Genomic DNA, 1,153,433 nt, shown 5'->3' with positions numbered 1-1,153,433 from the left:
GTTATAGTTCATTGGTACTCTTCAAGCTCCAATAATAGAGAATATAATTTCCAGAACTTTGAGCCTGATGCTAGGTGGGATGAAACTCTGGGGGGCCTTGGGTGAGGGTGAATATATTTTGCATGTGCGACCAAGAAGGTTGCCATGATAGATGGAATCATTAGCCCAGATGTTTCATTCCCCCACTGTGGTGTTATGTATCCACAAGCATGCCATGCCATTGATGGTGTTTCCCTATCTGTGCTTTGACTTGACTTTGCTCAATGGGATTTTAGCAAATGTGACATTGACAAGACTTAAAATATGCCTTCCTATTTGGATTTTCCCTCTTGTGCTTCTGAACCATATCACTGTACGAAGAACGTGTCTAAAGAAGCCATGTTCCTCTGACCTCTGCTCCCCTAAAGATATATGGAACAGAGTTAATCTGACCAACACTCAGAACTGAAGCTCCAAGCAGAGTCATCTGTGAACACCTGAGTGAGAAATATCTACTTATTACTAAATGTCATTTCATTTTACAGTGAATTTATACAGCACTATTATAATGATGATTGACCAATATAAGAGGGATGATAGAAATTTCAGAATGAGATTAAATAAGAAAAAGAGGAGTGAAAATATCTGGAGAAATTATGTGTGTCAGTCAGAGTTGTCTATTAAAAAGAGACAGTGGCATACATATATACCAAGGGATTGGCTTATATGATGTGGGAGGCTGACAGGTCCCAAGATCTGCAAGCTGGGGACCCAGGAGAGTTGGTGGTGTAGTTCTAGCCTGAAGGTCAGCAGACCTAAGACTCAAAAGAGTCAATGTTTCTGCTAAAGTCTGAAGGCAAATAAAGAAAAAAAAATATCCCAGCTCAAAGGCAGTCAGGCAGGAGGAGACTCCTCTTATTTAAGAAAGACTCCACCTTTCTGTTCCATTCAGGCCTCCAAATGACTGGATGAGGCCCACCTACATTAGGCAATCTATTTTATTCACTTTATTACATGGCTCAGTAAAGTTGACATATAACATTAACCATTACTATCTTCAAGAATGTTCCCAAAGTAAAGAAAGAATAAGACTGCATATTCAAAACCTCATGTAATACCAAGCAAGATAGAAAAAAAGAAGCCCTCAACTCAACATACATAGTGAAGCTGAGCACATAAGGACAAAGAGAAAAATATAGGTGTTTATGAGAAAAACGTCTCTTATAGAGACCACACCAGTCAATCTTCAAGGAAATCAACCCTGAATATTCATTGGAAGGACTGGTGCTGAACCTGAAGCTCCAATACTTTGGCTACCTGAAGGGAAGAGCTGATTCACTGGAAAAGTCCCTGATGCTGGGAAAGATTGAGGGCAGAAGGAGAAGAGGGTGTCAGAGGATGAGATGGCTGGATGGCATCATCGATGCAATGGATATGAACTTGGACAAACTTTGGGAGATGGTGAGGAACAGGGAGGCCCGGTGTGCTGCAGTCCATGGGGTCACAAAGAGTTGTACATGACTGGGAGACTGAACAAAAACTTGAGAAAAATGGAAGGCCAAGTAAAGAGAGATAATAATTGGACTGGGGAGTTTGGGATTGACATAAACGCATTACTAAATTTAAAACAGATAACCAACAAGAACCTGCTATATAGAACAGGGAACTCTGTTCAATGTTGTATAATAACCTAAAAAAAATTTAAATGTTTAGGGAATATTATTTTTAGGGGAAAATATTTAAAATAATAGATATGTGTATATGTACAACTAGATCACTTGGCTGTACACCTGAAACTAACACAACATTGTTAATCAATTATACTTCAATATAAAACAAAAGTTAAAAAAATAAAGATCTTATTTAAGAGAAAAAAGCAATATTGCACAGTCAAATTAAGCTGGACCGATGGCTAGCAACATATCATTAGTCAAGTGACTTAACTTCACTGTGCCTCATTTCCTTATCTATAAAAAGGGCTAATAATGATAATGCACACATTTATGAAGTCTTTATGAATACTAAGTGGACTACTACACAGCAACTACCTAAGCACGTCAAGAGTGATATTTAAGTGTTTACTTCTGTTATTTACCTAAAACTTGTAAAAAGCACCAGATGTTAGAATATGAAGTAACATTTTAAAGTGTTGTATGATGGGGATTTTGGATTTATACTTTATGCTTTGCTAAACAAAGTTAAAATTAATATAAAATATATTCTTGGATGTTTAAGTCCTCATAATGTTTACATTTAAAAAGACCTTTGTGAAAATGTTCATGAAGAAGAAATATGGCAGGGAGGATCCAGAGAAATATAGTACCAAGAGGGGGGGTTAATGGGACTCAATAAGAGTTGATGTTGATTAAGTAAACAGTAACCAAACATACAAGGAAAGGAAAAGCATACTTGTGACAGCACAGACAGAAACTTTTTGATTAAATCAAATTGCTGGGGTACATGGCTAGGCAGATACACACCATGACAAATGAAATCAAATGTTCATGCAAAAATTTGTGCACAAATAAAAGAACTTGCCTACCAATGCAAGAGATGTAGTTTCAATCCCTGGATTGGAAAGATCCCCTGGAGAAGGAAACGGCAACTCATTCCAGAAATCTTGCCTGGCAAGTTCCATGGCCAGAAGAGCCTGGTGGCCTATAGCCCATGGGGTCGCAAAGAGTCAGAGACAGTTAAGTAACTGAGCATGCACATTCACAGCAGCGCTATTCACAATAGCCAAAAAGTAGAAACAACTCAAATTTCCATCAACCAATGAATGGATAACCAGTATGTGGTGTCCACAACAGATTATTATTTAGTAATAAAAATAATGAAGTGCTGGTACATTTCACAATGTGGAAGAACCTTGAAAACACTGTGCTAAGTAAAAGGAGCCAGTCACAGAAGATCACATATTTTACAATTCAATTTATATGAAATGTTCAAAATAGGCAAATCTACAGAGTCAGAGAGTAGTTAAGTGGAGTCTAGGGCTCAGAGGTGGAGGCAGGGGAGGAACACAGAGGGTGACTTCGTGGGTGAAATTCTTCTTTTTTAGGTAAATAAACATATTCTAAGACAGATCATGGCAATGGCACAACTGTGAATATACTGAAACTACTGAACTGTACACTTTAAATAGGTAAGTTGTGTAATACATAAATTACATCTCAAAAAAGAAAAATGAAAGTTTAAGCAAATTTAAACAAAAATTCTTCAAGAATTCATAAAAATAATTCTAGGCAATAATCATTTCAAAAAGGTCATTAAAATGAATAAAATATTAATTTCAGAGTGATTATAAAAGAATCATTCATCTTAAAGGTCAAGAATAAGTTCAAATTTTTTATATATTAGATGAGAAATTCATAAAAATAATCCTTGAGAATGACTTTAATACACTTTCTCACTTTAGACAGAACAGAATGTGAAAAGAAGAGAATGACAAAGAAGGTTTAATCATTTAAACAGTATGATAAAATTAATAAACTACATATACAAATATACTGACATTAAACAGAAGACACACCTTTGTAAGTATTCCTGTGATGTTTCCAGAATTTAATTATACAGTAGAAATCATACAGGCCATATTATATTCTCTGGCAACATTGTATGAAAGGTAGAAATTAATCACAAAGTGTAATCGAAACAATCTGAAAAAAACACTTGGAAATTAAACAACATTCTATTAAATAAGGATTGGTTCAAAGAAGAAATAAAAAGTATAACTACATGCTATTTAGAAAACAGAAAAAATGAGAACAATATTTATCAAAACTGATGGGAAAAGTTACCCTTTACCTAAAGTCACAGTAAAAAAAAGAGTCCGAAATGCAGTACTTGGATGCAATCTCAAAAACGACAGAATGATCTCTGTATGTTTCCACAGCAAACCATTTAATACCACAGTAATCCAAGTCTTTGCCCCGACCAGTAATGCTGAAGAAGCTGAGGCTGAACTGTTCTATGAAGACCTACAACACCTTCTATAACTAACACCCTCAAAAGATGTCTTTTTCATTATATGCGACTGGAATGCAAAAGTAGGAAGTCAAAAAATACCTGGAGTAACAAGCAAATTTGGCCTTGGAGTACAGAATGAAGCAGGGCAAGGCTAATAGACTATTGCCAAGGGAACACACTGATCATAGCAAACACCTTCTTCCAACAACACAAGAGAAGATGCTACACGTGAACATCACCAGATGACCAACACCGAAATCAGATTGATTATATCCTTTGCAGCCAGAGATGGAGAAGCTCTACACAGTCAGCAAAAACAACCAGGAGCTGACTGTGGCTCAGATCATGAACTCCCTATTGCCATATTCAGACTTAAATTGAAGAAAGTAGGGAAAACCAATAGACCATTCAAAGTGAAAGTGAAAGTGAAGTCACTCAGTCACGTCCGACTCTTTGTGACACCGTGGACTGTAGCCTACCAAGCTCCTCTGTCAATGGGATTCTCCAGGCAAGAATACCGGAGTGGGTTGCCATTTCCTTCTCCAGGGGATTTTCCCAACCCAGGGATTGAACCTGGGTTTCCCACATTGGAGGCAGACGCTTTAACCTCTGAGCCACCTAAATCAAATCCCTTACAATTATACAGTAGAAGTGAGAAATAGATACAAGGGATTAGACCTGATAGACAGAGTGCCTGAAGAACTATGGATGGAGTTTCCTGACATTGTACAGGAGGCAGGGATCAAGACCATCCCCGAGAACAAGATGTGCAAAAAGGCAAAATGGTTGTCTGAGAAGGCCTTACAAAGAGCTGTGAAAAAAGAGAAGTGACAGGCAAAGGAGAAAAGGAAAGATATACCCATTTGAATGCAGAGTTCCAAAGAATAGCAAGGAGAGAAAAGAAAGCCTTCTTCAGTGATCAGTGCAAAGAATTAGAGGGAAATGATAGAATGGGAAGACTAGAGATCTCTTCAAGAAAATTAGAGATATCAAGGGAACATTTCATGCAAAGATGGGCTCAATTAAGGACAGAAATGGTATGGATCTAACAGAAGCAGAAGATATTAAGAAGAGGTGGCAAGAATACACAGAACTATACAAAAAAGATCTTCATGACCCAGATAATCACGATGGTGTGATCACTCACCTAGAGCGAGACATCCTGGAATGTGAAGTAAAGTGGGCTTTAGGAAGCATCACTACGAACAAAGCTAGTGGAGGTGATGGAATTCCAGTTGAGCTACTTCAAAACTTAAAAGATGATGCTGTGAAAGTGCTGCACTCAATATGTCAGCAAATTTGGAAAACTCAGCAGTGGCCACAGGACTGGAAAAGGTCAGTTTTCATTCCAAACCCTAAGAAAGGCAATTCCAAAGAATGCTCAAACTACAGCACAATTGCAATTATCTCACATGCTAGCAAAACAATAATCAAAATTCTTCAAGCCAAGCTTTAATGGTATGTGAAATGTGAACTTCCAGATGTTCAAGCTGTATTTAGAAAAGGCAGGGGAGCCAGATATCAAATTGTCAACATCTGTTCGATCATTGAAAAACTAAGAGTTCCAGAAAAACATTTTTGACTATGTGAAAGCCTTTGACTGTGTGGATCACAACAAACTGAAAAATTCTGAAAGAGATGGGAATACCAGACCACCTGAACTGCCACCTGAGAAATGTGTATGCAGGTCAAGAAGCAACAGTGAGAACTTGACACGGAACAACACACTGGTTCCAAATAGGGAAAGGAGTATGTCAATACTGCATATTGTCACCCTATTTACTTAACTTATATGCAGAGAACATCATGCGAAATGCTGGGCTGGATGAAGCACAAGCTGGAATCAAGGTTGCCGGGAGAAATATCAATAACCTCAGATATGCTGGTGACACCACCCTTAATGCTGAAAGTGAAGAAGAACTAAAGAGCCTCTTGATGAAAGTGTAAGAGGAGAGTGAAAAAGTTGGCTTAAAGCTCAACATTCAGAAAACTGAGATCATGGCATCTGGTCTCATCACTTCCTGGCAAATAGATGAGGAAACAGTGACAAACTTTATTTTGGGGGGCTCCAAAATCACTGCAGATGATAACCTCAGCCATGAAATTAAAAGACACTTGCTCTTTGGAAGAAAAGTTGTGACCAACCTAGATAGCATATTAAAAAGCAGAGACATTACTTTGCCAACAAAGGTCTGTCTAGTCAAAGCTATGGTTTTTCCAGTAGTCATGTATGGATGTGAGAGTTGGACTATAAAGGAAGCTGAGTGCTGAAGAATTGATGCTTTTGAACTGTGGTGCTGGAGGAGACTCTTGAGAGTCCCTTGGACTGCAAGGAGATCCAACCAGTCCGCCCTAAAGGAAATTAACCATGAATATTCATTGGAAGGACTGATGCTGAAACTGAAACTCCAATACTTTGGCCACCTGAGGCGAAGAACTGACTCATTTGAAAAGGCCCTGATGCTAGGAAAGGTTGAAGACAGGAGAAGAAGGGGACGACAGAGGATGAGATGGTTGCATGGTATCACTGACGAGCTTGAGTAAACCCTGGGTGTTGGTGATGGGCAGGGAGGCCTGGCGTGCTGCAGTCCATGGGGTCGCAAAGAATCAGACAAGACTGAGTGACTGAACTGAACTAAAAGTCAAAGCCCTTAAAAGCTTTCATTATTAAATACAAAATAATGCAATTAGAATCACTAAACATTCTACTTTTCAAAACTAACTAAAATGACACCAAACTGGTGGAAAAGGAAATGATATGTTAAAAGCAGATAAATGTGAATTACAAATAAACAGCATTCTTAATTAAACTTTGGAAGTAATTCCTTGATTCAGGAATAATGAGAATGTGACAATACAAGATGTCCAAAAAGACTTCTCAGAACAACATATGAAATGCTGGATAAAATATGGAACTTGTGTCTTTAAACACATTGCTCAGCTGGCTAGGATGAAATACAAAACTTAGAAGACCAAATAATAAAACAAAACATGCAGAAAAGGTTTTGTAGCACCATTTGCCCCCAGGAATTTCGTCATCCCATGGTGGCCTCGAGTGTGAATTCTAAGGCTTTCCAGACCTGATGGTGCTTCCCTGGTGGCTCAGCTGGTAGAGAATCTGCCTGCAACCCAGGAGACCAGCATTCAATCCCTGGGTGGTCAAAATTCACTAGAGAAGTAAATGGCAACCTGCTCCAGTATTCTTGCCTGGGAAATCCCATGGACAGAGGACATGTGTGCTGAACACAAGGCATGTAATCAGAAAATAAAACCTTGAATACACAGATGGAAGACTATGGCAAAAAATCCAAACCCCACTAAGGGCAATGCCATCCTTGGTAAGCTAAAATTACACACACACACATCCTCAGAGATAGACAGATAGAAAATATAGATTCTGATCTCTCTTGAACTTGCCTCAGCCCCATGTGAAAAATAATAATAAAGACAAAAGCAAAACACAAAAGATCTCACACACCTCCGAGTGAGGGGTGGGCCATTGGGGAAACCACTGTTCAATATAATTGCTGTCAAAGTCCCAAGTTTCTTAAACAGCAAGTTTATACTCACATGAATTTTGACTACCTTGACCTCTGCCTTCAAAATGTATAATGTAAAATGCCCTGCATAAAAACCCTCCCTAAGCCAAGGGCAGTAGCAAATGTATTTCTCTCTGGAGAAATGCAACGTAAATTCACCTCAAAAATTTCCACAGTTAGTGTTTCACAAAATATCACCTTACAATCATAAATCATAGGTGCAATGGAACACCTTCTATTGACATGGAACAATAGACTGGTTCCAAATAGGAAAAGGAGTACGTTAAGGCTGTATATTATCACCCTGCTTATTTAACTTATATGCAGAGTACATCATGAGAAACATTGGGCTAGAAGAAGCACAAGCTGGACCAAGATTGCCAGGAGAAATATCAATAATCTCAGATATGCAGATGACACCACCCTTATGGCAGAAAGTGAAGAGGAACTAAAAAGCCTCTTGATGAAAGTGAAAGAGGAGAGTGAAAAAGTTGGCTTAAAGCTCAACATTCATAAAATGAAGATCATGGCATCCAGTTGCATCACTTCATGGGAAATAGATGGGGAAACAGTGGAAACAGTGTCAGACTTTATTTTGGGGGCTCCAAAATCACTTCAAATGGTGACTGCAGCCATGAAATTAAAAGAAACTCCTTGGAAGAAAAGTTCTGACCAACCTAGATAGCATATTCAAAAGCAGGGACATTACTTTGCCAACAAAGGTCCATCTAGTCAAGGCTATGGTTTTTCCAGTGGTCATGTATGGATGCAAGTGTTGGACTGTGAAGAAAGCTGAGTGCTGAAGAATTGATGCTTTTGAACTATGGTGCTGGAGAAGACTCTTGAGAGTCCCTTGGACTGCAAGGAGATCCAACCAGTCCATCCTAAAGGAGACCAGTCCTGGATGTTCATTGGAAGGACTGATGCTAAAGCTGAAACTCCAATACTTTAGCCACCTCATGCGAAGAGTTGACTAATTGGAAAAGACCTTGATGCTGGGAGGGATTGAGGGTGGGAGGAGAGGGGGACAACAGAGGATGAGATGGCTGGATGGCATCACCGACTCAATGCACATGAGTTTGGGTGAACTCTGGGGCATGATGATGGACAAGGAGGCCTGGCGTGCTGCGATTCATGGGGTTGCAAAGAGTTGGACACGACTGAGAGACTGAACTGAACTGAACTGAACGGTAGGCAGCAGAAAGAAGTAGTCATGCTCACTATGACTGTAGATGTGGGGATTATCAGATAGATGGTATATAACTGAATATACAATTTACTTAAAAACAAAAGAGGTAAAGGGATTTAGAGTTCAATATGCAGTTGTTGTTTAGTTGCTAAGTCATGTCTGACTCTTTTGCAACCCCATGGACAGTAGCCCGCTAGGCTCCTCTGTCCACAGAGTTTCCAAGGCAAGAATATTGGAATGGGTTGCCATTTCCCTCTCCAGAGGATCTTCCCTACCCAGGGACCAAACCCTCATCTCCTGCATTGCAGGTGGATTCTTTATTTCTAAGCTACCAGGACAGCCATAGCTCAATATAATGTCTATCAAAATCTCAATGACTTTTTTTTTTTTTTTTGCAGAAGTAGAAAAATCCTCCCTAAAATTCATATGGAATCTTGAGGGACCCTGAGTAGCCAAACAAAATGTTGAAAAGGAAGAATAAATTTGGAAGACTTCTAACTTCTATTTCACTTACTGCAAAGCTACCACATACAGCAGCAAAATTAAAAGAATTATTCGCAATGACCAAATAAGAGTTACCTAGATGGCATATTCAAAAGCAGAGACATTACTTTGCCAACAAGTCAAGGTCCGACTAGTCAAGGCTATGATTTTTCCAGTGGTCATGTATGGATGTGAGAGTTGGACTGTGAAGAAGGCTGAACGCCGACGAATTGATGCTTTTGAACTGTGGTGTTGGAGAAGTCTCTTGAAAGTCCCTTGGATTGCAAGGAGATCCAACGAGTCCATTCTGAAGGAGACCAGCCCTGGGATTTCTTTGGAGGGAATGATGCTAAAGCTGAAACTCCAGTACTTTGGCCACCTCATGCAAAGAGATGACTCATTGGAAAAGACTCTGAAGCTGGGAGGGATTGGGGGCAGGAGGAGAAGGGGACGACCCAGGATGAGATGGCTGGATGGCATCACGGACTCGATGGATGTGAATCTGAATGAACTCCGGGAGTTGGCGACGGACAGGGAGGCCTGGCGTGCTGCAATTCATGGGGTCACAAAGAGTCAGACACGACTGAGTGAATGAACTGAACTGAACTGAACTAAAGAAATGCAAAATCACTTATTATAAGGAGATCTATCAGTGTAACATTTCAAATGAATATAATTAAGGAGAAAACAGGAGTAACAATTTTAATAGAGGAGGAAAAAAAAGTAACATGCAAAGTACAGTCTATAATCCCCAAATTTGTGTTTTTTGGGGAAATATAAACAGATTTTCTTAAAACATATTAAGGTTTTGAGTCTGAAACTAACTACTAACATTATCTTTAGGAGTGAAAAACTAAAAAAGAATTCCTATTAAAACCAAAGGCAAAAGCAAGCAAACAAGATACTCATTGTCATCATTATCATTTGCCATTGTTCTGAAAATTCCCAGCATTGCAATTAGCATGAAACAAGAAGAAGAGATATGATTATCAAAAAGATGACAAAACTATCTCTTTGTACATAATGTAATTATATTCTTTAAAATTCCAGAGAATCAATCTTTAAAATATATCTCTTTAGTTTTGTAAAATAGCTTCATAGAAGGTATTTAAAATGTGTATTTTTATATATCAGTTCAGTTCAGTCACTCAGTCGTGTCCGACTCTTTGCGAACCCATGAATCGCAGCACGCCAGGCCTCCCTGTCCATCACCAACTTCCGAAGTTTACCCAAACTCATGTACATCGAGTCGGTGATGCCATCCAGCCATCTCATCCTGTCATCCCCTTCTCCTCCCACCCTCAATCCCTCCCAGCATCAAGGTCTTTTCCAATGAGTCAACTCTTCGCATGAGGTGGCCAAAGTATTGGAGTTTCAGCTTTAGCATCAGTCCTTCCAATGAATACCCAGGACTGGTCTCCTTTAGGATGGACTGGTTGGATCTCCTTGCAGTCCAAGGGACTCTCAAGGGTCTTCTCCAGCACCATAGTTCAAAAGCATCAATTCTTCAGCACTCAGCTTTCTTCACAGTCCAACACTCGCATCCATACATGGCCACTGAAAAAACCATAGCCTTGACTAGATGGACCTTTGTTGGCAAAGTAATGTCTCTGCTTTTGAATATACTATCTAAGTTGGTCAGAACTTTTCTTCCAAGGAGTAAGTGTCTTTTAATTTCATGGCTGCAATCACCATCTGCAGTGATTTTGGAGCTCCCAAATAAAGTTTGACACTGTTTCCACTGTTTCCCCATCTATTTCCCATGAAGTGATGGGACTGGATGCCATGATCTCAGTTTTCTGAATGCTGAGCTTTAAGCCAACTTTTTCACTCTCCTCTTTCACTTTCATCAAGAGGCTCTTTAGTTCGTCTTCACTTTCTACCATAAGGATAGTGTCATCTGCATATCTGAGGTTATTGATATTTCTCCTGGCAATCTTGATCCAGCTTGTGCTTCTTCTAGCCCAGTGTTTCTCATGATGTACTCTGCATAGAAGTTAAATAAACAGGGGGACAATATACAGCCTTAACGTACTCCTTTTCCTATTTGGAACCAGTCTGTTGTTCCATGTCCAGTTCTAACTGTTGCTTCCCGACCTGTATATAGGTTTCTCAAGAGGCAGATGGTCTGGTATCCCCATCTCTTTCAGAATTTTCCACAGTTCATTGTGATCCACAGTCAAAGGCTTTGTCATAGTCAATAAAGCAGAAATAGATGTTTTTCTGGAACTCTCTTGCTTCTTCGATGATCCAGCAGATGTTGGCAATTTGATCTCTGGTTCCTCTGCCTTTTCTAAAACCAGCTTGAACATCAGGAAGTTCACAGTTCATGTTTTGCTGAAGCCTGGCTTGGAGAATTTTGAGCATTACTTTACTAGAGTGTGAGATGAGTGCAATTGTGTGGTAGTTTGAGCATTCTTTGGCATTGCCTTTCTTTGGGATTGGAATGAAAACTGACCTTTTCCAGTCCTGTGGCCACTGCTGAGTTTTCCAAATTTGCTGGCATCTTGAGTGCAACACTTTCACAGCATCATCTTGCAGGATTTGAAACAGCTCAACTGGAATTCCATCACCTCCACTAGCTTTGCTCATAGTGATGCTTTCTAAGGCCCACTTGACTTCATATTCCAGGATGTCTGGCTCTACATGAGTGATCACACCATTGTGATTATCTGGCTCGTGAAGCTCTTTTTTGTACAGTTCTGTGTATTCTTATGATTTCTTCTTAATATCTTCTGCTTCTGTTAGGTCCATACCATTTCTGTCCTTTATTGAGCCCATCTTTGCATGAAATGTTCCATTGGTATCCCTAATTTTCTTGAAGAGATCTCTAGTCTTTCCCATTCTATTGTTTTCCTCTATTTGTTTGCATGGATTGCTGAGGAAGTTTTCGTTTCTCTCCTTGCTATTCTTTGGAACTCTGCATTCAGATGCTTATATCTTTCCTTTACTCCTTTGGTTTTCTCTTCTCTTCTCTTCACAGCTATTTGTAAGGCCTCCTCAGACAGCCATTTACTTTTTTGCATTTTTGTCCCATGGGGATAGTCTTGATCCCCATCTCCTGTACAATATCACAAATCTCCATCCATAGTTCATCAGGTACTCTGTCTATCAGATCTCGTCCCTTAAATCTATTTCTCACTTCCACCATATAATCATAAGTGATTTGATTTAGGTCATACCTGAATAGTTTAGTGGATTTCCCTACTTTCTTCAATTTAAGTCTGAATTTGGCAATAAGGAGTTCATGATCTGAGCCACAGTCAGCTCCTGGTTTTGTTTTTGTTGACTGTATAGAGCTTCTCCATCTTTGGCTGTAAAGAACATAATCAATCTGATTTCAGTGTTGACCATCTGGTGATGTCCATGTGTAGGGTCTTCTCTTGTGTGGTAGGAAGGGGGTGTTTGCTATGACCAGTGCATTCTCTTGGCAAAACTCTATTAGCCTTGCCCTGCTTCATTCTGTACTCCAAGGCCAAATTTGCTTCTTACTCCAGGTATTTCTTGACTTTTTACTTTTGCATTCCAGTCCCCTATAATGAAAAGGACAAGTTCTAAAAGGTCTTGTAGGTCTTCATAGAACCGTTCAACTCCAACTTCTTCAGCATCACTAGTTGGGGCATAAGCTTGGATCAACGTGATATTGAATGGTTTGCCTTGGAAATGAACAGAGATCATTCTGTTGTTTTTGAGATTGCATCCAAGAGATTGCATTTTGGACTCCTTTTTGACCATGATGGTTACTCCATTTCTTCTAAAGTATTCCTGCCCACAGTAGTAGATATAATGGTTGTCTGAGTTAAATTCACCCTTTCCAGTCCATTTTAGATCACTGATTCCTATAATGTCGATGTTCATTCTTACCATCTCCTGTTTGAACACTTCCAATTTGATTCATGGACCTAACATTCCAGGTTCCTATACAATACTGCTCTTTACAGCATCGGACCTTGCTTCTATCACCAGTCACATCCACAACTGGGTATTTTTTTTGCTTTAGTTCCATCCCTTCATTCTTTCTGGAGTCATTTCTCCACTGATCTCCAGTAGCATATTGGGCACCTACCAACATGGGGAGTTCCTCTTTTGGTATCCTATCATTTTGCCTTTTCATCTTGTTCATGGGGTTCTCAAGGCAAGAATACTGAAGTGGTTTGCCATTCCCTTCTCCAGTGGACCACATTCTGTCAGACCTCTTCACCATGACTCATCCATATTGGGTGACCCCAAATGGCATGGCTTAGTTTCATTGAGTTAGACAAGGCTGTGGTCCATGTGATCAGATTGACTAGGTTTCTGTGAGTATGGCTTCAGTGTGTCTGCCTTCTGATGCCCTCTCACAACACCTACCCTCTCACTTGGGTTTCTCTTACCTTGGACGTGGGGTATCTCTTCACAGCTACTCCAGCAAAGCACAGCCACTGCTCTTTACCTTGGGCGAGGTTACCCCTCCTGACCTTGAACATGGAGTACCTCCTCTCAGCCCTCCTGTGCCCACACAGCCGCCACTCCTTGGACATGGGGTAGCTCCTCTCAACCCTTGCCCCTGACCTTGGGCATGGGTAGCCCCTCTCGGGCTGTCCTGCGCCATTGCTGCCTGGCGTTCTCGGTCGCCACCCCTGACCCTGGGTGTGGGGTAGCTCCTCTCATTTTTTTTTTAATAATCCATGAGAATGACAAAAAAGACATTTTGCCATAGTAATGAGAATATAAAACTCTGAAGAAAAAAAAGACTTTTTGAAGAATAGGTAGAATTTGTGGGGTACCCTAAAAAATTTACTGAAAATAACAAGAACCATTTTTAATATTCAGGCAAAAATATTCATGTATGAGAGATTTGTATATTAATTCTTCTGGAATTAATTTATGGGCTTAATGAAATCCCCATTACAATCCTAATGGAATTTGTTTGGAACTTAATTATTGGATTCTTAAGTTCTCCTGGAGGGAAAAGCAATAATAAGACAAACAAAGCAGATTAATAAAAAGAAAAACTACTGAGAATTTTTTATAAGAGTGATTAGGAGAGAATTTTCTTACAAAAAATAAAGAAATCAAAGCATACAACCATCAAAATCATGTGATAAAAGCAAAAGGAGAAAGGTCATTAGAGGAGGGCGGTTGAGAAATAGGACTATTTCCTAACGGAGTAGGGAAATCTCTACTTAGGAAGTGAGAGAATATTCACAATATTTTAATGGAAAATTCACTCTAGGTATAGGGAAATAAACTATAACTTCAACCAAACCACTACACACAAACTTTGTGCTGATAAGGAAAAGTTGAAACAAACAAACAAATATACAAACTCAGAAATCAGAAATAAGGGGAAAATATGGGTAAGTGTTTTAACTTCGGTAGCTCATCAGAGTTTCTTCATCAAGCCCTGCCTTCTTCCTCACACCCCACCACTACCCCAATCTCACCCCTCATCAAGCCCTTTGGAACCAAGTTCTACAGCCTGTCTCTAACGCATGCATGTCTCCATCTTCTCTGCTACCTCACCTGCCCAGGTCAGTCTCTCCTGGGCCGCTGCTGCTATCTCCAGAGGTCTTCTGGTCTTTCATCCTTCCAATCCATTCCCCACCTAGCAACCAAAGTGACCTTCATCACACACAAATTTATTTGCATTATTGCTATCCTTACTTCCCTTCCAGGCTTCCCAAGTGGCAACAGTGGTAAAGAATCTGCCTACCAATGCAGGAGACACAAGACACACAGGTTTGATTCCTGGGTCGGGAAGATCCCCTGGGGGAGAAAATGGCAACCCACTCCAGTATTCTTGGCTGGAAAGTTCCATGAACAGAGGATCCTGTGTGGGTCACACAGAGTCAGACACAACTGAGCATGCACGCCAGTGCACTTCCCTTCCTGGCAATCTGTTGCACTTAAATACCTCCCACTACCTCTAAGTCGCTTCAGTCATGTCCAACTCTGTGTGACCACATAGACGCCTCCTACTGGGCTCCCCTGTCCCTGGGATTCTCCAGGCAAGAACAATGGAGTGGGTTGCCATTTCCTTCTCCAATGCATGAAAGTGAAAAGTGAAAGTGAAGTCGCTCAGTCGTGCCTGACTCTTAGTGACCCCATGGACTGCAGCCCACCAGGCTCCTCCGTCCATGGGATTTTCCAGGCAAAAGTACTGGGGTGGGGTGCCGTTGCTTCTTATTCGACTCCTCCTTGCCTCTCCAGTCCCAGATTTGCACATCTCCTTTTCTCTCACCTCCTGCTCCAGCTACATCACATTGATCAGTTTTCAAAAATAAGAAGCTTGGAAAGAAAACAGAAACAGGCAATGAAAGGAAAAGCTAAGAGAAAAGATTGATAGACCTGATTACATAAAATTTTAAACCTTCCTTTTTTAATTAATTTATTTATTTATTGAAAAAATCATCATTAATAAGAGGATGAGAGATGATGAACTGGAGGATTTGCCACAGATAACTAGACCTGGATTCAGATTCACTGCTACTTAACAAGGCTTTGCAAATTAGTGCAATAAGACCCCAAAATTCTGATTAGAATCTGGGTCTGGAATACACCCAGGAAATTCACCAACTAAATGCTTAAGACAGATTAACATGTGAAAGATTTTCTTCCTTACTGAGTCAAATAAATGACAGTTTGAACTACAAGATAGCATTTTTCACCTATTGCTTTAGTAAATACATTTTTCCTTTAAAAAATGTTTCTATTGAGTTATAATGCATATACACTAAAATATGCAAAAATGAAACATACATAGTTTTTGTATCCATGTAGCCTCACCCAGTCGGAGAAGGCGATGGCACCCCACTCCAGTACTCTTGCCTCGAAAATCCATGGACGGAGGAACCTGGTAGGCTGCAGTCCATGGGGTCACTAAGAGTCGGACACAACTGACTTCACTTTAACTTTTCACTTTCATGCATTGGAGAAGGAAATGGCAACCCACTCCAGTGTTCTTGCCTGGAGAATCCCAGGGATGGCGGAGCCTGGTGGGCTGCCATCAATGGGGTCACACAGAGTCGGACACGACTGAAGTGACTTAGCAGCAGAAACCACACCCAGTGGAGAAGGCAATGTAACCCCCTCCAGTACTCTTGCCTGGAAAATCCCATGGACGGAGGAGCCTGGTGGGCTGCAGTCCATGGGATCGCTAAGAGCCGGACAGACTGAGCGACTTCACTTTCACTTTTCATTTTCCACTTTCATGCATTGGAGAAGGAAACGGCAACCCACTCCAGTGTTCTTGCCTGGAGAATCCCAGGGACAGGGGAGCCTGGTGGGCTGCCATCTATGGGGTTGCACAGAGTCGGACACGGCTGAAGCAACTTTGCTGCAGCAGCAGCAGCCATACCCAGATCAAGATATAGAACATGTACAGCCCCCTGAGAAGCTTCTTCAGACCTCTTTCTAGTTAATACCTCCCTCATAAAAAGTAACTGTTTGTCTGGCTTCTGTTTCCCTAGTTTTGTCCGCTCCTGAATTGGACAAAAGTGAGATTTTATAAAATGTTCTTTTTTGTATGTCTTGTTTTGCTCATATGTAGAAAACACTTCAATGTGTCTCTTCATTCTTTTTCTGATGGACATTAGTGTTGTTGTTTAGAACAAATTTGAACAGATTTGCTCTGATACTGGCATGCATGCTAAGTCACTCAGGTGTGTCTAACTCTTTGTGACCCTATGCACTGTAGCCCGCCAGGCTCCTCTGTCCATGAGATTTTCCAGGAATAAACACTGGAGTGGGTTTTCATGCCCTCCTCCAGGGGATCTCTGTGACCCAGGGATTGAACCTATGTCTCTTAAGTCTCCTGCACTGGCAGGTGGGTTCTTTACCACTAGTACCACCTGGGAAGTTCTTGCTCTGATATTCTTGTATATATATTTGGGGGACATATATATTCATTTCTCTTAGATATAAACCTTGGAGCTGGACCAGATTGCCTGGGTCATACATATTTCATACATTCAGCTTTGGTAAATAATACCAAAAGTTGTTCAAAGTTATTACACCAGTGATTGGTGCTTAAGCCTTCTACAATGGAGTTTGGTTCTCTTTCCTAGAATTTGAAGATAGAATATTCTTTTCTTTGTTTCTTCCTCTACCACTCCTTCCTCCCATCCTTCCTTCCTTTTCCAATCTCTCCCTCCCTCCTTTAATCTCACACTCTTCTTTCTTTAATCTCTTTCCCTCTTTCCCTCCTTTACTCTCCCCACTCAACCTGTCCTCTTCCCATTCTCTCTCTCGCCCTCCTACAGGCACCTTTTCAGACCACTTACAGCTGGAGACGCTTCTGGCCTGAGCAAGGCTGTAAACTAGATTTTGTGCTCCTTGGATCAGCAACTGCCTAATTAGAGGCACAATTTGTGGTCCAGTGAAGTCTCCACCAGCCTAATGTGCCTCGCAGAGCTGCATCCTGCCTGTAATTACCTCCAACTTCCAGTTAACAGAAGGGCAAGAGCAACTGTATCAAGAGTGATGAGAAAGCCCTTGCCCAGGGTCTTCTGCAACAAGAATGTAAAGCGGACAGCCAGCATGAATGGTCCTTCAGTGGGCCGTCCTTTACTCCTTCTGACAGCTCCTCAGCATCTCCTGTCCTCTGTCTCTCTTACTCAAAGGAGAGGACTCAGTTTCTGCTTTTGGAGCCAGCATTTATCATTTAAATGGGAGGAAAAGGATGGAATGAGGCTTGTGTGCAGCACATATTCTTATTTGAAAAAATTCATTTATTTCATTTTTATGTTTGGCTGTGCTGGGCCTTCGTTGCTATGCAGGCTCTTCTCTAGTTGCAGTGAGCATGGCCACCCTCTAACTGCTGTGCTTGGGCTTCTCTTGCTGCAGAGCACCGTCTCCAGGGCACGTGGGCTTCAGTAGTTGCAGCTTCTGGGTACTAGAGAACAGGCTCAGTAGTTGTGGTGCATGGGCTTCGTTCCTCTGCTGTGTGTGGGATCTTCCCGGATCAGGGATCAAACCTGCGTTTCCCGCATTGGCAGGTGGATTCTTTACCACTGAGCCACCAGGGAAGTCCTGGAGCGTGGATTTTTAAACATAAGAACACTGAGGCATGTTGCAAAGTTAGTCGGTTCCTAATAGTTAAAGTACCAAAATCTCCAAGTGATTCTCTTTTCCTATAGATACAAGATGCACATCTTTCCCTACAATAGCAAATCAATGCCATGTGTTTGACTCTCTTTAGCACGTACCTTATCACCTACCTCCACTGTGCCAGGCGGTGGAGATTCAGTATGAGAAAAATAGAAGTTGTTCCTATTGTGGTACTTTTACAGCCTAGTTGTATATTAACCAAGTCATCACTCAGTTATTTACTTAGCAACTGTTTCATGTTGGGAAGCAAAGGAAAGGTTACGGAGATCTAAGGGCAAATTTCAAGGGTCTTAAAGAAGGGTGAGGAGATCAGGAAAGGCATCTCTGAGAAAATGATAGTTGTGGGCTACAGGATGGATGGTTGTTAGGAGGCTGGAGGACCATGGACCAAATAGTCCAGAGTGAGAGGGTGCTGTGTTGGTGGGAGAGAAGGGGCCAGAATGACAATCAGGTACTGGAATTACCAACTTCCCTGGTCATTCCCATTAGAACATCACAGGCATACCAAATTTCCCCTCGCTTAATTGGCTGGAACAGATAAAAGCAGAAACTTCGTCTGGCAGATATCATTTCTTGAGCATTCACTATGTCCCATGCATCAAACCAGTCAATCGGAAAGGAAATCAGTCCTGAATATTCACTAGAAGGACTGATGCTGAAGCTGAAACTCCAATACGTTGGCCACCTGATGGGAAGAACTGACTCATTGGAAAAGACCCTGATGCTGGGAAAGATTGAAGGCAGGAGGAGAAGGGGACGACAGAGGATGAGATGGTTGGATGGGTGGCATCACCGTCTCAATGGACATGAGTTTGAGCAAACTCTGGGAGGCAGTGAAGGACAAGGAAGCCTGGGGTGCTGCAGTTCATGGGGTCACAAAGAGTCGGACACAACTTAGAAACTGAACAACAACGACAATGCATTGAAGGTATGTTCTCATTTAATCTTTACACTCATTTTTTGAGCTTGGCCATCTTGTCATCCCCAATGTACAGAAGTGGAAACTGAGGCACAGAGTAGTTAAGCAAACCTCACAAAGTTGCCTTACTAGTAATTTCAGAGCCAAGTACACAAAAATTCCTATGTTCAGTGGAAGCAGCAGCAGGCCACCATCCGTCCTGGGCCTTCTCTTTAGTTGCAAACCTATTGTCAGCCCAGGGAGTTCCCACCCAGACTCAGTGAAGCCAAAAGGCTTCTCAGGGGCCTCTTCTTTCATGCAGACACAGCTGTTGGTCCTGACCTTGCCTAGCTGACCTGAGATATATCCACCCAAGGAATCTGAAGAAGCCTAGGAATGGCATGAGGCAGCTAGTAGAACTAACCCTGTACTTTCAACATGATATTACCCAGTATCACAAGCATGACTTTACTCCACAAATTTCAGGTTGAAAAATATTTCAGAATGTGTTCTCTGAACCAAGAGAAATCTGGCTTCTAGGTCACTATCGGGCAGATCATTCCTCTTTCTAAGGCCACTCAAGGGCTCAGAGGGACAGAATCAGTACAAAAAATGTTGTGAGCACCACTGTTCTCTTCTTCCCACCAGGCTTAGTCTTCTCAGATTCCTCTGATGAGGTTTGGACTTCTCCCCATCATGGGAGTTCCAGCCCTAGAGCCCAGCTTTGGGGGTGAGGGTGAATGTTCATTCATTCCCTGTTGGGGCAAATGGAATCCAGCCCTCCATTTGCTACATGTCAGAAGCAAAATAATATATCGCTTAGTACTTTCTAATGAGCTTAGGGGAGAATCAAGTTACCTTGGGGGCCTGTGTGAGAGAGAGAGAGGAGACAGGAGAAGAAGACAAAAATCTAACTAGAAGAAAATACTCCAAATATAAATACTAATTATCTCAGCATACTGGGATTTGGGATGATTCTTGCTTCTTAACATGTTTTGCTATTTTCTAAATTTTCTAAGACTGACTTTTGTTACTGTCATAATCAGAAAGGAAACAGTAGAAGTCCTCTCTCTCCCCTGCTTTCTTCCTTCCTTCCTCCATTTCTTTCTCTCTGTCCATCCCTCTCCCTCTCTCTTTCTTTTTCTCCGTGGCTCTTGTGTTTATTCAACTCTGTATAGCGGCAGGGTGCCTTCGCGGAACGTGAGCTCCTAGGATTCCACAGCACTTTCAGCTGCATTTTTGTTTCCTTCTGTCTAAGTGCCATGAGCAAGCACTGTTATTATCACCAGCTTCCCCCCTGCCTCACGGTCCAGGGAAATGGGAGCTCAGACACCCAGCCTCCGCATCTCACAGCTGCACATTAGGTCTAAGTTTGCGGTGACCGTGACCAGGAGTCCAGACTGAGAGGGAACTTGTTGAGGCCACTTGGTTCTCCATTAGGCTAGGAGGAGAGATGGGGACATGCTCAGGACAAAGAGACCTGAGATGCTGTCGTGCTGGCTCTGCAATTCTGTGTGTTTTGACAGGAGTGATTTAGCTCTAATTACCAACAATAATTATTTTCCCCACAGTGGGAAGCTGTCAGGCTTGTAGCTATGTGCATTCCAAGGGCCTCTACTTGGGCAATGCCTCTGCTTAGAAGTGGTTTGGACCCAAAGGGCTCTCTGGTATGAAGGACTGGGCCTAGAGATGAAGGGGGAGTGGGGAGGAGGAATCCCAGGAGGGTGAGAGCTGCTGGAGACCAGGCTGATGGCCAGAACCTGCATCAGAGCATCTGCCTGTGGCAAGAACTCTAGCCTCAGCACTGGGAGCCCAACTCTGATGCTAACTTGCTGTGTGAATGCAGACCTCTTTAAGCCTCAGCTTTCTCATCTGAAAAATGGTGATATAATGCCAACCTCACAGGCTTGTTGTGAAGATTGAATGGAAAGCTCTGGAAGAGAGGGCCTTTGCTGGGTTTTGGCCTCCCAGCCCTCTTCCTACCTTTCCTGAGTTAACGACACTTCAACTTCTCTCTGAGGAACTTCTCCCTCCCCCATCTTGGTTCACATGTTTCAGGGGGCTTCCCTTACTTGGCTCAAGTGGCCCCAAGTCAATCAGTGCACACAGGTCCAAGGCCCTCAGGTCTCACACGAAGAATGTGTGTGCTCATGTTGAGTTACAAAAGCCAAATGGAAATTGTACATGTACTCAAAGTGAGGTCACTCAAGCAAACTGAAATGTCAAATTTTCTTTCCTTTTTTTTTTTTTAAACTTAAGATTCAAACTATATTCATTTAATGTAAAAAAAAACAACAACTGATTATTTCGTGCCCATCAGTAGGTCTCTTTGTGGAATATCTTTGGTTTTCAAAAAAGCATAACTACAAATTAATTATTACTTAACAGATGCATTCTTTTAGATATAGCCTTCTGAAACATTCGGTCCCAGGGGAAAATAGCTACAGGGCTGCTTGGGTGTTAAAAATGATGAGATCCTAACGCATTCCCTTCTGGCTCTAACCATCTATGAGCATCCTGCGGAAATTGTAAGCCTCCTGACAGACAGAAGGGAGTGTTTGAGGACTCGGAATGTAGGTCGGCAAACCTGAAACAGCGCTGTACCGCCAGGTGAAGGCATGGCCAAACACACGGCTCTGCTGGGCTCTTCCCATGAGTGTTCTCACTGAAGTCTCACAAAACCCTGAGAGCTTGGAAGATTATCCACATTTTATAGATGGGGACCTTGAGGCTTGGTGAAGTGAAGTAACGTTCACAAGGTCCCTGTAAGAGAGCAGTGCAGTCAAGGCTAGAAGGCAGAATTCAGAACTTTAAAGGGATGTACGTCCAGCCTCAGGCCCAGCTCCCCCAAGCCGGCTCAGAGGCAAGAGCTACAGCTAGTTTCCTGACCCCTGAATCGTAGCTCAGCTGTTTTGTGCCTGAAGCCAAAAGTTCTAGTGCTGGAACGTCTTAATTCCCCAAATTCTTGAGAGTGACCGAGGAAGCAGCTCCAGAGGAAGCAGCCCCATGGGTGGGCTAGCTCTGCAGTGTCATTCTGGGGTGTCTGAGCCCAGACTTCCAGCCACTCCTCTGTCCTTTCCAAAGATTCTGAGACATCCAAATCTTCTGTTTGGGCTTCCCAGGTGGCTCGGCGGAAAAGAATCTGCTGCCAAGGCAGGAGGTGCAGGAGATGTGTGTCCGATCCTTGGATCAGGAAGATCCCCTGCAGTTGCTGTTGTTCCGCCACTGAGTCACGTTTGACTCTTTGTGACTCCATGGACTGAAACACACCAGGCTTCCCTGCCCTTCACTGTCTCCTGGAGCTTGCTCAAATTCACATCCATCGAGTTGGTGATGCCATCCAACCATCTCATTCTCTGTGGCCCCCCTAATCCTCCTGCCCTCAATCTTTCCCAGCATCTGGGTCTTTTCCAGTGAGTTGGCTGTTTGCATCAGGTGCCCAAAGTATTGGAGCTTCAGCTTCAGCATCAGTCCTTCCAGGTAATATTCAGGGTTGATTTCCTTTAGGATTGACTGGTTTGATCTCCTTGCTGTCTAAGAGACTCTCAGGAGTCTTCTCCAGCACCACACTTCGAAAGCATTGATTCTTTCATGCTCAGTAACCCACTTCAGTATTCTTGCCTGGAAAATTCCATGGACAGAGGAGCCTAATGGGCTACAATCTATGGAGTTGCACAGAGTCACACATGACTAAGCAACTAAGCACAGCAGACAGCAATACTCTGTTTAAAATACTTCCTGATGAAACTATCTACCATAGTCTCTATGCCTGCAACTGATTCCTGATTGAGTCAACTCTCAACCTCTTGCACCATAAACATGCTTCTCTTATCTGGGAACAGAAGAAAAGGAAACAGCCAGCATGTCTGAACACAAAGCAGAATGCCTCCATGGGGCTTATTTTCATTTCTTTACCTAGTGGGTTCTGTCCTCTTACCGTGGGATATCTGTGACTATACTGGGTTTGGGGCTATTAAATCCACGCCTTTTTTTCCACTTTGCAGCAGAATTTCTCCCAGAACACATTTGCTTATGGAGCAGTGATGAGCCTTCTTTCTTAGATGTCCTCCAAGGGTAAATTGGCATTTAGAAAGTCCTTGCACATTGATAAAGGGTTTAGCAAAACGATTTCTCTAGATATTCTTTCCGCTGATATACCAAACTAGGCTCTGGAATAGGGCCTCAGAACGCATGTCAGCAGGAAGCTAAATATTCCTGCAACCAGAGTACAAATAAGCACATTCTAGGAACCCAGAGGTACCTCTAGGATCTCCCCCCATCTCCCATCATTGCTGGAAGGTAGCATGGTTCTCTGGAGCCTCCCAGGTCTAAAGTAAGTATTTTGTATTTATACCAGTTTTCCATAATACTATATAACCATGGAAATTTTTTTAACCACTTGTGTTATTGTTGCTTTGACCGGAAAATTAGGATTAGAATGGTACATATGTACTCCATAAAGTGGTTGTCAGAATTAAATGAAATGATATGTATACTTCACTTAGGACAAACAGGCCCAAGTAAAATTAAGTTCTGTACAAACACTCACTATTATTATTGTTCACTAGGTACAAGGCAGGCAATATTTCTCCATGTTACATTTGAGGAATCTGAAGCTCAGAGAAGTAACTCACCTAAAATCTCTGCTGCCACTTCCTGTCTATCAAACAAAATGTCACCCTACTTCCTGGCCCAGTATGAATGCTCTTCTCTGTGAAGCTCTTTCTAGTACATATACACTTATGGATGGGCAAACACACACACAGGAGGAAAGGACCCTAGCCTCCATGGTAGGTATAATGTTTCCTTTTACTATATCCTTCCCATAAGATTTAACACATTTTGACATATACAGTTGGCAAGGGCACTAACGTTATCCACTTTCACAAATTGCAAGCGAAATTTCTACGAGACAGAGACACTGTATTTTAGTGTTTGAATTTGCCCCAGTGCCTAGCATTTTGCCTTTCACATAATAATTATAATGATCACAACACGGGTATGTGGCCTTTCAGTTTATATCGAGCTTTCATTTGGTCCCATCACTTAGTTCTCACCATCCCCCTAAGGATTGGGTATTGATCTCCACATTTTACAATAAAGAAACAGAAGCTGGGAGGTGTGGTGGTAGAGTGAAGGTTTGACCTTCAGTCCGACATCAGAACTCGTGGCTTTTGTAACACACTACTATTATTTCAGTAGGAAGCTTTGAGATGGAATGGAGTGGAGGAGGATGGACTGGGGAGATAAGACAGATGAGAGGCAAGGCGAGGACCATGTGTACCTTATCCGAGTTAGATGGAAGAGGTGAATGGTACAGCTTGATCACTGGATCACATTTTCACAATAAAACCACTGGTACCTTCCTTTTCTTCAAGGCTGTTGTGAGAGTGAAATGAGGGAAAGAACTGAAACTGTTGAGGAGAGAACAATGCTTTCTGAAAACATAAAGTGTGGTTAATGTCATTCCACATCATCTCAGTAATGACCAGGAGATGACAAAGCTTCTGGGCACTCGCCCAGTCAGAAAGCCCTGGTCGGACAATACTGACACTGGAACTATTGAGGGCAAATCGTTCTTCCCTCTCCTCTCACAAGCGCAGTACCCGTCTCTCTTCTCCATGGAGCTGGGATGCCAGAACAGAAGGTGAAGGCTAGACCTACCAGGCTCAGGGCAGCTCAGAGGGACTGAGGCCCTGGGTCATGGTTCTAGCTGGTCAGTCAAAGGCAGGAATTCCTGTGGGGATAGGACTGGAAATCTGAGGGTGAACCACGCAGAAGCTCAAGACCTTAGGTTTAGGTCAGCATCTGGACACCCTGATCTAAGGCAGCAAGGACTCACTTCACCAGAACAGACTTCCTGCTCAAAACTCCATTTTTTAAGTAAATTTTGTACAGAAGCAATATCTTTCTGTCTCACTTACTTCACTTAGCGTAATGCTCTCCCAGTACATCCATCTTGCTGCAAATGGCAGAATTTCAGTTTTTATGGCTGAGTAGCATTCCATTGCGTTTGTGTGTGTGTGTCACATCTTCTTTGTTCATTCATCTGTTGATGGACACGATTCCATATCTTGGCAATTGTCAATAATGCTCCTGTGAATGTTCAGGTAAATGAAATAAGTCGGACTGAGAAAGACACATATGGTGTCTTTGACAAGAGTGGAATCTAAAAATTAAAGAAAAAAACTAGCAAATATAACAAAAAAGAAGCAGACTCACAGACATGGAGAATAAACTAGTGGTCACCAGTGAGAAGCAAGATAGGAATGGGGGAATGAGAGATACAAGCAAACTACTGGGTATAACACAGGCTCAAGGATGTATTCTGTACAACACAGGGAATATAGCGAAAATTTTGTAAGAACCGTTAATGTAAAGTAACCTTTCAAAATTATAAAATAAAAAAATAAATAAATGTAAAATTGTAAATATTTGACACTCTTTCCACAGGCAACACGCCTTGCAGTGGATAGGAACTGGACTGCAAGCACGTTCAAAGCCATATTGACTCAAATGGAGGCACAGTGGCCAGAACAAGTCTCGGAACGGAAGTTCTGTGATTCTGAGTCCCAGGAACTCCCCAGTAGCCATAGTCTAAGCATCAGAATTGACCAGGCTGCTCTTCTAAGCAGAGGTCAAGAGTTCCCATCTTCAGGAGTTTCCGTCTTCCAGGTCTTGGGTCTGCTCCTATTCATGCAAAATAAAGATATCTACTGCCGATCGTATTCGAAGCAAGTCATGCCCTTGCTTTAATATTATGGGATGTATATAAGATACGGGATGAAATCCTGGAATCACAACCTGAGCTACGGACACTCTCCCTCCTACATTTTTAGATATTTCCAGACTCCAAGAATCCATTTATATGAGAGTTCAAAGAGCACATAGTAGGGCCAATGATTAAACACGTGGTGTGATCAGGGACCAGGTCATGCATTCATTCATTCTTTTTATTTTTCACTTATCAAACATGACAAACGGAAGATTGTCCCTGACCTTAAGGATCTTGCATGAGATAAATATGTAAATAAATGATTGTGCTCTCTGAGCAAAACACACCATGCCACTGGCAAGCATGTTAGCATTGACAAAAACATCTTAATCAAACTTGGGATGGAGAGAAGGCTTCCAGGAAGAGATGAGGCTTAGCTTGAATCAGTTCAGTTCAGTTCAGTCATTCAGTTGTGTCTGACTCTTTGCAACCCCATGAACCGCAGCACACCAGGCCTCCCTGCTGCTGCTGCTAAGTCGCTTCAGTCATGTCTGACTCTGTGTGACCCCACAGATGGCAGCCCACCAGGCTTCCCCATCCCTGGGATTCTCCAGGCAAGAACACTGGAGTGAATTGCCATTTCCTTCTCCAAGGCATGAAAGTGAAAAGTGAAAGTGAAGTCGCTCAGTCAGGTCTGACTCTTAGTGACCCCATGGACTGTAGCCCACCAAGCTTATCCATCCATGGGATTTTCCAGGCAAGAGTACTGGAGTGGGGTGCCATTGCCTTCTCCGCCAGGCCTCCCTATCCATCACTAACTCCCAGAGTCCACCCAAACCCATGTCCACTGAGTTGGTGATGCCATCCAACCATCTCATCCTCTGTCGTCCCTGTCTCCTCCAGCCTTCAATCTTTCCCAGCATCAGCATCTTTTCCAATGAGTCAGCTCTTTGCATCAGGTGGCCAAAGTATTAGAGTTTCAGCTTCAACATCAGTCCCTCCAATGAACATCCAGGACTGATCTCCTTTAGGATGGACTGGTTGGATCTCCTTGCAGTCCAAGGGATTCTCAAGAGTCTTCTCCAACACCTCAGTTCAAAAGCATCAATTCTTCGGCACTCAGCTTTCTTTATGTCCAACTCTCACATCCAAACATGACCACTGGAAAAACCATAGCCTTGACTAGACAGACCTTTGTTGACAAAGTAATGTCTCTGATTTTTAATATGCTGTCTAGGTTGGTCATAACTTTCCTTCCAAGGACTAAGCATCTTTTAATTTCATGGCTGCAGTCACCATCTGCAGTGATTTTGGAGCCCCCAAAAATAAAGTCAGCCACTGTTTCCATGTTTTCCCATCTATTTGCCATGAAGTGATGGGACCGGATGCCATGATCTTAGTTATCTGAATGTTGAGCTTTAAGACAACTTTTTCACTCTCCTCTTTCACTTACATCAAGAGGCTCTTTAGTTCTTCTTCACTTTCTGCCATAAGAGTGGTGTCATCTGCATATCTGAGGTGATTGATATTTCTCCTGGCAATCTTGATTCCAGCTTGTGCTTCTTCGAGCCCAGTGTTTCTCATGATGTACTCTGCATAGAAGTTAAATAAGCAGGATGACAATATACAGCCTTGACGTACTCCTTTTCCTATTTAGAACCAGTCTGTTGTTCTGTATCTAGTTCTAACTGTTGCTTCCTGACCTGCATACAGATTTCTCAAGAGGCAGGTCAGGCGGTCTGGTATTCCCATCTCTTTCAGAATTTTCCAGCTTGTTGTGATCTACACAGTCAAAGGCTTTGACATAGTCAATAAAGCAGTAATAGATGTTTTTCTGCAGTGCTCTTGCTTTTTTAATGATCCAGCGGATGTTGGTAATTTGATCTCTGGCTCCTCTGTCTTTTCTAAAACCAGCTTGAACATCAGGAAGTTCATGGTTCACGTACTGCTGAAGCCTGGCTTGGAGAATTTTAAGCAAAACTTTACTAGCATGTGAGATGAGTGCAATTGAATACTGGGGGATAAGGTGTCCACTTGTTGATTAAGAGGGAGAAGAACATCTGGGGAAATATTTAGTTTTTTCAACATGTATTTCTGAGACTGTATTATGTGCCACGTTCTCTGCTGGTAACTAGGCATATACAGTGAGTGAAACAAGCACGGTCCCCAGCTTCATGGAAATTGCCTCTAAGTGCTTAACTGTAGATACCAAATAAATTTACTTCCAGCTGGCATCCCTAATAGAAAAATAAATTGCAGAGAGACTTATTTTTTATAAAGTTGTGGGAAGGAATGGTAACAGTTAAAGAAAAGCTGGATCAAGGCTCCCATGGACATAAGCAATGGCTTTTATCTAGGAACTTGAACCAAAGTCCTAGGAAGCGGAATCCACTCATGCTGAAGCTGAAGCTCCAATACTTTGGCCACCTGATGCGAAGAGCTGACTCACTGGAAAAGATCCTGATGCTGGGAAAGATTGAAGGCAAAAGGAGAAGGGGGCGGCAGAGGATGAGATAGTGAGATAGTATTACCAACTAAATGGACATGAATTTGAGCAAACTCTGGGAGAGATGGTAAAGGACAGGGGAGCTTGGTGTGCTGCAGTTCATGGGGTCAAAGAAAGTCAGATGCAACTTAGCCTCTGAACAACAACAATAACAAGGGAACAGAATCGCGATATAGAGTGGCAACTTGATGCTACAATAAGACTGCATTCAATGAAATGTCTATATCTCTACATCTTTTGGTGGAAACCGAAGCTTTATAACCCAGTGAGAGAAGGCAGTGTGGGTAAATAGAAAATGAATTCACAGGGATTCACTTAACAATTTTTGGAACAGAAGAAATCTGTTAAGTTGTTAGGGAGAAGAAGTGTTACCTCACCTCAGTAGCTTCTAAGCAGAGAAAGGACGACCCTTCAGCTAAAGGGTCATTTAGTGGTCTGTATCAAGGGAGGAAGAGCTAGAAGGTGCCACGGATGGAAGGAAATGGTGGGTGCAGCCAGTGGTGATCCCTATGAGGCGCCCTCATGGACCCCTGCAAGGAAGGGCAGAAGGCTGTGCATGGGCAAGGTCCTAAGGACTCCTGGTAGGGACTGAACTAGGGTATCAGTTTTGGTGTCATCCAGAGAAGTCACGATACCCCAACTCAAAGACCACCACCTCTCGCTCATCAAGTCTCCCCCTCTTTGAGATCAGAACAGCAGACCACACTGCTGGTGACTGGGCAAATTGGTATATACTTTCTTTAAAATACTTTAAATATTTCTATCATGAATGTTTTTTGAAAAAAGAAAATCAGACAACATGATATTTTGATATCTGTACACATTGTGAAACTATTAGCATAGCCAAGCTAATTAACATATCCATCATTTCAACAGTGGGAGAATGCCATTGAAACAACTTCTAATTGACACCAACTCAGTACTCCCAGAACTGCCAGGATAGCCAGTAAGGAAAGCTCACATCCTTCCCCACCACTGGCTGCCAAGCCATCCGCATCCCCTTGTGCTGCTGCCAAATTCCCCAGCTCTCAGTGGGGATACTTCAGATGGGCAGGAGCAAGTGGCCCAAAGGAAGGACAGGCACTGGGGGCTGGCAGAACACTCGAGACATAAAGTCAAAACCCAAGATTCTGGGAACAATGCCGCCTGCAAAGCTTACTCTGTGTCAGCAAGTTCCAGGACTCTTCTTCCTAGAAAGTTTTTGAAAAGAGAGAAATAGGGAGCTAGAGAAAGCATTATTTTACTGACTTTAAAAGCCCTGACCTTTTAATCCAGCCAAAAAGAGAATGGTTTGTGTTTCACAATTTCTTTGGAGTCAATGAGCCTGAATACATTCCTTGAAATAGGCACTCATATATCTATATATGTACAAGTTAAAAAGATAGTGAAGTGCTCTGATTCTGAGAAGCAGCGGTCTTTAACAATTAAAAAACCGAAAATGCATTCATCTCAAACTCTTCTCTTCTTGGACCCAAAGACCTTCCTTCCTATTCTCACTCATTCTCATAATAATTCAATCAAAGCAACACCTGGAGCATATTTTCTTGTCCAGCTTGAAGAAAGCCTTGCAGAGAATACAAACTAAATAAGAGAATGCGGACCCTAGACTCAAAGAACTTAGACCTGGGGCAAAGAAAATGCAATTATTTACCCCACATGTATTGTCAGGTGCTAGAGCTATAAGAGGGACCCATAGAGACAAAGTCTTTAACCATATGGAGGTTAAAATCTATTGAAAATAGGTAATGGGCAACCCAAAGTGAAACCCAAAGGCTCAGATAAGTGGCAAGGATGGGAAGAAGCTGAAAGTGTAACTGGGTGAGGCTGGTACTGAACCCAAGTTCAGCTGCTCGCCACTCTAAAGGCCAATACTTTTGAGACAAGTGTTAATGGAAAAGGAAGAGTTGCTTTATTCTTGACGTTAGCAACCTGGAAAGATGGTAGACTAATGTTTTAAGACCATGTTTCAGCTGAAAATTGGGACACAGAGGTTTTAAAGACAGTGTGAGGGAGGGGTCTGTAGAGTGCGTGGTCAGCTTGTGCTCAGTTCTCGGATTGATCGGCATCAAGGTGAAGTTTTGAGCATCAGCCTTCTGGTTTCAGTGGGTCTGAGATCTACATGCTCACAGTCAGCAGTTCTTACCTAGTGTAATCCAGTAGTTCTTACCTGGTCTGTTTCCTGTTAAAACAACTTAGGAATGTGTGTCAGACCTTTATATCTTTCAAGGAACTGGGAGTTCATTTGGTAACTCTGTCAAGTGGTTGGTTTATAGTCTAAATTGTTACCAGTTTCCAGGCCAAAAAAGGAATTCTTTGTTTCTGCATCTTCACATTTCCTAAGAGAAACCTGGTGGGCTACACTCCATGGTGCTGCAAGAGTCAGACATGACTTAGCAACTGAACAACAACTCTTGAGCCATCCTTTTGACACTCAGGAGAGGCCCTGGGAGTGTCAGGGCCAAAAATCCTTTTACTTTAAAGGACAGAGACACAGGAGCTTGTATGCAGTTTCAATTTCCCCTTTTCTGTGATGTCCCTCAACGTTGAGGGGAGCACATGTTGGATAAGAAAGGGAATAAGGGTTTGGATAGAGAGGTTAATCATAAACTCCTCAGAGGGGTGCTTGTTTTGTGCCAACACCATGAAGAATGCTTTGCATGCACTGACTGTATCATTTAATTCTAGAAGGAAGGAGTAGGGATTGTACTCCTTGGTGGGAAATCGATCGCCTCCAGATTTCATGAAGAGTATGATGACAGAAGCCAGGTCTCACTCCAAGTGTGTGTTCTTCCAGCAATAATAGAAGTGCTTCAGGGACTTCCCTGGTGGTCCAGTGGCTAAGACTCTGTGCTCCCAATTCAGGGAGCACAGGTTCAATCCCTGGTCAGGGAACTAGATCCCACATGCTACAATGAAAAGATCCTTCATGCTGCAACTAAGACCCGGCACAGCCAAATAAATACATATTGTTAAAAAAAAAAAAAGAAGAAGAAGAAGAAGAAGTGTCACAGCTTAAGATGCTGGATCCAGGGACCAAAGAATTGATTGGCTCCCCAATAAGTGATACTAGTAAAGCAAATTCCTCATTGGATACTGAGGGTCACTGAAATAGATAAGATTCCTCGCAGAAGGAACATGCATACTGTCATTTCCCTGCCTCAGATAAAATCTTGCTTTGGAAAGTTTCTGTGTCCAGCTCCCCTCAGAGTGAAATTGAAAATCCCCTGTTTGTTCCTGGGAAGCATCAGTATTTGCAAGTATTGATTTTCTAGGGCTGCCATAGCAAGTTTCCATATACTTGTGGTGATAAGTTTAAATAAAAGAGATGTATTGCCTCCCAGGTCTGAAAGGCAGAAGTCCCAAATCAAATTACTGGCAAGGCCACGCTCCCTCTGAACTTGCTAGGGAAGGATCTTTCCTTGCCTTCAACTTATGGTGGCTCTGGGTGTTCCTTGGGGTCCTCTGATGGCTCAGATGGTAAAGAATCCACCAGTGCGAGAGATCTGGGTTTGATCCCTGAGTAGGGAAGATCCCATGGAGAAGGGAATGGCAACCCACTCCAGTATTCCCGACTGGAGAATTCCACGATCAGAGGAGCCTTGTGGGCTTCAGTACATGGGGTCGAAAAGAGTCAGACATAACTGAGCAACTAATACTTTGGATGTTCTTGGACTACAACAGTATAACTCCAAACTCTGCCCTATCTTCACATGGCTTTCTTCCCTAAGTGTCTGTGCCCTCTCTTCTTTTTATAAGGATACAAGTCATTGGATGTGGGAACTACCTTACATCAAGGATGATATCTTGATATCCTACTATATTTCAGAGACCCTATTTCCAAATAAGATCATATTCTGAGGTTCTAAATGGATATTTTTGGGTGGTACTATTCAGCTTATTGCTGGACCCCATCACCCATTTCTTTGTTCTATGCTGCTGCTGCTAAGTCGCTTCAGTCATGTCCGACTCTGTGCGACCCCATAGACAGCAGCCCACCAGGCTCCTCTGTCCCTGGGATTCTCCAGGCAAGAATACTGGAGTGGGTTGCCATTTCCTTCTCCAATGCATGAAAGTGAAAAGTGAAAGAGAAGTCACTCAGTCGTGCCCAACTCTTAGCGACCCTATGGACTGCAGCCTACCAGGCTCCTCCATCCATGGGATTTTCCAGGCAAGAGTACTGGAGTGGGGTGCCATTGCCTTCTCCATCTTTGTTCTATAAAAACACTTAAATGTTGATCAATTCAAAATAATTCTTTTCTAAGCTTCACATTAGAGTATAAGGAAAAAGTGGAAGGGAAATGGTCTTCACTGACCTGAAACATTTTTATGATTTTGAGAGATGTAGTAGTGAAAATATAGAATATGAACTGGGAGATAATGCTTTCAGTATCAACCCCACTGTTTGCCAATAATGAGACTTTAGATAATTTATTAGACGTCTCTCGGAACTCCATTTTTCAGGTCAAGAACTGGAGGCTTAGAGAGGTTTACTGGGTTGCCATTTCCTTCTCCAGAAATAGCTCACCACCCATCAAAGAGTGTTGTTATCTCTTCAATAGTATAGGTTATTGCTTCAAAGTAGTTGACCAGCCAAAGGTTACATTTCAAGTTCACCTTTCATCTTATCGAGTCTTTTGAAAAGATCTTGCCAATGGGATTGTGTCACCTTCAGGCTGAGTTGGCTAAGAACTGGTTACACCTCTTCTATCCCCTACTTCCTTGTATAGAGATTGGATGAAGAGGATTCTGAGGACCTCTGAGAGGGTGGAGCACCCCCAAAATGGGCAGAGCCTAAGTTCCTAAATCACCATATGGAAGGCTGCCCAATAACAAGGAGCACAAGAAATAAACATCACTTACATGTCTCTTACATCTGGGGCTTTGTCACTCATCATAGCACATAGTATCACCCTAGGTAATAATCCTACCCACAGTCATGTAATGAGTGCACTGACATGCGATTAAAGCCCTTTCCCTTAAGACCCATATTCTTCACCATACTTTCCTGTTGCAATATGTGAAAGGAGCGGACCTGGACTCAGGACAGAATCTCCATCCCACATTCAAGGTGAGCATTTGGCTGGAACACAGCTCCTCCTAAAGCCCTTAGGGAGCTGAGCTTGATGGAAGCAGTATAGAAAAGCAAGTACTAAAAGGGGTCACAGAGTGAACTGGAAAGGTGAGTGGGTGAGTGAAAGTCACTCAGTCATGTTCAACTCTTTGCGACCCCATGGACTATACAGTCCACGGAATTCTCCAGGCCAGTAGATTGAGTGAATCGGCATAAAGGTTGTTGAGGATGAGTTCAGGACCAATACTGGAGAGAATATTGTACAAACTTCCCTTGTCACTCAGTTGGTAAAGAATCTGCCTGCAATGCAGGAGACCCTGGGTTTGATTCCTGGGTTGGGAAGATCCCCTGGAGAAGGAAATGGCAACCTATTGCAGTATTCTTGCCTGGAAAATCCCATGGACAAAGAAGCCTGGCAGGCTACAGTCCATGGGGTTGCAAGAGTCGGACATGACTCAGAGACTAAGCCACCATTGGAGGGAAATCTCCATACCAATGAACAAGTCCTCAGTTTCCGCAAAGGGTGCTATCTTTGAGATGCAGGGTAACCTCTTTCAGACCTGCCTCTTCCTCATCTTCCAGACAACCAACCCAACAACTTCTTAAAGATGTATAATTGTTCCTTTAATAAACCCAAGTCTCTCTTCTCTCTCCTGTCACAGAAATGTATGGGCCTACGGTTAAAAAAAAAAAAAATCCCTAACGACAAAGTCAAACATCAGATATTAAAAGTCAACTGTTGGAGTTTGAAAAAAAATAATAAAATAAAAAGAATACTTCTTGTACAGCACATTCCTTTGAAAAGCCTTTGTATTTCCCATTTTTGAAGTGATGGTATTTCATTCAGCCCAGCATAAGAAATTTGAAGCCATTGTAGAATATCCAGAGGAAGTTTGCAGATGGAATTTTCTGTCTGAGATTAAAGGCGTGTTAGAGCAAATGCTTAGCATTTTATTATACAGAGGAGATCCCATCAGAGCTCATGCTTTGTTAGGTGGTGGAAAGGCCTTTATTGCTACATTTAATGCCTTGTGTTATACCAAGTTTTGTACATTCGGAGCACTGGATTTGAAGCTTGACAGGCGTGATTTCAGGAATTCATTGTAATAAGGTTTTGGTCTTTGGAACCCAAAAGAGTACTCAGATCCAGCCACCCTGGCTTCATCCCAAGGGAGAGACACTCACAAAGGACAATGACAAGTGGGAAAACTTGGTAAAATTTTATTATTAGTTGGGCTTGTGCCTAAAGCCACATGCAGAGCTTTCTGGTAAATTTAACTGGAGAATGAAGAGGTTCACCTGAAGCTTGGAACAGAGAGATCTACTCCAACCCCAAGGAACCAAATCCTGTTTACTTGATGACAACATTCAAGTCCAAGAAACAAAGAGAGAAGGACAGAGAGAAAGAAGACAGATAGAGAAGCTATTATCATCCCAGTACTGCCTTCGTATGGATAATCAACCCCACCCTCTAGGGTCCCCAACCTCTAGGATCTAATGGCTGATGATCTGAAGTGGAACTTATGATATAAGAAAAACAGGAATAAAGTGCCCAATAAATGTAATGCACTTGAATCATCCGAAAACCATCCCCCTCCCTGGTCCATGGAAAATTGTTTTTCATTAAACTGATTCTCAGTGCCAAAAAGGTTGGGGACCCCTGCTCTGGGATATTGAGTCAAATCAGATTTCTCAAATGTATCTATCGGATGAAGAACTCCTGAGTGAAGGGTTAAAGGAGAGTAAAATTTCAGGGGGAAGGAAGACCCACGATTTGGGTGCATCTCACATCCTAAAATCCTACCCTCCCTCACAACCCATCCCTCCCGCTCACTGTTTGTGTGCCCTTGGGACAGTCATTGGTCCTTCTGCCTCGACCTTCTTCAGATGATTGACAGAGGCAGTAAAAGGAGTAGAATACATAGTTTCTACAGCAATACCTGGATTCTATAGAGGTGGTGCTATTCCCAGATCAGACCAAAGAAGACCCTACAGATTAGGTGGAAGGATGAGCTGAAGGTAGAGGTTAGGTTTGTCAGATGGCAACTAAGAAGGATGCAAGCCTGATGAGGTTTCAAAAGTAGGGTGACAAGCCAAGAATGAAGACAAAAATGGAAATTCCTTGCTTGGAAGAAACAAGAGCCAGGGTCACCGTGGGTTTGGAGCACAGGTCACCATGAGATCCTCAGAGAGGCTAGGAAGCCAAAGATTTCTGCCCCCCTCCCCTACCTCTGATTAAGAGGCTGATTAGTTTCAGAGCCTGAGGCAAGCCAGACCTGCTTTGAGGACTAAACGGCTTATGCTGCAGGGGATTGGAGAAATATGGGGGCAGGGAGCCAGGCAGGTTTATTACGAATTCCAGGTGCCAGGCTACAAAGGAAGTAGGGTCTGGCAGTCACAGGCCAAAGAACTGCCAACACTTTTGACAATTGTCGTTTAAGATTTAATTGTTCTGAAGCAGCATTGCTCAGCAGTAAATACACTTAGGAGGCTTGCAGAGAACTGGGATATTCCGGCGGCCGTTGTGGCATGATGAACAACTGAATAACTCTAACAAGAGAAGGCAGGCCTGGGGAGGAAAGGAGACCCCTGTGAAGGGGACTGTGCTGCCCCATTGTTCTGGCAGAAAAATGTCCAGGACTCAGAGCTCAACAGTCCCTCTTCTGGGCCCTGATCCCTAGTCTAGAAGTTTATTTAAGGTAATTTTTGTTCAGAACTCTCTGCCCTACCAGGGAAGCCAGGGATAGTTGGGCTTTTGTAGGTCTCCCAAAGGCGGGGCGTGTGCAAAGGATTTTCCTTAACCAGAGCTGTTAAGTGAAGATTATAGAAAGTAAATAGTAGTTCCTTATATTTGTTAAACATTTCTAATCTTCAAAGCACTGCAGGAGTGCTTTCTAAAGATTATTTCATTTAACCCTCTAAATAGCTCTATGGATTCAGAACATTATGTAACCGTTGTTTAGATGAAGAAACTGAGGCCTACGTATGTCAAATAACTTACCCAAGAATGCCCAACTGGTCAGCAGTCAGTCAGGAACACACACCAATGCCCACATCCCTAGCTATTAAACATCGCCATTTGCTAGGATCCCAAGAGCCTGAAGAAAGTATGTATTTAGCACCATTTTCACTAGAATACATTTGAATGCAAGTAATAGATTGTTTCAGAGCCACTTAGAGCCTAAAAACAGTTGCTATTTGCTTATTAAAGTCAGCACTTCATCAGACTAAAAGCTGGTCAAAGCTTTCGAAGTCTTCTTGGCCTTTCCCTGGTAGTCGAAAGGGCTTCCCTCAGCTGTAAGGGTTACTTCCCACCTAAGGGTCACCACCTCATTTCTCTGACCCCCTTTACAGGGCAGCTCTTCAAAATCATTTTCCATGCCCTCTCTTTCTCCTTCACCTCCAGACATTCTCTCTAGAAACAAATCCAACCTGGCTCTCTTTTCACCCCAAGCCCACCGAAACTGCCTCTTTGAAGGTCACCAATGACCTCACGCTGTCCAATCCAAGAGTCAGTTCCCAGTCCTGATCTTATGTAGCCCACTTGCAGCATCTAACACACAGGACAACTCTCTCCTTTGGGAAACACTGCCTTGTTTTGCTTCAGGACATCACTTGCTCTTTGTCCCCTTTCTCGTCACTGTATTTCAGTCCCTCTGCTGGTTTCTCCCCATCTTTTCCAACTTCCAAATGCTGGTGTGCCTCCAGGCTCAGGAGTTAGACCTCATTGTCCTGTATTTCATACATAATCCCTAGGTAACATAACCCAGCAAGGTTTTAAACACCATGTATAAACTCATCACTCAAAATGTATCTTTCCAGCACTAACTTCTAGATCTAAATATAAAACTGACTTTTTAATAGCTCCACTTAGGTACATCCAAAGTTTACATACCCCAAAGAGAATTTCTGATCTCACTTTCTCTCCCAAACTTAATTCTTCTTCAGTTCGACCCTTCTCAGTAAATGACAACTCTATTCCTCCAGTCACTCAAGTCTTAGAATTGCCTTTGTCTTTCACCTTTATTTATCACCCCACTTATCAGAAAATGTGCTGGGTCTTTCTTTGAAATAAATCTATAATCAGACCACTTCTCATCACTTCTACTACCTTTTCGGTTCAAACCACCACCACCTCTTAAGTAGACTGTCACAGTAGCCTCTGTCTGTTCTCTGCGCCTCCACCTTTGGCCAATTACATTACATTCTCCAAAGAGCAACCAGAGTCATGCTTTTATTTTATTTATTTACTTTTGGCTGGGCTGGGTCTTCTTTGCTTCACTGGGCTTTTCTCTAGATGCAGCAAGTGAGGGCTACTCTCTAGCTGCAGTGAGTGGGTTTCTTGTTGGGGTGGCTTCTCTTGTTGAGGGGCACAGGCTGTAGGGTTCGCTGGCTTCAGCAGTTGCAGCTCCTGGGCTCTAGAGTGCAGGCTCAGTAGCTGGTGCAGGGGCTTAGTTGCTGCTCGGCATGTGGGATCTTCCCAGATCAGGGTTCGAACCCATGTCCCCCGCATTGGCAGATGGATTCTTTACCACTGAACCACCAGGGAAATCCCAGAGTCATGTTTTAAACATATAAATCACTCTAGCTCCAAATGTTTTAATAACCTTCTTACCCTATCCCTTTCAGAACCTGAAAAAGCACATTCTCTGCCCCTCATTACCTCTCTGATCTGAATTCCTACCACTCTCAACCTATCTGAGTGTAACTGTGGGAGTTGATCTACTAATAGGTAATGTAATCTATACAGATAATCATGACCAGACTTTTTTTTTAAATTGGGGTATAGTTGATTCACAGTATGTGTTAGTTTCAGGTGTACAGCAAAGTGAATCTGTTATACGTATTCATATATCCATTCTTTTTTAGATTTTTTTTCCCATATAGGCCATGACAAAGTATTGAGTAGAGTTCCCAATGCTATACAGTAGGTCCTTATTAGGTAATGAAATAGAATAAAATAGAATAGACAACATCAGGGTGCATTGCACAGGATAAAGGCAAGCATTCCTTTGTGAAATTTTGAGTTCAGTGTGTGTGTGTGTGTGTGTGTGTGTGTGTGTGTGCAAGTGAGTGAGTGTATGTGTATCTTGGTTCCAGCAGAAAATTTATGTCTTACTGTGGGTCATGGTCCAAAAGTCTGAGCCCTAGCTCACTCTGCTCCAATCATTCAGATTCCTGTTTAATTTCTCCAACATGCCAATCAAACCATTGCCTGAAGGACTTTGCCCTCTGCCTGGAACTCTCTTGCATCAGATATCTGCTTTCGCACTTCTTTTCAATCATTCCTCAAGGTTCCCCTGATGAGAGAGCTCTTCTCTGGCACATTATATAAAATAGCACCTCGTCTCTTTCTGCTCTACCCTGCTTAATTTTTTTTTCATATGACTTCTCACCACTTGACATGCTGTGGATTAATTTTTAAACTAATTCCTATCTTCCTTCTTCCAGTATAAGTTCCATTAGAGTAAAGATTCTTCTGTCCTGTTCCTTACTGTTTCCTGGCAAATAGTGGCAACTTGAAAAATATTTTTCAAATGAATGGATTACATAACTCAAATAATATCCTTCCTAGAGATGAGGATAAGGTATTCTCCCAAGATATTTGATTTCTCTCACTAAGAAGAAGTAGAAGAAGTCTCCTTCCAAATGTTGGATATACTCAAAATTAGGAAGGAAGAACCTAGACTCCAGGGTAGAATTATAAACTGAAGGCTTACAGCTTCTCTAAATGAGTTCCTCACCCAGCAGACCCAAATCCATATGGGGCTCTGTGTCTGGGCATCAGATTGGAAGGCTTCTTATCTGCCATCCCCGGCTCCTGGCTCACACTCAGGAGTGGCCCCAGCTCCATTTTGAAACAGCAGTGAGAATTTCGCTGGCCCGTCTCAGGGGATAGTAACTCATTCATATCCCAAAATGTTGAATGAACATTTTTGTATGAGGCTCTGCTCTAAATTCTTGGGATAGAGCTGTGAATAATAGAAACAGAGTCCCCGTTCTGATGAAGCTCGTGTTGTAGTCAATTTTAGAATAATTAAACTAATGAATAGCTTCAGCTTGATGTAAATGCTATGAAAAAAATTAAATAGGATAATGTGACAGAGTGACAGAGGGAGGAGGAACGGGACCTTATGAAATAAGGCAGGTTAGGGAAAACTTCTCTGAGAAGGTTCATTTGAGTAGAGAGAGGAAAAAGCACATGGTAGGATACATCACTGCTCTTCCAAACACATGCAGACATTGTTATGCACAGGAGTGTGGGATCAGAAAAACGGCCATGCAAGTAGAACAAAGCAGCCTTAACAACAGGAACAGGTATGATCGTTCCGTGGCCTTGAAAATGTTTGTCAAAGCATCACACGTCCTACCATTTGTGAATCCATACAGAAATGAGAAAATTTAAAAATAGATACAACAGTTCTGCTTCCCTGCCGAGGTATCCCCTCTCTGTGGCAGGATTATGTTTCTGCCTCATTCCTGGGAGATTTGATGAGGACAATGGAATGTAAATTCAGAGCAAAATTGATTTTCTTTTTAATATATTTTATTTTAATTTAGCTGCATCAGGTCTTAGCTGCAGCATATGGAGCCCTGCACTGTGTGGGATCCAACTTCTCCCACAAGGGATCAAACCTGTGTCCTCTGCATTGGAAGGTAGATTCTCAACCACTGAGCCACCAGGGAAATTCCCTGAAGTGAAGTTTTAAGAGCTAACTCTAGGTTTGTGTCTCTCTTTTCAGTCTCAGTAGGGTCTGCTCCAAATGCCAGCAAAGTAAGATGTAGAACGAAGCTACAGACAATCCCCAGTGCTTTTGTAAGTTTAATGAAAAACAAATCCTTCTTATTTAAGTTTTTAAAATTTTAGTGTACACCAAAAGCAACCAGAGGTCTCGGTAAAACAAGAGAAATTGGCCCCATCCCAAGTTTTTCATTCAGGAGGTCTGGATCTGCATTTTTACCAAGTCCCCACATGACATTGATGCTGCCTGTCTAGAGATCACACCTTGAGAATCATTGTTCTAAGTCACCCTAATCTGGGGGTTCAATTTTTATGTGGGATAACTTAGCCTACACTGACTAGTACAGAGAAGAATAAATGAGTTCTGTACAGATAGAGGAAAAGAAGGATACAAGTAGAAGTTACTTTAGGGCTTTGAAATTAGACAGATTGGAATTAAAATCTTTGTTGTTGTTCAGTCTCTAAGTCTCATCCGATTCCTCAGTCTCATGGGGTGCAGCACACCAGATTTCCCTGTCTTTCACTATCTCTCAGAGTTTGCTCCAATTATGTCCACTGAGTTGGTGATGCTGTCTACCATCTCATTCTCTGCCACTCTCCTCTCCTTGTGCCTTCAACCTTTCCCAGCATCAGGGTCTTTTCTAATGGGTAATCTCTTCACATCAGGAGCTTCAGTTTCAACATCAGTCTTTCCAATTAATAGTTAGGGTTGCTTTCCTTTAGGATTGAAAATCCCTACAATTGCTTATCATATGTCAGGCATTGTGCCAAGATTCATGAAAAGGAGTGAGAGTTGCTACTCTCAAAAAGTTTATACCCTTGGAATGTTTGTCTAGATTTTTCTTAATGGTTCTCTAATTACTTCCATTACTCAACAAAATAACATTTATTATTCTCTAGGTGATTTTACACTGAATCAAAAATGGGCCAATTTGAATATTTCTCCAAGAAAGTTAAAATTTGGTTATAGATATTCTAGTTAATTCTGGGAGTGATTGGGGGCAGGAGGAGAAGGGGACAACAGAGGATGAGATGGCTGGATGGCATCACCAACTTGATGGATGTGAGTTTGAGTGAACTCTGGGAGTTGGTGATGGACAGGGAGGCCTGGCGTGCTGCAATTCACGGGGTCTCAAAGAGTCGGACACGACTGAGACTGAACTGAACTGAACTGATACTTGCAAAAGATGTTAACTCAAGATTCTATTGTGTGGCCAAGGATAGCTTGGCATGCGTAATGTGCAATATAAAAGAAAGCTTTAGAAGAATATGAGATAATTGTTCAAAGAAAAGTGAACATGTGAGTTAAAGTGATTGTCCTGATGTGTTTCCAGATCCTGGTTCCAATTTTTTTTTCCTGAGACTCAGCTACTTTCTTCCCCTTGGGTGACGTGAGACACTGAAGTATTTTTATAATGAAGTCCTCTAATCCCTCATGCTTTTTTTTTTTTTTTTTTGGTTTAGCAATCTCCAGTGGATATCTACAATTTATACTTTAATAAAGTTTATAAGAATGGAGTTTTTAAACAAAGAAATACACTATACTGTGAGAAGTGTAATGGCATTAATCCATTGGATATATTCTGAATGGTTTTGATGAGTTTAATCATCCTAACAACTCTGGCAAACATATTATCCTTATGCTCTAAAACTGCAAGACAGATGTAATGAAATGTTTCTTTGGCAGTATTTAAATATATAATGACTCTCTAAATTCTCATCTGACTAGACACTGCTTTTAGACAGGATGCCATATAGACGATGGTAGGAGGTGGGATGTTTGTTCTCAGAGTCGAAGAGGGAGTAGTCTTAGAAGAAAGAGACTTCATGTCAAGGCTTTATCAGTTCCAACCTAATCTCAAACCCAGGTTCTAGAAGGGCCCACTGCTTGGTTTTAGTAACCAACTTCAGGCATGCTCCCTACACCGAAGAACTTGAAGTCTTACCTTGGTCATCGATGTATGTCATTGTCTGCTGCTGGAAAAGTTTGTCGTCATTTTCAAAATGAGGTCTGTTCAGGGCACAGTCTATCAGTGGGTTGGTGAAGCATTGTTGCATCTCCAGGTACATTCACGTCTTCATCCATCCAGCCAGCCAATCATCTATTCATTATTCATTATGATGGGAGGGAGGTTCTGGATGGGGGAAAAACATGTACCAGTTCAGCTCATTCAGTCACTCAGTCGTGTCTGATACTTATGACCCCATGAACCGCAGCATGCCAGGTCTCCCTGCCCATCACCAACACCCAGTGTTGGTTACTACGAGTGAAATGACACAGAACATACAAGACACACAAGAGACAGACAGGACACCACTCTGGCCAGAGGAACAGAACTGGGCAAACTAATTGCCGTTTATTATTATAAAGCCCTCTTTAGGCAGAATTCCAGACTGTAAGAATAAGCCTTTCAGTACAGTGCAGGTGCATACATGTTATCGTACAGCAAAGGGGAGTGAAATCCCTGTCTACTGCAGAGTCTGCACAAAGCCCTCATCTCCCTCTTATCTCAAGAAGGGAATGCTCTCTCGTTTGCAAGGGACCATTAAACTCAAGGCTGTATCCAGACTCTTTGGCAGAACGCCTCATATGCAAGGATGCTCAGCCTGAGCAGAGAGACCCATTTGCAGGCACATCTCTGCTACCCTATTAACCCTTCAACCCAGAGTTTACCCAAACTCATGTCCATTGAGTCGGTGATGCCATCTAACCATCTCATCCTCTATCATCCCCTTCTCTTCCTGCCTTCAATCTTTCCCAAACCAGGGTCTTTGCAAATGAGTCAGCTCTTTGCATCAGGTGGCCTAAATACTGGAGTTTCGGCTTTAACATCAGCCTTTCCAATGAACACCCAGGACCAATTTCCCTCAGGATGGACTGGTTGTATCTCTCTCTCCTTAAGGACGCTCAAGAGTCTTACCCAACACCACAGTTCAAAAGTATCAATTCTTCGGCGCTCAGCTTTCTTTATAGTCCAACTGTCACATCCATACATGACCACTGGAAAAACCATAACCTTGACTAGACGGACCTTTGTTGGCAAAGTAATGTCTCTGCTTTTGAATATGCTATCTAGATTGGTCATAACTTTCCTTCCAAGGACTAAGCATCTTTTAATTTCATGGCTGCAGTCACCATCTGCTGTGACGTTGGGGCCCCCCAAAATAAAGTCAGCCACTGTTTCCACTGTTTCCCCATCTATTTGCCTTGAAGTGATGGGACCAGATGCCATGATCTTAGTTATCTGAATGTTGAGCTTTAAGCCAACTTTTTCACTCTCTTCTTTCACTTTCATCAAGAGGCTCTTTAGTTCTTCACTTTCTGCCATAAGAGTGGTGTCATCTGCATATCTGAGGTTATTGATATTTCTCCCAACAATCTTGATTCCAGCTTGTGCTTCTTCCAGCCCAGCGTTTCTCATGATGTACTCTGCATATAAGTTAAATAAGCAGGGGGACAATATACAGCCTTGACGTACTCCTTTTCCTATTTGGAACCAGTCTGTTGTTCCATGTTCAGTTCTAACTCTTGCTTCCTGACCTGCATGCAAGTTTCTCAAGAGGCAGGTCAGGTGGTCTGGTATTCCCATCTCTTTCAGAATTTTCCACAGTTTATTGTGATCCACACAGTCAAAGGCTTTGGCATAGTCAATAAAGCAGAAATAGATGTTCTTCTGGAACTCTCTTGCTTTTTCGATGATCCAGCGGATGTTGGCAATTTGATCTCTGGTTCCTCTGCCTTTTCTAAAACCAGCTTGAATATCTGGAAGTTTACGGTTCACGTTTTGCTGAAGCCATGTATACCTATGGCTGACTCATGTTAATATATAGCAAAAGCCATCACAATATTGTAAAGTATTTATCCTCCAATTAAAATACATAAACATCAAAACAAAGCAAAAAATATGATTATCAATCACCTTTCATGAGTTAGATCTCATATTGTAGATATACAGACATTATAGATACAAACATTGTTGTTCAGTTGCTAAGTTGTGTCCAACTCTTCATGACCCCATGGACAGCAGCATGCAGTCTTCCCTGTCCTTTATTATCTCCAGGAGTTTGCTCAAACTGATGTCCACTGAGCTGGTGATGTTATCTAACCATCTCATCCTCTGTTGGCCCCAGTCTTCCTGAGCATCGGGGTCTTTTCCAATGAGTTGGCTCTTTGCATCAGGTGGCCAAAGTATTGGAGCTTCACCTTTAGCATTAGCCCTTCCAGTGAATATTCTGGGTTGATTTCCTTTAGGGCTGACTGACTTGACCCCATGGACTGTAGCCTGCCAGGCTTCTTTGTCCATGAACTATCCTGACAAGAATACTGGAGTGGGTTGACATTTCTTCCTCCAGGGGATCTTCCTGACCCAGGGACTGAAGCTGCATCCTGCACTGCAGGTGGATTCTTCACTACTGAGCCATCAGGGAAGCCCAGATAAAAACATAAATACAGTTTTACTCCTGCCTTCCAGAAGTCTAAAGTCTTTTGGTAGTTGAGAGCATAGACCTTGTGGTTTCTTTATCTTCAAAATGATGACTTATTCATCATAAATTGTTTTAAATATTCTTTGAGGTTCGGACTTCCCTGCTGGTCCAGTGGTTAAGACTTCATTTTCCAATGCAGGGGGTGTGGGTTCTCGATGCCTGTACCGGGAACTAAAATCCTATTTGCCTCGAGGCCAAAAAGCATAAACAATAAAGACTTTTTAAAATGGTCCACATAAAAAAATTTTGTTTTAATTTATTGAGGTAATGCATGTAAATAAAACACTAAAAGCAGCCTAGAATTTTGATAACTATTTGCATGATGTGTATGTGTGTCCGTGTATACACTCTCCCTTTTACTTTTGACCTATGTCCTTATATTTAAAGTGGCTTATTGTAAGTAACATATAGCTTGGTGTTTATTTTTTATCCAGTATGAGCATCTCTGGAGCATCATACCATTTTGATTTAATGTAATCATCAGTGTGATTGTGTTTTAAACTACCATATTGCACATTTGTTTTCTTTTTACTCCATCTGTTCTTTGTTCCCTTTTCCCTATTTTCCTGCCTTCTTTTGAATTAATTCAGTATATTTTAGCATTTCATTTTGTGTCTATGATTGGCTTCTTGACTATGCGTCTTCATTTATTTTCTTAGTGGTTGCTCTTGAGTTTACATTATATAACTTTAATTAATCATAGTCTACCTTCAAACAATATTATAATACTTCATGGATAGCATAAGAATATTATAGTCTTGCACTTCCTTGTCTCCTCCTTATTTCTTGTGTTATTCTTATTTATAATTTTTCTATAGGTTATAAACCCCACAACATATTGCTAAAATTTTTGCTTTAAACAGTCAATTAACTTTTAATGTGATTAAAAATGAGAAAAAGGAAATTCCCTAGCTATCCAATGGTTAAGATTCAGTGCTTTCACAGCTGTGGCCCTGGGTTCAATCTCTGGTTGGGGAGCTAAGATTCCACAAGCTGTGTGGCCAAAGGACAAAATGAGAAAAAGCACTTTGTATTTATTTCCACATTAGTCACTTCTGGTCATGGTTACTTCTTTACATATACTGAAATTTCGTCTGATATCATTCTCCTTCTGCTTACACAGCTTAACATTTTTATAATGTGGTTTGTTCATAAAGTGACCCAGCTTTTAGCTTTCAATTGTTTTTGAGCAATATTTTCACTGAATGAACAATTTTTCTGAGCCTGTCAAATACGTCACTCCAGTGTCTTCTTGCTTGTATAAGTTTTGATGAGAGGTCTGCTGTGATGACTAAATTTGCTCCTCTACATGCTATATGATTTTCTTTTGCTCTGACTTTTCTAATTTTCTAATTACTACTCAGTTCAGTTCAGTTCAGTCGCTCAGTCGTGTCCGACTCTTCGTGACCTCATGAATCGCAGCACGCCAGGCCTCCCTGTCCATCACCATCTCCCAGAGTTCACTCAGACTCACGTCCATCGAGTCCATGATGCCATCCAGCCATCTCATCCTGGGTGTCCCCTTCTCCTCCTGCCTCCAATCTCTCCCAGCATCAGAGTCTTTTCCAATGAGTCAACTCTTCGCATGAGGTGGCCAAAGTACTGGAGCTTCAGCTTCAGCATCATTCCTTCCAAAGAAATCCCAGGGTTAGGCTTTGGTTCTCCTTCAGAATGGACTGGTTGGATCTCCTTGCAGTCCAAGGGTCTCTCAAGAGTCTTCTCCAACACCACAGTTCAAAAGCATCCATTCTTCGGTGCTCAGCCTTCTTCACAGTCCAACTCTCACATCCATACATGACCACAGGAAAAACCACAGCCTTGACTAGAAGGGCCTTAGTTGGCAAAATAATGTCTCTACCTTTGAATATACTATCTAGGTTGGTCATAACTTTCCTTCCAAGGAGTAAGCGTCTTTTAATTTCATGGCTGCAGTCACCATCTGCAGTGATTTTGGAGCCCAAAAAAACAAAGTCTGACACTGTTTCCACTGTTTCCCCATCTATTCCCCATGAAGTGATGGGACCAGATGCTATGATCTTCATTTTCTGAATGTTGAGCTTTAAGCCAACTTTTTCACTCTCCTCTTTCAGCAATTTAATTATGATATATGTTTGTGCAATTTTCTTAACTTTTTGTTAATTTTTATTGGAGTATAATTTATTTACTACGTTGTGTTTCTTACTGCTCTGCAGCAAAGTGAATCATTATACACATACCAATATCCACCCTTTCTAGGATTTTTTCCCACATAGGTCATGACAGAGTATTAACAGAATAATAACAGTATTAACAGGGAACAGAATAGAGTTCCCTGTGCTATACAGTAGGTCTTAGTAGATGTCTATTTTTATATGGTAGTGTCTATATGTCAATCCCAATCTCCCAATTTATCCCCTCCTTGTTACCCCCAGTGGAATCATAAGACTGTTTTCTACATCTGTGACTATTTCTGTTGTGTTGACTTTCTTAATAGTTTACTTAGGGTTCGCTGAGCTCTTTGGTTCAGTGAGTATATACTTTTCATCAAATATGGACTTTCTTTAGCCATTATTTCTTTAAATACTTTTTCTGTTTCCCACTTGCTTCTGAAATTTTAAACATATGTGTTACATTGTTTGACATTCATGCACAGAACATAACAGATTTCTCTGCAGCCTATTATGAAATATTTAAGTTCTCTAAGCTTGGGTTTCCTGAGCAGTGATGCAAACTCTCCTGGGCCCTTCTGTGTTGCTCCTGTGGGATTTTGGAGGCAAAGAAAACCAAGGAAAATCTGAAGCTCAGGCTGCTTGCTGTGCTGTGAGCGATCAGTGTCCTTTGACTCTGACTCAGGAATTTCACGTCTCCTACCAGCACCCAGGAAGCTGAAGCAGTCATCACAGTTCTTGACAGTTGACTCCACATCACGTCCTACACCACACAGTCCAGGCTAACTGTGACAATTCTATCCCCTTTTACAGGCCTACTAATGTGTGGACATGAGCTCTGATTTTAACCAATGAGATAAAAGAGGAAACTAGCTTCATGGTGCCCCTGGACAAATCTTCTTGTTTTCCAAGAGAAGGAAAAACAGGAGGAGGAGGAGGGCAGGGGAAAGGAGAGAAGGAGGAGAAAGAGAGGGAGGAGATTTCTTCTGTTTCTCTCTTTCTATAGGATGATAATTTCTGAAATCGAGATATCATACTTAAACTAGTATAAAAATAAAGAAGTTTATCTCAAGAAAGCAAGGTCTAAATGTAGGAAGCTTCCAGGGTTAGTTGATTCAGTAACTCAACTATGTAGTCAAGAACTCAGATTTTTTTTCACGCTTCTGCACTCCTATTTTCAGCATTTTTTTAAACTGATCTTTGGAATGATAACCAATGGCTACTCATCCAGATATATTTAGGGGAAAAGCAGGGTCAGAGGCTGTGCTGTCACCACTTTCTGCTCCATTACCCTGCCTTCGTCCTTCTCTGCTTCTTCCCCCTTCGCTTCATCCTCCAACCAGAGACGGCTAAGTGTGCACTAAAACCACAGTGGAGGGCTGCCGTAGGAAGCACTAACAGGGACCATCCTGACGGTGCTATGATCACCAAGAAGGAGGCAGCTGCGGCTAAAGCTAGGATCATCCCAGAAGGGTAAAAGTTTTTCTGGAGACACTGCCAAGAGCAGAAAAAGAGAAAGCAAATATAAGGCTTTTCCCCCTCCGACAGTATCTTCTTATTGGCAAAACTGAACAAGAAGCCAGATGGCAAGTGAGTTCAGGAAATGTAATTTACACAGGCTCCTGGCCTCAGCATTACAGACAGAGGTACATGTGTATCACTTCTACTGGAGAAAGGAAAACGGACTGGAAGGGAAGAGATGATGATGATGATGATGGCATTGATGATGATGATGGTGTGATGAAGAAGATGGTGGTGATGATGATGAAGATGATGACAGTAATGATGAAGATGGTTTTGGTGGTAACAGTGATGATGAAGATGATGATAATGGTGGTGGTGATGATGAGAGTGATGATGATGGTGATGTGAAGATGGTGATAATGATAAAGATGATGACGGTGATGATGGAGATGGTGATAATGATAAAGATGATGATGGTGATGATGAAGATAGCGGTGGTAATGATGACGATGATGAAGATGATGATAGTCATAGTAACAGTGATGATAAAGATAATGACAGTTACAACAGAAATACTAACAACAACAGAAAAATTAGGATTTGTGGCCAGGCCCTATTCTAAGCACTTCGAATGTATTTGCTCAGGAGAGAGAAGGAAAGAAAAGAGGAGAAATCGGGGGAAAGGGTGGAGAAGAAGCAAGCTCACTGTTCTTATATATAACTTTTCATCCCTGAGAAATTTCAGTTTGTCCTAGTTCTTGCTTACTGCCCAAAACACAGAGGAGAAAAAATTAGCATAAGTTGAATGAGAAGCCAGGGGCTAGATGTGGTGCTGAGGACTCCTTACCACTTATCTCATCCAATGTTTGCAATAATTGTATGTTAAAAAGGGCACCAGGGGACTTCCCTGGCAGTCCAGTGGTCAAGACTCTGCAGGGGATGCAGAGTTCCAATGCAGGGGATGCAGGTTCTATCCCTGGTCAGGGAACTATGATCCCACAGGCCCTTGGCATGGCAAAAATAAAAAAATAAAAAAATAATAAATAAATAACCAGATAAGTAGTTCTGCATCATTTTTAACAAAAGAAAAGAAAGAAAGAAAAGGGGTACCAGGATAAGTTAAATAACTTGCTCAGCATCAGTAAATAGGTTACAGAAAGCAATAATTAATTCTTTCTGATTTTAGAGCTCCTGCTCATTCAATCTAAGTGAAAAAAGTAAAAGCTATTCTCGCCTGGATATCCAAACCCCGTGCTTATACCTGCACCCTCTCGGAAGGCTGCTTCCACCCACGAGAGGCGTGGGGGATATGGTGCTGTCTTTTAACTGGGAATCTGAGTGGGTCTAGAGCCTCTGGCCTGGGGCAACCCACTCAGGCTTAAAGAGGATTTGCTTTGAGAAAGGGGTTTTGAAACTGACAATGAAAGTAATTTTCTCCCCAATAGAGTGAAAATAGCAGATCATGAAAATCTGTCAAGCAAAGAACAGTTTAAAGGAGAGAAAAATTTAAAGTGCTACCACTAGCCACCTTCCTTTCCCCAAAGAGGGGACATAATTCAAGACATAGTGAATTATCTAAATTAAATAGCCACAAACAACCAATAAACCTTTTTTTCCAGCTTTATTAGAACATAATTGACATATAACATGTATCAGTTTAAGGTGTTCATTGCAGTAATTTGATATGTGTGTATATTTGTGAAATGATTATCACAAGAAGGTTATTTAGCACTTCCATCCCCTCACATAATTACCGTTTTTTGTGCAGGTGATGATAACAGTTAAAAATCTATGCTGTTAACAATTCTCAAGTATGTTGTATGGCATTTTCAGCTATAGTCACCATGCTGTACATTAGATCCCCAGAAGTTTGACCCCTTTGACCAACATTCCCCCTTTCCCCCATCCCCCAGCCCTTCATAGCCACTATTTTACTGTTTATTTCTATGAGTTAGGCTTCTTTAGATACCACATATAAATTAGATCAGGTTTGTCTTTCTCTGAATTTTTCACTTAGCATAATGCCCTCAAGTTTCATCCATGTCACAATGGCAGGATTTTCTTTCCTTTTTATGGATGAATAAAACATCTAAGACCATATATACATATATATGCATATATATTTGGCTTCCCAGGTGGTGCTAGTGGTAAAGAACCCTCCTGTCAATGCAGGAGACGTAAGAGACAGAAGTTTGATGGATTTGATCCCTGGGTTGGGAAGATCTCCTGGAGGAGGGCATGGCAACCCACTCCAGTATTCTTGCCTGGAGAATCCCATGGACAAAGGAGCTTGGCGGGCTACAGGCTATATGGTCACAGAGTCGGACACAACCTGAAGTGGCTTAGCACACATGCACGCGTGTGCACACACACACACACACATAGATAGATATACATCACAACCTCTTTATCCATTCATACATCAGTGGACACTTAGGTTGTTTCCATGTCTTAGTTACTATAAACAAAGCTGCAGTGAACACAGGAATGCAGGTATCTCTGCAAGATAGTGATTTCATTTTGAATATATACCCCAAGTGAGACTGTTGGATCGTATGGTAGTTCTATTTTTAATTTCTGGAGGAATCTTCATGATGTTTTTGATCCTGGCTGCATCAGTTTACATTCCCACCAACGATGCATAAAGGTTTCCTTTCCTCTCCATCTTTATCAGCATTTGTGGTCTCGTCTTTTTGATAATAGCCATCGTAAAATGTATGAGGTGATATCTTATTGCGGTTCTGATTTGCATTTCCCAAACGATTAGTGACAGTAAGCATCTTTTAATGTACCTGTTGGACATCTGTATGTCTTCTTTGAGAAAATGTCTATTCACTTTCTTTAACCATTTTTAAATCAGATTTTTTTTTCTTGCTACTGAGTTGTATGAATTCCTAATATATTTGATAAAGGGTTAATATACAGCAGCTTTATTTACAAGGAACCATGGCTTTTAAGGCTCCCTGTGTATGAGAGATTCTGTTGGCAGAGTAGCTAGTTAAGTTCACATAAGTGTGAATGGATTTACTGTCCTTTCCCAAGAGGCATTTGTGATGATGGAAGAAATAACATCCAGGCCCTAGTGCTCAAGGCAGGAAGGAAAAGGGACCACTCCATTCATTTTTTATCACTGTTGGTTTCTGCCACTGCAGACATTACATGTTTATTATAGATATTACACATTTATTATCTCACAGTCTCTGTACATCAGGAGTTCCAGCATGGCTTATAGTTCTCTGCTCAGGGGTCACAAGGCTACAGGCAAGGTGTCGAGCAGACCTGGACCTCATCTGAGGCTAGAGGTCCTTTTCCAAGCTCATTTGCAGCAGTCAGTTCCAGTCTTAGTTGTAAGATTCCTAGTGGCTCACTTCTTCAAAGTCAGACAGAGAGAGAGAAAGATTGTCTAGAGTGAAGCGAAAATCACTCAGTCATGTCTGACTCTGTGACCCCTGTACAGTCCATGGCATTCTCCGGGCCAGAATACTGGAGTGGGTAGCCTTTCCCTTCTCCAGGGGATCTTCCCAACCCAGGGGTCACACCCAGGTCTCCCACATTGCAGGCGGATTCTTTACCAGCTGAGCCACAAGGAAAGCCCAAGTGAACTGGTCAGCAAAATGAGCCTTACATAACCTGCTCACAGGAGGTCTTATCACCTTTGACATGTCCATTGGTTAGAAGTGAGTGGCAGGACCCATCCCCACTGAAGGGAAATAACTTACACAGGGGTGTGAACACCTGGAGTTGAGGATCATTGGAACCACCCTAGAGTCTGTCTGCCACAACCACTGGGGCTGCAGAGCAGAGTAGTGACAAGATGCTGATGAGCTTCCTCACTTTCTCTCTATCTTGTGCCCATCACCCACTCTTTTCCTACTTTGCCCTGCCACCATCCTTGTAGACCACGCAGCAGCTTCTGATCACATCTCACATCTGCCTAGAAACAACACTGGAAGTCTTTGCCACTCAGGGTTCTCCCAACAGGTCCAGAAGCAGGAAAGAAGGCCTTCAAGGGCTCTGTGTGCCTTAGCGGATCCACGCCTAAGGCTCCTGCACCAGGGCCTATGGTGGGAATGAAGAGCAGGGGATTAGCAGGTGATGAGAATAGGCAGGACTGTGTTTAAACCTTCTCCCCTATCTAAGCTCTTATTGACCGAGAAACATCACAAGGAGGTGTCTGGGAGGAATTAACACTAATCCCTTTCCAACCCTGCAGTGCCTTCACTCACCAACCTTCTCCTCCGCCTGGATGCTCCACTGGGGACCTGTCAGTCACAGAGGATCCTGGGTAATCAGTTAAGATGCTCACACACCACCTTCAGAAATGCATTAGCTATGGTCCCACCAATACATTTTTAAGTAAATCACAACAGAAGTGAGATGTGGAGCATCACAAATGAATTAAAAAGGGAAAATGAAAGTGGGAGAGACAGGCATGGCATAGGTTTTCACTTAAATAGGAAAAGAGAGATAAGAAAAGGAAAGGAAAACAAAGGGAAAGGAGAGAAGAAAAAAGAGAAAGGAGCTAATTTTTCTTTTAAAGCTTAATTCTGCTGCTATAAACTGGGTCTGACAAAGTCCCCAGGAACCTACTTGACATACATAGTTAGGCCTGCCAAGAGGTGAAATTCACAGTCGTGAAAGTGCAACAAGAGTTGAATGGTCCATGATGAGGGACTTGCACATTAGAAAGAAGTCTGATCCTTATGTCTTGGGTCACGTTATCCAGCACATGGCCTGATACAGAGGAGACATCTAGGAAATGTTTTGTTAAATGAATAATTTTTTTGTTTCCTACACCAATGTTTAATCACGTTATCTCCCTCCAGGTTTCTGCTTACCCTATTTTCATTCACTCATCTATCAGTTCATCTATTTATCAGGTATTCGTTGAGTGTAACCCCATCTGTGCCTGTCCCTATGATAATAAGTGGTGACATAACAGTGACTGAGATGACATGATTACTTTTCCCGCATACCCTTTTAATTGGGCAGATATTCATAAGAGCTAGAAGATGTTAATAAGTGATTAAGTTAGGACCCATAGGAAAGGCACTTAACCTCTGTTTTATGGGATATAGAGAACATTCAGGGGCTAGTTACATCCAAGTTAAGACCTAATAAGCAAAAGCAGGCAAGGGAGCTTGGGACAAGGGTCTTCCATTCAGAGAGAAGAGCATACTTGAAGCCTTGATGTCAAAGTAGCTGATCAGAGGAGATCAGCGCGGTTCAGAAGGACAAGAGCAGGGGCCAGGTACAAGGTACAAAGTATAAGAAGTACAGGGGTGTCTGAGACATGAGCCTGGAGAAATAAGCAGCATCAGATTATGTTTCATGTTTTGTTCTCAGGGCAACAGAGGCCTCCTGGAGAGTTTCAGGGAAGAAATATGGCGTAAATCGATTTGTGTTTAAAAAGTGTTACCCCAAGTCTGGAGAAGACTCAAGGAAGTAAAACTAGAGGTAGTCAAACTAGTCAGGAGGCAGGCTGAGACAGCACTCTTGGTAATTGATAAAGGTGACTTGAATGTGGGTAGCAGTGGAGGTGATGGGGAAACATGAAGAGATTTGGGGTGGGGGGGAGCGGCGTGTAGGAAACTGGCAGAACTTAATGGCCAATTGTGCCTGGGTGGAAAGTCAGGAATGACTTTTCTCCTGGTATCTCTCTTGCTCAACTGGGTGATTGGTGGTTCTGCTTACTGGTAGAGTGGTAGGATTTTGGAGGGAGAGAGGTGATGAGTTTAAGTATAGGGACTCTCATTTATCCACAGCACATCCAAGCAGAGATTTCCAGTAGGCTTTAAGAGAGAAATCCTGGCTAGAGGCACCATCATGTGGATGGTGATCAAGATCCTGGAACTAGATGAGATTATTCGGGGAGATGTGGGTCCCACAGCCATGTCTTGCTTTGCTCATTCTTCCTTCCCCTGACAGATCTTGACTCCCAGCCCAAGTCAGAAATATAGGTGTGGCTGAGCTCCACTAAAATGGACTTTATAGCAGCTTTTGGTGGGGAGTGAGAGTTGGGGGTGGGGGGGAGGGGACCGCTTCCTTAGCATTAGGTTTGGACCACAGAGAAGCTTTCTGCTATTCTCACTGTGATTCTTAGAGCCAGAAATATGTATTTGGAGCGCTAGCTATTTTTATAATGCCTGTATTCATGCAATTATTTCCTTTCAGTTTTTCTTAGTGTTTAGTAAAACTCTTTCTGAAAATACTAGCCTGTCTCAGTTGTGTTAAAGAAATAGAAGAAGAAGGAGTTTTGTCAAGCTTGGATTGGAATGTTGAAAGGTCAGCTGTGGCCCTTGGGGCTCTGCCATGGTGTCACAGCAGGAACCAGCCAGGAAGAGACACAAATGGAGGGAAAAACCCGGGGGAATGGAGTTGGGGACCATGTACACATCTGTCCCCTCTTACATGAAGATGGTCTTCCAACCTGATTCTCTGCTCTCACTTGTTCTGTGAGATGTGGTGGAATATTGTGAAAAGCAGGAGATTGAAGGTAGACAGAAAGGACTTTGAGCCTCAAGACTGACATTTAGTAAACTGAGAGATTTGGGGCAAGTGACTTAACCAGTCTGAGCATCTGTTGTCTCATAGGTAAAATGGAAATAATGATAACCAACCTTGCAATATTGTTAGAAAATATCTGTAAAACTCAAGTTACAGAGAAGGAACTCAATAGATGGTGATTGTTGTCATGATTATCCCTGTGAGTAGCTACAAGGAGTGAAAATGGCTGAGGTCTAAAATTAAAAAATTAAAGATGAGCCTAAAGGGGTTGAATCTAGGGAACTAAAGGGCAAAAAAAGGGGGGGGGGTCAACATTAGGGTCAAAATCAGGATTCAAACCCGCTGGTGAGAAACAGGAGATCTGTCAGAAACAGAAGCACAGAACAGAGAGAAGATAAGAGGCCCCACCTTCAGAAGATACCAACCTGAGATCAAGTCATGCTTCAGCCCTTGCATTCTTGTACTTTTCCTTCCAGGACAGAAGTCTACCCATCAGCTCAGTTCCCCTGTGATCTGAGGTTGGCCCAATGGCCAGAGGGAGCAGGTGTCTGGAACATAAGTGGAGGATTCTGATGTTCTTTCTGGGATGTTGAAGTTATTGACCTATCCACACTGAACCCCTACTGCCTGCCAGAGACTCTGGGTGTAGCCTGTATGCTCTATCTACTTCTTCTCTCATCCCTAAGAAATGGATTGGGATGAGACTTCAGTTACCTTTCAAAGACTGGGTGGGTGACTATAGAGAACAACTGGTGGCCTCCAGCTCATTTCCTCCCCCTTGCCAGTTGCCTGAATTCCTCTTCCCATCTCCATTGGTGGGAGGTGGTTGGATTACAGTTATTTCCTAGGAATTACAGCTGCAGAGATGAGAAGATGGCTAAGAAGTAGGTCTACCTGGCACAACTCACTCTTTTTTGGTAGATATTTATGATGCCAGAGATGAAAGAAAGAGCTCATGAACTCACACAATACAGGAGTTGCAAACTAAACTGCCTCACCTCAATCCTATGTGCCCTTGCCCCTGGGAGACAAGGCACCCAAGCCAGAGGGATGCACTCTCCCAGGTGTCTGCCAGCCAGTACATGGCATTCTCCTGTGGGTACAGGACTGATGTTGTCACAAGGGAATGAGCTTCAAGACTTTCATTCAGTGGTTGGCAGATAAAAAGTCATCTCTCTGCTTCTGGATGTGAATGAGGGACCAGGTAGCCCCAGGAGCTGTCAGCATCTATAGTGTTGACCTGAGCAGTCAGCCTGAGATCAAAGCCAAACTACAAAGAAGTAGAACCAAGACACCTGGGGGGAAATGGAACGGCAGCCCCATATCCCTGGTATGTACCTAAATGAAACAAACCCTGAAGCCTGCTCTCCTGGCCTCCTGGATCACTGCCTGTAAGCAACCTTGAGTCAACTTCTCATCATTTGAAATACCAGAGCTTTCTCTTGACTTACTACATGGAGAGTCTTACTGTTTTGCTCCCCTTTGGATCAACATGGGCCCCAGAATGTAAATCCACATTCCCACACTCTCCTGCACTCCATATGGAGTGCTGACTACCCTTCTGACCTTTGGAAAATTATGTAACCTCAGAACCTCAGGGTTTTTTAATCAGCAAAACGGGATAATAATAGATGAACTGCAAAGAATGTGCTCAAACCAGCACACGGATGCTCACTGTACATTGACAATTGTTACTGCAAACAGTAGTAAGAGCACTGATGGTAGTTTCGTCAGTACTGGTATTATTACCCACAACTCTAATTCTGGAACAATTCTTCATTTTTACCCCTTGCTCTGTGGTCTGGAGTAAGTCACTGGGGATAAGTGTCAACTTTGTATTTAATAACCCCCAAGGTCTGGGTAAGAGCCTGGGTCTAAGAGGAAGCTGGGTGGGGAGATCTTGCCCGGTATTAGTCATGTGGAGTGTGCTGTGATCTGAGTGATAAGGGGTAACAGCCAGACAATCAGACTGAGAGGTGCTTATCAGAGGAGAGAGGAAGCAGACGAACAGGCAAATTCAAAGCAAAGAGTGGGTAGCCTTTCCCTTCTCCAGGGGATCTTCCCAACCCAGGGATCGAACCCAGGTATCTCATGTTGCAGGCAGAGTCTTTACCAGCTGAGCCATAAGGGAACCTCAAGAATATTGGAGTGGGTAGCCTACCCCTTCTACAGGGGATCTTCCAGATCCAGGAATTGAACCAGGGTCTCCTGCATTGCAGGCAGATTTCTTTACCAACTGAGCTATCAGAGAAGCCTATAAACTGAAGTTTAGTTCAGTTCAGTTCAGTCGCTCAGTCGTGTCCGACTCTGCGACCCCATGAATCGCAGCACGCCAGGCCTCCCTGTCCATCACCAACTCCAGGAGTTCACTCAGACTCTTTCATCGAGTCCGTGATGCCATCCAGCCATCTCATCCTCTGTTGTCCCCTTCACCTCCTACCTGCAATCCCTCCCAGCATCAGAGTCTTTTCCAATGAGTCAGCTCTTTGCATGAGGTGGCCAAAGTACTAGAGTTTCAGCTTTAGCATCATTCCTTCCAAAGAAATCCCAGGGCTGATATCCTTCAGAATGGACTGGTTGGATCTCCTTGCAGTCCAAGGGACTCTCAAGAGTCTTCCCCAACACCACAGTTCAAAACCATCAATTCTTCGGGGCTCAGCTTTCTTCACAGTCCAACTCTCACATCCATACATGACCACAGGAAAAACCATAGCCTTGACTAGACAGACCTTAGTTGGCAATGTAATGTCTCTACTTTGAATATACTATCTAGGTTGGTCATAACTTTTCTTCCAAGGAGTAAGCGTCTTTTAATTTCATGGCTACGGTCACCATCTGCAGTGATTTTGGAGTCCCCAAAAATAAAGTCTGACACTGTTTCCACTGTTTCCCCATCTATTTCCCATGAAGTGACGGGACCGGATGCCATGATCTTCGTTTTCTGAATGTTGAGCTTTAAGCCAACTTTTTCACTTTCCTCTTTCACTTTCATCAAGAGGCTCTTTAGTTCCTCTTCACTTACTGCCATAAGGGCGGTGTCATCTGCATATCTGAGGTTATTGATATTTCTTCCGGCAATCTTGATTCCAGCTTGTGTTTCTTCCAGTCCAGCGTTTCTCATGATGTACTCTGCATAGAAGTTAAATAATCAGGGTGACAATATACAGCCTTGACGGACTCCTTTTCCTATTTGGAACCAGTCTGTTGTTCCATGTCCAGTTGCTTCCTGACCTGCATACAGATTTCTCAAGAAGCAGGTTAGGTGGTCTGGTATTCCCATCTCTTCCAGAATTTTCCACAGTTTATTTTGATCCATACAATCAAAGGCTTTGGCATAGTCAATAAAGCAGAAATAGATGTTTTTCTGGAACTCTCTTGCTTTTTCCATGATCCAGCAGATGTTGGCAATTTGATCTCTGGTTCCTCTGCCTTTTCTAAAACCAGCTTGAACATCAGGGAGTTCACAGTTCACATATTGCTGAAGCCTGGCTTGGAAAATTTTAAGCGTTACTTTACTAGCATGTGAGATGAGTGCAATTGTGCCGTAGTTTGAGCATTCTTTGGCATTGCCTTTCTTTGGAATTGAAATGAAAACTGACCTTTTCTAGTTCTGTGGCCACTGCTGAGTTTTCTAAATTTGCTGGCATATTGAGTGCAGCACTTTTACAGCATCATTTTGCAGGGTTTGAAGCAGCTCAACTGGAATTCCATCACTTCCACTAGCTTTGTTCATAGTGATGCTTTCTAAGGCCCACTTGACTTCACATTCCAGGATGTCTGGCTCTAGATTAGTGATCACATCATCATGATTATCTGGGTCGTGAAGATCTTTTTTGTACAGTTCTTCCGTGTATTCTTGCCACCTCTTCTTAATATCTTCTGCTTCTGTTAGGTCCAGACCATCTCTGTCCTTTAATGAGCCCATCTTTGCATGAAATGTTCCCTTGGTATCTCTCATTTTCTTGAAGAGATCTCTAGTCTTTCCCACTCTGTTGTTTTCCTCTATTTCTTTGTATTGATCACTGAAGAAGGCTTTCTTATCTCTTCTTGCTATTCTTTGGAACTCTGCATTCAGATGCTTACATCTTTCCTTTTCTCCTTTGCTTTTTGCTTCTCTTCTTTTCACAGCTATTTGTAAGGCCTCCCCAGACAGCCATTTTGCTTTTTTGCATTTCTTTCCCATGGGGATGGTCTTGATCCCTGTCTCCTGTACAGTGTCACGAACCTCATTCCATAGTTCATCAGGCACTCTATCTATCAGATCTTGGCCCTTAAGTCTATTTCTCACTTCCACTGTATAATCATAAGGGATTTGATTTAGGTCATACCTGAATGGTCTAGCGGTTTTCCCTACTTTCTTCAAGTTGAGTCTGAATTTGGTAATAAGGAGTTCATGATCTGAGCCACAGTCAGCTCCTGGTCTTGTTTTTGTTGACTGTATAGAGCTTCTCCATCTTTGGCTGCAAAGTATATAATCAATCTGATTTTGGTGTAGACCATCTGGTGATGTCCATGTGTAGAGTCTTCTCTTGTGTTGTTGGAAGTGGGTGTTTGCTATGACTAGTGTATTTTCTTGGCAAAACTCTATTGGTCTTTTCCCTGCTTCATTCTGCTTTCCAAGGCCAAATTTGCCTGTTACTCCAGGTGCTTCTTTACTTCCTACTTTTGCATTCCAGTCCCCTATAATGAAAAGGACATCTTTTTTGGCTGTTAGTTCTAAAAGGTCTTGTAGGTCTTCATAGAACCATTCAGCTTCTTCAGCGTTACTGGTTGGGGCATAGACATGGATAAGTGTGATATTGAATGGTTTGCCTTGGAGACAAACAGAGATCATTCTGTCGTTTTTGAGATTGCATCCAAGTACTGCATTTCGGATTCTTTTGTTGACTATGATGGCTACTCCATTTCTTCTGAGGGATTCCTGCCCACAGTAGTAGATATAATGGTCATCTGAGTTAAATTCACCCATTCCAGTCCATTTTAGTTCGCTGATTCCTAGAATGTCGATGTTCACCATTGCCATCTCTTGTTTGACCACTTCCAATTTGCCTTGATTCATGGACCTGACATGCCAGGTTCCTATGCAATATTGCTCTTTACAGCATCAGATCTTGCTTCTATCACCAGTCACATCCACAACTGGGTATTGTTTTTGCTTTGGCTCCATCCCTTCATTCTTTCTGGAGTTATTTCTCCACTGATCTGCAGTAGCATATTGGGCACCTAATGACCTGGGGAGTTCCTCTTTCAGTATCTTATCATTTTACCTTTTCATACTGTTCATGGGGTTCTCAAGGCGAGAATACTGAAGTGGCTTGCCATTCCCTTCTCCAGTGGACCACATTCTGTCAGACCTCTCCACCATGACCCGCCCGTCTTGGGTTGCCCTGCAGGCATGGCTTGGTTTCACTGAGTTAGACAAGGCTATGGTACCAGTGTGATTAGATTGACTGTTTTCTATGAGTATGGTTTCAGTGTGTCTGCCCTCTGATGCCCTCTTGCTACATCTGCTTGGGTTTCTCTTACTTTGTGCGTGGGGTATCTTTTCACGGCTGCTCCAGCAAAGCACAGCCACTGCTCCTTACCTTGGATGAGGGGTATCTCCTTACCGCCTCGGTTCCTGATCTTCAACGGAGATCCTCTAGGCCCTCCCACACTTGCACAGCCAAGGCTCCTAGGGTTGCTCCTTCCGGCCGCTGGCCCTGGCCTCGGGCGTGGGTGGCTCCTCCCAGCCGCCTTCCCTGGCCCCGGGCTCAGAGTGGCTCCTCAGGGTAACTGCCCCTGGCCTCAGGCACGAGGTGGTTTCTCCCGACTGCCCCTGACCTCGGACGTGGGATAGCTCCTCTGGGCAGCCGCCCCTGACCTTGGACGTGGGGTGTCTCCTCCCGGCCGCACTGGCCTCGGACGCAGGGTAGCTCCTCCTGGTCACCACCCCTGACCTCAGACGTGGGGTAGCTCCTCTCGCTCAGTGCGCCGGCTGGCAGCCGCCTGCGCTCAGTGCGCGGGCTCGCAGCCTGCAGTAAACCAAGTCTAAAAATGATTAACCAGGTCAAAATTCAGGCACAAATAAGAACAGAACTAGGGTAGGGGAGAAAGAAAGAAAGCTTCGAGGGAGATTGCTCTCAGGCCATGTGGTCTTTGGTGAACTGGACTGCTTCCTTTAGACACTGTTGTCACCAAGGGAGTTAGCGTGTTCTCAGCTCCACTTTACTGGTCATTGCTTGTGTGGGTCATGGGGATGGGGGCAGGGAGAGCTGCATTAAAGAATCAGGGTCAGGGTGGACAAGAGCTACTGAGGATTCAATGTCAGTTACTGCAAAGCCCCTTATGGGTCCTGTGATTCAGTGAACCCTAAAAAACAGGGGCAATCTTTCCGGTTGTTTTTTTTTGTGGAATTGTCAACTTCCAATGGCATCCTCGGAGAAGGCAATGGCACCCCACTCCAGTACTCTTGCCTGGAAAATCCCATGGACAAAGGAGCCTGGTAGGCTGCAGTTCATGGGGTCACGAAGAGTCAGGCACGACTGAGCGACTTCACTTTCACTTTTCACTCTTCACTGGAGAAGGAAATGGCAACCCACTCCATCCCTGGAGAATCCCAGGGATGGGGGAGCCTGGTGGGCTGCCATCTATGGGGTCGCATAGAGTCGGACACGACTGAAGCGACTTAGCAGCAGCAATGGCATCCGGAATTTTTCTTACAGCAAACTAGTCACCAACCTGCCTGATGCTTTCCTGATCAGTCCCTCTTCCTGATACCAAGTCATTCCAGGTGGACAAAACAATTTTCCAGGGGAACCAAGAGATATCATTTTGCTTTCTTCATAATACAATTTGTCTCTGATAATCAGCTTGTCATTTCTAACTTTCTCCCTTCCTACCGGCAGCAACAAGGGCCCTTATTACATGGCTACCAGGCTGGCTCCAGCCCAGCTGCTGCAGAATTAACTTGTCATGTCCACCTCACTATGGGGACCGGCGGGGTGTCAGAGACTCCAGCAGATGAAATGCCTGAGGGAAAGAGGACCAGCTTCCTGTGTCAGTTCCCATCTTCAGCACCACGGCCAGCTCATTAAGGAGTGCATTGGAAAGTGCTGTGGATGGATAGTGTACAAGGAAGATGGGGACTTGCTTTTGAACTTAAAGCCAGAAGAACACGTGTTTGTAGGACATTTTACACCTTCCAAAACACTTTCTCACATTCTCACGTGTGAGGCAGGCTGTTGGGAGATGACTATTTCTCTTTTCACAGAGTTAGCTGCCATGCTGCCGGAAAAGAATCCCTGAACTCTGAGTCAGGAGCACTCGTCTAAGTGATGTCTCTGCTACCAACCAATTTGTTAATTTGTGCAAAGTCACTTAACTTTTTCAATCTTCGGTCATCTCAGCTTCAAAATCGAGGCCATAAAACCAATGTTAAGAGGATTTGATCAGGTGAACATGATTTTAAAATGTTTTATAAATTCTAAAGTGTTGCAAACATTGATCCATTATAATGATTCAGTTATGAAGCTGCAGTTCATGCTGAAGTGATGAAGTGTCAGCAAAGGCAGGAGGGTAGCATGTGCCCTTGGGGCAAACTCCCCAGGTTCCAATTTTTGTTCTTCCTCTTCCTCACCCTATGGCCTGGGGAAAGATACTTAACTTCTTTGTGGACTGATTGTTGCATCTGTAAAATGGAAAATAATAAAAGCTACTTTGAGGTTTATTTCTTATCCCTCTGTGCTATCCTTTGGAACTCTGCATTCAAATGGGTATATCTTTCCTTTTCTCCTTTTCCCTTCACTTCTCTTCTTTTCTCAGCTATTTCTAAGGCCTCCTCAGACAGCCATTTTGCCCTTTTGCATTTCTTTTTCTTGGAGATGGTCTTGATCACTGCCTTCTGTACAATGTCACAAACCTCCATTCATAGTTCTTCAGGTACTCTGTCTATCAGATCTAATCCTGTGAATCTATTCATCACTTCTACTGTATAATCATAAGGGATTTGATTTAGGTCATACCTGAATGGTCTAGGGCTTTCCCCTACTTTCTTCAATTTAAATTTAAATTTTGCACTAAGGATCTCATGATCTGAGCCACATCCAGATCCCAGTCTTGGGATCCCAGATCCCAGTCTTGTTTTTGCTGACTGTATAGAGCTTCTCCATCTTTGGCTGCAAAGAATGTAATCAATCTGATTTTGGTATTGACCATCTGGTGATGTCCATGTGTAGAGTCTTCTCTTGGGTTGTTGGAAGAGGGTGTTTGCTATGATCAGTGAGTTCTCTTGGTAAAACTCTGTTAGACTTTGCTTTGCTTCATTTTACACTTCAAAGCCAAATTTGCCTGTTACTCCAGGTATTTCTTGACTTCCTACTTTTGCATTCCAGTCTCCTATAATGAAAATGACATCTTTTTTGGGTGTTAGTTCTAGAAGGTCTTGTAGTTATTCATACATCTGGTCCCATCACTTCATGGCAAATAGATGGGGAAACAATGGTAACAGTGAGAGACTTTATGTTGGGGAGCTCCAAAATCACTGCAGATGGTGACTGCAGCCATGAAATTTAAAGACGCTTGCTCCTTGGAAGAAAAGTTATGGTCAACATAGACAGAATATTAAAAAGCAGAGACATTATTTTGCTAACAAAGGTCCATCTTGCCAAAGCTATGGTTTTTACCATAGTCATGCATGAATGTGAGTGTTGGACTATAAAGAAAGCTGAGCACTGAAGAATTGGTGCTTTTGAACTGTGATATTGGAGAAGACTCTTGAGAGTCCCTTGGACTGCAAGGAGATCCAACCAGTCAATCCTAAATGAAGTCAGTGCTGAATATTCATTGGAAGGACTGATGCTGAAGCTGAAACTCCAACATTTTGGCCACCTGATGTGAAGAACTGACTCACTGGAAAAGACCTTCATGCTGGGAAAGATTGAAGGTAGGAGGAGAAAGGGATGACAGAGGGTGGGATGGTTGGATGGCATCACCGACTCACTGAACATGAGTTTGGGCAAGCTTCCATAGTTGACTATGGACAGTGAAGCCTGGTGTGCTGCACTCCATAGGGTCGCAAAGAGACATGACTGAATGACTGAACTCAACTGCAATTTATTTTGAGGATTAAGTAAGATAGTGCAGGCAAAGTACACAACACAGAAACTAGAACATCATTACATGTTCAGTGAATACTTAGTATTGTCATCATCATCATTATTCACTTCTATTTACTAAACTATAGAATTAGAAGCCATAGTCCATGATTCCTGGTCCAGTGCTGCAGAAGTCTCCCATCAATTTGATGACTATAATGACTTCAGGTCACAGAAAGTTAGAGCAAGGGGTACTGGCAACCACAGCCCACCTTTCTATTATTATAGACAAGACAACTGGTGTTCAGAGAGGGAACTGAGCTACTCAAGGTCATAGGAAGTAAGGAAAGGGCTCAGACTTCAACTCAAGTTCCTGGGCTCTTAGTCCAATTCTGGCACCATCCTGCTGAGCCAGAGACACAAAGATCTTGGAACTGCAAAGAGTGTGAAGGACCATCTAGGCCTCATCCCATTACTCATGACGGGAAGTGGGAGGCATGTCCCACTAGTTATGATGGGAGTCTGGAGGCAGTCATGACACAGCGGACAAGGAAACAACGTTGCTACTCCAGGGTCTTCCTGATTCACCTCAAGCCTCCTAAGAAACTTTGCTCTGAGCACCAATGTCAAAATGAAAATCTAAACATTCCAAACCAAAAGGAGAAACTGCCTTCAGAGAAACAAAAGAGACAAAGACAACTCACTTATCAACAGATACCAGCAATGCCAGAAAACAAAAGGAATGGCCTCTTAAAGCTCTGAACAAAGCAACTGCTAGTATACAATTCTACTCAGAAAAACCATCCTTAAGAAATGAAGGCAAAACAAAGACATTTCCAGAAAAACACAAAAGGAGAGAATTTGTGGTCCACAGATTCACACTGCAAGAAATGAAACTTTTTGGAATGAAGAAAGTTTACTCCAGATGATTGTACAACAGTTCAAGAAGTAATGACCAGCACTGAAGAGGGTAAATATATGGGTTCACTTTAAGAAATATATGGATGGTTTAAAGCAACATTAATAGCAATGCCTTGTGAAAAGTACAACAGATGTTGAGAGAAATATATGATAAAAAAAGAAAAAAACAGAAATGAGATAAGTGGAGTTAAACTACAGTGAAGATGAAGCAATGTCCTGAGTGTGATAAAATATTAATTGTAGGTAGATTATAATAAGTTCAGAATGCATTTCATAATTTCTGGGTAATCACAAAAAGATGATATTGAAAGAAGAAAATGGAGGAGATAAAATGGGCTAATGCAAATACATAATAAATACCTCATATATATTAAACAGGGAGTAATAGAGCAAAGAACAGAAAGGACATACAAAAAATACCAACATGGTAAATTTGACCACCTTAACCTCAATTTTATAAGTAGCTGCCTTGAATTAAAATAAATACTTCAATTAAAAGATTTCCTATGAAGTAAGAAAAAAACAAGACCAACATGCATGTTAATTACAAGAAATACATTTCAAATATAAGGAACAGGTTGAAAGTAAAAGGATGAAAAATATGTATCTATGATATTTAAACGCTAAGCAAAAGAAAGAAGGTGTGGCTATATTAACATCGGAGAAAGGTAATATTAAAGGAAGAGTTATAATAAGAGAAAAAGAGAAACACATAAAACAATAATTAAAGAGTCAATTCTATTGGAACAGATAGCTCTCCTCAAGTTTAAAGTACTTAAGGCAATGGCACCCCACTCCAGTACTCTTGCCTGGAAAATCCCATGGGCAGAGGAGCCTGATGGGCTGCAGTCCATAGGGTCGCGAAGAGTCGGACACGACTGAGGAACTTCACTTTCACTTTTCACTTTCATGCACTGGAGAAGGAAATGGCAACCCACTCCAGTGTTCTTGCCTGGAGAATCCCAGGGACGGCAGAGCCTGGTGGGCTGCCGTCTATGGGGTCGCACAGAGTCGGTCACGACTGAAGGGACTTAGCAACAGCAGCAGTAGTAATAAACCTCTACTATATGCAAACTAAGTAGAGCCAATAGGAAAAATAGACAAAGCTATAAGGGTTGGAAATTTTAATACATGTATCCAAGTTTATCATAAAACAATCAAAAAAATATGATTCTATGGAAGATTGGAATAATATGACCAAATCTGACCAATCTGACTAAATGGGATGTATTCAACAATGCAGAATCCATATTTGTTGCAAGACATATAACATTTATCAAAACAGACTGCAGTGCAGGCTACAAATCAAGTCTTCAGGGCTTTCCTGGTGGCTCAGTGGTAAAGAATTTGCCTGCCAATCAATGCAGGAGACACGCGTTTGATCCCTGATCCGGGAGGATCCCACATGCCAAGGAGCAACTAAGCCCATGTGCCACAATTACTGAGCCTGCGCTCTAGAGCCTGGGAGCCGCAACTACTGAGCCCGGGAGGCAACTACTGAAGCGCGTGCTCCCGAGAGCCCGTGCTCCACAACTAGAGAAGCCACCACAATGAGAAGCCTGTGCACCACATCTAGAAAGTGGCCCCTGCTATCTGCAGCTAGAGAAAAGCCCAAGCACCAATGAAGCCCCAGCACAGCCAAAAATAAATAAAGTTATTTAAAAGGAAGAAATAGAAACAATTATTTAAAAAGAACTCCAAAGAAGAAAATAATTCAATGTGTACTCTGATGAATGTGAAATTAAATTAAAATTCAATAACAGAAAGATAACTAGAAAATTTCCAAGTGATTGAAACTTAGTTAACATAGCTCTAAATAACCCACATGCAAAATAGAAATCTAAATGGAATTTAGAAGATATTTTTATCTGAATACTGAATATCTCAAATATTAATATCTAAATTTGTGAAATGAAGCTAAAGTAGGACCTGGGAGGAAAGTATCTATTTATGTGCATATATTAGGGGGAAAAAAGTTGAAAATCAATTATGTAAGCTTCTAACTCAATAAACTTGAAAAAATTACCAAATTAAGCACCCCAAATGTTAACAAAAACAAAAATAGAAGCAGAAAAAATTATAAGAATATAGACATAAAATAGAGAATTAATACAGCTGAAAGTTGATTCTTGGAAAGATCAATAAAATAAAACAATAGTGAGATGAAGAAATAAAACAAAGAGCAAACACAAATTATGAGTATCAGGAATAAAAAGTTACATTATTATAGAATTTGTTGACATTTAAAGGATAAGAGAATATTATGAAAAAATTTGATTCCAATAAATTTACCAAATACATGCAATGAACAAATTTATTGAAAAACACAATTACCAAAACTTTTACTGGGAGAAATTGAAAGTGAGGACAATCCTGTAATTACAAGGCTTCACTATCAGATAACAGAGGATCAAATAATACAAATCTTTTTGAAACTCTTCCAGAAAACAGAAAAACAATGAACACTTGCTAGCTTCTATCATAGTTCAGTATAATCTTGTTCTAAAACCTGACAAGAACATTGTAAGAAACAAAAGCTTGAGATTAATATCCTTCCTGAATAGAGAAGAAATAAGTCAAATCAAAATATTAGCAAATCTAATTCAGTGGCTATTTTTATTTGTTTCACTAATGCACTGAAGAATAAACATTATAGGAGACATTTAAAAAATTGCAGGTCAACCTGTCTTGTGAACATAGTAGTAAAAACTGCAAAGAGCACTCCTATGTATGTGTACAGGAGAAATGAGTGCATATGTACAGAGGCAAGTACAGAATTTTATACCTATTTATTCATCACAGTCAAATCCTAGAAATGGTCAAAATGTCCAACAACAGAAAAAGTGATAAAATTTTCTATATCAGGTATGAAATACTGCACAGCAACAGATAATAACAAGGCGCTCAAACATAGAGCAACATGAATCAGTCTCACAGGTATTAGCACGAGTGGAGCCAGCAGTTTCCATCTTCTGACTGGACTCTGATGATTGCAAGCACATACTGTATGATCTTGTTAGACATGCCTGCACAGACCCAGTTTATCTATGGTGGTAGAAATCAGAACAGAAGTTACCTCTGGGGTGGTGATATTGACCAGGAGAGGACAGGAAGAAATCTTTTGAAGTGTTGGTGGTATTCTATATTTTGACTAGTATGGCAGCTACACAGTTGTATACACATTGCAAACACTTATTGGGTGTTCACTGTATGTAAAAAAGAGAAATATTGAATTGCCCTTTCAAATCATTTTACTGTTACATTATCTTTTCTTGGTCAAATTGTAAGCACATTTTTAGTTTACAGATACCATGTCTTGATCTTTCAGCAATATTAAATTTTATCAGATCTATTATTTATTGATTCTGTCCATTGCTTTCATTTATGGTATCTTTTATCATACAGAGTTTAAGTTTTTTTTTTATATAGACAAATATCCTGCTTTTAAAGCTTCTGGGTCTCTAACTATGGTTAGCCAGTTCTCAAGGTCCCAGATTGTACATGTTATTCCCTGGATATGTTGTAAGATATTTATTCATTTTCCTTAAATATATATTTCAATCTATATAGAATTTTTTGTACATCATGTGTTCTATGGGTTGAGTTCTGTCCACTCAAAATTTATACATTGAAGCCCTAACCCCTAATGGCTATATTTGAATATATGGCCTAAAATGAGGTTAGATGAGGTCATTAGGGTGGAACTCTTGACACTATAGAATTAATACCTTTGTAAGGAGAGACATGAGAGATGGATCACACTCTCATCATGTGAGGACACAGTGAGAAAATGACTGTCTTCAAGTCAGAAAGAGAATCCCCACCAGAAACCGAACACTACCAAGAACTTGATATTGGACTTTGCAGCCTCCAGAACTGTGAGAAAATATGTTTCTGTTGTTTAAGCCACCAGTCCATGATATTTTGTGATGGCAGCCAGGGGGGACTAAGACCATCTGTTATGGTAATCTACGTTTTATTTTCTTCAAGGTATATAAGCAGACCCCAAAGATTTTAAATCACCTTTCTTTATCACAAATATTTTGGGATCAATGCCTGGATTCCCCATTCTATTACATTAATAAGTTTGCCATCTCTATACACGTTTCAATACCTTGTGAAAGAATAAATGCACAGGAATAGTCACAAAAAAAGAACACTAAGTATCAGGCTATTCTATAAAGCTCCTAAAATCAAATTAATATAGTGTTGCCAAGGGAGATACACTTAGAAGTGCTTTCACATATTGTTGGTGGAAATGTGAAGGCCACAGCATCTGTAGATAGCACATTTTCCAACATCTATTAAAATTAATAATACATATTCCCTTCAATGAACCATTTCAATTGAGTATATACCCACAGAAATGAAAGAATAAGTACATAAAGGCATGAATTCTGGGGTGTTTACTTCAGTATTTTTCTAAGTAGAATGCACTGGAAATCAAGTGAATGCCCATTAATAGATAAAAGACTGAGTAAACTGTGGACCATTCACGTGGAATAGTATGTAGTCCATTTATAGAAAATTAATTAAAACTATCCGAGGACTTGGAAACATTTCTAAAAGGAGCTGTTGGGTGAGAAAAGGAAGATGCCTGAAAGATCATACACTATGGCTAAGTCTGTGTAAGCTGAACAATCTATCAAACATTTGGTATGTGTGTGTATTATCTGTGCTCGGTCACTCAGCCACGTCTTTGCTGTCCTGTGGACTGCAGCCTGCCAGGCTCCTCTATCCATGGGATTTTCCCAGCATGCATCCTGGAATGCGTGGCCAACATATCTATATAGAATCTTATGGGCTTTCCAGGTGGCTCAGTGGTAAAGAATCTGCCTGCCAATGCAGGAGATGCAGGTTCCTTCCTGGGTCAGGAAGATCTCCTGGAGAAGAAAATGGCAACCCACCCCAGTGTTCTTGCCTGGGAAATCCCATGGACAAAGGGGCCTGGTGAGTTACAGTCCTTGGGGTCCCAACAGAGTCAGACTTGATTGAGAGACTAAACAACAACAACTCAGAACTATATGGATACCAAGAGAAATATGGGAGAATTCATCATAGTTTATTAATATAAGTACACAGGAAGAGCAAGAAGATAAAAAGATTAAGGATGTGGGGGAAAAAGTCGCACTAAGGGAAAGCAGGTTTATGACTACATTTATGTATTACTGCAAAGCTGTGTGTGTGTGTGTATAGGGGACAATGTACAAAATCTTTTAAAGAATTTTTACATAAAAGGAAAAACATTGATAATTTAAAAACTGAGGTTAAGCTCAAGAAATTATAGTAAAAAAACTGAGAAATAGAGAATGAAACAATATAGAAAATATCAGAAATTAAATAAATAGAAAAAAAAACAACTATAAAGGTGAGTAATAAAAAACTTGCTATTTTAAAAGACTGATAAATACAACAAATGCCTGGCAAAATAAATCAAGGGAAAAGGAAGAGGGCGTGCTACTGTATACAGCAGCACACAGAAACTAGAAGAAATCTGATAAATGATATAAGAGACTGTCCTGCGAATCTAGGCTTGGAAGAGGAGTTAAACGTCACTCCAACAATTTAAACAGCGATGGAATTCTCATTCACCTTAAGAGTATCTATAATCATTTGCGCAGCTACCTAGCTATTTCAGCACTACAATGGGCTTACAATGGGAAGATCTGGATCAAATTAAACATCTACAACAACAGGACAATGAGAAACCAAATCAATTTTCTAAATATTCTTTGAAGCTTAATTCAGTGGCAAGCCTTGTGTTAAAAGCTGTAGTTGCTTTCTGATTTAATCTTCACAGCAATCTTGTAAGATAAGAACTACTATTATTTTGCCCATTTTTTTTTTCAGGTGAGGAAGGCTCAACACGAGGAATTAAATTGTTTGTCCAGAATCAACTCGCTTGTAAATGATCGAGCTAGAATCATCCCACGTACTCAGAACCTCAGTTTCTCATTTGTAGAAGGTGGCTAATGACCTCTATCTCAGAGGGAGGATCTCAGAACAAAGAGATCAGGAGACTGAACGCTGGACATCTGCAAAAGATGGATGAATGATTACCGGGTTTCCAGAGACAAACAGGTCTGGGTTCAAGTCAATCTCTGTTAACTGAAAAGTGGTCTTGAGAATGCTGACTCTCTAAACCTCCACTGAGAGCTGCTAGATTTAGCAGGTAAAATGCAGAAGTGGAATTAAATTTGATTTCAGATACACAGTGAATGATTTGAGCATAAGTATGTCCTAGGCAATATCAGAGACATAATTGTACTAAGAAAATGTTCATTTGAAATTCAAATTTACCTGGGCAGCCTATATTTTATCTAGCAACTCCACCTCAATTTTCTTGTTCGAAAAGATGAATAAGGTGAAAGTGACTGCCAAGCACATTAGTGTCACTGAGTACGTTAGTTGTGGCCAAGTATCCATCTCTTCTTTTCCCTAATAGAACCCTGATTTGTAGCTTAGCATGTAGGTATCCACCTAAATAACTGCATTTTCTAACCTTCCTCGTAGGAAGTTGTGGTCGTGTGACTTCATTCTGTCCAATGAAGAGGTAGAGGGGTATAGAATGGATTTCCAGGAACTTGCCTTAAAAGTAAAAAGATATGCCCATCCTTAATCTCATTTTCCTCCATCTTACTTTTCAAAACGTGGATGTGATGGCTGAAATTCAAACGGCCATCTAGACCATGAGGTTAGCCATAAAGCTCATGTCTGTCCTAAGGTTTGCAGTGCCAAGAGTTAGAAAAATTGGCAAGTAATGACCATTATCAATGGCCTGTAACTTGCCTACCTATTAGAATTACCTGAGCAGCATTTAAAACTCTTAATATCTCAAATGTTTAAATTAGAACTTCTGTGGGCATCTGTATTTCTTAAATACCCCTTGCTGCTGCTGCTGCTAAGTCTCTTCAGTCGTGCTCGACTCTGTGCGACCCCACAGATGGCAGCCCACCAGGCTCCCCTGTCCCTGGGATTCTCCAGGCAAGAACACTGGAGTGGGTTGCCATTTCCTTCTCCAATGCATGAAAGTGAAAAGTGAAAGTGAAGTCGCTCAGTCGTATCCAACTCTTAGCGACGCCCATGGGATTCCCCAGGTAAGAGTACTGGAGTGGGTTGCCATTGCCTTCTCTGAAATTCCCCTTAGGTTACATTATTTGGCCAAAGTTGAGAAGTCCTCTTCTTTTTATTTTATTTATTTTTTATTCAAGTATAGTTGATTTACAATGTTGTTAGTTTCAGGTGTTCAGCAAAGTGATTCATATATACATATATATGTATATATATGTTCTTTTTCAGGTTCTTTTCTCTTATATGTTATTACAAAATAGTGAGTATAGTTCCCTGTGCTGTACAGTAGGTCCTTCTTGTTTATCTGTTTTATACATTGTTGTTGTTTAGTTGTTATGTCAATGTCTGACTTTTTTGTGAACCCATGCACTATAGCCTTGCATGGGATTCCCCAGGCAAGAATACTGGTGTGGGTTGCCATTTCCTTCTCCAGGGGATCATCCTGACCCAGGGACTGAACCTGTGTCTACTGCTTGGCAGACAGAGTCTTTACCCCACAGATCCATCTGTTTTATATATATATATACTTATACACACACACACACACACACATACTGTGTATATTCAAAAGCAGAGGCATTACTTTGCTGACTAAGGTCCGTCTAGTCAAGGCTATGGTTTTTCCTGTGGTCATATATGGATGTGAGAGTTGGACTGTGAAGAAGGCTGAGCGCCGAACAATTGGTGTTTTTGAACTGTGGTGTTGGAGAAGACTCTTGAGAGTCCCTTGGACTGCAAGGAGATCCAACCAGTCCATTCTGAAGGAGATCAACCCTAGGATTTCTTTGGAAGGAATGATGCTAAAGCTGAAACTCCAATACTTTGTCCACCTCATGGGAAGAGTTGACTCATTGGAAAAGACTCTGATGCTGGGAAGGATTGGGGGCAGGAGGAGAAGGTGATGCCAGAGGATGAGATGGCTGGATGGCATCACGGACTCAATGGACGTGAGTCTGAGTGAACTCTGGGAGTTGGTGATGGACAGGGAGGCCTGGTGTGCTGTAATTCATGGGGTCGCAAAGAGTGGGACACGACTGAGCAAATTAACTGAACTCAACTGTGTGTATGTTGATCCCAAACTCCTAATCTATCCCTCCTTCCTCTTTCTACTTTGGTAGCCATAAGTTTGATTTCTATGTTCGTGGGTCTATTTCTGCTTTGTATGTGAGTTCATTTGTATCATTTTTAAAAGCTTCCACATACAAGTGATATCATATGATATTTCTCTCTGACTTATTTCACTTTATATGATGATCCTAGGTCCATCCATGTTGCTGCACATGGCATTCTTTCATTCTCCCTGGCTGAATAATATTCCTTTGTGTGTGTGTGTGTGTGTGTGTGTGTGTGTGTGTGTGTGTGTGTGTGTGTATGTATACACCACATCTTATTTATCCATTCATCTGTCAATGGACATTTAGGTTGCTTCCATGTCTTGGCTATTGTAAATTGTGCTGCAGTGAACACTGGGGTGATCCCATATACCTTTTCAAATTACAGTTTTCTCTGGACAGAAGTCCAGGAGTGGGATTGCTATATCATATGGTAACTCTGTTTCATTTTTTAAGGAACCTCCATACTGCTCTCCATAGTGTCTGTACCGATTTACATTCCCACAACAGTATAGGAGGGTTCCTTTTTCTCTATGCCCTCTCTAGCTTTTATTATTTGTAGAATTTTTTGATTATGGCCATTCTGACTCTTGTGAGGTGATACCTCATTGCAGTTTTGACTTGCATTTCTCTAATAATTCACAATTTCTCTAATAATTAAGTTCTCTTTTGTGTTTCCCAAACAATATCCAATGAAAAACAAGAGTTACTGCGCCCTTCCATACCCACCCGATGGAGACTATAATTCAGTAAGTTTACATGGGGGCCCAGGAATCTGTTTTGCTTCTGTTTTCACTCAGCACTCCAAGAGATGCTTATCTTTAGTCAGGTCTGGGAAACACTAGGTCAGTGTGTCTGAGTCTGCACATCTAAAAGTATAATGAGCATTAGAATCACCTGGAAAGCTTGCTTTTTTAAAACAACTTTATTGAGATATATTTTACATATCATAAAATTCACCTATTTCACATGCACAATTCAGTGATTTTTAGTAACTTTACTGAATGGCACCATAAATCAGTTTTAGAACATTTTCATTCTCCCAGTAAGATCTCTCAAGCCCGCCAACAATTAATTCCCACCCCCAAGCCCAGACAACCACTAATCTACTTTCTGTCTTTATAAATTTTGCCTTTTCTGGACATTGCCTATAAATGGAATCATAAAATGTGTGGTCTTCAGTGTCCGGCTTCTTCCATCAAGCATCATGTTTTTGAAGTTTATCCATGATATAGCATTTATCAGAGTGCAGTCATTTCTTTTTGCTGAGTGGTGTTTGGAGACTTTGTTAAAACTCAGAACTACCAGTGGGATCCACCCCTCAGAGATTCTCATTCACTATAATTTGCATTTCTAACATGCTCTCAGGTGGTACACCACACTGGAGCAGTGGTCCAGAAAATGCCAAACCACAACTGCCTATACTAACATACCTGTCTACTAAATACCACACCCACTCTCCATTAAGTACCAGGATGTCATTATGAAGGTGCTCCCTGCATAAGGGCTCATCCTGAGGAGGCTTGTCGCTGGAAGTTACCTTTTATTTTTGCTTTGTCATTTACTGACAAAGATGTCACTGCATGCATGTCCCTGCAAAAATCTCAGAAGTCATTTTGAAAAATAGGGAAATCAGGTCATTGACATGTGGGAGCATTGCATTTGTCCAATAACTGGGAAGAAAATGTCAAACTTCACTAATAATTTAAAGGATAAAAATTAAAATCGTCTTATCAAATTGTCAATGATGTATTTAAATATCAAATGCTCAGCGTTGAGGGGGTCATCATGAACTAAGTGTCCCCAGCTGATGAAAGATTAATTGGTAAAACCATTTTTGAGGATAATGTAGCAATACTGTCTATATCAAGATCCTTAAAAAGGTTTGTGCTCCTTTCTCTTCTTAATTCTATTTTTAACTTAATCCTAACAAAATAAAGATGTATACACATAAATAATGTTATTGGAAGTAGTACTGTTTTTCATGTTGAAAGCTAGCAGCAACTTAAGTCCTCAGCATGATGAGGAGAGGGGTTACACATATTTTAAGGCATTATATGGTAGAGGCCAAGAGCAGGAATTTTTGTTCTAATTTAGAAGAGTTAAAATCCTAACTGTGCCAATTGCTGGCTCCATAACTGTGGGCAAATCATTTAATACCTCTCTGCCTTAGTTTTCCCATCTGTAAAATAGATACAGTAATATTACCTACAGGCTTCCCCAGTGGCTCAGAGTAAAGATTCCACCTGCAATGCAGGAGATGTAGGTTAGATCCTTGGTCGGGAAGATCACCGGAGAAGGAAATGGCAAACCACTCCAGTATTCTCGCCTAGGAAATCCCATGGATAGAGGAGCCTGGTGGGCTACAGTCCGTGAGGCCACAAAAGAGCTGAAAATGACTTAGTGACTAGACAACAACAACATCAATATTACCTACCTCCAAATGTTATGATGGTTAATTTTATGTGTCAACTTGACTAGGCCACAGGGTACACAGCATTTGGTCAAACATTATTCTAGGTGTTTGTATGAGGGTGTTTTGAGGAGGAATTTAGACTGACTTAAGTAAATTGTCCTCCCTTAATGTGGGCCTCATCCAATCAATTGAAGGCATGAATAAACAAAAAAGGCTGACACTTCTCCAGATAAAACTTCTCGAGATAAAACCTCCTACCTGACTGCCTGTGATCTGAGGCAATGGATTTTCCCTGCCTTGAGAGTCAACTGAAATATCAGTTCTCATGGTTCTCCAGCTTGCTGACTACAAACCTTGGGACCTGTCAATCTCCATCCTCGTGGGGGCTGACTTCTTCTCATAGGTCTATTGTCATAGATGAGAGATAGAAAAAGAAAATATATGTAATGTACATATATCCTCTCGGTTGTATTTCTCTGAAGAACTCTGGCTAACATAAAATGGCACTATGGCGATTTCTCAAAACCTTAAAAATAGGATTACTGTATGACCCAGGAATCCCACTTCCAGGTTTATTCCAAAAGAATTGAAGGCAGAGACTCAAAAAGATATTTGTGCTTCCATGCTCATGGCAATGTTACTCACAATAGCCAAAAGGTTGAAGCAACTCAAGTGCCCATTTGGCCTATGAGTCGATAAAATGTGGTCTATATACATGCAAAATAATCCCATTCAGGCTCAAATAGGAAGGAAGATTTTGACATATGCTACAGTGGATTAACCTTGAAGACATTGTGCTAAGTGAAATAAACCAATCAAAAAAGGACAAATGCTGTATGATTCCACTTGAATGAGGCACCTAGAATAGTTGAATTCATAAAAAACAGAAAGCAAGATGTTGGTAACCAAGGGCAGCAAGGAAAGGAAATGGAGAGTTAGTATTTAACAGGTCCAGCTTCAGTTTGGGAAGATGAAAAAGTCTAGAGATGGATGGTGGGGATGGCTCCAAAGTCCTGTGAATATACTTTATGCTACAGGATGATACACTTAAAAATGGTTAAAGTGATAAATGTTATGTGTACTTTACCACAATAAAAAATGAATCAAAGTTACTTACCTCCGTAGAGTCTCTGTGAGAAATAAAAGCATTAATATATATAAAATGACACACACTGAGCATGATATAAATATATTTGTTTCACAAACACAGATCTCACATATTTTCCAAGTACATTAACACATAAAAATACTCAAGAGAGAAGGTAAAATTAAAATGCAGAATACAAAACTATGCATTACCAGTATAATTCCAGCTTTACTTGAAATATTTTGTAAGATCTACACATATCTCTGCTTGGCCATCTGATGCGAAGAGTTGACCCATTGGAAAAGACCCTGATGCTGGGGAAGATTGAAGGCAAAAAGAGAAGGGGATGGAAGAGGATGAGCTGGTTAGATAGCATCACCAACTCAATGGACACAAATTTGAGCAAACTCCAGGAGATAGTGGACAGAGAAGCCTGCCATGCTGAAGTCCATGGGGTCGCAAAGAGTCAGTCATGACTTAGCAACTGAACAGCAACAACAAATATCTATGCATGGAAATGTGATCAAGGGTCTTGACATGTTTCTGATTTTCCCAGTTTTGACAAAGGATATGTATTATTTTATAAGCTTCCCCCCTAAATGATGATTGTATGTGTTTAAGGGGAGCTCTCCAAGCCAGGTGTCAGCAATATGTGAACTGTGAACTTCCACATGTTCAAGCTGGTTTTAGAAAAGGCAGAGGAACCAGAGATCAAATTGCCAACATCTGCTGGATCATCAAAAAAGCAAGAGAGTTCCAGAAAAAAAACATCTACTTCTGCTTTATTGACTATGCCAAAGCCTTTGACTGTATGGATCACAATAAACTGTGGAAAATTCTGAAAGAGATAGGGATACCAAACCACCTGACCTGCCTCTTGAGAAACCTGTATGCAGGTCAGAAAGCAACAGTTAGAACTGGACATGGAACAACAGACTGGTTCCAAACAGGAAAAGGAGTACGTTAAGTCTGTATATTGTCACCCTGCTTATTTAACTTCTATGCAGAGGACATCATGAGAAACGCTGGGCTGGAAGAAGCATGAGCTGGAATCAAGATTGCTGGGAGAAATATCAATAACCTCAGATATGCAGATGACACCACCCTTATGGCAGAAAGTGAAGAGGAACTAAAACGCCTCTTAATGAAAGTGAAAGAGGAAAGTGAAAAAGTTGGCTTAAAGCTCAACATTCAGAAAATTAAGATCATGGCATCTGGTCCCATCACTTCATGGGAAATAGATGGGGAAACAGTGGAAACAGTGTCAGACTTTATTTTTTTGGGCTCCAAAATCACTGCAGATGGTGATTGTAGCCATGAAATTAAAAGATGCTTACTCCTTGCAAGGAAAGTTATGACCAACCTAGATAGCATATTGAAAAGCAGAGACATTACTTTGCCAACAAATGTCCATCTGGTCAAGGCTATGGTTTTTCCAGTAGTCATGTATGGATGTGAGTATTGGACTATGAAGAAGGCTGAGCGCCAAAGAATTGATGCTTTTGAACTGTGGTGTTGGAGAAGACTCTTGAGAGTCCCTTGGACTACAAGGAGATCCAACCAGTCCATTCTGAAGGAGATCAGCCCTGGGATTTCTTTGGAAGTAATGATGCTAAAGCTGAAACTCCAGTACTTTGGCCACCTCATGCGAAGAGTTGACTCACTGGAAAAGACTCTGATGCTGGGAGGGATTGGGGGCAGGAGGAGAAGGGGACGCCAGAGGATGAGATGGCTGGATGGCATCACTGACTCAATGGATGTGAGTCTGAGTGAACTCCAGGAGTTGGTGATGGACAGGGAGGCCTGGCATGCTGCGATTCATGGGGTTACAAAGAGTCAGACTGAGTGACTGAATTGAACTGAACTGAACTGAACTGAAGGGGAGCTTATCTGTATCCTCTGTTCTAACACTTCCTCATTTACAGGGGAAGACTGTGTACTGTTTATATCCCCCAGACACCTCATCTATATGTCCAAGACAAAGCAAGGGTCTCAGTAGTAGGGACATTTCTTGGCCCATTTGTTTCACATCCTGTCTTCAGAAGAATTTTGAGAATCCACAGAGACATGGAGACTACAAGTAAGAAACAGGAGTCAGACAAGAAAGTTGGCTCCTGTCAGATATGGGCAAAGTTGGCATTTCTGTGTGTGTTCCACTCTTTTGTCAGTTAAAGAGACATCAGGGAACTCGCCCCATGTCTCTTGTAAGCAGGGCTTATTTGGACATCTCTGAGACTGTACTCATCTCTGGGCTCTCTCTTGTCAACCACATCTTCTCTTGCCTTCCGTGTAGTTGGAGGGTTTCAGAAGCAAAACTTCAGAGAATGTCACCTTATGTCCTTCTAAATTTGGCCTCAAGTCTCATCACCTTACTCCAGGAGTCCTGAATCTGAAACATACCAGCTGCAGCTTTTCACCATCCTCTGCTGGGCACATGAACAATATGCTTGTGCTCTTCTCTCTGCCTAGATGTATTCTTCCTAGTCTTCTGCCTTTCTCAAAATACTTCCCATTTTTCAAGGCCCACATGTCACCTCTGGGCAGCCATTCCCAACTCTCCAGGCAGAGTGGAGCTCCCCATCCTCTGAGTTGCCAGGGCAGTTGGCAACCACCCAGGTGATTCTTGATGTATGTCTAGGGAGACACATCAAGAAAGAATCTGAGAATGTGAGCTTCCTGAGGGCAGGGATGGTAGTCACTCAGCTTTGTAGACAGAACTCACTGAATATACATCAGATATTAAAGTATTCTGTTCAGCTTCCTCTCAGCTGTGACATATGCAGGTGGCGCTAGTGGTAAAGAGCCTCCTGCCAACACAGGACACATAAGAGATGCAGCTTTGATCCCTGGGTCAGGAAGATCTGGAGAGCATGGCAACCCACTCCAGTATTCTTGCCTGGAGAATCCCAAGGACAGAGGAGCCTGGTGGGTTACAGTCCATAGGGTCCCAAAGAGTTGGACATGACTGAAGGAACTTAGCATGCATGCACGCACTTGACATACCAATAAAAGTATCCACAATGGGAAGACCATTCTTGTCTTCTTTGCTTGGTTGGCAGAAGGTGAAGATCCAATAAGTTATTGAAAATCTCTTATTCAGAAAGTTTCAAAATGATCCCAAAGGATCATGTTAACAACCATGAACTTGCCTGACTCCAACAAAGCAAGCCTGAGCCAAACTATTGCTCTGGTCACAGCATTGCTTAATACTGCTAGAAGTGGAAGCTTTTCAACTGCATTCACCTGAATAATTGAATGGTTCAGTGCTTGGGAGAGGAACAATTAGGTATTCAACTGTTGGGAGAGGAACAATTGAGTACGCACCATTGTTTGGGAGAGGACTAATTGAATGTTCCATTGCTTGAGAGAGGAACAATTGAGCATGGAATTATTTGGAAGAGAAATAATTAGGCATTCCATTGTTTAGGAGAGGAACAATTTAATATCCCATTCCTTGGGAGAACATTTAAGGACACACATTCACCAAATTAGGCTGCTGTTCTACCTAAAAAAGTTAGTTTCCAAGTCATTTATTTGTTTGGAACGGAGAACATTTTTATCCAGAGAAACAATGTTTACAATGATTTATAGATTTGTTGATTTCCAGAGTAGCAGCTTCACCTCCTGCAACATCTATTAACTTTCCATTATATTTGAAGGAGAGTGCTGGCTTCGATTCCCCTTTCAACATATCACCACTTCTGATTGTGCATCAGTAAGAAAGTGTGTTCTCGGCAATACAGTCCATGGAATTCTCCAAGCCAGAATACTGGAGTGGGTAGCCTTTCCCTTCTCCAGGGGATCTTCTCAACCCAGGGATCAAACCCAGGTCTCCTGCATAGCAGGCAGATTCTTTACCAGCTGAGCCACAAGGGAAGCCCAAGAATACTGGAGTGGGTAGTCTATCCCTTCGCCAGAGGATCTTCCCAACCCAGGAACTGAACCAGGTTCTCCTGCATTGCAGGCAGATTCTTCACCAACTGAGCTATCAGGGAAGCCTGCTTAGTCACTCAGTCATGTCCAACTCTTTGGGACCCTATGGACTGTAGCCTTCCAGGCTCCTCTGTCCATGGGGTTTTCCAGGCAAGAATACTGGAGTGGGTTGCCATGTCTCCTCCCAGGAGACCTCCCCAACCCAGGAACTGAACCTGTGTATCCTGTGTCTCCTGCATTGGCAGGCAGATTCTTTACCACTGAGCCATCTGTAAGCCCTTTGGTAAGGAAATGCAGCCCTAAATTCAGCCCTGGACGGCAAGAGTTTGCATTCCCTGTTTTCTCTGCAAACATGTGAATTTTTTTTTTTTTTTGCTGTCCCTGTTGTTTTGGTCCTTCACAAGTAGAACGTGCTGGATAGCCCAGCCTGGTCACTCTCTCAATCACTCTATGTACATTGAAATCAATTCTGTGTACACGCAATTAAAAAAAGTAACTCTCTAGGCCATTCACTCCTCAGTGTGTCCTAAATGTCCAAAGGTCAGTGTTATACATCAGGTTACCATAGTTTCATTGCTTTATATTTCTTATCTTTTAAGAGCAAGTTACAGTGAGTTGTACCATCTGCTAAGCCACTGGTACAAGATTTATTTTTTTCTATTTTTTTAATAGAAATATAGTTGATTTAACATGTTGTACTAATTTCTGCTCTACAGCAAAGTGTGTACAGCTATAAACATATGCACATCCTTTTTTAATATTCTTTTCCATTATGGATTATCTCAGGAAATTGTATATAGTTCCCTGTGCTGTACAGTGGGACCTTGTTGTTTATACATTCTAAATGTAACAGTTTGCATCAACTAACCCCAAACTCCCAGTCCATTCCTCTCCCCACACTTCCCTCTTAGCCACCACAAGTCTGTTCTGTATGTCTGTGAGCTTACTTCTGTTTTGTAGATAGGTTTATTTGTGCCAGATTTAGATTCCACATGTAAGTGATGTCATACAGTATTTGCCTTTCTCTTTCTGATCTATTTCACTTAGTACGGGACGAGAAGTCAAAGCATCCACTCTTTTGGAGCTGGTTGCTTCTTCTAAGAGATAAATCTCTGACAGTGCCAGTTTCCTTCAGATAGGATTTTAAATACGTCCTTCCCTCTTCCCTTCTCTTCATTTTATACCTGTGATAACTGTTTGCCAAACTGGCTGCCATAGTTACCATCCCTGTGACCACACCCCTGGGTAACCTCTTCCCATGCTGACTCTGGGCTTGACCGTATATCTTGGTTGAGCAACAGAACAACAGAGACTGCAAAGCAGGCAGAGACTTGAAAAGTGTTTATGTGTTGGGGCTTTATCTGTTCTTAAAGCTCAGCTATCATGTGGGCAAGTCTGACCTAGCTTGTTTGATGATGGGAAACACATAGCCAGTTACCCCTGCTGCCTCAGCTTTCAATTGGTTTTCAGCTTCCAGGTGCATGAGTGAGGTTACAGATGACTCACTCAGTCACTGGTTGTTCTGCCAGGTGACAAGAGGCTCATGAGCGAACCCAGCAAACATCAGCCAAGTTTGGCTGGCCCAAACCAAAAGTAAGAGTCAGTCCATGGAATCAGAAGCTGAAAAAAAAGTGGTTATTGTAATATTCCAGTGAGTTCTAGAGTAGTTTTGTGTACAAAGGCTTCCCAGGTAGAGCAGTGGTAAAGACTCTGCATGCCAATGCAGGAGATGCAAGAGGTTTGGGTTCAATTCTGGGTCAGGAATATCCCCAGAAGTAGGAAATGGCAAACCATTCCAGTATTCTTGCCTGGGAAATCCCATGCATAGAGGAGCCTGGCAGGCTACAGTCCATGGGGTCACAAAGAGTCAGACCAAACTTAGCAACTGAGCTCACGTGCACACACACACACACAAATTATACAACAAAAGCTAACTGCTACAGGAATTGGCACCTAAAAGTTGGAAGCTGCTGTAACTAAAATCTAAGGTCTCTAGATCAAAGAGACCCACATTCAAAGAACCACAGCCACAGAGCCTCATCATATCTGGGGTTGAAGAAGTTTAGGAGATCCCAGACTTACATTCTACTGTTGTAACTGGATGATATTTCAGAGGATTCAGAGATGGAACAAGTATGTTTTGCAGGTGGGTGGAATGTAATTGATTTTTCAGAGGGCAGACTGTGGTAGATTGTATAGGGAGCTAAAGACTCTTCTTAGAAAGGCTTGTACATTATGTTTTCACTTTCTTGCTTCTCTTGAAATGTGTGCTTAGTTACTCAGTCACGACCAAGTTTTTGCAACCCAACGGACTGGAGTCTGCCAGGCTTCTCTGTCCATGGGATTTCTCAGGCAAGAATACTAGAGTGGTTAGCCATTTCCTTCTCCAGGGGATCTTCTTAACCCAGGGATCAAAGTTGGGTCTCCTGCATTGCTGGTGGATTCTTTACCATCTGAGCCACCAATAAGCCTCGGCAATCCTGACACATGAAAAAGCCTTAGCTAGCCTGTTGGATGATGAGAGACCTGTGGCAGACATGCTCCTTGCCAGTAACCCACCAGAAGTTTGAGTGATGCCATCTATGACCAGCCAGCCTCCTGAGGCCAAACGATCCAAAGTGAATGCAAAGCTATGAGCAAGCTCTGATGAGATTCACAGAGTCCCACCCGTTAGAAGAGTCATACATCAGAAATGTGAGCAAAAACTGACACACCTCCAAATACCTATGATCTACTATTAACTGGGGCTTCCCAGGTGGCACTAGAGGTAAAGAACCCACTTGCCAATGCAGGCAATGTAAAAGATGCCCTGAGTAGGGAAGATCCCCTGGAGGAGGGTGTGGCAACGCACTCCAGTATTCTTGCCTGGAGAATTCCATGCACAGAGGAGCCTAGAGGGCTACAGTCCAAGGGTGCACCATGAATCAGACATGACTGAAGTGACTTAGCATGCACAATTAACCACTTTATCAAAATGATACCATAAAACCACTGGAATAAATTATCTATATTCTAATTTTTTGTTCAAGATTTTTTTTTGACTTGGAGCATTTTTTAAAGTCTTTATTGAAGTTGTTAAAATATTGCTTCTGTTTTTTTGTTTCGGTTATATGGCCATGAGGCATGTGGAACTTAGCTCCAGAACCAGGGACTAAACCCACAACCCCTGCACTGGAACTTGCAGTCTTAACCACTGGACACCTGGGAAGTCCCTACATATTCTAACTTGGAAACTTTAAAGATGCTCCAACTACACCATGTACTTACCACTCCCCTTCATCCATTCAAAACCCTTTATTTATTAAGGAAAAAAGTCTCACCTCTTCCCTATCTATACTGTAAACTCTACCCAGCCCCCCCACCAAAAAAAAAATGTGGCATAGTGACTAACTTCACAGACTTTGGAGTCACACTATGTGAGTTCAAGTCTCAGCTTCAAGACTACAAGTTCTGTGACTTTGAGTAAGCCATGTGACCTCACTGCATTCAACTTTCTTAGCCCTAAAATATGTATAGTAACAGTATTCACCTCTAGGGCTGTGGGAGAATTACATGAATCAATATGTGTTACCTGCTGACAATTATGCTTGCCATTCATTAATAGTGAGTTTATGTGTTTCCATTATTTGAGGTCCAAGATGAGTCTTAGACAATGCCAGATCCCCCTCACTTCCTCATGCTTTGATTGGTCGTACATATCTATAGATAGTTTGCTGTTTCATCACTAAGTCAGTCCAGCTCTTTTGGGATGCCATGGACTGGAACCCACCAGGCTCCTCTGTCCATGAGATTTTCCCAGACAAGAACACTGGAGTGGGCTGCTCTTCTCCAGTGGATCTTCCAGACCCGGGGATCGAACTCATATCTCCTTCACTGGCAGGTGGATTCTTTACCACTAAGCCACTAGGATATAAATAAAGTAATGGTTAATCAAAGATGTGGGAAATTCGAGGGATTAATTAGACTAGGAAGGAGTGAAATAGATGTAATATATTTAAGAAGTTGTCAGTATATGATATTTGCATAGCACTTTTCTTTTAAGAATCTGGGAGTATTCCTCAACCATTATCACAACCAGCTCTGCCACATGCCCTGCTATGTTCTAAGCCTAAAAATGGGTAGATGACTTTTTACACATCAAAGCTGTGTTTTATTATTAGAATCTCCCTTCCTGTGCAGAGAAAACAAGAAAACACCTGTTGTACCTCCTCCAAGTCTGGCCGAGGCTGACAAGTGCAGTCCCCAGGTGTTCACATCTCACCTTCTAGATAGGATCTTCTGTGTGCTCTATGAGCTCTGCTTTTCACAAGGCCTTTGTCAGGTCTCTGGACAATCAAGCGGCATGTCTTTGAAGGCAAAGTCACACTTTGTTGCACGAGACAAAATCTGGAAATGAGTCCTCCGTGAGTCGACACAGGTGAATCCCCCATAGATGGAGGAAGGGTGAATAGGTAATTCCATGAAAAGAGGAAGCTGCCTCAATGCAAGGAATCTTCATCTCCTCAGGCACGAGGCTTGTGATCCCCCAGTCCACTGTGGTCTCAGGAAGAATGTCCACTGGACAAGTCAGGCATAGCTGGTCGCTGTCAATCAACCTGCATTGATTTAATCTGTCCTTGCATTATGGATATTTGTAAAATATGATCCTTGACTCTACATCAGAATCTCCAGGGAGCCAACTCAAAATTCTGATGCTCAGCTCAACCCAGGCAAATCAAGTACATGTCTCTAGGGTGTGTGGGGCCTGGGAAACTCCTCTTAATGATCTCCCAGATGCCCATTGTGCACACTCATGTGTAGGTCAGGTACTGACTTGTGCTATAATGACGAGAAGAACAATGAAGAGATTGAAAAAGAGAGGAACAGAGCGCATCAAATATCCGTCTTTAACATAGTTCTCCTTTCGTCAAAGACAGAATGAATGCCTGTGCAGAATATTGTTTACATCAAGAGCTGACAGACATACCCAGAAACACACACACTTAACCAAAACAAAAGTTTCTGAAAATAAGACAAAAACTTCCTGACACAACTTCGATTTCTTCTATCTTTTCAGTATACTTTTTTAAGAAACCAGTCACATTCAAGTAAATTGGTTTTTTCCACCCACTAATGGTTTGTAAAAAGCATTGGTGTGGATGAATTGGTTGGTGGTAACAGTAGAAATTGAGACTCTCTTCAAGTGAGAGTTCCTTGGACTGCAAGGAGATCAAACCAGTCAATCGGAAAGGAAATCAACTCTGAACATTCTTTGGAAGAATTGATGATGAAGCTGAAGTTCCAATACTTTGGCCCCCTGATGGGAAGAGCTGACTCATTGGAAAATATCCTGATGCTGGGAAAGATTGAAGGCAAAAGGGGAAGAAGGTAGCTGAGGCTGAGGTGGTAGATAACACCACCATGAGTTTAAGCAAACTCCAGGAGATAGTGGAGGACAGAGAAGCCTGGTATGCTACAGTCCATGGAGTCTGCAAAGAGTTGCACACGACTTAGTGACTGAACAAAACAACAATGGAAATCAAGGCAGACAAGAATCAGAGATTGGGCTTTTTCTTTTTGCAGGGAGAGTTGATAACTAATATTTCTCAGAAAGAAAAAGAAATCCCTTTCCTCCCCTTGCCTCAGTCACTTTCATGACATGGATCTTATGGATTCCCTCTGATAATTAAAACTCTTGGGAAAGATGAATTGAGAATAAAAATGGTAGCTAGCCAGGAAGCAAACACACTGAGTTGGAGGAAGAGAATAGAATAAGATGACTTTCTGGGGACTATAAGGCTTATACCAAAGCTGTTTCTCAAGGAGGAACAGTTGTCCTTAGGTCAACATGAATCTCCAGAAGTCTGGAGACATTCAGCTCTGGTTTGTGACAAAATACCTAACTTCCCACAACATTCTTTTGCTCATCCAACAGAGATTTATTGAATGCCTAGTGAAATGAGGGATAGAGCAGTTAACTAAAAGAGAGGAAATCCCCTGCCTTCATGGAGCTCTTATTCCAGTGGAAGAAGGCAGAATTTTTTTTAAACTTTTTTACTTTGTATTGAATTGTAGCTGGTTAACAATGTCGTAATAGTTTCAGGTGAACAGCAAAGGGACTCAGCCATACATCTGCCATGTATCACATTCTCCCTCAGAAATCTTTTTTAAAGTGAGCAACCTGTGTGATATGTTTAATAACAGTGGGTGTTAAGGAAACAAGGAAGACAAGAGTAACAGAGGATGTTGGGGAAAGGGTTGCAGTTTTAGATAGCCAGAGAAGATTTCACTTCAAAGTGCCTGTAGTGGGTAGGATTGTGCCACATCCCCACTTTCCCCACTTTGGGGGTAGGGATATGGTTGCTTTACAGTATTGTGTTAGTTTCTGCCATACAACAAAGTGAATCAACTATATATGATTAGCTCTTGGACCTCTACAGATACCTGCAACCTTCCCTCAAAGAGTGTTAAACTTTGCTTTAGCAAGCACTTAAGTTACAGGATGATCACCTATTCATTCTGAGATTTCTTTTGAAACTTTGCTAGCTTGTGTTTACAGCAGACTTTAATCCAGGCTAGTTTATCCTTGGGCTTCCCTGGTGGCTCAGATGGAAAGAATCCACCTGCATTGCAGGACACCTCGGTTTGATCCTTGGGTTGGGAATATCTGCTGGAGCAGGGCATGGCAACCAGTTTATCCTTAGTACTAAAGCGTGACTCCACTGGGGTCTCTACTGAATGCCTATTGTTCTTCAAGGACTCTCTACTGAAGCTGATCAGAGCTCTAATGTCTTCAGCCCTGTATGGGGTCTGGAAATGATTTAACTTACAGCTCCCTGGCTATTCTTTGTCCAACCTTCCAGTTACAGCCTATGCATTTGTGTAATGTATTAGTGATTTAGAGTCCTCCCAGGTGATGCTAATGATAAAGAATCTGCCTGCTAACATAGGAGACGGTAAGAGATGCAGGTTCGATCCCTGGGTCAGGAAGATCCCCTGATGTAGGGACTGGCAATCCAGTTCAGTATTCTTCCCTGGAAAATTTCATGGACAGAGGAGCCTGGCAGGCTGCAGTCCAGGGAGTCACAAAGAGTCGGACACAACTGAGTGACTGAGCACACGCATTAGTGACTTAGTAGTCATCAGCAGACTCAAGAAAACTCGTGTTCAGACATCTGAAGCTTTCTTTTTATTGCATTGATTCTCTAGGTTAAACTAATCTCAGTTATTCTATCATCAGTTCAGTTCAGTTCAGTCACTCAGTCGTGTCCGACTCTTTGAGACCCCATGAATCGCAGCACGCCAGGCCTCCCTGTCCATCATCAACTCCCAGAGTTCACTCAAACTCATGTCCGTCGAGTCCGTGATGCCATCCAGCCATCTCATCCTCCGTCGTCCCCTTCTCCTCCTGCCCCCAATCCCTCCCAGCATCAGAGTCTTTTCCAGTGAGTCAACTCTTCGCATGAGGTGGCCAAAGTACTGGAGTTTCAGCTTCAGCATCATTCCCTCCAAAGAAATGCCAGGGCTGATCTCCTTCAGAATGGACCAGAAATAAAAATCTTGTTTGGGCTTAAGTACTATTATAAACACGGATTTAAGTATGTTTTGAGTTATTATTCTCTTTTCACCAATAGATGTCTCATAAAGGTGACTTTCAGGTCTCCTGGACATATTCTCGTTTATTACAATAGCTTTCTGGGTTCTACAAAGATGGTCCAGCCTTGTCTTATTATTTTGTCTGTCCAAGATCTGGAGTCAGACATTTCTACAGATGCCCTGGTTTCTTCCATTTGGAAGTGGGATTGGGGACCACTCTGCTTCCTTTGTAGCTCAGTCGGTAAAGAATCTGCCTGCAGTGCAGGAGACCTGGGTTCAATCCCTGGGTTGGGAAGATCCCTTGGAGAAGGAAATGGCAACCCACTCCAGTATCCTTGCCTGGAAAATCTCACGGACAGAGGAGCCTGGTGGGCTGCAGTCCATGAGGTCACAAAGAGTCGGGTACGAATGAGCGACTAACACTGACTTACTTACTGTGATACTAGGGACACTCATTGCTGCAGGACTGGTCATCGAATCCCATACTTCTCAGTATGCTAAGCTAGGAAATAAGACTTTTATTTTATTTTTCATTTGAGGGGATTCATTATGAGTCATATGCAAACTTCCAAATCAAATTCAAGACTAAGGAGTTTTTACTTATTCTCTTCAATCTGACACCTTTATATCTACCGCCCCCCAACACACACACACTAATAATTTTAGTTCTCAAGATAGCAATATAAGCACTCATTTAATTTATCCCACAATGTACATACAGAAGTCTCAGAATAACCATAGCAACACTACACCAACATTATTACTGCAGATGTTTAAGTGTATTTTATAGCTATTTTTATCCATGGAATGTATGCCACTAGAGATGTAGTCAAATTATTGTGTTTGGAAGTCACTCAAAATAATTCTTCCCTATTTGATTATTGAACACACAGCTAAATTCATTTCTTTCACTTTGCTTTCAATCTTTAGAGATTGCTATCTTCTAAATTTGATTTTGCTTTGTGATTATGCAAAATGCCTTTCTGGTTCCAGAGTTGAGTCTATAAAGCCAGGTATATTCAGAGATATTTCACTTCACCCGCTATGTCCCTCATCTTGTTTCCTCACTGTCCTTAGGGGTATGCATAACCCTTTTATTTGTGTTTTCCTTCCAGCATTCTAAATATTCATATATATATATACATGTATACACACGCACATGCATGGGCTTCCTTGGTGGCTCATATAATTTATAAACTTACTCCTGGTTTCTCAAATTATACATGCTTCTTTCCACTTTATTGATTTATTTGCTTTATCCCAGAATATATTCTGAGATCACTCCATTGCCATTCATAAACATACTCCTTGTTATAGCCCTGTGGACATACCAAAGTTTATCCAGTTAGTGCCCTGTTGATGAACTGCATTTAGGTTTTTCCACTCTGTCATATGCCTTTCTTTTTGCCCAGGGGTATTTTTAGGTTCTCCTTTAGATTTTTATGAAATCTTTGACTCTATAGACAATAGTGTCTTTAATAGATGGAGAGAAATATACCCTTTACGTCTTATTTCAACTTCAAGGATATTATTGATCCTGTGCTATGTCCAAAGCACTGTGCTAAATAAGTGTACAGGAGACACTGAGATAATGAGAACCATCTTGCCCTAAAGAGCCCCAAATGAGTCAGAAAAGCATGAGACAATTAGTCATTAATAAAAGGCACAATAAGATCAATGAGAATTACAGATGAGAAGATGAAGAAAAAATATGGGATGATATAGCTGGGAAGAATCAGATATCATATCATGATGGAAGAATATTGGATCTTTTAAACAATTATAAAACTTTTGACCAACAAAGGTAAAGAAGATGGGCATGCCAGGAAGAATTACGGGCATAAGCACAGGTGTGCTCAAGGGACATGTGACTTGAAGCTTGGGGGATTCAAAGGGAAGCATTCAGAGGTAACATAAGGATAGCATAAAATTACAACTTGGGAGTCAGACACCAGAGTTCAAGTCTTGGATGTTCACTTAGACTCTGATCTTCAGCAAGTTCATTCAACATGTATGTTTGTTTACACTGAACCTATTGTGACATATAATTTGCTTATATTGGACCTATTCGTTTTCCCTTGTCCAGCCAAGTCCTAAAATAGAATTCCACAGTGCCTGACATTGTTGATGACCTCCTCCTTAAAACTCTTCATCATGGACTTCTGAGATGACCTCCTCACTTTCTGAGACTAACTCCCTATTCTCTCCTCTAACTGGCTGCCTTTCTCCTAAACTCACAGGGAGGAGCTCTAGCTGCAGAGGAGGCCGGGCCTTTGTTCTCAGCACAGTCTCTTCTTCCCCAGCTTCCTGCCTTCGTGGTGTGGTGATGTGCTGGCTTCTGTGGCAACCACGTCCACTGTGTGCACATCTCTACACGCATGGCTCTTCCTTCAGATGTCTCGAGAACTATTCCATGCCTGAGATGCTGGCTTGCACCAGAAATATCTCAGCCATCCTAGGACTATAGAAGTCAGAGAAGTTTCTCCAAACCATCTTTCCCAGCACACCTTACTCTTTGTTGCCATGTCAAACTCCTTCAGCATGTGATATAAAATTACCCGTTATCTCTCCTCAGTTACAATAATAATGATCAATTGATAGCTGACATTTTAACATGTATTCAACAAATATTTATTGATTGCCTCTTTTGTATCTGGCAAAGTTCTAGACATTGAGAATAAAGTCATGAACAAAACACCCAGATGAAGCTGTTAAGGAGCATGCGATATATCCATTGTTGTTTAGTCACTAAATCATGTAGGACTCTTGTGACCCCATGGACTGTAACCCAACAGGCTCCTCTGTCCATGGGATTTCCCAGGCAAGAATACTGGGGTGGGTTGCTATTTCCTTCTCGAGGGGATCTTTCGGACCCAAGGATTGAACCTGTGTCTTCTGCACTGGCAGGCGGATTCATTGCCACCAAGCCACCAGGGAAGCCCTAAAGAGAGCTGGGACACTCAGCTGAGGCACCACTGGGATATATGCCAGGCAGTCTGCTAGATATTTTATGTCTATCAAATGACTGAATCCTTGCAACAAGTCTGTGAGATCAGTACTTTTCTTGAGTCTGTTATAGGTAAATAAAATGAGTGTTGGTTAGAAGAACCAATGTGATACCGGAGCTTGTTTGTATTTTGCTCTTCCTCTGACTAGTTGTCTAATTTTGACGCGTTTCTTTTGACAGCTCTGTGCCTCACTTTCCCTACCTGAGAAATGGGGATTATAGTCACTCCCTCGTAAAACCTTATGAGAAATAAACGAGCTCTTTCCTGGAAAGAAAGCAGAACAGTAGTGACAGGGTATTTCATAAATGTTAAAATTATTGTTGTATGTTTCCAGACTTATCATGCTTCCCTGGGGCCTCAGAGGCAAAGAATCTGCTTACAATGCAGGAGATGTGGGTTTGATCCCTGGGTCAGTAAGATCCCCTGGAGAAGGCAATGGCAACCCACTCCAGTATTCTTGCTTGGGAAATCCCATGAACAGAGGAGCCTGGCAGGGTACAGTTGACGTTGTCACAAGAGTCGGACACGACTTAGCAACTAAACAAGAACAACAAAGAGAATCCTACTCATGGGATAGGACAGTGTTGATAATTTATCCTCTTGCTACTTTCTAAGTCTTATCATATGACATGACATTCATTTGTTTAAGCATTTGTCCCCTTAAGATTGTGAGAGTCAAAGGACCTCAATTTTGCTTTATTTCAATTCTCATGTATAAATGGGGTTGCTAATACTTGGCAGCTGAGTTGCAGGATTAGTGTGACTGTTTTGTTCTTGTTTAAAGCACAGTTCCTAATCTATAGTAGATGCTTAATAAATTTCTATTTTTATAATTATTACTGTTATTATTATCATCACTATTAATTCTTTAATGATAAGCACAGTTCTAGTAATGAGAGAATGTTCAAAAAAAATCTGTGACTCAAATGGAAATAAGTGGGATAGAATTGATTTGGAAGCACCCCTGCCGTCCATGAGACCTGAGAGCGTACCATTGCCCTCTTCTGCTTCCGAAATGGCAACTCATCACTTGCTTTGGTTGACACTGAGCAGGAAGGGCTTACCCTTGCTAACTACTTAAAAACTAATATTGAGTTTGCAAAAACTGTTTTTTAATGATCTTCAACAGCCCTCCAGAAAGCCTCATTAGCAGGCATCAAATCACTTGGGGCTGTGCAGAGTGGCGTTTGCATGCATGGCCAGAGGTCATTAGCACCCATTTGTCTCTGATTAAAGGCAAAGCATGTGCTCTGTACAAGCTCCACAGAGACACTTCCCCCAGGTTCCTGAGAATCACTTCTTCTTCTTGTCCATCTTATCTGTGGCCTCGGGGCTCAGCCACTAGCCACCTGACCCACCAAATTCCAGACTTTTCTGCATGGAGCCTCCCTGGTCCTAACAGATATGCACCATTCCTCTGCTCAAATGCCCAGCATGGACCCCTATTTCCTCTGCCACCAACTCTGAGCTCTTCACAGGGACCCCTTCCCACCTCTATCACTTGCTTCTCATGACTCCCCCACCATGAGACTGTCTGAATCAAGTAAATCGGGATGCTGTGTCCCAGACCCACAATTTCCCTGCTAAGCTTTTGCACATGAAGTTACCACCACCTGGATTTAACTACTCACTCCCCAGTTGCCCCTGTGGCAATGTGAGGGAAGAAAAAGAACACAGGAAGTGGACTCCATAGATAAGGGTTCTGATTCTATCTTTGTCCCTAAACAATTCTTTGTAAGAGCAAATATATCATTCCATGGTCCACCTGTTCTTTATGATTCAAAATATTTCTACAGTACTAACATGTAGGGCCAGGAAATTATTTGTTTTGGGGTGGGTTGGAGGCTGCCCTGTACATTGTAGAATGTTTAGGAGCATACTGGACCTCTATCCACTAGATGCTGGTACCTGTCCCCTTTCCCAAGGCATGACAATTCAAAATGGATCCAGACATCTTCCAATGTCCCCTGGGGAGCAAAATTGCTGGCAGTTAAGTAGTATTGCATCATACTGATCATAAGAACCTTTGTCATATTCTACCTAGGATATTGTAATTTTTCTCTTCATGTATCTAGTATCCCTTTTAACAAAAACAACAACAGCAAATACTCCTGTCAGTTCAGTTCAGTTGCTCAGTCGTGTCTGAATCTTTGTGACCCCATGAATCGCAGCATGCCAGGCCTCCCTGTCCATCACTAACTCCCGGAATTCAATCAGACTCACGTCCATCCAGTCAGTGATGCCATCCAGCCAGCTCATCCTCTGTTGTCCCCTTCTCCTCCTGTCCCCCATCCCTCCCAGCATCAGAGTCTTTTCCAATGAGTCAACTCTTCACATGAGGTGGCCAAAGTACTGGAGCTTCAGCTTTAGCATCATTCCTTCCAAAGAAACCCCAGGGCTGATCTCCTTCAGAATGGATTGGTTGGATCTCCTTGCAGTCCAAGGGACTCTCAAGAGTCTTCTCCAACACCACAGTGCAAAAGCGTCAATTCTTCGGCGCTCAGCCTTCTTCACAGTCCAACTCTCACATCCATACATGACCACTGGAAAAACCATAGCCTTGACAAGACGGACCTTAGTCGGCAAAGTAATGTCTCTGCTTTTGAATATACTATCTAGGTTGGTCATAACTTGTCTTCCAAGGAGTAAGCGTCTTTTAATTTCATGGCTGCAGTCACCATCTGCAGTGATTTTGGAGCCCCCCAAAATAAAGCCTGACACTGTTTCCACTGTTTCCCCATCTATTTCCCATGGAGTGATGGGACCAGATGCCATGATCTTAATTTTCTGAATGTTGAGCTTTAAGCCAACTTTTTCACTTTCCTCTTTCACTTTCATCAAGAGGCTTTTTAGCTCCTCTTCACTTTCTGCCATAAGGGTGGTGTCATCTACATATCTGAGGTTATTGATATTTCTCCCAGCAATCTTGATTCCAGCTTGTGTTTCTTCCAGTCCAGTGTTTCTCATGATGTACTCTGCATATAAGTTAAATAAGCAGGGTGACAATATACAGCCTTGACGGACTCCTTTTTCCTATTTGAAACCAGCCTGTTGTTCTATGTCCAGTTTTAACTGTTCCTTCCTGACCTGCATACAGATTTCTCAAGAGACAGGTCAGGTGGTCTAAAATTCCCATCTCTTTCAGAATTTTCCAGTTTCTTGTGATCCACACAGTTTCTTATGTCCAGTTCTAACTGTTGCTTCCTGACCTGCATACAGATTTCTCAAGAGGCAGGTCAGGTGGCCTGGTATTTCCATCTCTTTCAGAATTCTCCAGTTTCTTGTAGCCCTCCATGCTCCTCTGTCCACTGAATTTCCCAGGCCGGACAGTTCCTGACATAACTTCTTTGGCATAGTCAATAGAGCAGAAATAGATGTTTTTCTGGAACTCTTTCGCTTTTTCCATGATCTAGCAGATGTTGGCAATTTGATCTCTGGTTCCTCTGCCTTTTCTAAAACCAGCTTGAACATCAGGAAGTTCACGGTTCACATATTGCTGAAGCCTGGCTTGGAGAATTTTGAGTGTTACTTTACTAGCATGTGAGATGAGTGCAATTGTGTGGTAGTTTGAGCATTCTTTGGCAATGCCTTTCTTTGGGATTGGAATGAAAACTGACCTTTTCCAGTCCTGTGGCTACTGCTGAGTTTTCCAAATCTGCTGGCATATTGAGTGCAGCACTTTCACAGCATCATCTTTCAGGATTTGAAATAGCTCCATTGGAATTCCATCATCTCCACTAGCTTTGTTCATAGTGATGCTTTCTAAGGCCCACTTGACTTCACATTCCAGGATGTCTGGTTCTAGATGAGTGATCACACCATCGTGATTATCTGGGTCGTGAAGATCTTTTTTGTACAGTTCTTCTGTGTATTCTTGCCACCTCATTAAATGCCTAGCATTGTCCTTAAGAGAGCTACTTACGTTAATTTATCATCACCTCCCCTATGAAGTAAGTACTTTTATTGTCTCTGTTTTAGAGATGAACATGAGTCACAGGGAAGTTAGATAACTTGCCCACAGTCACACAGGCAGAATTTACTCCCAGGAACTGTGTCTCCAGGATTTCTTCTTCTGAATCCATAATGGTTCTTGAATTAAGCAAATATCTTGAAATAAGAAAGATCTAGGTTTACATTCCAGCTCTGGCAACTATGAGCTCCAGAGTTTTGGGCAAGTTGGATCTCTGATTCCCTTAGTCATCAAAATGGAGATGAAAATACTGATATTGCAAGACTATTTGAAGTTTAAAACTAATCTGTGTGTGTGTGTGTGTGTGTGTGTGCACTCAGTAATGTCCAGCTCTTTGCAACCCCATGGACTGTAGCCCGCCATGCTCCTCTGTCCACTGGATTTCCCAGGCCAGAATACTGGAGTGGGTTACCACTTCCTTCTCCAGGGGATCTTCCTGACCCAGGGGTTGAATCCATGTCTCCTGCTGCATAGCAGGTGGATTCTTTTCCACTGAGCCACATATATGTATGTATGTATGTATGTATGTATGTATGTATAGGAAAGGTCCCAGTGGGAGAGAGAAAGAGCTCCTAGAATAGGTCTGACCCAGAGAAGATGCACCATTAAGAGGGCCAATGGTGGTGCCGGTGACGGAGATAAAAGAGAAGTCAAAAAAAGAGAGAAGAAACTGTAAAATCCTAGAAAAAAAGGTCAGTGCCCTTTTTCTTCTATATATTCCCACAATGCAGACAGTTCCTGATATAGAGAAGATGTCATAAGTCTGCCTTCCTGGGCCCCCAGAGCATGGGATGGCAAACCACAGTCCACACACCAGCACAGCCCACCACCCATTGTTGTTCTGTTGGAGTCTAGCTCCGCCTGTTCATTATTCATTGCCTATGGCCACTTTCATACTGCGGTGGCAGAGTTCCGTAGTCTCAACAGAGACGGATGGCCCACAAAGTCAAAAATATTTGCTATTGGGTTTTTTTTACAGAAGAGGTTTGCTTACCTCTTGTATATAATGTGAATTAGAAAACTCTGAATGTTAAGGTCTCCAATGTCCTTTCCTGACTCAAATGCATCCTGTGATTTTCTGAATTCCCAGCTCCAAACTCACTTCTTCCACATTGCCTTCTGTAATCGACTGCACCCAGTTCGGGCTTTGCTGATTGTTTTTTTCCTCGTTGTCCCTCTTGCACCCTCAGATGAAGGCACTGTGCTGTTAATTTTCACCGTCTCTCATGTTGTCAATCTGCAGGTGTCTCACGATTGCTTCCAGCATGAGCTTCTGCAGACAAACTCCCTGGGGCTCGCTCAATGTTGTTGCCAAGGCTGCCCTCTGAAGCTTTCTGACAGCACAGCTGCCAGCTTCCAGACTAGAGAAACAACAGTTTCTCCCTCAAAGGGAGCAGACGGAGGCAGGCCCACAGCTGTCCCAACCCTTTGCATCTTGGTTTCCCCTCCATCCCTCCTAGGGTCTCCAGATCTGGTTGATTTCCTGTAGATATTTCCATGACACTCAACAGCTATCAAAACTCCTCTCTATCTTTATCAGTTACAATAGAACAAAGTTCTCTCTTAAGAAGAATTCAGAAACTTGAAGGGAAGAATACAACTAACACAAAAGTATAAAGAAAAAGAAGTTCTGGGTCCATTTTGCTTTTTAGAGACAGGTGCTTAATTTTTAAGGTAGCTTCCAACTCTGTAACTCCATTTGCCACAGATTGATGCTGTGATATTAACAGACAGGGTGTTCAACAAATGTAGATCAGGGCCACTTACCAGCTGTAACACTGAGGCATCTCTTTTTATTGGGGAAGAAAACTCTTAAAATAGGTTCATATGCTCTTGCTATAGCTGCATGAGAGTTTGAGGTAGTGAGCACCTGTCATTCTCAACATCTGTTGTGAGAAGTGGTCTCTTCCAAAAGGAGGAAGAGGTGGGGAAATGGCTGTTGAGCAGGAGCAATCTGTGTTTGTCATCCTGGGTTACTACTATCCACAAATATATAATAAAATGCCCTATGTCTATATACAACAATGTATATTATTGTTTACAAATGTCAGCTACCCAGAGGGCCCACACTGTGAGTCTCTTTTCACTTTTGCTCACAGAAAGACAAGGCTCTATTCATTCTAGCAAGATGCTTTTTTCCCTTTCGAAAGGCTTGAAATTTTTAACAAATTCCTTGAGTCACCTTTCCACAGCCTGTTGAGATTGGCACATTGGAGACGGGAGCTCAGTATGTTAATATTCACTGTCCCCATGTTCCCAACATCCCTCTAATTACTTTCCGTGCATCACTTTATTTAGACCCAGGCAGGCCCATATCTCTATCTCATATCAACCCTAAGAGAAAGAGATATGATCATCATCAGGGCCAGGGGACTAGGGTGAAAGATTGGGTTCAGTTTAGTTCAGCTCAATCGCTCAATCGTGTCCAACTCTTTGCGACCCCATGAATCGCAGTACACCAGGCCTCCCTGTCTATCACCAACTCCTGGTGTTCACTCAGATTCACGTTCATTGAGTCAGTGATGCCATCCAGCCGTCTCATCCTCTGTCATCCCCTTCTCCTCCTGCCCCCAATCCCTCCCAGCATCAAAGTCTTTTCCAATGAGTCAACTCTTTGCATGAGGTGGCCAAAGTACTGGAGTTTCAGTTTTAGCATCAATCCTTCCAAAGAAATCCCAGGGCTGATCTCCTTCAGAATGGACTGGTTGGATCTCCTTGCAGTCCAAGGGACTCTCAAGAGTCTTCTCCAACACCACAGTTCACAAGCATCAATTCTTCAGCGCTCAGCTTTCTTCACAGTCCAACTCTCACATCCATACATGACCACAGGAAAGATTGGGTACTTAAGGCTAAAATTTTAAGAAGGTTATTCTCAGGGCTTCCCTGCACTGACAAGACCTAGAGAGTGGGTGCCTCCTTAAATTTTGCACTCTAGGCTCTTCACTCAACTTAGCCTCAATCTGGCCTGATCATCACCCCTGTATAGAGGAGACCATCCAAGAGGTTGTAACTTTTCCAAAAATACGTTCCTGGAATTTGACTGTCTGCCTGACTCCAGAGAACTCACCCTTAAACACTGGATGCTGCTACTTTAAGTGATGCAGGCAGGTTCCATGGAAACAGGTTGGAGGTCTGTTAGAAGCGCTGGGACCTACCGGTAAGCCAGACATCTTACAGAAACAAGGTTCCACTTTTCTGAGTAGCTGAGCCATTAAGGGTATGTGTTGACCACAGGTGGTAGAAGGCAGCTGCTTCCCTCCCCTCCCTGGCTTGCTGTTAGTCCCACCCACAGCTCCAGCCCCTTTTGCTCTGTTCCTCTCTGTGGCATTTGCCTTCCCTCCTGGTAGAATACACCTGCAAGTCCCTAGAGCACTCCCCAATCCCTCTTCTGAGTAATTAATTAAAAATCTAAAATACAGCACTACCCCATGCCTCCCTGGTGTCATTCAACAAGAGATAGCTTATTGTTTACCACTTCTTAGCTTAGATTTCCTGTGTGCTAAGTGTTGAGGCAACTTAGTAGCAGAGCTCTTTTCCACCTCCAGGTGAAGGTCACAAGACAATTTGTCTAACTGTGTCTATGCTCTTCCAGTTAATCACAAGAATCTGAGTATAGGGGAAAAAAAAATCCATCTGGTGCCCAGAAAAGAGGACAATATTCAAATAGTGTTTAATTTGATTGGCAAGTACTTGGTGAGTTGTTATGATGTGTGAGACACTGTATAAGTCTTTGCCAAGGACACAAGGACACATGTGCTGAGCTGCTGAGGTTCTGCCCTCCCTGTAACCTAAATTTATGGGCCAATTAACACCTACCCATAGATCCATCCTGCCACAAATGTGGTGACAGATTTTTATTACTCAAGTAAAGGGTACATTACAAAAAGACATCCAAATCTACCCAGCCCCATGCTTTAGCTTTTATTTCCTTAATTAGATGAAGTGTCATTTTACTTTATAATTTAACAGCTAAGTTTCTACTGTATATCCCACATTTAGGGAGCAGGTTTCTCTTATCTCACTAGGCTTATGCAGCACATTTTCTACCCCTGGGTAGACTTCGTGGTGTAATGGAAAGAACATGGACTTTGGAAGGAGTTAAATCTGTTTAGGAAAACCTGAGCTGAAGCAGGAAGGTTCCCTCCTAAATATTACCTATGGATACTAGCTAACACTTAACAGAGATCATTTGCCAGGGACTGTTCTGAGTAGTTTATATAGATGGACTCATTGACTCCCCATAGAAACTCTTAAGCACAGTTATTATCTAAGGCACAGAGGGTTTAAACATCTTGTCCAAGTTTGCATAGCAGAGTGGTAGGGCCTCGTTAGCCCCAGAAGTCACATATGAGAGACTGTGATCATAAATACTATGCTTTGTTGCTTCTCATGTGGAATTCTTGGACAAAAGTAAAGAAAACAAAAATTTAAATTATGTTGCACTTTTTATTATTTATTTATTTTTTACTTTACAATATTGTATTGGTTTCTCCATACATCAATAAAGAAAATTATGTTGCCCTTTTAGAGATGATTCTCAGATGACACAAAGAGAGAATTTAAAGCAAAGAAGTAAGCAGGGGTAGAAATAAATATCCAAATTGGTACTAGAATAAAATGTGGGATTTAGGAGCTATGACTAGGGTTCTAATATCCATTGAGGAACAGGGGCTGATACCTCATAACATATTTAAAGAAATAAAATAGGGTGGTACAAGTATGACAAAAGATCATCTCCTCCCCTCCTAAAAAAATAACTATCAAAATTGATGGGGAAAATTTGAAAAAGAATTTCAGAATGAGAACTTTAATAACTGAATAAATAATACTAATTAGACACTATGAATAGATTACACAGTAGATTATGTAGAGATGAAGAATCTTGGTGAACTGGAATATAGGTTTAATTAATTACCAATATTGCAATTGAGAAAGACAAAAAGACAGGAAATATGAAAAGGCATCATAGAAGATACAGCAAAAAGATCTAATCCAACAGTTGGTGTCCACAGGAGATAATAGAAAGACTAGAGAGACAAAGGTCATATCTAGATTGCTATCTGAAAATTTTTCAGAATCCCTGAAAGGCATAATTCTATAGGTTTAGGAAAGCTAATAAGTCCCAGAAGACAAAAATGCATGTTACCTTCAAAAGGGTCACGGACTAAAACATGACTTCTCATTCACAAAAATGAAAGCCAGGAGATGACCGAATAATGTCAAAAGTAGTGAAAGAAAACCATTGTCAATCTAGAATATATACAGTCAGAGAAACCATCTTTTAATAGAAATAAAGACATTATCAGACACAAGAAAATGGTATTTACTACCAAGAGACTTTCATAAAGTATGTACTTAAAAAGGAAAAAAAGTGAGCCTCAAAAAAGGAATTAGATACAAGGAGGAATGGTAAGGGAAGAAAGTAAATGTGGGTGAACCTAAATAATTTAGAAATGTACACAGCAATAAAATGAAGTCTTGTCTGTCAGGCTAAAAAGGAACTAAAAAAATGCACCAATTTTTATTACTGGAGGGCAAGAAGTGAATGGCAGCTAAAGAGCCTCTTGATGAGGTGAAAGATGAGAGTGAAAAGCTGACTTGAAACACAACATTCAAAACCTAAGATCATGATATCTAGTCCCATCACTTCACGGCAAATAGAAAGAGAAAAAGTGGAAACACTGACAGATTTTATTTTCTTGTGTTCCAAAATCAGTGTAGACGGTGACTGCAGCTAGGAAATTAAAAGACTCTTGCTCCTTAGAAGGAAAGCTGTAACAAACTTAGACATAAGACTATTATGGTATTTAAATGAATAATATACGTAGACTGGCATGTGCTTAAGCTCAACCTTGTTTGTTTTCCACATGCTTGCCTGTTTTTTTGTGTTCTTTTTTTTTTTTTGTCCTGTATTATGGTTATCTTTATACTTGAATTTTCCACTATCTAAGTTCTTCACAAGAAAGATACACCACAACATTTGCACAGAGAGGGTTTTGAATAAATAAAATTATGTATATATAATATAAAGCATACACAATATGAGCAAACTAAAATATATTGAAAATGAAGTAGAAAATGAAGGATCTCTATCCAAACACACTCAAAAAAAGAACCTGAACAGTTATCCCAAATTTGAACTGATGGTTCCTGGCATTCAGCCACCCTTATTAAAATAGCTTAGAAATCCACAACCTTTTTCTGTTAAAGACCGGGAAGTAAATATTTTAGGTTTTGTAGATCATATGGTTTCTGCTGTAACTACTCAACTTGGCCACTGCTGTGCAAAAGTAAGCTCTATTTAAATAATTGAGTGTGGCTGTGTTCTAATAAGATTTTACTTATGAAAACAGGTAGCAGGCTGGATTTGGCACATAGGGCATAGTTTGCTAACCTCTGAAGCAAGCTGCTTTTCTCTATGCTCTTTTTTCTTTTCGTTTCTTCCTTTTCTAGTCACTATCATAATATATGCACATTATGAGTATGCACATCCGCCTCTATTTCTGGACTATAAGCTTCTCCAGGTTAGGTATATGAATAATTCTCTTTCATAACCCCCAGTAGTAGTTAGCCATGCCTTGACACAGGAGAGGAGCTCTGTAAATACTGACTATGGAAATGAAAGCTTGAGAGGTGGGGTTTAATACCCTCTGCTTGAATCTGCACCAGTCTTAGGACTTACTTAACTAATAGAATGTGGCAGAAATGATGGGGTTGGGGGGGAGTGTTTCTGAAACTTTGACATAAGAAATCTTACTGCTTCTGCTTGGGTTTCTTGAAACACTGTCTCGTAGCCCCGAGCACCTATGTGAGAAGTCAGACTGTTCTGCAGGAGATAATGTTTGGAGTGGCAGATGCTGAGACTACAGGAAAAAGGTGAGTGACCCGAGACTGGTCTTCTAGTTACCCCTGACAAGGAAACAGGTGTAAACAAGTTATATTGGACACTACAGCCCAGCCCAGCCATCGGTTGAATACCATGGTTCTAGGTGCAACGTGGAACAGAGGAATCATCCAACTGAGCCCTGTCTGAATTCCTGACCAACCAAGTTATGAGATAAAATTTAAATAGTGGTTGTTTGGGGCTGCTACAATTTGGGGTGGTTTGCTATACAGCATCAGATTATTGGAACCCTTGAAGACATATTTATATCAAGGAGGTAAGCTCCTTCCATGTCTCTGGGTAGCACTTGTTTGAGAAGCTGTCTCCTCCAGCAGTCTTAGAATTTTTCTGTTCTATTCGTCACTTTTCCAGAGGGCTCTCCTGGCTTATGCTGACCTTTGAAGATCTTGCCTTCAGGATCTAGACCAAGCCTTGTAGATCCCAAAGAAAGGCCTTTCTGGGCTCCTTCAGGCCATGGTCAACACTTCCTTCTCTACAGATCAATAGCACTTATTTCCTGGTCCACCCTCTGGAAATTCTTACACTGCTATTATCTAAAATTGCTGTTTAAGTCTTACTTAGGTTTTTATTAACACATTTTATGTTCCAACATTTGTGGGAGATTGGGCTGTATGACTTCTGAATTCTCTTCCAGCTCAGCAATTCCTAGGTCACATCTAGGATAACTGAGCACTTATTCTAGCTGGGTCTAAACTTCTCTTTAACAATATAAATAGCAGGGATAAAGCCTGGAGCAAACCCTCAGGAATCACTGAATGCACAGGAAAGAGGGCAACAAGTCTGTGGGTCCCCCGTAATCTCTTCACCTGCAGTGATGGATACTTGGGTCTGGGCACAGCCGGACAGCCTGTCAGTCTGAACTCAAGAGAAAGGAACCAACCTGTTGTCCTCCCTTTGTACCAGGTGATCATGAATATGACCTTGCAAAGGGAAATACATATTTTGGACTTGTGTACCAGGCAGACTGAGGCTGGGTGCCAGATACTGAGAGGTGACTTGGGGATGACCAAAGGCCCAACACCTGGAGATCTTGGGAAGCAGGTGTCAAGCATAGCCCTCCCACTAGAGGCAGGGCTAAGACCCCTCTCACTGGTTGCCAGGCAATGTGAAGAGAGCTGGAGAGGTTATTCAGCTGTTCTAGGCTGCCCTGGAAGCCTTGTCCCCCCTTCCCTTTTATGCTGCCCCATTGGCTAAAACAATCCTAAACCTTTGCATTGCTGGGCCCCCTCCCCCACCAGCTCTGCCTGATGGAGAACAAACAAACATGGCCTGTGCTCTTCAGGGCTGTCAAGAATTTCTTTTTCTCACACTCTGTATCCTTGAGCAGTCCTTCATGAATCCACAGCAGATGTTTCTTAGTCCTTTCATTTTCCTTTTTCAGAGGAATTGTAATCGGCTACGCTTTAATTAGGATCTCCCTCAGGATACTCCTGCTTTCTTCCACACCCGCAAGTTTGCAGCTTCCTTCATAGTGCACCAGGCTGATTAGATTTCTTAATTCTCTAAAATTTCCTGTCTCAAAGCTTAATGCCCTTGTAGTGATGAGGTCTGCTCCTCTCCCTCTCTTCTCCCTTGTGTGCTCACTCCAGGCACCTGTCCCTGGCTAAGAGGCTGACTCTCTGACTTGAGATCCCTTTCTCCAGCGGGTAAGCTGGCCTCACAGATGGAGCCTCTCCTGGGTGAACAGTTTTGCTGTGCCCTCTGCACTGGGCTTCCCAGGTGGAGCCAGAATTAAAGAACCCACCTGCCAATGCAGGAGACATGAGATGATGGTTCGATCCCTGGGTGGGGAAGATCCCCTGGGGGCAGGCACGGCAACCCACTGCAGTATTCTTACCTGGAGAATCCCTTGGACAGAGGAGCCTGGCAGGCTACAGCCCGTAGGGTCGCACAGAGTTGGACACAACTCAAGCAACTTCGCTTGCACACGCTGCGCTGATTTGGGCAGCCCTCCTCCACAGCAGATTGCTCTGGCCCCACTGGGTTCAGGGCTTCCCAGGTGGCTCAGGGGTAAAGAATCTGCCTGTCAAGCAGGAGACTCTGGTTCCATCTCTGGGTTGGGAAGGTCCCCTGGAGAAGGGAATGGCTACCTACTCTAGTACACTTGCCTGGAAAATTCCAGGAGGGAGCCTGGCGGGTTACAGTCCATGGAGTCACAAGAGTCAGACACGACTGAGCATGCATGCACGCCACTGGGTTGAGTGTAATTTGGAGAGACCAGAATCAACCTAGCATAGGCTATAGCTTCTTATTCATTCGCCATCACTCCTTCCATGAATTTTTATGGGGTGCCTACAATTTGCAGTGGAGATATCATGATAAACATGGCCATTAATTTCTTAGAAATCATTATCTAGAGGGAGAGACCAGTAAGTGGAAAGACAATTAAATACCCTGTGATGAAAATGCCTTTGAGCAAAGCAGGACACCTAGGTGGGCATCTCATCAGTCTTTGTGGAATAGAGAGGAATTTCTGGGAAGAGAAACATTTAAATTGAGACTTGAAGGGTAAGTAGATGTTTCAGGCCAAGAAGACATGACAGAAAAGAAGGTCTTCTAAGCAAAAGGTGAGGCTTGTTGTAGGACTTGCAAGCAATTCATTGTTTCTGGAGGGTAATGCAGTGGACAAGGAAGTGAGGTGGGATGTATTTGTGTAAGGAGTGTTGAGAGCGAAAGCTGGCAGAGCAGGCAGAGGCCACAGCAAGAGTCAGTGAAGCAACGGGAACCGTTAGTCATGCGCTCTGCATCTGATAAAAGTGGTTCTCTCTGCTTTCGATCCCTTATGATGTGGAGTTTACAACCTGGCACATCGTGTTCATGGGAATTGGGAGAGCCCATCACTACTCGCTCCCTAGTTCAGGCTGGTCCTGGCTGCAGTGTTGCCATCAAAATCTAAAACACACACCATCTCTGCTCTTTGAAGCCTGTAAACCACTCTAATGGCAGAAAGTGAGGGGCAACTAAAGAGCCTCTTGATAAGCGTGAAAGAGGAAAGTGAAAAAGCTGGCTTGAAACTCAACATTCAGAAAACTAAGATTATGACACATGGTCCCATTACTTCATGGCAAATAGAAGGAGAAAAAGTGGAAGCAGTGACAGGTTTTATTATCCTGGGCTCCAAAACTCCAGTCACTCCGAAATGGTGACTGCAGCCAGAAAATTAAAAGACACTTGCTCCTTGGAAGGAAAGCTCTGACAAACCTAGACAGTGTATTCAAATGCAGAGACAGCACTTTTTTGACAAGTCCATATAGTCAAAGCTACAGTTTTTCCAGTGGTCATGTATGGATGTAAGAGTTGGACCATAAAGAAGGCTAAGAGTTGAAGAATTGATGCTTTCGAAATGTGCTGCTGGAAAGACTCTTGAGAGTCCCTTGGACTGCAAGGAAATCAACCAGTCAATCCTAAAAGAAATCAACCCTGAATATTCATTGGAAGGCTGATGCAGAAGCTGAAGCTGCAATGCTCTGGTCACCTGATGTGAAGAGTCAGCTCATCAGAAAAGACCGTGAAGCTGGGAAAGATTGAAGGCAAAAGGAGAAATGGATGGCAGAGCATATGGTTAAATAGTATCACTGACTCAGTGGACATGAATTAGAGCAAACTCAGAGAGACAGCAGAGGACAGGGGAGCCTGGCATGCTGTAGTCCATGGGGTCTCAAAGAGTCTGACACAACTTAGCAACTGCACCACAGCAACAAACCTTCTGACCAAGGAAGCAGCTTGGAAAAGGCAAAATGGGTCCAGCAGAGAAGCAGACAGAAAATGCTTACAGCCTCTGTGAACCAGGAGCTGGGTGTCCTGGGCTCTTGAAGAAGAAGCCAGAGTGATGGGGCAAAGCTGCTTCAATTGTCTGCTGTCAGAAATACCCTCGCTACATCCAAACGTGGCCAATAGCCTCTCCAGGTGGACTCTGTCATTAATACTTGACACAGATGTATGGGTTGTCTTTTTTTTTAATCTTTTTTGAAGTTTTGAAACTTTAGTTTGTCTCAAAAGCTTCTTACTAAAGGGTAAAAGAATGGAGGAATGGGGCAGAGAGGGCAGTTGTGTTTGTCATTTTTTTAATCCAGATTCAGGGAAAAGCAGAGAAATAGAGCTTTCTCAGAGGATCCAAGATCAGGATAAATAGAAATTCATGGAGACCAGAGCAGTACTGGAGTTAGGAACTAGGACAGGAAAAGAGTGAAAGGCAAGAAGACATCAGAAACTGAAGCCAGCCAGAAGACAAAACCCACAAAATTCCAGTAGCAGACTGGACAAAAGTATCAGGTGTGAGGGCTTCCCTGGTGGCTCAAACGGTAAAGAATCTGCCTACAATGAAGGAGACCTGGGTTTGACTCCTGGGTTAGGAAGATCCTCTAAAGAAGGAAATGGCAACCCAATCCAGTATACTTGCCTCAGAAAACTCATGGACAGAGGAGCCTGGCAAAGAGTCAGATATAACTGAGCAACTGAGCACACACACACAAAGAGCTGGACACGACTGAGTGACTAACACACACACACACACATATCATGTGTGAACATTAATAAATATCAACCAGTTGATAACAGCTGATAACACTGTTATCAATATGATTGTTATTGTTAACATGATAACTTGTTATCAATCAATAACACTATCAATGACCATTAACAATCACAGTGTGCCATTATCAGGATTTACTGTGTGCCAGGCACAATGTTTTCTAGAAGATTGGTAGACAAATACACACATTTACATACTTTTAGATATCTAGGTAAGCAGGTAGACACATAGCAGGACTGTCTGTCTCCTGTTCCTTCCAATTAGTAGATAAGATTCATGTTGATGTATGGCAAAACCAATACAATATTGCAAAGTAATTAACCTCCAATTAAATAAATTTATATTTTTAAAAAATCTAATTACTTCAAAGCCATAATTGAGCAAAGTACATCCAAAGTTAATTCGGTTCAGTTCAGCTTAGTAGTGTCCGACTCTTTGTGACCCCATGAACATGCCAGGCCTCCCTGTCCATCACCAACTCCTGGAGTCCACCCAAACCCATGTCCAACGAGTTGGTGATGCCATCAAACCATCTCATCCTCTGTCATCCCCTTCTCCTCCTGCCCTCAATCTTTCCCAGCATCAAGATCTTTTAAAATGAGTCAGCTCTTCACATCAGGTGGCCAAAGTAATGGAGTTTAGGCTTCAACATTGGTCCTCCCAGTGAACACCCAGGACTGATCTCCTTTAGGATGGACTGGTTGGATCTCCTTGCAGTCCAATGGACTCCCAAGAGTCTTCTCCAACACCACAGTTCAAAAGTATCAATTCTCCGGTGCTCAGCTTTCTTTACAGTCACTGTCACATCCATACATGACTAGTGGAAAAACCATAGCCTTGACTAGATGGACCTTTGTTGACAAAGTAATGTCTCTGCTTTTCAATATGCTGTCTAGGTTGGTCATTGCTGCAATCACCATCTGCAGTGATTTTGGAGCCCAGAAAAATAAAATCATCCACTGTTTCCCCATCTATTTGCCTTGAAGTGATGGGACTGGATGCCATGATCTTCATTTTCTGAATGTCGAGCTTTAAGCCAACTCTTTCACTCTCCTCTTTCACTTTCATCAAGAGGCTCTTTAGTTCTTCTTCACTTTCTGCCATAAGGGTGATGTCATCTGCATATCTGAGGTTATTTATATTTCTCCTGGCAATCTTGATTCCAGCTTGTGCTTCATCCAACCCAGCATTTCACATGATGTACTCTGCATATAAGTTAAATAAGCAGGGTGACAATATACAGCCTTGACATACAAAGTTAATTAAAAAAGGTTTATATTGAGCAAGAAAGACATACAAGCACTGTGAAAAACTGAATCTTATATATAGCCCTCAGGGAGGACTTTTGGCAAAATATTAACCCTTGAGGGACAAGGTATCTGATTTAAAGAAAAGAAAAGAAAAGAAAACTACTCCAGACTACTGAAGGAAAAAAGGGGGATAAAAGAGTCAAGAAGGGACCCATGGCAAATGGTTCTCAAGTCTTTCCCTAACCCCACTTCACCTCCATGGTTTTCTGTCTGCCCTCACCCAGCAATAGAAATACATGCAAGAATCCTGAGATGCAGAAGGAGGCTGGAAACTTATCATTGCTAGAGAAGGATGATGGTCTGGGAAAGGAGTGGAGGGGCCTTTCTGAGAAAGATAGGAAGCTGCTTGACATTCTTCACAGGCTAGAAAACTGTTTGCTAGGGCTCCTGAAGACAGGCAGCTGGGGAACTGCTGCAAAAGCCCTAATCCAGAGCAATTAGAACCAGCTAGTTGAAAAGATGGTTAAGGAAGATAAATCTTTAAAAATGAAAGACGCACATCTTAAAAATTTTGTTTCCACCTAAAACATATTCATGAACATGCGTTTGCCTTTTTCCAGAGGGCCCGTATCTTTTTTCCACATCATCCTGCACATTGGATGCCCCCAGTCTTCTTCACTGGGAAAGACCCTGATGCTGGGAAAGATTGAAGGCAGAAGGAGAAGGGAGCGACAGAGGATGAGACAGTTGGATGGCATCACCAATTCAATTCACACGAACTTGGGCAAACTCTGGGAGATGGTGAGGGACAGGGAGGCCTGGCATGCTGCAGCACATGGGGTCTCAAAGAGTAGGGTTTGACTTGGCAACTGAACAACAACACAACAATCTTCCTGTGGCTTCCCCAGTGGCCCAGTGGGGAAAGAATCCACCTGCAATGCAAGACTCACAGGAGATGTGGGTTTGATCCCTGGGTCGGGAAGATACCCTGGAGAGGGAAGTGGCAACCCACTCTAGTATTCTTGCCGGAAAAAGCCCCATGGACAGAGGAGACTGGTGGGCTACAATCCATGGACTCACAAAGCATAGGGTACAACTGAACAACCAAGCACACACATGGTCTTCTTGTAGAAACCGCCTTTATGTTTCCATTTTTAGTTTCAAATCCTTTAAAATGGAGTGAGAGTATAGAGACCCACGTGAAGCAATCAGACTGAAGAGTCATTTTCCGTTTTTACTACTATCTTCCAACCACTTACTATTGCCTCACGTACACCTGATGGAACAGCATTTTTAAAATGACTTGCCTCTTCCAATTTTTCCAATTAATTTAACTTTATTTTTATGGGAACACTGCTCTATTTCCTTTTACATGCACGTTTTATCAACTTATATAATTTCTAATTAGGTTAAAGTAACAAGAGTAGCAGGATCTCAAATGCAATTTTTACTGTTGACCCAGAATTAGCAAATGGCAAGGTGGTGTTGAGTAGCCCATATGCTAAAGAGAACTGAGAAGACCCTCCCTGGGGGTGTCTAGGGGAGGCTGGACCCCCAAATCTCTCCTCTGTATGAGCAGATCGCTAGGGGAAGAATGAGATTCCAGATACCAGCAGAGTCCTCGTAGATGTCAGTATGGTTTTGTTCCTCTCTTCTCGCAGGGGAGAGAAGATGGCCCCTTCTTCCAAGACATGAAAGGAAGATGATGGGGGCACCCCCAGTAAAGGCTGGGGACACTTCAACCTTTGGTGAGTTGTTGGGTATACAGCCTATTTTCTGATTTCCCCTTGTCCCATGCCTGTTTGAGCAGAGGGAGAAGACAGCGGGAAAGAAACGCCAGGGCTAAGAGGAGGAAGCAGCATAGAAGACTGTTCTCTCACAGCTGTGGCAAGGAGGGAGGGCCTCCTGTGGGCTAGCGGATACTGCAGAATGTAGCCAGGAGCTGGGAGCAGAGAGCTGGTCACCAGTGAGGAGACTTTCTTAGCCAAAGTATGAAAGTTATAATATAGGAAATGAGCAGAAGACAGGCGTTATATCCTAGTACACACAGTCCATTCTGAAGGAGATCAGCCCTGGGATTTCTTTGGAGGGAATGATGAAACTTCAGTACTTTGGCCATCTCATGTGAAGAGTTAACTCATTGGACAAGACTCTGATGCTGGGAGGGATTAGGGGCAGGAGGAGAAGGGGACGACAGAGGATGAGATGGCTGGATGGCATCACCGACTCGATGGATGCGAGTCTGAGTGAACTCCGGGAGTTGGTGATGGACAGGGAGGCCTGGTGTGCTGCAGTTCATGGGGTCGCAAAGAGTTGGACACGACTGAGCGATTGAACTGAACTGAACTGAACACACAGTAGAGAGCCCCTCCTCATGCCCCCACCGCAGAGGCCCACACGTGTGTCTGAAGAGTCAGTCCATCACCACACAAAGGGCATTGCTGGCAATCAATGATGGACACAGCTGGCTTACAGCATGGTTTATTTCTCCCTGTTGCACATTTGTATCCCAGGAGTTAAAGAGATGCTGGTAATTACTGAAGGCAGTAGACAATACTTCTAGAAACTGTCTGAATATACATATAAACCTATAGATACCTAAATGACAAAAAAGATAGCAAATCTTTGTATGGTACCTATTAGTAGGCACAACTCTAAATGCTTTCCCTGTGTGCTAATTCATTTCTAAATATTTATTTGTATATTTATATACAAGAAGCTAAAAGAATACATACAACATATGCATTTTATCCAATAAAAGTGGAGCTTATTTATTCAGGAATAGAGACCTGTGGCAGATACTGTTAGTTGCTTACCCACCAGCCAGCCTTCTTTCTTCTTCCTTTTTAACGGAACCTGACTTTATTCTGGGCAAAATCATGCCCATCTCCAACTGATGGATTGTGATTGCTCTTAGCCTTTTCTCCTTGTTACCCGTCTGTTTCTTCCCAAGGGGTAAAGAGGAAAGTGTGCCAGGAACTTTTTAGAAAAGTTTTGCTTTTCTGATTAAAGAAACCGCTGAAGCTGCTCCTTCACTCCTTGTTTCTCCTTGGATATGGAAGTGGTATCTGGCACAGCAGCAATCATCTTTCATTTATTAGGCAATAACAATTATTATCACTGTATTATACTTATATATTATTATAATTATGATATTATAATCATATAATTATGACTAGGAAAAGCCAATGTACTAAGGATAGTGAAGCAGAAGGACAGAAAAATGCAGAGTCTTTGACAACGTTATTCACCAGCTGAACCAGTAACAACAACAAACTCCTTAATGGGGTAAAGGTGGGTGTTATTGAACCATCACTTAGGTTTTATGCTGTTAATTATAGCCACCCTCAAACAGTCTTATTCATAAACTACTGTATATCTAGATTTTAAATCCTTTTTGATAAAATTGTATCGGTTTTATATTAAGAGACAAAATAAAGTTTGGAAGACAATATGAGTTCATGAGAATAACATATAAATAGTACTGTAACTATGAAAAGGAACTTCTACATAATTAGTCAATCTCATATAAGAAGGGACTGAATGACTCTGAAACATGGCTCTGATTAGAAATATACATATCATCACAGGGTTTTATCAGAACAAGCAAAGTTACATTCTCATTATTTTTCTGAGCATGTCTGCTCTAATTATAAAAGGATAAGTTTTAAAAAATGAAACAGAAGAGATGTGCTCCAGTCGCTGAATTTCTTGGGCAAGACAGAAAAAAAATAAGGGAGGGGGTGCTAGTCAATAAATAAAATGATTGCTTCAGTATTAAGTAGGAATAACTAAGAATAAGATGTCACACGCCACATTGATCTTCATTAACTTTTGTTACCCCTAGCCATCAGAAGTTCAGAGAAGGCAATGGCACCCCACTCCAGTACTCTTGCCTGGAAAATCCCATGGACGGAGGAGCCTGGTAGGCTGCAGTCCATGGGGTCGCAAACAGTTGGACACGACTGAGTGACTTCACTTTCACTTTTCACTTTCATGCCTTGGATGGCAACCCACTCCAGTGTTCTTGCCTGGAGAATCCCAGGGACGGGGGAGCCTGGTGGGCTGCCATCAATGGGGTCGCACAGAGTCGGACACGACTGAAGTGACTTAGCAGCCATCAGAAGTTAACTTGCACTGTGGTTTATCAAGCATTCTGTATGTTTGTCCCCCATTTGCTGAAGCTGTGCGTTCAGATCCAGGCTGAAAGGTGCCCTGTGTGAATAGTAACCATCAGATCTTAGGAGTCTTCTGAATGGACCACTTCTGATACATAAGTAAACTTGATCTGAGGAAAGCAGTAGCAGGACCTTCACTTTTTGAAAAGCAGAGGCTAGAAGCATATCTTGGTCAAATCTCTTCAGACTGCAAATGACAGAACTCAATTCAACTCTGCTTTGAAAGGATGGAGGGGTAGCTGTTGGTGGCTCATTCAAAGGCAGAGTTGGGTATTCTGGCTTTAAGCAAGACTGGATCCAGTTAGTCAGACAATATCAACAGAAATCAATCTCCCTGTCCTTTTAACTCTTCTTTCCATTGTGTTGGCTTCATTTTCAGCCAATGCTTCTCCATACTGGCTGGAGAAGTGGGGGTAAATGGCAGAAGCTCTTGCAAGCTCCATGTGTGCACGATCCTAGCCTCAAGGCAAGAGGAAATAAAGGTTCTCCTTTCCAGGAGTCCCAACAAAACTCTATAATTGCATCTTATTGATGCTCAGACTGGGTCACGTGCCCCCTGATTTGGTCTACTCAGACTGCTATAACAAAGTACCATGGATTGGGAAGCTTAAACAACAGTCACTTACTTCTCATGATTCTGGAGGCTGGGAGTCCAAGGTCAAGATGCTGGCATGGCCATGCTCTGGTAAGAGCCCTCTTCCTGGCTTGCAGATGGCCACTGTCTCACTGTGTCCTCATATGGCAGAGAGAGAGGGCTCCACTTTCTGTTTCTCTTCTTGTAAGGACGCTAATCTTATTGGGATCCCACTAGCATGACCTCATCTAACCCTAATGACCTCTCAAAGTCCCCACCTACAAATTCCAATACGTTGGAGGTTAGAGCTCCAGCATGTGAATTTGAGATGGGGCCAGGGGACTTCAGTTCTTAATACCCATTGTGAACCAACTGCTGTGCTAAAAGGGAAGAAGCTATGCTGTGAACAGCCAAGCTCACAAGGGCTAGGTACCTTTCCCTGGGGTGAGGGGTGAAGTCAGCTCTACCTGAACCACACAGACTAAGCTAGGAGAGCTTTCCCAGAGGAGCATCAGGACACTGTCATAAGGAGAAGGGGGATGGATCCCTGGTAGGAAAAAAATCAGATTTCTTCAACAGATAAGTAAGCTTATTGAACTACCACTAACAGAGAGCATACTATGTGCTAAGAGAGCTACATGCCTTGTGTCTGTTCATCCCCACAACCACTTTGAGAGATAGACAGCATTATCCGTATTTCACAATGAAATAAACTGAGACTCAGTACATTGAGAAAACTTTCCCCCAGCATCACAAAACTAGTAAGTTGCAGGGACTCTTATCTAGAATACATCTCATCTCTAAGTGCCTACTCTCTGGAATTCTGCCTTCTGTTGTGCCATTTACAAATCAACAGACATAGCAAGCAAGTCCCTGCTCCATTTGATGTGGGGGTAAGGTTGGTGTTTATTTTCCATAGTCTTGGGATCAGCAGGTAATTTCAATGATGGGCAGAGAACTGAACGGGATTTTGAAGGTGAGGCAGAATTAGCTAATTGTGGGGGGGAAGATTCAAAATTATAAATTCTGAATAGTTTATTAGAAATGTAGAAAAAGAAAAAAGGAAGACCGACAAACCAGAATCATATATCCCAAAAGGCTGAGAATAAATGCTTCAGGGAATTAAAATGTAAGGAATTCTTTTTCCCCTTTATATTTTTCTGATCTTCCCAAATTTTCTGCCATGAGAATGATTTCTTCTTAATCAAGGGAAAATTAATTTTTTTTAACAATCCTGGAAATACAGGATGAGAAAAGCTAAAATAACCACTAATATATTTGAATCAGGTTGATAAGCTAGAAAAAGCTATAAAAATCTCGTCAGATTTCTGTGAATGAATTTTTTTAAAAAATGAAGCATTGGAGTTAATAGGAAATTCTCTGCATGAACAGAAGCTGATATTTTCATGCCCTCCAGCTCTCAGGGGCCAGAAGCACAGAGGGCAGGTATATATATTAACAACCCAGACACAGTAGCAAGGTTGAAAAATTTGCTGACTCAGCCAAGCTCCCAGGGTTGGAGGAGATGAAGCAAAGGCAAAATTCTGAGAACTCTTCCTGGAATAACTAGAGCTTCCAGGATCACAGACAAGGGAAAGGTGAGCGATGGACCTGGAAAAGGAAAATGAAATGGAATTTTCCCCTGGGATGCAAAGCTCCAGGCAATACTTGGTGGTGGCTCCCTACTGGTCACCACCTAAAATCATTTTTCCTGGTGAAACCTGAGAAAACAGTCATCACAGTCAGAGCCCCTCAGATCTTTCTGTTCATTACAGTTTACAAACCACTTTCTCATTTACAGCCTCATTGTATTCTGGTTGTATCAAAGAATGTTTTTAACGATACACACCCTGAAGTATTTGGGGGTAAAAAGGCATCAAGCTCTCAAATGAAATTATTGAGAGAGAGAAAGAGAGCAAAGGATCAATGGAGAGGGAAAGAGAGAGGCCTACACACACACACACACACACACACACACACACACACACATATATGCACATACAGAAAGATAAAACCAATGGTGTATAAAAGTAGACATAGAGATATAGGCATAGGTATAAAATAATAAAGCCTGCTGACAGTTGGGCAATCTGAGTAGAGGTTATAAAACATTTCTTTTTACTCTTCCTGCAATTTTTATGTCAGTGTGAAACTTTCAAAACAAGAAGTTTAAAATAAAGAAAATAAATAAGTGAAGTACCTCTGAGTGTATAGATTTGGGGTAGATGGGCACCTGAGAAGCAAGTTCCCACTGCATTCGACAAAGGCAGGAAGAAGGATGGTGGTTGAATATGGTCACGGATGGGACTCATGAGGTGTACATTACTTGTTTCCAAAATGAGGTGTACCTGACTTGACTCTGTTAGTTTTTCTACACAAGTCACTGTCTGGAGAAAACTCACGACGGTCACATGAGAGTTGCAATCATACCTGGAAAGAAACCCTAATGCATGTGAGTATCATGCCTGGGATCCAAGAATTGGAGAGGAGGGGAAATTAGCTATTTGTGACTCCTCTAATAAATACACTTCAGTCTTGAGTATGAGTGTTAATAGCATTTATTTCAACTGGTCCATCTGGACAAGTAGTTGAGGAGCACCATATGTTGTTCTTATTACGCTGATAATGGAGCTTATCCATGAGTTGGACAACAAGTCTCTCATGTTAGCTATAAAAAGATGACCCAGTAGAGCCAAAAGCATCTATCTTCAGTGCAAATGAAATGGATCAACCACAGAAACCCTGCCCACAGCAAGATGCCAGTGAGGTACATGAGATTAAGTGCCCAGACTAGGACAGCATCTGAGGAAACAGCAGAGAGATGTCTTAAATAACTTGTGTGACTTCTTTATGGTGTTTTGAAGAACTATCAATACCACCCAGTCATGGATTAAATTTCAAATCCTCCACATCGGTGTGGGGCCCCTCTGCTTATCCTCCTAGCTAACCCAAGGTCTCCTGGGAAGAACAAGTCCCTTTTCCATTTGGAAGGTGAGAAAAGCCCAGAGATTAAATGACTGGCTCAAAGACACACAGAACAAGACTATAAACCCGAAAATTACAAATCTTACGTCCTCTTAATTGCACATCTTAGAAGAGTCACTTTTAGAACTTGTGATTTTCCACACAGTATCTCCATCTTTGTCCACTGGACAAAAAAATTTTGTGAACAAGATCTTTGTAGATTTTGTTTTGACTTTACCTCAATTCTAGGATAATACCAGTTATGAGGTTAATGCATAATACGTGTTTGTTGAGTAGATAGTCATGAAACCTTAGTGGTCATCTTAACCAGTGGTTCTCAGTCATGGCTATAGATTAGATTTATCTTGGAAGGCTTAGTTAAAAATCTCAGTCCCCCCTCCCCCCCGCAAAAGTGCATATATGTATGACTGATTCATTTTGCTATACAGCCGAAACTAATACAACGTTGTAAATCAATTATACTCCAAAGAAAAAGAAAAACTTGCAACTCCACTCTAATCATGGCACTGAAACATGTATAATATCATATATGAAATGAATCGCTAGTAAAGGTTCGATGCATGATACTGGATGCTTGGGGCTGGTGCACTGAGACGACCCAGTGGGACAGTACGGGGAGGGAGGAGGGAGGGGGGTTCAGGATGGGGAACACGCATATACCTGTGGCGGATACATGTTGATGTATGGCAAAACCAATGCAATATTGTAAAGTAATTAACCTCCAATTAAAATAAATAAATTTATTTAAAAAAAATCCTCAGTCACACACAAAATGAAGGACACTCTACAGACTATCTGACAAGTACTCCCCAGAGCGTTAAGGTCATAAAATGTGAGCAACTGTCACAACCAAGAGGAATCTGAGGGGACATGACAACTAAATGTCACACGGAATCCTGGCTGGGATCTTGGAACAGAGAAAGGACATTAGGGAAAAACCAAGGATGTCTGGATTTTTAAAAACAAAAGGATTTGAATTAATAAGAAAAACATTTTAAGTTAAAAATTAAAAACTGAAAACAAGAAAACAATCACTGACCTACCTTGGGTTATTGTTTTTATTCAGTCTGTCTTTATTTGTTTATTTGTTTTATTTATTGTTTTTATTTAAGTCATGTCTGACTCTTTGTGACCCAAGGGACTGCAGCACACCAGGCTCCTCTGTCCTCCACTATCTCCTGCATTTTGCTCAAGTTCCATTGAGTCAGTTCAGTTCAGTTGCTCAGTCACGTCCGACTCCTTGCAATCCCATGGACTGCAGCACACCAGGCTTTCCTGTCCATCACCAATTCCTGGAGCTTGCTCAAACTCATGTTTATCGAGTCAGTGATGTCATCCAACCATCTCATCCTTTGTCATCCCATTTTCCTCCTGCCTTCAATCTTTCCCAGACTCCCACTGGAGTCTTTTCCAATGAGTCGGCTCTTCTTATCAGGTGGCCAAAGTATTGGAGCTTCAGCTTCAGCATCAGTGCTTCCAATGAATATCAGGGTTGATTTCCTTTAGGATTGACTGGTTTGATCTCCTTGCAGTCCAAGGGACTAAATTCAAATACCTGGGCTTAGGGGGAAAGTTGAGGAAGGGAGAGGTTCAACAGTTCTTTAAAGTTCTTCAAGTGATTCTAACATGCTTCCAGGATTGAAAACACAGATTAAACCAAAATCTCTCACATTTCAGAGGCAGAATTGAGAAATGTGGAAAAGGGAAGTTAACTTGTTAAGGTCTTACATAGTTAAATGGAATGACAGAGACTGGAAGGCTTTTTCCTGGCTATCAGCCCTATAGTCTTTCCATTCATCATGATGCTTCCTAATTCCATCATGTTGTCTGGAATAGAATGAGGTGAGAATAAATGGGGAGGCACAAGGTGGAAATGGATGCAAGAAAGAGGAATAAGATGGGATGGGAAGGAATGGGATTGGATGAGATAGGATAGGATGAGATGGGTTATAATGGTCTGGAATGGAACGAAACTGAATGCAATGGGATGGGCAGAGAGGATATGCTATAGAAAGGAAGGAAATAGAAAGAGCTGTGATGCAGTGTGGTGCCCTACAATGTGTGTGACAGGATTGTAAAATGGGAAAGACAGCATCAGGCAATAAACCGAATGTGGATGACAGACCCTAACATCCATGGCAGGAAGCAAGGCTGCACCTGGACAACGCACTCCATACTCAAAACTCTGCGTGATTAGTCCCACGTTCTTCAATATTTAGAGCCATGCTCCTCTCAGAGAGAAGTTCGTACTATGAGCATCTGACTTGCCAGCCAGGAAAATCAAGATATTTGTGCCCACTGGCCAGCCAGGCAACTTTGGCAAAGCCCTTCATCTCTAAATCCCCCATGCCTTACCTCCGTTAAGTTTCCAGAAACATCTGATACAATCCACTGCCGAATGCGCAGCGCACAGAACAGCCCCCTGGAATAAATGCATTACGCTCCACTGCCTAAATTCAGGGCTGACTCCATTCACCCCATTACAGGCTCCTGAAAAGACCAACTTGAAACTCACATCAACATATAAATTGTCAGGGTGTGATACAGAACAGTCCCCTGGAACAAATGCATTATGCTCCACTGCCTAAATTCAGGGTTGACTCCATTCACACCATTACAGGCTCCTGAAAAGACCAACTTGAAACTCATATCAACATATAAATTGTCAGGGTGTGATTAAGCCTTAGAGAAGATTAATTACTGACTTTCTTATGTATTAACACCCCTCCTCCGCTCACATTCCCTACCCCCGACTAAGCCTCTGAAAGAATCTAACATTATAAACAAGGATCTAATTAGCAACTTGAATTCAGACTTAAGATCTTTTGTGAAGGTTTGGTCACAGATGCTGCTTTAATCTCTGAGGATTATTTCTCAGCATCCAGAGATACATCAGTTATTTTCCAGGGTCTTTGAGGAATGTTATCCCATTTGAATACTGCTGCCATCTTCCGAGGACCTGCTGAGAAGTGGACCCAAGATTAGCCCTGAGAGTGCTAAAAAGAGCTCTCTCTCTGGCATTAGACTTCCTTCCCATTCTGTTTTCACCTTCAGAGGAAGCTAACTCCCCTAACTCAAGTTCTTGCTTGGGATGACAAGGAGAACGTAAGTCTTCAAATGCCAGCTTCATGTTGGGGAAGATACAAGAGAGCACTGGTTTGCTTGCCAGCTCTAAAGAGCTTTGATGGTCAAGACCCCCAGTGTGGTCCCTGGAGCTGACATTCCTTCCCTCCCCTCATTCCCACTGCTCCATCCTCACAGGGGTTATGAAATGAAATGTTTTCTGCTCTATGTTTACCAGTAAACAAGCCTTTTCCAAATGCAAGCTTCCAATCCCAGGTGAAACAAAGTCAGCAAGCCATGAGTTACTTCTTCCCCAGCTACTTCCTCCCCACTAGAGAAGAGAATGACGACCGCTTCAGGATTCTTGCCTTGAGAACCCCAAGAACAGTATGAAAAGGCAAAAAAATAGGACACTGAGAGATGAACTCCCCAGGTCGGTCGGTGCCCAATATGCTACTGGAGATCACTGGAGAAATAACTCCAGAAAGAATAAAGAGACAGAGCCAAAGCAAAAACAACACCCAGTTGCGGATGTGACTGGTGATGGAAGTAAAGTGCGATGTTGTAACGAGCAATAATTCATAGGAACCTGAAATGTTAGGTCCATGAATCAAGGCAAACTGGGAGTGGTCAAACAGGAGATGACAAGACTGAACATCAACATTTTAGGAATCAGCAAACTAAAATGGACTGGAATTGGTGAATTTAACTCAGATGACCATTATATCTACTACTGCAGGCAGGAATCCCTCAGAAGAAATGGAGTAGCCATCATGGTCAACAAAAGAGTCCAAAATGCAGTCCTTGGATGCAATCTCAAAAACGACAGAATGATCTCTGTTTGTTTCCAAGGCAAACCATTCAATATTACAAAAATCCAAGTCTATGCCCTGACCAGTAATTCTGAAGCAGTTGAAGTTGAACAGTTTTGTGAAGACCTACAAGACCTTCTAGAACTAACAGCCAAAAAAGATGTCCTTTTCATTATAGGGGACTGGAATGCAAAAGTAGGAAGTAAAGAAGCACCTGGAGTAACAGGCAAATTTGGCCTTGGAATATGGAAGGAAGCAGGGCAAAGGCTAATAGGGTTTTGCCAAGAGAAGGCACTGGTCATAGCAAACACCCTCTTCCAACAACACTAGAGAATACTCTACACATGGACATCACCAGATGGTCAATACCAAAATCAGACTGATTATATTCTTATAGCCAAAGGTGGAGAAGCTCCATACAGTCAGCAAAAACAAGACCAGGAGCTGACTGTAGCTCAGATCATGAAATCCTCATTGCCAGATTCAGACTTAAATTGAAGAAAGTAGGGAAAACCACTAGACCAATCAGGTATGAACTAAGTCAAATCCCTTATGATTATACAGAGGAAGTGACAAATAGATTCACAGGATTAGATCAGATAGACAGAATGCCTGAAGAACTATGGCCAGAGGTTCATGACATTGTACAGGAGGCAGGGACCAAGACTACCCCCAAGAAAAAGAAATGCAAAATGGTTGTCTGACGAGGCCTTACAAATAGCTGTGAAAAGAAGAGAAGTGAAAGGCAAAGGAAAAAAGGAAGGATATGCCCATCTGAATGCAGAGTTCCAAAGAACAGGAGAGATAAGAAAGCCTTCCTCAGTGATCAGTGCAAAGAAACAGAGGAAAACAATAGAATGGGAAAGACGAGAGATCTCTTCAAGAAAATTAGAGATACCAAGGGAACATTTCATGCAAAGATGGGCTCAATAAAGGACAGAAATGGTCTGGACCTAACAGGAGCAGAAGATATTAAGAAGAGGTGGCAAGAATACACAGAAGCACTATACAAAAAAGATCTTCATGACCCAGATAATCACAATGGTGTCACGATTACTCACCTAGAGCCAGACATCAACATCATGGAATGCGAAGTCAAGTGGGCTTTAGGAAGCATCACTATGAACAAAGCTAGTGGAGGTGATACAATTCCGCTTGAGCTATTTCAGGTCATAAAAGATGATGCTTTGAAAGTGCTGTGCTCAATATACCAACAAATTTGGAAAACTCAGCAGTGGCCGCAGGACTGGAAAAGGTCTGTTTTCATTCCAGTCCCAAAGAAAGGCACTGCCAAAGAATGCTGAAACTACTGCACAATTGTACTCACCTTACATGCTAGCAAAGTAATGCTCAAAATTCTCTAAGCCAGGCTTCAACGGCATGTGAACCATGAAATTCCAGATGTTTAAGGTGGATTTAGAAAAGGCAGAGGAACCAGAGATCAATTTGCCAACATCTGAGGGATCATCAAAAAATGAGAGAGTTCCAGAAAAACATCTATTTCTGTTTTATTGACTAAGCCAGAGCCTTTGACTGTGTGGATCGCAATAAACTGTGGAAAATTCTGAAAGCGATGGGAATATCAGACCACCTGACCTGCCTCCTGAGAAATCTGTATGCAGGTCATGAAACAACAGTTAGAACTGGACATGGAACAACAGACTGGTTCCAAATCAGGAAAGGAGTACATCAAGGCTGTATATTGTCACCCTGCTTATTTAACTTATATGTAGAGAACATCATGAAAAATGGTGGACTGGATGAAGCACAAGCTGGAATCAAGATTGTGGGGTGAAATAACAATGACTTCAGATATGCAGATGAGACCAGCCTTATGGCAGAAGGCAAAGAAGAATTAAAGAGCCTCTTGATGAAAGTGAAAGAGGAGAGTGAAAAAGTTGGTTTAAAACTCAACATTCAAAAAACTAAGGTCATGGCATCTGGTCCCCTCAGCTTAGTTCAGTTCAGTTCAGTTCAGATCATTCGCTCAGTCGTGTTCAACTCTTTGCGACCCAATGAACCGCAGCACACCAGGCCTCCCTGTCCATCACCAACTCCCAGAGTTCACTCAGACTCGCATCCATCGAGTCAGTGATGCCATCCAGCCATCTCATCCTCTGTCATCCCCTTCTCCTCCTTCCCTCAACCCCTCCCAGCATCGGAGTCTTTTCCAATGAGTCAACTCTTCGCATGAGGTGGCCAAAGTACTGGAGTTTCAGCTTCAGCATCATTCCTTCCAAAGAAATCCCAGGGCTGATCTCCTTCAGAATGGACTGGTTGGATCTCCTTGCAGTCCAAGGGACTCTCAAGAGTCTTCTCCAACACCACAGTTCAAACGCATCAATTCTTCAGTGCTCAGCCTTCTTCACAGTCCAACTCTCACATCCATACATGACCACAGGAAAAACCATAGCCTTGACTAGACGGACTTTTGTTGGCAAAGTAATGTCTCTGCTTTTCAATATGCTATCTAGGCTGGTCCCCTCACTTCATGGCAAATAGATGGGGAAACAATAGAAAGAGTGACAGACTTTATTTTGGGGGGCTCCAAAATCACTGCAGATGGTGACTGCAGCCATGAAATTAAAAGATGCTTGCTCCTTGGAAGAAAAGTTATGACCAACATACATAGCATATTAAAAAGCAAAGACATTACTTTGCCAAGAAACGTCCATCTAATCAAAGCTATGGTTTTCCAGTAGTCATGTATGGATGTGAGAGTTGGACTATAGAAAGCTGAGTGCAGAACTGATGCTTTTGAACTGTGGTGTTGGAGAAGACTCTTGAGAGTCCCTTGGACTGCAAGGAGATCCAACCAGTCCATCCTAAAGGAAATCAGTCCTGAATATTCATTGGAAGGACTGATGCTGAAGCTGAAACTCCAGTACTTTGGCCACCTGAGGCGAAGAACGGACTCATTGCAAAAGACCCTGATGCTGGGAAAGATTGAAGGCAGGAGGAAAACGGGACGATAGAGGCTAAGATGGTTGGATGGCATCACCGACTCTATGGACGTGAGTTTGAGCAAGGCCCGAGAGTTGGTGATGGACAGGGAAGCCTGGCGTGCTGCGGTCCATGGAGCCACAAAGAGTCGGCCACGACTGAGTGAACTGAACTGAACTTCCTCCCCAGTAAGGGCTGAGGATCTGGGTGGATGTGATAGGTGGTGACCCGCCACATTCACCATCTCTTAGAGTAAGCAAGGAATTAGTATGTGAAAAAGTAAAGAAAGCAAGATTGGCCCCAGAGAGCTAGATGCATATGAAAGAAATTATTTCAGCAAGCCCAGACACTTGCATCTTCCTATACATAGATCGCTAAATCTCCTCATGTGAGTGATTTAGTTTTCTCTTAATGAACAGTAATCTTTTAGTATTCAGATTACCTGCCCCTATTGCAAACTTGTATATAGCCTGGTTCTTTCACTGGCTCCTTCTCCGCCTTCTCAGAGTCTGCTTTCTCAGGGTCATCTGAGATATTATCTCCCTGGCTTGAGTCCTAATATTCACCTGAATAAAACCTAACTCTCAACTTGTAGGTTGTCTGTATTTTTTTTAATCAACAGGTTCCATATGCCTCTTGCCTGGACCACGTCTATCTTCATTCCACTCCCATCTGTCTTCACTCCTACATAACTTTTCTGCTGCAGCCAGCTTCATGGTCTTCGAAATAGTTTTCATCGTATTACTATGTTCAAACAAAGCTTTAGTGGCTCCTGGCTGTTCAGTGACCAAAATCCAGAGTCCCTGCTATGGGTCCAAACCACCATGCCTACCCTTCTGCCTTACCCTTACTGACACACTTTTATTCCAGGTTCTTCAAGCTCCTGGCAATAGCTTATTAAGAAGGCTCTATGGGATGTCCCTGGTGGTCCAGTGGCTAACCCTTTGAACTCCCAATGCAGGGGCCTGGGTTCAATCCTTGGTCAGGGAACTAGATCCCACATGTCACAACTAAGGCCCAGCATAGCCAAGTAAATAAATATTTTAAGAAAGGGGAGAGGTATCAACATTTTAAAAAAGGAGGTCCTAAAAATCAATTAAGTGTATTGTGATCAGTATTTTTAATGACGTGTACAGCAAAATGGCAAATATGCATTCATATTTGGCTTCATCCCCTGGAAAAGGGAATGGCTACCCACTCCAGTATTCTTGCCTGAGAAATCCCATGGACAGAGCAGCATGGCAGGCTACAGTCCATGAGGTCACAGAGTCAGGCACAACAGAGTGACTAACCCTTTCACTTTTTTCCTTAAAGCAGGCTCTGTACTAAATCCTTTACATTAGACTCACAGATGGGGATACTAGGACACCATGAGTTTAAGTAAGTTGCCTAAGGTGGTTAAGCCAAACTTGACCCCGGGCAGCCTAGGGGCAGAGGCCATATCCCTAACCACCATGCAGTATGGCCTCTTATGCTATAGAACTATATGGAATAGAAGAGAAAATCCAGGTGCGCTGCTTCCATAAGGGTAACTGTTTTATGAAGGTCTGTTGCAGATTAATGTAAATATATATATACACAAGAATAACAGAAAATGTGTGTCACCTTGAGTACACAGTGTGTAAGAGTGTCTCATTGGCACTTGAGGTCAAAATGTGTGAAACCCACTCTTGCAGCCAAACTGAAGGACCCCCTCCAGTGGTTCCCTCACACTTCTCTGCCTCTATGCCTTTACCCGCTCTGATCCCAGCACTTGAAATGTCTTTCCTTATCTTCTTCCACCTACACATCTTCAATCCAATACAGTCTCCTCCACAAAGCCCTTCATAGTTCTTCTCTCCATTCTATCATCTAAAGTAGAACTTTCTCAAGGACTTGTGTATATTAATGTCATGCTTTCTGATTGAGCCTCGTCCTCCCAGAAGTTTTCACTCTTCAGTTCAGTTCAGTTCAGTTCAGTCGCTCAGTCGTGTCCGACTCTTTGCGACCCCATGAATCGCAGCACGCCAGGCCTCCCTGTCCATCACCAACTCCTGGAGTTCACTCAAACTCATGTCCATCGAGTCAGTGATGCCATCCAGCCATCTCATCCTCTGTTGTCCCCTTCTCCTCCTGCCCCCAATCCCTCCCAGCATCAGAGTCTTTTCCAATGAGTCAACTCTTCACATGAGGTGGCCAAAGTACTGGAGTTTCAGCTGTAGCATCATTCCTTCCAAAGAACACCCAGGATTGATCTCTTTTAGAATGGACTGGTTGGATCTCCTTGCAGTCCAAAGGACACTCAAGAGTCGTCTCCAACACCACACTTCAAAAGCATCAATTCTTCTGCGCTCAGCTTTCTTCACAGTCCAACTCTCACATCCATACATGACCACAGGAAAAACCATAGCCTTGACTAGACGGACCTTTGTTGGAAAAGTAATGTCTCTGCTTTTGAATATGCTATCTAGGTTGGTCATAACTTTTCTTCCAAAAGGTCTTTTAATTTCATAGCTGCAGTCACCATCTGCAGTGATTTTGGAGCCCCCAAAAATAAAGTCTGACACTGTTTCCAGTGTTTCCCCATCTATTTCCCATGAAGTGATGGGACCAGATGCCACTTACTTCCCATCAATTTGATAGTTTTCTTGGACTTCAACTTCTTTCTGTGTCAGTTCAGGGCAGTGGGAAGTGTGGTCCCCAGACCTACAGCTTCAGCACCAGCTGGGAACTTGTTAGAGATGCACATTCTCAGGTACCACCTATCACCTACTGAATCACAGATTCTGAGGGTAAACAACAGGAAGGTGCGCTACAACAAGCCCTCCAGATGATTCTGCTGTTTGCTCAAATGTGAGAATCATTGGCTTAAGAAAAAATCATTCTTATTCAATATTAGAGAAGAGTTTCCTCCATGAATCTGGGCCAATTGATGCAAAGTAATGTTGATAAGGACAACGTCATGGGATCAACCTCATGGATGCAGGTCGGAGATATTTCTCACTTATATGCTGATCTCTAATTTTAGCCTTTGTGCAATTGTAGGCTATTTAGTCCAAAGAGAAACAATGGATGCTTCAGTGCTCATCTGTCCCCTGCTCAAGGCTAACTTGCAGCTCTAAACGATTACTGCATAGCCCTGGCTCATTTAAGGAGCCAGGCCTGGGCCATGTGCTATCAGCACCCAGAAGCAGGCAGTAAAAGCAAATCTAGGAATGGACAAGGAAATGGTCAGAGGCCAAGGGAACCTGGGCAGAATACCAGTCTATAAGGCAAAAGCATTTTCGGAAGTATAGCCAAGACAGATTGAAAATGATTCCAAAAGACAGCACAAGTCCATGTGGGTTTAGAATGGGAATAAAATTTCATAGGACATCCAGTGAAGTGAAAGTTGCTCAGTCGTGTCCGATTCTTTCGGACCCCATGGACTCTAGCCCACCAGGCTCCTCTGTCCATGGGATTCTCCAGTCAAGAATACTGGTGTGGATTGCCATGCCCTTCTCAGGACATCCAAGGTCATAAGAATAACAAAGAAGGCTTGGGAGCTAGCTCTCGGATACCAAAGCATTTCTGTGGACATTTTATATTTGGAAGCTCAAATGCATATTCTAAGAAGTAAAGAAACAAGATCACACAGTGAGGAAGTGGTAGAGCTAGAATGCAAAACCAGCTTTTGCTGCCTCCAGCCTCCCTGCCCTCAGGGAGCTGCCTGGTCTTCTGAGTGCACCCCTCCAACTCTCAATTCCTTTTCCTCTGTGCTCCAGCCATTGTTGTTTAATTGTTGTGTCCAACTCTAGCCACTAGCCCACCAGGCTCCTTTGTCCCTGGGATTCTCCAGGCAAGAATACTGGAATGGCTTGCCATTTCTTCTCCAGGGGATCTTCCTGACCCAGGAATCAAACCTGAGTTTCCTGAATTGGCAGGCAGATTCTTTATCACTGAGCCACCAGGGAGCACACAACCCCAAACGCCACCATGTCTGATCCCAGGGCTCTGCCCTTTCTGTTCGTTCTCCCTCAAGTATTCTGCCCCAGAGGTTCCCACAGCTGCCCCCTCCTCATCCTCTCAGTCTCAAATGCTGCTTCCTCAGAAAGGTCTTCTCTGACCACTCAGCCTACCCTCTATCCCTGAATTTGTTTCCTGAGGCTGCCAAAATCAGTGGCCACAACTGGATAGCTGAAAACAACAGGAATCTATTCTCTCATGGCTCTGGAGGCTGAAGGTCTGAAATCAAAGCATCAGTAGGACCCTGTCTCTCCAGGGGAGAACCTGCTCCATGCCTCTCTCTTGGTTTCTGGTGGTCACCAGCAACCGTTGGCATCCCTTGGCTTGTCAGTGTACTACTCCAGGCTCTGCCTCCATCATCCCATGGCACTGTCCTCTCTGTGTCTGCATCCATGTTTTCAGAAGGACACCACTCACTGGATTAGGGACCACCTTGACACACATGAATTCACCTCAATTTGAGTACATCTGCAAATATCCTGTTTCCAAACAACATCACATTCATAAGTACTGGGGACTGGGACTTCAATATATCTGTCTTTGGAAGCCACATATCAACCCACAACAGCCCCAGACACTTCCACCACAGTATCTTGTTTTATCACCTTCAAAGCACTTATCAGTACATGGTACTATCCTATTGACTGATTAGCATATTCATTGTTGCCTGCTTCTACAGTCAACTAGAAAATTGAGAATCCTTCCAGCCAGGGTGTCTCTCTATCTTCTTCACAGCTGAATCTCCAGCACCTAGAATGGGGCCTGGCACAAAGTGATGTTTATCACATATTGATGACTGAAATCCCTCTCCCCACTGGGATCTTTAATCACCTGGACCCACCTCTGCAACCACAGGGATGAGTGTATGACCTGGGCTGGCCAATCAGAACCATTTCAAGGAGATAAGACTGTGTAAAAGGGGGAAACCATGATCTTTCTTTGAAGTTACTGGCTGTGCAGATGATGAATGATACTGTGGGGTTGCCAGATAAAGAACAGAATAACTAATACATGTTTTAGTATAAATGTAAATGAAATGGGCTTCCCAGGTGGCGCTAGTGGTAAAGCACCTGCTTGCCAATGCAGAAGACATTCGAGATGCAGGTTCAATCCCTGCGTTGGGAAGATCCTCTGGAGAAGGGCAGGGTAACCCAGTCCAATATTCTTCTTTGGAGAGTCCCAGGGACAGAGGAGCCTGGTGGGCTACAGTCCATAGCATCACAAAGAGTTGGATACCACTGAAATGACTGAGTATGCATGGATGCATATCTCAAATATTGCATGGGAAATACTTATAATAAAATAGGTACTATCTGTCTGAGATTCAAGTCTAACTGAGCCTTCTGTATTTTTATTTGTAAATCTGGCAATTCTATAATATCAGCCTCAAACCACCAGCAGCCAGGTTGTAAAATGTGCCCCTTTGCTTCTGCATAATAGATCTTCTCTTGTTGAAGTGGCAGACAGCTAGGATCACTACATTTAGTGTTGACAGATCTTGATTTGATAAAGCTTGACTCTTTCATTCCAGGAGAAGAGAAAAGAGAGGCCAAATACCAATGTGCCAGTCTCTAACCATCTGAGCAGGAGAGAAGAAAGAAAACTCATGGCCTTATCAAGAGATCATTCAAATGGCCATAGGCAAAGTCATTGACCTCCACTCAAATGAAACAGTCAGGCTTCTGAGTCCAGTATTTGCCAAGCATATACTTCACAAAGACACTGCTTATTTATCCACCAAATACTTAAGCATAAAGAATATACAAACATTGTGCTGTGCACTTGGGAAACAATAGTGAGCAAATGTGAACGTGGTCTCTTCACCCTGGCTTCTCTAGTTGGGAAGATGAGCATTGACTGAATAAATACTCAAGTAAATGAAAACATTATTGTGCTAAATACTTCCAAAGAGAGAAACATGTAATATGAGAACAAATAAGAGAGATTCAACGGACTTTATTCAATATTCAACAAATATTTGTTGAACTCCTGCTGTGTGCCAGACACTTGTGGGTAAGTGACAACCACAGTCTATTCATCCAGGGATTGGATGTGTTTATTAACTGGAGTTATTTACCACCCCACCCCGCCACCAAACACCCAGTGTAGAAGCTCATCTTGGTCCCAGCTTGTATAATGAATATTCCTTCCATCCTATTGCCCACTTCCTGGTTATCTTTAGCCCAGAATAGACACTTCTCATACCTGTTAGTTTAATCCTGCAGAAGTCCAGGGTCTGCAATCAGTCACTCTGGGCTCTCAGGAAAGCAGAGCACAGGCAAATGAGGTCCTGAACCTGAATGGAGCAGGCTGTTATTTTGTTTTTGGCCTCCACCTGAGGAGTAGAATTGAGAGAATTACAGAGTAGCATTAATATTGTATGCAACTGGTTAGCATTCAGAGCGCTACACTTTGCTGATGACTCATGAGGTGGGAAGTTTGGGATTTTAACTGTTACATATGGACCTTTGCAGTGTTTTGTTTTGTTTAACATTCCTGACTGCCCATGGCTTCTCTCCAAGTGATGGGCCCTGTGATAGCTTGACTTCAGACCCACCCACCACAGCCAGCTGAGGAAAATCCAGCGGTGGTTTCCTTGCCATGAAATTGCCCTTGCTCTTCCTATTGTTTGGCTGTTTGCCCAGATTCAAAATTCTCAAAAATTCTGCAGACTTAGAAAGCATCTTCCAGCAGTTCTGGATCACAGCAGTTCATGTGTTCATCAACTCTTTTGAGAGTAAAAGCAACCCACTCCAAATGAACTTAAGCAGCAAAAACAAAAAGTGGAGAGGGACATGACTGGCGGTCTGGGGGTAAAGACTCTGTGCTCCCAATACAGGGGGCTCAGGTTCAATCCCTGACTGGGGAACTAGATTCAACAGGCCACAACTAAGGTCTGGCACAGCTAATAAATTAAAAAAATAAATATTAAAAAAAGAAAAGGGGGAGAGGGAGGAGGATGTATTTGGAGGACACACATGGAGAAGGCAATGGCACCCCACTCTAGTACTCTTGCCTGGAAAATGCCATGGGTGGAGGAGCCTGGTAGGCTGCAGTCCATGGGGTGGTGAAGAGTCGGACACAACTGAGCAACTTCACTTTCACTTTTCACTTTCACACATTGGAGAAGGAAATGGCAACACACTCCAGTGTTCTTGCCTGGAGAATCCCAGGGACGGGGGAGCCTAGTAGGCTGCCATCTATGGGGTCGCAGAGAGTCAGACATGACTGAAGCGACTTAGCAGCAGCAGCATGTGACTTACAGAACCCAAGGGAGCAGAATGTCACCGGGCCCTACAAGGATCTGGAGCCAGGAGTTGGGCAGTCCACAGGGAACAAGATGATCACAAGTCAATTTCCTCAGTGTCCCCAAGGTCTCTCATCTTCGCTGGCCTCTGTTACCAGAGTCACTCATCTTGTGCAGAATAGCTATCTCTTCACTCTGTGCCCAGATGGAAAGATGACTAGTCTACAGTTTCTGCATTTCTATGTCCTTACTTTCTGCCACACCAGAGGTTAACTAGCTGTTGTTTTCCTCTGAAGTTGTAAAATTCAGCCACGTACTTACTCAACTGCACTTATGACAGGTGATTCAGTGGTAAAGAGTCCACCTGCCAATGCAGGAGAGGCAGGAGACGCAGGTTCAATTCCTAGGTTGGGAAGATCCCCTGGAGAAAGAAATGGCAGCTCACTCCAGTAGTCTTGCCTGGAAAAGCCTATGGACAAAGGAGCCTGGTAGGCTACAGTCCATGGGGTCACAAAGAGTCAGACACAACTAGCATGCATGCACGTATCATGAAGCACCTGCCAGAACACTGTTACAGGTTGAGTTGAGCCCTTCAAAGTTACTATTTTGAGGGTCTTTTGTGAGGGTCTGATAAGTGCCATCCCCTCCCACATGGTGTATGGATTTTGAGAGACAAGAATATCAAGTCAATTGAAACTGAAAGTCACTCAGTTGGGTTCGACTCTTTGCAACGCCATGGACTATAGAGTCCATGGAATTCTCCAGGCCAGAATACTGGAGTAGGTAGCCTTTCCCTTCTCCAGGGTATCTTCCCAACCTAGGAATCAAACTGCACGTCTCCCACATTACCAGCTGACACAGGAGGGAAGCCCAAGAATACTGGAGTGGGTAGCCTATCCCTTCTCCAGCAGATCTTTCTGACCCAGGAATCAAATTAGGGTCTCCTGCATTGCAGGCAGATTATTTACCAACTGAGCTATGAGGGAAGCCCCATAGTAGTAGTATGTTTTTATTATTTTCAAACCAAGTAGTATTGTTTTTATTATTAAGACTAGGTTGGATTACGTGAGTTCTATTTGTACATTTTCTAAAACTGAACCCCAGAGTTTAAGACATACCCTCAATGGCAACCTACTCCAGTACTCTTGCCTGGAGAATCCTATGGACAGAGAAGGCTAGTGGGCTACAGTCCATGGGGTAGCAAGGAATTGGGCACGACTGAGTGACTAACACTCTCAGACACAGGCGAACATGCCAGGCTAGGCCTAAAGCCCTAAGCAGAGATGAGAGCTACTGCCTGGAGGAACAGCTTAGAACTCACATACCCTAAGGGCAACTCATCCCACGGAAGAACCAGGAAGAGCTGAGATGAATGTGACCCGTTTACTTTTTCTAAATTTACCAAATAGATAAATCATTTTTCCTCCCTCTGGTAGATTGTCTGAAGAGGCAGAGAGAGCTCAGGAGTAGCAGAACTATCTTGCTACATGGGGAAAAAACCAATAAGAATAGAAAAAGCACTGTCCATCTTCAAATAATCGTGTATACTATTATTCTTTGTCATTATCACTTAAGTTTTTGAAATCTTTGATTAAAAAGCCTGATTTCCTTTATTTTTAAACAGTTTATTTTAAAAGTTTATTTTCAAACTTTATTTTTAAACTGTGTGTTTTGCTGCTGATATTTTGGAAATTGGGGGTTGTCTTTATAAAGTGGCTGTCTTTATAACTATGTGTGATACTTAGTTCTCTCTTCTTCAGCTGATGTCTGTCAACTCTTCAATATGAACTATGACAACAATATATTTTCTCTTCCTCACATATCTTCTTTCTTTTTGTTAGTACTCAATTTTCATTGATTCTGTTTTTTAAATTGAAGTATGTTGACTTCACAATGGTTTGTTAGCTTCAGGTACACAGCAAAGTGATTCAGTTATACACATTTTTAGATTTTTTTTGGATTATTTTTCATTATAGGTTAAAAGCTATGATAAACCTAGACAGCATATTAAAAAGCAGAGACATCACTTTACTGACAAAGATCTGTATAGTCAAAGCTATGGTTTTTCCAGCAGTTATATACAGATGTGAGAGTTGGGCCATAAAGAAGGCTGAGTGGTGAAGAACAGATGCTTTCAAACTATGGTGGTAGAGAAGACTCTTGAGAGTAGCTTGGACAGCAAGGAGCTCAAATCAGTCCATCCTGAAGGAAATCAACCCTGAATATTCTTTGGAAGGACTGATGCTGAAACTAAACTTTCAAAATTTTGGCCACCTCATGCAAAGAGCTGACTCGCTGGAAAAGACCCTGATGCTGGGAAAGGTTGAGGGCAGGAGGAGAAGGGGGCACTGGAGGATGAGATACTTGGATGGTATTACCGACTCAATGGACGTGAGTTTGAGAAAACTCTGGGAGATAGTTAAGGACAGGGAAGCCTGGCATGCTGCAGTCTGTAGGCCTGCAAAGAGTCAGACACGATTTAGCAACTGAACAACAACAAAGTACTGAATATAGTTCCCTGTGCTATACAGTAGGGTCTTTTATCTATTTTATATATATTTGTATGTGCGTGCTCAGTCACTTCTGCCGTGTCCCGCCAGGCTCCTCTGTCCATGGGATTCTCTAGGCAAGAACACCAAAGTGAGTTGCCATTTCCTTCTCCAGTGATAAAGTATGAAGTGAGTGAAGTGAAGTCGCTCAGTTGTGTCCGATTCCTTGCAACCCCATGGACTGTAGCCTACCAGGCTCCTCCATCCATGGGATTTTCCAGGCAAGAGTACTGGAGTGGGGTACCACTTCCTTCTCCTATATTTGTATGTATCTGGTATCTATTAATCCCAAACTCCAATTTATCCCTCACCCTGCTTACCCTTTAGTCACTGTAAATTTGTTTTCTGTCTGTGAGTCTGTTTCTATTTTATAAACAAGTTTATTTGTATCATTTTTTGGAATCTACATATAAATGATATCTTATGGTGTTTGTCTTTCTCTGTCTTACTTCACTTAGTGTGATAATCTCTAGGTCCATCCATGTTGCTACAAATGGCATTGTTTACTTCTTTTCTATGGCTGAATAATATTCCATTGTATATATGTACTACATTTTTTTAATCCATCATCTGTCGATGGACATTTAGGTTGCTCTGCTGCTGCTGCTGCTGCTGCTAAGTTGCATCAGTCGTGTTCGACTCTGTGATCCCATAGATGGCAGCCCACTAGGCTCCCCTGTCTCTGGGATTCTCCAGGCAAGAACACTGGAGTAGGTTGCCATTTCCTTCTCCAAGGCATGAAAGTGAAAAGTGAAAGTGAAGTCGCTCAGTCGTGTCCGACTCTTAGCTACCCCATGGACTGTAGCCTACCAGGCTCCTCCATCCATGGGATTCTCCAGGAGTGGGATGCCGTTGCCTTCTCCATTGGGTTGCTCTAGTTGATTCTTATATTTTTAAATATACTTCTACTACATGATTTATCAGCTTTGTGTTGTTGTGTTGTGTTAGTCACTCAGCCATGACCAACTCTTGCAACCCCATGGACTGCAGCCCACCAGACTCCTCTCTCCATGGAATTCTCCAGGCAAGAATACTGGGTTGCCATTCCCTTCTCTAGAGGGTCTTCCTGACCCAGGAATTGAATCCAGGTCTCCTGCATTACAGGCAGATTCTTTACCAACTGAGCTATCAGAGTAGCCCCTTCACCCTTACACATCCTGATAAACGCCTCTCTATCCTTCAAAACACAGTGGACTGTTTTGCCTACCCTGCCTCACCTGCAGACTGCTTCTTGGGTTTGTGGTTTGTCTGTGTGAATTTCCCATTCAGTCTTCTCTTCTCTGCTTCTCCATCAGGTCAAACTGAGTCCAGGGAATCTACTGCCATGAATTTATATGCCAGTCCCTGGTATTCTAATAAGGGCTCACTGGGTTTGCCTTCTGGCTGTACCATGGACTTTGGAGAATGTGTTTGACCATTTTCTCCTGAGGATCTGTAGTGTGAACATACTTTCTCTGTACTTTCCCTCCCTTCATTTGATCTTCACTCTATCAGCAGCTCCTTTCTATAAACTGTGGTTGAGAGCTGCAGATGTCTCCTGGCATCCCTAGAGATGGAGATTTCATTTCTTCCCACACAATCTTTGTTGCTTTGAGGGTGAACTCCAAGAGGAGAAAGAAGAAACAATCTCTCTCTCTACCATATGAAAGTGGAAATCACAAGATATGTGATTAGTAATTTGCTTTTAAGAAGATAAATCTTGACTATAGTAGTTAGGTTGGACTGGGAGTAGAAAACAAAAGGGAAGGTTTATACCACTTGGTAATAGCAGATGGTCCAAAGAGAGGTGTCCAGGAGGCTGTTGGAAGTTAGAGTCCAAAGAGGTTACCAAAGGATTCAGCAAAACAGAATCTTAAACGATGCATTCACTCCAGTGAGCCAGTCAGGGCTCAGTTGTAAATAACAAAACTATGCTTTTTAAATTTTTTAAAAGATATTTAAGGGAATCGAATCAATACAAGACCTGCAGAAGCAAGTTCTAGGTAGGGAATTGACCAGGCATGACTCTGGAAGAGCACCCCAGAACTGACTCATCAAGGGAACTCTGCAACAAAAAGGGAATCAGAAAGCCAGTGTTCTAGCTACTGCTTCCACAATCCAGGCCCAGTGCCACAAACACTGGACCCAGGAACAACGCACCTTAAGAGTCATGCGAGTACACATTACCATATGTAAAACAGATAGCCAGTGGGAATTTGCTATATGACACTAGGAACCCCAACCCAGTGCTCTGTGACAACCTAGAGGGGTGGGATGGGGAGGGAGGTTCAAGAGGGAGGAGACATATGTATACCTATGGCTGATTCATGTTGATATATGGCAGAAACCACCACAATACTGTAAAGCAATTATCCTCCAATTAATAAAACAAAATTAAAAAAAGAATCACGTGGGGTCTGGGAAGCCACCATCAGCGTGATAACCCCCTCTTGAGCCAGAGTGGTCCAGACCCTGGCAACATAACACTTCATGTGTTGCCCCCTTCCACTCACCTCAGTTCTGAATCCAAGTCTCACAGGTGTCTGATTGGCAGGATTTTTACATCAAAAACTACACTTTCAATGGAGCGTGTTATTTTTAGATTCCCAACCTGTCTAGTTTAGAAAAGCATATAAGAACACTGGAGCAGATGATGAGCAAAAATACCCAACTTTGGTCCAACTTTCTCTTGCCTCCTCTTGAGCTCAGTTTATTGATACATTGGCTGTTATTAGCGTGGATTCCCTCAAACTCCAGTCCTCTCCCACAAATATCTCTCTTGCTGAATATCACATACTATCACATTTGCTTATCACAACAGCCCTAGCTATTATTAAACTTCATTTTATAGAGAAAGACACTGAGACCCATAAAAGGTGAAGTGATGTGCCTAAAGTCACCCAGACAGCAAATGATGGATTTGGGACTTAGCCTCACAATCTAACTGCAGTAGGAAACAGCTACCCACTCCAGTATTCTTGCCTGGAAAATTCTACAGGATCGCAAAGAGTCAAACATGACTGAGCGACTGAGCACATACATACCTCATGATCTAAGGGCTTCCCAGATGGCACAATGGTAAAGAATATACCTGCAATGCAGGAGACACTTGTTTGATCCCTGGGTAGGGAAGAGTCCCTGGAGGAGGAAACAGCAACCTGCTCCAGGATTCTTGCCTGGAGAATCACCATGGACAGAGGAGCCTGGAGGGCGACAGTCCATGGGGTCGCAAAGAGTCAGACATGACTGGGCATGTGCATTCACAGCCTAACTCTGAATCCCATTGTTTCTTCTGCCTTGCAAATTTATTGAACTTCTTCAACTACATTTCCTTCTAAACTGAGAAGGGCTTTGGCCTCTCTGAGCAAGTAAAGTTGGTTTCTTAATTCCCCCCCCTTTTTTTTTTTTTCAGAAGTCTGGTTACTCTGTACCCCTCACCACCGCACATCCAGATGGTTAATGTTATTGCCAGCCTGGCTGAGGATACACATAACATCCCCCTATTCTTAAGGGGCTGCCATCTTACTGGCTGCTTCATTTTGCCTGTGTGGATCATGAATCAAGTTTCCCCACACTGGCCAAAGTTACTGATGGTCCCTTGCTCCTGAATATCTAAAAGGAAAATTCTGGGCTCTCTGATCCACAGGATTGTTCAGCCTATAAACCGATTGGAGCCCTCACTTGTCCCAATTTCCCCTGATAACCATCACTTGCCTCCACAAATCTGGCTGAGTTATTCTTGGGCATGCCCCTGCTTTCATGCCTTTGTTGATAAGTATCCTCTTTGCCTGGACTTTCCTTCTTTTTCCCAATGCCTGGGAATGCATAACTTCACTCATCTTACATGATTTATCTCCATCAACCCCTTGTCCACAATTCTAGACCACTGCATAGATTTCCCCAAAATCTCCACTCCCAAATTTGAGTTCTTGCCACTGCAGACAGTTTTCTGCACTGGACATAGAAAGGTGGTAACCTATAAGCACAGTTATCTTCAAAGTAGATCTAGAGGTTCAGTCGAAAGGATGACCTACTTCTTTTTCTTCAACACCTCAGACCCCCTCTTAGTTCAGGGACTGTTGGCTCTGGCACTGGCCTCACCCCTCAGCAGCTGGGAACAGTGGGAGCTCAGGTTTGCGGAGAGCCAGCCTGACTTTGAACACAGCAGGGGAAAGTCAGAGTCACCCTCTCCTACTGGTTGTGATTTCAACCTGCATGCAGGCTGTCTGTGCTGTCACAGAAAGCTTGGGGCCAGAGAGAGGGGCCTATGATCTGGAGGCACTGGTTTTAATACCTGATCTCTGGTTAGTGGTCAATGACCTTGGACAGGACACATAGTCTCTAAGACAACTCAGGATTCTAATCTGTAAAGCAGGAGCGACAATAGCTAAGTTCCAGGGGTGATGCAGGCGTTTAAATGAGATAATGCGTGTGTTCACCTATAGCGGTTGCTCTGCGTTCTTTGGTCTCCTCTGCACTGACCCCTTCATTCTTCCTCTTCATGCATCAGTCAGGACAGACACACGGAGGACATAACACTAAGAAGGACAGATTGCAGCAATGCACCTGCAAGCCAAGGAATGTCAGAGAGTGCTGGCAAAGGGCAGAAGCTAGAAAGAGACAAGGAAGGAGCCTCCCTTAGAGTCTACAGAAGAAAGAGGATGGCCCTGCCAATACCTGGATTTTGGAAACACGAGACAATACATTTTGTTTTCTAAGCCACTCCACCTGTGTCACCTCGTTACAGCAACTAGAAGAAAATACAGTTGGTTATCGTTATTATGTGGCTACAAGGCTTCTTGAAGACAAGAAGGATTTCACGCCTGTCAGACATCCTCTTTGGGTTTCTGGGGCCCTTTGGGAGCCTAGAGAGAGGGTAGTCTGGTTTGCAGAATCACATGAGATTTCGCTGGATTCATCCTTCTCATGACATCATGGAAACAAAACCACGAATTATCTCCAGCCTCACTTCCTAGGTGAATTTTAACTGAGGCTTATATAAGGCACACACACAAACAAGCACCCTGCTCCTTTTCCAATGCCTCCTAGCTCTCTTACAGTTTCACCCTAACTTCCATCACCGTAATAAGACATATCCCAGGACAAGCAGCAGGAATGTCATCTGGAAAGACAAGGAGAAGCAGCCAGGCAGTGTAGCCTCTGTCTTCATCGCAGACTTGTCATTACCCATTAGGTCACAGCCTAACTGGGCTGCTTTCTGCATTTGATGTTCTTCCCTACGAGCTCTGAAAGGGCTCCACATGGAATCAGACTTCAGACAAAATCTTGACACCAGGTATATGACTTAAAAACTTCCTCCATGTATTTTTCCACCCAACTCCTTCCTGCTGATCACATCAACTGGAAGGTATGTATCTTAGTGGATGGATGCATATCCATAGTGGATATAGTTGGTTGCCCACTCAGCATCCATTTATCCATTTCTCCCTCTTCCTCTTCCACAAGCCATGGGTCTCAGGAAACCTATCCCCACTCCCTGAGTTCAGGAATAGATCCTGATTGGTCTAAACATAGTTTTATTTCCCTGGCCAGGGGTTGGTGCAGGACTGAATGGTACCCAATTCAGAACCATAATATGAGCAGGATTCTGCAGGTGGGCTAGTGAGAAAAACGTCCTCACCCAACCAAAGAATGGCAGAAGGAGGCAGGAAAGGGCAAAGAAGACAAAGAGGAGAGAGAGATGCAATCTTTTTTCTTTTATGGACATTACTGGGTCTGAATATAATACTTTGACCCTAAGGATGAAGACAGCATGCAGAATAGCAGAGAAGAGATTTAGAAAGAAACTGGATTGTTGATTAAAAAAATGCTGAGCTGCTAAACCAACCAATTTGGAAGCCTCACTTGCTTTGGGGTTTTTTTTTTCCTATTGTATGAACTTACTATATTTACTTTATTATTTAAGCCATTTTGAGTCTGTGTCTGATACCAGCAAAATAAAAGCATTTCAACAAATTAAAAATATATTTTAAAGCAAAATTACCATATTGAAAATAAAATTTACCTTGCTTTTTCACTTACCAAGGGAATTTTCTTATGTTGGTAGATAAACTTTATACATTTAATTTTATAGAGAGATTTTTATATCACAATTTACTTAACTATTTTGGGCTAATTAGGTTTAATTTCACTTTCACTATTATAAACAACATTGAAATCAACATCTACAAACAACTCTTTTTAGTTTCCTAAACTAGATCAGAGAGGTAAAATTTCTGGTTCAAAAAAAAAAACTTTTTGAAGGTTTTTGATATTGCCAAATTGCTTTCTAAAGACTAAATCCATTTAAACTTCCATTAGCATGATATAAGAGAACCTATCTCACCACAATGTAAATCAAAGGCATTTTATTAAGATAAAAGAATAGCATTCTCATCTTAATTGAAATGTCTGATTACTAGTGATGCAATATTTTCTTCTGTTTACTGGCCACATATATTTTTCTTCAACAAATTGCTTGTTCATGTTCTTACTAATTTTTAAATTGAGGTTTCATATTCCCTGCATAATTATAAAAGCTCTAGGACTAATATGTGCAATAAACTTTCAATTCATAATTTACTTTAATCCTCAAAATAATTGTGTTAGGTTGCTGTTGTTTAGTCGCTCAGGCATATCTGACTCTTCCATGACCCCATGGACTGTAGCCTGCCGGGCTCCTCTGTCCATGGGATTTTCCAAGCAAGAATACCGGAGTGGGTTGCCATTTCCTACTCCAGGGGAATCTTCCCAACCCAGGGAGTGAACCCAGGTCTCCTGCACTGCAAGCAGATTCTTAATGGCTGAGTCACCAGGGAAGACGAACTTTGTTAGGCAGGTTTGATTAAACCCATCTTGGGACAGGATGTAGGATCAGAGAAGTTGAATAAATCTGTAGCCGTCATCAGGGTGTGATTCAAGGCTGAGTACAGGTGCACACACAATGCCAGCTTGACATCTGCCATCTGCAGTGACTCAGCTGTCACCCAGGCTCTGTTCTTTTTCTGGCACGTGAGCCTTTATATCTGGGTAATAATCCAGTTCTCCATGAAAAAGAGATATTGGTAAATATATGGGTGTATTTTTTCCACTTGGTATGTTTCCTGTTCTTTTGATATAACCTCAGCTCCCTGAGAGTGACATATTTCCTTCCATTGGAATGCCCCCCAATGCAGCAACTGTAGTGATAAACAGAAATGTTTCTAATGCATGAAATATGACCAGTAATTGCCTTCACCATGTGCTTCTTGCTTGTTAGCAATTGCAGGGACAATTGCATCCCATGCTCACACTGACAGATGATACAGTGGTCCTGGGACACTTTGAGCTCCCACTTTGGCAGAAATCATAAAAGTAATCCAAAGAAACTGGTGGGAAGGGGGTGGGTACCACACCTGGGTTAGGAACCATAGAGCACTGGTTTTGAAACCACATATGGGAATCACCAGAGAGATTTTTAAAGCTGTCATACTTCAGGTCACACTCAATACCAAGCAAATCAAATCTCAGGTGGGTGGGGTCAAAACACTGGTGTTTTTTATACAGCCTCTCAGGTGATTCTAACAGGCAGTCAAGTTTGAGCACCAGTGCTGTAGAATCACACCTCTGATTTTCGGTCTTGCAAAGGAAACCGCACTCAGAGATGCAGGAAGGTTCCAGGAGAGAGAGAAGAAAGGTAGGGCTCAGGAAGAGCTTGGAGGCCTGGCAGGAGCAGTCAGACCATGCTGAGATGGCTTCTACACTGCCTGCCTCAACTCCAGGACGTTCTTTGATTTAAAAGTAAGGTACCTCCACTGGCTTAGGTGACTGATGTTGAGATAGTTCTACTTTGAGTAAACTCATACATTGAAAAAGTCAGCTCATTGGAGAAAAGGGCAGGGTGAAATACTCAGGCGGGTCCTTGGCTTAGAAACCAAGTCACTGTTAGGAGATGGAGCTTATGTTCTTTTTTTTTTTTTTTTTTTTTTTTTTTTACTTTATTTTACTTTACAATACTGCATTGGTTTTGCCATACATCAACATGAATCCGCCATGGGTGTACATGAAAAAGAAATTTCTCTTGAGCTCAAGAAACATATAAGCATGAGGTGAAAGGATCCAGGGACACTCTTAACAAGCATGATGATGCTATAAGCACTTCCCAAACTCCAGACTCTTGTCACAGCCTTCTGAGGGAGAAGGTTTTCTAGAGGCTGGGGACTCATAAAACAATATCCCCCACTACGGCCAGGAAACAAACCAGAATAAAAAGGGCAGACATGCTGAAGGATCTCCTGCCTCGAAGCACAGCGAACTCCCATTTTGTCCTTTTCTCCTTCAGTTTTTCTTTCCACCACCTCCACAATGGTAGAACTAAATTAGGTTTCTCCTGAACCTAATTAAATGGTGATTATTTATGCACAAGCATTCTTCAACACTGCTACTGTCCTGAAAAATCTTTCTCCCCCATGATCACCCTTTGAACTACAGCTTTATCTCCCCTTACGATATGTGTCTTCTACTCTCCCTCACCATTGTTAGTAAAAATCCTCAGATGTGGAGCAGGAGCTACAATTCCTAATTTACAGATGAAGAGATCAAGAGAATTCCTAGCGTCCAAATCTACTCAGTGGAAAAGCTGAGAGACAGTAAGACACAGATGTGGCCAGTGAGAAAGGCTAGCCCAAAGACAACAGAAAGCAGGCAGATGCTCGCAGATTCAAAGAAAAAGAAAGACAGATTCTGGTGGATGCAAAGACACAGAAACATAAGGGAGATCCAAAGTCAGGAACAGACGAGCTTTTCTTCCACTGGAGACAGGTCTTCGCGGAAAAACCTATTCGTAGGTTCTGCTGCGGGTGTTGGGTCATTTCCCCTGCTCAGGCTCCCCCTGTGCGACCAGGAGTAGAACAGTAATGACAAATGAGTTTCATCTTGTGTGCCAACTCCAATCAATCAGCAGTCACTTACACACTGTATTGACAAGGCTTTGAGGCTACAGCTGGGCTCATAGAAAAAGACTGCAGTGATGGATTAGCAATGTCTGCCATGGATGCGGGTGACGAGAATCGCGGCACACATGCCAAGTGTTCTCCAGCTCTGAAGTGGATTGTTTCTAAATTCTAACTTTGGTGCTAGCATTCTATGATTCGATGCAACCATGGCAAAAATGCAGAGGCTTTTCACTAGACCACTGTTTTCTTCTAAAATTGTAACTATTAACTGCCATCATTGGGTCTGAGGAAAAAAATAGGATTGAAGGAATATTTAAAGAGGGAACATTTGTGGGGTTTCGTTTCTCCCAGAGCTTCTAGAAATATGAACATTTTAGAGTGCTAGAGGCTGCTTTTTGCATCCCTTGGAGAGATGGAAAAAGGGAGACAGCTGGAAAAATTTAGGACACTTCTAAATTATTTAAGATCCTTTACTTTACTTGTACTTTCCAAAAGAACACAGGCACCAAGGTTTCAGCCCCATGCACCCTGCTCACTCAGTAAGAAATATGGAAGCTTAGGCTGTGAGAATGAAATAACCACGGCATGTACTCAGAAACATCTGAAAGCTGGAGTTTAGTGATTTGTGTTTTACAGTACAGGTGATCGGCCCTCCAGGAACTGAAATCTGTGAAGGGATGGGGTGGTTGGCAAGGAGTTCAGACCCATGGTGTTCAGAGGGTGGTGATCTTGGGAAACAGAACTGTCTAGCTTGCGGTCTGATACAAGGCTGCCGCTGGGTGGTCTAGCCCTCCTAATGACTTTACAGCACAGGCAGTCTGTTATGAGATGCTCTGGACTTGGGAGTCTAGAAATCAATTTTAGATCCTGAATATTTCAGAAATCTGTTTCTTTCTTTCTGACTCTCCCACTAATTCTCTAGACATATCCTCATCCACTTTCACCCAGATTCCTCCCAAGGCCTTTTATCTCTTCTCTTGACCTGTTGGTCCATCCTCAACATTGTAGCCAGACTGATCTCTTCAAAATTTATACTTGACCACACTACTCCTACTTAAAACCCCTTAATGACTTGTGTGTCTATACATTTATTTTTAGTTTAAATTAATTTTTATTGGCGTATAGGTGCTTTACAACATTGTGTTACTTTCTGCTGTGCAACAAAGTGAATCACTCATACGTACTCACATATCCCATCTTTTTTGGATTTCCTTCCCATTTGGGTCACAGCTGAGTTTCCCCTGCATGTTGTGGTCTGTTCTACCTTTAATCCTTCATCGGGAGTGGCTGATCCACAGCTGTCTGCCTGGCTAATTCTTTAGCCTGGCCCTCCACCCCTGCCCCGACTCTGCATATCATGACATTTATCATATTTTGCTATAATAAATATACTATTTCTCTACTCTTCCAGACAGGAGCACCTTGAGGATAAGAACAACATCCTACTCATCTCTAAACTTTTGCCATCTGAAAATGTGCCAGGCACCGCATAAATTTGTGTTGAAAACAATGAATGAAAAATATAAAGTATCTACTTTTTACAAGAATCACTCCTGTTCTTTAGCAAGCCTACCCAAAGAAAGTTACAGTGTATCTTTAAAAGGATGAAATAAAAATCAACTTGAAATTCAAAATGGGTTTGTATGAATAGTCTACCTACCCCTTTTCTTCCCACTTGACCATCTTCTCAGTGAAACCATACTCGGCGACCTATCTCTTCCTGATCATGTGAAACTATTCTTTCTTTTCATGGTTTCCTTAAAATCTAATTTCAGATCTTTAATACAAAGTAAATTTTATATATCAATAGAAATATCAGTCTCCCCAGAAAGAATATGAGCTCCTTGAAGTTAGGAATTGTAGTTGATTTGTCTTTGGAGTAAAAATTCACAGTACAGATAGTAACAATTTAATAATTTTTAAAGCAAAAAGTAAATAATTCATTATTATAATACCTTATATTTATTTAGTACTTATCTTACTTAGTTCAGTTCAGTTGCTCAGTCATGTCCGAATCTCTGTAACCCCATGAATCGCAGTATGCCAGGCTTCCCTGTCCATCACCAATTCCCAGAGTTCACTCAGACTCACATCCATCGAGTCAGTGATGCCATCCAGCCATCTCATCCTCTGTCGTCCCCTTTTCCTCCTGCCCCCAATCCCTCCCAGCATCAGAGTCTTTTCCAATGAGTCAATTCTTCGCATGAGGTAGCCAAAGTACTGGAGTTTCAGCTTTAGCATCATTCCTTCCAATGAACACCCAGGGCTGATCTCCTTTAGAATGGACTGATTGGATCTCCTTGCAGTCCAAAGGACGCTCAAGAGTCTTCTCCAACTCCACAGTTCAAAAGCATCAATTCTTCGGCGCTCAGCTTTCTTTATAGTCCAACTCTCACATTCATACATGACCACAGGAAAAACCATAGCCTTGACTAGATGGACCTTTGTTGGCAAAGTAACGTCTCTGCTTTTGAATATACTATCTAGGTTGGTCATAACTTTGCTTCCAAGGAGTAAGCGTCTTTTAATTTCATGGCTGCAGTCACCATCTGCAGTGATTTTGGAGTCCCCAAAAATAAAGTCTGACACTGTTTCCACTGTTTCCCCATCTATTTCCCATGGAGTGATGGGACCAGATGCCATGATCTTTGTTTTCTGAATGTTGAGCTTTAAGCCAACTTTTTCACTCTCCTCTTTCACTTTCATCAAGAGGCTCTTTAGTTCCTCTTCACTTTCTGCCATTAGGGTGGTGTCATCTGCATATCTGAGGTTATTGATATTTCTCCCAGCAATCTTGATTCCAGCTTGTGCTTCTTCCAGTCCAGTGTTTCTCATGATGTACTCTGCATAGAAGTTAAATAAGCAGGGTGACAATATACAGCCTTGACGGACTCCTTTTCCTATTTGGAACCAGTCTGTTGTTCCATGTCCAGTTCTAACTGTTGTTTCCTGACCTGTATACAGATTTCTCAAGAGGCAGGTTAGGTGGTCTGGTATTCCCATCTCTTGAAGAATTTTCCAGTTTTTTGTGATCCACACGGTCAAAGCCTTTGGCATAGTCAATAAAGCAGAAGTAGATGTTTTTCTGGAACTCTCTCGTTTTTTTGATGATCCAGCAGATGTTGGCAATTTGATCTCTGGTTCTTCTGCCTTTTCTAAAACCAACTTGAACATCTGGAAGTTCGTGGTTCACGTACTGCTGAAGCCTGGCTTGGAGAATTTTGAGCATTACTTTGCTAGCATGTAAGGTGAGTACAATTGTGCAGTAATTTGAGCATTCTTTGGCACTGCCTTTCTTTGGGATTAGAATGAAAACTGACCTTTTCCAGTTCTGTGGCCACTGCTGAGTTTTCCAAATGTGCTGGCATATTGAGTGCAGCACTTTCACAGCATCATCTTTCAGGATTTGAAATAGCTCCACTGGAATTCCATCACCTTCACTAGCTTTGTTCATAGTGATGCTTTCTAAGGTCCACTTGACTTCACATTCCAAGATGTCTGGCTCTAGATGAGTGATCACACCATTGTGATTATCTTGGTTGTGAAGATCTTATAACAACTCAATGAGCTAGATACTATTATTATACCTATTTTGCAGATGAATCAGTTGAGTCTTCTAAATGGTAGATGATTTGTCCAAGGTTACATTACCTCCAAGCAGCTGAGCTAAAACTTGTTAGATCTGCTACACAATGAAGTGCCTCAGTGAATGGATAGGTTGATGGATGGATGAATTGATGGGTGAGTGGGTGGATGGATGGATGGGGGGATGTGTGGACAGATGACAAGCAAACTACTTGGATTCTAAAATCAAAGGGAAACATTAGACATTCCTCACCACCACTATTATTACCACCACCCTCTGCTCCAATGTCTTGAGAAGACTAATAGCTCCAGCACTCACTGGAAATGATGATTTTGTAACTAGCAGGACCCACTGGGCCCTTCCCAGCACAGATTCCCCTCCCCACATCCTATGCCTGCCTGTTGTCTAGAGAAAAACTTTAGCCTCCTAGGCCTTCCCCAAGTCCTGAAGAATAAATTTAACCAGAGAAGTAAGAAAATGCAGAAAGGAAAAGTCAAGCAAGATAAAATAATAATGACAATAAGATAAATAATAATAATAGTTTGGCCATTATACAAAGTCAGGGACCTATAGTTCCTCAAGTGCTTATGCTCAGTTGCTAAGTTGTGTCTCTTTGAGATCCCATGGGCTGAAGCCCACCAGGTTCCTCTGTTCATGGGGTTCTCCAGGCAAGAATACAGGAGTGGGTTGCCATTTCTTTCTCCAGGGAATCTTCCCAAACCCAGGGATCAAATCTGATCTCCTGCACTGGCAGGTAGATTCTTTATCACTGAGCCACCAGGGAAGTCCCTCCTCCTCCAGGGCTGTAGATAATATTCTTAGCCATATCCTCTGAACTGTTTTGCAGATACTAAAATCCCTACCAAGTGGAGGAAGTTAACTGCATGCTGTCCACAAGCATGTAGACCTCAAATCAGCTAGAATCAGAAGGCTAATGTTGTTGACTCCCAATTACCTCACCAACAACCAATCAGAAGACTGTACACAAACTGATCACACACCCCAAACACCCCTCCCTCACCTTATTTTTAAAAGCCTTTCCCTGAAAGCCATTTGTGAATTTGGGTCTTATAAACACTAGCTGCCTAGATGCCTTGCTAGGTGCTCTGAAGTAAACACTTTCCTTCACCACAAGCCAATGATAATAGCTTGACTTTACCGCATGCAGGCAAGTGGAGCCAAGTTTGGTTAGTAGAATTCTTTGTGGGAAGCAGGGAGAAAATCTCGGAGGAGAAGCCTAGTTTGATTCACCAAGAAATGATAATTTCTTAGTACCTGCACCATATCTGAAAGCTTGTTTTAAAGTTATAGGATCTCAGCCTTTGTCCGTATTCATTCTTCTTACTCCTTGAATATTGCTAAACTATTATATGTGTCTGTGTGTTAGAGATGAGTCTCTTCCCTTTTTACAAAAGAAATACTGACTCTTTTTTTTAAGTGATTCTTGATATTTTCCCATGCCAGAAGGAATTCCCACTTAGTCTAATTAGTCTCTCTCCTTCCTTAGGTCCCCATCACTCATTTGTTTCCAGCTGAGTGATGCATTACAAGGAGTTTTCTAATTACTTTTGTTTTGTAGGCATCCTCACCTGCAGGTAGCTAATGAATGCTTACCTAAGCCAGACTGCTGATCTCTACTGACCACTGACCTAATAATACCTACAATCTGCTCCCCCATCTCCTCTCACCCTATTAAGAAATCAAGAACAAAGACCCACACCATACAGTATAAAGAATAACACCAAATAAAGATTTCTTAGAGGAGCACCATACTCAAGACGAAGAAGCAGAGTTTCACTTTTGAACATACCTTTCTTAAAGCCTCCAGTTTATCTACCACATGGTTTCTCAATCAGAGCACACTGGTCCGGCAGTGGCTCTCTGTGCTCTACCAGACAAAACCTTTAGTTGGTTCCTACCAACTGCCATTCTCTTGAATGCATCAGCAGCTCACAGAAATTTTCAATAACTTGAGTGACTTTATAATTTATCATCCCAAATTAGTGCACTTTTGGAAGTCAAAGTGGGCATTATCCTGATGACACCAAGGAAATAAGTGCAAACTAGGACCATCCCAATCCACAGCCCTATCAATAACTACTTAAGCATCTTTGCATTCCACCCCTTAACCTCTGTCCATGTTTCCCAAGCCTCATGAGGATTTAGGATGAAGCTGCCTGAGCCACGACTCAGTTCTTACCATGGCTCTCACCACACGCTTCCACCAAACTCCTCATAGAACACAGGTTTACTCTGTCACGATTGCTTGTGTCATTGTGTTCCCTTCTAGACGATACGCTAGATGATGGCAGGAATTGGGTCTTGTGTCCCTAGCACAGTTCCTAGTGTAGAATCAGTGCCTAATAAATACTTGTTTTGCACATGGACAGTAACTACTATGTAACCTGCTTCACTGATGACCCAATAAAGACCTTGTGTAGGTGCTCAGCTGTGTCCAACTCTTTGTGACCCCATCGACTGTAGCCCACGAGGCTCCCCTGTCCATGGAATTTTCCAGGCAAGAATACTGGAGTGGGTTGCCATTTCCCACTCCAGGGGCTCTTCCTGACCCAGGGATTGAATCTGTGTCTCTTAACTCTCCTGCATTGGCAGGCAGATTCTTTACCAACTGCACCAACTGGGAAGCCCAATAAAGACCTTAGGATCATGGTAATAAAGATGATGGCAATTCACCCATTCATTCCTTTTTCCATCTACTGAGCACGTATTAACATGAGCCACCAGATCTTCATCTGAGAGCAAACTAACCCAGGACTATTGGTCCTCTCTGTAAATTGATTTCACATTTTCTCCTAAAGTGAACCAGCTGATACCATATGGGTCCTGTGCCTTATAATTCTTAAATTTTCCTTTTCCTTTTGCTGTCCAAAATACTACACCTATTTTCTAAAAACCGGGTCAGAAGATTTTGATCCTGACACACTGCAATGGGATAATATGATAGATTAAGCCTAGACAGTCACAATTAATTCCTAAACAGACTTAATTTAATTTCCCTTCTCCAATAAACCCAATTTACCTCAGCGGAGGTGTGACACGTCTGAGTAGACACAGCGATGCTGAGAGCAACCGGCCTTACAGAGGAAGGGTTGTGTGCACAGGGCGATAAGAAATCAAAGCGAAGTGGGATTCCTCCGCTGCGTGATTAGCAGTAATTCACCAGAACCTCCAGTTCTGTTGTCCCTCCGCTGCTCTTTAATTGGAGAGATAATTAAGCTGGGAGTGGGTGGGGAGGGGTAGGCAGGGTCAGCCCTCGCTTAGCGTTGGAATTACAGGGCGAGGAGAGACTTGTTCAAGGAAACAATTTTATAATTTTTGAATGCTAACTCAGAGTTCTGCTCCCATGGAGTCCTACTAAGGAAGGAATGGGGTCAAGCCTAGTGCTTCACAGACACTCATTTTTCTCAAAAGCAGCTAGAGAAACTGATTTTTAAGTCAATGTGCAAAGTATTTTTTCTTTTTTTAACTGAACAAGCATGATAACTGTCGATGCTTAGGGCACAAAACTTTTAGACCTCTCTGATGTACTCTGGGTGTTGAGGGTAGTGAAATTAATAAGACACATCAGTTTTGTTTTGTTTTTTCATTAGACCGGCAAAACTCGAGAGGTTGAGTATCACAGGTTTTGGGTTTCCGCCATCTAGTTGTTATTTTTAGTTCCTTTGATGAACTGATAATCACAAGCATTTACTGAAGCATTGATAATTGCTTCAGACATTTGAGGTCTCATCCTTTACAAGGGCAATTTCATCATCCTACCTCTCACTCCTTTAGTATCCTTCCAAGACATGGTAAAGGTAACTTACTGGGGACCTCCCTGGTGGTCCAGTAGTTAAGAATCTGCCTTGTAGTGCAGAGGACACAGGTTTGATCCCTGGTTGGGGAACTAAGATTTCCTAAGCTCTGGGCCTACAGCTACTGAGCCAACATCCTCTGGAGCCCACCCCACCCCATATAATGCAACAAAGATCCCACATGCTGCAACTAAGACCCAATGCAGCCAAATAAAAACAAATATTTTTTTTTAAAGATAGCTGAGAGCTTTCCTGGTGAATCAGTGGTAAAGAGTCTCCCAGCCAATACAGGAGTCACAGTTTCAATACCTGATCCAGAAGCATCCTACATGCCTTAGAGCAACTAACCCCGTGTGCCGCAATTATTGAGTCTGTGTTCTAGAGCCTGGGAGCCACAATTACTGAAGCCCAGGCGCCCTAGAGCCTGTGCTCCACAAGAGAAGCTGCTGCAAGGAGAAGCCTGCGCACTGCACCTAGAGAGTAGCTCCCACTCACTGCAACACCCAGCGCAGCAAAAAATAAACAAAATTATAGGTGTATAAAACAGACAACTGATTCTGTTTTTAATTCTTGTTCATGCCCTGACAAGCTGTGCAATCTCAGGCAAGCTACCTAACCTCTCTGAGCCTCAGTTTCTTCTCAGCCTTAATGGGGATAATATGACCCGCCAAATGGAAATCAACTCAAGTAACTAACAGAAAGCAGCACTTACTATGTTCTCCATAGAACACAGTACCTTTCTTTCCTAGGAATCGTTACAATGACACACTGCCCATGGAAATAGTTCAGACAATTTCCGGATGAAGCAAGGAAGCCTCAGGATCTGGGGTCTTCAAATGATAGTAGGAAAAAGAAAGGCAAAACACCTCTGAATTGTGACTCTGTTGAACAGAACTGAATTTTATTATTTTTTTTTATTTCTTTTTTTTTAATTTTTAGTTTTTTTGTTTTTTAAATTTTAAAATCTTTAATTCTTACATGCATTCCCAAACATGAACCCCCCTCCCACCTCCCTCCCCAGAACATCTTTCTGGGTCATCCCCATGCACCAGCCCCAAGCATGCTGCATCCTGCGTCAGACATAGACTGGCGATTCAATTCACATGATAGTATACATGTTAGAATGTCATTCTCCCAAATCATCCCACCCTCTCCCTCTCCCTCTGAGTCCAAAAGTCCATTATACACATCTGTGTCTCTTTCCCTGTCTTGCATACAGGGTCATCATTGCCATCTTCCTAAATTCCATATATATGTGTTAGTATACTGTATTGGTGTTTTTCTTTCTGGCTTACTTCACTCTGTATAACTGAATTTTAATTAAGCAACAAGATAGGAGACACCATGCATTTCCAGGCAATTATGTAACACCACAGGGGGTGTTGTAAAGTAAAAGGCTGCAGGCTGAGTGACTTCAGAAGCTCACCAATTCCACTGAAACATGGACCCCAGGATATTTTGTTGCGAATGGGGAGCAGTATCTGTCAATGAAAAGAGGAGAGAACTCTGGTGGCGAGACCAAGCGAGTCATAGGACAGAAAAGCTGGATTCTCATGTCTGAACTGAATGATCCCGAGCTCTTTCTGTGTAGTGGTGCTGAGCACACACCAGGCTTTCCCAGTGGCTCAGTGGTAAAGAATCTGCTTGTTAATGCAGCGGACACAGGTTCGATCCCACATGCCACAGAGCAACCAAGCTCATGTGCTACAATAAGAGAAGCCACCGCAATGAGAAGCTCATGCACCTCAATGAGGGAGTAGCCCCTGCTTGCTGCAACTAGAAAAAAGCCCACGCAGCCACACAGACCCAGCACAGACAAAAGTAAGTAATAAATTAATAGTTTTTTTAATTAAAATAAAGATTAGACATTTTGTTAAAAAAAAGTTCTTGATGGACAGATGTTAATATCTTACCCTTGGTTGGCTCTACTCATGCCAGTTTGAGGCAGAACTCAAATTTAAGTTTTCAGAATAGAATTGTTGATACTCTACCCCAAGCCTACCCTTCTCCTAATCTTCTCCATTTCATTAAAGGTCACCACCATCCACAAGCTGCTCAAGATGAAAACTTTGTGATCATCCTTGCTGCTGCCACTGCTGCTAAGTCGCTTCAGTCGTGTCCGACTCTGTGCGACCCCATAGACGGCAGCCCACCAGGCTCCCTGGTCCCTGGGATTCTCCAGGCAAGAACACTGGAGTGGGTTGCCATTTCCTTCTCCAAGGCATGAAAAGTGAAAGTGAAGTCCCTCAGTCTTGTCCAACTCTTAGCAGCCTCATGGACTGCAGCCGACCAGGCTCCTCCGTCCATGGGATTTTCCAGGCAAGAGTACTGGAGTGGGGTGCCACTGCCTTCTCTTCATGATCATCCTTAATTTCTGGCTGTTTACACACTGTGTCCACCAGCAAGTCTTTTAGCTCTTCTTTCATAAAACACATCCCACATCTAACCACTTCCCGTGTTTGTAGTGCCTTCCAACTGTACTCAACTTCCTCTTTTGCTTTGTATATTTTATTCTCTACACAGCAGCTTGAATCACCTTTAAAAGACATAAATCTCTCCCCTATACAAAACCCTCCAGTGGCCCATATTCACTCAGAATAAGATCCAAATTCTTTCCTATGACCCACAAGGTCCTACTTGATACAAGCCATGCCTTCACCTCTCACTCATCTCATTCCACTTTCCTTTCTCACTCTATTTCAACCACATTGATCTTGCTATTTCTGTAAAATGCCAAGCTAGTCACCACCACAGGGACTTTTAATCTGCTTTTCTCTCTGCCTGAACTATTTGCCTCACAGAACTATCATATCACAATCAATAACATGAGGCTTGTTTCCTCACGGTATTCAGTTCCTACCACAGTGAACTTCCTTCAAGAATATTTCCCTGTCACTCTTATGTCCAGACAAAACTATAATTCAAAAAGATATCTGCACCCAGTGTTCACAGCAGCACTATTTACAACAGCACAAACACTCGAACAACCTACATGTCCATCAACAGATGGATAAAGATGTGCTGCATATATGCAATGGAATATTACTTAGCCATAAAAAGAATTGTGTTGCCATTTGACGCAACACAGAAGGACCTAGAGCTTATCATACTACGTGAAGGAAATCAAAAACAGAAAGAAAAATACCATATGGCATCATTTATGTGTGGAACCTAAAATATGACACGAACGAACTCATCTACAGAACGGACTCACAGCCACAGAGAGCAGCCTTGCCAAGGTGGGGTGGGGAAGGGATGGATTGAGAGTTTGGGATCAGCAGATGCAAATTAGTATATATAGAATGATAAACAGCAAGATCTTACTATATATAGCACAGGGAACTATATTCAATATCCTGTGATAAACTGTAACAGAAAAGAATATAAAAAAGAGTGTATCTGTGTGTGTATGTATAATTGAAACAAAAAGAAAAAAATATTTCCCCATCATATATTCTTCTTTTCCAATTTCTCCCAAAGTTTACATTCTACCTACTTTATTTTTCCTGATAATATTTCTCTCCACCATAAATTATATATTTATTTACTTCCTATTTTCCCTGCTAGCATACAGACTCTACCAGGGCAGGAGACTCATCCATCTGACTCACCTCTATGCCCCTCATACCTATTACAGAATCTGGCATGTGGAAGGAGCCAGAAATATTTGTTGAAGAAAAGAATAAACTGATAGTGGAAGATGGGTAACCATCTAAAAAAATCAGGGTGATTTAACGGGAATAAGGGGAAAAGAATGGTGGGCAAGTACTGGCCACAGTGTATCCCTATATGAAAGTGTCTGGTTAGCAGATCAACCCATTTTCTGAATTTCCAGTAACTAAGAGGAACTACATGTAGTTGTAATAATAACAACATACATAAGAGACCAGCCTTTTCCTGGCTCATCCAAAATACTAGGTTTATTAAATATGTTCAAGAAAGACCCTGATGCTGGGAAGGAGTGAAGGCAAAAGGAGAAGGGGGTGGCAGAGGATGAGATGGTTAGTTGGCATCACTGACTCAATGGACATGAGTTTGAGCAAATTCTGGGAGACAGTGAAGGACAGGGAAGCCTGGCATGCTGCAGTCCATGGGGTCACAAAGAGTCGGACATGACTTAGTGACTGAACAACAACAACAAGAAGAAAAACTACTGAGATACGGGACTCGCATTCTGGGCTATTTAGACTTTTGGTTCAGAAGTTCAAAAGTAAACAAGAAGTTTGTGAAGGAGCTGCTATAAGTGAGGTTGCAAGGTACCAGTGAAATACACCATCTTATATTTCATTTTAGCATCAGAACATGTTGACTGAATATTTCCACCTTCCTTTTTTACACAAGAACTATAAGGATGAGTACTTAAGAAAGTAAAGGTAAAGATGTCATCATCCTAAACTGGTCTGATTTGATTTCAGACATAAAAGCTGAACTACTTTGAATGCATGAACTAGATCATTCTCTTCCTATAAATATAGCAGAGCAGCCTAACCTATTTTCAGGTGATGCGACGCCTTTTTTTTTTTTTTTCCTTCCTAAAGCTTGTATTAAGAGTCTGATTTTAAGAGCAGGTGATCAACACTATGGCCTCATTTGCAATGATGAAAGGCTGAAATTTTTTTCCACCTGTATTCTTCACTCTCTTTCAATCAATTGCCTTAAGATTTTAGAGATAGCTTCATTGATTCCCCAAATCTCCCCATCCACCCTTCTATCAATACTGAGTTCAAGGTTACAGGAGGTACCATTTGTCTTATTGATGTAATTCTTCCTTCTATTTCCACTGGCCTAGCTTGAATCAATTTTATTAATAATACAATTGGTATCTTTCCACCCTTTCCCCCTCCCTCAATCCCCAAATACACTTCAACTTTAACCTTTCCATTAAAAGTATTCCCTCTTTCTCAGAACATTCTGAAAAACTGTGCTGTCAAGAACAAACCGTCCCTCAGCTGTCTCTGAACTGAGGATGTTCAACCTCCAGTGAATGTCTGAAAAATTGCAAGCTTAGGGAGTCTTTGTTTCCAATGTTTGCACGTTCTTTTCATCGCAAAAGGTTCAAAAGTCCAATCTCATTTTATTTATCTTTCTACTATGAACAGTCTTTATTTTTGTATGTTTCAAATTTACTTTTTTTATCATAAGTTTCTTGAAGATAGATATTGTATTTTAGTCACCTCTAAGCCTCCCCTATGGCTTAGCAAGGAGCTTGACACATAGGAGGCATTCAATAAGTATTTGGAGAATGCATAAGTAAGTGGATTGTTAAGGTTTCCATAGGGACACTTGTGTTATCCTCCTATAGATTTTCTAGAAGGTAGATTCATAATGAGTGAACTGACTCTGCCAGACTGAGCTTCTAAGAGCCTGGGTGTCCCTTATCTCTGTATCCCCAGGAGTGAACAAACAGCTGGTGACACCGAGGGGTAAAATGAAATGAAATACTGTTAAAAGAAAGAATAACAGCAATACTTTAAATTTTTTGTTTATTAGGGTGAAAAGTTGCATACAAAGCTCCTTGAATTCCACAGGATGCTAGACTTTTTCTGCTGGGAAGAGAAACTTGATGAAAGGTACTGCATGGGTTGAATGGTAACCCTGACTTCCCTAAAAGAGGAATCCAAGTGCAAATCCATAGAACCTGTGCATGTGGTCTTATTTGGAAGAAAGAGTCTCTGAAGATATAATTAAGGATCTTGAGATGAGATAGATCATCCTGGATTTCCTGGTAGGCTTTAAATCCAATGACAGCTGTCCTTAAAAGAGACAAAAGAGGAAAACACACAAAAAAAGACGAGAACATGATGTGAAGATGGAAGCAGAAACTGGAGTGATGTGGCCACAAAGGAAAGGATGCCAGCAGACACCAGAGCTATAAGAGGCAAAGAAAGAGTCTCCCTTAGAACCTCCGACGGAAATGCAGCACTTCTGGTCTCCAGAACTGTGAGAGAATAAGTTTCTGTTGGTTTAAGCCACAAAGTGTGTGGCTATTTGTTACAGCAGCCTCAGGACTCTGATACAGATGCTTACATTGAATCCTTATCCTGTTGAATCCTCTCAGCTTTCAGTATTTTCATTTTTTCACAAGGGGAAAGTTGAAGCACATAGAAGTGAAGTGATGGTAGTCTCATAGCTGGTCAGTAAGAGAGCTGAGACTTAAAACAATATGCATCTTGAATAACAGTTCAACAGATTTTCAATGAGACCAGGCTTTTGCTCCCAGCCCAGGTGAGACTCTGGAGTTATAGACCCAAATAAGGTGTGAGATCTACCCTTGAGGAGCTTTCAGGAAACATACTGCCTTATACCAAAGCCCATGTTCTTTCTTCTGTATGTGTTGCAAAAAGAAAATGAGAGGTTCGACTTACACACGTGCCAATTTTTCTTTCTATACTTGGCTTTCCAATCTAGATATCCTGTGTACCAGAAGACCGTGTAAACTGTCACAGATGCACGGAGGAAAGGAGAAAGAAGAAAGAGAAAGCCAATCTCCAAGAAAGTGGTCACAAGGAAGTATTTCTGTGATGAAGGGCACTGGCTATCTGATACACAACTGGAGGCTAGTTTTGCCCTCTGGAGTGACAAGAGGTTTAAAAAAAAAAATCTTTCCCGGGAATTCCTTCAGATGTTGAAAGCCAGCTATTATATCTTACCTATGTGCACTCTTTCTTCAAGTACATCGTTCATTTGTGTATTGCTTTAAGGTTTGAAAAATTCTTTCATCACATATTAAGATGCTTAACCCTTCCCATGATTGAATGAGGTAGGAATAAATTTTTAACTTAGTAGGAAAGGAAATAGTTTCATGGATGTTAAATGATTTTGCAGATTAGAGATAAAATTCACATCCAAGAATTCTGAATACACATTTCCTTACATCTGCACATGAAAAATTAGGGACAAAGAGACTTTGTATCAGGGGAAGCTAGTCCTCTAAAACTCATTCTCCCTGTCAAATATTAGCTAGGCATGTGGTCACTCAAATAAAATCAATATTTCTTAGGCACCTCAGCCACTAATTGTGGCATGTGACTGAGTTCCAGCAAAAAAAGAAACATGCAAAAAGTTATTTCCAATTTTTAGAATAAAGTCATACACAGAAAAACTATGTTCTTCTTTTCTCTCTGTCTTCCTGATTCCTAGCTGGAATGTTGATGTGTTGACAAGACATGGCAGTTATGGACTATGAGGTGAAGCTGTTTTGAAATGGATTAGATGCTAGAAAGGAGCTAAGATCCAGTGATCATGGTAATGTCTTGTCCACCATGGATTATTTATATTTACCCACATTTACTGGAGGGCTTCCCTGATAGCTCAGTTGGTAAAGAATCCACCTGCAGTGCAGGAGACCCCTGGGTTACCCAGATGACACCATCCTTATGGCAGAAAGCAAAGAAGAACTAAAGAGCCTCTTGATGGAAGTAAAAGAGGAGAGTGAAAAAGTTGGCCTAAAACTCAACATTCAGAAAACTAAGATATGGCATTCAGTCCCATCATTTCATGGCAAATAGACTGGGAAACAATGGATACAGTGACAGACTTTATTTTGGGGGACTCCGATATCACTGCAGATGGTAACTGCAGCCATGAAATTAAAAAACGCTTTCTCCTTGGAAGAAAAGCTATGACTAACCTAGACAGCATATTAAAAAGCAGAGACATTACTCTGCCAACAAAGGTCCATCTAGTCAAAGCTATGGTTTTTCCAGTAGTCATGTATGGATGTGAAAATGTGACTATAAAGAAACCTGAGCACCAAAGAATTAATGCTTTTGAACTGTGGTGTTGGAGAAGACTCTTGAGAGTCCCTTGGACTGCAAGGAGATCAAACTAGGCAGTCCTAAAGGAAATCAGTTCTGAATATTCATTGAAGGACTGATGCTAAAGCTGAAACTCCAGTCCTTTGGCCACCTGATGCAAAGAACTGACTTATCAGAAAAGACCCTGATGCTGGGAAAGGTTGAAGGCAGGAGAAGAAGGGGATGACAGAGGATGAGATGGTTGGATAGCAACACCGAATGGATGGGCATGAGTTTGAACAAGCTCCGGGAGCTGGTGATGGACAGGGAAGCCTGGCATGCGGCAGTCCATGGGGTCTCAAAGAGTAGGACACAACTGAGTGACTGAACTGAACTGAACATTTACTAAACATTTACTAAAGAACTAATTTCAATACAGTTTGTTTAATTTCAGTTCAGTTCAGTCGCTCAATCGTGTCCAACTCTTTGCAACCCCATGAATGTTTAATTTATTATTACTTTAATGTTTCTGCTATTTTTCCTGAAATCTAATTTTAACTGATATGGTTTCTAAGTCTGCAAGGAGACCTACTGGTTCAGAATCTCTTGGGTTTAAGGTTCAGGTGACTTGCCAGTGTTAAATTTCTTAAAATTGCTTTTGTTGTCGGTAAAAACTGTAAACATGGAAAGACATTAAGAATTCAGAATTGCAGTAAACTGTGGCATACTCATGAGGAGTTGGGATTTTGTTAAGAAAGAATTTTTGACATGGATATCGAGTCACTCTATTTCTCTTAGGTCTTGCTACAGGTTGAACTATTGCCTGTTAGAGAGATTGGTTAAATAATTAGGTCTAGTGTAGTCGGCTTATTTCATCCTTTTTTGGCATCCTTTTTATTGTGATATAATTTACTACCATTCAATTCACCCATTTGAAAGTATACAATTCAGTGATTTTTATATTCGCAGAGCTGTTGGCAACCACTACTGTAGTCAGTTACGGCAAAAGAAACCCCATGCCCTTGAGTAGTCACTTCCCATTGCACCCTATCCCTCCAGTCCTAAGCAATCAGTAATCTACTTTCTATCTCTATGAGTTTGCCTATTCTAAACATTTGTATATAAATGGCGTCATGTCATGTGAACTTTTTGCCTGGTTTCTTTCATTTAGCACATTGTTTCAAAGGCTCAACTGTGTTGCAACATGCATCAGTACTTTCTGTTATTGCCATAATAGTATTCCACCAGAGGGCTATACCACATTTTATTTATCCAATCATCAACTGGTAGACATTTAGGTTGACCCCAATTTGGGGCTTTGATGAACATGGCTGCTGTGAACACTCCTATCTTATCTCAACTTTGAAGAGTTCTGACCATTACAAAGTTTTTATTCATAGTAAACCACATTCTAGGACTAAGTTACTATTGGTCTTGATTTACTTTCTTGATAATTATTTTAGAAGACAAAATATGTTCCCATTAGTCAACTGGAGTCCTGTCATAGCATCGAGGGAAAAAGCAACTTGTTTCTAGGGTCAGAGTTTAACAACAGCAAAGATATTAATAACAATAACAGTACTAGTAATTGTTGAGATTCTCTTATGTGTTTATCACTTTCCATTAATGCTGTTGATGCATCTTAATTTGCTGAATAATTCTCCTATCACTCCCATTTTGTAACATGAAGGTTAATACTTCAAAAACCATTTTCATGCAGAAAAGCTTTTCTTCTTTTCCCTAAGAGAATCTTCTCAGGATAAATCCCCAGGTGGCGCTCATGGTAAAGAATCAGCCTGCCAGTTCAGCAGCCGCAGGAGACCTGGGTTTGATCCCTGGGTGGGGAAGATCCCCCTGGAGAAGGGAATGGCAACCCACTCCACTATTCTTGCCTGGAGAATCCCATGGACAGAGGAGCCTGGCGGGCTACAGTCCCCTGGGGTCACAAAGAGACAGACACAACTGAGCACTTGTCAGCAGCAGCAGTAGAAGCTTCTTCTGAGGATAAATTCACAGAACTGCTGGTGAAAAGGATAAACCCTCCTAATGCTTAAATGCCATATTGATTTATAAAAGCATTTAGAAATACTAACTTCAGCACACTTCACCATCCCTGGGTTCTAACCTTTAAAACTTTTACAAATTTAATCAGTGAAAAACACAAACTTCTCAATAATGACTTAATTTGCATACCTTTGATTACTTCTTTATTGTTTTGTTGAGAACTGGGGCTGGGTTACCCCATGCAGTCTTTGTGAAAAATTGGATTTAAATGAACACAAACTTTAACCCATATCCTTATGAGCAACTGACCAAAGGAGTGATAACATATTTGAATTAAAGGTGATTTCCTGGAACAAGAGGGAGCCTCAGGGGAATTTTCCAGAAATGCCTGCAAAATTCAATTTCATTGAATGTGTTATCTTCATTAATGATTTGGGAGAAAAGAGTAAACAGCACTGAAATTAACTTCATAGATGGCTCTAAATTGAGAGGATTGTAAATAGCAATGAATAATGAGAAATTACACAGGGATCAGAAAGGTGAGAACCAGCAATACATAAACACCAATCCATCCCGGGAAACAAGGCTGCCAGGGCAGGAAAGCAGAGGCTTACGACCAATACAGACGTGGGGAAAAAAGAGAAGCCTAGCACACCCACACCCATGGACACCCACCCCGCCCAGAGCGAGTGCCGGGGCCTCTCAGATCGCCACACGCAACCTGCTGTTTCACCCATGACCACTCACACACAATGTTCCCTTTCCCTGAATATCCTATTCTCCAGTATTTACGCAATGGAACACATTCCTCTGGGACTTTGTTCAGACAGCAGTTGCCTCCTCAAGCTGACCTCCAACTCTGGCCCCGGTCTTCCTCCACACTTCAGGAGTATCCCCTGCCTACAGCTAAGTTAGCAGTTAAAAAAAAAAAAAGGTGGGGGGAGGGCCACACCACGCAGCATGTGGGATTGAACTTGCACCTCCTGCATTGTAAGGCAGAGTTTTAACCACTGGATCACCAGGGAAGTCCCTGTTTTAGCACTTTTAGACCTACATTTTGGAATCGTGGAAAGATGGCTACAATGGCCCAGGAGTTTTTGGATCCCTTCCCATGAGACCATACGGAGCAATTAGGATAGCGAACTAAAATCCCGCAGACAATGAATATTTCCAACACAACTAGGTGATAAGATATTAGCAAGAGCAGCATAACAAGACCCAGTGAAGACAACCCATGGCTGGCTGTGCTGCACAGTATCAGGATTTGTGTGTCAGGTAGGAGAGGGAAGTAGTTAGGAATCTGGCAGCCTGAGGCCAGAGAGCTTCTAAAAGAGCCTCATATGTTCGTTAGGAAGTACAGTGAGTCAGCCTAAGACGTGACACAGGGTGAAGCTTCCTCTGTCATTTGTGAGTGAACGGCAAGGGTTCTCACAAAGCTGAAGCAGTCCATGCCCTATAAACAGTCAAAACTAACTGGTCGACCTACCACACCTTTTCAAGACCAAGCTTCACACTGAGGAAAACCTTTGGAAAGAGAGCTGATATTGAGCAGGATGGAGACAATAGAAGCAAAGGTCAGAGAAATCTAGATAAAAGTGGAAGGAGGAAAAGCAATCATGAGCTCTCAGAATTTATAAGGCCTTGACTTCTTAAAACTGCAAAAACAGCAAAAAAGAGAACTCCAGAGTTCTAAAGCTAGAAAATCTATCCTGACTCATCCCTCCCTGCAAAGACTACAGGAAAAGAAATTTCATGTAAAACTGAGCATGAGAAAAAGACTACATTTAAATACCACACAAAATGATTATGAAAACAGCAAGGTACGAGCAGGAGGAGAAGGGGACAACAGAGGATGAGGTGGTTGGATGGCATCACCGACTCAATGGACATGAGTTTGAGTAAGTTCTAGAAGTTGGTGATGGACAGGGAGGCCTGGTGTGCTGCAGTCCAGGGGGTCGCAGAGTCAAACACGAATGAGCAACTGAACTGAACTGAAGAGCAGAATAATGCTCTTACATATGATAAAAGAATGACCCCTCCAAACTGTATAGACAAGAGGCTGCCATATAGAGGGAAGTAAGTCATGAGAAATGCTGGGCTGGAAGAAGCACAAGCTGGAATCAAAATTGCCGGGAAAAATATCAATAACTTCAGAGATACAGATGATACCACCCTTAGTAGAAAGTGAAGAGGAACTAAAAAGCCTCTCAATGAAAGTGAAAAAGGAGAGTGAAAAAGTTGGCTTAAAGTTCAACATTCAGAAAACTAAGATCATGGCATCTTGTCCCATCACTTCATGGGAAATAGATGGGGAAACAGTGGAAACAGTTTCAGGCTTTATTTTTTGGGGCTCCAAAATCACTGCAGATGCTGACTGCAGCCATGAAATTAAAAGATGCTTACTCCTTAGAAGGAAAGTTATGACTAACCTAGATAGCATATTCAAAAGCAGAGACATTACTTTGCCAACAAAGGTCCATCTAGTCAAGGCTGTGGTTTTTCCGGTGGTCATGTATGGATGTGAGAGTTGGACTGTGAAGAAAGCTGAGTGCCTAAGAATTGATGCTTTTGAACTGTGGTGTTAGAGAAGACTCTTGAGAATCCCTTGGACTGCAAGGAGATCTAACCAGTCCATTCTGAAGGAGATCAGCCCTGGGTGTTCTTTGGAAGGAATGATGCTTTAAAGCTGAAGCTCCAGTACTTTAGCCACCTCATGGGAAGAGTTGACTCATTGGAAAAGACTCTGATGCTGGGAGGGATTGAGGGCAGGAGGAAAAGGGGACGACAGAGGATGAGATGGCTGGATGGCATCACTGACTTGGACGTGAGTCTGAGTGAACTCTGGGAGTTGGTGATGGACAGGGAGGCCTGGCGTGCTGCGATTCATGGGGTTGCAGAGTCCGACACGACTGAGCAACTGAATTGAACTGAACTGAAGTCAAAAAGAGAATCACAGAATTGAAAGAGACACATGTACCCCAATGTTCATCGCAGCACTGTTTATAATAGCCAGGACATGGAAACAACCTAGATGTCCATCAGCAGATGAATGGATAAGAAAGCTGTGGTACATATACACAATGGAGTATTACTCAGCCGTTAAAAAGAATTCATTTGAATCAGTTCTGATGAGATGGATGAAACTGGAGCCGATTATACAGAGTGAAGTAAGCCAGAAAGAAAAACACCAATACAGTATACTAACACATATATATGGAATTTAGGAAGATGGCAATGACGACCCTGTATGCAAGACAGGGAAAGAGACACAGATGTGTATAACGGACTTTTGGACTCAGAGGGAGAGGGAGAGGGTGGGATGATTTGGGAGAATGACATTCTAACATGTATACTATCATGTGAATTGAATCGCCAGTCTATGTCTGACGCAAGATGCAGCATGCTTGGGGCTGGTGCATGGGGATGACCGGAGGTGGGAGGGGGGTTCATGTTTGGGAATGCATGTAAGAATTAAAGATTTTAAAATGTAAAAAATAAAAAAATAAAAAAAAAAAAGAGAATCACAAATATCATATATTAATGCATATATGCAGAATCTAGAAAAACAGTATAGATGAACCTACTTGCAAAGCAGAAATATAGACACAGACATAGAGAACAAACGTCTGGACACCAGGGGTTGGTGGTGGGTGTGGTGGGATGGACTGGAAGATTGGGATTCACATATACACACTACTGTGTATAAAACACCAGCTTCCCTGGTGGCACTAGAGGTAAAGAACTCATGTGCCAGCACAGGACCTGGGTTCAATCCCTGGGTCAGGAAGATCCCCTAGTGAAGGAAATGGCAACCCACTCCGGTATTTTTGCCTGGAGAAGCCCATGGATAAAAGAACCTGGTGGGCTATAGTCCATGGGGTCGCAGAGAGTTCAACACACCTGAAGCAACTTAGCACATGTATAAAACAGAGAACTAATAAGACTCTATTGTATAGCACAGAGAACTCTACTCAGTGCTCTGTGGTGACAAAGAGAAGATATATGTTTATAGCTGATTCACTTTTCTGTACAGCAGAAACCAGCACAAATTGTAAGGCAACCAAACTCTAATAACAAAGTAAGGAATAAATTCAAAAATAAATAAAATTTTTAAAAGTGGTGACTCTTGAAGTTTTCTTGTTTTCTAGGGGCAGAAAAATGTATTGCATTATGAATGATAAGCCCTGAGCCTGTTCTGTTAATTAAAGTCATGAGAAAAAAAAATATTACTTCTTAGTGGGGAATGAGAGGAGGAAGAAGAATCTGTTTATTAATTGCAGTTGCTTATAGCAGAAAACCAACAGACCATAACTAAAAACAAGGAGACTGAGGGTGTTAGTATACAGATGAAAAAAAAAAAAAGAGAAAGATCTATACACTGCTATGCAGTTAAGTCCCAAATTACATGTTTAAGAGAAAATAAGAAAATATATAAACATGCATTTGGTATGCTCCTATTTATTGAGAAAGATTATATATATATATATATATATATATATATATATATATAGAGAGAGAGAGAGAGAGAGAGAGAGAGAGAGAGAGAGACATACTTCAGTTCTTAAAAAACAATAAAAGGTAAACCATGAATATTTTTAATGGTTATCTATAAGTAAAGGATTAGGGACGTCCCAGGGAAGGAGGAGCCTGGTGGGCTGCCATCTATGGGGTCACACAGAGTCGGACACGACTGATGCAACTTAGCAGCAACAGCAGCAGCAGCTTTCCTGGTGGCTAAGTGGTAAATATGCTGCCTGCCAATGAAGGAGAGGTGAGCTCGATCCCTGAGTTGGGAAGATCCCTTGGAGAAGGAAATGGTAATCAACTCCAGTATTCTTACCTGGGAAATCCCACAGATAGAAAATCCTGGTGGGCTATAGTCCAAGGGGTCACAAAAGAGTCAGACATGCCTTAGAGACTAAAGAGCACAGCATAACGGGAAGAAGGAAGAGGGTGAAAGGTACAGAGATCGAGGGTAGTCTTATTTGAATATATTTTGTCTTACAAGTTTGATTTAGAATTATCAATTATTTTATGTAATTGTAAACTAAAATAAAAGTACTAAAAATGTAAAATAAATCAAGTTAATAACAACAAAAACCCCTAAAAATGCATGATTTGTGGCAGAGCCACACAGACAGGAATTATTCCAAATAACTTTAAAGGACAGTAATTTTACCTGTACACCCCTAGTGGACTACAGACCAAGGATTTTTTTTTTAAGATACAATATCAAAATAAACTGTTTTCCATAATTATAGTACAAGAGATGGCGTTGGTATTATTCTTCCACTGTGTGTTCAATAATAAAGCAACTTTCTATAATACTCTAATTCTATTATTCCCAATTTTCATGAGATCAAGCATCTCCCAAGAAAGGAGATAAATATGTAATACAGAAAAGATTAAGGAAAAACCCTATAATCCTGGCATTAAATTGGAAATATCAGTATAAATTCACGATATAGATTCTCTTAGAAAATATTTCTTAGCTTTGTCAACTGAAAAGACTTAAAACATTGAAAACCTGATAGCAGTGAACATTCCCAAAGCACAGACTGCTATCTTGAAATTTCATTTCCTAGTAGAAGAAATCGGGTTCCTGGCAGAAAAGACTGATTCTCTACCTGAAGCAGGAAATGCAAAAGGTGAGCCTAAAGCATTATTAATATAAATTAATATATTAATATTGCCGCACTGGATTCCTACAAAACTCTCCAAGATGACCACTAGCATAATATCAGAATCGGGAACCAAATCAAAGAGACTTTCACTGGCCAAAAATAGGACATTTTGAGCATCAGGGGGAAATAACTTCAATTAGTTAAAACACAACAAATTTCTGTGCACTCATGAGAACGTAATGATGATTTTAAAATGTAAAGTAATTGGTCACTATTGAAAGATAATAGAGAGCTCGGTTTACTATTTTTAAAACCTTGACATCCTTACTCTAGGCAACAAGAGAGTAAAGGGGAAAAGTTTTTTATTTCTAAATCAATAATTCTATACTGAATCAATAATTCAACAAATCAAAAAGAAGCAATAAAATTAGAATGTTGCCATTTTGTAACCCCTACTTAATAAATAAATGCAGGTATTAACAATTGTCACCAGCATCACAAAAAGAGACTTCATGTGCCTCCTGGTGGAAGAGTCTCGTCAAAGAAAAAATAATCAACCTGAATACTTTAGATCCAATTGCCAGTTTATGAGAAATAGGGGATAGAGAAAATGTTTTAAATGTAACACATGGATGCAATCACTCAAATCCAGAATTAGGGAAGCTATAAAGACAAAAGACATCGTTGCAAAGGGGAAAAAAGAGATGGAGTGAATATTGGATTTAGGATTTTAAAATAGCCAAACAAGGTATGGACTTATCCAAACAAAGTTATTAAATAGTGACACATGAAAAATGGAAATTTGACCATCACCTTAACGTAGTGTTGAAGAACTGAAGTATTATTGTTACTGAAGAATTATTGTTAACTTTTCAAGGTATAATAATGATATTCTGTGTTGGTTTTAGATTCCTTAATTTGTGAAGATAAATAACTAGTAATTCTGGGAGCAATTATACAATGTGTCTGAGATTTGCTTCAGTGTATAATATCATGGACGAAACACACGTATGAGCACAAACACAGAGGTGAAACAGGGAGAGACTGGAATAAGATCAGCAGATTGTAGCACGGTTGATATCCTAGTTGTGATACTGTGTGGCAATTTTCGTTTTGCTTGTTTTACTTTTCTGTACAGCATGTGGGATCTTAGTTCCCTGACCAGGGATCAAACTTGCACCCCTTGCATTAGAAATAAGAGTCTTAACCACTGGACTGCCAGGGAATTTCCTGTATTATAGTTTTTGCAAGATGTTACTTTTGGGGGGAAAACTGGGTGAAACGTATACAGATCTGTGTCATTTCTTACAACTTCATGTGATCTACAGTGATCTCAATAAAAGTTCAAATTAAAAAAATAATAATTTTGAGGATATTGGTGGAAACATAGACAAAGTAAGAATGGCAATGTTGGTGATTAATTTATAATTGTTGAAGCTGAATTTTAAGTTCAAGGGAGTTCATTATACTATTTTATTCAAATTTGTATATGTTTGTAATTTTCTATGATACAGTTTTTAGTAAAGTTATTTTTCATATCTCTCCATCTGTGACACTTTTGAAGACAGTATTTGTGTCTATTTGTGTCTCATCTATCCCTAGTTGTTTGCATAGGACTTGGTTGAAAATATGTTGGTTGGCTAAGCTCCTGGTTCAATGAACTAATAGAAAAATGGAATAATGAATGCAAGCATATATAAATAGAAAAATACATCATACTGGTGAAGGTTTTAATCCAGGATCAGATACCAATGTCCAATTGTTATCAATTGTGCCAAAATAAAGACTTGGGATAACAGAGCTATGAGTGAGTGAGTGAAGTCGCTCAGTCGTGTCAGACTCTTTGTGAGCCCATGGACTGTAGCCTTCCAAGCTCCTCTGTCCATGGGATTTTCCAGGCAATAGTACTGGAGTGGATTGCCATTTCCTTCAGTAGACTATAAATGTGTGTGTGCTTAGTAGTGTCTGACTCTTTGCAACCCCATGGACTGTAGCCCGTCAGGCTCCTCTGTCCATGAAATTTTCCAGGCAAGAATACTGGAGTGGGTTGCCATTTTCTGCTCCAGGGGATCTTCCTGACTTAGCGATCAAGCCCACGTCTCTTGTGTCTCCTGAATTAGCAGGTAGATTTTTTTAACACTGTGCTACCTGGGAAGCCCAGTGGACTATGAAACGACTCGCCAACATTTGATTACCCACCTTGGTGGTGGATAATTTTATTGAAACTTGGTTTGTCATATGACTTGCTTAGCCAGTTATATATGATGAGAAGTCATTTGTGTCACTTCTAGGAAAATTGTTAAGCAATAAATCACCAGGAAAAAAAAAAAGAGAGAGAGAGAGAGAGAATTCACCATGTTCTCTCTCTTTCTCTGGGACAGGAAGACAAATATTAATTATTCCAGAAAGTGTTTGCTGCATTTCAGTGCATGGATCCTGAGTAAATCTAGAACAGAGATGCAGACAGCAGTGATGAGTGTGTAAAATATGCAAGAAAGAAACCTCTGTGTTGAACACCACCAAGATTTGAGAGTTGTTTTTTTACTATATGATAAGAATAGCATCACCTGATAGAGAGTTAATGGGGTTTTGCTTTGTTTTATTTTAGCAGGGGCAAGAATAGTAAAAGCCAAGCTCACAACAGCCCAGAAGAGAGTTGATGAAAACATAAACTAATGGCAGTAGAAAGTGATGGGGCTGAGAGATAGCACAGAAGTAGCATCCACAGGACCAGAAAAATGAATAGACGGCATCAGGGAGAGAAAGATTCGAGAAGTTGTCCAGGGATGTCTGGGTACGTGGTGCTACTATTACTGACAAAGCACTGGGAGATGAAGAGAAGGCTCTTATGGAAGGGAAAGATGATGACTTTGGTCAAGCAAGACTAAAAATATACTCTATTTGTGTTAAAAAGTTCTGCTCACCACCCAACAGACCAATAAAAGATGCGGGGATAGGGAATAATGACTTGGAAAGCTGAAACTCCAAGAAAATGGCAGACTAGTGTCCTAGGAAATCATCTCACCCAACTCGGAATTCAGGCTTCTTTTATGCTAAAAGAGGAGGGAGCATGACTGGCTTCTGCAAACTTCTTGGGGTTAGAACCCTTTGCTCTTGCAGCTGTCCACAGAGGCCAGGTCCTGATGCTCCTGTAAACCTCCATCAGGACAAATGTTATTCTCGGTTCTGCAACTTTCTATCTCCTTATGAACAGGAAAGTGGTAAACCCTTAAAACTCACAACCTTGACAATGGATGATTTTGTATATTTCCGGCTACAGGTAAAATTCTTAACTGGAAGAAAAACCAGTAGCATACGAAGATTAAAGAAACAAATCTAATATGGAGTCAGATTTGTGTTTCCCTGTTACATTTGTACGTTCTAGCTGCTCAGTAAGCAAAGCAGAATCTCAACACAGACTGGAGGTATCAAAAGGGTAGTGTATGAGAGGGGTCTCCTCCCAGGGTTGTGTACGTGTCCAGCCATGCTAAGCCTGCAAAATCCCTGACAGATGGGGGTGTTCCTGCTTCTCCGCCTTTGCCAAGGAAGGCTAATTCCCTGACTTCTCCAGGACCCCAGTAGTGTCTGACAAGGCCAGTCGTCAGCAGGTTTTCCTCTTAGTAGCAGGCAGCATCCACCCCTGGTGTGGGCAGACCGCAGAGCATTAATCAATAATCACTTTTATCAGAGCTTTCAAGATTTGGCATTGGAGGTAGTGTTCCTGGATTCCTGGAGTCTGTCTGAGCTTCAACCTTGAAAAGGCCTCTTTCCAGAAGTCTCTTTCCTTGCCAAAAATAAAACAAGCTATGAGAGATCTAAGCCATATATTTTTATCTGGGAGCTTTCGGTGGTAGCAGTCTCTTACTGGCAGTGGTAATAATAAAATAAGAATTATAAAAATTATAATTTATTTAGCACTTCATTATATTCCAGATATTGTGCAAAGGGCTATTGAGCCTGGCAGGAACGGGGGAACCTGGGTCTTTCCAGTCTCAGCTGGCCTTTTCCAAACAGTGAATCCAACCTCAGTGAAACAAGATGCTACCCACACAACCCCATAAAAGATCAGGAGCTTCCTTCTGCCTATCCCCACTACTGACCACAATCACCCTACCAGAGAAGCAGGTGGATCTAGCCTGAAATGCCAAGGTTGTTCCACTTACCAACTGGATCACCTAGAGTGACATAATTTATCAGATTCCCCAGTTCCCCGACAAAATGAGGACAATAGGTAAGATAACTAACAATGAGCTAGTCAGGCTCAAATGGACTTACGTATATGAAAGAACTAATGACCAGGCTTGGTACCCATTCAGCCAAAACACAGACATAGCATCTTCCATCACCACTACTGGGAGACTCCGGACTTTTCTCTTTGAGGCATGACTTAGAGACAGGGGTTGGAAACCAGATGTACCAGGGCACACATCTCTAGCTCATCACGAGCTCTCCAAACTCTGCTCATCTGTAAAATGGAAACAATGACAGGGGCTCCTCTCCAGGACTCTTCTCAGGTCCCAGTGAGATCTTACACGCAAAGCCCTCAGGATGGAGGCTGGCCTGTCTTCGTGTTCACCAACCAGGCTGTTAGAACATTTGGTTTGGTTTCATTTTCAAACGTCGCTTCTCCCGTTTCCCTGTCCTGTGCAGTGCCCGCTTGCACTCATTGGAGAGGACCACTTAGGCTGGTCTGTGGACGGGCAAACTCGGAGCCTCAGTCACGTTCTAACGGTTCATAGGGAACACGAAGCGGCCCCGGACTCTACTTTGAAAACATCCTGGTACTGGCTTCTGGGGAATGAGTAACTCCTTCCAGATCTTTATTTTAGAGATGTCTCTGCTTAAAAGGGCAAAAAACGTTCAAGAGAAGAGGATTATATTCTTGTTCTCAGACTTTGTTCTGGAAAAGGAACACAAAGTGCTCCCAGTAGGTCGGCATCGATACAATTCTATATTTAATGGTGTGGTTTTGCTTTTGTGAATTCATTATTAGCTGGTCATTAAGTGTATAATCGCTGATTGGGATTGGTGCAGAGGGAGGAATTTTCTTGCTGTCTGCTTCTGAATCTTAATTGTAAGGCAGATGGAATGAGTTTGTGAACTGACCTGGGAACAGGTCTGAAGATATCTTTCTGGTGAAGATGAAAACAAACAAACCAGCCCACAGACAGCCTGGCTCCCAACTCAATCTGAATGATGGTGGGGAGGGAAAAGCAGACAGACCTTTCTTGGGCTGAACTCTGGCACCAGTGGCAAAGGAATTTGAAATCGACCAAAGGAATTTGAATTGACCACCAGAGAGACAAAAGCTAGAGAGATACTCAAATAGATTCATCAAACTTGTTCATTACCCCTAGTTATAAGCACACCCACCTAGATGCTTATTACATACCAACCATATGCCCCTGAGAAAGTGCCTTATTCTCCCTGAGCCTATTTACCTGCCTGTAAAATGGGAATAATAATGTCTTCTCAAGATAATTTCTGTGAGATTTCACGAACTTATGCCTGGTATATGGTAACTGTTCAGTATGAATGATAATATTATATTACATTATTATTGTATATATTATGCTATAATATAATAATTGCAGGTTTTACTTGTTAAGTAGTTTATACAAGTTTACACAGGTTATACAGGTTAGTTCATGTAATACATGCAATCCTATAAATAAGCATTCTTATTCTTTAAAAAAAAAAAAAGGAAAACAGAGGAAGAACACTCGATGACATAAATCAAAGCAAGACCCTCTATGACCCACCTCCTAGAGTAATGGAAATAAAAACAAAAGTAAACAAGTGGGACCTGATTAAACTTAAAGGCTTTTGCACAGCAAAGGAAATTATAAGCAAGGTGAAAAGACAACCCTCAATATTGGAGAAAATAATAGCAAATGAAACAACTGACATAGGATTAATTTCCAAAATATACAAGTAGCTCATACAATTCAATACCAGTAAAACAAACAACCCAATCCAAAAGTGGGAAAAAGACCTAAACAGACAATTCCCCAAAGAAGACATAGAGATGGCTAACAAATACATGAAAAGATGTCAATATAGCTCATTATTAGAGAAATGCAAATCAAAACTAGAATAAGATATCACCTCACACTCATCAGAATGGCCATCATCAAAAAGTCTATAGACAATAAATGCTGGAGAAGGTGTGGAGAAAAGGGAACTCTCTTACACTGTTGGTGGGAATGTAAATTGGTACAGCCACTATGGAAGACAGTACAGAAAGTCCTTAAAAAAAAACTAGGAATAAAACCACCATATGACCCAGCAATCCCACCCCTAGGCATATACCTTGAGGAAACCAAAATTGAAAGAGACACGTGTATCCGATTGTTCACTGCAGCACTATCTACAATAGCCAGAACATGGAAGCAACCTAGATGTCCCTTGACAGATGAAGGGATAAAGAAGCTGTGGGACATATACACAGCAGAATATAACTCAGCCATAAAAGAAACACATTTGAGTCATTTCTAATGAGGTGGATGAACCCAGAGCCTAATATACAGAGCGAAGTAAGTCAGAAACAGAAAGATAAATATTGTATACTAACATATGTACATGGAATCTAGAAAGATGGTATCAAAGAATTTGCAGGGCAGCAATGGAGAAACAGACGCAGAGGACAGGCCTATGGACAGACCTATGGGTAGAGGGGAGGAGAGGGTGAGATGTATGGAGAGAGTAGCCTGGAAACTTACATTACCATATGTAAAACAGATAGCCAATGGGAAATTGCTGTCTGTCTCAGGGGACTCAAACAGGGGCTCTGTATCAACCTAGAGGGGTGGGGTGGAGAGGGAGATGGGAGTGAGGCTGAGAGGGAGGGGACATATGTATACCTATGACTGATTCATGTTTAAGCTTGACAGTAAGCAACAAAATTCGGCAAAACAATTATCCTTCAATTAAAAAATAAATAATTTTTTAAAAAGCATTTACAACTCAAAACAAACAACCAAAAAACCCAGAAAATTTAGACTTAAAGAAGGTAACTTACTTTCCTGGTCTCAAAGCCAGCAAGTATAGGGTAGAATAGGTTTTAAATTCAGATAATAATCTGACTTCAAATCTTAGGTCTTAATTCCTACAATATCATGGTCAGCGGCAGAAGCAGGAACATCTGGATTCATCAATAAATAACCCACCATCCTAGCCCCCAAACAGCTTGCAGACTGATGGGGGAGTCAGACATGTAAACACATAAATGACTCAACAATGTGTTAAGCACTGGAATAGAGTCACAGACAAATGCTGTGAATATATCAAGGAGAGACAAGCTTGTCTGTCTAGTCAAGTGAGAACAGAATCACAGAAGAGACAATATCGAAGCTGAGGAAGCTCACCAGGCTGAGAAAAGGGAGCTGAGGTCAAACCAAGGAAATGGGAAAACAGGTACAAGGTCATAAAATCACAAATGGGCATGCTTTCCCCAGGCTAAGATGGAAAGTCCAGTGTGCCTTTAGTAGATAGAGCGTGGATTGAGAAGGCAGAAAAAGCTCAGCATGGAGAGGTTTACTGGGGCCAGATTATGAAAAGTCTTATGTATGACAAGTTTCAGCATTTGTCCTGCAAAAAACAAGGAGTGAATGGCAGGGAAGTAGACCCATAAGGTTATCAAACTGCATTTTTTTTTTTTTAAAGAAAACTCTCTCATGGCAGTTTGGGGTAGTGGAGACAGAACTTGAAACGGTGGAAGAGACTTTGAGAATCAAAGAACTGGTGAGTGACAGACAAATTGAACGGTGTCAGCAAACAGCAGCCTGCAAATAAGGCAGGGTACATTCTCTGGTCCAAGAATGAAATGCTTGTTCTAAGATGGGGGATCATATCTGCATAGAGGTCAGACACAGAGATGGGGAGGCTTTAAAACGGGAAATGAAGGAGGCAGAAAAATGCCCAGATAAGGCCTTTTGCTTGAAGAAGATAAGCATATACTCAGACATTCAATAAATTCATATTAAGTGCTCATTAGATTGTAGGCACTGGGGTCACAAAGAGGAACACTTTGCTGTGGTTCCTGACCCCTTGAGCACAGAGTCAGTACATGAGAAGAACACAGAGGACAGGAGGGTTCAAGGGCCACATGGGAAATGCCTTGCAAAACATGCTCAAGTGTCTCTTCACCTTCCAGCAGAGCAAGCGTGGATGATGAACAGTTTGACCTGGGGGTCATCACCCAGGGAGGCAACGGGCTCCCAGAGCACCACAGGGATCTGGTGAAACAGGATCTGAAATAGGATGACCAGGATGTAGAAAGGCATTCTTTTTCTCCACAAAATAAGAAGGATGTAGAGTCCACAGACCCAACACCGGTAATCTAAGTGACAATGGAGAGTAGCTTTCTGTGACAACATTAGGATAAGACAGAACAGCCTGGCGCCATTTTAGGAACACGAGATTTGGAGTTTGGCCAACCGAGATTCTCTCCTGTTGTGTCTCTGAGTGATCTTAATTGGTAACTTCATCTCTCTCCTGTTTCTACAGCCTCTTCATCTGAAGAATGTGAACAATAATATCTTCCACCTAGGTTTGTGGAGAGGAATACATGGGACATTATGAAATGCCTATTGAAGGGACTGCAATATAGCAGTTGAATGCTGGCAGTCTCTAAGGAAGACTAAAATGTTTATCTCTTTTCCTTGCCCACATTTCTAAGCAAGGGGAGAAATAAAATATAAGAATGTTCTGTAATAACCTAAATGGGGGAGGAATCTGAAAAAGAATGGATCCATGTATATGCATAACTGAATCATTTTCCTGTATATCTGAAAGTAACAATATTGTAAATCAGCTATACTCCAATATAAAACAAAAATTAAAATTAAAAACCACAAGCGTAAAGACAGAGGTCCAATATTAACTTTATTAGTCATGTGCAACTCTTTGCAACCCTTTGGACTGTAGCCCATCACGCTCCTCTGTCCATGGGATTTTTCAGGCAAGAATACTGGAGTGAGTTGCCATTTCCTCCTCCAGGGATCTTCCTGACCCAGGCCTTAAGCCAGTGTCTCCTGTATATCCAGCACTACAGGCAAATTCTTTACCTGCTGAGCCATCTGGGAAAACCATTACTAATTATCTGCATAACAAACCACCTTAAAATTTAGTGACTGAAAAACAATCTTCATTTCGCCTCTAAAGCTGCCATTTGGACACAACTAAATGGGGATGTCTTGTCTGTGCGCTACTGAGAATCAGGTGGGGCAACTCGAAAATCAAGGGCTAGAATCCTGTGATGATGATTCAGTCACACAACTGGCAATTGATGCTGCCGTCAGCTGGGACCCACGGCTGGGACACTGATAAGAGTCCCCTCAGTTTACCAGTTGGGTTCTGTGAGCAAGCCTCCCCAGAGGACCAGGCGGAAGTTGTATTGCCTTTTATGACTTAGCCTTGGCGTTCACCTGGCATCACTTCTGCCATTTCCATGGTCCCACCCAGAAGTAGGGGTGGGGACACAGATTCCCGCCTCTTGATGGAGGAGCATCAACATCACATTTTAAGAACACATGTGAAACAGGATATGTGTTGACACACTCATCTTTGGAAAATACAATCTGTCCCATCAATAGGTGTAACCAGTCAGGCTAAGCTGTGGAGGAGGGTTTAGTATACACACAGAGGTGGGAAAAGTTTATGGAAGGACCCAGACCTAATTATGGTAGACGTTGTGACCACATCTTAGCCTGAGGGATAAGGGAGAGGGGTGCTAGCCTGGCAGACTGCAGTAAAGAAAAGAGCCAACCTAAACAGTCAGTGCAGAGAGATCCAAAGAAATAAATACCCCACCCTCACTCTCCTTTTGATCTCCCTCCAGACCCCTCATTCCAAGTCTTCAACCAGAGGGCAAGATAGTCTGTTGATGCAGGAGGCAGTTCAAGATGCACCAGAGAACAGAGAAAGCAGAATATGAATCTGGAGGGGCAAATAAAAGTCACATACAACACCAAATCCGCATTGGGATATCTGGGTTTAGGTAGGATGGCTAAATGGTTTGCCTGTCTTAAAACCTCTCAATCTCCAACTAGGGCCAGCCCATCCATAGGAAGCTGGCATCTTCAGAGTAGATACATTTACCCTGGCCATTGCCTGCTACACGTTGTGTAGAAAAAGGAGGAAGGGACCGTATCATTCCCTTTGCTTCACTAACCCAAACAGAAATGCAGATGGGTCACCAACTGGACAATTCACTCCACCACTCCAGAGGTGGGAGGTGTAAAGAGGATGGGGGAAGGGAAGTCCCAGTCAAGAAACTGGGCACAGGTCAGAGGGGGATTCCCTCCAACAGGGTTCAGTCCTCCTCTCCCTCTTGTCTACCAGCCCCTCGCTTCCTGCTGAAAAGGAAACTGTGACACTAAGTTATGTGAGTGGAGTGTAGAGAAGGAGATTCTGTCTACATTAAACCAGCAGCACAATCCATCAATTTCAGGCACATCAAACACACCAACTGAAAACAAAAGACTTTGCATTGGATTTCTGCATTTCCCATGTATGCAAATAATATGAGAGGAGACAAGCAACACGCGAGCATCTCAATCTTCCTCCTTCCAGATCCTAACAGAAGCTGACACTCTGCAGGGCAACTTCTCAAATAAACAGCCAGGGATGGACAAGAAGCAAATGCTTTGTGCAAACACCAGTAATTCTCATTCTATCCTCTTATGTATTGACTTGTTCTAGCTGTAATCTTTTTTTAAAAAAAAAAAAAAAGCTTTCTCCTTTGGGAGAAGGTAAAGTGGTTCAGAAGGCAATTCCAGTGACAGAGAGCAGAGGAGGAACAAGGGTGACATGGGAGGTGGTAGCCGGGTGATGGCCTCATCTGGGAACCCATCCCACATCTGCCATGCGTGACCAATCACCTCTCCTTTTCACTCCTTCCACACACTGAATTATACATGGCGTCTCTCTGTTCACATGGTCCACCCTCCTTAAGGGTAGAGGCAGCTTCCTACAGGTAAGGCTGCATTTTTCTCACCTGTACCTGGCTCATCAAACATGAGGTGTTTAATAGCATGAAGTAGGATTGGATGGGGCTTCCCAGGTGGCACTAGTGGTAAAGAACCCTACCAATGCAGGAGACGTAAAGAGATGTGGACTCGATCCCTGGGTCAAGAAGATCCCTTGAGGAGGGCATGGCAATCCACTCCAGTATTCTTGCCCGGAGAATCCCATGAACAGAGAAGCCTGGGGGTCTACAGTACATAGGGTCGCAAAGAGCCAGACGTGACTGAAGCAGCTTAGCACACAAGCAGGGTAGCCCGGAGTGGACACGCCCGCTCTGGAGATAACTGCAACATTCTTCCTCTTCTCCACTTGTAATGTTCTGTATGTGATACATGGGAAATCGCAGTGCAAGCCACAATGGCTACAAGGTGCTGCACTCTCCGGGTGCTGAGGGGCACAGCAGTCAAGACCCAAGGGCTCCACGGTCAGACTAGTGCAGACTATTTCAAATCAGAAATACCGCACAGTTGTTAAAAGCAAGATGGCCTTGGTTCAAATCCCAGTTCAACGTATTACTAACTATGATTTTGCTCAAGTCACTTACCCTCTCTGTACCTTGGTTTAAACATTTGTAAATTTGGGAATATCGTGCCATTGCCTCATAGAGTGGCTTGAGAGTCAAATGAGCCAATATAGAAAAACTCTTGGGGGACATCTCTGGCAGTCCAGTGGTTAGGACTTCATCTTCCAATACAGGGGGGCTATGGGTCCTATCCCTGGTCAGGGAGCTAAGATCCCACATGCTTCAAGGTCAGAAAAAAAAACCCAGAAACAATATTGTAATAAACTCAATAAAGACTTTTTAAAATGGTCTACATCAAAAAAAAAAGAAAAGAAAGAAAAACTCTTGGAACAGTACCTGGCATAGAACATGCACTATATTATTAGCTGCTATTGGTAAACATTTTTATTTTCATTATAAATATTAATAACCTATATATAGCTATTGCCTCAGTCTCCTGCAAATCTTAGAGGTCCAATACTCCATCCTCTTGCCACCACACTTCTGGTGGACAGGTGCACATTGTCACACTTTCGTCTCCATAAAATTCAGTGAGATAGATATCATTATTCCCCCATTTTGTAGATGAGGAAACTCACGTTCAACAGGAAAGCTACTCCTGGTCACACAGCCAGGAAAGGGTAGAATCGGAATCCCAACAGAACTCATCATACCATCAAGCCCTAATCAGCCCTTTCTAGGCTGGAGGATCACTCTGGGCTCCAGTCACTGTGCGTGAGCTAACCTTCCCTCTCCCACCTGCTATCTCCTCCTGCTCCATCCCTTCCACCCACTTTCATTTAGTAAGTGTAAAAATACTTCTACTGATTTATTTATTCATAATTTTCTGAACACCCACATGTGCCAGTCACTAGCATGTGTGCTGTGGGTTAAAAAAAAAAAAAAAGAGTACTGCACAGTCCCTGACCACAGAGTCTAGGGAACTCTGTGTTTTTAGTGCCAGGCAAACATTCATTAGGTCATTTCATGACAGAGATGGAGGCGGAGATGGATGAACACAGTAAATGGCTTAGGCTGAGGTCCTCCTAGAAAGCAGAGCCTAAGTCAAGGCCGTATATGCAGGTATTTTGTTTTGGAAAATGAGCCAGGGATCAGGAGTGGGAGACTGGATAGTGAATCATAGAAGAAGGAGAACCTATCTAAGGCACGATGCATAATATCGTGCAAGTATAAGTTGGCCTGCACAGTGAACACCTGGGATATGGCTCCCTGAGACCTTCAGAGGAACCCTCTAGAATGCATCTCAAAATTGTCTACCAATATTTGTCTACTATCTCAGTAAAATATATAAATGGAAAATAAAATCATATAAAACTTAGAAGAAAATCTCAGCAAAAAAAAAAAAAAAAAAAACACCTAAAAACAAATTGTGACCTTTGGCAAAAAAGTTCTTAGACATGAAAGCAAAGGCATGATCCACAAAACCACAAATTTATAAACTATACTTCATTAAAGAAAAAAAAAACAACTTCTACTTTGCAGAAAGAAATGTTAAGAGGATGAAAGGGAGAGCCAGATACTGAGAGAAAATATTTGCAAATCCCCCAAATTTTGTATTCAGTACATATAAAGAAAGTAAAAACCAAGCAATAAGAAAACAATCTGATTTTTAAAATAGGTAAAAGAGTTGAACAGATACTTCAAAGAAGATATCTGCATGGCAGATAAGAAAATGAAAAGATATTCAACATCATAAGTCATTAGGAAAATGAAATTAAAATCATGAGATATCCCAATATACATGTTAGAATGGCTACAATAAAAAATTTTTTAAAATCCAACATTACCAAGTCCTGGTAAGTTCAGAGAGCACTAGATCTTTTGTGCTTTGCTGTTGAGAATAAAAAATGATACAGGAAAATATTTTGGCAATTTCTTATAAAATTGTAAACATACACTTATTACACAGCTAAGAAATCACAATCCTTACATGTACACTAAAGGGATGAAGTGAAAGTGAAGTCACTCAGTTGTGTCCGACTCTTTGCAGACCCCATGGGCTGTAGCCTCCCAGGCTCCTCTATCCATGGGATTTTCCAGGCAAGAATACTGGAGTGGGTTGCCATTTCCTTCTCCCAAACGAGTGAAGAGATACATTTACTCAAAAACCTATATGTAAATGTTTATAGCAGCTCTATTCAAAATCACTCCAAAAAAACTGTAAACAACCAGTATGTCCTTTAGAAGGTGAGTAGATAAACAAACTATGGCACATCCACACAATAGAATACTATTCATCAGCACAAGAAACAAATTACTGATAGTCACAGCAACTTGGCTAAATCTCAAAGGCACTGTGCTGAGTGAAGGAAGTCAAATTTAAAAGATTATACAATGTGTGTGGTGGGGGTGTGTATCTTCCCAACCCTGGGATCGAGCCCACATCTCTTGCATCCCCTGAACTGGCAGGTGGATTCTTTACCCCTGCCCAACCTGGGACGCCTATGCATAGTATACCGCATGATATTTTAGAAAAGATCAAACAGTTGCCAAAGGCTAGAGATGGGGAATGGTGAGACTACAGAGGAACAGCACAAGGGAGGTTTTCTAAATCTTGGGGCTCTCATGACTGTGAAGGTGGTCACAGAAACATATTTGTAATAAAACTCCCAGAACTGTAACAACAAAATCAAACGAGTTTTACCGTATATAAATTAAGAGCAAACAACCCAAAATAAAACCCAGAAGGTAGGCTCTGGGATCATTTTATCTATTTGTTTCTCACTGCGTGACCTTCACTGAGTCACTCAACTTCTTTTTGCCTCAGTGTTGTAAAAGGAAGATATTTTCTGCCTCATAACATTTTGGGGAGGATTGAGAAAATCATACACATCCAGAATGTGGCGTATAAAATAAATGTCATCATAAAAACATGTTTACTCTCATTATTTAGTCCAGTTGTACATTGATTTTACTTTGTTATTCAAAGACTGATTTCTTCAGGAGGTTTGTGCAGGAATTCTCACTTAATTCAGAATATACTTATTTCTCATTGCAATTTTTTCATCTGTACCAGATTCAGAAGGAGTTTAAGAATTTTGTAATTTACCCTTGCAAGACCCTGAGATCATCCTTCTGTATTAAACTGTCTGCCAGGTTTTAAAGATTTTTCAAGTTTGCCAGTTTAAACTAGTTTTGGGGAGGAAGTCAGGACCAAAAGTTGGAGTCCAGAAATGGAGTGGTGTCATCTGCTTAACACTGCATGGCTCAAATTCTTCCTAGCTTGTCTTGAATACCATCACTTTGATAGAGTGAACTGTGATTCTTGACACAGAACAACAAATGACTCACACACTCTTCCTCAACCGTGGAATTTCCTGTTATTCTTTTCTTTCGTGTCCTGTGGTTCTTGAAATAATCTCTCTTTTATATTCCTTCCATCGCCCAGTCCCCAGCTTCCCACCGACTCTAACACGCTAAAATAAGGAGATGATGGCCTTTGATATGCCATTTTCATCTTCAAAGGACTAAGTGTCTCCGCTCTCCTTCTTGAATCATCATTAGCCTCCTTTAGCACATTTTCCACTGGAGATAATTATTGTGACATGTCCTCAATTCCTTTCTAATGAAAGTGGAGCATAACCCAAGGCTTTTCAAAATTTGAACAAAAGGATTTCATCTCAGGCACACAAAACACAGTCATAGCCAGCTGTCAGTTCCATGCCTTAATGAATGTATATTGAACATCGTTTGTGCAACGCACGATAGGAACAAACACGACCAAGAACGGCCCCATGAAGCCACAGGGATTCTCATATATTGCTGCAGAGAGTGTAAATGGGACTAAAACTCGAGAAAACTGTTTGCCATTATTATTAATGCTGAAGATATACCCTGTGACCCAGCCATTTCACTCATGGGTCTGTATCTTAGAGAACCCATGCACATGTGCTCCAAGAGAAGCATCTGAAAACGTTACACAGCACTGTTCCTTACAACACCCAAACCTGAAACAGCCCAAAGGCTCATCAACATCTGAATGGATAACATATTGCTGTCTGTTTATACAATGGTACACAGAAATGAAAATTAATTAACAACGGCTATGCACAACGACATGGATGAGTCTCACAAACACTGTCAAACGAAAGAAAGTCAGACATAAAAGAGTACATTTGATTTAAATAAAGTTCGAAAAAGATATAATTAAGTCATACTGTGGTATAGATGGTAAATAAAAGAAAAGTATGGAAATAGGTCCTATAAAGTCAGTAGTTAACAGTTACTTCTAGCAAGGAGGGGAATGCGTCATCAGTGATATCAAAAATGTTTTATTTCTTAACCTGAGTGGTTGTGTCAATTCATACTCATTTAACTATATATATGTGTATATATATATGCATATATTGTTATGCTCTTTTCTTATGTCAATTTATACTCATTCAGCTATATGGATATAACTATATATGTGCATATAGTTGTATATATATATATCTTGTGCTCTTTTCTTATGCAAATATTATGTAAATTTATACTCATTTAATGATATATATATGTGTGTATATAAAGTTATATATATATCCCTTATGCTCTTTTCTTATGCATATTATGTTTCATAATAAAAACTTTTTTTAAAAGGTAAAGTTAAAAGAGAAAAGTAAAGAAACAGGCTTACCATCTTTCTCCCACTAGATGCAGAATACATGGCGCAGCTCTTCAAGACTGCTGAAAAATAAACAGCAGGGGACGTCGCTGGTGGTCCAATGCAGGGGATGTGGGTTCCAACCCTAATCAGAGAACTAAGGTCCCTGTGGCACCGAGTGCGGCCAAAAATTTTCAAAAATAAATAAAGAGCATCAGGTAAACTAGGGAAGTTGGCTTAAAGCTCAACATTCAGGAAACGAAGATCATGGCATCTGGTCCCATCACTTCATGGGAAATAGATGGGGAAACAGTGGAAACAGTGTCAGACTTTACTTCTCTGGGCTCCAAAATCACTGCAGATGGTGACTGCAGCCATGAAATTAAAAGACGCTTACTCCTTGGAAGAAAAGTTATGACCAACCTAGATAGCATATTCAAAAGCAGAGACATTACTTTGCCAACTAAGGTCCGTCTAGTCAAGGCTATGGTTTTTCCTGTGGTCATGTATGGATGTGAGAGTTGGAATGTGAAGAAAGCTGAGTGCTGAAGAATTGATGCTTTTGAACTGTGGTGTTGGAGAAGACTCTTGAGACTTGAAGTCCCTTGGACTGCAAGGAGATCCAACCAGTCCATTCTGAAGGAGATCAGCCCTGGGATTTCTTGGGAAGGAATGATGCTAAAGCTGAAACTCCAGTACTTTGGCCACCTCATGCAAAGAGTTGACTCATTGGAAAAGACTGTGATGCTGGGAAGGATTGGGAGCAGGAGGAAAAGGGGACGACAGAGGATGAGATGGCTGGATGGCATCACTGACTCGATGGACGTGAGTTTGAGTGAATTCTGGGAGTTGGTGATGGACAGGGAGGCCTGGCGAGCTGCGATTCATGGGGTTGCGAAGAGTTGGACACGACTGAGCAACCGAACTGAACTGAAGGGAAGATGAGAATTTGAACCACCAAATAGGAGGCGGGTTTGAGGTTTGTTTGGTTTTTGTTTTTTTACTAACTTTATTTTCTTTTCTATCAGAATATAATTGTTTTACAATGTTGTATTCATTTCCACTATACAACAAAGTGAATCAGCAATCTGTATGTATGGACCTCTTCCCTCTTGAGCCTCCCTCCCACCCCACACCCATCCTGCCCCTCTAGGTCATTACAGAGCAAGGAGCTGTGCTCCAAGCTTCTAGCTGTGGCTCCAGACTCAGAAAGAGTATGAAAACACTCACCTTTTCCTTCTCTCTGTTTTCACTTATCTGGATCTCAAGCAATCCCATGATCTCAAGGGGCAGAGGGTTGGTTCGATGGGAAGCCACAAGAACCAAATTCTGAGCTAGGCAATCTAGCTCTGATCCGTGCAACTGCGATCCCAAAAAGGTGGGACAAGGTTTGATTGACTTTTAAAAACACGCGTTTTTATTTTAGAATAGTTTCAGATTTATAGAGAAGTTGCGAAGGGAGCACAGAGAATTCCCATTTACCCCACAGGCAGTTTCTCCTATAGTTAACATCTTACAGTCTCAGCTGGGCCTTGAATACACGCACAGGTTAAGTGGCTGGTGCAGAAATGTACTTAACACCCTACCTTTCTACCCAAAGGAGAGGAAAAGGGACCCCAAACAAATGTAAGGTGCCAGAGGCATGAGGGAGACAGGAGAGCTCAGGAAAGTGATTTCATAAAGTGGTTGATGAATTCCTATGCTCACAAGCTGTGACCAAACGGGTCTGATCTGAATCTCTCTTAACCCTGAGACCTGGATCAGCAGCTACACCACTACTCACATATTTAGAATAACCACTGGAGGGTGCAGACATGGGCAGACCTATAGCATCATGGAGTCTTGGAAACAACAGATATTAAAATCAGACACTACACAAGGAAAGTTGGAACTTTCCACCGGAGTCTAAGCAGATTGATTTTCTACTTGAACAGAAATGTTCCACCAGGTCCCAGAGTTACATAACAGGCAATTCAAAATGTTCAGAGTCTAATCCAAAATTATTTAGCATACCAATAATCAGAAAACTTTTAACTCCTATGGGGAAAAACAGTTTAAAAATTACATAGATGTTGGAATTATCTAACAAAGGCAGTCAACATACAAAAATTTTATTAAAAAAACAAAAAGAACAAAAATATAGTCTAACTATAATAATACTTGTGTTAGATACCAAAAAAAAATAAAAGTCAATATACAAATGCTCCAATAAGCAATCAACAATCTTGAAACAGGCAGAAACATAAAAAATCTTATTAAAGAAATAAAAGATCCATCAAAAATCAAATAGAAATTAAAAATAAAAAACTGAAATTAAAAAAAAAATCTCCTTGGATGAATTCAGTTGCAGATTGGATACAACAGAGGAAATATTTAGTGAACTTGAAGGTTTATTAGTAAAAATGATCCAATTTTAAGAACAGAGAAAAAAGATTGAAAAAAACAAGCAGTCCATTACAGACCTGTGGCTTTATAACAAAAGGTCTAATATTATTGTCATCTGAGTCTAAAGGGGGAAGTTAAAGAGTGTGACAGTGAAAAACCATTTGAAGAAATAAAGGCTGAAAACTTCCCAAATCTGGCACTGAAATGATTATTAAAAGGAATATAGTCAAAGTCTAAATAAAAACATTAAAACAAAATACTAAAAAACATTCAAAATAATCCATAAGGAAGCAGGATAGGGAAAATAAAGAAACAAAACCAAAGGGAACAGAGAACAGAAACAAAACAATAAATCTAAATCAAAACACATGCCACCTAACAAGTTTTGAAACACCCCAAGCCAAAACACAGCAACAACAACAAAAATCCACACAAATCCACAACTAGGGTATGAAATGTTTAACCCTCGTCTTTCAGTAATAGATAGAACTAATACTCAAGAAATTAGCAAAGATGTGGAAGAAATAACAAAAACATCAACCGACCAGACCTCATTAGTTTTATGGAACATTCTACCCAACAACATCAGAATACATATTCTATTCACGTGCATGTGGAATACTTACCAGGGTAGACCATATTCTTAGCCATAAGACACATCTTAACAAACTTAAAAGAATCAAAATTCTCCAGAATATGTTCTTTGACTATAACTGAATTGTATATTAACAAAGTCTGGAAAGATCCCAATACAGCTGTTTATTAAAAAAACATCCTTCTAGTTAATCAATGAGCTGAAGAGAAAATCTCAAGGGAAACACGTGGAACTGAATAAAGATAAAACACCAAATTTGTCAGGTGCAGGTAAAGCAGTGCACAAAGGAAATTTCATAACATTAAGCGCTTGTGTTAGAAAAGAAGAAAGGTCTCAAATCAACAATTAATTTTACACCTTAAGAAACTAGAAAAAATGAGCAAAATAACCCAAAATTAAGCAGAAGGAAGAAAATTTAAAAGAACAGAAAGAAAAATGAAAAGAGAAAAATCAATGAACTGCTATTTTAAAAGTAAAAAAAAAATGATGACTCTCTGAGACTGACTGTAAAAGACACCAATTACCAACATCAGAAACAGGAGAGAGAATAAATAAATAAAAGAGGGACTAGTAATAGAACCTACAGACATTAAGAGGATTGAGAAAATGTTATGAACAAATCGACAAGGTAAACTTCACTAATTGGAAGAAACGGACCAATTCCTGAAAAATTCACTAACTTCTCAAATTCATCCAAGTGAAATAGATACACTGAATGGACTTACACCTATTGAACAAGTTGAAGCCAGAGTTTTAAAATCTTCCGAAGGAGAAATTGCCTTACCCAAACTGTATCAGTGCAAATTCTCCCAAACATTTAAGGAACAAATAATGTCAATTCTAAACAATCTCTTGAAGAAAATATAAGTAGAGGAAACACTTCCCAACTCATTTTGAGACCAGCATTACTCTGATACCAGGACAGTTCAGAGCCGGCAGTACGGAAGTGGGAGTCATCAGTGGAATAGGGCTTTCCAGGTAGCTCACCTGGTAAAGAGTCCACCTGCAATGCCGGAGACCGCCGTTCGATTCCTGGGCCGGGAAGTTCCCCTGGAGAAGGGATAGGCTACCCACTCCAGGATTCTTGGGCCTCTCTGGTGGCTCAGCTGGTAAAGAATCTGCCTGCAACGCAGGAGACCTGGGTTCAGTCCCTGGGCTGGGAAGATCCCCTGGAGAAGGAATGGCAAACCCACTTCAGGATTCTTGCCTGGAGAATCCCCTCCAGAGGAGCCTGGCAGGTACAGTCCATGGGGTCACAAAGAGTCGGACATGACGGACAGACTAAGCACAGCAGAACAGCACAGTGTAATAGGACATAGCAGAGCACATGTAAAATCCATGCAATTAGCTGAGATTATCCAAGAACACATCTGATAGGAAGAACCTAGAACCTGTGGGAGAACACTGGGAAAGCACAAGGGACTGGCCGCTGAGAAGAAGTGGTCAGAACTGAGAGAAAGGGAGCTTCACACACACACACACACACACACACACACACACACCAAGAGGTCAGTAGCATCAAAAGAAGCAGTGTGATGCTAAATGAGAAGAAAGGTGCCTACAATGATTGTCCACTTAAGAGTACGGGCTCCCTAAAAGGGAACCATTGTGCACTCCCTGTCGGGATTGTAAAGTGGTTCGACCACCATCAAGAGGAGTATGACAGTTCCTCAAAAAACTGAAAATAGAACTATAAGTACAACCCATCAATCCCACTTCTGGGTATATAGCCAGAGGAAATGAAAACAGGTCATGGAAGAGCCATCTGCCCTCCCATGTTTATTGCAGCATGATTACCTGGTGGATCAGACAGTAAAGAATCTGCCTGCAATGCAGGGGACCCAGGTTCAATTCCTGGGATGGGATCCCCTGGAGAAGGGAATGACTACCCCCTCCAGTATCCTTGCCTGGAGAATCTCATGGACAGAGGAGCCTGGCAAGCTACAGTCTATGGGGTTACAAAGAGTCAGGCACAACTGAGCGACTAAGCACACACACATGTTCACAACAGCAGCTATGGAAACAACCTATGTGACCGCCAGTGGATAAACAGATAAAGCCGTAGAATGCATACATAATAGAATTCTGTTCAGCCATGGGCAAAGAAAGGAAATCCTGCCATTTGTGGCAACATGGATGGACTTTGAGGACATGATACTAAGTGGGATAAATGAGAGAAAGACAAATACTGTATAATAGCCCTTTTACCTGGAGTCTAAAAAGAATTGAACTCACAAAAACAAAGGGTGGAGCTCTGAGTTGGGGACATAGGAGAGATACTCTTTAAGGTGCTTGTGTGTGTGCTAGGTTGCTTCAGCTGTGTCTGACTCTTTGTGATACTCTAGACTGTAGCCTGCCAGGCTCCTCTGTCCCTGGGATTCTCCAGGCAAGAATACTGGAGTATTTGCTAACACCTCCATCACATAATTGCAATATAAATGCATCATCTTATACAATAAATAAATGCAAAACTTATGCAATGAAAAGTGAAAGTGTTAGTGGCTCAGTCATGTCTGACTCCTTACAACTTCATGGATAGCCCACTAGGCTCCTATGTCCATGGGCTTTCCCAGGCAAGAATACTGGAGCAAATTGTCATTCCTTTCTCCAGGGGATCTTCCTGAGCCAGGAATGAAACCCGGGTCTCTTGGATTGCAGGCAGATTCTTTGCCATCTGAGCCTCCAGGAAACCCCATATTGCAATATAAATGCATCAAATCAATATGATGCACCCATTATACAATATTACATGTCAGTTATTCCTTAATTTTTTTTAAGGGAATACAGGCTGTGAAGTCCATCTCACTGGGCTCAAATCCTGGCTTCAGTAACTCAGACCCTTGGTGCCTTACCTATAAAATGGGCTGATAATGGTTCCCACTTCAAAGATTGCTGTCAAAGAAAAGAATGAGTTCACAGGAGTAAACACTTAGAATTGTTGCTAGGCACAGAGAAAATACTTGATAAATATTGTGTATGTATGTGTGTGCTCAGTCGTGTCTGACTGCTTGTGACCCCATGGACTGTAGCCCTCCAGGCTCCTCTGTCCATGGATAAATATCAGCTACTAATATTTCAGTGTTCTTCCTGCGGACTTTCCTGGCAGGAACTATACATAACATATGTGGAGGCAAAATGCAGTGAACAACCACCCCCACCCCCACCTTAGCTAGTCTTAATGTAAACACATGACTGCCCTCCCAGCAAACTCTGACATCAGTAGGACTTCAGTCCTTCTCTGAAAATGCACAGAGAGCACAGTGAAAACTCAGGTATGGGTGTGACCTTGTTTTCTGACTGTGCCATGTAAATGAGCCTATCTTCCACATACAATTAAAAGGCAACATGTCATTTATATAGGATCTGTAGACCAGTTTGCCAAAAATAATGGTTATAGCCTCCAACTGGCTGTGTGCCTGAATGCTCAGTTGCTCAGTTGACTCTGAGTCTGACTCTTTTCAACCCTATGGATTGTAGCTCACCAGGCTCCTCTGTTCACAGGATTTTCCAGGCCAGAATACTGGAGTAGGTTGTAGTTTCCTCCTCTTTCTTACCGAGAGATCAAACCTGCATCTCTTGCATTGGCAAGTGAATTATTTACCACCGAACCATCTGGAAAACTCTGAAGTTGTCACAGGACTAGAAAAGGTCAGTTTTCATTCCAACCCCAAAGAAAGGCAATGCCAAAGAATGTTCCAACTACTGCACAATGTACTCATCTCACACACTATCAAAGTAATGCACAAAATTCTCCCAGCCAGGCTTCAACAGTGAACCGTGAACCATGAACTTCCAAATGTTCAAGCTGGATTGAAAAAAGGCAGAGGAACCAGATATCAAATTGCCAACATCCACTGGATCATAGAAAAAGCAAGAGAGTTCCAGTAAAACATCTACTTTTCCTTTATTGACTATGCCAAAGCCTTTGACTGTGTGGATCACACAAACTGTGGAAAATTCTTCAAGAGATGGGAATACCAGACCACCTTACCTGCCTCCTGAGAAATCTGTATGCAGGTCAAGAAGCAACAGTTAAACTGGACATGGTACAACAGACTGGTTGCAAATTGGGAAAGGAGTACATCAAGGCTGTATATTATCACCCTGCTTATTTAGCTTATATGCAGAGTACATCATGAGAAATGCTGGGCTAGATGAAACACAAGCTGGAATCAAGATTGCCAGGAGAAAAATCAATAATCTCAGATATGCAGACGACACCACCCTTATGGCAGAAAGTGAAGAAGAACTAAAGAGCCCCTTGATGAAAGTGAAAGAGGAGAGTGAAAAAGTTGGCTTAAAGCTCAGCATTCAGAAAACTAAGATCGTGGCACCTGGTCCCATCACTTCATGGCAAATAGATGGGGAAACAATGGAAACAGTGATAGACTTTATTTTCTTGGGCTCCAAAATCACAGGAGATGGTGACTGCAGCCATGAAATTACAAGATGCTTGCTCCTTGGAAGAAAAGCTATGACCAACCTAGACAGTATAATAAAAAGCAGAGACATTACTTTGTCAACAAAGGTCCATCTAGTCAAAGCTATGGCTTTTCCAGTAGTTATGGATGGATGTGAGTTGGACTGTAAAGAAAGCTGAGTGTCAAAGAATTGATGCTTTTGAACCGTAGGGTTGGAGGAGACTCTTGAGAGTCCCTTGGACTGCAAAGAGATCCACCCAGTTCATCCTAAAGGAAATCAGTCCTGAATATTCACTGGAAGGACTGATGCTGAAGCTGAAACTCCAATCCTTTGGCCACCTGATGTGAAGAACTGACTCATTTGAAAAGGCCCTGATTCTGGGAAAAATTGAAGGTGGGAAAGAAGGGGATGACAGAGGATGAGATGGTTGGATGGCATCCCGACTCAATGGACATGAGTTGAGTAAACTCTGGGAGTTTGTGATGGACAGGGAAGCCTGGTATTCTACAGTCCATGGGATCTCAAAGAGTCAGACACGACTCAGCGACTGAACACCTGGAGTTCCCAGTGGGCTATGTGAGCCTGGTCAATTCCATTGACTTCTCTGAGCCTCAGTCCCTCCTCAGTTTTGACACTTATATTCCTGTCCCATATCATGGCTGTAGGGCTTGAGCAATCACTGATAGCAGACTCCTCCCTCACCTCAGTATTCCTGAAAATCTTCAAGGTGCAGCTGTGTCTGAAGTTGCCAGCCTGAGACTTAGCTGGGAGGGTTTGAAGATCAACAGGCCAGTGTGGATGATTTAGGAATGACACAATCACTCCCTTTAATCCCAGGGTTAGAAAGATCCCTTGGAGAAGGGAATGGCTACATATTCCAGTATACTTGCCTGGAGAATTCCATGGACAGAGGAGCCTGGTGGGCTACGGTCCTTGGGGTCACAAAGAGTTGGACATGACTAAGCTACTAACACTTTCACTTTCCCATCACTCCCTAGAATTTCAAATCCCCTTCTAAGAAGTCAAGAGGTTACCCAAACTTTCTGCCATAATGTTGGTGATGGAGATCTCACTATATACCAAAGCCAAACCCCAAAAACCTATTCTGCATTTGAACAGTTCTCACCATTCAAGAGTCCCTGGGGATGTGGGTATAGCAGAATCACTCGTACAACAGTCAAGGGAGCTGGGTGCCAGGCCAAATCCTGACCCCAGTTAACTGTGAGATCTTGAACAAAATACTTCTCTTCTGTGCACCAGTTGCCTCTGTGGAATTACCCAAGGAGATAAACAAAAGCAAGTAAATTTCCAGCCAGAATACTTTACTGCTTTTCAATAAGAAGGTTTTCTTCCCTCCTCCTTCTCTCTCTCTTTGGGTGGCATTTAATGTCCATGGAAAGTGCAGGTTTTAAATCCACCATGGCAAAAATGCTAGCTGACAGTGATGCCAAATGGGATGAGGGCAACGTCACCTCAAAACTGCTTATCATTCAGGGACACAGGAGGAAATCAACTCCCCATCATTTCCCAATTATTTCTCCTCTTGAAGCTCATTAAGGCATTCTCAATTCATAATCAATACATTAAAGTCCCTCTGTTTTATAAAACAGTTCATCAATATTTTATGGTTTTAATAATTTATGTTTTATTACAGAAGCAGATGGAACCCTACAGCACACATGTTCTCGAGAGAGTCAATAGAGGAGAAAGAAAACCTGAGTTGCAGATTCTGGACTTAAATAATCAGCCTTTCTGGGCCCCTGACTCCAGTTGGGAGCTTTGGGAGGCAGAATGGTGGCTGGAGGATGAGCCACCTGACCAGACACTTCATGAGGGAGGATCTGGATCCGATTATTTCCTGACCGTCTCCCCCATGTCAGTCATTACACTGAGTACTCTGTCATGGAGGTCCAAACGCAGGTTGGAAAAGAATTTCCAGACATAGAGTATTGCAGAAAGGAGTGAGTTTATTAAGAACAAAGAGCAGAGACAGTGTGCACAACGGGAGCATAACAGGCCGACGCCTTCTGATATGCCAGGGAGAGTCGACCCTCTTCATGGGTTACTGGCCAATTTTTCTAGCCCCAAGACAAAGAAAATTCCTGCAGGAAGGGTGGCATTTGGTGGTTATTTGGTGGCATTTTTGCCTAATGTGGGGTCAGGAGGGATCATGGCTGGGAAGGATCATGGGGACTTTTGACAATGGTTCCAATGGGGCTCAGTCAGTTTCGGAGATGACCTTATTTCTGGACTCCATGTCTGTGGCCTTGGTGCAAAGCCTCATGTGTTTGGGCTAGTACATCACTCCACAAACTCGATGGACATTATTTCATCAGCTCTCCCTAGTAACCTGATGACAGGTTGAAATCATAGTGGAATAATCCTAGTTCAGGCATACAAACCAGAGTCAGGCAGTCACTGAGAATCTGATCCCAGACACATGCCTGTAGCACTGAGAACCTGAACTTTCTGGGCTGTACCAGAGCCAAAGACACCACCAGTCATATTTTAGAATATCTGCTAGCTGCAACCTTGTAGTTTCAAGGATCTCTCCTTGCAACTAGGCAACCAATTCAGACCCCAGCCAATCCTTGCTTAACAAGCACCCTTCTTACCAGCTCCAATACATGAAAAACAATATAAGTACCTAACTGTGGCCTTGTGAGTTTTGCCTTTATAAGCCTCCTTCATTTTATGGTCCAGCAGAAAAAACACAGGAGCTTCCCAGGTGGCTCAGTGGTAAAGAATCCACCTGCAATGCAAGAGAAGAGGGTTCCATCCCTGGGTGGGGGAAAACCCCCTGGAAAAGGAAATTCTAGTATTCTTGCCTAGAGAATCCCATGGACAGAGGAGCCTGGCGGGCTACAGTCCATGGGGTTGCAAGGAGTCAGACACGACTTAGTGGCTATACAGCAGCAGCCACAGAACAAATACAATTCAAGTGCTTCTTGAATCTGTGCTTCCCAGCCTACAGTCCTAACCAACCCCCTCCCCCCAAATAAATGCCTCTTGACTTCAATCAGGTCTTCATTTCTAAAGTTTTGGTTAACAAACCATAGGAGATATGTATTCTTGTCCCCACTGCCCAGATGGAGAAATTGGGACTCACAGTTAGCGTGTAACTTAGCTAAGACAGCACAGTCAGGAAACAGCAAAGCTGGGATTGAAATAAAGTCATCTGACTCCAGCATCTATGCAGTTAACAGCTTGCCATACAAGCTGTTACATTACGGTCAACATTCTTTCCTTTGGAAATATTTGTTTACTGATCACAGGATTTTCTAAGCATCCAGGATGCTAAGATGAGCCACACAGGCAGGAACCTGAACTCATGGAGCTAACATATTGGTGGAGTTAGACCACATGCAAGTAAAGGTTTTTAAAAATCAAGAGAACACAGAACTCCCACCAGCATCCATTCAACTTTGCCATTGCAACAACGCTCCTGGAGCAGCCCATTTTGCATCACTAGCCAGGTCATAGCATGACGTGACCATCTCAGCCAGGCTCATGCAGTTGAGAGCAAAGACCTGGACTGGACGAAGGAGAGGTCAGACTAGGTTCCAAACAAGTACCCCCAGAAGTACATGATTTGATTGACTTTCCCACTGGGAGTGTGTTTTCCCTATGCACCTATGAGTATTCTCCTGGGCGTTAATGTTTTCCCCTGTTATTCTCAAGGGAGTTGTGGTTTACTGCAAGGCCGGGAGAGTACCTTCTTTTATAAGCTCCCAAAAGAACTTCGGGCTTGGAGAAATACTTACTTTGATTTCCAAGATGAAGACAAATGTATAAAGGCTTGTTCCACTATAATTTCACTGTCTGCTTATGAATCTATCTCCCATATTAACTTCTTAAAATGGAGGTTTGTTTCATTACATGCTAGACTCCATTGCCTAAAGCAAGGCTAGGTGCTCAACAAATGAATCAAAGTATCACTGCTATGCGACTTTGTGCTAGGCACTTCACTCTCTCTACCTCAGTGTCCTCATAGATAAAGTAAGGCATAGAATAGTACCCACCTCAAAGAGCTTTCCGGCTTTCCTGGTGACTCAGTGGTAAAAAAACCCATCTGCCAATGCAGGAAGCTCGGATTCAATCCCTGAGTCAGGAAGATCCCCTGGAGAAGGAAACGGCAACCCGCTCCACTATTCTTGCCTGGAAAATCCTATGGACAGAGGACCCTGGTAGGCTACAGCCCATGTGGTTGCAAAAGAGTTGGAAGTGACTTAGCAACTAAACAACAACAACATAGAACTTTCATGAGGATTAACTGAGCAAACAGACATGAAGCTATTAGAGGAATGCATGGGCCATAATGTACACAAAATAAACAAGAGTTTCCTGTTCTTCACAGTGGGTATGTATAGTCATGACCATTTTCCTGATGAATATAATTTTCTCATGCATATTTTCTGCATAAGTATTTGTCCCATTCAGGATACATTTTTGTAGGTATTTTAATATTAAGTGTGGTTTTTTTCCAGAATATATTTTTATCTGTGCCTATTTTTGGAGCACTTTTTTCTCCTAGTGAAAATTTTCCTTGTAGGCATTTTTTCCAAAAAGCTATTTCTCCAGAGGTTATCCCCACCCCACTCCCTGTTTTTTGCAATGATTTTTTCCCAGTGTATGCTTTTCCTAATGAACATGTTCCTGGTGACAATTTTCATAATTACCATTTTTCTTAGGGAGCGTTTTTAGTTAGAATTCTTCTTGATGTATATTTTTCACAGTAGGTACTTCGATTAGACAGTATATGTTTCCATGGAAAAGGAAGTTTGTATCCAGTGGTCGTTTTTCCAAATAGGCATGTTTTCCCAGAAGTTACGTGTTTCTCCTTGAGTATTTCCACCAAGAGGCATGATCTTCATTATGGACTGAATTTTGCACCCCTACCCCCACTCAAATATTGAGAGTACGAATGTGAGAGTTGGACCATAAAGAAGGCTGAGTGCTGAAGAATTGATGTTTTCGAATTGTGGTGCTGGAGGACTCTTGAGAGTCCCTTGGACAGGAAGGAAATGAAATCGGTCAATCCTAAAGGAAATCAACCCTGAACATTCTTTGGAAAGACTGATGCTGAAGCTCTAAAACTTTGGCCACCCGATGCAAAGAGCCAACTCATTCAAAAAGACCCTGATGCTGGGAAAGATTGAAGGCAGAAGGAGGGGACAACACAGGATGCGATGGTTGGATGGCATCATCAACTCAATTGACATGAATCTGAGCAAACTCCAGGAGATGGTAAAGGATGGGGAAGCCTAGTATGCTGCAGTCCCTGGGGTGACAAAGAGTCAGGCATCACTGAGAAACTGAACAACAACAATCTGTGTATTGACCAAGAATCCCTATGTGTTTGGAGTGCAGGGGCGGGGGGGGGGGGGCCTTTAAGGAGGTAATAATCAAGGTTAAATGAATTCATAAGGATGGGGCTCTGATCCAATAGGATGAGTGTCCTTATAAGAAGAGAGAGAAACACGAGGAGTGTGTGCCCTGAGAAAAGGCCATGTGAGGACATGGCAAGAAGGTAGCCATCTACACACTGTGGAGAGAGGTCTCAGGAGAAATTCATCCTGCTGACACCTTGATCTCAGACTTCTCACCTCCACAACTGTGGGAAAATATGTTTCTGACTTTTTAAACCACCCAGGCTGGCGTTTTGTTATAGCAGCCCAAGAAAACTAACGTAGCCCCCAGTATTTCATATTTTTCTCAATGAAGCCAAAATAGCTATAACCTTTGGCCACTTTCTGCTGATCACTCAAGAGCATCTCTTGCTCACTCCACGTTGAACACTAAAGCCTAACACAGTAGAAGCAGAAAACCTACACTGGTCTATGGCTCCCTTGTGTGCTGATAAAAGGAGATACTGTCCTTAATCCAATTTATTTCCCAGCCAGCAGCCCTCCATAACTCTAGCCCTGCAAAATCAGCTCAATAAGGAGTGCCTTCTTCCCATCGGTGCAGCCTGGAGGTCATATCACAAAGTGCTGCAAACACATAAAGGATCCTGAGGAGTGCAGAGAAATGGCTTAGGTCCTTTTGCCTGGGTAATCACATCAGGGGGGCACCCCAAGAGTCAAGGGTCCATCCCTTCCATCCTCAGTGTGGTTCCAGAGACCTGGATTTGGGTTTGGAGAGTTCAAACTCTCTCCACTAGAGGTCTTTCAATGGAGACTGGCTTAGCATTTGAGAAAATGCAACTTATATTGCATCTTCCCAAAAGATATATATCTGATATAATGATATATATCTCCTTTTATCTCCTGAGACCTCTCTCCACAGCATGAGGGCTTCCCTCACAGCTCAGGTGGTAAAGAATCTGCCTGCAATGCAGGAGATCTGGGTTCGATTCCTAGGTTGGGAAGATCCCCTGGAGAAGGGAAAGGCTACACACTCCAGTATTCTGGCCTGGAGCATTCCATGGACTTTGCCGTCCATGGGGTAGCAAAGAGTCAGACACAACTGAACTACTTTCACCTTATGTTGAGGGCTTCCCTGGTGGCTCAGACATTAAAAACTCAACCTGCAATACAGGAGACTGGGGTTCAATCCGTGAGTCAGGAAGATCCCCTGAAAAAGGGAATGGCTATCCACTCCAGTATTCTTGCCTGGAAAACTCCATGGACAGACAAGCTTGGCAGGCTACAGATCATGGTGTTGCAAAGAATCAGACACTTTTCACCCTATATTAATACATTTACATATTAGACTTTGAATAATCATATATTAACTCTGTGAGCATAAGAAGAAGTGCTGGGCAAAATAGAGAAAAGGACGTCCTTGGCAGTCCAATGGTTCAGTTCAGTTCAGTTGCTCAGTCGTGTTCGACTCTTTGCGACCCCATGAATCACAGCACACCAGGCCTCCCTTTCCATCACCAACTCCCAGAGTTCACTTAAACTCATGTCCATCAAGTCAGTGATGCCATCCAGCCAGCTCATCCTCTGTTGTCCCCTTCTCTTTCTGCCCCCAATCCCTCCCAGCATCAGAGACTTTTCCAATGAGTCAACTCTTCTCATGAGGTGGCCAAAGTACTGGAGTTTCAGCTTTAGCATCATTCCTTCCAAAGAAATCCCAGGGCTGATCTCCTTCAGAATGGACTGGTTGGAACTCCTTGCAGTCCAAGGGACTCTCAAGAGTCTTCTCCAACACCACAGTTCAAAAGCATCAATTCTTCAGCACTCAGCTTTCTTCACAGTCCAACTCTCACATCTGTACATAACCACTGGAAAAACCATAGCCTTGATTAGACGGACCTTTGTTGGCAAAGTAATGTCTCTGCTTTTGAATATGCTGTCTAGGTTGGTCATCACTTTTCTTCCAAGGAGTAAGCGTCTTTTAATTTCATGGCTGCAGTCACCATCTGCAGTGATTTTGGAGCCCCCCCCCCAAATTAAGTCTGACACTGTTTCCACTGTTTCCCCATCTATTTCACATGAAGTGATGGGACCAGATGCCATGATCTTCGTTTTCTGAATGTTGAGCTTTAAGCCAACCTTTTCAGTCTCCTCTTTCACTTTTATCAAGAGGCTTTTTAGTTCCTCTTCACTTTCTGCCATAAGGTTAAGTCCAATGGTTAAGACTCCACATTTCCAATGAAGAGGGTGTGGGTTCGATCCCTGGTCAGGGAACTAAGGTCCCACAGGCCTTGTGGCCAAAATAAAATATGTATTTCTTTAAAAATAAAAAAGAAGAAGAAGAAGAACTGAGTTCTGGCCAATGAAATCTGAACAAAAGTGATGTGTGTCTCTTCTATGTCCAGCTGATAAAAGCCTTCTTGTCTTGATCCTCACACTCTTCCTCCAGCTAAACAGAGATGTCTCTGATGACTTGTAGCAGAGCCACAAGGTAAAAAGAATATGGGTTCCTGAGGGACTGTGTGGAGGAGAGCGCCGCCTGCCCACGCTGCATGTGATGTGAGTGAGAATTACAACTTGAATGCATTAAGCCATTAAAATCTTTGGAGTCTTGACTACAGTAGTTAGCCTACCTTGGGCCATTTACTGCCCCTAGTCGAGTCTCAGTTTCTGGATTAACTAAAATAAGGCAACCATGCAATTTCTAAGATGACTTGCCTTAAACAAATCTACAAATCTCTTACCTTACTTTAACCCTCATGTAACAGAAAACATTTGGAAGCAAAAAATAAGGCAGATTTTCAATTTTCAATAAACACTTCTTAATTACTTACAAAAAAAAAAAAAAATCTGCATGTCTCTGACTTTCTCCAGAATTTGGTTCCAAGTCTTCAGGGATTAAAAAAAAAAAAAAAGAAAAGAAAAGTCAAGCATCTCCAGCCACCAAGTGGGCTCTTAGTGTTATGTATGTTATGCTCTGAACAGATCCATTTGTTTTAATAATAGAACACCAGATCCATCCATAACTGGCTCATTCTGAAACCAGGTTTCAATTGACTAAGCCTCAGAGTGTTTGAATCCCATAACAGAAAATCAGTCAGCGATTGACTGAATTTAACTAATTTCAATTTGTGGGATGGCTCCTGATTTAAACACCATTTCTTTTTCTTTTTTCCTATCACTCAGCTCTTTGCCAGCTGTACACTTCCAGATGGATGATTATTCTAGATCTTCCAGCTAAGAGAGCTCTCTGGGGGTACCGTCCGTCTTAATGGAGCAAACATGTATCTTTATCGTCTCTGTTTGGAAAATTTGGGGCACAGCTAGAGGGAAGGACCTCTCTCTCCCCAAGCAAACTGTATTCACTGGCAATAGTGAAGTCTTTCCCAGTTCCCGTGATACTATCTGTCAGTGAAACCCACCAGGACAAGAGAGAGAAAGAAAAGATGCATTTTGTTTGTTGTATGATGATGACTGATCTTCCTAATGATCCCACTCTTTCCCTGCTTGACCCTAGAGTTTACTCTCAACCCAGCAGCCAGTATGACCCTATTGAAACACAAGCTGGACGAGGTCAGTCCTTTACCTGCAGAATTTAAAAGAATTCTATCTTGTTCAAAGTCAAAGCCATAGTCCTTCCAAAGGTCCATGGGCCCCTACATTTTCTGGTCTAATGACATTTCCTTCTCATCTATTGTTCTTCCAACCCTGTGACTCAGACACTCTAACCAAACTCTTGCCTCAGGGCCTTTGTACTTCCTGTTTCCACTTCCTGGAACACACTTCCCAAGACCTCTTTGTATCCACACCCACTTCCTTCAACTCTGTTCTGATAGAGAGCTCTTCCCTGAAAATCTTATTTACAACTCCTGTCACCAGTGGTATTGCCTGTCCCTCTTCCCTGGTATTATTTCCTCTGAGGCCCTTCTCACCTTCTATATATTCTTACTGGCACACCTAGGTTTCATTTTATTGTCTACCTAGCGCTTCTTGAATATTCTGTGAGAACTTTTGGTGTTTTTTGCTGCCATTCCCCTAGCACCTGGAAGATTGACTGGGACATAGTGAATACTCAGTAAACATGTTTAACAAAACTGAAATTTTGTTCTGCCCTGTATTTATCAAATGGTATTTGAGGCACACTGTATTTAATATATGTCATTTCATGCTCTGGGCGGGTGTCAATTGTTTTTACCATAACTTTCCAGTAATTGCAAATTTCTCACCCAAAGGTAGAAAATGTGGTGGCATTGCCCCACTCTGAAAAGAGAGGAGAGAGTCGGTGGTGGGCATTGCTGGGTTATGGAGATCCCTTTCACTTAGATTTTTGGCTGCGTGGAAGGTTGGCTCCCATAACTCCAGCATTGTTCAGGGTCAACTGTATGCATATATATAAAGTCATATAGACCATGATATGATATTTTGTATAATTGATTGCATATTGTGTTATGCTATGTTATAGTCAGAGCTTCTGTTATCAACCAAATAACCTTAATTGTAATCAGATCTCAAAAGGATCCAGGATCTCCAAAGTTTAAGAATAGTGTTCTGGAATCTCAGACATAGAGAATGGACTGGTGATTGCCCAGGAGGAGGGGGTTGGGAGAGGGATGGAGTGAGGGGTTAGATTAGCAGATGTAAGCTTTTATACAGAGAATGGATAAACAAAAGGTCCTACTGTATAGCACAGAGAACTATATTCAATATGTATAGGCTATTCAATGTCCTATGATAAATCCTAATGGAAAAGAAAATTTTAAAAATAACACATATGTATGTATAACTGAATCACTTTACAGTAAAGCAGTAATTAACACAGCATTGTAATTCAGCTATACTTCAATACAAAATAAAATAGTGTTCTGGAGTTTTATTAATCAAATTATGGCCTGACCAGCATCAGCTTCACCCAAGCAATGGTTACAATGCAGTCTTTTGGATCCCACCCCAGACCTATTCGATAAGTACCTGCACTTTCACACAGTCCCCAGGGGGCTGTTATGCAAGCTTGAGGAGCCCTGTGTGAGCATCAGCATGATGTGGGAGGAAGCTGTCAGAACGGAATTCAGGAAACCCGGGTCTTAGACTTGATCAGTTCAGATCTATATTAATGTTCAGGAAATGTTTTTGAACAAATGATTTAATTAAAAGAGTCCTTTAGGAATGCCACATTGAATGCAGAGAGCAAGGTAGTTTTTAATTATTATTACCATTATTATGAGGATTATTTCTTTAGAGATCCCTCCCCAGTTCCACCAGCCTATGAATCTACGGAATGAGTCACTTATTACTTGAAGGGCTAGCAAGGATGGGCTGTGTCTTTTGGAAATCACAGACCCTCAGCTGATGCTTTTCTTAAGAAGATGTCTTCAGCAGGTTATGTCGACCCACTCATAGAAGCCTTCTTAGAAAACAAGGATTAGCAAATAATTCACCTGACTGGGGGGGGGGGGGGGGACCAGGTGCTAACTTCAACTTTATGGCTAAGCCTTGGGGAGGGGGAGTTGATAAAAGGGATTGTTTCCATAGCAACAGAAATGCACACATTAAAGAACATAGTGTCTTGCTTAAATCTATTTATAAAAGAATGTGTAGGAAATACAATTAAGGAAACTAACAGCAGATGAAGTGCTTGGGCTCTGGCTTAATTGTCTGTCTTCCATCCTTTAGCACTGGAGAAAAATGGGCTGCAAGAGGGTTAAGGGGTCAGCGCCTGAGTGGGGGTGGGGGCACCAGGAGGAGCAGTGACTTTCCTGCATGGCTGCAGAGAGCTGAGCGGCCCCCTCCCCCCAGCACCTGGTATTCCCCGCCCCCCGCCAAAGCAGCAGCTCCTGCCAGAACCAGATTGACCCTGTTCAGTTTTTCAGAGCTGACCAGAGTTGTAGGTTAGTAAGCCATCACCTCAGGGGCTTGATTTAACTGTCCTCTGAGGCTTACTAGCTGCAAAAGACCTGAAATTCCCACCATGAGATTCCCAAAGCTTCATCTATATCCCCTGACTCTTTCCCCAAACTCATAATGCTACCTGGTGCTTCAATAGTGCTGATAATTCAGCTTTTTTAAAAGCAGTTGCCCTTCCTGACTGGTTTCCTTCTGTCCCATCACCCTCTCTAGCATCTAGAACTGATACCTCCCACATCCCTAAATCTTGCCCACTTTTTATCCTCAACTGTCTCTTGCAAACCTTTCCATTGTTGTGTGCCAAGACTGCACAAAACGCTGCTGAGCCCGGCTGAATGCAGGTCTTCTGAGGACAGCTCTGGGCTCTTTCCTGAGCCATGTCTTCTCTCCCACCACACACCCTGGTCCCGGGTTCCCAACCCAGGGTGTACCCAGCTGTCTAAATCCAGTATGCTAAGCAAAAACTTGACCACACACTTCCTGAACTTCCTAGCCCAACGCTCGAGGATCTGATGCTGGAGCAAACACAGGATGGTTTTATTCCCCATACAGCATCGCCAGGTGTTTTCAGCCTTCACCTGGTTTTGTGGAAGCTGGGGTTCTGAGCCGTTCCCCCCACTTCCACCTTCATGCTGCGTGAGGCACTCAGGACATGGCCAAGTGTCAGTGGTGACTGCTAACCTCTCTCCCCCATCCTCTCAAGCTCCACAGCATCCACAGACACTTATTCAACCTGGAAAAAAGATAAGAACACCCAGAATATACTTGTCTCTCTTACTAATGAGACGAAGCTGATTGGGCCACCTGAGACCAGTGCAAGCGTGCCTTTCCTCGTCTGCTCATAAGGTGGGTTGATAATGACCCAACACTGCAGCTGATAGAGAAAAATCCTAAACACAAGAACACACAGCCCTTTGCTTGTTCAACGAGCTCTCCTGATTCGTTTTTTCAGCACCCTCCTCCCTTCCACCAAATTGTAAATCTTCCATCTTTTCTCTGTAGTGACTAAAGGTCAGGATGCTACTGGAGGAACTTCACCATTAGGTCATTGTCCTCGAGCCAAGTTCACGTTCGCCTCAAGCAAGCCAGGTGCGTTCCCTTGGGACAGGCTGCTCCCTCTCCCTGAGTCTCTTTCCTCCAAATCCTTCTCTGTTTGGCCCCTTCTTCCCATTCTGTTCTCAGCTCAGAGCAGCCTTCCTGGACCACCTTGTCTGAAGAACCTCCCCTTCCCGAAACTGTCATCTTCTGTTTGCTGTTTCCTTCAGGGGATTTGTCCCTGCTTGCGATTATTTTGTTCATTAATAGTTTCACTTACTTACTTTCTATTTCCTCAGCTTGGATATCCATTTGTTGAAACAAATACCTTGTCTATGTTATGCACCGTGATATCCCCTGAACAATGCCTGAAATGCAGTAAGAGTTCATCAAATATGCACTGCATGGATGAACGGTTTGTTCATACAGCCTAACGCTTAGAACCATAGGCTTCAAAGTCTGGCATCCTCCATGCAAATCCTGGATTGAATGATCAGTAGTTACCTGACTGCAAACTGTCCAAAGTCTCTCTCTCTCTCTTTTTTTTTTCCATTTGTAAAGTAGAGTAAAATGAAGCCATTTATCTCATAAGGTGATTGTGAGAACTGAAAGAGAAAACACAGGTCAAACACTAAATACAGTGTCTGGCACATAACCTCAACAAATGGATATGATCATTATCTTCCCATACCCTTATTCTACTTTAAAATGCCTTCCTATTATTGCCAGTTAATAGAAATTTAAATTCATAGTCTATCTCACCTGTAGCCTTAAGGAGACTCTGGTCTAATCCAATCCTTCCCTATAGCCATATGGAATTCCTATCTCTTCACAAGTTACTGTAAAATAAGAACAGATTGCTTATTTATCAAGCATCTACTGTACTCAGGCATTTGACATATATTCTCTCTCACCCTCGGGGAACCCTGCCAGGGAGAGGGCAGGACACTGACAACAGTCACACAATATCCTTTCCACCTTCCTTCGTCAGTGACACGGCCCTGATTATTGGGGAAGAGGGAGCAAGAAGAAGTTTTCTCAGCCTCTTTTCCTTAACTGTGTTCAAGTCAGTGGTACCTGGGTTTTTTCTCCCTAAGTAGGAAAACTTAATCCCAATCTTTACCATAGGCATTAAAGGTCAATGATCTTGAAAAGCAACCAGAACCTCAGAAAGAATGAATAACGTGCTTAAGATCACACAGCTAAAAAGTCACCACCTAGTATTTGAATGCAGATGAACTTCATTTCAATATACTAGTCTTCACAAGACATTAATCTGCAAGCTATTTTTCAACTCAGAACAGAAACATCAGAGCAGCAGCCTAGTGATGGAGCAAAGGTACCACAGAAGCGAATAACCAGTAACGTTTCAACACAAAAACAGAAGGCACCAAAAACATGACGGCAGCAGCAACAACAAAGCCCACTATAATGAGTCAGTCAAATAAAAACAGGAGCCGCTGAAAGAGCTCCCAATTGCAAAAGCTGGAAGAACGTGAGCAACAAAATAAAGTACTATTGGGGTATAACCAAACCAGAAAATATTCATGAGTCTGTGCAAATCACTGAGTCAGTAAATAAATGGGAGAAAAGAGAAAAATCTCCCACGCAGAAAAATTTCAAACGATATTTGGAAAAACTCCACCCTCAAGCAGGTGGAGCATCATTTCACACTCCTCAAGTGCCAGCTGTCCAGAGGGACTTCCTTCTGAAGAAAACAGTATGGCAAGTGGGCAGGATAACTTTGCAGTGGAGAAGCCAGGCATATGTGACCTTGAAAGGTGACCAAGATCAACACCAACAGTGACAAGTCATCTGACGGTGTGTACCCTTTAGCTCTGTGATCTTCCTCCCCGAAAACCTTAGGTCTCCTTAAGACTACAGGTGAGACAGTCGATAAGGTGTGTCCAACTCTTTCTGCCTCAGGGACTGTATGTAGCCTGCACAGGCTCCTCTGTCTATGGGATTTCCCAGGCAAGAATACTGGAGTGGGTTGCCCTTTCCTTCTCCAGCGGATCTTCCTGACCCAGGGTTCAAACCTCACTACTGGTGGATTCTTTACCTCTGAACTACCAGGGAATCCCTCCAAAACCCATAGCCCCTGTCTAATCACGAAAAAAACACTGGGCAAATTTCTACTGAGAGACAGCCTTCAGAATACCTAACCAATACTTCTCCAAACTGTCAAGGTCATCAAAAAGAAGGAAAGTCTGAGAAAATATCACAACCTAGAGATGTCTAAGGAGACATGATGCCTAAATGCAACATGGTGTCCTGGTTGGGATCTTGGAATAGAAAGAGGATGTTAGGGGAAACTGAGGAAATCTGAACAAAGTACAGACTTTAGTTAATAATAATGTATCAATATTGACTTCTTAATTGTGACAAATATGTCATACTAATGTAAGATGTTAAAAAGAGAGGAAACTGGATGTGCAGTCTATGGCAACTTTCTGTACTATCTTTGCAATAATCCTGTAAATCAAAAACTATTTAATACACTAACATAAAAGTGTATTAAAAATACAAAACAGATGGCCTCAGACAATGTGTGTTTCAGGGCTCTGCATGTCTGTGGAGATAACCCTGACCAGCCTCTCTAGAGCAATGACCAGCAAGGGTCTCAAAGATTTGATCTGAATTCAAAGGCCCTGTTTCTCTCCTCTTTAAGATCATCTAAGATACGCTCTCCCTTTTTACTCAGATTCTAACTTACAGAGACACAGGGGAGGAAAGGCACTCTAAAAATCAATGACTTATCACAGATAAAAAGGGAGCTTAAAACATTGGACTTTGATTACTGCTTGGACCCATCCAGTGGGGCAGAGATACTTGAATGATAAGAATGATATTGGGGAAAAAAAGAAGCTCCATTTATGCTGCACACTTTAAAAAAAATTTTATTGAAATATAGTTGATTTACAATGTTGTGTCAATTTCTGCTTTATAACAAAGTGACTCGGTTATATATATCATTTTTCATAATCTTCTCTTTTCATATTCTTTTCATATGGTCTATCACAGAATAGTGAATATAGTTCCCTGCATTATACTGTAGGACACTTTTGTTCACCCATTCTGTATATGATAGTCTGCATCTGTTAATCCCAAACTCCCAGTCCTTTCCTCCCCCACTCCCCACTTCCTGCCTGGCAACCACAGATCTGTTCTCTATGTCTGTGAGTCTGTTTCTGGTTTGTAGATAAGTTCATTTGTGTCGTTATGCTGCATAATTAAATGTTATACGCCTGAAGAGCTAAGATTGCCAGAGAGAGAATGAAAAGAACAAAAAGTTGTGAGCTGTAGATTTGTGAATAAAAGTTTCTCCCATTCTGCTGGATATATAGTTACTCTTTTTGAGGCTCTTGCCCCCAGGATCTGCCTTCCCAAGTTCAAAAATAAACTTTGACTTAAATTGGTGAGTTGTAAAGAACAAGTGATTAAACAAGGACTCCATGGGCTAAAAAGTCAAGGTCCTATTAAATAGAGGAGAGCTAGTTTCCTATCCTGCCATTGATAAAAAGTTGGTTAGCAAGCCTGTTCTAATGAAGACTGCTCTCAGGGTGTCTGGAGTTAAACTGACGTTCATAACACCCATCCAAGGAATGGACAATAATCTCACCTATTGTGCATTTATTTTAAAAGTAATTGCTTGTCTGTACTCTCACTAAATCGTTCATTGAACACCTACTACATATTATGGTCCCTGGGAAGAGAAACGAGGACCAGACCCTACTCTTCAAGTGATGAGGAAGAAGCACAAATAAAGGGTCTGTGATGGTGCAATTTAATGGGTGCTGTGATTAGATGTATTTGCAGAGAGGGAAGAGGAATTGACATCGGAACCAAGATCTGAAGGGCGAAAAAGAGCTTGGTCTACATCATGAACTTAACTGTATACTGTTTGCTGTTGTGGGATTTTCTAGTGGCTTGACAATAAGGAACCCACCTGCCAATGCAGGAGACAAGGTTTCGATCCCTGGGTTGGGGAGATGCCCTGGAGAAGGAAATAGCAACCCACTCCAGTACTCTTGCCTGGGAAATCCTGTGGACAGAGGAGCCTGACAGTCTACAGTCCATGGGGTCACAAAAGTGTTGGGCACGACTTAGCGACTAAACAACGTCATGAACTTAATTGTATCCTTCCCCCAGTTTTGAAGTCTTAACCCCTAACATGATGGAATTTGTAAGTGGGCCTTTAGGAGGCAGAGTTAGATGAGGTCATGAAGGAGGGTCCCATCATGATGGTGGGATGAGTGAATTTTAAAAAGAGGAAGAAAGAGCACTTTCTCACCCAGAGGGGACACAGAGAGAAGGTGCTGTGGATGAAAAATGTTGCCTGCCATTATCAGCAAACACAGGATGCTGCAGACATCATGCCATCAAGCCGCTATAGCTGCTCTCAACAGTGAGCCCGAGGGAACTGGGAGACAGATGGGCTGCATGCCAAGCCTTCAACTACTGCAGCTGCCTGCAGGGGTGTACCCTGAGGGGCTCAGGGTAGGAAGTCACAGGACCCCAAAAGAAAGAAAGTGAAATCACTCAGTCGTGTCCAATCTTTGAGACCCCATGGACTGTAGCCTGCCAGGCTCCTCTGTCCATGGAATTCTCCAGGCCAGAATACTGGAGTGGGTTGCTATTCCTTTCTTCAGGGGATCTTCCCAACCCAGGGCTCTAACTCAGCTCTCCCACATTGCGGGCAAATTCTTTACTGACTGGGCCACCCCTAGATATCAAAGGAATGATTTCAAGATGCCTGGACTCTTGCATCTTCCATACACAGAAAGGCACTAAATTCATTTACTGCAAATGTCTGGTTTTCTTTAACAGTAACCTTTGATGTTCTCACTACCTGGTCTTTGTTGCAAAACCTCCTATATACCCTGGCTCCTCCCTTTCCTCTTCAGAGCCGTCCCTCAGAGCTATCTGAGAGTCTGTCTTCCGGGCTTCCAAATAAACTGTAATTCTCACCTTTTCTGTTGTGCATTTTTTTTCAGTCAACAGTTTCCATCTGAAAACCAGGAAGACGGTTTTCACCCGGCAACTTAATCTTAGATTTTCAGCCGCTGGAATTGTGAGAAGTAAATGCCTTTTGTTTGAGCCTCCCAGTCTGTGGTAATTTTTTTTTTTTAATGCCAGTCCAGGCAGACTCAAACAGATTTAAAGAGAGAGACAGTATTCCAAGCAGCAGGAGCAGCACAAGTAGGCTCCCAAAGAGACGTGCTGAGCTTAGTCACTCAGCTGCGTCCCACTCTTCTGTGACCCCATGGGCTGTAGCCCGCCAGGCTCCTCTGTCCATGGGGATTCTCAAGGCACAAATCCGGAGTGGGTTGCCATGCCCTCCTCCAGGGGATCTTCCCAGCTCAGGAGTCAAACCCGGGTCTCGAGCATTGCAGGAGGATTCTTTACTGTCTGAGCCACCAGGGAAGCCTCCCACAGAGAGGAACTCCTGCCATCTTGGGGAGCTATAAACAACTCCAGAGTTCACAGTTCCTGTATTACTGGTGCTGTGAGGGAGGTAACAATGACAATGACAATTAGAAATGAAAGGCAACAAATATCCAAGTCAACCTAATTTGTATATGCCCTTCCAAGGAAGGGCAAGTTCAGTAAATGGGTAAATGAGTAAATGGGTAAATTTCATTCAGTAAATGAGCAGCGGCCACGGGTCAGGAAAGATGCTTGGAGGGGATGTGGCCACAGAGCGGGTAGGTGCTGGCCCCAAGCCCAAAATAGAATCCAGTGCATCCCTATTCTGCATCCAATATAATATGAGCAAGGCCTCCTTTCTCCTCTCAGCCCCTTTGTTGATGGTTTTTTCCACCCAGAAATTGTTGAGGGGCTTGTTTTTTTATTTGCTTAAGGCAGATTAAAGAGGTGAGGCTTTGGTAAATGTACATGGAGTTCATTCACATTGGATAAATTAAAGTGCCCTTTGGCCAAAGGATTCCCAAAAGTCTTCGCCAGGCAGGTTACACAGAGATAGTGCTATGTATCGTATCCTCTGATACCATTTCATGCGCTGGGTTGTACATCTACTGTGGACCCCTATACCAAGGTCATAGGTAGAGAGCCCTGTACCAGGGTCACAGGATAAAAATCTCAGGAACTGACCAAGTCTCATAGCAACTGTTGCTATGAGCCTTTGGATCTAAACAGGCCAGTTTCCTGACCCCATATTAGGTACCCTCACCCCCCATTACCCACCTATAGTTTCCTAATCAATCACTTAATTCCACTATTCCAGTAGGAATTTTCTCTGTCTTGAGGCTATAAAAATTGGCTACTAGCCTGCGAAAGGTTCGGCTCTCCCTTGAGCCAGGCTGCTGTTCTAACAGCATCTCCCACTCTAATAAACTTTATTCTCCTTTCATTCTGCCTCGTGTCTGGAAGAGACATGCACAGCTCTATTAAACCATTTAGCACTACCATTCTCAGGCACTTGGGGCCAGAAAAGATGGTGTGTTTGAAGGGTGGTATTTAAAAAGACTCATTCCAAGCATGTACAAAAGTCATTTTTTCCAACAATTAAGAAATATTTTTGATACTTTACTTTTATGGGGTATTTCAGAAACATTTGTGTTTTAAATGCCAGTTTCTTCAGACTGGTTATTGCAGTACAGAAAAAAATTCTATTTGAAGACATTTGTTTCAGAATGCACTCAGTGGTTCAGCATGTTGGACTTTTTAATTCTTTCTCAAACTTTGAAGCCTATCCAGGAGTGGTTGGGACCTTTGAGGGCCTTAAGACCAGCTCCCTACCTCTATAGTTCAGTTCAGTTCAGCTCAGCCGCTAAGTCGTGTCCAACTCTTTGTGACTCTATGGACTGCAGCATGCCAGGTCTCCCTGTCCATCACCAACTCCTGAGGTTTACTCAGACTCATGTCCACTGAGTCGAGATTCCATCCAACTATCTCATCCTCTGTCATCCCCTTCTCCTCCTGCCTTCAATCTTTCCCAGCATCAGGACCTTTTCAAATGAGTCAGTTCTTCACATCAGGTGGCCAAAGGATTGGAGTTTCAGCTTCAGCATCAGTCCTTCCAATGAATATTCAGGATTCATTTCCTTTAGGATGGACTGGTTGGATCTTCTTGCTGTCCAAGGGACTCTCAAGAGTCTTCTCCAATACCACAGTTCAAAAGCATCAATTCTTTGGCACTCAGCTTTCTTTATCGTCCAACTCTCACATCTATCCATGACTACGGGAAACACCATAGCTTTGACTAGGTGAACTTTTGTTGGCAAAGTAATGTCTCTGCTTTTTATTATGCTGTCTAGGTTGGTCATAGCCTTTCTTCCAAGAAGTAAGCATCTTTTAATTTCATGGTTGCAGTCACCATCTGCAGTGATTTTGGAGCCCAAGAAAATAAAGTCTGTCATTGTTTCCCCAATCTATTTGCCATGAGGTGATGGGACTGAATGCCATGATCTTAGTTTTCTGAATGTTGAGTTTTAGGCCAACTTTTTCACTCTCCTCTTTTACTTTCATCAAGAGGCTCTTTAGTTCTTCTTCACTTTCTGTCATAAGGATGGTGTCATCTGCATATCTGAGGTTATTGATATTTCTCCAAGCAATCTTGATTCCAGCTTGTGCTTCTTCCAGCCCAGTGTTTCTCATGATGTACTCTGCATAGAAGTTAAATAAGCAGGGTGACAATATACAGCCTTGATGGACTCCTTTTCCTATTTGGAACCAGTCTGTTGTTCCATGTCCAGTTCTAACTTTTGTTTCCTGACCTGCATACAGATTTCTCAAGAGGCAGGTCAGGTGGTCTGGTATTCCCATCTCTTTTAGGATTTTCCAGAGTTTGTGTGATCCACACAGTCAAAGGCTTTGACATAGTCAATAAAGCAGAAATAGATGTTTTTCTGAAACTCTCTCACTTTTTTGATGCTCCAACAGATGCTGGCAATTTGATCTCTGGTTCCTCTGCCTTTTTAAAATCCAGCTTGAACATCAGGAAGTTCACGTTTCATGCACTGCTGAAGCCTGGCTTGGAGAACTTTGAGCATTACTTTACTAGTGTGTGAGATGAGTGCAATTGTGTGGTAGTTTGAGCATTGTTTGGCATTGCCTTTCTTTGGGATTGAAATGAAAACGGACCTTTTCCAGTCCTGTGGCCACTGCTGAGTTTTCCAAATGTGCTGGCATATTGAGTGCAGCACTTTCACAGCATCATCTTTTGGGATTTGAAATAGCTCCACTGGAATTCCATCACCTCCACTAGCTTTGTTCAGAGTGATGCTTTCTAAGGCCCACTTGACTTCACATTCCAGGATGTCTGGCTCTAGGTGAGTGATCACACCATTGTGATCGTCTCGGTCATGAAGATCTTTTTTGTATAGTTCTTCCATGTATTCTTGCCACCTCTTCTTAATATCTTTTGCTTCTGTTAGGTCCATACCATTTCTGTCCTTTATTGAGCCCATCTTTGCATGAAATGTTTCCTTAGTATCTCTGTTTTTCTTGAAGAGATCTCTAGTCTTTCCCCTTCTATTGTTTTCCTCTATTTCTTTGCATTGATCACTGAGGAAGGCTTTCTTATCTCTCCTTGCTATTTGAAACTCTGCATTCAGATGCTTATATCTTTCCTTTTCTCCTTTGCCTTTCACTTCTCTTTTTTCATAGCTATTTGTAAGGCCTCCTCAGACAACCATTTTGCCTTTTCGCACGTCTTTTTCTTGGGGATGGCCTTGATCCCTGCCTCTGGTATAACGTAACAAACCTCCATCCATAGTTCTTCAGGCACTCTGTCTATCAGATCTAATCACTTAAATCTATTTCTCACTTCCACTGTATAATTGTAAGGGATTTGATTTAGGTCATACCTGAATGGTCTAGTGGTTTTCTCTACTTTCTTCATTTTAAGTCTGAATTTGGCAATAAGGAGTTCATCATCTGAGCCACAGTGAGCTCCTGGTTCTGTTTTTGCTGACTGTATAGAGTTTCTCCATCTTTGGCTGCAAAGAATGTAATCAATCTGATTGTGGTGTTGGCCATTAGGTGATGTTCACATGTAAAGTCTTCTCTTGTGTTGTTGGAAGAGGGTGTTTGCTATGACCAGTACCTTCTCTTGGCAAAATTCTATTAGCCTTGCCCTGCTTCATTCTGTACTCCAAGACCAAATTTGCTTGTTACTCCAGGTGTTTCTTGACTTCCTACTTTTGCATTCCAGTCTCCTATAATGAAAAGGACATCTTTTGTGGGTGTTAGTTCTAGAAGGTCTTGTAGGTCTTCATAGAACCATTCAACTTCAGTTTCTTAAGCATTACTGGTAGGGGCATAGACTTGGATTACTATGATATTGAATGGTTTGCCTTGGAAACAAACAGAGATCATTCTGTTGTTTTGAGATCGCATCCAAGTAATGCATTTCGACCTCTTTCATTGACTATGGTAGCTAGTCCATTTCTTCCAAGGAATTCTTGTCCACAGTAGTAGATATAATCTCTATAGATTCATTTCTTTTCTTTTTTTTTTTTTTTTGACAGTCTTCCATTTATCTACTATACTCAAATGCTGCCAAAATGTCAGTAATTGACCAAACATTTCATGCTATGGGGTGTCTTTGTTTTTGTGCTGTTCCCTTGGCCTAGAGTGAACTTTCACATCCATCTGCCTGGTGAACACTTTCTTACATCCTTTGAAATAGTAGAGACATGACTTCCTCCAGAGTCCGCAGGATAAATTTACTCACTTCCTCTCTGCTACAGCAGCACCTGCAAGTTCAGTTCCTACTTTTGGCTACTTGGAAAGTAGAGGTGAGCTCCTGACCCTCTCCTCCCTGCCCTATAAAAATAGAGAATCATGACAGTTAAAAAAGAATGAAATAATGCCACTTGCATATGGACCCGGTGATTATCATGTTAAGTGAAGTAAGTCAGACAGAGACAAATACCACATATCACTTATATGTGAAATCTAAAAAAACTGATATGAATTAATTTATTTACAACACAGAAATAGACTCACAGACATAGAAAATAAACATGATTACTGGAAGGGATGGGAGGATAAATTAGGAGATTGGGATTAACATATATACACTGCTGGGGACCAGTGGTTAAGAATTCACCTACCAATGCAGGGGATACAGGTTTGATCCCTGATTCAGGAAGACCATGTATGCTGAGGAGCAACTATGCCCAGGCTTTAAAGCCCGGAAACCACAACTACTGAAACCTGTGTGCCTAGAGTCTATGCTCTGCAACGAGAGAAGCCACCACAGTGGGAAGCTCAACCACCACAACTAGGAAGTAACTCCCACTTGTCACAACTAGAGAAAGCCCACATGCAGCAACAAAGATGCAACACAGCCAACAATAAATAAATAAATACACACTGCTATGTATCAAATACACACACAACAAGGACCTACTGTATAGTACAAGGAACTATATTTAATGATTGAATGTCTTATAACTGGAGAAGAATCTGAAAATTTTAATATATAAATATATGACCAATGTCTTATAATAACTTACAATGGAAAAGATCTGATAAAGTTTATATATATATGAATCACTGCTGTACATCTGTAGCTAACATGACCTGTAAATTATACTTCAATTATTAAAAATAAAAAAATTAAAATGGAGAGTCAGAACCAGCTTCAGAACATGACCCTTTGCTCCTTGCCCATCCCAGATCCTCCTCTTCTCTGGCTCTGGCCCAGGCTTATTCCAAAACTCTCTCAAAGCTCAAGTGGGCACATTCCTTCCCTGGTGTTAGAACTGTGTCCATTCTCTTGATGAGCTTATAGGCGCCTGGATGCACACATAATGATATCTGACAGTCTGTACTGTGAGCTTTCCTAAGTATGTCTGGTGTCTTAACAAGTAGATTATTTTTTACTCTCAGTCTTTGTAGGCCTGGGCTTTTGGGGCAGTGCAAACCAAAGCTCAGCCTCATATTGGCCAGCCGGCCAGGAGCGAGGATGAATTTTAGGCATTCTGATGAGCACTTAATAGAATTTTTGGCACAAAGTGCTGTGGGAGCACAGAGGATGGAGCTGCTGATTTTGCCCAGGGAACAAAGATAGTTTCACAAAGGAGATGATCTGTACAATCATTACATCTATGCCAGCGCATCCCGGACATCCTGGGCTTAGTTGGGCTATTCGGTAGTTCATGGATGAACATTTAAGTTTAAAATATGTGTCAGTTTAAAGACAAAAAATAGTAAAGGTAGAATATGGGTTTGGCAAATATTCAAAACAACCCAAGTTTATCATCTGCAATTCTATTTACTTAACTGATGAATGCCATTTTGTCCTTACTATGAGAGGGTCACTCATTTATTGTTTTCAAATATTAATTCATTTGATTAAAAAAATTCATTTGAGAACAATTCTATGAAGTAGATACTCTACTATGTTTAAATCCAAAGGATAGAGGAACTAAGGCACAGAAATGTTAAATAATTTCCCAAGGTCATAGAACTAGCAAGTGGAAGCATTTGATCCCAGGCAGTATGGGGCTAGAACTTGTACGCTTAGATACTGTAGTATGTTGCCTGCTATGCAAATACATTTGGAAAAACCATAAGCTCTAGGAAGCTAAGATTCATATCTCTATTTTTCCCCTCCACTGTATATGCATCCCTGAGCTTATAGCATGGCTCATAATAGGAGCTAAATACTAAATACTTTTGAATAAATGGACAACAGAAACAACCCAAAAAAGTCTTTTGGTTGCATTGCTCACACTATTGTTTATGTCTGTTTACATATTTGTCTTCTCTTCAGACCTTGAAATTCTTAAACATAAGACTTAGATTTTTTTATTCATCTCAGAATTTTCTCAGATCCAGCCCACTCCTGTCACATAGTATTTACTTGGTGAATTATTAATTTAAAAGCCATGTATTTAGTCCTTTAAAACTAAGTATCACATAATAGAAGAAGATCTATAAATGCCACTATAATGGTGCTGTAAGAACGTGGTGGGGGAATTTTTTTCAGCACATCAATCATAGGCCTATGTTTGTGTACAGTCATCACCACAACAAGGGCAACCCCATTAAGAAAGTCTGATTTCACGAAAGAGAAGCTGACAGAACACCATGCTACTTGTGTTACAAAGAATACAGAAGGGTTCCTCCTTATATTGTGTTCTAAGCCACTTCAGTCGTGTCTGACTCTTTGTGACAGGATGGACTGTAGCCTGCTAGGCTCCTCTGTCCATGGGATTCTCCAGGCAAGAATACTGGAGTGGGTTGCCATTTCCTTCTCCATCCCTTGTATTGATTCCCCTGAAATGGATTTCAAAGTTATCATTTTCAAAACTTTAACTTACATTTTTTCGAGGGCAGTTCTGTGATGTAAAATGAGTGTACCGATAAATCAGTCAACTTAGATTACACACATATATATCACAGTGATGCCCACAGGAAAGGGCACAGAGCTTTCTCATCAGATAGGTCATAATTCTTCCAGCAAAACGATGTGATGGTTCCCCTTTCAGTTGTAATTAGTGACATTTTCTGGTAGAACGTGTTGCAGAATAGTGAGTAACAATCAGCTTTAAAGTTGGACTTACACGGGTCAGATTGCAGTCCGACGCCTCTAGTTGTATGCCCTGGAACCAGTGAGTCCTGAAAAAGAAAATAATAATTGTTCATCTACATGGACATTGTGAAACACCATATGTCAAGTACCAGATGCATAAGAGTTCTGAAATAAAAATTGCTTCCTTTCCTCTTTTCTCATGATCCTCTATACTCATAAAAAGTTATCAATTGTATACTATTAATAAGAAGCACCCAAGCTAGAAAAGACATGCCTCGCCAATGCCTTGACCCCTCCAGTGTGACTCAAGGTGTCTGGTTACCCGGGATGACTAATAAGGGCTAGAAACTGAAATAAGGTAATAGAACTGACTTCCCCCAATAATTTCAAGCTCATTTCAGTGAGTTCTTTGATAACTCAACAAAGGGAATTCCCACTGTATTGTTTCCTGAGGTGAGTGATACAAGCTCCAGCAAGCTATTTATAAAATATGTATGCATGCACATGGGCTTCCCCAGTGGCTCAGCAGTAAAGAATCTGCCTGCAATGCAGGAGCCACAGGAGACCCTGGTTCAATCCCTGGGTCAGAAAGATATCCTGGAGCAGGGCGTAGCAACCCACTCCAGTATTCTTGCCTGGAAAATCCCATGGACAGAGGAGCGTGGCAGGCTACAGTCCATGGGGATTCAAAGAGTCAGACACGACTGAAGCAACTTAATAGTATGATATAGTTTTCAAGAATGTGGATCCCAGAGCTGGACTACTTAAATTAAAACTTGAGATTTCACAGGTACTAGCTGTGTGTTCTATTTCACACAGATGTATGCAACTTCTGTATACCTCAAGTATGTCATTTGTAAAAGGGAGATGAGAATAGTATCTATCTTTTAGGGTTGTTTGGAGGATTGAATGAAATAAGGCATGTAGAACACTTAGATCAGTGCCCACCGTGTTGGAAGTGCCCAAACAACCACGCACATCCAAATATTTAACAGGGTTATGAGGGTGGTGGGATGATGGTTGAGTCTCAGTACTTTATATTATTACTTATTTCTTGAATCCCTTACAATGTGAACATATTCATTCATCCTCTTACACACACACACCCAAAACCTTAATTTTGTTTTGCCATGAGAGACTTTGTAAAAGTGAGCACCCTTTGATTCAAAGAGGGGAGAGCTGTAGACATACATAGCATCAATGCGTAGAATCCAGGCAGAACCAACAGCTGAAGGTAGGGCGATACAGTCCAGAGCAATTTCTAGGGGGAAAGTGGCTGCAAAAGCTTTTCACACAGGCCTCGGGGATGAAAAATCTTTAAAAGAAACTTTTTATGGAGTATAGTTGTTTTACAGTGGTGTGTTAGTTTCTGCTGCACAGCAAAGGGAATCATTTTATATATATGTAAACATATATCCCCTCTTTTTTGGATTTCCTTCACCACAGAGGATTGAGTAGAGTTTCCTGTGCTAGACACCTAGATTCTCATTAGTTATCTATCTCATACTTAGAAGGGTATATATGTCAATCCCAGTCTCTCATTTCATCCTGTCTCTCCTTTCTCTGTTGGTGTCTGTCCATAATTTTGTTCTCTACATCTGTGTCTCCATTTCTTCTTTCAAATAAGCTCATCTGTACCACTTTTTTCTAGATTACACATATAAAGGGGTGAAAAATCTTTAAAGTAAGATCCGAAATCAAATACCAGCAGATGATATAAATGGGTGAGGGTGAGAGGTTGCAATGAATAGGAGGGGCAGGAACTCTGGAGAAATGACAATATACACAGGTCATCTAGAGAGGGCACTTCTTGCTTGCTGTGGACAAAGTTTCTAGATCTTGTCTTTTTTAAAGACAACTAAAAAATCTGGAACTTTATGTAATATATCCTAAAATTTAAATGTTGGAAACTAAATTTTTAAAAAATATATATATTGAAAGCTAAATAAACTTGTCATGAAACCATCAATTTACAACCAACCAATGCATTAAAAGCTCATCTCTATCCTCAAAAGAAGCCTGTAGAAGAACTCCACCTACTGTGCACTTTATCTCTGTCATTATTACATCACCTCCATCTCAGATCATCAGGCAGTAGATCCTGGAGGTTGGGGACCCCTGACCTAGAGAACAATTTCATGTCAGGCAAGGTGAAGAAATACAACTGTAGACTTGCCTTTGGTTGGCTGCCAAGAACATGGAGCCTGAGTACAAAAATCAAAGACAAGAGTGTTTAGTCAGAAGCATCAATGCCTTATTTATAACTACGTTCATCTGGCTGGTATCTGGGAAGGTCCTGGCTCTCGTCCACTTGTAACTTTCTTGTACTGTCCAATTTGACAGCATACTTTCCAGTTTTCCCTTCTCAGATACTCCCAAGGCCTGAGAGTGAGTAGATAGGTGGAGGAGAGAACTCTGGGAGAAGTTAGGGAGACTGGGTGTCTGGGAGGAAGAAGCTGGCTGGAAATCACTGCCTTAGGAAGATGAGCAGGAAGTTGTTATTCTTAGGGTCTCTGTTTGTAGCTCCTCCCTCTTATCTGCCCACAACACTCTTCCTAACCCTAACCCTAACCCTAACCCTAACCCTAACCCAATATAGACACTAATGCCAGCTCTGGAGAAAAGCTGAAGCTGGTTCAACTGTCTCAGAAATTTGAGTAAATCAAAAGATGAGAGCCAGGTGTGTGCAACAGAAAAGAACCCCTTCTTTTGTTTCTACATCCTTATGCTCAGAAGTGGAACCTGGGTGCATGCCACAGAGGGCTGGAAGGAGAATTTCTTCCGCAAAGAGCCCTATTTCCTTCCCCAAAGACCTCTTCAACTAGGAGACATATTTTTCACCTTTCTTCCTCAAACCGGATTTAGCCCTTTGTAACTAAGGCCAGGCACATTTAAGTATTTAAAGCAGCAGCCCCTAACCTTTTTGTTGAGTGACTAACTGAGAGAAAAATATCATCACAAAACATGTCACTTGGAGGAAGAGAATGAATGTGAGGGATGGCTGTTCAATCTGCTCCTCCTTCTTCCATCCCTGTGGCTTCTCTTTTTCTCTCCCTCCTGTCTTTTCATTACCAGGAAGATCACAGAACTTGAAAACCATCTCTCATCCTCAACTATCCAATGCTAGTTCTACTTCTGGCAGATTGACTTTTGACTAAGTGTCTTAAATCTTTCAGTCTACAGCTAACAAGCTTCTAATCATCACTCGGAACCCAACTGAAGTGGTACCTCCTCAGCAGAGTCGTCTCATCTCCATCAGGGAATATAAGCACCCACTCCCCAGATTCTAAAGAACTTTGGTGGTTGCTCACAGTTCTGCTCTTACACCAACCATGCTGAAATCTTTGCCATGTATGTCCTCCTCATATAAAGAGTTACCTGGGGGCAAGGACCGAGTCTTCCTGTCTCTACCTGTGGCATCCAGCAGAGAGGCTGGCAGCTAGCAAGCACTCAGGAAATGTATTGAATAAATGAATGAGTGAATGAACAACCAGCATGTGTCCAGTTTTTTTTTTAATAGAAGATTTCTCAGAAGGCAATAGCATTCAGACATTCCATAGCTATTTCTTAAGTGCCTACTCTGCGCTGGGGACAGTTCAAGGCCCTGAAGCTAAAGTGTTGTACAAGGTAAGAGAGATAAGAAGCAAGTAGAGAATTGGGGATGACCCAGAAAGATGTTATGGGGAGGGAGGTGGGAGGGGGGTTCATGTTTGAGAATGCATGTAAGAATTAAAGATTTTAAAATTTAAATAAATAAATAAATAAATAAATAAAAGGAAAAAAAATAAAAAATAATAATTAAAAAAAAATAAAAATAAACAAAATAAAGTTATATAGCCATGAGGCTCTGAGGGAAATCATGTGGGAGGATGTAAGAGTCACTGGGATTTCTTATAAACAAGAGGTCAGGATGGCCTCTCTGAGAAGCTGAGACCTGAATAACCAGAAGGAGCTGATGGGAAAGATGAGTGAGCAAAGCTGGAACAGGCAAAGTGAGCATTGAGGGACCTGCCCTCAGGAAAAATAGGTTTATCATGTTGGAGGCAGAGTGAGGGGATCTGGGTATCTGGTGGGGTGGGAACGAAGAGGGTGGAGATGAGCTTGGAAACCATACGTAAGAGTCAGATCATCCAAGCTAGTGGATCATAGTAAGGATGTCAAAGGGTGTGCAACAGGACGGTGACTTGATCTGCCTTTTGTCGTTGGGAAATTCCTCTGGTTCAGTTGAATGGGTTTGATGCTATAGTGGGAAAAGACATGGGAAAACAAGTTAGAAGACCATTGCATGAGTCCAAGTGTCAGCTGATGGCAGCTGGTCCAGGATGTATAGTAGGGATGTAGAGGAGAGCTGAGATTCGGGAGATGTTTCAGAGGTGGGACCTACAGACCTTGCTGGTGTAGTCAGTGCAAAGAGTGAGAAAAAGATGAGAGTGGAGGGGAGTGGTTGTTTGCACAAATGCATTTATGAACTGATACATTTCCATTATTCCTTGCTCCTAGAGTTTCACCCCTCCATGGATCTGGCGGAAGGTGCTGGAGCATGAAATCTACCAGCACACCAGGCCGCCTTCTTCCTATTTTCCAACCCTTCTCTGCTTGCCTCCTGCATCTTTTCCTCCTCAAAAGCACTGCCTAAGCCTGCAAGTCATTGCTATTGATTTCTCCAGCAAAATGTAATTTGGGAGGCTGGTTTACTTTTTTAAAAACATCAAATTTGTACACAGGAAAGTGTTATGTGGGGGCTGATGGCTTCTATGGAAAGCCATGCCATCTCAGGAGTGCTAAAGCACTGGATGAGTCAACAGTTCGGGGATGGGGTGGGGGCTGTAACACTTCATGAAGCACTGATTCCTTGTGGGGTTTCGTGTCATGGAGGGAAGTGGCCTGAGCCGATCTCAGTTGGTTGCCAGATCTCATGGTTGCCAGAGCTCTTTAAGGAGGTTTAGAGGTTCACTGCGAAAAGAGCCTGTCATAGATCAGACCCCACTGAATCCTAGGCCAGGCTATTAAATTGATTTCTTGTACTTTATTTGCATGACTTAAATAGCAAATGGGGGTGTCTGTGGTTGGTCTACAAAAATCCAAAAGTTGAAAAGGCACCCTACTTCCGGATGGCCCATTCTCTCCTCCCCTCATTGATGTACATTGGTCAGGCTGAGCTCCTCCCCAGGTTTTCAGAGCATTTGGTCACTCAGACAATATACAAGCATTGAATGCCTCCGAATGCTCTGGGGTTAAAGCCAAGATCAAGGCAGAGATCCCTACTCTCATGGAATTCACATCCCAGTGGGGAAGGGGAGACTGAAATAACAAAGGAGATGATTTCAGAGAACAGTGTAACAAGGGAAATAGAACTTATTGCTATAGAGTGACTCCAGAGCCGGGCCTGGCAACTGTCCTCTGTCAAGAGCCAGAGAGTAGATATTCTTGGCTTTGTGGGCTGCAGTGCCTCTGTCACAGCTTCTCAGCTCACCTGTTGCAGGATGCAAGCAGTCATGGACCATATATGAAGAAATGAGGAATGCAACTTTATTCTGAGAAACAGGTGGCAGGCCCGGGACTATATTTTACCCACCCCTTCTTTAAGGGAAGGTGGGAGGAGCATTGAATAGAGTGGACTGAAATAGGGTGACATTTAAGCTGAGGTCTGAATAAAGAGACAGAACCAGCCCATAAAGATGAAAAGGGAAGACATTCCAGACAAGGAGACAGAAGTGCAAAGCCCTGAGTCATGACTATTTCGGGAGCAGAAACACCCACCCATGTGGTAGGGCAACAGGAAGTTGGAGGGGGAGAGATGATAGGTTGACAGTGATCAGGCTGTGACTGGCCTCATAGTCCACATTGAGATCTGGCACGTAGTAGGTCTTCAATAAATTAATTATGGCTCTAGCAAAGGAAATTTAAGGAGGTATAGGTTATTACTCAAGGCTTCCCTGGTAGCTCAGATGGTAAATAATCCACCTGCAATACAGGAGACCCAGGTTCAATCCCTAGGTCAGGAAGATCCCCTGGAGAAGGGAACAGCAACCCACTCCACTATTCTTGCCTGGAGAGTCCCATGGATAGATGAGCCTGGTGGGCGACAGTCCTCAGGGTCTCAAAGAGTCAGACATGACCCGAACACGAGCCCAAGGTTATTACTCAAATAATTAGATGACATTCCATAATCTTTGAAATACTGAGGGCAGGAGGAGAAGGGAGTGACAGAGGATGAGATAGTTGGATGGCATCACCAACTCAGTGGACATGAGTTTGAGCAAACTGGGAGATGTGAAGGACAGGGAAGCCCGGCCTGCTGCAGTCCATGCAGTCATAAGATTTGGACATGACTTAGCAACTGAACAACAGCAATCTTTGTTAGCTTTATGTGCATCATTTGTACCAATTCTAGAATCTTACTTTGCTCCTGTGATCAAACTCCCACCTGGAACCTAGAACCTCAGTTCCCTGAATTATGTTTAGCCTTGACTCCTATAAGGGGCCCACCTGTGCCTAAACCCTGCCTCCATAACCTAACTTGAGACACCACATCTTTGCAAACCAAGCCCTCATTAACTTGAACCTAAGGAATTCTTGCCTCTGATCCCTTAAAAGGAAGGGTATTCCTATGTGCCAGCTGCTGACAAGTGAAGACTTGTTAAGACAGTTATTGGGAATATTCACGAGTATTCTAGTCATAATTTTTCCAGGTTCTTCCTCATTCCCTGAAAGTTTTATGCAATCAGTGACTTGCTTTAGCCAGTGAACGGTAAACAGACAGGGCATTTGTCACTTCCAAGTACAAGCTTTAAGAGTCCAGGTAAAAACTGCCACCTCTCTCTCTGTCACCACAACTGTGGAAGTATCTGCCAAGAGGGAAATATGGTATCAGCAGAAATAAATTTGTGTCAAAGCACAAAGACTTTGTGCTTATGATTCCAGCATGGTGAGCTCCTCCATCCTGACTAACACAGAAATGAATACCTAGAAGTAAGAGACTGTCATAGCAAAAATCTGAAATATGTTGCATGACCTGGAAGTTGGACAGTGGGTGAGTCAGGATATCCAAAATTAAGTCAAGAGAGAATAAGCCATGGGATGGTAGGAACACAGTAAATCTAAGAAATATGGGTCCTCAAGAGTTGCGGGCATAACCATGGGCTCACAGGAACCACTAGAGATGAATTCTGGCCCTAGATGCTCATGCTTTATGAAGAGCGCATCCGAGTAAACACGGACACACAATGCACTGTGTAACAAATTCCATGACAGGGTCATGAATGGAGTCACTGGGGATCAGAGAAAGTGATGTGTCATGAACACTATCTTTAACTGTACAGTGATAGTAAGAGTAATGGCCCAGGCTAACTGTGGAAAATTCTGAAAGAGATGGGAATGCCAAACCACCTGACCTGCCTCTTGAGAAATCTGTATGCAGGTCAGGAAGCAACAGTTAGAACTGGACATGGAACAACAGACTGGCTCCAAATAAGAAAAGGAGTCCATCAAGGCTGTATACTGTCACTCTGCTTATTTAACTCCTATGCAGAGTACATCATGAGAAACGCTGGACTGGAAGAAACACAAGCTGGAATCAAGATTGCCAGGAGAATTATCAATAACCTCAGATATGCAGATGACACCACTCTTATGGCAGAAAGTGAAGAGGAACTAAAGAGCCTCTTGATGAAAATGAAAGAGGAGAGTGAAAAAATTGGCTTAAAGCTCAACATTCAGAAAACAAAGATCATGGCATCCGGTCCCATCACTTCCTGGGAAATAGATGGGGAAACAGTGGAAACAGTGTCAGACTTTATTTTGGGGGGGCTCCAAAATCATTGCAGATGGTGACTGCAGCCATGAAATTAAAAGACGCTTACTCCTTGGAAAAAAAGTTATGACCAACCTAGGTAGCATATTCAAAAGCAGAGACATTACTTTGCCAGCAAAGGTCCGTCTAGTCATGGCTATGGTTTTTCCTGTGGTCATGTATGGATGTGAGAGTTGGACTGTGAAGAAAGCTGAGTGCTGAAGAATTGATGCTTTTGAACTGTCGTGTTGGAGAAAACTCTTGAGAGTCCCTTGGACTGCAAGGAGATCCAACCAGTCCAGTCTAAAGAGATCAGCCCTGGGTGTTCTTTGGAAGCAATGATGCTAAAGCTGAAACTCCAGTACTTTGGCCACCTCATGAGAAGAGTTGACTCATTGGAAAAGACTCTGATACTGGGAGGGACTGGGGGCAGGAAGAGAAGGGGACAACAGAGGATGAGCTGGCTGGATGGCATCACTGACTCGATGGATGTGAGTCTGAGTGAACTCTGGGAGTCGGTGATGGACAGGGAGGCCTGGCATGCTACAATTCATGGGGTCGCAAAGAGTCAGACATGACTGACCGACTGAACTGAACTGAACTTTCATAGATTATGTAGGCTGGATGAAAGTTGTTATATTCCTAGAACCCTCCTATGGAAATGATAAGTGTTTAATAGATTTTTGTTGAATAAATGAGTTTTGAATTTCAGAAACTTAGTGGTGAAAGAGTATTTCAGACAGAGGCAAGAGCATACACTGAGGCATGGGGCTTATCTCTGTAGTCTAAAGATTTCCCCTTACCTGATAATGTGATGTGCCAAGGATGAGGCTGAGGAGACTTAAGAGAAGGAGTTGGGATGGTCCTTGAGAAGTAAAGTGGGACTCTGATTTGCAGGCATCCTTGCATGCTTCACTGTGGCTGGCTGTTAACTTAGAGACCAGGCTACTGTGACTATGTGAGGTCATAAGTTGTCAAGACAATATGTGCTGGTGAAACCCAGGACAACTTGAGGAACTATTGGTGCATGTTCTCCTAAAAGCTGTCAATAAGCAATGTTTAAAAATATGATGGGGCTTCCCAGGTGGCACAGTGGGAAAGAATCTGCCTGTCAAGGCTGAAGACACAAGAGATGCCAGTTCGATCCCTGGGCTGGGAAGACACCCTGGCATAGGAAACAGCAACCCACACCCAGTATTATTGTTTGGGAAATTCCGTGGACAGAGAAGTCTTGTGGGCTACAGTCCAAGGGGTCACAAAGAGTCAGATAAGACTAAGCGTGAATGCATGCCCCAAAATATGATGTTGGCCAAATACAACATGTCTGTACATCATAGGCCAGTTGCAAGGAACCAGTTTTCAAATGCTACTAAAACAGACAGTCAGAAGCTGACAGAAGTTTCTAGAAAAAGTTCAAATCCACAATCCATTAACCCTTATCTTAAAATTCTAAAAGCCAACAATCGAAGACTTTTTCATGAGTTTGGCACAAACTCATTTATCAGTGAACACTATGAACACTATTTATAATCTTTATTTGTCCCTCTTCATCTAAATACTCTTTTGCGTTTCAGGACAGGGTGATGGCTCAGAGTACACTGCAAGGCCTACACAGTGTCCTGCATCTTGATTTTCTTTCATCCAAAAGATTCTGAACTTTTGCAGCACTGCAAGTTTTAGATAAAGGATTATGGATCTCTAGCACCATCAGATTCATAATCTTTTGGTGGAAAACTTTGGCAGCAGCATTAATGATAAACCAGAGGAAGGAGAGAAGGAAGCTGGTGAAAGAGCTGTGGGCAAACCAGTGGTGATAAACACTGACAGCTGCAGCAAGATGGAAATTCTGGAAATGGAAAGCTTTGGGGGCTATTTCCCAGTCATATCAACACAGCTTGGTGCCTGACTGGAGGTGGGAGGTAAGAGAGGAAGGAATCTAAGATGAGCCTCACGCTTCTAGCTTGTAAGACTGGACAGATGGTGAGCCATCCACCACGAGAGAAAATTGAGAATGATTAGAGGTAAGAAAAAATGATAGATGTCTGTTTGGACCTGTGCCTATGGTATTCTTCTGCACCCTGGGGTTGGAGACGTGTGGTAGGGAGTTGGCAGTGTGGATCTGGACCCCAGAGAGAAGCTGGTGATGGAGGTACCAATTTGAGGGGGGGGGTGCTTTGAATAGAGTCCCTCCCCCAAAAGATATGTCCAAGTCTTAATCCCTGGTAAAGTGAAAGTGAACTTATCTGTAGGTAGGGTCTTGGTGGATGTAATTAATTTAAGGATCTTGAAATGAGATAATTCTGGATTTCTAGTGGCCCTAAATACAAAGAATTGGACAGGACTTCATGACTGAACAACAACAAGGAAACACAGTAACTGTGGTCCAAATAAGAGCAGGCAAAAGGAGATTTGAGACATGGAGGGAAAGATGATGATGGGGGTAGAGATTAGGTGGATACATCTGCAAGCCGAAGATAGCTAGAGCCTCCAAAACCCAGGAGAAAGGCATGGACCAGAGCCTGCCTCAGTACTTCCTGGAAGAGCCAAACCTATGAAACCTTGATTTTGGACCTTTGGCTTCCAGAACTCCGAGAGGATAAATTTCTATTGCTTTGCATGCATGCTAAGTTGCTTCAGTTGTGTCCAACTCTTTGCCACCAAATGGACCATAGCCTGCCACGCTTCTCTGTCCATGGGATTCTCCAGGCAAGAATACTAGAGTGAGTTGCTGTGTCCTCTTCCAGGGGACTTTTCCTGACCCAGGGATAGAACCCGCATCTCTTATGTCTACCTGCCCTGGCAGGGGTGTTCTTTACCACTTGTGCCACCCGGGAAGCCCACTATTATTTTAAGCCTCTCAATTTGTGGTAATTTGCTATGGCAGCTCTTGGAAACCAATATAGATGGGTTTTCATTTATTTTCAGATCCAGAATAGGGTGAGGGAAGAAAGAGGTAGACCCAAAGACAGAAATCAAGGGAACACCAATCTTGAGGAGAAAACATCACTGTGACTGAGAAAGGGCAATCGGAGAGGTAAGATGAGAACTGGGAGAGTGGAGAATCAGAAAGGCATGAGCTCCAGGCAGGAAGCTATGCTCCATGGTGTCAAATTTTGCAGAGAAGACATCTAGGATTAAGGCTTAGAAGAGAATATCAGATTTAGCAATAAGGTCATTGATGACATCAAGTTGGAGCAGTTTCAGTAACTAAGAAAGAAATGTCAAATCAGTAGAGAATTCTTCCAAGATGTTTGGCAGTAGTGAAGGGGAGAAAGAGGCCATGTCAGTAGCTTGGGAGAGTTTAGAGTAAAGAGAAATTATAGGTAGGATGGGAAGCAAGAATATATCTAGACTTCTGTGGAAACTAATGCTGGGCAAGGCTGTCAGTGAAGGAAAGAACAAAGAAAATGAAAGAATCAGGATCATATGACAGCAATAGTTAGATGTCCACCAACATTTGGTGTATAGAGTACAGAGTATTTCTTAATACAGAGTTGTTTTTGGAAAGCAGGTACCATTGAGAGGCAACCTTTCCCAGCCTCCTTTGCATCCAGATGGGGACATCAATCAGTTCTATCCAACAGAGTAGAGTGGAACTGGTAAGCCGCCTTCAAGCCACGGTGGGTGTGCTTTCCCTGCTCTTTCCCCCACTTTCAACTGGAAGCAGAGGATTTCATAGTCCTCAGAGATTGCAGAACCACAAAAGTGAAGTGACTCAACTTCCTGAATCACCATTTCCCACTAATAGGAAAATCCACAATGGATTGTTATACAAGCAAGAATAAAGATCGTCTTAAGTCGCTGAAATATGGAAGTTCATTTGCTGCAGCAGCTAGTGTGACTCTAATACAGACTGCATTTTATATGTGCCCAGATCTTACAATGTTAGGTTCCCACCACCCGTCAAATAGTCAACTCCTACCAGCCTAGCCCACTAAAGACCATCTGCCTGGCAGCACCTGGGACCTGTCCCATCCTGACTGAAGGTCTTTCATCCATTCAACACAGAGTTATTAATCTCCTACTATGTATAGTATACTGGACTGGAGTCAGAGATTTGGTCATAGATGTGATCGAGACCTGCCTTCAGGTAGATTATATTCTAACGGAGCAGATAGAAACTAAACAGATAGACACATAAAGAAACATAATAACATCAGGTAGGAAAATATGATGTGCTATTTAAAGAATAAATAAAGCAGAATAAAGGGAGGGATAGAGAGTGATGAGCAGGATATGGTGCAAATTTTATTTTTATTTTTATTTTTTTATTGAAGGATTGCTTCAGAATTACTTTACAGAATTTTGTTGTTTTCTATCAGTGCAATTTTAAATAGATTCGTCTGAAAGGCTGCTTTGAGGATGTGGTGTGGATGCAGAGACCTATGTGAAGGAATCAAGTCAACAAAGAAAGAGCTGGAGGAAAGATAACCTGGACAGAGGGAGCAGCTCATGCAAAAGTCCAGAGCAGAGCACAAGCTGGGTGTTTTGGAGATCAGGAAGGCCAGTGTGGCCAGAGCAAGGCAAACAAGGTGAGGGAAATGACCAAGTGAGGCAGAAAGATAGCAAGGGGTCAAATTACAGCGGGTCCTGGTAAGGACATCAAGTCCTATTCTAAGAGACAGAGTGACACTGACCCTGCCTAGCCTCCCAGGCAGGCGGCATTTCTCCCACCACTCCCCATGAGTCAGCTCCTTCCTCGCAGACCTGTCCAGCTGCCAGGACCCAGATCCAGGCTGTCTGTTCCTGCCCCGTTAACTTGCTCTGAGCTCCCCTGGACACTGAGTCGGCAGACTGCGAGGTGCACTTGCCAAGGGTAAGCAGGGCAGAGGAAGTGTCTTTTTTTTTTCATGGAGAGGTGACTCCTTTGCAAAGAAAATAAAGTTCATAGGTTTCCTAGGGGAGAAGCAGCACTCACGAGGCACTGAGCACTAAGTCTATATTTGAGCTGAAAACATGCAGACGGGCGGGCGGGAGCCCAAACACAACTGCTTCTGCCTTCTGCGATGGCAAATGAGTAATTTTGCCTCCTGGAGTTTCAGGAAGCTCCTCTAAGCTCTGAAATGGAGCCATTCCTCATACTAGAAGGCTGCAAAGATACGTGTGAGGGCTTTGGGGCCACCACAGATGGAAACAATCCTGACAGCCACAGTAACTCACATTTGCAATCTACACTTCCCTCCTCCCATCCAAGCTGCTCCATCTTTACAGCAGTATAGGATGGAGCCTGGACAACTTCATCCTACAAAGGACATTCTGGCCATGAGAGGTGAAGTGATAGGACTATATGGTCACACAGCCAGTGACTTGGTTATTCTCATGAACCACATTTAAAAGTAGTCATGATTCCCCTGCTTGAAACTGTTCATGGGTACTTAAAATTCAAACCTCTCCCAAGGTCCTGCAACATCTTGTACCAGGGACCAGTTAACTGCAGCTCATGACCCAACTCTGTAAGTAAAGTTTCACTGGGACACGGCCATGCCCTCTCATTTGCATATCGCCTGTGACTGCTTTTGTACTATGGTGCAAGAATTGAGTAGTTGTTCCAGAAAGTATTAGAGCCACAAAGCTGAAATATTAGCGGTTGAACCCTTTACAGATCAAACATGTCGCCCTGGCTCCTTGAGATTAGCCCAGTGCCAACATTCTCTCACCTGTTCTGTCTTCCACGTGCTCAGTCGTTTCCAGGCACCTTATTCTTTCTTCTCTCCCCAAACAAGCCTGGATTTCTTGCCTCAGGATCTGTGCACCTGCCACTGTCTCTGCCCGAAACTCTTTTCTTCATGATTTGACCCTGACTTCCTTTCACTTTTCAGGCCTCAGATCCAATGCTGATTCCACAATCTCCATATCTAACAGCCTCCCCACTCCCACAGTCCTGTCACAAATTCACTCCTTTATTTATGGCATATATAACCTTCTAAATTATCTTATTTGTTTATGTACTTGTTGTCAGAGTGCCCCACTAGAATAACAGCTCCATGGGAACAAGTACCCAGACAGTCTCCATCACAATGAAATCCCTGATGTATAGAATAACGTCTGACACATCCTGGGTGCTTCACTGTCAAGGGCTAAATGAATGAATCAAATGACTACTGAATAAATCCTAACTGTCCTTACTTTATATCAGAGTTTCTCATCACTCAATGATCTCATGAATCTCAAATCTCCAGCATCATTGGCAGTTGGGGCTGGATAATCCTTTGTTGTGGGAGGCTGTCCTGTGTATTGTAGAATGCTGAGTAGCATCCCTGGTCTCTACACACCAGATACCTGTAGCAACAACCCACCACCAAACTGTGACAATTAAAAATGTCACATGTGTATGTGTTCAGTCATGTCTAATTCTTTGTGACCCCACGAACTCCTGTGTCCACCAAGCTCCTCTGTCCACGGAAATTTCCAGGCAAGAATGCTGGAGTGGGTTGATATTTTCTCCTCCAGGGGATCTTTCCCATACAGGGATCGAACCCACATCTCTTGTGTCTCCTGCACTGGCAGGTGGATTCTTCATCACTGTGCCACCTGGGGAGCCAAAAACGTCTCCAGATACTGCCAAATGTCCTCCTGGGGGGAGAACCACTGGACTACATGGTTTTAATTTACCCTTGAAGCTTAAAATATAACAGTGAGCTTGTGCACAAGATCACAATCACTCTGGACTTCTGATTAATTGTAGTTGTACCTAAGGATGACCTTGGCATTGGGGCCAGCTCCATAATAAGTTGATGAGATGGTTCCTGAAAGGAAGTATCAGCATGTTTTGGAAACAAAAGTCCCAAGTTAGAAATCACTTTTCAAGTTTTCAGTAGGGAACGATTAATAACAAGGAAGCTAGAAGGTATAGTGCCACAAGTTATTACCCCAGTCCAGACTGACATCACCGCAAAAAGATGCTGTTGTGTGACAATGAGTGTGGAAGGGGGAGGAGGCAATGAGCATGGAGAGGCCAAGGGGCTCTCTTGGGGATTTGGCCATTTACAGGGCATCAGAATTATTGATGTGAGCGTTTTGTTAAGTCTCCCTCCATGACAACAAGAAAAATGAATGAGAACAGAGATGGAGAAAATGCACCAACTGGCAAGGCCTGCTGGTGATCTCTGGGGTCCATGGATGAAGGAAGGATATGGAAAGTCATTTAGTGATCTTGTTTTCTACAAGGAAAATGCTGAGTGCAGGGAGGCTGTTACTGCTGCAATCTGGCCACTGCTGCTGCCTTTGATGTAAAGGTTGGTCAATGTATTTTGCTCAGTTCCCGGGGATGGAGTCTATTTTAATAGCCCTGGCCCCCAAGGGGCACAGCTTAATGTGCTATCCAATGGCTATACTTCTGCTCACCAGAAGGAGGCTTGCCCTCAAGCAGATGACCCATGGGGCACCATGGTATTAGCCAAGAGGAAGGACTCAGGTCACACAGGCTTCCATGACCTTTAAGCTGCATTTTCTGATGAAAGTGGGGTTTGGAGTGGAGAAATGGGGTGTCACAGCCAGCACCCAGGCACCATGCCTATTGAAGAAAGTAAATTTCCCCCAGACCAACTCCCCATAGGTCCCTCTCCCCTTCTAAAAACCTCCAGGGATGAATTCTGCTTCCTATCCCTCCTCCTTACCACCTCTATTTCTCAGATTTGTCTCCCACCAAAGACTAGTTTCAAATCAGGATGTAGTCCTGGCTCCCAAATTTCACTGTGGAAAACAAGCCCCCAGTCTTTTCTTCCTCAGATGTCAGGACTAGGAAATAGAGAGGGATGCATATAAATTAAAAAAAGGAGAGAAACAAATATGGCAGAATCTGTTGTTTTTCAGTTTTTCTGGCATCTATTTCCCCTTCCTATTTTAACACTTACATATTGGGGGAGACCCATTGTACCCTAACTCTCAGTCCTTGGAATTTGTGCTATGGCTAGACTCAGCCATACCAGACTCAGGGGCAGGCACATGGCCCAGACCTGGGCCAATCAGGATGTTCCATCTTCTGTTCATGAAAATAGGTGTCCAGATGGACAAATGACCCAGGTCAATTCAATCATCATTAATTCAAGTTTATATGCTCAAGAGTTTAGAGAAATAGAATGTTTCTTCTGCTTGAATTGAGGAGCGAACAGGAGGAAGGCTAGGGACTGCTAGAAATCATTTTGCCATCACTGGTAGGGAGTCTGCCAACAATGAAAGATAGCAATAGAAACAGGAGATGGGACAGTGTGACTGCAACCTGGTGGCCTCTTGATACAGCCATGCCTGAAGATGGTCCTACTCTGAATTTAGCAATTATGTAGATATTCACTATATAGAATACTCTTTGTTGATTTTGTTTTTTCTCAAGCATGTTTCAGTTCAGTTTGGTATCACTTGCGACAAAAGAATCTTGTGTTTTAACTGACAAAGTTCTAAAACTCTCTGAATTTCACAGAGACATGCTATTTGGTCAGTATTAGTTTTCCTTAGTCCCTTTGATTTCTAAGCCTCATTCTTAAACAGTGGGTGGGTACTTTCTTAAGTTTAAGACTGTTCACTCTTTAATCCAAGCTACTAAGTAAGTATTTGTTGAGCACCAAATATATTCAAGGCATCATGTTTGGTTTTTAGCTAGGCTTTTTCATTTAACTTAGGTTATAAGAACATGTGATACAGTCTTACTCTCAACTTAAAGGTAAACAAACTGGAATTCAGAAAATAGAGAAAGTGCTAAGTCATACAGCTAATAAAGGGTAAAGCGAACCTTTAAATCCAAGACACGTTTCCTAGGTCACAGAAACTCTCCCATTGAAGCCTGAAGTCGTAATTATATATTGCTTGACAGTTCAATATACATAATACAATTCATCATTTGAGTACCCACTAGAAGCCCGTGCTCTAGGCTAAACGTTACTGCTACTGCTAAGTCGCTTCAGTCGTGTCCAACTCTGTGCGACCCCAGAGAAGGCAGCCCACCAGGCTCCTTCGTCCCTGGGATTCTCCAGGCAAGAACACTGGAGTGGGTTGCCATTTCCTTCTCCACATTGCCTATAATATTTCTAATAACAATACAGTAGGATAGGGATTCTTTCCTGTCATCATCTCTTTTTTTTTATAAAGGAAGATACTAAGGCTTAGAAAATGTAAAACAACTTGCCTAAGATTATATATACAGTTAGTTCAGGAAAAGATTGGGTACAAAATCAAACAGACTCTAAGCCCGTTGCTTTCTCCAGTAGCTAAATTTTCTCCCAAGTCTCAAGTGAGAAATTAGCATCTTAAGAGCTTTGTCTTCTCCACCCCCAGGTATCCCTAATATGTAAGAGAAAGCTCTCTTAGAAAATTTCGTCATATACCATCCACTTAAATACTTCATGCAGGAAAAGCATGAATCCCCAGTTAAAATAAGGTACTTGGAGGCTGGGTTCAAGACTTACACATCCACCCAGAGGCATAGCAAGTGCATGGTAAATACTTACTGAAGCCTACACTTTTTCCATACCTTTAAAGCCTCCATTTACACCTTTTCCCCAAGTGTGGTCTGTGGAGATTTCCCCAGGAATTCTACTAAAAATGAAGGTGGCCAGATCTCAGCCCAGGCCTATGAAATCAGACTACATGGGATGAATGGATAAAGAAAATGCAGCATATTGAAATAGTGTATACATATAACATATATAAATGATATAATTTATATGAGCTATAAATTAAATATGCAGCATATATAATATGATTATATATTACAAATTATGCCATATAAAATTATACATTATATATAATATTCCAATAATGAGTATATCATTTATTTATATATCAATATAAATAAATCTATTATAAAAGTGGTTTTATATTTATAAATACATCTACATATAAATAAATAAATTTATATGTAAACTATATAATTGTATATAAATAATACATAAATTATATGACATTTAGTTATATTGCATATAATTATATATCATATTATTTATCATTACACATATAATAATTACTGTATATTATATCAATGATATGATTTATATAAATCACTATTATATAATAGCCCATAGTCCTTATATATTTGTATGTAACCCTCATACTCAGCTCTGAAGGTTGGGTAGGAAATTACCAAGTATACCAGCAAACTGTTACAGGCATGAAGGTCAGTATGTGCAAAGGTCCTGAGGTGGAAAGGTGAAGAGAGGATTCTAGAAGCAGAAGGAAAGGGAAAGAGTCTATGTCCTGGAGGGAGAGTGAGAGAGAGAGCTCTGTATCCTCCGGCGGGTGAAGCACAGCATGCAGGGGTCCCTACCGCACAGTCAGGGTCACAATTTTGAACTCTCAGTGCAGCTGCTTAGTTGAGAGGAGAAGGGAAGAGGACGAGGGTGAAAGCAGAAAATGCAACAGGACAGCAATCGTTCTCCAAACTGGGAAGGAAGGTGACACGGACTGGGTGACTGTAGACAATGGACGCAACAGTGTTTGGGGAAAAGAAACGTCTCAGTGACTGAGCTGATACCATGGTCAGGGGAAGAAAGGGCTGCAAGACTAGGTGGAAACTCCAGAAGAGAACCAGCATGTGTCAGAGGATGGAATGAACTTGATCTTAAAAACGTTGAATTTAGGTATATATCAGTCAAGGCTCAGTTGCAGACAACAAAACCCCCTCTAGCTATTTTAAGCAATAGTGAGTTTATTTCTCACATAGGTATTCTCTCTGCTATCTCTTGCTATTTAATAAACCACTCCAAACTTTGTGGCTTCTAACAAGAGCCATGTACTTAGCTCATGACCCTGAGGGCTCTTAATTTGGGTTGAGCTTAACCGGGTGGTTCTTCTGGTCTTGGCTGGGTCACTGTCTCCTGTGCTCAGTTGCAAATTAGCTAAGCCCCACTGCATCTGTTGCTTGAGTGTGATGAAGACAGTGGGGCCATGTATTTATGATCATTTAGCAGGCCAGCTTGAGCTTTTCACAGAGCTGCCCAGAGAGTTGCAAAAGGGAAACTGCCTCTTAAGGCACAGGCTCAGAATGGGCACAATGTTACTTTGCCGCATTCTGTTGGTTAAAGCAAGTTACAAGCAGCCCAAATTCTAGGAGTGGGGAAAGAGACTCTCTCCAAGGGGTGGGTTGCAAAGTTTCATTGCCAAGAGTCGTGAATTTTAGAAGAAATAGGGAAAATTGTGGCCATTTTTTTGTGACCAATCTACCATAAAGAAAGTGAAAGTGAAGTCGCTCAGTCGTGCCTGACTCTTTGCGACCCCGTGGGCAGTAGCCTGCACCAGGCTCTTCTGTCCATGGGATTTTCTAGGCAAGAGTACTGGAGTGGGTTGCCATTTCCTTCTCCAATCTGCCATAAGACTTAACAAATCGTTGAAATGATAGCAGAACATGCTCAGCCTCTAAGAAGGAGTCTGCTCACCAGGGGAGCTTCTGCCCCTGCCACAATCAGGAAGTCTATCCCAGGACCGCTGATTCCAAGAATACATCACTGTCTTATGATCCCACGATCAAGCATGAGGTTGGTGCACTGGGATGACCCAGAGGGATGGTATGGGGAGGGAGGTAGAAGGGGGGTTCAGGATGGGGAACACATGTACACCTGTGCCAGATTCATGTTGATGTATGGAAAAACCAATACAATATTGTAAAGTAAAAATAATAATAATAATAATTTAATTAAATTTAAAAAGAAGCCTCTTAAGCTGTCCCTTCAGCAGAACTGCCTTTCCACATTCAGGAAAGCAGTGAGTGGAGCCTGGAACCCTGCTGCAGAAAAATCCAATATCTCAGCTACTGCAGCAAAACAATGACCTTACCTTCCAAATCTCACACAAGTACATATAACTGATGGAGCTGATGGTTCTGATCCAAAACTTTGAGAGAGTCTAAGAAGTGTAACTGCTAGGTTTCCAACCTCAATAGTATAGGAAGTCACTCTGGAAGGATTTTGGAATGAATTCTGCATGACAAATCACCATATACATTTCATATATTGTGAAAAAGCCAAAAAGAAATCATAATGAAGTAATAGAATAGATGGAACTGCAACTCAGATGCGGATTCTGGGCTGATCTGGGATTTGAACAAAGACCTGAGCAGGGTCTAGAAATTCAACGCTGTATGCCTAGGACTCATGCCAAGATCAAACACCCTAATGATTTCTGGAATGCAGTTAATGTCCAATCCTATTCCCACTGTCTTGGTGATTTGTGCTTCCAGAGAGGAATAATAAAAATATTTTTCAGTTACACCAAGGAGACCAGAGTCTAAGCTTGTTATTCAACAGCTCTGTGAGCTTGACCACCCTCTTTCCTCCCACAGCCTTGGCGTTTTCCCTATCCAGCAAGTTGAGTGGGATTTGCCTACATGGGTGAATGGCAAAAGCCTCTTTCAGCAACAGAATCTATGAGAGCTCCTTGCTCCCATGCCGAGGTAGGACGCACCTACGTGACAGAGTCTCTTTGTCCAATGTATACTTCCCAACTGATACCTCTGTGCTCAGGCGCTTCAGGTGGATCAACTCTGCAACCCCATGGACCATAGCCTGCCAGGTTCCTCTGTCCATGGAATTCTCCAGGCAAGAATACTGGAGTGGGTTGCCATGCCCTTCTCCAGGGGATCTTCCCAACCCAGGGATCGAACCTGGGTCTCCTGCACTGCAGGCGGATTCCTTACCGCTGAGCCACCAGGAAAGCCCAGCTGGTAGAAGGGCTTATTCACTCGACGCCTGGGCAATTAAAGCGAGGGAGATGCCCTGGATGCCTGCCAGGCTGTCCTGGGCCCTGCTCCTGATGGAAGCAGCTGTGCCCCCTACACTGGGATCCCTTCTTTTTCTTTCCCACTTCACCCTTCCCTCCGATACATTCCTACCCCATCCTGCCCTGGACCTGGTCTCTACTGGGGGCCAATTATAGGACATAATCCAAATCTGTCCTACAAAAGCAGCTTAATGGCTAGGATCTCAGTAAACTCCTAATCCATCCATTACAAATCCAATAGTTACTCAGGGACCAGCCAGATGGTTGGTAAATTTGCATTCAACTCACAAATGGTCTAAATAACACTCCTGTGCGTCCTGGCCAGAGAAGATGCCACACTAATCCTGATGCTCAGTTACTAGGAGTATCCAGAGAATGGTAACAATGCAGTAACCCATCCATCTCTCCAGACTGGCCGAGAAAATTTTATTGGACAATTACTTGGAGCGAGGCATGGTTCTCAGTGCTAGAGTTTCAAAGGTTAACATATTTGACAAAAGCTGTGCTGTTGTTGAGTTTGCCTTCTAGAGAGGACACAGTGAATAGAGAATTGAGCCCATAAATGAACAACAAACACTAGTGAGTGTTAAGTGCTATGAAGAAATCCAAACAGGCCAAGGGAAGGTTAAGGGACTAAACAATCTGCTTGATTCCAGTGACTGAGAGGGCTGCTCATGGGCCGCAGAGGGCATCACCAAGCAAGCGGCCCATGAACTTGAACGGTGCCTGATGGTGAGACAAGAGTGTGAGAATATCAGGTTCCAGAAAGATGGGGGAACAAGTACAAAAACTCTGAGAGGGGATCACACATGAGACATTCAGGGACAGAGAGGCAGTCAGTGTGGCTGGAACTCAGTGAGTGAACTGTGGGATGTGTCAAGGCCCAAGATGCCTGCAGGAATTGATGACATAAAATTGAGGAGGCCACTCAAGGAGGGGATTTTATTCTAAGAACAACAGGGAGGGGTCAGAGCGTTTTAAGCATGGGCATCCAGATTGAAAGATCACTCTGAGTGCTACAGAAAGAGGAGATAAAGGGGTGAGAAAAGGAGGAGAATCGATCAGGAAGCTATTGCTGAGACCTAGATAGGAGGAGACATGAAAGATGACGGAGCCTCTGCAGAGGTAATGGCAGGAGAGATGGTTGAGCTGTGGTCAGACTGGGGAGGGGGAGAGTTAGCCAACAGGACTTGCCATTGCAAGGGGTTAAGGGAAACAAAGAAACAGAATGACTTCTAGTTGCTTTCCTTGAGCTTGCGGGTGGGTCATGCCAACATCACTGAGATGGAAAGTTCTAGAAGAAAGAGCTGAAGAATAAAAATGTCAAACTTGGCCCAAGTCACACTTGGCCCAAGTGTATGCACACTTGAGATGTGCATACAATGCTGAATTAGATGTGTGAAATAATGGATAATGGGTATGGGGATGTGGAGCCAAGGAAAGTCAGGTCCAGAGATGACAATCTTAGCATTATCACAAAACACATGGTTTATAAAGGTTTGTGCTGTTTATATGTGGAATCTGAAAAGAAATAATACAAATGAACTTGGTCATAAAACAGAAACAGACTCACAGACTTAGAAAATGAATTTATGGGTTGCAAGGAGGAAGGACAAGAGTAAGGGATAGTTAGGGAGTTTGGAATGTACAGGACACACTGCTATATTTAGAATGGGTTACCCGAAAGGACCTATTGTATAGCACAGGGCACTCTGCTCAATGTTATGGGACAGCCTGGATGGGAGGGGAATTTAGGGGAGAATGGATACCTATATATGTATTGCTGGCTCCCTTTGCTGTTCTCCTGAAACTATTACAACATTGTTAATCGGCTATACTCCAGTATAAAATAAAAAGTTTAAAAAATAAACAAAACAAAACCAAGTAGAAAAATTTTTTTAAAGATAATAAAGGCTTAGGCTGGATGCACACACAAGAAAAGGATCCTGGACTGAGCCCAGGGGCACTTTTTTTTTTTTTTTTTTTTGCAATTAGAGGATAACAAATCACTAGGGGAGAATGACCAAGCTAGTGAGGTCGAAGTGAAAGCAGGAGAGGGTGGCATCCTGAAGCCAAGAGAAGCCCAGCACTTGAGTAGATGAGGCTTGCTCTTGCTCTTGCTCAGTCACTTCAGTTGTGTCCGACTCTCTGCGACCCCATGGACCATGGCCCACCAGGCTCCCCTGCTCATGGGATTCTGCAGGCAAGAACACTGGAGTGGGTTGCCATTTCCTACTCCAGTGATAAAGTATGAAGTGAGTGAAGTGAAGTCGCTCAGTCGTGTCCAACTCTTTGCGACCCCATGGACTGTAGCCCACCAGGCTCCTCCATCCGTGGGGTTTTCCAGGCAAGAGTACTGGAGTGTGTTGCCATTTCCTTCTCCAGTAGGTGAGGTTAGGAAAGTCCAAATCAATAACCCCTTCTGGAAGGACATTCAGTCAGGGATATTATCTCCATGGAGAAGGGGAGGCATTTACTGAGGAAATGATGTTGGGTAAATAACTACATGATAATCAATAACCATCACCAGGGAGAAGAACTGTTTGGTTCAAACAGTATTTACAAGTCCAAATCACAGATCATGGTTTGAACTAATTTTGAGAGCTTAATCTGGTAAACCCCAGTCCCGAGAATATGCGGAGACCAACTAGAAGCAAATATTGTGAGAAGCTCCACTCCATCCTCTAGACGATGTCTCCATAGCGACCATCAATTTTTTAGAAAGGTCTTAATATGTAACTTACTTAACTTACGATTGCTTTGCAGTGTTTTTAATTGTAGTTAATCACATGTAGCTTCAAAGTGAAATGAGACGCATCAGCTGCAAGAGACAGAAGAGCACCAGGGAGAAAAAGGATTGACTTCAGATTATTCTAGAAGCAGGGACCCCCTGAGGAGCTGTGGACAGAACTCACAGGTCTGTAAAACTGGGGGGCAAAAATTTTTCATCTTTATTTTTACTAACCTCTGATACTTGGCACTTCTTTCAGTGCCTTTGTCACCCAAATCAATCCCTTATGACTATACTGGGGAAGTGAGAAATAGATTGAAGGGACTAGATCTGATAGACAGAGCACCTGATGAACTATGGATGGAGGTTCGTGACATTGTACAGGAGACAGGGATCCAGACCATCCCCAAGAAAAAGAAATGCAAAAAAGCAAAATGGCTGCCTGGGGAGGCCTTACAAATAGCTGTGAAAAAAAGGGAAGCGAACAGCAAAGAAGAAAAGGAAAGATATATCCATTTGAATGCAGAGTTCCAAAGAATAGCAAGGACAGATAAAAAAAAGCCTTCCTCAGTGATCAATGCAAAGAAATAGAGGAAAACAACAGAATAGGAAAGACTAGAGATCTCTTCAAGAAAATTAGAGATACCAAGGAAATGTTTCATGCAAAGATGGGCTCAATAAAGGACAGAAATGGTAGGAACCTAACAGAAGCAGAATATATTAAGAAGAGGTGGAGAGAATACACAGAAGAACTTTACAAAAAAGACCTTCATGACCCAGATAATCACGATGCTGTGATCACTCACCTAGAGCCAGATATCCTGGAATGTGAAGTCAAGTGGGCCTTAGGAAGCATCACTCTGAACAAAGCTAGAGGAGGTGATGGAATTCCAGTTGAGCTGTTTCAAATCCTGAAAGATGATGCTGTGAAAGTGCTGCACTCAATATGCCAGCAAATTTAGAAAACTCAGCAGTGGCCACAAGACTGGAAAAGGTCAGTTTTCATTCCAATCCCAAAGAATGCTCAAACTACCACACAATTGCACTCATCTCACACGCTAGTAAAGTAATGCTCAAAGTTCTCCAAGCCAGGCTTCAGCAATACGTGAACCATGAACTTCCTGATGTTCAAGCTGGTTTTAGAAAAGGCAGGGGAACCAGAGATCAAATTGCCAACATCCGCTGGATCATGGAAAAAGCAAGAGAATTCCAGAAAAACATCTATTTCTGCTTTATTGACTATGCCAAAGCCTTTGACTGTGTGGATCACAATCAACTGTGGAAACTTCTTCAAGAGATGGGAATACCAGACCACCTGACCTGCCTCTTGAGAAATCTGTATGCAGGTCAGGAAGCAACAGTTAGAACTGGGCATGGAACAACAGACTGGTTCCAAATAGGAAAAGGAGTCCATCAAGGCTGTATATTGTCACTCTGCTTATTTAACTTCTATGCAGAGTACATCATGAGAGACGCTGGACTGGAAGAAACACAAGCTGGAATCAAGATTGCCGGGAGAAATATCAATAACCTCAGATATGCAGATGGCACCACCCTTATGGTAGAAAGTGAAGAGGAACTAAAAAGCCTCTTGATGAAAACAAAAGAGGAGAGTGAAAAAGTTGGCTTAAAGCTCAACATTCAGAAAACAAAGATCATGACATCTGGTCCCATCACATCATGGCAAATAGATGGGAAAACAGTGGCTGATTTTATTTTTCTTGGCTCCAAAATCACTGCAGATGGTGATTGAAGCCATAAAATTAAAAGACACTTGCTCCTTGGAAGGAAAGTTATGACCAACCTAGACAGCATATTGCCAACAAAGGTCCATCTAGTCAAGGCTATGGTTTTTCCAGTGGTCATGTATGGATGTAAGAGTTGGACTACAAAGAAAGCTAAGCACCAAAGAATTGATGCTTTTGAACTGTGGTGTTGGAGAAGACTCTTGAGAGTCCCTTGGACTGCAAGGAGATCCAGCCAGTCCATCCTAAAGCAGATCAGTACTGGATGTTCATTGGAAGGACTGATGTTGAAGCTGAAACTCCAATACCTTGGCCACCTGATGTGAAGAGCTGACTCATTGGGAAAGACCCTGATGCTGGGAAAGATTGAGGGCAGGAGGAGAAGGGGATGACAGAGGATGAGGTGGTTGGATGGCATCACTGACACAATGGACATGGGTTTGGATGGACTCCGGGAATTGATGATGGACAGGGAGGCCTGGCATGCTGCAGTTCAAGTTGCAAAGAGTCAGACACGACTGAGTGACTGAACTGAACTATCACCCAAAGAATCAAGGAATTTCTGTATCATATTAGAGTTGTTGCAGGTATCTTGAAATATTATTGATGTTTACCTACTACATTGGAGGAGACTGACTTCTAGGTCTTAAAATTTAATATGTTAATAAAGAAGTACATAACATCATTAAATTATGATGCTTATTTGTTTTATCAGTATTTTGATAGCTGAATTTCAATTAATTCCTTAGTACTCCCTTGTGTTTTACTTTATGTATTTAAAAGCATTACTTTGAGGGGGCCCCATCAGCCTCGCCAGACTACCAAGGAATCCACGATGCAAAACAGATGAAGAGCCTGTGTCTAGAAGGAAGCCTGGGCCCAGCAGGGGATAATTGTTTCAGGAAAAATGGAGATGAGTGACTCCAGAAACAAACCTGATCCAGAAGAGAAGGTATTCAACAGGGAAGATTCCACACATGAGAACAGAGCTAAATGGAAACAGCTCCTCAGAAAATCCAAAAACACATCAAGCAGCTCTTAGTACCTGGGAATAGCAAAAAAATAAACACCCACTTTTAGAGGTATCTGAGGCAAAAAAACCCAAAGCAGCAATTTTATTGTAAAAGTTAAAAAAGACAATAGTGCAGGTGATATATTCTTACATTAATGGTTTCCAGTGTAGAGATGCCAGATTTAGCCAATAAAAATATTGGGTGACTGGTTACACTTTAATTTTAGGTAAACAAAAAATAACATTTTAGTGTAAGTATGTCCCAAATAGTGCATAGGACATGTGCTCAGTTGCTCAATCATGCCCGACTCTCTGACCCCATGGACTATATAGCCCGTTGGTCTACTCCGTCCCTGGAATTTTCCAGTCAAAAATTCTGGAGTGGGTTGCCATTTCAAAGAAAAAATTTTAGTGTGTTTCCCAAATATTGCATGGAATCCACTTATACTATATATATATATAATTTCTTTACCTATCTGAAATTCAAATATAACTGATTGTCCTGTATTTTATTTGGCAACCCTACCAATAAACTGTAGCTCCCAGCAGCCATAACTTTGCATGCCCTTCCCACATTGACTCTGGTCATGTGACTTGCTTTGGCCAATAATATGTCAGCAAATGTAACACAGACAGAGACTTGATGAATGCTTCTGCAGTGAGGCTAATTCTTTTGGAATGCTGCTGCCACCACGTGAGGAAGCTTGGTTTAGCCTCTTTGAGGATGGAAGGCACCATGGAGAAAGAGGCCCAGCTGGCCAGTTGGCTTAATCCCAGCTCCTCCAGCTGAATGCAGCCTCATGAGGGACCCAGGTGGGCCCAGCAGCACAATCCAGAGTGCCAACCCACAGGATTGTAAAAAATAACAAACCATTGCTGTTTAGTGGTGGTTTGTTATGTAGCAATAGATGGTTAATATGGTGCATCTTCATTAAATTCACTTAATGATTCTGGAGCACCTACTACCTGCCAAACACTAAAAGAAGCTGATGAGCTGTAATTCCCAGAGTACTGTGATCCACCTGCATTAGAATGACACGGGTTATTTGTTAAAACTCCATATTCATGGACCAGTCTGACTGAAACCAAACCTTTGGAGGTCGGACTGCATAATTTGCATTTTTGACAAGCCTCCCTGGTGATGTGTGATCCTCCCTCTTTAGAATTTGAAGATTACTGCACTAAAGAGACAGAAATACATTAGAAACCACTCTGCCCTTATGCTATGCAGCCTAGGAGAGAAGATAGAGAGGTACACAGATACCTATAATACAAGACAGAAGGAAAGGACTGCCCCAAATGACTCTAAAGGAAAACTCCATGAGCCACAAAGAAAGGTTAGATTAACTCTGAAAGGGAGGTACAAGAAGGATGGGTCAGCCCTGGACAATAGAAAAGGGCTTGGCTAAGAATTGGGGTTCCTGGGTTTGGGTCTCAGCTATTAATAGCCATCATTTATTGAGTGACTGAAAGATGATGCTGTGAAAGTGCTGCACTCAATATGCCAGCAAATTTGGAAAACTCAGCAGTGGCCACAGGACTGGAAAAAGTCCATTTTCATTCCAATCCCAAAGAAAGGCAATGCCAAAGAATGCTCAAACTACCGCACAATTGCACTCAACTCACACACTAGTAAAATAATGTTCAAAATTCTCCAAGCCAGGCTTCAGCAATATGTGAACTGTGAACTTCCAGATGTTCAAGCTGGCTTTAGAAAAGGCAAAGGAACCAGAGATCAAATGGATCATGGAAAAAGCGAGAGTTCCAGAAAAACATCTATTTCTGCTTTATTGACTATGCCAAAGCCTTTGATCGTGTGGTTCACAATAAACTGTGGAAACTTCTTCAAGAGATGGGAATACAAGACCACCTGACCTGCCTCTTGAGAAACCTATCTGCAGGTCAGGAAGCAATAGTTAGAACTGGACATGGAACAACAGACCGGTTCCAAATAGGAAAAGGAGTCCGTCAAGGCTGTATATTGTCACCCTGCTTATTTAATTTTTATGCAGAGTACATCATGAGAAACGCTGGAAGAAGCACAAGCTGGAATCAAGATTGCTGGGAGAAATATCAATAACCTCAGATATGCAGATGACACCACCCTAAGATCATGGCATTCAGTCCCATCACCTCATGGCAAATAGATGGGGAAACAATGACAGACTTTATTTTGGGGGGCTCCAAAATCACTGCAGATGGTGACTGCAGCCATGAAATTAAAAGACACTTACTCGTTGGAAGAAAAGTTATGACCAACCTAGACAGCATATTGAAAAGCAGAGACATTACTCTGCCAACAAAGGTCCATCTAGTCAAGGCTATGGTTTTTCCACTAGTCATGTATGGATGTGAGAGTTGGACTGTGAAGAAGGCTGAGTGCCGAAGAATTGATGCTTTTGAACTGTGGTGTTGGAGAAGACTCTTGAGAGTTCCTTGAACTGCAAGGAGATTCAACCAGTCCATTCTGAAGGAGATCAGCCCTGGGATTTCTTTAGAGGGAATGATGCTAAAGCTGAAACTCCAGTACTTTGGCTACCTCATGCGAAGAGTTGACTCATTGGAAAAGACTCTGATGCTGGGAGGGATTGGGGACAGGAGGAGAAGGGGACGACAGAGGATGAGATGGCTGGATGGCATTACCGACTCGATGGTCGTGAGTTTGAGTGAACTAGGGAGTTGGTGATGGACAGGGAGACCTGGTGTGCTGCAATTCATGGGGTCACAAAGAGTCGGAAATGACTTAGCAACTAAACTGAACTGAACTGAACTATTTGTAAACGAATGAGCTAGACTCTTCATATGTACTATTTTGAATCTTCACAAAACCTCTTCAAGGTAAGTACTGTAATCCCGTTTCTAAATAAGAAAAGAGGCTCAGAGAGCAGACATCACTTGCCCAAGGACACACAGTTAGGAATTGGCAGAGTGAAGATTTAATACCTGTATGCCTGACCCCATGAATTAGGTACCTTTCACTGGCTCACACTGCCAGCTCACCCTTCTGGGCTGGCCTCCACCCTCTCATCTATGAGATGAGACAGAGTGTACAAGATGATATCTGAGGCCCCATTATTGAGGCCTAATCAACTCTACTCCACATAATGATTGTACTTGTTGGGTTGGGGGGAGGAGGGAGTGAGGTCACTGAAGGAGTGAACCTCAGCCCTTGGGGATTTGTTGCTATGTCAGCTTGTGCTGCTACAGCAAAGGTCATCAACGGGGTGGTAAGTAAGATGTTTCCTTCTCACAGCTCTGAAAGTTGGAAGTCCAAGATCAGGGTGGCAGGATGGGTGACTTCTGGTGAAAACCCTCTTACAGGTTGCAGACTGCCAACTTATTGCTGTGGCCTCACACAACTGAGAGCAGAAACAAACTCTCTCGTGATTCTTATAAGGGCACAAATTGCATTCATGAGGACTCTGCCTTCATGACCTCAACCTCGTGTAATCCTGTTTACCTCTCAAAGTCTCTACCTCCTAATCCTATCCCACTGTGGAGACAGAGTTTTAACATACAATTTTTGAGGGAACACAAACATTCAGTCCATGACAAAACTCAACCCAGAATACCAGCTGCAAACAATCTGCCTGTCACTTTCAATAACCATAACTGAAGACTCTGCCAGTCTCCTTCTCAAGGAAGAGAATGAGCAGAAAAGAAAGGATGAAGGGAGTGATGCAAGTTAATGATTGGATGATTATTTGAGAATAAGTGAATGACCAGATGAATGATTAAATGGATAATAAGTCAATACATATATACTGGGGAAACAGGTGGTTGAGGAAACTCTCATAGATTGGCTTCTAGTTCCTCAAATTAAGAGGAAAATTGGGGCTTCCCTGGTGGTCTAGTGGTTAAGAATCTGCCTTCCAATGAAAGGGACATGGGTTCCATTCCTGGTCAGGGAACTAAGATCCCACATGCCATAGAGCAAATAAGCCCATGCTCCACAGCTAGAGAGAAGCCCCCACACATCATAACTAAGACCCAGTACAGCCAAATAAATAATTTTTTTTTTAAGAAGGAAAAATCAAGTGACTGAGAAGGAGGCCAAGAGGGAAATCTGTTTTTTGGAGCAAGAAGAGTTTAGCAAGCATGGACTAAGGCAAGGAGTAAGGCAAGTGAATGAGTGATGAGACCAACAACTTTGGCCGTGATGGTTCAGGAGGAAGGACAGAGAGGATCCAACAGAGGGTAAAATAGAGCCAGAGTCTTGGGGTGGTGACAGCAGCCAGCTTGCCATGAAATGCAGGCTGAGTGGGGAGCATGTTAACACCGTCTGCACAAAGTTCTACCCACAGTGGGAGATCAGTCACTAATTAATGATGAAGTAAACAGGGAGATTTCACTGCAATAGGTCAGAAAGGCCATTCAGATGCCTGGGTGGTGAAGTATAGGAATCATCAGATTCTGAGACAGTGAAGGCTAATGTGATGGTCAAGAATATCAGCCCATGCTGAGAGACCTTAATTCTGTACTAAATGAAGTCAATTCAGATCATTTAATTAACTGTGTTCTCAAGTCTTCTTACTTTGAAGAGAAAAAAATGCTTTCATTTTATTCTGATTTCTGAGAAAATTAGACTAGGCTCTAAGACTGTGCATGTAAGCACTTTGAAAATATGAAGTGCTTTTAAGTGCAAGAGTTTGCTTTGTTAAACAAACCAATCTGCCCAGAATGGGGAAAAGGAACCAGTATTTATATGCCAAGCTGTGTACTTGATGAACATCAAATCCTGTAATCCATATCACAACCCCCAATGGTGTCTTGTCTCAACTATACAGGTAAGGAAACCCAACCCAGCAGTATCCAGCCAACAAGAAACCAAGCCCCCAGTTCAGAGCTTGGCCAAAGGCTTGCCTGTAGGACTGTGATGTGTGTGTCATTGTTTTATTTCCTTTCCCAGGGCACAACCGGAGAGTACATCTCTTCCAGTATTTGCCATAGTGAAGTACCTTTTCCATTGCCAAAACCCATTCTATTGATTGAATGTGGGAATTCTGACTAGGGTCTAATAATTAGATATTATTTAATACAATTGCTTTCTCCTAGTTAAAAGGGTAAATGTAAGAGCTGGAAAGAAATTTTCAATTCACTATGCCTCTAATCAAGACTCTCTTCCTGGGAGAATAATGATAAATTATATTTACATGCAATGTCATAAAACTACAGGCATTTCAGGCCTGACACATTCAGAACTGAAGCCTGGATTTTCCGTGAAGTTCTCCATCCTTTCACTATCTTTCCTCATCTCAGTCAGTGTCCCTGGCACCCATCCTATTGCTCAGGCTGTATTTAGCAGGGATTGTAGGATTTCCATTCCCCAACTAGCGATCGAACCTGTGCACCCTGCAGTGGAAGTGTGGAGCCCTAACTGCTGGACCATCAGGGAAGTCCCAGGAGACATTTAATTGTTTTTCCTTTATCCCCAGTTTGTTGCCCATTAAAACCTTGAGTCTCAAACCCTTTCATTTTCTCCATCCTCATTGTCAGCCTCATATCCCACCATCTCTCACTCAGTTCCCTACTGTGGCTTTCTAACTAATCCTCCATTTCCAGCCTTATCCCACTCTGATTTATTCCCAGCCAGGCCATTTTCTACAAAGACTGTCCTTCTATTATGTTTATTGTAAAGATTAGGAGACTATGTTAATTGGTTACACCCCAATATAAAATACAAAGTTTAAAAAAGAAGATTTCAGTTCAGTTCGGTTCGGTTCAGTCGCTCAGTCGCGTCCGACTCTTTGCGATCACTTGAACTAAAATTCAGACTCCTTCCTACAGCCCACCTGCCTCCCATGAAGAGCTGTTGTTACCCTCCCACGCTCCTTCTCCATTCACTGCAGCTTCTTCTCGTAGAAAATGCCAGGCATGAACAGCCCCTCCTCACCCCTGAATCTTTGCACCTGCCATCTTTTCTTCCGGCAACTCCTTCCTCTGCTTTTCATATTGCCTTTTTTGGGTCCTTAGGTATCAGATGAAAACTCCTGCTCAGTGTCTTTCCTGATTCCCCAGCCAGCGTGGTTTCCTGTCTGAGGTATTAATGCTCCCAGTTGCAAATATACAGTAAGTAGCAGAGTCAGACTTTAAACCCAGGTAGCCTGGTTTTTCATTCTGTGCACTTAAATCTAAAAGTATTGCCTACCTCAAAAGATAAATCTGCTCATAAAAAAAAAAATTATTCTCATTTATGGGAAATGAGAATGTACAGAATGTTAAACTTTTGATCTACTTCCTTTTAGACTTTCTTGGGTTTTTTTCTATTTTTGTTTAAGCAGATTATAACCAAAGTTTATATACAAATTTAAAGCCTGCTTTTGAAGGAAATGGCTACATAATTAACTTGGCTACAAATATCTTTGTAAAAAAAGTTTTGCAAAATGAAAATAACAAACATGCTTATTGCTTGAAAGTAATGGTACCCAGCCCACAAGTTGGAATTCCTCTCCACCAAGGGTTGTAGGAACTCTGACAGAGCCTTCATCTCAGAATTTCAATCTGAAATGTAGAAGCTATGATGTTTAGTGGGTGCCTTGACTTTATATACTCAAGAACATTCCACTGGGTTCCATCTAGTGTTACTGTTTCCTCCACAGACTACTCGATACCTTCTTTCCTTTGCTCCCCTTCACCTCTCCCAGCTAGGGGTCTATTTGGACGACTGCTATTGAACATAGCAGGGGACAATAAGTCCTTGTTTTTCCTTTGAGTTCTTGTTTATCTTCTGGGGCCTGTGAGTTACACTTGGCAGAAAACAGAGTCTGTGCCTTTCAAAAGCAGTTAATAAAGTGTTACAGCTAAACCTTGTATACCCTTTGCCCATTGTTTCTATCCAAACACAGCATTTATTAAGCCTTCCTATGTGTTGAAAAGAATATATCAAGTGAGAGATTTGGAAGTCTTTATTTGCCCCTGAAAGCTGAAGCTCCAGCACTTTGGCCACCTCATGCAAAGAGTTGACTCATTGGGAAAGACTCGGATGCTGGGAGGGATTGGGGGAAGGAGGAGAAGGGGACAGCTGAGGATGAGATGGCTGGATGGCATCACGGACTCGATGGATGTAAGTCTGAGTGAACTCCGGGAGATGGTGATGGACAGGGAGGCCTGGCGTGCTGTGATTCATGGGGTCACAAAGAGTCGGACACAACTGAGCAACTGAACTGAACTGAACTGAACTGATATTGACCTGAAATATCTAAGTAGTCTTCTTATTTCTCATTATTACTTCTCCCAGGAATACATAAACTGATGTTTACGTATTTTATATGATTCTAAATTTGGCTGATTAGTGGTATCTCCTGCATAGTTTGATTTAAATACAAATTCTTAAACTTTCCTTATCCCTCCTTGATTGGAATTTCCAAAGATAAGACCCAAAATGTTCTGGTTTTGAAATATACCACAGTGTATCTAATGGTCAGTCATACTGGGAACCACAAAACTAATTCAAGGTATACTGAAAGATACTGGGTAATTGAATTCCAACTGAAATTTTATCTTTTCACTTGAAAAATATTAATTAAGACATAATTCGATACTAAAAAGACCAACACAATTGAAAGTGGGCAAAGGATCTGAATAGACATCTCTCCAGGGAATGTATACAAACGGACACAATAAACCCATGGAAAGGTCTCAACACCATTAGCAATTAGGGAATTGCAAATTAAAACCACAATAAGATATCACTTCATACCCGTTAGGATGGCTATAATAAGAAGGTAGATAATAACTAGTGTTGACAACATGTGGCGAAATTTGAGGCCTCATACACTACTGGTGGGCATGGAAAATGGCACAGCTACTATGGGAAATAGGCAGGCAGTTCTTCAAAAGATTAACCATCAGGTCACAATGTGACCAAACCACTCCACTCCTAGTTATATACATAAAAGAAATGAAAGCATGTATCCAGGGACTTCCCTCGTGGTCCAGTGGCTAAGATTCCAAGCTCCCAATGCAGGGGCCTGGGTTCAATCCCTGGTTAGGGAACTAGATCCCACATACCACAACTAAAGCTTCGCATGCCACACCTGAAGATCCCACATGCCACAGTGAAGACTGAAGACCCCATGCACTGCAGCTAGGACCCAGAACAGCTGAATAAGTAAATACTAAAGGAAAGAAAGAAAGGAAGCATATGTCCATACAGAGTTTGTGTGCAAACGGTTACAGCAGCACTAATTATGATAGCAGAAACAGTCCAAACATCCATCAACTGATGAATGGATAAATAAAATGTAGTATATTCATATAATGAAATATTATTATTTATTTTATTTTATTTTACTTTACGATACTGCATTGGTTTTGCCCTACACCAACATGAAGTACTGACAGAAGCTACAGCACGGAAAGGTCTTTCCATGTTTTCCTTGAAAACACACTGAGTGAAAGAATCCAAAAATCGCATAATGCATGTTTCATTTTTATTCTATTTCCATAATAGGCAAATTTATGCAAATAGAAGTAGATTAGGGAAGGAATGATGGGAATTTGAGAATGACTGCTAGTAGGTACAGGATTTCTTTGAGGGGCTATACAAATATCCTAAAATTGATCTGGTGATGATTACACAACTTTGAGGGCTTCCCTGGTAGCTCAGGTGGTAAAGAATTCTCCTGCAGTATAGGAGACTCCAGTTCATTTCCTGGGTCAGGAAGATCCCCTAGAGAGGGGATAAGCTACCCACTCCAGTATTCTTGGGCTCCCTGGTGGCTCAGACAGTAAAGAATCTGCCTGCAATGTGGGACACCTGAGATCGATCCCTAGGTTGGGAAGATCCCCTGGAGGAGGGCATGGCAACTCACTCCAGTATTCTTAACTGGAGAATCCCCACGGACAAAGGAGCCTGGCAGGCTGTAGTCCATGAGGTGGCAAAGAGTCAGACACAACTGAGCAACTAAGCACAGCACAGCACACAACTCTGAATATGCTAAAAAAATTAAATTATGCATTTAGATGAGTTAGATGGAATATAAATTACATCTCAATAAAGCTATTTTTTTAATCAATTAAGATAAACAATTAGCTCAGTCAGACAGCAGTCATTGCATCATCAAGATAGTCAGACACACCAATCAGACATCTTTGATTCAGTCTTTTCCTTTGTCTGGATATGCTAACCATCCCAAAATACAGTATCTTACAATGGCAATCACTTATTTAGCTCATAGACCTGTGGGTCCCTTGCGGTGATGCTGGACTGGATTGAGCCTAACTTGGCCAATCTTGGCTAGGCTGACTCATGTCTGTAGTCAGCTGGCCAGTCATCGGGGAGTGGTGAGTTAAAGTGATGTCCACCGCAGTGATTCATGTCTATCTTACCTGCTCTCTCCTTCTTCAATGGAGTATCCCAGCTTTGTTCACATGGAGATAGAGGAGTTCTAAGAGGATAACTGAAAACCTGCCAGACCTCTTGAGCCCTAGCCTGAAACTGGAAATTGGAGTATAGTCCCTGCCACCACATTCAATTGGATAAAGATGGTCATAAATCCAGTCAAGATTTAAGGGGGTAGAGGAGTGTCCCTGAAAAATCATACGGCAGAGGGCAAGCATACAGGAGGAAATAAAGAATTGAGGCAGTTTTTATAATCAGTAAATTTCATAGTCTTGGAGCCATAAGTCTAGCTTTTAATTTCATATTAACCACTCATCTTACAGGTAGTGTTGGCCACGTTTATTGCTTTTTCTTGCAAAGAGATCATGCACATTTGACCTTCCACTAGACTTCTTGGTTGAAATTAGATTTAAAACTTCTTCATGCTACCTATTTCAAAAAAAAAATTAAAAGGTTAAATACAAAGAGAGTATTCCATACTTATTAGCAGTAAATGTCTTATGATCCATGGATATAAATAAGGCAGAGTTTAAGCTATCACATACTGGAGAGATCTGAGATTTCTGAGAATTAAAAACCTATTTAGGTAATGCCTTCCTTGGAATAAAAGCAGAGTACAAAAAATCCTTATATACATAGGATGATTCACCCACTCTAGCCTGTTCAGTTTACTAGGACACTGTGTAAGACACTGGGATACAAGAATGAACAACACCTGACCCATTCCTTCTAGGAGCAGGTTTAGGTGAGAATAGGGGGAAAAAAAAAAAAAAAGATGCATTCTAGAATCCAAGGTATGAGAGCATTTCAAGAAGGATGACCAGTCAGCAACACCAAAGACATCTTAGAAGACTGTTAGATTGACAGTGGAAAGGATCCATTGGATTGAGCTGAGCTCATTCACTCTAGACAAATTTGTTCATCACTTCCCTGTCTATTGGCTAAGACCAAGTGTAGTCTTTCTTCTTATCAGGTTACTATAAATGTTAGCTAAGAAGTTACAATGTGCTAGGCTCTCTGTTGGACGCTAGAGTACAGTATTTTTTTAATCTTTTTTTATTTGTTGGCCTTGCCACATGGCTTGTGGGATCTTAGCTTTCTAACCAGAGATCCAACCTGGGCACCCTACAGTGGGAGTGGGGAGTCCTAACCACTGGACAGCCAGGGAATTCTTTAGAACACAGTATTGATAAGGCTCTCAGATTTCAAAGAACAGGCCAGTAGGAGAAGAGAGACATCGCAAAATAACAGTAAGTGTTTTGATGGAGTTTTTTGGTCTCCTTACAAAGTGTGCTTTCAATGGAATGAGAGTCAAAGCAAGAACAAGACCGCTGCAGGATGGATAATGAGGGAAAGATAAAGACAATACCAGTAACCGAAGAGAAAAATAAATCAGGGAGCAGCTTGAGGAGAAGGCTGAATTCTGGGAACTGTTTAGTTTGTTTTGTCTTGGCTTTTGTTCTGGTTTGAATTTTGTATGTATTTTGCACAAACCTCAGAGTACATTTGAAGGTTACCAGAAGAAGCCAGTGGAAAAGAAGAGCCTGGAAGTCAAGAGCGAGGGAAAGCAATAGCATTGTCTCCTAGAAGGGAACTGGATCCAAGACACACGACAAAGATTTATTTGGAAAGGAAAGAGGAGCACTTCTTTCTGTATGCAGGAAGGAAAGGAGTAAACTTGGGCAAGGGCTCATATTTTTTAACCAAATAACTGAACACAGAGCAATTTGGGTCACTTGAGATCAAAGAGGGGCGATCGAGGGAGATTTACTTTGGATTCAAATATATTGCCATTTCCAGGTATTTCTAAAGTTTACTGGAAACAAACAAAACAGGATAATTGGAGTGGGGAGCTTCCAGGAAAGCTCTGACATGAGTTTGCTCAGTTATTCTTTTTTAGAGATGAGTGTGAGGGAAGCTGAGAAGCATCAGGGCAACACATCTCCACTTTTCTTGGTGGGATTGGAATAAGGTCATCTTCTGAGAGTAGCACTGAAGAGGGGGACTTTCAGGAGGCAATGAATTGGACCAACTGACATGAAGGTGGGAAAGGGTGCCAACCAGCAGTCATCTCCCCAATTTATTGGATACAACTGAATAGCCATGAAATTAAAAGATGCTCACTCCTTGGAAGAAAAGTTATGACCAACCTAGATAGCATATTCAAAAGCAGAGACATTACTTTGCCAACTAAGGTCCATCTAGTCAAGGCTATGGTTTTTCCTGTGGTCATGTATGGATGTCAGAGTTGTACTGTGAAGAAAGCTGAGGCCAAAGAATTGATGCTTTTGAACTGTGGTGCTGGAGAAGACTCTTGAGAGTCCCTTGCACTGCAAGGAGATCCAACCAGCCCATTCTGAAGGAGATCAGCCCTGGGATTTCTTTGGAAGGAATGAAGCTAAAGCTGAAACTCCGGTACTTTGGCCACCTCATGAGAAGAGTTGACTCATTGGAAAAAACTCTGATGCTGGGAGGGACTGGGGGCAGGAGGAGAAGGGGACGACCGAGGATGAGATGGCTGGATGGCATCACGGACTCGATGGACGTGAGTCTGAGTGAACTCCGGGAGATGATGATGAACAGGGAAGCCTGGCGTGCTGCGATTCATGGGGTCGCAAAGAGTGGGACACGACTGAGCGACTGAACTGAACTGAACTGAAAACAGATTTATATAGTCTGGGATAGATGCTAAAAATCATAGGTGCTAAAGACCAGCTAAACCATGCTGGTTTACGGGAAGCCTAATTAGCAAAGTTAATCAGATGCAAAATTATCCCAGGGAATTCCATGCGTTCCCAAGCTCAAGCGAATTGCCTGCTGTTTTGGACCCTGTACACTGCCACCTCTCCTCTGCTATTGGAGATAATTGTATTCATGCTATAGGGTGTCTCTATATACAAATGTGCAGAGCAAGCCACACTTTTCCTGGGAGCCACTTGTCTCTATGCTAGCTTGTTGCCTTGAAAACAGTAGTACTTGTGGTTCTGCTTGGACAAACAATACAGCCAGACATGAAGGCTACCAAGCCTTTGATGGTGTGTGAGTGTTACGTGTACCGTCCTGATTCCTAAAACTACATATTCTCTATCCCCAAAATGTCAGCTCCAATACCTCTTATTGAAATCTGCTTTCTTATTTGCTAGGAGCACATATAGGTGAGGGAGATAGTTGACACTTTAGTATTTTTCCTTCCTTCACAGGAAAATTTTAAATGACTGTACTGAAAAAGACTTGCTGGCTACTTTATTCATAATCTTAATTAGTTTTTAAAAAAACAGCACAAGTTTTGGAGTCAGGTATTTTAGACTAGAAAGTCAGCTCTGTCATCTGGGATCTGCTAAGTTTTCTGAGCCTCTTGTTTTCTTCTCTGTATTACTGGGCTAACTATATGTATGCAAATATGTGTATAGAGTATGTAGACAGTAGAAAGATGATTGATAGAGAATGGTAGACAAATAATGGATATGATGATGGTGGTGATGAAGATAGATAAACAGATGATAGATAGCTAGATAATAGACAGTGAAGGAGAGAGAGAAGAATAAAAATGCACATGTAATTTAAAGTATACTAGTTAACAGCACAGGCTACAGAGTTAAACTACCTAAATTAAATCCAAAATATTTTAGTTACTAGCTATGGTAATTTGGGAAAGTTCTGCCTCATCGGATGGTTATGGGGATTTAAATTCAATAATCCTCTAAAATCCCTGGCACATAGCCATGTTAATAACCAATTGTTATGGCATGCCTATTTTGTGTCAGCTTCCAAGCTAAGCAACTTATGCACAGTAACCTACTTAACTCTCCCAAGATCCCCAGGAGGAAAGTATTGTCCCCGTTTTCAGATGAGAGGATGAAAAGTCCAGGCAACGTGTACAGCCAGGAGGTCTATGCTTTGCCTGCCCCTATGGCTGCCGTCCACAAGGACTAGATGGGGTTGAGCCGTCATGGAAATTAAGCAACTTGCCTGAGGTTATATGGGAAGCAAATAGTGAATCAATTACTTAAATCTGGATACATATAATATCTAAATAAATTTGTACTTTTAACCCCTAAATCCCTTCTACCATAAACACTGTTTATTTTGTCACCCAAATCAGGCTGGTTGAAAACTCAGTTTAGTGTTCAGAAAGGTAAAGAAGGTAGGGGGATTAATAAAATTAAAAAAAAAAAAAAACTGTTGAAAAAATTATCTTGACATGTCTCCTTTTCTTCACTGACCCTCTGTCTTGGGCATTGCACAAGTTCTATTAGCAAGCTTACAAAGCCAGCTTACACAGGATTTAAAATTTTTGGCACTTAAGCTCTGGTTGCTCCCTACTCTCAACTAACTGGGCGTGGCCTATCCCTTGCAAATCCGTTCCTTATTTCCCAACCAGTAACTATTGGCCACTCTTGCCTCTCTGTCCTTCAGAGTTTGCTGAGGGAACAAAAGCCAATTTAAATCATAGCCCTAGGAAATCTCCATTAGGATGTCTGTATGCTGTTCTCTTTCTCTTTGCTCTGACAAATTCCATGCCCAAAGGCCCAAGTCTTGGCAGAGTGGAGACACTCATCAATGTTTAGATAATCTGGCCAGGAATAGATGCTGAAGGTGCTAGCATGCAGGTTCCAGCTCACTCAGGAGTTGTCAGCATCTCACCCTAATCTGCTCTTCCAACAGTGACTTCAGCCCACTTTCTTCCTCCTTGTTAGAGTTCTCTCCAGATGACATATGTATGTCCACCAAAAGACTTAAAGTAGGGGAATAATATAGCCAGATTTGCATTTCAACGAAAATCATCTGATGGAAGAATGGATTGAAGTGGGGGCAAGACTAGAAAAAAGAAAATAAGTCAAAAACCTATTGCAACTAGTCCAGAATTCAGATGGAGAAGTGAAGATGGAAGGAGAGATATGACTAAAGAGATACTGGAGGAATTTCTTTATGTGACTTCCCCCAGTTCTCCCATTCTGCTCCAACCTCAGACTAGAATTTGCCTCTTTCTTCTCAGAATGTCATTTTTATTGATAATTCTCTTATAGTCTTGACGATTTTCACCATTCATTATAGGCTTACCTACTCAACTGGATTGTTGCCTTTGGTGACTAGAACTTTGAATGATTTATTTCCCCTCATTGACTGGAGTCAGAGTTAGTCATTAATAAATAAATTCACAAAATGGATTAATCCTTACAAGTTAGAAAAGAAACATGCTGGCAAAATCAACAAAGGGTAAACCTGAAAAGGGAGCTGTAGCAGTTACCTGTTGCTATACAACACACCATTCTGAAAACATACTAACTTAGAAACATACTAGCTTAACCACAATGATGATTTACTGCTCACAAATTTACAGGTGAGATGGGTGGTGCTGCTGATCTGAGCCAGGCATCATCTCATTCATGTGTCTGTGGTCATCTGGCAAGCTGCTGAGGACTGACCAAGAGAGGACAATTGTCAGCTGGGCAATGAGGACTCCTGGACCGTGTGTCCTCGTCTAGCATGCTAGGTTTGGTTCTCGCGGTGACAAGGCAAGTTTCCAAGAGAGTAAACAGAAGCATGGGAGGCCACTTGAGGTCTGAGCTCAAAAGTGGAACAGTATCATTTCTTCTGTATCCAGTTAGCCAAAGCAAGTTGTACAACCAGTCCAAATTCAGGAGGTAAGGAATGAGAGATGGGAGGGGCTGACAAGTCACTCTGTAAAGGACGCAGAATAGGGAGGGGTAGAAGACTGGGGGCATTTCTGCAATGAACCTACCATGGGAAATTTCCACACACAGCTTTGGCTGAGGCAAAATCACCCCTTACCAGCAGTGACCAAGAGAGAGATTTGTTTAATGATTACAGATGATGATAATGACGATGCTGATGATAACGAAGACGTTGATAATGGTGATGATTATAAAGATCACACATCACAACGGTTCTCCTCCATAAATATCTTAGGTAAATGCTGCTGTGATCCCCATTTTACAGATAAGGAAATGTAGTTTTCAAGCAACGAAGTGCCTTACTCAAAATTTTCTATCTACTAAGATGATAAATAACAAAACTAGCAACAAACATACAGAATCAACTTATGGAATGCTGGACAGTTGACTTGGGATCCAACTGCAGGGAAAATTTGACACAGGCTGCCTTGCTTGGTTTGGAATTACAGAAGATTTTTCATTGAGGCCTTTTCTTCCTATTGCATCTTCTTTGTTTTCTCATCCCTTTTGACTATTCCTATTCCTGTTATGTCTATTTTTAAGATCTAGTTCATAATGTTTTATAATAAAAGACTTTTTTCACTGCTTTATAGAGACATGGAGAGGAATAACACTTCATTTAATATTTGCAAATGCCTTGAGCACCTTGGAATTAAACATGTAATGTGCAAATAAATAAATAAAGGCTTTAGAGTAGAGACATAGGTCTTCCTGAATTATATGCTCAAAGCATCTAAATGCATGCATGCACACAGTTGAAAAATCCCTAGACAGGGACAAGGTGACCTTAAAATTTGCTCTTTTTCATGAGATATTAGAAGGAAGAGATGTAAGACAAGATTCCATCACCCACTACATTTTCCATCTGTACATGGAGGAGATAAAAATAAATTAAAAATTCTTTCCTTGATGCTTGACAATGCAAGTACGCAAACACATACGCACATCTTTCATATGTTTTTCTATTCCCTCCTTTCTCTATTCCATCTCTCCAAAACTCTTTTACTTCTCCAGGATCCAATCACCTGGTGGGTGACTGAACAAAGAGGGGCAATTGGAGGGTCTGCTTTAAAGTAGATCCAGAAAGAAGTTTGAAGCTTACATGAAGGCAATGCCTAGTTTATTACCATGCTTTTATAGCAGTAACCAGTTTATTGATAACCTCCAACCCCACATCCAAGGAGCTGTGGCTGTGCAGGCACAGGAGGGCAGAGAGGAGCCACTCCACATTCAAAGTCAGGAGGGGTGGCAGTGAGGAGGTACCCCTTGTCCAAGGTAAGGAGCAGCAGCTATGCTTTGCTGGAGCAGCCGTGAAGAGATACCCCACATCCAAGGTAAGAGAAACCCAAGTAAGACGGTAAGTGCTGCGAGAAGGCATAACAGGACAGACACACTGAAACCACAATCACAGAAAACTAGTCAATCTAATCATACTAGGACCACAGCCTTGTCTAACTCAATGAAACTAAGCCATGCCTGTGGGGCCACCCAAGACGGGCGGGTCATGGTGGAGAGGTCTGACAGAATGTGGTCCACTGGAGAAGGGAATGGCAAACCACTTCAGTATTCTTGCCTTGAGAACCCCATGAACAGTATGAAAAGGCAAAAAGATAGGACACTGAAAGAGGAATTCCCAAGGTCAGTAGGTGCCCAACACGCTACTGGAGATCAGTGGAGAAATAACTCCAGAAAGAATGAAGGGATGGAGCCAAAGCAAAACAACACCCAGCTGTGGATGAGACTGGTGATAGAAGCAAGGTCCGATGCTGTAAAGAGCAATATGGCATAGGAACCTGGAATGTCAGGTCCATGAATCAAGGCAAATTGGAGTGGTCAAATAAGAGATGGCAAGAATGAACATCGACATTCTAGGAATCAGCAAACTAAAATGGACTGGAATGGGTGAATTTAACTCAGATGACCATTATATCTACTACTGTGGGCAGGAATCCCTCAGAAGAAGTGGAGTAGCCATCATGGTCAACAAAAGAGTCCAAAATGAGGTACTTGGATGCAATCTCAAAAATGACAGAATGATCTCTGTTCATTTCCAAGGCAAACCATTCAATATCACATTAATCCAAGTCTATGCCCCAACCAGTAACGCTGAAGAAGCTGAAGTTCAGTGGTTCTATGAAGACCTACAAGACTTTTTAGAACTAACACCCAAAAAAGATGTCCTTTTCATTATAGGGGACTGGAATTCAAAAGTAGGAAGTCAAGAAACACCTGGAGTAATAGGAAAATTGGGCCTTGGAATACGGAATGAAAGACGGCAAAGGCTAATAGAGTTTTGCCAAGAGAATGCACTGGTCATAGCAAACACCCTCTTCCAACAACACAAGAGAAGACTACACATGGACATCACCAGATGGTCAACACCAAAATCAGATTGATTATATTCTTTGCAGCCAAAGATGGAGAAGCTCTATACAGTCAGCAAAAACAAGACTGGGAGCTGACTGTGGCTCAGATCATGAACTCCTTATTGCCAAATTCAGACTTAAATTGAAGAAAGTAGGGAAAACCATTAGACCATTCAGGTATGACCTAAATCAAATCCCTAATGATTATACAGTGGAAGTGAGAAATAGATTTAAGGGACTAGATCTGATAGCTAGAGTGCCTGATGAACTATCGATGCAGGTTCATGACATTGTGCAAGAGACAGGGATCAAGACCATCCCCATGGAAAAGAAATGCAAAAAAAGAAAAATGGCTGTCTGGGGAGGCCTTACAAATAGCTGAAAAAAGAGAAACAAAAAGCAAAGGAGAAAAGGAAAGATATAAGCATCTGAATGCAGAGTTCCAAAGAATAGCAAGAAGAGATAAGAAAGCCTTCCTCAGTGATCAATGCAAAGAAATAGAGGAAAACAACAGAATGGGAAAGACTAGAGATCTCTTCAAGAAAATTAGAGATACCAAGGACTATTTCATGCACAGATGGGCTCGATAAAGGACAGAAATGGTAGGAACCTAACAGAAGCAGAAGATATTAAGAAGAGGCAGTGAGAATACACAGAAGAACTGTATAAAAAAGTTCTTCACGACCGAGATAATCACAAGGGTGTGATCACTCACCTAGAGCCAGACATCCTGGAATGTGAAGTCAAGTGATGCTTAGAAAGCATCACTACGAACAAAGCTAGTGGAGGTGATGGCATTCCAGTGGAGCTATTTCAAATCCTGAAAGATGATGCTGTGAAAGTGCTGCACTCAATATGCTGGCACATTTGGAAAACTCAGCAGTGGCCACAGGACTGGAAAAGGTCAGTTTCATTCCAATCCCAAAGAAAGGCAATGCTAAAGAATGCTCAAACTACCTCACAATTGCACTCTTCTCACACTAGTAAAGTAATGCTCAAAATTCTCCAAGCCAGGCTTCAGCAATATGTGAACTGTGAACTTCCTGATGTTCAAGCTGGTTTTAGAAAGGGCAGAGGAACCAGAGATCAAATTGCCAACATCCGCTGGATCATCAAAAAAGGAAGAGAGTTCCAGAAAAACATCTATTTCTGCTTTATCGACTATTCCAAAGCCTTTGACTGTGTGGATCACAATAAACTGTGGAAGATTCTGAAAGAGATGGGAATACCAGAGCACCTGAACTGCCTCTTGAGAAACCTATATGCAGGTCAGGAAGAGATAGTTAGAACTGGACATGAAACAACAGACTGGTTCCAAACAACAGACTGCAAATAGGCAAAGGAGGATGTCAAGGCTGTATATTGTCACCCTGCTTATTTAATTATATGCAGAGCACATCATGAGAAACGCTGGGCTGGAAGAAGCACAAGCTGGAATCAAGATTGCTGGGAGAAATATCAATAACCTCAGATATGCAGATGACCCTACCCTTATGGCTGAAAGTGAAGAGGAACTAAAAAGCCTCTTGATGAAAATGAAAGAGGGGAGTGAAAAAGTTGGCTTAAAGCTCAACATTCAGAAAACGAAGATCATGGCATCTGGTCCCATCACTTCATGGGAAATAGATGGAGAAACAGTGGAAACAGTGTCAGACTTTATTTTGGGGGGTTCCAAAATCACTGCAGATGGTGACTGAAGCCATAAAATTAAAAGACTCTTACTCCTTGGAAGGAAAGTTATGACCAACCTAGAGAGCATATTGAAAAGCAGAGACATTACTTTGCCAACTAAGGTCCATCTAGTCAAGGCTATGGTTTTTCCAGTGGTCATGTATGGATGTCAGAGTTGTACTGTGAAGAAAGCTGAGGCCAAAGAATTGATGCTTTTGAACTGTGGTGTTGGAGAAGACTCTTGAGAGTCCCTTGGACTGCAAGGAGATCCAACCAGTCCATTCTGAAAGAGATCAGCCCTGGGATTTCGTTGGAAGGAATGATGCTAAAGCTGAAACTCCAGTACTTTGGCCACCTGATGCGAAGAGTTGACTCATTGGAAAAGACTCTGATGCTGGGAGGGATTGGGGGCAGGAGGAGAAGGGGACAACAGAGGATGAGATGGCTGGATGGCATCACTGACTCAATGGACATGAGTTTGGGTAAACTTCTGGAGTTGGTGATGGACAGGGAGGCCTGGCGTGCTGCAGTTAGTGGGGTTGCAAAGAGTTGGACACAACTGAGCGACTGAACTGAACTGAACTGAAATGGCTACTGCAATTAGGGTTTTCACCCGTGTTATCCAATCCTAGCTTCATGACTCAGCTAAGTATTACCCTGAGAACTCAGCATGCACAGAAACCTGTGATTGGAGAGAACCTCTGGAACTCGTAATTTAGCTGAAATTACACGTGAACTTAATATGTCTTTGTGGGTTTCCCTAAAACCACTTAAAACATCTTCTACACAACTGATGTATGGATAGAGTTTTAGAGTAAAAATCTATGGTTGTTGAGTATGTTGCATGCATGCTGAGTCACTTCAGTTGTGTACGACACTTTGCAACCCTATAGACAGTAACTCACCAGGCTCCTCTGTCCATGGGGATTCTACAAGCAAGAATACTGGAGTAGATTGTTGTGCCCTCCTCTAGGGGATCTTCCCGACCCAGGGGTCAAGCCTGCATCTCTTTATATCTATTTGCATTGGCAGGTGTGTTCTTTACCACTAGCACTACCTGGGAAGCCCTAAACCATCATACCGCTTCCTAACTTCCTAAACCCTATAAATTCTTAGAGAAATGTGGGAAACAGATGGAAAAGCAATCTTTATTTCCTCATCCAGAGCAGAAGTGGCCTAAGACACATGTGGGAGGCTTCCAGCCCAGAACCCTAGTCTGGTTTCTGAGGTATCCAGATGTAAGGGAAGAAGAGCCCCCCAAAAAGGAAGCAGTTGGGTTACAGGAGAGATGAAGAAAACAGCAGCTTGCCACGAGAAAGCAGGTCTTGCATGAAACTGCAACTTTATAAGAGCTCCTCCTTGCAAGCGGGAGGTGAGGTTAGAGCAGGGGAAAGCGCTGGAGGAACTCTGAAGGGCAGGGTTTGTCCATGTGTGGTTGTTCCACCACCTGCATCGGAGCCTCCGAGATGCCTGTTAACACTTCCATCTCCGTTGCATCACCCCCCACACATGCGCTAATCAGACTCAGAACCTGGGGTTTAGAAAAATACATTCCAGTGGGCAAAGTGATTCTTAGTCTTGATGAAATGAATCAGACTCACTTAGGAAGGTCACTTAAAATGTACATGTCGAGGACTTCCCTTTCTATCCAATGGTTAAGACAGTGCTCTTCCAATGCAGGGGCATGGGTTCAATCTTTGGTCAGGGAACTGAGATCCCACATGCTGCACTGCATAGCCAAAACATAAATATAAAATGTACATGTCTGGGCCTCATAGAGGAGCTACTGACTCGTAGATCTAGGGGAGGGCCCTAAAATCTACTGTTTGATGAAGATTTACAGGTGCTTTTGATGCTAGTTCAAGCTATACTTTGCATAAAGCACAGATTTTCTTTTTCTTTTTCTTTTTTTTTTTTCTCACAGGATAAGATTTTTTGAATTTCTTTGCCAGAAAATCTAGGAATTTTCATCAAACACTGCTAACCACATAATGGAGACTTAATATGAGCAGGCACTGTGCTGAGCTTTTTAGCATGGATTATTTAATTTAATCCTCAAAGCAAACCCATGAGGTAGAAATGTCTATTACAGGTACAGAATATATTATTATTCCCATTTTATAGATGAGGAAATTGAGGCTTGGAGAAGTAAAGTCATTTCTGTGAGGCCAAAAATCTAATGAGGCAAAGCCAGAATTTACATTCAAGCAGTTTGATGCTAGGACCTAAACCCTTAGTTGTTAAGCCTATTGCCTTCCAAAGATGTTCAGACTAAAAAGATCAAAAAATTTAATTTAAAAACCTGGCCAACTGAGCAAAAGTTGTTGTTGTTGTTTTAATCTTAAACATTTCTGCAAAATGTCAAATTCCATTTTTCTGGATTTTCCTCATATAGAAATTTGAACTAGTTAAAAATGGATGTATATGGGTGGAAAGCAATCAGAATAATTGGTTTGAGTAGAGCAAAGTAAGCAATAAATTAACTTGAAGAAGACCTTTCTGAGGTGGCCTTCTATTTTGTTCCTATTCTCTGGCCTGGCATTGTCACTCATTAATTGGTAGTTTGTTCTCTAGTCGGGCTGACTTTTTCTGACACTGTGTAGTGTATTATGAGATAATCTACTTTCTGTGACTTCACACAGTTCCCATGGCAACCGTCAATGCCATTTCCCTGCAGAACGGCTGCTTCATTTGTTCCCAATGTGTTGCAGGAATGTAAACATCTTCGATAAAAATGTCCACTAAAATGACAGTCCAAGAAAAGGATGAGACCTATACAATTATAAAAGGGAAACAATCTATAAATACCCCAACTTCTTTCCCCGAATTAAAAAAGCAGGGGGAGGATCTTGTTACTGTTGTGTTTTATTTTAACTTTTTTGTTTCGGGGGGGAAAATCCAGAAAAGGTTTGCTTAACAAGACTAAATTGAAGAGACACAGCACTTCTGTGAAAAGATCTTGTTCATTAAAGCTTTAGTTCATTGAAATTGAGGTGGCAGAATTTCTAGAAGGAACATATCCATCAGCCCAACCACCCCAAATGTAAGGCAAGTGCTCACTGGGAACATTGCCTCAGGTGATCTAGGCATCTGGACGTTCGAAACCAGTAATTCAAGATTTTCCTGGTCAATAGAAAGAGTTCTTTGTTTTTTGTTCTTGCTAGCTGGCTACTTGTGTCCTCAGAGTGAGTTCCTGAGAAAATCTCTCCAATCAAAACTCTAAGACGCTATCCCAAAGTGAAGGAAATCAGAGTCTAGGTTTTCATAAGCTTTGTGTGTGTTAGTTGCTCATTTGTGTCCGACTCTTTGCAAAACCCTATTGACTGTAGCCCTCCAGGCTCCTCTGTCCATGGAATTCTCCAGCCAAGAATACTGGGATGGGTAGCCATTCCCTTCTCCAGAGGAACTTGCCACCCAGGGATTGAACCCAGGGCTCCTGCATTACAGGCAGACACTTTACCATTTGAGCTCCCAGAGAAGCCCATTTTTAAAGCTTTATTAAGGTATAATTCATACACAAAAATATGCACATATTTAATGTATACAACCCAATGAGTTTAGACTAGCATTTGGATCCTGAGATCCAAGAGCATCAGCTCCTTTTCTCTCTCTTCTTTGCTCTCTTCTCTTTGCACACGCTGTTCCTTCTGCCTTGCCTGCTCATTCCACCTTTTAGGTCAGTTCTCTTCAGTTTTTTGGAACTAAATTCAAGTGTCCCCCACTCTGGAAAGCTAGAACAGGCAGAATTTTAAGATTATCCCCAAGACTCCCATCCTCTAGTATCTTGTGTAATCTCCCCTTGGACGTGGGTGGCATATATGAATATGATGGAATTTATCTCCTGGCATTACAGTAATCAAGAAATTTATCCACAGTGGGCCTGACTTAATCAGGTATCAAAAGAAGTTAATATGGGGCTATCTATTTCAACTTGTACATATGAAGAGTTTAAAAATTATCTCTCCTATCCTCACACCAACAAAAAATTGAACAATCTAAAACATCAATAAATTTTTTGGACCCTTGAGATAACTGAAGATGAAGAAGGAGTCTTGTCCAGAGAGAAATAGCTGAGATCATCTTACCTGGAGCAGAAACATCTGGGGTCATAAACTCATAGGAAAAATCAAAGGGCAATTTTGATGAACTGCTGGGGGCTCAGCATGTTCTAACATGTGAGTGAGAAACCCCTGGGGACAACAGGCTTAGGAAGACTCCCACACTTATGAACTTTACCTCTAGGAATTGTACTAGGTTTACGTGGTGAAGGTTCAAGAAATATGCTTTCCTGGCTCAGCAGCGTGAGGGGAAGTGTTCAGTTCAGTCATTCAGTCATGTGTGACTCTTTGAGATACCGTGAATCACCGCACGCCAGGCCTCCCTTTTCATCATCAACTCCGGAGTTTACCCAAACTCATGTCCATCGAGTTGGTGATGCCATCCAGCCATCTCTTCCTCTGTCGTTCCCTTCTCCTCCTGCCCCCAATCCCTCCCAGCATCAGGGTCTTTTCCAATGAGTCAACTCTTCGTGTGAGGTGGCCAAAGTATTGGAGTTTCAGCTTCAGCATCAGTCCTTCCAATGAACACCCAGGACTGATCTCCTTTAGAATGGACTGGTTGGATCTCCTTGCAGTCCAAGGGACTCTCAAGAGTCTTCTCCAACACCATTTCAAAAGCGTCAATTCTTCAGCGTTCAGCTTTCTTCACAGTCCAACTCTCACATCCACACATGACCACTGGAAAAACCATAGCCTTGACTAGACGGACCTTTGTTGGCAAAGTAATCTCTCTGCTTTTTAATATGCTCTCTAGGTTGGTCATAACTTTCCTTCCAAGGAGTAAGGGGAAGAGTAATCAGTTGGAAATATACCAGTGCTTTCTCCATTACAAAGGGCTAGTCTACAGAAGAACTTTACCAGAGCCATCCAGCTTGAAGGAAGCAAACTCTTCCACTCTAACCCCCTTCAATATTTCTGTCTCACCGAAGGGAAGGAAACAGTCAACAAAGGATTCAAGGAAATAGACAGGAAACACCGTAGCCAGAGAAAAGAGGATAAAACAGGAAACAAACATACAAAAAACTCTATTCCTGGAGAAATATTTGTGAGGATCACAGCCTCAAAACACAAGCACAACAAAAGACTGAGATTTAATGGCAAGGTTATAGAATGTTCCTCCTCCTTCATACCTTACCACTGCTTCAACAGGATTGCAATAAAAATAACTTAGCAGGTCACAGTTGAAAGAGCTGCAAGACACAGACTCTGAGAAGGAGCACTTAAGGACGATCCAAGTCAAGAAGAGAGACACAAATAAGGAAAGTAATGAATCTGAAGCCACTGGCACCCATAGCTAAGTAAACATTAAACAGAGTCCGACTTCTTCCCAGATTAACATAAACCCTTACACTAAAGGTCTACTTACCCTGGGGAGCTGGCTCCTACTGCCTAATACAACACATCTGGCTTTCAATAATAATTATAAAGTAGGTCAAAAGACAAGAAAAAAAAATCTAAGGAGGCAAAACAATCATCAGAACTAGACTCAGATATGACACAAATGTCAGAATTATCTGTCAGAGAATTTTAAATAGCTATGGTTAATATATTAAGAGATCTAAAGGGAAAAGTAGACAACATTAAAAAAAAGAAGGCTAATGTAAACAGGTAGAAATTCTAAGAAACAATCAAATGATGCTAAAAATCAAACACAGAAATAGAAATTAAAAATTTCTTCCAAGGGTTCATCAGTAGACTCAACACAAGCAAGGAAAGAATCAGTGAACTTGAAAACAATTAAAAGAAATCTCTCAAAATAAAATGTATACAAAGGTGAAAAAAGAAAGAAAAAAATAGAACATCCAAGAATTGCGGAACATCAAAAGGTGCAACATACACATGACAGAAACACTGTAAGAAGAAAGAGTGAAGCAAAAGAAATATTTGAAGCAATAATGTTTGAGAACTTTTCAAAATTAATAACAATACCAAACCACAGGTCCAGAGAAAACCAGTGAGGATAAATGAAAACAAAAACAAAAACATTAAAGCATTCATATTAAAACCTCAAAAAGAAAAGGAAAAAAATCTTAAAAGAGGCCATAAGAAAAATACACATTACCTATAGGAGAACAACAATGAATTACAAGGGACATCACATCAGAAACCATACAAGAGAAAAGATAGTGTAGTGAAATCTTTAAATGTTGAAAGAAAAAAATACTCTCAGCCTAGAAATTTATATCCAGCAAAATTATTCTCCAAAAGTGAAGAAGAAATAAGGACTTCTTGCACAAATTTGGAGGAATTTCGTTGCCCAAAAGACCTGCCCTACAATAAATGTTAAAAGAAGTTGTTTAGGCAGAAGGAAAATTATATGGATCAGAAACTTAGATGTGCATTTTAAAAATGAAGAATATTGGAGGAGGAACAAATGAAAGTAAAATAAAATCTCTTACTTTTCTAATTTTTAATCAATTTAAAATATAACATTTTGAAGCAATAATGGTAACAAAGTATTGCATAATTATATCATATGGACAGTTGAAATAAATAACAGTAATATCACAATGGATGAGAATGAGAAATTGGGAATACTCTGTTATGAGATACCTGAAGGACCTGTGAAGTGGTGTAGTATTATTTGAAACCAGACTTAGATTATATGTTAAGATGTGTTGCAGATAATAAGTGGAATGTGATATCCTGAATGGGAACCCAGAGCAAAAGAGGATATTAGGAAAAAACATGAGGAAATTTGAATAAAATATGGATTTCAGTTCATGATAATGTATCCATATTGGTTCATCAATGATGCTAAAAGTAAGATGTTAATGACAGGTGAAAAGAGGTGTGGGATAGGTGGGGAATTTTCTGTGTTATCTTGTGACTTTTTCATAAATCTGAATCTGTTCTAAAGGGAAAGGGAAAAGAAAATGAAGCTCAGAGAGATGATCCTGCTAGTGCCAAGGAAGAAAGCAAATATAGCTGCCTCTGGAGAAGGGCGGTATATAGTAACTGAGGGACTCAGTTCCACAGCCACAAGTAACTGAATTCTGCCAAAATCCAAAAGCAGCTTGGAAGAGGACCCAGGCTGCAACTGAGAACCACAGTATGGTCAACACTTGATGGCAGCTTGATGGAGCCTGAGCAGAGTTTTCATCTGAGCTGTGCCTGAATTCCTGACCCACAAAACTGTGAGATAATAAATTTATGTTTGTTTTTTTTTAAGGTGCTATATGTGTATCCATTTGTTATGCATAAAGAAAAAATGCACAAGTCTTCCCTGACTATTCTAACCCAGATATATGTGTTTCCCCTGGGGATGCCCATCCCCTTTATCCATTCATCCAACCTACACATATTAAGACTTACTACCTGCTAACACTGTGATAGACAATGAGTGCATTCATGCATGCTCATGTATGACTCTTTTTGACCCCATGGGCTATAGCCTGCCATGCTTCTCTGTCCATAAAATTTTTCAGGCAAGAATACTGTATTGGGTTGCCACTTCCTTTGATAAACAATGAGTAGATAGTGGTAAATGAAATATACTCCTTACCTTCTTGAAGCCTTGAGTATGGTGAAAGGCACAAACAAACACCATGTAGATGCTTAATTTTTAAACTATGGTATGTTCAAAACAAGGAAAAAACAGGATTTCACAAAGAGAAGAAATGTTTAAATACTGGAGAATTTGAAGAATCTTCTTTGAGCAAATTGAAATTAAAACTAAGACCCAAAAGATACATGTGAATTGGTCAGACAGGAAATGAGAGCAGAGAAGATAGTATTTGCTAAGGCCCTGAGAAAAGAAGGAGCTGAAAGGTTTTGAGGACCTGGGAACCACCACATGATAGAAAACCAAGGATGAAGAGAAAATCTGAAAAAGAGCCAGAGAAAATAGCCAGTGTGACTGCTGTGAGTGACCAAGGGGAGAGACACAGGAGGTACATGGAGAGGGGTAGAGAGGTTGACTGTGTAAGGTCTCATAGGCCAGAGTACAGATGCTAGGAGTTTATGTTGAGGACTCCAAGAAGCCCTTGAAGGGTTTAAGCAGGATGGTGCTCAGATTCGCTGTGTTAGAAAGTTCAGTCTGGCTGATGGAAAACAGATCCTCTGGGGGCGAGGATGGGCTTGAACAGTGAGGAGAGGATTCCAAAAACCCAAGTAAGAGACCAGTCAGGGAAGAATGGTTGCCATAGATATGAAAAGAAGAAGACCTGAGAGCAACTTGGATGCTGGAGTAACTGGACTTGAATTAAGTTGATGAGGGCATGAAAGAAACATCCGTGCCAAGAAGGACCGTGAGGTCTTCCACATCCTGGATAAAAGCATCAAATGATGCTAAGGTGAGGAAGGCTAGGCAAGAAGCCCAGCTATTCTCTTTCAGGACTACACCTATCTATTACTCTTTCCTCTGCCTCAAATACTCTTCCCAGCCATCTGCACCGAGCCAGTTCCTATTCTACCTTCAGAACCCAGCTCAATGCCACCTCTTCTGAGAAGCAACCCTTGACCACTCATTCTTCTTGTTCTTGAACCTCCTCTTGTCCCTGAGCATTCGGGCACCACTCTTACAGCACAGAGAGTTCCATGACATGTATGTATACTCCTTTGCCGCCCCCCCCAAAAAAAAAAAAAAGAACTTCAAAACTCTCTATTTCCAACTGGAATATATTTGGCACACAATAAAGGTTTACTGCATGAGCAAATAGAGTAAAAATGTAATGATTCAACATGGAGAGCTACTTACTGTTTCTCAGTGCACAGCCCAAATGTGAGGAATAAAGAAAAGTCCTCTGAAACATGGAAGGAAATACCTTTAAAGGCAGGCAGTGAAGTTCATGCACTTTACTCCAAGGCGAGACACCTTGACAGAACTGAGAGGCAGTTCACAATTTTAAGAAATACGACTTCTCAGGTCTCTTCATCCAGAACAGATTAGTTGGAATTTATGAAAGTTGCCACCCTAACAGTGAGCGCAGAGCAGGAAAATAAAATGCACTTGGCTGTTGAAACCGGGGCATCTTGCTGCAAAAAAGCAGCCAGTGGGTGTCTAATTTCCAGTCCGTAGCCACATACTGATTGCAGATTTTAAAACAAGGTAATTGTAATAATGAGCATTTACATCGCACTGTCTACAAACAAGATTAATTCAATCTTCTTAACAAATGTATGAGAAATTTAAAAATCTGTTTCAAGAAATGATCCATGTAAAATTCTCGAGGGGGCTTTTCCTGGCCATCCAGTGGTTAAGATTTGGTGCTTCCACTGCGAGCAGCTCAGACTCTATCCCTAGTCAGGGAATTAAGATCTCACAAGCTGCGGGGCATGGCCAAAAACTAAAATAAAAACCAAAATAAAAAATATAAATCTCCAAAAAATAAATAAAATAAAATTCTGGAGGTAAGAGGGGTTGAGGTGGCATAGAATGCAGAGAAAGAAGACTATGAGATGAAAGATGAACTCCCCAGGGCCTCCATGGGTGTTGGTGATGGTCTGGGTGGTAGTATTAAGGTGTTTACTTATAAGCTTTTACTTAAGAATTATATTCAATGTTTTCATTAGCATGTAAGAATTTTAAGACATAGCTTGCTTGCCCAGGGTTACAAAATTAGTCCGTGGCAGAGCTGGTTGAAACTTCAATTCAGACTTTGCAATTCTGAATCCAGTGCCAGTACTCTTTAGTGATATTGTTGCATAGCAAGTGTCACCATGTGCTACGTCATCAGTTCAGTTCAGCTCAGTCGCTCAGTCGTGTCCGACTCTTTGCGACCCCATGAATCGCAGCACGCCAGGCCTCCCTGTCCATCACCAGCTCCCGCAGTTCACTCAGACTCACGTCCATCGAGTCCGTGATGCCATCCAGCCATCTCATCCTGCCCTGAATCCCTCCCAGCATCAGAGTCTTTTCCAATGAGTCAACTCTTCGCATGAGGTGGCCAAAGTACTAGAGTTTCAGCTTTAGCATCATTCCTTCCAAAGAAATCCCAGGGCTGATCTCCTTCAGAATGGACTGGTTGGATCTCCTTGCAGTCCAAGGGGCTCTCAAGAGTCTTCTCCAACACCGCAGTTCAAAAGCATCAATTCTTCGGCGCTCAGCCTTCTTCACAGTCCAACTCTCACATCCCTTATGACACATTTAATCTTGACTACTTCCTTACTCAAAATACTGCCATACTAAGGGTTAGGGCTTCAACATACAGATTTGGGGGTTAAGGGGACGCATTCATTCAGTCCATAACAATGGCGATTTTAATTTTAGTTTATTGTCTTCTAGTTTGCTCTATTTCTGTCATGAAGTCTATAGTCATTCTTGTCTTGACTCCCCGGTACATCCTATGTCCTTTTTCCTGGCTGGTTCACGTTTGTTGAGTTTCTTAGACCTGTGAATTTATAGTGTTCAGCAAATTGGAAAGTTTTCAATTATTTCTTCAAATATCCTCTCTGTCCTTGCTGTTGTCTACCTGGAACTCCAATTACACCCATATTATATCACTTGATATTATCTTACAATGTCAGAAGTGACATGTTACCAAAATTTTGTTCATTTCTTCTCTTATTTTAAAATATTCTTTGATTCACTTTAGATGATTAGATTATTTCTATTGCTACATCTTCAACTTCATTTGATTTTTGAAGTCCCTTAGTCATCCAGCGAATTTTTCATTTCAGACGTTACATTTTTCATTTCCAAAAGTTTCATTTGGTTCATTTTTTATAACTTACTCTCCTTAATATGTTCATATTTTCCTTTAAATCCTAGTATCTTCCCAAGTGATATGAGTGGTAAAGAATCTGCCTGCCTGTCTGCAGGAGACTCAGCTGACAAGGGTTTGGTTCCTGGGTCAAGAAGGTCCCCTGGAGGAGAAAATAACAACCTGTTCCTATATTCTTGCTTGAGAGAATCCCATGGACAAAGGAGCCTGGAGGGTTACAAACCATAGGATCACAAAGAGTCAGACACTACTGAGTAACTGAACACACACACATGCACACATATTTTAAATAGCTTTTTTCACGTCCTTGGCTGATTATACCATTGTTCCTGCTATTCCTATATCTGTTTAGATTGCCTGGTCACATTTGTTTCTTTGTATGTGAAATTTTTTATTAGATTAAATTTTTGTCTTCCTTTCAAAAACTGTTGGGTATTTTCAGGCAAGCAATGTGTTACTCGGAGTTCATTCTTTTTAGTGTTGCTTTTAGATCCAGGCCTTCCCCTCTGGGTCTAGTCTAGCCTCACTACTAAGGCATGATCCTTCTGGGTCTCCACAAATCGCCCTGGGTGTTCAAAGAGCCCTTCCACCCTGGATAGTCACAACTCAGGTGTCTTCAGCCCTCTGTGAACTCTGGGAATTCCTCAGCTTATAGCTTACCAGTCACTTTGCCCAGCCTCATGGAGTTTCACCCTACACACACGGCTTAGCACTCAGCAAGACTTGGATGAATTCCTATGTAGATTTGTGGAGTTTTCTCTTTCAACTTCCCCCTCTCTCTCTCTGTATCCTCTCTTACGTTGTGTGTGTGTGTGTGTATGCTCAGTTGCTTCAGTCACGTCTGAGTCTTTCGGACCCTATGCCCTGTAGCCCACCAGGCACCTCTTTCCATGGGATTCTCCAGGCAAGAATACTGGAGCAGGCTGGCATGACCTCCTCCAGGGGATCTTCCTGACCCAGGGAATGAACCTGTGCCGTTTGCAACTTCTGCGTTGCGGTAGATTCTTTATCCACTGAGCCACCTGGGAAACCCATCCTCTCTTACTCTATGCCACATAAATGCCAGCCACCACAACCTCCCTGACCTCCAAGCCTTATGTCTTCATCTCAGCCAGACCACCGTGCAACATGGTTAGGACAGTGCCTCCAAGCCAAAAGCCAGGACACCGGCAGGAATTACACTTTTCATTCCACTTTTCTCAGCAGTCGTTGTCCTACATGGCCTGCTGTCCAATGACTGAAGACAGTTTCATGGACTTTATCCTGTTTTTTAGCAGTTATTAGTGGAGAGGGCAATTCTAGTCCCAGTTATTCCATCCTGACTAGGAACAGGAATCTTGCCCCTTTCAAGCTATTTTTAGCCACAAAATTCTCTTTTTGAATGAAACCTGTCATAGGATCACAATAGAGCAGAGGGGTAAATGTGAAAAATTTGAAGTGCCTCTGAATTCAAATCATATTCTTAGACATAATTCTTTCATTACTCATGGAACCCCTTATTGCTCCTCTGTATGCATGAAATTTGAAAGTCATCATCTAGATCAGTCTTCAAATCTCTAGAACAAAGAAGGCTCAAAATGACTCTTTGGGGTTTTGGAAATAATACTTGAATTGATCTTTATTTTCAACTCTATTTTCAACTTTATTTTCAATTTTAAATGTCCATTTTGCATAAATGCTTTATGGTTAAAAAACATGTTAAATACTACTTCATAAGTAAACAAATATACATATGTAGGTCAAAAGATGTGGGTTTTTTAACTAAGAGGAGTCCATGATCAAAATAGCTTGAAAGCCTCTGGACTTGATGTGGTCAGTAAACTTTTCCTGTAGAAAACCAAATAGCAAAATATTTTGGGCTTTGGAGACCATATGGTCTTTGTCAAAACTACTCAGCTCTGCTCTTACAGCATGAAAGCTGTATGCACATAAATGAGCATGGCTGTGTTCCAACAAAATTTTATTTGCAAAAACAGGTGGTAGGCTAGATTTGGCCTGCAAGCTATAGTTTGTCAACCCTTGGTATAGGTGATTCCTGAAGACCCTTTCAGCAGATTGACCCTTTCAGCTCAATCTCAATCTACAAACTAGGCTGGGACAGAGTGGAATCTCTTTGATATGTCCAGCTCTTATACTTTTTTAAAGGGCCAACATGATTTCTATCACTTAATCCTAACATTCCCACAAACAAAACCCCCTTCTTTCACAGCATTAAAATATATAATTAAAAACTCTTCCAAAATCACTGAGTAGTTAAAACTCAGGCACTGGAATAAAAGAGAAGTCAAAATCCTTATGCCATTGTGTAGAGCTAAGCTCAGCTTCTTCGTTATTACTTCTGTGGACTTCCATCCCCATCGTGTGTAACACAGGGACTCCAAGCTAGCTAGCAGGTCTGCTCCACTGCTTGAAAGAGATAATGTATTTGAATTTGGCAGCACAGGTTCACAATAAATACTCCTCCAATCTTCACTCAAGGACCTTTTTGCCCTCCAAAGAAGCAAATGGAAAGAGAAAAAACAGGGAGAGAGCAAATGGAAAGATGGAGAGAGAGATAAAAAGAGAGAAAGAGTTTTGTTACTCCTTTGTCCCTCTCCCAGAGGTTTTGCTTCCTGTATTGGGAAAGATGAAGCTCTTTAATGCTTTGGTAACCACACCAAAGTTACCTCCCTAAGGCAATGGAGTGAGGGAAGGAAAGTAGGTGATGGCTAGCAAACCTCATAAGATGTCTCTTAAGATGTGTGCATTTGAATTGCTCAGTGTGTCTGAATCTTGGCAACTACGTGGACTGCAGCACACCTGGCTTCTCTGTCCTTCACTATTTCCTAATTTGCCCAAACTAATGTCCATTGAGTCAGTGATGCTGTCCAGCCATCTCATCTTCTACTGCTTCCTCCTTTTGCCTTCAATCTTTCCCAGCATCAGGGTCTTTTCCAATGAGTTGTCTCTTTGCATCAGGGGGCCAAAGTGTTGGAGCTTCAGTTTCAGCATCAGTCCTTCCAATGAATATTCAGGACTGACTTCCTTTAGGATTAACTGGTTTGATCTCCTTGCTTTCCAAGGGACTCTCAAGAGTCTTCTCCAACACCACAATTCAGAAGAATCAACTCTTCGGCACTCAGCCTTCTTTATGGTTCAACTTTCATACTCATACATGACTACTGGAAAAACCATAGCTTTGACTATACAGGCCTTTGTTGGCAAAGTGATGTCTCTGCTTTTTAATATGCTCTGTAGGTTGGTCATAGCAAGCATCTTTTAATTTCATGGCTTCAGTCACCATCTGCAGTGATTTTGGAGCCCAAGAAAATAAAGTCTGTCACTGTTTCCACATTTTCCTCTTCAGTTTGCCTTGAAATAATGGGACTAAATGCCATGATCTTTGTTTTTTTTAATGTTGAGTTTTAAGCCAGCTTTTCATTCTCCTGTTTCACCCTCATCAAGAAGTTTTTTAGTCCCTCTTCACTTTTTGCCATTAGAGTGGTATCTTCTGCATATCTGAGGTTGTTGTTATTTCCCCAGGAGATCTTGATTCCACCTCGTGCTTCATCCAGCCCAGTATTTCACATGATTTACTCTGCGTATAAGTTAAATAAGCAGGGTGACAAATACATTTAATTACTGCTTAATAATAATAAAATGTATTCTCTCTCTTCTCCAGGTAAATGACTAGGGGGAAAGCATCTGTGATTTGGCTGTTGGTGCAAATGCTCAGTGTCGGGCATGTACCAAGATGCCCAACTTGTCTGCTTTGCAGAAAAACCTCATAAAGAGGCAACAGTGCCCTTCCTGAGACGTTATAAGCTCTTTTCCATTTGAGTTGACAGAGAAATATTTATCCAGGGTTGCAAAAATCCTCCAGGAGGGCATTACATGGAAAAAAAAAAAGAGAGAGAGAGAAAAGAAAAAAGAAAGAAATGTCTTGCTGTCTTGGAAAAGCAGTGCTTCCCTTTTGACATTTCATAAGGCATAAATTCGAGAGCAATAGAAGCCCCAGAGACATGCTGTTAGCTGAACTGCAGGTGAAGGCATATTGCTGGGCGGCCTGGGAAACACCGTGCCCTTGCCTCTGTTATCCTGAGCGGAGCCTTGTCTGCAGCATCTCTGCTACACGTCTTCTGTCCCAATGTTAACTCACTGGGGACTCCAGCTTCCAGTTTACCCTCTTAGAGATGCATGCTTTAATCCCCACCCCTGGCTCCCTCCCAGAAGCCATCCTGACGGCAAATAACTCCGGGGTCTGCGTTTAAGAAATTTGGCAGAGCTCTCTGGGGCCTGGCAAGAGCTGATCCTTATTATTTCTGCTGGCTTTTAAAAGTCACCCCCTTGCTCTTGAGTAAGACGGAGAGGAAAGCCGGACTGCCATCCAGATGGTAACATTTGGACCAAGGGGAGGCTTTAGATAAGAGTGCATTTCCTGAGCTACCAGCAACTCCTGGTGGGTTTCAATGAGGCATGTGCCATCAACTTTCAAAAGAAAAAAAAAATTATGGTTGTCAGGTCCCTGGATGTCATGTACATACTGCTATATTTAAAATGGATAACCGACAAGTTCTATGACACATGGAACTTTGCTCAATGTTAGGTAACAGCCTGGATGGGAGAGCTGTTTGGGGGAGATTGGATATATGTGTATCTATATGTATGGCTGAGCTCCTTCATTGTTCTCCTGAAACTATCACAACACTGTTAATCAGCTATACCCCAATAGAAAATAAAAAGTTTTAAAAAAAATGAAAACAATTTTAAATAACAAATGGGTGGGGTTCAGAATCTGATCCTTATTTAGATTAATTTAGGGATCCTCTAAGTTAGAGAAGGTTGACTTGCTGTGGCTCTTGACCTTTGGTGTATTTGATTTGCCTGCTTGCTTTACTGAAAATACAGAATCTTAGCCCCATTCCAGGAAAGTCTGATTCAATAGGGTGGTATCTTTGACTCTGCATTTTGCAAGTCATAGGTATGATTTTGATGCAGATGGCTAGGAAGTCAACTTCAGGAAACTCTGATTAAATGAAAAGAGAAAGAACTGCAGAATCAGAAAGCAATGTCCACTCTGATTCAAACCCTCACTAGGTCATTGATTTGCTGAGTGACTTTGGGCATGGAGCTTAACCTCTCTGGGCCTTGGTTTCCTCATATGTCAATAAACCTCTGTCTCAGGGAGATCGCCACCACTTGGATTCCTAATCTACTGAATCTTTGGGTGGAAGAGAAAAGAAAACAGGAACCAGCTTTTGACTGAGCCCCTGTGGTGTGTCAGCCCTGAGATCTTCCCCTCCTGCACCCTCTCAGCTGAGTATGCCTCCTTGCCAAGTCAAAGAGCCTATACTAATGTCTTTGAGCTTCTGGAAAATACAGGGCAGTAGTTTCTGACCCATATTCTAACACAAAATATGGGTGGTGGGTTAATTTTATTCAACACACTTTGGTTGTTTTATGAAAAGAAAGTCGTTTCACATGGGTTATTTAATGCAGTTCACTTTCTTTTATTCAGCAATCATTTAATGAGTTTCCACTGTGTTCCCAGCCATGTGTGAGATGCTAGGGATCCCACCTGGAAAAAGCACTAGGCTGACCTCTCTGAGCTGGGCACACTGGCCTTCCCAGCTGGCCCACAGGGCAAGTTGATTAGAAGCAGCAGGAGCAGACATTTCCCTGCTCATTCTGAGCAAGGAGAGACTGAAGAGGAGCTGGGAGGGATGGGCTCCAGGGGCCTGGCTGAGCTGTCAGAGTTTGGCTGCTCTACACTGCAAGAGGCTCAGGCCAGGTCTCTGCCTGCATCAGACAAATAGCAAGATAAGAATAATGTGACATTTAAACCCTGACATCTAGACCTCTTGGGGCTTCCCTGTGGCTCAGATATTAAAGAATCTGCCTGAAATGCAAGAGACCCCAGGTTTGATCTTTGGTTCAGGAAGGTCCCCTGGAGAAGGGAATGACAACCCACTCCAGAATTTTTGCCTGGAGAATCCCATGGATAGAGGAGCCTGGCAGGCTATAGACCACGGGGTCGCAAAGAGGCAGACACGACTAAGTGACTAACACGCATCGAGACCTCTTATCAGCCGTGCAGGTGTGTAGGGAGAAGGTTAAAACAATGGAAAGGGCACACATATCCCCTTAGATGGAAACACTGTGTGTGACTCAAACAAGCAGAATTTCTTCAATTGTGGTTCCCAGGCCACTGGCCACAAAACTACATGGGGAGCTTATTTAAAATGCAGATTCCTCCCTCCTACTCTGTTGGTGAGAATGTAAATCGATGCAGCCACTGTGGAAAGCAGTATGGAGGCTTGTCAGAAAAGCTAAAAATAGATGCACCGTATGACCCAGCAGTTCCACTCCTGGGCATTTTGTTGTTGTTGTTCAGTCGCTCAGTTGTGCCCAACTCTGTGAGACACCAAGGACTGCAGCACACCAGGCTTTCCTGTCTTGCACCATCTCCCAGAGCTTGCTCAAACTCATGTCCATTGAGTCAATGTTGCCATTCTACCATCTCATCCTCTGTCATCCCCTTCTCCTCCTGCCTTCAATGTTTCCCAGCATCAGGGTCTTTTCAGGTGAGTTCACTCTTTGCATCAGGTGGCCAAAGTATTGGAGCTTCAGCTTCAGCGTCCATCCTTCCAATGAATATTCAGGGTTGATTTCCTTTAGGCTTGACTGGTTTGATCTAAAAACAAAAACACTAATTTGAAAAGACACATGCACCCCCGTGTCCATCGGTTCAGTTCAGTCACTCAGTCATGTCCGACTTTTTGCGACCGCATGGACTGCAGCACGCCAGGCTTCCCTGTCCATCACCAACTCCCAGAGCTTGCTCAAAATCATGTCCATCGAGTCAGTGATGCCATCCAACCATCTCATCCTCTGTCGTCCCTTTCTCCTCCTGCCTTCAGTCTTTCCCAGCATCAGGGTTTTTCCAGCGAGTCAGTTCTTCACATCAAGTGGCCAAAGTATTGGAGTTTCAGCTTCCAATGTTCATAGCAGCACTATTTACAACAGCCAAGGCTCTGAAACAACATAAGGGTCCTTTGACAGACGAACGGATAAAGAAGAGGTGGTATACATATACACTGGAATACCGTTCAACCATGAAAAGAACAAACTTCTGCCGTTTGCAGCAACATGGATGGACTTGGAGGGTATTGTGGTAAAACTGGAATAAGCCAGACAGAGAATGGCAAATACCATAGGACATCACATATATGTGGGATCTAAAAAATACTACCAACTAGTGAGTTAAATGAAGAAGGAGACTCACAGACACAGAGAGCAAAATGATGGTTACCAGTTGAGTGAGAGCGAGGGAACAGGGTAGGGGCAACATAGGGGGTAGGGGGAAAAGGGCTTATTATGAGATTATATGAAATCATGTGTGTGAAACTTCTGAAAATTGTATAACACTATAGAATTAAGACTTTCACTCAATAAAAAAATGGAAAAAATTAAAATAAAATAATGTAAAAATGAAGATTCCTGACATCCTTCCACCATCACCACTCCCACCTCCACCAAAATTTGCTGTGAAGAAGTCAGACGGTGAGGGGGTGGGGCATGATGCGGGGAGATAGGGGAGTTGGGAAGCTTGAAAGCTGCATATATAACAAATTCCCCCCTCCTCCCCAACAGTGAATTGCTACAGCTAATCTGAGAATTACTGGAATCTTTCTGTATCTAACCTGTTTGAGTTTTGCAGTAGATGTGTCTTCCCCCTTTTTGTTATTAGTGCCAATAAAAATAATAATTGATAATGTTTCCTGAGCACTTTCTATGTGCCAGGGAGTGATCTAGGCACCTCACCTGTAACTTGTTTTAGTGAAGTGAAGTTGCTCAGTCGTGCCCGACTCTTTGCGACCCCATGGATAGTAGTAGCCTGCACCAAGCTCCTCCGTCCGTGGGATTTTCAAGGCAAAGGTACTGGAGTGGGTTGCCATTTCCTTATCCCTACTAGAAAACTCTATCTGGGTCCTAGTGTTGTTCTCCATTTTACAGATGGAGAAACTGAGGCACCAACGTTTCCAGAAAGATTGATGATCTTCAAGAATGCAGCCAAGATTCATTCTCAGACCTATAGGCCACCCGAGAAAAAAAAAAGTCAACGTTTTGTAAAAACAAAATAAAATAAAAGCGAGATATTGGTGGCAGTTATCTTAGGGTAGTGGGAATACAAAGAAGTTTAATTGCTGCCTATAAACCTTTCTAAATTTTCTACAATGTTTGTGTGCCTGTGTGTGTGCTCCATCATGTCCAACTCTTTGGGACCCTACGGACTGTAGCCTCCCAGGCTCCTCTGTCCATGGAATTTTCCAGGCAAGAATACTGGAGGGGGTTGCCACTTCCTTCTCTAGGGGATCTTTCAGACCCAGGGATCAAACCCACGTCTCTTGCATCTCCTACATTGGCAGGCAGATTCTTTACCACTGCACCACCTGGGAAGCCTTTTTCTACAATAAACATGCATTTTTTTTTTTTTTAGTGTGAAAACAGATCTCAGTTCATATTTGTTATTGTGCATTTATCTGCCACATGAATTCAGGTAAACTTCTTAAACTCACTGAAGTTCAAGGTTTACATCTATAAAATGGGTATAATAGTTATTATCATCACATTGAACTAAGATATTTTATATTAAACAGATGACTCAGGGCAGTTATATAGCTACTGGTGCCAAAACAGGGTCCTTTTCCTTGCTTCTTTTTCATTGCTATTCTCTGCCCCTCAAAAAGGCATCCTTGTTTCACCTATCACAAGTGATGAACTGAAGTCTTTCTGCCCTAAGGATGGTCCTGGACCATAAGCGCTCATATCCCTGGGAAGCTTGTTGGACTCTTGGCTTCCCACCTCCAAGATCTACTGAATCAGAATTATGCATTTGGGGACTTCCCTGGTGGTCCAGGGATTTCCTTGGTGACTCAGTGGTAAAGAATCCGCCTGCTGATGTAGATGATCTGGGTTTGAGCCCTGGATCAGGAAGATCCCATGGAGGAGAAAACAGCAACCCATCCCAGTATTCTTGCCTGGAAAATCCCATGGACAGAGGAGCCTAGAAGCCTCCTCAACGGGGTCACAAAGAGTCAGACATGACTGAGCAACTGAGCAGGCATGCATGCTGGTGGTCCAGTGGTTAAGGATCTGCCTTCCAGTGCAAGGCATACCGATTTGATCCCTGGTGCAGGATCTAAGATCCCACATGCCGTGACGCATCTAAGCCCACATGCCACAACTACTGAGCCTGCACACCACAACTAGAGGGAAGCCCGTGTGCCACAACAAAGATCCCATGTGCAGCAACTAAGGCCCAACACAGACACACAGACACACACACACACACACACACACACACAAATATGCAATTTAAGATCCACAAGTGATTCTCATGGAAACCTGGGCTGGAAGATTATTTTCCAAATGAAGTGGTGTTACATGGGAATTAGAACAATGATCTCCTGAGGTACAAGAAGAAATTATTAGAACTTCTATTTATTTTTAAGCTCCCATTTTAATGCCTGATATTTGTGCATATTCTGTGATGCCTTTGGTTGATGAGTACCAAGTACAGACATATATACAGTTTATAAGCAAACATGGTCATGGTCCTGAATGAAGGGTGCACTCAGACTTTCACACACTCAGATGACATCATGCCTTTGGCCCTGGATCACTGCCTTCCAGGGGCTCTGTTGATTTTGATGGGGATACCCCTTCCCCACAACTTTACTTTGAGTAAAGGACTCTATTTTGGTAATATGTCCAACCTCTATCCTTCCCGGGAAAGGGAGAGTTAATTCATAAGTTGATGACCTAGCCCTTCTCTTCCACCTCCTTGGGGAAAAGACATTTCACTCTGCTTTTCCATGATGTGTGCTATAAAGGGGCTACTCTTTCCCTATAGGCTACCCCAGGGTCATCCCCATGCCTAGCCTGTCCATTGAACTTGCCTGGCAAAACTCAAATCCTGGTCTACTCCAACTCTCAGCCTGTCAGCTCCTACCTCAGAAAGTTGGATGTAATCTGCAAAAACAGCACACGCAGCTGAGAGCACTCTCCTGGAATTCATGTCCATGAAGGTCAAGTCGACCTTTAATCCTGCTTGACCTTCCTACCGTGTTTTCCCTGTCAGTTACTCTCACTTTCTCCTTTCCCTCCTTCCTCAAACCTCCAAAATCTCCTTTCCCTCCCCACCCTGAGCTCGGGACCTCAGTCCCGTGCTTCAGGTTTGGGGAAGATGCCTGATCTTCGCCAAGGCTGTTCCCACCTGGATTCTGTATTCAGACATTTCAGCTCTCTGGGATCAAATCAGATCATCTCTAGTTCTGTGTTCTTTCCAGCACACACAGCACTGCAGGCTCCCTATCAGTGCTGAATCCAAACACCACAGCTTCAGAAACGGCCCCTTTTCTGAGCACCTTGTGTATGTTAGTCACTCAGTCATATCCGACTCTTTGGGACCCCATGGTCTGTCCATGGGGTTCTCTAGGCAAGGGTACTGGAGTGGGTTGCCATTCCATGCTCCTGAGGACCTTCCTGACCCAGAGATCAAACTGAGGTCTCCTGGATTGCAGACAAATTCTTTACCATCCGAGCCACCAGGGAAGCCCCTGCTAACCCGGTAAGAGGGTCTGATTATGTTCTAACTCTGTGTGCTCATTAGCTCAATTGTGTCTGACGCTTTACAGCTCCATGGACTGTGGCCTGCCAGGCTTCTCTGTCCATGGAAATTTCCAGGCAAGAATACTGAAGTGCGTTGCCATTTTCTACTCCAGGGGATCTTCCCCACCTAGGGATTGAACCCATGTCTCTTGCATCTCTTGTACTGGCAGGCAGACTCTTTACTACCTGGAAGGACCCATGTTCTAACTCTAAGGAAATCAAAAAATACAAAATGCAAGGATTTCTCCCTGATTCCCCAAATGAGTTTATATAACTAGTCTGGAAGATTTCTACAGATGTGGGCTAGTTTCAAGACCCAGAATCCAGGATGGGTATGAGAGGTGCCAGGGAGAGGTCAACACTTTTAAATCCAATGAGACCTTTAAAAAAAAAAAAAAAGAATGACCCAATCTGAGCTGGCTGCAAAGGGCCCTCAGATCTTCAAGTGGTTCTCAAGCACTAGGCAGGCTGAGGATGGGCTTTGCAGAATCCTCTAAGTCTATTGCAAATACATATTTCTAGGCCCTGACTGCAAGGAGATCCAACCAGTCCATTCTGAAGGAGATCAGCCCTGGGATTTCTTTGGAAGGAATGATGCTAAAGCTGAAGCTCCAGTACTTTGGCCACCTCATGAGAAGAGTTGACTCATTGGAAAAGACTCTGATGCTGGGAAGGATTGGGGGAAGGAGGAGAAGGGGACGACAGAGGATGAGATGGCTGGATGGCATCACTGACTCGATGGACGTGAATCTGAGTGAACTCCAGGAGTTGGTGATGGACAGGGAGGCCTGGCGTTCTACAATTCATGGGGTCGCAAAGAGTCGGACACGACTGAGCAACTAAACTGAACTGAACCGAACTTACACCAACAGTATCAGAATCTCCAGGGTAGGATCAGAAAATCTGTATTTGTAACAAACTCCTCAGCTGTTCATTATATACAGCCAGGTTCGGGAAACCTTGAGTCCTTCTCATTATGAATCTATTTCAGTCCTAAAATGACAAATCTGGCAGGGGCATAGAGATCCTTTAGACCAACTCTTCATTCTATAGCTAAGAAAATGAAGTCTCAGAGAGCTGTTGCCTGTCCAAGTTCCTAGACCCAGGGCGAGTTAACTGTGGCTCATTTGACTTTGAGTTACAGTCTCAGATCTAATTTCAGGATCAAATCAGTACCACTGAAATACACTTAAATGTTAGCTTTCTTAATGGCTGAAAAGCAAAGCCCAGTTTCTCGTTTAGATTCTTCTATCCAATAAAGTGGGGAATTTCAGTCAGAAGAGTAGGCATCCTCATGCCCCATCAGAGGGAGAAAAGCCAGCACAGCCAAAAAGACCCAGCACAGGCCAATAAATAATACATAAAAAAATAAAAAGCATCTTCCACAAAATAAGATCAACCTTATTTTAATCCCCAAATTTAAGAAAAGAAGAAGAAAGGGGGAACAGAGTCAGTGGACAGGGAAACAAACAGGCCACCTTAGTGGGTGTGAGAATTGGGAGGGCAACTGTAGCTGTTACCACCTGCAGTTCCTCCCAGAATCTCTCCCTCTAGACCTTTGTCCCTGCAGCCTTTGCTTGAGCACTGACACTGGCCTGTTTACTTGCTTCTTGGACATCTGCCTTCTTTAACTGACCAGAGCCTGCTGGGAGCCTTAAGCCCAGCTCAGTGCCTCGCATTTGGTGAGCACTCACAAAAATATTTGATGAAACTTTGAACTGGAGTTACCCTAATATCCATGTTTCTTGGGCTGCTTCTGAACTTAATAGCTGATGCCCACGTGTTAGTCCATTAGTTGTGTCTGACTCTTTGCGACCCTGTGGACTATAGCCTGCCAGGCTCCTCTCTCCACTGAATTCTCCAGGCGAGAACACTGGAGTCGGTAGCCATTCCCTTCTCCAGGGGATCTTCCTGACCCAGGGATCCAAACCAGGGCTCCTTCATCACAGGCAGATTCTTTACCATTTGAGCTACCAAGGAAGCCGATGCCAAAGTAAATTCAATTGGATTTTTACCCAACAAGCATTGAGTGCCTGTTGTTTGCTGTAGCCATGTTAAGGTCGGTGAAATAGATGCCCTCCTCATCCAGAGGCTGTAATCAGGGGGAAACGTGTGTCTACATGTTCATGTCATCCTTACGTGAGGCAGCTTCTGATGAATGCAGCTCAAAGTGCATAGAGGCAGGCAGCCCAGAGGATTCCCGCTTGACGATCTCCTTTTTATATGTATTTTGAACAGCATTATTGAAATATCACTGACATAGAAATCCTATATATTTGAGGTATGCGATGATGTTTTCATATACATATGCTTTGTGAAATGGTCACCATCATCAAACTAATTAACATATCTACAACCTCTACACAGTTACTGTGTGTGTGTTGAGAAAGCTTTAAATTTATCTTCTTAGGACTTCCCTGGTGTCCCAGTGGTTAAGACTCTGCCTTCCAACACAGGAGGTGTGGGTTCAATCCCTGATCAGGAAACTAAGATCTCACATGCCACTTGGTGCAGCCAAAATATTTTTTTAATTATTTTTTAAATGTATCTTCTTAGCAAATTTGAAGTCTACAATACAGCACTGTTAATTAGTCAGCATACTGTATGTAGATAGCTCTCCAGAACTTCTCCATCTTGTGTAAATGAAATTTTGAACCCTCCTCCCTACCCCCGGAAAGCACCATTCAACTCTCTGCTTCTATGAGTTTGACTATTTTAAATTTCACATATAAATGAAAAGAAATTGTGCAATATTTTTCTTTCTGTGTCTTTCTTAGTTTGTCTAACATAATGCCTTCAAGGTCCATCCATGATGTTGCAAATGGAAGGATTTCTTTCTTTGTTAAGACTAAATAACATCCCACTGTGGGGTGTGTGTGTGTGTGTGTGTGTGTGTGTGTGCATGCATGCCATGTGCTACATCTTTTTTATCCATTCAGCTGTCTAAGGATACTTGGGAAGTTTTCATGTCTTGGTTATCATGGATAATGCTGCAACAAACATTTGAGTGCATACAACCCCCAACCCGCTCCAGGTTGTTTACGCCTGTGGATCCCTCTGCAGACAGTAAACACCTCAAGGGTGGGGATCTTTGTTTCTGTTTGCTAATCTTGCCAAACATCTGAAACAGTGGCTGGAACACTGTAGGTGACTCACAAATATTTCTGAATGATTTTGATTCTGATGGAGTCTGGATTCCAGTCCTCTTTCTGCTTATTATTATCTCTGGATTCTAGGACAATGCTGTTTTTTTGTTAGTTTCAGTTTCCTTACTGGTGAATCAGGAACAGAGACTCATTGCCTAGTTTAGGGTTCGAGGCATTTAGGATCATTGGTACCAAAATCTTGGGCTTCGGAAAAGCCAGATAGACTTTCTGCCTCAGTTACATACTTGTTATGCCCTTGAGCAACCCACTTATCTTCTCTGGCCTCAGAAGTCCCTGCCCTGATGGAGCTTTCAATCTAGTTCATGTTATTTCATTTACACTCAACAGCCCCATCGGATGGATCACTACTGTAATTATACCCATTTTATAGGTGGAGAAACAGAGGCCCTTAAAATCAGCTGGACAGCAGAGTACACAATGTTGAGGAATCTATCAGTCCCATAGGGTGATTAAAGCAACCTCAGTAGCTGAGAAGGCCCAGTCCAGTGAGTGAGGGATGGCAGTTCAAAATCAATGCTATGATGGTTTTGATCATATGATCACAGGATCATGTGATCATATCATATGATCATAGAAAGTCCTTTATCAGCAGAGCACAGGCAAAACTCACCTCAGACCCCAGGGGAGGGATGAACACGAAATAAATGGCAAGAACCCATGTGTACCAGGGGCACAGCTTCTGGGTAGTCATGAACATCTGTGCTTGTAATCCCTCAGTTTGTGAGCTCACCCCTGGTCAACATACACCCTAGGCAAGTCTGTGGGAGATTTTCTAAGTTGTTTTCTGTAACTCTTATACCCTCCTCACAAAAATATTTACCAAATCTGCAAAAATCATGATACAGATGAATCCAATATAGGAATCGGTGAAGGGTCCACTTTATGGGAAGATCGACTCAAAGCCAGAGCAAAGCCAACCTATACAGTCAAAGGGACCACTGATGGTTGGCCAAATTGTACAAGATAATGTTCCGGTTGAGCAAATACTTACTGTGTGCCTGAGAGAGTTGCACAGATGATCTCATTCAACATTTACAGTATTATGAGAAGCAAGCATTCTTATTCTCTGCATTTTGAAATTTAAAATATAAAATAAGCGCCAGAGAGTTTCTGTAAGTTGCTCAAGATCGTTAAGGAGTAGAACTTGTGTTTGAACTCCATTCCATTCAATTCCACGTTCTTGTTCTTAATTACTATACTCTCCAACTCCTCAAATTAAAGGACTGGGTGTAGCCTGCAGAGAGGAGAGTCTGGGGAAGAGACTGACAAGGAAGCTGTTACTCTTTTTGATTCCCCATTACCCTTTCTGCCTACCCACCAGGCACTTTGCTTTTACATTTCGGTAACAAGAGCAAAGATAACTACGTGGCCCTACATCCAGCTCTCATCCCCAAATCCTGTAACTAGTAGAACATATTTGAAAGACTACATCTATAGCAAGGATGAAAATCAATAAAGGACAAGTGGATCAGAGGAACATCTGAGAGACTGAAGGCAAATTGGATCAGACCACTGATGGAGGGAAAACATGACCTAAAACACCTGCAGGGGCTTCCCAGGTTCTGGGGATGCTTGGAGATGAGAGACAATGCCTGCTTTGCATTGCAGGAGAGGGCTCTGAAGCAAACATCAAGGTGATTGGTCGGGGAGCCTATATTTTAAGCATCAAGGCATTGAGCCCCTTCTGGGTCTTACATCTTCTTATGCCAAGCAATGGGCAGGGAGGTTCCTGTTATGTGTATGTGTTTGGGCTAAAGAACCTAAGTGGTGCCCAAATAGTAACACCAAGAAAGAATGTTCAGTCACTAAGTCATGTTCGACTCTGCGACCCCATGGACGGCAGCATGCCAGGCTCCTCTGTCTTTCACTATCTCTCGAAGTTTGCTCAAATTCATGTCCATTGAGGCAGTGATGTGATCTTGAGGAGTCCCCAAATATTAAGGGAAAAATTACCGAGAGACCATCCTTGGATTATGTCCTGTCGTTTCTTCGTAGCTATTAGAGATAGAAGGTAATAAAAAGAGAAGCCACAGGAGGAAGGCAGGGCATCTCCAAAACAAGTGAGTGAAAGTCACTCAGTCATGTCCAACTCTTTGTGACTCATGGACTCTATAGTCTATGGAATTCTCCAGGCCAGAATATTGGAGTGGGTAGCCTTTCCCTTCTCTAGGAGATCTTCACAACTCAGGTATCGAACCCAGGTCTCCCACATGCAGGAGGATTCTTTACCAGCTGAGCCACATGGGAAGCCCAATAATACTGGAGTGGGTAGCTTATCCTTTCTCCAGCAGATCTTCCCCAACCCAGAAATCGAACTGGGGTCTCCTGCATTGCAGGTGGATTCTTTACCAACTGAGCTATGAGGGAAGCCCTTCTCCAAAACAAAGATGGGCATAAAACCTAAAATCACTGATAAGCAGAGGAGAAGCAGCACCTGGAGAGATGTATGTACCACCAGCCTTAGAAGAGAAGGAAATGTTGTTATATGCTACAACATGGATGAAACTGGAGGACATTATTATCATAAGTAAAATAAGCCAATCACAGAAGGACAAATACTGCAAGATTCCCCTTACAGGAAGTATCTAAAACAGTCAAATCTGTAGAAGCAGAAAGTGGAATGATGGTTTACAGGAGCTGGGGGAAAGGAAAATGGTTCAATGCATATAGTTTCCATCATGCAAGGTGAAAAAGTTCTCAAGATCTGCTGTAGCTTAATGCACATATAGTTAATGATACTGCACTGTACACCTAAAATTTTGTTAAGAGGGTAGATTTCAAGTTATGTTTGTTGCTTTTTTTTTTTTCACCACAATGGAAAGAGAGAGAGAGAGAGGAGCAGAGAGGGAGAGAGAGACAGAGAGGGAAGGAGGGGAGGGAGAGAGGGAAAGGAGGGAGGGAGAAAAGAAATGATTTATTCTTCTCTAGAGCCTTCAGATGGAGAGCCATAGCCTTGATTACAGCAACCGAACTTGAAAAAGACCCTGATGCTGGAAGAGATTGAGGGCAGGAGGAGAAGGAAGGGACAGAATGAGATGGTTGAATGACATTATCAACTCAATGGACATGAGTTTGAGCAAACTCAGGGAGATAGGGAAAGGCAGAGAAGCCTGGCATGCTGCAGTTCATGAGGTCACAAAGAGTCGGACATGACTGAACAATAACAATTTCCAAAACCGTGGAAGAGTACAATGCTGTTGTTTTGTGGCCATTTGTTACAGGAGCCCTAGGAAACCAACGCAAGACAGAAACAGCAAGCTCAAAAAATGAAAGAACTAATGCCCAAGGAAATATGAGGACCCACAAACAGGAAAAATGGTTTTAGAGAATAAGAAGTAAACATTTTCAATGAAAAGGGAAGATATCCATAAAATAAAAATAGGCTCTTAAGAGATAAGACCAATTAGCCACCACGGATAACATCCTAAAACAAAACAGATTTGATGGTGTAAGGCACAGGGTCTCCACACATGGCAGAAGGCTGGGGGGCCAACAATATGGTAGATGGAGCCTGGGAATTCTCCCAAAATACTGTGCAAAAGAGTAAAAAGGTAGAAAAGAAGAAAGAAGGTTCAGATATAGAAAATAATTTGAAAAGACTCAACATCTTCAAACAGGAATTCTAGAAAAAGAAGACGGAGGAAACATAGGAAATTGAAAAATGAATGAGGGACTTTTCTCATGGTCTAATGGTTAAGACATCATGTTTCCAAGGCAGGGTGGGGAGCGGGGCATGTGTTCAATCCCTGGTTGGGGAACTAAGATCCCACATGCCTCGTGGCAAATAAATAAATAAAAGTAAAAATGAATGAGAAGACATTTCCAGAGTTCATGAAAGACACAAGACTTCAGACTCCATGGGCATTAAAATGGTGAGTGTTTGATGGGAAAGACAATATTTTGATGTTATAAATTTGGCTCCTTTGCTCATGAGATTGCTCAGAGGCAATCGGTTCTCCACCCTCAGCCCTGACATTTATATTAGGCACATGCCTATCTGGAGATGTTCTCCTTTCTCTCTCATCTTCAATGCAACTTCTCCTCTGTTATCTGAAATGCAATAAAAACATCGGTTCAGAACTCATCCTTGATTTGGGGCCAATATTTGTGGTGTATGGAATTGGAAGTGCCTGTTTCAGAAGAGGCCTGTTGTGTAATTAGAGTTTATTAGTCTTAGTAGTCGGAGAAGGTGATGGCACCCCACTCCAGTACTCTTGCCTGGAAAATCCCATGGGTGGAGGAGCCTGGTAGGTTGCAGTCCATGGGGTCTCGAAGAGTCAGACGCGGCTGAGCGACTTCCCTTTCACTTTTCACTTTCATGCATTGGAGAAAGAAATGGCAACCCACTGCAGTGTTCTTGCCTGGAGAATCCCAGGGACGGGGGAGCCTGGTGGGCTGCCGTCTATGGGGTCACATGGAGTCGGACACGACTGAAGCAACTTAGCAGCCACAGCAGCAGTCTCACTAGTGTGTATTTATCAGAAGTTCATCCCATTTGACACAGTCTTGGCCTGTGACGGGCTAAAGCGTTCATCCTTGCCAAATTAGAAGGGAAATCAAGATAGGAATCATCTCTGAGATCCTTTATTGCATATAAAGTGTGCAAAATGCTAAAAACAACAACAACCTCATGTAACAATCTGTCTGGATAATATTGGAATGTGTTTATTGGAGATGTTAACATGTTTAAGTGGGAAAACTATTGTTCATGAAGTGAAATGGACTGGGGATTATAAGAATCTCTGACCAGATAACAAAAATGAAGAGCTCCATAAACCAATCAATTCTTTAAATTAAAAGAGCATTAATCTGGGCTGTGAGATATCAATTTTGTAAACATGGTTCAGGACTCATCCTGGGTGACCTCCAGTGTCTCTTGAGAAGAAACAATTCACAGGATTCTTTTGTTAATCAGCTCTTAAGAGACAGAATCAGAACAAAAAGAAAAAAATTTTACTTAGTAAATGAAACATATTTAATTTGCTATCTTGTTCTGTGTTAGGCCATCTTTCTTTAGAGGAACCTATATCAAGACATATAACAACAGCTTCCCATCAATAATCATTTGACAGTTACTATGCTACTGGGTGTACCTTTCAAATTTATAATTAGGAAGACTTAGGCCTTCATTCAATTAAAAAATAATAAAAAATTTAATAAAATTTAACCCACAGCGATGAGCAGGATGTATCCAAAAAAAAAAAAAAGACTTAGGCAGATGGGACACATTGATCAATAACATAGTCAATTTTCCATCATGGAAATAAATTGATATTTCCATTGTAAAAACATTTCTTTCAGTACCTGAGAATACCACCATTTATTTCTAGCAAGAAAGTAACTAAGGGGAGGTATAAATGTTAAACAAATAAGTGATGCAGTGGTAAAGAATCTGCCTGCCAATGAAGGAGATGCAAGAGAAATGGGTTTGGTCCCTGAGCTGGGAAGATTCCCCTGAAGGAGGGCATGGCAACCCCCTCCAGTGTTGCCTGTAAAATCCCACGTACAGAGGAGCCTAGCTGACTACGGTCCATGGGGTCACAAAGAGTCGGACAGAACTAAGCAGCAAGCATGGACCAGTCCTTTCAAATACATGCATTTTCAGCATACCTAGGAGATGTCAGATTTGCTCAGCAACTTCCTTGCAAGAGTTTTATTCCTAGATGGCTGCCTCAGGTCAGGACAACTGGACCCAAAACTTATCTTACTTATCTTATCCAAGGTGAGTGTTATTGGAAATGGAGTTGGCATCAGTGGCAGGTGGGAGGCAGAGGAAAACAGAGCACAAATATAGAAATCAAACAGATCTGGACATAGATCTTGGCCTTGAACTTGAACACATTACTGACTCTCTCTGAACCCTAGATTCCTTGTCTATAAAATGGGCCTGAAGGAATCGAAAGAGGGAGTGAGTGGCCTGGGGAATGGAAAGAAAGATATTTTAAAGGTTTGGTGGAGGAGCTGCAAATTGTTGCTCTCCTCCCCAGGGTGAGACTGTGCTTGCCAAAAATGGCTACAACGACCTCTCCCATCTCACACATTCATCTGCAATGTGACCTTGACTCTCCTCCATTGACACATGGTATCTAATTTCCTCCCCTTGAAATTTGAACTCATCTCCTGACTTGCTTTTAACCAGTAAAATGCATCAGAAAAGGAATAGATACATGTATGTGTATAACTGAATCACTCTACTGTATACCTGGAACTAACGCAATGTTGTTAATGAACTATAAGTAATTTGTGTGCTAAGTCGCTTCAGTCATGTCTCATGCTTGCAACCCTATGAACTGTAGCCCACCAGGCTCCTCTGTCCATGGGATTTTCCAGGCAAGAATTCTGGAGCAGGTTGGCATTGCCTCTTCCAGGGGATTTTCCTGACCCAGGGACTGAACATGCATCTCTTATGTTTCCTGTATTGGCAGATGGGTTCTTTCCACTAGCACCACCTGAAAAGTTTCAATATAATTTTTCTTTAAATTTTTCAATTAATTAAATTTTTTTAAAAAAAAAAAGAAGTGACTCTGACATTTCTAGGACTAGGTGAGAGAGTCCAGGCAGCTCCCACCTGGTTTTTGTGAAACCAGGCACTACGAAGTGAGAGGGCTCTGCACACCTGTGCGCTCTGGATGAGTCACCCCAGCCCGGGTACCAGACCAGCCTGGACCTCCAGATAATCGTAGCTCCTGGGTGTCTTAAGTCCCCACCAGCCATTTGAGTCTCCCCAAGTGAAGCCCCATGCGTTGTAAAGCAGAGACAAGCTGTCCTCTTTGCTCCCTGCCTGAATTCCTGATCCACACAATCTGTGAGCTGGACAACACGCCACCATTTCACCCTCCTGAGACTGGACTGGTTTGTCACATGGCATTAGTGACTGGGACACTCCCCAGTGCAGACAACAGGTAAGCACAAGCACACACACTCATGCACGCCCACCCATAGTGGGAAGTGGAACAAATGTTACAAAAGAGAGACCGACTCACTAACTCTCTCCATGGCCCAGTTTCCCCACCTGCAGGTGATGGGGAGGTGAGATGGGGCTCCCAAAGGCTCTCTCAGTTCTAACGTTCTGCTCCTGTGATCTTCTCTCCCTCCTCTTCCATTAAAGCCCAGTCTGAAATCCTTCAGGTTCTCTGAGGTACACATGACTGACAACTCCCCAGCAGTGGTTGTATTTTAGGCAACATCAAAGCCTAAAGGGAAAGGAATAAAGCTTTGATGGTGGAATTTTAGAGTCCGTGGTTATTTATTTTTTTTTAGAAGATGACAGAGACGGGTTATCCTAAGTCTTGAAGATGTAACTGCATCTGTATATCCTTACGATATAAATGAGTTCTATGACACAAATTAGACACAGTGATTATTTTACATGGCGTGTTACCACCTGTTGATTCGAATTTGGGGCTGAATGTAATTCCAGGCACTGTGCATGCATTATGCTCCCACCTCATCGTGAGTGGTACCTTCCCTGACACCATACTCGAGAACATAAAGGAATCTGTCCCCTGGGGAGATGAGTCTACTTGAGAATTCTACACTAAATGTGAGCCCATCTAGCCCAGAGGTTTTCAAATCTCATTACACTGAAACACTTATAGTCTGTATTCTGAATCAAGGTGTTCTGCTGGTAAAAATTGAATAAAGGTCATTTCTTCATTTGCAGGAGGAATATGTTAATGAAGAGGGTTTTCAATTTTCCTCCCGTAATTTTTTAAACCTCAACATTCAGCACCACTTGCTGGTTAGGAAAACCAATTCCAGCTCAAAGGAGAGGAAAATATTAAAGCAGTTATTCAAATGGGCTCTAGAGTTAGACCAAAGTTTGAAAAATGAACACAAATTAGCCATTTACTGCTGTGTAACCTTGGGTGAGTCACTGTTCTAATGCGTAATTCTATTATTTGTAATGTAGAGTGGCTATAGTTTCTTCCACATAGGGTTGAGTTGGGACTGAGGGAGACAATGCATTAGGTATAGTGCCTAGCACACATAAATAGGTTGCTATTTTTATTAATATACCATTCCTATATCACTGTAGCCAGATACAAGGCAGAAGGCAGTTTTGTTTTCAAAGTGATTTGGACTTGCCAGAGAAAGTCTTAGGAAAAAGGGAAGTTGCCTGTGAGCATGCATTCACATCTGAGTTTTGCAAAGTAGATAACGTCTTACAATATAACTTCCAGACTGGTAGCTTAATTTTCACTCGTTTCTGATATAAACATAACCTAGAGAAAAAGAATACAGTGAAGCAGGAATAGCATGGCCTTTGGAGTAGGACAAAAATAGATTCTAATCCCAGATTAGTTACTTACCTTCTCTGAACATTGGTGCAAACATGTATTAAGTGTTCAATAAATATTTGCGGAGCAGAATTCTAAACTTTTAATACTATCTACCTGTTTCTTTTTTAGGATTAAATGAGATATGCTGCTGCTGCTGCTGCTAAGTTGCTTCAGTTGTGTCCAATTCTGTGCGACCCCGTAGACGGCAGCCCACCAGGCTCCCCCGTCCCTGGGATTCTCCAGGCAAGAACACTGCAGTGGGTTGCCATTTCCTTCTCCAGTGCATGAAAGTGAAAAGTGAAAGTGAAGTCGCTCAGTCATGTCTGACTCTTCACAACCCCATGGACTGCACCCTACCAGGCTCCTCCATCCATGGGATTTTCCAGGCAAGAGTACTGGAGTGGGATGCCATTGCCTTCTAGAGTGAAAGTATCTAGCTCACAGATGCTAGCTGGAAAATGATCGTTTTCTTTATTCACACATGATTTTTTTTTTTTTAACGCCTGGCTTTTTTTTATTAAGAAACTGCAAATTCGATCAGTTCTTTTCATCCTGATACATGTCAGTTCCTCTGTTTATCATGCAGGTAACTGTTTTAGCCACAAACCTGGTTTCACTGAATGTACTCACTCTATTCTATCACAGAGATTCTCTAAAACCATATGCTGTGTGGATAAAGCAATGGTGCTTCTCGAAGGAACTCAGAAACTGCATAGATATTAATCCTCATCTTGATGAAAATAGAAAACACATCATTTTTCATTAAGAGCTAGCTTAGTTTCCTTTTATCATGGAGACACACACATACACACACACTTTTACTCCTTGAGTATGCTATCTCTTTATAACCATGAAGTTCGATACGGTCATGGAATCATTAGACTTTCTTCCTCTGGGGATAAATTTAGATCTCTATGATTTCCTGAAAGGAGATAATTTGTTTCATCTTTAAAATGAAGGAGTAGAGGGAGAAAGTTCCAATGATTCTTTTTTTAATGTTCAGCAACTTTTCCACTTAGAAGCAACCAAATTCACATCATGTGACTTACCTTACTGTCATAAATCTGGTGATCAATCTATAATGCCTGCCCCAGCCAGCCAGGCATTTCCTAGGTAACCAACCCCAAGTGGCTTTAATGGACAGCCCAAAGCAATCAGAAACCAGCAAGAGAAAGAAAACACTTGTCCTTCTGTACTTTTTCTCAATATGTTTAAATAATTTAAAATACCATCAAGAAGCTAATCCATAGATAAAATGACATGTAAAATATGATTGCAGAGTTCTCGTCTCCCTTCATTGATTCCCTCAGGAGGGGAAAGAGCCACTTACTCAAGGCTTTACTTGTCCCCAAAGAAACTTCTTCCAACCTTTGAAATGAAGTTAGAGTTATCAGGCTCAGTCTTGTTGATTAGATGAGTTACAAATGGGCATGAGCTTTAAAAGGAACAAAACTGGGTCATTTGCAGAGACGTGGATGGACTAGAGACTGTCACACACAGTGAAGTAAGTCAGAAAGAGAAAGACAAATGCCATATATTAACACACATATGTGGAATCTAGAAAAATGGTACGGATGATCTTATTTGCAAAGCAGAAATAGAGACACAAACATAGAGAACAAATGTATGAACACCAAGGGGGAAGGGGGGTGGTTGGAATGAATTACAAGATTGGGATTGACATATGTACAGTACTATGTATAAAATGAATAGCTAATGAGAACCTACTGTATCGCACAGGAAACTCTGCTCAATGTTCTGCGGTGACTTAATGGGAAGGAAATCCAAAAAGGGAGGAGGAGGAATATATGTAAGCATGCAGTTGATTCATTTTGCTGTACAGTAGAAACTAACATATAGCAACTATACTCCAATAAAAATTAAAAAAACAAATGAGCATGAGCTAAATGTTTGCAACAGTCATGACTTCTAAGGTTCCTTCAAATCTGGAAATATCATAAACCGACTCTTTTTGGAATGTTCACTGGATTAAATTTAATAATTCAAGAAAGTGTAAAGGTTAAAGCATCCATCAGGGAATTGGTCCACAGCTGAATCCTGACTCCAACATGTATCAGTGCATGACCTTTGGAAAGGATACATAATCTTTTGAGATTCTATGTATTGGTTTGTTAGGTGGGAGGAATGAAAACAGACTGTATTTCATTGGGTTGTTGGGAATGCCCAAATCAGGTAATACAGGTCAGACGCCTAGCACAATGCTGGTCACATGATAAGCATTTAACAAAGGTTAAAAATAAATGAAAAAAAAAAGGGGGGGTGGGGGGAATCACTTTTTTATATATAAGTACCTGTGAGTGTCAGGGACCAGAATAAAGCATTTATACACTTGAAAATACAAGAGCCGTAAAGAGTTAAATGGCTCTAATTGGAAGAAAAAAACCCTTCAGCTCTGGAATATCATGGTTGACATCATAGACAGCAAACATATACTGAGCATCCTTTTTGTACAAAACAGAGGAGCAGATGGAGAGAGCATGGGTTTAGAATCGGATAGAAATAGGTTCAAATTCTGTTTTTCCATATTAGTTGTATGACCAGGGATAAACAACAAATCTCATCTTCAAAACAGGTACGTCTATCAGGGCTTATGGTTGCAATAAACATAAACGGACTCAGCAAATTTAACCAAACACGCAATTCATGAAAAGTGCTTGGAACACTTAACAGAGTCAACGAGAGCCTGGAAGACCAATTTGGAAAACTGGTTAAGGTTTAGGAAGTTCTCAGACAACTAGGTGGAAGGAACCACAGAAAGGCTGCGCAGTAGTCGGTTAGAGGCCATTACTATTACCTGCATGAACACGACCTCCAATTGACTCCCTGCCCTTAGGTCACTGGCTTAAGAGTCAAAGTCCTTGCTTGTGACTGCCGTGTGATTCACATGTTGCTGCTGGTTCTGCAGGATCCAAGAGACCTCTTTAACCTCCAGCCCAGGACTGCGATGGTCCCTCTGCCAGACCATGCATGATGAGCTGTTCCAGAAAAGGACAACTGGGCACCAGACCAGAAACACCCTCATGAGAATAATGGTGTTTATAACAGAATATCAGGATAACAGAATATCACAAGCTTGTGAGGATGAAAGTGCATATCACAATGCCGGGCACATAGTTGACACTCAAGCTAGTATTACTAAATGTTCTGAGCGTAAGCTCTGGAAGAGAGAAAACTTGACATTTTTATTTTATTTATTTTAATATATATTTTTCGGCTGTGCCGCATGGCATGTGGGATCTCAGTTCCTCGACCAGGCATCAGACCCATGTCCCTTACATCAGAAACTTAGAGCCTTAATCCCTGGACCAGCAGGAAGTCCCAGAAAACTTTAATTGACCACCTATGTTGCACCTGGTCCCATGCTAGACTGAAGATGAACTGGTGAAAATATAGTTTAATATAGTATGACATCTGCTCATAATGAGATTACAGTGGATTGAGGAAGGCTGAGAAGTCACAAATAATAATAGCAATTTTAAATAGCCATGATGAGGACCATATGCTCTGGGTAGAAGTGAAGTGCTCTAAATTCTAGAAAGAAAAATCTTTTTATTCTGTCTTAGATGGCTGGAGAAAGTGAGGAGGGAAAAGGAATTTCTCACTGGAATAGTGGCCTGAAAAGTATTCTTGTCTTCTCTGCTGATTCCGTACATTCTTCAAGGTGCTGCCTTGAATGAAACAGTCTCACTACATAATCCAAAATGCTCATTGAGGACTTGAATAGATAAAAGCTCTGGGACAAAACCTTCCAAGTGAGCAAGAGGTTGCCAGTCAAAGACATTCTTATATTCTAGGTTTTGTTTTGTTTTGTTTTCATTATTAGTCATTGTCATCTTGACATTATTCCCAGAGAAACATTTTTCCTCCTTAATTAATAATCTGGTGCAAATAAAAGGCTTTTCTATTATCTACTCATTTATGATTCCAATAGATGGCCAACATTCACTGAAGTGACCCAGACAGTATTTTTTAGTGGTTAAGCCCTAGGATGATGGAATCAAGTGGATCAGGATCTAGACCCTACCTTTACCCTTACTCACCAAGAAACATTGGGCAACTCACTGAAACTGTTTGTTGTTATCTGCTGAGTTGTGTCCAAATCTTTTTCAACCCCAGGCTGTAGCCCACAAGGCTCTTCTGTCCATGAAATTTCCCAGGCAAAAACACTGGAGTGGGTTGCCACTTCATTTTCCAGGGATCTTCCTGACCCAGGGATCGAATCCACATCTCCTGCATTGGCAAGCAGGTTCTTTACCACTGAGCCACCAGCAAAGCCTTAAAAATGTTTAACTACGTGCAAACCAGGGATACACACAATAAACATGATTTTCAGAGCTGTGACACCACATACAGATATCCTTACAGGATGACAGGTGTTCAAGAAATGTTAGCTGTAATAATGAAATATGAGAGAAGTGCTTTCCATTAGCAAAAGACAGCCTAGAATTTTCAACATGTATATAAATACAAGCAGAACCAGAAAAGAAATAAAGAAAGTTCAAGAAGTACAAAAGTTTGACCTCATCAAGAAGAGATTTCTGATTCTTTCATCACCATCACTGAGAGAGGAAAATGGGCAGGTCTGCCTATGGTAATAATTTATGGTGGTAAGAGAGTAGAGAAATGGGGTCAGGTTCCCATGTGGCCCAGGTAAAAAATCCACCTGCAAAGCAGGAGATGCAGGAGGCATGTGTTCAATCCCTGGGTCAGGAAGATCTCCTGGAAGAGGGCATGGCAACCCACTCCAGTATTCATGCCTGGAGAATCCAATGGACAGAGGAGCCTGACGGGCTACCATTCATGGACTCACAGAGTCGGACACGACTGAATCTACTGAGCACACAGCACACACAGACCTGGATTTTAGCTTTTTACTAAATTGTGTAATGTTGGGCAATTTACATTGGGAATCTCAAAATTCAGTAAACTGTGATTCATAGAGTGCCAGGTGGAAGGGTCAACTCTGAATAAAAAGTAGTTATAACTAAAGCTTCCCTGATTGTTCCACAGTGATCAATTTTTCTGCAACCTTCTCTCACATTCAGTCTAAACAGAGTTAGCAAAACACAACCAGTGGATCAAAAGCAGCAGGCTACCTGTGTTTGTAAATAAAGTTTTATTGAAATGCAGCCAAGCTCATTCACTTACTTTATCATCTATGCTGCTTTCACACTACAATGACCAAGTCGAGTTGCTACAACAGAGACCAGATGTCCCACAAAGCCTAAAATAATTTCTATCTCACACTTTGCAGAAAAAAGTTGGCCCATCCCTGTTCTAATCACCAACTGAATACATTTTCTGCGCTGTTTATGATGATGAAGATCTATTGTTACATGCAAACATCCTCTTCCACATTAAGATTTCAAAATCAAGTTCTTTGAAGCTGGACCACTTCAAAGTGGCAGTTGTAGTTTTTCTCTTATGATACTATTTCACATTCACTTCTTGCTTGCCAAAGAACTTTGATGTGTGAGCTGTCATGTCCCACAGAGTCGAGTATAGTGTTGAGCAAACAGAAGACACTTGAGAAATATTTGACTGATTGATTGCCTTTCTCTGATATATTTCAAGCTCTAAGCAACTGGGCCAATGGTTATTTTTATCACTGACGTGATAGGTCATGAAGACCATACAAATCCCTGTATCAAATGGAGACAGAATATTTCAAACTATTGTATGAAATGGCTTTTTTTTTTTTGTAACATTTCTGGTTGTCACTCCTTTCCATCTGAATCCTTTATAAGCATTATGTGATTTTTTTCCCCCCACAAGAGACGGTACTGTTTCTGTAGAAAAGAACAATGTTTAGAGTCAGACTTGAGCTAAAAATCCCAGTTTGACCACTTCCTAGCTTTGAGGCCTCAGCCATATGGCTCATGTTTCAGTATCATTTAGAATCTAGACAAGTCAGAAATATGTTCTTCTTTCAGTCATCTGTCTTAGTCTCACTATTCTACCTAGCAGCTCCACAGAAACAATGGCTTAGAGTTTACCAGTTCCTGGGAAATCATATCGGTAAACTGCCTTTTTTAATTATAGGCAAAGGCACAGACTGACCTAAAGTCAGATGAATTCACTAAGAGAAAATAGTGATAACAGGCAATGTTCAAGGCAGGAGATAAAGAGAAACTGAGAAATACACATGCCTGTTTGAGGAACTCTGAACTGATGTGACGTTTCTTATCATTGGCTTGACCTACTTATTGCGCTTCCACGGAACAAATGGCAAAGCACTCAACACTACTAAATATTCTAATTCTGCACAATGTACAGTTAATTTTAATAATGCCTGCTAGTTATTTTGTGGTTTTTTCCTTTGTTTGTTTTAACTTTTTGTTTTATATTGATGTATAGCCGATTAACAGTGTTATGATAGTTTCAGGTGGACAGCAAAGGGACTCAGTCATACATTTACATGTGTCCATTCTCCCATGGACAGAGGAGCCCGGCAGACTACAGTCCATGGAGCTGCAAAGGGTCGGACATGGCTGAGCAGCTAACACTTTCACTTTCTCACTTGTCTCCTCCCATGGGCAGGAAACAGCTGGTGCTAGTGCTTAAGAAACTGCCTGACAATGCAGGAGATAAAAGAGACGTGGGTTCTATCACAAGGTTGGGAAGATCCACTGGTGGAAGGCATGTCAACTCCAGTATTCTTGCCGGGAGAAGCCCATAGGCAGAGGAGCCTGGCAGTCTACAGTCTATGGGGCTGCAAAAGTTGGACTCCACTGGAGCAACTTTGCATGCACGCATTCTCCCCCAAACTCCCCTCCCACCCAGGTGGCCTCATAACACTAAGAAGAGTTCCCTGTGCTATATAGCAAGTCCTTCTTGGTTATCCATTTTGAATATGTTTGTGCTTTGTATCATGTGAGCAAGGAGGACCTCTTTAAAAAAATGAATTTACCACTAAAAAACAAGTTGAAAATGGTCCAACTACTTAATATTGTGGCTAAATGTAAACCTGATGCTGAAGATTTTAAATGGGAGATTTATGCAATTATTCTGAATTAATTCTGTCTTTGTTCCAGGTATTAGATTCTTCTTTGTTGGAATCTTGTATTTACTAGATGCATTTTTTGTTGGATAATTTATTTCATTTTTTTAATATAAATTTATTTATTTTAATTGGAGGTTAATTACTTCACAATATTGTATTTGGATAATTTATTTTTTAAAGCCTCTGAAAGGGATTATGTAGCCGAAAAACAAGACCGAGTGTGGAAGAGATGTGTTTCACTAAAGGAGAATATGACATAGTCACTAGCAATTCTGCACGCCATTGGAGATAACCAAAGGCATGAATTGCCTTCCATATCATCATATATTTGACAGCAAAATGGATTTCATGTTTATATTTGAATATGGAGAGAGCTTATTTATGAGAATTCACTTCAAATTAAATAATGAACCATGAAGATTTAAACGTGGTTGAACATGCTTGAACTTATCCTTCAGAACTTTAATAGTGATAAGTCTTGACTAATAAGTAATAATATTCTCCCCATGGCACTTATCTTATCTCATTTGATCACCATGGTGATCCCATAAGGTAGGCATCAGTTCAGTTCAGTCACTCAGTCATGTCTGAATCTTTGCAACCCTATGAACCACAGCACGCCCGGCCTCCATCTCCGTCGTCAACTCCCAGAGTCCACCCAAACCCATGTCCATTGAGTCGATGATGCCATCCAACCATCTTACCCTCTGTCCTCCCCTTCTCCTCCTGCCCTCAACCTTTACCAGCATGAGGGTCTTTTCAAATGAGTCAGTTCTTCGCATCAGGTGGCCAATGTATTGGAGTTTCAGCTTCAACATCAGTCCTTCCAATGAACACCCAGGGCTGATCTCCTTTAGGATGGACTGGTTGGATCTCCTTGCAGTCCAAGGGACTCTCAAGAGTCTTCTCCAACACCACAGTTCAAAAGCATCAATTCTTCAGTGCTCAGCTTTCTTTATGGTCCTACTCTCACATTCACACACGACCACTGGAAAAACCATAGCCTTGACTAGATGGACCTTTGTTGGTAAAGTAATGTCTCTGCTTTTTAATATGCTGTCTAGGTTGGTCATAACTTTCCATCCAAGGAATAAGTGTCTTTTAATTTCATGGCTGCAATCACCATCTGCAGTGATTTGGGGGCACAGAAAAATAAAGTTAGCCACTGTTTCCACCGTTTCCCCATCTATTTCCCATGAAGTGATGGGACCAGATGCCATGATCTTCGTTTTCTGAATGTTGAGCTTTAAGCCAACTTTTTCACTCTCCTCTTTCACTTTCATCAAGGGGCTGTTTAGTTCCTCTTTACTTTCTGCCACAAGGGTGGTGTCATCTGCATATCTGAGGTAATTGATATTTCTCCCAGCAATCTTGATTCCAGCTTGTGCTTCTTCCAGCCCAGTGTTTCTCATGATGTGCTCTGCATATAAGTTAAATAAGCAGGGTGACAATATACAGCCTTGATGGACTCCTTTTCCTATTTGGAACCAGTCTGTTGTTCCATGACCAGTTCTAACTGTTGCTTTCTGACCTGCATATAGGTTTCTCAAGAGGCAGGTCAGGTGGTCTGGTATTCCCATCTCTTTCAGAATTTTCCACAGTTTATGTGATCCACACAGTCAAAGGCTTTGGCATAGTCAATGAAGCAGAAATAGATGTTTTTCTGGAACTCTCTTGCTTTTTTGATGATCCAGCGGATGTTGGCAATTTGATCTCTGGTTCCTCTGCCTTTTCTAAAACCAGCTTGAACATCTAAATTTCATGGTTCACGTATTGCTGAAGACTGGCTTGGAGAATTTTGAGCATTACTTTACTAGCATGGCAGGTATTAAAATTTATATTTTATAGGGAAAGAAAGTAAGCCTCAGGGAAAGCAAGAGATTTCTCCATGCATACTCCTGGGTTTTAAATCTGTGTGTGTGTCTTAGTCTCAGTTGTGTTCGACTCTTTGCAACCTCATGGACTATAGCCCACCAGGCTCCTTTGTCTATGGAATTCTCTGGACAAGAATACTGGAGTGGGTTTCCATTTCCTTCTCCAAGGTATCTTCCTGACCCAGGGATCAAACCCAGGTCACCTGCATTGCAGGCAGATGCTTTACCATCTGAGATACATGACTTTAAATCGGTTAAGATGTCTAATCCTTTATCAATGTGCCATCCTCTGCTTTTCAGAAAAGGGGCAAGCATGATCTTAACAATCGTCCTATGTTCTCCTTCCCTACAGAGTCCATCTGGCTTCCGACGTTTTCTTTGCTCTTGTCTCTCAACTCTAATCTACACCATCCCCTTGGGAGCCAATAAAGAATTCACCTTCTCTTTGGGGGCCATATTTATGGCTCCATGTTGTTTTAAGGTAAATACTCAGTACTACCCAATGCATCTGCAAGGCCTGAATCTATTCCTCTCTACTTTTGGAAGATAGTTCCTGCTCTAGTAAGTTATTTTGGCCTACAAAGAATCTCTGTACTCCATTTACTCGGGGAGCATACGTTCAGATCTAATAGCAGAGACTAGAATTCTGGTTGAGGGCTGGGGACTGAAGAGAAGACAAAGACTATGGAGAAAATACTCCCCATCTGGCAGGCTGCTAGAATCAGTTTTGGAGCCTATTGCTAAAAGAATAAGACAGAATTGTTTTATTGAGAAACTGTATGAGACTCTGAGCGAAGTCTAAACTTCTTTGGTGCCTGGAGCCTTATATAGGCATTTATTCAGCAAATATTTAATGAGAAACTACTCTGTGCAACATGCTGTTAATAGACACGAAAGAAACATCAGGGAATGAAACAGGAAAAGATTCCTGCTCTCAAAGAGCTTACATTCTGGTGGAAGATGCAGACAATAAACATAAACAAAAATAAAAACATTTTAGCTTTCTAATCCTTGAACATATGTTTCAATTTACTTATTTATTTCACTTCTCTCAACAATGTTTAATATTTTTTAGTGTACAGATCTTGGCCTTTGGTATATTTAATTATAAGTATTTCATGTTTTCAATTTGACTGTAAAGAGGATTTTTTGAAATTTCACTTTCTAATTCTTTCCTAACAACATGTACAACACAGTTTATAGGTTTATAACAACCATGAACCATGTGACCTTGCTAAATTCACTTACTATTCCTTGTAGTTGTTTTATAGATTCCTTAGACTTTTCTATGTAAATAATCATGACATCTGCAAATGAGACAGGTTTACTTCTTTCTTCCTGATTTGTAAATTTTTCAGTAAATATCTTTTGACAGATTAAGGAAGTTCCCTTCTATTCTTAGTTTGCAGAGGTTTTTTTATTATGACTTGGTATTGACTTTTTCAAGTGTGTTTTTACATCTACTGAAATATTTATATAGTTCTTCTTAATTATTTTGTTAATACTATCAACTATATCAAAATTTTAAACACAGATATATAAAAAGTTGTAGAATAAATGCTATAAAGAAAAATGAACAAGTTAAAAGGAATAATACTAATAGGAAGTACTGTTTCAAACAGAGTGGACAAGGAAGTCTTTTTAGAAGATATAATATTTGAATAAAGGTATAGATGAAGGGAAGCATGAGGAAATATTCCAGGCACCAGATCGTAGATGATGGGTTTAAAGAGATATCCAGGGGCTGACTATAAAGCCCTGGAGGCTATTTTAAGAAGTTTGAGATTTTGTTCTGAGACCATGGGGAATCATTAGTAGGTTTTCCGCAAAAGAGCACCGTAAAGTGATCTATTATCTTAAAAGATAATTCCAGCTGTTAAGCGGAGAAGTGAACGTAAGTGGCAAGAGTGGAATGGGGAAATTAATCAGGAAACAGTTTTATTATGTCACCAGGGATTATAGCATCCTGGATTAGAATGGTAACAGGAGGTGGTAAAACATGATCTCTTTTGGAATTTCTGTTGGGTTTGATCTGGACCCAAGGGAAAATGAGAATTCAAGGAGAAATCCAGAGTTTGGAGCCTGAGAAACTGGATGCATGATGTGCCACTAACTGATGGAGGAGAAAAGGATGGGGAGATTGAATCAAGAGAGCTGTTTTTGCAATTTGGATATTCACCTCTTTAGGTGAATTCAACATACATGGCTGGATATAGAGTCCTGGAGCTCAGGGAAGAAGGGAGAGAAAAAAGGTCTTAAGAGACACAGATGTGTATAACGGACTTATGGACTCAGAGGGAGAGGGAGAGGGTGGGATGATTTGGGAGAATGACATTCTAACATGTATACTATCATGTGAATTGAATCGCCAGTCTATGTCTGACGCAGGATGCAGCATGCTTGGGGCTGGTGCATGGGGATGACCCAGAAAGATGTTATGGGGAGGGAGGTGGGAGGCGGGTTCATGTTTGGGAATGCATGTAAGAATTAAAGATTTTAAAATTTAAAAAATAAAAAACTAAAAATTAAAAACAAAAACAAAAAAAAAAAAGAATTAAAGATTTTAAAATTTAAAAAATAAAAAACTAAAATTAAAAAAAAAAAAAAAGAAAAAGAAAACAGGTGGTATTTAACTCCACAGCACTAGGTGAGTTCACAAAGGATATGAGAGTAAATAGAACTATTTACTGGGAATTTCTAACACAAGTAGAGTCAAAAAGAAGAGGGGAGGCCAGCAAAGGAAGTTGAGAAGGAGCAGCCAGCAGGGTAAGAGGAAAACAGGAGGAGTAGGGTGACTCAAAAGCCAAGAGAAAAAGGGTTTTGAGAAAGAGGGAATGATCTACTGTGTCCAATGCTCCCAGGAGGCCAAGTGAAACAAAAATAAAAAATTGAGAGGCTTGGGAATATGGTGGTGACTGAAGTAACAAGGAATGGGGGGCGTAATGGCTCAGGGTCTTGTAAGGGGAGTTAAGTTCCCAGTTTTCATTACGGACTCCTCTTAGGGATTGACCTAGTGGGTAGTCAGTTGTGGGGACCAACTGTAATGGTCTGTCAAGTGTGTATAAATTTCCAGGGGCCTATGATGGTTACACCATGAGATGTCTCTCCTCACATCTGCACAGAAGCCCACACTCCAAGTCCTGGCAGTTTGGGAATGACTGGGTCACTCTGCCCTTCATAGACCAAGGAAGCATCGTGATGAGCATGCAGAACAGTGACTGCCCCAGACATCCTTTAAGCAGATTCCAGAGTGGTCAGGATGAATGATGGGAGCCGGAGCAGGAGAAGAAGGTCATCCTTTTAAGAATTCCCCCCAAATATCCTACATCCTTGCATGGGAGGATAGGAGTGGAGAGCTTCCTAGTCACTATAACTTGAACGAAAGTGTGAATTGACTCCATTCTGTAATTATGGGTGGATGAGGCCAGAGGGCATAGAAGTTATAGGCAACTGTTCTAAAATCAAGTCTCCTTGCAAAACTTTTCCCAAATAACTCACTTCTTGCTCCCTCTCTTTAAAAAAAAAAAAAAATTAAAATTTGTGTTTTTTGAAAGCATTCCCTAGAGCTTTCTCCTTGGGAGGCAAATCTAGACAGTGTATTAAAAAGCAGAGACATCACTTTGCCAACAAAGGTCCATATAGTCAAAACTACAGTTTTTCCAGTAGTCATGTATGGGTGTGAGAGTTGTACCATAAAGAAGGCTGAGGGTCAAAACACTGATGCTTTTGAACTGTGGTGTTGGAGAAGACTCTTTAGAGTCCTTTAGACAGCAAGGAGATCAAACCAGTCAATCCTAAAGGAAATCAACCCTGAATAATCATTGGAAGGACTGAAGCTCTAATACTTCAGCTACCTGATGTGAAGATCCAACTCATTGGAAAAAACCCTGGTGCTGGGCAAGACTGAGGGCAAATGGAGAAGAGGGTGACAGAGGATGAGATGGTTGGATGGCATCACTGACTCAATGGACATGAGTTTGAGCAAACTCTGGTAGATGGTGAAGGACAGGGAAGCGGGGTGTGCTGAAGTCCATGGGGTCACAAAGAGTTGGACACAACTTAGCAACTGAACAACGAGAGCAGCTGTGGCTCTTCGCCAGATAGATTTCAAAGAATGTCTTCATTGGCAGAGCTATCCAGAGTTGAGGTGTCAACAAAGTAAGTGAGAAAGTAGAGAGGTCTAGGGGCTCACATACAGTCATGCAAGTTCTACACGGGGGCACCCAGAACAAGGAGTGCTATTTTCTAATCTGAACGAAGGCACCATATAGGCTGATGGCAGTCCTGAATGGATAAACCTGGAAACAAAGCTGGAGCACGTGTCCAAGAGGCAACAGAGTACTCTTCATCTGTATAAAGTGGGAGGACATGGACTTCATTTATGGAAACTTTCTGGGGAAAGATGGAGAGAAAGACCTGGCTATTTAAATACATCTCAGTGTTCAACAGCTTTTTTTTTTTTTTTAAAGGCAATTCATGATATTTTGTCTTCTATTCTACGTGGCGTGAAGGATCTCTCAGCATCTGTTCTAGCTCTATTAAGATATTCATTCCTATGTTTCCCTTCCCTTTCTGAGGGTCAGGATCATAGTCTAATTCATCTTATATTCCCAGGATTTGACCAAACATGGATACTCAGAATATGCTTGTTGAACGGAACTGAGCAACATGTTTTCTGCAACATGAAGCTTCAGTTCTAAGACGATTCTGAGTTCAGAATTTTAATCTTACAAAATCAGAATGGAACTAAGAATAACTAATTTTTATTGAGTTCTATATGAATTATATTATTTAGTCCTCGCAGCATAGTCTGTAAGGCAGATACTGTTATTACTTCTTTTATAAATAATAATAACAACAATAATAAATAATATATAGTATCTAATATGTTCCATTTAGTGTTCTAAGCACTCTTGCTTGTTAGCTAATTTAATCATCCGAACCTTTCAGGTAAGTACTGATATTCTCCCCCTGTTAATAGCATGATAGGAAAACTGAGTTGTAATTAATGCACTTAGTGAGTAGTAGAGCTTGGAATATCTCCAGCTTCAAGGTCCATGTGGTTGCATTGCCTCTCTCCAAATTCTCCAGCCCAAATAACAAACATTCCAGGATTTCCCTAAACATCTATACTGGCCTCCATCTAAAAAACAACATCATTCTGAACGCTAAATCCAAAAGATTCTGTGTTCTTAGGAGAGGAGGGAGTAACTAGAAATGGGAGAGTGTCTTTGAATGTATTTCATCCCAATGAAATCTTCATGGGAGAAAAAAAAATATATCAAGAGTTTAGAAATGTTACTGCAAAGCTTGACTGCACCCTTTCAATGACCTGTGTGCCCCCTCATGGTAAGTGGCTCAAGTAGAGATTTCCCATTTGGTCATTAACACCCATTATCTCACTCCCCACTCCCCACCCCCGCCCCACCCACAGACTTGCCAAATTTACTTTTAACTGCTCTCAGCACTGAGGCAGAAGGGGGGCCAAGATAATGAGCCTCCACAATGTATAATTATTATAAATGAGCAGAGATAAACTACACCTGTCAAAATAAATGATCAGCATCCTAAATCGCTGGTTTCTCGTGCACTGTTTTGTAAACTCGAGTTATTCATTCCTGCTAATTTCTCCCACAGCTATTCCCACGGCTTTTTTTCCTCCTGATTTGAGCTCCTAGAGTTTGCTCAGAAAGTGCTTGTCACCCCTAGATTCTTCAGAGGATAAGAGAAAAGCTCGAAGTAAATTGTTCCTGCAGGAAATGAATTACTACATCACGAGAGTTCCCTTGAAAGGATGTCAGACATAGACTGGCTCATTGTGGCTCTGTCTATCAACGTTCAGCCCTTCAATAATATCCCCTTTTTGTTCTTTTCCTAAGATTCTGCCAAAGTGACAAAAAGACAATGGTGGCACAGCATAGAAGTCAGGCTAATTCTAAGTGTAACTGTATTTAAGGAATGTTCAGCTGACAGTATTTTGGATGCAGAAAAAACACTTACTTCATAGTCTACAAAGTTCAGATCCAACTAAGAAAACTATTGCTGGTTCCAGGTCTATGCATCCACACTCATGTGAAATAACTGTCTATCTGGTTTTTAATGAGAGTACACACACCTCTTTTTGCTGTGATTTTCTTTTACCCTACTACCTGGGTCTATTGGTCAGGATGCAAGCAACCAAAAAAAAAAAAAAAAAAAAAAGGAAGGAAGAAAGGGAGCTTTGTTTAGAAAGACAATGAGTTCATTCAGCAACTCAGAAATAGAACAGGACAAACAGACAGTATGTTGGGAATAAGGACACAGTTCCTCCTAGGGGGACTGAATGGGATTGATTTGAACACCCCCACTCTTTTGAGAAAAGATCTGATTGACCTTGAGAGACCCATGTGGCCAACCACAGGGGTGAGTGAGTCTATACCCAAAGGAAGGGAAAATAAGAACAAAAGCAAAAAATACACAGCTTACACCCTCTGATTGATTTGTTACCCCACACAAGGAGCTCTCAGACTTCCAAAATTTAGTTCCTGTTCCAACACATGCCCTGGCCCAAGACACAGATCTGTTTTCCTTCTTGGGTGATAAGCAGATCTGTGAAAAGAAAGGCAGGTGGGGGTCAGCACACGAAGTTGTTCAGATCATGCTGTGTCCACTACCTGCTCCTTGTTGCCCTGATCTGGATATTCAGAGTTTAGGAAGAAAAACGATTGTGTAGCTTGGTCTCTATATACTAAATGCCCTCAAAAATCACTCTCACACGCTCAATCCACTGGTGATCCTGTGGTGAACTTCACCTTGAGGGTAAATACATCCAAGGATGCTATTCAAAGCCTGCAGTAAACTGCATGGCTCAGACTGCCCCCCCTCCTCCAGCTCAGTTCAGTTCAGCCGCTCAGTCGTGTCCGACTCTTTGCAACCCAATGAACCACGGCACGCCAGCCTCTCTGTCCATCACCAGCTTCCGGAATTTACTCAAATTCATGTCCATTGAGTCAGTGATGCCATCTAACCATCTCATTCATTGTCATCCCCTTCTCCTCCTGCCTTCAATCTTTCCCAACGTCAGGGTCTTTTCAAAAGAGTCAGCTCTTCGCGTCAGGTGGGCAAAATATTGGAGTTTCAGCTTCAACATCAGTCCTTCCAATGAACACCCAGGACTGATTTCCTTTAGGATGGACTGATTGGATCTCCTTGCAGTCCAAGAGACTCTCAAGAGTCTTCTCCAACACCATAGTTCAAAAGCATCAATTCTTCTGTGCTCAGCTTTCTTGGTAGTCCAGCTCTCACAACCATACATGACTACTGAAAAAACCATAGCCTTAACTAGATGGACCTTTGTTGGCAAAATAATATCTCTGCTTTTTTAATATGCTGTCTAGGTTGGTCATAACTTTCCTTCCAAGGAATAAGCATCTTTTAATTTCATGGCTGCAATCACCATCTGCAGTGATTTCGGAGCCCAAAAAATAAAGTCAGCCACTGTTTCCCCATCTATCTGCCATGAAGTGATGGGACCAGATGCCATGATCTTAGTTTTCTGAATATTGAGCTTTAAGCCAACTTTTTGACTCTCCTCTCCAGCTCAGGACAGATCCAATTCCTTCTATGCCAAGAATTATCCCTTTAGTTGCTGGATCATGGGAGGTCCAAAGGCTAGTGGTGTGCAGAATATTGGCAGGAATACTCATGGGTCTCAGCACAGCAGCTGTTTACCAACCAGCAGAGAACATTTCAGTAGGTGAACAATCTGCATGGCTGTGCTGATGTTTCTGATACCAACCCTACATATAGACTCTGAGAGACGTAAGCCCATGGGTCCTTGGGTTTTTTTAAACCCAGATGAAATCTAAGAGCAGTCTTGGTGATGAGAAATTTTGATTGAGTAGAGAGAAATAGAGGGGACCAAAAAAAAGTAAAAAAGGCAGATACATCCCAGCACAGACCAAATGCTTACTCCTCAGCCCAGGTGATGCTTCCTCCTCCAGCCAGTCTCCGAGACCCTGCCCTCTTGCTGCTGCTTCTGGAGGCCCCCCTGCAGCCAGTCATTAGGAGCATGCTGGGAGCTCTAGTCTGGGTCTTGGCATCAAGTTCTTTGCTACACACCTGAATCAGATGTGATGCACCTGTTGTATATCTGGGCTCCAGTTCTATTTTTGAGCAAGAGTCCCATGGAGTGACCCATTATTTAGATACTACAGACACTCTTTGTCCCCTGGAACCAGCTTCCATTCCAGTACTATGCCTAGGATCTCATTCCCACCCAAGGACATGGACATGGACTGCTGGGCACCATTTTCCCTGCCATTCACCCACTGGTCCAGTCACAAATATTCCCTGGGGACTCTGAGATTAATTGAAACACAAGCCTTGGGACTTACCTGGTGGTCCGGTGGTTAAGAATCCAGCTGTCAATGCAGGAGACATCTCTGGTCCTGGAAGATCCCATGTGCTTCAAGGCAACTAAGCCCATGTGCTACAACTACTGAACCCAAGCTCTAGAGACTCATGAACTGCAATTACTGAAGCCCTCAAGCCAAGAGCCCATGCTCTGCAGCAATAGAAGCTACCCCAGTGAGAAGCCCAAGCATTCCAACTAGAGAATAGCCCCTGCTTGCCTCGACTAGAGAAAGCCTATGTGCAGCAAGACCCAGAGCAGCCAAAACAAAACAAAACCCAAGATCCTTGTTGAGAGCAAAAAATCCTACTCTTTGAGCCCTACTTTGAGCAAAGGGCTGGCTACCTGCTTGTGGAACTCTTAGAAAGCAATAACCTACTTGACTTTTTGATTTATTTCCACGTCTAAAATTGCATAAACTGTCCTCTACCCAGTTCTTGGGAAGGCTGAATACTGGGATGGACACTGCTGACTGGAGAGCTTGGATATTAAGATTCCCTGGTAGCTCAGATGGTAAAGAATCTGCCTTCAATGCAGGAGACCTAGGTTCATCCCTGGATGGAAAGATCCCCTGGAGAAAGTAACGGCTACCCATCCCAGTATTCTTGCCTGGAGAAACCCATGGACAGAGGAGCCTGGGGGGCTATAGTCCATGGGGTCGCAAAGAGTTGGACATGACTGAGCAACTAACATTTTCACTTTAACTCTTTCTTCAGCACTAGGAGCTGCTCCATTCCCCCCACAAATGGTATTAATTTAGCTCTCTTTACCCTCCTCTTGGTTTCACAGATGGCACTAGTGGTAAAGAACCTGCCTGCCAATGCAGGAGACATAAAGATACATGGGTTCGTTCCCTGAGTCAGGCAGATCCCCTGGAGGAGGGCATGGCAACCCACTCCAGCTTTTCTGCCTGGAGAATCCCATGGACAGAGGAGCCTGGCGGGCTATAGTCCATAGGATTGCAAAGAGTCGGACACAACTGAAGTGACTTAGCACACAGGTAGCCTCCTCTCACATTTCCTGGTCTTACTAAGTTACAAGACACACCTAGCTACATCCCCACATAGTACCCTTAAACTCCCCATAAATTTCTGATTCATTGTTATCATGAGGTCTCTTGTGTTTACCCTAGAACAACAGTAACTCCAAGGCCAAAGGCTGTCCTAGTCTGTATAAAATGTGCATGTTCATGTTCAGCTTTCCCCAAAGCCTCTGCTTTAATATAAAAAGTATATTAGCTTAGAGAGGTCACCCTAAAAAAAATCACCAAAAATAGGTTATTAATTCAGAAGATGCCTGATTTTGAGTTGTCCTACTTTATTACCCTAAATTTCAGACTGCTATATCCATACCCATGACTAGATATTATATAGCTATTATAATGTTCACAAAATATAGGAAATTGGAAGCACTGGCTGAAATATGTTTGAGGAAACATTTGTCCTTCAGAACAGAAAATAAACTCCCAAAGACAAAATGTCACTGTGGCTATCAGGCAAAATTTGTTTTTATTCAAAGGCAACCAGGACACGTAGCTGGTGAAAACTGAGAAAGTACCAGACTGTCTTCCTCTGTAGGTGCTGTAGTTAAGTGAAACCTGCAAAGTTTCATGGATAATATTGGGTTGGCTTTATCTTGTCATTATATCTTGCCACTGTTGTAAGATGTAAACAGGGAACATTTTTAGTAGTAAACAGCCACAGGCCTTCAGCCCTGCAAGAGACTGTCTCCCTGATTCATCAACTTGGATCTGGAATGCCCAGAGTTACCTGGTTCTGACCCTCTTCCAAGGCCTGCTCAGTGCACTCACTGCATTGCAACCTGGCTCCAGCCCCCAAGTCTCCATCACTCTTTCCTGTTGATGGTCATGGTCCATTTTGAAGGTCTGATGTTCAGTCCCTCTTTCTCTCCTTTCTTATTATGACCTTCATTGACATTTAGAAGCCATTTCCAGCTTCTTTGCCTCTGGATGCTCTGGGTAAATACCTATCCCAATTCTTTTGGATCAGTGGGCACTAGAAAAGGGCTCTAGAAAAAGAGGAATGCCAGACAAGCAGTCCTTCTCTACAATAAGCTAACAGTTATCTTTCCTGTAAAGACTGGCCATGGCAGGAGGCCATTCCCTTCTGAAGAAGCTGTGAAGTCTATTGCCCTTTTTTCTATCTGAGCATCCTGAGGATGCAGGATTGCAAGCATCTGAAGATGGCTTCAGAACTGATTAAATCAATGTTCAGAGAGTGACATATATTAAAGATCCATCTCTCTTCTCTCTTTTGACAGTGCCATTAAAAAAAATATATTTATTTATTTGGCTGCACCAAGTCTTAGTTTTGGCACACAGGATCCTTAGTTGCAGCATGTGGGATCCAGCTCCCTGAACTGCCAGGCTCCTCTGTCCACAGAATTCTCCAGGCCAGAATACTGGAGTGGGTAGTCATTTCTTTTTCCAGGGGATCTTCCCAACCCAGGGGTCAAACCCAGGTCTTCCTGTTCAGGGATCAAACCTGGGCCCCCTGAATCTTAGCCACTGGACCATCAGGGAAGTCCCCCATGGTATTAGCTTCATGCTTGGTGAAATCATGGTCATAGGACAGCTGCTGTCATTTCAAGCATGATAGGCACACACCAAAGTGTCCAAAGAAGGGAGGGGCTATCTCTTCTATTGTGTCCCTTTACATTGGTAATGACACCTATGCCTAAAGCTGCAGAATATTTATCACATATCTTTGGCCAGAACAGCCTTAAGTCACAACTCTAAACCAATTTCAGGCAAGGAGTACCTCAATGGTAGATTCAGACTAACAAGGACTTCTTCCTAGAGCTAGTGGTGGTTTAGTTGCTAAGTTGTGTCCGACTCTTTCAATCCCATGGACTGTTCAATCCCAGAGTTTGAACCTGAGTAGGTCAGTTGGTAAAGAATCTTCCTACAATGCAGGAGACCTGGGTTCGATTCCCAGGTCGGGAAGATCCCCTGGAGAAGGAAATGGCAACCCACTCCAGTATTCTTGCCTGGAGAAACCCATGGACAGAGGAGCGTGGCGGGCTACAGTCCACGGGGTTGCAAGAGTCAGACACAACTTAGCGACCAAACCATTCAGGCCTGGAGCTGGGGACTTTGTCGATAAGGATGAAGGAAGAATGGCCTTGGTAGTGGGCGGGGAACACCATCTGATGGCAGAATTGCTGTGGACCATTCGCATACTGGTTGCTTTTCAGAGAATAATCAGGCCTCCCAGGATCACTTTCAGTGGAAGGGTACACAGCAAGTGGCCTAGGAGTGTTTTATAAACAAATATTCAACAATGAGCTGCTTTTCTGAGCTCTGGGTGATAAGGGAACAGACTTGGAAATACTGCCTCAGGCTATTTCCTGCTAGATGTGCATTTCTGGCAATGCACCAGAAATTTTCTGTGCACAATGGATACTCCAAACTTCCCTTAAGATCCCCTGGCAGGAAGAGTCAGTTACACTACAAATTTAGTGTGAGATTGTGACTTATAAAAAGCAATCTGTATTTAGTCTTTGTCCTTTAGAGCACAAAGTTCCAAAAACCCTCAGAATTCCCTGAATGATTTGAAATGTCTTTTGTTATGTTAATGAAATGGCTTTGGCCTGCACCTAGGGTTGGAGGCTGATTACCAGGAAACCAACTGGGTTACTAGAGGGTTGGAACTCTCAGTAGCCCCCTGACCTCCAGGAAGCAGAGAAGGGTTAGAGGTTGAATCTGTAGCCAAAGACTGGTGCCTTATTCAACAGTGCTTATGTAAAAAAAGCCTCCATAAAAACCCAAAGTGTGGGGTTCAGAGAGCTTCCAGGCTGGTGGGCACCTGGAGGTGCTACAAGAACCTGGATGCTCTGTAACCTGCCCCCCATACCTGTCCTATGTATCTATTCCATCTGGCTGTTCTTGAGTTGTATTCTTTTACAAGAAACCATTGACTTAGTTTTCTTTAAAGCTATGACAAACCTAGATAAATGTATTACAAAGCAGAGACATCACTTTGCCAGCAAAGGTCTGTATAGTGAAAGCTACGGTTTTTCCAGTAGTCATGTATGGGTATGAAAGTTGAACCATAAAGAAGGCAGAGTGCTAAAGAATTGATGCTTTTTGAGTTGTGGTGCTGAAGAAGACTCTTGAGAGCCCCTTGGACTGCAAGGAGATCAAACCAGTCAATCCTAAAGGAAATCAACCCTGAATATTCATTGGAAGGACTGATACTGAAGCTGACGCTCCAATACTTTGGCAACCTGATGCAAAGAGCCGATTCATTGGAAAAGACCCTGATGTTGGGAAAGATTGAGGGCAGGAGGAGAAGTGAAGGCAACAGAAGATGAGATGGTTGGCTGTCATCACTGACTCAATGGACATGAGTCTGAGAGAGCTTCAGGAGTTGGTGATGGACAGGGAAGCCTGGTGTGCAGCAGTCCATGGGGTCCCAAAGAGTCGGACACGACTTACCAGCTGAACAACAACAAAATGGTACAACCAGTATCAAGGCCATGCCTCAGAAAGAGTGTGATTAGGAGGCCACTCTGGGTCCTGTCATCCTAACGTGTTAGCTTTCTTTAATTTCTGAGCCTACACTGCTGCCATACCAGCTTTCAGTGGTCACTGGAACCATCTCCAACTGACCTGAGTGTCTGCTTTCACTCTCTCAGATGTCAGAGTCTTTGATGGGGACATTTGATTGGCTCAGCCTAAGTCACCTGTTCATGCCTTAGTTCCCAGAGAGTGCTGGGAGGGAATATCTGCTCTGTGGTAGGTATTTGGATATTTGTCCTAGTTTTGGCTACTCAGTTCATTTTGATCACTTTGTAATCTCTGAGTAATCTACTCCCTCCCCAACAGGTCCCATCTTCTCAAAGTAGAAATCTGAAAAATAATTTTTCTGGATTCCTTCTAAGTCTTGGCCCAGACCTGTGACCTCAGCTCTACCCATTGACAGAGGACAACACAAGGAAATGGGTTCTATGTGGAGCTTCCATTTTGTGGAATGTTAAGAACCATGCAGAAGTGGCATCTGAACTGTAGCAAGAAGTCTAGCTCCTAACAGGGGCATAAGCTCTAGAATCGAAGACTCAACGGCAGCTCCAAAGTTTCCTTACTGGACCAGCTCTCCAGCACAGTTTGGTGCATGGTCATCTCTGGGGCCCACTTCTTTCACCCTCCCAGTGATCTATAAATGACCCCACTTTGCGTTGATCACGATCAAGATCCCTGCCTGATGATGTATCCCTCTGCAGTTTCTACAGCTGAAGTCTGGAACTTGCCTCCTACCAAGACCAAAATAATAGGGGTTTCCCCCAAAGAAGAATGGGATTCTGATCCTGGGAAGCAGAAGATTAAAAAAGATGTGTTATTACTAGGACTGCACTCTCACATACATTATCTCAAACTCTCTTGGAGGTCTCTACATTTTCTGTTTGTTGTTGCTGTTGTTGTTTAGTTGCTTAGTCATGTCCTACTCTTTTGCAACCACATGGACTAGAGCCCACCAGGCTCCTCTGACCATGGGATTTCCCAGTCAAAAGTACTGGACTGGGTTCCCATTTCCTTCTCCAGGGGATCTTCCCAACCCAGGGATCAAACCTGAGTCTCCTGCATTGGCAGGAGGATTCCTTACCACCGAGCCACCTGGGAAGCCAAAGGTTGCTATTAGTATACTCACTTCAGAAATTAAACCAAGGCTCAAAGAGATAAAGCCACTCGAGTGAAGTCACGTAAGTCAGCAGAGCTGCACCTAAAGCCCATCAAGTTCTGATTCCCAGAGAGCATTCAAAGTCAGTTCTTTCTAATTCTTGTATAGTGTGGTGCATGCATGCTCAGTCATGTCTGACCCTGCCACCCCATGGACAGGGCCCACCAAGCTCCTCTGTCCATGGAATTTTCCAGGCAAGGATACTTCCCTGGAAATAGGAATGGGTTGCCATTTCCTATTCCAGGGGATCTTCCCAATTCAGGGATTGAACCCACGTCTCTCGTGTCTCCAGCATTGGTAAGTGGATTATTTACCACTGGCACCACCTGGGACACCCATTACTATTTTTTCATGATAACACATGAAACACATTTCTTTTTGTTAACAGAAAGTAAAATGGCACAAAATGGCACCAAACACAAAAGCCAGCATCCATAAAAACCCCTTCCCTTCAGGGAAGGCCCATTCTTCCTAGTAGCAAATTTTGAGAGTTTTCCAAACAGAGTCCTTAGCTAGGAAGATTTCATAGGGTGACAATGTCCTTGGAGAAGGAAATGGAAACCCACTCCAGTATTCTTGCCTGGAGAATCCTGTGGACAGAGGAGCCTGGTGGGCTGCCGTCTATGGGGTCGCACAGAGTCGGACACGACTGAAGCTACTTAGCAGCAGCAGCAGCAATGTCTTTACCAAGACGTTCACAGCAAACACGTGGGGATCTGTTCTGTGGGTTCCTGAGGCAGCACTGCATCAAGTCTAGCTTTTTTTTTTTAAAGCTTTTTAATAAAAATTATTAACTTATTTTGGCTGTGCTGAGTCTTTGTTGCTGTGTGCAGACTTTTCCCTAGTTGCAGTGAGGAGGGGCGCTCTCTAACTACAGTGCTTGGACTTTTCATTGCAGTGTCTTCTCTTGTGAAGCACGGCCTCAGAGCACACAGGCTTCAGTAGCGGTGGCACAAGGGCTTATTTCCCCCAAGCCAGGTGGAATCTTCCCAGACCAGGGATCAAATCTGTGTCCACTGCTTTGGCGGGCAGATTCTTAACCACTGGACCACCAGGGAAGTCCCAGCAGACCATTCCTAAGAGCACAGGGTGGGGAGCCACACACACCTGACTCTGAACCCTGCCTGTGTCACTGAAGCTGTGGCATCCCAGATGCATTCCTTAACCTCTCTGAGCTTCATATTAGTCTTCTGAGCAACAGGGATAATAATAGAACCATCCCCTTTGTCATGAGCGTTGAAAGATAATGCTTTTAAAGCACTTAGGGAGCACAATATCTGACATAGTATTAAACTCTCAACAAAGGTTGGCTATTCTTATCCTTGGGTGACCTTTGCTAAAAGGCAAAGGCATTGCACAAGGAGCAAGTCAGCAAAGGGCTCAGAGGGAGACTGTAGTGATGTGGCTGAAGCCTCACGTTGGTCCAACTTGATCCTGAATCTCTACAGGAGCAAATTAAGGCTGAGTTTTGTTTTATTTTTTCCCCAGGGAGATAATAACATCCACCCTCCCTGATTCACAGAGTCATTAAGCAGACAAAATAAGATAATGTATGTGCAAAAAAAGCACTAGGCAAAGAGTTAAGCGCCATCAAGTTGCAAGGTATTGTTGTCCTTGCGGCTGTTACCACTTTTGGAAAGCTTTTACCACGGTAAGAAGACTTGCCCTTGAAAGCCCTTAAATACGTAAGGTCCAAGTATGTGACCAAAAAAGGGAAAAAAGTTTAAGGGATTTAAATTAGTCTAGCAAAAGGAAGGTTGAACGGGGTGATTTAATTATTTTTTTGTAACACGAATATTGACTCCACAGGGGAAGGTTGCGACCAAATCATCTGGTTTCCACCAAGGTCTTAACAATAGGAAATAAGTTGCAAGTGCAAGTGGAAGAGATTAGGTTAACTCTAACAGATTTTATTGGAAGGATTAAAACTGTCATATGAGAATGCTCTCTGTATAACCATAGGGGCTTTCTAGTACCAGGAGCCCAGGTGAATGATTGGACAAAAATTAAAGGTTTGTAAAAATGAGATCATGGCTTTTATTCTAAAGGTAAGCAGAGATGGGACAAGAGTTTCTCAAAATGGAAACTCAGATTTGAGCAATATATTGGAGGTGGTCCCGGTAAAGCCAGATTACTGAAAGGTCATCCCGTTCCCACAGGGAAGGAGATGAATGAGGATGGGATGAGAGATACTATTAGAAACTATAATAGGGAAGAATAAATCTGACTCCATACCAGATCTGTTACTTTAACCTGGTATTCTATTGCTTTTGCTACAAGTTAATCACTAAAGATGGACTTTCCAGGTGGCACAAGTGGTAAAGAACCCCCCTGACAATGCTGGAGACAGAAGAGATGCATGTTCAATCCCTGGGTCAGGAAGACCCTCTGGAGGACAGCATGGCAACCCACTCCAGTATAATCCCATGGACAAAGGAGCTTGGTGGGTTGCAGTCCATAGGGTCGCAAAGAGTCAAGCACAGCTGAAGCAATTTAGCATGCATGCATGCACACAATCACTAAAGACAGGTTGCCTATAAGTTACACATCATATGGCCCATCTCCGGGAACCCTGCCTCCCAGGTAATGAGCATTAAGCTGAAATACCTTTGTTTAGCTCACAGGAAACATCCTGACCAGGTCCACCTGTGAATGACTGCTGCTGCTAAGTCGTGTCCGACTCTGTGCAACCCCATAGACGGCAGCCCACCAGGCTCCCCCGTCCCTGGGATTCTCCAGGCAAGAACACTGGAGTGGGTTGCCATTTCCTTCTCCAATGCATGAAAGTGAAAAGCGAAAGTGAAGTCACTGAGTCGTGTCCAATTCTCAGTGACCCCTTGGACTGCAGCCTACCAGGCTCCTCTGTCCATGGGATTTTCCAGGCAAGAGTACTGGAGTGGGGTGCCATTGCCTTCTCCGTGAATGACTGCAGACAAGAAGAAATGAATACATCCCCTCCAAATGCAGACTAGAGCCAAGAAATGTTTGACTTTACTCCTTCCTCTTTCAATATAAAAGAAGCCTGGATTCTAATCAGGCAAGATGGTTCTTTGGGATATTAGTCCACCATCTCAGCCTGCTGATTTTCCAAATAAAGTTGCTGTTCCCTGCCCCCACAATGCTTCTCTTGATTTTTTGGTCATTGTGTGGTGAGTGGTACAAGCTGGGATTCAGTATCAAAGCCAGCCCAGTTCAGAAGCAAAGACACATTGACAGCTTTCCAATAATCTCTCTGCTTAGGATAGTGTGTTCCCAGCATATGATTTAAGGAGGTAAAGTCGATCTTCCAGCACAAATGAGAGAAATGCAGAGGGAAGACCATCACCAAGGGTAAAGCTGGGTTTCCCCACGTCTCCTTAACAGGCAAAACTGAAAGACAGACAGAGTGATAGGATTTTGCTGGAGAAAGTTCCAAAGCTGTGCTGACTTGGATCAGCATTCATTTGTGTTAAGTTCAAGGGACCACACTGCTCCTTGGCAATGCACGTATTCATCTTTTGTTGATTCTCCCAAATGCCCTCAACAGCTGTCCATGTCCTATTCCTTTCTGAAAGACTCTCCCTCCTACTCACTAACCTCCAACTGCCCCGGCCTTCTTTCAGTCCTTCAAACCTGCCATGTTCTCCTGCCTCCCTGCTTTGTACATGCTCTTCCTTCAACACGGAATAGCTTGTCTTCATTCATTGCCTGAATTACTTCTACTGCAACCTAAATCACCCTTCCTTGGGAAGATCATCCTGAACTCTGACTTTGGGCCTTTTCCCATTGTACCAATTTGGTTTCCTTTTTAGTATTTCCCTAATTAACAATTATGTATATTTTTTGTTTTTACTTAGCGTTTGTCTCTCCAACCTGATCATACTCTCCATGAGGCCCACAAAAAGTCCTGGCTGAACACATGTTAAATATCTTCATCAGAAGTAACTTCCACCAGCAATCAGCACATACTAGGTTGGGCAGGAAAGAGTTAATTCATTACCACATTTGTCTCAATGGAAGGGTGAATCCAAAGCAACAACCAGGCTAATTGTTAGACTAATCTAACTGGCTTTGCTGTGATAATCTGAGCACTAAATAGGTCTTTTTGTATTCTTCTTATGTTCCCTTGAAGTGGATGATTATTCTGAGAGAAGATGCAATATTTGAATTCTCACAACCTGCTTCCATTGGGAAGTTGGAATATACACTTTTCACTAAATTATAGCAACAAGCAAATCCTTCAGCAGGTGATGCTCATAAACAAAGTGCCTCATAACCAAGCACAAGAAAATAATAAGCTGTGATCCTCTCTCTTGTGAGCATGGAATAGCTTTGATTGGTCACACATTGCCTTTTGTGACTTCTTACAACACAACAACATGGAAAAGTGGGCCTCACAGTTGAGTTATTATTTCTACCAACTACACAGCTGTTGGTGAGATGGAGAGGCAAACAGTCATGGGTCAGCTTTATTGAGGCAATTGAAGCAACAGGAGCTTGAATTCATAGGTAGACCCTTCCTCTGTTTGAGAAAGTCTAGGTCTCAACTCATGAGAATCTGAAAGGTATAGTCCCTGCAGGTACATCAGTATAAGGATGTGCAGTGAAGGAACAGCTAAGAACCTTTGCCTGCTTCTCTTGTTCAGACTGTGGCTTCCCTGGTGGCTCAGTGGTAAAGAATCCACATGCAGTGCAATGCAATGCAGTGCAGGAGATGGGTTTCATCCCTGGGTCAGGAAGATCCCCTGGAGGAGGAAATGGCAACCCACTCCAGTACTCTTGCCTGGGAAATCCCATGGACAGAGGAGCCTGGCGGGCTATACAGTCCAAGGGGTCACAAAAGAGTCAGACATGACTTAGCAACTAAACAACAAAAGCAGCTAGTTCAGAGTTTTGGAGAGCCAGGTGGCAGGGAAAGAGAAGATTCATTCTCAATCCTCAGCAAGCCATATGTGACCCAAGTCGGCCAAGGAGGGGACATTGGGTGAGGAGCTAAGTATGCCTACCAATCTCTGCCCAGCTGTAGATCTGGAAAACAATTCCAAGCTACCACTCTTGAGGCTTGAGCTAAGGGAAATCCATCATCAGTGTACTGGTGAACACTGTGTGTAGGTGGATGTGTTCTTATTTGAGGATAAATAAGCAGAAAGCCGCCAAAAAGCACCACAGAATAAGGGAAAGGTGAGGATTCAAGGAAAGAGGAGTTCTCTCAAAATGATTTACTGTTGGAAATAAAGTAATACTTTAGAACCTACCTGACATCCATAAAACTGGAGCAGAAAGGCCAAGATGTCAAGGCAAAGAAAATGAAGTTAAAGGAGAGACAGATGACATAAATAAGAATTGTAAGGAGAACAACAACAACAAAAAAGAAAATACAAACAAAAACATTAAAATTTACAACGAAGCAGTGAAAAACAGAAGTGAACATATGGAAATGTGGATCAGCGCAAGGGAGGACAAACCAGGATAGCCCTCTCTGAAGGTATATGTCAATGGTAGGGTGCTAAAAATAATGAGATGGTGAACGGTATCTATGTTAGATGACACACAGGGACAAAAACATAGGGAACTAGCCTGCCTCTTTAGCCACCTCTTCCCTAGCCATTATTCAAGTTGTGAATAACCTTTCAAAAGCTCCTGCAGCTCTGTTTTAGTGGCTCAGAGATGTACCTCCAAATTCAAACCTTAGTCTTGTTATGATCTTAATCTGTTTTTGTGATTGCACTTTATAGAGGCAATATGGCAGAGTGGTTAAGAGCACACGTGTTTGTGCTCATTCAGTCGTGTCCAGCTCTTTTCCACCCTGTGGACTGGGGCCGCCAGGCTCTTCTGTCCATGGGATTTTCCAGGCAAGAATACTAGAGCGGGTTGCCATTTCCTCCTCCAGGGGATCTTCCCAACCCTGGGATCGAACCTGTGTCTCTCGTGTCTGCTGCATTGCAGGTGGATTCCTTACCACTAGTGCCACCTGGGAAGCCCAGACTCTAGAAATAAATCATGTGTGTTTGGATTCCCGTTCATTATTGCTAATTGTGTAAGCTTTGGTAAGTTATATGACTTCTTTATGTCCTACCTAATCTGTAAACTGGTCATGATGATGATAGTAGAGATGTGCCCTGCTGTATGAAAGAAGGGCATTCCCGTGTCACCTTTTGTAAACTGACCTTAGGACGCATCTTGCTAACAGATGCACAACATAGATGGAGATGAAGCCTAGATGCTCACAAACGTGGTTCAAAGCTATGGAGGCTTGAAGCAGAGATGTCGAATGTATCTCCCTGGGAAGGAGCTCACAGGGCTGCTCTCACAGCTTGGGGTCCAGGCTCCCTGCAAAATAAATGCGGAACACTGTTTTCGTTTTTTTGCCCTTTTTCATAGAAACAAAAATCCTCTTTCGATTTCTTTTGGTTAGCGAAAACAGGTACTAATGTAGGGCCTCCATAAAAGAGAGGTGGTGTAAAGTGAACTTTGAAAATGTGTTATAATATAATATAGTATTCTCATAAGATTTAGTAGGATTAAATGAGCCAATGCATGAAGGTGTTTTGAACATTGCCTAGTGGATTGCAAAATCCATGCCAAGTCATTATTCATATCTTTTGCCTTGTCCCTGGTTTCTTTTTTTAATTAATTTTTTTATTTTATATTGGAGTATAGTTGATTTACAATGTTGTGTTAGGTTCAGGTGTACAGCAAAGTGATACATATACATATATCCATTCTCTTTCAGATTATTTTCCCATATAGCTTATTACAGAATATTGGCTAGTGATCCCTGTGCTATGCAATACGTTCTTGTTGATTATCTATTGATTGTCTATATATAGTAGTGTGGGCTTCCCTTGTGGCTCACTGCTAAAGAATTTCCTCAGTGTGGGAGACCAGGTTTTGATCCCTGGGTTGGGAAGATCCCCTTAAGAAGGGAAAGGGTACCCACTCCAGTATTCTGGCCTGAAGACTTCCATGGACTGTATAGTCCACGGGGTCACAAAGAGCTGGACAATGACTGAGCGACTTTCACTATGTACTAGTTTGCATACTTTCTGGAGAAGAAAACGGCAACCCACCCCAGTATTCTTGCCTAGAGAATCCTGTGGACAGAGGAGCCTGGGGGGCTGCCGTCTACGGGGTCACACAGAGTCGGACGTGACTGAAGCGACTTGGCAGCAACAGCAGCAGTTTGTATATGTTAGTCTCAAACTCCTAATTTATCCCTACCCACCACCATGTTACCCCGTTGGTAACCACAACTTTGTTTTTGAAGTTTGTGAATCTGTCTCTGTTTCATAAATAAGTTCATTTGTATTATTTTTTTTTTTTTAGATTTCACATATAAGTGATATCATATGCTATTTGTCTTTATCTGACTTCCTTCACTTAGTATGGTAATCTCTAGGTCCATTCGTGTTGCTGCAAATGGCATTATTTCATTCTTTTTTTCTCCTGCAATTGGGTAACATTCCAGTTTGCTTCCCAGGTAGCTCAGTGGTAAAGAATCCACTTGCAAGACAGAAGACACAGGTTTCATCCCTGCATCAAGAAGATTCCCTGGAGAAGGAAAAGGCAACCCACTCCAGTGTTCTTGCCTGGGAAATCCCATGGATAGAGAAGTCTGGTGGGCTACAATCCATGGGGTCACAAAAGAGTTGGCTAGATGACTAAACAACAGCAACAACAATTCCAGTTTATTATAATTAAATGAATAAATGCATGAAAGTGTTTTGAACAGTGCCTGTGGGCACGTTAAGTCACTTAAGTCATGTCTAACTCTGCATCTCTGTGAACTATAGCCCATCAGGCTCCTCAGTCCATGGGATTCTCCAGGCAAGAATACTGGAGTGGATTGCTATGCCCTCCTCCAGGGGATCTTCTCTACCCAGGGATAAAACCTGCATCTCTTATGTCTCTTGCATTGGCAGACAGATTCTTTATCACTAGAAAAGCTTTATCACTGGAAAACCCCTCTGAATAGTGCCTATTGGTTTGCAAATCAATGGTAAATCATTATTCACATCTTTTGCACTGTCCCTGATTTCTTCTGCTCTACTCAAACCTGACTGGTATTTCAGGGTTGACACTTCACTTGAGGGTTTCAAAGTAAGTTCTGAACTTCAGGCTTTCCCTTGGTTCTACACTTTGAAGCCCTTGGAGCTCTGGGATCACCCCAAACCTGTCTGGGGTTGGTATCCCAGACCCCCACACAGGGAAGTCAGACTAGAATTATTAACATGTTTCTTTTTTTGCAAAATAAATGGAATAAATAAGACGTAGGAACCAAGAGTTTGGAGAAGGCAACGGCAACCCACTCCAGTACTCTTGCCTGGAAAATCCCATGGGCGGAGGAGCCTGGTAGGCCACAGTCCATGGGGTCACGAAGAGCTGGACACGACTGAGTGACTTCACTTTCACTTTTCACTTTCATGCATTGGAGAAGGAAATGGCAACCCACTCCAGTGTTCTTGCCTGGAGAATCCCAGGGACGGGGGCTCCTTGTGGGCTGCCGTCTATGGGATCGCACAAAGTCGGACACAACTGAAGCAACGTAGCAGCAGCAGCAGCAGCAGCAGGAACCACGAGTTAGTAAAAAATACACTCAGATATACTCGGTGGAAGTAAATTGGTTAATATGTAGGTATGGGGAAAGGCCAGTATTAGGAAGCTGAAGCTAGTAAGTGGGTTTTGTAGTATTTCAGGTGACAGATAAAAATCTGAGGTAAGGCAGTAACAGTTTAGACGAAGAAGTGGGAATGGATTTGAAGGATATTTTGAGGGCAGGATGGCCAAGAATTGGGGACTGAGGAAAAACAGTGGATGAGTTGAAGAAAAGTTAAAAATTTAACCCATCATCTTTTATTAGTAATATTTCTTCTCTGTAACTTGTCATATGCTATAAAAGAACAAGAATTGTTTATTTTTATTAAAATCCTCAATGGTCAACATAATAACTGACACACGGTAGGGATTCAGATACTCTTTGTCAAATAATTCTAGACCCAACTTACATTCCCAGTTTCTGATCCCTTAAATAAATGTATCACCTTAGCCAATCACACCTTTCGCTTAACATCTTTGTCGCTTCTCAAAGATTGAAACTTCTTCCTTTTACATACGGTCCACTCTTGCTAGATCTTCAGCCCAACAAGAACCTCCTGCTTTTAGATATTTCCCAAAGACTAGATGAACCATGTTTCTCTCTCTTCGAGATTCACAGCACTGCTTATCTTTACTTCATCTTTTGACAACACTCAATGACAACCCTTTATATTGACTTAATGTTTGCAAAGTCATTTAACTCTTCAAAGTAAATGCTTGACTCCTGAATTGAGAATTGGAGGTTCTCAGTTGCAGGACTCGCATCCACCTTCCCCACCACTCCCAACCCCATAGAATGCATAGAATGGTAGTAATGTATGAATACTAGCTACTTATAACCCATAGGCTACACCATTCTAAACACTCAGGTTACATGTTTTGATTTCTTAAGTGAGCAATTTAAAAAATTGTTTAAGATGAGAAATCTTTGACTTTCTAGAAATCTTTGTCAGTGGGTAAAAACACTGTCAGAAATATCCCTTCCATAGCTTCTGTGCATACCCTAATCTCCCATGAGAAAGGAGACTAATTTGAGGCTTGGGTCTGGAGTTGAACTGGGACAGCAACGACTTGACCCATCCATACAGAGGCCATCAATCTAAATTCCCTAGATGTGTGACCATAGCCTCCTCAAGTCCAAACATACAGGAATAAAAGCCAAAGGTCAATTGACATGGTGGAGAAAAGAGTTGTTACGGGCACTTTGAGTCATCAGCAGCTCTCAAGTCAGATTCTTGCCACAATGTACATCTGCAAAGGTCAAAGCAAAGGTTCTGGAGGCAGCATCCAGCCCCCATGACAGAAATACTGGAAGGAACTACGGGGCAGGGGTGAGGATGGCTAAAGGACCAACCAAGCAGGCCAGGTCTCAGGATTAGCTTCAGACTCAGTGGGGGATTGGTGTGTTAAATAGATCCTCAGGCAAAGCGGAGTTGTGGTTCAGGAGACCAAGCATGAATGACCGGTATTAGGTGATGTGTGAGAACTGCAGGTTAATGCTTATAAGGCATGTAGGTCTCTATTCATGCCAAGCATAAAATAGCAAATGATTTCCAAACCAAATTTCACTCTTGGGAAGAGGGGGAGCACTTGAACCCTTTGAGGATCAGCCGTCATTGCATCCAGGAATAAGGAGGATGAGATCTGCTCACTTTCATTCACTGGAGAAGGAAATGGCAACCCACTCCAGTGTTCTTGCCTGGAGAATCCCTGGGATGGGGGAGCCTGGTGGGCTGCCATCTATGGGGTCACACAGAGTCGGACACGACCAGTGTGACGTAGCAGCAGCAGCAAGACCTTAAGTAATAATCTCACAGAATGAGAAGTCTCAAGGTGGGCAAGTCCAGATTTGGTGTGACAGCTCAAGGACACAAGATTTTTTTTTTTGAAGATTGATTTATTTATCGGTGCTGGGTTTTTGTTGCTATGTGCAGGTTTCTGAGTCTTTGGACAGGAAGTCTTTTTATCTATATTGGTTAGGATGTTCTTGGATCCAAGTGAGAGAAACAACTAAAATTTACACAGTAGGTGGATTTATTGACTTATGTAAATGAGGAATTCAGAGTGAGGGTGAGTTTCAGGGTTGGTCCTATTCAGTGGCTCAGTGGTGTCAACAAGTGTCAGACACTATTAGTCTGTACCCAAGAGCCACGTCCTCTCTTTCTTTGCTAATGAAACCCCAAAATGTTCTATTTCTAGAAGGTGGGTCATGATTAGCATAAGTCAATCCTAAGAGGGAAATATAGCAAAAGAGGAAATACTTTCTGCCTGTCTTTTTCTTTCTGCTTTGGTTGTTGGTGCGAGAACATGATGCTTGGAGATCCTGCAGCCATCTAGTGACCCTGAGGCAACCCATAAAGCCAATGCAGCTGATAGCACATTGGATCTATCCAGTAGCAGACTGGATATAAAAATCCTGGGTCCATGGGGCTTCCCTGTTGGTCCAGTGGCTGGGAGTCTGCCTACCAGTGCAGGGCACACGGCTCAGTCCCTGGTCTGGGGAAAATCCCACATGCCTCGGAGCAACTAAGGAAGGCCCTGTGCCACAACCACTGAGCCTAAGAGCCCATACTCCACAAGAGAAGCACTGCGATAAGAAGTCTATGCGCTATAATGAATCGTAGCCCCCGTCTGCTACAACTATAGGAAACCCACACACAGCAACGAAAACCCAGCACCGATAAATAAATCAGTCTTAAAAAAAAAAAAAAACCTTATGTCCTTGAGCTGTCGCACCAAATCTGGACTTGCCCACCTTGAGACTTCTCATCATGTGAGATCATTACTTAAGGTCTTGCTGCTGCTGCTACGTCACATTGGTCGCGGACGACTCTGTGCGACCCCATAGACGGCAGCCCACCAGGCTCCCCCGTCCCTGGGATTCTCCAGGCAAGAACACTGGAGTGGGTTGCCGTTTCCTTCTCCAGTGAATGAAAGTGAAAAGTGAAAGTGAAATCGCTCAGTCATGTCCACTCTTTGAGACCGCATGGACCGTAGCCCACCAGGCTCCTCGGTCCATGGGGTTTCCCGGGCAAGAGTGCTGGGGTGGGGTGCCATTGCCTTCTCTGACTTAAGGTCCTATGAGCTGGGTATTCTGTCACTGGCAGCTCAAAGCAATCCTAACAGACACAAACTAGGTTTTCTGTCTGTGTGCTCTGCTGTTCTCCATGTCAGTCTTATCCTTTGTGGCAGCAAAATTACTGCAGTTTTGTATCTGTGGATCACGTGGTCCAGAGGTGAGAGAATCTTTTCAGTAGTCCAGCATCCCAAAGTCCCAAGAGTCACCTTGATTGAACCAGCCTAGATAATCTACTAGGCTTTGCACCAAGATGGTCCTCAGGAGTATGGAATGCATGGAAGAGCTTATGCTATTCAGGGTCTACTCCTGGAGTGAAGGAGAGGTCAGGTCAGGTGCAGAAAATAATCTGGATTCTTTTTAGCAAAGGCTGTTGGTACTTTGCTCATCTCTCCTAGACCCATCTCCTTGGGGATCGCCTCCATCTGTGATGGACAGTTTCCATATACGCTGAAGGTTTCCTACTTAGGCACCTGTGACTCTCTGCTGTGGGTATGCTCTGACCAGGGGAGCATGGTGCAACTACTAGGAACTGACCAATTTCCAGGAACAACCTTCAAGAAGGAAGAGATTTGGAAGATAAATACCCCTCTAGATTTCTTGGTCCTTAATGCGGCAATTCCAAGTTATTTTCTATACCTACTCTGTCCAACACAGTAGGCAATAACCTCATGGCTATTTAAATGTAAACTGATGAATACTAAAATAAAAGATTTAGTGTCTAAGTCACACGAGTCTCAGTTCAAGTACATAGTACTCACAGATGGCTAGTGGCTGCCATATTGGACAGGACAAACAAATAACATTCTCATCACAGATAAGTAGGGTTTCTTTTTTTTTTTTTTTTTTTTTGGACAATGGCATTCTACACAGGGGATTCCCAGGTGGCTCAGGGGTAAAGAATCTTCCTGCCAAGCAGGAGACATGGGTTCCATCCCTGGGTAGGGAAGATCCCCTGGAGAAGGAAACAGTAACCCACCCCAGTATTCTTGCTTGGGAAGTCCCTCTGTCCATGGGGTGCTGGTGTGCTACATTCCATGAGGTTGAAAAGAGTCAGACACAACTTAGTGACTAAGCAACAGCAGCAATACTCTACACAATCTTTTAGGGGGTCCTTACCAGAAGAGCACCATTGACAATTTATTGATTCATCCCTTATTGGTCTTCCTCCCTTTCCTATTTAATTTCCTCACTCTCATTGAAGCTTCCAAATAAGTTTCTTGCCCCTAAACCCCTGTTTACTTTTTGGGGAGCACTGCTAACATTATACCCTTGGGATAAGAAAGGGGACATAGGATGTGGTTGACTACCAACAACAGTCCTCTACAGCCTTTCTACTTAAAGCTTGGTCCGTGGACAGGAACTAGATGCCAAGGCAGAAAGTTGGGCCCCACACCATGCCTGCTGAATCAGTGTTAACCCTTTAATAAAATTCCCACGTGATCTGTAGGCACGTCGAGGTTTGAGATGTCCTGATCTGTGAGTCCCTTAGACAGAGAGAGGGAAAAAAGGCAGGACCTGATAAAATATACCCACACAACTATGACAGCTTCTTAAACAGAGGTTTTCTGCTTAAAAGTCCCCAAAGGCATGTGCTATCGTCTTTTATTTCAGGACTTCAATTTCTTTACCAATGTTTGATTTTTTATTTTTTTGCTTCTTTTGAGGGTCTTGTGATCCGTTAGCTTGAGGTCCCCTTATCTTTATGGGGGCCATGATCTCAGGAGAAAAACTCACTCTGTGCTTTATCTTTTTTTTAAACCCAAATGTATTTTATTGAGATGCAAATTGTAAAAAAAATCTAGTATTTTATTTCACTTTGTCATCATCTATATTACAAGTGATAATAAATTTTCCTATACTTCTCCCTTCCAAAAGTTCAAAAAAATTTTCCCTCTTTTAAAAAGTTAATTATTTTTCTCAAAAACCTATCATCAAGGCCAGAAAGCAGATTCAGTCAGAAGCTCCCTAGAGTCTAAAACTGAGGAAAAACACTTTAATACTGAGGAAGGTCTTGTTTGTAACTGCCTCTAGATTTAATGTAAACTCAGTGGATAAAGGAGTATATTAGGACTTTCCACAAAATTTATTCTTTTATTCTCTTATTTCAAGTGCACATTTGTAATGACCCACAGTAATAGTGTGGGGTGTTTTCCGTTCCATCTTAAAACAATTCAAGGATAATGAATTAGTGCCTAAGTAAAGGACCATTGTTACTCTTGTACTTTAAATTCGTCTCTTTAGCACTGATGTTTCCTTCCTGTCTTCAGAGGGGCTTTGGGTTCCCAGTTGAGCAGTTTGTCATAAGGTGATCAAGGTGCTATATACCTGACAAGGTTTTCCTCTAATGGATGTTCACAGTCAGTGAGTGAATAAACTCTCTCTCCTAAAGACAATAGGATTCTCCATCTAAAACCAAATTTGTTCTCATTAGCTGGCTCTGAGGCTTCCAGTGGCAAGTTTTCTGGATGTTAATAATGCTATTTTGAGAATACCTGTACCTTACCTACTTAATGAACATGATGATGGAAAAGCAAACTATTTTCCATTCCACTAAGAAAGGCTTCATGCCCATTCCCTGTCTCATGTTTCAGTTCTAGACTTGCTTTGCTTTTTGTGAAATTATGTTCAAATCACACTTCCATTAGTGTTAATTTGGTGGCTTTTGCAATGCTCTTTAATTCTTCAGCTAGCAAGTAGCTTGTTCCCTGCTTATCCTTGATGGAGGCGTTTTGTTTGGCTCAGGAATGTCTTTTGAATACTGGCTTCAGTGACAGAAGAGTGTCACAAACGGTGCTTAAACTTACACTTGAAATGTATCTGGAGAGGACATCTGTTGTATCAGCAGACTATTTCTACAGTACTGGTTAATTAAAGGATAATCAGGCTTCTCCATATATGTGCAACCTGAGTGCCGTTTGATTCTTGGTCCTCATAAAAGACATCTTAACCTTATTTACTGGGAAGATGTGGGAAATACCTTATGTGACAGCTAAGGATTTGGAAGCCTTGAAAATGTGATTGCTAGATATTAAAGTCTAGGAAAAATTTGGGGCAACTTTATATATGGTCAGGCTGATATTCAGCTGTTTTGACAAATGAAGCATTATTTGTTAAAATACTGAAATACTTCCACATTGGCTGTTAAGCGTTTCCAGAGGTAAGCTCCCCGCCGCCATACACCATTCCTGCTATACCCTGCCTCACACCCCAGCAGCCACTGTTTTTCCCCCAAGGAATCTCCATATTCCTCCCACCTCTAAAATTTTACCATTAAATCCACTAAAGATTTAACACCTGGCCTTCCAGGTTCTTCTGATCTCGAGGAGACAGCAGTGAGCAATGGCTTGGAGCAAGATCTTAGTTCCCTGCCCAGGCAATGTACTTGAGAAGTCTGGGTGAAGAAACCAGAAATCCTAGCCACTAGACCTGCAAGGGTTACAGGCTAGAGGCAAAGTTTCCCTGGCTTTTGCTCCATTTGAAAGCAAAAATGTTTCAAGGAAGCAAAAACTGTAAAAACAAGTAAAAAGTTTGTTATTAGAGACATAGCCTAACAAGTTGGAGAGGGCACAGAGAAACAGTTTATTGAAGACAGAAGCAAGGCAGAAATGCACACCCGGAGAGAAAAGGGTGTAGGCATCCTCCCTAGTGGGGAGGAGTGCCCCAGAGAGGTGACCATTACTTACATAGAGCACTTCTTCTGGGCCTGTGTTTCCCTTTGGCCAATTACCTCATTACCTTCACAACATCTGACTTGTCCTAGGTCCCTCCTTGGCATGCATGCATATCTTTTAGCCAAGAAGGATTCCAGCACAGAGGCCTATGGGAAGGTTGACAACATCCCTTATGGGGTGGCACCCCTCCCTTTTGACCCCTAAGGAGACTTTCTGCACATGTGTAGTCGAGAAAGTCTCCTTGACCTGGAGAATGAGAAATACACGGTTTCTTTATCTTTTATTCAAGCAGGACTCAGCTCTTCCTCACTCCTGTCATCACCTTTATCTTGGAGTGTCTGTCCACAGGGGACAGTTTTCATCTTCTCAGCCTGGGGACCTTCTATCTCCAGCCTCACTTCCAGGACTTTGGTTATTGCTAGTGCCCCTATGACTAGCTGGCTTTCCATAAGTTGGCTGGTGGATGTTCTGCTGTACAGGTTGCTTAAAGTTTTTTCATGTCACCCCTCTGAGGATTCATTCATCTTGCTACCTATCACTTGAACATTCAAAGCATTCAGAAAACAGCCCTACAGTCTTAGAAGGGAGGTTCTATTTGGAACAATAAAAATAACTGAGTTGACTTAATGTGGGTAAGACTATCTGGCCACTTTCATCTCAATGAATGCCATATTCCTTTTACTGTTGTATTTTTTGGAGGTAAGCAGAGTGGGGCACATATTCTTCACTCAGCAGTCAAAATGAGACTCTGGTCTTTTAAGACGTAATGCTCAGTTTGCCTCCAAACTTTGCACCATGCTCCTACCTTGTTTTTAGATTCCAATTTCATTAGTACCCAGAAAATAAGACCTGGAAAAACAGAGGTGACAACAGGTTTTTCTCCTTCCTCTTTGAGATGCTTTTAGGGCCCCCTAGTGGCTGTTTTGAAATAGGTTTCTTATGATTAGATCTCCTTGACCCTGATTTTTTTTTTTTTTTTTTTTGAAAAGAGACCTTTTTGAATCTCTCCTGTGACAGGTGCGATAACAGTATGGAGATAAATAGATAACAGTCGGTTTAGAGGGCTCAATATTTTTTTCAATTCTCAGCTCTTAGCAAAAGCAGTGCAGATTCCTTAGAAATAACAGATATATCACCTTCCTATTCTATTCTGCATTCCTCATACTATATCATAGCTGAAATCCTTTGAAGACATTTATATCTGGTTTATGTCAAAGGGCTATAATTCATAGGCAAGAACATCCTACTTTTGGAGATAAAGATATAGATACAGGTATAGATAAAATCTCCCACTGGTGGGGCGAAGGAATTCTTCAAATGTGGGGTTTGACGTGATATTAACTAACAGAAGGGTTCAGTTTGTGGAATAATTCAGTCTGGCAACATTCCTATCGTTTACAGTATTAGATATTCCACTGACTTTAAAACACTGCAAAACTGAATTGAGAGGAAAGCTTTTACATGTTTAAGGTGCTTACTGACTGATGCAAATAATTTTTGTGAAATCTCTGAATAATGAATGTACCTTACTGATCAAGGTGACTATTATTCCCTCCCCTACCATAGTCATATTTTTCCTTCTAAAATCCAATCTCAAGAATGCACTACATTGGGGGTAATTATAATGGAGATGTTTATTTCCCACATGCTTATCTTTTAGTTTCTGATGTCATTCTATTATTTTCCCCCTTTGCTTGTAAATTTCAGGTCTCTCCTTTGTCAGTCACATTACTCTTATTCATATGCTAATGTAATAATGTATTTTACACCACTAATGAATTGAAGCAAAGCAATGAATAAAAAGAAAGCCCAAATTCTTGCCTTAAGTTTACCCGGTTCTGAGGCGAGGGTTGGACTAGGGGGGAGTAGGAGAAACCAAGGACAGTCGGCCGCAAGAAAAACGATCCCCTTGTTTTCAGCGAGTTCTAGAACAGAGCTGCACGTCACAGGAAGAACGGAGCAGCTTTCGAGCTAAAAGGCTTGGCATTAAACTTTGACACTTTAATGGCCTCTAAGGATATTAGATAATATTTTATCATTTAATGTTCTCCGACATTAAATGGCATCAAAACCAGAGATCTCCTATCCCTGCAAATGTGCAGGGTCAGACTCGTCCCCGCGGAGATAAGACAGCAGGACCCCAGCTTCGTAGTTAACTTATCCCAAAGCTCCAATGCAAACGTTTTTTACTCCTTCGCCGGCGCCGCTGCTGTGCAACCACTACCTTCTTTTAGCATTCTCCTCGGCTCGGTGTGCCACAGAGATTAGGTAAACTGCGCTCCGGAGCTGGACAAGAGCGGGTGGTGGTGTTGCTCGCGGTGTAAGTTGGGGTGGGTGGGTTGGGGAGTCGTTGCTAAAAGAGGCTGGAAAGAAAGGGGAGGGTAGGGGGAAGGGTCCTGGTGATGATTCCGGTTACTGAGGCAGGAGTCAGCTCCCGAGCCGAGCAAGGGACAAACCTCCGGAGCCCTTGGGTCCCCAGCCTGACCTCTGGGGAATGTGGTCAGCGCGGCACCCTGAGCTCGGCGTCGGCGTCCTTTCCTTACGCACCCATTCCCTTCCCCACCCTTGCACTTTCTTATTTGCCTCCTTTCCTTGCCTCTTCCAAGAACTAGGGTGGGCTTTCCGCTGCCTCCTCTGAAACCCAGGCTAAGAGAGCGCCGCGCGGAGGCGAGGCAGAGACCCGGCTGCCCACCCGGCGGGGGAGCGGTGGGGACCCTGGCGGAAGGGGACCCCAGAAGCCCTGGGACCGAGCTGAGGAAAAACCCAGGAGCTGGATCGCGCGCCGGAGCTCCGGGCTCCCAGAGTTGTCCATCCTTCTCCCTGTCTCTCTGCTTTCTCCGTCTCTGGGTTTTCTCTCCGGGCCTCCACGTTCCAGCCACCCTCACCAGCCCCCTCCCCCCAACCCCCAGCCCAGCCGATTTCACCCTTTCCTTCCTATAGAGAAGTCTCGGCGACCCACGCTGGTCTTTAGGATTGGGAGTCTGGAAGTCCATTCAATGGGATCCTGCGCTCGGGATTCTTGTGCCGAGAGGGAAAGAGCAAGAATGAAATCAGAACAGGGAGGGGGCGTGTTGTGCTTGCATGGGTTGTGTGTGTAGCGTGGGGGGGAGGGGGGGGGGCAAGGGGCGCAAAGAAATGCAGTTTCCCCGAAAGAATAGGGAGCCTTGGACCGGATTCTCGAATACGTAGCTCCAAATGATGCTGTCAAAGCCCTTCAACGTGGCTTCTCGCAGCCTCAGCCTGTCCCATATCCTGCCCACCTTCGAGAAGAGCGGCGACCCGAGTAGAAGTGGAGGCGGGGAAACTTCCCACTTCCCACGACGGCTGCTTTGTACAAGCAGGCGTGGACAGGCTGCACGGCCTTGCGAGCTTGCAAGGAGTCTCTACAGCAGCAGCTGCGGACCCGTCCCGCTTCCCTTCCCCCTCTTTCCGCGAGGCTCGCCAAGCCCGAGGCGGCCGGGAGCGGCCCGGCTGGGGAGGGAGAAGGGCGGGGAGCTCCCAGTTTGCACCCTTTCATCTCGGCCCGGGCCAGAATCCCGGCTCCGGGTGTTGCTTCCGCCTGCGTGCGAGAGAGCAGAAGAAGTAGAAAGGAGGAGCCTCGCCCGGGGGCGGAGCCTAGGCAGGGGGCGGCCGCTAGGTCCGTGAGGCTGAGGCGCCTGCAATTGGCCGGTCCCGCCGTCACGGGGTGGAGGCGGGCGCCGAGGCGGGCACTGGCCCCGCCCCCGCTCGGAGCCCGGCCGGGGCTCGCGGTCCCCCCCAGCTGCACAGACATGACACAGACACACAGTCACTGCAGCTGCTGAGCGAGCCCGGCGCCCTGGGCACGCGGCGGCGGGGCCAGCCCGGATCCCGGACCCCAGCGCTCGCCCGTCCGAACCCCCGCCGGGCCCCGCGCGGCAGCCCCCGCCTGGTCCGGCGCGCGAGGCGGGGATCGCGCGCCGGCTCCGGCCAGCGGCGCCCGGCTGCCTGCGGCGGCTGCAGCGACCGCCCAGCTTCGAGTGCCGGGCGCTCGGCGAAGCCGGCGCGTTTCGTAGGCGGCGGCGGCGGCCGAGGCCGGCGAGCGCTCCCGGAGGCAGCGGGGCCGCCCGCCTCGGCTCCCCGCACCCACAGCTCTGCGCCCCGCCTCCGCTCCGGTGACCTTCCCGGGGCGCCTCCCCCGGCCCCGCGCCCCCGGCCCCGCGCCCCAGGCCGGGGCGAGGCCCTCTCCAGCGTCTCCTTACCGCGGAGCCGCGGGCGGGCGGCGCAGGCCCGGGGGGAGGGGGCGCCGCGGCCGGTTGCAGCCCCTCGCCGCCGAGCTCTCGGTGCCCGGCCCGGCCCGACTGCTGCCGCTCCGCCGCCGCGCGGGAGCCCAGGCGCCCGAAGCTGGGGGCGCGGTTGCGCTCGCCCGGCCGGGCTGGGAGCGGGCAGGCCCTGCCCTGAAGGGGCGAAGCGGCCCCGGGGAGCGCGGGAGGTGGAGCCGGCCCCGGCGGCCGCCCCGCGTCTCTCCCCAGCGCCACCTCCCCGGAGTCAGCCCGAGGCAGACCCAGACCCCATCCCATGCGGGGCGCCCCCGGCTCGGAAGAGTCCGGGGGGCAGGGAGCAGCCCCAGGCAGCAGTGCCCAAGGGAGAAGAAGAAACGGTGCTCAGCTCGGGCGGCCAGGACCCTTCCCGCCGCCTTCGGAGGCGGGGGCTGCCCCGAAGTCTGCGCTTGGCACCGCCGCTCGGACTCCGGCAGCGCCTGCTGGGACCCCGACCCGGAACCCCTGCGCCTCGTAGGCGGCGACGCCTCCGCGCCACCCGGCTCTTCCGCGGTCTCCCTCTGCCCAGCGGCAGTCACGGCCAAGGTAGGAACCCCGGAGGTGCGAGAGAGCCAGCGCGGGGGCTCCCTGGTGAGCGGCGCCGGACAAGTTCTCCCGACCTGTGGCTGGTACTCCCTGTACTCAGGATGCTGGAGAAGAGGGAGGGAGTGAGGGAACACCCTCTGCCGCCTGGGCCCAGAGCCCTGGAGAGGCTGGAGTGAGAAGTCGCCGAGTTTCTGGAGTCTTGCAGGACTCGTCCCCGGGCCTGCCCTCCTCCTAGGCTCTCGGGCTGCTAACTGGGAGCAAGGAGGAATTTCCCGTTAACACCGGGAGGTGTTGTCCCCTCACCCTTCCCCATGCTGCTTGTTAGCTGAGAGCATCTGTGCTTTAGGGGAACCTGCCGTATTTGAAGCTGTCCCTTTGGGCGATCCCCACCTGCCTTTCCAGGCGTGATGCTGTGAAGAACTTTTCTTTGCTCCATGTTGCAGAGTCGAGGCCGATTTGGGGTGAGAGCCACAGATTGCGAGTCCCTCCATTGGACAGAGCCACTTGTATGACGGTGGTAGCTGGAGGCAGGAAACCCCATCAGTATCACCCCTATTAGACAAACCTGCTTGTGAGGGATGGTCTCTGGGTAGCGATCCAGTCTTGTGAAAGTCATTGTTTCTGAAGGGTGTAATGACTCCAAAGTTTGTACATTCTTAAGTTGTTTTGTTTACTGCCTTAGCACCTTCTTTGAAATTTTCCTCTTAAGGAACCTCAGTCCCCGCAAGCCTACCCTTGCCAGTTTGAAATTTATTGAACCCGTGAGCTTTCCTTGGAACGATCTGATTTTAAATGGGTCACCTAGGAGGGAGCAGATTGCCTCTCCTGCCCTGAATATGTCCCCCCGGGTGACCCTGTTAATGGGGATGGATTTTTTTTTTCGTCCCTGAACTGATGTACCTCAGTTGAGCAGGTTTTTGCCCATTTCTGAATCTGTGAATTTTGTCACTCAGTCCATTAAAATGATCCCCCGAGGGAGCAGGATAGCAGCTTACACTCTGCTTGAATGTCACAGGAAGTTTTCCAGGGTCTTATGTAAGTGCCCCCAGAGTGGGCTCTGATGCCAGCTTCCTTCCTGGATGGGAGTGGGACTGGGGAAGGGGCACCAGGTGGGCATTTGTCTTCCCTAAGGGCAGGTGCCAGCCCTCTTTGGCACAGGTGAAAACCCAAAGTGCTTATTCACTCCCTGCCGGCAGTCACTTCAGGTTAATTTTCCTCCTCACCTCTCCTGCCTCCTTCCCACCTCAAGAGTCAGCTTTGATAGACTTAAGATAAAGGAAGATTCTAAATTGGGAAAGGAACACATGGAGGTTTCTTCTCTCATCCCTCACAAATGGGTGACATGAATGAATTACTCACGGGCATTGAGAGTCCTTGCTGAGGACTAAAAAAAAACAAAGCTGGCTTGAAGGTTTCACACGTCTCTTAGTGTACCTTTATTTTTCAAGAGTACTTTACACTTTAGTGAAAATTGCTTGTGGAGAACACACATTTATCGAGCCTGGCCCTGTTAATTCCATCCCGGGAAGAAAACTAATTGGAACAGAGATGCAAAATCGTCAAGGTTTAGCTCTTAGTGGGTTTTTGAGAATGGTAGGGAAAGGAAATAAATCTCCCTAGTGGGATAGAGAGGTTTTTAAAGAAAAGATGGTATTGCTCTGGGATAAGTGGATGTTGCTAGCAAGTATGGCTAACACTGAATGAAGTGTGCTGGGTTGGGGGTTAACTTTTTGGTGTGGGATAATGCAGATTCCTTTGCCTTTTTAAAACAGCTTAGAAAGGCCTCCATAATGAAATGAAAGGTTTTCCCATATCATTGCAGGTCCCAGGAGTGCTTCCACCTCTTGGGAAGGAAGCAAAGGTTTCTTGTGGTTCTGGGATCCTGAGTTGTGCTTGAAAGTTGATGCAGGAATGCCTCCATCCTTCCGCTCCGTACAGTGACAGGACACTAGGGGGGACTAGTTTTCTATTCCATCACTGATGAAGAAAACACCAGGACCTGTGTTACAAAAGGCTGTGGTTTATCTTGAAAGCTCAGGAATCCAAGTTTTTGGTACCCAGTACATGCTTGCACTAATGAGTGGATTCTGAATGCTTAAGCAGTAGGCCTGCTTACATCTAAAGTGTCATTTGGGCAATGACAGGTGATCTACAAAGTACTGTGTGAGACTCTGAAAAGACTCAGTGATAATCTAAGTACGTGATGGCTATAAGTTTTGGGGAGACAGAACCTCCTGCAGACTCTCTCCTTGGGCATTAGATGATGGTCTCATTTCCTTGGGGGTTTGTAATCTTCCCCCTTGGATTTTTGAGCTGTACATCTCCTGCTGTCTTCATAAAAACATGCCACCTCCATTCTAGTTCGTGTCTAAATTGACTCCATTAAGCTTAAGGTTTCTCACTGCCTTTCCCTTAAAAGTACATGCCTTGTATTTATACAGATGTAACATAACGATTGGCAGTGTGGTTGCTCATCTCAGGTGCTCTCTGTGCACTTTTAACAGTATTAAATCATTAGCATCTAGGTGTTATGCAGCAGAAATGGAAGATAATTCTGTTTCAGCTGAAGAACAAAGCTGCCTGGCCCAGGCTTACCCACCATGGCCAAGTCTTATCAAAACTGACTCCAGAGATGGGTGGACAGGAAAGGTTGGAGAAAGAGTCCAAGAAGAGACTGCCCAGCTCGGAATACTGGCACAAAGAGAGAAAGATGTTGCCAAGATTTAGGAGTTACTGGAGTCTTAAAGACCCAGCACAGCATCAAGAATCAGACTCAACCTTTGGGTCTGTGAAGCTGCTAGAGTTGTTACATTTCCCAGAATTTTGGAGTCTAGTAGGCTGTATTTGTGATCCTTTACCCATATGTATAGTGCATATTTAAGTAGTTTGAGGAGAGCTACTGCTGGGACCTAGGGGAAATGGGCAGCATAAAACTGTATTTCTGCTATCAAAGGCTTTGCAGATTGATTCTCCTAAGAACAGTATAGCCAGGAGGTAAGAGATTAGAACAGGAAAATACTTTTAAATTTTATGTTGAGCATCAGCTAGTGAAAACTGGTCTTGGGGAAGGTGTGTCCTGTGATCTTAAGGCATGAATGAACTCTTGTGACTTTCAGGGAAGCCACGTGGCAGAGGTTGAGTAAGAAATTGACGCATGATTTGGGCCTCCTTTAGGGTCCAAGAATAAGGTGAAGGTGTGTTTGCAGCCAGAGATTCTCAGAGTGGGTGCACATAGGGTCAGGGATGTAAGACTCAGGGGACTAAGAACTCCAGGTCACCCCCTCAGCCCCGGCCCTTGACACCCTTGGTGATTCAGCCATCTCACAAGATCTGCTGGTGTTGATGAGGCTTTGAACCTGTGCTCCAGAGCATGTGGCAGTGAGAGGCGCTCAGGTCCTCTGTTCCTCCCTGACGCTGCCGACATCTGGAGAGCAGGAGGCAGCAGCCAGTAAAGCTAAGGCTTGGAAGTGAAAGTCGCCAAGTCGTGTCCAACTCCTTGCGGCCCCATGGGCTGTAGCCTGCCAGGCTCCTCTGTCCATGGAATTCTCCAGGCAAGAATAGTGGGGTGGGTAGCCATTCCCTTCTCCGAGGATCTTCTTGAGTGTATTCCAGGAGGCTTTTCTTCTTATAACTCAGCAGGTGATAACCACATCTGTCATGTGACGGATGCTATGCTCTGTGTAGAGGCTCCTGAGGGTCCACAATGAGTTTATAGTCTTGTGGGGCAGGCAGACATTGAACCATTACAATGAGGTATTCTAGAGTACAAGTTTGTTCGAAGAATGAGCTTGAGTTTGCCAGGAGAGTAGAATGGGAGGGAATCCCAGGCAGAAAGAACAGCATGGAAACCTTAAAATATGTAGTGTGAGTGGAGAACAGTCAGTAGTGTGGCTGGAAGATAGGATGTTCTGGAAGAGGAAAGCTTGGTGTTACTTAGCAGGAAAATAATTTAACAGGATTCCTAGTTTCATGCTCTGTGTATTCAAGCTGTGGCAAGAATGATTGCTGGATAAGGTCCAAGAGTACCAGTTGATTACCCACATTGTTATTAAAAGCATAAAAGGACATTTTCTTTTTTTGTTTCTTTTTTTGTTCTTTATCCTACGTACAGCATTTTGCCTGTTTTTTTTTTTAAATAAACTATTAGCAATACAAATAAAGAAAAGATCCCTTGTCAACCATAAGTCTGTCCTCCTGTGTACATGAGTTACATATGCAGCTTTCATTAGGTGATTATGCAGCAGTGGGAGAAATGACAGTGTTACTTGATAAATGATACAGTGAGGGGGACAAATTCTTCCCTTTGAGAGTGAATTCCATTTTGTCAGATTTGCTTCTGGGTAGAGTTATGGCTGCATTTAACCCTCAAAAAGCTCCTTGTGTTTGGATCATCTCAGTTGGGGTCTCACGTTTCTTTGCTGTTGGAAAAGGAAGAGTTTTGTAGTATTGAGGATGGGCATGTGTGTGCCCGTGAGTGTTTTGTGAGATGGAAAACTTGAAGTGAGGAACAGAGGCATCCATCTTCCTTGATGGCACTGGTGGTAAAGAACCCTCCTGCCAGTACAGGAGATGTAAGAAATGTGGGTTTGATCCCTGGGTTGGGAAGATCCCCTGGAGAAGAACATGGCAACCCACTCCAGGATTCTTGCCTGGAGAATCCCATGGACAGAGGAGCCTGGTCAGCTACAGTTCATGGGGGTCGCAAAAAGTTGGACGTGACTGAAGCGACTTGGCATGTGCACACACGCACACACACACGCATGCGCGCACGCGCACACACACACACACACACACGCCAGAGGATATTAGAATGGAAAACCACAGTTGCAGCAGCGATCCCCAGGGTCAAATATATTTAGTTTTCCCAAAACAGTAGCCAGGATGAAAGTGAAAGTAGATGTCTCTCTCTCTCTGTGTATGTGTGTGTTGTCTCTGTCATCCTTCCCTGAGTTCAATTGAGTTGACTGGGAGGCAGAGTAGTTTAGGTAAAATCTGGAGATCTGGGTTTGCATCTTGCTTCAACTTATGCTGATTTGCACTTCATGGCAAATAGATGGCATCTCCGGGTGGCTTTGGGTGCTGTCTCCATATTTCAGTTTTTTATCTTGTAACTAGAAATGCAGAGGCCACAGAAAGGGTTTGTCTAAGTTAGTGGCAAAGCTCAGACTACTTAAGTTTTCTAGCTTTCTAGCTCTAAAATGGGAAGAGACCTGACCAGTTCAAAGTTGTACTCTACCTTGAATTATCAAACCACTACAAGCATACAGTGATGAAGAAAAGAACCACAAAACCTTTGCTGTGTTGACTGTAGATTCCATAGAATTGTAGATTGCATTAGAATTTCTCTGATATGTTAGGCCATTGATATGCAGCTGGGCTTGCTTGCTAAGTTCTGTATTATGGAAACCAGTGGATTTGGAAGTGTTATCTGTTCTTTGAGAACTACATGAGGATGATGCACTTTGTGATAAAAATCGATACTGAAAATTGTAATTGTTTCCAAATTAAGTAGATAAAAGCTGAGTTGACCCTGTGGCATTTTGCAAAGCCTGGACTCTAACAGGGAAAGGGGAACCTTCTAATGTCACTTGGGGGGTTACCTTGTAGGGGAGCTGTGGGGTGAGTGTGAAGGGAGGAATTTTGGAAAGAAAAACAGGTGCAGAAAGGAAAATTGCAAACCAACTGAACTTTAAGCCACCAAATTTGTGTTGCTAGAAAGAAGTTTCCTCACCACTCTGGCTCTGATGCTCTCCTGGGTAGAAGGGGCTGTGCTTATTGGAAAGAAGAGATTAGAAGTAAGTGCAATTGTAAATATAAGGTTTGTGGCATTATTATTTCAATATTGAAGCTAAGTGGCCTATTTGAGGAGAATTGGGGGAATTTTTTTTCAATCTTTAACTTTATTTTGTAATTGTAGCTAAGCATAGGAATGCCCTGTTTTAGGAGAATTTGGCTTATAAATCTGATTTTTAGAAGCAGATAATTCAAAGGAAGTAATTGGGGTACAAAAGTATTTTTATTTTACCAAAAGGATTCATAGCAAACCTCTTTTTAATAGTTCCTTTATTGTATTTCAAGTTATTTGAGTAACACAATCATGATGGACACTTTTGAGAGCCTTGCCTGTTATAGGAAAACCAAGGATTTTTCAAATATAAACTTTTCAAGGAATAGAACTATCATATCACCCAGCAACCCCACTACTGGGCACATACCCTGAGAAAGCCATAATTGAAAGAGATACATGTATCCCAGTGTTCATTGTAGCTCTTTTTACAGTAGCTAGGACATGGAAGCAATCTACATGTCCATCAACAGATGAATGGATACAGAAAGTGTGTTACACATTTACAACAAAATATTACTCAGCTATAAAAAACATATTTATGTCAGTCCTAATGAGGAACGTGAACCTAGAGCCTATTATACAAAGCAAAGTAAAACAGAAAGACAAATACTGTATATTAGTGCATGCATATGGAATCTAGAAAGATGGTCCTGATGAACCCATTTGCAGGGCAGCAGTGGAGATGCAGACATGGAGAGCAGACTGTGGGCACAGTGGGGGAGGAAGAGAATGGGACGAACTGAGAGAACAGCATGGTAACATATATATTACCATATGTAAAATAGGTAGCAAGTGGGGATTTGCTGTATGACGCAGGGAGCTCAGGGCTTCCCTGGTGGCTCAGATGGTAAAGAAGCCACCTGCAATGTGGGAGACCTGGGTTCAATTCCTGGGTTGGGAAGATACCCTGGAGGAGGGCATGTCATCCCACTCCACTATTCTTGCCTGGAAAATCCCCATGTACAGGAAAGCCTGACCGGTGACAGTCCATGGGGTCGCAAAGAGCTGGACATGACTGAGTGGCTAAGCACAGCGCAGGGAGCTCAACTCGTATCTATAACCACCTAGAGAGGTGGAATGGGGTGGGAGATGGGGAGGGGGGTTCAGGAGGGAGGGGACATACGTATACCTGTGGCTGATTCATGTTGATGTGTGGCAGAGGCCAGCACAATATTGTGGAGCAAGCGTCCTCCAATAATTGTATTTTGTTCCCTACTTCTCAGTATTGTACAGGTATAACCTTTGGTGATTATTAGTTAACTCAAAAACAAAACAAAACAAAGCACCTTCTTCAGTATTCTAACAAATGATACCAGCTTCTCCTGCCAAGGAGCCTAATATTGAACTGTGTTACAGAAAGGAAGTAGTTACATAAACTTTGTAACCACTGACTGACTGCATAGTGTTACTTTGCTTGCCTACATACCCGGGCCAGTTTGTCGATTTAACCACCCTTCCTCCTGGCGATTTTAGTCATAACTTCATAACTATCCATCTGCATGAGTTCCTCAACCACCCTCGTGTTCTATGTCTTAGGACATACCAGGAACAGAAGTGGTTTAAAAAGTAAATTGGGTTAGAGTTTCCAGGCTTCTGAGTTTTCCTAGTTGGAGAGACATGGAATTAATTTTGTTCCACCGAAGTATACAGTCCAGGCGATATGCATGAGACATTTACAAAAAAATCGAAATCGTGCTCACTCGCTGGCTTCTCTTTCCCTGCCCTGAAATATCTAGGGCTTTGGGGTTTTTTTTCCTTTATCTCTTGTGAAAGTTTCCAAAAAAGAATTGGTTCTAGGAATGAAAGAAAATGGAAGGCGTTTAAGGCTCCAGAGGTAATTTTGGGCAACCTGGAGTGGTAGATAATCACAGGCTGGGGTGAGAATGGGATGTGAGTCTCACCCATAATTTTAGCTTCTCGTGTCACATTATGGGACCATGCTTTGGATGGGCAGCAAACGCAGACGGAGATGGAACCTGGGCTACTGGATGGGGCCTGCTCTTAACAGAGCCCTTTATTTTGATATCCCCAGGCCAGTTGGGAAGAAAGGACTTTCGCTGATCTTTCCAGCCCTAAATGGTAGCATGAGAATTTAGGGAGATTTACAGCAAAACGTAGTCTTGTGGGGATGTCACTGTTACTCTTTTTTTTTTTTTTTTTTTAATTCAGTAGCGAATCATGGACTCTTCGGTGTTACTCTGTGGTTAGGGACTGCCTCGGTGCATTAGACACATGTTTGTTATTATTGAGGTTAACATTTTTGTGGCTAACTGGGAACCATCCCCTCCTGGCTTTTGTTTCCAGAACAGTTGCATAGATCTTTAATCTGCCAACACTATTTGTGTACCAGCCTCCTTGACTGATGCCAGCTCTCCTCTGGGAAGGGAATGGTATTTCGTGGCTGCTTGAGGAGCCAAGACAGGCGCAGGCTGAGTGATCCACAGGGTGGGGCTTCTCTCGCCCGCAGGCATGGCGCCTGCCACTTAGTGGGTCTGCAGTGAATAAACAGTTGTGTCCACACAGAGTGATTTGCTGTCCAAGCTTCAGAGTGGGGTGATGGGGAGAGACAGCTGAGTGGACACTGGTGGACTCAACAGACATGGGCTTCTTGAGTTCTCTGCCAAAAGCTGTTATCTTAAAAATGTGAGGGACATTTCAGATCAGCGAAATGAATTCTCGTAGTGGTTCATTGTTGTGGTTCAGACATTGACGACTTTGTAAAAAGGCAGGGGAAATAGGACCCTGGAATGCCACGTGTGTCTCCTTTCCTCTGAGTTTCCAGGGACTGTGACTTCTCTGGCTTGGGAGGAGTGGACGGGCTCTGATGCCGATTCACATGTGTATGTCAGGTTGCCTTGAAAAGCATCTTAAATACAATACACCTTCGGACGGATGGTGGATGATGACCTTTCTGTTGATGAATGTGGAGGGACTTAGATGTGGATGCGGCCAGGGCTCCCGCATTTGGAGGGTGAAATGGACCTGACTAAACAGAGAGGGGACTCAGGTGCTCGACATCCAGTAGGAAGGACTTTCTTTGCCATCTTGGCATCTTCTCCCCCTTCTCTGTTGGCATAATTCCTTCCTGCCCAGGCTTGGCAGTACCTTGTAAGTACTCACGGATTCCTTCTCGGTGGACATATGAGCTGTGATGTTGAGGCACTGCCAGGGCTGCAGCTGACCCTTGAGCCCACTTGCCCTTCATTTCACAGTCAGGAAACTAAGACTGGGGAGGTCAAGAGAATGGTCCAGAGAGGAGGCAGGAGAGGACCCTGGCTTCCTGACCATCTCGTGCAACCTCTCCGTCTTCATATCCCCTACCTTCTGGATGTCTGCCCTCTGCTCTTCCTCCAGCACATTCAGCTCCAGGCTTTTCTGCACCCACGTTTCTTGTGTGCTGCTTTTGTGCCAGCCACTCTTCCATTTGTTCATTTTATGTCACTTCATCCTTAACGATAACCCTATGAGGTAAGTGGTCTTACTCTCCCATTCTCCGGTTGTGGAAGCTGAGGTTTGCCCAGATCACACTGTCATGGAGCATGGAGCCAGGATCCAACTCACAGCTTTCCTGACTCCTCTGTGTGCTGTCTCTGTACTGACGTGGCTTCTAATCAGAATTTCTCCTTCCTGCCCACAGGCCCTCTACACTTTCTGTCTCCTTGAGGTCATCGGTCAACATCTACTTAGCCAGTCTTCATTCATCAGCCACCATTCATGAAACTCCTGCTCTGTGAGGTCTCTGTCTGACGTTAGGAACATGGAAAGGAGATCACCTTGCATCCTCTAGTAGCCTTGTCTTGGTGAGGGAGGTCGATGTGATGAAGGCGTGGATGGAGGGCAGAGGGCATGGGGTCTTGGGTAGCGTTTTCCTGGAGGGAGTCAGAGAAGGAGAGAGTTTTGATCTAGGTCTTGGTGACTAGGAGCTAGAAGGACAGAGTGAGAGGAGGCGTCACCTGAAACACCCCAGAATGTGTTTGTCCTCTTCTCCTTGGCATTGTCAATATCTGTCTGCTTTCCTTACTTTCTTCCTTCTACGTCAGTGCCTTGAAGCGCTGAGACTGGCTTATACTCCTCTCGCTCCTCTCCTAGCACCTAGGAATCCTTCAAGAAACATTTATTAAATTACACTGAAAGCCTTCTGTCCTTGCCCTCAGGCAACATAGTTGGAATGATTGGGGGTGGGGGGGAATGTGTGAGAAGTTAACAACAGAAGATTCAAATGAATGGTTCAGAGCTGCAGCAGCAAAGAGGTGGCAGTGCAGTGAGACGCGGTGCATTACTGGAGCCGAAAGTTGATGGGAAATCAGCAGTGAGAGTTTACTTTAGCTGTTTCAACTCAACTGAGGTAGGATTTGACTTGGGTCCTTGGACACAGGATAATTAGAATTTGAATGGAAGGATTAAACGGAGGTAGAGGGCCCACTCCAGTACTCTTGCCTGAAAAATCCCATGGATGGAGGAGCCTAGAAGGCTGCAGTCCATGGGGTCGCTGAGGGTCGGACACGACTGAGCGACTTCACTTTCACTTTTCACTTTCATGCATTGGAGAAGAAAATGACAACCCACTCCAGTGTCCTTGCCTGGAGAATCCCAGGGATGGGGGAGCCTGGTGGGCTGCCGTCTGTGGGGTCGCACAGAGTTGGACACGACTGAAGTGGCTTAGCAGCAGAGGGCCCGGCTTAGGCTGATGAATGCGCACATGGACGTTTTGGGGTTGTGGAGTAAGTCAGCTTGCGTTTCCATTAGTGAGGAACTGGAGATGAAACTGTCAAGCTAGACTGAGGCTGCGGGCTTTTGGAAGGCTTTTGATGGGGAAGATGGTGTATGTTTCCAAAGCTCTGTTTTAGGAAGCTGAACCTAGGGGCAGTATTGAGGCCAGACTGGAGTGGGGAGAGATAGCAGCTGGGAGGTCATCGAGTAGGCTTTTGTACTATCGGATATGAAGTTCTAAAGGCCACTGGGTTAGAACCAGTCCAGGTGGATGGAAACAGGGATGCGTCAGCATTTTCCTCTGATCCCACTCACTGAAGTCCAAGATGATTTTCATTGCCCATTGGAAAGCAGTCTTATTGGAATGAAGTCTGTTTGTGGCAGTAGCAGTTCTTACTGGTACTTTCTCCCTTGTCTGGGCTGGGTGTGAGGATGGGTTTGGGGTAAAAATGAACCCTTGGACCCTGTCTTATTGGGGGCTTGTTCAAATGAGCCCTTGATGATAGAATAACCTTTTTCCTAGTCTTGGGTTACTCCTGATAAGAGGGGGAGTGTAGAAAAATTTTCTTTTTATTGTGAGCAGTTCCTAAAGCAGCTCTGGAGGGATGAGTGTGAACTAATTGGAACTCTGACATCTGGGCTCCACGTCCACCTTGAAAGTGAAGCTGGGTGGTACTCTGTGTGACCGGTGGTGTGTCTGTCTGAGGAGACTGCTGTGAGAGAGCACAGTAACACGTTTCAGAATTGTGCAATTAGCCATTATGGATAACAGGATTTTTCAAATAGGATAGTCCAGTTCCTTATAGAGAGTCTTTATTTTGAATCTTTAAAAAGAATGAGGGCTTTTCTAGAATGTTCTATGTATTTATCCTCACTGACTCACTCTCAGCCGCTGGAAAACATCCAACTTTCTTATCGGGATGCACAAAGCTTGCTGTGAACTGGCCCCTGCCTTTCTCTGCAGTCTCATCTACCCCCACCACCAACCCCTCAATCCCTAGCTTATTATTTTTCTTCCTTACTGTTTGGTGTGTGTGTTAAGTTGCTTCAGTCTTGTCTGACTCTGTGACCCTATGGCTGTAGCCCGCCAGGCTCCTCTGTCTGTGGGATTCTCTAGGCATGAACACTAGAGTGGCTTGCCATGCCCTTCTGCAGGGGATCTTCCTGACCCAGGGATCAAACCTGCATCTCTTTATGTCTCCTGCACTGATAGACAGGTTCTTGACCCCTAGTGCCACCCGGGAAGCCCTTACTGTCTTCAGTTCAGTTCAGTCGCTCAGTCGTGTCCAACTCTGCGACCTCATGAATTGCAGCACGCCAGGCCTCCCTGTCCATCACCAACTCCCGAAGTTCACTCAGACTCACGTCCATCGAGTCAGTGATGCCATCCAGCCATCTCATCCTCTGTTGTCCCCTTCTCCTCCTGCCCCCAATCCCTCCCAGCATGAGAGTCTTTTCCAGTGAGTCAACTCTTCACATGAGGTGGCCAAAGTACTGAAGTTTCAGCTTTAGCATCATTCCTTCCAAAGAAATCCCAGGGCTGATCTCCTTCAAAATGGGCTGGTTGGATCTCCTTGCAGTCCAAGGGACTCTCAAGAGTCTTCTCCAACACCACAGTTCAAAAGCATCAATTCTTCGGCACTCAGCTTTCTTCACAGTCCAACTCCCACATTCCTACATGACTACTGGAAAAACCATAGCCTTGACTAGACGGACCTTTGTTGGCAAAGTAATGTCTCTTCTTTTCAATATGCTATCTAGGTTGGTCATAACTTTTCTTCCAAGGAGTAAGCATCTTTTAATTTCATGGCTGCAGTCACCATCTGTAGTGATTTTGGAGTCCAAAAAAATAAAGTCTGACACTGTTTCCACTCTTTCCCCATCTATTCCCCATGAAGTGATGGGACCATATGCCATGATCTTAATTTCCTGAATGTTGAGCTTTAAGCCAACTTTTTCACTCTCATCTTTCACTTTCATCAAGAGGCTTTTTAGTTCCTCTCCACTTTCTGCCATAAGGGTGGTGTCGTCTGCATGTCTGAGGTTACTGATATTTCTCCCGGCAATCTTGATTCCAGCTTGTGCTTCTTCCAGCCCAGCATTTCTCATGATGTACTCTGCATATAAGTTAAATAAGCAGGGTGACAGTATACAGCTTTGACGGACTCCTTTTCCTATTTGGAACCAGTCTGTTGTTCCATGTCCAGTTCTAACTGTTGCTTCCTGACTGCATACAGATTTCTCAAGAGGCAGGTCAGATGGTCTGGTATTCCCATCTTTTGAAGAATTTTCCACAGTTTATTGTGATCCACACAGTCAAAGGCTTTGACATAGTCAATAAAGCAGAAATAGATGTTTTTCTGGAACTCTCTTGCTTTTTCAGTGATCCAGCAGATGTTGTCTTATTTGCCCTCAAACCTACCAACCTTGCATCTCCCTCTCCTCCTGCCTGATAAGCTCTTTCCCTCTTTATCTGCTTGGGGTACTTCTATTTTTCCTTCAAACCCAGCTCAGGCAGTCTTTCCTTCAAGCTTCTCTTGATACTGGGCGCTGAATTGCGTCTGTCTTTGCACGGCTTCTCCTGCTGCGCTTTCTGCACCATGTTCCCTGTGCCTCCAGCTGGCTGGCCCACCTGAGTGAGGCAGCCCTTCAGTACAGACAGCTTCTCACAGCTCTGGTTGTCCCGTGTGCCTGGACCATGTTTTCTACCGAATGAGTGGTGGATGGTGGTGGTGGTGATTTTGGATTTCATTGGATTTGCTGTCCGGGCATAATGGAATACTTTCTAGCTGAACCTTGAGTATTCTGCTGTCCTGCAAGGGGATTCTCAAATTTAAAGAAGGTATACTCCCTTGCCAGTGACCAGATGGTGGTGGGTCATCCCTGGGGTCCCTTGATGCCTTCCAGGAATGTGGTGGAGGTGGAGGAGGAGATGGGGGTAAAGGAGGTGGAGGTGGAAGGGGGGTGGTGCCTTACCATTTCTCCAGGTTAGACATGTCTTCACACCAGCCTTTACACCGGTAACCAAGGGGACGGGCGAGCTGGAAGGCCCTTGGTCTATGTAATCTCCATGACTGTGTTGCCACCACTCTCATCCCCATCCCTCTGCTACTTACTGCTTTTCCTGCTATTTCCCTGCTACACTTTTTCTGCTTTTTTCACTTTCTCAGATCTTCAGCCTCCTCATTCCTCTCCTCTTAGGCTTTTTAAGCCCTGATGGAGTCATCATCAGACAATCCAAAACACACCTTTTCTTCAAGTGTTTGATTGAAGGCCTTACCTCAAGTGTTTCCTTTTTTCTGGCCACAGTGTCAGTCCCTCGATGCTCACGGAGGCTTGCATCGCGTTTTCTGTTTACGAGGCTTAATACCATTCCACATTCCTAGAGAACCAGTTGCGGAACTGCGATTGTAATTGACTGAGAAATTATCAGACAGTGAAGGGGAGTGGCTGGGGAGGGTTGGCTGAATTTGTGCAGAAGCCCAGCACCAAAAGACTCTTCACTGGATAAGCACATGTTTATGTTGGAATATTTATTATTGCCTCAAGTATTTGTGAGGTCCATTTGGGTTTTTATTACACTGCCCTTGTAAGCCAGGCATTGGTGCTGCCTGAATGGGTTTGCTCAGCGAATTACGGAGGAGTGATAGATGAACCCTGGGCTTATCAGATGGGTCGTGTGATCCAGGCACCACCTTTTACGAACCTGCGTGTGGCGCGGGCTCTGGTTACATGGTTCAGGAAGTCCTGCTGCTTTTCCAGCGGCGGTCTGACCTAACGCACACCAGGGGATGCTTTCTCTGTCTTGTTCTTTGTGCCAATTTCCTTTTCCTTCTGCTCGGGTTTATCCATAACTCCTGTTGAAATGGCATTTTTGAGCTCATTAAATCTGTTAATGCGTGTGTAATGCTCAGAACAGGAACTGGTACACAGAAAGCACTCTGTACACATTAGCTGTTGTAATTGTTGTTTTTATTTAGAGTCTCTCCGTTGTGTCTCCCCCATCTCTCCCCCTTCTGGTGGTTGTGCTTGGTGAAATAGGAAAACAAACAGTTCCCAAGGATGAGGAGAGGGGTCACCGACTTTCTCTGTTCAGCTCTGTCTGGAAGTCTCAGCAAATCTGCAGAAATTAGAAGGTGAAGGCAAACACTTACCCAGTAATCACTCAAGGCCATTTTTTCAGGAGCTTTTGGTCCATCTTGCTACTGACACTCACTGGGGATTTGGGCTCCAACAGGTAAAGTGGATGAGAGCCAATAAAGAGTATAGAAAGACGCTCTCAAGTAAGTTGTCATGAGCGGTATTTAAAATAACAGTAACATGATAACATGAGATGGCTGGATGGCATCACTGACTCGATGGACGTGAGTTTGAGTGAACTCTGGGAGTTGGTGATGGACAGGGAGGCCTGGCGTGCTACAATTCATGGGATCACAAAGAGTTGGACAGGACTGAGCGACTGAACTGAACTGAATATGATAACAGGTGATCACCGTGATAACTCCCATTTATCAGATGCTGCTTATGCACTTCTGAGATGTGCTTGACATGCATGGGACCTTATGATGTTATAACCCTCCGAGCCATACAGGTTCGTGTTACAGATGAGGAAATTGAGGTGCCCAGAGGTTATTTAACCATGTGATAAAGCCAGAGATGGGAAATCAGTCTGGCTCTAGAATAGTTTCCTTGTAATCGCTGGTCCATGATCCACTAGCCCAGGTATCTTGACACTGGATTATACAGACCCCTGGGGATACATGAAGCCTTTCATGGAGTATGGCAGGTGCAGGTAGTTTTAAAGGGGAGTCAATATCCAAAATTTTGACCTCATATGTGGACACATTCTTGAAATTGATTGGACTGACACCACCACTTCCACCTCCCCTTTCCTTTGTCTCCGTTTTATAAAGCCACATCTCTTGTCCAGCACTAATCTTACTGACGTACATTGCTCTGAGTACAAAATCCTTAAGGGGCACTGAACAAAGGAACTGTTTGAAACTGGTGTGTGAGAACCCTCTAAATAAGCAAGGCACTTCTGCCAGGCTGCCTCTTCCTCCTTTTTTTACCTGTTTAAACTTGGTGCTAAAAACAAGGCATTTGGGTCCCATTCTTATACTAAGGAATGCTATAAAAATTTCGGATCTTAAAAAAAAAAACTTGCTTTTAAATCTTTAAAAATGAGTGATAGGTATCAGATTTAGATTCCATTTTAAAATATGATGTGAAAGTTTTTATTTTAAAATGTTTGTGTTTACCATATGCTCAAAATTCTGTTCTTAGAAGGTACTCAGTTTATAATGAAAACATTAGACAGTAGCCTAAAAATAGGCAAGGTTTTCAAATCTCAGAATTCAAAAAAAGCTTGAAGATCACTGTACTATACTTCTTCCTAAGATTCTGCAGTTCAGAGGGGACAGTTCTAAAGTTGTTTTCTGCCACAGACCCTTATACCCTAGTGTATGTGGTGTTTTTTCCCCCCATAGAATTTTAGCAACATCAATGTCTTCCCAGGTAGTTCAGCTGGTAAAAAATTTGCCTAGAATGCAGGAGACCCTGGGGTTTGATTGCTGGGTCAGGAAGATCCCCTGGAGAAAGGATAGGCTACCCACTCCAGTATTCTTGGGTTTCCCTGGCGGCTCAGATGGTAAAGAATCTGCCTGCAAAGCGAGAGACCTGAGTTTGATACCTGGGTTGGAAAGATCCCCTAGAGGAGGACATGGCAACCCACTCAGTAGTCTTGCCTGGAGAATCCCCATGGACAGAGGAGCCTGGCGGGCTGTAGTCCATGAGGTTGCAAATAGACAAGACTGAGTGACTAAGCACAGTGCGCAGTGTCTTCAGGGCTCCTTCACTGCCCTCCTGGTTATGTTGCTCAGTCACTCAGTCACATCTGACTGTTCGTGACTCCATGGACTGCAGCACTCCAGACTCCCCTGTCCTTTACTATCTCCTGAAGTTTGCTCAGATTTATGCCCATTGAGTCAGTGATGCTAACCATCTCATCCTGATTAAGCACCCTTCAAATTATACAGAATTTCAGTAAAATGTAATCATACTTTAAAATTTTGATGAAACTTTTAAGTATGTAGCTAGACGTGTGATCTTGTATACCAGAGTGCTCAGTGACTCAGCAAGGACTGTTTCAGGCATAAATGATAGAAACCCTATTAACGCTGATGGTAAAGAAAGAGAAATGGACTTTATCTGCTTCAGCAACTAGGTTCTAAAAGGCACCTTCAGATAGTGCTGGATCCAGGTCCTCAACTCCATCATGAAGTCCTTGCTCTGTCTCTTGACTCTGCTCTCTTCTCAGGCAGAATGTCCCCATGGGATGGCAGGGATGGTCCTCAGGAACCCCAGGCTTACATCCTATCCATCTCAGCATCACAGAAGAGAGCATCTTTTCCCAACAGATGTGATGGAAGTCCTGGCTGTGAGCTGATTGGAAGGTCCAAGATCACATCCTTGAACTTGATTGGGAGAGATGGGATCCATCCTATTTCAATTGCTTGGAGAGAGGAGACAAGGTGGTTCTGAAGGAGAAGCTGAGCAAACAGAAAATCCCAGCATGTTCAGTAGGAATATTAACCTGAAGACCTTGAAGATCAAATGAACTACAGGTGTCTTCTCTAAAACTCTTTCACTCTCCTGGGCATGCGTCTTCCCTTCCATGCATTACCAGCCAACACTTGTACTTGTTGTGACACCCATCTGCCCATCGACAAAATGACATTAGTGATACCGTCTGTTCCCTGCATTGGTAATCTCAAGACTTTTAAGGCAGTGCCAAAAATCCCTGACTTAATGTATTTTGTGATTTTTTTAAAGCCATTAGTTATGCAATTAAAAAAAGAAATTAAAAATCATGGAACTCCATCTGTGTTAGTTTGCTAGGGCTGCCATAGCAAAGTACCAGGGACTGGGTGGCTTAAACAAAAGAATTTTGCTTCCTCACAGCTTAAGAGACTAGAAGACCCCAGATCAAGTTGTCAGCCACATTGTCTGTCCTGAGACCCCTCCTTGGTCGTGAGACAGCCATCTTCTCCCTGTGTCTTCACGTGGCATTCCGTACATGTATATCTGACAGATAGTCATACTGGATTAGGGCCCATGACCTGATTTAACCATCATCCTCTCTTTAAAGACCCTTTCTCAAAATACAGTCACATTCTGAGGTCCTGGGTGTTAAGGTTTCAGCATGTGAATTTGTGGGGGATTCTTTTCAGTCCATAACATACCTGTTATTTTAACTCTGTGAGTGGGTTATATTTTGAAAAATAATATGAATGCACACAGCTTTTTAAAAATCCAAATTAGTAACAGGTTCACCAGTGCAAACACAAGCTAACAATGTTCAATTTAACACAGTTTGCTACTTGAGTATGGTTTCCTTTGAATAGGATCAGAGAGTAGACAAAGTAGAGATGACAACTGGCTGTGAGTTTGTCAAAGTCGCTTGGGATCAGAGAGTAAGAACCTGGACCTTTCTCATCCTTAAGCTCCACTGCTGCCACTGTTATTGTAGTAACAACTTCCCTGATCTGGCTGGGAGCTCTCCTTGTCCTAGAGCTGGTGTGTGTTAGAGAGAATCTTGTCATTCTACTTTGTATGTCTTAGGGAGCAAAGTTTGTACACGAGGGGTTTAATGAGTCACTTTGACTGAGGTCCCTGAAGGACCGTTATTGCATCAGAAATCGCTTTCCATTCATACCCAGGGCTCAGCCTCTTTAAACGTCGCCGATGACAAACCGGTCCATTATTCTCTTCTGCTAAGCAGTTGTCACTGTTCTCTTCCCGGTATTAATTATTGTTTTAATATGGCTTGTGTGTTCATTGTCTGGTCTGTCGATGTTTGTAATGGAACATCACAGCCAAAAGGATGTGGAGAGTAGGTAGCAGCTTGTCAAAATGGTAATCTTTTCATGTCAGAAACCAAAAAATCCTCCACCTGAATTTAGCTTGCCTACAATCCAGAAATTCCAAAGCTTCAATGCTTTGCAAAGCAGTTTGCTACAGGATGTGTTTGAAGTGCACATGTGTTACCTGGGAGGAGGATGAGGTTTTGAAAAACCCATCCATGTAGCATCACCCGTTCATATGCCAGTGAGGATGGTGGTAACTGATTTGGAGACTGACTTATTAAGAGTAAATCCCAGTGAGAGAACAGGACCCGGGAGCAAGAAGTTTTGACTGAGCACAATGTTATTGATGGCTCATCTTGGATGAGGCACTTTTCTACACTGTAAAAAAGTGTAAAAAAGGACTATATACGGCTGCTGTAACAAAGAACCAAAAACTCAGGGGCTTAGAACGACACAAGTGTAAGGTTTCACAGTTCCGAAGGCTAGGATCCAAAGTCCGGCTGTCCCCAGGTGTCAGCAGGGCCACGGTCTCTGTGTTGGCTCTGGGGACAACCTTTTCTTGCCTCTCCTGACCTCTGGTGCTTGCTGACAGTCCTTGACGATCTGTGGCTTCGAGATGCACAACCCAGGTCACATGACCATGTTCTCACGGTGTGTTTTCACATCGTTTTCCCTCCGTGTGAGTCCCTGTGTTCAGATCTCCCCCTTTAAAAGGCCACTGATTATACTTGCTGGCTCAGTAGTAAAGAATCTGCCTGGAGTGCAGGAGACACAGGAGATACAGGTTCTATCCCTGGATCCAGAAGGTCCCCTGGAAGAAGAAATGGCCATCCACTCCAGTATCCTTACCTGGAAAAATCCCCATGGACAGAGGACCCTGGTGGGCCATCATCCATGGGGTCGCAAGGACTCAGACATGACTGAGCACTTGATCAGCCATGCAGTCGTTCTGGATTAGGGCTCAGCTCAGTGACTTCATTCTAACCTGAACCCTCTGTAAAGACCTTTCCAAATACGGTCACTCTCTGAGGCCCTGGAGGTTAGGCCTTCATCATCTCTTTCTTGGGGAAACACAGTTCAACTCATAACTCCACAAGCTTTATTTTTCCTCCTCTAGGAAACGAGGTACACCTTCAGCCTAAGGTTCAAACACTGTCCCAAGAGAAAGCACCCTAGGAAATACAATCCCTGGGTGACGGCAGGACGCCCCATGGGACGTTAGATGTCTCTTATTACTGCTGTATGGTATCTAGAGAGTATTTGGACCTGATACTCGTGATTTCTGTTCTGTGCAGTTTTTCTATGGTAGGTCCTCCAGGGGTGCTGTGAATGTTTGACCTGGGCTGTGTGCTCAGTGGAAACTTGGAACAGCTTGTAAGCTGGCAAGACTTGCAGGGGAAGTGCCACCCCGAGGGTCGAGCTTGGCCCCGTATAGACTTTCTGACAGTTGCGTTGGCTGCTTCGTCCTGACTTGCCGTCCACTCAATGCTGCCTCACAGGACTGTTTGTCTGTAAATCCCGAGATATCTGTCCCAACTTTTGAATTTTTCATGGAGAGCATGGGAATGTGTAGTAGTTCTATTGGTTTCTTTTCAAAAGTTATGTTTTGGTATTCATAAGAGGTTCACTGGGGCAGAGGCTAAGCGTGTTTCCAGAATACGTTTCTCTTTTGCCTGCTGCTAGTAACTTGCAGTGATAAGGAAAAAGTGACCCAGCAAACAGGCCAAAAGCAACCCTTAAAGCCCTCACACTGACATTTAAAGGATTTGGTATCTCTAATTGCCTTTTACATAAGGCACAGGCATGTATTGCTGTCTGAATATCTGTACATATAGGTATGTGTTTGTGTGTGTGTGTTTTTTTTTTTTGAAATGCTCAAAGCTGTGCAGAAATTTCACTTTATTGATTAGTTTTAGCTCTCGTCCCATTAGCAGGATCCAGGTTTTTTTCAGAAGGGGCTACAGGTCCTGGAGGCCACTTGGCTCCATGTCATTACTTCGCTCACTCATTCAGTGAACACACTATCTTTGGTCATCCATATGTGCCAGGCGCTGAGCTGAGCTCTGCAGCGGGGAGGAGAGCAAGGGCCCTGGGTGGCCTGGTTGACTGTGACCAGGTTTGCTTATCTCCCAAATCTCCAACCTCTTTGCAGGCAAACCTACCTCCTCTGCCACCTGCCCCCTGCATTCTCAGCTAAAAGCTACCATATATCTAACTCCAGTTGGTATTTATTGGGTTGTTACAGCAAACTTTGGAGAAGGAAATGGCAACCTACTCCATTATTCTTGCCTGGAGAATCCCATGGACGGAGGAGCTTGGTGGGCTACAGTCCACGGGTCACAAAGAATCAGACACAACTGAGTGACTTCACTTTACACCAAATTTTGCAAAGCCAGAGGCATCACCTGGTTAGAAGGAATCCTCTTTATTCTGCTCCCCAGAGGCCACTCAGTGGGCTTTGATGATCCGTAAAACCCAGCTCCAAGTCTAATATGGGAGCTTGTAACTTATTTTTTGCCTTTGAGCTCTTTATAGAGTATTTTGAGAATTGGGCACCATCAGGCTGGTTTTATGTTGCTGCCTCTCGGATGGGTGATGAAGTTCTGGGATCAGTTTTGTTATATGACAGCCTCCCACAGCACAGCGGCTGGAAGCATGACAACATGAGATGTGGTCTTTTCCTGGCATGATTTCTACGTGGTAACTGACATGGGGCTTCCCGGGTGGCTCAGATCGTAAAGAATGCAGCTGCAATGCAGGAGACCCAGGTTTAATCCCTGGGTGGGGAATATCCACTGGAGAAGTGAATGACAACCCAGTCCAGTATTCTTGCCTGGAGAACCCCATGGACAGAGGATCCTGGCAGGCTACAGTCCATGGAGTCGCCAAGAGTTGGACAGGACTGAGCGACTAAACACAATTGAGACAGAGACGCCAGAAAGGGCTATTAGTGTCTCTATGCTGCACACAGGAGTCCACAGCCATCCTTCCCTACGGGATTTGCTGTCCTGCTTGCTTCTGATGGGGAAGAGTGCATGCTGGTCTCCCTCTTTGGGCATCTGGCTCAGCATCTGTCCTTGGGTATCCAGCCTTCCGTCTACTTCCTGATGGATAACTCTGTGAGAGGACTTGTTTACAGTATTTAGGTTGTGCTGTCTTGAAAGGCAACTCAAGGGGTGAGGGAACAGGAGGGAAGAAGGTTTCTATATGGGGGAGGATGTCTCGGAGAGTTGCGTATGTGTTGGTTTTATCTTAATATGAATCTTGTAATGATCTTATTGAGAGAAAGGCAGAAATAGAAGCTATTATTATCTGGCTTAAAGCTCTTTGCACTCTCTCTGCATCTTAGAGAAATGCAGAAACTTTCCAGCTCCAAAGAGGCTTGTGGACAAACTGGTTTGTTTGGACAGATGGAACACTTCCACCCAGGAGATCAAAGGACTTGCCCAGGGTCACACCAACTTAATGGTAAAACCCAGGCCCCCTGGGTTCTACCCTCTTACAGTCTCCTTCCAGCCCAGGCTGCCTGCCACATGATTTGGTGGCTCTTTAAACATGACTCAGGCGGTTTGGGGGGCAGGTGGGTCCCCACAGAAGCAGCACAGCCGTCCTGAAAATAGTTGGGCGTCTTTGGAGTTGCCACAGCCATGGCCGCATTGATGTTAGAAGGAATGCAGGGCTGGGTCTTGTTTTTTTTCTTTTTTAAAGCAGGGGTCTCATTGCTGCAATTATTGAATGTGTCTTTTAAAGATGAATATAAAACAGCTACCCTCCCAAGCAAATCATAAAACAAATTATGCCCTTGCCAGCCAGAACTACAGAGAAACAGCAGGCTGTTCGTGGCACAGAGAGTAATGGCTGCAATATTAAAACAATGATGGGGAAGCCAGGACCCAGGAGCCGAAAGGCAGGGAGGGAAATAGTCCCGTAATCCCCCAGGGATAATGGTTCTCAGTGACAGGTCCCTGTGATTTATTGTGCTTAATGTACTTATTTTTATTTGTCCCCTTCAACGCAGAGCTTTGTCACTGAAGAGATTTGATAATGGCCTGTTTGTAGTCACTTAGACTCCATAATAAAGCACCACATTTTGGCTGTCTGGGGATCCGGCGGCCTCATTGGCATTCCCTCTCCGATTTCACCTTCACTGGCTGAGATGGGATAGAGGGAGATAAGGGCTTCTCTGCTGCCCTTGGCATTGTCCTGTCAGGCCACCCACCCTAACTCCTGCCCCAGAGCCAGACTGGCTTGGCAGCTGTCCAGAGCCCCCTGCCTCCCTCTTTCGTCTGGTGCTACTTGGGGACAGCAGGAAGGAACCCCTTATTCTGCTGTGATCATAGATCTCCGGGACTTTGTTTTCGTGAGCCACCAGTGAGAGTTTACTGCTTACAGCTTTGGGGCTAAGCAAAAACAAGAATGGAGGAGTAGACGTGGGAGGTTTTTCAAAAGAATGAGCTTGATTTGAAGGCTGTAGCTAGTCAGGTTGTGGTGGCCAGCTGTTTTGCAGAAATGGGGGTGTCCCCTTTAGCAGCGGTGACTGAGTCAGCCTAAGGTTTCATTTCGACTTCTTTCTGGGTTTTGGGGGACAGGAGCTGGAAGATTCCAGGGAGCATGTCAAAGGACTGGAGAACTGCCCACAACCTGCGAAGGTGTGGGCAGAGAACTCCACAATGCAGCAGTCTAGGGAGATGGCAGGCAAAGAAGCTCCAGGTCTTTTCTGATCCCTGTTTGCTCCCTTGAGAACCCCTGCTGGAATTCAGCTGTCAGGTCTGGTGGGCAGGGAAGGGGCTCTCATGTGTTGTATCCACACTCAAGCCCTGGAGTGCTGCTGCTGCTAAGACTACTGCTTTCTCTGTGGCTTGTCTGAGGACCAGGAGAGAGCAAGTAGAGTTCTAGTTACAGAAAACTCAGACACCGGAACCCAGAAAGACTCCTTTCAAGTGCAGAGTAATAGCAAAAGTCAGGAGCAAGGGTGGGTACTGGGGGTGGGCAGTGTCCCTGGGCCTCTGTAGGTGGGTCCCTGCAAACAGTTATATTTGTACAACATCACAAGGCAGCGGCACTTTTGGGGGACAGGTGATGTGGCTATGTTACACTGCTCTTGGCTACTTGGGCACTTTTTTAAATGCACTCTCTGCTCCTGTAAATCGTAACAGGTTCCCAAGCCACTCTGTTCCAATAGAGGTACGTGGAGCTTCAACAGTGTTCATAGTAGCATGTGATCCAGCAATTCCCCTTCTGGATATATGTCCCGGAGAATCAGAAGTAGGGACTTGAATGAATGTTTGAATACCCAGGCTTACACTAGTGTTACTCACAGTAGCCAAAAGCAACCCAGATGTCCATTGATAGATGAATGGAGAAACACAGTGCAGTTATAGCCATACAGTGAACGTTGGTGATTGTGGTTCATGGTTATGTGCCCAAGTCATGCCTGACGCTCTTGCGACCCTGTGGACTGTAGCCCGCCAGGCTTCTCTGTCCATGGGATTTCCCAGGCAAGAAAACTGAAGTGGGATGCTGTGCCCTCCTCCAGAGGACCTTCCCAACCAGGGGTGGAGCCTGGTCTCCTGCGCTGCAGGCAGATGCTTTACCAACTGAGCCACCAATTATTTGGCCTTAAAAAGAAGGATTTTCTGACACAGGAACCATCCTGGATGAACCTTGAAGGTATCATGCTATGTGAAACAAGCCAGTCACGAAGGACAGATAATTATGATTCCACCTAGATACTCAAGTAGTCAGATTCGTAGAGACAGAAAAGTAGGGGTTTCCAGGGCCTGGGCCTTCAGTGTTTCTGGGTGCAGAGTTTCCCTTTGAGGAGATGAAAACTCTGGAGGTGGATGGTGGTGATGGTTACATGATAGTGTGAGTGTACTTAATGCCACTGAACTATGCACTTAAAAATGGTGAATATGGTTATATATATATATATATTATCATAATAGAAACTGATTCCCTGTATCCCCATGTCCTGATGTTCATGCCTTTGTGTGATCACTGTATCCCCACTGTATCCCACTGTATCCCCAAGAGCATGACGCTCATGCCCTTGGGTAATCACATCTGCTTGGGTGTGAGTGGACAGGACCAGTGACTCGCCTCACCAACAAGATACAGCAAAGGTGATGGGATGTGATTCCTATGACTGCATTTACTGGTTGACTTTGCTGTAGCAGCTCTCCTTGCTGGCTTGATGCTATTGGAGAAACCCACATGGCAAGGAACTGTAGGTAGCTTCTAGGAGCTGAGGGTGACTCCTAGTCAGCTGCCAGCAGGAAGGTAAGACCACCTCAATCCTATGGATACACGGAAGTGAATTCTGCCAACACTTGCGCTTACAGGTGGATTCTCCCCCACCCACCCAGAGCCTCCACCTGGGGACACCTTGACTGTAGCCTTGTGAGTCTCTTCTGCTGCAGACCCACCTAAGCCGTGGTACGCGCCAATAGCTAACTAATACATAGCCTCACCAGATGCTTCTCTCAATCTATTCCATCCTCACTCTCTGCCCCAGACAGCCTCAGACCTCTCGAATCCCTTATTGTCCACTGGAAGTCCGCGGATAGCCTGTTTTTCTCTTTTCTACATATGTTCAAACACGTTCATTGTTAGGGCCACTTCATCCTTCTGGTTCCTACCTCCTCCCTCCTGGTTTCTGCCTTAAGGGGTGTGTCCCAGCCCTTAAGGAAGAACAGTAGGTTTTGTTGTTTGCTGTTTTTATTAAAGTATAGTTGATTTACAGTGTTGTATTAGTTTCAGGTTTGTAGCACAATTTCAGGTTTAGATCACTGTGCTATAAACAGTTTATCTATGTCTATATATGTATTTTTTTTCACATTCTTTTCCCAATATTACAAGATTTTGAGAACAATGGGTTTTAATGCAATGACTGAGTCCTGATGCCACCTCCACCCATCTTTGTGCAGGTGAGCTCTTCTCTCCATCCACTCAGGCATAAACCCACGTCTTACCTCTTGGTCACAATGCTCATTGCACAAAATGCAGATAATCAGATTTTTCTAAGGTGGCTCTAATTTCAAATATTCTGCCTCGTTCACTGTCCCCATAAACTGTGCAGCTGTCCCATATATTCTGTGTTGGTATATAAATGCTTATTAGACTGGCTCTCTTATGATAAATTAGTAAAAGCCCCTGCCATCTGAGGGAGGGAGGTGCCTGCTATATGTCAGACACTTGATTAATGATTCTCATTGTGTCTTCCTATCAGCCCCAGTGAGGCTGGTATCACAGTGCCTGATTTACAGAGGAGCACACTGAGACGCCGTGGGCTTCGTTTTCTTGGCCAAGGTCACATGGAGCTTGTGTGTGTCCACACCGGGATTAGGATGCCAAACTGGGCTCTAACTTACTTGCCTTGAAAAAAGAGAACAGGGGTATTTTTGCCAGATCCCGTGTCCCAGCTTTGCTTGGATAATAGAGTTGCTACACGCAGGCCACCTGGAAGGTTCTGATGAATCCTTCCTACTAGACCACAGTGGGGTAATGTGGAGCTGAGGAGCATAGCTGAAACCTTAAGTTGAAATAGTGAAGGAGCCCAGATGGTCAGGGATGGAGGTGCCAGCCTGGTGAGGGGAAGAGAAAGTGTTCTAGGTTTCCCCTGTGTATCAGGATCATCTGGGAAGCTTTAATGTCTACTGATGCCTGGGCTCATCCTTGGAAATATTGATTCAGCTGGTTTAGGCTGCCGCTTGAGTGCTGGGATCCAAAACTCCCCAGGAGATTAGCATAATGCCCCAATTCAGAGCTGTGGAAGGAGGGCCTTCGTATGTCAGGCAGTTGGGCAGGAGAAAGAGAAGACAGAGGCTAAAGATGGGGCATGGTCCTGACACCACCACAGTTCCCAACCCCACTGAGAGGCAGACCATGTGTGCTTCTAGCCTTGGACTTGTAGAGTCAAGTCTCACAAGACCGGCCTCTAGGAGCCCAGTTTGGGGACCCAGGGAGGCAGGCTTGTGGTTTCCTATGGATTTGATAGATCCCTCCATTGTTAGTGCCATGAACTCACTCCTTACTCAACACACAGTGAAAGGGATTGAGGACTTGGGGCATGCACCTAAAAGGCCTTAATAAGTCAGCTGTTGGTATCTGCATGGACTGCCTTTTGCCATTGCTCAGAGTGAGTGGTTAAATCTGGGCCTTGTGGTTCTTCTGTGTTACTTGAGTTCCTCTTGATTGCAAACACCTTGTAGCTAGGGTACCCCACCTTTGTGTCTGCCAGAGCAAATGACCCAATAATTCACCTGTCCTGGGTGTTTCGTGCAGTTTCACTTGGTGGTTGATTTTAAAAGCTTTTCAAAGTGAAAGCACGAAGAACCTAAGGTTATTGAGGGAAATGAAACACCTGGTGGTTGTGCGTCTCTTAAATGAGCAGCTTTCTGTTAACTCGACCCACTGGTTTCCTCCGTCTGCTCCGTTTTTCCCGATAGCATCACTGTTAATACGATGTGCCATTTTCTTGAGTATACGCTGATGACTGCAGAAATTTCTGCCCTGTTCTGTCTTTCACAGAAGCCTTTCAATAAATATTTGTGGAGTGAATGAGCAAACGGTGGCTTGTAGCTGGTGTCAGTGGGATCCAGAGGGAGAAATAGACTCATCTAAGACTCATTCCTTGGCTTGAGCTCCAGGAGGGAGCTGTGGGCATTTCTGGGGTAGGGGGACTGGGGAGTTGAAGGTTAATTTTATTTTGCCTCTTCTTTTGGAACAGGTGTCTCCTTTCTCAATTAAAATGTATTTTTTTTTTTTAGCAATTACCTTATAACGAAAAACGACATTTCTGCAGGTTTTCAATCTTTAATGTCTTCTAAACGGTACCTCTTCCCCTGCTGTGGCTTCAATGATGCATCATTTCATAAGTTCATGGACTTTAATGTGTTTCTGTGGAACCTCTAGTCTCAGCTAGGTAGTTAAATGGAAATTAACCACCATGGGTTTGATTTAAAGTCAACTTTTCACCTTCTCTCTTTTCATCCCCCTCCACCCACCCCATGTAGGCAAAACGGTGTCACGTTTTCCTTCTTTTACTGAGCAGGTTGATGTGTGTGTTCTCATGGACTCCCAAGTGTGAATGGCTATATTGATTCATTTTATAATCAGAGAGCCATGAAAAAATAACCATGTGTACATACAAGTTTTTGAAATTCCACCTCTCCAGCTAAAGTACAGTGGTGTCTAGGGACCCATGATAAACTAATATTAATGGGAGTGGTATGATGAACCAGATTTAGGATTCATAGTGACTGCTGGTAAATTGTCATGTATCTTGAAGATGCTGAAATTTACTCTGTATTCATTCATTCTTTCAGTGTCTGAAGATTATTTTATATGAGGCACCTGGGTGGTGGATGTGGTTTGCTGCTTGTATGAATGACCCAATTCTTTTACACATTTCTGAATTCCTACCTGAAGATCTTATTGTTTTCTGCAACTTTTGACTTTGGGCCTAACCCTGTGGCTTATTTTGAAGGACGAGGCAGAGGTGATGGGGTGTGCTGGATCTGAGCCTAGTCTTTAGACGACCTTGAGTGTTTCTCCTTTCTCCACACCCCTCCCCTCTCCCTGGCTTCTCTGCCTTTGCTTTGAGAACAGCATGCCCTAGTAGCCTGGTTGGTCCAGGGAGCAGCAGGATGAGCGACACTTGGGACAGAGCTGCCCAGCCAAGCCGAGAATCTTCAGTAAGAACCCGAGCCCACCTGAGGTTACTGGAGTTCCAGCCGACCTGCAGATGCATGAGTGAAGATGAATGCTTGTGGCCTCAAGACTCTGCTTCCTGGGGTGGCGTGTTAGGTGGTGTGATTATACAGCAGATGACCGATGCAGTAGGATATGATATGACCCCTGTGTGATGTGGATCCTGTTTGCAGGAAGACTTAGAGTTTAGTGACAGTGGTGGGAGGGCCAGGACAAGATCAGTAACTCTTCCAGGGTAGAGAAAGTGCTAAGTGCCCTCAGAAAGGACTCGATATGAGGGGAATTTAAGGAGGGAGAGTCTTCTGTTAATTAGAAAAGATGTATGTACCCCAGTGTTCATAACAGCACTGTTTACAGTAGGCAAGACATGGAAGCAACCCAGATGTTCATCAACAGACGTTGAGAAAGAAGATGTGATAAACACACACTCCATGGCATATTAGTCATAAAAAAAGAATGAAATAATGCTATTCATAGCACTATGGATGAACCTAGAGATGACCATACTAAGTGAAGTCAGAGAAAGACAAATATCATGTATCATTTATATGTGGAGTCTAAAAAAATGGTACAAAGCAAATTTACTTACAAAGCAAACAGACTCACAGGCACAGAAAACAAACTTGTAGTTCCTAAAAGGGAAAGGGAGTGGGGAGGGATAAATTAGGAGTTTAGAATTAGCAGATGCAAACTATTGTTTATAAAATACCAATAGATAAGCAGCAGGGTCCTACTTAAAACTCAGGGAAGTAACCATGTTCAGTATCTTGGAATAGCCTGTAGTGAAAAAGAATACGCATATTATGTATAACTGGATCACTTTGTATACACCAGAAACTAACACAACATTGTCAATCAACTATATTTTAATGAAAAAAAAAAAAAAAGAGGGGGAGTCTTCTGGGTGAAGGATCAAAGAAAGCCTCATGAGGGTGTGGGCTTTGAAAAGGTGTTTTTCGATGATGTGTCAAAGTTTAGAGTAGAAAGGCATTGACTAGGTTTCTGAATTTAAAATATGTGATGTTTCAAAATTGATTTCTCATCTGAGCCGATAAGCTATGCCAATTTCCCATTAAATATCCAATAACTTTGCTTTCACTGTTACCAAAACAAAAAAAGACTGAAGACTTAAAGCTTCATTGGTATCAGAAAGCGACACCCCACCTGCCTTGATAATAGCCAACATTGACAAGGCTCATCACAAAGAATTATCCAGAATGGGTTTGGCTTACATACTGAGTGTCATGGATCTGCTTTCTCAGCATTTTATAGGCATGATATCATGTAACCCTCTTCATCTTCTTAAAAGACAGTAATAGATACTAATATTAATTCCACTTTCCAGATAAACCAAGCCAGAGAGGGGAGGTTACTTGCTAAAGCCATGCCGTGATGTCAAAGTGTCATTCCTGACTCCCTGTACCTAACTCTCCTGTTTGATTGACTTCCTTTCCATTAATTTCTCTATCACCAGCACAAAGCATGAGGCTTGGCACAGAGTAGGTGCTCCAAAGGTGTTTGTTCAAGGAAAATATGAATACATCTCTTAAAAAGGAATCATGGCTTCATCTACATCCAAATGGAAGTCGTAGTCTGGTAGAGAGACAGATTCCTGGGCTGATTCTTATAAAATAGGCAAGGTCAGTGGCGGAGAGGTAGGGAATATTGATCAGTATTTAGAAGAGCACAGAGCAGGTACCTTTGGTATAACCTGGAAAGGTAACACCTTCTGGAAATGGTAAACTCTGGAATGAGTCGCAGATAAGGAGCCTGAATTAGACAAGGGAGGTGTAGGTGGCTTGCATTTAGAGGAGACGTGAGGTTGCAGTTATAGCTTCCGGAACACAGTAGTTGCTCTGTTATAAATGTTTATTGTTCTGGCCTGGTATCTGCGGGAGACACTGGCCATGAACCTTCTGAACTGCTCTGACCAATAAAGCTACAAAGATTGAGTTTCGGCAGTCTTATTACTGCTTTCTTTCCAAGTTTCCCAATACTCGTCACATTAGGGAAACTGAGGCAGCACAAAGGGATTATGACCTACTTTTACCTAAAGATCTTGAGGAATTGTTGCCTAATAAGGCTAGCTTATAATTGAGATAGTGATCTTGATGAATAGTCCTCGGAATTGTGCAGGTGTAAGATATACCTGAAGTAGCCTACTACAAGGTAACCTCACCTTGAAGTTTGTGAAACTATTTACTGAAGACTCAGATTGACCCAAATCTGAATCCTGGCCTCAGCATTTTCCTGTGAGATTTTGGTGAAGTTCCTTAATAGCTTTCTGAGTGTCAGTTTCATCTGTGAAATAGGGATAAAATCCACATCCTAGAAATATTCAGTTCAGTTCAGTCGCTCAGTTGTGTCCGACTCTTTGCAACCCCATGAATTGCAGCACGCCAGGCCTCCCTGTCCATCACCAACTCCCAGAGTTCACTCAGACTCACGTCCATCGAGTCAGTGATGCCATCCAGCCACCTCATCCTCTGTCGTCTCCTTCTCCTCCTGCCCCCAATCCTTCCCAGCATCAGAGTCTTTTCCAAGGAGTCAACTCTTTGCATGAGGTGGCCAAAGTACTGGAGCTTTAGCATCATTCCTTCCAAAGAAATCCCAGGGCTGATCTCCTTTAGAATAGACTGATTGGATCTCCTTGCAGTCCAAGGGACTATCAAGAGTCTTCTCCAACACCACAGTTCAAAAGCTGCTGCTGCTGCTAAGTTGCTTCAGTCGTGTCCAACTCCATACGACCCCATAGATGGCAGCCCACCAGGTACTCAGCCATAAAAAAAAGAATGAAATAATGCCATCTGCAGTAATGTGGATGGACCTAGAGATTGTCATACTAAGAAAGACAAATATATGATACTGTGAGTCTAAAAGTGATACAATGAATTTATTTACAAAACAGAAACAGACTCACTGACATGGAAAACATAGGGTTATCAAATGGGAAAGAAGGGAAAGGATAAATTAGGAATTTGGGATTAATAGATACATGCTACTATATATAAAATAAATAGCAAGGACCTGTATAGCACAGGGAATTATATTCAAATTCTTACAATTAATAACCTATGATGGAAAAGAATCTGAAAAAGATGTATGTATGTATAAGTGACTCACTTTTTTCTGTACCTGAAACCAGCACAGCGTTGTAAACCAGTTATTTTGTTGTTTAGTTGCTAGGCTGTTCCGTCTCTTTGCAAGCCCATGGACTGTAGCCTGCCGGGCGCCTCTCTCCATGGGATTTCCCAGGCAAGAATACTGGAGTGGGTTGCCATTTCCTTCTCCAGGGCATCTTCCCAACCCAAGGATCCAACCCACAGCTCCTGCATTGGCAGGTGGTTTTTGTGCCACTGAGCCACCAGGGAACCAACTATACTTCATTAAAAAAAAAATCCTAGAGTTGTATAGGCTAATTTAAAAAATAGCTACAATTTTATTTTTTTCAAGCACCAACTATGTGCCAGGCCCTCTTTTAACCGTCTGTATGAATGGATCTGTTTGAAATTTTAAGTTCTTACCAAAAAGCCTTATGATGACCTTCACTTTATAACGTGGAATTTATAACTTGCCCAGATTACTTGGCTAGTTAGGGGAGCAACTAAGATTTGAACCCCCAGATTCATGCTCTTCACACCTAAACTGTGCTAACTCTGAACCTGGCACACGACAAGCACCCATTGCCCCTTGTCCCCGTTGCCTTGTCTCTGCAGGACTGACCACCATTGTTCTCCCTCTGCCCTGAGGACCCAGTGGGTCTGCTGGGCTAGGGAGGTCTCTCAGCACAAACACGGCAGGTACAGTAAATCCCCTACACATGAATGTGTTCCCTTCCAAGAGCATGTTTGGAAGTCAGTCCAGTTGGTTCCTAAGTCCAGCAGTGTTAGCCTAGGTACCATCTAACACTGTCAACTGTAGAGTACTGTACTGTAATTGGTTTATAATACTTTTCATATAAATAGTACATAAAAAGCACAAAAAAATCATTTTTATCTTACGGTACAGTAAGTATTACCAGCTACATCACCATTGCTTTTACTTTTATTTCTGGACATTCTGGGCTTAAAGATTCTATACTCTGTACTGTGCTATGAAGTACCTACGTGTAGACAATGCATACACTTGACAGTGTGCATCAGACACATGAACTAACTTACGTGGTTGGACGTGTGAACACACTTGCATCTTTGAAGGTCCAAACGTGAAGGCTCGTATGTAGGGATTGTTGTTCAGTTGCTAAGTCGTATCTGACTCTTTGCAACCCATGAACTGCAGCACACCACCCTTCCCTGTCCTTCACTCTCTCCTGGAGTTTGCTCAAACTCGTGTCCATTGAGTTAGTGATGCTATCTAACCATCTCATCCTCTGTCGCCCTCTTCTCCTCCTGTCCTGAATCTTTCCCAGCATCAGGGTTTTTTCCAATGAGTCGGCTCCTCGCAAAGTATTGGAGCTTCAGCTTCAGCATCAGTCCTTCCAGTGAATATTCAGGATTGATTTCCTTTCAGGTTGACTGTTTTGATCTTACTGTTTGCCTGTGTGTTTATCCTGTGAGAATGCACAGTTCACTGGGACAGGGGCTATGTTTGGTTTCCTGGACCACATTGTATTTCTGGTCCTAAGCTTAGTCCCTTTTCCACATTGAGCACTCAGTAAATACTCAAGGAATAAATATACTTTTGTTCACTTCTCTCCCCACCACCCACCTGATCTTCTGGTTACTCCAGACCATTCTCCACTCAAGGTCTGGCTCAAATGATCCCATCTCTTGTGGAGAAGCTAGCAGCTAGAACCTGACTGTGATGCTGCCATTTTGTTCAGTGTGTCTGTGGTTGTTGGGGTCTCCTTTCCTCCCCACTGATGAGCCCCTGGGGACTCACGAGCCCCAGTGCCCACGTCCCCACATTGAATGTTCTCCATCAATGGTGTTGACGTAAGTTGATTGAACAGAGGCCCCATTTGAAAAGAGCCTGACCTATGCCTCTGCTAGAATTTCAGAAGGGACCAAGAAAACAAAGTTTATTTATGGAAGCCCTTCTGCAGAGTTTCCAAAGATGTATTATTCCAGCTTCAAAATCTCAAACTTAGGAATGGATGAATTCCAAAGCTTGCATTTTCTTTTCTCCAGTTGAGAAGGCTGTCACAGATGCTGGGGGGTGGTGGTCGGTGTACAAGAGGCTGCCTAGCCCGGGAGAGAGCAGTCTTCCTGGACCTTTGCCGTGAGAATCATCAGAGAGCTGCACTTTCAAACATGACAGTTAAAACAGGAAGAGGAGAAGATTGAATAAGAATCATTTTCATTTATATTGAATGAAGGGGCTTGAGGAAAGGCTTCTGTAATTAAAAGGAGAACCATGGCACTTCATAAAGGAGCTTGGGGAGAGCTTTAGAGGCTCCAAAAATTTCACTGCAGCCAGTTCTGCTTCAGAAGATAGGATTCTCTTTGGAGGAATGAAGTGATGTCCTGTGCGAAGCTCAAGTTTTAGGGTCAGGTCAGACCTCAGTTTAAATCAGGTCCTTGCATATATCCAGAGAAAAAAATTATAATTTGAAGAGATGTGTACCCCAATGTCCATAGCAGCACTGTTTACAATAGCCAAGACGTGGAAGCCACTCAAGTGTCCAGAGACAAATGAATGGATAAATGTGTATATATACAATAGAATATTATTCAGCCAGAAAAAAGTAATGCCATTTGCAGCAACATGGTTGCATGTAGAGACTGTCAAATTAAGTAAAGTAAGCCAGACAAGGACAAATACCATGTGATATCCTTTATATGTGAAATCTGTTGATAAAAAATGACACAAATGAACTTATTTACAAAGCAAATAGACTCACAGAGAAAACAGATTTACAGTTACCAGAGGGCAAAGGCAGGGAGGGATGAATTAGGAATTTGGGATTAGCTGATATATACTATTACATATAAAAATAAATAAACAAGGACCTACTGTATGGCACAGGGAATAGTACTCAACATCTTGTAATAATTTATAAGGGAAAAGATTCTGAAAAAAGAATATACACACACATATAAAAACTAACACAACATTGTAAACCAACCTTAATTTTTGAAAATTAAGGAAAAATAGGAAAAATAAGTTGTACCCTTGACTACATGTGCATCTGACTTAAATCTGCTGAGCACCACCGGCTTTTGCACCTCTGAAAAGGTGAAGTGTTTGTCAAAACTGTTCTGAGGATTGTGTGAGGATATATTTGAAGGTGCTCTGCAGGTGGGAGGGGCTCCAATGTTGGCCACTTACCTACCCCCATCCGTGATACAGAAGCATCCTTCTTACATTGATCCACCAAATGCACAGCATTTCCTGGATTGGAAGGACCATGGAGAGGCAGTTGAAAATGAAGCAGGGAGGGGCTTTTTAGAGACTGTCAAAGATTTTGACAAAATTGAAGAGAAGAAGACTTACTAGGAATTTGTTTCTCCAACAGTGTGGGCTTGCAGGTGTTCTCTGAGTCACTTTTTAAAACTGTGCCAAGTCGCGTCTGACTCTTTGTTGCCCCATGGATTGTAGCCCACCAGGCTCCTCTGTCCGTGGAATTTTCCAGGTAAGAATACTGAAGTGAGTTGCCATTTCCTCCTCCAGGAGATCTTCCAGACCCAGGGATCAAACCCATGTCTCCTACATTGGCAGGTGGATTTTTTACTATTCCCATCTTTTTGTTTTTCATTGACATGATTTAAATTGACATGTTGATGTCATCTCAATACAAGTACTCTCTGGGTTATTCACATGACCACGAATGGCCAAATGCTGCCGGATGGGTACACATCCTGTGCCATAAATATTGGGTTTGAAGCAAGCTCTGCTACTTCCTGGCAGAGACTCAGTTTCTATGTGGGTGAAATGGGGGTCGTAGTGTTTCATCAGGGCATTGGGATGAAAGGAGTTATCATCTGAAAACTGCCCCATTCATCCCTCAAACACAGTATTCCTGCATGTTAAGTTCTTCAGTGTGTCTGACTCTGCAACCCTATGGTCTGTATCCCACCAGGCTCCTGTGTCCATTGGGGATCCTCCAGGCAAGAATACTGGAGTGGGTTGGCATGCCCTCCTCCAGGGGATCTTCCCAACCCAGGGGTTGAACCCATGTCTCTTATGTCTCCTGCATTGGCAGACAGGTTCTTTACCACTGATGCCACCTGGGAAGCCCTGTTAATATTCCTAGTCCCCCCAGATTCTTACCTGTTCTTTTATTTAATTTTTTTAAGTTTGGTTTATTTGTTCATTTATTTTTGGCCATGCTGGGTGGGTCTTACTTGCTGTGCAGAGGCTTTTCTCTGTGGTGAGTGGAGGCTGCTCCTGAGTTGCGTGAGTGGGTGTCTCATTTTGGTGGCGTCTCTTGTTGTGGAGCACGGGCTCTAGGGTGCGTGGGTTCAGTAGTTGTGGCTCACAGGCTTAGCTGCCCCTCTGTATGTGGGATCTCCCCAGACCAGGGATCCAAACCATGCCCATACATTGGCAGGTAGATTCTTAACTGCTGGACTACCAGAGAAGTCCTGTTCTTTTATTTAAAAAAAATTTTTTTTCCTGATAAATAGTCTCCCCAGTGTTGGTATGATGATGGACTCAGGTGACCATCTCTATGCTGGGCAGGCACCTTAGAAGCACAGGGAGCTTGGGCTTCAGAGCCAGGAAGGAGGTGGTTTTGAGTCACTGGGAAAGCTGGAGGTGCTCCTGTCACTGTCTCCCAGACATGAGGCTTGGCTTTCGCTGTCAGTGCATGGGTGCCACCAGGATGGTGACTTGTGGGAAGCGGGGGGCCTCTCTTCCCTGGGCAGGCAGATCAGAGGCTGTGGTGTGACCCCCAGTGGTGTAAGTAGCAACCTGGAGCATCTGGTAGCTCTGCAGGGCAGTGGCATCTGTGCTTTGAGGTCCTGCCCCATCTGGTCCTGGGCTTCCCAGGTGGCGCTAGTGGTGAAGAACCCACTTGCTGATGCAGCAGACATAAGAGATGTGGGTTCGATCCCTGTGTGGGGAAGGTCCCCTGGAAGGGGGCATGGCAACCTACCCACTCCAGTATTCATGCCTGGAGAATACCATGAACAGAGGATCCTGGCAGGCTACAGTCCCTGTGGGGGTCACAGAGTTGGACACGACTGAAGCAACTTAGCATGCAGGCACGCACGCATCTGGCCCTGCCCAGCTCCCACTGGTTGATCCCTTGCATTGCTGTGACACTCCAGCCAAACTCACAGTCACTCAGATGTGACATGGACCTTCCCACATCAGTTGCACTGTAGGGCTGGCGTGGGCCCTCAGAAGAGACGTACAGGGTGATACGTGGGCAGCTTCTCCTGGACTGACTCACCTGAATGTAGGGTGTAGTGAGCACGCTCTTTAATAGAGGAAAGGGGTCCCGTATATGTGTATGGAGACCCAGGCCTGTGTCTTTTGCAAATATACAAATGCTTTCTTTAAAGTGATGTGTTCCCCAGGCTGGAAGGACAGCAGCTCAGTGATGACTATCGATGGGAGGAAACCCATGTGGACTAAGGCCCATTCTGTGGGTTCAATTTCTGCCCTCATGGGACTTAAGCCCTGGCTGTGATGGAGAGAGGTGGTGCAGTGAACAGAGACCACCCGGTGGCAGTTGTTCAGTCGCTAAGTCACGTCCGACTCTGCAGCAAGCTGGTCTTCCCTGTCCTTCACTGTCTCCTGGAGGTTGCTCAAACTCATGACCATTGTGTCAATGATGCCATCCAGCCATCTCATCCTCTGTCGTCCCCTTCTCCTCCTGCCCTCAATCTTTCCCAGCATCAGGGTCCTTTCCAATGAGTCAGCTCTTCACATCAGGTGGCCAAAGTACTGAAGTTTCAGCTTCAGAATCAGTCCTTCCAATGAATATCCAGAGTTGATTTCCTTTAGGATTGACTGGTTCTTCATTCAAATCTTATTTTTTTTAATTCATTCGCACAGATATTTATTGAATCCTATGTGTGAGTCACTGCTCTTGCACAATGGATCTATTAATAAACTGAGTGGTAGAGGTCCCTGTCCTCAGGGAGCTCATCTTCTAGTTGAGGGAGGGATGTGTGTGCATGTGTGTGTGTTTACGGTGGTGGTGGTTAGAGTCTGCAGGTTTAAGTTGGTCACAAAGGGATTCTCAGAGAAGGTGATTTGAGCAGACACCTGAGAAGGTGAAGAGATGAGTCATCTGGAGACATCTGGGGGAAGAGCTAAGGCTGAGGTAAGTGCAAAGGCCCTGAGACCACTTCTCAGTTGCTGACTGAGAGACCACAAGGCTGCCACATGGCTGCAAGGGAGGAAGCAGGGAGCAGGTACTGGAGGATGAGGTCCCAGGGGGATAGGGCTCAGTTCAGGACTTCTCTGTGGCTCAGATGGTTAAGAATCCACCTGCAATGCAGGAGATTTGGGTTCGATCCTGAGTGGGAAAGATCCCCTGGAGGAGGGCATGACAATCCACTCCAGTGTTCTTGCCTAGAGAATCCTATGGACAGGAGCCCAGCAGGCTACAGTCCATGGGATCCTAGTCAGACACAACTGCATGACTAACTCGTGTAAGCCCTTGAGGGCCGGGGTCAGTGGATCAGTGGCATGAGTTGCTCATGAGGGGCACTGACCTCTCCTATGTTGAGAGTTGCCCACCAGGAGCAAAGATGAAGGAGGGGTGCCATGTAGGAGGGGCTTCAATTGAGGCAGCACTGAGGGTGACCCAGCTAGGGTGAGAGTGATAGAAGGCGTTGAGAAATGCTGGTTCTGGGTCTCTGTGGCTTACCATCTCTGCGATCCTCGGTGGGCCACTCGGTGTCATTGAACTTTCGTTTTCTCTATGCTGCAGCAGAGTTAATAAAACCCGCCTAGTCAGAAAGAGAAAAACAAATATTGTATATTAACGCATATATATGACATCTGGAAAGATGGTAGGAAGAACCTATTTGCAGGGCAGCAGTGGAGACAGCCACAGAGAACGGGCTTGTGTACATAGTAGGGGAAAGAGAGGGTGGGGCGAATTGAAAGAGAGCATGGAAACATACATTACTGTATGTAAAATAGATAGCCAGTAGGAATTTGCTGTTAAGAGGCAGGAAGCTCAAACCCACCAGGTGCTCTATGACAGCCTAGAAGGGTGGGATAGGGTAGGAGGTGGGAGGGAGGTTCAAGAGGGAGGGGACATATGCATACCTATGATTGATGCATGGCAGAAACCAACACAGTATTGTAAAGCAATTACCCTCCAATTAAAAATACGTTTAAAAAGAGAAACTGTGCTGCACAGGGTGGTTACAAGGTGTCAGCCAAGCACTGGCCTGGCTCTGGAGGGGCCCTGCCCTTACGTGGCTGGTGTTGGAGGTGCATGTGTCACTGCTTCCGTCACATCACAGGGAAAGGCCCTTATGTGGCTGAGGCTGCTGAAGCATGAAAACGTCCTGCTGCACAGGCTCCTCCAGCATTGACGGCCGAGGAGACCTTTAGAGAAGTTCTGACCTGACCTTCTTGTGTTATTGATTTGGAAGCTGGGGCCCAAAGTGATGAGTTTTCCCATTTTCCACATAATTTCTCCAGCCGTATGTCACATCTCACAGCCACTGTGGATTTGTGAAGAGGCTGGTGACTTGTGGTCCAATGTGAAGAAAATTGGATTATGGAGCGATAAATTAAAAAGAGTGCTCTATCTGTCTTGTTGAACTCCCTTTAACTTTGGGTTCCTGGAGTTCAAAGTAATCCTAGAAAAGAAAGCAGGAGAAGGGTGGAAGAAAATAAAAGTGTGAGCTCTGGTTTGCAAGCAGGGAATACACACCTGTCGGCGCAAGACTGAATCTCAGGAATTCCCTGCAGACGCTGGAGTGGGGCAGGTGAGTGCATTTGAGTGCTCTGAAGAGCGTGTGGAGCTGGGAATTTGAAAAGTGCTGTATTTACCCTTTAAAGACGCTTACTCCTTGGAAGAAAAGTTATGACCAACCTAGATAGCATATTCAAAAGCAGAGACATTACTTTGCCAACAAAGGTCCGTCTAGTCAAGGCTATGGTTTTTCCTGTGGTCATGTAGGGATGTGAGAGTTGGACTGTGAAGAAAGCTGAGCGCCAAAGAATTGATGCTTTTGAACTGTGGTGTTGGAGAAGACTCTTGAGAGTCCCTTGGACTGCAAGGAGATCCAACCAGTCCATTCTGAAGGAGATCAGCCCTGGGATTTCTTTGGAAGGAATGATGCTAAAGCTGAAACTCCAGTACTTTGGCCATCTCATGCGAAGAGTTGACTCATTGGAAAAGACTCTGATGCTGGGAGGGATTGGGGTCAGGAGGAGAAGGGGACGACAGAGGATGAGATGGCTGGATGGCACCACTGACTCGATAGACATGAGTCTGAGTGAGCTCTGGGAGTTGGTGATGGACAGGGAGGCCTGGCGTGCTGTGATTCATGGGGTCGCAAAGAGTCGGACACAACTGAGCAACTGAACTGAATTGAATTAGTTTATATGACTAGGTCAACACTGCTGTTCAACAGGAGACCCCATGCTTTCCTTGCAGAATTCATCCTTGGTGTTGTTCCTACACTCTAACCATGTTTCCTGCTGGGAAGTCCCCTGACCTCTTTCAGGGGTGCTAGTGGCCTGGCCAGTCTGGAGAGAAGCTGGGCCAGCTTTAGACACAGGTTCACTTGCACGAGGTCATAGGCCTTTGTCATGATGCAGATGGACAAGGAGTATGGAGGAACACAGGTGGTCTTTCTTTAAAAAATTATTTTTATTTTTGGTGGCTCTGGGTCTCTGTTGCTTTGTGCAGGCTTTCTTTAGTTGCAGTGAGTAGGGGCTCCTCTTCCTTGCAGTACACAGGCTTATTGCGGTAGCTTCTCTTGTTGTGGAACACAGGCTCTAGGGCGCCTGGGCTTCAGCAGTTGCGGCACACAGGCTCAATAATTGTGGAGCATGGGCTTAGTTGGCCCGAGGCATGTGGAATCTTCCTGGACCAGGGATTGAACCAATGTCCCCCTCATTGGTAGGCAAATTCTTAACCCACTGGACCACCAGGGAAGTCCCAGGGGCAGTCTTGCTGGTGCAGAAAGAGCGTTTGCACCTGCTCTACGAATGTGTTGGGGTCAACTTTGTTCCATGTCATGTGCCTATTCGGGTTGTTAAACCCTGATGCTTTTGCAGCATCAGTCCTGGAGAACAGGCTCCAGAGGTCAGCATCCTGTCCACCCACAGGAGAGCAATCATAGACTTCAGCTCTCTATTTCATCCACTGCCCTTTAACCCCTTGTAACAATGTGATGAAACTTATTTCCTGAACCCTCCAGGTTCAGCCAGGATGAGATCAACTTGGTAGATGGGTTCTTCTCCACATGGGATCCATGGGGTCTGAAATCTTTATGTTGTGGGAGAGGGAGATGGTATTTCAACGTCACTTTTTAAATCAGGGGCTTATATTTTGAAGATAAACAATGAAACAACACCTCCCTGTGACTCTTGCCTGAACTTATTTGCAGTGGAAATGTAGTCTCATAAAATAAGACCTGTGCTGTTTTACCAGCTTCCTGCTCTTCTTTAAAAGGGTCAGTTTATTACCCACGTTTGGAAGATTTGATAATCCTAATTGTTTGACCTTCCATTTCTCAAATCCCCCTCGAGGCAGTGAGGCTCAGGTCAGCCTTCCCACGCAGATGCTCATCTTGCCTTTGAATTCTCTACCTGCTCATTCGAGAGAGAGCCAGAGTGACTTCACCTGGCAACATAGCACGGGGGCTCCTGGGCTGCTGTGGGCTTTGAGCGGTTCAGTAAGCCACGCGGCGCGTCTCCTGTGCAGCACTGCTTTTCCAGTCCCAGGGGGCTGGTAACTGTGCTTCTGGAAACCTGGTACACGGAGGCATCTGGAATGTCAGACTCTCCATATGGGAGCCTGTCAGGGACTGTCATCAGGAGTCAGCCCAGTGGCCTCTGTGGCATCTTTATTGAATGTTTAAAGAAAAAAAAAAAGGCGCTCCTTATAAAGTGAAAGGGGACAGTTTGGAAGGATAACATTCATCCTTTGCAAGCAGAAGCCTGAAAAGTGCATTCTCGTGTATGGGAAACCCTTCCCTCTTCCTTTGGTCCTCGTGCTTCCGTGTTTCCTGCCCACCAAATGAGACACAGCAGGCAGAAGTGAAGGACAGGGGAAATACCTGCCTCCAACACCTGTGTTCTAAGACGGGCCAAAAATGTGCCGATGAAAAACGTTTTAGAGTTGGAAAGCAAGATCTCGAGGGCGGTTCAGATGAAAACATCTTAAGGTGTGACAACTAGAAGGGTGGATAAACCTTCGGCACAGGAAAGAAAATGTCGATTGCATGAGGCTGCTTGCTTCACTGAAGTGACAGGTGGCTGGTAGGTCTGGGGGAGTAAGCCAGGCCACAAGTAAGAGGCAGGAGTGGGACCATCAAGTCTTGGGTGGCAGAGACTCTGCAGGACTCCCGCAGTGGTGATGAGTGAGTCTGGATCTTCGCTCTGCCTCATCCAGCTGGGTGACCCTGGGCAAGTCTGTGGCATATTTCTCCGTTGAGCCTCAGTTTCCTTATCTGAACGCTGGCATAATAACAGCAGTCTCGTAGGATGGTGAAAGGACTCAGGTCAACAAGTACATCAGAGTTCACTCAGGTACCTACCTGCTGTATGGAAGCTATTCATGGCTGAGATTTTGATCAAGACTGTTCTTCCATCTAATCTGACTCAGACCCAGAGGTTCTGAAAAACATGGCAGTCGCACAAGATCCAAAAGACTGTGATATCTCATTCCTTTTGTTTCAGCTTACACCTTGTTTTCTTGGTCATCCAGAAATGCTTTCATGGTAGCGTGGGTGGGCAAAATTTGTAGTGCTTGATTAACCCTGCAATTAATAGAAGTGGAGAGGTGACAATTGGTGTTACCAAGCTACAGTCGAAAGCGGTGCACTTGGCCTTTCTCCATGCAAACAGATTGGCGGAGAAGCCGCCCGTGGGGAAGAACATCAGAATGCAGAAAAGGGAAGCTGGTTGGCAAGACGGACGCAGAACAAAAACCAGGGTGTCAAGACAGGTTGGTTGATTATTTCATTCAATCAACAGATTATTTATTGAGTAATTCCTGTGTGCCTGATACTGTGCCAGGAACTGAAACTGTACATATGGAAAAGGTGAGGCTGCTTCTCTGAAGAGGCTCTGGCTGTTGCGGAGGTAATAGACATGCAAGCAATGAATTCTAACGCTTAGTGGTAAGTGCAAGATTTGTTGTTGTCGGTTACTCGCTAAGCCGTGTCCGACTCTTTTGTGACCCTGTGGACTGTAGCCCACCAGGCTTCCCTGTCCATGGAATTTTCCAGGCAAGAATACTGGAGTGGGTTGCCATTTCCTTCTCCAGGGGAATCTTCCCGACTCAGATGGAGCCCAGGTGCCTTCATTGGCAGGCAGTTTCTTTACTGAGACACCTGGGATAGGTGAAGTTTAAAGTTCATGGGTGATCAAAGAAAGGAGTGATGGGGTTTATGAAGGAGAAGAGAGATTTTTGACTTTACAGAAAAGGTGGCTTGAGCCAGACCTTGCTGAGGATGAGGGGGCATTCTAACCCAGGGGACCATAGGAGCAAAGACTGGGAGGTGTGAAGCGGGGATTCATCGTTGTTAACGAGCACTGGGTTGGAATTCCAGCTCTGCCACTTCCTAGCTGGGTGACTGGGCAGATCACCGAGCCTTCCTGGGAGTTTGCTTGCTCATCTGTAAAATGGGCATAAAGAGGCCAGGTCTCAGGGGGTACAGAGAGGATTCATTCTTAGTTCGTGTAAGGCACAGCTGATCCAAGGTGACCCCCCTGGTATCAGTTAGAGTCCTGCAGCAGCTCGAGTTCCTTGAGTGATTCTGGGTGAGAAGTAGCCAAGGCTGGACTTGTCATTGACGGCCAGGTATCAAAAGTGTGAGAACATCTCATGTTCTAATTTTGCCTCTGCAAATGCTCACTCACACACTGGTTAAGCCACGTTCCTCCTTGCCCCCCTCGAGGTATCAAACAGTCTTAACCTTTAAAACAGAGCCACCCGCTGGTGGCCCCGGTGACAGGTAACAGACAGTTTATTCTTTCCTGGGGTGACTGTGTGGAGAGACCACCATCTCAAGGAGATCAGTATCTCGAGATCTGGAGGCAGGAGTAAAATAGAGTGAAGAGCTCAGCTCAGCACCTCGCTGGACCTGGAGTCGAATTCTGGCTCTTCCATTGGTCAGCCTCATACCCTTAGGCAGGTCGCTTCATCTCTCCCAGGCTCAGTTTCTATATCCATGGAATTTGGTCTAAAATATATTTCTGTATCGAGAGGAAACATTTATCTTAAGAACTGGGATGAAAATTCCTTTGAAAGAGAAAACTGCCTTTGTGTGTGAAGACACATTGATAAGCTGAAACAATGCTGCACAATAGAAATATATATCAGGCCACATATGAGATTAAAATTCTCCAGTAGTCATATTAAAAAAGAGTAAAAAGAAATAGATGAAGTTAATTTTAGTAATATGTCAATATAGCCAAAGTATATTTTTAAAATTCTTGAGATATTTTAACTCTTCATTTCATACAAAGTCTTTGAAAGCCCATATATGTTTTACATGCATAGCACAATTCAGGTGCCCAGTAGCCACATGTAGTTATGGCTATTGTATTGGACAGTGTCCACGTTGGTAGAAACCAAAGCCAAAGGTAAAGTGGTTCCACAGAGAAAGTGAATTTCCACCCTCCGTCTATCCCCATCCCTCCTTCTCTCTGTCTCTCTCTCCCTTATTTGGGTCCCCTTTCTGAGAAGGTAAGGACTTGTGGATGCTCTGGGTTGGTAGGGTTTCATGGGAAAAGAAGACAGAGGTAAATTTCATGGACAGATGTAGCAAAAGACACAGCTCACTGGGAATTCGCAGAAATTAACAAAAACAACCAGAGTGCATTAAGTGCCTACTATGTGTCAAGCACTACTCTAAACATTTTACTGCCTCGTCTTATATAATTCAAGTGACTTAGCAGCAGCAGCAGCAGGACCCTAGGGGGGAGTCATTACTCCCATTTTCAAAAAGAGAACACTGAGGCTTAGAGAGGTTAAAGAGCTTAACCTAGAGATGATACGTGTGCGTCAGAGCCCTGCTGTGTTAGATGCCTCAGAAAACCTTGGAGGGAAAAGCATCATAACAAGACTCTTGGCTTCCAATAGGCATGGACTGGAGGGAGGGCTGCAGGTGAGGAAGCCCCAGGAGCCATCTGGAGGCACCTGAAAGGAAGTCTTTTTGAAAGAAGGAGCATTCTTAGTTTTCCTTCTTCTTTGGGTCCATGCCTGGCCCACAGTAGCTGCTCAGTGAACATTTGTGCAAGCCAGTGAGGATGGGCTGGCATCACTGGACAGGACAGCCCTAAATCCACTGGGGGGAGGGGTGGTCTACAGATTTCACTTGGTCATTATGTGATGGCTTTAAGAATAATTTGCCATGAAATTAAAAGATGCTTGCTTCTTGGAAGAAAAACTATGACAAGCCTAGGCAACATATTAAAAAGCAGAGACATTACTTTGCCAACAAAGGTCCATCCAGTCAAAGCTATGGTTTTTCCAGTAGTCATGTATGGATGTGAGAATTGTACTCTAAGGAAAGCTGAGCACCAAAGAATTGATGCTTTTGAACTGTGGTGTTAGAGAAGACTCTTGAGAATCCCTTGGACTGCCAGGAGATCCAACCAGTCAATCCTAAAAGAACTCAAAGCAGTCAATTGTAAAGGACATCAGTCCTGAATATTCATTGGAAGGACTGATACTGAAGCTGATGCTGAAGCTTTGTCCACCTGATGCAAAGAACTGACTTTGGAAAAGACCCCAATGCTGGGAAAGATTGAAGGCAGGAGAAGAAGGGGACAACAGAGGATGAGATGGTTGGATGGCATCACCAACTCAATGAACATGAGTTTGAGGAAGCTCCGGGAGTTGGTGATGGACAGGGAAGCCTGGCGTGCTGCAGTCCATGGGTTTGCAAAGAGTTGGACACGACTGAGAGAATGAACTGAACAGAACTTGTGATAAGCCCTGGGGGAAGGGGCCCACGTGGCAAGTTCACGTGGCCCATCTGGCATGTTCAGATCCAGTGTTCATTCTTTGAGCTTAGGTCAAAGGCTGGTTTATACATCCCTCCCAAAGCTTTGTTTGTTTGTTTTTTCTCATAAATTCTAAAAATTGAACATATTCTACAATATTGTTTATTCTACAAGCAACAAAGTACAAGATATTGGCATATTTTTACAAAGGGAGTCTACCTGTATAACCAGCTCCCAGATCAAGAAGTAGGACTTTACCAGTATCCCTGGGCACCTGCCTCTCCTACCCCCTGCCCCAGCCCTTGTCTCTGCCTCCTTGCCCCTCGCAAAGGTGCTTGCCCTTCTGGTTTCTCATGGCTTGAGAATATGTCAGTGATTCAGACTCAGAGCTGTGGTGTGCCAAAATCTATGCTCTTGGCCACCCCCCGGGTTTCCTTCTCCGACGTTTTGCCTACAGTCTGGAGGTTGGGATGCTCAGATTGAGATTGCTGGATTTCACAGTATCTGGGTGTGGCTACCATGGTGCTGTACTGGATTTGTCCTGAAGGCATGCTTCCAGGCCCATGGGGACAAAAGGCCCCACCTCCCCTGCCAGAATGACTTGGCTGGTGGAGCCCATCCTGGGTAGGACTGCAGGAGGTGTCAGCATATGGAGCAGGGAGGGGTGTTGCTGTGGCCCCATGCTTCCCATCGTCTCTGGCTGCTGACAAATGTGCTCAGGCTCTGGGGAGAGAAGCTTTCAATTAAACAGAGTCAAACAGCTCCCTCCCGCCACAGTGGAAGGACTGTGTACTGCCAAGTTCAAGCTGAAGGCGCTGGTTGGCTCTGGGGGCACAGCTGGGGCTGCTGCCCAGAGCATGATGGATTTCAACACCGGTCAACGCTTGCTCAGGATGGAGCTGGGGGAGGGCAGTCCCTGTCAGCTTGCAGGCCCCTGGGAATGGTCGGAGGTGGGCCTATCTGTGTCAGGCTGGGGAGCTTTCCTCTCCACGTGGAGTGGCCTTCTGCCCCCACCACTTCCCAGTTGAGAGTGACAGGTGGTGGCTGTCATTCTGCAGTTGGCCCTGGCCACAGAGAGATTTGCCAACAATTCTAGAGTACAGATACCCCCCAGCCTCTCCAGCTCAGAGAGTGCAGCCTGACCTTTGAAGCTGTGCATAGGCAGGCAGTTCCCTGAGCCCAGCTTTCTTTCCAACAGGATGGGAATGCGTAGCAGGCAGAAACATAAGCAATTACACTAGGTTTTGTGCCCCTAGGGTGGAAATTTAATTCAAAAAGGCAAAGTAAAAAATCACCCCCCCTGGAGGCAGTGGTGTTTATAGAAATAAAGACGGTATATTATGATAATGCTAGCGACTGAGCTGTTGAACAACTCACTCTTTGCTGTCCACTGAGCCTAACATTGGAGATTGGACAGTGTAGGTCTGGAGCTAGACTGTCTACAAGTGGAGTCTACATCCTCAGCTCAGCTGTGTGAGCTTGGGCAAGTTACTCGACTTCTCTGTCCATCTGTGAAATGGGATCATAAGAGTCCCCAGTGAGGGTTATTGTGTTAATGAATTAATCCACGTTAGATACTTACTGTCTGACATGTTGAAGTCTCAATAAATGTTCACATAACAATGATGAAGCACCAATACTTTGGCCACCTGATGTGAAGAGCTGACTCATTGGAAAAGACCCTGATGCATGGAAAGATTGAAGGTAGGAGGGAAAGGCTGGTTGGCATCACTGACTCAATGGATATGAGTTTTAGCAAACTCTGGGAGATGGTGAAGGACAGGGAAGCCTGGCTCATGCTCCAGTCCATGGGCTCACAAAGAGTCAGACACTTACCAACTGAACAACAACAGCAAATAATGATGAAGATGTGTATAGGGTCAATATCAGGTATTCTAGGTGGTTTAGTGGGCTTCCCAGGTGGTGCAGTGGTAAGGAATCCACCTGACAGTTCAGGAGATATAGGAGACTCTGGTTCAATCTCTGGGTTGGGAAGATCCCCTAGAGGAGGAAATGGCAACCCACTCCAGTATTCTTGCCTAGCACATCCTATGGACAGAGGAGCCTGGTGAGCTGCAGTCCTTGGGATCGCAGAGAGTCAAAAACAACTGAGGTGGCTTAGTATTCTTAGTTTACAGACTAAGAAACTGAGGCACAGACAGGGTGGGTTCCTGGCCCTGTAGGAGAGGTGGGATTTGAACCCAGAGCTGCCTGATGGCATGCTTTCCAATGAATGGTGATCAAAGCCTTGATTGGCTTATTTAGGATTTATTGCCTAAAGAGTGAATGTATTTCAGAACAGCCCCCCCTCACCAAAATTGTTCCAGGAGAAACAGGATGAATTCTATTTTATGACTCTTTTAAAATAATAAACATAACTATGTCTGTTGAGGGCTTCCCTTGTGGCTCAGATGGTAAAGAATCTGCCTGTAATGTGGGAGACTCAGGTTCAATTGGGAAGATCCCTTGGAGACAAGAATGGCTATCCACTCTGGTATTCTTGCCTGGAGAATTCCATGGACAGAGGAGACTTGTGGGACACAGTGCATGGGGTCGCAAAGAATTGGACATGGACACGACTGAGCTACTAACACAATGTCCGTTGAGCGCATTGCCCCATTCCAGCCTCTACATCTCTGTCACCTTTTTGTTTGGGTCATGTTCTCTGTGCAAAAGTTTTGAGATCAGATCCAGTTAGAGGTGCTGCTTTTCTCAGCAAGGCTGTCGGCCGTGCTCCTGAAAGACAAGGTGCCTTGGTGTGTGAGGGCCTTCGTGGTGGCATCTTTGGAGCAGGGGGTATCTGCTTCTTCATCTGTGCCTATGCTGTGTGTCCTGCATGGGAAGTATGCCCGTCACCCCAGCTGGCTGTCCCTCTTGTGGCCCGCCCTTGGTGCCTGTATCAACTCTCACAAAGGCCCAAATCATCGAGGAAAGATGGGGTTTGGGGTTTGACAAAGGCAGGACAGCACAGTGCAGTCTGCGGAAATAATGTACAAAAATTTTCTCATTTAAGTTGTCTGAGCAGAGGTAGGAACACAGAGGACCAGAGGAGAAGCATAAGCGGGGAGGGAGAGAGAGAAAAAATACAGGATGGAATAGGGAGTGGGGACGAACTCTCGGGGTGGGAGAGTGAGAGGGGAGGGCAGGGGGCAGGAGTGGAGTTGGAGGAGGAGGCGGGTACAGTGAGTGACTTGAACTTGGATTTTTGTGACATGAGCAGGATTGGGCAAGACCTCGCAGGAGGCAGATCCTCGGCCTGGTGGGAGCAGGGAGAGGAATGTGAGATGTAGCCGTGGGAGGGTGAAGAATGTGAGTCAATAGGAGAAAGGCTCTACAAGTTTGTTTTTTTAATTAATTTTTAAAAAATTGAACCATAGTTGATTTACAAGGTTGTTGTTAACAGCAAAGTGATTTGATTATACACATAGACACTTTTGTTTAATGTTCTTTTCCATTGTGGTTGATCATAGTAATTTTTTTTTTTTTTGGTTAGAGATTTTCTTAGTTTATTAAATTTTTATTTATTATTACTTTTGGCTGTGCTGGGTCTTCAATGCGATGCTTGGGTTTCTCACTGTGGCGGCATCTCTTGCTGCAGAGCAGGGGCTCCAGGCGTGTGGGTTTTAGCAGTTGCAGCGCTTGGGCTCGGTAGTGGGGGCACGCAGGCCCAGTTTCTTCGTGGCATGAGGGATCTTGCCAGAACAGGGATCCAACCCATGTCCCCTGCATTGGCAGGAGGATTCTTATCCACTGTGCCACCAGGGAAGTCCCATATCATAAGATATTGAATATAGTACTCTGTGCTGTACAGTAGGACCTGGTGGTTTATCCATTCTCTCTATAAAAGCTTACATCTGCTGACCCCAATTTCCCACTCCATCCTTCCCCCAGTCCCCTCCCCTTGGTAACCACCAGTATGTTCTTTATGTCCATGATTATCATTTTTATTTTTAAAGATGCTTACTTAAATTTATTTTTATTTGTTCATTTTTTGGCTATGCTGTGCAATATGTGGGATCTTAGTTCCCCCACCAGGAATTGAACCCATGCTCCCAGCAGTGGAAGCAGGAACTCTTAAACACCAGACCGCCAGGGAAGTCCCTCTATGTCTGTGATTCTGTTTCTGTTTCATAGATAGTTTCACTTGTAACTGGCTGGCGGAGGCCCACTGTTGGCCACGAAGCTAATGGGCGGCAGTTTCCTAATCCTGACCTAGTGCTCCTTAGCCTTGTCACCTCTCAGGCCAGAGGGCAACGAGCTCGCTGAGCCGGGTCTGCTGGGTGGTTCCGTCGGGATGTGTGCACCGTTGCCCTCCCACATCAGAGCTTCCTGGGGATGCCAGGCTCCCGGGGCCGGAGCAGGCAGTTTGACCTCTTTCAGCAGAGACCACACCCTGAACCTCACGGAGCTTTGTTAGTCAGGGGACAGCTCAAGCTGATGGAGGCGTGCCTCTGTCGTGCGATGCTCATGCCAGGGGTTAAAAAAAGAAATACTCACGCAGATCCAAGGACTTTTTGTGAGCAGTGCAGAAATAATAAACCCAAGCACAGAGTCCAGCTGCTTCAGGCTCGAGGTTGCACGTCCTTCGGGGCCAGGAGATCAACGAGGCTGCCACCGGTGGTTGACTCTACTCCCTTTTGGGGGGGGGCAGCTTCCCCAGTGCAGGGCACAGGTGAGTGGGCATGTTTTCTGTTCATAGGATCCGATTTTAGTGGAAGGGGCTTGTTTGTTTACTCGGCAAGACCAATGCCACGCTCTTTACCATGGCCCCAGAATCACTCCAGTTGGGCCAGCTTCTGGTGTGAGCGGGGCCTGGCCTCACTGTGCCCAGGTGTTACATATTGTCCTCGCGGTCCATGAGAACTCGCTTCACCAATGTGGAAATTCAGGCCCAGGGCTGTAAATGACTTCCCCAAAGCTTGTGTGCAGCTTTGGTGGCAGTGATGGTGATGATGATGGCGAGGATAAAGGAACAGGATTGTGAGTTTGGCTGATGGTGAAGACTGTGTTTATTCAACACTGCCGTGGCTAACGTGGATTGCATGTCTGTGTTCTGTAACATCCCACTGGTGCTGGGAATGCCTATCAGGCGGATTCTCTGTGTCCCGTTTACAGTGCAGATAGCAGAGGTCTGGGTCAAGTCAGAGCCTGCAGTCTTTCTGCTAATCCCACCTGCCAAGTGATGGCTGTGCCGGCTAGCTGGGTGTGGTGAGACCCTGTGGGTGGGTGAGTGGCCAGCTGAAAATTGGTGGCAGGGCACATCTTTATTCTAGATCTTTCTTCTTTGGCTCCCAGGAACCCATGTCCCCACCTACCTGGCATACCTTCCACCACCTGTGTCCCCATCCTTTCTTCCAGGGCTGTGTTCTCCTCCATTGTTGGTAGAAATAGACTATCTCTACATCTGTTAATCGAGGGATAGTTAGTTTAGCTGAGGACTTTTCTGGTGGCTCAGTTGTCAAGAACCCACCTGCCAATGTAGGAAACTTGGGTTTGATCCCTGGATCACAAAGATCCCCTGGAGTAGGAAATGGCAGCTCACTCCAGTATTCTCGCCTGGGAGATCCCATGGACTGAGAAGCCTTGAGGGCTATAGTCCATGGGTTTGTAAAAGAGTCTTAGACGACTGAGCAGCTAAACAACAGTTTAGCTGAATTAACACTAACCATCACTGGTTACCTATTAACTTTAGTTATTCAAGACTCTGGCCCTAAAAGTGTTTTTTTTCTGAAGATGACCAATTACTTCTGTTCCTTTCATTATGGATGAGAAGTCACAAACAGTGATTATTGCTGAATATCCTGTTGGTCACCTGTGGGCTTCCCAGAGATGCTAGTGTTAAAGAATCTGCCTGGCAATGCAGGTGACCTAAGAGATGTGGGTTTGATCCCTGGGTTAGGAATATTCCCCTGGAGAAGGGTATGGCAGTCCACTCCAGTATTCTTGCATGGAGAATCTCCATGAACAGAAGAGCCTGGTGGGCGACAGTCTGTAGAGTCATAAAGAATCAGACATGACTGAAGCAACTTGGCATGCATGCTTGTGATTCATGCAGTGAAAACAAAATCTAATATTTAAGGAGAAAGTTGCATAAAGAAAGCTAGAAAGGAGGAAGGAGAGGGGAAATAAAGATGGGTGTGTTTGTATGTGTTGGAAAGAGGTAGGGTTAGATTAGCCTTAAAATAAGAATAAGCTTGAAATTAAAGATGCATTTCAGATGTCACCTGCTCTGAAACCATGAACTAGGTCTTCCAACAGCACCTCTGTTCTGACTTCAGAGTTAAGACTTCTCAGGATATATGGCAATTTGATCATGGGCATGTCCCTCCTGGGCTGGGGTCATGTCGTTTATGCTGCCATTACCTGACACTGTACTGGCACATAGTAGGTGCTCGTTAAATGGTTACTGAAATGGCTTAGTACCTGAAAGCTTTGTAAGGGAGAAGCTTCATGTCACTCAGCCTGTTTAGGGCTCCAATAACCTAGTTACTCATTTCCTGATTTCTGTTGTCCATATGGACCTGGGTCAGTCTCAATTGCTAAAATGAGCTAATTTAAATTTAATTTGAACTCATGGGATGTATGCAAGCCACTGCTCATTTGATTAATTTGTTTGTGTCACCAGATAAGCATTTTAAGGGGCAGCTCAGTACAGAACATTCTGTTTGGCAGGTGGACGACAAAGTAGAAAGAGGATACATGCGTTGAAACCAGACCACCTGAGTTCAGGTCCAGATTCAATACTCTTATGGCTTTCAGTGGTTATAGTGGTTAAGAGGACAGATTCTAGGTTTGAGTTTGAATCTTGACTTCACCACTTAAATGCTGTGTGACCTCAGGCAAATTACTTAACCTCTCTCTCCTTACTTTCTTTTTTCTTCATTAAAGTGGGATAGCTTCATGGGGTTGGTGTAGGGCTAGGATTTTTGTGGGGATGAAACGAGTTACTACTCTATGTAAAGCACCTTGCACCATGTTGGTATTTGTTATTGGTAATATTTGCTTTTAATTAAGCTTCAATGCCCTCATGTAAAACCTGACTTTTTAGTACCTAAGTCTTCATCAAAGTGTGAGGAGGATTGTATTAGTTTCCTGTGGCTGTTGTAACAAAATATACTAAGTCCCCTACATACAAATGTTCACAGAGTACATTTGTAAGTCCAGTTTGTTTGTAAATCCAACAACATTGGGCTTCCCAGGTGGTAAAGAACTCACCTGCCAGTGCAAGAGACATAAGAGATGCAGGTTCAGTCCCTGGATCAGGAAGATCCCCTGGAGGAGAGCATGGCGACCCATTCCAGTACTCTTGCCTGGAGAATGCCCTGGACAGAGGAGCCTGAGGGGCTGCAGTCCATAGGGTCACACAGAGTCAGACATAACTGAAGCAACTTAGCACGCACAATAACAAAGTTAGCCTAGGTACCCAAGTAGCACAGTATGCTATACTGTAATAGGTTTATAATACTTTTCATGCAAATAATATATGAAAACAAAAAAAAATGAAACACTTCTAATCTTACAGTACAATATCTTGAAAAGCACAGTAATAAAGTACAATAGCTGGCATACAGGGGCTGGCATTGCCTGAATAGGCAAGAAGAGTTACTGACTGGAGGAGCGAGAGGAGGTGGGAGATGGTAGAGCTAAACGATCGTCAGCAGTAGGAGGCGGAGGGCACGCTGCGGTGTCACTCATGCCTGATGTTGATGGAATATACATTTACATCTTTGAAAGTTTGCAACTTGAAGGTTTGTATGTCGGGGACGAACTAGGTGGCCCCAAAGAAGGGAAATGTATCATCTCCCATTTTGGGAGGCTAGAAATTAAAAATCGAGGTGTGTCACCAGGCCCCAACCCCCTCTAAAGCCTGTAGGGTAATCATTCTCACCTCTTCCTAATGTCCAGTCATTTGCTAACAATCCGATGTTCCTTGGTTGTAGCTGTTTCACTCTAGTGCTCTGTCATCACGTGCCTTTCTGTGTCTGTCTTCGCGTGGCCGTCATTTTATAGGGACATCAGTCATAGTCGTTTGAGGGCCCATTCTCCTTCAGTATGATCTCATCTTCATTTCATCTGCAGAGCCACTGTTTCCAAATTAGGCTGAGAGATTGACGGCAAAAGGAGAAGGGGCAGCAGAGGATGAGATGGCAAGATGGCACCCCTGACTCAATGGACATGAGTCTGAGCAAACTCCAGGAGACAGTGAAGAACAGAGAAGCCTCGCGTGCTGCAGTCCATGGGGGCACAAAGAGTTGGACACGACTTAGTGACTGAGAAACAGCAACACCACCAGGAGTTAGGACTCCATCATACCTCTTTTGAGCAGACAATTTAGCCCATAACAAGGATGAAATAGGAGGACCAGTAGGGCATTGAGCACAGAACATTGAACAAAACGGTGTCAGTAAATGTTAACTGTGGTTGTTCTTACTGTTACCCTGTCCTCATTGTCATGATGACTGCCCTTATCTGGATGGCCTTGGGTGGTTCTCTGGCCATCTTTGAACCCCGGTTTCCTATGTACTAAGTGTGAACAGTGTGGCCCATTGCAGGGTGACCGAGGTACTCATCTTCCCAGATCTGCATTGTCTCATCTCCGAAATGAGAAGGAGGTAGACCCACTTTCGGGAAGGTCCCCCCTGGGCAGCCTGGAGTGAGGGCAAGTGTGTACTGGTGGCTCAGACATACGGGGTCTCCTGTGTTTGCTCCTGCTTATTTCCTGCTGGTGCCTTGTAGCTCAGTGAGATCAGGCCCCTATGGGTGCCACTGTGGTGTCCAAGAAGCCTCCTCTCTCCCTTTTCATGGGGTCAGGAAGGCTCAGAGATGTCTAGACCTGAGAAGCCTGGGATTCCTCCAGATCCCCAGTTGCTTTGCATTCAGAACAGAAAAAAAAATTTTTTTTCTCCACTTGGGAGCTGAGCAGATTTGCTACAGAGAAGTCTAGATATCTATGGAAACAGCCCTAATTTTAGCCTTGCTGCACTTAATGCCAACTCTGAGAGTGCAGTGTTGGGTCAGGGCCCAGGGAATGGGGAGGATGAGCAGGCAGAAAGGGTCAGAATGGGCGCAGAGTAGCCAACTGACAAGCAAGATGCTGTGGCAATCTAAGTGGTCCACTGAGGGGCTGGGGTTTCCTTCAAGGAGAAAATGGATCTGAAGAGAAGGGAAGGATGAGCATGTATAAAAATTAGCGCTTTGAACTGAGGGATCTCCCTGCCCTCCCCATCCCTATCTGAATTCAGCTTGTCTTCAGCTTGGTTTGAGACCCCTGCTTCCACTCTTGCCCTGAATTTGTACATGTTCTAGAATCCTCTTGAAGCACTTATGGCAGTCCACTTAGTTTCCAGGTAACTCCATGTCGTTGCTGTCCAGCATTTGTTTTTGAGGCCCCCAATCCTGTCACTACCTTACCAGGGCCATCTGGTCTACCTGTGCGTGTGCTGAGCCTGCTGTGTCAAAGACATGCAGAAAATACTTAAGAGGTGGAAATAGACATGGCTGGTGAATTCTGGGTGACCAGCCAGGGGTTGGGCAGCTACTGGAAAAGGGCATTAAGCATGTGACTGTTACAAAGGGTACACAAGCACTTTTAGTGGAAAGAATCCACGTGGATGGAGATAGAAGTTGCCCGGTAATTCTGCTCAGGACGTGTTGGGGAAGGACACAGCAAAACAAGGCCATGTCTGGTGGGCACTGAGTGCTGTGGGTAATGGATGACATACACGGAAGCCATTTCAGCAATGCAGACAGAGAGCATCATTTTCCTTGGGTCAGCCCCAGCCTTCCAGCCAGGTCGACCCCTAGCAGAAATCACCATAGAATATAAAACATGGGAAGGCTTCCCAGGTGGCTCAGTGGTAAAGAATCCACATGCCAATGCAGAAGACGTGGGTTCAATTCCTGGGTCGAGAAAATCCCCTGGAGGAGGAAATGAGAAACCACGTCGGTATTCTTGCCTGGAGAATCCCTCAGACAGCAGAGCCTAGCAGGCTACAGTCCATGGGATTGCAAAGAGTTGGACATGCCTTAGTTGACTATGCATGCACCCACATATCAAAAATAGGAAGAACCCTAGATCTCATCTACATCTGTCTGTTTTGAAGTGTGATAATCAAGACAAGCATTTTTATGTTAATTCTTGGTGAGTTATTTTTATGTGTGAGACCTGTAATCAGCACACATCCTGGTCCTGATGTGAGCATATGGATGGAGAGGTTGTTGGGGTAAATTCTGGTGTTGAATTTCCATATGCCTTGTATTCTTTTCAGATGAAAAGCAGTGTGGTTATAAACTTGGGAAGGTCATGTGCAAGAGATTGCAGGGTGGGCAGTATGGCCCTATCCTGCCCCCCCTCTTTGAATGACAAGGTGGTGGGTGAGACACAGGTAGACCAGATGGCCCTGATAAGGTAGTGACAGGATTGGGGACTTGACTCAGTTGGGTCAGACCCCTGTCTTACCATCTTGACACATGAGATAGAATATAAACTAGTTCCTACTGAATATAAGTTATCTCATTTAATGCCACAAACAACATTCTGAAGCAAACAGTGTTTCTCCTTACTATACTACAAGGCTGAGGCTGAAAGATTTGAAATGCCATGCTATGGCCTGCCCTGCTGGTAAGACAAAGATTCAATAATCCCACATAGCCCCTCCTGCAACTTTTAGCTGTGTCAGGGAGCTGCAAACCTACCAAAATGAGCTTCAGGGTTTGGAAACAGAAGCACATTCAGAGCTCTGGTGCCATCTTCCTCTTTCTGGGAGAATTCTGCCCACTGAGTCCTAGAACCCAGGCCAGCAGGCCAGTCTGAGTGAGGGTAGGAGTTTTCAGGGCACCCTCTCCCTCTCGGGTGACTCTGTGTCCAGAGCCAGTGCAGGGCTATTTGCCCAGTGGGAGAGGTGGGTGCCAGCTTCCTGGTTGGTTCCATTCCCCCCTGGGTACTGTAGAGGGGAGGGAACCGGCCTTGTTGACAGGTTGAGTCAGAGCACAGCCCAGAATAGAAGCCCGAGGGCACGCACGTGAAGGCTTCTCTATCCCAGTCATTAGGGTTTCAAGATTCTCTTGTTAAAGATGATTAAGCTTTATACAGAACCCAGCTTGTGGATTGCTTGGGAATCATTTATTAGTGTTGCCTGGCAACAGCTCTCTGAGCTAGCCACACCCATCATAGGGTAGTTAGCTGAATCACCCAGGGCCCAGCTCTCTGCTTATGCATCTATTGGGTCTCCTCCCAGCTCCTTCCCTCCATTTGTTCATTCGCTTTTAGTAGGCACCCTCTTTGTAGCTACCTTTGTATTTGACAGCACTCCTTTTTGATTGTTGGGTATCTTTAATGGGTGGTTAAAAATGGAAATGTTAGCCTTCAGAATGGGAGAAAATAATAGCAAAGGAAGCAACTGACAAACAACTAATCTTAAAAATATACAAGCAACTCCTGCAGCTCAATTCCAGAAAAATAAATGACCCAATCAAAAAATGGGCCAAAGAACTAAATAGACATTTCTCCAAAGAAGACATACAGATGGCTAACAAACACATGAAAAGATGCTCAGCATCACTCATTATCAGAGAAATGCAAATCAAAACCACAGTGAGGTACCATTTCACGCCAGTCAGAATGGCTGCAATCCAAAAGTCTACCAGCAATAAATGCTGGAGAGGGTGTGGAGAAAAGGGAACCCTCTTACACTGTTGGTGGGAATGCAAACTAGTACAGCCACTATGGAGAACAGTGTGGAGAGTCCTTAAAAAACTGGAACTGCCTTATGACCCAGCAATCCCACTGCTGGGCATACACACCAAGGAAACCAGAATTGAAAGAGACACGTGTACCCCAGTGTTCATCACAGCACTGTTTATAATAGCTAGGACATGGAAGCAACCTAGATGTCCATCAGCAGATGAATGGATAAGAAAGCTGTGATACATATGCACAATGGAATATTACTCAGCCATTAAAAAGAATACATTTGAATCAGTTCTAATGAGGTGGATGAAACTGGAGCCTATTATACAGAGTGAAGTAAGCCAGAAAGAAAAATACCAGTACAGTATACTAACACATATATACGGAATTTAGAAAAATGGTAACGATAACCCTGTATGTGAGACAGCAAAAGAGACACAGATGTATAGAACAATCTTTTGGACTCTGTGGGAGAGGGAGAGGGTGGGATGATTTGGGAGAATGGCATTGAGACATGTGTAATATCATTAATGAAATGAGTCACCAGTCCAGGTTCGATACAGGATACAGGATGCTTGGGGCTGGTGCACTGAGACGACCCAGAGGGATGGTACGAGGAGGGAGGAGGGAGAGGGTTCAGGATGGGGAACACGTGTATACCTGTGGTGGATTCATGTTGATGTATGGCAAAACCAATACAATATTGTAATTAACCTCCAATTAAAATAAATTTATATTTTTAAAAAATGAAAATGTTGGTATTTCTGTTGCATTGACATCATCATCCCATTTATTGAGACTATAAGCCTTTATTTGCTTCTGTGTCTCTAGAGCCTAGAAGAATGTTGAGTACATAGTGCTTCATGAACATTTGTTGAAAAAAATGAGTGTATGAACTGAGTATCTCTTTGGCCCCATGGGATGGGCTTTACATAAAAGTCTTTCTAATTCTGCCAACAATCCATTCTGTGTGTACCTGTCTGTCACTCACTGTAGGGTATCAGCTTGTGGCATTTATAAGCACTTGCCAGGCAGGTGATCTTCACCTTGACTGAATAATACAGTGACTATTATCCCCGTTTAACAGATGAGGGAATGAGGCACAGAGAGGTTAAATAACTTGCCTAAGGTCACACAGACCCTCTAGAGTCAAGCCATTTTTCTTTACCTCTATACCATTGCAGTCCAAGAGAACTTAGTGCAGGGTGGAGCTCCCCTGTGTCTACTCTGTCCACTAGCCACAGGTGGTTAGTGAGCACCTGAAAGGTGTTAGTGAGATTCAGCATCTGGCTTTTAAATTTAATTTTAATTAACTCAAGTGCCACCTGCAGCTAGTGACTGCTATATTGGGCATTACAGCTCCCTATGATGCTATCTCTAAATAATAGTAATAGTAACATTTATTGCGTGTTTTCTATATGCTGAAATTTTTTACATGCTTTCCCTGTAGTAAGTGATTGAAATCAGTCCTCACAACAACAGATGACTGGAGGTTGAGCACCTCTTCCCACCTCCAAGATTTTACAGCAAGAAACTGATGTAGCTGAATTCTACCCCAGGGAGAACTCTGAGTTTTAAAAGTTTTCCCTGATTTTTTTTTCCTATTTTCCATGAGTATCACCATAAAAAAAACAGGATTTCATTGTTTGAAGTGTTTTTCAGCCCCAAACACAATGTTGTCCACTGTACTTCTTGATAAAGGGGTCATTCCATTTGCAGACTTGCAAACTCACTGTTCCCACCCAATGACTCATTTAGGCTGAAAACATATACTTGAAATAGCGTTGGGTCAGTGTCACTCTGAAAACACACACACACACCCACCCACCAAGGGGCCAGTATTCCTTACCAGAATGTTCATTAATGTAAAGAAACCAACCAAATGAAACCCACTTCTTGGTGTAATGGTGGTAATAGTTTGAGGTGGGACTGGAAAGGAGAGAAAGGGGAGCTGAAATTTTCCGTGTCTTGCTGGGTGAAACAGGTAACTGCAGCCTGTGGGCATAGTAATCAGACTTGACTACTCCCTTCTCGTGGATGGGTGGGTGAGAGTGGGCTCTGCGTAAGGGCTGGGCATCAGAGGAGGAACCAGAGGTCACTGAATTTTGTTCCATGGTAGAGATCAGCCATACTTGGGATAAAAATTCATCTGAATGTGTATGTGTTCTGTGTGCTGGGCTGGAGCTGTCGTGCATGCCTGTGGTTCATCCTGAAGCTGAGCTGATCTTGAGGCAGGGCCAGGAATTGAGGTTAGGAGCAGAATTGGGGTAAAGGTGATTGGGAGAGGCACATGGAAAGAGTGACAGAGAGAGAGGCTTGAGGGGTGAGACCACGTCAGGTGCACGGTCCACATGTAGGCAGTAGTTTTAAACCTGGGAACACAGGTCAGGAGTGCTTTAGGTTTTGATCAAAAGGAAAAGGAGAAGTGTGACGATAGACCTCTGTGGAAAACATTGTTTTGAGGACTTTGATTAACCAGTTAAGTTCATATTGTTCTTCGGGTTGCTGTCTCAAGGCAGTCATGCAGCTTCCCAAACCATCCCCATCTCTTTCATCTCTTTGTTCATCTGTCCATTCATCCATCCATCTGTCCATTCATTCATCCATCCATCCATCTACCCACCAATCCAGCCGTCTATCCATCCACCTATTCATCCATCCACCAGTCCATTTATCCATTCATTTAACATTTATATCTTATCTCTTTCCACAGTACTGGGGATAGTGTGGTGAACAGGTACCATCCCTGCCCTCAAGGAGCTCACAGTCTTGTCTAGAGATCTATGTTTCTGAAGCAAGTAAAGGAACGCTTTGATGCTCTATATCCCAAAGCTAACTGCAGCTTGCTGGTGTAGCTTTCCCTAATAACATGAAGCCAGTCTTGGTTTCTCTACTTACCCTCTTGTCTTTATCATACATATACTTATTATGTGTATTGTGCTTTGGGATAGGTATTTAATTTATACTCAGTATAGCACTTTATTGCATCTTTATGGTAATCTTCTAAAATATGGGCCTCTTTGTCCTCCCTGGCACAGTTCAATTGTAGTAGGCACAGCTGGGGATTATTGAGATAAATCAGATCCCTTAAACCGAGAAGGGACCTAAACAGTCATCAGTGATCTGAGGGGTTACTCTCAGTCTTGTCCTCTCTGCCCCTCTTAGATAAGATCCATCTGGGTAGATAAAAATCATAAGCCATTGCAGTCAGTGGAAGAAGAAAGGGAAGCTCACCCCTTTCTGAAAATTACACCTCCACCACTTCACAGTCTCCTGGAGATATGGGAGGGATTTGTTTTGCCAGATTAACAAATGTGGGATTTTACTCATTTACTTTGCATTCAGGTAAATCTGATGTGAACATACTACTTTGTTTGGCTACAAAAAAAAAAAAAAAAAAAGAAGAGAAAATCCAGGTCATATTGGTGTCTTCGAAGTAGGGGACCACAATTTATGATCTTTTGCAAATAAAGGCATGCCTGTGTACATGCATGCCATGTCACTTCAGTCATGGACTGTAGCTCGCCGGGTTCCTACAGAATTTTCCAGGCAACAGTACTGGAGTAGGTTGCCATGCTCTCCTCCAGGGGATCTTCCTGATTCAGTGATTGACATCTCCTGAGGCTCCTGCATTGCAGGTGGATTCTTCACTGCTGAGCCACCAGGGAAGCCCCAAAGGCATGCCTACCCCCCTTTTGGTTCTAATAAAGTTAACCTGAGCCTAGAACGAGTCCAAGGCCTGGCCCAAATGCATGTTGGAATGGCATTGTCCAGGCATTGTGAGGTGTCCAGGAGGCTGGGAGCAAGCTCAGAGGGCAGAGATCTTCAAAGTGCTAAAAGAAAAGACAGTGACATTATAGGAGTTTCCTTTGTGTCAAGTATTTGAGTCATGTTGCTTCATTTTAATTGTCTCAGTTACCCAGGGAGGCTGGGTTATACTTAACTTTAGAAATGAGGAAATGGGTGAAAAATTGAAAGCATTTCCCCTAAAGTCAGGAACAAGACAAGGGTGTCCACTTTCACCGCTACTATTCAACATAGTTCTGGAAGTTTTGGCCATAGCAATCAGAGCAGAAAAAGAAATAAAAGGAATCCAAATTGGAAAAGAAGAAGCAAAACTCTCACTGTTTGCAGATGACATGATCCTCTACATGGAAAACCCTAAAGACTCCACCAGAAAATTACTAGAGCTAATCAATGAATATAGTAAAGTTGCAGGATATAAAATCAACACACAGAAATTCCTTGCATTCCTATACACGAATAATGAGAAAGTAGAAAAAGAAATTAAGGAAACAATTCCATTCACCATTGCAACGAAAAGAATAAAATACTTAGGAATATATCTACCTAAAGAAACTAAAGACCTATATATAGAAAACTATAAAACACTGATGAAAGAAATCAAAGAGGACACTAATAGATGGAGAAATATACCATGTTCATGGATCGGAAGAATCAATATAGTGAAAATGAGTATACTACCCAAAGCAATTTACAAATTCAATGCAATCCCTATCAAGCTACCAGCCACATTTTTCACAGAACTAGAACAAATAATTTCAAGATTTGTATGGAAATACAAAAAACCTCGAATAGCCAAAGCAATCTTGAGAAAGAAGAATGGAACTGGAGGAATCAACTTGCCTGACTTCAGGCTCTACTACAAAGCCACAGTCATCAAGACAGTATGGTACTGGCACAAAGACAGACATATAGATCAATGGAACAAAATAGAAAGCCCAGAGATAAATCCACACACATATGGACACCTTATCTTTGACAAAGGAGGCAAGAATATACAATGGAGTAAAGACAATCTCTTTAACAAGTGGTGCTGGGAAAACTGGTCAACCACTTGTAAAAGAATGAAACTAGATCACTTTCTAACACCGCACACAAAAATAAACTCAAAATGGATTAAAGATCTAAATGTAAGATCAGAAACTATAAAACTCCTAGAGGAGAACATAGGCAAAACACTCTCAGACATAAATCACAGCAGGATCCTCTATGATGCACCTCCCAGAATTCTGGAAATAAAAGCAAAAATAAACAAATGGGATCTAATTAAAATTAAAAGCTTCTGCACAACAAAGGAAAATATAAGCAAGGTGAAAAGACAGCCTTCTGAATGGGAGAAAATAATAGCAAATGAAGCAACTGACAAACAACTAATCTCAAAAATATACAAGCAATTTATGCAGCTCAACTCCAGAAAAATAAACGACCCAATCAAAAAATGGGCCAAAGAACCAAATAGACATTTCTCCAAAGAAGACATACGGATGGCTAACAAACACATGAAAAGATGCTCAACATCACTCATTATTAGAGAAATGCAAATCAAAACCACAATGAGGTGCCACTTCACACCAGTCAGAATGGCTGCGATCCAAAAATCTGCAAGCAATAAATGCTGGAGAGGGTGTGGAGAAAAGGGAACCCTCCTACACTGTTGGTGGGAATGCAAACTAGTACAGCCACTATGGAGAACAGTGTGGAGATTCCTTAAAAAATTGCAAATAGAACTACCTTATGACCCAGCAATCCCACTTCTGGGCATACACACCGAGGAAACCAGAATTGAAAGAGACACATGTACCCCAATGTTCATCGCAGCACTGTTTATAATAGCCAGGACATGGAAACAACCTAGATGTCCATCAGCAGATGAATGGATAAGAAAGCTGTGGTACATATACACAATGGAGTATTACTCAGCCGTTAAAAAGAATTCATTTGAATCAGTTCTGATGAGATGGATGAAACTGGAGCCGATTATACAGAGTGAAGTAAGCCAGAAAGAAAAACACCAATACAGTATACTAACACATATATATGGAATTTAGGAAGATGGCAATGACGACCCTGTATGCAAGACAGGGAAAGAGACACAGATGTGTATAACGGACTTTTGGACTCAGAGGGAGAGGGAGAGGGTGGGATGATTTGGGAGAATGACATTCTAACATGTATACTATCATGTGAATTGAATCGCCAGTCTATGTCTGACGCAGGATGCAGCATGCTTGGAGCTGGTGCATGGGGATGACCCAGAAAGATGTTATGGGGAGGGAGGTGGGAGGGGGGTTCATGTTTGGGAATGCATGTAAGAATTAAAGATTTTAAAATTTAAAAACTAAAAAACTAAAAAACTAAAAAAAAAAAAAAAAAAGAAATGAGGAAATGTTATAAGCCCAGTGAAACCCATTTGGGACTTATAACCTTCAGAAATAAGATAATAAATTTGTCTTATGCCAAAAAAAAAAAGAAAAAGAAAAATCCCAGGAAAAAAAAACAAAAGACTTAAAGAGATGACATGCCCAAGGTCAAACAGCTGTTGAGTAGCAGATCTGAGACTTGAACTCTGCCTAATCTGTTGGCTCTGGTGTTTCCATCTGCCACCCTGCTGGGGCCCCTTGTGGAGGGAATGCCCTTTCTGGATCATATTCACACCATCTTGGGTTACTCAGCTGACTTCAGTGCCTGTGTTCTCATCTATAAAATAGGTTCCTGCTGCTAAGTCACTTCAGTCGTGTCTGACTCTGTGCGACCCCATAGACGGCAGCCCACCAGGCTCCCCCGTCCCTGAGACTCTCCAGGCAAGAACACTGGAGTGGGTTGCCATTTCCTTCTCCAATGCAGGAAAGTGAAAAATGAAAGTTAAGTCGCGCAGTCGTGTCCAACTCTTAGCGACCCCGTGGACTGCAGCCCACCAGGCTCCTCTGTCCATGGGATTTTCCAGGCAAGAGTGCTGGAGTGGGGTGCCATTGCCTTCCCGTAAAATAGGTTAAACATGTATAATATCATATAAGAAACGAATCGCCAGTCTGGGTTCAATGCAGGATACAGGATGCTTGGGGCTGGTGCACTGGGATGACCCAGAGATATGGTATGGGGAGGGAGGTGGGAGGGGGGTTCAGGATTGGGAACACGTGTACACCCGTGGCGGATTCATGTTGATGTATGGCAAAACCAATACAATATTGTAAAGTAAAAAATAAATAAATAAATAAAAATTTTAAAATAGGTTAAAAATAATAGTCTTATCTTATAGATGAGTAAGAATTAAAGTGAGACTGTGCACATCATAAGAACTCAACACAGTTTAGCTCTAAAATAAAAAGCTGTAATAGTGGCACTTCCCTGATGGTCCAGTGGCTAAGACTCCACGCTCCCATTGCAGGGGCCCTGGGTTCAATCCCTGGTCAGGGATAGATTCCACATGCCGTTAACAAAAGATCCTGCATGCTGCAATGAAGCTCAAACATCCCTCGTGCCACAACCAAGACCTGGCACAGTCAAATAAATAAATCAATATTTTAAAAAACTATAATAGTAACATTAATGATCATTATGGTTTTGATAGCTTTTGCTCTTCATAACAATGTTGACAATTGTGTTGCTAGACTGCCCCTTCTGGGTTAATAGAATTGCTGTAATGATGAAGATACAGCTCTCAGAATAAGAATTTGTAATTTGGGTTATTAGGCTCCCATGCAACATTATGGTAGCCCCCATGGACATGTGGCAGAGGTGGGATTTGAACCCAGACTATCTTGCCTCCATGTCCCCATGCTGCCTCTTCTGGGACCCCAGGGTTCTGGTTGGCACTCAGTTTCATCTCTGTGGTCCTGGTCACTCTGCTTCTGGAGCTGCTGTATCAGGGAGGCCTACCCTGAGTGAGTTTTTTAATCTAGTTGACAGGGACCACGACTCTGCTGGAGAAGTGGAAAGACAGGACATTGCAGGTTCCTCCAGGCTGGGCTGGAGTTACTGCTCAGTGGTTGCCATCTGATCCCTTCCTTGGGAAAGTTCTGTATTGTTCCTGGCAGGGTTCAGCTGTCACCACGATCGGGAAGCCTTCCCTGATAGCAAGGATCCTCCACTTTGGGCTCCCAGGTGAGGTGAGTGGAGTCTTCTTTACTTCTGTAGCAGTTTGTGTGAACTTCAGTTGTAGCCTTTTCCATGTTGTGTTCTTAGCGATTTGTAAGTCTTATCTCCTCCACCAGCCATGAGCTCTTAACGACAGGGTGCTGTGTCTGCGCTTCTGCTCAAATCTGCCCAAACATCTGCTTCTTGCCCAGATCTGGTCTCCCTCTTCCAGGACCATAGGAATGTCTCCCTTCCCAGCTTCTCTCTATCAGGCAGCACAGTGTGCCTGCTTCTGGCTGCAGGGTGGTGAGAGGAAGTAACTCTGGTACCTCCAGCCACTCTATTTATTTGTCAGGGAGCCAATGAGGCTGGCTTGAGCAGTGAGAGGAGGACAGGGGGGTGGCACCCAATATGCAGTGGGGATGTCTGTTAACCCCAATCCTTACAGCAGCGTCGAGCAGCCAGGTATGGCAGCATGTCTGCTCAGTAGTGAGGACCCCGAAGTCTTTGTAGGGCTTATGGCTGGGATTCAAGCCCGTGTCTGACTTGTTCTGTGGCAACACACTGCCATGGACTGGTCCAGGTTTCTTGGGTCATTGTGATAGCAGCAAGCTAAAGGAGTGTGTGTGTGTGTGTGTGGGGGGGGTGCTGTGGATGTCAGTGGGGCAACATTTCGCAGAACTGTGAGGCTTACCCGCCTTTGCAGAGCAGGTGATGGAGGAGGCTGTATCCTTCACCCAGGTGCTAGCTGTCCTCGGCCACCCAGGGTTACTGCAGGGAAAATGAGTTTGCTGTTATCCCTGCGCAGATGCCAGCTTTCCTTTAATGTGGAGTTTTAGTGAGAAGAGCAGGACACGGCTGTGGTTGCTGACCTTCTCCTCACCGCACAGATGGGAAGAGGGGGTGGGGAGAGCAGGAGGAGACAGGACAGGGAGCCCAGGTGGAGGCTGCCTGGGTGATGCCCCCTTGCCCTGGCCCCATGCACACACACACACCTGCACTCAGGACAAGGTGGCTTTGGAGCCCTGATCACCCTGTGACTCTGGGAGGCAGGATGTGGACGCTTCTTTTCCAGTTGTGCCAGTTGGCGTGAGTGGCAGGCTGGCTCTCGGGATCAAGGCAGTGGCCTGGAGATCAGCCGTGCAGGGTTTGTCCCCACTTTGCCCTGTTTCTTCCAATGAGGCTCACATTTATGAGTCCTTAGAGTGTGTCCTGGGCACTTTCCTAGGCTCTGTCCACACAGTTATTCTCAGAATGGTCTCCTCTGAGCTCTGGGCTCTTCAGCTGCCTGCATGGAGGCTGGGTAACTATCCTCAGGCCAAACTGGAGGCTAAGTGGAGAAACCAGGATTGCCTCAGGGGATTCTGACTCCAGAGTTTCTAACTGCTGTGGTTTCTCTTCTAGGCACTTAACTTGTCTGGGTCACAGCTTTCTTTCTTTCTTTTTTTTTTCTTTCTTTTCTTTTAATTGAAGTATAGTTGATGTACAATATTGTGTTAGTTTCAGGTGTCCAGCAAGGTGATTCGGTTATATATATGTATTCTTTTCAGATTATCTTCCAGTATAGGTTATTACAAGATATTGAATACTGTTCTCTTTGTTGTACAGTAAATCCTTGTCATTTATCTATTTTATATGTAATAGTGTGCATCTGTTAATCCCGTGCTGCCCCTGTTGGGTGTGACCCCAGGGACTGTAGCCCGCCAGGCTCCTCTGTCCATGGGATTCTCCAGGCAAGGACACTGGAGTGTGTGCCCTTCCCTCCTCGGGGCATCTTCCCGACCCTGCAGGTGGGTTCTTTCACCTCTGCTGCTACCTGGAAAGCCTGTTAATCCCATACTCCTAACTTATCCCTCCCCTGCCCCCTTTTCCCTTTGATAGCCATAAATTTGTTTCCTATGTCAGTGAGTCTGTTCCTGTGTTGTAAATACAGCTTGATTTCTTATTTTGAAAATAAAGGCAATGGGAGTCACAAATATCTATTTAAACACCTCTTGTGTGCCAGGTCCTATGTTTAGATTATGGACATTATATTGTCTAAATCTTGTCTCAAGCCCTGGGCTTATATATCACTGTTGATTTTTTAAAAAGACATACTTAAAAATTTTTTAAATTGTGGTATAATACACATACAATGAACCATCTTAACCACTTTTAAAGGTACAGTTTAGACATATTAAATATGTCCTCATTGTTGTGTAACAGACTCCAGAATTCTTCATCTTTCAAGACCAAGTCTCCATAGATAACTAGCGAGAACCTACTAGCACAGGGAACCCTACTCTCTGCTCTGTGGTGACCTGAATGGGGGGAAAATCTAAAAAAGTGGGGATATATGCATTGGAAGGACTGATGTTGAAGCTGAAACTCCAGTACTTTGGCCACCTCATGCGAAGAGCTGACTCATTGGAAAAGACCCTGATGCTGGGAAAGATTGAGGGCAGGAGGAGAAGGGGACGACAGGATGAGATGGTTGGATGGCATCACTGCTTCGATGGACATGGGTTTGGGTGAACTCCAGGACGTGGTGATGGACAGGGAGGCCTGGCATCCTGCGGTTCATGGGGTCACAAAGACTTGGACACAACTGAGCGACTGAACTGAACTGAACTGACATGTATACGTAAGACTGATTCCTTTTGCTGTGTTGCAGAAATTAACACAGCGTGGTAAAACAACTAAGCTCCAATAAAAATTGGGAAAAAACAGACGGAGTCTCCACACCCATTAGACAAGTCCACTTCCTCCCTCCTTCCAGCCCTGGTGACCAGCATTCTACTCTCTGTCTTTATGAATTTGACTACTCTTTAGGTACCTCGTGTAAGTGGAATCTTACTGTGTTTATCCTTTTGTGACTTGCTTATTTCACATTATTTCACAATCTCCTCAAGATTCATTCACGCTGTTGCATGTGTGAGAATTGCCTTCCTATGTAAGGCTGAGCGATACTCCCTTGCATGAATAAACCACATCGTTATTTCTCCATTCATCTGTCAATGGGCACTTGGGTTTGTTTCTGCCTTTTGCCCATTTTCTTGATTTAAGTAATCAGTTGAGATCAAGGTCACGTGCGGCTGCATTTAAACCCAGGCCTCTGTTTGATGTTCGATTTTTGACTTCTTTTCACAGCTAAGGAGTTGAGACTTTCGCTATCTGAGAGAATGTCTTCCGTAAGGGAGCCAATGGGGAAAGTTCTAGAAATGGTGGCTGTGGGTCTTCTGGCTCCTCCTGCAACCTGGCTGCTGTGTGCTGCTGCTTTTCCGCCTGGGGCGGCTGCATTGCCTGCCCGAGGGGTTCTGGAGAGTCTGGGGAGGTGGAGCAGCGAGAGCAGAAGGCGCCTGGTTTCTGGCCCTGGCCCTGGCTCCCAGGACGAGCCTGCACCCACCCTCCTCTGCTCTGTGCTCAGTGAGTCATCTGAAGAGGGCAGTTCTCCGTGGTGTCCAGTACCTGGAGGTTTCACGTGCCTTTGAAGTCTGGCCCTGCTTGGCCAGAGAAGTACGTTGACCTGGCTCTCATTAAGCCTAGAATGACTTTGAACCCTTTTTGAATCCTTTCTCAGAGTATTTCTCCCAGAAGCTTTACAGAGACCCACTTTATATCACTGGAAACCAGTAAAAAAGTGAAAGTGTTAGTCGCTCAGTCCTGTCCGACTCTTTGTGACCCCAGGGACTACAGCCCACCAAGCTCCTCTGTCCATGGAATTCTCCAGGCAACGATACTGGAGTGGGTAGCCATTCCCTTCTCCAGGGGATCTTCCTGACCCAGGCAGATTCTTTACCATCTGAGCCACCAGGGAAGACCCCAGAATCTAGAAGCAAAGGCTTTTGTTAGTATTCTGTTGGTGCCCATGATTTTCCCAAGGTGTACTTTCTCCAAGTGTTTGACTGTATCCCAGTTTGCTGGATTCATGTAAAGCTCTTGCCTTTCTTTTTGTATCTAAAAACTGAGTATCTTGAGTAGTTCTTCTGAACTTAGCAAGTATAGTAATATAACACTGTTGTCATTATATTGGTTTGAGTTTTCATGGGTGGCTCCCTTGAGTCTTAAGAGTTTTTTTTCTGCAGACCTGATCAGTGGATAGCATAGTCATGGGGTTTATAGTGGTACAAGCCAGGCCTCCTATGGGATGTGCCAAGAGTTTAGCATTTTGTTTAGATTTTGTTGTTGTTGTCCCTCTGTTCATGGGATTTTCCAGGCAAGAATACTGGAGTGGGTTGCCTTTCCCTTCTCCAGGGGATCTTCCTGACCCAGGGATTAAACCTGTGTCTCCTGCGTTGGCAGGTGGGTTCTTTACCACTGTACCACTTGGGAAGCCCCTTTGTTTAAATAGGAGAGCATTAATTAACAACTGCTGACATTCAGGTTGTTCCCGAAGAAACGAACTACCCTTGAATGCTTAGTTTAACTGTACCTTCCTCTGACCCCGTTTCTTACAGTTGTGTGCCGTTGGGGATGTTTCTTGCTCCCATCTCTTGACCTCCAGTATTTGGGGCTTTGCTTGTTATTTGAGTGTCAGAAGCTCATCATGGATGTTCTCCTGACCTTGAGAAGAGCCTGTTTCTTTAGCTTCCAGCTTAGAGCAAAGGAGGCGTGTGAGCAATAAGGTGAGCTCCCAGAGGTCGCCGAGCTCTGTCTGCCCCATCAACCTTGACTTAAGATGCTATTTCTGCCTTTTCTGCTTGCTCTTGGCAAAACAAAAATTGGAAGAAAAAGAAAAAGACAATGACAGCTTCATCAGACAGCTAACTTACAGGATTCTAGACTCTTTCAGAAACTACATTTAGAAACAGATTCAGAGGTATCAGCCCATTGTGGAGCACCTGTTGTGCGCCAGGTCGGATGAGAAGCGTTTTCAGTGTTTTATTAAATCTCCGTGGAAATGCCTCTGAGTTCAGGGCTGTTATAGTTCTCCCATCACAGAAGATGTAATGGCTTCTTCATGTTGACCTGGAAGTGATTAAGTCCTAGCTCCAGTGGGACTCTCTCTCTCTGCATTTTTTTATTTTTTAAAATTGAAGTATAATTGATTTCTGATGTACAGCAAAGTGATTCAGTTATACATATATATATACATATATATATATATTCTTTTTCAGATTCTTTTCCATTATAGGTTATTATATGATAGTCCATCCTAAAGGAGATCAGTCCTAGATGTTCATTGGAAGGACTGATGTTGAAGCTGAAAGTCCAATACTTTGGCCACCTGATGCAAAGAGCTGACTCATTTGAAAAGACCCTGATGCTGGGAAAGATTGAGGGTGGGAGGAGAAGGGAAGGACAGAGGATGAGATGGTTGGATGTCATCACCAACTCAATGGACATGGGTTTGGGTGGACTCCAGGAGTTGGTGATGGACAGGGAGGCCTGGCGTGCTGTGGTTCATGGGGTCGCAAAGAGTTGGACACGACTGAGTGACTGAACTGAACTGAACTGAAATATAATTTCCTGTGCTAGACAGTAAGACCCTGTTGATTATCTACTTTATTTATGGTAGTGTGTATCTGCTAATCCCAAACTCCTTATTATCTCTTCCCCTCTTTCAGTTCAGTTCAGTCACTCAGTCGTGTCTGACTCTTCGCGACCCCATGAATCTCAGCATGCCAGGCCTCCCTGTCCATCATCAACTCCTGGAGTTCACCCAAACACGTGTGTGAGTCAGTGATACCATCCAGCCATCTCATCCTCTGTCATTCCCTTCTTCTCCTGCCCCCAATCCCTCCCAGCCTCAGGGTCTTTTCCAGTGAGTCAACTCTTCCCATTAGGTGGCCAAAGTATTGGAGTTTCAGCCTCAGCATCAGTCCTTCAAATGAACACCCAGGACTGGTCTCCTTTAGGATGGACTGGTTGGGTCTCCTTGCAGTCCAAGGGACTCTCAAGAGTCTTTTCCAGCACCACAGTTCCAAAGCGTCAGTTCTTCGGTGCTCGGCTTTCTTCACAGTCTAACTCTCACATCCATACATGACCACTGGAAAAACCATAGCCTTGACTAGACGGACCTTTGTTGGCAAAGTAATCTCTGCATTTTAATATGTTGTCTAGGTTGGTCATAACTTTCCTTCTGAGGAGTAACTACAAGTTTATTTTCTATGCCTGTGATTCTATTTCTCTTTTGTAAATAAGTTCATTTGTATCCTTTTAAAAATTACACATATAGTCAATATATGATATTTGTCTTTCTCTGTCTGACTTACATGTAGTATGATGATCTCTAGGTCCATCCATGTTGCTGCAAATGGCCTAATTTCATCTGTTCTTATGGCCAAGTAATACTCCATTATATAGCTCTGTGTGTGTGTGTGTGTGTGTGTGTGTATACATATGCCATATATACGTAACACCACATCTTCTTTATCCATTTCCCCTTGTGTCTGTTCTCTCTGCCAATGGTTGGTACATGTCTTTCTTCATCATTCCTAGGAGCTGCAGAGACCTCAGAGGCATTGTTTTAGCCTCTTAGTTTGGTCTTCACTGAGGCCCTGAGAGGGGAATAACTACTTAGACCCTTCACACAGCTTTTTCATCAGGAATGATTTCTGTCCTTCTGTGGCGGGTGCATAACTTTCTGAATGGAGAACATTTACAGAGGAGCATGGCGCCCAAGAGTGGATTCAGCCGTGATTGTGGAGCATTCTGGAATCTCTTCAGCCTGGCATGTAACTCTCTTCCTTGGCTTCCCCTACCTTGCTCTGATCCTGCTTCTGAAAACAGAGGCCATTCCTTATGCTCATCACCCAGAGGCTATCCGCAGGAGACCCCCTCACTTAGCAGCCCTGGGGCAAAAGATGCTTCTCAGAAAGCTCAGACTGAATGCTGACTCTATGATATATTCTTTGTGTTCACTTAGCCTTCTATTTCTTAGTTTCTTTATCTCAAAAAAGAAAAAAGGAAAGGTGAGAATAATACCCCCATGGTTTTGCTGCAAGGACTTAGTGAGCAACAGTGTTTAATGCGGGCACGTATTTTTGTTTTATTCAGTGATGTAATTGCAGGGAGGCATTCAGTACATATTCATTGAATGATTGAAGAAATAAGGAAACCTTTCATTCTGCCTCATTTGCCCCACTTTGGAAAATGAGGTAATAGTGTTGATTAGTGGTTCTTAAGGGGTTTGCTCACCAGAAATTCTTTGGGAGCATTTTTTGGCTTTTTCAAATTTTTACAAGTTTTATAATTTGTTTTAAAATTGGTGGATAACTGCTTTACAATGCTATGTTAGTTTCTGCTATACAACAACATGAATCAGCTGTAGGTATACATATGTCCCCTTCCTCTTGAGTCTCCTTTCCACCCGTGCACCTCCCAGGCCCACCCCTTTAGGGCATCACAGAGAGTACAGCTGAGTTTCCTGGGCTGTACAGCAGCTTCGTGAGCACATGACCAAGCCCTGCTTCTGAAGTTTTGGCTCATTATGTGTGGGGCTTGGCACGTGTGTTCTGAAAACAAGATTGCCAGTGATTCTCCTGTGCAGCCCTGGTTAAGGGTGAGGGACCCTCTGGCCTTCAAGGTCTCTTTCCTGATTCTGTGTTTGGAGATGCTAGGGACAAATGGAATGGCCAGCACATTGTCAGGGTCTTCTCAATGCTCATGCCACTCCTCCACCTCCCACCCATTCTTCAAACCCAGCTTAAAACATCATCTCCAGAAGACTCTTCTGTTTTCAGAATTTAAAGCACCCCTCTCTGCTGGATGCCCCATGGTCATCCTCCTGGGCTTCTGTGGTGCCCCCATCACCTGAGGGCGTCTTCTTTATCAAGTGCATCTTTATGAGGTGTGTCTTCTTTATCAGCCAGTAGATGAATTGAGGACAGAGTCTCCCTGATTCAACATGGTGCTCCTTGTAGCATCTTCGAAGCCCAGCCTCTTGGATCTAATTGGGTCATCATATATATTTAAATATGTCACCAGTAAATTTTATGGCGATTTCAAAAGCTAACTTCTTTGGTTTTATGTGTGTGAATCACAGCTGTCTCCCCGGAGATTCCTTCTGTACTTATTCAGACCAGTAACAAAGGGCATCTTTGTTAGATGGGTCTTTTTTTTTTTTTTTTAATAAACCAGAGACACTTGGGCGGGGGTGGTGGTGGGAAGCGATTTACTCTTCCTTTGCAATTAGCCTTGATGATTAGACTATCTTTTCTATTATGTTTTATTTTTACTTTCCTGGAATTTATCAAGTGGCCTCTTTTCTGTGAAGGTATCCTTCAGATGAGTAAGGGAGCTTGATTAGAGCACTGTGGGATTTATGTTGTGTTTTTTTAAAAATAAAGAATATGATGGAGAGGGCTGATGTGAGCAGATGGGTGAAAGGTCAGCCCTTGAGATATGAAGAGACCTTCTCATGAGAAACTGAAACTCATGCTCCAAGGACAAGACTTTTTTTTTTTGGAGGGGGGGCAGGTGCTGACTGGCAACTGCTAAAGCAATTAATAGTCACTTTTGTGTTTTGAATTTGCTTTATATTTGACAAAGCTCCCTGACCAATTCTTCATGGCTTGTCCTTTATGTTCAGGGCAATTTCCTTTTATTTTATTTATTTATTTTTTTGAAAGTTTTTTTTTTCTTTTTTACTTTACAGTATTTTATTGGTTTTGCCATACATAAAGCACATTAATAATTGCATTCATCAACTATGCTGCCACTGCTGCTAAGTCGCTTCAGTCGTGTCTGACTCTGCGCGACCCCGTAGACGGCAGCCCACCAGGCTCCTCTGTCCCTGGGATTCTTCAGGCAAGAGTATTGAAGTGGGTTGCCATTGCCTTCTCTGATGTTAGCTAATAATCACACTCATTATTTGAGTGTGATTTTTATTTTTTTGGATACAGATAGATTTCAGAGTCAATTCTAGAGTGCCTTGGTAGGCTACTTAGCCCTTATAAAGCAACTTAATCTTCTTGTTCAGAATCTAAAAGAAGTGTCTAGTGAGGCCAGGCTGGGTACCAGCTGCCTTTCTCCCTTCCTGATTGGGACTTAGCTGGGGATTTGCTGAGAAGAGTTTCACTTTCATACTTGCTTTCTCTTGTCCATGGCTGAATCATGAGGCTTTCTTGGTGGAGGGATGGGTGCCCTGCAGTGTTGAGAGCAAAGAGCAGAAGGAAATGCTTTCATCCATCCATCCATCATTCATCCTCCATTGATTCATCCACCCATTCATCATTCCATCCATCTACCATCCATTGATTCATCCATCCATCATCCATCCTCCATCCATGCACCCACCTATTCATCCATCCATCCACCTGTCATCCATCCTCTATCCGTCCGTCTACCCATTCATATATCCATCTATCCACAATCCATCCATCCATTCACCATCCATCCATCCAATGACTATTTAGTTCCTACACCAAAACAGGTTCTGAGGATACAGAATACAACCCCAAATCCTGTCCCTGTGAACATTCTTCAGCACCAAGCTCTTTCCAACTCAGTTTATGTGGGAAGGGAGGCATCCTTACTGCCTTAGACCTACTTATTTAGTATCACAACTCTGTGCAGTAAATATCGTTAGGGATTGCATACACACACATACACACACACACACACATCTGTAAACATTATACTGGTGTGTAGTGTTTTGCAAATCATTTCTAGCTATCGAATTATGAAGTCTGGACTTGAAGATAGACTCTGCCTCTTAGCAGCTATGTGGTATTGAACTTCAGCATTTATAGACTTGTGTCCTTTACTGAATAAGGTTAATGGTTGGACCCACATGTTGGGGTCACTGAGATAACACATGAAGGGCTTAGCAGATAGACTGACTACCCAGGGTAAGCTCTTAGTAGGTTGGAACCCTAACAAGGAAATAAAGATTTTCCTCTGCCCTGTTAGACTCAGTGGCAAGGCCTATGAAATAAACTGACAAAGATAGATTAACAGGAGAAAAGTGTACAAATTTTATTGGATGTTAAGAGTTTTACCTGGCCCAGGCTTAGGGCAAGGGTGGGTGGAGGGATGGAGGAGGTTTTATAGAAGAAAAAAAAAAAACAAAAACAAAAAAAAACAAAGAAGCAGCTAGGGGACTTCCCTGATGGTCCAGTGGCTAAGACTCTCTGCTCCCAGTGCAGGGCACCTGGGTTCCACCTCTGATCAGGGAATTAGATCTCACATGCCCCAACTAAGAGTTCACATTGGCATGCCATAACTGAAGATCCTGCATGCTGCAGTGAAGATCAGAGATCCTGTGTGCCACAACTAAGACCTGGCACAGCTAAATAAATATTAACAATAAAAAGCAGAAAGCAGCTAGGCTGGAAGGCTTGTCTACTATTCTGACAAAGTATAATAGCTTTGTAGAGAAGAGACAAGACAAATGAAAGGGTTTCTGGATTTTTTTAGGGGCTGTAAATTATGGGAATATAAATATATGGAAAGTGTTTTCCAGTAGTCATGTACGGATGTGAGAGTTGGACTCTAAAGAAGGCCGAGCGCTGAAGAATTGATACTTTCAAACTGGGGTGCTTGAGAAGACTCTTGAGAGTCCCTTGGACTGCAAGGAGATCCAACTGGTCAATCCTAAAGGAAATCAACTCTGAATATTCATTGGCAGGACTGATGCTGAAGCTGAAGCTCTAATACTCTGGCCACCTGAGGTATAGAGCCAGCTCATTGGAAAAGACCCTGATGCTGGGAAATATTGAGGGCAAGAGAAGAAGGGGATGACAGGATGAGATGGTTGGATGGCATCACTGACTCAATGGACATGAGTTTGAGCAAACTCCGGGAGATGGTGAAGGACAGAGGGGACTGGCATGCTACCGTTCATGGGGTCGCAGAGTCGGACATAACTGTGCGGCTGAACAACAACAAATATATGGAGGACAGTAATGGCAGACAAAGGTTATTTAACAGAATTTGTTTACGTCGCTGCTCCTTGGTGTCATCTTCGTCTCTGATAATAAGGATGCTCTCTCTTTGTTCCTGGGTTTGGAAGATGGGGGCATCTTCACAGGGGAATTGATGCCCTGTTTTCCAGTAGATGAGGAGAGGGCAGAAGGCTCATTCTGTGCCTGCTTTTCCTCAGTGCGTTCTGTTCTGTCCTCATGCCAGAGAGGCATCATTTGGTAGGGGGTGAATTCTGATTCTCTTCAGTGTGGATCTGCAGCTCTAGCCGAAGCCCATGGGAGAGTGAGAAAGCAGAGGCTCTTCCTGGTTTCAGGCCTCGTGCTTCCACTTGTGAGTCTGGAGTCATTCTGGCTTGCAGTCCTGAGTCTGAGATCTGGTTTGTTGTTGGAAAGAACTTGCCTGCCAGTGCAGGAGATGCAGGTTTGATCCCTGGGTCGGGAAGATCCCCTGGAGAAGGAAATGGCAACACACTCCAATATTCTTGCCTAGAGAGTCCTGTGGACAGAGGAGCCTGGCAGGCTTCAGTCCTTGGGTTTGCAAGAAGTCAGTCACTGCTGAGCAACTGAACACTAGGCAGATTGTGGCAGAGCGTTCGGAGCCCTGAGTGCTCCCTGGCTTCCCCATGTAATTGCTGGGCAGTCTCAGACACATTCCCTCTAAGTCTCACTTTTCTCATTTCCGAACTGGGACAAGGGTGACGCTCACGTTTACCTCCTCCACTTTCTTCGTCTGTTTAAATTTCCTGTGGAGGAGGACTTCTTTGATTACCCTGCTTATGATTGCTACCCTAGCCCACCGCTCCTAGTCCCTCTGACTCTGCTCTGCTTTTTCTTTCCTTCCCCCACATAACACTTATAACCTTTTAACAAACTGTAAGTTTTTCTTTTAATGTTTATTTTTAATTATCTCATCCCCCCCCCCCCCTTGGAATGTCATCTCATTTAGGGTTGGGATCTTTACTTATTTTGTACCAAGACCCCCTTATAATTGCCTGACACAAGCAGGTGCTCTAAATGGTTGAACAAATTACTAGGAAGAGGAAAGAGAAAAAACAAAACCAGCAACTTCTGACTGCTGTCAGCTCGGAGCTGGGCGGGCTGTGATTCCTGGGCCCTGGCATTCTCCTCTGGACGTGAAGAATTTCACAGCACACTGACATGTGACTAGGTTGCTCTGTGATGATGATAGAACAAGACAAAAACAAGACCACTCCACAGTCAAGACAGAGCACAGATGAAAACAAGAACACTGCAGTCCACAAAACCGGCCAAACGTCTGCCTGTCTCAGAGTGGATGAGTGACTGCCGTATCTTTACCAATTGCAGCCAGAGCCCTGTGTTCCTGGGGTCTAGGTGAATATTTACAAGGAAACCTGAGCATCACAGTCCTGCTTTATGACTGCACCCAGCAGAGCAAAACTGTGTTTCCTAGAACCTTCCCCCAAATCACTGAACAAGCCCACATCTGTACAGTGAGCACCCCCTAACATCCTCTGAGATTCCAAGGTTCTCTGTGGCATGGTTGCAAACACAGCTGTGTCTGACTTCACATATATTCCGGGTGGTCTTCTGCTGGAGGCTTCAGCATCATGTCTCATGGCAAATAAAACCTTGTAACTAGGCATCACTCTACAGCTGTGTAGGTTATTACACTTGGCTTCTCTGTCCATGGGTTCCATGTCCAGGGGTTCCACATCCATGATACAACTAAGTGTGGACTGATTTTCATTCTTCTGTCCATGGTTGGTTGATTCTGAGAACATGCAAATATGAAGGCCAACTGTACTATATCATTTTATATAAGGGACTGAAATATCCATGGATTTTAGTATCTGGGTAGGTGGGAGAGCAGGGGTGCTGGAACCATTCCCTGGTGGATTTCGAGAGATAAGCGTGTTCATTGATGAGCAAATTGAACAAGTGTGCTGTCTGCTGAGCCTAAGTATTCTAATCTGTAGCATGAGAGGGTTGACCAGATGACTCTCCTTACAGGTATCACATTCTGTAATTCCTGAGTATTACTAAGTACTTACTTTATGTTGTACATTGTAAGGACTATAAAAACAAGAGAAGCGGGAGGTGGCATCTTGGAATTTTCTGCTTGGCTGCAGTGCTTACTTGCTGTGTGATCCTGGGCTAGATACAGAACCCTGAAGTTTTTTTAATTGTAACATTGTGATGATGTTGGTTAATAATAACATTAATGATAATAATAGCATAAAATTTCCAGAAGCTTACTCTGTTACTTGAATCAAGCTCCCACTGATTCTCACAATAACCTTAAGAGGTCAGCACTAGTACTCATTAAACCCATGAGGGAATGAAGTCATATAGTAGTTAAGTAACTTTCTTAAGATCACACAGCTTAGTAGTATCAGATCTGTGATTCACACTGAGGTTTTTGTCATATGAAGGTCCATATCATGTTGTGATTTCTAGGCTCAAACTCTTAACCACAATCTTAGTGAACTAAGGTGGTTGCTACTTAAGAGATGTCAAACCATATTTAACATGGATCCTGCTTTAAAGAGTGAACCGTTTAATTGCAGAGCAAAGTCATACGTACACTTGCTGGTAGTTGAAACAAACCAGGCTGTGATAGCAAAAATGCAGGGGTTGGGGTGTACAGGCCAATAGCCATGAAGATGAGTGAGAGGGAGTGGAGTGGACTGATGGAGGACAAGGTACACTCCAGGAGCAGGGCCCCGACTCAAGTAAGCACCAGTTTGGATGCTGAAAGATCCAAGGTCTTATCTTGACCCTACTACATAGGAGCTCTTAACAACTCTGATTGTTATGTTCTTAATTTGTAAAAATAGAGTCAGTCATCTCTCCTCCTCCTCTCACATGGTAGGTAACACCTGTGAGAACACTTTATAAATGGCCTGGCTCCAGTTGTGGAGAAAAAAAAACATTATTATGCAGTTTTAAGGCATTTCACGCAACTTAAGCCAGGTGCTAAGTGATCCATGTGCCTTCTGCTGCCCCAACTTTAGAAACAAGGGTTGCCATAGGAACCTTGTTGTTATCATGCAGCAGATATGGACTTGTTAGGGTGGAGTACTTCCTAAAAGACCCTTTAGGTTATAGGTAGGGTCTTAGGAGCTGGAGTGTGATGGCAGGGGCATGCTGGAGATGGGAGGGATTAGAAGAAGGAGGGGAGCAAAAGAAGCCTCGCCCCCTCCACCAGTTGAGGGAGGGGCCCAGGATCCATCATCCACCATTCATCGTATCTCCTCCATTCTGAGTCAGTCTTAATGGTTCAAGGATTTAAATTGGAAAGTGTGTTAGCCAGATTATCCTTCTGAATCAAGTTCTTGGAAGGTCTTACGTGTATTAAAGAAAGGAGGAGCTCCTTCTGTGGACTTTCAGATCACAGTGGGGTGATGATGACAATAATACTGCCATCTCCCACATTTTGGGCGGTGGATACCAGACACTGTATTCAGCATGTGCCCACATAACCTCACTGAACACTGCCCTTTTGCAGTTGAGGAAACTGAAAGAAGTGGAAGTGAAGTCACTCAGTTGTGTCTGACTCTGCAACCATGGAGCCCTACCAGGCTCCTCCATCCATGGGATTCTCCAGACAAGAATACCGGAGTGGGTTGCCATTTCCTTCTCCAGGAGATCTTCCTGACCAAGGGATTGAACCCGGGTCTCCCACATTGTAGTCAGACGCTTTACCATCTGAGCCACCAAGGAAGTCGGGGAAACTGAGGCATAGGCTAAATTACCACCCACAGTCACGAGGTTTTATAGCCTAGATTTGAACTAAGTTCTTCAGACCTCATGTCCCAAAGCCTTAAGACTACTCACTGTGTCCTTACAGATAATCCTATAATATAAGGCCTATTGTTTAGGACCATCATCTTTTAGAGGGGAGAAAGGTTAGAAGACATGAGGTCCCTATTGAAAGGCTGTGTCATTACTGGTGTTGGGGACTGTGATTGGGCCTGGATCTCATTGATCCAGGGGGTTTACATGTCTTTTCTCCAGATGGATTTAATGTGTGTTTTTGGCTGCTCTGGTTGTTTTTCAGTTGGGAAGGACCTAAGGCTATGAGAAGGAAATGGCAACCCACTCCAGTATTCTTGCCTGGAGAATCCCATGGACGGAGGAGCCTGGTGGGTTACAGTCCACGGGGTCGCAAAGAGTCGGACATGACTGAGCGACTTCACTTTCACTTTTCACTTTCATGCACTGGAGAAGGAAATGGCAACCCACTCCAGTGTTCTTGCCTGGAGAATCCCAGGGACTGGGGAGCCTGGTGGGCTGTCGTCTGTGGGGTCACACAGAGTCGGACATGACTGAAGCGGCTCCTTCTAAGGGCTAGAGATAATATTCTGAGCCATATCCTGGGAGCGTCTTGTAGAGACTGCAACCTCCACCAGGTGGAAGAAGTTAACTACGTGATGGCCAGACTGTAGCCATGTCATACATAACCTGCCACAATTCCAAGAACTGACCTCAAAGAGACTGGAACAGACTGGCCCTGGAGCTGAAAATTAACTGTACCTAAAACAGTCAAGATGATTCTAGCCAGACCACAATTTCAAAATGACTGTCAGAGCTGACTGTGCTGTTTCTGCATGTAGCCCCTTCCCTTTATCTATAAAAACTCTTGCCTGCTGCTTGTCAGTGGTGGAGGTGAGGGAGTCAGTCTTTGTACAGGCATCCACACCCCTGTGCCCTTACCAGCATCCAAAATAAAGCAAACGCAAACTTTCTTTTTCACCAACTTGGCCTCTTTATTGGCTTTTCGGCGACAACCAGACCCCACTTTCAGTTGCAGTCACAGAGCCAGGGCCCCCCAGTCCTGTTTGTACTAGCCCTGACCAGCCATGTGACCTGGGCCTTGTCACTGAACCTTTATACCTGTACGTTCCTGCATGCGGGAAACTGAGATGCCAGGGTTGTGATAGGGACTAGTGGAGCTGATACAGCTGCAACTTTTAGCCCAGTGCCTGGTCGGTAGGGAGTTGTCTGTGAGTACTTTGTTGTTCAGTCACCCAGGCATGTCTGATTCTTTTTGACCGCGTGGACTGTAGCCCACTAGGCTCCTCCGTCCATGGGATTTCCCAGGCAAGAGTACTGGAGTACGTTGCCGTTTCTGTCTGTGAGTGCTGCCTGGTGATGACCTGCTTGTTTGAAGTTGTAGTCCTAAGTGGAGTCTGTTCCAGTTGGCTGAGGTCCTGTTCTTCCCCCTGCCCGAACCCATACCTTCCTGAAATATGGATATTGCTGAAGACACAGTGAAAGCGGTGAGCTGCTGGATGGTGGGGCAGAGAGCTTCTGGTTCATGAAAAAATATTTGTTGGCATGGTCGCCCTGGTGGTTGGGGTGTCTAAGGAGTGGACTTGCATATGTGTCTGCTGTACCTGGTGTTTAGGAGACAGGTAGATCTTGCTGCAGCATCCCAGCTTTGGTGACTCAGGGAGGCCGAGGCATTGCCTGGTGATTGAGGCTGATGACACACCATCACCCCTAGGCCGGGAATGGCACAGGGCTTCTGGGTTATATTCTGCTTATCTTTCTCTGCACGGTCCCTGTGGCAGAGCTGGTGCTTGCTGAGTGAATGGTCTGGGAACTGTCCTCGGTGGTCAGGTGCAGATAAAGGAGATGGGGTATGCAGATGAAGAACACGGAAGGGAAGCAGAGAGAATGAAAAGGGGTGGGATGGAGAAGAAAGGAATTAGCCTTTCTCATCCAACTCGCCTTTTTAATCCTTTACAGAAACCTTAGGATCTTCCGACTTGACTTGGAGAGAAGAGAGGTTTCTTAGATGAGGTATTTGTACAGGCTAGTTAGGGATGGATCAGTGGCTCAGTGGTGAAGAATCTGCCTGCAATGCAGGAGGCACAGGAGATGCAGGTTCAATTCCTGGGTTGGGAAGATCCCTCGGAGGAGGAAGTGGCAACACACTCCAGTATTCTGGCTGGTATAATCCCATGGCAGAGGGTGGGCTATAGTCTATGGGGTTGCAAAGAATTAATTGGCTATACTCCAGTACAAAAGGAAAAGTTTAAAAATAGTAAGGTATCTGTAGTTGGTAGGTATGCCTTTGGTGAGACCACTGAGATAAGGGTCCAGTGTCTGGTAGCCTGTAAAGAGGGCTGGCCATTCCTGAGCATTAGGAATAGCCCCCTTCCTTGTCTGGCAGAAGCAGAACCTGGGTCATGGTGGGGGTGGACTCCGGCTGTGGGGACAGGTTATAATCGGCCTCTTTCCTTCTCTTCATTAACCCAGGAGGGAATGGTTCACACTTCGAGGGATTCAGTGGCTCTTGAGGAGTAGGAAGAAGAGGAGAGCTGCTGGCTGAAAACTCTTAATGCCTGCCGTTTTCTATCTCGCTGCCTCCTCGGGCCTATGAACCTGGTTTAAAACCCACTTAACCACCATCTTGTTTCCCTCCATATATGCTCCATACTTAAGATGTAAATAGGTTTGTAATGAAAAATATTGTGGCAGCTGAGATAGACTGCGTGGAGGATTTTTAAAATAGTTTTGTTTATTCGTTTATTTCTGATTGTGTGGGTCTTCCTTGTTGGCCGGAGGCCTCTTATTGTGGTGGTTTCTTTTGTTGTGGAGCACAGGCTCAGTATTTGCGGTGTACAGGGTTAGTGGCTTCGTGGCATGTGGGGTCTTCCCAGCCCAGGGATCGAACGCATGTCCCCTGCATTAGCAGGCAGATTACTGTCCACTGTACCATCAGGGAAGTCCTGGGTGGGAGATTTTTTATTAGGCTTTTCCTGATAAGCACTCACTTGTTTATGCTCTGAGCTTTCACGGCAGATACAAGTATTAGTAGCCTTCTAGTGTAAAAAAAAATAAAAAACGAACGCCTACAGAGGACTTAAAAATCTATTTTGCCTGATTTAATTTTGATTGCTCATGTCTCTGGCTGCTTTTGTAGGACAATTAATTGACTGTTGGGAGTGGCTGCTTCCCGCCACAGTAAGTTCCTAGTCATGAAGTGGAACGGTGACATTGATCGTTTTGGGTCCTTGAGACTCGGCTACACAGAAACAGGCTGCTAATTTTGTAACCACCAGTTAGCTTTAGTGGGGGCAGCAGGAATTACTCGTTTGATTATTGATCAGGGGCTATGATTTATGCTTAGGCTATTTGGGGGAGGAGAAAGCTGATGAATGGGTGAGTTAAGGCAGTGAAAGATGGAGTCATATGGATTTTTAGGCAGTTGTTTAAAAAAAAAAAAAGGACAAAATGTAATATGGTGAAGAACATGACTTGGCTTGGCTTTGCTTAATTTATAGTCTGGGAAGACAGTGGGAATTTTTAGAAGGCTTGATATAACATACAGTACAGCTGGTGGAGCCCTTGTGTGAATTAATTGATAGTGTAGCACTACTTCTAGGAAATCCACTGGATTTACTGGTATTGCTTATTTATTCAGGAAATATTTATCAGTCACTTTTCTTTTGGCCACTCCATTTAGCATGTGGAATCTTAGTTCCCTGACCAGGGATCTAACTGGTGCCTCCTACCTTGGGAGCTCAGAGTCTTAACCACTGGACCACCAGGGATGCCCTTGTCAGTCACTTACTATGCATAAAGCACTGTTCCATACATGTGCCAGAATTTAAACTGTAATTGTTACTGTGTTGTGTATCTTACTGAATTTTAATTTTTTTTAATTAATAATCTTACATTGTAAAATAAAAGGTTTCAGAACAGGAGTGGAGTTTAACACAATGTGGGTAAAAATTTTTAAATATAACTTTGTGTTTATGTATGAAACATTTTAGAAGAGATGTAAGAAGCTGAAAAATCTAATATAGAAAGTGGTCATCAATGGCTGTCAACAACACAAAAAAAGAGAAACAACCAGATGTTATGTGCCTCCTGATACAACTTGAATCTGGTCAAGACCCTGGATTTGACACTGGGATCACCAGAAAGTTCATGTTAAATGCCGAACAGAGATGCAGTCAGGGAAATTCAGGCAATGGGAAGCTGCAGAAAAATGACTCAGTTCTTCTTCCAATTAATTATGAGAAAGAGCATAGTGCAGCAGTGATCTTGGATGTCAGATGATGTTAAATAATTAATATTCTTATTTTTCTTGGTATAGAAATGAAACCAAGGTCTAGTTTTTCAAAATCTCTATCTTTTAGATTACTATACTGAAATGTTTTTACGTAGTTGGATAATATATTGGAGATTTGCTTCAAAAATGATCTCAAGTATATGGAAATGGGCTGAGGTGAGATAAAACAAGATGGTAATGTTGACGCTGGGCCATGAGTATGTATGTGCGTGTATGCTCAGTTGCTGCAGTCGTGTCCGACTCTTCGTGACCCCATGGACTGTAGCCCGCCAGGCTCCTCTGTCCATGGGGTTCTCCGGGCAAGAATACTGGAGTGGGTTGCCATGCCCTCCTCCAGGGGGTCTTCCCAATCCAGGGATCGAACCCTAGTCTCCTCCATCTCCTGCGTTGCAGGCAGATTCTTTACTGCTGAGCCACCAGGGAAACCAGGGCCAAGAGTATATGCTTTGAATATTTTTCAAATATTTTTGACATTTTTTTCATGATAAAATTAAGTAAGATCATCAGTCTAGCCCTATTTTTTATCCATTCCACATTGAGAGGTGTCGTAAAGTCTGTTGTAGGGAACATCCTGAAATATTCCAATTTGATGTGATCTTAGAAAAATGATCTGGTTTGCTGACACATTCCCTGAGTGTCCAGGATTCAGGTGTTCTAGGGGAAGGGAGAGAGGCTTAAGTAGATGGGGATTCGTAAATCCCCTTCATAAATGCACTGTGATCATAGCTGCTCTGCTGTATGTTTTATATTTTGGAGTTTCCCCATGAGATTTCATTTTAGACAAAAAGCACTTTTTCCCCTTAAAAAAAAAAAAAAAGATTGGGAACTTCTCCCCTCCCTCAATTTTATAGACAAGAAACTGAAGCCCAGACAGGGAAGGTGATATGTCCAAGTTCACACAGCAGGCACAACGCAGACCCTAGACTTCCTGTTAGATGTTGGTTACACTACTCAGTTGTGCTACGGGTTGCCCTTTAAACCTCCTGCGCAGGATCCCCGGGAAAGATTGGTCACCTGCATTCTGAATTCTGGTGCTGCTTTGCCCTGAAGTAGAAGCTGGGCTGACCCCATTCCCTGTGTGCAAATAGCCAAAGAGAAAGCCCACTAGAGATGCACTTGCCTTGCATTCTGCACACCCTGATGTTGTCTCTTACTAAACTCCTGGCCGAGTGCCGGTGCCGGGGAGTCTTGTAGCAGGAGGAAGACATTGAATCTGGGGAATAAGCACTCCAGTATTCTTGCCTGGAAAATTCCATGGACACAGGAGCCTGGCAGGCTACAGTCCATGGGGTCACAAAGAATCGGACACTTCTAAGTGACTGAGCACACACACACACACACACACACACACACACACACGGACACTTCTAAGTGACTGAGCGCACACACACACACAGAGACACACACAGACACACAGACACACACACACACACGCACGGTACCCCTGAGACTCTACATGGGCTAGAAAGCCTGTATATTGAACACTTAACCAGTTTTTTTAATGCTTGTTTCACCTGCCACTCATCTTCATTTACCTTCAATCACACCTCGGAACCTCAGAGGGCCTCAGGAGACGCCCCCATCCTTCAGAGTTAGATGCATAGGTGGAGCGCAGTTAGAGTCCAGGTATGTAGGATGCTTCGGTAAATTGAAGGTTTTTCTCCCACCTCCCCAATCCAGATATCCACGTAGGAAAAGAGGGGGACAGGCAAACTAGAAGCTTAGTGTTTCTTACATGTATCTGTTATGTTAATGTTAGACTACTGGCCTGTGAGCTTTATTACTGCCCCCTGCCCCAAATCTGCAGGATACATCTTATCTCCATCAGAAACATGTTGATCATGTCTTGGGAATTTGGAGAGGGTCTGGTAGGACATCTGGGGAGGGGGTGGGGTAAGTTAGTTTGGATGCACTTTGAGTAAGAATGCATAAAAATCTTTAATCTCCCTGGGATCTCACTCTTCTGCTCCTGCGCACATCTGGTTGAGATCTCTTTTTTAATATCTTTCACATTTAGAATAAGATTGTTTAGCCTTATGGAGGGTATTCAGAACTGAGTTTAAGATTAATAATCTTTAATGAGTGTATACTGTGTACTCTGACTCCATACTGAGATGGCTAAAACCTAGTACCTTCTCAAAGGTAATTTGATGACAAGCATTTCTGCTTTATTGACTATTCCAAAGCCTTTGACTGTGTGGATCACAATAAACTGTGGAAAATTCTGAAAGAGATGGGAATACCAGACCACCTGACCTGCCTCTTGAGAAACCTATATGCAGGTCAGGAAGCAACAGTTAGGTCTGGACATGGAACAACAGACTGGTTTCAAATAGGAAAAGGAGTACATCAAGGCTGTATATTGTCACCCTGCTTATTTAACTTATATGCAGAGTACATCATGAGAAATGCTGGACTGGAAGAAACACAAGCTTGGAATCAAGATTGCCGGGAGAAATATCAATAACCTCAGGTATGCAGATGACACCACCCTTATGACAGAAAGTGAAGAGGAACTAAAAAGCCTCTTGATGAAAGTGAAAGAGGAGAGTGAAAAAGTTGGCTTAAAGCTCAACATTCAGAAAACGAAGATCATGGCATCTGGTCCCATCACTTCATGGGCAATAGATGGGGAAACAGTGAAAACAGTGTCAGACTTTATTTTTGGGGGCTCCGAAATCACTGCAGATGGTGACTGCAGCCATGAAATTAAAAGATGCTTACTCCTTGGAAGAAAAGTTATGACCAACCTAGATAGCATATTCAAAAGCAGAGACATTACTTTGCTGACTAAGGTCTGCCTAGTCAAGGCTATGGTTTTTCCTGTGGTCGTGTATGGATGTGAGAGTTGGAATGTGAAGAAAGCTGAGCACCAAAGAATTGATGCTTTTGAACTGTGGTGTTGGAGAAGACTCTTGAGAGTCCCTTGGACTGCAAGGAGATCCAACCAGTCCATTCCGAAAGAGATCAGCCCTGGGATTTCTTTGGAAGGAATGATGCTGAAGCTGAAACTCTAGTACTTTGGCCACCTTATGCAAAGAGTTGACTCATTGGAAAAGACTGATGCTGGGAGGGATTGAGGGCAGGAGGAGAAGGGGACGACCGAGGATGAGATGGTTGGATGGCATCACTGACTCGATGGACGTGAGTCTGAGTGAGCTCCGGGAGTTGGTGATGGACAGGGAGGCCTGGCGTACTGTGATTCATGGGGTCGCAAAGAGTCGGACACGACTGAGTGACTGAACTGAACCAAACTGAAAGTATATGAGGGCTTCCCAGGTGGCACTGGTGGTAAAGAATCTGCCTGCCAATGCAGAAGATGCAAGAGAAGCGAGTTCGACCCCTGGGTCAGGAAGACCCCCTGAAGAAGGGAATGGCTACCCACTCCAGTATTCTTGCTTGGAAAATTCCATGGATAGAGGAGTCTGGTGGGCTATGGTCCATAGTGTTGCAAAAAGTTGGACATGACTGAGCAATTAGCAAAATGCATATGAGCTCAATCTTTGCTCCTTGCCAGGCAACCTGGTAATGTTTTATCTGCATTTGGTCATTTAGTTAACCGTAAGGAGTTATCATTAATGACTTGATTTTACAGATGGGGCATTGAGCTCAGAGAGGTGGTATAACTTGCCTCATGTTATAGAGCTAGGGATTTGACACTTAACAGCTGCGTGTGGAGCAATCATTCATACTACTGTGTCCTACCCCTTCCATTATGGAAGGGACAGGCTTGAGACTCATCACAGTATGGTGAGTCCAGTCACAGAAATACGCAAGCACAGAGGCAGTGGAGAAGGAAGGTGACCCAGTCTCATGAGTAGGGAAGAGAGAAGAATAATCAGGGAAGGCTTCAGAGGAGCAGTGACACCTGGAATGGGTCTAGGGGATGAAGAGGAGCCTACCAAGCAGGCTAGGAGTGGAAATTCCAGACGAACGGAACAGCATGTGTAGGAGTTCAGAGGCACCAACAGATACCCTATTTGGGGAACAGCAGGCGACTTTCTGTTGGGATAGAAAATGCAAGTGGGAGAGAGCAATCGGTGACATGCCAGAGAAATTTTCAAGGGTGCCATCTGTACTGCCCTCCAACTCAGTTATACTAGCCACATGTGGCTACTTTAAAATAATTAGAATAAAGTTTTAAAAAAAAAACCCTCCAATTTCTCAGTCTCAGTAGCTTGTGTTTAACTAGTGACTACCATCCTGGATAGCACAGATATAGAAGTTTTGCATCATCACAGGAAGTTCTGTTGGACAGTGCTGGGCTGAATCATTTTCTTATTTGGCTCATTCCCAGCAGGCTCCACCTGGTGTTCTGTGCCGTGAGCGTGTGTCAGGTTGTAGAGGATGTGGTAGCTTTGGGGGGAGAGCATGTGCTGGCTGCCTCAGCCTGCTGTGGAGGAGTGGAGCGATGGTTTGTACAGTTAGAGGAGAAGCATTGAGCAATTTCTCAAGATATGAATACTGGTAACTTTTTTTGAATGCGCTGCTCAGATCAATATGTAAAAACCCTAAGAAATATGTCATTTCCTCTCTAAGCTGGCAGAGCTAGCAGTTTCATTAGAAAGGCAATGGCAAATCTATTTTTAATTTTATTTTTTATTAAAAAAGGCCTTCTTTCTTGAGATTCTAATCTCCAGCTGAATAATAGGTGTCATTTTAGAGTTGCAAATAGCCAGCGCAATAGCATGCGTTGATGCCACTTAGTAAATAGGAGTCGGGGCTGTACATTAGCGTAGGGACAAAACTAGGTCAAAAAGCTTTCCCTTTTTCCTTTTGAGTACAATGTCCTGACTTTGCAGATGGTGAGGAACCATTTAGAGCTGTAAAGGGATTTTGATTTAGATAATGCTCACCGTGTTTAATTTTACAAAATTCATATTTTGTAAAATGAACTTGGCTTTCTTTGAAGTTCTGTAGGCAGTCGATCAATATTTTAGAATGTTATTTGTGACTAAGAGATTCCATTTGGGAGACTTCTTGTGATTTACTCCCTATGTTTTAAACCAATTTGCCACTATTTTTGGAGCACTTGGTTTCAGAGGTTGGTACTTGAGTCCTTCCTGATTTTTGTCACATAGTCTATGGCTGGCTCTTCTTGGTTGTCCAACCTTATTCACCCTGCTCAGTTTTTCTTTGGGAATCCACCGTTCAGCCCATGAGCATTGGTATAGATGATATTGCAAGACTTTAGGGTGAGACAGATGATTCAAATTACCCTGACCACAGTAATTTGAGTGGACATATAACCTTGTCAGAGCCAATAAAACGTGCTGGGGATTTTTTTTTTTCCCCAACTTTGACTGAGCTTTTATTTATTTATTTACTATTGTTTTTTTGTTTTTGTTTGTTTGTTTTTTATTTTACTTTTTTTTTTTTTTGTAGAGACTGTTGAGAGAGGTACAATGTGTTCTTTTCCATTGGTCTTGAGCCTTAGAGGATGAGGCTGTGCACATCCTTGTTACATCCTACCTACAACTGTCTGTCTACATTTGGGAATGAAGTCAGTATGATACTAACCAGGGTTCTTGGCCTTCCCCAATCAATAGAAATTGACTAGAGGCCAGACAAGACATCCAGGCAAGGTCGTGGAACCCCTGCTGCAGTAGTGGGGAGCAAGAACAAGCAACAGGTTCCTTGCTTGATCCTTCCTGAGCGGGACAAGCTTGTTCCTTATACAGGGTGACATAAGGGTGTGTTCAAGGGTCAGGCTGGAGTGGAGCGTGGGTGGGTTGCCCCTAGGTGGGATACAGGGTGCACCTGCAGTACACTACTTTTGCTCCTGGCTCTTCAGAAGTGGTTGTTGGGTTTTTGGTCGTTTTGTATCTTTTGTCCAGAATTTGCCCCAGTTGCATGCATGCAGTTATTTTTAGTCACTTATAGTTTCTTAGTATTTTGTTCTAGAAAAGGTTTGTCCAGGTGCAAGCATTGCATCTCTGCAGCAAAGGATCCCAGGTCCTAGCCTGTTTCAAACATGAGTAAAAGCAGAGCTGAGCAATGGAGAGAGATCAGGTCCTCTCATCTACCCAGACTGAACCTTACCTGAAGACAGGTCTATCCTTGGGCTTTGTAGATTATAAACCTCTAAATTCTGTGTTTTGTTTAAACTAGTTTTTCTACCACTTGCTACTGGGAAAGCCTTTTTTTTTTTTTTTTAAAAAAAGACACATTTCTAAAAGGAAATAAACAATGAGTATTTATCTGTGACCTAGGGTTGTTGTAATGACAAAGGAAAGTAATATATATCCAAAAGCATTTTCAAAGTGGTAAAACCATAATTGGATATTAGATATCTGCAAGGGAAAATGAGCTAGAACCTTTCAAAATGGATTTTGACTTTGTCTTCGTTAGAGAGCAGTAACTTTTCACAGATGAAAGCTAACGGAAGAGATTAGACTATATCATAACACTCTGTATTTTCCCAAAGTGAGTTGACTTCCAAAAATAATTTTAAATGAATATACGTAAAAGCAGTTCTGAAGGACTGGGAGTAAAACTGCAAAAGGATTCTGTATTTATTTTTAGGACCACTTTCACTTTTCTGAATTAGAGCCTTTTCTTAGTGTATGTGCATGCTGAGTTGCTTCATTGTGTCCCACTCTTTGCGACCCTGTGGACTGTGGCCTACAACACTCTTCTGTCCATGGGAATTCTCCAGGCAGGAATACTGGAGTGAATTGCCATTTCCTTCTCCAGGGGATCTTCCCAACCCAGGGATCAAAGCCACATGTCTTCTGTCTGCTGCATTGGCAGGCAGGTTCTCTACTGATGAGCCAATAGGAAAGCCCCTAGTACACGTGGCCTCAATTAATTTTCCTTGATTTTTTTTTCTTTGAACTTTTTACTTTGTATTGAGGTATAGCTGATTTACAGTGTTGTGATGGTTTCAGCTGAACAGGGAATGGACTCAGCCATACCTATACATGCATCCATTCTCCCCCAAACTGATTTTCCTAGATTTTTAAGTAGGGGCTGTTCATTGTGAGGGGTGCCTATTTGGTGCCATGCTACCTGGTTTGCCTATGATGTCATTAAATTAAGTACTTTGTGTTAAGTATGAAGGAGGAAAGAATCCCTAACCTGGTCAGTATGGATATGACACATTTTCCTCAGTAGGTTTGCATCATCTTTTACTTTTTGCAATTCAGAGGCATTTTAGAGGCTTGTTCTCAAATGGTTTGGCCTGTGCGTCATTTCATGATTTTATAATCCACAAGTGACTGGAATGAACAGTTTTAAGTCACATGCAGCAGAAAGGGCCTAGGTTTTAAGGCTGTGTGGATCTGGGCTTAAAACCCTGGTGCCTACACGCCCTGGGTCTGGGTGACCTCATCTGAAAAACCAAAGGACCATAGTTCTGTATAGTATGTTTGTTATAAAGATCAAAAGAGGCAATACATGTGAAAGTGCCTCATACCTAGTAGGTAGTCAGTAATCACATTTCTTATCCTTTTTTTTACTCATATAAGTGAGATATTTTAAGGTAGTCAGCCTGGCTCTAGGGAAATTAAGAATTTTATTAAGAATCAATTGGTCTCTATAGCTTTCATCTTTTAACTCTTTAGGCTACTAAATCTTATTCTCATGAGATGTTCTGTTTTTGTGATCTGGACTAGTTTTGAGAGAATGTTTTCTGATTAGGCATGCTAAAAGATGTTTATTTGTTCAGTTATTCATCCAATCAACAAAAACATAATTCATTCTGTGCCAGGTCACCTCGAGGGAACATCTTATTCTTTTCCTAAGTCATTTCTTGACTCCCTGGTTTGTCTGTGAACTAAACTATTTCTGACGCTGATGTTGAGATAAAAGTGGAGTTTTCTACCAAAAATTCCATGTAGGCTCCCTCTCTTGGGATAGATTTTTCTGTCATGGAAGTAGTCCATTCCTTTCCTTTCTTCCTCTCCTGTGGCAGATAAAAATGTGGAGAACTCTCATGGGGAAAATGGACTGGATAGACTCTGCAGATGCCACTGGGGAGACCCAGGAGCTCTGGGGATGTGGGGAGGCACCCCCAGTGGAACTATCAGCCCTGGAGCTGTCCGCCTGCAGGATAGGACCTCGCAGGACACAACTGAGACCTGCTGCAGCTCATCAGGACCAAAGGATAATTTCTAGCAAAGATGCTCTGAGGTCCTAGTAGTTCTATGAGTCACTGAACACTGAATAGAGGAGATTCCAGCAGCCTCCATTCCAGTAAAGACTGTCAGAAAGACCTTGACATTCCGACCATGTGATCACAGACAGCAATGGAGAATGTTTATAGCAGGGTTTGGCAAAAAAAGTGTGCCCTGCCCCTGCCCTGCAAAGAAGGACGTTTCCATTTACATTTTTCAGTGGTCCAAAAGAAAGAAAAAATAGAGAATACCATTCTGTGGCATGTGGAAATTACATGAAATTTAAATGTCAGTGTCCGTAAATAAGGTTTGCTGGCACGCAACCACACCTATTCATTTACCTTTGTCTCTGGCTGCTTTCTGCTACTGTGGCAGAGCTAAGTAGTTGTGCTGCTAAGTGCTGCTAAATCGCTTCAGTCGTGTCCGACTCTGTGCGACCCCATAGACGGCAGCCCACCAGGCTCTTCCATCCCTGGGATTCTCCAGGCAAGAACACTGGAGTGGGTTGCCATTTCCTTCTCCAATGCATGAAAGTGAAAAGTAAAAGTGAAGTCGCTCAGTCGTGTTCGACTCTTCGTGACCCCATGGATTGCAGCCCACCAGGCTCCTCCATCCATGGGATTCTCCAGGCAAGAGTACTGGAGTGGGGTGTCATTGCCCTCTCCGTAGCAGAGACCATATGACCTCCAAAGCCTAAAATATAGACTGTCTGACTATTTACATAAGATGTTCGAAGATCCCTGTTCTAAAGTACAACTTCCTGACTGCTTGCAACCTGAAGCTTAGTGGAAAGTGCTAATGTTTGCACAGCACACTGAGATAAATGGTGACAGATGAGGCATTCTAGGGACATGAGGAAACAGACAGTCCTTGCCTTCTTGAATGTTATATTCCAGGGTAAGGAAATATGAAAAAAATATTTAATGATCAGTACTATGAAGAAGCAATCCAGATTACGGCTAGAGAGTGGGTGGTGAAATGGGAAGGTTAGATGGTTAGAGAGGGCACTTGGGGAGGGGACAGCTGAAGGCTGTGATAAAGCTGCCATGCAAAGACAGGACAATAGAGAATTGCAGGCAGAGGGAATAGCAGGTGCAAAGGTCCTGAGATACAAATAGACTTTGCTTGCTTAAAGGACAGAGAAAAGACACCGTGGCTGAGAGGTAGCAGTGGATGTGGGTTTGGAAAAGGCATGACCAAGGAGCAGCTGAATCAGCCGATGGCCGAACTTACACTTGCCCAGCTAGGTCCCTTGTGCCGCCTGGGCTCTAGCTGCCAGCTCTACATTGCTTGCTTGCACTATAACTGTTGTTGTGAAGTTCACGGGAGGGCCTGTCTTCCTTGTGCTTTCTAAGTGTTACCGGGAATAACGACCGTTATCTGAGCTGGCGTCATGGAGTCTCTGTGTTTTGCAATCGGTCACTAATCACAGCTAGAACTTATAATACACTGGGCCTTGTCCTTACACTTTGTGTGTGTGTGTGTATGTTGCTCAGTTGTGTCCAACTCTTTGCAACCCCATGGACTATAGCCCACCAAGCTACTCTGTCCCTGGGATTCTGCAGGCAAGAACACTGGAGTGGGTAGCCATACCCTTTTCCAAGAATCTTCCCAACACAGGGATCGAACCTGGGTCTCCTGCATTGTAGGCAGACCCTTTACCATCTGAGCCGGAACTCCTCACACTTTGCATGGGTTACCTAATTTTTTTCCCAGTGAAGTAGATAATAGGATCACCCCCATTTTATAGGTGAGGAACCTGAGTCACAGAGAGATTGAGTTACTGGTCTCCAGCCATCAGCTAGGAACTGGGAAGGCTGATGTTTGAACCTCGGTGGCTCATTTCTGAAGCTGTGCTGCTTCTTGAAACCAAAGAATACAGCTGGGACTAGGCAAGGGGTGGAGTTTGGTAGCAGTAGAAAGAATGTTGAGTTGTAGGGAGGTGTAGACAGGTGAGGTTGAGCCTGGCTGGATACAGGCATAGTGAAGGTGGGGGTGTTCATGGGGTGCAGAGAAGCAGTCAGTGGACAGAAAGGTGGGACAGTTGTTCCTATTGGCCAGGAAGAACCTTCTTTTTTCCCAGCAGACACTGAATGGAGAGACAGACACTCAACTGGCACTACTGCATGCCAAATATTTGCTATTGTATTTAACCCTCCCAGCAGCCCTGTGAGGAGATAGCCTTGACCCTGTGTTACTGAGGTGGCCACAATGCTCAGAGGGGTGGAGAGCCCAGCCAAGGTCACCTGGTGAGGAGAGCGCAGAGCCAGGGTTTGAACTTTTGAATCATCCGACTCCTTTGTTTTCCTTCTATCACACTACCTCTCTCCTGCCTGCAGGAAGCAGGCTGACCCAGAAGAGAGCTGGGTTCCACACGGCTCACTGTCAGCTCTTTCTGGCGGTGATTCCTTTTTAGAGGCTGTTGTAATTTGGCCTCTTTCCCAAAAGTGCTTGCTTATGCACGTGTATACACACATACATACACACACACACACACACTCACACTCACACTAACTCACACACACACACAGAATTCTGCATGCAGATTGAAGGGCTTTGCTGAATCCCTCTGGGGGCCCAGAACCCTGTTCTGACCTTACAAAGTCAGGCTGGACACAGAGCTAGAAAAGTCAGAAGGAAGAGTGATTGCTAACCTTGGTCCTTGTCCAGATCTTTCTGGCTAATAAGCACTGACCTTGTTCATCTAAATAGCATCACTGGAGCACCTAGCATGTGTCAGACCTAGGCTCAAGAGCTCACATGCCTGATCTCATTTCCATGTCAGTTTAATCCTGTGACGTGGGTATTGTGACTTTCTATTTTAAAGATGACAGAGCTAAGGTTAGAACTGGAGGGATTTATCTATACCAGCTGGGCTCCGAGTTGCGGACTCTAACGTAGCTTGCGTTCTGGCTCCCCGTGTAGCTGGGTGCTGCTGTCGGTGCCTCTGTGTGCTTAGCATAAGTGGGCGTGTGCCAGGAGATGCCGCCAGGTCCTCAGGTGTCGTTTCTCACCTGCCTCTGTTAGGCAGCTCAGATCCACCAGCCTGGGGCATGCTATTGAGTTTCTGGTTCTGTCTTGAATGCCATCCGATGCAAGACTTAATGTGACTCTGGAGGCATCTCCCACTCAAGTAGGGGTATAGAAATGAGAAGTCCTCGTAGCCCATCCACTGCAGGCAGTGATGCCATTAATCCCCACTGACACCGCTCTGAGCCGTTGTGGGGGCTGACAATTACAGAGGGTTACACAGACTCACCTGTCATTACAGACCCCAAAGTGCAGACTTGTAAATGAAAAAAGAAAAACACTTAAAGATGCCACATATTGTGTAAATGTTTTTCCACAGGTAAAATATTATGCCAACATAAAACCCTTATAAACATGTAATAATAATTTATGCCTAAGCTACAGCCATAAAGTGAAATTCACCTCCATCCAGTTTTGCAAGAATTTTCCCTTGCGGAAAGTGCTAGCTAGCCATTGTGTGAATTCTCACCTGGGTGAAGAAAAACAAAATCCATTTTCCTGAGGATGGTTATTCTTTGAAATAGCTTTGGCCTCAAACTTTAGAGGGAAACATTTTTCCTGCATAGGAAATGCTTAACTGTATCACTTCTAAAACCACAGATTTGTTGCTGAGTCGTATTAACATGATAGAAATTTTTACTCAGAGCTGATAACTTGATCCTGTCTGCTGTTTTTCATTGACTTAAAAAAGAATGAAATAAATAAGCAATGCTCTCTGACCCCCTCCTGCCCCCCATTTCCCTTTGAATATTCACTTTTATGGTTTAGCTTTCCTTTTTAGAAAGGAAACTGTGTTTGTCTTAAATATTTGGAATCAAAATTTAGACTAGAATGAGAAAAAAATTGCTTATATTCTCAAAACACTTCACTTATTTCTGAAGGTTGCTGTTGTTTCATTGCTAAGTCATGTTTGACTCTTTGTGACCCCATGGACTGTAGCCAACAGGCTCGTCTGACCATGGAATTCTTCAGGCAAGAATGCTGGTGTGGGTTGCCATTTCCTTCTCCATTTCTAAAGGTAGATATTTTATATTTATATGATGATAGTTATTTACCTCCTTCTCTAGTTATAAGCTCCATGAGAGAAGGGACTTCTTGGTCACTGCAGTATGCTTAGCACCTTAAATAGATCCTGTCATTTAGTCACTGACTCTGTGGCCCCATGGACTGCAGCACGCCAGGCTTCCCTGTCCTTCACCATCTCCCTGAGTCTGCTCAAATTCCTGTCCATTGAGTCAGTGATGCTATCTAACTCTCTCATCCCCTGCTGCCCTTTTCTTCTTTTGCCTTCAGTCTTTTCCAGCATCATGATCTTTTCTGATGAGTTGGGTCTTCGCATCAGGTGGCCAAAGTATTGGAGCTTCAGCTTCAGCATCAATCCTTCCCATGAATATTCAGGATTGATTTCCCTTAGGAATAATCTTAGCACGTGGAAAATATTCGGTAAATATTGAATAACTTTCAGATCCTCAGAAAGTAGTGGAAATGGCTAATTCTCTTGATTCTCAACTTTATCACTTGGTGTCCGAGCGGCTCGGGCAAGTCTGAGATTCCAGTGTTCTCATGGAAAATGACAGTAATCGCACATCAAGACTGGTGCATTATGGGGTGTATTGGTTAGTTAGGGCCGCTGTTACAGAGCACCATGGACTGAGTGGCTTAGAAGGAGAGGTTTGTTTGCTCACAGTTCTGGAAATAGATCAGGGCAACTGCAGGGTAGTTTCTCCTGAGGCCCCTCTCCTTGGCTTGTAGATGGTGCCTCCTTCCTGTGTCTTTATGTGGTCATCCCTCTGTGTCCTAATCTCCTTTCCTTATAAGGGCACCAGTCAGATCGGACCGCCCCAGCGATGTCATCCAAATACCATTACTTTTCTTTTTTAATGATTTTATTTGCTTACTTACTTTTCACTGTGCTGGCTCTTTGTTGCTGGGCAGGCGAGAGGCTGCTGCTCTAGCTGCGGTGCACGGGCTTCTCGTTATGGTGGCTGCTGTTGTGTACAGCATGGGCTCCAGGCACGTGGGCAGCTGTGGCTCCTGGGCTCTAGAGCACCGGCTCAGCAGTGGTGGTGCACAGCCTTAGTTGCTCCACAGCATGTGGGATCTTCCGAGACCTGGGACAGATCCCGTGTCTTCAGCATTGGCAGGCAGATTCCTTATCACTGAGCCACTAGGGAAGCCCTGCCATTACTTCTTTAAAGACCCCATGTCCAGATGCAGTCACTTTCTGAGGCCCTGGGAGTTAGGAATTCAATATATGATTTTGTATGCAGAGAGGAGGGAAGGTGGGAGAGACACAGTTCTGCCCATATCACAGATTGTTGATTTGATTATACTTCATCATCTGTAAGGTGCTCTTCAGGGGTTTAGGTGTTATTGAGGAGTTTAAAATCTAATTGAGATAATATCATTAACAACATAAAAGTCAACTTGCTGTCCAGGCTTATAAACTCTTAGCTCCTTGGTGAGTGTGGTGCTTTGGGGCTCCTGGAGAAGAGGGGCGTTCTCCAGACTGGACTTTCCACTCGAAGATACCTGTGTGCCCTGGAGCGTATGGAATCCCTGTGGCCTGCCTTTACCCACCTGCGGGCAGGGCTACACCTCAGCCAATACAGGGTGCTTGCCAGCCCCTGTCTGTTCCAACAACAGTGGACTAATAGCAGCATTTACCGTATGCTGGACACAGTTCCAAGTGTAGAGTTTCAGAAAGCTCCCCTAGAATCACACTGCATGTGCTGCAGTCTGGATTTGAACCCAGGGCATCTGCTTCTGGCTCTGTGTTCCTCTCAGCTGCTGAGCTGTACTGGTTCCGTCCTCTTGGACACAGCCTTGCTGGCCTGGGCTGCAGATCAGTGGGTGCTGGGCCTGGAGGCAGCTGGAAGCCCCCAGGGGCAAGTCTGCGGTCGCAGCTTCCAACAGCTAGTTTGGAGGTGCCCCGAGAGTGCTCCTGTGGGGCAGGGCAGTCCAAGGCCTGGGGTGGGCATGAGGTCCTGGTGCAGCCAGGGGAAGGTGGTAGATCCTGAGGAGTTGCCTGCCTACCCTCCTGCAACTCTCTTCCAACTCTTGGCACTTTGTGAGCTCTCCGGACCTGTCCCCTTGTCTTCAGGTTTGTTACTGGAAGACTATGAAAGCAGACGCAGAGAAATGGGGCTCATGTGCACCCACACACCAGCTAAAATACAGCGTTTTTACAAAACTCTTCATGAAATTTTTGGTCACTCCTTTTCCCTGCATACCCCAGAATCTCTGCCGGCATGTGAATGGTGATGTCACCACCATTACTATTACTCTTCCACCAGCACTATCTCCACTGTCACCGTTTTCATCCTCTTTCCTTTCTCTTCCTCCTTCCTGCTACTCCTTCTCCATCATTACCATCATCAATACCATCGCCATCATCGCTGTTACCACCAGTATTCTCATCATACCACCATCATCATCATCTCATCACCTCTAGCCTCTCGAATGCTTTCATGGCCCTCTTGATATACACATGTATTTCATGTAACAGTGCTGAGTGGCCGTTACTTGTTGGGATCCTCATGTAACCTCTGAGGAAACGGAGGCACAGAGGTGTTAAGGGAGATGGCCATGATCACGTAGCTGATAAGCAGTAGAGGTGGAATTCAAAACCAAGCCACCTGGCACAGTGTGCACGTTCCCGCCTCTTACAGAGGATGGGAAATGTGTCCCTGATGGATCCTTACCCCCGAGCTGGGAAGAGGGAAGGACAGCAGCTGCCAGCTCCTCCTACCTGGGCATCTGCATGGCGTTGGTTTCCTCTTCTGTCTGGAGCTCCCTGAAGTTTTATGTTCTTATCAAATGGGCTCGGTACTTGCCCATGGCAATTGATGAAGCTGGACAACCTCTTTCTGTACTTCAAAGATGGAGGGTTCCTTGAAGACAAAGTGGCTGTGGGTCTCAGGAGTGAGGACTGGGAGTGTACACACTGCTTTAATAAATGAGCTGAAAGCACCGTTGGCTCCCAGCCAGAAGCCCTCTGTTGACTGATGGGCAAATGGTATGCTACATGTCATGGTGGCGTCATTCCTCATGGCCCATGGCCATTATCTTGCCTAAGCACTTTTGCTCAGAGTTTCTTCATCTCATCGTTTCCCGGGACAAGTCATCTGTAATCTCCCAAGTAGCAACCCTGCCTGTCTCCTGCCTTCATTCTCAGGGAAGGATGTTTTTTTCTCAGGATGCCTGGAAGCTCAGTGACTCCTGGCTCGGAAGGAGTTAAGTCCAGCCCGGCTGCCTCCTGGGAACCTGTTCCCCTGGATCACTGTTGGCTTTCATCTTCATTATCTTGAATGACAATGCTGTCAGCACCCGGGAGGGGTCCTTGAACAGCCAGATGGTGGCTGGATTTTTCTGCTAGTCATCAGTTTTCGTCTGATTGCAGTCCAGATGCGGGGGTAGGGGGAGTTATTTCTCAGCACTCCCCCTGACTTCCACTGTTCAAGTACATTCCTCCAGGAGCCCTTAAAGTGGCTACCAAGGCTGAGAGAATTCCAGAGAGGTAAGATAGTGGATTCAATTCATTTAATAGATATTGACTGAGCACCTACTATGTGCCAGCAACTACATCAGGCACTGAGGGTACAAGAATGAACAAAGCCAAGCTCTTCCTCCAGTGGATCTTATATTCTAGTAAACAAAGAAACAAGTGTGGAGTCAGTCAAGAGCAGAGGGGGCTGGGAAGGAAAGATACAGCTGGTTACAGTACAAGGGGTCAAATGGTGATCAGCCCATGAGTGATGGCTAGGATTTGTTTTAGAAAAAGAGATTCTTAACAGCCTCTCAGAGAAGATAACTAGTGATTGCAACACTGAATGCAGTCACCTAGGTGAGCGGGGAAGAGCATTGCAGGGAGAGGGCAAGGACAGGGCTCTGAGTGTGGCGTGTCATTAGCACTGAGTATGGGGTGGGGAGGATGACACCCTCTTTACGTGATCAAAGAAGGCTCTGCTTTCTCTCATTCTAGCATTCTTACATTCATTCAGTGATCCTTTACTAAGGGTGCCATCAGCACCAAGTACTGCTTCAGCAACTGGGGATTTAGAAACACACGTAATTGTTTTGGGAACCCCCTGGAATGCTGGGTGCTGGCATTTCGGCACCTCCAGAGTTTTCATTCACTTGTTTCGCTGATTCCTGGCACTCAGGCCATCCACATCACTTCTCTTGCTTACCTCTTCCATCTCTCTCTGGATGACTTTTGTCTCTGCAGAGAATGGCTCCTCATTGTAAAGATATAAAACTCTGTCTCTCAACCCTGCTTCCTTCTGCACCCACCGTCATCACAAAAGAAGAGCTTGCAGAGAAGGAACTGACTTTCTCGTCTCGGCCCCCAGCGTCTGGCTTCAGTCCCACACGCTGCTCTGTGTACCACTGGCAGCCTGGTTGTCACGTCTAAATGACCTCGCTGCCGTCCTTACCCTTCCTGAACTGGCCTGCTGATCTCATCACACTGGCACCTCCTTCAGCAGAGACCTCTCTGTGATTTTGGAAGAGGGCTCGCTGGAGATCCAGCTTACTCTTGAGAGCTTCCATCCGGTCCTGCCTTTCAAAGGCAGGCTGTCCCTGGGTTCTGTGGCTTTTTCTCATCTATGAACTCACCCCCCTGGGGCACAGATGTATCATCCCACCTGTCCCACTGGCAGCTTTATACTCAACATGTCAGTTACAGAGTTCTTCATCTTCCCTCCTCTGCTCTATCGGTGAGCCTCACCCTTGTCCCTTTCTGCCACTCTATGTCTTCTCGTCCCTCAGGACGTTAAGGGTTCTCCTGGGACTGTCTCTGACATTCATCCCTTGAGTTCCATTTAGGAACCCTGCTTTCCTGCTTTTCTCCTCCCTCGCTGCTCCTAGCAGCCTCACCAGTACCTGGGGACTTGTTAGAAATGCACGTTCTTGGGACTCCCCTGGTGGTGGCCCGATGGCTAGGGCACCATACTTCTACTGCTCAGGTTCGGTCCTTGGTTGGGGACTAAGTTCCCACATTCTTCAACTAAGGGGAAAAAAAAGAGAAATGCAGATTCCTGGGCCCCACCCGAGATCTACAGAAGTGCAAACTCTGGGGACAGGGCCCAGTAATCTGTTTCAACACAGCTGTCCAAGTGGCTGATGCTCCCTGACCTCTGAGAGCCAGGGCAGGAGATGCCGCTTCCTTCACAGTGGCATGGCTCAGTGCTTGCTGCTCCAGGCAGTGGTGCACCTCGATGCCAGCTTGCCTTCTCCAGGAGCAGCCCCCATCTCAGCCCTCCTGTCATCAGCCATCTCTTGTGGTCCCCTTATCAGCCACCGTGTCTGAGTTCACATGGTCCAGATGTGAACCCAGCCCAGGACACTTGAACTTTTTATCTCCAATCTGCTGAGCTAACTCAGAGATTGCTTTTTTTGGTAAATGATATCCCAGGTGGCACTAGTGGTAAAGAACCTGCCCACCAATGCAGGAGACATAAGAGATGCGAGGTTTCATCCCTGGGTCGGGAAGATTCCCGGGAGAAGAGCATGACAACCCACTCCAGTGTTCTTGCCTGGAGAACCCCATGGACAGGGGAGTGGTCCACAGGGTCACCCAGAGTTGGACACGACTGAAGTGACTTAAGCATGCATGCATTCCTTTGTAGGGGCTTGCCTGATGGCTCAGTGGTAGAGAACCCACCTGCCAGTGCAGGAGGCTCAGATTCGGCCTCTAGGTCAGGAAGATCCCCTGGAGAAGGAAATGGCAACCTACTCCAGAATTCTTGCCTGGAAAATCCCAGGGACAGAGGAGCCTGGCAGGCTATAGTCCCTGGGGTTGCAGAAAGAGCCGGACACGACTCAGTGACTAAACAGCAACAACAATCTCTTTGTAGAGATGTGGCTCTTTTTATATAGTAGATGGGTTCCAAATTTTATGCAAGATGTGTTTTTCTGGGTGGGGAGGGAGAGAGGGTGATAGATTACTATTTTCAAGGAACTCTCTTAAATGCCCTGGGAGAAGCTGTGAATTGAAATAGCTCTTGTGTGCTAGTAGGGTGAGTCTTCTGAAAGTGAAAGCAAATCACTTTCACTTCTGGCTTCGTCTTTTTTGTTGGAGGAAACAGTAGTTTGCTGATTTCCAAGGCTACTCTCAGCTTGGATATTTTAGCTTTATGCTTCTTCCTCATTTGTTTTGAAAGGTTACCTATATGATTTTCTTTAAGATTAGGTAAGATGAGAATTGTAGCAGGATGAAAAAACGTCCCCCAAATACATCAGGTCGTAGTCCCTGGAACCTGTAAATGGTCCCTTATTTGAAAAATAAGGAAAAGCCCATGGGAGATAATTCTGGCTGATGGGGGAGGAGTGGACCCTAAGTGCAATCCCCTGTGTCCTTATCAGAGGGAGGCAGAGGGAAATACTCACACACCAAAGAGGAGAAGGCGAGGTGACCAGAGGCAGAGATTGGAGCCGTGTAGGCGCCAAGACACAGGCTGCTGGCAGTCTCTAGGAGCTGAGAGAGGCGAGGAGCAGATTCTCCCCTGGAGCTAGCGCAGCCCTGTGACACCTCAAGTTTGGATTTCCGGCCTCTCAAGCTGTGAGAGAGTAAGTTTCTGTTCTTTTAAGCCACCAAGTTTGTATCACAGCAGATAGGGGATTTTCGTTGTCATGGTGTTTAATCACTAACTCACATCAGACCCTTTTATGACCCTTTGGACTGCGGCCCTCCAGGCTCCCCTGTCCATAGGATTTCCCAGGCAAGGGTACTAGAGTTAACTACCATTTCCTCCTCCAAGGAATCTTCCTGACCTTGGGACTGAACCCAAGGCTCCTGCATTGGCGGGTGGATTCTTTCCCACTGAGCCACCAGGGAAGCCCAAGGGGATTTTTTTTTTTAAATCAGGATTTAATAGAAATTAAAAAGAAGCTGTAAAAAAAAAAAAGAGAGAGAGAGAGAAATGGCTATGTCTGTGTATTAAGGATGTCCTGGATAGCAGGTCTGTCTGTCCTTGGAATCAAGGTGTGGGACAGGCGGGGTTTGGGTCCTCAGCCCTGGCCTTCCCCAGCTCTGTTCTGATAATCTCCTAACCCTCCTGCTCTGTCTTCTCCCTCAAGAGTGGCAGTTCCTGTCTCGCATTCCCAGCCGCTTCCTCCACACCATGATGCTCCCCCACACCAGCACCTGCTCCTTTGTTCTCACTAATTGCAGCGGGGGAGATTAGCAGCATCCAGTCCCTTTTGGAGTTGGGATGGACCGATGGTGGGAAGAACCAGGTGGGCTTTCTCCTCTGTCTCTGTCCCCACCCAGTGCCTGGAGACCAGACAAATATCCCAATTCTGAAATGAGCAAACTGGCCTCTGGAATGTTCCTTTATGATGTTTTTCCTTTAGGGCCCCTCCATAGTTTCGTGCAGCAAAGGCCAGCGTTCTCTGCAAGGTGCTCTTGCAGAGCTGCCTGGGATGCTTAGTCGTTAAGTTACCCATTTACTGGTCAACCACCGGAAGCATAAAAATGGGAACAGGAGTGCCTCACGCTCTCAATTCATGTTTATAGGTGAAAGAATAGAGATGAACAGGTAAGTCATGGACTCAGAGAAATAGATATAACAAAGAAACATCAGTCAATAAAATGCTAGCAAGATTCAGGGGACTGTATGTCTCATGGGACAAGTGACATGAACTTTTGGTTCTGTTGTTTTCTAGTCTGTGAAGTGAGGGTAATAATATCTACCTTATAAGACTATTCTAAGGATTAGATGGGGTAATTGTATAAGTGAAGTACCTAGCCCAGTACACAGTATAATGGCATTTTTGAAATTAGTGAACACTCAGTAATTGGCTGCAGTTTTTGTTCACTGTTAGGTAATGTACTTAATGCAGATAAAGAATGCATTGTCATGGGTCGTGGGATGCCCTGGGGTAACTGTAAAGTCTTGTACCAAGATCTGCCCTTTAATCAGGACAGGGAGCATGAAGTACTGATGACTCAGTTGGAACAAGGATATCTTGACCCAAAGGGCTGCAAAAAAAGCTCTGCCCACCAGTGGACCTGGCCAGAAAATTCCTCCCTGTCTAAGGGGAAGGCCAAAGAGGACAGAGGGTGCTGTTGGCTTTGGGCAGACGCATCTGTCCGTGGTCACAGTGTCTCTAGGCATGAGTCACTGGCTCTGTCCTCACATAGAGGGCAAGGACAGGGGACACGCCATGTCATCGGACCTCACCGATGGGGTGGGTGGAGCTCTGTTCTTGTAGAAGGATGACTGGGTCTAATTCCTTCTCTAGTGACAAGCTTCATGTAAACTTGGGCAAGTTGTCATAAAGATTTTCTCTTTCTTGATATCCAGCAAGAGGGTTAACTGAGATGAATATGTATTGACCTTTACTCTGTACCAGGCAGTGTAGTAGGTTCTGGGAAGACAAGAGGAAAAGACATGGTCTCTATCCTTGGGTCTTTGGGCAGCTTAGAGCTCCTAGTAGACTTGCACTGCAGGGAAGCGGCAGTGACAGGTGCCCTCTGGTTCTGTGGATGTATTTACACACACACACAGACACACACACACACACACGCACCCCTTGGGCAGCCAAGGTGTGTGTCATGGTCTGAATATAAGCTTATGCAGTTTTCTCATGGGAAGGCCTCTTGGCTGATGACTCATGGTCTTGTTATTTTTTTTTAATATACCATTTATATTTATCAGGATGGATCGGGTTATGCTATTTATACTAACAGCCCCCAAATCTCTGTGGTTTAAATAACAGAGATGCATTTCTTACTCATATTAACAGTTCCATCTGCGGTAGGTGTGTGTATGTGGAGGATGAGGTCCTGCCCTATGTTGCTTTCTGGGTCCCAGGCGGGTCCCAGCACTCGAATGTCAGAGCTCACAGTGGCCAGAGGAAGCTGGAACCTGAGGAGTCATGTTCTGGCTCTTGAAGACTTCTGCTCCTAGTTCAGTGGCCAGAGCTAGTCACCCAGGCACTGTTCACTTCCAGGAGTTAGGGAAGATCGAGTCTACCTGTGATGGGGAGAGGAGAAACCAGTGAATTCCTGACAGCCTGAAGGACTTCTACGCTACACTGACTGGCTTCAGGTTTGAATTCTTCAGCTAGAGAATATAACATAATGGTGTCTTTGAAAGAGGAGCTCGAGAAGCTGGTCAGAAACATGAGAGACGAGTGGGTCTGACCTCTCGGAAAAGTGCCAGGAAAGCTGTGTCCACAACTATAAGGTCAAGTAGATCTACTGTGTAGGACTCTTTGTAACTCCCAAGGGCACACCTAATGCCATTGAAGCTTAAGTAAAATTTAGTGCTGCACAGTTCCTTTGCCAGGCACCATGCCAAGGTAAGGGATACATGATTAACTGGGATCATTAAGAAAAATTTAGGATATATTTATTATATTGATTATAAGATCAGGGAAGCATCTTTTTGCATAGTTAAAACTAAATGTTTTAGCAATATAAACAGTAAGACTTTTGTTACCTAAAAAAATTCTCTTAAATGGTACCTGGGGAATTGGAGCATCGCTGTTTCTCATTTTGCATTTCCTTCCTGTACAGTTTGTAAGTGCTGAATCATGTGGGTCGTCTTCTGTTTCACTCCCTTTTTCTCATTTTCTTTCTTATTCATCATGCTTATGACTGTTGAGCATTTCTAGTAATGCATTGAAATTGAGCCACTTTGATATAAGCATTTATGTGTACATACACATGTACACACACACACACACACACACACACACACACACACACCTGCCTGCTAGGAGATATGTGGGCTTTACCAAACAGAAACTCATCGGTTGGGGTCAGAGAAGGCACATGGCATCATTTTGGAGTAATCGTGCCTGTTAATTTCTACTCTGTTTTCCTCACATGCTCTTAGTCTTCCTTTGTGCAGGTGGTTGGAAAGAAAGCTTCTTAGATACCTTTGGCTCACTTTCGTGGAGGTCTTTACTACCCAGTTAGTCAAACAGACATTTATCAGACATGGTCTTTACAACCAATGCATGGTGTGGGGAAAAAAAGAGTAGTGTCAGGTATGACCCACCCCCACTCTCTGGTAGTTTATAATTTAGGGATGGGGACATAAACTAGTAGGCACCTGCTGTGTGCCAGGCACTGTTCCAAGCCTATTCTGGATACATCATCTCATGTAAACCTATAATAGTCTCCAATAGCTTCTGTTTTTTTCTACTTTGTGATGAAGAGATTGAAACTTAGAGAAGACCACTGAGATTGTCATGCCTATGTAATAAGTGATAGCATTTATAAACAAAGCTAGAATTCTCTTTTAAATCCAGTCTGTGCTCTTACCACAATGCCTGCCAGCCAACACAAAGCAGTTAGAGAACCCTACGGCAGAGTAGGCTCTCAAGACAGCAGAGATTTTTGTTTGATGTCTTCACCATTGTGTTTCCAGGGACTAAGTAAGAGCCTGCTACAGATGCAGTGATGATCAAGGTCTCCTGCCTTCAAGAAGTGTATAGTCCAGAGTGGTGAAACTGACAAGTGCATTTATCGTATCAGTGTGGGGTATTGTGGACCTCAGTGCAGAGGAGGGTGCATCCCATGAAGGTTTTCAGTAGACGTATGGGTTTTAGACAGTGTGCATCTTGAGCAGCAGCCTGGAGAAAGACTGGAGGGGGCAAATATGGAGGTAATAAGGCCAGTCAAAACCTTGAATGAGTATAAATGAGAAGGGACTGGATCCAGACAGTAGCAGTGGGATGATGTTACAAGGGGTGGCAATGGAGATGTTAAGCATCGGCAATAAAGGAGCGAGAAGAACCTGGGAAGACCTGCACATTCCTGGCTTGTGCAACTAGGTGGATGATAGTGGACAAGGAGGAAGACCAGGTTTGACCAAAAAGATCCTTCCATGGGATGAGAACCTCCAAAGCCCAGGTTCTGTATTAAGGGCTTGTCTGGTGACTCAGTGGTAAAGAATCCTCCTGCCAGTGCAGGAGATGCAGGAAACGTGGGGTTGATCCCCGGGTGGGGGAGATCCCCTAGAGGAGGAAATGGCAATCCGCTCCAGTATTCTTGCCCAGAGAATCCTGTGGACAGAGGAACCTGGCGGGCTACAGTCTGTGGGATCGCAAAGAGTTGGATACGACTGAGCACGCACACAGCATGCACACACCTGGTTCTATATTAGCTTTTTGACCTTGGGCAGAATTCTTAACCCCTGAGCCTTAGATTCTTATACTGTGGAAATATTAATTATACCTGCGTCGTAAGGTTATTGTAAGGATGGTATGAAATCATACACATAAAGCACTTAAAGTTTGACATGTAAATGCTGGCTGTTGGTAATTATTAATAATTAATAATGAATAACTAATGATGAATATGGATAAACTTATGGTAGTGGAGAAGTTAATATCTGGTAACCTGTATTCTCGTTTTAACGAGTTGTGGCAAAAAGCTATAGGAAAAAATAAAGAGAGGAGGAAAATTATTAATCAAGTATCTGTTATGCTGCCAGGGTCTGTGTCTGGTCCTATACACTGTGTTTTGCAAATTTTCATTGTTTAATTATCATAACCATCTGTCAAGCTAAGAAAATGGTGCCTTAGGTAGAAGCCAGCCGAGTAGACCCAAGAATGTCTAATGACTCAAGATGTTTATTTCTCATTCTCAGAATGAGTATGTTGGGAGAATAAAGGAGGGGATGTCTCTGCTCCACACAGTGACTCGGGCCACAGGAAAGCTATCGTCTGCAAGTGATATCTAAGCTCTGGACAGCAGAGAGCAAGATCGCGAGCAGTGAGTATGGGACCACATCTTTGCTGCTCGCTTCCCACTGGTTAGAATTTTGTCAGATAGATGAACTCCAGGAGAGAGTGGAGGACAGAGGAGCTGGGCGTGCCATAGTCCATGGGGTCGCCAAGAGTCAGACATGACTTAGTGACTGAGCAACAGCACCTCTCACGGCATGGAGGCTGGGGAATTGTCTCACCCTGACCAGGGTCCGCTGGACAGTTGCCCTTCTCCAGAAGAGGCCCAATTTATAGATGAAGAAACTGAATTTTTGAAAAACTAACAGACTTCTTTAAGGGCACATTGATTATTTACAGGGATGTAAGATTCATGTTCAAGTTTGTCTCCCCCCATCAACCCCCTACGGGACATGTAGAGGATGGTTAGGGAGGCTGTGTGGGTTAAATGAAGTGGATTTGGTTGGATTAAGTACTTGATAAAGTATGTATGTAAGTAAGTAATAAAGGAAGGATATTGGAAGGCAAGGTTGTTGAGTCAGCTCCTAGAGGATGTGGAGGGCTGGGAGCTGGTACCAAGGGGGCGTGGTGGTGCAGGTTGTTGGCATCAAGGGAATGAATGACTTGGTAAACCAGTAGTGTGGGTGAGTAGCCACAGTCCTGCTGGAGTTGCCCTGGATGGCAGTATATGTTGAAAATGGAGGAGCTGAGATTTCCTAAAGGACAGCAGTGAGATACAGAGCTTGTGGCCAGAAAGCCTAAACTTCAAAAAACAGTCATCTTGAGCATTTGTATATGTGCACTGTTTCTTAGCTTGGCCATGAATATTATAGAATATTAAACCGATGGTGAGCTTTGAGCTCACGTGCCACAGGGAGGAAATAAAATGTGATGTGATGATGGGCCTGACAGAAATTGGCTGTTGTGATCAATATCTTTGGATTACAGAGACCACAGGGGCCTGTGTGAACTTTCAAGTTGCTTGCCATCTGGAATCAGGCTGCTGCTGAAATCGATGAGTCCAGTTCTCTTCAAACTGGTGGTCTTTGAAGTTGCTTTTGAACGTGGGGATAAATCCGTGCATCAACATGTATTTATTGAGCATGTACCACGTGCCCAAATATTTTCAGCACCAGTTCTTAGGATGACAATGGGGAACAGGAATGAGGAATAGTCTGCAGCCTTGGCTGGAATCCAGTTGTAGAGAGGATGCCCTCCTGGGGAGTGGTTGAGGGATCACAGAAAAAGCCCTAGATGTTGAGATGACCTAAATTCTCATCCACTGAGTTCTGTGAGCCTTTGACAAGTTACTGGGTTGGCTGGTCTTTGGGTGTCTCATCCATTTAACAGTGGACTTCTCTGGTGGCTCAGATGGTAAAGAATCTGCCTGCAATGTGGAAGATCCAGGTTCAGTCCCTGGGTCAGGAAGATCCCCTGAAGAAGGGAATGGCTACCCCCTCCAGTATTCTTGCCTCCAGAATTCCATGGACAGAGGAACCTGGCGGCTACAGTTCATAGGGTTACAAAAGAGTCAGACACAACTTACCAACTAAACAACAACAACAATAGCAAATATTGTGAATGAGTGTGTGCACTCAAATAAACCACCTGTATTTTTTTTTAATGAAAGATTTTCTCCTACTTTTTGCATTAAAAATGCCCTGACTGTTGAAGGACTGTTAAACATACACATGAACAAATTTTATAAACTGCACTCTGACCCTGCACCATTCATTGACTGAGCCCGGGAGCCCCACATTGGAATCTTCAGTGCCCCGTTCCCTTGTGCCTCACCTTGAGTAGGAGGGGAAATGCCACATATTCAACACGTATGAACTGGCCCTTGTATCATAGGGAGAAATGAGTATTTGTGCCATTTGAGTAGGTATAGTAATATCCCCATTTTTGTAGTTGTAAACTATCCAAGGTCAAGTTAGTTAGGGAGCTGGGGTCTATACCTGCAAAGGCCTTTTGACCACCCACCCTGTTTTCGCTTCCTCCCTCCATCCTTCAGCTTCCTGGTCTGTCAGCTGTGGATAATGATTTTGTCCTGTCTTACTGCTGACGCCCTCAATAATATTGACCTAGCAGGAAGTTGTAAGGCATAACTAAAAATAATGACAGGGAAGCCTTCTGCCAATAGAAGGTATGCTGCTGCTTGCTAATTCACGGATGAGCCCGGCAGTGATGGGAGGGCAGATTTATTAGGCAGCTATTTATCTAGTGGATTTTTCCTGCCCTCAGTTCAATTAGGAGGCTGCATCTGGCTCCAGCAGCTCTGTCCTCTATATTTTTGCTCTGTTACCTTCCGTGATCTCTCCATATGTGGATTTGCGGGACTTCGCGACCACTCGTAGCACTGTTACTTTGGGAGTTAGGTTTGGGGATGCTGTGTTGGGTGCCCAGCCATGAAAGCCATGGGGTCTGCCCCAGGGGTCTCCCGGTCTAGAGGGAGGGCACAGATGAGTAAGTGACCAGAGCAGCAAGGGGTGGTGAAGCTGGAGAAAGGCCCCGAACACAGCGCTGTGGAATGCCTTGCCTCTGACACAGCGCTGTGGAATGCCTTGCCTCTGAGTGAAGAAGAGAGAAGAGGCAGTCAGGGGGGCCTTCCCTCAAGGAGTGACACTGGCAGAGTCTGAGCCATGGGCCCTTGCAGGGGTCAGGAGCTTAAACTCTGGAGCCCACCGGCCCCTTTCTGGCTGGGAGACCTTAAAAGTGTTGTGAAAATGTTAGTTGCTCAGTTGTGTCCTACCCATAGACAGCTAGATGGATGGATGGATAGCTAGATAAGACATGCTGTGCTGGCTTAGTTGCTCAGTCATATTCAACTCTTTGCAACCCCATGGACTGCAGGCTGCCACGCTCCTCTGTCCTTGGAATTCTGGAAGCAAGAATACTGGAGTGGGTAGCCATTTCCTTCTCCGGGGGATCTTCCCAACCCAGGGATCCAACCCAGGTCTTTGCATTGCAGGCTGATTCTTTACTGTCTGAGCCACCAGGGAATTGACTTTCTCTCTATGGCTGTGATATGGAGGTGGCGAGACTGTCATCATAGCATGACAGTAGGGCTGTCTTGAGCACTAAGTGAATTTTTACAGGCAGAAGGCTTACAACAGTAGGTGATACCTGAGTAGTTTAAGCACGAGTGTGCGTGGACCTGTGTATCCCCAGCAGAGGCATCAGCATCTGCACGGGCTGGTGGTGAGAATGTGTTTGCACAGGGCTGGGTGGGAGTTGGGGCTGGAGGCCAGTGTGAGGCAAAGGGGGACCTACTGAGGCTCGGGTGTATATATTTGACATTGTGTGTGTGTGTGTGTGTGTGTGTGTACATACACACCTGTGGCACTCACTCAGTGTCTTAACTCCAGGGACAGGTTGTGGCGAGTGAGGTTGAGTGGAGGAGGATGACCTGAGAAAAGGGTGACAATCCATCACACTCGCCTTTCCAGGAGAGCATTCCGGAATTGGAGATGACTGAGTGAGAGTCATGGAGGGGATATTAATTTGGGGGGCTAGAGAGACCTGACCTAGAATCTTGGTCCCCAACATATCTATCTATCTGTTGCTCCATCTGTCTAGCTACCACTCAATCAATTAATCATCCATCACTCCATGTATTTATATCTATGCAAGTTTTATCTCTCTCTCTCCCCTCCTCTATCCATCTATCTAGCTATCTACCAGTCATCTATCTCTCTGTTTACTTATATCTCTCTGTGTTTTATAGCTGTCTGTCTACTTATCAATCATCCATCTCTCTATTTATATCTATGTATATCTTATCTAGGGGGCTTCCTAGATAAGAAAGCTTCCTAGATAAGCTCAAATCTTCAGCTGGTGAAGAATCTGCCTGCAGTGCAGGAGACCCCAGCTCAATCCCTGGGTCAGGAATCTCTGGAGAAGGGATAGGCTACCCACTCCAGTATTCTTGGGCTTCCCTGGTAGCTCAGATGGTAAAGAATCCACCTGCAATACTGGAGACCTGGGTACTTTGGGACGATTCCCTGGAGGAAGGCATGGCAACCCACTCCAGTATTCTTGCCTAGAGAACCCCCAGGGACAGAGGAGCCTGGTGGGCTACAGTCCACGGGGTTGCAAAGAGTTGAATATGACTGAGCAACTAAGCCAGCACAGCATGTCTTATCTAACTGTCCATCCATCCATCTAGCTATCAGTCATGCATCTCTATTACATATGGTTTATCTATCTATATATCATATATCTATCTACCTATCAATTAGTCATCCATCTCTCTATTTATATTTATATGTGTTCTCTCTCTCTCTTTTTCTCTCTGTCTCTCTCTTTCTTTCTCAAAACCGGACTACCTCTTGAGGATTAAGTCAGGCAGGAGAACCCAGATGCTGCCCTGCTCTGCTCCAAGATAGTTTTTCACTCCTCATTTCTTTCCCACACAGACCACAGTGGGGCGTTGTCTGAGTCAAGCCTTGAGTTTCTATCTCGTAGACACTTTCTATTTGTGAAAACTGTGCAAGCGTCCAAAAGCCAGGCCATGCCTTTGTGTGCTCATTTAATGAGCAAATTGAATGCAAAAGAGGAAGAGTTTGGAGATAATTGGACTCAGGAGGGTTGCCTGTTTTTTGGGAGGTGATGAGCAGTTGATGGTCTCATAAGAAGTGCTTATGATGATCTGTACATGGTTCAGCAGCTGCATGCCTTCCTTTTGAAGCACCTCCGGGAGGTTTTCCCTTCATGATGAACCCTCCCCATTCTCTGCAGATGCTGAACTCACAGGGTGACGGTATGGATGGAAACACACACATCTTCCAGCACCATGCCCTGTGGGAAAGGTAGAGAAGGAGCTCAAATCTTTGCTCTAATTCTGTGTCAAGGCTTCATTTTTCACGGCCAGCCGGTCGTGAAAGTCACAGCCTGAAGTCACAGCCCCAAGTGTGTGGGCCCCTGGGCTGGGTTGATGGACAGGTACCTGCACTTCACACTCTGCTCTGTTTCCAAGATTGTACCTCGGATGCAAAGAGTTCTGTTTGGTGGTTGTCGAAGCCACTGTCCAAAGCTGATCACTCACCCACATGTCTTAGAACCAATGAAGGCCACACAGTGCTTTTTCTCCGATGGCAGATTTGCCCGGCATGAAGAAAGAACATAATTGGAAAATGGGCAATATTCACATAGCAATTGCTATGCCTGTTAATGAGGTTTACATGAAGGCTTCCAGTGAATGGATGAAGAACAGTGAGTTTGGCATTCACGTTGAGCAGCTGGACAGCCTGATAAGGGAGCAGATGAGGGGGGCCTGGGCTTAGCCAAGGGGAGCAGGACCAAGAGAAACCCTCGCCTTGGCTCTCCCCTTGCTCAGTGCTGCCCTGGTCTCCTTACTGTCCTGGGAGAAACTGAGCCTGTTAGACTCCCACCTCCAGACTGCACCGCCCCAGCCAAGAGGGAGAGGAGCCAGTTTGGCTAGGTTGTGGGCCCCCTCGGGCTGTGCTCAAAGTGTAGCCAGTGGTAAACTATTAAATCTCCTTTCCTTGGTATTAGGACCTGCGGTAACTTTGGGGGACCACGTGTCAGGGAAAGAAGCATTACCATATTGTGTGTGAAGGTCTGAGCCTAAATCAAGGCTCTGTTAGTAACATCTATGTATTCCTCGGATATGTAATTTGGCTGCAGGGAGCTGCGGTTTCCTCATCCGTAGGAAAGTTAGTCTAACGGAAGTGAATGGTTTCCATGACATGACGTTATGCATATGGTGGTTGCTGCTTCGTTCAGTGTTCTCCTGAGCAATAGAACCAATGGGAGCCATAGATATAAGCAGATACAGATATACGTATTCCCAGAGGCTTTGGTGTTAGGGATCGGCTCACATGACTGTTGAGCCTGGCAAGTCTGAAGTTTATGGGGCAGCCAGCAGGCTGGGACCTCAGGCAGGAGAGAATGCTGCAGTCTGAAGGCAGATCTTCTTCTTCTCTGGGAAAACTCCACCTCAAGTTTTGCCCCAGAGGCCTTTGACTGATTGAATGAGGCCCACTCCCGTTATTGAGGGTCCTCTCTTTTACTTAAAGTTATTTGACTGTAGATGTTGCCCGTATCTATCTACGAAATACCTTCACAGGAACGCTGAGACTAGTGTTTGGTGAATAACTGGGGACTCTAGGCCAAGTTGACACATAAAACGAACCATCCCAGTCACTGTCATTGTCATGGGTGTGCCAGAAACCAGGTGCTATGTTTGGCCCCATTGGAGGCTATTGGCAAACTGTCACTTGCTGGCCTGACACACACCTGGTATCTTAGCTCCAGGGACAGATTGTGGTGGATGAGGTTGGGTTGAGAAGGATGACTTGAGTGATTGAGGCGCTTAGAGGAGGGTGACAGTCCATCATACTAGCCTTTCGAGGAGAGATCCTGGAATTGGAGATGATTGAGTGAGAGTTAAACGTATGTTATTGAGAGGATATTAATTTTGGAGGTCAGAGCTACGAGGAATCTTGACCCCAAGACATCTTCTTTCCCACCCCACATTATGATCAGTAACTTAATCCTAATGATAGTTTTTTTTTTTTAATTTGTTCTGTAAAATGGGAAAAACTTATCGTTTAAGCTCATTGCAAGAGTGTGGAGTATATCTGGTGTGATTTGAACACTCAGTAAATTTTTGTTTCCCTCTCTGTATCTGTTCAGTGTTCATGTGATATTTATTTCAATCTTAAGATTTTCCTGTATGGGCTTTTAAGTTGGGAGCATTACAGAATGCAAGGGAGTTAAACTGGAAATACCTATCAAAATGGGGAAGAGTGTGTTGCTCAGCAGTGCCTGGGCTTACTGTGTTCTTAGCGAAAATGCATTTCCCCGGGAGCTTTTGTTTGTTTGTTTGTTGGATGGGCTGGGCTGGGTCTTCGTTGCTGCATAGGCCTTCTCTATGCAAGGAGCGTACGAGCAATGAGCGGGGGCTACTTTTTGTTGTGGTGCATGGGCTTCTTACTGCGGTGGCTTCACTTGTGGCAGAGCACAGGTTCTAGAGCAGGCAGGCTTCAGTAGTTGTGGCACATGGGCCCAGTAGTTGAGGCTCATGGGCTCTGGAACTCTGGCTCAGTAGTTATGGTGCGTGGGCTTAGTTGCTCTGCGGCATGTGGGATCTGCCTGGACTGGGGATTGAACCAGTGTCCCCTTCTTTGGCAGGTAAGTTCTTAACCACTAGACCACCAGGGAAGCCCCCTTACCCGCACACAACACACACACAACATCTTTGAGCAGAAGATATAGAGTATCCTGCGCAGTGTTTTGTCATCTGCGTGGAGAGCTGAGATAGGTAGAGGTGGAGGACTGTTTCCTGATGATTGTGTTCACATGGGACCAGCAGCACATCACTGCCTCTGAAGATGAGTGCTCACTCTTCTCCATCCTTGTTCATGTGTCCCCTGGTCTGTTAGGCAAAAGGGGTCCTACATGTGAGATGCACCTTTTCTACCAAGATGTGGTGGGGGGGCCAGCATGGGCACCGTGTGCTGCTTCTGGGGTACTTGACTGTCAGGGGCTGAACAAAACAATCTATGTGATACTGGTTATATTTCTACAAGCTTGACATGCTTATCTGGAACAGCTTCTTAGAACGGCACTTCTGAATGCACTAGATGTTTCTGATAGCACCCCTGCAATAGACTGGATGTCTGTGTCATCTCCCGTCCCCAGTCATTCATATGTTGAAATCTAGTCCCTAAAGTGGTGGTATTAGGAGGTGGGACCTTTGTAGTTAGTTATGATTAAGTGAGAGCATAAGGATGGAACCCCCATGAATGGAATTAGAGTCCTTATAAGAGTCACTACCACCTGCTCCACCACTACTGACTCCAAAGAGTTGGACATGAGTGAAGCAGTCTACTTAGCACATATACACGTCAAGGGGGTGACATAGTCACTCAGTGGTGCTGTTACAAACATCTCCTGCATTCAGAAGTGCCATTCTAAGAAGCAATAAGCTATCCCAGATAAGGATGTTGAGCTTCTGGAAATATACCCATATCACACCTGGATTTCAGACTCCCCAACCTCCAGAATTATGAGAAATAACTTCTTTTTTTATTAGCCAGTCAGTGTATGGTACTTTGTCATAGCTGCCTGAAGTGACTTAGGACAACCACTGAAACCAAATCTAAACTAATAGCCTGAATTTATACACTAACTTGGTACCACCTAATGGGAGGAAAAACCAGCAAGCCACCAGAACCAATCACAATAAATATACCTGTATTTTGTCTTCTTCTTTGTTTGTCTCCTTGAGGAAGCTGTGAACTCCTTGAAGGACAGTCGGTTTTCTTTTCGTCTCTGAGCTTCATTGTTTAGGGTCTGGTGTGCCGTCAGGGCCTCGTTCGTGTTTGCTGGATGAGCGAGCAAACCGTGAAGGAACATCCTGATCAGTGTTGTGTTCTTGGCCTGGACAGCTGTTGAGGTCTGACTGTGTTTATGGAATGAATTACTCTACACACAGGGAAACTCAGCAATGGACCAGCATCCTAAGGGGATATCTTAGAGGATCTGTTAGATGGATGGACCATCTGTGCCCTGGCCATGTGGATCAAAGATAAACATGTGATTGAGTGAGGTCTTAGCAATGACAACCAGCCCTGGCTGGAATGTGTGCAATGCAAGGCTCTGGTTTGAGTCCTGGTTTCCCTTGGGGACTTGAGTAGATGGAAATGGCATTGTATTACAGAGAGCCATCACTTGGGCAAACATCTGGGGATGTAATGACAAGGGAAAGGCAATACATGCCCAAAAGAGCCTTGTCCAAAACGAAACTGTCTGTCACAAGCTATGGTCAGGTGAGTTACTCTTTTGGAATCCTAGGAAGGCAGAGTAGGCCAAGCATGATTCCCAGTACCTTCAGAGCTTGCTGGAGCTTATTAGCATGACCATGATCTCATGAACAGGTTCTCTGGGGCCTCTGTTCCTGGAGCATCAGATATTAAGTCCTCTTGAGGAAGAAAAGAAATGAGTTTTTAAGGTCTATATTTACATGTGTTAATTGTCTTCTGTGCTGGTCCACTAGATTAAACCTATCAAAACAAATTTTTCAAATCTCTTTTAGTGGCATCATTATGTCCCAAGGTTGACATCTCAGAGTCATCCTTAGAAGCGTGTTCTCTCTTCAGTTTTCCCTCTCCTTGCCCCTGTCTTGCTTAGGTCTTCAGATTGAGCTTTAGACCAGGTTGTCCATTCCCTCCTGGCGTTGCCGGCAAGTTCTTTCACCTCCGTCTGTCACAGCCTTGGGCAGGGTTCCCATCCTCTCTGGCCTGGACTGTCATACTAGCCTGGTTTCCTCCTCCCTTTGGCTTCTAATCCATCATTCTCCTGCTGCCACAGTGGTTTTTCTAAAGCTCAGAGCAGCACATGCAGCCCCTGCTTAAGCCTCCTTGGTCACTCCTCATTGCCTCTAGAACAAGTCCAAACAGCTTAATAGGATGTATAAATCTGTTCCCAGGCGGGGTCCTTCCTGGCCTTGGGCCCTACCTCTATACATCAGATCTCAACTTCCCCACTCTCTAGATCTGACATATTCTCCCACGTTTCCAAGATTTGGAGATTCTTTTTCCCTCTTGGAAAGCATATTAACTTTTTCTGCCTGTCAGACACCTCCTTATTCTTCAAGACTTCAGGTTTTGTTGGTAGAACTGAATTGCAGGCAAATGATGACTCAGAAGGTGCCGAGACTGGCAGGCTTCTGTGAAATGCGTGGCTTTCTTTTCGTGGAAACTCTCTCTAGCTCAAGCCAGCAGTGCTGCACAAGGGAGCCTGGTTTGCTCATGCCTTTACTCGTTCTGCTAAATTGTGTTTTATTAATGTGTGTGATTGTACTGATGCTCGGGCTACTGTGCTAATGGCTGATAATTGCCTTAATGAGATATTTGTGAGAAATACAGTAATACCAGGAGGAATGAAAGCAGTCCCACCACAGCTGGTGGTGGAACAGCCCTTTGGCTGACTTCAGGGAGGAACAGCTCGTAGGATTCTGGCAGTTAGAATAAGGAAGAGCTCCAGTTCCCCACTTATTTTGAATGCCCAAGTTACCCAACTTCCACTCAAAAGTTAACTACGCACATGTCAGGAGGGTACATGATGCTGGGTAGCACATCTCAGAGGCAGATGATAATCAGAGTTTTCCCCATACTGTGTGTCCATCCAAGTTCAGTCCCCAGGGGCTCCGTTCCATGCTGTTTTCACCATGGGATCCAGGGTGGTGAGGCCACCCCATCAAGACTATTGTTGGTCATCCTAGCAGAGAGGGGAAGGCGCACAACTGGTTCTTAAAGCTTCCTCTTCATCACTTGTGTTCTCATTTCATTGCCCAGAGGAAGCCATGTAGCCATGCCTGGGCAGAGCAGTTCTGTCCTGATGTACTCAGAGCCTGACGATGATATTGTGAACAGCCTGAGGGTCACTGTAGCACGGCATAGTGGTGTGTGAAACGCCTGTTGTCACGCCCTCAGAGAAATACAATCCCCGTGCACACATCACCATTTGGACTGCATCTGTCTCTAGTGTCAGATCTTAAGCATCCTTGGGATGGGGAGATTTCTGGGTCTCATTTACATTTGATCCCAGAGTTGTGCAGAGTGCCTCCTTCAAGGTTTGCAAACACTCAGCAAATAATAGTTGATTAAATTTATATGTGACTGAAGAAGGCTTGTCATCTGGATTCCCACCCCCCTCGCACACACACTTATTTGTGTCAAGCACCTTTGTGACAGGTGGGGAGGGGTTGCATGTGTTCTTTTGTTGACTTCTCCCAGCTCTCAGGCAAGTCTTCACCCTTCTTATTCCAGATAAAGAGATGGAGAAACTTAAAGATGCAGGAACTTAAAATTTTCATATGTGGTTGTAAACACAAAAGCTTATAAGTAAGCACTTACTATGCACTGGTCCCTATTGTAAGCACTTCTTATGGATTAACTTATTCACTTCCCAACAGTTCTGTGAAGCAGATGGCTATCATCCTGGTTTTGCAGACGATGAAGCTGAGCGCAAAAAAGTTGAGAAGGTTAGCCAAGGTCACACAGCTTGGAAGTGGCAGAGCTGGGATTTTTATCCAGGCAAGCTCTCTCCAAGGCTTTGCTCTTTATAACTCTCTGTGGTCTCACCTGCTGTGCCAAACTACTGATCACACTGGGTTTTGGGGAGTTGTACAGTTTGAAAGTGCAAAGGAGAAGATTTGAGGTCAGTTTTGAGTCTCATTGACTCTCTCTGAGCAGGGCAGCTGGCATTCCTGAGAAGTTTCAGGGGCCTGAGTACTGCTCTGGGGACAAGAATGTAAAGATAAATAAGCTCACTTCCCATTTTCAAGGAGTTTATAGTTGGGGAGATGTCATATTACAGATAATTTCAATGTAATGACATAGCCACGTTCTTGGAAAGTGTTCAAGAAGCTATTTGTTTTTGTCCAATATGTGATTATGTAAAGAGGTGTTTTTGCTGAAGGTCCAGTAAGCACTGCATCTAGAAAACACCAGGTTCATTTGTACAGCCCCAGACTGTCCTGAAGGCCAGACTCAGACTCTGGGCCATTCGAACGTGTGTTTATAGCTAGGTTTGCTGCCGCTGTCTCCAGATTTGGTTTCACAGTTACGTCTGATCCTCTCAACTCCTTCAGGGAACCTTGCTTTAATCTGATTTTATTTATTTCTTCTTCTTCTGGATGATGTGACCCTTTATTCATTCATTCATTCATTCTTCTTGTCCATCCATCCATTCACTCAACAGACACTTAAATTTTACCTACTGGTTTTGTTTTGCTTTTGTATTTTTGTGGTTTTTTTGACCAGGCATAACTTCTCAGCACAGGAAATACAAGTGGTGAATAATACAAAGACTGTTGTCTTAAGCTTAAATTCTACTGAGAGACAGTAAAAGAAGTCAGACACTAGAAAGGTCCCATATTGTATGATTCCATTTAGTCCAGAATAGTTAATCTCTAGAGACAAAATTCCAAGTTGATCATGATCAAGGTTTGTTGGGGAAGGGGGCAGAGAGGAGATGGGGAGAAACTGCCTAGTGTATAGGGGTTTATTTGGAGTGATGGAACTGCTTTGGAAGTAGAGATGTTGGGTGCACAGCACCGTGGATGCACTAAATGGTACATCCATTCACTTTAAAATAGTTAATCTTGTGGTATGTTGCATTTCACTTTGATAAATTTATTTAAATGGTGAAAAAAATTCTAGAGAGGAAAGATGGACATTAAACAATGCTCACAGTCATAGTGAATGTTTCAGAATAGAAGAAAGAAAAGGGAAGGGAAATAGGACATCATGTGGTAGGGGGTGATGGGCTGTCATTTTACATAGGGATGTATTAGGGGACAGTTGAGGGATCCTGAGGGAGGTGGGGGAAAGAACGTCCCAGGCAGAGGGCACAGCAAGGCAAAGGGCTAAAGAGAGCATGGCCATGTTACAGAGTCCAAACTCATACTGCTTGCTGTACAATACACCAGTGAATCAAGAGATGAAGTGCTGGACAAGAAATAGCAACTTTATTCAGAAACTCTGTTGATCAAGAAGGTGGCGGACTAGTGTCCCAAAGAATTGTCATCTGAGCTAGAATTCAGGCTTCTTTTATACGAAAAGGGGAAGGGGTGCCAGAATTCTTTGTTCTTGAAGCTGTCCACCTAGGTCTAGTCACAATGTTCCTATAAACCTCCAGCAAGACAAATGTGATTCTCTGTTCTGCAAGTGTTTGTCTCTATATGAATGGAAAAGTGTTATACCTCTAAAGGTCAGAGCCGAGAGAATAGGCTGTCTTGTATATTTTGGGGTATAGACAGCATTCTTAACTTTATAGCAAATGCAATAGTATACCAAAGGTAGAGAAACAGCTCCAGTATGGAGTCATATTTGTTCTTCCCTATTATAGCCATTGCAGTCTAGAAACAGGCTGAGTGAGGAGGAGGGTGAGACAGCACTTCCTCTGTCCCCCAAGTGCCTTTGTACAAATTAGAAAGACAACTTGTTGGAGGTACAGCCTGAGGGCAGGGCTCATGAGAGGGGTGAGTGGCTTTTCACCTGCCCTGTCCACTCCCCTTGTTCAGGGCACGGTGTGTTTTGTCACATGGTGGCCCTGCTAAGAGCTGAGGTCAGGCAGGGAAAGTCACGTGTAGGGTGTTTACTCCAAGTGAAATGGAGTAAGAGAACCACTGGAGGGCTCCCAGCAGGGTAGAGATGACCTGCTTGCTTTTCAGAAGAACTCCTCTGGTTCCAAGGATCAAGGAAGGGATATAGTTAGGAAACAAGGCCAGTAATTCAGGCAAGAGATGCTGCTGGCTTGGACCAGAATTGCAGTAGCAATAGTGGTGGGAAATAATCAGAATCTGGATGTGCTTTCAAGGCTGGTTCAGTACTTTGGCTGTGCCAACTAGAAAGCAAGGAGTCAGTGGTGAATCTAGTTTCTCACTGAGCAGCAATTAATAGAAGGAATGAGGGAGACTTCCATTTTCTGTAATGGGGAAGATCATAGGAATAACCAATTTCAAAGAGGATATTAGTAGTTTGGTTTTAGTCTTATGGAATTAGCAATGCTTTTCAGGTGGATAGCTGCGTGAAGACACTGGACCGGCAGGTGGCTGGCTACGAGCCTGGGGTTCTAGAGCAAACTTGGGCTGGGAGATAGAGTTTGGGAGTTGCCGGCATTTAGGTGGCTTTTCAGGCCATAAGCCTGGCTGAGATTGGTAAGAGAATGAGTGTAAGCAGAGAAGGGGAGCCTGAACTTGGCTGCTCTCTCTTCGTGCCCTGGAAAAATAAAATCTGGGCTGCACTGGGAACATTGGGGGCCGGTTTAGTTATTTTTAAAAACAGATTTTTTTTTAAAGCAAAGAGTTACAGCCTTACTCCCAGGGGAAAATAAAAGTAGGTTGCTCATGGTATCAAAACCACGCAAATACAGCTGGCTCTCTGCAGAGCTTTCCCTGAGAAGCAGTGCCCAGGTATGTGCATGATAAGTGTTTATTGTACTGAACAGCAGTGAGTGTGGATGTGGGTTCTTACAGCCATCTTTCTCATATGTGTGTCCCTAGCAGCTAACAATCATCTGAAATTCAGAGGTGCCAAACACATGGTTAGGGCTCCCGAGATGGCACTAGTGGTAAAGAATCTGCCTGGCAATGCGGGAGATCCAAAAGACGTGGGTTTGATCCCTGGGTTGGGAAGATTCCTAAAGTAGGAAATGGCAACCCACTCCAGTATTATTGCCTGGAAATTTCCATGGACAGAGGAGCCTGGAGGGCAGAGGAGTCCATGGGGCTGCAAAGAGTTGGACACGACTGAACATACACACAAAAATACATGTTTGAAGAATGAATGGAGGGATGGCCTTTACCCTCTGTGCTTGGAGACCAAGGTAGAAGGATCCAGTTTTCTTATTTTATTGTTAATTTGTGGTTTGAACCAAAGAGGCTTGTCTATACCTTGGGTGTTGGAGATTAGGTCCATCTTCATGGGTTGAAGTTTCAAAAATTTTGCACATGGGGCTCTTAGGCAACTGCCAAAGAGAAATCCCAAACTGTTATGAACAAAGGCAGCATTGTTGGAATCAGTGAATGACTTCCCAAGAAGACTACTCTGGCCAAAATTCATTTGTGTGTACCCCCTCTGGAGAAGAAGTTGACTTAATGAGCCTGACCACAATCCATAGAAAGCCCTTGGCTTAAGGCTAGGGATCAAGGGATCCCTGGGAGGGATCCTTAGGAGGGATCCCACCTTTCCTAAAGCTCAGAAGAGTGACTTCCTGTGCCTAAAACATTTGTATGGCCAGTATTGTTTATGTTGAACACGTCTCTCCTTCTGGGTGTCCAGGCTTTTAGTACATGTTAGGCAAATGATGCTTACCTGCGAGTCTCCAATGGAAACACTGGATGCTGAGTCTCCAAGGAGTTTCCCCTGTGGACCACGTCATATGTGTTGTCACAGCTCATTGCTGGGTGAATTAGGTGCATCCTGGGTGACTCCACTGGGAGAGGACCCTCAAAGCTTATGCCTGGTTTCCTCAGATTTAACCCCACTTGCCTTTACCCTTTGCTGATTCCACTCGGTGTCCTTTGCCTGTAAGAAGCCATAGTTGTGAGTATGCGTGAGTTTGTGCTGGGTCCTGTGAGTCTGGCTGGAGAGTCAGGGAACCTGAGGGCTCTGACAGCCCCCACCCCCTTTTCTTTTTGTTTGCCTTATTAAACCATCAGTCATATTACCTTATAGACCACTTAATGCCATTAGCATCTCCTGGGTTCTCACTCTATGCATAACACATCATCAAATGGGCAGCTCTCCAGGTGAGTTTAACTTTAGAAACTGACTCACACCCTAACATACTTCCATGGGTGACTTGTTCTCAAGCCATTTCCGTATATGGTGCGCCGTGTAAGCTATAGAAGTGATAGATGTAGACAAATACAATCTCAATTTGAGAGAGAAAATGTAAGTTCTGTGAAAGCAAAATTCCCTGAACTTTGGGGAAATGAAGTTCTCTGCCACTTCTAACGATAGCTTTTATTGAAGAGGCGTATGATTCTTGTCTTGAAAGAGATACAGAAGTGACTGTAAGGCATTAGTAGAGTTGGATGATTTGGAGAAAGAATACTTTGCTTTTCCCTGGCATTCCTTACTCTTCTTTCAGTTTTCATCAGTCTGTCCATCCATCTACCCCTCTTCCTATCCATCCACTTAGCTGTCTACCCGGTCATCCACTTACCTGTTCACTCAGCCATCCAGTGTTGCCGGGCAACTTGTTCCATTACTGAGCATTGATTATGTCCCAGGCATTGAGGTACAAGAGGGTTGACTGGGGTCCTTGCCCTCCTGTGTATGGCCAGGGTTGGGAGATGTGGAAACAAATACTTCCAGGTGGAAAGTAACAGGCATCCTACCATGTGTCCTGGGAGATTATCCAAACCAGGGCGCCAGTGCTGGGGCTATTCTCTGTCCCCACCTTCATGGTCATTTAAGCAAAGTAAAGGGAAGACAGCCTCCTCTTGTGGGATTTCCCCAAAGGTTAATTTAAAATACTCTTTTCATTTGGCATTAAGCTGGCACAGAGCCACCCATTAGTACACAGCTAAGGACACAGCTGTGTCCTAAGGCAAATGGAGATTACCCTTCCTCACCTGCCGGTGGGAATCAAAGGACACACTACCACTGAGTGGTTCGGAACATTGAGCAGGGCCTAAGAACTTTTCTCTAAATGCTCATGGGTCCAAAGCCCCCTTTCTTGTGCCCCCTTTGCAATTCCGAGCTCTTTGAAGTGGGAATGGTGGGAATGGAGTCAACAGTTGTGAGTTGAAGAAGCCAAATTATAGATTTTATTTTTGGCTTTGCCTTGAGTCACAATTCCTTTTGTTTCTGATTTACCTTTTGTTTGAGAAACTTGGCCTGATTTCTGTATTCAGAGCATTCTTTAGTCATCTCTGCCTCCACCAGGTCTTTCCATTGCACAGATGTTTGTTCACCCACATTTTTTTCATAGTTAATTATCTGGCATTTGCTGTCAGGATTTTCCCAAGGTGGTCTGATCAAAAGCAGGTATTACACATTTTCTAATAATAATACTAATAATAACAGCAAGCACTGTGTGTTGGGTACTGTGTAAGTGCTTTATATAGTTCAACTCTGAATTCTTAAAATAACTCACTGAGTAGGTGCTATAATTACTCTCCCCATTTTACATGTGAGGAAACTGAGTCATAGGCGGATTAAGGATTGACTCAAGTGTCTTTACTCAGTTCAGTTCGGTTCAGTCGCTCAGTTGTGTCCGACTCTTTGTGACCCCATGAATCGCAGCACGCCAGGCCTCCCTGTCCATCACCAACTCCCGGAGTTCACTCAGACTCATGTCCATCGAGTCAGTGATGCCATCCAGCCATCTCATCCTCTGTCGTCCCCTTCTCCTCCTGACCCCAATCCCTCCCAGCATCAGAGTCTTTTCCAATGAGTCAACTCTTCGCATGAGGTGGCCAAAGTACTAGAGCTTCAGCTTTAGCATCATTCTTTCCAAAGAACACCCAGGACTGATCTCCTTTAGGATGGACTGGTTGGATCTCCTTGCAGTCCAAGGGACTCTCAAGAGTCTTCTCCAACACCATAGTTCAAAAGCATCAATTCTTTGGCGCTCAGCCTTCTTCACAGTTCAACTCTCACGTCCATACATGACCACAGGAAATAGCCTTGACTAGACGGACCTTAGTCGGCAAAGTAATGTCTCTGCTTTTGAACTAATCTTGGGTTAAAAGAGAGGGGGAGGGGGACACACAAGTCACAACTCATAAAACAAATGAACAGGATACATTGGGCTTAATCAAAATTTAAAGTGCTGTTTTGGCAGAGGAGTCTGTTAAGAGGAAAAAAAGATATTGAGAGACTTCCTTGGTGGTTCAGTGGTTAAGACTCTGTGCCCAGTGCAGGGGGCCCGGGTTTGATCCCACATGCTGCGACTAAAGAGCCCACGTGCTGCAGCTAGAGAAGCCCTTGGGCTGCAGTGAAGACCCAGCATTGCCAAAGTCAAAAACAATAACAGTAAAACAAGATAAGCCACTGAGTGACCGGCTGACCTTCAGGCAAGATTGACCAGGGCACAGGCTGTGTCTCAGGCATGTTTCCAGGCTGTGTTCTCGTCCCTCAACCACTGTGGGTTCTACAATCATCAGAGCAACTCAGACCCATGCAGACCCTGAATCAGTCACTGGCACGGGGGCTTTAATTACACTGAATGCAACCAACTAGAGAGCCTGAGGTGATGAACTCCCCTCCAAACCCAAAGGGCTAGGTCACTGGGCACCTTTTGGGAGGGGGAGAGAGGAGCAAATCCCTGGGAGGTAAAGCGGGTGGATGACAAATTTCTGAGGCCTCAGGTCACCTGCACAAGGCAAGGTGGGGCTCTGAGGGCTCCTTCCGAGAATGCGATGGTAGCTGAGGAACTGAAGGCACAGCTGGGAAGGTGGATGGCCGGAATGCGAGGGGTGTCCTTCCCTCCCATTCACCCACTTACTTCCACATTAACTTGAAATCCAGTCACCCACTCATGCACCCACCCACCGCATCTGTTTCTTTTTCTAAAAAATTTATTCTTTAAATTTATTTTTTATTTTGTCTGCAATTTTTAAAGGTTCCTTCCATTTACAATTGTTACGCGAATACAATTGGCTGTATTCGCCCAGGTGTACAGTACGTCCTTGAGCCTGCTGTACACCCAAGAGTTTGTACCTCTCACTCCCCGCCCCTAGATTGCCCCCTCCCTGCCACTGGCAACTGCTGGCCTCTTCTCCATATTTGTGAGTCTGCTGCTGCTTTGTCGTCACTAGTCTGTTGCATTGTTTAGATGCCACATATCAGCCGTATCATATAGGACTTATCCTTCTCTGTCTCACTTGTCTCACTTAGCGTAGTGCCCTCCAAGTCCATCCTCCTGTGCCTATCCCCGTGCTCAGTCACTAAGTCGTGTCTGCCTCTTTGTGACTCCATGGACTGTGGCTTACCTACCAGGCTCCCCTGTCCATGGAATTTTCCAGGCAAGAATACTGCATTGGGTTGCCATTTTCTTCTCCAGGGGCTCTTCTCAACCTGGGGGTCAAACCCATGTCTCTTGCATTGGCAGGTAGATTCTTTATCACTGTGCCACCTGGGAAGCCCCAGGGCTGTCCATGTTGCTGCACATGGCAAAATTTCATTCTTTTCTGTGGCTGAGTAATATTCCACTGAATATGACCCATCTGTTTCTCATGTTTTTTGTAGGGTTTCACTTTAATGAGCACCTTTCGAAATACTCTTAGAAGAGCCGAAGTCTTATCATGTCACTTTTAAGGTAGAAATGTCCTCTCCTCTTCCCTCATGTGTCTGTCTCTATTTCCCCTGGGTCTTCCCCAAGGATTTTGCTATTTTCATATATAATATATACTTCAGTTCAGTTCAGCTCAGTTGCTCAGTCGTGTCCAATTCTTTGAGACCCCATGAATCGCAGCACGCCAGGCCTCCCTGTCCATCACCAACTCCCGGAGTTCACTCAGACTCAGTCCATCGAGTCAGTGATGCCATCCAGCCATCTCATCCTCTGTCGTCCCCTTCTCCTCCTGCCCCTAATCCCTCCCAGCATCAGAGTCTTTTCCAATGAGTCAACTCTTTGCATGAGGTGGCCAAAGTACTGGAGTTTCAGCTTTAGCATCATTCCTTCCAAAGAAATCCCAGGGCTGATCTCCTTCAGAATGGACTGGTTGGATCTCCACAAAATCCCTATGAGGTAGGTATAATATTTTATCACATTTTACAGATGAGGAAACAGGTCCAGAGATGCCAGTTGAATTGCATAAAATCACACACCCCATGGGTGGCAGAGGTAGGATTTGAACCTAGGCAGTGTGCCTCCAGAGTCTATACTCTTAATCATTATGTCTACTGTGTTTACAACACACACACACACGAACACACACATATTTGTATACCTCCGTATACATATGTCCATTAATCTGCCAGAATTAAATTGGTAACATCTATGTAAACAGAAATATAAATAAGTAGCAGTGTTTGTTATTGCTAAGAATTCACTAAATATATCCTGAACACCAGGCATTCTGCTCATTGCTTTACTTACAGTATTCCACGCTGAGCTTTCAGTAGTCTTACAGGTTGCTACTATTGTGTCATCCCACTTTTTAGATGAAGATACATGAGGCTAAGAGATTCAGTCATTTCTACTGGGTGACACAGTTGATAATAATGGAACCAGAATCTCTTTAGAGATCAGTTCTCTTCACACAGGACCCGCAGCAATGATGACCACTCACTGAGTCCTAGTCCATGCTAGGGATGAGGAAGACCACTCGCTGAGTCCTAGTCCATGCTAGAGATGAGGAAGCCACTCCTAACATCATCATATGTCCACCACCTTCTGGTATTTGGTTTCTGTGAATGAAGCTCCTTTTCACTCTGGAGATGGTCTCACTTTGGGTGATTGAGTCTGTCTGCTGCACAGATAAGGACACTTGAGTTTAGAGAACTTGTGTGAGTTGTCCACGGCTACATAGCAGGGAAAGGGCAAGTTGGGTTTGAAATATCTGCCAGAAGAGCCAAGAGGATCAGCTGTCATAGCCACTGGTTCCTGTGAGATCTGCTGCCTCCGTGCTTCTCCTGAGAGCAGTATTGGCTGGAAAAGTTAGGTCTGTGGACAGAAGCCCCATGTTCTAGCCCGAGTCTCCAAGGCCCCCTGGAACTACTGTTGCCTGAGATGCCATGGCTTCAGCCCCTCTCCCCTCTTTCTCCCTCCTTTCCCTGCCTCCTTCCTTCCTTCCCACCAGACATCATCTTCTGTGATCCACTATCTGGGAAAAGACACAATGTCCTTCAGCATTTGCAAATTATCCACAAATTATCCACACAGATGCATGGGGTCCTACCACATACTTCACGGACTTGAAGGCAGGTCTTGGGAAGATTGTGGATTTGGGAGTTTAGGAGGGTGAGCATCTCATCAAGCATAGGCTTATCTTCATGCTTTCGGCCTTCCAGTATCCACACCCAGGTTATTCTTTATTTTCCTTGCAGTTGGAGGAGAGAGAGCCCCTACAGAAAACTTGGAAATTAAACACATTCTTTTGCAAAAAAAAAAAAAAGAACAAACCCAAAACACAGAAGAAAAAAAAAAGAAAAGCTACCTCTATCTGTTCTGTTTTTGTTAGTTTTTCCTTATTTTCAGATCTGTTTGCATGAAAGCAAGAAACTCCTTCACCTTTTTTATGATTTTAACAGAGAGGCAAGAAAAAGACAGATTTTTGAGGAAAAGAGGGGGCTGGCCTTATTTAAATAAGCAGAAACCCGCCTGGAGGAGGAAGGAAAGCAAACCTGCCAGGTGGTTAGGAGAGGAGGAAGTTTCCCAGAGTTCTTGCGGGGTGGCAGGGGGTACTTGGAAATTGACAGCTGCTGTCCATCTTTGTAGCTCAGATGGTAGAGAATCTGCCTGCAACGTAGGAGATCCAGGTTTGATCCCTAGGTTGGGAAGGTCCCCTGGAGAAGGAAAGGGCAACCTACTCCAGTATTCTTGCCTGAAGAATTCCATGGACAGAGGAGCCTGGCGGACTGCAGTCCATGGGGTCGCAGAGTCGGACACAACTGAGTGACTAACACTACTTCTACTATATTCATATTCTGGAAGGAAAGCCTTGCTCCTGAGAGAAGGGGAATTCTTCTCTCCTCACTCATAGCCAGTGCTGGGTTTCAGGTCTGCAGGTGGGGGCTGGGCAGTGGAGGCTTTCATTTCCTACAGTGGAATTGTAATAAAATGAAACCAAAGTCCTAATTCAAATAAAGATGGGGGAGCTGTTGGGAGCAGCTGTTCCCTGGTTGGGAGGGTCCTTTCTGCTCAGTTGTGGGGATGCCAGGCAGGAGCTGAGATCTCTGGTGTTCTTCCTCCTCTAAAACTGGAGAAGGCCAGTGTCCCCTACCAGATACGGGGTGGTTGGCTGTTTACTTTCTTCCCCAGCTGTTGCAGTTTTGGAAATTGGCAGTCCTGGAGCGATCCAGAATGGTGAGAGAGTGAAATTTCAAACTTCTGGGACATGTTTCCAAGTCTTTTTAAGATCACTAATGTGGGTGATGATGCCCCATGGAAAACCTGTCTTGGAGATGCCTTGGGAGTGCAGTGGGTATCTCCAAAATCAGGAAGGTATGGTGTGTGATGGCCCAGCCAGTCACGGACCTCCCTTCTCTGAATGCACGCGGGGGTCTTTGTTGTTTTTGTGAAAAATCATTCGTGGATGTTGAATAACACATCAGTACTATGGTTCCTTCTGCCTCTCACCCTGTGTAGCCCCTGCCCACCTTTTCCTCTCTTTGTTTTTTTCAGAAGTGGTGTTTGGGGAAAACGCGTGGGCCCCTGGGGAAGGGAAGTCTGTGTTCCTCTGGGAGTCAGTCTTGTTGGGTAGTAAGGGGAGTGAGGGAGACTGGTGTGAGCAGTGGGGCAGGGGCTTGGCAATGCCCGTGCTTCCTAAGGAGGGACAGTCTGGAAGCCTGTATTTTTGGTGTGTGTACTTTCTATAATTTTTATTGGAGGATAGTTGATCTGCAGTGTTGTGGTATTTGTGTACAGTACAGTTGATTCAGTTATACGTAAACTCACATCCGCTGTGTTTTGGATTCTGTTCCCATGTAAGTCGTTACAGAGCAGAGCTCCCTGTGCCGCATAGAGTTCCTTATTTTTGTTGTTCAGTTGCTCAGTCGTGTCCGACTCTGCAACCTGATGGACTGCAGCATACTAGGCTTCCCTGCCCTCCACCATCTCCCAGAGTTTGCTCAGACTCATGTCCATTGAGTTGATGGATATCATCCAGCCATCTCGTCCTCTGTTGCCCCCTTCTCCTCCTGCCCTCAATCTTTCCCAGCATCAGGGTCTTTTGCAATGAGTTGGCTCTTCACATCAGTTTTTTTTTTTTTTTTTAATATACTAGTGTATGTATTGATCCCAGTCTACCAATTTATCTTCCCCCACATATCTCCTGGTAACTGTAAGTTTATTTTCTATATCTGTTGCTCTGTTTCTTGGTGTGCGTGTGCTCTGCTTTTCAGTTTTGAAGACAGGATGATGAGTCTAGTTTGTAGTGCCACCGTTAGGGTGTAAAAGATGCTTCTCATTCCTTGCCGGTCCCCTACACCTGCCCTCTTTGTGAGGATCCCGTGTCAGGTATCCCGGTCATGTGGTTCTCCTCCTGATCTGCAGTGCTAGTGTGTCCTGTCGCACAGAGTGACAGTACCACTTGCCTTGAACTTGGTGTGTCTGAGCATGGACATTGGCCCTGTGCTGGTGGCAGGCGCTTTGATGTCCACTCAGTCTCTCTGACATTCTGTTCCTCAGATAGAAGAGGGGACAGACGAGAAGAGTGTCCTTTACTCCTTAGGGCTGTTGCTGAGGATTGAGTGAGCTGATACGATCCAGGGCCTATCCATGCTCGGAGCAGGTGTCTAACAAGTAAGACGTATAAAGGTTTCCTTAGACAGAGTAAGAGTTACAGTGTTTTACTAGAAAGACAGCAGTAGTCATTATTAGTGATGGTGGTACTATAGTAGTGATACTAGTGCTAGTATTAATATTTGGTTGGCCAAAAAGTTTGTTTGGGTTTGTCCATAACCTGAAGCACTGTACTGTACACCTGAACTAACACGACATTCCAAATCAACTTTAATCACAACTATAAAAAAAAGTACACACACCAAAAACACAATCTTCTACAAACTGTCCCTCCACAGGAAACATAGACATTTTCCATAACACGGTATGGAAAAACCCAAACTTTTTGGCCAACCCAATGGTAGCAGTAAACCTTTGGCTTAGCTTCCATAGGGAAGTCCATGAGGATTTCTATATAATGATCTGCTATATTATTATACTGAACATAACATGCTGCTGATAGTATTATTCATATATTAATAAATAATAATATAACATAATATTAATCATCAATAATATTATTAACAATGCAACTGAGCAGTATTATTCCTATGGAAATTTATCCATGCAATGCCCCAAAGCCTAATGATAAGACATTATTAGTAGTTAAGTATTCCATACACTTGAATTTCCAGATGAAACAACAGTTTGCCTTTTTTTGGCAGTAAAATTTCCCAAAACAAACCCCAAAATGCATAATGCCGTCCTGGAAGATGTTTTAAACTTGTGTTTTTTTCCCTTCTCAAAGAGGCAAGTCTGAATCTTTTAAAACTCTTCCTTCTTGTGACTCATTTCACCTTTGTACTATACTGTAATCCAGGGGAATTACCCAGGTGTGAGGAACCATTTGCCCCAACAGTCAATGGCCCCAAACTAGCCTGCTTTTGTAGTTCTTGTGACTGCTTTTTATTGCTCGTCTTTCTTTAGCACTGCTGTCAGACCATCCTCACCATGTCTCAATTACTTGGTAAAAATTTGAAAGTGGCTACAGCTTTTTCAGTATGGAGCTCATAGACTTTTTAGTTTGAATGATTTATCTCATCACTCATGGGCTTTTCTCATTTACTTCTAGGAAAGTGGATTCTTTCTTCATTTCAAGCCTCATCTTTATAGGTAATACAAGTTATGAAGCAGAGCTCTTTATGTTCTTTTTTTTCTGGAATTCTCTTGCTTTTTCTTTTTATTTATTTTTATTTATTTTTTTAAATTTTTATTTTAAGAAAATTTTGTTTATGGTGTATGGAAAGAAAAGTTACCGCAGCTGTTTTTGGTAGAATTTTTACCTGAAGTTCACCTTGAAAGGACGTGTGCCTGTGGCCATTTAAAGCAAAAAAGCGAAAAAAAAAAAAAAGGATTGAAACTCCAGGAGTCATCTAAATAAATATTCTGGATAGTTATTATGGAAGAAAATTCAAGTCAGCCTTTGGAAGCACCTGTCAATTCTTATATCTTGCTGAATTTAGGAAGGTGGCATGTGAGACTTGTAGATCCTCTGGGTGTGGAGTTTTTCAGGATAAACCTAAACTTGGATCAGTTTCTATGGATGGACAGTTGGCTTTTCATCACATCTTTGAAGGCAAAAGAATAGATGGAGATTCCTGGGTGGTATGAATTTTGAGTATTTCTTCGGGATTACAAATACCTCAAGGAAAAGAACTATCTTAGTGTAGTAAATAACAAATATTTATTGGCTTTTGAAGCAGTTTGGTATAGAGTTGCAAAGTTGAAAACGTTTGGGTCTTAGAGTAAGAAGAGTCTTAGAGTAAGATGTGGCTGAAATTCCAGCTATGTCCTTGCATGGTTCAGCTGCGTCCCTGAGTTTCAGGTTCCCTCCACAAATAGTTATTGAGTGGCTAGTTCCATTCCAGGTACTATGCCAAGTGCACAGACACAGCTGAGAACCAGCTGGACACTCTGTCCCTGGCCCCATGGAGTTTATGGTGGGGCAGGGCTTTGTCCCAGGTGGCTCAGCAGTGCAGGAAGATGCAGGAGATGCAGGTTCTATTCCTGGGTGGGGAAGATCCCCTGGAGGAGGGCATAGCAACCCATTCCAGTATTCTTGCTGGGGTAATCCCATGGACAGAGGAACCTGGTGGGCTACAGTCCATGAGGTCACAAGGAGTTGGTCAGACAACTGAAGCAACTAAGCATGAGCAAGCACAGGGGTTTGTCAACTCTGTCATTACCATTTTCCTGTGCCGTGTTTGGTCACATCTTCTAAGACCTTATTATTTATGTGAAGGCTTTGATAAGAATAAACATCTCCATAAGCAGCAGATTACCAAAGGAACCATCCTGTGTTCAAGTCTGGCCAGGTGCCATTGCCAGCCAGAAGCTGTGCAGTGAGAATTCTCAATTCCCCTTGTCAAGTGTTGGAGGCTGTAAGGATATACTAGTGCCATATTGAGGGTTGAAAAGGGAGGAAGAAACCTTCTCACTGAGTCCTTTTAAACCGAAATAGGAAGATTTTTTAAATGGAGTTGAAAAAAACAAAAAAGAAAATAAAAAAAATAAAAAAATAAAGTGGAGTTGAATGAGTGATTTTCTCACTCAGATGGAGCTGAGCTTGCCTGGTGGGGAAGGTTTCATGGAGGAGGAGATAGTTGGGTGGGGTCTGGAAGGACAATTAGGAATTGACCTGGCAGATAACTGGGAATAAGCATATTTCAAAAGAATGGTCATAAAAATTGATTTTATTGGTTTTGAAATATATTTTATTTGTTGTTGTTCAGTCGATAAGTTGTGTCCAACTGTTTGCAACCCCTTGAACTGTAGCACACCAAGCTTTCCTTTCCTTCACTATCTCCCAGAGTTTGCTCAAACTCGTGTCCATTGAGTCAGTGATGCCATCCAACCAGCTTATCCTCCGTTGCCCCCTTATATTTGGTGTAAAATATAGAAGTCTGAAATTGTGGAAATTAAAAGACATTTCTCCTTTAATGAAGAATGTTGAGACTTTACCGTGAAGACTTATTTTTAATAAGATCATAGGGGGAAATGTCCTGGTCAGTCTCCACCTGCTTTCACTTCCTGCTAAGGATGATAACATCACCTCTTGGATTAAGGTCACTAGCCTGCCTCCTGGTCCTCAGGCCATGAAACTTTACTCTCCAGCAATTTTTCAGAAGTTTGGATTAACCTGTAAGTCAGGGTGTTTCAAAGATCTTCAGAAATTTTCTGTCGTTCCTGTTTAAAATTGGGTGAAAAATAATATGAGCCATTTTACATGTATTTATTTTACTTAGAAAGAAGCCCTGAGGGAGCTTATACTCTAGAGGGGAAGAAAGTAAAGAAATAAAACAACCTTGCAAATAAATGTATTTTGTAAAGATGGTACATGCCAGAAAGGAGTGGTATTCCCTGAGCAAGTGAGAACTGAGACTTGTGTGGGATGTTAAGGGGATAAAGGAGAAACGGATCTGGAAGGTGAAGATGCTCAGAGACTCTCTGGAGAGAGTGGGCAGAGAACTGTCTGGGGAGTAGGGAGAGAACTGTGCCTCTGACCTCCCTCCATGGTGGCTTTATATAAGGTCAGGATGTTTCATACCATTTCCCAACTTCTGGGAAAAAAAGAATCTGTCTTCTCCTAGGCAACCTCTGCCAGATCTGGAGAGTCTGAAATGGAATTTCAGGGGATGTAACTGTGACTCGTGCACTGCAACATGCCAGCCTTCCCTGTCTTTCACTCTCTCCAGGAGTTTGCTCAAGTTCATGTCACTTGAGTCAGTGATACCATACAACCATCTCATCCCCTCTGTCACCCCCTTCTCCTTTTGCCTTCAGTCTTTCCCATCATTAGGGTCTTTTCCAGTGAGTCAGCTCTTCCAATCAGGTGGCCAAAGTATTGGAGCTTCAGCTTCAGCATCAGTCCTTCCAATGAATATTCAGGGTTAATTTCCTTTAGGATTGACTGGTTTGATCTCCTTGCAGTCCGAGGGACTCTCAAGAGTCTTCTCCTGCACCACAATTCCAAAGTGTCAATTCTTCAGCACTCAGCACTCTAACATCCGTACATGACTACTAGAAAAAACATGGCTTTGACTATAAGAACCTTTGAACATGACTAATTCCTCAAAGGAGAAGTGCCCCTAGGCTATGGAGTAGCAACATTGAATTTTACCTTGCCAGCTCATGATGGCACAATTGGGAGACAGATATTGGGGATGCTTTATTATTCTGATTCAGTCAGTTCAGTTTACGCAGTCATGTCCGACTTTTTGTGACTTCATGGATTGCACCACACCAGGCCTCCCTGTCCATCACCAACTCCCAGAATTTACTCAAACTCATGTCCGTTGAGTTGGTGATGCCATGCCAACCATCTCATCCTCTGTTGTCCCCTTCTCCTCCCACCTTCAATCTTTCCCAGCATCAGGGTCTTTTCAAATGAGTCAGTTCTTCACATCAGGTGGCCAAAGTATTGGAGTTTCAGCTTATTCTGATTAATACACTTGTATAAGAACCTTGGTGTTCCTTTGCATCACAACATGCATGTTATATTAAAACACTGGTTTTCCTCTATCAAGGGCCTTATTGGAATTTGGAAAGCCATCTTTCCATCTTCCCAGCATCTAAGCCATGTGCCCTACTTACTTATGCCCTAGACTACAAGTTTCTTAAGGAATTTCTCATTTTCTTATGATCCCAAGTTTTATAATTTGAAAGCATGTTTTTACTTCTTTCAGGATTAAAAAAAAAAAAAAAGAGGCAGGCAGAGTTGGCTTCCAGGCAATTTAGAGCTGCCTATGGCTTGAGCGCCAAAGAATTGGTGCTTTTGAACTGTGATGTTGGAGAAGACTCTTGAGAGTCCCTTGGACAGCAAGGAGATCCAACCGGTCCATCCTAAAGGAAATCAGTCCTGAATATTCATTGGAAGGACTGATGCTGAAGCTGAAACTCCAATACTTTGGCCACCTGATGCGAAGAACTGACTCATTTGAAAAGACCCTGATGCTGGGAAAGATTGAAGAAAAGTGGAGACGAGGATGACAGAGGATGAGATGGGTGGATGGCATCACCAACTCAACGGACATGAGTTTGAGTAAATCCCGGGCGTTGGTGATGGACAGGGAGGCCTGGTGTGCTGCAGTCCATAGGGTCAAAAAGACGCAACTGAGTGACTGAACTGAACTGAGCTGACTGTGGCTTCCAACTCGGGGCATTTTAAACATTCTCTGTCTTTCTCCTTTCTTGTGTTTCTTCACCATCCTGCCTTGGTTGTGGAGACTTAATATCTCATGCCTGTAAATATCTACGCTTTGTTTGCACAAAAATAGTGCACAAATTGGATCAAATAGCATTTCCTTTGGAGAAGGAAATGACAACCCACTCAAGTATTCTTGCCTGGAGAATCCCAGGAACAGAGGAGCCTGGTGGGCTGCCGTCTATGGGGTTGCACAGAGTCGAACACGACTGAAGCGACCTAGCAGCAACATTTCCTTTCTTTCCTGACAGCTTGGACTTTTTTTTTTTTTTTCCAAGTGTCTTTGACAAGAGTCGGGGCCAAATTACTAAATCATCAGGGTGACCCTTTCTGTTCATCAGCTGCTAATGAATTTAGGAAATTGGGATCTTATCTGACAGACAGAATCATTTTGTTTGACAATCAGCTTAAAAGTATTTGTAAACAAGACCAAATTGGGATATGTCATATTCCCCCCCAAACTGGGCCTATGATCAGGATTGCCTGGGCTTTAGAGGTTTCTTTTGCCTTTAAACTTTACAGAGAAACAAGGCACTGAATTTCTCCATATTTTAGTTATTACCATTGTGTTGTTAGCCTGGTGAATCCCGAATACAGCAGCCCTTCCAGAATTAATGAGTAGGGTGCATTAAGATAGTGGTCCCAAATTTTCTGGCACCAGAGACTGGTTTTTTGGAAGATAATTTTTCTAGGAGGGGTGGGGGAAATGGTTTCAGGATGATTCAAGCACATTACATTTATTGTGCACTGTATTTCTGTTATTATGTTAGCTCCACGTCAGAACATTAGATGCCAGAGGTTGGAGACCCCTGCGATTAGAAAGGATGCTAGAAGCTGTGTGAGTGAGATATGGTTTGACCAGTTATGTGTTGATTTGATGATAATGATAAAACTGAAACAGTTCAAGAAAACTAAAATTCAGAATCTAGACTTAATCCTAGTCTTATGCTCTCTAGATAACTTTGGACATGTCATTCCCTTGTCTGAGCCCCCGTTTCCTTATTCACATAATTTATATTGGATTCAAGAAATGCTTCTCTGCAACTTTTCTTTTAGATTTAAACGTATTGATTTTTAAATCTGTACCTATATATATTGATTTGCCTTAAATATGCTTGTTAAAGTTTCTTTCTGCTTTTTCTTATCCACAAAGCTGAAATTACCTTCTTTCTTTCAGTTTCAGTGTTCTAATAAATACAAAATAAGTAAATATACTATGTATTCCCATTTGTGTATGGGTATGCATAAAACAGTGGCTTTTTCTTTCAGGCCCCTCTCCTCTGAGAACTAATGAGACAAGTCATGTAAATTACTTAGCACAGGGTTTGGCACATGGTAAGTACTAGATAAAAATTCCTTGCTAGATGAATAATGGGTCACCTGGGTAGTACTCTTGCCTGGAGAATCCCATGGATGGAGGAGCCTGGTAGGCTACAGTCCACCGGGTCGCAAACAGTCAGACACGACTGAGCAACTTCACTTTCACTTTCACTGGGTAGACAAGTTGACCTTTGCCCATGTGCCCTTGTTAAATTAATCGTCTCAGATGATCCCAATTGGAAGCTTCTTTGATCTCAGGATGGGGCCTCTACTATCTGCTCTCTTTCTCTCTCTTTGCCTTCACTGGTTTGTGGAATGTGTCAGTGTGAAATTATAGATTTGAAAAAAAAAAAAAACACACAAATGTCATGAGAGGAACAATTTACCTTATCCCTCTCTCTTCAAGTGGCATGGGAAATGAAAAACGTCCAAATGAAGACAAATTTATTGGATACCAAAACCACCAGGCTATTGATTCTTAAAGCCAGACAGCAAGGTTATGAATTGGGTGATAAAAATGGAAAGCATTTAGCTTGACTTCTAAGATGGGAACCGCGTTGTGTTATCACAGCTCTTGGGTGCTCCTGACAGCCCCACAACTAATGAACTCGCACTTCGTAACTAGACTGTTTACTTTATGTGCTGCATCTGTCTAATGTGCTGTGGGAGTGAGATATATCGGAACAATTTGATTTTTTTATAGAAGGCTGGATGCCTGCGATTTAATCTGATTTAATTTGAAAGTGGCAGGAATGTTAGCTGAAAGTTCTTACCTACAGCTAGAAAAGAAAGAGATTGTTAGAAAACCATGAATAGTTCTGCAGTCCCGCAGAGAAGGGATTTAAATCTCCCCCATGGATTTTGGAACTGATAAGCAGATGTTGTGTTTTGGGTGTCAGAGATCAGTTATGGAACCTGTAATTATTTTAATTGGATGCCGAGGCCTCAAGAAAGTGCAGGTCCAGTTGGGCCATGAAGTACGTTGCTAGAACTCAGTTTTCTAGAACTTGCCTTCATGCTGTTCCTTTGACACCGTTTAAAGTATTGACCACCTGATGCGAAGGGCCAACTCACTGGAAAAGACCCTGATGCTGGGAAGGATTGAGGGCTGGAGGAGAAGGGGTTGACAGGAAATGCGATGATTAGGTAGCATCACTGATTCAATGGACATGAACTCCAGGAGATCGTGGAGGACAGGGAAGCCTGTTGCGCTGCAGTCCATGAGGCTGCAATGAGTCAGACATGCCTTAGTGGCTGAGCAGCAACAGTGTTTAGACCCGTGGTAGTTTTCAGGCCATCTCGTCCATCCTCCGCTTGTCTTGAGTCAGCCCTGCTCCTCTTTGACCTGTGGCCTCTGGGGACTGGGTATCCCTGACCCTATAGAACCAAACCGCCTCTTCCTGACTCTTCCTCATGTTGCTTTCTTTTCTTGACCTTTGTGTGATGGTGAAGGTAACTGTTGTGGAATAAATTGTGTCCCCCAAAAATTTACATGCTGGAGCCTCAGCCCCTAGGACCTCCATATACGTTAAGATGTCATTGATGTAGTTGTCAGTAGCTGGAATGAGATCATACTCGATGAGGGTGGGCCCCCATCCATGTAAAGGCCAGAGCTGTGCTGCCCTAGCCTAGGGACCACCAGAAGCTCAGAGAGAGATCTGGAATGGGTCTTCCTCTAAGTGTCTTCAGAGAGAGCATGCCCTACTCACACCGAGATCTTGGATTTCTAGGCAAGTAATGTGTGCAGTGGGGGAGCAGTAGATGAAACTTCACTCGCTTGCCTGGCACTCACCTCTTACTGTGCAGCCCAATTCTTAACAGGATTTCAATATATTAAACCTGAGGGGATACATTCAGTTCATCATACCCACATATGGAGCAAAGCAGCATTTTATTAACAGAAATGTCCCCAAATCAAGGACATGGCTCTTGGCTTGGTCCCCAGCCATCAGGTTAGCCTCTGGGTTGCACTTTCTTCAGCACGAACCCTGTCCTCATGCTGCTTGCAGAGTTGTTGGCTTCCTCAAGCACAGATACGTAGGAATCTCCCCAGGAGATGTGGAATGAAGTTGATGTCTTCTTCACTTGCAAGTCAAGGCCATCTCAATCTCACTCCCTCCGCCCATCAGCCTTGTTATGTGATGGCTCCGTGTTCTGCTCATGCAAAGGAGTGATTGGCTGCCATCCCCGGCCCCAGGCATGCCCTTTCACTTCTCCTAGTGGTTCCTTCATCTTCTACAACAACTGCTGTCTCCTTACCAGCCTTTTGACATTGTGGCATCCTCTTTGGCTCCAGTCAAATGTTTTTCTCCTGAGAATCCTGCCTCCCCTGGCCCTGTCTGTGTTCATGTTCAGGGGATCTGTGTCTGTCTGTTTGCTGCATTCTCACAGGGGATCCTCAAGGCGGGGGTGGGGGGTGGGGCGGCTGTCAGAGTCACTTCTGTATTCCTAGCCCCAAGCCCCGGGCCCAGAGTAGAGCATGGGCCCAGTAAACATGGCCTGTGTGCAATGGATGAATGGCAGAGAGTAGAGGAAAAGTAAAGAAATCACTGCCTTCATTTTCATTTGCCACAAGAGTTATTTGCATAAAATCTCCATCGGCCTCTGCACGCGGAGGAAAAAATAGACTCGGCAAGTTAGACACGTAATCCTCCAACAGTCGGGAAGACTAGAGTGCATTTTGCAGTATCGGCCCTTGTTAAATGCTTGTGAGTGTTTGCTTAAGCAGAATGAAAATGTGAGGCCGGCCTGCCTAAGTCATCCCTTTCCAGAATGGAAATCAAAAGAACGAAGACCAAAACACTCCAATGGGTGGCTTCACGGGTAGCCTCGTGGATGTGATTAAGAGCTGATTTAACATTCAGAAGAAAAACATGAAAATCAGCCTTCGTGGAGCTAGAGTCTGACCCCAGGAAAAGTGTATATCCTCAGGAAAGATCAGTTTGCATTCAAGATCTCTTTGGCAATGCATTGTTCAGAGAGGTTAATATTGTAAGTGGAAATTTTTGATTGCTTCACAATTCTTTTCCCCTTTTCTGCTTCTCCACCTGTGTCACCCCAGAGAGAGCTCTGTGTTAGAAGTGATATTCACATTGCCTGCCTGTGGATGTCTCTATTTAAGTTGAGTTCCTGCCCTTAAAAAGTAGAATCCAGGTTGGATGGTGTAATAGAAGGGGAGGAAATTGGGAAAAGTACCTGAAATGGAGATAAATGTATTTTGCTTTCCCAGGCCACAGGCGGTGACTGGAAGAGAAGATGACCACTGTGAATTTGTAGTTCTTCCTGGCCTCTGCCCTCTGGAAACATGCACTGAGCCCTTTAATATGGGATGGACAGGTCCCCCCTGAAGAAATGGTGCCTTCAACCTGGGTTTCCCAAAGGCAACAAAGGGTCTCAGCCCTTTGTTATTTGGGGCTTTATAACTGTTTGGGGGCTGTTCTGTGCTTTGTAAGATGCTTACCAGCATCCCTGACCTCTACCCACTAAATGTTAGTAAAACAGGAGGGAGGGGGGCAGGACACCTTCTCATGAGCCTTTAAAAAAATGGCATAGCCATAGGACATGACAAACACTGGTTAGTATCAATGGGTCCAAGATGGTGGAAGATTTCACTTCCAGTAGACCTTGAACCTCATTATACGCTCATTGTTGTACATTAGCACCCAAGATAGTTCTGGAACTGACCATAAAAGGTAAAAATGTGGGTGGTGGCCCAATTCCTGGAAATCCCTGTCTCTTCCCCCAAATAATTGGAATAATCCTTCTACTCAGTAGCCCATGAAATTACCCAGACAGTAGAAACTAACCAGGCCATATTTCAAGGCTCTCTCTAGCCTTCTGAGATGGCCCACACTCTGTCTATGGAGTATGCTTCTCTCTAACAAATCCACTTCTTACCTATCACTTCATCTCTGAATTCAAATTCTTTCCTAATGAAACAAGAACCTCAAATTCACTGGGAAGATTGGTACCCCATTCTCTCCTGTCTTGATCAAAAGTGTCCCTTCAGTTCAGTTCAGTCACTCAGTCGTGTCCGACTCTTTGCGACCCCATGAAACGCAGCACACCAGGCCTCCCTGTCCATCACCAACTCCCGGAGTTCACTCAGACTCAATCTATCGAGTCAGTGATGCCATCCAGCCATCTCATCCTCTGTCGTCCCCTTCTCCTCCTGCCTCCAATCCCTCCCAGCATCAGAGTCTTTTCCAATGAGTCAACTCTTCACGTGAGGTGGCCAAAGTACTGGAGTTTCAGCTTTAGGATCATTCCTTCCAAAGAACACCCAGGACTGATCTCCTTTAGGATGGACTGGTTGGATCTCCTTGCAGTCCAAGGGACTATCAAGATTCTTCTCCAACACCACACTTCAAAAGCACCAATTCTTCGGCCCTCAGCTTTCTTCACAGTCCAACTCTCACATCCATACATGACCACTGGTAAAACCATAGCCTTGACTAGACGGACCTTTCTTGGCAAAGAAAGTAGGGAAAACCACTAGACCATTCAGGTATGATGTAAATCAAATCCCTTATGATTATACAGTGGAAGTGAGAAATAGATTTAAGGGCCTGGATCTGATAGATAGAGTGCCTGATGAACTATGGATGCAGGTTCGTGACATTGTACAGGAGACAGGGATCAAGACCATCCCCATGGAAAAGAAATACAAAAAAGCAAAATGGCTGTCTGGGGAGGCCTTACAAATAGCTGAAAAAAGAGAAACAAAAAGCAAAGGAGAAAAGGAAAGATATAAGCACCTGAATGGAGAGTTCCAAAGAATAGCAAGGAGAGATAAGAAAGCCTTCTTCAGCGATCAGTGCAAAGAAACAGAGGCAAACAACAGAATGGGAAAGACTAGAGATCTCTTCAAGAAAATTAGAGATACCAAGGGAAAATTTCATGCAAAGATGAGCTCGATAAAGGACAGACATGGTATGGACCTAACAGAAGCAGAAGATATTAAGAAGAGGTGGCAAGAATACACAGAAGAACTGTACAAAAATGATTTTCACAACCAAGATAATCATGATGGTGTGATCACTCACCTAGAGCCAGACATCCTGGAATGTGAAGTCAAGTAGGCCTTAGAAAGCATCACTATGAACAAAGTGTCCCTTAGACATTGCTAAATGTCCGTAGGTATAGAGCAAAATCACCCCCCATAGGGAACTACTTGTTTTAGAGGCTTACCATGTTGATAAGCAGGAGGTAGTCTAATAGGAACAGGAGGCAGCCGGTGGAGAGGCAGGGAAGTATGAAGGACATGGTGCCCCTCATTTACCTTGTGGGACTGTACTGGAAGGTGTGATTATGGTGGACCTGGAGTGACTTAGTTGGCAGGAGTCAGACCTTGGAGGCCTTTAAAGTCATCCTGAGGAAAACACATTGAATCTGAAGTCAAAAGTCTTGGGATGAATCCAGTGCCCCTCTTCCCAGCTGTGTGACCTGTTACTGAACCTTCCGAGCCTTGATGCCCTTATCTGTAATGTGGACTCTCACAGATTGATTGTGAAGCCTGAGTGAACTAAGGCCATGGGAGAGTGTCAATGGGGTGCCTGGCGTCCTAGTTGTACATGAACATTGTCTTCTTTCCCAAGCACTCCCACCTCCAGTTGAATCCAGTTCTCTCTAGTTCTGCCACCACCAGCTCAGACTACTGCTAATCAAACTGTGTTACTACCGACTCACCTGGGCTGTCTGCCTCAAGTCCATTCTTAAGCCCACAGCCAAACTTACTTCCCTAAACAGGATCAAGTGAAGGCCTGGAAGATACTTAAACTTTGTACTGTTTAACATCATGGTTCTCTAGCACCTGAAGTGTGGATAGTTCAGATGGAGACAGGCTGTTAATATAAGGAGCCCTTGAAGGAGAGAGTGAAAAAGTTGGCTTAAAGCTCAACATTCAGAAAACTAAGATGGCATCTGGTCCCATCACTTCATAGGAAATAGATGGGGAAACAGTGGAAACAGTGTCAGACTTTATTTTGGGGGGCTCCAAAATCACTGCAGATGGTGATTGCAGCCATGAAATTGAAAGATGCTTACTCCTTGGAAGGAAAGTTATGACCAACCTAGATAGCATATTCAAAAGCAGAGACATTACTTTGCTAACAAAGGTCCGTCTAGTCAAGGCTATGGTTTTTCCTGTGGTCATGTATGGATGTGAGAGTTGGACTGTGAAGAAAGCTGAGTGCTGAAGAATTGATGCTTTTGAAGTGTGGTGTTGGAGAAGACTCTTGAGAGTCCCTTGGACTTCAAGGAGATCCAACCAGTCCATCCTAAAGGAGATCAGTCCTGGGTGTTCTTTGGAAGGAATGATGCTAAAGCTGAAACTCCAGTACTTTGGCCACCTCATGCAAAGAGTTGACTCATTGGAAAAGACTGATGCTGGGAGGGATTGGGGGCAGGAGGAGAAGGGGACGACAGAGGATGAAATGGCTGGATGGCGTAACTGACTCGATGGGCATGAGTTTGAGTGAACTCTGGGAGTTGGTGATGGACAGGGAGGCCTGGCGTGCTGCCATTCATGGAGTCGCAAAGAGTCGGATATGACTGAGCGACTGAACTGAACTGAATGGAGAATAGAATAGCAATCCACTCCAGTATTCTTGCCTGAAGAATCCCATGGACAGAGAAGCCTAGCAGACTACAGTCCGTGGGGTTGCTAAGTGTTGGACACGACTGAGCGACTAACACTTCACTTCACTTAGACATGCTAAATTGAACAAAATATATTATTAAAAGGAACTTCCCTTTTTAAAAAAAATTTATGTGGGCCATTTTTAAGGTATTTATTGAATTTGTTAGAATATTGCTTCCATTTTATGTTTTAGTTTTTTGGCCCTTTGGGTTCCCAGGTAGCACTAGTGGTAAAGAATTTACCTGCCAATGCAGGAGATGTAAGAGACATGGGTTCGATCCCTGGGTTGGGAATATCCCCTGTAGGAGGACATGCAACCCACTCCAGTGTTCTTGGTTGGAGAATTCCATGGATAGAGGAGTCTGGTGGGCTACAGTCCATGAGGTTGCAAAAAGTTGGACACAACTGAGCATCTGAGTTCAAACAAATGTGGGGTCTTAACTCCCTGAGCAGGACTTGAACCCACACCTCCTGTACCAGAAGGCAAAGTCTTAACAACTGACCCACCAGGGCAGTCCCTTAACTTACCTTATGTACTTCTACCTTTCAAAAAGTAGCTATGGAAAATAGGATGAGTTTTATAAGAGCTACTATTGTCTTGTCCAAGGAAGCATATTGGTTCCTCATGGGAAAATCATTTCCGGGTACTAAATACTGAAATAGAATTTGCTTCATGAGGTAGTCCCTTTTTAAAGTACAGAAGTATTCCGTTTATAAACAGCAGTGACATATTGAATAATATGCTTATTTAGCACAGTATATTTTCTTCCCTCCTAGTGGATGTTTGGATGGGCTTCTCAGGTGGTGCTAGTGATAAACAACCCACCTGCCAACACAGGAGTTGTAAGAGATGCTGATTCGATCCCTAGGTCGGGAAGATCCCCTGGAGGAGGGCATAACAACCCACTCCAGTATTCTTGCCTGGATAATCCCATGGACAGAGGAGCCTGGTGGGCTACAGTCCAAGGGGTGGCAAAGAGTCAGATGTGGCTGAAGCAACTTGGCACACTCATGTTAGGATTCCTTTCCCTTGTATGGTACTCCCTCTTCTGATATGCGCCACCTTGAGGCAGAACATGGCACAGTCATGTTTATTCATCCTCTCTCCTTTGTATGGATGATTGTTTGTGTCCCCCTAAAACCTGAAGGCGGAGAAGGCAGTGGCACCCCACTCCAGTGCTCTTGCCCGGAAAATCCCATGGACGGAGGAGCCTGGTAGGCTGCGGTCCATGGGGTCGCTAAGAGTGGGACACAACTGAGTGACTTCACTTTTACTTTTCACTTTCATGCATTGGAGAAGGAAATGGCAACCCACTCCAGTGTTCTTGCCTGGAGAATCCCATGGACAGAGGAGCCTGGCAGGCTACAGTGCATGGAATTGCAGAGTCTGACACTACTGAGTGACTGAGCATACACGTGTGCGTGCATGCACACACACACACACAATCTGTGTGTTGAATCCTAACACTTCAGTGTGATGGCTTTGGGAAGTGAGTAGGTCATGAGGGTAGAACTCCCATGAATGGGGTCAGTGTTCTTATAAAAGAGATCCCAGAGAGCTCCCTCACCTTTTCCATGTGAGGGCACAAGGAGAAGGTGGCTACCTACAAACCAGGATGCACCAGACACCATCCTCACCAGACACTGAACCTGCTAGTACCTTGATCTTGAGCTTTTTAGTCTCCAGAACTGTGAGAAATAAATGCTTGCTGTGTAAATTACCCAATGTATGATATTTTTGCTGTAGCAGCCCAGATGAACTCAGATGCCCTTCTGCACACTTTGTGGATGTCACAGCAAGGAGGCGGTAGTCTCTGCACTATCTTTAGAATTTGATCAAGCAGCTAAAATTCAACTAATTCATTTTAATGTTATTACTACTATTAATACACAGCATCTTATGTTGTTGTGTAAATGTATTTGGAATTTATTTGCTCTCCTTTGATCCTTGCATCAACCCTTAATACTTGATATTGCCGTGGGTCTTCACACAAAGAGATGGATGGCCTCAAGGTATTGAATGACTTTCTGAGATCCTGCAGCCAATGTGAAGAGCCCAGGTCCTGACTCCCATTCCTCTGTAAATGCCATGAGGTCTGTATGAAATCATGCTGTGCCTGGGGGTTGTATTTTAACATAATTAGAAGCAAAACGGTCAAAACTCTCAGGCTGTAGATAGCATGTCCTAACTGCAAAGTTTTGGAAAGATGGGTGGTTAAATACTGAGGTCATGACCCTAGGAAGGCCTCCACCCTTGATCTGGGCCATCACAGTGGTTCCAAGGGCAAAAGAACCTATTTTCCCACAGCAGGAGAATTGACTCCACTGTGGGATCAAGACAAAGTGAGCTGGCGGGGATGGACCCTTTGAGACCTTAAATCACAGTGAACTCCACGTTGTCAGCATTTGTTTCAAAGCATATTGCATGTGGCTGTTACTCTTGCAGTTCACATGACCAATTTTACACAGTGCCGCCCAGGCCAAATGTCATTTTCTAAATGAAAAAAGACATCAAGAGTGCCAGTTTGATAGGCCAAAGGGTCACCTACAGGAGACTGAGGCTTTGGGGCCTGATGCGCAGAAAGGAGATGGAGGAGGGAAGTGACTGCTGATAACCTTAAGGAAGGGGACGCCCTAGGCCCAGTGCCTCTTGTGTGCTCTTCCTCTGGGGGCAGAGAAAGGAGAGGAAGTTGCCAAAGTGAGGTTTGCAAGCAGCCTCAGACGTCACAAAGGATTTCTGAAGGGCACACCATTACCGCAAGGACCTAATTGAGATGCTGTGAGAATCTTGTTTCTCATAAGATGGAGTATGATCAGACCACTCACTGGCAGGCTTTTGTTTCAAGGGGATTTGGGGACAATACTGGAGTGGCAGCAAGGTGCGTGCTCGCCGAGGCTCTGCTGGCACCTTTGACCATTCATTCAAGGAATACCTCCTGGAATTTACCGTTCAGAAAAGAAGACATCTGGGGAGAGAAGGAATGTATAAATTAATTATCTCGAAGGATAGGATAGTTAAGGAGTCTGGGATGGACATGTACATACTACTATTTTTTAAAAATGGGTAACCAGTAGGAACCTATTGTATAGCACCTGGAACTCTTGATATAGCCTGGATGGGAGGGAAGTTTGGGGGAGAATGTATACATGGTATGTATGGATGAGCCCCTTTGCTGTTCACCTGAAACTATCACAACATTGTTAATTGGCTATCAGTCAGTTCAGTCGCTCAGTCTTGTCCAGCTCTTCACTACCCCATGGACTTCAGTACGCCAGGCTTCCCTGTCCATCACCAACTCCTGGAGCTTGCTTAAATTCATGTCCATCGAGTCGCTGATACCATCAGCTATCTCGTCCTCTGTCATCCCATTCTCCTCCTGCCTTCAATCTTTCCCAGCATCACAGTCTTTTCCAATAAGTCAGTTCTTCACATCAGGTGGCCAAAGTGTTGGAGCTTCAGCTTCAGCATCAGTCCTTCCAATTAATATTCAGAACTGATTTCCTTTAGGATTGACTGGCTTGATCTCCTTGCAGTCCAAGGGACTCTCAAGAGGCTTCTCCAACACTACATTTCAAAAGCATCAGTTCTTTGGTGCTCAGCTTTCTTTATGGTCCAGCTCTCACATCCATGACCACATGACTACTGGAAAAACTGTAGACAGACGGTTTTTGGATGGTTTTTGTCTTTGACTAGACAGACCTTTGTTGGCAAAGTAATGTCTCTGCTTTTTAATATGCTGTCTAGGTTGGTCATAGCTTTTCTTCCGAGGAGAAGCGTGACTAGGTCTTGCCAAATGACTGGCAAGGACAGAGAGAACCATGGGGGTCACCAAGGAACAGTGATCTTCCTTCGAGGTAGGGGCAGTAAGATTCTGTAGTGACAGCTAGAAACCAGGAGGGTGGAGACTGTGCACTAAAAATTAGTCACAACCTGAAATTAGAGAGTTATTTTATTTGGTGGGAACGTTAAGGACTTCTAGACCGGGAGACAGTATCTCAGTAGCTCTGAGAAAACTGCTCCAAGGAGGCAGGAGAGGGAGTCAAGCTACATACTAGTTTCCAACAAAGTGGGCAGGCAGTCTGAACATCAAAGATTTTTGTTAAGGAAGGAAAACCAGATTCAAGCCATGGAATTTAGTGTTCTTCTATGTATGGGAAAATGCAAGCCTCTGGGCTCACTGAATTTATTCCTTTCATATGCACCTCAGCTGTCTGGGGCCAAATCCTGTTTCCTGTCACTGTAAGGGGTGACAGGTGTGGTGCATGGCTGCTTCTTGCCCCTCACCCCCACCCACCCCCACCTCCTCAGCAACCTCCATGGGGAAAGGGGTGGCAGCATCTGCTAGATTTCAGGCATTGTGTTCTCTTTTGGGAGCCCTCATTCACATTGCTGCTGCTGCTGCTGCTACTACGCTTCAGTCATGTCTGATGCCCCATAGACAGCAGCCTGCCAGGCTCCCCCATCCCTGGGATTCTCCAGGCAAGAGCACTGGAGTGGGTTGCCATGTCCTTCTCTACATTAGGAGACCAGAGATTGCTGATAGCTGTGACCTTTTTTATTCTGCCCACCTATATGGCAGGAAATATTTCATTTCAAAAGACCAAATTCCTAGCCCTTAGGTATGTGGACTCAGAATGCCACCTGCCGTACTAGTAAACTTAGAATGTTGGGGCCATCAAACCCTCAGCTACTGCAGCTGCCCTGAGCTATGCACCCTGATGGGACTTGGACGGCCAGGAACAGGATCCTGGCCTCAGATAGCTAGATGCTTATCAAAGGAATGATTCAGTGAGCCCAGACCCTTGTATCTTCCCATACATAGAAAAGCACTATATTCATTAACTTGAGATGTCTGGTTTTCTTTAATTAACAGCAATCTTTTGATGTTCCAGCTACCTGGGTTTTTTGTTATTGTTGTTGCAAAACTTCTATACATCCTGGCTTCCCCCTTACCTCTTCAAGACCCTCAAGGTGGCTCCCTCAGAGCCATCTGAGAGGCTGCCTCCAGGGCCTGAAATATTCAGAAAGTCCACCGAATAAAACATAATTCTTAACTTTTAGGTTTTGCTTTTGTTTTTTCCCCCTAGTTGGTGTGTATTTGCCTTGAAAGAGTAGGGAAAGACTTTTCTCCTGGGAAAGCAGTGGTCTAGGGGACAGCTGTTGCCTTCACTCAAGAGCTGGAGGTAGAATGAAGCAAGGGGAAGTTGAGGATAAAGCAGAATTTGTTGCTCACATAATAGAAGTTCCACAGGATTCCATGTTGGATTGGGGAGGAAGGAGTGGGTTGGAGGTTGTGTGACAAGAGTTATTTGTACGATAATGAACATCTAGGGAGGCTGCTGGCTGTGCCTGAGATATTCATGCCTTGACCCACTCAGTACATATTTATTGATCATCTTTTTATATGCCAGATACAGTGCTGGCAACAAACAAAACAGGAGTGGCCAAAATGGACCAGGTGCTTGCCCCTTTGAGGTATCTGCTCTGACTGCGGAGGGACAGATTGGGCATCACTGGTGTGTCCTGTAGCAAAGAACTGATTTTCTGTTTTTCCAGAAAATAGTAGAATTTGAGTTCCAGGGTTTCCAATAACTAATTCAGCACCCTTAGCCTCTCTTAGTCTTCCCCTTCTGTGAGATGGCTGAAGTGATGCCTCTGTGGGTGATGTCGGCACTGTTCAGTCATTATTCAAATGTATAAGAAGAGTTTTGATGGAAGGTCAGGATGGGTCCAGGTGGCATTAGTGGTAAAGAATCTACCTGCCAATGCTGGCAACTCAAGAGATGCAGGTTAGATCCCTGGGTCAGGTAGATGCCCTGGAGAAGGCAATGGCAACTCACTCCAACTTTCTTGCCTGGAAAATACCATGGGCAGTGGAGCCTGGTGGGCTACAGTCCATAAGATCGCAAGGAGTTGGACACAATTGAAGCGACTTCGCACACACACACAGAGGATGGGTAATCAGAGATACCATTAGTCCTTAAGATGCTTCTGTTTAATTAGACACTTCTCCTTCTAGAAACCTGCTACCATCTGCCAGAGAACTGTTGTAGTAAATATGCAGTCAAAGAAGTCCAGGAAGTGAACAGTGCTCTCTTCTGCACTGGCTGGGCCCTGTAGGGTAAGGTGAGGGGTAAGAGAGAGATACGTACATGCTCAGTTGCATCAGACTCTTTGCAACTCCATGGACTGTAACCTGCTAGGGTCCTCTGTCCATGAGATTTTCCTAGGGAAGAATACTGGAGTGGGTTGCCATTTTTCCTTCTCTAGGTTAGGCAAGGTGGTGATGCTGAAAACCCAGCCTCTGTGCACTGGTGCCGAACCGAATCTCAGAGACAGAGTTTGGTGTGCCATGGAAAAGAATAGCTTTATTGCTTTGCCAGCCAAAGGGTGACACACAGCGGGCTCATGCATATCAAACAGTGTGTCCCAACCCAGAGGGATTTGGTGAGGAGTTCTACAGCAGTGGTTCAAAGGTAGAGTTGCTAATAAGGAGCAGAGTGTGTATAGGGCCTGCACTCCTTTAATCTGGCCTCATGTGGTCTCCTGATGAGTGTCTCTGGTTCATGGGTGAAGAATGCTAATACCTACCATTGGTGCAGTGGTAAAGAATCCGCCTGCCCATGCAAGAGACGTGGGTTTGATCTCTGGGTCGGGAAGATCCCCTAGAGAAGGAAAGGCCAATCCACTTCAGTATTCTTGCCTGGAAAATTCTATGGACAGAGGAGCCTGGTGGGCTGCAGTCCATGGGGTCACAAAGAGTCGGCACTATTGAGCACATGTGTATGATGACCTGTTGGGAGTTTTGGTTCTGTAAAGAACTCAAAGATACAGTTATGTGTATCCCTTGAGGTGGAACCAGCACCCTGCCCCAAGGCTGCAGTCTTGTTTCTTGACTGCTTCTTTCTTGTCTCCCTTCCCTGATTAGCGGTTGTTCAGATTTGCTCTTTGAAACTCAGGGAAGCTCACGGAGGCTGGAATCTACTCCCTACAAACAAGAAATGGGAGAAATGGAAAGGCTTCTGTGCCCAGGAGCCCCACAGAGTCCTGCTTGGTTTCAGTGGGAGGCCAGCTTTGGGTATTAACTGGTTATTTACCAAATGCTTGAGTACAGGTGTCTTAAACAGTAAGGTGTGCTTGAATCACCTGGGATCTTGTTAAAATGCAGATTCTGACTTAGTAGGGCTGGGATAGGGCCTGAGATTCTGCATTTCTACGATTACTGCTGGTTCAGGGACCACACTTTGAGTTGAGATAGCTAAGTATAAACTTCTGTCTTAGTTACTGGTAGAAGACTGGGATTCTTTGCCCTTAGGGGTTTTGATCTGATGCAGAGAGATTAATGCACAGAAAGTGACTAGAAAACAATTATGTGATCAGGAAATGTGCTTTTGACACCTATTGGGATTTAGAAAAAAAGGGAAGGAAGGCCATCAAGCGAGGACTTGCCGGAGGGTTCCAGAGAACAGCAATGATTTGAAATTCCTCCTGAGGTTCAGCAGAGGAGGAAGGACATTGCAGGACTGGAAGAAGCACAAGCTGGAATCAAGATTGCCAGGAGAAATATCAATAACCTCAGATATGCAGATGACACCACCCTTATGGCAGAAAGTGAAGAGGAGCTAAAAAGCCTCTTGATGAAAGTGAAAGAAGAGAGCGAAAAAGTTGGCTTAAAGCTCAACATTCAGAAAACGAAGATCATGGCATTCGGTCCCATCACTTCATGGGAAATAGACAGGGAAACAGTGGAAACAGTGTCAGACTTTATTTTTTTGGGCTCTAAAATCACCACAGATGGTGACTGCAGCCATGAAATTAAAAGACACTTACTCCTTGGAAGAAAAGTTATGACCAACCTAGATAGCATATTCAAAAGCAGAGACATTACTTTGCCGACTAAGGTCCATCTAGTCAAGGCTATGGTTTTTCCTGTGGTCATGTATGGATGTGAGAGTTGGACTCTGAAGAAGGCTGAGGCCGAAGAATTGATGCTTTTGAAGTGTGGTGTTGGAGAAGACTCTTGAGAGTCCCTTGGACTGCAAGGAGATCCAACCAGTCCATTCTGAAGGAGATCAGCCCTGGGATTTCTTTGGAAGGAATGATGCTAAAGCTGAAACTCCAGTACTTTGGCCACCTCATGCAAAGAGTTGACTCATTGGAAAAGACTCTGATGCTGGGAGGGATTGGGGTCAGGAGGAGAAGGGGACGACCGAGGATGAGATGGCTGGATGGCATCACGGACTCGATGGACATGAATCTGAGTGAACTCCAGGAGATGGTGATGGACAGGGAGGCCTGGTGTGCCGCGATTCATGGGGTCGCAAAGAGTCGGACACCACTGAGTGACTGAACTGAACTAAACTGAACTGGGGCTGTATATATGAGAGGATGGCTTGGGTGTATACATGAGATGAGGATGTCATACCAGCAATAGTATGAATAATGGTAATAGCCAAGCTAACATCAGTCAGCTGTCTATCTGCTGTGTGTCTGTGGGGGTGGGTGTATGTGTTCTCAGTCATATCCAACTCTGCAAATCCATGGATTGTAACCCTCTGTCTGTAGGATTTCCCAGGGAAGAATACTGGAGTGGGTTGCCATTTCCTATTCCAGGGGGTCTTCCCAACCAAAAGATCAAACCTGCATCTCCTGCATTGGCAGATAGATTCTATACCACTGAGCCACCTGGCTTCCTCTCTGCTATAGGACCTGTATTATAAGCTCAGTGAAAGACAATTCTTTGCCTGCTTACTATAGGGGTGACAATGCTTGACTCTCAGGATTTGGTCAATCTTTTAGTGAGGCAAATTAGTGGCCCTTATCTGCTACATGTCTGTAGGATCAGTTTTTGGATCCTAAGTGATTCCTTTTGATTTTGACCATTGACTTCCTTAGTTTTTTTTTTTTTTTTTTTTTGAAGGTTACTTAGATTTTTATTCCCTCTTCATGTGCAGTGTTTCTGGAAAATCTGCACATCTTGAACACCCATGAAGAATCATTTCTAATATCCATGATGCTAATTAAAGGACAGCCTCTGGTGCTGATGAGAGATGGCTAAACACAGCAGTGTTTGGAATGTAAGCTTCTGACTGGTCTTTTGAGTGGTGACCAGCCAACCATGGAGGGTATATTCCCAACTGGCATCCTACAGATGTTAATTGACTGCCCCTAGCATGCAAAGAAAGAGTAATACATATATACTACACTGTCTGCACAGAGGTATTTTGAATCACAAGCAATACAGCAAGAAATCATGGTGATTTAAGTTTTAAAATATTTTTAAATGATAAAAGCAATGCATGCTCCTTCTATACTATTTAGGAAAAATATGTGTTCATATTTGTTGAAATTACCCATGTGCTATTCCCAGAGATAACTTTTAATATATACCTTTTTCATATCTATAGCTACAATAGTATTTATACATTTATAAACAGTTTATCACATTGGATGAAGGATACTTGCAATCACATTTAATGTTCAACTTTGAATCCTACTTTTGTGGCTTAACAGATCATGATCATTTTTCTGGCACATACAGTGTATTTTGTAGATTTGAATTTAATTGGTTAAGATAGATGGGAGAAGACAAATGGAGTAGATACTTAGGAGGAGTGTTGGCCAAAGAATTGGATGTTGGATTTGAGAGAGGTGCGTTTAGAGATGACTCTTAGACACCTGGGTTAATACGTGAGACCTTCTCCCTTCCCCCAGGCAAGAACAGTTTAGAGGCTGGTTTCTAGTTAATAAACGAACATTTGCACATGCTTGGGATATAATATGCAGCCCACCTCCATTTTTTTCCTTCCTTTCTTCTTCTTGTGTTGATTCCAGTATTAACTTCCTGGAGGAACCTCTGATATAAATTGAGATTTTTTTCCTTAAAATGTGTTTTTAGTGCACAGAGGTGTCATTTAAAAGTCAAATTCATGAAGGAATATTTTTTACCTGCTGGGTTTAATTTCAGATGCCATGTTATCATAAAATGCAAACCACCCTAGACTTGGTTTTAAAACTTAGTACAAATTGTGCCAGTTGAAATTAACTTCTGCAGATGGAGAGAGGAGAGGACGAAAATAAGTGTTATAAAGAGTCTTAAAAAATGTTATTTAAATATTAATGCCACTTGAGTTCCACTCCATATATGTTCCATCTTTTCCCTAAAGTATAAATTTTTCTATAGCTTTCCAATTATATTTTTGTCTATTTAACTTTTTTTTTTTTTTTTTTTGTGGAATGGGAGCAAACAATGGCGATATGTTTGACCCTGAGAAAGAAAATAATCATAAGATTCAAGATGAAAGATTTAAGTTTGATCAGAAGGAAAATGCCCCCTGGCAGAGTTGATAGAATGAATTATCTAAGGAGAGCAAAGCTTGAGGCGTCTCTGCCCCAGATGTGTGTAACCTTTGGCAAGTTAATTCATCTTTCTGGATTTTAGTATTCTCATCCATAAAATGGGGATGAAAAATAGTATTAATACCTACCTCAGGTTATTTTGAGAGTTAAACAGGTAAAAAACATAGGAAAGTGTGTGACAGATAATAAGTGCTATTTACTGTTGGTTTTCTTTATCATTAAGTGAATGTAAAAAAAGAAAAGAAAAAAGTGATTTGAATATAATGGTACCACCTGAAGGGGACTTCCCTGGTGGCTCAGTGGTAAAGAATCCACTTGCCAATGCAGGAGACGCGGGTTCAATCCCTGGGTCAGGAAGATCCCCTGGAGAAGGAAATGGCAACCTACTCTATTATTCTTGCCAGGGAAATCCCATGCACAGAAAAGCCTGGCAGGCTGCAATCCAAGGGGTCGCAAGAGTCAGACATGACTGAGCAACTGAACAAGGACACGCACCTGAAGGAGAATTGAGTAGGCAGGTCTTTCAGGTTTAAAACACCCCTGTGGAATGTCCGGCAAGACCTACTGGTTGAGATCTCTTTTTGTAAACCAAGCTCTATGGGGGCTGGGGAGAGTGACTATGTGGAGGGATAATAATATAAGTAAGGCTGCTCTTTGGCATTTTGGAAGGGGGTTAGGGTCACCTCTGCCAGGTGCTTGACCATTTTGCTAGTCACTTATTCTAGAGCACTCTCGTTTAAGACTCATAACCACCCTCCCTGACAGAAGATGTCACTTATCTTATAGAGGAAAAAAATGAAGCTTCCCCAGAGAAGAGGGGGCTTCCCCCATGGCTCTAATGGTGAAGAACCTGCCTGCTAATTCAGGAGACGTTAGAGATGCAGGTTTGATCCCTGGGTCGGGAAGAACCCCTGGAGGAGGGCATGGCAACCCACTCCAGTATTCTTGCCTGGAGAATCAATCCCATAGACAGAGGAGCCTGGTGGCTACAATCCGTAGGGTCAGAAAGAGTTGAACATGGCTGAAGTGACTTAGCACACAATGCACAGAGAAGCAGGACTTGCTAAGGTCACGGCTCTTCAGGTGTGGCACCCGGATTTGCATCCAGATCTTTCTAACTGCACAGCCTCCACCAACACTCCCTCTCCCTGAGAGATCCTCAGCATATCTTCCATCCTCCTTCTTAGTGACTAGTGGAGTCTGTATGCAGGGTTTGTTTCCTGTGCTTCAGAATGTAAAACTTCCCTAAGAGGGACTTCTCAAGTCAACATTCTCCTTGTTTAAAGAGATTTTGCTTTTTCAGGTTTTACTTCCTCATCCACACCCTCTAGCCCTGTGGTCTTTGATCCGTTTCTAGAAAGAGCCATTCAGGAAATCCCATCAGAGTGGTTGCAGAAGAAAGCTTGGCCTTAACAGCTGAGATTGACTCCATCAGGCGTTCATTGCCAACAACTTGCCTAACACAGACTCCTGAAGCTTGAGAGGGTCGCCTTTGGTTAGGATCCCATTCTGTTTATTTGTTCAACAGACAATCAGCAAGCCCGCAGGTGACAGGCAGTAGGCTAAGTCTTAGTGAATGTGAGGTGAGTCGGAGGGGGCACCTGCCTTCTGAAAGCACCAAGGGTGGCGGGGAAGGAGACACTTCAATCAGACCTTTGTCCCATAGGGTTTAAGGGATGCATCCAAGGGAACATTCAAACCAGCTCTTCCATGGGCATCCCTTCCTTAGGAATCTGCAGGCTTTTGTACCTGTCCGCCCTGTGTCCATGTGGACTTTTCACTTCCAGCCAGTGTGTGATGTCCGTGTTAGGACCTGGGAGGAGATGAGACTGTATGACCTGCTGGTGTTTACATTTTTTTTAATAAGTCATGTCCCTTCCTGGTCAAGTACTTGGGTGAAAGATCCTGGGCCCTCTAGTCCATCTGAATTGACCTTCTGCCTCTTTTGGGTCCTCTCTCTACTGGCCTTCTGCGTGGTCTACAATTGTCCCTCTGCAGGCTGGTTGTAGGTTGTCTGTCTTCTCCTCTCCGATCTGTTCCAGTGTGAATTGTTTCGTGCTTTTCTGGACATCTTCCCTTTGAAAGGGGTAAAACTATAAAGACACCCTCTGTGGAATGTTTCTAGGTTTTCCACAGTGATTGAGGTGCAGCCTCCCCACCATGATCTTGGGGCCTCTCCAGTTCCCTTTCTCTTGAGTGTGTTGTTCATCAGCCTGCTGGGCCTTCTGCATCTCTCTCTGCTGGAACATGGGGACTGTTCTGCCTTCTTGACCGAACACAGATGGATCAGCTTCACTGGTTCATGAAAATCCCAGTCATCACATTCTTGGGGTTCCTGATGTTGGTCTTTCTTGTCAGACTGTGCTCTTTAAAGCCAGCCCTTGTTCTGGTCAATTTTGAAAATGCAGCCCTTGTTTAAGTGCTTGGTACTTATAAGATGTTTACTAGGTACTCTTTTTAATAAATATTAGTCCAGGCTTCAAAACTCACCTGTGTACTTGTCTGTGTATATATGCATGAGAGAGAGAGAGACTGAGACAAAGTGGGGGGGTGTCTGTTATAGTTCGTTTCATCCTGCATTTGTTTATTTTGTAAAGAACTCTTTTTGAGGTTTGACAGAAAACAACAAAATTCTGTAAAGCAACTATCCTTCAATTAAAAATAAATTAATTAAAAACAACAAGAAAAAAGAAAAGAACTCTTGCAGTTTGGGTAGACTGCAAGACTGCAGCATCGTCTCTTGGGATGAAGCTGTAGATGAGCCGAACCACTCTCAGGATCTGCAGGATGTTTCTCTTCTGCAATTTGCATCCATCCACAGTTCTAAGAACTCAGCCCTTCCTCTTTGCTCTTCCTTCCAGAAAGTATTATGAGGGAGGCTGAGGACGCCACGCTCGGGGCAGAGACACGGCGCTGGGATTAGGGCCTGCCACTTCTGAGAGGATGCTGGGGGTCTGCAGAGGGAGACGGAAATTCCTGGCTGCTTCATTGACTCTGCTCTGCATCCCAGCCATCACCTGGCTTTACCTGTTTGCCGGGAGCTTTGAAGGTAAGAAGGAAGCTTTCCCACAGGGAGAGGGGTGGAGGGAAGAAGGAACACTGGCTGCCCTTGGAGTCCTCGGAACAAGCTCCAACTCTTCCAATCCCAACTTCTTATTCTGTAGAACAATGGAATTTTGATGCCCCATCACAGGGAAAGATTTGTCTAGGTTTGGGTCTTCCCAGGTGATGCTAGTAGTAAAGAACCCACCTGCCAGTGCAGGAGACATAAGAGACATGGCTTCATTTTCCTAGATTAGGAAGATCCCCTGGAGGAGGGCATGGCAACCCACTCTAGTATCCATGCCTGGAAAATCCCATGGACAGAGGAGCCTGGTGGGCTACAGTCCATAGGGTTGCAAAGAGTCAGACACGACTGAAGCTACTTAGCATGCACACACAAAGGAAACTGCAGGGAGTCAGTGATGGGAAGACAAAAAGGTAAATACAAAGATAAAAACAAGGTGCCTCTGGATACAGCAGTATAGTGGAGGTTACACAAATGTCAGGTACCAGCTTTGTAGGCTGATCGCTGTGCTGATAATGGGAAAAAGGTTGAGTCCTGCAGGGATTACTTCATGCAGTTTATGGAGTCAAATGTTTCATGCATTCTTTCATCTATTCATTCACTTATCTGTTCAGCCAACATTTTGCAACTGTTTAACATCTGTGCTAAACTAGGTGCTGGGAATCCGGTGATAACAGATTTGAACCTTCAGAGTGTCATGGAGGAGACAGGTTAACACGTGATTGCTATACATTGCTGTACCTGGTAACTCCTTAAGATGAGGCAAGCTCACAGGGCTGGGAGACAGGGTGGTCAGCACTATCAAGTGGGCTGATTGTGGAAGATGAGTGGTGATGCTGATGGGCTGAGTACCAGGGTCAGCAAAGCAGACGCCCTTCCTGAGCAAACAACAAACACTCCTCCCTGCCACTTTCCTGAAATCCACAGAAGAGATGCACGAACCATCCTTCTAGCCAGGAGTTTCTAATATAGTGCCACGCTCTGTGTATCAGAGATGCTTTTCTAAGCTTCAGGGAGGGAGGGAATGGCAGTATTGAAGAGCCTACTTTCTTTTTATTTACCCCCAAACTTGACTTAAAAAACATATATATATACATCTCCAGTGAAAATCTGTCTCTAGAAGGTTACTACTGTGTTTTTAAACATTTCCTTTATGCATAATTGTATTGACAGCTCAAGGCTACCTTTTAATTGGCAGTTCCACTTCTCTTTCTGAGATTTGCCCTGAATTTGTTTGGCTGAATATCAATGAGCTGGAACTCTTCCCTTCAGATCAGGGAAGGGCCCAGTACCACACCCCTGTCCCTTTCCTGTCCCCTTCCTGTCCCCAGACCTCCCTGGAGTAGCAGATAGAGCTGTTACCTAAGCATCTAGATAGAGTGGATTTTGCCATGGCTGTGGGTGATAGATTATGCCATCGCCATGGATGGCTAAGTTTTGGTAAAGAGATCAGAGGGAGGATGGTGAGTTGGTATTGGCAGTAAAAAAAAAAGTAGAAGGAAGCATTCTCCAAGGATGATGGCAGAAACCCTGTGAAAGAAAGCCAAGAGCCTTAATGTCAGTACAGGTTTAATGCATTGAAATGTTGACTTTGACAATATGACTAGATTGGTAATAAGAGTATAGCAGCAATAATGATAATGACAACAACATACACTGTAATATTCTGAGCATTTCTACATGCCTGGCATTGTTGTGAGGACTTAACGCATGGTCAGGAAGCAGCAGTTAGAACTGGACATGGAACAACACACTGGTTCCAAATAGGAAAAGGAGTACGTCAAGGCTGTATATTGTCACCCTGCTTATTTAACTTATATGCAGAGTACATCATGAGAAACGCTGGGCTGGAAGAAACGCAAGCTGGAATCAAGATTGCCGGGAGAAATATCAATAACTTCAGATATGCAGATGACACCACCCTTATGGCAGAAAGTGAAGAGGAATTAAAAAGCCTCTTGATGAAAGTGAAAGTGGAGAGTGAAAAAGTTGGCCTAAAGCTCAACATTCAGAGAACGAAGATCATGGCATCTGGTCCCATCACTTCATGGGAAATAGATGGGGAAACAGTGGAAACAGTGTCAGACATTATTTTGGGGGGCTCCAAAATCACTGCAGATGGTGACAGCAGCCATGAAATTAAAAGACACTTATTCCTTGGAAGAAAAGTTATGACCAACCTAGATAGTATATTCAAAAGCAGAGACATTACTTTGCCGACTAAGGTCCATCTAGTCAAGGCTATGGTTTTTCCTGTGGTCATGTATGAATGTGAGAGTTGGACTGTGAAGAAGGCTGAGCACTGAAGAATTGATGCTTTTGAAGTGTGGTGTTGGAGAAGACTCTTGAGAGTCCCTTGGACTGCAAGGAGATCCAACCAATCCATTCTGAAGGAGATCAGCCCTGGGATTTCCTTGGAAGGAATGATGCTAAAGCTGAAACTCCAGTACTTTGGCCACCTCATGCGAAGAGTTGGCTCATTGGAAAAGACTCTGATGCTGGGAGGGATTGGGGGCAGGAGGAGAAGGGGACAACAGAGGATGAGATGGCTGGATGGCATCACTGACTCAATGAACGTGAGTCTGAGTGAACTCTGGGAGTTGGTGATGGACCGGGAGGCCTGGCGTGCTGCGATTCATGGGGTCGCAAAGAGTCGGACACGACTGAGCGACTGAACTGAACTCTACTGAACTCCTCCTTACCAATAACCCTGTGTGGTGGGTTCCAATGAGGAGGTCTAGGAAGATCAGCTGTGGTGATATGCCCAGGGACCCAAAGCCAGTCAAGATGGGGCCTGGGCTTATTGGACTTGAGAGCAGGAGGTTTTAACTGCAGTTCCATGTTGTGGACTGGGCTTCAGTGAGGGGAGTTTGGGTGGGAAAATGGGAACCTGCAAGGTGACCTTTCTGGGCGTGTATGAGGGAAGCTGTACAATTTTTATTTCTGCTCATTGGTAGAAACCCAACTCCAAATGACTTCAGCAAAGAGGGAATTTGGTGACTACTGAAACTGATAAGTTCAAAGGAAAAATTAGGCTTCAGGTACGGTTGGATCCAGGGACCCCAATGATATCTTTGTGGCTCTGTCTCCCTACTTTTTTTGCTCTACTTTTCTCTGTTGTAGTTCTTTTCAGGATAGCCTTTCCTCTCCAGTGAAAACTTTGGCCAAGAATTTATTCTTACCAGTCCCTTGTAGAAAGAGGGGGATTCCTCCCCATAATTCCCTAGCATCACCTCTGGTTAGATTACCTTTGGTCCCTCTTGGTCTGGAGAGTAATCACTGTGGTTGGGAGGCAGATGAGGGCAACTCTGAGCTCTGTGGCTATTTCTAGACCAGAGTTCCCTGAAGCATGTGAAGTGAGACTGGGGAGGGGTGGTCCCTAAAGGTACATGGTGCAGTTCCCCAAAGAGGGGAAACTAGAAGTTGATCTGGATTGTGGAGGACTCAGATCTGGCTGTGCTTAGTGATGGGTTGATATCAACTTAAAGGTCTCTTTCCAGCATCATGCTTTCTAGTCCAGCTCTGGCTGATGGAGTGACTGTACCCATGGACTTTTTTTTTTTTTATGGGCTTTTATTAGACTGGCAGATAGACTGCATTAAGTAGGGGTTGGATGATCCAGATACAAAAAAGATCTTCATGACCCAGATAATCATGATGGTGTGATCACTCACCTAGACCCAGACATCCTGGATAATCATGATGGTGTGATCACTCACCTAGAGCCAGACATCCTAGAATGTGAAGTCAAGGGGGCCTTAGGAAGCATCACTACAAACAAAGCTAGTGGAAGTGATGGAATCCCAGTTGAGCTATTTCAAATCCTGAAAGATGATGCTGTGAATGTGCTACACTCAGTATGCCAGCAAATTTGGAAAACGCAACAGTGGCCACAGGACTGGAAAAGGTCAGTTTTCATTCCAGTCCCAAAGAAAGACAAAGCCAAAGAATGGTCAAACTACCGCACAATTGCACTCATCTCACATGCTAGTAGAGTAATGCTCACAATTCTCCAAGCCAGGCTTCAGCAATACGTGAACCGTGAACTTCCAGATGTTCAAGCTGGTTTTATAAAAAGCAGAGGAATCATAGATCAAATTGCCAGCATCCGCTGGGTCATCAAAAAAGCAAGAAGAGTTCCAGAAAAACATCTACTTCTGCTTTATTGACTATGCCATAGCCTTTGACTGTGTGGATCACAACAAACTGTGGAAAATTCTGAAAGAGATGGGAATGCCAGACATATGGCCTGCCTCTTGAGAAACCTGTATGCAGGTCAGGAAGCAAGAGTTAGAACTGGACAGGGAACAACAGACTGGTTTCAAATAGAAAAAGGAGTATGTCAAGGCTGTATATTGTCACCCTGCTTATTTAACTTATATGCAGAGTACATAATGAGAAACACTGGGCTGGATGAAGCACAAGCTGAAATCAAGATTGCTGGGAGAAATATCAACAACCTGAGATATGTAGATAACACCACCCTTATGGCAGAAAGTGAAGAAGAACTAAAGAGCCTCTTGATGAAAGTGAAAGAGGAGAGTGAAAAAGCTGGGTTAAAATTCAACTTTCAGAAAACTAAGATCATGGCATCTGGTCCCATCACTTCATGGCAAATAGATGGGGAAACAATGGAAACAGTGGCAGACTTCATTTTGGGGGGCTCCAAAATCACTGCAGATGATGATTACAGCCATGAAATTAAGACTTTTGCTCCTTGGAAGGGAATTTATGACCAACCTAGACAGCATATTAAAAAGCAGAGACATTACTTTGCCAACAAAGGTCAGTCTAGTCAAGGCTATGATTTTTCCAGTAGTCATGTATGGTGTGAGAGCTGGACCATAAAGAAAGCTGAGTGCCAAAGAATTGATGCTTTTGAACTGTGGTGTTGGAGAAGACTCTTGAGAATCCCTTGGACTGTAAGGAGATCCAGCCAGTCCATCCTGAAGGAAATCAGGCCTGAAGATTCATTGGAAGGAGTGATATTGAAGCTGAAACTCCAATACTTTGGCCACCTGATGTGAAGAGCTGACTCATTTGAAAAGACCCTGATGCTGGGAGAGATTGAACGCAGGAGGAGAAGGGGATAACAGACGATGAGATAGTTGGATGGCATCAGCAACTCAATAGACATGAGTTTGAGTAGGCTCTGGGAGTTGGTGATGGACAGGGAGGCCTGGTGTGCCCCAGTCCATGGGGTCGCAATAGAGTTGGACACAACTGAGTGACTGAACTATCTGATCCGGGTACATTAACAGAAGCAAGACCTAGGTTTGATCCCTGAGTTGGGAAGATCCCCTGGAGAAGGGAATGGCAACCCACTCCAGTACTCTTGCCTACAGAATTCAATGGACAGAGGAGCCTGGCGGGCTACAGTCCATGGGGTCGCAAAGAGTCGGACACGACTGAACTACTGACACTTTCACTTTCTAGCTAGGAGGATGAAGGTGACACATTTCTTTCACCAGGTATCAGTTAGTCCATAGCCGGGCCACTGCATTTATTTCTGGATGCTACACTTTGACAGCAATCTAGATAAGTCAGCACGCTTAGGAGAATCTAGGTGAATGACAGTGCCATCTCAAACCTTATTTTGTACGAAATAGCGGAAAGAATGGGGCTGTTTACCTGGGAGAAACAGAGGCTCCAGGTGTATATGACCAGTTTCAGTAAACAGTCAAAGGGCCACCATCTGAAAGAGAGATTGGGCTTACTCTGACAGCCCCTGAATCTATGGAGAGATGTGGCAGGGAGCCAGATGTCAAGATCTTCATAATAAGGGTTGTTCTGTCTAGTGCTGGGATGAGCAGCCCTGGAAGGGAGGGATGAGAGGTGTGCAGACGGAAGGGTGATCATCAGGGCAGTTGCACAGGGGGAACTGCCTGCCTGGTCCTGACCCAGAGATCCTGAGACTCTAGAGAAGCCTGACTGTTTATTCAGAAACAAAAATTTTCCTCCTTGGAGCTCCTGCCAGTTGCCGCAGGCATCAGTACACTTCCAAAAGGGCCTGCAGAGACAGTCTTTTCTTTATAGTTAAACATAACAACTTTGCAATCCATTTATTGACACCCTTGAGTTTTCTGTCTTAAGGCAGGTGGAACCATAAATAAGGGACAGAGTTGTTGCCTGAATTCGGACTTTAGGTGGGTTTATTTATTTCTCAACCCTGTCTAATTTTGATGGATGATCTCCCGAGAACAGAGCCTAGAACGCTTCCTGAGATGTGGATGCTTTTAGATAGAATATGATTTTGGAGTCAGATTACACACAACATCATGATATATTGAGAGAGCAAGGGATGGAGTCAGGATCTCAGACTATAAAATCAACTCAGAGTAGCTGGTAATTTGGGGCATAATCATGCTTCTCTTCTCCTTCTGCTTGAAATGATGTTATCAAAGTGAAGCTCACCTATTGGGACACAACATTCTACATGTTTATGATTCTAAGCATTGGATGTGAATGAGTTGGAAATGACCAGAATCTTCTCCAGTTAATGGGAAATAGGACAGGAGAAGGAGAAAGTCTTACTGTGATTTGCTCTGGAGTGTGGGCTTCCCAGGTGGCACTAGTGGTAAAGTACCTGCCTGCCAGTGGGAGAGATCTAAGAGACACGATTTGAATCCTGTGTTGGGATGACCCCCTGGAGGAGGGTGAGGCAGCCCAATCCAGTATTCTTGCCCAGAGAATCCCATGGACAGAGGAGCCCAGCAAACTGCTGTGCATAGGGTGGCAAAGAGTCGGACACAACCAAAGCACTTAGCACACATGCACACATGTGGATCCAGGATCAGTGCATAAAAGTTATGGGAAGCAGGAGTTTTCTTAGTGTAAGAAAGAATACCTCTTCTAACTCCTTTGCCAGGTGTTAGAATTCACCATTTGGGAAAGCTTCCTTCCTGGACCTCTTTGTCAAAAGCCAGTGACCATTGGTTAAGAATGTGGATTCATGTTGATGTATGGCAAAACCAATACAGTATTGTAAAGTTAAAAAAAAAAAAAAAGTAGAATTGTCACAAAAAAAAAGTAGAATCGTCACAACAACAACAAGAAAAAGAATGCCCATCAGGGGACGTTTTTGCTGCTACTTCAGTCCCCAGGTTCCTAAACGCTGCTGACTCCATGTCTTCCCATACCTTATGTTCCTCTGCCATCGCAGTTAACATCCCCAGCTGCCCATGCTGCAGGCTCCAAGCGTGGAGCCTTTGTTCTCTTCCTTTGTCATTCCCTTGGTTGCTGTGTCCTGTCACGTCTGATCTTGGCCTCGTGCAGCTGTGTCTTTCATTTCCCCTGCTTTCACCACCTCTGATGCACTGGCTCTGCTCTCCACGTTCATCCTTTGGGGTCGGGTCTGATGCAGCAGCTGGCTCTCCTACCCGTCTCCTCCACCCTCAGTCACAGCACCTACTGCTCCTCGTCTGCCCTGCAGCCCCATGTCCTCACACCTTCCTCACGTTCCTGTCCAGCCACGCTAGACTTCCCTCCATGCTCGGTGTCCTCTGGGTTTTGCATATGCTGTTCCTTCCCCTCCCGTCTTTGCTTGGCCAACTTAGAATCTCCTGTCTCAGTGTAAACATGAGAGTGCCTCACCCTTAACTAGGTTGGCTTCCCCTGCTCCAGCCCCCACCCCCAACTCCCTGTCCTTTCCCCTCCCTCATATTCAGGACACTTGGTTTTTCTTGTGTTTGGAATCACTGTCTTCTCTACTGACTGTATTTCTCTATTGGCTGTATTTTGTCATCTGATGACATTTTTGATGTATTTTGGTTATCTGATGTGAACTGAAGACTCATTGGAAAAGTCCCTGATGCTGGGAAAGATTGAGGGCAGAAGGAGAAGAGGGCGTCAGAGCAGGAGATAGTTGATGGCATCACCGATGCAATGAACATGAACTTGGCCAGACTCCGGGAGATGGTGAGGGACTGGGAGGTCTGGCATGCTGCAGTCCATGAGGTCGCAAAGAGTCGGACACAACTGGGCAACTGAACAGCAGCTACTGACTGTAAGCATCAGGAGGCAAGTGGTTTAGCCTGTTCATTCTTCCGTCTCCAGCACCTACTGTGTGCCAGAACTGTTTGCTGAATATATGACTGAGCGAAGGAACATGCATTCTTCAGGCTTTGAGTGTTGCCAGCTATCTTTGTTCCCTCCTGATTTATGACAGACTCCTTGTCATGGCGCTGGGGCCTTTCACAGGCTTTCTCTCTCCGTCTATAATTTCTGTCTTCACTCAGGTGAGGACACCTCATCGAACATCCTGAGAAAACCCGTCTTCATTTTCACTCTTCGTTCTTTCTGCCCAGGATACGGTTCTCTTTTCCACAACCCTTCCTCCCAGCCTGCTCCTTTAGTGCCCGTACTCAGCGTCACTTCCTCCTAATGTCTGATCCGGTCTTAAAACTTCTGTGACAAAACTCACCAAGGGATATTTTGCTTGCTTGGTGTCTTTCTAACCACTTGTGTGTGAGATTCTTGAGACAGCAGACTGTTTTACTGATCATCACATCCCCCAAGCCTGGGCATCACTTTGCTCGGTTCTTTATAAATGTTGCCTGGAAACGATTCTGCTATTAAGGGCAGCAGGCGCCCATGTGGCTTCCCAGTTGGTGCTAGTGGTAAAGAACCTGCCTCCAGCATGGGAAACATAATGAGGCATGGGTTTGATCTCTGAGTCAGGAAGATCCCCTCAAGAAGGAAATGGCAACCCACTCCAGTTTTCTTGCCTGGAGAATTCCTTGGAAAGATGAGCCTGGGAGGCTCATGTCCATAGGTTCATAGAGTTGGACATGACTGAATCAACTTAGCATGTACTCATGCACGTAGGAGCCTGAGTAGACAAGGGCTTCTCCTGGTGCTCTGAGCATCTCTGACTTTGAGACCTCAGGATATGGCACTGGACGCTTCACCTGCCTTTTGGTAGGGATGTTAATTCTGGGACTTGACTGGTTCTGCTTAAACACATCTCTGAATTTAGATCCTGCCTGTTATTTTCTGCCAGAATCGCCTTTTCTCATGGGCATGGGAGTGGTTCTTTCCTCTCTGCCCATCAAGGAGATGGCATTCAGCTGCTATTGAGTTATCAGCAGGTGGAGAAGGGTGCTTTACAGTCACTCAGAAAATGGTTCACACATGGTGCCCTCGGAGCATTCATTACCAGCTCCGCACAGGCACTTCCTGTGGTCACGGGAGGCGGGCAAGTGAGGGTTGTGGGTGTTATTTAAAAGCAGATGCTTTCAGAGATGTAGCATCTAGAACATTTAAAAGCAGTACCATGAACAGGCACAGGATATTAATTCCTGGCTGATTTCAGCCAGCACCCACGTTTGCCATTCCTGAAGCCTCTCCTCACTGTTCATGCGCTCTATCAACACAAGCTCCTCCTGAAATGAATGGTTACTTTCAACGATTGCAAGTTGTTACTGTAAATTTCAACAGGAGAAAATGATGTCCTGGCATATGACCATTTTGAAGAGTTGCAGTGAGAACCAAGGAGTTGTAAGTTAAAGCATTTTCCTTGCTTTTTCGTTATGGGAGACCACGGGGCACGTGAACGGTGGAGTAGGGGAGGTGGGGGCTTGTCCAAACATAACCGCTTGCCCAGCCCCACATTCCCTTGCCCCATCCCTCAGCCTGGACCTGATGCAGGAGGTTTGTGAATTTCAGACAAGATGCTAGTGGGTAATTTGCTGAAGGTTTCATTAGCGCTGGGCCATGTGGCAGCTTTGATGGCAGCCAAACCATTTTGCCTTCCTGCCGATGGCCCTGATGTATCACTTAATAAGGATATTATGAGGTATAAGAACATAGGATGCTGAATGCGAAATGAAATGGGAAGTGTAATATAAAAGTTCTATTGATTTTAAAAAAGATCAGAAATGAAGGGCCTTTCTAGCCAGGACTTAATAGCATTAGTGCTGAGCTTAGGCAAAAGTCTGCAAAGGATGAGAATGTGCAAGCGAGAAGCTGCAAGTGGTGCCTGGGCACGGGCACAATAGGGCTGTGTGTCAGCGGTTCTTACCTTAGGCCAAAAAGCATCTCTTCAGGGTCTTGGAATGTGAAAGTGCAGCCCAAGTCTGTCGAGGTCTACGATTTTATCTGGTTGTGAGAGGGTTGCTAAGGTGACCTCTACTTTTCTTACATCCAGCTTTTAACCTTAAAATACTATCAGTGGTCCTGCTGAGGTGGAGAAAATGACCCTGAAGTCTCAGTTGGCTACATCTCCTGGAAAAGCTCATAGCAAGAGCCTTGGGTGAGGCGTCAGGAAACCTGGTTTCCCCGAGCCCCAGCAGCCCCTGTATTAGTTTTTTGTGGCTACTGCAGTGTGTTACCACAAATGTAGTGGCTTCAAACACAAATTTGCCGTCTTACAGTTTCAGAGGTCAGAAATCCAAAATGAGTTTCACTGGGCTGAAGCCAAGATGTTGCCAGGGCTGGTTCTTTCTGGAGGCCCCCGGAGAGAAACCGCTTCCTGGCCTCATTTGTCTTCTGGAGGCTGCTGTTTTCCTTAGCTTGTGGCGCCTTCCTCCATCTCCAAGGCCAGAGGGGTAGCATCTTCAGATTATTCTTTCTGACTGTGACCTCTGCTTCTGTGGTCACATCTCTTTCTCCAAGTGTGACCCTCCTGCCTCCCTTGTGATTATGTTGAGCCCACCTGGATAATCCAGGACAATTGTCCCATCTTAGAATCCTTAATCTAATCACATCCACCAAGTCCTTGTTGCCATGTACAATAACATAGTCACAGGTTGTGGGGATTAGGATGTGCACATAATTGGGGAACCATGATGTGGTCCTCCATACCCCTCCCCTGCAGTCCTCTACTCCTGCATCCCCTCCATCTTCTTGTTCTTTAGAGACAAAGCAAAGGGTTGTTGTTCCATCTGCTTTCTCATAAAGATATCTTACCCTGCTCCGGGAGTTTTGACTTCAATCAAATACATGGATACATGAATGACTAGCAGGACTTAGCGCTCATGAAAAAGGGCATTGTATTTAGACGTGTTTGCCTGTTCAATTTTGACCCTAATACTTTGTCTATAATAGGTGCTTCATCAGTAACCAGTGATGGCTTAAGGTTTTCTGAAATGAAAGGCCCAGAACTTCTGCTCTTCGAGGGTTCTGGTCTGAAAATGATTTATTTTTTAGTTTCAGATGTCAATTTAACAAAAGGAGGGGGATCTCATCAACCTATTGATGGTTGAGTACATCAATTTTAAGTAGATGAGAGCCACTTGTGTAACTATTTGGGCTACTCTTCGTATTATCACCTAAACCTATCACCTACCTAAATCATGTACCAAAGAGAAATGTGTCTATATCAGCACAGAAGATAAGAGGTTTACATGGGTATGTGTAAATGCCTGTCCACAGTAAAAATAAACACATCAATAGTGGCATATTTATATTGTGAAATATAGCAGAGCAGTGAAAATCTACTCATGGTGTTGAGCAAAAGAAGCCAGACACAAAAGAATAAATACTGTATGATTTCAGTTATATGGGAAAACAGTCAACTTAGGGGTAGAGATGAGATTGGGGCAGGATAATAGACTCTGTGTGCTGGCAATAATTGAATTTACTTGTTAACCTCTGATTATACGATTATACAGGTGTGTTCACTTTGACAGTTCATCCAGTTTTTCACTGATTTATTTTCCTGTGTGTGTGTTTAATAAAAAACCTATGCAGGCTTTGTTAAATAAGTACCTGAATTTGAAGAGATGGTGTAGCTCTTGCATTCTTTTCAGATGAGAGGGATTTTATTAACTTTTGCGATTTACGAATCTATGTCACTGTTTAATTTTGAAATTCAAACGCTTTTCCAGCATGGGACTTTTCTTTGGGGATAGATGTTTAACATTTCTGTGCAACCACATTTCCATTTTTCCTTCATGCTATACCTCATCATTTGGACACATATTCTCCCTGTGAGAGTCTGATCACAGCTCTGATTTCAGGTTCTGAAATCTGCTCATAAAACCCAAATTCTGAAAGTGTTTTTATCCATTTGCAACAAGACCAGTATTCCTACCCCAATTCTGGCAATAACATAGCTCCAATTAATATTAAAATGGTATTATTTCATATCAAGGACACCAAACCACATTGGATAAATGGTCCTATCTGCTTTAGTCAACAAAAATGCGTCTTGATAAAGCCCTGGTGCCTGGAAAAGAAGACTTTTATTGTGTTATAGGGGATAGAAAACATGAAAAGGCTACGTACTATGTAAACTATAACCATAATGGAAGCAATAGCAATAGTTTCTGTTTGTGTGTTAGTTGCTCAGTCGTGTCCAACTCTGTGTGACCCCCATGGACTGTAGCCCGGCAAGCTCCTCTGTCCGTGGAGTTCTCCATGCAGGAACACTGTTTCTGTTTATCACGTGTTAAAACAAATTGGCTGCCTCTGGCCTGCAGGTGTATTGGGTTTGGCTTGCTGAGAGCTTTTACCATTTTGGAATTTGTTACTAATAGTTAAATTTGGAGATGGCACTTAAAGATCGTGATTCCTGGCTTAAGTAATAGAACAGAAAGATCTGGCAAACTGGACCCGCATTGCACGGCATCCGCTGACTGGAGCCTAGTGCTGCTCCTTTGCGCAGTGCATGGATGCTTCCGTTTGCCATGGTTCCTACCTCCCTGGTTGTCCCTGTGTCTTTCTATGCACAGAGCCAAACTGAGAAGAAAGAGCAACACCCCCCCCCCACCCCCGCCGCCGGTCTTTGCTAATGTCACTTACTGACCCCCAGCTGGCTCAGGTTAACTTTGGGCTTATTGTCTGCCACGTGCTGTGCTAGGCATTTTGCATACATAATCTCATTTATTTCTCCAAACACTTTCACACCTTCCCATTTTGTAGATGAGGAAACAGGCTTTGGGATGTTTAGTTCTTTGGCCAAGCTCACCTAGCCAGCGGGTAGTGGAGCCAGCATCGGAACCCAGGCCATGCCTGTAAAGGCCCTGCAAACTGCTCTCCCAGCAACTTGTAGATACAGAAACAACTGGCAGATGACATTTTAAAGTCAACATGCCCAAGTTCTAGGCAAGGACAAGACAAACCCTGTGACGAGGGAACAGGACCATCTTAGACTAGAAGGCAGACCGTGTTCTGTGGCTGGCAAGATTATTATAAGCCGATAATAAGCAGAAAATTCGATCAGACCTTCAGTGCAATTTGCATTTTGTCTCTGCCATAGACTCATACGATTAAGAGCACAGAAGGACAGTAGGAATCATCTAGGCAGGCTTACAACCCAAACAGATCAAGCCTTTGAAAACTGCCCAAGGACTTTAGAGCAAGGGCTGATGGTGGAGGTGAGGTGTCTATAAATGACAGGTGACACTTAAATCAGTGATGACAAGTTGCTTAATATCACTGCTGGTCAGTTTCTCCTCCATGAGAAGGGGAATGTACTATGTAGCTCATACAGGTGTTAACAGGGTAAAGTGGGATACATATTACTGAATGGCAGTGAGTATTAGTTTTCTCCCCTTCTCGAATTTTCCTAGAATGTTGGAAAGTCATTGTGCATGCATGCGAGCATGCTCAGGTGCTCAGCCTTGTCCAACTTTTTGCAGCCTCATGAACTGTAACCCTCCAGGCTCCTCTGTCTGTGGGATTTCCCAGGCAAGAATACAAGAGTGGGTTGCCATTTCCTTCTCCAGGGGATCTTCCTGACCCAGGGATAAACCTGTGTCTCCTGCACTGGCAGGTGGATTCTTTACCACTGAACCACCTGGGAAGCCCCAAGGTCATTCTGGGAAAGATGCAGAAGATCACCCACCTGGTATGAATAAGGCTCACTGAGGCACCTGAGGTCTAGAGCGTGTGATCTAATGAACTAAACTCACAGCCTCGGTCGGTGGTATAATTGGAACCACCGCTCAGGTGTGTTCCATTTGGCCTGCTGACTGCTTTTACATTTTGGAATTTGTTATTATCAGTTAAAAAATTTGGAGATGGCGCATACAAAATCATGATTTCTGGCTTTCCTTAATAAAATGAAAAGACCTGATCTCACTGCTTGATATCCATGTCTTCATTAACATTTTTACTGAAGACAAGAGTGACTGTCCATTTGTTTATGTCTTATCCATCTATGTTTCCGGGCATTTTGTAGTTAGAAAGCAGAAGGTAGGTGGGAGGAGACAGGGAGACTCTGGAGACGTAGTGTGCGTGTGTGCTCAGTTGCTGTCTGACTCTCTTTGACCCTGTGGACCTCAGCCAAGGTCATTAACGCACCCGCATCTAACTGTGGACCCAGCAGCCATGTTAGGAGAAAATTATTTCACACACATGTAAATAGTCACAAAGAGGAAAGGACCATCCTCTGATGCAAAGTGAAATCACTTTTCTATCTGAAGATTTTTCTGAGGGGGGCTGTAGCTGAGTCAGCACACTTTGAATTCCCAAACCTCCCCTTAAATGCTTTGTGTCCTTAATAGAGTGACTCAACCTCTCTGAACTCAAATGGTTTCCTCCAAAGTGGGAAGTATTGCTTCCTATTGAATAGCGGTTTTCTATCCTGATCTTCCCTGTAGCTCAGATGGTAAAGAATCTGTGATGCAGGAGACCTGGCTTTGATTCCTGGGTCAGGAAGATCCTCTGGAGAAGGGAACGGCAATCTACTCCAGTATTCTTGCCTAGAGAATCCCATAGATAGGAGCCTGACGGGCTACAGTTTGTGGGGTTGCAAAGAGTCAGACACGGCTGAGGGACTAACACTGCTACTGCCAATGAAAAGGAATCTGTTGTGCCTAGCATAGATTTTTAGAGTCAGTTTTTGTTCAGCCAGGTTCTATGTGCTGACTAGGTGTCTGAAGCAAATTGTTTAAGGAATAGAGAGCTAAGTGTTAAGATTACACTATTTGGAAGAACCCTGACAATGCCAGATTCCTTCTCTTTCTAGAGTGGGATCTTCAGACAGTGGGTACTTGTCATTTTTGCCCCAGCAGAGGGCACCCCATGCCCCGTCTCCTGTCCATCATGAATTCTCCTCTTGATACAGAGCCAGTGCTGGGGTTGAAGCGTGCACTGATGCCTCAAGGAAGTTGCTGCATTGAACCAATAGTGGCTATTTGGGGTAGGGATCAGGGTGGTGTTTAACCAAAGCTCTCCCATATACATTTAAATAATCCTCCCACTACCCCATCAGGGAGTGGGGATTTTCCATTTCTGAGATGAGGTGATCGAACTTCAGGACCCTGAGGTGATTCCTCCAAGGTGGCTCATTCCTTCAACTAACACCATCAGACACTATTTTAGGATGTTAGGTACAGAGCTGTGAATTACACAAGCGTGCCACCTTTTCTCATGCAGCTCACTATCTAGGGCAGGAAGAGAGATGATTCATAAATTCATAGTCTGCTGAGTGGTGATCCACACCACAGACAGAAAGCAGGGGAGCTTTGGTGAAGATGTTTTTGATAGGATGGTCTGGACAGGGGCTCTCCAGTGATGTTTAAGCAGAGTCAAGCAGAATTTGAGGGCTTCCCAGGAGGTGCTAGTGGTAATGAACCTGCCTACCAGTGCAGGAGATGCAAGAAATGCAGGTTCGTTCCCTGGGTCGGGAACCCTGGAGGAGGGCATGGCAACCCACTCCAGTATTCTTTCCTGGAGAATCTCTTGGACAGAGGAACCTGGGGGACTGCAGTTCCATAGGAGTCAGACATGACTCAGTCGACTTAGCACTCATGCATCCAGGCAGAGATAAAGAGGCACAGCATTTCAGGCAGAAGGGGATAGCTGGATGTGTAGAGGGCTTGGTGCCTTTGCGGAAAAGCAGGGAGCAGCCAGCGTTGCTGGAGGGAAGGGAGAGGAGGGGGCAGGGTGGACAAAGCCAGGAAAGGTGGGAGGACCCACTTCACACGCTTTGTGACCGGGTCTTAGGACCTATGTTCTGACTTCTCTTTCTTCATCCTGTCTCCTCCTTGGGAAGCTTATTCCTTGCGATCTGGACTTGCCTTTGGCTGCTTGCCTCAGAGGAACCTAAGAGCATTTCCTCCTCCAGCCTGGAAGGAGGTCACCTGGCTCTCTGGTTCCAAAACCGCCAGATAAGAATCACCTGGGCAGGACTTGCCTGGTGGTGCAGTGGCTAAGAATCTGCCGGCCAGTGGAGGGGACAGAGGTTGAAACACTGGTCCGGGAAGATCCCACCTGCTGTGGGGACACTAAGCCCTGTGCCACAACTGCTGAGCCCGTGCTCCACAGAGAAGCCCCCGCGATGAGAAGCCCAAGCACCACAACCGGAGAGCTGCCCCGGCTCGCTGCACCTGTTCATAGAGAAAGCCCACGCAGCAGCCAAGACCCGGCATAGCCAAAAAGAAAGAAATTGAAGAAATCACCTAGGCATCTGTCAGACGTGCGGACAACTCAGCCCACCCTGGGGCAGTACTTAGGAAACACAGCGTCAGGGCCCTGTGCTAGGTCTGCTGAACCAGAGTCTGCAGGGGAGGTACCCCGGTATCTGCATTTTTAGCAAGGACCCCAGGTGATCCTTACCTTCTGACCCACTTGGGAAGTTTAACCTGGATCAGCTGAAAGCCCTGGGTGGGTGATCTTTCTCCTCTCGTCAGGCCCCGGCCTCCAGGGCTTGGGTTTAATAAGGTGGAATCAGGCCGGTGATGGCAGCGCTGATGGAGGGCCTGCTGTTTGTGTCACAAAGCAGCTTTGTCGCCTTCGACATTTAAGCCTTAGTCTCACACCAGGTTCCTGAGGCCGATATTATTATCCTCAGCCAATCTATCATTTGTGCTTCTGTTAATCCCTTGTGTTGAATTGCACCTCACTTACATAACTTACCTCCTTTTCAGGGTTGTTGTGTAGACCTAATAGTGTGCATTACTTAGAAAAGTGCTTGGCGCATAATGAAGTCTGGATAAATTGTCATTGGTACTTCCTCTGATTTCTACACCCTTCAGATGGCGAGGCCTCGCCTTTCTGTAGTCATGTCTGAATCCTTAGTCTTTGGCACAATACCTGGGATAAAATAGATGCTTAATAGGCACTAAAGTGCCAGAGACGAGGATAATATTAGCTGCTCTTTATGGATCATTTAATCTTTGACTTGTATTAACTCGTGTGTCTTTCAGAAGTGCCCTACATAAGGTAGATACTGATAGTCCCATTTTGCAGATGAGGACAATGAGGCACAGGAAAGTTCAATAATCAGCTCAAGTTTCCAGAGTTAGTAAGTGATAGTTAAGATTTAACCCAAGCATACCTAGAACAATCAAATTCATAGAGTCAGAAAGTACACTGGTACATGCCAGGGTCCCCAGGGATGGGGTGGGGAGAGGGGACGGGGAGTTAGTGTTTAATGTGGACAGAGTTTCAGTTTAGGAAGGTGAAAAATTTGATGATGGTGAGAGTTGCAAATGACGTGAATGTACTTACTGCCGCTGAACTGTATAGTAAAATATGGTTGAAAAAGTATGTTTTATATTATGTGACTTTTACCACAATAGAAAAAAGAAAGCATTAAAAAAGAAAAAGATTTAACCCCGCAGCTGTGTTTACTGAGATCTCTCCAAGGTTTTGTTTACCTCTAAAATTGACATAACTTTAAAAAAAAACAGTAGGGTTTTTTTGTTTGTTTGTTTTTTGTTTTTTGTTTTTTTTTTTTTTTTGGCTGCACTGGGCCTTGTGTGCAGGCTTCCTCTGGTTGCAGCAAGTGGGGGCTATGTCTGGTTGCGGAGCGCGGCCTTCTCATTGTGCAGGCCTCTCTCATTGCAGAGCACGGGCTCTAGGTACCTGGGCTTCAGTGGCTGCAGCCTGCAGGCTCAACAGTTGCAACACTTGGTCTCTCGTAGTTGTGGCTCACAGGCTTAGTTGCCCCTTAGCATGTGGAATCTTCTGGGACCAGGGATCAAACCCGTGTCTCCTGAAATGGCAGGCAGATTCTTATCCACTGGTCCACCGGTGAAGTCCTTAAATTGACATCATTGATCTTCCTCTTTGCTAAGTAAAATTCTTTCCTCTTGCTGCGCTCTCCATGGAGACTGGGAAAAGTTGGTCATTTCCAAGGGTAACCTTCACATATACTCGAAAAAGCGACTAGATGCAAACTTCTGCAGGCTCAGTGAGCTCAGCTGTGTGCACCTTTCTGACTTCTCAAAGCATGCCTTTTCCTTGCTTGCCTCTGACCCAGTGGCTGGTTAGACGCAGTCCTCCGGGACAGGTGAGGGTCAGCCCTTCCTGAGCAGGAAGGTAACTAGCCTTCCCCTCCAAGGAGCTGTACCTGTGGTTTGTGGTTGCCAGGATGCTTTCCCGGCTTGCTCCAGAGAGACTTGGAGACAGTTAGGGTTCCAGGACTCCTGGAGTCAGCAGTCCAGAAATGAACGCAGACACCTTCGTGCCTGGAGAGGCAGGGCACCCCCAGGGCTGGTTCCAGGGTGGCTGTGAGGGAGACAGGTCAGGAGAAAGAGGAGCATCTCACACACGACTTCCTCTCGTGTTTTAGGTAAACACTCTGAGTGAGTGGCATGAAGGGGCGGGTAAGTAAGCATCTCTGGGAGCGAGTATTCATGAAATTTTTCTGTTTCTCTCTCACCCGTCTCTTTTCATAGAGAGTCCTGCTCTGATGCCTGTTTGAGCAGAAAAGAGTCTGCTTTTCCCTTTGGTCCACTCTTCCGACCCAAATAACCTCTGCCTTGCTTTCCAGATCGTTCAGGGACACGTAATCAGAAAGAGACCCTGGACTTGTGTATTTTCTCCATTTCCTCACTAGCTCCGTTCCCAGGTGACATCGCTGCTCTCCTCTTGGCTGTAAGGCAGTTCTTCCCTTCTTGTCCTTACTGTTCAGTTCAGTGGCTCAGTCATGTCCAACTCTTTGCGACCCCATGGACTGCAGCACGCTAGGCTTCCCTGTCCATCACCAACTCCTGGAGCTTGCTCAGACTCATGTCTATCAAGTTGGTGATGCCATCCAACTATCTCATCCTCTGTTATCCCCTTCTCCTCCTGCCTTTAATCTTTCCCAGCATCAGGGTCTTTTTCAGTGAGTCAGTTCTACGCATCAGGTGGCCAAAGTATTGGAACTTTAGCATCAGTCCTTCCAATGAATATTCAGGACTGATTTCCTTTAGGATTGACTAGTTTGATCTCCTTGCTGTCCAAGGGATTCTCAAGAGTCTTCTCCAACACCACAGTTCAAATGCATCAATTCTTCGGTGCTCATCTTTCTTTATAGTCCAACTCTCACGTCCATATGTGACTACTGGAAAAACCATAGCTTTGATTGGATGGACCTTTGTTGGCAAAGTAACATCTCTGCTTTTTAATGTAGTGTCTAGGTTGGTCATAGCTTTTCTCTCAAGGAGTAAGCATCTTTTAATTTCATGGCTGCAGTCACCATCTGCAGTGATTTTGGAGGATCTTAACATTGGCCAGTGTCTGCTCTGAGCACTGTTCCCAGCCCCTGTCTCCATCATCCCCTTCTTGTAGGTCATGTGCAGGAACCTCCCCTGGTCGCAGAGCCGGTTTGTGCAGACCCGGCTTGTCAGACTTGGAGCCCTGCTCTTAATTGCTGATGCTCAGCCTCCTGCTTCCCTCCCCACCACCTTGTCCCCCTTCCTTTCTGTTCTGATCAGTAGCCTGCATGGAGTTCTTCTCTCTTCTGAGCACCATACCAGTCATTAGGTACCAGAAGTTAGAGATTTAGACACAGGAGTGACAACAGGCTGGGTGAAAGGAAAATTCAAAGGTGTTCTAAGTGTTCTGAGCTTCTACAGTGCCTGTCAGAGAGGAACATCACCTCCCAGGAGTGAGGACAGCAGGTCAGAGTTGGGAAGGACATGGCTTTGCAGCCAGAAAGCTTTGGGTTTGAGACCGATCTGTGCCACGCATGTAGCAGCTGTGTGACCCCAGGCGTGACTCTTCCCTTTTTTAAACCTCCGTTTTCTCACATATAAATGGAAACCACCCTATCGCCATCCAGATTTATGTGAAGGTCTCATCATTGATTTAGGCAGGCAGCTGATGTATATTGGACTCTCTGTAAATTCCTACTCCTTTTTTTATTGCATTTATTTTTGATGGGGTCATTTATTGATGAACTTCAGATCTGCAATTGCAAATAAAATATAGCATAAGAAAATCTCTTGGCACATGGTTGCTGGCCAATAAATATTAAGCAGAGGGCTCATCTGCATGCAGTTGAACTGTTTTCATGGCCAGCATAATGGAAAAAGCAAAATGAGAACAGAGAGTGGGTAAGTGGATGGCTCAGGGTCACTCAGCTCATAAGTGTCAGGGCTTTCTCATTAGTTCTGCAGCAGCTCTGGGTCAAGCGAGGATAGCATTGTCTTCCTCTTAGAGAAAATGTGGATCTGGGGAAGCTGAATACATCTCATCCAACCTTAAGTCATTACTGCCTAGAATGGACTTCATCAGCAAACAGTGATGTGGCACGATAAGGACTCAGTTTCCTCATCTGTAGGATGGGAGTGATACTGTCTGCCCTGACTTCCTCTAAGAGTGATTATATGGAGATCAGACGGAATCTATCATGAAGGAAACTATGACATATAAAGGTGAGCTGGCCGGACAAAGGACAGAATTTTTTTCTTCTTTTATTTAAATGTTTTATTTTGTACTGGATTATAGCCAATTGACAGTATTGTGATAGTTTCAGGTGGACAGCCAAGTGACCCAGCCATATGTATACATGTATCCATTCTCCCCCAAACTCCCCTCCCATCCAGGCTGCCCCATGACATTGAGCAGAGTTCCCAGGACAGGTGGAATTTCATTGCCAGATTGTAATTTCCCACGGCTCCCCTATTGAGTCCATTTTCATTTTCTAGAAATGGAGAAAGCATTTGGAAATAAGAAACTGCTTTTGGTCCACACGAGGAGCTAGGATAGAAGTTGAAAGATAAATGCCTCCTCCCTCTGAATACAGCTGAGGTCTGCGGGATAGATGGTAGAGATATTTAGCTCCATAGGAGAATTTCTGAATTTATTACACGCCTCATTGCATTATTCAGAGAGTAGCTTCGGAACCTGAGCTCACACCTTCACTTTCCCAGCTCCAGCCCACCTTTCAAGGCCCAGCTTCAAGCCACACTGCCCTCCCAGTGCTCTTCCCCAAGCCTTATTCTTCCCAACCCCCAGTATTCACGCTTCCCTGTGCTATCCATCCTCCAGGCATTGAGAAGCAGGGGCTGCAGTCTTGTGTTGATTTCATAAGCCTCATGTACTTATTCACTCAAGAAAAATTCACTGAGTACCTGCTCAATGTAACTCAGGCACACTTGAGTACTTTGGAAATACTCCAGTTCCCATGGAGCTTATAAGTTAACTTATAGACAAGAAAATGACACCTGCGTGCACCATTTTGGATGTTGTGATGAGGAAGGACTTGGACGAAGTGATATTTGCACGGATACCTGTAGTATAATTGCGAGCCACTTGTGTGGGGACAACACCCCAGCAAAGAAAGCAAGCATAGTTGCTCAGAGGCTAGATGGGACTGGGTGTTTATGGGAAAAGCTGCTGGAGGTAAACGCATCTGGTGGATGGGTACAGGGTCAGAGATGAGGTTGGGGACTTCGGCAGACACCTCGTGGACAGGCCATTGAGAGGAGTTTGGACACTTTTAAAGTCCACAGGTTGTCTGCCTGAGTCTAGGCTGAAGGCAAGACTATGTGTATTAGTTTTCTGTGGCTGCTGTAACATATAGTCACAACCAGACTGTCCTGTTGAAACAACAGATTCATTCTTAGAGCTTGGAGATCGGTCATCTCAAGTCAGTCTCCCTGGGCTTACATCGATATGTCTGCGGCGTTGACTTCCTCCAGGGCCTCTGTTTCCTTCCTGCCTTTTCCAGTTTACAGAGGTGATCTGCCTCCTTTGGCTCTTGGTCCCTTCCTCCACTTTCAGAACCAGCCGTCACATCACCCCAACCTGTTTCCATCATGACATCTCTCTGACTTGGACCCTCCTACCTCCCCCCTTATAAGGACTTTTATGATTACGTTATGCCCACCTGGATAATTAGGGTAATCTTTGCATCTCAGGCTGTGCATTAATTTAATCAAACCTGCAAAATCCTGTAAGTCAACCTAGTTATAGCTTCAGAGCTTAGGACATGGACAACTCTAGCAGTTCTATCCAGCCAAACATGCCTGGTGTGTGTTTCCAAACAGTCTGGTGTCTGTGGAGAATCACTGAAGGGGCATAAGAATTTAGGCCAGGCCTCCAGCTAGGTGACCGCTGTACTCATCCAGGTGAGCGGTGAGGTGACCTGAACTCAGGTGGTGGCAGTGGAGATGAGGAGACAGGGTTTGGAGGCCGAGCCTCTGCATCTTGGGGGGATGTTTGGGCTGTGAAGGTGAGAAATGGAATGAATCAAAGATGACTCCAGGTTTTGATGGGAGCAAGCGGGTTTCAGGTGGAGAGGCCTGGAAGGAAAACAGGGGTGGGGCAGGCGATCGTTCACTGGTTTGGGACAGAGAGCAGAATAAATATTTAACAGTAAGCACCCCTACCCTGCTCCCACCTGGATGTTGGGACACTTGAACTGATGATGCCCAGCAGGGAGGTGAACTAGGACTCCAGGGTCAACCATCTTTCCTAGAAAAAAAAAAAAAAAGGTAATATGGGGGGAAAAAAATATTTTTCAATTGAAAAAGATGCCTTTTTCAATTTCAAAATGAAGTCTATACTGTACTACAGTTTTTATCATAAAAGTGTGGTTGAAGTAGCCCTGGAGTGCCAGCCGTGACTTTGTCAGGTGGAGCGACAGAGGTGTGTTGGGGTGGGTAGTGCATGGGATGGCACGTAGGGTGCATAGTCTGATTCTGCCACTCGCTAGCTGCATGGTAGGAGCCACCTTTGACCTTTCTGACCCTCTGCTCCTCATCACTGTTTGGGGAGTGGTTGTGATATTTAAATGAGCTAATATGTGAGCCTTGCATGTGTGGTACTAGGTGTACAGGGGTTGTTCTGCAAGTGTTCGCCTCCTCTAAGGGAGCAGAATGTAATTATCATCTGTAATAATAATAACCACTAATTTAGTGAACACTTGCTATAACACGTCACAACACACTGGCTGGATGCATGTGTGTAATTTACATAGATTCACTCATTCAATCCTTAAAACCATCTTGAAGTTGGTCCTATTCATATGCCCACTTGCAGGTAAGGACCCCAAAGCCCAGAGAGGTTAAATTACTCTGTCCAAGGTCACTCAGCTTGGGTTCAGACTGGGGAGCCTGCCATCTGGCCCCCAGGGACCATTCTTGTAAATTACTGAATTGTACAATCTCTGCATGTAGGGAGGATCCGTGGTCAGCCCCATCTTACAGGGGAGGAGGCCGAGCCACTGAGACATTAAGCACAGAAACTCAGCGGGTTGGTGGCAGTTGGCACGTTTCTCACTGGTGGGTGGATGTTCAGAGCTGAAGCCGATTCTGCTGGGACTCTGAGGCCAGGAGTTCTAGATCCTGAGCGGAAGTTCTGTCTGGAGGTTCTGCATGGATGCAGGCTCATATGCTCTTACTTGGCTCTCTCCTTCTAGCCCTGGGTCTTGGGAAGGCTGGATTTTTTGCAAGGTTTTCCCAGTGCTGCTGCCCTTTTCTCCTTTCAGGGGCTCTTGACTCAGCTGCCTCATTCAGCATCCTGGTGCCCTGGTGCCCCTCCCACTGGGTCTCCCCCGCCCGTGCATGTAGCTTGGTGAGAAATTACAGTCTTGAGTGATGGAGGCGTGTTGGTGCTTCAGCCATAATCCTGCCTCTCTGAGGACTCACAGCCCAGCCCGGTCTGGTGTAATTGCTGGCTCAGCATTTCTGCACTTGGCTCAGGCATACTTGGACATTTAGGAAAGTCTCCATTCCCCTAGAGATGCTTATAGCCAAGCTCAGGTGAATCACATTTGATCTTCAGCTGCTGTGGATACTTACATTCCTATCAGCTTGGAAATGCCTTGAAGATTCAGACTGGCCCTGGGGCTCTTCAAATCCTGTACTGTATGTTGTCCACAGTGGGACTGATTCAGTTGTGGAGGAGGTCCTGTATCAACCACTTTTTAAATTTCTTTTTAAACTTACTTGAGAGAGCCATGTCATTGCATGATGTATCAACTTTGGTTTTGTTTTTGGTATTGGTGAGCTACAGTGTTGCCAGGACTAATCTACAGGCAGACCTCATCTTATTGCACTTAGCTTTAAGTGTGCTTTGCAGAGTGCATTTTTTAAAAAAACAAATTGCAAGTTTGTGACAACCCTACGTCAGATCTATCGGCACTGGTTTCTCACAGCAGTTTCTCACTTTGTCTCTGTCATATTTTGGTACTTCTTGCAATATTTTGAACTTCTTCATCATTCTTCTTAGGTTGATCTGCGATTAGTGATCTCTTGTTTTAAATTGAAGCATAGTTGACTTATAATGTTAATTTGTGCAGTTCAGCAAAGTGATTCAGTTATACATGTATATATAAACACACATTCTTTTTTATATTCTTTGCCATTATGGTTCATCACAGGATACTATGAATATGCTTCCTTGTGCTATACAGTAGGACCTTGTTGTTTATCCAGTCTCTGCTTGTATCTGCTAATTGAAAACTCCTGCTCTGTCCCTTCCCAACTGCCTTGGCAACCACAAGTCCTCTGTCTGTGAGTCTGTTTCTATCTTGTAGATAAGTTTATTTGTGTCATATTTTAGATTTCATGTGTAAGTGGTATCATAGAGTATGTCTTTCTCTGACTTATTTCACTTAATACGATAATCTCTAGTTGCATCCACTTTGCTACAAATGCCATCATTTTGTTTTTTATGGCTGAGTAGTATTCCTCTGTATGAGTGTGAGTGTGTGTGAGTGTGTGCGTGTACCACATCATCTTTATCTGTTCCTCTGTTGATGGGCATTTAGGTTTCCATGTCTTGGCTATTGTGAATAGTGCTACTATGAACAAAAGGGTGCATGTGTCTTTTATAATTAGTTTCGTCTGGATATTTGCACAGGAATGGGATTGCTGTGTGATCGTTGATCTTTGATGTTATTACTGTAATTGTTTTGGGACACCATGAACCACACCCGTTGAAGATGGAGAAATTAATCAGTTGTTGATAGGACAACAATGGATTCAGAATATTAAATAAATTTAGTTGATAAAGCTAAGACAGATTTTGAGAAGACTGACTTTAAAAGAGGCCCTACCATGGGTGAAATGTTATAAAACAGCATTGCATGCTCCATGAAAGGAAGAGTCAATCAGTGTGGCAAACTTCACTGTGGTCCTCTTTTAAGAAATTGCCAAAGTCATCCCAACCTTCACCCCAGCCTGATCAGTCACTCAACAGCCATCCACATTTGAGGCAAGACCCTCAATCAGCAAAAAGATTACAACTTCCTGAAGGCTCAGATAGTGGTTAGTATTTTTTAAGCATGATTTTTAAAGCAATGAAGTGTTTTTAAATTATAGTATGTACATGATTTTCTTAGATGTAATGTTATTGTACACCTAAGTATATATAAAACATAACATTTGTAAACACTGGGGAACCAAAAATTTCATGTGACTCACTGTATTGTGATATTTGCTTTGTTGTCTGGAACCCCGCCTCCGGTATCTCCGGGGTGTGCCTGTGATGAAAAGCTGGGGCAGAGAAGCCTCCAAACTTCTCAGGCTGCCGCATTTATCCTGTGTTCTGTGTACTTTATGTTCCCACGAGCTGATGATTCTATACCTAACACAGATGGTATGCTAGTCAGGCACATTTTGGTGATGGCTTGTCCTTTTGAGTGAATCCCAAACTAGTCCCCCGTCACATCTGAAGTTTCACGCACTTAATGCAATGATTCCAGTTCACTCTGAAATAAGAGGTTAATTTCCTCTGCAGGTGATCTGCCCTTCAGGGATTCTTCCTTCTGAGCCCACATGTCCCAAGTCCTTAAGACCAGTTGTCCGCTGGGGTGGGATTTGGGGAACTGGGAATCCTGAGCTTATTTGAGATGAAAATTTGCCCAGCATTTGAGTGAGGATTCGTAAAGAGTGTGGAGGAGATTGAAGGCAGAAGGAGACAAGGGTGACAGAGGATGAGATGGTTGGATAACATCACTGATGCAATGGACATGAACTTGGGCAAACTCTGGGAGATGGTGAGGGACAGGGAGGCCAAGCATGCTACAGGCCATGGGGTCTCAAAGAGTCAGACTTGATTGGGCAGCTGAACAACAAGTTGAGGAGATACTCTTTTTTGCTGCTTTTTTTTTTTTAATGACCACCTTTTGAGGAGTATATTAATATTTTGAACAGGTAAGGGCTGTGTTACCCCTGATATATTTGTACATTTCATCATGATCCTGAGGTTTCCTCACCTGCATCCTTCTCAGTTTTGATGCCTCTATTTTCTACTCCTCTGTTCTCCTGTTATTTAGATAATGGGACAAATATTAATATTTATTAAGCCAGTGTGTGGTTGGTACTGGACTAGAGTCTGAGAAAGAAACAAAGAACTTTGAGACACGGTCCTTGCCCTTAAAAAAAAAAATTGTTCTCTTGGTGGTCTTGGGTGATAATGACCTTTCTCTGTGTGCTTATTCCTCAAAGATAGTGGATCCTTGGAGGAAAGCAGGAGATGAGGTGATAGAGAGATTGTTTAATGGATAAAGAAAGTTACAGGATGATAGGAAGCAAACATTCAAGTCTAAGAGTAGTAATCTTTTTTTGGAGGATGGCTCCCAATTGCAATCCACAGGAATTACTGTACTAGAAGTATGTATACCTGTCTCTGGGAGTCCAGAAGGAAAGACTCATAACTCTCTGGGGATGGATGTCCAGGAAAGCTTCATGAAGAAGGTGCCTCTTGAGCTTTATTTTGGAACATGGCTTGGAGTTGTCCATGGAGAGTGGAGTTGGAAGGCTGTACCCAAGCTAATAACCTTGACTGGGGCCTTAAGATTGCAAGGGGTGACAGTCTCTGCTGAGACCATCCAGTCTTTGAGATCAGCATGTGTAACCAAATTGATCCGGTTGTCTTAGTAGGAAAAGCGCCAAGTACACCTAATACTGTATGGTCTCATGTGCTGCCTCAGCCAGCAGGTTTCTGTTATAACTTTTGAGCCTTGAGGAAATCCTGTCTTTGTGCATTCAGAGTGTCCCTTTCTGCTTTTGTATGGTATTGGCAAAGCATTCTCATCCCTTCCCCCACTTCCCTCCACGCCTCCATCTTTGGCCCTCAGTGATTCTGTATTAATAGAAGCAATTAAGCCTGCCTCATCTCATCAGGGAGGAGATATTAATCTTCATCAGGCCCATGGAGGGGCTGCCTTTTTTTTCCCCCTGCTCTTGCCTCCTCTCCCCGGGCTCCCTCCATGAGCTCAGAGACTGCTCCAGTGTCTGTGGGGAGCTCTGTAATCTGCTTCTGCAGATGCCTTTCAGGGGGTCACTTCCCTGCCCACCTCCCTTAGCCTCCCTGTATCCAAGCATCACGCACTGTAATTGAAGACCACTGTTGGAGGATGGAGGGAAAGGAAAAAATGTTCCCTCAAATGGAAACTCCCAGCTTCATTGTCCTCGCTGCTGCTAGGGAAATTAGAGCAGGGCAATACCACAGCTGGAAGCTGTAGGCTCTTTTTGGTTTATGAAATCCTATTCAGCCCTTGGAGAAGTGTGCTGGCACCTGGGTGCCTTTTTTTATGCTCTGTTTCTGTGATTAGCAGTAAGCCGAGGACACTGGATGCCAGGGGGCAAGGCAGGAGGAAGGGAGGCTAGAGGATCACTCAGAGAATTAGGATGGAAAGGATGTTTTCCCCAAAGCTCAGTGTCCCAGCACTTCTGATCTGAATTGACTGCTGATAGCAACTTCTCATGTCTTGAGGTTCTATTATGTGCTGGCATGAGGAAATTACATACATTGTCTTGTGGAATCCTCACAAACTTGCCAGATGTGTATTGTTGTTCCATTTTTCAGATGAAGAAACTGAGACTGGGAGTTTCAGAACCTCAATTGGGGTGGCATGGGGAGCAGCGTGTATGCTAAGTCCCTTCATTCATGTCCAACTGTATGAGACCCCATGGACTGCAGCCCGCCAGTCTCCTCTATCCATGGGATTATCCAGGCAAGAATACTGGAGTGGGTTGCCATGCCCTCCTCCAGGGGATCTTCCCGACCCAGGGATCGAACTCGTGTCTCTTACCTCTAACCTGAACTGGCAGGCGGGTTCTTTACCACTAGCGCCACCTGGTTGGCTTCTCTGGTGGCTGAGATGGGGAGCAGAGAGGGAACCACATTCTCTCCTTGGTTTCTTGACTCCTCCTTGGGAGAAAGCTCCTTTGCATCCTGATTCTGAGTGATCCTCAAGCCTCCCTTCCTTCTGGCATCCAGCATCCCTCAGCTCATCACTAATGTTGTGCCCACTGGGCCTAGAAATGTGGTTACAATTTATTGTCCAAGCTGGAGTGCTTTAAAAGATGCTATAATTAGGCTGGGACAGCAGGCATAAATGAGGATGGTGCTTAGTCACTCAGTTGTGTCTGCCCCTTTGGACTGTAGCCCACCAGGCTCCTCTGTTCATGGGATTTTTCAGGCGAGAGTACTGCAGTAGGTTGCCATGCCCTCTTCCAGGGGATCTTCCAGACCCAGGGATCGAACCTGCGTCTCCTGCTTCACAGGCGGATTCTCCACCTGCTGAGCCATCAGGGAAGTCCACTAAATGGGGATTGGTTCAGGATAAACTAAGACGCTTCTGCTACACCTGGGGCAAGGGGATGCTTTCATGCTCCTTTTGGCAGCAGAGATGGCACAATGCATGTTGCCCTCCCCTGGCTTCTGCGGTACCCCTCCTGTCACCAGGAGTCATCCGAGGTCCCTGAGAGTCCCGCTGGTCCTCCACATGCCTGGTGCAGGAGGGCGTGATGAGTTTGATTCCACAGCATCTCAAATAACCACTGCCCCTTCTGCTCAGCACGCAGCCTCCATGCCCAGATCACCTTGGAGGATCTGTTTAACTCCCTCTACCCGGAGGGACTGGCCTTCTCTGCAGCCTTTGAGCACACCTGGGTTGAGGAGATGATTCTTTTTCCCAGAATGGGCTCTATTTGCATTCCACCAGCAATCTTCTTACTCAGAGGGATTCCAGGGACATTAAATTAACAGAAAATGACATTAGCGCTAAGAACCAAACTCGATTATCTGAAATACAAGTATTTATTGTAAGGACTCAAACAACCTCATCTCTGCCTCCCCACGCCTCGATCTTATCCTCAGTATTTCATTAATACCATTTTCCTTTTCGTTGGCAGTGTTTTGGGGGAGCGAGGCAGATTGTCTCAAAGGCAGAGTCTGCTGCGGTGATACTGTGTACCAGCACAAGGAGGGTTTGTCTGTGGCTTTTCCCCATGTAACTTGCTGGCTATCCAGGCAGTGGTCCATGAATATGAATTCTGATAGAGGCCACACCCTTCCCCTTCGCTTGCCTCATCTCCTTCCTCTGCTCACTTTTGCCCTAGCTCCGCAGATATTTGTGTGCCTTTATTTTTGCCCCTTCTGTTTTCTCCCCGGAGAAAAATTCCCATATCAGAGCTCAAACCCAAGTCCCCTTGTACATGGGGCTGTGTCCCCGTCCACATTGTGCTCCTGGTCCTTACTCACCCTTCTATTAGAGTGCCTTGTGTAAGACTGGTGCTTCATATGTGCTGTAAACAGAGGACTACCAGCCCTACGTCATAAAGTTAAAGAGTCATGAATGCATGTAGAGCACAAAATACAGAACCAGGCATATATTAATTAATATTACAACTACAGTTGTTGTTATTGAACACTGGGAAGGTGATAAAGTACCAGGTCTTGGTGTAGGTCCCCCTCACTGAAATGACAGCTCCTCCGGGGTAGGAGCCCTATTATCTTGCTCAGTTTTGTATCCCCAGGGCTGAATACAGGTGCTGCTAAGTGTTCAATAAGTTTAATTCTTATTGCAAGGTAACAGTCCACTGGGGAAAGATCCTTTTGATCTTTCTGATAAAGATCCTTTAGCCCCCTACATACCTGGGGGAAGTGTGTGGCAGGGAGCAGGGCACAGGGTCTGAGATTAATTAGAGTTCTGTGATAAGCAGATGACAGACATGGCAAGTCTTGCAGGCGCGCAGGGTCATCTCAGGTCACTGCAGGGCTGAACCTTACTGTCTACATGGGGTGCCACCGCCTCTGTGGAGAGGGAGAGAGGACCCTTCTGACCCGTACACCGTTGGGGACGAGGGTGCATTGCAGGAGGTTTGGTCTTTATTGTCAAGATGCGCCTCCTTTCTAGAAGCTTTGCCATAAGATGGCTTGGTGTTGGGAGAGTTAAATTTCATGTGGATTACCATCCCCTCAAAGGGTAAAAATGAGCATCAACTCAAAATGGATCATAGACCTCAAATAAACGTAAGAACAAAAGCTGTAAAACTCTGAGAAGGAAACACAGGAGTAAATCTTTGTGACCTTGAATTAGGCAGTTGTACCTAAATATGACACTAAAAGCATGAGCCAAAAAAAAAAAAAAGGGACTTCATCAGAATTTAAATCAATGGTGTGAATACCATTAAGAAAGTGAAAAGACAGCTAAAAACATATATGATTACAAATATTTTCTTCTATCTGATAAGGGACTCATATCCAGAATAGATGAACAATGTTTGTAGTTCAACAAAGACAAGTAACCCACTTTATTATTCTTTTTAATTTTTTAATTTTAATTTTTAATTTTTAGTTTTTTATTTTTTTAATTTTAAAATCTTTAATTCTTACAGGCGTTCCCAAACATGAACCCCCCTCCCACCTCCCTCCCCATAACATCTCTGTGGGTCATCCCCATGCACCAGCCCCAAGCATGCTATATCCTGCGTCAGACATAGACTGGCGATTCAATTCTTACATGATAGTATACATGTTAGAATGCCATTCTCCCAAATCATCCCACCCTCTCCCCCTCCCTCTGAGTCCAAAAGTCCATTAGACACATCTGTGTCTTTTTTCCTATCTTGCATACAGGGTCGTCATTGCCATCTTCCTAAATTCCATATATAGGTGTTAGTATACTGTATTGGTGTTTTTCTTTCTGGCTTACTTCACTCTGTATAATCGGCTCCAGTCTCATCCATCTCATCAGAACTGATTCAAATGAATTCTTTTTAATGGCTGAGTAATACTCCATTGTGTATATGTACCACAGCTTTCTTATCCATTCATCTGCTGATGGACATCTAGGTTGTTTCCATGTCCTGGCTATTATAAACAGTGCTGCGATGAACATTGGGGTACATGTGTCTCTTTCAATTCTGGTTTCCTCAGTGTGTATGCCCAGCAGTGGGATTGCTGGGTCATAAGGCAGTTCTATTTGCAATTTTTTAAGGAATCTCCACACTGTTCTCCATAGTGGCTGTACTAGTTTGCATTCCCACCAACAGTGTAGGAGGGTTCCCTTTTCTCCACACCCTCTCCAGCATTTATTGCTTGCAGATTTTTGGATTGCAGCCATTCTGACTGGTGTGAAGTGGTACCTCATTGTGGTTTTGATTTGCATTTCTCTAATAATGAGTGATGTTGAGCATCTTTTCATGTGTTTGTTAGCCATCCGTATGTCTTCTTTGGAGAAATGTCTATTTAGTTCTTTGGCCCATTTTTTGCTTGGGTCGTTTATTTTCCTGGAATTGAGCTGCACAAGTTGCTTGTATATTTTTGAGATTAGTTGTTTGTCAGTTGCTTCATTTGCTATTGTTTTCTCCCATTCAGAAGGCTGTCTTTTCACCTTGCTTATAGTTTCCTTTGTTGTGCAGAAGCTTTTAATTTTAATTAGATCCCATTTGTTTATTTTTGCTTTTATTTCCAGAATTCTGGGAGGTGGATCATAGAGGATCCTGCTGTGATTTATGTCTGAGAGTGTTTTGCCTATGTTCTCCTCTAGGAGTTTTATAGTTTCTGGTCTTACATTTAGATCTTTAATCCATTTTGAGTTTATTTTTGTGTGGGGTGTTAGCAAGTGATCTAGTTTCATTCTTTTACAAGTGGTTGACCAGTTTTCCCAGCACCACTTGTTAAAGAGATTGTCTTTACTCCATTGTATATTCTTGCCTCCTTTGTCAAAGATAAGGTGTCCATATGTGTGTGGATTTATCTCTGGGCTTTCTATTTTGTTCCACAGATCTATATGTCTGTCTTTGTGCCAGTACCATACTGTTTTGATGACTGTGGCTTTGTAGTAGAGCCTGAAGTCAGGCAAGTTGATTCCTCCAGTTCCATTCTTCTTTCTCAAGATTGCTTTGGCTATTCGAGGTTTTTTGTATTTCCATACAAATCTTGAAATTATTTGTTCTAGTTCTGTGAAAAATATGGCTGGTAGCTTGATAGGGATTGCATTGAATTTGTAAATTGCTTTGGGTAGTATACTCATTTTCACTATATTGATTCTTCCGATCCATGAACATGGTATATTTCTCCATCTATTAGTGTCCTCTTTGATTTCTTTCATCAGTGTTTTATAGTTTTCTATATATAGGTCTTTAGTTTCTTTAGGTAGATATATTCCTAAGTATTTTATTCTTTTCGTTGCAATGGTGAATGGAATTGTTTCCTTAATTTCTTTTTCTACTTTCTCATTATTCGTGTATAGGAATGCAAGGGATTTCTGTGTGTTGATTTTATATCCTGCAACTTTACTATATTCATTGATTAGCTCTAGTAATTTTCTGGTGGAGTCTTTAGGGTTTTCCATGTAGAGGATCATGTCATCTGCAAACAGTGAGAGTTTTACTTCTTCTTTTCCAATTTGGATTCCTTTTATTTCTTTTTCTGCTCTGATTGCTGTGGCCAAAACTTCCAGAACTATGTTGAATAGTAACGGTGAAAGTGGACATCCTTGTTTTGTTCCTGACTTTAGGGGAAATGCTTTCAATTTTTCACCATTGAGGATAATGTTTGCTGTGGGTTTGTCATATATAGCTTTTATTATGTTGAGGTATGTTCCTTCTATTCCTGCTTTCTGGAGAGTTTTTATCATAAATGGATGTTGAATTTTGTCAAAGGCCTTCTCTGCATCTATTGAGATAATCATATGGTTTTTATTTTTCAATTTGTTAATGTGGTGAATTACATTGATTGATTTGCGGATATAGTAACCCACTTTAAACAGGGCAAAGGACTTGAATAGACATTTCTCCAAAGATTTACAAATAGCCAATAGGCACTTGATAGCCAATAGGCTCAGCATCATTAGTCATTGGGGAATGCAAATCAGACCCACAGTTGGGTACCACTTCACACCCACTGCTGCTGCTGCTGCTAAGTCGCTTCAGTCATGTCCGACTCTGTGCGACCCCATAGACGGCAGCCCACCAGGCTCCCCCATCCCTGGGATCCTCCAGGCAAGAACACTGGAGTGGGTTGCCATTTCCTTCTCCAATGCATGAAAGTGAAAAGTGAAAGTGAAGTCGCTTAGTCGTGTCCGACTACTAGTGACCCCATGGACTGCAGCCTACCAGGCTCCTCTGTCCATGGGATTTTCCAGGCAAGAGTACTGGAGTGGGGTACCATTGCCTTCTCCATCATACCCACTAGGGTGGTGATTATCAAAAAGACAGAAAATAGCAAGTGTTGGATAGGATGTGGAAAAATCAGAACCCTTGGACCTTGCTGGAGGGAATGTAAAATGGCCCAGGCACTTTAGGAAACAGTCGGGCAGTTCCTCAAGGTTATGCATAGTCTGCTGCTGCTGCTGCCGCTGCTGCTAAGTCGCGTCAGTCTTGCCTGACTTTGTGCGACCCCATAGACGGCAGCCCACCAGGCTCCCCCGTCCCTGGGATCCTCCAGGCAAGAACACTGGAGTGGGCTGCCACTTCCTCCTCCATAGTCTAAAGCCCAGCAATTCTACTCCTACGTAAATGCCTAAAAGGACTGGAAACAGATACTCAAACTTATACACCAATGCTCATAGCAACTTATTCATAATATTAGAAAAGAAACTCCCCAAATGTCTATAAATTTTTTTTTTAATCTGACATAGCCATACAGCAGAATGTTATTCAGAACCCACTCCAGTATTCTTGCCTAGAGAGTCCCTTAGAGGAGCCTGATGGGCTACGGTCCCCAGGGTCACAAAGAGTCAGTACAACTGAAGGGACTTAGCACACAGCCCGCAAAAAGGAATGACATATTGATACCTGCTACAGTATGACTGCACCTTGAAAGTAAAAGTGAAAGAAGCCAGCCACAAAAGGACGTACATATGATTCCATTCGTATGAAATGTCAAAATAAGCCATTGCATAGAGACAGCAAGGGTTTCCCAGAGTCAGGGGAGGATAAAATGGGGCGTGACAAGACTGGGTAGAGGGTTTGTTTTTTGGGTCGTGAAGTTATTCTGGAATTAGATGGTGGTGATGGTTGCATAACTCTAGGGATATAGTAAAAACCACTGACTTGTGTACTTTAAAGGGGTAAATTTTATGATTTGTGAATTATAATGTCTCAATAAAGTGTTCTTTTAAAAAAGAAAACCAACAGATACAAATGGAGCTGGTTTGGGTAAAAGGCAGGACCAGGAGGCCCAGGTTCTCTCAGCTGTTCATTGTCTTGACCTCACTTTTCAAGGTGTTCCAGAGATGCCATCACCTTTCCAAGGGGCAGAATCTGGGGGGCCTCTGTGTCCTCTGGCTTGGGTATTATCTAGTTCTAGGAAACTAATGTGAGGGATGTCAGGGCAGCAAGAGGAGGTGTGGAGATGATTCCCTTTCTCTTTTAAAAAATATTTCTCTTTATTCAGCTGCTTTGGGTCTTAGTCGCAGCTCTCAGGAGCTTGTTTGCCTCACGCGGGATCTCCCATCAAGGCACACAGCCTCTGCCTTTGCAGTGTGCAGGCTCTGGGGCACTCAGGCTTTGGCAGTTGCCGTGTGTGGGCTTAGTTGCTCCATGACATGTGGGATCTTAATTTCCCAACCAAGGATCCAACCCACGTCCACTGCATTGCAAGGCAGATTCTTAACCCCTGGGCCACCAGGGAAGTCCCAAGACGTTTCCCTTTCCATTTGGCTGTGAAAGGGGTGTGCTCACCAGCCTCCTGGTCTAAGTAGAAGTAGGAGAAGGCCACTGTGATGACTTGTCACTTGAAGTACAGGTCAGTTCTGTGCCAGAGTGGAGGCAAGGTTGTTAGGAAAGAGAAACTTGAACCCCCTCTTCCCTCCCCCATTGTAATGTGGAGGTTGAATGGGACTTCCCTGCCGGTTCTCGGGACAAAGGCAGACAAAGGGACAAAGTGAAAAGTATGTTGCAGATGGCCATGGCTATGTTGCAGAGCACTGCACTGTTGCCACAGTTCCGTGCTTCAACCCCTTCAGTGGGTTCTTGATGCTCTTAGGGTGGGAGCCATTGTCAAGGCCTTGAGTGACCTTATCTGACCTTGCATGCCCTGACCTGCGTCACAAGGCTGCTTGCTGGACAGTCCTACTCTCTCCTAGTCCTCCATTCCCTTGACCTTGCCTGCGATCTTCTGTCCTGTCGGTGAGCTTGTGTTTGTCTTTTAAAATCCAGCTTTTCACCATGTTATGGGTTGACTTCTATCCCTACCCTGCCACCCACCACAAACAATATTGAAGTTATAATTCCCAGTGCCTATAGATGTGACCTTACTTGGAAATAGTCTTTGTGGTGGGTCAGGTTAAGATGAAGTCATGAGGGTGAGGTCTAATCCAACATGACTGGCATCCTGATAAGGGGAAATGTGGATGCACACGTGTGCAAAGCAAGGACTCGAGGAGATCCAGCCACAAGTCAAGGAGTGCCTGAGGCCACCAGCAGCTGGGAGAGAGGCCTGGGACCGTTCTCCCTCAGGGCGGTCAAAAGGAACCCACCCTGCTGGCATCTTAATCTTGGACTTCCAGCCTGCAGAAATGAGAGAGAAGGCATTTCTGTTGTCTGTGCCATCCTGTTTGTGGTACTTCCTTACAGCAGCCCCGAAAGATGGATGTGCACCATCTTCATGAATAGTTTTCTCCAACAAACCATTCACTACTTCTAGCTGTTTATCATTTGACTATTATACTTAACACATTACATTATATTTAATTCTGTTTGTGCCTCTAAATAGACTGTGATGGTAGGGATGACCTGTTTGAATTCCCTAAGGCTTAATGGCATATATGTCATACAGGAAGGACGGATGGATGGATCAAAAAGTCAACTAATCTTTCTTGATTCCAAAAGAGAAGAGCTAAGTTCTTTGTGTCAAAGTTAAAAATGCAGATTAGCATTTGAAAGATAGATGCGTCACCTCTATTTGAGTCTCTCTTTGGCAAGCAGTCTTCAGGCATGCATATCCCAGCGTAAATAACTTTGGATGTGTTAAAGAGGTCACCAGTGTTTAAGTTCATTAAATTAATGTTGTCATTGAGTTGCTGAGTCTGTTGCAGGTTGTAAACTATTCACTGTATTTCTGTGATTCTGCTGTAGAGTCATCTTCAGGAATATGAGGTGTATTAAAAATAGAGTTGCTTCATGCCATAGCGTCCTGGACCAGGAATTAAACAATGCAGGTCTACTGCTTAATGCTGTGTGGATTTCATTTGTTCATCCGCTCAGGTGTTCAACCAAAATTTAAGTGCAAACATTCTGCCAGGAACTCTGAATATCAGGGGTACAGAGATAAAAGCAGTAAGCTGTTCCCCATTAGGAGCTTGTAGTCTGGATGGCGTGTGAGAGGTGAATGAAGTGAAATTGTCATTGTTGTTCAGTCACTAAGTCATGTCAGACTCTTTGTGATCCCATGGACTGCAGCATGCCAGGCTTCTCTGTCCATCACTATCTCCCCGAGTTTCTTCAAACTCATGTCCATTGAGTCAGTGATGCCATCCAACCATCTTATCCTCTGTCACTCCCTTCTCCACTTGCCCTCAATTTTTCCCAGTATTAGGATCTTTTCTGATGAGTCAGCTCTTCACATCAGGTGGCCAAGGTGTTGGAGCTTCAGCATCAATGCTTCCAATGAAGATTCAGGGTTGATTTCATTAAAAGTGATAGGGCAGGGGAGCTGTGGGCATTGAATAGGATACTCAGTCTCTAAAGGTAGCTGTGAGAAAAGGCTTGGTCACAGGTGATTCGCCTGGCCACAGGTAACAGGGAGGGTGGTGTTCTGGACTCCAAAAAGCACATGCAAAGGCACTGTGGCTAGTCCAAGGCCCCAGAGGCAGATCCCTGAGAAAAGGCTTGCGGTGACAGCCAGCAGTGGCTACAGCATGGGGATAAGCAAAGCGGCCTCTGATTGTGAGTACTTTGGAAGTGACTGCCGTTGTTTGGGTGCAGAGGTCCCAGGGTACTTTTCAGAAATTCAGTCACATTGTTGTTTTTCTCATTGGCAAATAATTTGCGTACTTTTACCCACCACTCACCTGTCCATCCACTGGCAGAACACGTACACTTGTGCACACACCTTGTGTCTGCAGGAACTGTACGTTTCTGTCTCATTCCCAGGACCACTGCAGGCCTTGGGACAGCCTGGTCCCTCCTCTCACTAACACTGGGCTGCTGAGGTGCTTATCATTTCCTGAATTTCACTCCTTTATTACTGTCTCCTCAAATTATCTGATTGGAGTGTGTCATCTTCCTGTCAGGAATTTGACAAGCTATTCCTTTTCCTGAAATACATGGGGTTTTTCCCCTCAGATACCCAGCTTTTGCTGAAATACCACTTGCTCCATAATTTCCCTCTGATCACTCAGTCTATTTATTGATAAAACCCTAAGAAGCTTTTGGGCCAACCCAAATAAAAATGCAAACCTGTCTCCCATGACTTATCATCTCTAAGTTTCTACTTGATTTTTCTCCTTAGTACTTGTCACTCTTTGTGTGCTTATTTGCTCAGTCATGTCCATTTCTTTGCGACCCCATGGACTGTAACCTGCCAGGCTCCTCTGTCCATGGAATTCTCTAGGCAAGAATACTAGAGTGGGTTGCCCAAGGGATCTTCCCAACCCAGGGATTGAACCTAGGTCTCCCACATTGCAGGTGGATTCTTTACCATCTGAGCCACCAGGGAAGCTCTAACTCATTAGTATGTTGCAGAAGGTGGTGTGTGTGTGTGTGTGTGTTTACGTGTGTGTGTGTTTACATGTGTGTGTGTTTACATGTGTGTGTGTGTTTACATGTGTGTGTGTGTTTGCATGTGTGTGTGTGTTTGCATGTGTGTGTGTTTACTTTACTTGGGTCTGTATCTCTTCCCAGGACACACACAAATAAAACCTTCATGGGACTAAGGATTTTTCTCTTTGTGGAATGGTGTTGTACCCCAACACTGAGAACTGTACCTGGCTTGTTATAAGTCTCTGTAATTACATGCCAAAGGGATGAGAGGGGTAGGGAATGAAGATGGTGTGTGTGTGTGTGTGTGTGTGTGTGTGTTTGTATGTATGTGTGCACGTGGATGCGTGCAGGTCCTCACACACCTGTCTCTTCTGCTTCTCCTGATACCAGCTTCTGCATGAAGCTGAGAAATTGACATCTGATGTGCAGGAGGAGCCAGGGCCGGGCTGGTGTCCATCCTGCATCCTGTCTGTTGGCCTTCGTCATTATTGTCAACACTGTCTGTTGCTTGGGAGTAAGCTCTGAAGGCATGTCCAAATGGGGGCAGTGCTGCTTTGGGGGCAATGGTGGCATTTTTAGCTGATTTTTAGTTGGAGTAAATGAAACACCTCTTAAGATGCTTCTCTGGGGGAGACAGAAGTCAGTGGCTGTGGGAGGTCTGGAGGGCTCCAGTCTGATTCATTGTGTTCTTAGCACATTGTTCTTTCATGCATCCGAGCATAAGGATATCTTTGGGTCCTCATCTCTTAATATAATGCACTGAGGCTTGTATATGTCCCCCCAAAGCTGGCTTTTAATGCTTTCCCCATGACATTGTTTATTGCCCCTGCCCTGGTCACTTGAGAAAGACTTTCTTCAATTCATCTGCCTTTCCTGCCCTGACTGTCCCTTTCAATGGGAGGGTTGGTTGTAGTCACTGTCTTTGCTGGGACTCAATGTGTGATTATCTCCTTTCCAACTCCGTACCCCATCACGTATCTCCTCTTGCCAAGTCTGCACTTGGAGTTCTGTATATATTGTATTTAATCAACCATGATAAAATCAACCATGGCCACTTAATGGAAGCAAAGGGTTTGGAGAGCTTCCAGGTGGGTGGACACTTGGAGGTGCTGGGAGGGTGGGGCATCCAGATGGCATGAGTGTGCTGAGCCCCTCTCTATTTCCTACCCAGTGCATCTCTTCCATTTGGCTGTTTCTGAGCTGTGTGTATTCTTTAAAATAAACTAGTGGTTGTAGGTAAAGTGCTTTTCTGAGTCTTATGAGTCAGTTCAGCAAATCATAGAGCTCGAGGAGGGGATCTTGGAAACTCCCAGACTTTAGAGCTGGTTGGTTCAGGAGGCCCAAACTTGTGGCTGGTGTCCAAAGTGGGACACATTCTTGGGAGCTGAGTCTTTCACTTGTGATGTTGGCATTGACTCCAGGTAATGTCAGAATTGAACTGGATTCGAGGGCACTCAGATATGCGAGGGAAGGGAAAAAAAAAAACCACATATATTTGATGTCAGAAATGTTGAGTTCAACCTGTTTGTTGCTTTGCACTGTTGTCATTTTGTAGTTCAGCATGGTGTTCACTGTGCTCTTTTTGGGCAAGTTAATGGCTCAGGTTTCTCAAAGAGTATTAGAAGATTAAAGAATTTCTCAACCTCAGCACTTAGATGTTTGGGACCTGAAAGCTTTTCGTATTTGAATGAAGTTTGGCAGTTTACCCAGCTTCTACCTGCCACACGCCAGTGGCTCCCTGCTGCTGACACATGCATGTACCGTTGTGATATCAAAAATGTCTCCAGTCATTGTCAAATGTCCCGGGGTGGGAGGCAGGGGGCAAAGTCACCCTCAGCTGAGACGTACTGGCGTAGAATAAGACTTCATCAAGTGTTCCTAAAAACATCACTGTTCTTCTGATGATGGTGGTGATAGAGACGTAGTTCTTTAATTTATCTCCCAAGTATTTATGTAGTGCCTACTCTGTACATTGCATGGCATGAGTTCAGAGAGATAAACTGAGGTTGTTTAGTCACTAAGCCACGTCTGACTCTTTGCAGCCCTATGGACTGCAGCATCCCAGGCTTCCTTGTCCTTCACTCTCTCCCAGAGTTTGCTCAGATTTATGTCCCTTGAGTGGATGATGCCATCAAACACTCTCATCCTCCGTTGCCCTCTTTTCCTGTCCTCAGACTTTCCCCAAATCAGGGTCTTTTCCAAGGAGTTGGCTCTTCCCATCAGGTGGCCAAAGTATTGAAGCTTCAGCTTCACCATCAGCCCTTCCAATGAGTATTCAGGGTTGATTTCCTTTAGGATTGGCTGGTTTGATCTCCTTGTAGTCCGAGGGACTCTCAAGAGTTCTCCAGCACCACAGTTCGAAAGCGTCAATTCTTTGGCATTCAGCCTTCTTTATGGTCTAGCTCTCACATCTGTACATGACTATATGAACCTTTGTTGCCAAAGTGATGTCTCTGCTTTTTAATACACTGTCTAGGCTTGTCATAGCTTTTCTTCCCAGGAGCAAGCATCTTTTAATTTCATGGCTGCAGTCACCGACTGCAGTGATTTTGGAGCCCAAGAAAATAAAATCTGTCACGGTTTCCTCTTTTCCCCCATCTATTTGCCATGAAGTGATGGGACCAGATGCCATGATCTTGGTTTTTTGAATGTTATAAGCCAGCTTTTTCACTGCCCACTTTCACGGAAATAATGTCAGCCTGTGGCTCCTGCCCTCTGGCAGGTTATGATGGGGTAGGAGAATCTTCCAATGTTGCCTGAAGTGTTTTGGCCCAGCTTGATCACAGCAGAAGAACGATGATGAGGCAAGCTCACTGGCTCTCAGGCTTCTTCCTGGTAGACAGATCTCCTCTTTTGATTTCCAGTGAACTTGGTGACGCAGAGAGGAAACTCCCTTGTGGGTTGATCCCCTGCTTCCTGTTGACACCTGGCCTAGGAAGGGCTGACCCTGACCCAGAGCAGTGGCTCTTTGAAAGGGCAGCCATTGTCCACTGGGGCTGCTCCTTGATGCTTTCAGAATTCCTGCCAGGATCTTGTGGGGAGAGCACCGCCACCTCCTCAGTTTGCACCTCATAAAGCAGCAGGAGGGTCCTTTCCACGCACAGCACCTCTGCTCCACAGTCTCCATCAAACCTGACCACTGGCCTTCTGGAATCTTCTGGAACTGCTGCACGCTGCTCCTCCCTCACCGCTGACTCACTCCCGCCAACTCCTCTCCTGCCCCTGCTGCTCCTCCTGCCTCTGCTGCTCCTCCTGCCTGTTCAGTTCGCCTGTTCCCACCAGTTGCTCTCCTGACTGCCTCTCTGGGAATGTTCTCCCCCCGAGATCCATCAGAGCTCATTCCTTAACTCCCGCTTCCCTTAGGGCCCTTTATGAAACAGCAAGCCTCTCGCCCCCTGCCTGTATCTCCTTGCCTTGTGTTCTTTACAGCTCCTCACACAGCCACTGTGTCCTGCCATCGTCGAGGCTGTGGCTTATCTGTGTTCTTCCTCTAGAAGGTGAGTGTCCTGAGGACAGGCCGTTTGTCCATCTTATTCAGTGTCCAGAAGAGTGCCTGGCATGTCCTGCATGCTCAGTAATAGCCAGTGGGTAATAAATGGATGAACAGATGGATGGACGGACAGGTGGACGGGTTCTCGCTTAAGAAAGGAGATGTTAAGGTGACTCTGTGTTAAGAAAGACAAATATCAGATGAAATCTCTTGTCTGTGGAATCTAAAAAGATGATACAAGCAAACTCACAAAGCAAACAGACTCACAGACATTGTAAACAGTCTTAGGGTTACCAGAGGGGATAGTGGGGATGGGGGATAAATTAGAAGTTTGGAATTAACAGATTCACACTACTATATATAAAATAAACGAGGACCTGCTGTATGGCCCAGAAAACTATGCTCAATATCTTGTGATAATCTATAATAGAAAAAAGTCTGAAAAATAATATATATGTGTGTGTAACTGAATCATTTTGCTGTACACTTGAAACTAACACAACATTGTAAATTATACTTCACTTTAAAGAAAGACAGACTCTGTGTTAATACAAAGTTGCCAAGATTGTGCAGAACCTTTGTTCACCCTTTCCTGGGAGGGATGGGCTTCTCCTACCATGAGCTGGGTGCTGGCGGAGTCAGTACCTATTTAAAACTCTCACTAAGGTCAAGTCCAAGGCTTCCCTAATAGCTCAGTTGGTAAAGAATCTGGCTGCAGTGCAGGAGACCCCGGTTGGATTCCTGGGTCAGGAAGATCCACTGGAGAAAGGATAGACTACCCACTCTAGTATTCTTGGGCTTCCCTTATGGCTCAGGTGGCAAAGAATCAGCCTACAATGTGGGAGACCTGGGTTCAATCCCTGGGTTGGGAAGATCCCCTGGAGAAGGGAAAGCCTACCCACTGTAGTATTCTGGCTTGGAGAATTCCATGGACTGTATAGTCCAAGGGGTCATGAAGAGTTGGACATGACTGAGCGACTTTGACTTTCACAAGGTCAAGTCCATGTTATGGGAATCCTTTCCTCTCTATCTCGAGATAATTTTCTCCTGGTTAACGAGCCCACCTGGGCGTACAGATGAGGGCATGGAGGGCGACCCTTGTAGAACTGTATCTGACAGCCCCAGGGTCTCACCTCTGACCCACAGCATCATGAGTCTTGTCTCCATATTTTGGGCCCTTCGTCCCTGGACCTTTGCTGTGCTGTCTGCTTTGCTCATCCCTAACATGCAAGAAGGATATTGCCATCCTTTTCGTCTAAAGCATGTGGAATTTTCAGGAGGAAATAAAAACATGCATTTTGTCATCATCACTCCTCCAACTCGTCTTGCACTCAGCATCCTGTGCAGAATCCGCCCGTCGCCCTGGTGGGCTCCATCACCCACACACCTCTGGTTCCCCAGCCTGTTTCCTTGTGCATGTCCCCTTTGCTGCCCTCTATGGCTCTCGCTCAGCATCCCTCCTGTTCCCTTCTCCCCCGACCCTGTCCCTCGCCCGCGCTTTTCTCTCCACTAAGCCTCCTTTGACTCTTCTTCTCTTGGTATGTTCAGCCTTCTTCACCTGATGTATCAGAGTCACTCCATTTCTAAAGCAGGAAACTGTGTTGTTTGAATAAGCCTTTGTTACCTTTTATCTGGGCTTCCCTGGTGGTGCAGAGGTTAAAACGTCTGCCTGCAATGTGGGAGACCCGGGTTCAATCCCTGGGCCGGGAAGATCCCCTGGAGAAGGAAATGGCAACCCACTCCCGTATTCTTGCCTGGAGAATCCCATGGACGGAGGAGCCTGGCGGGCTACAGTCCACGGGTCGCAAAGAGTCGGACACGACTGAGCGACTTCACTATCACTTTCTATCTGACCTTGCCTTCTGCCTCCTTTTATTCCTTTTATTTATTTTTTTATTTAAAATTTTTATTGTTTTGGCTACATGTGGTTAGTTCCCCCAACCAGGAGTCGAAGCTGTGCCCTCTGCAGCGGAAGCACGGTCTGAACTACTGGAATCACTTTTAAAAAAGGAAATGGAGTTGGGGTTGTGCACAAGGCTTTTCTGTTCCCAGTTGGCACCAAGGAAAATAACTGCTCAGACCATGTCAGAGTTCTATGGGGAGAGGTGGTATGAGTTCTGGAGCTTCTGTGAGAAGAGAAGCCTGTTTATTCTTAAACCACTTGTAGTCTTACTACTGTACCTTTAGGCTGCACTGACCAGTCCGTGTTAAAGGGGCAGTGCTCATGCTCATCCTCTGGCTGCCCTAGTCTCATCTGCTGAGTTTTCACAATGCCCTTCGATTGGGAGTCTAGATTTGGCTTAAAAGACATCCCTTCAGGGCACTTCATGAAAAGGTTTAGTGCATTTCTTCTTTGTGCTCATGCCTTTGTATCCCTTCTTACTGTTTGCCTCAATTCACCCAGACATTTAAGTTAAGTGAGGAACTTCTAAGTTTATGATCAACCTCCCATAATTGTCGAGTATTGTATTGGGTTGGCCAAAAGGTTTGTTTGGGTGTTTGTAAGATGGTACAAGAAACCCAACCAACTTTTTGGCTAACTCAGTGCTTAGAAGAGACTCGCCTATTCAGATTCTCATGCAGTTTTCATAATAAAGCTGAGAAGACAGGTATTTCTGTCCACATTCTCTGAATGAGACAACTGAAATTCAGAAGGAATACACATTTTGTTGTTGTTCAGTGACTTGCCCAAAGTCGCAAACCTGGAGAACCAAGATTTCAATCTAGAGCCAGTGGCTCCAAGTTCAGCACTCTTTGCCCTACACCTAATTCCAAACTCACTTTGACATAAAAATTTGAATCATGCAAGTGGTTGCAAATAATGAAGCCCAGTTATGTTGTTTAGTTGACACTGCACTGCTGAATCCTACTTCCTTCTGCCTCTGGCTTTGGTTTTGTTTTCCGTAATTTTTTTTTCCTTTTTGCCTGCACTGTGTGTCATGTGAAATCTTGGTTCCCTGACCAGGGACCAAACTCATGCCCCCTGCATTGGAACTGTGGAGTATTAACCACGGGACCTCTAGGGAAGTCCCTCCATCAAAATCTGACTTGCCTTTACTGGTTTGAATTTGTGGCTTCCTTCCAAGCCTTCAGGTATACCATAGGCACTAGGAACCCAGGAATTGCCCTCCCAGAGCTGAGCCAGGGCTCTGCATGGGGATGGCAGTCCAGGAGGACCAAGCTCTGCTTCCGATGGCCCTCTAGCTTCAGTCACTTCAGTGTTTATTAGCACCCATCTTCTACTCTGCAGCCAGACTTACCTCCCATCACCCCGCCCCACAGTGGCGTAAGACAGTGTAGATTTCTGGATCTGTTCAGAGTAGCCACTGCCCACCTTGCATCTCTGGCCATTTCCTTCTCTGACATCTTACATGTCAACCTTGTATAACCATAGACTGTCCTCTCCAGCCTTGGGCCTCACATGTGCACTAGTATACCAATTCTCAGAAAAGAGGGATTTTTAAAAGGCTCTGATGGGTGGCATTTGCCCATTTCTGTAGTGTAAATTCTCCCACCAGTCAGGAGCCAGCTCTAGCACCCAATGGAGCCAGGCTGCCTGGAATGCCCTTCTCTCCTGTCCTTGTTGATTCTCAGACATTGCTTCTTTCAGGGTGACTTTCTCAACCAACGCCCACCTGTCCCCTGCCTGGCAGAAGCTCTGTGTTTCTACATGCCCCCTTGCTAACACCGGTTATAAATAGCACTCACCAGACTGGCTCATAATTGTGTGTGCTTGGCCATCTCCCTTCTGTTTTCCGCACTCTGTGGGTGGGTACCAGCTGTGTGTTGATTCATTTTGCTAACCCAACACTACGTACAAGGTCATAGACATACAAAGATGCTCAACCAAATGTTTGTTTGATGGAGGCACGTTTTGACTTTAAAAGGGCAGTAACCTTTGTACTTATTTCAGGAAGAGGATTTCTTTCTTTTTTTTTTTTTTAGTTTTTTATTTTTTAAATTTTAAAATCTTTAATTCTTACATGCGTTCCCAAACATGAACCCCCCTCCCACCTCCCTCCCCATAACATCTCTCTGGGTCATCCCCATGCACCAGCCCCAAGCATGCTGTATCCTGTGTCAGACATAGACTGGCGATTCAATTCTTATATGATAGTATACATGTTAGAATGCCATTCTCCCAAATCATCCCACCCTCTCCCTCTCCCTCTGAGTCCAAAAGTCCGTTATACACATCTGTGTCTTCGTGTGGATGCCAGTTCTAATCTTCCATATTTAAGTTGCAAGACATACTGATCTGCTCGAAGAGGAGGATGGCTGTCTTATTTATGACACTTGGGTATGTGCCCAAACACCCAGGAGCGGGAAGGTAAAGCTCAGTTTTCACCTGAAAATTTTGGAATCAAGGCTCTTTCTTCTAGGATGTAGGGGGACTGTCCAGTTCTGTCTCTGTCTCTCCCTCTTTTCCCTCTGATTCTCTTGTTTTCTCTCTGTCCTCCACCCCGTGTGCTCTCCTTGGTTTCTTTGTTCGCCAGCTGTGTTCCTTCCCCGTTCACCTGTCGAGCTCCCTCTGTTCTTTCATCTTTTGCATGACCCAGGGTGGTCTTCCAGCCCCACCTGTAAATGCCTGTCAGCTTAGACACTTACCATCCGTGAGAACTTGTTTTTGTGCCTTCTGTCAAATTTCCAGGATAATCAATACATTTGGCTCTGCACTGCTGGTTGAACCACCCTCCCCCCTGCCTGGTCACCACCTCGGATCGGGCATCCCTGGCTGGTGTGATCAGTATAAGGGAGAGTGCGGTTGCAGTGGGACACACAGACGTGACAGACCTGTCCAGGCCATTCAAGTAAGACGTTTCCCTCTAAATGTGCAGTCTCAGTCTGTTTGAAGCTAAAAATGACAGTAACTTGGAGTTGGTAGGGTGACCACTTCATTTCTCAGTAGAATAATCATGGATCAGAAAGGAGAACACTCAGCCCATTGACCATGTGGCCAGGAAGCTCTTGTATTGACTTATGTTGCGTCCATCCAATAGGAATCTAAGTCTATTAAAATAACCGTGGCTGCAGCTTCCGTGATTGCCTTGGGGAGTCCTGTCAACATGTTAATTAATTATCCTCAGTGTGAACAGATTTCCTCTAGAGAGCCTCTTGTCTGTTTTCTTAGCCTCGTTCTGTGCCTTCCAATTTTTCCACCTTGCTCCCTTCATAAATTATCCACTGTCTTAAATTTACCCCCAGCATCTGATTTGGCTCTGCACAGCATGGTCTTGGTGAGCCAGCTGTGGTTCTGATGGACTACACTTAGCCTAGAATCCTTGAAGCAGAAAGGTGGGGATTTGTTATGGTCTGCCTCTTGATCGATACCTCAGGGTATGGACATCCTTGGACATTTTCTCTGTACAGTATACTAACACATATATATGGAATTTAGGAAGATGGCAATGACGACCCTGTATGCAAGACAGGGAAAGAGACACAGATGTGTATAACGGACTTTTGGACTCAGAGGGAGAGGGAGAGGGTGGGATGATTTGGGAGAATGACATTCTAACATGTATACTATCATGTGAAAAATAAAATAAAAATAAAACTCAAAAAAAAAAAAAGAAACAGTCAATGTGCTACTAAGGGACTGTGAACTGATAAAGAATAGCAGCCCATTTGGCTTGATTGAAAGAGTGGTAAAGACAGTACCCAAAGTTGTCAGCAGTGCAACAGAAATGGTTGTCTACTCTTCAGTATTGTGATGGAGCTTTTATTTTATTATTTTATTTGTGCCTTTTATGTCAAAGTATTGCAGGAACCTAGAGGCTAGAAAGAGAGAAGCTTTAGAGCTGAGATGGAAGGAACAAAAGCAGAGTGATGACAAATAGAAGGATTTCTCAGAGATGGAAAGTAATGGTGGCAATGAGTGGGAAGGCCCAGCCCAGGAGGGCTGAAACAGGGATGGACAGCCTGACCCTTTGGGACAAAGCGACTTCAGAAGAGTATATTGAAATGAAATTTTAGGCTGTAGTTGGTTAAGTGGTTTCATGTATGGTTGTGGTAACCTTTATCCTTCATGCATTAAGTTACCTTTGCCATTTGTTGCACCAGAGAGATAAATAAGTGCCAGTTGGTTTCTTAAGCACAATCATTAGTGCTTGGGATGGTTTACAGAGGAAGAATCTGTTGGGTCACCAGCCTTCTCAGATAACCTCTGTCTGGGAGCTCTCCTGCCCCACTGTGGGTACTGGAGTGTCCTGGAGTGGATTTATTAGTGTCCTGGAATGGATCTACAGGGTTGTAATCTGGCCTTAAGGAAATATACTGAGTAGGTGAGGAGAGAGAGTCCAGGGATTATCAGTACTAGAAGGAAAAAAGCTGGGACTCTATGGCAGCCCCTGGGGGCAGATTTACAAAGTACTCTTTTAGAGAGGCTTTTGATGGTAAACATTGGTGATTGACTCTCAGAGTCCATTAGAGGCACTAGTTGGGATATCTCCCCACAGCCCTAGAGCATTGCTCTGTTGGATGTTACAACTGAATAAAAAGATACCCACTGTGTATCCCTGGTGGCTCAGACAATAAAGAATCCGCCTACAATGCAGGAGACCTGGGTTCGACCCCAGGGTTGGGAAGATCCCCTGGAGTAGAGCATGGCAACCCACTCCAGTATTCTTGCCTGGAGAGTCTCCATGGACAGAGGAGCCTGGTGGGCTATGTAGTCCGTGGGGTCACAAAGAGTCAGCCACGACTACACCGCTGAGGGACGAAACACAGCACAGCGCGCTGTGTGTGATGGGCGGGTAGGTAGGAGGATGAGTAATGAAAGGGAGGAAAGAAGAGATCCAGCAACATGACTCTTCAACAGAAACAATTTTTGGTCCACTTGGAGAGACAGAAGATAACATACATAGCAAAGAGGAGTATCTTTTGTGTATCCATTGGGAATCATTTTGGTATTAGCAGCAGAAAAACCAACTAACAGTGTCTTAGGTAAGGGTGTATTTGTCTTTTTCGTTAATTGGAGTGCAATTGCTTTACAACATTGTTGGTTTCTGCTATACAGCTGAAGTGAATCAGCTATCTGTATGCATGTATTCCTCCCTCTCGGATCTCCCACCCACCCTGCTCCCGTCCCACCCTTCCAGGTCATCGCGGAGCACCAAGCTGAGTTCCCTGCGCTGCACTGCTATTCCCACTAGCTATTTCTTTTACACATGGCAGTGTATTTATGTCAAACCTAATCTCCCAGTTCATCCCACTCTCCCCTTAAAAAAAATGAAGGAAAAAATGTACATTATCCAGAAGAAGTGTACTTGTCTTGATGTATAATCATGGAGAGAGGCAGTTGTTGCCATCGGTGGCATGGCTCAATGATCTTGTTGCTCTGGGGGGCTTCTCTGCTGACCTGTGGTCTCCTCATATTTTACAAGCTGGTTGCAGGAAATACAAGTCTCAGAAAATACTGAAAATTATCCCCGCCCTAACAACCACTTTTTAAACATTTACCTTACACCCCTGCCTATTTGCCTTGTAGCAAGTAACACATAGTCGAGGTTTAATATATATCTTTTGAATGAGTGCACAGGTATAGTAGCAGTGTCAGTTAAAATACAAGGCTCTTTCTTTTTTTAATTGGAGTATAATTGCTTTATCATGTTGTGTTAGTTTCTGCTGTACAACAGTGTGAATCAGCTATGTGTATACATCTGTCCCCTCCTTCTTGAGAGTTCCTCTTCTGCCCCCAATCACACCCTTCTGTGTCATCTCAGAGCACAAGCTGCTGCTGCTGCTGCTCAATCACCAAGGTGTATCTGACTCTTTGCGACCCCACGGACTGTAGCCCAGGCTCCTCTGTCCATGGGATTTCCCTGGCAAGAATGCTGGAGTGGGTTGACATTTTTTTCTCCAGGGGATCTTCCCGACCCAGGAATCAATCCTGTGTCTCCTGCATTGGCAGGTGGATTCTTTACCACGGAGCCACCCGGGAAGTCCACAGAGCACAAGAATCTTTATTAAATCTGAATTTCAGATAAATGTTTAACAATTTTTACTATAAGTACATCCCAGATGTTTCATGGGACATGCTTATATTTTTTTAAAAAAATCTTATATAGTTCATCTGAAATTCAAATCTGACTGGGTATCCTGTATTTTTCTCCTCAATCTGGCAGCCTAAGGGCATAGGAGTGACTTTATGGAAATAGATGTGAAGACGTACCTCTATTTTGCAAAGTGAGGGCTACCTATCTGAATCATTCTTCAGCATATGGGATGAGGTAGAAATTTGGTCACAGATTGTGCAAAGGGTTGGAACAATTTATCTAGAGGGAAACATGAAATTGGAATTAGTAGTTAGTGATGGAGAATTAACTCAACATTAAATAAATTGTGGATGGTTTGTAACTCCTTAGAGAGTTGTTTGTTCTTTTTTTTTTTTAGTGTTGGTTTCAGAGCACTGAAAAGAAAGCCTCCTGTCAGCTGGGACCCACAGGATGTCAGTACGGGGGTCCCTTGCTCAGTGACATTTGTCTGTGATCTCAGGAGAGGTCTGAGCTGTGTCTGAAAGCAGAATGACTTTAGTCAGGTGTGTCTGATGCCACTGGCATCGTAGATGGGGGCTCTGACTTGCGATTCTTGGCCACATGTCACTGGACGGGGGAATTTGGCAGAGGGAATTTGGCAGAGGGAATTTCTGAACCTACAACTTGTTTGAAATGCAAATTCTTGGACTCCCCTCCAGACCTACTGCAACAGGTGCCTTGGTGGTGTGGGGCCCTGCATTCTTATATTTTAGCCAGACCTCAAGGTGACTGTGATGTCCACTGACGTTTGGGAGCTACTGTTCTAGTTGGTAGAGGAACCGTGGAAGAATGGTAGCTTTGCATTCCACCAAAGGGCCACTTGCAGTGTGGGGACAGAGCACAGCTGGCTTGGAGAGATCACTTGAGGACTAGGTAATCGCCCAGCTGTTACTGTGATATTGATATATGCTTTAAGTAATTACCCTGATATTGATTACCCTTTATGTGATTATTGATATACCCTTTAAGTGAACATTCACTTAAACAGATGGCAAAGGATCTGTGGCACTTCTGAAGGAGGAGTGGGGAGGGCTCTCTGGTTGGTGGAGTGGCTCATGTTGATGGAAAGATGTGGGTGATAAGTAGGTACCCTGGGTTCTAGTCCTCACCTGGCCAGGAACTTGCTGCCAAGTTCTTGCTTTTTCCTGGACTCCAGTTTCTGATTGTGGAAAATGAGGATCTCGGAGGAACAGCCCAGTTCCAATTCTTTTCTAGCCCAAAGTGAGAGTGTTAAACACTCGGTTGTGTTTGACTCTTTGAGACCCTATGGACTGTATCTTGCCAGGCTCCTCTGTCCATGGGACTCTCCAGGCAAGAACACTAGAGTGTGTTGCCATTTCCTCCTCCAGGGGATCTTCCTGATCCAGGGATCAAATCCAGGTCTCCTTCACTCCAGGCAGATTCTTTACTGTCTGAGCCACCAGGGAATCTCCAAGCTAATGGAAAACATGAAGAGAGTGGAAGGCAAGGGTTCCCACCAGTTGAGCATGACTTTTCAGGTACCCCTGCTTCCATCCATGCTCCCTTCTCTCTGTGTTGTGGACCTCATTTCTCCCACCCCTGCTTGTATGCAAGCCCTTCTGGCAGCATGTCTCCTGAGGACGTAAGTTGGGGATGGCTTGTACTTGAATTCCAGAGGACGGCCTTGGATGAGCCAGGGGGATCTTGGAGGGCTTCAGAGCTAAGTTGACATTCCCAAACGAGGAGGCAGACAAGAGGATGTTGGATGAATAAATTAATCTATCTAGCCTCACTTTTTCCATCTGAGCAATGGGCTGAGCCGCCCAGACTCAGCAGGGCATGGTGATGAGATGAGTGAGGCATTGAGAGGCTAATTCCCTCCCTCCACCACCTTCCACCCTCCTTCCTCTTCTCTCCTCTGCTTGTTCTGATAGGATCATCCCAGGATGTCTCCCTGGGGCCACCTCTGCATCTTCAGAGCCTAATGTTCAGGACACGTGAGATGGCCACCCTGAATCCTTCCAGAACCTGAGGTGGTTCACATAGGAATTCAGGGTGCCCCACTGGCAGCGTGAGGTTTAAATGGGTCAGAGAACTGTGTTTGGCTGGCTGGTCTTAGGGGGCCAGTGATGGGTGCATGTGAGGCACTATGGGTAGCAAGGTGGGATGATGTCATGTTCCATTTTACCTGGACACCGCAGATTTTTTTTTTAATTCCTTTTGTTTTTCTTGCGATTGGTTTGTTACTCAGGTGCATTTGTATTACAGTACTCCATTGAGCACTTATATGATCAAAGCAGTGCTTACGGTCTGTATCTCCAATGTGGTGTCTTTAAAATAAATAAATAAATAAATTTAATTGCTTCACAGTATTGGCTTCTGCCATACACCAGCATGAATCAGCCATAGGTATACATATATGCCCTCCCACTTGAACCTCCCTGCCACCTCAGCCCCCACCCCGCCCGACCCCAGGTTGTCACAGAGCAGGGGGTTGAGCTCCCTGCTTCATACAGCAGGTTCCCACTGGCTGTCTCGTTTACATGTGGCAATGTACATGTTTCCATGCTGCTCTCTCAGTTCACCCCGCCCTCTCCTTCCCCCACTGTGTCCACAGTCTGTTCTTTATGTCTGTGCCTCCAGTGTGGTATCTTTTATCTCAATTTTGACTTTGCCCATCTGATCCTATGAAGCAGGCGTAATTCCTTCCCCTGGTTTACAGGTGAGGCCACAGGCTTAATGAGGGAAGGGCTGTGCTCAAGAGTGCACAAAGAAGTCAAGATTTGAAGTGGTTTATCTGACCCCAGAGCAGACAGTTTAATCTTTCCAGGCAGAGATCAACTTTTTCATTCCTCTGGAGTCACGTGGTCAAATGGCAGAGTAGAAAGTCCATCTCTGGCCTGTCAATCACCATAGTGACATCGTGACACTGCTGTAGTTCCCACTATCCTTCCACCTGTCTTAGCCAGCTCAGTAGAAAGGCAGGAAGCAGTCCCCAGTTGCCTGGACCAGTCTGCTAGATGGCCTGGTTTATCCTTATTGACTGGTGGGGGCTGATTTTTAATCCAGACTATTGAAGAAGAGTAAATACAGGGATTCATCATTTATAACTTAAGAAATTTATACCTGGAGTTGGGGGAGCCTAAAACAAAACCACCAACTAGATAATTAAGGAACTATCAGATTAAATAGAGTCAAAACCTGGTTTTCTGTGTCCAGCCACGTGTGTGCTGGCTGTTGTGTTGAAAAATAAACCATGAACTGAACCCCGAACTGTAATTGATGTGCTTCCGAAAGCCAGAGATGGTGCCCTGAATTTATATCCTTGAGGAGCAGCCAAGGTGGGAGGTTCTTAGCAAAAGGCTGTCTGGGGATACATTTTAATGTGGTTCCAGAAGGAAGTAGAGATAACCCTCTCTTTTTTCTTTATCCAATTCAGGGGAGGCAGGGGGAGCTGGAAATTTTTTAAAACCAACTCCATCTATTTCTTTAATGATCATCTGAACAGCAAAACCTCCTGGGACTCTTATGCATAATTGTTCTCTAAATTGTATCCATTTTCCTTGGTCTGTAGATACGTATATGTATGTATGTGTGTGTGTGTGTGTGTGTGTATATATATATCACCTCCCTCTTCTTTAAATAAAACTAATTAATTATAAGAAATTGAAGCTCCAAGATTCACTGATCCCTTAAGTATATGTGATTTTGCTCTCAAGATGGAGAGGTTCATAAAGGGGAGATTTTTGAGGACAAACACAAAACAAAGCCATGGAGATGGGCAGCTTAGGTGGCTGTAAATTAGTAGCTGTCCTTGTCACCATCGCCAAATATTTATAACACACCTCTGTGAGGACTGCTATGCATGGCAAACTTCTGAAGGCACTAGCATCTGTGCCATGGGAACGTAATTTAAACTTGATTCTGGTTGAGGCTGTTGAGTAATGTTGGGGGCCAAGGTCACTGGTCCTTCTTCCCCGTTGTTGCCTTTTCTTCCTTTTAAAAAATAAAACTGGTATATCACTAGGTGTTGTTGCTGCCCTCATTAGGATGCGTGACACCCACATGTGTATGCACACACACGCAGCACACACACATTCTCTCCCTTTATCCTTCATCCCTGTGTGCACCCCTCCACCCTTCTCTTTATCCCTCCTTCCCTCCCTCCATCTCTTCATTCACCTCTCCATTCTCCTCTCCCTCCATCCTTCCAGCTCGCTGCCCTTCTTTTTCTCTGTTGCTGTGACTCTAACTCCTTTTCATTTCCTCCAGTTCTCTCCCTGTTCCTTCTGTGTCTTGACTACCCTGGAGCCATGTTGAGATTTCCTGATGTTTTTCCATCAGTGATGGAATGGAGTGTGTGGCTTACCTAGTTGCCCAGTAGTTGGGCTTTCATTCTGCTGTGTCTCATAGCCAGTGAGTCCCTGGCCTTAGTGAACACTCCCCTTGAAGACCTCAGGTCCTGTGAACCAACTGATGCTGCCTGCCTCGAGACAGCTTAGATGCTCAGGAAAGGACCATTTCTCCAACTGAGACTGACATCCTTCCTGGAACAAGGCCTGGCATCCGAGTTCCTGGCTTCCCTCCCAAGTCGTTCCAGCTACCAAAGTGGCATCCACCATCTTGTTCTTCACCCCCCAAGGTGGTTACTTTGGGTAGCAGGAGTGATTGAAGCTGTCTGGAGGCAAACTATACGGGGTTGAATCTTGGCATTAGCGTCTAATGGTTGGGCAATGGTGACAGGTTACTCTACTTCCCTGGGTCTCAATTTCCTCATCTATAAAATGGCACAGCACTAAATATGCAGCTAGCAGGAACTCTTCTCTTCACTTTGGGAAATCTGGAGGAAACAACTTTTATTTAAACCCCACATTTCTCCTCGCTTTCCCCGCCTCTGTGCTCTTTTCTGTCTGTCTGGGCTTGGGTATTTCCGCTCATATCGTTTGGCTGGAGGCAACGCTTATTATTTCTGAATGGCACATGCCATATGGATCAGTCTGCTGTGGGCAACTTACCTTCCTTGTCTCCAGTAAGATCATCAACCCTTTTCCTGGTTTCCAGAGCACTCCTCAGACTTCTACTCCGTGTAGTATTTTAGGACACATTTAAATGCACGTATGAAGAATTTGAACTGAGACTGAGTATAGCAGAGTCTCACATCACAGAGGAGAAGGCTTGACAGGGATCAGTACATCACAGGGTGAGAAGGCTTGACAGGGATCAGTGCAGTCTGCTCTTGGAGTCTCAGTTTCCTCCTCTTTTGGAAAGCTACGTTCTTCCGTCCCTTCTTCTCTCTGTCCTTCATTTCTCCGTCCTCTGTCTCTCTGTCCCTCGGCTCCGGCAGTTGACAAATTTGCTGGCCCTGAGGCCACGCTCTGTCCTTCCGCCTTAGCACCCTTTTCTCTCTTCGGCCTTGGTTCCACTCATTCACCGTGTGAAACTGCCGCATCTCTGAGGAACAAATTTGGAGTCGGGTGTTTCTTGGGCTTCCCTGGTGGCTCCGACAATAAAGAGTCTGCCTGCAATGCAGGAGACCTGGGTTCGATCCCTAGGTCAGAAAGGTCCCTTGGAGAAGGGAATGGCTACCTACTCCAGTATTCTTGCCTGAAAAATCCCATGGACAGAGGGGCACGGTGGGCTACAGTCCATGGGGTTGCGAAGAGTCGGACAGGACTGAGTGACTAACACTTTCACTTTTTTGCTTCAGGTGTTTCTCATCCCCTTACCTCTCTTGTAATATCTGGCACACTCATGCCTGCTCTGTGCCTAGCATGGTGCCTCATACACAGTGTGGGCTCAATAAGTGAAGAATGAATGACTCCCTAAAATAAGGGTTTGGAACAATTTGCTCTTAGAGCTCTTTTTCCAGTCCGTGATTGTTGCTTTGGAAATCTGTAAAATTTATAACTGGTCTTTTGAGAAAAACGTCATACAACACTTATATTCCGCTCTAGTGCCCTATCATTGAAGGAATAACTTCCTGTTGAAACATGTCCCTTGTTTTCAGGAACTTTGCTCTTTCTTTCTCTAATGCATGGGTCCTCCTCACCACCCTCGAATCATCATGCCTGCCATTGAGGGTCACTTCTTTGATTCATTTGACTCCAATCAAAGCAGTGCAGTTGGAATGCTATCAATTCCTCAGAAACCTCCTACATAATTTTGTTCCTCTGCTCAGGATAATGGAATGGCTTTTGGATGCCCATTGTATCCAGTCTAAATGCCTCAGCTGAAAGGATCACTTATGGCCCCCCAGGAACCTCCTACACCCTGTGGTTGTCAGCTCCATCTTCCTTCTCCAGACCACCCCACCTCCTTTTTCTCCCTTTTTCCATGACATGTGATATAGCTTCTGGGCCTTTAATTTAAGCCGCTGTTCTTTCTAACTTGCTTACCACCCTGGTCAATCTATGCCCATGGTCATCCGTTAGACCCAGACCTAGCTATTTCCTGTCGTCAAGGCCAAAGTTTCCAGTTTGAGTTTCCTATTTAATTCTTTGATCTACTGATTCACGGTCTCTTCTCTTCAAAAAGACTCTAAAATCCTAGCTATCCACTGGTCACTGAGTATTCTTCAAAAAATAAGCATGTGTTAATATAATTTGCATTATACCATTCTGCATTCTTGTATTTTTTATTTCCTTTAATTACTTGTAAATGCCTTGAGTTGTATCGTCTTTCGCTTCTTTGATAAATGCTTTCTTTGGAAACTGCTCGCGGTAACTCTTTGCTTATAGAATCACTCAAACACATTCCTTGAATGACAATGGCATTTTCCACAAAGGAGCGTAGATCACAGGGACAGTGGGGTCAGATAATGACTGTGAGACTTCCCTTCTTTCTTTCCACCCAGTAAGGGTCTGGCAAGAGAAGAAAGAACAGCAAGTTAGTGTTGGGATTAACTCTAAGGGAAAAGTTTCACTGGTCCCTGGACTCTCCGCGCTGAACCTGGGTAAGGGCTGTTATCCTCGAGGGCACTTCCGTTTCCGTTGGTGACGCTGCCCTGCCGCGCTGACTGGGCGGAGGAAGATACGCAGTAGGAAGGAGAGGCACTGGTTTGGGTCTGATACAGTCCTCACCCATGAAGCAGCAATCAAGTGGCACGTCCTGCATCAGATCATGGAATTTAAAGTTGGTTGCCTTGACTACTCCAGCCATTCCTACATACATTCACCCGTTTGGGAAATACTAGCTGTCTACTACATGTGAGGTTTTCTGCTGGGCACCATCACGAGGCTCTTAGGAAGCATGAAATCCAATTTAGAGAACAAGCATCAATCAAATGGGGACTTTCTGAGGGTTGTCATGATTCTACAATTGAATGGCCTGCAATGAAGGTTTTTTTTTTTTCTTTAAACAGTTTTGCTGTGCGATGGCAAGTGTGTAGCTCTGCACAATCATGGTGTCTAGACAACTCTGACTAGAGGAGAATGAGTTAGGATGATGGGCAGATACTGGCTCAACAAAGAGCAGTTTTCATCTGAGTCGTGTTGGCGTGTTCTGTGCAATTAGCTACTGGGGATAACGTTAGCTAGACCCTGGATGCAAGTCCCTGGATGCAAGTCCCAGCGGCACGCTTTTAAGATTCATGGCTCTCTGGTAAGCTCCTTCACCTTCTGGAGCACTGGGTGGAGGCAGCTCTTCTGTTTATTTATTTATTTTTAATGATTAGTTTATTTATTTTTGGCTGCACTGGGTCTTCATTGTTGTGCATGGGCTTTCTCTAGTTGCTGTGTACAGGCTTCTCACTGTGGTGGCTTCTCTCGTTGCAGAGTCTGAGCTCTAGAGTGCAAGCTCAGTAGTTGGGGTACATGGGCTTAGTTCCCCCCTGGCGTGTGGGATCCTACTTCCCAGCCCAGGGATAGAACTCATGTCCCCTGCATTGGCAGGCAGCTTCTTAACCATTAGACTACCATGGAAGTCTGAGGAGGCAACTCTTTTGGAGCAAAAGGACTGTGTTGTTAGGGAATAGGAAATAAGGGTTTGAATCTTAGGTGGGCGTGGTGTGTCTTTTGAGAAGTCAGTTGCTTCCTCTGTGTCTCGCGTCCCTCAGTGGTGTATAGATGGTAATGACTTTGATGGGTTGACTTGTCCCCCTTACCATTCTTATGTTCAAATCCTAACCCTCAGTATCTTGGAACGTGACTGTGTTTGCAGTCGGGACCTTAAAAGAGGTAACTGAGATCAAATGAGGTCATGTCTAGTATGACTGTTGTCCAGTATGGACAGTGTGGCTGCCCTAATCCAGTATGACTGTTGTCTTTTTTAATATAAATTTATTTAATTGGAGGTTAATTACTTTACCATATTGTGTTGGTTTTGCCGTACATCACATCAACAAGAATCCGCCAAGAAGCAGAGACTGGGGCACAGAGAAGGACCATGTGAAGGAACAGTGAGAACACGGCCGTCTGCCAGCCGAGGAGAGAGGCCATGGAGGAAACCAACGTTACCGACACCTTGATCTAGGACTTCCACCCCCCAGAACTATGAGAAAACGAATTTCTGCCATTTAAGCCACCTTTTGGCCTTGGTTATGGCAGCCCTACTACCATGACGGTCACCTGAGCAGATACGGTGACTCAGAAGGCATGCCATCAGATGGCTAGGCCAGGGTGCATGGCACATGGCAGGCATCCTGGCAAAGCCATGTGAAACCGGGTCAGGCTGGCCTCTCTGTGGACACGTTCATTACTGCTGCCACCTTCTGTGGCCCCCTTTCTGGTGGAAAGACTCAGGGCCTGGTGGTACGAGCATTTAACTAGATTCCTTTGTTAATGGGAGCTCCTCTGAGTGTCAACAACTTCCCTTCAATCTGGGAAGGCTGGTTGCATGGCAGTGCCAGGCTCCGTTGAAGGCACTTTTTCTCCTCTAGGCCATGTGGCTGATGAGCTGAGCTCTCCATCCAGGGAAATGGTCAAAGACCTTTTTCCTAAGGGTCCTGTCAGGTGTCATTTGGGGCCACATCATTCTCAGCCCCCCAGATTTTGTCGGCCTGGTGGAGTGTTTTTACCTCTGAAAGACCTTGGCTCAGTCTGGCTGACACGTGGGCACAAATGTCCTTCTGATGGGTCTCTGCTTGGCGCTGCTGCAGACATTTTCAGAGCCAAGGACACATTGGTTCTCTCGTTTTTATCTCTCTGGCTTGCTCAGATGTGCTCGCTGTTGTTGATTTTTATGGGGGTACTTGCCTAAGGCCTGCACAGTACTACTAAAATCACACCAGTGCCCTCAGCCTCTTGGGTATGTGGGTAGCCAGTGGGAGGCAGCTCCATCTGGAAACTAAAAAGAGAAACAAAATCCTCTTCTTTTACTTCCCCCGGACTTTTCTGTGTTTTTACAGGTAGACAGGGCCAAGTAGGGAATTTACAAATTGACATCTTTTTTTCCCCAAGCAGCTTGATTTTTTTTTTTTAAGTTCCTTTGATTCCAAAGAACTGAGAGCATGGAGTAGGTTTGGCTGGGAAGCTAGAGCAATCGGAGAGAGATTGGGCTTGGGGATGCTGATGCATATATGCCTGGAGTCTTGTGTGCTCGGAAAATCTTGGTTGAATACTGTGAATATGGCTGTAAACCCCAGCAAGAGTAACCCAGTAACCATTCCCAGCTGTTAACACCTGAAGACTTCCGAAGTTATGAGGAAAAGAGCATCTTTGGCAAGCCAAACTTGACTTTATGAATTTTGTTATGTTGGCGTGAATGCTTTTCCTTCTCACCTGGGCATTCTGTGTATTTTACTGATAGGCACACAAGAAAACCATTATGGCACTGGTGGCAGACAGCAGGGCTGGTCTCCCTTTAGCCATTGCAGGAGGATGACAAGGATAAAGGCACATTCTGCTCGTACTGGGGCAGTAAGGCGGGGAAGTGGAGTGACTTTTCCCCCTTCTCCCGCCCATTTCTTCACTAGTCATAGCATTATTCAGCTGGCATTGGAATCCCTTGTGCCAATTCTGGATCTCTTGGAGATGATAAAATTCTTATTTGATGGAAAGTGAAAGTGAAAGTGAAGTTGCTCAGTCGTTCCCGACTCTTTGTGACCCCATGGATAGTAGCCTGCACCAAGCTCCTCTATCCGTGGGATTTTCAAGGCAAGAGTACTGGGGTGGGTTGCCATTTCCTTCTCCAGGGAATCTTCCCAACCCAGGGATCAAACCCAGGTCTTCACGTTGTAGACAGACACGTTACTGTCTGAGCCACCAGGGAAGTCTATTTGATGGAGATGATGATTTATTTCTTACACTGTTTTCAATCTGCAGTATTACCAACATGTGAATTGGTGTAAGATCATGAAGATGCTGTGATGGTAGCTGCCTTAAGGCAGAAAGGGGCCAATACATGGGTTTTTGCCTGTGAATTTTGAGGACGAGAACTTCTAAGATGATAGGTTACTTGTGCAAATGATCTAGGACCCAGGTATCTTGTCTTGATTTGCTGAATCCTTTCTTTAAGAATTTAAGTCATTCTTCACTAAGAATCACCCTCAGTTCCTCCAGAGGGAAGTTCAGAATTACATCGTGTTGTTTAATGATTGTGCTAGTGTCCATGAAGCCAAGACTGACTTGCTCCAGGTCACACTTTGGGTTGTTGGCAGGGCTGGAACTTGAACTTGTGACTTCTTTCCCAGGCTGATGCTGTTCCCCTTACACAAACCTGTTAGCTACTTTCTACTCCTGCCTCTGCACTGCAGAGGGCGCCCCTGAGAGGGAGCCTTCCTGTATTCTTCCAGGCTCTGGTGACAAGGGCCCTCTTAGCCCTTGGAGGCTTGCGTCAGGATATGTACCAATCCTTGTGGCTTTCCTTTGCTATAATGGGAAGCAGCTCTCAGAAGAGAGAGAACTGCGTTTGTATGCAGCCAGCCGGATGGTGTTGAAATAAACGCTTCATGGATCAAGCTACACACGGCGAGTGCATAGTGGGCAAGAGGAAGCAAAATGGAATGCTGATTTTTCTCACCATCTTCTTTAGAAACCCTCTTCCTTGCCGCCCACCGGATAATGTTGGCTGTTGGGGCAGTCTAGCATTGCAACAAAATGATTAGGTTTGGGAGACAGCCCTGTGTTCAAATTCGTTTACCAATGGATGTGTTTTCCATTTATAATCTGTGGGTGCTCTAGAGGGAACTTGCTTTTCTGAGCTTCACTCTTTTCATCTATAAACCGGTCCTGTTAGATACTCGCTCATAGGTGTTGAGAGTTAAAATAATCGAGGAATGTAAAGGGCTTTGCACAGTGCCTCACATGTTAGCATTCAGAGCCGGTTGGTGCCAGCCTTACCAGAGGCGACATCATCGTTATGGCTGCCTCACTGACTTGGATGGATGTGAGAGCATACATAATAAAGCACCCAGTCTAGAACCTGGGCTATGGTTATCATTAATAAATGAAAGCTGTTTTCGTCGTCATGTGGAAAAGCTCAGAGATCCGAGTCATTCAGCAGATACAGCACAACTGGAGGATTCTGGGACTTAGATTCTTCTCCCAGTCCTGTCTCAAAAGAACTGTATTGATCTGGGCCAATCATTTTATTTTATGGCCTCGCTTTCCACATCAACTGAATGGGGCTAACTGAGCTTTGTGGTTGCCAGGTGGCTCAGTGGTGAAGAATCCACCTGCCAAACAGGAAATGAGCATTAAATCCCTGGATTGGGAAGATGCCCTGGAGGAGCTCATGGCAACCCTCTCCAGTATTCTTGCCTGCAGAATCCCATGGACAGAGGCGCCTGGCAGGCTATAGTCCATGGGGTCACGAAAGAATGAGAACGCGACTTAGTGCCTAAACAATAATTACTGACCTTTGTGGGCCACTGAAAAGAGGACAGAAGAGAGGCGCTTCGCTCTGTTTTGTGACAAAGCCAGGGCTCCATCAGCGGCTGTCCAATCTGGATTGCTGGTCACATCTGCATCGTCCTTCTTGGAGAGCAAACTGCTGGTTCATCCCAAGAACTATAAATTGTCCTTGCCCTTAAACTCAGTGATTCTCTTTCTAGGAATGTGCTGTCTCCACATACAGATTCTTAAAGGAAAGGTGGAGCCAGGTAGCATAGAGCCGGCCAGGGGGCTTTGTAGCAGTGCTCTTTGGATGTGTGCATGCTGAGTCCCTTCAGTCGTGTCCAGCTCTTTGCGACCTCATGACTGTAGCCTGCCAGACTCCTCTGTCCATGGGATTCTCCAGGCCAGAATACTGAAGAGGGTTGCCATATCCCCCTCCAGGGGATCTTCCCAACCCAGGGATCCAACCTGCATCTTTTATGTCTCCTGCATTGGCAGGTGAGTTTTTTTCCCAGCAGGTCAAATAGGAGACTCCACATGTGCTCAAAGGTGTCAGGCATCTTGGGTGTTTTAATACCACGGAGCCCTCTGGGGCTGTGGGGAATGTCAGAGCCTGGGAAGCATACGTGGCCTTCAGATTGTGGGGTGTCCCGTTTGGGAAGGAGCCAAGCTCTGCTCTGAAGGCAGTGACTTACTATTTTAACTGAGGTCTGAGAGGGCTAGTGATGTTTGGAATTGGTTCTTCAGTTAGTTGAGCACTGCTCCCCGTGGTCCTCCTGCTTTGGCCATAGCCAGGGCACTGCCTTGGAACTGGGCCTATGCCATGGCCTCAGGGGTTGGGTGGTGGTGCCAGAGCAAAGCCAGCTTGTTGAGATCCAGGGCTGCTTCGATGCCACATTGGCAATGCCTTTGGCAGCAAGTGACATTCGGCCAGATGCTTGCTCCTTGGAAGAAAAGTTATAACCAACCTAGATAGCATATTGAGAAGCAGAGACATTACTTTGCCAAACAAAGGTCCATCTAGTCAAGGCTATGGTTTTTCTAGTAGTCATGTATGGATGTGAGAGTTGGACTGTGAAGAAAGCTGAGCGCCAAACAATTGATACTTTTGAACTATGGTGTTGGAGAAGACTCTTGAGAGTCCCTTGGACTGCAAGGAGATCCAACCAGTCCATTTTGAAGGAGATCAGCCCTGGGATTTCTTTGGAGGGAATGATGCTGAAGCTGAAACTCCAGTACTTTGGCCACCTCATGCAAAGAGTTGACTCACTGGAAAAGACCCTGATGCTGGGAGGGATAGGGGGCAGGAGGAGAAGGGGACAACAGAGGATGAGATGGCTGGATAGCATCACCGACTCGATGGACGTGAGTCTGAGTGAACTCCAGGAGTTGGTGGTGGACAGGGAGGCCTGGCGTGGTGCAATTCATGGGGTCACAAAGAGCTGGAGACGACTGAGTGACTGAACTGAACTGACATTCAGCCAAGGGTGTGGCTGGAAGAGGAGGAGGATGTTGGGAGAGAATGTGATGCACAGAGAGGATCTGGGGGGCAGGGAGCCTGATGGTTGCTGCACTTGTGTATGTCAGGCTGTTCTGTGTGCAGACCCTGGGCAGAGGCTTGTGGGGTGCAGGACAGAGGGATAGTCTCCTGTGCCTGGTTTCTCTGGTGGGCTTTGTGCTCAGGGAATGGAGCTTGGTCACACGAGACTCGCAGGGCCCCTGGCACCTAGTGTGTGCCCAGAAGGGTGATAATCGCCCATCCTCAGAATCCACCAAGGTGGTGTTCACACACTTGTGGCCCTGAGTCAGCGCTCAATGTGTAGGTTCCTTCCCCCTTCCTAAAGGTGCGGGAGGGGGCTGTTGATTATTTGATTGCATGGCCTTTTTATTTTTTAATTTTTTAAATTTATTAACTCATTTATTTTTGGCTACAGAGTCTTTGTTGCTTCACACGGACTTTCTCTAGTTGCGGCAAGTGGCAGCTCCTCTTCATTGTGGTACATGGGCTTCTTATTGCTTCTCATTCTCAAGTTCTTCTCTTGTTTCAGAGCATGGGCTCTAGGGTGCTTGGGCTCAGTAGTTGTGATGCACAGGCTTAGTTGCTCTGCAGCATGTGGAATCTTCGAGACCAGGGATCAAATCTGTGTCCCCTGCACTGGTAGGCGGATTCTTAACCACTGGACCACTAGGGAAGTCCTCATGGCCTTTTAAGACATATAGTAATCATCTGGCCAGAATTTGGGGGGAAACTCCCAATTTTGGTGCAGTCCAGCTTCCTGCCCATGCACGCTCATCCTTGATTGCAGCTCTATAAATATAGCCATGCATGCATCTTCAGAAACATTTGAATGGAATCAGGGGATTGGAAATAGTTACACCCACCAGTTGGTTATTCCTTCTTTTCCTAAATTCATTACAGCCCATGAGAAAAAATGCGAGTCAATAAAGTGGGGAATTAGACATGTGGTAATTCCTAAGAGTTATGGTCTCCAAGTTTCAGGATTCAGAGCTTTAGCAATTTTGTTCTCTCATTCCCCTACTTAATATCTGTTAGCAGCAGCTTCACATGGAAGGTAGTTCAGCCTGGTACACAAAGCCTCTCATGCTTTGGCCCATGGCTTGCATCCTCAGCTGGTTTCATCTTTCTGTCATGCTTCTTTAACGTTAGTGAAGATGCACCTTAAATAATGTATATTAATTTCTTGCTGCGCTAACAAATGACCACACACTTAACAACTTGAAATAATACAAATTTATTCTTTGATACTTCTAGAGATTTGAAGTCCAGCATCAGGCTTTCCTGGATAATCTCAAGGTGTCCATAGGGCTGGTTTCTTCCGGAAGCTCTGGGGGGAGAACCCATTGCCTTGATCTTTCTTGGCTTCATGTGACCACCTGCATTTCTTGGCTTGTGGCGCCATCCTTCATCTGTGAAGTGCATTTCTTCAATCCCTGCTTCCGTTAGTACAGTGACTTTTTCTCTGATGCTGACTCTTTCTGCCTCTCTACAAGGATTTTGTGACTATATCAGATCCAGCCAGATACTCCAGGATAATTGCATGTCACAATCTTAGTCATACCTACGAAGTCCCTTTTGCCATGTAATTAACATCTACAAATTCCAGGCATTAGCACTGGGCATCTTTGGGGACTATTACTCAGCCTACCATGATATGTCCCCCGTCTTTGTGCCTCATCTTTTTGCTGCCTCGAATGCATTTTCAGAACCCAGCCTCAGGGTCTTCCTTGTAAGAAGACTTTCTTGAACCTCTTTCCTCTCCTGTCTCATTGGTCAGGTAATGCGCCTCTCCTTGCTTACCTAGCATCTTGCGCCTGTACCCTTAGTAGCATTATCTCACACTGTACTATAGTTACCAGTTTGTCTGTCTCAGTCGAGCTTGCAGACAGGGACTGCACTGTAATCACTTTCTCATTCCTACCATGCAGACTCAGGGCTGCACTTCTTAGGCGCTGGTTGATGGGTGTTCAGGGGCCCAGGGTAGGAGCACGACTCCCACCTTGAAGACGTTCCCAAGGAGAAGCCGCTTGTCCTAATTTCTATTCCCGTTGGCCTGGAATTGCATTTCCTCCCAGGACCCGAAGTCCGTTGGGCTTCAGTATGTCCAAGTACCATGTTTTCCTGTCCCTTCTGCCGGCTGATTCCCTCTTTGTTGGGCTGCGGGAGAGCAGCCTAAGTTAGAGCAGAGAGACAATTTCTATTAACATTTATATTGCTTTGCTTTTCAATTTCTTGGTGAGGCTCTGAGGACTGGATGGCTGCAGAAATTGTTCTTTCATCTAAATAATGTCCCTGTGGGGGGTGGATTGGGGCTTTTTTCTCGGCTGTGGAGAAGAGCTGGTGTGATAGACTTATGAACCCAGCAAAAATTAAGGCACGATGTCAGTGCAGAAATTGTAAGTTCGATCCAGTCAATGTTTGAGAGCCCACTGTGTGTCTGCTCCCATGCTAGGGCTTGGTGTCCAGGATTAATGTCTAGCATTTATTAAGTGGTTATTATCGTGAAGAATCTGCCTGCAATGCAGGAGATCCAGGTTCAATTCCTGGGTCAGGAAGATCTCTGGAAAAGGGAATGGCAACCCACTCCAGTATTCTTGCCTGAAGAATTCAGTGGACAGAGGAGCCTGGTGGGCTATGGTCCACAGGGTTGCAAAGGGTCGGACATGACTGAGCAACTAACACTGACACTGGCTAGGTATCAAACATTGTTCCAAATGCTTTAATTCTATCACCTCTTCAAATTCGTAGAACTGCCCTGTGATACACAGGGTCCCATTGTTGTCTGAGTCTTACAGGTAAAGAAACTGAGGCCGAGAGAAAATGCCTCAAATGTTTTAAGTTACATTCTAGTAGTGGCACGGGCTTCAGAGCCCACTGCTGTACCACCTTGCTGACGTGGAAGACTTGGCCTCTCTCCCCAAAATCCTCATGGAGGTGGCGTCTGAACTGAGAGCACATTGAAAGGTGAATAAGGGGATCCATAAGTATTCAGAGGCTTCAGAGGGCATCCCAGGCAGAGGGAATTAGGAAAAAAATTAAAGGGCATGAATTATTTTGTCCATGAAAGAGTGAGTAGCAATTCAGGGTGGTCTAGGTGGCATTTAGAGTTGTAGCAAAGATTGACAAAGAGTGAGAGGCCCAGGGGAGGGGAGAGGGTGTAGCCAGAGCCTGCATCTCCCAGTCTGTGGTCTGAGGTGAGCAACTGTAGGTGAAGATGATGGTGACAGTAGTGTCTCTCAAGCTGTGATGGACATAGACACATTTCCTGGGATTTTGTCAAAATGCAGGCTCTGATTCATAAGCCTGGGGTAAGCCTGAGAGTCTGCTTTTCCGACGAACTCCCAGGTGATGCTGTTGAAGTTGCTCCCTGCATCATACTTTGAGCAGTGAAGTGTAGGGGGGAATGCTACAGGGTGTGTGGGTGAAGACACTTGGAAAAGATGGCCTTATTTTGTTGTCAGCCTAAAGGGTTGGGTGGGTCTATGAGAATGTTCTCAAGAAGAACAACTGTGGATGGAGGGAAAGATGGGAGGTGGGAGCTGAGGTATTCACCAAGAACCTGGAGTTTTGCAGACCAGAAAGAGGCCGGTGGAAAGAGAGTGGCACACCAGTGACAATTCGGCTCCATAGCATACGACAGCAGGTCCCCTGTAACAGTGGTTGCACCAGAGGGAAGCTGGTTTCTCTCTCCCATCCAAGAAGTCAGGGTGTTGGCAGTGTCGGGTGGCGTGATAGCCTCATAGTGTCGTCAGATCCCAGAATGTTATCCTGCAGTTTTGCCATCCTCAGCTCTGAGCCAAGGCATTTCAGTGTCCAGTGTGGCTCATGGGCATCAGTGTTCTTGCAGACCAGCAGCCAAGAAGCAGGGAGAAGCCGAGGATGGACACATCTCAGCAGGCAAACTGCCTCCGAGTGGTTTTCCTGACCACTTGGTTTTCTGAGTTGCACGCCCTCACATGGTGCCTGGCATAGGATGCATTCTCAGAATGTTCAATTAAACTTCAATGAGTAGTTAAATTTGAGTGATCAAGCTGCTGGTATATGGTACTTGGTGATTTTCCCGAAATAGGGCCTCTTAAACACTAGAGTGCATCAAAATCAGCTGGAAAGCTGTTTATTATACTCCCCTCCCCACAATTTCTGATTTAGGAGGACTGTGGGGGGCCTGGGGCTTCCCGGGTGGTGCTAGTGGTGAGGAAACCACCTGCCAATGCAGGAGACACAAGAGACGTGGGTTTGATCCCTGAGTTGGCAAGATCCCCTGGAGGAGAGCATGGCAACCCAGTCCAGTATTCATACCTGGAGAAACCCCATGGACAGAGGAGCCTGGTGGACTATGGTCCATGGGATCATAGAGTCATACACGACTGAAGCAACTTAGCACGCGCGCATGGGAGCACCTAAGGGTGTGCATCTCTAAAAAATTGCCAGATGACACTGATCCTGCTAGCCCTAGGACAATCCTTCAAGAGATCATTATCCTTGAGAAACACTCAGATTTGCTTCTTCCCCGTGGGGAAATGCATGATATAAATCAGGCCTGAAAATAGACACAGGGATTAAATACAGGAAAATTAAGTCAATGGATAAACCAGGAGAAAAATACTTGGGGTCAAGAGTGTGTGAGAATTTTGTTGCCAATTTTTTTCTCAAACAAATTTCCTATATCGTCTAATCTTAGACACTGCCAATTGTAAGATGCACCATCATTTTATCTTAAGCCAAGAAATTTTAAAAGGCTTTTAATTAAGCTGTGACACAATGCTTTCTCATCCGTTTGAATCTTTTATATTTATTGAAAGAGCCCTTTTAGACCTAATCAGACGGGTTTTTATCATATTTTACTGCTCTGCCTACGTATGAAGGAAAATATGGGCAAACATGTTGGTTCACGTATTCTTAAAGCTTCCTCACGTTGAGCCTCACTCTGGAATTCCTCCTCTACTTAGTGTCATTGCCATCTGTGTTTTCTCCATCGTACTGTCCTCCGCATTATTGTGAGTATCGGGTTTCTTATAAGAATCCCACGAAGAAGGCCCTTATGCCCACTTTGTAGTCGAGCAAGCCTACTCTTGGCTCCTCTTTTGGGAATGTTGCAAACACATCTGACCGTCCACCTGCCCCTTCCCACAAGCATTTGGTGCACAGAGTTACAAGAGAGAACCCCCTTCACCCATCAACTGCCAGAGGTTCCTGGGGCCCCTGACACCTGTTGTCCACCTATTTCTGAATGTGCAAGCTGTGCACCACTGCTGTGTGGTCGCTGGTTATTGCTGTTGGCTGCTTGATTTCAGAGGTGTTTTCAATGTTAAAACCAGTTTGTCCTAGAATCAGTAAATTTTCAAAACTAGCCACCATGTGTTTCACTGTTACAGCTTTTCGTATAACCCATCTCAGTATTTATGATGGTTGTTAAAAGTCAGCCTTGTGACCTCAGGTTTAGAGGTGAGACCCTTAGGTCCCCTTTAAACATACAGACAGGCAGTTTGAGTTCATTCCTCACATTCATTGAGCTCCTACTATGTGCCAATCATCATTCTAAGCACTGGGAATACTGACATGGGAAATAGCTACATCTGGTCATCTGTTACTGTGCGTTCCACATCTCTGGATTCAACCAACCTTGGATCAGAGATATTCTGGGAAGAAAATTCCAGAAAATTCTAAAAAGCTAGAACTTGAATTTTCCACAGGCCAGTAACTATTTAATTAGCAATTACATTGTATTAGATATAATAAGAAGTGATATAATCTGAGATATATAATCTAGAAGTGATTTTAAGTATAGAGAAGGCTGTGTGTAGGTTTTATGCAAACACTACACCATCTTATATACGGGACTTGAGCATTTTGATATTCCTGGTATGATGTGGGGGGGAGTCCTGGAACCAATCCCCCATATATACCGAAAGAAGACTGGTCATAAGACTGAATCACATATGTGCTATAAGAACAACAGTAGTCAGGATATGCCAGGGATTCATTTTTTCATTCATGTTTTGCTCAGTTGTGTCCAACTCTTTGTAACCCTTTGTACTGTAGCCCACCAGGCTCCTCCGCCCATGGGGTTTCCCAGGCAAGAATACTGGAGTGGGTTGCCATTTACTCCTCCAGAGTATCTTCCTGACCCAGAGATGGAAGCCACATCTCCTATCACCTGCATTGCAGGCAGATTCTCTATCTGCTGAGCCATTGGGAAAGTCATGCCAGTTATTAGGGAAGGCTTTCTGAGTAACCACTAGAGTGGAATGAAGTACATGCCATACAAAGATGCAGGTTCCACCCAGAGGAAATTGCAGGTGCAAAGGTCCCATGGCAGGAATATGCTTGTCTTATTGGAGGAACAGCAAGTCCACACAATTTTTATCTACACTTCTGACACCACATACATGGGGGTTACGTCCCACACCAGTTTTCCAACTCTTCACTCCAGCTGTGTCCTGGCACTGCTGATGAAGGGCCTCATTCCACAAGACTGTTCCCACTTCAGTGCATGTCTCAGGTTGGCACCTGTCCTGACCAGCTGGGTATAAATTCAGGGGGTTTCTACACCTCTCTCCCCTGGAACTCAGGAAAGTGCTCTGCTTACTATCCTAGTTTACTGTTCAAGGATACAACTTAAGAACATGGTATGGTGGGGGCAGGGGTTGCATACTCTTATATGCTCTCTAGGCATCCTTCTCTTAGGACCTTCTCTGTCAATCCAGAAGCTGTGTTGAACCCTGTCCTTTAAGGGGGTTATAGACAACTGAGCAACTGAACAATACAATACTAGAGGTTCATTGTTCAGCAATGATTGATTAAATCACTGGCCCCTGGTGCTTAACTCAACCTCTAGCCCCTCAACTCTTCCTGGACACTGAGGGCCTGGTAGGGCTGAAAATTGCAGCTCGCTAATCTTACCATGGTCTTTTTGGTGACCACACCCAATCCTCAAGCTACCTAGGGGTACCCAGCCACCAGTCAACTCATTAGCACATGTAAGACCCTCATCATTCCAGAACTCCAAAGGTTTAAGATGCAGTGTGTCAGGAACTGGGCACAGAGACCAAGTATGTTTATCACAGCAAGGACGCCAAAGGGGCTGGAGCAGTGGAAGCTCAGAAAAAAAAGGGATTGATCAGTAACCCACGCTGGAACATAGCTGGACTGTAATTTTCAGATCTTTAAGTTCCAAGTTCAGGGTTTGTCCACAGGCAGGTGAGTATGGGAAACCACTTTAGATTACATCCTTCTCTGTTTACTAGAGTGAGTTTAATCTTCAAAGAAACACGTCTTGATTGATTCAGATCCAGTAGTGAGGCACAGCAGAAAAACGTCCCCGTGGCTGTCACCACTGTGTGGTCTGGGAAGTACCCACAGTGTCTGGGTCCAACCCAGGTAATGATGACGGCGGGTGTAGGAAAGTGGGCAAAGGAAATGACATAGTAATACAAACATTTCATTCCCAGCGCATATCCTCAAAATAGAGTATGGGACTTTCAACTCTTTCTCCTTTGAAGAACGTTGTCAAGAGAGAGACTCCAGCAGCGCACAGTAGAAGAAAGAACAGAGATCAGGTTTTGATCCCTGCTCTGCCAGTAATTAGTCATGGGACTCTGTCTATCAGAGCTTAGTTACACACTAGTGAATGCATGAGTTTAAGCAGAAAAGGATTTCCTGTCGTTATTAGGTGCCTTGCAGAATTCTAGGAGAGGCTGGAGACACTGACTCTCAGCTGAGCTGGGAGGAGCAGTTCCAGGAACCACCCAGAACCAGACCACCGGGGAAACGGTTAAGAAGCCCCTGGGACCGCTCTTCCCATAAGGAGCACCCTGTCTTCAGACATCTGCGAGGGCAGTTCAGGCAGTGTTTTTTGGCTCTTGTGAAGTTCAGGACTGGACTTGGGGATCTAACTACAGATGGCTCTGAAAAAAACAAACATCTCTTCCTTGCCAGGAAAGACTCAAGGCAACGGAAGAGCTGCCCTACCTCCTGTTGTTCATTTTTGCATCTAATCTAACACAGGTGTGTCTGCTTGTTGGAAACTAAGTTTCACAGTAGGTGTCCAAGATATAAAGGCATTTTGAAAATGTCTGATGTGGCTTTCAATGTATGTCGGGGAAATATTAAAACGGTTCGATTGTAAATGGGAGAGAATAAAGGGATGCAAAGAAAGGTAAGGTTTCTGCACTTGGCTCAAACTGATAAAATGTCTGCCCCAGTAGGTGTTGCTAAGTTTTGTGGGTATAATGCAATATTCAGAGCAACCACTCAAAAAGCCATATGAAGAGACACATTGAGAAACACCATATGCAAATCAGTGGAATTCTATTCAAAGAAAAAGTTTGAGGACCCCACAAAAAGGTAGGAAAAACTATGACAAGATGCTTCCACAAACCCACTGGAATAGCTAAAATTAAAAAGATTGACATCAAATATTAGTAAGAATGTGGCACAACTGTAACTCTCATACTTCATTGGTAGGAGTATAAAATGGATCATCTCTTTTGAAAACTGGCAGTTTCTTATAAAACTAAACAGACACCTGCCTTCTGACTCTTCAGTTTGAATTGTAGTCATTGCCAGAACTGCAAACAGACCAGGTGCTCATCAATAAGAGAGTGGTAGTGATTTATTAATACAATGGTGTGTCATTCATTGAGCAGTAAAGAAACAGACAGCCAATAAATGCAACAATGTGGGTATATCTCATAAATGTTACACTCCGAAAAAGGCATACCTAAAAGATATACTTTGAATCCTAATGAAGTTCTGGGATGGGAAAAACTAATTTATAATGGAAATAAATTTAAAAATGGTTGCATATGGGGAGTGTAGGCAGAGAGATAAAGTGGGAAGTGGGTTGAGTGAATTACATCATTACCCCAATATGGTCTGTATCTTTAGAGTGATTTGAGTTATATAGGTATAGACATTTGTCAAAACTCACCCAGTGGTTGGCCTGTGCATTTCGTTGTATGTAATTTTATCAAACCCTAGTCAATACAATACATATCAAAGTGTCTAGAGAATAATCATGAGCTATTTTGAAATGCATTTTAAAAATGGGTTGATGGATGGTGAGAAGAATGGGTAGGTATGATATAGCAAGTATGATAAGATGCTAATAATGGTAGAATATACATGTGGGGATTTTCATGTCTACTGTAAAATTCTTTTACCTTTACTGTATGTTTGAAAACTTTCATAAAATGTTAGGGGGGGAAAGTCAAAAAAAATCACGGAATGACTGGTTCCTTCCTCTGCTGCCTCAGGTAGCAGTTGGTTAAGGTCACTCCAGTTCTCTGACACTACTTTATTGGACGAAGTGATTTTTGCTGAACTGGATAGCTGTTGTTCAGTTGCTCAGTTGTGTCCAACTCTTTGTGACCCCATGGACGGCAGCACGCCAGGCTTCCCTGTCCTTCACCATCTCCCAGAGCTTGTTCAAACTCATGTCCATTAAGTCGGTGATGCCATCTGACCATCTTGTCCTCTGTCATCTCCTTCTCCTCCTACCTTCAATCTTTCCCAGCATCAGAGTCCTTTCTAATGATTTGGCTCTTTGCATCAGGTGGCCAAAGTATTGGAGTTTCAGCGTCAGTATCAGTCCTTTTCTTTTAGGATTGACTGGTTTGATCTTGCAGTCCAAGGGACTCTCAAGAGTCTTCTCCAACACCACAGTTCAAAAGCATCAATTCTACCATGCTCAGCTTTCTTTATAATCCAACTCTCACATCCATACCTGACTACTGGGAAAACCATAGCTTTGACTAGAAGGACCTTTGTTGGCAAAGTAATGTCTCTGATTTTTAATATGCTGTCTAGGTTGGTCATAACTTTTCTTCCAAGGAGCAAGCATCTTTTAATTTCATGGCTTCAGTCACCATCTGCAGGGATTTTGGAGCCCAAGAAAATAAAGTCTGTCACTGATTCCATTGTTTCCCCATTTATTTGCCATGAAGTGACGGGACTGGATTCTATAATCTTAGTTTTTTGAATGTTGAGTTTCAAATGAGCTTTTTCACTCTCCTCTTTCACCTTCATCAAGAGGCTCTTTAGTTCTTCACTTTCTGCCATAAGGGTGGTGTCTTTATGGGACAAAGTGATTTTTACTGAACTGGATGGAGACCACCGGGGAGGGGGGGCGGGGAACTCTCAAAAATGTAGGTAACTAAAATAGCTGAAATTGAAGATCAAGTCTGGATAGAGCATCCATCCACAGATGATGCCCAGTAAGAAGCTAACTACTTATCTTACTCTTGAATGATAATCCCAAACTCTGATTTCTTCCCCTCTGCCCCCCATCCCAGTCACTGCACTGCAGAGTCAGGGCCAGCCATGCAAAGACTACAACCAGCTATTTCAGAGATGAGGTTAATAGCTCAGATGGTAAAGAATCTGCCTGCAAGGCCAGGACCCTGCATTGCAAGCCCAGGGACTGAACCTGAGTTGGAAAGGTCCCCTGGAGAAAAGAATGACTACCAAGTCCAGTATTCTTGGCTGGAGAATCCTGTGGACAGAGGAGCCTGGTGGGCTACCCTCCATGTGGTCGCAAAGAGTTGGACATGACTGAGCGACTAACTTTATAGTTGGAAGAGACCAAAGGACTACCTAATCCTGTTTCTGTTTTTATATATATATATATTTGGTTGCTCTGGGTCTTAGTTACAGCTCACAGTATCTTGTCTTTGTTTTGGCATGCCAAATCTTTGTTGTAGCATGTGGGATCTAGTTCCCTTACCAGGGATCCAGCCCAGGCCCCCTGCTTTGGGAGCATGGAGTCTTAGCCACTGGACCACCAGGGAAGCCCCCCTGTTTCTTTTTTTTTTCTATGAATTTACCTAAATCAGTTATGCAAAAATCTTGAATGATTTTGTTTGGTAACACCAGTGGCCATAAGGTTTGAGGTGAAAGAGGGTTAGCATCCCACTACACTCTCACTATATTCATTAGTCAACAGTCCTCAGATGATTCTATCAACCTGTCTGCCTTAGATCTTTTCAGATGCTCTGGCCAGCGCCTCGCAGACAGGCTAACAAGAGGCAGGCATGGTGTTATTATAGGGTCAATAACTCTCACATTATTATTAATAGCTCATGTCAGGCAAACAGAAAGAAGTCTTTCCAAACGGTCTGGAAACAAGACTGCTTAGCGATCACCCCTGGGATGACATCACTAAGGCTGCTGACTCTAGTCTCTCTAGATGTTCAGTCTGCTTATGAAAAGGAGGAGAGAACCTCTAAAATATTTTATCCACTCCACATTGCTTGAAAACCTTGTCTCACCAATGAGCCCTCTTTTCCAATAGTCCATATGCCATTTAACAAGCTGCTCTGTCACCAAGAAAACTTCATTCCAAATTCACTAGATCCAGATATTGATAACATATAACCTACAGCATGCTTCTGGGTTGAGGTTTTCCAAGTAGAGTGCCTCTTATTTAATTGTCATAAAATAAAACACAGGGACTTCCCTGGCAGTCCAATGGTTAAAACTCCATGCTTCCACTACCGGGGGCGTGAGTTACATCCCTGGTTGGGGAACTAAGCTCCTACATGCCTCTTGGGGTTGCAAAAACAAAACATATATATATATACAAACATAACATAAAATGTACCAGCTCAGTCAGTAAGTGTGCTCCCTGGCATTAAGTACATTCACAGCATGTGTAACCATCACCAGATTTCATATCCAAAATGGTTTCATCACGGCAGTTCCTCATTTCCCCTCCCCCGGCCCCTGGTAACCGCAGCTCTATTTTGTCTCCATCAGTTTGCCTGTTCTAAGCTCCTCACATATGTGAAATCGGGCATTATTTGTCAAGTCTGGCTTATTTTACTTGGAAGAGTATCATTAAGGTTCTTCCACATTGTAGCATGTATCAGAATTTCCTTTCTTTTCAAGGTTGAGTGATACTCCCTTGTATGTATGTACTGCATTTTGCTTATCCATTCATCTTTGGATGAATATTTGGGTTCTTCTATCTTTTGTGGACTGCAGCTAATATTATTGCTCCCCTTCTTTTTTTCTTTTAATACTTTGTAGAAAGTACGTATCTTTTTTTGTTTTTGTTTTTGGTGGAAAACTTTTTTATGAATGTTTTTCTCACCCTTTAATTTGGGTGATGAAACTGCAGGGAATTTTATAAAAAACTGACATGAGAAATGAGCCTGGTGGCTAGGTATGAAAATACGTGTCTACACTTCCTTTTATTTTTTAATTAATTTTTATTGCATTAAATAGTTGCTTTACAATGGAAAGTACATATCTCAGTAGTGTATTTTGAGGATGATATTTATATAGAGATCATTTTTATTTGCAAAAATCAATATATTTGAAATAAAATAATACAATAAATAAGTCCTAGACCAGATCCAGTTGGTAGAAAATTGGAATTGTCTACAGACACTCTGGAGCATCCCTGGTGGCTCAGTGGTAAAAAATCTGCCTGCCACCACAGGAGATGTGAATTTGATCCCTGGGTTGGGAAGATCCCCTGGAGAAGGAAATGGCAACACTCTCCAGTATTCTTGCCTGGAAATTCCCTGGTCAGAGGAGGCTCGTGGGCTACAGTCCATGGGGTCGCCAAGAGTCAGACCACAACTGAGGACGCACGCACACACATCCTAACAGACACTCTGAGACACCTCCAAGCCTGAACAAGCCAGGGATGTGCATGCTGCCGGCACTGAGAATGGCCAGGCGCAACTGCAGGTTGACAGCAGCACGGAGACTGTTCTGATCAGGAAGCAGTGTTGTAAACATTTTACGTCCTCACAGGAGAATTTGTCGCTTCTGCACAGGTGTTTGATGTTTACGATGTCTTTATTTCATGTTAGGAAATTGGGAGGGGAGAGTTGGCTTTACATCGAATGCATTGTTAAGTTTCAATTACAATCTAAATTTATAATTTTAATTAGAACTTTTCCCATTGAAAATTATGGGAAATTGGTTCCCTGTTAGCTTTGTGACTCAGGACATTGTATTTAAAGGAATGAGTTACTGGAATAAGGGAGATGCTTGCCTTTAAAGGTGTGTGACAGAAGCTAAGACACAGAAGAAGGGATATGGGTGCAAAGGAGGGAAGAAGCCTGCTCCCCCAGAATTCTTGGTGCTACCTGGAGATGAACAGGGTGGGTCCCTCCTAGACCCTCTCTCTCCCTGGTTCCTTAAAAGCCTCCCATTGTGTCCATATCAGAACCATCAAGGGGCTGGCCCAGAGAGTTGGGCCAGGCTCACTGTTGAGAGGAGTCAAGGCCTTTGCCCATGCTTGTTAGGAGTGGGCCAGGACACACTGGAAGGCTTAGGAGAGGTTATTGGGGGGGCTTGGTCAGTTTTTGTGTCTGAGTGTGTATGGGCGATGGGTGGATGTGAGCCAAGAGGCATGGATTTTGCTTGCTGACTTGCTTGCTGGCCTATGAAGGTCCATGATCCAGTCTTGGACTCGCAGGCTTTCTTACTGCACAGTCAATATTTGTGGGTGAGAAATGAGTCCACTGGTACCTCCATGTCCAATACTCAGCCACGTGGAGTCTCTCTGATCAATGTTGTGTGTGTGGCTTGCAGTGTTACAGCGACAACAAATCTATTTTTAATTCCCCCTTCCCCCCATCTTTTAAAAAGGTATGAAACCATTCTTCCTGACCAGCAACCTCATCTCCTTCTCCCCCTCCTCCCTGAAAATGTCAATTGAATTCAGATTTTGCAGTCGGGGCTGACTCCACATCTGCTTACAGCACGTGGCTGGACTTTGGAAAGCCTTTGCATGGAATCCTTGTGGAGTTTCAGTATTTATTTTCTCTTGGTAACGTCCACAGCAAATTTACTCTGCTCTCAAGCCAAAGGGTGTTGCTTGCAACTGCCAGGGCTGCACAGTCAAGCTGGGTGCTCCCCAGGAGAGGGCTGTGGGGCCTGATGCTTCATCAGCTCTAATGCAACTTCTGGAAGTAGGATGGGATCCACATGCTTTGAAGAAGCTCCGAGGCAGGGTCTCTGGTCTTTTTCCTCTTCCCTCTTCTCTGGTTTCTTTGCCTTCTTAATGTCTTCCATTTCACCTAAAGAGAAAGTGATATGTCCCCCTCTATTTGTTTTTTTCTCTTTCACATGCTCTCCTTCCCTTCTTCCCCTCCCCTGTGGTCTGTAGTCTAAGGAGCCTGAAGTGTGTTTGAGTTCCATCTCTTGCTGCTTATTGGGTGTATTAACTGGGGTACCAGCATCTTCAAGGGTTAACTGGGGATGCGGGTATCCCCACATGAGGTTGTTGGGAGGATGAAGTGATCAGGGCAGTCTTGTAAACTTGGGTAGCTCTGATGATTATATGACACTTACTGGTTCAACATGTGTGCATTCAATTCTCAGTGCCACCCATGGGACAAAACTGTTATCCTCAATGTAGATGAGGAAACTGAGACCTGGAGAGGTCCACCAACTTGCTGAAAGTCATAGAGCTATTATAGGATGGAAGGCTGTGTTTGGCCCCAGCCTGCCTGGCTTCACCCTTCACACCACGACAGGATTACCCATGGAAGCATCTAGTGCTTGGGGCAATGACATTCATTGAACATCTATGGGCAAAAAGTTCTTTAACATGCATTGTGAAAGATGTACATTATATGCCTGATACTGGATGCTTGGGGCTGGTGCACTTAGACGACCCAGAGGGATGGTATGGGGAGGGAGGAGGGAGGAGGGAGGGGGGTTCAGGATGGGGAACACGTGTATACCTGTGGCAGATTCATGTTGCTGTATAGCAAAACCAATACAATATTTTTTAAAAAGTTGCCTTGACAAAATAATTTATAAAAATAAAATAAAATATTCATATTTTCTCTCCATTTTAATTTATCCTTTTTTTTTTTCTCTTCATGTTTCTACTTATCCCTTGTGTTGAGGACTTGGTCCAGCCCTCCATCCTCTTTCCTTTGTCTCTTCTACTTTTTGGACTCCCCGAAATATGTTTCTCCTTCCCTTTTTTTGTGTGTTTTCCCCAAAGATTTTCCCTTCCCTTTTTGTCTCCCTAAATCTCTCCTCCTAGCCCTCTGCTCCATGCTTGTTTTGGGTTGTTCTTTTTTTTCTCCTTTCTTTCCCCCATCTCTGTCTCAATTCAGTGGTTTTTTCCTGTTTGGGTATTTGCCAAACCAAGTCCTGAAATTCCAGCAGGGTTTGAAGTCGGCCCCAGATGCACAGCATGACGTGAGTCCCGGGATCTGTAGGGCCTCCCATGGCACAGTGGACAGGAGCGGAGAATGAAGCATGGCTGCTTGAGCGTCCTCTGGGTTCGCTCTGTATTTGCTCCTGTTAGAGGAAATGGCAGAGAAGACAGTGGCAACCCACTCCAGTACTCTTGCCTGGAAAATCCCATGGACAGTCCATGGGGTCGCTAGGAGTCGAACACGACTGAGCGACTTCACTTTCACTTTTCACGTTCATGCATTGGAGAAGGAAATGGCAGCCCTACTCCAGTGTTCTTGCCTGGAGAATCCCAGGGATGAGGGAGCCTGGTGGGCTGCTGTCTCTGGGGTCGCACAAAGTCAGACACAACTGAAGCGACTTAGCAGCAGCAACACAGGGCAAAGTGATTCAGTTTTACATACATATGTATATATTGTCTTCAAATTCTTCTCTATTGTTGATTATTACAAGATACTGAATATAGTTCCCTGTGCGGTATTGTAGGTATTTGTTGATTTTCGATTTCATATATAGTAGTGTGTATCTGTTAGTCGCAAACTCCTCATTTATCCCTCCCCATGCCTTTCCACTTTGGTAACCCTAAGTTTGTTTTCTATGTGAGAGCCCTTCTTTTTGAGGAAGACTAGGCCAAGGATTGGCATTGAGGTATCTTTGCTATTTAGGTAGACATCCCGGTTGGCATCAGACCTCCTTGACAAACAGGTCCCGTTACTGCCTCCCAGCCCGCTCCTGCCCTGCCACTTTCCCAACATGAACTGTACCTGAGTTCATGTACACTTCTGAACTGCCACCTGCCAGGTGCTTCCAGCTCGCACAGCGTCTGTGGGGCTCTCATGAGTGGAGTGGAACGCAATGCCTTCTCCAACATTCCTTCACTCCGCGATTATTTATTTTGTACCCACTAGGCGCCACCCATGCTCCTCAGCTCTGGGAGGAGCTAACTAAGAGAGGCTTTGTCCTCATAAAACTTGCTTCCCAGTAAGGGCAATGATAAGACATTCTGTCCACTAGCAATGAATATTATAAAATAATAAGGTAAAGAGCTAGACCCTGAGGGAGAATGTCTTTGAAGAGGCCATATTAGATTACAGTAAATCCCCTACATTGGGAGAATGGCATTGAAACATGTATAATATCATATATGAAACGAATCGCCAGTCCAGGGTCGATGCATGATACTGGATGCTTGGGGCTGGTGCACTGCGACGACCCAGAGGGATGGTACAGGGAGCGGGGAGGGAGGGGGGTTCAGGATGGGGAACACATGTATACCTGTGGTGGATTCATGTTGATGTGTGGCAAAACCAATACAATATTGTAAAGTAATTAACCTACAATTAAATAAATTTATATTTTTAAAAATCCCCTACATAGGAACGTTCAGGTTATGATTTCAAAGATGCACACGTGCAGCTGGTTCTAGCAAGGAACCTGCGCCATCAGTGTCGGGTGTGATGAAATTTCCCTCCGTCTCCTATTGCTCAGGACCCTGCAGCTCTGCCATCTCCCCCCTCCTCTCCCTCCTCCAGTCAGTAACCCTTCTTGACTGTTCACTTGATGCCAGCCCCTCTATGCCAGCTGTTGTACTGTGCTGCTGCTAAGTCGCTTCAGTCGTGTCCGACTCTGTGCGACTCGATAGACGGCAGCCCACCAGGCTCCCCCGTCCCTGGGATTCTCCAGGCAAGAACACTGGAGTGGGTTGCCATTTCCTTCTCCAGTGCATGAACGTGAAAAGTGAGAGTGAAGTCGCTCAGTCGTGTCTGACTCTCCATGACCCCTTGGACTGCAGCCCACCAGGCTCCTCCGCCCATGGGATTGTCCAGGCAAGAGTGCTGGAGTGGGTGCCATTGCCTTCTCCAGTGCATGAACGTGAAAAGTGAGAGTGAAGTCGCTCAGTCGTGTCTGACTCTCCGTGACCCCTTGGACTGCAGCCCACCAGGCTCCTCCGCCCATGGGATTGTCCAGGCACGAGTGCTGGAGTGGGCGCCATCGCTTCTGCGTGTTGTACTGTGCTGCTGTACCTTTCATGTCACTGTGCAGTGGTGGTTCAGTCCCTGTGTCATGTCCGACTCTTTCAATCCCATGGACTGCAGCACGCCACACTTCCCTCTCCTTCACTCCCTCCTGGAGTTGGCTGAAACTCATGTCCATTGAGTGGGTGATGCCATCCAACCATCTTATCTTCTGTCACCTGCTTATCCTCCTGCCCTCAATCTTTCGCAGCATCAGAGTCTTTTCCAATGAGCTGGCTCTTTGCATCAGGTATTGGAGTATACATCAGGCATACTTTTGCCAAAGTATTGGAGCTTCAGCATCAGTTCTTTCAAGGAATATTCAGTGTTGATTTCCTTTAGGATTGACTGGTTTGATCTCCTTGCTGTTCAAGGGACTCTCAAGAGTCTTCTCCAGCCCCACAGTTCAAAAGCGTCAGTTCTTTGGTGTTCAGCCTTCTTTCTGGTCCAACTCTCACATGCCTACATGACTACTGGAGAAACCATAGCTTTGACTATATGGAACTTTGTTGGCAAAATGATGTCTCTGGTTTTTATTACCCTGTCTAGGATTGTCATAGCTTTTCTTCCAAGGAGCAAGCATCTTAATTCCATGGCTGCATGGTACTGTACTATAAGATTAAAAATGTTTTCATAGCAGATCCTCAAAAAAATTTGTTGTTGAGTGAATAGTGTGTGTTTGAATACAAAATAGTTATGCATATGCAAATTTAATTTTATATGCATATATATTAACAAAAATTATTGAAAATGAAAAAAGTGTATAAATAGAAAATTTTTATTTTTGTGTTTGTTCTTTGTGTGAAAAGTATTATAAACCCTATTATAGTGCAGTGTTTTACAGCTGATTGTATTAGTTGGGTGTCTAGGCTAATTTTGTTGGACTTACTTATGAACAAATCGGACTCACCAACGCACTCTCGGAGCAGAGCTCGTTCGTGTGTAGAATACTTACTGTAAAGGGCTGAATGGAGCCAGGGCTAGGACCAAGCAAAGATCTGAGAGAAGAACGTCATAGATGGAGGGAATGACAAGTGTAGCCATCCTGAGGCTGCGAGATAGATGTGCTCAGGGAACAATGAGAGCAGAGGCTGAGGCCAACACCAGTGGAGTGAGGCTTGCAGATGCTAGTCCGGAGACTGGTTTTGATTCCAAGTGCAGCAGAAAGCCATGGATAAAAGTTGCCAGATAAAAGACAGGATGGTCAGTTAAATTTGAATTGCAGATAAACCATGGTTAATTGTATAGTTTGGACATAACTGGGCATTCTGTATTTTTATTTGCTGAATGCTGGCAACCCTGCATTGAGGGGCTCAGAGCAGGGGCCTGCTGTTTGGAGAGAGTGTTGGCTGGGAGCAATTTTGCAGTCAGGGGACCCAGAAGGAGGCATTGTCTTCCACAAGCTGGGGCTGGTCCAAGCCATGGTGGTCCCATGTGTAGGGGCTAAGAAGTATTTGGGTTGGATACGCTTTCAAAATTTGGTGTTGGAGAAGACTCCTGAGATCCCTTGGACAGCAAGGAGATCAAACCAGTCCATCCTAAAGGAAAACCAACCCTGAAAATTCATTAGAAGGACTGATGCTGAAGCTGAAGCTCCAATACTTTGGCCACCTGACTTGAAGTGCTGGCTCATTGGAAAAGACCCTGATGCTGGGAAAGATTGAGGACAAGAGGAGAGGGGGATGACAGAGGGATGAGGTGGTTGGATGGCATCACTGCCTCAACAGATCTGAGCCAGCTCTAGGAGACGCTGAAGGACAGGGAAGCCTGGCATGCCACAGTCATGGGGTCGCAGAGCTGGACACAACTGAGGAACTGAACAATAAGAACAAATATTGTGATACCTAAGGGACTTGGTGATGAATTGGATATGCCATGGAAAGAGGGAGTCAGATGGTCTTAAGCTGGTTCCTAAGCTCTGGTTGACAAAAGGAAGCATTGTTTCTTAGCCTGGTAAGCTGTGGGCTAGGTTGCCTACTGTATCCCTGAGTTCTGATGGGTTAAAGGTTCAGATGCCCAGAAAGGAGGGCAATTTGCCATGCTTTGCTGCATCTGTTTGTATACTTGGTAAATTTATATGCAACCATATAGACGGATCAATAGATACTATCATAGAAGAATATATCTTTTGAGCACTTAGGCTGTGCCAGACCCTCTGCTAATTGCTCTCCACGTCTGCCTCCTCTTGTCTGAGTCTTGCACAACTGGCTGGGATCGTCCACATTTTACAGCTGAGAAAGTCAAGGTGCAGTGAGAACGTGACATGCACGTTCTTTGCTTTACTTATGTCAGGAATATTTCTCTGTTCTCTACAGGGTTGTGGGCCTGTGAATACTAGTCCCACATTCAGCCCTAAGCAAGGACATTGCTTAGATGAGAGACATCTTCCAAAGATGTCCTCATCCTTAGGACCAGACTTAGAATCCAGTTCTGAGTCCCCAAATTTATATCACTGTGTCCTCTGTCTTTAGTGGGAATAAAAACCACTGAGGGGGGTTGTTAAAAAAAAAAAAAAAAACAGATTCCTGAAATCCTTGCCTGGGATTCTGGTTCGATCAGAACAGGGTTATGGCCCAAGAACGTGCATTTGAATAAACCTTACAGTTGATTCTGATGCCATCATTTCTATAGCATGCCAAACATAGAAAACCTCTGCTCCCCGAGATGTCCAGTGGGTATGTTTCGATTCCATAGTCTGGCCGTTAGGAGTGCAGTTTTGAATGTAGTTTAATAGCATGTGTTCCTCATATTCATATTTTCAGGAATTTCCACACGTCTTCATAGAGGCTTCCAAGAGGATCTGTTTTCAGCATTCCAGGCAGAGTCACTCTGGGTTTCTTTTGTGTATCAATGCCCTTGTGTTTTTTCAGCACTCACCTGGTACCAAAGGTTTCCCAGCCTTCATCATACTGCCTTTGTCCTTCCATCTCCAGGACCTGTGACAGCTGCCCCCACACCCCTTCCTGAGCCAGATGCTGTCTCCTCCCCTCCCTGGGTGCAGAGTTGAAGGACAGAGTTCAGTGGACTCTGTCTTGGTTACATACTCATTGCCAGGGAGATCTCTGCTATTAGAAATCTGGAGAAGCATGGCGGTTCCACTGTAGGAAGTCATAAAAATGAAGACTCGAGATGATGTGGACCCTCAGCAGAAGTCACTGGGCACCTTAAGGAAGGGAAATAAAAAGCTCAGACCTCAGCTGGGACAATAGAAGGGCTGGAGGGAAGAAAGGGGAGGTGGCTGTGAGAAGGCAAATGGGATTGGAGAAACCACCATGGCCAAATGTGCAGGGAATTGCAGGGAGGAGAGTGTAGCGTTCTATAGCTGGTTCTGTTTCTTGGCTATACTTTAGCAGGCTTGGCAACATTTTTCTCCATCCCTGGGTGTATGACTCATGACTAATGTGAAACGTGTTGTGATATACACGGGGACCTCCAGTGAATTAGGTATTGAAATTCCACATTTCTGCACAGGGTTCTCTGCAGCCATGACTGTCCCTAAGTGAGCCACTCCCTTGCCAATAGGCAGTACTACTTAGGAAACCAATGAAACACAAGATTAATCCTCAAGGAAAACGTCATCAAGGGGTCTCTTGCATCAGTCCTGTTCCTTGAGGGTAGGTTGCACCCTAGTTGCACCAGGGATGTGAGAGTATAAAGCACATGGATAGCCCGTGGCCAGTCTTTGCACTCTTACTGGTCTCTATCACTGTGCCATGGTTCTCTCAAATGTTTCCTGTAAGTTGTTGTCTAGGTGGCACTGATGGGGCCTTTGAGTAGAGAAAGGGAACAGATGCCAAAGAGAAGGGATTCCAGAGAGAAGGGTTGTATGACACTCCTTCCCCAGCCACATTCTGTGCTCACCATGGGTACCACCCGAGATGATTTCTGATGCTGCTGACTTAAGGGCAAGCACATGTGGTACCAAATCTTGCTTCATGTCTTATTAAAGAGCTTCTGACTGTAAAATTCTTATGTTAATATCTCAGGATGATTTAGTGTCAACACCACCCCCACCTCCTGGCTTCCACGTCAAAGGGCAGCTTTCAGGCTCGAGCAGTCTTGTTACTATTACAACCAATGCTAGTAATGTGAAGATGCTGCCGTGTCCTAGACTCTGGGTCAGGGTGGGGCTGGGGGGCGGTATTTGCCTCCAGTAAGACATCTGTTGTAGTCTAGTAGTTCTGGACCCACACTTGGGCTTTCCACCAAGGGCTGCTGAAAGGGTTCCCTGGTATCCTGGTGGGATACAGTCAGCCTGCTGGGAAGAGGCAGGTATGGTGGGTGGTTCACATACCATTTCCACCATTTAGTTGCTGTGGGCTTTGTGGTACCTTGCCTAATCATTCTTTTCCTCTAAAAATGGAAATAATAACAGCATATGTCTTACAGTGTTTTAAGGCTAAAATTAAAATGCAAAGTGCCTAGCACAGTACTTGTTACATGGGAGGTTATAACGTGTTACCTATTGCTATTTCCATCACTGTTCCTGTTTCCTCTTACATGGTAGGTTTAAGCCAGGAAACCTGGGATGAACTTCTCGCTCCACTTCCTGCTCTTGGTGTCACTTTGGGCTAAGAATTGGCCTCCCAAGTCCCAGTGAAATCAAACCACATGCCTCCGGTGTTCCTTTGGGTTCAGATAACACGGTAGCAAGCACCCAGAAGAGTGCCTGGCCCACAGTGGGTTATGCACTGAGAAGTGGATTTTCACCGAGCTTCTGCTCTATGGCACATCGTGCGTTAGTTGGGGTAAATCCGGTGACTCAGAGGCACGTGGTATATGGTTTGCAGCAGCCTTCTGTTTTCTGAGAACACAGATGTGACCAGAGAGGGTTTCATACAAAGAGACAGTTACTGAAGTGGAAGACCGCATGCAAAGTGGGAGAACCAATCACAGAAGAACTAAATGCTGCCCCCGGGAGTTCTGCAGATGGGTACTAGGAGACTTGAGAGTTGTTTAAGAATTTTCCATTTGGAGGAAATAGTAGAGGCCTGGGTGATAGGGAATAGCATGGGGTGCTCTGGTGAAGGATAAGGGACGGGAGTAGGGGTGTACCAGGGCCAGGTCACAGGCCATTTGTTTCATATGTCTCTCTTCAGGCTTAATTCTTCAACTTGAGTATCTTGCAGTCCCCTTCCCAAGCAACGCAATTTTCACAGACACAAGTAACTTTCATGGTGTTACTTTAATGTACAACTTTGTTGCAACCGCTGTGAAGAGACAGTTTGAATTAATTGGAATAGTGCAATACACAGATTTATATAATATTTCTAATAAAACTGCAGAGCCAACAAGAAGTTCACATTATCAACGTGATGTTAATATGTCAGGTGGTGCTGTGTTGGTCTCCCAGCATGAGTGTGGGAGGGACCTTGGTAACAGAATTTGGAATGTCCGTGTGTCATGTGATTGCTTTTCCTTGCTTTCCTCTCTTCCCCCCAAGAGTCTGGCCCTAGATCCCTTGCGCCTAAAAATTACAGACATGAATTGACCTTTCAACTCATCTTTTAGTAGCTACCTACCCAAATAACTAATGACCCGTTTTCATCATTCCCTGAATGTGTTTAGGGGTTGATGACTTGTTAAAACTTAATATTCAGAGCCATGCTGCCCACTGCTATTTGACAATTTCAGATATAAATCTACCTTAAAGATGTACAAGTACAAATTATGCAATTTGATTTTTAAGTGCTTTTCCAGCAATATAAATAATGAAGGGTGTTGGAACTGGCAGGTATATACATTAAATTGAGTGCAATTAAAACACTGTGCTATTTTTAAATTAACAAGAAAAAATAAGTGGCAAAATTATGAAATCCGAATCTGTCTTTGCAGCCTCCTCCAGCTGATAGCGGGCTGGGTGACTGCAGAGGATATTAGTAACATTTATGCTCTGGATTTCAAGTGAGATGATAGTCACATTTAACACAAAGAGCACTTTGATTTTACTTCTGCGTAACAGGCAGATGACATTTCCAACAACATCATCTTTTCAGTTTTTTTGAAAGCAGATGACAAGGGGGTATTCTGGGAAGACATCTGAGTTGAAATAATGACTTGCCTTCTGGGTAGCGTCTCAATGAGACATCTGAAAGTCAGGATTCTCTTTGCTAAATGCGAGAAGAATCTGCATCTTCCACCCTCATGGGTGGGCTTCGCCCTTTCCAAAAGGCAAGAGTCTGTTCTTTGGGACCCAGGAGGATGGCACAGCTGTTCAGATTGTTTTTCATGCGCCTCCCAAAAGCTTGTCAGGTGGGGCAAGAGCTGCTCCCAGCTAATCGTTACTGTAAAACCTGGAGGGTACATGTTTGTTTATCAAAGATCTCCTTTGGACTTTCTCTCAGTTCTGGAGCTGGGAAGGTTCAGATGAGAGACTACTGACTGATTTTGATGTAAACATGCCTGTACCTCTGAATTCATGTGAGGGTACTTGCCCCAGAAATGGTTATCTCATTTACCTGTCCACTTACTCCCAATGCTTATTTCCCTTTATCATTGCTCAAAGGCTCTGTGAAAGTGTTAGTTGCTCACTTGTGTCTGACTTTTTGTGACCCCATGGACTATAGCCTGCAAGCTCCTCTGTCCATGGAATTCTCCAGGCAAGAATACTGGAGTGGGTACCCATTCCATTCTCCAGGGGACTTCCCAACCCAGGGACTGAACCTGAGCCTTTTGCATTGCAGGCAGATCATTTACCATCTGATCCACCAGAGAAACTCAGTGTTCAGAGGTTCCATGGAAATCCTGTTTTTTGACAGTGGCCTGGAGAATGCAGTTTTGGGTGGCCCAGATGGGAAGCGTGAATAGCTCCAGACTAGAATGGAGTTTCCTTGGTTTGGAGTCCCTGTGTACTAGTCTGCCAGGGCTGCCATGATAAAGTGCCACAAACCGAGTGGCTCAAACAAAAGAAGTTTATTGTCTTAACATTTCTGGAGGCCAGAAGTCCAGAATCCAGATGGGAGTGAGTCCGTGCTCCATCGAAGCTGCTAGCGCAGGTCCGTCTAGCGTCTCCCTCTGGCCATTCCTCAGCTTGTGACTGAGTCACTCTGGTATTTTCTAGCTGTCTCTTGCCTGCGTGCTTCTTTGCAGATTTCCCATTTTCCAAGAACACCAGTCATACTGGAATAGGGCCCCACTCTGCTGCAGAGTGACCTCATCTTAGCTAGTTACCTACAACTACCCTGTTTCCAAGGTTAGTGCGTCAAAGTACAAACTTGGGGAAAACATGGGTCAACCCATTACAGCCTATAACCAGCAAGTGGCTGGTACCTAGATCATTCCTGCATTCGTTGTTCAGTCAGTGAAGATCTGAGAAATTTGTGCCAGGTGCTGTTCTAGACATTGGAGGTAACCAGTGAGCAAAACAGACTTCTTGATCTCAGGAAGTTTACTTCATGATGGGAAAGACAGATTTTTAAAAATATATATATTTATTTTTAGGGTCTTTAGTTGTCGCATGTGGGGTCTAGTTCCCTGCCCAGGGCTGGAATCGTGGACCCTGCGTTGGGAGCACAGTCTTCAGCCACTAGACTGCCAGGGAAGTCCTGGGAAAGACAGATACTAAATTTGAAAAATACAATGGCAAATGGTGGTATGTTCTAAGGAAAAAGAGGAAGGGCAGATAACCAGTGGCACTTGGCATAGGAGGCTGTTTTAGACGGAGTGCTCAAGGCAGGTGTCTTGGACCTGCAGACATTTGGACCAAGTTTCACTGAAGTCAGGAGTAAGCCATGGAGAAATCTCGAGAAGGAGTGTGTTTGAGACAAGTGCTCATTGTACATTCATTAATAGTATATGTGTTGTACATTCATAAAGAGTGTATGTGTGTAGAGTCCGTTCAAGAAGGTATTTTGGGGTGAGGGGGTTATTTTTAAAGCACCTTCTGAGGATTTGGGAGTGAATTTTGATAAATAAGAGATGGGTAAGCATGTTAGGGGAAAAGGGAAAAGCAACTTAGACTTACCGCATGGTAGAACTCCCAGAATCTTCTGTCTCATTGAATCTGAACACCAGCCTGGAAAACCATTCCAGACACCACAGGGCATCCTACCTTGTGTGAATCTTGGATTCATGGAGTTTCAGAGAAACTCCACATCCATTCAGCCCCTCCTCCCACCTGGTGCAGAGATGAGCCGCCTCTTCTGACATCTCCAGTGGGGCTCTGCCTTCAGCCCTCTCCTGAGCCACCTCTTAGGTGTGAACTCAGCTGCAGTACTTCGCCCCTGCACAAGCAGCTCCAGACCTCACTTGCTGGCCCATAGACGTCTTTACTCATCTGCTTTCCCTCCTTGGCTAAGGTGTCTGCATCCTTGTTTAAATGTTTCTTGCCCTAAACCAGCAGTCTTCGAGGCTGACTGTGTGACAAGAGCCTCTGAAGGACTCTGCGCGTGTGCTCAGTCAGTTCGGTTCAGTTGCTCACTTATGTCCGACTCTTTGCAACCCCATGAATCGCAGCACGCCAGGCCTCCCAGTCCACCACCAACTCCCGGAGTTCACTCAGACTCATGTCCATTGAGTCTGTGATGCCATCCAGCCATCTCATCCTCTGCCATCCCCTTCTCCTCTTGCCTTCAATCTTTCCCAGCATCAGAGTCTTTTCAAATGAGTCAGCTCTTCGCATGAGGTGGCCAAAGTATTGGAGTTTCAGCTTCAGCATCAGTCCTTCCAATGAACACCTAGGACTGACTTCCTTTAGGATGGACTGGTTGGACCTCCTTGCAGTCCAAGGGACTCTCAAGAGTCTTCTCCAACACCGCAGTTCAAAAGCATCAATTCTTTGGTGTTTAGCTTTCTTTATAGTCCAACTCTCACATCGATACACGACCACTGGAAAAACCATAGCCTTGACTAGAGGGACCTTTGTTGGCAAAGTAACGTCTCTGCTTTTTAATATGCTGTCTAAGTCACTTCCATCATGTCCAACTCCTTGGGACCCAGTGGACTATAGCCCACCAGGCTTCTCTATCCTTGTGATTCTCCAGGCAGGAATACTGGAGTGGGTTGCCATGCCTTTCTTCAGGGGATCTTCCTGACCCAGAAATCGAACCTAAGTCTCTTAAGTCTCTCATATTGGCAGGTGATGGATAATCAATTCCTTGATCCATATTAAACTAAAAAACATAATGCGATGCATGCTGAATTGGAGTTTTGTGGGTGGGTACCTGGCAAATATTTTTATTTTTATTTATTTTTTACAGAACTCTAAAGATAATTCTGCCATTAAGACTCACTGCCTAAAACCCTGAGATTATGCCCTCAGTGTGCAATTCTTCTACTAGCAGAACATCAAGAAAAAGAATTGGGGGAGGAGTCACTTGTGCCCCCACCATGATGTCTTGGCCATTGAGATGCAAAACTCCCTCAGATGCTCTTCTTCCTTTTGGTGGTCATGAAGGGTTCCATCCTATAGTGGAACTCCGCTCGGAATTGTGGAGGATCAGCCACCTCATAAGCACACACTGCCCTCAGATCTCAGCATGTGTTTAAAGAACGCTGAGAGATCTGGGTCAGCTTGGAGAAGCAGAGGGAGAGAGCTGGTTCCAGTGCTTATGCTAAAAACAGAACTTGAGCAGAGATTTATTTTCTCATTGCCTAAGGTCCATTTGGACAGAGAAATCAAAGAAATTAATGAGTTTTCCTGGTCTAGCATCTCCATGTTGAATTCTGATACAAAGTGAAGAATTGTTTGCAATGCTAGTTAACCTCCCCCTTCCCATGTTCTGTGTACACATTCAGGTTAACTTATACCTAGTTATTTAAGTCGATTCAGACACTGTGTTGTAGCCATTCACAGCTTCTGTTGGAATTTACTATCAACTTCTTTGAGTCAGATAGGTGCCCCTGCTTGGGTTCTTGTTCTCTGGTATTCTGCCCTTTATGGGGTTAAAAAGCAGCTTTCTGCAACTGTTCAGTAGTACCCCTTTTTACATAAGATAAGAGCAGCCTTCGCCACAATTGTATTTTTATAGTTTTGCATACTGGATTTTTTCATCCATATGATTATTTTTATCACTCTCATTTGGTCTCTCTCCAAGAATCTTCAGATTCTTCCCGAACTGAGTAAACACATCCCACTTCTTTTAAGTACTTTTTTGATTCCAGCTTGGCTTTGTGCTCCTCCAGCCTGTCTGCTGTTGCTCTTGGATCGTAGATCCCAGTCACCCTTCCTCTCTTTCTGATGTTAGGAATGGTTCATGTGAACCCCGGCCCCTCTCAAAGAACTGGCTGTGGCCCATGGCTCCGGCAGGCATCCCTAAATGTGTCTGGCATCACAGGCCTGCTCCATCCTTGACCATGGCTGTTTGGGCTAAGAATGCACCTGTGACCCAGGCCTGGGTAGTCCCCGAGCTTGCAACCAGTTGGATGCTCCATCCCAAGAATTCGGACAGAGAGACACTGGGCAGAAGCTGTGGGTCCAGAGCAGAAGGAGAAGGTGGCGTCAGGGCACTGGTGCCACTCTGGCAGGTGTACCCATTCTCACGTCAGCTGGGGATGTGAAGGCAGGCACCAAGAGTTAGCAGAGAACACTGGATGGTAGAGCAGGGAGAATGTTGTGTGCATCTACGGAGAGCATCGCTGGGAGACTCTGCGACTTTGGACAGAGGGGTAGGGAGGTTGGGAGGGAAGGAGGGGAGAGAGAAAGGGAAGGACAGTGAGGGAGGGATGGGCAGGGTGAGAGAGAGGGGGTGGAAGGCAGGAGGGTTGGTAAATTATGGACTGCAGGTCAAATCAGGCTCACCATAGGTTTCTGTAAAGAACATTTTCTTGGAGCACAGCTTTTTTTAATATACTGTCTGTGGCTACTTTGAGCTACGAGTGACCCAGCTGAGTCAAAAATATTTAGTATCTGGACCCTTATAGGAAAAGTTTTCCAACACCTTTTCAAGGACCTCAGAGTCTCCATGGGAATGAATAAAATAGCATCCTACTATTCCTGTTGTATATTTTCTTAGACTTTCACGTTTTATTGTTTAGCCCTATTGGTGTTTATGTATTCTGGCTTTTCACTTAAATTTGTCTAATATACTTGATGCCATTCTTGGTTCTATAACTGTCTTTAGAAAGCATTCTTGGATAGGTGGTCAGTAATACACCCGCATGCAGGAGATGCGTGCTCCATCCCTACCGTGGGAAGAGCCCCTGGAGGAGGAAATGGCACCCCATTCCATTATTCTTGCCTGGGAAAGCCCATGGACAGAGGATCCTGGTGGGCTGTAGTCCATGGAGTTGCCAAGAGTCGGATGCAACTGGGCAGCAACAAATGTTTTTTCTTCCCTTTGAATCTGTAACCACGTGATGTTCCGGTTGAACCTACCAGACGCACTGTCAGATGCAAAGAACTGCTTGTGGCCAGTGATGGCTTGGAGGATTCTCCCACCTGTAACTGACTGGCTCTTGCTCCTCTGGTTTCATTTCCAGAACCTGGCTTCTTTGGGGAAACTTAGAGCTGTGACATGAGTCTCCCAGCAAGTACAGTGAGCACTGAATCTGTATTAGCTACTTTTTTATATTTTCTGCAAAACAAAACAAAATTAAAAAAATCCTAATATCCTTTGCTACTAGAATATCACCTACAACTTGCTTAGACTGCTGTATTGTCTGTGATGCCTCAAAACATAGAACTGTCCTTTGGAATAAGAATTTAAATAAGTATTAAAAAAAAAAACAAAAAAAAAAACAAAACAAAAAAACACTTCAGGCTTCAAAAGGACATGATTTGGTGAAAACTTCATGGATGTTGAAAACAAATCTTGTCCAGATCTTAGACTCTCACTTACCAGCAGAAGGACCTTGGGCTAGTTACTTGTCTTTGCTTCAATTTACTATCCTGTAGATTGGAGAGGATTGTTTACTTCAAAAAGATGTTGGGAGGATTAATTGAGACAATGCATATAAGAAATTAGGGTTATTGCCCTGCCTACAATCCTTATGTGTGGAGTCCTTATATGTGCAGATGATGGCTGCAGCCATGAAATTAAGAGACGCTTACTCCTTGGAAGACAAGTTATGACCAACCTAGATAGCATATTCAAAAGCAGAGATACTGCTTTGCCAACTAAGGTCCATCTAGTCAAGGCTATGGTTTTTCCAGTAGTCATGTATGGATGTGAGAGTTGGACTGTGAAGAAGGCTGAGCACCGAACAATTGATGCTTTTGAACTGTGGTGTTGGAGAAGACTCTTGAGAGTCCCTTGGACTGCAAGGAGATCCAACCAGTCCATTCTGAATGAGATCAACCCTGGGATTTCTTTGGAAGGAATGATGCTGAAGCTGAAACTCCAGCACTTTGGCCACCTCATGCGAAGAAGTTGACTCATTGGAAAAGACTCTGATGCTGGGAGGGATTGGGGGCAGGAGGAGAAGGGGATGACAGAGGATGAGATGGCTGGATGGCATCACTGACTGGATGGACGTGAGTCTGAGTGAACTCCGGGAGTTGGTGATGGACAGGGAGGCCTAGCGTGCTGCGATTCATGGGGTTGCAAAGAGTCGGACACAACTGAGCAACTGAACTGAACTGAACTGAAGGGTAGTCTTAGAGAGTTACTTAGAGGTAGTTCTTTTGAAAAGCCCCTCAACAGTATAGTACTGTTTACACCAGAACTTGCTGGGATTGGAAGTCTTCAGAGATTATCAGTTTGAAAGGGAAAGTGTCAGTTTCTCGGTCGTGTCTAACTCTTAGCAGCCCTGTGGACTGGAGCCCACCAGGCTTCTCTGTCCTCGGAATTCTGCAGGCAAGAAAACTGGAGTGCATAGCCATTCCCTTTTCCAGGGGATCTTCCTGACCTAGGGATTGAACCTGAGTCTCCTGCATTGCAGGCAGACTGTTTACCATCTGAGCCACCGGGGGAGTCTGATTCTCTTTGCTCAGGCCTTTAGGTCCTGTTGCTTGGGGCAGTCCATCCCCTGAAGCCCCCTCCCTGTTCATGCGCCTCCCCCACTCTGGTCTTTGCTCTGTGTTATGCAGTTTGTTTTCCAGTTTCCCAAGTCTACCAACCTCCTTCTCCCATGGGGACTTTGACTTCCTGCCCTTCTATTTTGGATCTACTATCTCTCCTGTGTTTGCCAATTAAGTTTTTATCATTTTTCAGTTCTTGGATCAAATCTCCCTTTCTCAGGCATATGCCTTTCCCGAACCCATGCAAGGCAGGTTTTCCTCTTGTGCTCATTTGTTCCCCAATGCTGGGTGATGCAGAGAACGGAAATCAGGCACTTGTGAGCCAAGAACATTCTGCTAGGCAAGGGAAGCCAGCTGTCCAAAGACAGATCTTGTGTGATTCCTCTTATGGGTGGTACCTAGAGCAGTTAGATTCAGAGAGACAGAAAGTAGAAGGGTTTTGCCAGGAGCTGAGGGGTCGCAGTATGGAGAATTCTTGTTTGATGGGTATAGAGTTTCAGTTTTGCTAGATGAAAAGAGTTTTAGAAATGGATGGTGGTGACGGTCACAACAATAAGGATGTGCTTAGTGCCACTTCCTTGTACATTTAAAGATGGTAAATTTCATGCCATGTTTATTTTACCACAATTAAAAACAACTTTAAAAAACAATGGATCCAAGCAGATCAATTGGAAGATGATTTGCAGCAGTTAGGGGAAGAGACCAACTGGGAAATTGATGTGTGGAGTTCCTGGTAGGGATGGAGAGAGTCTGATTTGCCTGCAAGGTGATGGGGAGATGAAGTAGCTAGGATTGGATGATGGATTAGCTCTGGTCCAGGAGCAGGGGCGGTGCAGAGAAGGCAGTGGCAACCCACTCCAGTGTTCTTGCCTGGAGAATCCCAGGGACGGTGGAGCCTGGTGGGCTGCTATCTATGGGGTCACACACAGTCGGACAGGACTGAAGCAACTTAGCAGCAGGAGCAAGGGAGGGGGGAGGGTGCAGTGTTGGTGTTGAGAGTGGTTCCTGAGTCTTAGGCTTGCCCATGTGATAGAGACATTGACCACAACAGATAATTTCTTTTTTTTCTAACTTCTTATTTTGTATTGGAGTATAGCTGGTTAATGATGCTATGATAGTTTCAGGTGAACAGCGAAGGGATTCAGCCATATGTACACATGTATCCATTTCCCCCAAACTCCCCTGACATCTAGGCTGCCAAACACTCAGCTGAGTTCCCTGTGCTATTCAGTAGGTCTTTGTTAGTTAGCCATTTTAAATATAGCAGTGTGTACATGTCCATCCCAAACTCCCTAACTTCCTCTCTCCTTCCCCCCTGCAACCATAAATTCGTTCTCTAAGTCTGTGAGTCTCTTTCTCTTTTGTAAGTAAGTTCGTGTGTATCATTTCTTTTTATTTTTTCCAATTTATGGTTTGTTTTTTTTTACTTTACAATATTGTATTGGTTTTGCCATATTAGATTCCTCATATAAGGAATGTCATATGCTCTTTCTTCTGTAAGATAGAGATTCTTGATGAGGTCTCTTTCACAGCACTTTGCACTTACCACAAATATGACTAAATAAGTAACTGTGGGGGCATTAATTATACTCCTGTTGAACTATAAATAGCTCCCAAGGAAAAACCGTATCTGCCTTCTTCCCCAAGTGTCCCCATCAGCTAAATAATGTCTTGAATACAATGGAGACTCCATATTATATTTGTGCTCAGTTGTGTCCGACTCTTTGCGACCTCATGGCCTGTAGCCCACCAGGTTCCTCTGCCCATGGAATTCTCCAGACAAGAATACTGGAGTGGGTAGCCATTCCCTTCTCCAGGGGATCTTCCCGACACAGGCATTGAACCTGTGTCTCCTGCATTGCAGGCAGATTCTTTACTGCTGAGCCATTGAGATGCAGATGATTTATGGTTTGTCAAATCTACCCTTCTACCAGCTGACTTGGTTCTTTGCTTTCTTTATAGAGTTAAGGTTGTAAGGATCAATACACAGTACCCCTCCCTTCCATATCTGAGATGAGAACACATTGAGAGAGACGCATAGGACCAGGCAGAAAGAGATCAAGATACCACTTGTTTTTATGAAATCATTTGGGAAATGAATGTGTCTCTACGAGGTAGACTTATTTCCTCACCCAAATCAGACCATCTTAGCAGCAGAGCAAACCACATCAGGTCCTTTTCCTGGGGACTCGTGACACATGCTCCCTATAGGCAGATGGAGCTTGAAAGAGCATGGAAGCAGGGTCAAGCTGAGAGCTAACGCATCCTTCACACAGACTCCTGATCAGCTGTGTCGCTCCTCTTCCCTGGGGAGGAGTGAGTGATGGCTGGGAGGACAGCCCGAGCTTGTTTGTGGCTCTATAGAGCTCACTCTTCCTGCAACCCTGAGCAGTGAGGTGGAAGGGTTAGTAAACATAGGATAGCTTTTCTAGATGCAATTTTCAGAGCTAGTAGGTTTTGCTGGAGATCTTGGGAATAGCCAGCATCTCTGTCCCCTGACCATTCTCTGTCCTGCACAGGAGAAGGAGCTTGTGATACACACGTGTTCCTGGCTCCTCTGCTAGGCGCTCACTCTCGGCCAGCCTTTAAGACATCCCCTCCTTCCATCTTTCAAAGACCCAGGGTGGTCAGGAAGACTTTTGTCTTCCTGTTACTATAATGTTTTTTTTCTAACTTATGGACATGCCAGGGAGTGGGAGTGATGAAGTCAGTTTAGCTTTAGGCTGATGAAGCTTTCCTGTGACTGGTAAGAAGTTTTTCTTCAATATGACACTTTAAAGGATAAAAGAAACCTTCATGTAAAATGTTTTAGGAGATGGGTTTTCCGTACTTATTGTAAATCGTATCACACAGGCAGACAAGAAGAGTCAGCATTCTTAAAACTCTTAGATTACACTTCAGAGAAATGACAACATGCATTGTTTCAAATGCTTCTTCACAATGGGCTATTACTGAGCCATGAAACAGAATGAAATAATGCCATTTGCGACTACATGGTTGGACCTAGAGATTATCGTACTAAGCAAAGTAAGTCAGAAAGAGAAAGACAAATACCATAGTTCAGTTCAGTCGTTCAGTCGTGTCTGACTCTTTGCCACCCCATGGACTGCAGCATGCCAAGCTTCCCTGTCCATCACCAACTCCGGAGCTTACTCAAACTCACGTCCATCGAGTTGGTGATGCCGTCCAACCATCTCATCCTCTGTTGTCCCCTTCTCCTCCTGCCTTCAATCTTTCCCAGCATCAGGGTCTTTTCCAGTGAGTCAGTTCTTCGCATCAGGTGGCCAAAGTATTGGAGTTTCAGCTTCAGCATCACTCCTTCTAATGAATATTCAGGACTGATTTCCTTTAGGATGGACTGGTTGGATCTCCATAGGATATCACTTATATGTGGGATCTAAAATATGACACAAATGCACTTATCTACAAAACAGAAACAGATTCATGGATATGGACATAGAGAACAAACTTGTGGTGCCTAGGGGGAGGGATTTAGGGGAGGGATGGAGTGGGAGTTTGGGACTAGCAGATGCAAATTCTTACATATAGAATGGATAAAGAATATGTCCTACTGTACAGCACAGGGAACTATAGTCAATATCCTGTGATAAACCATTATGGAAAAGAAAAAGACTATATATATATACATATATATATATATATATGTATGTATATATATAGAATCACTTTGCTATACAGCAGAAACTAACACAACATTGTAAATCAACAATACTTCGATAAAAACAAATGTCTCTTGAAGTTAAGCAGTCTGGAGAAAGGAATGACTACCCACTCCAGTACTGTTGCCTGGAGAATTCCATGGACAGAGGAGCCTGTTGAAACACAACTGACACTTTCAGTAAAAACAAATGCCTCCTGAAGCTAAGCAGTCCAGAGTTTACCATATAGCTCTTTCTTGTTTTTTTCCAAAAGTTGTGTTAAGGATTAGAGGAATAACCATGCATGAGCTTTGGCAGTGATACAGAATAAGGAAAGGAGATGTTAGCAACCCACCAAAGAAGGGGTCAAGGCCGGACTGATATTCACTGTTGGTTGGCTACTTTTAGAATATGCAGCTCGCATATCAGAATGCTAGCTAGTGATAGCTTTTGTTTACAAAGCATTCTATACTTTACATTCTGTTTTTCCTTAGGGTCAGTGAGCTAGGTGATGTTGCAAGCCACTCTGCAGAAGCCTCACAAGGGCTTCTACCAGAACTGGGCTGGTTCTCACCTGTTCTCACCCATCATTCTTCAAGTGGGCTCCACAGAGTGGTGTCCACATGGCTAAAATGCAGCGCTTCCAAGAACTGAGTAAAATCCGGTAAAAGTCAGGTGGTATTTTGTGCAACAATGAAGTTTAAACCTCTTCTGTGGCTTCCCCTGGCCTCAGAGTGAAGGCCAAGTTCATACATGTGCTTGCAAGACTTTCTGGGATCTTCCCTATGCAGCATCATCTTTCACCAATCCAGGCCTCACTTTTTCCTCGGAGTCTTAGTCATATGAAAGGATTTTCTATCTGCTCTAAGGATTGTCTCTCTGGGCTCTAATCCAAAGGTTTCCCACGTTTTCTCATTTCTTGGGACCCTTGGTGTAAAAATTTCAGTAATTTTTTCACACCACTCATGGGCCAAATCAAAAACTTAGCTATTCCATTTATTAAGTGGTTACGTCCTAACAGTTTAGTAGTTGTTTGAAAAGAGAACACATAAACTGAAAGAAAAAATATTTTTATTTCCCTCCTAAATAACCACAACCAATTACTTGTGGGGTGTTTCAGTCAGTCAGTTCAGTCACTCAGTTGTGTCCGACTCTTTATGACCCCATGGACTGCGTGCAGCACGCCAGGCCTCCCCGTCCATCACCAACTCCTGGAGCTTGCTCAAACTCATGTCCATTGAGTCAGTGATCCCATCCAACCATCTCATCCTCTGTCCCATTCTTTGTTTACCTGTTGGGCAAACATCCACAGACCTTCTTGTCAGACCTTAGCATCAGACTGGACACCCATTGCACATTAATTTTCATGCAACTACTGCTTTTTATCACAGAGAATTCTGAAAAATACAGGATGTGGTATAATCTGTGGAAACCTTGAACTACCTGGTCACACAGGAAGTGCCCAGAGATACTGAGAATTGCTGTACTTCTCGGGAGCTTTGCAAACGTCCATGGTGGCCCTGGGGGTTTACTGTGGTACGCTGGGCCACCTGGGCAGACAGTATGGGAACTATGGTTCTGAGCCTTTGCGTTTGCTGTTAACTCTGCTTGAACGTGTCACCTCTCATGCTTTAGCTCTCAGCATGGATGTGGTGCCTCCTAGAAGGCTCCCTGAGCCTCTCAGACTAAGCTCGGAGGTACTCCTGCGTACTCCCCTCGCACACACTGTCCTCGGTCCTATACCCTTCACACTGTCATTTTGACTTCTCTTTCCTTGCACTGGGCTTTCGGTTCCTTGAGGAACTGCCCTCATGTTACCATATTGCAGATGCTTCATAAAGGTGTAGATTGGATGAATGAATGAATGAGTGAATGAAAACCTATTGAATTTGGTTTGGAATAAGCTTGTATATTGCAGGAAATAAAATAATAGTTCGCGACAGGTTGACGTACACGGCTCTTTTCATTTGTCTTTTGAAATGGCCTGACCTTAAAGGCATGCCATATCTATTTCTCCCCATGGCCTCGTTTTCTCTCTGGCCACTTTCTCCCGACCTCTCTGGGAACAAGCACATCATCCTTCTAAATCATAATACTGACAACAGTGGAGGGCAGTTTGATTCTTTTGCATTTATTCGTGTTGTGAGGCATTGACCCATGCATACATCTCTTGGCTCAGAAACTGTAGATTTAACCTGTTTCAGATGTGTTTGTTGTTTCCTTGAGAAGGAAATATATTAAGTTGCCTGATGGCTCGGATTCCCAGGCCCCTGTAATATTCTGAAAATACAGCTGTGCTTGCAGCTACTTAACTGAGAGGTGATGGCGACTTGAGGACTGTGGCACGGCTCCTCTCAGAGGGAGTAGGGCTTGGGTTTTACACTAAAGCATGTGGGCAAGGTCACTCCAGGCCTCGACCAGCAGATGGTGGCCAGTCAGGGGCCTGCTCACTGTCTTGTTTATTTTTCATGTCTGTTCCTGGAACTAAAGTAACATCAGGAGCCTTCTGACATGATGAGTACACTCCACCAAGTTGGAATGATTCACATGGCTTTTCAGAGCTCTGTGAACATTGTTGTCTTCAGTTTTGCCTTATCTTTATAATATGAGGATGGTAATGCTTTCATGAGCACAGAGGGCTGTTTTTACTAGTAAATTAAACAACAGGTTCATCAGAATAGTGATACGGACTTCGTCCTATGTATCTTCACTTAGGAAGAACATTGTGTCCTATTCCCATAAGGTTGCCTGTCCAATCTAGGCCTTTCCCATAGGCTTTTGTTTTGTTTTGTTTTGTTTTTGTTTTTGTTTTTAAAAAAAAAAAAAAAACCTTTTCCCAATGGCCCTGGAAAGTGACAGAAAAGTTTGTTCCTTGTTCATTGAGGCTTAGCAGTGTTCAGCAACTTCCCAAGGGCAGCTCAGCTGGGAAACCCTCTGCTTTCTCCTCGGCATTGACTCCCTCACTGCAGGCAAAGATTTCCCTCCCTTCTACTGCAACTGTGCAGTCCTTGAAGACTTTCGTTACACAGACTGAGGCTTCAGGACTGAAGGTCTGGCCAGTGTTTCTTGTGGGAGGCCATGGAGGGCTGAGGGGGCTGCAGAGATGTTTCCACTTACTCACTCCTGATGCTTTTGCAGAGGAATATCTGTTTCTATTCACCTTTTCACGCCATTAAATAATAGCGTCTTTATAACTTGAGAAGGAGTATAAGAAGCAGCATCATATGCAATAGAATAACTTCAGGAAATGTGAAGTAGCACAAAGAGAATTCTTTTGCCTCCTGGTCCTGCTCCTAACATTCCCAAACATGTTAGGCAGTTGCCTGTGGGTCCCTGGATCTCACTTGCCACGTATCACTTCTCCACCTACATCACTTCACGTGAAGGAACAATGGACTAGCACATCCACAGATGCTCCAAATTGGTCTCCAGGTGTTCCACCAATGGGAAGGAGTATTATTTTTATCAGAAGCACATGGGAAGTGATTTCAAAGCTCGCATCCATCGTTGACAGGAAAAGTGGCTTGACTGATGTAATGAGATAAATTACTACTAAGAAATTTTTACCAAGTCTTGATTTCATACCTATTATGGGAATCTAAATGCCTCTTGTGCATTATCTTATGCATTCATCCCAGCAGTGCCACCAGGTAGGTACTCAGTGGAAGATTTCTTACTCCACATAAGAACACACCCAGTAACCTAGCATTCCTCCAGGCCCTCTCTCAAGCACTGTTCACCGTCTGGGGCATGTGGAGTCTCTCGCTCTTGGCTGTTTTCTAATGCCATTTGGCACTGCTGATTCCCCCCACTTGAACTGTGTTCTTAGCTAAAGTCATTTTAATATTATCATCAAGACTTTCGGGTGTACCTTTACCATATAATTAAATGATATAATTAATATAACTAAACTATAGTTTAATAACAGAATTTAATTATTATATAACAATGACATAGTACAGGAAGAACCATGTCAATAAACAACTAAGTTGTATATTTTGGAACAACCTTGATTGCCATAAAAATTAAATATAAACAAGACAACTAAAAAAAAATGGAGGGAAAGATAAAAATGAGAAAAGAATGCTGTACTCTGATTACTTCACAAATGTCTTTTTTTTTACATTTTCCTTACATCTTAAAGATACCTAGGCCAAAAGCATTTGGCAGCTTCTTTGTGGTTTCAGCACATAAAACAGGAAGGCGATGTTTTAATAGAATTTCCTACCTGAGCATGTTCTTACAGAAGAAGTCTTAGCTTCATTTCACAACATTGTCTAATGAAGGCATGTTTATAGATGTTTATAGATCTTACATTAAAATGTGGTTGGCCTCATAAGAATTCCTGCAGAATCATTACTCCCATTTTTCAGATAGGGGAACTGAGGTGCCAAGAGGATCATGGGCTTTAGCTCAGGATGGAAAGACCCGGAGTTAATCATTTATATTGTTTCTTCATCCTGTTGTCTCTTTCTGTCTTTAGAATGTCATGGGTATCATCTTGGACATCCTACACAATTTAGACAATCCTGGCAGCTTCCTTATTACAGTCATGTCCCAGCAAATGACTGGTCTTTTAAAGTCCCTGATTTTTCAAGCCATACTAAGGACAGTGTCCTCGCTCTACTCCTGGGAATGAAGGCTTTTTTCTGTGTGCCATCCTTTCCCGTGGGAGGAGAGACAAGCTCAGTAACTTCTTTCCTCCTTACAAGCCAAGATAAATGTCATAACAGAGATGAGCCATCAGATACTTGGAATTTGATGCTGTTTGCGTTTCCTTCTTGCTTCTTTGGGGCTGAAGCTTCTTAATCGACAGGTGCCAAGATTGAAAAGTGTCAAATACGTGAGGAGGATAAAAGCCTTCTTTTTGGAGAAACTAATAACTGCTCCATCATCCTGTACAATAACCCAGGTGTGTGTGTGTGTGCGCCTGCCCACATGTGCCAGATTGGATAATCTCAGGCCTTACAGACACCTATCACAGTAGACTGCCTCTTCACCAGAGCTGAGAGGGAGGTCTCTTATCTGAGCTGGGGATTTTGACAAAGCCGCATTTTGAGATGTGGGGTTTATTTCTGCTGAGTATCTGGCTTGATGAGTATGGAGAAGCACATACAAAGCAGGCTGGAGCCCCGCCCGGCCCCAGCCTCCCCAGGGCTGCACAATCAGGAAGTGCTTCTCCCTCCCATTGTGGCTTCAGAGAGAAGTATGCTTTACATATGCAAATGCAAGCCCCCAGTTTCACTTAATAATTATCAGCTGGAGATTCTATTGATGAGCAGCTGAAGCTACTCATCAGGAGAGAAACTGTGAGTTAACCATTTCTAGGTCCCCCTGGAGACTGCTGCTTCCAACCAGCCTCTGAATACTCTGTTGATGGCAGACAAAGTTTCCGATTTCCCCCCATTCTTCCCTTCTCCTGTCTGGTGGGAGTCTGGCAACTGAGCCTTCCCGACTCCTTTTATCATCGTATGTGCATCTTTCCTCTGCCCCCACCTGCTCTCTGTTGCATAGACTACGGAAGGCAGAATAGGTCCATCTCTATTTGCAGCCCTGGGATTGCTTGCTGCTGCTGCTGCTAAGTCGCTTCAGTCGTGTCCTACTCTGTGTGACCCCATAGACGGCAGCCCACTAGGCTCCTCCAGGATTCTCCAGGCAAGAATACTGGAGTGGGTTGCCATTTCCTTCTCCAATGCATGAAAGTGAAAAGCGAAAGTGAAGTCACTCAGTCATGCCTGACTCTTAGTGACCCCATGGACTGCAGCCTACCAGGCTCCTCTGTCCATGGGATTTTCCAGGCAACAGTACTGGAGTGGGGTGCCATTGCCTTCTCCACAGCTTCGCAAATAATGGCCTCATGTTAACTCCTATAGTAGCTCTCCAGCTTAGGTGACCAAAGGCTGGCATTCTTTCGAAAGGACCCAAGATGGGGAAGGGGATTGGGAAGAATGAACTCGGAGTTTGAGGTTGGTAGATGCAAACTATTACATATAGAACCAGTGGACAGCAAGGTCCTACTCAGTAGCACAGGGAACTATATTCAGTGTCCTGGGATAAACCATAATGGGAAAGAACGTTGAAAAGAGGAATTTCCCTGGTGGTCCAATGGCTGTGACTCCAGGCTCCCAGTGCAGGGGGCCTGGATTTGATCCCTGATCAGGGAACTAGATCCCACATGCTCAGCTAAGATCCAGTGTAGCCAAATAAATGTTTGTGTTTTTTTTTTAACAAAAGAATGCATAAATATGTATCAGTGAGTCACTTTGCTGTACAGTAGAAACTAACACAGCATTGTAAGTCAGCTGTGTTAGTTAGTCACTCAGTCGTGCCTGACTCTTTGCGACCCTGTGGACTGTAGCCCGCCAAGCTCCTCTGTCTGTGGGATTTCCCAGGCAAGAATACTGGAATGGGTAACCATTCCCTTCTCCATGGGATCTTCCCCACCCAGGGATCGAACCTGCGTCTCCTGCATTGCAGGCAGATTGTTTATTGTCTGAGCCACCAGAGAAGCCCCCAAGGTCAACTGTACTTTAAAATATAAAATTTGATGGTGAAAGGACACAAGAGGACTTCACAGCAGGGCACCTAGGATGCTGAGATCAAGATCAGTGTCAGTTCAGTTGCTCAGTCATGCCTGACTCTGAGACCCCATGGACTGCAGTATACCAGGCTGCCCTGTCCATCACCAACTCCCGAGTTTACCCAAACTCATGTCCATTGAGTCACTGATGCCATCCAACCATCTCATCCTCTGTTGCCCCCTTCTCCTGCTTTCAATCTTTCCCAGCATCAGGGTCTTTTCCAGTGAGTCAGTTCTTTGCATCAGGTGGCCAAAGTATTAGAGTGTCAGCTTCAGCATCAGTCCTTCCAGTGAATATTCAGGGCTGATTTCCTTTAGGATGGATTGGTTGTGTCAGGCGAGTGTATTCTCCTCAGTTCTGTCTTGTCACAACAAAGATTTGGAGCGACGGACATTAAAGCCCTCAGCGCGTCACAGCTCTCGGGTCTTGGACAAACCATGTTATAGCTCTTAGACAAATCAGTGTTACAGCTCTATTTTATTTAGAAGATAGAAGGAGAATCCATCCTCGAAGTGTGAGGGCATGCCAACCCAAAGACGCGAAGAGAAGAGAGTGGAGGAGTGCGCCAGCGCACGGGGGAGGGAAAGAGAGAGAGAGAGAGAGAGAGAGCGCACACGCACGGCGGGGAGAGAGAAAGAACGCGCTTTGGCTCCTCCTCTTATATGTTTTTTCCTCCCCTGGGCCTGCCCTGTGCAAATTGGGCTTAGCCAGGAGTGCTGTTTGTTCTTCCTGAGGTCTTCACTCGGGTCCTCGGACCTTCCTTTGTTCTATTTTCGCGGGCTTTACCCTTCCTTGTCTTTTAGCCACTGCCATTTTGGACTCCTGTTTTCTAACTACCTAACAGTTGGATCTCCTTGCAAGCCAAGAGACCCTCAACAGTCTTCTCCAATACCACAGTTCAAAAGCATCAATTATTTGATGCTCAGTTTTCTTTATGGTCCAACTCTCACATCCGTACATGACTACTGGATAAACCATAGCTTTGCTAGGTGGACCTTTGTTGGCAAAATAACATCTCTTCTTTTTAATATGCTATCTAGGTTGGTCATAGCATTTCTTCCAAGGAGCAAGCATCTTTTAATTTCATGGCTGTAGTCACCATCTGCAGTGATTTTGGAGCCCAAAAAAATAAAGTCTGTCACTGTTTCCATTGTTTCCCCATCTATTTCCCATGAAGTGATGGCACCAGATACCATGATCTTAGTTTTCTGAATGTTTTAAGCCAACTTTTTCACTCTTCTCTTTCACTTTCATCAAGAGGCTCTTTAGCTGTTCTTTACTTTCTGCCGTAAGGGTAGTATCATCTGCATATCTGAGATCAAAATGCCAGGAATTTTCCTCTCTGCTTCCCCTTTTCTTTCTTCTGCGTGTGCTTGTCCTTCAGGATATCTGATAGTGTATTTGGGTTGCTCTGTCAGCCTCATATGTTCTGGCTGTGTTTGAACAGAGTTCAGAGGGCTGTTAGAAATGGTTTTATGAGGATTTTCTTCACATCCATCTTTCTTCAGGAAATTCTTTACTTTCTTGATCCCTACTGAAACTGTTCTACCGCTTGTCTCTCTCATAAGTATACGCCGTGCAGGGTGTCCCCACTTGTCACATGGGAATGCAACCTTGATTTCCTTGAAAGAGCTATTTAGAGGCAGAAGGTGGAATGAAAACAGGGGTGTGGGGGGCGGGGCATGGTGTCAATTCAACCTCTTCCCTTTGTTTGCAGAAAGTCTTGACAAGTTACTACAGCTCAGTGAGCCCTTGCTTTTTCCTTTTTAAAATGGAAACAATAAAACCCTCTTCAGAGATTCAGGACCTAAATAAGATCATGTCTGAGACTCACTCAGCCAACATGCATGGTCAGTAAGGGTGCTCAGAATTGTCCTCCTCTTTCGGAACCCAATCACTGTCATTGAGCTGTTCTAGTAATTGCTTGTATTCCTTGCCTTGGTCATTTAAGACCTTGATTGCAGGCCTATTACATGCTTGGTTCTATAGACTCTGGAGGTATAATAGTGGCTGAGACAGATCCACAAAATACCCTTCTACCACTGAATTTGTATTCCAGGGGTAGAGACAGGCCAACAAGAAGGAAACAAATGTCTGCGTGGGGAGAATGCTGTGATATGTGGAGAAGAAGAGCTAGAGATGGAGTGAGCAAGACTGGGCCGACAGATGGGCAGGGATGGGGCTTCAGGGGCTGGCGCACAGATTCTTCTCCAAGGACTGGTAGTGAAGCAGGCCTCCTAGTTCAGAGTGTGAAAGCCAGCAGCGGGTGCAGAGGCCCCAAGGTGAGACAGTACTTGGTACATTCAAGAGCATCTAGAAGGCCAGTGAGGCGGCTGCAGAGGGAGTGGAAGAACTGTCTAAGGTCAGATAGATAACTCTGGTCAAGGCTCGTGACCCATGTAACCCACGGTGAGGCGTTTGGCTTTTGTTTCTGGTTTGATGGGAAGCCATATGAGCGGTGGTTTGAGCACGGTACTGAGAGGGTCTGAGAACCATTTTAAGTGTCCTCCGGCTGCTGAGTGGCGAGTGGACTGAAGCAGGGTGGCTGGGTAGGAGGCTGTTGCATAAATCCAGGTGGGAAATGGTGGGGCCTGGGACTTGCGTGGTGGTGGTGGTCAGACTGTGGATTCGGGGTGGACTTTGAAGGCAGAGCCAACATTCTGACACGTTGTGTGTGGAAAGTGAGGGAAGAAATTCAGGGATGAGCCTGTTGCATTGGGAACAGCAATAATGCTGTTGACTGAAGTGGGGAGCAGAAGGTTTGGGAAGGCCTCTAATCTGTTTTGCTGTTTTGTTAGGCTGTACCGGGTCTTAGTTTTGGCACGCAGGACCTTTAGTTCTGGCATGTAAGATCTAGTTCCCTGACCAGGGATCCAGCCTGAGCCCCCTGCATTGGGAACACAGAGCCTTAACCACTGGACCACCAGGGAGGTCCCAGGAAAGGCTCTCTTTGGATGAGGGGACATCACTTCACTCCTCAGTCATCGTCATCTTTCCACAGTTGGGAGCATGTAAGAATGCCTATCACTTACAAACATGTTGCTGGACATTCAGGAAAGTCAAGAGGCTCAGTGTCATCCCTGCCTTCCCTGGCACCGTATCTGCCTTGAACAGGTGCTGAGGGGATGGGAGTCCCAGTGCCAAGCAGTTTGCACGAACAGCTGCTACAAATGCGGTGAGACCCATCCCCTTAGATCCGTGGGAGGGGTTCCAGGAAATCTAGTTACTGGGAGAGGAACAGAGCCCCCAGCCCACTCTGGGCAGATTGGATAAGGCTGCCTCGAAGGGACTTTTGAGCCAGGTATTGGAGAGGCAGTGGGGATTCACCAGGTGACAAGGCCTGCAGATGAGACAGCACACTCCAGTTGCCAGGGCTTCCATGTGTAAGGGCTCTGGAGATAACTGGGCAGTGAAGATCCCTGGTTCTTGGAGGTACACTTCAGGCAGAAAATGGAGTCAGAAAGTGCAGGAGATTTCAAGAGCAGTTCCAGAAAGCCCTATGAATAAGGATTTCCTCTTGATGATAGATCCTCTCCAATTACCCCATCTAGACGTGGCTTTTGAGGTCAGTCCCATTAGTACAGCCTCAGGTGGGCCTCTGGCCTGCCAGGGCATCTCCTGTCTGTGGCCAGGAACTGCAGTCTGGTCCTGGAGCACCACCACCCAGGTATCCCTCGGGTTCTCTCTGGGTGCTCCCTGCACTCAAGCCCATGCTTCTTTGAACTTGCCAAGAAAACTCCTGGCTTTGCCTCCTAGTGGAGCTGAATTGAGAGTCCTTCATTTTTTTTATGCCTCTGTGATAAGGTTGGAAGGACCTTCTAGAAAAATCTCCATTACCCCTGGAGTAGGACTTGGGAGAAAATAACAATCTGTCAAAAGTAGAGATGGCAGCTTTTTCTTAACAGGTATTAGCACGATATTTTACCCAAGCATCTATCTTGCTCTTGGTAATGCCTTATCTTTGCCAAGTGCCCATCCTGATAAAATACTATTTCTGTCAAACTGAACTCCTGATAAAAATCTTCTATCTATCCCCGCCCCCAATCTATGCTGATAAAACCTCATGCTTCATTTCTTATTTCCTCCCAAGGGATAGTTTGGATTTGTCAGGAAAGGGTGAAAAAAGGATGATAAGGGTTTTTCTTCTTCTTTTTAAAAATTTTGTCTCCCTATATTAATAGATGCTCATGGCAATTGGAGTATAACTTTAAGTCAAACTGATAAGGAGGGCATTGGAGACTGTGAAGAAAGGAAAAGGAGAGAGAGAAAAGCAGAGCAGTCATTTATAGGCAAAGGGATGCTCAGGCAGGCTTTTGCTTGCTTTCTCTTGTTTTTAATTTACAATTGAGCCGAGGCTGGTAACATTGATTTAGGTGACGTGGCAGTTTACAGGAAGGGGATGCTGTTGAAAGAATCAACCGCATTCACAAAAATACTCGCTTCCTCTGGTCTTTGAAATGTGTAGAAATAGTCTCTTTTATTATTGAAGTATAATTGCTTTACAGTTTCTGCTGTACAATGAAGTGAATCAGCTGTATGGTTTATATCTAGCCCCTCCCTCTTGAGCCTCCCTTATCCCAACCACCTAGGTCATCAGAATGCCAAGCTGAGCTCCCTGCTCTATAGAGCAGGTCCCACTAGCTGTTTTACAGATGGTTGTGTGTATATGTCAATCCCAGCCTCCCAATTCATCCCGCCCTGCCCTTTGCCCATTTTCTATGTCTTCATCTCTATTCCTGCCCTGGAAATAGGTTCATCTGTAGCATTTTTATAAATTCCACATACATGGATTAATATACAATATTTGCTTTTTTCTTTTTTTTTTTTCCTCTTTCTTTCTTCACTCTGCACGACAGATTCTAGGTCCATCCACAACTCTGCAAATGAGCCAGTTTTGTGCCTTTTTATGGCTGACTAATACTCCATTGTGTATATGTACCACACCTTCTTTATCCACTCATCTGTTGATGGACATTTGGCTCACTTCCTTGTCCTGCCTATTGTAGCTCGCTTCCTTGTCCTGGCTATTGTAAATAGTGCTGCAATGATCATTGGGGTATAATGTGTCATTATGAATTAAATGTTTTTCTCAGGGTATATACCCAGAAGTAGGATTCCTGGGTCCTATGATAGTTCTAATTTTAGTTTTTTAAGGAACTTCTGTGTTGTTCTTCATAGTAGCTATATCAATTTACATTCCCACCGACAGTGCAAGAGGGTTCCCTTTTCTCCACACCCTCTCCAGCATTTATTGTTTATAGATTTTTTGATGATGGCCATTTTGACAAGTGTGGGGGTGATACTTCAATTGTCGTAACAGTTTTGATTTGCATTTCTCTAATAATTAGTGACGTTGAGCATCTTCTTATGTGCCTCTTGGTCATCTTTGTGTCTTCCTTGGAGAGATGTAGGGATATTCTCTATGGCAACAACTGGTGCTGGTGGTGGGCTCCATAGCCATTTCAGACTTTAACCATGCACGTCAAGAGTCCTGCTTGTCTGGATAACTCTTTCTACTGATCTGCTTCCCAACTCCTTTTTTTCAGTATCTCATCAGGTCTAACTATATCATGAACACTGCAGGCCAAGTTGGGTTCTCCTGAGGCAGTGCTTTCTGCATGCAGTTTGCATGAAGAGCAGTGGCTATATCTCAAAGCCAGTTCAGTGTAGAGCAGATGAGGTGTGTCAGAGGGCCCAGAAAATGTGATGCAGATCAAGCCAGTCCTCACTGACACAGGAGCTCCTGAAACACTAGAGGTGGGAGAGGGGGTTTTTCCCTGTGTTGATCCTCACTTACATGCAGCCCCGAGAAAGAGCCTTTGCTCAGATTGGCATATGCCTCATTTCAGATGCCATGGCGGATAAGCACACTGATGACCGTCACTGACATAGAGTTTGAGGAATACTGTCTCAACTTCTAGCCATGGTTTGCACTCAGTTTTCCTTTTTCTTGCCTAGAGAATCCCATGGACGGAGAGGCTTGGTGGGCTACAGTCCACGGGTCGCAAACAGTCGGACACGACTGAGGAACTTCACTTTCCTTTTTCACTCCCAGAACATTCATGAGAATGTGCTGTCCTCCAAACACAGGAGAATATCCAAGTCCAGCTGTGCTGTTTGGTTGTCCCCTTCTTTCCTGGATGAGCGGAGCACCGTCCTTCAAGTCCGACACAGTCCAGTGAAAGATCCATGCATGCTAGAAGGCAGTCATTCTTTTGAGTCCTTTTTACAAGAGTCCTTGACTCTTTTCCCTAGATCTGAATTCCACTCTGACACTTCACCCCTAAAATGAGATAACCTAGGAGCCCTGGGGGTAGGGGGACTTCGCTGGTGGCTCAGTGGTAAAGAATCCACCTGCTAATGCAAGAGACATGGGTTTGATCCCCAGGCAGGGAAGAATCCCTGGAGAAGGAAATGACAACCCACTCCAGTATTCTTGCCTAGAAAATCCCATGGACAGAAGAATCTGGCAGGCTACAGTCCATGGAGTCACAAAAGAGTCGCACGTGACTTAGCAACTAAACAACAACAGCAACAAAGAGCCCTGAGGAAGAGAAGGGAGCAGAATGGATGAGTGAGGGCTTTGTAGGTTTGTCTTGAGTCCTGATGCAGCTGCTGACTGCCATTGAAATCTTCTATCCCTCCATAATCCAAACCAGACTTTCTTGTCAATACTCCCCATTAAAATTATTTTTCAATGTTTTCTGATGAATAAAAATGGCCACTGAGAATGACAGTGTGAGGCTTACACCAAGTATGAGTTCACATTTTTAGAAAAGAATAGTTTTCAGTATCCTTAGTGTGACAGATATAAAATTTAAAACCTCGATGAAGAGTTCATCCCATGTAGCTTTCTTGACGTGAACAAGATTTTAGTTACCAAAAAAAAAAAAAAAAGAGTAAGCCTCATTAAGAATGGTTTACTATAAAATATGATTCTCTCCAACATATATGATTTGCTACTCTTGGAACATATTAGTGGGATTTTATATGGGCTATGAATATTTCATATAAAATAGCACATTTATTGCTAAGGCTAAAAAAAATAGATCAATGGAAAAATATGAAGTCGTTTATCTTGAGTGCTTCCAAAAAGGAAATTATAAGGAGGAATTCTAGAATATTTCTGATTATTCAATCAAAGGCCATGTTGGTTGGTAACTTGGGGTGGCATGTCCATTTCACACTTTGCAAAGGATAAGATCATTGTGCTCATTTTGCTTCTGGTTTTGAAGTCTCTCCTAATAAAGGGAACTTTTTCCAACTATCGCAAGTATATGAACTATGTCTCAAGGCACCGTAGAACAGGAAACAGCCATTGAAGGTCACCAGTAAAGCTTGGCATCTTTGAGGCTACGCAAGAAAAACATGATTGAAGTTAGTGAACTAAATAGGGGCAGAGAGTGATCAAAGGTGATGGGAATGTAAATTTATTTTGCTCTCACACACTGGTTGATTCTTGAGACTGGAATAAAGACCACATTTTCTGGGATGCACCGTGTTGTTAAACTCCAATAGTTGTTTTCTAAACTACCTAAGTGGTCTAAGCCCATGTCATTCAATTATATAAAAAATAGAGCCCTAAATACATTATACTTGTTTGCTGACGATTTCAATGCTACCAACAAAGTCTTTCTGTTAATACTTAGATTCTTTGGACATCAAAGAGAAATAAGATTGGCCAGATTTAGAAGCGGAAAGATTCAGTTACACTTCTATAAGAACAGTGGTTCAAAGACCAACTGTCTCCGACTTTTAGAACTTAGGATGTTTGGGGGGGAAAAAAATTGAAGCTTTGAAATCATTGATCCTGAAGTTTCAAGGGGCAAACCACTGATACTGTTGCTTATTAGGATACCTTTAAGCACTTCTAGCCAAAACCCAGCTAGGGAGACAGCAAATTGGTGCTAAAAATGTCTTCATTTTCTTGACTTAATGAAGCTCTTTAAGACAAGGTTCTGGAAAACAGTTTCATGAAGGAAAAATCTATTATGATGAGATGAATCTAGGCCGCTTTTTCTAGCCTGCTGGTTGCAGTTCTTTTCTGCCTTTTTTTTTTTCTCTCTCTCTCTTTTTAGTATATTTTATTTTTTTAATTAGAGGACAATTACTTTACAATATTGTGATGGTTTTTGCCATACATCAACTTGATTTGGCATTAGTTATATGTATGTCCCCTCCCTCTTGAACCCCCATCCTGCGTCCGTCCCCATCCCACCCCTCTAGGCTGTCAAAGAGCACTGGCTTTGGGTTCCTTGCATCATGCAACAAACCCCCACTGGCTGTCTATTTTACATACGGTAATGTACATGTTTCAATGCTGTTCTCTCATATCATCCCACCCTCTCCTTCCCCCACTGTGTCCAAAATGTCTGTGTTTGCTTGGCTGCCCTTCAAGTAGGATCATCAATGCTATCTTTCTTAATTCCATATATATGTACATTAATATGATATTTGTCTTGCTCTTTTTTACCTACTTCACAGTAACAGGCTCTAGGTTCGTCCACCTCATTAAAACTGACTCAAATGTGTTCCTCTTTGTAGCTAAGTAATATTCTATTGTATATATGTACCACAACTTCCTTATCAATTCATCTCCCAGTAAACATCTAGGTTGCCTCCATGTCCTAGCTATTGTAAATAGTGCCGCAGTGAACATTGGGGTACAGGTGTCTTTGTCAGTTCTGGCTTCTCAGGGTATATGCCTAGTAACGGAATGACTAGGTCATATAGTAGCTTTATTCCTAGTTTTTAAGAAATCTCCATACTGCTCTCCATACGGACTGTATCAATTTACATTCCACCAACAGTCGAAGAGCGTTCCCTTTTCTCCACACCCTCTCTAGGATTTATTGTCTATATACTTTTTGATGATAGCCATTCTGACTGGTGTGAGATGCTGCCTCTTTGCAGTTTTTATTTGCATTTCTCTAATAATGAGCAATGTTGGGCATCTTTTCATGTGTTTATTAGCCATTTTCTTTGGAGAATGGCTTCTATGTCTTCTTTGGAGAAATGTCTGTTTAACTCTTCTGCCCACTTTTTGATTGGGTTCTTTGTTTTGCTGGTATTGAGCTGCATGAGCTTGTATATTTTGGAGATGGGAAAACTGGTCAACTGTGTGTAAAAGAATGGAATTAGAACACCTCCTAACACCATACACAAAAATAAACTCAAAATGGATTAAAGACCTAAATATAAGACCAGAAACTATAAAATTCTTAGAGGAAAACATAGGCAGAACACTCTCTGACATACACCATGGCAAGATCCTCTATGACCCACTTCCTAGAATAATGGCAGTAAAAACAAAAATAAACAAATGGGACCTAATCAAACGTAAAAGCTTTTGCACACGGAGGAAACTATAAGCAAGGAGAAAACTCAGCCCTCAGAATAAGATAAATTATTGACCTATATATAGAAAACTATAAAACACTGATGAAAGAAATCAAAGAGGACACTAATAGATGGAGAAATATACCATGTTCATGGATCGGAAGAATCAATATAGTGAAAATGAGTATACTACCCAAAGCAATTTACAAATTCAATGCAATCCCTATCAAGCTACCAGCCACATTTTTCACAGAACTAGAACAAATAATTTCAAGATTTGTATGGAAATACAAAAAACCTCGAATAGCCAAAGCAATCTTGAGAAAGAAGAATGGAACTGGAGGAATCAACTTGCCTGACTTCAGGCTCTACTACAAAGCCACAGTCATCAAGACAGTATGGTACTGGCACAAAGACAGACATATAGATCAATGGAACAAAATAGAAAGCCCAGAGATAAATCCACACACATATGGACACCTTATCTTTGACAAAGGAGGCAAGAATATACAATGGAGTAAAGACAATCTCTTTAACAAGTGGTGCTGGGAAAACTGGTCAACCACTTGTAAAAGAATGAAACTAGATCACTTTCTAACACCGCACACAAAAATAAACTCAAAATGGATTAAAGATCTAAATGTAAGATCAGAAACTATAAAACTCCTAGAGGAGAACATAGGCAAAACACTCTCAGACATAAATCACAGCAGGATCCTCTATGATCCACCTCCCAGAATTCTGGAAATAAAAGCAAAAATAAACAAATGGGATCTAATTAAAATTAAAAGCTTCTGCACAACAAAGGAAAATATAAGCAAGGTGAAAAGACAGCCTTCTGAATGGGAGAAAATAATAGCAAATGAAGCAACTGACAAACAACTAATCTCAAAAATATACAAGCAACTTATGCAGCTCAACTCCAGAAAAATAAACGACCCAATCAAAAAATGGGCCAAAGAACTAAATAGACATTTCTCCAAAGAAGACATACGGATGGCTAACAAACACATGAAAAGATGCTCAACATCACTCATTATTAGAGAAATGCAAATCAAAACCACAATGAGGTACCACTTCACACCAGTCAGAATGGCTGCGATCCAAAAATCTGCAAGCAATAAATGCTGGAGAGGGTGTGGAGAAAAGGGAACCCTCCTACACTGTTGGTGGGAATGCAAACTAGTACAGCCACTATGGAGAACAGTGTGGAGATTCCTTAAAAAATTGCAAATAGAACTACCTTATGACCCAGCAATCCCACTGCTGGGCATACACACTGAGGAAACCAGAATTGAAAGAGACACATGTACCCCAATGTTCATCGCAGCACTGTTTATAATAGCCAGGACATGGAAACAACCTAGATGTCCATCAGCAGATGAATGGATAAGAAAGCTGTGGTACATATACACAATGGAGTATTACTCAGCCATTAAAAAGAATTCATTTGAATCAGTTCTGATGAGATGGATGAAACTGGAGCCGATTATACAGAGTGAAGTAAGCCAGAAAGAAAAACACCAACACAGTATACTAACACATATATATGGAATTTAGGAAGATGGCAATGACGACCCTGTATGCAAGACAGGGAAAGAGACACAGATGTGTATAACGGACTTTTGGACTCAGAGGGAGAGGGAGAGGGTGGGATGATTTGGGAGAATGACATTCTAACATGTATACTATCATTTGAATCGAATCGCCAGTCTATGTCTGACGCAGGATGCAGCATGCTTGGGGCTGGTGCATGGGGATGACCCAGAAAGATGTTCTGGGGAGGGAGGTGGGAGGGGGGTTCATGTTTGGGAATGCATGTAAGAATTAAAGATTTTAAAATTTAAAAAATAAAAAATAAAATTTAAAAAAGAAAGGAAAAAAAAATAAGATAAATTATTAGCAACTGAAACAATTGATAAAGAATTAATTAATCTCCAGGATATACAAGCCGATTCTTTCTAGAAGTTGTGGGGTGCTCTTTCCTTACTGTTGTGTTTGATCTTTGCCAGATGACCTTCAGGGTCTTTGCTGGAACTCAAGTTTGCTTTGGTTGCTGAACATGACTTCCAGAAAATGACTTTGGAGAATCTTGGGGTAAAACATACCCTATTTATCCCATAGCAAGTAAGCAGCCTTTTCATGTCGTCACTCCCATTTTCTTCTCTGGGTGAGCTGGAGTCCACAGTTCCAGAACTTGGGGAAGTGGCTCCACCCAGACCTGTGTCTTCCTCTGAAACTATCAACTACCAAGAATTAGTGACACCTGGACTTGTGACATGTCAGTAGAATTAACTGTCACGTGGGGCTCCAGTGATTCAAATTTAACAACAGTTTTATCTGCCTGCACTGTGGGAGACCTGGGTTCCATCCCTGGGTTGGGAAGATCCCCTGGAGAAGGAAACAGCTACCCACTCCTGTATTCTGGCCCGGAGAATTCCATGGACTGTATATTTCATGGGGTCACAAAGAGTCGGACACAACTGAGTGACTTTCACTAAAACGTGCAACTTTCAAGGTTGCACTGAGATTTCTAAATTTTTCTAAAATGACTTTGGCCACAATATTTAATTTATTTTGCCATTTCAAAATGCCTTGAAGGAGGGTGTGAAGGTTTTGAGCTTCCCAGGTGGCCCTAGTGGTAAAGAACCCACCCGAGTATGCAGGAATACATAAGAGATGCAGATTCCATCCCTGGGTTGGGAAGTACCCCTGGAGGAGGGCACGGCACCCCACTCCAGTATTCTTGCTTGGAGAATCTCATGGTCAGAGGAGCCTGGTGGGCTACAGTCCTTGGGGTTGCAAAGTCAGACGACTGAAGCGACTTAGCATGCACACATGTGAAGTTTTTATGTTGATTGAAAGAAGGGCATTGTGTTTTCTAAAATAACAAAATGCATCCTTAATGAGCCGAACCTTAGGTGGAAGGTGAGGAGTTGGAGAGTTCATTGGAATGAAGTGACCTATCGGTCTTAGAGATGGGTGTCTGGGTGAACCAGGGAAGCTGGAAGTTCTGGCTGCTGCAGTCATAGGGCCCTGCTTTAGGAAGAGCTCTCATCCTGGAAGGAAGGAGAATTGATAGCAGCAACCGCCCCAAGCTTGGAGGAGCTAGAACACCGAGTAGCCTAGGGTATAAAGGAAATTGTTTCCCTGGGTTACAGGACGGGAGTTTCTAAGAATATAGTAGAGACTCAAGCAAAGAAGCTGGGCCCTGGGTTAGAGCAGCACCAGAATAAAGTGCAGCAGTGCTGCTGAAGCCCTCTTTGTGTCTAAGCTAGTTTCCTAAATTTGCTTTAAGGAGCAAACAGTGGCGGCTGGGGCTTATGGTATCTCAGCCTGAGAACTGGGGGAAATTCCTAAGCCACGGTTTCTCAACCTCAGCTACAGAGGAGAACCAGGAGAGTGGTGCTTCTTAAAATTCTGATATCTAGACCTTAATCTCCAGAGATTCTGAGCTAATTAATATGAGAGTTTTTGTTGTTGTTGTTTCTCAAGGGATTGTAATGGTAGCCAAGATTGAGAACAACTGGCCTAAGGGACCAAGAGATGAAGCAGAAGAAACGACAAACTAGATTGTACTTGTTTGGAGAGGGGCAAATAGGAAACATTATGGTTGGGGCAAATAGAGAAATTGATCTGGAGCCAGTGAACCTGAGTTCAGATTGCTCCCTTTGCTGTTTGTTGCTGGGATGAAATTGAACAAGTTAAATCATGAGCCTGTTTCTTCTTTTTCCCATTTGTCTAACACAGTGAGAGCACCCACTTCATTTAAAGTGTTGTATGAATTAAAATGAAATGACACAGCCTCTAAGCACTGGACATGTGCTCAATAGGAACTGACCAAGTGTTTGTTTGATGACACTGAAGCAGATGGAGTGACTTCTGTACATTTTTCAAATTGCAAAATGTGATGGGAATAGAGTTCTCATTAAGAACATGATCCCTGGCACCTGTGAGTAAGAGTGGCTGGAACAGAGACTGGAAATGGGGAGACAAACTGAGGAGACCAATGTGCTAGAACAATGGCCCACAAGCTAGGGCTCGCAGGCCAAATCTGGCCCAGCACTTATTGTTTTAAATAAAGTTTTGTTGGAACACAGCCATACTCATTAGGAATGAGTTGGGAATTTCTGTGTCTGCTTTTGTGCTGCCATGCCAGTTGAGTCCTTGCATTCGAGACTGCATGGCCTGCAAAGTAAAACATATTTAGTCTCTGGGCATTTATAGAAAAAGTTTGACCCCTGTTTTAGGATACCATTAAAAGGCTGGATTTGATGGAATGTTTGAAATAGAATGAGAAACAAGTGCTTCAAACATCAGGAAGGGAAAATTGGCAGGCCCTGGCAACAGATTGTACGTAGGGGGATTTTGCTGTATAAAGGTTAGGGACGCAGTGTCTTCATCATGGGTAGGATGATGTAATTGGCGGGGCGGTGGGCGGGGACAGCCTTCATGAAATCTGAGCATGAGTGCAGGGACTCTAGTGTCCTTGCCTAGAAAGATCTAGGGGTGTCACCTCTGGAAGGGACTGATGTGAGCCCCCAACATGGATGGCCTCAGGGCTGAGGGGCCCTGCCTCCATTAACGAGCCCCAAGTCCTATCCATTTTCAGTGATGGATATCACGGTGTGAAATGCCAGCACTCCAGAGAGATTTCAGCACACACAAATTGATTCAGATCATCACTTAAGACGTTCTGGATGCCAAGTCCCTAATCTCTGTCACCGCACTGCACGGAGGTTGATTTTCAATTTACCTTTTTTGTTCTGAATCTTAGATGTTTTGATTCTTAATTCAGAACATTCATCTCAAGTGGATTCAGAGATTCAAATTCAGTGATAAATTCATGTTTTTTAAGAAGTTTGGGAGGGAGGAGGAAGATGTTGTCAACTGAGATTTCAAATGATGTCTTGTTTGACATTTTAAAAGTGGGCTGAACTGTAGAGCAAAACATATAGGCATCATGTGATAAAGATGCTCTCTGTGTACAAATTAAGTGTAGATCAAAAAAAGAGAAAGAAACCTGGAAGGAAAGGTAACAGAAAAGCAAAGGCTAAAGGGGCTCAGAAATGAAGGATCCTCTTCACCATGTCTTTGTGTCCTGCCTCCAGATTTGGTGGGGTGGGTGGAAAGGGGAAACTTGAGTGTCTACTCTGAATACACCTGATGCTGGGTAATATGCTTGTCACACACACACACACACACCTGTCCCCGATTCTACATATGGGGACAGGGAGTCACAGAAGGTAAGTACTTTGCCCGAAGGGAAACCCACTCCAGTACTCTTGCCTGGCAAAATCCCATGGACAGAGGTGCTGGGTGGACTGCAGTCCATGGCGTCAAACAGAGTTAAATATGACTGACTGACTAACACACAGTTATAAACAGATGGCAGTACCATAATTCAGACTCAGCATTTTCTTATTCCAAATCCATACTCTTAGGAATAGATGTGATTTGTTTGCTTTTCTTGGCTATCTCTCCCACTTCCCCCAGTAATTCAGATTATAATGAGGTCACTTTGTAAGTACAGCTGATCCTTGAATGACACAGGTTTGAACTGCACTGACCCTCAACGTGCAGATTTTTTTCAACGAATATGTATCTCGGTTGGTTGAATCTGCAGGTGTGGAGCCACAGGCACCAGTGGACCTATCTTGGTGACTAGTGTATAGACTACTTGGTTGAATTCAGGTGATGAGTTGCACATGGGGCAGGCTATGTACTCAGCATGTGTACTGGGCTGGAATTTTATCCAAGCTGGATTGGAGGGGAAAGCTTCACCACTGCCAGCATGACAAATAACTCCTGTGGGTACAGTAGTTTCCATAGGCCAAAAAGTCCCATGTGATGGGAGAGACCAGGGCCCAGAAGGCATCACAGAGATGTTCAAACCACTTCTAAGAGAGCAGAGCTTGCACTGTCCTAACTCTCTCCCCACCCCACCTCCAGAGGGTTAGGAGATGCAGGAGCAAAAGGGGCAGGAGCCAGAGAGGAGAGTAGTCCAGGAACAAAAGCCAGAGTCAGGCTGAATAAAACTGGAATGAGCTGCGAATGTGGCAGGCAATGGGCCCCACTGTCTTGATTTCTGCCCACACAGCACTGGATGGGTCGCCCAGGTTAGAGACGGAGGGTCCATCTGTACTTGAGCTCCTGGGAAGTTAAAGCTGAGAAAGGCATTGGAGCACATCTCCGGGACACTCCCTGTCAGAATGAAAACCAGCTGAGGAAGATGAAGGGCCCTGCTCAAGGTGACGCACTGTTCAGACAAACACACACACACCAGCAATTCCAATTCTTTTTTTTTTTTAATTGAAGGATAATTGCTTTCCAGAATTTTGTTTTCTGTCAAATCTCAACATGAATCAGCCATAGGTATACATATATCCCTCCCTTTTGAATCTCCCTCCCATCTCCCTCCCTGCTGTTTACCAACCCCTTCTTAGGTGCCAGGCACTGGGCATAGTCAAGCATGTTGCTTTCTCCAACATCAGCTCCCCCCTCTTTGAGGCCTGGATTTTATTACTTTGTTATTTTTATGTGACTTCATCGATGACCAATTTATGGAGTTTTACGGTAGAGAAAACACCTGCAAGTCTTTGAGGGCTATGTTTGGTCAAAACCAGCTGGGATTTAAAGCAGGAAATGGACACAGGTTATTGAAAGCATTTTCCCCCTCACTACCCTGGATTTAGAATTGCTTCAGGATTACATAATTGTGTCTTTAGGAGCACATAGTCAAAGAGTTAGAAATAACGCAAAATGTGGAGCTTTGGGGAGAGGAGCTAGAGGAAGCGACCGGGTCCCTATGGGAACCCTGTTTGCTTTTCTCTTTTGCCTCTGGATGAAACTTGACCTGCCTAAGGCTGAAGGGAAGAAGGTGCAGGGATGCCACGTAGCAAAGTAAGTGAAAGTTTGCTGACCCCTTGCTCCCAAGGACCACTCAGAGAACAGCCTATATTCAGTAGGTGGAGAGCCCTCAGCACCCTAATTGACATCATCAGCTCATTTTGGCCATAACATCACCTGCACCACTTGGACAGGGGTTGCAGCAACTAATTGACACCAAATGCCTTCCAACAAGAGGCCAAATGGTTGGTATTTCAGTGTCTTACTTACACTTCCTATCACCCTTGCAGGGTGAGCGTTTCCACTCTCAGAGAATGGAAAACCAAAGAGCTTTTAATCCCTCTAAAGAACAAATTTATTAGCGTTTCCATTTGTTACATTTTTTTCCGGAGCTTCTGGGGTCCTGGTGGGCTTCCAGAGCCTCCTGGGTTCCTCCCCAAATATGCCAAGGTGCTTTCAGAAAAAAGAAGACCCCTGAGACACCAGAACAACTATACCTCCAATTCAGGGCCTAAATGCAGGAGCTCGGCCACGTGCAGTCACAGAGACCTTGTTTCCTGTCACCACGAGGGGAACACGGCTTAAGCTTTTAGAGGCTCAGTTCCCTCATCTGTAATGGAGACACCAATTGCCACCTGCTTGTGCTGTGGTAACCCAAGACATTACCAGTGTCAACTACCCAGCCCCACACAGAGCCATAGCAGGTATAAAGCCTAACTGTCCTGCCCACTGATGGAAGCTTGGTGGTCATCTTCCTCACCCCTGCTGGAAGGGTCGATGTTGGCTGAGAAAACACAATTGCTGTTGCTACCTTTTCTTCTTCGTTTTCAGTGAAACTAATTTGGTTTTACCAAGCAAGGAGACAGGTTTCAAAAGCCTGGGTCGAGCTTGTAATCAGAGAGCCTGGTAACAATGCAGTCCTAATCAACCTGTGATTTCATGTCCCCACACACTCTGCCTCGGCCTTTGATCTGTGGTCCCGAGCAGTGGAATTCAGCAAGTCATATTTGCTGTGTGGATAGCAGAGGACTCGGAGCTCAGGTGTTTTACCCTGAGGTGATTAAGAGGGAAAAAAGGAGTTGTGTTTGTGCAAACCCACAGACACATCAAAAGGCCCTGGGCACAGGCCGACTCGGCAAGGCAACACAGGTGAAACTCACAGGGTGTGATTCATCACAGTCTTTGATCCTCGAGTTTTGTGAGTCACACAGTCTCCCTGGGACAGTCTGCAAGCTCATTGGGGTCTGAGTAGGAAGGAGAAAAACTCCAAATGGGGGGGGGGGGGAAAAAGCTTTTTTTTTTTTTTTTTTTAGCAGGCGGCTGAGAGAGAGTAATTTTCTAGAGACGTGATTTTTGCTTGGTTGTCTCTGAGGCAGCTGTGTTGTAGCTGGATTTCGGGATTTCTGCAGCATGGGACAGTTTGGGGTGTGTCTTGTGTCCCTGCGGCTCCTCAACAGTAAGATTGCATTGAGCACCTACTGTATACAAGGGGTTATGCTAAGTATCCTTAGAGATGGGAATTTTGTATTAATTTTTAAATCCATGGCTCTTCATGTGGCATTTTATGAAATCGCATTTAAGTGGAGAGTGCACAGGCTCTGAGACAAGAGTAACCTGGGTACAAATTCTGATTCCCCTGTGTTCCGTTTGTGTGACTTTGAGAGATGTCGTTGCCCTCTCTGTGTATGGTTTCTGACAGTGTATAGACTGTTTCTGGCATTCAGTTCCATGATTATGCTCCTACTTCCTCCTTCCTTTTTGCACTTAACTATTTCACTCTTGCCATGGACAGATGCATCCACCATGCCAGCATTTATCAGATATAATGTTACCACGAAGATAAGTAAGACCCGGTTTTTATCCTTATTAAGCTCTCAATCTTCAAAGGAGACATTTAGTAAAACACTTTAGCAAATCCAGTATGATAGGTACATATTTGTCTTAGTGCTGTGTTGAAATATGCTGATAGATATTTTATCTGAAAATTGAAGGCTTCCCTTGAGAGGTGATGCTTCTGAAACTGGGTTTTGAAGGATGAATAGGAGTTTACATAGGAAGAACTAAATAAACTTAGTAGTTAGTATTTCTCCTTTTCATTTCTTCTCTTCCTTTTGCTCTTCTCCACTTCCTCCTACCCACCCCCGTTCTTCTCCTTCCCTCCTACCGCCTCCTCCTTCATATTCATATTTTATTGCTAACAAGAATATCCACCTGGAAATGTGCCCAGTAGGGAAAAGAAGACAGTGGATTTAATTAGGAAAATTACAATTGTCTTCTCTAAACAGCCTGTTAGTTTTTCTTTTTTTAATTGAAGTATAGTTGATTTACAATATTGTGTTTCTGCTGTACAACAAAGTGAGTCAGTTATACATATATACATATTCTTTTTCATATTCTTTTCCATTATGTTTTATTACAGGATTTTGTATATAGCTCCCTGTGTCATACAGTAAGACCTTGTTTATTTTATATATTGTAGTTTGAATGTTCCAATCCCAAACTCCTAATTTACTCTCCATATCCCTTTTCATAACCAAAGTTTGTTTTCTAAGTCTCTTGAATCTCTTTGTGTTTCATAAATAAGTTCGTTTGTATCATATTTTAGATTTCACATATAGTAGATATCATATGATATTTGCCTTTGACTTAGTATGAAAATATCTAGGTCCATCCATGTTGCTGCAAATGGCATTATTTCTTTCTTCCCATGGCTGGGTAATGTTCCCACATGTATATACCACAGCTTTATCCTGTCAATGGACTCCTAGGTCTTGGCGATTGTAAATAGTTAAGCAGCATGTTAGTTTTTTACCCCCGTGGCAAGTCATTCTGCTTTCAACTCTGTTCCCAGTTCCCTCTGGATGCATACATTTATAACTCACTTTCCACCTGCTTTCCCTTCTCGGTGGGACTGTGAAGGGAATCTGGATGTCCTGGGTACATGGAGGGGCTCACATCGTTTTCCTGGACCTTAACTGTTCCCGTCTCTCCGTGCCCACAGATGGGAAGCCGGTGTCTCTGTCCCCGCTGGAGGCCCAGCCACACAGCCCCCGGTACACCGCGTCCAGCCAGCGGGAGCGCGAGAGCCTGGAGGTGCGAGTGCGTGAGGTGGAGGAGGAGAACCGTGCCCTCCGCCGGCAGCTCAGCTTGGCCCAGGGCCGCAGCCCAACCCACCGGCGTGGCAACCACTCTAAGACCTACTCCATGGAGGAGGGCACCGGCGACAGTGAGAATCTTCGTGCCGGCATCGTGGCGGGCAACAGCTCTGAGTGCGGGCAGCAGCCGGTCGTGGAGAAGTGCGAGGTAAAGAGCCCTGGGAACCTTCCAAGGACCCAGCCCCTCATTGCCCACCCTGGCCGATGCCTCCTGGAAGCATGGCCAGGGGCCTGGAAAGAGCTGGCATGCTTGACTCAGGCCTGGGTGTGAATCTGGCCAGGTTACTCACTTTGCCTGGCAGATTGTTTAAGCCTCAGCCTCAGTTTTCCTCATCTGAAAAATGGGGATAAGAAAGCCTGCACCACAGAGGTATTAAAAGCAGCCAATTGATGGAAACTGCTGCTTGTTTCTTTGCGGCTTGTTTTGGCATGCTGAGAATTTCTAGCTGTCATCCTGGGGGCCCTGTTTCTTAGCCTCCAGTGGCAGTGGTATCCCTGGCCTGTGGCCCAGCTGGGCAGTTCCCCTGGACCTCATTCTTACTTTACACCCAGCTTCTGTAATTCAGAACCAGAGACTTGCTCATCTAAGCAGTTTTTTGGACTTTGATAGCTTTCCTTCATTTTCCCCCTTTTAGGGTATGCTGGCTTTCTTAGCAACTCTTCGGTCATTTGAAAAACTTACCCACTGCCTCTCCTTGCTGCCCCTCAGCCCCCTCCTTCATACATGTGTGCTTTTGTGTGCTCTGAATGTGCGCGAGGACAGACACACACACACTCATTTGATGCTTCTTCCAGTCCTAGTGGAGGGAAATTAGAGTATCTCTGTTAAGTGTTAGTCACCCAGTCGTGGCTGACTCTTTGAGACCCCATGAACTGTAGCCCTCCAGGCTTCTCTGTCCATGGGATTCTCCAGCCAAGAATACTGGAGTGGGTTGCCATGCCCTTCTCCAGGGGATCTTCCCAACCCAGGGATCAAACCCAGGTCTCCTGCATTGCAGGAGATTCTTTACCATCTGAGCCACCAGAGAAGCCCCTCCTTGTTAAGAGCAAGACCTTTTGAGATAAAGAAGCCTGAGTTCACTTCCCAGCTCTGTTGGCTTTTGCTGTGAGTGCTTGAACAAGTTACCTAACCTCTCTGAACTTCAGATATGCCTCCTCAGTAAACTCTAGAAAATAACACCTGTTTCATGCAGTATTGTGAAAAGGAAGTGGGATGGCCAGAGAAAGCCACAAATACTGTCTGGTACAGACTGTGTTTTCAATTGTGGGTCATTTTTGTTATTTTCAGTTAGATACAGACAGATATTACCTGGAGTTTGTTTATTCTGTTTCCTGACCACATTCTCATAATGTTTAGACTTTGAACTCCCGAAGAGAAAAGAATTTTCAAACTAGAAGATGCTGTTCATGTGAAGAGGGTTTTTAGTGATATCAGTGAGACTGTGTAGTATGTCATAAGCAGATACAGGGCTTAGTTATGAAGTGATGTAGAGTCAGGTCTGTGCAAGGTCAGGGAGGGGATTCTAGACTATAGTGGTCAGGGAGAGCCCCTGAGGACTAGGAGATTTCTTGGGGATTCTCCACGCTGGTTGAAGTGTGAGCTGGTAGAGAGACGGAGAAAGGTAGATGGAGGATGTCCTATAGGATTGTGTGTGTGGGTAGGAAAAATGTGAAACGAGACTCTGTCAAGCAAGAGAGGATTTAGGGCATGGTGAGATGGCTGATCAGGCGAGCCCAGAGAACCCAGGCAGGGAAGTGGCTGTGGTATCATCATTCATCCAACAAGTATTTGTTGAGTCTCTGTTGTGGATTTCACAGTTTTGTATGCTAAGAAATAGCAGTGATGGGAAAAGAGACAAAATTCCCTTTCTTCTGGCTCTTACCTTCTGAGGTGGGAAGTCAGGAAGAGATGATGGACGAAAAGAGAAATTCTGTTTGTTCCCAAACTCAGGTTTGTCTGCTCGCCATTCAAAAGTCAGTAATTTGATAGGCAAGTATTAATAGAAAGGAAAGATGCTTTAATCCTGAATCTGGCAGTCTGGGGAGAAGACGGACTTGGGACCCGAGACCGACTCTGAAGATTGTGCTCTGCCATGATACTTTTTTCCTTAATGAATTTCATTTTTGTTTCACTTTAAAAAAACATTTGTTCGTTTATGTGTTTACTTTTGGCTGTGCTGGGTCTTCATTGCTGTGTGCGGGTCTTCTCTGGTTGTGACCAGCGAGGACTACCTCTCCAGTTTACATGGGCTTCCCATTGTGGCGGCTTCCCTTGTGGTGGAGCATGGGCTTTAAGTGAGGGGTCAGCAGTAGTGCTCACGGGCTTAGTTGCCGCACAGCATGTGGAATCTTCCTGGACCAGGGACTGAGCGTGTGTCCCCCGTATTGGCAAGTCGACTCTTCACCAGTAGACCACCAGGGAAGTCCTACAGGTTTGAAAGGGGAAAGGGGAGAAGGGGAGGATCTCATTGAGTCATCGAGGCAGGAAGTTGGGTTCTGCACCCTTCTCCATCGTGTGACTGACTCCTCCAAGTATTATCTTGCCTGCATGGTCCACTTGGCAGGTTGCTTGGGGGCGCTGTTGGAGAGTAGAGAGCCAGCTAGTCATTTGTTAACTGCATAATTCTTCATCCTTCCTTCTACCTAGGAAAAGAACCAATGGCTTAGGCAAGGCATGGTATGCATTCGGGAGAGCATAAGACAGGAATTATGTTAAACTGCCTAGAGATCTGCCTCCTATAATTAGGTACTGACTGTATGCCAGGCCCAGTCTCATTTAATCGTCCACAGCCATTGCCAGTGGCCTCTGTTATGGAAGATCTCTGTTTTACATCTTTGAAAATGAGCACTTAGCAACTTTAACAGTTAAACGCTAATGATCTAGGCTGGTCTGCGGTGGGCCCTAACTTGGGAATGGTCTTTCCCTGCCTGAGTGAAGGCTGGTTTGATTTCTTTCAGGTTCTCTACTCTCTGGTTATGGTCATGACATCAGTTTAGAATGTGGGCTGGCCCGGGGGAGGAAATGCTTTTCCTCGAGTGTGTATACATTATTATGACTCAGACTGACTTAAACCACTGGGTAAGATTAAGGAGGTGAAAAATAGAAAAGGAAAAGGAAAAAAAGAAATGGGAGGGTGCAAATGTAACAGAGGGCGAAAACAGAGGATGCCTCTTCCTGCTGTTGCCTGTGTGGCCAGTGGCTTCCTTCTGCTCAGCTTTCTGAGATACACGCACCCCATTTCTAAAGAGGGCTTCTGCCCCAAGTGTCCCACAAAATACTGCAGGCAAAAGACCACTGGCTTTTATTCCTGCCCTGTAGATAGGTTCATCTGTATCATTTCTCTAGATTCCACATACATGTGTTGGTATATAATATTTGTTTTTCTCTTTCTGACTTCACTCTGTATGACAGACTCTAGGTCCATCCACCTCTCTACAGATGACCCAATTTCATCCCTTTATATGGCTGAATAATATTTCAGTGATGTATATATGTACCACGTCTTCTTTATCGATTCATCTGTCAGTGGACATTCAGGTTACTTTCATATCCTGACTGTTATAAACAGTGCTATGATGAACACTGGGGTACACATGTTTTTGATGGATGGGAGGAAGATCCAAGAGGGAGGAGTTATATGTATACATGTAACTGGTTCACTTTGTCATACAGCAGAAACCAACACAAGGTTGTAAAACAGTTATACCTCTCTTTTTTTTAAAGGCTTTCAAAGTGGGAGACAGGAGCCCAAATCTGGCTCCCTTCCTACCTTGATGGTGGTGAGGCTCTGAGCACTTTACATCGCTCTTCTGCGTGTGGGTTTCTTTGTGTGTATGTTACGAATTAAAATCAAGTTCTTGCCTCAAACTGTTTCAGTGGTAACAATGTATACTAGAACTTTAGGCAAATGGTAGCATCATTAGTTGTGTTAGTAGTTGACTTCACCGTGATTTATCAAACAATTCCAAGTAACAGCTACTTTGCACCATTTTTCTGTTTACATGTAAGAAGTCTGGAGGCTGCCAGTGTAGGGATGTTCATATCTGGAAGGCAGCCTTCCTTTATCTTGTCACCCAGCTGGCATGACTGGCATTCTCAAGGTCATTGCATGGTAGAGCTTCAGCTCTGTCAGTCACATTCCATCTAGCAGGAAGGGGGAGAGTATCAGCTTGCTTTAGGAACATGTCTTAGAAATTTCACAGTCAGTCCCTTTTAGATCACACTGGCAGAACTTCATTTAGCTGGTACCTTTAGCTGCCACCTGGCTGCAAGGGAGCCTAGAAAACAGATTTTTCTTCAAAGAAGCCGTATTCTCTGTTAACATTTTGGAATTTGGCTACTAGAAAGTGAAAGTGTTAGTCACTCGGTTATGTCCAACTATGCATGATCCCATGGAGTGTAGTCTGCCAGGCTCCTCTGTCCATGGAATTCTCCAGACAAGAATACTGGAGTGGGTAGCCATTTCCTTGTCCAGGGGATCTTCCAGACCCAGGTAAGAAATCCAGGTCGCCTGCATTGCAGGCAGATTCTTTACTGTCTGAGCCAGTAGCCACTGGGGAGGCCCTTGGCTACTAGAGAACTGATGTTATGGTTACAGTGAACATTCTCTGTCAAATGAGTAGTTACCGAACTGGGTTGTACATTAGAATTACATACCCAAACATGCATATTCATGGAACCCATCCATCCTACTGATTGAGAATCTCTGAGAATAGGGCTCAAAATTTAGGTATTAAAATTTTGTATCCACGTGATTCTGAGACATCTAGTAGAAACTGTTTGGAAACTACTGCTTTAAAGAACAACTAGAATAAATTATGGGGTTCACTTTATGCTCTTTGAGAGAAAAAGATCTTGGGCTTGTTGCTACCATAACTTATCTTTTAGTCTTTTGCACCTGAGAATTAGGTTTTGTATATTTATTTATTGAGCACACACCATGGCATGTGGGACCTTGGTTCCTTGACCAGGGATTGAACCCATCCCTGCTCAGAGTCTTAACCACTGGAGTGCCAGAGAAATCCTTGTTCGTTTATTATACGTTTTGTGTGTCTTGATAATGTTACTACTTATTTTTATGGTGGAATTCACCTATGATGAACCCTGGATTCTGTTCAGAGTTTCCATAGATGAATTAGCAAGTTCTGGCCTGCTGGCATCTTATTTCAATGTTGTCTCCTCCAGGGGCACACGTGCCCTGAGATGCTGGCTTTAGACCTATTAGCAATATGCTTCTTCTGTTTCCATCACTTGGCATCTTTAAAGATTTTAGGGAAAATTCCATAGAGCCAAACAAGAAATGTCAGTCAGTGGAGTCAAAATAGAATCCTCCTCCTTCGGCAGCACTTATGGTTACAAGTGCTCAAGCTGGTCCTGACACTCTGTCAGCGTGCAGGGCCTCGTAACTAAGGACGTTGTCATCATCTCTGGTGGCGCTGGAACTTCTCTGGGCTATGACAAGTATTTCTGAAAACCCTTCTGTAATGACGCCTGGGCTGTCAGCTGAGATTGCTGGTGATAGACACCGGGGCCTTGTGCCTTCTTATGGTTCCCTAATGATGTCCCCTTCAAGTCGCTGCTGCCTGTTTTCTTCCTGCATATTTCTGTTGTCAGGGCAATTCTGCTTCCACGAGGGACTGGTTTCTCTGTGCTTCTGGACTTGGAATAGAATGATCCTCTTTGATCTCCGCTTCTGCCTCTGTTTGTACAGATATGTGCATTTTTCTTGCATTTCTGGTTCTGGTCCATTCTGGGAGTCAGCCATGGTTCAGCACAAAATCTGTAAACTGGAGTCAGAATGTCTAACCAGAAATCTTTACTTAGCCACTCACTAGCCATGTGACCTGGGGCAGTTCAGTTACTCTCTTGGGATCTATTTTATTATGAAATGAGAATAATAATGTGTTCTTCCCTGTGCATTTGTGATGATGAAACGAGATAGCAGGTGGGAAAGTAACCCTGGATGGGTGTCACATATGCTTATTATGAATCTTCCAGTTCCCAATTGCTGCCTAAGAGATCACCTAAAACATAAATGGCTTAAAACAACACCAATCATTTTGTTAGCTCTCATGGTGTCTGTGGGTGAGGGATTTGAGAAGGGCGTAGCTGAGTGATTCTGGCGGGTAGAAGGGCTCGTGCAGTTAGTTGGTGGCTGGAGCAGGAATGGCGAGGCTTGGAGCTGTGGGCACTGGCCTGGTGTCTTTCTTTGCTGTTGTAGGTTTGGGGCCTTCCGTGTGGTCTCTCCATGGCTGGTTTGGGCATCCTCACAGCATGGCAGCTCCAGGATGGCCAGGTACTTCCATGGCAGCTGATGGCTTTTAAGTACAAGTATTCCAGTGAGCAAGGCAGAACAGAAACACTTTAATGACCTGGTCTCAAAAGTCACAGTGTCACTTTCGTCCATAATATAGTCTGTTGGTTGAAACAGTTGCAAAATCTAACCCACTTTGAAGGGAGAAGGGCATACACCCCATCTCTGAATGGAAGGAATGTCAAAGAACTGAAGCAGCAACAATTGATATTATTATCATGGAAAGTCAGGTGAATGGTAATGGCTGGTGTCACACCACCCCTTGAGGAAGTATCTCTTTCCTTCTATCCCATGCTTTGGACTGTATTCAAAACTGTAATAGCAATGTGATAATAACAAAAGTGAACGTGTATTGAGTCCTGCAAGTGTAGGAAACAGCATGCTAAAACTTACATGAAATATCTCATTTAATCTGCATAACATACGTTCTTCTTTTTATAGAGTAGAAAGCTACCACTGAGAAAAGTTAAATAATTATGGCAATGTCATACTGCCAGGAAGAGGTGGAGCTCACATTTAAACCTAGGCAGTTGGCTTCCTAGAGCCTATGCTTTGAACCACTGTACTGAGCACTGTGAATTAGAGCTGCTGGGACCTCTGCTGCATCAGCTCAGAGCTGCAGTCCTTATTTTCTGCCTGGCAGGTGCCTCATCTCAGAAGGCTTCTGGGTGACAGGCATGAAAGATGTGGGGGTCACCTTTCAGCTTGGGGGCTGTCACAGCCCTATGGGGGTACTCATTCCTCTGTGGTCTAAGCAAAGACCTGACTGTTCTTTAAAAAGAAGTTGGGTTGTTTCGCGGTGCCTGCCAGATTGTGATTGCATTTGTCAGCCCGGCAGGAGTTGAGCGTTTTGCTTTAGGTTTTGTGTTTATAAACCTTGACACCTCTTACCTGCATCTTCTGGGTCCCTAACAAACCCAACAGAATTTTGATCTTTTTGTTTTCACTTCATCTTCAGGGTCTTTCTATAATTACCCCACAGTGAAGTGGTTTGTCTGACATCTTTTCATACACCATGTCACCATTGGAAGATACTTGTACAGCCTTTGGATTCACATTTCATTTGCTTCATATGTTGTCTTTGAGGCTCCTTCAAGGACATAAATCTGCTAAAATATTTTCCCCTGAATGTCGCACCCTTGAACTAGGGGACCTTGTACTTGAAGGTACCTCCATATGAAGCTGCTTCAGTCATGTCCCAATCTCTGCCACCCCATGGACTACACACTGCCAGGCTCCTCTATCCATGGGATTTACCAGGCAAGAATACTGGAGTGGGTTGCCATGTCCTCCTCCAGGGATCCTCCTGACTCAGGAACTGAACCCGGGTCTGGTGCATCTCCTGCATTGGCAGGCCGGTTCTTTATCACTAGCGCCACCTGGGAAGCCCACTGGAATGTACCTAGGAGGACTCTTTTCTGTAGTGATTTTCAGGGACCCAAGCTCTAAGTGTGGCCTTTCAGATGCCTCCCTTGAGGATATTATTTATTGCTTTGGGGCAACTTATTCCCAAAACTTAACAGTCTCATGCCACGTGCATTTTATTATCTCATGGCTTCTGAAAAGTGGGAATCTGGGAGCAGCTTAGCTGGGGGTTGTGGCTCTGGGTCTCCCCTGAGGTTGCAGTTCAAGCATCTGCTGGGGCTGCCTCCGCCGAAGGCTTAATCAGGGCTGGGGCATCTGTTTCCGAGCTGGCACACTGGCCTGGCTGGGGGCTTCTGAATCCCTCTTTTTATAAAGGAGTCACTGAGGACCAGGGAGCTTAAGTCACTTGTCCAAGACCACCCAGCTGGCCAGAGGAAGAGCTAGGGCCGCCGTCTGGCCCTTCTGGCTTCCAGGGCTTGACTTTTGTGCAGGAGAAACCTGTGTCCCCTGTTCTGTCCCCTCTGCCTTTTCCTCACCCTGGAGGAGGCGTCAGTTCCAAGGCCATGGGAGACTGGGGTAGCTGTGGGCGGAGCTCTGCCTCTCCTGGTTCTCTAGAAGTGAGGGGGGTGGTGCTCCTCAGAGAAAGTCGGAAACAGATTCTGTGGACACCCCTCCTCTCCCAACAGAATCACAGCTAACATCTGTGGAGTGTTTAACCAGAGACACCCTTCAGAGAGCTTTAGCTAGAGTGGTTCTTGAGGTGGGGTCCCTAGACCGCCAGCATTAGCATCACCTGGATGTGGGGAATCCTCAGACTCCTACAGAACCTCCTGAATGAGAAACTTGTCGGGGGGAGGGACCCCACACTCTGTGTTAACAAACCCTCCAGGGCTTCTGACGGATGTTAGAGTTTGAGGACCACTTATCCTAAACAACTCCTTGAGGGTAAGTAGAATCATGCCCCCCATTTTACAGATAAGGAAGTCAAAGCCAGGGGATGATGCCCAGCTTCTCTTGGTGCTGCATATGCAGTCAGTGATGTGAACAAGCATCAGTTCAGTCATGCACTTATGTGTCTGATCCCCTCAGTTATCCAGTGGGGCATCTATTTTTATCTCCATTTTACAGGTGAGTCAATGAGGTTCAGGGATATAAAGCAGCTGTTCCAAGATCACACAGTGACTTGTGTTGACATTGCTGCTCAAACCAAGGTCTCTCTACCCTTGTTGAGTTTTCCCCACTAACTGGGGAAACGGCCTCTGCAGCCAGCTGTGTCCCTCTCCCCAGCTGCCGCGACAGCATCTATCCTCTGGGAGGTCTTGCCTCCCCACCCCTGTCCCCAGCAGCTGCAGTTCAGGATCTAGACCTAGCCTTGACTTTTCCCCTCGCATCACATGCCAGCATTTAAATAGGTTTCACTCTCACTCCCACTGCTAAAGGCTCCCAGTTAGCAGAGGCTTTCACTGCATTGTGCCCCCCAGGCAGAATGCCCTGAGGGGAGCACCTGAGCTTTTCAGTTCAGTTCAGTCACTCAGTCATGTCCAACTCTTTGCAACCCCGTGAATTGCAGCATGCCAGGCCTCCCTGTCTAATACCAACTCCCAGAGTTCACTCAGACTCATATCCATCGAGTCAGTGATGCCATCCAGCCATCTCATCCTCTGTCGTCCACTTTTCTCCTGCTTCCAATCCTGCCCAGCATCAGCATCTTTTCCAATGAGTCAACTATTCACATGAGGTGGCCAAAGTACTGGAGTTTCAGCTTTAGCATCATTCCTTCCAAAGAAATCCCAGCGCTGATCTCCTTCAGAATGGACTGGTTGGATCTCCTTGCAGTCCAAGGGACTCTCAAGAGTCTTCTCCAACACCACAGTTCAAAAGCATCAATTTTTCGGCACTCAGCTTTCTTCACAGTCCAACTCTCACATCCATACATGACCACAGGAAAAACCATAGCCTTGACTAGACGGACCTTAGTCAGCAAAGTAATGTCTCTGCTTTTGAATATACTATCTGGGTTGGTCATAACTTTTCTTCCAAGGATTAAGCGTCTTTTAATTTCATGGCTGCAGTCACCATCTGCAGTGATTTTGGAGCCCCAAAAAAATAAAGTCTGACACTGTTTCCCCATCTATTTCCCATGAAGTGATGGGACCAGATGCCATGATGTTCGTTTCCTAAATGTTGAGCTTTAAGCCAACTTTTTAACTCTCCTCTTTCACTTTCATCAAGAGGCTTTTTAGTTCCTCTTCACTTTCTGCTGTAAGGGTGTTGTCATCTGCATATCTGAGGTTATTAATATTTCTCCCGGCAATCTTGATTCCAGCTTGTGCATCTTCCAGCCCAGCGTTTCTCATGATGTACTCTGCATATAAGTTAAATAAGCAGGAGGACAACTCCTTTTCCTATTTGGAACCAGTCTGTTGTTCCATGTCCAGTTCTAACTGTTGCTTCCTGACCTGCATATAGGTTTCTCAAGAGGCAGGTCAGATGGTCTGGTATTCCCATCTCTTTCAGAATTTTCCACAGTTTATTGTGATCCACACAGTCAAAGGCTTTAGTATAGTCAATAAAGCAGAAATAGATGTTTTTCTGGAACTCTTTTGCTTTTTCCATGATCCAGCGGATATTGACAATTTGTTCTCTGGTTCCTCTGCCTTTTCAAAAACCAGTTGAACATCTGGAAGTTCACAGTTCACATATTGCTGAAGCCTGGCTTGAAGAATTTTGAGCATTACTTTACTAGCATGTGAGATGAGTGCAGTTGTGCAGTAGTTTGAGCATTCTTTGGCATTGCCTTTCTTAGGGATTGAAATGAAAACTGACCTTTTCTAGTCCTGTGGCCACTGCTGAGTTTTCCAAAAATGCTGGCATATTGAGTGCAGCACTTTCACAGCATCATCCTTCAGGATTTGAAATAGCTCAACTGGAATTCCATCACCTCCACTAGCTTTGTTCGTAGTGATGCTTTCTAAGGCCCACTTGACTTTACATTCCAGGATATCTGGCTCTAGGTGAGTCATCACACCATCATGATTATCTTGGTCGTGAAGATCTTTTTTGTACAGTTCTTCTGTGTATTCTTGCCACCTCTTCTTAATATCTTCTGCTTCTGTTAGGTCCAGACCATTTCTGTCCTTTATTGACCCCATCTTTGCATGAAATGTTCCCTTGGTATCTCTAATTTTCTTGAAGAGATCTCTAGTCTTTCCCATTCTGTTGTTTTCCTCTATTTCTTTGCATTGATTTGAGGAGGAAGGCTTTCTTATCTCTTCTTGCTATTCTTTGGAACTCTGCATTCAGATGCTTATATCTTTCCTTTTCTCCTTTGCTTTTCACCTCTCTTCTTTCCACAGCTATTTGTAAGGCCTCCCCAGACAGCCATTTTGCTTTTTTGCATTTCTTTTCCGTGGGGATGGTCTTGATCCCTGTCTCCTGCACAATGTCACGAACTTCATTCCATAGTTCATCAGGCACTCTATCTATCAGATCTAGGCTCTTAAATCTATTTCTCACTTCCACTGTATAATCATAAAGGATTTTGATTTAGGTCATACCTGAATGATCTAGCAGTTTTCCCTACTTTCTTCAATTTAAGTTTGAATTTGGCAATAAGGAGCTCATGATCTGAGCCACAGTCAGCTCCCGGTCTTGTTTTTGCTGACTGTATAGAGCTTCTCCATCTTTGGCTGCAAAGAATATAATCAGTCTGATTTCGGTGCTGAGCATCTGGTGATGTCCGTGTGTAGAGTCTTCTCCTGTGTTGCTAGGAGAGACCTGAGCTTTCAGGTCTCTGCTAATGGTGTCAGTGGGGGAAGCGGAGCAAGCAGAGTGGTGTTTACTTCTGCCCAGGCCATGGCTTGCCTGCCGTCCCTTATTAGTTTGGTCTGAATTTCATTTAGGGCAGCGGCTCTTCTTCTCCTGCATGCACGTATGAGCACACAGCCCTGTGGGACTGTCTCCTGTTGGAGGGCAGTTCTCTCTCAGGTTATGAGGAGGCTAATACGGCTGTGAATCCCTGCTGACTGGAGATTGGAGTGAGTGTTGCCCTAGTCTAGTAACCGTAGTGTCTTCTGCTGGAAGTTGATCCTGCATCCGCTTGGTCTCAGTGCTGCTGGCCGCTCTGGGGGGCAAGGACACTGAGGCTGTGGACATGGGAGCATCTGCAGTCTCTGATGGGATTGTCTGGTTGATTGTATTTCTCCCTGTCCCTTGACCTGGGGAACAAAGGCCAATTGACCTTTCTATCCTTTGATCCCAGGACAGCGCCTGGCACATCAATCTCTCTGAAAGCACCTATGTCAAGCCTGAATTCTTCCTGCAGGCCCCAACAGTGAAGGTCACTTACTTGACCCCAGTGGTATCAGGAAGGAAGCCCAGTCCACAGCCCTGGCACTCTTACCTGTGTCTCCAGGTACAGCTTGCAGCATCGTATTGATGACTAAAGGGAGAAAGCAGGAAGCTTTCCTTATAAAAAATCTTGTGGTCTCTGTGTCGGAGAATTTTGTATAGTGCTTTAACTTTTTTTTAAGTTAAAAAAATGTATATTTTGGCCGCACTGCATGGCTTGTGGAATCTTCGTTCCCTAAGCAAGGATTGAACCCAGCCCTCAGCAGTAAAAACACTGAGTCGTAATCATTGGATCTCCAGGGAATGTCCCTTCCAACTTATACCTACAATTTATCCATTCTCAGGTTTGTTATTTGGATGTCCTTCTGCCTTGCTTTGCCTTAGGGATCAGTGATACATCTATGGATGCCCCAAAGTCATCAGAGGTCCCCTTCTAGCCCCCAGGATAAATGGGGTGCTGAGGAGTAGTTACCTGAATTAGTCAGGTCCTGGCAAGAAACAGGGGGCACACTCACAAAAGGTGGGGAGAGGATTTAACACAGGGCCAGAGGCATGGGCAGTATTCCGGGGAACCAGTGAGGGTTGTAAAGTTCCCAGGAGGGAGTCACCACAACCCCTGGGCCTGTGGGGGCAGGAGGAGGACTTGTGGAACCAGAACTAGAGGTAAAAGAGGGCAAGGGGCTTTGGACTCCTGCTGAGGTCTCCCATTGACCAAACTCAAGCAGAAACCAGAGGCAGGAGGAACTCAGTTTGTTGTTATTGTTGTTGTTCTGTCCCTGAGTCATGTCTGACTCTTTTCCACCCCATGGGCCACAGCAAGCCAGGCTTCCCTGTCCTTCACTCTCTCCCGGACTTTGCCCAAACTCATGTCCATTGAGTTCGATGCCATCCAGCCATCTCATCCTCTGTTGTCCCCTTCTCCTTTTGCCTTCGGTCTTTCCCAGCATCAGGATCTTTTCCAGTGAGTCAGCTCTTCCCATCAGGTGGCCAAAGTATTGTAGCATCTGCATCAGTCCTTCCAATGCATATTCAGGACTGATTTCCTATAGAATCGACTGGTTAGATCTCCTTGCAGTCCAAGGGACACTCAAGAGTCTTCTGCAACTCCACAGGTCAAAAACATCAATTTTTCAGCACTCAGCTTCTTTAGGATCCAACTCTCACATCAGTACATGACTACTGGAAAAACCATAGTTTTGACTAGATGGACCTTTGTCGGCAAAGGGATGGCTCTGCTTTTTGATACACTTTCTAGGTTCATCATAGCTTTCCTTCCAAGAAAGAAGTATCTTTTTATTTCATGGCTGCACTTACCATCTGCAGTGATTTTGGAGCTCAAGAAAATAAAATTTGTCACTGCTTCTACTTTTTCCACTTCTGTTCACCATGAAGTGATGGGACCAGATTCCGTGATCTTAGTTTTTTGAATGTTGAGTTTTAAGCCAGCTTTTTCACCCTCATCAAGAGTTCCTCTTAGCTTTCTGCCATAAGGGTGGTGTCACCTGCATATCTGAGGTTGTTGATATTTCTCCTGGCAATCTTGATTCCAGGTTGTGCTTCATCTAGCCCAGCATTTTGCATGGTGTACTCTGCAGATAATTTAAATAAGCAGGGTGACAAGAACCCAATTAATTTAGTCTAAAAAAGGTTCTCAGTGCACAAATCCCATTGGAAAAGGGCAGTGAGTCCATGATCACACTATATTCAGACATTTTGACCAATAAAGGCAAGTATCATGTCTACCAAGTATAGGGGAGGAATGGACAAGTGGTCACAGAATCTGATGCCAGACCCTTTCCTTTGAGGGGAGGAACATCCAGGTATCTGGGACCATCTTTAAGCCACCACACTGAGAAACTTGAAACCTGGACTTCATAGCTTCAGAATGGAAAATTCTCTTAGTGAGGCCATGTATGCATCCCTGGTCTGTCAAGGAACCTTCATCCCTGTCCCCAGACTGTCCCCGCTCCTGCCTCGAGCCTCGCCTCACTTCTGCCATTCTCTTCTGCACCCATAAAATTTGGGACCATCCCGAGCTCTTTCAGGTACGTGTTCGTGACACTCCAATTTTCTGCCTTCCTGGGTAGCAGGGCTCTGCGGTGGCGGCTGCAGATGATGAATTTATTCATGGTGGCAGGTGTACTGGATGAAACTAAAGAGATTGGGAAATTTATGTAAAATGTTTGAGGATGTGTGCACTTGTGCTTACATTTAATGGGCCCATTTTAAAAAGTCCCTGAACCCTGAAGCCAAGACAAAGTTTGATATCTCGGAGGCTGGGTATTTAAATATTTGTGATTCCAAAGAGCCTGATTCAGCGTGCATTTACCCATTCTTGTTCCCACCCTGGTTATACCTCCCATGGGCAGGCATTTTCCTATTCATCTCCTCCACTATTCAAACAGTGACAGTTGCATCTGCCTTACAGACTTTGATTCTAAGTCTTTGGGAGATATTTTCCAGAGATAAGTGGGGCTGTCGTCATTTTACAGGTGGGGAACTTGAGATGTGCAGAAATGAGATTGAAAAGGTGGCTTTGGTGTCCTGTGGGATCTGAGCCTCCCCTCACTGCCCCTCTCCTTCCTTAAAACAGGGTTTCCTAGAGACAGTGCTCTTGACCTTTTGCACATAGGGTGATTCTTTGGGTACCACCCTGTGCATTGTAGAATGCAGAGCAGCATCTCTGCCTCCATCCATAGACTGCCACTCCTTGCATCCCCAGGAGTGACAACCCAAAATGACTTCAGACATCGCCACGTGTCGTAGGGGAGGCAAAGGGGAGTGGATTACCCCCTACCGAGAACCACTGCCTTCTAGTAGGGTAGTTAAGGTCTTGGACATCTGAGAGTGTGAGTTAATTGGTATGAGACAGGGCTGGCACAGGGTACATTTTTGAGATCTTTTGGGTGTTTCTGACGCACCACCAGCAGGGTGAAGAATCTCTTATGCAGAATTAAAATGCCATCTCTCTCAGCCTGTTTCCTGATCTCTAATACTGAAACAATAACCCTGTACTTGTTTCGTACAGCTTAAACCTGGCAATCTGTGTAAAGTGCTAAATACTGTACCCAGTATGTACTAATTTGCTCAGTAAATACTAGCTCTTAGCGTAGTGATTCTTCTCTCCTGTCTTCCCTCGTCTTCCTTCTTGGTCCCCCGTGTAAGTGTGGAGCAGGGATCCTGCTGCCCTGACTGTGGGGCACTGGCTTGCGTATTGCCAGTGGGGGATGAACATATGGGGACTGAACATTTCAGGGAGCCAAGGGCAGGGTAGATGGGTCAGGTAAGCAGGTAGGGCCTGGCACACAGGGCGAAGTGAGGGGTCTTCATAAGGGGGAGGGGCAGCTGCAGGGGTGAGAGGCTCTGAGAATCCTAGAGCTGTGGGTGAACTGATAATTTCTCTAAAGTGATGATTTGGAGGAAGTGAGGTTCAGTACCTGGCACTGAGAGTGAGTGGCCAGGGTGGAGTGAAGGTCATTGGAACTGAAAAGGTCTTGCAACTGCATCCTAGACTCTCGGTTGGTTTATCCTGGATATGGTTAACCTTTCCTTGGTGATGTCTGGAGACATGGGCTGGCATAGGTCTGGGGAAGCCTGGATGGAAGTGAGCAGGACGTCAGAACTTCCCTGCGGCTGGAAGTGGCTGGTGAGGAGAATGGGGAGCCTGGGAGCCATGCGCTAGGAGGAAGGGCCACGTATGGTTCTGAAAACGAAGCGGTGCCTATCCAGACCCCTTCTTTGAATTTCAGTATTGGGTGCCCAGAGGAACATAGAACTTGCAGGCAGCAGAGGGCAGCCAAGCCTGCGGGGCAGCCCTGCCTGGTAGCCTGGAACTCTCACTTGAAGAGGTGTGCCATCTTCATCACCTGTAATTCATTCACAGCACACCAAGATGGCAAATCACCCCTGTTTCGGGAGCTCAGCTCTCGAGGGGCTTTCTCCTGTGATCAGACCGCGGTGTGCTGCATCTCTGTACTTGACATAGTTCCCTTCCGCGACATCCCGCATGAGGTGCGTCCTGACCGTCATGTTACAGTGAGTCACCTGATGCTGAAGCTTTCCGGGGTCACCCGCGGTTAACGGGCGTGCCGGGGCCCATGCTCCCAAGTGCTTCGGTGAGATGATCCATCCATGTCCTGTTGATTCTGCCAGCCTTCAGTTCCCTGAATGGTATCCCAGCTGGGCCCTTCGGTGTTTCTTGGTTCCCTTTGTCCTGTTATCAGGTTGCCCCTGACCTGCGATGTCCTGTGAGAACATTTCCTGAACTCTGAGCCACCACGTCTCCAACTGAGATCCCCGGTTGTCAGTTCATACATTCAGGCGTGTTTCTTTCTCCTCTCTTGTTACCGATTGTCATTGTCTCCAGGCTTGGGGGCACAGGATGCACTGTTTGCCTATTCAAGCCAATTGCCATTTCTCTCGTCCCCAAAATGTAATTGAAAAGAGCCTTAATGGTTTCTAAATGATGATAGCTCCATAAACCGATTAAAAAGGCCTTAATAAAACTGTCTGGAGTTATTCTTCACAGCTGCCGCCAATGTTCCTTGTGTCCCGACCATCCCAACAAGAAATAGGGCACTTTCTCATGCTGTCAGAAGCACCAGGAAGATCCTTCTCCATCTAATTGCTCCTCTGCTCTCTTCCCAGACAATCCACGTTGCTATTGTCTGTGCCGGATACAATGCCAGCCGGGACGTAGTCACCTTGGTGAAGTCTGTCCTGTTTCACAGGTAAGCGCGCGGTTGTCCTCTGCAGGTTCGTGTGTAGCTGCCGGCCTGCGCCTTTCCTCCAAAAAGGGTTAAAGCAAAGCAACATTTCTCATCCATCATTTAAGCTGCCATGAAAATGTAATTATTGTCTGAAGCCCCGGGGAGATTATTGTGTTAATAATGTTTAACAGCAGGGTTGAGTTTGCCCTCTTGCAATGTTGAGAATCGTAGCTCTGAGACCTCAAGGGACCTTCAAGGACGCTCTGAATTTGTTACTTCAATTTCTTCATTGGTTTCCTCCGGTTGACAGTCATCAGACCTCTGTTTACACATCCCTGTTGACAGGTTGTGTTGTGGACTGAATTGTGATCCCTTAAAATGTATCCTTGGGAATCCTAAACCCCAGTAACTCAAACTGAATTTGAAGTTAGGGTCTTTGAAGAGGTAATTCAATTAAAATGAGGTCATATGGGTAGACCCTCATCCAATGGGACTGGGATCCTTATAAGAAGAGGAGACAGGATGGAGGCACAGTCATTTGCAAGCCAAGGAGAGAAACCTTAGAAGAAACCAACCCTGCTGACACTTCAACTTTGAATTTCTAGCCTTCAGAACTAGAGAAAATAAATTCCTATTATTTAAGGCACCCAGCATGTGGCATTTTGTTGGGGCAGCTCTAGCAAATTTATACAGATGCTTACTCTATGCCAATCTGGCCCACCCCAGCTCCAGGTGTCTCTGACCCTTAGACAGTCCTGCTTCATGCCAAGCTGAACTTTTCCAATCTGTGGATTGTGTGATGATGTTCTCTGGCACTAGTATACCACCATGGAGACAGTCCTACAAAAGATGGATTCCTCTTCCACCTGGAAGTGACCATCCTCTCCTGAGTCACCTCTTCTCCAAGTTAAACACCTGCCATTTACTTTTCCTTTTTCATGGGACTTTTCTTCTGTCCCTTCACTGTTTTGATGTATATCTAATTCTATTCAGAGTATATCCAGATTTGGGTCTACAACTCCAGCTAAGGTCCGTGGTTCTGCCTTTACCTTCTTACCAAGAATTTGGGTGAAGCTTACCCACAGCTACAGCCACCAGTGTGGAAATGTATCAGATAGCCATAGCAGGATCCAGAAGGATCTTAGCAGTAGGAACAGGCATGAAAAGCTCCCAGAATTTAACTGAACAGAGATCAAGGTTTTACACCCACATCTAACTGTCAAAAGCATAAACAGAGTTGGGAAAGATGGTGGACATCTAAGACCTACCCACCCTGTAGGAAACTGGGGTTCATCTTGTGTCTGCCTTCTCTTGCAGTCCCCCAGCCAGCCTGTCTATTACTGACGCCTCCAGCTTCTCCCTCCTAAATGATTTTCAGTTCCACCTCTTCCTGTTCATCCCCACTGTGACTGGCATAGTTCATGTCCCCATGGACTCTCACCTGTCCTTTCTGTCTCCCTGACCCATCCTCTGTGTTGCCAGAATGATGTTTCAGAGATGCTGATGTGATTTCCTACAGCTGTTCAGTAGCTTCTCCTTGTCCAGGATAGAGAATTGAAGCTTTTTGCCGTGGCACAGGGAGCATCCAGGATCTGATGTCATTCTCAGCAGTGTTCCCACGCTGCTCCTCACTGTCTCGAGCAGCACTCGCCTGCTGGCAGCTCCACACCCTGTCTGAGGTGCACCCTGCCTCTTGTTTCCTCTTACTGCTCTACCGTGCCTTTCTCCCATCCTCCTCCACTCCAAGCTGGCAAACTCCCTTTGTTCTTTAAGCCTTGCTTGGCATCATTTTTTTTTTCCTGACTTTTTTTTTTTTTGGAGTATAATTCACAATGTTATATTGGTTTCTGCTATACAATGAAGTGGATCAACTGCATGTATACATATATCCCCTCCTTCCTGGACCTCCCTCCCAACCCCCCATCCCACCCCCAGGTCATCACAGAGCACCAAGCTGAGCTTCCTTGCTTTATAGTAGCTTCCCACTAGCTGTCTCATTTACACATGGTAGTGTTATATGTCCCTCCCAATTCATTCCATGCTCCCCGTCCCCGACCATACCCCGTGTCCACATCTGCATCTCTGTTCCTGCCCTGGAACTAGGTTCATCTGTACGATTCTTCTAGATTCCACATACATGCATTAATAGACGATATTTGTTTTTCTCTTTCTGACTTATTTCACTCTATATGACAGACCCTAGGTCCATTCCCATCTCTACAAATGACACAGTTCCATTCCTTTTTCTGGCTGAGTAACACCCCATTGCATATATGTATCACGTCGTCTTTATCCATTTGCCTGTCCGTGGACACTTAGGTTGTTTCCATGTCCTGGCTACTGTAAAGAGTGCTACAGTGAACAAAGGGGCATGTGTATTTTTTTGAACTATGGTTTTCTCAGGGTATGTGCCTAGTAACCAGAAGCCCACCTGTACCTCTCAGCCTGGGTCAGGGCTCCCCTTCTACCAGCCCATAAAGTCCTATGTATTCATTATTATCTTTATCACATTATATTTTCTTTATCTATACATGTTGTATCTTCTAGCAGAATCTGGGCCTTGTGGAGATAAGACACCATGCCTTGATTTTCCTATTTTCCCAGTATCTCAGCAAAGTACTATTTATATGCTCCATAAATGTTTCCTTGTTTAATAACTAAACCTAGGAGACTATTGAGAGTCCCTTGGACTGCAAGGAGATCCAACCAGTCTGTCCGAAAGGAGATCAGTCCTGGGTGTTCATTGGAAGGACTGATGTTGAAGCTGAAACTCCAGTACTTTGGCCACCTGATGAGAAGAGCTGACTCATTGGAAAAGACCCTGATGCTGGGAGAGAGTGAGGGCAGGAGGAGAAGGGCACGACAGAGGATGAGATGGTTGGATGGCATCACCGACTTAATGGACATAGGTTTGGATAGACTCCGGCAGTTGGTGATGGACAGGGAGGCCTGGTGTGCTGCGGTTCATGGGGTTGCAAAGAGTCAGACACAACTGAGCAACTGAACTGAACTGAGGAGCCTGCATTAATAAATAACCTAAAGACATATTTATTCAACCAGTTACTTATTAACCCAGACTTAATTTTATTTCACTTCACATTCAGGCCACTATACAGCTCAGTGATTTTCAGCAGGCCATTTCACTCTTTAGACTGGAGGGTTTTTTTTATCAGTTAGCTTATATCAGTTAGTTAGGAATCAGTTCACCCCAAAACTTACTTGGTAAAAGACAGCATTTATTTCCTAGCTCAGCTATTTGTACTGATCTCACCTGGCTGGTTCTTGATGGGCTGCCCTGTTCCTGCAGTCAGCTGGCAGGTTAACAAAACATCGGGTTGGCTGCCCTCCTGGAGCAGGGAAGGGAGGTGGGAGCTACTGATGAATACGTCACAGGGTCAGTTACCACTAGGGGACTTGGGTCCTCCTGGTAGCTCTGTCCAGTTGCCACTGTGCTTTCAGCTGTACATCCGAGGAGGAAATGGGAATGTGGAATGAAGAGGAGCCTTTTCCCACAATCCTGGTTTCTGTGCAGTTTTGGGGAGTCGTGGTTCTGCAGCCTTGATCTGCCGCTTGAAACCAGCCATCATGTAGGCTGAGCATTGAATTAGATGAGTGGTTCTCAGCCTTTATGTATTGGGGTGGCCAAAAAGTTCATTTGGGTTTTTAAACCTTTTGGCCAACTAAATATTTATTCCTTGTCTGCACTAAAGAACTCAGGTCCCTTCCTGGTTGGGAGGAAAAAAAGAAAAAAACACTCTTTAAAGAAGAGTATTTGCATGTTTGGGCTTCCCAGGTGGTACAGTGGTAAAGAATTCACCTGCCAATACAGGAGCCACAAGGGATGTGGGTTCAGTCCCTCAGTCAGGAAGATCCCCTGGAGGAGGGAATGGCTACCTGCTCCAGTATTCTTGGCTGGAAAATTCCATGGATAGAGGAGCCTGGTGGGCTTCAGTCCACAGGGTCGCAAAGAGTTGGACACTACTGAGCACAGCAGACATACATCATGTGATTACAGGTAGTTATGCTCTTTCTCAATTGTGGCACATTTTAAGATCATAAAAAGTTCTTATGGTAGTATTGGGTGTAAGTACTCTTGCAGCTACAATAATGTATATGTACAAACCTAAGTAATTCCAGTAGTTGTTGAAATTGTGAGAATCCTATTGAGTATAAACTCTTCCTCCTACAGGAGCTGCAGCACAAAGATGTTCAATTTGGAAATAGCAGTGGTTTCATTATCAGCTGCCTATGGCAGGCCGTACTTTCATGGAGGCATGGAGATCTGAGAAGAAAGCAAATTCTCAGCATGTGATATGAAAATTCTGCACCCCATATCAGGGCCTGCTTGATCTCCTTGAACTGAGCAGCCAATTAAGTCCCTTGGGATTCTACAGATAAGAATGATTCTGTGAATTGATATGCTGGTCATAATGATTTGAGATATCAAGACAAAAGGACTTTTGAAAGACATTCCATTCAGGAAGCCCAGCTATAAATAGCTTCATTGCTTCCAATGCATGTTATGAGGATTAACTAATACATGATTATAAAATACTTTGACAAATGGAGTACCTTCCTAATGTTAATAATATAATAATAGTGGTGCCGGATGCTTCTTTTGGCTTTCACTGTTAATTACAGTAATTAGATTCATTTTCCGGACAAGATTTTTAGCAAAATTTCATTTAAGGTTTGCTTTGTTACATCAAATCAATTTTTCTGCAGCATGCCTAATGATAGTGGACACACTACATTTTAAAAGATAGGAAAGGAGTGCTATCTGCACAGTTCTTTTTTTTTTTATTCTTTTTAATATTTATTTGGATGCATCAGGTCTTTGTTGTGGCATATGGGATCCTTAGTTGTGGCGCACAGGCTTAGTGGTTGCAGCCTGCAGTCTTAGTTGCCCTGCAGCATGTGGGATCTCGTTCCCCGACCAGGGATTAAACCTATATCCCCTGCATTGGAAGGCAGATTCTTAACCACTGGACAGACCAGTAGGGAAGTTCCTGTGATCACTCTTATATACTGATGCTGGCATTAAGAATTGCTATAACCTTTTAGAAGTTCATAGTATTATTGCCCAAGATGTTTACCCTATATGACTACATTAAGGCATTCTGCCTTAAATGGATAATCCCAACATCAGGGGAAAATTTTTTGTGAAATATTGCTTATAATCCTAAAAATTCTATTAATACTTAAACAGTAAGTCTAAATAATGGAATATCCCTCTTATAGTAAACCATATTCTTAATTGGTTATAAAAAGTATGTTATAACATGGCTAAGTGATAGTTTATGATATGAAGTAAGTGACAAGACAGTTCAAGAAGTCACACTTATCATGGTTCCACTATGTACATACATGCACACACGTGTGTCATGCATACACATATACATCTACATGGTTGACATACAGCAAGTGAAAGAGTAGCAAAAGATACATGAAAAATGGAATTTTTGTATGTTCAGAATGGAAAAAGTGCAAATGACCTTGGTTTTGTTTTCTCTTTACATTTTTGGTCATCTCCTTTTGCAACCTTTGTAATGAAGGAAAAAAGTGGATGAGAAAAAATAAAGGCAAGGTACATGTGAGCAGAGGTTTACCTCGTTGAAAATAAGACAGTATCGTGTCTTTGTCACTTGGATGGGATACTATTTAAAGAGAAATTGGAGGAATACCTGTACCTCCAATCCTAATTGCAGATAAACTGGGAGACATAGCTATTCTGTAAGGAAACTGAGCTTTAAGTGAGCAGAGAAAAAAATTCTTTCTTAGTCACTAAGTGCTTACCTCCTGGTTGGAAAGGTGGCCCAGCTTGTAAAAAGTTAATATTTGTTTGCTAGGAAGATCTGCTTACTCGCTCGCTCCATCACCCTGTTGGCAGGAGGAGACTGGGTGGTTTGCCTTGCTTTTCATATCAAGCAACTTTTTTGTGTGTTTTTAAATCTGTACCCCTCAAGAGCAGAAAGGATAAAACAACATCTTCATGATCAGTATTTGCCTCTAATTGTCTTATTGCTTATTCAGGCTTACACTTGTTGTAGAAGCCGTTTCCAGATTCTGCAGGGAAGAACCTAGGATTGAATAAAACAAAGAACTAGAAGTAGGTTCTGATTCTGGTCTTTCTATCTGTGAGCTGCTGACCCAGGGAGGTCACTCTTCTCCTTGGAGCTTTGTTTTGTTCCCCAGTCTCTCATAGAGCCCTGTTGTGAATATCCAAAGAGGTAGTCAATGTGAAATGCTTCTGTATTTTATTTATTTAACAAATAGAAGGGTAGTTCTCACTCTGTGTTAGGCTATGTTCTGAGTGTTTTTCAGATACCAACTCACTGAATGTTCTTCTAATTCCATGAGGGGGTCTACTGGTATCCCCATTTTACAGATGATGAAACTGAGGATCCACATGTGAAGTTATGACTCAGGGTCACAGAGAGGAAGGGCGGGGCTGGGTTTGGACCCAGACAGTCTAGCTTCAGGGTCCGAACTCTTGAAAAGTTACTGTTTTGAGTGTGATTTTCTTATTTTCACTCATCATTTTGGGTGACCATGTAGACATTGTTACTATTCCTGTGATCCATTTCCATCTTTATCCCCCACCCAGGTTATGTATTTTTGAAGTATTAAGTATAAATAGTGGGGTTTCTTTTTTGGCTGCCCCATGAAGCACTTAGGATCTTAGTTCCCCAGCCAGGGATCAAACTTGCACACCATCCATTGGAATGTGGAGTCAATTGCTAGGCCACTGGGGAAGTCCCTGGACTGAACATCAGTGTTCTAGTAAGACTTAAGAAAATGCACGGGGAAATGAAAAGAAAATCTGCACGAGACAATAGATATGTTAATTAGCTTGACTGCAATGATGATTTCACAATGTAGACATATATAAAAATATCACCTTAAATGTTTCATAGTATTTAATGTACTTTGGAAACACAAAGTATATAATACACTTTAAATACACTAATTTTTATTTGTCAATTATACCTCAGTGAAGTTCGGGGGAAGGAAATAGCAAGGACATGTAAGATCTTTGAACAGGTAAAAGATGTGTGCTATGTAGTCATGCATGTAAAACCAAAAAGAATTAGTTGCTATAGTTTATAGGTTCCAAGGATAGGTCATTGTATTTGACTTTCATCCCAGCCATGTACAGGTGCATACCCACAAATGGATGAGGAAACCGACGCTCAGAGGCTAAATCCTGTGTTCAAGGTCACAGGTAAATAAGTGATGCTCCTGAGGTTCTACCCTTGGCTCTGGCCAACCTTGGAGTCCATGCTGCTTTTACTACACCATGAGGTCTTTGATTTGCTCTGTTCTTCTCCACTGGAGAGCTCTTCTGACATGATACTGAGGTGTCCTCGATTCTCCCCACATTATCAAGGCCACTTGTCCTCCCCCACACCAAGAGCTCACACCAAAAAACCCTCATTTGGGCTTCTGTGTTTTCCTGCAGTGAGTTCCATTAAATCTCTCAGTGTAACAGATTCACTGAGCATTTGAGTTGCTGTCACAGGCTCTTTCTTTTTCTAAAATTGCAATTCCATTGTAAACTTAATAATTAAGGATTATTCAACTCAGCTGTCCTTGTATATTTTAATAAAAAACAGACCTTGGGTTGCCTTATAGGGACTGTGACACATTCCTGACAGAAATAAGAAAGGAAAAGCAGGGAGAAAGCTAAGGTTTAATCATCTTTGCCTCTTTGTATTACCATATTTATTGCATCCCAGCCTGGAACAGGGGAGCAGTTAAGGAGACCAGAGGCAGCAGGAGCATTGCTCATTATGAGCAAAATCTGCAGGCTCTGCTGAAGACGAAGCATGCACTTGCTTCCTTCTTTGTTAGGAAAGCGTGATCTGGTCTGAATTAGAAGAGACCTAATGTCTGGGTTGCTCAACCCCAATCAAGCTATGTGGAACCCATTGTATTTGAAGATGTGTACTCAAGCTGGCCCATTCAGGTAGAAGCCTTTCCCATGGGCTTAAAGCATAGCTCCCAGAATGCATATGTAACTGGTGGACTGATATTAAAGGCTATTTTAGTTGTTTAATAGACACTGAATCATATATTAAGAAAATCATTCCTTTTGTGATTCTTCTGAATGAGTTCTTATTATTTTCAGTTGATGAAACTCATTTTGGCATAAATATGTTCTTAACATCTGTCTAACTCTTGCTAATCTCCCTCCAAACAACAGAGAATAGGATGGAGGTTCCTCACCTTTGGCTGGTTTGGGGATTTGCAGACCTCTAGCATTAAAACGATTTTACCATCCTGAGTTAGGAACCAAATGCAAAATCAGCCTTGGGGATTACACATTGGGAATGAAATATCACCTGTATTGCTGTTCATCCTGAATTGTGGAATGTTATTTGAATTGAGGGCACTTTTTTGTCCTCATGAGTTGGGGTTACTTATAGTCTGAGCCAACCTGGACAATTGCTGGCTTTTCCTACCTAGGCAGATCATTTCTTATACAACACAGCTTCTAAGACAGCTGAGTAGACCAGACCTCATTCCCGCTCCCAGACTCATAGGTTAGACTGTCACTCTCCATCTCAGGCCAGTGGAGACACATTGGGATGTAATTCACATACTGTGACATTCACTCTTTAAAAGTGGACAGTTCAGTGGTTTTTGGAACATTCAGAATTGTGCAACTATCCCCACCATCTAATATTATCAATGGCCCATTTTCAGCATCTCATAAAGAAACACCCGTCCGCATGAACAATCACTCCCCACTTTCCTCCCCCTGCATCCCCTGGCAACCACTAATCGTTCTGTTTATGTGGACTGTCCATTCTGAACATTTTAGATCAATGGGACCACATGCTCCTTTGTCTCCCTGGAACGGGCTTCTCCTGTGTAGCATAATCTTTTCAGGGTTCATCCATGTTATAGCATCTGCCGGTCCTTCATTGCTTTTCATTACCTAATAATTTACTGCATTTTGTTTACTCGTCACTTGGTGACCATTTGGGTTGTTTCCACGTCTTGACTGTGACAAATAATGCCAGTGTGGATGTTTGTGCTGCAGTTCTTGAGGGAGCACATTTTCATATATTATTTGTTGATATCGGATTGGCCACAGACTGTCTAGGTGTTTCCAAAACATGTTACAGAAAAATCCCAATAAACTTTTTGGCCAAGCCTGTAGCTAGGAGTGGGATTTCCGGGTAAGTCAGCAATGGTAGCTTTATGCTTCATGTTTTGAAAAGCCGCCAAACTGTGTTCCAGAGCAGCTACAGTCATTGTATAATCCCACAAGTAGCAGCTGAGGGTTCCGGTATCTCTACATCCTTAATGACACTTGTTATTGGCTGTTATTTTTATCTTAGTCATTTTCGTGGGTTTCAGAGTGGTATCCCAGTTCTGATTTGCATTTCCCTACTGACTAGTGATGTTGAGCATCTTTTCCTGTGCTTGTTGGCCTTTTGTATGTCTTCTCTGAGAAATGACTGTTCAGATCTTTTGTTCATTTTCTAATCTGCTTACTTGTGTTTGTATTGAGCTGTAAAATATTTTTATACTATGGTTACAAGTCCCTTACCAGGTATATCCATGCCTTGCAGATATTTTCTCTCATTTGGTAGCCATCTTTTTCACTTTCTTGATGGTGCTCTTTGAAGCACAAGAGTTTTTAATCTTGATGAAGACAAATTTATTTTTCTTTTTCTTTTGAGTTTGAGATGTCTTACATCAGAAACCATCACCTAACCCCAGATTAAAAGATAACGCTCTCACATTTTCTTCTAAGGGCCTCTACGCCAGAGTTGCAAGTAACTGTGTCCACTATGAGGGAATTTGGATCTCTTTAGTAATTATTCATTTGTCCTTTTATTCTATTTTTTTTGATAGGCTATTACTGGATGATTATATCTATAAGGAATTGTTTTTTAAAATCTGAGGAAAAGATTATTTTTAATAAAATTTATTTTGTAGAACAGTTTTCGATTATACAAAGAAATTACAAAAGGAATACCACAGATTTTCCAAAACCCTACAGCCCATTTCCCCTCTTACGACATCTTATGGTATATTTGTTTTAATTAATGAACCAGTCCCTAGTGGCTCAGCAGGTAAATAATCTGCCTGCAATGCAGGAGACACAGGTTCGATCGCTGGGTTGGGAAGATCCCCTGGAGAAGGAAATGGCACCCCACTCCGGTATTCTTGCCTGGAAAATTCCTTGGACAGGGGAGCCTGGTGAGCTACAGTCCATGGGGTCCCAAAAAGAGCTAAACATGACTTAGTAACTAAACAACAGCAACACTTGTGTCTTTCTCATATAATAATAAATGGTAGGCATCCAGACCACCAGTACTGGTTGGGTAGTTGTATTTGTGCTAACTTACAGACTTAGCTTCCCTTCCCTGGTGGCTCAAACGGTAAAGAATCTGTCTGCAATGCAGGAGACCCAGGTCCAATCTATGGGTGGGGAAGACGCCCTAGAGAAGGAAACGGCAACCCACTCCAGTATTCTTGCCTGGGAAAAGCCCATAGACAAAGGAGCCTGGAAGGCTATAGACCATGGGGTCACAAAGAGTCGGACATGACCAAGCACATAAAACTCATTACTCATTGATATATTATTATAACTAAAGTCCTGTCCTTTGTTTCAGATTTCTTTAATTTTTGCCTAAGTTCTGTTTTCTGTTCCAGAATCCCATCCAGGATATAATACTGCATTTAATCATGTCTCCTTCGGTTCCTCTTTCTTGAGATAGCTGGGAGAAAGATTATTTACAAAATGTGGTTCCCAGTACCAGGACTCCATCTAACAGGGAACAGTTGCAAAAGTGTAAGTTTTGAGCCCTGAATTCAGTGGGAGGCTCTGAGAAAGGGCATCTTGACACCATAGAATGTCTTCCTCGGAGCTGTGGTGTCTGAACTGAGAGCCAGAGGCTGGAAGCAGGAAGTGTGGTTCCGTGCAGGCAGCTGTGGACACCACTCCAGCGTGAACACAGCCGATGGGAAGGCTAAGCCCTGAGCTGACTCGCGGCCAGGCACTTTCTAGGCACCAGGGTTGGGGAGAGTAGACAAGAGAGTAGGTGCTTTGTGAAATAAGACAGTCTCTACCCTAGACAGCTCGTGTTCTACTGGAGGGTGGACATAGATCTGTAGATGTATGGGAAGATTTCCAGCCCTGCTAGCCACTGCTGGAAAGAAACCAAACGTGGCGGTGGGGTGAGGCGTGATGGGTAGGGAGAGGGGCTTTGGATGGAGTGGTCATGGCGGGCCTCTTTGAGAAGCTGAGATTTCAGTGTATTCCTGAAGGAGACTTTGGTTTATTCCTGAGGAAGAATGCAGAAGAGGGGAAAAACCCTGGAGAAATGCTGGCACCATCATCCTCTGAGAGCCTGTTCTTCTTACTCACGCTGTCCATCTTCTGCTTGATAACCAGATTAACCTTCTGAATTACAGCTTCGGTCTGCTGCCTTCCAAGCCCTATAAACCTTATCTGGCTGTCTTTCACTTGGAGAATCAAATTCTGTTTTTAGGAATTCACATACCCTGGCCCATCCTGTTGTTAATACTCTCTCTCTCTTCTTTCCTCCCCATTCCTGGCATACAGTGTGCATTCAATAAACATTGTATGATCTGCTCTAATAAGACTGTAGTTCTTTCACAGACACACTATGAACCTCTCCACCTCTGTTCTTTTCCTATTTCTGTTACATACTGCAGGATACATTTCTCTCTCCCTCATCTTTTCTCATCCAAAGGTCCGGTTTGCTTGCCACATGATCCGTGGAAACTGCCTAGACTCTCCACTGCTGAAAGGCCATCTCCTTCATTCTTATTCTCCATGAACATGTGTGTGTGTCCTTGTGTGGCCGTTCTGTACGGCTGTGCAGGCTGTTCACTGTCCAGCTCCAGGAATCCCTTTACTCACCATTCAGGTCAGTGTCTTCACATGGCTGCAGGGCAGCAGGGAGGGCCTGCTATTCCCAAACTTGCAGCTGTGTGTGCAGCCCAGTGTTACAGAGCCCTTATGTGCTAACATTTATGTGGTTATTTGTATTCTTTCTCTGTCTCGGCTACATTGATTGCTGCCTGAAGAGAGGACTCTGAGCTCATTCATCGCCTAAATCCCTATTCTGCCTTACTTGATGCTTGATAGCTCTTTGTTGGGTGTTTATCCATTCAATGCATTTTTTCGTCTATGAGTGGAAGAACTAATTGAAAATACTTTATTTGAAAAGTGATGTAAAAGCAGTAGAGAAAATAACAGTTTCATAAGTTCATGTTGATAACAGTTCTGGTCCATTCAGGCAGCTGTAACAAAATAGCACAGACCAGGTGGCTCATAAACAACAGGAATTTATTTTTTCCCCTCAGTTCTGGAGGCTAGGAAGTCCAAGGTCATGACACCAGCATGACCTGGCTCTGGCGGGGGCCGACTTCCTGATCACAGACTGCAGACTTCTTTCTGTGTTCTCTTGTGTTAAACAAGCCAAGGAGCCTCTTTTGTAAGGGCACTAACCCCTTTCAGGAGGACTCTGCCCAGGGACCTAGTCACCTCCCAAAGGCCTCACCTCCTGGTACTCTCACCCGAGGGGTTAGGGTTCAACATAATGAATTTGGGGTGGGGGTCAACGAACATTCAGACCATACCAATTATTAACACGTATTGAAATACTACCCACATGCCAGGCATTTTGCTAAGCACTTTATATATATCACATGTCACAATTAGCCAATATATTGATACTGCTGCTTACTTACATTATTGTTCCCGATTTGAAGTGAAATTGAGGCCTAGAGAGATGAAATCACATGCTTGCATTCACTTAGTCATTAATGCAGCCAGGGTTCCGACCCAAATGTTCTAGAGCAGAACGCCAGCCCTGAACCATTGATGTAAGCGTGTCCTCAGCTGCTTTCACTTCTTATGGGAAATGTGAACAGTGATGGGGAAGGAGAGAGCGCTGGCTTTCTTTCCCTGTTGTATGGGTGTTTCTTGAGCACACGTTACTTGCCAGCCTCTCTGCCTAGCACTGGGGGTGGAAATGAAAAGATGGCCGCTGTCCTTGGAGGCCTCATGGTGGAGGGAAGAAGCCAGGTATTTGAATTTTTTGTTTGTTTGTTTGTTTTATTGAAGGATAATTGCTTTACAGAATTTGTTTTCTGTCAAACCTCTGCATGAATCAGCCATAAGTATACATATATGCCCTCCCTTTTGAAACCTCCTCCCATCTCTCTCCCCATCCCACCCCTCTCGGTTGATACAGAGCCCCTGTTTGAGTTTCCTGAGCCATACAGCAAATTCCCATTGGCTATCTATTTTACATATGGTAATGTAAGTTTCCATGTTACTCTTTTCATGCATCTCATCCTCTCCCCCACTCTCCCCCCATCCATAAACCTCTATGTCTATCCATAAGTCTTCATGTCTCTATGTCTGTTTCTCCACTGCTGCCCTATAAATAAATTCTTTATACCATTTTTCTAGATTCTGTATATATACGTTAGAATACAATATTTATCTTTCTCTTTCTGACTTACTTCACTCTGTATAATAGGTTCTAGGTTCATCCACTTCATTAGAACTGACTCAAATGCGTTCGTGTTTATAACTGAGTAGCATTCCATTGTGTATATGTACCACAACTTTATCCATTCGTCTGTCAATGGGCATCTAGGTTGCTTCCATGTTCTAGCTATCATAAACAGTGCTGCAATGGATTCTTTTTCAATTTTGAATTCCTCAGGTTATATGCTTAGGAGTGGGATTTCTGGGTCATATGGTGGTTTTATTCCTAGTTTTTCAAGGACTCTCCATACTGTCTACCACAGTGGCTGAATCAATTTACATTCCCACTAACAGTGCAAGAGCATTGCCTTTTCTCCACACCCTCTCCAGCATTTATTGTTTACAGACTTTTTGATGATGGCCATTCTGATCAGTGCGAGGTGATATCTCACTGCAGTGTTTTGATTTGCCTTTCTCTAATAATGAGCGATGTTGAGCATCTTTTCATGTGTTTGTTAGTCATCAGTAAGTCTTCTTTGGGGAATTATCTGTTTAGGTCTTTTTCCCATTTTTTGATTGGGTTGTTTGTTATTCTGGCACTGAGTTGTATGAGCTGCTTGTGTATTTTGGAAATTAATCCTCTGTCAGTTATTTCATTTGTTATTATTTTCTCCCATTGTGAGGGTTGTCTTTTCATCTTGCTTATAGTTTCCTTTGCTGTGCAAAAGTTTTTAAGTTTAATCAGGTCCCACTTGTTTACTTTTGTTTTTATTTCTGTTACTCTAGGAGGTGGGTCATAGAGGGTCTTGCTTTGCTTTATGTCATTGTTTGTTCTGCCTCTGTTTTCCTCTAAGAGTTTTATAATTTCTGATCTTACATTTAGGTCTTTAATTCATTTTGAGTTTATCTTTGTGTATGGTGTTAGGAAGTGTTCCAATTTCGTTCTTTTACATGTAGCTGTCCAGTTTTCCCAGCACCATTTATTGAAGAGGCTGTCTTTGTCCCATTGTATATGCTTGCCTCCTTTGTCAAAAATAAGGTACCCGTAGGTGCATGGGTTTATTTATTTTTTTTTTATTTTACTTTACAATGCTGTATTGGTTTTGCCATACATCAACATGAATCCGCCACGGGTTACACGTGTTCCCAATCCTGAACCCCTCTCCCACCTCCCTCCCCATACCATCTGTCTGGGTCATCCCAGGGTGCATGGGTTTATTTCTGGGCTCTCTGTCTTACTCCATTGGTCTCTATTTCTGTTTTTGTGTCAGTACCATACTGCCTTGAATACAGGTGTTTGAATTTGATCTCACGGTGCTTCGCTGTGTGCTCAGTTAGCTTTTCATTGGAGGCACTCACAGAGGAGATGACTGACGAACAGTTTGAAGGGATGAACAGGAAATCACAGGCATTGTGGAGAATTCTGTGGGGAAGGAACAGCACAGGCAAAGATACAGATGTGTAGAAAATGTGATGTGTTAGAGCACAGATGTGTACCTTGGTTTGTTTGGTATAGTTATCCCCATATCTAAAATTATGCCATCCCTCCACCATGGATAAAAATGCAAGTTGACAATTATACAGTTTACATTTATCCATTCTTCATACATAAGATTCCTTTGTGCCTCCCGTGGGAGAGGGAGGTGGTTGTGCCAATACTGAGGGCTAAAGGGACCCTCTGTCTTCCAAGGAGTGACAAGTTACCCCTGGCCTAACATCCAGGTTAAGTCACTGGCCAGTGAGCAAGCACATCATCACTCCCTGATGCCTCTGGTCATCTCTTAGGACCTCAGGAAGCAATGGCAACTGGCAGCTTCCTATAGAGCTTCCAGGAAGGCTGTAGGGCAGGCACACCACTTGCTCCTGAGCATACGTGGTTTAATCGGAGAGTTTGCTGTGTTCAGGCAGTGGGTACCATGGAGAAGTTCAGTGGTTCTGATGGCTTCTTTGAGTCACTGATTCAGCTCAGCACCCTTGAGCACCTATTATGTGTTTGGCAGATTGACCTTGGATAATAACGTTCTTCAGGTCTAGACTCATCCTCCCAGCTCCACTTGGCTTTGCTACCCTCACCTTCAATTCGCTGTATCCAATACCAAGCCCACCATCTTCCTCCAGCTGCGTTTCTTCCCATGTCCTCTGTCCTAGAGGCATCACCACCAGCCCAGGGAGCCCCGCTGTCCTCCTCTTCCTCGCTAGTGTCCTCATATCCGAGATCTCTTCTTCTGAAATCCCTCAAGATTTTACTTCTTCGTTCTTTGTTGCTCTTCTCTAGACGTGAAGTCAGGTTTTCATTTCACATTCGTTTTTTTTAATCGAACTCTTACTGTATCTGCGGCATGGAGCTCCACCCTGGGACTCAGCATCACTGGCATTATCCTTCGTCTTTTTAAGCTCACAGTCAAGGAGGGATGCAGACGAGTGAACAGACAGTGACAGCCTAAGCATTGCACAGATGCTGAGAGGACTGTGTGTTAGGAAGGGCCCCTGACCTCATCACGGGTCATCAGGGAGGGATTCCAGGAGCACCCGATGGCCGACCTCAGAAGTGAAGGCTGGGTGAGAGAGAACCAGATGCTGAACGGCGACTGTGAAAGTGAGGGAGGAGGAGGACGGAGAGGACAGGACTGGAATATGTGAGAGCAAGGATGGTGGGTCTTACCACCATGTCCCAGCATCCTGCTCATCGCTTGGTGATCAACAGGTGTTCAGTAAGTGCAGAATAAGCAAATGCATGAGGATTTCCTACCCAGTAAACCACAAACGCAAAGCCCTGGGTGGAAAGAGTGCATGGGGGAAGGGAGAGTTGAAAGACATTTATGTGTCTGGAACTTCAAACAGTGCTGGGGAGCCACTGTACAGGGGTTGAGAGCTATGGGGCAGGTCGTGTGACTCCCTCTGCTGAGCTGATGAAGTACAAACTGTTTGTTGCACTGCTTACTATATGCCTGCATCTCTCCCCTTCTCTGTTCCAACCCCCGAATCCCTGCTAACCTTCCTGTCCCAACACACTTTCAGTGCCTGCTGGGCTCCATTCCATCTCTTATTATTCTCCCTGGATCATGTCCCCTCTTCCTTTGCTTCCTGTGCCAAGTATAAAGCTTCCCCCAGTGCTTACACATCCTTCTGACCCAGTCCAGACTCGCCTTTCATTTTCTTTAGTCTAATGGAACCTTGTCTTCTGTTGTAGCTGTTACCACATCCCACCTCCTGTTTATATTTAATTTTGTCTATATTTAACTATCTCTTTAAATGGTAAGAGCTCCTTGAGATTGGGGCAGGGGGATGGAGTCCTTCTCATCTTTAGATTTCTCAGAGGTGCTCCTTCACCACGATGCATTCTCTTATTATTATTAGCACCATGGTATCTATGGTAGTATTTCTGCTGAGTTGAACTGTGGCTTTGTGCCTGGCAGTCCCTCAAGAAGGCAGCTCCACTGTCTATTATTATCCCACCTATGTTTGTTGTTTTGGAGAAGGAAATGGCAACCCACTCCACTGTTCTTGTAAGTTTCCATGTTACTCATTCCATACATCTCATCCTCTCCTCCCCTCTCCACAAGCCTCTATGGAGAATCCCAGGGACGGGGAGCCTGGTGGGCTACCGTCTATGGGGTCGCACAGAGTCAGACATGACTGAAGTGACTGAGCAGCAGCAGCATGTTTGTTGTTGAGATGCAGCGAGTATTGTACTGCTTATCCCATCTTATTGACCCAGTAGCCCCAAGGGGACTCTTCATTGTGCACAATGAAGAGGCAGTGCGGAGGTATAAGTGACATGTTCAAAGCCCCCTCCATAGATGCTAGATCTGGGCTTCAGACCTATTTACATTTGAATCAGAAGCTTTGCCCTTGTGTGCTGCTCGTTTGTATTTTGGGTGCTGGCTCAGTGTGACAGCGGGCCGACTGAGATGGAATGATAAAGACCTTAGAAATATTACATATGAGGGTGAGCTGATATTCAGTAATGGGGGCCCCAGGTGATGCCACTGTGGCTCCCTGGGGGTGGGAATGGACATGGAGGGGAACAAGCAGAAGGCGGGATTTAGTGCTGTGCTATGAGAGTACTTTCCAGCTCCATACAGCCAGTCTAAAGACCTCATCCTCTGTCTACATGCTTCACTGAGGCCACTACATCCAGGTGGTAAAGATAAGGCGTTGACCAAATTGTACACACGCTATGATTTTTGGAAATACAGATGCCCTAATAGCAGGTATGGTGGTTGGCTTGCATGGAGTGTCACCAATGATTTTACCCTGTCCGGTCCTTGGAGTTGCCACGTCTCTGAAATCTTGAGTTGGATTAGATGTTCTCTCCCCTTGTCACCCCTGACCTCCCCAGCAGGCACTGGTTGGGCAACATGCCTGGTTGACCTTCCCTGTTGCTGTTACAGATTGGTTGTGTGTGTGCTCAGTTGCTTCGGTCGTGCCCAACTCTTTATGACCCTGTAGACTGTAGCCTGCCCGGCTCTTCTGTCCACAGGACATCCCAGGCAAGAATATTGGAGTGGGTAGCCATTCCCTTCTCTAGGGGACCTTCCCGACCCGTGGATCAAACCCACATCTGCTTTGCAGGAGGATTCTTTACCACTGAGCACTGGGGAACCCAAATATTACCAGTTGGTAGGAGTGGGTTTTTGTGGCTAGAATTCAAAGGTCTTGGTTCTCCCTCCTGACTCCTCCTCTCACTGCCCACAGGCGGAACCCCCTCCATTTCCACCTCATCGCTGACTCCATCGCCGAGCAGATCCTGGCAACACTCTTCCAGACCTGGATGGTACCAGCGGTGCGTGTAGACTTCTACAACGCTGATGAGCTCAAGGTACTGGTGGGAAGGGAGTCATGCTTTTCTTGTTTATGGTTTAGTAGACAGAAGCAAAGGCAGAAATCTCAACTCCCAACTGGAAACGTCCAGGTGTACCTGAGGGTTTTTGCCACTTGAAATTGATTTGATTATCTGAAGCATTAAAGTAACCACCTCTTTAGCACAGGATACATGTTGATCTATGCAATTCTGACCAGCAAGCGTTTCTGTGGAGGCTGGAGGCCTCTGGCCTGGTCTGTATCTAAAGGAGGCCCATGGTGGCTGATATCTAGAGAATTTGATTACCTGGTTAGGTCAGCACTGAACTCAGAGTGTGATGGGACTGGGTTTGAACTTGTGTATTATCATTTACTGGTCATAAGACACAAAGTTATACCTTTTCTGGGTCTGATTTTTCATGAGTAGAAATGTGATTATAACAACAACCTCGTGGAGTAATGGCTCAAATGAGAGAATATATCTGAGTGCGCTTTAAAAGACTATGCTGAATAGAGACTTCCCTAGCCGTCCCTTGGTTCAGACTCTGTACTTCCACTGCAGGGGCCACAGGTTCGATCCCTTGTTGAGGAACTAAGATCCTTCATGCCATGTGGCGTGGCCGAATAACCCCCACAAGATTAGGCGGAATAAATATGAAGGATTATGTTGGGCCAGAAGGTTGCAACCAAATGAAGATCATTTGGCCACATCACTGCCTTACTTGAAATCCTGCCGTGGTACCACGTGGTCTGCGTCAAGCCTGAGTTTCACAGTCTGATTAAAACGCCCTTCATCTTCTGGCTCTAGACCCTTCTTCCAGTCTTGTCTCTGGCCGTTCCTGCAAATTCACTTATTACCTAGCTCTAAGAAACCACCTCTGGGCTCTCTGCCCTCCTTCCTGTGTTTGAGCCTTTCCTTCTGTCCGACGTGCCCTTCCAGCTGCTTTGTCACCACTCCACTCACCCTTCGGGTCTCAGCTCAATGGCCACCTGCTCTGAGATCTGTCTGCGACTCCCTCAGGGAAGAGGAAGATCTTCTCTGTTCACTTGTCCAACTGCTGCTTCAGTTTAGACCCTTCTTAATGGGGGACGGGGCTGGGAACACGTCTTGTTCTGTTCTGTATTTCTGGTGCATTGGTTGTTACCCTGTGCTGCTAGTGGATTTTGCAAATTGTTGTTATTAGTGGAACACGTAACTTTGCAGAAACTGTGGCTGCTCCATCTCCAGTCACCTTGGGAAGGACTAAACACCTAGGCGTGAGGCTGATTTTAGCAAATTGCTTGTTCTAAACCTCATAAAGCCATTATCTTTTCATTTCAGAGCCGTAACATTTTAAATAGATCACTGAGATGCCGGCCAGAGTTTCTGATTTTCCCATATTTCAGGCTCTGAGGTTGATCGAGATGTTGAGAATTTAGCATTTGGGGATTGTCGTGGCAATTTGTGTGCCATTCCAATCTATTCTGAGCTAAAATTGATTAACACTCTTAAAAAGGGAAAAACAAAATTTAGCAAATTGCTGCACTAATTAAGGTGAAAGCAAGCCACTCTGTCTCCCAGGGTCTGAGCACCAGTTCCATGGGGAAGAGCTACGGGAGGGGAGGAGCTGTGTCTGGCACAGAAGGCGGCTTCTTCTGTCTTCATGTGGTTCCAAATCTGTGCTCTGTAAGCCTGGACCACCCCTGCTTTTTAAGAGAACACGGAGTGGTTCAAAAAAAACCCCAACTTCATATTCCATCTTGCCACTAAAGAGCTGTCTGACTTGGGTTTGAGCCGTGAAAGTGAAAAGTGAAAGTGTTAGTCAATCAGCTGTGTCCAACTCTTTGCAACCCTGTGGACTAATGTAACCCTGCCAGGCTCCTCTGTCCATGGAATTCTCCAGGCAAGAATACTGGAGTAGGTAGCCGTTCCCTTCCTGACCCAAGGACTCTTCCTGACCCAAGGATCAAACCCTGGTCTCCCACATCACAGGCAGATTCTTTACCTCTGAGCCGAATGGGTAGGACACTACCAGACACAGAGCAAGATACTGGATTAAATAAGATAACTGACGTGAAGGCCCAGCAGTGCCTGAGATGCGGCAGGTTCTTGATAGTCCCTTATTCCTCTTTGTAGCCACGGCAATGTAGGATTAAAATGCTCTTAACTGTATGGCCTGCAGGGAAATCCCTGGGCCATTGGGAGGTTGAAAGGTAAGGCACTGTGCCCTGTATGTAACCTGCCCCTGGGAACCCCAAGACTTTCTTAGCGTCCTGGAAGAAAGGAGGCAGGTGAGATTGGGAAAGACTGGAGTTCTGACTCCATCATGCCCACATGAATCCAAGTATCCATTATGTTTACACACTTTTTTTATTCTTTTGGCTGCACTGTGTCTTTGTTGTTTCATTGCTTTCTCCAGTTGTGGCGAGCAGGGGCAACTCTTTGTTGGGGTGCATGGGCTTCTCATTGTGGTGGCTTCTCTTGTTATGGAGCACGGGCTCTAAAGTGTGGGCTCCATAGTTGTGGCGCAAGGGCTTAGCTGCTCCATAGCACGTGGACTCTTCCCAGCCTGGAGATCAAACCCATGTCCCCTACATTGGGAGGCAGATTCTTAACCACTAGACCACTAGGGAAGCCTGCACACTGAATTTTTATCCATTTGAAGACTGCATGGCTTAAAAAATAAAAAGAAAATTGCCATGTGATGTATTCTGAAGGATATGGTCTCTGGAGTCCTGCCCTTGACCCTGCCTTCTACTCATGACTGCAACGCAAAGTGCCTCCCACCTGCATTTCATTTCCTTACCACTTAAACGTCTATCACCCACAGTCCTGTATCCCATAAGGCAAGTTGTCAGAATCCAGTAAGGACGATGAGTATGAGGCATTCTGTAAAATGTAATTTTTCCACAATTCATAAGAACAGTCATAATAATTTATGCATAATTCTGCTTGAAAAACCTAAATCATGATCTGCCCACTCTCCCGACCTGAGCCTTCCGCATATCTAGCACCACCGTCTACTTAGCTGCTCATCCAGAACTAAGAGTCTGCCTCAACGAGTCCCTTTCCCTCTCTCTCTGTATCTGACCATTCGAGGTCCAAGCTTGTTTCCATCTCCCCTGACACTGTCATAGTCTAAGCATGTGAGATTTTTCCCCAGACAAGTCTCTTCCCTTCTTATCTGCCTACATCTCCTTTACTGAATCTGTTCTTCATCAGTAACATAAATCAACTTTCCCATAGGAAAGCCCAACCACACCATCCCTGTCCTCTGTGTAAAACCTTTGATGGTTTCCTGGTGCTTCTGGGATGGAGAGTACAGTCCTTAACTGAGTTGTGTTTCTGGCTCCTGCCTCCTTCCAACTTCTTCCAGTATTGTTAGCACCACTGCTCACCTGCTGAATTTTCCAGGCTGCTCTGCTCCTTCCCTTCTGCTGGGGGCCTTTGCACAAGCTATTTCTTCTGTCTGTTGTATTTGGAGTCTGTTCTTTCCCCATCACTAATTAATTCCCTATTATTTTGCTGAACCTCTGTGTGCTTGAGGAAACCTTCTCTGCTTTCATCATCTCATAGGGCTTTGTTATACCTTCTTGGAGGATCACATACGTTTCTTCTGGAAACTCACCGCTGAGTGTAAACTTTCATGCCTTTGTGTGATGAGCAGGTAAATGTCTACCTTCCCTCAAGTGTAGGGTCCAAAAGAGCTAGGCTTCTGTTTTTTATCACTCTTGTATCCCTACCACCTGGCATGATGCCTGGCCTATGAAAATGTTTGCTAAATGAATACGCAGTAAACTCAGTGCTGGGTGCCTAAGAGACAGACGCAAAGTCATTAGGAAAGGATTTCAGTTTGTTTTTTTTTAATTGGAGTATAGTTGATTTGGAATGTTGTGTTACTTTCTGCTGTACAGCAAAGTAATTCAATTGTGTGTGTGTGTGTGTGTGTGTGTGTGAGCGTGTGTATTGAAGTAGGAAATGGCAACTCATTCCAGTATTCTTGCCTGGAAAATTATAGGACAGAGGAGCCTGGCAGGCTACAGACCTTGGGTTTGCAAAGAGTCAGATGCAACTGAGCATATATTAATATATATGCATTCTTTTTTATATTCTTTTCCATTATTGTTTATCACAGGATATTAAATATAGTTCCCTGTGGTTTACAGCAGGATCCTGTGATTTACCCATCCTCTATACATAAAAGAGTTTGCATCTGATCCCAAACTCCCAATCTGTCCCTCCCCCAACCCACTCCGCCTTGGCAACCAGTCTGTTCTCTATGTCTGTCATTCTATTTCTGTTTCATACATATGTTCATTTGTGTCATATTTTAGATTCCACATATAAGTGATATTTGATGCCTATTTGTCTGACCAACTTTACTTAGTGTGATAATCTCTAGTTGCCTTGATGTTGCTGCAAATGGAATCATTGCCCTCTTTATGGCTGAATAGTATTCCATTGTGTATCTGTACCACATCTTTATCCATTCATCTGTCAATGGACATTAGATTGAGGAAGGAGTTCTGGATCACTGTCAGGACTTACCACATTCCTGAGGCCCATTGTACCTCAGGGCACTGGCAGACAGCCAGGTGTTTGTCTGACCCTGCAGTAGCACAGAGAAAACGTCTCCATCTGTACCAACCCACCTTAATCCCAAGAGCAGCCGTGAGGCAGACGTCTTTCCATGACAGGTAAGCCAGGAAGGGGATGTATTGAAACACCATCCACCAGATAATGTTAGAGGAGGGACAGATGATGACGTGGAATCATGCTGATTCTGCACTTGCATCCAGGAAACGTATCGGATGGTACCCACAGCAGACGCATAAGATGGCCTCCCCCAATACGGCTGAGAAATCATTTTATATAGCTGTTGGAAATGACATTTCCCAGAAATACTCCTGTGGGGCCCTTATTCTGTCTGTCAGTGCTGGAGAATGGACAAATGGGGAAAGGAAATTATGAAGGATCAGTGTGTGATTAAAAACAAGCTGTTTGTGCTGTACTGGTACGCTTCTCTCCGTAATGACCGGTTAGTGCGGGTTTGCAAACAGTGATCGCTCAGCATGCTCATCCCTGTGGCCTGTGAAACACTCATTGGTCTTTCTGATGTTTTTGTGGTTCGTTCATTTCTGGCTTTCTAGTTCCCAGACCCACAGGCTCCCAGGACTGAGTGCCTCCACACCCACTCAGGACACGAAGCCCCTGTCACCAGGGGAGGGAGCAGCAGGATGAGGACCGTGACTTCATGGAGCTTTGCAGGTGGTGGCATGCATCACTCACGTCTTGGGACCACCCTGTGGGGTGGAAAGAGGAGCTTTATTACCTCCATCTCACAGGCACTTTGTAAACTGAAGCACAGAGGTGAAGGATATTTCCCTGAGATTAGGCAGTGAATAAATGCTGAGACCGCTATTTGATTTTTCCTTTCCAAATGAAATGGTGTGAGATCCGGGGTCATGTAACTCAGCAGACATGGAGGTGGGATGGATCTGAAGAAAAGGAGGGGAATGTGGGCTGCCACCTGACTGGGGGATGACATTGCCACTGTTGACTTGCACTTGAACTCAGAATTCCGTTTGCAGTGACTTTGAACCCCATATGCTATGGTGTGTGTTAGTTACTCATTGATGTATGTGCTACTCGTTGCGACCCCATAGACTGTAGCTTGCCAGGTTCCTCTGTCCGTGGAATTCTCCAGGAAAGAATATTGGAGTGTGTAGGTAGCCATTCTCTTCTCCAGGAGATCTTCTCAACCCAGGGATTGAACCCACGTCTCCTGCATTGCAGGCAGATTCTTTACTGTCTGAGCCACCAGGGAAGCCCAGGCTACAATGTAACCTCTGCTATATATGGAACAATGTCTCTCTTATGTTCCATGGTTTTCACATGGAATGCTCACCATAACTCTGTGGACTGATTCTATAATGATCCCCATTTTACAGATGAGGAAACTGAGGGTTAAGGAGATAAAATACTAACCCCCAATCACATGCATAGCTAGTATGTGGCAGTTGTTGTCGTTTAGTTGCTGAGTCATATCCAACTCTTTTGTGACCCCATGGACTGTAGCCCACCAGGCTGCTCGGTCCAGGGGATTTCTGAGGCAAGAATACTGGAGTGGGTTGCCATTTTCTCCTCTAGCTGATATTCCCCACCCAGGGATAGAACCCACATCTCCTGAATTGGCAAGTGGATTCTTTACCACTGAGCCACCTGGGAGGCCCAGTACACGGCAGAGCCAGGACTAAAACCCAGAACTGACTCCACAATCCATGTTCTCTCTCCTCTGTTCTGGTTCCTTCACTGTGGCCTGTTTTTAAGCTAAGATACTGCAACTGGGTCTAGACAAAGGTCCTCTGAGCTCTCGGTACTGTTCTTTTTCTGGTTGTTCCTGAAGAACAAATGTGTTAAGCGTGACTCCTCCATTTAAAGGCCTGCGGGGAGCGGCCTTCCTGCTGTGGACGAAAGTGTGTTTTACTAATGATGCTGCTGAGAGCTAGGACGCCCCCATCCCTGCCGACCAAGGATCACTAAACTAAGCAGTCCTCACTTTGGACAGTTTGCCTTAAATCAGCAAGATATTTGTCAGTATTCAGACGAGGCCCTGAATACCCTGCTTTTGATCTTGCCCCTGGTTGGCCCAGGAAGTCACCCCTGGACCCCACTGGGGGATAATCCAGAGCTCAGGAAGGGAAGTGTCTGGAGCAGGGGCTGTTTCATGAGGCTCCTGTCTCACTGGGAGCCCTCATTTATCTCCTTTTCTCTTAGACCTGATGCCTGCTCATTACCAGCATCAGAAAGATGATGAAGTAGGATTCAGGACTGTGGTTACAGAAGGTGTTGATGGTTGACTCTAAAAATTGGCTTGCTACTCACATTCAATTGCCTTTGTGCTGGTCCCTATGGAGTATTGTAGAGGTTCTCTTTAGAAAACCGCCGTCTTTCATCACCTGCTGTCCTCTGGGAGACAAACGTCTATTGTTCCTCTTCCTGGGGCAGGTGGAGACATGACTGCCTGCCTCACCTGTTTCCTAGGAAGCTATGCCTCCTGAGTGATGGACATGCTCACTCGGCAGGGATTGATAATGACATGAACTCAGAGTCTCGGGGTTAAAAAGAAGCTCAATACTCGTAGCTATATTTTTGGCAAATGAGGCCTCGTGGTGGAGGGTTAAGCAGATTGACCAGAATCTCACATAGGATTCTTTCCAGTCAGTCCTCTTCCTCAAATTGGATTCAGATTGTATGATCTCGGGGCCTGGATTATAGTTCTGGGGGACCACACACTTGGCAATGGCCAAGCTTCCAGTGCAGTGACAAAATACCCCCATGGGCTGGAGCAGTTCTGATTAGACTTGACCTGCAGATGAAGGACCAACTCCCCCAGACGTGTCTTTCTCATGGAGAGTAGGATATGTTCAGAGATGCCCTGCACAAGAATGAGAGATGAAACAAGCAATATTTGGTCTTCAGAGTTACCTTGTCCAGCATCACTCATTATATGGTCATGAGAAGAATGATCATCTTTCAAAGTTGGTGGCTCTAGGTCCCCTTTATAGGTGAAGAGATGCAGTTAAATGAGCTCTTATAATGGAAAGCATGGTGCCTGACACATAGTAGGCCCTCAACCATCTCATCTCATCCTCTGCCACCCTCTTTTCCTTTTGGACCATGGAGTTGCAAAGATTCAGACACAACTTAGCAACTGAACAGCAGCAGCAAAGGCCCTCAGCAGATTCTGTTTCCTTCCCTTCCTCTTTGGTGTATTTGAAGATGGCTGCGATTAACCTCTTAAGTCTTCTCTTTTCCAAAGCTACCACATCAGCACACCTCTTCCCCTACATAGAAGAAACAGGTGACCACTGACCACTCCTTAGAGGGTGTATGTTTTAGATTGCTTTCCTAGAAGAGTTTATGAATGTAGGCTCTTGTTCTTCCTCTGCTTGTAGGTCAAACATTATGCAGGAGGACTGGCTGAGGTTTCCAGGTTTGGAAAAGGTGGCATTTTTCCGCTTGCTTTATTGTTTTATGGTTCCTAGATTATACGCATGATTTGTGAATGGGGGAGCTGGTTCTTTAAGGCCTGCGATGTACCTCAGGCCCTTGTGTCAGGCTTTTCTCTCTGATAGTGAGGATGAGGTCACAGAACAAATGTGGATAAGTGACATGTGTAACATGCTGTTCTATATTCAGAAGACTGATCTTCGGCTTTTAAATGTGAAACATGGAACCTTGTAGACAACCAACAGAAACTCATCTGTGTTAGAAAAGAAACTGTGTCAGTTGTACAATTCACTCTGTGCTCAGGCAAATGTTTCTTTATGTAACATAGTGTCTTAATGAATGGGCCCTGTCCCCTTTTGAGAATCATAGAATCTTAATTAGGCAGGAACTCGGCATTCATCTAGCATAACCTCCCATTTTCTTCTATAATATTCTATATAAATGGTCATTAATCTTCTCTTTTTGAGTCCTTCCAGAGATAAGAGATCATTACCTCCCAGAGGACCTTGTTCCATATTTAGAAACACAATTAGAAATGTTCACCTTGTGCTATGCTAAAATCTTCATCTTTTTTATCTCCCCCCTCCCCCACATTGATCCTGAGTATTAAGAAAGGCCAAATGTGAGTGTATCTGTCATTATCTGGTCACTTGTCTGCCTTCCTCACCAGACTGGGAGGAGCTGGATGACAAGGCCTATACCGTTTATCTTTAGGCCCAGGGTTTAGGATAAAACCTGGCTCGTGGTGGTTTCCGTAAACTGCATGAGTTCTGTCTTGGATCTGCCGAGTAAGTCAGACAGGAGGTTGAGGACCCCTTGTATTTACTGAGTCCACTGTTCATCATCCCCGTTCCCTCAGCCATGATCAGAATGGCAGGGAGCCTAGTTAACACTTAAATGTGTCCTCTGACCTGTTAACATGGTAAGTGGTTTCTGAGTTCTTATCTTCCATGAATGGGCTCACTTTTTTCTCTCTCATTCATGTCTGCCATTCTCTGTGGTTCTTCAGAATACAGCAGTTGTTCCAGATGTGTGTATGTGACATACCCCAGCTGGAGCTGTAATTGGTCTGAGCTCAGACTTAAACTCATTTTTAAAGCAATTAAATGTCCCCTGACTCACCCTTTCCCCATCTGGAACACTGATCCCTTTGCATTTTCATTGCTGTGGTTTTCTTGTCCATTCCTCTTGATAAAGAAGGAAATGCTTTCCCATACCTGGTTTCATTGTGTGTTTTCAAGAATCCCATGCTATAGGAACATCATATGTTTTCTGTGGTTAATAAAAATTTATCAAAGGAATTAGCAGCATGCTGCTAATCAGAGGTCTAAGTGATACTAGAATCTAATTCTCTTGGCCTTCAATACACTGTTGTTCTCTTATACCACAGATCTTACCTGCTCAGAAGTTGAGTTGAAAAACACCTTCAGTGATTCAAGAGAGTAGCTATAATGATGGATTTTGGGAATGTGAGCTGCACCCCCAAAAAATAAAAAAGAGTGAAAAAGAGACCAGAGGTATTTATTTCATGGATAGTGAAAGGTAACAACCAGAGCAAACTGGAGATTATGGTGTGGTTAGAAAATTTTTATAGTGAGAACAGGAGTTTCTGTCCAAATGCTTTGAAAGAATAAAAGCCTGGATTTGGGGAGTGAAACATTAGAACTTCAGTGTTTTAGAGGAGGTACATTTTTGGCATGGAGTGACTGAGTGTGAAAAGCTAACAAAAATTAAGGGCTGTAGGCTCATCACTTCAAAGTCAAGGTGTTAGATGGTTCCTCCAGAGTTTGATGAAATCTAAGAAAAATTGTCAGGAGCAGAAAACAATTCTATGCAGGTAGATCAAAAGGGGCCCCTACAATCCAGGTCAAATCAGTGGTAAGTTGCCTACATCAGGCTACACCCTGGAAACAAAACTTTTCAGTTTATTTTATTGAAGTGTAGGTGATTTACAATGTTGCATCAATTTTTATTATATAACAAAGAGAATCAGTTTTATATATATACATATATATATATATAAAATATTCTTTTTCCTCTCATTTTCCATGTGGTTTATCGTGGGATATTGAATATACAGTACGACCTTGCTATTTATCCATTCTGTATATACTAGGTTGCATCTGCTAATCCCAAACTCCCAATTCATCCCTCCCCCATGCCCTCTCCCCATTAGCAACCGAAAATCTGTTCTCCGTGTCTGTGAGTCTGCTTCTGTTTTGTAGATAAGTTCAGCTGGGTCATATTTTAGATTCTACATATAAGGGGTAGCATATGGTATTTGGTTTTCTCTTTCTGATTTACTTCACTCAGTATGATAACCTCTGGATCCATCCATGGTTTTGCAAATGGCATTATTCTTTTTTGTGGCTGAGAGGTATTCCATTGTGTACATATACCACATCTTCTTTATCCATTTATCTGTTAATGGACATTTAGAGTGTATCCATGTCTTGGCTATTATTAGTAGTGCTGCTGTGAACATTAGGGTATGTGTATCTCTTTGAATTACAGTTTTGTCTGGATACATGCCCAAGAATGGGATTGCTGGATCACATGGCAACTATATTTTTAATGTTTTGAAGAACCTCCATGCTGTTCTCCATTGTGGTTATACCAACTTACTTTCTCACTAATAGTGCAGGAGGATTCTCTTTACACCCTCTCCAGCATATGTTATTTGTAGACTTTTTAATGATGGCTGTTCTGATCAGTGTGAGGTAGTACCTCATTATAGTTTTGGTTTGCATTTCTCTGTAATTAGCTATGTTGAACATCTTTTCATTTATCTGCTGGCCCCCTATATGTCTTCTTTGGGAAAATGTCTATTTAGATTTTCTACTCATTTTTCATTTGCGTTGTTTGTTGTTTTCTTATTGAGTTGTATAAGCTATTTGTATGGTTTGGAATAAAGCCCTTGTTAGTTGCCTCATTTGCAAATATTTTCTCCCAGTCTGTTAGAAAAATAAATTATAAAGTAAAAATTCTTCCTTTAAGAATAATTCTCATTAAAAAAAGAATAATTCTCATTAATAAGTATTGATTATGTGCCAACTTAATAGCTTCACATGCATAATCTTATTTTATTTTCATAATAATCCTTGAGGTGAGTATAACTATTTTCACCCATTTCCAGGTGAGGGAATAGAAACTTATAAAAGAGACTTGTGGAAATCACTCAATACTATGGAACCAAAATAGGAATCCGAGTAGTCTATCTCTTGAGCATTGCCTTCCAGTAGAGCTGTAATGATGAATCACACATAAGCAAAAGTTCCCTTGTTATTGTTGTTGTTCAATCGCTAAGTCGTGTCTAACTCTTTGCAACGCCATGGACTGCAGCAGACCAGGTTCCTCAGTCCTCCACTATCTCCTGGAGTTTGCTCAAATTCATGTCCATTGAGTCAGTGATGCTATCTAACCATCTCATTCTCTTTAACCCCCTTTCTCCTTTTGCCTTCAATCTGTCCCAGCATCAGGGTCTTTTCCAATGAGTTGGCTCTTTGCATCAGGTAGCCAAAGTATTGGAGCTTCAGCATCAGTCCTTCCAATGAATAGTCAGGGTTGATTTCCTTTAGGATGGACTAATTTGATCTCCTTGGAGTCCAAGGGACTCTCAAGAGTCTTCTCTAGCACCACAGTTCAAAGGCATAAATTCTTCGGTGATCAGCCTTCTTTATGATCCAACAAACTGAAACAATTGAAGTGAATTTTAATAGTACATATTATTTAATCCTGTATATCTAAAATAGCATCATGTCAACATGGGATCAGTATTTTTTTAATTACTAATGAGATATCTTGCATACCTTTTTCCTACATGAAGTCTTTGAAGTCCAGCATATGTTTTATTTCTCTCAACTTCAGCAGGCTACATTTCACAGGCTTAGTAGCCACATATGGTTGGAGCCATGGGCAAAGGGTAGAGCTTGCTCTCTAAGGCTACCTCATAAGGCAAGGGTAAGTGGAGAAAACCGTCCTGTGTTTGAAGAACCAAAATTTTCACTATAATAATAAACGTTCTACTGCAATGTCTATAGAGTTTTGAGCAAGACAGAGACCCAAGAAGACCAGTCAAGTTCTCTTATGTAAAAGACAACAGAAAAAAGAGAAATGCTCTGCAAGTGCTCACAAAATATGCACTAGTATATAGTTCTTGAAGAAAGTATCATAAGTTATTTGCCAGCCAACCAAAAAGCAATCAAAATGAATATTCATAATTGAAGAGGTCTTGTTTTAAAGGGGCAGGCATTATATACTGGAAGAAGTTACACATGGAGTTATCTGTAAATAATTATTTTGAGTCAGTTTCTAAGCGGAATGCAGATGTTGAACATTGCTCTTGCAAACGTACCAGCTGATCACAGGCATTTTAAAGCAGCTTTGGAATTATGGGTTTGAAACCTGCTTTGCTTCAGGCATTGTGTGGGGTAACTCGGATGGTATTTAACCCTTCATTCTGATTATCAGGAAAAAATAGATGTTTCTGTATAGCTTAAAAGTGATCACTGGTAAAGTTATGTTGTTTTTCAGTCGCTAAGTCGTGTCAGACTCTTTGCAACCCCGTGGACTGCAGCACACTAGGCTTCCCTGTCCTTCACTATCTCCTGGAGTTTGCTCAAACTCAGGTCCATTGAATCAGTGATGCCATCCAACAATCTCATCCTCTGTTACCGCCTTCTCCTCTTGCCCTCAATCATTCCCAGCATAAGTGCTTTTTTCAGTGAGTTGACTCTTTGCATCAGGTAGCCAAAGTATTGGAGCTTAAGGATCAGTCCTTCCAAAGAGTATTCAGGTTTGATTTCCTTTAGGATTGATTGGTTTGATCTCCTTGCTATCCAAGGGACTCTCAAGAGCCTTCTCCAGCACCACAGTTTAATAGATTTAAAATTATTGGAGATGATTACCTCAAAGGAAACAGACACTATATAAAATATGTAAGAAGCAAAGAAAATGAGAAAAATAATGATGCTGCAGTATTAAATAGCCATATGTGGAAAAATGAATTTTGACCTTCACTATATAGTATATGCAAACAATAACTTGAATCTTATACCTCAGTGTAAGAGCTCGGATGGTAAAGAATCCGCCTGCAGTGAGGGAGACCTGGGTTCAGTCCCTGAGTTGGGAAGATCCCCTGGAGGAGGGCATGGCAACCCACTCCAGTATTCTTGCCTGGAGAATCCCTGTGAACCAAGGAGCCTGGTGGGCTACCATTGCAAAGAGTCAGGCAAGACTGAGGGACTAAGCACTCCACAGCACATACAGCATAGACAAAAATTAACTTGAACTGAATCTCGCACCTCAGTGTAAGAGCCACAAATGCAGAACTGGTAGAAGAAAACAGGGGTGAAAATCTTAGTTAGGTAAAGATTTTGTCAATAGGATATGAAAAATGCAAATTAAAATAGAAAGATATTGATAAATTAGACTTCACCTAGACTGCTGGATTTTGTTTTTCCAAAGACATTAAGAAAATAAAATGACAAGCCACAGTCTGGAAGACGACGCTTACAAAGCGTATATCTGATGAAAGATGTGTATCTGGAATGTATATAGAGAACTCTTATAACAAAAGCATAAATGACTCAGTTTGAAAATGGGCAATCATATTGTGAGATATATCACTGGACAGGACATAAAGATAGCCTCCAAATGAAATCTCTGAAAACTGTTCAACGTTGTTAGTCATCAGGGAAACGCAAATTAAGATTCTCATCTTCACACTCACTACAATGACTAAGGTCAAACAGTCTGACTATAATGAGTGTTGTTGGGAATGGGGAACAGCCAGAACTCTCATACATTGTTGGTGGAAGTATAAAATGGTACAACCACTTTGGAAAACAATTCCTCGGTTTCTCAAAAACAAACAAACAAACAAAAAACAAAAACAAAAGAAGAAAAACAAGAAAACCTGTACTCACAATATGGCTCAATGATTCCACTCCTGGGTATTCATTCAAGAGAAATAATAAAATGTACATGCACACAAAAATGTGTGTGTGAATAAACATAACTTCATTCATAGAACTCTAGGGCCTCTCCATCGGAGAAGACAAATGTGGCATATCCATTCAGTGGGATGTCACTCAGCAATGAAATATATGATGCCTGTAACAGTATGGATGACTCTCAAAGTGGTATGCTAAGTGAAAAAAGCCAGGCGCAAAAGACTGACTGTTACATCCTTTCATTTATATGGAATTCCTGAAAGCAGGTCAGAAGTTACTAGGGATCAAATGGTAGAGTGATAGGGATTGCCTTCAAAGGGGCATGACGAAACTTTGGGGCCTGATGGAATTGTTCTAGAAAGTGCTCGCAGTGGCAGTTTCAGACTGTGCTTTCATTGAATTGTACATTTTAAAGGGCTCTTTGCAATGTTCTTAAATTTTTTTCTCAAAGCTCAAAAATAGTTTTTACTCAAAGCATAAAATTACTATTCCAGAAACAAAACCAACATCCTTGTTTTAATAAATATAAATGTCTTAAACTCTTCTATTGTTGGATAAAACTCTGGTACTTGATTCAACAGTGGTATCTTAGCTGTGTGCTTACTATGCTTAGGAAGCACACCTAATATAAATTATAGAGCTTAAAAATATATATCATGTCTCAGACTTACAAAGACAAATACAGCACAGATATGTTAATTGCAGATGAATACAAATATAATTAAATATATTTAATTGGATAAAATTAATAATTTCATCAGTTCAAAATTATTAATTTTATCCAATTAAATGTATTTGATTTAATTACATTTGAAGGAGTGTGGTTTTCACAAGAGGATATAATAGCCAACATGTTTTCCAAGTAGAAATCTTCCAAATATATAAAGCAAAAGCTGATAGAAATAGTAGATGTATTGGGAGAATTTCAGCCACTAAGAATACAAATTGTATTCTTAAAAACATAGTTTTAAAACTATTCCACATGTATACCTGTGGTGGATTGATGTTGATATATGGCAAAACCAATACAATATTGTAAAGTAATTAACCTCCAATTAAATAAATTTATATTTAAAAAAGAAAAAATAAATACATAAATAAAAATAAAACTATTCCATATCAATAGGTATCGAATTTTATATCCATAAAATGGAATGAAAATGGATTTTCAAGTGTTCCTGAAACACTCACATAAATTGAAGGCCAAAGAAAACCTTCTTTCAAATCATAAAAACTATATAGGCCCCACTTTTGGCCACAGTGTAGTAAAACTGCATGTCAGAAACAAACTTTTAAGTCTAATCTCTGTGTCTGTGAGTCTATTTCTGTTTGTGGATGGGTTCATTTGTGCCAAGGGGAGGGGGTTGAGGGGGGAGAACTGGGAATTTGGGATTAGCAGATGTAAACCTATCTATAGGATGGATAAACAAGGTCCTACCCTATAGCACAGGGGACTATATTCAATCTCCTGTGATAAACCGTAATGGAAAAGAATATTAAAAAAGTATTTCTCCATGTGTATAACTGAGTCACTTTGCTATACATCAGAGATTGGCACAACTTTATAAATCAACTATACTTCAGTTTTAAATAATTTTAAAGAAAAAACAAATTTTTGAATGGGTGGTTCAAACTACTTGGAAATTAGGAGAGGGTGAAGAATTTTTCTAAATGCTTATTTAATTAAAAGGAAATAAAAATTAAAATGATTGCCTATTCTGGAAACAGCAAAAGAAGAACATTTTACAATAAAGTTTATGGCATGTGCCCAAAGCTGTCACTGAAGATGGTTTAATACCCTTCAACGCTTTCATTACTCAAAGATGATGATCAATGAATCTCACATTCCAATTGGTAATTTAGACAAGAACAGTGGTATGGACCTGAGGAAAGCAGAAGGGAAATAAAGTTAGCAGCACAAGTCCATGAAGTAAGAAAAATTAAAAAAAAAACAGAAAACTATTACAATTTTCAAAGCTGCTTCTGTGTATAGAAAATGACAGACATCTGGCAATCTAATAATGAACAATGGAGAAAATATTAAGCTAAAGAATAAAGAAGATAGTATACAATGATACAGATAAAAATGATAACAAATAGCATTAATATCCAATAGTTTATTTGGTATTTATCACATACCAGATATATATAGTCAAAAGCATTTAATGTAGATTAACTCATTTATTTCTCGCAACAACCCATTGTTATCAGTGCTATATGATCCCATTTTGCAGATATGAAACCTGAGATGAGTGGCTGAAACAAGAGATAATTTGGCCAGAACCTCTGTGTTAGGGGTGGAAACAGGAAAGAAGCCCCTCAGCTTCGCCCTAGGTCTGGGTTTTAACCAACACATAGCACTGTGTAAAATCCCTTGCTGAAATTGGTGGGGTGTAATCCTCTGTTGGCCTGAAATAGTGCTTGCATTCATTGCTGCCAGTTGCCTAAGGCACTGTCAGTCCTGATTACTTTGAATTAAATTCTCCACTTGATGTTTATTGGAGTAACAGGTATCCTGAGTATGGTACAGCTTACAGAATGGGTGCTCATTCTCAAGGCTCCCTCCCTGCATCCAGCCACAGTTCCCCACCAGGTTTAAAGACCAGGTGTTTCCTGTCTTTTCTCTCCTGGATGGTGGAGTTTATTTCTAGATCACCTTTATGCAGGGAGTACAGTCTTTCGGGTCCTAGCTTTATACAGTGTTCTGTCTTCTTATTAGGGCAGACCGGGATCCCTGCCTGCTCTCTTCTGTACCCCAACCATGGCAATGAAAGCAGAGTTCAAGGGCTGCTTCCCTCAGGGCAACGCTTGGTTTCAGGAATTACTTATAGTCTAATTGTCCAACTTTGCTTTGCTCTTAATGTTTGTAGTTTTTCCCAATTATGTTATATATATATATATATATGGTATAAATATATATATAATTATATGTACATAATACTGACTTATGCACAACTGTTATATATCTTTTTTGTATACATAAGGATATACATTTTGATATCCTTAAGACCTTGAATGCTTTCCCTTGCCTTTATTTTTTAATATAAATTTATTAATTTTAATTGGAGGCTAATTACAATATTGTGTTGGTTTTGCCATACATCAACATGAATCTGCCATGGGTGTACATGTTCTCCCCATCCTGAGCCCCCCTCCCACCTCCCTCCCTGTACCATCCCTCTGGGTCATCCCAGTGCACCAGCCCCAAGCATCCTGTATCATCCATCAAACCTGGACTGGCAATTCGTTTCATGTATAATATTATACATGTTTCAATGCCATTCTCCCAAATCATCCCACCCTCTCCCCCTCCCACAGAGTCCAAAAGACTGTTCTATACATCTGTGTCTCTTCTGCTGTCTCGCATACAGGGTTATCGTTACCATCTTTCTAAACTCCATGTATATGCATTAGTATACTGTATTGATGCTTTTCTTTCTGGCTTACTGCACTCTGAATAATCGGCTCCAGTTTCATCCATATATATGGTATGCATATGTGCTCAGTCGTGTCTGACTCTTTGCAACCCCATGGACTGTAGCCCACCAGGCTCCTCTGTCCATGGGATTTTCCAAGTAAGAATACTGGAGTGGGTTGCCATTTTCTCCTCCAGGGCATCGTCCTTACCCAGGGATCAAACTGACATCTCCTGCATCTCTTTCATTGGCAGGCAGATTCTTTACCACTGAGCCATCTGGGCAGTCCAATATATACTGTGTATATATAAGGTATATAATATGCATAGAATATGTATATATTAAGCCTATATTGAATATATCATATATATAAGTATATATGCATATAAAATTACGTATACATATGTATATATGGTGAGGGACAGGGAGGCCTGGCATGCTGCAGTCCATGAGGTCGCAAAGAGTCAGACATGACTGGGCAACTGAACAACAATATATACATGTCCCAGAGAGAGTGGTTTGGGGCTATCTAGCTTACCGTGTCACCTGGAGCAGGCATCTATCATTTAGACCTCCGGTTGATCTCAAGGCCACTGGTCTTGGCCCCCATTCTGTTGCTATTTGGGTCCTCCTCTTACGGATTCTCATGCCACTCTGTGCTTTCTTTCGCATACACTTGTCATTGTATAATTATTTGTTCAGTATCTTCCTTGTATAATTGTTAAGTATCTTCAAAGTCTGAAGTTCTTGGTTATAAGTCTGACTCATCTAGTACAAAGTAAAATCCACTGGATGGTCTTAACCACCCCATCCCTGTTGGCATGTTGCTTTCCCATAATTGACTCTAAGTAAACAATTGAATGAAGAAGTCTTGGTAAGGACGCTGAAGTTTTTCCCTCCATTCAGCGAGGAAAAGTCCCAGGAGCAGTTATTTCTCTCAGCTGTGAATATGAAAAAGAGCAAGAGAGATACCTTATGTCCTAGGTATTTGTCACCCCTTTCTCTTTTTTAATATGAATTTATTTATTTTAATTGGAGGCTAATTACTTTACAGTATCGTAGTGGTTTTGCCATACATTGACATGAATCTGCCACCCCTTTCTTAAGGAAGAGTTAGCAGCCTATAGAGAAAGAGTGGATTATGCAGCAAAAAGCATTATTGTAAAGATTAAGAATTTGGGGAAAATGTCAAATAGAAAATCGTCGGATGCAAAAGATAAATTTTGGGTTGATTAAAGAGTTAAGTTTAAAACATAGCTGGAAAAAATATGAACATTAAACATATTAAAGTTGGAAGAAGAATATGAACATTTTCACCCGAGGGTAAGGAAAATTTGCATATGGCCAAGGGAGACAGAAAGAATTGTCAAAGGAAAAGTCTGGTGAATGTGATTAATTAAAATGGAAAAAAAGGGAAATTGTTGAATGTCAGTCAGCAACTGAACCAAGTTAAATGGCAAATGACAAACTGGGAAAATTATACTTTAAACAAACATAGCAGATAACATATAAAGGACTTTTACAAATCAATAGGAAAATAAATGGACCAGTGGAAAATGAGTAATGGATAAGAATAAAGGAGTTCACACAATAAGATAAGCAAATGGTTTAAAATATACATATATAGAGAGAAACATAACAATATTACTATTTAATGAAATAGGAAATAAGATTTTTATATCTAAATGGCAGATCAAATTGCCACCTTTTGTTGGATCCTAGAGAAAGCAAAGGAATTCCAGAAAAACATCTACTTCTACTTCCTTGACTACACAAAACACTTTGCCTGTGTGGATCACAACAAACTGTGGAAAATTCTTAGAGATGGGAATACCAGGCCACCTTACCTGTCTCTTGGGGAACCTGTATGTGTACCAAGAAGTTAGAACCTTACATGGAACAATGGACCAGTTCAAAATTGGGAAAGGAGTATATTGTCAACCTGCTTGTTTATCTTATATGCAGAGTGCATCATGCTAAATGCAAAGCTAGATGACTCACCAGCTGGAATCAAGATTGCAGGGAGAAATTTCAACAAGCTCAGATGTGCAGATGATACCATTCTAATGGCAGAAAGTGAATAGGAACTAAAGAGCCTCTTGATTGAGGGTGAAAGATGAGAGTGAAAAAGCTGGCTTAAACTCACCATTCAGAAAACTACGATTATGGCATCCGGTCCCATCACTTCGTGGCAAATAGAAGGGAAAAAGTAGAAGCAGTGACAGGTTTATTTTCTTGGGCTCCAAAATCACTGCAGATGATGATTGAAGTCATGAAAATAAAAGATGCTTGCTCCTTGCCAGCAAAACTATGACAAAACTAGACAGTGTATTAAAAAGCAGAGACATCACTTTGCCATCAGAGGTCTGTATAGTCGAAGCTATAGTTTTTCCAGGAGTCATGTATGGGTGGTGAGAGCTGGACCATAAAGAAGGCTGAGCACTGAAGAATTGGTGCTTTCAAACTGTGGCGCTGGAGAAGACTCTTGAGAGTCGCTTCGACTGCAAGGAGACCAAATCAGTCGATCCTAAAGGAGATCAGCCCTGAATATTCACTGGAAAGACTGATGCTGAAGTTGAAACTCCAATACTTTGGCCACATGATGTGAAGAGTCAACTCACTTGGAAGAGACCCTGATGCTGGGAAAGATCTAAAGCAAAAGGATAAGAGGGCAGCAGAGGATGAGATGGTTAGATAACACCACTGACTCAATGAACATGAATTTGAGCAAAGTGTGGGAGTGAAGGACAGGGAAGCCTGGTGTGCTGCAGTCCACGGGGTCACAGTGTCAGGCATGACTTAGCGACTGAACAACAACAATATAAATGGCAAAAGCTTTAAGCGTGTATCATCTAATATTGGCAAGTATCTAGCAAGACTAACTCTCATGAAAGTGTCTGTTATAAACGAATATCAGAGTAACCTTTCTTTTTAATAGTTTGCAGTACTTATCAAGATTCTTTAAAATTATATACAAGCTAGATGATACAAAAATGTGTGGTCAAACAGTCTCATTGTGGTATTGTTTGCTTAGCAGCAGCAAACATTAGACACAGTTTACAGCTCTACAGTGGTGAAAGGATAGATACACTATAGTACATCCTTACAGTGACACATTCAAAGCTTCTCAAAAATCACTCTTTTTAACAAGATTTAATGGTAAAGAACCTGCCTGCCAATGCAGGAGACCTAAGAGACGTGAGTTCAATCCCTGGGTCAGGAAGATCTCCTGGAGGAGGGCATGGCAACCCACTCCAGTATTCTTGCCTGGAGAATCCCATGGACAGAGGAGCCTGATAGCCTACAGTCCAAGGGGTCACAAAGAGTCGGGCACAACTGAAGTGACTTAACACACACACACATGTTGATTTAATAACACAAAATTGAGCGTCACTTGAATAAATGAAAAATACTTGCAATGTAATACTACGTTTAAAAAAAAAAAGACAATGCTACTTCTCCTATACCTTGAAGTCATCTATACAGGAATTGTTGCAAAAGGAACAGTAGGTCCCCTCTGGGTACTAGAAATCTAGATCTCTTTGTTGGTCCATTTTACAAAGTTTCTGTAGTACCACAGTTTTTAACAAGTATGATTTTCTTTCTGAAAGAAGGGAGGGAAAGAGGGAGAAAAGGAAAGAGAAGATAGTGACATGAAACAGATAGGTAACCAAAAGAAGAGCCTTTTCTCCCAGTGTGGAGGGCAGCACGGCTTGTTCACAGGTATCAGAGCGCACGTGCTGTGGGGTCCAACCTGCCTGAATACGCATCGTGGCTGTCAGGGGTGTGATCATTTATGTATGAGGGGCTTGCTGGCGAGAAGCTGGTTGGAGGGGCCTCTAAGAATTTCTCAAGGCTTTTTGTCCTTTGGAGAACCCATCTTTTCACTTAGATCAGGGGTCCCCCAACCTCTGGGATCTAATGCCTGATTATCTGAGGTGGAGCTGATGTAATAACAAAAAAAATAAAGTGCACAGTGAATGTCATGGACTTGAATCATCTGGAAACCATCCCCTCCCTGCCCTGGTCAGTGGAAATATTATTTTCCATAAAATCGATCCCTGGGGCCAAACAAGTTGGGTAGTCCTGACTCCGATCATATCTGAGGTGTGTTTGTGGAATAGATAACAGGGCCTGATGTGGGGAGAGAGCATTAGGAATTTGCTTCACACCCTTCTGTCAGCCCCAGAGACGCTTGCTCTGTCTGTGTGGTCCGAATATTGTTGGTTCATCTATTCTAGACTTAACCATTTTGGACTACAGCAGTTCTCAGGAGAAGTGTTTTGGTTAAAACAAAAGTGTTTTGCTTCCTAGTCGTTAACATGATGGTCTTATATCAAATAGATTGCTTTTGGTGCAAGTAGGTGGGGGACCCCAGTAAAGACGACTTAAACACCTTAGTTATTTTTCCTCACATAGCAAGAAGCCCAAAGTTTGGCAGCTTTATATGAGACTGGTAGTCTTAGGGATTCTCCTGGGTTCCTCGTGGTCACTGTGGTCATTGCAAATCCAGCAGTTGTCTCCTCACAGGACAGGGGAGGGGAAAAGAGCTTTATTCCTCTCTACCAAGGAAGGACTCTTTCTCCCCAAACCTCCCAGCTGACTTCTCCTCAGCTGCACTGGCCATGAGTGTGTCCTCTGTCCACTCACTATCTACAGAGGAGACTGGGCAAGTGAGGGCTTCAGTGTGTGTGTATGTTGCGGGGGGAGAGGGGCAGGTTGCAGTCTTTAAGTTGAGAATGAGCAGAGTGGCTTAGGGTGGGCAAACAGTCTCTCACACTACCCTCGATAGGTTTGCTGTGAGAAGAAAATGCGTGCTTAGGAAGCAGGAATGATCACTGTAAGTGTTGCCATCCCCATCTCTTTCTCTCATCTGAGACTTCTGAGTTAACTAGTTTGGAGCTTGGGTTGGCTGGCTTTGTTGGGATTTCCTGAGGCACTTAGTCTGTACAAGAGGAGGTGCTCATGTGCCCCCAGTAAGACCAAGGTGAGTGGACTGCCAGTAGTTGCCATCCTCTCAGCAATGCGGGGCAGCTGGCTGGCTTGGGAAAGCTGATACTGACTAATTAATAGGTAGCTGAATTCTCTCCTAATTAAGAGGAAACAGCTCAGGTCGGTGCCCGGGTGCCAATCAATCAGGAGATAAGGATGGGCTGAATGCACACTGTGGAGAATGCAGATGCAGGAAAGCTAATGTCTTTTCCAAGGATTTAATTGGAAACCAGAGAAATAGGGAGCGACTTCCCAGGTGACACAGCAGTAAAGAATACACCCGCCAGTGCAGGAGACGCAAGAGATGCAGGTTCGATCCCTGGTCGAGAAGATCCCCTGGAGTAGGAAATGGAAACCCACTCCAGTATTCTTGCTTGGAAAATTCCATGGTCGGAAGAGCATGGTGGGCTACAGTCCATGGGGTCACAAAGAGTTGGACGTGACCTGAGCCGCTGAGCACAGCACAGAGCAGTAGGAAGCAGAGCAGCGCCAATCAGTTAGCAGCTGGATAGTCAGGGAAGGCTTCCGGGACAGATGGGACTTGGAGCTGGGCCTGGGGGCAGCGTGAGTTCCGGAAGGGGCAGAATCATTCCCCGTGCTAGGTGCGTCACGGTCAGGAACAGGTGGAGAGCTTTTTATCTTGCCCTATGAATTAACGGTAGGCTTTCATTGCCTGAAGAAGAGAGTAGCTTTCCCCAAGCGGAACTCCTTTGCCTGCTTATGATCTGCTGAGCTTAGCTGTAAAACTTAATACCCTTATCACTGCACTTTTTCTGTCAGAAAAGAAAGAAATGCATTTCTTTTATCTGCCTGGCACTTCTTTCTGTTTTTCACTTATGAAGGCTACAACTTTTCATAGGGGAAGCACCTAATAAACCAGAGTATGAAAAGTATCTCCCAGCACTGCTCAGGATGCCTATAGATGGGGAAATTGGATCATTTTACCTCTGGTCTTCACTGTCCAAGTAGTCATTGTGTCCACATTTGAACGAAAAACAAATGGACTGTCTTTTATTTGCAAAATGTCTTGGAAAGCACTAAGGGAGTTTCCAAGGTAAAAATTGTGAGTCTTCCATGAAGGATAAAAAGGATGCCTGTATGGGGAGATAATTAATAGATACATGAATGCCGGAGTGTGTTACCTGCGGAGTAAATAAGGTGGAGAAAAGCATGCTTAGAAGCAGGTGAGCGTGGAGCTAATCGGCCTTACACTTGGAGAGCTGAACTTTCATTTTACGTTCAGAGTTCATTTTAAAACCAGTTTCCCTAACCTGTTCAGTGGGTTTGAGGGCAAAAGAGACAGCTGGGTGGGATAGGCCTTGTTAAACTCCTGCCTAAAGTTCTTTATCTCTTATTTATTAGATAATGTGCGACAGAAAGCCAGCTTCTTGCCCTAGGGGCATTGCTAAAATGAACCAGTGAGTCCAAGATACCAAGCCTAAGGCTCTCAGGTCTAGAGACCTGGTGACAATGTGGTCAGATACCACGGGAGATGAGTAGAACATCAGGAAAGAATAGAGTTGGCTCCTCTGCTCCAGATCTACCATTGTGTGCCACGATATTTCCCAAAGAGAAAACTCTTGAGTGTTTTTGTTAAACAGTGCCTCTGGAGGCTGCCTTCATCCTCTCCGGGTGACTGCCTTGAAAGGCAGGTAGGTGTTAACAGCAGGTGTAACAGGATTTGGATCTGCTGGATGTAGGGAGAGAGGGATCAAGTTCAACTCCTACAATTCTGGAACAAGCTGGCGGGTGCCCGGTGGTATTAGCAAAGGTTGGGAAAACTGAGGAAGAGACAGGCTTTAGTGGGAGAAGCAGGGGTTCTGTCTGCTAGGGTTAGGGTTATCAACATTGTTCTTTTGCAACTCTGTGAACTGCCACATGCCAGGCTTCCTCTGTCCTTCACCGTCTCCCAGAGCTTGCTCAAACTCATGTTCATTGAGTCAGTGATGGCATCCAACCATCCCATCCGCCATCACCCCCTTCTCCTCCTGTCCTCAATCTTTCCCAGCCTCGGGGTCTTTTCCAGTGAGTCAGCTTTTCACATAAGGTGACCAGAGTATTAGAGTTTCAGTTTCAGCATCCTTGCTTCAGTGTGAAGTTGAGTTTAAGATGAGGCTTACCTGGTTGGCAGAGGAGACATTCAGCCACGTGGAAACGTGGAATCCCTCTTGTGGAGGGTTCATTGCTCCAACTAAGTCTCTTTCTTGAATCTGCCCCTGGACATTCTTCTTTGTCTCAAGTTTGTATTCTTTCATTCGTAAAGCCTCATTTAATTATCTTTCTTACTTCTGGAGGGTTGTGGACTTGTCACTTTTTCTTTAAGTCAAGATGTTGAGGAGGTTAAAGCCTTAACCTCTTTCCTCAGAAGCAGTTCCTTAACTCTGGATAATGTAGAATTTTCGAGTAGGTCAAAATTGAGCAAAACGTATACTCTTGTACCAGGATCAAATTAAGAACCTGCTGTTCATCCACATGTTTTTCTGCTGCTGCTGTTGCTAAGTCGCTTCAGTCGTGTCTGACTCTGTGCAACCCCATAGACGGCAGCCCACCAGGCTCCCCTGTCCCTGGGATTCTCCAGGCAAGAACACTGGAGTGGGTTGCCATTTCCTTCTCTGATGCATAAAAGTGAAAGTGAAGTTGCTCAGTCATGTCCGACTTGTAGCAACCCCATGGACTGCAGCCCACCAGGCTCCTCCGTCCCTGGGATTCTCCAGGCAAGAACATTGGAGTGGGTTGCCATTCCCTTCTCTGATGCATGAAAGTGAAAAGTGAAAGTGAAGTCTCAGTCGTGTCCGACTCTTCGCGACCCCATGGACTGCAGCCCACCAGGCTCCTCTGTCCCTGGGATTCTCCAGGCAAGAGGACTGGAGTGGGCTGCCACTGCCTTCTCCTCAAATTTTTCTGAGTCTTCACTAAAACTTCCCATCAAGGGGCCTCAACTCTTGATGTTCTGGGCCTGATATGTCTTTGTCGCAGGGGCCATTGTGTCTGATGATGTTTGACAGTCTCTCTAGCATCTACCCACTAGGTACCAATAGCATTGTTTCCCTCATGTCACAACAGCAAAAATGTCTCCAAGCATTGCCAAATGCCTTTAGGGGGAAATTTACCCCTGGTTGAGAAGCACTGCATTAGAATCTGAAAAAATTAAGGGTGACTCCACTGTTTAAGCAAGCCCTGACCAACCTGTGGTACTTTGGAAGGCAATGGGATAGAAAATTAAGTCCCTATGTCAGAGACCAGCCAGATGGATTTATGTCTTTTTATTCCCAGTCACATCAAATGTAAGTAGATGTTCATTACTAGATGCTTGACCTGAGGACCCCATGGTCCATGGTGATATTCATTCATATTCTGACCTCATTTGGGACACCAAGGGGCCAGATCCTCTTTGGTAAAGAGGATATATGTAAAGCACTCCAGGATTATTGCAAAACAAGGATAACATTGAATAGGAAACTTGGAAACATTTCAAGTTTTCCCACCACATTGTACCATATCACCAACTGGATTTTGGCAAAAGGTGTCAAAATGTGAGTTTTCTTGTTTAAGAACAATAGACAGGACTTCACAGTCTGTAAATTCTGTCTGTTTCCCATAATCAAGTCGAAGTATCACATAGAGGCATCAGAAGGCCCTAGACTTAATAGAAGTGATTTTCCTGAAGGTCAGAAGAAGCGAGTTTCAACCTTACCATTTACTAACTATGGGACTTTGAACAATGATGTTTTTGTTTGTTTTTAATTTTATATGGATTCTAACTGATGAGCAGTTTTGTGATAGTTTCAGGTGAATAGCAGGAGTGACTCAGCCATACATACACATGTATCCATCTGTGTGTGCTGAGTCATTTCAGTCTTGTGCAACCAAAGGTTGGTCTTTGCGACCCTTTGGACTGTGGTCCACCAGACTTCTCTGTCCATGGGATTCTCCAGAACAAGAATACTGGAGTGGGTTGCGGTGCCCTCCTTCAGTGTATGTTTCCGATCCAGGGATCAAACCTATGTCTTCTGCATTGGCAGGTGGGTTTTTTACCACTGGTTCCACCTGGGAAGCCCATACATGAATCCATTCTCCCCTAAACTCTCTTCCTATCCAGGCTGCCACGTAACATTGAGCAGAGTTCTCTTTGCTATTTAGTAGGTCCTTGTGGATGATGATGTTTTGAAATTTTAGTTTCCTATATGTAAAATGGAGATACAAATTCCTTCCTTGCTTGATTCACAGAATGTTTTCAAGAATCAAATGAAAGAGATATGAAACTGCCTTGCAAACCTAGCCAATGCCCTGCATCCGTGATGGTTATCATCAATACCATCATTATTCCTATTATTGTTTTTGAAAGATGGACATCTTTAGAAACTGACCTGTTAAATATCCATTTATATACTCAACTCTCTTGGCTAAAAACTTATCTAACTAGGATGTTTTCATTGGATTTAACCACTCAGCCAGGCTGAATTCAAGAACCCCACTGGGTTTTAAATCTGCTCACTACTGGCTAAATAATACGTTTGAAGAGAAAATAGCAAGCAGTGATCAATATCTTATTCACAGGCATAATAGTGCTGCTGAAACTCCCCTTTCTCACCCCCTGTTATTATTAATATGCTGCTATTACTTAATGTACATTGTGTCCCCGAGTGTGCTTGTTGCCTTTACATTTATATACATAGTACATAAGCCCTCCCCTCCACAACCAGCCATTATAAAGAAGCGAGGGGAATCGCAGGTTCTGGCAGCTGTGGTGAGGCACTGGCATTCTGAACTCCCTCCCTGTGATCAGACCTTTATTCTGCTTGTCAAGCAATGAAATATTCCTTATTCTGGATTCAGAATTAACTAGCAGCTCCTGAGCACAGACCCTGCCGGGCCCTTTGCTAGCTGCTTCTGTGTACATCATCCCATCCTCAGTCTCCCAGAACCAGTATCGGTGGCTTCGTCTCTGTTTTTCAGATGTTGAATCTGAGAGACAGAGCTGAGGATGGACCAGACCCCAGCTTGTGCTTTCCAACTCTGAGTCCAGGCTCCTTTCGTTATTCCAGGTTGCTTTCAGATCAAGAAGGCTTAAGTATTCCCGCACCAGAGAGTGAAAAACAAACAAACTTCTATTGTCAGGGGCTTGATGATATCTGTGCAGGTAACAATAGCGCACTGAAGTTACAAAGCTGTGCCGTGAATCTGAGTGTTGACGGTCCCAGCCGGAAGTTAGCATGGATTGGTTGGTTCATTTCTCCAGTTGTTGGGTACCTAATGCTTGATTGCACAAAGGAATCACTTGATAACTTTTTTAATGCCAAACAATACCCCCAAAAAAACAAAACCAGCCCTTCCCCTTAATTGTATGTTAGCATCACTCCTGTGTGATCTTTATGAAACCAAAACAAGCAGTGATGCCAGGCCCCATCACTAGATACCCCAAGTTAGTTTTTCTGGAACAGGCCTGGGAGTGGGCCCAGGTGATTCTCATCTGGGTTGTGAGTGCAGCTGATCTTCATCCACTTTCTGGAGAAGGGCACCCAGCCTCCAGAGGGCTTTTGTTCTGGGCCCACTGAGCATTGCTATGAGTGTTGTTCATATGAAAGGCTGAGCATTAGAGGCCAATATTTTCTCTGGCTCCCTCTTGAGGTGCTAAGGATTAACAGATGCCCAGAGACTTGCCGACAGAGGTCCATATAACCAAAGCTAGGGTTTTTCTAGTGGTCATGAACGGATGTGAGAGTTGGATCATAAAGAAGGCTGAGCACCACAAAGAATTGATGTTTTCAAACTGTGGTGCTGGAGAAGACTCTTGAGAGTCCCTTGGAAAGCCAGGAGATCAAACCAATCAAGCCTAAAGGAAATCAACCTTGAATATTCACTGGGCTGATGCTGAAGCTCCAATACTTTGGCCACCTGATGCAAAGAGCCGACTCATTGGAAAAGACCCTGATGCTAGAAAAGATTGAGGGCAGGAGGAGAAGAGGGTGACAGAAGATGAGATGGTTGGATGGCATCACTGACTCAGTGGACATGAACTTGAGCAAACTCTGGGAGATTGTGAAGTACAGGGAAACCTGGCATGCCACTGTCCATAGGGATAGAAGAGTGCGACCCGACTGAGTGACTGAACAACTACTACTATATATAAATAGATAACCAACAAGGACCTAACTGTGTAGCACAGGGCCTGTTATGGGGGGTGAACGCCAATACATCTCCAGTCTAAGTCATCTTGAAACAAGGCTTTGGGGATCTAGACTTATTTTTCAGGCTTTTCTTCCTGTGTTTTTATGTGATGTTGTTAACAGATGGCCTAGCAGAATGTTGCCGGCCACTTGGAGAGCTGCGTCTGGGCTGAGAAGGTTGGTGACCCTTTGTTAGTTGCACTGACTGCCACCATGGTGCAGTGTGTGTGTTTGTGTTGCACGTCGGAGCTCAGTATAGTGGCCACCTTCTCCTTTTCGGATTTCACTTCCTACTTCCAGGTGCAGTTGGTGCTCTATCTCAAGAATTCTAATAAGATTTTATATTTAGCTTTCACTGCCTAATGATCATTTGAATATCTTCTTTGAGTCAGTTTCCACAAAGATTAAGACTTTTGAAATGAAGCAAATCAGATTTTCTGCCCCAGCTCCTATAGTTCTTCAGGATTACGCGACTTCCTTGAAGTCTACTTTATTAGGGTTATTGTGTAACTTAAAAGATAATATTTGTAAATTTCTTATAGTGTCTGTTACAAAGTGAGTATTCAACAAATGTGTTCCTGTAATTATCATAAATATAATACTCTTTTCTTTTAACTGTGATCTCCTAGGAAATCAGAATGTTCCACATTTGTTATTTTTTTTTCCCATAACTTCTAGTACAGAATCTGGCACACACAAAGAATGTTTAGATAAATGAGTCATTTTCAGAATTAGGTGATTTTTTTCTTTTGAAGGGGGTTTTAGAGCGTTAGGAATTCCTTTGATGAGTAACCAAATCCCCAAGTGGAAGCAAAGGCTTAAATGGAATTATCTTGTACCATGTACCATCATCTGTAGTACTTTCTAAGGGTGACATTCTGTTCCATTCTGCATTCTCACGTATGATAAATTATAAATCTAGACAAGTGAGGCAACTATCCTCAACACCTGGTTTCCTTGACAACCCTTCATATAAATAGTAAGGGCCTGTTATGGGGGGGTGGATGCCAATATATCTCTGGTCTAAGTCATCTTGAAACAAGGCTTTCAAGGTCAAGGTTAAAATATTTGAAATGATAATAAAACCTTTGGTTAATGTTTCCTAGATGCATTATAAGAGTTGAGTAAAGGCATCATCTCTTCAGGGGTGACCAGTGAAGAGGGTCATCTCTGGCTGTGAGCCAGGAGACATTTTGGCTGTCATTGACAAAATTCTCCTTTGGATCTTTTTACAACACCAGGAGGGTTTTGCCTTCCATGTTTCATTAGAAGAAAACAGTTTTCAAACCAACCAGAAATTAATTAAGTGGCACCTCTGGTTCATCCTCCTTCACCCTCCTTCCCTGCTTGGCGTTGCCCTCCCCTGCGTTTAGAGTAAAACTGACCTGCAGGGCGGATCTCTGAAGCCGGGAACAGAGAGTGTCACAGGCAAAGGCTTCACCTCCAAAGGATGACAGAGCCCTCTGGAAGCGGAAAAGCTGCTCATTAACGCAAAGCAGCACGGGGCCTCGTTAATTGCAGCCTCTGAGGCTGCCCTTTAGATGGTTCCCTGTGAGGGAGGTGGTGAGCCTGGAGGAGGAGGAATGGGGGTGAGAGGATGAGAATGGGTAAAGTATCCTCCATTCTCCAGGTGAACTTGAGAACAGATCTGGCATGTTTTGTGATTAAACTGCCTTCTGATGAAACTCGGGAAGGCAGGAAGAACCGCTCAGCTCAGTACATGCAAATGTCTGGATTCAGGTTTGGGCTTACTTTTCTGTTTTCACACACTTTTCTGTTTTGTAGCTAGTTTGGTGTCATATAATCCTACAGAGTAAAGTTTTTCAACTTTTTTGAAAAATGTGTTATCACCCACCCCTCCCCAGGAGCCTTTTAATATATTTTTTAATTGTCCCTCCCAGTAGACTTTAATAACAAATCATAGTAATATCCAAGATTTTTTCATCCCACAAGAAGTAATTTGTTGCTTTCTTGCAAGAAGCAAAATGTTTGCATTTTTAAAGAATGAATGCTAAAGAGTAATTTATGGTAAGGGAAGAAGAGTTTTCTTTTTTCTTCACATTTACTAGCAAAGTGATTGTCTGCATTCTTAGCAGGAGCTGAGTGTGCATGTGTGTGTATGGGTATATTTGTACATATTTGTGACTTTTACCTGGGTCCCCTTAATTGCTAGGTCCACTCCCGGTCACATTCTTCCCCCTTGGTCCTTTGTGATGTTTTCCTGTGCACACAGGCATCTGCAGATGGTTGAAGACTGTGGATTAATAGATTATGACATATACCAATAGAACACCACACTATCTAACTTAGAACTAGAAAAATATCACCAAATATACCTGGATGCCTTCCCATTCCATCACCCTACCTCCTCCAATCCCCACCAAGGTAAACCTCTAATTTGAATGCTGTAACAATGCTTTTTGAAATCGTTTTCATGCCTCCTCAACTGTACTGTTATCTCCGAGCATTGATCTAATCTTTGAAGGAAGGAATGATTAACGAATGAATGAATGAAGCGGGTTTACCGATGTATCCCCATCAAAGGAATGGTTCTCAATAAGCATTGCTTGTTTACATGTATTGTTCCGGTTTTTCAAAACTATTCACTGAGTGCCTCTGTGTGTCAGACACTGTGCTAAGTAGACATACATAAATACGTACCGTGGACTGTAATAAGAAAAATCGCAGCTTCTAAAAATATTAAGTCCAGGCTATGCAGGAGCTAATGCAATTTTCTCCTCAGTGCATTGAAAAATCTATTAGTTAAGAAGGCAGCAATATTTCAGGAAATTAAACCACTGTAACAGTCGAGTTCACAAATCAGAACTCCAAGTGCTTTGAAATGCTCCATTTCATAACATAAAGTACTCAGAGAGGTTCAGACGATCCATAAATGGTCCAGTGACCAATCCCCCCAAGCTTCACAGAGCTAAATAGAGGATGCTTCTTGCCAGGCATGAGCGAGGAAGGGATCTTGTTGCCACTGATACTGGGAGGAATGTGTTTACAGATCTGTGATCACATTCCTCTTGATTCACTGTGCCTTTGTTATCATCCTCGAATTAATTATGCTTGCGGAAGATGGCTGCTCAGTCGATTTCTGAATAATGAGCATTTCAGGTGAAAGCTAGATAACTCATTTTGGGCTGGGGTTATATTTTCTGAATAAGTGTTCATTGATGCTGCATAGTGTGCTGGGGTTATATTTTCTGAATAAATGTTCATTGACACCTCATAAGATCGCTGTTGCCCATAAAGACTAATTTGGGGGCTCTTACAAGGTTTCCTGCGAGACCCCATTGTGGGGAGATGGGAACTGTTTCACTTAGCTCTCCTGTTGGTACTGGTCACTTAGAATTTCACAGGAGGTGACCTAGAGATGCTTTTGTTGAAATGGGATTTCTGAGTTTAGAAGTAGAATAGCCAGGAAACCTCCATGCCATGTGACATAGGATTATCTAAAGAACCCCTGATCTGCCATCAACACTTTCTTTTGTTAGTCCTTGAAAAGGGTCCTCTCTCCCTATATATCCAACCCTGTCAAGTTCAAGGCTTTTTGTTAATGTGGACCATCTTTATTGAATGTGTTACAATATTGCTTCGGCTTTATGTTTTGTTTTATTGGGCGGGAGGCATGTGGAATCCTAGTTTCCCAACCAGGGATCAAACCCGCACCTTTTGCATTGGAAAGTGAAGTCTTAACCACTGGACTACCAGGAAAGTCTCAGGGCTATCTTATATCTTCTGAGCAGTAAGCTACCTGGTGATCCAGTGTAAATGACTCCACCAACAATGCCTGAAGAAATAAATGCTTCCTATTTATCCAAGTTAGTGTTTCTTAGGGTGTATTCTGGAACACCTGCTTTAGGGTTCATGGCGCTCTGGTTAACAATTCAGACTTCTGGGCTCTACTCTGGACCTGATAAATCATCACTTCTTGCAATGATCCTGGCAATCTGCATTTTCTGTAGACGTCCTCCAAGGTCTTGATGCCTGTCAACTGCCTTCTGTTACTCTTTCTCTTCCATGGGTTACTAGAGTATATTTCAAAATTACAATTGAGATTTTGTGTCTTTGCTAGTGAAAACCTTTTGTTTCTTGCCCCGGGCCCTAGGATATGATCCAGAATTCTTTAACGTGGTATCAGAGCACTCCAACATTTGTCTGTCTCTTCCTCCCCAAGGCCTTTTCCATCACTTGCAGCTTCAAGCTTTACCTAGATATATCAGATTGTACTTATTTTACACACACAAACACACATGATTGTTTATTTATAACTTTGTGCCTTCACTGATGCAGATACCTCTCCCATCCTGCTTTTCTCTCAATATTTGAAAAACTCAACTTTCAGCTCACTTTGTCCAGACCAAATTGAAGGCTCATCTTTTCCAGACATCTGTGATTATTCTCCCTTCCTTCCAGCCACCCTCCTTTGACTGTCCTTCTTATAGGTTGCTGCTGTGCATACGCCTGGAGCTTATCGTAGTCCACTTATTACTGTCTTAGTATTGGAATTGTGGAAGCCAGTCTCTAAAATAGCCCTCAATGACAGCATCTCCTGGTACTCACATTTTTGTCTGATCCCTTCCCATGTCGCCCAAGGCTGACCTGTATAATCAATAAGACGTTGCAGAAATGACACCATGCAACTTCTGAGGCCAAGTCATAAAAGACATCCTAGCTTCTTTCTTGTTATCTCTCAGATCTCTTACTCTGGGCGAAGCCAGCTGCCATGTTGTAAAGGCATCCAGACAGACCTATGAGATGGTCCATCTGGTGAAGAACTGAAGTTTCCTACCAACAGCCCTGGTGGGCTTCGCTGGTGGTGCAGACTGTAAAGAATCTGCCTGCAATGCAGGAGACCCGGGTTCCATCCCTGGATCAGGAAGATCTCCTGAAGAAGGAAGTGACTCCCCACTCCAGTATTCTTGCCTGGAGAATTCCATGGACAGAGGAGCCTGCGGGGCTATAATCCGTGGGGTCACAAAGAGCCGGACATGACTGAACAACTATCACAACAATCAACAGCAAGCATCGATTCCCAGGCATGTAGTAGGAGTGAGCCATCTTGAAGCAGATCCCATTGCATTCAGATGTCTATAAGGCCAACCAAGGTCTTGACTATAACCTTGTGAGGAATCCTGAGCCAGAGCCACCCAGAAAGTGGGCTTCCAAACTCCTAACAGAAACTGTGTGAGATAATAAACAATTATTGTGGTTTTAAGCTCCTGTGTCTTGAGGTAACTTGTTATGCAGCAAAGGATAATGAATATCCATTAGACCATAAACTCTTCAAGCACCAGCCATGTTTTATTCATTGTGGACGCTAGTCCCTAGCCCCTTCTCAGTACCTGACCCATATTAAGTGTTCCGTCAGTGCTGATTTAAATGATTCCAACTGAGCTAAACTGGAGCATTTTTTTTTCTTTTGCTGGCAAGGGTAAATACAAATGGAGATGACTTTATCTTGTAGGTAATAATCTCTTCTATTCTTCTAAACATCATCAGTAATACTACCAATTAAAAATAATTGTCAGTACCTATATACAGCATCAGAATTCTCACAAGCCTATGGAGTATGTTCTGTGTGGATGCCCATTTTGCAGATGAGAAAACAGAGGTACATGGAGCAGTTTAATTACTTCAAAGTGGCCCAGCCTGGTGAGTGATGGAGCCAGGATTCAAATCCAGGCAGTCAGACTACAGAGTGCGAGCTGTTAGCCAATTGAAAAGCTTATGTTGAGCGCTTGCAGTATAGCACACACTGTACCAGACCCTTTCATTATCTTGCCTCGTTTAGTGCTTTGGCAAACCTCATGGGATACATATTTATTTCCTCTCTTTTATGGGTGAGCAGATTGAGGACGAGAGCAATGAGCTCGCCAGTGGCAATCTGGCCGTTCAGACTCCCAAGCTTATGTCCAGTTCACAGTCCTCCATGGCATGGCCCAAGGTCCCCCACCCACCTGAGTTTCTTATCTTCCATTTCTCAGCAATTACGTTCTGAACATACAGGTTGGTTGCCAAGACAACCATTCCGAAACAACATGAAAGGCAAATGACTTTTCAGACATTCTGCAGCCAGGATGGTTTCTTCTTTAACTTTTAAAAATGAGTCAAGGTGATTTTTAATCCACAGGAAAAAGTGGATAGGTAAAATAAATGTATTATTTTTTCCTTTTTGAAAGAAATTTGTATTGGAATGTAGTTACTTTACAGTGTGTGTTAGTTTCTGCTGTACAGCAAAGTGAATCAGCTGTAGCTATACACATGTCCCCTCTTTTTTAGGTCCTTCCCGTTCAGTCACCCAGAGCTCTGAGTAGAGTCCCCTGCGCTGTACAGTAGGTTCCCAGTAGTTATCAATTTTATACACAGTATCAATAGTGTATATATGTCAATCCCAATCTCCCAGTACATCCGATGCCCCCTCATCCCCGCTTTGGTGTCCATACATCTGTTTTCTATACATATACCTCTGTTTCTGCTTTGCAAATAAGTTCCTCTGTACCCTTTTTCTAAATCCCACATAAATGCATTAATAGACGATATTTGTTTTTCTCTCTTTGACTTTGTCACTCTGTATGACAGTCTCCAAGTCCACCCATGTCTCTCTAAGTAACTCAGTTTCATTCCTTTTAATGATTGTTGTTGCTAAGTTGTGTCTGACTCTTTGTGACCTCATGAACTGCAGCATGCCAGGCTTCCCTGTCCTTCACTATCTCCCAGAGTTTGCTCAAACTCATGTCTGTTGACTTGGTGATGCCATCCAGCCATCTCATCCTCTGTCGCCCTCTTCTCCTGCCTCCAATCTTTCGCAGCATCAGGGTCTTTTCCAGTGAGTCAGCTCTTTGCATCAGGTGGCCAAAGCATTGGAGATTCGGCATCAGTCCTTCCAGGGAATAGTCCTGTCGGTCTCCTTCAGGATTGGCTGAGTCATGTGTACCGCGTCTTCTTTACCCATTTCTCTGTCGGACATTTAGGTTGCTTCCATGTCCTGGCTGAAGAAATTTATTTTGAGCAGAAAATATTCCTAGGATGATGAGGAAAGATTCCAGATTAGAAACAGAGCAATTCCCTAGGAAGGGAGCAAGATATACTACTCTTACTCCTGTGAAAAAATTAAAATCCACAGATTTTCAATTCAGGAATACCCAACTCCAAAGTCTTTGTATCTAATTGCCTTGAAAAAAGCTCCTTCTTGGTGAACATAGATTTCACTGATGGAGGCAGGGTCGTGGCTACGACCCTACAGTTACTAGCCCTGAGGAGTGGAGGACAGCTCTGAATAGACCAGTAACTATGGGAAGGGTAAAGAAGAAAGAAACACTGCATCATTTCAGAGCAGAGTATCTAAGGCTGAGGGGCTGAAATTTGAGGAAGGGGAAAGGACTCAGTCCTCTCCCCCCACAGTTCATATACAGGGATATTAATACCTGACCTTTAGTCTAGTTGGAAGCAATGTAAATAAGATAGCACATAGAAAGCTCTCCCCACAGTGCCTGCGTGCTTGCGTGCTCCGTCGCTAAGTCATGTCTGACTCTCTGCAACCCTATGGACTGTAGCCCACCAGGCTCCTCTGTCCATGGGATTCTCCAGACAAGAATACGGGAATGGGTTGCGATTTCCTTCTCCAGGGGATCTTCCCAATCCAGGGATCGAAGTTGCATCTGTCTCTTGCATTGGCAGGTGGGTTCTTTACCACTAACGCCACCTAGGAAGCCCCCCAAGGAGCCCCTCACAGGGCCTGATGGCCAGTAAACAGCTCAAGCCCCAGCAAAGGCTAGATAGTATTATCGTTATGGGGGCATCCCAGTGCCCCCGTAAGAATTGCTTATGCTCCTTTATGTAAGTGCATTCAGTGGTATCTTAAGCTCAGTTGCATTTTTGCTAATTAAATCTTAGAGCATGTCTGCCTAGAATTATTAACAGCCATTGGAAGGATAATAATCTGTCCATTAACATAAACCTAGCTTTCATTCTTATTATTTTAATTGCATGAACCCTTTGGCGTGTTCAGTGATGAGGAACATGCTAGGATATTGCTCAGCTAGGTGGTGGTGTTTCTACAGCACACTCCGGGGGCCAGTCTGCATGACGCCTTCCAGGTCTCTGTAACTTGCCTCTGAAGATGGTCTTCTCCACAATGATTCCCTGGTGGCTCACAAGGTCAGGAATCTGGCTGCAGTGCAGGATACCTGGGCGATTCCTGGTCAGGACAATCCCCTGGAGAAGGGAATGGTTACCCACCCTAGTATTCTTGCCTGGAGAATTCCATGGACAAAGAAGCCTGGCAGGCTACAGTCCATGGGGTTGCAAAGAGTTGGACACTTGTGGACAACTAACACTTTTACTTTCTTTCTGTTGATTCCAAGAATTTAATATCCTCAGTTGGACTGGAGTTTATTGTATGTAGGCTGGAAGTGAAATCAGTAGCAGTGTGGATTGTACCAGGAGACTCCCCCTAAAAGTTATATGGGTGACCACTCACACCCATTTTTCCCCTCCTCCTAAAACCCAGGATGTGTGGTCCAATTTGGAGATTCACTAGAGAGGGCTTCACCTTTCCCAGTAGATCCCAGTTTGTGATTTATTAATCTTATATATAGAAATATAGGGAAAAGATATGGGTGATTTATTTTCTCTGTCAGAAGTATCTCTGTTCCCTGTTTCCCTTTTATTGTCAAAGTTATTAATACTATGGGCTTCCCTGATAGCTCAGTTGGCAAAGAATCCACCTGCAAAGCAGGAAACCCTGGTTGGGTTCCTAGGTCGGGAAGATCCGCTGAAGAAGGGCTAGGCTACCCACTCCAGTATTCTTGGGCTTCCTTTGTGGCTCAGCTGGTAAAGAATCCACCTGCAATGCAGGAGACCTGAGTGTTCCAAATCATGTATCATCTGAATCTGGGTAGCAGTGACACACACTCATTAGGAGAAGGGAATGGACTTCACTTCCCTCTTTTTTTTTTTTTTGGTTACAATTTATATGCATATTTTGCCTGTGCTGGGTCTTGCTTGCTGTGCGGGCTTTTCTCTAGTTTCGGCGAGCTGGGGCTACTCTCTAGTTGTGGTGTCTGGAGCTCTCACTCTGGTTTCTCTTGTTGCTGAGCATGGACTCTAGGGCACGTGTGCTTTAGTAGTTTCAGTAGAGCACAGGCTCAGTAGTTGGGGCACACAGACTTAGTTTATCTAAGGCATGAGGATCTTCCCAGACCAGGGATCAAACCCGTGTCCCCTGCTTTGGCAGGCAGCTTCTTTACCATTGACCCACCAGGGAAGCCCATTTACTTCCCTTCTCTTAATGAATAGATGCTTTGTAATCCTCACGGCAATATTGTGAAGTGAGCATTTGAAGTTCCTATTTTGCAGATGAGAAAACTGAGGCTTATGGTGGTTAAGTGATTTGCCTTGAGTCACATAGCTTATAAGCTTATTAGAACTCGTGCTAAAAACCAGGCTCTGGGGCTCAACAAGCTGTGCCTTTTTCAATGTACTGTACCGATCTGAACCCAAGCAATTACAGATGCCTCTTCTCCTAATTGGCAAAAATGTCACAGGTGGCATTTGAACTGAGGCCTGGTTAAGTCTGCAGTCATGCACATGATCAAATGACTGTGTTGTTACCATAATATGAATGACATCATGCCTACCTCAAGGATTTCTAGTCCAGAGCTGGAAAGAGGCATGGAAAATTAGACACAGTGTGATGGCTTGCTGTGCCGAAGGAAAGGAAACAGCTCGATTTGGGAGCCCTCATCCAGCCTTGGGCAGCAGGGAAGGGGGCTGGAGGCTGGTTCCTTCCAAGCTGGGACTTGGAGGAAGAGCAAGATTTGGACAGAGGCAGAGAGCACAGGTTCCATACCGCTTCTAAGAGAAGGAGCCATTTGTAACAAATACATCTGCTTCTCACCACACGTTCTTCCCCCCTCTAGATTCCTTAGTTTGCTTTCTGGGATTTTCTTTCTGAATACAAACCCATTCGAATGCTTCCTTTACCTCTAATTGAACACTCTAACTTCATTGATTATGTATTAAGTCGGGGACTCGGGGCGACGTTCAGGCCTGGGCTCATGTTGAGATTAATTTATTCCTATAGTCCTACTGTTCTGTGATGCATCCGAGTGCCTCGCCTGTGTGTGAAAAATAAAGCCGGGAGATGGAGCTGTCTAATTAGACGGCTTAACCCAACGTGCTGGTGTTCGGTCTCCACCAAGCTCTCTTGCTTTGATGGTAACCAAAATAGATGAATAAGTTAATCAAAGGTCTGATTAAATAGCACGACTCTGCGGCATGGGCCGGTGATTGCCAAGCTTCAGTTCAGGCAAATTCTCAGGGGAGTGAGGAAACCAAGCTGAGTTCCAAAGGCCCAGGCTTACACGAGGAAGAGTTTTATAAAACCCACGGGAGGGAATTATTCAGAGTCCTCAGGCGTCAGATCTTAAGGTGATGGCTGGCCTGGAAGCTGACTTCAAAGGAAGACTATGGTTTCGGAGAGGAACATAAACATTTCGCCTGACAGATTCCAGCTATAGCTTTGCATCTTGCTTGGTGAGGATTTGCGACTAATCAGTCACCTTCCTGTGCCATCCATCTGTCCGTCCACCCATCCATCTGTCTCCCCATGCATCCTTCCATCTCCCCAGCCATCCTGCAGATGTGTGTTGTGTCTGTGATGTGTAAGCTTACTTTCTCACTGGATTATGTTTGGGTTTGCCCAGTGGGCTACCTTGGCAGGAGTCCTAGGGGCAGGAGGAGAGAGGGAGCTGAGATCTCTCTCCTTGATCCATCCTGAGGGATTGTTGCAGCAAGGTCATGTCTCTCTTCTGAAGGTCACTGCTCCTGCTAAGGGGCTTATTCATCTGACTCCCTTCTTTGTTGTTGTTGTTGTTGTTTTTTACCATATAACACAAGGAAGTATATTTCAATATCTTATAATAACCTATAATGGAAAATAATCTGAAAAATATATATTATATATAATAAAGATATATAAATCTGAAATATATTTAAATTCATATATGTATATAAATATATGAGTCACTTTGCTTTATACCTGAGATGAATACAATACTGTGAATGAACAATATTTCAATTAAAGAAGCCAAATTATAGTGGGTCAAAGAGTCCATGAGAACTATAGAAAGGAGAAAAGTGTTGAACAAGTTACAGCACATATAGAGACCTATTTGATATCTTAATTTCAAAAATAATGAAAATAATAAAAATTTAGGTTCCATGACTTTTTTCTGTGTGTTTCAGACACCCCTTAAATTATGTATGGTGTCTTATCTGCCTATGGTAGACATATACAAATATTTAATACAAATTCTTCAGTCTCCTAAATGCTGTAATTCAGTGTGGAATTTCATCTTAATTCCAGTCCTTCCTAGTTTTATGACCTTGGGTGTGCCTAGTGTCATATCTAGTTTGTAAGGTAATTTGGGCTTCAAATTCAGGTCTGACTCCAAAGCTTACATTCTTTGCCATGGAGATTTCTGGTGAACCTACTGAAGTATGAGTCAGCCCCCACTTTTATCAATGCCAGCCTGACTTTGGTTTTTTCATGTGAATCTACCTACCCATCCCTTCCACAGCACACAGACAGTGAGAAATTGGATATAGGTCCTTAGATCAAGAATCTGACTAAAAGGTAGGAATAAAAGCATTAGTTTTCGTGTCTCCATATGCCTAAGGATAAGTCCATCCCTTCCTCCTCATTAATCCCATGCCCTTTCCTGAATTCCCAGCCAACTGTAGCTGAGAAACAGATAACCTGTTGTACAGAGACGTTCTCCAGCAAAAGCCTCTATGAAAAAACAGTGCAATTAAATGGTGCCAATTATACAAATCAATCACATGCAAACTTTACAGGGCACCCTATATTTGCTGTGGGTGGTGGGTGGTTTATTCACTAAGTCGTGTCCAACTCTTTGCGACCCCATGGACTGCAGCCCATCAGGCTCCACTGTCCATGGGATTTTCCAGGCAATAATACTGGAGTGGGTTGCCATTTCCTTCTCCTGACTCCCTTCTTTGGATACTAGCAGCAGCTGGCATTGGCCCTTCATGCCTTGAGTGGTAACGGCCCCCAACTCTTCCCCTCACCAAGCCTGCCCAGTGCCTTGTTTCTGCCCTTAAATTCTGCGTTCACCCACACCCTGACCGATAATGATACACTGGAAGTGACTCCCTTTTATAAACGGCAGAAACTCAAGCCTAGCAGACTTGGCCAAGTGGACATGGTGATTAATTGACAGTGTCATAATATGAATGCAAGTATATCTGACTCTAGGACCCAAGGTTCAGTTCTGTACTAGATACCAGAGATGCCCCCAGACTTCAGTATTAAGTATTGAAGAGGCGTACGCGCGTGTGTGTGTTAGTTCCTCAGCTCAGTTCAGTCACTCAGTTGTGTCTGACTCTGCCAACCCCATGGACTGCAGCATGCCAAGCCTCCCTGTCCATCACCAGCTCCCAGAGTTTACTTAAACTCATCTCCATTGAGTTGGTGGTGCCATCCAACCATCTCATCCTCTGTCGTGCCCTTCTCCTCCTGCCTTCAGTCTTTCCCAGCATCAGGGTCTTTTCAAATGAGTCAGTTCTTCTCATCAGGTGGCCAAAGTATTGGAGTTTCAGCTTCAGCATCAGTCCTCCCAATGAACACTCAGGACTTATCCCCTTTTAGGACGTACTGATTGGATCTCCTTGCAGTCCAAGGAACTCTCAAGAGTGGTCTCCAACACCACTGTTCAAATGCATCAATTCTTTGTTAGTTGTTCAGCCACATCCAACTCTTTGCAACCCTATGGACTCCTCTGTCCATGGAATTTTCCAGGTAAGAATACTGGAGTAGGTTGCTATTCTCTTCTCCAGGGGATCCTCCTCACCCAGAGATCAAACCCAAGCATAGCTATGTACATACTGGAAATGGGGAGAGAGAATCAGGACGAAGGGTGGGACCACATTTGCTGAGGATGTTTTGTGTACCAAGCAGTTGAGTCCTTTAAACTACTTCAGTTTTTACATTAGCCATCTATTTGTCATGAAGTGATGGGGCCGGATGCCATGGTCTTGAGCTTTAAGCCAACTTTTTCACTCTCCTCTTTGATTTTCATCAAGAGGCTCTTTAGTTCTTCACTTTCTGCCATAAGGGTGGTGTCATCTGCATATCTGAGGTTATTGCTATTTCTCCTGGAAATCTTGATTCCAGGTTGTGCCTCATCCAGCCCATCGTTTCTCATGATGTACTCTGCATATAAGTTAAATAAGCACAGTGACAATATACAGCCTTGACGTACTCCTTTTCCTATTTGGAACAAGTCTGTTGTTCCATGTCCAGGCAAATAGATGGGGAAACAGTGAAAACAGTGACTGACTTTATTTTTCTGGGCTCCAGAATCACTGCAGATGGTGACTGCAGCCATGAAATTAAAAGACACTTCCTTGGAAGGAAAGTTATGACCAACCTAGACAGCATATTGAAAAGCAGAGACATTACTTTGCCAACAAAGGCCCATCTGAGAATTGGACTGTGAAGAAAGCTGAACGCAGAATTGATGCTTTTGAACTGTGGTGCTGGAGAAGACTCTTGAGAGTCCCTTGGACTGCAAGGAGATCCAACCAGTCCATCCTAAAGGAGATCAGTCCTGGGTGCTCATTGGAAGGACTGATGTTGAAGCTGAAACTCCAATACTTTGGCCACCTGATGCGAAGAGCTGACTCATTGGAAAAGACCCTGATGCTAGAAGGGATTGGGGGCAGGAGGAGAAGGGAACAACAGAGGATGAGATGGTTGGGTGGCATCACCAACTCAATGGGCATGGGTTTGGGTGAAATCCGGGAGTTGGTGATGGACAGGGAGGTCTGGCGTGCTGCGATTCATGGGGTCGCAAAGAGTCAGACACGACTGAGCAACTGAACTGAACTGAACGGTGACATAGCAGCAGCTCCATTTTTACAGGTAAAGAGACCAAGGCTGAGATCAATCCTTCATGTGGGGCTAGAGTCCAGATTTTAACTTTTGTTTCTTTTTCCCTCCTCCATGCTACCCAGGAGCAAGGGGACAGGTTGTAGGCAGTCAGTGGTTCTTTCTCTTGAAACTGACACATGGTGAAGAGTTCAGTTTATTTATTCTTTTTTTCTGGTCAAAATTGTACTCACTCAATGCAAAGAGGGAGTTGGTGATGGACAGGGAGGCCTGGCATGCTGCGATTCATGGGGTCACAAAGAGTTGGACACGACTGAGCGACTGAACCGACCGTCCGAACCAATGCAAAGAGCCATTGCAAAACTGAGAATAAGGAATAGCCAAAATGATATTTTCAAACAAATCGGAGATGAAAACATAGCATGGAGTAGGTGTGAGAGATGGAATGGGTCATGTGAGTTATCAGAGAAGGTCCTTTCTGATAGCTTCCTTAAACTGACTTCATACACTCCGGTTTCCCATCACTCGATCCTTATATGTTTAAAGTGAAGAATGTCACACTTAGTTTTTCTTTAAAACATTAGCAGTTGATAATTTTTTGAAGTTGGCAAGTGTCAATTAAATGTGTATATGTAACATGAATATATATATGAATGTATGTATACCTGTATCTGGGGCTTCCCTGGTGGCTCGGATGGTAAAGAATCTGCCTGCAATGCAGGAAACCCTGGTTCAGTCCCTGGATTGGGAAGATCCCCTGGAGAAGAGAATGGCTACCCATTCCAGTATTCCTGCCTGGGGAATTCTGGGGACAGAGAAGCCTGGCAGGCTACAGTCCATGGGGTCTCGAAGAGTCAGACACGACTGAGGACTAACACTTCCTCATATCTGTATCTATCTATAGAGAGAGAGACTGTACTCCTCTCATCCCCCAAATGATTGATGTCAGTGTTTGATGCTGTGCTCCCATTTCTTTTTTCTTTGCATTAATCTGAGTGGATACGTTTTCATATTGTTTGATTATATATAGTGGTTAATAAGCAAAAGCAATTTTTAAGCTTCCTTTTATTTTTACTTTTAACATATGTCAGTTTCTTTTCATCTTAATCTGTGTTGTTTGTAACAACTGCACAGTGTGCTATCAGTGTTTTTTGTCTGCATCAGTTTTTAGTTGTGACATGCAGGATTTTTTTTTTCTTTAGCCACAGCATGTGGTCTCTTTGTTGAGAAGGAAATGGAATGGCAACCCACACCAGTAATCTTGCCTGGGAAATCTCATGGACAGAGGGGCCTTGTGGGCTACAGTCCATGGGGTCACAAAGAGTTGGACACGATTTAGCAACTAAACAGCAACAAATATTGGCTCTTACCTATGGCATGCAGGATTTTAGGGCATATGGGTTCTAGTTCCCTGACCAGGGATCGAACCTGGGGTCCCCTGCATTGGGAGTGTGGAGTCTTAACCACTGTACCACCAGGAAAGTCCTCTATCAAATTTTTTAAATACCATGTTTTAATTAACTGTTTAATTTTTTGGCATTTGGATTGTTGCTCTTTATTTACTTTTATGACATGGTGATAAACTTCAGGAATAAAACTTTGATCTCATTCTTAAGTGTGACTTAAAAAAAAAAGAAGTGTGTCCTCGAATGGAATTATAAGGACCAAAAGGGAGAATATTTTTTGGAATTTTTATGATGTGACCACATTTTCCATTAAAGGGTCCCATTCCAAATGTTCATTTCTTGAAAACAAGTGTACTTTGGCTTCCATGGAGATTCCCGTGGCAGCTGAGACGAGACCCTGCCGCAGGGTCTTCATAAGTGACCTGTGCTTCTGGAAGCTTTCATCACACTGGTGTTCGGTATTGTTGTTAGCCTTCATTATCATTAGCACTAGTAGTAGTGCTAGTGGTATCATCAGCAGTATTATCAAATGGCACTAGGGTGTGTGGCTGATGTTCCCACCATTGAGGGACACTTGTCATTCCTTTGTTTGTTCTTGTATGTTCTCAGTTGCTCAGTCGTGTCTGACTCTTTGGGACCCCATGGACTGTAGCCCGCCAGGCTCCTCTGTCCATGGGGTTCTCCAGGCAAGAATCCTGGAGTGGTTGCCATTTCCTACTCCACAGGATCTTCCTGACCCAGGGATTGAACCAGCCTCTCCCGCACTGGCAGGCAGGTTCTTTACCACTAAGCCACCTGTCACTCCTGAATAGCGTGTGAGGATTTCAGTATAGCACTCCATGGGTCACCCTTCTGTGTGTACATCCTGTCTTGCTACCCAGTGAAGAATGGCATATAGACCATGACCAAGTCCTTCCTGTGTCTTTGAATGGCATTCTAACATGTATACTATCATGTAAGAATTGAATCGCCAGTCTATGTCTGATGCAGGGTGCAGCATGCTTGGGGCTGGTGCATGGGGATGACCCAGAGGGATGTTGTGGGGAGGGAGGTGGGAGGGGGGTTCATGTTTGGGAACGCATGTAAGAATTAAAGATTTTAAAATTTAAAAAATAAAAAACTAAAAAAAAAAAAAAAGAAAGAATGGAGTAACAATAACCTGCTAAAACCAATACAATATTGTAAAGTAATTAACCTCCAATGAAAATAAATAAATTTATATAAAAAAAGAAGTCCATCTGAAAAATAAAAAATAGATAAGTGTATGCCTTAATGATACCATTAAGTAATCATTTTTAATGGCACAGAAATGGAATAAGACTGTAAGAAATATATCTATCCAGGAACAATTAGACATTGGTTGCAAAAATATATACAGTATGATTCCATTTTTGAAATTTGTATTTCTTCTTTTGTGAATATTGTTTTCTCCAGTGAGCCTATATAATTTCTATAATAACAGAAATCTTATTTTAATGTATTTGCATGGGGTAGTTATTTCAAAAACATTACTCTCCTTCTCCCTTGATTCAGATATATTTTCTTCCAAAAGAACTTCACAAGCCAAACTGTAAATTACATGAACAAATCTTTAAGAAAATATTCATTCATTTACTCAACAATTTTTATCGGAAACTTTTTATGTACCAGGCACTATTTATAAGGCTTGTGCAAAAATTTTAATGTAGTGTTTTTTGTTGTTTTTTTTTTTTTGCTTTCTCCTACTCTTTCTCTTCACTTCCCTGTCTAGTCTGAAGTTTCCTGGATCCCCAACAAACACTACTCTGGGATTTATGGTCTGATGAAGCTTGTCCTCACCAAGACTCTTCCTGCCAACCTGGAGAGGGTCATTGTCCTTGACACAGACATCACCTTTGCAACAGACATTGCTGAGCTCTGGGCTGTGTTCCACAAGTTCAAAGGTAATTGTAGCTCTTTTATTTTTTCCTGATATCTGAAGGTGTCGACTGACATAACAAGAATAGCAATTGTATTTTTTTTTAATGTGAGGGCAACTCTTAAGGAGGTCATGCTAATGAAATAGACAAGGAATTATAAATAGAGGTGAGCATCAGTTCTACTCTCATTTGATACTTGTTAGAGGAAAACAGGGATTGGCTTGTATGTCTTTAATAATTGAAGAGGTAAGATCTGTGTTCATAGGAAGAACCCAACTGAGGGTTGTTGAATTGCTTTGTAAGAGACAGACATCAAATGTATGTATTTTGTGTGCCCATAATTGAGTGTTGGCTTCCTTGTGTGGAGACATGCGTTTATCGGTTTTCCCTTTTTATCAAATGATACTTTGATTGCTGAGAAAGCCTGTGAGATGGTGGTGATGGTATTCATTATAGAGTGTTTGAAAATGTTCTTATGACTTTTTCTTTCATTAAAAAGTTGATGGTTTATCATTTTGAAGAAGTATGTAAGTTCGGCGTTCTAAGAGGTTCTTTCTAGTCAGTTTCTTCTTAGTTTTTATTGTTAACTCTTGTCACTGCCCCGAGGTATGTGTGAGTATCAGGTGGGAAATTGTGAGGACAGTCAGTGTTCATAACTGGTGTGGATTCATGAGAGAAGTGGCAGGCACAAACCCTACTACTATTTTATTTTTTAATATAAATTTATTTATTTTAATTGGAGGTTAATTACTTTACAATATTGTATTGGTTTTGCTATACATCAACATGAATCCACCACAGGTATACATGTGTTCCCCATCCTGAACCCCCCTCCCTCCTCCCTCCCCGCACCATCCCTCTGGGTCATCTCAGTCCATTTTAATACCCCTCTCCCAGGTGTTATCCTTTAAATTATGTTATTAGTTTTATATTCTCAATATTAGACAAATACATTGAGAGATAAACCTAGCAGTGAGTGGGTTTTTTTTTTTTCTGACTTCTGCACGCTGGCTTCTGTGTTTAAAATCCCTCCTGCCTCTTCTCTACAGCTCTTTATCCTCTGAAGGTGAAATATTGCTTAGTGATTTTAAATCACAGCATTCTCAAGATTCACAGGCTATTCCAGTTGGTTTCTGTTTCCATTCACTGACAGAAGAGTAAATTTTTCACCCACTGCAGTCTCTGCCTGCTTCCTTCTGGGAGCCTCCCAGCTTTGGGATAATTGAAAAAAGTCCTCAGCACACCATGGGGGCAAAACACTCTGAGCCTTGGACTCTTTTCCTTGTCAGGATCAAAACTTTCCTTATTCATGTCAATAATGACGCTAATAGACTCTGTTGAAACAGAGTGTGTCTCAGCTTTCTGAGCTCTTCTCCGTAGAATGTTTGGATCTGTCGTTTCAGTTCACAAATAAAGGGACAGAAGCTTGGCGGGATGCAAGGTTCCACTTGGAGCTGAGACCACAGTGCGTGTGTGTATTGCCTTCCCTGTGCCCCATCACATCTATTTGTTTTTATTTTTTCCTGATTACACTGCACTCATTAGGGCCATTTTTTCCTATAGTTATGTGGCTTTTTATTCCTATTTTAGTGCTGACCTTCAGTATTCAGTGATGTATTTATTCAGCAGGCATTTGTTGCATCCCTGCTAGGGGTCACCGGCTGTAAGGAGTCATCCACTGGGCCCTGGCTGTATGATGAGAAGTGGAGGGGAGGGAGAGTCACCACCTCCCATGGAGGGAGGGACCTCCACCTCCAGCTGGGACCATGTCACTGTAGAGGTGATGATCATGTCCGTCTTGCAGGATGAGAGTAGTGATTGTGTGTGGTGGACACTCACATTCCCCTTTGGGGGAAAAGGCTCATTCCTCCAGCTGCAGAAAGACTGCCTGCAGGTGGGCTCTGCTCTCAGCCCTCTTTGGGGAATGGTCTCAGGTGAAGAGAATCACCTTGCCCGGGGCCATGCCCCACACCAGGGACTGAATGATGCATGTGAAATCTTGCAGGATCCACTGGCGTCTGCCTGGCAGCCCCGTTTCTCCCTGTGCCCAGTCCTGCTGGCGTGCTGCCCCTTTCATAGATGCTGTCCTGAGAATTCTCCCTAAGTTAACCCCCGGCGTGCTCACTCGCATTCCTGCGTCTACTTCCCGAGAAGCTCAGCCTGCCGTATACATTCAGAGCTGCAAGTCTCTCCTGGATGAGTGTAACCCAGCAAGATCCCAGGGACAGGTGGTCCCTAAAGGTAACCTGTCGCTGGGAAATCACATCTATTCTGTCACAGCAAGGACCTGCCACAGCGCTGGTAGGGTTCTGTCGCCAGTCACAACCACAGTAATGATCCTAGTGTTAAGCCCGCCCACCCCCATATCCCTGTGGATGGGAAGGCATCCAAGGCTCTTGCTGCTCCCGGAGATGACCCAAGGACGTGGATTTGGAGGGCTCAGAGACTCAAGGCAGCTCCTGGGGCAGAGCAGAGCATATGGGCCAAGGTCAGGGCCGGGGAAGTTTGACTGCAAGGAGTTCAGTTAATGGGCTTTATTTTATTGCTCATCCTCTCATTGGTTCATTTTGAGCATTAGTCAGGCCCCCACAGTGCAGAGGAACATATTAGATGCTGTTGTTAGAACAGGGCACCCGCCTTCAAGGAAGGAATACTGTGTGTCTACCTGTCATCAGCAAAGGAGTATAACAAGCGTCTGAGGTTTTCCCATGCCCACCCTAACTTTTCTGGGAAAAGAAGGCAATGAAAAGAAAGTAAGCTCTTCTCTTTTCTGTATGGCGCTCTTTAGTATAGCATTGTGTGTGTGTGTGTGATTATTTTTTCTAAACCGAATGATTAGAAGCCAGGTCACGGAATAGGAAGGAAGTCCCTTAGGACAGACCGATAAATGTGGAACACTCTGATGCAGGAGGGAAGGTTCCCCTCTCATAAAGGTAATCGCAGTTGATATCTTTCACTGTAAACCTTTGGAGTAACACTGATGCCGCTTGGCCTTGCTGGGCTTTCTCTGGTCTGGAACACCTCGTTTATCTGGGCTGCAGTGACTAGTGTTGTCTCATATAGACTTGACTCCTGAAGGATGCTGTGAAATCCCCCTTACCTAAACTCATTACATGGAGAACCTGGTAAAGAGGACTTAGACCAGCCTCAGTCTCTGCCGTGGTCATCGCCTGTGTGGCATTTGCCTGGCTCTGCATCCTGATCAAGTCTACTCCATCTGGCATGGGGGCAGAATCAAAGGCATAAGGAAGTGTGATTTTCCCCAGATTTGAGAAATAAAACCTCCATCTGCAGAATACTGGCCCAGCTTGTGAAGTTCCAGGACACCCTCTTTAGAGTAACTGTGAGCCCTAGGAAGCCTCTGCATGTATTCATCCTGGTCCAGTAGAATAAGCCAGAACTGGAGCTCCTCTGGAGACCCTGTGACCACAGGCAGGCTGCTTGACTCCTCTGGGCCTCAGTGAGCCAAGAACCATGCCAGCAGGGCCCTTGCAGGAAATGCACAGATAGCTTGCACTATTCTTCCCGTGTTCCGTGTTCTCTGAGGACTCCTGCCAGCAGCTGTGGGGTAACAGCAGATACCATTAATGGGTATCTGCTCCATTACCTTGCAGCTTTGCCCACAAAGCCATGGGGCAGCTTGAAGTGTACAATAATGTAAAAAGGCCAAATATGAAGACTTTGGAAGCATTGTTTTTGACAAGACATTTAAGAACTTCTGTGGTTTTAATCACTTGCCTTGAAGGGGTTTTTGGGCCCTCTAGGCCCTTTGTGTGGGACCTTCTCGCATCCCTTCCCCCTGCTTCCCTACTCCTCCAGCCCCACCTTCCACATCTATTTAGTCACTCATTCATTAATTCATTGTCTTTTGAGCCCTTGGACCTGTCCTTGGCCCTGGGGATAAAATAGTAAGTCACACAGACCCAGACCTGCCCCCATGTTGCTAATTCCTATTTTTTCTGTGTTGGGAGCCAGACTATCTTATTTCCCCCTCAAAAGTCTTTAAGTGTCTTGCCTGAGATCCTACAGCCTGCGCGAGGCAGTGGTGAAGCCTGGATGGAAGCCAGGCCGACCCCAGGCTGACCTCAGAGCCTACTAGATGTTTAACCACTAGATTCTAGATCCAACTGAACTCACAGTTGCATTAAAGTGTGGAAAGTACCTTGAAAGGCAGAATTCACAGTGAAGTAGAATCACACTTGAGGGGAAGCAGCCTTGGCCAAGGGGCTTCCCTGATGGTTCAAACGGCAAAGAATCTGCTTGCAATGCAAGAGACCCAGGTTCGATCCCTGGGTCAGGAAGGGCCCCTGGAGAAGGGAATGGCAACCCACTCCAGTAACTCTTGCCTGGGGAATTCCATGGACAGAGGAACCTGGTGGGCTACAGTCCAAAGGGTCGCAAAGAGTCAGACACGACTGAAGCGACTAGGCAGCAGCAGCAGTCCTAGCCAGGGAGGCTTGTGAAGGGAAGAAGCAATGGCAACATTAGCCTGATGGCCCCACTTAGAAGGGATGCAGTGTCCAGAGGCCAGAGGTCCAGAGAGAGAGCCGTGCAGACACCGAAACTGCAGTCTGTTCCTCAAACAGACCAGGCGGGCCCTGCCTTGGTCATTTGCTCTGATGTCCCCGTGCTGGGAATGCTAGTCCCCCAGGTCCCTCCCTGTCTTGCTGCCAGAACTCCCTTTAAGGTTTTGCTCCAACTGGCCCCTTTAATCCTGCAACCTGGGATACCATCCCATCCCTCTCATGCTGTTCTTTCCTGGTTTGGTTTTTTTTTGTTTTGTTTTGTTTTTTTTACTGCATCCATCATCTTCTAATCTAGTCCATAATTGCTTATTAAGATTGCTCTGCTCCACCCAGGCAGCCGCACAGACCCCTAGATACCGGGGACCTGGCTGGCTTTACCTGATTATCGTGTGTCTTTCCTGCTAATACATATGTACCTTGAGGGCAGGGGTCTCTGTCTTCTTCCTGACGCTTTCCCAGCACCTAGAACAATACCTGGCAGGTGTTCCTTAAATAAGTGAACAGATAAAACATGTGATTCCAGGTTTGCAGGGTAGGAAATAAGGCAAGAGAACCACGAAAGGTTTTGTCAATTGCAACTTTGGGTTTTATCTAAAGGTAACTGGAAACCAGTTGAGAGTTTTAGGTACAGAAGAGGATGTTCAGATTTTCAGATTTGAAGAGGCTTCTTTGGCTACAGCATGGGGTGGTTCTATAAGATGAAGCAGGAAACCAGTGCCTTGAAAGAAAGTTTTGGCAGCAGGTGGGAGGTTGTCTACTGCTGTGGTCCAAGCAAGATATGACAGTGGCCCTACAGCAGGATGTTGCCCTTGGGGGCAGCAAGTGATGTCGAAGAGAGACGAAGGCGGGAGTGGAGTGGATGGCCCCAGGTGACGAGTTCCATGTTGGGCGTGTGCAGATGGAATGAATAGGTCTGGATCTTACAAAAGAGTCTGGGCTGGAGGTATCTTTAGGTGATTCATTTTTGGAATGAAAACAAAACTGTTTTATGAAAATGTTCCTGTTGGGCTATGACAGTTTCCTTTTCCAATTTCCAGGTATAGAATCCAGGGGTACCATGCTGTGGTTCCCAGCCCTGAAGGGAGGATGGCTGGCTGGATCTGCTGTTTATCCAGTGGGGGGTTCATTGGGTGATGGCAGGTGGGGGTCAGCACATCTAAAGGCTGGGCGGGGTGTGATTGGCAGGCTGCGATTAGCAAGGACGGGGATCAGGCTTCTCAGGAGAAAGGGTCATGGAGGGTACCCTGATTGTGTCAGGAGACCCTGATGGTGCAGCTCACACCCAGTGAGTGATGTCAGTTCCTGCCTCTAGTTACCACTGTGTCACCAAGCCAGCCACATCCTGATTGCCCTGTCTGCGTGGCTCATGGGATGGGACAGGACAGCCACACCTATGCTCCCCAGGGGCCCCCGATGGGGCGACCAGACCTCTGTCCACTGTGTGAATTTCCTTCAAGCACAGGGATGCAGGCTCTCTGTGAAGTGAGCTAGAGAGACACTATGAGTCTCCTAGGGAAGAGAAGGAAAGAGAAGTTTCCAGAGTGCTGTGAGGTATTTCTTCCACCTCGTCCTCGTTCAGCGCAAGGGTCCACTCCTGGAGTCATCCGACATAGACGTCCAGGGCCTTTTCTAAGGCTGCCTCCCATCCATCTGCTCACCATCTTTCTAACCTTGGCACTACTCATGTCTCTGGACCTCTGTTTCTTACTGGCAGAGTGGGGATGATGAGACGTGGTGAGGGTGATGTGAAATGAGACATAAAAAAGTCTCAGAACGGGTCCTGATGCAGCGGAATGACCAGCAGTGTTGTGGCTGCTATTTCGAATATATGAGAGTCATTTTGCTGTCATCACAGTAAGACAGCTGTCTGTCTCCCTGAAAGAGCCAGGATGGGAAAATCTCCATCTTAGAGGAGATGGTGTTAGTCCTCTATGAGTAAGAAAGTTTCCCCAGATATTCTCAGTCAAGATGAGGATGGTGGGGGCCGGGGGTGGGGGGAGGTACAATTATACAATGGAATATTGCTTAGCCATTAAAAAGAAGGAAATAATGCCATGTGCAGCAACATGGATAGACCTAGAGATGGTCATCCTGAGTGAAATAAGTCAGAGAAGGAGAAAGGAAGCCAGAGAAGGAATGTCAGAAAAAAGTTTGACATCCCTTATATGTGAGATCTAAAATGAAATGATACACTAGAACTTACAAAACAGAAAAGCACAGACTTAGAGAATAAACTTCTGGATACCTGCACTTACTGCTATGTTTAAGATGGATAACCAGCAAGGATATACTGTAGAGCACAGGGAACTCTGTTCAATGTTATGAGACAGCCTGGCTAAGAGGGGAGTGTAGGGGAGGATGGATACGTGTATGTGTAAGGCTGAGTCCCTTTGCTCTTCACCTGAAACTGTCACAACATTGTTAATCAGCTATATTGCAATACAAAATAAAAAGTAAAAAGCTAAATGATAAAAAAAAAATTTTTTTAATGAGGATGGGGGCTTGGGAGGAGGGTCATATAAGAAGAGTCAGGATTTTGTCCTGATGGGAGTCACCAACTGTGTGTCTCAGTGGGTAGAGCAGAGACCGTGGAGTGTGAGGTTCTAGGACCTGAGTGGAGGTCCGGCTCTCCCCTGTAATTTACACTTCAGTTTTAATAGGAATAATAATTCAGAAGCAAAATATGTAACTCACCTAGTCCTTTGCAGAGATCTGTTAAATTATCTCAGTTTTTGATGCAGATTTTTTCACATTTTGCAGTTTCTGAAACTGAGATGTGACTTAACAAAGCCCCTTGACTGCTAATCTTTTTCTCCTAGAAAATGTGTTGCTATTCTAAGTGTCCCCTTAGAATCTAGAGCTGAAGATTGGAGACTGATCACCTCCTCTTGGCGGAGAACTCGAATTCTGGTTCTGGTCTGGTCTGATTTCTGGTAGGGCCGAGTTCCAGTCCTCCCTTCTCTGGAGGCCCAGGGAAAAGTTCCATAACGCCTGGGTATCTGTAGGTGGCAGGAGATGTCTGTAAGGCCACCCCTTTCGCTCTCGCCTCCTCCCCCTTCTTCTTTCAACCTGGCTTCCTTTCCTCCCTTGAAATCTTTGTTGTTAGTACTTGGATCTGAAGTTCTGTGTCTCTGTAGAAGGTTTTCTGAGAGACTGTATTCTTGTATTTAAGGGCTTCCCTGGTGGTGCAGAGGTTAAAGCGTCTGCCTGCAATGTGGGAGACCTGGCTTCGATCCCTGGGTCGGGAAGATCCCCTGGAGAAGGAAATGGCAACCCACTCCAGTATTCTTGCCTGGAGAATCCCATGGACAGAGGAGCTTGGTGGGCTACAGTGCGCGGGTCGCAAAGAGTTGGACACGACTGAGCGACTTCACTTTCACTTATACTTTGGAATCTAGAAAATATGCCACTATCATTTTTATCAGTATTATTTCTCTAGGTTTTCCTTTTACCTTAGGGTGCTGGAGGGAAAATGGAGTGGGGGGGTTGAGTTCTGGGCTAGAGAAGGAAGAACTGAATTGGGAGGCTGATTAGAATCAGTGAGAGAGAAAGATCTTAGGGTCTCAGATCTTAGGGTCCCCTGAGGACCTTTTATTATGTGACCACAGGGTCCTGGAACCTTGTGCTGTTGCCATTTTTGGTAAATACCTTGCTTGAGTCTCAGTTAGAATGGTTACCACCTCCTGTCAGGCCCACAGGACTTTTTTAAAATTTCAGGGAGAGATAATGATAAGTTTAAAGATTAAAACTATAGGGAGTTCCTCTGCCCAGAGGTATTTTCTTGCTCATTCAGATACTCGATGAATGTTTACTGAACACCTGCTTGGTCCTGGATGCACAAGTTATGCCATCTAAGGCCTGATGCAGTAGAAATTCATGTGACTAATTCATCCTCATTTGAAAAATATCAGACACTTCCGGGGAACATTTTGGGGTTACCTGCCATTAATGTGAATTACTCACTTCGGTTGCTTTTTAAATATTTTTCTGATATCAGCTGCCTTGAGTGAAGGAAATTGTGATCGTGAATGTAGCCCCTGTGGGTGCCTGGATGCATGGGCTGTCCTAGGTCATTCTGGAGGAATTAGGAGATGAGAGGGTGGGGCAGGATCAAATAAAGGTGCTAAAGACTTAGTGGGGATGACTGTGAGAGACAGATGCAGACCAAGTAGCAGGAAGAGGCAAGAAACAAATACTTACTGAATCAGTTTGTGAAGGGACTTCCCTGGCAGTCCAGTGGTTAAGGCTTCACCTTCCAACACAGAGTGCCGGTTTGATCCCTAGTCAGGGAGCTCAGGTCCCACATGCCTCATAGCCAAATAATCCAAACATAGAAGAGAAGCAATACTGTAACAAGTTCAATAGACTTTAGAAGTGGTCTACATCCAAAAAAAAAAAATTTTTTTTTAAATAAATTTACAGAGTTAGAGACAAAGCCCATCTTGAGAATCACATGCTCAGGAAAGAAGGCTTTTTGTTCTTCTTGTTCTATAAGTATCTGGGCCAAAGGGGTCTTCCCTGAGGGTTAGCTCTGTTCCAAGTCTATATTAGTGAAATACCAAATCGGATTAACAGGCATATGCTGGTCAAGCAGCTCATGGTTGTTTGCAACTGTGTTCTCTGAGCAGTAATTCTGAATTGCAGGGTGGAGGCTTCAGTATCAGAATTAACTACCTGTGGTGTCTTTGCAAACTGTGCAACTCCAAGGCCCCTCCCGTCTCCTGCCAGCGGTCTGGACAGCACCAATGCTTTGGCTACCATTGCTTTCATGCATTCAGAGAAGGCGATGGCACCCCACTCCAGCACTCTTACCTGGAAAATTCCATGGACGGAGGAGCCTGGTGGGCTGCAGTCCATGGGGTCGCGAAGAGTCGGACACGACTGAGCGACTTCACTTTCACTTTTCACTTTCATGCATCGGAGAAGGAAATGGCAACCCACTCCAGTGTTCTTGCCTGGAGAATCCCAGGGATGGGGGAGCCTGGTGGGCTGCTGTCTATGGGGTCGCACAGAGTCGGACACGACTGAAGCGATATAGTAGCAGCAGCAGCTTTCACGCAAGGTTTCTCTACCTCAGTGCTCTTGACATTTGGGGTTGGTTAACTCATCATTATCGGGGGCTGTCCTGTCATCCCTAGCCTCTATTCACTAGATGCCAGTTGCACCCCCTTCCCCAGACGTGAGAAGCAAACATATCTGCAGGCATCTGCAAGTGTCCCCTGAAGGACAGTATTTCTCTATTATGAACCACTTCCTTAGTGGTTCCATTACTGATTTTTAAAAAAAGGTATAGGATGTCCAGTGCTGGTGGTGCTGCTTTATGTGGTCGATAATGCCCAGTGCCAAAGAAGAAATGAAATCTGAACTTTCTGCCGCTTGTTCATCAGTTCATATCTTGAAGACCCCCTTAGCACGTGCCTTTAATGAATGACTTTCGGAATCAACCCTATGCTCAAGCTTCTATTGTGGGCACTTCAGACTTTCTGTCCCCCTTTTTTATGCTCAACACTAGCTTCCAAGATGCTTGATCTGTGAATTTTTTCCTCTCTTAGGGCTACAGATAGTTGAATAGCCACTGGTGAATTTCCTCCTTCAGAAGATGAATTTATTGTTGTAAGTAACTAAGTCATATCTGACTCTTTGTGACCCCATGAACTGCAGTACACCAGGCTACTCTGTCCTCCACTGCCTCCCAGAGTTTGCTCAAATTCATGTCCATTGAATAGTGATGCTATCCAACCATCTTGTCCTCTGCTGCCCCCTTCTCCTTCTGCCTTCAAACCTTCCTAGCATCAGGGTCTTTTCCAATGAGTTGGCTCTATGAATCAGGTGACCGAAGTACTGGAGCTTCAGCATCAGTTCTTCCAATGAATATTCAGGATTGATTTCCTCTAGGATTGACTGGTTTGATCTCCTTGCTTTCCAAGAGACTCTCAAGAGTCTTCTCCAGCCCCACAGTTCAAAAGCATCAATTCTTTAGTGCTCAGCCTTCTTTATAATGCCTTCATTCTCTTGTACCTGGAAGGAAACTCGATACCAAGGGAAGGCATGATTGAATTGACCTGACTCAGATGCATTCTTAGCCATAAATTTGGGTAGGACCCCCTGGAGTTGATGACTTTTCCCTCAGAATCAGAAGACCCAACAGGCTGCTCATCTCCATACTTGTGAAGAGAGGAAATCATGTCATTCTGTGACTATCGCAAGGACACTTTTTTTCTCCTGAACACGTACACATAGATTATTAGCAGCATCTAATATATGACAAGGACGGACGTGGCCTGTCAGGGAAGACAAATGGCTATTCTCTTCTCCGTGTGGTGCCCTGGGCTTGCGCATCTGGAGAGTGCAGTGGGCAGAGTTGTGTGTGCTGATCCCTTATTGAGATGGATGGAGGGGCTGTTGAAGGGAACACTGTCAGCCAGCATAGGACGGAGTGAAATCACCAGCTTCCCAAGAAGCAGAAGGATATTTTTTTCATTATCCACCATCTCCATTTGACCAGGAAGCTTGGGTTTCTGTTTTCTTGTTTGCCTTTTGATGGGTCTCAGGACAGAGAAGGTGTGGCAATTTGAGGCTTCTCTTCTTTTCAGCTTAGATATCAAAAGATCATATCCCATGATGGCAAAATTCTAAAAGATTAAAAAAGGATTTCCCAAATCTACCCAATAATCCATTTTCTGGGGCAGGGAGGAAAATGATGTGATACTAGAATATTTAAAAAAAAAAAAGAGGCATCCTTTGAAGGATTTTTGGGTGGAAGTGAGAAAGAAGGGAGGAAGGGGAGGGTTGGTTAGCAGAGATGGAACTTGCTTTTTTCTTATTTAAGTGAACTTTTAAATTTTTTGGAATAGTTTATTATTTACAGAAAAATTATGAAGTTAGTACAGAGTCCCCATATACCTTGCACCCAGCTTCCCTCATTAATATCTTGAATGAGTTTGGTACATTTGGGGAATACCTTACTTTGATGAGATGCCTGATACAGTCCAGATTCTGCATGCACCTGGATGTTCCATATACATTAGCTCCTTTCATCCTCACAACAGTCCTGACAGATGGCTGGTCCAGTCTGTGTCTTACAAGAAGGAGAACTAATGCTTAAAAAAGTTAAACAATACACTCAAATCATCTACCTGGTAAGTGGGAGAGCCACAGCCTCAGCCCTCAGCCTGTCTTTTTTCATTTGTGGATTTAGTCCATAGGTTTTTAAGCAATGCTCCTTGTCCTTCTCAAAATCAGTACTGAGCTGTAAGGATGGGTAAGACGATACACCAGCCTTCATGAAGGTGAACTCTAGTTGAGAATTCAGAAGGGCAAATAAATACTAAGAAGGGGTTATAGTGAGAGCTACGGGCATGTACCAAGCACAATGCTGCCATCATGGGAGGAGAGATTAACTCTGGGAGCTGGGAAAGTCATCACTCAGAACACAAGAAAAAATGGGTCTTGTGGGTTGGCTGGAGATCTCCACATGGGAAAGTGGGACCAAGGAGAACAAAATGGACCAAAATCATGACGTGAAACAGGATGGCATGTCGCCTGAACTTCAGGGCATTCCTACTGCTGGAATTCTTTCTGTGCAAAGAATTGAGTCTGGGCGGATGGATTGGGAACCTGATGGAAGATTGCCAAGTAGGTGGGAGCAAGATAACGGAAGGTGTGGTGTGGCGTGCCACACCAGGGAATTTGGGCTTTTCTAGGAGATGGTGAGAATCCATTGACAATCTCTAAGGTGAAGAGTGACCTAATCAGGCCTTCTCCTCAGGACAGAAAGGTAACTGGGCTACAATGGGTGGGATGGGCTGGATGTGCAAAACCAAAAGCAGAGTCCAGTCAGTTGGCCGTGTCAGTAATCCAAGAAACCAATGATCATTGCCTGAGCTAAGGTGGGGGTAAGATGGAACAACAAAATCATTTAAAGATGGGTGTCCCAGTAAGATGTGGCACACGAGAGAAAAGATTCATCTCTAGTTTCCCAGTTTAGACGATTAGGTGGGAAACACAAGAGAAAGCATATATTTAGGGTAAGAAAGTAAGTTCAGCTCTCTTGGCTCTGTGATTTTGTGCTATTGCTGCTGGCGGTTAATGTTTATATAACAAATTCTTCCTCATAATGCACCCCATTTGTGCCCCACTGTGGTAGAAGTTCTGTCTTAGCTGCTCAGCATCCATGCCCCACTTCCACCAGCATCAGCAGGATGTCTCTCCTTGTCGTGATTGGTTTTCAGTGTGTGTAAGGGTTGGTGATCCAGTCCCTGGTTGCAGGGATAAGGGCATGACCCTGTCTGCCTAGCAGTGGGACTACAGTCATCTCTCAGGCTCTGGTGGCTGGTCCACAGTGGTGGTATGCCTGAAGCTGAATCCATCGCAACTAATGAGGATAAGCCAAGAACTTTTATTGGAACTTCTGGGAGAGATTTTCTACTACAGTTGCTGTTACTATGAAAAGATAAGACCGGAACTTTTGTTGGTCATTTTGCCACTGTGTCAGGGGTCCCCAGGACCACCCCTAGATTCAGTGTTCTGTTAGGAGGAGTCAACATGAGTGGAATTCATGGCTGTGACTTATTACAGGAAAGGATATAAAGTAAAATCAGCAAAGGACAAAGGTGCATGGGTGAAGTCTAGGGGAAACAAGGCTGAGGCTTCCAGAATCTTCTCCCAATGGAGTCACATGGGACACACTTGATTCTTCTGGCAGTGTGTGAAATGCTGTCCACCAGAGAAGCTCATTAGAAACTCAGCACCCAAGACCTTTATTCGGTCTTGTAGGCTGGTCATGTAGGCATCCTCTCTTGTTGTTTAGTCATTAAGTCTCTCTGACTCTCTTGTAGCCCACCTGGTTCCTCTGTCCGTGGGATTTCCTAGGCAAGAATACTGTAGAAGGTTGCCATTTCCTCCTCCAGGGGATCTTCCTGACCTAGGGATCAAACCCGTGTCTCCTGCATTGGCAAGCAGATTCTTTCCTACCGAGCTACCTGGGAAGCCCCAGGCATCCTCTTCTGCTGCTGCTGCTAAGTCGCTTCAGTCGTGTTCTACTCTGTCCAACCCCATAGACAGCAGCCCACCAGGCTCCACCGTCCCTGGGATTCTCCAGGCAAGAACACTGGAGTGGTTTGCCATTTCCTTTTCCAATGCATGAAAGTGAAGGTGAGGTCGCTCAGTCATGTCTGACTCTTTGCAACCCCATGGACTGAAGACCCCATGGACTCCAGGCTCCTCTGTCCATGGGATTTTCTAGGCAGGAGTACTGGAGTGGGATGCCATTGCCTTCTAGCACATAGCAAAACCCAAGACTCCCAAAAGGAAAGCGGGTATTCATCATAAACTATAATGTTTGCATAAGCAATTTTAAACACATTGGGCCATTCTTACCAGGGAATAATATTAATAGGAACCTTCCTGGAAACCACATTCACACATGCCAGCCAAGGGCTGGCTTTGCAAGCAGGTCTTTCTAAGGATGGCCGCCTCAGGCTGGGTGTGTAACCTCTTTCCTGCACAGCCGCTGGGTCTGAGAGTGAGAGCAACTCAGATATCCTGAGAAGAGAGACAAATTCCATATTATGCTGTGTTGCACTCTCTAGTTCCAGCCATGCCGGGAGAAAAATATCTTTCTTTTTTTTAATTTCTTAAAGTCAGTTTAAATTTCTGTCACTTGCAGCCTTAAGGAGTACACTGGCTAATAGAACCCATTCTACATACAGTGTTCTTTTTTTATTCCCTTCCCACAAACCCGCATCACCATTTCCTGTCTTAGACAGACAGGGTCCTCCTCCATGACCATAACAGGTAATAGACATTTGAACATTTTTGATACCTGAAGAGATTTTTCTTTAGCATTTTAGAGCGCTGTTATGTCTAGGTGGAGAAGGTAGATTTTGGAACCTACTGGCCCACAGATGTGGCCTAAATTGAAAGTTTAACATACCTGAATATCTCCTTGATCTTCCCTTTTGCAAATTGCTCTGCTCTGAGAAATCGCACGCTGCTCGTGGTAAGTAGTACCTGCAGCTTGGGCTCTGTCCTGGCCTTTCTTCCTTGTTTGGTCTAATTAATTGTGTCATCATTCAAGCAGATGAGGTGTGTGCCTTCCTGGGACACCAATTACAAAATAAATCAGTGTTTGTCAAAGTGAAAAGGTGACATGTTGAAAGATAAATTTTCTTTCCGGTCTTGTACAGAAACAGGAAACGAGGGAAGTTGTAGCGTGGCTTTGCTGGCATGCACACACATAGAAACTAGGATTGAAAAGAATCTTAGAGATTGGGAACTAGTGCACTGCTTTTTGTTGCAAAGGCAAAGAAGATCCAGAAGGTCTTGCATTTGTGTGATGCAGTTGCACGAGTACTTAACTTGGATGTGGGTCTCTGTTCTATCGTCACTAGCCTCAGGCAAGTCTCTCTCCCTTTCTGATCCAAGGATATCATTCAATAAGTATTTGTTGAATGACCGGTGAAGAGATGAATGAGTCTGTAAAATAGGTTTGACTGGGATCTCAGTGCTCCTTTCAGGCCTGTGAATCTTATACAAATTCACACTAGCAGAAGCAGAGCCAGAACCATATAATGTGTGAGTACTTTTGATATCTTTCTTGCCCTCATGCTCTGCATTTATCTGTTGGCTCGGCCTTCAAGGTCTGTCCCAGTCTGAGCCTGGTTGATGCTAAAAAATTAGCTCCTATAGTCCCCCCTTATCTGCAAGTGGATGCCTGAAACTGGATAGGACCAAATGTTATATAGTCTATGTCTTTTCCTACATTACTTTGGCAACAAAGGCCCATCTAGTCAAGGCTATGGTTTTTCCAGTAGTCATGTATGGATGTGAGCGTTGGACTATAAAGAAAGCTGAGTGCCAAAGAATTGATGCTTTTGAACTGTGGTGTTGGAGAAGACTCTTGAGAGTCCCTTGGACTGCAAGGAGATCCAGCCAGTCCATCTAAGAGAGATCAGTCCTGGGTGTTCATTGGAAGGACTGATGATGAAGTTGAAACTGTTCATGTTTCATGAAAGATTGAGGAGGATTAGGAAAGGAGGAGAAGGGGATGACAGAGGATGAGATGGTTGGATGGCATCACTGACTCAATGGACATGAGTTTGGGTAAACTCTGGGAGTTGGTGATGGACAGGGAGGCCTGGTGTGCTAAGGTCCATGGGGTTGCAGAGTCGGACATGACTGAGTGACTGAACTGGACTGATACGTACCTTGGACTGCAAAGAGATCAAACCAGCCAGTCCTGAAGAAAATCAGTCCTGAATATTCACTGGAAGGACTGACGCTGAAGCTCCAATACTTCGGCCACTTGATGCAAAGAACTGACTCACTGGAAAAGACCCTGATGCTGGGAAAGGTTGAAGGCAGGAGAAGGGCATGAGATGGTTGGATGGCATCACCAACCCAATGGACGTGAGTTTGAGCAAGTTGCGGGAGTTGTTGATGGATAGGGAAGCCTGGTGTGCTGCAGTCCATGGGGTCACAAAGAGTCAAACACAACTGAGTAACTGAACTGATATGTACCTACCTATGATAAAGTTTAATTTATAAATTAGGCACAGTAAGAGAGTATCCATTGTCAACATCCGTACTCTTGGCTTTGGGCCATTGTTAAGTAAAACAAGGGTTCCTTGAACATAAGCATCACAATACCTCGACATCCCATCTAATAACCAAGGCAGCTATTAATACTAAATGACTCATGAGTGGGCTTGTTTTCAGTCGCTAAATTGTATCTGACTCTGAAATCCCATGGACTGCAGCATACCAGACTTCTCTGTCCTTCAGTATCTCCTGGAGTGTATTCAAACTTGGATCCATTAAGTCGATGATGTCATTCAACCATCTCATCCTCTTTATTCTCTTCTCCTCCTACCCTCAACCATTTCCAGCATCAGGGTCTTTTCCAATAAGTCTGCTCTTTGCATCAGGTAGCCAAAGTATTGGAGCTTCAGTGTCAGTCCTTCCAATGAAAGACATTAGAAATCAAATTCAGGGTTGATTTCCTTTAGGATTGATTGCGTTGATCTTCTTGCTGTCCAAGGGACTCTCAAGAGTCTTCTCCAGCACCACACACAGTTCGAAATCATCAGTTCTTTGGCACTCAGCCTTCTTTTTGGTCCAACTCTCACATCCATACATGACTACTGGAAAAACCATAGCTTTGACTATCTGAACCTTTGTCAGCAAAGTAATGTCTCTGCTTTTTAATACACTGTCTAGGTTTATCAGAGCTTTCTTTCCAAGGAGCAAGCATCTTTTAATTTCATGGCTGCAGTCACCATCCGCAGTGATTTTGGAGCCCAAGAAAATAAAATCTGCCACTGTTTCCACTTTTTCCCCTTCTATTTGCCATGAAGTGATGGGACCAGATGCCATGATCTCAGTTTGTTTTGAATACTGAGTTTTAAGCCAACATTTTTACTCTCCTCTTTCACCCTTTTCAGGAGGCTCTTTAGCTCCTCTTTGCTTTCTGCCATTAGTATCATCTGCATATCTGAGGTTGTTGGTATTTCTCCCAGCATCTTGATTCCAGTTTGTGATTCATCCAGCCCAGCGTTCTCCATGATGTACTCTGCATATAAGTTAAATAAGCAGGATGACAATATACAGCCTTGTCTTGAATGAGCAGAATTAGCTTTTCAGTTTCTGTGGCCCCTTGGGTTCTACAACATTCTTTTTTTTCCCTGTCTACTCCTGTGAAGTGGCAAACCGCAGACAGCCTGGAGTCACCCTGGGGGCTTGCACCACCAAGTTCCTACACCGGCAAAAAAACACTATGTAAGGTAGAAACAGAGACACAAAGAGTACAGGGGAGTGATGAGGTCAGGCCCCAAACAGAGTTCCCAGAAAAGTTAGATCTCCCAAGAGTGAGTGGTGACATGTTGGCTCAGCCTAGTGAGAATCTCAGAACAGAAATCTGGGGCTTCCAAACCCATGCTAGATTCTAGTCTCTATCTCTGGAGACAGTCTTGGAAGCCACTATGATGGGAGGTGGAGTTTTGAATACTCCTGGAAGCTGTTCATAGCAGCATGCGGTAGGTCCTCTTCCTCAATGCTTGTTTCCCTTAGGACTTTAGAGACCTCCCCCTCCCTTTCCGCCATATATATATATATATATATATATATATATATATATACACACACATATATATATATATATATATATATATATAGAGAGAGAGAGAGAGAGAGAGAGAGAGTATATTTATTATATAATATATATTATATATAGTTTTTGCTTATTTTTTGGTCACACCATGTGGCATATGGGATCCTAGTTCCCTGACCAGGGATCAAACCCGTGCCCCTGCTTTGGAAGCTGAGTCTTAACCACTTGATCTCCAGGGAGGTCCATATTATATATGTCATATATGTACACATGTGTGTGTGTGTATATATATATACATATTAGTTTCAAGGGAAATATGTATTCTTTGTAGAACCATAAGATCAGAATTCCAGACAGGACGGGGTAACTGCAGCATAAAGTGTCCCCAGGCATTACAGTACTGAAAGCCCTTCACTTCAGCAGCAGAAACAAGATTTTACTGGACCCTTTCAAAAGTAGACTCTTCCGTCGCAGGCATCAGTAAGGTTCAGTATGTGGATCTCCTTGATATGTGTGTGTCGTGAATAAAACAGTGCCTGTCCATAATACACAATGAAGAAAATACAATTCCTCCTGTCTTTCTACTACCTAGAGTTAAGTATCATTAACGTTTTAGGGTAAAAGGTTAGTTACTTGTTATTTAAATGTTGTAGTTATAGTTATGCTGGCTTCCCTGATAGCTCAGTTGGTAAAGAATCCTCCTGCCATGCAGGAGATCCCAGTCCGATTCCTGGGTTGGGAAGGTCCACTGGAGAAGGGATAGGCTACCCACTCCAGTATTCTTGGGCTTCGCTTGTGGCTCCGCTGGTAAAGAATCCACGTGCAATGCAGGAGACCTGGGTTCTGTCCCTGGGTTGGTAAGATCCCCCGGAGAAGGGAAGAGCTGCCCACTCCAGGGTTCTGGCCTGGAGAATCCCAGGGCCTGTGTTATCCGTGGAGTCGCAGAGTCTACGCAGCTGAGCAGCTTCCACTTCCATAGCTGTTAGTTATTTTCTTTTGGGCACTTTTCTGTGTTTCTAATACATAAGTTGGGATCATATTATAGTAATGTTTATATTCTAGTATTTTTTTTTCTTTACCTACATATTATAACCGTTTCCCCACCTTATGCATCAGGTCATTTGTTATGCTTCTGGTGTTCCATGACTATTATTTGTCTGTTCAAGCCTTGGATTCTCAGTCTGTTTCCAGTTGCTTTGGGTCTTCTAAAAAGAGCAAAATGCTAGTCCTCTCTTGAACTTCAGAAGACTATAGCCTGAGGCTGCTCACATACAGATGTCTGTAGATGCTCTGAGCTCAACAGTGCAATGTCATGGCTACAGAAAGAGTCAGACAGCCCTGCGTCCAAGTGCCAAGTGGCTATGTGATCTTGGGATAAGCCAGGTAACCTCTCTCTGCTGTATATTCCTGGTATGAAATGGAGCACTTTCTCCACCAGTTCACAGAGGCTGGCCAGAGTACTGGACCAGATCATCTACCTCTCCGTTCCCTTCACTTCTCCCAAACGCAGTTATTTTTCACACTGGCTGCAGGTTAGAATCATGGCTAGGGGTGTGGATTGCACCTTAAGAAGAATGATGCCCAAGTCTGCCCTTTGCCAACCAAGCCAGAATGTCTAGTCTGGACCCTTGACAGCCATACTTTCCAGGCTCCTTATCTAAGGCTTAAGTGCAGATGGGTCCATGCTCACTGCACAGAAGTTACTGACCCAGGATCTGCTGTCGACTGCAACAAAAGAGACATTGTGTCTTGGCTGTTTTGTCACTGGGGCAGGGTAGCATTTAGGAGAAGTGTTTGGAGACCAGGATTAAAATCCTGGCACTTGTACCTCCCAGGGAAGTATGCCAACCTGTTTACTTTGTGTCGAGAGCTCAAATAGTGATCAAAATCCTATCCGACATCATAAATACCAGAAAAGGTCAGGGTTGGGCTGGTTATGGGATCAGGCGCACACAGCCGCACTGGGGCTGGCACTGGGTCAGCTCCAGACCTTCAGCTGGGGGCAGGGGGACTCAGCCAGACCCAGACACACAGCACCCCCAGCCAAAGAACGGAGATTCACATAGCTCTGTTGCTTTTACTGAAGGAGGAGAAATGCCATTTTCTCAGCAGTGGTTCTTCTTGACTCATTAGTGAAGTTGGCATGTGGTTATTTTGTAACTTCTCTGCAAACAGAAAAAGAGAAGGGGAGCAGAAGGCAGGAGGTATGAATGTTTACTGAGCTCCTATTCTGAGCATGTCTTTCCAGGGGTTAACAGCACATTTCCCTTACCCCAGCCCGTGCCCACAGTGCAGCTGAGGGTCCCGAGTCAGTCACACGGCCACCAAGTGGCAGAGATGGAGATTTTGTCCCAGGTCAGCAGAACTTTAAAGCCTGCCTTTTTTTTTTTTTTTTTTCCTCAAGGCTACACATCTTAATAGTTAGGGGGATTTAATTAGGCCATTTCTAGATAATCAGATCTTGATTGTGACAATGAGAAGGAAATCCCATTGAAGGCTGTTTAAAAGAACTTTCCATGTACATTTTTAAAGCCGGTAGAGATAGTGGAACAAAATGATCAGGTCCTTTCCCCCTTGGGGCTCACATGGGAACCCCACTGGCTAAAAAAAAAAAAAAAGCATCCCAGTGCTCAGGGTTGGCAATGGAGGGGATGTGAAATACAGATACCCATGGGCTTGGGGAGCTTGCCTGCTTTTTATTAAAAGAGCTGGTGGGAAAGATGCCCAATAAAATGCATTACTGGTGAAAAAAAATTAAGAGCTAGTGGAGTCCATTGCCAGGCTTTGCTTTTTCTTTGTAACCAGGTGGAGATATTGGCCCATCCATACTTTTCATAGCTTATTGACTTATTGTATCCCACAGTAGGAAATACATTTCACATCACAATCCAAAAAATACATAGGTGTATGTTATAAACATCTATACATATACGTATATGTGTGTGTCAGTCACTCAGTTGTGTCTGACTCTGCAATCCCATGGACTGGAGCCCACCAGGCTCCTCTGTCCGTGGAATTCTCCAGGCAAGATGACTGGAGTGGGTAGCCATTCCCTTCCCCAGAGGATCTTCCCAACCCAGGGATCAAATTTGGGTCTCCTGCATTAGCAGGCAGATTCTTTACCGTCTGAGCCACCAGGGAAGCCCACATATGTATGTACAGACACATTATGTAGATGTGCAACCTAAATTTTTCTTTCGTAAAACAATACCTCACCTTACTGTGTTCAGTGAAGTTTATATGTTCAGTTTATTTGGTGTTTTAATTGTTAAAATGCTTGTCAAATCCACTCAATTATTTTTACAACCCTGTAGTGTGTGGCAAACTCTAGTTGCAAAATATTGGACCAGAAGGTCTCTGAAGGTGCCTTTTAACTCCATGTTAAGCATTCTGAAGTTCAGCAGAGCTGCCTATGATCATAGAGGAGATCATGAACTCACTTTCTGAAATCCACGTGCTGGCAGGGGCCACGGGGATCTCATTGAGGCTACTTCCCTCTTCCCTGGCAGACCTCCACTGAGGTCCTTTAAATGAGCTAACGTGTCGGGGTGTCATGCACAGTGGTAGGCACGTAGTAGAGGACTCAGTGTGTCTCATTTTCCTTTCCTCCCAGGCAGGTGTCATGTTTTATTCATCTCTGTGTTGCTAACAGCTGGTATAATGCACAGCACTGGGCTCAGTAAATTGACGGGGGGAAATGAAAAAAAAAGTCTCAATTCTCCTTTCACTTAGTCTTTGGGGGAGGCTGCACAGTCTGCCTTTTATCATGCACTTCCTTGCTTTCTCTAAGCTAGTTTCAGTTTAATTCGGGAACATGTAATGAGTGCTCTGCTCTGTGCCAGGCAGTGTTGGGCATGGAAGGCACTAAACACTCCGTACAGAAAGGGATGCCTGCACAAACAGGAAAAAGGAGAGAAAAAGCAGAAAGAGCTGCCAAGGTATGTGATTGTTGCTTATACAGACAAGCTACCAAAGTTCTCTAGGGGCATTGAAGATGGAGCCAGTTCTGCTCAGGAGTGGTAGGAAAAAGATACTGAGAAGAAGCACTTGAGCTGGGCCTCGAAGTTTCAGTAGGAGTTTGTGAGGCACCAAGTAAAGGGAACTTTTAGGCCAAAGAAACACCTTGGAAAAGACATGGAGGAATGGCCTTGTAATGGTGGGGGCCCCGTGGCCATGGGTGTGGCTAAAGCTCAAGGTTCAAGGGGGAAGGGGGTGTGCAGGGTAGTTGAGCATTTGGTCTGTGGGCACAAGATTCTGATCTGAATGCCAGGCTTTCCTCTGTCTGCGGGCATGTGTGATAAGTCACTTCAATTGTGTCCGACTCTATGCTACCCCATGGACTGCAGCCTGCCAGGCTCCTCTGTCCATGGGATTCTCCAGGCAAGAATACTGGAGTGGGTTGCCATGCCCTCCTCCAGGGGATCTTCCCAACCCAGGGGTAAAACCTGAGTCTCACATCTCCTCCACTGGCACGCAGATTCTTTGCTGCTAGTGCCACCAGGGAAGCCTTGTAGAAGAATATCTTCATCCTAATTGCTGGAACCTAGGAAAGGTAACATATGAGGCAAAAGGACCTTGCAGGTGTGACTGAGTTAGGGTTCTCGGGGTGGAAGATTGTCCTGGACTGTATGTGTCAGCCCTAAATGTGTCTGTGATATAATAAAAGATATGTAATTGATCTTTGCCCCAGACTCCTCACACAAGAGTTCCTAAACTCTTTGGAATTTTCCAAAGGAAAATAGGAACATCTTTTATTCTATTAAGGCCACTCCTGGCCCCTCAATAACTTTAGGATGGGGCTGGTCGCTGGAAAGACCAGGGCATGATTAAAGGTTAGGAAATTTTAGCCACACCACCTCAAGGCAGAGGGGAGGGGCTGGAGATTGAAGTAGTCACCACTGGCCAATGATTTGATCAATCCTTCTATGGCCTGAAAGCTCTGATAGAAACCCTTAAATGATGGGATTTAGTGAGCTTCCAGGTTGGTGAATACAAGGAGGTGCTGGGAGGGTGGTCCACCCAGAGAGAACCTGGATGCTCTGTGCCCCTTACCTGCCCCATGCATCTCTTCCATATGGATGTTCCCAAATTGAATCTTTTATAGTAAATGAGTCATAGTGTGTAAAGTGCTTTCCTGAGTTCTCTGAGTCTAGCAAATTATCAAACCTGAAAGGCAAGGGTTGAGGGCACCCCTGACTTTCTAGACAAGTTGGACAGAAGCATGGGTACCCTGGAGACCCAACACTGGCAACTGGCATCTACGGTGAGGGCATCGTTTAAGACTGAGCCCTTCAACTGCTAGGGTCTGTGCCAATTCTATAAGCATGAGAAATAAATTGGGTTGAAAGACACCCAGGTGGTGTCCAGACTGTTGGGGTGAGGAAAACGCCTATACATTTGATGTCCCAGGTGTTATGAGTAAAAGCAGTTCCGAGTGTCTTCAGAGGAGGGAGAGAGAGGGAGATTTGACTGCAGGGAGAAGCCACATGATTACAAAAGCAGTGGCTGGAGCAATGCACTCTGAGGAAGGACCATGAGCCAGAAGGTGCAGGCAGCACCAGAAACTGCAAAGGGCGAGGGAGGCAGAGTCTCCCTCAGAGCCTCCAGAGGGACGCAGCCCTGCTGACACCTTGACTTGAGTCTCATAGGGTTTGTGTTGATCTCCAGAACCATGAGATAATAAATGTGTGTGATTTTAAGCCACTGAGTTCGTGGTATCTTCTGACAGCCATGAAGACACTAACACAATGCCGAAACAGTCTTTGAAAATGACCTCTTCTCAAGCGCAGGGATAAATGGGAGGAGTAATAATAGTGGAGGAACACCCTCATAGGGCTCTGGTGAGGATTGCATATGTAAACTTGCACGTGAGGCTTGGCTGGGGATCTGGCACAAAGTAAGGCCAGGAAGCAGATAGAGATGAGCCAAGAGAAGCAATCACAGATGGGCTTTACATCTTATTGGGAGTGCATGTTGACATGTCTTTATTTCTGGTGAAATATGATCAGAAAGGACCACACCTATCCAGTCATCGCTGTCTGCTAGTATATAGTGGGGTCCCAGCCTCTTTCACCTTCCACAGTTAACTGGTGAATGACTGAACGCAGGCACTGTTGTATTTAAAGGTCCTAAATCAGAGCAGAGAAAGGAACAGCACAGAAGCTGTTTATAGAGGGAGGGGTCCCAGGTAAGTGTGGTCAGCACACTGATCCAGAGGAGAGATGCCTTTTCTTCATATCTGGTTAAAATCCCTTTATTGTTGCCCTTTCATGCTCAGGACCTGTCATTCTGTTCTCAGAGCAAGAGAAGAGCTGCCATCTGTCCTCCAACGGTCTCTCCTATACCACTAATTCTTCCACCTTCTCTTTCCAAGCAAAATGACCCAAATTATTTGGCTTTCCCTTATGCAGGGTATAGTATTACAGTGCCTGGCGATGTTCCAGAGGAGAAGTCTGACTTGCATATATGCGTTTTAAGTGACCCACACATTCTTTTTTAAAAATGTGATTTATACAAGATGGCAGATTGAACATAGGAGCTTATTGTAATACTTTTCCAAAGTCCACTAGAGTGGAGGGAAAGAATAAAGAACAGACATAGTTCACAAGGGCAAAGATAATAGAAAAAGAGAAGAGCAGACAAGTCTGGGAGCCAGAATGTAGATGGAAGGGCAGGGAATGGCATCTCAGAGCATCGATCTGATTGGGTCACAGGACAGGGGATGAGTGCTTGGCTCCGCTGATCTCAGATGAGGCTCAGCCATGAGAGGCTGCAGGTATCCCAGATGCAGCATGGAATGAGTACAAAGACAGCTGGGACTCCAGCCTTCCTCAGTGCAGCCATTCACCCCTGTCCCCCAAGGTGCTGGAGCTTTTCTCTTGGGACACACCACACCCTCGTGGCTCAGGACACAGCTCACCATGCACAGATAGAGCTGGACAAGGTGCTAGAGTAAAAGTCTGCATCCAGAAAGAAAAGACCCCTCAGCCCCTTCCTCTACTCAGAACTTAAGAGGTCAGAGGCTGGTACTGTATTCTGCAGACAAGAAATTGTGTGATGTCTCTGGGAAAAAACCCAGCCAAAGAATCTGGTACTGATGTTGGGGATACCCACACCCCACTGTGCTCACTTAAGGTAATTTTAAGGGATTAGTCTCAGTTTCAAACCCAGCCTTCTGGACTGAGCTCTAGGCAGGGACCCTGCTAATATTTCGGTGTTGCCAGGGGCTCCTAGGAAGGTCGACTTTGTGGAAAGAGGGAAACTGAGGCTGGAGGGAATGAAGGGTTCTGCTTCTGCTTGTCCATTTCTATCTTGGGGAGAACCATCCCGGCGGGGCTTCCTCACCTGGTTGTGCAGTTCATTCTGGTCTGCAGCCCTGCATTTAGATTCCCTCTCTCCGAGGCTGGGTCCTTGTGCTGTGGCCCTCTTTCCAAGCTCCAAAAGCCTAGGCATCCTGACCCCTTCCTGTCACTGACCCAGCCCTAGAAATGGCAGCTGCCACTTTTAGGTGCTATTTATAGGCTGTCTTTGTATTGCCCTTTTGCTTTCACAGTCCATTGTACCTGGTGAGCGGGTCTTTATTAACATTTCTGTATGAGGGCTTCCTGTTTCTTGAATGGAGCCTGATGGATGGACCCAGTAAAAGTCCATGGTTTGCTTTAATACCCTTTAGTGAAGGCCAGCCACCAAGAAGCCCACCCCCATGAGATGTCAAAAGGTACAAACTTCCACCTGCAAGATTAGCACTTTGGGGACCCAGTGTGCAGCAGGGTGATTATAGCTGATAATGCTGCATCTTACATACTTAGCACGGCGAGAATAGATTGTAAATGTTCTTACTGCTAAAAAGAAATGCAGCTGTGATGGGACTGAGGGGCTACCTAACACCAGTGGTGATCATTTTTCCATTTGTAAATGTATTCAATCAGTATGTTGTACACCTTAAACCTACAGAGTGGTATGTATCGCAACAAAGCTGAGGATAGGAGGCTCACCCACAGACTCAAAGCTACCAAGCCGTCTCTAGGGCCTTACCCATCTGTACTGTGCAGAGTCAGCAGATACTGGAGGGAAAAGGAATGGAAAGGTCAAGGGTCTGTTTTGACAAATTAAAAAAGGAGTAGGTAAGAAACAAAGATACGGCAGAGGGGAGCAGGAAACTTCAAAGAAAAGGTAAGATCGGTGTCCTCAGAGAGGAGAAAACGGCTATTTCAATCATTAGCTATGAGCAGATCCTATGTTTAAACAAACAAAGGATTATTCAGAACACAGTCACTGTAAAAAAATGAAAGATCTGAGAGCTGATAAGTTATAGAATGTTCAAAAGTTAGAAGATAAGGTTGAACAGTTCTTGAAGCAACACAGAGAGACAGAGATCGAGAAAAGAGGAGATGGAAGATAATTAGGATCAATTGGGGGGAAGATTCCTACATCTAATCAGAGAAGATGAGAAACCTTTTTTCTTGTTTTAAATTTTTATTGAAATATAGTTGATTTACAGTGCTATGTTAGTTCCAGGTGTTCAGTTATATGTGTGTGTATATATTTTACATTCTCCATTATGGATTATTGCAAGATATGGAATAGTTCCCTGTGCTATACAATAGGTCTTTGTTGCTTATTTTATATTTTTTAAGCCTGCATTTCCAGACTGAATGGGCTCAACAAATGCTCAGCACAGTGAATAATTAAGAAACATCAAGGCATAGGGAATTTCTGACCCTGACACTTAATAACCTTTGGTCTTAAGAAAGTTACTAAGTAGTTCTGGACTTCTATTTTCTTGTAAATAAAATGAGGATGACAGTACTTAGTCCCTCATGGAACTCTTGTGAGTGTATATCATAAAATACAGACATCTAGCAAAGCTCTTGACACAATATTGCATAAACCTCTTCATAATGGTGATAAGTAATAATAAATAATAAGGATTGTTTAGCTTCATATCTGCTTAGCAGGGAGCCTCACCATCTAGGTTCTTTCACATGTCTTTAAGCACATGAGAGAGAAACACAGACTAACATTTATTGAACACCAAGTGCGAGATCGCTGGGCACACTTTTCTTCCCTTTTATTATCCCATTGATTACTGGTGAAAAATCCACAAAATGTGAGAGTTTCACCTGTGCTGCATTGAGAAACTGATGCTCAGAGATCACTGCCTGATTTCACAGCTCCCATTAAAAATCTTCTGTGCCTCTGAGAAGGGGAGCTGCATGCCTACAGAGGCACCATGCCACAAAGTTTCTGAGGGGCCATATGGACAGACAGCCTCTTCATTGTCTAGTTAATTTAAAAACAGGAAGGTGTTCCAAATAGAACTTGGCTGATAGGAATAGTCCCAAGTGAAGTCTTGTTCTTTCAGGCAAGGATGGGGCCACCCGGCAGCTGACAGCATTAATAAAATTGTCAGGCAGCTATTAGAATAGCTTAAAATTATCCAAATTCGTATAGATACCTGAAGAGTTCGAATAGCTCTTGCCTTTGCTCATGAAATGAACATCTGTTAGCTCCTGAAAGACTGATATCTGCGCTTTGTGGCTGAGCCTCCATGGCTCACTCCTTCTGGGATGCTCACTGATACATCAGGTTTTTACCCCCTCCTCTAAAGTGGTCTTACAGTAAGTGCATCTGCTTGATGTTTCTTTGTTCTAAATATTTTTTACCGTTTTTTTTTAAATGACCCCCACTGAAAGATCTTGAAGTCAAGAATTCAGATTCAACGAGCATACCTGGAATCCTACCTCCCATGTGTCTTGCTCTGTGCTGGCATTTGGTTTACCATCTCGTTTACCATCTCTGTGGCCATTTCTCATGAATCAGTTCTGTTCAGTTCCGTCACTCAGTTGTGTCCGACTCTTTGTAACTCCATGGATTGCAGCATGCCAGGCTTCTCTGTCCATCACCAACTCCCGGACCTTGCTCAAACTCATGTCCATCTAGTCTGTGTGTGATGCCATCCTAACTGGAGACTATCTCACAGCCATTGCCAGCCCAGTTGTGCTTAAACACTGTGTTTGACAATCAGGGAGGAATGAACACAAACTTGTATATATAAAGGAAAGGGGTCATAAGACTGAATACTTTCATCCTGGTACATCAGCACAATCTGAATGTTATGTCTTATAGCTACCAGGAGGAGGAAGCCTAGAACTTAAGCAACTATTAATAATGGTGATGATGCCGATCCTTTGCAGACAAGAACCATGTCACCTGTTAGTCGTCTACTCTTGAATCAAGGACAGTCATGCCCTCTTAGCTTCAGTTTTTATGTCTGTAAATTGGGGGTGAAGGATCTCAGCCTTAGAGTGGCAGTATCTCAATTATTTGAGATAATCCACGTGAAAGGCACAAACTGGCACCTGCACAAGAGTAGGGCTCAATAAATAAGTATTCACCATTGTTGTTCAGCTGCTAAGTCATGTCCTGCTCTGCGACTCCAGGGCTACAGTCTACAGGACTGTAGCACGACAGGCTTCCCTGTCCTTCACCATCTCCTGGAGTTTGTACAAACTTCTGTGCATTGAGTCAGTGATGCCATCCAAGCATCTCATCCTCTGTCGCCCCCTTCTCCTCCTGCCCTCAATCTTTCCCAGCATCAGGGTCTTTTCCAATGAGTTGGCTCTTCGCATCAGGTGGCCAAAGTATTGGAGCTTCAGCTTCAGCATCAGTCCGTCTAATGAATGTTCAGGGTTAATTTCCTTTAGGATTGACTGGTTTGATCTCCTTGCTGTGTTCTATAATCTCCCTCTTTTTAGGACTTGCACATCTGTGCATTCACCTGTTACAGGCACATACCCATCTTCCATCCCTGTGGGAACAGAAACAAGCATAACTGGTATTATAGCTGGGGGAAAAATCGGGACATTGAGAGATTAACAAGACCATGGCTCTCATTGTACAAGAAAAGAAGGATTTATAGAGGTTAGTACTATTAGCACATGATGGAGATAAAATAAGGGAAATACCTGGTCCTCTTCATCCCTGTTCTTTTCAGTTCACTTGCTTAGCAAATATTAATTAAATGCCCACTGTGTGTCACACATAGAATTGTACCATTGCTGCATCTAAGTTCATTTAAAAATTGTGCTTAGCCTCCAATTAAAATAAATAAATTTATATTTAAAAAGTAAAAATAAATAAAAATTGTACTTAAATGGGTTTCTGAATCTTCTTGGTGCTCCTGAGGCTTCAAGCCCTTGCTTATAACCCTGCCTTGCAGGTGTGCAGCCTCAGTTGTATATATCCCTTGGAAGGAAGCTCTTCTGGCAAGACAGTCTTCTCTGTTTCCGGGCATCTGTAATAAACTTGGTATGAGCCTGAGCCAAGGCTCTGTTATTTCCTCTCTCTGGTGTGAGTTCTGTCCTTGAGACCATACGGCCAAGGTTGGTTAATCCTCTTCTGACTGTCCTTCTAGTCACTGAAGGCTGTTTCCGCAGTGCCTGGGAGTTTCTCTACTCCAGCCAAATACTCTGAATTACCCTAAGAAAAGGCTTCCAAGTTCACAGGACCCCTAGCTGGGACAGCAGCACATAACCACAGAGTAGGAACTGTTTCCTGTTAAGCTCTGCTGGTTTCCAGCTGCATGACCTTGAGGTAGTGAATCAATCAATCTGCATTGCTGCTGCTCTGCATTAGGGCCCCTCAAAAGGAAGTGGAGGTCACAGTGGTGTCCAGCCCCTGGGTCGTGGGAGGGTTAATTGATGTAATTTTACATACGAGCGTTGTACGTGGGAGTGGGGGTCCCAGTTGTCCACAAGTGCAGAGCTACTGGTCTCAGGTTATCAAGGGAGGAGGCTGCAATATGGTCAGGACAGGCCAGTCTCCCAGAGTGGCTCATCTGATGAGGGTGAAAGAGGAGATTGGAAAAGCTGGCTTAAAACTCAACATTCAAAAAAAACTAAGATCATGGCATCTGGTCCCATCTCTTCATGGCAAATAGAAGGGGGAAAGAGTGGAAACAGTGGCAGATTTGATTTTATTGGGCTCCAAAATCATAGATGAGAAACAATGGAAACTGAGAGATTTAATTTTGGCGGGCTCCAAAATCACTGCAGATGGTGACTGCAGCCATGAAATTAAAAGATCCTTGCTCCTTGGAAGGCAAACTCCGACCAACCTAGACAGTGTGTTAAAAAGCAGAGACATTACTTTGCTAACAAAGGTCCAGATAGTCAAAGCTATGGTTTTTCCAGTAGTCATGTATGGATGTGAGAGTTGGACCATAAAGAAGGCTGAGTGCCAAAAAATTGATGTGGTGCTGGAGAAGACTCTTGAGAGTCCCTTGGACAGCAAGGAGAGCAAAGCAGTCAATCCTAAAGGAAATCAACCCTGAATTTGATTACTAATGTCAGTGATGGTTAACATTGGCACTCACTTTTTTTTTCCTTTACTTTACAATACTGTATTGGTTTTGCCATACATCAACATGAATCTGCCACAGGTGTACATGAGTTCCCAATTCTGAACCCCCCTCCCACCACCCTCCCCATATCATCTGTCTAGGTCATCCCAGGGCACCAGCCCCAAGCATCCTGTATCCTGCATCAAAGCTAGACTGGCGATTCGTTTCTTACATGATAGTATACATGTTTCAATGCCATTCTCCCAAATCATCCCACCCTCTCCCTCTCCCAGAGTCGAAAAGTCTGTTCTATATATCTGTGCCTCTTTTGCTGTCTCGCTTTTGACGGGGCCTCTGAACCGCCCCTCCGGAACCACCAGCCACGAGTCTTGTGAAGACTGACCTCCACTGTGAGGATAAATCTCACTGCCCTTGCTCTTGCACCTGTCCACACCCACTTGGCCCTTTGGAGCCCCTGCAACATGACTGTATCATTGTCACTGCGCCTGTGTTTCTCAAGGTTGTTCTCAGGACCACAGGCCAGAAGCATGTGGGGCATCCTTGAGAAAGCAGATTTCCATGTCTGTCTCCCCAGACCCACTAGGATTTGTCCTTGGTGATAAGCACTTTTAACCTTCACACAGTGGTGGGACTGCAGTCTTTGGGCCATGCTTTGCAAAACTGCTTGAGCTGCATGGGAGCAATTCTGTGCCCCTGTCTTTGCATTCCCAGCACCTTGCCTGGCATAATTGTTTTTAATTGAATGGTGAGTTAATTGAGTTACTTGATTAATTAGGATACAAAGAGAATAGAAGGTATTCTGGGAAATGGAAAGTTGTAGTTTCCTAAGAGTAAAGCAAAACAAAATTAATCAAAGTTGCCCTGAAAGACCAGAATGGCCTTTATGATTTAAGGACTTGTGTTTGACTTCTCCGTGTGAGTTTTTCTCAGGGCTGCACTCAATGCAGGTGCTGTCCTGAGTCATACACACTGAGACTGCAGGCTCCAGATCTTGTACTCTGCAGAATATAATCTCAAGCCAGACCCTCAGTCAGAGAACCTCACTGAAATATAAACAGATGCCTGTACTAGATGGATTCACCTGATCACTGCCTCCCGAGGCCCCAGTCCGGTGTGAGCATCACCTCCTCTCTCAAGTGGATTCTTCTCTCCCCGAGCTAGACGAGGTCCATCTCTGCTTTATATAAGCACTGCCTGTTTCTAGAACAGACCTCTTTAAGAGCTTTGCATTGTAGTTATTTAATATGTTCATGTGTGTATCTCCATCATTAGACTAGAAGCTCTTGAAGTCAGAACTTCCAGTGCTGTATACATAGCTGGCATATAAATCTTTCTGGACTGGATAAAAGCTTAATGGAGTGACCCTGGTTAATGGTTGAGTGATGCTAGTTATGCTTCTTTAGAACTAGCTGACTTCATCCCCCTGCTTCTGATTTTCTTGAATCTCACAAAATGAATGATTAAGCAGTGGATCAGGCTATGAATGGAGAAAGATGCTAAGAGGGGGGCTGCAGGCTCTTTATTATCCTTTTATAACAGTAGCATAGAGACCAATTACTTTAACTCATCTTCCAAAGTTATAAGGATACCGGTTAACTTGGCTTTGATTTTTTTTTCCCATAGTACTAATTTTTTAGCAGGCATTCATTTACTGGGTCTTTCTTCAAGTATTTTATTGGGTAAGCCCATTTCTTTCTTTTTTAAATAGCAGCTTTATTGAGATATAATTCTTAAAATTCACCCTTTTAAAGTATGTGGTTCGGTAATTTTTTAGTATATTTGAGTATTCAAAGAGCTGGGCAGTCATCACGGCTTTCTAATTCAGAACATTTTAATCACCCTGAAATAGATACCTCTTTCCCGTCAGCAGTCACTCACCATCATTCTTTCCTCTACGAGTCCATGGTAACCACTAATCTGTCTCTAGAATTTGCCTGTTCTGGATGTTTCATATACACAGACCCAGCTTGTGATCTTGTGTGACTTGCTTCTTTCGCCTAGTATCATGTTTTCAAGGCCCATCCATGTTGCAGCATGTAACCGTGCTTCTTTATCTTTTAAGCTCAAATCATATTCCGTTGTATGGGTGTACGACAGTTTTTACATGCAGTTTTTACATACAGTTTTTACATTCACTGATAGACATTGTTTCCACTTTCGGCCAATATGAATAATGCCACTATAAATATTCACAGGCATAGTTTTTGTGTGGATATACTTTCAGTTCTCTTGGGAATAGACTTAGAAGTGGAATCCCTTAAGTGTCATTCCTAAGCAGGGTGACTCCTGTTTAATATTTTGAGGAACTGCCAGATTGTTTGTGCCCAAGCAACTAGACCATTTGCAAACCTCTATCTTGGACTTAGCTGTTCGTGTGCTAAAAATACCAATGCTCTGTATCTTTGTTGCACGCCAGCTAATCAGACAGGTGGAGCCGGTGATGAATGTAGAGTGGAGAACTGCAGAATCTTCTCATCCCTGCAGCCACGCTGGGCAGCAGTTCAGACCCAGTGAGTCGGTCCAGTGCACTGGGTTCAAACACAGAAGATCACAGGGGTCACCAGGGAACAGATGAAGTTGTTTAACCGTGAACTAAAGGCATGATGCCATTTAATAGATTCCCATGTCTGAGCCTATGTCCTATTTACATATCATATATCACTTGCACTGGTTTGTCTTTATTTTCAGTGACATGTAACAAAATTATTTGAAAATCTATCTTTTGCAGCTTTTCCACTTGCTTGGGTCTCTTTTTTCCTTTGCACAATAGTCACAATCAAGATTCTTACTCCCTCCAATCTCTAATTGGAGGTTACATGCTCTAAGATGCAAATTGTGCTGATACTGTGGCCCTGGGGTGTTGGTGGAAGTTGCACAGGACACGATTTCATTGAAGACATCTCTTCTCTGGGCCAAGAGAAAGAATGGAGCTGAGCATATTCTTGCCAGAAGGCCTAGGGATCCCTCTGATCCTGATAGCAGAGCATGTAATGGGACTTTTCCGAATGGAGTCAGGGTTGACCCTTGTCCTCCATCCTCCCTGCCCTGATTATGTGTCTCAACTGAGATGGAACTTCCATGTTTATGTCAATATCTGCCTGACAGAAAGATCCAAAACCAAAATTAAACACGTAAATGCTTCCTAAACTACAAGAGCTTTGTACTAAATTAATAAATGCTTATCCATCTCAGCGGTAGCAACCCTGCTGTGTTTCAGGCAGATTCTCTGGAGTCCTTGCTGCGCCACCCAGAGACAAAGTTAGTAGATATGCATGGAGAAGAAAAGGCTCCTGTGCTGTGCCTTCTCCCACCAGGCTTAGCTTAACTTCTGCGTGTCCATGCACTCAGTCATGTCTGACTCTTTGCAACCCCATGGACTGTAGCCCACCAGGCTCCTCTGTCCATGGGATTCTGCAGGCAAGAATACTGGAGTGGATTGCCATTTTCTTCTCCAGGGGACCTTCCCAGCCCAGGGATCAAACCTGTGTCTCCTGCATTGGCAGGTGGATTCTTTACCTCTGTGCCACCAAGGGATCTTTTTTTAAAAATCTCTACCTTGTGAATTTTGGTAGACCTGTGACTTCAGCTAGCCAGAAAAAGAGAAGACCTTTTCAGACCGCCAGGTGCACCTTATTCCCTTTTCCTCACACCCACATTGGAATGAGAAAAGAGATGGGCTGCTCCTTAGATCTCTGGACTGGGAGACAGTTGTCTGGCACCTGTGATAATTCTAGAAAAGGGGTGGTTATAGAGAATGGGGGAGTTCAGGAAAATAACAGTGAGTGAGATATTGTGTGACTCCAGGACCAGTCAAAAGTCTGCTCTGCTCAAGTGAACAAGTTTTATATCTAATCCTATACCTGGAGCACTAGAGAAGATTGTATAAGTTGATGAGAGTATGAAGAAAGAATCAATATATTAGAAAGGAAATAATATTAGCAGTGGCCAGCAGTTAGGGATGATGGGGGAGGGGAGAGTGCAAGGGGATAGCTGTGATTTTTTAAAGGGTTGAATTAGGGAGACCTTGGTGGTGATGAAACAGTTCTGTATCTTGACTACTGTGATGGTTTAATGAATCTACACCTATGATAAAGTGGTATATACACATGATGCTAATGTCAGTTTCCCAGTTTGGTTGCTGTAGCTGTCTAAGGCGATGGAACTTGAGACCTCTTTGCACTGTGTTGTAACTTTCTGTGCATTTATAATTATTTCAGAAAATTTTTAAAAATGTTTAACCTGGGAGGGGGAAAAAAAGGAAAATAGTAATGCAAACAGAAAAAAGTAAATTATATGATAGACAGTGAAAATAATGGCCTAGCCTCTAGGTAGGTGTAACCTCTATTAGGCTTCTGACAAACGGTGACATTTAAAACAGAAAGATAGCCCCACTGTGACTAATGTAGTGGCTGTCATTAAGATTTCCCAAAATGTCTGTGACATGTGGGCTAATCTCAAAATTATATACAAAGAACTTCTAGAAATTAATATGGAAAAGACCAATAACCATGGTCAAAGAATATGAATATATAGTTCACAGAGGAGGAAGTACAGATTTTTTTTATATTTTTTATTTTCATCTCTTTGGTCATGCCCTGAGCCTTGTGGGATCTTAGTTCCCTGACCAGGGATTGAACCTCTGCCCCCTGCAGTAGAAGCATAAAGTCCTAACCACTGGTTAGGACTGGTTCTTAAACTTCACTTTACCACTATCAAAAAAATTTTTTAAACAGTAAAGCAAATTTAAAGATACCAAGATGCCATTTTTAAACTCCTAGTTTACTGAAAACTCTAAAAATTTGGTAATACATTCTGCTGGTAATGCTGAGACCCTCTCAGGCTTTACTGGTGGCAGCCCAAACGGACGCAGCCCCCTACAGACACCTACTTGGCAGTCTTGACACAATTCCTGGAACAGAAATGGCTAACTGTTCTCCAAGATTCATTTTTCCCTTCCATAGTAATACAAATGCAACTGGAAAGTGCCTAAGCAGATACAGAAAACCCTTTCCAGCTCCCCTCCCAGACACGTTGCACGTTCTTTCCAGTGGGATGTGAGTAGGAAAGTAGCGTGTGCATGTGTGTGCCTGTTTGCAAAGGTAGCCAAAAATTCCTCCCCTCCCTGTGCCTGGGTCACGACTTGGCAGCCCCTCCCAGGAAGAGAAGTCTGTCTTAACTCCCTGAATCTGGCCCGCCCTTATTGCTTACTGCCAACGCAACAGTAAGAGGCGTGCTGGGAGCAGAAACCTGAAAGCGCTTGCATTGGAGCTCACTCTCCTGCTGCTGTGATAGGAACAAGCCCGGGCCAGCCTGTCAGAGGATGGGGGACCACGCAGAGAGAAGCCCCGGTCTTCTGAGCTGTCAGGACTGGCATGTGGTAGCTTTGCCAGCTGGTCCACAGGTGCTGGGCAAGAACAGCCAAGAGATCAGCCATACCGGGTCAGATCCAGGGCAGCCCGACTGAGTCAGGCCAGATAGCCCACCTGCACCTTTAATCACTATATTTGGAGTGATTTGTTACACAGCAGTGCTAACTGATACAGTGTCCTACTTCCAGGACAAAGTTTCTCGGAACCACGTATACAGACGTGGACCTGGGAAGCAGTGGTGGAACGGACCTTGGTTCAGAACTGACCTAACTCCCAGAAGGATAGTGGGGGCATGTGTTAGAGATGTGTGTTAGAGATGACCTTGTTCTGTGTTTGGCAGAGAGAAGTCTGTTACCTGCAATGCTTGTTGGAAACAGAAGCCTGGAGGGTTCTTTCTGCCCATCTGTGGGGTCCAGGAAAGGACATTTTATCAACTCCTGCACATGTATCTCAGACCCACAGCAGCTTAAGAACCACTGGAATAGACGGATAGTTTCTTAGCCTACCAGAGGAGGCCAGATGGAGAAACTGTTTAACCCCAAGGAGAAGAAAATGCTCCTCAAATGAATAACTGATCCCCTTTTCCTTGAGAACACGACTTGGTCATCTTCTTTTTTATACCTCAAAGTATAAACAGACTGTAGGCTGGCGATGGATGTAGTCCTCCAGATCAGATCTCTGAGCGATTGGCTTTCCTTTGCTTTCTTTTTTTTTTTTTCCCTTCTCCTTTTAAAATACTAAGTTGTTTCTTTTGTTAAGTAACAGACTTTCTTCAGTAGAGGATGTAGAAAGGGCAATGATTTAGATGAAATCTGAGAAGGAATCTATATCAATTTTTAAAAAAATATTTAGGAGGTTAACTGCTTAGGGGCAGGAGATAGGGAGCCTAGTGTCTGATCTGGGACCTGAATGGCAGTTTCTGAAGGGTCTGCTTGGTTTTATTAGCAGCTCAGGTAAGTAGCCTCAAGACCTGTATCTTAAGGTGGGTTTTAGAGGTAACAGTGCCCCCTTCTGGTGTGAGTGGGGTTTTAAAGTATAACGTGCAAATCTAAGCCCACTGGCAGTTTTCCTCTCCTGAGAAGGGGAATCCTTACCTTAGCAGATCTTCTAAGGGATAAACCTCTCTCTGGGGTGTCTCTGTCTTCCCCAGCGTGGGCAGCTCAGGGGTCTTCTGGTTTTGCCAGAGATCACTGCATTCCCTGGTGGCTCAGACAGTAAAGAATCTGCCTGCAATGCAGGAGACCCAGGTCTGATCCCTGGGTCGGGAAGATCCCCTGGAGAAAGGGAGTAGCTACCCACTCTAGTATTCTTGCCTGGAGAGTCCCATGGACAGAGGAGCCTGTTCATGGGGTCGCAGAGTCAGACATGACTGAGCAACTAACATTTTCACTTTCTTTTTTTTTCCCCCCCAATGTGCCGAGGAGTTCTTCACTTGCTTTTTGAAGTCATCTAGGGTTCGCTTTCCCATGGCTCAGGTTGTAGGGCCTCCTGATGATCAGCCAGGACTTATTCACAGTTAAGGAGTATCGGCAGAAAAGAAAGGCGCACACTGCCTTCCAGAGCTGGCATTCTCATCAGCTCGTCTGAATTACTCACACTCCTCATTCTCTTTATTGTTGTAGATAATTAAGAGTTGGCTGCAGTTTGGAGTCCAAGGACCCAACACAAGAGTGTTTACATTATTGTTTATTTATTTTAAGGCTCTAGGAAAAAGTAAATGATGATGCTGTCCTTGTGGGCTTTGCTGTGGGAGTCTTGTCATCACTCTCTATTAAATGAGAGACAGGTGCTTAAGTAGGAGAAAATTGGGGTGCTTACCCTGGTTAATGCAGGCGTTGTTCTCTAGGGTGCACTTGGTCAGTCCTCCACCAATGGAGTGGTAGGAAGAGGACCAACTTTGTAATCTGTGGGGTCCAGTGCAAAATGAAACATGGGGCCCTTTTAGAGTGATAGTTATGAATTCCAAAATGGTGACATAGCAGAGCTTCAAACCAAGCAGGCTCCTTCTCAGCACAGGGCCCTGTGTGACCGTGCAGGTCACAGGACCCTGCAACCAGCCGTGGCTGGGATGCTAGCATGTGGGGCTCCTTCCCCTAGCCCCACTGCCCTTCAGGCTTGCTCCCTACGGTGCCTTCATCATGCTGATCACACGCCTGCCTCATAGCTTCATGCTTGCTGTTCTGTTCTCTAGATTTCTGCTCAGATGTCATTTAGTGGTGACACTTGGTCTGTCTTCACATTCTCCCTGCATCCTTTGCAATAAAGATATGACTCATTATGTATTTTCTTGTTTATCATTTATCAGTGATCTCACCCCAGCAAGGTGTGAGCTCCTGGAAGACTGGTGCTTGATTGGCATTGTTCCCCAACATCATCTTTAGGGCTGGTGCAGTGCTGGGCACACAGGTGTGTGTGGAGTGCACAAGTTGGGGTGCTTGGGCCAGCTGATGAAGGCAAGCCAAGAGTTAAGAGTTCAAGGAAATGGTGAAGGTTTGCCTCTGACTCTTGGCCCACTTATCACTGATCTTCTCAGGTAGAAACTCTTTCATCCTCCTGGTCTCCATCCCTCTGGGTGCCATTGGTAAGATTCAGGACCCTGACCATGAAACAGAGAAACTGCCTTGATGTGACAGAGGCCGAATTTGTCACTGATTTTTGAGAATCTGCTAAAACACACTCCTTTCCAAGGCGTGTTAAGGGCTATGGTATAGGAGGGCTCTGAAGGAGTATGAGTTAGACAAGGTCACCTGATGCTTGACTACAGGATGCTCAGAGCCCTTTGTTCGCTGATACACATTCCTTTTCACCAACTTACTAGGCCACAGGAAGCTATAATTCATCAAGCATCACAGGGCACCAGTGATCTCTGAAGTATGTTCATACCTGCTAAGTCTCTTCAGTCGTGTCCAACTCTTTGCGAAGCTATGGACTGTAGCCCGCCAGGCTCCTCTGTCCATGGGATTCTCCAGGCAGGACTGCTGAAGTGGGTTGCCATGCCCTCCTCCAGGGGATATTCCTGACCCAGGGATCAAACCCGCATCTCCTGCGGCTCCTGCATTGCAGGCGGACTCTTTACTGCTGAGCCGCTGGGGAAGCCCAGTCTATGGAGTATACATGGTTATGTATTCACCCTGGCGTGACCATGGCGGTCTGCACGTCAGGAGACCAAACCCCGTCCACCCTCAGCTCTACCTACTAGTCAGATCAAGTCAGAGCGCCGCCACCCCTCTCCTGCGTTCTTCAGTCTGTAAAAGGAAGACTTTTCTGCATTTTACTATTGAATATGTTCTGGTTGAGCCCAGAGTTCCCGTCCAGCTCCAACATTCTAGAAAAGACACTCTTGGCTTCCTCTTCTCTGATCCCTGTCAAAATTAATTCATTTATTCAACAACTGTGTGTTCAGTGCTTAACATATGCCAGGGATTCTTCTAGCCCTTCAAAAACCAGCAGTGAAACTCAACACACCAAACCTCTGCCCATTGGAGCTCGTTTTCACCGATGTCCAGGACACACAGGCTGGTGGGGAAGGGTCTGCTGTCTGCCAAGGTCTGAGTGGATCAGTTAGCATTGACAAAACCTATCATCACACTGTAAAGAAAGGAGCATTGTGACCCAAGTCTAGAGACCCAGCTTAAAGTCTAGCCCTCGCCACCATCAGGAGTGACTTGGAATCCAGAGTTTGTGCTCTCAAGTCACTCCATGCAGGTCCTGTCTTGGCTTTCCTGCTTGCTGAGACCATGAGCTCATAACTTCAGAGGGTCAGTTTGGGTTTGTTTTTGTCTTCATCTGGAGGGTGGGGTCGGAACACCTCCCCTCACCTTGGAGACGCTGCCCACGAGGCACCGAGTCCAGGGCCTGGCTCCTGCTGTTCGTGTGACCCTGCTGTTCACAGCTCCTTTCGGTCATCACACCCTCAGCATACTTAGACAAGTCAGCCTATTCGGGCCTTGCTGTCTTCTCCTATAAGATGAAGTACGTGTCTGAGCTCCACGTGAGTCTGCGTTTCAGACTCAGTTGAGTCGTGCCGGAACTCGGATGACTGTCTCTCCTGCGCACGTAGACCAGCCAGCTGGAATGTGGCTGTGTGTGACGTCTTCGTCTCTGTGTAGGTTCAGGCATACCTCGGAGATGTGGCAGTTGAGTTCCAGACCAGTGCAAGTAAGGCAAAGGTTGGAAAAAGCAAGCCCCTCAGATCTCTGGTTTCCCAGTGCACGCACAAGCTATGCTTTGCTGCTGCTGTTCAGTTGCTCAGTCCTGTCTGACTATTTGTGACCCATAGACTGCAGCGCACCAGGCTTCCCTATCCTTCACCATCTCCTGGAGCTTGCTCAAACTCATCTCCTTTGAATCAGTGATGCCGTCCAACCATGTCATCCTCTGTCATCCCCTACTCCTGCCTTCAATCTTTCCCAGCATCATGGTCTTTTCCAGTGAGTCAGCTCCACTGTAGTCTACTGAGTGTGTAATAGAATTATGTCCAAAAAACCCAATGTATGTGCCTTAATTAAAAATATTACTAAAAAATGCTAACCATCATCAGAGTTTTCACTGAGTTGCAGTAGTAACATCAGAGATCGCAGATCACCGTGACAAATTTAGTAACAATGAGAAAGTTCAAATATTGTGAGAATTACCAAAATGTGACACAGAGACATGAAGTGAGCAAATAGTCTCGGAAAAATAACACTAATAGGCTTGCTAGACACACAGTTGTCACAAGCCTTCATTTTGTTTAAAAAAAAATTAAAACAGTATCTGTGAAGTCCAATAAAACTGAATGTGTCTGTATAAATATATATGTATACATGCTGCTAAGTCACTTCAGTCATGTCCGACTGTGCAACCCCATAGACAGCAGCCCACCAGGCTCCCCCATCCCTGGGATTCTCAAGGCAAGAATGTTGGAGTGGGTTGCCATTTCCTTCTCCAGTGCATGAAAGTGAAAAGTGAAAGTGAAGTCGCTCAGTCATGTCCGACTCTTAGTGACCCCATGGACTGTGTAGCCCACCAGGCTCCTCCATCCATGGGATTTTCCAGGCAAGAGTACTGGAGTGGGGTGCCATTGCCTTCTCTAATATGTGTACATAAGTCTCCGCATATATATACCTGTGCTATGTGTGTGTATGCGTCATCATTGGTGTATGTTTGCATGCGCATACACACGCACACACACACACACACCCCTCAGTTTCCAAGTCTCCAAAGCTTTCTGCACTGCACCACAACCTTTCAGCCACCCTTCTAGCCTCTGAGACCTGCTGCTTTTGCACTTGCTGGTAGGCTCCAGGGTCAGAAAAATGAATTCCTGGCCCTTCCAACGCAAGAATTCTATCATTCCTGTTGTAATCCAGGGAGATCTCACTTCCTCTTTTGCATATGTCTTAGTATTTTTTTTTTTTTGCAAGTTGACTCTCCTTCCCTCCTTGGTCTCTACCCGTCAACCTGCTTACCACTTTCAGATTTCCTGGGGCAGAAGCATTTTCTTGCTGCTGGTCCACATCCATCTGTCATTTGTAAGATTCAGGACCCCAGCCTTGTAACAGTCTGGAATTGGAACCAAAAAGTGCTTGAATAGCTCCATGCTCAATAATACTCAGATTTCACAAGAGTTAGCCCATTTAGCACACAAAGGAGGCTCAGCCAAAATTTAGACATGGGTAGCTTTTCCTATTACCTTGAAATTAGTCTCGATTACCCTTAAATTATTGAAGATTGACCACCATGCAAAGTAGTTTCTCCTTTCATTAATCTTACTAACTGGCTGCATTTGTTACAAATCTTTTTTTCCCTAGCCAGCACATGGTTCCTTTTCTGCAGAAAGCCTTCTGTCCTGCAGTGCCTTTCTTTTACATGGCTTACTTTTATTTGAGCATTTGATTAATGGTCACAGCAGAGCACATCCTGACAGCCTGTTTCTACCTGTGTTTCACCATCAGTGGCATCTGGATGCAGTATTTGCATCGTCTGGGATCCTCGGGTACTAAGGACTTCTTTTTGCAAAAACTTTGGTCTGAGTGATGCAACACATCTGGCTCAGGCATTAAAAATGATATAAAAACTAAGTGGATATGCTTCTTTGTTATAGAATAAAGCATTTGCATCACAGAATATGTTGGAGACTAGAGAAAATCAGGAGGGAGGAGAGAGAAATCATGTATTGCCTACCTAGAGATTGCCGTTATTTGATTAGTTACTTCCAATTTCTTTTTCTGCATATTTTTAAATATAGTTGTCTTCTATGCACAGTTCTGACTCCTGCTTTGTATTTTCACATAACATTATTGATCTTCATAATCACTTTCACTGGCTGGATTATGTTCCATATAGTGATTTGTCATCATTATTACTTTTAAGACATTCTCTTATTTGGGACCAGTTAGGATGTTTCTGAATTTTTGTAGATTTAATGAAGACTTTCTTGAATTTCTTTAGCATATACCATTTGTTCTTTGAGGTTCATCGCTGAGTGTAAATGAGCAGAGTATGATTTCTGAGTCAAAGGACTTGAATTTTCCTAAGGTTCTTAATCTACAGTGTTGATTTTCTTCTTAAAAGGCATGTGCTGCTTTACAGTGCAAAAAAAAGATGTCAGAGAGAACCCTAGCAGAGGTAAAATTTAATGTTTAATGCAGTTATGCCCATGACTTTGATTTTTCTTTAAGAGGATGGTTTTGATTTAAAAAAAAAAAAAAAGTGGAGGGGAATAGTGGCTTTCAAAAAAATCATTTTAATTGTACACCCACCATCTGACAAAAAGACTGTTCCATTTCCTGGACTTCAGTTTTCCTCCCTGTAAAATGAAGAGATCAGATGAGATGTTACACCCTGGTCCCTTCCTGCATTGGGGTGGCCTTTACAGGTAGACAGTTAGACAGAAGCATCTCTTCTGGTAGAGTAGAAGGAAGAAAGCCTGGCCACTAAGTAGAAAAAATGGCATTTGGTTTCGTGGGGAAAAAGCAACTTTGACATCACTCAAATTTGTCTCAGGAAGATGGGGTAGGCAGAAAGGGCCTCGAGATAGAAACAGGATGCTGTGGAGGCAGTTAGGTGTGAGAAGACACGCTCTGCGTAAACATATTCTTCTCGTTCTCCTGAAGCATGCCATTCCTGCCATAGGGGCTGGCAAATGTCATTCTCTAGTCCAGAGTCATCCTGTCTTTATGGGATTAATCTCAGTGGTGAAACTGCTTAGTTCACCTAAATCCTTAGAATATTCGGGAACTTATGATAACAGAGCCGGAAAGGCTCTGGGGTTTATGATGCAAAGCTGATTCCTGCTTTGCTCTCTGTAGTAGCAACATGGATAACATGTAGAAAACCTCCTTAAATGCCAGGAAAATACCACCCGTCCTATCTGTGTCAAAGCCTTCAAGCCTCCTTAACAGTGTAAAGGAGACGCAAATATTACCATGTAAGGTATTTAGCTTCCAGATCTCTCCACGTAAAGGCATAAGGAGGTGAAGACACAGGTACCGCTCACACGGGCAGTACCAGCGGCATGAGGAAGAGGCAGCAATAAAAGCTGTGTGTGAAGATGCCCAAGTGCAGCTGCCACATGTGGAAACATCTGGCCGAATGGGAGCAAAATCTGGCTCCCCCAGATTGGTGTCATTAGTCATTTAATAGCCCATCAGTAGAAGAGGAAGAGAGTCGCTTTGTGTGTGATGGATGGCTTGACACTATAGCACCACCATGGCACCCTCCACCTTAAAACCTATGCATTTATGAGCCTGCCACTTTCAAAAACAGGAACTGTGTATCTGTCATCAGAAAGCCCTGGGCATATAGCAGACTTCAGAATCAAAAGCTAAGTCAGTTTCTAACTTTGCAGGTTGCAGTCTTCTTATCCACTGAAAGATGGGCGACATCACTCACCAGCAGCTTAGTCCTTAGTCAGTAGGACCCTCTGGAGCCAGTTAATGTGGGCGCACATTTTACCTCCACCTTTTATTAGCGGCATGGCTTTGGCCAAGTGACTTAACCTCTCTGGCTCAGTTTCCTCATCTGTGAAGTTCCTAACACACAGGGTTGTCTGGTGCTGAAATAAATAAGCAGATACCTGCACAGCGCTCAGAGGGAGTGTGGACCCAGCAGGCACTGTGTGCATGTTCCCGGGTATCAGCGGTCCTGCCTCACTCTTTCAGGGGGCTGCAGGGATGGAGACTCATACTCTGCTACCTCTTGGTGCGCAGCAGGCTTCATCACTGGTTGTTACAATGACCATGCATATACTCTGAGGCCAGAGATTCTCAACAGACCGCCTGGAACCTGCACCACTTGGGAACATTTGAGATGTTACTGAATCAGAGTTTCTGGAGGGTGGGGCCCAGTGGTCTGGGCTTTCATAACCCTCCCGGTGATTCTGCCACATGGGACAGTTTGAGGGCCACTGGGTTAGGCCGAACACTTCAGGTAGGTGATCCCTTTGATAAGACCAGCCCGAGGCCTGGCATACCTGCTCTTTTTCCTCACTCCCCAAGCAAATATATACCTGTGACCACACAATCAGAGCGGTAAATTGAAGCCAATTAGCAGCTAAGTAACTGCCAGCACTTGTCACCAGGGTAGTTGTTAGTAATTAGCACTAATGACTCTAGAGAGGAAAGCAGTTGTGGTTCAAAGACATCCCCACCATTTGAATTCGCTCAGAGTTTTCTTCAATATCCACCTGCCATGTTTGTCTTTTACATGCAAACACCATCTCAGTAGGATGGATGCTTCTCTTGAGGCAAGACCACATGAAGCAGCAACACATGGTGGTGTTTTTTAATGAATGCCAGGATGAGCTGATTCAGTTGGGGCGCACTCGAAAGTTGTGAATCAACCTTTGGGATGCACCCTGCATAGTAACTATAGAGATGTCAGGATATACATTGTAACTTTCTCTAGGAAGCAAAAAGTGATTTATCGGCATGACAGAAATTGATGGATGAGCTCACCGAGTGACAGTTCCTTCTGAATTTTGTGAGAATAGACCCAAAGGGAAGGAAGAGAAGCCAAGAAAAGGATAATTTTCAAATAGGAAATCAAATATGTAAACCTTGGTGTTGAGTTACCAAATGCAGGTTCTTAATCAATGCATCATTGATTTGTAATGTTGTATTAGTTTCAGGTGTACAGCAAACTGATTCCTTTATGAATATACATAGATATATATATTCTTTCTGAGTTTCTTTTTCATTATAGGTTGTTGTAGAACATTGAATATAGTTCCCTGTGCTATACAGTAGGTCCTTGCTCGTTATCTCCCCTGCTTTCCTCTTTGGTCACCGTAAGTTTGTTTTTCTATGTCTGTGGAGTTTTTTTAAAGTTCATTTGTATCTTTTTTTTTAGATTCCGCATATAAGTGATATATGGTATTTGCCTTTCCCTTTCTAACTTGCTTCACTTAATGTGATAATCTCTATTACATCTATGTTGCTTCAGACTGCATTATTTTGTAACTTTTTATGGCTGAGTAGTATTCTGTTGTGTATGTACACATCTTCTTTATCCATTCATCTATCAATGGATATTTTGATTGCTTTCATGTTGGCTATTATAAATAGTGCTGCAGTAAACATTGAGAACCCACCCCAGTGTTCTTGCCTGGAGAGTCCCAGGGACAGGGGGGCCTGGTGGGCTGCCGTCTGTGGGGTTGCACAGAGTCGGACACGCCTGAAGCGACTTAGCAGGAGCAGCAGCAAACATTGAGAAACCTATATGCAGATCAGGAAGCAACAGTTAGAACTGGACATGGAACAACAGACTGGTTCCAAATAGAAAAAGGAATACATCAAGGCTGTATATTGTCACCCTGCTTATTTAACTTCTATGCAGAGTACATCATGAGAAACACTGGACTGGAAGAAACACAAGCTGGAATCAAGATTGCCGGGAGAAATATCAATAACCTCAGATATGCAGATGACACCACCCTTGTGGCAGAAAGTGAAGAAGAACTAAAAAGCCTCATGATGAAAGTGAAAGAGGAGAGTGAAAAAGTTGGCTTAAAGCTCAACATTCAGAAAACGAAGATCATGGCATCTGGTCCCATCACTTCATGGGAAATAGATGGGGAAACAGTGTCAGACTTTACTTTGGGGGGCTCCAAAATCACTGCAGATGGTGACTGCAGCCATGAAATTAAAAGACACTTACTCCTTGGAAGGAAAGTTATGACCAACCTAGATAGCATATTGAAAAGCAGAGACATTACTTTGCCAACAAAGGTCCATCTAGTTAAGGCTATGGTTTTTCCAGTGGCCATGTATGGATGTGAGAGTTGGACTGTGAAGAAAACTGAGCACCTAAGAATTGATGCTTTTGAACTGTGGTGTTGGAGAAGACTCTTGAGAGTCCCCTGAACTGCAAGGAAATCCAACGAGTCCATTCTGAAGGAGATCAGTCCTGGGTGTTCTTTGGAAGGAATGATGCTGAAGCTGAAACTCCAGTACTTTGGCCAGCTCATGCGAAGAGTTGACTCATTGGAAAAGACTCTGATGCTGGGAGGGATTGGGGGCAGGAGGAGAAGGGGATGACAGAGGATGAGATGGCTGGAAAGCATCACCGACTCGATGGACGTGAGTCTGAGTGAACTCCGGGAGTTGGTGATGGACAGGGAGGCCTGGCGTGCTGCAATTCATGGGGTCGCAAAGAGTCAGACACAACTGAGCAACTGAACTGAAACATTGGGGTGTATGTGTCTTTTTGACTTATGGTTTTCTTCAGATATACCCCAGGAGTGGGATTGCAGGATCATATGATGGCTCCATTTTTATAAGAAGCTACAAATAGAGCTACCAAACGCAGGTTTTAGAGAATTCTTCCAAGAAATGGTGAAGGATAGGATTAACGTGATTCTCCAGTCCACTTGTCCATGAACATGGGGTGTGTTGGAACAGGGGAAGGGCTACCTTGGAACCCATGGTGCTCCTTCCAGTTGGCAGTGACTGTATGTTCCTTACCCGGGGTTGACTTTCCCAACAGTCTTCAGGAGGTTGGATTAAGTCGAGTGGCGTTGGAGTGAATGGTCTGATTTGGGCTTTGTGAAACTCTCCTGTTCAGAGCAGATGCTGTGTGCTCTACTGTGATCAAAGCTCATCACTGTGAAATTTTTTGAAATTGGCAGATGTTTAGTTGTGCAGGGTCTTGTTAATTAGAAGAAGGAGCAAGTTATCAAAGGGAAGCATGGCTGTCTCAGCTGTCTTCTTCCTTCCCTCAACCCAAAGGTATAAAATTAGGGGCATTTGTTTAAAAAAAAAAAAAACTTGGGGAGGGGGAAAATTGTGTGATTGGAAGTTTCACCTTTTTCAGGAGGTGAGAGCTACTTAAAACTGTTCGATTATTTGTAAACAGTGAGCCTGAGACAGTTCCCATGAGTATATGATTCCCATATCACATCAGTACAAAACAACCTGAGATTTCTGAACTTCTACAGATTAGAGAAAGGTGGTCCTAAACATGTGTTTACCAGCACACCATCCTTCCTGGGTGCATTCTTTTTTAAAAAAGAGAATTATGGTGGTAAAATATATATAACAGAAATCAGCATTTTAACCATTTAAGTATACAGTGGCATTAAGTATACTCACCCTACATGCAGCCATCACCCCATCCACTAATCTTCCCAAACTGAACCTCTATATCCATTTAACACTGACTTCTCATCCCTCCCGTCCCCATGCCTGGCAATTACCATTGTACTTTTCATCTGTATGAATTTGACTGCTCTAAGTACCTCCTATGAATGGAATCATTCGGTGTTTGTTCTTTCTGTGAGTAGCTCTTTTCCTAAAGCCTTCGGGGCCCATCCATGCAGTAGCCTGTGTCAGTTTCATTTCTCTGGGCGTGTACTTACGGGCCATCAGCATCCTTAGCTATATGTTCAGGGTTCCTCTCTAGGTTTCCCTTCCAGCCCCAGGCGCCCACACAGATCCTTTGTTTCAGCCATGCTGAACTCTGTGGTTCATTAGACTCACAAGCTCTCGGGTCTTTGTGCCTTTGCAAAAGCTCGTACCCATGCTCCAAGGCTCATCTTATCAACCTGCTAAGTTCCAACTCATCCTTAAGGCTTCTCTCAGGTGTCACCACGGGCTGGGTACTCACATCCCTCTATTTACGTGGCTAACACCTGTGACACTCTCATAATTGGCAATTCTCTGCCCCTCTCATAATTGTCAGTTCCTTATCTCTTCACAATGCTTCACTCCTGGTCCCTTCGGCCTGTGAGGACCCTGAAAGCAGAGACTCTTGCTCTGAGGTCTCCCAAATATCTGGCACAAAGCCCTGCAGTCTGTGCTCGTAACCTCCGTTGTTCAGATGATTCTGAGCAGCTTGCTAATCTTAGGCAAGAAAGCTGAAAAATTCACTAGAATTTTTACGAATGAAGGGGATCCACTTGGGACCAAACAGATTCTTTATCTAGCTCTATAATACTATCTCAGCTCCTTCCTGGATGGAATTATGCAAGTGGTGTCCAGCCAAGGCAAAGAAGAAGTCTTCCCCATAGGATACATCAGCAGTCATACACCCCTCATGCTGAATTCTTGCTCCAGGGGAGTCAGTTTCTGGCCCCAGGAGCTGTGTGGTTTCTATGCCTGGTCCACAGTTGTCATTTACTGCTGGGTTTAAATGGGAAAATTGTTCCAGAAGTAGCAGCTGCCTCCCTAGCCCTAAGTAAGAAGAATATCTCTTTCTCTGATTAAAACATTACATAGATTTTATGCAGCAATACTATGTTCAAGGGTTTCCCAGGTGGTACTAATGGTAAAGAACCCGCCTGCCAATGCAGGAGACACGAGAGACGTAGGTTCAATCCCTGGGTCGGAAAGATCCCTTGGAAGAGGGCATGGCAACCCACTCCAGTACTCTTGCCTGGAGAATCCTATGGACAGAGGAGGCTGGCAGGCTGGAGTCCTTGGGGTCACAAAGAGTCAGACACAACTGAAGCGACATAGCATGCAGGCACGCACTGTGTTCAAGGCATCTTGTGAGGCCCAGAGGTTTGCAAGGAGATGCATTGTCCCTTCAGGGAAGATGTAGCCTCAGAGGAGAGTCAGGCAGGTGTCAGGGAGAATGCATTGCAGTGAGTCTTAATACTGAGGACATTTTGTAATTGTAAAGCATAATGGATGCTGCTGCCACTCTGACCTGGACTTTCAGCTCTGACTGTGCCTTAGGGCCCCAGAGTGTCTGGGACTAGAGGCGCCCCTGGCCAGGCTGGCAGCACAGCACCATCATTACATCCAGTATAAAGTGGCCCGGGCTTTGTCGAGCAGAGGGCAGGTTGCCCTGGAGAACAGTTGTCGTCAGATCCTTCTTTTTCTTAAGCATTGATAAGTGAGGGAAGACAAGGGAAATTGATTCCAAATGACAAGAAGTGAGAGATAACACCAAAAATGACCCACTCAGCATGACAAGGAATCCTGAAAGCCTGGGATGCCTGCTTGTCTTGCCTAAATCATCATCAGCCTGTGCACACACACACAAACACACCCCAATGACGGGGAACTCACTACCTCTCGCTGCAACCCACCATACCTGCTCCAAAGAGCTCTTGACCTTTGAAAATTCTTCCTCTTGAGTCCCAGATCTCTTCTTGTAAGTTACACATGGGCTCTTGAAGTCACGTGCCTACTCGGTTTTGGCTAGAATGACAAGCAGAGACTCTTCAGGAAGACCCTATGTTCTGAGCGTTTTCAACTTTGAATATTGAGCTGTTAGAAATGGAGCAGCTTATTGTCAGTCTGGCAATCAACCCTTCAGTGCCTCCTCACCCCTGATGCCTTCAGCCACTGCCTACCTTCGGACCTGGGCTGGCCACCTGAGTTCTGTCTCCACATCCAGACTAGGACAGTAAACGCATGAGTAACGCAGCACTTGCCTGAAAAGGTGATTCACTGTACTCCCGAATTCCATTTGTTGTTTCAGTAATCACAGCATCTAGCCGTGGGATTTAATTTTGTTAACTGCTCTATTCCCTTTGAGATGCAGTTGTCTTATGGCAAATGGGATACTTAGACTTCAGGTGAAATATTTCATTTTGGAGCGGCAGCAGCCCCGTGAGTTGATTTATGCATCTTGCACAGATGTGGAAACTAAAGCTTGGGGAGAAAAAAAATTCACCTGCCCTATTTCACATGGCTTAGCGATTAGTAGAACTAGGATTCAAAATCCCATCAGACTCTAATATTTGAACTCTTTCTGTTCTTTTTTTAAGACATAGTTCAGAGGTAAAAATCCACCCGTTTATAGAGTACAGTTCAGTGGTTGTAGTGTGCTTGCAGAGTTGTGTGACCATCACCACAATCTAATTTTAGAACTTTTTCAAAAGGAAACCTGTCCCCATGAGCAATCATTCCTCATTCCTTCATCCTTTCAGCTCTAGGTAACTGCTAATCTACGTTCTCTCTCCATGGGTTTGCCTGTTCTGAACATTTTATATCAATTGATTTATACAGCACATGGCCTTTTGTGACTGGCTTCCTTGGCTTAGCATAATGTTTTCAAGATGCATTCATATTACTGCAAGGAGCAGGGTTATGTTTCTGTATGTAATATAGATGCATGAATATACTCCATTTTATTTATCCATTCATCAATTGATGGACATTTAGGTTATTTCCACTTTTTAATTTTTATGACTAGTGCTACCATGAATATTTGTGTACAGATTTTTGCACGGATGTATGTCTTCATTTGATGTATACTTAGAATTTCTGGGTCATGTAGTAGGTCCATATGTAACATTTTGAGCAACTGCCACCCCATTTTCCGTGGTGACTGCACCATCTCCTAGTCACTGTTGTTGACTGCTTTTCTGAGAGCAGGAATTGTGTCTAAGGTATTCTGGGCAAACTTTCCCCACCTCATTATTCTAGTTCAGTAACTCACCTGGTGATTTTTTTTACTCCACTGCACAAAACAGGAAACTCTCTGAAGCATACTGGATTGGGGTCTCGCCCTTGGGATACACCACTTCCATAACTCCGGGTTTATCGAGTCTCTGTCAGCAAGATGAGTTGATCTGATGAGAATGAGTGTGGTACAGGATATAAAAGCTTGGCACAGAGCCTAGCGCATAGTAGGTACTCTTTCATCCCCTTGGTATTTCTACTTGAACTCCTTCTATGCACTATCAAAGTACATAGCAGGAGCTGGAGGGGTAAGCAGTGGACAATACAGACAAAAGTCCACACCAGGCTGCTTTCTTCTCTGCCTGTCCGCACCTACCTCTTCCCAGCTCACTCCAGAAAGACTGGTGTTCCGTGTTTCTGGAGTGAAACTCCTTCCCTCCTCAGGGCCTCTGCACATGTTCCTCCCTCCTGGCGGAGCTGCCTTCCCCGTGTCAGCTCAGTTCCTCCTGCTTTACCTCTACATAAACAGCATGTGTTTCCCTCTGTAGCACTTACCTTGGCTGTCACTTTACGTTCACCTGTGTTTGCGTGATTCTCTGATTAATGTCCGTGCCCCCATTAGACTGTGAGCCCCAGGAGTACAGAGCCTGGGCTGCCATTGTTCACCAATGTATCCCCAGCTCCTGACACACCGTAGTAAATGCTCAACTAACGTCTAATGAGGGGACGAATACCCATTCCTCTCCCTGTCTTTACAAACTGTCCAGCGTGCCTTGGATTAAGCTGGAAGGCAGCAGCATCCACATCATGCCTGAGTGAGTGAACAAGCGCCTTGTTGTGCAAGCTGCCTGCCATCCCATCTGGACCACTGTGTTTATTTAGAACATGAGATGATGGACAGCCAGGTGTTCAGCAAGGCTGAGATTAAGGAAGACTTGGAGCACTTCCTACCAGATCCAGGAAAGGACCCCAGAGCACATGAGACCAGAACTGAGGGCTGCCAGAAGGCAATTTCAGGGCAGCCAGCCCATCTCCTACCCCACAATAAAGTTCATTAATCGTCCCTCTGATCCATTGTCCTCCCACCCCGTGACCACTGCCAGCTCCCGACCACCACAGGTGCGTGCATCCAGATCCATGCGCGCCTGGAGCTGGGCTCTTTTTGCAGCAGAAACCCAGGGCCGACCTCCCACGCTGTCTCCAAGGCAGCATGTTCTGTCTCCTGCTCCTCTTCGGAGGATCAGTGCCTCTCCCCAGCCCCTCTGCTGCTCCCTGCCTTTGAAGTATAAGTAATAAACTTTTACAGATAGTGACAAGAAAAGCCTCATTAGCTTCATCCCTGACTTGGAGAGTGGCTCTAATCCACTCGCCTTCTCAGTCCAACTCTTTAATGTATCATTTCCAATCCCGTACTTCTCACATTCAGCCCAGCAGCTCCTTTGAAGTGTCTCAGCACCTCCCCCCACCCTCCTGCACCGCACCGTCACTCTCTTGCTTCCTCTTTATGTTCCAAGCCTGTCCGTGGAGGGTCCTGGGCTGGGCCTCCCATGGGACCTCCAGAAGCTTGCATCCTTTCACTGGTCCGGAGATGGAGGTCTGCCCCTCTCCACTGCACTCACATCTGAGCTGAGGGCACGCGATCCTCCTCCCGTCCTTCTGGGGATGGCAACTCTTCCTGTAACTGCTCAGTGAATCTCCATTAGGTCATTTGCTTGGACTGGCCTCTGTGTTAGCAAGTACTAAAGTCATAACAATGATAATAGTAGTAATGCCAGCAGTAATAATAAGACATTCCATTTATTGATAAAGCTGATCATTAGACTAACGGCTTCATACATATTGCATTATTTAATCTCCCAACAATCATTGAAAGAAAAGTCCTTTTTTTTTTTTTTTAGCACCACTTATGGATGAGGACACACAGATTTAGGGAGGTTAAGTAGTCAGCAGAGAGAGGCTCTGCACTTAGAATCGGACAGAATGGTGCAAGGACATACACTAACCACCTTATAAACCAGGAAGTGATGGGACATGTTTTTCTTTAAGAAAAATGCAGTAGAATTTGTATATCTGAATAGTCTCCCTTGGGAGATTCGGCACTTTAAATAATACTTTCCCTTGCGTTAACTGTCAACATCATGGTTTTCAAATGGTGTTTGTTCCTATAATTGGACAGGTGAGATTAGGGATTTGGGGGAGATTGAGATGAAGTAAGTACCTTGCTAATTCTTTCACTGCCTAAAGATGTTCCAAAGCTTAAATGTAATGGTCTTATTTTTTTTTTAATTGGAATGTAGTTGCTTTACAATGTTGTGTTACTTTCTGCTGTGCAGTGAAGTGAATCAACTATATGTACACGTATACCCCCCCCCTTGGATGCCCCTCCCACCCCCACCCCCACCCCACCATCTAGGTCATCACAGAACACTGAACTGGACTCTCTGTGCTGTGCAGCAGGTTCCCACTAGCTGTCTGTCTGATGCGTGGCAGCGTGTATGGCAGTTCTGATCTCCGTTTGTCCCACCCACCCCTTCCCCAACTCGTATCCACACGAGCATTCTCTACATCTGCACCTGTATTCTTGCCCTGCAGATAGGTTCGTCTGTACCATTTTTCTAGACTCGACACATATGCTTTAATGTACGATATTTTTCTCTTTCTGACTTCACTTTGTATGGCAGACTCTAAGTCCATCCATGTCTCTATAAATGACCCAGTAGCATTCCTTTTTATGGCTGAGTAATATTCCATTACAATAAGCCTGGCATGCTGCAGTTCATGGAGTCTCAAAGAGTCGAACATGACTTAGTGACTGAACAATATTTCATTGTGGATATATATATATACCTCAGTTGATGGGGATGTAAATTGATATAGCCACTATGAAGAACAGTATGGAGATTCCTTAAAAAACTAAAAACAGAACTAACATATGATCCAGCCATCCCACTACTGGGCATATACCCTGAAAAAACTATAATTGAAAAAGACACATGCACCCCAGTGGTCATTGCAGCACTATTTACAATGGCCAGGACGTGAAAGCCACCAAAATATCCATTAACAGATGTGATGGTCTTTTGAGAGAATCCTCTCCCGCTAAGCACCAGGAATTCCAAAGTGAATTAAACCCATTTTCTACTCTGAGAAGCTTACACAAAGAAGAAAAGAGAAACATATAGGCAGAGCTACATATTATCTCATGTTTACATGTGTGCATATGTGTCTTAATGTGTACATAATCTATTTATTATATAAAATTTTTGACTCTGCATTCACATATCTAATAATTATTGTAAGGCCTGATGACATAAGGTGCTATGGAAACAGGGTATTAGGAAAAAGTCAGAAGTAACTAATAGTATATTACATTGATGCTCATGCCTCCACTAGAAGTGTTGCTCTTACTTATTCAATAGTTTCTGGACACTTTGTATGTTTTATCACATTGAGAAAGTGACATAAATATAGCCCTGTGCTTCTGGCAATAATCTTCCATGAATCATCTCCACTAAAGTACAGGACTCTTTTTAAAGCTGTGCAGAATAATTACTATAGCAGGCACTTACAGAGCCCTCTTGGCCAGTCACCATGAGGCAGGCATTTTATCATGGTCCTTAGTGTCTACTGAGTATACTGAAGCATAGACTGTTTATTTCACTTAATTAAGAAAAGAGCAAAAATAGGGTCTGAATGTGACAGTCTGGATCTTGAGCCTAGGATTTGGGTCCTTCTCCAGGTATCTCAGAATACTACAGAAAGAGCCCAGTTTTCATTGATAGAAGCAAAAAACAAAAATCAAGAAATATAAAAAGAAAACATAAAAACAATGAAAAGAAACAAAGTTGAATGTATTACTTCCTCTTCCTGTTAGGGAACACACACCAATGGGGAAAAATTACTGAATAGATGGCAGAGAGAAAAGTTGAGAGTTTTTAAGTGCAAAAAGGGGAAGGTCAGATAGGAGATGGAGTCTGAAGACTGTGTTCTGCATAGGAAAAAATAAATTCATATGTACAAAGTTGTTCATTGACTAGAAAAGATGAGAAAACATCGCATTAGACCAAGTTAGAGCTTGCCATGATGCCGGTCTATTGAAATACAAACTTCAGTTTTGATCTCCCCTAGGCAGGTACTGTGAGGGCATGAATCTTTTCCTGCTAAATTCCAGGAGCTGCATGAAGTGAACAATACAGGCACTGGGCTTGTAGATTTCTAGCTGGGGGAAACAGACCGTAAAGACGGGGGGTTATCTCAGATGGGAGTCAGTGCTGTGAGAAGTGCAAGAAGGAGCAACATGATAGATTGAGGGGTGGGAGCTGGAGGCTGTAGTAGGCTACTGTTTAAAGTCACAAAACTTGAGGGACTTCCCTGGCGGTTCAGTGGTTAAGACTCCAGTCTTCCAAGACAGGGGGCTTGGGTCCCATCCCTGGTTGGGGAACTAGGATCCCACATGCCATGCAACACTGCCAAGAAGTTTAAAAAATTAGGTCACAAAAGATGAGAAGGTTCAGCCGAGAGAAGATCCCATCACTTGCCGGAGGAGGAGTGTTCTAAGCAGACAAGAGCATGTGCAGAAGCAGGAGCGAGTTAGTGATGTTTGATGAAGAGAAAGGAAACCAGGGTCACTGAAGGGAAGCAAAGGGAGGAGCAGGAGCCAGAGACTAGTTCCTGAAGGACTTCCTGATGAACTGCAGGCAGGAGGCAGAGAGAAGAGAGGAAGTCCGTAACTCTTCCTGGACTTGGGGCTCGGATGGCATCTGTGAATGGAGTTTGGCTCCCCCTCTGAACCCCAGGATGCAGCCCTCTGCCTGAAGGCAGCGCAAGGAGAGGACAGAGACCCAGGACAGTTTCCTGCCTTCTCATGGGCCTGCTGTGTGGTCCTGGAGAAGTCGATGAGCTCTCTTGGCTGTGATTCTGCAGGACCTGCAGGGGTTTTCTAAGAGCAGTGGCAGATTAAAAAGGAGAATCCAGTTCCTGGTCTTCGCCACAGAAGTGATATTCATTAACCTAGTGCCTTGAAGCCACTTCTTTAATCTCACATTTCTCATCTGCAAAATGAGTATTATATTAGTTGAGCTACCTACCTGCAAGGGGAGTTGTGATTCTCCACTGGAAAAACTAGTGGGAAAGCAGTTTGAGACAGTTGAAAAGATACAAATTCACAAGGCATTAATGTTATTGATCTAATCAATTCAAAGTATAAATGGCAACACAGTGTCTAATATTTTGACACAGTTATTGTCATCATCAGCTACCACTTACTGAACGCTCACTACCTGGTAGGCACTGTGCTGAACACTTTCATGGGCAGTAATCTGTGTTGGATTTTAGCAGCAGCTCGGCCATTCCCATCATTTATACAACCCATCAGGTAGCACTTACCTAGGGAAGCTCATCTCCATCGCTTTTTACAAGAGCTCCAAGAGACAAGCATTGCTATCTGCATTTTACAGGTGGGGGGAACAAAGATGTTGGTTAGATTCAGTGCTCAGAAGCTTGCAGCCCGTAAGTGGAAAAATTCCAGATCTACACCCAGGGCTGTTTGTCTCCATAGTTGATCATCTGACCACAATGTACTGCCTCCTCTCGGCAAAGTCCTCTATAGCTGTAAGCATTGCTGATATCTACAAATTACCTAATACTCAGACTCAGCTCTTTGGCTGAAGAGATTCAAAAGCAAATGTCTCTTGGGCATTTACCCTTGTACCATGTTAAACTTAGGATGGGCATCGCCATGCTTGAAGTAACACCTTTGAGATGAGGACCTGTAGAAGGGATTGAATGACTGCTGTGCACTTTGCAAAAAGAAAGCGCCTCATGAGTGCTACTGTCACAAGACAGGATCCAACAGATACGTTAGCAGAGCTTCACAACTGTGTCAAGAGAGTGGATGCTGATGTATACTAGGTTTGTGTGATGCATATGTGGACCAAGGAGATAAGCTGCCTGGGACCACTGGGTGAAATGAAGGCTCTTGAGTCCAGTCACACAGCTGTGAATCCCAGTCCCGGGATGTCCTAGTTTGGGTTGGGTCCTCTCCTGGGGCAGTGGCTCAACCACTGTGTCCTCAGTTCTCTCAACTGCAAAATGTGTATGACTGTGCTGCCCACCTCACAGGGCTGTTGAGGATGGCTAATTGGGCAGAACTCATGTCAAGCCCTTTGGCCAATGGACTGGACCAGCACTCAGAGTCAATCTGTCATTTCCATTAGACTGAGCAATTGTATTACTTCCACAAAAGGTGCTTATAGATGTGAGCATGTCAAAACAAAACAACAACAACAACAACAAAAAAAAAAACACACCATGCTTGCAGGGACATCCACTTGGACAGAGATGAATTTTCCCAAGAAGGTAGCAGAGATATGTTCTTTCTCAGTTTGAGAGAGTACACACATTTTACTTGCCTGAGCACTACTACCCTCCTCAACACCCCAGCCATTAAACATAACTTTGATGGGGTATGCTGCTGTTTCCTATTTGGCCTTGGAAATGAAATGTTAGCAGGCAGGATGGTATAATACATCCCCTTCAAGACAGACTGGTCATCATCCCACATTGCCCTTCCAAGGGAACTCGCTATTATGGCAGATACTGTTCTAAACCCCAAGACAAGGTCAAGAGGCCCATCCATACAGTTGTCGTTGTTGTTCAGCCACTCAGTCGTGTCTGACTCTTTGCGACCCCATGGACTGCAGCACCCCGGGCTTCCCTGTCTTCCTTACTGTCTCCTGGAGTTTGCTTAAACTCATGTCTGTTGAGTCGGTGATGCCCTCCAGCCATCTCATCCTCTGTGACCCCCTTGTCCTCCTGACTCATTTGGGCATATATCCATTCCCAAGGACTCTTAGGGATTATGTTAGTGATAGGACGTGCAGAGCTCTGGGAGCGCACGATCTGTGCCTTTGGACAGATCAGCCTGAGTCTGTACTTGCTTCCCACTTGCTGTGCAACCAGAGTGTTGCTCAGAGCTTCAGTTTCCTCTGCTGTAGAATTAAGATAATATTGCTTTCCACTTGGGTGAATTGGGGGCAGCATCAGGAGAGATGACCCGCATCCAGATAGAGCACAGTGCCCAGCAGGTGGCTGACACCCAGTTCCTCACCCACCCTCCTTCAGCTTCGCTTTGGCCTTGGGGAATCAAGGTGGGCTCTGTTGCTGGCCTTACAGTCTGCAGCCCGAACTGCTAGCCCTCTGTGCCTCCCCACTACAGAAGCTTCATCTGGAGTCCAAAGCATCTCAGTGCCTTTCTCACATCTCCCTTGGTGACAGATTGTCTCCTCTGTACCTGCCGGTGGACAACCAGTCTCCATCAGTCTCACTGTTACCTATTCATCTGCTTGCTTTTCTTCTTTTCTCTCATCACCCCGTTAGTACTTCAGCACTTTCCTGGCACCCACTCTGTGCAGATAGAACACAGCAACTTTTGCATCTTTCTGGTTCTCTAATATTTGGTGAAACTCTTGTCATCTGTCTAGTCCCACAGCCCCCTCAGTGGGTTGGTCCCCATCTCAACAAAAACTTTGCTTTACGGCTGCCTCTGGAATGCTTTTTACCCCTGACCGTGTCTGCATTTTATAGTAGTCCAGCTACATCTTGAATTCCTCTTCTTTTCTGTGTCAGTTGGACAGTTTTGCTTAGTTTCAGCTACACAGGCAGCAATAGTTGAAAAGACAGATGGATCCATGCTATCTGAAAGCTTTTCAAACCTACCCAGTGCTGGGCACAGAAATGGAGTTGTAAAGCCAGTGATAGAGTTCCAGCTTCAGATTAAGTGGCTTATTGTCTAGGCAGAGCCTTCTGTGACTTCTTCATCATAAACAAAGAGCTATAAGCTCAGGGGAAATGCAGCCAACCAACACTTTAATTAAAAGGAAGTTTTGAGAAGATTCTTTCATCTTCAGAATTTCCTCTCACCTTGAAATGAGTGCCTGGCATTGTCTTTTAAATTACTGAGTCCTGACTGGTTGGGATGCACAGTGGAGAACATGCATTCATCTTCTTAACTACTTTTATCAGCAGTTCTGTCTGACCTGCCTCTGATGCAGGTCTAGTGACCTCAGTCTCTTCCTAGCTCTGTATAATGACATAGTTCCTGCTTGAGCTTAATTAATAATTCTTGAGCTGTGTCTTACATAACCACATCAAGTAGATGGCCAGCTATTCAGCGAGAATGTTTTTGTGTCCTCAAGCTTTCAGAAGTCCCTGAGCCTGGAAGCAGACACAAAACAGCCATGGCACTAATAACAATCCAACCTGTGTGCTGGCCCTGCTATGTGAAGATATGAGCATCCTCTTAGCTGCCTTAAAAGCCAGTGTTGGGTCTTCCCTAGACGTTTAGTGGCTAAGATTCTGCCATCCCAATGCAGGGTGCTTGGGTTCAATCCCTGGTTGGGGAACTAGATCTCACATGCTACAACTAAGACCCAGTTCAGCCAAAATAAAAACAAACAAAAAGCCAGTGTGGTCCCCACTTTACAAGAACATTCTGAGACCCAGAGACATATCTGCCCAAGCTGGTCTCACATACTTAAGTGGGACAGGTGGGTGCCACACTCAGTTTTGTCTGGGTGGGCTGCTGAGGTTGTTTCTGGTTTCTAAAGAATGATCTCTAGGTGACATAAAAGGAGAAATAGGGGGCTAAGAGGGAAGAATCCCCAGGGAGTTGGCAGCAGTGGTAGGAGGAGGCAAACAGCAGAGGTTTATGAAGCGAGGGCTGCTCTGCAGCTCAGGCTCGGGAGCAAAGGGCCACAAGAGTCAGCACTGTAGGCTTTGAAGACAGAGTCTCTCCACCATGTCTGAGTATGAAGAGTGTTGGGAGTGACATAGGTCACCTCTAACTCAGCTCATCTTTGAAGACATTGCACCATCTCGTTAGTGAGCAGACAAGCTGTACAGAATTCCCAGAAACTGTAGCACCCACTGCGGGGCTACTCTGGTCAGAGACTAAAATCAGAAATGTATTAATAGTATACTAGGTAACAGAACATGTTATTATAGTGGACCTCCAAAAATGATATAGATTAATAATAATCTAAATTGCTCATAAGTCCTGAGCAGCTTCTACATTCTGGTACTGTTGTAGACGCTTTCCATCTATTATTTCATTTAAATGGCACATGAGTTCTTTTTTGATGAGTGCAGTAAAAAGAAAGGCAGTCTTTCAAGCAGGGACAAAATGTCAGGGGTTCCTCTTTTATTCCCTACAATAAGGAAGCTGGGCAGGCTTTGCGGTGGGTGTTCCATGAAAGTTTCTAGAGTGAATAAGTGAGATGAATAAGACACAGTCCTTGTCCTCCAGGAGTTTAAACCCAGCAGAACTAACATAAGCCTAAACACAAAAGTATAATGTAATATCACATGATACTATGTAAATCAGGGTATTTGCAATGTATGGGGAGGACCCAGTTGAGACAGGATCTGAAAAGCTCCAAGGAAGCACCATTGCAGTCAGGGCTTGAAGGAGCAGGTAGCCCCATGTGCACCATGGAGAAAGCGCATTCCAGCAACTGTAAGCCATGCACGTATGTAATCTGCACGTGCAGGTGTAGTGACCTTCTCTATGGGTGGGGACACCATCTACGCCAGCCCCATCTGTGTGCTCCCATCTTTCTTCACCTGCTTTATCCACCTTACCTTTGTCTGAGCTTTTACAGTATCATCTTATTTACTGTCTCTCTCTGCCACTAGAACATAAGCTCCCTCAGTTCAGTTCAATTCAGTCGCTCAGTCGCATCTGACTCTTTGCCACCCCATGGACTGCAGCACACCAGTCTTCACTGTCCATCACCAACTCCCAGAGTTTACTCAAACTCATGTCCATTGAGTCAGTGATGCCATCCAACCATCTCATCCTCTGTTGTCCCCTTCTCCTCCTGCCTTCAATCTTTCCCAGCATCAGGGTCTGTTTTTATGAGTCAGTTCTTCGCATCAGGTGACCAATGTATTGGAGCTTCAGCTTCAGCATCAGTCCTTCCTATGAATATTCAGGACTGATTTCCTTTAGGATTGGTAGGCTCCCTCTGGGCAGAGATTTTGTCTTTTCTGTTTATTGGTCTAATCCCAGCACACATAGCATCTTTCAGCACATACTAAGAGTTCAGCAAAATCTCATTGAGTGAATGAATGAACAAATACAGTTTCAAAGGCTGTAAGAGAATAATGTAATGTCTAAATATAAAAAACTGCCCCCCACCACCCATCTTTTGGCCTCTGTAGCACCATCACTATTTGGCATCCTATCAATATGTATCTTAAACATGTTTGTTTCTCTGTTGTCCATCTTCTCCTGTTACAGTGGAAGCTCCATGAGTGCCGGGATCTAATCTTGTTTTCTGTTGTTTCCACTACTACATCTCTAGTGCCTAGAGTATCTGGCACATAGCAGTGCTGGATTAATATTTGTGGGAGGAATGAGTGACTGAATGAGGCAGCCGCTGGAGGGTTGGATGGAGAAGAGGCTGTGAAGGCGAGGGCGGGGTGAAGGAGTGATGGTGAGAGATTTGACAAACTGCATAGTCCCTTTGTGAAGGGGATCCTGCCACAGCCCAAGGGTTTCTAATGGGTACTCTGGGAAGTGGAGTGCTTTAAGGGAATTCTGAAGCTGGGTTATGTGATCACATTTGCATTTTACAAGGAGCATTGGGTGTGACCTGAGAGAGGCTAGGAGCACTAGTGTATGGTAGGTTAAACTAGGCTTACCGCTCCTTATATTTGGAAAGTGGCCCCTTAGGGACAGATTGTCAGAATTAACATGGTCAGGGCAAATGGTAGGAGTGGATTCTGTATGACTTTTTAAAAAATGTCTTGCTAATTAGTAAAAGATCTGAAAACACGATACCTTTGAACAATGCTGAACTGTTGGTAGCCATAGCTATTAGAGCTGCCTTATAGAACCATTGTTCTACGTGCTCTGCTGCTGATGCTAAGTCGCTTCAGTCGTGTCTGACTCTGTGCGACCCCATAGACAGCAGCCCACCAGGCTCCTCCATCCCTGGGATTTTCCAGGCAAGAGCACTGGAGTGGGTTGCCATTGCCTTCTCTGACGTGCTCAGTCGTGTCCGACTCTTTGCGACCCCATGGACTGTAGCCCACCAGGCTCGTCTATCCGTGGGTTTTCCAGGCAAGAGTACTGGGAGTGGGTTGCCATTTCCTCTTCCAGGGGATCTTCCTGACCCAGGAGGAGATGAACCTGTGTCTCCTGCATTGGCAGGCGGATTCTTTACTGTGTGTGTGTGGGGGGGGGGGGGGGAGGAGGGGGGGGAGGAGGGGGAGGAGGGGGGGGAGGAGGGCAGTGGGGCGGGGGTGGGTAGTGGTAAAGAAAAGCCCTGTAAAGCCATTAAATATCCTGAAAGCACTTTTTCAGGACAGTCCACCAGTGAGAAAACTGTTGGTCCCCACAAATGTTTGAAACCATGTAGAAATTGCATGAGCCTCAGTGGAATTGACCCTCAGGCCCTCCTGTTGACTTTTCTATTTCTCCTGTCATAACTGATTTTCCATCTCCCAAGTCTATCCAACAGAACATTCTGCAATGATGGAAATGATTTATATCTGCACTGTTCAATAAGGTAGTTGCTAACCACATTGGTCATTAAGCATTTGAGATGTGGCAGTTGTAACTAGGAGAGTTAAATTTTAATTTGATCTAATTTTAATTAATGTGAAATTGAGTAGCTACATGTGGCTGGTGGCTATCACTGTAGACGTTTGGATCAACTCTGTCTGAGATTTCACCAAATTTTGTGTGCACCATTGATTTAATCCTGGAACTACCTTGGTTGCTCCAGGAAAACATTCTTCCTGGCAAACAGAAAAGGCAAATCCTTCACCACGGCTAGCATGAGTTTGAACAACTGAGATTAAATGAGATTCTGTTTGTGAAAATGCTTCACATGCTGCCTGACTCACTGTAAATGCTCAATAAAGGCAGCATTTACTTAATCCTCACAGTAACCCTGAGGCGAGAGCTCTTCATCTCCGTTTTACAAATAGGGAAACTGAAACACATTTTTTTATTAGAGTATAGTCACGTATGGATGTGAGAGTTGGACTATAAAGAAAGCTGAACACCAAAGAATTGATGCTTTTGAACTGTGGTGTTGGAGAAGACTCTTGAGAGTCCCTTGGACTGCAAGGAGATCCAACCAGTCCATCCTAACGGAAATCAGCCCTGAATATTCATTGGAAGGGCTAATGCTGAAGCTGAAACTCCCAATACTTTGGCCACCTGATGCGAAGAACTGACTCATTTGAAAAAACCCTGGTGCTGGGAAAGATTGAAGGTGGGAGAAGGGGATAACAGAGAATGAGATGGTTGGATAGCATCACCAACTCAATGGATGTGAGTCTGAGTGAATTCTGGGAGTTGGTGATGGACAGGGTGGCCTGGCGTGCTGCAGTCTGTGGGGCTGCAAAGTCAGACATGACCGAGCGGCTGGACTGAACTGATAGTTGTTTTACTGTGTTGTGTTAGTTTCTACTGTATAGTGAAGTGAATTAGCTATGTGTGCCTAGAGCTCCTCTCTCTTGGGTGTCCTTCCCATTTAGGTCACACAGGGCATTGAGTAGAGCTCCCCGTGCCAGACAGTGGTTTCTCATTAGTTATCCATTTTATACATAGTATCGCTGGTGTGTATATGTCAATCCCAGTTTCCCAATTCATCTCATCCCGTGGTGTCCAGACGTTTGTTCTCTACATCTGTCTCTGTTTGTGCTTTGCAAATAAGATCATCTGTACCATTTTTTTCAAATTCCACAAATATGTGTTAATAGATGATATTTGTTCTTCTCTTTCTGACATACTTCAGTCTGTAAGACAGGCTCCAGGTCCATCCACGTCTCTGTTTTAAATCAGCACCCGAGATGGTCCTGCAGCCAGTGAGTAGCAGAAGAGAAATTCCTTACCCAAGTCTGTCTGTGCTTTCCTGAATAGCAGGCCAAAAAGCAAACTTGTTTTCCAGATTTCAGTGCATTTTATCACCTTCCTCTGCTAAATGAGGGCAGTGACCTCTGCACAGCACCAGTACATACGCTGTGTCTTTTGCAACTCATTGGCCCATCTCCTTTATTCAGTCCATATGCTGACTCTGAGAGATGGATGGATAGGTGCGTCCTCTGATTACCCAGCTAGGTAAGGCCTTTAAAAACCAAAGTGCTTTCCAAAGGTCCTGACTCTGGTAAGTCACAAGCCAGAGAAGCTGCCAGGGGGTATGTACTGGGGACAAGGACTTGGAAGGAAAAAGGAAGAACATAGGCTGCCATAGAGAAACCCCCAGACTGATGTAAGTCGGAGCAGGAGGTCTCCATCTGGAGGACGGTCTCCATCTCCACGTGGGAGCAGGGTCCAGGGATTCAGCAGACCTGCAATGAGGACAGGAGACTGCTTTCTAACTCCTGGCTCTGGTGAATGGCATCTTTTTCTCCAAGTTTGAATGGCATTCTTTATCCCCCTTGCCTGGATCAGTGACTTGTTGATAGGAGATGTTCAATAACCACTTGGTGAGTGGATGAACAGGTGAACAAATAAATCACTTGATGAGTATAAATTTGCTGTTGTCCTGAAGCACTCTTCCTTAAAAAAAAAAAAAAAAATGGTATTTGCTCTTGCAAGCTTACAGCAATCCAGAAAGACTGGAGAATAAACTTGGACTGCAATCACTCATCTGGAGAGAATGTGAGAAGGAATATTTCTGTCGGCAATTCAGATCTAGCCTTTTGATAAAAGTCACAGAATCACAATAAGATAGTTATATAATGCAGTAAACAGATTCGATAGAAATCTGGATATATTCTCCTAAATAAGTTATGGGAGATTTAGCAGCAGCTTTCGGGGGATCCCGCAACCCTTCCTAGTTTCCTGCTCCCCCTCTGAGGGGTGGAGACGGCGGCGCCAGGTTCAGATTGGCACCTGTTTGGGTAATCCCCGTGGGATTAGTGCAGTGTGACAATTGCATAGGGAGGATTTCAATAAGATTTGGATGGATTGTGTGAAAATTAGCTCCCCTGCCTTTTGGGGCCTCTTCTCCTTTTCTCTGAAGTTAGCATTTAATCTGGTGGTTGGAGTTTCTTGGTCTTTCTCAGCTGCCTCTCCGTCTCTTCTGTTTAGTCCTGCTCAGTCAAGGTGTCTTGGGTGCCCTCCATGCTTCTGTTTGAGAATCTCACACTGGTTAGCCAGTAGGTGAATTCATGAGATGGGCTTCCCTGTTGGCTCAGCAGTAAAGAATCCACCTGCAGTGCAGGAGACACGGGTTTGATCCGTGGGTCAGGAAGATCCCCTGGAGAAGGAAATGGCAACCCACTGCTGTAAACTTGCTTGGGAAATCCCATGGACAGAGGAGCCTGGTGGGCTCTAGTCCACGGGATTGCAAAAGAATCAGACATGACTTAGTGACTAAACAACAACAAATTAGTGAGATAAGCGAAATGAAATCACTTAGAGAACTGTCCATTGCTGTGCCAGTGGAAGAAGGTGGACTGCATGGAGAGGTCGTGGTTAGATACACACCCTGCTTTCTCTGGGTTCATGTTCTCCACAGAGTCTGTATAGTATTGAGGAGCAAGGCAATGGAAGAGCCTGTAGGCATTAGGCCCTCTCATTTGCGTTAGCCAGGAGACTGGGTCTCAGGGTGGACAAGCTACGTGCTCAAACTCAACCCAGAAATTAGCAACGGAGCCCACACTGGCCAAGGGTTTCCTGTTCTCCTCCTGTCTCTCCCTCCCTCCCCTCTGCTGGCAGAAGTGCCAAGGAGCAGGAAACCTGCAAAGGCCATCATCTGTTCCTAACAGCTCTTGACTGTTGGCAAAGAGAAGCATTCACTGTTCTCTGGATAATCTGGGCTTATTCTTCAGCATCCTTTGCCCTGGAGCACTGGGGATATGGCCACAAACAAACAAAATCCGTGTCCTCATGGAGCTCATAGTCTCCCTTGGGAAAATGTGTCAATATCTACGTACTAGATGGTATTATCTGCCTTGACGTAAAGCAAGCCAGAGTTAGGGGGACTGGGAACTCCAGGGCTCCCGGAAAGGGGGTCTCTGTGGTAAATGGCAGGTGTGGGTCAGCAAGGTCTTGCCGATAATGTGACACTTAGACTAACTGCTGAATTTGGACAGTGGTCTAACGTAACTTATTGACAGAGACGTGTTAGTACACCTGCTGCTGCTGCTGCTAAGTCACTTCAGTCGTGTCCGCCTTTGTGCGACCGCATAGACGGCAGCCCACCAAGCACCCCTGTCCCTGGGTGTTTCAGTATTTGTTTACATAAAAAGTTGTTGGCTGCAGACATTAGTTTCTTTAAAAAACACTCCCCCGCCCCAGTCAGTAACGTGTTAAAACCCAAATTCAAAGTAAGAATTTGGTAGAAAGTAGTTCAAGATTTTTTTTAAAGCAAAATTGATAAAGTCATTGAACATCCACCAAAATGTTCACAGTGCCAATCTCTGATTCATGGGACTATAATTATTTTGATTTTGTGGGGGGTTTTTTGTGCCACATAGTATGTGGGATCTTAGTTCCCTGACCAGGGATCAAACCCATGCCCCTTGCATTGGAAGTGTGGAGTCTCAACCACTGGATGGCCAAGGAATTCCCTGTTTTGTCTTTTTTTATCCCTACTTTCTGAATTTTCTATAAGAAATGCATATTCCTTAAGTAATTTTAAAAGCAAACAACAACAACAAAAAAAAACCAAAGACTCATTGATTACACTGGATGCGGGGATTTCACCGTAGTGTAGTGGCAGCAAGCCAGTGTGGGAGGGAGTGAGAGGTGTGGGGGGAAAGAGATCAAACTCAAGTACCAGATGAGGGCAGGGCTTCAGTTCTGGCTCAGCATCTATTGGCAGGTTTAACTAAAAGAACTTGGGAGAAGGAAAGAAACAGCAACCATTATGACTGACCCTTAAAGTCAGCAGGAGAATACCTCCTCAGCCTCTCCAGTATCTGTGTTTCTCCAGTTTGAAGCTCCTCCAGAGCCTTCCTGCATGCCTGTCCCTCCTCAATTTAAGACATGAGAGTCCTCAAGCTCGTCAGCATTGCTCCCACCTTTAGATGCAGAAACTCCAAGAAGATGGGAAAGAGGAATTTATCATCCTTTAACATTTGTTTTCCAGAAGCATTATTCCCTTTCCAAGTATGATTCATAATAAGATTTACTAAGTTCTGTTCCTGCATTTAAATCATGATGACACTGAGTTCTGGTTTGGAGGGGAGACTCTTAAATAGTCATTAAGTTGAAACTCTTCAAGGTTAGAGACTGTGGCTCATTTTTCTTTGTATCACCCGTAGCACCTAGCCCCATAAATATTTATTAATTTTATCTGAAAAGAGTGAGAAAGTGAAAGGAGCCGAGAAAATGTAGCTAACTAGTTTTTTTAAACATAGGGACACCAGAATCTCCCCCAAGTTTAATGTTATCCCAGTTTCTTTGTTTATTTAGTGAAGAGTGGTGATCTTCAGGAGCATCTTTGGAGAGAGAAATGTCTATGTAGGGAGGAGGCGGTGGTCATCAGCCTAGATCACTGCCTTCCACTCCGTACAGTCAACTGTCTTCTCAGATGTGCTTGAGGACTAACAGAAAATCTAAAAACTTCACAGCTATCTTGGCCTGGGTCTCACCTTCCCAAACCACCGTGATGACTACACCCATCACGAGGAGACGCCCAGCAGCAGACTGAAATTCACAAGGAATGGGAAGTACCTGCTAACAGGTACAGCTCTCCTGCCCATCCAAGTGTGTTACCCCTTTGAGATCTCCAGCCCTCTGGTGTGTTATCCCTGTTTCTGAAGAGGATTCTAAAAGCCAGGGGCCCACTGCCCTGCCTCCATCAGTTTAACTGACTGAAGATAATTTAATTGTTCCTTAACAAGGCAGGATCCACAGTGCCTCTGGTTATAATTAAGAGCATCAGCGATCGTCATAAGCATCTATTATCCTGGTGCAGTCTCCTCCTCTTTAGTTCCCTGTAGTTACTCCTCTGCCCACCCTCACTTACCTCCCTCTGAGTTTAAGTGCCCTGAGCTTCCATCGTACAATTTCTAACCTGCTTCTTCACTGTCCTTACCCGCTTACCATCCATCCTTTCCTCCTCAAGCTTCCAGTGTATCCCCAAGCTTTGCTGGACTACTGGTCATATGGGAGAGCATTTCCATTAATACATAGTAAATAAATATATTAATATTGATAATTAATTCAATGCTTAAAAGTAAAAATGCTGTCTTTTCTAAGAAGAGTTTGCTGCTGCTGCTAAATCGCTTCAGTCGTGTCCGACTCTGACTCCATAGACGGCAGCCCACCAGGCTCCCCGATCCCTGGGATTCTCCAGGCAAGAACACTGGAGTGGGTTGCCATTTCCTTCTCCAATGCATGAAAGTGAAAAGGGAAAGTGAAGTCGCTCAGTCGTGTCCGACTCTTCGCGACCCCATGGACTGCAGCCCACCAGGCTCCTCTGTCTACGGGACTCTCCAGGCAAGAGTGCTGGAGTGGGGAAGAAGAGTTTGGTGCCCTCTAAATGTGTCATGGACTACAAGTCAGTTGACACATGTGAAAATTTCTATGGCACAAGTAATCAAAAAAAAGGAAAAATATAACAGGGATTAAGCACTGGCAGTAATTTATATACATAGTTTCAGTGATAGTAAAGATTAAAAAAATGTAGACCCTTCTTCCTGGAGATACTATAAATTACAAAAGCATTTTTGTAGGACAGTTTGACAAAATGGATCTAATTTTTGAAACTATATATATATGTGTGTGTGTGTGTTTGTGTGTGTGTGTGTGTGTAACATAGCACTTTTAAAATTTGTTTTTGTTCCTAAAAAATTGTGTTAGTCTCTTCTGTACAGCAAAGTGAATCAGGACATAGCACATTCATTTCTAGAAAATTATAGCAGAAGAAAACAGGGAGGTCTTATCATTATTTATGATAAGAAAATATTTCAGAGAAACCCAGCTTCTAAAAACAAAAGCTTGTTAAATTTTGGTGTGCTCATATAACAGAATAACATGAAACTAATAAGTAAGATGTAGAGCTGGCATATTGCTGCTGCTGTTGTTCAGCCACTCAGTCCTCTCTGACCCTTTGAGACCCCACGGACTGCAGCAGGCCAGACCTCCCTGTCCTTCACTATCTCCCAGAGTTTTCTCAGACTCATGTGCATTGAGTTGGTGATACCGTTCAACCATCTCGTATGCTGTTGCCCCCTTCTCCTGCCTTCAATCTTTCCAGTCATTCATAGACAAGCTGTAAAAGTGGGTTACATAATAATTCTGTTATCCTATTTTTGTCAAGACACGTGTCTGTATATCCAAACATGTTATGAAAGTCTGATTACAGTCTAATATCATCTCAAGGTGGTAAGATTGCAAGTAATTTTTGGTTTTGTGTCTGTGCTTTTTCTGCTTTGCACATTTCATGCAAGGAACACTCTTTGGTTTTGTCCTCAGAAATAAAGGTAATATTCATGTAAAGTTATTGGAAACATGAGATTTGATTTACTGGGATTCCATCTATGGAATCACCTTTGGAGAACGTGTTTATTGTTGAAAACAAAGCGCATGACTCTACAATTAGAATAAGGGTTTATTTCTGGAAAATATGCCCAGGGATGAAAGGACAGTCTGCTCTGGGGCACTGGAGGCTCACCTTTCCTCCCTGGGCGGGGGGAGGGACAGAGAACCAGAGAAACGAGCAAGAGATTTATACCCACTTGACTTCCTGTTCTTATCCCTTTTGATTAAAAAATACATCAAGACATGAAACGGATGGAAAAACCCATAAAAATTGTTTTACTGCATCATAAAAGGCTTACATTTCTGACACTGGGATCACAGAGGGATTAATTGATGCTGTCAGTCTCTGCTTGCCATCAGAGCACACTCCAGTGGGGATGGGTGTCCCTTCTCAGCGGTCCTTGAAGCCGAGGGTGGTGTTCCTTCTCCCTGAGCTGCTCTCACCCTGGACTGCTGTTCAGTCCAGGCAGGGTTCTGGATCTTCGTGCCCGTGGAGGACAGTGACCTTGTCCTGCATCCCCTGAATTCTATTTGCAGCTTAGCATGCAGGAGACACTCATTTTTCTTACTGTCCCTCATTTTGGATTATATGAAGATTAAAATACCTGAATAATTTGGGAGAATAGACAGACCAGAAAGCAGTCTGAGAGCAGTTTCATCTGTCAGTGAGTAAGTATCCTTCGGAGCCAGTTTTCCCAGTGGTGGCTTGGCTTAGCTTTCAGTCATGCGTCTCTTCATTCAACAGATAGTTTCTACCAGTGCCAGGCAATGTCCTAGTCCCACGGGATACATGAGAGCTAACGAGGGACAAAGGTGTCGTTTTTAGGGAGTTTATATTCCAGGAGCATTGGGGTTAGTTCCTTTCTTTATTCCTTCTTTTCCTTCCTTCCTCTCTTTTTTTTCCTATCCCCCTTCCTTCTTTTTGTCCATCTACCATTTATTGAGTATTCTTCAGGTGCCAGGTGCTGTGCTAGGCATTGGTGGATACTGGTAAAAGAGACCCCATCCACATTCTGAAAGGTCATAGAGTTTAATGGAGGAAATGAGACAAGGTCTGGGGCATCCGTAAGACCTATGCCAGACACAACTGCAGGGTGCCAAGGGGGCATATGGGCCCCCACCCCCCACCAGTGGCAGCTCACCTCAGTTCCTACCACAGAGGCACCTGCCATGATCTAGTTCCTGCCACTGTGGTTCACCTGTCCTGGTAGAAAGGGGGGGCCTCAGGAACCGGGCTTCAAGGAGTCACAAGATGCTGCCATTTCTCCAAAATCACACTGGTGGATAGCACAGCTTCTTGAGGAGGTAGCTGCTGACACATGCATTACAGCATGCAAATAATAAGGCTCCTTGGGGAAACTGGCAAAATCCTCAAAGTCAACCATGCATTGGGCCACCTGCTGCATTCTGGGGTTCAGTGAAAGTATAAGTCTTGGGAGACCCAAGGTCTGAGCCCCAAGGAGCATCCTGAGAAGAGAGCTAGCAGTACTCACTCACACCTTTAAATGCCAAGTCAGTGACTCACACTGTCTCTAGGAAAGGAACTCCATGAACTAAGAGGAACAAGTGCCAAAGAATTGATGCTTTCGGATTGTGGTGCTCGAGGAGGCTCTCGAGAGTCCCTTGGACAGCAAGGAGAACAATCCAGTCAATCCTAAAGGAAATCAACCCTGAATATTCATTGGAAGGACTGATGCCGAAGCTCCAGTACTTTTGGTCACTGATGTGAACAGCCAACTCAGGAAAAAACTCTAATACTGGAAAGACTGAGAGCAGGAGGAGAAGGGGGCAACAGAGGATGAGATAGTTGGATGACATCACTGACTCAATGGACATGAGTTTGAGCAAACTCTGGGAGATAGTGAAGGACAGGGAAGCCTGGCATGCTGCAGTCCATGGGGTTGCAAAGAGTCAGACATGACTTGACGACTGAACAACCAGAGGGACAAGAAACAAACTCCTATCAATCACCTGTTAGATTTCTCCCAGGCATTGTATCAGATGCCTCTGTGTGCTATCTCATTTAATTTTCACAGAAATCCTGTGACAAACGGTTCACTATGTTTTCACAGATGATGAAATAGTAGTTCAGAGAGGTTAATTGACTTGACCAAGGTCACAGGTATCTAACTGCTAAACTCAGTTCCCAAACAGAACTGTCTCACCGCTCCCCCCTGCAATTAGGAAAGCCACGTGGAGGACAGTGTACCCTCTGGCACTCCATTTGAAGTTCTCTCCCAGCAATTATTTCACCCTGCTTCCTAATGCAGTGCTGTGTCCCAGACTGTTTTGTAGAAGACAAGATGCCAGTAGGTGTTTGTGGTTAAATCCATTGAGGAGATACTGAGTTACACAGGTTTCGGGAGGGAGCTCTTTCGTGCCTTCAGTACCCCCCCAAGTACTGTGAAACTCGAGGAGAAATTGCAGTAGGTGCAGACGAACGCACAGTGCCTCGGGGCACTGATGCCCTGCGGATGCCAGTTTGGGAAGTATTGTCCATTTAACACGCATCTGATGAGCTGCTGCTCTGAGGATGGCCTGTGCTCCATGCCCTTGCCTCCCTCTGGATATAAACAGGGACTGTTGTGTTCCTCTCACCAGTGCCCACTGACTTGTCGTGGTTAGAACTTAAGTGGTGTCTGAGCAAAGGAGTGAAATGGGCCCTGACCTTGACCCTGAAGAAGGTCATAGAAATAGTTGTAGACTGAGAAGTGGGCTTCCGGGAAAAAAGTCATAGGAACTGACAAGTAAATTCTTTCTCAGAAGAGACCCATTGCTCATGCCTCCCTTTTGCTTGTGTTGTAACGACAGTCTGCTGAGCTCCTCCCGATTCATATAAGAAGGGAGAATCTATACATTCAAGTGTCAGGATATCTCCAGCCCCAGGTGGGACTTTTTCTAAGAGCATTCCTAACAGTCCCCTTGTCACCAGTGGCACTTTGAAAATTGTAAGTCACAGCGAAGCTCTTAGCACTTCTTCATCTCTTTGAAAACTTTATCCAAGGAAGTTATTTCTGCATGACCTGAGAAAGGAGAGCTTGTGACAGGCTCATGAGGCAGCCTCCTACAAGAGGTTCCTTCGTGTCCTGGGCAGCACTGTGCCTCCCCACTGCCCTTCACTTCAAGCAGGCTAGACTGAGGAGTAGCCAGTGTACTAATCTGCGCAGGCTGCCGTCACACAGCACCATAGGCCAGGCGGCCTGGACATTATTTTCTCACAGTTCTAGAGGCTGGGAATGCACGTGCATCCATACTCAGTTGTTCAGTCGTGTCTGACTCTTTGCGACCCCATGGACTGTAGCCCTCAGGCTCCTCTATCCATTGGATTCTCTAGGCAAGAATACTGGAGTGGATTGCCATTTCCTACTTCGGGGGATCTTCCTGACCCAGGGATCGAACCTATGTCTCTTGTATCCCCTCGGACACTGCATTGGCAGGCAGATTCTTGCCAATCTGAGCACAGAGGCTAGGAAGTCCAAGATCAAAGTGCCAGCGAGGTAGGTTTCATTAGGAGGGCTCTTCCCTTGGCTTTATAGGTGGCTGCCATCTCACCCTGGGTTCACACAACCTCTTCTCTGTGTCCGTGGAGCAATGGAGTCCAGGGCGGGGAGCACGTGCTCTCTGATGTCTCCTCTTAAAAAGTTATTAGAAGGGCACTAACCCCATCAGACCCAGACCTGCCACCATGACCTCCTCTAACCTGAATTACCTCCCAAAGTCCCCCTCTATAAATCCCATCTCTTTGAGTTACAGGAGAATTTTGGAAGGATGCAAACTTTCAGTTCCTAACAGCAAGATATCACATTGCATTTCTGAGTCACGTCACTGAATCTTGTTGTGCATTGATAAAGAAAAACCCATTGGGAACACCCCAATGCAGCCATTCTGGTCTTTTGATTCTTTTCCTTTTTGTTTGTGACCTTGCCATGCATTTAGGGCCTGCATAATGAATACTCAGTTACTCCCTGAGGTGTAAGTATGGAACAGAATAAGAATGAAATGTTACCTTGTTTAAATGACAGCCATCTCTAATTGTTCCTATTCAAGCTATGGTTTCTGGACAGTGTGTTGGTAGTGGTAATAAGATTTAAAAGAATACCTACTTGTTCAGTGCATTAATTATATCTTAATAAAACTGTAAATAAAAGATAAATAATGGATAACTGATATTGAATATCCAGAATGAAGCAGGAACTGGACGAAACATTTTCTCTGCATGTTCTCCTTCAGTTGTCTTCAGAACAACCTCTGTGGTATAAATTCTGTTATTAAAGAAATCAACCTTGAATATTCATTGGAAGGATTAATGCTGAAGCTCCAATACTCTGGCCATCTGATGCGAAGAGCTGACTCATTAGAAAAGACCCTGATGCTGGGAAAGATTGAGGGCACGAGGAAAAGGGGATGACCAAGGACAAGACGGTTGGTTGGTATCACAGACTCAATGGACACGAGTCTGAGCGAGCTCTGGGAGATAGTGAAGGACAGGGAAGCTTGGCGTGCTGCAGTCCATGGGGTCACAGAGAGCTAGACGTGACTTGAGTGACTGAACAACTGCAAATCCTTACCAAACAAATAAGGCAGCCAGTTCTTCAATAGTCAACTTGGCTTTGACTGATAGGAATTTGAACCCTAGTGGTCCAACCCCAGAACCCACATTCGATTTTGGATCAGGATTTTGGAGAAAAAACAAACAAACTTATTCTAAATGCACTGTTTTACATCCCAAAGCTCCATGCCAGTGAGCTGACTCCCTATCCCGTTTCCAGAATTCAGGTCTCTGTCTGTGCCTTGTCATACTGCTTCTATGTTCCCAAAGATGGTTGCATATAGAGGTGTGGCTCAACCTAAGAGGCCACGAGGTCTTGTTAAATCCTGACATTTCAGAAGCGGATGCTATTGGCTTCTCACTTCCATTCGTCTGTCTTCTTTTGCGAACAATTCTCCCTTAAACAAAATTGCTTCAAGATTGCAGATGAGCAGCTGTGCTTTGGGTATAGGCACGTTCACATTTTGCTGACAGTTGAGTTTCCTCTGGGGACATCAGCCCACCAACAGCACCCTGCTCCTGTTCTGCCTGCCTTTATTTTCCTGAGAGCTTTGATCGCCTTGCTCTTGTGACCACAGCTTAATTTCTCAGAGAACTGTTTTTTAGTTAATGCTGATTATCTCAAAGCAGATGTTCAAGGTGAGACTCAAGATCACATATCCAAAATATAGAAGGTATTTGTGTCTCCAAGTCACAGAGCACGCACTCAGACTCATATGTATGCAGGCAGAAGGGAGGTCATGTCAGTACACAGAGCTTTCCAAATGCAGGTTGAGAGGCATTCTGTCTCAGGAATCATAACTAAGTGTGTCACCTGTCGAGTTATATTGCCTCTTAAAGGACAGGCTAAACACAGTGGCCACAAGTACATGTCTGAGACCCTTTGAGTGAAAAAGATTATTCCATTTGAATGATTTTGAGGTTCCAGTGAAAGTCCATGATCCTGTGATGATATGATTTCTTTGTGGAAGCTGAGTCAGCCTATTTGCCACTGAAAAAAATGTGTTGGGGAGCAACTTTGCATTCAACTGTAAGACTATGTATGAGATGTCATCACGTTACAGGGTGGTCAGAAGGTGCACCTTCACATAAGCCACACATTTCTAGCAAGGAGCATGAATGGGGGTGAAATTTGTGTAACTGAAAAAATGCCCTCCTCTCTCTGTTTTTTTTTTCTTTCATCTCCCATTCATTTAATAATATTTTTTCAGCACTTTCCATGTGCAGGTACTAGTGGAAACATGGAAACAGTGAGAGAGACTTTATTTTTGGGGGGGAGGGTCTCCAAAATCACTGCTGATGGTGACTGCAGGCATGAAATTAAAAGACGCTTGTGCCTTGGAAGAAAAGCTCTGACCAACCTAGACAGCATATTAAAAAGCAGAGACGTTACTTTGCCAACAAAGATCCATCTAGTTAAAGCTATAGTTTTTCCAGGAGTCATGTATGGATGTGAGAGTTACATGGTACAGGGAGGGAGGACGGAGGGGGGCTTCAGGATGGGGAACACGTGTATACCTGTGGTGGATTCATGTTGATGTATGGCAAAACCAATACAATATTGTAAAGTAATTAACCTCCAATTAAAATAAATAAATTTATATTTTAAAAAAAAAGAAATCTGAGTGCTAAAGAATTGATGCTTTTGAACTGTGGTATTGGAGAAGACTCTTGAGAGTCCCTTGGACTGCAAGGAGATCCAACCAGTCAATTGTAAAGGAGATCAGTCCCAAATATTCATTGGAAGGACTGATGCTGAAACTGAAACTCTAATACTTTGGCCACCTGATGCAAAGAACTGACTCCTTGGAAAAGACCCTGGTGCTGGGAAAGATTGAAGGCAGGAGAAGATAACGACAGAGGATGAGATGATTGGATGGCATCACTGACTCAACGGACATGAGTTTGAGTAAGCTCCGGGAGTTGGTGATGGACAGGGAGGCCTAGTGTGCTGCAATTCATGGGATGGCAAAGAGTCGGACATGACTGAGCAACTGAACTGTACTCTATGTATGGAGGGTATGAAGGAAAAGAGGTGATATGATTTTGAAAATACAGTGTATTTTGGGGGGAAGAGGGTTTTATTTTTGTTTGGTGGGGTTTTTTCCCCCCCTTTGGCCACATCACATGGCATATGAGTTCTTAGTTCCCTAACCAGGGATTGAACCCACAACCCCTGCATTGGCAGTACAGTCTTAATCACGCAGTTAGTCTGGACCACCCAGCGTATTTTTAAATGTTCCTGTTAATAGGGTGTTCAGCTCATCCCACTTTGCCCGAAACTTTCCTGATTTAGCATGAGAAGTCCTACATCCAGGAACCCCATCAGGACAATTAGTCACCCTGACGCTCAGAGTGGCCACTCGAGAAGAAATGCTGGGGGCATGATACGAAGCATCAGCATGCAGCATTCCTGTACGCGTGATAGCCATACCTGCAGAAGGATGCGAGGGTGGCTGTGTTGGTGACTCGGGGACTCCAAGCAGCATTGCTGTTGTTGCCATTATTTTGCAAAAGGATGAACAATTTTGGTAAAATTCCAAACAAAACAGAGTCAGTCTTCCCTCAATTTCCACAGCTGTACGTTGCTAGAACATTCAGCATATATTAACAGGTGCATAAACCCTGGGATAGCATCAACAACTCAATGGGCATGAATCTGAGCAAACTCCAGGAAGTAGTGAAGGACAGAGAAGCCAGGCATGCTCTAACCATGGGGTCACAAAGAGTCAGACATGACTTAGTAACTGAACGATGACAAAACCCTTGAAGCTTGAGTGTAAAATATGACTTAGATTTTATACACAAATGATCATTGACATCTTTTTCACTTAAATGAATATCTTTTGAAATCCATGAGAAGCAAGGGACAATTCTTTGTTGTGTGGAATTGTCCCATATATTGCAGAATATTGATATCCCTTGACTTTGTTTCTCCATTTAGCCAGTGGCATCCTTCAGTCAAAGCAACAACCAACCACATGCTTCAACTTCTGAAATATCCACTGAACAGCAGTCTTGTCTTCCTTGGAAACCACTCTACTAGATATTTGAGAAGAAATAAGTATTTAAGAAAAGATAAAGTATTAGCTGAATCCTTCGACTGTCCTTTTCTCCTTGTTCTTTTTCCCCCTCGTTCATCAACTATAAACTGTTGAAATTTTCTTTAGGTACAACATCCTGCAAAGTGCTCCCTGAAAAGTCTACAGATAGGTACCATCTTTGTCCACAAATGGCTTAAAAGTATGCTTGGAGATACAAGCAATCTGAATGTCCATCAGCAGATGGATAAATAAAGAAGATGTGATATCTATAGATGAGACTATTACTCCGCCATAAAAAGAATGAAATAATGCCATTTGTAGCACCATTGACCTAGAGATTATCATACTAAGTACATAAGACAGAGACAGACAAATATCATATGATATCATTTGTATGTGGGATCTAAAATATGATACAGATGAACGTATTTACAAAACAGAAACAGACTCACATAGAAAACAACTTATTACCAAAGGGGAAAGAGGAGACATAAATTAGGAGTTTGAGATTAGCAGACAGATTCAAACTATGTAAAATAGATAAACAGCAAGGTCCTACTCTATAACATAGGGAACTATATCCAGTATCTTATAATAAATTGTGACAGAAAAGAATATGTGTATAACTGAATCACTCTGCTATGTAGCAGAAACTGACGTTGTAAATTAACTGTGCTTTGCTGTGCTTAGTGCTGTGCTTGTGTCTGACTCTTTGCAACCCCGTGGACTGTAGCCTGCCAGGCTCCTCTGTCCATGGGGATTCTCCAGGCAAGACTACTGACGTGGGTCGCCATGCCCTCCTCCAGGGCATCTTTCCAACGCAGGGATCGACCCAGGTCTCCTGCATTGCAGGCAGATTCTTTACTGTCTGAGCCAGCAGGGAAGCCCAAATTTCCATTAAAAAAAAATAAGTAAATAAAACCAAACAAAAGTTGGATCATCTGTAAAATGACCCACAGCACTAACTCAGGGATAGCTGCTCACCTCCAGCTGCGGCTAACAGACTGGAGGGTGGGCTTTCCATCCCTTCCCTGACTTTCACCTGAGTCTCCACTTCTCTTCCGTTCTTGTTTCTGGTTGCTAAGTTATATCTGACTCTTTGCAACCCCATGGACTGCAGCACGCCATGCTTCCCTATCCTTCACTGTCTCCCAGAGTGTGCTCAAATTCATGTCCATTGAGTTGATGATGCCATACAACCATTGTATCCTCTGTAGCCCCCTTCTCCTCTTGCCCACAATCTTTCCCAGCATTAGAGTCTTTTCCAATGAGTTCACTCTTCACATCAGGTGGCTGAAATATTGGAGCTTCAGCTTCAGATCTGCTTCTCTTTTGTGGATCATAAATTCAGCCCAGTGTCTTCAGCCTCTTTTTGTCTCCTAGCTTGGCAATGGGACGGAAGGAGGGAGCTCAGACCCACACCTGCTTTAGTAGAATATCCTGGGTGGTCTTTTACTTGCTCTCAACCAGTTATTCAACATATTACATATTGGCATTTTTTCAAGTTGGGTGAGGTTCAGTGGTGAGAAATAATATGGATAAGACATACAAAATTAGAGATGAATGAGAAAAGAGACCTGAAAGAAATTAGAGAACACATTGAGAATGTGAGCAGATGTTTCCTACTGCTCGAGAAGCAGCAGTAATAACAGCAATAATAATGTAGAACAATAAAAATATAATAATTATTGTTTCCATACTTCATGGGGTTCTTTCGGACTTTTCCAAAATCCACATCTCAGGGCTAGAACAACAATTCAGATGTTGAATCTCACTGCATTTATAAGTCACTTTTAGCAACATTATCATATAAACATTCATCCCTTGGTATCCATGGGGATTGGTTCCAAGACTCCCTGCAGATACCAAAATCTGCAGATGCTCGCCTCCCTTCTATAAAATGATGCAGTATTTGCATGTAACCTACGCATCCATTGTATATTTTAAACCATCTCTAGATTACTTATAATACCTAAAACAATATAAATGCCATGTAAATAGTTGTAAATGCAATGTAAATGTTATGTAAATAGTTCCCTGGGCATGGAAAATTCCAATTTTGCTTTTCAGAACTTGCTGGAATTTTTTTCCAAATAGTTTCCATCCAGCGTTGGTTGAATCCTCAGAGGCAAGGCAACTGTGCTCAGGAGAACCTGCTTCCTGTTCGCAGTTTATAGAAGTGTAACCTGAGGCTCAGTGAGAATGGGTGATTTGATGAAGGTCTCACAACCAGAAGGTAACTGGCTCCTATCCACTGGTGTGGTTTCTGTAACACCACACTGGTCTTTACACAATGGGTGTTGTGGAACAAGTCTACATGAAGCATGAGATGTGTGGGCTATACAAGAGGGACGCCAGGGCCTGCTCTTCCTTATGGAAGAACTGGAACTCAAACGAGGTCTAGAAATGGAAGATTTCTAAAGGGAATGAGGGGCTCTTCCCGGGAGATGAGGGAGAGGGGCGTGCCTGCAAGAGAGCCGGGAGGCTTCATAGTGAAACCAGGATTATTGGGCCAGTAGGCGCTTATGATCATGGCATCCGGTCCCATCACTTCATGGGAAATAGACGGAGAAACAGTGGAAACAGTGTCAGACTTTATTTTGGGGGGCTCCAAAATCAGTGCAGATGGTGACTGCAGCCATGAAATTAAAAGACGCTTACTCCTTGGAAGAAAAGTTATGACCAAACTAGATAGCATATTGAAAAGCAGAGACATTACTTTGCCAACAAAGGTCCGCCTAGTCAAGGCTATGGTTTTTCCAGTGGTCATGTATGGATGTGAGAGTTGGACTGTGAAGAAAGCTGAGCGCTGAAGAATTGATGCTTTTGAACTGTGGTGTTGGAGAAGACTCTTGAGAGTCCCTTGGACTGCAAGGAGATCCAACCAATCCATTCTGAAGGAGATCAGCCCTGGGATTTCTTTGGAAGGAATGATGCTAAAGCTGAAACTCCAGTACTTTGGCCACCTCATGCAAAGAGTTGACTCATTGGAAAAGACTCATGCTGGGATGGATTGGGGGCATGAGGAGAAGGGGACGACAGAGGATGATGGCATCACTGACTTGATGGACGTGAATCTGAGGGAACTCTGAGAGTTGGTGGTGGACAGGGAGGCCTGGCATGCTGCGATTCATGGGGTCGCAAAGAGTCGGACATGACTGAGTGACTGAACTGAACTGAGGCACTTACGTGTGTTTTGACAGGGAGGGGAATGTGGAACAAAAGGAACAGATTTTGAGGTCTTTAAGGCCAAAGTCTGCCTGCTCATGTTTATCTCCCCAAGCTACGGAATATAGATGCCTGAAACAGAGTTGGTGCCTGAAAAATGTGCCCGTGAAGGTTGTGTGGGCAGGCTGAAGTCAAGCCAAGGAGTCTTTTTTTTTTTTTTTGAGATTTCTTTCATATTAGGACAGACTTTTTATTTGATTTTTTTTAATTGAAGGACAACTGCTTTACAATATTATATTGGTTTCCACCACGCATGAACATGAAGCAATCACAGGTATACACATGTCCCCTCCCTCCTGAACCCCACTCCCTCCCCCCTCCCCCTCCCAGGGCTCTGGGCTGTCACAGAGCACTGGGTGGAGCTCCCTGTGGCACACAGCAAATCCCCACTTTCTGTCTCTTTCATATGGCAATGCTTATGTTTCCATACCATTCTCTCAATTCGCCCCACCCTTGGCTTTACCCACCGTGCCCACTCCTCCATTCTCTGTGTCTGCGTCTCCATTGCTACCTGCAAATAGGTTCATCGATACCATTTTTTAATGTGGGCTGTTTTTCAAAGTCTTTATTTAAAACGTTACAATATTGCTTCTGTTTTATGTTTTGTTTTTGACCATAAGGCACGTGGGATCTTCGTTCCCTGCAAGGATCAAATCTTCACCCCCCACATAGACAGGTGAAGTCTTTACCACTGGACTACCAGAGAAGTCCCCAAACAAGGAGTTTAGACTTAAAGATGTCAGCAAGAGAGAACCTGTCTCCAGCAAGAGAGAACCCTATCAGTCCATTAATAATATTGTGGTTTCTAATTACTAATGAAACTCACAGCTCCCAGGGAATGATTAATGGTGGCCTTGGTGTTATAGCAAGAGTACTATGGTGGTGTGAGATGGAGGAAGGTCTGGACAGAGGTCTGGGCTCACAAGCAATCCAGATGGGAAGAGCTGAGAGGCTATGAGACCCTCCAGGAGATAGGCCTGGGTAATTGAAAGAACAAAGTTTTGTGGCCTCACAACCATGAGTTTGAATCCTGGCTCTGCCAGTGTCTAACAATCTGCCCCAGACAAGAAGCCTCAGACATCCACCTCAGTTTCCTCATCTATAAAAAATGAGATACATACCTCAGAAAGGTCCTGTGAAAAAATAAAGCAGAGAATACTTGTGAAGTTCCTGTGCCTAGGAAATAATCAACAAATGCTGTGCCTTTTTGTCTTTGCTTTTTTTACCCCAAAGGAATGATTGATCAGGATTTGATAACCAGTTGAGTTCAAGGCCCCAGATGTGTTGCCTAAAAAAATACTGACCATGTTAGAAAATTTAGGAGTTTGAGTTTTTGATGTGTTGAATTTGAGTGACAGCCTAGTTGGACATCTGGTGTGGCGTTGGTGACATGAAACTCAGATTTGTTAAGAGTGAGTAGCTCTGGGAATGTTGATGTGTATGAAAAGTGAAAATGTTAGTCATCAGCCATGTCTAATGCTTTGTGACCCCTGGCCTGTAGCCCACCAGGCTTCTCTCTCCATGGAATTTGCCAGGCAAGAACACTGGAGTGGGTAGTCCTTAGCAGATAGGTCCTTCCTGCTGAGAGGGTGATAGAATCAGAGTGGAGACTGGGGTCTTTGTGTTCAGTAGCACCACCATGTTTTAGAAAACAGGCTGCTTAATTCCGTTCAACAGGATACTTCTCAGATGTTACTGTCAGATTCCTCATGGGGCCACCCCTCAGAGCCCCATCACGATAGGAGAGAAACTTGAACTGGAACTTTGCAGCATTCTGGAGATCCTGAGCTCTGCCCATCCCCACAGATGAGTGAACTAACAAGCAAGGCTTCAGGTGGCTTGGGACTCAACTGAAGTCACTCCAGATGTTAGAATCAGAGCACCCTGTTCTATTGCTTTCCTCCCATGTAGCATTGAAATTATCCAGAGCACGAGTGCCAAGTAATGAAGTCTGGGTCATTCCCCGTCTGTCTCAGTAAATGCCACTTGGAGCCAGAGCCTTCTCATTTGACAATAAAATCAATGAATGAGATATTGCAGGGTTGCAAGCAATGCTGTGCAGAATTCATTACGGGCAGCGCTGTGTTCAGGGAATGGAAAGGCTTGGCCCACTGTACTTTACTTTCCGGAAACATCAACACATCTACTTAATGAAACTTGAACCTTCTGTTAATCCTTCACCTTATTTGCTTTTTAAACTTGACTCCTTTGAACAAAACTCACAAGGCCTTCTCTTTTTATTCTGCCTCTTTATGAATGAGCTATAATGAAAAAAAAATGGAATATGCATCAGTTAAGGCGAAAAGGGACTAGTTAATTAGGAAAATGGTTGATGAGATTAGAGGGCTTTTTCTGGTAATCACCAGGTCCCCTGTGCATGAACATTATTTCTTTTTGAATTGTTTTTTCCTTCCAGGGATCATCTCAATACTGAGCACACTGAACTGAGTATTAGGATTTGTATAGATTCAGAGATAGCCATGGGGTCAGTGCAAAGAAGGATGACCAAGGGAAGGAAGGGTTTCTCCAGGCTTTTCTTTGGAGTTGGCCCTGCCCCTTGGAGAGTACAAGAGACTATTGAAACAATAATATCATTCCCTCAGAAGTGATGAGAAGATAGGATTAGGGTGGGAAAACAACCTCTTAAGCTGTGTATGTGGCAGAGTGGGGAGAACAGGAAAATCAGGGAAAAGTGAAGCAAGGGCTGGTTGTTCTGCTGCCCTTTTGTTACAAGAAAGCGTTCTTTCCTTAGGAAAGCAGATGTTAAGTGAGGGATCAGGAAAGAGGAAGAACATCTGGGATCACAGTTAATGGCTCATCTAAAGAATACCTTCAATTTTAATCCAGGCTACCACATTTTTCCCCCCCTTCAACAAATAGTGGACTTTCCTGGTGAGTCAGTATTTAGGAATCCACCTGCCGATGTGGGGGACATGGGTTCATCCCTGCTCTGGGAAGATTTCACATGCCGTGGGGCAACTAAGCCCATGTTCCGCAACAAGAGAAGCCACCACAATGAGAAGCCCTTGCACAGCAACTAGAGAGTAGGCCCCACTTGCCAAAACTAGAGAAAGCCCACACACAGCAACAAAGACCCAGCACAGCCAAAAAATTAAGATTAAGAAAAAATTATTGAGCACTTACTATATTCCAGACCCTACTGGGCTCTAGATGTTTATATATAATAGCAACAACTCACAGCCTTTACTAAGAGGCTCATGTCCAAGTATGGAAGAGAGGCAAGAGAAACATATCAATGGGAGCTATGAAGGAAATGTCAGAGATTGAGAATTAGAGAATAAGAGCCTCGGAGCTACTTTGGAGAGAGGGTTGTAAAAGAAGGCCTCTCTGAGGAGGAGGCATTTATTCTAAAAGAGTGCAGAGTTGCTGATACTGAAGAGGGGTGAAAGTGGAGGAGAGCATTCCAGCTTGTGTGGAGCCTGGGCTGGGAAAGAGCTGATAGCCTTGGAGGAACAGGAAGTCCCCTGTGGCTGGAAGAGTGAGTGGCAGGCAGTGTTGGGAGGGACAGGAGATGGACAGGGGCTTGTTTCTAAAGGGACCCGGAGGCCATGATAGTGAGTTTGCTTTTTATGTTTATAAATAGAGTTTCGTAGTGGGGGGCTAAGAGCTGTAGTGATATGTGATTTGCATTCCAAAAGCCCTGCTGGTGTGCTGTGGGTAATGAATTGGAGGAGACAAGCATAGAAGCAGGGTGACCAGTACACAGCAGCATTTGCAGAGAGGAGATTGGGCCTCACATGCATTTGAGATGTGCTATTTTGGGGTGCTAGGATGTGGTTGATGAGGGAGGGGGAGGAATCAGGGTTGACTTTCAGCTTTCTGGCTTGAGCAACAGAAGGAGGATGTGGTCACCACAAATGCTGGTGGCCCGTTAACAATGTGCTCTGTACCTCCCCAGCCAGGGCTAAGGAAATGGACTCGAGTGGACTACAGGCCCTGCCCTCTCTGGGCTCACAGATGAAACAGAAAGACGTTTAATAGAATGTAATAGAACCTGTAGGTACATACTTGCAGCTGGAGGTTTTGTTAGAGTCCCCCTGTTCATTTGTTCTCCCCACTCTGGTTTATATTTATTTTGTAACAATTGTTGTCATTTTGGTCTTGCTTAGATATTTAAAATATATATTGGGGGAGCATGGATACATATATAGGTATGGCTGAGTCCCTTCACTGTTTACCTGAAACTATCACAACATTGTCAGTCAGCTATACCCCAATACAAAATAAAAAGGTAAAAAAAAAAATTATTACAAATGCCTGTGAAAATAATGAGTAATTAGAAACAACTCAAATTCCTGCCGGTAGGAGCAACAGTAAAAATGAAATAAACACTGTGTTTCAAAATTCCTCATAGGTGGACAGTGTTTACATTGAATGTGCCAGATAGCAGTAGGGCCATGCACACGCATTAAAATGAAGCCAGGGAGAGGACGGAAATATAAGTAATTGTAGCTTTAAGGGCTTATTTTCAGTTTTTATGTGCATTTCCTAAATGTTTCCTAAAAACTATCATCTAAAAATAAGTACATCAACATCATTGTAATACATGAGAAAGTGCTAATTACGTTAAAACATTCAAGATTAAAGAACAAGGACATTGTAGTCTATATACATAGATGGAAAAAATTTCCTTCTAACCTGTGATTTTGAAATAAAAACAATTAGTTTTTCAACAAAAAATAAAATGTATGATACATACTCTACGTGGATAGGAATATATATTTACGTTTTGTTTAAGTAATAAAAACTCCAACATCCATTTATCTACCAAGCCAAACAAGTCAACCTTCATCAAACCCTTTGAAGCCCTATGTACACTATGACTCAGAGTTAAACATTATTCTGTATTTTAGATTTATCAATTCCATGATCTTCTTGGTAGTCAAACTCCCATGTTTCCAAACGTTTGCCTGTTCTAACTTCATGTAGATGGGAGCATTCTACATACACACTTCTGTGACTTCCTTTTTTGGCTCGTTGTAGCATGTTAATCGAGCTCATTCATTCTCATGCCATGTATGAATAAGTCACAGTATATCAATTCTTTTGTCACAGATCATTTAGACTATTCACAATAATGCTTCTGTGAATGTTATTTTAAAATCTGCTAGAGTTTTCCTGAGGACTTTGGATTATAAAGTATATATGCTCAACTTTGTTCATGATTGTCAACGGTTTTGCAAAGTGGTAGTTACAATTTACATTCCCATCCTAGTGATGAACAGTTCCCACAGCTACCCATCTTCAGCATTATTTGCTCATTGCTGCTGCTGCTAAATCGCTTCAGTTGTGTCCGACTCTGTGCGACCCCATAGACGGCTGCCCACCAGGCTCCCCCATCCCTGGGATTCTCCAGGCAAGAACACTGGAGTGGGTTGCCATTTCCTTCTCCAATGCAGGGAAAGTAAAATGTGAAAGTGAAGTTGCTCAGTCGCGACCCCATAGACTGCAGCCCACCAGGCTCCTCTGTCCATGGGATTTTCCAAGCAAGAGTAGTTTCCCTTTTTAATCTTTACCGACCTAGTAGATGAAGTATCATATGTTAATGGCATATTAGTTCACATTTTTATTACTAATGAGGTTGTACATTTTTTAATATGTTTATTGGCTGGTTGAATTTTCTATTCTATGTCCATGCTTTTTGCACATTTTTAGTTGAGTTGCTCATCTTTCCCTTATTGATCTGTAGCCATTCCTTATATGTTCTGGATGCCAAGCCTTTGCCAATTTTACATGCTGCAGTTATCATCTCTGGGTTTACTATGTGTCTTTCCACTTTCTTATGGTGTCAATTTCAGTTGATATACTGAAGTTCTTAATTGTAGTGTAGTTGAATTTATCAGGCTTTCCTTTATGGATAGCATGTTTTTATATTTGATTTTAAAAAATAACTGATACTCTGAGGTTGTAAAAAATATTTTCCTTAGAGTTTTGCCTTCCATTTAACTATTTCATTCATGTGGGAGTGATTCCTATCTGAAGTATGGATTAAGTTTTCGTTTATTTTTTGTGTAGTAACCATTTGTTCCAAGATAATTTTTCAGATAACCTTTCCCTCATTTATCTGCCATAGGTCAAGTTCCTACATATGCATTATTTTGTTGCATTGCATATCCCTATGTCAATATCATATTATCTTTATATAATTATACCTTTATAATAAATCTTAACATCTGGTAGCTCTAGTCCCCTCACTTGTTCTCCTTCCTTTTAAAAAATTGACCTGTAACAAAAATACTGTGTTTATATGTTAATAAGTACGTAGCATAATGAATTATCACAGTCTTGGCTAATCTCAAATATGCATGTTTTAGAATAGACTTGTTCTGTGCATGTACATACATACACACACGTATAGACACACAATGGAATTTTGATTAAAATTTTATTGACTCTGTATCCATAAATCATTTTGAGAATTGTTGTCTTTATGGTAATGAGTCTCCCTGTCTATAAAATTGACTTGTTATTCTTTTGGTTTGTTCTTCTTTCATGTCTTCCAATAACATTTTATAGTGTTCCCCATACAAGTTTGACACATCTTTTGGTAGTGGTATTTCTGGATATCTAATATAGTTTGTTGACATTGCCAGTGATATTTCAGTGCATTTTTTTACCTATTGCTGGTTTATGAAAAGGCAATTAATGTGTGTTGTTCAGAACCTACTAAACTCTCTTGCTGATTCCAATAATTTATCAACAGAGTTCAAGTTTTCTATAATGAAAACACATCCTATAATAATTTCTTTTTATTAATAGCCGTATTTCATATTTTCCTTTTGGATATTTTTTCATCTTTTTATGTTCAGTTTCTTTGTTTTCAATGATATAAAGCTGCAGTTTTAAAAATTTTGTATAAGTATCTCTCTTTCTCCCAGGAAGTTTAGTTTATTTAGCCAGATAGCTGTTACCAATATGGTTGCTGTTATTTCTGCCATTTGATTTTTTGCTTCCTGTTTGTCTCATGTTTCTTTATTTCTCCATTCTTACCTTCTGTGAACTGATTATGGATTTTTATTACTCATTCAAAATTTAACATCTACTAGTTGAAAGTTACACAGCAGGGATCTTAACATGAATACTTAATGTTTGAAATTAGTATCTTCCCTTTTCTAAACAATGTGAGAACTTTAGAATGCTTTGTCTATAATTACCTCCTCCTGAATTATATGCCATTATTTAAAGTATGCTTATTTATTTTCTTGTTGTTCCAGTTTCTCTCCTTACATGGTATTGTTGATTTTCACTTGGCGCCTGAGTGCATGCTCAGTCACTTAGTTTTGTCCAGCTCTTTGCAACTCCACAAAACGTTGCCCACCAGGCTCCTCCGTCCATGGAATTCTCCAGACAAGAATACTGGAGTGGGTTGCCATTTCACTTTGTGCATGTTAAGAATTTTATCTGTAAATGGGCTGTTTTCTTTTTTCACTCTCCTTTCTCACGTTTTAGACTTCCTTCTGGAATCATTTTTCTTCCTCCTGAAATATCTCTTTTAAAATTTCCCGTAGTGAGTGTCTGCTACTAGTAACATCTGTTTTTGATTCTCTGAGAAAAAAGTCTTTATTTTGCCGTCCTGAAGGATGTTTTCACTGGATCTATAACTCTCGGTTGACAGTTATTCCTCTTGGCACACCAAAGATGTTCTTCCACTCTCTTGGGCTTACATTGTTTCTGTTGATAAGTCAGCTGTCAGTTATTTTTCATTTCTATACCTTTTACTTGGTTCATTTTCAGATATGCTGGGTCATTTTTTGACAGTTTTCTTGTTCTTTGTTGTACTTTTTATAGTCTGTATAGTTGTCTATTCATGTATAACAAGTTACAATAAAACATAGTAAGTTCAGACAAGTTGCTTTATTAGGTTGCATGGTTTCTGTTAGAAATTCAGCCGTGTCTCAGCTAGGCTCCTCTCTTTTGGCAGCTCTCATGCAGTTATCATCTTGTGTCAGCATGGGCTGGATAACTGACTTTTTTTAATTAAAAATGATATTGTGTTATGGTGTTTGTATTTTGGGTTTTGTTTTTGGTTTTGGTTTTATTGAGATATGATTGACTTATTGTATATATATTAAAGTCTATACTTCATTGATTCGATACACTTAAACACTGCAAAATGATTTCCACCATAGTGATAGGTAATAATCTCCATTATGTCACATTACCACTTCTTTTTTTTGGTGATAAGAACATTTAAGATCTAGTCTCTTAGCAACTTTCAAGTATATAATATGCTATTACTAACTATGATCACCATGTTCTATATTATTTCCTCAGAACTTAACTCATAACTGGAAATGTATACCTTTAGCCAACATCTCCCAAATTCCCCCACCTTCCAGCTACTGGCAGCCACCGTTCTCGTCTCTGTGTTCTAGGAGTTTGACTTTCATATATCATATATAAGTGAGATCATACATATATCTTTCTTTTTCTGACTTATTTCATTTAGCATAATGCCCTCATGGTCCATCTGTACTGACCCAAATGACAATATATCCCTGTTTTTATGGCTGAATAGTACACCCTTCGGCAGGGGACATTTTCCTTATCCATTTATCCATAGATATACACTGAGGTTTTTCATCTCTTGGCTATTATGAATAATGCTACAATAAATGTGTGTATGCAGAGGTCTCTTTGAGATTCTGTTTTCGGTTCTCTGGGACATGCACCAAGAGCTGGGATTCCTGGATCGTGTGATATTCTGTTGTTAGCTTTTTAAGGAGCCTCCATACTGTTTTCCATAGTGGCTGCACCAATTTACATTCCCACTAACAGTGCACAAGTGTTCCCGTTTCCCTACATTCCTGCTAATGCTTATTATCTCTTATCTTTTTGATGATAGCCATTCTTTTTTTAAAATTGGAGTGCTGCCACCCCATTCTAACTAGATGGGAAGTGATGTCTCAGTGTGGTTTTCATTTGCATTTTCCTGATGATTCATGATGGTAAGATACTTTTTGTATATCTTATATATCTTTGAAAAAATGTCTTTTCAGTCCTCTGCTCATTTTTTTATCAGACTTTTTTTGCTATTGAACCATAAGAATTCTTTTGGACATTAACCCTTATCATATAGATATTGGCAATATTTCTCCCATTTCATAGCTTTTGTTTCATTTTGTTGATTATTTCACTGTGCAGAAACTTTTTAATTTGGCAATCCCACTGATTAATTTTTGCTTTTGATTCCTATGTTTCTTTTAATTTAATTAGAAAATAATTGCTTTACAATGTTGCATTGGTTTCTGCCATATAATAGCATGAATCAGCCATAAGTGTACATATGCCCCCTCCCTCTTGAATTTCCCTCCCTCCCACCTCTCTAGGTTGTCCTGTTTTTGTGTCATATTTAAGTATATTTGCCAAGTTTTTTTAATGTAAATTTATTTAGTTTCAGTTCTTTAAGTTTGTAATCTATTTTGAATTAATTTTTGTGACTGGTATAAGATAAGGGTCTAATTTTCCTACATGTGGTTATCCAACTTTTCCAATATCATTTATTGAAGAGACTAGATAATTGACTTAAGATGCACTGACATAGCTGGCAGACTGATGACTGCTGTAGGCCAGGGGCTTTCTTTTCCTTCCCTGGGAGCCTCTTCACAGTACGGCTTGAGTACCCCATGACATAGAGACTGACCTCTCTCAAAGTGAGTAAACGGCGAGAGAGAGGAGGACAGAGAGAATAGGAATAAACAGGCAGATAGGTAAGGATAGTGAGCCAACAGAGGTGGTACCCTTTTCATCACCTGGATTCAAGAGCCATGTATAGTACCATATATATCGTATATAGTCATATATAGTATCACATCTGCCGCATTCTGTTCATCAGAAAAGAGCCACTGAAATGAAGCATTTAAAGGGGAGGGGGTTTTGTTGTTGTTCAGTCGCTCAGTTGTGTCCGACTCCTTGTGACCCCGTGGCCAGGCTTCCCTGTCCTTCACCATCTCCCAGAGGTTACTCAAGTTCATCGAGTCAGTGATGCCATCCAACCAATCTAGTCTCTGTTATCCCCTTCTCCTCCCACTGTCAGTCTGTCTTAGCATCAGGGTCTTTTCCAGTTAGTCAGTACTTCACATCAGGTGGCCGAAGGATTGGCACTTCCGCATCAGTGCTTCCAATGAAGATTCAGAATTGACTTCCTTTAGGATTGACTGATTTGATCTCCTTGCATTTCAAGGGACTCTGAAGAGTCTTCTCCAACACCATAGTTCAAAAGCATCCATTCTTCAGCACTCAGCTTTCTGTATGGTCCAATTCTCACATTCCATACATGACTACTGGTAAAAACATAGCTTTGACTATTCAAAACTACTTTGTTGGCAAAGTAATGTCTCTGCTTTTTAATATGCTGTCTAGGTTTGTCACAGCTTTTCTTCCAAGGAGCAAACATCTTTTAATTCTAAAAGACCAAGGAGGGGGTTTAGACTCTGTCTTTTCATGCAAAAAGAATGAAAGAATCTGGTGATGTATTGTAAAACCACCACCTATTTCTTGTTACTTCTTTAAATATACTAAACAGATCTGCCTTGTGTTCTATATATGTTAATTTCAATCAGTCTTTTGGAGTTAAATTCACTGTTACTTCTGCAGCGTTTGTTTCCTGATAGATTTTGCTTGTGTGTTTGTGTGTCGGTTCATTTTCCTCGAATATTTATCTGTGGAAATTGAGACCAGGTTTTAAAATACAGTCCTCTAGAGAGAATCTGTATTTCCTTCCCCCAAACAACAGTTTTCACCATGGCCATGAGACCAAAAAGATAGCTATGAGTTCTGGCCCTCAAACTACCTAACTCTGGGCCTAGAGTTAAGCATTCTCAGTAGTGACCTCTTTATCATTGCCTTTCACCCAGATCCAAGACTAAGACAAGTTTTTTCCCCTCTTCTTCTATGGTGCTGGCTTTCTGCCACTTCACCCTCCGAGGGTCTGGCTTTTGGGAGACTGGATTTATACCTTGTTCTCCAGGCTGCTTTCACACAGAGCTATGTTTGGCTCATTTGAAACAGTGCTTCATGATGCCAGGGATGGGCAGGCTCTCCAGCTTACGCCCTGCCTTCAGCCTGCTTCCCTGTCTGGACTGTGCTCTCTTATAATTTTCATTACTGAATCTGAAGAATTACTTTATTTTCTCGCCTATTCATTTTTTTTCTTACATACGCATGTACACTGATATATACATATATTACTTTCTATTGATTCACCAGTTTTAGATTGTTCTCTACCATGGTTTTATTTTTCAGGATATATTGCCTTCCATGGTATTGGATACTCATGGACCTAGAAAGCACTTTAAAAATACAAATTCCCTGGCCCAACCCAGACTTAGCAAATTAGAATCTCCTGAAATGGAGCCAAGTACATATATATATTTTTTAAAAAGTCTCCCCAGAGGAACCTGATGCCCACTACTGCTAAGAGATAATTATTACAGTGAAGACATGGTCCGGAAGCAACAGAAGTGCAGCAGGAGGGCTAAATTTGGCCCACAAAGTTGGGGAAGGTCTTATAGAGGAGGAAATTGCTTTTTTTCTAAACACTCTCTTTTATCCTTTAACTGCTGCAGTTAGCTTTATGGTGTGTGAACACCCCCACATCAGCATCACTCCATGTATCTGAACACCCCTGGGGGATGTCCCAAGGCAGCCATCTTCTCACTGTGTGTGTATCGAGATCACGTGACTTGACCTACGTTGTGTTATAACGCTCCCGGTACTTGTTAATACCCATCCACGTGTCTGCCCATTGCATGGGCTCAGAGCTACCAGGAGTCCAGCTTACAGAGCAGGAATCCACTGGCATTGCTCCCTGGTCCAACTGAGGGTATGCAGTGGGCTTTCTGAATTGACAGGTAGAGCATGAAAGTCAAAGAATTACAGCTATATTGCCTGGGAGGATTCTGCCAAGAAGACAACTCTCAGGAGGTCAGATCCCATTCTTACATGATCCTGAGCTGTACCAAACCCTATGATGTCCATAGAGCTTTGTTTAACCTTACTCTTCACTACCCTGTAAAGGCTTTCACATCTAGTCGATCTAGTGAACCATACCCCTAGATCCACTTTGAAAGGAGATGCTGAACAGTTCAAGAGTCTTCCATATCTAGGGTCAGGAAGACCTAGTTTTGAATCCCAGCTCTACAACTTACTAGCAGCATAACCAGAGGCAGAAGACTTCAATCTTTCTGAGCTTCAGAATTTTTCCATTTCTGTTACATGGAAGATAATGATATCTGTCTTCTAAGGTTGTCAGAAAACTTAAGTACCCAGTATAGTGGCTACTGGGTGCTTTTATTTGTTATTTTTGCTGTTGCTCTTATGATTCTTAAAAACCCTGAGAGATAAATAGGACAAGGATTATTTTCATGTTCTTCTCCTACTTAGAAAATTGAATATGCACTTTTCTCCCCAAAGAGCTTGAGACCAGCCTTCTGTCTTCACATGCTGACTGTAGTCTGCTACAGTTGCCCAATTGCAGCATGCAAGCAAAAGAAATTCCCACTGCCCGTGTCGCATATGATGTGGAAATGGTGGCTGGATCAAACCTCTTGTGCCCAGTCTGCGTCTTTCTCTCTGGCCCCCTTTGGCATCTCAGTTCTCACCTGGCATGGTATTCCAAGTCTGCAGAAGGTGACTGGACAGCATGTCAAGTTCTCTCTGATCAGAGCTGCAGCTGCCACCAAGTACAGGCTCTTTAAAGTGATTCACCATGAGAAGCCTTATACCCGAGTTCCTGGGTTAGCATCAGTCAAAAATTGCATAAATGGAGTGGAATTAGAATCTCTCTGGGGCTAAGAGGTTGCATTTATAACAGGTTCTTCCATTTCTCCAATGTCTTTTATTCAGTGACATCTCAGTGGAAAGTTAATTGAAATGGAAAACATCAAGCACAAAGGCAAAAAAGACTTTATAAGATGTTCAGGATTAGTCTACACTTTGATTTAGGTACAGATGCAAAAGTCACAGGCAAACCAAAAACTTTATGTTTGAAAACAGTTACGACAGTGATATTTCCAAAATCTTCCTTCCTCTAAGATTCAAAACACCCAAAATGAGGAGTATTGAGTCAGCAAATAATGTAAGTTGAGGTTCTTAGATCATATGGGAGATTTTGTGGTACAGATGGACTAGTGATTGGGTCTAGATCTTAAACGGCCATGGAATAATCGACAGCCATAGAATCCTAGACTATGAGAACTCAGCAGAGCCTTTGGGGTTATTTTTTGGAAATCTTTCACAAAAGTGGAGGTCAAGGTCTCAGAACAATTGGGCCTGGCCTAGAACTCAAGGTCTCTCGTGGCTTTTTTCTAATACTGTCTGTAGCAGTGACTCAGACTATCACAAAGCTGGCCACGACATAGGAAGAAAATATACAAATAAATCATCACTGCATGATCGGAGAATTGCTCCAAGTGAAGGTGTTTTTACAGCCACAGATATTTCTTTGAGTTAGAGTCCATTTATTAGACTTTTGTGGCATTTTTCTTACATAGCCTATACCTGTAATTTTATTTCCAATTCCAGTTATTTAAAGCAGAGTTAATATTTAAAGGCATGCTTCAAGCACTGAAATCCAGAATCCAGCTAGATTCTTACTACCTTTCTGAGTTGTCTAGTACAATAGTATTTTTTAAGCACTCATCCTTATCAAATCTTTTTCAAGAATTCAATTTAGTTTTCAGAGAAACAGCTCTCTTTTCACACTTGTAATTAATCCATTTACATAATATTTACTTAGCATATTTAATTGCAACAATAAGAACTGATATAAACAGGTTTGAGAACAACCACAACTCACTGTTGGTAAACACACAACCCGATGGGTGTGGGGACAGGGGAAGGTCCACGTGCTGAGAGCTGCTCCTAGTGAGCTTTGTTCTGTGTGCCGTATGCTCCCATCCATATAAAAATACTCCTGGGAAAGAAGGAAAGGGCTGGTAGCAGGCCCTCAGTGTATTGCAATGCAGTCCCTCCCTTTATTGGAGAAGGCAATAGCAACCCATTCCAGTATTGTTGCCTGGGCAATCTCATGCACAGAGGAGCCTGGTGGGCTATATACAGTCCATGGGATCACAAGAATCGGACATGACTTGGCGATTAAACCACCACCCCTCCCTTTATGGACCTAGGAAAGAAAGAAAGAAGGGTGACTTGGTATGTATCAGCATGTCAATGATGGAACTTCCGTCACACACTTGTAGCACTCATTGGGAGGGAATTCTTATCTATCATCTATTTATCTGTCTCTTTATCTCCATCTCTCTACCTCTCTGGCTGGCTGGCTGGCTGGCTGGCTGCACCAGGTCATATTGTGGCACACAGAATCTTTAGCTATAGCATATGAGCTCTCAGTTGCAGCATGTCGGATCTAGTTCCCTGACCAGGGATCAAACCTGGGCCCCCTACATTGGGAGTGTGGAGTCTCAGCTGCTGGACCACCAGGGAAGTCGCTGGGAGGGAGTTCTTATCTGTGGGTCCCCTCTAGCAGCCTGTACTAGGATTAATATGGTGTGTTAGTCTCTTTGGACTGCGGTAACAGCATACCATAGACTACAGGACTTAGAAACAACACACATTCATCCTCAGGGTTCTGGAGGCTGGGAAGTTCAAGATCAAGTCACCAACAGATTTGCAGTCTGGTGAGAACCTGCATCCTGATTCACGAAGGGCCATCTCGCTGTGTCCTCAAGTGGAGAAAGGGGCAGGGGATCTCTCTGGGGATCCTTTCTAAGAACACTTATCCCTTTTAGGAGAGCTTTACCTATATGACATAATAATCTGCGAAAGGCCCCACCTCCACATAGCACATTGGGGGTGAGACTTTGACATGTGAATTTTGGAGTACATAAATAGTCTGTATGTGTGCTCAGTTGCGTCTGACTCTTGTGACCCCATGGACTGTAGCCCTCCTGGCTCCTCTGTCCATGGAATTTTCCAGGCAAGAATACTGGAGTGGGTTGCCATGCCCTCCTCCAGGTGATCTTCCTGACCCAGGGACTGAACCTGCATCTCTTGTGTCTCCTGCATTGACAGGTGGATTCTTTACCACTGACACCACCTGGGAAGCCCATTCAGTCTGTAGCGTATGGTAAACAAAGCTAATCAGTGGATTTATGGGACAGGGCTCCATGGACAATAGCACATAAACGGTGTAACTGTTGGAATATACAATAGGGATGGTTCATGGCTGACATGTTCCCTTTAGTGTAAGTGATGGCAGGATACGTAACACAGCTCAGAGACCTCATACGTTTCATCTGGGCCAGAGCGCTTGCCAGTGAGGAGAGGAATCAGGGTGTGACACTGGCCGTCCTGGCTTCTCTCTGCCTGGCTCGTGCCTCGGGATTGCTTGATTTTAGGAAGGAGCTCCAACCATTGTAGATCTGACCCTCAATGTCATTTCATCCAGTACCTAGATTAAATGTGCTTCAATGAAGAGCACCTCTGATGTATGTTCAAAACGTTATGGGTAAAGGATAAAATGAGGGGTTTTCCCATTTTTCAGTTTTCTGAGAAAACTTTGAGAGAACCCAGGCAAGTAGTGGAAACCACAGGAAGTAAAACAGTCATAGGAACTGGAGATCAGAGCAGAGTCACTTCTGTGTGAATTTAGCCAGAACCAATTATAAAAAAAAAAAAAGAAAGAAAGAAGCAGGATCCAGGAGAGAGAGGGAGACAGAGTCAGATGGAGACAGAATGAGGAGGAAGTGGCCCCAGGCAGCTGTTGGCTGTGCTCCAGGTCAAAGTTCATGTTCAGGGCCAGGGCCCTTGGTGACATGGGTGAGCCTTTCTGTCCTTGACTGCAGCTGACTCTCTGTGCATGAGATACAGCTTGCGAACCCTGCCCACTGCGAGGGTGCCAGTGGCTTGCTCTGTGGGATACCAGACTGAGTATATGGAGTTGTCCACGTTTGGAAGCCAGTGAAAGGTCAGCATCTCAAAGTCTTAGCTCTAAGACAGTCCTAAGTTTTTACATGGTGACAATGAAGTCAGCTTGTCCCTGGCCCACTATTAGAAACTGGAAAATGGGAAATAGGTTTTGAAAACTCAAGTACAGCAAGTCACAGAGACCATGGAAGACGTTTAAACAAACAGGAATCTAACAGGCACTGTGTGTGTGCAAATGTTCTGTTTTATTTATTACTCATTTATAGCCTGCTTTCTTTTACAAAAGGTTTTAGGCAACCTGTAAGAAGAGACACAGGAATTTATGTAAAGCATCATTGTGCATGCTAAGTTGATTCAATCGTATCCGACTCTTTGTGACCCTAGGGACTGTAGCCCACCAGGCTCCTCTGTCTGTGGGATTCTCCAAACAAGAATAATGGAGTGGGTTGCCATGTCCTTCTCCAGGGGATCTGTCCAACTGAGGGACTGACCTCACATCTCTAAATCTCCTGCACAGACAGGCGGGTTCTTTACCACTAGCGCCACCTGGTTGTATCTGACTCTATTTTGAAAGTTGAACTCTGAGCCTCTTGGCAGTCCGCTCAGTCAGTTAAAGGATTCTTGCTCCAAAAGAATATATATCATTTATTTTCAGTGGATTTGAGTTAATCCCATTGTTTAGTTTTGAAAGGAATTTCTTACTTTGGATTTCCCAAAAGGAATACTGACCTAGAACCAGAGTGGACAGTGTCCTCAACACTATCCCTGCTATAAATGCAGCGGAAAGGTTTACAAAGCCCTTCTGTTCTGTGTCCAGCATCCCGCTTTCCCCTAAGGGCACTAGCCTTCAGTGCAAACCCAGGCAGTGTGGGTCAGGCATGCAGGATTCTACAATTCCCCTACTGGCCTTCAGAGAGTCAACCACTGTGTCTTCTCTCTTCTGGGCCTTTGGAAGACCTACATAGCAGATTGTCCAGCATTAATTTCTTGCAGAGAAAAAAAAAGACCATTTTGTAAACTATAATGTAAATTGATTGAGGTAGCCCTCATTTTGGCTTAGGAAAGAGGATGGGGAAACTGCAGCCATCTGCAAGAGAGTCACACTGGAGCTTCCAAATCTGTGGGCTGAAGCGAGGGGGTCATTTTTCTGCAGTTTTCAGTCTTTACCCAAGTTGGGCATCTTCCCCTCCTTGGATGGCTCTGGAGTGTTATTCTGACATATCCACCATGCAGCCAGATGCCTTGCTGACCTATTCATTGTCAAACACTCCTGAGCCCTAAATAAGGAACAAATGTCATCCCAGGCCTGTTTTCACCTGCCACTTGCTACAAAGTTGGTGACCTTTTCCAAGTCGAGCCTGTGACAACAGCTTTTTATGCAGTCAGCTCACCTGGGACAGACACGTGGGAGCTGCCCCCAGCATGCCTTTTCTGGAGGCCTCAGCGCTGGAGCCTCTCTGTTCACCTGCCGCTCCTTCTGCTGCCCCGGCAATGCTCTGAGCAGGGAAAATGTCCTTTCTCCTCAAATAGCAGCTCAGCTCTGCTTTCAGCCCTGCCCTCCGTCTTCTCTAGTAGGTATCCCACCCCCGTCACTTTTCATCCCTTCATCTATGTTACTTTCATCGTATCTCTTAGCATCACTCGGAGTTTTATCATATATCTCTTTGTCCAGCTTCCTTGCCGGAATGAACATGCACAAGAGACAGAGACCCTGGGATTTGGGCTTTGTTTTTGTTGTTGTTTATGACTCAGAGCCCAGAACAGTGCCTGGCACTTGGATGGAGGATGGATGGATGGATGGACGAACAGGTGGATGGGTGGGTGGACAGACAGATGGATAGGTGGATGGATGAGTGGCTGAGCGGGCGAACTTGGATTGAAGCGCAGTCTCTGGCTCCTTATTCAAAGTGACTGCTTAGTGCTCATCACAGGCATCCTCCCCTCTTGCTCTCCCAGCCACTGCCCAGCCATGGCTGTGACTTTACCAGACAAAAATGTTCTACCCTGAGCTTGGAAGGCTGCACTTAGCTTCTGTCAGAAAGGATATCAGAACTATGAAGGGCAAGGTCCTGCTCCTTGTTATTGTTGGTGATTTGGTGCCATTCCAGGGGAAGGCCATTAGGTGACTCTTCTGGGCATGTTGCCCTTGGCTTGCTAAGAGAGGACTCTCTCCCAGAAGGACAGCAAGGTGCAGGCTTATAGAGGGGGCCTTCTCTAGCTGAATCCCCAGGGGGGTCATGTGGTATGTTTGCTGCTCAGCATTCAGGGATGTTGGGTGGGAATAGTCTGTGGCAGGGCCTGAAGGAAGCTGTGCTTCATCTACACACCCTGTTCTAGCTGTTCATTTCAGCAGCCTTCATTTCCAAGTTGATATGGAGCAGCTGAGAGGCTCAGTTTTGTTAAGAAACAAGGGTTCTGGTCCCTTCTCAGCTGTGTGATCTTGAGAATATCATTTCTCCTGGCTACAACTCAATTTCATTTGGTATACTGTGGAAAAAGTTAGACTACATGATTACTAACGTTTTTGCCGGTGTAATGTTTTTAATTACATTCAGTTCAGTTCAGTTCAGTCACTCAGTCATGTCCGACTCTTTGCAACCCCATGAATCGCAGCACACCAGGCCTCCCTGTCCATCACCAACTCCCGGAGTTCACTCAGACTCACGTCCATCGAGTCAGTGATGCCACCCAGCCATCTCATCCTCTGTCGTCCCCTTCTCCTCCTGCCCCCAATCCCTCCCAGCATCAGAGTCTTTTCCAAAGAGTCAACTCTTTGCATGAGGTGGCCAAAGTACTGGAGTTTCAGCTTTAGCATCATTCCTTCCAAAGAAAGATCTCCTATTTGTATGGTGCTCAAATTTCCTCTTAAAGTCTACCTTTTGTTAGCATATCTCCATAACACGTATTAATAGTTCAGTCTATCTGGTCCTGTGTGCTTTGTCCCACCACCTGTTCAAGGAGGAGAACGCCATCTTCTCTACAGACTTGGCCCCCGGAGACTGACACAGTGCCCCAGCACTCGTGCATTCAGTGACCAGCACAACCCACCTCTTCCTTCTGCGTTTGTATACTCATTGGTTGAGTTATAAACATGCAGTGAAGCATCCCCAAAGACAGGTAACTTGTGCAGAATTCATAAATCATCCCTGCATAGGTTCTCAGGATCTTATCACCCATGCATGCCCTCTCTGACACCTCTTGGATACAGAAACTTCTTTTTAATCCTTCTCCTTTAACTTCATCCCAGTGAAACAACACCAAGGCTTTGGGATCACACTCAGATCCCAGCTCCATCATTTACTACCTAGTTGTGTGAAACTGTGCTGGTTACTTTGCATCTTTGAGCTTCAGGTTTCTTCATTGTAAATGAGAATAAATACTACTAACCTTGCAGGGTTGGTTGCAGGATCAAAGTAGCCTCTAGCTCAGTACCAAGAGGTACTCTTCTGTATCCAAGAGGTTCTCAGTGATTTTAGTTGTTCCCTCCTGGGTTTAGTTCAAGACACCCTTTCCCCTCAGAGCTTTCCCAGCCAACCCTTGACAGTTGTTCTCCAGGCGTCTTAGTCTATGACACCTTTATTGTTATCTGTCTTGGAACATCTGAACTGACTTCTGAAAAAGGACTATAGGATGCTAAGAGTCAGGGCACATCGTGGTACCTACAGAAGTGTTTCCCCCTTTCATAGCCCAGTGTCCTGAAAATAACAGGTGCTCAGCTCATGTCGCTCAATGGCAAAGGCAACAGCACAGTGTGCAGCAGCAGAGCAGCTTCACCACGTGGCCTCGCTTAGGTCACGGGCCCTCTTTCTGCTTTAGTTCTCATCATTCACATGAAAAGTTTGGTTCAAAATATTCCCCAGGCCCTTGCAGTTTTGATATCCTGTGCTATGATGCTGTATCGGGTTTTAACAAAAGTACAAAAACCTCCTCTTGGATGCAGGAGTTTCCCTCGACACAGAGAGGCCTCGCTGCACGTGGGAGGCACAGTCTTCCTGTGTGAGCAGCTGCCCTCAGGTCGTCGACAAAGATGAATGTGTTTGGGGCTCAGCTTTACGTCAGAAGTAGGCTGGCTTGGCCATCCTGTTGTTCTAGGGGGAAGGACCAGCACTGGTTTCTCTCCTGGAAGAATGTGCGTCATCACACATGGGTACCAGGTGTTTCCAGCTGAAGCGGAAGAGAGGAAGAGACCTTGATTTTTCACTGAGGATGCTGAGGAAGTCTATTACAGATCTCAGGATCTCATAGAGCATCTTGTGAAGGAAAGGTGGGGCCAGCTATAATTAATTGGTGGTAAATATGAGCTTTGGGGTCAAAACTGTGTGTTGGCAGATTTCAGATCTAGGAAGATCTAACACAGGGACCAACTAGAATCTCGACCCTTAGATCCCCATTGGCTCCTCTTGACACCACCACGTGGAGGCCTTCTGCTGTTCACTGGGGGAAGGGGACATGCCCAACCTCTTTCAGGAAGACTTCTTTTCTGGCTTCTCTTCCTCTCTCGCTCAACAGCAGCTAAGCGTTGGGGGGGCAGGGTAGCCCTCCACCTTGGTCTTCTTTTCCGCTAACCTCTCCTATACATGAGCTTATGTTTTTAAATATCACTTAAGGTCAAAATCTGCAGTTTGGATCTCAGGCATAACTTAGGAAAAACAGAACTCCTGATTCCGCCCAAATGGTTCTGTCACCATACTTTGGAAGACCACTCAGCAATGAAAAGGAATGTGATAATAATACAAGTGACAGCTTGGGTGAATTTCAAAAACATTGTGCTGAGTACAGGCAGTCAATCACACAAAACTGCACACTCTGATTTTGTGATTCTTTTTATGTGCAATTCTAGGAAGGGTTAAACTGTGGTAACAGGAAGGAGATCAGGGGTTACCTGGAGCTGAGTTTCAGGCAAGTGGATTGATTGCAAAAGGGCCATAAAAAGACTTAGGCTGCTGGGATAGTCCTGTATCCTGATGGTGATGATGGTTATGTGACTGTACACAACTGCCACAGTTTGTCAAAGCTGCACTTACTTAACATGGATGAATTTATTGAGTTTTATTGTACTTCAATAAAGCTTAGGGGGAAAGAATGACTCCATAGTTTCTGGCCTAAGCAACTGGGCAGCTGGCGAGAGTGAGCAGCTCTTTCCTGACCTGGGTGACACTGGTTAGAGCAGGTGCAGAGGAGAAAAGTCAAGATTTCAATTTGGGATTTTAAATCTGAGATACCTTTTAGCTGTCTAGAGTAGAGGTGTCAGGTGGGCAGTTGAATTTATGATTCTGGAACTCAGTATAGAGGTCAGACCAGAGACATAAATTTTGAAGTTATCGACATATAGGTGGTATCTGAAGCAGTGGCCTGGAGGACATGACCGAGGGTGCAAGGCGGGAATGGAAAAGAGAAGAGCTTGGGGAGGTGGGGGTTGGAGTCAGGAGTGGGGGCGTCCCAGGCACACCAGCCTTTGTAGTGAAGATTCAACAGGATAAACTGTGTAAAAGTACTGTTGGCCTACTGCAGTTGTCTTGCCATACTAGCTGTATCATCCTCATTTTTTTTTAAGTTGAAATTCACATGATTTCATATAAATAGACTTTTTTTTAGTTTTTTATTTTTTAAATTTTAAAATCTTTAATTCTTACATGCGTTCCCAAACATGAACCCCCCTCCCACCTCCCTCCCCATAACATCTCTCTGGGTCATCCCCATGCACCAGCCCCAAGCATGCTGCATCCTGCGTCAGACATTTTTTAAATGTGCAATCCAGTGGTGCTTAGTTACTTACAGCATTATGAGGTGATCTCCTCTGTCTAGTTTCCGGACGTTTTCATCACCCCAGATAAGCACCGTGCGCTCATCAAATAATCACTCCGCATCCCCTCTCCCCTATCCTCTGCTGACCACTGATCTGCTTTCCATCTTTATGGATCTGCCTCCTCTGGATACATCCTATAAGAGGAATCATAGACTAGACGGCCTTTTGTGTCTGGCTGCTTTCATTGAGTATAATGTGTCTGAGGTTCGTCCAAGGTGCAGCATGTATCAGTACTTTGTTCCTTTTTATGGCTGAATACTTTATTTTATTTTATTATTATTCTACTTCTATCCCCACACCGACTCCTGGGGATGCATGCATGATTGAGTGTTGTTGCCTGAAAACTTTTCTCCAGTTCTCTGAAAACTCAAGTGGGTGTCCTACAGTTCATTTCAGTTCTGGTAGTGGTGTTAGCAACAGACCCCACGGGTTTAGGGCTCAGACCCACAAGACTGCCTATACTTCAGATACCAGTCATAGGTATCGAGTCCCTGGGTTACCCCCACGTCTGTCAAATTTGGCTCCGAAGTCAGGGGGTTTCCAAACCCACCTCTCCTTAGTTAGGTTTGCTAACTTGCTAGAATGACTCACAGAACTCAGGAAAGAGTTTTATATACACTGGCGTGTGTGCTCAGTCGTGTCTCACTCTTTGTGACCCCAGAGACCGTAGCCCACAGACTCTTCTGTCCATGGATTTCTCAGACAAGAATACTGGAGTGGGTTGCCATTTCCTTCTCTAGGGGATCTTCCCGGCCCAGGGATCGAACTCCCATCTCCTGCATGGGCAGGCAGATTCCTTACCACTAGTGCACCTGGGAAACAATGTTACTATTATTTACTGTTACTGGTTACCCATAAAGGATGCAACTGAGAGACAGCCGCGTGGAAGAGACGCACAAGGCAAGGCATGGGGGCAGGGCGCATCCCCTCTCTCGGCCCACTGCCCTCCCAGAACCTTCACGTGTTCACCAACTCAGAAGCTCTCTGCAGCCTGTCATTTAGGGGCATGTATGAAGGTTCCATCCAGCAAGCATGAGTGATGATCATTGACCATCAGTGATTTTTTAACATTAATTGATTTGGTCTTAGTTGTGGCAAGGGGGACCTAGCTCCCTGAGCAGGAGTAGAACCCAGGCCCCTGCATTGGGAGCGCAGAGTCTGAGCCACAGGACCAGCAGGGAAGTCCCTGGCCGTCAGTGACTAACTCGTTCTCTACTCCACCTACTTCTCACCCAGAGATGGGAGGGTGGACCTGAATGTTCTAAGCTTCTAATCAAGGCATGGCTTTTCTGACAAGCAGCCCTCATTCCAAAGCTGCTGAGGGTTTCTTCATTAGAACAAAAGATGTTCTTATCACTCAGGAAATTCCAAGGACTGTAGGCGCTGTGTGCCAGGAGCCAGGGACGAACACCAAACATCTTTCTGGGGCACCACAGCCTTCATTCCGGCCAAGCTTCCTCCTGCAAGGTCTTAGAGCACACTGTTCATCTTGTCTTTACACTCTGAACATCCTCCTTCCGATCTCAGTTTAATCCTTATTTCTTCAGGTGACTTCCTGACTGGCATCCCCTCTTACAGACCCTGGACGTTACTCTGGACTGCTCCCTCCCATCCCTTTCAGGGTCGCAGTTCCGCCTTTGTTGCTGTGAATGTTAGGGGACGTTCACCTATGGAATGGCTGAATTATGTCCCCCAAAGTTGATTTGTTGAAATCCTAACCCCCAGTGTCTCAGAACGTGACTGTGTTTGAACTAAGGGTTTTAAGAGAAGTCACTAGGTAAAATGAGGTCATTAGGGTGGACCCTAATCTAATCTGATTAGTGTTCTTATAAGAGGGGATGAGGACACAGACCCACAGAGGAGTGACCACAGGAGGATCCAGGGAGAAGATGACCCTTTTGTGGGCCCAGGAAAGAGACCTCAGAAGAAACAACTTGTCAAAACCTCAGACTCAAACGTCTAGCCTCCAGAACTGTGAAGGTGTTAGTCACTCAGTAGTGTCCAGCTCTTTGCAACCGCATGGACTGAGGCCAGCTTGGCTGTTCGTTTCATGGTATTCTCCAGGCAAGAATACTAAAGTGGGTAGCCATTCCCTTCTCCATGGGATATTCCTGACCCAGGGATCAAACCCAGGTCTCCCTCATTGCAGGCAGATTCTTTACCATCTGAGCCTTAATTATCCGCTGTTTAAGCTACCCAGCCTCTGGCACTTTGTTGCAACAGCCATAACAAACTAATACACACTATAAGGATGTGAGCCCCACCAAGGGGAGGAGCCATCTCAGGGTCCACCCATCTTTGCATCCCCACAACTCAGCTTGGCTCTGATGTGTATTCATTAGCTGTTTGGTGAATGTATGGATTACTTACCTCAAGGTGAAGACAGAGATCTTTGAAATATGGATATTCCGTTAACCCTGTACAGAGTGGTCCATGGGAAATGCTCCTTTATCCTTTCAGTTTCTCTGGTTTGAATTTTCTGCCTGTTCTTCACAGAAGGAACATAACTACACCTTGATAATCTGCCCAAGGACCAGCCTTAAGAATATAGAGAGGTTTTGTGCTCAAGCTTCCTGAGTGCTTCTCAGACACACAGGGGCCTCTCCCACCTGCTAGGCTGTGTGTCAAAGAATAAAGTTTGCTCAGTATCTGTATTTTGCAGAAATAGAATACCAGTGAATAATAATGTTGTAATTTCAGAAACACTTCTATCGAGGAAAGAAAATTAGGTAATAGCTACATAAGATTCAGAAAGGCTTGGTCACAATGATAAGACTTAAAGTTGAGCAGTATTTTATAGTTTACAACTTTTCATTTCACCCTTAAAACAACCTTATGATGGCATAAAGGTGAATTTTATCATCATCCATTTTGTAAAATGAAAATAATAACAAAATAATAAAAACTAAAGCTCAAAAATGGAGTCGTTTGGGCCCAGGTTGTATACAGTGAGTAACTAGAAAAGCCAGAACTTTAAATGTTGCCCTTTGAATCCTGCAAGCAAGTACTTCTTATGCAACCCAAGTGGGGAAAGTTAGAGGGCTTCTCCTAGGCCCTTTTATTAGTGATTCAAGGAGTGTCTTTGAGTGAAGGATCTGAAAGATGCCAACCCACTGTGTTTTTAAAGAGAGACTGACCCAAGGAGTTCACGGATGGAAGTGGTGGCTGGATTCAGGCCAGCTCTGTGCCCCAGCTGAGGCCCCGTCGGAGAGGTGACAGCAGCCGAGTGTCCTGGGAGTCAGTGTGATAAAAGCAGCCTTGGAAGAGAGCCCAGCGGCTGGCTCCACATCCCTTTTTCATTTTTCCCATTTCCAAAGACCAGAGATCACGGAAGGAAGAAGAGAGAGATCGTTATTTGAGATCGAGCAGGAGTTTTCAAACCATAAATTAAGTTAAAGTGGGCTCACTTGGGGCTGACTCGAGGGATGGGAACTTGTCCTTGTAACTTGGCAGACAAAATCGTCGTCTGGACCTTTATTGAACTGCAGGCGTTTCTCTGTGTCTCAGTCCTGCCTTTTTTATTCTCCGTGGATGCTCCTGGGTAGGATGTGCTCTTAGCTGAGCACCCTGGGATTACCGCTAAAAGAGATTAGACTCAGAGTGCCCTGATGGGGACCAAAGGACTCTTTAGAGTCCCCTAACCCTAACCTCTGCCTGTAGTCCCAGGAGGTACCGTGGGCAGAAACAGTGGGCTCTCACATATTCCTTGACCAGCCTTTCCCCCCATCTTCTCTAGGTCCTTTGGAGCTTTTTGCCCACAGCTATGCCAGCTGCAGCCCTTCCCCTGGGGAGAGGAATACCTTACAGCTGGTTCCCAACCACGAGCGTAGCTATAAAACATGGGTTTTTGCAACAAGGAAACCTGAACACAAGCCCCAGCTCTCTGGTCCTTAGTCACACGTCTTTGACACATGACTCTCCCTCTCAGTCTCAATTTCCCTTCTGTGCTCACCTCACTGGCTTGTGGTAAGGCACTCTGAAATGATGCAAGACAAGCACATAGTCTGGTGCCTGGGTGAAGTGCTCACCGAGCAGGGATTGCCCTGGGAACACAGCCTTCAGCTGTGCATACACACATAGGAAGAACATGTCTGAGGATGAGGAGAAAGGCTTTGCTAGCCTAGAATAAAGAGATCTCACGGTCAGGTTGGAAGGGAGCTTCGAGGTCCTCAAATCTAGTGTTCTGCTTGGTGTAGGTAAGCCCTCTCCCACCTCCAGCCTGCTGGGTGACCTCCCACTCCCAAAGGTCCCCAAGCCCGCTTTGAGTCAGAATTCATGCAGCTGTCCTTTGCAGAGAAACTCCCTGGCCTCACCCTGGGAGATTCTGCTTCAGTAAGATTTGGGCAGGGCCTGGCAGACCGCAGCCAAAAGGCTTGAGAAGCTTTTTGTAGAGATCACATAACCCAGAAGGTTATGTTCTGGGTCTGTTCCTTTACCGCTGTCTCCCGCGGTTGGCAGAGTCCCCAGTGCACAGTAGGGATGTGATGAACACCTGCCAGGTAGGGGTTCAATCATGCAGCCTCATCTAGAACTGTCCCAGTGCCCGGAAACTTCTCCCTGAAAATGCAGCTCACTTCTGTTTGGGTGAACTCCGGTGGTACTTACAGTCTGGCTTATAAGAAGCAAATCTATCTTCCTTCAATCTTAACTCATGCAGCCTAATTCTACCTTCTAGAGTGACACTGATTCTAATTCCTCTTAGAAGGGATTATCCCTCAGCTATAGAGGTCAGTAAGGGTGAAGTATTTTTGTCCAAATGAAATCAGGGTTGGCTGAACCAAGGTATAAACTGGAGCCAGGGGTGCTTCAACAAGCAGCCCAAAGGAAACAGAAGGATGGACGATGGGACCTGTTTAACTAGAGCACGTGGACTCCATCTCAAGGACATGCAGCATAACCGTGGGGTATGGAAACCTGGTTAAGGGTCTCAGTGCACCCTCGTGAAATAGAATCCTTTGCCATTTTAGAGAGGCAGAACCTCCGAAGCTAAGAATTTGCCCAGGATTACCATTCAGGCATAGAAGAGCTAGAAACCTGAACCAGATGAGAATTAAGATTCAAGGAAAGAAGAGGAGGCCAAGTTGGAGAAGCTTAAACACAGGGAGAGAACAAACCATGTGGTGTAGAGCTGGCGGTGGAGTCCCACCACTTGTGTTGACGGCGTAGCATCTCCCATCTCCCTCCCTTTCTACGGGCTTCATCTGTCAAAGTAGGTGATTCGAGAGGAATTACTCAGCCCTCCTCAGCCCCTGTGAACCTCTGTGATCCGAGAGTGCATTTAGCTGGAGCTGAACAGAAGAAGTTGGAGCTGTGAAACCTGCAAGTTCAGAAACAGTCCTTTTCATCCCTTTCAGGGTTGTTTAAATACCCTTTGTATCGCATCTTCTCAGGAGATGTTTTATTGCTCTGCACCCACTAGTAATGGGTGGGGTGGGGGTGCACCTGTGGCTGTGAAGCTGTTCTTTCAGATGTTTAGTAAATGACAATGTGATACTCTTGTGTTTTCCTTATTACAGCCATCCTGCACTCAGACATGCATGGAATGGTGCTATTAAAGCCTTTCTCTGTTAAAATAGCTTAGTAGAATACGTAAGAGGTTGGAAGCGCATTGTTAACTTTCTCTGCTGATACTCAGGACAGTTTTCATATTCACCTGATGCCTTAAGCATGGCTGGTTTGGTGTGCAGCAATGATTGCAGACTCCCTCTGTGTACCCAGGAGCTTCCCAGGGGGTGAGGAAAGAGAGCTCTGGAAGCATCCATGATCAGGACGAGAGCTACTGCTCCTGGTGTTTACCTGGAGAGGTTAACTAGGGCCCACCTAGTTCCATGCCATTCACATAGACCCCACCAGTTCCAGATAGGCTAGGCTTATGGGTAACAGTATTTACTTTTCATTTATCCATTCATCTGTCCATCCATCCACACTATACTAGGCCCCAGGAGCATTAACTTTTTCAATCAAGGAAGCAAAACCATTAAATTTGACTTCTAAATATTTCTGTGGCCAAGTAAGGCAAAATATTGGGTTGCCCCAAAAGTTCATTTGAGTTTTTCCATAGCAGCATACTAAAACCCAAACAAATTTTTGGCCAACCCAAGAGTAGCAAGGGGCTTCCCTGAGGGAAAGGCGACCAAGTATGAATCTGCTAAGGTATCAGGGAAAGAAAGGTGATGAGGATAGAGCCAGGAAGGGGATGAGTTTGAAAAATAAAAGATAAAACCTGTAGGAGCTGGTTATGGCAGTGATGTGAGAAGTGAGGGGTTGGGGTGTCTTGGTTGACTCAAAGGTCCTGGCTTTGGCAACAAGTTGGGTCTTGATGCTACCAACCAACAGAACAGGCAGGAGTCAGGCTGCTATTTAGGAAGAGAAAATTGTGGATCTGATTTTGACCCATTTGAGCTGAAGGTCTCTGTGGAAGAGCCAAATGAAGCCATGAGCAGGTAGTTGGATTTAAGAGTAAGAAGCTCTGGAAAGCAGTCTGGGATGGAGATGGGCAGTGACCTTACTCTTGGCAGTATTTGAAGCCATTGGAGTCGATTCCATCACCCAGGGGTAAAATGTAGAGCAAAGAGAGGGGCCGAGGATGGGAGTTGGGAGCCCAGCTTTGAAGGAGAGGCAGAGGGAAGGGAGCCCCTGAAGGAGGCAGGGAAGGAGTGTTCAGAGGGAAGAAAACAGCCAGGAGATTGGTGTCACCGAAGTTAAAGGCTTCAGTGGGGCAGGGGAGAGACCGGGAGGGTGGCAGGTAGGGGAGCAGTTGGCCAAATTTCCTAGGGTCCTGCCTACACAGCTCGTGTCAGTGCTTCAAACAGAAAACCCAGACTTCATGAACAATGAACCACAAAAGAGAAGTCGAAAAATGCCAGCAGTTGAGCACCTACCAAGGGCCGGGTGCTTTATTGATGTGTATTATTTATCTGCACATTTATTTTTGGAGGCAAGTGGGGGAATTCTATTCTTGTCCTTTTACTGATAAGGAACTTGAGGCTCAGAGAAATTATGCCTTGGTCAAGCCATAGAGAACGGAGGCTAGAGCTCTGTTTTGCCTCGTTCTAAAACCCTTTGTCTTTCTCATTTATATCTGGTGGATGAATGCCCCACCTGTCCTTGCCACATCCAGCGTGCCACCTGGAAGCATCACCATGCCCTGCTCCCTTGGGCCCTCACCTCCTGAATGGCAGGAGCCTTGCCTGGAGCCAAAAGCTGCAGAAGGAGGGAGCCATTCGTCTGCTGCCTGGTGACACCAACACCAGGGCCCCAACAGAATAGCAAGCTTGTTCGCTCTTGTCTGGCTGTTCATGGTGATGTATGAATAAGCAAAGAAGACAGCTTCATTTCCATAAGTTAACTTGTGCCTGGAGTAAGGAAGACGGGAAACGGTGCGCTTAATCATAACCACAGGGCCAGCACAGAAAACAGTGACAAAGCCTTTTCTGTTCGCCTTGGTGTTTTATGATAATAACTCCTAAAGAGGGGAGACAGGCGGTGTGGGACGCTGAGGGAGGCGGCATGTCAGCCACCCGGGTCATCTCCCCGAGAGGATTCCCTGGGATTTTTCCTCTTAATAGGGTGGCAAGCCCAGGATGTGTTTGCATTGTCAAGATCAAGACTTTAGACTTTGACTTCCGGAGACCAGACCCAGACTGCAGATGCCACCTGGCTGGTGAGCTGGGATTGGCGAAGCTGTGAAAGATAATCTGTCTCATGTGTGCTGTCACTGGGGACCTGGGGGGACCTGATGTCTAGGAGGGTGTGACAGGACAGTGGTGTCATCCAAAAAGCTTTAGGGGAAGCCCGGGAGCTTGGAGGTCTGGGTGGAAGGGGCAAGTGTGGCTGCAGTTCATCAGGGTCTGTGGTAGATGCTCCAGGAGAGACGGGAAGTAGACTTCACCCACCCTGCCCATAGAATCCACTACTCCCTGCCCTCCCCTCGTCTGACTTACCAGCATTTCCGTCATTGCAAGCATCTCGCTGAGTCATAACTGTTTGTCTTTCTCCTTCTAACTGCCTCTAGGGTGCAGACTGTATTTTATTTGTCTTTGATTCCTTAGTACTTTGTGTGGTATCTGACACAAAGCAAACCCTCAGTCAGTATTAAATGAACCAAAACCTAGGCAGAGTAAGGGTGGTGTCAGCTAAGGAAGCGAGGAAACGGCTGAGACCACAGATGCCTGAATCCAGGTAGAGGGGGAAGAGTATAGGGCTGGGGGACTCTGGGTATAATGTTAAGTGTAGATACCTACTGAACATTTTACTGTTTTATGGACATTGTTTACTGCCGATCTGTGAATAAGCAAAGAACACAGGTTCATTTTCACAAATTACCTGTGTGTGTGTGTGTGTGTGTGTGTGTGCTCAGTCGTGTCTGACTCTTTGCCACCCCAAGGACTGTAGCCCACCAGGCTCCTCTGTCCATGGGATTTCCCAGACAAGAATAGTGGAGCGAGTTGCCACTCCCTTCTCCAGGGGATCTTCCCTAACCAGGGATCCAACCCACGTCCCTCGAGTCTGCCGCACTGGCAGTCAGGTTCTTTACCATTAGTACCACCTGGAAAGCCCTAACTTGTACCTGAGAGTAAAGTCGCTCAGTCCTGTCCCAACTCTCTGCGACCCCGTGGACTGTAGCCTACCAGGCTCCTCCTTCCATGGGATTCTCTAGGCAAGAATACTGGAGCAGGTTGCCGTGTACCTAGAGAAAAGAAAATGTTTAATTCTAAAGTATGTACTTTTTGTCCACACTGTGTTGTAAATGAATGGGGAAAAAAAAGGCACAGAGAGATTAAGTAACTAGTCAAAGGTCACACTGCTATCAGCTGGGAAAGGAGCCAGGATTGGAACCCAGGCAGTCCGGCTGTGTCATTCATTTTCTTCACCACTTTACTGTATGCGGGAAGGGTCGTGCTAGAGGAGGACGCTGAACTCTGCTGGTTGATGAACTGGGTTTATACACCACATGAGTTGATTGTGTACCAGTGGCCCTTCGGGGGAACCTTGCCGTTGACTAAAGCAGAGACAGCGCTCCCAGACCTTGATGAATAATTCTCAAATTTTAATATACATCCAAATTACCTGGGGAAGTTTTGAATGCATATTACCAGACTCAATGGCCAGAATTCTTATTTAGATGAGTGTTAGGCGATGAGGTAATTAATATATATTACACCCACACTCCCAGACCTTAGAGATAAAACAGAAAAATGAGAACAAAATGTCACCTGATTTTGCTGGTAAGAGTAAGTTTGGAGGATTTGACTTAATGTGCATCTACAGTGGATCTTTGCAGACAAAGGTCCTTATAGTCAAAGCTATGGTTTTTCCTGTAGTCATGTAGGGACGTGAGACTTGGACCATAAAGAAGGCTGAGCACCAAAGAACTGATGCTTTTGAACTGTGGTGCTGGAGAAAGACTCTTGAGTGTTCCTTTGGGCAGCAAGGAGATCAAATTAGTCATTCCTAAAGGAAATCAACCCTGAATATTCATTGGAAGGACTAATGCTGAAGTTGGAGCTCCAATACATTGGCCACCTGATGCAAAGAGCCAACTCATTGGAAAAGCCCCTGATGCTGGGAAAGACTGAGGGCAGGAGAAGGGCCAGCAGAGGATGAGATGGGTTGGATGGCATCATCAGCTCAGTAGACAGGAATTTGAGCAAACTCCGGGAGATAGTGAAGGACAGGGAAGCCTGGCGTGCTGCAGTCCATGAGGTCACATAGAGTTGCACACATCTGAGTGACTAAACGACAACAGCAGTGGATATTCAGAATACCAACCCCAGAGCTGGAATGGCCCAGCTTGTCACAGGAAGCACGTGGAGACTGCAGCCTCGTTCAGAGGGGGCCTGCCCTGTGAGACTCATCTGAGGCTGCACTCTGCTGGCTGGCTGGCTCCTGGGAGGGAGGAGGAGGGAGGGTGGGGCTGAGCTACCTGAACTCAGTTCTCTCTGAAACTCATGGGGGCAGCTAATTCCTTCCACATGCCCTTAATGAGAAATGGGACGCAGCCTTCCAGCCACAATGAATTTCACAGCTGAGGCCCAGAAATCTGCAGGTCTTCCCAACCCAGGGATTGAACCAGGTCTCCTGCATTGCAGGCAGATTCTTTACCATCTGAGCCACCAGGGAAGCCCTAATTGGTCCTCAGACCACACTTAAAGAAACAAAGTTCTAGAGACGTTCCTGGAAGTCCAGTGGCCTAACACGTTGCCTTCCATTGCAGGGGGTGTGGGTTCAGTCCCTGTTTGGGGAGCTAAGATCCCACATGCCTCATGACCAATAAGTCAAAACATAAACAACAAAAGCAATACTGTAACAAATTCAACAAAGACTTTAAAAATGGTCCATGTCAAAAAAAAAAAATTCTTAAAAAAAAATTCTAGAAAATCTTTGTTCTAGAAACAAAGTGCTAGCTGACTTCCAAAAAGAAAACCATGTGGATGGGCTTGCTATCTTTCAGAAGCTGACAGTTGAGCTTGAATGATGGTATTTCAAAAGAGCTGTTACATTACTTATATGGTGTTTCACATGGCCCAGCCCCTGTGGTTAGCCCTTAACATCAGTTCAGTTCAGTCGTTCAGTCATGTCCGACTCTTTGCAACCCCATGAATTGCAGCACACCAGGCCTCCCTGTCCGTCACCAACTCCCGGAGTTCACTCAGACTCACGTCCATTGAGTCAGTGATGCCATCCAGCCATCTCATCCTCGGTCATCCCCTTCTCCTCCTGCCTCCAATCCCTCCCAGCATCAGAGTCTTTTCCAATGAGTCAACTCTTTGCATGAGGTGGCCAAAGTACTGGAGTTTCAGCTTTAGCATCATTCCTTCCAAAGAAATCCCAGGGCTGATCTCCTTCAGAATGGACTGGTTGGATCTCCTTGCAGTCCAAGGCACTCTCAAGAGTCTTCTCCAACAGCACAGTTCAAAAGCATCAATTCTTCAGCACTCAGCCTTCTTCACAGTCCAAATCTCATATCCATACATGACCATTGGAAAAACCATAGCCTTGACTAGACGGACCTTAGTCAGCAAAGTAATGTCTCTGCTTTGGAATATGCTGTCTAAGTTGGTCATAACTTTTCTTCCAAGGAGTAAGCATCTTTTAATTTCATGGCTACAATCACCATCTGCAGTGATTTTGGAGCCCCCAAAAATAAAGTCTGACCCTGTTTCCACTCTTTCCCCATCTATTGCCCATGAAGTGATGGGACCAGATGCCATGATCTTCGTTTTCTGAATGTTGAGCTTTAAGCCAACTTTTTCACTCTCATCTTTCACTTTCATCAAGAGGCTTTTTAGTTCCTCTTCACTTTCCACCATAAGGGTGGTGTCATCTGCATATCTGAGGTTATTGATATTTCTCCCAGCAATCTTGATTCCAGCTTGTGTTTCTTCCAGTCCAGCGTTTCTCATGATGTACTCTGCATAGAAGTTAAATAAGCAGGGTGACAATATACAGCCTTGACGTACTCCTTTTCCTATCTGGAACCAGTCTGTTGTTCCATGTCCAGTTCTAACTGTTGCTTCCTGACCTGCATACAGATTTCTCAAGAGGCAGGTCAGGCGGTCTGGTATTCCCATCTCTTTCAGAATTTTCCACAGTTGATTGTGATCCACACAGTCAAAGGCTTTGGCATAGTCAATAAAGCAGAAATAGATGTTTTTCTGGAACTCTCTTGCTTTTTCCATGATCCAGCGGATGTTGGCAATTTGATCTCTGGTTCCTCTGCCTTTTCTAAAACCAGCTTGAACATCAGGAAGTTCACGGTTCACGTATTGCTGAAGCCTGGCTTGGAGAATTTTGAACATTACTTTACTAGCATGTGGGATGAGTGCAATTGTGCGGTAGTTTGAGCATTCTTGTGCATTGCCTTTCTTTGGGATTGGAATGAAAACTGACCTTTTCCAGTTCTGTGGCCACTGCTGAGTTTTCCAAATTTGTTGGCATATTGAGTGTAGCACTTTCACAGCATTATCTTTCAGGATGTGAAACAGCTCAACTGGAATTCCATCACCTCCACTAGCTTTGTGCGTAGTGATGCTTTCTAAGGCCCACTTGACTTTGAATTCCAGGATGTCTGGCTCTAGGTGAGTGATCACACCACATCGTGATTACCTGGGTCGTGAAGATCTTTTTTGTACAGTTCTTCTGTATATTCTTGCCACCTCTTCTTAATATCTTCTGCTTCCGTTAGGTCCATACCATTTCTGTCCTTTATCGAGCCCATCTTTGCATGAAATGTTCCCTTGGTATCTCTAATTTTCTTGAAGAGATTTCTAGTCTTTCCCATTGTTTGTTTCCTCTATTTCTTTGCATTGATCACTGAAGAAGGCTTTCTTAGCCCTTAACATATGTGAAGTCATTTAAACGCGTGAAGTCAAAATAGTTAGATATTAGGGCAGAGAGAGATTAAGTAATTTTCTCCAGGCTGCATAGCTGAAAAGTGGCAGGGCTAGAAATTGGAACCAGGACGTCTGGCTCCAGTCTTGCCCTCTGGCTACACTGCTACAAGTGGTTGCCTATCCATGGACACAGATCTCTGCAGGGGTGAAGGCACCGAGCAGTTCACCCAGGGTGTTCCAAAACCCACTGGCAAACCCCAGCTATCAACTTACTCATTGACAGAGCAGCTAATGAATTTATCTAAAAAAGCAAAATGAAGTCTTAGTGGCTGTTTATTATTTTGCCTTCCCAACCAGTGGATATTAAACTTCTAACTATCATGTTGCTAATTAAGGATTTGTTTTCTTCACCTTGAAGAGGACTGGCATAACGTGAAAGGGCTGTATGCCACCATCATGAGAAATGCAGCCCAGGTGCAAAGTGAGAGAAGGAGCACTTGGATGTTATTCTTTGAGATCACATGTTTTAAGTTTAACAATGCAAATTACTTCTTCTCTGGAGATGAAGACCTTCAGGTGAAGACTCCAGTAGAGCAACCCATATAAAAAACACTTCAGGGACTGTCACCCCATGTTTGCAGTTTTCCAGGCAACTGAGGATGACACCAGGGTTCCCAGAGCCAAGTGGGAGAATGTGTTGATTTTGGCAAATGGGGAAAGGATGTAATGCTTTGCAGTGTCAGAAATGTGGGGACGCTAATATACTAACATAAGCGGTCTCCAATCAGGAGAGATTTATGTACCAGACATCATTTATTTAGCAGACATTTATTAATGCGTTAGTGTGTTAGCTCTTACACAGTCCTTGCCCTTGGTCAAATGGAGAGATGGACATTTACAGATGAGATGTGTATGTGAATATCATCCACTGTGTCCCTGGCAGGACATAAGTCAGCAGATGGCAGAAATACCCAGAAGAAGTGCTAGATAGAAATGTCCCCCATCACAGGCATCTTCTTGCTAGAAGATGAGCCTGAAAGGAATACTGTTGGGGGTTGGCAGGTGGGCAGGCCTAGCAAGAGCTGTGTGAGCAAGACAGACGTGAGGACCCACGCAGCAGAACTGTGCGCTTTTGTGTGGCTATGAGGGAATTCACCTGCAGAAGTAGACTGAGGCAGAACACAGTTCACGGAATTCCAGAAAGTGGAATTTGGGCTTTCAGACAGCTGAATATTATCTTTCGTGAAATTCACATGGACATCCTAGAGTCAACGAAACCTCATTCCCTTTTTATCATTTCTGAGCAGGTGACACTCTTCCTTCATCGTACCAAAAAAGCCATGATGGTGCCAACTAGGGTCATTAGTAATGATGAACAAGCTCCCCCAAGGAACCCATATCCCCTTTGCATTCTGACCTCAGAGTGAGGTTATTTAGTAGGCTCTCTAACAAGCATCAGGACTCGGCACATAGCTTGCTTGACTGAGGGCACCGCGCCTTTCAGTTCTGTTTTACACGAACGTCCCTAGCTTGTTGCGTGTGAAATTGATTGGCTCTTGCACTTGCTGAATTGGTGATCTGTTTTTCTGAGGGATTCTACACGTATTGGATATGATCATATACAATGACAAAGTGGGTGGTAGTATTTTTCCTATGCCTCTAATTTATGTATTTGTGCTGGGGTGATGATTTAGATGGGAGCTCGATAAATTGATCAAGTAAATTACACCAAACCCACACACCATCATTTCAAGGAGCTGTCATCACACCAAGGAGGTTTTATTTCACCCAGCATGGTATTCTCGGAGAACCGCTGTGTTTTCTTCACGTGCAGCTGGGCTTTCATTTGGTCAGAAATGGCTTTATTTCTCAGACTGGCCAACGATATAAGAATTTTAGCTGCGGAAGGCATTGGTTAGCTGTGACAGACAGTGCCTGTTCATCTCCTGTGGCCTTTAGCAAGTTATTTAAACTTTCTGGGTCTCAGTTTCTCATCCCAGAAAATGTAGATTCGTCATGTCTACCTCAAACATTTGTCCTAAAGGTAAGCAATAATGCGCTGCCAGTGGAAAGAATCCGGATGTCAGATGACTGTGGATGCATATCTTGGCTCCATTGCTACTTGTGCAAATCATGAGCCTATGTGAGCCCTCAGTTTCCCAGTCTATAATAGCTGTTGATCATAGTTGCATGGAGGAATGGCTTCTGCACGTGGTGGGATAGGGTTGTCTAAGAGAAGACAGTTGATTCTGATGCCTACCTGCCCCACCTAGAAGACCTGAGTCCAGAAACATCAACACCCAAGGAGGTTGGGGTGAGTGGCAGACTCACCTGAGGTGCTAAAGCTGCTACGAAATTGACTGAGCTACCTGACTCACCTTTGATCCTATGTGATTCTCAGTACACTCACAAGCAACGCCAACATCAGAACCAAGCTCTGGGGACAGAGAAGCAATTGTTCCTCTGGGAAACACTCCTGCCTTACTGACACAAGACAAAATGGATGTGATAGCAAAATGCTGTGAGAGGGTGGCTCTTCTCTGCGATATACTTTCTCATTAGCCAAGGGTCCTTTCTTCCTTTCTGAGTGAGAAAATTAGCTCATGCCCTGAAAGCTAGTACATTAATATACCTTGAGAAATAACTGGAACATTTAAAGACTAGTATAGCAGTAATATAGTAATACATGTTGCATGAGTTAAGGGATGGATGGATGGGTGGATAGATGAATGAATGACTGGGGATTCTGGCTTTATCACAGATTAACTGAATGACCTTGCATACTGTCAGTTCAGTCCTGTCCAACTCTTTTTGACCCCATGGACTGTAGCCTGCCAGGCTCCTCTGTCCATGGGATTCTCCAGGCAAGAATGCTGGAGTGGGTTGCTGTGCCCCCCGGCAGGGGATCATCCTGACCCAGGGAGCAAACCCACGTCTCTTACATCTCCTGCACTGGCAGGCAAATTCTTTGCTACTAGTGGCGCCTGGGAAACCATGAGTGACCTTGGGCAAGTTAATTAGCTATTGTGGGTGACCTCCATTTCTTTTCTATAAAATAGGGATAATGAAAATGGCTAGGCTGCCTAAGTGTGAGAATTAAATACATTAATAGAAGTTAAGCACTTAAATCAGGTCTCGGTACCTCATAAATGAAAGCTGCGTTACAATGATTTGCTGTTGTTTCCTGTTCTGTACTTACATGGCTCGGCTTCTTTTATAACTTTTGCGTTCTCTGTGCTTTGCAGGTCAGCAGGTCCTGGGCCTGGTAGAGAACCAGAGTGACTGGTACCTTGGAAACCTGTGGAAAAATCACCGTCCTTGGCCTGCCCTTGGAAGAGGCTACAACACAGGTAAACTCAGGAGGGTGACATGCTGGGCACTGGTGGGTGGGGTGCGATGTGATGTGAGGACTTTCTCAGGAAGAGGAGGTAAGTCAAAGCACGGGAGGAGCCACCTGGTCACCTGAGTTCGGCAGTGGACTGTACTCGAGTTGGCCCTCTGGTTCTTGCTTAGGGCTGCAGCTGCAGGCAGTGTCGCTACTGGGCCGTGGCAGTCGGTGGCATTCTCTCCTGACCTTCAGTCCCTGATCCAGCTGGCATCTTTACGAATGTCACCTGTAGGATTCATTGTCTTTGTATGGGGGTGAAAGCAGCTGATTTTTTTTTTTTTTTTTTTTTTTTTGGCTACAACATGTCATAGTTGCAGCATGTAGGATCTAGTTCCCTGTGTGTGCGTGGGTACTAAGTCACTTCAGTCGTGTCTGACTCTTTGCAACCCCATTTACTAGCCCACCAGGATCCTCTGTCCATGGGATTTTCCAGGCAAGAATACCGGAGTGGGGTGCCATTTCCTCCTCCAGGGGACCTTCCCAACCCAGGGACCGAACCCACATCTCTAACATCTCCTGAATTGGCAGGAGAGTTCTTTACCACTAGCACCACCTGGGAAGCCCTTATTCCCTGACCAGCAATCAAACCCAAGCACCCTGCATTGGGGGTGTGGAGTCTTAGTCACTGTACCCCTGGGGAAGTCCCCTGATGTCTTACTGACTCTTAAAATTTCTGATTAAAAGTGACATAATTTTTTTTAACTCAAAGTATAGTTGGTTTATAATGTGTTAGTTTCAGATGTATGGCAGTGATTCAGCTATACATACATAGATCTTTTTTTTTTTTTTCAGATTCTTTTCCCTTATAGGTTTTTAAAAAATATTGAATACAGTTCCCTGTGCTATACAGTAGGTCCTTGTTGGCTATCTATTTTTTTATATAGTAGCATATATATGCTAATCTCAAACTCCTAATTTATCCCCCCCTTTCCACCTTGGTAACCATCAGTTTGCTTTCCATGTCTGTGTGTCTATTTCTGCTTTGCATATAAGTTCATTTGTACCTTTTTCTTTTAGATTCCACATATAAGTGATGTCACATGATGCTTGTCTTTCTCCGAATGGCTTCCTTCACTTACTATGATCATCTCCAGTTGCATTCATGTCGCTGCAAGTGGCGTTATTTCATCCTTTTGTAGCTGAGTAATATTCCATCATGTATATACACCACATCTTCTTTATCCTTTCATCTAACAAGGAACTTTCAAGTTGCTTTCATGTTTTGGCTATTGTAAATAATGCTGCAGTGAACACTGAGGTGCATGTGTCTTTTCCAAGAAGTGACATTTCCAACAACATTAAATTGGCTAAAGGACGCCATGTGGTTGTGCCCACCTTCACTGGGTATGGCCAAGTGTAACACAGCCATGTGCCTGGAAGGAGAAAAGGCAGATGTATTTGGTAATTGGTACTTAAAAGGAGCACAGCCCCTGTACACTCTGTGTCAGAAACCAAATCCGTTTTCTGTCTTGCTGCTAACCCCGCGCATGGGTCTCCTCTCTTCTTTGTCTCCATCAGGAGTGTTGTTCATTCGTTCATTCTTGGTTCACCTCCTGTCTGTCTAACATTTACTTTGTGCTGGGCCCTGCGCTAGTGAACCAGACATAGCCCATGACCTCGTGGAGCTTATAAAGAAGGAAACTAGAGTAACCTCCCCTCTTCAGGCTCTGGCCCTGCCACTGTCTACCTTCAGAATGCCTCTGGAGATCCTCTTTGCCTTGATGCCCCGTTCTCAAGGGTGCAGACCTGTGTTGTGGGTCAGGATGAGAACTTGGAGCTCAAGGAGAGCAGTAGGATAGGTCAGACCAAGAAGGGCTGGGACTCGGAACCTAGACCAGCTCTACTGAGTTAGGGCAGGGGTCTGGGGATGGTGCCCCCTGAAGGTGACAGGTGGTAGCCGATCCTGGAGACTCAGGTGAGTCTGTAGTGGGAGGAGTCAGTCAGCTCTGAGTGCTGAGGATCAGATGCAAATATGAGACCCCAGCGGCCACAGGACAAAGGATGAGAGTTGAGCATCCAGATGTGCACATTCAGAGATCAGGTCAGAGTGGGATCAAAGCTGGAATAAGACGAGGAAAGAAAGGTCCAGGCTGAATGTCCTTGGCAGCCAGAGGTCAGGGATGCCTGTACGGAAGGCCGTCCTGAGTGGGGAGACATTCCTTAGCTGACATTTGCCAGAAGGTCCAGGTGTGCCTCACAGGATGTCATTTTCCTCTGTAACACCTACCAGGCATCGCAACCTGCAGGGTTGCAGTTGAAGAATTTTAACCTCCAGGACCTCCCTGCTGTACAGGGCATTAACCCTTGAGTCACGGAATGGTGGGGGATTCTGGGGCATCCCTGAGAGAGGCCAGCTTCAGGGTGGTTGTTGTGCAGTCGCTCCGACTCTTTGCAATCCCATGGACTGCAGCACTCCAGGCTTCCCTGTCCTTCACCGTCTCCCGGAGCTTGCTCAAACTCATGTCCATTGAGTCCGTGATGCCGTCCAGCCATCTTGTCCTGTCATCCTCTTCTCCTCCTGCCTTTGCTCTTTCCCAGCATCAGAGTCTTTTTCCAGTGAGTTGGCTCTTCTCATCAGGTGGCCAAAGCATTGAAGCTTCAGCTTCATCATCAGTCCTTCCAATGAATATTCAAGGTTGATTTCTTTTAGAATTGACTGGTTTGATCTCCTTGCTATCCAAGGGACTCGCAAGAGTCTTCTCCAACACCACAGTTTGAAAGCATCAATTCTTCAGGTTCAGGGAGGGGCCCCCAAAATGGGCTCAAAGCAGTGCAGAGGTATACTGTTATGGTAATGGGCAAGGCAATGTCTCTGCATCCCAGCTAAGTACTGGCCAGGTACTGTACCCAGTGTGTTCTAGGTGTTACTCTCATCTGATCCTCACACTAACCTCATGGGGCAGGAACTATTCTCATCTCTCTTTTATACCTAGGAAACTCAAGCTTAGTGAGTTTAAGGTTGGAGTCTGATAAGTAAGGAGCCTGCTGTTAACCACTAAACTTCCTAGCTTGAATTTTAGTGGCTTCAGAATCAAGAATCCTTTTTTAAAAAATAACCCTGTCTCTGTAAATCACTTTCAGTTGGGACTGTCCGCTAGTCACCTGGCTCTGTGTCAAAGAACTGAGGACAGGCGAGATTTCACTACTTATATCTATGAGCATATTAGATCATTTTAGCTGCTAGAAAGTTCTGAACGAAGTGACTTTGGTCTTTGTAAAGCACCTTTTTATGTGAAATTCCTGGACCATGCAGGTTATACAAAGTGAGGAAAGAGAACTGCAAAATTGTTTAAATCATTTCTCTACCTTAACTACAAAGTTAACAATGCATGGAGAGAAATTTGATCCAATCAAGAAGAGAAAGCATGAAAATAATTTATTTCTGTGACTTTGGAATCATTGCAATATTTTAGGCAAACAATAATGTAAGAACTCTGGATGCTTTTGTTATCTTATTCAACAAATTGCAAAATACAACAGAATAATAATGTTTTTTAAAAATGTGATATCTAGACTCTGCACCTTGAAGGGTCTGGAGGAGCCCAGGGTTCTGCCTTATACCAAGTCTCCAAGATGTTTCTGGAGCAGAAGGTGAAAGGATCTGCGCTGATTAAACATGATACCTTGTTTCCCCTTCCTCCCCTCCCCCCACCATAAGGGACTGTTTTCTCAGTGCCTTTGAGGCTGGACCCTTTAGAGATCCACAGTGGGCCAGTGAGAGGGCTTCGCCTGCTTCTTTTGGTCAGAGAATGATCACCTCATGTTGATCTCCTGTGCCTGGATTTCAACACCTTCACTCCGGGCTTTCTTAAAGCTGGAGCCACCCATGCTTCTCTGATGGGTGAAGGGGCATCACAGGTAAACCCTGGTGTGTGTTTAGTCCCTGCTTTCCACAGCATGGAATAATAGAACAAGTCACATGGAGATAAACTACAGTGCCTCCAGGGCACAGGATCAGGGTCGTGATTATCCACATCAAACAAAAACCACCGGTCATCAATCTGGGTTTGCAGGGGAAAGAAAAATGTAGCACACTGGGGAATTTGTTATGACCAAAATGGCATGTCCCCTCCTGCTCCTCCCGGTCTATCTCTGACTGTGAGGTCAGGAGAAAGACAGGTACCTGTACCCTCTCCAGCTCCTACTTGGTATGCCAAGCCAGTGAGTTCCTTCCCTTCTTGCTGCTTTTGAAAGGGCAGAGCAGATGGGGGAAAGCCCTGTTAGAAGTGATGTGTCCATTTAAATCAGCCAGTGACATCAAGTGATCATTAGAAAAGGATTTATGGGACATCAAAATGCATTGACTTTCATGACGGGGATTTGTTATTTTAAGACTGAGGATTGCACCACACATCAGTGGATGAGTCATCCAGACCAGTCATTTAGATTCTCTTGGAAATCGTGAGGACTCCACTGGAGGGAACCTGTCTCCCTGAATCCGAGTGCATCTCAGGCATCCAGACAGGGTGTCTTCAGCAAAGCCCCGTGCTGAGCCTTCAGCTTGGTGCTGGGAAACTGAGGCAGGTTCGGGTTAGGCTGGAATTCAGCTGCTTAGTCTCTGGGAGCTTAGCCAAGCTGCCTCCTTAAACCTTAGTTCTCTCCCTGGTAAAATAGGATAAATAACAACAGCACCGAGAGTGTGAATATTAATGAGGTAACTTGTTTCATCAGCTTTTAGTCTGGGGCCTGTGGTATTTTTCTACCACTTATTCCATTAGAGAATGAGATCCACCTGCTTTTTTTTTTAACATGATCTTTCTTTTTAAGATTTTATTTACTTATTTTTGGCTGCACTGGGTCTTTGTTGCTGCACGTGGGCTCTCTCTAGTTGTGGTAGACAGGAGCTACTTTCTAGTTGCTGTGTGCAGACTTCTCACGGTGGCTTCTCTTGCTGCAGAGCACAGGCTCTGGGCGTGCAGGCTCAGTAGCCAGGGCACAGGGCTTAGTTGCCTCGAGGCATGTGGGAACCTCCTGGACCAGAGTTCAGACCCATGTCCCCTGCATTAACAGGTGAATTCTTAACCACTTTACCACCAGGGAAGCCCCCACTTGCTGTAAAAGTGGTGGTTAACTGATTGCCTAGGGTTTGCCAAGGTCTCCTAAGCCCTTGGGTCAGAAAAAAAAAAAAAGTCCCTTTTTTGCTTTTCCCCAAGTATAACATGGGCTTCCCTGGTGGCTCAGATGGTAAAGCGTCTGCCTGCAATGCGGGAGACCCGGGTTCGATTCCTGGGTCAGGAAGATCCCCTGGAGAAGGAAATGGCAATCCACTCCAGCACCCTTGCCTGGAAAATCCCATGGATGAAGGAACCTGATAGGCTACAGTCTATGGGGTTGCAAAGAGTCAGACACACACACACAAAAGAAAAGTATGACATAGTCACCTTGCAGTTTTTAATCTCTCCACTGCCTAGAAAAGGTTAACTGTTTCATATTATTTTAGGAAAAAATGACAATTTTTATGTATCAGCTGTGTTCTGCTTGGAAAATCCCCAGAAAATGCATGAAATGTTAGAGTTGGAAGATGGGCCTTCAAGACTTGACCTTGTTGCTTTGTGCCTTTGGAAAGCTGCTCAGGTTTGACCCCTGGGTTGGGAAGATCCATTGGAGAAGGGAATGGCTACCCACTCCAGTATTCTGGCCTGGAGTGTTCCATGGGGTCGCAAAGAGTTGGAGAGGACTAAGTGACTTCCACTTTCACTTTCTGGCTCTCCAAGCCTTGAGTTCCTTGTCGGTGATCTGAGAATGATAGTCCTACCCAGGGCCGTCAGAAAGGCTCTGAGGTGGTGGTATAGCTCCAGGCAGGGCTGGTAAATCCAGGTGATTTTGGAACTTGGTTGTTTTTCTTTCTCTTCTTGACCATAGCCTAGCCGAGTACCTGTTTTCAAGGAATTCGTGTTTCAGCCATGTTGATCAGATTCAGCTGTGTTCACCAGCCATCCTACAGAGCACAATTACCATGTGTTGTATTTGTTAGTTCCTAGAATTATCTTCTATGGTAGACATTCACCTTCGAAGAGCCAGCCAGATCCCCTTCCTCTTTGTTTCCGTTTCCCAGTCAGCTGCACAGAACCCACAGGCCCCTAAAATAGGAGGGAAAATCTGCCTACCTCCCCCATTTAGCCCCCTCCCTTCTTATTGAAGCGATTTATGATTTAACCCATTACTGACCAGGGGATTTTTGTAGAAACTAATGACTATGGCTGGTGGTTTTTCTTTTGGCTGCCCCAAAACTAATTAATTCTGGTATTTCACTACCAATGGGTTATAGTAGTCAATAGTTACACTTGACATACCTATAAAGTCTTCTAACTTTCGTGAAGTGTCTTCAACCCACTCTTCTATAGGAGCTAAGGAGCGTTCTCCAGCACCCTGAGTTTCATGTTCACTTAATGTATCAGAATCAGTCACTAAAGTTGTTGGTCTTATTGTTGATCTAATATTCACATCTTCTGAATCAGAACTATATTCTGAAGAGCTATCATCTTCTGAGACACTACTATATGTGTTGCTCGGATAATAAGAGAAAATGTCTGCATAAAATTCACCTATAACATCCTCTTCACTCGAAGTTTCACAATGGGCCATTTTTGAAAATTTTGCATTTATAATATATGCAAGATTGGAACAAAAACATAATGGAGCAAAATGTGAGCGATAACAATCAACGTTAAGTTCTAACAACTTCCCATGGTGATGTTTATTGCATCACTCTCTAAAAATGTATTGATATGTCTCCAGTCAATAACGTTCAGGTAACAAAGATGTATTAATATGTCTCTCGTGATGACAATATGTCATGAGCAGATGTCTGTAGTCAATAATATGTTAATTCTGTATTAAAGGAGCCCCTAAACCATAGCAGCTGTGGATGACCAGATAGACACCAGCACAGGGTCCTTGCCACAGCTGCCCACGTGGAATAAAGGGGAACTCCCACATCCTTGTACAGAGATGTTTTCACTCCCAACTGTTCTATCTATTCATCATCTCTTATATGCAAGCAGCTGTCATTCACCCAGCAGTCAGCTGTCTGCAGAACTTTAAAAACAAATAAAACTAAGATGATGATAGTCTCATAAAGATTCAACCCACTTCAGTTCATATGCTGTTAATGAGTATCTTAAAAACAAACACCAGTGAAAAAGAGAAGGGGAAGACAACTCAAAGTAGCAGGTGATTGGAGAAGGAGTGGGGGAAGGCAGGCCAGCTGAGAGAAGATGGCAAGTTTATAGGAGGCTTGTTTGCACAGGATCCCAGACATTGCTTACAGAGAGGATGTGTCCTTCTGTATTAAGGACATAATATTAACCAGAAGATGTGCTTTAAGGAACAATTTAAAAGTAAACTGCATCCTGTTCCTTTCAGTCTCCAAATTAGGCCAGAGGCAGGCAGATGGAGACCTGGCTCTCTAGGGAGGGAGGAAGAATTTATCTAGGAATCCTTATCTGCAGAACAACAAAATTGGGATATTCAAGGACTGACTCACCTCTGAGTTTGGATCAAAGTGGGTCATGAACAAGTAAGGGAAAGGTAATTGATGGCAAAGTTGGACACCGTGGTAAAGTTCATGGTGGTGATTAAGGAAACCAACATTTGACAACTTGCTAAATAACTGTGAAAGAGATGCTTTGAGTGGGATGACTGGCAGTATGAGATGTAGGTCAACTCTCTGCTCTGGCCTCTGACACAGGGCATTCTACAACCCTAGGCAAGTCTTCATTTCCCTGAGCCCTCCTTGGGTCAGGAACCAAGATCTCTTCATACTGGAAAGCAATACTGTGATTGGATGATTTCTGTCTATAATAATTTCATCCAGAGAAACCAGATTTAAATGTAGCTTGTTCATTCAGCACATGCTGAATGCCTGTTATTTGAGACAGAAAATTATTTTTTAAATGTGATACCAAGAGCCTTCCTTCAAGAAGATGATTGTCTAGTAGAGGAGAGTTTGCATATCTACAGATAAATTCAGTGTGACTTGAGCCTGTAGCCTGGTTGAGATTCAAATTTGAACATCAGCCCTGCAGTAACCCTGGACTGGTATTTTCTAGACCAATTCTAGAAGATATTGCAGGAGATGGTAATATGTGTTCAGAAACCGTGGACAGAGAGGTTGAGAAATCCGCATATTCTATCCCTCCCTCGGACATTCACCATGCTGGCATATTAGAAATGCTGGGAAGTCCAGAGGTGAAGCTGTTAAACCCACTAGCATTCCCCACTCCTGCTTGATCCTAAAAATATGGAAACAGGTTTGGGAAAAACCACCTTTACATGAACTTGGGACGGAGATTATCACTTTTTGAGCTCTGTATCCCAAGTCCTTGGCATACAAGTATTTAAATGGAGTGTGTAGAATAGTTCCTAGGAAAGACGCTTGCTGTTTTAGGAACCATTCATCTGATACCACGCTTAGTAGAAATGTTTATTCTCTTTCATACTATAGGATCTCATTCATTTTCCTACTATAAGGACATAGACACCATATCATTACACCTTTTCTTATGAATTTTTATTGAATAATAGTTGATTTACAATGTTGTGTTTTCTGCTACATAGCAAAGTGAATCACATACATATATCCCCTGTTTTTTGAATTTCCTTCCCCTTTTAGATCATCACAGAACACTGAGTAGAGTTCCCTGAGCTATATAGTAGGTTCTCATTGGTTATCTATTTTATACATAGAAGCAATAGTGTATACATTGCACCTTCTTAACAACATGTGTGCAGTTGCATATCTGAGCTAGTCATCAAACAACAGCCCTCCAGAACTTTCCATGTGGAAGAATGAGGAGTGAGATGGCTTTAATCTTGATTGGTAGGTCACCTCTCCATAGCCCGATTTCTCTGCGTGAGAGAAATTCTAATTCTGATGGCATGCTCTGGCTCTTATCAGACTATCGGAGGCCCACACGTCCACCTGCACAGTTTCACCCACTTTTCTGAATCATTTAACATGCCTGTTTAAGGTGTCACTTTTGCTTGTGTGTTTTATTTGACTTCATTTTAGTTATTAACTTAGGGTCCATCAAAAAAATAATGAAAATGCCTCCTTTTCGTTCAGCTCATGGTCTTGCCCTGTTTTCTGTGACATATTTTGAGCGCCTCTTTTACAATCCTGGAATAAAATTCAAAGAGTGCCTATATTACACTGTCTACAAGTGTAATTTCAATAAAATCAATACAATGCCCTAGCTATGATATAAAGACAAAAAGGAAATTAATTTACTATAAAATAATATTGACTGCAACATGTAATTGTTCAGGCTTAGCTACAAAGACATAATGAAGTACTAACTGCTTCTTTGTTTGGGATAGAGTTGTCTTCAGCATGACAACTGCAAAGCAAGATGGTTCTAATGGGAGATTGGTGATCCATGTTCCTTGAGTGGGGTTTTCCATTTGTGACAAGTTTTCCAAACTAGCGAGTGACTCTTCAGAGAGCAGGAAGTACCATATTTTCTTGATTTGTATTCCAAGTTCAGTGTCGATTAAATGATGTGGCCCCCGCCCCCGCCAAAAAAAAAAAAAAAAAACACTCTGAAGTAGTAGTATTAATAGTTTCAGGCTCAGATAGTTACAGCAATTAAATTACACAAGCATAACATGAATGTCCAATGGGGCCCAAGTGAGATGCAGGTATACTCTTCATTGTGCCAGCCTGTCTTGGAAAGGAGTTCTCTGTCACCACTGAGGATCATGAATCCAAGATCTTACAGGCTGGTTCATGAAGCTGTGATGCGCCCAAGATCCTCCTGGACATTGACGTCAATGAGTAAGAGAGCTCCTGCCTGGAGTGGTGGCAGGGAATGAATAGGAAATTTGGGATTAGTAGGCACTAATTTGGAGAAGGCAATGGCAACCCACTCCAGTACTCTTGCCTGGAAAATCCCATGGATGGAGGAGCCTGGTAGGCTGTAGGCCATGGGGTCGCTAAGAGTCGGACACAACTGAGTGTCTTCACTTTCACTTTTCACTTTCATGCATTGGAGAAGGAAATGGCAACCCACTCCAGTGTTCTTGCCTGGAGAATCCCAGGGACAGCGGAGCCTGGTGGGCTACTGTCTATGGGGTCGCATAGAGCTGGACATGACTGAAGCAACTTAGCAGCAGCAGCAGCAGACGCTAATTTACTGGAAAGGACCCTGATCCTGGGAAAGATTGAGGAGATGGGGGTGACAGAGGATGAGATGGTTGGATAGCATCAATGACTCAATGAACTTGAGTTTGAACAAACTCTGAGAGAGAGTGAAGCCCAATGTGCTGTAGTTCAAGGGGACACAAAGAGTTGGACATGATTTAGCATCTGAACAACAACAACAAGGGTAATTGAATGAATGAACAGCAAGGTCCTACTGTATAGCACAAGGGACTATATTCAGTATCCTGTGATAAACCATAATGGAAAAGAATATGAAGAAGAATATATATACATATATATAATGTATATGTATAACTGGGCTTCCCTGGTGGCTCAGATGGTAAAGCATTGGCCTGCAATGCAGGAGACCCGGGTTAAATCCCTGGGTTGGGAAGATCCCCTGGAGAAGGAAATGGCAACCCACTCCGGTACCCTTGCCTGGAAAATCCCATGGACAGAGGAGTCTGGAAGGCTACAGTCCATGGGGTCGCAAAGAGTCATACACGACTGAGCAACTTCACTTCATGTATAACTGAATCATTTTGCTGTACAGTAGAAATGAGTACAACATTGCAAATAAACTATACTTAAATAAAATAAATTTTTAAAAAGAGTGCTCACAGAGACGGTTCAATCCACCAGAAATCTACTCAGCAGATATTCCATCCAAGCTACTTTTCTCTACTTAACTTTTTTCTAAGGTTTGATTATTTTACCTGAGGCATGTCCTAAACCAAAATCTTTGGCCTTAGTGCTGCCTTGTGGATTCACACAGGATAAATCTGTTCCCTCATCTACCTGATGACCCCATAAGTATCTGAGGGAGAAAAGATGAACAGTACATCGTAGCCTCTTCTTCTGGGGACTCACCACCCCTGGTTCCCTGCAGGTACTGATTCTCTGAGCCCCAGTTTATCCAGAGTAAGATGAACATGGCTGGTCCTTCTACATCACAGAGGATTGTTGTAGGCCAGTGAGATCACAGAGTGCATTTAAGATGATAAGACAAGATGGGCTTATCAGGGCTAATTAAGTCAAGGCTCAGTAAACGTATGTTGCATGTTGTCATCAGTTACAAGGTAGAAAAAGAGACTGCAGGATGTCTGACCTCTAACCGTGTTGATCACTCTATGCTTCTCGAGCTCCTATTTCACTTTTCCTATTAAAAGATAGCATTGCTTATGTCCTGGAGATGAACTGTCCTGAGTTAAAGTCTTGCCTCCATGATTTGGGGCAATGACCAGTTTCTTTCTTTAGTTATCATATCGGGACAAGACGAGTTCCCACCTAACGAGGTTGCTTTGAAGAGGAAATGAGATTATGTTTGAAAAGTGCTTGGGATGATGTTTAGATCGATAAATTGTCAGATATTAGTATTACTTGCCCCTTCCTTTTCTATTTGAGATTCACAGGCGGGGCAGACAAGTGTGACTCTTCAGCATCTTTTGATATTAGCTCTGTCTCTTGTCCAGTGAAGACACCTGGGGCTGAGCTCTTCCTCCCCAGAGCTGACCATCCATGTGTCCATTCATCGGGCACCTTTCAAGGCCCTGGAGATGCCACTGACTGAGACAGACAGGAGCCCTCTTCATAGGAGATCTCTTGTCATCGTGGGAGAGAAGCAATCTTCCCCTGGTGTCCTTTGATGTTGTCGTCTCCTGGGCTCCCACACCCACCCAACTCCAGCCCTTCTGCCTTTCCTGCTGTTCCTTGAACACCCCTATTTAACCTTGTGAGCCTCTCCACCCACCTCAAGACTGCAACCTCACTCTAACCTTGCCTGCCTCATTCTTCTCCATAGTGTTCATTGCCATCTGGTCTGTGATCGTTTTGTCCATTTTCTTCATAATTATCTGTCTCTTTCTATGAGGATGTAAGCTCCTCAAAGATTGTAATTTTGTCTGTTAACTTCACTACTTTATCTCCTGTCCCTAGGATTATACCTGGCATATAGTATACTACTTACATATTGAGTAAGTTTTTGTTGTTGAATGAAATAATTTTGGAAGATGTTGTTTTGAAGACTAACATAGAACAGTGGTCATCAAAGGATGTTGGTGGCACCTTTGATGCCCTAGGGACACTGAAAATGTCCAGAGACATTTCTCATTATCACAACTGGGGAGATGCTGTTGTCATTTAGTGGATAAAGGCCAAGGAGGCTGCCACACATCTCGCAGTAAACAGGAGGGTCTCCTACAATAAAGAGTTATCCAACTTAAAAAGTCATAGTTCTGAGTCTGGAAAACCCTGACATAGTGTGATGGCTGAGAAGCATGGGAGGGAATTGGATTCTTCTAGAAAGAACCTTCTTTTACAGAAGGGTTTTCTAAGAGAGTAATATTTGAGCTAAAGATCTGAGGAAGGGAAGTTGGCAGAGATCTAGAATAATAATATTCTAGGCAGAGGGCTCTCTTGACGGCAGAGACCTCTGAGTGGAAGTGGACCTGGATGTATCTGTTTCTTTCACATCATCATGCCTCACACCCCCTGGTCAGAGACATCAAGCAGGCAGGACTTCACCAGGCTCCAGATGAAGAGCCCATGTCCAGGCCATTCCTGTCCCCCTCGCCTACACTCTAGTGATGCTCTAGTGAGTCAGATTCTGCAAGTTCTCAGACTGAGAATGCTGTCAATTCTTCCCTCCATGCTCTTTGAGCTCCATGAATTGATTAACATGCTTTAGCACTGTGCATTTGATCCTGTTTTCCTGCCTTAGCTTTGGAGTTTGTAAAGAACACCAGCAGCCCAGAGTGAATTGTGTCAAAGCCCAACATCTGGGCAAGGGTCTTCCTGGGCTGGTCTTGGCTAGCTCTCCAGACACGTGGCCCCTGCTCTTCCCTGGGCACTCCTGTTGAGCCCTGCTGGCCTCTGATTGTTGCCCAAATGCATTTCCATCCCAGGCCTCTACCCTCTGCCTGGACTGTTGTTCCACCAGCCCCCCACACTCCCAGTCACCCCGTTACTTCCTTCAGTCCTCTTGGATGTCATCTCCTCATGGTGGGCCTCCCTGTCTTATCCAAAATATCAATAGCACCTCCAGTGCCCTCACTCAGATTTATTCTACATTGCACTTTCCAGCAACATTATAAAATATATAAATCAAATAAAAATATCAATACAGAAATCAAATAACATTTTGGTTATTCCCCTGCTGCCACTTTGGTAGGCAGAATGCCTACCCACCCAAAGATGTCCATGCCCTAATCCCTGGACCTGTGGTTGTTATGTTACATGGCAAAAGAGACTTTGCAGCTGTAATTATGGATCTTAAAATAGGGAGATTATCCTGGATTATCCGGGAGGCCCAGTCTAATCACAGGAGTCCTTAAAAGCAGAAAACTTCCTCCACCTGGAAGCAGAACAGATGTTGCAGAAGGGAGTTCAGATTTGAACCACAAGGAAGACTCATTGTGCCTTAACTAGTTTGAAGATAGAGGGGACAAAGTGACAAGGAATCTAAGTAACCTTTAGGAGCCAATAAAGTGTCCCAGCTCACAGTCAGCAAGCTAGGGAAGCTCAGTCCTACAACCATCAGAAACGGAATTCTGCCAACAACCTGATTAGCTTGGGATAGACTTTTCCCCCAGAGCCTCCAGGTAAGATTCAGCTGGCTAACACATTGATTGTGACTTTGTGGGAGTTCAAGGAAAGAACCCAGCCCAGGCCCTAGATTTCTGACCTGTACAACTGTGAAATAACAAACTGATATGTTTGAAGTCACTAAGATTCTTTGTTATGGCAGCAAGAGGAAACTCATGTCCCTGACTTTGCCTGTAAAAATGAAAGTCCCTTGAGAGAAAGGATCTTGCTTTGTTTACTCCTGTTTCCCTATCTGGAACATGAAAAGCTCTCAATGAATACTTGTTGAATGAAGAAGCGAATTCTAGCTTTCTGTACTCATGGCTTTCTGGTCATGGGAGAGAGCATGGAAAACTGTTGATGAGAAGCATTCTGTATTCCCAGGTCTTACCATGTTGCCCATTCAATAGGCAGAGCCCTCAGCAGTACTGGCTGCCTGGCATTGGATCTTGCACCAGGAGTTGAAATCAGGAATAAGATAATAGTCTCCACAAAGAGGACTGAGCACCAAAGAATTCACGCTTTTGAATTGTGGTGCTAGAGAAGATTCTTGAGAGTCCTTTGGACTGCAAGGAGATCAAACCAGTCAGTCCTAAAGAAAATCAACCCTGAATGTTCATCAGAAGAACTGACATTGAAGTTGAAGCTCTAATACTTTGGTCACCTAATACAAAGAGCCTATTCATTGAGAAAGACCCTGATGCTCGGAGAGATTGAAGGCAAAAGGATAAGTGGGCAGCAGAGGATGAGATGGTTAGATAATATCACCGACTCAATGGACATGACATTGAGCAAACTCTGGGAGTTAGTGGAGGACAGGGAAGCCTGGCATGCTGCAGCCCACAGAGTCACAAAGTCAGACACGACTTAGCAACTGAACAATAACAAAGTCTCTGCTTGCACTGTCATGACCCCCTGCCCCCTACAGTTGGTCCACCATATAATTAAAGGTCAGCAGGTTAAGGACAGCTAAATGCCATGTGGTTGGGTGCTGTGATGGAGGAGCACATCCATGATATAAAGAGCTAGGTTGGAGGTGGGCTTGGATACATTGAGAAGGGTGTCAGAGCCAGGAGGGCTGTAGGTGGGGAAGATGGAGTAGATGTTCCAGGCCAACAGAAGAGCAAGTGTGGAAATACTTGGCAGGGTTAGGGAACAACACACAGTTTGTCTGCTTAATCACTTGTGTGATCTGCCCAGTATACAGGGTATGCTGAAGTCCCCAAACTCTGTCTCCATCCTTATTAGCAGAACAACCTTGGGTACACTCCTTCATCTTTTTTGTCTTGGGTTTTGTCTGTTGGTCAGACTTTTCTCATCTGTGTAGTAAGGGTATTGGCACAGACTCACAGGATTGCTGGAATCTGTATTTTAAGATTTTATTTTATTTGTTTTCTTTTATTTATTTAAATGCACTGCTCTGCATTTGGGATCTTAGTTCCCTGACCAGGGATTGAACCTGTGCCCCCTGTAGTGGAAACACAGAGTCTTAACCACTGGACCACCTGGGAAGTGCCGTGGGAAAGATGAAGTGAATGGAAATACCTAGCAAACAGGAAGCACTCTGTACAGGATTACTGGAACTCCCAGCCCAGCCATGGAGCTAGATGGGAAGTGTAGGCAGGCTAGGCAGGGAGGCTGGGAGCTGGGTGGGTCAAAGGTCTGAATGCTGAAGAGTCAGTTCAGCTTTATCCACTGGCTTCAGGAAGGGGGTCAGTTAAACAGTGCACAGTTTCACTCCAGGCCTCAGGGAGAAACCACCCTCACCCACCATCCTCATCTCTTTATATGGTCTCCATTTATGTCTTGTCCCTGAGCCGAGTTTTCATCTCCTAACTCAGGGGCTCAGCCTGTTCAAACACTATGCAAAAGTTCCCGTCAGCAAGCCCTGGGCACTTAACCCACGGCATCGCCTTCAGTGGCGCTGGGTCCTCTGAAGTACCCTCTGGAGGCAGCCAAGTGCGAGCGCCGCCCCCACCCCCCTTATTGGGCTTGGTGGGGGGGCCTCTTATTAAGCTGAACTGCTGAAGAGTTCTCCCAGCTGCATCCTAAAAAGATGGGAAGGTTTCCCATCACCCGCCCTCCTGAGCCAAAGCCGCTGCTATAGAAGAGTTACTCTGCCATTGCTTCCCTCTTCCGGCTGCACAGCCTCTTGGCGGGGAGAGAATGTGTATTTAATCTGAGGCTTCCAGAATCTGACCTTAAGTGCAAGAAGACTGCCCCCAGCTTCTCTTCTCCCTCTATCAAACCTTTTCGCCTGAACTATTTTCCTTATAAATGATTCTATTTCTGAGTGGTTCTGACAGTATGGTTTTCCTCCCTCTTTGCTAAGTAAATTGCAAGGCTTCTGCATGCTGGATAATGAGAAACAAAACAAGAAGGAACCAAAATCTTTCCACTGAACTGGGCCTCACCTGCCCTTGTCCACACGAGCTAGAAGGGCTGCATCTGTCAGGCTGTAGAACTGGACACAGGGTGCTCCCTCCTGGGGCTGTAACTTACTGCTTATGCTTCTGAACTTAGGGCGTCTCCAAACCCCAGTGTCCTCTTCTGTGAATTGAGACTAATGATGCTGTCTTGGTCTTTCCATGCTTCTGTGGCAGAATACCGTAAGCTGAGGGCTTATAAATGACAGATGTTTATTCCTCCTGGTCTGGGGACCTGGACGTCCAAAATCAAGGTAGCTGGTAGATCCTGTGTCTTGTGAGAGCTCACTTCCTGGTTCATAGTCGGCTGCCTTCCTAGTGGAAGGAGTGAGGGAGTTTTGTGGGGTCTCTTCCATAAGGGCACTAATTCCATCCCTGAGGGCTCCAACCCAGTGACCTTTTGTTGTTGTTTAGTCGCTAAGTCTTGTTTGATTCTTTGCGACCCCATGGACCGCAGCACACCAGGCTTCCCTCTCCTTCACCATCTCCTGCAGTTCGCTCAAACTCATGTCCATTGAGTAAGTGATGCCATCCAACCATCTCATCCCCTGTTGTCCCCTTCTCCTCCTGCCTTCAGTCTTTCCCACCATCAGGGTCTTTTCCAATGAGTCGGCTGTTTGCATCAGGTGGCCATAGTATTGGAGCTTCAGCATCAGTCCTCCCAATGAATATTCAGGGTTAATTTCCCTTAGGATTAACTGGTTTGATCTCCTTGCCATCCAAGGGACACTCAAGAGTCTTCTCCAGCACCATAATTCAAAAGCATCAATTATTCAGCACTCAGCCTTCTTTATGGTCCAAATGCTCAAAAGTCTTTACTTCCTAATCATTTTACTGTTGCCTAGGCTCTTAAAGTTATTTATATCTGCTCTATACGGTATTATTAGAAACACTGCATGACCTACTGCACATAGCTTCCCAGTTCTTGCTAGTACCCTGAAATCTGCCACGGTGGGAGTATTTACACCACGGGAATGAGTAAACAGGACAAATCAGGGCTGCTCTCTCCCTCTCCCTCTCTCCCTGCCTCCCTCCTCCCTCCCTCTCCTCTCTTCCTCCCTCCCCTCCTCCTTCTCTTCCCTCCTCCCTGCATTCCCTCCCTTCCCTCCCTTCCTTCCTCACTTCCTCCCTTCTTGTCAAACCTTTACCAACAGCCAATGAAATAGATGAATATTTGAAATCCCCCCTCCTTATCATGTTCTCTAGAATTAAACACTGTTAGCAGTTTGCAGTATATTCTTCTCTTTCCACTTGTGTAATTATCTATTTCTCTCTGTATATGCATTTCCTTTTTAATTATTAAATGCTCAATTTACTTAAAAACAAAATGTTGGTTATCTTTCTACATTGATACTTAAAGTATTTTTTTGAGAACTGCATAGTTTTTCCATCTGATGAATGTACCATAATTTATCTCATTTCCTCTTAATTGGTATTTTAGTTCCTAGATTCTCCATGCCCCCAGTTATAAGCAGCAGCACATGCAAACATCCTTTATATTCATCTTTGTTTGCTGATACAGTGAATTCTGTGAAATGGTACTGCTGTAGTATAGATATTTTAATTTTTATGCTTTGTAAAATACCAAATGTGTCAGAGGTCAGATAGGTAAAAATAGAAGTAATATTTGTAAGTAAACCATTTTAAAATTAAACAAATGTGTGTGTGTGTGTGTGTATCTTTTGCTTGTTTGGTTTCTGTACTGGGAATACAGTGTGTGGGTTGCAGAAGAATTGGTATTTTGCAGAGTAGCTGCTCTAGAAGAATCTGCTTTGGACTGAATTGTGTCCCCCACCCAAAATTTATGTGTTGAAGCCTTAAACCCCAATGTGAGTTATTTGAAAATAGAGTCTTTGGGAGGTAATTAGGTTCAGATGAAGTCAAAAGGGTGGGGCCCTCAGGGTGGAATTAGTGCCCTTTTAAGAGGAGACCAGAGAGCTTGCTTTCTCTGTCGCCTGATCACACAATGAAACAGTTCTCTTCTGCAAGCCATGAGGAAAACCCTCATTGTGCCAGTACCTGGATCTGAGATTTCCAGCCTCCAGAACTCTGAGAAAATTCTGTTGCATAAGCTACAGAGTCCATATTTTGATGCAGCATCTCAAATCACCCAACAGAGAACCTAATTTCAGCTTTTGTCAACATGGGCAATGGTCTCTTAACTAAAAGGGTCAGCCAGGCTTTTGAAGCCATAAATGATGGACGTTTCCTTGCTGTGGATAACTTTACCTGGCTCTGGTATTTCAGCAAATTGATCTGGCCTGTGAGTGGACACAGGGGGTAGCCATTTCCTGAAAGTGTTTCTGCCCTGCTCTGCTGACCCATGCAAGGTTAGTGGTTTCTGTGTCTCTCCCTCAGGTCGTGGCATAGTAAGAGCTAATAGGAGCTGTGACCCAGCCACCCTGATGCTGTGTTACTCAGTTTGCAGTGCAAGGGAGAGACGGGAAGATGTGATCCTGAATCCTCCTGCCATAAGGAAAATAATTGTGTGTTTATTCAGTGCACAGTTTCCGTGAAGGCATATTTATGATGTGAAGAGGCATCTGATTTCCTGGAGGTCTCTCGAGTTCACAGTCCCCAGCTCTTCAATTTGACTCATGCATTCATGTGCATTAGCTCATGTAATCCCCCTTACAGAGGAGCCGATGGAGCTGCAGAGAGGCTAATCGAATCCACCAGTTGGCAGCTAGTAGGCCACAGAGCCCAGTGCCTCAGCCTACCTTCCAGTCTCTGCTTGGTGCTCAGTGCTTCAGGCTGATGGAGCATTTGCTCAGAAGAGACTCTTCCTCAATACACAGGACTAGACAGCTGAGAACCATCTTGTAAATCTGGTGCCATCCTTTAATTGAGAACCCATATATATATATATATATTATATATATATACACACACATACATACACACACATATATGTTCAGATCACCAACTAACATTCACTGAGCATTGACTTTGTGGCAAGTCTGTGCTAAGTGCTTTTCATGCTTTATTTCATTCAGTTCTCAATATATTCTTTGCAAGGTATACATGCTTATTCAAAAGTCATTCTTTAGAACATCCCTCAGAATCATGGCTATACATGGAAATCACCTGAGGAAATTTTAAAACGCTCTGAATCCAAGTTCAGTTCAGTTCAGTCGCTCAGTCGTGTCCAACTCTTTGCCACCCCATGAATCACAGCACGCCAGGCCTCCCTGTTCATCACCATCTCCCGGAGTTCACTCAGACTCACGTCCATCGAGTCCGTGATGCCATCCAGCCATCTCATCCTCGGTCGTCCCCTTCTCCTCCTGCCCCAAATCCCTCCCAGCATCAGAGTCTTTTCCAATGAGTCAACTCTTTGCATGAGGTGGCCAAAGTACTGGAGTTTCAGCTTTAGCATTCTTCCTTCCAAAGAAATCCCAGGGCTGATCTCCTTCAGAATAGACTGGTTGGATCTCCTTGCAGTCCAAGGGACTCTCAAGAGTCTTCTCCAACACCACAGTTCAAACGCATCAATTCTTTGGTGCTCAGCTTTCTTCACATTCCAACTCTCACATCCATACATGACCACTGGAAAAACCATAACCTTGACTAGATGGACCTTAGTCGGCAAAGTAACGTCTCTGCTTTTGAATATGCTATCTAGTTTGGTCATAACTTTCTTCCAAGGAGTAAGCGTCTTTTAATTTCATGGCTGCAGTCACCATCTGCAGTGATTTTGGAGCCCCAAAAAATAAAGTCTGACACTGTTTCCACTCTTTCCCCATCTATTTCCCATGAAGTGATGGGACCGGATGCCATTATCTTCGTTTTCTGAATGTTGAGCTTTAAGCCAACTTTTTCACTCTCCTCTTTCACTTTCATCAAGAGGCTTTTTAGCTCCTCTTCACTTTTCTGCCACAAGGGTGGTGTCATCTGCATATCTGAGGTTATTGATATTTCTCCCAGCAATCTTGATTCCAGCTTGTGTTTCTTCCAGTCCAGCGTTTCTCATGATGTACTCTGCATAGAAGTTAAATAAGCAGGGTGACAATATACAGCCTTGACATATTCCTTTTCCTATTTGGAACCAGTCTGTTGTTCCATGTCCAGTTCTAACTGTTGCTTCCTGTCCTGCATACAGATTTCTCAAGAGGCAGGTCAGGTGGTCTGGTATTCCCATCTCTTTCAGAATTTTCCACAGTTGATTGTGATCCACACAGTCAAAGGCTTTGGCATAGTCAATAAAGCAGAAATAGATGTTTTTCTGGAACTCTCTTGCTTTTTCCATGATCCAGCGGATGTTGGCAATTTGATCTCTGGTTCCTCTGCCTTTTCTAAAACCAGCTTGAACATCAGGGAGTTCATATATTGCTGAAGCCTGGCTTGGAGAATTTTGAGCATTACTTTACTTAGCATGTGAGATGAGTGCAATTGTGCAGTAGTTTGAGCGTTCTTTGGCTTTGTCTTTCTTTGGGATTGGAATGAAAACTGACCTTTTCCAGTTCTGTGGCCACTGCTGAGTTTTCCAAATGCACTGGCATATTGAGTGTGGCAGTTTCACAGCATCATCTTTCAGGATTTGAAACAGCTCAACTGGAATTCCATCACCTGTACTAGCTTTGTTCCTAGTGATGCTTTCTAAGGCCCACTTGACTTCACATTCCAGGATGTCTGGTTCTAGATTGGTGATCACATCATCATGACTATCTGGGTCGTGAAGATCTTTTTTGTACATTTCCTCCGTGTATTCTTGCCACCTCTTCTTAATATCTTCTGCTTCCGTTAGGTCCATACCATTTCTGTCCTTTATCAAGCCCATCTTTGCATGAAATGTTCCCTTGGTATCTCTAATTTTCTTGAAGAGATCTCTAGTCTTTCCCATTCTGTTCTTTTCCTCTATTTCTTTGCATTGATCACTGAAGAAGGCTTTCTTATCTCTTCTTGCTATTCTTTGGAACTCTGCATTCAGATGCTTACATCTTTCCTTTTCTCCTTTGCTTTTTGCTTTTCTTCTTTTCACAGCTATTTGCAAGGCCTCCCCAGACAGCCGTTTTGCTTCTTTGCATTTCTTTTCCATGGGGATGGTCTTGATCCCTGTCTCCTGTACAGTGTCACGAACCTCATTCTATAGTTCATCAGGCACTCTATCTATCAGATCTAGGCCCTTAAATCTATTTCTCACTTCCATTGTATAATCATAAGTGATTTGATTTAAGTCATACCTGAATGGTCTAGTGGTTTTCCCTACTTTCTTCAATTTCAGTCTGAATTTGGCAATAAAGAGTTCATGATCTGAGCCACAGTCAGCTCCTGGTCTTGTTCTTATTGACTGTACAGAGCTTCTCCATCTTTGGCTGCATAGAATAGAATCAATCTGACTTTGGTGTTGACCATCTGGTGATGTCCATGTGTAGAGTCTTCTCTTGTGTTGGAAGAGGGTGTTTGCTATGACCAGTGCATTTTCTTGGCAAAACTCTATTAGTCTTTGCCCTGCTTCATTCCGCATTCCAAGGCCAAATTTTCCTGTTACTCCAGGTGTTTCTTGACTTCCTACTTTTGCATTCCAGTCCCCTATAATGAAAAGGACATCTATTTTGGGTGTTAGTTCTAAAAGGTCTTATAGGTCTTCGTAAAACCATTCAACTTCAGCTTCTTCAGCGTTACTGGTTGGGGCATAGACTTGGATAACTGTGATATTGAATGGTTTGCCTTGGAGACGAACAGAAATCATTCTGTCATTTTAAGGCTCTCCTTTAATCATCAGAACCTCTGATATGGGACCCTCCATTAGTAGTTTCTAAAACCATGCAGTTTTTTGTTGTTGTTGTTTAATCTCTAAGTCATACCTGACTCTTCATGAGTCCATGGGCTGTAGCCCACCAGGCTCCTCTGTCCATGGGATTCTCCAGGCAAGAATACTGGAGTGGGTTGTCATTTCCTTCTCTAGAGAATCTTCCCAACCCAGGGATGAAACCCACATCTCCTGCATTGCAGGTGAATTCTTTACCCTTGAGCATGTGGGAAACCCAAAATCATGCAGGTATACATCTATAACTAATATAATACTCTAAGTCAATTATACTTCAACCAAAAAAGTAGAAGCATGCAGGTGATTCCTATCTACTAGATAGTAATGCTTGCTTATCTTTGCAAATATTGCATTAGAAAAACACATTAGTACCTTTTTCTCTTTGTCCTGTTTTCCTAACCATCACCAGACTCTGGGACTCCATAGCTGTTTGAATTTCTGTATATTCATTCAGGAGAGATATTTTGAGTATTAGCTGTGAATAATACCATTCCCCCAACTAGGCTATGGGGATGCTTAAGTGACACCAGAATCCTGACCTTGAAAGGCTACTGTCAGGAAGGATGTAGGACAATGAAATACCCTTCAGATTCATCCCTGGTATTGCAAATGGCAGGATGGCTTTTTTTTTTTTTTAAGGCTAAGTAATTTTCCGGTGTTTGTGTGTGTATGTGTGTGTGCGCATGTGTACACATTGTTTATACCCACACTGAGGAAACATTTCATTTTTAACCTTCATATATATATATATGATATTTTTCTTTATCCATTCATCCTCGAGGGACATGTAGGTTTTTCCATATCTTGACTATAATGTTGCAGTGAAATGGTGTGTGGATATCTCTTCAAGATACTGATTTCGGTTCATTTGGAGAGTTACCTGTGTGAGGTGATGGATGTGCTAACTGTCTTGACGATCATTCTGCAGTATATACCATATCATCAGGATGGACACTTTAAGCATACACAGCTATGGGTCAGTTATTCCTCAGTAATATTGAAAACCAAAGGAAGACTTAGGAGAAATTACAAGAGATTATCATACATAAATGCCCAGATGGAGAAAGCCTTTGGGCTACTTGTAGAGAAAAGGGGATGCAGGAATGCCCCTTCCAGGGGTTGATCTGCACCTGGTTCTTGTCTGGATTACGATCCTGTGCTTTCTCTGGGACTGATGGAACCTGGCAAAAAATGTGAGTGACAGTAGAAAGGGAGAGAGCAGCCTGCCGGTCGTTTTCAGCAACCTTTACACTTGAGCATCCCTATTGCCCCACCCCTTCCCTGTCCCCCAAGCCCTCAGTTATTGAATATCCTCTTAGACCATAGGTGACTTTTTGCCCCAGCAGGTCAGATGTATTTGAATCAGAATGACATGGCGGATCCTGAATTGGTTACTGGAGCCTTGTGGGACCTGCTACAAGTAAGGGAATCTCAGCTCAGACAATTATCCAAGAGAAATGGCCCATCTCTGGGCCCCTGACGCTGCTCTTTTCAGGCAGGCTTTGCTGACTAGACCCACATGTGTCCATTCAGGCTAGACTGCATGCCCAGCATGGTGCAGAGAGACTCTTCATCATCTCTGTTCAAAGTGAAAGTGTTAGTCTCTCAGTCATGTCCAACTCTTTTCGACCCCATGGACTATAGCCTGCCAGGCTGCTCTGTCCATGGATTTCTCCAGGCAAAAACAGTGGAATGGGTTGCCATTTCCTCCTCCAGGGGATCTTCCTGACAGAGAGAGATCAAACCTGGGTCTCTTGCATTGCAGGCAGATTCTTTACTGTGTGAGCCATCAGGGAAGCTTGTTCAAGGGAGGCAAGAAGAGAAGTAGAAAACATGGCTCTTGGTTCAAAAAAAGTTTAAAAACCCTAGCATCAAGTTGGAGTAGCAGGCAAATATACTGAGGAAACATGGAACTCTTAATCTTATTCAGAGTTGATTTAATATCTTTTTGAGGAATGCTTAACTGTTTACAGCAGGGCTTGGTTCATGCCAGATTTACCCACCACCTGCTTTTGTCTATGTCAAGCGAGGAATGGTTTTCACATTTTTAATAATTGAGGGAAAAATCAAAAGACAAGTTATGTTTTATGGCACATAAAAAAGAAAAACTACATAAAATTCAAATTTCTGTGTCCAATAATTAAGATTGAGTGATACACAGCCACACCATTCATTTTTGTGTTGTTTGTGGCTGCTTTGGGGTTGACATGGCAGAAGCTGGGCAGTTGCTGCAAAGACTTTTTGGCTCACAATGCCATATATATATATATACACACACATATAGTCTGGCCCTTAAAGAAAAAGATGACCAGGGAAAGTTTGTAGCTTAGCAGAAAGAGCATATTTTGGGGAATTCAAGCTTGGATCAAGATGTTACCTCTGCCACTCAGTTTTCCACATCAGGAAAATGGGAATAGGAAGATGTCCTTAATAAGCTATTGTGAGGATAAAATAAGCTATTGTGAACATAGCACAGAATCCAATGATCTAGAACTAGTGTGTGTGTGTGTGTGTGCGCGCACGTGTGCGTATGCGCACGCGCCTGCTTTGTAGCTTTAGTCATGTCCAACAAAGAGTTGTAGCCCGCCAGGCTCCTCTGTCCATGGGATTCTCCAGGCATGAATAGTGAAGTGGATTGCCATGCCCTTCTCCAGGGGATCTTCCTGACCCAGGGATCAAACAGTCTCTTGCATTGGCAGGCAGGTGATAACTAGTGTAGATGCTCCATCAATATTGGTTATCTTCTCCTACCTTAATCGATGTGCAGATATGATTTCATTTCTAGGCACCGAAAGAAGGATGGAATTGCTTGAGATTTAGTCCTACACTTAACTGGAGAGTTCAGTTCAGTTCAGTCGCTCAGTCGTGTCCAACTCTTCACGACCCCATGGACTACAGCATACCAGGCTTCCCTGTCCATCACCAACTCTCAGAGCTTGCTCAAACTCATGTCCATTGAGTCAGTGATGCCATCCAACCATCTCATCCTTTGTCATCCCCTTCTCCTCCTGCCTTCGATCTTTCCCAGCATCAGTTTTTTTCCAGTGAGTCAGTTCTTCATATCAGATGGCCAAAGTATTGGAGTTTCAGCTTCAGCATCAGTCCTGCCAATGAATATTCATGACTGGAGAGAGATGTCCCCAAAAATAAAGAGGAAAGGAATGGGACTCAGGTATGTATGTGATCTGTTGAAATCTTCACTCGCCGCCTACAAGGAAGAGACAGAAGGAGGGAAGAAAGACAGGAGTTATAGGTTGTGATTACTCCCTGAAGTAAAGAATCAGGACTCTGTGGGTGAGGATATCAGGACAGACTTCTCTTGAGGGGATAGTGTTTGAGCTGAGACCTGAAGGGTGCATTGGAGCCGACCATGGGCCTGATCTGGAAACAAGAGCACTACAGCCCTGATGGGAGGTGCACCCTTGCCTTGTTCTGGAACGGACTGCAGGGTAGGAGGTGAGGCTGGGAGCCTCCTGGGCGGCTGTGATGAGATGCTTTGGAGTGTGGATTTTGTTCTCTAACACAGTGGTGATAAAGAAGCCTCTAGCTGAGAACATCAGTGATCTTTTGTCCATTAGTAATTAGTAATAATGACTATTATAAAATCAATTCCCATATATCGTTACTCATTCAATGCTGATTTTACAGGACATGCCCCCACTTGCATCTCAGTAAGCTGTTTATCAGTGTTCTTTGCTTTGCCCACCATATCTGGTACTCTCTCCAAATGTTCATACGATTGTAGGACATTGAGGGAGACATTCCCAATTCTGGGTCCCCGCTGTGACTTAATGACTGTGGTGAAAGGCACTCCCAGTAGCCTTCACTCGCCCTTCAGTGTTTCTTAGCCAGATATTTGCATCATCTCCCCACCTCTGGCCTCCTGTGGCTCCTTCCAGCACTCAGGTGAGATACCCCAGATGGCCCTGGACTGTGGAGCATGGCCATTCCAGTACCTTCTACTGCTTTATCTTACCATCCTCTTCCCCCATTGCCTCCCTTCTTTGTAATTATCATCAACAGGTATGTTAAAATCTTTGTATAACTGAAGTATAAGTATTGTATTTGAAGGACACAGCCACAGAAGTAACTCCTCACAGGGTAGAATATCCCCAGAGAGAATCTTGCGTCTGGAGAAAAGAGCTGTATTTGCTGTCCCCATTTCACAGGTGAGAATAGAGTCGTTCAGTGACTGTCCCAGCGTCACACAACCAGAGAGCATCAGAGACCAAGTTCAGACCCAGGTCTGTCTGACTTCTAACCCTAGCTCTTTCCAAAACCCTCTGCTTTGGCCCACAGTTAGCAAGTGGGCTAAGGAGATGGCCTGAGGAGCTTTCTGATGCAAAGTTGTGACACCTTTCACTGTGATTGGGAGATAGACAGTCATTTAATACAGGAGCAGTGTTCTGACTTGGTCTGATTTGTCCTGGCCACCCTTCCAGGACACGCTTACTATGCTCCACAGGGCTTCTCAGATCTCTGTCTTTAACCAGTTTATTTGCATGTATCAAAACCCTTTTTACCATTAGCCATTCAGTAGATATTAACTGAACTTCTTTTGGGTACCTCTGGGCAGGTTCTCTATCTTATTTCTGAGCTCATTCATTTGTTTATCAGCTCAGTCTTAAGTGTTCTCTGGGTCTGTCTGCCCGGTCTGCCATAGGGATGGGTTCTCCCTGCCTCAGAGAACTCATCATCTAGAGGGGACCCCAAGAAGTAAGGTGAGTAGTGTAAGGGACCAGCTTATGGGCACAGAGGTGTGTAGCCAGCTGTGCTGCAGGGTCCAGGAAGGCATTCAAAGAGAAGACTGGGAAGGGCAAGAAGCAGAGAGAGAAGCAGGTAAAGGAAGACAAGAGGGAGAAGAGCTCAGAATTTCATGATTTTTTTTCTTCCGGTATTATTGGCATATAATTGACATACAGCCCTATATAAGTTTAAGGTGTACAGCATAATTTTTTGACTTACATACGTCATGAAATGATCACCACAGTAAGTTCAGTGAACATCCATTGTCTCATATGGATACAAAATAGAAAGGAAAAAACAAACAAAAAAACATTTTCCTTGTGATGAGAATTCCTAGAATTTGTTTTGTTAACATTTTGTTGAATTTGATTTGTTTTGTCCCCATGTGACATATAGCAGTGCTAGCGATGCTTGTACACTACATCACTAGTACTCACTCTCCTTATAACAGCAAGTTTGCACCTTCTGATCACCTTCATCCAATTCACCCCCACAGCTGCCACCTCTGTTAACCACAAATATGATCTCGTTTTCCATGAGGTTAGTTGATTGGTTTTTAAAGTATAGTTCCATGATTTTAAAGAGTTCATCATTGTCTTGAAGAGACCAATTATAAGAGAAGTAGAAAGTAAGCATAGCTTAGGATAACTGCATGCCCTTAAAAGCAAACATCAGGAGGCCAGCAAATTCCTTTGTCTTCTGATCCCCAGCCTCCCAATACAGAGTCCATCCATCTGGTATCCCCTTTGGTTACATGATGGAGAAGGAAATGGCACCCCACTCCAGTATTCCTGCCTGGAGAATCCGTGACGGAGGAGCCTGGTGGGCTGCAGTCCATGGGGTCGCAAAGGTCGGACACGACTGAACGGCTTAACTTCACTTGGTTACATGATTCCTGAGAATCCCCCTGAACAATTGCTGACAGGTTCAGCTTTCACCACATGCTACCCCTCCCCCATTTAAGAGAAGCAGAAATTGGTTTCTAGGGAAAAAATCTCACCCTGCATTAAAGAGCTCCTTAAAAGGATGAAGGACTTGGCTCCACCATCCCCCACTCTTCCTTCCTTCTTTCTGTGTTATTAAATGCAAAAAAATTATCAAGGGAAGGACATTGATCACTCTTGCCCAAAAGCTTGAACCAGGGATCATTTTGCGCATTCTTTAAAATCATTGGCGCCACACGACACCACAACAAAGCTGGGTTTATTATTAGTTCTTCCTTCTTTTTCCCCAGCACTCAGTGCATGCCCTGCTAATCCAGTTTACAGGAAAGCCTCTCCCAGAAACTGGACAGCCCATGGGTTTGCCACATCAGGCTGGCAGAGAGCACATAGCCCATCCATTAGTGAAGGTCCAGACCCCAAAGGGTGACCTTGGCCTCCTCGCCTACCAGAGTCACTTTCCAGTAAATCGGGGCCTTTGTGTGCCCACAGGAATAACATTAATAGTCCTGGCTAACATTTACTGAGCACTTGTTATGAATGTGATATTTCAAATGGATTGTTATCTTGGTTAACTTTCACAGCAATCCGGGAGGCAGGCACTCCTCGTTGTTCCTGCAGTCAATCAGTTCGCTCAGGGCCTTTGCACTTGTCGCTGATTCTGCCTGAGTTCCTGCCTTGTATCAGCATGGCATGCTCCCTTGCCTCCTGCAGCTGTTTGTTTGAATCATATCCCTTCTCAGAGAAGCCTTTGCCAACCACCCATTGAAAATCTCAATAGTTCCCCCACCTGAGTCCCCTTGGCTTTCTCTACTCTGCCATTATCATATGTCATCCTGTATGTTTAACCTACTTACTTTGTTTACTGTCTGTTCTCTGTTTGCCTGAAGGCTCCATGAGGATAAGTATTTCTGTTTGCAGAATGGGTTCTGATATATCTGAGTCTCTCAGCAGGTATCCATTGAGTGAAAAAAATAAACACAGTATCTCCATAACCATTTTACAGGTTAGGTAAGAGAAGTTTACCTAACATTCAAAAAACTAAAATCATGGCATCTGGTCCCATTAGTTCATGGCAAATAGATAGGGAAACAAGGGAAACAATAAGAGACTTTATTTTCTTGGGCTCCAAAATCACTGCAGATGATGACTACATTCATGAAATTAAAAGAGGCTTGCTCCTTGGAAGAAAAGCTATAACAAACCTATACAGCATATTGAAAAACAGAGACATCACTTTGCCAACAAAGGTCAGCATAGTGAAAGCTATGGTGTTCCCAGTGGTCATGTATGGATGTGACAGTTGGACTATAAGGAAAGCTGAGCACTGAAGAATTGATGCTTTTGAACCGTGGTGTTGGAGAAGACTCTTGAGAGTCCCTTGGACTGCAAGGAGATCCAACCAATGCATCTGAAAGGAAATCAATCCTGAATATTCATTGGAAGGACTGATGGTGAAGCTGAAACTCCAGTACTTGGCCGCCTAATGAAAAGAGCTGACTCATTAAAAAAGACCCTGATGCTGGGAAAGATTGAAGGCAGGAGGAGAAGGGGACGACAGAGGATGAGATGGCTGGATGGTATCACCGACTCAATAGACAAGAGTTTGAACAAGCTCCAGGAGATGGTGATGGACGGGGAAGCCTGGCATGCTGCAGTCCATGGAGTCACAAAAAGTCAGACACGACTGAGTGACTGAACAGCAACAACAAAGAGAAGTTTACAGACATTCACCCACAGGCCCCAGGTTCTATGGAAAACAAGTAATGGATCCATAATTAACCTGCATCTTTGGCTTCTAAGTCTTTTTGACACTACAGAGCCAGCACTCAGCCAAATCCAAAGCCTTCTCTAGAACTGTGGTTGTGCTGGGAAATAAGGGGATAGAACTACCTGTTCATTGATTGAAATGTCCCATTGAAGTTGGCTTTGGTACAACAGGGATTTACCTTAATAGAAGAACCATCTCAACCCCTCCTCTGCTCTGGGCACTTGCCTATTGAGATCCAGCTCCCTGGAGAGTATTCAGTTCCATTCAACACCAGCGCAGGTCATTATGCTTGAATGAGCAGACTTGCTGTGTGCTGTAGATAGTGTCAGAAGCTGTAGTCAATGAGATGCATGACTGCCTGTATGTATCTACACTCGCTGTGCATTTCAATGTCAATGTCACACGTAGACTGGTCACATAGTGCTTTTCTGCCTCTAGTTTCCTATACTAGTCACGTCATACTTCACGTTATGGGCTTCCCTGGTGGCTCACATGGCAAAGAATCTGCCTACACTGTGGGAGACCCAGGTTCAATCCCTGGGTCAGGAAGAACCCCTGGAAAAGCGAATAGTTACCCGCTCCGGTATTCTTGCCTGAAGAACTGTATGGATTCATGAGCCTGGTGGGCTACAGTCCACAGGGTTGCAAAGAGTTGGGCACGATTGAGAGAATAACACTTTCATTTTCATTTTATCTTATCAACAGTGGTATTAGAAAATGCACGGGCTTGGGAGCCAGAGGAAACTATGTATGAATCCGGGTTCTCCCGTATTAGCCTCTTACTGAGTATTTCTGGGATGCTGTAAGGAGGAGGGTGATGGCTGGGGCCTGGCGGGCACCAAGCAGTGGTGTGCTGCCAGCTTTGTTAGCTGTCACTGTCATCATTTATTTTTGGTCAGCTTATGAGTGGTGGCTTTGGTGCCTACAAGAGAATAGGAACTTATTTTGAGTTTTAAAAAAATCTGCCCCAGGTAATAACAATAGCTCTTATTTAATTGAGACTAGCCTTTGTATTGGGCTTCCCTGATGGCTCAGTGGTAAGCAATCCACCTGCCAATGCAGAAGACTAGGGTTCAGTCCCTGGGTTGGAAAGATCCCCTGGAGAAGGAAATGGCAACCCACTCCAGTATTCTTGCCTTGGGAAATCCTGTGGACAGAGGAGCCTAATAGGCTACAGTCCATGGCATCAAAAAAACAGTCCGACATGATTTAGCAGCTAAACAGCAACAAAGCCTTTGTATTAGTCACTGTGCTGAGTGGTCTCTTTTATCTTCTTTAATCCTTACCACAGTCCTATGTATTTGGTGTCTACAGGTGAATAGGACCTTAGTTTAGGTTTTAAAAAAATCTTCCCCAGGCAGTACCAATGCTTCCCTGGTGGCTTAGATGGTAAAGAATCTGCCTGCAATGCAGGAGACCTGGGTTCGATCCCTGGGTCAGTAAGATCCCCTGGAGAAGGAAATGGCAACCCACTCCAGTATTCTTGCCTGGAAAATCCAATGGACACAGGAGCCTGGTGAGCTACAGTCCATGGGATTGCAAAGGAGACCAACGTGATTTAGCAACTAAACAACCACAAAGCCTTTGTGTTAGTCACTATGCTAAGTGGTCTGTTTTATTTAAACCTTCCCACAGTCCTATGAGTCATTATATATACCTATTTTACAGAGTACATAGAGCAGTAATTAGGGCACATAGCCAAGGTCATAGAGCTGGTAAACGGGGAGCTGACATGTGGATGGATGCTGGGACCTTGCTCTAATCTTTGTGTCAATTCCCCCAGGTGATCCAAGTGTGGGGCTTGAGAAGGGACTCTCTTCTTGCCGTCTTTCTCAAACCAGTCAGGGAAGCAACAAAAGTACTGAAACTGGAGTCATAAGACTTACACTCAAATCCTGATTCTGCCACTTGCATAAGCATCCTGGCTTTAGGACACTGAGCTCACTTCTCTGAGTTTTGATTTCTCTATTTATGGCAAATTAAGAGATTGCCCTGGATGATGTCTGTGAGTCCTTCCTACTCGATGGGCTTCTTTATTCAAACTGAGACAGGCTGAAGAGTCTTTAATAACTACCTTAACTACAGTAGGTTTGAACTCAACAGAAATGCATACATACCTATGACACCAAAAGGCATGTTCAAGAATATTATGTCAGCTTTCAAAATTGGAAACCACCCACATATCCATTAGCAAAGTAATGCATGACTAGGGTGAGATGTATTCATAGCATAGGTAACAATACAGCATTATTGGCCTTTGATTCAAAGAGATGGCCTGTTTGTTCAGCATGCTGCAGGCCTGCAGAGTCAGTCAGCCACACTGCCATTGGGGTCAGGAAGACCTCAGTAGAAATACCAGCTCTGCCACTCGTGAGCTGTATGACCTCTCTGAGCCTCAATTTCCTTAACCATAAAATAAGCATTGTTGTTGTTCTTCAGTCAGTAAGTCATGGCCAACTCTTTGCATGAATTGTAGCCTGCCAGGCTCCTCTGTCCATGGGCTTTCCCAGGCAAGAATATTCGAGTTTCCATTTCCTTCTCCAGGGGATCTTCATGATCCAGGGATCGAACTCATGTCTCCTGCTTTGGCAGGCAGATTCTTTACCACTGAACCACCAGGGAAGCCCAGAATACACATGATCATTCCAATTTCAATGGGGGCAGTCCAGGGGATTAAATAAAGTAACATATGTGTAATAGGAGTCCATCATCTGATCAGATTAATTCCAGTTCTTTTAATGAAAGGACTGTTTATGGAGTGGACAGAGAGCATTGATGTGTCAGCAAGCAGGCTGAGGCCCCAGAGACCAGCAGAAGCAGTCACTGTTACCAGCTCTGGGCCAAGAGATATGTGTTAGTTTCCTGAGGCCGCTGTAACTAAGGACCACGGACTGGGCGGCTTAGCAGAATGTATTTTCTTTCAGTTCTGGAGGCTGAAAGTCCAAGACCAAGGGTTGGTTCTTTCTGAGGCCTCCAGCCTTTACTCGCACAACAGCTGTCTTCTCCTGGTATGTTCCCATGGTCATCCCTCTCTGCCTGTCTGCCCAGATGTCCTCCTCTCATAAGGATAACTGTTCCTTCTGGATTAGGGCCCGCACTCGTGACTTTAACACTTCTTTGAAGACCCTCCCTCCAAATATAGTCACATCCTGAGGTCCTGGGTGGGGGTTAGAACTCCAGCATATGAATTAGGGGGAGGACACAGTTCAGCGCACAACAGGATGTGAAGGAGGTGATGCTGTCAGACACCACTTGGGACTTTGAGCTGTGAAGGGTAGCTGCCTGGCAGAAGCTGCAGGGGTCAGGAGACAGGCCCTGCTGGAAGCACTGCCCAGACCCAAGAATGTGCCGAGAGGACCACCTCCTCGTGCGTCTCTCCCTCTGGTCCGTTGCGATGTTTCCAATGGGAAACCAGCCACCAGGGATCCCAAGCGATTCCTTCTGAAGGCCATGAGCTCTACGTTCTTCACCAGCTATTCTTTTAACACCTACTTTTCCTTCAAGTGTGTGAGCGAGTGAGCAATGAAGATACTTAGGGTGCCCTTCTGTGTGGGTTCACTTTGTTTAAGTTGGAAGTTGCAGAAATGTTCCTTGCCCTTCCGCTGTCCATTAGAGCGATGTTCAGTCAGGCTCTAGTACACGTTCGGCTGGTCCACACCGCTTGGCCTCCTGAGCCATCTCTCCCTTCTTGGTGAGCAAATGAGACATCATCTTGTGCAGCGAAGCATCTAGCCAGACTGGTAGGGAGATGCAGGCTCATTATTTGTTAAAAATTAAAATCTGCATGCTGACAAGCTGGGCAGCAGATCTGACTTCTTTTCACAGAGTAATTATTTTTCGGTTCCTAATAGAAAGTCTGTGGGTCTTAGGACCCCTATGCAAGCTCGGCACTGTCCTCAGCTTTTGCACCCACCCTTGACTTTTTTAAGCACCAAAACATGTCCCATTTTGTTCAGTGGTCATTTTAAGTTCAAAATCTTGGACACTCTGTATTTTTCCCCTATACAAATCCAAAAAACACTTTCTTCAAACTGAAAGAGATGGGCTGAAGTCTTTAATAACTACCTGAAGTACAGTCGGTTTGCACTCAACAGAAATGCATACCTGTGACACCAAGAGACACGTTCCAGAATGTTATATCAGCTTCAGAACTGAAAACAAGCTACACGTCTGTCAGCAATGAAGTGGATAAACAGGGTGAGATATGTTCATAGTGTAGGTAACAAAGCAGCGTTAAGTGAACAGACTGCAATGACGTGCAGTAATATCAATGGGTTTCACGGAAGTAATATTGAGGCAAAAGGCCAGGCATAAAAGGAATCCATACTTTATGATTCAATTTATGTATAATTCAGAACCTGATGAGGTATCCCAGGCGGCACAGTTGGTAAAGAATCCACTTGTCAATGCAAGAGACACAAGAGACACAGGCTTGATCCCTGCATCCAGAAGATCCCCTGGAGTAGGAAATGGCAACCTGCCCCAGTGTTCCTGGCCTAGAAAATTCCAAAGACAGAGGAGTCTGGAGGGAGCTCAGTCCATGGGGTTGCAGAGAGTTGGACGTGACTGAGCATGCACTGGCCAGCTGGCGGAACCTGAGGAAGCTGAACTATGGTGTGAGAAGGCAGGACCGCAGCAGGGCTGTGTGTATACATGTGACTTTAGGCCCGCAGTAAGAGAGATTCTGGTCTATCTGTGATGTTCTGTTTCTTAGTCCAAGTTCCAGTTAAAACAGTGATTTCACTTTGTGAAAATTCATCACACAATGTACTTAAGATCTAAATACTTTTATGAGTGTATATATTAATAATACTTCAATATAAGTTCACTTATAAAAGGAGTGGTTAAAAGGTATTTGCCAGCCACCAAACCCTTTATGTTCTTCATCCTATCACAGCTCTGCTCAGTGAGAAGAGATTATGCTAACATTGTATTCTCTTAAAGGACCACTCCCTGTGATGGGAGATCTGAACTCACCTCTTTTTGAACCAACCTTGCTTGCCTGAAACACGCTTTTCTTATTTCAGTGCCCCAAATGCAGGGATCAAGCCTGTGTCTTTTGTGTCTCTTGCATTGACAAGTGGATTCTTTACCAACTGTGCCAGGCTGTTGAGAGCGGGGACTACTGTGTTGTTCATCTTTGTATACCTATTGCCTAGCATGTAAAAGTCACTTGATAGACATTTATTGAATGAACGAATGAGTGAGTAAGTGAATGACCACCAGCCTTTTATAAGATTGAGCTGCTTTTTATACTTCATCCATTCACGCTTTCAGAAACCCCAGCAAAATCAGGGAACGCTTCAGCAGAAAGGATTTCCATTTTCTCTCTCTCTGATAGAGTTTTTGAGAAGGAAAGCACTTAAAAAGCGAAAAGTAGAACCTTTTAATTTATACGATCAAAAGTAAGTCCTAGGTAAAATCAGCAGGGGATTTTAAATTAAACGAATTTTAATAAATTCACCTATTGGGTCATCATGCATAAGAAGAGAACTCTAGTGCTTCAAAGCAGAAGAGAAGAAAGTCAGAATTATGTGGGACATTGTCATAAGCATTTCTGGGATGAAAGCTGGCATCTTCCCCAGAGGCTGCTGCGTAGACAACCACTCCATCTCCACTTAAAGTTTTGTTTCTTTGATTGAAGCCAGCAAAGCTACAGGAAGGGCTAAAGGAAGGACCAAGGGATAGACTTCCATTTTCATATATCAGCTCTTGAAATGCAGGCGGAAAGCTGAGACAATGCAGACAGAAGCCAGAGAGGACTCAGGCAAAGGGAAAAAGCAATGTCCTACCAGTTTCCTGGGGGAGAGGTCCTGGCAAATAAATCTAGAAAGTGTCAGATGCGGCAACCACCTTTGAGATTCACCAGGCACATTGATAAAACCAACACAGTTTAACTGTATTTAACCCCCTATCTCCTAAACTTGTTTAACATAGCAGACCCTGCTTCCCATAATGGCTGTTAGCATCCTGCAGCAGGCCATGGAACATACTGTGGGAAACACTGCCTCTGGGAATAGAAGGTTTAATCTGAAATTTGTTCTCCACTGGTCAAAGGCATCAAGTACCACTTTGAACCTCAGTTTCCTCTTCTGATTTAAGGAAGCACGTGATTGGAATTGACCTAGTCTGTCCCAGCCGTATTCTTTAGCTTGGCTGAAGCGTGAAAGCAAACTGCATGGAAAGAAAGAAAGAAAGCAGAGGCAGAACCTCCTCATTTTTCACTTAAAAAAGAAAAAAGTATTTATTTGACTGTGCCAGGTCTTAGTTGTAGTGCAAAGGATCTTTGATCTTTGTTGCAGCGTGTATTCTCAGTTGTTAAGTCATGTCCAACCCTTTTCGATCCTATGGACTATAGCCCGCCAGGCTCCTGTGTCCTTGAGATTTCCCAGACAAGAATAGTGGAGTCGGTTGCCGTTTCCTCCTTCAGGGAGTCTTCCCAACTCAGGATAGAGCCTGTGTCTCTTGCGTCTCCTGCATTACAGGAAGATTCTTTAGCACTGAGTCGCGGTGATCTTTTTAGTCATGGTATGCAGTCTTTAGCTGTGGCATGTGGGATCCAGTTCCCTGGCCAAGGATCAAACCCAGATTCCTGGCAGCATGGAGTCTTAACCAGTGAAACACCAGGAAAGTCCCAGAACCTCCTCTTAAACAGCAGATTTTCTTTAATAAGAGCTTGAGGTCTTCCCTTTGCTGGAAGGGTTTTAAGGGATTCTCCTGGCCTGCAGGAGGTGGTACAGCACAGGCTAAGAAGTTAGTTGTGGACTCAGATACAGAAAGAAAAGAATTTCTGTGCCATGCAGGAGGGGAATTGACATGTTAGCTATAGAACAGCACACTGTTTTAAATTTATTCTTGGCTGCAACCCCTGGTCCCTTATACAGGTTCAGACCCCACCTACATGAGCAGCCTCGGTCACACAGGGCTCCCTGCCTCTCCTGTCTTTGTATGCTTGGTTTCCTCCAGGTTCTGACACAAACATTCTGATTTTGGCCTGTGGTCTTCGCAGAATCCTTTAAACATTCACTAACTGTTCCTCTAGGAGCTCCCTGGCTTCTTTTGGCTTCAGGTCACAAATTCAGCAGAGTCTCACCATATTTACTATGGTCATGTACACAGACACACACAGGTCTAGTGTAGCTCAAAAGGCCACAGGGCTAAGAGTGAGAAGAATTTGGTCACCTACCAGCTAGACAAGAGCCTTAGTTTCGTCGTCTCAAAAATGGAAATAATTCCATGAACCTAGCTGGCTCATCAGAGTCGGAGGTTATTTAGGTCATGCACCTTGTCTTTCAGATACAACAGTTGCTTAATAAATAGTAAGTGACACTCATCAGCTTGTCACCATTTTTATTCTGCTTCCCTCTTGCAGTTGTAGAGGTAAAAAAAAAAAAAATCAGTATCTGGCTCATTTTTTTTAAAAAGCGTTATATTCTGTCTCCGCATTCACAACCAGCCTCCTCTCCCTGCCATATTGGCTACCAAGCTGTTACTACATATTCAGTTTGGGAAAAAGAAACATTGTCCTCTGATCCGGAGATGAAACGCCCCACCACTGGACCAGATGTTCACAGGAGAAGCCTTTGATTTTTCATTTATTTATTCATTTATTTATTTAGTGTTAGTCTCTTAAGCTCCCAGCACAGCAGCAGAAGGTAAGGCTGTGCAAGCCCCACACATACCAGCCAACTCCATTGGGAAGGCCTTTCAAATTCCAAGCATGCTGCCTCCGTGCAGAGCTCTGGCCTCCGGGGCCAAGGGCTTGCTCTTCGCTCCCAGACCCCAACGGCAAGAATAGAAATGGCAGATTACGTAGCAGCAAATGCCAGGCAAAGGCCAGAGTCAAGCTTTTTGGCACCTCTGTCCCCCTGACAGCAGGAAGCAGTGTCAATCTCTGTCCTGGGGCCCAGATTCCAAAGCCAAACCTGCGTTATTTCAGCTTGAAAGGGTACAATTGCAGAAGGAGCCATTTTCATCATTTTTAACTAGGGTTCACTGAAAAAGCTTCCTCCTACATTGCGTGCATGCCCATTAATTTGTGCTAATTCGAGTGGGAATCAAGCAAGTTCAATGAGTGATAATTAGGTACCCTTAATGAAGAAATGTATAGTTTCTGTAACTGTTATTTACAAGCTTTTATGTACCACTTCATATTTGCAGAGGCCTTCACAATCATTCATCAGGGAAACCTCTCAGTACCTTTGGGGTGAGGTCAGTAAGTACTGAGAGTTGTGGTTCCCTTGGAAATGTTGTTTTTCAGCTCTTGTATAATCTAGGTACAAATTCCCCACCTTTGACAAGACAGGAAGATTATCTTACAAGTACATACCCATGTGATTATATTTAACAGCCTAGCAGGCTCCTTAGCTGCTTGAGGACACAATTGTGTACATGATTGTAAATACTTAGAGTGTATTTTCTTTTTTCTTAAATCATTAATTTTTGTTTTTTTACTCTGCTGGGTCTTCACTGCTGAGCAGACTTTTCTCTAGTTGTGGCAAGTAGGATCTACTCTCTAGCTGCGATATGTGAGCTTATTGTTGAGATGGCTTCTGTTGCGGCCCTAGGGTGCACGGGCTTCTGCAGCCGTGGCTTCCGGGCTCCAGAGCACAGTCTCAGTACTAGCAGTGCACAGGCTTAGTTGCCCTGCGGCATGGGGGATCTTTCCTGATCAGGAATCAAACTCTGTCTCCTGCATTGGCAGGTGGATTCTTTACCACTGAGCCATCAGGAAGCCCTGGAGTGTATTTTCTTTCCTTCAATCTTCTTTTTTTTTTTAATTTCCTGTGGGTTGTATGCCTTGGCAGCTGCTTGCAATATCCCCAAGGGATATCCTAGTCATGAAAGTGCTTCAGTGATGACCCCCTAAGCTGTTGCTGTTCAGTAGCTCAGTCGAGTCTGACTCTGTGACCCTGTGGACTGCAGCACACCAGGCTTCCCTGTCCTTCCCCATCTCCTGGAGCTTACTCAAACTCATGTCCTTTGAGTCAGTGATGCTATCTAACCATCTCCTCCTCTATCATTCTATTCTCTTCCTGCCTTCAATCTTTCCCAGCATCAGGGTCTTTTCCAATGAGTCGGTTCTTTGCATTAGGTGGCCAAAGTATTGGAGCTTCAACTTCAGCATCAGTCCTTCCAATGAATATTCACGACTGATTTCTTTTAGGATTGACTGGTTTGATCTCCTTGCAGTCCAAGGGACTCTCAAGAGTCAAGCTTCCTATTGACAAAAGACTAAGAAGCAATATGGACCTGGCAATATCTCACAGTTTTTAAGTGTCCAGTGCATTCTACCTGCACAAAGGGATTTTTAGAAAGACCAAATAATTTAGGTTCATAAATAAATGAGTTCATACAGACATTTATTATCAATATTTCTCAAGTCAGCAGTATTGAGAACAGTTTCTACTGTACTCAGTAATTTTTTTAATGTCATGGACTCTATTTCAAGGTGAAAGAAAGTGAAAGTGAAGTCACTCAGTTGTGTCTGACTCTTTGCAACCCCATGGACTGTAGCCTATCAGGCTCCTCCATCCATGGGATTTCCAGGCAAGAGTGCTAGAGTGCATTGCCATTTCCTTTTCCAGGGGATATTTCCAACCCAGGAATTGAACCTGGGTCTCACTCATTGCAGGCAGATGCTTTACTGTCTGAGCCACCAGGAAGGTCTTTCAAGGAAGATCTTCAAGGAAGAAATATCAAGGAAGATATTTCAAGGTAGAAAATCATAAATCATGGCTTATACCAGACACTTTTAAAGTTTTAGAGCTTCAGCATCAGCCCTCCAATGAATATTCAGCATAAATTTCCTGTAGGATTGACTGGTTTGATCTCCTTGTTGTCCAGGAGACTCTCAAGAGTCTTCTCCAGCACCACAGTTTGAAAGCATCAATTATTTGGTTATCAGCCTTGCAACCTTCTTTATGGTCCAATTCGCATATCTGCACATGACTACTGGAAAAACCATAGCTTTGACTATACAGACTTTTGTCGCCGAAGTGATATCTCTGCTTTTTAATACTCTGTCTAGGTTTGTCATAGCTTTTCTTCCAAAGAGCAAGCGTCTTTTAATTTCATGGCTGCAGTCACCATCCACAGTGGTTTTGGAGCCCAAGAAAATAAAATCTGTCACTGTTTCCACTTTTTCCCCATCTATTTGCCATGAAGTGATGGGACTGGATGCCATGATTTTAATTTTTTGAATGTTGAGTTTTAAGCCAGCTTTTTCACCCTCCTCTTTAGCCCTCATCAAGAAGCACTTTAGTTCCTCTTTGCTTTCTGCCATCAGGGTGGTATCATTCACATATCTGAGGTTGTTGATATTTCTCCTGGCAATCTTGATTCCCACGTGTGATTCATCCAGCCCAACGTTTCACATGATGTACTCTGCATATAAATTAAGTAAGCAGGGTGACAACATACAGTCTTGATGTACTCCTTTCCCAATTTAGAACCGGTCAGTTGTTCCATGTCTGGTTCTAACTGTTGCTTCTTGACCTTCATACAGATTTCTCAGGAGGCAGGTCAGGTGGTCTAGTATTCCCATCTCTGTAAGAATTTTCCACAGTTTGTTGTGATCAACACAGTCAAAGGCTTTAGCTTAGTCAATGGAGCTGAAGTAGGTCATTTTCTGAAATTCTCTTGCTTTATCTGGGATCCAGTGGATGTTGGCGATTTGATTGCTGGTTCCTCTGCCTTTTCTAACCCAACTTGTACATCTGGAAGTTCTCAGTTCACATACTGCTGAAGCCTAGCTTGAAGGATTTTGAGCATGACCTTGCTAGCATGTGAAATGAACACAGTTGTATAGTAGTTTGAACATTCTTTGGTACTGCCCTTCTTTGGGATTGGAGTAAAAACTGACCTTTCACAGTCCTGTGGCCACTGCTGAGTTTTCCAAGTTTGCTGGCATATTGAGTGCAGCACTTTAACAGCATCATCTTTTGAGGTTTGAAATAGCTGAGCTGGAATTCCGTCACCTCCACTAGCTTTTTTCATAGTAACATTTCCTAAGGCCCATTTGATTTCACATTCTAGGATGTCTGGCTCTAGGTGAGTGATCACATCATCATGGTTATCCAGGTCATTAAGACTTTTTTGTATACTTTTTCTGTGTATTCTTGCCACTTTTTCTAAATCTCTTCTGTTAGGTCCATATGATTTCTGTCCTTTATTGTACTGATCTTTGCATGAAATTTTCCCTTGATATCTCCAATTTTCATGAGGAGATCTCTAATCTTTCCCATTCTATTGTTTTCCTCTGTTTCTTTGCACTATTTACTTATGAAGGCTTTCTTCTCTCTCCTTGCTGTTTTCTGGAACTCTGCAGCATTCTGTTGGGTATATCTTTCCCTTTCTCCTTTGCCTTTCCCTTCTCTCCTTTTCTCAGCTATTTGTAAGAGCTCCTCAGACAACCACTTAGCCTTCTTGGCATTTTTTGAAATGCTCATGGTTAAACATTTACCAGCCTACCACTAGGGGCACACGGCAGTTTTCTGAGTTTGCAAAGGCAAGTAACCCTGGTGGCTCAATGGTAAAGAATCAGCCTGCAATGCAGAAGACATGGGAGTTCAATCCCTGGGTCAGGAAGGTCCCCTGGAGAAGGAAATGGCAACCCACTCCAGCCTGGAAAATCCCATGGACAGAGGAGCCTGACAGGCTACAGTCCATGGGGTCGAAAAAGAGTCAGACACAACTTAACAACTAAACTAAACTACAACAACCCAGGTGGAAACCAAAAGTCAGAAAAAGAACAAGTCTTTGTCTGAGTCACAGAACTCCACAGAGGCATTGCTGGGACTCTGGTCTGGGTGGTGTCACTGAAGAAGCTCTGGCTTTGGAGTTAGGCAGATCTGACTTTGGATCTCATAGAACTGCTCTTACACAGTGAACTGTTCAAGTGTCTGACCCAGCGTCCACCCCACTCAGCCTCCCCACCTGCAAAATAAGGGTGACAGTATCTAGCTTATCCGTGTGCCAAAAAACCTAAGAAAGCACCAGGGAGATGTGCAATAGGTATGATTTGCCCTTTTGGCTTACAAGTTCAGATCTCTGTGTATTACCCCATTCTTGCCATAACCATATATATGTATTATTTTTTTATTTCAACTCTACCCAATGGACCAAACACCTTTCACAAAATAGTAAATATACTTTTTTCTCCAAATATGTTCCACTGGAATAAGTTTTTTAAAAAAGTCTCAGCACTGACATTTATGTGTGATTTGGAGAATCGGTTTCTTTCCAACAATCTTAGAAATGTATGTACTAGGTATCAAGTAAGATCATTTTTCAGCTGCCCGGAGTTTTCTCCACTGACTGTTCTGCTGAGCTAAGCTTCCTGAGGAGGATTGATTTGGGAGCCCATGGGTGCCACAGTTCCATCCGCCAGATTAACTGCAGTAGCCTGCAGGGGCGTCCTTCTCACTGTTTGCATTCTGTGCTGTGTGCGTTCTCTGCATATGCTCACCAACCAGTTAGTAGACACTCGCTCCTAAGCTATTCAGCTAAGCCAAAAATGTACTTTTCTTTTTAGACTTGTACTAATTTATTTATACCTGAATAATACATTTAGTTGTTCTTAACATTTTTAAAAATACAAAGGTGTATAAAATGACAATTTCCCTTCCTGTGTGGTAGAGTGTGCTCTGTTGAACTCTTTGCAAACCCATGAACTGTAGCCTACCTACCAGGCTCCTCTGTCCATGGGATTTCCCCTGGACAAGAATACTGGAGTGGGTTGCCATTTCGTTCTCCAAGGGATCTTTCTGACCCAGGGATCAAACCTGAGTCTCCTGCCCTGGCAGGTAGATTCTTTACCACTGAGCCTCCAGGAAATCCCTCTCCTTCCTATACAATCCCCCATTCACTCAAGTCTTTCCCATAAGCCACCCCCCCCCAAAAAAAAAGAGGGTAGAGAGGAGGAGGAAGCGACCTCTGACAGTTTCTTATGAACTTGAAGGCTCTTGGGGCCCCATCTTGAACTCCCAGTGTCAGCACAGCCTTCACCATAGTTTCTAATGCATTGGGCCAAAGAAAGCTCTTAAAACCAGCAATACTGCAATGAGCTCATATGGCTTGTCAAGAGGCATAAAGCAAATTGGCAAGGACGTACCCATAATAAAGTCAGAGAGGATCTGCTTTGTTTCTGTAAAGATAAATGACACAGGTTGTACAAACACCATCTATCAGCTAACCCTCGGTAGGCTGTCATTTATCTGGGGAAAAACAGGAGAGAATCCGTGTTTACAGGGTATGTACCATGTGTTAGGTGTGCCGTGCTAGGCTTTTTTTTTTTTTCTTTTCTGGTGATAAAATATACAAAACATAAAAATGCCATTTTAACCATCTTTAAGTATACAGTTCAGTGGCATTAGGTACATCCACAATGTTGTATGACCATCATCACCATCTATCTCCAGGGAGTGCTAGGCTCCTTTGCCCATCTCACTTGGTCCCTGCAGCAGCTTCTGAAATCTGTGTTAATAGTCTCCATACAGTGAGGATATTTCAGAGAGACTATTTAACGTCTCATACCAAGTACTTGGCAGAGCCTGGGGAACCCAGGCATGTTCATCTCCAAAACACATGGTCAGGCGTGCCTGGCTCTCTCTCTTATCTGTGGTTTTTTCCCCTGTTTCATCCTATGCTGTTGTCCAGGGGTCATCCTGCTGCTTCTAGATAAGCTGCGGAAGATGAAGTGGGAGCAGATGTGGAGGCTGACCGCAGAGAGGGAGCTGATGGGCATGCTCTCTACATCCTTAGCTGACCAGGTGAGTCACCAGCCTAGAAGGTACGGTTATTCCCAAGCACCCTGGTGTGCTGCTTCTCAAACTTACATGGGGCTGGGTCTACGTTATTTTTCCAGCTCTTGCATGACTTCGCACTTGGATAAATCTGCCTCATTCTTGCCAGCCTAAGACCACAGCCCTCTCCTTAGTGCATTCCCCTTGTTCATCCATGTTTATCACACTTTTTCCTGCACACTCTGCATGCCAGGAACTATGTTCAGAAATAGGATTACAGGGATAAACGAAGGACAGAATCCTTGGCCTCAGAAAGTTCATAGTTTATTGTTGTAGACTCACAAGTAGATGATAATCTGGTGTGTTAAGAGGAGGTCACGGTCTTCACCTCAATGTAGAATGCACAGTGTCTGCCCCCTGAGATTCCGAAATGCCAAGGTATATTTCCTGGACAAGATTTCATTTGCCTTCATGGCAAATAGAATCAAACCTTTAAAGCCAAGACTTTTGCTTAGCTCCTGTACTGTGACCCCTATCCTCAAGGGGAATGAATTTAAATAGAAGAGACAAACCTCCTCGGCTGGTGAAATCAGCTTTTAATCCAGGCAGTCTGAAAAAGTCCATGAACTCCACCAAGCAACTAACATAAATTCATAAAATCCCCATTTCTCATTTTTGCTGAGCCTTTGACTTTGAATCTACTAGGGTCACGTATCTTGATTCTGAGATCCCCATGTTATATGTGGCCATCTCGAAATGTAAAGATATCTCTGTGTTCGCTGCATGTTATTCTTTCCTGTTCAACCAAAGAGCAAGGCCACTCTCCTTGTTTTTGTTCATCATTCAGCTGCCTGTTTCACTGAATTCTTGGAGAGTGTTCTAGTGTGAAGGAAAACAAGAAACTCTGTAGGGTTACTTTACTATTTTTTTTTTTAGCATTGTTATTATTCAGTATTTCCCAAGCAACCAGAAACTAATTTCCTTTTTCATACCAGAGATATGGTATAATGAATGAGTTAAAAATTACCCAGGTAGCTGTTTTAAACCTGAGGGGAAAATTGTCCTCCATCATCATATTTCAGGTCGGGTCACAATGACTTGAGTGTGTCCCCAAAAGCTAGCAATTGCATGTCCATGTCCAAAGAGGATAGTTTATTCAGCCATCTCCTTCTCTGAAGGCCCATAATTCACCTTCCAGCACCACTTGTCAGCAGCTAGTTAATAAGCATGGCCTAGTGGTGCAGGAGCTTGGAGAAGAGCTGGAAAGAGGGAAAGCCCCATAGAAAAGTCAGAGTTGAATTTGGAGATGGGGCGCGCAGATACAGGCACGCTGGCCCACAGGAAGCCTAGGCACATCCATCATCAAGTCTGCCCAGAGCCCCCGGAAATGCGGCGGAAGCAGGGGTGTCATTCGTCTCAGCCCCTGGATCAGCGGAGCAACCTGTCATCACACAGTTTCCTCTCCAGGAGGCGCAGGATGGATGACATAGGGTTCCTCTATGAGGTGAGAAGAGGGCCGGAAAAGCGGCTTCATTTATCATAGACCAGCTCGAGTGGAAAAGATGCTCCGTGTCTGCCCCCATGTCCCTTTGCTGCAAGGGGATCACTGAGACCAGCAGGACCCGTGGACATCAAGTCAGCATGGGGCATTCCCCCCAGTGTAATGGGATCTATCCAAACAGGATTGCTTGGTTTCTAGAGATAAAAGGCACGGGAAATGCCCAGCAGGGCAAGCCAGCCTGTGCTCCAAGCAGGAGGCTCATGAGAGATTGCATAGGAGATGTCATGCCTCAAGAGCCAGCATCACAAGCTGAGCCCATTTGACTATATGACAGTTGTCTCTGGCTTTTATCCCCCAGGACATTTTCAACGCCGTCATCAAACAAAACCCCTTCCTCGTGTATCAGCTGCCCTGCTTCTGGAATGTGCAGCTGTCGGACCACACCCGCTCCGAGCAGTGCTACAGAGACGTGTCTGATCTAAAGGTAGGATAAGGAAAGCCCCAGTGGGCATCGGCTCACCCCCCAGATACAGTGAGGTGCCCAGCAGTGGCAGAGGGCACCCGGATGGGGCAGCACCCTTCGGGGGCATGAGTGGCTCGGAGCCTGTGTGCAGTGTGAGGAAAAAGAGAAGGGTGCAGGAGAGCAGTATGAATGTGCTTTTCTTCTTTGTTTGGTTCCCCATTCTCCTTGTTTGGGCTTTCTGGAAAGCATAAGGCCTCCCAGCACAAGAACCAGCCTGTGTGGTTATGCTTCCTGCCACCTGCTGCTGGCTGTTTGGATTCATTTAATTCAAACACAGCATTTAGGGAGGGTCTACTCTGTAGATGTTATACAGCCAGATGCTGTAGATATGGAGATGAACAATTTATTTTCTACTTTCAAATCATTCTTGGCAGAGAGGAACAGAGAAACAAATGAAGAAATAAATGTTTAAAAAAAAAAAGGGACAGATGCTATGATAGCTATTGATGAGGTGAGCTGTTGGATAGCTACATGGATAGCTAGGGCTTCCCTGGTGGCCTAGATGGTAGAGTCTGCCTGCAATGCAGGAGACCCAGGTTCAATCCCAGAGTCAGGAAGATCCCCTGGAGAAGGGTCTTGGGGAAGGAAATGGCATCCCACTCCAGTATTCTTGCCTGGGAAATCCCATGGGCGGAGGGACCTGGTGGGCTATACCCCATGGGGTTGCAAAGAGTCGGTCATGACTGAGCAACTAACACACATAGATGGATAGCTATTTATGATAGCATAAATTTCTCATTCAACCCCAGGGAGAAGGGACAGTGACAGAAAAGCCTTCACTGTGGGGTCTCCAAATGCACCTGGTAGGGCCTAGCATTAGATAAAGAAGAAGGGATGTATCAATTACCTACTGCCATAGACAATGGTACATAACAAGCTATTCTAATAAGGGCTTAAATCATTGATTTGATCATCAGTTAAATCATTAATTGTAGACAGTTTAGTTGATAAGTCTAAAAGCTGGCTGGATAACTGTCTGATAGTGGCTTAGCCAAATGTCTGTGGTCAGCTTCAGACCAGGAGTCTGGCTGCTAGTGCAACTTGATTCTCTTCTAGTGCCTACTGGGTCCCATCACCTGGCCAGTCTAGCTTGTTCCCACAGCAAAGCATAGGTAGAAAAGGAAGCCCTCGGGCACATAAGGAAACCTGAATCCTTTTTGCTGGCATCCTATGTACCAAAGGAATTGTGGGAGTGAGCCCAGAGTTAAGCAATGTGTCAGAATTCCTTGCTGTGGTGCATATACACAAAGGAGTATTACTCAGCCATTAAAAAGAATACATTTGAATCAGTTCTAATGAGGTGAATGAAAGTGGAGCCTATTATACAGAGTGAAGTAAGCCAGAAAGAAAAACACCAATACAGTATGCTGCTGCTGCTAAGTCGCTTCAGTCGTGTCCAACTCTGTGCGACCCCATAGATGACAGCCCACCAGTCTCTGCCGTCCCTGGGATTCTCCAGGCAAGAACACTGGAGTGGGTTGCCATTTCCTTCTCCAATGCATGAAAATGAAAAGTGAAAGTGAGGTCGCTCAGTCATGTCCGACTCTTCGCAACCCCATGGACTGAAGCCTACCAAGCTTTTCCGTTCATGGGATTTTCCAGGCAAGCATACTGGAGTGGGATGCCATCGCCTTCTCCACCAATACAGTATACTAATGCATATATGTGGAATTTAGAAAGATGGTAACAATAACCCTGTATGCAAGACAGCAAAAGAGACCCAGATGTATAGAACAGTCTTTTGGACTCTGTGGAAGAGGGCTAGGGTGGGATGATTTGGGAGAATGGCATTGAAACATGTAAAATATCATATGTGAAACGAATCGCCAGTCCAGGTTCAATGCATGATACAGGATGCTTGGGGCTGGTGCACTGGGATGACCCAGAGGGATGGTATGGGGAGGGAGTTGGGAGGGGGCTTCAGGATGGGGAACATGTGTACACCCGTGGCAGATTCATGTTGATGTATGGCAAAACCAATACAATATTATAAAGTAATTAGCCTCCAATTAAATAAATTTATATATTAAAAAAAAGAATTCCTTACCTATAGTTGTGAAGGAGTGAAAGAGTGAAGAGCTGACTTCAGCTATTAAATGACAGCGTAACGATTTAACCTAGGCCTGTCTGACACCAAGGGTGTTTGCCCTCTGGCTGTAACAAAGAGGAACAAGATACGTGTATCCATAGAGAGTTTATTTCATTAAAAATTTATACCCATCGCCCGGGTGACAATGTGGTAACAATAATTGCAAGTTATAAAAAGGAAAAGGGGACCAAATCTTACTTTTCTAATAAGTCAGCCTTTTCTTACTGACTTTTGGTCCGTGTCTACATTATGTGGTCCATGTTATATCTCATTCATGGTCACAATATACATGGAATTTTATACTTTTCCATTACATAGCCATAACTGGTACCTTATATTTTCGCAAATACAAATATGTTAAAATCAACAGCTCAAAGTTCACACCTTCTCAGGAGTAAGATCACAGAGTCAAAAAGAAAGAACTGTTTTTTTAAACACAGTAGAAGTTCACTGCAAAATATTTAAAACAGAAGTACTTGCATTATTCATTCTTTCAATCAGCATTTATGCAATTCATTCAATAGGCCATGTACTTCATGACATAAGGAAAACAGATGAAATGCACATGTTTCTAAGAAAATCATGAACAAAAAGTTCAAAGGGGAGGAAAGTAAAAACAGCCTTATAAAGAACACCTAAATATGCTGCATAAAAATTTTGTAATGTTTTGAAGGCAGAGTTGATCAGTTCATATGGTAAATGAAGTAAGCAGAGTCCAGAAAACAATGATAACATGTGACTCCAGACTGATAAAAAGCAGCTGCATGTGGGTATTTGCTGATTCTTGGTGGCTGGGAGCCTGGTGTCAAGGTAGATAACTGTATAATTATTTGTTCAAACAAGGGAATGCTATCATGAGTTGTCTTTCACCATCTCTCAGAGTTTCCTCAAACTTATGTCCATTGAGTCGATGATGCCATCCAACCATCTCATCCTCTGTTGCCCCTTCTTCCTTGCCCTCAATCTTTCCCAGCATCAGGGTCTTTTCTAATAAGTCGGCTCTTTGCATCACATGGCCAAGGTATCGGAGCTTTAGCTTCAACATCAGTCCTTCCAATGAATATTCAGGACTGATTTCCTTTAGGATTGACTGGTTTGATCTCCTTGCTGGAGATCCCTTGGACTCTCAAGAGTCTTCTCCAGCACTGCAGTTTGAAAGCATCAGTTCTTCAGCACTCAGCCTTCTTTATGGTCCAACTCTCACATCCATACATGACTATTGGAAAAACCATAGCTTTGACTATATGGATCTTTGTGGGCAGTGATGTCTCTGCTTTTTAATACGTTATCTAGGTTTGTCATAGCTTTTCTTCCAAGGAGCAAGCATCTTTTAATTTCATGGCTACAGTCACCATATGCAGTGATTTTGGAGTCCAAAAAAATAAAGTCTGTCACTGTTTCCATTGTTTCCCCATCTATTTGCCATGAAGTGATTGGACTGGATGCCATACTCTTAGTTTTCTGAATGTTGAGTTTTAAGCCAACTTTTTCACTCTCCTCTTTCTTTTTTTTTATTATTTTTTTTAGAGTGATGATCTTTTTTTTAATTTTTTTAATTTTTATTTTTACTTTATTTTACTTTACAATACTGTATTGGTTTTGCCATACATTGACATGAATCCACCACAGGTGTACACGCGATCCCAAACATGAACCCCCTTTCCACCTCCCTCCTCATAACATCTCTCTGGGTCATCACCGTGCACCAGCCCCAAGTATGCTGTATCCTGCGTCAGACATAGACTGGTGATTCGTTTCTTACATGATAGTATACATGTTTCAATGCCATTCTCCCAAATCATCCCACCCTCTCCCTCTCCCTCTGAGTCCAAAAGTCCGTTATACACATCTGTGTCTTTTTTGCTGTCTTGCATACAGGGTCGTCATTGCCATCTTTCTAAATTCCATATATATGTGTTAGTATACTGTACTGGTGTTTTTCTTTCTGGCTTACTTCACTCTGTATAATTGGCTCCAGTCTCATCCATCTCATCAGAACTGATTCAAATGTATTCTTTTTAATGGCTGTCACTCTCCTCTTTCACTTTCATCAAGAGGCTCTTTAGTTTCTCTTCACTTTCTGGTGTCCTCTGCATATCTGAGGTTATTAATATTTTTCCTGACAGTTGACTCCAGCTTGTGATTCATCCAGCCCAGCATTTGCATGATGTATTCTGCATATGAGTTAAATAAGCTGGGTGACTGTACACAGCCTTGCCATACTCCTTTCCCAAGTTTGAACCATTTTGTTGTTCTGTATCCAGTTCTAACTGTTGCCTCTTGAACTGCATACAGGTTTCTCAGGAGGCTGGTAAGGTGGTTTGGTATTCCCTTCTCTTTATGAATTTTCCACAGCTTGTTGTGATCCACATAGTCAAAGGCTTTAGTGTAGTCAGTGAAGCAGAAGTAGACTTTTTTCCAGAATTCCCTTGCTTTCCCTTGTATTATATAAGAAATAACAAAAAGAATATCGTAAGTAGGTTAGAAGAACAAGAGATTACCAAAGATGAACAGGCCTATTTAGATCAACTAGAACTTTTAGAAGTGAAAAATACAATTATTGAAAGTATAAATTAAATGAATGTGTTAACCAATAGATTAGTGCCAGCTGAAGAGAGATTTAGTGAACAGGAAGAAATATCTGAGGAAATTACCCAACACAACACACTGGGGAAAAAAAGATAGAAAAACAGAGGGAAGATAAGATATTGGGATGTATCTAATTAGATTATAGGAAAGAAATAAGGAGAAAAATTGGAAGTGAGGCATCACTGGATGGGATGGTGAGTGGGAATTTTTCAACTGTTAAAATGTATCCATGTGTTTTCTAAGCAGTATAAAGAGAAAGGATTGTGTTTGCAAAACAGTTTAAATAAAGAGAAAGTCATATTTAGATTTACAGTAGTGAAAGTTCACCAAGGTAAAGAAAAGTGGTTTTAAAAATAGCCAGAGTGAAAAGACAGATTCTCTACACAGCAATTCCATGTGTGATGAGAGTTCCAACAGCAACGGATGTCTGAAAAGAGTAAAAGAATACCTCCGATGTGCTGAGAAACAATAACAACACATAGTATACCTATGAAAACAATCTTTCAAGCATGAGAGAGGAATATCTAGATGAGTAAAAACAAAGAGGATTTACCATCAACATACATATGCAAAGCAGCTTCTAAAGGGTATGCTTTGGAGTCCATTGGCAAATGGTTCCACATTCAAGAAGGAATGTTGAACAAGCAAGTTAGAAATGTATCAGAACTCTAAATAGAGTTTCTAAACGATAGCAATAATAGTAATAATAATAATACTATGGCATGTTGGTTTAAAAACATTATGCCTAAATTATCAGAAAATGACAGTGTGTAATCAGGAGGGAAATGATGAGAATTAAAGTACTCTGAAATTATTGCTTTGTTGAAGAGCGGTACGAGATAAGTTAGAACTGTATGCACGGGCTTCCCTGATGGCTCAGATGGTAAGGAATCTGCCTGCAATGCAGGATACCTCGGTTTGATCCCTGGGTCAGGAAGATTACCTGGAAAAGGAAATGGCTACCCACTCCAGTATTCTTGACTGGAGAATCCCAAGGACAGAGGAGCCTGGCAGACTGCAGTTCATGGGGTTGCAGAGTTGGACACGACTGAGCGACTAGCACTTTCAGTTTGCACTTTGCACTTAGCACTAGCCTATGCATGCTAACATTTCAAGATTAAGCTCTCATAGAATTTAAAAAAGGAGGTGGGATGGTAAGAAATAAGAAAAAACCAGACAACCAAACAAAACACCTCAATTATTTAAAAGAAAAATTAGATTGCAAGAAAAGAAAAAAAAATTAGTGAAAGTGAAACTAGGGAGAAGTAGAAAACAAAAAAATCAAGATGATATAAATAAGTCCAGTTATATCAATAATCAAATAAACTAATTTTGCCAGTAAGAAGATAGGTTGTCATATTGAATAGGAAACAATATCAACATATGCCATTTACAAAAGATATGCCTAATACAAAACAACCCATTAAGTTTGACAGTAAACATTTTGGAAAGAATATCAAGCAGAAATCATCCCAAAGGAAACTAAGTAACTATCTTGATATCAGACAAAATATTGGTAGGTACAGAGATTGTCACAACTTAAAAACATAAAGTACATCAAGAAGATTTAAGAATTCTAAACTTGTGTGCCTGTCATGCGGTAGCATATATGTATGCAAACCTGAATAGAACTCCAGAGAGAAACTGACAAGTCTGCTATCACAGTAGAATATTTTAACATATCCTTTTCAAATTGAAAGATCAGACATGAAAAAATGATATATATTCTTCTCAAGCTTACATAGGACATTTATTAAAGAGTAACCACGTATTAGACCATAAAACAAATCTCAGCACATTTCAAAGAATCATACAATGTCATACGTTCTAAACAGAAATCATAATTGAAACTGAAAAGTACTTAGAACTGAATGAAAATAAAAATAGTACATGCCAAAATTAGTGGAATGAAATAAACATACAGGGAAACTTATAGCCTTAAATGCTTATAATAAAAGAAAAGCCTGAAAATTAAGCCAAGTATATAACTTAAGATGATATATGAAAAATATTAGGATAAATTCAAAGAAAGTTTAAAAAGGAGCAGAAATTGATCAACAAAATCTTCAACAAATTCAAAGTTGGTCCTTTGAAAGACACCAATAAAATAGACAAAGCCATGGCCGGACTCATTGAGGAAAAACTAGAGAACTCACCAATAAATCAATCAGTAGGCACACATGCAATCTCATTAATTCATTCATTCTCCAGATGGTTTTGAGCCCAGTGATTCTTCTGAGTTTTAGGAATACAACAAAGATTAAAGCACACAAAGCCTCGCACTTATGGGGCTTTCGGTCTAGGAGATTAAGCAGACTTATAGGGGATAATACGAGAATACTGTGAACAAAATTATGTCAATAAATTTGAAAACCGCGAAAGAATCATATTCCTAGAAATGTATAATTTACTAAAACTGACTTAAGGAAAAATTAAAAGTCTGGATTATTTTCTAGTCATTGAGCTTCCTTACAAAGAGAGTAGCAGCCCTAGATAGTGAAAAGAAGTTGTTCTACCAATTTTTTTAATCAAAAGATATTTCCAGTTTTAAGTCAACTTTTCCAGGGAATAGGAGAAGAGGACACTTTTTAATTCATTCAGTGAGACCAGGCTATCCTTGATACCAAAACCAGTCAGTTCAGTTCAGTTCAGTTCAGTCGCTCAGTCGTGTCCGACTCTCTGCAACCCCATGAATCGCAACACGCCAGGCCTCCCTGTCCATCACCAACTCCCAGAGTTCACTCAGACTCATGTCCATCGAGTCAGTGATGCCATCCAGCCTTCTCATCCTCTGTCGTCCCCTTCTCCTCCTGCCCCCAGTCCCTCCCAGCATCAGAGTCTTTTCCAATGAGTCAATTCTTCGCATGAGGTGGCCAAAGTACTGGAGTTCCAGCTTTAGCATTCCTTCCAAAGAAATCCCAGGGCTGATCTCCTTCAGAATGGACTGGTTGGATCTCCTTGCAATCCAAGGGACTCTCAAGAGTCTTCTCCAACACCACTGTTCAAAAGCATCAAAAAAGGAAAATTGCAGGCCTATCTCATTCATGAATATTTATGTAAAAATCTTAAGCAAAATATTAGCAGACTAAATCCAGCCATGTATAAAACAAATCATACATCATGGCCAAGTTGGGTTTATTCCAGGAAATCCAAAAGTGATCTAACACTGAAAAAATCCACAGCAGTCATTTAGCATGTTAATAGGTTAAAGGAGAAACACTGTCTGGTTATCTAAAGAGATGCAGGAAAATTATTTGATAAAATTAAATATTTGTTTGTGATGAAACCTCTTATGAATAGTATCTACTGAAAACCTACAGCAAGCTTTTGCTAAAGGGCTGTGCTAAAAAATGAAAAGAAAACAATAGGAAGCCCAGAAACACCCACACATTTATGAAAATTTGATATATAACATTATTTGAGACATGTATGAGATGGCATTGCTGGCCATTGGAGAGAAGATGTAATCTCCCATAAATGGTGTTGAGACACTTGATTATGTGTGAGAATCAAGAAAAAATGAAAATGGGTCCCTGTCTCATACATACACACTTATTCTGATAGAGTAGAGACTTAAAGGCCAGAGGGCTTCCCTGGCAGTCCAATGGTTAAGATTCCACGCTTTCACTGCAGGGGGCACAGGTTCAATCCCTGGCCAGGAGACTAAGATCCCACATGCCAAACAACACACACACACAAAAAAAAGTGAAAGGCCAAGTTAAACCTTTATTTATAAAAAACTAGGAAACTAGCCTATTACCTCAGAATAGGAAAGAATTTACTCAGTAAGACACCAAGAGTGATAGCTGCTGAGCTGTGTCCAGCTCTTCGCAACCCCATAAACTGTAGCCTGCCAAGGCTCCTCTCACCATGGAATTCTCCAGGCAAGAGAATGTTTCAGCACTATCCACTGGAGCGGGTAGCCTTTCCCTTCTCCAGGGAATCTTCCCGACCCAGAGATCAAATCGAGATCTCCTGCATTGCAGCAGAATCCTTACTGTCTGAGCCACAAGAAAGCCCAAGACACCAAAAGCATATATATCAAAATGAAAACGTCAGTGAATTCAACCACTTTGAAATTAGTAACTCCTCAAAGTGGTATCAAAAAGAGAAAACAGATAGTTGCAACATGGAGCACTAACAAAGGACTAGTAAACAAAGTATAGAGAAAGTTTTAATTTTTAAGAAAAACATGTGAAAGCTATAGAATCATTTCACAGAATTGCAAAGAAAATGGCCAATAAACACTTGAAAGGATGGACAACCTTTTTGTTAATCAGGGAAGTGAAAATTAAGACCACAGATAATTGTAAAAGTGGTAGTAATACAGTCTTATTTATCAGTAGGAACGCTTCTATCCTGTATTTTTTGTTATTTTAGTTTCTATTTTTTTAGCGTTTACCTTGACTGTTCCTAAGTTTCACTGGTGATAAAGAATGAAATCAGTATTCTTTTTTTTTTTTAACATACATTTATTTATATCATGTGGGACCTTAGTTCCCCAACCAGGGATCAAACCCAGGCGCCTATATTGGAAGCTGGAGTATTAACCACTGGACTGCCAGGGATGTCCCTCTCCTATAGTGTTGACGGAAGTTTTAGTTCAGTCACTCCGTCATGTCTGACTCTTTGCAAGCCCATGGACTGCGGCACACCAGGCTTCCCTGTCCATCACCAACTCCTGGAGTTTACTCAAACTCATGTCCATCAAGTCAGTGATGCCATCCAACCATCTCATTCTCTGTCGTCCCCTTCTCCTCCCGCCATCAATCTTTCCCAGCATCAGGATCTTTTCTAGTGAGTCAGTTCTTCACAGCAGGTGGCCAAAGTATTGGAGTTTCAGCTTCAGCATCAGTCCTTACAATGAATATTCAAGACTGATTTCCTTTAGGATGGACTGATTGGATCTCCTTGCAGTCCAAGGGACTCTCAAGAGTCTTTTCCAACACCACAGTTCAAAAGCATCAATTCTTCGACACTCAGTTTTCTTTCTAGTCCAACTCTCACATCCATCCATGACTACTGGAAACACCATAGCTTTGACTAGATGCACCTTTGTTGACAAAGTAATGTCTCCGCTTTTTAAATATACTGTCTAGGTTGATCATAGCTTTTCTTCCAAGGAGCAAGCGTTTTTTAATTTCATGGCTGCAGTCACCATCTGCAGTGATTTTGGAACCTCAAAAAATAAAGTCTGTCACTGTTTCTATTGTTTCTCCATCTATTTGCCATTAAGTGATTGGATCAGATGCCATGATCTTAGTTTTCTGAATGTTGAGTTTTAAGCCAACTTTTTCATTCTCCTCTTTTACTTTCATCAAGAGGCTGTTTAGCTCTTCTTTGCTTTCTGCCATAAGGGTGTTGTCATCTGCATATCTGAGGTTATTGATATTTCTGCCGGCAATCTTGATTCCAGCTTGTGCTTTATCCAGCCTGGCATTTCACATGATGTACTCTGCATATAAGTTAAATAAGCAAGGTGACAATATACAGCCTTGACAGACTCCTTTTCCTGTTTGGAACCAGTCTGTTTTCCATGTCCAGTTCTAACTGTTGCTTCCTGACCTGCATACAAGTTTCTCAGGAGGCAGGTCAGGTGTTCTGGTATTCCAATCGCTTTCAGAATTTCCCACAGTTTATTGTGATCCACACAGTCAAAGGCTTTGGCATAGTCAATAAAGCAGAACTAGATGTTTTTCTGGAACTCTCTTGCTTTTTCCATGATCCAGCAGATGTTGGCAATTTGATCTCTGGTTCCTCTGCCTTTTCTAAATCCAGCTTGAACCTCTGGAAGTTCACAGTTCACATGCTGTTGAAGCCTGGCTTGGAGAATTTCAAGCATTACTTTGCTAGCGTATGATATGAGTGCAACTGTGCAGTAGTTTGAGCATTCTTTGGCATTGCCTTTCTTTGGGATTGGAATGAAAACCAACCTTTTCCAGTCCTGTGGCCACTGCTGAGTTTTCCAAATTTGCTGGCATATTGAGGACAGCACTTTCACAGCATCCGCTTTTAGGATTTGAAATAACTCAGCTGGTATTGCATCACCTCCACTAGCTTTGTTTGTGGTGATGCTTCCTTAAGGCCCACTTGACTTCACATTCCAGGATGTCTGGCTCTAGGTGAGTGGTCACACCATCATGTTTATTTACGTTGGGAAGATCTTTTTTGTACAGTTCTTCTGTGTATTCTTGCCATCTCTTCTTAATATCTTCTGCTTCTGTTCTGTCCATACCATTTCTGTCCCTTAATTGTGCCCATCTTTGCATGAAATGTTCCCTTGGTATCTCTAATTTTCCTTGAAGAGATCTCTAGTCTTTCCCATTCTATTGTTTTTCTCTATTTCTTCACATTGATCACTGAGGAAGGCTTTCTCATCTCTCCTTGCTATTCTTTGGAACTGCATTCAGATGGGTATATCTTTCCTTTTCCCCTTTGCCTTTGGCTTCTCTTCTTTTCTCAGCTATTTGTTAAGGCCTCCTCAGACAACCATTTTGCCTTTTTGCATTTCTTGGGGATGGTCTCGATCACTGCCTCCTGTACAGTGTCATGAATCTCCATCTATAGTTCCCCAGGCACTCTGTCTATCAGATCTAGTCCCTTTAAATCTATTTCTCACTTCCACTGTATAATCATAAGGGATTTGACTTAGGTCATACCTGAATGGTCTAGTGATTTTCCCTACTTTCTTCAGTTTAAGTCTGATGGAAGTATAAGTGGATACAATCCAATTAAATAAACACTTTTGCACCATCTTGTAGAATTGGAGTCATTCCTGTTTTACAACCTAAGGCTTGGCTGTAATTGGTCAAAAATTGAGATGTGGATGACTTCTTGCAGAAAGGAAATGGAGACAGATGGAAGTCCGGTCCCGCATCCTCATAGTAAATGACATTGTTTGAGTAGGAGAGGATGTGGTGGACTTAAACTCTCAAGTCGTATTTACATATCAAAAAGGAAAACATAAAACTTCCACTAAAATTGGTGCAACTAAAAACCTTGGCAGACCTTAAAAAAGAAAGAGATTATGACACAGGCTATAGCATTGATGACTTTTGAAGACGTACTCTGAAACACTCCAAACACAGGACAAATATTGTATGAGTCCACTTATGTGAGATACCTAGAATAGTCAAATTCACAGATACAGAAAGTAGCACAGAGGTTCCCAGGGGCTGGGATGAGGGGAGAATGTGGAGTTAATGGGTACAGAGTCTGAGTCTGGGATGCTGAGAAAGTTCTAGAGACAGACAGTGCTGATGGTTGCACCACTGTGTGAATGTGCTAAGGGCCCTGAACTGTACACCTAGAAATGCTTAAAATGGTAGTTTTTATGTATATTTTACCACAGTAAAAAACAACTACAGGGATGGAAGGAACTTGGCAAGTATCCTATGAAACTGGTTGTTCCTAGAAGGATTAGTCGGAGAAGGCAATGGCACCCCACTCCACTACTCTTGCCTGGAGAATCCCATGGATGGAGGAGCCTGGTAGGCTGCAGTCCATGGGGTCGCGAACAGTCAGACACGACTGAATGACTTCACTTTCACTTTTCACTTTCATGCATTGGAGAAGGAAATGGTAACCCACTCCAGTGTTCTTGCCTGGAGAATCCCAGGAATGGGGGAGCCTGGTGGGCTGCCGTCTATGAGCTTCATTAAAGAAACCAGTCCTAAGCCAGTATATTTGGTGTGATTTCTGAATAGCTCTATTGGCAGCCAGTTGTGAACTTTCAATTTTGACATTTTATAGATGCCAACAAAGCTTGATCTCCAAGTGTGTGTCCCATCTTCCCACCACGCATGTACCAGTGTGCTCCTGCTCCAGTCTTTACTGTTGGTACTAGACCCAGGCACTGTTACAGATGCTGCAGACAAAGCCACTGGCCACATCCAGCTTCGGCACTGATGCAGCAAACTTGATTTTGCTTAGTGGTTGCTTCATTATTTCATTTGATGGGTTCAAGGTGACAATGATTTGTGAACCCTCTTTGGCAGCCTCTTCTGTATGTAAGTAGAGGAATTTCGATGATATGACAAAACCACAAAGAATGATTTAAACCAAGTTTATTCAAATGGCAACCCGCTCCAGGATTCTTGCCTGGAGAATCCCATGGACAGAGGAGCTTGGCAGGCTACAGTCCACGGGTCGCAAAGAATCGGACACGACTGAGCGACTTCACTTTCACTTCATTCATCCATATCTTTTTAGATAAACCTAGAAAAGAAGTCATTTTACCCACTTATAGCTTATCTCACAAAGGCTGACACTGAACCCTGAAATACAGGCCATATATAAGAAGAGGAACTGCCCTGGAGTGGAGGGAGAGAATTAAGGGATGAGGGGGAGAGATTGGAAGGTCTGAGCCCCACCCTCTGGGTCTTACCAGAGTTTGAACATTGATGAGGATCCTAAAGAGCTGGTCCAAGAACCCAGCATGTCTGTAGGTCCTTCCAGGCCAACCTGGGCCTCAGATTCCAGTTAAAGGTGCAACTTGGACGTTTTCTTTCTTCTTCCCCCCACCCTCTTCATTCATTCATTCATTGTGTTCAACATCTATAAAGAACCTCCTGTTTGCTGATTATTATATCACTTCCTGGGGAGTATCCAGGGTACCCTGAGCTCTGCTCTCCATCAGCTCACACTCTGTTGACCAAAAGGGTAGCCAACCTGAGAAGCCCACCTGTGGGACCCACCGGCTCCTGAGCTCGGTCAGCTGATGGTAAATGTCAGCTTAAGCAAGAATCATAAAAATATGTTAACTTGACTGTCCTTTAGGGCAACCAGGGCCAGGTCTTTTTGTGGTGGATTGTGTAGTTCAACACTCACATGACTCGCCTCCTGGTCCTCTGTGGTTCTCATGTTCCTTCAAGTTAAGCACTTAAGGACCTACATTAATCAACTGAAGAAGAGTCCTGGATTTTTGCATTTCCTCCACTCTTTTACGCTTATCTCACCCACACCTCATCTGACGGTCATTTTTTTTTTTTGGTCATTTCTTTTTATTGAGTTGTTCCAGAATGTTTAACTTGCCTTTCATGGAAATAGTGACTCTCACTTAATTCAAAGAATGTTAATTGCATTTCCAATCACATTTGAAGTAGAAGTGGTGTAGAAACACGTTTGGTAACAAATGCGGCTTCCTCCTGGTAGCACGGAGCTCAAGTGTAGGAGCTGACAGGCTCCCACCTCCTGCTAGAGCAGGATTTACCAGCCTTGGCATCTAGCCTGCCCTGGATATCAGCCAGCAACTTTGTGCTAAGTATAGGTTGGTTAAGAGAAGGTCTAAGGGGAGAAATGGTTTCATTGAGGAGGCAGAAGTAGATAGGCTTTTGGAGCAAAGCAATCTTGTAAATTCTAATGACAGTTCTGCCTCTTACCAGTTCTGTCTCTGAAGGACTTGAGTAAGTCACTTAACCTCTCAGGCTCAGTTATAAGATTCTCAATAAATTGGAGGCCATTATTGTTGGCCCCATTCTCAGCCAGGCCCCTTGAGTGCTCCATTGAAATGCACTTGACTTTACCTCAGCCTTTTGTGTTTCAAAGACCTTCATTTTTATCTCTTCCATCCTAAAGCTTGATGACTCAGCCTTCCCTGGCTGAGTCTTAAAAGAGAAGGACCCAGAGGAGCAACTTTTTATTCCTTCACCAGGAGTGCAGACTCAGGAGACCAGCGAAGAAGCTGTGGGCTGGCTTAAAGGAGGGAGATAGGAAGATATTCTAGGAAACTGGTCCCTGAGTCTTGAGTAGACTTATTAGGTGAGGAAGCCCTAGTCAGAAATAATGGGCAAGGCCAGGAAGTAGCAAGCAGAGGGTCCAGTCCTCAGGTCTGAAGAGCCCAAGGTTGAGTAAGCCATGATTCCTGCCCTTGGGAAGGTCACAGACTAGGATTAACCAGTAAGGAAACAGAAAATCCCAGTGCAGCCTGCTAAGTGCTGTGAAAAGGGAAGAAATGATAGTGTTAGTCACTCAGTCATGTCTGACTCTCTGCGACCCCACATAGCCTGCCCGGATCCTCTGTCCATGGGATTCTCCAGGTGAGAATACTGAGGTGGGTAGCCATTCCCTTCTCTAGGGAATCTTCCTGACCCAGGGATCAAACCCAGGTCTCCCACGTTGCAGGTGGATTCTTTACCATCTGAGCCTCGAGGGAAGCCCTATGTGCTATGAAGCAGGGAAATAAAGGGAGAATGAGGGCAGCAGGAGGATCCTTGTCTAGTTGGGAGCATGACGCCATCTGTGTCTTGGAGGGATTTCTGCATCTTGTTATACAAATTTGACTGCTTCCATGTCCTCTGCCCTCATGTCACTCTTTAGCCCCCAAACACCCAGGCTGGCCCTCTCTCCAAGCCTCTTCCCTGCTGTTCCTCTACTTAGGGTCTTGGAGAATGGGGAATGGAAACTCACATGCAAGTTAGGAAGGGCAAACCAGATGCTGGGTAGGCAAGCAATAGGGACGGCTCCATGGCTACAGAAACACCTGCCAGGAATGCACTGACCCCTTTCTGGGATCAACAGGAAACATCTCAGAGGAAGCCAGCTGTGACCAGGACCTCAAAGGATGAAATGGAATATTCCAGGTAGATTGGATGGGAATGGTGTTCCAAGCATGGTGTCCCTTAATCTTGACAGAGGTTTCACCGGGTGAATTCTGTTCAGTCTATTTTATACATCAGAAAATGAAGCATCATACACATTAGTCATTTACTTGCCCCAAATTACACAGCTCAGTATGACAGAGGTGAGCTGTCTGTCTTAGTCCCAGTCCAGAGCTGAGTTCCCACCTGAATGTATTTTCCCAGAAAAATGTTTTACGTTAGTTAACAATTCTATAGAATTATTCTTGTGCATGAGTGTGTGCTAAGTCACTTCAGTCATGTCGGACTCTTTGCAACCCCATGGACTGTAGCCTATCAGGCTCCTCTGTCCATGGGATTCTCCAGGCAAGAATACTGGAGTGGGTTGCCATACCCTTCTCCAGGGGGATCTTCCCAGGGATCAAACCCGCATCTCTTAACGCATCTGCAGGCAAGTTTGCATTGGAGAAGGAAATGGCAACCCACTCCAGTGTTCTTGCCTGGAGAATCCCAGGGACGGGGGAGCCTGGTGGGCTGCCATCTATGGGGTCGCACAGAGTCAGTCACGACTGAAGCGACTTAGCACCATAGCAGCAGCAGTGTCACCTGAGAAGCCCAAATTCTTGTGAACCCTCTTTACATTAAGTGGATTTTTGAGAGCTAACCCCAGAACAGAGACCCTTAGTATAACATTCTCTCCTTGAAAGAATATTTGAATTTGAAGCAGCAGGCACGGATGCTGAATTTTTGAATTGGGAACTGCGTGCACTTAAAAACCCTAAAGGAGAGGAGAAAAACCAAGAGAAAACATGCCATCCATATGGGGGAATGATCTATGTTCCTAGAGGCAATCTGTGGCATTTGCATAAGAGAAGTAGCACATAACTCAAGTTTTAAAACATTTTATAATACTTAAAGAGATGTCAGATTTCACATCTTTTGAGGAAGATAAGGGACCACCATGGATTAGCATCCTGAGCTTACCGTAGCTAAGCAGACTGCAGTGAAAAATGAAGCAGGGGAAGCCTGAGAAGGGGTAATAAGAATGATGAATGGTGAGGTTGATTTTGGAAGATTGGGATGGATCGAGGAAGAAAAAACAGTTGCGTTGGGGGAGAAGATCTAAAATCTAGAATTACCTTCCATCCAGGCCTCTCTTTCCTTCAGGCCAGTGCCTGTTTGATTTCACTGCATGACCCCCGTCTGAGGACGCGAGTGTTTCTTTGTCTCTGTGCACTGCCATGGCTGGTAAACCCGAGGAGTTATGGGACTGAATCTGACGCAGCTGCCCCTATCCAGGGAGCCTGCCTTTTGGCACTGTCGCTCTAGGCTCATACCTGGGAATCACCCATTCACCCAGCAAACTGGGGGGCACCCACTGTGGGCCAGACTGCAGGGCTGTCACTGGGCTAGTTGACCTCTCTGCACCTTGTCCTCATCTGAGAAATCAGGGAAGAAATCATTCTATGGAGGAGATGTGAAGATTAAAAGGGACCTTAATATGAGACATGTAGTAAGCCTAGTATTCTTTCTTTTTTGCCTTTTGTGTTTTTTTTAAATTGAAGTATAGTTGATTTACAATGTTGTATTAGTTTCAGGTGTATAGCAAAATGATTCACTTATATATGTGTGCATATATATACATATGCATGTATATGTTTATGTGTATATATATATAAATGTATGTATATACACACACATATGTATCTTTTCAGATTCTTTTCCATTATAGGTAATTCAGTTCAGTTCAGCTACTCAGTTGTGTTCGACTCTTTGCAACCCCATGAATTGCAGCACACCGCACCTCCCTGTCCATCACCAACTCCCGGAGTTCACTCAGACTCACGTCTGTGGAGTCAGTGATGCCATCCAGCCATCTCATCCTCTGTCGTCCCCTTCTCCTCCTGCCCCCAATCCCTTCCAGCATCAGAGTCTTTTCCAATGAATCAACTCTTCACATGAGGTGGCCAAAGTACTGGAGTTTCAGCTTTAGCATCATTCCTTCTGAAGAAATCCCAGGGCTGATCTCATTCAGAATGGACTGGTTGGATCTCCTTGCAATCCAAGGGACTCTCAAGAGTCTTTTCCAACACCACAGTTCAAAAGCATCAATTCTTCGGTGCTCAGCCTTCTTCACAGTCCAACTCTCACATCCATACATGACCACTGGAAAAACCATAGCCTTAACTACATAGATGGACCTTTGTTGGCAAAGTAATGTCTCTGCTTTTGAATATACTATCTAGTTTGGTGATAACTTTCCTCCCAAGGAGTAAGCATCTTTTAATTTCATGGCTGCAGTCACCCTCTGCAGTGATTTTGGAGCCCCCAAAAATAAAGTCTGACACTGTTTCCACTGTTTCCCCATCTATTTCCCATAAAATGATGGGACCGGATGCCATGATCTTCGTTTTCTGAATGTTGAGCTTTAAGCCAACTTTTTCACTCTCCTCTTTCACTTTCATCAAGAGGCTTTTTAGCTCCTCTTCACTTTCTGCCATGAGGGTGGTGTCATCTGTACATCTGAGGTTATTGATATTTCTCCCGGCAATCTTGATTCCAGCTTGTGGTTCTTCCAGCCCAGCGTTTCTCATGATGTACTCTGCATAGAAGTTAAATAAGCAAGGTGACAATATACAGCCATGACGTACTCATTTTCCTATTTGGAACCAGTCTGTTGTTCCATGTCCAGTTCTAACTGTTGCTTCCTGACCTGCATATAGTTTTTTTCTCAAGAGGCTGGTCAGGTGGTCTGGTATTCCCATCTCTCTCAGAATTTTCCACAGGTGATTGTGATCAACACAGTCAAAGGCTTTGGCATAGTCAATAAAGCAGAACTAGATGTTTTTCTGGAACTCTCTTGCTTTTTTGATGATCTAACAGATGTTGGCAATTTGATCTCTGGTTCCTCTGCCTTTTCTAAAACCAGCTTGAACATCAGAGAGTTCACAGTTCATGTATTGCTGAGGCCTGGCTTGGAGAATTTTGAGCATTACTTTACTAGCATGTGAGATGAGTGCAATTGTGTGGTAGTTTGAGCATTCTGTGGCATTGCCTTTCTTTGGGATTGGAATGAAAACTGACCTTTTTCAATCCTGTGGCCACTGCTGAGTTTTCCAAATGTGCTGGCATATTGAGTGCAGCACTTTCACAGCATCATCTTTCAGGATTTGAAATATCTCAACTGGAATTCCATCACCTCCACTAGCTTTGTGCATAGTGATGCTTTCTAAGGCCCACTTGACTTCACATTCGAGGATGTCTGGCTCTAGGTGAGTGATCACACCATTGTGATTATCTTGGTCGTGAAGATCTTTTTTGTATAGTTCTTCTGTGTGTTCTTGCCACTTCTTTATATCTTCTGCTTCTGTTAGGTCCATACCATTTCTGTCCTTTATTGAGCCCATCTTTGCATGAAATATTCCCTTGGTATCTCTAATTTTCTTGAAGAGATCTCTAGTCTTTCCCACTCTGTTCTTTTCCTCTATTTCTTTACATTGTTCACTGAGAAAGGCTTTCTTATTCCTTCTTGCTATTCTTTGGAACTCTGCGTTCAAATGGGTATATCTTTCCTTTTCTCCTTTGCTTTTTGTTTCTCTTCTTTTCACAGCTATTTGTAAGGCCTCCCCAGAAAGCCATTTTGCTTTTTTGCATTTCTTTTCCATAGGGATGGTCTTGATCCCTGTCTCCTGTACAATGTCATGAACCTCATTCCATAGTTCATCAGGCACTCTATCTATCAGATCTAGGCCCTTAAATCTATTCCTCACTTCCATTGTATAATCATAAGGGATTTGATTTAGGTCATACCTGAATGGTCTAGTGGTTTTCCCTACTTTCTTCAATTTTGGTCTGAATTTGGCAACAAAGAGTTCATGATCTGAGCCACAGTCAGCTCCCAGTCTTGTTTTTGTTGACTGTACAGAGCTTCTCCATCTTTGGCTGCAAAGAATATAATCAGTCTGATTTCGCTGTTGACCATCTGGTGATATCCATGTGTAGAGTCTTCTCTTGTGTTGTTGGAAGAGGGTGTTTGCTATGACCAGTGTGTTCTCTTGGCAAAACTCTATTAGCCTTTGCCCTGCTTCATTCCGTATTCCAAGGCCAAATTTGCCTGTTACTCCAGGTGTTTCTTGACTTCCTACTTTTGCATTCCAGTCCCCTATAAAGAAAATGACATCTTTTTTGGGTGTTCCAAAAGGTCTTGTTCAACTTCAGCTTCTTCAGCGTTACTGTTCGGGGCATAGATTGGATTACTGTGATACTGAATGGTTTGCCTTGGAAACAAACAGAGATCATTCTGTCATTTTTGAGATTGCATCCAAGTACTGCATTTCGAACTCTTTTGTTGACCATGATGGCTACTCCACTTCTTCTGAGGGATTCCTGCCCACAGTAGTAGATATAATGGTCATCTGAGTTAAATTCACCCATTCCAGTCCATTTTAGTTAGCTGATTTCTAGAATGTTGACGTTCACTCTTGCCATCTCCTGTTTGACCACTTCCAGTTTGCCTTGATTCATGGACCTAACAGTCCAGGTTCCTATGCAATATTGCTCTTTACAGCATTGGACCTTGCTTCTATCACCAGTCACATCCACAACTGGGTATTGTTTTTGCTTTGGCTCCATCCCTTGATTCTTTCTGGAGTTATTTCTCCACTGATCTCCAGTAGCATATTGGGCACCTACCAATCTGGGGAATTCCCCTTTCAGTATCCTATCATTTTGCCTTTTCATACTGTTCATGGGGTTCTCAAGGCAAGAGTACTGAAGTGGTTTGCCATTCCCTTCTCCAGTGGACCTTCTCCAAGGTAATTAATCTTGTAATTATAGGTAATTACAAGACACTGAATATAGTTCCCTGTGCTATATAGTAGGTCTTGTTGTTTATCTGTTTTATATATAGTAGTATGTATCTCTTCTACCTAGTATTCTTTTAAAAAAACAAAAACTGCCAATTTCTTAATTCCATTTGTTTTCAAAGAGAAGGATGGTTTCTCACGTGGCAGTGCTAAAGAGCCCCAGCCTATAAAAAGATATTTTCCTATAGCACATCTCAGTTGTGGTCTTTTGTTTTCTTGTCTCTTTGTTTGTCTAGATCTGGACTGTTATTTGACGTGAAAAGGTGCGTGACTGCTGTATTTCCATTGTGAATTGTACTCCAGTCCATTAAAGATAGGTCCTTTGTTTTATTTTTATTTTGATATCTGAATTTTTGTTTATTTTTAATTGGAGCATAGTTGCTTTACAATGCTGTGTTAGTTTCTGTTGTACAACACTGTGAATCAGCTATATGCATACATATATTCCATCCTTCTTGAGCCTCCTTCCCAACGCCTTCCCCATCCCACCCCTCTGGGTCATCACGGAACAATGAGCTGAGCTAGGATTCTTATTGTTAACAACCTGTGAGTATTGTTTGTGCTCTCTCTTGGGGTAATAGTCAGTCAGACTAGTAGGCAAAACCTGTGAACCAGGTATCTTCTTCCTCATCCATTCCAGTGCTTACATTTCACAGACCAGAATCAGGGACCCACAGAGGGGAAGGGGCTCACCCCAGGTTAAGCACTGATGGGTCGCCCATCACCTGATGTCTTGACATTGTGCTAGAGAATGGCTCACTCAGTGGAAGGGACTTAAGGTGCTTAAAGCCTCAGTCTTTCGTCTTTCCTCAACGCTCACCCATTCTTGGCTCATTGGGTAATTTTTAGAACTTCTTTGATTGTTATTGACTTAAGTTATCCATCGCTGGCTTGGTTACACAAAGCTGATGAAGTTCAGGTGCACTTATTCCTGGAAACATCAACCCTAGAAGCCAGGTGATGACCCTTTTAGAGTTTGCCTTGCTATATAGCACTTTGTGGAGCATATGGCCAAACGGTTCTGAGAACCATTAATGGGTTTTCTTTAAGACAGAGGAGAGCTGGGGAGAGGGGATTTCTGTATACTAGGTACTGTACCAAATGCCATATTATAAAATCCTGCACCAGGGAAATCTGACCAATTTTATGGATCCCCCAGCCTTTTCCCCCACATATTCTGTGTCAACACACAGAACTGTGACTGTGGAATGCCTTTGGGACAGGTTCCTGAGAAGCCCACCACAAGGAACACTTCCCCAGATACACTGGGCTCTATTGAGAAGGAGAGAGTGGAGCACCAACTAAACGGTATTTGTTAATTATGGACATGAGCCACTGAAGTTTTTAAGAATGGAGAAATGATCAGTTTGATAGGGAACAACATTTCTACCTAAAAATCCCTATATCAAGAGGGAAACAATTTCAAATATTTATTTCTAAAAGCTCCATCTATGTTACAGATTCTTTATAAAAGGAGTTACTTTTACATTCATCACGTTTACATTGAAGGTCAGATTCAGGGGTGTATTTTTTTTTTCCAAAAGCATGAGACAGCATACCACCAACAACCATTTTTTCATAAAAGCAGAAATGCGTGAATCATCTTTACATATGCCATCTATTATACCTCCTTTGCCATGAGTTAACTAGTGAAGCTCTACGTTGGCCAGAGGGTTTCATTCTCATTCACATGTCATTAGAACGTATTAGAAAAAGTCTGTGATATCTTCAGTCTTTACAGTTACCCAAATTGACACCATCTATTAATAATAGTACTGACATACTGATGCACACGGGCCTCCAGTGCTTTGTTACAGACTTGCCCATCAGTGGTGCAGTACAGGAATTCAGTAAGGGGCACTCCCTCTGTAACTTTTCTTAGAATCCTCTTGTTATTCCAGTTAAAGCAACTGTACCTTCGGTGATTCTACACATGCACTCTCCATAAAACATAATCGTCATTGAAGTAGGAATTCACTGCGCAGAATAGAATTTCCTCAGGACATCTTTCCTGTAGCACTCACTGGGGAGTTGCTTTTTGTGTATTTCATTTTCTAAACAGAATCTTGCAAATAACATAAGATGATGCACGTTAGAATCCTCTGTACTTTGATTTTACTCTGTAGCAAATCTTCCATGTAATTTGTTCTAATACTAGTTTCTTCAGGCTTTCTTCATCTGTTTTCTAGGACTCTTCCTACAATACTTGCTGACCAAGGAATTTACTTCGTTTGTTAACAGATTATCTTCTGTGTATTTTTCCAGCCATTTTTGCCAAGGCAGGAAAAACAAGTGTTTTCCTTATTGGATTTTATTATCTTTCATTTTGATGTATGAAATCTCCAAAGAAACTGCAGAACCCTTTTCATGGGGTTTTAGTGAACATTGTAAAGTTCAAGACTGGCTATCAGAAGACTTAAAACGTCATCAAAAATTTATAGAGGCTCATCTTCATATTCTGGATGCTTTGTTGTTTTTTTTGTTTTTTTTTTTAATTTTAGTTTTTTATTTTTTAAATTTTAAAATCTTTAATTCTTACATGCATTCCCAAACATGAACCCCCCTCCCACCTCCCTCCCCATAACATCTTTCTGGGTCATCCCCATGCACCAGCCCCAAGCATGCTGTGGATGCTTTGTTTTTAAATGTCTTGCTAATCATGCATCTTTGTACTAACCTTAAGTAATATCTGGAGGCATAATACACACTTGGGGTGAAGTTCTTCCTTAACGATCATGGTTGTAAATTGTTTTTGAGGTAGTCTTGAGGATTTAATTTTTCTTTAACCAATTTCTTGTCAGATCTAATTAGATAGGCATTTCTGTACTTGAGGATGTAGCTAAGAAAGAGCTTGTGTTGGGAACAGAAATAACAGCTCGGCTGTTTTCTTTCTGCTCACGTGCTTGTGTTGTTAGTGTGCTCAATCTGTCGTCCCTTTGTAGATAGAACTCTTTTTTTGTTTTTAATACACACTTTTATTTGGAAGAATTTTAGACTTGAAGAAAAAATGTAAAAGTAGCAGGTAGAGTCCAGTTTTCCCTGATGTTCACATCTTGTGAGTGTCTGTGTGTTCAGTTGCGTCTGACTCTGCTGTCCTTTAGACTGTAGCCCTCCAGGCTCCTCTGTCCATGGAGTTTCCCAGGCAAGAATACTGGAGTGGGTTGCCATTTCCTTTTCCAGGGGATCTTCCTGACCCAGAGAAAGAACCTGCATCTGCTGTGTCTCTTGCATTGCAGGCAGATTCTTTACCTGCTGAGCCATTGGAGATGCCAGCATCTTATGTAGCAACTGCCAACTTGTCAAAACTGACACACCAACATGGGTGCATTGCTGTTATAAACGTCAGGCTTTAGCTTCATTTCACCAGTTCTACCGTTTATGTCCGTAGTCTGCTTTAGTCTCGGACAGTTTCTCAGTCTTTTTTTGTTTTTCTTTCATGATTGACCTTGATACTTCAGAGGTGTGAACCGATAACGGTAGTTTATAAATATCCCTCAAATGTGTATTCTTTCGTGCTCAGACCGAGGTTATATAGGTCTTTGGCAAGACTGTCTCAGAAGTGAAATGCCCTCCTCATGACATTCTGTCTGGAGGAATCTCATCTCTACCTGTGGCACCACTAAGGTTGAGAACCACCTTTCCTTTTTTTTTTTTTTCTTTTTTCTTTTTGAATATTTTATTTTATTTTATTTTGGTTGTGCTGGGTCTTTGTTGTGGCATATGAGATCTTTAATTGCAGCATATGGGATCTAGTTCCTGGACCAAGGATCAAACCCGAGCCCCCTGCAGTCAGCCACTGGACCACCTTGCCAGGCTTCTGTGCTGTAAATTAGTTTCCCTTTCCTTCTTCCTGTTTTGGAAGTGAGTCATGATACCTACCCCACACTGGAAGTGAGCAAATTGATCTCCACTTCCTGGGGAGGGGGTGGAATCTACGTATATCACTGGGGTTCTTCTCCAAGGAGTTTATCTCTTTCCCCCATTTATACTTATTTCTTAGACCATGAAGTCATATCCCCATGGGCTCGTATAGATTTATTTTGTACTTTGGGTTATAATGCAGGACTCTTTTTAAGTCCTTTGTTCATTTTGTGACAGTTATTTTAGTTAAATATTATTGTTATTATCAAGTAATATTCATAAATGCACTGAAAGAGATATTAGTATGATTGGTAATACACTTAGCCAGGCATATTTGTTCCTCAGTACTCTCAGTATGAGAGTTCAGGATCCTGCCCTCTGCACTGACACAGTGAGACACGGAAGCTCCAGTGACAGAGCCCTTCCTGCCTCTCCTTCTCTCTCTGTTTCTTGCTCTCTGCCTCCTCTGTCCTAGCAAGGTGACTTCTGGCAGCCTCCTCGGCTAGTATGTAGAGCTTCGTCATTCAACAAATACGTATTGCACGCGTGCTGTGGGCCAGACACTGAGCACCGATCATACATGGCGAACCAGACAGTGGTGGCTCTGCTCTCTGAAGCTTATATTCCAGAGTAGAATACAGATATCAGCTAAGAAAACAAATGATCAAACTGGTCCTTTCAGGCAGCAAAACACGCTGTGAAGAAATCCAAGCAAGGGAATGTAAAAATGACTAGTACTCAGGATCTCAAATTGAAGAGAGAGACCCCTCTCTCCCTCAGTGACCCTGCAGGGCAACTCTGTTGCCCCTTTCTGGGACTCATGCCTGCGAATGGTCTGAAATGTCTCATTGGCTATGCCCTTCAAGTTGCATGCCTTTGCTCTGTCAAGCCTGGCCAGTAGTCCTGTTATAATCATCGGAAGAAAGCAAGGTCTGATTCTGTGAAGGAAAGCGCAGAGCACACAGAAAAGCGACAGCAAGGCCTGCTGGGATCCTGGAAGCCAGCTTTGCCTTCTCGGAGTTTCCAAGCAATGACTCAGGGGGTGTTACTAACATTCTACCAAACTGGCGTCTCAACCAGCCTCGATAGCATCGCTCACCTGAAGACTTCATACCTCTCTCTGGAGGTGGAACCTATGTCCTTCTGTCCTCCTTGTCCTCAAATCAACAGAGACACCCTGGAGGGCCCTGTGCGGATTCTTTGAAAGTGAGTACAGTAAGTCCTCTACATACAAACCTTCAAGTTGTAAACTTTCAACAATGTGAACATGCATTTGCAGGTCCAGGCTTGTAAGTTGGTTTGTGTGTCTGGCGTAGACTGGTACATGTGCACCTCCTCTACAGGTGGTTGTGCTTTTGTGTACTGCGCAGGAGGAGATATTAAGGAGAGGTGACAGGAATACTCAGAACTGTACAAAAAAGATCTCCACTGCCCAGATAATCACGATGGTGTGCTCACTCATCTAGAGCCAGACATCCTGGAATACAAAGTCAAGTGAGCCTTAGGAGGCATCACTACGCACAAAGCTAGTGGAGGTGATGGAATTCCAGTTGAGCTCTTTCAAATCCTAAAAGATGATGCTGTGAAAGTGCTGCACTCAATATGCCAGCAAATTGGGAAAACACAGCAGTGGCCACAGGACTGGAAAAGGTCAGTTTTCATTCCGTTCCCAAAGAAAGTCTATGCCAAAGAATGCTCAAACTACTGCACAGTTGCACTCATCTCACACGCTAGTAAAGTAATGCTCAAAATTCTCCAAGCCAGGCTTCAGCAATATGTGAACCTTGAACTTCCAGATGTTCAAGCTGGTTTTAGAAAAGGCAGAGGAACCAGAGATCAAATTGCCAACATCTGCTGGATCATTGAAAATGCAAGAGAGTTCCAGGAAAACATATAGTTCTGCTTTATTGACTATGCCAAAGCCTTTGACTGTGTGGATTACAATCAACTGTGGAAAATTCTGAAAGAGATGGGAATGCCAAACCACCTGACCTGCCTCTTGAGAAACCTATATGCAGGTCAGGAAGCAACAATTAGAACTGAACATAGAACAACAGACTGGCTCCAAACATCAAGGCTGTATATTGTCACCCTGCTTATTTAACTTCTATGCAGAGTACATCATGAGAAACCCTGAGCTGGAAGAAGCATGAGCTGGAATCAAGATTTCTGGGAGAAATCTCAATAACCTCAGATATGCAGATGACACCACCCTTATGGCAGAAAGTAAAGAACAACTAAAGAGCCTCTTGATAAAAGTGAAAGAGGAGAGTGAAAAGGTTGGCTTAAAGCTCAACATTCAGAAAACGAAGATCATGGCATCTGGTCCCATCACTTCATGGCAAATAGATGTGGAAACAGTGGCTGACTTTTATTTTTCTGGGCTCCAAAATCACTGCAGATAGTGATTGCAGCCATGAAATTAAGAAAAGTTTACTCCTTGGAAGGAAAGTTATGACCAACCTAGACAGCATATTAAAAAGCAGAGACATTACTTTGTCAACAAAGGTCCATCTAGTCAAGGCTATGGTTTTTCCAATAGTCATGTATGGATGTGAAAGTTGGACTATAAGGAAAGCTGAGCACTGAAGAATTGATGCTTTTGAGCTGTGGTGTTGGAAAAGACTCTTGAGAGTCCCTTGGACTGCAAGGAGATCCAACCAATCCATCCAAAAGGAGATCAGTCCTAGGTGTTCATTGGAAGGACTGATGTTGAAGCTGAAGCTCCATTACTTTGGCCACCTGATGTGAAGAGCTGACTCATTTGAAAAGACCCCGATGCTGGGAAAGATTGAGGGCAGGAAAAGGGGACGACAGAGGATGAGATGGCTGGATGGCATCACTGACTCAATGGACATGAGTTTGGGTGAACTCCAGGAGTTGGTGATGGACAGGGAGGTCTGGTGTCCTACGGTTCATGGGGTCGCAAAGAGTTGGACACAACTGAGTGACTACTGACTGTATAGAGTACAATAGTTTAGTATCTTTACTTCAAGCCCAGGCTATCCATAAGTAAGCATTAACAACAGCAGTGATGTAGTTGGCACTGCTATACTTTTCAAGGTACTGTACTGTAAGATGAAAAATGTTTTATTTTTTGTGTTTGTTTTTATGTATTTTTTGTGTGGAAAGTATTATAATCCTATTACAGCACTATATAGCCAGTTGTGTTAGTTGGGTGCCTAGGCTAACTTGGTTGGACTTATGCATGTGCTCTCGTTCATATGTTTGGATACAGGGGACTTGGTGTAAAGTTTTAGTAATTAATTCCCTCTGCAGGGAACACATAGGGCTGGTCCCCATCCACAGGTCGAGTGACTGCAGAGAAGCCATGCTAGGCAACGTCATAGAAAATCCTTGCGCTGAGTGCATCACTTTCCCACTTCTGGCTCTGAGAGGGCCATCTGGAATTCTTCAGATAGACCAGACAGAATCCAGTTCAAGTTGACTGGTATTCCCAGTTTTATAGAAAACAAAACAAAACATTGAACATGATGAATGTTTGAGAACATAACTGAATCTCCTTAGAGTTACGGCCCTCCCAGCCCTGAGTATTTTCAGTTACCCACTTCCCTGTTTTTTCATTTTGCCTCTCCTCAACCTCTACCACTTCAGGCAGGGAAAAATGAGAAATGTTACAGATGACAGACCAGACATGATCAGCTGTAAGACAGGCCTCAGGTGCACGCCCTGGCCTAAGTGTCTACAGTTTCCAGATGAGGGAGCTAAATAATCACTAGTTTGGTCTTTCTTCCCCTTTCCTGGGTAATGATGCATTTTTGTCTGGGGAGAATTTTTTTCCGGGTCTTGTGAAGACCAAGAAACAACAGGAACCTTTGTAAAAGGAGGCGGAGAGTCACAGGATCTGTGGCTTTTAGTCTTGAGTATCAAGGACACTGTTTTTATTTAATAGCAGCTACCTGGCACTTGTCAGGAATGAGAAAAGAGAAGGAAGAGAATTGGGATAGAATCTTTTAGCAGTTGATGGTTTGGGAGCGGGAAATTGAAGTGGATTCCATGGCAGTCAGGAATCACTGGCCAAACCTGTCACTGTGTGTGCAGAGATGGGCAAACATAGGTCTTGCATTCACAGAACCAACAGTCTAGGTTTAAGTACAGCCTGAGGGTCAGCATCACTTTAAAGACAATCCCATGGGGACAGATCACATATATTCCTGAGACTCCTGCACACTGATTGCTGGTCTGTTTCAGGCTCCACAGCGGACATCTTTCCATTTCTTGTCTCACTGGTCCTCTGAAGCATGTATTGTTATTGATAATTCCTTTTAACAGATTGGAAAATAGAGGTGCAGATACGTTAAGTTGTTTGGACGACAGAGTTAGGAAAAGCGAAGGTAACATTTGCTTCTCTCCCCTGCCTTTTAGCACTCTCCAGCCTCTGCCCAAGGAGTTAAATCCACCTGGGTGTTGGCCTTCCTGTGTAGCCCCTTCTTGAGGTTCTACCAGGAGGGCCCGCCTCGGGGCTGTGTTGTCTGTATGCATCCCACCATTCTGCCCCCGGCTCCCTCAACCTGCAGTTTATCCTCTTAAGTCTTATTGCTTATTCCTCTTTGTGTTCCTGTTTTCATCCAGCCTTCCTAGTTGATAAGGTGGCTGTTTCATGAAGTCTATAACCAGGTTTATTTTTTAATTTAATAAATACAAGCGAAATGCCTTCATGCCCATCAATCCCTCAGTCCTGGTCTTGACCACACACTGCAAGGCAGTTGCTCTTAATCCCTTTTATAGATGAGGGACTGTCTTCATGATACTAGGCAGCCATGTCCAAGCCACCTTGCAGATAAGAGCTGGAGCTGGGTCTCGGATAAGGTGTGTGTCTTATTCTTTTCTAGCACGCATCATAATCCTGAAGATGACAAGGAAAGGAACTTGTGAGACCATTGTCCTTCTTGAAATACCAGACAAGGGAAGAACAGAGGAGCTTAAACTCCTTCAAGAGAAAATGGCAAGCTCTTTGGTCCTTAGACGAAGAAAAGGGGACTATGTTTCTCCATCCTAAAGCCCACATGAATAGGGCTTTTATAACTGATTTGCTGTAGACAGACAGAAAATGAGGATTATTGAGAATGTCATCATCATGATTTCCATTCTTGACTGAAATTGCAACTATTGAATACTAACTACCTGGCAGGCTGTATGGCACTCAGGAAGAATAATTAGTCATGGTCCCTGCTGGTTCAGAAATTCCTATTCCAACCCTGCCAGGTGCAGGAATGTAAATAACTAATTACAAGAGCATGCAATGAGTTCTCTAATAGAATTAACTATAAGAGCATTAAGGAAGGACCCAACAACTGCCTTGGGTGTTATATTAGGAATACTCACAATGAAAATCAGAAGACCCAATTTGTAATGGCTAAAAATAAAACAGGGGGTTTGAATTTCTTGCCTAAGACTTCTGGTGTAAGCAATGATAACATTGGTTTGTAGATTAGCAGTGTGTTGACCTCACAGTCACAGAATGGCTGTCATAGTGCCAATCTTCACATCTCTATTCACAACAGAAAGGTGAGTGGGTGGGAGAATGATATCTTATCTGAACCTTATGACTAAGAAATCAAATATATGCTTTGCTGTCTCTTTTTGAGCAATCCTGGGCCACATGGCCTCCCCTAGCAGCAAGGGAGTCTGGGAAATCAAAGTAGAATCATCATGATTAGGTGGATCTTGAATGAATCATGAGCCAGTCACGGGGGCTAGGAACATTGCAATTACAAACAAAATCAATGTTAGGAATGAAAAATAGGGAAGAGAGAAAGACTGCTCAGAGGCAACCTTCTGACATGAGTCATCAAGGAGAGAATTACAGAAGAGGTGCATTTGAGCTCATCCATGAAGGATAAGCAGGCATGTGTATGGTAGAGAAGAAATAAGGATATTCTGGGGGCGGGGGGGGGGGAGGGGCGCGGGCATATGCAGAGGCACTGAATCATGGAAGACATGTTCAAGAAATACCAGAAAGTTCTTTTCTCCTGGAGTTAGAGTTGGAATTGTAAGTGGAACAGGTTTCACTGCCGATCTAAAGAGGATAGTTGTTATTCTGTGAACCAAGAAAGTCAGTGGGCCAGAGAGCCCCACTTTGTCTCTTTTGAGACAGAGACCCATTTTCCAAATACTCTTTATCTCCGTAACTTGGAACACATTAGCCCTGTGTTCTTATTTACCTGGCGTTTGCACACAGCTTCTGATTTCTTAGCAGTTTTGCACCATCTATTATTTTTATGAGTCCTGTGGGTTCCAGAGGGCTTCCCTGGTGCCTCGGATGGTAAAGGATCCACCTGAAATGCAGAAGACCCAGGTTCGATCCCTAGGTCAGGAACATCCCTTGAAGGAGGGCATGGCAACCCACTCCAGTATTCTTGCCTGAAGAATCCCATGGACAGGGGAGCCTGGCAGACTGTAGTCCATGCGCACACAAAGTCAGACACAGCTGAGTGACTAACGCTTTCACTTGTGGGTTCCAAGTACTTCAGAAGTCAAAGTATTGGCTACACTCTTCCCATAGCCTTATCCTTGTACCAGGGTCTTGTTTCAGTCTTTGAAATGCTGTTTCCTGCACCCTTGATGGGTGACAGTTTGTTTCTCCTTTAATCACGTTGACTTCCGCTGTCTTCTCAGATAATGTTTAAGTTTCCTGGACAGTAGTCAATTTCCATCAACTTCTCAGGCTTATCTCAGGCTGACTCTAAGTCTGCACGTATTTTCAGCCTTTACAGACTTTTCAGATCCAATCAGATCACATCCTGGGGCCCCCAATGCCTGGCAGCTTCTGCAGCCCACCCGCCATGCAATGTGGATGCCACCCCTCAACTTCCCTCTGTTGGAGGTTCAGCTTGTATATCTGAGAAGCGCTAAATCACCCTGCAGCCTTTGTATTCCAGGTTTGGGTGCAATCTCTGCATTCAGGAGGGGAGAGCAGGTATCATTTCTCATCCTGCAATCTGAAAATCTCATGTTCATTGCTGTAATCAGTCATTTGATAATTGCATGGGAGAAATAAGAGAGAGAGATTCTTAATGTCTCTACCTCTTTGGGTCTGAATCCTGCATCTCCCACTCTCTAGCTATGTGGCTCGGGGAGATTTGCTGAACTTCCCTTACCTGTAAGATGAGATCGTGAGAATATCACTTGTAGTATTAAGTAAAGGATCAATGAGCTATAAAAAGTGAAGTGTCCAGAGCAGTGCTTGGCACATAGCAAGCATCCAATATGTGTTAGCTGCTAATATTAGTAATATTTTTATTACTGTGCTAATGTGTCCCAGCAAGCAGAATAAGTTAAGATCGGTTTTCAGAGACTCAGAAGTACTTCTGGATTCTTGCAAAAATGTTTTTGGGGCACATTCCCAGTGTCAATTTCTCTCATAGGTGAAAGCTCATCAATGTATACCATCCACACCACCAACTTGCTGCCCCTGAGCCAGCGATGGTGGGTGATTCTGCCCCTCAAGGGACCAGGAAATGAGATTTCTCAGTAGTCAGACACGTGCTGATCAGAATTATTAGAAATACTCATTCTGAGTCGGAGTTTCAGAAGCAGGCTCATGACTTAGTGGCAGGAGCAGCGGCCTGGGAGGCAGAGCTGGGCGCCACTTCTCCCCCTGCTGTGACTCTGGGCAAGTCCCTTTCTCCCTCTGTGTCTTAGTTTCTCTAAACTTGCAATGACTCAGCCCAAAAATGACCACCAACAGCCTCTCTTTACCATCTCTTTAAAAAGCACGTGTCATACTTAATGGGTGGTTATGTAATATCTGCCTCTTCCCCTCAGTTGTAAATTCCAGACATAGAACTTTGATTTTTTGAGTACATCACTGCGGCCAATGCAGGAGACCTAAGAAACATGAGTTCCATCCCTGGGTTGGGAAGATTCCCCTGGAGGAGGGCATGTCAACCCACTCCAGTATTCTTGCCTGGAGAATCCCATGGAGTCTGGAGGGCCAAAATCCATGGGGTCACAAAGAGTCAGACACAGCTGAAGTGACTTAGCATATGCACGCAATGCAGTCACAGACCCTGTCAGTACCTGACAGAGTTATTGCTCATTCTAATATTTTTTTGAATGAATGAGTGATGTGGTAGAAAGAAAAAGATTTGGGAGTAAGACCCAATTTAGAATTAGGATTTACTACTTACTGAGAGACTCTCAGGATTATTGCCTGTAAAATAAGAATGATAACAGAAAAAAATTTGCCAGGTTGTTTTGAGGACTGAATATAAAACTTTACACACACACACACACACACACCAGCAGCCCTGGCCAATGCCTAGCATATAATCAGTGTTGCTGCTGCTGCTGCTGCTTTTAAGTCGCTTCAGTTGTGTCCGACTCTGTGCGACCCCATAGACGGCAGCCCACCAGGCTCCCCAGTCCCTGGGATTCTCCAGGCAAGAACACTGGAGTGGGTTGCCATTTCCTTCTCCAATGCCTGAAAGTGAAAAGTGAACGTGAAACAATAGATATTTTACTTACTTCTGTAGAGCCTAGCAAAGGGGAATGGAGTGTTCTGTGTTCTGATGATTAAATCCTAGGTGGCAAAGGTAAATCTGAATATATATTAATAGACTTTGAGTGCACTTACCTATCAGAGGGCAGTCAGCTTCATGCCTGCTTAGTCGCTCAGTCACGTCCAACTCTCTGGGACCCCATGGACTGCAACCACTAGGCTCCATCGTCCATGGGATTCTCCAAGCAAGAATACTGGAGTAAGTAGCCACTCCCTTCTCCAGGGGATCTTCCTGACCCAGAGATTGAACCCAGGTCTCCTGCACTGCAGGCGGATTCTTTACCGTCTGAGCCACTAGTGAAGCCATGTTCCTAGGGTTTTCTAAAACCCCCTTGGCCTGCTAGTGACCCACCATCTTCTCCTCCTACCTTCCTTTAACCTTTGCTGCTTTTTATATAATCTCATATTTTGCCTTAGATGATTCACAAATCTAGATCCCTTGGCAGACACAGCAGAATGAGGCATAATGGGATGAGAGATGGCCGGGAGTAAGTGGCGGGTGGGAGGCAGTGGGGGAGCATTGGGAGCCTGTATCCTCCTCCCAGCCCTGGCCTGGTCCAAACTCACCATGTGATTGTGAGCGAACCGTCTCTCTGCAGGTTTCCCTCTCCACACCTGTAAAACTCTCAGCCATTAACACAGAACACAACAGCACTCAGGAACCTGGGGTTTGGGATTCAGAGCTAGGTTTGTGTCTCAGCTCTGCAACCTGACTGCTGTGAAATATGGGCAGGTCAAAGTACCATCTTTGTAAAACGGACAGTGGGATTCAAATGGGTTCATTTGGAGCATTTAAGGACACGGTGTCTCCAGAGTTTCCGGCAGGTTTGTGAATGCGAAGTTATGATTTGTTTGTTGGGAGGCTCACAGGCCGGCCCTGCCTTCCCCCTTAGTTAAAGTTTCTCCCTGATGAAGAAACTCAGGTTTCCTGAGTCAGATGCACATCCATCAGCCTTCCTGCTGGCTCAGCACTTGGCAAGCACCAGCATCTTTCACAGCAAAGACATATCCCCACTGGGTGTGAGTGTCACCAGCTCGCATGCAATTATTTTAATGTCTGGCCCGGGACCTCCTTCTGCCCCGATTGGGCATATCTCAGGAGAGTCTCCCCTCTTCCACCCTTCAAGCCCCACCTGGTGGCAAGGGCTAAGTCTCCTTCTAAGAGATGCTTCTCTGAGCTTCCAGAGATGCCATTTCTTCTTGATCCTCCCTCCATGATTGCCTCCTATTACCTGTCTGGGGACCCATCTCCCCAGCAGGCCACAGACGGGCACTGCCAACAGGGGCCTCTGCCATCTCCCGACTCTGTATACTATAGGCACTTAATAGTCAGAGTCTGCATATACTTGTCCTATTCCAGGCAGTACTTCCATGCTTTACATGTATTAATGAGTTGATTTTTCCCAGCAGCTCTGGGAGACAGTGCATCCGTCAGTCCTGGCTGGAGGCAAAAACCATACCAATTATTTGAACAGAGAATTTAATCTTTAAAAATGATAACTAGATGTAAAGAGTTCACTTGGTAACTATAAAAGCAAAAATAGAAAATTGCAGGAAGCAGTTCCCACCTCTGGAGCTGAAGGCACAGAGGGAAGAGGTGGAAATTAGTCCAGTTCGGGGCTGGAAGCCACACTCTGAGGTGGGGTCTGCAGGCAACTCCTGAGCCAGCAGCACCAGGCGGGGACAAAGGACCATGAAGCAGGGTCTGAGTTTTGGAAAAACTGCAGAGTGGGTTTAGCTGCTGCTGAAGGAAGTGCCACAGCTGGGAGGAGAAAGGACATAGGGACGGGAAGCAAAAGGAACGGGCAAGTCTTTCTTTCTCCCCCTCCTGACTTTGTCTCCCTCTCATGAATAGAAAGTGGCTGGCAGAGCAGAAGTAGGGTTTGCAGAGTCCTGGCTTCAGGATCAGAAAGCAGGTTTGGAGCTGAGAGGCAAAAGCTTAAAAGACTGATCTCAGCTGGAGCTGTTACTATTCAATTTCACAGATGAGGAAACTGAGGCACAGAGAGATTCTGCAATCGGCTCAAGATTAAACCACTACCCAGAGCAGAGCCAGGATTTGACTCTAGGCAGTCTGGCTTCAGCACCTGGCTCTTAACCCCTGGACCATAAATGCTGAATGATGAATGGATAGATGGGTGAATGGATGGATGGATGGATGGATGGATGGATGGATGGATGGATGGATGGGAAGGCCCCAAGATAGTGCTTAGACCAGTGCCCAGCCATGCTTCCGACAAGCACAGGTCCTCCTGGCCTGACTGTATCTTTGTTGCCCACCAGGTCATTCACTGGAACTCCCCCAAGAAGCTGCGGGTGAAGAATAAGCACGTGGAGTTTTTCCGCAACCTCTACCTGACCTTCCTGGAGTATGATGGGAACCTCCTGCGACGAGAGCTGTTCGGCTGCCCCAGTGAGGCTGACGTCAACAGTGAAAACGTGAGTGGCCCCAGGACTCGGCCACGCAGGCAGGGGTGGCCTCTCTGCTGGTCTGCCAAGGACCTCCAGTGCTTGGCTCTGTGCCAGGCTCAGGGCAAGCCCAGAAGGAACCAGGTGCCATCCCCACCTTGGAGTGGGGAACAGGGCGGTGTGGGGTGGGGGACACATCAGTAGGTCGCTTCCATGATCATCTCTGTGGATGCAGCGGGGATACGTGTGCCCAGACCAGGTGAAGTCAGAAGGGAGCTGTCAAGCAGAGGGATCAGTGTGAGAAAAAACTCAGTGAAACAACAGGCCAAAGGTCTCTCCACACCTGGGGACTTTGAGGGCTTTGTGGACACAGCACCCACATGGGAGACCCAGGATTCAGGATCAGTACAAGGCACAAAATATCTTCATAGCTAGGTCACAGACATAGCTGGCATGTACTGTATTATCCTGTTTCTTCACTGTTTATAATTTCTTTGTATATCTTATTTGATGCTCATAGAAACCTTTTTTTCCCCAGTTAGAGTTGAAGACATTTTAGACATAGAGAGGTTGCACAGTTTGCTCATGGTCACACAGCACGTAGGAGCAAAGTTGAGACTGATTTGAAGCTCTAAGGAGCAGGATGTGGGGCAGCAGCTTATTATAGTGGAAAAGGCAGGGCGTATGGGGTCAGCTTGGCCTGGCTGGGCTTTAATCCCTTCTGATTTCCACTTCTGTGATCTCAGGCAAGTTACTCAATCTCTCTGTGCTTCAGTTTCCTCATCTGTCACATAGAGATAAGAAAAACTGCCACAGGGCTATTCTGAGACTGAGAAACTCTGTGTAATCCATCTCGGTCAGCATCTGCCCCATGTTGCCGTTGTTGTTGTTCAGTTGCTATGTCGTGTCTGACTCTTTGTGGCCCCATGGACTGCAGCACGCCAGGTCTCCCTGTCCTTCACCCTCTCCAGGAATTTGCTCATACTCATGGCAACCCACTCCAGTACTCTTGCCTGTAAAATCCCATAGGCAAAGGAGCCTGGTAGGCTGCCGTCTATGGGGTCGCGAAGAGTCAGACACGACTGAGTGACTTTACTTTCACTTTTCACTTTCATGCATTGGAGAAGGAAATGGCAACCCCCTCCAGTGTTCTTGCCTGGAGAATCCCAGGGACAGGGGAGCCTGGTGGGCTACCATCTATGTGGTCGCACAGAGTTGGACACAACCGAAGCGACTTAGCAGCAGCAGCAGCATGTCCATTGAGTTGGTGATGCCATCCAACCATCTCATTCTCTGTCATCCCCTTCTCCTCCTGCCTTCAATCTTTGCCCTATGTTAGATGCTTGATAAATATTTGGTCCCTGTCCTTTCCTTGACCCTTAGTATTAAACACATGAGTAACTGTTTCATTCAATCAGTCAACAAACATTTATTGAAGGCCTTCTTATTCTGAGCACTGAGGATTCATTCACAGGACAATGATCCCTGCTCTCAGGGTGCTGAGATTAATATTTTAGTAGGGAAGACACAATAACTAGACAAGCTATCAGGAAAAATCATTAGCCAGTGGCACGTGTTACATAATGACATATGAAATAAAGGAGGACTTCTGAGGAGGTGACATTTTATCTGAGACTCAAATTTAAGAAAGAGACAGTTGTGGAAGAGTGCAGGATCAGGGGAATACAAGTCAAAGTCACACGAGGAGGGGGTATCTCCTTACACCTGTCAGGAAGGCTGTTAACAAAAGATAATAAGAGTTGGCAAAGGCATGGAGAAGTTGAAACCTTGTCCACTGTCAGTAGAATGTAAAATGGTGTAGCTGCTATGGAAAACAGAATGGAGGTTCCTCAAAAAAAAAATAATAATAATAGTAGAACTGTCATATGATCCAGCAGCCCTACTTCTGGGCATATGTCCCAAAGTAAATTGAAATCCTGGAGCAGCATCTGCATTTCCGTGTTCAGTGTAGCAGTATTCTTAATAACCAAGCTATGGAGGCAACCTAAGTATCCATTGACAGGTGAATGGATAAGGACAAGGCAGTATGTACATACACAATGAATATTGTTCCACTTTAAAAATGAGGCCAGTCTTATCATTTGTGACAACATGGATGAACCTGGAAGACATTGTTTTAATGAAATGAATCCGTCACAGAAGGACAAACACTGCACAAGTCCTCATGTGTGAGGCTTCTGAACTAGTCCCACGTAGTGATGCTGACAACAGAATGGTGGCTCCCAGGGGTTGGGGAGAGGGGGTCATGAGGACTTGATGTCCAGGGGCTATAAAGGTGCAGTTCGTTCCAGAGATGCCCTCTACAAATATATTTAAAACTGTAGGTTTCGAGTTAAGTGATCTTAACCACACATACACACACACAATGGAAAAACCAAGGAAGTTTTGGAGGCGATGGTTATCTTTAATACCTTAAATGTGGTCACAGTAGCATGAGAACATAAATATAGCCAAACTCACTAGATTGTTCTAACTGTGTGTCATTTTTTGTAGACCAACTATACTGCAGTACGGCTTCCCTGATGCCTCAGGGGGTAAAGAGTCCACCTGCAATGCAGGACTCGCAGGAGACGTGGGTTTGATCCTGGGTCCTGGATGAGGAAAGAGCAACCCCCTTCAGTACTCTTGCCTGGACAATCCCATGGACAGGAGCCCGGCAGGCTACAGTTCAAAGGTCACAAGGAGTTGGACATGACTGAGTGACTCAACATACACACACTGCAGAAAGTGGGAAAGGGGACGAGAACAGCAAAGGAAGCGGGTTCCAGGTGGATGGAGTCGCTGGCACGGATGTCCTGAGGCCGGGCAGGCTTGCTGTGAGGACTGGAAGGATGGACCGTGTGCCCAGGGGCTGATAGGAAAGGTGGAGAGCAGGAGATGCCGAGCAGCGGGGCAGCAGGAGGCAGGCTGGAAGGACGCTGGGAGTGGGTTAGAGAGTCTGGATTTTGTCTTACTACTGTTGCTTGTATTCTTGGATGTCAGGAGGATTCTTTTAGACTCTAGTGCAGGTGGGGGCGGGGCGGAGCGGGAGGCTCTGCCAGCATGCACCTACCTGGCCCTTTATCAGGATGACCAGTAGCACGGCCACCCCGCTCTCTGGCACTTACCCCCAGGTCACAGCATCATCCCGTCAATCTCCAGCCTTTCTCTAGTCACCCTCCGTGCCTTCCTCAGCATCTGCCCTTCTTTTCCACTCACCAGAGAGGAAACAAACCCATTAAGCTCTTGACCTCCATCTCAGACTCTGGGACGCCCTTAGAGGTCTCCACAAACACTGTGTTGTTCTGAGTTTTCCTTCCGTTCTTTTCACTCAAGTCAGAATTTGTTATCATCATCAATATTTGAGTGCCCATTCAGCACTTTTCCCCCAAACATTAAATATAAACTGTTCTCCTGCTCCCTTTTTTTTTTTTTTTTCCTCCACAGAAGAGGCTCAAATACAAAGCCTTGCAGGGTGATGTCATCCGTTAATCTCTGTAGGGGTGAGTTCCCGTGGTGTGCTGCTCAATGCCTTACAAAGTGGAACTGCCTTTAACCGTGACTCACCAGCCCTTCCTACGCCAGTCTCCCCTGGTGGATCATCAGAGGGGAGAAATCGTCTATGGTCCTTCTTGGAATCTGTGGCTGCATTTACTTGGTGAATAAGTACTTAGGAGAGCTGGCTACCTGCCAGGTGCCATGCAGGGCACCACGGTTGAAATTAGAGGCTGCTCCAGGCCCTGGAGATGGTCAGTGTCAGAGATGGTGAGAGGACAGTCTGCCCGGGTGTGGGGAGAGCGGCCTTCTCTAAGGCTCACACCAACTGTCCCCCAAAAAACTCTCGCCTTGACACTGAGCCCACACCCACCACCTCTGTGTTCATTCCAACGTCCCAGGCTCCCCTTACCCTCCTCAGGGCCTTGCTTCTCAAGTCCTGGCATACCCGGCCTGTCCCAACCTCAGGTAACCCTTTACATCACTCTCTGTGAGGTGCCCTATTTTCTTTTCATCAGCACATACATGCTGTCCACAATTACTTTATTCATGTCATTTTTTCCCTATTTTTTCCCCCAAGTATAAGACTGTTAGACACTCTACCTGTACCAGTCACCCCTCGCATAGCAGCAAGCACATAATGAACACTCTTTAAATATTTACAAAAAGAGCAGAATGAAGGACCAGACCTGAAAACCGAGAAGTAGAGAGTTCACAAGGAACATGCTGGTGGTTTCGCTGCTGGAGCAGAGACTTATCGGGAGAAGGGCAGAGAATGAAGCTGACCCTTGCAGGGCCTTGGCTATCCTTGGGCATTTAAATTGAATCCTGTTGGCTGTGAAGAGTCCCCAGAGGGCTTCAAATGCAGTCAGGTTTACACTTGAGAAAAGTTGCTCTGGGTGGAGAAGAGAATGGAAGGGTCTAGACTAGAAGCAGGGGGCCTAGAGAGAGGCCGTTGCTGCATCCCAGGCAAAAATGGTGGCAGTGGGGCTCTGAGCAGGGGCAGCGGCAATGCGGACAAAGTCAGCTGGAGTGTTTTGTGGGCACTGAGGACAGGGGAGCAAGTGCAGCCAGTACCCAGAAACCAAGGCAGCAGGTCCCTGGGCCCTGTTACAGGCAGCCACCTCCGGCCTGGCTGGCCCAAAGTGAGAGGGGCTAGAGCAGGAGTCTGTAACATACAGCCTGGAAACACATCTCTGCAGCCCTGGTCCCTTGCCGCCTGCCCAGTGTTATCTGTAACCACTGCCACAGGGAAGGGGTAAGACCTTGGATCTGGCCCAAAGCCGACTGCTCTCAGTTCTGGGAAGAGGTCATTGGAGCCATGAGAAGTGTATTGATAGTGGTCCTCTTAAAGTGAGGAAGTCAGGGACCTCTCCATTGAACTGCAGATCCCAGGTGGAAAAGGGCTGCAGTGGCAGGCACCAAGTCTCAAGACATGTTCATCCACTCGGCAGATAGTCATTCAAACAGTCACCAGCCACAGGGCCAGTGATCTGGGGCAGCAGTGCAGATCGAAGCCTGACTCTCACAGTGCTTGTCTAGTGAGGGGTGCAGACAGGCAGGAGGTTGTCATCAGTGTGAGAAGTGCCGGGACAGTGTGGTGCTTTGAGAGCACACAAGAAGAGGAGAGAAGGTGCATCAGGGAAGACTTCCTGGAGGAGGTGGAATTCAAAGGACGAATAAGGAGGAATGAGAAGGTGTGGAGAGTGGAGGGAACAGCATGGTCAGTGGGGACCAGAGGTGAACAGGAGCATGGCGCTCTGCCTCTAGCAAAGCCAGCATGAGTACACAGGGGACTGCGCAAGTTCAATTTTGTGTCATTATTATTCCTTTATGGAGAAGGTGATGATGATAAGCTTTCTGGTCATTCCAGGCTGCTCATTCAGTACACACAGGCACCTTGGAGAGGTCACATGGATGCTCTGGGCCTCAGGTTCATCATCCGATAAGTAGCTGCAGGAAATGATACCTTTGTCATAGTGTCTCACAGATAACTTAAATCACCAAAAATAGGGCTCAGCACCCAGAACACAATATTCATTGAGATGGGGTTTTTTACAAACCACCTGCCCGATCATAATCTGTTGTTACACAAATGGGTTTGGGGTCTTTAAGATTTTTTTTTTTTCTTGGAAGGCCTAGTAGACAAATGGACCTACATCTCTGTGTATAAAGCATGAGCGGGGTCTATCACATTTGCTCTGATTCAATCAATCAATCCCAGGTAGATTTCCCTGCAATTAAGAGAATTTGGGTAGGAAGGAAGAGGCCATTTGGTTGGTCTCGGTGCCAGAAAGAAAGAGGGAAAGAGACAGGAAAAAGGAAAAGTAGGAGAGACAGAACATGAATTCAGGAAGTTGGGGATTCAACCCTTCAGTAAGCAGCAGACCCCATCTTCCAGCCTCTGAGGTACTTGCTCCAAAGCAAGATGATTTTGTTTGGAAGAGCTCGGGCTCCACGTGTGGTCAGAATGACAGTCGCTAATGGGACACAGTCGCTCCTGTCCCGTAGTTTGTCTGGGCATCTCTTCCTGGAACCAGTAAATTAATCTGTGTAATGCCATAAGCACTCGCTAGGCTTTAGTTACTATAATTTGATTGAAGTCGCAATGGAGGCTAGAATTTTATATATTAGCATTTCTCTCCCCTTTCCTCAGCAACCCAGCCCCTCAAGCATAGCCAAGAAACCCTGGGACTCCTCAGAACACAGCTGGATAATCATGGATATTCTCCACCCCCTAATCCATGCAAAAATCCTTCTACAGCATCCCTAACAGGCTCGCATCTGGCTTCTGCTGGAATGTTCCCAAAGACAGGGAGCCCACCATCTCCAACAGCTTACTGCACTGTTAGAAAGCTCCAGATGCTAAGCCCCATTCTTCCTCATGTTGAGTTGAAATCCCCGCTTCTGGAAATAATCCACTAATCTGAGTGCTGTCCTTTGGAGCAGTGAAAAATAAGGACACCCCCTGTGGTCCCCAACAGCTGGGCAGATAGTGTCGCTTCCATACAGTGTGTTATCCAGAAACATGTAACTGTCCCCCAGGCACTGTGTCTATAGCAGGCTGCTTTTATCATCAAGAGTGCCTGGCTCCACCTCAGGGATTTTTTTTCAGATAAAAGAAACTCACCTTTTTAAATGCAAGGCCATTAAAATATATATTGTTATAGATGTTTTATACTTCCCAATTTGGATGGGAAGTACATGCCCTTCCTTAATTTTCAGTGACTGAGGTTGCACTGAGTAGGCTGAAGGGGCAGGAACTGGCCAGAGGAGGGGAGATGCTGTTTATCCTGGCGGGAAATGGCCTCAGACTGTTCACTGCTTATTCCGCAGATTTCATTCTGACAGCTGTCACTTTCAGTTCATCAACTTCAGAATAGCCCTTTCTGGGCTCACCACCCTGTGCATCCTTCCTCTAGCAGCCAATTAAAAAAAAAGCGGGCGGCGGGGGGAATCCAGTGGTCAAAGTCCAGTGGTAAAATAATTATCCACTGTCATGTTAGTTAAATTATGAAACAAAACATCCAAGGGGTGAAAAAAAAAAGACCGGACATCACTGAGTTTTCACATTTATATGTAATTGTAAGTCAGTAGACAGTGTCAGCAAACAGTTTTTCTTTCTTTCTTTCTTTCTTTTTGGCTTTGCTGGGTCTTCACTGATGCTTGGACCTCCCTCCGGTTGCCCTGCGCAGGGGCTGCGCTCTGGTTGCGGTGTGCAGGCTTCTCGTTGCAATGGCTTTCCTGTTGTGGAGCTCAGGCCCTAGGACGGGCAGGCTTCAGTAGCTGTGGCACGTGGGCTCTGTAGTTTCGGCTCTCACGCTCTAGAGTACAGGCTCAAGAGTTACACACAGGCTTTGCTCCATGGCACGTGGGGTCCTCCCTGACTGGGGATCAAACCTGTGTCTCTTGCATTAGCAGGCAGATTCTTTACTACTGAGCCACCAGGGAAGCCCCCAACTTAGAATTTTCTTATCCCATGCCCACAGCAGACATCACTAATTGATGACCTCGCTCAGCCATCTGGGGCCAGCCCCAGACTCAGAATCCTCCCCAAGACAGCACACCAGTGAACCAGTAACAGTTTCCCAGTGATGACACGAGGTGCCAAAGCCTCCTGGGGGCATCCATGCCCTATGCCTCAGCCACTGTGCTCTCTCCTGTCTTGGAAGAGCTCTCTGTGCTGCTCAAAGAGCTTTCTCTGTTTCTTCTGGCCTTTAACAATTAGAGATTTCCTGCAGAGAAAGTAAAGAGGAAATGCAACTTTCTTCTTTACCACAATCAAGGGAGGGAGGCATCAACAAGTCACATTTCACAGATAAGAAAGCTCAGAGGAGATGCGTTATGTGAGTCAAGCAACTCCTACATGGTGAGGCCATTATTGGAAACCAGGTTGCCTGACTTTGAAGCCGTGCTTCTCAAGTGAATGTAGATCCCTATTTAAAATTAACAGAAGATGGACTGCCCTGCTGGTCCAGTGGTTAAGACTCCGTGCTTCCACTGCAGAGGACACAGGTTCAATCCCTGTTTGGGGAGGTTCCGCATGCCACGTGACATGGCCAAAAAAATATATTGCTGCTGTTCTTTAGTCACGAAGTCATGTCAGACTCTTTTGCAGCCCCATGGACTGTAGCCTGCCAGGCTCCTCCGCTCATAGAAGTTCCCAGGCAAGAATACTGGAGTGGGCTGGTTGCCCTTTCCTTCTCCAGGGGATCTTCCTGACTCAGGGATCAAACCTGCACCTCCTGCTTGGCAGGCAGGTTCTTTATCACCTAGCCTTAAGGGAAGCCCCAGAAAGACATGCATAATTAGCATAAGAGGAACTACAAGTCATTCAGTGATTCTTCTAGCGGCTTTTAGTTTGTATCATTTTTCTTACTCTTTTATGAGCCTGCAAGGTGGTTATTATTAGCATTACTTTTTAGAGGAAGAAAAGGAGGCTCAGAGAATGGAATTCAGAGGATAGGTTGGCAGCAGCTCTGGAACTGGTGTCAAGCTGAGTGGTCATTTTACAACTACTGAAAACACTCCCCAATCTAAAGTTGTCATATCTGCCCCAACCCCCACACCCCATCTCCCAGAGCTCTTGCTTCTCATTTTCTCTGCAGCTCTTATCACCAATCAGTGATTATATTCTGGACTTATTTATTTTTTTGGTTATATCTCTCCAACTAGAATGTAAGCTCTGGGATCGTGTGGCTGTTTATCTGTTTCATTCATCAGTATAACTTTATGCCTATAAAAGACTGCCTGGTATGTGCTCGATAAATTTTGTCAAACAAATTAACTATTACAAATCCTTGTCTTAAAGTATTGGTGGTGCTCTGGAAAGATCCCTGTACTTAAAAATCAGAAAACCTGGCCCTAGGACTAGATCTGTGCCTTCAACTATAACTCTTTACCTGTAAGCCTTCCATGAGCTTCAGTTTTCTCACTTATAAAATGGTCAGTAAACAAACCGAGCCCAGGCTGGGATGAGAGCTCAGAGGGGTAAGGTGTGAGCAGGGCTGCAGGGTGCAGGAGGTCTCACTACTAATGTTGACCAGAAATATCATCCTGGACACCTTCCCGTCCAGCTGCTCTGAGATCTCTGCCTCATTGCTGAAATGAGGGATTCCAAGCTTAATGCCCTCGTGCTGCAAGGGTGATGGGCTGCCTGCAGGGTCACACACCCAGATACTGAGCTCACTAAGAAGGAAAGAAAACGGCACCACCATGATTTAACGAGAAGTTAAAAATAAGACACATATAAACAGATCCTACAAACCCTTTACAGCATCATTGCACGGCAGTTCCAGGGAACAGATGGCTTTGTAGAAACAGCTGTATCCCCGAGAAACCCCAGAGAAACCCTGGAGTGCATCATTGCTCTCACATGCGAGCCGCGTGTCACCAGCTCCTTCATCACGCAGTGGGCAGAGGAACCCAGAGTGGATGGCACTCAGAGTCCCATGACAGGTTGCCCAAGGCTGGCCTCCAGTGACCCTCCTTGGCATGTTAAATCCCAGAGCTGAAGCATCCCAGTGTTTGCCTGGGTGGCCAGGAGAGGGGATGAAGAAGGAGCCCAGGGTCCAGAGAGTCACAGGGCCGCAAGCACACACCCCTCCTTCATACCCCTAGGCTCTGATCTATCCAAACATCATCTGTCCAAACCTGCCAGGTGCTTGACTCTCCCACATCTTTGTCACAGACCTCTGCCTACTTTTACTTTTGCCCTAACTGGCTCCTTGCATGAAACATAAGGGAAAGCTCTGAAGCAACAATGCCTCATGTAAAACGGTAGGAATACTCCCTATGGGATTTCAGGCCACTCAAACTCTGTGCCTCAGTTTTCTCATCTATAAAATGGGAAGCAAGTAGGACTGTTCCTACCTGGTAGGCTTGATGAGGGCTAAATACGGAAAGATAGGTCAGGAGCTTAGGTCAGTGTAGCACACAGCACACCACCACCCTTCCCTCCCCAGCCCCCCATCATTTTATTTGTATTATGAATATGCAGTTTTTACAATTGCTAACTCGCTTCTTTATTCCCCCAACCAGATGGTATAAACAATTTAAGTGCAGACACTTGGGTTCATTCCGCATTCCTGGCGTGGGGCTTGGCATAAAATAAGGGCCTCTTAATTGTGTGGGATGTTCACATTAATGGTGATACCTGGGAGGCAGCAGACCATGCCATTTTCTTCTTTATCTTCTCAGAGCCTCGTCAGTGCTGGGAAGACGTCTCTGAACCTTCACTGAATGGTCCTAAGCCCATGTCTCTCCCTTCCCATGAAAGAATGAAAGTGGCCCATGGTTTGGTTTCCTTGGAAAACAGTGTTTTGGGTTCCTGGAACTTTGATCATTAGTACACACAGCAGGCAACCAGTGAGTTGGTAATCTTTTTCTGCCTGTCCATGTGGTTTAATAAAATTTAACTGCTTCATGGAAACCACAGGGAAGAACCGTGAATGAGGTTCCAAGAGATGTGTTAGGGTCCCAGCTTTTCTGAGCACATCCCTGGAACTTCAGTTTCCTCATCCGTCAACTAGCCCTCCTGGTCTCATACACTTACTGGGAGGGACAGATGAAGAAATGGATATCAAGGCTGCTGAAAGTGAAAAGTGCCGAAAGTGTAAAGCAACACTCTTGAGTGTAATTTTATCCCCATGTTTCTACCTGTTGTCCTAAGGCGTCAGAAGGACACGTGTCACAAGAAGGGGTGGCCTTAGAGACTTCTGAATTGGTCTGTAGTGCTGTCTTCATCACTTACTGACTCAAAGAGTTCAAGTAAGCATGTTAGTTATGGGAACACAATTACTCATAAAATGGGCTTGGCAGGCTGGAAGTTCATGACTCACACAAAGTCCAAGCAGGTGTTCCTAATTGGCAGGTGGCTCTTCTCCATGATCAGGGTCCAGATTCCTTCCATCTTGTGGCTCTGCCCTCCATGGAGCATCTTCCACTAGGTGCTCTTGCTTTTGCATGAGGCAGTCTTAAAAATGGAGCCTGTAGTAGCCAGAATCTACCCACGTTCTACTGACCTGAACTTGGCCACTTCTCTCAACCTGAGCACCAAAGATCTCTGTCACCAAGGGGGACACATGATTCAGAACTCAACAGTCACTGAACCATCTAGCATTAGACCCAGAGGTTGATGAACAAGGCATTGCAGTGACTTTATGATGTACAAGAACTTGGAGGAAATACCGCTAGTTGTGAATCTAAGCTGCTCTGTTCGTTTACTGTGACCTTGACCAAATGGCCAAACCTTTCAGACGATGATCATCTTCATCTATAAAACAGGCCTGCTAGTGGTCTCTGACCCATGTGAGTATTAATGAGGAAGTGCCTGCAGCGCTCTCAGCACTCACCTGGCCTGCTGAGCACATGATGCTTACAACCCAAAGTCTTTGTCCTGCTCACCGGAGAAGTGACTTGCTCCAGGTTACATAGCAAATGAGGGTCAGAGAGGTCAGGCCTCATTGCCCACTGATCCCCATAATCTCTCCATGTAGTTTCTCCTGACTTTGAGCAGAAGTTCAGAGGCCAGAGCCCCAGGACACTGTTCCTGTCCCTCTAGAGTCCGCAGGCATGACAGCCATCATCTCTGGCAGCTCAGGGGTCAGTCTAGGCCACTGTCCTTAAGGATGGGAAGAAATAAATGCAAACGGCTTAAAGGCCATTTTCCTTTGAGTCCAAATTTCCCCGTGCCTCAGCTGGCTGCCCAAAGAAGCAATTTAGCAAATGCATGTTGTCTCAGGAGGGATCTGTCTTTTGTTTCTGCGACTTACTGGTTGGGAAACCCCCTGCTCCCCGCACGACTGGAGTGTGGAGTGGGGGTAGCATTCAGACCCTGTTAACAAAAGCCATACCACCCTTGCCCTCCAGCTCGGCATCTCCCTGGAGATATTGCCTGGACGTGAAGGAGACAGGTTTCAAGCTGCTTGAGTCCTCTCCTTGGGATCAGCCTGAAATCCCATCAGCCATGCAGTCAGCAGTGAGCAGTCCTAGATTAGAATTTGAAAAGGAACATAATGCAATCATAATATTTCTGAGGTGTGTGTAGCACTCTACAGTTTACAAAGCACTTGTACATGCATTAGCTCATTTGAGAAAATTGCAGGGAATTACTTAAGTACAAAAAAGTATAACAAGACCAATAAAATTCATCTGTGAATCCTCCACTCAGAAAAGAGCTTTGTTAACATTACAATGGATTCCCTTTCGTCTGTTTCCACCTGGGGTTGGTTGGTCTGTCTGTTCACTGTGTTGTGATCATACTGCAGATGCATTTTTGTGGCCTGCTTTGTTCACACTGCATGGTATCTTCCAGCACATTTGACCTTCACATCCATCCCCCAGGAAAGAAGTAATTGTGTCGTGAGATGTTCCTGGTGTGAAAGGTCCAAGGGCTGGATTCACAGTCCAGACTGCTGCTCTCTGGCTGTAATTGGCAGGTGACAGACGCTTTCTGGGCCTCAGTTTCCTCCTTTGTAAAACAGAGATCTGTGCTGAAGACAAAGCAGTGCGTCTGATTTAGCACTGCACCTGGCACACCGGCGGTGCTCAGTCCACGTCAGAGCAGAGGTGCAGAGCACTATGTTGATGATTAATATTAAAACTCAAGGAAGGCATTGGTGTAGAGTTCTAGACTCTCATGTTGTCTGATGTCATATCTGCTGGGCTCTCCACAGCCCTCTGTGTGGCTGGTAAACAGCAATGTTATAAATCCTAGCCTTTAAGCATTGTGATGGTTAGGGGTGACCTTGGGAAGTGGCTGCCACTGAACCACATCAGTACAATGCAGTTCCTAGATGAAGGCTACTTATCCCCCAGGACTGCTGGTAGACCCTCTTAGAAAGTGACTCTAGAAGCACTTTCATTGGCCACTCTTCCCTTTCTTAACATGCTATGAGTGGCTATGAGTATATCCACTAGAGGCTTGCTGGGCATGCAAGGATCAGGGAGGATTCCTGTAGGCCAGGAGACATTGAACTTAATCCTGCAGTCAGAAGGGGTCACCTGGCTCCTAGGGCCTTAGGTGGAGGGAGAATTCTAGTTTCCAGCCTTATATCAGTTAGCTACCCTGTTGGCATAGGGGGAACTTTCAAATAGGCAAGGACATCAAATTGGTCTTGAGAAGCCGAGAAATATCCCTCACTGCATCCTTTCTAAAGGTTAAAAATGTTCAAGATAGCTGAGCATGTCTCATAGATCACTGGATCACAACTGATTACCCAAGTGGCCTTTGGGAATGTATGGGCGCATTTGGAGTTATACTCAGCCATCTGGAGAATGCTACAATCATTTATTGGGCCGGGGCCCAGGAGGCTAGCCACCCTGTGTTGTGTGGAACAGACTCATGTAATGAAAGTGACACTATCTGTCGTCTAGTGCTCAAAACCCATAAAACCTCGGTGGCGTACAGAGAGAAGCGTGAACAGTGAGGAGCGCTCGTGGAGGCAGCTCTGCTGACCTTGGCTGGGCTCACTCACATGATGGGCAGCTGGGGAGACTCCACTCTGTGCCATCTGTCTCATCTCCCAGCAGGCCAGTCCAGGCATTTTCCCAAGAAGTATGCACTTCCTCTTGAACCTGATCCCTCACAATTGGGACATCATTACTTCCCCTCCATTCTGTTTGCCAAAGCAAGTCACAAGTCCAGCCAAGAGGTTCAAGGAGTAGGGAAATAATCTTTGCCTCTGTAGTAGGCAGCACCAAGAGTCACATGACAAAGGGCAAGGATATGGGGCAGGGGAAGCGAAGAAATCAGACCTTTTAATGCAGTCAGCTGTCAGAATACACATCTTGAGAAATAATATCATAGTTTAACCCAACAGTTCCCAACCTTTTTGGCACCAGGGACTGGTTTTGTGGAAGACAGTTTTCCCATGGACCGAGCAGGGGTGGGGCGATGGTTTCAGGATGGTTCAAACACGTTACATTTATTGTGTACTTTATTTCTAGTAGTATTATATTGTGATAGATAATGAAACACACAGCTCACCATACTGTAGCATCACCGGGAGCCTTGGGCTTGTTTTCCTGCAACTAGGTAGTCCCATTTGGAGGTGATGGGAGAGTGATGGGAGCTGCTGTAAATATAAATGAAGCTTTGGTTGCTCGCCAACCGCTCACCTCTCACTGTGCAGCCTGGTTCCTAACGGGCCACAGACCAATACTGGTCCAGGGCTTGGGGACCCCTGGTTTAACCTATCAAGGCAATGGTCTTAACTGATAGAAATCATGTGAAAGTCATATGAAGTCATAGAGAAGTGAGTGAATGTATTTTCTTCTAGATTACTACACTGTTGGTTTGGAGATTTAAAAAGAATATTTATATATATATATACACCTTCTTGGGAAAATGTTCTATCGTATTCAGCTATTAATCTTAATAATTCTAGCCATGTAAACTTTCATCCATATTCAACTATGTATCATCATATAATGGACAAGGCTCATGTAACAGAAAAAATATTGGAAGCAACCATGTGACCTTTGGCAAATAATTGTTTTCTTTCAATAACTTTTATTGAAATACGATTTGCATATATAATAAATCCCCCCATTCTATGTGTACATGTATTTTCACAAATGTGTGCTCCCATATACCCATCACCTTGATTGCAACATAAAACATCCCATCACCCAAAGAGCTTCTCTCCTATCTCTTCCCAGCCCTTTCATTCTGCTACTGCATATCCACTGGTCTGATTTCCATCACTATCGAAGTTCATTAACTTTTTCATTGCAATTCTTCACCTGTAGAACAGGTATAGTCACCTCTGCCTGGGAGGGATACTGCGTATCAGCAGCTCTGGAAACCTGAGATCTGCACGTGTTTATGCTGGATGCTAAGTTCCTCCTTTCCTGTCCGTGGGACAGCTCACTCTTTCACTAGTTGGTTAGGAAGGAGGATAGAAGAGATAAGTGAAGAAGTCCTACTGGCAGATTAATGAAATAAAAGATCTCAGGGCACCAGGAGAGGAGAAAGAGAAAAGAGCAGGCACTGAGACTGACTGAACTTGGATGAAATTAAAGGAAGAGATTTTTTATTTATGGGATCGCTTTTCCTTTCCAGTACCTGGTATAGAGTTTTAAGTCTGTAGCTCTAGGGAGAGAAAAGCATCAGGTCACACAAAGGTACTGTTCAATTTGGTTCTCATTACTCTGTTCTTTGACAGTTACCACCTGTTGTTTGAAATTGTTGTGCTGGGTCATCAGGGAAAATGTTTTCTGTTTTGTGTAGGAGTTTGTGGGTGCTTATCCATTTGTCAGTGCTGCCACCATGAGACCCTCACTGTCAGCTCAGAGGGTCTCATTCCTCAGATGACGAGCCAGCTGCCCCCTATCATCACCTCTTTGAAATCAGATTATATTGCAGAAGAAAACAAAGACAGGATCCTGTCCTTCTCTGACTGGCCGATCAACAAGGTCCAGTGGATAAGAATCTCAGGGAAGGACAGGGTGCAACAGGCCGACCACCTTGGGGATTTCCTTCTTGTTCCCAAGCCTTCTTTACTATCTTTCAGCTCCAGAAGCAGCTCTCAGAACTGGACGAGGATGACTTGTGTTATGAGTTCCGGAGAGAACGGTTCACTGTCCACCGAACCCACCTGTACTTCCTGCACTATGAGTATGAGTCCGCTTCAGACAACACAGACGTCACCCTGGTCGCTCAGCTCTCCATGGACAGGTAGGCAGACGGGCCCCGCTGCCCACACCGTCTCCTCACAGCTGCTCTCCACCTGAAGAAGGCAGAAATGGCCCCACCAGCTTGGAACATGGAAGCCTGCTAACACAGGGCCTAGTCTCAGCCCTTCTCCAGCTCTGAAAACCAAGGGCTCCTGTATTTTGATGATGCTGGTTGTTTTTGAGAATGGAGGAAGAAATGATTCTAAAAAATAGAGCTAGTCAGTTTACCTCAAGGAAAGGGGGAGGTGTATCATAAGGAAACACCTGGACTGGACCCACAGTTGATGTTGGAAAGCAACTGCTATTTCTTTTCTTACACATGTGTTGATGCAGGGATCATTCTTGGAGCCTTTATTAGGAAGTACTGATGTGGTCCCTACCCTTATGTGGCTTACAGTCTATTGCACTGATTCTCAGCCTTCAGTTCAGTTCAGTTCAGTTGCTCAGTTGTGTCCGACTCTTTGCAACCCCATGAATCGCAGCACGCCAGGCCTCCCTGTCCATCACCAACTCTCAGAGTTCACGCAGACTCACGTCCATCAAGTCAGTCTTGCCATCCAGCCATCTCATCCTCGGTCGTCCCCTTCTCCTCCTGCCCCAAATCCCTCCCAGCATCAGAGTCTTTTCCAATGAGTCAACTCTTCGCATGAGGTGGCCAAAGTACTGGAGTTTCAGCTTCAGCATCACTCCTTCCAAAGAAATCCCAGGGCTGATCTCCTTCAGAATGGACTCGTTGGATCTCCTTGCAGTCCAAGGGACTCTCAAGAGTCTTCTCCAACACCACAGTTCAAAAACATCAATTCTTCAGTGCTCAGCCTTCTTCATAGTCCAACTGTCACATCCATACATCACTACTGGAAAAACCATAGCCTTGACTAGACGGACCTTAGTCGGCAAAGTAATGTCTCTGCTTTTGAATATGCTATCTAGGTTGTTCATAACTTTTCTTCCAAGGAGTAAGCGTCTTTTAATTTCATGGCTGCAATCACCATCTGCAGTGATTTTGGAGCCCCCAAAAATAAAGTCTGACACTGTTTCCACATCTATTGCCCATGAAGTGATGGGACCAGATGTCATGATCTTCGTTTTCTGAATGTTGAGCTTTAAGCCAACTTTTTCACTCTCCTCTTTCACTTTCATCAAGAGGCTTTTTAGCTCCTCTTCACTTTCTGCCATAAGGGTGGTGTCATCTGCATATCTGAGGTTATTGATATTTCTCCCAGCAATCTTGATTCCAGCTTGTGTTTCTTCCAGTCCAGCGTTTCTCATGATGTACTCTGCATAGAAGTTAAATAAGCAGGGTAACAATATACAGCCTTGACGGACTCCTTTTCCTATTTGGAACCAGTCTGTTGTTCCATGTCCAGTTCTAACTGTTGCTTCCTGACCTGCATACAGATTTCTCAAGAGGCAGGTCAGGTGGTCTGATATTCCTGTCTCTTTCAGAATTTTCCACAGTTTACTGTGATTCACACAGTCAAAGGCTTTGGCATAGTCAATAAAGCAGAAATAGATGCTTTTCTGGAACTCTCTTGCTTTTTCCATGATCCAGCAGATGTTGGCAATTTGATCTCTGGTTCCTCTGCCTTTTCTAAAACCAGCTTGAACATCAGGGAGTTCACGGTTCATGTACTGCTGAAGCCTGGCTTGGAGAATTTTGAGCATTACTTTACTAGCGTGTGAGATGAGTGCAATTGTGTGGTAGTTTGAGCATTCTTTGGCATTACCTTTCTTTGCCTTAACTGGGGACAAATCAAATTATCGAAGGAGCTTTAGGAAAAAAAAATTCATGGTCTGGCTCCATTGCAAACTAGTTAAGTAAGATTCTTTGTGAAGACCTTGCATCATTTAGGTTTGCCATGTGCATCCAGTATTGATAATATGGGACTAGTAAATAGTTAAGTCAAATAATTAACATTGTGATAAGTGCTTTGAAGGAACAGTGATCGATATTAACAATGTCAAGTGAGGGACCTTCTTTAGGTGGTATGATCAGGGGGAGGTCTTTCAAAGGAGGGGACATTTCTGCAGAGACTTGAGGATAAGAAAAGGAGTCAAGCATAGCAGGGGAGTGTGAAAGTATTAGTTGCTCAGTCATGTCTGACTCTTTGTGACCCCATGGACTATAGCCAGGCTCCTCTGTCCATGGAATTCTTCAGGCAAGGATACTGAAGTGGGTAGCCATTCCCTTCTCCAGGATATCTTCCCAACCCAGGGATAGAACCTGGGTTTCCTGCATTGCAGGCAGATTCTTCACTGTGTGAGCCACCAGAGAAGCATGTGCATTGCCAAAAAAAAAAAAAGAAAAAGTTTTCCAGGCAGGATAAAATAGCAAGTGCAAAGGCCCTGTGATTGGAAGAGCCTTGTATATTCAGATACCCTGATACAAGACCAGTGTGGCTGAAGCACCACTAGAGAGGGACTTGAAGTGGAAGCTGCATGAGATTAAGATTATAAAAATTAGAAATTCATAAAATATTTGGATTTTATTCTAAATGTGATGGGAATTTATTGTAGAAATTTAACAGAGTTTTTTCTTTGGTTTATGTTTTTGAAAACATCTCTGGCTGCCAGGAGGTGAGTGGATTCAAAGCCTTTCAGGGTTATGCAGTTTTTCTCTTTCTGGCCATCCTGTGTGCTTCCTGCCAGCTTCCTCTCCAATTGACACATGGTGTGCAAGTGGCTGCCCTGGCCCCAGCTTTCTCCACGTCATTCCCTCTCGACTCCCATAGTTAGGAAGGGAGTTTGATGGCCTCATTCTGTCTTTGAGCCACTTTGGAGATGCCTGTGGATATGATTTCATGGGGTGGTTTTAGGAGGAAATAAGTTCATGCCTTTAAAGCGCTGAGGACAGTACCTGGCACACTTAGTAAGTGTTCAATAAATGTCACTTGTGATTAGTCACAAGTGATTAGAGAATCGGCAAAATGAAGAAACAAGCACTGGGACACAAGATGGTTCACAGATAGTAAGCAGCCCGAGAGTCCCAGAGAATGAGGGGGAACCTGGCCTCCAGAGGTATCTGGGAGTGATGTGTGTTGACAGTAGCAGTGGAGGCGGTGAGTCCCACTGCTTCTTAGCAAATGACAGCTCATGGAATTAAACTGCTTCATGGCTAGTGGTTTCCTGGAGATGCACAGACTCCAGAACACCTGTGCAGAACTTCCTGGCCATCGTTCAGTTGCTAAGTCATGTCCAATTCTTTGCGATCCCATGGATTGCAGCACACCAGGCTTCCCTGTCCTTCACTATCTCCCAGAGTTTGCTCAAACTCATGTCCATTGAGTTGGGGATGTTCTCTAACCATTTCACCCTCTGCCACCCTTTTCTCCTTTTGTCTTCAGTCTTTCCAAGCATCATGGTCTTTTCCAATGAATTGGCTCTTTGCATCAGGTGGCCAAAGTATTGGAGCTGCAGCATCAGTCCTTCCAATGAATATTCAGTGTTGATTTCCTTTAAGATTGACTGGTTTGATCTCCTTACAGTCCAAGGGACTCACAAGAGTCTTCTCCAGCACCACAGTTTGAAGGCATCAGTTCTTCAGTGCTCAGCCTTCTTTATGGTCCAACTCTCACATCTGTACATGACTACTGGAAAAATCGTAGCTTTGACTATACAGACCTTTGTCGACAAAGTGATGTCTCTGCTTTGTAGTACGCTGTCTGTGTTTGTCGTGGCTTTCCAAGGAGCAAGCATCTTTTAATTTCATGGTTGCTGTCACTGTCCACAGTGATTTCATAACAGGTAACAACAAAGACCAGATGGGACGAAAAGGACAAGTACAGAGGTTCTGGCAGCAGCTAGGTCCTTGACCTGCCGTGTCCTCTCAGGAAAGGCCTTTCCCTTCTCACGACCCCAGTTTTCTCATCTGCAAAATTCACATGATCTCTCAGCAGATACTATGTAGGCATCTGTTACTGTGTTGTGGCCAACTCTTGTGGGGCTGGGAATACATAAGACCCCATTCCGCCCTCACAGAACATGTAGTGAACTCAGGACTCAGATCATGCATTTGTTTTCTGTTGTGGTTTAATCAGTCACCACAGATCTTGCAGCTTTAGAAACACTTTTTTCTTTTCTGACTGTGTCATGGATCAGAAGTCTGGGTACATGTTAGCAGGTTCTCTGCTTGGGGTCTCAGGCCTGAAATCCAGGTGTTGACTGGACTGTAGTCTTACCTGGGAGTCAGGGTGCACTTCTAAGCTCATTCAGGTTTTGGCAGAACTCAGCTCTAGGACCATGGTCCCCATTTCCTTGCTGGCTGTTAGTTGGGATCCTTCTGGGCTCCTAGAGGCCACCCTTAGGTCTTAGCTGTGTGGAGAATTTCATAACAGGTAACAACAAAGACCAAATGGGACGAAAAGGACAAGTACAGAGGTTCTGGCAGCTGTTCAAGTACAGAGGTTCTGTTCTCTCCACAGCTTCCTTCTTCAAAGCCAGTAGGAGAACCTCCCTGGTCAGTTATATGACATCATCACAGCCGTACTAGTCTATCGTATAGAATAGTACCAGGTTCTGCTCACACTCGAGGAAAGGTGATCCAGGACCATACACCAGGAGCTGGGGCAAGAGTCTTGGGGCCAACTGAGAATTCAGGCTGCCACAGGCAGGGAACAGGTTGGACAACAGACAGGTGCTATGAGAACCCATGGGAGGAGGCCCTGTCCTGGCTGCAGCAGAGAATGGAAGAAGTGGGGAATGCCCCCAGGAGGGGTTCTGCCTACACTGAGCTGGAGGCTGAGTGGACTGACAGTAGAAGCCTTGCAGGGAGAGGAGGAGCCCCCTGCGAGGAAGGAGAGGACGCCAGGCCTGCTGGGATGCACACAGTTAGGGCTTAGGTACTAGGGTGAGGAAGAGGAGAGCAAATGACGTCAGCCAGGAAGGCAGGGCTTGGGGAAACCAGGGTAGGTAGCCAACCCTTCCAGCTCAAACCTGCCAGGCTGCCAGTGAGGCTGCATGAGGGGCTGACCTAAACCCATGTCCCAAGTCACCCCTCCCCTTCCTTACCAGCCTGGGTGCACACGCCCTCTCCCACCAAGCACAACAGCAGGCCACCCACCAGAACAGTCCACTCTTTGTGTTTATTCTTCCTTCTTCTCTGCGCCATTTAAAATGAAAACAAAACCTAATCCTTGATCCTTGTGCCGAACGATGGTCAAGCTTGGTCTTCTGTTCTCCAGGCAGCGTAAATATATCTCAGTCCCCCCAGAGGAGGCACATGAAGCTCAGATACTATGATCTGCCCAGGTGAGTGAGTTCCAGGCAATTCCAGTTTCCCATCTTTCAGAGCATCCTGGCTTTCCTTGGTCACGTTCACACCTTCTATTTGTATATTCAGTTTATCGCCAAGATATTCTCCATCAAGATCAGTAGCCAGTGGCCACCTGTGAACTCAGGAGAAAAATGTGAGACTCTCTGGGAAAGCCCGGGACATAATGATGTTCAGTTAGTGCTTGCTGGATCCAGAGACTCTGACCACAGCATCTGCACAGGGTAGGTATTTAGGAGAGGGAAAATAAAGTAGAGGGATAAAGGAGAGGAAGACTTGGGTTCAAAGTCAAGTTGCACTACAGACTAACCATATGAACTTAGACAAGTTATTTAGGCTGTTTGAGTCTCACTCTACTTACCTATACCCCACTCCAGTACTCTTGCCTGGAAAATCCCATGGACAGAGGAGCCTGGCAGGCTGCAGTCCATGGGGTCGCTAAGAGTCGGACACGACTGAGTGACTTCACTTTCACGCATTGGAGAAGGAAATGGCAACCCACTCCAGTATCTTGCCTGGAGAATCCCAGGGGTGGGGAAGCCTGGTGGGCTGCCGTCTATGGGGTCGCACATAATTGGACACGACTGAAGCGACTTAGCAGCAGCAGCTACTTACCTATGAAGTGACAATAATACCGTCAAGTTCATAGGTTACCATCTATGCTTTACAAAGTAAGAGATTGGAAAGTACCCAGTGATTAGCAAATGTGCCACAAACACGAGCACAGTTCTCTGAATGGTTTTTACCTTTATGCTGGCCATGGCATTTGCAACCTGGAATTCACCAACAGTTAGAAGGAAAGGGCTTCAGAGGTGGTCTAGTGGTTAAGAATCTGCACTTCCACTGCAGGGGGCACCGGCTCACTCCCTGGTTGGGGAACTAAGATCCTATATACATCGTAACCCGCCCCCCACCCGCCCCACCAAGAAAAAGGAAAAAAATTAAATTATTAACAACCCAAATCCATCCTTACGTATATACTTGTTATCAAGGAAAGAATACAGACAGGACAGAGCCCCTCCTTCTGTGGCCAGCCCTGAGCATCCTCCCAGCCTGGGCTGCAGGAGACCTGGCACCTGCCCTCACCACCCCCTTAAAGACAGGCCGGGCACCTCTCACATCAGCTGCAAATACCAAGCGCAGGTGCCTTCCCTTCAAAGCACACGCATCCGCCAGCATGGCAGGCGGGTGATTCCCCCTTAACGCATTGTGACAAGTACTGCCATCCAGACAATACCTCAGAGAACTCAAGGAATTCCACACCCAAGCAAGAGACGCTTAGCGGGACATAATCAGAAATTATAAAGCAGCAGCACACAAGCTGATGAGAACGGCGGAAATGCCTCCTTCCACTCCATCCCACACATCCAATTATGATGCAGCCGGCTGACTGGTGCCTCTTGGATTGATTTTTAATTGAAGAAACATTTCGGGTATGTTTGTAAACCTTTGAGTCAGAAGTAGGCCCTACGTGAGTGCCACAACGAATTAGGGGAGCCGGCATGTGGGCTCCTGTGCCCAGCTCCCTCTAGAATTCCGTTCAGGAAGAATGAATGTCGCCTGCTGCAGTGGTGGACCCGGCAGGGCTGCTCCTTGCCCAGCCACTCACTCCCGAGGATGATCGAAAGGACAGAGGGAACTGGCCAGGAGGGATCCTGATTACAGCATCGCTGCCACCTGGCCAGGAGACGCTTGCTCTTCCCTGCTTCTTGAATGAAGCCTTTGAAATACCATCTGCAGTTCCAGGGACTCATGTGGCTGATGGGCCTGCTGTTTGTTTTCTGCAAGTGAGGGAAAGAGAACACGAGCTGAGCTAACGGGGTCCCCTTCTTAGGTCCCATTGCAGCACAGCATCTCTTGGGACCTTGTTAGAGCACAGATACATGGATCTCACTCCAGATCTGCCCAACAGGGATCTCTGCAGTGGGGCCCAGGAATCTGTGTTGTAATAAGCCTCCCAGGTGACCCTCAGCCTGCTGAAGCTTGAAAAGCATCATTCTGGAGAGTGAAAAGCACTCCTTTCACCATGTGACAGCCAGGGCGATCTTTAAATATATACAGCAGGCCACATCATTAGAACTCTGATGCATTCTTATTGCCTCAAGAATAGTCTTAGAGCTGCCCGCCGAGACCTTGATAGCCCTGTATGACCTGATCCCTGACCATCCCCGAACACCTCTCTCCTTCTGCCCCTCACTTGTCCATATGCCATCCACACTGGTCCTGTTTCTTCTTACTTGAGAACACACTAAACTCTGTATCCCAAGGGCTCCTCCCTCTTCTTGGAAAACTTTTCGCCCAGGCTTTTTCAAGATCAAGACCAGGCTTTCTGCTTGTCCAGGGCTCACACTGACCTTTCCACTTGCCCTCACCCTTACTCTTCATCCCGTTTCCTCCTCTGTGACCCCTCTAGCCCTCAGTTCACCCTGATCTTATCTTGGTCTGCTTATTATCTTCTCTCTAGAAGTGCATTCAAAACCCTTGTTTTTCTTTCGTTTTGGGGCCCAGCACAATACCTGCAGATGCTCAGTCGATATTTGCTGGAGGTGTGCGTATTTGAAAGGCAGGAATCACAGGTGTCAAGTACCGAGTATGGATGTGTGCTGTTGCTTCAGTCGTGTCCACTTCTTTGTAACCCTGTGGACTGTAGCCTACCAGGCTCCTCTGTCCATGGAATTCTCCAGGCAAGAATACTGGAGTGAGTTGCCATGCCCTCCTCCAGGGGATCTTCCCAACCCAAGGATCAAACCCACATCTCCTGAAGCTCCCACACTAAGCCACCAGGGAAGCCCCCATGTACCGAGTGCCTGCTGCATATCCAGTTCTATGACAGACACGTGATGGTCATGACTAAGGCTGTTCACAGGGCAGTGGTCACAAGGTTCCAGGAGCAGCTCTGGGCAAGCCCCACCAAACAACCACTTTTCAAGTCCCCTGTTTGTGTCACATTTGTTAATGTCCCATCGACCAAAGCATGTCCCATGGCCAGCCCAGAATCAGTGAGAGGGGAGGGTAGTAGCAAAGCATGTAGATAGAGGGGCAAGAGTTTATAGCCAATTTGTCATTGACTAAGGTATTATTGTCCCCTATATGCATGTGCGGAAATGGAAGCACAAACAACTATGGTGACTTGCCCAGAGATACTGACAGAGGTCAGAGTTCAGACCTAGTTCTGCCTGAGCCCAGAACCCTCAGTTACCCTCTGGACCCCTCAGCCTGCCTGGCTTAGGGTACCAGATTGGAGTCATCGGCCTTGTAGGGAGCGGGTTCCCCATTCCAGCAGAGGCTGAGTGGCCACCTGCCTGGCTGCTTGGGATGACTGACATTCTAGAATTCCTTCCAAGCCAAGTCTTCTAGATTTTGGACTCTGCCATCTCCCTGCCTGCTCCCTGACACCTCCACAGACTGTCTGGGGCTCCCCATCTCAGTAGGACCCCCTTGGGGAAGCCCTGCCTCTTTCAGACATCTGAAAGCGGAAGGCCTTCCAGACATCTCTAGGCACTCCTGAGCCTTTGCCCTCCTCTTCCCAGCATGAAGCAATGGTGGGCTCTCACAGGGAGGGGAGAGCAGGGGACAGAGCATCAGGATGGGTCCTGGTGTCAGCATTTCCTCTCGTAACTGTGTGCTCTTCAGCAACTTAAGACCCTCCCTGAGGCTGAGCCCTTTCATCATAATGATGGTGTAATCAGACTGAAAATCTCAGAGATTCTTTCTAAATGGATGATACTGCAGTTGCAGAATTAATCTTTGTCTCTTGAAACCCTCTGCATTGGTCCAGGTCCTTGATATGCCAGACCCTTATCTTCCTACCTAAGAAAGACTCAGCACAAAGCTTGGTGTCAACAAGAACTATACAGGGATAGACCTTAGGGAACAAGTGTGTTTAGGGGGAAACAACCAGGAGAAGAATGAAGAGGATGGGGGGCCTCTGACCCCAAGAGAGACCAAGGAGGAGGAGGAGAAATAAAGGGAAACTGACGCCAAGCTTAGACCGGGTTCCTGTTTGGGGAGACAGGCGATGGGGACATCTTTCTCAGCCAAGCCCAGTTCATGCTGAGTAGTGGTCTGGATCCCGGGCGCTGGAGTCAGACCTGGGTGTGTGGGTCCAGCCTATCTACCTTGTAGCTATGTGACTTGAAAGAAGTCACTTCACCTCCTGGAGCATCCTCCCCTGTAACACAGTGATGAAAATCCGCACTGTGTTTATAGCGTTACTGTGAGTCTTAAAAGCGCTAACAACCCAAATGTGGCTGGCATGGCGTAAACAACCGGTATGTGGTTTATTGTGTCATGATCACATTCTCTCTGTTATCATCATCATGATGAACCTCGGTTTGTCCGTCTGCCTGTTGCTCAGATCCCAGCAGAGATCTGGTTTTAAGGGACAAGAGAGATTGGAGCCGGTGGCAGAGAGACAGGAAGTGGTCGCGCCATCACTCGTTTTCACTCACTGAGGTTTTCTGGAACCTCTGGAGCTGTTTCCTGTAGAGTCCACGTGGCTGTGACGTCTGTCACATTACCAGCACCTTTCTCCCGAAAACCCTAAGTATTTTGTGTCTCTGTCCTCACTCTAAACTCTTTGCTGGGAGGTGGCGGGGCGGGGGGGGGGGGGGGGGTGCGGTGGGGATGAACTGGATTAGGCAGGGCTTCCTCCCTGCTTAGAAAACTCAGACATGAGTCCCAAAGCAGCTCAGTGGGAGAGTCCACAGCCAAAGCTGGCCTCCCTTCACACTCAGTCATGCCTCCTGCATTCCATCCCCTCTAGCAGTTCTGACATACACATGGATGCAGAAATTATCCTTGCCCTTTACTCCCCAAATTTCAAAGGCTTTGTATAAACAGCTCTCTCATCCAATTGCAGAGTCCTTCCATTTTGCAGACAGAGACTGAGTTGCAAGTGGGATCATTCAAAATCCCAGGGTCTCAGAGCCCAGCAGAAACCAGGGGCCTTGTAGCAGAGGCTGAACACAAATTTCAGTGAAATCAAGCATTGTGGAGAATATAGTGCCTCTTTCAAAACTGGCTGTGGTCAATTTGATTAACAAGTGCTATAAAGTATGAGAAATGGAGGGCATTTTACCCCGATGAATACCTTAATCCCCCTTAGTGAAAGAGGAAGCAAATCCAGGCAATACCAATCCATAGAATTACTGAGAGGAAACTGAAAGTCTATCAGGAAAACCATGGACACAAGATAGGTGTGCCCATTTTCTTTTGTTTAGAAGCATGGAAATGCATGGAATCTATTTCCTGGTAATTGTCCAAATAAAGTGAGCATTCTGATTCTGTACCTCTTGCTGGGTGGGGGGAAAAAAACTGAAATGGGCTTTTGCTGTTTTTTTAACCATAGATTTTATGTAGCAGGCACTTCTAATGCTTCTAGAGGAAAAAAAAATTTTTTTTTCTAGATCTCTCTCCATTTTTGCAGAACCCTCTTGGTTGGGAGCACCTTTTGTTTTTTATCTGGGCTCCCTTTTCCCCCCTACTCTCCATGGCCTAGTGTCTCCCAGGTAGCCTTGCCAAATTGCAAGGTGCCCTAGAGCAGGAAGGGCTCTAAAAAATGAAGACAGCATCACCCCAGGCTCACTTTTGTTTCCAGCATTCACATGTTTTGTTTTTTTCCCTTCCCTTTGCCAATGTCTGTCTTCAAAGTCTTGTCCAGATACCTGTCCACACAGTCAAGGTTCAAGAACTAAAGCTGACTGGACACCTGGAGCCTCAATTCCTTCACCAGAATGGGGGGAATGACAGATGGGGGCACAGGATTTGGAAAGTGTCTGGTGCATAGTAATGAGTCAATAATTGTGGGTTATTATCACTCTTACTTTTACAGCTTGTTTCCATGCTCCTTGGAACTCACGGCCTCCCTTCGGCTAAGCCTCCTATGGCGGTCCCTGCTTCAGGAGGGCAGAAGCACTGCTGTCTACCTTTGCTGACCGAGAGGGGGAGGTGGGGGACTTTTAAGCTGGAAAGGGATCTTTACATCATTTCATGTACATTTCCCCACCCACTGTTGAAAAGAGGAGCCTGAAAAGGCTTATAGTGAAATATGACTCCATGTCACCTGTCTGGTTGTAAACATTCAAAGGCTAGAAGCAAAAAGGTGAATGTTTTGTGCCCATTTTATAGATAAAGGAACTGAGGTTTGGTGATTGGCCCCCATCACGCAGTGTTTAATTAATGCCTAGAGCAGGGGTTTGGATTTGGCACCTGCCCCAGGCTGGCGGACGATGCGCAGATACGCAGGTAACGGTTGGTCACGCCGGTGAGGCCCGCGCATGCGCAGGTGCGGCAGGTGTCCTTTCTGCTTGCAGGCTCCAGATGCTGGAGGCCATCTGCAAGCACTGGGAGGGGCCCGTCAGCCTGGCACTCTACCTGTCGGACGCCGAGGCCCAGCAGTTCCTCCGCTACGCGCAGGGCTCCGAGGTGCTCATGGGCCGCCACAACGTGGCCTACCACATCGTGTACAAGGAGGGCCAGTTCTACCCTGTGAACCTGCTGCGCAACGTGGCCATGAAGCACGTTAGCACGCCCTACATGTTCCTGTCCGACATCGACTTCCTGCCCATGTACGGACTCTATGAGTACCTCAGGTGAGGACGCGCGGGGTGCAGGCTCCACTCCCCTCTGAATGGGGCGGCTGCAACACAGAAGGGGATGCTGCTGCTGCGGCTAAGTCGCTTCAGTCGTGTCCGACTCTGTGCGACCCCATAGACGGCAGCCCACCAGGCTCCCCCATCCCTGGGATTCTCCAGGCAAGAACACTGCAGTGGGTTGCCATTTCCTTCTCCAATGCATGAAAGTGAAAAGTGAAAGTGAAGTCGCTCAGTCATGTCCGACTCTTGGCGACCCCATGGAGATGGGAACTACCTAAATCCACCCAGGGATACGGCCGCTGACTGCCGGGTTTGCAGGGGCCCTAAGGCTACCCAGTGCCTTCATTTTTCTGACTATTGGCTTGAAATCCCAGTTTACGTCATGAAATGTTTGGGGCAGAGCTTGGTCTAGGAAGCATCTCTTGTCTCCCAGTCTAATGCTCTGTCTGTAGCTTTCATGAAAACATCCCTCTTCTAATTTTGGATCAGACAGCCTCCATCTAAGCATTCCAGTAAGATAATTGCCTATTATATAAAACAAATCAAAGTGGTAGTGATGGCTAACATGTATTGAAGTGCTCGCTGAGTGCCTGCCACAGTTCTGAATGCCTGACAAGTGGCATTCATTCCCTCCCCTTGCAATCCTTGCCACAGGTACCATTATTAATCTTTGTTTTCCCAGTGGGAGACTGAGGGACTGAGATGGTATGTGGGCCTGCATACCTACGAAAGTGGGAGCTGAGGGCAGCTGGCCTGACCCCAGGGTCATGTACTGATCACTGCTGCTGCCTTGGAAGCTGTGATTCCCTTCCAGCCCTCCCAACGTGGAGGGCAGGTGTCCAGCAGCCAGAGAAAGCTCTCAGCTTGTGAGAGGCATAGATGGCTGTGTGGGGAGTGGCATTTGTTACGGAATAACAAACCATCTGAAGTGGAAGGGACTGTAGAATCCACCTAGCCTGAAAGTCCCCAAGCAAGCAAACTGAGGTCACAACATGTAACTGGTCAAAGTTTGTTTTTACCCTTTATCCCTGTCATACGTCAGCATGAGTTACCTCTGTTCCTGAGTGCCGTTCTGATCCAGGTACCATGAGGGTTTGCATATATTGTCCTGCTAGATCCATACATCAAGTTTAAAAGGCAGGTATGGTTACACTCTCCCTATTATTGTGGTGAAGAGGGAGGCTCAGGGAGTCAAGGTAACCTGCTCAGGTACACGTGGGCTGCTTCAGGATTTGAACCAACATCTTTCGGACCCCAGCTCTACAGCCTGCCTGCTTCACACCTGTCTGGCTGCTCTGTGGCTTATGACTGTGCCTAACGGAGCAGGATCAGAACTCCTCCTCGCCTGGTCTCTGGCCCTCCCCACTTCCCTCCGTCGTGTGTACCTGTCTCTCTCTCAGTCTTACAGCCTTAAAATAACTCCCTCAAGAGTCTTCAAACCTTTGGTCCTGAAGCCAGAGTATGTGTTTGATGTGAGCACACCCGTTCCCCGCCCCCTCCAACCCCCACCCTGCTCTCGACAGCAGGGGAAGGCAGCCAATGTTCTCTGTCCACTTTCTGAATTGAGTTTCCATCCAGGCTTATCTTGGGATGTTTCTCCCCTCTGAGCAGGTGGAGTCCCTTCCAGCCTGTCTCCGTTAAGAATCACAGATGAGTGACCTCAAGGCAACACCCCTCTGTCAGGCAGGATGGGAGATGTCTTCTCAGAACACATGGGCAGTGGCAAAACTGAGCACCATGAACCCACGACCCTGCGGGGGCTTCAGGAATGGAGCTGTCCTCCGGTGCCAGCTGGGCCTTGGGATCTCGGTGGGTGGAGTGAGGGCGCCCCCGCGTGGCAAGACCACGCTTTCAGCCCCTGATTCTTGTGAATCCTGAGACCCGCTGCTTGCAGGTTGGTGACAGACTCTGGGTGCATCGGGTAGGGTTTCCAAGCGAACAGGTGGTGGTGGGGAGAGCTGAGCTCCACCTGCCAGAGAGAGGCTTCAGGACTGGGCCACAGCCCACCCTGCACCCTCTGGGGCTCTTGTGCAGGAGCACCTGTGGAGACTGCCTTCCAACTAGTTGAAAGGTAAACTGGCCCCATCTTAAAAGTCTGGTCTCTGCTCTCCCATCCAAAGACTGTTTTATTATTTTGCCTCATGGTCCTCGTGATTTTAAAAACATTACACGTGAACAGACTGTTCAGAATGTGTTTTATCTTCCTGTGTTTTATTGATCAAAGATGTCAATAATTGCTAATCATGACCTTACCCAATGTGATATAACTGGTATTGCCCATTAATTAGCGCTTTCTTACTGCAGAGTGACCTGAAGTTTCTGTTGGCCTGTAGCCACATCAGAGGAACATGTGTGGTTTCCCTTGTACATTTTGAAATATTGCAAATTGCCCCTAAAAGCCCATTCCTTTCTTCACAGGCCAAGACCCTGAGCCGAGAATAACTGCTCCTATCCAGTGCTTTTTAAATTATTTTTAATTGGAGAATAATTGCTTTACTATGTTGTGTTGGTTTGTGCCATACAATAACATGAAGCAGCCTTAAGTATTCATGTCTCCTCCCTCTTGAACCTTCTCCCCACCCTATCCCACCCCTCTAGGTTGTCACAGAGTACAGCATTAACTTCCCTGTGTTATCCAGCAACTTCCCACTAGCTATCTGTTTTGTGCATGATAATGTATATATTTCAATGCTACTTTCCCAATTCGTCCCACCCTCTCTTTCCCCCACTGTGTCTACATGTCTGTTCTCTATGTTTGTATCTGTATTCCTGCCCTGCAAATAGGTTTACCAGTACCATTTTTCTAGATTCCATATATATGTGTCAATATACGATATTTGTTTTTCTCTTTCTGACTTACTTCACTCTGTCTAAGAGGCTCTGGGTTTATCCACCTCACTGGAACTGACTCAAATGTGTCCCTTTTTATGGCTGAGTAATATTCTGTTGTATATAGGTACCACAACTTCTTTATCAGCTCATCTGTCAATTCGTCCAGCCTCTTTTAGTGCACATGTGAAAAGAGACCGGAGAAGCGAAGTGACTTCCCATCTAGGGTGAAAAGATAGTGGGACTTCCTTGACTTTTCTTCTCCTCCATCCAGAGTTTCCATTCATTTAGTGAGTAACCATGACAAGGTACCTTAGGGCCCCCATATTTGTGACCCACATGGATAGGACCTGTGAATCCCATAGGTTTAGACCTATGACGGTCTAATGACGAGGAATGACGGTTGATTAAAGACAGACTCTTTAGGCACCCTGATGGGTGTGTCCTGTCCCAGGGTTGTCAGCTGATCTGGGGTGGAGGCAGTATAGGATGGATGTCCTACTGAGTTCAGCCTAAATGGAGGCTTGAAGACTGAGCTGGAATTCACCAGTAGAGGGGTGATGTTCCAGGTGGAGAGAGAGAGATCCATTCTGGAGCGGCAGGGTGGCCAGAGCCCTGATGAGAACAGCAAGAGCTGATGTGGCCAGAAATGTAAGCCAGGGTGGGTCCTGCAGGACTTCTCATAAGATATGCTAAGGAGTTTATGAGCAGGGGTGGAGGGACAATGGAAAAACACTGAAAGCATGGCGTGACTAGATGTCCGTTTAAGGAAGATCATTTTCATTGCATCAGGAAAGGATCACAGTCAGTAGAGCAAGAGAAGATAAGGGACGACTGCATTCATTCTGGTGAGAGATGAAGGCCAGCAAAGGGATCGGAAGTAGCAGCAGAGACAGGTAGATGGACCAGAGAGCAGTTCTGCAGCTGAAATCAAGAACTGTCTGCAAAGGTGGCTGGGCTTTAGAAGGCAACACAGGGAACGTCTTTCAAATGTTGCCACCCAAGACTTCCTCTGCAAAAGTCTGCACCTGGAAGTCCTGCCTGCTTTGGCCTGTTTCTTGTACTGGCCCCTCTTGATCTGCTGTGCCTATGTCCCTCTTGGGCTGAGCAGGATGTCACTGAATTTGAGTGTTACAGCGGGATGAGGCCTGCACGGTGACCCTGACTCCAGCTTGCACCCTGTGCCATAAGTAACTATGTGACTTGCAACAGTTCAGTTTTTTTCAGCCTGTTTCTTCATTGTGAAATGAAACAGACATATCAGGAGTCACAAACACAGATGCCCACTGGGGCCAGGACCTTGGCCTAAAGGAACCAAGGGTGATGAGTGTGATTCATTGCTAGGGAGACAGGAGTCCCCGTCTCAGACAGCTTCCATCTGTGCACTCTGATGTGGAATTTACTGGTGAGGGTAGAGGTCAGGCATAAGGTCTTTATATTTTGCAAGAGGAACGAGAAATCTGGATTTTCATGTTTTAATTTCTAGCGTTGACAACTAATTTTTTTTAAAAAGCCTGACACACTGTTGAGTCAGACCAAACATGTCTTCAGGATGAATAGAACCTTCTTACCCCCAAAGACCACCAGTTTGTGACCTCTGACCTTTTAAAAAAAATTTTATTGAAGCATAGTTGATTTACATTTTTGTGCTAGTTTATGCTGTACAGCAAAGTGATTCAGTTATATTTGTTTTTTAGTATTTTCTCATATAGGTTATTACAGTGTGTTGGCTAGAGTGCCGGTCATCGATCTTAGACATGGTAGTGCACATGTGTTACCCCAGGCTCCTGACTCACACCTCCCCACCCATGTCTGCCCTTCAGTAACCACAAGTTTGTTTTCAGTATAAGTCTGCTGCTGTTTTGCAAATAAGTTCATCTGTATCTTTTTAAAAAATCAGATTCCACGTATGACTGATCTATATTTGTCTTGCTCTTTCTGACTTGCTTCACTTAGTATGTAATCTCTAGGTCAAGCCATGTTGCTGCCGGTGGCATATTTCATGCTTTTATAGCTGAGTAACACTCCACTGTATATATGTGTGTACCGCACCTTCTTTACCATCCCTCCCTTGATGGACACTTCGGCTGTTCCCACATCTTGGCTGCTGTTAACAGTGCCGCTGTGAGCACAGGGGTGCATGTATCCTTTAGGATTGTGTCTTTTTCCAGATGTATGCCCCAGAGTGGGATTCTGGATCATATGGTGAGTCTACTCCAAGGTTTTTAAGGAGCCTCCATACTGTTCTCCATTAGGACATTAGGAGTTGAACCAATTTACATTCCCACCAGTGGTGTAGGAGGGCTCCTTTTCTCCACACACTCTCCTGCATTTATTGTTTGTAGACTTTTTGATGATGGCCGTTCTGACCATTGTGAGGTGATACCTGATTGTAGTTTTGATTTGCACTTCTCTGGTAATTAAAAGATGCTCTGGTTGAGCATCTTTTCCTGTTCTTTTTTGGCCATCTGTATGTCTTCTTTGGAGAATCTTTAGACCTCCCTTTTTTTTTTTTTTTTGTATTGTATTGGGTTTTTGTTTTGTTTTTTACATAGAGCTGCATGAGCTATTTGTAAATTTTGGTGATTAATCCCTTGTCAGTGTGACCTCTCATCTTGACCATCCCTAGGAACTAAAATTTGGGGAACTGGTAAGGAATATGATTGTATCAGAGTAAGTCCCAAATCAGCACGCAGTCCTTTTCATGTGAAGATAACCATATTGACTTGCCGTAGGCTTAAGGTAAATTTTTTCCAGTGAGTGGGATAGATTTGTTCCTGATCCAAACTCTAGAAGTGGATCTGTTCGTGAGCAGCATCATATAGCACTGGTTTGGGAAGAGGTTCAGGGCACAGCTTGTCATGGCAGCTGTGAGCCCCAGCAGCACCCCCAAAGATTGACTTCTTCAGCGCAGATATCCAACACTCTACCCAAGCCTTGTTAAAGCATTACTGCTAAAAGTGATGGTAGCTGCTATTGACCGAACCCTCACCAGCTAACAGCATCCCTGCCAGCTGCTTTATATAAATGTCCTCGACTCCTCAACACTTCTTTATGAGGTAAGTGTTATAACGGGTGACCAAAATGATGCCCAGGGAGGGTAACTCTTCCTGTCCAAGGAGAAAGGTAGACGTCCCTACACTAGGCTGCTCGGTAAGTGAAAGCAGCTATATTCCCCCTTGAAACTCAGTATACCAGAGCAGTCTGATTGGCAGTCTTTTGATCAGATCCCCAAATACTTACCCATATCACCTTTTTGGAGGGGAAAGGGGGTTATTTGATTACCAAAAAAAGTTCAGCATCCTAGCTCTCCAGCAGTTGCTTAGTAACCAGCTAACATTACAGCAAAAACAAACAGATCAATTGGGAAATAATGAAATGGGCTCTATGCATAGACATAGCTGCAAGGTTTTGCTAAAATCTCTCTTCCACCCCCTCCACCTGTTTCTTCTAAAAATCGAGCGTGGAGATGTGCAGCTTTCACTCCTGATTTCAGAAATGTCAAGTGAAATTCCGCAGGCATGGTGGAAGTCACGCAGACCTGCCTTGGAACCCAGGTTCTGCTGTGCTCATCAGGGATGTGCCTTGGGGCTGCTTGTTTCATCTCCCCAATCCCATTTCCTCAGTTAGTAAAGGGGCTAATAATAGCTTTGTGGGGGCTCTAGTAGGCGTTCAGCAGGAGTTGTCTGTGTTTTGGCCCATGCTCAGCACACGGAACTGAATGTCTCTGCCAGGCCCCCACCCTCTAGAACCCCCACTCTTGCAAACTCTGCTGCCTTCAGTACAGCCTGGCAACTTAGTTGGTAACGATCTCGTTTTTTAAGAAATGAGAAACTATGTACTCATACCCATTCACTCTTAAAACTATTGAGGGAGCACCTATTATACACTCGGCAGCAGGCAGCATCGTGGCCTGGAGTCACTCAGACCTGCATTTCAGCACTGAGCGCATGCTACCCTACATTCACTGGACCTTCCGAAAGGTGCTTGACCTCTCAAGCTTTCATCGGTGGGGACCATAGATTTCTTCACACTTAAGGTTCTGGGAGGATTGAGTGGAGTGACAGCTGGGAAGCACATGGCTGAAATGTCCTACACTGCGCAGGTGTGGCGGCACATCTGGATGGCCAGGCCCCGTTCTAGGTACTCGGGATGTCAGTGCCTGGGACAGGCCAGGTTCCTGTCCATACGGGGTCTACGCTCTAGAGGGAGCTCCAGCTGTGTGGGTGGGCAGGGCGGCCTTGAACATAGTTCAGGCATGAAGGAGTAGCTGGTGAACAGGCATGGAATGTCTTGGCATGTTTGAGGAATATTGCAGAATGGCCGAAGCTCAGACAGCTCCATCAGCTGGAACTTCCCATGTCCATAAGACTGGGGCAGGTTTCTCACCTCTTTCCCTCACCCAGCAGAATCCTCATCTTTGTTCAGTGCTTGTAGCTTTAAACCTCTCTGCTGTGCTTTTTTTTTGCCAATGTTGCCTTGCTCCCTAGGGGACAGACCTGCCCCACTGGTCGAGACTGTTTATCCTGGCTGCACGGGAGTGACAAATTCCACTTTTGTCATGTCCTCTGCAGGATGGAGTCTCACCATCCTCCCCCATCACAAGTCCCCTGGCATGTGATGGCTGCTCTGTCAGCACCGGTTGAATGAGGGTAGACATGTGAGCAAGGGCCAGGAACAGGTGGTGCCACACAAGGCCAACTGGCTACTTGACGAGGGACATGGCCAGGTGGCATTTCCTTGTGTTCGTCATTGTTTCTACAACGGTGAACATTTGCTGAGCGTGTAGTATAGGCCAAGCACCGTGGCAAGCACTTCTGCATGTGTTTTGTCATTTAACCTTATCACAGTTCATTTAACAGATGAAGACACCTGGGTGAAATAACACACCCACAGGCACAGCATTACTAAGAAGAAAACTCATTTAGCCTGCGTTTATCCAAAGGCATTCTGTGCTTAACCTGTTTTTTTTTTTTTAATTGAAGTATAGTTTATTTACAATGTTGTGTTAATTTCTGCTCTATGGCAAAGTGATTCAGCTAGACATATATATACCCTCTTCAGTTTGGGTTTATCATAGGATAGTGCATATAGCTCCCTGTGCTTACAGTAGGACCGTGTTCTTTATCCATTCTGTGTATTAATATAATCATTTGCATCTGCTAATGCCAAACTCCCACTCCATCCCTCCCCAGCCCCTTGACAACCACAACTCTGTTTTCTATGTCTGTGAGATTATTTTGCAATAAATTCATTTGTGGCATATTTTAGATTCCACGTATAAGTGATGAAAATGAAAGTGTTAGCTGCTCAGTCGTGTCCGGCTCTTTACAACCCCGTGGACTGTAGCCTGCCAGACTCCTCTAATCCATGGAATTCTCCAGGCAATCTTCCCGACCCTGGGATCGAACCCAGGTCTCCTGCATTGCAGGCAGATTTCCTTGCCATGTGAGCCACTAGGGAAGCCCAATGTAAGTGATACCATATGGTATTTGTCTTTCTCTTGCTGGCTCACTTAATACGATAATCTCTAGGTCCATCCATGTTGCTGTAAATGGCATTATTTCATTTGTTAATGGCTAATATTCCATTGTATATATCACATCTTCATTCACTCATCTGTCAGTGGACATTTAGGTTGTTTCCATGTCTTGGCTGCTGTTAACATAGGGGTGCCTGTACCCTTTTTGAGTTTTGTCTGGATATATGCCCAGGAGTAGGACTGTCAGATCACGTGGCAAGTCTATTTTTAGTATTTTTGAGGAGCCTCTATACCTTTTTCCATAATGGCTGCATCCACTTAACATTCCTACCAACAGTGTAGGAGAGTACCCTTTTCTCCACACCTTCTCCAGCATTTATGGTTTGTAGACTTTTTGATGATCGCCATTCTGACTGGTGTGAAGTGATACCTCATTATAGTTTTGATTTGCATTTCTCTAATAATTAGAAATATTGAGCATCTTTTCCTGTGCCTGTTGGCCATCTGTCTGTCTGCTTTGGAGAAATGTCTGATTAGGTTTTCTGTCCACTTTTTGATTGGATTGTTTGCATATTTTGGAAATTAAGCTCTTGTAGGTTGTATTGTTTACAAATGTTTTCTCTCCATCCCATAGTTGTTTTGTCATTTTGCTTTTGCTTTCCTTTACTGTTGTGCTTAACCTGTTTGTGGGTCCAAATGCCTGACGGGCCCATCTCTGCCATCATTGTTATAGCCGTGATCATCCTCCCAAGTTGTAGTTATCAAGTGCCTTCTATGCACTGAAGCACTGCCTTCGCTTCTACATGAGATGACCCATTTAATCTGTAGAGAACTCCCCTGCCAAGGTCCTAATACTAGCCCCAGCTCAGAGAGGATAAAACAGTGGCACAAAGATGTAAGTTGCTGGAGAGTAAGAGCAGGTGAGTGTCCAAGTAGGGCCTGAATCTGCGCAGGCTGCCCTCCAAACTGAAGCTCTTGACAGCTCCTCCAGTGACCTCTGGCTCACAACTAACCCAGGACAGCACACAGAAAGCACCCTTGGTCCTTCAGTCGTAATTGCTAACTGGAAACGGGTTACATAATTGCTAACAGGTAGGAATGAATAATCCTGGAGAAGGAAATGGCAGCCCACTCCAGTGTTCTTGCCTGGAGAATCCCAGGGACAGGGGAGCCTGGTGGGCTGCCGTCTCTGGGGTCGCAGAGTCGGACACAACTGAAGTCACTGAGCAGTAGCAGGAGCAGGAATGAATAGGGATGTTGAGAGGAACATGAGATGCTGACTCGAGTCCCTGGCAGAGATCTGGGTGCAATCAACAATAGCTTTCTCTTTTATTAATTTGCCCTGAAAGCTCATTCATAGCTTTTCTTTCTTTTCTGCCCCTCCCTACCTGATATAACTTCACCTGGATGCGTTAATACCATCAATTCAGAAACTGCCCAGTCTTGCTGCCCCACCACCCCAGGTTTCAGAGGACTCTGCCCATCTCTGCCTGCGTTCCTGGTGTGTCTTACGGCTCCATTCCCTGTAGTCAGTCTTACCTCCCTCATTTGCAAGTCCTTGCTGTTGTCCCCACATACCTCCTGGAAGCCTGTCTACTGGGAACTTATTTCCTAGGCAACTGCAATAGAATCTGAGCAAAACCATATTACCTGGCTGCCCGAGCAGGGGTGTGAAGCAAGGCCTGGGACAGGCTGTGCCCAGGTCGGCCTCTGTAGTTATCACGCAGATGAGCAGCACTCCTAGCCTAGAGGTAGGCTGCTAAGTCCCACCTGAGAGGTGTTATTCAGCTGATCTCTTGTTGCTCTAGTGGAAGCCAGGCTTCTTTCGGGTCCTCCTGAAGCTAGGCAGTGTGAGGGGTGTGGGGCAGCGGGAGACATGGGGGCCTCTCAGAGCTACACACACGCTTTTCTGTGCCCCTCCAAGGGTTGGTGGTGTCTGTGGCCATGTTAACCCTGCTGCTTCTCACCATCTGCCAGCTTGCTCACTGGTTCATCTGCACTCTACCCACACAGTTCCAGGAATAAGCAGAAATCAGAGAAGTATGGGGGCATTTCAGACACATGTCTCAGCCTCCTCTTCAAGGAGGGATCACCCCAGCTGTGCCCATCAACTCCTCGTGAGCCTCCCAGGAGGATCTGAGGGTGCAGGCAATCCCTGCAGACTAAGGGATGTCTCCAAGCACCCTCCATGCACCAGAAGTTGCGCTAGGTGCTTGACAAATGTGATTGTTTTTATCACAAACATTACCATTGTTTAAATGCAGAAGATAAACTTGATCAAAAGCCCCAAGTAGCAGAACTACAACTGCCATCTCGCCCTGTCCTTTCCAAGGGCTGCCTTCACAGTACCATCCATTCTGTCACGTAAGATAACCACAGATTGATTCCTTCATCCCCTGCACATTTATTTAATGCCTGCTGTGTGCTTGGCACAGTGCTGGAGCAAGAAACATAACCATGAGCAAGGCTCATCCCTGACGTCAAGCGTAGCAGAGCTGATGGGTACATGAGCAGGCAGTCCTGTGCGTTACTAACGCTGCCACCACCCACTGTCCCCAGTGAGCAAAAAGGTCCAGGATGATGCTCAACATTGCTAATTATTAGAAAAATGCAAATCAAAACTACAGTGAGGTATCACCTCACACAAGTCAAAATGGCCATCATCAAACAGTCTACAAACAATAAATACTGGAAATCATGGAGAGAAAAGGGAACCTCTTACATTGTTGGTAGGAATGTAAGTTAGTACATCCATTATGGAGAATAGTATGGGGGTTCCTTGAAAAACTAAAAATAGAATTCTCATATGATCCTTCAAGCCCAGCCCTGGGTATATATCCAGAGAAAACCGTAATTTGAGAAGGTGCATGCACCCCAGTGTTCATGTTGGCCATATTTACAATATCCAAGACATGGAACCAACCTAAATGTCCATCAACAGAGGAATGGATAAAGATGTGGTACAAATATACAGTGGAATACTACTCAGCCATTAAAAAGAATGAGCTACCATTTGCAGCAACGTGGAGAGACCTAGAGATCATACTAAGTGAAGTACAAAGAGAAATGTCATATGATAGCACTTATATCTGGAAACTAAAAATGCTACCAATGAACTTATTTACAATATGCAAATAGACTCAGACTTCAAAAGCAGACTTATGATTACCAAAGGTGGGGAGGGATAAATTAGGAGTTTAGGATTAAGATACACTTGTTGTTTAGTTGCTAAATTGTGTCCAGCTCATTTTGTGACCCCATGGACTATAGCCCACATTGCTCCTCTGTCCATAGGATTTCCCAGGCAAGAATACTGGAGTGGGTTGCCACTTCCCTCTCCAGGGGATATTCCCAACCCAGGGATCAAACCAGAGTCTTCTGCATTGGCAGGAAAATAAGATAATCCATAAGGACCTCTCTGTATAGCACAGAGAACTCAGTATTCTATGAAAATCTATATAGGAAAAGAATCTGAAAAAGAATGGATATTTGTATAACGGAACCACTCTGCCATACATCTGAAACTAACAACACTGTAATTCAACTATACTGCAATATGAATTTTTTTAAAGTCCAGAATGAACCAGTCCCATAGAAGATGTAGCTCCCCATCAAGTGGGACACGTCAAGACCAACAGAGGTGGTCCGGGGAGGTGCAGGGAAGCAAGTTCCTCTAATTGGCTGCTCACAAAGCCTTAAGAGAAGAGTGATGCTGTTCTGGTTTTGGAAGCAGAGGCACACTCCAGCATAAATTTCTTTCCCTCCTCCTGTTCCTTTTACTATAACTTTCCTGAGTCCTGGGAACTTGTATAAGCATCGCTTAGATTCCTTACAACTCAGGTTTCATTAAAAAGCGGACTCTGTGACCTTTGATGCTGCAGGTATCCAAGCTCTGAGAGCTGAGGTTCTCTCCTGGCAGCCTGACAGCAGCCCCCGTACCTTCAGCCCCATGGTTCCCAGCAGTTTGTCACTTGTCAGCATCAGCCTCAGCCATTCATTGCACCAACACAAGGAAATCAGCACAGCTACTTCTGTTAATGGAATGGAAGCTTTCATGACCAGAGTGAGGATTTTCACCCCTACCCAGGGAGTAGGGGCAGCAAGAGATGTCCAGAAGACAACGAGCACCAAGAGGGCTCATGCACAAAGCAGCAAGAGTGGGAGATGGTGTTCTCAAGCTAAGGGCAGCAGGATTGGTCTTCAGCACCAAGTTCAAAGGAAAGGCAAGAAAAATGAGAATGGCAAAATCTGTTGGATTTGACAGTGAGGGGCCATTTCTGACCTTGGCCTGATCCAAGTTGTCAAAAGCGGACTGTAGTAGTTAGAGAAACTCGTGGATGGTAAAGAAAAGAAACATTACCAGTGTAGGAAGCTCAGTAAGCCAGGAGGTCGGTGCACACCTCTGTATCTCCAAATATGCCTGCATCCTGGCCTCTGCTCAGTTAGCTGCTACAAGGTATGATCCCCTGTGGGGATGCTGTGTAAGGAACATCTTCTTGCCAGCTCCAGCCTCCTGCCATCTCCCTCCATCCCTTTCCTAACCTCTCCCACCAGCTGCCTTGATCCATGAACTCCCACGAGGCTCACTGCTCTAGCTGCCAAGTCACCGCGTTAACAGACCTGGTCCATACAGATCCTGTGATTGTTGATCTTTCCAGGTTATTTCTACACTGGTGTAGCCTTGATTCATACAGTATTGATTTCAGCATCTTCATCCTTTGTTAATGATGGTGGTGACCACTAGCTGTGCTTTAAGGCAAATTACTTAGCCTCTCTGAGACTGAATGTCCTCTTTGGTAAACTCGGAACACTAGTACATATGTCACAGGTTGCAGTGATTCAAGGAGTAATGTCTATACAGAGTGCCTGGCACGGGGCTTGATACTGAATACATTGAAGAAATACAGGTAATTCTGATTACTGTGTATTCACCACCTACAATATATCAGGCACATTATAAGAAATGCAGTTCCCCTGGGTCCTTTATGCTTCCTTATTTCCAAACTTTGCAGATACCTTGAACCTCCTTCTCCCCCTGACTGGCTAACTCCTGCTTCTTAGAACACAGCTTAACCAATGGCATTTTTCACAGAATTAGAACAAAAAAATCTTAAAATTTAAATGGAAACACAAATGACCCCAAATAGCCAAAGCAGTCCTTACAGCAAGAAATGAAGCTAGAGGAATCAAACTCCCAGATTCAGGCTATACAACGAAGCTACAGTAATTAAGACAGTATGGTAGTGACCCCAAAACAGAAATATAGATCGAGGAAAGAGAGCCCAGAAATAAATCCACACACTTATGGTCAATTAATTTTCAACAAGGGAGGCAAGAATGCACAAAGAAGAAGAGGGAGTCTCTTCAATAAGTGATGCTGGGAAAACTGGACAGCCACCCGTAAAAGAATGAAATTAGAACATTCTCTAACACCATACAAAAAAAATAAAATGACTCAAAGACATAAATGTAAGGCCAGACACTATGAAACATAGGCAGAACACACTTGACATAAATTGCAGCAGCATCTTTTTTAATCCACTTTCTAGAGTAACAAAAATGAAAATAAATGGGACCTAATTAAACTTAAAAGCTTCTGCACAGCAAAGGAAACCATAAACAAAACCAAAAGACAACCCACAGAATGGCAGAAAATATTTGCAAACAAAGTAACCTACAACAGATTAATCTCCAAAATACACAAATAGCTCATGCAGCTCTGTCAAAAAAAAAAAAAAAAAGCCAATTGAAAAACGAGAAGAACTAAACAGACATTTCTCCAAAGACGGCATACAGATGGCCAACGGGTACATTAAAAGATACTCAACTTCACCAATTACTGGAGAAATAAATGTAGTTTATTATCTATAAACTCCAATCAGGTGTCACCTCAAACCCAAAATGGCCATCATCAGAAAGTCTACAAACAATAAATGTTGGAGAGGGTATGGAGAAAAGGGAACCTTCCTCCACTGCTGGTGGGAAGGTAAATTGTTACAACCACTATAGAGAACCCTTTAAAAATCTAAAAATAGAATGACCATATGATCCAGGAACCCCACTCTGGGACATATATCTTGAGAAAACAATAACTCAGAAAGATAAGCGCACGCCAGTGTTCACTGCAGTTCTATTCACAATAGCAGATGGGTGGATGGAGATGTGGGACATACATACACTGGAATATCACTCAGCTCTAAGAATGGATACAGCAGTGCCATCTGCAGCAACATGGATGGGCCTTGAGATGATCACACTGAGTGAAGTCAGTCAAAGACAAACACATGTTATCAGCCATATGTGGAATCTGAGGTTTTCAAAAAGAGATACAAATGAACTTACTTACAGAGCAGAAATAGACTTAAAATTATCGAAAACAAACCTGTGATTACCAAAGGGGAAAGGTGGTGGGGAGGGATAAATCAGGAGCTTGGAATGAACACACAGACACCCACACTACTATGTATTATTAATAACAGATAACCAACAAGGACCAAGTTCTCCTGTGCTATGCACAGGAAACTACTCAATGTTCCATGATACTCTGTGTGAAAAAAAAATGATGAAAAAATAATGAACGTATGTATAATTGAATCACTTTGCTATACACCTGAAAAGAACATTAAAAAATGACTATACTCCAATAAAATTGTAATTTTTAACAATGCAGCATCCTAACCCATCTGTGCATCTTGGTGGCATTCAGTCTCATTGTTTTGCAACCATCACCATTATCCATCTCCAGAACTATTTGTACCTTCAGAACTGAAACTCTGTAACCAAACAGTAACTCCCCATTCCCTCTCCCTTAAGTACCTAATAATCTTTCAAATAGCGATACTTTGTCTCGAACCCAGCTCAGTGATGGGAAACTCCACACCAGAGACCCTCCATTTCTGTGTTCCTCACTCCCTCCTCTTTGGCCTCTGCCACGACAGAGATGATCACCAGTTCTCTCAGCTCTGGACTCTGTATCTCTGCCTGGCTTCATAAATATTCACTAATTAATGAATATATTATCTTAGTTTTCTTAATAACCAAGCCTGTGAAGTATTTACTTTTATCAAGATAAGGAAACAAAAGCCCAGAGTTAAGAAAAGTGCCTGTGATTACACAATTAGTGGTGCTGAGATAGAATCGGCATCATCTGATGTAAAAGGTGACGCTCTTTTCCTCACTTCTCAGTCTCTCCAAATCGGCATCCCCTGAGACACAGCCAGCCCTCACATGCGTGATCGCTTTAGTCGGCTCCTCTTGAAACATCAGAATATCTGGCCGTCCTATGTGGCAGCACCTATATTATGTCAAGGGCTTTGTGATTGATCTCCTGGGAGACACTACAGTCAACTCTCAGCAGCAGAGTGATTTTTTTAATACAGAAAACTGATCCTCTCACCCCTCACTCAGCTCAGAGTTCCCCAGTGGCTTATCTCACTGAGTAAAACCCAAGACCTTTGTATTAGTTTCCTGTGGCTGCTGTAAGGATTCTGAGAAGGGTCAGGGTGTCTGCAGGGCTGCACAGTCTCTGGGGGCCCTAGAGGAAAAGCTGTTTTCTTGCTCCCTGGAGGCCTACCCACATTCTTTGACTTGTGTCCGCATCACTTCAGCCTCTGCTTGCATCATCCCGCCTTCTCTGACTCTCACGTATGTGTGTGTGTGTGCCTTATCCGCTCAGGTGTGTCTGACTCTTTGTGACCCCATGGACTGTAGCCTGCCAGGCTAATCTGTCCATGGGATTCTTCAAGCAAGAATACTGGAGTGGGTTGCCATTTCCTTCCCTTACCTCCCTCTTACAAGGATCCTCACTGTTAAAATGAGTCCACCTGAGTAATCCAGGATAACCCTCCTGTCTCAGCATCCTTAATCACATTTGCAGCATCGCTTTTGCCCTGGAAGGTCACTATCTGCAGGTTCCTGGGATTGGGAGGTGGCTGGCCTTGGGGGCAGGGGTTCATTTGCCCACTGCACCCTTCGGTGGTCTGTGAACCCGTGTAATCTGCAGGCGCCTCTCCAGTGCCCGTTCTAGGAACCCCCTCTGCTCCTTACTGTGCTTTTCTCAGGTGGGCCTTTGCACTGGCTGTTTCCTTAACCCAGAAAGCTCTTACCCCAGGTCACCATGCAGCGTGCTCCCTCACCTACTCCAGCCGTTTGTTTAAACATCCCCTTCTCTGTGAGGCCTGCTGGACCACCTTATTTAAAACCACAACCCATTCCCACCTCTGGCATTCCTAACATCCCTCACCCAGCGCCATTCTCTCTCAGCAGTTCTCACTCTCCAACATGCCATGCTGTTCACTCTGTTCTCATCTGTCCCCCGACCACAAAATGTCAGCTCCACAAGGGCAGGGATGTCTGCCCGTTCTGTTTACCAGTGTAGCCCAGGTGTTTCAGCAGCGCCTGGTACAGGGTGCAACAAACCAGGAAATGAACCAATGACAGAGCGAAATGGGAAGATCCAGGGTGGGTGCCAGGCTGTGGGCAGGCCAGCATAAAAAGAGGACAGGCGCCCATGCTGATGAGCAGTGCACACCACAGCTTGTCATCTGCCAGGCACAGGCTGAGCACTCAATGCTCACCAGCTCAGCGCTCACCAGCACCCTCTGAGATCAACGTTGGGATCACCATCCCCATCTTACAGACAGAAACCGCAAGACAAAGAGGTTAAGTAATCAGCTGGGGTGCAAACCTAAGCCCTCAGCCTCAGAGCCCTCATCTTTACTGCATTAGAACCCACAGTGTATCCCTGATTCTAATTTCTCTGAGACTCTTTCCCATCATCTTCTCGTGTCAGAAACCTGGGCTGTTTTCCTGATGACAGATGCCTGTCTCTAGGATGGAGGATGGAGTTATAAAGAGAAGGGGTGAGGGGTGGCGGGGGGGTGGGTATACACGCAGTCAACTACCAGGATCAGTCCTGGAGTTTGGTCATTTTAAGCCCCAGCAAGCCCATCTACCTACAGTAGAAAGTCTACCCTTTCGTGCTATTGTTTGACATAATGCTGAGCCCCATGAAAGCCTACAGTCTCTGCCCACCTCCACCCCCTCGACTGGCTCAGGGAACCTTGCTACTCTCACATTCCCTCCTCATCCCCACCAGTCACCAGTTTTAGCAAGTGGGAGCAACACAGTCTGTGAACAGTTTGCATACTTGAGCAAACTAACACGAGAGGCTGTGGGGAAAAGACGCCCAGGTGAGGACACAGGGGACTTGGAAGACAGTGGCAGCTCACAGTCTCCCAGCAGGTCAGCTGGGCCAGGCTGGATGGGATGAATGGACTCTGTCGGGAACACTTGAATTATTTGTGATGTGAAAGAGGGCTCAGGGAGCTGGCACAGGCTGAAATCAAATCAACTCTGTTTCCACAGACAGGCAGGCTGGCAAGCCAGGAAAGGACCCTGGTTTACGCAGTTGGTGGCCTTTCCTGAGCCCTCTGCTCTCACCCCCTCACTTGCTGCAGACCCACCGGGAAGCTAAACCTGAAAAGAGAACGCTAGCTCATTAGTTAGTTATTCTAGAATGTCTCTAGAGCGATGGTTTCACTTCATCCTCACAGCAGTTCCGACTGATGAGAACATCATGTCCATTCTACAGATGGGAAGGCTGTGACTACAAGGTCCCCAAGGACACAGGAGGGTGACAGGCAAGGCCTGAACTTGCTGCTGGCTGCTTCCAAGTCACTGTGTTACCTGGGTGCTCTGTTATACCAGCAAGATTATGAATTGCTGCTGTAAATAACTAAGGTGACTTTTAAGAGTTCTGCATGCCCAAAACATTCTAGTAGGCTTGTGAATAATTTCGAAGGGGTCGTGGGCAAAGGCAAGTGGGCCAGTCAGGATTTTTCAGAGAAACAGAACCATAGGGTGATTAGATGGCTGGATAGTGACTTTAAGGAACTGTGATGGTGGCAAGTCTGAAATTCAGAGAGCAGACCAGCAGGCTGGAGATGCAGGCAGGATTCCTGTTCTACAGTTTGTGGGTAGAATTCCTTCTTTCCCAGTAAAGCTCAATTTTTGCTCTTAAGGCCTTGAACTGCTTGGACGAAGCCCACCCACATTATCAAGGGTAAGGGTTTTTACTTGATCCTAAATGTTAATCACATCCATGAGATACCTTCACGGCAACATCTGGCGGATTATTTGACCAACCAGCTGGGCACCACAGCCCAGCCTGACACATAAACAAACCATGAGGAGCAGCCACCATCAAGTAGCCAGCGCCTAGGACATACCAGGTGCTGCACCAAGCGCTACTGTATGCAACGCACGCCTTTTCTCATCAGAATGTTTTACATGTGCATGAACCCTGGACTCAGGGGCCCAAGTGACTTGCCCAAGCGGAGTGATGGAGTCAGGGCCAGAAACCAAGCTGCCTAGTTACTACCGCACCAGACTGCCCTCCAAAATCTTCAGCTGAGGGGCTGCCTTGGTGGTCCAGTGGCTAGGACTCCCTGCTCCCAGTGCAGGAGGCCCAGGTTCGATCCCTGGTCAGGGAACTAAATCCCACATGCTGCAACTAAAGATTCCACGTGCCGCAAGGAAATCAGAGCCTGTGTGTGCTACAACTAAGACCCGGTGAAGCCAAATAAGTAAAAATACTGTTTTTTAAAAATCTCCAGTTTGAATGCTCTAGATTAACTAGTCTCAGAGAGGTGAATGACAGGCTCCAGAGCTGTTCAGCCTGTCAGAGCTGGCTCCAGGACGCAGGTCTCTTGGCCCTGGGCCAGCCTTCCCACTTCACCATCCCCCCTCTGCTCCTGGAAGAGCCTGCACTGGAGACATTCTGTCCCCTCCTGGACTCACTTTCTAGTAAAAGTGGCCAGAGACCATGCCACTCAAGGTGGTCAGCAGGCCAGCCAAGGTGGGAGGTGCTGGCTAGATACACTGGTGCAGGAAAGCCCAGGCTGCCGTTACCAGCTCAGGGCACAGATGTTCTGAGAGTCAGCGCCCTGAAACCACTTTGTTGCTGAAACAGCTTCTTAATAAGAACCATTCAGGACATCGATATGAAAGCCTCCTGGAACTGAGGTTGAAACGAACCTATCTAGTGACAAATCCATCTCCGTGGCACTTCGTGTTTCAGCGAGATTAAATGGAATTTACAGAAAGCACTCCAGAATCTCATGCTGTCTATGCAGAGGGAAATAAGCTTGCTTAGGACTCAGTTTTTGGGCGGCCTGCTGCTGACTGGGTCTGCTTACTATGGACCTTGCAGTGTATCGGTTGTTTGGTTGCAAGCAACAGAAACCAATGCTGGACGCTTAATTAAAATGAAAAGAAATCAAAGGGGAAGCATAATTGCTGAGTGGTTTATCTTATGGAATCAAAGTAGGATTCAGAAAACTAGTCCTTGAGACCATAAGTAACCCGTGGCAGCTCTGGGCCCCTGTGCAGCAGAAATTCAGAAACCTCTGGAGTGCTGCCTGGTGTTAGCACAAGTGAGCTCTGTGGTCTCCAGCCTCTGCATCTGTTCAGATTTCCAAGAGTGAGAAATTGATTTAAAACCTTAGTGTCTGCCCCTGAACACCTGGTCAGGGCTTCACGTAGGGCAGCATAGCTCAGGGCTGCCCCTGTGTACAGGGACCATGAGAAGGGGAATTATCTTCTATTCCAAGAAGTGGCTTCTAGAGACTTCCCTGGTGGCCCAGTGGCGAAAGCTCCATGCTCCAAGTGCTGGGAGTCCGGGTTCGATCCCTGGTCGGGGAACTAGATCTCCCATGCAGCAACAAAGATCAAAGATCCTGCATGCCTCAACTAAGACATGGCACAGTCAGAGAAATAAAATTTTTTTTAAAAATTTTTGAAGAAGTGGTTTCTATAATAACCGTAGTTGTGACAGCAATTTGAGGTTTATCTAGAGACACCCACATTCATAGACATCTGTAACTGTTGTGTATGTGTGCACACCTCGCCGTCCCTTTGTTGTTCAGCCCTCCCAGCCTCCCACTCCATTTCTACAGCAATCATATCTTCACGTGATTAGCTGCAAGTGCGATCTTGAGCCTAGTTTAGTGATCCTTGCCCTTGGGCTTTTAGCATCCTGAAACACCTTCGATGAGAATGTCAGCATCAGACAGGAAGAGACTTTGGAGGTGGTGTTCTGTATTTCCAAGCAGAGTGCCTGGCACATAGTAAATGCATGGTGACTGGTGAAGGAATAGCGACCACCCATCAGTGCTGGGATATCTTCCCTCCCTCCAGGGGCTTTGCCATTTTGATCCAAGGATATTCTTTAGACCCATATGTCCCATCCCTAACACCCGTGGCAATAAATAAGATGCATGCCTTTCCTGGGTCTCCCAGGTTGCTCAGTGGTAAAGAATCCATCTGCCAAGCAGGAGATGAGCATTCGATTCCTGGGCAGGGAAGATCCCCTGGAGAAGGAAATGGCAACCCACTCCAGTATTCTTGCTTGGGAAATGGACAGAGGAGGCTGGTGTGCTGCAGTCAATGGGGTCACAAAGAGTCAGACACAACTTAGCAATTCAACAACAACAACGACAATGTATCTTTCCTGGAGGAAAGGCAAGAAGCCCCCAGTCTGCCAATGTCCAGCATAAGGTTGATATGAAAGAGAATGTCTGATCACAGGCCAGGGAACCTTCGGTGTTTGTATAGAGGCATTGCTTAGAGAAAGACAAGAGGAATGCAGGCCAGAACAGGCTGACTCAGACCTCTGATCCTCCAACTGGCCAAGGGTAGCTCACCCAGATTCTATCTTGGCATCATCCTTTACAAATCTGTCTTGAAATAGTGATGTGAGGGTCATATATCATTTGGTATATACTTAACTGAAACATAATTATAGAGTGAACTGCAAATGATACTTGAAGAATTCTCATGTCAACTTCCAGTCCATTTCAACCACACTCTTGCACTGAGAGCTGGTGAGACCCCCTTCACCAAGAGTGGTTCCGAGAAACCCCTCCTTATCTTGACCTGGTCCAGATTCCCCCTCATCTGTGGCTACCGAACCCTGCTGCTCTTCTTTTTTGGATTGCTTCTCTGTTCGTGTCCCATGCTGGCCTGGGCTCACAAGTTACTTCCTTACACAAGGTACTGCTCCTTGCAGACCAACCTGGCCTGCACACACAGGCTCAAAGTTCTATTGAGTAAAGTTAATTTAAGTAAGAAGCAGTTGTATTGCTCTGGATGACTGCTCCTTACAGCATTTTTGCGAAATACCTCGTGTTACTCCAAGGGAGAATTCTTTCTCTGTCTCAGAGATAACGAGCATCTCAGGCTGGCCTGAGACCCGAGGGTCAGTAATCTGAGCCGGAAGCCAGCATGAAGTATCACAGCCATGGCCAAAGAGATGCCTGGGAATGGGATGGCACTGCAGTATAATGGGGACTGTTTGCCATGTGCCCGGTATGCCTGGCAGTACTACTGTTTCTGGTACCTTGTCCAGTTTCCACAGCAGCTCAGCAGGGAGATATTATTGCCCCATTTTGAGGAGGAACCTGAGGTCGTGAGAAACTGAATTACTTGTAAAATATGGCAAGACACCTACAGTGAAGAGCCAGGCTTTTAAGTCCTATCTGTGGTTCACTACAGCCTCATGCACCGTGACTTTTCTCTCTTTCAAATGATGGCCTCAGAGCTGGCTCCAGGCAGACAAGTCCAGAAGGCAGGAGCTGGGTCTCGGAGGGACAGAAGGCAGGAGTGAGAGGATGGCGGGGGCCAGAGCTCTGGCATGTTGTGTCAGGCGAGTTTGAAGGCTTAGCATCAGAAGGAGTCCAAGGAGTGAAGAGTCCCAGAGATGGGACCACAGATGCCCAGGTTGGCAATCATCTCATCAGCGCTGTGTCCAGCTCTGCTTGTGGCCAGTGATGCATCAGGCGTGCGGCCAGCCCAGGGGACCCAGCAAGCAGGCTGGTCTCCACACCTTGTGGATCCCTGGTCTCTTGGCTTTTGCACTTGGCTCTGACAGGGGCACACACTGCGAATGTGCAGCCCCTCTGCTCCCTCTCCAGAAGGACTCCGCCTTCTGGCCCAGAGACAGCCAGGCTCCTGAGTGCTGCTGGACAAGCTTCCAGGCCTCCCCCAGGTCTTGGATTCCCTTATATTTAAACTGAGAGGCTGCCCCTGGCTTTCTCCACGACCCCTCCTTGTACCAGCCACCTCCACGCCCTTGCATGGGGCAGCCTCTACCTGCCATTACAGGGGCCCTGTCTCTCTGCCTGCCCTCTCTCCAGGAAGTCTGTCATCCAGCTGGACCTCGCCAACACCAAGAAGGCCATGATCGTCCCCGCGTTTGAGACACTGCGCTATCGGCTCTCCTTCCCCAAGTCGAAGGCAGAGCTGCTCTCGATGCTAGACATGGGGACCCTCTTCACGTTCAGGTGAGTGGCCCTCACTGCCACCCCCTGGGAGAGGGGGAGCCCAAAGTCCTTCTCGCTCCTGGGAAACCAGAAGCCAGAGGAGCTGCTGGCCTAGACGGTTGTCATTGGCCTTAGACCATTTTTAGGCCACAGAAGCACTGCTGGCCCAAACTGTGTGCTTGGCATAATCCTTTCTCTTCCCACGTGCTGGGTGCTTTTTATGTGATTGACCTGGAGGGCTTCCCTGGTGGCTCAGTGGTAAAGAATCACCTGCCAATGCCTGAGACCTGGGCTTGATCCCTGGGTGGGAAGATGCCCTGGAGGAGGAAATGGTAACCCACACCAGTATTCTTGCCTGGGAAATCCCATGGACAGAGGAGCCTGACAGACTACAGTCCATGGGGTCATGAAGAGTCAGACACAACTTACCAATGTGAGAGAGAGAGTTCACCCTGTGTACCCAGACGGAAAGGACAGGGAGGCTGGGTAGGGTGGTCAGCCTCGCTCTTTCCACTTTAATCAGCTGATGTGCTGCCCCTGTCTGTAGGGTGGTCAGCCTCGCTCTTTCCACTTTAATCAGCTGATGTGCTGCCCCTGTCTGTAGGGTGGTCAGCCTCGCTCTTTCCACTTTAATCAGCTGACGTGCTGCCCCTGTCTGTAGGGTGGTCAGCCTCGCTCTTTCCACTTTAATCAGCTGATGTGCTGCCCCTGTCTGTAGGGTGGTCAGCCTCGCTCTTTCCACTTTAATCAGCTGATGTTCCGCCCCTGTCTGTAGGGTGGTCAGCCTCGCTCTTTCCACTTTAATCAGCTGATGTTCCGCCCCTGTCTGTAGGGTGGTCAGCCTCGCTCTTTCCACTTTAATCAGCTGATGTTCCGCCCCTGTCTGTAGGGTGGTCAGCTTCTCTCTTTCCCACTTTAATCAGCTGATGTGCTGCCCCTGTCTGTAGGGTGGTCAGCTTCTCTCTTTCCCACTTTAATCAGCTGATGTTCCACCCTTGTCTGCTGACTCTGACTTCTCCTTTTGGTTTGCTCGTCCATTCACTCATTTGATCAGTGGGCTTCGTCACATTAGGGCCATGGTGGCCGTCTCTCGTTTTCTTTTCTTGTGAGTGGTCTGTTCTCTGAGGTCCTCAGGCCTGGGATGGGCAGCAGTAGTAGCTTCAACAGCTAAAGGCATCCAGGTGACTCCAAGATTGCATACAGCAGTGTGGCAGCTGTCTGTCCTGTTGCCCAAGTGACAGTTTCAAACAAATCCCTCATTTCCCTGACTTCCTAGAATCCTCAGTCCTCCAGAAACATAGCAGAGGAGCTACCTGTCCCCCTGTCCAAAGGGCCAGGAAGTCTGCACGATGGCACAGATGCAGATGGCTTCTGTCCCCAGGGACAGACTGCAGCATTAAGGGGAGCACCCCTGGGTGAGCAGGAATCCTGCTCAGTCTCCTGATTGTGAGAGAGAGCCATGCCCACCTTCTGCTCCCATTTTAAAGAAAGGCCTCCCTTTTAAACAGTATAAACACTTCCTTTGAACTAAAAAAAAAAAAAAAAAAACCACGTGCGTGTTCAGTCACTTCAGTCGTGTCTGACTCTTTGCGACCATATGGACTGTAGCCTGCCAGGCTCCTCTGTCCCTGGGAATTCTCCAGGAGAAAATACTGAAGTGGAAAAAAAAAAAAATACTGGAGTAGTTTGCCACGCCCTCCTCCAGGGGATCTTCCCAACCCAGGGATCAAACCCACACCTCTTATGTCTCCCACACTGGCAGGTGGGTTCTTTACCACTGGCACTACCTGGGAAGCCCCCCCAAAACATACATTTCTATGCAATCTGAATTTTTCTGAAAAGATCCTAATAATAATTTAGGTTTTTATACCACTGTTAAGTTACTAGAAGTTTCTAGAAGGTTTTCTCAAGCAAACATTATTTTGTGAAGATAACTATGAGATAGGTTATTCATGCAACAGTCCAGAGGAGCTCCCTTATCACCTCTCATACAGATAAAGGAATTGAGGAGTGGAGTGAAGGATGGGGAAGCCTGGTGTGCTGCAGTCTATGGGGTCACAAAGAGTCAGACACAACTTAGCAACTGAACAACAAAGCATGAGCTGAGCACTGGGATCAGCTCATTTAATCCTCACAACAAATCCATGAGATAGATATGCTATCCCCATTTTACACATAAACTTGCGGCTCTGAGAGGCTACATAACTAGCCCAAATGACACAGCCAATACATGACAGAGCTTGGATTCAGCCCAGGTCTAAAAACCATAGAGCCTGGGCTCTTAACCAAAATACCATCAGACCACTGGTCAAGTCCTGAATTTACTTACCGGCATCTGAAAATGCAGGCAAAAGTGGAGACTTTGGATTCCGTAGCCTCATGGCTGTGTGTGTGCTCAGTCACTCAGTGGTGCCTGGCTCTGAGACCCCGTGGACTGTGGTCCTCCAGGTTCCTCTGTCCATGGGATTTTTCAGGCGAGAGTACAGAAGTGGGTTGCCATTTCCTACTCCAGGTGATCTTCCCAAAGGCTGATCACCTGGCAAGTCTCCAAAGCACCCCTCCTTCCAAATCCCCAGGTTATTTAAGAACTCATTTCAAGGCCAAGTCCAAGAGCCTGAGAGCTGGGAGAGCTGGGGGTTGGCCTGCTGTGTCCGTGATTGCTGCTCTGGCCAAGAGCTTGCAAGCCATCATGCCAAGTGCTGAATTACAAACCTTCCTTCCAAGAAACTGCTTTGTCACCTTCCCTCCAAATGAACTCTTAAACCTCCTAGCCGCTGAAATCTACTCCCAACAGCACCTGAACTAATAAGTCATGCTCAGGTCTACCCATCCTCCAGGGCAGTGGTTCTGAGTGCGGTCCCTGGACCAGTAGCATCAGTACCCACTGGGAACTTGTTAGAAGCACCAAGTCCCAAGCCCCACCCCAGCCCTACTGGATCAGAAACTCTGGGGGTGGAATCCAGCAATCTGACTGTTAAGTAGTCCTCCAGGGGATTCTGATACACATGCCAGCTGGAGAACCTCTGCTCAACGCAGAGTGCCCTGAGTTTCTTCGAAGCAGCATCCCACAAGGTGGACTCAGGAAATGTCTCTCATCACTGTCTTTTGTTTTTTTTCTTTTTCTTTTTCTTTTTTTTTTTGAGACTAATGGTGGTGGTCTCAGAAAGCAAGTTCTGGAGACCACTGTCTACTGGTGTGACAGTAGGTCTCCTGGGGCATTTTCTGAAGCTTTTCTTTCTAGAATCTTCTTTTCCTCGGGCCCCATCTGCTGCTTCACTGGCTCTCAGCTCCCGTCTCTTTTAGCATCCAGAGATGTATTCCTGCCCCACTAGCTGGCTTCTGTCGTAGGTGCCTGTCAGGTTTTTAGATTTCTCTTTCAACTTAGTGTACAGGCCCCGCTGACTACTTGTTCTACATACAGGCCAGAGAGTGTGATGACAGTGATATAAAATTATGAGGTGACTCAGCATAGTTAACTCAAACCTTAACCTGATGAAAGGTCCTAGCCCTTGAACCAGGCTGCCTAGGTGTGCATCCCTGATCTACCTACTGCTATTTGTAACTTGATATTGGGTATATTATGAGAACTTACAATTATGGGTAGGACAGTATAACCAGCTTAAGTGCTTACTAGAGCTTATTATCATTATTATTATTGTTGTTCAGCTGCTAAGTATGTTCAACTCTTTGACCTTATGGACCATAGGCTTCCAGGCTCCTCTGTCCATGGGATTCTCTAGGCAAGAATCCTGGAGTGTGGTTCCATTTCCTCCTCCAGGGGAATCTTCCTGACCCAGGGATTGAACCTGCATCTCTTATGTCTCCTGCATTGGCAGGTGGGTTCTTTACCACTAGCGCCACCCATAGTTATATTCATTTCTATTGCTATATAACAAATTACAAGTTTAGAAGCTCAAAACAATACAAATTTATTATCTCACAGTCATTTTCTGAGGGTCAGAGGTCCAAGCATGGAATGACTGGATTCTCTGCTTATGGTTCTCATTTGGCTAAAATCAGAGTGGGCGAGGCTGCAGTTGTCCCTAGAGTGTGTGGTTCTCCAGGCACACTGCTTGCTGACAGGATTCTTTTCCTTGTGATTGGAGGACTGAGGTCACCATTTACCCACAGGCTTTTTGCCACATGACCCCCATAGGCAGCTCACACATGGCTTTTTGCTTTCTTCCAAACCCAGATCTAGAGGTTCATATGATTAGGTCAGGCTCACCCCCGTAGTCTCAAGTCAACTGATTAGTAACCATAACTGCATCTACAAAAATCCTTCTTGCCATATAATGTAACATAATTGCAGGAGTGATATCACGCTCATAGGTCCTGCCTCAAGAGGAAGGACATTGTACTAGGGAAGGGTCACCAAAAGTCATCCCAGATTTCTGCCTTCCACTTCCTGTTTCAGACTAACCTGCTGTTCCATATAAATGACAGACAGCAATCCAGAAAGTCATGTACCTTTTCATAGTGATAGCCTCATCATTAGTGAAGGCTGTATTGGATTGGTCAACAAGTTCATTCAGGGTTTTCCTTCAGATGTTATGGAAAGCCCTGAACACACTTTTTGGCCAACCCAAGGGGCTTCCCCGGTGGCACAGCAGTAAAGAATGCGTGTGCAATGCAGGAGACGCAGAGACACAGGTTTGATCCTTGTGTCAGGAAGATTTGCTGGAGAAGGAAATGGCAACCCACTCCACCATTCCTGCCTGGAAAATCCTGACGACAGGGGAGCCTGGCGGACTACAGTCCATGGGATCTCAAAGAGTCAGACACGGCTGAGCACATGAGCACAAGGGTAGAAAAAAACAAACAAACAAAAAAACTAGGAATTCAGGGAAAATATATTTCAACATTAATTACTTGGTCTTGGTCAAGCTGCTCAACCACTCTAACACTAAAAAAATATGTAAGGGGCTGTCTCTGTTGCTGTAGGGCTTCCCTGGTAGCTCAACTGGTAAAGAATCCACCTGCAGTGCAGGAGACCCTGATTCGATTCCTGGGTCGGGAAGATCCACTGGAGGAGGGATCGGCTACCCACTCCAGTACTCTCGGGCTTCCCTGGTGGCTCAGTTGGTAAAGAATCTGCCTGCAGTGTAGAAGACCTGGGTTCAATCCGTGGATTTATTGAGAAGATCCCTAGAGAAGGGAACAGCTACCCACTCCAGTATTCTGGCCTGGAGAATTCCATAGACTGTATAGTCCATGGGGTTGCAGAGAGTCAGACATGACAGAGCAATTTTCACTTTTGTTGCTACAGCAAAGTACTACAAACTGGGTGGCTTAAAATGACAGAAACTTATCCTCACCATTCTGCAAACCAGAAGTCCAAAATCGAGGTGTTGTTGGTAGTTCCTTGCTTCCTCCAAAGGCTCAAGGGCAGATTTCTTTCTTGCCTCTTTCTAGCTTCTAGTGGTTGCCAGTAATCCTTGGCATCCCTTGGCTTGGAGGTGTCTCACTTCATCTCTGCCCACGTCTTCACATGGAGTTCCTCCTGCATATCTCTGTGTCCAAAATTTCCTCCTTTTATAAGGACTTTGGATTAGAGACCACAACAATCCACTGTGACCTCCTCTTGACTTGATTACATCTGCAAAGATCTTCTCTCCAAATAGGTTGCATTCACGGATACTAGGGGTCAAGACTTGAACATAGCTTTGGCCAGGGTGGAGGGGAAGGCGAGGAATGGGGACAAAAATTCAACCCACCACAGACTATATCAGCATATACCTCTTCATCCTCCAGACCAGCATTTGGAAACCTCTGCTTCCTTCCCCTCCACCAATGGCTTTTCTCCTTGTGTCCCAGGTACCATGTCTGGACAAAAGGCCATGCACCCACAAACTTCGCCAAGTGGCGGACTGCCACCACGCCTTACCGGGTTGAGTGGGAGGCCGATTTCGAGCCGTATGTTGTTGTGAGACGGGACTGCCCTGAGTACGACCGGAGGTTTGTGGGCTTTGGCTGGAACAAGGTGGCTCACATCATGGAATTAGATGCCCAGGTGAGAAGAGTAGAATGTTATGGCCCCAGTACTGTGGGGGCAGTAGGGGGGTGGGGAGGGGAGGCCTGTACCTCAGAGCTGAAAGGCCCTTGGAGATAAGAAGGCAGGGACTCAAGAAGGAACAATATGTGCTCACGGTCCTAGAGGAAGAATGTGACAGTACTTGTTCTCAGCTCTGTTGATTCCTAATCCATTTTTCTTTCTCCTCCCTTGGGTGACAGTTGGGTTCCCAGCCAGGTCCCCAGCACATCTGAGTGTCCTGGAACAAACCATTTCACCCCCTCATCCTCATTCAACTGAGTGATGAAGATGAGTGAATGATGACCATTCATCACTCAGCCTGTGAATCATGTAACTGACACAGAGCATTCTAGGAATTCCGTACAAATGACACAAAACATGCAGATAAGGTGCAGCTATTCTACCCCATAACTAAAGGAGTGATTTTCAGGCTGTGTTTGATCATGAAACCCTTTCATTCATTCAGCTAATACTTATTGAGCACCTGCCTCAAAATCGCCTACAGAATTCTATGGGTTAAACCAGAGGTCTGCAAAGCTTTTCTCCAAAGGACCAGATAGTAGATTTAGGGGGATTTGTGGGGCCAGTAAGTTTCTTTTCGAGCTCCTCAGTTCTGCCTTCGTAGTTCAGTTATAGACTGTATACTGTAGGTGTGACTGTGGTAGTAGTCTCAAGGGAGGAGAATTACGTTCACTTTATAGACGACAAAACTAAGGCTCAGAGAAGCCAAATAATGTACCCAGGGTCATGGAGACAACCTTGAACTAACTGCCCTCATCCACGCGGTGATGCTGTCCATGGTGCTGCCCTGGTACTGGTGTCATACAGGACTTCATTCCTTTGTTTAGTCAAGTAGCTGTCTGGTTGGGTGCTCATTGTACATCACTGGGGGACTCTGAGGGTCTCAGTCAGCTCTTGTCTGCTTCCAGGAGTATGAATTCATCGTGCTGCCCAATGCGTACATGATCCACATGCCTCACGCCCCCAGCTTCGACATCACCAAGTTCCGGTCCAACAAGCAATACCGCATCTGTCTCAAAACCCTGAAGGAAGAGTTTCAGCAGGACATGTCCCGCCGCTATGGCTTTGCTGCCCTCAAATATCTCACGGCCGAGAACAACAGCTAGCACCAGGAAGCCCACCATGAGCAACAGATGTTCTGCAGGGTGGGGAGAGCCACTTGCTGTTTGGGGCCCAGCCTTCAAACTCAAATTGAGCATCACCGTTTTGGTTTTTTATTTGTCTCTTTGGCCCAACTAAGCTGCCCTCATTATGGAGATCTGGGACAAGGATCTGGCCAACCCCGCTCTGGCCCATGATCCGTCATTCCCAGAGCAGGGGAAATCACCCATCTACGCAGTCTCTCCAAGAACGGGACACGGAGGGTGAGAGGGAGCAAAGGGGTTATCCTTCCACAAAGCCACACAGCCAGGTCTTTGGGATGTTTTCATTGTTTTTTTTTTTTTCCTTTTTTTTTTTCCTTTTTTTTTTTAAAAGGGAAGGCAGGGTGTTGGGGGTTATCCATCCCAGGAAATAAAAGCAAAAATGTCTCTTTATCAGAGAAAACTTTCTTCTTCGCCCTACAGTTTAACCATGTATCCAAAAGGAGGGCACGCCAATGATCGAACTATTGTACTTGACATTGTACTTGATAGGACCTGGAGGTAGGATCAGTTGGCTCCTTATCCTCAAGGTCACTCTTGTTTTGTTTCAGGGTTGGGGGGGGGGAGTTGTTTGTTTGTTTTGAGTCTGGGAATCCCAAATAGAAAACCTGATCCTTTAAGGCTCCGAAGGAAAACCAGCTGCCTCAGCTAACATCCCTTGATCAGCAGTGGCTCAACCAAGAAGACAAGAGTCTTCAACCAATATTTAAACATGGGTATCCTTCTTCAGGATGGTCCTCAAGGCCCCATGACCTTAAATCCCAACTGTTCAGAATCCGGGGGCTACAGAGGACTGTGGGAGTGCAAAGACCAGCTATTGACAGCTGGTCTCGTTTTCTTTGGGCAGTGACTGAGTCACGGGGACAGGGCTTTAAATGGATGGTTTCTGTGCACGTGAAAGGTATGAACCTCTCAGGCCTTTAGAAGAACTTTCATTATTCAGTCCTGAAGATTCATGAGCCCTTTGGGAGAACTCTGGGAAGAATGTGTGGGGCTCCTCTGTGTTCCTGTCTGCTTTGCAGCGGCTGGGCCAAGGTCATGACCTCAGGCTCCCTTGGGGACCCATCCAAGGGTAGGCCAGCACCTTCACCATCACACAGACTGAGGGGACACTGGACTTTTTACCCATTTTCTTGAATCTTCAATATTAATGTTGTGTTTACATTGATGAGAACAAGAGTCAGGGCCCCACTCTCTGCCGGGCTGTTTGTATCGAGTTGCAGTGTGACCAGCAGGCGCTGCATCAATAAATGCAAGTACAGACTGTTTCTTCCTCACTCCCCTCCCACTCTCTTAAGGACCTGCTGGAGACACTTCAGTGTAGAAAGCAAAGTCGATAAATGGCAACTTTACACTTCTGTCCTCCCGTTGTGTTCACTCGTCATTTGAACTTGAACTCCTTTTTCTCCCCACCTGAGGTTAGATCTCATTTCACACTCACAACCTCAAAGCAGTTTCCCACTGTCCATTTAGCTTCCATCACAACATGGAAGCCAGGGGTTTTAGGTACCAGATGTGGGCTAGCAAGGTAAATCATGACTGCTGCTGCTAAGTCACTTCAGTCGTGGCCGACTCTGTGCGACCCCATAGACGGCAGCCCACCAGGCTCCCCCGTCCCTGGGATTCTCCAGGCAAGAACACTGGAGTGGGCTGCCATTTCCTTCTCCAGTGCATGAAAGTGAAAAGTGAAAGTGAAGTCGCTCAGTCGTGTCCGACTCTTAGTGACCCCATGGACTGCAGCCTACCAGGCTCCTCCGTCCTTGGGATTTTCCAGGCAAGAGTACTGGAGTGGGGTGCCATTGCCTTCTCCAAAATCGTGGCAGTGTATGACAATTATGAAATTATGAAGCCCTGTGGCAACTGGATTTATGAGAGCCCCTCAGTGTGTTAGGCACTCAAGTGTATTCGCTCAAATTCACTAAAAACTTTAGGAAGACTATTAAGACTAACTCTCACACAGATATGTTGGGTTGACCAAAAAAATTGTTCAGGTTTCTGGTACGATCTTATAGAAAAACCCGAACAAATTTTTTTAGCCAACCCAATATGTAAGTGCGTGTGTGTATTTATGTCTCAAGAGTGTGTGTTTGTGTGTATATGTATATATATCATGTACATATACTACATATATGCAGGATTTGTTATTATGAAAGTTATACATGAATATTGTAAAAAGTGAAACATCACAGAAGTAGTCAAAGTTCATGTTAAATCCCCATTTTCCACTGGTGCATGGGAGCCAGCTCATACCAGCTCAGGAGAACTTACTGTGCACACCTCTTTCTTACTCCTGCGTTCAGTAACATCACATTTGTAGCATGAAATCATCTGTGACCATAGTATTTACACCATGGAAATCAGAAAAAAACACAAACCAGGGCACCAGAGCCCTGAGAGCTGGTTGTCAAACGTCTACTGGCACACCACACTTTCCTTTCCCTGTACACACACACAGTCTGTTTCTCTCAAACTTTCATATGCTGGTAGCTCTAATTCCTCAGTGCTGAAAATCAAATTTTAATTCCCTAAAACTTTTTTTAATTTTTCGTGGCCCTTGAATCATGCCCAGCTACCTTGCTTTCACTCACATTTCTATGAGTATGGTTGTGTCTACATAATTTGTTATCCAAAGTGGGTCACCTCTGAGAATGAAAGAAGGTGCTAATTACTTAGACACAATAGGTATAAATTGGGGGATGGTATTGCTTCACGTACACTGAATTTGTTAAAGCCAGAATCTGACACTCCATACCAGTAAGAGAAAAATCCTACTTTCCCCTAAGACAGGTCCTAACACTCTGAAGCCAATCTCACTTAAGGCTAGAGCTCAGATGTTGGCTGATGCCCAAGTTCAGCACAGAGACTGCCAGCCCAGTGGAGACTGAAGTCTGTAGAGCCAGCGGCGTGAATTCCCAGAGTTTATGTTGCGAGCAGCAGCTCATTGCCAGCCCCAGCTCCTGTGTATGGAGCTGCAGCCACTTGGGCAGAAGCAACTGCTGCAGATGTCGATTCCTTCGTATCAGTTTCCTAGGGTAAAACAACCTTATAAATGGGGCACACTGATGTTTTCATGCTTAAATAAGCCAATGCCGTCTTGGCTTTCAGCTGGGAGGAAGGAAAGGATTGTTTCATTCAGCCCCCATAATACTCAGTGTACAAGAGAGCTGAGATTTATTGAGTAACCACTGTGCAAGGACCTTTGGCATGTATGAGCTCATTGAAGCCTTGCAGCAAAACAGAAAAGTGGATATTACTGTTTATTGATGGGGAAACTGAGCTCTGGGAAATTAAGTAACTTCCCCAAATTCACATAGTCCATATATCACAATCAAAATTTAAAACCCAAGCCTACCTGTTTAAATCCAAAGCCATGTAACCTGCAATGATGCTCTCTTCCCCAACAAAAAAAAAAAAAGAGAGAGAAATGTACTAAATATTGTCAGAGGGCCTTCCCTGGTGGTCCAGGGGTTAAGAATCTACCTTCCAATGCAGGGGATCCCTGGTTGGGGAACTGAGATCCCACATGCCATGGGGCAACTAAGTCCAAGCACCACAAACTACAGAGTCCACATGCCACAACTAAAGAGAAGCCCCCACACCACAATGAAGAATCCATGTGCCACAACTTACTGACACAGCCATAAATAAATATTTAAATACTGACAGAGGATTTGAACCAATGGAATATTAAGAGATTCCTGATCCTTCACCATCCCTCCAATAATGCGCACACCCTAGAGAGCATCCCTTTTTTAGATGCTCAAAAACTTGCAATGCTCACGGGCTTTCTGAAAATTCATCTGAAACAGGTCTGGGAAATCTATAACCATATATAGACGGCTGAGATCAACTCTAGGAGGGCAGTAATTGATTCCCTGCACACTTCTCCTGGGTTATTTCCTAGATGGTGTGGCCCAGGTAGAAACACCTAAGTTTTCAGCTCCCCTTTGGACCTCACCAGCGTGCCACTTCGAGGTCATCTCTCCGAATGCCTTGAGCTGATTTACAGAGGACATATTTGCTGAATTGACTAATAGCGTCTTTGTACCCCATCATGAAAGGACAGACCCTACTTTAATTCTGTTCCTTTCAAAGACTCTACTGTCTTTGAGTTAAGGCTTCATTTGTGGTCACCAGGCCTTTAGGGAGCTCTGTGTTAGTGGAAGAAACGTGATTAAAATCCCCTCTCAGATGCGGCCCCTGCACCCTCTTGCTGAAGATAATAAGAGCTACCATTTACAGAGCCAAGACTTCTATGGGAGTTGGCACTGATGGGTCTTCACAGCAACATTATAATATAAGAAAGGTATTATTATCTCTATTATTTAGCTAATGGAACTGGTCCTGAAAGAAATTATGTTATTTACCTTAATTCACAGAGGTTGTTAAGGAGGTGCTGGAATTTGAATCAAAACCTAGCTGACATCTGAAACCCATGTTGTTCTACTCTACACTGCTATCACCTCCTAAGATGTTGAAATCAGCTTGGCTGATGGGCTTATCCAGTTCCATCTTCATGTAGTTCATGACTGCATGCCTTTTTTTCCCTCTTGCTTTTTTAATCTGAAGGGTTTATTTTTCAGTCCAGTGTCAGTAAAGTTTAGGATAGTCAGTTATCTACCAAATGCATTCTAAGAAGTTTCAGATCCGGAGAATCTAGTATCAAAGATATACCTGTCTTTGTTTTCACTCATTTAACAAGAATGTTCTTAGTAAGTGTTCTCTAGTTTCAAGGGATGATTGATGATATCTGAAAGGAGACAGTGGGGCACCACAAAGATGTAGGGGTTCTCTTGTGAATATTTGATGGATTATTGGTCTATTACAACACAGTCAATAGTCTTCAGAGATAGCATCTTCTGGAATGCAGGAGTGTCAGTCAGTCAGTGGGAAAGTGTTTCTCACTTGGTTCTCAGGTACCAAGACTATCTGGTCAATGAGGCCGGACACTGCCACGAAATGATTGACAGGGCTTGCTCAGGAGAGACTCATCAACAGATTCCCGGGTAAGTAATGCTGCTATGGTTCCAAAGGAAAGAAGGCAAGGCTGGGGTAGCATCTTTATCACTTCTTCTGTATTCCACACAACTGAGTATCGGCTCCACGATGGGCATGTGAATACCACAGTAAGCCAGGCACAATCTATTTTTGTGTCACATAGAATCATCTAGTTAACTGAAAAGTAAACAGATGATGCCAAGATGTTTCACCATATTACATTCATGGAAGCAGTTTATTTTTAAACTTACAGTGCAGAAGAGTGGCAAGAATAATACAAATGACTTTTGTACACCCTTATTTAGTTTCACCCATTGTTAACATTTGGCCACATATGCTTCATATCTGTCTATAATATTTTTTTCTGAAACACTGCAGAGTAAATTGCATATGTCATGCCCCTTACATCCCAATATTTTAGCACGTATTTTTTAAATAAAGACATTCCCATCTGTAACTGCAGTGCACTGATAAAATTTTAGCAGTTTAACACTGATGTAATACTATCATCTAACTCACAGCCTACATTTAAAGTCTGCCAGTTGTTAGTAATGTTTCATATCGGTAACACTTTTAATGTCCATCCCTTACCTCCACCCCTGATCCCAAGACCCTGTCCAAGATACTACATTTTAGTTGCCCATAGTCTTTAAGGAGGAACAATTCCTGGTTCTTTTTTGCCCCTTATGACAAGGACATTTTTGAAGAGCACAGACAGTTGTCTTGCTAGCTTAGTGTTTTGAATGAGAGGTAGGTACACATACACAGGGCAATTCAGAAAACAGATATGTATATATATGTGACTTTTTTGAGTTCATTAATACTACATAGCACAAGATGTAACAAACATTTATGGCAGATGGTGCTGAAGAAGCTGGAACTCAGACGGCTCCCCACCAGTTTGTACACACGTGTGCTGCTGAGACGGTCACGTGAGTGGTGCCCTGTAGCAGAGCACGCTGTCAACAGGACACTTCCTTCACTCCACTCTGCTGCCTTATCACCTGACGATGGAAGTGCTCCCTGCTTCAAGTTCTGTAGCAACATTTAAGATATAGCCACTAATTGAAATACTGTGTGTGTTCTGATAAGTGCATGTTATACGCAGATATAAATGTGAGCCTTTGGGAGTTTTTCAGCTTCCCAGATCTATAAGAAAAAAGGTAAAACAACAATTCTAGACCTTTCCCTGACTTCATTATATATGAGCCCACATTATCTATCTCACTAATGTTTCCACTCTCCCCAAGGATTATTTAACATTTAGGTAGAACTGAGCAACTTGATTTTCTTCCCAAGAATATTATGATAAATATTTAGTATTCAGACCTTTCATGGATTAGAAACTAGGTGAGAGAAGACACTTAGCCCCATGACACTAATACCCATGAAAGAAAAGGGCCGAGAGCTCTCTTTGTGTAGACTGGCTTAGCAATCTGGCCTCAAAACAAAGAGCTGGAGAGACAGAAAAAGATGGCGGAGGAATAAGACGGGAAGATCACGTTCTCCCTCACAAATTCCTCAAAAGAACATTTCAACGCCGAGCAAACTCCACAAAACAACTTCTGTAGGCTGGCAGAGGACATCAGGCAACCAGAAAAGCAGACCATTGTCTTCAAAAACAGGTAGGAAAAAATATAAAAGACGAAAAAGGAGACAAAGGAGGTGGGGAGGGAGCTCCGTCCCGAAAGGGAATTTTAAGAAGAGAGGTTTCCAAACACCAGGAAACACTCTCCCTGCCGAGTCTGTGGCGAGCCTTGGAAACACAGAGGGCAACATAACAGGAAGGAAAAATAGATAAATAATTAAAACCAAGAGATTACAAGCCCACCAGTAACTCCCCCAGCGGAAAAGCAGCACAGACGCCTGCATCCGCCATTGGGAAGTGGGGGCAGGGCAGGGACGCGCGGGAGGCGCGGGCTGCAGAGCTCTGTAAGAATTGGGCAGGAGCGCCCCACGCGCAACCAGAACGATCTAACTTGGGCTAGCAAACCAGACTGTGGGATAGCTACCACGCGAAAAGCTCGAACATAAGACACCGCCAGGACTGAGCACAGAACAAAGGACGGAGCGGAAAAAGCCGGCTGCAGACCATTCCCCGCCGGGGACAGGCAGCCAGAGCCGTAAGGACTGGAAAGGGGCAATTGCAGACCCGGAGAGACTTTACTTACCTAACTGCAAGCAGGCTCCTTTGCTAAGACTTCTGGGGGTGCTGGACAGTCACAGTCTGCCTCACAGGGTGCGCCAGCGGTCCACCCAGAGAGCTGAGCGGTAGCGGCGGAAAAGGTGACAAGCCCCGGCGATCGCGCTCGCCAAACTCCTGAGCTAATCGGACCTGGGAAGGGCACAAAGCGCAGTCCCAGCCGCATTTGTGCCTCTGAGGGCTGCCTGAGGGCCGAACCTGAGCGGCTTGGACCGGGGAAGTGCACGCAGCCTAGGGCTGGCCCCAGACGGTTCCCAGCTGAGCATCGTAGAGCCGGAGCGGTTTGTACGCCGCGAGAAAGGACAGGTCAAGCGGGGCAGAGATACTGTGTACACACGACAGTGCTATTTGTTTGCAGCATCCCCCCTCCCCACAGCGCGACTGAACTAGTGAGCCTAAAAACCAGCAAACAGAAGAAGTTAAACAGAGGGAACCACCTTGGAAGTGAGCCCACACGGCCCATAACATCAGAGAAGAGCCAGATATATTTTTAATTTTTTAATATTTTTAAAATCATTCTTTTTTTTTTTTGCCTTTTGCTTTTTTTTTTCTTTTTTTTCCGAGCTTTTTTTTAATTGTTAAGTCTTCTATTTCTCCTCTAATTTTTATTTCTATAACCTAGTATTACTATTTTTTTTAAAAAAAAAGACTTTTTTTTTTTTAAGGCAAACACCATATATACTCTTTGGATGGTTGTTGGTGTTTTGTTTTGTTTTTTTTTGTTTGTTTGTTTTTTAATAATTCTTTTTTTTTCTTTCTTCCTTTTTCCTTCTGCTTTTCTTTAATATTGTATCTTTGAAAATCCAACCTCTACTCCAGATTTTTAATCTTTGTTGTCAATTTTGTACATTTAAAAACCCAAACTTCACTACCCAAGTTTACCTGAGAGCGAGATTACTGACTTGTCCACTCTCTCCTCCTCTGGCCTCTCCTCTTTCTCCACCAGGTGGCCTCTGTCTCTTTTCTCCCCCATCTCTTCTCTATCCAACTCTGTGAATCTCTGTGTGTTCCAGACGGTAGAGAACACCTAAGGAACTGGTTACTGGCAGGATTTGTCTCTCTCCTACTCATTCCTCTCTCTTATCCTCCTGGTCACCTCTGTCTACTTCCTCCCTCTCCTCTTCCCCGTATAACTCTGTAAATACCTCTGAGCGGTCCAGACTATAGAGCGCACATAAGGAAGTGACTACTGGCTAGCTTGCTCTCTCCTCTCTTGATCTCACCGCATCTCATTCCAGTTACCTCTAACTACCCCCTCCATCTTCTCTTCTCCTTGTAACTCAGTGAACCTCTCTGAGTGTCCCTCAAGGTGGAGAAACTTTTCATCTTTAACCTAGATGTTTTATCATCGGTGCTGTATAGATGGAGAAGTCTAGAGGCTACTGTGAAAATAAAACTGAAAACCAGAAGCAGGAAGCTTAAACCCAAAGCCTGAAAACATTAGAGAACTCTTGAATTCAGGGAACATTAAGCAATAGGAGCTCATCAAATGCCTTCATACCTATACTGAAACCAAGCTCCACCCAAGGGCCAACAAGTTCCAAAACAAGACATACCACGCAAATTCTCCAGCAACACAGGAACACTCCCCTGAGCCTCAATATACAGGCAGCTCAAAATTATCCCAAAACCTTTGATGTCTCATAACCCATTACGGGTCACTCCATTGCACTCCAGAGAGAAGAAACCCAGCTCCACCCACCAAAACTCCAACACAAGCCTCCCTAACCAGGAAACCTTGACAAGCCACTGATAGAACCCCACCCAAAGTGAGGAAGCTCCATAATAAAGAGAACTCCACAAATTATCAGAATATAAAAAGGCCACCCCAAACGCAGCAATATAACCAAGATGAAGAGACAGAGGAATACTCAGCAGGTAAAGGAACAGGAGAGTTGCCCACCAAACCAAACAAAAGAGGAAGAAGTAGGGAATCTACCGGAGAAGGAATTCCGAATATTGATAGTGAAAATGATCCAAAATCTTGAAATCAAAATGGAAACACAGATAAATAGCCTAGAGACAAGGATTGAGAAGATGCAAGAAAGGTTTAACAAGGACCTAGAAGAAATAAAAAAGAGTCAAAATATAATGAATAACACAATAAATGAGATCAGAAACACTCTGGAGGCAACAAATAGTAGAATAACGGAGGCAGAAGATAGGATTAGTGAAATAGAAGATAGAATGGTAGAAATAAATGAATCAGAGAGGAAACAAGAAAAACGAATTAAAAGAAACGAGGACAATCTCAGAGACCTCCAGGACAATATGAAACGCTCCAACATTCGAATTATAGGAGTCCCAGAAGAAGAAGACAGAAAGAAAGATCATGAGAAAATCCTTGAGGAGATAATAGTTGAAAACTTCCCTAAAATGGGGAAGGAAATAATCACCCAAGTCCAAGAAACACAGAGAGTCCCAAATAGGATAAACCCAAGGCGAAACACCCCAAGACATATATTAATCAAATTAACAAAGATCAAACACAAAGAACAAATATTAAAAGCAGCAAGGGAAAAACAACAAATAACACACAAGGGGATTCCCATAAGGATAACAGCTGATCTGTCAATAGAAACTCTTCAGGCCAGGAGGGGATGGCAAGACATACTTAAAGTGATGAAAGACAATAACCTACAGCCCAGATTACTGTACCCAGCAAGGATCTCATTCAAATACGAAGGAGAAATCAAAAGCTTTACAGACAAGCAAAAGCTGAGAGAATTCAGCACCACCAAACCAGCTCTCCAACAAATTCTAAAGGATATCCTCTAGACAGGAAACACGAAAAGGGTGTATAAACCCGAACCCAAAACAATAAAGTAAATGTCAACGGGATCATACTTATCAATAATTACCTTAAACGTAAATGGGTTGAACGCCCCAACCAAAAGACAAAGACTGGCCGAATGGATACAAAAACAAGACCCCTCTATATGCTGCTTACAAGAGACCCACCTCAAAACAAGGGACACATACAGACTGAAAGTGAAGGGCTGGAAAAAGATATACCACGCGAATAGAGACCAAAAGAAAGCAGGAGTGGCAATACTCATATCCGATAAAATAGACTTTAAAACAAAGGCTGTGAAAAGAGACAAAGAAGGCCACTACATAATGATCAAAGGAACAATCCAAGAAGAAGATATAACAATTATAAATATATATGCACCCAATATAGGAGCACCGCAATATGTAAGACAAATGCTAACAAGTATGAAAGGGGAAATCAACAATAACACAATAATAGTGGGAGACTTTAATACCCCACTCACACCTATGGACAGATCAACTAAACAGAAAATTAACAAAGAAACGCAAACTTTAAATGATACATTAGATCAGTTAGACCTAATTGATATCTATAGGACATTTCACCCCAAAACAATGAATTTCACCTTTTTTTCAAGTGCTCATGGAACCTTCTCCAGGATAGATCACATCCTGGGCCATAAATCTAAACTTGATAAATTCAAAAAAATCGAAATCATTCCAAGCATCTTTTCTGACCATAATGCATTAAGATTAGATCTCAATTACAGGAGAAAAACTATTAAAAATTCTAACATATGGAGGTTGAACAACACACTTCTGAATAACCAACAAATCACAGAAGAAATCAAAAAAGAAATCAAAATATGCATAGAAACTAATGAAAATGAAAACACAACAACCCAAAACCTGTGGGACACTATAAAAGCAGTGCTAAGAGGAAAGTTCATAGCAATACAGGCATACCTCAAGAAACAAGAAAAAAGTCAAATAAATAACCTAACTCTACAACTAAAGCAACTAGAAAAGAAAGAATTGGAGAACCCCAGAGTTAGTAGAAGGAAAGAAATCTTAAAAATTAGGGCAGAAATAAATGCAAAAGAAACAAAAGAGACCATAGCAAAAATCAACAAAGCCAAAAGCTGGTTCTTTGAAAGGATAAATAAAATTGACAAACCATTAGCCAGACTCATCAAGAAGCAAAGAGAGAAAAATCAAATCAATAAAATTAGAAATGAAAATGGAGAGATCACAACAGACAACACAGAAATACAAAGGATCATAAGAGACTACTATCAGCAGTTGTATGCCAATAAAATGGACAACGTGGAAGAAATGGACAAATTCTTAGAAAAGTACAATTTTCCAAAACTGAACCAGGAAGAAATAGAAAATCTTAACAGACCCATCACAAGCACGGAAATTGATACTGTAATCAGAAATCTTCCAGCAAACAAAAGCCCAGGTCCAGATGGCTTCACAGCTGAATTCTACCAAAAATTTCGAGAAGAGCTAACACCTATCCTACTCAAACTCTTCCAGAAAATTGCAGAGGAAGGTAAACTTCCAAACTCATTCTATGAGGCCACCATCACCCTAATACCAAAACCTGACAAAGATGTCACAAAAAAAGAAAACTACAGGCCAATATCTCTGATGAACATAGATGCAAAAATCCTCAACAAAATTCTAGCAATCAGAATCCAACAACACATTAAAAAGATCATACATCATGACCAAGTGGGCTTTATCCCAGGGATGCAAGGATTCTTCAATATCCGCAAATCAATCAATGTAATTCACCACATTAACAAATTGAAAAATAAAAACCATATGATTATCTCAATAGATGCAGAGAAGGCCTTTGACAAAATTCAACATCCATTTATGATAAAAACTCTCCAGAAAGCAGGAATAGAAGGAACATATCTCAACATAATAAAAGCTATCTATGACAAACCCACAGCAAACATTATCCTCAATGGTGAAAAATTGAAAGCATTTCCCCTAAAGTCAGGAACAAGACAAGGGTGTCCACTTTCACCGCTACTATTCAACATAGTTCTGGAAGTTTTGGCCACAGCAATCAGAGCAGAAAAAGAAATAAAAGGAATCCAAATTGGAAAAGAAGAAGTAAAACTCTCACTGTTTGCAGATGACATGATCCTCTACATGGAAAACCCTAAAGACTCCACCAGAAAATTACTAGAGCTAATCAATGAATATAGTAAAGTTGCAGGATATAAAATCAACACACAGAAATCCCTTGCATTCCTATACACGAATAATGAGAAAGTAGAAAAAGAAATTAAGGAAACAATTCCATTCACCATTGCAATGAAAAGAATAAAATACTTAGGAATATATCTACCTAAAGAAACTAAAGACCTATATATAGAAAACTATAAAACACTGATGAAAGAAATCAAAGAGGACACTAATAGATGGAGAAATATACCATGTTCATGGATTGGAAGAATCAATATAGTGAAAATGAGTATACTACCCAAAGCAATTTACAAATTCAATGCAATCCCTATCAAGCTACCAGCCACATTTTTCACAGAACTAGAACAAATAATTTCAAGATTTGTATGGAAATACAAAAAACCTTGAATAGCCAAAGCAATCTTGAGAAAGAAGAATGGAACTGGAGGAATCAACTTGCCTGACTTCAGGCTCTACTACAAAGCCACAGTCATCAAGACAGTATGGTACTGGCACGAAGACAGACATATAGATCAATGGAACAAAATAGAAAGCCCAGAGATAAATCCACACACATATGGACACCTTATCTTTGACAAAGGAGGCAAGAATATACAATGGAGTAAAGACAATCTCTTTAACAAGTGGTGCTGGGAAAACTGGTCAACCACTTGTAAAAGAATGAAACTAGATCACTTTCTAACACCGCACACAAAAATAAACTCAAAATGGATTAAAGATCTAAATGTAAGATCAGAAACTATAAAACTCCTAGAGGAGAACATAGGCAAAACACTCTCAGACATAAATCACAGCAGGATCCTCTATGATCCACCTCCCAGAATTCTGGAAATAAAAGCAAAAATAAACAAATGGGATCTAATTAAAATTAAAAGCTTCTGCACAACAAAGGAAAATATAAGCAAGGTGAAAAGACAGCCATCTGAATGGGAGAAAATAATAGCAAATGAAGCAACTGACAAACAACTAATCTCAAAAATATACAAGCAACTTATGCAGCTCAACTCCAGAAAAATAAACGACCCAATCAAAAAATGGGCCAAAGAACTAAATAGACATTTCTCCAAAGAAGACATACGGATGGCTAACAAACACATGAAAAGATGCTCAACATCACTCATTATTAGAGAAATGCAAATCAAAACCACAATGAGGTACCACTTCACACCAGTCAGAATGGCTGCGATCCAAAAATCTGCAAGCAATAAATGCTGGAGAGGGTGTGGAGAAAAGGGAACCCTCCTACACTGTTGGTGGGAATGCAAACTAGTACAGCCACTATGGAGAACAGTGTGGAGATTCCTTAAAAAATTGCAAATAGAACTACCTTATGACCCAGCAATCCCACTCTGGGCATACACACCGAGGAAACCAGAATTGAAAGAGACACATGTACCCCAATGTTCATCGCAGCACTGTTTATAATAGCCAGGACATGGAAACAACCTAGATGTCCATCAGCAGATGAATGGATAAGAAAGCTGTGGTACATATACACAATGGAGTATTACTCAGCCGTTAAAAAGAATTCATTTGAATCAGTTCTGATGAGATGGATGAAACTGGAGCCGATTATACAGAGTGAAGTAAGCCAGAAAGAAAAACACCAATACAGTATACTAACACATATATATGGAATTTAGGAAGATGGCAATGATGACCCTGTATGCAAGACAGGGAAAGAGACACAGATGTGTATAATGGCCTTTTGGACTCAGAGGGAGAGGGAGAGGGTGGGATGATTTGGGAGAATGACATTCTAACATGTATACTATCATGTGAATTGAATCGCCAGTCTATGTCTGACGCAGGATGCAGCATGCTTGGGGCTGGTGCATGGGGATGACCCAGAAAGATGTTCTGGGGAGGGAGGTGGGAGGGGGGTTCATGTTTGGGAATGCATGTAAGAATTAAAGATTTTAAAAATTTAAAAAATAAAAAACTAAAAATTTAAAAAAAAAAAAAAAAAAAAGAGCTGCCCCTCAGAAGTCTCAGAAATGCCTCTGCTTTCTGGTTGGCCCATGGTCACTGCACCACACAAAGCTACTCACTCTCAGATTCCACAATCCCAGAAACCCCTCCATAAGCGATGCACTCTGTAGTCTAAAGGGCGTCCTATATACATTATGGAACCAAAGGCAACTCTGAGCTTGGAAATTTAATCAACTCTGAGTCACTTAGAACATAAAACCTACAAACATAAAAACCTTTGTCTAATCCAACAGAAAAGGCTCATGAAGACCTTGTTTAATCACATCTTCCCACAACTGATCTACTGTGAAGATTCTAACGGTGTTAGAGCCACCTGCAACCAACCACTGCTACCTCTGATGGAGCACTTACGTGTTGGTGGGCTAGATCTGCTGCTTCTCTTGCCTGTTGGAATCCCAGAAGAGGTGGGATTATTCTTTCCATAAATGAGGAAACTGAGGCCCAGTGAAGTGAAGCATTTGGGAGCCACATCTCAAACACTATTTGTCTGACTGCTAGGACTGTCCTCTGCAGTTTTGGTGGATGAAGTGACATGAGTATGGGATGTGAGGACAAAGAATAAGGAGACACATGGCCTCCCACCTTAAAGTTCTTTTCCTAATGCTGCTTGGTAATCAGAAACCATTCTCAACAATGCAGGTAAAGCTGAGTCCAGAACTGGGGGAAGGAGCAGGATGGAATAAACACTTGCTGAACAATATACATGATTTTATTTCATCTGCAATAGAAAATATGGTGTGAAGATAAGGGAACAGAAACTCAAAGAGGTAAAATGAGAGTTCTGAAAACTGAACCCAGGTCTATGTGCCCCATGGATTACAACCTTGTCAGTTATCTGCAGTTTCCCAAGGATTCAGATAAACATGAGATTATAGAATCTTCACTTTTGAAAGATCCTTAGTAGTAACAATAAGCCTAGTCTTTAGGATCATATCTTTTTTTTTTTTTTTTTTTTTTGCCCACACCAGTGCTTCTCAAAACTTTAATGAATCACTTGGGAGGATCTTAAAACCTGATTCACTACATGCAGCCTGAAATTCGGCATTTCTAACAAACTCCCATGTGGTACACTGGCTGCTGGTCTACGGACCACACATAATACCATCTCTGCATACTTTTAAGAATCAATCAGCTATTCCCAAATATTTATGAAGCCCTGATTGCATGTCCAGAGTCATCACTAGATACTCTAGAAACCCCAACTCAAGTGATTGGTTCACTATTTAAGAAATATTACTAGGCAAGGAGCCCCGTATTTTCATTTTGCACTAGGCCCCACAGATTATTATCTTTTCTGGTGGCTCAGAGAGTAAAGAATCTGCCTGTAATGCAGGAGACCCAGGTTCAATCCACATGTAGGGCCACCAAAAACAGACGGGTCGTGGTGGAAAGTTCTGACAAAATGTGATCCACTAGAGAAGGGAATGGCAAACCACTTCAGCATTCTTGCCTTGAGAACCCCATGAACAGTATGAAAAGTCAAAATTATATGACACTGAAAGAAGAAGCCCGCAGGTCTATAGAATTCCAAATGCTACTGGAGGAGAGTGGAGAAATATCCCCAGAAAGAATGAAGAGGCTGAATCAAAGGCGAAACGATACCCAGTTGTGGATGTAGCTGATGATAAAAGTAAAGTCTGATGCTGTAAAGAACAATATTGCATGAGAACCTGGAATGTTATGTCCATAAATCAAGATAAATTGCAAGTGGTCAAACAGGAGATGGCAAGGGTGAACATCAACATTTTAGGAATCAGTGAACTGAAATGGATGGGAATGGCAAATTTAATTCAGATGACCATTATATCTACTACTGTGGGCAAGAATCCCTTAGAATAAATGACATAGTCAACAAAAGGTCCAAAATGCAGTACTTGGGTGCAATCTCAAAAATGACAGAATGATCTCAGTTCACTTCCAAGCAAACCAATCAAAATCAGAGTAATCCAAGTTTATGCCCCAACCACTAATGCTGAAGAAGCTAAAGTTGAACGGTTCTATGAAGGCCTACACGACCTTACAGAACTAACACCAAAAAGATGTCCTTTTCATCATAGAGGGCTGGAATGCAAAAGTAGGAGATCAGGAGATACCTGAAGTAACAGACAAGTTTGGCCTTGGAGTACAAAATGCAGTAGGAAAAAGGCTAACAGAGTTTTGCCAAAAGAACACACTGGTCACAGCAAACACCCTCTTCCAGCAGCACAAGAGATGACTCTACACGTGGACATCACCAGATGGTAATACTGAAATCAGATTGATTACATTATTTGTAGCCAAAGATGGAGAAGCTCTATACAGTCAGCAAAAACAAAACTGGGAACTGGCTGTGGCTCAGATTATCAGCTCCTTATTGCAAAATTCAGCCTTAAATTGAAAAATGTAGGAAAAACCACTAGGCCTTTCAGGTATGACCTAAATCAAATCCCTTATGATGATACAGTGGTAGTGACAAATAGATTCAAAGGATTAGATCTGAGAAGACAAAGTGCCTGAAGAACCTCCTTACAAACAGAGGTTCATAAAATCGTACAGGAGATGGTGACCAAAGCCATCCCCAAGAAAAAGAAATGCAAAAAGGCAAAATGGTCTAAGGAGGCTTTACAAACAGCTGAGAAAAAAAGAGAAGCAAAAGGCAAAGGAGAAAAGGAGAAATATACCCATCTGAATGCAGAGTTCCAAGGAAAAGCAAGGAGAAATAAGAAAGCCTTAAGTGAACAATGCAAAGGAATAGAGGAAAACAATAAAATGGGAAAGACTAGAGATTTCTTTTAAAAAAAATAGAGATATCAAGGGAACATTTCATGAAAAGATGGGAACAATAAAGGACAGAAACCGTAAGGACCCAACATAAGCAGGAGATACCAAGAAGAGGTGGCAAGAATACACAGAAGAACTGTACAAAGAAGGTCTTAATGACCCAGATAACCATAATGGTGTGATCACTCACCTAGAGCCAGACATCCTAGAGTACAAAGTGAAGTGGGCCTTAGGAAAAATTACCACAAACAAAGCTAGTGGAGGTGATGGAGTTCCAACTGATCTATTTCAAATCCTAAAAGATAATACTATAAATGTGCTGCACTCAATAGTTGGAAATTGGAAATTTGGAAAATTTGGGAAACTCAGCAGTGGCCACAGGACTGGGAAAAATCAGTTTTTATTCTAATACCAAAGAAGGGCAATGCCAAAGAATGTTCAAACTACCACACAGTTGTCCTCATTTCACATGCTAGCAAGGTAATGCTCAAAATCCTTCAAGTCAGGCTTTAACAGTATGTGAACTGAAAACTTCCCAGATGTATAAGCTGGATTTAGAAAAGGCAGAGGAAACAGAGACCAAATTGCCAACATTCACTGGATCATCGGAAAAGCGAAAGAATCCCAGAAAAACACTTGCTTCTGCTTCATTGACTATGCTGAAGGCTTTGACTCTGTGGATCACAATAAACCATGGAAAATTCTTAAAGAGATGGGAATACCAGACCACCTGACCTGCCTCCTGAGAAACTTGTATGCAGTTCAAGAAGCAACAATTAGAACCGGACATGGAACAACAGACTGGTTCCAAATTGGGAAAGGAGTAAGTCAAGGCTGTATATATTTCACCCTGCTTATTTAACTTCTATGCAGAGTACATCGTGAGAAATGCCGGGCTGGATGAAGCACAAACTGGAATCAAAATTGCTGAGAGAGGTATCAACAACCTCAGATATGCAGATGACACCACCCTTACGGCATAAAGCGAAGAGGAACTAAAGAGCCTCTTAATGAAGGTGAAAGAGGAAAGTGAAAAAGCTGACTTAAAATTCAGCATTCAAAAAACTAAGATCATGGCATCCAGTCCCATCACTTCATGGCAAATAGACAGGGAATCAACGGAAATAGTGAGAGACTTTATTTTCTTGGGCTCCAAAATCACTGCAGATGGTGACTGCAGCCATGAAATTAAAAGACGCTTACTTCTTGGCACTAAAGCTATGACAAATCTAGACAGCATATTAAAAGGCAGAGTAATCAACTCACCAACAAAGGTCTGTATAGCCAAAACTATGGTTTTTCAAGTAGTCATGTATGGATATGAGAGTTGGACCATAAAAAAGGCTGAATGCTAAAAATAAACTCAAAATGGATTAAAGATCTAAACCTAAGACCAGAAACTATAAAACTCCTAGAGGAGAACATAGGCAAAACACTCTCCGACATAAATCACAGCAGGATCCTCTATGACCCACCTCCCAGAATACTGGAAATAAAAGCAAAAATAAACAAATTGGACCTATTTAAAATTAAAAAGCTTCTGCACAACAAAGGAAACTATAAGCAAGGTGAAAAGACAGCCTTTGGAATGGGAGAAAATAATAGCAAATGAAGCAACTGACAAACAACTAATCTCAAAAATATACAAGCAACTTATGCAGCTCAACTCCAGAAAAATTAATGACCCAATCAAAAAATGGGCCAAAGAACTAAATAGACATTTCTCCAAAGAAGACATACAGGTGGCTAACACATGAAAAGATGCTCAACATCACTCATTATCAGAGAAATGCAAATCAAGACCACAATGAGGTACCATTTCACACCAGTCAGAATGGCTGCAATCCAAAAGTCTACAAGCAATAAATGCTGGAGAGGCTGTGGAGAAAAGGGAACCCTCTTACACTGTTGGTGGGAATGCAAACTAGTACAGCCACTATGGAGAACAGTGTGGAGATTCCTTAAAAACCTGGAAATAGAACTGCCTTATGACCCAGCAATCCCACTGCTGGGTATACACACCAATGAAACCAGAATTGAAAGAGACACATGTACCCCAGTGTTCATTGCAGCACTGTTTATAATAGCCAGGACATGGAAACAACCTAGATGTCTGTCAGCAGACGAATGGATAAGAAAGCTGTGGTACATATATACGATGGAGTATTACTCAGCCATTAAAAAGAATACATTTGAATCAGTTCTAATGAGGTGGATGAAACTGGAGCCAATTATACAGAGTGAAGTAAGCCAGAAAGAAAAACACTAATACAGTATACTAACACATATATATGGAATTTACAAAGATGGTAATGATAACCCTATATGTGAGACAACAAAAGAGACACAGATGTATATAACAGTCTTTTGGACTCTGTGGGAGAGGGACAGGGTGGGATGATTTGGGAGTATTGCATTGAAACATGTATACTATCATGTAAGAAACAAATCGCCAGTCCAGGTTTGATGCATGATACAGGATGCTTGAGGCTGGTGCACTGGGATGACCCAGAGAGATGATATGGGGAGGGTGGTAGGAGGGGGGATCAGGATTGGGAACTCATGTAGCAGATTCATGTCAATGTATGGCAAAACCAATACAGTATTGTAAAGTAAAAATTAAAAATAAAAAAATTTTTTTAAAAGGCTCATGTTTGGGAATGCATGTAAGAATTAAAGATTTTAAAATGTAAAAAATAAAAAACTAAAAATAAAAAAAACAAAAACAAAAACAAACAAAAAAAAAATAAAAGGCTGAATGCTGAAGAATTGATGCTTTTGAACTATGGTGCTGGAGAAGACTCTTGAGAGTCACTTGGACAGCAAGGAGTACAAACCAGTCAATCCTAAAAGAAATAAACCCTGAATATTTATTGGAAGCACTGATGCTGAAGCCAAAGCTCTAATACTTTGGCCACCTGATGTGAAGAGCCAATTCCTTGGAAAAGACCCTGATTTTGGAAAAGGTCGAGGGCAAGAAAGGAGGGTGAAGGAGGATGAGATGGTTTGATGGCACCATTGACTCAATGGACATGAGTTTGAGCAAACTCCAGTAGATAGTGAAGGACAGGGAAGCCTGGTGTACTGCACTCCATGGGGTTGCAGAGAGTCAGACACAACACCACTGAACAACACACACCGCAGATTATGTATTAATAGTTGGTCCTGCATATGTGGTAAGTAATGGGGATAAGCTCAGAGACGAGCTTTGTCTACATACTATTTATGGAACTTTATGATTTCCACCAATCACTGAATATGAGGGGCCATGGGCTCAGGAAAAGAGCAGCTCCGGTGGACAGAGAGGAGATGGACACTGCTTTGTGGTCTTCCTCCTGGCAGCAGGAGAAAGCAGCAATCTGAGGGCCTGCGAATGGGCAAGACAGAGAGGACTGAGACACTTCCACTGGTCTACAGAGATCTGCCTGTCCTATCTGCCTGACATGACATAGCAAATCTACCATTAGAACTTAAACAATGTTAATAGGATTCAGCAACTGGGGCTTCCCTGGTGGGTCAGTGCTAAAGAATTTACCTGCCAGTGCAGGAAGACATGTGTTAGATCCCTGGTCTCGGAAGATCCCACATGCCTCACCTCAAAGCAACCAAGCTCATGTGCCACAACTACTCAGCCTGTGCTCGAGAGCCCAGGAGTCACAGCTGCTGAAGCCTCAAGGCCCTGGCGCCCACGCTCTGTAACAAGGGAAGCCACTGCAACGGGAAGCCGGCGCACTGCAACTAGAGGGTAGCCCCCACTCGCCGCCACTGGACAAAAGTCCGTGAAGCAGTGAAACCTCAGCACAGCCAAAATTAAATACTTTAACAGATCTCATTTTGAATCAAGGATTCGCTGCTTCCCAGCTAGTTATTGCACCTCTCTGAGCCTCCATGTCCTCATTTGCAAAGTGACACTGCTAAGGATTCCTACTTTCCAGGACTAAGAAATTCATGTGAAATAGTACCCGGGACATAGTAGTCACACAGAGAGTTGATCCTTTCTTTTCCTTTCATCTTCCCTGTGGCTTCTCTGTCCCTTTCACAGGTGCTTCCTCTGCAAATCCCTGTAGGAAAGAAAGGTCTGTAAGTGTGGACTCTGAGAACCATCAAGAGCATAGGGGGGAGAGGAAGAAGAGAGGCTAGAGCAGTGAGAGACCTGGGCTGGAGGGAGCAGGATACAGGATACCAGAAAGTAGAGAGGGCAGTACAAGACACACAGAAGAGGAGAAACAGAGGGCCAACCCCAACTGCCGCTTGTATTTTTAACTACAGTCCCTCCTAGTGTTCTATCCCTTTACACTTCATGTATACATTGTCCCATCTGCCTCACAAAGCAGCCCCGAGATATAGGCAGTGTGTACACTGTTAACCTGATTTTGCAAATGAGGAAGTTAAAGCTTAGAGTGGTTAACCAGAGTGCCCAGGTCCTACATAAGAAAGAGTCGGCACTGGAACTCAGGCCCGACTCCAAGCCCTGCGCTCTTAAGATAACTCTTTGATGAGCCATCATCAAGAGGGGAGCAGCTGGAGGGAACGTTAGGTCCAAGCAGTTCATCAAAAACCCACTCTCAGAACCTGTCAGGGTTGGCAGGGGGCTTATGAATGGGAAAATAAAAGGTTCTGGTTGGCTGGAGGTTAACAAATACAGGAAGCAAAGGTTGAAGAGCTTACAATAAGTCATCCACGGGTTTTCTTCAAGATTCCTGGTTGACTTAACAACAACAAAAATAGGCAGGCAGAAAGCAGACAGCAGAGGTGGCTCTACGTCCCAGACAGGAGGAGAGAACGCACGGGCAGAAAGCAGCCGCCCTGTCCTGGCCCTGTGCTGGCTGCAGGACCTTCATCACCTCATCCTCAAGCAGCCCTGGGACACAGACGCTGTGATCCTCTTCCCTGTGCATGGGAAGTAAGGGTCATGGAGGGGAAGCAAGGGGACTTCCCTGGTGGTTCCCTGGTTGAAAATTCACCTTCCAGTGCAGGGGACGTGGGTTCGATCCCTGGTCAAAGAACTAAGATCCCACATCCTATGGGGCAGCTGAGCCAGTGCATCACAACTACTGAACCCAGGTGCTTTGGAGCCCACACGCCACAATGAGACAGAAGCCCTTACACCACAATGAAGATGCCACGTGTGGCCACTAAGAACCAAATAAATAATTTTTTAAAAAAAAAGGTGGTGAAGCAAAAGCCCACAGTCTTGCAGCTGGTAAGGGGTGCATCAAGGCAATTAACTCAGGTGTGCCTGGCTCCAGAATCCTTGCCATTCCACCAGCATACCCAAGAAGACCAGAGGGATGTCACATGGGATTTCTCAGAAGGGAATGAAAGAAACCAGTCTGAGGAAGAGGTTTTAAAATATTGCTTTCAGTCACTAAATCATGTCCAACTCTTGCAACTCCATGGATGATAGCCCACTAAGGCTCCTCTGTCCATAGGATCTGCCAGGCAAGAATACTGGAGTGGATTGCCATTTCCTTCTCCAGGGCATCTTCCCAACCCAGGGACTGAACCCACAGCTCCTGCACTGGCAGGTGGATTCTTTACCACTGAGCCACCTGGGAAGCCCTTTAAAATGTAAGTTTTGCTATTATTCAGGAATGATGAGGCCAACAAATTAGGAGATGGTTGTCACTGAAAATATACTCACAGTTCCCAAGAGGAGGGGACTGGCACACCACGCAGGGCCATGTGAGGAAGTAGCAGGACCGGTCCAGAGGCAGAAGGAATAGGAGAAAAATGTGGGCAAGAGGCCCTGCTGTGGTTTCCAGGGAAGGAACAGGTGAGACAGACTAAGCAGGCGAAGGGTTGGCTAGTTAAAATTTCAGTAGGCTCTAGGTGAAGGGCTTTCTCTTCTTGTCTGGTACCTGACCCTGTAGTGACTGGTGCAGAGAACTGGCTCAGTGCCAGAGCTTGATAAAGGAGGCAGGAGAAGTGAGCTTTGCATTGGCTGACTTGCATATGGAAGATGCGCTCTGGGAGGGGCCACCTCTCCAGGGTCAACAAAGCCCCAGGTGTTGGACACACATGGGTCTTACAGAAGAGCAATGTTTAACCACGCAAACAGGTTACACCACAAAACTTCAAAGTAGCTAATAATGGTGCTCCTGGGTCTTCTCTTCATTCTGGAACCAGAGAGTGGAACTTTACAATACCAGGAAAGACCTCTCGGATGCACTGCCATCATTTGGAGAAAGCAGGATGGGCATTATTTTCAGCACCCTGACAGCAAGTGATTGCAGATCAAATGACCCAAGAGGATAAACTAATTGCAATTAAATGAGATTAATCAAAATAAGCTCTGCTATCTCTGTATCAGGAATGTCAAGACATTGTTTGCTAAAATGAAGAAGTACATATGAAGCAAGTGTGTGTGTGTGCGTGTGTGTACGAGCGCGTGTGTGTGCAGTGTTCACGCAAATCTGGATTGGAAATAAAGAGAGGGCATTTGACTGCCTAGGCAGGCAGGGAAGTAGGATGAAGCAAGGGACTGAAGGAATGTTCTTTCAAGTTTATTTTTTGCCCTTTCGATGATTTCTGGATATAAATAGAAATTGAATCTGCCTCCTCTATTACTTATCCTTAACATTATTTGACAGTGCGATTAAAGGTAAGGAATAGAAATAGGAATCAGATAAACCTTGCAATATTTCTAGGATAAAGATAAAGTTTCTTATCACGGCTTATAGGGTGCTGCAGGCTCCAACCTCCACCTTCATTTCTAACCTCATCTCACACCGCACTCTACCCCACTGCCTAAAATGCCCTGCTCCTCCGTCAGCTGCCTATCACCCTTTCATTCTCAGCTTTAGCACTATTCCATCAAGAAAGTGTTCACTGAGAAGTCACAAAGAAAAAGACAAATACCATATGATACATGGAAACTAGAATATGCCACAAACGAACTTATCTACAAAACGGAAACAGACTCACAGACACAGAAGACAGACTTGCGGCTGCCAATGGGGAGAGCTGTGGGAGTGATGAACTGGGAGCGCGAAATTAACAGATACAAACAATACGTGAAAGAGAAACAACAAAGTCATAATGTAGAGCTCAGGGAACTATATTCAATGCATAATGGAAAAGAATATGAAAAAGAATACACATATATGTATATATATAACTGAATCATTTTGTTTTATACCAGAAACACACCATTGTAAATCAACTACACTTCAATTTTTAAAAAGGATTTAAATAAAAAATCCTACTAACAGGGAAAAACAAAGTGTTATTGAGCTCCCTGCTCAAGTCAAACCTCCAAACTATGTTCTCAAAGCACCAACAACTTCTCCCTTGCAACATCTGTCACAGCTGAGTTTCACACTTGTTTATGTAATGATTTGTTCAGTAAGGTTGACCTGAGGCTGTAGGTTCTTGAGGTAGGTAAGAACTGAAACTGGTTTTATTCAAGATCCTAACAGGTAGGAGGTCTCAAATAGATACCTGTTAGGTGAATAAACACATGAATGATCTTGCATTCTCTTCCCAGACCCATCTCTGTACAGCTCCTCATTCTTGAATAAGTAATTCCCCCCAGCTGCCGGCCTCCTTTATCTGTAATATTAAAGAATTGATGGCAATGGTTTCTAAAGTTGTTCCTGGTCTGATGCTGTGAAGGGCTGTTTAAAGGCTTTCTGTGTCCTGGAAGGTGCAGTTTTATTTCCTCCTCCTGGTAAGGAGAAAGGGACTTCTTTCAGATGTGGGAAGGCTGTAGGGAGAGACAGCACTCGAAATGTTGAAGGATAGTCAGGGGAAGTCTCACTGAGACGTTCAGAGACTTGAAGGAAGTGTGTGTGAGATGCGTGGACATCTGGGCAATAGCAGATGCAAAGGCCCAGAGGCAAGAGAATCCTTGGCAGCCTAGAGGGTTGGCAAGATGCATGGGAGCAGGGCAGACTAGGGGAGAGTAACAAGCGAGGAGGACCAGGAAGTAGGCAAGAGAGGACACACACACAGGGCCCGTGGGGCCATGGTGAGCCTGGCTTTCGCTCAGAGTGGGTTGAGAAACCACTGGAGAGCTTTGAGCAGAGGAGTGACATGAACTAGGACCTAACTGGGTTCCTGGATGACAGTGAAAAGATGGATTATTGTAAACTGAGCTTATATTGTCTACAGGTGCAAATTCCCTGGAGTTCCGTGTCCATAAATTCATGTCATGTCATAAAAATATTGCAATTACTGAAGAAAACAAGCACCAGTATGTGTCATTAACAAAGGAGCCCTTGGAATTCCAGCTACTCATTCCTTTACCTCTCTTTCCAGTAGTGTAAACAAGCCCTGGACGGATCTAGAGTTTGTCATACAGAGCGAAATCATAAAAAGAAAAAAATATATCATATATTAATGCATATATGTGGAATCTAAAACAACGGTATAAAGGAACCTATTTGCAGGGCAGAAACAGACACAGACATGACTTGAACAATTCTCCATATGGGAACAGCAGACTGGGGCTTGGGGCATGTAAAGATCATGACAATAATATACATTTGACCCGAAATGAATTATGTTCCTAAACACTGGTACCAGACAATTTTGTGAGCTATCCAGAAGAGAGAAAAGCATCTCCATTTCATAGATGGAAAGTGTAAAATCCAGCAAGTCAGAGAGGCTCATTCACTCTGTGGGATCACAGAGTGAATAAATGGCAAAGCAGGGGTTTTGAGCTTTACACTCCAGCGCCCATTTCTGTGTTCTTTCCAGCTACTTCTCTCCAGCGTTTGGCTTCAATTTGTTTGAACAGTCAACCAATTTCCAAAAGTGCTGGAATCTGTGAAAGGTTTTAATAATAAAGGTAGTCCCCACAGGTGTTATCCACGCCATGCCTAAGAATCTCTTCTTATATCCTCCAGATGTATAAAAATCACATTTGAAAGATTCAAGGAGCCACGCATCTCTCGGTAGATTAATTCTGCAGGAGAATTACAGCTGATAAATTCTTGGCTTGCCTTGCTGACAGTTCCCTGCTCAGCTGGTAGAGGAAGCAGCAAGAACTGCCATTCTGGACTTGATTTAGATCAATAAGGAAACACTGACTGCTTGTCTGGCAATGACACTGAAATGAAAGAAACAGCAGCATGGGGTAAAAGGAAGAAGTCCCAGCACTCACCTCCTGGGGCTCTAAACTTTGATAACACAGATGTCAAAAGTAAGGCAAAAAAAATGGACATGATCCCAGAAACTGACTCTTCAAAAAAGCAAAACATTTAAGATAGAAGACCCTAAAAATGAAATCTCACAATATAATTTACAATATTCCTAGTCAGAGATGAAAGAAAGAGACATCTTAAGAAATTAATACAGCTGCCTAGCTGGGGTCTATATCTTAGGTAGGGTCCTTTTGGGCAGAAACAACAAATCACTTTGAACGAACTTTAGAAGAATCAAATAAAGCAGAATACATTAAAAGCATCCTGGGAAATATCACAAAATCCATGGGCAGCTAAGTCCCTTTAGTGCTTCTGGGTTTCAAACAGTAAACTCAGATACGCAAGAAATATTGCACCAGTGAACATCTGGTTGTGGCTCTCCCATTGGCCAGGCTGAAGGGATATAAAATCTTGGTTATCTGGGGGACACTCTTGCCCATCTTTGTCCTTGGAGCACCAGAGAGAAGGTCTCTCCAGTCTTTGGTCAGTTTCCATCTGTTGTTCCATTTTTTTTTTCTATTGTCCTAGTTATTTTCCCATCGTCCCAGTCCGAACTTCAGGTCTTGAAACTCTCTTTCTTGCTGAATCACATAAGATTTAATATGGCTATATACAAAACTTAAAAACAAAAGAGCAATGGTTAAGATAGAAGTCTACGGAGCTTCTCTGATGGCTCAGCAGGTGAAGAATCTGCCTGTGATGCAGAAGACCCAGGTTTGACTTCTGGGTCAGGAAGATCCCCTGGAGAAGGAAACCTACCCCACTCCTGTACTCTTGCCTCAAAAGTCTATTTCCCTCTCATGCGAAAAAAAAAAAAAAAAAAGGAAATCCAGCCACTTTTGCAGGGGTGACTGACTAAAATTTGGCATTCTTTTCCTGAATAAGAAAAAAAGACTGGAAATTGGGAAGCTGCTAGCAGTATGATTTCCCTGCCATCCTCTGGGCCTAGGAACTTCTAGGGAAGCTTAGGAGCAGAGTCCTGCTTTCCCAGATTCATGAAGAAGGCAGTGCTCCCCTCTGAGGCTCAGCCCATCCTCAGACACTGCTTCAGAGTTTTGCACGAACTGCTGCTCTGCCAGGCCACCCTAATCTCTGCTGTCTACATGGTCCGCTCCTCCCAACACACACAGTATCCTACATGGTGCTCCTCTCCCTCATCTCATCCTCTGGGGTACTGTTCTTCAATTAGTTTGGGTCTTCGGTGGTGGTAGGGGGGTGGAATTATGATAATAATAATAACTTGCACTTATTAGTTCCTTTATGACAGGATGATGGTTGTAAGAATGTTATGTTATTACTTAATTTAATTGTCACACTAACACCATGAGGTAGGCAGCATAGATCTCTAACTTACAGATGGGACAACAGGTAGATTAAGTCATTTGCCCAGGTTCACAGCCAGGAAGTGATACAAGATCTTCTAAATCAGATGGCCCAGCTGGAGAACACTTGCTATTATTCACCACCCTATACTGTTTCTGTGTGTTAGCTTTAGGCAGCTCTTGCTTACTATGCTATAATATGAACAGCAGCAATCCAGCAACCACCTCATAGTGGGAGCAGGGACACACAGAAATGCAAATTGAAGTTTCAAAAAATAAGCCTGCCATAATTTGCTCTATATAAGTGAAACTCGCTCAGTCATGTCCAACTCTTTGTGACTCCACGGACTGTAGTCCATCAGGCTCCTCTGTCCATGAGATTTCCCAAGCAAAAATACTGGAGTGGGTTGCCATGCCCTTCAGGAGATCTTCCCGACCCAGGGATTGAACCCAGGTCCCCTGCATCGCAGGCGGGCTATTCACCATCTGAGCGACCAGGGAAGCCGTGATTTGCTCGGACCGGGAAAGTCATCAGGAGCTCATCTCCTTGGTTCACGGTCTGTACGTCATTCTGTACATCTGTCCATTTTCCTCTCTTACCAGTTCATTGTGTACAGTCCAATTATGCTGCATTTCACAACTTCTGAGGTCCCAATCTGTCCATTCAAGCAGTCAACCCAGACTAAAAGACCAACTCATTCTCAGCTCCAAATTGCTGGGAGAAAGAGTTTGATTCCCTAGGTGTCCATCCTTTGTCCAGTCTGCAGTCAAGAGGGATGATGACCTTGCATCAACCCTACATCTGGCAGTAGGCTCAGAGAAAGAGAGTGATCTCAGAAAGAATCACCTAGGTTCCGTTTTCTTAAATAGAAGTGTCTGTACAAAATCCAGAGAAAGGGAACCATAGCCAAACAACAATGACAAATTATTGAACCCAAAAGAATTTTGCCAGGAAAAGCAGAGGTTGACATAGTTATAAATAATACAACAAAGCAAACAAAGAAAGGAACAGACTCACTTCTTTACGGCAGATATTAGAATGTTATCACATGAAACAGAGAAAAGTAAATGATTCAAGTCCTACTTTGCTTCACTGCCAAGGGGAATAACTCTAACAATAAATGGTAGAAAAACTGTCTTTAAAAGGACACTTCCCCGAAGATAAAAGATGATAATAAAAGAGCATTTAACATACTTTAAATTCCCAGAACCAGAATAATTACATCTCAGGGCACAAAATGTACTAATAAAATGTATCTTTGTTGATGCAGTCAACATTTCTGCTCTTTAAGAAATGATGGAGCAGGAGAGTTAGGCTGGAAGACTGGGGGAAGGTAAATGTCATTCTGTTTTACCAATAAGGTAAAAAAGAGGACTTCTAGAAATAACTATTAAAGTTTTTGAAATTAGAACAAGAAAACCTGAAGGAAATATCGTTAAAAATATGGTTTATAAGCATTTAAAAACTTTAAAAGACTATTAGGAGCTAGAAAAAATAAATTATATGATTAATTTATTCATTTGTCAAACATCTATTCAATACGTAATACATGTGTTGACTGAAAAACTGCACAACCTACAAGTTAAGAATTATGTTTTATTTGGTGAACTCACTGAGGACTTAAGCCCAGAAGGCAGCCTCTCAGATAGCTCTGTGGGATGGCTCTGAAGAGGTGAAGGAGGAGCCAGGGTATATAGGAGTTTTTACAAAATAAAAAATAGTAGTCAAAAAGTACTGGTAATTAAAGAAAACTATGGCACCCCACTCCAGTACTCTTGCCTGGAAAATCCCATGGACGGAGGAGCCTGGTAGGCTGCAGTCCATGGGATCGTGAAAAGTCGGACACGACTGAGTGACTTCACTTTCACTTTTCACTTTCATGCATTGGAGAAGGAAATGGCAACCCACTCCAGTGTTCTTGCCTGGAGAATCCCGGGGACAGGGGAGCCTGGTGGGCTGCCGTCAATGGGGTCCCACAGCGTAGGACACGACGGAAGTGACTTAGCAGCAGCAGCAGCAGACACCTCAAGTTAATGAATTTAACCCTTTTATACATATAGGAAGATGCAAGAATCTGGGCCTTACCTTTGATGTGCTCCTAAACTATATAGGGCCAGGATCCTGCTTTTCTCCATCCTGAAGCCCCTCAGGTGCACAGTAGAGGCAGCTGCAGTGGCTGATGCCTTGATGGCTGCAACACCATTTGTTTACTGATATGGCAGGGGTCAGTCTTCATTCATACGCGCCAGACAGAGAAGTTATAAAAATATATAACTTGGACTTCCCTGGTGCTCCAGTCCAGTCAATCCTAAAGGAAATCAGTCCTGAATATTCACTGGAAGGACTATGCTGAAGCTCCAATACTTTGGCCACCTGATGAGAACTGACTCCTTAGAAAAGATTCTGATGCTGGGAAAGACTGAAGGCAGGAAGAGAAGAGGACGACAGAGGATGAGATGGCTGGATGGCATCACCGACTCGATGGACATGAGTTTGAGCAAGCTCTGGGAGCTGGTGATGGACAGGGAAGCCTGGCGTGCTGCAGTTCATGGGGTCGCAAAGAGTCGGACACAACTGAGCGACTGAACTGAACTGGTGGTCCAGTGGTTAAGAATCCACCTGCCAACGCAGGGGACACTGGTTTGATCCCTAATCCAGGAAGACTCCACATGCCATGGGGGAACTAAACCCATGCACCACAACTACTGAAGCCCAAGTGCTCTAGAGCCCATGCTCTGCAACAAGAGAAGCCACAGCAATGAGAAGCTCCAGCCTGCTGCAACTAGAGAAAGCCCGTCTGCAGCAAAGAAGACCTAGCCAAATAAATAAATTAATTATTTAATTGTATGTATGTATGTGTACACACACAAACAGATATGATGATTTCTAAATGTGGTGCTGGAGAAGACTCTTGAAAGTCCCTTGGACTGCAAGGATATCAGACCAGTCAATCATAAAGGAAATCAACCATGAATTGTCATTGGAAGGACTGATGCTGAAGCTCAAGCTCCAATACTTTGGCCACCTGATGCAAAGAGCTGACTCATTGGAAAAGACCCTGATGCTGGGAAAGACTGAAGGCATGTGGAGAAGTGGGCAACAGAGGATAAGATGGTTGGATGGCATCACTGATTAAATGGACATGAGTTTGAGCAAACTCAGGGACATAGTGAAGGACAGGGAGGCCTGGGGTGCTGTAGTTAATGGGGTTGTAAAGACCTGGACACGATTGAACAACAATACATACATACATACATACATACATACATACATATATATATATATATATATATATATATATATATATAGCTTTACTATCAATTTAGTAGCATTTTCCCAGCAAAAATTCATAACCAGCCTTACTATATTTTTTAATACTTTTACTAGCTTGGTAGGGATACATTTAAATTCCAGTAAACCCTTTGAAATGGACTCTGATAGCTTACAGACAAGATGAGGATATATGGACTGACTGGTATTTGTTAAATCACCATAAACAAAGGCTGCTGACTACTTGTCAGTCTTACCACAGTGAACTTCTCTGAGGCCCAGGCATATTGTTTCCCAGCTGATGGGGACAAGGAGTGAGCTGAAAGCCTGTGTAGATTCCCAGCATCAAGGTGGGAGGTCAGCGGAGGAAACTGACCTGGCAACAGAGGCCAGGTTTGGAATTTGAACAAAGCTGAATAATAGTATCCCTCTTCTAAGCTTTTGAATTGGGTGAAAGAGGTGAAAATATAAGTACAGGGAGAACAAAGTTCTACTTCATTTACCAAGAAAAGGTGATATTGGTAAATGTGCCACACAGGCCAGCTGAATCCTAAGCCCTAAGGCAGACAGATCTGTCTACCTTGTCACAGCTCATGGGGGCCCTGGCCAGACTGCCTATGTGAGGATACCCCCTTTTCTGTTTCACATGGTTCTGAGAGGAAACCAGAGGAAGGCTCGGGGTCACTCATGCCCAGGTTCTTCTTCAAAAATCGCAAATCCCAGACTTCCCTGGTGGCCCAGGGTGCAGAGTCTGCCTGCCAGTACAGGGGATGTGGCTTCAATCCTTGGTCTGAGAGGATTCCACGTGCCACGAGGCAAACGAGCCTGTACGCCACAACCACTGAGTCCATGCTCTGGGACCCACAAGCCGCAGCCACTGAGCCCCGTCCGCACCTGCTGAAGCCTCGGCACCCTGGAGCCCGTGGCCTGCAACAGGAGAAGCGTCACAGTGAGAAGCCCGTGCACCACCAATAGAGGCGGCCCACGTGCAATAACGAAGACCCAGCACAGTCGAAAGAAAATACAGTTTTTAAAATTACAAATCCCACAGAAAAGGATACTTAAGGCCTGGTGTGTTTGACTCGTGGAGCTACCTCCACATGGAAGAAACCATCAGGAGTAAAGAAGAAACCTGTCTTTCTCAACAAGCTCCAGAAGGACACAAGTGGTCCATATTCAAAGGAACACCGTAGTCTATCTTACCGCCAAACTTAAGCACTTGGCTCCAGGATATTCAACAGAGTGGGTGCAATATCAAGGGTCCAAGTGAGCATACAAGCATGCTAAGTCACTTCAGTTGTTTGTGACTCTTTGCGACCCCATGGGCTGTAGCCCGCCAGGCTCCTCTGTCAGGAGTGGGTCGCCATTTCCTTCTCCAGGGGGTCATCCCCACCCAGGGATCAAACCCATGTCCCTTATGTCTCCTGCACTGGCAGGTGGGTTCTTTACCACTAGCACCACCTGGAAACATCAAGTAGTGAGCAATCAGATTTAGTCATGGGTCAAAAAATCAAAGAGGGGTTTCCAGTCTTGGGGGGGAAAGATGTGGCCAAAATGAGGATTGATATTAACTAAATCAGTGGTGTGTGATTCGAACTGATTTTCTGCTCCAGAGGTAGGGGTTTTAGAGGAGAGAGAAACCTAATCAGAATTTCTAGCACCTTCTCAATTTCTCAGCATTTGCAGACACTTCATGGGCATTTGTTGCACACAAGGCACCAGTTTTAGTTTGTCCATAGCCAGTTTAATCATGAACAGCTCAACACATGTCCACCTTCCACAATCAGTAGATAATTCCTTAATCTTTACACCTTCTAAATTGGAAGATCCCAATTCATCGTTGTAAGGATGTTTAAATAATTCTGGCTATTCAATTAAAACACTGACTCGGAAAGAACAAATATATCACTGAAGATTGCTTTCCATGTTCATTAGACATGAACACATCATAGGCAAAGTTTTAACTTTAATCTTCCAACCTGAAAGATGAATACCAATTCATTCTTGCATTGAATGCATCTCTGGAAAATATTTCTACATGGTTTGTGACAGCATTTTGAAGTGATTTTTCAAACATTATCAGTAATATATCATTAGTTTCTTTATCTGACAGTGGGAGAAAATTATTATCATGATGACTGAAGAATTTCTTTACAGTTTGGTCTTAAGAAATTCTGCTATCTTGTCCTAAATATTAAAAATTATAATCCTTTATCTCTGAAATGATAGATTCAGTTTATTCAAGATATTGACTCCCATTTTGAAATATATCAATCCATTCCAAGTAATTGAAGTAATCAAGTCACAAAGAAATGTTTCCTTTTTATCCCTAACTTTAAAAAGAAGAGAACATTTTGTTTTTATCAGCCACTATGCATCAGCATGAAAAGAAAAATAGAGTTTTGTATACACCAACCATTTTTTCAACACATAGCACCAAAAAAATTCACACATACAGGCTTTCATTCATCATGGTAAAAATTTCCATTTTTTTTCAACCTTGGATCAAGATTGGGAGGCATATTGTTGGCTACCGATTAGCCTCTGGGAATAAAATATTCTAAAAAATACATGTGCTCTGTTGGTGTGGGTCCTCTGCATCTGTACTGTCCTTCTCATGGCTCACAAAATCACTTTAATTTAAATGAAAAAAGTTTTTCTTACAACACAAGCTTTCAATGATCAGAGGTTACTGAATGCTTTTCTGTCATATATGTGGAAAAGAGCAGGACTTTTTGGGCCCTTCTCATCCCCATCCATGTCCTCTGTCTGCCTCTTGTCTGTAAAAAAACCTTAGCTTCCTAGGCCTTCCCTGAGTTCCAAAGAATAAACTTAAACACAAAAGTGAGAAAATTCAGAAAGAAAGAAAAACAAAGACAAATAATAATAGCTTAGCTATTAAATAATTTCAAGGACCTTTAGTTTCTCCTCAAGAGCTATAGATAATATTCTTAGCCACGTCTTTTGAGCTGTTCTGCAGATACTGAAACTGCTAACAAGTGGAAGAAGTTTACTGGATACTGCCCACAAGCACATAGACCCCAGACCCACTGGAATCAGGTTGATGATGTTGACTCCTGATTACCTCACCAGCAACCAATCAGAAGAATGTCCACGAACTGATGAGCCAAAATCTCCCTCTCTCAGCCAGTCTTTAAAAACCTTTCCCTGGAAGCCATTCAAGGAGTTTAAGCACTATCTGCCTCGACTCCTTGCTTGGAGCCTTGCAATACATTGCATGTTGCTTCACCACAACCCGGTCTCAGTAGATTGGCTTTACCAGGAGCAAGCAGCTGGACCCAAGTTTGTTTTTGTAACACATGCACTATACATGTTTAAGGAGTTGACTTATGTTCTGCAAACCAGTGTGATGCTGCTGCAGCTGCTGCTAAGTCGCTTCAGTCGTGTCTGACTCTGTGCAACCCCACAGACGGCAGCCCACCAGGCTCCTCTGTCCCTGGGATTCTCCAGGCAAGAAACTGGAGTGGGTTGCCATTTCCTGCTCCACTGCGTGAAAGTGAAAAGTGAAAGTGAAGTCGCTCAGTTGTGTCCGACCCTCAGCGACCCCATGGACTGCAGCCTTCCAGACTCCTTCATCCACGGGATTTTCCAGGCAAAAGTACTGGAGTGGGCTGCCATTGCTTTCTCCGAGTGTGATGAGCTACATGTAAAGCAAAGCATACACTAGAAATGTACACCTAGTAATTCCTCTTCACATTTTTTTTTACAGTTGATAAAATGTAAGGTAAAAAGATATTACTTTGCCAACAGAGGTCCATCTAGTCAAAGCCATGGTTTTTCCAGTAGTCATGTATAGATGTGAGCATCGAACTATAAGGAAAGCAGAGCACCGAAGAACTGATGCTTTTGAACTGTGGTGTTGGAGACGACTCTTGAGAATCCCTTGGACTGCCAGGAGATCCAACCAGTCCATCCTAAGGGAAGTTGGTCCTGAGTATTCATTGGAAGGACTGATGCTGAAGCTGAAACTCCAACACTTCGGCCACCTGATACGAAGAGCTGACTCATTAGAAAAGACCCTGATGCTGGGAAAGATTGAAGGTGGGAGGAGAAGGGGACAACAGAGGATGAGATGGTTGGATGGCATCACTGACTCAATAGACATGAGTGAGTAAACTCCAGGAGATGGTGATGGACAGGGAGGCCTGGCGTGCTGCAGTCCATGGGGTCGCTGAGAGTCAGACACGACTGAGAGACTGAACTGAACTAGAGGTCCAAAAATGTTATATGGTGAAAGAATTTTGCAAATTTGTTTTGGCCCTTCCTTAATCCAAAATTCACTAACTTTTTGACTAGTTTGATAAAATTTTCTGCAGTGGTATGATTGGTATATACTTTGAATAATGCCTCTGGAGTTTTGGACTCTTTTCTCCATTTGTATATACAATTCACTTATATATCATACTATTAAGCATTATTTGGTGCAAGCACTGAGGGGAGAAAACGTGACTGGATTACCAAAGAGGTCACTATTTTATTTGAAAATAGTACATTTCTATGGCTATCTGTCAGTATTTGCAAGGATTCAAAACTGACATTTCCCTAGGCAGCAGAAGTAAATGGAATGCAAGCTCAATAAAATACATTTTCAGATACTTACTATTATATTTAATATTTTTTGGCTGAGGATTTATTCTTCACTCTATGTTGTACGGAGACCTTTCCTTAATTTATATCTACAATGTTATTTTGAATTCCTCTTCACCACGTATTGTATGGAGATCTCTCCATAATTTATATTTGTAATATCATTACTATTTTCATTACTTGTATGTTTCAAAAAAGTACTTTCGAATCAGTAGCATTTTGAACTTTGCAGAATTTAGCCCAAAGCAGAATAGTTCTTTTTTTTGTCTTTTATTTTTACTTTATTTTACTTTACAATACTGTATTGGTTTTGCCATACATTGACATGAATCCCCATGGGTGTACATGCGTTCCCAAACATGAACCCCTCTCCCACCTCCCTCCCCATAACATCTCTCTGGGTCATCACCGTGCACCAGCCCCAAGCATGCTGTATCCTGAGGAGCAGAATAGTTCTTGTCATCACTTTTAAAAATATGACAGCACTCTAAATGTTGTCTCCATGGTTGCCATTAAGAAATTAGAGGGAAATTAGAGAAGATGTAGGAAACTAGCATAGAGCCTGACACACAGTAAGCAGGTCCATAAACGACAGTAAAGTCCAAAAGAGGTGCGTTCACAGAAATAAATGGGAGCATGAAGACAACATTCAGATAAATGGCTTTATCCAATTTAATCTTCCAGATAACCCCACAAGCTTGATTCTACATTCTCCTCACCTGGATGCTATAGCCTAAGAGCTTACTTTAAATGTCACTTCCCAGGGAAAGTTTTCACAGCTCTCTACCCCAGACCCCAAACAAGGCTGGATAATCTTGTTCTATGCTCCTATTTAATTCTGTAATTTCTACCTCATGGCACTTACCTTAATTTCTGGTTGATGCTTGTTTAATTATCTTTACTCCCTCACTGGATTACATGTTTTATGAGGGTAGTGACTGTGACTGCTTTGTTCAATGTTATACCCTTAGTAGCTTAGACAGTGATTCGTTTTTAAAAAAACAGAGCATTGTAAAGATTGGGTAAATCAATGAATGAATTAAATTGGGGTCCAGAGTTTTTTGAGATGCTAAAAATCTCACAGTCTGCAAGTGGGAGGTGTCTAGAGCTACATATTTATACTGAAGTCCTAATGCCAGGTACCTCAGAATGTGACTGTTAGGAAATAGGGTCATTGTAGGTGCAGTTACATATAACTAGATCAGGTCATACTGGAGGAGGATGGCCCTTAATCCAAAATGGCTAGCGTCCTTATACAAATGAGGAATTCTGACACAGAGATACACACAAGGGGGACATCCCCTGAAGGAGGAGGCAGGGACTTTCCTGGTGGTCCAGTGGCCAAGACTCCATGCTCTCAATGCATGGTGCCTGGGTTCAATCCCTGGTCAGGGAATTAAATCCCACATGCCACAGCTAAGTTAGCAACTAAGTTAAATCCCACATGCCGCAACTAAGTTAGCATACTGCACTTAAAAAAAGATACTGGGGGCTTCCCTGGTGGTTCAGTGGTAAAGAACCCATCTGTCAATGCAGGAGATGCAGGTTTGATCCCTGGTGGGGGAAGATTTCCCCATGCCACAGAGCAGCTAAGCCCTTACCCCACAACTATTGACCCTGTGCTCCAGAGCCAGCAAGCCACAACTACTGAAGCCCACACACCCCAGAGCCTGTGTTTTGCAACAAGAAAAGCCACCCCAATGAGAATTCCATGCAGCAATGAGGACCCAGCAAACCATAAATAAATAAAAGTATTAAAAGGAAAGATCCTGCATGCCACAATGAAGACTGAAGATCCTGCATGCCACAAGACCTGGCGTAGTAAAAAAAAAAAAAAAAAAGAAAGAAAAGAAAAAAAAACATGAAGGCAGAAATCAGTATGATGCTTGTATAAGATTGCCAGTAAACAACCAGAAGCTAGGAGACATGGGACAGATTCCCCCCCACAATCTACGGAAAGAACCAACTCTGCCACCACCTCAGACTTCTAGCCTACAGAATTATGAGAAAATGCATTTCTGTTTATAAGACAGCCAGCTTGCAGTTCTTTGTTACAACAGCCCTAACAAACTAATTCATGTCCCTTGAGTTTACTGTTCAGCCTTGTTAATCATTAAATTCAATTTATGTTTATCAAATGTTATCAAGATCTTCAACATTAATTTAGATCCTATGAGGGAAAAAACATGAGAAATAAGAGCTGCTCTCCTTGGGGAATGTATATATGAAAAAAAGGAAGAAAAACTTAGTGTTTTCGGTTCCCAGAAGAAGTTCTGAGATTGTATCCATGTTGACCAAAATTATGTAGAACTGCTTTAAAAAGTAGAGGCCAAAATACTTATTTACAGCATGAATCTATCTACTATTATGTGTTACCCAGCCAACACATATCTGTTCCAGTTAAGAAATCTGCTTGAGAAGGGCATTGAGATTAGAATCTTGGTTGGTGCAAATAAATTGATTTTGGACAAGGGATATTTTTTAACAAGTGTTGGGGAAAAATAGGTTGTTGTCTCCTAAACAAAAACCTGTTGTCTCCACCACAGGTACACAACTGCCATAACGTCTTTAGTGAGTCAGGGTTCCTAATTCCTAAGAGTGTACCATGAACATATTGACAGTATCTATCAATTTTTTTAATTGATTTTTTTTTTTTTTGGCCACACTGAGTGGCTTGTAGGATCTTAGTTCTCCAGCCAGGATCAAACTCATGCCCCCTGCAGTGGAAGTGCAGAGTCTTAACCACTGGACCACCAGGGAAGTCCATCCACTTATTATTCATTCTTTCCTCTAACAAATATTGGTGGAGAGCCTTGTCTGTGCCGGGCACTGTACTAAGAGCTGGAAATTTACCAGTGAGAAAAACCCAGCTCCCACCTTTGAGAAACACAGCATTAAGTGCTGCTATGAGGAACTGCAAGACGCTGTCATGAGAGTTCATAGATGAACATCTTAACCACCCTTGAGGAATCAGGATCAATCTCTAAAGCTAATAGGATGGGGAGTGGGTGTGTCTGGGGGAACATATTGTTTGAGGTGGAAGTAATAGGATGTGCAAAAGTCCAGATTTGAGAGAAAGTGTATACGTTCACCAAGAGATGGCAGGTGTTCATGTGTTCATGAACATGTGTTCATCTTCTTCTGTGAGAACACGTGTTCGTCGTCTTCGTGAGAACACCAAAATTGCAACTAGCTGCTAGACAATCGTCGACAGGAAAATGTTGGAATCCACCCAAAAAAGATACCCCATGTCCAAGCACAAAGGAGAAGCTGCAACAAGATGGTAGGAGGGGCTCAATCACATTTAAAATCAAACCTTATACCCGCCAGAGACACTGGAAGGGCATAAACAAAGCCTTGTGCAGGGACTTCCCTGGTGGCACACTGGATAAGAATCCACCTGCCAAGGCAGGGGACACGGGTTTGATCCCTCACTGGGGAAGATCCTACGTGCAGAGGAGAAACTAGGCCCATGTGCCACAACTACTGAAGCCAATGCTCTCCAATGAAGAGTAGCCCCTGTTCCCCACAACTAGAGAAAGCCTATGTGTAGCAACCAAGGCTTAGCATGCCCCAAAATAAATACATTTTAAAAACAAAAACCCTGTGTGCACCGGGACCCAGGGAAAGGAGCAGTGACCGTCACAACAGACTGAACCAGACCTGCCTGTGAGTGTTTGAGGGTCTCCTGCAGAGGCATGGGTCAGCAGCTGCCTGCCGTGGGGCACAGGGCCTCTGGCAGCAGCAGTACTGGGAGGTGCAATGTGTGGCTAAGCCCTCTCGGAGGAGGTTGCCATTAGCCCCACTTAAAGCCACCAGGTAGGCGATCCATAAACTGGAGAACAACTCTACCAAAGATGTTCTCACTCTGCTGCGAAAGTTCTAGGCCTACATCAGACTTCCCAACTGAGGGATCCCACAAAGGGACTGAGAATCCCCAGGGAATCTTACTTTGAAGGTCAGTGGGATTTGATTACAGAGCTTCCATAGGACTGGGTACACAGAGACTCTTGGAGGGCACAAACAAAACCTGGTGTACACCAGGACCCAGGAGAAAGGAGCAGTGATCCCATAAGAGACTGAGGCAGACCTGCCTGTGTGTATTTGGGAGTCTCTGGCAGAGACATGTGTCAACAGTGGCCTGCATGGGGTCAAGGGCACTGACTGCAGCAGTCCTGGGAGGCACGATGTGTTGGCATGAGTCCTTTTAGAGGAAGTCGCCATTACCCTAGCATAGTTTGGCCTCAGTGAAATTATGAGCCATGCTGTGTAGGGCCACCCAAGATGGACAGGTCATGGTGGAGAGCTCTGACAAAACTCCACGGTGGTCCATGGAGAAGGCAAAGGCAAACCACTTCAGCATTCTTGCCTTGAGAACCCCATGAAAAGTACAAAAAGTCAAAAAGATATGACATTGAAAGATGAACCCCCCAGGTTGATAGGTGTCCGATATGCTACTGGAGAAGAGCGGACAAATAGCCCCAGAAGGAATGAAGAAGCTGAGCCAAAGAGGAAATGATGCCCAGTTGTGGATTTGTCTGGTGGTGAAAGTAAAGTCCAATGCGGTAAAGAACAATATTGCATAGGAACCCAGAATGTTAGGTCCATCAGTTTAGTTCAGTTGCTCAGTCATGTCCAACTCTGCGGCCCCATGGACTGCGGCATGCCAGGCTTCCCTGTCCACCACCAACTCCCGGAGCTTACTCAAGTTCATGTCCATTGAGTCAGTGATGCTATCCAACCATCTCATCCTCTGTTGTCCCCTTCTCCTCCCACCTTCAATCTTTCCCAGCATCAGGGTCTTTTCAAATGAGTCAGCTCTTCGCATCAGGTGGCCAAAGCACTGTAGTTTCAGCTTCAGCATCAGTCCTTCCAATGAATAATCAGGACTGATTTCCTTTAGGATGGACTGGTTGGATCTCCTTGTTGTCCAAGGGACTCTCAAGAGTCTTCTCCAATGCCACAGTTCAAAATCATCAATTCTTCAGCGTCCAGCTTTCTTTATAGTCCGACTCTCACATCCATACTTGACTACTGGAAAAACCATAGCTTTGACTAGATGGAACTTTGTTGGCAAAGTAATGTCTCTGGTTTTTAATATGCTTTCTAGGTTGGTAATAAATTTTCTTCCAAGGACTAAGCGTCTTTTAATTTCATGGCTGTAGTCACCATCTGCAATGATATTGGAGCCCCCCAAAATAAAGTCTGACACTGTTTCCACTGTTTCCCCATCTATTTGCTGTGAAGTGATGGGACCAGTGTCCTATCTTTTTTGCATTTTCACACTGTTCATGGGGTTCTCAAGGCAAGAATACTGAAGTGGTTTGCCATTCCCTTCTCCAGTGGACTACATTTTGTCAGAACTTGCCACCATGACCCATCCGTCTTGGGTGGTCCTACATGGCATGGCTCATAGTTTCATTGAGTTAGACCAAGGTTGTGGTCCATGTGATCAGATTGGTTAGTTTTCTTTGACTGTGGTTTTCAGTCTGTTTGCCCTCTGATGGAGAAGGATAAGAGGCTTATGAAAGCTTCCTGATAGGAGAGACTGACTGAGAGGAAACTGGGTCTTGTTCTGATGGGTGAGGCCATGCTCAGCAAATCTTTAATCCATTTCTCTGTTGATGGGTGGGGCTGTGTTCCCTCCCTGTTATTTACCTGGGGCCAAACTATGGTGTTTCCCTTGTGGCTCAGATGGTAAAGAATCCACCTGCAATGTGGGAGATCTGAGTTCGATCCCTGGGGTGGGAAGATCCCCTGGAGAAGAGAAAGGCTACCCACTCCAGTATTCTGGTCTGGAGTTGCAAAGAGCTGGACACGACTAAACGACTTTCACTTTCACCAACTATAGTGGAGGTAATGAAGATAATGGCGACCTCCTTCAAAAGGTCCCATGCATTCACTGCTACATTCAGTGCCCCCAGGCCTGCAGCAGGCCACTGCAGACCCACGCCTCCACCAGAGACTCCTGTCCAGGAGTCTTTGTGCCCTCCAAGAGTCTGTTTCCCCAGTCCTGTGTAAGTTCTGGTGGCTCTATGGTGGGGTTAACAATGACCTCCTCCAAGAGGGCATATATGCCGTACCCAGGTCTGCTGGTCCCCTGCCCCTGCGGCAGTCCACTGCTGACCTGTACCTCCACAGGAGACACTCAAACACAGTTCTGTCTCAGTCTCTGTGGGGTCTCTGGGTCCTGGTGCACACAAGGTTTGTTTGAGCCCTCTGAGCGTCTCTGGCAGGTATGGGGTTTGATTATAAATGTTAGGTCCATGAATCATGGTAAATTGGAAGTGGTCAGAAAGGAGACTACAAGAGTGAACATCAACATTATAGAAACGAGTGAACTAAAATGGACTAGAATCAGCAAGTTTAATTCAGATGACCATTATATCTACTATCCTGGGCAAGAATCCCTTAGAAGAAATGGAGTAGCCCTCATAGTCAACAAAAGAGCCTGAAATGCATACTCGGATGCAGTCTCAAAGATGACAGAATGATCTGTTCGTTTCCAAGGTAAACCATTCACTATCACAATAATCCAAGTCTATGCCCCAACCACTAATGCCAAAGAAGTTGAATAGTTCAATGAAGACCTACAAGACCTTCTAGAAATAACACTTTAAAAAGATGTCCTTTTCATCATACAGTCTGGAATGCAAAAGTAGGAAGTCAAAGATACCTGGAGTAACAGGCAAGTTTGGCCTTGGAGTACAAAATGAAGCAGGACAAAGGCTAACAGAGTTTTGCAAAGAGAATGCACCGGGCATAGCAAACACCCTCTTCCAACAACACATGAGAGGACTCTACACATGGACCTCACCAGACGGTCAATACCAAAATCAGATTGATTATAGTCTTTGTAACTGAAGATGGAGAAGTTCTATACAGTCAGCAAAAACAAGGCTTGGAGCTGATTGTGGCTGAGGTCATGAACTCCTTCCTGCCAAATTCAGACTTAAATTGAAGAAAGTAGGGAAAATCGTTAGACCATTCAGGTATGATCTAAATCAAATCCCTTATGATTATACAGTGGAAGTGAGAAATAGATTCAAGGGGTTAGATCTGATAGAATGCCTGAAAACTATGGAAAAATAGCTGAGAAAAGAGAAGCAAAAGGCAAAGGAGAAAAGGAAAGACATACCCATCTGAACACAGAGTTCCAAAACATAGCAAGGAGAGAGATGAAACCTTTACGTGAACAATGCAAATAATAATAATAATACAGGAAAACAATAGAATGGGTAAGATTTAGAGATCCTTTCAATAAAATTAGAGATATTAAGGGAAGTTTCATGCAAAAATGGTTACAATAAAGGACAGAAATAGCAAAGAGCTAACAGAAGCATTGGAGATTAAGAAGAGGTGGCAATAATACACAGAAGAACTGTACAGAAAATATCTTAATAACCCAGATGACCATGATGGTGTGATCAGTCATCTAGAGCCATATATTCTGGAGTGTGAAGTCAACTGGGCCTTAGGAAGCATTACTACAAACAAAGCTAGCGGAAAGTGATGGAATTCCAGCTGATCTATTTCAAATCTTAAAAGATGATGCACTAAATATGCCAGCAAGTGTGGAAAACTCAGCAGTGTCCGCAGGACTGGAAAAGGTTGGTTTTCATTCCAATCCAAAAGAAGAGTAATGTCAAAGAATGTTCAAACTACTGCACAGTTGTATTCATTTCACAGGCAAGCAAGGTAATGCTCAAAATCCTTTAAGCTAGGCTTCAACAGTATGTGAACTGAGAATTTCCAGATGTACAAATTGGACTTAGGAAAGGCAAAGGAACCAGAGATCAAACTACCAACATCCGTTGGATCATAGAAAAAGCAAGGGAATTCCAGAAAAAACATCTACTTCTGCTTCTTTGACTATGCTAAAGCCTTTGACTGTGTGGATCACAATAAACTGCGGAAAATTCTTATAGACATGTGAATACCAGACCACCTTACCTGCCTCCTAAAAACTTGTATGCAGGTCAAGAAGCAACAATTAAAACCAGACATGGAACAACAGACTGGTTCCAAATTGGGAAAGGAGTACATCAAGACTGTATATTGTCACCCTGCTTATTTAACTTATATTCAGAGTACAGCATGTGAAATGCTGAGCTGCATAAAGCTCAAACTGGAATCAATATTGCTGAGAGAAATATCAATAACCTCAGATATGCAGATGACACCACCCTAATGGCAGAAAGGGAAGAGGAGCTAAAGAGCCTCTTGACAAAGGTGAAAGAGGAGAGTGAAAAAGCTGACTTAAAACTCAACATTCAAAAAACTAAGACCATGGCATCCAGTCCCATCACTTCATGGCAAATAGGTGGGAAAAAAATGGAAACAGTGACAAACTTTGTTTTCTTGGGCTCTAAACCACTTCAGGTGGTGACTGAAGCCATGAAATTAAAGGACTCCTGCTCCCTGGAAGAAAAGCTATGACAAATAGACAGTGTATTAAAAAGCAGAGACATCACTTTGCTGACACAGGTCTGTATAGCCAAAGCTACAGTTTTTCCAGTAGTTGTGTACAGATGTGAGAACTTGACCATAAAGAAGGCTGCGTGCCAAAGAGTTGATGCTTTCAAACTGTGGTGCTGGAAAAGACTCCTGAGTGTCCCTTGGACAGCAAGGAGATCAAACCACTCAATCTTAAAGGAAATCAGTCCTGAACATTTATTGGGAGGACTGATGCTGAAGCTCCAATATTTTGGTGACCAGATGGGAAGAATGGATTCATTATAAAAGACTCTGATGCTGGGAAAGATTGAGAGCAGGAGAAGTGGGTGGCAGAATGTCATGGTTGGATGGCCTCACCAACTCAATGGACATGAGTTAGAGCAAACTCTGAGAGATAGCGAAGGACAGGGAAACCTGCTGTGCTACAGTCCATGGGGGTCGCAAAGAACTGGACAGGACTGAGCGACTGAACAGCAACAAACAGAATATACGTTCAGGGAACTACTAGTGGCTCATGATAGCTGAAGCAGTAATATAAAATAATGAGGGTAAGTGAGGAAATCAGAGAGGTTCCCCCATTCAAAAGCTTGTCTACCATACTGAGCTGTTTGGAGATTGCTCTCCTGGCTTTTCCCAGAAGTATAAGGCATCCCATGGAAACTGTAAATGAGAGTGCCTGGTTCCCAAGACAGAGAGGTCACAATACTGAGTAGATAATCTGAGCAGAACTCACCCAGGAAGAAGACAAACCATGAACTCAGAGATAAGCTATGAGCTGGTAATTAGAGGAGAGGTAAGGCATCAAAGCAAGAGAGAATATTGGTACCAAGCTAAATTTAATTGGACGACAAAGTGAAGAGTCTAGGGAGTTCAGACACAGAACAAGCAGCAAATAAATAGTGCCTAGACATAGGGTAGATTAGCAGAGGACAAGAAAGGGTTCATCCAAATCAATGGCTTTCCAATCAATATGTAAGGATGTCCACTCTCTCCAAATTGATTTATTAATACAAGCTAAATACAATATCAATCAAAACTTCAGTGATGGACTTCCCAGGTGATACAGTGGATAAGAATCTAGCTGCCAATGCAGGGGACATGGCTTCAACCCCTTGTCCAGGAAGATTTCACATCCCTCAGAGGAACTAAGCCAGTGTGCCACACCTACTGAGCTTGAGAGCCCATTAGCCACAGCTACTGAGCCTGCATGCTGCAACCGCTGAAGCCCATGCATCTAGAACCCATGATCTGCAACAAAAGAAGCCGCCACACTGAGAGCCCACACACTGCAACAGAGTAGCCCCGCTCACAGCAACTGCAGGAAAGCCCATGCAGCAACAAAAACCCAGCACAGCCAAAAAGAATTATATATATTCGTCATTGACAAGCTTATTCTAAAACTTATATGGAAACACAAGGAATATTTTAAAGTTCATTTATATCATTTTTTTGATTCCAAATACAAGTGATAGCATATCTTTGTCTTTTTTTGACTTCCTTCACTCAGAATAGCTAATATCTAGATCTTGTTTTTTATGACTGAGTAGTATACCACATCTTCTTTATCCATTCATCTGTTGATAGACATTTGGGTTGCTTCCATAAGGTTGCTTGGCTGTTGTAAACAGTGCTGCTGTAACACTGGCTGTAACACTGCTGTAACATTTTTGAATTAGAGTTTTCTCTGGATATATGCCCAGGAGTGGGATCCCTGGATCGTATGGTAACTCTATGTGTAATTTTTTGAAGAATCTCCATTCTCTTCTTCATAGTGGCTGCACCTATTTACATTCCCACCAAAAACCACAGAGAATATTAAAGAGCCAAAGCAATGTTGGAAACTGAGGAAAACCAGACACTATTACTGACACAAGGAGAGACAGATCAGTGGACCCTAACAGGTCAGAGGTACACTCACACGTATACGGTCAACTGATTTTTCTGCCAAGGAACCAAGTCAATTCAGAGGAAGATGGAGGGTTTTGGTTTTGTTTTTTTTAACAAATGGTGCAAGAATAAATGAGTATTATTTATGAAAAAAATTAAAAAGGGGGGACTTCCCTGGCAGTCCAGTGGTTAAAATTCCACACTTTCACTGCAGGGGTGTGGGTTTGATTCCTTTTCAGGGAACTATGATAATATATGCCATTCAGCCAAAAAAGAAAAGAGAAAAGAAAAAAAAGTCATACCCAAAATAAAAGAATATAAAGAAGTCCTTGAAATCAATAATACAAAGGCAAAAAGAAGAGAAGTCGCTCAGTTGTGTCCGACTCTTTGCGACCCCATGGACTGTAGCCTACAATGCTCCTCCGTCCATGGGATTATCCAGGCAAGAGTACTGGAGTGGGTTGCCATTTCCTTCTCCAGAGGATCTTCCCAACCCAGGGAACAAACCTGGGTCTCCCGCATTGTAGGCAGATGCTTTACCATCTGAGCCACCAGGGAAGTCCACATACAAAGGCAAACATTCCCCCAAATGGACAAAGACTTAAAGACACTTGAAAAACAGTTATGAATGGGCAGTATGCAAATGTTACTAGTCTTCAGAACATTGAAAACAAACCGCAAGAAAGAATGTTTCACATCTATTATAATGACAAAAATTTAAAGGACAGACAAAATCAAATGCTGGTGAGAATGCAGAGCAACATGATCTTTTATACATTGCTGGTGGGAGCGTAAACTGATTCAACTATATTGGAGAATGGTTTGTCAGTTTCTTACAAAATGTAGTGCATTTCTGTATTATGATCCAGACTTTCCACTTTTAGGCATATAGTCTCTAAAAATTAAAATGTATGTTCACAAAATGACTTGCAAATATATTTTCTTCCACTACAGGAGAAATTTGTTCTGCATTTAAATGACATAATAATATTGTCTGGAATTTACAACAAGTTTCTACAAATCTAAGAGAAAAATGCAAACAATATGATAGTAAAAATGTAAAATTTGAAAGGGCAATTCACAGAAGACAATATACAGAAACATCATTAAATTACTGACAACCAAGGAAGTGTAAATTAAAATCACTATGATACAACATTTCACATGGTTGCAACCAAAAGCCCCAAAGAACAACCTGTTGTTACTAAGTGTTAGCAAGCCTGTGGCTAAGTGAGCACTATCACCCACTGCTGGTAGAAGTGTGAATTATTATAATTATTTTGGAAATACATTAACAATACACAATATCCTCTTTTACCCAGAAATTTTCCTAGGTATATACCCTTCCCCCAAATTCCAGCATAAATAGAATAATAAGAATTTTCAGTACAACACATTGATCTCTTTTTCTTTCCCGTCAATAACAATTTTATTCCAATACAACATCAATCACCGAATCAAAATAAAAGTTTCTAAAATCACCAAGAAAAATGATCTTGAGACTTCCAAAGTGGAAAATACAACTCACTCATGAAAGGCAGTCTACCAAATTGTTAACAGTGCTGGATTCTGCCTACTACTTAGATAGGTTTCTGGGATGTTCCTAAATAAAAGGAGATCAATTCCACCAGCAACAAACATAATTATTTAATATGTCATATTTGTTACTTACAGTTTAATATATAGCTTTGTCCACTTTTTCCATTCCTAATAAGGTCAATTTTTGCTCTTTATTTTTTTGATTGATCTTTTATTCAGTTATTAGTCTTTTTAAAGAACATTGATTCTTCTGTTTTCTCTGTCATTAATTTTGACTCCTACTCTTCCATTCTCTTCCCTTTGGAGATTATTCTGCTCTTTTTTCTTTCATCTTCTTGATTGTGACAGCTTCCTAAATTATTTTCAGTATTCTTTATTTCTCGATATATGAATTTAAAGTTATAAATTTCCCACAAGGCATTGCATTAGCAATGTCACAAAGTCTTCTGAATGCACTAGTTTCGTTGCTACATGATTCTTGTTTGTTGTTGTTTAGTCACTAAGTGTGGTGGTCTGACTCTTTTTGACCCCATGCACTGTAGCCTGCCAGGCTCCTCTGTCCATGGGATTCTCCAGGCAAGAAAACTGGAGTGGTTTGCCGTTGCCTTCTCCAATGATTCTCCATATGATTCTTAGTATTCTCTAATTATTACTGTTACAATCCAAGCATGGTTTTAGCAGATTGTGATTGTATTTTTGTTACTGATTTCTAATTTTATGGCACTGCAAAATACTTGTTCTTTGGTATTTGCTAAGTTTTATTTAAGGACTATTTTGTGGTCAATTTGTTAAGAACTGGACTAGAGACCATCACTGTCTAACCATCCATGGTAATTTCTGCTGTCTTACACTTGTTACATTTTTTAAAACAACTCCATATCCACTGTCTCACTTGACAATGAGATTTCAGTAGTTTGATGGTCTTTAAGGTTCAATCTGTAAGTCTTACATGACTGTAAGCTGCTCAGTCGTGTCTGACTCTTTGTGACCCCGTGGACTGCAGCACGCCAGGTTTCCCTGTCCATCACCAACTCCTGGAGCTTGCTCAAACTGTAAATCTGGGGTTCTGGCAAACAGCTGGACTTCCTGAGGCACAGGAGTCTCATATAAGTCTCTCTCTTCTACGAGTATGGTTGGGACATGCTCCATTCTTTCTAGATCCACGGATACTGGTCACATATGCCCAGTTCCTGTGGTCTCCTCCTAGCTTTGAACTGGACTGGCTCTTGTGCCTTATGGGGAAAAGTGACAGCAGCATCCAACAACACCTGGGTGATTAATTACAGTTCCTTGATCTCAGTCAGAACAGGAGCTCAGGAACTGTCAAAGCTTTAGCTCAATCTCTACATACTACTGAGAAAAGTTTAAAATTCAGTCTGGCAAAAAAGTGAAACTTACAGGCTGACGTTTAAGCTATACTTACCCCAGGGGAAAATATTGTTGGTGTGTTCACACCCCAACACTTTCTGAAGAAGATATTGAGACTTACAGCAAGGAATACACACGCATATCACACATCATGGGTCACCCATAGAAACAGAACATCAGATCAGATCAGTCGCTCAGTCGTGTCTGACTATTTGCGACCCCATGAATCGCAGCATGCCAGGCCTCCCTGTCCATCACCATCTCCCAGAGTTCACTCAAACTCACATCCATCAAGTCGGTGATGCCATGCAGCCATCTCATCCTCTGTCATCCCCTTCTCCTCCTGCCCCCAATCCCTCCCAGCATCACAGTCTTTTTCAATGAGTCAACCCTTCGCATGAGGTGGCCAAAGTACTGGAGTTTCAGCCTTAGCATCAATCCTTCCAAAGAACACCCAGGGCTGATCTCCTTCAGAATGGACTGGTTGGATCTCCTTGCACTCCAAGGGACTCTCAAGAGTCTTTTCCAACACCACAGTTCAAACGCATCAATTCTTCGGCGCTCAGCTTTCTTCACAGTCCAACTCTCACATCCCATACATGACCACTGGAAAAACCATAGCCTTGACTAGACAGACTTTTGTTGACAAAGTAATGTCTTTGCTTTTGAATATGCTATCTACGTTGGTCATAACTTTTCTTCCAAGGAGTAAGCGTCTTTTAATTTCATGGTTGCAATCACCATCTGCAGTGATTTTGGAGCCCCCCAAAATAAAGTCTGACACTGTTTCCATTGTTTCCCCATCTATTTGCCATGAAGTGATGGGACCAGAGGCCATGATCTTCGTTTTCTGAATGTTGAGCTTTAAGCCAACTTTTTCACTCTCCTCTTTCACTTTCATCAATAGGCTTTTTAGTTCTTCACTTTCTGTCATAAGGGTGGTGTCATTTGCATATCTGAGGTTATTGATATTTCTCCCAGCAATCTTGATTCCAGCTTATACTTCTTCCAGCCCAGCGTTTCTCATGATGTACTCTGCATAGAATAAGCAGGGTGACAATATACAGCCTTGACAGACTCCTTTTCCTATTTGGAACCAGTCTGTTGTTCCATGTCCAGTTCTAACTGTTGCTTCCTGACCTGCATATAGATTTCTCAAGAGGAAGGTCAGGTGGTCTGGTATTCCCACCTCTTTCAGAATTTTCCATAGTTTATTGTGATCCACACAGTCAAAGGCTTTGGCATAGTCAATAAAGCAGAAACAGATGTTTTTCTGGAACTCTCTTGCTTTTTCCATGATCCAGCAGATGTTGGCAATTTGATCTCTGGTTCCTCTGCCTTTTCTAAAACCAGCTTGAACATCTGGAAGTTCACAGTTCATGTATTGCTGAAGCCTGGCTTGGAGAACTGTGAGCATTACTTTACTAGCGTGTGAGATGAGTGCAATTGTGCGGTAGTTTGAGCATTCTTTGGCATTGCCTTTCTTTGGGATTGGAATGAAAAGTGACCTTTTCCAGTCCTGTGGCCACTGCTGAGTTTTCCAAATGTGCTGGCATATTGAGTGCAGCACTTTCACAGCATCATCTTTCAGGATTTGAAACAGCTCAACTGGAATTCCATCACCTCCACTAGCTTTGTTCATAGTGATGCTTTCTAAGGCCCAAGGCCCACTTGGCTTCACATTCCAGGATGTCTGGCTCTAGGTGAGTAATCACACCATCGTGATTGTCTGGGTCATGAAGATCTTTTTTGTACGGTTCTTCTGGGTATTCTTGCCACCTCTTCTTAATATCTTCTGCTTCTGTTAGGTCCATACCATGTCTGTCCTTTATCGAGCCCATCTTTGCATGAAATGTTCCCTCGGTATCTCTGATTTTCTTGAAGAGATCTCTAGTCTTTCCCATTCTGTTGTTTTCCTCTATTTCTTTGCATTGATCGCTGAAGAAGGCTTTCTTATCTCTCCTTGCTATTCTTTGGAACTCTGCATTCAGATGCTTATATCTTTCCTTTTCTCCTTTGCTTTTTGCTTCTCTTTTCACAGCTATTTGTAAGGCCTCCCCAGACAGCCATTTTGCTTCTTTGCATTTCTTTTCCAGAGGGATGGTCTTGATCCCTGTCTCCTGTACAATGTCACGAACCTCATTCACTTAGTTCATCAGGCACTCTATCTATCAGATCTAGGCCCTTAAATCTATTTCTCACTTCCATTGTATAATCATAAGGGATTTTATTTAGGTCACACCTAAATGTTCTAGTGGTTTTCCCTACTTTCTTCAATTTAAGTCTGAATTTGGCAATAAGGAGTTCATGATCTGAGCCACAGTCAGCTCTGGGTCTTGTTTTTGCTGACTTATAGAGCTTCTCCATCTTTGACTGCAAAGATTATAATCAATCTGATTTCGGTGTTGACTATCTGGTGATGTCCATGTGTAGAGTCTTCTCTTGTGTTGTTGGAAGAGGGTGTTTGCTATGACCAGTGTGTTCTCTTAGCAAAACTCTCTTAGCCTTTGCCCTGCTTCATTCTGTATTCCAAGGTCAAATTTGCCTGTTACTCCAGGTGTTTCTTGACTGCCTACTTCTGCATTCCAGTCCTCCATAATGAAAAGGACATCTTTTCTGGGTGTTAGTTCTAAAAGGTCTTGTAGGCCTTCATAGAACCGTTCAATTTCAGCCTCTTCAGCATTGCTGGTTGGGGCATAGACTTGGATTACTGTGATACTGAATGGATTGCCTTGGAAACAAACAGAGATCATTCTGTCGTTTTTTAAATTGCATCATGGGTCACCCATAGAAACAGAACATAGGAATTACTAAAGGGAGGGGAAGCCAAGTTGACTGCTACTGAGGCTGTTACTGTTTGGAGATATGAACAGTAATAGCAAATTGTATTTTGCAAAGATGGGCCTGACAATGTGTGTTTGTGTGCTCAGTCACTCAGTCATGTCTGAATCTTTGCAACTCCACAGCCCATAGTCCACCAGGCTCCTCTGTCTGTGGGATTCTCCAGGCAAGAATACTGGAGTGGGTTGTGATTTCCTCCTCCAGGGGATCTTCTCAACTCAGGGGTTGGACCCCCATATCCTGTGTCTCCTGCACTAGCAGGCGGATTCCTACCGCTGTGCCACCTGGAAAGCCTGGGCCTGACACTGTCTCCCATTGTTATTTTCGTCTTCTATGTGACTTTAACACACTTTTTTCAAGGGGTGGAGTTCATTTTCTCACTCATGCATTTGTTTTCTAGGGCTGCTTTAACAAATTACCACAATTTGGGAGGCTTAAAACAACAGAATTAATGTTCACACAGTTCTGAAGGCCAGACATCCTAAATCAAGGTGTCAGCCAGGTTGGTTCCTTGTGGGGTCTCTGAAGGAGGATGGTCCCTGCCTCTTTGCAGCTCCTGGAGCTGCTGACAATCCTTGGTGCTCCTGGGATTAGAGTTGCACCACTCCAGTCTCTGCCTCTATCACCACATGGGTTTCTTCCCTGTATCTCTGTGTCCCGCCTTTTATAAGGATACAGTCATGATGGAGGGCTCACCCCAATCCAGTATGACTTCATTTTAGCTTAACTAAGCACATCAGCAAGGACCCAATAAAGTGAGGTCACATTCTGAGATGGTGAATGGAAATGAAGTTTTCTGTGTATGTGCTTAGTCACTCAGTCATGTCCAACTCTTTGCAACCCCATGGACTATAGCCCATGAGGCTCCTCTGTCCATGGGACTCTCCAGGCAAGAATACTGGAGTGGGTTGCTCAACAGTATGAGAGACCCTTTCATTTCTTAAGTGTTCCAAGTTTGTTCTGAGGCCTTGCAATGAACTTTTCTCCCCAAATGATTTTTCTTTCAAGCATGCACATGGGCGACTCCTTCCTATCATTCAGGCTTGAGCTCAAATGTCACCTCTCAAAGTAGCCACTCTATCATAAAACCCCCAAATATTGTTGTCACCTGACATTTACTTGCTTGCGTAGTTGTTTGCTTGGCTTTTATTCTGGATCTCCTCTTCTTCCTCTAAAATATATGTTCCATGATGAAGAGACCTGTCTTGTTTAGCGCTCTATTCCCAGGTTCAGAGTGCCTGACACACAGGGGACTCTCGATAGGTAACTGCTGAATGAATGGGAAAATGACAGCTTGTGTTTTAAAGTTGGAAGTTTCTTGAATCAAGCTGTCTAGGGGTTCAAATATAGCTGCGGCACTTGTTAGTGTTCTTATGTGAGTTACCCAATTTTCCTGAGCTGTTTCCTCATCTATAAAATAGGAATAAAACTATTCATCTCAGAGTATTTTTTGTAATTATTTGATGAAATAATTCACTGTAGCATGTACAGACCTCAGCTGGGAAACTCAGGTTTTTTTCTTTAAATACAATTACTTAATTTTATTGAAACTTGATTTTCTTATAAGTCCCTTGTGTCAGAAGTATAATCTCAGAACATTTGGGTTTCTCAGTTTCCTCTGTATTGTAAGTGCTGGGCATGTGTGGTATCACCAGGACACCTGGCCAAACAATTCTCCTTCCTTCCTTCCAGATGTATGTGGCAGGGTTGGACCCTTTGAGGATAGGTATGACTTTATGATGCCCATTGCCCACTGAAATGTAAGCAGACAAGACACGCATCACCTCCTATGGAAGCATTAAGAGTGTCTCATATGCCACAGTCTCATTCTACCTTGGTAAGTGTACAAGCAAACATTAGGATGGAGGCTTCATGAACTGGACCCCTGAGCAACTATGATGAGCAGAGACTCTTGGTGACACGTTAGACATGGAGCATGAGTGAGATTTTGTAGATGAGTCCACAGGATGTGGAGGCTGTTACTGCAATCTATCCTTGATGCAATGTGTTCCCTAGTGCAGGCATTGGTGGGGACACTCTGGTCCATGGGAGGCAGTATAATACAGGGGCATAGAGCAGGAATAATGTTCGGAATATTTAGCAAACACTGTGGCACAAGCATTTATCGATCCGGGGTCTTATTTGGGAAAGAAGATCTGGCGAATCCTTTGAGTTTCCCCTTCTGCTCCTGATCCCTTAGGCCACCATTATGGACTGAACTGTGTGCCTGTAAAGTTCCCATGTTGAAGTCTTAACCCCTGGAACCTCAGAGTGTGACTGTGTTTGAAGATAAGTTCTTTAAAGGGGTAACTGAGTTCAAATGAGCTTCCCCAGCAGTTCAGGTATTGGTTCTGCCAATGCAAGAGACACAAAAGACATGGGTTTAATCCTTAGACCAGGAATATCCCCTGGAGAAGAGCATGGCAACCCACTCCAGAATTTTTGCCTGGAGAATCCCATGGACAGAAGAACCTGCCAAGCTACAGTCCATGGGGTTGCAAAGAGTTGCACATGACTGAAGCGACTTAGCACACATGCAGTGGTCATCTAATCCAGTATCACTAGGGTCCTTATATGAAGAGGATATTAGGACACAGACTCACTTAGAAGGTCATGTGAAAACAGTGGAGGGAAGACAACTTAACTATCCATAACTCAAGGAGAGGTGACTCAGAAGAAACCAACACTGTTACCATCTTGATCTTGAACTTTTAAACTTCAGAATCATGAGAAAATAAATTCTTGTTGTTGAAGCCACCCAGTCTGTGGTGTTTTGTTAGGGCAGCCCCTAGAGAACTAATACAGCCTTCTCTGAGGGTGTCCAGCTATGAGACTTTTTTCTTAGAGACCAGAGCTTTGTGTCATCTCTCATACTGTCCCTTCACACTAGCCTGGGAACTCTTTTCTCATCTGCAATCATACTTCTAACCAAGGAAAGCTGATCATGCATTCTCTCTTTATCGTCTGAGGTCCCCCATGACCTAGACCTTTCAATCCCAAGGTCAAATGAGTAAAGAGGGGAGGGGACTAAAAACACAGGATGTAGGATGGAGGCCAGAGGGAAGACAGGAGGTAGGAGAAGACACACGACACCTTCTATGTACGGAGGTTCTCAGCACAGGTGCAGCATAGAATAAATGCTCTGCAAGTGGTCACTGCTACTATTGTATGGCCATCATCATCTCCATCATCACCACCACTACACAGGCTGCTAACAACCTAACTTAGGCAACTCCCTCTACCTGGAAGTTCACTACTTCTCCACCTTCACTGTGTTGTCTCCCAAGAGCCTCCCAGAATTCCTCCTCACTCCCGAGCATGCTGTGTCTGGACCTGCCTTAGAAAGCCAGTTCCTGATAATGGTTAGCAACCCTTGGAAAACTGAAAACTTCAATGAGTTGTAATAACAGAATTCAAAGCACATCCTACCTTGGAAGCTCTGCAGAGGTCTCCAAGGCCTATGAATTCCCCCACTCAGATGATAAATGGTGCACACAGATACCTCATGAGTCATGAGGGTAAAATCCTGCTTTCTGCTCTCAGACAGCCAAGTTGTATTTGGTGTGCCATCGCTTTCTCACTTTTCTCCATTGTTTTGAAGCACGATTGCCAAGTCCTGAAAGACTTATGAGTCCATAAGTTAAGCACCTTGTGAAATGGCTACCATCACTCTCCCACTCTTCACCCTGCCTTACCAATCAGCCCCATTTATCTGCGGCTTCCATGCCACAGAGCTTCCTTCTCCCTTTACGGCTTTGTGTTCCTGTCAAACAGACCTCACTAAGGCCATCACCTAGGATGCGCTTTGTCAAGATAATCACGGCAACAGCTGGAAGGGAGAAGCCTAACTGAGAAAGCAGAAGGTCAGGCTTTCCAAACACCGGAAGGAAGATGGGACTTAACCTTCAGGCCATCCACTGCCAGATTCATGGCCCTGTGGTGGTTTTCTCTTGGTTTATTTTTTCTCTCTCTTCCTGCAGATGAGCTTGACAGAGTTCATCCTTGCCTTTGGTCCCCAGAGGATGTACACAGACTTGTCGTTTGCAGGAAACACTGCAAGTCAGTGGGTGTGCCACAGTTTGGTACTGTTACATTTCTCAAAACACAGGCATCTGCTGGGTGTAGAGAAAGCTGTCGGCCTGTGCTTTTTCTAAATAATTAATATGCCACTGGCATTTTGACAAATTGGTACCGATCGTCAGGCTCAGCAACCAGGAGCAATCTGTTTTGCAGGCTGAGAGAAACAGCTGTAAAACTCTGGTAAAAAAAAATCTGTTCCATTGTGTTCAAATACATTTTAGGTTGAGAAGTAGATTGTTGAAGTGGAAAAGGCACGGTTTGGGGATGCAGAGAGATCTAAGTTTGAATCCTGATACTTCTGCTCACTGCCTCTGAGTGGCGAGCAATTTTTTTAGACATTTTCCTCATCTGTAAAAATGGAGAGATAAATACAGTCCTTGCAGAAATGCTGCTTTTAAACATGTCTAGTGTAAGATTGGTACGTACATGGTTTCTGGTAGTAAGACAGTGAGAATTTCACAGCAGCATTATTAGTTATGGTTGTGGTAATAGGTGCTATAATAGCAGTAGTTGAAATATAAGTATTAGTAATAGCAGTTGTAATAATAGTAGTAAAGTGATGAACTTGCTGGCCATGAGCCAGGAGACTGAGGCTGTACAAGTGATAGAGCTAACTGAATAAGTGGTAGGTTAAGAATCAAGAGACCTGACGTCTAAGTCTTGGTAGCTCCTCAACATTTTGTGAGTCGGTGTAGAATTTTAGAAAATTGGAAGATTTTATAGTCCTCTCCAAATCTTCATTTAAATGTCCTTCTCGAATTGCAATAACATGGAAGTTGAATAGCAAATGTTGCTTCCTTGTTCTGTGTGATTTAAGTGTTAATAAAAAATAATAGCAATTTATGCTAACTTATATTGAGCATTGCCATGTATCCAGAATATTTCAATTTTATGCATATTTCTTCATTAAATTCTTAAAAGAACTCTATGAGCTATGTCTTCTTTTATTCTTATGGTTCCATGTTGAGGTATAAAGAAATTAAACATCTTACCCAAGGCCACAGAGCTAGTGCTAGAGTCAGAGTTAGATCTTAGGAAACACAGCTCCAAAGCTTGTGTCTAAACTGTTTACTATACTATCCTGCATTAAGGAGAGTTGTTACAGTTTGGAGGGTAGGGCACATGGCTTGTATCATATGGAAGATTTCTTTTTCTATGTACAATCTGGTGTTACACTCTATCGAGTGGTTTAGTACAGCTGAGAGGCCAAGACTTAAAGATATATAAATTGCTTTTGTCTATTCAACCATTCAACTAATCAATCAATAAACAATTGATATTTATTTAATAAATAGTTCATAAAATATGACTTGTTTTCAAGGGTTGGTGAGCAGTCCAATCATTTTGAGGGGAGGGTTAGTCTGGGGAGTAGTAGATTATCTCAAAGGACTTGTTGGTGAAAGGCCTAGGGTGTCAAGCTACGTCTGAACTACAGATGATGAGACAGACACCTCCGCTCTGGGTGGCCATCACATCCCATTTCTCTACTTAAGAGCACACCCATTCTTTATAATGAATATAAACTTACTGCATTCAGTGTCTTGTAAGTTCTTTGAGATCTGTGACAATTTCAATGTCCTCCTGATCAGTCCAGACAACTATGTGCGTCTTCCATTAGAACCTCCCAGGCCAGTAGGCAAGTTCAATCACCTACCCATATACAGACTTCCCTGGTGGCTCAGACAGCAAAGAATCCACCTGCAATGAGGGAGACCTGGGTTCAATCCCCGAGTTGAGAAAGAGTCCCCTGGAGGAGGGCATGACAACCCGCTCCCTTAGTCTTGCCTGGAGGATCCCCAAGAACAGAGGATCCTCGCAGGCTACTGTCCATGGGTCGCAAAGAGCTGGACATGATTGAGCAACTAAGCACACAGCACTTACCCATACTACCAGCCCAGCCCATCTCTGAGAAAGGATTTACTCTCAGAGGTTGGAGTAAGTTAAGAACCTAAAATCAGCACAAACTTATCTGCCATGAGTGTTTTTCCTTTTTCTAGAAAGGAAAAGATGCTTTATTTTTAGGAAATTCTAGGTCCATAAATACTGGCATGCACTCTGATTTCCAAGGGCCTTTTCATTGCTCTACCAGGACAAGGTTTGGAACTAATTGATCTAGGATGCTCATCAATGCAGGGTTTCATCACTGCTCTTGAATAGGAAAGAGTTGGCATTAATTCCAGGAGAGTATGTATTTAAGAACTTCGAAGATACTATTCTACAGTTCTCTGGTCATTATTGTTCATAAGAACTCTACTGTTAATCTAATCATAATTCTTTTACAGGGTAATCTTTTTTTCCTTTCTTGTTGCTTTCAAGGTTTTCTTTTTTGTCTTTGATGTTAAGTTTCACCATGATGTGTTGATGTATGGGTTGGATTTTATTTATTATTCTCAAGACTCAGTGTGCCTTTTCAAGCCATCTTTGTTCTAAAAAACTTTGCTACTATTATCTCTTCAAATATTGCCTCTTCCCTATTCTATTCCTTCCTTCTAGGGTATTTATATTCTTTCTGAAATTTCTATTAGAAATTAGTTTATTAGTCTCCTTGCATCTTATGTCCTCATTTAAAACTCTCTCATAAAAACTGGAAATAGTACTGCCTTATGACCCAGCAATCCCACTGTTAGGCATACACACCGAGGAAACCAGAATTGGAAGAGACACGTGTACCCCAATGTTCATCACAGCACTGTTTATAATAGCCAAGACATGGAAGCAACCTAGATATCCATCAGCAGATGAATGGATAAGAAAGCTGTGGTACATATACACAATGGAGTATTACTCAGCCATTAAAATGAATACATTTGAATCAGTTCTAATGAGGTGGATGAAACTGGAGCCGATTATACAAAGTAAGCCAGAAAAAAAAAACACCAATACAGTATACTAGGCAGAAAGTGAAGAGGAACTAAAAAGCCTCTTGATGAAAGTGAAAGTGGAGAGTGAAAAAGTTGGCCTAAAGCTCAACATTCAGAAAACAAAGATGACGGCATCGGGTCCCATCACTTCATGGGAAATAGATGGGGAAACAGTGGAAACAGTGTCAGACTTTATTTTGGGGGGCTCCAAAATCACTGCAGATGGTGACTGCAGCCATGAAATTAAAAGACGCTTACTCCTTGGAAGAAAAGTTATGACCAACCTAGATAGCATATTCAAAAGCAGAGACATTACTTTGCCAACTAAGGTCCGTCTAGTCAAGGCTATGGTTTTTCCAGTTGTCATGTATGGATGTGAGAGTTGCACTGTGAAGAAGGCTGAGCGCCGAAGAATTGATGCTTTTGAACTGTGGTGTTGGAGAAGACTCTTGAGAGTCCCTGGGACTGCAAGGAGATCCAACCAGTCCATTCTGAAGGAGATCAGCCCTGGGATTTCTTTGGAAGGAATGATGCTAAAGCTGAAGCTCCAGTACTTTGGCCACCTCATGTGAAGAGTTGACTCATTGGAAAAGACTCTGATGCTGGGAGGGATTGGGGGCAGGAGGAGAAGGGGACGACAGAGGATGAGATGCCTGGATGGCATCACTGACTCGATGGACATGAGTCTGAGTGAACTCCGGGAGTTGGTGATGGACAGGGAGGCCTGGCATGCTGTGATTCATGGGGTAGCAAAGAGTCAGACACGACTGAGTGACTGAACTGAACTGAACCCATATATATGGAATTTAGAAAGATGGTAACGATAACCCTGTATGTGAGACAGCAAAAGAGACACAGATGTATAGAACAGTCTTTTGGACTCTGTGGGAGAGGGAGAGGGTGGGATGATTTGGGAGAATGGCATTGAAATATGTATAATATCATATAAGAAACAAATCGCCAGTCCAGGTTCGATGCAGGATACAGGATGCTTGGGGCTGGTGCACTGGGATGACCCAGAGGGATGATATGGGGAGGGAGGTGGGAAGGGGGCTCAGGATGGGGAACACTTGTACACCCGTGGTGGATTCATGTTGATGTATGGCAAAACCAATACAATATTGTAAAGTAATTAGCCTCCAATTAAAATAAATAAATTTAAATTTTAAAAAACTATCTCATAAATTTTATTCCTCTTTAATATAATTTATTTCCTTGGGTTTATTTTCCAGTTTATTGATTCTTTTTTCAGCTATATCTAATCTTGTATTTAAATCCACCATACTGTTTTTGATTTTAATGACTGTATTTCTTTATTCTTCAATATTTTGATAATTTTTAATATGTGGTTTTTCCTTGCTTATTTGTTATTACTTCTATTTAATAATTTTTCTTTTTATATATCATTTAATATTTTCTCAAGTTGTTTTCTTAATCTGTGAGTACTAATTCTCTTTATTACTTGTTGAATTTTATCATGATAATTGTTATTTCATTTATAATTTTATATGGAAACTCATGTTCATATGATTTTCCCCCCCAGTAAGAGGTCCATGTGTCTCAAAGGTATCCTTACAAAGTGGTTTTGAATTTGCAGCTGCTAAGATCCTTGTGATCACACTAATTCCACAACAAATTCAGCCTTTATTTCCTATTTGGGGTTTTCTGAAATATGGTAATACTGTTATTCAGCTTACCTACCAGGATGCTTCAGGCTCAATATTTCTATTTCTTATGGTGACTTTGTTTTCTCAGTCATTTATATTAAAGCTTACCTGAACAGGAAAACCAAGTTTTATCTCCTTTTAACAGATGGAAGAGCACTTCAAGGCTCCTAGCTTTGTTAAAGCTCTCTCCTTCTCTCTCTCATCTTGCTGCAAAAGCCAAGACTCTTTGCCTTCATATGGCTGTAAATATCCCAGTCCATAGCTAACATGACCTATTTATAAGACCACTAACCCTGTGCAGCATCATTTCTTTTTTTTTTTTTAAGCATCATTTCTTACTTCATATTTTCCTCAACTTCTTATTTTGTTTCTAGCAGCTACATATTTCTTTTTCTTCCTTTTGGGCTCAACGTAAGGTCAAGCACATGGCTGCTACAACAGAAAAAGTGTATTTCCTTTTTTATTTCAATTTATTTATTTTTAATTGGAAAATAATTGGTCTACAATATTGTGTTGGTTTCTGTCATGCATCAACACTAATCAGCCATAGGTATGTATATGCCCCTCCCTCTGGAAACTCCCTTGCACCTCCCATCTCATCCCACCTCTCACAGAGCGCTCCTTGATCTCCCTGCATTTTACAGTAACTTCCCATTAGCTGTCTGCTTCATACATGGTAACGTATATGTTTCAGCGCTACTCTCTCAATTCGTCTCACCCTCTTCTTCCCTCATTGTGCCCTCACCTCTGTTCTCTACGTCTGCCTCTCTATTCCTGCCCTGCAAACCAGTTCATCAGTACCATTTTTCTAGATTCCATATATATGTATTAATATGCAATATTTGGGACAAGGTGTATTTAATAAAAATCTTTAACTGAATTTATTTATTTGGCTGCACCTCCCAGCATGTGGGAACCTAGTTCTCTGACTGGGCGTTGCACCTGTGCCCGCTGCAGCGGAAGCATGCGATCTGAACTACTGGACCACCAGGAAAATTTCCAAAACAGTACATATTTTACAGGCTCTGTTTTAAACTTTTTCTGGTTTTAACTTAGTGAGTATTTGGAGCGCTAAGAATTCCTGCGACATCAGGTCTGACATACTGTCAGAAGTTGCCCTCAGTCGGCATCACAGGTGTTCAGTTTTCAGACAGAGCCAACATTCAAAACATACACAAGGTTTTCTTCCACACTGCTTCTGTAGCATCCCTCTGATTTTGAGGCAACTGGTTAAGGAACAGAACAATTGTGCTAGGTCAGTATTTACTCCCATATAATGTTTGCTTCACAGTGAGGCAGTCAAGGTAAGGATGTACTACCATCTCATTTATAATGATTTAACTTGAGCTCCAGTCACACTACATTCATCTTTTATCTTGTACCCTGGATATCTGTCATTACAGTTGGCAAATGATAAAAACAACAACCAACATTTACTGAGCTCCTACTTTTGTGCCAGGCACTGCTCTACCTGCTCCACACATTCAATTTCATTTTATCTTTACCACAAAGAACTGAGATACAGAGAAGCTACGTAGCTTGCTGATGGTCACACAGCTAGTAGGTGGTGGGCCCAGTACAAGGGCTTCCCCTACGGCTCTGCAGTAAAGGAACTGCCTGCAATGCAGGAGACATGAGTCTGATCCCTGGGTAGGCAAGATCCGCTGGAGGAGGGCGTGGGAACCCACTCTAGTATTCTTGCCTGGGAACTCCCATGGACGGAGCAGCCTGGCAGGCTACAGTCCGTGGGGTCTCAAAGGTCGCAAAGTGTCAGACAGCTGAGCATGCGTGCAACTGCACTAGTATTCCAATCTGGCCATTCTGATAGATGAGTACCTCTAATGAGCACCTACATAGACACCCACTGGATGAATAGGAATATGCTGACATTACTGTTATTACTATCATCATCATTGTGTTTGGAGAAGAAAGGATTTGAGTGGGATCCTCCCTGAGTGTGAGCAAATGGAAGACTGATGGGCAAGAGAACCAGGAAGTAAGAAGTGTGTCAAGGAAGCTATGCAGGCATGCGTCCAGCCCAGAGGTTTACAGTCCAATTAGAACTGTGGCAAATTGCTCTTTCCTTCTGCCATGGCCCCAAGCACATTACTTATGCAACTGATCATTACAGGCAGCTTTTCTTTGAAATCTGGCTTTTCTCCTTCTAAACTCTGCAAGCCTTGTAACTATAGATAGAAGGTTTAAATGAAGCAAATTAAAAAATTATCTTTGGTAGCGCCATGTAGATACAGTGCTCTGTATCGTGCAATGAGCATGTTTTTTTTTAAATCCAGACAGGTGTAGGGTCAAATCCAAGCTCTACTACTTACTCGCCTTTTTTCCCAGAGGTGATATGGAAAGAACATAAACCAGCAGGGTTGTTATAAAGAGAAACTTAGATAATACAACTGGGGGAGGGGCTCCAGTACCTAATCAACAATATTTCTGAAACTTTGATGGCAGAAAGAGGGGACACAACTGACAGCATTTCTTTTCTAAGGCCCCACCACGTAAGCTTGGTATTGTCTTTGGGACTAAGTCTCTCTCTGAGCAGAGGGGGACCATTGCAGCGAAGCCTAGTCCAGTAGTTAAGAGCGCTGCTACTAAGCCAAATGACTTGGGTTAAATCCTGCTCTGTTGTTTGCTGGCTGTGTGACATCAGGCAAATTACTCAGGCTTTCTGTGCCTCAGCGCTCTCATCTATCAAAGCAGATGTTACTTCATATGATTGCTATCATGAACTAAGTATTTGGCACTCAGGCAGGATTCTGCAGGTCTTCTAAAAACATACCGACAGGGACTCCCCTGGTGGGCCGGTGGTTAAGAGTCTGTGCTCCCACTGCAGGAGGCACAGGTTCAAGCTGTGGTGCGGGGTGGGGAGGGATAGGCGGGGGCACTAAGATCCCACATGCCGCATGGCCAAAAAAAGAAAACCACCCTACCTACCTACATTCATTTATAACTTAGTCACTCAGAACTAAAGGCAAATGCCAAGTTTCAAGTGTATATACTTGAATGGACACTTTTTTGGTTTAATAATTACAGTGCTATCTTCATTACAGGTGGTATAGCTCAAGTGAATTGTTCCTACTTATTTAATTTTCCTCTTGTGAGGCTCTGAGAAAGAGGGGAAAGAGAAGGGGGCTGGAATGACATTGTTAGGACTTAGAGAATTCCTGTCTGGAGAGATGAATGAGCCTGAGTGGGTCACAGTGTGTGGGTCACAGTGACAAGACAAGCTTCGTGAGAAGGGAAGGGCTGATGTGTCCTAGAAGCCGTGACTATGGATGTCCAGGTGCTGTGCAGTGTCCTTGTTTCATTCTTAAACTCTGGTCAGAAGCATCCAGCATGAATTAGCTGTGTGTTGGGACTTCAAAGAGGGTCCTGTCTACAGTGTGGTGGTGAGCAGTACATGGCAATGTGCAAAATGGCCCCTGGAAGGCTGGTGACACCATGGAAACATGATTTTGAGGCAACCAATGCAAACAGACTTAAGTTCATAAAGCAGCCTAAAGGGAGTGGTGGCAAGAAACAAGCGGATTTTTGGAACATAAAGCAGTCTGGGAAGTCTCAGAAATTCCTGGGAGATGCCCTGTCCTTCCAGCAAGCTTCAGGATGAATGCTGACATTAGCTATTTGGAAATAAAAGACTTACTCTAAAATTTGGTCAAAGACATACAGCGCCTATCTTTAGAGCAGCCGGCATGGTCCCTAGCACATTATGGATGTTCGAATGTTGATCATTTTCTTCTCATTTTTTTTTTTAACCTTTGTGAACTAAGGTACTCCCAAGGCACCCCAGCATTCAGACCAAGAGGTTGGCAGCTCCTCCAGCCCTGCTCCTGGGCTCAGAGCATCCTCCAGGGCTTTGCTCAGCAAGTCACTCTCGGCTGCCTGACCTGGCTGGTCCCTGATACCACCTAGCAACACCTGTTCCCTACATCTACAGCCAAACAGACATAGGAAAGTAATGTCTTCTGTCAGATGCTGAGCAGAAGCTTTCTCATGAGCCACTGAGAGCCCTGACAACAAGCACGAAGGAAACTTCATTGGGGAGTGTGGAGATAGGTCTCTGACACGAGCTTGTCTGTCCAGCAGGCTCCACAGTCACCTAAGCACTTCCTGCAAAAGAAGACAGTCTCTTTCTGCTTCTCCTTCAGACAAATGACTCTGAATAATTATTCTGATTCATTACTTTGGGCTGTCATGCGTGGCTCTGTCTCCTTTAGACAAGGGTTGACAGCCTGGGAGCCTGTGGCCTATCTCTCCCAACCCTTCTAAACACTGGCTCTCCCTGTTACTGACACGTGTCATCATCTGAACCCCCTTTGATGAGGCCTGCAGGTAAGGATCAGATGCATTATTCACCTGGCGCCAGGGAGCTCACCGGGTCCTGATTTAAGACACGGTGCACTCCAGACCCTAGGTCAGTGTTCTCTGAAGGGTGATGCCTTCACAGTGTTTGTACCTGACACGGTTTTTGGTCGTGTGAGGTTGGAACAGTTTACTGTGATACAAAGATACTGAGATGCTGTTTATCATTTAGAATATGAAAGTGAAAGTTGCTCCGTCGTGTCCGACTCTTCGTGAACCCGTGGACTATACAGTCCTTGAAATTCTAATCCAGGCTAGACTACTGGAGTGGGTAGTCTTTCTCTTCTCCAGGGATCTTCCCAACCCAGGGATCGAACACAGGTCTCCAACATTGCAGGTGAATTCTTTACCAGCTGAACTACAAGGGAAGCCCAAGAATACTGGCGTGGGTAGCCTATCCCTTCTCCAGCAGATCTTCCCAACCCAGAAATTGAACCAGGGTCTCCTACATTGGAGGAGGATTCTTTACCAACTGAGCCACAAGAGAAGCCCCTATTTAGAATTTAAAGTACCCTTTAAAGTAGGATTTTTATTCCTCAAACATTTAAGAAAAAAAAAGGTGATTCAATTTAAAGAATATTAAAAATATACAGAGTGAAGTAAGCCAGAAAGAAAAACACCAATACAGTATACTAACACATATATATGGAATTTAGGAAGATGGCAATGACGACCCTGTATGCAAGACAGGGAAAGAGACACAGATGTGTATAACGGACTTTTGGACTCAGAGGGAGAGGGAGAGGGTGGGATGATTTGGGAGAATGACATTCTAACATGTATACTATCATGTGAATTGAATCGCCAGTCTATGTCTGACGCAGGATGCAGCATGCTTGGGGCTGGTGCATGGGGATGACCCAGAAAGATGTTATGGGGAGGGAGGTGGGAGGGGGGTTCATGTTTGGGAATGCATGTAAGAATTAAAGAATTTAAAATGTAAAAAATAAAAAACTAAAAAAAATAAAAAATAAAAAAAATAAAAATAAAAATAAAAATATACTAGTATGGGCAGAACGCGGGTATAGAAAAAGTCACAAAAGTTAAAATAAGAATGAATACATTTGGAAGGTGGGTGGGAGGGAAATCCAAGAAGCAGGGGATATATGCAGGGGACATATAGCTGAGTCACTTCATTGTACAGCAAAAACACAATACTGCAAAGCAATTATATCCCAATTATTTTTTTAAAGTAGTGATATGTTATACTATGTCTTGCAACATCCACTGAAAAAGTTGGCAGAATCAACCAGTGACTGATTTAGTGTCTATTATTAATCCTAGCTTATAGTACTCTCCTCCTCATAACAACAAACCTGTTGAAACAGTTCATCCATTATCTGACTTGTGGCATTATATACACAGTCTAAGATGAATCTTTTATGGTGATTAGACTTCTAAATTATGCAGCTTTCATCTTTTTCATAAGAAATAAAATGTTTTCAATTTTTAAAAAAATTAATACATTTTAGGCAAATTTGACACCAGGTGGAAGCTGTACTGTGTACACAGAAGGGGAATGTGTTAATTTATTCATTCACTAAATAGCTTTTTGAGCATCCATTATGCTAGGCTTTTGCAGAGACAGTGAGTATCGGAATGGGAATTGTACAAAGACACTGGGCCACATCAGCATCAGTGAGCAGTTTCAGGGTTGGGTGACTGGCATTTAGCAACAGCAAGCTGCAGGCCCAGGAGCTTGGTAGATCTGAGAAAGGTCTGGCACCAGAGACCTAAAATCAGGTAATGCTAGAGGCTGGTCCATGAAGAACTCGGACATCTTCATTTATGTATAACAAGTATGGTTCCAAGAGCAAAATGAGTCACACATGGCCAATTTGAGAGTTGGCCTTTGAGGGACTGAGTTACATGAAGGATGTCTCTACTGAATGAAGGATGAAGGAATTTGGTGTATGGGTGTCTGTCCACTTTCCCCCTAACATGGTGTTGGACACGGCATTGACTCATGGACTATAGGACAGATTGGGTACTATGCAACCCCCATCTGAAGCACAGACCATTTGAATTGTGGCAGTTTCTGGGCAGATGATAGTAAGCTGTTTTAGTCCATCCAAATTAGCATATTATAACCACTTTCCCGTAGATGGAAGCAAAATGTTTTGGGGAAGGTGCACAGTAGGCAAATTGCCAAGTGATTCACATGGAGCATCTTGTTCCTTTAAATCTTGATTTTGCCTACCATCAATATTCTTGGCTCACAGAAATAAACATGCCTACAATCAATCTTAAACAAGAGAAGCAAAAATGCACAATGGAGAAGACAGTCCCTTCAGCAACTGGTATTGGGAAAGCTGGACAGCCACATGTAAATCAATGAAATTAGAACACTCCCTCATAAGCTCAAAATGGCTTAAAGACTTAAATATAAGACACTTACATTAAAATTTCTAGAAGAGAACATAGGCAAAATATTCTCTGACATAAATCATAGCAATGTTTTCTTAGGTCAGCCTTATAAGGCAACAGAAATAAAAGCAAAAATAAATAATTGGGACCTAATCAAACTTATAAGCTTTTGCACTGCAAAGGAAGCCATAAACAAAACAAAATGTATGGACTAGGAGGACATATTTGCAAATGATACAACCAACAAGGGCTTAATTTCCAAAATATACAACCAGCTCATTCAACTCAATAGCAGAAAAACAAACAACCCAGTCAAAAAATGAGCAGAAGATGAAAATAGTCATTTCTCCAAAGAAGACATATCGATGGTCAATAACACATTAAAAGCTGCTCAACACTGCTAATTACTAGAGAAATGCAAATCAAATCTATTTCAACGTATCACCCCACACCAGTCAGAATGGCCATCCTCAAGAAGTCTACAAATAAATGCTGGAGAGGGTGTGAGAAAAGAAAATCCCACTACACTGTTGGTGGGAATGTAATTCCCATTCTTTGGCATTGCCTTTCTTAGGGACTGGAATGAAAACTGACCTTTTATCCAGAGAAAGTTCTACTTTGAAAAAGATACATCATAGCAGCACTATTTACAATAGCCAAGGCATGAAAGCCACCTAAATGTCCATCAATAGATTAACGTATAAAGAAGATATGGTATGTGTATACATATATACATACACACACACACACACTGGAATATTACTCAGCCATAAAAATGAAATAATGCTATTTACAGCAACATGGATAGAGCTAGAGTTATCATACTAAGTGAAATCAGACAGAGAAAGACAAATATCATTTGATATCACTTATGCATGGAGTCTAAACTATGATTCAAATGAACTTATTTACAAAACAGAAACAGACTCATAGATATAGGAAACTTATGGTTACCAAAGGGGAAACGGAGGAGGAATAAATGTGGAGTTTGGGATTAGCAGATACAAATTACTAGATATAAAACAGGTAAACAACAAGACCCTACTGTACAGCACAGGAAACTGTGTCAACATCTTATAATAAACTATAATGGAGAAAACAGTTCAATTGCTCCTCATGGTAATGCCTCGTTAGCATTGATCAGTTTGAGATTTTAGGGAGTAAGTAACAGCCTATCTTCTCCACCTGAGAAATGGTCAAAAAAGTCAGGCAGATGGATATCAAAATGTTACCCTTATGACAGACAAGACTGGAGTGAAATGAATCCGATTTTTTGTAAAGTGGTCTTGCTAATTTTAATACTGAGTAAGACATGCTCATTCATCCTGATACTGACCCAACTTCTCACACTCACAGAGCTCCCCATATAGGGGCAGGCAGGCCCTTTACAACAAGGCAGAGAGCAGGTGAGAAAAGACATGCAGGTAAGTGGATCCCATACGAGAGAAGATAGAAAGGTCTGGAAACTCTGTAATAGGTCGTTTTGCTTCCTATGGAGAAAAAGGCCAGGAATATTACTCAAACGTCCCTATTATCCAAAATGATCTACAGATTCAATGCAATCCGTATCAAAATTCCAATGGCATTCTTTTCAGAAAAATAGAAAATACAATCCTAAAATTTGTGTGAAATCACAAAAGATCGTGAATAGCCAATGGAATCTTGAGAGAAATAAGCAAAGCTGGAGTCTTTAGATGTTCTGATTTCAAACTACATGACAAAGCTGTAATAATCCAAACAGTATGGTGTCAAAACAGACACAAGGATCAATGGAACAGAGTAGCTCAGAAATATACCCATGCATACATATGTGGTCAATTAATTTATGACAGATGCACTAAGAACACGCAATGGGGAAAGAGAGTCTCTTCAATGAATGGTATTGGGGAAACTGGAAAGTCACACACAAAAGAATGGAACTAGAACCTTGTCTTATACTACACACAAGAATCAACTCAAAATAGATTATAGAATGTGAAACTGGAAACTGTAAGACTTCTGGAAGAAACGTAGGGGATAAAACTTCTGGAAGAAACACAGGGATAAGCTTCTTGATACTGGTGCGGCAGTGACACTTTCAATTTGACACCAAAAGCCAAGGGAACAAAAGCAACAATAAACAAGTGGGACTACAGCAAGTTATACTCAGCTTTAATAACTAGTATTTTTAACACAAAGTAGAAGCAACATTCAGACTTCAAAACTATGGCCTGGCCTTCATTTGGCAGGTAGCCACTTGCAGAAGAGAATCAAGGTGAGCAGAGGGGGTGGAGAGGGGGAGAGGGGGAGGGAGAGGGAGAGGTGGGTATAGGAAAAGATGGCACAGCCACTTTCCCTGGATGTTTATAGTTGAGTTTGCTAGAGATGTAAACAACATAATACTTGTTACCAGAATTGTATGTCAAATTAATTCTTCTGTTCTTTGTGTATGCATGCTTAGTCATGTCTGACTCTTTGTGACCCCATGAACTGTAACCCACCAGGCTCCACGGGATTTTCCAGGCAAGAATACTGGGGTGCGTTGCCATTTCCTTCTCCAGGGAATCTTCCTGACCCAGGGATCTAAGTGCCTTCTGCACTGGCAGGTGGATTCTTTACCACTAAGCTCCCCTTTTGTTCTTCCCTCTCCCTTTTTTCACAAGCGCAAAACATTGAGCAGAAAAGTGACACACCTTATAATTTAATAAATTCCTTAATGGTAGGAGGATATCCTATACTTTTGCTTCTGGTGTGTGTGGTGAGGAAGATGTGGCAGGGACTGGAAACCTAGGGCCCCATGGGAACCCTCCCTTTCAATTTTTCATGGTCTCTCTCTTGTTGGAGTAGGAGAGATAATAAGGCAGATTGGAGCCCAGAAGTCTTGCTCTACCCATGCAAGGCAGAATCTCTGTACCCTAAATAGCAAGGGATTACATGCAGCTGTCTTCCTAAGAGAACGAGCTTGCAGGATTCAGCTGAAGGGTTTCCAGGAGATGAAGGGAGAGGAAGGAGGGAAGCCAGTGTGGGCTGTTAAAATGTACAAGATACAAAAGTTGATTCCTTTCTGTAGCTGTATCCTCTGTTAAGCAGCATCTGACTCAGAGTAGTCTGTGCACAGCCTCAGTGCCACACTCAAGCAATTGAAAACTTTCTAAGACTATCCTTCAAAACCTAAGAGGAATTGAAGAGGAAAAAAAGAACAGGGTCATGGACAGTCTGGGTGGGTAGTGGGGGGTCACGAAAGTGAAAAACTTATGCCACCCTCCCTTTAAATGAAAGGGAGGAAGGCAGGACCTAAATTTTCTTCCCCTTTTCAGAATAGCAAGTTCTTTTATCTGTTTGCTCTCTTTTTCTATGCTTACTCTCCACTTCCCCTCTGTTCTTTCTTTAGTCTTTTTACTTGGTGTGGGGCTTTTTTCCCCTTGATTTTTCCACATTTTAAACAACTGTTAAAACATTAAGCTGACAAAACAGGCAAATATCATTTTATAACCTAACCTCTGAGCTTGTAACAATATTAGCATAATATCACTCCCCAGAGAAAGTCATTTTGAGAATATGGCTTGAGCTGCAGCAAACTCAATAAACTCCATGCTCCCTGAGCTGTGTGTGACCTCACAAGTTCAGAGATGGCCTTTCTTTGTCCTCTTCCATTAAGAGAGGTTAGCAGTTTTCCCCAGAGTCCACAGTAGTGGAATTCAAGATGGAATCAAATTCACCATCAGCTGGATGAGGCTAGCATTATCAGTCCTTATAGAATAGTACAACAGACATCAAGGTTATAGTGGGCTTTTATCAGAAAGGAATCTCAAAGTTTCTTTCTCCCCCTCAGGACTAAGGCTTTTTGAGGGGGAGGATCCTTTATGAAAGATTCTATTGGGAATAAATTATCCCTGGTGACAGTGGGGGGAAATCTGAGTTTAGCCACTGCTCTAAGCTTCAGACAAGTTACCTGCTTCATGGGCAGGCTGGACAGTAAGTCCAGCAGACATGAGGTCTGAGTTGTGACAGCTTGAAAGACAGCCTTCAGAATCAACAGCAGAGGGCCCACTGTAGCACTGTTGACAATAGCCAAAACGTGGAAGCCAGCTAGACGCCACTGACAGAGGAATGGATAAAGAAGATGTACGTATATACAGTGGAATACTACTCAGCCATAAAAAGAAGGAAATAATGCCTTTTGCAAGACATAGGTAGACCTAGAGATTATCATATTAAGTAAGAGACAAATAAACGGTATCACTTATATCCACTTATATGTGGAATCTTTAAAAATGATACAAATGAACTCTTTTATAAAACAGAAATAGACTCACAGACTTCAAAAACAAACTCATGGTTATCAAAGGAGAAAGGTGTGGGAAAGAATGAATTAGGAATTACATACACACTGCTGCTGCTCCTAAGTCGCTTCAATTGTGTCCAACTCTGTGCGACCCCATAGACACTGCTATATATAAGTAGTCAACAAAGCCTGGTGCATAGCACAGGAAACTCTACTCAACATTCTGTAATAGCCCATATGGAGAAGAAACCTGGAAAAGAATAGATATATATATATATATATATGTATGTATAACTGAATCACTTTGCTGTACACCTGAAACTAAAACAACACTGTAAATCAACTATATCTAACATAAAATAAAAATTAAACCAAAAGTAAAAAACAAACAACCCCCCCCCCCAAAAATAAAACCAGCAGAGGGCCATTTCTGACAATGGTTTAATGTCTTCCTGACTTCAGAAGAGATCCTGAGGGTGTTATCCAATAGGGATTAGGGAAACTGCACTGGATTTGGAATCAGGAAGACATGAAAGGTCTGAGGTTCCTTTCCAGATAAATGCCCTGCTGGCTCATACTTTTGTTCACTCCTGTCTGCAAAGCTGCTGGATCTCTACTCTGTGCAAGTACTATGCTAACTATTAGAAGGAGACAGCACAGAGTGGGAAAGAGTTGCTCAGTTTTTAGCATGAGCCTTGCCAGGTGGTGCACTGGTAAAGAATCTGCCTACCCAGGCAGGGGATGTAAGAGACACACACGAGTCCAAACCCTGGGTCTGGAAGATCCCCGGAGTAGGAAATGGCAACCCATTCCAGTATTCTTGCCTGGGAAATCCCATGGGCAGAGAAGCCTGGCAGGCTACAGTCCATGAGGTACCAAAGAGTCTGACAGGACTGCGCAGGCACTCACAGCATGAGATCGATTCTCCTGGGAAGGTTGTTAATAATACTGATTGTTGTCCTTAAGCACTAGAGAGATTTTAACTCAGAAAACCTGGGACGAGGTACCATGTCTACATGTTAGGAGAGCCTCAGGTGATTCTTGTGATGAGAAAACGTTATGAGACAGCCATCGTTACGAGAGACACTAGCTTTCGGTAAGAAGGCAATGGCACCCTACTCCAGTACTCTTGCCTGGAAAATCCTATGGACAGAGGAGCCTGGTGGGCTGCAGTCTATGGGGTCGCTAAGAGTTGGACACGACTAAGTGACTTCACTTCCACCTTTCACTTTCATGCACTGGAGAAGGAAATGGCAACCCACTCCAGTGTTCTTGCCTGGAGAATCCCAGGGACGGGGGAGCCTGGTGGGCTGCCATCTATGGGGTCGCACAGAGTCAGACACGACTGAAGTGACTTAGCAGCAGCAGCAGCTTTTGGTAATGAAAACTCTAGGCGTTGCATCTTACAGATAACTTTATATCTTTATATTATCCCTTTAATCAGAATCAAAATAACTTAAAACTATGCAAAAGCAGGGCTAAGAGGGAAACTTAGTGTTGTAAATGTTTACATTAAAAAAAGGACTAGGGGAATAGTCAAGACGGCGGCAGAACGGCCCTGAGCACACCTCCTCTCACGAGCACACCAAAATCACAACTACCTCGGGACAACCATCTATGAGAAAGACTGGAACCTACCAGAAAAGACCTTCTACAACTAAAGACAAAGAAGGAAACACAAGGAGATGAAAAGGAGGGGTGGACTCGAGATATAATCAAATCCCATCCTCCCTGGTTGGGAGACCCATAAACAGGAGAAAGATATCACAGAGGTTCTCCGGCAGACATGAGAGTTCCGAGCCCTACGTCAGGCTCCCCAGACGAGGGCAGAGGGGTGAGGGGCCCTGCACCGGGAAGACAAGCCCCACAGAACTAGGGGAAATAAGTCTTCACTCAGAAAGGGCATTCTAAATCTCCCACGCACTGAGCCCAAGCGCAAAAGCAGTAATTTGATAGAAGCCTGGGCCAGACCTACCTGCTGGTCTTGGAGCCTCTCCTGGAGAAGGGAAGGGTGGTTGTAGGTCACCATGGGGACGGAGACACTTATTGGGGAGCATTCAGCCACAGGGCCCTGCGACGGCTGCTATCTTGCCTCGCTAGCCCCGAGACCTGGCATCAGCCAACACCCACAAGCCAAACAACTAGCTGGGCGGAGACACAGCCCTTCCCATCAGCCCACAGGCTTGCTAACCACTAAAGAGCCACAGCTGCCTTTGGACATGCCTCCAGGTAAGGCCAGCCCGCCTGAGGGCAGAGACCCAGCTCCACCCGCCCCTGCACCTGCACTGCCCCCTCCCACTAAGAAGCCTTAATTAACTTCTGAGCCCCCAGGGAGCATAAGCTGCTGCTGCTGCTAAGTCGCTTCAGTCGTGTCCGACTCTATGCGACCCCACAGACGGCAGCTCACCAGACTCCCGCGTCCCTGGGATTCTCCAGGCAAGAACACTGGAGTGGGTTGCCATTTCTTTCTCCAATGCATGAAAGTGAAATGTGAAAGTCAAGTCACTCAGTCGTGTCTGACTGTTAGTGACCCCATGGACTGCAGCCTACCAGGCTCCTCCGTCCATGGGATTTTCCAGGCAAGAGTACTGGAGTGGGGTGCCATTGCCTTCTCCGGGAGCATAAGCAGAAAGCCATAATCCTGCATTACAGGCCAGACACTACTCTGGAACCAGTTGGGCCATGGCCCTGCCACTAGGAGGGCAATGCAAACTTCTGGACACTCCAGACTGTCTGGAGTGCTCAATCGTGTCCCACTCTTTGTGATCCCATGAACTGCAGCCCGCCTGACTCCTTGTGACCCCATGGACTGCAGCCTGCCTGGCTCCTCTGTCCATGGAATTTTCCAGGCAAGAATACTGGAGTGGGTTGCCATGCCTTCCTCCAGGGGACCTTCCCAGTCCAGAGATGGAATGTCCACTGTGTCTCCTGCGCTATAGGCAAGCTCTTTTCTGCTGAGCCACTGGCGCTTCCCCAGACCTCGCACCAGACTGTATGAGTAGTTGTCCTGGTCCGACTAGAAAACAAAGAACAAACAAACTAAACCCAAATCTAGCAGGAAAAAGGAAATAAAAAAGATTAGAGCAGAGATCAATGAAATAGAGAACAGAAAAACAATTTTAAAAAATCAAACTAAGAATTGGTCTTTTGAAAAGATTAACAAAACTGACAAATCCTTAGCTAGATTAACTAAGAAAAAAAAAGAGAAAAGATTCAAATAATAAAACCAGAAATGAGAGAGCTTTATGACCCATGCCACAGAAATAAAAAGGATTATAAGGGAATACTATGAAGATGTGTATGCCAACAAATTGGATAGCCTAGGTAAAAAAATGGATACATTTCTGAAATCACGCAGCACACAAAACTAAACACTGAAGACATGAAAATATGAACAGACCAATATCGGGTAGGGGGACTGAGTCAGTTACCACTGCCCTTCCCCCACTTCTGCAATATGATCAGTGTCTGCATAAAAGGAGACTAGTACACAGACGGGGGACACCCAGGTGAAGACATGGGGAGAAAGCGGCCACCCGCAAGCCAAAGAGAGAGGCCTCAGAAGAAACCATGCTGGTAACACCGTGATCTGGGACTTCCAGCCTCCAGGAACGTGAGAAAAAAATGAATCTTCATTTTTTAAGCCCCAGTCTGTGGTACCTTGTACTTTGTTTGTTACCCCAGCAAACTGAAACAATGGTATGAGCATCAGCTTCCTTCGTATTTGAGGAGCAGCAGCAGTGCCAGGTACAGAGGGAGGCACAGAACCTGGGGGGAGCCTAGGAGCCAGTGAGAACCAGAAGCACCCCTTCCCATGTGTCTTGCCTGCAACCTGGGAGACCCAGCCAGGTGACCGAGCGCACTGACCCTTTCTCAGTGGCAACAGCGGGTGGCAGGTGGGTGGTGTGAGGCTGGAGGGCAGAGGCTCTGGACCCATGCCTGTGAATGACACCAGGGCTGGGAACAGAGCCACAGAGGGGGGTCAGCAGGCAGACAGAGCACGGGGAAGGCGAAGACCAAAGTTCCACAAAGACCAAAACCTCCCCGCTGAGTTTCCAAGAGTGCAGTTCAGGCCAGGCATCTTCCTGGAGTGGCATCAGTTACCTGGGACCAAAAAAACCCACCACTGAACCAGTGCAAGGAGGTGTATAGACTGGGTTCTCTCATGGACTTGTAATTCTTCAGGGAATGGGACAACAGGAGAATAAATTCATTTTCACCACTGGATGTCACCCTTGTGCCAGCTGGCTTCCTTCTTCACCAAGTTCAGCAGAGGAACAGAGATGATCCTGTCGCCGCTTCCCTGTGGAGGCTTAACAGCGGAGGCAGGCAGGGATCCCTTCATCAAGGACCAAGGCTGAGGAGGATTTAAAAGGAAAGTGGCACGCTATTATATACAAAATAGGTAAAAAAAAAAAAAGAAAGAAAGAAAGAAAAGAACAAGGACCTTCTGTATAGCACAGGAAACTATGTTCAACATATTGTAATAGCCTATAATAGAAAAGAATCTGAAGAAAAAATATATATAACTAAATTACTTTGATGGACACCTGAAACTAACCCAACATTGTAAATCAACTATATGGGTGCGAGCGTGCTAAGTCGCTTCAGTCATGTCCGACTCTTTGTGACCCATGGACTGTAGCCCGCCAGGCTCCTCTGTCCATGGGATTCTCCAGGCAAGAATACTGGAGTGGATTGCCGTGCCCTCCTCCAGAGGATCTTCCCGACTCAGGATAGAACTCTTATATCTCCTGTACTGGCAGGTGAGTTCTCTACCACTAGCGCCAACTGGGAAGCCCTAAATCAACTATACTTCAATTAAAAAAGGAAACTGATGGACTCATGGGAAAGGAGCACGTACTCTGGATTACCTTACAACAGTGTTTCTTCACTTTGCATACCAGAAACTTCTGGAAAGCTTTAAACAATTTTATGCATGAATCCCACCCTCAAGATCTTCTGCGTGGATTGACTGGGCATGTAGCAGGGACATTTAGAGTTTCTTCATGCTTGCCCATTCATTCATTTTCAATTATTTATTCATTCATTTCACAAATGTGCTTTCAGCACTTGCCATTTTCCATCCTTGTGCTAGAAATAAAGACTGTAAAGATACCAAAGCTTTATACCACACTTCAGTTACTTTCAGCCAGTGGAGGGGAGACCAAGAGACTTCCAAAAGAACTTAATAATTTCTATAATAGAAGTTTAAAAAATGCAGGAATAAGGGCATCAACAATGCACAGTGGGGACACAGTTGAGAAGAGTTCACCTCTGCTTCATGAAGTGGGGAAAGTCTCTTCTCAGAGCTGGGTCTCCAAGAAAAATGCTACCTTAACCTTTGAAAAGGGATTTGAGGATATTCCTGGCAGGGGGAATACCACATTCAAAAGCATGAAGTGAAAGTGTTTAAAGGTTGAAAAGAGCATGACTGGTTCTGGGAGCCCGTGAACTGAGGCAGAGGTCCAGCCCTGCAGAAAGCAGTGGGGTCTAAGATTGTTTGCACACAAAGGCAGCATGTGAAAGTTGTGCCACACCAAGGAGTTTGGGCTTTCTCTTTCAGACTGAGAATATTCACCTGGGAAGTGTCGGAGCATCTGGGTTTTAGAAAGTGCTGGCGACGGAATGAAACACCAACACTGCAGAGTGGTTTGAATCTTTGTATTTTAACACTTGCTTCTTACAGCTGCTTTATTTTATATCCCTTGCACAACAACCTACAGGGCAAGTTGCCAAGCACTATGATTTAGTGACTATAGAGTGCGCAGGCGCAGGGCGAGATAACCTTTACCTTGACTTATTTACTGCAGCTAAGACTTTGTTTGGGGGAACTTCCTTATCAACTTAGAATCCATTTTGTCCCTGGGTCTGTTCCTTTTGAGGAATCAGAGAAACATCCTTGTGTGCAAGAAATGTTCTTTTCCCACGGGAACAAACAGGATTCTTAGCTGAACATCTCGTTTGCAAGAATGTTCAGCCCTGGTTGAGAGTTTCGTTTGCAAGCACTTCTCAACCTTCCTTATACCTTGTTCCCTACAAGAAAGATTGTTCAGGTAGAATGACCTTGGGATGGATGATGGATTAGAAAGGGGGAAGTTAGGGCTAAGCTGGTGAGGGGACTGTCAGAATGATCTCAGTGAGGAATGATGAGAGACTCACTAGCAGCCCGACAGGAGCCAAGCAATGAGACATTTCTCGGGGCACAGCATTTGACCTTGATGATTAGTTGGGTGTTGGGTATTAGGGATAGTGGCGGATTAGAGATATCTTGATGATTTCTACCTTGGGAGGATGATGAGCCCATACATGGAGACATTTCCAAGCAAGAAACCTGACATTTCAGTGAAATGCAAAGTTAGAATCTTCTCTAATGGTTTTAGAGATCTTCTGAATTGTAGCCCATTAATTTCTGCATAAGCCTTTATGTGGCTCTCTTGTCCTTCTGAAATAATAAAGATAATGATTATTATTATATGAATTTTAGCATTACGCAAATAGTTCTTTCTCTGGCAGTGAAATCAGTTACTTTCTTAGAATTCATGATCACTTCCCATTAGCTCTTAGCTCTTCCAGCCTCATGTTTTCAGTATTTCTTCCCTCTCTCCTAATAGCATTCATTTTTCTGTTCTAAGAGCGTTTAATCTGATTCCTCAGAACCAATGTGCATATTTTCCCATTTATTCTTCATTTTAATCATGCACCTTATAATATGCAAAACCCCCTGCTAAACCCTGGGGACATACAGAATAATAAGATGGTCTGTCTCATTTCAGAACCTAGAGTTTACATGCAAAACAATTATATAAACATTGAAACACACATTTAAGTGGTATAGGGAAAAGGGCATGAAGGAGCAGAAAGAAATACATGACTGATTTTTATCAGGGAAAAGCAAGGGGTGGTAATCAGACAGAGTTTCATAGAGAAGGTGATAGATGTTCCAGCTGAACCTCCCAAGAAGAGTGGGCATCTTAAGGAGGAGTGGGTGGGGAAAGCATCCTGGGAAAAGGAAGCAGAATAGACAGAGTCACAGAAACCCAAAATGCTTGAGATGCTGCGGGGAGAAATGAGCAAGTGTGTGTGGGTCTTAGCTTAGCATGTATGTCATCACTCTCTGCTTGCCTTTCCAGCTTCATCTCATGAAACTCTACCCTCGCTATAAATAACCATTCCATACACCCTTTAAAAGCATGGAAAGCTGTGGAAGCCTTCCTAACCATAGCCAAATAATAGAGATATTGTTGGCACACCTGGGAATTGATGGAGAAATGGAGCAGTAAGGCGTTCAAGGATCATTACTCAACAGTCCCCCCTTAGAACACTGGGTGGCGTTGTCCACCCACTAAGAGGGAAAGACACTTTGAAGCCATTTTCAGCAATCATTTTTTTGGGAGTTAGGACCATTCATCCCACCTGAGGAATATGTAAGGCAGTTGGGCAGCCTGCTCTGAATTGGGACAACTAAAAATATCTGATGAAGAGAAAGAGGGAACCTGGCTTTCAAACTGATTTTGAAGTGGAAGCAGAATTGAGACCCTGGTTGATTGATAACATGTTTTTCTAGGGTCAAGAACACATACACACACACGCCATGTAACATAAATGTAAAGTAATTTTATTGGTGGACTACTTCAGCAGATGGGTCAGCTGGGCGTGCTGTTCCCCTTCTCCTCTTCTCGTTCTCTTGAGAAGTGTGTCAATAGCTTTGGCCACCCTGGAAACACCAAGGAAAGTTCCAATAGAAGGACTCATTCCCATAACTATACAAAATCACAGGGAATTTCAGAAAGAAAGAGGAAACAGTTCACCTGGCTGGTGAACTAACCTGATTAGGGCTTAGCTAGGAGAATTTCCATTCCAACACGGCAGCTATCGATTAGAGAACCCATGTTTCTTCAATTAGCAAACTCAACTCTGCTTCAAGCCAAATAACCCAAAGCGGAAAGAGAAAGAGGCCCCTGGACCGTGCACTAGGGCAGCCAAGTGATGGAACATTCTTTCCTACATACACTACCTGGATCTCCTATAATCCACCTTTTAAATTTTATTTATTTATTTATGGCTTCTCATTGTGATCTTGGCAAGGCAACAGTGAGCAGAGGTGTGAAGCAAGATCTTAATTAATTCCCTGCCCAGGAATTGAACCTGGGTAGCCTGGATGAAAACCAGGAATCCTAGCCACTAGACCAGTGAGAACTGGGGACTAGAAGCTATTTTCCCGTGGATTTTTGCCTCTAGTAACAAATGGATTCATCACAGAGGCAAAAACCATAAATGCAGGTACAAAATTGTTAGAGGCAAAGCACAGCAAGTGGGAGAGCACACAGAGAAATGGTTTGTTTAGATGAGACAGAAGCAAGGCAGAGATGCACACCCGGAGAGAAAGAAAGAGTGTGGGTGTCCTCCCCAGTGAGGAGGAGCCAAGTAAAGACGTGGTTAGTCATTTATATAAAGCAGTTCTTCTGGGTCTTTGTCTTCCATCAGGTCAAATATCTGGTTTATTTTTGCACACCTGACCTACCCTAGGACCTTAACCTGGATGCACATGCTCCCCTCAGCCAAGATGGATCTTGAAGTGAAGGATTTTGGGAGGAGCAAGACTCATATGACCTGGCATTATCCCCCGACTTTTGACCCACAAGGGGCCTTTCTGCACATGTATAGTGTCTCCCTTGTCCCCAAAGAGGGGGGAATGGAGATCCCTTAATCCTTTACTCAAGCGGGGTTTTGCCCCTCTTTGTCCTTGCCATGACTTTTACCATAAGCTGTTCACAAGAGACAAACACCGGCTATTTACCCTGTTTCTGTTGTTACTTCCAATTTGGAGGGCAAACAGGAGACTGTAAATTCCTCAACTGGAGCCTACCTATCTCTTGTCTCAGGAAATGCTAACAGTTGTGAGTATCCAGCCCACTTCTTCGTTCCCCATGAAATGAAAACGGGAAGCCAGCTGTAAATATCTAACCTGGAGCCCCTCTATCACCTAAGTCAACCGCAGCGGCTTCTCTCACTGCAGAGTGGGCTCTGGGGAGCACAGTGTTTAGTAGCTGAGGCTCGTGGGCTCAAAGCTGTGGCCCACGCATTTTTCCTGGACCAGGGATCAAGCCCATGTCCCCTGCACTGGAAGAAAGATTCTTAACCACTGGACCACCAGGGAAGCCCTAAAAGCGATCTTCTTACGGTTAAGGATGTGGCAAGGTGCCCGTAGTCACATTACTTATTAATGGCGAAGTTAGAAGATAAACCTATTAGATTGGACACTGAAGGACATACCTGTGTTGCAGAGAGGCAAAATATTCATCAGGAAAGTAGAGAAGTTCTTCCCTCCCACACAACAGTAAACATTGTATGTTGACTTGGTGGATTCCCATATGCTACCAGGGCTTGACTTGTTTAGTGTGAACAACGAGAAAGACTCAACAGAAAATATTTCTGAGCCCTACTCTCCTCTCCATTCATTCCCTTACCAAAGTTGGCTCAGAGAAAGAGTCATCAGCACGTTTTATTTTTATTGTAATTTAAGCAGTTGTTCACCCTGCATAGAGACATTTACATCAGCAGCGTCATCTTTAGTTGTAAAAGGAAAGACTCTGCCCCCAGAGCTGCGGCAGGGGTGGGGGGCGTGGGGGTGGGGGGCTGGGGTGGGAAGATGCCACAATTAAGTGATGGAAGGGATGTTTGTGAACACTTGGATGTTTTAGAATCATTGCAATTAAGCACCGCTCTCTTTCTACCACACAAACATGTGCATAAAGACTGGCACCTTTCTGGGCATGTGAGAGATGGCCAAAACAGTAGTTTAATGAATCCAAGCTTTAGTATCCTGTTGAAGAAAATTCTGCCTAACCCAAAACAATATCCCCAGGTAACCCTTCCAGCCCTCTTGGTCCCGGAATCCCACAGGGTCCTCAACTCCAAGGTCAACAGGGTGGAACGAGGTGCTTGTGAGCCATTTTCACTGTCAGTGGCTCTTACCCCACTCTACCTCCTGCCTTTTCAGTTGTCCTATGTATTTGAGACATGCACACTGTGAGAAAAAGAACTTCATTCTTTTACCAAAAGGAGTCACAGAGGTGGGAGTTAGGGCACTAGATAAATTAACTATTGTTGGCTCTAAGAGCTGACTGGGTTTCAGCAACTTTTTACCCATCTAGGCAGGGAAGGCAAGTCAACTCTTAACACAGTTCTGACCTCAAATATTCCTGCTTCAGTGAGGATGTAAATATAATCATATATGATTTATTTGAGGGAGCTAGGGTCCCCGGGGACCTCTAAGTACCTAAAACAGAACTTGGCTTCCATAGGCGGAGAAGGAAAGGATTTCCTTGAGAAATAAATCCTAACAAGTTGAATATTAAATGCAGCATTATCTTAGTTGTAATTAACATCTAGTCAAGCCTGGGGACATCTACAAATAAGTAACTATTTCCTGTGGCAAGAGATACTTTTTAATATATTGTGGAATTCCATTTTCTGATGTTATCAAAGAATTATATGTCAGTGTTCACAAAAGATTTACTTCTGTGAAGCAAAATGTTCCTGAATGGAGTCAGAGTGCCGTGGTTAGTCCCTCATAATTAAAGTGGAGAGAGACTACAAGAGACTATATTGTAAGTTTGTTGGTTTCTACGATGATGGAGTCCATGTGTTATTGCCTATCTATGTGGTCCATGAGCAGAACTGCTACAAAACTCAATCTGGAGCTCCTAGATTTAGAGCAGTGGCCCCCAACCTTTTTGGCACCAGGAACCACAGGAAGACAATTTTTCGCGGACCGGGGGATGGGGAGGGGAATGGTTTTGGGTTGCTTCAAGTGCTTTACACTTACTGTGCGCTTTATTTCTATTATTATTACATCAGGTCCACCTCAGATCGTCAGGCATTATCACATCCTGGAGGTTGGGGACCCATGGTTTAGCAAATTTTAGGCAGAAGTGCCCAAGTGATAGTTCTTCAAACGGAGGTAAGGCAACTACTGCGCTCTTGAATTCCATAACTGCCCCCAAAGTTGGAATTGTGGATCCTGTCAATATGCGCAGTCCTGGAGCTGGGAGAGTGTTCATGGATTAGGGTTAGGAAATTGGTATGGCTTGTTAGAGCACGAGGACAGTTCATGGGCCCAGGGAAGGAATGTGGTGGGATGTACCTGGCTGGGAGTTAGAAAAGGAAAGAGAACCTAGGACAGAGATAGCTTGAGTCAGATGTTATACTGTCACCCTAGTTGGAGTTGTTTGTATTGAATTTTTAACTTAAATTCGTAAGAATTTATAGATTTACAAATTGTAGATTTAGACAGACATTTCACTAAATGTGCCTCTGTTTTCACAATGAATGGATTAAACAGAACAGAGTACATGGGAGTTATTGGGTTTATAAAAAGAGGTCAAAAGAGCAGAGTGGTTGAAACCTGTGGCCCCTAGGGTCAAAGTCCCTGTTTCAAAGGTGGATTCTGGACAAGTTTCCAAACAGCTGCTTTGCTTCCGTTTCACTTTCTATAAAGTGAAGGTATTAATAGTAACGAATATTATGGGCTCATTGAGCATTAGGTAAAATAAACATGCAAAGCCTGATAGATAATAAATTCACAGTAAGTGTTAGCTATTAGTTTTATTGTTGTTGTTCAGTCACTAAGTCGTGTCTGACTCTTTTTGACCCCATGAACTGCAGCACACCAGGCTTCCCTGTCCTTCTCTATCTCCTAGAGTTTGCTCAAATTCAAGTCCATTGAGTCAGTGATGCCATCCAACCATCTCATCCTCTGTCATCCCCTTCTCCTCCTGCCTTCAATCTTTCCAAGCATCACGGTCTTTCCAATAAGTCAGCTCTTCGCATCAGGTAGCCAAAGTACTGGAGCTTCAACTTCAGCATCCATCCTTCCAATGAATATTCAGGGTTAATTTCCTTTAGGATTGACTGGTTTGATCTCCTTGCAGTCCAAGGGACTCTCAAAAGTCTTCTCCAGCACCACAATTCAAAAGCATCAATTTTTTGGCGCTCAGCCTTCTTTATGGTCCAACTCTCAAATCCATACATGATTACTGGAAAAACCAGAGCTTTGATTATATGGACATTTGTTGGCAAACTGTTGTCTCTGCTTTTTTAATATGCTCTCTAAATTTGTCATAGCTTTCCTTCCAAGGAGGAAGTGTCTTTTAATTTCACTATTGTTTATAAATCAATAAATTGAGATTTCTCAAATGATGAAGTTATATATAATAGGATGAAATATTAGCATTTTTTTCTTAAGCTTCTGAATAATCACCTCTAGAGTAAAGTATGTTTCTTTCTTTTGTGCTAGGGTAAGTTATTCTACATATTATGGGAATGAAATAATTAAAAGCATATTAAAAACTCAAAATCAAGCTTAAAACAAAGTAAGCAGTTTTAATATCGTTGCTTTTATCGAAGGAGGAAACAATAGGTTCTATCTTGAAAGCAGGGCTCCATCTTGGGCCGGACTGTGGACTTTGAGCTATATGCCCAGTATCTATGGAAACGACATACCAAAAGGAAAACCAGGCCCCCGGAAGGAAGAGCCCCAGGGCTCTCCATCACCTAAAAGAACACCCTAATTATCTGTGTAACCGAATAGAATCATACATTCTATTATGCTTATTGGGGTATGACCACAGGCCTATTGATAATTGTCCACTGTTAACTACCTAGGCTTAAGGTTTATGAGTCTGGGGTTAACTTTGATTTCATCTTTCTTTTCCCTTTGTTCAGACTAGTTTCAGGGAATTTGGGGGAGGTGGCTTTGGGCACGTATGCTTAGGGTGTATAAGGTTTTCACAAAAACTGGTCGGGGTCCTTGACTAAGAGGAGACTCCGCCTTGGGCCACCCGTGTAATAAACTGCAATCCCCTATCTACATTGTCCTTCTGAGTGAGTTTGTTTCCTGGAACTCCTGGCTACAAGATTATAAGGAACTCTTATCTGTAATTCCCTTGAAGAAAATTCCTCCTCCTTCCCCAGGCATCCTGACTTGTAGAAAGAAACTTGAACAACTATAGAGCCTCTTGTTTTTCCTGTTCTTATCTCCTGAGCTTCATTTAGACAGATTTAAGTAGGCTGATTAAATGAACTGATCTCCATAAATGTTTGATTTCTTATCTCTCTTAAGGCTAATAGGCTGGTTAATTTTTAACCAGAGAAAATTTAGGGCAATTGACATTCACACTGGAATCCTTCCCTCTACACCCCTCTGGCAGTGAGTTGCTGGAGACCAGAATCTGATTATTGAAGTAAGTGGACTCTACCCTGCATCTATTCCTCTTTGAGCCACATCACAGCCCCAGAATATGACCCCAGCTGCTCCCTTATTTTTCCTTCTACCTACTGAATAGGACTGGGTTTATGAGCCTGGATTTTTTCCTTGGCATTCACAAAACCAGCTAAGAATTAAAGGATGCCAGTGGGAAAGGCATGAAAGCCACATGTCCTATGTGCATCTCGATGGCTGACATGAAATTGCCACAAATTTAGGAGCTAAAACAGCATCCATTTATTATCTCATAGTTTCCATGAGTCAGAAATCTGGGTGAAGCTGTGGGAGTGGGGGAGCACCATGTGGGTTCCTGGGCATAGAAGCCTTTTCTTTTGTCCCCTGTTTCTTGTAGGCAAGATTCCAGCCTCCAAGACCTTCCCTGAATTCCAAAGGGTGGATTCCAACTGTTACTAATCAAGGGAGGAGCAGCCAAGAAACCACCCAAGGCAAGATTTAAGGGACCAGAGAAACTAATGAAGATTAGGAAAACAACCACCTCAAACCGTGCACACACCTGAACATTGTCAGCAATGTCGCACTGAAATATTGAATTCTTGGGTCGGGAAGATCCCCTGGAGAAGGAATGGGCTATCCACTCCAGTATACTTGGGCTTCCCTGGTGGCTCAGATGGTAAAGAATCTGCCTGCAATGCGGGAGACCTGGGTTCGATTCCTGGGTTGGGAAGATCCCCTGGAGGAGGGCATGGCAACTCTAGTATTCTTGCCTGGAGAATCCCCATGGACAGAGGAGTCTGGCGGGCTACAGTCCGTGAGGTCACAGAGAGTCAGACACGACTGAGCGACTAAGCACACACACAGTTTCAGTTGCAACACCTGGGAATCTTCCATCTTCGTTGTACTATGCAGGGTCTAGTCTGCTGACCAGGGATAGAACTCGGGCCCCCTGCATTGGGAGTGCAGAGTCATAGCCACTGGACCGTTAGGGAAGTCCCAAGCTACCCTTTTCTACTTCATCTCAAACTCTGTCTTTGAGATTCAATTCAGAACAGGTGCACAGAGGCCAAGCTTTCGGCATCATGGGCATAATATAGATAAGAGGACTTCTCTGCTGAGAGTCCCAGGAGGCCAGGATCAATGTACCCATAGGGATGCCTTCCTTTCTGAAGGCATCAGAAGGAAAACTGCTTCCAAGCTTATTCAGGCTGTTGGGAGAATCTGTTCCATGAGAATGTAGGTCTGAAGTTCAAGTTCAGGACCATGCTTAGATCCTGAAGGCTGCCCTTCACCCTCAGCTGTCCATTTGTCTGCCTTTCTCTTTTGCCTTCTGTTTCTGCTTATCAGGGCTCAGGTGATTACATTAGGGCTGCCCCAGACAACCGAGGATTATCTCCTTAAGATCGGTCTGTAAGCTGATAAGAAAGGGGTCTCTGGAGAAAGAGAACCAGGCAAGCTTTATTGACTTAAGAGAAGCCATTTTGTGATCTAAGCCTTGCTGCAGTGCTTGCCTTTGAACAGGTCTCAGTCATCAATGATCTTAAGGGAACAAAGGAATTTAGGACAAAGAAAAGGCAAATGAACAACCCTATATCATTGACAGGGCTTCCCAGGCAGTGCTAGTGGTAAAGAACCTGCTGCAGGAGACGTCAGAGTGCAGACAATCCCCGATTTGGGAAGATTCCCAGAGGAGGGCATGACAACCCACTCCAGCATTCTTGCCTGGAGGATCCCATGGACAGAGGAGCCTGGTGGGCTACAGTCCATGGGGTCACAAAGAGTCGGAGTAGACTGAAGCAACTTAGCATGCACACACGCATTGCATTGATAATTCCTCCTCAAGAATTGTACGTAAGAATATATCTGAGTTCTGCAGGAACTAAAGGCAGAGCATGCAGGATGGAATGATGATGCTGACCCCTCTGACTTCAATCAGCTAAAGCTGGAACTCTGTCAACTATGCCCCAATCATATGCTGAATTCTCCTCTGCTCAAGCGCCTTCATGAATATGCATGTACCTTAGCTTAAGACTTACTCAGTTTTGCTGCTGGAGAGACACTGATTTGGGAAAGATCCTCGGTGTTCTACTTATTTGCTGCAAGTAATAATAAACCCTTTCTTCTCTCAGCCTTTGGCTTGGTTGTGTCTATCGGCTCCACATCCACCAAAAGGCAAACCTAGTCTTCAGGTAACAAGCTGCACGTATGACAAAGCACAATCACAGACGTGAAATCCCATCCACAGAAGGCTGGGCACGAAGTCCTGGGGCAATGATTCTCTCAGCCACTATATGTTTTAATTTCTCTCAGGATGGACACCCAGAATTGGAATTGCTGAATCATACAGTTGGTATGTTTAATAAAACTCCCAAAATGTTTTCCACAGCAGCTGTACCATTTTACATTCCTTCTAAAAATGTGGGGGAGCTTCAGTGACTCTGTATCTTTCTTTAAAATTAATTAATTTATTTTAATTGGAGGATAATTTCTGCTCTGTATCTTTGTATTATTAGTATTTTTTAAATTTTAATTTTCCTAGTAAGTATGTAGCCACGTCCCACGTTGACTTTAATTTGTGTTTCCCTAATGACTAATGGTGTTGGAACATACTTCAATATACTTTTTTAAAGTTTCCATCTGTATATCCTCTTTGGTGAAATGTCTGTTCAAGCCTTCCGTTTTCTAAAAGAATTGTTTGTTTTCTTACGCTTAGGTTTAGAGAATTTGTTGTGTACTCCCTTTACACGTTCCTTGTCAGAGATTGCAAATACTTTCTCCAGTTTGTGGCTTGCTTGTCCATCTCTTAGCAGTGTTTAAGAGCAAAATTTTTCTTTTCCGGAAAGTCCCTTTATCGAATTTTGGTTTTTGTGATTTAAGTTTTCAATGTCATGTTCAAGAATTCTGCTGCTACTGCTGCTGCTGCTAAGTCACTTCAGTCGTGCCCAACTCTGTATGACCCCATAGACGGCAGCTCACCAGGCTCTCCCATCCCTGGGATTCTCCAGGCAAGAACACTGGAGTGGGTTGCCATTTCCTTCTCCAAAGCATGAAGGTGAAAAGTGAAAGTGAAGTCGCTCAGTCGGTCTGACTCTTAGCTACCCCATGGACTGTATCCTACCAGGCTCCTCCGTCCATGGGCTTTTCCAGAGCACTGGAGTGGGATGCCATTGCCTTCTCCATCAAGAATTCTACCTAGCCCAAGATTCGGAATAGTTTTCTCCAATGTTTTCTTCTAAAAGTACTACAGTTTTACATTTTACATTGAGATCTATTATCCATTTGGAGTCAATATTTGTATGAGGCATAAGGTTTTCATTGGAAGGACTGATGCTGAAGCTGAAGCTCCAATACTTTGGCCACCTGATGCGAAGAGCCTACTCATTGAAAAAGACCCTGATGCTGGGAAAGATTGAGGGCAGGAGGAGAAGAGGGCAACAGAGGATGAGATGGTTGGATGGCATCACTGACTCAATGGACATGAGTTTGAGCAAGCTCCAAGAGATGGTGAAGAACAGGGAAGCCTGGGGTGTTGCATGCAGTCCATGGGGTCGCAAAGAGTCAGACTGAACTGTCAGACTGTTTAGTGACTGAACAAACAAACAACAAATGAGGTTTAGGTTAATATTAATTTTTTCGACCACCAATTGTTTCAACATCATTTTTAAATTTTTTATTGGAGTCCTATTGCTTTATAATGTTGTGTTAGTTTTTACTACACAGCAAAGTGCATCAGCTACACATATACATATATTCCCTCTTGTTGAAAACTATCTTTTCTCTGCTGAATTAGCTTTGCATCTTTGTGAAAAATAGGCTGATTGTGTGTAATTTATGCAGACTTTCTTTTATGTTCCACTGACGTATGTTTATATCCCTCTGCCAATACAACAGTGTCTTGATCACAAACATTATATACTAAATCTTAAAATTGAGCAGATCATAAATCATATGATTATATCAATTGATGCAGAAACATAATTTGACAAAATTCAATACATATTAATAATAAAAACTCTTAGCAAGCTAGGAATAAAGGGGAACTTCCTCAACTTGATAAAGAACATCTTCCAAAACAGCTACTGTGGACATCATATTTACGGTCTGAAAATTATGTCTGGTACATGCATGATCATTTAATTCTCTTCCCTGTGGCTTTGGCTCCAGCTGCAGCCACATCAAAACACATATCCTTAGCAAGGACTCTCCCTGACAAGAAGTACTTTCTCCAAATAGAATTTAGGGCACACATGAGAAGATAAAGTGTTTCCCCATCTTATTCTATGTGCGGTCAAGTTCTAACCTTTCCTTGATGAAGGAAATCTCTATTATCATCAATTAGATATATCGTTAGTACAACATTGATTTTTTTAAAAAAAGATCAATATTTTATTACACAAAAGCAAAGTAATGACAACAGTTCAACCCTTTGCTTGCAAAAAATATTCTAGAAGTGAAGTCAAAGGATTCACTTACCTACATGTTCTGGGTTGCTTACCGGGCATTTACAGTCCAGTGCTAGATCAGACGAATTTATTCCCTTTGACAACCATTGATATGCCAGTTGGCCTTGCATCCTAGGCAAGTAGTGGTTTACAGGAAAATAACAAGCAGTTATTCGCTTTTGAATTATAGTTCACCCACTTCACTGCATTCAGTGCTGAGCTGTCCCCTACTCTAACTCAGAACTAACTTCTAATTTATTCTCTTTATAAAAATGTCTTCTTCCCATACATTTATATATTTAATACAAATACGAAAGGAAACATTTGACCCAAATTTTAGAGTTCATCAAAGTTCAGGGGCATAAGAATTCCAGGGAGAAAGAATTTTAAAAGGGTAATAAGAATATGGTGGAGAAGGCAATGGCACCCCACTCCAGTACTCTTGCCTGGAAAATCCCATGGATGGAGGAGCCTGGTAGGCTGCAGTCCATGAGGTCGCTGAGTTGGACACGACTGAGTGACTTCACTTTCACTTTTCACTTTCACGCACTGGAGAAGGAAATGGCAACCCACTCCAGTCTTCTTGCCTGGAGAATCCCAGGGACGGAGGATCCTGGTGGGCTGCCGTCTATGGGGTCATACAGAGTCGGACACGACTGCAGCGACTTAGCAGCAGCAATAAGAATATGGAGTGTTCTATAAATAGTTTTATTTGTATAAAATATAATAAATTACAGATATTTTCCTTATAAGATTGTCATTGGGATCAAAAGAGGCAAGTGCCATGCATGTTAAAATAACGCGTGCGTGCTAAGTCACTTCAGTAGTGTCCAGCTCTTTCCACTCCTATGGACTGTAGCCCCCCAGGCTCCTCTGTCCACGGGATTCTCCAGGCAAGAATACTGAAGGGGGTTGCCATGCCCTTCTCCAGAGGATCTTCCTGACCCAGAGATCAAACCTGAGTCTCACATCTCCTGCATTGGCAGGTGAGTTATTTACCACTAGCACCACCTGGGAAGCCCGTGGTAAAATAGTATCTAATATTAATTAGCACTGCATACTCCACATTTTTTTGACCGCTTAATTATGTATCACAATGTTGGTTCCCCTAGTACATTATTCTTACTGGGAATTACCCTCAATTCTAGACTTCCTGCTCTGCATTTGGCCTTCTGTTCAGAAAACGGTCTGTGCTGTCTCCTTATGTTAAACATAAGGAATAAATCTTCAGAAAGAAGTCAGAACAGGAGAAATGACCTCCTTATCCTGGCCTTATATGTATTGACAGCTGCTTCCATAATAGACCTGCTGGAAGGGAAATCTGAAAATGACTTAGGACTTCTAGTTAACAGTCCTACTGGGCCCAAGATCCAAATTCAGAAACAGGGGGTGGCCTAAGTCCACTGTGTGATTAAATATTAATTTTGTTTTCTCAGTTTCAACCAGGGATAAATATTTGAACTGGCAGCTTCGTATCATTTAGCTAAGGCCTTGACGGAGTGAGCAGTGACCAGAGCCCAAGACTCAGACACACAGCTAGGCATTTCAGAAAGAAATCTGAGAGACGCCCATCCCACAAAGGAAAGGCTCTGTCCTGAGAATGGCTGGTAGGAGGTGGACGGAGGTTGTGGGAGGGGGGTCAAGTATTTGTAAGAGGATAGATGGAGTGTATCATTTTGTTAACGGAGGTGAATATTCTAGTGCCCCAAATAGGTTTTCTGAAATTATTTCTCTGAAAGACAGAAACATAACATAAACACAGAGTGAATACAATCCAAATCAAGGTGCTTCTTGTGGGTTGCTGTGCCATAAGACTTAGCTGGATGAGAAAAGTGAGAGCCAAGAGCAGAGGGTTTGGAGAAATGAGAGGGCAGGGCCATCAGCTAACAATTAATTAACTAATTGAAAGCACATAGCTGAGAACGCTGATTCTTAATTCAGAATGCTTTGAATAAGAATCTTGCCTCAGACTGTAACTGGGGTTTCCCAGGAGGCTCAGTGGTAAAGAATCCACCGGCTAATGCAGGAGAGGGGGGTTCAAACCCTAGATCAGGAGATCCCCTGGAGGAGGAAATGGCAACTGGCTTCAGTATTCTTGCCTGGAAAATGCCATGGACAGAGGAGGCTGGCGAGCTACAGTCCATGCGGTTGCAAAGAGTTGGATTCCACTGGGCATACAAGCACGCACCCTCAGGTTGTAGCTGACTAGCAATCTGGTTGGAAGTAAGTAGAATTACCTCTTTGAATCTTAAACCACTAATCTGTAAAATGAAATCTAAACTTTCCCTTGTAGGGGTGTAATGAACAGTTCTAGGTACAGTTCTAGACCACCAGCTTCTTTGCCACAGACATCATGGTCCCAGGCATTTTCACTACAGACATTTTTGCCTCATAACTAACCGGCCACAAGGCAATTTTGCTCTAAAAGATAAAAATAATGAAAGATAAAAGAGGGACACTTTAAAGGATATAACAAAACATTTAAGAAATGAATAATGAAATTTTAAAAAATTAATTGTGAAATACAATTATTTGAATACATTAAAAATGTGCAGATTCATGACAATATCATGCAAATAACTGATTTTACTTTGTAGGTTGTACTTAAGCACTTGTCTTTTTTTTTTTTTCTTTTGCTTGTGGAGTTGTCTCTTCATTCAGCATTGCACTTTTTTGCTAAAACTTCCTCCTTCAGTTTTCAAATACTAAAGGTGCATATTTGTAACTGAGCTCTGTATTGCATTGTGAAATCCTCTACAGGATTGTTGCTCTCTTAACATTGTGTCACATGTCCAGCGACAGATGTTCCAAAGTTCCATGGGAAATACTGGTTCAACTCTTTGCCTTCAAATCTACCCAAGGATTTGCAAACTGATATGTTGTTATTTTCTAGGATGGTATGCAGCCTGACTTTGTACTATCTTATTTCACACTTGTAGTAAGTTTTATCCACTTATTTTCTATCAAGTCTTTATATGTAGCTGTTATCATCCACTGTTTTAAGATCACCACGCCTACTCATCACTATCAGTACCATTATGAGGACTAAGATTTATGTAACATAAAAATGGGAGTACTGCATCCATGGAGAAATAACCAAACAACTGTCAGCCAGTTGAAACTGAACTGTTTTTTCTTTTATGGCAAAATTGCCTTATGGCAAATTAATTATGTAGCAAAAATGATTGTGGTGAAAATGCTTGGGGCAAAGATGCTTATGGCAAAAATACCAGGCATGTGATGACTTCTTACTGATATGATGTTTCTAGCCCAGTGTCTTTTCCATAATAAGCATTCAATATGTAGTAGGTTGGGGCTTCCCTCTTAGCTGGTAAAGAAATTGCCTGCAATGGAGAAGACCTGGGTTCAATTCCTGGGTTGGAAAGATCCCCTGGAGAAGGAAATGGCAACCCACTCCGGTATTCTTGCCTGGAGAATCCCATGGACAGAGGAGCCTGGCGAGCTACAATCCATGGGGTCGTAAGAGTCGGAAACGACTTAGCGACTAAAGAGAGAGAGAGAGATGTGGTAGGTTCTCATAAGAGTAAAGGATTTTGTGTTTAAGAATTGTGTTTGAGTGCTTTCTGTGTTCTAGCAGTTCAAGGACAGATGAAGAAAAAATGTTGACCTTTCAGGATTCAGAAACAGTTTTAACTGAGTAATTATTGCTGTATAATAATAAGGAAATTTCAGGGAGTGACTTGCTCGGTTTGCTAGTAAGGGCAAAGTTGTTATTTGAGTCCATGTGTTTAGTTCTAGACATGATACCTTTCCTGGGCCAGGTTGCAACTCTACCTATTCACCCTTCATATATAAATAAAACAAAATAAAAAACAAACAAACAAAAAAAAAACCTCTCTGTTTCTGTAATCAAGATCTCCGGATATTGGTCGGCACCATCCTAATGGCAAATGCTGTCCTGGAGAAAGCAGGGTGTGCCGGACCTCCAGGGCTTCCAGGACACCCAGGACCTCCAGGTATAAGAGGGCCTCCTGGTCCCAGAGGTGAGAAATACATTTCTCTGCTTTTTATTTGCAACTCCTGTTTCATGTTTTTGGTAGGAATGTCATAATCCTCATAAACTCAGGAGCACAACGCATTGAGGATTAAAAGAATGTGGAGAAAATGGTCAGCTGTACGGCTGGGTCCCAGGGCAGGGGAACCAGAGCTCAAGTCACAGGGAACAAGAGAGACTGGCCTAGTTCTAGAACCAGGGTACTAGTATCCATGTGGGTTAGTCACGCTGGGAACATGTGCTAAGTAGAGTCAGCATCATGAATCAGACTGTCTGCTAAACAGCAAAAAAGGGGGGTTTAATAAGTGTAGCAGGGCATCATATATCATCAGAACATTGGGTTTCATTGAGCACTTAGAGCCCCAAACCTAGTTCTTATGAAAAGGATGATGCCCAGGGAGCACCTGAGTACAAATCAAGATTCTTCCCGGATTCTGTCCTGGTTACCAGGACTTCTTTGTAGCCAATGAGACCAGACCGAGAGGGGCTCTCAGGAAAGATCACAGCTGTGTGTCATCTCTTATGGGGCCATTATCATGGGCCTTAAGGTTTAGATTTGGTAATCCAAAGGCTTTCTGGTCCCCAGACTTAGACACCCAGGCCTTTTCATTGTCTTCAGTAAGATTAGAATCATTAGCAAGGATTTTCCTTCCCAAGGTTGGGACGATCCCCTGGAGAAGGAAAATTTCTGCTGGGAAGATCCTCTGGAGAAGGAAAATTCTTGCTAATGATTCTAATCTGATCAAACCCGGGTCTCCTGCATTGCAGGTAGATTCTTTACTGACTGAGCCACCAGGGAAGCTGTAGCAAGAATTAGTCCCACCCAAGTCAGGATGAAATAATATATAGGAAATAATACATATGCAGCACGCATACAAGGATGATGCCCCGGGAGCACCTGAGTACAAAGCAAGATTCTTCCCGGATTCTGTCCTGGTTACCAGGACTTCTTTGTAGCCAATGAGACCAGACCGAGAGGGGCTCTCAGGAAAGATCACAGCTGTGTGTCATCTCTTATGGGGCTATTATCATGGGCCTTATCAAATAATACATATGCACCACGCATACGTACTATAAGTACCTTACGCGCATTGTCTCATTACAACTTCACAATAAACACATGAGACATCAATAATAATATTTTCAGATGAGAAAAGACAGCCCAGAAAGGTTGATTAACTTTTAGTAAGATTACACAGCTGGTCAGTTTCAGAGATGTGACTTGAAACCATTTAATCATACAGCAAAGATCAATCTCTTAACCATGATGTTATTTAACAAAAAAAAGTGGTGGTTTCACACACTGACTGGGAATCATCTTTTTATTGGATTCTATGACCTTTTTACTGTGTCTTGTCCGTTTCTCTAAGGAATACCAGGTTTACCAGGTGTGACGGGAATTCCAGGACCAAGTGTAAAATGCCCGTGCCAGAGAAAGTCCGCTTTCACTGTGAAGCTCAGTGGCCAGCTGCCTTCACCTTCGAAGCCTGTCCCCTTCACAGAGGTCCTGTACAATGCCCAGAGAGACTTACAGGAGGACACTGGGGTCTTCACATGCAGGGTGCCAGGAAATTACCATTTCCTCTTCGATGTGGATCTCCATCACTGCAAGGTGACTGTTCAGCTGATGAGGGACAAAAATTCTGTCTTAGAAAAGCATCAGGTCTCCACCAAAGAGCCCAGGAATCTCTCTGGCATGTTGACCCTGCCGCTGCACGTAGGCGAGAAGGTGTGGCTGGAAGCAAAAGTGGAAACCGAGAAGCCAGAGCAAGCCAGAGTCACAATTTATTTCTCTGGTTTCCTAACATAGTTCTGGCCTCTTTCTGTAGCAAAAGCAAATGCCTTATGATTCTGCTGTCAAAAGCAAACAAATAAAATATGCACTATATCTTGGCCTCTTGGGCTTTCCTTTCCTTAACATTTTGGAATTTTGGCGAATAGATTTTCTGTTCATATGAGGGAACTGGTAGGTTTGGTCACAGTAAAACTGGACCCTTGATTTCTGCTTAAGAAATCATGACATTATTTCACTTAAATCACTCTTCTGATAGCTTTCAGGGCCAATCTGCCTCCCTGTCCCCAGATCCCCATTACTAGATGGACACCCTCTTATCCAAGAGAAATAGGCTCACGGTGCCTCCCATTCCCCAATCGACTTCCCCATCTAAGTGACAAGTTTCACCACAGGCGCCTCCTCATCTCTCTAATCCTTCCCTCTCTGTCACTCACACCAGGAATCTGGTCAAGTCATTTTTATGGTTGAAGAAGGTGGAAGAAAAACACACTGCCATCCTGCTTATGATAAGGATAAGATTTATCCTCCTTCTGTAACAACAAAAACTTGGGGAAATTTATATGATTTAAGGTAACACTGATGAAAAGGGGAAAAGAACTTAACTCAATAGAAGCTTACTTCTCACTTATTAAAATTCCAGTACTGGTATTCCTGGCTGGAGGATGAATCTCTCCTGAACAGTGACTCTGGGATCACGGGATCCTTCCGTCCTTTATGGCTCTGCTGTCTTTGACACGTGGCTTACGAGCTTCCATTATCCTTACATCAAGAGAGCCAAAGTGGAAAGATCCTGCAGAGGCCTGTGGGAGATGTTTTTTGAACTGGGGAACACCAAGAGATGGGTCACAAAAGTTTTGCTTGCATGCCGTTGACAAAAATTCAGTCATTGGTTATCCCTAACTTTACCTCCTTCACAAATGTGGAATTTTGGTAAATAGATTCTAAACACTTAAAAACCACCCTTCTCATAAAGTCACAGATGCAGAAAACAAACTTATGGTTATAAAGTGGGGGAAGAGAGAGTGGGATGAATTGGGAGACTGGGACTGGCATATATAGACTACTATATATAAAATAGATAATTAACATGAATCTGCTGCATAGCATAGGGAACTCTGTCCAGTGCTCTGTGGTGGCCTAAATGGAAAGGCTATCTAAAAAAGAGGAGACGTGTTATGTATACGTACGGCTGACTCACTTTGCTGAACAGCAGAAACTAACACAACATTGTAAAGCAACTACACTCCAATACAAATTTTTAAAACTCCCTCTTCTCATAGATACCAAGGTCATCTTTCTTCTTGTCCCTAAATCCACATTACTGCCTGGAAGAATCCTTTATCATAGTTACAAATTAAATGAGAAAATTACATGGCCATTTAAAAGGACAATAAAATCACTTGATTTTTTAAAAAATCAAACTTCTTAAAAGTTTAAAAATCTGTTAGGAAATAAAGAATGAAAGAGAATTTTCTCTTTTATATTTTAAATTTATTTATTTTTAATTGAAGGACAATTGCTTTACAGAATAGTGTGGGTTTCTGCCAAACATCAACATGAATTAGCCACAGGTATACGTTCCTCCCCTCCCTCTTGAACCTTCCTCCCATCTCCCTCCCCATCCCACCCAAGAATTCTCTTAATCTGATAGTGACAACTGAAAGGTTATACACAGAGCCTCTCACCCTGGAATGTGAGCTTGCAGACTGAGAGCTAAAGTCATAAGCCCACAGTCACTTCTACTGAGTACTGTACCGAGATTTTCACCCACAGCATAAGCAGGAAGAAATATAACGTTAGGAAGAATCAAAGTTATTATATTACCAGTGTATGAATTCAAGCAGAAGAAAAAAAACCACTCATGTGTTATTAAATTAATGAAAATTAACAAACATTTTGGATATAATTTAATCCAAAAATCAATTGTGCTTTCTATAGCAGAATCAATTAGTCAGAATATATAATAAAACCATGCAATTTAACTAGCAACAAAACTAGCAAATATAGGTAACCTGGGCTGGGGAAGAGGGAGCCAAGCTCACCGAGTGAGCCAGCAGAAAAGAGCAAGAAGGGGTTGATCCAACCGCATCTCCCATTGTTTGGTGGTTCCCACGGCCATCTCTGCTCTGCCTCCGACAGGCCTGTGCCTACTGGCTGCTGGGAGGAAGGCCCAGAGTAACAGAGGGCACTGTATCTTTTATTTTTAAAGCAAATGTATCTAGGACGAGACCTAACAGAATTGTGAAACTATTATGGAGAATAGTATACATTTTTACTGAAAGGTTTTAAATAAGATAAAGAGAAACCCTGTTCAGGGATTGTAAGACTTAACATGCATGCATTTTCCCCTGAACTGGCTGATAGCATTCATCGATGGATTCCTAGTCAGATAAAGAAAGATGTTATGGGGGAGTGTTTTGTATGGAATATGCCTAAAGTGTATCCTTAAGGAACTAGGAGCCATATTGAGCAGCAGGTAAGCGTGTTCACAGTAGCATAGAAACAACTCAGATGTACCTTGACAGTAGCATAGAAACAGGATTCCCGGAGCACACATGTCACAGAGTGCTATACAGTGAAATTAAATGAGCATTGCCCACATATGTTACACATACTGTGAAGTACTATTGATTTAAAGGATTCTTACAATAATATCCCATGTTTATAAAGTTAAAAAACATGCAAACCAGGAGCTCCCCGGTGGCCTAATGATTAGGATTCTGGGTTTAGTCCCCGGTTGGGGAAACTGAGATCCCATAAAAAAACAGAAACAAAAACAACAAAAAAGCACGTACTAAAATTAATAAATAAACATTTTTTTTAAAAAACCATGCAAACCTAAACTACATTTCAATGTTTTTGGTTAGTTTATTTATTCATTTATTTTTGGCTGGGTCGGGTCTTCATTACTTCATGCGGGCTTTCTCCACTTGCCTTGAGCAGGATCTCCTCTTTGTTCTGGAGCACCGGCTCTAGGTGTGCAGGCTCAGCAGTTTCCGCTCTCGGGCTCTAGAGTGTGGGTAGTTGTGGCGCGTGGGCTTAGGTGCCCTCCAGCATGTAGGATCTTCCTGAACCAAGGGTGGAGCCCATGCCTCCTGCACTGGCAGGTGGAGTCTTGACCACTGGACCACCAGGGGAGCCCTAAACTACATTTTTAAATGATTGATGAGTGTGTATTAAGATGAAGAAAAATTAGCAACAAGTCCTAAAAGGAGCATGGGGTCTTTTAAAAGAATTCTGCCCAGGCAGTTATTTTATATTCACTTATCACATTGTTCGTTTATGCTTTGCACTTTTTGGTATTCAGGCTTTGTTCACAATTAGGAAATCGTTAGTATGCAGCCACAGTGATTTCAGTCTCAATTCAGGACCACTGGTCACAATTAGATCCTTTGCGTTGCTTAGCAACTCCATGCTGTGTCCTTCACTCCCATTTGCAATTTCACACCCTCATTCTCTCTAAAGATCTCCAGCACCAACATTCAGCTGATTACCCTGCGTTCTGTTTTGCCTAGAAAAACAAATAATTAGAAGAAAATTTTCAAAGTCCTTCCATCGCACTGACTCACAGTTCTGCCCCTCAGCTGAATTTTCTGCCTCCTGGCTTGTTCCTCCGGCTGACACCTACACTGCTGTGTAGGAATTCCACTTGTGCACTTGGTCCTGCTTTCTTGAGCTACTTGCAGACATAGTTTTAGTTAAGTCTCCCCTTTCTCACCTAGTTTTGTTCTCTACTAGATCATTCCTTCTGTATGTAACCACACCAGGTTTCCACATCTTCGAAGAGAAAATTCTCCCTTGACACCAAAGCCTTCTCCGACTACTGCCTGGTTTATCCTCTTTACACAAAATCTTCTCAAGAAAGTTTCTATGGGCTGAGTTATACATCCACGAAATTACCATGCTGAAGTCCCAACCCCTGGCACCTCAGAATATTACAGGACTTTTAAGGAGGTGATTAAAGTCTTGAGGGGGGATCCTGATCCTGTTATGAACTGGCAATCTGGACACAGGAAGGTGCAGAGGGAAAAAACATGTGAAGACTCAGTAAGGAGGTGGCCATCTACAAGTCAAGGAGAGAGGCCTCAGAGACAGCCAGCCCTACCAACACCTTGATCTCAGATATCCAGCCTGCAGAACCATGGGAGAGGAAATGTCAGCTCAGTCACCCAGTTCCGTGGTCCTAAAACAGTTGTCTATACCTCGGTTCCTAATTCCTCTTTCTTTTCAACATACTTCACTCAAGCTTTCTGTACTGTCCCACCAAAAGTGTCGTTATCAATGTCACGAATAACCGTGACATTGGATCCCGATGATCAGCCAGCCTTTTGCTTGACACACTTGATCCCTGGCTTGTTGCTACATTTCTCCCTTGACGCCTGTGCCACCACACTTGCCTGATTGTTCACCAGCCCCAGAGGTTTCTCTCTCAATCCCCTATATGTTGGCATGTCCTGTTTTTTAGATTTGTTCTTTTTACTTCTTACCTCCTTTCACCCCGGGGCTTTCCTGGGGGCTCAGTGGTAAAGAATATGCCTCCCCGTGCAGGAGACCCAAGAGACGTGGGTTCAGACCCTGGGTCAGGAAGATTCCCTGGAAAAGGAAGTGGTAATCCACTCTGGTATCCTTGCCTAGAGTATCCCATGGACAGAGGAGCCTGGTGGGGTACAGTCCATGAGGTCACAAAGAATCAGACACAATTTAATAACTAAACAGCAACAACAATCCATGCACCCCACATGTGATTTCATCCCATGTTGTGCTTTTAAATAGCTTCTAGATGCTGACAGTTCCAGAAATGTCTCTTTCCAGACCAACCTCCTAGACGTCAAACTCCAGCTGAGGTATCAGACAGTGCTGAATGGTCAGCACAGTCCCATGAAATAGTAATTCTACAGGAAACACACTTTACTGAAGATGGGCCAAGAACACGACATAGAAGCCATCCCAAATACTACAGAGACATTTGGGAGATTCTGAATATGTCAAGCAGAGATTATGGGATCTCTTTTCTCATCCAAGAAAATGATCAAGTTCCAGAGTGCTGGCTGCTAATTGTGTGATCAGGACACGATGGCGCAGGAGAGACATTTCGTTCGGGGATCTCTAGGGTTTTATGCCTTCCCTGGTGGCTCAGCATTAAAGAATCCACCTGCAATGCCAGAGCTGCAGGAGATGCAGGTTTGATCCCTGGGTCAGGAAGATCCCCTGGAGAAGGAAATGGCAACCCACTGCAGTATTCTTGCCTGGGGAATTCCATGGACAGAGGAGCCTGGCAGGCTATAGTCTATGGGGTTGCGAAGAGTCGGACACGACTGAAGCAACCAGACACGCATGCAGGGCTTTATACTTTGAGAGTCACCTGGGCCTTCTGGTCATAAGGGTTTCATGACTAGCTTCCACGTTTTATCAATACATTAGTAAGCTGCATATTTATTTTAAATAAACCACTCAAGAGCATTAGCTCTAAGGTTTAGAAAATGTCTGACTGGTTACATTTACAAACTTCCATGGGGAAGGTGAGGATCAAATGTCAGAGCAACTAACTATTCATCTTTTCTTTATTTAAAAAATAATTTTAATTGACATATAGTTAAATTACAATGTTAGTTTCAGGTGTATAGCACAGTGATTCAGTATTTTTACAGATTATACTCTGTTAAAAGCTGTTACAACACAGTGGCTATAATTCCCTGTGCTATACAATATATCCTTGTTGCTTGTCTACTTTATTCATAGTAGTTTGTATCTGTTAATTCCTTACCCCTAATTTGTACCTTCCCTCTCTTCTTTGGTAACCATGAGTTTTTCTACATTTGTCAGTCTATTTCTGTTTAGCATATATATTCATTTATGTTTAAAATGAGCTATTTAATGATTGTATATTTTGCTAAATGGGCTTTCAGAAAATAAACATCTTAGAAAGAATGATGGAAACTCAAAACTTGTTGAAATATATATTATAAATATTTTGTAAGAATTAACATTATACCATTTACATTTCAAAGCAAACTTCTAGTAGCTTGATGAATTATACTTATGCTGAATCACATAACATTTGTCCCAAGGATCACTGAGAGTTTATTTCTTTTCCTTCAATATTTTCTCATTCTGTTTTTTGGATTGGGTAATTCCCTTGATTTTTAATTTACTGATCGTTCCCCCTGCCAGCTTCGATCTGCTTTTGACCTGATCTATTTAATTTTTATTTCAGTATTTTCTTTTCCAGCTCTCAAATTTACTTTTTGAATGTAATTTTTATTTTGCTATTGCAATTCCCTCTCTAAACATGTATTTCCTTTATTTTTGAACATACTTCCCTTATGTAGAAATATATATATTTATGATAGTTACTGTTAAGTTTTTATTAATTTCAACATCTGGGCCTGGTTGAAGTGAATTTCTATCAACTGCTCTTTTTTCTTCGCTGAAGATGGGAATGTGTTTCTCATGCTTCTGTTTCTTGTAATTTTTTTGCTTGAAAACTAGTTATCATAGATAATACATTGTTGAGACTCTGGGTTTTGTTAAGCTGTTCTGAGGATTGTTATTTTCTATATTGTTTCTATTTATTCATAATATATAGATAATATATATTTCCATGTATTATATTTCTATATTATTTTCTATGTTGTTCTATTAGGCAGTTAACATGTCTGAACTCTAGCTGCAAATATTTGCCCTGCTAATATTTCTGCTCTCTTTCTTGGGTTTCTAACTCTTGATTGATTTATTTTTAACCTGACCTCTGTGGGTTTTCCCCGATGCTTGCGTAATTTGGTGCCAAACATACAAGCAGAATTTAGAGAGAGATTGGGCTCACCTTGTGGGCCTCTTGCCTGGGGGGATAGCCCAGTCTCCCACTGCAGGGCCGGCTCTACCCTCTACCACCTTGAGGCCGCAGGGCTTCAGTGTTCGGTCCAAACTGCATTGCTGTGAGATATGCTCAGCTGAAAAGGCAGAAAATCACAAGCCTTGTCCTGGGCTGCTGTCTCTTTTAAGAACAGGTTTCTTTCTTGCCTCTGCCTGCTTTTTCAGGAGGCCCTCTGTTGTCTCATGCATATGGAATTCTCAGCCAGTACTTGCTTAGAGTTCATACTCACATCTTGGGTCTAGAGACTCTCCAGCTGCCAACACTTACTTCCTTTAAATTTCCAGGTGATTCTTCCAGCTCTGAACTCCTCTTTCTGGCACCTTAGGTGGGTGGTAAGGCTACAAACTTCTCTGCTGTATTTGGCTATAGGGGATGTGAAGGGTTAGGGAGTGTGCTAGGCCAGAAAGGCACACTACTGCAAATTCTACCCCTTCTAGGGGAACATCTTTGAGCATATACACTTGGCCATCCACTGTCTTATTTTGCATGCTTTCAGTGTCGTTTCAGTGTTTTATCAGGTTATTACAGTACCCGTGGCACAAACTTCAGGGCTTTTACTTTGATTGTTATCCTGACAGTCAATTAAGTGATATACTTACGGTAGCAGATCTTACATAAGATGTTAGATGGAAAAGCTTTACATCACAGCTGTGCAGACAAGTTAAGTGGAATGAAATCTGAGCCTCCCATGTTCTTTAAAGTTGTTGCCGTATTTCAGGCCCTTTCTCTTCCTTCACAGTTTTACACTGATTCAGTTCAGTTCAGTTTAGTTCAGTCGCTCAGTCGTGTCCGACTCTTTGCAACCCCATGAATCGCAGCACGCCAGGCCTCCCTGTTCATCACCAACTCCTGGAGTTCACTCAGACTCACATCCATCGAGTCCGTGATGCCATCCAGCCATCTCATCCTCAGTCATCCCCTTCTCCTCCTGCCCCCAATCCCTCCCAGCATCAGAGTCTTTTCCAATGAGTGAACTCTTCTCATCAGGTGGCCAAAGTACTGGAGTTTCAGCTTTAGCATCATTCCTTCCAAAGAAATCCCAGGGTTGATCTCCTTCAGAATGGACTGGTTGGATCTCCTTGCAGTCCAAGGGACTCTCAAGAGTCTTCTCCAACACCACAGTTCAAAAGCATCAATTCTTCGGCACTCAGTTTTCTTCATAGTCCAACTCTCACATCCATACATGACCACTGGAAAAACCATAGCCTTGACTAGACAGACCTTAGTCAGCAAAGTAATGTCTCTGCTTTTGAATATACTATCTAGGTTGGTCATAACTTTTCTTCCAAGGAGTAAGTGTCTTTTAATTTCATGGCTGCAGTTCACCATCTGCAGTGATTTTGGAACCCTAAAAAATAAAGTCTGACACTGTTTCCCCATCTATTTCCCATGAAGTGATGGGACCAGATGCCATGATCTTCATTTTCTGAATGCTGAACTTTAAGCCAACTTTTTCGCTCTCCTCTTTCACTTTCATCAAGAGGCTTTTTAGTTCCTCTTCACTTTCTGCCATAAGGGTGGTGTCATTTGCATATCTGAGGTTATTGATATTTCTCCCAGCAATCTTGATTCCAGCTTGTGTTTCTTCCAGTCCAGCATTTCTCATGATGTACTCTGCATAGAAGTTAAATAAGCAGGGTGACAATATACAGCCTTGACGGACTCCTTTTCCTATTTGGAACCAGTCTGTTGTTCCATGTCCAGTTCTAACTGTTGCTTCCTGACCTGCATACAGATTTCTCAAGAGGCAGGTTAGGAGGTCTGGTATTCCCATCTCTTTCAGAATTTTCCACAGTTGATTGTGATCCACACAATCAAAGGCTTTGGCATAGTCAATAAAGCAGAAATAGATGTTTTTCTGGAACTCTCTTGCTTTTTCCATGATCCAGTGGATGTTGGCAATTTAATCTCTGGTTCCTCTGCCTTTTCTAAAACCAGCTTGATACACACCCACTTACTTTTTGGCTGGAAGTCTATCTTTTCAGATCTAAGGATTTTTTTAAAACAGTCTGTGTACTTGGAAATTAATTAGAGGGCCCCTCAAGACTGATTTCTAAAGAGGAAAGCTTATAAATATTAAATAAGTAAAAATATATAAATAAAAATATAATTATATATACAGTTTATATATATAATTATATATAGGTAAAATTTTGTATACGTATATATTCATACACATTGTGTATGTTTTAGGATAATATATGTGTTGCTGTATGATTGTTGGAATAAGTTTGTATCTGTGTTATTAAAATCTAAAAGTATAAGGTGCTAACTCTAATATACATAAATAACTACAAATGATATAAAATAAGTGCTAGGAAGTTGAGGGTAAAATTGGACTATTTTTTGGCAACATATCTAAAAGTAGGGGTTAGGATTATGTTTAGGGACAAACCTCTGAACTCCTCACGGCTCAGTTCACCTGTGGTTCATCCAAATGGGACAAAAGGGACTTAGAGCATTGGCTGCAGGGAACAGAAAGACAGTCTAAGCTGGTCACGCTGCTGAAATCATGTCCGTATTTCTAGTGAGACAAATGATGTGTATACTTTCTATTACACTGAAAGCAAACATTTAGCAGAGATGCATGGCCTGGTCAACATTTCCATACCCTAAAACCATGTCAGTGTTTAAACAAAAGGTCATTCATTCTGGATAGTAGAAGCTATAATGTTTTAATCTTTCCTTCTTCTGCCTCCCGCAATTGTTAGTGTCAATTACAAATTGGCACTTACCATCTTCCTCTATAAGGATTAAATCACGTGCTGCTGCAGCTGCTGAGCTTCAACAGCCCCTGAAAGGAGTTCAGGGTAGAAAACAGAAATGAGGTACTCTGTGCTCAGGGAAAAGCAGGCAGAACAGGTCTTCAGAGAGTTACATATTTTCCAGAGCCAATTTTTTGAGCCCAATTCTATGTCTCCTCATTTCTAGAAAGCACTAAAATCCTTCATGGTGACAACTGTTGCTTGTGACTAGCAAAAGCTTCACGAGAGCAGCAGAAACTTTCTGGAAAAACGTGTGTTTGATTCCACGTAGCCCCTCTTTACCAGAATCACATATATACTGACCTCCCCCACCCTGACCCCGCCTCTGTGGAGCAGTCACTCAGAGCTGAGGTGCTGTCTTTTGGCTGCAGTCCTCATTTTTGCTCCAAATAAAACTTAGCTCGCAACTCTCACATTGTGTATCTACGTTAGTAAGTCTACGTTAGTAAGTCTACGTTAGTAAGTAGAAATTAGTGGTAAATGTTTGTTTCCCACTCGTGGGAAGAGTTATACCTACCTTCACGCCTTGGCTACACATGTGCATGTGCGTGTGTGGACGTGTGTGCACGCACACACACACATACACACTGGAAGTCAGAAGTGGCAAGTGTCAGTTTTGTGCTTTATGTGTTTTTTCATCCCTATATAGTTATAAAAATGCCTTCTAAAAATGGTGAGAAATTGAGTGGGAAAATTTATATTAAAAGGGTTTTAGATGGATAAAGTGCCTCGCTGATGTTCTTTACCATTAGTAGAGACTTCATATCCAGAAACAACTAAAATGTTTGAAAGAAAGAAAATACACTGTTTCCATCTTCCTTGCAATTTTTCAGAAATAACTAAAAAATATTGGTGAAACAATATGTCTTCTTTCAAAATATTCTTGGATATTATAGAGCACCAGGTAAATTAAGACAAAAGCAGGTAAATTTGTTTTATTGAGAGTGAAGGGCTTGGAGCATAGTAAGTACTTAGTATGTATAATTTTCTTTCTTCTTGTTCTCCCTGCTGCTGCTGCTGCTAAGTCGCTTCAGTCATGTCCGACTCTGTGTGACCCCATAGACGGCAGCCCACCAGGCTCCCCCATCGTTCTCCCTATCACTCTGAAAATATCTGTCTACTGAATAAATGCATGAACGGTTTGAGTGAGTGTAGACTAAATCACACTACAAGTTATGATTGGAACAAAGTCAATTTTTAGTAACAACAAAATAACAAATCTGATTATAGCAAGTTAAACTTACCATGTGTTAACAGCTGTGCTAAGTGTTTCTCTGCTCTCATTGTTTCAAAAACTATTGAGCACCTGGAATGTGCTAGACATATGTGGGATTTTGAGATTACAATAAAGACCAAAATAAAAGCTAGTTTTTGATATCATGAAACTTATAGTTTAGCAGAGGGGAGAGACATTAGTCTGAGAATTTTTTAAATGAAAGAATAAAGTGATGGCTGTTATTATAAAGAAGTAAGAAAATCATAATGTAAGAATGCATAAAAGGGGCCAGTTAGTTTATTATCAGTTCCTTCTCAAGAAGCTATTTCTGAATTCTGACTGAGCACAAACAATGTTGGTGGTTATGGAGATAAGTGACCTAGGCAGAGGGTTGAACAGTGTAAATGCCCTATGGCAGTGTGGTCCAATGATCATACATCATTTAAGGGACTAAAACTTCAGTGTAGCTGGAAACCAGTCACTAAGGAAAACTGTAGTAGGAAGAAAATATGGAGAGGGGTAAAGTAAATCATATTAATAATTTATTTTTTATTGAGATATCATTGACGAAATGGAGTTTTTTCCAGATGCACAACGTAATGATTCAATATTTGCATATATATTGTGAAATGATCACCACAGTAAGTCTACATAACAACTGTTATCATACATAGCTACAGAATTTGTTTTCTTGTGATACGAACTTTTAAGATTTACTCTCAGCAATTTTCGAGTATATAATTACAATTTGATTTTTAATCCTAAGAAAAATGAGAAGCCATGAAATGATTTTGATCAGAGATTAATATGATAATCTTGTCTTTTGTGCAATGAGCATTCATTGCTGGGACAGATAAGTCCAATCAAAGAGGCACCGAGTGGAGGACTGGCCCACCAGTTAGCACAGTGACAGGTGAAGATGATGGTGTTGCTTGTAGGAATGTAACGATGGAAATTTATTTAGCTTGGTGACAGATTGGACTGGGGAGGTGACATGAAGGGAGGTAGGTGGCCCTAATCAGTGGATGGTGATGTTCATGGGGAAAGGAAACAATGGAAATACAGGAGGTGCTGGAGGAAGAAGCAGTCATGAACTCAGTTTTGGACACATCGATACGGCAATCCTGACAATGCCGCTGTGTGCATCACTGATCTCTGATCTCTGGTACACATTACAGAGGTGTGATTCATTCTTGTGTCTGTGTGTGAACTAGAGTGGGATCGCTAAGGTTCGAGATTGTCTCTTAGCACAGTATGGATGTTTAAGAGATGATGGAAAGGAAAGGGGGAAGAGTAAGGAGAGTGAAGGACGGTAGGTGAAGTCTCTAGGGGAGAGCAAGTCTGTAAAGGAGAACAGGTTTATCAGGGCTGCATTTGGTTACATTTAGCAGAAACTAGTCTACACTGGCTTACTCAAATCAGGGATTGTTAGTCTCATCTGTAAGTCTGGTGTGTCTGTGCAAGGACATTATCTGATATGCTTCCTACTCCTTCAGTCTGCTTAGCAATACATGTCTTTTGTTCTCAGGTTTGCAAAACTGCTACCTCTGCCACAGGCATTGCATCTTCCTGGGTGTGGGAGTAGGGGCGGGGTAATGCGGGAAAAGGGAAGAGCAGAGGGCAAAGGATAAAAATCCAAAGAAGCAAGTCACTTGAGGATTTGTCTTTGAAAGAATCATCCAGGAAGCCCTGCCTGACTATATTTCATTCTCCAGATGGTGTCACAGGTGACCCATGGTTTGCAAAGAGGGTGAAGATCATGCCCTTAACTAGGTTCACTGACAACCCGAAGTTCAAGCTCTGTTAGAAATAAATCTAACAAGTGATAGAATGGGTACTGCATAGTGTCTGAGGAGTATTATGCAACAAAATAATTCCTTGAATCTGTACCATTGCTCCTTGCTCAAACCATCTTCAAAGTATGCTGCAGCTAAGTCACTTCAGTCATGTCCGACTCTGTGTGACCCCATAGACGGCAGCCCACAAGGCTTCCCCGTCCCTGGGATTCTCCAGGCAAGTACACTGGAGTGGATTGCCATTTCCTTCTCCAGTGCATGAAAGGGAAAAGTGAAAGTGAAGTCACTCAGTTGTGTCTGACTCTTAGCAACCCCAAGGACTGCAGCCTACCAGGCTCCTCCGTCCATGGGCTTTTCCAGGCAAGAGTACTGGAGTGGGGTGCCATTGCCTTCTCCAGTATGCATCAAATGCAAAATATGGACTTGGTAGATTATATTCATAGCTTAGTGTGACTTGAAGCAAATTTTCTTCATCTCTTTGGGATATTTGCTTTCCTAGCTATACTATAAATTGTGAAATTGAACTGGTGTCAAGGGCTGTGATCAACACTATTTTTTCCCCTCTGGTGAAAAACTATCAGAAAAAAACAAAAGGCATGATGACTTTCCTGGTTCCCCAGCCTCAACCAGCCCTTGATTCCTGACCTACCCTCTCCCCAGAGTTCCTGGGATATAGCAGAATACATGAAATTTCATGGGCTTTCAATAAGAAATTGTTGACCAGTTAATGAATAATTAATCTTTACTGCTCTTTAGGGTTACATTCACATGGGTAAAATTGGGCATTCTTAATGTGATTTATTCAGTGATCACTGAAAAGTACTGGGGCAGGGAGGGAAGTTTGCTGTGAGGTTTAGGACCACTTGAGGAATTCCAGTGTGCCATCACCCCTTAGCCAGGATAATGTCCATAGAGCAAATACCCAAAGAACATACTTTGAATTGGTCCTTTCTCGGTCTCCATTGTGTCTAGCTTGGATTCCAGCCAGACTCTGTCTCCCAATGTCAGCTGCAAGACAACATTTCCGGAAAGATGCCTATAATCGTCCTTGGCCTTGGACTCCTTCTCCAGGATTTGAGTGCCATTCTTCACGAGCCCTAACTTCACAGCATGCTGGAATAGCTCTATGTCAAAGCCAAAGCGGTACACGCCAGGGATGGTGCAGGTGAACACTCCTGTGGTAAGATTGAAGTGGTCCTGGTCATTATGCAGGGCTTCCTTGAAGACAATGGGCTGGGAGGGGGCTGGGAGGGGATCAGTCAGCTTCACTGCAAAGGCAGATTTAGGGGGAGACAAGCAACTCTCAGTGTCTCCCGGAATCCCAGTTGGTCCTTGCAATCCTGGAGGACCTGGGGGCCCTAAACACCGAAGTAAAACAGAAGGAAGATAGAGATTTGAAGTTCATACATTTCACAGTCCAGAAATGTCTTTCCACACCACCCCTCCTACTAACTTACACTCTCCCTTCAAGGATCACCTTACACATCCTTTTCCCAGAAAGTGTCTCCTCCTCCTCTCTGTCATTACAGTGGCAGAATCCAGCGTTTACTTTGATTGTAGCATTTGCTTACACTGAGTAGTCATCTCTCCCATTAAGTACTTGTTTTATTTCCTTAAAAAGATGATGAGCTAGTGCCCTACCTAATTTTGTTCCTAAAACATGATCATATGATATCCAAGGTCCAGATGATAGGAATAGTATATTTTTGGAAGCGGTGATTAAATAAATAATTTCTTGAATTGCCCTTTAAATTCGTTTCATAGGTATGATGTTTTTATTATCATAAACGCTAAGTAAGGAGCACTCAGGGAAGACACTGACACAGGGAATTCTAGGCATTGTAGCATTCCAGAAATAAAAAGGGGTATTAGAGCAATGTTTCCCTGGCTGGACTGTGCATGACAGTCAGCTGTGGAACCTGTGAATAGTAGTGTCTTAGTTAACAATACGTGACCATCTGAATTGGAATTCAAGGGGATAAAACCTGGAACCTGAATATTAACCAGTGTCCACAGATGATTTAAAGGCAGTCAGGTTAAGGAATCATTGGATTACTCTGGTGAATAATTTCCAGTGAGATTGAGATGGCAAAGTAAGTTCTCAGAATTGAGGAGAAAGTGCATAATGCCTTATTCTCAGTTGTTTTCTACAATACCATTTTGCCCTTGAGTTTGCAGGAAACTCAACAGTATTCCAGTGTGGATCAAGGGTGAACACAGAGTACTTATGGGCCTCCCTGGTAGCGCGGCTGGTCAAGAATCCGCCTGTAATTCAGAAGACCCCAATTCGATTCCTGGGTTGGGAAGATCCCCTGGAGAGGGGATAGGCTACCCACTCTAGGATACTTGGGCTTCCCTCGTGGCTCAGATGGTAAAGAATCTGCCTGCCATGTGGGAGACCTGGGTTCAGTCCCTGGATTGGGAAGATCCCCTGGAGGAGGGCACGGCAACCCACTCCAGTATTCTTGCCTGGAGAATCCCCATGGACAGAGGAGCCTGATGGGCTGCAGTCCATGAGGCTGCAAAGAGTCAGACACGACTGAGCATTAAGCACAGCACAGAGTTACCACACTATGTTAAAGAGTACACCAATATGATGTCTCTCTGCCATTTAGGTTCACACGGTGGCTTCTTCAGAACCCATCCCTGGAGTTTTTCTGGGGTAAAAACCTCATCATCTGCTTTAAGACTCTAGGTGTGTAGATGGGCTGGGAAGCGGGAGACCTTGGCAATTTGCCTCCAAAAACCATTGTCTCCATTGTTACTGACCATCAGAAGCATCTGGATATTTCCTTGAGCTTATAGATATTTCAGTCAGAAAAGAGTGACCAATGCAATGTGAAGAAAAATGTTTTCTCACCTGGAGGGCCAGGTAACCCTGGAGGGCCTGGCGGCCCTGGAAATCCTTGAGAATCACAGGACCCGGTAACTTCTGGAGAAGTGGCATCAGCCGTGACTGATAGAACAGACAAAGCTAAAATCCAGACATCTAGAGCAGGGGGTCAAACAGATAAATATTCACATAAGTTGAAAGACGGTGCTGCTTCTCTTGAAAGATTATGTTCCCAACACTGTCTAGGCAGCCAGGTCTCCCAGTCTCAAGAAATAACTGTGAACTCAGTCATAAAGAGAGACTTCCCCCCACTTTCCTTCTTCGTTTTTTAAAGTCTTTATTGAATTTGTTACAATATTGTTTCTGTTTTATGTCTTGGTGTTTTGGCTGAGAGGCATGTGGGATCCTAGCTCCCTGACTAGGGATTAAAATCACAACCCCTGCATTGGAGGAAGTTTTAACCACTGGACTGCCAAGGAAATCCGCCCCCCACCGCCCGCCTTCCTACTTACTGGCGTGCAATCAGGGCCAAAGATAATCTATAGTTTCCTTGTATTTGCTGCTACTATTCTTACTGAAACGTGAACTTCTGATGACCTAGAGGTTTTCTCTAGGACACTCAAACATCCAGTGTCTTTCCCCTCCTTGTCTCTTTAAGTAAATAGTCTTGTGGTATTATCCTTATGACAGCTAGGCACCTGCAGCCCTTAATAATTAAGCATGGTGTTTCCTCAAAAACAAGTCATTGACTAGGGGTTTCATTTATTGATTCTACACTGCTTACCAAATGTTTTCCTTGTATCTGCATGGTAAACGTCTTTTCATCCTTAAAAAACAGTTAGGGTTCAAGACAGGGGGACATATGTATACCTGTGGCTGATTCAGGTTGATTTATGACAGAAACCAACAAAATACAGTAAAGCAATTATCCTCCAATTAAAAATAAATAAATTTTTTAAAAATTCAGAGTTCACTCATCTTGGGATATCCTCCATGATTTCCTCAAAGGGAACTAATTTGTTTTATTTTAAAATGCACAGAAAGAGAAGCTGTCAAATGAACAAGTGATGATAAAGAAGTGAATAACTTTCAGTTATTTGGGGATCCAAAGACCTTTGCTTGATCCTGAAGTACTGAAACACAAGTTGGTCATTGGAAATGATGTTGTTGGGTGTTTTGTTTTTTTTTTAATCAGTAAAAAAGTATCACACTTCATTTTATAATGGTATATATGGTTATGTAAAATATATTCCAGGCCTAAGTGACAAAAATAATTGGTAAATAGATAGTATATCATAGCAAAATAAAAATCAGAGCCTGAGAAATTTAGTATCTCTGAATATCTCTTTCCAAACTGTGACATAGAGACAATGAGGGTTGTGGTGAGAATCAGTGACAAATAAAGCATCTAACGCACTGTTGGCTGTAAAGAAAATGCTCAACCAGTAACTGAAAATATATGAACATGTAGGACTTTCATTGAATGACACCCCTTTACCTGCCTTAATTAAGCAGTGGTTTTACAGCATAGAGATGAGAAGAAAATCTGTTAAGATAGGTGCCTCTGTTTATGGGTTAGCATATGTACAAAGAAAAATTATCCTAGAAAACTGAAATTCATATCATCAGTGAAACACTGATGAAGTAACTTTTGTTAAGTATGCACGTCCAAGTGTTAACATTTCAACAGGTAAAATACATTAAAAAACAACAACAACAATAAAAAACCCCAGCTCTTTGTTGAGATATAGTTTGTATATCATGAAACTCTCATTTTAAGTGCAAAATTTAATGATTTTAAACAAATCCCCACAGTTGTGTAACCACCACCACCATCCAATTTTAGAAGATCCCCATCATCCTCATGTGTCACTTCCCTCTCGGTCTTCTGACCTTCCTATGAGTATACTATGCTGATTTCCCAGCAAAGGAAGGTTACCCCTCAAAGTGTTGATGGTCACTAACATGACAACCCAGAGCATCCATCAAAGCAGTTCTACGATGGACATACAAAAATTGTCTATGGTGTCTAGACATGTGTCCTTCACGTCTCTAATCTCCTTTTCTTGACATCTTGTGAAATGGGAAAGAGCTTGATATTGTATTCATCAATGGAGAGAAGGGAAACAGCAACACACATTCCACAGTCAAATACATGAAATTTTTGCATTATCTCTCCTTCTGTTTACTTTATATCATAGGTCCCTTGTGCTAACTTGCTAGTAATTAGGGCTATTTACAAACTGATAACATAAGCTTCGGTCCAAATCTAAGGGGGTAGAAATGGAAGTTACCACTTATATTTGCTGTATCTGATTGGAAATGCTGATATGAAATCTATCCTTTTGTCCTGTGTTGTGGGGAAATTGTATCTCAGAATTATCATGATCATAAAATGAATCACAAGTGTTGGCAGGAGACAGTCCTTTGGATAGTTCTTTGTAACAACATATGGAATCCGATTCTCTAGTGATTACACTTACCTACACACACCATGGAGAGAGACTGTCCTCCTCTCCCAGGCATCCTGATGCAAAGATGGAAGTTGTTGTAAGGGGTATGTCTTCAGCTGCTCTGTTCCTCTTTCACTTGTTTGCCTTTCAAAGGTATGAGGAAGATGTTCTAATAAATCAATATTCTTTAATATTTAATTTTTTGCCTGTCTGAGGCCAATGACCTCAGTTGGTCTTTAACCAGAGTGAAGTTGTGCCAGCCGATGTTCAGACAGAAGCTCTGTGTGTTATTTGTACCCTCTTTTTTCTTTTACTAACTTCTGGAATAATTGAGAATAAAAATTTTATTGATTTATTTATTTAGCTGTTAGTCCTTTTGTATTTTTCCATACACATATGCATATAACTTTTCTGTTTATTTTTGCTTTTTTTTCAAATTTCTATTGTTTATATATAGTATTGCATGCTGCTGCTGCTGCTAAGTCGCTTCAGTCGTGTCCGACTCTGTGCAGCCCCATAGACGGCAGCCCACCAGGCTCCGCCGTCCGATATCCTGTTGAAGGAAGAAATGGCAACCCACTCCAGTATTCTTGCCTGGAGAATCCCATGGACAAAGGAGCCTTGTGGGCTACAGTCTATGGGGTCACAAGAGTCAGACACAACTTAGCAACTAAACCACCGACACCACCGTGGATATCCTATGCTTAATGTAACTATTTCCTATTGAAGAGCATGTACACTGGTTATAGTGGCTCTTTAAATTTTTACTTATTTTTAATCGAATGAAAGATTCTTTAGATTTATAGTGCTTTACATTTTCAAAAGTTTCACACACATGATTTCATATAATCGCATAATAACCCTTTCCTTTTTCTTAACCCCCTTCCCTCTCTCCACTTGTAACCACTAGTTTGTTGTCTGTATCTGTGAGTTTGTTTCTTTTTTTTATCCACTAGTTTGTTGTATTTTTTAGATTCCACATAAAAGTGGAAGCATACAGCATTTGTCTTTCTCTGTATGGCCTTCCAAGTCACTCCATGTTGCTGCAAGTGACAAAATTTCACTCTCTTTTATGGTTGGGTAGTATTCCTTATACAAATTATATGTGTGTGTATATATATATATATATACATATTCTTTCTCTCCACTATTGAGTTATTATCTATGCCTTTGATTTTATTGTTGTTTTTTTAAGTATGATTTTTGTAACATTTAGCATATATATTTTCAACTTATCATAGGCTGACTCCTCAGATTTGTATCCATGAAATTTCATTTCCCAAAGATCAGGAAAATGTAAGTACGTTTGCCCTCACTCTTTTTCAACATAGTACTAGGTGTTATAGCCATTGTAATAAACAGTTAAAGGAGATAAAAGGCATGCCAATCAGGAAACAAAATAAACAAACCTGCCCCAATTGTCTATGTTAGAATTTCAAGGACTCTACAAGAGAACCTCTAGCACTAATTAGTGAGTTACACAAGGTTAAAGGAGACAAGGTCAGCACACACGCAAAAATCGGTCATATTTCTGTTTACTATCAGTGAACTCATTGCAAATAGAAATGAAAAACACAATATCATATATTATAGCTCTGAAGAAATGAAATACTTGTATAAAAGTCTAATAAAACATGTACAGGATATTGTATGCTAAAAGCTACAACCAGAAATCCCACTCCTGGGTATTTATCCTGGAGAAATAAAAATGTATATTTCTGTAAAAACCTGTGCATAAATGTTTCAGATAGTTTTATTTGTTATAGCCCCAAACCAATGAGTCACTATTCATGAATGGATGAACAAGCTGTGGTACATAATATAAAGAATACTAGGGAACAACAATGTCTTTTGGAGGGAAGGAAATGGTGAGAACTTCATCACATGGATTGCTTCATTCCTTTGCAGGATGGAAAGAACCTACGTGACATCTTCTCATTGGTGCTGACAAGAAAATTCCAAGCTGGTTGATTAAGATCACATTTTGAAGGAAGATCAAAACTACAGTTAGGTTAGGTATTAAATCTAAGTTTGGTATCATGAGCTTTAGCACAAGTGATACCATTTTGGATCTGTGATTCTTCTATTAAATGGATCTTATGTTCATTATACTGAGTCTCAATCACAGAGTCACCCTAATATCCATCAGCAGAAGAGTAGATAAATGGTGTAGGTTAGATAAATAGAGTAGATAAAAGAAAAAGAGTAGACAAATAGATAAATTGTGGCATATTTGTAACAGAAGACTACATTTCCATTCAATGAAACGTTTCCTACTGTTACCACAGTGTGGATGGATTTCACAGACATGATGATGAGTGAAAAAAGACTAGACACACAACATTTTATATTGGATTATATCATTTATACAAAGTACAGGCATAGGCAAAGATGACAGCTTCCCAGGTGGTTCAGTGATAAAGAATCCATCTGCCAATACAGGAGATGCAGGAGATGCGGGTTCTATCCTTGGGTTGAAAAGATCCCCTGGAGGAGGAAATGGCAACCCATTTCAGTATTCTTGCCAGGACAATCTCATGGACAGAGGAGCTTCAAAGTCTACTGTCAATGGGGTCGCAAAGAGTTGGACACATCTGAGCAACTGAGAGGGAGCATCAGTTCAGTTCAGTTGCTCAGTTGTGTCCAACTCTTTGCAACCCCATGGGCTGCAGCATGCCAGGCCTCCCTGTCCATTACCAACTCCCAGAGCTTGCTCAAACTCCAGGATGCCATCCAACCATCTCATCCTCTGTTGTCCCCTTCTCCTCCTGCGCTCCTGAGCATGAGCATAGGCAAAGATAATTGATAAATGATGCTGACAGTCAGAAAAATAGATTCAATGATGCAGATGTGATTGTGGATGGGAAGGGCACCGAGGAGACTTCTGGGATGACAGAAATGTTCTATGTATCAATCTGGATGATGGGTCCATGCTTGTATTTATATAAAATTAATTAAACAGTTTACTTTAGATTTGTGTTTTACTGTATTTAAGTTATACTTCAATAATAAAAAGAAAGCCACCAATATTCTTTTATTTTTTTTAATATTAATTTATGTATTTGGCACTGGGTCTTAGTTGTGGCATACGAGATGGTTAGTTGCAGCATGTGGGATCTAGTTTCCTGAACAGGATTTGAATACAGTACTCCTTTATTGGGAGTGCAGAGCAGAGTCTTAGCCACTGGACGACCAGGAAAGTCCCCAATATTCTTTTACAAGTCTAGTCATCAGTAGCATAAAGTTGACTTATGTCAGTGTACAAAAAACATTGTTACTTTTATCCTCCTGCTCAACCATGGATTATGTGGCTTTGATTTAATGCCTGCAAGATGGTTGTTACAGCTGTAAGAACTGCATCTTCATTCCTTATAGAAGAAAAGGAGAAAGCAAAGGGCAGAGATCGAAGGCCAAAAACATAAGCCAGTTGAGTCATATCCCTTTTAAATAAGACTCCTGTAAGTACCATACATTTACATCTCACCAGGAAGGATAGTGTTTTTTGTGGCCACCCTGAATGCAATAGAGGCTGGTCAAATTACTTTTTTTTTTTTTTTTAACTGGGTTCATTGAGGCAATGTGAACAAAATTAGCTAAAATAGAAATTGCTAGAACGGATATTGGGTAAGTAAGTAAATAAGTAGCAGCTTCGAGTAAATTACTTCATGGGAAATAGACGGGGAAACAGTGGAAACAGTGTCAGACTTTATTTTTTTGGGCTCCAAAATCACTGCAGATGGTGACTGCAGCCATGACATTAAAAGACACTCACTCCTTGGAAGAAAAGTTATGACAAACCTAGATAGTGTATTCAAAAGCAGAGACATTACTTTGCTGACTAAGGTCCATCTAGTCAAGGCTATGGTTTTTCCTGTGGTCATGTATGGATGTGAGAGTTGGACTGTGAAGAAGGCTGAGCACTGAAGAATTGATGCTTTTGAACTGCGGTGTTGGAGAAGACTCTTGAGAGTCCCTTGGACTGCAAGGAAATCCAACCAGTCCATTCTGAAGGAGATCAGCCCTGGGATTTCTTTGGAAGGAATGATGCTAAAGCTGAAACTCCAGTACTTTGGCCACCTCATGTGAAGAGTTGACTCATTGGAAAAGACTCTGATGCTGGGAGGGATTGGGGGAGGGAGGAGAAGGGGACAATAGAGGATGAGATGGCTGGATGGCATCACTGACTCGATGGACGTGAGTCTGAGTGAACTCTGGGAGATGGTGATGGACAGGGAGGCCTGGCGTGCTGTGATTCATGGGGTCACAGAGAGTTGGACACGACTGAGTGACTGAACTGAACTGAACTGAACTCGAGTAAATTATTAATCTGAAAACTATGAAGCCACAGAAATTCCTTCACTTCCATCTTTGACCCTCTGCCTTATCTACTATCACTCATCCAATTATCTTTAGATCATTTGATGGGAAGCATCTTCATTTGCTATTTTAAGCAAACTTGCTATCTCTGCCAGAGATATTTACTTATATATTTACATCCTTAATTCCCAAAATAGATTTGAGAGTTTCAGTGAGGTTTTTGTCCCCTGGGGTGAGGTGGGGTGTTGTTGAGTTGTTAAGTCATGATCCAATTCTGTGATCCCAAGCACTGTAGCCCATCAGGCTCTTCTGTCCATGGGATTTCCCAGGCAAGATACTGGAGTGGGTTGCCATTTCCTTCTCCAGGGGATCTTCCTGACCCAGGGATCAAACCCACATCTCCTGCATTGGCAGGCAGATTCTTTACCTGCCGCTGAGCCACCAGGGAGGAGGGGTGGGAGCAAGCAAACCAGGAGCTGAATGGGGGTTTTCCTGGTGTGTTTAACAGCAACCTGGCTGGGCAGCCTCCTACCTCACTTTGTTTTTTCACCCACGTTTTGCCACCCAGCATCTTGAAATTTGGGAATCACAAGAAATTACTGATAAATTGATGAACCATGCATATTTATTGGTTTCAGCAATTGGTAATACATTCATTTTGTTCAAGTTGGCCATTACTGTTTTAGTGATTTGTTCATCATTAGCAGTTCTAGATAAAATATTTGGGATGTAGGAAGCTTTTTTTCTTAAATTCAGGGTTACTTGAGGGAGAGAATCGTGCAGTTACCCCTAGCTGTCTTAATTCCCATTGAGCAAAAACCCATAAAACACAGTGTGAGTAGTTCCTTCTTCAGATTCTTCTCTGTCCAACTTAGACTCCAGCCAGACCCTGTCCCCTTTCTCCAGCTCCAAGACGGAACTTCCAGAAGCCTGCTCGTGGCTATCTCCAGCTTCTGCTCGCTTGTCCCGGATCTGGGTGCCATTCCGCATGAGACCCACCTTGACAGCACTCTGAGACAACTCAATGTCAAAGCCAAAGTGGTACACACCAGGGACGCTGCAGGTGAACACACCAGTGGCAGGGTTGAAGTGGTCCTGCTGGTTGTACAGAACTTCCTGGAAGACAATGGGCTGGGAGGGTCCTGGGAAAGGCCCACTCAGCTTGACGGAAAAGGCAGACTGAGGCACGGGTGGGCATTTCTCAACCAGTCCAGGAAGCCCAGGTCTCCCTCTTGGTCCTGGCATACCTATGGGTCCTAGATTCCAAAATAAACAGAAAATAGGATGATACCATTTAAGGTTTTGTATTTTGCATAGTAAATGAATTAGTTCTTCCTTTCTATGCTTCTTGCCCTTCCAACTACTTTCTTCTCACTGGTCAGAGCCTAGCTCAAGCATCACTGCCTCCAGAAGGCTCGCCTCTCTCCTCTAGATTTGGAAAAGTTCTGTCTCCTTGTACCACATCTGGTATTAATTGTTCCCATAGTTATAAAGAATTACCACAAAGAATTATAATCCTTCCCTTAGGTGATGGCCTCATCCAAACTGGGAACAAGAGTTGTACTTCATTTTCTTCCTAAATGTCATACTCAGCATCATTTAAAAAATTAGCACTCAATACACGTTAAATAAGTGAGAAATTGAATTAATAAGTATATGAATAGATCTTTAGACATGTTCTGCCATGTCTTTTCTTTACTATAAGGCTGAATATTAAGGATCATTATTGGAAGTCACCCAGATAAATGTACAGATCACACTAAGGCAGGACCAAATGGAAATTCTGAACAAGGGTTTCCAAACATGCCTGTTCATCAGAACAGCTGTGGAACGCCATCCAACCAGAGTCCCCCAGTCACTCAGGGCTAGTCTACACTGCAGGCCTCTAGAGGACTCTCTGAGGATGGAGACTAGGAACCTACATGTTTAACAAGTCTGTGAGTGATTCTGATGCTCAGCCAGATTTCAAAACCATTGCTTTAGAAGTTGAATACAAGTCTTCAAAGCTGATGGGATCTCCATGGGAGCTTAAGCAAATGTACTTCTCAGCAGATGGCAAGGGAACAGGATGTCAAAGTATCTGCTGTTCCATACGCCTGTGCTATCACTGGCGAACCTCAGGTTATACCTGCCCCGTGTGATGCCAACATAAGTGCTCTGCACTTCCAGAGATGGGGCTGTACTCCTATGTTTCAACTTGCACTGCGCATCCGGTATGTCTGAACAGCTGTTTGAGCATACAGATTTCTTGGGAGTTGGAGGCTGTCTTAGTAGATGAATCTTAGGACTCTACAGAATTGAGAAAAAGAGGCCATAGTCATTCGTTACCAAAAACTAACTTATCTCAATGATCAATATTTTCATCAGATCACCTGGAAGATTTCACTGAATCTATGAACACTGAAACCAAAGAGACACTATGGAGGCTAAGAGAGCCATTGAATTTTTTTCACCTGCATAACCAGGTGGCCCTGGAGGACCCCTGGGTCCCAGAGGTCCTTGGGGCCCGCGAGGTTCACACAGCTGAGAGTCTGCTGAAGACTTGACATCGGCCACAAGTAAGAGGACAAACTGAGCTAAAATCCAGAAACCTGGATCAGAAGAAAAATCAATGAAGTTTCAGATAGCTTGGGAGATGGTTCAGACTCTCTTAAAGAGATTGTGCCACAAATTTTATCAACTGGCTGGATGGTTTTACGATTCCAAGAAACTGATATTATTTTGATCTTTAGTTCCATGAAGTACTTCATGCACCAATGCTATGATATTTCCAGACAATATCAGGAAGCACTTTGAACTGAGATACTTTCACGTTGAACACAATGAAATTTTTAAATAAATCTTCTAATTTATGCTATATGAAATCAGTGTTGCTTTTTCAATCTTATGCAAACCCCTCATGGACTCAGAGCCTCCTGCCATCTGTTTAGCAGTGATCTTTAAACAACTGGTGAGAGTAATCTCACCAGAAGATATATAAGGAGTGGCTGTTTGTTGGTGAATGAATCAACAAATACCAAAGACTGAATCAGCCAACTACTACTTCCCACTACCCTAAACCTTTTACTTAGTGCAGTAGCCTTCATTCCACTTTGAAGTATCAAGCTGATAAGATCAATATGCTCGCATTATACTTGCTCCTATTAATGCACTTGTTATATTGTCCCCTTTATGACACATTGAACCTTCTACCCCTGGTCCATGGCCAGGGGGTTGAAGATCCCTGATTTATGTCATAATGACCTTGATTTAATTTGAATGATTTGATATTGATTTCATAATGAAAGCAAAGGTCTCGCCCTGTCCCCCATTAGCTTCTATTCCTTATACTCCCTTTACAATATCCAATTGGCAAATTTGAAAAAGTGTCTTTATTTTTGTCCAGCTTATAGGCAGCTGCCTTCCAGAGATGTTCCAATTTTTAAAAAATAATATAAATCACATGCTGGGAGACTAAAGTGCTTTAGAAAGTGCTATTTACCAATGCAATGGGTAAATTTAATTACGGTAGATATTAATAAGAAAACTTACCTGCAATGTTCATGGACCCAGCTCTTCCCCTTCCCCTAGGCATCGAAGCGCTTTTGTTGACCACCTCCTCACCTGTCCTATAACTTGATCATCTGCTTGTTTTTGAAAGTTTATGGTAGATGGCTTAATAGATTGGTTTTTTCTCAGTATTTGATTTTCTGGTCTCATGAAGCTGAAGTCAAGGTTAATTTTTAACCAGATCAATCAAACATTCAAATATGCCAGGAAAGCTCACAAATTGACATTCAAAGTGAAATACTTCTGTCCACCCATATCTGGAAGTCATCTCTTCTTGTGATGGCCAAGCCTGGGACTATTAAGCTGATGAACTTTGTTTGTTAGAGATAAACCCATCTCTGACTCTTCCAGGATAACAGAAATATGAGAGATGGACTATTATCCCATTTCCTCTGGTCTAACTCCATAGCTTTATAGACTGTGATACTAGCCCAGGGGAGGAAGTGCTTTAGTGGATAAAACTGGAGCTAAATATAGAATAATAAACACTTTTCTCCTACATTAGAGCCCAGGAGATTTTTCTTCTGCTTCTCTCCCTTACTATCTATATTTTCTGAGAACGTTTTGCTTTTCTATAATAATCAATCTACTGACATCCCTGTGTGTGCTAACCAGGCACTCTGTGCTTGCCAAAGTGAACCTAAGTTAAGAAAAATATAATTAATTGAGAATGAGACCTTGGAAATAGCTGAGGAAAGAGCCTGACAATCTTCTCTTTAAAAAGCAAAAATAAAACTGGGCAAAACTGCCACACAAAAAAATTGCAACTTTGGAAAATGATCAAAGTACCAAAAAAACTAAGAAATATTTATTTTAAAAGTCCACTGAATCTCATTAGGTAACAGTGGTAGTCTATAGCTTCTTTATCGGAGGCTGCTGCCGTCTAACTCCTAACTCTGGGCCAGAAGTTCTGCTGGAGTGGGGAGGGCTAGGAGGACTGGTAGGAGAGGGGACTGACTTTATTTTGAGCAGTAGGTGCTCAAAAGCCCATGCCCAGGACATTGTCAAAATAGTGTTATAAGCATCCAATGATCAGGGAAAGCCAACACCACAGCTAGTCTGACATCATGACAATAGTTAAAGCAAGAAATGGACTAGCCAGAAATTTTAAAGGTTGTTGGGGGAATGGAACAGCCAACCAGGACTTTAATAAGATAGATCCAGGCTTGCTGGGAAAGCCCCTGGTGGCGTCTCCAGCGTCCACTCGTGCAGACTCAGGGGCCTCTTCTGCTCCCAGGCTCAGGACTTCTGCAGTAGGCGGCTTCAGCGGCCAGCCCCGGAGAACAGCTTCCCTCCACCTCTCCTATCAAGCGGTTTTGGAGTAGTGCCTCAGCTGCCGTCTATGGGGTCGAACAGAGTCGAACACGACTGAAGTGACTTAGCAGCAGCAGCTCAGATGAAGACACTGAGGAAAAGGGAAGAGTTTGTCCATGATAAGTTATCCATCTGTTCAGCCAGTGTGCAAATTAGCTGCCTGACTCCAAGATCAGTGAACCTCTCTGAGTGTCCCTCAATGTGGAGAAACTTTTCATCTTTAACCTAGATGTTTTATCATCGGTGCTATATAGATGGAGAAGTCTAGAGGCTACTGTAAAAATAAAACTGAAAACCAGAAGCAGGAGGCTTAAATCCAAAGCCTGAAAACATTAGAGAACTCTTGAATTCAGGGAACATTAAGCAATAGGAGCTCATCAAATGCCTTCATACCTACACCGAAACCAAGCTCCACCCAAGGGCCAACAAGTTCCAAAACAAGACATACCACCCAAATTCTCCAGCAACACAGGAACACTCCCCTGAGCTTCAATATACAGGCAGCTCAAAATTATCCCAAAACCTTTGATGTCTCATAACCCATTATGGGTCACTCCACTGCACTCCAGAGAGAAGAAACCCAGCTCCACCCACCAAAACTCCAACACAAGCCTCCCTAACCAGGAAACCTTGACAAGCCACTGATAGAACCCCACCCAAAGTGAGGAAGCTCCATAATAAAGAGAACTCCACAAATTACCAGAATATAAAAAGGCCACCCCAAACGCAGCAATATAACCAAGATGAAGAGACAGAGGAATACTCAGCAGATAAAGGAACAGGAGAGTTGCCCACCAAACCAAACAAAATAGGAAGAAGTAGGGAATCTACCAGAGAAGGAATTCCGAATATTGATAGTGAAAATGATCCAAAATCTTGAAATCAAAATGGAATCACAGATAAATAGCCTAGAGACAAGGATTGAGAAGATGCAAGAAGATGCAAGAAAGGTTTAACAAGGACCTAGAATAAATAAAAAAGAGTCAAAATATAATGAATAACGCAATAAATGAGATTAGAAACACTCTGGAGGCAACAAATAGTAGAATAACGGAGGCAGAAGATAGGATTAGTGAAATAGAAGATAGAATGGTAGAAATAAATGAATCAGAGAGGAAACAAGAAAAACGAATTAAAAGAAACAAGGACAATCTCAGAGACCTCCAGGACAATATGAAATGCTCCAACATTCAAATTATAGGAGTCCCAGAAGAAGAAGACAGAAAGAAAGATCATGAGAAAATCCTTGAGGAGATAATAGTTGAAAACTTCCCTAAAATGGGGAAGGAAATAATCACCCAAGTCCAAGAAACACAGAGAGTTCCAAATAGGATAAACCCAAGGTGAAACACCCCAAGACACATATTAATCAAATTAACAAAGATTAAACACAAAGAACAAATATTAAAAGCAGCAAGGGAAAAACAACAAATAACACACAAGGGGATTCCCGTAAGGGTAACAGCTGATCTTTCAATAGAAACTCTTCAGGCCAGGAGGGAATGGCAAGACATACTTAAAGTGATGAAAGACAATAACCTACAGCCCAGATTACTGTACCCAGCAAGGATCTCATTCAAATACGAAGGAGAAATCAAAAGCTTTACAGACAAGCAAAAGCTGAGAGAATTCAGCACCACCAAACCAGCTCTCCAACAAATACTAAAGGATATTCTCTAGACAGGAAACACGAAAAGGGTGTATAAACCCGAACCCAAAACAATAAAGTAAATGGTAACGGGATCATACTTATCAATAATTACCTTAAACGTAAATGGGTTGAACGCCCCAACCAAAAGACAAACATTGGCCGAAGGGATACAAAAACAAGACCCCTCTATATGCTGCTTACAAGAGACCCACCTCAAAACAAGGGACACATACAGACTGAAAGTGAAGGGCTGGAAAAAGATATACCATGCAAATAGAGACCAAAAGAAAGCAGGAGTGGCAATACTCATATCCGATAAAATAGACTTTAAAACAAAGGCTGTGAAAAGAGACAAAGAAGGCCACTACATAATGATCAAAGGAACAATCCAAGAAGAAGATATAACAATTATAAATATATATGCACCCAATATAGGAGCACCACAATATGTAAGACAAATGCTAACAAGTATGAAAGGGGAAATCAACAATAACACAATAATAGTGGGAGACTTTAATACCCCACTCACACCTATGGACAGATCAACTAAACAGAAAATTAACAAAGAAACGCAAACTTTAAATGATACATTAGATCAGTTAGACCTAATTGATATCTATAGGACATTTCACCCCAAAACAATGAATTTCACCTTTTTTTTCAAGTGCTCATGGAACCTTCTCCAGGATAGATCACATCCTGGGCCATAAATCTAAACTTGATAAATTCAAAAAAATCAAAATCATTCCAAGCCTCTTTTCTGACCATAATGCATTAAGATTAGATCTCAATTACAGGAGAAAAACTATTAAAAATTCCAACATATGGAGGTTGAACAACACACTTCTGAATAACCAACAAATCACAGAAGAAATCAAAAAAGAAATCAAAATATGCATAGAAACTAATGAAAATGAAAACACAACAACCCAAAACCTGTGGGACACTATAAAAGCAGTGCTAAGAGGAAAGTTCATAGCAATACAGGCATACCTCAAGAAACAAGAAAAAAAGTCAAATAAATAACCTAACTCTACAACTAAAGCAACTAGAAAAGGAAGAATTGAAGAACCCCAGAGTTAGTAGAAGGAAAGAAATCTTAAAAATTAGGGCAGAAATAAATGCAAAAGAAACAAAAGAGACCATAGCAAAAATCAACAAAGCCAAAAGCTGGTTCTTTGAAAGGATAAATAAAATTGACAAACCATTAGCCAGACTCATCAAGAAGCAAAGAGAGAAAAATCAAATCAATAAAATTAGAAATGAAAATGGAGAGATCACAACAGACAACACAGAAATACAAAGGATCATAAGAGACTACTATCAGCAGTTGTATGCCAATAAAATGGACAACGTGGAAGAAATGGACAAATTCTTAGAAAAGTACAATTTTCCAAAACTGAACCAGGAAGAAATAGAAAATCTTAACAGATCCATCACAAGCATGGAAATTGAAACTGTAATCAGAAATCTTCCAGCAAACAAAAGCCCAGGTCCAGACGGCTTCACAGCTGAATTCTACCAAAAATTTCGAGAAGAGCTAACACCTATCCTCCTCAAACTCTTCCAGAAAATTGCAGAGGAAGGTAAACTTCCAAACTCATTCTATGAGGCCACCATCACCCTAATACCAAAACCTGACAAAGATGTCACAAAAAAAGAAAACTACAGGCCAATATCACTGATGAACATAGATGCAAAAATCCTCAACAAAATTCTAGCAATCAGAATCCAACAACACATTAAAAAGATCATACACCATGACCAAGTGGGCTTTATCCCAGGGATGCAAGGATTCTTCAATATCTGCAAATCAATCAATGTAATTCACCACATTAACAAATTGAAAAATAAAAACCATATGATTATCTCAATAGATGCAGAGAAGGCCTTTGACAAAATTCAACATCCATTTATGATAAAAACTCTCCAGAAAGCAGGAATAGAAGGAACATACCTCAACATAATAAAAGCTATCTATGACAAACCCACAGCAAACATTATCCTCAATGGTGAAAAATTGAAAGCATTTCCCCTAAAGTCAGGAACAAGACAAGGGTGTCCACTTTCACCACTACTATTCAACATAGTTCTGGAAGTTTTGGCCACAGCAATCAGAGCAGAAAAAGAAATAAAAGGAATCCAAATTGGAAAAGAAGAAGTAAAACTCTCACTGTTTGCAGATGACATGATCCTCTACATGGAAAACCCTAAAGACTCCACCAGAAAATTACTAGAGCTAATCAATGAATATAGTAAAGTTGCAGGATATAAAATCAACACACAGAAATCCCTTGCATTCCTATACACGAATAATGAGAAAGTAGAAAAAGAAATTAAGGAAACAATTCCATTCACCATTGCAACGAAAAGAATAAAATACTTAGGAATATATCTACCTAAAGAAACTAAAGACCTATATATAGAAAACTATAAAACACTGATGAAAGAAGTCAAAGAAGACACTAATAGATGGAGAAATATACCATGTTCATGGATCGGAAGAATCAATATAGTGAAAATGACTATACTACCCAAAGCAATTTACAAATTCAATGCAATCCCTATCAAGCTACCAGCCACATTTTTCACAGAACTAGAACAAATAATTTCAAGATTTGTATGGAAATACAAAAAACCTCGAATAGCCAAAGCAATCTTGAGAAAGAAGAATGGAACTGGAGGAATCAACTTGCCTGACTCCAGGCTCTACTACAAAGCCACAGTCATCAAGACAGTATGGTACTGGCACAAAGACAGACATATAGATCAATGGAACAAAATAGAAAGCCCAGAGATAAATCCACACACATATGGACACCTTATCTTTGACAAAGGAGGCAAGAATATACAATGGAGTAAAGACAATCTCTTTAACAAGTGGTGCTGGGAAAACTGGTCAACCACTTGTAAAAGAATGAATCTAGATCACTTTCTAACACCGCACACAAAAATAAACTCAAAATGGATTAAAGATCTAAATGTAAGATCAGAAACTATAAAACTCCTAGAGGAGAACATAGGCAAAACACTCTCAGACATAAATCACAGCAGGATCCTCTATGATCCACCTCCCAGAATTCTGGAAATAAAAGCAAAAATAAACAAATGGGATCTAATTAAAATTAAAAGCTTCTGCACAACAAAGGAAAATATAAGCAAGGTGAAAAGACAGCCTTCTGAATGGGAGAAAACAATAGCAAATGAAGCAACTGACAAACAACTAATCTCAAAAATATACAAGCAACTTATGCAGCTCAACTCCAGAAAAATAAACGACCCAATCAAAAAATGGGCCAAAGAACTAAATAGACATTTCTCCAAAGAAGACATACGAATGGCTAACAAACACATGAAAAGATGCTCAACATCACTCATTATCAGAGAAATGCAAATCAAAACCACAATGAGGTACCACTTCACACCAGTCAGAATGTCTGAGATCCAAAAATCTGCAAGCAATAAATGCTGGAGAGGGTGTGGAGAAAAGGGAACCCTCCTACACTGTTGGTGGGAATGCAAACTAGTACAGCCACTATGGAGAACAGTGCGGAGATTCCTTAAAAAATTGCAAGTAGAACTACCTTATGACCCAGCAATCCCACTGCTGGGCATACACACCGAGGAAACCAGAATGGAAAGAGACACATGTACCCCAATGTTCATCGCAGCACTGTTTATAATAGCCAGGACATGGAAACAACCTAGATGTCCATCAGCAGATGAATGGATAAGAAAGCTGTGGTACATATACACAATGGAGTATTACTCAGCCGTAAAAAAGAATTCATTTTTGTTTGGGAATGCATGTAAGAATTAAAGATTTTAAAATTTAAAAAATAAAAAATAAAAAAAAAATTAAAAAAAAAAAAAAGAATTCATTTGAATCAGTTCTGATGAGATGGATGAAACTGGAGCTGATTATACAGAGTGAAGTAAGCCAGAAAGAAAAACACCAATACAGTATACTAACACATATATATGGAATTTAGGAAGATGGCAATGACAACCCTGTATGCAAGACAGGAAAAAAGACACAGATGTGTATAACGGACTTTTGGACTCAGAGGGAGAGGGAGAGGGTGGGATGATTTGGGAGAATGGCATTCTAACATGTATACTATCATGTAAGAATTGAATTGCCAGTCTATGTCTGACGCAGGATACAGCATGCTTGGGGCTGGTGCATGGGGATGACCCAGAGAGATGTTATGGGGAGGGAGGTGGGAGGGGGGTTCATGTTTGGGAATGCATGTAAGAATTAAAGATTTTTAAATTTAAAAAAAAAATAAGATAGATCCACCAAGGCAATATTCTCTTTACACTCTTCGGTAGTTGGAAAAAGTTGGAAATTTTAGTTCTGTTTCTTTCTTATCCTGATCTAATCACTGAGGAGCTTAGTCACTTTTTTCATAAGACTCCCCATCTTGGATAGTTCTGGGACATTACTTCTGTCTTCATTGTCTCATAAAGCAATTAAATGGTGGCTCCTATATGAACATATTAGAAAATACCTTCTGTAGGGAAAAAGCAGCTCCTGTGTCTTAATTTCCCTTTTTACTTCTCTTACCTCTAAACTCAGCCTTGTGTCTTTCTTAACATATGTTAGCTTTGACATGCTATTAAGGCAAATATAGATATACATACAGAATATATCTATACATATGGATAGATGGATATCTCTGTATCAGAGACTGGCTAGCTGTTCACCCAAACTGCTTCTCCTTCATCTCGGTTTCACATGGAAATCCTCTCCCTCTTGCAGTTAGTAGGGACCATGCAACTGGCTCCCAGTATTGGCACTCGTGACGGGAGTCACTTTGAAGGCTTGTCCACAGGTTTCTCCCATGTACTCCCATCCATCTTCTTTTCTCCTCTGCCACTTTGAATGTGCAGAACCTGGAAGCGCATGCTGAAGATGCCCATCCACAATAAGGAAGGACCCTGGTTCTCTTACTACTAAAAAGAGATTCACTCTTTTTTCAGAAATACCCTTGCAGAGTTTTTGTGAACACTTTGTTCAGCTGTTGAGAGTTATAGGTGACGATGCTACAGCAGCTATTGTCACTTTTTCTAATACAGTATTTTAATTCATCCTCATGTTTCAAGAAGAGGAATGATCACAGTTTGTTAGCCCTCTATTATTGTCAGGGGAAAGTTCCAGTTTCGCCTCAGCCCCTTCAATAGTACAAATAGGCTTGACAGAGCCTTGAGTTCATGCTCAGTTGCTCAGTTGTGTCTGACTCCTTGCAACACTATGGACTGTAGCACGCCAGGCTCCTCTGCCCATGGGATTTTCCCAGGCAAGAATACTGGAGTGGGCTGTCATTTCCTCCTCCAAGGAATCTTCCCGACCCAGGGATTGAACCCTCATCTCCTGCACTGCAGGTGGAATCTTTACCGCTGAGCCACCAAGGAAGCCCCTGACAGCGCCAATGGGTTGAATTAAAGAAAATTATTTACATGAAAGAACGCACAGAGAATAAGATCTTCAGGCACAAAAAAACTCTGAAAAAAAAAAGGGGGGATGTGAATAGGGTAAGTGGGGAGAATGTATTCATCACATCTTCCCAAGACAGATGAATTGGGGTCCCGTGGACTCTAGTCGGGGTGGTTGTAAACAAGAATACCCTTGGTCTTAAGGATGGGGTTGATTGAGTTAATTTCCTGATTCTGATAATATCTTTCAAGCCCCAGTTTTAAAGAGAGTAGAAATGCCTTTTTTAAAATATGCAAGCATTTTTCTCAGAAGAGGGAGAGGAATAAATCCAAGATTTTAGAAAGTGAAACCTGGCTTTATTCCCTTTCAGGTTGCAGACTCATATGAGGCTTAGAGTTTCAGGGATGAATTAAGGAAACCTGAGAAACAGTGACTTCTGCTTGCTTTTATCCTCACTTTCAACTGCTTCTAGCCACACCTTATCCCCCTTTTCCAGAAACATAATTATAGCATCAAAAATATTATCATACTCTTCTTTGGCCATCAGATGGTTTTTCCAAAACTTGAGTTTGGTTCGTCGTTAGCTAAACCTTCACTTTGGAATATTAAAGCTCTACGTCAAAGTTGAAATAGTAATTTTTAGGAATCCTGCAGGCTCAGTTCAATTCAGTCACTCAGTCGTGTCTGACTCCTTGCAACCTGTCATGGACTGTAGCACGCCAGGCTTCCCTGTCCATCACCAACTCCCAGAGCATACACAAACTCATATCTATCAAGTTGGTGATGCCATCCAACCATCCCATTCTCTTTTGTCCCCTTTTCCTCCTTCTTTCAATCTTTCCCAGCACTCGGGTCTTTTCCAAGGAGTTAGTTCTTTGCATCAAGTGGCCAAAGTATTGGAGCTTCAGCTTCAGCATCAGTCCTTCCAGTGAATATTCAGGACTCATTTCCTTTAAGATGGACTGGTTGGATCTCCTTGCAGTCCAAGGGACTCTCAGGAATCTTCTCCAACACCACAATTCGAAAGCATCAATTCTTCAGCACTCAACTTTCTTTATGGTCCAACTCTCACATCCAAACGTGACTACTGGAAAACCCATAGTTTTGACTAGATGGACCTTTGTTGGCAAAGTAATGTCTCTGCTTTTTAATATGCTGTCTAAGTTGGCCATAGCTTTTCTTCCAAGGAGCAAGCATCTTTTAATTTCATGGCTACAGTCACTATCTACAGTGATTTTGGACCCCCCCCCCAAAATAAAGTCTGTCACTGTTATCATTGTTTCCCCATCTCTTTGCCGTGAAGTGGTCTAGATTCCATGATCTTAGCTTTTTGAATGTTGAGTTTTAAGCCAGCTTTTTCACTTTCCTCTTTCACTTTCATCAAGAGGCTCTTTGGGTCTTCTTCGCTTTCTGCCATAAGGGTGGTGTCATCTGCATATCTGAGGTTATTGATATTTCTCCTGGAAATCTTGACTTCAGCTTGTGCTTCATCCAGCCCAGCATTTCACAAGATGTACTCTGCATATAAGTTAAAGAAGCAAGGTGACAAGTAAGTCCTTTAAGTCCTTCTGGAAAGATGACAATTGTGGAGGGTGGAGGAAGGCTTGCATTGAGCTTCACTGTGAAGACTGACCTTTCTCCACAAGGGCATTTTACATTTTGACTTGCCAGTCTTGGGATTCCTGGCTCACCTCTCAACCCAATAGGTTCTAGGAGAAACACAGAGCAGTCTATGGGAAACTAATTCCTTAGAGGAGCCTGAGTCCTTCCAGAATGCACTAGTGGTGTTGTGATTTCACAGGCTGATTTTGAGATGCACTCCTCTCTGGGTTGTTCTGTATAGATTCCAATATATCAGAGTTTCGACTTCTGTTCTAGCTCCCCTTGTGCTATCAGAGTCCTCAGTATAGTGTTCCACTGAAAGAAATGCTAGCTCTATTTCTGCCTGGCATCCGCAGATCCAGATGCTTACCCTTTCGTGGAACAGAGTCTCGAGGACTGCTATTCTGTACTTGGCCAGTACCAACCACTTCAGGACTGTTTCAGTTTTGTACTTTGGGACTCTTGTTCAGAGCTTGGAAACTCCAGCTTGTTACCCACTAGCTATCTCATCCTTGCTCCCCTGAGATTTTCTTTCACTTCTATCTGAGCAAGCTATGCATCAATCAGAATGTCGACATCACATTAGCCTTCCTGTGGGGATTAACATGCTATCTTGATTGAGAGTGTGAGTTTTGGCTTATAAAGGAAACAGTGCAGGTCATATCTCATCCCTGGTCAAGCTTCTTAACATTTATAAGGGTCCATTTTTTCATCATCCACAAAAGCAAGTCATAATATGAACTCTCATTGGTGTGTTCTGAAATAACGTTAGCATTAAATATTATGTGAGTTATCTTACATAAATTAATAGTACAAAGTATAAAAATATAAGCAGGAGAAAATTAGAAGTAGACAAAAGACAAAAAGTAAAACCATACTAAATGATCAATTAAAGTGCAGATGTGTGCACCTACCCAGTTTCAAAATTTTAGTTGGAAATATGAAGCTGAGTTTCCTGTGGGCAAAACAAAACAGAAAAAAGTCCCCTTATATAATTCTTGTTGTCAATAATGGGAAATATGCATTTTCTTTGGGAATTTGCAATATGGATAGGAAAAAATTATTCCCAAAGATTTCATATAGGAGCATTGCATGAAATAAGTCAACTGATTATTTAATAACACTTTCCAGTGGTGGTTATATTTTCTAATCAGTGGAAGTACTATTACAATATCGCTGAGGACAGTGTTATAGCACCTAACAAAAACTATTAAATTCACTCTTTGTTGCACTAGGCAACCTGTATTGAATGACTGTGTGTGAGAGAGAAAACTTTGTGTTTGAGCAGCAAGCAGGTATATGTCTGTGTATATTTGTTTGGGGGCAGGTGCTGTAGGGTACAGTTTAGACTCTGAACGTACAAGGTATTCCCCACTCATCTCCAGTCATGTGCGATTTGGCCATAACTAAATAACAGCACAATCACCAAAGAGCAAACAGAACAATATCATAGAACGAAAGTTCCATCCTGTAAAACAGTCTCAAAGAAGTCAAAAGACTTCCCTTTCCGGGACTTCAATTTTTTCCTCACTCCAATGAGGAATGTAATGTTGAAACTTTCTCAACCTCACACAGAGGTCTAGAAAATTACAAAAATAAAATAAGGGCTATGGAAGCCTGAACACTTGGGATTTTTCTCATGACCATTTTAAAATTATTTAAAGATGCCCCAAGGCTTTCATATGAGAAACCATCAATAATTTCTGGTCATAAAGATGCTCAAATATGTACAGTGTGTCCATTAGAAGGCAGAAAGTAGGGGCCAGGGGCCAGGTACTACATGGGACTGTTTGATGTACCATGCATCATGGCAGGCATATTTATGACATCATTCTCTTCTGCTTCTAAGCAATTCTGTGACTTATGTCAGAGATCATAGCACCACTATAGCTGAGGCTGAGAAAGAGTTCAGTTATTTCCTTCAAGGTTGCACAGTTGGGAAGTGTCAGAGCTAGCATGTGTGAAAATGTGTCTGACTTTGAGAAACAAATTCTCAGATTATTTTGATAAATAATTGTCTTGATTTACACTCATAATTACTTGACTTAACATTTTGTAAGTCATCAATGGAATCAGAAATTACAGCCAGGTTTTATTACCAAGGATATGACTGGTGGCTTAGTTGTCTTTTAAAGCAAGTGTTAAGATTATTAAGAGGACACAGACCTTAGACTTGTAATAACAGTTAGGACCACTCTGCCACAGTAGTTGATTTATCAGCACAGACAGAGCTTTCAGTCGTTAGGACAACTAGGGACAATTTCCTCTAGAATTTATATTTATTGTTGACATATTTTGTTAGATTTAAGTCCATGTTCAGGCTTTGCTTTGTTAATGGGAATAAAGGATGTCAATCAAGGACAATTCCTACCACCTAGATATATTGACAAAGAGAGCAATGGTCAGGATAATCTTACTTAGGCTATCAGCCTTGTGCCTTCATTGTACTAAACACTTCATTATATTATCCCCAAACCCTATGCTACCCTCTTAGATAGGCGTAATTACCCCTTTATGTATAGGTGGAAAAACTGAGAAGAAGTGAAACTAGGCAATTTCTCCATGGAAGAAACGTCAGTGCTTAAATGAGTGGACTTCAGGTGGCAACCATCACAACTAAGACAAGTAGCAGGTGTGGCTGCCAGAGGCTTCAGGCCAGCTGAAGCATAAGTTGGAAGAAGTGACACTGGATTACAATAGGAAAGATCAGCAGGTCCCTTCTGCCTTCTCCATGTCCCATCTAGAGGGCATTTGGGATAATGCCCTTGGAACCTTCGTAAGTTCCTCTGACCCTAGTCCCAGCACTGATGTGGACGCCTGTAGTAACAGATACTTCTTGGGACTGTGAGGGTTTGCACCCCTTGATGGGGCGGGAATATGATCCTTTGAGCAGCAGCACTGGTTTCCAGTCTGTGAGAACTTTCTGTTACTCTTCTGCTCTAGGTTTCTGGATTCGGGCTCTGTCCATCATATCAGCCGTAGCTGATCTCAAGACTGAAGGAAATTCTGAACCTGTGAACCCTTGGGACCCTGAGGTCCCCCAGGCCCTCCAGGTCCTCTGGGAATACCTGGTGAAGACGGCGAGAGATAGTTTTCTTTTGCTTTTACTGGTCTTTCCTTTCTCTGGCTGTAATGTTCACAGGCCCAGTTAAACTCCCAAATGCACTTGATAAAGACTACTGAAGCAAGGCATTTCTTCTCTTCAGTGCCTATGAACTGTTTTCTTAATTCTGATTATGCATCAGAATGTCAAAATTTCATCCCAGTTACTGAATCAGGAACTTGGGAATAGATGCAAATTACCTATATGTTTAGAAAGCTCTCAGGATATTTGACGTACCACTAGAGACCCAAGGCTGTAACTCTAGTTGCTATTCATGGTGTGTGGAAAGGACAAACACACGCATTAGGTTCATTTAGTGTATCTATAAAGAAATGCGGGAGAACTCTTATGGGTAAAAGTATCACTAGCACAAATTCATTCCCATCCCCTCACCATCTTGTTGAGGAGTGAACTGCGTTTGAGGCAGTTGGTTTGTACTTCGAAAAGATCTCCAAAAAAGGGATTCCATCTGCATATTGTTATTTATAGTAAGCTAAACCATTCAAAATTGCTGTTTTGTGGGGCAAAATCAGGGAAGTACTGACACTGCAAACATTTCAATCTAATATACATAAATTGGCAATGGGACAGGTGACCCATAGTCAACTACATAACAAGAAGTGCTCCCTAAATGGAATATTGATGTTTGGCTGGAAGCTCACTAAGAATTCACCCACTAGTACTGCAGCTCTTGGCTAGAGACCTGGTGATTTCCCACTAGTTTAGTTCTTTCTCTAGAATTGGGAAAACGTAGTAAGGAAATTGAGATACATTTTGATTCACGTGGTAAGAAAGACCACTCAGTTAACACATGCACGTGAACACATGCACACACCCACACACAGGCAAACACAATGTGAAAAATAACTCACTTGTAAAACATTGAGAGACAAGTCTTTTTTGCTAGATTAGAGAAAATGGCTGAACCTGGTGAATTGAGAGAGCATACCATACAAGACATGCATGAATACTCAGATTGTTTGTTAATTTTTAAGTGTGGTCATGTATATGAGAGGATAAGTTAACTTTATATTCTAAAAAAGACATCGATAGTGCCCATATGTCAACCATATCAGCCCTGGGATTTCTTTGGAAGGAATGATGCTAAAGCTGAAGCTCCAGTACTTTGGCCACCTCATGAGAAGGGTTGACTCATTGGAAAAGACTCTGATGCTGGGAGGGATTGGGGGCAGGAGAAGAAGGGGACGACAGAGGATGAGATGGCTGGATGGCATCATGGACTCGATGGACGTGAGTCTGAGTGAACTCCGGAAGTTGGTGATGGACAGGGAGGCCTGGCGTGCTGCAATTCATGGGGTCGCAAAGAGTGGGGCACAACTGAGCAACTGCAATGAACTGAACTGAAGGATAATTAGTTTGAAAAAATAGCTTGCATAGTACTTTTGCAAATATCATTATTATTTCTGTGCAGTGTGGCAGCACATATTTCACACTGAAGCAGTGGCGATTCTCACAAAATCAGGGGCAAGGTGGTGTCATGGAAAGATACCAATAAGCTGGGGATTAGGAAATCTCCACTCAGGTCTGAACATCTGCTCTGTCACTTGGATACCTAAACAGTGAGTTCCATCAGACTGACTAGTATACATCATTAACCTCAGCTCCACAACCAGGGACTCAGATTTAGAAGAGAGTGCAGACAGGGTATCAGTGAGCCTTTTGAGCCCCATAAGTGACTGTAATGCTTATGTGGGTTTCAGTATCACTGATCTGTGTCTTTTAGCAATATAGTACAATAAGATTTCTGGATTTTTCTGCATTGATTCCTACAGAAAGTGGTCCTTAGATAGAAAGTTTATAATAAAGGTATTATTTTATATTATAAAATATAATTAGTTTATATTATAAACATATGATTCTGCCTATGTGATAAGAAAAACAATTCATGCACTTATACATTCAGAGAATATACTTTGAATTCTGACTACAATCTGGACACTTCAGGTATAGTCAAGGACACGAGTGCTTAGGAAGGGGTTATAATTCAGTGTGGTAAAAACTATGACAAAAGTAAGCACAGGATCCTATTCCCATAGACTAGAGAGAAACCCCGAAGAGAACCTGTAAGATCATAATTTTTTTTTTCTTTTTTTTTTGATGTAAGATCATAATTAAAAAAGGATGGGAGGGAGGGAGACAGAAATATGCTGATCATTGTTATGCCCAGTGTCCAAGTCCCCAAAACTGAGAGAATAAGACATCTACAGCAATGCAAAAGCATAAAGGGGTTTATTGCTAGCTCGAGCTAGGGCTCAAGTCTCATCCAGCGCAGTAGAGTCTTGACCAGAGCCCCAAGCTCTGAATCACATCTACTTTTATATAGACGTTTCTTTGTTCCTGTAACAGCATAGCTGACTGGTTAAACCGTATGCGCGCGCAGGACTTTTAAACCTCGCATCCCTATCCAGATTGGCTCAGGTCTGGCGCGGGCGGGGGGCTACAGGGATTTTTTTCTGATTGGTCAAGCTACACTGCCTGTGGGAGTTCCCAGTGCCTCAGCTTTCCTAGAAACTAAACCTCAGGCCTAGCCTGCCCCTTAGAGCCTGTCCTGGCTTCAGTTTGGTCCTAACAATCATAAAATGCATGAGTTCACTCTTAATTTCTTCATTTTGCTATGTATCTTGAGTATAGGTCCTCAAAAAATGGGACCATCCAGGAAAAATGGGACAAAGAAGGCCACCTGGAGCTTCTGAGAAGCTCCATCGCCACCAAAATCTGCCTTTTTCATGAAGTTGAGTGAAGCCCTCCCAAAGCCCTTCCAGCCCATTATTTTCAAGGAAGCCCTGTAAACCAACAAGACCATTTAAATCTGACCACTGGTGTTCAGCTGCACCACCCCTTATGTGTCACACAGTTGTGGATGTGGCAGTTTATGTATGTGTGCCAATGCAGTTTCATATTGTACCACTGCAGTTGTGACTAGTGTCCCCTTCACACTTAAAATTGCATTATGAGAACAGTCTATAATCTACACAACCTGCATGCTCAGTTTCTCAGTCGTATCCGACTCTTTGCCACCCCATGGACCATAGTTGACTCATTGGAAAAGACCCTGATGCTGGGAGGGATTAGGGGGAGGAGAAGGGGACGACAGAGGATGAGATGGCTGGATGGCATCACTGACTCGATGGACATGAATCTGAGTGAACTCCGGGAGTTGGTGATGGACAGGGAGGCCTGGCGTGCTGCGATTCATGGGGTCGCAAAGAGTCAGACACGACTGAGCGACTGAACTGAACTGGACCATAGCCTGGCAGGCTCCTCTGTCCATGGAATTTTCCTGGCAAGAATACCAGAATGCGTTGCCATTTCCTACTCCAACACAATCTGTATTTATGTATAAAAAAATATATTTTTTGGAACCATAAAAAGGCAAGAAATATTTAAAGAGGGAAAGAATCACTTTGCCATAACTTTTGAGCCCTTTATGAATATAGCAGGTAAGATAATGGAGATCATATATTCTGTTTTAATATTTTCCAGATTTTTTTTTTCCTAAGCAGCAACACCACTCAATGATAGTGAACTGCCACAGGAACTTTAAAGTTGCAGAATCCTTCATGAACATTTTCCTGTGTGCCGGGAGCCAGCGTGAGGAGTCCCACCCATGACAAGGTCATGCAGCAGAGATCTGATGGGCAAGGTCGAGTGAGATCTCAGGTTTTCCCCCTGGTATTTCCTGAGCGTGCACCCCAAAAAATAAGAATATGGCTGCTTGGAAAAAGTCATCTCAAGGCTTTAGTCTTCTGCATTTGAAAGGGTGTTTCAATCCAAAAACCCCTCTGATGGCTTTTCACAGCTGTGCATGTGATTGTTTGAGGCCTCCTGACTGCAGGAGGCACAGGAAGCTTAAAACATCCTAGGAATGTAGGGGCTTCCGAGGAGTCAAAATCATTAGAATAGGACTGATTAAAGGTTTCATTTGTTGAGCCAATACTTGCTGCCAAATTTTCATATCTTTTACTTGTTGATATAGTTGGTATATAGAAAAAACAAGTAGCAACATTAGATCTTTGAGTTAAGCACCTTCTTTGTTATAACCTACCGTGCCTTTGTTCTATAGAGATGTAACTTTAGTGTGTTAAGGAGATGCAGATTAAAGAAAAACACTTCAGGGGAAACGAAATTAACATTCATTAAGGAAGAGAGCCAAAAAGTGTTAGCAAGCCTCTTGGCCAGAAGACACTGTAAATCACCTGAGACCTTTTGTATACACAAAGATACACAGAAAGAGTCTGGGCTGCTAACGCTACATAATTTTGTATTACCCATTGATCTCTATGTACAATCAAAAAGGTATAAAAGGCCTTTCTAGACAATAGAGGCGGGGCCAGGCCAGTCATTGGAAGGACTGGATTTCCCTGTGTCTCCTCTTTACTCCTTTTCAGGCTGATCCCTTGGAACGTGGAGGCTCACCATGTCTACTTACTTGTCCCAGCTTTTAAGATCCGTAAGAGAGAGAGCCCAAGGCGGGGCACTCTCTGATATTCAAACGGGCGCCGGCGGCCTAACGTAGATGGTGCAGGCTTCTTGTCTGGAACTTTATTGGTTTTCCACATAAACCAAGTTAATCAGCCTCTTTTCTCCACTCAATTTTCCTACTACACTATTTCTTCCTAATCTAATCTTATGTTAATAAATAAATAAGTTTTTCCCTCGCCAACGCCGTCCCCGCTTCGAATTCCCTGGATCCACCGGGGCTGGTCCCCGGCACCTGTGCAATCTTCAGAGCACGTTTTTTGAAGAGGCATTTTTTGGTTACATTAGGATAACAAACTGTTATGTGTCCAGTGATTCCTTGGTGACTGAGTGGTAAAGAGTCTGCCTGGCAATGTAGGAGATGCGGGTTCAATCCCTGGTTCAGGAATATTCCCTGGAGAAGGAAATGGTGACCCACCAGTATTCTTGCCTGGGAAATCTTATGGACAGAGGAGCTGAGTGGGCTACAGTCCACGGGGTCACAAAGAGTGGGACACGACTTAGCAACTAAACAACGACAACAACCAATGATTAAGATATGGCTATATCGTGGGGGGGGGCGGGGCGGGCATTAGTCAGCCTATCTACCTCTCCTACAGACTTTAATCAATAGAAGAGAGAAAAGAGGGGGAAATCAGAAACATACATTTTCCCTCACATCACAATCCAATGGGTGGTTCTGAGCTGCAGTAGTTTCAAGGCTCCTTTGTGCTCATGTGTAATCTAACATCAGCAGTATCTACTGTAAATCTTTGATGGGCATGGGAACATACGACTACTTGCTCTCTTTTTTTGCCTTACTTCCAATTTTATATACAACCGGTGCCCTAAGAGTGCACCCTCCAGTAAATTATCTGCACATAAAGGTTCTTCCTCAGCCTGGGTTTTCTGAGGATCTGGGCTAGAGGTTTCCATTAACAAGAGCATTTATATGCAATTCACATGCAAAGAGGTCTTCTATCTTCCTCAAGGAAACCAACTTGAGAAGGAAGCTCTTCTGGTAAGTGATTCCTCAAATGCCCTGTTTTGTCTCACTCGTTTGTTTCTCAAGGTTTTGGTGAGGTGCATTATTAACCAATTTCCATTATTATTTGCTAGTCTAGTCTCTTCCAGGCTTCCCTGATGGCTCAGTCAGAAAAGAATCCGTCTGCAGTGCAGCAGACACGGGTTCACTCCCTTGGTAGTTAAGATCCCCTGAAGAAGGGCATGGCAACCCACTCCAGTACTCTTGGATGGAGAATCCCATAGATGGAAAAGCCTGGCGGGCTACAGTCCATGGGGTCACAGAGTCAGACAAGACTGACTAGAAGTCAGACATCTAGTCTCTCCCAAAATGATACATGCAAGTTAGAAGGCTTTGCTTCTGTATCAGGGTGCAAGCCTAGATATCCAACTCTGCTAACTAGCGACCACTTATACTGATGGATCTTTTATAATTTCCTGATTAGGGCTATATTCCATCTTCGCGTTGCCTAGCTTCCCAGTGGTTCGAGGGCAATAGTGTGTAAGAACAAAAAGACACCTTGAACATTACACTCCATCCCAATAAATTTATAGATGGAAAGACTGAGGCTTAAAAAGGAAGTGAGTTCCCACATTTGGGCAGCAGTTTTTAACACGATTTATCTTTTTTATTTTTAGCTTTTTTGGTCACACCACCCAGCCTGTGTCATCTTAGATACCCAACCTTAATCCATGCCCATTGTAGTGGAGGCATAGAGTCTTAACCATTGGACTGCCAGGGAAGTCCTGCAATTCATCTTTTTTAAATGCGAAAATACTTTAAATTAACTACACATAAAATTATAAAGTATCAGTGCAATTACAGTAATAATTAAGTGAAGAGTCATGTGTTCACCACCCAAGCCAAACGAATGTAGTGTTGCCATACACCAAAAGCCCCTTAGAATCCCCTCCTGCTTTCCCTTTATCCAAATAACTACTATCCTAAAATTTGTGTTGTTGGTGGTGCTTTAGTCACAAGTAGTGTCCAACTCTTGAGATCCCTTGGACTGTAGCCTGTCTGTCTATAGTATTCTCCAGGCAAGAATACTGGAGTGGGTTGCCATTTCCTTCTCCAGAGGATCTTCCTGACCCAGAAATCGAACCTGGGTCTCCTGCATTGCAGGCAGATTCTTTACTGATTGAGCTATGAGGGAAGCCCCCAAATTTTTGTTAATTATTTTCTTTCTTTTATTTGTAAATAAAGTTACTAAGTACATATTTGTATACTTTCATTAGTACTCCTACGCACTCATCTCGTATGCACTCGTCTTTCCTGGATATAATACACCCAAGAGGGAATTACTGGGTCATAAGGTGGGTATATTCCGCTGCAATAGAAATTGCTAAGCTGGTTTCTAAACAGGTCATACTATTCTATACTGCTACCAGCAAGTGTTAAGAATTCAGGTTGTTCCACATGGCCACCATCGCTTGGCATTAGTATTTTTTACTCAGCGTTGAAATGTTCTTTTGATGAATTTGTGAGGGAGAAAGTGGTCTCCCTGTCCTATTCCTCTGCCATCTTAGGACCGCCCCCCGGCATTAATATTTTAAAACGTATCAATTTTGTTAAGTGTGAAGTGATACATCATTGTCATTTTACTTTGCATTTGTCTGAAGAGTAATTCCTTGAGCACCTTTTTAACTATGCTTCCTGGCCACGTGGATACCTTCCTTTGAGAATGAGCTGTTTGTCCATTTTTAAACTGGATTATCTTTTTTTATTGATTGCAAGAAATCTTAAAGCTTTACTCTTACATGTTTTATCAGATACATATGAATGTTAAGGGCTTCCCTTGTGGCTCAGCTGGTAAAGAATTCACCTGCAATGAGGGAGACCTGGGTTCAATCCCTGGGTTGGGAAGATCCCCTGGAGAAGGGAAAGGCTACCCACTCCAGTATTCTGGCCTGGAGAATTCTATGGACTGTATAGTCCATGGGGTCACAAAGAGTCAGACACAGCTGAGTGACTTTCACTTCACTATAAATTTTAAATTTCTATTCTAATTCTCTGGATTACCTATGTACTCTGTTCATGGTACATCTTGAACAGATCGAAAGTCTCAGTTACCTTCTTTTAAAATTCGTCGGGTTTTGTCCTGCTTAGAGCAGTTGCCTAACTGAAATTAGAAACAAATTCCTTTATGATTTCTTTGATAAACTTAACAGTTTTAACATTCTCACTCTAAGAAATTTATTTCATCATTTTCTTTCGGAAACAGAAATAGGGGAACTCCCCAGTGGTCCAGTGGTTAAGACTTCTTTACCTCACAAATGTAATCCCTGGTTGGGGACCTAGAACCCCACATGCCTCAGAGTTAAACAAACAGACAAACAAAAAACAGAAGCAATGCTGTAACAAATTCAATAAAGATTCAAAAAATGGTCCACATTTGAAAAAAGAGGAGAAACAGATATGTGTTCTGATTTTTGGTAAGTTGATAATTCTTGCTACTTATTCAAGGCAAAATTGGGTCCTGAATTGGGTCTTATCACACTCTCCTCATCACTATTCACCATAGTACCCCTGCCCCCCGTCCCCTCTCCTCTTGCCCCTCACATTCTTCCCTTCTACATTCAGGAAATGTGTTGTTCTTCAGGTTTCTTTAGTGACAGCACTGATGTGGAACTTTAAAAGAACTGAGTATGAAAAAAAAAAGAACTGAGTATGAGAAAGAACTGGAGATTAAATATTTGAGGATAAATTTTATAGTTAAAATTGCAGGGACTACCCTGGTGGTCTCAGTGGGTAAGACTCCATGCTTCCAATGCAGGGGACCCACGTTCAATTCCTGGCAAGGGAACTAGATCCTGTATTCTGCAACTAAGACCCAGTGCAGTCCAAATAAATAATAAATATTTGAAAAATAAAAATAAAATTTCATTCGTGGTTCACTGTGCTTGAATAAGCTCTTCTCTTCCTTCTTCTGACAACTGAACAGGATATGTTACCTAGACGCCCAAGAAGATAAATCAGGCACTGTGTTTAGTGGGTTCCTTAGCCCTGAGTCATTGACCTATTTGGGATTCACTAGAGTCAGTTACAGTCCCATTGAAAATTTCCCAGTTGACTCCCCGTGCTCAGGAACAGAAATCCTGTGTGGCTCGTTGTCCTCAGATCTATCTGGGGGCTGGGCATATAAGTAGTCAGAGAAGTGCATCCCATCCAGCCTCCCTCCCTTGCTCCCTGCTTCCACATCTCACTCGCTCCGCCACACTTCACCTGCACCAGCAACCGAACGGTAAGGAAAGTCTGCTTCTCTCAAGGGTAACAAATCCCACTGCTGTCTCTAGCTGTTGTTCAGTCACTAAGTCGTGTCCGACTCTGTGACCCCGTAGACATGCCAGGCTTCCCTGTCCTTCACTATCTCCCGAGTTTGATCAAACTCACGTCCATTGTCTCAAGGATGCCATCCAACCATTTCATCCTCTGCCACCCCCTTCTCCTCCTGCCTTCAATCTTTCCCAGCATCAGGGTCTTATCCAATGAGTCAGCTCTTCTAACCAGGTAGCCAAAGTAATGGAACTTCAGCTTCAGCATCAGTCCTTCCAAAGAATATTTAGGGTTATTTCCTTTAGGATTGACTAGTTTGATCTCCCTGCAGTCCAAAGGACTCTCAGGAGTCTTCTCCAGCACCACAGTTTGAAAACATCAATTCTTCAGTGCTCAACCTTCTTTATAGTCCAACTCTCACATCAGCACATGTCTCTAGAGGGTGCTCTGAATCCAGCATTCTACACGCAAGCAGCTCCCAAACCTACAGTGATGAACACTGAGGAACCAGATGAAGAATAATGCAAAGGAGCAGAGAGCTAAAATGAATAGAGCAAAATCCTTTTCTCCTTGGGGAAAAAATCAGTGACCACTGAAGTTCTGGCTTGCTGGGCCCCAAAATATCACTCAGCATTTAGTATTCACCCAATAGGTAGACTTGAAGAGAAGACTCTTCAGAGTACCTTGGACAGCAAGGAGATCAAACCTGTCAATCCTAAAGGAAATCAGTCCTGAATATTCATTGGAAAGACTGATGCTGAAGCTGACGTTCCAATAATTTGGTCACCTGATGCGAAGAGCTGACTCACTAGAAAAGACCCGACTCACTGGAAAAGACCCTGATGCTGGGAATGATTGAAGGCAGCAAGAGAAGGGACGACAGAGTATGAGATGGTTGGATGGCATCACTGACTCAATGGACATGAATTTGAGCAAGCTCCAGGAGTTGGTGATGGACAGGGAAGCCTGGCATGCTGCAGTTCATGGGGTCGCAGAGTCGGACACAACTGAGTAACTGAACTGAACTGAACAGGTATCCTGAGAGATAGAACTAATCTATGCATTCCTCTGTGGAATAATATTAGATATACTATGAATAATATATATATGTATACATATATATAGCATAAATATAACTACCATTACATGTACATCCATTTTGTGTGTTCCTTTGTTCCCAATGCTTTACCCACACACTATAGCTTATCCTAGCAGCAACACAATAGGATACATTTTATTCCATTTGTTTCATAGATGTGGAAATTGAGTTGCAGAGAAGATGAACAGCTTGACCAAAAGGAACAGAGTGTATTGGTATTGTAACAAATTTCAAATTCATGTTTCCTCCCATACAGAATTCAGACCTTTTTTCAGGCTCTCAGAAAGTCCAAAATTGACTTGCTGAGGCTGCTGCTGCTAAGTCGCTTCAGTTGTGTCCAACTCTGTGCAACCCCATAGAGGGCAGCCCACCAGGCTCCCCCGACCCAGGGATTCTCCAGGCAAGAACACTGGAGTGGGTTGTCATTTCCTTCTCCAATGCATGAAAGTGAAAAGTGAGAGTGAAGTCGCTCAGTCGTGTCCGACTCCTCGCAACCCCATGGACTGCAGCCCACCAGGCTCCTCTGTCCATGGGATTTTCCAGGCAAGAGTACTGGAGTGGGTTGCCATTGCCTTCTCCGAAACTGACTTAAGGTGCAATGATTTACACACATGTTGCAAAATAGCAATGCATGATACAAATTGTTAAATACAATATATGGAAGTTTATAAAACAGAATTTCAGGCCTAAATCTGACCTCAGAGGCCATTCAGTCCAAAGCACAAATCAACGTGAGTCAATCTTCATCATATGTTGAAGTGTCCACTGCAGTTTCTTCATGAATGGCTCAAATGAGAAGGAATCCCCTACTTTGCAAACACATCCTTCCACTGATAAACTACTGTTAGATTTTCCTTGTGTGAACCCAGATCTGTCGTCCTGAAACTTGCAGCTGTATCTTAAAAGCATTATTTGAGTCTACACAGGACAAGACCATTCTTTATTTTATATAACAATATCTCACATTTACAGGCCCATTAAGCTGGCCCTATCCCTAGAATTTCTCCAGGTTTTACAAAAATCCAAGTTCCTTCTCTATTACCTTATATATTGCAAGTTTCAGGTTTATCCACAATTCCTTTTGTCTTCTTCTGGACACATTCACACAGATGGGTACCAAGAATGAGCAAATATCTATTTGTCACATACCAAAAACCTCACGTATGTTCCATCCCAACTCTTTTCCAGACACCTCTTATGAGTTAATCATACACTTCTCAGGACCTCCTCTTTCTAAAGGCTTAATGGCACGTAACATTTCTGGGTTGTGATTTATACTTTCATTTCTTTAACAAGGATTTGAAGGCAGGAACTATATTCATCTTTACAGCCTTAACAGTGTCTGGTATATATTGGATGTTAAAAAAATGTTTCCGTTTTCCACATAGATTTTGTTCACTGATGTGTACCCATCACTTAACTGCAGCTTGGCTCTAGTCCTAAAAAAAAAAAATTTACTGAGTGACTGCACACATAACTCAACACAATGTTCCAGGAAAATCATTAAATCATGTGTTATTTTAAACAGTATCTGCTGAGCATATATTAGGTGCCCAGCATTATTCTGTCCAAAGAGATTCCAAAATTGTAACCCAAAGTATCATTTTATGCTTTTGACAATTTGATATGTTCCAACAGTCTAAGGTTGTTTACCATAAAGGCAAGACTTTAGTCTTTTTTTCAAAGTCTGTTATTAAGCCAACTTTCTCACTTACCCTTTACCACTTTATGACAAACCTTGACAGTATATTAAAAAGCAGAGACAACACTTTGCCAGCAAAGTCCATATAATCAAAGCTATGATTTTTCCAGTAGTCATGTATGGATGTGAGAACTGGGCCATAACGAAGGCTGAGCGCCAAATAATTGATGCTTTTAAACTATGGTGTTGGAAAAGACTCTTGAGAGTCCCTTGGACTGCAAAGAGATCAAATCAGTCAATCCAAAAGGAACTCCACTTTGAATATTCATTGTAATGACTGATACTGAAGCTCCAATACTTTGGCCACCTGATGCAAAGAGCTGATTCTCTGGAAAAAGACCCTGATGCTAGGACAGACTGAAGGCCAAAGGAGAAGGAGGGGACAGAGGATGCGATAGATAGTGTCACCTACTCAGTGGACACGAATTTGCACAAAACTTCAGGAGGTTGTGGAGGAGAGGAGCCTGCCATGCTGTAGTCCATGGTAGCAAAGAGTCAGATACAACTTAGCATCTAAACAACAACAACGACTCACTTACCTCATTCTAGTGTTTGAAAGTTTGGAGGCTATGTTTTAGATTTACTGCTAGCATAATTCAACTTGCTCTTTTCTTCCCTTCATGCCAGCCTATAGATAGTTTTCTGAATCCTGATTCTACAATCCATTTGTTCTTCCTCTCAGCCTTGATACATTCTCAGATTTGATTAGAGAACTATCAATGCTCTCACATGAAACATTGATAAAAATGTTGAACTGGACAAGACCAAAGCCAGAACTCCTCAGAAGAGACCTTTGCTCCAGGTTGTCGTTAATCAATTAGTCAGCAATCTCAGGACACAGTTGTTCAGTGACGATTCCACTCAGCAGTGATGCCATCAGTATTTGGTCATTTGTTCACAGAGACATAATGAGATTTTGGAAAATGCCACGCTAAAATCCGCATGTGCACGTCTCTAGCCATCCTCCCAGCAGATCATGTATAAACAAACCAACAGAGAAGGTGAGCAGGACTTGTTCTTGGTAACACTTTGATCCTTCTTTGTAACCACTGTTTTATCTTCCAAGTTTTCACATGCCATCTTCTTGGTATTCTTATCTAGTCCTAAGAAACAATTGTCACCATGAAGGAATTGAGTGCTTTTCTAGGTATGAGGCAGTATAAGAACTGGGCTCATAAAATCGGCTCCTGAGAATATCTAACTATCGGACGACCTGCCCTGTCAGTTTCCCTGGAGCACAGAATGCCTCATTTCTGCTCTCCATCCTGAACTCCTTCAGGGGTGTTGAAGGTCAGCAGCTGCAGCGGCACATGATTTAATCCTTGTAGAGGTAGTGGCGAGTGCCAATTTGTGGCTGACGAAACAGAACAAGGTTCAGGGAGGTGAAGTAAATTTTCCCAACTAGCAAGTTGTAGAAATAGTTGTGTGATTCCGGGCAAGTCACATATCCTTCTCAATCTCAGTTTCTCCAGCTGTAAAATGGTTAATGTTACCTAAACAGTAAGTGTGGGTGATAATTAAATGGCATAAATGCATATAAATGTCTATGCCAAGTTCCTGCCACAAGTTAGTGCTCAAAATAGTCCCTCTCAACAGTCTGAGAAGTTTATATTGAGCACACATTCTTTTAAAATCCACAAAAACAATAAAAACATTCCCATTTTGAAATGAATCTTCACATGCCATTTGTCTGAGCCATGCGACTTGAATGTATTTAACAGAGCAAGACTGTCTTTTCTTCTCTCATGGATTTTTATTTCTTTATTCCCTCTAACCAACTTCAGTTTCCACTCCTGACTCAGTGATTGATTTTCCTGGCAGGCAGGATGGAGGACAGCAACACTCAGGATACAGGCTGTATATCTTCTGTGGGCTTCTTGTACCAAACTAAAAAATAGCCTTTCCATCCGCCTAGAGATTTTCAAGCTTTCTTTCCCCACCCTCTTCAAAGGCTTTCCCATCCGCCCACCCCACTTGCCACCTTTAGGACACCTTCTCTTTGTCTCTTTGTGTCTCTTTAGGACACCTAATTCAGCTCACAAAAGCAGGCACACTGACCTCTTTAGACGACTTCCCTCCTCCCCCTTTCCTTCTTTCCTCACCAGGACCATTTGTACCTTTTAACCAGGATTTCATTCTGGAAAGGGGCTTGTTCTAGTACTCGCTGCCCATGCGGTTTGTTTCCTTTGCTGCTGCAGTGTGCCCTGAGCGCACCCTGCACCACTGCTGCCGCCACCAGCAACAATGACACTCAGTTCCATCCTGCCGGCACTCAGTGTGTGGCCGACGCCATGCTCCGTTCGCTGCCTGCATGATCTCATTTAATCCCATAACAACTCGGGGACAAGGATGCTGTTATTATCCTCCATAAACAACTGAAAAACAAGCTGAGGCTCAGCAAGGTTATCCAAAGCCACAGGATGAGCACATGGAACCATCGCCCACTTTTCTCTATACCCACCTCCATCTCCGCATCAAGGCTGCCACTCCATCACCTAGACTGGGTCACCAGCCTCCCAGCTGGGCAGCTTGTTTCCAGCCTTGACCCTCTACCAATCTTTTCGTGACCCAGGAAAATGAAGTTATAAAAACATAAATAAAGTCATGGTGCTTCTTTGCTTAAAACCTTTGGGTGACTCCTCATTTCTTTTACGATCATGTGCTAAGTCCTTATGCAGCTTTCAGCTATCTGGATTTGCCTGAGATTTCCAGCCTCAACTTGCTTCCCCTCAATCCCTTCCCCATAGTTTATTGGAAGTCCAGCTTTACTGGACTTCGTCTGTCCTGAGGCCTTGCACTGTCTATTCTCTCAGCTTAAAAAACTGTTCCCTGTCCTCTACCCTCTGCCCTGAAAGAAAATAAAGGCATCTCTCTTGCTTCTCTGCCCTGTACTTCCTTAAAAAAAAAAAAAAAGAATTTCCAGGTAATTCAATACATTTGTAAGTTTATATTCCATCATTTAATTTACCCCCAACCCTTCATAGAGAGGAAACTGAACTGAAGTTAACCACTCAAAATTCGAGTTCTAGCAAGAGGCTGAGTTGGGATGTGAATGCATGTCTAACTTCAGACACTGTGGTTTTTCCTGCGAGTTCTGTTGCTATGATGTTGTTTGAGGTTAAAAACAACAGTAGGCAAATACGGCTGGGGGTTGGGATTCTCTGGAGGCTGAAATTAATCTAGTGAATGGGGAGAAAAGGAATCTTAGCCTATGCCCTTGGGGGTAGGAAGGTCAGGCATTGGGCTCTAGCTCGAGGGTGCTTTTCTGTTTTTTTGAATCAGAGTAATTTTTTTTTTGCCTACCTTTGTGTGCTATAGTCACAGGATCTGTCTTATTAAGGCCCTTGGCAAAGCCCAGCAAAATGACCTGTCCTTAGCAATGAAGAGGCAGCTGAAGTCAGGTCCACAGAGCCAGAGGCTCAGCAGGACACCTGCAGGGGACCAGAGAGCACATCTGCCAAGGAGACAAGGATCCCAAGAAACCGGGTTTCAGAAACGCTCTCCAGAGAGCTCTCCACATCTCTCCCTCACCCCTTCTCTGCCCAGCACTCACCTACTACCTTGAAAGCTCTCTAGGGAAGGGCGTGTTCTTCCTCTCTGACAAAAGACTTTGAGTTCCTGCTCTGCTGTGCGACTTTCACCTACCCAGCTTTAGTTTCATCATTTTAAAACGTAATAAAAGTACTGCCTACTGCACAGGTTTGTTTGTGATTTTATTGAAACCATGATGTGTAAGAGGGACGTACACAGTGCCTGACCCAGAGAGGTTTTCTTCGGTTACCTATGTCGTCACTGCCCTATACTTAGAAAAATGAAATTAAGAAAATGCATGAGAATCCACTGTAGAATGACCCAAGTCTTGCCTACAGCTTTTGGCCTAAACCCCCATCTGATTTCCTGAAAGACCAGCCCTTATCTGAGTTCAGCCTCCTGTCCTACCTAAGCATCAGTCTGCTCATTGTCACCTAGTTCCCTGCTATTTGCCAGACATTGAGAAAAGCAGAGATCAAAGCATCTGCTCCTTGCCCACAGCCCAGCAGATGGACAACTGACCTTCTCATCCACTAGGGCTGTTTTAGCTATTAGGCTGCATGGTAACAGTATCTAAGACCTGCAAGCTTTCTAAGGACCTAGGGAAATCTTTGAGATTTCAAATATGAAATCTTTGACCCTGCAATATGAAAGCAATAAAATCTAAATTAATATGTGTCTCATCTAGTATGTCTACAAAATGCATCATAAAAACTTTCATAACTTTATTTTTACAGCTTATAACTTTATAATTTGTCATGTATAAATTCCATTTATCATGGGATGTGGGGCATTCTAATATGTTTGTGTGAGGAACCAAAGTCAGAATGCATAAAGCTAAAGATGGCCTTAAAACAACCCGTAGTAGCACAACAGACAAATTCCATCTGCTTCTTGACAAACCTTCACTCATAGTTTTCCTTTTCCCAAAAGGACTCCGCCCCTCTGTGCCACTGGTGCCAAAAGCCAGGCTGGGCCCTCTGCATCCTCAGAAGGCTGCCTTGTCTGTGATTCCATCATTCCTCTCTCACTCTCTGTCTCTGTGGTACAACCTTACTACCCCTGATTATGAGGGGCTCTCTTTGTCAAGGAGAGGGAGCTGTCTATGTCCTTGAGGTTCTCCCTGTGAAGCAGGGAAGTGAACAAAGACACATAAAAACACAGCTTTAAGCCAGCTTTCCAATGGACAGTAGATTTCCTCGGGCTTTCTCTGGCTTGAGAATTACATGAATCTGTAGGACCTCTCAGTTCCAGGAGCTCTCTGAGCTGGGCCCATGCCTTCAGAAGCTGTCATGATTACGGTATTTCTATGTAAGGTCCTCTCTGGTGGGGGGAAATCAGGAAAGTTTGACAATAGTTACAATCAGCTCCTCCAATTGAATAATCAGATCTCAAAGGGAACTGGCATCTAGCCTGTGATAAAAGATGTGATGCCTTGCTCCTGTCTTTTTGGCCTGATCCTGTTTAGCTTTTTAAAAAACATGCCAAACACACATCACACAGTTTTACCTTTATATAAGCCTTCTTTTTTAAGCAGAGCTTTTTTATCTCTGCCTCACATGGAATTTTCCCTTTTGTTGTTTTATTATCTAAGCAATGCATATTTATTATGAAAGAATTAGACCAACAGATAAACAATGACTCAAACCACCATCCCCTTGGCATTGTGACTGATGATCAAATCTGCCGCTACAGCAGAATGCCAAAAGCCTCCTGCCAGATGGTAAACAACCTGAGTAGGAGAACCATGTCTGCAGCCAGGCCCTGTAGGAAAGTGTGGATTGGGGAGCCCACGATTTGGTCTTGGACTTGGAGCCCAGCTCCCTGCCTTGCTGGCTGTGCACAAATCTCTACTCAAACTGCTAGGAACAATAAGGACAGTCATCGGCCCAGGGAACTGAAAGCTTCAGGACTGACTTAATCCCATGGTCTGATTCTCCTGGTCATGCCCACCCCTGCACAAGTCACGCTCAGGCTGATGGTGAGGTGGCTGTGGTACCCAGACCCCAAAACCATACATGACAATGTCAGAGGATGAGATCGTCTCCTGCCAAGCCCTGCTCTAAAGAGTGAAGATGATATTTACAAAAGAGAAAATTTTCCCTCACAATTTTTTGATTCAAATCGATGTTCATTTCTGAACTAATCCCATAGCCAACAGAATGCTCTGCACTGATTGGCTTAGGCCTGGGTTCTCCCACTGGAAACAGGGATCTGAATTCCAAGGTCTGCTCTGCTTATCAAGTCCTGCCCTTACAGATGTTGTGGAGTGCACATTGGGAAGTCGATAGTAATTGTGTGGTGTTGGAAAAGTCAGCCACTCCTCTGAGCATCAACTCTCTCACTGATAAAATGGGAATAATCATATACATTTTGTGGTGGAGAGGACCTGAGATAATTCATGCTGCTGCTAAGTCACTTCAGTCATATCCGACTCTGTGTGACCCCAGAGACAGCAGTCCACCAGGCTCCGCTGTCCCTGGGATTCTCCAGGCAAGAGCACTGGAGTGGGTTGCCATTTCCTTCTCCACTGCAGGAAAGTGAAAAGTGAAGGCGAAAGTGAAGTCCTGTCTAACTCTTAGTGACCCCATGGACTGCAGTCTCCCAGGTTCCTCCATCCATAGGATTTTCTAGGCAAGAGTACTGGAGTGGGGTACCATTGCCTTCTCCGGAGATAATTCACGAGAAATGGCAAAACGTCGTGTCTGATGCTTAGGAGGGGCTCAGCAGGTTAACAATGTTTGATGAATCCATTAACTTAGCAGCTTCCTGAAGGTGGTGATGACCAAACAGAGGATCATTTCTTCACTCCCCGCTGGCTGGACACTTCAGGGCACATAACTTTAGAAAGTCCTTGAAACAGAGTTAAGGTCAAAAATCTGCCCACGCTTCAGCAACCAAACCTGGCTGGGTTAATGATGAAAAGCATGGGCTCTGTGGTTAGACTTCCTGAGTTTTGAATCCACAACTTACTGGCTGTGTGCCTTTGAAATCATGGCCTTTCCTCCCCAGGCCTCTTCTGCCTCCGTGAGAGGATGGGCCCATAAGAAGCAATACCTCTTAAACACTAGCATCACACAGGCATCATTCTAATCAGTGTACCTCTCTACAACCCCCTCATCTTGGCACTTTCATCACACCACTGCCTGGAAAGGCTAAGTTCTTGCCTAAAACTTTATATTCAGTAGGTGTGGAACAGGGATATTTAACACTAATAGGTTAAAAGTATGTTTTCATAATGATTGACTTCTATCATTATAACAGTATATACCTCACAGGATTTTTGTGATGATTAAATGATATAATGCATACATGGTGCTCAGTAAGCTCTATAAATATTATTATTAGTAGTAGTCATTAGATGGTGATGAAAGATATTTTTACATTAGCTCAAAACTTCCACTATGACAGCAACCTTGATTTGATGCCCATAAGGGCATACGTGACTATTGGGTCTCTCATCTCCCGAGGAGAAAGTACAGTTCCTTCTTCGATTCTCCCCTGCGGCTCATCCCACCCTCCCCACAGGGCACAGTGCCAAGCCTGCTGGCATAAGCCTCCATTCTCCACTCAGCTGTTCCCTGTGATGGCACAATCCGCTATCTTCCCACCGTGCTGATTGAACAGTGCCCTTTTTGTTTTGTTTTTGCCACCCCCCCCCCACCCGCCCCAGCGAATCACTCCTTCCTTTGCATCCAGGAGCCACTGGGTCAAGCTCTCCTTTGGTGTAGATTGTAATCAATTTTCAGCTTCATCAGTTTAATATCTGTTTCCCCCTCAGTCCTGGGATGGGACATCATGTCCCAGCCATCTTCTTTCCTCCAGGGCTTGATACAGCAGGATACAAATTCAATAGATGTTTGTTGAATAAACCACTGTATTACAATTAGGATGAGTACCTACTGAGCACTGACTGGGTACCAGGTATCACCCTAGGTGCTTTTTGTACTATATTACACCTGTGGTCACAAATGACAAATGTGCAGTTTAGATAATCTTATATGGGCTTCCCTGGCGGCTCAGACGGTAAAGCCTCTATCTACAATGCGGGATACCTGGGTTCGAGCCCTGGGTTGGGAAGATCCCCTGGAGAAGGAAATGGCAATCCACTCCAGTACTATTGCCTAGAAAATCCCATGGACAGAGGATCCTGGCAGGCTGCAGTCTATGGGGTCGCAAAGAGTCGGACACGACTGAGTGACTTCACTTCACTTCACTATATGGAAAAAGAGAAGAATCTGTCTGGCCACATAACCTGATTGGTGGTTACATAGTATTGTTTTATGAGAATTTTAATGTTATATAATATATTGTATATATTTTCTTCAGTCTTCTGCATATATATGTTTTATTCATCTTCTTTATATGTGATATCTTCATTTTCACTTATTTTATTTTTAAAGCTTCAAAACAAAAGCCTGAAGGCAAAGTACCTCATTAAGGAGAAAGTCATAAAACTGAATGAAGCCTCATGGTAGCTGAGAATATTAAAATATGTAATTAAATTTTGATATTTGCCTTAAAAGTGGTTCAAAATGCAATGCCATCAATAAATATTTTTTAAATGGTTGAAAGACATTTTGGGAATGCTGACTACAGTAAATACATCAGATGATGAGCATAACAGGAATAGAACTGTCACTCTTAGGGACTGTTCAGTTTCTTACTCTTGGTATTGGAAGCAGTTTCTCAGTTGAGTGGCCTCCATCATTGTGTATGAATTATTTTTCTTTCAATTGTGGAGAAACTACAGGACAATATGGAGAAGGAAATGGCAGCCCACTCCAGTACTATAGCCTGGAAAATCCTGAGAGGGTAACAGGCAGGAAGGCCAGGGGTCTCCAAACGGAGGAAATAGCCTGCAGTGTCAGACATTTTTATCTCTCTTAAGCGGCAGGAGGAAACAAACTAGCTATATTTTTTCCTTCTCTATACAAATTTAAAAAGAGGTTTCTCTTAAAATTCTGTGTTGCCATAATGACACCTGGTTTCACCTGAAGTTAACTATTCTCAAACCTAGACATAGCCAGTGCCTTTTTCTTATGGAAATGTTTATCTTAAGCTATGTTAATGTACTATGCATTTACCCCAAACTCTGTCTTCAAGTCAGTTCCACCCTTTGGCTCAGAACCTACTTGACAAACCAGTATGTTATACTCAGGTATTGTTCCTCTAATCTATGTAAATGAAACTATTTGTATGGTGATCTGCCCTTCTTCAAGATTCAAGTTAATCATTTTATGGCTCAGGATGAACCATTTGGTGACAAGAGTATCCCAAAATGCATCTTATGGGTGAGGGGCCTGGTGCCATTCTGAGTTTTAAGACATTCTTTAATTAACAGACTGCTAGTGACTATATAAAATCCAGCTGAAGACTAGCAGGGGGGTACTCTTTCTGCCCCCTTTTGATGCCTATATCAGAAGCTTTCTCTATCTCCTTTATGCTTTAATAAAACTTTATTACACAAAAGCTCTGAGCGATCAAGCCTTGTCTCTGGCCCCAGATTGAATTCTTCTCCTTCGGGGCCAAGAATCCCGACGTCGTGATTCAACAACAACCTTTCAGTCCCATGGACGGAGGAGCCTGGTAGGCTACGGTCCATGGGGTCGCAAAGAGTCAGACACGACTGAACGACTTCACTCCACTCCAATCCACAGGACAATAAGTAACCCTGAATTATCCTTGAGGTCTGCAGAAAACTGCAAGGACATTTAAATGTTAAATCATTGGAAGAAAACGAATTTTAACTTCTCTGGTCATTTCATACTGTTCTTTTTCTCAGTAAAGTTTTTTTTTTTTTAATTTGGCTGGAGCATAGTTGATTTACAATATTGGGTTTCAGGTGTGTAGCAAAGTGATTCAGTTATACATATGCATATATTCATTTTTAGATTCTTTTCTCATATCGGTTATCACAGAATATTTGAGTTAGAGTTCTTTGAGCTATACAGTAGGTCCTTGGTGGTTAGCTATCTTATATATAGTAGAGTGTGTATGTTCACCCCAGGCTCCTGATTTATCCCCTCCCCGCCCACATTTCCCCTTTGGTAACCATAAGTTGGTTTTCGATATCTGTACATCTGTTTCTATTTTATAAATAATTTTCATTTGTATCAGGTTTTTTGAAAACTAGATTCCACATATGAGTGATATCATATTTGTCTTTCTCTGACTTACTTCACTCAGTCTGATAATTTCCAGGTCCATCCATGTTGCTGCAAATGGCATTATTCATTCTTTTTAATGGCTGAGTAATAGTCCATTGCACGTATGACCCACATCATCTTTATCCATTCACCTGTCCATGGACATTTAGGTTGCTTCCATGTCTTGGCTACTGTAAAAATTACTGCAATGAACATTAGGGTGCATGTATCTTCTGACTGAGATGGGAAAAGTCTAGTAACAGAATTGAATTCCTACTGAAGCCCATTTGGAATGTTGTAGTCTCTTCCTCATTCTAAGCTCCTTGCATGTATCATTCAATCAGGGCTTAGTAAGAGTCCATACTGCTGGTCATCTTGTTGTCCACACCCTCATCTGCTAGAAATGAGTTCTTAAAGGGACTGTCTCTTTCTCTGTCTTCTGTATCCCCAGCCATTTCCGGGATGCTAGCACAGGAGAGGCGCCCAACCAGCAAGCGCTGATGGAGCCTGGTTCAACTGAGCAACAACCGCCAAGGCCACATCAGAATTTTTCTCCACCTTTAACTTCCCATACCTGCGAGCTGGGGCCTAAGAGTGAGCTTAGAGACCTGGCATTTGGGGAGCTGCTCAGATAATCCAAAAGCATGCCAAAGCCAGAGAGAAACGTGAAAATCGTCTGGGTTTACGTTTCATTGTGTAACTGAGAGAAAGGACACCCACAGTGGTGGAGGGTGTTATCCGATCTGACACCTGGTGAACAGTGAAGCTGGGACTGCACCTCACATCACCTGGCTTCCAGCGCCTCCTCCTTTGTCACCAGGCTTTGCCTGCCCAGACGGATGGGTGCCCTTCTTTTAATGCTGGCACAGGAAGTTTCCAGGCCATGAAGATCCATGCTGTCTGTACGAAGGGAAGCCTGCTACCAACCCGTGTTGAGAGTGAAAGTGTTAGTCACTCAGTTGTGTCCAACTCCCAGCGACCCCATGAACTGTGGCCTGCCAGTCTCCTCTGTCCATGGAATTCTCCAGGCAGGAATACTGGAGTGGGTTGCCATTTCCTTTTCCAGGGGATCTTCCCAACCCAGGGATTGAACCCAAGTCTTCTGCATTGTAGGCATATTCTTTACCATTTGAGCCAAGAGGGAGCCAACCTATCTTAGGAAAACTCATTTTTCAGGCTTGCAGCTCTTGGCATAAACAACTCGGACTCAAGGGGGATGTTTCTTACAAGGAGCTGCCATGCCATGATTGCTTCACTCGAAGAGCTGACTCACCCCTGCCTCAGCCTCTGGGCTTATTTTAGCCCCACGTTTCTGGAGGAGGAAATGAGAACAAGATCAAGGATCCTGTGGGAAGAGCCTGGGGCTTTGGATTTCTCATTGGGAGCCTCAGGCAGTGCCTCACTGCTCCAGCTTCTTTAGAAACTCACAGCCAATTCCCTCTATAGAATTAGGGTTGCCAACCTGACCCAGTTATAGGGTGCCTGGCTTTAAGAAAACCCCCCTCTGGAAGTGAGAATTAGGCAAAAGGACTAAATTTTGAAGTTGATTACTGACCCAGCAAAGAGTTTCTTTCCTTTTCTTCAGTGAACGGGGAAGAGTGGAACAAGTAAAGCTGTTGGATTCCCAGGTTCTGTTAATAAAGCTATGAAACCCTGGGTCTGGGATGAACCTTGCTGAGATTGGGGGATTAGGGGGTCTTCAGGGGAGGAGTTTGGGGCTGAGTCTTGAAAGACAAGCGAGGAAAAGGGTAAGGGTGTTATAGAGAGAGGAAGGGGAATATGCCAGTGTCTGGAGGTATGAAAGTGTGGGGAGTTATCCAAAATGACTGCAGAAGACGAAGGGGAAGCAGCAGGGTCCCCAGCAGTGTCCTCACTCCTCAATTCTGGCTTTCTCCTGTCCACACACTTTTCCTTAGACCAATCCCCTTATCTGAAGTCTTTCCCTGTTCTCTCCAGCTCTCCAACCCTATCATCCATCCCTATCACGTGGTCCACTTCTCACTGTCCCAGGCCACGGGTCCCCTTGGCCGGCCTCTGGCACCACTTTCCTTCAGCGCTCCACTCAGCCTTTAGCCTTGGCACTGTGTAATCAATAATGTTTTTCACCTAGAGCAGCAACAAAATTCATCTGCAAGGACTTCCCTCATGGTCGAGTGGCTAAGAATCTACCTTGCTATGCAAGGGACGTGGATTTGATCCTGGTTAGGGAACTAAGATCCCATATGCCAAGTGGCATGGACAAAAACAAGGAAAAAAATTTAAAAGGTTCATCTATGAACTTTCCCATCACACCTATTCTCATGCTCCCTCTGTGTTAGGTTTCTATATTAGTTGCAAGTAACAATTTACTTGGGCTTCCCAGATGGTGACAGTGATGAAGAACCTGCCTGCCAATGCAGGAGACATAAAAGACGTGTGTTAGATATCTGGGTATAGAGGATCCCCTGGAGGAGCGGGGCTAAGGCAACCCCTCCAGTATTCTTGCCTGGAGAACCTTATGAACAGAAGAGCCTGGTCAGCTATAGGACATAGCATTGCAAAGAGCCAGACACGACTGGAGTGACTAAGCAGGTACACTCGCAATTTACTGCAAACTTGGAGGTTTAAGACAGCACCCATTTCAGTTCATTTCAGTTCAGTCGCTCAGTCGTGCCCGACTCTTTGCAACCCCATGAATCGCAGCACGCCAGGCCTCCCTGTCCATCACCAACTCCCGGAGTTCACTCAGACTCACGTCCTTTGAGTCAGTGATGCCATCCAGCCATCTCATCCTCAGTCGTCCCCTTCTCCTCCTGCCCCCAATCCCTCCCAGCATCAAAGTCTTCACCCATTTACTAGCTCACAATTCTCTAGGTCAGATATTCAGCCACAGCATGGCTGGGATCTCTTCTCAGGGTCTCAAGAGGCTGAGATCAAGGTGTCAGCCACATTGTGTCCCTTTTCTGGGTGCTCTGAGGAGATAATCCACTTCTAAACTCACTGAAGTTGTTGGTCAGAATCAGTTCCCATGGTTGTGGGACTGAGGTCACAGTTTCCTTGTCAAGGGCTTCTCTGAGCTCCTAGAGGTCACCCACATTCCTAGCCACGTGGCCCCCATAGATGGTTCACGACTTCTTGCTGCTTCTTCCAGGCCACCAGGAGCACATCTCTCTCGCCTCTTCCTTAGTGGCCACCAAGAGAAAACCCTCTGCTGTGGTCTGTTTTGTTTGCTTTGCCATGTGGTTTTTTGTTTTTTCTTTTAAATAATTCACATATAAATAGAAACAAATGCATATTATACATTTATATTGATTACAATTTTAAAATTAGAAATTATACATATCTTAATTTTAATAGTGATTTGATGATGTTTCTAAAAAGTTTAAGCAATTCCTGTTATCATCAGCGATGTTTGAGAGAATGCTTCTCCCCATATTCAAACTAACAATTAAAGATGAGGGCTTTAAAATTTTTTCCAGTCTGGAAAATAGTGATTGTATTATTATTTTAATATGTATTTCCATACTTCTGTGAAATCTATCATTTTCACATGTTTCTTGGTCATTCGCCTATTCATATCTTTTACTCATTTTTCTTCTGGGTTATTTATCTTTCTAGTCCACTTTTTAGAGTTCATTTTTCATTGTAAAGAAATATCATTATATGACCATTTTTTAAAAACTTATCTTTAGTTTTATTTCCATGAGGTTTTTATTTTAAAGGCTCAAATATATTTACATGTTTTTAATAACTTCTGGGTTTCCAATCTTGGTTAAGATCTCCCCTCCTTGATATTGTACTCAAAGTCTCTTAGATTATACTATGAAACAATGATTACTATCACACTTATCTGTGTAATAGGTCCAGGTTTCTTTTAATGGAATAAGAGCAGGATTTTGTTCCTCATTTGCATAGCTAGTAGTGTCACCATCGTGTATTAAATCATTCACTCTTTTACATTCGGTAAAATCATAACTTTAGTCAAATATTAAATTATCAAATATACCAGGATCTACTTTTGGATTCTACATTCTATTCCACTGACTAATAAATAAGTCAATCTATAGCTATGCCAGGGCCATATTTGTGAAAAGTCTCTGCTTTAAAAATGCTCACTTGGTTAGGGCAAGCTTCTCTGGAACGATCTCCCTTTGTTAAAGTCAACATGCATGTAACATAATCTGATCACAGGAGTGAAATTCAGCATGCTCACAGTCCCGGGTATTATGCAGGGCATGTACCCCAGGAGCAAGGATCCTAGGGGACATCTTAGAATCCTGTCTGCCACATCCTCCAAGCTTCTCTCTATCAAGACAGAATATTTGTATTCAGGATCAGTTTGTGAATTCTCCTTTGTAATCTGAGAAATGGACAGATTCCTACCCAAAAGCAAAGAGAGCTAGAGCTACAACCCCTCTCCCAGTATGTGGCAAGATGTGGAGCAGGCCAGGAGCATGAGCTTTCGGGAAGGAAGTGGCCCTGTGAACATCAAGACTGGAGGAAGAGGAAGTCACAGGAAACAGTTTATGTATGGAGGGATGGGCAGATGAGAGAGGCAAGGCTTAGGCCTACTGCTTAACTGGGAAACTGGGAGAAGAGGCAGGAAAAATCACAAGCTTGATTTTATTTTTTTAGATATTTATTTATTTATATATTGACTGTGTCAGGCCTTAGTTGCAGTACGTAGGGTCTAGCTTGCTGACCAGGAATCGACCCCAGGCCCCCTACATAGGGAGCATGGAGTCTTAGCCATTGGGCCACCAACCAAGTTCCACAAGCTTGGTTTCAGGTAAAGATTTGGTAGGAAGGTGAGAATGAGAAAGGGAATTGAGAGGGATAAGGAAAAAAGATTTTAAGAAGCTCTGCTTTGAGCTGTAAATTGCATCCTCTGGGATACTCTTCAAGGGAAGCCAATAAAAACCTAAATTTGTTTTACTAATGTTAGTATTGGACTGTCTTTCCTTGGGTAGGACTCTGTGCAGACTCGGTGATGTATCTTTCTGTTGCATATGAAAGGACCTTATATAACTAGTTAAGTAGTAAGCAGGGTTGCCCTGTTATTGAACAGTGGTTCATGAATCAACAGCCTTGACACCACCAGGGAGCTTGTTAGGAATACAGAATCTGAGTCACCACTTCCAGACCTAATGAATCAGAATCTGCTTGTAACAAGATCCCCAAGTGATTCATATGCACAATTGGAATTTGGGTAGCCTGAGTCATATTATCTAGGCCAGCATAGTCCAATAAAGCTTTCTGCGATGATAGAAATGTTTTATATCTGCACTGTTCAATAGAGTAGCCACTTGTGGTTATTAAGCACATGTGGTTAGTATGATTGAAGAAGAGAATTTTTTATTTGACTTAATTTTGACCTATTTATATTTAAATAGCTACATTTGGCTAGTGGTTATTTTATCGGACAGCACAGATTCTAAACCTATCATTCCCCTGTGTTTATTTCCCCATGATCCAAGACAGGAAAGTCTTGTCTTAAAACAGCCATGTCAGGGAACTCAGGGGAGGGCTTTGTGTCTCTTCTCTGCTTTGGTTAGAGCATTAGAGAAAACAAGGAATCGTAGCACCAAAGGCATCCTGTGGTCTGGCTGATCTTGCTGTCTGCCTGATGTGCCTATGTACTTCTTCAACAGCCTGTGCATTCTTGTACTGTCATAGGTGTAGTAGTATCTTCTGTTTACTCAAATGCAAGACAGTAACCAAGCCTAAACATTAGGCAACTTCTATAGCCATCAGCATGCCTTCAGCTACCAGTAACAGAAAAATAGTTATCAGTAACTATTCACTGAAACACCCATTGCCAACCTTATTTTAAATCACCTCCCTCCTGCTCCATGCTTCTTATTTTTCTCCATACTATTCATTCTCATTCAACACACATAGGGGAGGGAAAAAAAACCTTTTTCTGTACAAGTCTAGGTTCTCTAGGAGGCCAGTGCTGAGACCTTGCAGATGAAACTGACAAGAGACAGATTAACAAGAGAAAAAGAAACATTTTATTAACACATGCAGCATGCATGCATGTGGGAGAAATCCACTGATGAGCAACTCAAAGGAGTGGCTAGAATTCGGGCTTAAAAAGCATCTTAGCAAAGAGCAGTAAATGTGCAGAGAAGCGATAAAGCAAAGAAAAAGGTTTAGGTTTCCAAGGGCAGCACAACTTGTGAAGAGAAGTACTGGGGGGAAACTAACGGAGGAGGTTTTCTTTCTGCAGACGCATCTCATTGCTGGCTTCCTGTCCTCCTCAAGACTATGAACCTTTCCTGGGAGAGGGGATTTATGGTGGTCCTCATTTCTCAGAAGTCTCTGCTTTTAGTCAGATAAGGCAAGCTCCTGGAAGGAGTCTTTTTGCAGCTGTTGATTCTTATTTGCCTCCAGCACAAAAAAATATGTATGTCAAAGTGACATTTTTTTGAGTGGGATACTTTGATCTTCTATACATGCTATATATTTAACTTATTTGTGTATGGTCTCACTTCAATCAAAGCTTTATGAAGGCAAATGTTAAGTGCTAGGAATAGAAGAATGAAAAATACATTCCAAGGGTTTCATAAATCCAGCTATCTAATAATAGCTACCATATAATTAAGTTTGTCACTATGCCAGGACTATCTGAAGCACTTGACAGACATCATGTCATTTAATTTTTACAGTAACCCTGAGAGAGGACAGTATCATACTCGCTATTTCAAAATGAAGAAAATGACCGTCAGAATAAGTGCACTCACCTTCCTCTTACTTGACCTAAACTCTTAATTCTTGAGTTAGCTAGAGTCATATTAGAAATAATTGGGATAACAAAAGATGTCCTTGTAGGAGGCACTGGAGCGCCTAGTGCTAAGATCCAGAGAAAAATGAGCTAATTCTCTTGGAGAGAGGTGCCCGAAGAGGCTATTTAGATAAAGCACTCCTTACTGACTTATGCTTTTCTTGGGGGAAAAAAAAATCACATTAAGCTTGATTATCTCTTCTGCTGCTCCTTCCTCCATATTAATCGTTTAATCTGCATGATAGGTATTGGATGTGCACCTTGGGGCTGTTTACAGCAACTTGTGAAATACTTAACATTCTAAAGAAATTAGTTGTCTGGTGTAGAGGACTCCAGAGAACAGAAGAGCAAGAGATAGGATGTCTGACAATTCTGGTGTTCTTCCAAAGGGGGATAAATAAGGTCGCTTTCTCCTGGTTATCCTCCAAACTTGCTGACCTCTTTCATTTTCTTACTGTTATTTATTTCTTTGCTGACCCCTTAAAGGTAGATGTTCCCCAGGTTTATCTTTAGCTGTCCCTTCCACTGATGTTACATTCCCTCAGTGGACCATCTCATCCGTCCAGTGTCCCAGAAGGCAAAGTAAGGGGGCCCATGTGAGGGGTCTAAAGAATCCAGGACACTCAGGACTGGTATTAAGAAATATACTCCCAGTTTTTTCTGTTTTTGTTGGCAATCCTGGAATTCTAGTACCATTAGCTTCAGGAGAGTTTTGAGGATCCTCTAACCTTGTTTGGGCTTTCCAGATGGCACAGTGGTAACGAATCTGCTTGCCAGTGCAGGAGACTCAAGACACGGGTTCAATTCCTGGGTCAGGAAGATTCCTGGAGAAGGAAATATCCAACTCACTCCAGTATTCTTGCCTGGAGAATCCCATGGACTGAGGAGCCTGGTGGGCTACAGTCCATAGGGTCATAAAGAGTCAGACCCAACTGAAGTGACTTCGCATGCAGGCACACAATATCATGGACCCAGATGCTTTCAAAACTCAGCACAAGTCCTGAAATGATGTCCTCTGAGCTTGAGTGGACTGATAAACTATCACAAGTAAGTGATTGATTGAGAACAAGCTGCTACCATCTGGGGGGAGGGGGTGGTGGGGAAACTTGCCTAGAACAAGAGGGAAGTAGAGCAAAGATAGGACTTCCCTGGTGGCTCAGACGGGAAAGCGTCTGTCTACAGGAGACCTGGGTTCGAACCCTGGGTAGGGAAGATCCCCTGGAGAAGGAAATGGCAATCCACTCCAGTACTATTGCCTGGAAAATCCCATGGACAGAGGAGCCTGGTAGGCTACAGTCCATGGGGTTGCAAAAAGTCGGATCTGACTGAGTGACTTCACTCACTCAAAGACTTGATCACATCACTGGGACCCTTGGATCTAGCCATGCTTGAAGCAAGACTTTATTCTAGGACTTCCCAGTGATATTGTTAATAGAATTTTTAGAAACCCCACTTTTACTGCTGTGTTTTAAGTTAGCTTGAATTAGACTTTCCATCAATTACCATCAGATGAATTCTTCCAAATTTGCCACCCAAACGTAGATGCCTTGCAGCTTGCCATCTACCAAGATGTCTTTTCTGAGCTTCTGACTCAGATACTCAGTGAGCTATTTCTCTGGAGATCCTCACAGGTCCCTCAACTGAATATGGCACCAGTTAAGAACTAAAGAGCCTCTTGATGAAAGTGAAAGAGGAGAGTGAAAAAGCTGGCTTAAAACTCAACATTCAGAAAACTAAGATTATGGCATCTGGTCCCATCACTTCATGGCAAATAGATGGGGAAACAGTGGAAACAGTGGCTGACTTTATTTTGGGGGGCTCCAAAATCACTGCAGATGGTGACTTACAGCCATGAAATTAAAAGATGCTTACTCCTTGGAAGGAAAGTTATGACCAACCTAGGTAGCGTATTAAAAAGCAGAGACATACTTTGCCAACAAACGTCCGTCTAGTCAAGGCTATGGTTTTTCCAGAAGTCACGTGTAGATGTGAGAGTTGGACTATAAAGAAAGCTGAGCACTGAAGAATTGATGCTTTTGAACTGTGGGGTTGGAGAAGACTCTTGAGAGTCCCTTGGACTGCAAGGAGATCCAACCAGTCCATCCTAAAGGAGATCAGTCCTGAGTGTTCATCAGAAGGACTGATGTTGAAGCTGAAACTCCACTACTTTGGTCACCTGATTGCATCACCTGATTTGCAAGAGCTGACTCATTTGAAAAGACCCTCATGCTGGGAAAGATGGAAGGCAGGAGGAGAAGGGGACGACAGAGGATGAGATGGTTGGATAGCATCACTGACTCAATGGGCATGAGTTTGGGTAGACTCCGGGAGTTGGTGATGGACAGGGAGGCCTGGCACGCCACGGTCCATGGGGTCGCAGAGTCGGACACAACTGAGCGACTGAACTGAACTGAATCTGCCATCCATCCTCCCCTATCATTTACCCTGTTCTATCATTACTCCCCATGAACAACTTGTCAATCTTCATTGTCCCAACTCGTGCAGACCTAGTTGTCCTAACCAGGAAACTTGGGGTCTCTGTCCCTCTTTATCATCTCTCAGACCCAATGATTCATTAAAACCTCCTCCCAAATAGTTTCAGAATTCATTCTCTCCTCTCCAAGGAGAGGATTTGTAATTCTTTGACTCAGTCCACCATCACCTTTTACTTGGTGATAGCCTTCTAATTTAGTCTCCCACTCTGATTTTTCTTTACCAAATGTAATCTGCAATCATCCTACATTATAGTTATAAAGTTATGTCTCTCTATCCCACTCTGCCACTTTAAAAGTTTCTGAGTCACCCATGACTCTCAAGATGAATTTCAGATCTTTCATTGTAGCATTCAAAACCACATAACTTTTCTGGTCTCCATATCTGGCCACTGCTCCCCACCCCAACCCTTTGTGCTCCTATATACATACATACATATATACATATATATATATATATATATATGATTTCCCAATGGGTTAGAGGGTAAAGAATTTGCCTATGATGTAGTAGACACAAGAGACATGGGTTTGATCCCTAGGTAGGGAAGATCCCCTGGAGAGGAAATGGCAATCCACTCCAGTATTCTTGCTTGGAAAACTCCATGGGCAAAGGAGCCTAGTGGGCTAGAGTCCAAAGGGTCGCAAAGAATTGGACCCAACTGAGCTCAACAGGAGTGTGTGTATATATATACATAAACAAACACATATAGCTGTAGTAGACTGTAAAAACAGGCAAGAATCTTCCTATCCCTATATTCTTACCCCATTCAGGGTGACCTTGCAGCTCCTCTCATCAAAAGGGGGTGACAATTCCCATACTCCTTGAGTCTAACCTTGATCATGTGATTTGCTTTCACAAACAAGAGCAGTAAAAACAGTGCAGAAGATGCAGATTGAAAAGTACTTGAACATTAGTATTTGACTTTGTGGCTCTTGGAAATTCTGGGACAATTTTCATATGAAAAGCCCAGGTGAGTCTACTGGCAAATAGATGGGGAAAATGTGGAAACAGTGCCAGATTTCATTTTCTTGGGCTTCAAAATCAATGGGGACTGTGACTGCAGCCATGAAATTAAAAGACACTTGCTCCTTAGAAGAAAAGCTGTATCAAACCTAGACAATGTTTTAAAAAGCAGAGACATCACTTTGCTGACAAAGGTCCATATAGTCAAAGCTATGGTTTTTCCAGTAGTCATGTACAGATGTGAGAGCTGAACCATGAAGTAGGCTGAGTGCCCAAGAACTGAAGCTTTTGAACCGTTGTTGGAGAAGACTTTTGAGAGCTCCTTGGACAGCAAGGAGATCAAACCAGTCAATCCTAAAGAAAATCAACCATGAATATTCATTAGAAGGACTGATGCTGATGCTGAAGCTCCAATACTTTGGCTACCTGATGCAAAGAGCTGACTCATTTGAAAAGACCCTGATGCTGGGAAAGATTGAAGGCAAGAGGAGAAAGGGGCGACAGAGGATGAGATGGTTGGATGGCATCACTGACTCAATAGACATGAGTTTGAGGAAACTCAGGAAGATAATGATGGATGGACAGAGAAGCCTGGTGTGCTGCAGTTCATGGGGCTGCAAAGAGTCAGACATGACTCAGTGACTGAACAAAAATAACAACAGTCTACTGGAGACATATGGCCCCCAAAGCTCCATCACCCCATCTAACAGCTAGCATCAATTACGGGACATGTGAGTAAAACCATTATGAGCTGACCAGTCAGCTGATTGCAGCTGCATGAATGAGCCCAAGCAAAATCAGGAGAACTACCCAAGGGATCTCAAGTCACATTGCCAACCCACATGAGCTAATAAATGATTTTTTTTTAATCACTAAATATTGAAATGGTTGTTATGCAGCAAACATTAACTGATCAGCTGTGTGACCTTAAGAAGTCATGTTACCTCTCTAGGCATCAGGTTCCTTGTAACTAGAAGGGGATAGCATCTCTATCCTGGATTAAAGGACTGCCATGAAGGCCAGTTGAAATATGGTTTTAAAATCCCTTTCTAAATTGCCATCAATAATATAAACATGACACTTATTGTGATATATGTAAAATTAATGTACATATTCAGCACTGTTTCAGGCTGTCTTTGGACACTACCTATGATGTGTCCCTGGTCTAAGACTGCATGTTCCCAGAAGCTGTGGTCAGGTTTTTATTTATCACACAGTCTGAAAAATTAAGACTAAGACCCATTATTAAATGGATATGACACTAATGAGGTTCAGAGTATCTGAGGTTACTGGACTCCAAGAGCATGTCTCAGCTCTGGAGATTATGTAGAAAGGAAATGGGCTCCAGCATTTTTCAGAAGCCAAAAGATTTTTTTTAAAAAAGACTACCAAGAGCCAGAGAGCAAGTGCTAACATCCAGATGCTTTTCAACCTGCATTTGCATTGTACTTACTACTCTCTCATTGGTCAATGTGAATCACATGGTCAATGTTATAGCCAAGGAGTAAGAGAACTGCCTCTACATTTTGGCGGGGGAGCTGTAAGGTTGTGTTGCAAAGGGGTGAAAATATAGGGATAGAGAGAATGTGTGTTCAAATACATTTTGAATACTATGTAACTAACTAACTAATAATATTACTATATAACTAATTAATAGTGTCATAACTTACTTCAGCTTGGGCAAACTCCAGGCGGTGGTGACCACAGGAAGGCCTGGCACGCTGCAATCCATGGGGTCATAAGGAGTCGGACATCCTCAGTGAGTGAACAGCAGCAAACTTACTTCTATGTCCATTATGTCAATAACCTTGAGAAACTGGGTTCTATCCCCATTTTACAAGGGAGGAAATAAGACTCAGAGCAGAACAGGAGTGGAGAAGTGGGGACTCGATCCAGAAGAGCCTACAGATTTTTTTTGTGTCTCCTTGCAGAGAGTAAAACTCCCACAGCTGCTGAGAGGGAACAGGCCCCAGTGATCTTCAGAGGACGGGGGCGGGGGGTCCCAGCTGGACTCCCACGCCCCTGAACTCACTGCCAGGAAGGTCCTGAATTAGTCATGAACACTCTGGTATCAGACACATCGGTAGGTCTATTTAAAGCTAAAGAATGCAGGGTGAGCTGAGGGCTGCAAAAGAGCACAGCTGGGAAGTCGGGCACTTCGTGGGGGAGCCAACGATGGTTGAAGCCACATTTTGCTTTCCTCTGTAATCTCGACACCTCACAAAGGGCGGAGCATAAATGGAGGCACAGGGTGAATGAGTATGAACTGGGATAACGGATTCTTCCTTTCACTCACTGTTAATGCTTTCATCACTGAATGAGCATTTTTAGGTATCACTTAGATGCTGGGCTGGAGAAGAAAGTGGCAACTCACTCCAGTATTCTTGCCTGGAGAATTCTATGACCAGAGGAGTGTGGCAGGCTACAGTCTTCTCCCCCTCTCTGCTTTTCCTTTGATTATAAAACTGTAGCCCACTAAGTTCTTGGGGCATGGCATTTCTAGGCCACCCACTGGTAAATCTCACAAGCATCCAATTCTAATAAATCACTTCTTATCTACCACTTTGAGCTCACTGAATTCTTCTCTGCACTGACATAAAGGACTGCAGTACTAGAGTTCTTCAGAGCCCCTCTGAAATGACACCAATCAGTTTCACCACCAGGACTGTGGAGAAAGGCTCAATTTGACCAAAGAGCCAGTCCGATAACGACTTGGACAAGCCGCAGCCTTCTCCCTAATTCTCCATCTCCCACATCATAATAGCTACAGCTATTCAGGGACAGCATCTTTTCTGATCCCTCAGCTTCAGATGAGCTGTGAGAGTCACTTTCATTGAAGAGCTATATTGAAGATGCTCTGAGATAGAAAGTTCAGTTAGGACTTCTCTAGTGATCCAGTGATTAAGAATCTGCCTGCCAACGCAAGGGACATGGGTTTGATCCCTGGTCCGGGAAGATCCCACAGGCCACACGGAGAAACAGACCGTGCGCCACAACTGCTGAAGCCTCCCACTCGAGAGCTCATGCTCTGCAACATGAGAAGCCCACAGTGAGAAGCCCATATGCCACAGTGAACGGCAGCTCCTGCTTGCTGCAACTAGAGAAAGCCTGCACACAGCAGCGAAGACCCAGCACAGCCAAAAACAAATACATAGTGTATGATTCGCTTAAAAAAAAAGTTCTAGTTATATCTTTATGCCATATTACAACGCAAGAACCCAATCTCCTGGATTTAGAATAAATGCTCACTTTATTTGTTACAGAGATAGGCAGCCAGAATGTCTGCAGGTCCCTCCATCCACTCTTCCCCACGGTACTTGCTCAGGACACACTAGAATGATTCCCAAAACTACTTCGACAGCCCCTGAGGAGCTGGATCTTGGGCCAGTGAAACTCCTCTGTTGTATTTACTTGTTTATTGAAGAAAAGAGAAAAGATAAAACCCTGCTTACTCTACAACTCTCTTCTTAAAGAATTAGAAGGAGAGCATAAAAAGTATTTCTGCTAGGGATTCAGGAGACTGGATTTTCTGAGATCTGGCTCTCAGAATAAAATCCTGAAATAGATAGTAATGGGATGGCAGGGAGGAAAACATCAAAGGAATATCAGAGACTAAAACATCAACTCTGGGGGGTAATATCCTGGTGGTCTGCCGGCTAAGACTCTGTGCTCCCAGTGTAGGGGGCCAGGTTTGATCCCTGCTCAGGGAACTAGATCCCACATGTTGCAACTAAGAGTTCACATGCTGCAACTAAAATATCCTACATGCTGAAACCAAGACAGACTCTCCTTTGTGCCACACCTGAGACCCAGTTCAGCCAGATAAATAACTATTTTTTCAAAGAATCAACTTTGAACCTTTAGGTAGTCCCAGGCAACTAACAACTCATCAAACCAGTAAACTCTTAAAACATATTTCCAAGGTCAATACTACTATCTTCACTTCAGGGACACAAAAACAAAGGTTCAGAGATATTAAACCACTCTCCAGAGTCACACAACACCTGAAGGGGCAGAGCTGGAATTTGAATCCAGGCCTATCAGTTGCAAAGTCTTTCTTTTCCCTCATTCTAGCTTAGCACCCAGCCCAGGCCAAGGATGGGATGGCTCTGGCCTGGTCTGCTCCATCCAGACATCTGGGCTCCCTTCTGAGCATCGAAGAAGAAGACCTGGAGCAGAGTCAGAGGAGAGGAAGTAGATGCTGGAGGAATTTGTCATATGAGGAATGATAGCAGGAACGGGGAAGAGAGCGCTCTGGGGATGTGGGAGCTGTCTTCAAATATTTGAAGGGCTGTCATGAGGAAAAAAGATTAGACTTGCTCTGAAAGGCCTCCAGGGTGTAGAAATAAAGATGACGGATGGTGATGACAGGCAGTCAGATGTCAGCCCAATGAATGAGAGACTTCCACCAGGCAGAACTAGGAAGATGGAAACATGAGAGCTCCCTGTCACCAGGGTGTCCAAGGATAGGCAGGCGACTCTGGTGTCAGGGCTGAGGAAGAAACCCAAGGACTGATGAGTAAAAGGATTCAGTTCTCTTAGAGGCCTCTGATGGCTCTGAGAATCCAATGTTGTGGTCTATTTATACTCTCGGTGACCAAACACGACTAGAAATGACTATGCACTTAGTAACTCAACCCTTATGGTTATATTCTGTGCACCTTGATAACTTCAGTTCAGTTCAGTCGCTCAGTCGTGTCCGACTCTTTGCAACCCCATGGACTGCAGCACACCAGGCCTCCCAGTCCATCACTAATGCCTGGAGTTCACTCAAACTCATGTCCATTGAGTCTGTGATGCCATCCAACCATCTCATCCTCTGTCGTCCCCTTCTCCTCCTGCCTTTCCCGGCATCAGGGTCTTTTCAAGTGAGTCAGTTCTTCGCATCAGGCGGCCAAAGTATTGGAGTTTCAGCTTTAGCATCAGACCTTCCAATTAATATTCAGGTCTGATTTACTTTAGGATGGACTAGTTAGATCTCCTTGCAGTCCAAGGGACTCTCAAGAGTCTTCTCCAACACCACAATTCAAAAGCATCAATTCTTCGGCACTCAGCTTTCTTTATAGTCCAACTCTCACATCTACACATGACTTCTGGAAAAACCATAGCATTGACTAGACGGACCTTTGTTGGCAAAGTAATGTCTCTGCTTTTAAATGTGCTGTGTAGGTTGGTCATAACTTTTCTTCCAAGGAGCAAGTATCTTTTAATTTCATGGCTGCAATCACCATCTGCAGTGATTTTGGAGCCTCCAAAAACAAAGTCTGTCACTGTTTCCACATCTATTAGCCATGAAGTGATGGGACCAGATGCCATGATCTTCGTTTTCTGAATGTTGAGTTTTAAGCCAACTTTTTCACTCTCCTCTTTCACTTTCATCAAGAGGCTCTTTAGTTCTTCTTCGCTTTCTGCCATAAGGGTGGTGTCATCTGCATATCTCAGGTTATTGATATTTCTCCTGGCAATCTTGATTCCAGCTTATGCTTCATCCAGCCCAAGGTTTCTCATGATGTATTCTGCATATAAGTTAAATAAGCAGTGTGACAATATACAGCCTTGATGTACTCCTTTCCTTATTTGCAACCAGTCTATTGTTCCATGTCCAGTTCTAACTGTTGCTTCCTGACCTGCATACAGATTTCTGAAGAGTTATTAACTTCACTGGAAGTAAAGCTATAGTCTTTACAGGGTCCCACAAGGCTCTATATTCTACTCCAGACACAGCAGTCTCTCCTTGCTGTGCTCTGAACAGGCCAGATGCACTCCTCCTGTAGGAAGTTTTGAGTGGCTGTTCCCTCTAAGCACACTCTTCACCCAAATAACCCTGTGATTATTTCCCTGGCTCTTCTTTTACAGTTTCCCAAGTGCTCTATTCCTAAGCCTTCCTAAGAATTGTTTAAATATTTCCCACCCCTACATCCCATCCTTCCAATTCCCCTTCAGTGTGCTCAGATTTCTTCATAGTGTTTATAATTTCCTAGTAGATTGAATAATTTGCTCATTTAATATGTTATTATTTAACACCCATCTCTGCCCTGCTTCTCCACTAAGATGCAAGTTCCACGAGGGCAGGAGGTTTTTTTTTTTTTTACCATTTATTCATAGTTGACTCCCAAGCACACAAACAGTGTCTGAAACAAGTGCTTAATCACTCAATTGTGTCTGACTCTTTGCAATCCCATGGACTGTAGCCTGCCAGGCACCTCTGTCCATGGGGATTCTCCAGGCAAGAATACTAGAGTGGGTTGCTATGCCCTCCTCCAGGGGCTCTTCCCAATCCAGGGATAGAACCCAGGTCTCCAGCATTGCAGGCAGATTCTTTACTGTCTGACCCACCAGGAAAGCCCAAGAATACTGGAATGGGTAGTCTATCCCTTCTCCAGGGGATCTTCCCAACCCAGGAATCCAACCGGGGTCTCCTGCTTTGCAGGCGGGTTCTTTACCAACTGAGCTACCAGGGAAGCAAGATAAGTACTCAATAAATATTTCTGGAAATAGTGAATAAATGAATGAGATTTCTTTTCATTTTCATTCTTCTGCCTCGGGGGAGTACCGTTGGTAAACCTGAGTGAAGAGGCAGAAACTGCTCAGCATGATAGCACATCTACATTCAACTGTGAAATAGGGTCAAAGTCAGCGGGAAGAGTTGTTTTACAGGTATTCCATTCTGCAGAAAATGGAAGACTTATTGTGTTTTCCAAGGATGACCTGAGTCTTAAGGACTTGCGATTTCTTAAATTGGAACTAGGGTACTATATGGAGGACTGAGGATTAGTGAGGAAGTAGATGGAGACAAATAAGAAAAGGAGGAAATTCCTAGATGCTCACCCATGGTGCACTCAGCATGGATGATAAAAGACATTGCCCATTTACTGAGAACTTCAAATATGGCAGGCACTCCTTGAAACACTTTACTGTATAATGGCTATCTCTCTCTTAATGAACCCTATGAGATAGGCCCTATTATTATCCCCATTTTTAGATGAGAAAATGAGGCATGGTAAATTAATTGATGTACCCATATTCAAACAGTTGCTAAATCCCAAATCTTAAATCCCCTAGCAGCTGGGGATTCAGAGCCTGGCAGTCTGGTTCAGGAGCCTGTACCCTTTAACTATATTAAGATTCACTCCCTGAAAAAATAAACAATTAAGTTCCGATTTCTGAATTTGTGTGTTATTGTGATTGGCTGAGAGTAAGACATCTTTCTGCTATCAACTGCACCTATACACAGCCTACCAGCGACACGGGCTTCCCCGGCTACTTAACAAAGTCGTCCTGCTTTCTATGACACGGGTACTTTCTGAATGGAGTCACATTCAGCCCGAGACAGATTTCTCACTGGCACAGATGAGACAAAAACACGAACATTTGGACAGTGTTTTAAAACTTATAAATAGAAATATTTTAATTTGATCCACACAGCAAATATGTGAAGTGTTACAAGCAATCTCTTTTAAAGAACAGACATTTAACACACACAGCTAATGAGCAACGGAGTAGAGACAGCAAGCCCAGTCATTGGGTTTAACGTCCCATGCTTTTCCCCGTTACAACCATGCTGCTTTCACCACACATGGATGTGTACACCACTCCAACCTTTAGAATCCCCACTAGACTACTAAACATTCGATACTGTCTATGTATCACCAACCTTAGATTAGAGAGGAGCTAAGTATGATGCAACTAAGCTTAGGTCTTAACTCCCAGGGCTCAAGTGTAAAGTTGGTGAAAGATGTTTATCTGGGTCTATTTATTCAAAGAATGTTTGATGACAGCATACAGTGTGTTAGACCTGTGCTATCCAATGCAGTAGCCACTAGTCACATGTGAGTTTTTCTTTCAAGGTTGATTTATTTAAGTTGAAGGATAATTGCTTTACAATACTGTGTTGGTTTCTGCCACGCATCAACATGAATCAGCCATGGGTATACATATGTCCCCTCCTCCCTTGAAACTCTCTTCCATCTCCCACCCCATCCCACCCCCACATGTGGTTTTTGAGCAGTGGATTTAGAACTAGTGTCATTGAGGAAGTGAGTTTTTTATATTACTTTTTATTGCTTTATATTTAAAGTTAAATGGAGAAGGCGATGGTACCCCACTCCAGTACTCTTGCCTGGAAAATCCCATGGACGGAGGAGCCTGGAAGGCTGCAGTCCATGGGGTTGTGAAGAGTCGGACACGACTGAGCGACTTCACTTTCACTTTTCACTCTCATGCATTGGAGAGGGAAATGGCAACCCACTCCAGTATCTTGCCTGACAGAGGAGCCTGGCGGACTACAGTCCTTGGGATCCCAAAGGAGTCAGACGTGAATGAGCAACTAAACAACAGCCAAACACCGTTTAGTCCTCGCCTCCAGTCCTTTCATGTGCTGTCAGCTCTGCCTGAAATGCTTTTGTCCACAATTTTTGATTAATGAACTCTCATCCATTCTTCAAAATCCACTCAGATATCACTTTATTTATGAGCACTTCCCTGTTTTGGAGCCTGGTAGGCTGTGGTCCAGAGAAGGCAATGGCGCCCCACTCCAGGACTCTTGCCTGGAAAATCCCATGGACAGAGCAGCCTGGTGGGCTACAGTCCATGGGGTCGCTAGGAGTCGGACGCGACTGAGCGACTTCACTTTCACTTTTCACTTTCATGCATTGGAGAAGGAAATGGCAACCCACTCCAGTGTTCTTACCTAGAGAATCCCAGGGACAGGGGAACCTGGTGGGCTGCCGTCTATGGGGTCTCACAGAGTCGGACACGACTGAAACAACTTAGCAGCAGCAGCATACAGGGTCATTTAACAGAGCAGCAACAGAGCTTTACTATTTTGGTAGAAGTACATTTCACCTTAGCTTTTGTGTTGTGTAAGACAGTACGACTGTATAGTAATGCAGGCATGTGCATGCTGTTGTTTCCATTAATACACATAAACACATCACTGATCTAGTTGGAGATGATGGATTGATTCAGTTTGAATGATTTTTTTCTATACATGACACATTGTAGTGGGTTTCCTTGGAATACTTTATTCTGATAGCTCCAGTTACTGTGTCAACTATGTAAATCCTCATTGATAATTAAATTGAAATACTTGCTAATATTTTAATTATAATATAGTGAAAATTTTTAGTGTAAAAATAAATATGAACAAATTTTTGAAAATATAAAACAAAAGCACACTACTGATGCAGAATTGAGTGGTGAAGGAAAAGCTACTACTGTGATCAGGATAGAAAAGAAAAGAAGAGACTGGAAGAAAAATATTTTAAACTTTACAATGAATGGCGATTGCAGCTTACTGCAGAATAAGACAAAGAAGATTTTTGCCTCATAAAAAAAGATAATAGACAAATATTAGAGACATTTATAGCAAATATGATGAATTTGATAAAAAGTTCCTTCTCAATAGTCAAAAAATAATTTACTAAATTGGTCAATAAATTTTAAAGATTTTTAAGAGACTCTGAGCTTGTAATTTTGGCCAGCTATGAAATGACCCAGATTCTTACACATATATACATATACAGAACCATTTTTTGATAAATAATAAAATGAATTACTATTTCACTTATGAAAATTATTTTAAAATTATTAAGAAAGTTATGAGGAAAATACTAAAAGTGATATTTTACAAAAGTAGAAGATTTTCAACTAAGGCAGTAAGCAGTTGCTCATAGATTATAAGACCTTTTTAACATCAAAGATAAATTAACACAAAATTTTAAAAATTGTGAGGATTGTTTTCAGCTTCTAATGAGTTAGGAAATCTAAGAGATGCTCCTCAATTAATATTTGGGTATATGTTTCTCAAATTTCAAAAATATTGTCAACCCCTGGCCTAAAGTATACTACTTGTGGCATAGATCATTTTTAATCTTTTGCACTTATAAAAGAGGAATTTCCTTATGTGTAGAAAAAACCAAGTTTCAGTCATAACACATGATGCTCTAGCCATGTTAAATCTTTTTAACTGATTTTTAAAAAATTTTAAACAACAGGCATCTATTGTTTCATTTCACTGTATGATATATATTGAAAATATTTGGGCTAAGTATCCAAAGCATTCTTTATGAAAAGTGTCATGTTTGCAGTTGTTAAAATTCTTTAGTATGTACACATAAACCTTGTGAATCATTGTCAGTTTACAGATCTATTAAACAAAACCAAAGGCAATGAAGTCAATGATCTTTGTTTGTTTTTTTTTTACTGGTACTTATCAGTTGAGTTGTTTTGCAAAAATTTGCTGCATTGCTAACTCCAGGATTTTCTTGAAACAAAATTCCCTAAGTCAAAGATGAAACATGTCACTGTAATTTACCTTTCTAGCCATGTGAATGAGCCACTACATATGAATGAGCCAGACTTGAGGCTTCACGGAAAGGAAACTTACTTGTGACCCAACAAAACTGGTATGAGAATTTGCTGAAATTAAAAAATTCCATTACACAGGTTGATAATAATACTTTTCTAGTGGGAATCAATATGCAGAATGTTGTTACTGAAATTGAAAGAAGTAGGTACTCTGGCTGCAAAACTGACAAGAAAAATTTGAAAAACTTTTTTCGGAGTAAATTTAGAGCTGCTTTTCAATTTATCCAATACCATTTTGCACCCAATGCCAATGCTGAGTTCACGCATGCAGGCTAAGTTGTGTCCAACTCTTTGGGACTCTTTGGGACCCCACCAGGCTCCTCTGTTCATGGGATTCTCCAGGCAAGAATACTGCAGTGGGTAGCCATTCCTCCTCCAGGAGTTCTTGCTGACCCAGGGATCAAACCTATGTCTCCTGAGTCTCCTGAATTGGCAGGTGAGTTCTTTACCACTGGGCCAGCTGGGAAGCCCAATACTGAGTTCACACAAGAGTCAATGAATCTACACAGAAAAACTTAGCTTTGCAATGGATATGCTTTAGCTTCAAAGCCAAATTAATTGTTCTCAACATGATGGACCAGTTTTGTCTACATGGATTTAAATAGTAAGCGAAAATGATATTTTTGGCATTTAATACCAATTTTAGAAAACTTTTAAGTATGTTTAGAAGAGTATGAGCATATGACTATCCTTTTTTTGAGAAGAAATTTTGTAAACTATAAATGTTGATCAAGCACTTCTGATGAAGCTTTGGTTTCTGAGTTGAGAAACCAAAGTTTCTGAGATGTGCTGTAAGTATAAAATACCTGTCAACTTTTGAAAACTTGGTGTGATAAAAGGAATGTAAACTAACATCACTGATTATTTTCCACACCAATTAAGTGCTGAAATGATGATGTGTATATTGGTTTAAGTAAAACAGATAAAGAAAATGAATTTCATTTTTTCATATTCTTTAAATAGGCTACTAGAAATTTTAAAATTATACATGTAGTTTGCATTATATTTCTACTATACAATGCTGAGTTGGGCAAAGAGGATAGAGAGGTGAATAAAACCTAGTTCCTCCCTCAGGAAGAAAACTAAGTATAGATATCCCACTGTAACACAGTGTGGATGTCAAGCGGTGGAATACAAAAGATGTGGAAAGAAGAGAGCACCCAACTCAGACTGGAGAAAACAAGGAAGACTTCTTGGAGGAGGTGATAATAGAATCTAGCCTTAAAAGAGGAGTAGGGATTAATAAATGAGAAAAAATAAAAATGGCTTTCCAATGCAGTATTATTACCAGCAAATGTCTGAAGAGGTAAAATTGAATCTTCATATAGGGAATGAAAGCAGATCTGGTTTACCAGGGTATAAAGTGTGAGGAGAGTGTGGTCAGAGATCACCTGGAGAGACAGTTGGATCACATAGGCCTAGTAGACAATGCTAGCACTGGGATTTATTTTGAAGGTGATGGTAAATAAATTAAGTTGGACACTCAGGCAATAAACTCTAGTTCCAAGAAGTGTTTCTTTCCTAATCTGTTTCAATGGGGGAATGGGATCAATGATCATTTTCACTGTTTATTATTTATTCTGTTGGATAAACAGAATTAGTTACAGGTACCTTTCTTGAGAGATGAAGAGATGTTGTATGGCAGCTGGCTTCATGTCACTAGTTTTAAGTCTTCCCCACATAGTATGTTTCAAACACAGATGATTTCTAAGCCTGAAGTCTTAAATTTCAGCATTTATTGATTGCACTGATTATTGTCTTATATAATATTATATATTCATTTGTGGCTCAGATTTTCCTACTGGAATATAATTTTCATGAAGCAGAGATTCTGCCTTGTTCACGGCTGTATTCCTAGCACTTATAATAAAGTCCTAACATAAAAGTACATGCTCTGCTAAGCTGCTGCTAAGTCACTTCAGTCGTGTCCGACTCTGTGCGACCCCAGAGATGGCAGCTCCCTGGTCCCTGGGATTCTCCAGGCAAGAACACTGGAGTGGGCTGCCATTTCCTTCTCCAATGCATGAAAGTGAAAAGTGAAAGTGAAGTCGCTCAATCGTGTCCGACTGTTCGTGACCCCATGGACTGCAGCCTACCAGGCTTTTCCGTCCATGGGATTTTCCAGGCAAGAGTACTGGAGTGGGGTGCCATTGCCTTCTCTGAAAGTACATGCTCAGTAAATACTTTTTAATAACACATTAGATAAGATGGTGACACCTACTGGTAACTTGCAGTATTGCTACCTAGCTCTACTGCAGTCTAGATACCTGGCTAAGTCACCAATGGAAGACAAATTCCACCAACATGGCATCATTATCTATGAATCACGCTGAGTTAACTGGTTCAAAAAAGTTAAAGCAAGTGGAAAGCCAAGGGAAGAAAATTCATATATATTAAAATTAGGCAGCCTAATGAGGTGGAAGAATAATGAATTCATAATCTCTCAAGCTAGGCTTCAACAGTATGTCAACCAAGAACTTTCAGATTTACAAGCTGGATTTAGAAAAGGCAGAGGAATCAGAGATCAAATTGCCAACATCCATTAGATCATAGAAAAAGCAAGAGAATTCCAGAAAAACATCTTATTCTGCTTCATTGACTACGCTAAAGCCTTTGATTGTGTGGATCGCAACAAACTATGGGAAAAATCTTCAAAAGATGGGAATACAAGACCATCTTATCTGCCTCCTAAGAAACCTGTATGCAGGTCAAAAAGCAACAGTTACAACCAGACATGGAACAACAATTTCAAAATTGGGAAAGGAGCACTTAAGGGCTGTATATTGTCACCCTGCTTAGTTAACTTACATGCAGAGTGTATCATGCGGAATGCCGGGTTGGATGAAGCACAAGCTGGAATCAAGATTGCTGGAAAAAATATCAACAACCTCAAGTATGCAGATGACAGCACCCTTTTGGCAGAAAGTGAAGAGGAACTAAAGAGCCTCTTGATGAAGGTAAAAGAGGAGAGTGAAAAAGCTGACTTAAAACTCAACATTCAAAAAACTAAGATCATGGCATCCAGTCCCATCACTTCACTGCAAATAGATGGGGAAACAGTGGAAACAGTGAGAGACTTTATTTTCTTGGGCTCTAAAATCACTGTGGATGGTGACTGCAGTCATGAAATTAAAAGATACTTGAAAGTAGGAGAAGGGGACGACAGAGAATGAGATGGTTGGACAGTATCACTGACTCAAAGGACAGGAGCTTGAGCAAACACCAGGAAATGGTGAAGAATGGGGAATCCTAGTGTGCTGCAGTCCATGGGATCGCAAAGAGTCGGACATGGCTGAGCCACTCAACAACAGCAACTTAGACCAAAATAGAATTCAATTCTCCACCCAGGTTTTTACTTGCTCTGTGACTCTGTGCAAAGTAACTCACATTTCTGAACCTCAATTTCTTCATCCTTAAAATGGGGCAATAAAACCATTGGAAATAACAGAATCAGAATTTGTGCTATGTAGGATTAGTTTCTACATAAGGGTAGAAGAAGTTGGGAAATGGGGTTTGCTAGTCTGTTTCCGACTTTTCCTCATTTTGATCAAGGAGGAGCCTTACAATTATCCTCAAGTGTGTGTTTTTTCAGAGAAGGTAGTTTCTTTGCTCATTGCATTATAATCCATTTTCTGGCCTCGTATGTTGAGCGAATAAGGTAACACATGCATTGCCCAGACTGCTGAGATCAGAAACCTCTCTCCAGGGGTTTTCCAGGCATGAGGAAATCAATATCCATTGTCAAGCAGCATCAAAGCTGATTACCTTGAAATGAATGGTCACGCCTCCTTTTTAGGTCTCCATCCTCCCGTTGTACAAAGGACTGACTGCAATACATTAGGTCCCTAATTAAGAAGGATGATGCTCAGCAAATGACTCCTTTGAGCAGAATACTAAACCACTGGAAAAGTCTTGGAGCAGGTCTTCTAGCATTCACAAAGAGGGAGCAAATGTGAATAGAGTTGATGCTGCCTTAATTGGCAGTGGTGTAGGGATTATATTTCACCACTCTGCTGGGAGTAATAAAGGCTGACATTATAATCACTGTGGCAGTAAAGAAATGGAAACTTAGAATCTGAGCTGCTCTGCTATTCAGCTAGAGCCAGTGAAGAGGAAATGGATACTGCTTCAGCCGTTTGAACATATAGACCCTTCACTTAATAATAAAAATACCATTGGCAGGATGAAATCAGACTCTAAATCAAATAAAAATATTTCTGGAGAGAAGCCAACTTTAATTCAAATTGTTTATCATTTATTACCCACTGAACCTAAAGAATATTGCTCAGGCTTTCTGATATCCGGTTTCAACATTTATCTAATGGGATTATAAAAAACATGTTAAATAAATAATTTATTGTAACTGGCAAAGCCTCTGGCACAGAGAAAGCTTGCACATGATGTCATTTTCTCTCTCCTCTTTCCCTACTATTCGAAATGTCTTTACATTTTTCAGAGGTTACCAACCTGAGATCTGTATGGACATGAGGGTCTTTATTGGTAAGCATGTCTATGGTTTTCTGCACATTCCCAAAGGGGTTTTTAAATCTCAAAACAAGGCTACTCTGCAAAATCTTGTAAAAGCCACTGATCTGTATCTTTCTTTTATGGTCTGGTTCCTGCCTTCCTCTATATTTTCATTAACTGCCGGTTTCCTTCTCATTCATTGCACTACAGCTAATCTAATCCTCTCTGTTCCCAAACACACCACAGCTTCTTCCTGCCTCTGAGGCTTTTTGCTTGTCATTCTCTCTGCTCTCTAGCTCTTCACATGATAAACTTAGATCAAATGTCACTTCTTGATATGGTCTTTCACTGATCTCCCAATCTAAAGAGCCTTCCCTAGTCACTTTCTATCATATGTGCCATTAGTCTACTCAGGCTGAATTACAGATTTCTGCATAGATGGGGTGGCTTAAACAACAGACACGGACTTCTCAGTTTTGGAGGTTGGGAAGTCCAAGATCATGGTGCCAGCCAGTTCAGTTTCTGGTGAGAAATCTTGGTTTGCTGACGACTGCCTTTTTAACTGTGTAAATGGCAATCCACTCCAGTCCTCTTGCCTGGAAAATCTCATGGGCGAAGGAGCGTAATATGCTACAGTCCATGGGGTTGCAAAGAGTCGGACACAACTGAGCGACTTCACTTTACTTGGTAGAGGAATGGTGATCTCTTGCTCTTCCTCCTCTTATAAAACCACTAATCCCATCATGATGCCCCCACCCTCATGACCTCATCTAACCCTATTATCTCTTAAAGGGCTAGTCTCCAAATACTATCACATTGTGGGTTAGGCTTTCAATAGATGAATTAAAGGGGGACACAATCCAGACCATAGTAGTACTACACATTTTACTGACCTCAGAGCATTTATCCTTATCTGGCTTACTGATTTATTCCTTTATTTATTTTATTAATATCCAGGGTCTCATCAGTTCAGTTCAGTCACTCAGTCCTGTCAGACTGTTTGAGACCTCATGGACTGAAGCACGCCAGGCCTCCCTGTCCATCACCAACTCCTGGAGTCTACCCAAACTCATGTCCATCGGGTCGGTGATGCCATCCAACCATCTCATCCTCTGTTGTCCCCTTCTCCCCCTGCCCTCGATCTTTCCCAGCATCAGGGGCTTTTCAAATGAGTCAGTTCTTCACAACAGGTGGCCAAAGTATTGGAGTTTCAGCTTTAGCATCAGTCCCTCCAATGAATACTCAGGATTGATTTCCTTTAGGATTGACTGGTTGGATCTCCTTGCAGTTCAAGGGACTCTCAAGAGTCTTCTCCAACACCACAGTTCAAAAGCATCAATTCTTTGGCACTCAGCTTTTTTAATAGTCCAACTCTCCTATCCATACATGTCTAGTGGAAACACCATAGCTTTGACTAGATGGATCTTTGTTGGCAAAATAATGTCTGCTTTTTAATACGCTGTCTAGGTTGGTCATAGCTTTTCTTCCAAGAAGCAAACGTCTTTTAATTTCATGGCTGCAGTCACCATCTGCAGTGATTTTGGAGCCCCCCAAAATAAAGTCTATCACTGTTTCCATTGTTTCCCTTCTATTTGCCGTGAAGTGATGGGACCAGATGCCACAATCTTAGTTTTCGGAATGTTGAGTTTAAAGCCAACTTTTTCACTCTCCTCTTTCATTTTCATCAAGATGCTCTTTAGTTCTTCTTTGCTTTCCACCATAAGGGTGGTGTCATCTGCATATATAAGGTTACTAGACCAGGGTCTCCTAGGGCATGAAGAATATACCCCACACAAGCACAGAGACTTAGGCTTATTCACTACTAATTCAAAACAGTTAGAACAATAATTGGCACACAATAGGTATACCAATTACTACCTATTCATCCACTACCAAGAGTGGAGTGGATGAATAGTTGGATGGATGGATGGATGGATAATGTCTATGTTTACCTTTGTGAGGGACAGAAGAAAGAGATTTTCCCCTAACTTTACATATGGGGAAACTGAAACTTGGACAAGTTCAGTGCCTTGAAAAAGGTTTATGCACAGTAGTCAAGAGCAGTCTCTGCAGCTGACCACTTGAGTTCAATTCCTAACTTTTCCACTTTCCGAACTATGTAACTTTGGGCAACTTAACCTCCCTGTTTTCAGCTTCCTCCTCTATAAAATGCTGATAATAACAGTATATTATGGTAGCTGTTCACCAATATTCAGGTTCTCCTATTTCAGGTAGATAATAAGATATCTCTTCCATGCCCACTAGAAGCTACGTATAGCCATTAAATGGGAGCCCTGTGACTATGTCACTTCCATGTGGAAGCACGGAAGAGACCATGTGTGATTTGTCTCTTCCTTTTCCCTGACATGAAATCTAAAACATTTCAGATGGAGGCTTCTCAAACAGCTTGGATCCTGGGGTAAAGACAGTGTGGAATGGAGTACCCAGAGACCTACCATGAACACAGAGCATGAGTGAGAAACAAACCACTGAGATTTGGTAGCGATTTGTTATTATAGTATGACCTAGCTTAGCCTGACTAATATACCAAGTCCTTGAACCTTTGCAATGACTAAATCAGTTAAATTATCACATAAACAATAGGGTCTGGCACACAGCAGGCACTATAAAAAATGGCAGCAATTATCATTACCCAGTTAATGTCAGGCTTCCCTGGTGGCTCAGATGGTAAAGCGTCTGCCTGCAATGCTGGAGACCCAGGTTCGATCCCTGGGTCGGGAAGACACTCTGGAGAAGGAAATGGCAACCCACTCCAGTATTCTTGCCTGGAAAATCCCATGGATGGAGCCTGGTTGGCTACAGTCCATGGGGTCACAAAGAGTCGGACACGACTGAGCGACTTCACTTCACTTCAGTTAATGTCAAAGCTGGGACAAGAATCTAGGTTTTCTGGCTATCATTATGATGTAATTTCCACCGTATTTTGTTATTTCAAAATCTGCAAAAGAACACCTGAGAGAAAGAGGGGCGAGGATAAGCAGGAGCCTCACCCTCACAAGCCTGCTGCCTCTAGCTCTATGAAACCCATCACTAGGAGGGATGACAGCCCCTGAAACAAGTTCCTGAACACATGCAAGAACAGTGTCACTTTGGCCGATGATTCACTGTCTGGGGAGAAAGACTGTGACCCACTTTCATAGGTTTCTTCTTCAGCAGAGCATCCTTGCTTTGCTTTTCTTCCTTTTTCCCTTGGGGTCTGGAGTAGAACTGTTCCTTGAGGGGAAATTTCCAAGCAGCCCTAAATTGCTGGGCTCTTAACAGAATGGACTGACAGTTCAAGTTTTAAAGGGAAGAGAAGGCCATATTTTTGCTAGTTCATTCTGTGAGGAAGCTGGGTTTGTTAACTCTGCCGATGTCTCTGGAAAGCATGGCAAAGCTTGAAAGAAAATTACAGTGTATGATCCAGTCTAGTCCGTATGATGTCTAATAGAACAATGAGATAGTAATAAGCATAAAAATAATAAAGATAGTGGGTAATAAGAGCAATAGCTAGCTGCTATGGAGTGCTTTTAATAAATATGCCCTGCTCTGAGTGATTTGCATATCTTAGCCCGCACATTTAGCCCTTACTGCACAACCAAGGAGTTAACAGTATTACCATCCTCACCGCACAGCTGTCGTTGTTGTTCATTATTCAGTTGTTCAGTCGTGTCCAACTCTTTGTGACCCCATGGACTGCAGCGCGCCAGGCTTCCCTGTCCTTCACTATCTCCCGCAGTTTGCTCAAACTCATGTCCATTGAGTCTATGATGCCATCCAACCATTTCATCCTCTGTCACCTGCTTTTTCTCCTGCCCTCAGTCCTTCCCAGCATCAGGGTCTTTTCCAATGAGTCGGCTCTTCGAATCAGGTGGTGAAAGTACTGGAGCTTCAACATCAGTCCTCCCAATGAACATTCAGGATCGGTTTCCTTTAGGATTGACTGGTTTGATCTCTTGTTGTTCAAGGGACTCTCTAGTGTCTTCTCTAGCACCACAGTTCAAAAACATCATTGTCGAGATGAGAAACTACAGCATAAAGAAGGCAAGGAACTTGCCACTGACCACCAGGTAGAACTAGGATTCAAATCCAAAAAGCCTAGCTTCAGATCTCTGTGCTGTAGTGTCTCCCATCTGTTTTGTGTCATTCAGTGTCACATTTCCAAGCCTTGACACATGCTGTTTCCTCTGAATTTTCACTTTTTAAAATTACTGTATTTGGCTGCACCGGTTCTGTTGTAAGCATGTGGGATCTCGTTCCCCGACCAGGGACTGAACCCAGACCCCCCTGCACTGGGAGCATGGAGCCGTAACCACTGGATCACCAGTGGTGAAACTTAGATCCAGTGTCATATCTTGTGGAGATCCCCCTGACCACTCCTCTTTTACTCCTCTTTGTCTTCTTTCTCTTCTGTAACCCTCTCTGCCTTTATTACAATGAATTTCAAACTAAGCCACGAGGCCCTCAGGGTAAGAAAACTACATCTGAATAATCTTAGCAGCCTTTGTGTCTCACACAGTCCCTGGCACAAATAGAAGCTAATTCAATGTTATTGAGTTGACATCTAAGGATTTGAAAACCTTGAGTGGATAGAAAGCAGCAGAACATAGAAACAGAGAGCCTGAGCTCTGAAGTCAGACTGCTTGGCTTAAAATACCAGCCACCAATTTTTATGACTAACAGGTATGACCATGGCATGTTGATTTATTTTTCTGTGCCTCAGTTTGTTAATCTATACAATGGGGAGACAGCACATATCTCAGTGAGTCATTGCAAGGATTAAATGAAATGATGTAGCAAAGAATTTAGCCAGGGTCCTGACACATAGTAAATAATACATGTTAGCTCTCCCTGCCTGGTACATTTCACACTGAAGATGAATTGTAGCTATGCCTATCACTGACTAATGAGAAAAGAGCTTATAAGACCTTGGCCAAATAATGACAACATGGCAAACTGAGAAGCATAAACCAATTCACCTGTAAAGCTGCTGTACTTAAGTAATTTAGTCCATGCCCAACAGCAATCAACACATGCTTAACATTTTTTTCCCATTCAGACGGATGGAGGTTGAGCAGTCAATAGGGGAAAAAGAAATAGCCCTGAGAAAATTGATTACACCATTACCAGTTATTTTCTGGGAACATAATAATGCAGCTTTCATTATTTCTTTTATATGCTAGTCTCCTACTGCAAATTGAAAATAGTACATACACTTCAGATATCTCTGAAAAGAAGCCTAGTTTTGAAAAGAACTGAAAACAAAACAGTGGTGTATAAGCACATCCATCCAGATTGGACGTGAATTACAGTTTATTATACTCAGACTGCAAGTGGGATTTCAAGTGAAGGATATTCAGTATTCAAGTTTAGACTATTGGCACAATAAACAAAATGGATTATTGAAATTATTTTAATCATTGGATCAGAGGTGAGGGCAGTAAACCAAAAGGCATAACATATTCTAATCTCTGCATTAATATTAATGATAAAATATACACAGCACATGTTTAGGGTCTACATGCTAACTGTGCTAATTGGAAAAGGAAAGGGAAAAATCCCTTATCTTCCTATCTCCTCAAGGAAAAAGACAAAAATTTTGTAAATTTATCTTGCTCTATGTGAGGCTGTTACATTCCAATACTGAAAGAAAATTTTTAACCCCAAATTCTCTTTGAGCCACCGCTGTCTCGCCTACAGAAAATACTACTTCCATATCCAGCCTGCCTTCTACATCACCAATTGTGGAAAAACAAGAATATTGAGAAGCAGCAGTGTTTTGCTTAAGGGCCCAGATTTTAGATATAGATAACCTAGTTTCAAATCTTAGTTATAAAACTGCTATGTGGCCCTGGGAAAGTTATTTAAGCTCTCTGTCTATAAAGTTCCTCTCTTACAAAAGAAATACTGCAAAGGAAATGGTGAACTAGTACATCTCATACAGATAAGCTCTCAATACATTTTAACTATTATTCTGTGTCTTGAATATGTCATTCATAAATATCCTTAGCAAAATGGAAAGAGTAATAATAACTTCTTATTAGTACATAGCACTTTCAATATTAAAGATTCAGCTTTTAGCATTTTTTGTACACTAACTCCTTTGATTCTTATAAAAACTCTTTGTGATAGTTCCATAGGGTAGAGGAGAAATAATTTGTCCAGAGTCACACAGCTAATGAGTAGTGAGTAACACATTCAGTTCAGTTCAGTTCAGTTCATTTGCTCAGTCATGTCCGACTCTTTGCAACCCCATGAATTGCAGCATGCCAGCTGCAACCTGTCCATCACCAACTCCTGGAGTTCACTCAGACTCACATCCGTCGAGTCAGTGATGCCATCCAGCCATCTCATCCTCTGTCCTCCCCTTCTCCTCCTGCCCCCAATCCCTCCCAGCATCAGAGTCTTTTCCAATGAGTCAACTCTTCACATGAGGTGGCCAAAGTACTGGAGTTTCAGCTTTAGCATCATTCCCTCCAAAGAACACCCAGGGCTGATCTCCTTCAGAATGGATTGGTTGGATCTCCTTGCAGTCCAAGGGACTCTCGAGTATTTTCCAACACCACAGTTCAAAAGCATCAGTTCTTCGGCGTTCAGCCTTCTTCACAGTCCAACTCTCACATCCATACATGACCACTGGAAAAACCATAGCCTTGACTAGATGAACCTTTGTTGGCAAAGTAATGTCTCTGCTTTTGGATTTGCTATCTAGGTTGGTCATAACTTTTCTCCCAAGGAGTAAGTGTCTTTTAATTTCATGGCTGCAGTCACCATCTGCAGTGATTTTGGAGCCCAAAACAAAGTCTGACACTGTTTCCACTGTTTCCCCATCTATTTCCCATGAAGTGATGGGACCAGATGTCATGATCTTCATTTTCTGAATGTTGAGCTTTAAGCCAACTTCTTCACTCTCCTCCTTCACTTTCATCAAGAGGCTTTTTAGTTCCTCTTCACTTTCTGCCATAAGGCTGATGTCATCTGCATATCTGAGGTTACTGATATTTCTCCCAGCAATCTTGATTCCAGCTTGTGCTTCCTCCAGCCCAGCGTTTCTCATGATGTACTCTGTATATGAGTTAAATAAGCAGGGTGACAATATACAGCCTTGACGTACTCCTTTTCCTATTTGGAACCAGTCTGTTTTCCATGTCCAGTTCTAACTGTTGCTTCCTGACTTGCATACAGGTTTCTCAAGAGGCAGGTTAGGTGGTCTGGTATTCCCATCTCTTTCAGAATTTTCCACAGTTTATTGTGATCCACACAGTCAAAGGCTTTGACATAGTCAATAAAGCAGAAATAGATGTTTTTCTGGAACTCTTGATGCTGTGAAAGTGCTGCACTCAATATGCCAGCACATTTGGAAAACTCAGCAGTGGCCACAGGACTGGAAAAGGTCCGTTTTCATTCCAATCCCAAAGAAAGGCAATGCCAAAGAATGCTCAAACTACCGCACAATTGCACTCATCTCACACGCTAATAAAGTAATGCTCAAAATTCTCCAAGTCAGGCTTCAGCAATACGTGAACCGTGAACTTCCAGATGTTCAAGCTGGTTTTAGAAAAGGCAGAGGAACCAGAGATCAAATTGCCAACATCCGCTGGATCATGGAAAAAGCAAGAGAGTAGCACATTAGATTCCTTTTAAGTTTGTCCATGTTTATTTCCGCTGAGGCAACTCATTGGAAAAGAACCTGATGCTAGGAAAGATTGAAGGCAAAAAGAGAAGGGGCAGCAGAGGATGGGATGGTTAGATAGCATCACTGACTCAATGGACATGAATCTGAGCAAATGCTGGGAGACAGTGAAGAGGAGCCTGGTGTGCTGCAGTCCATGGGGCTGCAAAGAGTTGGACACGACTTAGCGACTGAACAACAACAAATATTCATTTCACTCACAGGCATATTGATAAACACTATTTTCCATATCTATAGGTTTTTATGAGGTCTAAACATTTGGTTTTGTTTCTTTTACTTTTTCCTTGCCAGCTAAAAGTAACCACATTTGGAACCCTAACGGCTTGTACAATTCAGCACCAGGGACAGAAGACAAACTTGATTGGCACTAGGAATATATCTGAAGCTTTTCTTTCAAATTCCTGAAGATCTGGTACTTTAGCATACACAAACACACATACATATACACACAGGTATTAAAAAAGATGAAGAATCCTAAAAGTTACTAAACACAAGTCTCTCGAACAGAGAGGGAAATTTGCATCCATAAGGCCATAGCTGAAGCCAAAAACTAACTAAATTCCTAGAACTAATCTATTTATAATTTATCCCATCTCAAGTACATTGTCACTATCAAGAATGATTGTGTATATGTTCAGTGGGATGGTGTGGTGTATGATGACAATTGCCTAAATAAGAATCAAGGAAGAAGTCAGGTATTCTGATTTAAGTTCCACAGTTATCTTTATTTAGTCAGTTAGGAAGGTTTATTTCCTAATATTAGTATTTATTATTTCATATCCCTGTATATTTCCTTATATATTTGAAAGCATGGGTGAAAAGAAGTTCCAGAGTTGATCAGAGGAGAAACAGATCTAAGTTACTACTGTCTCAGATACTGAATTTCTTTGACCTCATGGCGTACATTAGAATTCTTTCCGGCCTATCAATGTTTATTAGATTTGACACTGCCTAATTCTGACAACCCAGAGGAAGGTGACTCACTCACAGGAAGTGTGTTATCAGTCTCTAAAGACATGTCTAATCTGAATGACATCACCTTGTCTGGAAGATACATTTTAGGTGGATGGTGCCCAGAGCTCATGAAAGGAAAACTTTCCATTTACTCTGCTTCTCTAATCTCATCCAATTAAAGCAGGTACAAGAGGCTGAAAGAGAAAAAGAATGTGATTCTGTGAAGGAATATAGAATTACAGATTTAATCACTCGACTATATAATGCAAAGCTCTTCAAGGAAGTCTCCATAGATATAAATAAGGATCACCATAAATCTTTTTCCTCTATGACTTTTTCAACAATTATTCAACTTTTACTACCTCTGAGCTACGTAATCACAGAAAGTTACTAAAGTTCTCTAAGCCTCAGTCACCTCTTCTGAATAATGAGGGCTGTTTTACTTATGGTTCCTCACTGGGGCATTATGTAGAATAATGAGAAAATTTGCCACCACTGGTGTATAAGAGCTGCAAGCAGAACAGCAGAAATGAGGCCCAGTTGACTAACGCACCTAAGGGAACTGAAATACCTTTTTTTTTCTTTCAGAAAAATAATGAACAAAATCTCCTAAAGATTGGTGTAAGGATTTTCCTTGTCACTGTCAATGAAATTCTTCAACTACCAAAGTGTTAAAAACCCACGAGATTTGAGTAACAACTGACCTCAGATGCCATCCTTATCACATATTAGCTGTCTGTCCTACCTTCTACCTTCCCAAACTTTTACTTCTCCAGGCTAAAAAAATATAATTCTTTTACTGGAATATGATTATCCCTATATTTTTAGTAAAGAATCTAACCAGCTACTTGGATTAAAAGGTAGAGAAGCAGAGTTTCACAGTGGTTAACAGTGAAGGCTGTAGCAAGGATTTGAGTTTAAATTCTGATTCTACCACTCACAAGTAGAGTGGTTTTGGACCAGTTTCTTAATCTCTCTGAATCTTAATCGTTAAAATGGGAACAATATCAATAAGCATATTATGAAGACATGCTGATTAGAAATGTTAATAGGTGTCAAGCACTTAGAGCAGTATCTGGCACCTATTTTAAAAAACTCAGTAAATGTCAGATATATGGAAAACATGCCAGACCAGATATAAAGTAGTCCGGGCCTTTGGAATAGGTACCCCCTGTCCCTTGTATACTTTCTAGACAGAGGACTAAAGACAGAGAATTCTGTCTCCTCTGTATATCTGCTTATTATGAGACCATACCATGTTTTTCATTTATTTATTTTTCTTAAGGCCTTCTTGCTCAGATGATGACTCATACTGTAATCATGATCATAGGAGGAAACACATATCAAAGATAATTTACTCTACATTACAATGATGCATAAGGGAATTCTATGGAAGAAAAAGAGAGATGAAAGGGTGTCCTGGCAAACAAGCAAGAGACCAGGCTTTAAAGAGTGAGGAAGAAGATGAGAAACAAGGCTATGCCCTTTCCTCTTAACATTTACAAATGCTGGCCCTCTGCTGATTCAGCCAGTTCACCCCCTTTCCTGTTGACATCAGGGCACAGAAAGACAATACGAATCACCAGAATAAGCAGATAATGGACCTGGAGGAATTTAAGATGAGAAAGAGAGTGAGACACAGGAAGGAAGCTCCTAGTTAGAAGAGACAGGAGGTCTGAATGCCCCCTGTGCAGTGGGAGGGTTGTAGGAATATTGTCATGGTGGCTGTCCGCAGGACTGTGATCTGCAGGACAGATGATAACCCCATCTGTGTTATTAGTGTGCCTATGTTCCCAGCCTCCAAATTCTCTACCCACCTTTGAAAAATGTTTTTCAAAAGTTGTCTGATTCCACCACTCACAAACTGAGTGTCTTTGGACCAGTTTCTTAATCTCTCTGAGCCTGGATTTAGTCATCATTAAAATGGGAATAATATCTATAACCATCTTATGAGGATATTACGGTGATTAAAAATGTTAGTAAGTGCTAATAAATGTTCATAATAAACAGCAATTAGAGTTTTGGCATGCTAGGCCAGTTATCAGGGTTCTGCGATAAAATTCAGAATATGAAGAATATGAAGGAAGAGACAGGCCTGGAGATCCAAAAAAAAAAAAAAAGGAGAGAGAGAAAGGAAGTAAAAATAAAAGCTGCAAGGGCTGGATGTTAAGAGTCTAAAGGATTTCATGAGGATGAGTTGAGGAGCACAAAAGGGATGAGAAAGAGGAGAAAGAAAGACTAAAAGGGATTTTTAAAAGTAGTTCTAGGGGATTCTCCTGGTGGTCCAGTGAGTAAGAATTTGCCTTGCAATGCAGGGGATGGGGGTTCGATCCCTATAAGATCCCACATGTCACAGGGCTATTGAGCCCATGTACCAAAACTAAAGAAGCTCTGTGCTCTAGCTAAGACCTGATGTAGCCAAAAATAAACACTCCTTTTAAAAGTAAAATTTAATTTAAAAAAAAGTTGTTCTAGGTTACAAGATAGGCTCTTTTTGAGAGAGTCAGGCATAGTTTAAAATTCCTTTTGATCATTAGTTTGCACTTTGTAAAATATGACTTTATTTAGAGACTGATTTAAGGTTCAGTAGTCAAGGTTATTTATGTATACTCTGAACTCTGAACTTCAGCCCCACTCAGTAAAGACATAGGTTGGCACATGCAAGCCTCTTAACTCAATTAAAGGCAAATTCCTTTGCTATCTTAAAGAACTGTAGTGAAGTCCAATAAGAAAATGTCAGCAAAGTCTATTTAAACTTTGGGAATAAAGTTTAAAGGGAATAAAACTAACCCCTCAGTCTTCTCTTGAGCAGAAATAGGAGGCACTTCCATCCTGCCCCTATTCCCTACGGGGAAGACGATCCAGTCAGCAGGCGACCTGTTTAAATTGGATGAGCGCTGACATGATGTTCCCATCATCAGGGACATTTACCAACTCCAATGATAGGAAATGTATATCCCTTGAGACAGCTACAGGAAAAATTGATTTTCTCCCTTGCCCAGAAACGTCTGTGCTGAGGACTCACCAGGGGCGGGGTGCAGCTGCAATGGGGGCCAGCCCTGGGGGTTCATAGACCAGCATCTGACAGCCAGGGCTGAACAACCTTAGCTGGTAGGAGCTTGGTCCAAGAATTGATGAGAAAGGATCTTGGGGCTATGCACTGTGGGCTGTGGTGGGTGATGCTGGGTTGTGTCTTAAGAGTTGGGACAGAAAGAGTCAGAGCTGGCTTAATGAGAGGATGAGACTGTGCTAGGCTGAGAAATGGTCCATCACCCACTCTATCTACCAATCTGAGCTGTGAGATTGAGAATGAGATTGAGATATGAGAATCTCCAAGGAATATTTTTTGAAATAACTGTCCCTGTACCTTACCTGTGGAGACCCTGATTCACAAGATCTCATGTGAGGCCTGGGCATAACTCTTTCATAAGATTCTTAGATGATTCTAGTGAAACTTATCTACAAGCTGGAATTTGAGAACTACCTGTTAAGGCAGTCACAACTGTTCTCTTTCCTATCAACCAATTAAGAAAATGATTCCAATTGCCACAAACTCCTGCTTCCAAGGTGGGTCAGTGGGTAAAGAATGCAAAGCAGGAGATGCAGGTTCTATCCCTGGGTTGGGAAGATTCCCTGGAAGAGGCATGGCAACCCACTTGAGTATTCTTGCCTGGAGAATCCCATGGACAGAGGAGCCTGGTGGCCTACAGTCCATAAGGCTGCAAAGAGTTGGACACGACAAGTGACTGAGCATGCAGGCATGCCACAAACAAGTCAATCAGAGACTTTTTCTCTTTCATTTCCACAGGAAACTCTCTCCAGGATGAAATGAAGGAAAGTCTCACAGCCTCTCCTGAAAGACCACATAGTCCTCTTTCTCTCTTTTTTTAAACTTAACATCAAACACCAAACAGCATTAGTGTATACACAGCTTACATGAAAACATGAATGTACTTTATCTTGTAGGTGTCTTCAAGCAGATCATGCAGATTCAGGAATGCAGTGCTACAGCCAGGAGGGAGCCAAGAGTGCTGTGGGGAATGTAGAGAGGTGGATAGCAGAGACAAACCTCTCCCTCAATGTCAAGTAGAGATGCTCCTCTTAGGGTTTATGGGCTATGAAGGACCTGTATTGCTCCAGGGTCTATCAGAGGATCCAAGCAGGATCAAGAATTTGGGGTCACTCACTTCCATGCATTGGAGAAGGAAATGGCAACCCACTCCAGTGTTCTTGCCTGGAGAATCCCAGGGATGGCAGAGCCTGGTGGGCTGCTGTCTATGGAGTCGCATAGAGTCGGACACGACTGAAGCGACTTAGCAGCAGCAGCAGCACTGCTCAGGGGCAGTGAGTCCAGGGACTTAGAGACCCCAAGGGATAGGGATCAAGAATAGCCAGTGTGAGAAGGTTGAGACCTTGATCTCAGTAAGATAATCAAACTTGGGGTCATCTCTGATTGGCAAACAAGGTTTTCTAAATGCCAGTCCCTGGACATCAGAAGTAGTCAAGGAACTAGTTTAAAATATAGATTCCCAGGCCCCACACCATTTCTGATCCTTGCTACCTTCCATCTTATTTATGCGAACCATTCTATCAGTCCATAATGTCTGCTATGTACCTTGCCAGTCTGTTCACTGCAAGAGAATAGGGTTTGCCTCTCTCTTCTTCAGCCTCAGGGTCTAATGTAAGACTGGAAACAACATCCTTTCATCCAAAAATGGAGTAAGTGCTGACTGCACACCAGGCTGAAGTAGGGACAAAATGGTTAAAAACACACTCCCTATACCAAGTCTGGTGGGGCATACATCCCAGCGGTCAAGTGCTCGAACAACATGTATAAACATTTCTTACCTTCTGAATACACTGCACACAGAAGCCAGGAAGATAATCCTGAAATACCAAACCCAGCCATGGTATTTCTTCAAGACAGTCAGTAGTTTCCTCTGGTTCCTCTTTCCAAACAGAGGTCTGCAGACTCCATGCAGACAGGTGTCTGGGAAAGAAGTTTTCATGGTCAAGTAACTTTGGAAAACTCTGAGATAAATTCAATAAAATAATTCAAGTTTCTTTAATGGAGGAATTCTCAGAAAACATACGATACAAATGAGCCTGGCAAATCTCCAAAAGGGGAGGGAGTGATATTAAGCACTTTCTCATTCTTCTTTCCCTGCAGCTCTTTCTGGGTACATCTTAAAGGATTAGTTTCAGGGAACCAATTTTGGGAAATTCTGGCTGACTGCATCATGCCCAAGCCCTGTAGTATGCCTCCCCTAGGGCCCCCAGGATCTCCTGCTACAGCCTCTGCTCCCCACTTGATTCTTGCACTTTAACAAAAAACTGTACCATTTCCCACTTTCAAGCCTTTGTTTGTGCTGTTGGCCCTCTGCTCGCATTCTCCAAGCCCTACAACTTCTCCCAGGACACACAGGATTTGCCCGAAGACCATATGTGTCCTTGAAGCACCAGCTCAGCCATTAGCTGCACCAGGAGCCTCTTCTGTCCAGGGTCTCTTGGCTTTGTCCTTATAGTGCTCTCCCTGTCTCGCACACAGCATTCCACGTGCCTTGTTATCATGGCCCCCTGGACCAAGAGCTTTTGGAGGGGAGGAGTCTTTATAAGCCTTTGTTCCTCTCTGATCTCTGACACCAGAATTTCTCAACCTCAGCCTGGATAAGTTTTTGCTGTGGGAGGCTGTCCCAAGTACTGTAGGATGTTTAGCAGCGTTCTTTGCCTCTGTCCACCACAGCACCAGCATCACCTCGCCCCATCCTCCAAGGCGTGAAAGCCAAAGATGTCTCCTCTCATTGTTTGACATTCCTTGGGAAACAAATTCATTCCCCATTGAGAACCAGTGTGCTGTATTTTGCATAATGCCAGGTATTTATCAAACAAATATTTGCTGAACATGTACTACTTCAGACTCTGTGTCAGGCATAAGTAATACAATTATGAGCAATGACATGCCCCTGCCTTCAAGATGTTTATCTAGTTGCAGGGACTGAGAAGTAAAGAGATATTATTAAGAATGTAACAACAGTCATAATTCCATGAAAACTGAGACAGCCTTGCCTATTTTACTTACTTTTATATCCGCAGCTCACAGGACAGTGCCTGTTACATATTAAGTGCTCAATAAATAATTTGTTGATATACTGTATTAATGAAAATGTGTAGAGTACTTACCATGCATCAGAAACTGTTCTACACACTTTATATTAAATAACTTTAGCTCCTCAGAGGCTCTGTTATCATGCTCATTCTACAGGCAAGCAAATTAAGTAACAGAAACTGTAGGTATAACTTGACAGTGATCATGCAGTGAATACAAGGTGGAGCCAAGAACTGAACCCAAGCCACCAATTCCAAGCTCTGGTGCCCCATGTGTGACCATCATTGATTGAACCTTGCTTTGTGCTAGGCATGGCTTCCCTGGTGGCTCAGATTGTAAAGAATCTGTCTGCAATGTAGGAGACCCAGGTTTGATCCTTGGGTCAGGAAGATCCCCTGGAGAAGGGAATGGCAACCCACTCCAGTATTCTTGCCTGGAAAATCCCATGGGCAGAGGAGCCCGGCGGGCTACTCTTTGTGATAGGGTCACAAAGAGTCAGACATGACTGAGCAACTGACATTTTCACTCTATTGTGCTTATTTTACTCTCATCCTTATCAGCATTTTACATATGGGAAATGTATAAATTTGTAAACTGAAACACAGAAAGGTTAAGTAATCTGCATTCTCCCATAAGAGGTAAGTGTTTGAGCTGATATTGCGTCCTTAACTACCATGCTATACTGCCTCGAATATGGGGGAGTAATAAAGGATTGATGGACAGTGTCTAAATACTTTCTGTACCTCTCACCAAGCAGAGGGCCTGATACAAGGGCTGTACCCCACTCACGAGTTTGGAAATGATGGCAATGAAGTATAAGGATGGAACATTAGCCTGGTTTTCACATCTGACTTGTTCTCCTGACTCTGCCTCAGAGTTATTGTGTGACCTTTAAGACTTCACTCCCACCCAGCCTGCCCTCTCCAAATGAGAGAGTTCAGATTTCCCAAGTTCCCTCCAGCTCTGATGCTGATTCCATCAGCCACAGTCCTGAGTCAACCCAGAGAGTCCTCTTTCTATCTTGGAGGCCAACCAGGTAAAGCTCCTCCTCTGACTGCCCTGATTGGTTTGTTCATCTTCTGATGCAGGTGCTGTTTTTGTTGCCTGGCAACACAGTGATGGAGACAGCCAGTTCCCAGAGGAGCAATAAATGAATGAGCAGAGATATTCATGCTGGGAGCAGTGGCCATAGCCAGAGCAGAGCACTGTAGAATTTGTAATTCCACCTGTCCTGAATGCGCTTTTCCCGTCATGCTTCGAGAGAAGTCTAACGGGGAATATTTGGTTGGGGAGGAGAGAGAAAAAGAATTTTCATTCTGGAAGTGACAAACTTCCAAAGAGGTGACCCTATCACGAAAATCACAAGTACAAGTGTGCATTTTAGTATCACTAGTAAAAGATCTCCTTCTACTCTCTTTCATATACGAAACTATACTGTTTCCTGCTTGTAAACGTACATCCCAGGCTATGAATAAAAGGACAGGTCATATAAACTGGCTCAATCAATCCCCACGCTGTGCTGTGCTGTATTTTGTTACTATGATCACCCTGCAAAATAGGTAGAACTGAAGTAAGCAGACAGGGAAAACTTTAGAAAGGTTAAGAACAATGATTCTCAAATAATGTAGCTGCTGCTGCTAAGTTGCTTCAGTCGTGTCCAACTCTGGGCGACCCCATAGACAGCCTCCTACCAGGCTCCTCTGTCCCTGGGATTCTCCAGGCAAGAACAATGGAGTGGGTTGCCATTTCCTTCTCCAGTGTAGATGTGGGTTCAATTCCTGACTCTGCTACTTATAAAGTGTGCAACTTTGAATAACTTTCTTAGCTTCTTTGAGTCTCAGTTTCTCCATCTGTAAAATGGGGATATTAACACTAATCTCACGGTGTCACTGAAAAAAGTAAGAGAAGGGAGGTTAAAGACAGCAGAGGCTGGTGCATAAATGCACAATTATTATTATTATTGCTTTGGATCATGCACATCATGTTAGTATACAGCTGAGATTTGAACCCAGATCTTATTAATATCAAGGCAAATTTTTGCCATTACTTCATACCTCCTCTGAAAGGAAAAGATATTAAGAAGGTATTCTTTGAACAAATATTTATGTGCCACTGTGTGATGGTGATGAAAATGATACCTAACTTCCATTCAGCATTTTACAGGCCAAGTAGTGCTCTCACATGCACTCTCTCTCTTAATATGATGGTGGCTTCTCTGATGTCTGGTGGTATGTCTCTGATGAATGGTGGTAGTTTTGGGAAAGGAATTGCCTGAAGGTTAAACTGTTCTTCTCCTAGGGGCTAGAAAGCCAGAAGAGGGAGCCCAGTTCCCCAGAGTACTGAGACAACCAGAGGGGATGGAACTCTGCACCCAGGTCACTCAGTTCATCCTTCTCTCTTCTGTTTGCTCTGACCAACATAAGGGACTCAAAGTCCAGCATGAAGGGACCACTGTATGGCCAGCTGGCTGGAGTCTGGGCTGAATCTGTTCTTCCTGATGACACGGTAGAAATATCCAGCTAGGAGCCTCTTTCCTGCCTCCCCCAACACACACACACTAAGATTTAAATCCAATCATCTAGATGCTATTGTTACTTGCTTCTGCTTAGAACAGCTGAGCTGAATGGAATCACAGAAATCCTCCTTCTCTCTCCCTCTCTCCCTCTCTCGCTCTCTGTCTCCTCCCTGCCCCTCTCTCAAGGTCTCTTTCTTCAAGCCCTGTGGCACACCTCTCCTCCTCACATACACACAGTATGCAGTGCCCCCTGAGCCATCTCTGGAAACACTAGGGCACTGAGAAGCACAGTTAGAAAACCATGAATCAGATCCAAACTTCTCCTCAAGCAACAAAGGGAAAACAGAGACTCAGAGAGGGAAAGTAACTCTCCCAAAGTCACACAGCTGGACAACCTGACTCCCAGTCTAGGGCTCTTTCTTTTGTGTGCTTCAGTCATGTCAGACTCTTTGCAACACTATGGACTGTACCCCACAGGCCCCTCTGCCCATGGGATTCTCCGGGCAAGAATACTGGAGTAGGTTACCAAGCCCTCCTCCAGGGGATCTTCTTGACCCAGGAATCAAACCTGCATCTCTTCCATCTCCTGCACTGGCAGGCAGGTTCTTTACCACTAGCCGTACCTGGGAAGTCCGTGCTTCCTTGTGCATAGCACTAAATATGGAAACCTTTCCCAGGTTTCTGTTCCAAACCCTTCCATTTAAAAATATCTTACTGCATTGATTGAATTAAAAAAAAAAGGATTTGGGTCTTTAAATGATGTTTTGATTATATCAATAATAATGTAAACATACTGTTGTGCTGTTTAGTTGCTAAGCTGTGTCTAATTCTTTGCAACACTATGGACTGTAGCCCTCCAGGCTCCTCTGTTCATGGGATTTCCCAGGCCAGTTGCTCTTTCCTTCTCCAGGGGATATTTCCAATCCAGGGATCAAACCTGTATCTCCTTCTTGGCAGGCGGATTCTTTACCACTGAGCCACCTGCCCTTGTGTAATGCAAATATAGTCTTATACAGATATTATGGACAAGGCTAAAAAGACTCCTTTGAAACCTACCCACACGACATATAATGAGGTGGTCTTCTTGCAAGTCTTAAAGATAACCATTGGTAGCGACTGTTTTGTGCTCTTATAGTATATGTGTGTTGCCATATGTGTGTACACATATATGTGTGTATATAGTGTGTGTAGATACACAGCTAGTGTCTGTTTATTTACAAATAAAATAAAATATGTAATTATAGATATATTATCTATATATATATAGAAATTCACATACTGTAACATTTTATTTATTTACTAAGCACTTTCCCTTGATCATGATTAGCACATATTAGCTAATACGGATCTACCTCATTCTTCTTAGTACTCTATAACATTATATATATATGAACAAGCTATTTTATGCTTAACATTACCCTGATGACCAGTTAGGGGGTTCATCATCCCTTGATGGACATCTTTGCACCGTACATGACTCCTTCTGTGCATGAGTGAGCCTGTCATTAGAAGTGTCCTAGAGGTGAAATAGCTAGATTGTGGAATATATGCATTTTTAATTTTGATGTGGCCTCAAATCCTTCTTATTGATGCACTTGGGTCCCTTGAGGGGTATTCCTGCCAAATTACTCCTTCCACACCAAATAGAAAGTGAGATAAAATATTCTGACTAAATAATACCACATGCACAGAACAGATGGGTCTGGAAAATAGAGAATGCACAGAAGGGATAAGCTGACATGTAAGGAAAAGGTGCCCTAATGGAAAGGTGCCCTAATGGAAAGGTGCCCAAAGTCCCAGACTGAAGCATAGCCTGCCACAGAGTTCCCTCATGAATGGACTTCCTTTGGGCAAAAGCATTAAGTCTTCAGAAAGCTCTTGTGACAATATAAGTATCTTAAATTAGAAGGATGACACATGAAGCCATTAATAGGGGTTAACTGATCAGTTGGGGGACTTCCCAGGTGGGAAGTGGTGGTGCTAGTAGTAAAGAACCTGCATGCCAATGAAAGAGACATAAGAGAGGTGGGTTCAATCCCTGGGTCGGGAAGATCCCCTGGAGAAGGAAATGGCAACCCGCTCCAGTATTCTTGCCTGGAAAATCCCATGGACAGAGGAGCCCAGCACAGAGTCTTAACCCCTGGACTGCCAGGAAAGCCCCAGCACTTTTGTGTTTAAGATTCACAACCGCTCTGTAAAGCTATTTATATTACCCTATTTTACAGGTGAAGAATTCTGCAAGGTGGAGAAGTGAAGAGGCTGGGCCAAGACCACACAGCTGTACAGGAAGATGTGGATCTGGGATTCAAACTCCAGCTCAGTGGTTCTCAACCTTGATGACACAATGATGTCACCCAAAAGACTGACAAAAATGCCAGCTGATACCCAGGCCCCATTCCTTGTCACCTGACATATTTGGGGAATCAGAGGCCCAAACACTAGAATATCCAGAGGTGATTCTAACATGCAACCAGTGGTGAGAACCACGGCTTATGCATTTTCATTGCCTGTCTCATTGGATAGAGGCTGGTGGTCTTTCTGCCTTGCTGCAGCTGCTCCTTAGTGAATTGTGGAGGCAGATGTATTAGAACGTTACCTTGAAAGTGACTTGATCAGCTAAAACCTTCAAGCGCCCTTAATTACAAAGGAACGCCCACTGACATCTGCCTCCCCTGAAGGGGGATTCCAAAGACTTGGAAACTTAGCTTCCTGGTTGCCATGACAATCTTCTGCAATGTCAGCAAAAAATGCTTTGCACTACACACAAGCAAGCATGAAATCCTTATCTCAAAATCTGCTCAAAGGCTTTAGTTTACAATCTGCTTCAGCTTCAGACCAGGCTGCGTTACTTTTGAGCCTTTGCTTTGGGGTTGAAAACAAGAATTATAGATGTTGATGGCACGCCACTCCAGTACTCTTGCCTGGAAAATCCCATGGACGGAGGAGTCTGGTAGGCTGCGGTCCATGGGGTAGCGAAGAGTCAGACACAATTGAGTGACTTCCCTTTCACTTTTCACTTTCATGCATTGGAGAAGGAAATGGCAACCCACTCCAGTGTTCTTGTCTGGAGAATCCCAGGGACGGGGGAGCCTGGTGGGCTGCCGTCTATGGGGTCACACACAGTTGGACACGACTGAAGCGACTTAGCAGCAGCAGCAGCATCAGCAGCAGGACATTTTAAACACTCCCCTCATCTTACTAAGCCTCATGGCTTCCCTGATGGCTCAGTGGGTAAAGAATCCACCTACCAAGCAGGAGAAGCAGGAGATGTGGGTTTGGTTCCTGAGTTGAGAAGATCCCCTGCAGGAGGGAATGGCGACCCGCTCTCTGTATTCTTGCCTGAAAAGTCCCATGGACAGAGGAGCCTGGTGGGCTACAGCCCAAAGGGTCACAAAGAGTCAGACACAACCGAGCGACTAAGCACAAGTACAGCACAGAGATGAAATGAACTGCTTCGTGTGGAGGAGTAAATTAATATTTTCAGGTTTTCTTTTATTCTATGCCCCACCTCCTTGTCTTTCTAAAACAATTTTTAAATAGAAAGAGGAGGGACTTCTGTGGTGATTCAGTAGCTAAGACTCCATGCTCCCAGCACAGGGGGTCTGGGTTCAATGCCTCATCAGGAAACTAGAGCCTGCATTCTGCAACTATGAGATTCCACATGCCCACAAGTAAAAGATCCTGTGTGCTGCAACTGAAACCTAGGCAGCCAGATAAATAAATAAAATAAATGAATATCTTTTAAAGAATGTAAAGAGGAAACAAATAAAATAGCTATTATCTTTTTAAAAAAATCCAAAGAGGAAACAGGTGAAATTGAGAAGTTTTTCTACTTTTATCTCTTTTTTTGAAGTCAAAATTTTTTGTTTTTTAGTTAATTTATTTTTAACACCTGAAGAATACTTGATGTACACCAGGCATGCTCTAAGAACTTTCTCTGTTTTAATAGCTTTTGTCCTTACCAGAACTCCAGAAGGTATTATTATTGTTTCTGTTGTTGTTGCTGCCCCCATTTCATATTTTATAGATAAGAACCTGAGGCTGTTACCACATGAGTATTTGATAAGCAAATACACAGTGAAATGATGACTACGTTAACCCTTTCTGGATAGGCTCCAGAGCCGTTTTACCCCCACCCTACCCCCGGCTGATAAAACAGCATCTTACTCCTTGCAGGCACATGTGCATTTGTGTCCCTTGATCAATCTTCAAACAGAGCAATTCATCTTTGACTAAGGATTTTAGGCACCATGACAGGTGGAGAGTGGGAAATGTGAAAATAATTTTCTGTGACCTTAAACATCTCTCCACGAACAAGCCATAGCCAAATAGAATGGAAATGTTCCTGATTCAGGACCTGGATTCCAGTGATAGCAATGTGTCTCACTGGCTGTATTACATGACACCAAGCTATGTGTATGTTACAAGCACACAGCCTTTGTCATCAAGACAGAACTCTTGAGTTTGGAACAGAACTCTCAGTTCAGGACCTCCCTGGTGGTTCAGTGGTTGAGAGTCTGCACACTCCCAATACAAGGGGCATGGATTTGATCCCTGGTCAAGGAACTAAGGTCCTATATGCCCCAAGGCACAGCCAAAGACATTAAAAAGACAGAACTGAGTTTGAGTTCTCACATCATCTATATGACCTTGCACAAGCCTCAATTTCATCACCTGTGATATGGGGATAATATCTCCTTATCAGGGTTGATATATGGGTACTTAAAGCCTTTAGCCGGAGAAGGCAATGGCACCCCACTCCAGTACTCTTGCCTGGAAAATCCCATGGACGGAGGAGCCTGGTAGGCTGCAGCCCATGGGGTTGGGAAGAGTTAGACACGACTGAGCGACTTCACTTTCACTTTTCACTTTCATGCACTGGAGAAGGAAATGGCAACCCACTCCAGTGTTCTTGCCTGGAGAATCCAAGGGACGGGGGAGCCTGGTGGGCTGCCGTCTATGGGGTCGCACAGAGTCAGACACGAAATGGCAACCCACTCCAGCGTTCTTGCCTGGAGAATCCAAGGGGCAGGGGAGCCTGGTGGGCTGCCGTCTATGGGGTCGCACAGAGTCGGACACGACTGAAGTGACTTAGCAGCAGCAGCAAAGCCTTTAGCTGCAGCCATGAAATTAAAAGATGGTTACTCCTTGGAAGAAAAGTTATGACCAACCTAGATAGCATATTCAGAAGCAGAGACATTACTTTGCCGACTAAGGTCCATCTAGTCAAGGCTATGGTTTTTCCTGTGGTCATGTATGGATATGAGAGTTGGACTGTGAAGAAGGCTGAGCACCGAAGAATTGATGCTTTTGAAATGTGGTGCTGGAGAAGACTCTTGAGAGTCCCTTGGACTGCAAGGAGATCCAACCAGTCCATTCTGAAGGAGATCAGCCCTGGGTGTGCTTTGGAAGGAATGATGCTGAAGCTGAAACTCCAGTACTTTGGCCACCTCATGTGAAGAGTTGACTCATTGGAAAAGACTCTGATGCTGGGAGGGATTGGGGTCAGGAGGGGAAGGGGAGGACAGAGGATGAGATGGCTGGATGGCATCACTGACTCGACGGATGTTGAGTCTGAGTGAACTCCGGGAGTTGGTGATAGACAGGGAGGCCTGGTGTGCTGCGATTCACAGGGTCGCAAAGAGTCGGACACGACTGAGCGACTGAACTGAACTGAACCGAACTGAACTGAACCACCACCATAATGAGTGATAGAACAGTGTATGCCTATCAGTGCGTGTGCATCCAGACATGTCCAAATTGTGTCTTATGATACTATGTTTCTTTCCTCCCTGGATCCATCAGGATTCTTCCTTAATAACAAGAGGAACAATTTGAACTGCCAACACAAGAAGGGAATTTAGCAGAGATAGGAGATTCACAAAATAAATCTGGATGGAGGACAGGGCTGGCATGAAGGAATAGGCTTGAAAAACTGGCAGAAACCAAGGGAATTCTGGAGACTGGCCAACAAGATTCATGACTGAGGAGCAAGCACTGGTCTTCAGGGTGTGGCTGCTGCCTCTACCATCACTCTATTCAGTCTCATGGTCAATCTCTAGCTTTCCATCTTTGTCACTTTCTGGAGAGACAAAGTCCCAGGAGTGAGCATCTAATTGGTCTAATTGAGATGACACCTCTGCCTGAAGAGTTTTGGGAGACTGAGAAGTGGAGAATCATGGAAAGATCTGGCCCTGGGAGTTACCAGGCCCCCACACGACGAAAAAGTTCCTGCAAAGAAATGTGGAGACCTGAATACAAATATCTTCTAGGAAAGCCACCTTCGTGCACCAGTCATTTTACTGATGGAGAAGGTTCAGCGAGGTTATTCAATGGCTGTGCGTCAGGTCTCCCAGCTCTCAACCCCATGCTCACTCTGCTACACAAGACCCAGTGATTTATAAAATCATAAGCTGTTTCCTCAATTTTAAACCATATCTCAGGTGGGGACAGAAGGGACTAATGCTATGGGGAGCAACTATCTGCTTTTAGGCTCTTTTCATTACCGTAAGCTCAGCACATAAGAATAAATAATGCTAGCGTGTAGCTGACCTCCAATACATGACAGGAGAATCTCATTACTGCAAAACCATTGGTGATATATAGAGAGAATTGGCTACAATACATTGAAGTTTTAGTAGAAACCATTAAGCACTCCTGATCTAATTGCCTTTTTTCTTATTCATAGCTCAATAAAAAATAATTTTCTATGCCACAATTTGCCTGGCTTCTCATCTAATCCTCTCACTCCCTGTGTCCTCTTTTCTTCTTTGTTTAAAACTGATACTTAGTGAGACCTTTTGAATTTACAGACCCAGACAAGAACACCTTTTCCATTATTGCTATGCTATAACTCTAAATGTTAGAGTTGGGAGGGGTCTTGGAAGATCACTGTTCTGAGCTCCTCATTTTACAGGTGGGGAAACTGAGGCTTAGAAATGATATGTCAGGTGGGTCAAGGCAGAGACTGGCCAAATGTCATCAAAGACTATGCTGTGCTTCCGAGCTGAGATTTCCTTGGTCCTCTTATGTCCAACTATTATCAACATCTGTGTCTGATGTCTAGACAGAAACTATTCAGGAAGTTTCTTGAAAGGACCTGAGATATTATCTAACCCAGAAGTGGAAAGTAGTAGCCAAAGAAGCAAATCCTATCCATACATAAGTTTGCCCAACAGTAGTGACTAAAGTAAAATTAATTGCCAAATTAATAAATCTGGAGATTTAACATAATCTGAATTCCTAGCCCTTTAATAAATGTCAGATCATCTGGCAACTCAGGGTCCATGTTCCATATGGCAAAAATCAGCTGGTGTGGAATAAGGATTGCTCCCTTAGACAGGTGGGCACCCTTGAGTGTGACACACCTTTCTCTGTTCCGTCCCCCCTGCCAACTTCACTTGCTACGTTACTGCCTGTCCATGTTCATATTAGAGTGTGCAATCCCTGAGCAAATCTTATTTCCCCTTAGTTACTACAGTTGGGTTACTCCTTCTTATTGACTAAGGTCACTTAGTAGAGGTCACGCAATAAGTGGAAGATGTTGGAAGAGAACCTTGCAAGGGCTCAGCCCTTGGCTCTCCTCTCTTCTCGTACTGCATGCTCTCTCTTGGTGGTCCCATACAGCCCAGGTCAGGGCATCCTCCAATGCACATTTCCAGTCTCAGACCGTTACTTGTGCTCTAGACTTATGCATCCAGTCACCCACCTTGGGCAGTGCCTTCATTTCCTCATCTGGAATATGGGGACAGTGAGAGTACTTTTCTATCATATGGTTATCATGGGAATTATATAGACAATTGTTAACACACATGGAATCATTTCAAGAGAGCCTGGCACTGTTATATGCTATCTAATAGGTTGCTCAAATGCCAACAATGGAGCCTTCCTTCATTTCCTTCTGCTTCCAACCTGTTCCTCCGTACTCTTCCCCACATTGGCAATGGCACAATTACCCTGTGGGTAGTTCAAGATACCCAGGAGTCATTCTTCATTCATTCGTTTTCCTCATTTCCTAAATCCAATCCATCATTAAGCCTTTCCATGATATTCTCAAAATATATTTCAGTCAGTTCACTCTCCCCATCTCTGTTGTAACCACCTTGGTCTAAGCCCCTATCATCTCTTACCTTGATTTCTGTAACAACCTTCTGGTATTGTGTACTGAATTATGTACCCACCCCCCGTCAGTCATATATGGTGTCCCTGACCCACAGTGTGATGGAATTTGGCGATGGGGTGTTTGGGAGTTTCAGATTTTAGGTTTAGATGAGATGATGGGAGATTAGTGCCCTCAGAAGCATAGACATCAGCATGCTTGGTCTTTCTTTCCCCACCATGTGAGGACTCAGGTAGAAAGCAGCAGTTTACAAGCCAGGAAGAGAACTCTCACCAGAAACCCATCCTGAGAGCACCTTGATCTTGGACCTCTAGCTTCCAGAACTGAGAAAATAAATTTCTTTGTTTAAGCCACCCAGTCTACAGTATTCTGTTAGAGCAGCACAAGCAGGGTAAGACTAAGACATCTCCTTGCTCTCCTGCTTCCATTCTTTCCCTTCGAAAATCCATTCTCCACACAAAAAAGCCAGAGTGGTCTTTTTTAAAAGGGTCACAGTCCCACTCAAAACCCTTCTCTGGTTTATTTCCGTGCTTACAGCAAAGGTGGAGCCCCTAACCCTGCCTCACACTTCTGTGAGCTCTGGGTGACTTAA

The 1,153,433-nt window shown here is 43.7% G+C and overlaps 4 protein-coding genes across 7 annotated transcripts; 2 read left to right on the top strand and 2 right to left on the bottom strand.

Moving 5' to 3' along the window:
- Positions 1-331,917: 331,917 nt before the first annotated feature.
- Positions 331,918-949,086, top strand: LARGE1 (LARGE xylosyl- and glucuronyltransferase 1). 4 transcript variants are annotated; one of them, XM_069585275.1, is made up of 16 exons: positions 382,463-382,870; positions 440,442-440,566; positions 489,837-490,024; positions 612,390-612,691; positions 629,220-629,302; positions 647,469-647,592; positions 693,176-693,347; positions 810,158-810,262; positions 853,340-853,452; positions 855,285-855,410; positions 890,238-890,393; positions 905,876-906,039; positions 917,622-917,900; positions 940,410-940,556; positions 946,353-946,548; positions 947,499-949,086. In XM_069585275.1, exons 3-16 carry the CDS (start codon positions 489,919-489,921, stop codon positions 947,694-947,696), a joined length of 2,271 nt encoding a protein of 756 aa, XP_069441376.1. In that variant the 5' UTR covers positions 382,463-382,870; positions 440,442-440,566; positions 489,837-489,918; the 3' UTR covers positions 947,697-949,086. The 4 variants fall into 4 exon arrangements, with proteins under 4 accessions (XP_069441374.1, XP_069441377.1, XP_069441376.1 ...); XM_069585273.1 differs by lacking the exons at positions 382,463-382,870; positions 440,442-440,566 and adding an exon at positions 331,918-333,012; XM_069585274.1 differs by lacking the exon at positions 440,442-440,566 and having other exon boundaries at positions 382,704-382,870.
- An 88,759-nt stretch (positions 949,087-1,037,845) lies between these two features.
- On the top strand, positions 1,037,846-1,042,314 carry LOC138437641 (protein HP-20 homolog). Its single transcript, XM_069585272.1, has 3 exons — positions 1,037,846-1,038,018; positions 1,040,287-1,040,415; positions 1,041,797-1,042,314. The coding sequence occupies exons 1-3, from the start codon at positions 1,038,012-1,038,014 to the stop codon at positions 1,042,234-1,042,236; spliced, it is 576 nt and encodes a 191-aa protein (XP_069441373.1). The 5' UTR covers positions 1,037,846-1,038,011; the 3' UTR covers positions 1,042,237-1,042,314.
- Positions 1,042,315-1,055,596: 13,282 nt separating this feature from the next.
- On the bottom strand, positions 1,055,597-1,060,473 carry LOC138437640 (protein HP-25 homolog 2). Its single transcript, XM_069585270.1, has 3 exons — positions 1,060,189-1,060,473; positions 1,057,733-1,057,861; positions 1,055,597-1,056,230 (listed from the first exon to the last, which is right to left on the bottom strand). Exons 1-3 carry the CDS (start codon positions 1,060,229-1,060,231, stop codon positions 1,055,764-1,055,766), a joined length of 639 nt encoding a protein of 212 aa, XP_069441371.1. The 5' UTR covers positions 1,060,232-1,060,473; the 3' UTR covers positions 1,055,597-1,055,763.
- A 4,609-nt stretch (positions 1,060,474-1,065,082) lies between these two features.
- LOC138437639 (protein HP-25 homolog 1) lies at positions 1,065,083-1,068,378 on the bottom strand. Its single transcript, XM_069585269.1, has 3 exons — positions 1,068,007-1,068,378; positions 1,066,929-1,067,066; positions 1,065,083-1,065,731 (listed from the first exon to the last, which is right to left on the bottom strand). Exons 1-3 carry the CDS (start codon positions 1,068,047-1,068,049, stop codon positions 1,065,274-1,065,276), a joined length of 639 nt encoding a protein of 212 aa, XP_069441370.1. The 5' UTR covers positions 1,068,050-1,068,378; the 3' UTR covers positions 1,065,083-1,065,273.
- Between the last annotated feature and the right edge of the window lie 85,055 nt (positions 1,068,379-1,153,433).

The sequence above is a fragment of the Ovis canadensis genome, chromosome 3 (assembly GCF_042477335.2).
Source record: "Ovis canadensis isolate MfBH-ARS-UI-01 breed Bighorn chromosome 3, ARS-UI_OviCan_v2, whole genome shotgun sequence".
Classification (NCBI taxonomy): Eukaryota; Metazoa; Chordata; class Mammalia; order Artiodactyla; family Bovidae; genus Ovis; species Ovis canadensis.
The sequence above is the reverse complement of the archived record's forward strand: the minus strand, read 5'-3'. Positions and strand labels throughout refer to the sequence as shown.

What these genes read in the sequence shown, in the direction of transcription:
- LOC138437640 (XM_069585270.1), bottom strand. Translation starts at nt 1,060,231, where the DNA reads ATGCCTGGGAGAGGAGGACAGTCTCTCTCCATGGTGTGTGTAG. An exon ending in TCTCTCCATGGTGTGTGTAG is followed by an intron (nt 1,057,862 to 1,060,188) that starts GTAAGTGTAATC and finishes CCCCTGCTCTAG; the next exon opens with ATGTCTGGATTTTAGCTTTG. An exon ending in AGGGTTACCTGGCCCTCCAG is followed by an intron (nt 1,056,231 to 1,057,732) that starts GTGAGAAAACAT and finishes TTCGGTGTTTAG; the next exon opens with GGCCCCCAGGTCCTCCAGGA.
- LOC138437641 (XM_069585272.1), top strand. An exon ending in AGGGCCTCCTGGTCCCAGAG is followed by an intron (nt 1,040,416 to 1,041,796) that starts GTGAGAAATACA and finishes CGTTTCTCTAAG; the next exon opens with GAATACCAGGTTTACCAGGT.
- LOC138437639 (XM_069585269.1), bottom strand. Translation starts at nt 1,068,049, where the DNA reads ATGCCTAGGGGAAGGGGAAGAGCTGGGTCCATGAACATTGCAG. An exon ending in TGGGTCCATGAACATTGCAG is followed by an intron (nt 1,067,067 to 1,068,006) that starts GTAAGTTTTCTT and finishes CTTCTGATCCAG; the next exon opens with GTTTCTGGATTTTAGCTCAG. An exon ending in AGGGCCACCTGGTTATGCAG is followed by an intron (nt 1,065,732 to 1,066,928) that starts GTGAAAAAAATT and finishes TTTGGAATCTAG; the next exon opens with GACCCATAGGTATGCCAGGA.
- LARGE1 (XM_069585273.1), top strand. Translation starts at nt 489,919, where the DNA reads ATGCTGGGGGTCTGCAGAGGGAGACGGAAATTCCTGGCTGCTTCATTG. An exon ending in TGTGTTCCACAAGTTCAAAG is followed by an intron (nt 693,348 to 810,157) that starts GTAATTGTAGCT and finishes TGTGCTTTGCAG; the next exon opens with GTCAGCAGGTCCTGGGCCTG. An exon ending in CTGACGTCAACAGTGAAAAC is followed by an intron (nt 890,394 to 905,875) that starts GTGAGTGGCCCC and finishes ACTATCTTTCAG; the next exon opens with CTCCAGAAGCAGCTCTCAGA.